General features: G+C 46.6%; 158 protein-coding genes, 4 long non-coding RNA genes and 1 pseudogene across 197 annotated transcripts in view; 79 read left to right on the plus strand and 84 right to left on the minus strand.

Annotated features, from left to right (window-relative positions):
• The first annotated feature begins 2,292 nt into the window (after positions 1-2,292).
• LOC111064659 (mucin-19) lies at positions 2,293-44,265 on the plus strand. Its single transcript, XM_022356323.2, is given in 10 exon segments — positions 2,293-2,500; positions 20,450-20,551; positions 32,445-32,483; positions 33,861-34,058; positions 34,123-34,377; positions 34,456-39,331; positions 39,362-40,847; positions 40,878-41,798; positions 41,801-42,351; positions 42,423-44,265. Coding segments are annotated over 9 exon segments (8,523 nt in total). The 5' UTR covers positions 2,293-2,500; positions 20,450-20,457; the 3' UTR covers positions 42,526-44,265.
• A 2,125-nt stretch (positions 44,266-46,390) lies between these two features.
• LOC111073652 (26S proteasome regulatory subunit 8-like) lies at positions 46,391-47,854 on the plus strand. The gene is made up of 2 exons (XM_022366114.2): positions 46,391-46,660; positions 46,726-47,854. The coding sequence occupies exons 1-2, from the start codon at positions 46,495-46,497 to the stop codon at positions 47,775-47,777; spliced, it is 1,218 nt and encodes a 405-aa protein (XP_022221806.1). The 5' UTR covers positions 46,391-46,494; the 3' UTR covers positions 47,778-47,854.
• A 184-nt stretch (positions 47,855-48,038) lies between these two features.
• LOC111064957 (beta-1,4-galactosyltransferase 7) lies at positions 48,039-49,337 on the plus strand. Its single transcript, XM_022352859.2, has 3 exons — positions 48,039-48,245; positions 48,314-48,929; positions 48,993-49,337. Exons 1-3 carry the CDS (start codon positions 48,149-48,151, stop codon positions 49,240-49,242), a joined length of 963 nt encoding a protein of 320 aa, XP_022208551.2. The 5' UTR covers positions 48,039-48,148; the 3' UTR covers positions 49,243-49,337.
• On the minus strand, positions 49,265-49,802 carry LOC111064958 (ER membrane protein complex subunit 6). The gene is made up of 2 exons (XM_022352874.2): positions 49,597-49,802; positions 49,265-49,535 (listed from the first exon to the last, which is right to left on the minus strand). The coding sequence occupies exons 1-2, from the start codon at positions 49,727-49,729 to the stop codon at positions 49,327-49,329; spliced, it is 342 nt and encodes a 113-aa protein (XP_022208566.1). The 5' UTR covers positions 49,730-49,802; the 3' UTR covers positions 49,265-49,326.
• A 51-nt stretch (positions 49,803-49,853) lies between these two features.
• On the plus strand, positions 49,854-53,532 carry LOC111064937 (nuclear hormone receptor HR96). Its single transcript, XM_022352809.2, has 5 exons — positions 49,854-50,801; positions 50,869-51,797; positions 52,486-52,695; positions 52,759-52,971; positions 53,042-53,532. Exons 1-5 carry the CDS (start codon positions 50,156-50,158, stop codon positions 53,240-53,242), a joined length of 2,199 nt encoding a protein of 732 aa, XP_022208501.2. The 5' UTR covers positions 49,854-50,155; the 3' UTR covers positions 53,243-53,532.
• Positions 53,533-56,077: 2,545 nt separating this feature from the next.
• On the plus strand, positions 56,078-56,823 carry LOC121403832. Its single transcript, XR_005967497.1, has 2 exons — positions 56,078-56,593; positions 56,661-56,823. It is a non-coding gene; the product is annotated as an uncharacterized LOC121403832 (long non-coding RNA).
• A 4,343-nt stretch (positions 56,824-61,166) lies between these two features.
• Positions 61,167-63,598, plus strand: LOC111064953. The gene is made up of 6 exons (XM_022352843.2): positions 61,167-61,256; positions 61,345-61,680; positions 62,323-62,380; positions 62,453-62,524; positions 62,583-63,059; positions 63,120-63,598. Exons 1-6 carry the CDS (start codon positions 61,248-61,250, stop codon positions 63,245-63,247), a joined length of 1,080 nt encoding a protein of 359 aa, XP_022208535.1. The 5' UTR covers positions 61,167-61,247; the 3' UTR covers positions 63,248-63,598.
• Positions 63,599-65,814: 2,216 nt separating this feature from the next.
• Positions 65,815-70,735, minus strand: LOC111064944 (activin receptor type-2B). The gene is made up of 6 exons (XM_022352822.2): positions 70,200-70,735; positions 68,753-68,944; positions 68,502-68,678; positions 67,685-67,830; positions 66,802-67,617; positions 65,815-66,735 (listed from the first exon to the last, which is right to left on the minus strand). Exons 1-6 carry the CDS (start codon positions 70,246-70,248, stop codon positions 66,556-66,558), a joined length of 1,560 nt encoding a protein of 519 aa, XP_022208514.1. The 5' UTR covers positions 70,249-70,735; the 3' UTR covers positions 65,815-66,555.
• Positions 70,736-70,937: 202 nt separating this feature from the next.
• On the plus strand, positions 70,938-71,843 carry LOC111073327 (histone H4). The gene is made up of 3 exons (XM_022365638.2): positions 70,938-71,039; positions 71,259-71,464; positions 71,532-71,843. The coding sequence occupies exons 2-3, from the start codon at positions 71,285-71,287 to the stop codon at positions 71,661-71,663; spliced, it is 312 nt and encodes a 103-aa protein (XP_022221330.1). The 5' UTR covers positions 70,938-71,039; positions 71,259-71,284; the 3' UTR covers positions 71,664-71,843.
• Positions 71,833-77,579, minus strand: LOC111073253 (protein Cep78 homolog). Its single transcript, XM_022365524.2, has 8 exons — positions 77,546-77,579; positions 74,268-74,592; positions 74,015-74,205; positions 73,775-73,951; positions 73,544-73,718; positions 73,042-73,489; positions 72,661-72,982; positions 71,833-72,597 (listed from the first exon to the last, which is right to left on the minus strand). Exons 1-8 carry the CDS (start codon positions 77,570-77,572, stop codon positions 72,019-72,021), a joined length of 2,244 nt encoding a protein of 747 aa, XP_022221216.2. The 5' UTR covers positions 77,573-77,579; the 3' UTR covers positions 71,833-72,018.
• LOC111073120 (cadherin-23) lies at positions 75,139-86,308 on the plus strand. 2 transcript variants are annotated; one of them, XM_022365319.2, is made up of 13 exons: positions 75,139-75,760; positions 79,359-79,691; positions 79,749-80,979; positions 81,042-81,242; positions 81,304-82,090; positions 82,150-82,558; positions 82,635-83,289; positions 83,350-83,531; positions 83,589-84,001; positions 84,078-85,165; positions 85,232-85,626; positions 85,687-85,831; positions 85,898-86,308. In XM_022365319.2, the coding sequence occupies exons 2-13, from the start codon at positions 79,472-79,474 to the stop codon at positions 86,094-86,096; spliced, it is 5,925 nt and encodes a 1,974-aa protein (XP_022221011.2). In that variant the 5' UTR covers positions 75,139-75,760; positions 79,359-79,471; the 3' UTR covers positions 86,097-86,308. The 2 variants fall into 2 exon arrangements, with proteins under 2 accessions (XP_022221011.2, XP_022221092.2); XM_022365400.2 differs by lacking the exon at positions 75,139-75,760 and adding an exon at positions 78,623-78,786.
• Positions 86,309-88,348: 2,040 nt separating this feature from the next.
• On the minus strand, positions 88,349-99,497 carry LOC111071005. Its single transcript, XM_022362126.2, is given in 7 exon segments — positions 88,349-89,782; positions 89,908-90,009; positions 90,106-91,214; positions 91,283-92,731; positions 92,733-93,199; positions 93,412-93,831; positions 99,269-99,497. Coding segments are annotated over 6 exon segments (3,699 nt in total). The 5' UTR covers positions 93,688-93,831; positions 99,269-99,497; the 3' UTR covers positions 88,349-89,486.
• A 411-nt stretch (positions 99,498-99,908) lies between these two features.
• Positions 99,909-101,403, plus strand: LOC111071084 (serine protease easter). Its single transcript, XM_022362247.2, has 4 exons — positions 99,909-100,072; positions 100,173-100,348; positions 100,420-100,567; positions 100,627-101,403. Exons 1-4 carry the CDS (start codon positions 100,000-100,002, stop codon positions 101,322-101,324), a joined length of 1,095 nt encoding a protein of 364 aa, XP_022217939.2. The 5' UTR covers positions 99,909-99,999; the 3' UTR covers positions 101,325-101,403.
• A 1,131-nt stretch (positions 101,404-102,534) lies between these two features.
• Positions 102,535-104,271, plus strand: LOC111064782 (protein HEXIM1). Of its 2 annotated transcripts, none has more exons than XM_022352557.2 (3): positions 102,535-102,687; positions 102,782-103,393; positions 103,458-104,271. In XM_022352557.2, the coding sequence occupies exons 1-3, from the start codon at positions 102,666-102,668 to the stop codon at positions 103,904-103,906; spliced, it is 1,083 nt and encodes a 360-aa protein (XP_022208249.1). In that variant the 5' UTR covers positions 102,535-102,665; the 3' UTR covers positions 103,907-104,271. The 2 variants fall into 2 exon arrangements, with proteins under 2 accessions (XP_022208249.1, XP_022208250.1); XM_022352558.2 differs by having other exon boundaries at positions 102,536-102,687; positions 102,845-103,393.
• An 11-nt stretch (positions 104,272-104,282) lies between these two features.
• Positions 104,283-106,297, minus strand: LOC111064772 (cell cycle checkpoint protein RAD17). Its single transcript, XM_022352547.2, has 4 exons — positions 106,179-106,297; positions 105,449-106,122; positions 104,930-105,393; positions 104,283-104,866 (listed from the first exon to the last, which is right to left on the minus strand). The coding sequence occupies exons 1-4, from the start codon at positions 106,191-106,193 to the stop codon at positions 104,406-104,408; spliced, it is 1,614 nt and encodes a 537-aa protein (XP_022208239.2). The 5' UTR covers positions 106,194-106,297; the 3' UTR covers positions 104,283-104,405.
• A 56-nt stretch (positions 106,298-106,353) lies between these two features.
• Positions 106,354-140,596, minus strand: LOC111064765 (disintegrin and metalloproteinase domain-containing protein 12). Its single transcript, XM_022352535.2, has 8 exons — positions 139,682-140,596; positions 114,697-114,812; positions 113,738-113,944; positions 113,507-113,658; positions 112,325-112,649; positions 110,886-112,245; positions 110,688-110,817; positions 106,354-108,912 (listed from the first exon to the last, which is right to left on the minus strand). The coding sequence occupies exons 1-8, from the start codon at positions 139,830-139,832 to the stop codon at positions 107,067-107,069; spliced, it is 4,287 nt and encodes a 1,428-aa protein (XP_022208227.2). The 5' UTR covers positions 139,833-140,596; the 3' UTR covers positions 106,354-107,066.
• Positions 140,597-151,926: 11,330 nt separating this feature from the next.
• LOC111077919 (T-cell leukemia homeobox protein 3) lies at positions 151,927-164,063 on the minus strand. Its single transcript, XM_022372454.2, has 4 exons — positions 163,761-164,063; positions 161,597-162,054; positions 156,886-157,114; positions 151,927-152,128 (listed from the first exon to the last, which is right to left on the minus strand). The coding sequence occupies exons 1-4, from the start codon at positions 163,931-163,933 to the stop codon at positions 151,927-151,929; spliced, it is 1,062 nt and encodes a 353-aa protein (XP_022228146.1). The 5' UTR covers positions 163,934-164,063.
• A 12,051-nt stretch (positions 164,064-176,114) lies between these two features.
• On the minus strand, positions 176,115-180,944 carry LOC111082336 (Fanconi anemia group M protein). Its single transcript, XM_022378553.2, is given in 8 exon segments — positions 176,115-176,603; positions 176,605-176,776; positions 176,831-177,042; positions 177,107-178,091; positions 178,093-179,438; positions 179,500-180,374; positions 180,436-180,781; positions 180,851-180,944. Coding segments are annotated over 8 exon segments (4,167 nt in total). The 5' UTR covers positions 180,926-180,944; the 3' UTR covers positions 176,115-176,447.
• Positions 180,945-219,978: 39,034 nt separating this feature from the next.
• LOC111082352 (homeobox protein Hmx) lies at positions 219,979-224,238 on the plus strand. Its single transcript, XM_022378564.2, has 3 exons — positions 219,979-220,887; positions 221,011-221,080; positions 223,799-224,238. Exons 1-3 carry the CDS (start codon positions 219,979-219,981, stop codon positions 224,236-224,238), a joined length of 1,419 nt encoding a protein of 472 aa, XP_022234256.2.
• An 8,017-nt stretch (positions 224,239-232,255) lies between these two features.
• Positions 232,256-255,384, plus strand: LOC111073976 (homeobox protein Hox-C10). Its single transcript, XM_022366594.2, has 4 exons — positions 232,256-233,184; positions 254,359-254,537; positions 254,594-254,679; positions 254,732-255,384. The coding sequence occupies exons 1-4, from the start codon at positions 232,413-232,415 to the stop codon at positions 255,030-255,032; spliced, it is 1,338 nt and encodes a 445-aa protein (XP_022222286.2). The 5' UTR covers positions 232,256-232,412; the 3' UTR covers positions 255,033-255,384.
• Positions 255,385-255,894: 510 nt separating this feature from the next.
• LOC111082371 (monocarboxylate transporter 10) lies at positions 255,895-263,518 on the minus strand. 2 transcript variants are annotated; one of them, XM_022378590.2, is made up of 6 exons: positions 263,376-263,518; positions 261,807-262,204; positions 257,919-258,283; positions 257,073-257,859; positions 256,916-257,014; positions 255,895-256,271 (listed from the first exon to the last, which is right to left on the minus strand). In XM_022378590.2, the coding sequence occupies exons 2-6, from the start codon at positions 262,174-262,176 to the stop codon at positions 256,237-256,239; spliced, it is 1,656 nt and encodes a 551-aa protein (XP_022234282.2). In that variant the 5' UTR covers positions 262,177-262,204; positions 263,376-263,518; the 3' UTR covers positions 255,895-256,236. The 2 variants fall into 2 exon arrangements, with proteins under 2 accessions (XP_022234282.2, XP_022234275.2); XM_022378583.2 differs by lacking the exon at positions 255,895-256,271 and having other exon boundaries at positions 256,370-257,014.
• Positions 263,519-264,197: 679 nt separating this feature from the next.
• Positions 264,198-265,820, minus strand: LOC111082396 (suppressor of fused homolog). The gene is made up of 2 exons (XM_041596468.1): positions 264,290-265,820; positions 264,198-264,233 (listed from the first exon to the last, which is right to left on the minus strand). The coding sequence occupies exon 1, from the start codon at positions 265,785-265,787 to the stop codon at positions 264,357-264,359; it is 1,431 nt and encodes a 476-aa protein (XP_041452402.1). The 5' UTR covers positions 265,788-265,820; the 3' UTR covers positions 264,198-264,233; positions 264,290-264,356.
• A 386-nt stretch (positions 265,821-266,206) lies between these two features.
• LOC111082406 (actin-related protein 1) lies at positions 266,207-268,457 on the plus strand. Its single transcript, XM_022378620.2, has 5 exons — positions 266,207-266,336; positions 267,129-267,193; positions 267,255-267,429; positions 267,495-268,193; positions 268,253-268,457. Exons 1-5 carry the CDS (start codon positions 266,289-266,291, stop codon positions 268,394-268,396), a joined length of 1,131 nt encoding a protein of 376 aa, XP_022234312.1. The 5' UTR covers positions 266,207-266,288; the 3' UTR covers positions 268,397-268,457.
• LOC111082472 lies at positions 266,502-267,101 on the minus strand. Its single transcript, XM_022378694.2, has one exon. The coding sequence runs from the start codon at positions 267,020-267,022 to the stop codon at positions 266,630-266,632; it is 393 nt and encodes a 130-aa protein (XP_022234386.2). The 5' UTR covers positions 267,023-267,101; the 3' UTR covers positions 266,502-266,629.
• Positions 268,458-268,802: 345 nt separating the features above from the next.
• LOC111082417 (ninjurin-1) lies at positions 268,803-270,981 on the plus strand. Of its 5 annotated transcripts, XR_002608736.2 has the most exons (5): positions 268,803-269,117; positions 269,570-269,593; positions 269,899-270,075; positions 270,416-270,686; positions 270,761-270,840. XR_002608736.2 is itself a non-coding variant. In XM_022378638.2 (4 exons), the coding sequence occupies exons 1-4, from the start codon at positions 269,085-269,087 to the stop codon at positions 270,617-270,619; spliced, it is 438 nt and encodes a 145-aa protein (XP_022234330.1). In that variant the 5' UTR covers positions 268,804-269,084; the 3' UTR covers positions 270,620-270,725. The 5 variants fall into 5 exon arrangements, 4 of the variants coding, with proteins under 4 accessions (XP_022234330.1, XP_022234323.1, XP_022234339.1 ...); XM_022378638.2 differs by lacking the exon at positions 270,761-270,840 and having other exon boundaries at positions 268,804-269,117; positions 270,416-270,725; XM_022378631.2 differs by lacking the exon at positions 270,416-270,686 and having other exon boundaries at positions 268,851-269,117; positions 270,761-270,981.
• On the minus strand, positions 269,307-271,370 carry LOC121405543. The gene is made up of 3 exons (XR_005968638.1): positions 270,749-271,370; positions 270,677-270,684; positions 269,307-270,621 (listed from the first exon to the last, which is right to left on the minus strand). It is a non-coding gene; the product is annotated as an uncharacterized LOC121405543 (long non-coding RNA).
• On the plus strand, positions 271,064-278,476 carry LOC111082387 (EH domain-containing protein 1). Its single transcript, XM_022378601.2, has 4 exons — positions 271,064-271,182; positions 271,923-273,139; positions 277,911-278,084; positions 278,156-278,476. The coding sequence occupies exons 1-4, from the start codon at positions 271,157-271,159 to the stop codon at positions 278,359-278,361; spliced, it is 1,623 nt and encodes a 540-aa protein (XP_022234293.1). The 5' UTR covers positions 271,064-271,156; the 3' UTR covers positions 278,362-278,476.
• A 1,256-nt stretch (positions 278,477-279,732) lies between these two features.
• Positions 279,733-280,356, plus strand: LOC111082482 (rhodanese domain-containing protein CG4456). Its single transcript, XM_022378704.2, has 3 exons — positions 279,733-279,955; positions 280,017-280,176; positions 280,239-280,356. The coding sequence occupies exons 1-3, from the start codon at positions 279,835-279,837 to the stop codon at positions 280,294-280,296; spliced, it is 339 nt and encodes a 112-aa protein (XP_022234396.1). The 5' UTR covers positions 279,733-279,834; the 3' UTR covers positions 280,297-280,356.
• Positions 280,328-287,291, minus strand: LOC111082361 (DNA polymerase theta). Its single transcript, XM_041591739.1, is given in 9 exon segments — positions 280,328-280,687; positions 280,761-281,675; positions 281,732-281,933; positions 281,988-282,963; positions 283,070-284,668; positions 284,727-285,307; positions 285,372-285,745; positions 285,811-286,618; positions 286,620-287,291. Coding segments are annotated over 9 exon segments (6,420 nt in total). The 5' UTR covers positions 287,268-287,291; the 3' UTR covers positions 280,328-280,370.
• A 293-nt stretch (positions 287,292-287,584) lies between these two features.
• Positions 287,585-290,161, plus strand: LOC111072309 (kanadaptin). The gene is made up of 3 exons (XM_022364118.2): positions 287,585-288,915; positions 288,984-289,178; positions 289,236-290,161. Exons 1-3 carry the CDS (start codon positions 287,752-287,754, stop codon positions 290,019-290,021), a joined length of 2,145 nt encoding a protein of 714 aa, XP_022219810.2. The 5' UTR covers positions 287,585-287,751; the 3' UTR covers positions 290,022-290,161.
• A 1,854-nt stretch (positions 290,162-292,015) lies between these two features.
• Positions 292,016-294,458, plus strand: LOC111082621 (high-affinity choline transporter 1). Its single transcript, XM_022378856.2, has 5 exons — positions 292,016-292,443; positions 292,520-293,104; positions 293,157-293,478; positions 293,579-293,851; positions 293,922-294,458. Exons 1-5 carry the CDS (start codon positions 292,170-292,172, stop codon positions 294,298-294,300), a joined length of 1,833 nt encoding a protein of 610 aa, XP_022234548.1. The 5' UTR covers positions 292,016-292,169; the 3' UTR covers positions 294,301-294,458.
• Positions 294,459-297,534: 3,076 nt separating this feature from the next.
• LOC111074131 (pro-resilin) lies at positions 297,535-300,270 on the minus strand. Its single transcript, XM_022366829.2, has 2 exons — positions 300,236-300,270; positions 297,535-300,161 (listed from the first exon to the last, which is right to left on the minus strand). Exons 1-2 carry the CDS (start codon positions 300,242-300,244, stop codon positions 297,753-297,755), a joined length of 2,418 nt encoding a protein of 805 aa, XP_022222521.2. The 5' UTR covers positions 300,245-300,270; the 3' UTR covers positions 297,535-297,752.
• Positions 300,271-302,912: 2,642 nt separating this feature from the next.
• On the minus strand, positions 302,913-303,393 carry LOC111074201. Its single transcript, XM_022366956.1, has 2 exons — positions 303,304-303,393; positions 302,913-303,229 (listed from the first exon to the last, which is right to left on the minus strand). The coding sequence occupies exons 1-2, from the start codon at positions 303,311-303,313 to the stop codon at positions 302,952-302,954; spliced, it is 288 nt and encodes a 95-aa protein (XP_022222648.1). The 5' UTR covers positions 303,314-303,393; the 3' UTR covers positions 302,913-302,951.
• Positions 303,394-305,226: 1,833 nt separating this feature from the next.
• Positions 305,227-305,700, plus strand: LOC111074298. The gene is made up of 2 exons (XM_022367066.2): positions 305,227-305,285; positions 305,353-305,700. Exons 1-2 carry the CDS (start codon positions 305,276-305,278, stop codon positions 305,625-305,627), a joined length of 285 nt encoding a protein of 94 aa, XP_022222758.2. The 5' UTR covers positions 305,227-305,275; the 3' UTR covers positions 305,628-305,700.
• Positions 305,701-315,452: 9,752 nt separating this feature from the next.
• Positions 315,453-339,501, plus strand: LOC111077300 (choline O-acetyltransferase; the record flags this gene model as incomplete). Its single annotated transcript, XM_022371550.2, has 8 exons — positions 315,453-315,663; positions 332,398-332,477; positions 333,772-333,963; positions 336,948-337,709; positions 337,772-338,182; positions 338,338-338,484; positions 338,550-338,750; positions 339,013-339,501. Coding segments are annotated over 8 exons (2,202 nt in total), but the record flags the coding sequence as incomplete, so codon positions are not given.
• On the plus strand, positions 322,071-324,697 carry LOC111073416 (vesicular acetylcholine transporter). The gene is given in 2 exon segments (XM_022365749.2): positions 322,071-323,280; positions 323,282-324,697. Coding segments are annotated over 2 exon segments (1,746 nt in total). The 5' UTR covers positions 322,071-322,428; the 3' UTR covers positions 324,176-324,697.
• LOC111073500 (peritrophin-55) lies at positions 334,039-334,957 on the minus strand. The gene is made up of 2 exons (XM_022365868.2): positions 334,847-334,957; positions 334,039-334,753 (listed from the first exon to the last, which is right to left on the minus strand). The coding sequence occupies exons 1-2, from the start codon at positions 334,854-334,856 to the stop codon at positions 334,098-334,100; spliced, it is 666 nt and encodes a 221-aa protein (XP_022221560.1). The 5' UTR covers positions 334,857-334,957; the 3' UTR covers positions 334,039-334,097.
• Positions 335,794-336,664, minus strand: LOC111073577 (peritrophin-55). Its single transcript, XM_022365994.2, is given in 3 exon segments — positions 335,794-336,105; positions 336,107-336,516; positions 336,578-336,664. Coding segments are annotated over 3 exon segments (636 nt in total). The 5' UTR covers positions 336,585-336,664; the 3' UTR covers positions 335,794-335,886.
• A 1,531-nt stretch (positions 339,502-341,032) lies between the features above and the next one.
• On the plus strand, positions 341,033-341,463 carry LOC111070691. The gene is made up of 2 exons (XM_022361454.2): positions 341,033-341,139; positions 341,209-341,463. Exons 1-2 carry the CDS (start codon positions 341,133-341,135, stop codon positions 341,415-341,417), a joined length of 216 nt encoding a protein of 71 aa, XP_022217146.1. The 5' UTR covers positions 341,033-341,132; the 3' UTR covers positions 341,418-341,463.
• Positions 341,464-341,508: 45 nt separating this feature from the next.
• Positions 341,509-351,936, minus strand: LOC111070457 (mitogen-activated protein kinase kinase kinase 4). 4 transcript variants are annotated; one of them, XM_022361212.2, is made up of 9 exons: positions 348,928-349,051; positions 348,167-348,475; positions 347,561-347,761; positions 345,955-346,751; positions 345,610-345,883; positions 345,291-345,539; positions 342,504-345,234; positions 341,882-342,061; positions 341,509-341,803 (listed from the first exon to the last, which is right to left on the minus strand). In XM_022361212.2, exons 2-9 carry the CDS (start codon positions 348,178-348,180, stop codon positions 341,723-341,725), a joined length of 4,527 nt encoding a protein of 1,508 aa, XP_022216904.2. In that variant the 5' UTR covers positions 348,181-348,475; positions 348,928-349,051; the 3' UTR covers positions 341,509-341,722. The 4 variants fall into 4 exon arrangements, with proteins under 4 accessions (XP_022216904.2, XP_022216734.2, XP_041447602.1 ...); XM_022361042.2 differs by lacking the exons at positions 348,167-348,475; positions 348,928-349,051 and adding an exon at positions 351,387-351,935; XM_041591668.1 differs by having other exon boundaries at positions 348,167-349,051.
• A 306-nt stretch (positions 351,937-352,242) lies between these two features.
• On the minus strand, positions 352,243-354,186 carry LOC111070619 (CDP-diacylglycerol--glycerol-3-phosphate 3-phosphatidyltransferase, mitochondrial). Its single transcript, XM_022361333.2, has 2 exons — positions 352,897-354,186; positions 352,243-352,844 (listed from the first exon to the last, which is right to left on the minus strand). Exons 1-2 carry the CDS (start codon positions 353,959-353,961, stop codon positions 352,425-352,427), a joined length of 1,485 nt encoding a protein of 494 aa, XP_022217025.2. The 5' UTR covers positions 353,962-354,186; the 3' UTR covers positions 352,243-352,424.
• A 796-nt stretch (positions 354,187-354,982) lies between these two features.
• Positions 354,983-357,363, plus strand: LOC111082489 (serine/threonine-protein kinase svkA). Its single transcript, XM_022378712.2, has one exon. The coding sequence runs from the start codon at positions 355,115-355,117 to the stop codon at positions 357,056-357,058; it is 1,944 nt and encodes a 647-aa protein (XP_022234404.1). The 5' UTR covers positions 354,983-355,114; the 3' UTR covers positions 357,059-357,363.
• A 305-nt stretch (positions 357,364-357,668) lies between these two features.
• On the plus strand, positions 357,669-361,368 carry LOC111082290. Its single transcript, XM_022378481.2, has 2 exons — positions 357,669-357,879; positions 357,942-361,368. Exons 1-2 carry the CDS (start codon positions 357,799-357,801, stop codon positions 360,987-360,989), a joined length of 3,129 nt encoding a protein of 1,042 aa, XP_022234173.2. The 5' UTR covers positions 357,669-357,798; the 3' UTR covers positions 360,990-361,368.
• A 357-nt stretch (positions 361,369-361,725) lies between these two features.
• Positions 361,726-363,617, minus strand: LOC121405544 (filamin-A-like; the record flags this gene model as incomplete). The annotated part of the gene is made up of 2 exons (XM_041596432.1): positions 361,726-362,009; positions 362,075-363,617. Coding segments are annotated over 2 exons (1,728 nt in total), but the record flags the coding sequence as incomplete, so codon positions are not given.
• Positions 363,618-363,907: 290 nt separating this feature from the next.
• On the plus strand, positions 363,908-367,427 carry LOC121403833. Its single transcript, XM_041591741.1, has 2 exons — positions 363,908-364,115; positions 364,178-367,427. Exons 1-2 carry the CDS (start codon positions 364,035-364,037, stop codon positions 367,223-367,225), a joined length of 3,129 nt encoding a protein of 1,042 aa, XP_041447675.1. The 5' UTR covers positions 363,908-364,034; the 3' UTR covers positions 367,226-367,427.
• A 228-nt stretch (positions 367,428-367,655) lies between these two features.
• On the minus strand, positions 367,656-397,670 carry LOC111081864 (filamin-A). The gene is given in 19 exon segments (XM_022378054.2): positions 367,656-368,233; positions 368,299-370,330; positions 370,395-370,564; positions 370,633-370,773; positions 378,065-378,155; positions 378,505-378,585; positions 381,856-381,991; positions 382,070-382,522; positions 382,588-383,392; positions 383,721-384,287; positions 384,423-384,809; positions 384,877-385,714; positions 385,716-386,170; positions 386,241-386,332; positions 387,443-387,457; positions 387,788-388,123; positions 388,198-388,342; positions 395,299-395,659; positions 397,146-397,670. Coding segments are annotated over 19 exon segments (7,668 nt in total). The 5' UTR covers positions 397,524-397,670; the 3' UTR covers positions 367,656-368,048.
• Positions 397,671-403,813: 6,143 nt separating this feature from the next.
• LOC111082279 (chymotrypsin-2) lies at positions 403,814-404,675 on the minus strand. Its single transcript, XM_022378468.2, has one exon. It carries the CDS (start codon positions 404,636-404,638, stop codon positions 403,832-403,834), a length of 807 nt encoding a protein of 268 aa, XP_022234160.2. The 5' UTR covers positions 404,639-404,675; the 3' UTR covers positions 403,814-403,831.
• Positions 404,676-404,824: 149 nt separating this feature from the next.
• Positions 404,825-406,781, plus strand: LOC111077212 (transmembrane protease serine 9). The gene is made up of 3 exons (XM_022371436.2): positions 404,825-405,596; positions 405,672-405,766; positions 405,910-406,781. The coding sequence occupies exons 1-3, from the start codon at positions 404,868-404,870 to the stop codon at positions 406,739-406,741; spliced, it is 1,656 nt and encodes a 551-aa protein (XP_022227128.2). The 5' UTR covers positions 404,825-404,867; the 3' UTR covers positions 406,742-406,781.
• LOC111077131 (chymotrypsin-2) lies at positions 406,758-407,940 on the minus strand. The gene is made up of 2 exons (XM_041591743.1): positions 407,886-407,940; positions 406,758-407,712 (listed from the first exon to the last, which is right to left on the minus strand). Exons 1-2 carry the CDS (start codon positions 407,938-407,940, stop codon positions 406,811-406,813), a joined length of 957 nt encoding a protein of 318 aa, XP_041447677.1. The 3' UTR covers positions 406,758-406,810.
• A 956-nt stretch (positions 407,941-408,896) lies between these two features.
• On the minus strand, positions 408,897-409,956 carry LOC111078343 (chymotrypsin-1). The gene is made up of 2 exons (XM_022373007.2): positions 409,100-409,956; positions 408,897-409,029 (listed from the first exon to the last, which is right to left on the minus strand). Exons 1-2 carry the CDS (start codon positions 409,825-409,827, stop codon positions 408,957-408,959), a joined length of 801 nt encoding a protein of 266 aa, XP_022228699.1. The 5' UTR covers positions 409,828-409,956; the 3' UTR covers positions 408,897-408,956.
• Positions 409,957-410,368: 412 nt separating this feature from the next.
• LOC111078095 (chymotrypsin-2) lies at positions 410,369-411,471 on the plus strand. The gene is made up of 2 exons (XM_022372664.2): positions 410,369-411,190; positions 411,255-411,471. Exons 1-2 carry the CDS (start codon positions 410,402-410,404, stop codon positions 411,324-411,326), a joined length of 861 nt encoding a protein of 286 aa, XP_022228356.2. The 5' UTR covers positions 410,369-410,401; the 3' UTR covers positions 411,327-411,471.
• Positions 411,472-411,602: 131 nt separating this feature from the next.
• On the plus strand, positions 411,603-412,890 carry LOC111078005 (chymotrypsin-2). Its single transcript, XM_022372567.2, has 2 exons — positions 411,603-411,842; positions 412,241-412,890. Exons 1-2 carry the CDS (start codon positions 411,640-411,642, stop codon positions 412,866-412,868), a joined length of 831 nt encoding a protein of 276 aa, XP_022228259.2. The 5' UTR covers positions 411,603-411,639; the 3' UTR covers positions 412,869-412,890.
• Positions 412,891-413,983: 1,093 nt separating this feature from the next.
• On the plus strand, positions 413,984-415,093 carry LOC111078263 (chymotrypsin-1). The gene has a single exon (XM_022372890.2). It carries the CDS (start codon positions 414,067-414,069, stop codon positions 414,892-414,894), a length of 828 nt encoding a protein of 275 aa, XP_022228582.2. The 5' UTR covers positions 413,984-414,066; the 3' UTR covers positions 414,895-415,093.
• A 511-nt stretch (positions 415,094-415,604) lies between these two features.
• On the plus strand, positions 415,605-416,567 carry LOC111078182 (chymotrypsin-2). The gene is made up of 2 exons (XM_022372779.2): positions 415,605-416,319; positions 416,392-416,567. Exons 1-2 carry the CDS (start codon positions 415,605-415,607, stop codon positions 416,517-416,519), a joined length of 843 nt encoding a protein of 280 aa, XP_022228471.2. The 3' UTR covers positions 416,520-416,567.
• Positions 416,568-416,680: 113 nt separating this feature from the next.
• On the plus strand, positions 416,681-417,553 carry LOC111077047 (chymotrypsin-2-like). Its single transcript, XM_022371210.2, has one exon. The coding sequence runs from the start codon at positions 416,681-416,683 to the stop codon at positions 417,551-417,553; it is 873 nt and encodes a 290-aa protein (XP_022226902.2).
• A 194-nt stretch (positions 417,554-417,747) lies between these two features.
• LOC111079261 (SWI/SNF chromatin-remodeling complex subunit SNF5) lies at positions 417,748-419,439 on the minus strand. The gene is made up of 2 exons (XM_022374409.2): positions 418,815-419,439; positions 417,748-418,741 (listed from the first exon to the last, which is right to left on the minus strand). Exons 1-2 carry the CDS (start codon positions 418,827-418,829, stop codon positions 417,818-417,820), a joined length of 939 nt encoding a protein of 312 aa, XP_022230101.2. The 5' UTR covers positions 418,830-419,439; the 3' UTR covers positions 417,748-417,817.
• Positions 419,440-421,700: 2,261 nt separating this feature from the next.
• LOC111082328 (dioscorin DB3L-like) lies at positions 421,701-422,863 on the minus strand. Its single transcript, XM_022378533.2, has 4 exons — positions 422,740-422,863; positions 422,526-422,681; positions 421,992-422,459; positions 421,701-421,939 (listed from the first exon to the last, which is right to left on the minus strand). The coding sequence occupies exons 1-3, from the start codon at positions 422,840-422,842 to the stop codon at positions 422,098-422,100; spliced, it is 621 nt and encodes a 206-aa protein (XP_022234225.2). The 5' UTR covers positions 422,843-422,863; the 3' UTR covers positions 421,701-421,939; positions 421,992-422,097.
• Positions 422,864-424,944: 2,081 nt separating this feature from the next.
• LOC111082297 (putative carbonic anhydrase 3) lies at positions 424,945-431,680 on the minus strand. Its single transcript, XM_022378493.2, has 4 exons — positions 431,367-431,680; positions 426,687-426,758; positions 425,962-426,120; positions 424,945-425,896 (listed from the first exon to the last, which is right to left on the minus strand). The coding sequence occupies exons 1-4, from the start codon at positions 431,392-431,394 to the stop codon at positions 425,241-425,243; spliced, it is 915 nt and encodes a 304-aa protein (XP_022234185.2). The 5' UTR covers positions 431,395-431,680; the 3' UTR covers positions 424,945-425,240.
• A 3,136-nt stretch (positions 431,681-434,816) lies between these two features.
• On the plus strand, positions 434,817-441,627 carry LOC111074711 (synaptic functional regulator FMR1). Of its 2 annotated transcripts, none has more exons than XM_022367648.2 (11): positions 434,817-435,002; positions 435,753-436,115; positions 437,016-437,065; positions 438,472-438,795; positions 438,882-439,047; positions 439,136-439,203; positions 439,273-439,582; positions 439,653-439,784; positions 439,856-440,345; positions 440,453-440,527; positions 440,589-441,627. In XM_022367648.2, exons 2-11 carry the CDS (start codon positions 436,065-436,067, stop codon positions 441,047-441,049), a joined length of 2,127 nt encoding a protein of 708 aa, XP_022223340.2. In that variant the 5' UTR covers positions 434,817-435,002; positions 435,753-436,064; the 3' UTR covers positions 441,050-441,627. The 2 variants fall into 2 exon arrangements, with proteins under 2 accessions (XP_022223340.2, XP_022223496.2); XM_022367804.2 differs by having other exon boundaries at positions 434,819-435,002; positions 439,273-439,573.
• A 1,827-nt stretch (positions 441,628-443,454) lies between these two features.
• Positions 443,455-463,663, minus strand: LOC111073067. The gene is made up of 3 exons (XR_002607665.2): positions 463,025-463,663; positions 457,008-457,361; positions 443,455-444,084 (listed from the first exon to the last, which is right to left on the minus strand). It is a non-coding gene; the product is annotated as an uncharacterized LOC111073067 (long non-coding RNA).
• LOC111072927 lies at positions 457,626-458,729 on the plus strand. The gene is made up of 3 exons (XM_022365048.2): positions 457,626-458,124; positions 458,185-458,352; positions 458,416-458,729. The coding sequence occupies exons 1-3, from the start codon at positions 457,900-457,902 to the stop codon at positions 458,563-458,565; spliced, it is 543 nt and encodes a 180-aa protein (XP_022220740.2). The 5' UTR covers positions 457,626-457,899; the 3' UTR covers positions 458,566-458,729.
• A 9,966-nt stretch (positions 463,664-473,629) lies between the features above and the next one.
• On the minus strand, positions 473,630-477,547 carry LOC111079512. The gene is given in 4 exon segments (XM_022374755.2): positions 473,630-474,318; positions 474,418-474,623; positions 474,685-476,433; positions 477,528-477,547. Coding segments are annotated over 3 exon segments (2,502 nt in total). The 5' UTR covers positions 476,317-476,433; positions 477,528-477,547; the 3' UTR covers positions 473,630-473,654.
• Positions 477,548-482,173: 4,626 nt separating this feature from the next.
• LOC111076975 lies at positions 482,174-482,816 on the minus strand. Its single transcript, XM_022371094.2, has 2 exons — positions 482,712-482,816; positions 482,174-482,656 (listed from the first exon to the last, which is right to left on the minus strand). Exons 1-2 carry the CDS (start codon positions 482,814-482,816, stop codon positions 482,174-482,176), a joined length of 588 nt encoding a protein of 195 aa, XP_022226786.2.
• A 125-nt stretch (positions 482,817-482,941) lies between these two features.
• On the minus strand, positions 482,942-484,395 carry LOC111076894. Its single transcript, XM_022370975.2, has 3 exons — positions 484,363-484,395; positions 483,505-483,552; positions 482,942-483,439 (listed from the first exon to the last, which is right to left on the minus strand). Exons 1-3 carry the CDS (start codon positions 484,393-484,395, stop codon positions 482,942-482,944), a joined length of 579 nt encoding a protein of 192 aa, XP_022226667.2.
• Positions 484,389-485,211, minus strand: LOC111082539. The gene is made up of 2 exons (XM_022378763.2): positions 484,952-485,211; positions 484,389-484,877 (listed from the first exon to the last, which is right to left on the minus strand). Exons 1-2 carry the CDS (start codon positions 485,148-485,150, stop codon positions 484,582-484,584), a joined length of 495 nt encoding a protein of 164 aa, XP_022234455.2. The 5' UTR covers positions 485,151-485,211; the 3' UTR covers positions 484,389-484,581.
• Positions 485,212-490,085: 4,874 nt separating this feature from the next.
• Positions 490,086-490,893, plus strand: LOC111078731 (NPC intracellular cholesterol transporter 2 homolog a). Its single transcript, XM_041591588.1, has 2 exons — positions 490,086-490,194; positions 490,257-490,893. Exons 1-2 carry the CDS (start codon positions 490,094-490,096, stop codon positions 490,657-490,659), a joined length of 504 nt encoding a protein of 167 aa, XP_041447522.1. The 5' UTR covers positions 490,086-490,093; the 3' UTR covers positions 490,660-490,893.
• Positions 490,894-492,311: 1,418 nt separating this feature from the next.
• Positions 492,312-493,450, minus strand: LOC121405548 (mite group 2 allergen Lep d 2). Its single transcript, XM_041596462.1, has 3 exons — positions 493,356-493,450; positions 492,838-492,945; positions 492,312-492,775 (listed from the first exon to the last, which is right to left on the minus strand). Exons 1-3 carry the CDS (start codon positions 493,420-493,422, stop codon positions 492,432-492,434), a joined length of 519 nt encoding a protein of 172 aa, XP_041452396.1. The 5' UTR covers positions 493,423-493,450; the 3' UTR covers positions 492,312-492,431.
• Positions 493,451-494,036: 586 nt separating this feature from the next.
• On the plus strand, positions 494,037-495,325 carry LOC111070110. Its single transcript, XM_022360472.2, has 3 exons — positions 494,037-494,162; positions 494,220-495,209; positions 495,271-495,325. The coding sequence occupies exons 1-3, from the start codon at positions 494,046-494,048 to the stop codon at positions 495,310-495,312; spliced, it is 1,149 nt and encodes a 382-aa protein (XP_022216164.2). The 5' UTR covers positions 494,037-494,045; the 3' UTR covers positions 495,313-495,325.
• A 26-nt stretch (positions 495,326-495,351) lies between these two features.
• Positions 495,352-497,822, minus strand: LOC111069943 (protein cereblon). The gene is made up of 5 exons (XM_022360239.2): positions 497,702-497,822; positions 497,275-497,631; positions 496,529-497,219; positions 495,966-496,468; positions 495,352-495,885 (listed from the first exon to the last, which is right to left on the minus strand). Exons 1-5 carry the CDS (start codon positions 497,721-497,723, stop codon positions 495,578-495,580), a joined length of 1,881 nt encoding a protein of 626 aa, XP_022215931.1. The 5' UTR covers positions 497,724-497,822; the 3' UTR covers positions 495,352-495,577.
• Positions 497,823-498,114: 292 nt separating this feature from the next.
• Positions 498,115-499,538, plus strand: LOC111070383. Its single transcript, XM_022360919.2, has 3 exons — positions 498,115-498,379; positions 498,881-498,977; positions 499,057-499,538. The coding sequence occupies exons 1-3, from the start codon at positions 498,263-498,265 to the stop codon at positions 499,446-499,448; spliced, it is 606 nt and encodes a 201-aa protein (XP_022216611.1). The 5' UTR covers positions 498,115-498,262; the 3' UTR covers positions 499,449-499,538.
• On the minus strand, positions 499,488-501,190 carry LOC111070023 (dimethyladenosine transferase 2, mitochondrial). The gene is made up of 4 exons (XM_022360355.2): positions 500,615-501,190; positions 500,413-500,552; positions 500,031-500,347; positions 499,488-499,965 (listed from the first exon to the last, which is right to left on the minus strand). Exons 1-4 carry the CDS (start codon positions 501,099-501,101, stop codon positions 499,548-499,550), a joined length of 1,362 nt encoding a protein of 453 aa, XP_022216047.1. The 5' UTR covers positions 501,102-501,190; the 3' UTR covers positions 499,488-499,547.
• A 54-nt stretch (positions 501,191-501,244) lies between these two features.
• Positions 501,245-502,208, plus strand: LOC111070316 (protein NDUFAF4 homolog). The gene is made up of 4 exons (XM_022360791.2): positions 501,245-501,483; positions 501,556-501,647; positions 501,715-501,961; positions 502,027-502,208. The coding sequence occupies exons 1-4, from the start codon at positions 501,339-501,341 to the stop codon at positions 502,161-502,163; spliced, it is 621 nt and encodes a 206-aa protein (XP_022216483.1). The 5' UTR covers positions 501,245-501,338; the 3' UTR covers positions 502,164-502,208.
• LOC111070238 (WD repeat-containing protein 61) lies at positions 502,205-503,596 on the minus strand. The gene is made up of 5 exons (XM_022360679.2): positions 503,485-503,596; positions 503,135-503,429; positions 502,843-503,081; positions 502,587-502,774; positions 502,205-502,515 (listed from the first exon to the last, which is right to left on the minus strand). Exons 1-5 carry the CDS (start codon positions 503,485-503,487, stop codon positions 502,242-502,244), a joined length of 999 nt encoding a protein of 332 aa, XP_022216371.1. The 5' UTR covers positions 503,488-503,596; the 3' UTR covers positions 502,205-502,241.
• Positions 503,597-524,734: 21,138 nt separating this feature from the next.
• Positions 524,735-525,420, minus strand: LOC111076826. The gene is made up of 3 exons (XM_022370847.2): positions 525,355-525,420; positions 524,972-525,289; positions 524,735-524,906 (listed from the first exon to the last, which is right to left on the minus strand). Exons 1-3 carry the CDS (start codon positions 525,418-525,420, stop codon positions 524,742-524,744), a joined length of 549 nt encoding a protein of 182 aa, XP_022226539.2. The 3' UTR covers positions 524,735-524,741.
• Positions 525,421-526,139: 719 nt separating this feature from the next.
• On the minus strand, positions 526,140-526,913 carry LOC111076757. The gene is made up of 3 exons (XM_041591745.1): positions 526,848-526,913; positions 526,465-526,782; positions 526,140-526,398 (listed from the first exon to the last, which is right to left on the minus strand). Exons 1-3 carry the CDS (start codon positions 526,911-526,913, stop codon positions 526,234-526,236), a joined length of 549 nt encoding a protein of 182 aa, XP_041447679.1. The 3' UTR covers positions 526,140-526,233.
• Positions 526,914-527,725: 812 nt separating this feature from the next.
• LOC111076679 lies at positions 527,726-528,406 on the minus strand. The gene is made up of 3 exons (XM_022370601.2): positions 528,341-528,406; positions 527,958-528,275; positions 527,726-527,890 (listed from the first exon to the last, which is right to left on the minus strand). The coding sequence occupies exons 1-3, from the start codon at positions 528,404-528,406 to the stop codon at positions 527,726-527,728; spliced, it is 549 nt and encodes a 182-aa protein (XP_022226293.2).
• A 363-nt stretch (positions 528,407-528,769) lies between these two features.
• On the minus strand, positions 528,770-529,398 carry LOC111076594. Its single transcript, XM_022370481.2, has 3 exons — positions 529,384-529,398; positions 529,001-529,318; positions 528,770-528,934 (listed from the first exon to the last, which is right to left on the minus strand). Exons 1-3 carry the CDS (start codon positions 529,396-529,398, stop codon positions 528,770-528,772), a joined length of 498 nt encoding a protein of 165 aa, XP_022226173.1.
• Positions 529,399-533,586: 4,188 nt separating this feature from the next.
• LOC111082638 lies at positions 533,587-534,251 on the plus strand. The gene has a single exon (XM_022378866.2). It carries the CDS (start codon positions 533,728-533,730, stop codon positions 534,160-534,162), a length of 435 nt encoding a protein of 144 aa, XP_022234558.2. The 5' UTR covers positions 533,587-533,727; the 3' UTR covers positions 534,163-534,251.
• Positions 534,252-536,249: 1,998 nt separating this feature from the next.
• LOC111082647 (F-actin-monooxygenase Mical) lies at positions 536,250-556,912 on the plus strand. The gene is given in 24 exon segments (XM_041591653.1): positions 536,250-536,406; positions 536,497-538,163; positions 538,231-538,363; positions 538,449-538,990; positions 539,220-539,284; positions 540,004-540,267; positions 541,262-541,786; positions 542,238-542,501; positions 542,563-543,001; positions 543,075-543,190; positions 543,413-543,822; positions 543,824-545,908; positions 545,910-548,771; positions 549,166-549,193; positions 549,799-549,960; positions 550,021-550,932; positions 551,000-554,350; positions 554,532-554,564; positions 555,405-555,708; positions 555,839-556,043; positions 556,100-556,177; positions 556,248-556,348; positions 556,415-556,611; positions 556,692-556,912. Coding segments are annotated over 24 exon segments (14,784 nt in total). The 5' UTR covers positions 536,250-536,371; the 3' UTR covers positions 556,698-556,912.
• A 2,354-nt stretch (positions 556,913-559,266) lies between these two features.
• Positions 559,267-560,867, plus strand: LOC111081621 (dynein light chain Tctex-type protein 2B). Of its 2 annotated transcripts, none has more exons than XM_022377841.2 (3): positions 559,267-559,728; positions 559,798-560,147; positions 560,200-560,867. In XM_022377841.2, the coding sequence occupies exons 1-2, from the start codon at positions 559,470-559,472 to the stop codon at positions 560,055-560,057; spliced, it is 519 nt and encodes a 172-aa protein (XP_022233533.1). In that variant the 5' UTR covers positions 559,267-559,469; the 3' UTR covers positions 560,058-560,147; positions 560,200-560,867. The 2 variants fall into 2 exon arrangements, with proteins under 2 accessions (XP_022233533.1, XP_022233454.1); XM_022377762.2 differs by having other exon boundaries at positions 559,268-559,728; positions 560,229-560,867.
• LOC111081770 lies at positions 560,139-565,124 on the minus strand. Its single transcript, XM_022377945.2, has 5 exons — positions 562,592-565,124; positions 560,889-562,106; positions 560,805-560,812; positions 560,598-560,725; positions 560,139-560,424 (listed from the first exon to the last, which is right to left on the minus strand). Exons 1-5 carry the CDS (start codon positions 563,015-563,017, stop codon positions 560,288-560,290), a joined length of 1,917 nt encoding a protein of 638 aa, XP_022233637.2. The 5' UTR covers positions 563,018-565,124; the 3' UTR covers positions 560,139-560,287.
• LOC111081533 (putative gustatory receptor 85a) lies at positions 563,832-565,078 on the plus strand. Its single transcript, XM_041591577.1, has 2 exons — positions 563,832-564,868; positions 564,926-565,078. Exons 1-2 carry the CDS (start codon positions 563,891-563,893, stop codon positions 565,076-565,078), a joined length of 1,131 nt encoding a protein of 376 aa, XP_041447511.1. The 5' UTR covers positions 563,832-563,890.
• Positions 565,125-574,159: 9,035 nt separating the features above from the next.
• LOC111072526 (G-box-binding factor) lies at positions 574,160-702,838 on the minus strand. Of its 4 annotated transcripts, none has more exons than XM_022364497.2 (8): positions 702,234-702,838; positions 640,044-640,225; positions 625,110-625,228; positions 624,824-625,047; positions 591,594-591,659; positions 580,312-580,406; positions 575,092-575,295; positions 574,160-575,023 (listed from the first exon to the last, which is right to left on the minus strand). In XM_022364497.2, the coding sequence occupies exons 1-8, from the start codon at positions 702,822-702,824 to the stop codon at positions 574,165-574,167; spliced, it is 2,340 nt and encodes a 779-aa protein (XP_022220189.2). In that variant the 5' UTR covers positions 702,825-702,838; the 3' UTR covers positions 574,160-574,164. The 4 variants fall into 4 exon arrangements, with proteins under 4 accessions (XP_022220189.2, XP_041447513.1, XP_041447512.1 ...); XM_041591579.1 differs by lacking the exon at positions 702,234-702,838 and adding an exon at positions 641,031-642,144; XM_041591578.1 differs by lacking the exon at positions 591,594-591,659.
• LOC111072604 (histone-arginine methyltransferase CARMER) lies at positions 575,899-579,593 on the plus strand. Its single transcript, XM_022364619.2, has 5 exons — positions 575,899-576,509; positions 576,587-576,921; positions 576,992-577,550; positions 577,613-578,023; positions 578,092-579,593. The coding sequence occupies exons 1-5, from the start codon at positions 576,308-576,310 to the stop codon at positions 578,178-578,180; spliced, it is 1,596 nt and encodes a 531-aa protein (XP_022220311.1). The 5' UTR covers positions 575,899-576,307; the 3' UTR covers positions 578,181-579,593.
• A 402-nt stretch (positions 702,839-703,240) lies between the features above and the next one.
• LOC121403810 lies at positions 703,241-703,531 on the minus strand. The gene has a single exon (XM_041591581.1). The coding sequence runs from the start codon at positions 703,529-703,531 to the stop codon at positions 703,241-703,243; it is 291 nt and encodes a 96-aa protein (XP_041447515.1).
• A 5,440-nt stretch (positions 703,532-708,971) lies between these two features.
• On the minus strand, positions 708,972-711,395 carry LOC111076514 (leucine-rich repeat neuronal protein 3-like). Of its 2 annotated transcripts, XM_022370370.2 has the most exons (4): positions 711,026-711,395; positions 710,710-710,953; positions 709,451-709,988; positions 708,972-709,390 (listed from the first exon to the last, which is right to left on the minus strand). In XM_022370370.2, exons 2-4 carry the CDS (start codon positions 710,724-710,726, stop codon positions 709,199-709,201), a joined length of 747 nt encoding a protein of 248 aa, XP_022226062.2. In that variant the 5' UTR covers positions 710,727-710,953; positions 711,026-711,395; the 3' UTR covers positions 708,972-709,198. The 2 variants fall into 2 exon arrangements, with proteins under 2 accessions (XP_022226062.2, XP_041447536.1); XM_041591602.1 differs by lacking the exon at positions 710,710-710,953 and having other exon boundaries at positions 708,973-709,390.
• Positions 711,396-712,871: 1,476 nt separating this feature from the next.
• LOC111072759 lies at positions 712,872-714,525 on the plus strand. 2 transcript variants are annotated; one of them, XR_005967469.1, is made up of 3 exons: positions 712,872-713,626; positions 713,684-714,100; positions 714,185-714,525. It is a non-coding gene; the product is annotated as an uncharacterized LOC111072759 (long non-coding RNA). The 2 variants fall into 2 exon arrangements; XR_005967468.1 differs by having other exon boundaries at positions 713,684-713,820; positions 713,876-714,525.
• A 3,147-nt stretch (positions 714,526-717,672) lies between these two features.
• On the minus strand, positions 717,673-719,924 carry LOC111075532 (fatty acyl-CoA reductase wat-like). Its single transcript, XM_022369280.2, has 5 exons — positions 719,717-719,924; positions 719,548-719,660; positions 718,977-719,487; positions 718,212-718,911; positions 717,673-718,145 (listed from the first exon to the last, which is right to left on the minus strand). Exons 1-5 carry the CDS (start codon positions 719,841-719,843, stop codon positions 718,052-718,054), a joined length of 1,545 nt encoding a protein of 514 aa, XP_022224972.2. The 5' UTR covers positions 719,844-719,924; the 3' UTR covers positions 717,673-718,051.
• A 480-nt stretch (positions 719,925-720,404) lies between these two features.
• LOC111076319 (fatty acyl-CoA reductase wat-like) lies at positions 720,405-722,246 on the minus strand. The gene is made up of 5 exons (XM_022370443.2): positions 722,127-722,246; positions 721,945-722,057; positions 721,379-721,889; positions 720,623-721,328; positions 720,405-720,560 (listed from the first exon to the last, which is right to left on the minus strand). The coding sequence occupies exons 1-5, from the start codon at positions 722,200-722,202 to the stop codon at positions 720,464-720,466; spliced, it is 1,503 nt and encodes a 500-aa protein (XP_022226135.2). The 5' UTR covers positions 722,203-722,246; the 3' UTR covers positions 720,405-720,463.
• Positions 722,247-722,544: 298 nt separating this feature from the next.
• LOC111077101 (fatty acyl-CoA reductase wat) lies at positions 722,545-724,461 on the minus strand. Its single transcript, XM_022371632.2, has 5 exons — positions 724,343-724,461; positions 724,114-724,226; positions 723,520-724,030; positions 722,749-723,457; positions 722,545-722,676 (listed from the first exon to the last, which is right to left on the minus strand). The coding sequence occupies exons 1-5, from the start codon at positions 724,416-724,418 to the stop codon at positions 722,586-722,588; spliced, it is 1,500 nt and encodes a 499-aa protein (XP_022227324.1). The 5' UTR covers positions 724,419-724,461; the 3' UTR covers positions 722,545-722,585.
• A 132-nt stretch (positions 724,462-724,593) lies between these two features.
• LOC111077918 (fatty acyl-CoA reductase wat) lies at positions 724,594-726,580 on the minus strand. The gene is made up of 4 exons (XM_022372778.2): positions 726,349-726,580; positions 725,673-726,296; positions 724,900-725,605; positions 724,594-724,836 (listed from the first exon to the last, which is right to left on the minus strand). The coding sequence occupies exons 1-4, from the start codon at positions 726,422-726,424 to the stop codon at positions 724,749-724,751; spliced, it is 1,494 nt and encodes a 497-aa protein (XP_022228470.2). The 5' UTR covers positions 726,425-726,580; the 3' UTR covers positions 724,594-724,748.
• A 909-nt stretch (positions 726,581-727,489) lies between these two features.
• On the plus strand, positions 727,490-728,491 carry LOC111079540 (ATP synthase mitochondrial F1 complex assembly factor 1). Its single transcript, XM_022375127.2, has 2 exons — positions 727,490-727,789; positions 727,845-728,491. Exons 1-2 carry the CDS (start codon positions 727,545-727,547, stop codon positions 728,437-728,439), a joined length of 840 nt encoding a protein of 279 aa, XP_022230819.1. The 5' UTR covers positions 727,490-727,544; the 3' UTR covers positions 728,440-728,491.
• Positions 728,435-730,578, plus strand: LOC111078730 (synaptic vesicle glycoprotein 2B). Its single transcript, XM_022373978.2, has 6 exons — positions 728,435-728,572; positions 728,649-728,973; positions 729,044-729,580; positions 729,642-729,786; positions 729,849-730,254; positions 730,320-730,578. The coding sequence occupies exons 1-6, from the start codon at positions 728,527-728,529 to the stop codon at positions 730,352-730,354; spliced, it is 1,494 nt and encodes a 497-aa protein (XP_022229670.2). The 5' UTR covers positions 728,435-728,526; the 3' UTR covers positions 730,355-730,578.
• Positions 730,579-730,653: 75 nt separating this feature from the next.
• LOC111080340 (neuropeptide F) lies at positions 730,654-731,318 on the minus strand. Of its 2 annotated transcripts, none has more exons than XM_022376299.2 (2): positions 731,000-731,318; positions 730,654-730,940 (listed from the first exon to the last, which is right to left on the minus strand). In XM_022376299.2, the coding sequence occupies exons 1-2, from the start codon at positions 731,282-731,284 to the stop codon at positions 730,908-730,910; spliced, it is 318 nt and encodes a 105-aa protein (XP_022231991.1). In that variant the 5' UTR covers positions 731,285-731,318; the 3' UTR covers positions 730,654-730,907. The 2 variants fall into 2 exon arrangements, with proteins under 2 accessions (XP_022231991.1, XP_022233494.1); XM_022377802.2 differs by having other exon boundaries at positions 731,009-731,315.
• Positions 731,319-737,251: 5,933 nt separating this feature from the next.
• On the plus strand, positions 737,252-744,792 carry LOC111082307 (lysosome membrane protein 2). The gene is made up of 7 exons (XM_022378501.2): positions 737,252-737,995; positions 742,539-742,630; positions 742,698-743,210; positions 743,285-743,445; positions 743,530-743,810; positions 743,884-744,002; positions 744,075-744,792. Exons 1-7 carry the CDS (start codon positions 737,959-737,961, stop codon positions 744,525-744,527), a joined length of 1,656 nt encoding a protein of 551 aa, XP_022234193.2. The 5' UTR covers positions 737,252-737,958; the 3' UTR covers positions 744,528-744,792.
• LOC111082317 (transmembrane protease serine 2) lies at positions 744,722-747,088 on the minus strand. The gene is made up of 4 exons (XM_022378520.2): positions 746,166-747,088; positions 745,904-746,096; positions 745,156-745,836; positions 744,722-745,085 (listed from the first exon to the last, which is right to left on the minus strand). Exons 1-4 carry the CDS (start codon positions 746,263-746,265, stop codon positions 744,830-744,832), a joined length of 1,230 nt encoding a protein of 409 aa, XP_022234212.1. The 5' UTR covers positions 746,266-747,088; the 3' UTR covers positions 744,722-744,829.
• Positions 747,089-757,246: 10,158 nt separating this feature from the next.
• Positions 757,247-766,242, plus strand: LOC111082512 (calexcitin-2). Its single transcript, XM_022378735.2, has 5 exons — positions 757,247-757,358; positions 761,846-762,041; positions 763,421-763,473; positions 763,886-764,005; positions 765,883-766,242. The coding sequence occupies exons 2-5, from the start codon at positions 761,984-761,986 to the stop codon at positions 766,204-766,206; spliced, it is 555 nt and encodes a 184-aa protein (XP_022234427.1). The 5' UTR covers positions 757,247-757,358; positions 761,846-761,983; the 3' UTR covers positions 766,207-766,242.
• A 1,403-nt stretch (positions 766,243-767,645) lies between these two features.
• LOC111074757 (putative peptidyl-tRNA hydrolase PTRHD1) lies at positions 767,646-768,221 on the plus strand. The gene is made up of 2 exons (XM_022368081.2): positions 767,646-767,949; positions 768,023-768,221. The coding sequence occupies exons 1-2, from the start codon at positions 767,764-767,766 to the stop codon at positions 768,194-768,196; spliced, it is 360 nt and encodes a 119-aa protein (XP_022223773.1). The 5' UTR covers positions 767,646-767,763; the 3' UTR covers positions 768,197-768,221.
• A 1,167-nt stretch (positions 768,222-769,388) lies between these two features.
• On the minus strand, positions 769,389-839,998 carry LOC111077656 (collagen alpha chain CG42342). The gene is given in 19 exon segments (XM_022375897.2): positions 769,389-769,566; positions 769,568-769,669; positions 770,039-770,236; positions 770,555-770,608; positions 770,695-770,721; positions 774,338-774,400; positions 774,488-774,532; positions 774,631-774,726; positions 774,786-774,854; positions 774,915-775,277; positions 784,755-784,852; positions 788,906-789,011; positions 789,488-789,658; positions 789,867-789,920; positions 790,898-790,966; positions 791,102-791,209; positions 791,284-791,363; positions 828,125-829,540; positions 839,471-839,998. Coding segments are annotated over 18 exon segments (2,478 nt in total). The 5' UTR covers positions 828,831-829,540; positions 839,471-839,998; the 3' UTR covers positions 769,389-769,497.
• Positions 839,999-841,192: 1,194 nt separating this feature from the next.
• LOC111082894 (caspase-3) lies at positions 841,193-842,467 on the plus strand. Its single transcript, XM_022379136.2, has 3 exons — positions 841,193-841,573; positions 841,640-841,972; positions 842,063-842,467. Exons 1-3 carry the CDS (start codon positions 841,243-841,245, stop codon positions 842,329-842,331), a joined length of 933 nt encoding a protein of 310 aa, XP_022234828.1. The 5' UTR covers positions 841,193-841,242; the 3' UTR covers positions 842,332-842,467.
• A 94-nt stretch (positions 842,468-842,561) lies between these two features.
• On the plus strand, positions 842,562-843,962 carry LOC111082886 (putative gustatory receptor 89a). The gene is made up of 2 exons (XM_022379123.2): positions 842,562-843,602; positions 843,664-843,962. Exons 1-2 carry the CDS (start codon positions 842,640-842,642, stop codon positions 843,838-843,840), a joined length of 1,140 nt encoding a protein of 379 aa, XP_022234815.2. The 5' UTR covers positions 842,562-842,639; the 3' UTR covers positions 843,841-843,962.
• A 613-nt stretch (positions 843,963-844,575) lies between these two features.
• Positions 844,576-858,899, plus strand: LOC111076421 (cadherin-89D). Its single transcript, XM_041591746.1, has 12 exons — positions 844,576-844,786; positions 851,039-851,358; positions 851,423-852,132; positions 852,202-853,162; positions 853,228-853,400; positions 853,460-856,597; positions 856,781-856,849; positions 856,938-857,174; positions 857,566-857,874; positions 857,963-858,130; positions 858,191-858,409; positions 858,476-858,899. The coding sequence occupies exons 1-12, from the start codon at positions 844,576-844,578 to the stop codon at positions 858,795-858,797; spliced, it is 6,837 nt and encodes a 2,278-aa protein (XP_041447680.1). The 3' UTR covers positions 858,798-858,899.
• On the minus strand, positions 858,839-859,861 carry LOC111064932 (glutathione S-transferase 1-1-like). The gene is made up of 2 exons (XM_022352795.2): positions 859,771-859,861; positions 858,839-859,603 (listed from the first exon to the last, which is right to left on the minus strand). Exon 2 carries the CDS (start codon positions 859,560-859,562, stop codon positions 858,933-858,935), a length of 630 nt encoding a protein of 209 aa, XP_022208487.1. The 5' UTR covers positions 859,563-859,603; positions 859,771-859,861; the 3' UTR covers positions 858,839-858,932.
• A 319-nt stretch (positions 859,862-860,180) lies between these two features.
• LOC111064913 lies at positions 860,181-861,091 on the minus strand (annotated as a pseudogene).
• An 84-nt stretch (positions 861,092-861,175) lies between these two features.
• Positions 861,176-862,480, minus strand: LOC111064904 (glutathione S-transferase 1-1). Its single transcript, XM_022352752.2, has 2 exons — positions 862,387-862,480; positions 861,176-861,994 (listed from the first exon to the last, which is right to left on the minus strand). The coding sequence occupies exon 2, from the start codon at positions 861,977-861,979 to the stop codon at positions 861,350-861,352; it is 630 nt and encodes a 209-aa protein (XP_022208444.1). The 5' UTR covers positions 861,980-861,994; positions 862,387-862,480; the 3' UTR covers positions 861,176-861,349.
• Positions 862,481-865,035: 2,555 nt separating this feature from the next.
• On the plus strand, positions 865,036-868,271 carry LOC111064918 (glutathione S-transferase T2-like). The gene is made up of 2 exons (XM_022352774.2): positions 865,036-865,727; positions 867,605-868,271. The coding sequence occupies exons 1-2, from the start codon at positions 865,096-865,098 to the stop codon at positions 868,254-868,256; spliced, it is 1,284 nt and encodes a 427-aa protein (XP_022208466.2). The 5' UTR covers positions 865,036-865,095; the 3' UTR covers positions 868,257-868,271.
• LOC111064898 (glutathione S-transferase D5-like) lies at positions 866,280-867,047 on the minus strand. The gene has a single exon (XM_022352740.2). The coding sequence runs from the start codon at positions 867,028-867,030 to the stop codon at positions 866,377-866,379; it is 654 nt and encodes a 217-aa protein (XP_022208432.2). The 5' UTR covers positions 867,031-867,047; the 3' UTR covers positions 866,280-866,376.
• A 1,036-nt stretch (positions 868,272-869,307) lies between the features above and the next one.
• LOC111073885 (glutathione S-transferase 1-1) lies at positions 869,308-870,082 on the plus strand. The gene has a single exon (XM_022366477.2). The coding sequence runs from the start codon at positions 869,355-869,357 to the stop codon at positions 869,994-869,996; it is 642 nt and encodes a 213-aa protein (XP_022222169.2). The 5' UTR covers positions 869,308-869,354; the 3' UTR covers positions 869,997-870,082.
• Positions 870,083-871,599: 1,517 nt separating this feature from the next.
• LOC111082653 lies at positions 871,600-872,603 on the minus strand. Its single transcript, XM_022378882.2, has 3 exons — positions 872,445-872,603; positions 872,337-872,411; positions 871,600-872,272 (listed from the first exon to the last, which is right to left on the minus strand). Exons 1-3 carry the CDS (start codon positions 872,601-872,603, stop codon positions 871,643-871,645), a joined length of 864 nt encoding a protein of 287 aa, XP_022234574.2. The 3' UTR covers positions 871,600-871,642.
• Positions 872,604-873,356: 753 nt separating this feature from the next.
• On the plus strand, positions 873,357-875,150 carry LOC111078594 (glutathione S-transferase D7). Of its 2 annotated transcripts, XM_022373502.2 has the most exons (4): positions 873,357-873,684; positions 874,243-874,458; positions 874,519-874,660; positions 874,722-875,150. In XM_022373502.2, the coding sequence occupies exons 2-4, from the start codon at positions 874,256-874,258 to the stop codon at positions 875,049-875,051; spliced, it is 675 nt and encodes a 224-aa protein (XP_022229194.2). In that variant the 5' UTR covers positions 873,357-873,684; positions 874,243-874,255; the 3' UTR covers positions 875,052-875,150. The 2 variants fall into 2 exon arrangements, with proteins under 2 accessions (XP_022229194.2, XP_022229115.2); XM_022373423.2 differs by lacking the exon at positions 873,357-873,684 and having other exon boundaries at positions 874,190-874,458.
• A 478-nt stretch (positions 875,151-875,628) lies between these two features.
• On the plus strand, positions 875,629-900,541 carry LOC111076355 (suppressor of lurcher protein 1). Its single transcript, XM_022370142.2, is given in 8 exon segments — positions 875,629-875,857; positions 875,923-876,091; positions 878,297-878,520; positions 878,583-879,167; positions 899,462-899,875; positions 899,936-900,140; positions 900,204-900,264; positions 900,266-900,541. Coding segments are annotated over 8 exon segments (2,163 nt in total).
• On the plus strand, positions 876,570-878,080 carry LOC111064705 (calmodulin). Its single transcript, XM_022352462.2, has 4 exons — positions 876,570-876,852; positions 876,929-877,150; positions 877,206-877,462; positions 877,530-878,080. The coding sequence occupies exons 1-4, from the start codon at positions 876,811-876,813 to the stop codon at positions 877,699-877,701; spliced, it is 693 nt and encodes a 230-aa protein (XP_022208154.1). The 5' UTR covers positions 876,570-876,810; the 3' UTR covers positions 877,702-878,080.
• Positions 879,574-882,760, minus strand: LOC111064684 (fatty acyl-CoA reductase wat-like). The gene is made up of 5 exons (XM_022352441.2): positions 882,548-882,760; positions 881,199-881,311; positions 880,606-881,116; positions 879,846-880,542; positions 879,574-879,769 (listed from the first exon to the last, which is right to left on the minus strand). The coding sequence occupies exons 1-5, from the start codon at positions 882,618-882,620 to the stop codon at positions 879,676-879,678; spliced, it is 1,488 nt and encodes a 495-aa protein (XP_022208133.1). The 5' UTR covers positions 882,621-882,760; the 3' UTR covers positions 879,574-879,675.
• Positions 883,842-885,741, minus strand: LOC111064714 (fatty acyl-CoA reductase wat-like). Its single transcript, XM_041591612.1, has 5 exons — positions 885,597-885,741; positions 885,411-885,523; positions 884,845-885,355; positions 884,049-884,778; positions 883,842-883,986 (listed from the first exon to the last, which is right to left on the minus strand). Exons 1-5 carry the CDS (start codon positions 885,670-885,672, stop codon positions 883,899-883,901), a joined length of 1,518 nt encoding a protein of 505 aa, XP_041447546.1. The 5' UTR covers positions 885,673-885,741; the 3' UTR covers positions 883,842-883,898.
• On the minus strand, positions 891,634-893,505 carry LOC111064675 (fatty acyl-CoA reductase wat-like). The gene is made up of 5 exons (XM_022352429.2): positions 893,394-893,505; positions 893,208-893,320; positions 892,639-893,149; positions 891,852-892,581; positions 891,634-891,778 (listed from the first exon to the last, which is right to left on the minus strand). Exons 1-5 carry the CDS (start codon positions 893,467-893,469, stop codon positions 891,691-891,693), a joined length of 1,518 nt encoding a protein of 505 aa, XP_022208121.2. The 5' UTR covers positions 893,470-893,505; the 3' UTR covers positions 891,634-891,690.
• On the minus strand, positions 894,169-896,639 carry LOC111064666 (probable cytochrome P450 9f2). Its single transcript, XM_022352419.2, has 4 exons — positions 896,374-896,639; positions 895,173-895,695; positions 894,452-895,109; positions 894,169-894,388 (listed from the first exon to the last, which is right to left on the minus strand). Exons 1-4 carry the CDS (start codon positions 896,577-896,579, stop codon positions 894,222-894,224), a joined length of 1,554 nt encoding a protein of 517 aa, XP_022208111.1. The 5' UTR covers positions 896,580-896,639; the 3' UTR covers positions 894,169-894,221.
• Positions 896,631-899,514, minus strand: LOC111082952 (DNA ligase 3). Its single transcript, XM_022379212.2, is given in 5 exon segments — positions 896,631-896,927; positions 896,988-898,136; positions 898,198-898,397; positions 898,399-899,000; positions 899,066-899,514. Coding segments are annotated over 5 exon segments (2,418 nt in total). The 5' UTR covers positions 899,421-899,514; the 3' UTR covers positions 896,631-896,815.
• A 109-nt stretch (positions 900,542-900,650) lies between the features above and the next one.
• LOC111064694 (saccharopine dehydrogenase-like oxidoreductase) lies at positions 900,651-902,221 on the plus strand. Its single transcript, XM_022352452.2, is given in 2 exon segments — positions 900,651-901,781; positions 901,783-902,221. Coding segments are annotated over 2 exon segments (1,293 nt in total). The 5' UTR covers positions 900,651-900,827; the 3' UTR covers positions 902,122-902,221.
• A 395-nt stretch (positions 902,222-902,616) lies between these two features.
• On the plus strand, positions 902,617-906,210 carry LOC111064878 (palmitoyltransferase ZDHHC6). Its single transcript, XM_022352716.2, has 5 exons — positions 902,617-902,724; positions 903,685-903,869; positions 904,660-904,741; positions 904,808-905,328; positions 905,390-906,210. Exons 1-5 carry the CDS (start codon positions 902,664-902,666, stop codon positions 905,819-905,821), a joined length of 1,281 nt encoding a protein of 426 aa, XP_022208408.2. The 5' UTR covers positions 902,617-902,663; the 3' UTR covers positions 905,822-906,210.
• Positions 906,211-906,368: 158 nt separating this feature from the next.
• Positions 906,369-908,119, minus strand: LOC111064874 (xaa-Pro dipeptidase). Its single transcript, XM_022352706.2, has one exon. The coding sequence runs from the start codon at positions 907,958-907,960 to the stop codon at positions 906,500-906,502; it is 1,461 nt and encodes a 486-aa protein (XP_022208398.2). The 5' UTR covers positions 907,961-908,119; the 3' UTR covers positions 906,369-906,499.
• Positions 908,120-908,229: 110 nt separating this feature from the next.
• LOC111064851 lies at positions 908,230-916,197 on the plus strand. The gene is given in 14 exon segments (XM_022352668.2): positions 908,230-908,709; positions 908,768-909,178; positions 909,240-910,781; positions 910,784-911,406; positions 911,466-911,938; positions 912,000-912,174; positions 912,233-912,338; positions 912,341-912,756; positions 912,822-912,962; positions 913,028-914,815; positions 914,876-915,011; positions 915,080-915,294; positions 915,362-915,515; positions 915,571-916,197. Coding segments are annotated over 14 exon segments (6,450 nt in total). The 5' UTR covers positions 908,230-908,582; the 3' UTR covers positions 915,714-916,197.
• Positions 915,898-917,320, minus strand: LOC111064887 (beta-sarcoglycan). The gene has a single exon (XM_022352728.2). The coding sequence runs from the start codon at positions 917,254-917,256 to the stop codon at positions 916,180-916,182; it is 1,077 nt and encodes a 358-aa protein (XP_022208420.2). The 5' UTR covers positions 917,257-917,320; the 3' UTR covers positions 915,898-916,179.
• Positions 917,321-918,027: 707 nt separating this feature from the next.
• On the plus strand, positions 918,028-918,840 carry LOC111079190 (c-Myc-binding protein homolog). The gene is made up of 2 exons (XM_022374292.2): positions 918,028-918,110; positions 918,166-918,840. Exons 1-2 carry the CDS (start codon positions 918,099-918,101, stop codon positions 918,736-918,738), a joined length of 585 nt encoding a protein of 194 aa, XP_022229984.2. The 5' UTR covers positions 918,028-918,098; the 3' UTR covers positions 918,739-918,840.
• A 15-nt stretch (positions 918,841-918,855) lies between these two features.
• Positions 918,856-920,840, minus strand: LOC111079110 (serine/threonine-protein phosphatase alpha-2 isoform). The gene is made up of 2 exons (XM_022374166.2): positions 919,678-920,840; positions 918,856-919,594 (listed from the first exon to the last, which is right to left on the minus strand). Exon 1 carries the CDS (start codon positions 920,684-920,686, stop codon positions 919,778-919,780), a length of 909 nt encoding a protein of 302 aa, XP_022229858.1. The 5' UTR covers positions 920,687-920,840; the 3' UTR covers positions 918,856-919,594; positions 919,678-919,777.
• Positions 920,841-921,803: 963 nt separating this feature from the next.
• LOC111072449 (sialic acid synthase) lies at positions 921,804-923,229 on the plus strand. Its single transcript, XM_022364373.2, has 2 exons — positions 921,804-922,160; positions 922,217-923,229. Exons 1-2 carry the CDS (start codon positions 921,825-921,827, stop codon positions 922,997-922,999), a joined length of 1,119 nt encoding a protein of 372 aa, XP_022220065.2. The 5' UTR covers positions 921,804-921,824; the 3' UTR covers positions 923,000-923,229.
• Positions 922,958-924,475, minus strand: LOC111072374 (interleukin enhancer-binding factor 2 homolog). Its single transcript, XM_022364247.2, has 3 exons — positions 924,225-924,475; positions 924,029-924,157; positions 922,958-923,970 (listed from the first exon to the last, which is right to left on the minus strand). Exons 1-3 carry the CDS (start codon positions 924,399-924,401, stop codon positions 923,074-923,076), a joined length of 1,203 nt encoding a protein of 400 aa, XP_022219939.1. The 5' UTR covers positions 924,402-924,475; the 3' UTR covers positions 922,958-923,073.
• A 406-nt stretch (positions 924,476-924,881) lies between these two features.
• On the plus strand, positions 924,882-926,170 carry LOC111068074 (SUMO-activating enzyme subunit 1). Its single transcript, XM_022357457.2, has 3 exons — positions 924,882-925,058; positions 925,144-925,572; positions 925,636-926,170. Exons 1-3 carry the CDS (start codon positions 924,952-924,954, stop codon positions 926,111-926,113), a joined length of 1,014 nt encoding a protein of 337 aa, XP_022213149.2. The 5' UTR covers positions 924,882-924,951; the 3' UTR covers positions 926,114-926,170.
• LOC111068963 (proteasome subunit alpha type-2) lies at positions 926,150-927,332 on the minus strand. Its single transcript, XM_022358829.2, has 5 exons — positions 927,200-927,332; positions 927,023-927,099; positions 926,706-926,961; positions 926,494-926,649; positions 926,150-926,429 (listed from the first exon to the last, which is right to left on the minus strand). The coding sequence occupies exons 1-5, from the start codon at positions 927,238-927,240 to the stop codon at positions 926,255-926,257; spliced, it is 705 nt and encodes a 234-aa protein (XP_022214521.1). The 5' UTR covers positions 927,241-927,332; the 3' UTR covers positions 926,150-926,254.
• A 59-nt stretch (positions 927,333-927,391) lies between these two features.
• Positions 927,392-929,716, plus strand: LOC111067269 (probable enoyl-CoA hydratase echA8). The gene is made up of 4 exons (XM_022356352.2): positions 927,392-927,495; positions 927,557-927,659; positions 927,723-928,511; positions 928,566-929,716. Exons 2-4 carry the CDS (start codon positions 927,560-927,562, stop codon positions 928,814-928,816), a joined length of 1,140 nt encoding a protein of 379 aa, XP_022212044.1. The 5' UTR covers positions 927,392-927,495; positions 927,557-927,559; the 3' UTR covers positions 928,817-929,716.
• LOC111067175 (acyl-CoA Delta12-desaturase) lies at positions 929,632-932,110 on the plus strand. The gene is made up of 5 exons (XM_022356260.2): positions 929,632-929,739; positions 930,643-930,953; positions 931,015-931,351; positions 931,414-931,599; positions 931,659-932,110. The coding sequence occupies exons 2-5, from the start codon at positions 930,653-930,655 to the stop codon at positions 931,975-931,977; spliced, it is 1,143 nt and encodes a 380-aa protein (XP_022211952.1). The 5' UTR covers positions 929,632-929,739; positions 930,643-930,652; the 3' UTR covers positions 931,978-932,110.
• A 2,766-nt stretch (positions 932,111-934,876) lies between these two features.
• Positions 934,877-941,276, plus strand: LOC111067029 (acyl-CoA Delta12-desaturase-like). 3 transcript variants are annotated; one of them, XM_022356165.2, is made up of 5 exons: positions 934,877-934,899; positions 939,323-939,643; positions 939,964-940,300; positions 940,367-940,552; positions 940,624-941,276. In XM_022356165.2, the coding sequence occupies exons 2-5, from the start codon at positions 939,334-939,336 to the stop codon at positions 940,940-940,942; spliced, it is 1,152 nt and encodes a 383-aa protein (XP_022211857.1). In that variant the 5' UTR covers positions 934,877-934,899; positions 939,323-939,333; the 3' UTR covers positions 940,943-941,276. The 3 variants fall into 3 exon arrangements, with proteins under 3 accessions (XP_022211857.1, XP_022211778.1, XP_041452368.1); XM_022356086.2 differs by lacking the exon at positions 934,877-934,899 and adding an exon at positions 936,470-936,613; XM_041596434.1 differs by lacking the exon at positions 934,877-934,899 and adding an exon at positions 938,566-938,586.
• Positions 941,277-942,085: 809 nt separating this feature from the next.
• On the plus strand, positions 942,086-948,524 carry LOC111065777 (UNC93-like protein MFSD11). 2 transcript variants are annotated; one of them, XM_022354211.2, is made up of 5 exons: positions 942,086-942,181; positions 942,467-942,754; positions 946,761-946,930; positions 947,004-947,461; positions 947,524-948,524. In XM_022354211.2, the coding sequence occupies exons 2-5, from the start codon at positions 942,668-942,670 to the stop codon at positions 948,117-948,119; spliced, it is 1,311 nt and encodes a 436-aa protein (XP_022209903.1). In that variant the 5' UTR covers positions 942,086-942,181; positions 942,467-942,667; the 3' UTR covers positions 948,120-948,524. The 2 variants fall into 2 exon arrangements, with proteins under 2 accessions (XP_022209903.1, XP_022209978.1); XM_022354286.2 differs by lacking the exon at positions 942,086-942,181 and having other exon boundaries at positions 942,311-942,754.
• Positions 948,525-948,664: 140 nt separating this feature from the next.
• Positions 948,665-949,694, minus strand: LOC111076269 (S-phase kinase-associated protein 1-like). Its single transcript, XM_041591747.1, has 2 exons — positions 949,689-949,694; positions 948,665-949,061 (listed from the first exon to the last, which is right to left on the minus strand). The coding sequence occupies exons 1-2, from the start codon at positions 949,692-949,694 to the stop codon at positions 948,714-948,716; spliced, it is 354 nt and encodes a 117-aa protein (XP_041447681.1). The 3' UTR covers positions 948,665-948,713.
• Positions 949,695-949,887: 193 nt separating this feature from the next.
• Positions 949,888-952,272, plus strand: LOC111065660 (uncharacterized protein DDB_G0271670). 4 transcript variants are annotated; one of them, XM_041591595.1, is made up of 7 exons: positions 949,888-949,976; positions 950,029-950,244; positions 950,312-950,363; positions 950,417-950,816; positions 951,667-951,765; positions 951,832-952,068; positions 952,140-952,272. In XM_041591595.1, exons 1-7 carry the CDS (start codon positions 949,953-949,955, stop codon positions 952,258-952,260), a joined length of 1,149 nt encoding a protein of 382 aa, XP_041447529.1. In that variant the 5' UTR covers positions 949,888-949,952; the 3' UTR covers positions 952,261-952,272. The 4 variants fall into 4 exon arrangements, with proteins under 4 accessions (XP_041447529.1, XP_041447527.1, XP_041447528.1 ...); XM_041591593.1 differs by having other exon boundaries at positions 951,667-952,068; XM_041591594.1 differs by having other exon boundaries at positions 950,417-950,812; positions 951,663-952,068.
• A 1,387-nt stretch (positions 952,273-953,659) lies between these two features.
• LOC111068534 (pre-mRNA-splicing factor SPF27) lies at positions 953,660-954,668 on the plus strand. The gene has a single exon (XM_022358097.2). The coding sequence runs from the start codon at positions 953,737-953,739 to the stop codon at positions 954,586-954,588; it is 852 nt and encodes a 283-aa protein (XP_022213789.2). The 5' UTR covers positions 953,660-953,736; the 3' UTR covers positions 954,589-954,668.
• Positions 954,598-958,244, minus strand: LOC111064781 (colorectal mutant cancer protein). 2 transcript variants are annotated; one of them, XM_022352584.2, is made up of 7 exons: positions 957,680-958,244; positions 957,043-957,292; positions 956,658-956,981; positions 956,455-956,594; positions 956,093-956,394; positions 955,322-956,020; positions 954,598-955,260 (listed from the first exon to the last, which is right to left on the minus strand). In XM_022352584.2, the coding sequence occupies exons 1-7, from the start codon at positions 957,980-957,982 to the stop codon at positions 955,128-955,130; spliced, it is 2,151 nt and encodes a 716-aa protein (XP_022208276.2). In that variant the 5' UTR covers positions 957,983-958,244; the 3' UTR covers positions 954,598-955,127. The 2 variants fall into 2 exon arrangements, with proteins under 2 accessions (XP_022208276.2, XP_022208359.2); XM_022352667.2 differs by lacking the exon at positions 957,680-958,244 and adding an exon at positions 957,360-957,558.
• Positions 958,245-958,583: 339 nt separating this feature from the next.
• On the minus strand, positions 958,584-960,093 carry LOC111067358 (transcription factor Ouib). Its single transcript, XM_022356446.2, has 4 exons — positions 959,882-960,093; positions 959,026-959,768; positions 958,856-958,966; positions 958,584-958,789 (listed from the first exon to the last, which is right to left on the minus strand). The coding sequence occupies exons 1-4, from the start codon at positions 960,011-960,013 to the stop codon at positions 958,639-958,641; spliced, it is 1,137 nt and encodes a 378-aa protein (XP_022212138.2). The 5' UTR covers positions 960,014-960,093; the 3' UTR covers positions 958,584-958,638.
• A 63-nt stretch (positions 960,094-960,156) lies between these two features.
• On the plus strand, positions 960,157-960,871 carry LOC111069125 (N-acetyltransferase 9-like protein). Its single transcript, XM_022359065.2, has one exon. The coding sequence runs from the start codon at positions 960,190-960,192 to the stop codon at positions 960,814-960,816; it is 627 nt and encodes a 208-aa protein (XP_022214757.2). The 5' UTR covers positions 960,157-960,189; the 3' UTR covers positions 960,817-960,871.
• A 265-nt stretch (positions 960,872-961,136) lies between these two features.
• Positions 961,137-965,167, minus strand: LOC111082931 (mothers against decapentaplegic homolog 4). 2 transcript variants are annotated; one of them, XM_022352407.2, is made up of 9 exons: positions 964,492-965,167; positions 964,155-964,426; positions 963,485-963,839; positions 963,126-963,359; positions 962,378-963,019; positions 962,022-962,307; positions 961,786-961,954; positions 961,599-961,725; positions 961,137-961,533 (listed from the first exon to the last, which is right to left on the minus strand). In XM_022352407.2, the coding sequence occupies exons 1-9, from the start codon at positions 964,547-964,549 to the stop codon at positions 961,322-961,324; spliced, it is 2,355 nt and encodes a 784-aa protein (XP_022208099.2). In that variant the 5' UTR covers positions 964,550-965,167; the 3' UTR covers positions 961,137-961,321. The 2 variants fall into 2 exon arrangements, with proteins under 2 accessions (XP_022208099.2, XP_022208176.2); XM_022352484.2 differs by lacking the exon at positions 963,126-963,359.
• Positions 965,168-965,452: 285 nt separating this feature from the next.
• LOC111064903 (cyclin G) lies at positions 965,453-980,312 on the plus strand. Of its 3 annotated transcripts, XM_041591600.1 has the most exons (7): positions 965,539-965,554; positions 973,926-973,928; positions 974,994-975,832; positions 975,915-976,154; positions 976,227-976,601; positions 976,673-976,887; positions 978,166-980,312. In XM_041591600.1, exons 3-7 carry the CDS (start codon positions 975,014-975,016, stop codon positions 978,239-978,241), a joined length of 1,725 nt encoding a protein of 574 aa, XP_041447534.1. In that variant the 5' UTR covers positions 965,539-965,554; positions 973,926-973,928; positions 974,994-975,013; the 3' UTR covers positions 978,242-980,312. The 3 variants fall into 3 exon arrangements, with proteins under 3 accessions (XP_022208478.2, XP_041447534.1, XP_022208570.2); XM_022352786.2 differs by lacking the exon at positions 973,926-973,928 and having other exon boundaries at positions 965,453-965,554; XM_022352878.2 differs by lacking the exons at positions 965,539-965,554; positions 973,926-973,928 and adding an exon at positions 967,051-967,603.
• Positions 980,313-981,965: 1,653 nt separating this feature from the next.
• On the plus strand, positions 981,966-983,068 carry LOC111068660 (60S ribosomal protein L6). Its single transcript, XM_022358353.2, has 2 exons — positions 981,966-982,118; positions 982,281-983,068. The coding sequence occupies exons 1-2, from the start codon at positions 982,008-982,010 to the stop codon at positions 982,956-982,958; spliced, it is 789 nt and encodes a 262-aa protein (XP_022214045.1). The 5' UTR covers positions 981,966-982,007; the 3' UTR covers positions 982,959-983,068.
• A 15-nt stretch (positions 983,069-983,083) lies between these two features.
• Positions 983,084-984,647, minus strand: LOC111065500 (acyl-coenzyme A thioesterase 9, mitochondrial). The gene is made up of 2 exons (XM_022353751.2): positions 984,412-984,647; positions 983,084-984,349 (listed from the first exon to the last, which is right to left on the minus strand). Exons 1-2 carry the CDS (start codon positions 984,581-984,583, stop codon positions 983,112-983,114), a joined length of 1,410 nt encoding a protein of 469 aa, XP_022209443.2. The 5' UTR covers positions 984,584-984,647; the 3' UTR covers positions 983,084-983,111.
• A 253-nt stretch (positions 984,648-984,900) lies between these two features.
• LOC111065593 (acyl-coenzyme A thioesterase 9, mitochondrial-like) lies at positions 984,901-986,748 on the minus strand. The gene is made up of 4 exons (XM_022353870.2): positions 986,473-986,748; positions 986,327-986,397; positions 986,018-986,260; positions 984,901-985,955 (listed from the first exon to the last, which is right to left on the minus strand). The coding sequence occupies exons 1-4, from the start codon at positions 986,592-986,594 to the stop codon at positions 985,030-985,032; spliced, it is 1,362 nt and encodes a 453-aa protein (XP_022209562.1). The 5' UTR covers positions 986,595-986,748; the 3' UTR covers positions 984,901-985,029.
• A 56-nt stretch (positions 986,749-986,804) lies between these two features.
• LOC111068302 (putative tricarboxylate transport protein, mitochondrial) lies at positions 986,805-988,167 on the plus strand. The gene is made up of 4 exons (XM_022357729.2): positions 986,805-986,899; positions 986,964-987,385; positions 987,449-987,672; positions 987,736-988,167. Exons 2-4 carry the CDS (start codon positions 987,093-987,095, stop codon positions 988,137-988,139), a joined length of 921 nt encoding a protein of 306 aa, XP_022213421.2. The 5' UTR covers positions 986,805-986,899; positions 986,964-987,092; the 3' UTR covers positions 988,140-988,167.
• LOC111082260 lies at positions 988,157-995,475 on the minus strand. The gene is made up of 14 exons (XM_022378476.2): positions 995,275-995,475; positions 994,872-995,209; positions 994,454-994,804; positions 994,191-994,390; positions 993,669-994,132; positions 993,152-993,609; positions 991,812-993,085; positions 991,355-991,752; positions 990,771-991,279; positions 990,339-990,708; positions 990,012-990,276; positions 989,101-989,941; positions 988,393-989,026; positions 988,157-988,328 (listed from the first exon to the last, which is right to left on the minus strand). The coding sequence occupies exons 1-14, from the start codon at positions 995,368-995,370 to the stop codon at positions 988,218-988,220; spliced, it is 6,309 nt and encodes a 2,102-aa protein (XP_022234168.2). The 5' UTR covers positions 995,371-995,475; the 3' UTR covers positions 988,157-988,217.
• A 209-nt stretch (positions 995,476-995,684) lies between these two features.
• LOC111082776 (protein pygopus) lies at positions 995,685-1,000,885 on the plus strand. 2 transcript variants are annotated; one of them, XM_022379105.2, is made up of 4 exons: positions 995,685-996,511; positions 996,582-997,041; positions 997,081-999,338; positions 999,450-1,000,885. In XM_022379105.2, exons 2-4 carry the CDS (start codon positions 996,889-996,891, stop codon positions 999,568-999,570), a joined length of 2,532 nt encoding a protein of 843 aa, XP_022234797.2. In that variant the 5' UTR covers positions 995,685-996,511; positions 996,582-996,888; the 3' UTR covers positions 999,571-1,000,885. The 2 variants fall into 2 exon arrangements, with proteins under 2 accessions (XP_022234797.2, XP_022234734.2); XM_022379042.2 differs by having other exon boundaries at positions 996,582-999,338.
• Positions 1,000,886-1,001,185: 300 nt separating this feature from the next.
• Positions 1,001,186-1,004,907, minus strand: LOC111082686 (coatomer subunit gamma). The gene is made up of 6 exons (XM_022378945.2): positions 1,004,779-1,004,907; positions 1,003,825-1,004,480; positions 1,002,286-1,003,756; positions 1,002,035-1,002,220; positions 1,001,802-1,001,954; positions 1,001,186-1,001,738 (listed from the first exon to the last, which is right to left on the minus strand). The coding sequence occupies exons 1-6, from the start codon at positions 1,004,816-1,004,818 to the stop codon at positions 1,001,608-1,001,610; spliced, it is 2,637 nt and encodes an 878-aa protein (XP_022234637.2). The 5' UTR covers positions 1,004,819-1,004,907; the 3' UTR covers positions 1,001,186-1,001,607.
• Positions 1,004,908-1,005,180: 273 nt separating this feature from the next.
• Positions 1,005,181-1,006,830, minus strand: LOC111066729 (putative gustatory receptor 97a). The gene is made up of 2 exons (XM_022355595.2): positions 1,005,541-1,006,830; positions 1,005,181-1,005,477 (listed from the first exon to the last, which is right to left on the minus strand). The coding sequence occupies exons 1-2, from the start codon at positions 1,006,573-1,006,575 to the stop codon at positions 1,005,244-1,005,246; spliced, it is 1,269 nt and encodes a 422-aa protein (XP_022211287.2). The 5' UTR covers positions 1,006,576-1,006,830; the 3' UTR covers positions 1,005,181-1,005,243.
• Positions 1,006,831-1,007,409: 579 nt separating this feature from the next.
• Positions 1,007,410-1,017,095, plus strand: LOC111082344 (probable Rho GTPase-activating protein CG5521). Of its 2 annotated transcripts, XM_022378585.2 has the most exons (8): positions 1,007,410-1,007,919; positions 1,009,360-1,009,470; positions 1,010,263-1,010,280; positions 1,010,615-1,010,786; positions 1,010,844-1,011,810; positions 1,011,872-1,016,082; positions 1,016,153-1,016,349; positions 1,016,408-1,017,095. In XM_022378585.2, the coding sequence occupies exons 1-8, from the start codon at positions 1,007,814-1,007,816 to the stop codon at positions 1,016,674-1,016,676; spliced, it is 6,051 nt and encodes a 2,016-aa protein (XP_022234277.2). In that variant the 5' UTR covers positions 1,007,410-1,007,813; the 3' UTR covers positions 1,016,677-1,017,095. The 2 variants fall into 2 exon arrangements, with proteins under 2 accessions (XP_022234277.2, XP_022234345.2); XM_022378653.2 differs by lacking the exon at positions 1,010,263-1,010,280.
• A 1,463-nt stretch (positions 1,017,096-1,018,558) lies between these two features.
• On the plus strand, positions 1,018,559-1,026,839 carry LOC111066802. 4 transcript variants are annotated; one of them, XM_022355805.2, is made up of 6 exons: positions 1,021,438-1,021,603; positions 1,022,230-1,022,562; positions 1,024,986-1,025,240; positions 1,025,306-1,025,479; positions 1,025,541-1,025,682; positions 1,025,750-1,026,838. In XM_022355805.2, the coding sequence occupies exons 2-6, from the start codon at positions 1,022,499-1,022,501 to the stop codon at positions 1,026,300-1,026,302; spliced, it is 1,188 nt and encodes a 395-aa protein (XP_022211497.1). In that variant the 5' UTR covers positions 1,021,438-1,021,603; positions 1,022,230-1,022,498; the 3' UTR covers positions 1,026,303-1,026,838. The 4 variants fall into 4 exon arrangements, with proteins under 4 accessions (XP_022211413.1, XP_022211497.1, XP_022211579.1 ...); XM_022355887.2 differs by having other exon boundaries at positions 1,022,279-1,022,562; XM_022355968.2 differs by having other exon boundaries at positions 1,022,282-1,022,562.
• Positions 1,026,840-1,026,878: 39 nt separating this feature from the next.
• On the minus strand, positions 1,026,879-1,029,712 carry LOC111067591 (aldehyde dehydrogenase X, mitochondrial). Its single transcript, XM_022356797.2, has 5 exons — positions 1,029,607-1,029,712; positions 1,028,402-1,028,506; positions 1,028,237-1,028,337; positions 1,027,600-1,028,171; positions 1,026,879-1,027,533 (listed from the first exon to the last, which is right to left on the minus strand). Exons 1-5 carry the CDS (start codon positions 1,029,640-1,029,642, stop codon positions 1,026,890-1,026,892), a joined length of 1,458 nt encoding a protein of 485 aa, XP_022212489.2. The 5' UTR covers positions 1,029,643-1,029,712; the 3' UTR covers positions 1,026,879-1,026,889.
• A 658-nt stretch (positions 1,029,713-1,030,370) lies between these two features.
• Positions 1,030,371-1,031,267, minus strand: LOC111069203 (leucine-rich melanocyte differentiation-associated protein). Its single transcript, XM_022359191.2, has 4 exons — positions 1,031,139-1,031,267; positions 1,030,831-1,031,067; positions 1,030,621-1,030,769; positions 1,030,371-1,030,550 (listed from the first exon to the last, which is right to left on the minus strand). Exons 1-4 carry the CDS (start codon positions 1,031,166-1,031,168, stop codon positions 1,030,421-1,030,423), a joined length of 546 nt encoding a protein of 181 aa, XP_022214883.1. The 5' UTR covers positions 1,031,169-1,031,267; the 3' UTR covers positions 1,030,371-1,030,420.
• Positions 1,031,268-1,036,219: 4,952 nt separating this feature from the next.
• Positions 1,036,220-1,037,827, plus strand: LOC111067456 (extensin). The gene is made up of 2 exons (XM_041591598.1): positions 1,036,220-1,036,544; positions 1,036,605-1,037,827. Exons 1-2 carry the CDS (start codon positions 1,036,409-1,036,411, stop codon positions 1,037,591-1,037,593), a joined length of 1,125 nt encoding a protein of 374 aa, XP_041447532.1. The 5' UTR covers positions 1,036,220-1,036,408; the 3' UTR covers positions 1,037,594-1,037,827.
• A 1,126-nt stretch (positions 1,037,828-1,038,953) lies between these two features.
• On the plus strand, positions 1,038,954-1,098,414 carry LOC111065252 (RYamide receptor). Its single transcript, XM_022353439.2, is given in 9 exon segments — positions 1,038,954-1,039,321; positions 1,064,771-1,065,643; positions 1,066,867-1,066,983; positions 1,067,894-1,068,092; positions 1,097,324-1,097,392; positions 1,097,452-1,097,484; positions 1,097,486-1,097,687; positions 1,098,133-1,098,224; positions 1,098,287-1,098,414. Coding segments are annotated over 8 exon segments (1,455 nt in total). The 5' UTR covers positions 1,038,954-1,039,321; positions 1,064,771-1,064,939; the 3' UTR covers positions 1,098,326-1,098,414.
• On the plus strand, positions 1,044,657-1,046,270 carry LOC111065422 (tenascin). Its single transcript, XM_022353639.2, has 2 exons — positions 1,044,657-1,044,684; positions 1,044,741-1,046,270. Exons 1-2 carry the CDS (start codon positions 1,044,666-1,044,668, stop codon positions 1,046,162-1,046,164), a joined length of 1,443 nt encoding a protein of 480 aa, XP_022209331.2. The 5' UTR covers positions 1,044,657-1,044,665; the 3' UTR covers positions 1,046,165-1,046,270.
• Positions 1,046,776-1,049,608, minus strand: LOC111082498 (mucin-5AC). The gene is made up of 4 exons (XM_041591748.1): positions 1,049,501-1,049,608; positions 1,049,153-1,049,429; positions 1,048,198-1,049,092; positions 1,046,776-1,048,125 (listed from the first exon to the last, which is right to left on the minus strand). The coding sequence occupies exons 1-4, from the start codon at positions 1,049,547-1,049,549 to the stop codon at positions 1,046,776-1,046,778; spliced, it is 2,571 nt and encodes an 856-aa protein (XP_041447682.1). The 5' UTR covers positions 1,049,550-1,049,608.
• LOC111067820 (phospholipase A1) lies at positions 1,049,790-1,050,986 on the minus strand. The gene is made up of 2 exons (XM_022357169.2): positions 1,050,878-1,050,986; positions 1,049,790-1,050,816 (listed from the first exon to the last, which is right to left on the minus strand). The coding sequence occupies exons 1-2, from the start codon at positions 1,050,921-1,050,923 to the stop codon at positions 1,049,843-1,049,845; spliced, it is 1,020 nt and encodes a 339-aa protein (XP_022212861.1). The 5' UTR covers positions 1,050,924-1,050,986; the 3' UTR covers positions 1,049,790-1,049,842.
• Positions 1,052,442-1,053,675, minus strand: LOC111067905 (phospholipase A1-like). The gene is made up of 2 exons (XM_022357276.2): positions 1,053,602-1,053,675; positions 1,052,442-1,053,540 (listed from the first exon to the last, which is right to left on the minus strand). Exons 1-2 carry the CDS (start codon positions 1,053,639-1,053,641, stop codon positions 1,052,561-1,052,563), a joined length of 1,020 nt encoding a protein of 339 aa, XP_022212968.2. The 5' UTR covers positions 1,053,642-1,053,675; the 3' UTR covers positions 1,052,442-1,052,560.
• Positions 1,054,724-1,055,872, minus strand: LOC111067993 (phospholipase A1-like). The gene is given in 3 exon segments (XM_022357369.2): positions 1,054,724-1,055,182; positions 1,055,184-1,055,752; positions 1,055,814-1,055,872. Coding segments are annotated over 3 exon segments (1,020 nt in total). The 5' UTR covers positions 1,055,854-1,055,872; the 3' UTR covers positions 1,054,724-1,054,771.
• LOC111067737 (phospholipase A1 VesT1.02-like) lies at positions 1,057,253-1,061,991 on the minus strand. 2 transcript variants are annotated; one of them, XM_041591676.1, is made up of 2 exons: positions 1,061,930-1,061,991; positions 1,057,253-1,058,271 (listed from the first exon to the last, which is right to left on the minus strand). In XM_041591676.1, the coding sequence occupies exons 1-2, from the start codon at positions 1,061,967-1,061,969 to the stop codon at positions 1,057,286-1,057,288; spliced, it is 1,026 nt and encodes a 341-aa protein (XP_041447610.1). In that variant the 5' UTR covers positions 1,061,970-1,061,991; the 3' UTR covers positions 1,057,253-1,057,285. The 2 variants fall into 2 exon arrangements, with proteins under 2 accessions (XP_041447610.1, XP_022212745.2); XM_022357053.2 differs by lacking the exon at positions 1,061,930-1,061,991 and adding an exon at positions 1,058,336-1,058,446.
• LOC121403829 (phospholipase A1-like) lies at positions 1,060,849-1,061,898 on the minus strand (the record flags this gene model as incomplete). The annotated part of the gene is made up of 1 exon (XM_041591730.1): positions 1,060,849-1,061,898. A coding segment is annotated over one exon (1,020 nt), but the record flags the coding sequence as incomplete, so codon positions are not given.
• LOC111069356 (serine, glycine and glutamine-rich protein) lies at positions 1,087,698-1,089,024 on the plus strand. Its single transcript, XM_041591684.1, has 3 exons — positions 1,087,698-1,087,755; positions 1,087,887-1,088,342; positions 1,088,408-1,089,024. Exons 2-3 carry the CDS (start codon positions 1,088,042-1,088,044, stop codon positions 1,088,938-1,088,940), a joined length of 834 nt encoding a protein of 277 aa, XP_041447618.1. The 5' UTR covers positions 1,087,698-1,087,755; positions 1,087,887-1,088,041; the 3' UTR covers positions 1,088,941-1,089,024.
• A 155-nt stretch (positions 1,098,415-1,098,569) lies between the features above and the next one.
• Positions 1,098,570-1,099,303, minus strand: part of LOC111082594 (endothelin-converting enzyme 2) — a 5,069-nt gene continuing 4,335 nt past the window's right edge. The window contains exons 8-9 of the mRNA XM_022378847.2: positions 1,099,256-1,099,303; positions 1,098,570-1,099,185 (exon numbers count right to left, since the gene is read on the minus strand). The exon at positions 1,099,256-1,099,303 is cut by the window's right edge and continues 151 nt beyond it. Of these exons, the coding sequence (XP_022234539.2) occupies positions 1,098,841-1,099,185; positions 1,099,256-1,099,303 (393 nt within the window). The 3' untranslated portion in view covers positions 1,098,570-1,098,840. The remainder of the gene's footprint in view (positions 1,099,186-1,099,255) is intronic.

Below are 1,099,303 nucleotides of genomic sequence, written 5' to 3' on the forward strand. Positions count from 1 at the left end.
CTTGAGAACCTTTTGTCAGGCTTCTTCTCAGTCCTCTGTCTGGTGCACCCTGTACCGGCAGCCCGGCAACTCAATTGCCCCAAACCACCCACAGAATGTGCCCCATCCAGAGGCACTGCCTCTGTCGCACTGCCACTGTCGCTCGCTAGCTCGCTCGCTCTCTTTCTTCAGTGCTTTGCATGTCCGGCATTTCGCACCAATTGTTGCCATAAAATTTGCACGTATAAAGCGAAAATGCCAAAAATATTTCACGACAACGAGACAGAGGCGGCAGCATCAGCAGCAGCAGCAGCAGAACAAGGAAAGCAGCAGCAGAAGCAGAAGCAGAGCAACAGCGACAAATGCCGGCAACACGTAGCCGGCAATTGCTGGGATTGCTATTCGGATTGGGAATGGGAATGAGAATGGGTATTGGGATTGGCATAGGGATTGGAAACGTATGGGGAAGCTGGGAGCGGGTGGGTTTTTGTTCTTTGCTTCTTTCTTCATTGTTGCTGGCTGGCAATGCGACAAATTTCACGCTCAAATGTTCGACACGCGCCGGCGCAGTGCAGCCTCCACCGATGCTGCCTGAAACCGAAAGGAGCAGCAGCCAGAGCTAGAGCCAGCAGCCAGCAGCCAACAGCCAGAAGCCGGCCAAAGGATGCCGTCAAAGCGGAAATGTTCAGTTCATTAGCGAAACGTGCGCGTCGTGTAATGGACGTGCCCCACCAGTAAGCTCCGGCATCTTCCCATTGAATCCGTGTTGCGGCTTTTTCCCAGTGAGTGAGTGAGTGAGGAGAGCGCGCGCGCGACTTCTATTGCCAACAAGGAGTCAGAGTCAGAGTCGTAGTCGTAGTCGGCGTCGGAGTGGGAATCAGAGACAAAGCCAAGTGCGAAATTGCCAACTTCTGGCGTAATTAAATAATTAATTGGAATTAAACAAGGGAATTTCGCAAAAAAACAATTAACAAAAGCAGCCAAAGCAGCGGGCAGCGAGCAGGAGAAGACGATGGTGCTGGAGGGATTTGTTTAATTATAGGAAAGGTCAATAATCAGCCGGGAGTCGCATCACGCACAATAGTACGCATAGTACACCCAGAGTCCGAGCATCCGAGGGTAATGGACAGCATGGACATGGCCCAAACCGGTTAACCATCTTCTGCCTTATTTGTCGTAGTTTGTCGAGTGCGTGCGAGTCTCTGGGAGTTGGCAACAATGAGCTTTGTTTAATTAGAAGCGGCGCTGGACCCCAACACCTGTACACGAATTTATTGTAAAGGTAGCAGCAACACCAGCAACAGCAACAGCAGCACCAACATCTTCTGCTTCTGCTTCAGCTTCAGCTACGTCTTGGCCAGAAACCGCAAAGCGCCGCTTGATGGCCAACTGACTGACTGACTTGTGGCCAAAAGAAGATGCTCTTGCCACAGCATCTCAACATCATCATCATCATCATTATTATCATCATCATCCCCATCATCATCATGGTCATTATCATCAGCATGCATGTATCCCCAAACATCATTATGAGCCGCGCGAATTCTTCTTTGTGGCCATGGCCAAGACCACGACCACGACCAAGACCAAGCCGAAGAGTCCAAAGACGAAGACCAAGAACTTGCCGACGCCGCCGTCGTCTTCGTCTGAGAGATGAGAGTCGTCGAGTTGTTGGCCAAAGTTACATGGTGGCGTCGCTGTCGCTGTCGCAGTCCCCAAAGCCGGCTTGGCGCTCTGCTCTCTCCGCAGCGTCGGCGTCGCGAGATCCAAATGATGAGCATTTGACTGTGTGCATGTGTGAGTGTTGGGAGAGTGAGTGTGGCTGCCAGCACGCTCTCTTTCTTGTGTGTGTGTGTGTGTGAGAGTGTGTTTGTGTTTGTGTGAGAGGTTCTTTGCTCTCTCTGTCGCGTCGCTCTCTACGTTCGCTGCTGCTGCGCTGCGCTGCTGGTGTTGCTGCTGCTGCTGCTGCTGCTGCTGCTGCTGCTCGCTTCGTTCGTTTGAATTTCGAAAATCGCCGCACGACGTAGGCTATATAAATAAGCACAGCGGACCCAATAGCTCCGAGTCTCTTTGAATTTTATGAAGCGGTTGTATCTTGGTGGTGCCCCCAACCAACCAACCGAACCGAACGGCCAACAGAACCCCCCCAGTTGGTACCACAGCAGCAGCCACAACAGCCACACCAGCAGCAGCAGAATCTTCTTGTAAAATCTCTTTTGCCTTTTTACCCCAAGAGCAAGCCAACGAACACAGTGGATTATTCCCAACAATTGTTAACAATCAAAACGAAAAGTGAACAAAACACACACAGAAATTAAATTAAATAAAGTGCGCGAAATGTTGATCAACGTGTAAAGGATCTGATAACTGTGCAAGGACTGCAAAACGAATCCCAAAGATACAAACGCAAAGATACAAACCGCAGTGCCAGTACCAGTGGCCAGTGCACACATAGAATCTCCGCAGAGTTCTACTTAAAGGAAAGATTTGTTCATTCGTGCTGTTACTTGAGTGAAAAAAGGTGAGTTTTTCGATCTCCAAAGGTCCTTGGAATTGACACGTTCAAGAATGTTTTTTTGTAATCAAGCTGAAAGTTTTATCGATTATGGTGTGATTTTTTGTGTTGGAGGAATATAAATTTTTTTGAAAAGAATTTAGAAAATGCCAAATGCGAAAAAACATTTCCATGAAAATAGAAAAATATCTGTTTGGATTAATAAAGTATTCACATGCAAATTATCACAGTACAAATCAAATACAAAACCTGAAAATAAATTAAAATTTAAAACACATAAAAACAATAAAATAAAAAATATTTTTTCAAAGTTTACTCAAAACTATAAATTATAATAAAAATATAATTTCATCAAAATATTTTCTAAGTCAACATTAAGTTAAAGAAAAAATTTAAATGTTGATAATATTAAATGAAAAATACGCAAAATATCAAAATTTAAAGTAATTAAAAATATGTTCTAAAATTCTATTAAATTTCGATTCAAAATTATTTCCGACTAAGCCGAAGATTAATTTTTCATTCCATTGCAAAGTTTGTTAAATGCATATCTAAATTTTGACCGAATTCCATTTCGTGGTTTAGCAATTTTCGCTTAAGAACATTTTTTGCTGATAATTTCTAGAAATATTCCTACTTGGTTTGGAATGACTAATGTAAACTCATGACGATCGGTTGGGGTAATGATAATTCATTTGCGGACCATTTAAACTGGGGATATGCACATGTGTGAGAAGTGTTGCGCAATTGTTTAAACTTGATTCAATAATTATTCATTTCCTTAACTCGTTTACGTTGAGGGGCTTTCGCAGGGGAGATTTCCCCCAGTGGGCTGGACAACTCTTTCTAGGGCAAAAACCAGACATCCAATTCAGCCAATTTCAAAGGGCAGGAGGGCTGAGGCGACAACACAGAGAAACTGCAGTGACTTTGCCTGCATAAGCCGCTTTAATCTTTACGGCAGCCAATTAATGAAAATTAATTTGCTTACAGCCAAATTAAAGCAGGAGCCAGCCAGGCGTTAAAACGGCCTCAAAGTTATTCATTCATAAACAAGATATTGCACTAGTCGCAACGCAAGCCGAAGCCTTAGATACCCTCTGCAGTTTGATCATTTTTATGCACATTTTTGCATAAAGATTTGATCGATCATTTGGCAGGACAGACTAGCTCAGGCCTGAATAAAATTTAAAGCATCACCAATCCAGTCTCATTCATTTCGGTGTTGCAAACATATTGTAATTACCCTCTTGGAGGGTATTAAAAATAAGGTTTGGTGGTGCTCGACGGCGGCTGGCGGCTCGCTGCTGCTGTAAATTGCAACCATTCATTCGCTGGCTCATTCATTCATTCACAAATGGCTGGCTCCCCGGCTGGCTGCACAACTAACGGGCCACGCTCAGGCGTAAATGCCACGCGCGCCTTGGCTCCGGCAACGGCACCGTCACCAGCACCAGCACCAGCACCGTCTACGGTTCCGTCTACAGCTGCAGCCTTTGGCTATTTGCATTGTGAAAATAGTTTTTGCCTGTGTTTTAATTTATGAAAGGCCATTCCGCGCTTTTGGGCCTGATGGTGGTCCTTGCCCAAAAACTTCGGGAGCAGCCATAATTGGAATTTATGCCCACACCATCTGTTTGGGGGATCGTTAAAGAGGAGACCGGCCGCTCCGCGTCGACATTTGTCAAAACTCGTAAAAACTAAAATTGCCCGAATGAAAAAGCTTTTAGTTAGCCATAAATAATACAAACTACGGCTGGACCACCACCATCACCCACAGAAAGTGCCTCAAAACGATATATTTATAGTAGTTACAACTACACACGATTGTCCTGTTCCTGGTCATAGAGTCCTGTTCCTGGTTCTCTGGTTCTGGCTCTCGCTGTGGTTCTGGTTTTGGACCTGGGGCCCAATAAAAAATGCAAATAAAACGCTGCCGCAATATGTGACCGTCTGTCCCTGTGGCAGCCTCCGCCTCCTCCTCCTGCTGCTTCCCCTCTGGTGGGCTGACGGCAAACATTTCCAACCTGACTTTGAGTGTTATTTGGTTTGCCAGAGATTTCATTGGCAGCCGGCCAGAGACAGGACCGAGCGAGGGGCTCAGCAAAGTCAGGGTCCCCGACATTGAAGGGCCAGTGCTAGGGCCATGGCCATGGCCAGAGACTGAACTGAACTGGACTGGACTGGCAGCAGCAGGTGTTTGGTTTTGGTTGACTTTTTTTTGCCTTTGGTTTGGGCAACCAAAAACTGTCCCTTGGCCATGAACGGAAATAGTGTGATTTATAGACAATTTCTGTACCAAATTTTGACAGGGTTTGTCTGCAGCGGCGCCATCAGGAAAATGGCTACGGATTTATTGATGAGCCAACAGGAAACATGGCAAATACGAGTATCCGATACAGAGTCTAGTTTTAGTTGCGGTCACCCCACACACCGCATAGATACATAGATACATATGTACACACATAAAGCACAACCCCAAAGCAAGACCAGGCCATGGCAATGGATGGCCCTTTTCCCATGCCCATTCCATTCCCTTAAGCATTTTTGGTTTTGTGGTTTCAGCATTTTTCTGGATTTTTTTGCAGCATATCTGCTGCAGCATTTTAATTAAAAATGCCTGAAATGTCTCCGACTTGGGGCTGGCTCTGGTCTCTGGTCTCTGGCTTTAGCTTTAGCCGGAAAAGCAATGTCAATAATGACATAAATGCCTCGTCTTTAGGCACTTTAAGGTGTGCGGTTGATGCTGCTGCCTCTGCTGCTGCTGCGGTTGGGAATTGAATTGGAATTGAAGCCACCATTTGGCTTAACCATCCGCACTTCCGCTGCCCCGGGCTGCGACTGGGAGCCAGAAACTTTGTTAGATCTTCATCGTTTTGGGGAGATACTTGAACACTTTGTTGCCGCAAAAGTTGCGGCGTGGCCAAAGAAGTAAGAAAGAAGTTTTATAAGCTTAGCGTGCGGACAACTCTGCGTATGCTTAATGCCACATGCTCTGCAAAAGTTTGATGAACCGCATTGGCGCGCACATGTGCTGGGGGAGTCTCAGAGCGGATCAGGCGACTTTCTATAGTCACTTTCAATATCAAATGAATTCATTTCATTCGAGTTCTGTTCGCTGTTGTCCGCTGCTTTGGGCCTTTCTTTTGTCCCGGGCCAGTAACGCACTTGTCCACCCAAGGTGGGCTTCCTCAGTGGCTCGGCTCGGCTCGGCTCTCCGCGAATTATCATAACAATTAAAAGCCAATGCAAGCGAGGCCAGCAGCAAGCAAGTCGCAAAAATGTTCTTTAACTTTATGTTAATTTATTTTAATTTTGGTCTTTTAGAAAGAAAGATTAAAGCAACTGAAGAGGAGAGGTCCCATCACCATCACCATATCATCCGAAATGCGCAGAAAAAAAGTCTTTAAAATATTTAATTGGCTGGCATGAAACTTTTGCGCTCGGCTACTACTATTTTAAGTTATGATGCGGGTCCCCCCGGACACACCTGAGCTCTGACATCAGCGCATCCGATCTGGGATCAGATGTGTAGGGAGAAAAAAAGACAGGAGCCCCGATGGGAGCCAACGATTTTGTTTCTGATTCTGGTACAGGGACTGGGGACTGGGACTGAGAACCTGACAAATTACATAATGATAGGCTGGCCGATGCTAATGTCTCATTGTTGGGCTACCATTTTGCCGTTAGGCAGAAAAGGCCCAGACCCGACTAGAAAAGAGATGAAGACTCCACGTCTCATCACATCCCATCACATCACATCGCATCACATAATCTAATTAGACCCACGTTATGCAAATGATTTGCTGCGCTAATTGAGTGAAAAGCTGTGCGAAAGCCTAATGAGGCGAGGGTCATGCATCTGGCATCCGGCAGCCAACATCTATCCATAGGTTGCAGCTTGGCCAGGAGAGGGACTCCGACACTCGGCTATCAGTTAATCCGATTAGGGCATGTGTCTGTGAACTCGTAACACACTTATATCTACAAAAGTAGCACTGGCCATAATCCTGTTTTCCTAAAGTAGCATGAAGCTGCAGCTACCCGGGGATTCATTAGCATTTTATGATTTAAAGACTGCCGAGCTAATTGGAAACATTTTTGGCACATTGTCTGCATGTTTATCTAGCAAATGTCGCATCTGTTGGATCTTCCCCCAGATACAGTGATTCAGCAGGGGAGCCATTAGGGGATCCACGGGGGCTGCCTGGTGTCTATCGGCAACAGCTTTAGATATCAGAAAATGCATGTTCAAGAGATTTGCAAGCCAAAAACACTGCCATAGCACAGCAGTCCCAACAAATTTAAACTCTGACGCTGGCAGTTTGTTTCTCTGGCCAATCGCTTACCTTGGCCAAATGTTTTCTCGCCAAATTTCTGGCACCCCTCCCACAATTCAAAAGACACTTGAGACAGAGGCAAAGGCAAACCAAAAACCAAACTAAATATCATCCCCCCCAGTCAGAGTCTTTTTTGTGATTTTAAAGTTTAATTGAGTTAATCGGTTTATGTGCGGCATTAGCATTGTAGCCCCCGCTGCCTAGGGGGCAGCAACATAAAGAAAGTAAGCGCATCTAAGCCCATTACAAGCCAAAGCGACGAGGCAGCGACCAAACGACCAAACGACACTTGTCTCGCATTACGCCCAAACAGCGCCAAGGTTAAATCGTGGTCTAGAACCGGGGGAGCATGGAACATGCCACAAGAACTTGCCGCGACTGCCGCGACTTGACTCGGGCTTAAAGTGTGTCGTGGGGCGCAAATTTCTCTAACCCAAATTGTTGTTGCTGTTGCTGTTGCTGTTGCTGCTGCTGTTGCTGTTGCTGCCTCCGTCTTCGTTCTTCGTCTCGGTTTCGGGGCGCCGATCTGGTTTGCCACAGATGCTTTCGAGTTCAATAGCCAAAGAAAGTGTCAGACGGTAGAAAGAAAAAGTGTGCGATTCGAGTCGACCAGAGCAGTGGAGAGCAGTGGAGAGCAGTGGAGAGCAGAGCCGATGGCTAATGGTCCGGCGGCATAGATTTTAATGGCCATTTTGCAGAACGAGGAGGGCCCATGGGGCAGCACCGCACCTGCCGTATGCGTAATGCCTGTTATCAGGCGAGGCCTCGCAAAATGCATTTGCCAAGTGCCTGTTAATGGCCATACCATCGCCCAGAGCGATCCAAAAGTGTTAATGCAACGAGCCATTAGGCCAAAACGCTTTTATGGGCCTAAAGGATGGGCGAGTCGCGAGTCCCGCGTCCCGATCCCCACTCAATGCCAGAGCCTACTTCAGCCAATTTAAGCCATTTAAAGGCAATCGTAAAGGCACCACTCGTAAAGCAGCCCTGTCCGCCATTTAGACATGGCTCTTAAAGTCTAGAAAATATCATTTGATTTAATTTGAAACTGCGCGAATAATGGCCCATAAGGCCAGCTGGAATGGAATTCGAACTCGAACTCGGAATCGAAATCGGAGTAGGGCCAGACCAGCATCAATGCGGTCAAGGTGTCAACGCTGGTCCATGCCGATTCCCCTGTTTTGTGTTGAGTGCATTTTGAATTGGCTGAGGCCAAAGTGAGGCATACTCGTATTTTGCTGCTTATTAGCTAGCTGCTGGCCAAACTAATGTGTTTCTGGCTCGCCAGCGAAACGGGCCTGAGCGAGCCAATACAGTTATGGGGCCAACACAATTAGGCCAACGGTGCTGCGACTCCAAAAAAATAACAAAAATTGGCAGCAGCAGCAGCAGGCAGCAGGCAGAAGGCAACAAAAACACAACTATCAAAAACCCACTGCCCAACTCGAAAGCCCATAAATTAATTCAATCGCCCGATTCAGTGGTGGCTGCAATTGCCCTCCGGCTAGAGCCGAAATGGCCAAATCAAACGACGCGCAGAGTTGGCCATTTCTACGCGCCTCTCGATCGTATCAGCGACAAAGATCAGCCGAATATCGAGAAATTCTTTTGTGAGAAAATATGCGAAAAGTCGTCGCTTGGCTCTGACTCCGGCTCTGGCTCTGGCTACGGCTCTGGCTCTATCTCTGGCCATTCCACGAGCTGAATAGTCAAAAGAAATCAGCAAAAAAAAAAACCAAAAGAAATTCCCCCCGAAAAAAAAAATAAAACAAGTTCGGTGCTGACTGAGGCCCCCGGGCCAAAGTCAGAGAGAAAGATACGAGTACGAGCAGCAGTAGGGGCTACGAGGGGCGGGCGGCGGAGGGAGCAAAGATGTTTCTACGTTTCTTGAATGAAATTAATTTCCATTGTATGGAGAGTAAATAAGTAGGCAATAAAGAGAACTACAGTTAAACTTGAAGCCAGGCAGAAATATGGCAAATGAACGAATCGAAATTGATGTGAGAAGCAGAAGCAGCAGCAGCAGCAACAGCAGAAGGCGATGATATGGAAATCGATCAGTTGAGTGGTCCATAAAATGGGTCTCATTATGATTATGGGCCTACTTACGACTTACGACTGGCGATGGCGATTTCTTTTCGACTTTCATTCGGTTCGTGTGGTTCACATAGAATCGGAATCTGAATCTGTATCTGCTGTAGCTGTATCTGAACATCCGTTTATAAATTCCAAATTCCGAACTTTCATTGCGAATTGGATGCGATGCAACACAAAAGTGTTTAATCAGCGACCCGTTCTGTGCCCGAAGGCTTAGTCACAGTCACATTCCCCGAGTGTATAAAATGTGCACAAAAACATAAGCATAAATATAAATCAGTTTCGTTTAATACAAGTATGTCCGCATATTAAGCAGCGTGCCTTTGCTGCTCTTTGATGACGTACTGGACACACGACTCGTGTTGTTTTTATACCCGTTAATTGTAGTTTACAGGGGCATATTGAATATGACACAGCCAGCAGGAAACATACCCATTGGGGGGTATCTAAAATTCGGAGTATTCCTAGCTAACTCTTTGGCTGTTCCAGTATAACTTGATTTTGATATTTGTTTTCGTCGCGCTGCCTGACCCAAATTCGGGGACTCGACTCTTGTTTTCTACTTGTTTTTTTTTTTCGTTGTGGCGGGTGTGGAGTGCGTGTTGGGTCGCTTGTTCGGTCATGATTTACATTTCATTACGTTCCTCCTCCTCCTCCTCCTCCTCCATTCGATTGCCATTCATGCTGGTGTTCTATTGTGGAACGTACGGCTTAATGTCACCTAATGATCTTGGCCAAACAAAACAATGCAGCAGCAGCAGAGTGTAATGAGTGTCCAACTGTTTGGCTAATCGATTGCCTTTCCCTTCTACTTTTCGTTGCAGGTATGTAAATTTCAATTGGTCCAATCGGTTGAGAGGAGTACTCTGGTTGGGTCTGGCCTGGTCTGGGGCAGAAATAGAGACGTCAAGCTGTCGGCCCGTAAAAGTATGCAATGATAAATTAGAAAGCAAACAAATTGCAAGCGGAGTGCGACTGCACTTTTTGTGGCCCCCCGCTGCTGCTGCTTAACTGCTTCAATTAGCATAAATAAATAATTTAGCAATGCATTCGCCTCGGCGCTGAAACAATAAAAAGCCAGCAAATTGAGTCGCGAAATTAAACAGAAGCAAAGAGAGAGAGAGAACAGAAGAGAACAGAACAGAACAGGAAAGGACAGAGCAGAATCCGGGAAAGAAATGTTGGGGATGACATCTAATTTATGCAGAAGGGAAGCTATCAAAGCAGCCTGCAAGTGGCAGGAGCTGGGGCCAACCGACAACCGCCTGCCGCCAGCAAGGTGCGTGCCTCGACACAACATTTGACAACAGACAAAGACGCAGTCAGTGTCGGAGTCAGAGTCAGAAACAAAGTCAGAGTCAGAGTCGAAGCTTTGTGCTCTGATGAGGTAATAAACCGTGGCATGGCATGGCATGGCATCGCATCGCCCATGTTGCAGCAGCAGCAGCTTTCATCCTTAGACGAGCACAACGCCACGGCGCTCATTATTGAAGAGGGCAAAGGCACGGACACAGGTTGACTATCCGGCACATCCTTGTCATATTCTACCCCATATATATATATATTCGTGCTGAGGGGGGAAATTCCGACGCTTTTGCATTGTTTGCATGCTTGACTTCATTGCCTTCAAGTGCTTTTGCCTCAGCCCCCCCACCCTGCACCGACTCTGTGGCCCTGTGGCTTTTTGCAACCCTTTTTTTTTTGCAGTTCCTCTTAAAGTTGCCACACACATCGAGAGCCGGTGTCAGTGCCGCCGCGATCGTGCCTCAATGGCGGATTGAAATTGAACCACAAAGCGCTGTGTGTATGCAGCGTGTCACTTCTGGCTGAAAAATTTAACTTTTAATTGAAATTGAAATGCAAAATAAATGTTTTGCCATTTTGCAGTGGACAGGTCAAACAGCGGCAGAACAATGCCCACTGACAATTGATGGCAGAGCTGAAATTCGTATTTTAAATGTCGCTGCATAATTTATATTGGAAATGCCAACCCAACAAAAAATCTATATATCGAGCAGTCAATTTATTTATAGAGTTCCCCCCACTCGGCATACACATCCCCAACCCCTCCTTTGAGGCGGGGGGGAATGGATATTTTCGACGGAGAAAAATCAATTTAAAGCCAATTTTCAAACGCTAATAAATTGAATTAAAAATTTCAGATCATAAAATGAATTTCTGCTTGATATGCCGAAAAACCCCAGGAAAATTTGTTGCGCCCGGTGTGGGGGGGGCTAAAGCGCTTTTCCTCCCTCTAACACTCTGACAGTCCATCCATCACTTTGTGAGGGGGGGAGGTCGCTCGCTGAGTCAGAGTCAGAGCCCGAACCCCTCTGCTCTGGGCGCTTCTAATTAGGTATACGACGACGAGTGCTGGGGATGAGTGTTATGGCAACTATTTATATTTTTTATATGAACATCATAATGCGGAAACTCTTACCCGAAATGCCCAGAGGGGGGGGGGGGGCAGAGGCAGAGCGGGGCTGGTTCTAAGAACCCGCCTCGCTTAATAGGAACCAAAAAACTGGTTAGCCTTTAATGGGCCTGCCAGCCCCCCCGCCGCTGGCTTCTGCCTGCGTAATAGCCAAGTTGACCAGCCATGAAATTCAATTTCATTCCATTTCATCTGAGTACTTACTATTTTCGGAACATTCTCGGAAGTGGTCAGCGCGTGAGCGTCACTGCTGGAGTGGAGTTAACGATGGGCCAGAGCCAAAGGTGTAAAGTGCACTGAACGGGGAGGTAGGCCTGCAATCAGGACAGATAGGGGTCGGGTCTGGTACAAACTCCAGTTAGAACCTGCCACAAATGATGTTTGCAGAGGCTCCAGCAGCTGCTTGGGCTGGATGACTTTTACTGCGTCAACCAAACACTTTCCATGGCTTTCCGGGGCCCGTTTAATCTGTGCTGCTGTGTGCACTGTTTTCGTTTCATTTCGTTTCGTTTTAATTTCTTGCCCGCAGAACACTTTCCTTTCCTTTCGGACTCGGGCATTACCAAACAAATAAAACTAAAAGAAAAAACTGGCTCTGGCTTCTACGTATACAAATAAAAGTGAAACCGCCTTGACGACAACAATTTGTTTTCTCAATGGAGCATAGCATAGCGTAGCGTAGCATAGCATAGTTTCGGCCCAGCATAACTTTCTGCCAAATCTCACGTTCATCTCTTAATGATGGAACATCACTTTAATCGCCATCGTGCACGTGTAAATATCTCATTGAAGCCCCCGTGCGCGGTGCCGCGAAATGCTGTTGGCTCTATGCATAATTAAGTGCTTTTATGCGGGTCTCCAGCCCGCGGAATATCCATCTGATTAATGGAATCAGCTTTGGCTAAAGCACCTGCGATGCGCTTGGAAATTGGTTAGGATCTCTCTCGCAGGACAGGCAGGATTGCGGATACCCGGCACCGACGATGATGGAGACTAGCTCTGGGCTCTCGGCTCTGGGCGCCGTACGGCTAGCCAAGCCGTTCGATGATTTCTCAAGTGGGAATGGGCCTAGAAGGCTGCTAGACTGACTTTGGCTTGGATGGGATGGGATTTGCTTTTCGGGATTTATTTGTGTGGAAATGAGCAGCTAACGGTATATGAATCATGACTTTGGCAGGCAGCATGATTTAAAACACTCACTCATATGCGGCGGCGGCGTCTCTCCATGTGCTCCATGTGCTCCGCAGCTGCAGTGCCAGTGCCAGTGCCAGTGCCATGACTTTATGCGCAGGCCAGGCCAGACCAGACCAGGCCGGGCCCCGTCCACGTCCAGGCCAACCCGGGGCCAGACTAGGCCGCTTCTCTTTTGCTATTTGCGCATATTTTAGCACATTTTGCCCTGTCCGCCAGGGCGTCTGTCCTACGTCCTCCCGTCCTCCTGTCCTCTGTCGCTGCCTGGGCCCAACTCCTCGATCGGCATCGCGACGCGACTTTGTAGCGCGTAGAAAAACGTGCGATTTCAAGTTGACAGCACAGCTATGCCATGAACCCTGCCCAGCTACAGCTACAGCTACAGCTATGACTCCTCCAACTGCAACTCCCTCCTCCACTTGCACAGTGACTTGGCTGAGACTTAGACTGAGACACTGCCTCCTTCTGCTTCTACTTCTCCTTCTCTGCTTGGGCGCTGACTGTATGCCTACCTGAAATCAGCTGGAAAAGGCAACGTTTTTCATTTTCTACATTTTAATGCAATTTTTAATTTATTTGTTTTGTCGAGGCAGCGCAAGAGACAGCGACAGCGAGACAGCAACGGCAACGGCAACGGCAACAGAGACTCCGCTCTCTATCAATGCTGCTGCCTGGGAGCGGGGCAGGGACAGTGGCAAGGGGCTGGGGCTGGAACGCATGTATTCCTCATTGATTGGCATTTCCTGGTTGGCAGCATTAGACTGGCCAAGTCAAGTGAATTCCTCGAAGCGACCAAGCTCGACCAAGGATGAAAAGGCATCAGAACCTCAGTACCTCAGAGCCCCAGTGCCCAGACCTACTAGACCCCCAACCAGACGCAGTTAGCCTTAGTTGTGTGTTGAGATGCATTGACTTTTGGCCAGTTTTGTGTTTTAGTTCCTGCCCCGCTTGGCCCTGGCCCTGGCCCTGGGCATATACCATGTAATTATCTGAGACTGGCCAATGAGTCACTTAGGAGAGTCTTCCGTCTGTCTTCTATCTGCTGCTGCTGCTGCTGCTGATGCTGCTGCTGCTGCTGATCGATGCTGACTTGCAGAACGCCAAGAGAGCCTCGCCGAAAACAATGTGGCTGCCGAGTCCCATGACATCAGAGCGCTCGAAATAAATGCGTATCCGGGCATTTCCCATGCCTGTCTATGGTAGCATCCCATCCCAATATACTCGTACATTTTGGCATACACTTCACATTGCAAATTACATACAATAGCCATGAGTAATCATATTAATGAGATTCAATTGATGGCTGCCCACCAGCCAGCGGACAGCCATCATTGGCATTTGGGAGTCAGGAGTCAGCAATCGCAGTCCCCGTCCCAGTCCACATTCAGAAAACGCGCCAAAAACTCAAGCTCATTGATCCACTTTTTCGAAATTCTGCTCTCAAATCACGTAGCCAAAAAGCGTTTACGTTTTTATTTGGCTAACTGTTTTTGGCCCGAAGCACACACACACACAGGCATTGGGACTCTATGCTCTGGGCATAATTAGAACCAGTTTGTCTAGCGCTGGCAGTTGTTTCGCTCTGACAAATACAAGTGTTTGTGTTTGATGTCTGCAAATTATGATGGAATGCAGCTAGGATGGATCACAGTATCCTGCTGCTCCTTCCTAGAGTGTCTGCAATTCGGTACGATTAATATGCCAGCTATGCTCTTTCCACCTTGATTGCGAGGGCTTCTTTGTTTTACGACTGCAAATTTGCAAATCGATTCAAACATTGTATAACCTTATCCGCCGACACGTGTAGGCGTCGTTAAAGTTTGCACTCCATTGCTATTTTTTGTGGGCCACATCCATCCGCCAGTGGGTCGTGTCTCATATTTATAATCACGTATGGCACACCTGGCTATCGGGGCTTTGGCCAGCTGAAAAGTGACCCCAGAAATGGGCTCCAAATGGCTCCATGCGAAATGCCTAATTGTGATGTTGGTTTTAATTAAACGACCCAAAAGCAAAAGCTCATTAGGCACCAGAAGCTGAAAGCATTGTTGCAACTTTGTTGCAGCAGCAGCAGCAGCAGCTGCAACTGCAGTGGCGAGTGAAATCAGAACGCTTCTTCTGGCTGGCAACAAACTTGACCCCAAGAAAAAGAGAAATTTGTGGCAAGACCACCAATAGAAAAAAAAGCGAAATAAAAAAAAAAAAAAAATTAAGCTTGAAACAAAATCAGCTCACGATCTGCACGGCCTGCTGGCAGCTTGTGCTGGTGTTGGGTCAGCCAGCAGCCAGCAGCCACTGCCGCCGCATCCACATATGGCCAGCAAAATTGCATGCTGCAGGCGAGCACACGGTAGCTAGCATCATCAAGATTTGTCACAAATCAAAGCGGGCAGGCAACTAATCCAGTTCAAGTGCTGCAGCCAGAGCTGCGGTTCTGGGTTGGCCGAGCGCGTCCGACACACAGCGAAAATGGCAAATTGCCGTCGAGTTGCACTTGGAGTCGCTGCTGGAGATGGAGTCGAAGTCGAAGTCGGAGTTGGTGCTTTGGTGGTTGGCATTGGCGTTGCAATGGAGATGGAGCTCGAGTCGTGCTGGGCAGCTTCCGCATGCCGTTGCCGTGGCAATGGCAGTGGCCGGAGCAAAGCGCTGACAAGTGACTCAGACGCGAGAGAGTCAGTCGGTCTCCAAAGAAGTTTACATTTGGCGCGTTTGTTTGCTTGTTTGCCTGCCTGCTGCTGCCTTGCCGCATGCCCGCCGCATGCCGCCTAAATTTGCCACTAGACACCGTTATGTTTGCAGATCGTGAGCAGCAGCAGCAGCAGCAGCAGCGAAGCACCGAGCTTTATTAATTTCAAGCAACTCCTCCAATTTGTGGCTCTAAAGTGGCTCGCTTGCCTCCCGCCTGCCCGCTATACTTAGATGATTATGCTGCTGCTGATGATGCCACAAGGTCGCCCAATTGTGAGGTCAAACTTGAATTTGCATAGACCCTCGTGCGAGAGTTCAAATGTGCAGATAATCAGCGGTTAATACTCAACCCTCTCCGATAGCAATCTCCATTGGATCTAATCCGCGGAGAATGTAATCCGAAATGTATCTATGCCGGGAGTTAGCACCTTACCCTGCTGCAATAATTGCATCTATGGAATATCTGCCACGGCAAGGTCGGACATTCCTTGGCCTAAGCCCTGGCCACCACACCACAACAATTTGGCCCCCAATTGGCCACAACTATGCACGATAGACGGACGATAGGCGATGCCTGATTGGCGATTGCCGATTGCTGATTGGCAATTGGCAATTGGCGATTGGCGATAGGCACATGTGTGAGGGCAGCCCGCAGCCGTTCGCCGATTTATGGGGATGACGTGCAGAACAGAACAGAACAGAACCGAACACGGCAAGGCAATTGGCCAGACAAAAGGAATACCATAAACATAAAATAGTAAAAAATGCAATTTGCAATTGCTGCCACTATCCACTATCCACTATACAGCGGGGGGACCGTTAAATGTGTGGCAGCAGTGGCAGTTGCAGGAACAGAACACAAAACCAAATTAACGCCAAGCAACAGCAGTGGCAGCAATTGCAATCGAAGAAGTGTAATACGATAAGCCAGCAGAGAGCGGAGAGTAGCAATTGAATGGAGTGGAGTGGAGTAGCAGCGGCAGCAGATCCCCAGATGGACGCGTGAGGTTGGGGTCAGCTGCAGCACTCTGATGGGGGGAATTTGGATGGGAGATCGGTTTGGGATTGCTATTGGAACTGGCACTAGGACTGGCACTGGCACTGGCACTGGCACTGGGGTTCGCTGGTTGTGTGCTAAATGTCAATTTGATACCAGCCAGAATCCAATTAAAGCTGCAGTTTCCATTCAGCTGCAGCTACAGCTACAGCTACAGCTTCAGCCATCGGCTTGCAAATTGCAAATTGCTATCGATCTCTGACTGCGATCTTGTCGATGGGTCGCTCGTCGTTAGATGCGTGCCCCAAAGTATATTTGTGGGTCATGGTACAAATTTCAAAGCGAAGGCAACACAAGACAGAGCACAGAGGAGGCAACTGGCAACAGTCAGAGACAGAGCCAGAGCCAGAGCCAGACACAAACACGACAGCCGACACAAGATAGCTCTCTGACAAGAGACACCTTTTGATATGCTAACGAAGCCTGCTCCTCTTCGGCTCCCCTGGCCGTGCCACTCGTGCCCCGACTGTCAAAATGCTGCCTGCCCATGGATGCATGTGAAATTTTCCCACCCTCCATTGAGGCCGTCGTCTGCCTTTGTGAAATGTAAATTTTTTTTTTTTTTGCTTTTTTCTATTTTTTCTGTTTGTTTCCACCTCTCCGGTCATACATTTATATTAGAGCTGCAGCTGGGCCACAATTTGTGCAACTGGGGAAATGGGAACTTGCAACTGGTAGCAGCAGCAGCAAGCAGCCTCCACGCATGCCCACAAGATACGAGAACGAAGACAAAGTTGGGTCAGGGGCACGGACAGGGCCATGGGACAACCTGTGCAATTTCTCAGCCACAAAGAAGCGGTGGCCTGTCCAGTGCCTACCCTTTGTGGGCATTCCTTTCCCCCCTGTTCCACTCCCTAGCCCATGACCAAGGAGGGCGGGCTCCTGCTATGCAAATGTTGCCTCTGCTGCCGCCGCTCTTCACGCATGAGCCGCCTCCTGGACCTGAATACATTTTTCATAACGCATATCAACAGTGGGCCATTGTTAGATGGACGACCCACAGAGACCAGAGACCAGACCAGGTCTCCACTCTGTCTCCAAAGCTGACGTAGAAGACGACATAGAAGATGAAGATGCATGGCCCAGGCTCAGGCTCAGGCCCAGGCCTTGCCCTTGCCAGATGCTTTTCCAAAATCTTGCAAATTTCCCATGACCGATATCTGGTGGCATGTGCAGTTTGCAGTTTGCAGTTAGCAGTTAGCAGTGTGTGTATGCAGGCCGCCCCTCTTTGGGGCACTGGTAACAAGCGCCTGCCTCGTTTTGGGAAGTCAAATACTCGTACGGCCCGGCCCGATGGGTAAAAGTAGTTGCCTTGCCTTGCCTTGCCTTCGCTGGCCTCCTGATGTGTGTGTACTTTTGGCTACTACTTCATTCACAAATTGAATTTGTGTCACACACACATCCAGAGAGAGGCTGAGGCTGAAGCTGAGGCTGAGGCTGAGTTGGCTGTGTGGCAGCTGGCTGCTGGCTGGCTGCTGACCACCCCTTTATTTGGTCTTAACCCAAATACTGAATGCTGTGCTATGTGCTGCAGAAATAAGAAAGAATAAAATTGTTGGCTTTGGCCATTTAGCCACGACAGAGCACAGTGGAATAATTACCGCAACAAGTTGCCAGTGCAGCCAGTTGCCAGTTGCTAGGCTGCAACATGTTGCTCTGCTGCCTCTGTTGCCTCTGTTGGCTCTGTTGGCCGCTGCTCGCTGTTCGTGTGTTGCTAATAGCTTTAGAACAAGTGCCATTTTGGCCAACAACTAATAGCCAGTTTGTGTCGCTTCCGTTGTCAGTCCAAGCAGGCAGGCGGCATCATCCTCATCATCATCTTCATCTTCATCTTCATCACCATTATCGTCATCATCATCATCAGCATCATTTTACCTGTACAGGTTGTTGCTGTTGTTGTCGTTGTTGTTGTCGTTGGCTTGGCTTGTGTGAGATTATCATTATTGTTATTGTCGCTCGTCATGTCAACTCGTCATCAACATGCCGCGACTCCGAATGAGATGGTAGCAGAAGAGGCAGACAGACGCTTACAATCAGCCACAGGCCACAGCCACAGGCCACAGCCTCATCCTCAGCCTCAGCCTCATCCTCAGTCTCAGCATCTGCGGAGCAATCTTTCAACTTGACCGAGAGGCGGCATCGTGTGTTGCATACCTCTCTCGTTACTGTTGCCCCAACCAGCACACAGAGCAGTGATATTTGTGACTCCCCGTGTGCAGGTTGGGGCTTTCGCTCTCTTCCTCGTCCCCCCAGCTTGCCTGCATTTTAATGAGCACAATTCGCGCATTTATGATGAGCGTCGAGCGTTGCTCATTCGCCAGCAGCCCCAGCATCAGCATTATCCTCAGTTCCAGCTGCAGCCCCAGCATTAGCCGATTTTTATTTGCTTGTTTCGTTAGCGAGTAAACCAAACTGCTGCCCGAGGGGGGAATCCGAATCCGAGTACGTTGCAGGCGTGGTGCGGCGAGGGGGCCCAAACCGAAACCACTCAGATTTCACGAGAATTGCACGAGAAGGGGAGGCGAAATATTGTGGAGGAGAGAGAGAGAGAGCTCGAGCTCGATATGACCCCCCAGAAGAGTAACCAAAATGGAATTCCATTCCACAGTGACACGCCGTCCACAGTGGGCTGATGCCCATGGCAATCGATCGATCTACAAATACAAAAAAAGTATTGATCAGATTTCAAAGCAAAAGCGATCTATCTTTATCTCCATCTTCATCGCTTCTCTCCAAACCCATCGATCCATAGTCACATTTAGCCATAAGCATCCATTAATTCTCTGCCAGTTGCGTCCCAGGGTGCTTGGCCTGGAAGTTTTTATTGCTTTATGAAAGGTATAAAATTGCATAATCCACCCACCGACCACGCCCACCCATATACAAACATCAGTACGTGTACCCTCCTACTCCCACTCCTATTCTAACACTCAATCCACCCCTCGCCAGCCAGCCCAGGTCTCCTTACAGTGTCAGCCTCACCCTCGTCTCAGGCCTAAAGCCCAACCCCTCACTGGATTCGGCATCGGTCTGGCACACTCACGTGTTGCATCTCCTGGGACTTGATTAAAGCAACATAAAGCAAATAAAAGCCGAAAGGAAACTTGGCTAATAAATGAAAATATGAAACGTATGTGTCGTCGGGGGGCCCCTCGACGCCATTATCCCCACAACCAGGCGACACGACAATAAAACCGACAACGCGTATATAGATGGCAGGAGGAATGACGAGTTACGTTAGTTTGTTAGCCGATAAGCTGTGATATGTGGCGGTTGCCGCCCGCTAATTGTAACGCAGGGATCACTGGCCACGGGCTGACACCGGGGGGAGGGAAATAGCCAAGTGGGGGACAATTTCGGGAAGTTTTCTTTGGCGTGCGGCTGACATTTTCAATCAGCAACTTCAGAGAAAAAAGAAAACTTCACAGAAACTTTCGGGCAGGTTTCCCTGTGCCCCGTATCTCTGGCACGATTTTTGACCTTTCCGGCGAGCAGAAGGAAGTTCTGGGTCTGGTCTGGGTGGCGGATGGGGGAGGGACATCGGGCATGTCAGGGAAAATTGCACATCTGTCAAATCGGCAAACAAGTGATTTCCGCAAACAATTGAAGAAAAACAGCCAGTCAGCCAGTGAGCCAAGGGCAGGACAGTGCTGGCCAGGACATCCCATTCCGGACATCCAGGAGGGCTGCAAGTAGTGGATGGGATGGACATGGTGGTGCTGTGTCGATGGTGGTGGTGGTGGTGGCATTCGGTTCACATGTCAGCAGTCCCACCCGCCCGAAATTTCTGCTGTTTGTGCACGTAAATTGCTTTTGTAAGCCTAAGAGCTATTGAAAATTTTGCAGCACACAAAAAAGGAACAAAAAAAAAAAAAGGGAAAATACAAAAATAAGAAAAGAAATAAATTGAGACGACACGAGAGATGAGCTGGGGGGGATGAGGCGGCATGCGCCTTGTCATGCTTTTTTAATGAAGTGCTGTCGTTTAAGGAACATATTGCGGCTCGATTTGATTGTTGTTTAAGGGTTAAACGGTTCTCCCGCCCCTCTGCCTCCCTGCCAGCACTGTGGGGAGGCCATCATCGTCCTTCCTATAACGCCAATCACGTACTAACCATAACTCTCTGGTGCGCTCTCTTCCATTGCAGTTACAACCATGACAAGAAGACGTTCGAGTCCGCTGGGACTCGAGGTGCTGGTGTCTCTGACGCTGGCCCTGCTGGCCATAATGCTGATACCCACACAAGCCGGTAAGTGGTTTATTATGTCAACATAAATTATGTTTAGCCAGCTAAGTACCCAAGTACCCAAGTGCCCCGGAAGTGCAGCCTCGCCAAATCTATGCCAAATCCTCGCATATGCCCCGTTTGTCTATTCTGATTATTTTGCCATAAATTCCGGGCTCCGAATTGAACAGCAATTCGCATCCGCAGTGCTGCGCAACTGACCCGGGAGTTCCGGGCACAAATGCGACTAATTAAAACCCATTGTGACAAATTGCCATCGGACAGCTGCCGAAACTTCCCGCCACTTGTCCTGGGTCAGGGGTCGCCAGTGGCTGCCATGACTGCCTAAAAGTCTGTTGCATTTCGGTGGCGAAACTTAATTAAGCGCAGGCCCATTCGGCTGCTGCTGGGGGGGTTGGGTGGTGTCGTGTCCCAAATTCAATTGTGTCATGCGTTTCCATTTAAATTGGATGCGACGGACACTGTCCCGTTCGGGGAGTGTCCGCGAGCTGCGGGGCCTCGTATACTCGTATAATTAAAAGCAAGTGCTAATGGTCTTTGCCATCATCAGCCACCATTCGACCGCCTACTTAGACGCATCTGTAGCTGTAGCTGTGGCTGTAGCTCTGGCTGTAGCTGTATCTATGCCTGCGCCTGCATCTACATCTGTGAGTTGCATCTGCATCTGCCAGGGCCCAGTGCGCAGTGCCCAGCAATGTGTTAACTTTCACATTTACCAAGGCAATAAAAGGCGATGCCTAACGGTTACAGCCTGACTCTAGGCGTGTTCGATTTAACGACTTGTTTAAACAGAACTTAAAGGCAAATAAACCCAAAAAGAGCAAGACAAGACCCAACGCCGGGAATATCGGTCAGCGGCTGAAGACGAGAAATGCCAAAACCGAAAAATGTATGCGAGTAGTCACAGAGTACTTGTACTCGGGCCATAGCCATAGCCAGACTCCGAGTCAGACACAGAGCCAGAGCCAGAGCCAGACCCAGAGCCAGACCCAGCGTGCCATTGTTTAATGGGCATTCAATAAACAGGCAACGACTCCAGCTCCGGAGTCAGCTGCAACGTCAACGTGTCCAGCGCTGACTGATTTGGCCTAGTCAAAACGATAGGCGACAATAGTCAGCTCGTTGACCCACATTCGGGCACCAAAACTCCGCCACTCCAGCACTCCGACACTCCGCCACACCGCCCCTCCGACACTCCGACACTCGATGCTGGCTGCATTCAGAATTCTGGGAATTTTCATTAACACATGTCCAAAACTCTGGTGTCGCTGGGGCTGCATATGGAAATGTATCTGAGGAACGAAAAACGAAAATAAAATGGAAAAGAATTTTTGTGAATGGTGAGTGCGAGAGAGGGGAGGGAGAGAGAGAGAAGCGGGCACCCATGGAGCTTTAAACATTGATTCTGCTGGAAACCCCGCCAGGGTTTCTCACCTATTTATTGATTATTACACACAGTCACAAATCTGTTACACTAACAAGCCAACAAAACGGCCTAATGGACCCCATCCCAGTCCTACATCCACATTCCCATTGAAAGATTGGAAGATTGAATGTGGTATGGGGTATGGGGTACCGGGTACTGGGTACCGGGTACCGACACCACTTGAGTTTGATGAACTTGGTGCCGCGGCTCGGTTCCCAGCATGCCCTGGTAATTGAATTGTTCCATTATAAATACATGAACGAGCGAGTATGAGGCGGCAGCTAACGCATGACTCAACAGTTGGGCTTACACGAGCAGTGAGTGGCTGGCTGGCTGGCTGGGCTGGCTTTGGTTCTGCCTCAGCCTCAGCCCAGCAATAAATCAATAGGACTAGCACAAATGTCAGCCGGCGGACTCGGACTCGGACTCCACAGATGATGATTAACAGCGGAGTGAAATACTTCACAACAAGTGGCATTTGCGTCATAACAAAAGCCACACACAGCATACATAAATATTTGGATCGAGCGATCGATTCCAAGCCCTCCATCCAAATGCCAATTGTTTGCGCAGCTATTAAGACAGATATCGAAAACATTTTGGCATCATACTCGGAAGAGTATCGTGTCAGCCGAGAGCCATCAAACAGTTAACCGTAAGACCCCCCAGCCGCGGGGCAACTTGTGCAATTTAACTGCCATCGCCATGCGAGAGAGATGCCTCAAGTTCAAGTTTTAATTCAAGCTCAAGGTCGGTTGGAACGTTGGCACGGTTTTGGTTTCGGTTTTGGTTTGGGTTTGGTTCGCTGCGGTGTATCCTCCTGGCATCCCGGTAGCCGCAACACATTATCATTATTTTATAAGCCACGAATCGAAGAAGATGGCAATTTCAATTTGTTGCTTTTATTTTTATTTTGCCCGTTTTCTGCCTTCCGTCTTGTGTTGGCTGACTGCTGCCTGACTGCTGCCTGCTGGCTCGCTTATTTTCATGGGGCGTTTTCATCAATCAATTTCGAACGTGAGTTCGTATCTCGTTTTTCTCATGCTTATTATAGAATTATGGAACACAAGAGAACAGAACAGATCAGGCAGAACAGGTGTTCTCTTCGGATTCCCATTGCCTGTGTGTCATGCTTGGGACTTGGGACTTGCCAATTGACACCTACACCACTCGATGATGGTCACTGAACCTTGGCGATCATCTCCCATCTGCCATCTCCCATTTCCCGTTCCGTAAACCTGCCAAGCCATCTCAAATATATATTTTATTTGGCCCCCCCATTGCCTGTTTTTGTGATTTCTTAATTTATAACCAATTACAAAGGCATTAGTACGCCGAGCAAAGATCTTCAATATTTTTGTTTATTGCGCACATAAATCGCCGCTTTATGGCTCTCCATCCCCATCCCCCTTCTCGGCTCCAGCTTCAGTCCCAGGTCCCAAGATAAAGATTTGCGGAAGTAAGCGATGTTCACTTGCCGCTGTGCCTAATTAGCTTGTATTAGCAGAGCCCCAGCCAGCTATCCGAGCCATCCGAGCCATCCGAGCTATCCGAGCTATCGATGGCTTAAAAGTTTTGTGCGTGCCAGCAGAACTTTTCTGGCCAGGCTTTGGCTTTGGCTTTGGCTCTGGCTCTGAGGTACACATCATTATGGTTTCATATTAATTGCATGGCTCGGCTGATGTCATCAGCGTCAGCATCAGGCATCAGCGTCGTCATCAGGCCCTGGCCTGAAGCTAAAGCTGTGCCACAGCACAGGCACAGGCAGAGGCAGAGAAGCCTCTGAAGCATCGTCTCAGGCAGCGTTAATCAAGATTTAACGTTGTCCAGTCATCAGCTTAGCCACGCGCATATAATTAACATTTTTGCCATCATCTCGGGCCCAGACACAGACACAGACACCGCCACAGACCCAGACCCAGACTCAGACCCTGAGCCAGGCGTGTAGCAGGTTCAATGTCAAGTGGCAAGTCGGATTTGTCTTATCAGTTGTGTTGATAGCACCCAAAACGGTACGGCCTGCCCACAGGAAGGCTACCATCCTCCATATGCCGCAGCTGCTGCCGATCCAACGATCGTAAATATTTTATATATGCAAACATACTGACACTAGGGGCCACAGAGCCATAGAGCCACAGAGCCACAGAGCCATAGCCATCCGTACATTGTTGTCTGCACTCCATCCCAGTCGGAGACGGCTATGAAGTAGAAGTAGAAGTCGCTGTAGAACTCCGCTTCGAAGCTGTTTGCTTGGCAAATAAACTGGCCAAAGCCGCTGACCATTGACCGATATGGCGATGAGAATGATGATGATGAGGATGATCATGATACAATGATGATGATGGCGATGCTGAAGATGTGTTGGCTGCGTGGCTAAGGAATTTCATAGCCACTTAGAGAACAAGTACGCAGAGTTAGAGATCACGAACTTGCGGGTTAGCGCGGGGGCAAACCGCAGCACAGCCCGCACGAAGCAGCGCCCATCGAACGTGAGACTGCTGCTGCTGGCCAATGAGGCGGAGAAACTTTCGACCGGCGGTGACACAATTAGATGCCGCCCCGGCCCAGGCCCCAGGCCCAGGCCCCATGACTCCAAATGTCCAACTCCAACTGCGATTTCAACAACCCCATTCGACTGCCATGTTCTTGGCCATAAATAAGCATTTATGCTAAGCGGCAACGCGACGACTTTCCTTTCCTTTCCCTTCCTTCCTTTCCTTTCGTTTGGCTGCGTTTTGTGTCCACCCAGCCCACCAGCCTCGCAGCTCAGCGCATCGCACCGCCCATCGTCGTTCGTCAATTTGTCAGAGAGCGCTTTACAGATTTTTTTCTGAGTTTGAGTTTTGAGTTGGTGTGAAGCCAAATCAAAGCCGCGTCCGCGTCTGCGTCTGCTGTGAACTCTAGCTGTGTCGCAGTCTCTGCGCGGATGATAAATTGACCATGAGCTTGAGACACTCATAAAAGATACATTTGTTTGGCTTAAATGTTCCGCAGCAGACGCTGCTGGGTGGCTGGAGAGCCACTTAGTTGGTTTTTGATTCGAGCCCACGCAAGTCCCACCGCCAAGTCTGTATGGGGGCGAGGCCATTGACCACGGACCGCCAAAGGGCCGCAGTTGCCGTTGCACTTGATTCTCCAATTAAATGGTTAGAACTCCGGAGCAGCGTGTGAACCAGAATTGGAGGCGGAAATCCACTGAGCAAGAGCAAGAGCAGGGCGGGCAGAGCACGGGCAGGGCAAGGCAGGCAGGCAGGCAGAGGCAGGCAGGCAGGCAGAGGCAGGCCGACTGGCAGCTCTTTTGATTTTTATCAGCATTAAATTCTCAACTTCCTGCGACAAGGTCGGGGGCTAATTTCATTTAAGTAAATACGCTTGCGGTTAGCTGGCAGGCAATTTGAAGTGTAACGGGAACGTGTAGCCACAGACACAGGGCTTAAACCACAGCAGCAGCCGAAGCTGAAGCCAAAGCCGTTGCTTTTTCGGCCAAAACCAAATGGAATTACAATTGCAATTACACAATTTGGCTATTAACGCCTCGACGCTTGGTGTGCCCCATTCCACCTTTCACCTTGACAATGAAATGGTTTTCAATGATTGCTGTAATTTCTGTTTGAAGAGAAGAGCAGAGCAGAGCAGTAAAGAAAAGAGCAAAGAGAGAAGCAAGAAGCGAAGCCCACAATAATCTACCAAAACAAAGCAAAGCCTACAATCCGCCCGCTCGGGAAATGCAAATGAATATCTTTTGCTGCTGCTGCTGCTGCTGCTGCTGTTTAGTAGAGCAAAACGCCGACTGGCTGAGGTTGAGTAATACAATATACCCGTAAGCCCAGATCTCCCATCAAGACAACAGCACCACAGATCTGTACCTCTGTATCTGTATCTCTGTATCTTTGGTGTGGTGTTGCTGTTGCTGTTGCTGTGGATGCCATAATCATAGCTCATATTATGTATGCTATTTCCCTATTGTTATTCGATGTCATTGAACTTGAACTTGTCGTCGTGAACGTGGACTGTGTCGCCGGGGGAATGTCTATTTTTGGTTCGACGTTTTATGCAATTTCTCAGCGCTCCACTCGGCGTGAATACTCGTATGCTAATTTTGATTTGTATAACACGTTGCCGCTCCGAAAACGTGTTCGAAATGTTAATTAAATGGCAAACATTTGCGGCTTTTATTCATATTTATGGCAATTAGCAGAGCAGCAGCAGCAGCAGCTCATTCTGACCCAATTCGGTGGGTCTGTCGGTCTGTGGGCTCCCCTGCTAATTAGAGTTTATGATAGGATGTTGTAGAAGGGTTCTTCTTTTTTTCTTTGGTTCTTTGGTTCTTTCTGCGGCATTTGCCGGCAATTGGAAATGCATTTCGCATCTCACTTAGACATTCACCCTGGCGCCACAACTGGCCACTAATCGCTGTCTAAGAGAGCTACTGCCGGCAAGGCAAGGCGCGGCACGGCACGGCACGGCACGGCAGGGCACGCTAACAAGACAAGACAATGATGGAGGAGACCCACGGGCCAAGACAAGACAAACGCGAAGACGGCTACCGTCTGCAGAGCTTGACCAGTGCCAAATGTTTTCGGTTCGCCAGAGGCCGAGCAGGCAACTGGAACTGAAACTGGGACCTGCTGCTGCTGGTGCTGTGCTGTTGCTGCTGCTGCTGCTGCTGGGGTTGGCGTGTTAGAATTCATTTTGACACTATTTAGACGAAGGTTTTGCTAAGCCAAGGAATGGTAATTAGAAGAGAGACAAAGCGAGAGAGCGAGAGATCTCTATCACAGGTGCAATGACTTGCCCGCTGCCTGGGAGCAGCGTCTTTCAATTGTGTAACCCTAGCCCTGTGCCCAGGCCCAGGCCCAACTCCCATTCTAATGCCTGAGTGGGTTCAATCAACTCTCCGGCTGGCACCTTTACGCATGGCAACCACAGACAGTCCATGGCTCCAGCTACAAGCTACAAGCTACAGCTCCAGCTAGAGCTTTGGGTCATGCCAAGTCAGAGACAGGCTCGGCTCTGCTCGGCTCTGGGCTCTCACTTGAACTAATACTTTGTATAATTATCGCTTTGCTGATCTTTTGCACATGATGTACGGTCGGGTCTGTTCTGGTCTGCTCGTGTGTGTGTGTGTGTGTGCGAGCACTGGGCCATTGAATTTTACGGCTTTTGGCCAGGTCTTTCCTGTCCTGTCCCGTCCTGTCCTAGCCAACACGCAACATTCTACAGCAGTCTTCTTCTTCTGCGCTGCACTATCTGCACTGTCCAATCATTAGGCGAATGCCATGAGCCCTGGCGTGGGAGGAGAAAGAAAGAAAGAGAGATACAAATCGAGTACAAGCTGGAGACAGCAGCAGACGGGAAACAAAATGCGGCGGCGGCGGCGGCGGCGGTGAGCAATTAGCGCTTAGAATGCCACATGGATGCGTTCCGCGAGCACTTAATTGAATCGCGCGCTCCCCAGTCAGGACTTCCAGCGTGAGAGAGTGGAGTGGAGTGGAGCTGCTGCTCTTTCTCCATCTTCCACTCAAATTAATAAACAGTTACGCATGCGCCGTGGAAAACTTGTTGCTGCAGAGGCACCTCCTGCCGCCTGCCGCCTGCCGCTGCTGCTGATTGCCGGGGCCGGGCCATGGATGCATCCATCACTTGTCAGGCCCCGACTGCAGCTCCTGCAGCAGCAGCAGCAGCAGCAGCAGCAACAATCTGAGTCTCAATCTGCATCGCAATCTGCCGTTGGACTGGCTGGCTCCCTGGCTGGCTCCCTGGCTGTCTTGTCTGTTATTTCGGCAATTGCTGTAATCAATGCGCTGTTATCAATAACAGCTAGCGGTGTAATAATTGAATGCAGACCAAGGAGGAGCTGCATGGAGCAGCATCCCCGCTGTCCAGGCCTCCGTCTTGGGACTGTCTAAAATTGCGCAAACAAAATTATGATATATTTGCCAGCAAAACAGAACGGAACAGAACAGCAGAGCAGAACAGAGAGAACAGATCAAAGTAGAGCTGGGCCAGTGGAGTGAAATGCGAATGCCAAGTCTGTGATTAGCCCCGAGTCGGGGGGAGCCGACTGTCGGACAGATTGATTGCTGAACGGGGGGGGTGGGAACATGGATGGTTTGGAGAGGATTCATTAAAGCCATGCAAAGGCCATCAAAACAAATCAAAGACAGGACACATGCTCGTAAAACTCTAGGGCTCCGACCACGGACTGTGGGAAAGAATTGCTGGCGAGGCGAGGCGAGGCGACCCGGCCCCTCCTTTAACTGCTTAATTACAGCGCCCCAAGGCCAGCTGCCAGCCGACTTGGGCCTCATTATTATCTATTAAGCAGTCAGGAGCGGGTAGCGAAAAGTTTGCCCCAACCTGACAAACTGACAAACAGACAAACGGACAAACGGACACTGACTCTCTAATGACATTGCCCGAGCAGGCAGCCATAAATATGCATATGAGATGAGCTCGAGGAGTTCGAGTCGTAGTCGTAGTCGTAGTCTGGTCTGGAGTCGGGCCTGCAATTACAATGTCCACATATAGACAGGCAGGATTGTGCGGGCCTAGGTGCAGGCCTCCTCTGATATTACCCATGCCTCGGTAATTGTTTCATATATGCACGGCACAGCAGCAACCAGAACAGAACAGAACAGAGCAGAACAGCCTTCGACTGGTGCAATTTCATGGCTGGGATGGGGCCCCATCCACATCATGACCATCATGACCATCGGGCATAATTTACTTAGAACGAATCATGGCCTAGGCTCTAGCATCAGTCCAGTAATAAAACACAGCGTCACGCCAAGGTAGCGCCCTAGACCAATGCCTTGGCTCCCCGTGCAAGCAGCCTTAGCCTTGCGCAACTGCGTCCAATTTGGGTAGCAGCAGCAGCAGAAGGAGCATCAGCAGCAGCAGCAGCAGCTTCGATGTCTACATTGCTACCTTGTCGCCGACATAATCATGTTAAATTACTCGCAAATTCATTTGCTGTGCGGCCCCCGATGCTTCCAGTTGCAGTTGCATTGTTAGGGCGCCTCCTGCCTTCTGCCTGTTGCCTCCTGCCTGTTGCTGTTTTGCCTCTTGCCTGGCGGCTGCTTTCAGCGTTGATGCATGGACATGATACCGGGCTGTGGAGAGGCAGAGGACGTGGGTCTGGGCCTGGGCATGGGCATGGGCATGGGTCGGAAGTCTGTGCTCTCTCTCTCTCTCTCTGTCTGTCTGTGTTGTTGTTTAGCTTGTCGCTCACTCCATATTGATCTACTCGGCATTATGGAAATTATGTGATCAAGGCCATAGAAAATGGAAATTGTTTTGCCCAACAAAAGTCCATTAAAAATTTGCATGCTCCTGCTGCCTAGTGGCTGCTTCGTGGCTGCTTCGTGGCTTCCTTGTGGCTGCTGCCCCGTTCTCGGATCTCGGTTCTCGCTTTTGCCTTTACTGGGAATCGCAATTATAGATCGATTTATTGCTCGTCTGCCCGGGGCATTGTTTTAGCTGCATCTAATTAGAAGCTAGATAAATATAGAAAAGAAAGAAATACTCTTCCCGGTCACACCAAAAACAAACCAAACAGAGTGAGAAACGGCCACGCCACAGGCCACAGGCCACAGAGCCTGATCCGACGCTGCGTCTGGCTCTCGCCTGCAGTTGGAGCTGAAGCTGAAGCTGAAGCTGGAGGTGGAGGTGGGTGTGGTTAAGTTGTCGCCTGTTGCAGCTGCGAATAGCGGTAAAAAACAAAAAACAAAAAGGAAGAAGAGAGAAGTGAGAAGGCAACGACAAACGCATTTGGGGACAACAGACTGGCGAAGATTTGTGTTTATTTAGTAATCTTTGAAATATTTGTGGCATGGCAAATATTTTCCATCGCCTGCGTTTCCGCATCGAGCGGCAGAGTAGAACCCAAGTGGGAGAGAGAGCGAGAGGTGGAGGTGAGGAGAGTAGAAGAAAGTAATGCTGCCAAGGAGTATACTTTTTTTTGGGGGGGGGAAAACTTCCACTGGCGAGTCCACCCACAGCACTAAATAATAAAGCGTAACCAGCAAAAGGCGTGCCTGGGTCTCGGCTTGGCTTGGCTCTGAGCCTGCGACTATGTGACTCTGGTCCAGCCACGGTTACAGCTACAGCACCAAGGCACCAAAGCACCACAGCACCTAGGCCTACTTATGCAAGTAAAGCTGCCAGTGCCAGTGCCAGTGCTTGTGGCTTGTATTTTATGGTTTGTGTACACATTTTTGCACACATGCGCGACGGGTCATTCAACTTCAACTTGCCGCAGTCGCAGCGACTCAGACCAAGCAGCCAGCCATGGCCATGGCAATGGAGTACGATCAGGGGGGGGGGCGAATGCGCGCGCGCTTTCCTAGAATAAACAAAATGCACGACTCGAGCGGGAGCGGTAGCGGGAGCAACAGCAAAGAGTAAGAGCAAAACCGAGCTACAGCCAACAGCCAACAGCAGAACTTGGCTTTAACTTGGGCTTCGACCGCTGCTGCTGCTGCTGCTGCTGCCGCTGCCGCTGCCTCTGCTGCCCAAGTGTACTACACGATGCAGAGCCGGGCAAGTTGTAGCTGGATCCACATCAACACCAGCCACAACAACAACAAGACAAGAGCGACTTTGGCTGACTAACTGACTGACTGACTTCTGTTTGTTGGACCGACACGACCATGTTTGATGTGTACCACCACCATCATCATCATCATCATCATCCACGACAGCAGCAAGAGCAGAGCAACAGCAGCAACAGCAACAACAGCAGCAGCAGCATTAAGAGTAACAACAACAGCAACAACAGCTCATGCGTCGCCCCGATCATCATCATCATCATCATAATAATCGTAATGATGATGTTGTTTGTGGCTTGTTTTAGTTGTTGCACTTGCACAGGCACAGGCACAAAAATTGTTGCATAAGTTTGCATTACAAGGCGGTCCCGTCCCAGTCCCAGTCGCAGTCCCAGTCCCGGCAACTGGGGAGTTGTCGTCGTCGTGCGCGAGTCTAGCTCTGGCTCTGGCTCTGGGTCTGGGTTTGTGTCTCGGACTGCGAACCGTCCGCATGATTGACTCCCATTGCCAACTCTGCAGCCAAATTCTTCACACTGCCTTCCACAGGCTTGAGTTCAGTTCAGTCAAGTGGAGGCTCTCCTCTCCTCTCGGCTGCGGCTCCGCCTCTGACTCGCATCCATCTCCATCTCCACCTGCTGCTGCGCCGACAATCCTTAACAGTTAATGTGTGAATTTTTATGCGTTGCCAGGTTCGGTCGTGTGGTTGTTCTTACCGCATAAAATGTAATTTACATCCGTTAGTTGCAAGAAAGAGACAGGGGAGAGAGAGAGAGAGAGAGGGGGAGGGGGAGATGGAGACGTCGTTCGTTGGCCACGAATTGAAATTGCTACTCTGATTTGCTGCTGACCAGTTCTATGGCCTGCCTGCACTCTGACTGTGGGCCTGGACCTGGACCTGCACCTGGACCTGCACCAAATTCTAACATGCTTATGAGCACTTGCCGTTAGAATTTTCATTGTTGCTTCGCCTGCAATTTTTTGCCAAATTGTATGGGCCAGACGTTCATTTAAATGTGCATCCCGCAAGTCATCCGCCTAGGGGGCCCCCCCAGGCACACAAGTATGCGGAAATTCAAATTCGAATGTGAAATATGCGCAAAATTGTCAACCCTTCAACTGGACGCAATTAATCAAAGCCGCAAAGCTGCCAAGCCGCCAGCAGCAGCAGCAATTCATAAAAATGCAATTTGTCAAATCATTTCTGCCCGTGCGCCAAGCCGTCCTTTTGTTGCATGTTGCTGGCTGCTGGCTGCTGGCATGTGGCTCATAGACGCCACCGCAGCAACAAGTGGAAGCCTGAACCTCGTAGAACAGCAGCAGCACTCGCCTTGCTGGCCAACTGTCAGCTTAAACAATTTGTTTGAGCCATTTTACCAGGGGGCCAGACCAAGTCCCAGTGTGGGACACACGCAGGCAGCTCAGGCCTCGGCTCAGAATCGACTACGTGCCATTTTTTTCTGGCTTACTGGTTGGCTGGCTGGATGATGTTGCTGCCCTGCCCTGCCCGCCTGCATTTTGATTATGTGGTAATAACACGTTGCACGCACACAAAGCCAAACTGTTTGCTGCTGATGCTGCTGCTGCTGCTGTTGCAATTTGGCTGGCCAGCGGCACTTGGTTGGTTCCCTGTTATCAGGACGGACACGGCCTATCAACAGAAGTGGCGGAGTGCTGGAGTGGTGGAGTGGTGGGCCTACGCAGCTCCACTCCGCAGCCATGTCCGGGGCCTAATTTCAATTGCATGCAGCCACAATTAGAGGCCCGCCATTCGAGGCATTCGGCTGCAATAGATAAATTAATTTATTATGGTCATGGCTAACGGATATGGCCATCATAAAGACTGTGCCGTAATCGCGGCAAATGTAACTATGGCATTTCATTAAATAATAAACATTTCTTTTCGCATTCCTCATTCCAGCTCCACTGCAGGAATACACGGAGATCCAGCAGTACTCGGGTAAGTCTCTCGTCTCTGTTCCCCTGATTAGCTCCCAACCATTCCAAGCGGCAGCTGTGGCAGGCCACATTTTTGATCCACTGCCACCAGCATAATACTCGTAAAAAGTGCATCCCAGCATCCTAGCATCCTAGCATCCCAGCATCCCAGCATCTAGATTCGTTTTATGATGATTACGCTGTGGCATAATAATGAAGAGTATCAGATTGCTGCGAGCCATAAATGCCTGGGGCCAGATTTACGGCACGCCGCGAGTTTAATTTGTTTTCCATGTGAACGCAACGACAAGGAACTTACAAAGGGTGTTCATGGGCCCCCAACCCCAATCTGAGTATTTGTTTCATTTAATTAAATAATATGCCATGCTGCGTACGTACATATGACAGGTGGCATCTCTCCCCTGCGGCTCCCATCAAAGGGTTTTGCCCCACCTTAATGGATAATTAACTCCATGGGTCTGCTCCAAAAAGGCATAAGCTAAGCCGCTGATCGCTAATCGGTGGCAAGTGATCGAATCGAAGCAACCTGATCGCTGTCATAAAGCCAGCATTATTAACCAGTTAGATGAGGTGTGAAACGACACATACGAAAACAAATTGAAGCATAAAGAAATACTCGTAAGCGCCGCCTTTTTACGAGTGTTATGTTGGCGACGTGAGCGTCAGCGAGACTGCGCCAGAGACCCCAAAGATTTCAATCAACAAAAAATGGTCTAGGCCCCCCTGCTCAACGCTGAGCTCGGAGTAGCTCGGCTCTGAGGCGGGGTACGGGCACGCGGGCACGCGGGTCTGGCGCGCTTAACGTGTTAATGATGTGATGTTGAATTTATTGCGGGTGGACGTCACTAAATTAGGCAGCCAGTCAGGCACAGACAGCGGACAACCGGCGACGGACAGCGGACAGCGAACAGCGGACAGCGAACAGCGGACAGCGGACATTGGGACTGTGACAGACGTGCGCATATTTTAAGACACGACACCGCACCGCACCGCATCGCACCGCTGGCACTTGACTTTTGTTTAACGACGCTGATGAGCAATAAAAATTGTCTATGGCTGCACGTATTATGACAGCTGGCTGGCTGGCTGGCGCTAAGCCTTATTTATGGCCCTGGCGACACAGTGGCATACATTGTCCCGGCCCCACTCCCACTGCAACTGGAGCTGGGAGCTGGGAGCTTGATTTGGCCTGCATGCATGCATAACTAATGGCTGGAATTTATTAGCCAGTGAACCGGGGTGGGGGGGGGGTGGCATCATGGGGAGAGGCATTGTTTGGGCGGCTGCTGCTGTTCCCAGGCAGCGCTCCAGATCCGAGCAGCAGTAATGGTAATGTGAGCCTCTCTCTCTCTCTCTCTCTTTGTTGGTCTGCTTGCAGAGGGCTGCTACTACAACTATGCGCACTACAACGAGGGCGATCGCATCATGACCAATGAGCCGTGTCTGAACTGCACCTGCCACAACCGCATGCTGATGTGCTACCTGCGCGTCTGCCCCTTCACCAAGCCCATTGGCCACGATTGCATTGTGGAGAAGCGGGAGGATCAGTGCTGTCCCATCATCACCTGTCCAGAGGGTGAGTCCCAGCACCGAGCCCGGTAGCCCAGCATTTGTACTAACCCCCTAACCCCCCTAAACAGTTCCTGTGGATGTGCCCTACCACACACCCGAGCCGGGCACCGAGCTGAGCATCCCGGAGAAGTTCGGCTGCAGCATCGAGGAGAAGTTCTACCCGGAGGGCGCCCAGGTGCCCTCGAATCCCAACAGGCCCTGCGAGCTGTGCTACTGCATCAACAACCAGACCAAGTGCGTCATGCAGGAGTGCACCCTCCACGTGGACGGCTGCCTGCCCATCTACAACAAGGGATCCTGCTGCCCCGTGCGCTACAGTTGCGGTAAGTGGCACGCACTGGCCCTGGCCTGTGCCTGTGCCTCCCACTCCCACTAAACACATTCCCATCCCCCTCTTGCAGATCACGAGAACGAGCTGGACTTTATTGAGACGTCCACCACCAGCACGACGACCACGGAGCGTCCCACCACCGGCTTCATCCTGCCCACCACCATGACGCCATCGGAGTCGACCGACTGCATCTTCAACGACGACATCTACGCGGACGGCGCCTCGATCAGGGGCAAGGATGCCTGCGAGCACTGCTACTGCATGCGCGGCCACATGGTCTGCGCCGTGCAGGACTGCAAGATGCCGATGATGGCGGCCAACGGCACCTCCTGCCGGGCCATGCCAGCCGCCGAGGGCGAGTGCTGTCCCAACAACTACATTTGCGAGGATGACAGCGCCACCACGGAGATTGTGGAGCTGGAGCTCACCACGCCGGAGACCTCAACCTCCGCGCCCGCCAAGGACATCCATGGCGAGATCCCCAAGGAGGATGTGGATCTGCAGGAGCACATTGACGACGAGGAAAAGGACCAGGACAAGGAGGCGGCGGCGGCGGCCACTGAGATTCCAGCACTGGAGGATGGCAGCGGCGAAGTTGACGACGAGGAGACGACCACAGTTGCCCCAGTGCGGGCCACGCCCGAGAGCTCCACCGCCGGCATTGCGTCCGACTCCAGGATCGATCTGTCGTCCAGCTCGACTGAGGCAGCCACCGGCGCCTCATCCACCGAAAGCGCCACCGAGGCCAGCGGCGAAGTGGAGCAGGAGGAGCAGGAGGACATCGTTAAGATTGTCACCACGCCAGAGCCCGAGGGAAGCGGCGAGGAGGATGTTTCGAAGCCCACGAAGCCCGTCGAGCAGGACAGCACCCAGGAGGAGGAGGAGGAGGAGGAGGAGATCGTTAGGGTCACCTCTCCGGCGCCAGCCAAGGCCAGTCCCGAGGCAGAGATCGGCAAGGTCACCACCTCGGCTCCGACCGCCGCCGATGCAGATGTCACTGCTGCCCCTGCCGAGGGATCGAGCGACGAACAGGAAGAGGCCAAGCCCACACCCGCTGAGGAGGGCAGCGGCGAGCAGGAGGAAGCCAAGCCAACCCCAGCTCCCGAGGAAGGCACTCAAACGGAGGAAGCCAAGCCAACAGCTGCTCCTGAGGGAGGTGCCAAGAAGGATGACGCCAAGCCAACAAGCTCAGAAGATGAGGAGGCCAAGCCCACAGCTGCTCCAGCGGAAAGCGCAGAAGAAGATGAAGAGGCGAAGGCCACGCCAGCTCCAGAGGGAAGCGGCGAGGAAGAGGAGATCAAACCCACACCCTCTGCAGCAGGAAGCGGTGAAGAAGAGGAAGCCAAGCCAACATCTGCTCCAGCAGGAAGCTCTGAGGATGAGGAAGCCAAGCCAACATCTGCTCCAGCAGACAGCACAGAAGAAGAGGAAGAGGTCAAGCCCACACCCGCTCCAGCAGGAAGCTCTGAGGAAGAGGAAGCCAAGCCCACACCCGCAGTGGTGGAGGGTGAAGATGCTGAACCTGCCAAGCCCACCGAATCCACGGAAGAGGCAAGCGGCGAGGGAGAAGAGGAGATCGTTAAGGGAACCACGCCATCGGAGGAGGAGATTGCCAAGGCGACAACTCCCGCTCCTCTGGGTGAGGGTGAGAAGGACATTGACAATGCCGCTGCCACTGCCACACCTGCCGAGCCCACAAGCAGTGAAGGCGTTGAGGACATTGCCCAGCCCACAACTCCGTCCGCGGATACCTCCGCCGAGGGAGAAGTTAGCCAGGCCACGACCCCAGCCGACAAAACATCCGCCGAGGAGGAGACTGCCGGACCAACCACTCCAGCCAAGGAGGTCAGTGCCAGTGCGGAGGAGGAGGAGGAGGAGATTGTCAAGCAGACCACACCCAAGTCCGACCAGATCGATGACTCAACTGAGCTGACAGCAGAACAGGACGAGGAGCCAGTCACGGAGACAGCAGAAGAAGGCTCCACAGCTGCCACCCCGATCGCCTCATCCACCGAAGCAGTCCAGGCTGCGTCCGAAAAGGACGCCGAACCTGCCACTGGCACATCCACCAGTGCACCCGCACCCGCACCCGCTGGCGAGCAGGACGAGACTGCCACCATTCTGCCCACTGCCGAGAGCGACGAGAAGGTCACCGAAGGTGCTGTGGACGCATCCACAGACAGTCCGGCCGAAGATGTCTTCAAGACCGGCACAGCCAAGCCAGTGTCCGCCGAGAAGCCTGTCGGAGAATCATCCACGGAAGCGGAGGAGGCCGACATCGAGGGATCGACCAGCACGCCACTTGACGAGCAGCAGCAGCCGGAAGAGACCACAGACAAGGCTCAGGACGAGCAGGAGCAGGAGGAGACAAGCACCGATGCAGCGCCAGCCAAGTCCGACGTTGTGCCACCCATCCTCGACGTCCAGCCACAAACCACAAGCCTTCCAGTGGAAGCCGGAGAGGTGTCCACGGACAAGCCGACCTCAGCCTACCTGCCGCCTGTCGGAGAGAAGGACTCCACCGAGGTGCCAAGTGCAGAAGAGAAGGACTCCACAGAGCTACCAAGTGCCGAAGATGCCACAGAGACGGCCATCAAGCAGGAGCCATCGAAACCAGAAGATTCCACGACCACTCCGCTGCCCGAAGAGGTACAGTCCAGCAGCGTCTCGCCCAGTGCAGAGCAGCCAACCACAGTGCCAGCTGTCAGCCGCGACGACTTCGCAGCGGAGCAGACCACCGTGGCGCCCGGTGCCGAAGATCAGAGCTCGTCAGAGCCACTGCCCGACATGGACCTGCCCGCTGCCATTCCCGGAGAGGGCGACTGCCTGGTGGAGGGCAAGACGTATGCCAACAACACCGTTGTGCCCGCGACCGCGCCCTGCGACGTGTCCTGCCAGTGCATCAGCAGCCTGGTGTCCTGCCAGCAAATGGAGTGCAAGGAGCCCGCGAACCGCGAGAAGTGCGTGCTCTCCTCCGAGCTGCACGCTGGCTGCTGCCCAACTTACATTTGCGACGAGAGCGAGGAGAAGGACACGACTGCCAAGCCTCTGGACAGGATCGACGAGGACGCCAGCACCGAGGAAATACCCAAGGATGTCATCATGCCCACTGGCATCACCGAGCAGCCACTGTCCCACGTCAAGCCCGATGAGGAGGTGCCACAGGTGTCGCCCACTCAGCCGGAGGAGGAGGTTGAGTCCTCCACAGCCAATGCAGCAGAGGAGCCAGCCACAGCCACGCCCGAAATCGAGGAAGATCAACACAAACAGAAGCCCCTGGACAAGGAACCCGAGCCCAAGCCCACGCCCACGGATGCAGAGCAGAAGGAGCCACAAGGAGAAGCTGAGACTGTCCCAGCCACAGAGCAGCCGACCACGGCTGAGGCCACCAAGAAGCCGTCTCCAGAAGAGGCCACAACCCCGCCTCAGTTTGCAGATGACAGCCAAAAGGAGACAGGCGATGAATCGACAGCCACAACCACAGCTCCCATCACGACTGAGGAGGAGAAGCCAATTGATGAGAAGAAACACACTGAATCGGAAGAGAAACCCACAGAATCTGAGGAGAAACCCACAGAATCCGAAGAGTCTCCCATTCTTGGAGCTAAGCCGCCAGTTACCGATGGCGATGCTGAAGCAGGAACCCCAGCCACCACTGCTATATCCGAGGAAGAGTCCACAGAGTCCTCCACTGAAGTGCACGCGCCAGAATCTGAGGAGTCGTCGACTCAGACGCCAAAGACCGACAAGATTCCCGAGCCATCCACGAGCTCAACCGTTGAGCAGGAAATCGAAGACTTGGACAGATTCACAACAGTTGCACCAACGCAGGTGTCCGATGAAAAGGAACCCTCCACTTCCGCCGAAGATAGTTCGGATGATGATGATGCCCTGCCAGCCACGACTGAGCGATCGCCGATTGCCGGAGACGATGACAAAAAGGCACCACCATTGCCCACCAGAGCACCAGCAGCCAGCCAGCCAGAGACGCAGCCTGCCGATGCGGAGTCGACCACAGAGGCAGAAATCGCCAAGGAGCCAGGCAAGGAGCCAGCCAGGGATGATGTGGCAACCACTGAACCAAGTTCTGAGGGCGAGAAGGACACCTCGGATGAGTCACCGATCGCGACAGTCTCCGGCCAGGGAATCGAGAGCGAGGCCACTACCACTCCAGCTCCTGCTGCTGCTGCTGAGTCTTCTTCGGATGAAGATCAGACCCCAGAAAGCACAGAAAAGACGCTGCTTGGAGCCGAGCCAGAAGAGGAGACTGCCACAGCTGCCCCGTCAATTGGAGACACTTCTGACGAAGCGGCGACCGCCACTACTGACATTCCGTCCAAGGACGAAAGTGAACAGAAACCGTCTGCTGAGATCGAGCCTGAATCTGATCGTACCACCACTCCTGCACCCCCTGCTGCTGCTGCTGCTGCTGCTGGCGATAAGGACGAGTCCGCTGAGCAATCGACGGCAACTCCCGCCACTGACGAACGCAAGGAATCTGCCGAAGTTGATGTGGCTGCCACAACAGCTGCTGCGCCTTCTGATGAAAAGACGCCCGCAGTGGGCGTTACTCCCGCGCCTGAGCACGCGGATGAGACACCAGATGCAACTGCTGCTCCTGTCTCTGACGAAGATCGCACTGAGCAACCCGCTGACGAAAAGGCACCACTGCCCGCAGGCGAAGATGTAGAGAAGGAGTCGGCCACTGAAGCCTCCACTGCCAGCCCCTCAGCTGCCACATCGCCAGCAACCGAAGAAGAATTCGAAGATGACAGTGTAACCACCGCTAAGACGCCATCCCAGGAGGCCGAGGAGAAGCCGGAAGGCCCGACAACGTCTACGGAGGAAGAGGAGGATACCTCTGCTGCTGCTGCCACAACAACAACAACAGCAGCACCTTCTGCCGCCGAGGAGACGCCCGAAGTGCCAAAACTGCCCCAGGAAACGCCAGAGGATGTCCTGCCATCATCCACTGAGCCATCCACAGAGCTGGAGCGTGAAACGACTGCTGCTCCCAGCCTGGACGATAAGGAACCGGCCGTCACCTCGGTGCCAACTGCTGATATTGATTCGGATATCACCACCATTGGCCCCGTCTCCAAGGCGGATGCGAAGCCAACCGAGGAAGAGAAGCCAATCGATGAGCAGAAGCCAATCGATGAGCAGAAGCCAATCGATGAGCAGAAGCCAATCGATGAGCAGAAGCCAACCGATGAGCAGAAGCCAATCGATGAGCAGAAGCCAACAGAGCAGGAGCAGTCCACTGAGCAGCCAACGAAGCTGCCAACGCCCGAGGATAAGATTGGAGGCCAGCCCGAAGATAAAATCCCTGCCACAACTGCCGCTCCTAAAGAGGAATCCACCGAAGCCAGTGACGAAGTCGTTCCATCCACCGAGTCCCAGGCTGCTGAGCAGCCCGAAGACAAGCAGCCCTCATCGACTGCCCAGGCACCAGTGGAAGAGACACCCGAAACGTCAACTGAACTGCCATCTGAGTCTGATGCTGATGCTGACACAGTCACCAGCGCTGCTCCCGCCGCTGAAGAGGATGCTTCAGTCCCAACCGACGAGAAGAAGCCCTCCACTTCCGCGGAGGATGAGGAAAGCACCGAAGCCGCCATTGGTATCACTGCCAGCTCTCCAGCAGCTGCCGAAGGCGTCGATACGAAGAAGCTGCATGCAGCCACAACTCCATCGCCAGCCACGGAACAGGAGCCCGTCACAGATGCCGAGACGGAGAAACCGGCCAAGGACGGGGATAGCGACGCATCAACCGAAGTGCCGCAGCTGGGCGATGAAGATGTCCCATCGGCCACCTCTGTCCCATCTGCTGAGGACATCGAAAAGGAGGAGGAGGACAAGTCCGAGTCCACCACTGTTGCCCCCGTCAAGGAGCAAGATGAAGAGCTCACGCCCAGCGCTACTCCAGCCACTGGCATCAAGGAAACATCCGAGAAGGAGCCCTCTGTGGAGTCCACAACTGTGGCCCCCACCAAGGAGTCCGATGAAGACCTCACGCCCAGCGCTACTCCAGCCACAGACGGCAAGGAACCAACCGAGAAGGAGCCCTCTGCGGACTCTACCAGTGTGGCCCCCACCAAGGAGTCCGATGAAGACCTCACGCCCAGCGCTACTCCAGCCACAGACGGCCAGGAACCAACCGAAAAGGAGCCCTCTGTGGATGAACAGGAAGTGGAGTCCAGCACAAAGCCGCCCACCGATGCGTCCGACGAACAGCCAACCGATGAGACAGCTGCCGCGACATCCGCGCCCTCTGTGGACGAATCTGAGCAACCAACGACCACAGCAGCCACGTCCGTCAAGGCAGAGGCCAGCACACCAGAGGATGAGCTCGACGTCACCACCGTTGCCAGCCCAGCTGTGTCCGACGCTAAGCATGACGACACCAAGGATACGACAGCCAGCACTGTGTCGCCACCTACCGACGAGAAGGAGGAGACTGGCACCGCCCAGGACGATGCCAAGACACCCATTGATATCTCCACAGCATCGCCCACTTCCGAGGCAGAGCAGGAGCAGCCGGAGGCGCCACTTGATTCCTCAACTGCTGCGCCAGCCGTGCCTGAAACTGATGCTACTACTGCTGCTGCTCCAGTCGATGTGCCCTCTGCCGAGGAGATCGACACGAAGCCCATGGAAGATGTCATGTCGCAGACAGCCTCTCCGGCTGCCGAGGATGACAGCAGTCCAGTCACAGTCGCCCCTGTGGATCACGAAGTGGAGTCCAGCAGCGAGCCTCCTGTCTCGGAAGATGTGGGAGAGGAAAGTACCGAGCCAGCTGCTGGCGCTGCTGAGGAGACCACAGATCAGTCTCCAGCTGATGCCAAACTGAAGCCACCCACTGCCGCTCCGGCTGCAGCCACAGAGGAAACCCCAGCGGAAGCCGCCGTCACGGAGGCTGATATTGTGCCCGAGACAGCAGCACCCGAGCTGGAGCTGGAGAAGGACAAGGAAGTGCCCGAGAAGTCCACAGAACTGCCGCCATCGGACAGGACCACTGCAGCTCCAGCTGTCAAGCCAAGCTTGGACTCCGCTGAGGAGGGCGACGAGTCGGTTGAATCCGAGGAGGATCATGCCCCAGTCACAGAGGTGCCCGCGAAGGAGGACGAGGACAAGGAGTCGGAGGAGACGGGCGAAGAGGCAGACAAGAAGCCCGAAACCGAGGAGCCCGAAACTGATGCTGAAGTGCCCGCAGTGGTCTCAGAGCTGCCACAGAGCACGACCACGCCTGCTGCCCAGGACGAGACATCGGCCGAGACCTCCGCCAGCGAGGAAGCTGCCACGGAGCAAGCAGATCTCGCCACACTCATTACCACAATGCACCCACTCTTCGCGCACCTGCCCAGCTCCACCAAGAGTCCCGTCATCGACGATCGCGTGGGCGAGGAAGAGTAACCGAGGCAACCGAGGCCACCGAGGCCTCCTCCACGGCCAAGCAGAGCACTGAGGCACCAAGCAGCACCACCGCCAGCGCCACATCGTCCACGACAGCAGCCAGTCCCATCACACACCCGCCCTACGGACACGCGCCCGAGTACGAGGACGAGTACGACGACGAGGATGTGTTCGGTCCTGGCACCTGTCGCTACGCAGGCAAACTTTACGTTTCAGCCCAGCAAATTCCACGTGACGATCCCTGCGACTTCTGCTTCTGCTTCAGGAGCGACATCATCTGTCTGCAGCAGTCGTGCCCGCCACCGATTGCCGGCTGCCACGAGGAGCCCATCTCCGGCTTCTGCTGCCCGCGCTACGAGTGTCCCGTCTCCATGGCCGCCGTGCTCAACATAACGACGAGCACAACCACCACCAGCACACCTCTGCCCCCGGTAATAACAGCCATGGCCCACAGCGACTCTGTGAGCAATATGGGTTGCCTCATGGACAACCGCACGTACAAGGTTGGCCAGATGATCGAGTCGAAGAGCGGTCCATGCATGCGCTGCACGTGAGTATAACAGAGCTCTAGCTGCTCCCTGAATTGGTTCTAATTCCCAATATTCTATGCCACCATTCCAGTTGCGGCGGCGATGGCAAGATGCAGTGCAATCCACAGCAGTGCATTCCCGGCCCAACTATGCAGCAAATAATGGCCACCACTGCGGCGGGCCGCAAGAGATGAACCACCAACAGCCATGCTCACTAAATATAATTTTAACTAATGTTTAAGCACTGCAGACAAACAATCACATCACAAACAGACGAACCAACCGACCCAGATTGCACCCAAATAGCAATAGAACCAGAACCAGAACCAGTACCAGGCTTACAACCGAATGAGAATCAGAATCAGAATCAGAACCTTATCAGAACGTATGTATACCTAGGTGCCAAAACTAATGGAGGATCAGTATCAGTATCAGATCGGATCGATCAGATCAGATCAGATATGCAATAGGAATATAGTAACTTTGGTTCGCCGGATATTCGCACTCTTTCAATTGAATTACGCCAATTTGTTTCGGATTAGGTTATGGTGACGAAGCAAACAGTGATATTGTACTGTATACATAGTATAGGTGCAATTAATTTAGAACGCGCTCACTTAAAACGAATTACTTATGTATTTTGTATTTGTATTTTGTATTTTGTATTTGTATTTGTAACCCCCGCCCTAGTGACAGCAGCCTATAAAGTAGCAAAAACCAACGTCGCGCGTGCCTTGTAAAGTCGTTCATTGTGCCCGCCGCCATATACAAATCGCTTTCAGGAGACTCTCAAACACAAAGCAAAAGCAAAAGCAGAACCAACACCCCCAATCAGATAGCAGCACCCCCACCCACCCAGATACGAGTACTGTACTTCTGGCGCTTTCCAGCACCACACACAATCAATGGCGTTACGAAGAGACCAGACCAGGACCCACGGCATTTGGCTACTGAACAACCGTTTCTTTTTGTTTGTTTATTTAACAATGAATAGCAATATTGTCACACCACACACACACACACTTCTCTTCAATGCGCTTTTATAGTATTTTAGTCACTTTATTTTAAACATTATTATTTTTTTGTGTATAATTGTTGCTTCTAGTCTTCTTTTGTTGCAAGAACAACGAAATCCGCCTGTAACACGCGCACAATGAGATCAAATCAGATGATCAGATCAGTTGAATTGAATTGAGAAATTGAGAAATTGAGAAATCTTCTATGAACTATTCCAAGCTTTTATACTTTTATATACAATACGTGTAAAATGGAGAAACGAACGAACTAGTTTTTATAGCAATTTTTACAAAGCGAACCACGAATTGCATAGTTTTAACGGATTGAAATCAATTTTTGTACTTTGCTTCAATGCATTTGCTTGCGATTTGTGGACCCGGCCAGTAACAATTTTAGTCTACATAGAATTTTTTAGATCAACTGAAGACGGAAACTAAAATATGGAAACGAACAAACTGTCGGCTATCGCTATTGCTCGACTGACTGAAAATCAAACAAAAAAAAAAAAAACAAAAACATTAATGTAGCAGTTAACTTTGTAAACTATTTTTTTAAACTATCAGCATGCCGCGCTGATACTTACAAATTGGTCGTCATCGTCGTCGTCGTAGTAGAATAGTAGAACAACAAATTTGAATTTTCAGTCACTTGAGCTCTAGAAATACGCTGTGAAACCCAATAGCGTTCGAATAACGCTGAATAATCACGAACATCAATTAGATTTATATAATCTCTAAATATAGTTGTAGTCGTAAGTATTTAATTTTAAAAATAAATAAATAAATTTTAATTTAGATCTTATTTATTTGATATGTCTTTTAAGAACAGCTCTTGTGTTTCCATACCTTATCATAATTTATATGCAAGCTTTTCTTTGTAATCTAATAAATAAATACAACGCTTTTTATTGAAATGTACAATATACTGTTTAATTTAAATCAAGAAATCAGTAGGACCAGTAGGCCAACTAGATAGTAATATTAAACTGAATATCAGTGAAAAAGAGTTCTCAAAACTAAAGCCAATCCTAAACCAAATTCATTTAGGAATTGGATAAAATTATTTTCTTAGGACTGAGAGGGCTAACTATCAAGTAATATTAAACTGAATATTAAAATTGACGAATTTCATATCACAAAATATCATGGTATGGCAGCCCGCAGCAACTACGAATTGCTCGAGTCTGGCAACGCCACAATACGACGTCACATTTCTTTTATGTTTTTTTTGTTTGAACCTTAATATTTGAAATATATGTGAGGTTCCAGTCACACTGGACATCACCGAAAAAACAAATCAAATAAAATATTTATTTTTCAATATCTTAAGATAATTTTCAAAATGACCGCCAACCTCCATTTAGGGTACCAAAATATCGTAATACGCGTTATTCGCTCTCAATTCGTTTGGTGGGTTTTCAAAATTTGTATGGGAAAAATTTCAGCAACATTGGGAAATGAATTAGCAGCATTGTTGTGCAACTTTGGCACGGAATGAGCAACAATCTGCATACCTTAGGAAAATGGATATTATGGACTTGAGATATTGTTTGTAATTTCAGGCTCCAATTAATGCAGAAACTACTCAGAGTCTGTTTTCAAGATATTAACGAAATTTTCCAGCTCACGGGTTCCAATAATAGGTATCAGAACCGGGCTAAATGTATATATAATAAACAAAACATATGCATTAATAGGTAAAAAACATCTCAATCTAAGAAAAATACAATATTACTGTTTTAAAGCAGCTTGGAACAACAAATTTAACAGAAATTAAAGGAAATAGGGTATACAAAAGTCAATACGCAGAGAAGATACTTGGTTGACCAGCAACACTGATGTCCCATTTAGTCAACATTTTCGTTTTATGCTTTGGCCGTTCTTGTTTGAACCTTATTATGGAAAAAATGCAATAAACAGGAGTTTTATAAACTAGCTAATCTTGTAGAAAATGGATGTATCTATCGAATGAAATTACTTGCTTAGGGCTGAGTGGGCTAACTAGCTAGTAATATTAAACCGAATATCAAAATTATGCAATACGATTTCAATCAATAAAATCGAACGTTAACCCATTGTCGACCAGAGGGGTATTTAATATTTCCACGAAATTTATATAACTTTAACATATTTTACGCATTACAGGTGAAATTATTGTTCATATGTTCATGTTCATGTTCATGTTCATGTTCATGTTCATATTGTTTTTTAAGTAAAGAGGAGGATGGAGCTACAAGGATCCTAAATAAAAAGTATTATATTCCGCGGTTTAATAAAGTGTGCTCGACTTTTTAAATAAAGAGGTGTTAAGGGGGTTAAGTCTCGTTTGATCGCCGCCCTGGTTTTCCGCCCTGGCTATGGAAATACAAATTTAAGTCTAGTACTCAGATCGAAAAAAACACCTAGCGAACAGAATCAGGGCTGATATTCGTTTTACGGCAAAAAGTGTTTTCTAGGCTCTGTAAGGAAGGCAGTACTCAGATCAACAAAAAAAAAGGTCGGTATATACTGGAAAAGTATTAGAAGTATTTGCTTGTTTTTTTGGTATGTTTCGAGCAACCTCGAAAAAGATATAAGTTTGATATCTTTTGCCAGCAAACACGAAGCAAACATTGCAATTAGAGAACAAAAAACCAAATGAAATATTTAAATAATGAAGACAAATAGAATCTAATTAATGCAGCATTATATAAAGGACAATTTTATGTATATTATAATATTATATTTTTATTAATTTTCATAAATATAAAACAAATATTGCTTTCAAAACAGTTTGTCTTCACGGTGGTCGGCACGGGAGGCGTCGCCATCTGCTGCTGCTGATAGTCAGACACATTACCTTGCCAATAAAATATTGGGGAGCCCAGGATATGCCTGGGAAAGAACAGTCCCAGCCGAAGAAGTGCATTTTGTTAACTTTAAACAAAACCAAGCAGCGGTATGAGCAGTGTAACCGTTCGGAATGCAGTGCACACCTCTGGTCACACCACTGGTCGCTCGAAAAATATATGACATCTGTTTGCTAGCAAACAGTTTTTCGTTCTGAGTACTAGGCTTCATCGTCGTGCGACCATCAAATTTCGCGGCAGCGATTAAATACCAAAAAAAAAAAAAATAGTACAATTCGATTCGAACTTTGGAGTGAAGATGGATGTTGATATTGGGCTTATCGCTGCTTCTGGCGGCACCGGCAAAGGCCAGGGATTTGAATCGTACTTTTTGCAAAAGATTTCCGAGCTTCAGTTTACCGTTGCCGAAAAGAACGCCAATTTGCGACGCCTTCAGGCCCAGCGAAACGAGCTCAATGCAAAGGGTGAGTAGTCCAGTTCTAAGGTATGTTTCCTAGTACAGACACTGATTCCTGATCCTCCACGATAGTGCGCCTTCTGCGCGAGGAACTGCAGCTGCTGCAGGAGCAGGGCAGCTACGTGGCCGAGGTGGTGAAGCCAATGGACAAGAACAAGGTGCTGGTGAAGGTGCACCCTGAGGGCAAGTACGTGGTGGATGTGGACAAGAACATCAACATCAAGGACGTGGTGCCCAGCTGCCGCGTGGCGCTGCGCAACGAAAGCTACACTCTGCACAAGATCCTGCCGAGCAAGGTGGATCCGCTGGTGTCGCTGATGCTGGTCGAGAAGGTTCCAGACTCCACTTACGAGATGGTCGGGGGCCTGGACAAGCAGATTAAGGAGATCAAGGAGGTGATCGAGTTGCCCATCAAGCATCCAGAGCTCTTTGACGCCCTCGGCATCGCGCAGCCCAAGGGCGTGCTTCTGTACGGGCCTCCCGGCACCGGAAAGACCCTGCTGGCACGCGCCGTGGCCCACCACACCGAGTGCACCTTCATACGCGTCTCCGGATCGGAGCTGGTGCAGAAGTTCATCGGCGAGGGATCGCGCATGGTGCGTGAGCTGTTCGTGATGGCGCGCGAGCACGCTCCGTCTATTATCTTCATGGACGAGATCGACTCGATTGGCTCGGCTCGCCTGGACACCGGCAGGGGCGACTCTGAGGTGCAGCGCACCATGCTGGAGCTGCTAAACCAGCTGGACGGTTTCGAGGCCACCAAGAACATCAAGGTGATCATGGCCACCAATCGCATCGACGTCCTCGATCAGGCTTTGCTTCGTCCCGGCCGCGTCGACCGCAAGATCGAGTTTCCGCCACCCAACGAGGAGGCTCGCCTCGACATCCTCAAGATCCACTCGCGCAAGATGAACCTAACCCGTGGCATTAACCTGCGCAAGATTGCCGAGCTGATGTCAGGCGCCTCCGGGGCTGAGGTCAAGGGCGTCTGCACCGAGGCCGGAATGTATGCTCTTCGCGAGCGCCGCGTGCACGTCACCCAGGAAGACTTTGAGATGGCCGTCTCCAAGGTGATGCAAAAGGACACGGAGAAGAACATGTCCGTCAAGAAGTTCTGGAAGTAATTCAGCCTGTAGTCCGAATATTATACTAGTTTACCATACCACATAATAACACATAATAAATACTTTGGAGAGAGAAATGCCTAGGTATATTTCCTCAGGTATCGGTAACTTCATTTAATGGAAGCACAGGATATCCATTAATTAATTAATTAGTCGAATTATTTCGCCTTGAGCCGGAATTCCGTTACAGGTATTCAAACGTACCGGTCAAACGGTGGCATGGTACGTGCGTGCCGTGTCACGTTAACCATCACCATCAGCCGCCAGCTGATTACCAGAGCCAGAAAAAAGAAGAAAAATATTTTTTAGCTTTTGCCTATGGATTGGACACAGTTTTTAGCTTGACAGGATACAACAATTAGCTAATTCCAATGGTTAATATATCCACTATAAATTGGGTTTTTGTTTGCGGCCTGTCCTTCTGCTTGGGCGGCATTGCGGTTCTTAGTTTGATTCCGCTGGGCTCAGGTGAGTAGGTTGAGTAGGCTGACATGGATTCTAAAAATACTGACTGGCGTCGCTCCTTTTTTTTATAGACTGCATATGCCCGCTGTCAAATCCATTGGCGAAACTTGTGGGAAGTGGACCAGTGAAGAAATTAGCGCCTGTGACACCCGCACCCAAGGGACAGGAGCATGACCACAGCGCGGCGGCACACAAGATGGCTGTGTTGGTACCGTTCCGGGACCGATTCGAGGAGCTGCTGCAGTTTGTGCCACATATCACCGATTTCCTTCGGCGGCAAGGCGTTGCCCATCATATATTCCTGCTGAACCAAGTGGACAGGTTCCGCTTTAATCGTGCTTCCCTCATAAACGTGGGCTTCCAGTTTTGCCACGAGGTCTACGACTATATTGCCATGCACGACGTCGACCTGCTGCCCCGCAACGACGATCTTCTCTACGAATATCCCAGCAGCGTGGGACCTCTGCACATTGCCGGACCAAAGCTGCACCCGAAATACCACTACGACAACTTTGTGGGCGGCATTTTGCTGGTGCGCCGCGAACACTTTCAGAAAATGAACGGCATGTCGAATCAATATTGGGGCTGGGGCCTGGAGGACGATGAGTTCTTCGTACGCATCCGGGATGCGGGACTGCAGGTCACGCGACCACAAAACATTAAGACTGGCGTCAACGACACATTTGGGTAGGCAGAAACACCCACCCAATCCGTTCGCAAAGTCACTAGACGTTTTTTTTATCTCCACAGCCATATTCACAATCGCCATCATCGCAAGCGGGACACTCAAAAGTGCTTCAATCAGAAGGAGATGACCCGCAAGCGGGACCACAAAACTGGTCTCGACAACGTCAAGTACAAAATACTCAAGGTGCAGGGACTGACAATCGACGGGATCGACATAACCGTCTTGAACATTATGCTTGAATGTGATGTAAATAAAACTCCATGGTGCGACTGCTCGGGAACGGCAGCGGCCGCATCGGTTGTACAAACCTAGAAACGTACTCAATCGCTTGCACTATTGTATTGCCTAGTCAAATCTTATGTTTATTTTCGCTATATGCTTTGTAAATGCGCCAAGTTAATACACATGAACCATGCCATACAAGAATGTCCAGAAGAGCACATAGGTGCAAAGGCCGCCCATGAATTGGTTGGTCAGCAGGTTGCTGCGACTAATGAAGTACTTGCGCCACTGTGTGCCCGACTTCAGCAGCACCATGAGCCACAGGACAAACACCGACAGGAAGTAGAAGAGGAATCCCAGCGTTGCGCTCAAGCCCAAGATTCCTACAAATAAGAGTGCATTCATTAATGGTCTGGGGCACATTTATAAATTAGTGTCAATTACCAGCAGCGCAGCCCGAGATGGCTGCCATCGAAGTCCGGCAGTATTCGACGGCAGATATGTTGTTGCGAATTGCTCCTTCGCTGTAGGCAACTATTTCGCCCGTCTTGGACTGGGTGGTCTTTACTCTATTCATTTTATTTATTAATTATTTTCCGGAAAAATTAAAATATCCAGCTGAATTTCGGCTTTGAGATGGCATAAGTATTATTATCGATAGTTCTACTCAAAATGTCGTGGCACTGCTCACAATTGCGCCCATCTTCCATTCGCGTGTTCGCGCGGCTTGTTGTTATTGTGTTTGGGCTAAAGTTGGACGGACAAATTAAAAGAATTATGTGGTGATAACGAATGCTAGTGATTTCTGCGTGCTATAGGGCCACTATGTGCAATCAATAAATTTAATGTAGATCATAATATGTTAACAAGCAGCGTCAGTTGTAGCTGTTGACGAATTTCCAAGTGCTGCGCAAGCTTCGTACCAACAAGGTCCAGCGCCAGGCCACAACAAAAGCTGAAGCAATTAAAAAAATCAATCAGAATTCTAATTGAAAGCTGTGACATGTCACCGCCAAAAAACTGTGCCGTGTGCGGCGACAAGGCCCTTGGCTACAACTTCAACGCCGTAACTTGCGAGAGCTGCAAGGCATTCTTTCGCCGGAACGCTTTGGCCAAGAAATCGTTCACCTGTCCATTTAACCAGAATTGTGACATCACAGTGGTAACGAGGCGCTTCTGCCAAAAGTGCCGCCTGAAAAAATGCCTGGACATTGGCATGAAGAGCGAGAACATCATGTCCGAGGAGGACAAGCTTATCAAGCGGCGCAAGATCGAGAACAATCGCGCCAAACGCCGCCTGATGGAGCATGCCGGCGGGGACGGTGCCTCGGATCCCGATGATAGCAAGGCTCAAGCTGACAGCAGCAGCAACCTGGAGTTGTACTCCGGATCGCAGGACTCGCAGAGCTGCGGGTCGGCGGAGAGCGGCGCCAATGGCTGCGTGGCTGGACGATCGTCGAGCGAAATAAACCCGCTTCTGATGACGGCCGATAAAATCGTTGAACAGATTGTCTCCGACCCGGATCGTGCATCGCAGGCCATCAACAAATTGATGCGCACCCAGAAGGAGGCCATCTCGGTAATGGAGAAGGTCATTGGCTCACAAAAGGATGCCCTCCGACTGGTCTCCCATTTAATTGACTATCCAGGTTGGTGGACTTGCCTCGCCATACATATATCGCTCAATCCAGTCTATACCCGTGCATATCTTTCCAGGCGATGCGCTCAAGATTATAAGTAAATTTATGAACTCGCCGTTCAACGCTTTGACAGTATTCACGAAATTCATGAGTTCCCCCACGGACGGGGTTGAGATTATCTCCAAGATTGTTGACTCGCCATCAGACGTAGTGGAGTTCATGCAGAACCTGATGCATTCGCCGGAGGATGCCATCGACATCATGAATAAGTTCATGAACACCCCAGCGGAGGCTCTCCGAATCGTCAATCGGATCTTGAGTGGCGGCACAAACAGTGCCCAACAAACAGACCGCAAGCCATTGCTGGACAAGGCTAGCGGCGGACAGGAGTCAGAACGGAACGGAAAGCCAGCCAGTGAACGATTGGATACGGTTATACAGTCCATGCTGGGGAGCGGGAGCCCCTCGCCAATCAACACCAGCGCCAGCTCGCCCCACGACGTTGCCGTCGACTTGCAGTACCATTCGCCCAGTTCCAACCAAATGGGAAGTGAGCAGCCCAGCACATCGAGCAGCCATCCATTGCCCGACATTGCCAATTCGCCTGACTTTGACCTGAAGACCTTCATGCAAACCAACTACAATGACGAGCCCAGTCTGGACAGTGATTTCAGCATCAATTCGATTGAGTCTGTGCTGTCGGAGGTCATTCGGATCGAGTATCAGGCATTCAACAGCATTCAGGCAGCGTCGCGGATAAAGGAGGAGATGTCCCACATGGGTGGTCAGTCCTCCTACAGTGGCTGTAATGCGAACACAAACCACAACCAGCAGCAGAATCTGCCCCAGCAGCCAATTTGCGCTCCCTCGAGCATGCACATGGACCGCGAACTGAACGAAGCTGAGCAAATGAAGCTGCGCGAACTGCGCTTGGCCAGCGAAGCTCTCTACGATCCCGTAGACGAGGATCTAAGTGCCCTGATGATGGGCGACGATCGCATTAAGGTGACCACCAGAACCAGCACCAGCACTACCACCAACACCACCACCACCACCACAGTCATTAGCACCACCAAGCACCCTTTCATTATTTTAGTTATAACTCTTAACAGCGCCCGGCTTATCTAATCGTGCAGTGCCAGAGGCGATATATATTCAGCACCTGGCATAGACCACATAGCCGTGAGTCAGTGCGTATCGCATTGACATGTCACTTCCGAGCTGTTTCTGTGTGCCCAGCAAAGCGCTCCTCCAAAATGTAAACACAACTTTGAATAATCTCGCCATAAAAGTGAGGTATCCCGCGCTCTCTCTCTCTCTCAGTCTGGGATGTCTACGCCCGTCGAGCAAGACCCAATCAGACAGTGACATTATCAGGCTCGGGCAGTGCCAAAACGATGGCATTATCACCCATTATCAACAGCGGCAGCAGGCGCTCATGAGCCTCCAGCTGACGATTGGTTGGCCGTTTATTCAACTGTTTGCCGCTGGTGCTTCATCGCAATTAGCACATTTCATTATTGTTAATTAGGGAATACGATACATTTTCTTCGAAATGTGGAGCACGCAGGTGTTTGGCTCTGTGATAAGCAATGCCGCACTATTCGATTGAGTCACCTTTCATAGACAAACCCTAATGTTTTGTGCGATAATAATGGCCACCTGTGCGTTATATTTTATTGTTCAACCCCAGCCCGACGACACACGCCATAATCCGAAGCTGTTGCAACTGATCAATCTGACGGCCGTGGCCATTAAGCGTCTAATCAAGATGGCCAAGAAGATAAGTGCATTCCGTGACATGTGCCAGGAGGACCAGGTGGCCCTGCTCAAAGGCGGCTGCACCGAAATGATGATAATGCGTTCGGCGATGATCTATGACGACGATCGCAATGCGTGGAAAGTAAGGCATACCATTCTTTAAGGCAATACTTGGTTTACTACGAATATACATTTGTTTTTCCAGGTGCCACACACCAAAGAAAATATGGGCAACATTCGGACTGAACTACTGAAGTTTGCCGAAGGCAATATTTATGAGGAGCATCAGAAATTTATTACCACCTTTGACGAGAAATGGCGCATGGATGAGAACATAATTTTGATAATGTGTGCCATTGTCCTCTTCACTTCAGCTCGATCCCGAGTGATACACAAAGACGTGATTAGATTGGAACAGGTTAGTACTCATTTGGGTTATTGCATATCTGATTGGATAGCTATAAATGTTGTTCGTTTTACTTTTTCAGAATTCCTACTACTATCTTCTGCGAAGATATTTGGAGAGTGTTTACACTGGCTGTGAGGCGAAAAATGCGTTTATCAAGCTAATCCAAAAGATTTCAGATGTGGAGCGTCTGAACAAATTCATTATAAATGTATATTTAAATGTTAACCCATCCCAGGTAGAACCTTTACTGCGTGAAATATTTGATTTGAAAAATCACTAAAACGATTTGCAACGGGCATCAAATGCCTTTGTCCTGTTATAATGGAGAATCAGCGAGCTGTAGTTGTTGTTGTTTTAATCGTAATGTGCGTCGCTCACTGATTTTTGTTTTATCTGTCGCTTATAATGTTAGATTTTAGTCGAATGTGATTGTTAGATTTGCAAATACTATATAGATTTTATATTTCTACATCAAAGAGAGCATATTTAGGATACAAGTGCAAAGCAACACAATCTAAATGTAATGTACACCGTTTAATTAGTTTCAAATAAACTAAACTCAGATGCAAACTCACAAATGGTCCATTAATGGTACATGAAATACAATTAATTACATTTTAAATCGTGTAAATTTACGTAATTGTTTAGCTTGAATATCTGAGACGGATTTTTGTGATAGCCTAGCAGCATCTTTGGCAAAGGAGTTGGCACGATCTGGTATCTGGCCGATCAACTATATTCACATACATATATCGATGCATAAAGCAGCAGGTTTGTTTTTTGGAGATTGATGCGAAGGTGTAATTTATACTTTTAAGTCTGATTATTCAGCAAAAATGATTCTTCTTTACGTTACATTTTTCTCCTTGTTCCCACCAACTCCGTCACTAAGCCTGGAAAATTATTGTCTTCATTCTGGCTGTAACAAATGAAACTTTTACCCTCTTTAAAGGTACGTATTACTAGACTCTATGGCCGCACGTGCTTAATTACCACTTGAAATAAAATTAAACTGTCTAGAGAGTTATGTATGTATTGAACTTAGTGTATAGAAAAACAATTTAGTAACAAAAAATCAACAAAAACAAACACAATAAATAAATAACTAGTCGTTGGCCTAATATGACTATATCCGATTATTACGGATAAGAAGTTTACCATCTTCTGTGAAGTCCAAGCAATATTCGTTTAATACCAGGCGTAAGCGTCTTAAAATGATCTGCTGGTCCAGAACCAATTTGACACCATACGAAATAAACCCCACAAGAACCACCAGGTAAAGGAAAAATACTTCTGGGCTGCGTACGATCATCATTGGTTGAGAACTATCATGGCTGGGGTTTACCAACAAGTAGAATGCACCAATTACGCTGCAGACAATTCCGCCGACAATGATAATAGCCCAGGACTGTGCACGTAGTTTCTGGCTAGCAACTATTTCTCCCATGCGACGCTCAAAGGACTTCAGATCCTCAAAGGATTGATTTTCCATTGTGGAATGCAAATCTGTAGGATGTACATGTTTAGTTATTGATTATTGTAGTTTTTATAATATGTACTCAATCTCAAATGAAAATATGTATTTTGTCACTACGTATAGTTTTTTGATTCATTATTTCCTATGGCAGTGATATTGTGATCCGATTTGAACCAAATCTGGGTGTAAAAACTTCAAGTTTCATCTATAGTGTTTTGGAGATTCGATAAATCAACTGTATAGTTGTATCTCTCTCTAAACATATGCTTTCTCCGTCTTTCAGTAAAGTCTATTTGAAACACGCCATTTGATTTGATTGGGTTTGACAGCAGGTGCAACCCTGCATTGAACAGCTGTAAGGCCAGTCACATGTGTAGATCCGGGCTCTGAATTGATTCCACTCTGCTGCTCGTATCAGGGAGAACGGCTTTGCCCGGCTCTGTGGAATAGGCGGGATAAAAACTATACCCAACGAACTGATAAGAAATGAAAATCGATTGCACAAAAATTGCGCACAACAGGTAAGTTTTAAGCAAATATCATATCGGTATTTTTGTGCGATAAATTTAACTTATCGGCGTGCGGTTTCAGGACAGCTTTCGTGCCGGACTCGATGCGAGCCTTTCCCCGCCGGAGCTACCTTCGCCGGATAGCCCGAACAAGGCCACGCGACGCAGCATACAAAAGCGAACAAGTCTCAGTCGACGACTCCTGTTAATAGAAGCGAAACTGCGTCGTAGAAAGGCGGAACAATTTCGTGCCAAGCGAAGAGAAAAAGTGTTTGCATTTTCATCTGCAACAAAGATTGTATTCCAAAGACTTGTGCAACAAATTGAACCAAAGGCGAAAACCGAAGGACCTGTCGCAGGGTTTTTGTGTGTGTGTTAAAAGCGAGTCAGAAACAGTTTTACAGTTGGAAAGTTTCCAGCCCCAGCTGCGTAGTAGCCCAGAAAAACACACGCGCTAACCGTTAATTAGCTTTCCCCCTCACCGCTGAATCTTTAATTCGAGGACAGTCCGGGGACCTGCTGCTAATTAAGCCTGGGACTTACCAACAACACAGCAGCGGAAGAGGGAAGCTGGAGGATGCATTACCTGGCAAAGGTAGCCGCAAGGAGGTGCCACAACTCGTAAATATTTGAAGGTAGGCGACCCTGCCCTGTCAGCAAGTCTATACAATTTATGGCAGACTACCGTCCCTGCCAGACGCACTAAGATTCGCCCTTGGCGTAAGCTCCCCCAGCTTTCTCCGCATTTGGAAATTTTAATTTTTGTATATATGTTGCCACTCGAAGGCGGCAACGGTTGCCGCATGAAAGTTGCGAGCACAGCACTCGAAAGTTTCTGCACAGTAGAGTTTTTTTAATGATGCACTAAACGATCAACTCGAAACCCGAGAGGTGTTCATATACTTATAGCTAGGCTTATGATTACGGGAAAATTGAGTTCTAGTTTGAATCCGTTCTTCGGTTTTGAATTTGGGAGATGACGGGAACATGCAAGTGGTGGTTGAGTACAGGCAGGAGTACAACTCAAGTACTCGTAGAGTGTCAAATCTGAAAATAGCTAAATTGAATCAAGGTTTGGTCTGAAAAAGCGTATCAATTGAGTTACAGGATTAGTTGCACTTATCACAGCATTTACTTGCTTCATCCGAATCGATCTTGAAGCCGTTTTGTCTGGTTTTTCTTTTGAAACGATGCGGAACATGAAACTGTTGGTGATCTTCCAGGTGATTTCTTATACCCTGTTGGTAGAATCAAATCCCGATTGCGTTGGCAACCCCATTGGCACGGGAGATTGTAGAAGGATGACCGTCGTTTACTACTACGTCAGTGGGACGAACCGATGTGAAAGGACCAAATTAAGATGCATCGTATTTGGTTCAAATAACTATCGGACGATTGAACTTTGTGAGAGAGTCTGCAAGAAACGGATTACTCTTCATGAACTAGACCTGGGCTCAATTCTAAAAGTTGGAACGATTAATTAATTTATTTGAAATTTACGATCAATCATTGATTACACATTTAAATAAATAATTAATCATTTTCTTGCAGTGATTCACGGCTATGCTTTAGGCACTAAAAATCTTAGAATATTCGTAGATAAATACATCTTTATATGCATATGTATATGTACATATACTAGTATGTAGGTAGTATTTTTAGTATTCTTTTCATTATTATTTTATTTTTGTTGTGTACTCGTTTTGTTTCAGGCTCTGCTTGGCTTGTCACCAGCGTCTTTAGGTCGACGGGCACTCATAAATATTTCAACTTGTCACAGCGCACATGTATGAGTACTTTTATCCACGGTTCGTTCTCGTAGAGTACCAGGGTATATTGTGTTCAATGAAATGTATGCAACATACAGAGGCAAGCAATCGATTTTGTTTTTAATTTGTGCAATATTTCATTCCCTTTTAGAATACTCTTTCACACTTGGAAATACTTGGAAACTTTCTCATGGGGAGATAGTTTTTGACTATGTTATGGTGGCTTACAACGGCTGTTGTAAATCCTTTGAAAACTGTAGGTAATTTTTATGATACATATAATTACAGAAGCGCATATACTAGGAGCTGCAAATGCCTGCACTGAGTAATGGGTATCAGATTGTCGAGGGCCTCGCCTTAGCCCAATCTCTGGTTTTTAGTGTATGCATTTTGAACGTGTGTGAACAGCCGCAACTTGTTAGCGTGTGTGCCACAGCAATAGTGCAAGTATAGCCCAAGCAGTCATCAGCAGTGAGACCCTCTTGGTCACAACGTTTCCGCTTTGCTTTCTGTGACAGCCAGGGGCTCCATCAGGCTGGGCTCTCGCCCTTTCCCCGCCTTGGTCCCTCTTTCTTAGCCCGAGAGCTGTCGCTTTGTTGGTATAATTTTAATTACCACTTGAGCGACTTATGCGCCGTGAGTCGGTGAATGAATGCGAGTATGAGTGGCTCCTAGTGGCTGTGGCTTAGTCGACACACATACCTACAGTGTGCACTATATACTAAGCCCACACACAAGTATATACTATATACTATATTCGTACTCGTATGTATATGTACATTGTGCAACCCATAAGAACGAATAGCAAAAACCACGCACTGACAATGCGCAATATTCTCCTGAAAACCCGCATTGTTTAGTTCTATTGTATGGGACTTTTGCATTGGGTTTTTTTTCGTATTCAGGAAACCTCAAAGCAAAGCCCCAACCAAGGAAATATTGCGTATGCGTCACATAAGCCGGCCTGTCAGAGGTGTTCCATATACTCGTACGGTAGCTGTAATGTATCATAATTGCTTATTTGCCGCTCCATTGGCCATCTAAACCGCATTCAGTTCGGCGCTGGATGAATAGATACCATCCAGCAATCTAGCCATCCGCCTCTGAATATCGATTGTAATTCATATAAAGGCAATGACCACAACAAACCGCTTATTACCCCAGTCCGTGGCAGGTGCACGGTGGTTCTTTTGGTGGGTGGTGTGGTGGCATATCCAACTTTTCATAGACAACTTATTGGTCCGGCCAGAGAGTCTTACTGGAGAACTCTTGCATGTAAAGTTTTTGCCTTCTTTTTTGTAAATTTCCATGCCCTGAAACAATGATATATGATGGTGGGTGAACCGCAAAGTAATGCAGCTTTAAATTGCTCTCATTTTGACAGAATACGCTTTTCGTTTCAGCGTGCCTTAAAGTTTCCCTAACCCGGAAGACCCTTATGCGTAGTTCAAGAAGTTCTTTCTTAAATAGTCGTAAAAGTTTTCATTTCATTTCAATATGGTGCAATTTCATGAGATTTTGCCGGCAAAAGAAACTCAAAGTGTTCTTGCAGAGAAAGTTTTACAAAAATTGAAAATATTCATAGACATTTTTTTGGGTTTGCTCGCATCATTTCCATTTCATTTCGATGTACGGAAAAATTCAGGAAGTTAAATGGTGAAACTTTCAATAAAAAGCGAAATAGTTATAGCATGACGATAGATATCGCGGTACTTTTTAAACAGCTCGAATTCTATTCTGTACATAAATATGTACATATATGTGGACATACATATATGTATTGCCTTGTAGGACCCTTCTGGGAAAACTGTTCAATGGCCAACGCTTGGCAGCCGCTCAAAGTGCAGAAAACGTAATTGCAGCAGAGGCAGTAACAGCTAACGATAACAACAGTTTGGGCGATCATTATAATTTGGCAATTTGGCCGCAATTCCATCTCTCCGTTCCAAGTCTACGGAAGGTGCCGAAACGTAAGCCACGGACACGAGTATAAATCAAAACGAAATGTTATTACAGTTTGAAAAGTCGTTTCGTTGCACCTAATCATAAATTCGCTTTTTATTGACAAAAATTGCATTCTCGCTAACTCATTGTCGGTGTGCCAGTGGAGCATTGTTCATGGCACTTTCTGGTAAATCATTGATTAAATTGGAAAACTCATTAACGGCTCGTGTCCGTGTCCGTGTCCGTGTCCTGGCTAAATTTTGGCTGAATAGCCAATGGCAAGAACCTTCGGCCTTAGACTGCTTCCCCTGTTCCTTTGACTAGTTGTTGGCAACCGGAGAGTGCCAGGCCAGGCCAGGCCAGGCAGGACTGCCATCGGCCGAACAGTTACATATTGCATGTTGTTTGGGCCTAAATAAGCCCCAGCCGGGCGGCAATTTGGCAAACGTTCGAGCCTGGGATTCGTATCGCCGTCGCTTTTAAGTGTTTCTTATAAATTATTCGCTACATTTTCCAACTGGACAGCCGAATTGCAGTAACTGTAATGACTTTTTATGCAATTTTACTGCACTGTGGACGCCATCTGACCCCATCACATACACACACATATGTACTAGACGTCCCCAACTACACGTAAATACAAATACATATCATACATACATATATGTATGTCTATATGTACATATAACTTTCCGGTTCGCTGACTTTAAATTTGGTTCGTTCTGTAAGGGTTGCTCGCTGGGTTGCCTTCTGCTTGGGGGAGGAGGTGAGTGGCCAGCAATGGAAATTCAATTTCCCCGCAGACATTTTAATTATGCAAATGTAAATGTTTACGCCACGCAGCAAACCACTGCTCAAGATCGACCAGATTCAATGGAATATGTGGCTCCTTTTCCGGTGCAAAAAGAACTCCAACGAATATACAGACAGATGTTGAGTAAGTTGCTGCGAAAGCTTTCTTGCTGTTGAGGCAAAACAATAAAATTAGTTATCTGTTTTGCTAAAACTTTTCATCTCCTCGAACTTCATGTACTAGAAGTTTTTTGAAAATTAGTTATTCCCCCAAGTTCTAAATGAGCTCGTCCAAACATGTATCTCAGGGGAAAACAACCACAAAACTAAAACTGTCATGAGAACCGTAGCACATGGTGCGAAAATCAAAAGTTCTTCCCTTTAAAAAGCTTTCTCTGTGAATCGCAACCGAGGAGCAACATGTTCGGCATGATTTTGCCAACTTGTTAATGCACCAGTGTACCAGTTACTCGAACAACCACAGATAATATATATATGTATATAGAAAAGTGAAAAGTTTTGGATAGACTTCTTGTGACGGCTGGTCGACTAGCCGGCACAGACATGTCTGACATTTAAAAATGGCAGAAACGTGAAAGAGGATCAACCGAAAAGCAAACAAATCGCAGACAATTGAGTGACTGACGTGTTGTTTATAAAGACAGGCCCAGAAAGAGACCAAAAGGCAGACAGAATGACATTGGGAAAAGAGTGAAAGACAGCCCCAGACACAGACATAGACGCAGACACAGACACAGACGAGGAACGAAGCAATTAGGATTCAATGCATTGGATGGGGTATAAAATACAATTAAGTGCCATTTGGAACGGATACAGTACGGAAGGGCGCACAGTAAACAAGCAATTACAGCAACGTCAGTTATGACTTCAGCACGTCGACAGATATGCCATTATTGATATTGATTTTGCAGTCCGAACCGGCACCACACTCGGATCCCAGACCAAAGTCAGTTAAGTAAATCATTCGCTTGTCGAGTGGTAAAGCAAATTTATTGGTTTTAATGATGGGCCACGAGTCCTTGAGAGTGTGCGGCAAGAGTCTCGGCACAGCGTACAGAGTACTCCCCACTCTACCCACAGGCACACATAACTTTCAATTATTGAATGGAGCAGACACACAGATACAGCTGACAGCAGTGAGTATGAGAGTGTGGCTGCAGTGGCAAACATTCGTTGCATACCTCCAGGCGTGGCGCATGTCGCGCGCCAATTAAACGGGCAGCAAACAACGCCAGCAATTTTGTACATTTCCACTTCTCACACATGCCACACAGAGCGGCGCCCACAGTCATGCAAATATGTTCGCGTGCCGAGCAGCCTTATTCAACTAGTTGAGCAAAGAAGCCCCTAAGGGGGTTCCCATCCCATCTGCCCCATCCCCCCACAGACCACATCATTTGATTTCGCTTTTTGCGCCAGTCTGGCTAAATTTATCTTAGCGGTTAGCTCGCCTAGTGCCCGTCCCCGGCCCAGAAGGCGAGTGTCTGCGCTGATCTGAAAGTAGTGAAATTAGCATTTGACATTTAACATTTAACAAAGACCTGGGCACAGTCTTTGTGGCAGCTTATTGCACGAAGGTCGAAGGTGAGGCAATCCAATTAGGGATAAGCATCGAGACTCGAAGCATTTGCTGCAGTCATCAATTCCCCAATCAAGATACAAATATCTAAACTTTAATTCTGGTTCTTTTTCAGACCATCACATGAGAATGCTTAAATAAAGATTATATACATTCGATAATATATATATATAGATAATATTCAACGATCGATCATGTCAAATGTGAGTAGCAGTCATTACCTAACGTCCCATGACTGTCATTTGCGAATTGGTTGCATCACTAACTGTCATAACTGTCCCTCTTGTTTAGCATCTCTACATGGACAAATCGAATGGCAATGGCGTCTATGCGGTCAAGCCCAACAGCAGCCACACGGACAACGATAATGGCATAATGGGAGCAGGTGTTGCCCCAACCACAACCTCAACAGCAGCAGTGGCAGCAGCTGGCGGGGTGGCAGCAGGCGGCCCCACAACGATGGCCACAGTAAATAACATAAACATAATGAACGGAGCCGCCGCCGCTGCAGCTGCATCAGCGTCCACTCTGCCAACGTCCGCTTCCAGCGAGGACCTCAGCCAGAGCCTGTCCGAGTACACAGATGCGGATGAGAGCATATCCGCCCCCACAGAGTTTCTCGCCGAGGTAAGAAATGGCTGAAAGCATATACAGCACGGGAAATCGCTCCTATATATTATCAGCATATCTTTGAATTGAAAGAGATTTTTTCAAGACAAAGGCCACTTCAATCTGATCAAGAATATGTGTAGAAAAGTACCCCAAAAGAACCCTCTACCTTTAATTACGTTTAACGAACGTTAGTCAAAGCGGATTGACCTCTACAGAACACCTCGAAAGGGTATTCCCTATAGCCTTGACTACCTTGACTATCTGATTATCTGAGTGTGGCACACTTCTGGCCCTTGGCAAGGCGCACAAAGACGCATCAGAACTTATGCAAATGCAAATTGCTGCACTGCCATCAGAGATTGGGGATTTAATTTTAAGTCCTTTCAGGAGGATTACGCGACCGAGCAGAGCACCCTCCTGCACTGCATTCCAACGTATTGATTGCTAATAAATTGCTTTCAAGCGCATTCAACTTTTAGAAGAGTCAACTTTTTTTATCCTCCGCTCCCGACGATGTGGGCCAGTGGAACAGGGCAGGCAGGCGGGCAGCAGCAGCCATTGTTGTTCGAGATGCTATGAGAATTTCAAAAGGGATTTGATGGCATTCGCTATATTGTTTGATATTTAAATATATATTGTGCGTTGTTTCTCCTGCAGTTTCTGTCCGCCGTCATGCTCAAGGACTACAAAAAGGCATTGAAATATTGCAAATTGAGTGAGTACAGAAAAGGCATTTGTGGATTGCACTTATGATATACTTTTCCGCTTTTCCAACTGCTATCTCCAGTTCTCCAATACGAGCCCAACAACGGCACGGCAAAGGAGTTCTATCCGCTCATCCTGGACAAGCTGCGGGGAGGTGAGTGAACAGCCGTTGCCGCGTAAATAGTCAATTTATACTCGCTCCTATTCTGCAGTGGCCACATCCAGCGACAGCGACGAGAACTACAATAAATCTTCATCACCCGAACTGGCCCTGGACTTGCATGAATCTGATGCTGAATGTGATGGCGATGGCGACAGGAGTGACAGCAGCAACAACTGCTCCGAGGAGGACAATGGCTGGGGTGACGATGAGATTGACAATGTGGATGTGGAGGGCGAGGAGGAGAGCAGCAGCAGTGGCGATGATTATGAGCTGCCGATCGATGAGCAACAGGATCTAGCTGCTGTCGATGGCCTGGCCGTGCCGCACTCCCACTCCCACTCTCATTCCCATAGCCACAATGACTCGGGCTCCTCGCGCAACTCGTCGAGCGGCGGGGGCGGTCGCAGCGATAACACCACGCACTCCTACTCGAGTTTGCTGCTGGAGGAGGAGGACGACATTGTGCCAGTCTGTCTCAGCTTTGGCCTCAAGGACACCACGGTCACAGATCTGGATGTCAGCAATGGTGAGTGGCCGCAGGTGCATCGTAAATCGGGATTTAACAATCCCCTGCTCTGCATTCCAGGCAACAAGGTGCCCTCCGCATCGTGCAGCGACTCGGAGTCACCCACAGAACCACTGACACAGCGACTGGCGGCCATACTCCGGTCCAAATGCGGTGTATCCTCCGGCGGCAACGAAGACCCCTACTGAGGGAACCCCGCGATCGATAGATCAAACTATATACTTCATACACATACACTGAGCAACACTCGAAGGTTTTCGAATGGAACCAAAGATTGGAGATGGGTCTGATTCGGTTGCACAGTGCTATCTATATTCTTGTATACTCCAACCCTTTGCCCCGCTAGTCCCACCACTAGTGTGACCGCTTAACGAACCTAGAAACCGTCCCTAACTGCATACACACTCGTATATTGTATCTTGTATCTTGTAACTCCAACTGCAATGTTTTCTCTTCAAACACGATTGATTCTATTCTCCCTAGGACAAACATATCGTACAAACTCAAAAAACGTACTTATATACATTAATACTTATATATATATTATATACTATTATATTATATAAACTTTATATGTTTAGCCCTAGACATAGTTACAGCTCGACTAGCAGCTACAGAGCCCCCAAATAAAGATATACTCGATATCATAAGATGCATATACATACATATATACATATGTAGGTGACTATACACACAGATACGGAACGCGATATACACATACATATACGTACATACATACATATATATACATATATAATAATATATTTTAGTAAGACACCCATTCAGAACGCACAGGACATGGAATGCTTTACATACAATTCGCATTTGATAGAGATCGATTTTTTCGCTCCAGACATAGAGACACAGATCTCTGACGGAGGGCAAGCTGAGAAGCTAAGGATAAGTCTGATAAGAGATGCACTATGAAACAGCGAACAGAGAACGAACGAATGTAGAACTAAAACTGAAATGGTCCAAAAGTCAAAAAAAAAAAACTACGTAGATGATTGTACATAAATTACATACATACGCGTCGCGTACAAATATTTTCTATTTTCTGCAAATTAAGCCAGTCTATATACTCCACAGTCTATATTCGTTCGATTCGATTCGGTTCGATAAGTTGATGCGGGATGTAACTCTAAAAACTCCCCCCCACATTAATGCGTACTCAAAACCCCTAGGATTCTTACACAATAATTATAAATCATCCGTATATGTGGTGGTGGTATGTGGTATGTAGCTCAAGGCTAAGTTTTTCCTAAATGTATTGTTGAATTATATAACCCAAATGGTCTGTATTTACTACTATGTACATGTATACTCGTATTGGAAGAAAATTGTAATAAAAAAAGGAACGAAAGCTGGAACATGTCGTTTGCGTTTTCATTGTAAAAAAACCCTCATGGTGGGGCAAGGGGTTTTTTCATTATCAAACATTTGCTTATTTATTTGAAATCCATTATTATCAAAGATCTTTTTATTATTCATATAAATTTATCATTAACATGACTTGCAATCCTTTCGTATATAATTTTTTTTTTTTACTCATAGGTTTTTATAAAACTTTTGCAGATGATATTCGAAAAATGGGTTGTTTTAAAAACATTTTCATTATTTTTTGTTCAATTGTTTATGGATTTATGAAGTGCATACATGATAATACTTACAAAAATTTCTATTGGCTTTCTGTCATTGTATTTTGTATAATTTTATAAAAATTTCTCTGCAACTCGATTGAAAATGGTCTATGTACTCGGTATGTTCTCGGTATTTCCACCATGTAGCAGCATTCTGATATGTAACAAACTACTTTGATTAAATATACTGACTCTCTGAATACTGTTTCTTATTATTGTAAATATCATGGCTAATATGTTTCATGATCTTCCAGCACCAATAGGCAAATTATACAAACTAAATGCAGCATAACAAAATTCGATCTATTATTAAGATTAATTGGCTTTTGTTTTGTTTTGTTTTTGCATAATAAACTATTTTGTTGTTGTAAGTTGCTCAAAAAAATCAGGTAATGAAGCTTTGTTTCGATTTGTTTCGTGTGTTGTGTTTTGTATGTAGTTCAATCTTACTTGAATAAAGAAATATTTCCGTATACGGTTAGCCATTGATAATAACTGACGCTGAGCAAACCGAATTTCAAAGGAAATCATTCAACGCTTCCAAACAATATACAGAATATAAATAGATCAAGATACATGCGTCGTCCCTGCGTCCTATGGTAACATGGTAAGACTTGCTTTCGTTTTAACAATATTTAACATACTTACTCGTCGCCCAAGGGCCTCTTCCGTTTACTTATTTTACAAGTTACAAGTACTGTATTTTCTCTCCTCTAGCGATGTTCGATAAGTCTAGATATACATTCATAATGCTGACATAATGGATGCAGCGTGTGCTTCATTTTATGTCTTAATAAATCCCCTAAGTCTGCGTGTGTTTTTCCATGTGCCTATGCTTTTGAGTGAGTGTGTGTGTGTGTGTGTATATATAGGTATAGATATATATTTAATATATAATGTATATGCGCTTATGTTAGATTCTCGTTAAAAAGAAACTTTCATTTGAAAACTTCAGGTGATGCTTGTACTGTCCAGTAGAATTAAAATACAAATAGATAATTACACATTTCCATGCATAAGTGAGCTCTGAGGGTCGTTGGCACTACGATTCAAATTATACACAAACCATAAAACATAAGCAAATAATAAGCCAAAGAAATCAAAACAAAATCATATGGCAAGGGAGGAGTTAAACGTATTTTTTGTTTATTTAAAATACAACATCAAAAGACACACGCACATCAAAGTCAAACGAGAGTGTGCGGGAAATAAAAACACTAAGACTACATACAGGGTGAAATTTTAACTTAAAAGTTACAGTTTAAAAATATTAATAGAAATTAACATTAAGCCTACCGGTTAGCTACAGCTTGTAAAATAGACGTTCGCTGGTGAACCAATGGTGAAAATAATAAAGAGGCTTGGCGTGACAATAATTTCAACAGTTTGCAGCTGCGCGCACAAATATTACTTTTAAATGATAAACAAAATCTACGTTACGTGTATGTATGCATATATGTATATCTGTTTATATATATATATAAGTGTATGTACGGTTATCAGTCAATGAAGTCAATGTGGGATGAGTTACTAACACATCTATGCAAGTAGCAACGTCTAACGTCTAACGCTCTGCTTTGTTCTGGTTTAGCTTAGTTTTACATATGTATGTCTTAGCTCACTTCTAACGGATGCAAGATCATGGCTGTATGTGGGTGCGAGTGAGTGTGATAATCAGCTGATGACGATGTTACAAAACTAAAAATCTATAAACGAAACATGCTGCCAATTTGCGATCGACTGCGATCGCACTTAATTATCAAACTATCAACTAACGACTGCTGAGCTAAAGGCTTTCGATTGATTGGTTTGGCAAGTCACAGCCCTGCCCTTGGGGCTGTGACTTAGTACCGCTTCTATAAGCAGTTCGTCGACTCCTTGGCGTCATCAATGTTGACGTGATTCTTAATGAGCAGCTGTGTCGAGGGGTATTTGTTTATTTGTGAGAAGCGCTCCATCACACACGACGAGCTGAGACGGGCCTCAGCGTCGTGATCCCAGCACTCCTCCATGGTGTCGCAGAATACACTCAGACCCTAAAGAAAGACCACAGAGTATTATGAATATATTACAGTACAAAAGAACATATCTGAAGCACTCACCGAATGCTCGCGCCACGTGTTGAGCAAACGAGGACGCAGCTTCTTCATCACCACGCTCTCCTGCACCTCGTCCAGGGTGGGACGCTGGCCGAGTTCGGCTTCGAACGGTAGCTGAAACTCGCCCACTGGCCCCACAATGTCGCAACGAGACACCATCTCCCACAAGACTAGGCCACAAGCATAGACATCGATGCGCAGGAAGGCGTCTCTGTTGAAATTGATGGCTCCCTCGAGCACCTCGGGCGCCATGTAGCGGCGCGTGCCCACTTGCCCGTGAGTATCACCGCAGGGCTTGCCGGGCTGGAAGATCATGGCCAGGCCAAAGTCGGCAATGCACGCTGTCAGATCTCCCTTGAGCAGAACGTTCTTGGACTTAAAGTCGCGATGCGCTATGGAGGGTTTCAGGCCATCGGCCTTCGAGGCTGGAATTTCCTCATGTAAATGGGCCAATCCATTGGCCATGGACTCGGCAATGCGGCACAACTCCAGCCAGGTGATGGTGTGCGACTTGAGATAGTCGCAGAGCGAACCGTTGTGCTGATAGGTGGAGATCAGCCAATACTCCGGCTTATCCATGTGCTTCTCCACGCCCAGGAACTCCAGAATGTTGGGGTGACGCATGCGGGGCAGCTTGTAGATTTCATTCTCCGTGGTCCACGACTCCTTCTCCTGCATGCGAAAGATTTTCACGGCTACATCCTGGGCATGCAGTTTTCCTTGCCACACGTCGCCGAATCGACCGCTGGCCTTCTGCTCCAGCAGCTGTATGGGACGATTGCTGAGCAGCGGCGAGGAGTTTGTGATTTCCGCCTCATGCTGCCGAAATACGAATTGGTTTAACAATACAGATCTGGGGTGGCAGCAGGGTGGTTGAAAAACTTACCGTGGGGATCTCATTGAAGTGCGCCTGCTTACGACGGCGATAGAGGAGCAGGCCCATGCCCAGTATGACCATGAGGACGGTAAAGACGGAGGTGCCAACGTAAATATATATTAAATCGCTTCCATCCTGCGTCTTTTCCTTGGGCACTGAAATTGCAAACGAGCAGAGCACGTACATTAAAGAGGGCTTTAAGCGCTTGCCACAGGTGAACAACATCTCAAGTGGCACCCGTAGTTGGGGCAGGAGCAGGAGCAGGGGCCGGGTGCCTATGCCTGTTCCTGCCCCCGATGGGTGTTGCTCAAAGGCAAAACGAGAACCAAAAAACGAAAGTTCGCCCCCAATTTTGCATCTCTTTTTCCCTCATTTCGTTTGAGATAAAAGAGGGCTAAGCCCAAGAACAAAACAACAAAGAGCAGGGCACAAAAGACGCTCCTGCCGAGGCAAAGGCTTGGCCTGCCTTTCCAGCAGCAGCAGCAGCAACACCCCAAAATGAAATGAAAAATAAAAAAATGAAAAGAGCGCACGAACGTGCACGGGAGGGCAGAAATTGCAACACATGCTGCTCCTGGGGTTGCTGGGGCTGCGGCGCCACTTCGCGTCGAGAGTTCGTTAGCACGAAAAACGCTGCCTCGGATGGCAGATGGATGTTTATGTGGATGGGTGGCTAGGGCTAGGGGGCAAAACGCCCCTCGCAACTTGAAGATGCAATAAAAAACAAGTTGCAGAAAATACGAAAATAAAATATACAAAAAATTGAGGTAAACAGAGCAATGACAAATCTGCAAACAGGAACACCGAAGTGGGCCCAAAAACCCACCTTGCGTTGTTGCCTCTGTCGTCGTGGGTATCCACTTCTGGTCGGAGTTGCACAGCGATCCCTTGCAGCAGCAAAAATGCATGTTGCCCTGCCGGGGCTCCGCACTGGTCACGCACTCCGTTTGATTGCATTCGTGCATGTCGGTGAAGCAGCCCTTCATTTTGATTTTCATGGCGCCTGCAGGAACGGTGGGAGAAACAACCACAATCAGAATGCCTGTAAGCGCCTGTCCATCCTCATTTAATTCTCACCCGTCTCCTCGTTGGCGGACCACAGCACATAGCAGCTGGGGAACTTGTCCGTCTCCACCTGGCACCGCTCGATCCGGACGGTGCAGTCCTGCTCCTGATTGCACATCTTCTCGTCATAGTGCTCGCAGTTGATGTTGTGGTGTCCCTCGGGCAGGATGGATCCATGGATGCCATGTGGCATACAGCAGCAGGCTGTTGGGGGCAAAGTAAAAACAAAGATCAAAGTTAATGGAATTATCGGCTAAAAGAACTTGAAAGGCGGATAAATAATGTTTAGCTATACAGTGGAACTGCAGCCCCACAGCCGGAGCTCTTTGTAGGCGCCCTCCTATCCTTTGTACACATATCACATTCGCACACCGTGGACCGACGACCCCATTGAGAGCAACCCCATTTTGGTACGAAATTAGCCCCACTGGCCACACACCAGCAGCCCAGAGCCTTTGAGTGGGCATAACCCCAATGCAGCTACCGTGCCACCAGCTGTATCCGCACGGATATACGCGTGCACAGTGGGACCCACTCTGACAATCCAACGTTTCTATATAAGTTGTGTGTATGTATAAAGTTATATCAGAAAGTCGAGCTCTCAATTATGGCCACATAAAATATTAAAAATTTAATTGTTCACATGTTAAATTAGCACCAGCCAAAACCAGTTTATGCCCCACTGTCCTTTGGGGTAATCGGATCGCTGCCTGTGCACCACATGCACATGCACATATGTATGTATGTATCCATGCTTTATAGTAAAGTAGATACATAAGCAGGCACATTATGCACACAGAAAGGGATGGGTTTAAAGTGGCGCTTGTGGGGAAAAAGGAAACAGCAGCAACAGCAACAGGGAAGAGACCTCAGTGTGGGGGAGAGGAGAGAGAGACTGAGAGATTGAGTGAGTGAGAGAGTTCAGCCCCCGCTCCCTAGCCACTATACAACAAGTTTCAAATGCAACGCAATCCATTCAAAGAAATTCTCTCTCACACACACACACACACATGGCCAGAGTGGAGCAGACGAGGGATTCGATCAATTGATACTCTGTACTGTGAGATATCAAAACATTGCATCGTTATGGCACGAATATACAAATCAATAAAGATAAGATATTAAATGAGGTTTCAGCGGGTAAATAGTTGACAAATTTATTCAATTCAACTTGGAATTGTATTGGTTTTCAATGGTACCGCTAATATACCCCCATGTCCAGGGTATGGCGCCTGTGATATCAAAGTAGTGTTTTGCTAAAGGATTATGGAGCCACGCCACGAGCGAGTAGTAAGCAGCAGCCCCGAATACGTACGTTGTGTGCAAGCAACTACAAAGCACAGTTGGTGCAAGGGAAAATATGGGGGGAAAATGCAAATAATATTGACTGCGACACTCGCAATTAAAGCGCCAATAAGTACCCAAACACACATAAAATCAGAACAAAATATGTACATACCCAGTAAAAGCTGCGCCGTTAGGTAAAGCACTAATTCGTATTTGGACATTGTTAAGCGTTATCGCCCTTTAACTTGTTTACAACACACGGTACGCCACTGTGTATACGTAACTGTAGCATGCGCGCTGGCTCGAGTGATCACTGTGGTTAGGTTTACGGTGAGGATGTTGATATTTTGGCACAGAATTTTCAGGTTGAGGATATTGGCGATTTGATTTTTTTGGTTGGTTGGTTGGCAGGCACTCGAGCACTTCCTCTTTCGATGCACTCTCGGGTCTCGGGACACACACGCCACTATGTATAGAACAGACTATGTTGTATGTATGCTGCTGAGTTCGCAGCAAATTCGCTGACCACACGCTATTTCTATGGGCATTTTTAACGTTCTGCGGCTCTGTCGTCCACTCCAATCAATTACATTTTAGTTAAACACCTTTGAAATGCACTTTGACGCACGTTTGATGCACTTTAAAAGTCTGTGGGCGATTTTTTCGTAAATTTTTTTATCGTGCACGTCTTGTCGCAATGGGGCGGCGATGGGGAAGACACAAGAGCCGATAGATATCGACAGCATACTATAATTCTAAATGGACTTCCCTCTCTACGTCACACACCTTTCAACTTTCGTCAATATATATCGGCTAAAAGAATACAATATTGTTAAAAGCATTTATTTACAGCTGAAAATAGAGCGGCTTAACTAAAGTTGTTCACCTGTTTTAATAGAGCGGGGCTAAGTTCGTTTTTTCCTCGATATATGTGCGATATATTTTGAGAATGAGATATATTTTTGAGATATTTTAATTATAAATCTGCGGTCACACTTCGTCGACAGACAAAGTGCGTAAAAAGATAATTTTTAACAAAAATAACTAATATTTACTAATTAAGTAACAACAAATATGTTGTTTCTGTATAGAGATGCAGAAGTACATCAAAGTCATGTACATCTTTGCGTCTGTATAGATAAAATAACACCAGAAGCTGCTTCGTTTTTGCCGAACAAAAATGGCGTCGGTCTGCAATTAATCCCGTTTATTTTCTCTTCTCTTTCGCTAGCTAAAACGTAAAAAACTAAAAGCAAAATGACTGGACGTGGAAAGGGAGGTAAAGGATTGGGAAAAGGCGGTGCCAAGCGCCATCGCAAGGTCTTGCGTGATAACATCCAGGGTATCACCAAGCCAGCCATTCGTCGTCTGGCCCGTCGCGGCGGAGTAAAGCGTATTTCAGGCTTGATCTACGAAGAAACTCGTGGTGTCTTGAAGGTGAGTGCCCAGAGTAGAGTTTGTACTTAATATGAGGACTAAACTTACACATGCATTTGCTCCATAGGTATTCTTGGAGAACGTGATCCGCGATGCCGTCACTTACACCGAGCACGCCAAGCGCAAGACCGTGACCGCCATGGACGTGGTCTACGCCTTGAAGCGCCAGGGACGTACCCTGTACGGTTTCGGTGGTTAAATGATGCCCGACCGACATATTATTATACACCATTTGGAAACTACATATAACTTAATCGAGAACTTAATCAAAACAAATACTTGAACACAAACTTAACCAGACGCATATTCCATAACTATTAAACAATTAATTAATCAAAGTGACAGTAATAAAAGTAACATTTCGAGTAGTCATCACAAATTGAAAATCTTTAATTAGAAAGGAGTCGGTTCAATAATCATTTCGTGGTGGCAGCAGGAGCACTCAAAGCTGTGGAGGCTCCCTGACTGGTATGCATGTAAAACTAGAAATTTTACTCTTCATCGCTTTTGGGGCTAGCGCACGGCGTTCCGAAAATTGCTAGTGTAGAGCTGCGCTAAGAACTTGCCTCCCGATTCATTTTCTTCAATCTTAAGTAGGCAGTACGCGGCGACAACTTGGACATTCCATCATTCTTGACTATGTCAGGGTGTCGGCGACGCCTGAAGACCACCATGCTGGGGTACTCCTCGGACGTCAACATTTTGGAATTCGGTACTTCCGGCTCCGAGGTGGAGCCATCGGCCGTCGTCTCTGATGACACTGCAGGACCATGCAGCCCTATGTACGTTTCCACTTTGTCGCGTAGTTCCTTCCTATGCTTATATTCATCAGTTTGTTCGTACTCGGGCGTTCCTTTGCAGCGCTTTGGTATGCATTTTCCATTGGCCTCGCGATTATTGGCCAAGACCACGCTAAAATTGTGGTTCCAGATGCCGGTGCCATCCCCAACCTGTCTCTTCTGAAGGCGGCTTCTTTCCTCGGCATCGCGCTTCGCCTTCACCGCGCTGTCGTACCTGTTTGTAACGCTACCATCTCCACCTCCCTCATAACGATCCCGTCCTTGCTTATTCACGCCCACCTGGACACTGTCCCCAATGTCCTGCTCGAATCGCACCATCGCGTTGAGCTTGTACTGGGATAGAGCAATGGGTTACATTAGTGACTGTCAAAGGCTATCAAGAGGCGAGTCACTTACGTGGCGCTCATTGGCGAATTCGTGATCCGACCTTGACTCGTGATTCTTGTTACTATCTTTGACGTTACGCTCCACGTACTTCATCTCGCTGCGCACCTTTCGGACCTGCAACAACGTCCGTATAGCCACCTGATCTTCCTCGCAAGGGGTGACCTCCATTGACTCCACCTCGGTGGTTTGTTCCGATTCCAGTCGGCTTGAGTATTGCGAATCCTGCGGATCGTTTCGCAGCGTCGGCAAGTCGCTGCGCGGAGTCGTTTCGGGTGTGGGGACGGAAGTGTTGACCAGCTTGCTGGCATGCGACGAGCGATACGTTGGTGATCTGTGGAATGCACCAATGAGGGATGCTGCACAATAACCAGAGGGATACAGGAGACATACTCTATGTGGGTTTCCGTCAATTCCAGATGTTCGTTGGGCATGTGGGTGGGCGATGTTTCCGTGAACTTGTCGGAGGTAAGGTGGGCATCACTGCTCATTAGTTGATTGCTGAGCTTTACATTCAGCCTCTCGGCCTTCTTGCGTAGAACCCGTTCGAAGGAGAGCTGCTGCTCAAGGATCTTGATGTGCTGCAGCAGCTGGCTGATGGTGAACCGCTGGCCCTTGGGCAGGCTCTGCAGCCCCTTGAAGCAGCTGAGATCGTATTCCGGCTCCGGCTTCTTCTCGAATTGTGGAATGCCCAGTTGCTCGCGAATGCTACGCTGCAGGAAGTGGCTGATCCCCTCGTTGTTCTGTACATTGAACTCCTGGATGTCACTGTTCAGATCCAGGCAGTCGAGTATGAGATTGGCTCCAATGTCCGTCAGGCCACAGCCCTGCATGTCGACAACTGCAGAGGCCGGAGATCTTAGAGAGGGATGAGGCCTATGCTGCTCCTACTTACTCTTTATCCAGGCATCCTCCTTCAGCACCTCGGCAATGCATCGCAGGCCCTGGTCACCGATATTCGGATTGTTTGCGAGAATGATCGTGCGCAAACCCAAAATGGATCCGACATCGAGCGTCTGGTAGCGCAGAGACTTTTCCCATCCCTCTGTGTATTGCAATATCTTTTGCATCTGAGGAGGATATCAAGGATTATCAAGGATTCGATGTACCTTTATGCCCGCTTTACCTTGATCATATTGGCCACGTGGAAGGCCCCCTCTGAGCTGATGTTGCACTCGGAGAGGTCGAAGAATGCAATCCGATTGAGGTACTTGGCCGTGTTGCAGACCATCTCGCACCCCTTGTCCCCAATGCTGGACCTGCGAAAGCTCAAGGTCTCCAGGGAATCGGTGGCGGCCAGCGACTAGAGGACACAATGACTATAGGCATCGGAAAGGATTCATAAGATGCTTCTCTTGCTACCCACCTTGGCTATAGCCTCAATGTAGCCGTTACAAAGGGGCAGACCCTCCAGCTTGAGCACTGTGAGATTCTTATTGGTGGACACACAATTGGCAATGGCCTCGACGAGGCCGCGGAAAATGAAGCGTGTGAATACCACCGGACGCTGTCGGAAGAGTCGGGCCCGATTCTCCGTATCGATGGGCTCAATTGTGTCTGCATGGAAAGGCCGTACCTTAGTTTCCCCGCCCTAGGGTCCGACGACACTGGCTACTCACTGTTTGGATAGGAGCGTCGCATGTGCAGCACCATGCTCTGCAGGACGATGTCATGTTGCAGCGCCTCGATGACCATCATCCAGTCGTTAACAGTCAGCTTGTCCGCGAAGAGCTCCAGCAGGGTGTTCTCCTTGGACTTGTTCCGTATTTCCGGCAATGGTGCCAGATTTTTGGCGCGGCACAGCTCCATGTAGCGGAAGTGGAAGCAGCGGCTTGTGCTGGATGTTCTGACGAGTGTCGGCAGCGTTTCCGCCGAACTGGCCTTCTTGGCCAAATCCCTTAGCTGTCCATTACGTATCCCTGAGACACGACTCAACGACATGTTCTGTACGATAAAGCCGAGAGAGAGAGAGGCTTGACTAGGTTTGATATAATTAAAATACGAGTACAATTTGTAGCGTGTAAAAAATTGGGGAAATGATATTCTAAGAAAACTGTGTTGAAAATAAAAACAATTGCTTCCTTTGTTACGCGTTACAAAACATAGAGACGTAGTTTTATATAGTGGAAATAATACTCGAAGGAAGCTATTTTTATCCTTGTTTTTTTCTGCTCAGTGCTCAGTGTTGTGCAACGCTTCCATTCTGCTAATCTAACCTTCAAAATTGCATAAGTCCAAAGCACTTCCGTTGTCCACCTCCCCCACTCTTCTCAATGCGAGATCGTAAACAAACAATTTCACCCCCATGCAGCACCCCCACCAGTCCCCCCCCTTACGACTAGTCATGCCGGTGGAATTTACGGTTCGGTAATTACTCGCGTGCCTGCACTGCAGTCTTTTCTCTCTCTCTCTCTCTCGCTCCCTCTCTTCGTGCCAGGGTTGCCACAACATTCGTTGACAACTCCATTCCCATAGAGCACACACCGTTCCATGGCTCAAGCTCGAGTCGGCTGTGGCTGTGGCTGAGGCTCTGGCTCTTAGTCGTTTTGCGGCTTTCGAAGCTTCCACATCGTTTTGGCGGCTATTTCGTGTTCCGAAAACACTTAACGGTATTCGAAATTTTGAAGTGCAATCGTGATTTATTAAGACCCAGAGCCCCCCACCGCCTGGTCAGCACTAAGTACATTGCGTGGCTTGAAGCACGTTCCGTCGGCGGCGGCGGCGTCAAAGTGTCATTAAAGTGATCCATCCCGTGTACTCATCATCCACATACATACATATGTGGATGGCACCGGTACCCCTACCTCCCCTGTTTGGATTCGAGTTCCGGTTCGTGCATTGCCCAATTTCAGAGCGCGCGACACGTTTATTTAGTTCTGGGGGTTCTTTGACTCATGCCTAATTACCAGTGACGTCGTGCTGGCCCACAGAAGAAGCCTTCACGGAAATGTGTCAGTACAAGAAATTTGAAAGTTCTCTGTGAGCAGTCGACTGGCAATCGAGTGAGGTGAGACATTGGAAGTGCGCCCCAAAATAATTAACATAAAAGTTGCAAGTGGCCCGAGGCAAAGGATACTCTCCCTGTCTGCTAGAGGAATACCTTTCTTAGAGGGTAAGTATTGGAACCGGTTCGGCGACAGGCCTCAGATGTGTCCTGTCCTCACTGGGGATGGTTTTTTAATGCTAAAGAAGCTCTATGGAGTTGCCCAACTACGTTCCGCTTCCCCAATAACGTATGTAAGGTCGCATGGCTCAGGTCAAGGACTTGCTTGCTCCTTCCACATGCACATGAATGCGAAACAAATTGTCTAAGTGGCCGAAGTGTAGCAATAATCGTAGTTTTCGAGGCAGATTCGGACTCGGATGAACGAAGCAGTTGGGTTGCTTGGATATGCAAAAAAAAAAAAAACGAGCTAGAAAAGGAGACCAAGTGTAACGGACAAATGTTTTACGACACTTTGTCTGCATCCAAGCCATGTTACTGCCAAGATTTTGCTGGGGGGCTCAGGGCTAGATTGGCGCCGAAGAAGAGGTGGCAGGGACTACGCACATTACCATGAAAGTGAGACGGATGCGGGCGTCGCTTGAACCTGGCTATGAGTAAAAAACCAAGCTACCGCAACGGAGCTGCCTCCAGTCAGCGTAGTACCCCTGCCCCACGCTGTTGCGACTCTCCTTTTGTTTGTCAGCCAACAACAAACAATAGCTCGCATGGAGCTTTGCTGCTGCTGCTGCTGCTGGCGTTGAACTTGACTGTCGCGGAGCGGCGTATCGGAATCGATGGGCATGACAAACAGGGCCCTAATATGGGGGAGGAAGTGTTCAAATTGGAGTACTGGCATGGGTTCCCCCCCGTCCCCCCGTCTGCCCGTTTGTTTGCTCAGCCACTCGTGCTCCGGAAACTGAAGGCAACATTGGTCACAAGCCGAGCAGCTACAGTGTCTGTCTCTACACGTATCTCTATCTCTGCCACAGCCACTGGCACTGACACTGACTCTCTCTGCACCGCGCTTAACATATTTAATATAATTAAATGAACCCCTGGCTCTGGCTGACATGGAAAGTCAACCGTCCCAGGTGCGGTGCCAACGCACGATTATGTGCATAGTGGAGATGCAGCAGCAGCAGCAGCAGGAGGAACTTGTCGCATCGAAATTCGAAATCAAAAATTGAGATTCATTGTTCATTGAGATTTGCATTTCTGTGGGATTAACTTGGGGAGTCTGTCTGCAGCAGTTTTGCTTGTGGTTAACCGCAACAGTTAATGGGATGGGTTGGCAGGGGGAATGCAATCGAGTGGGAATGGGGGGGAGTGCTGTGGTATCCATTGGCTACAAAGTACGAGTATATTGAACTATTTTCGTGCAGGATTTCACTTTTTGGCCAACTCTGAGCGGGCAACAAAAGGCCAGGCCAGGCCAGGGCAGGCCAGAACATGCCAAGCGTGAACTTTGCAACAAGAGTCATTAGCACTAGGAGGGCACAACCGCCAAGCCAAGAGTCTGCCGTGTCTCAGATGTTGGAGATAGTTGTGGAGCTGTGGAAAAGGCAGCGTCGTCACTCGCCGCCATCGTCATGGCTCTGAGGCTTTTCCGGCTCCGGCTCCGGCTCTGACTCTTCCACTTTCAACTTACATAAATTGTGAGTGAAATGGCAAACTGAAATGACTTGGTCTGATCTCTGCGAGGCGGCGGCGTGACTTATTAATTTGCTTTAATTCAGTGGGTTTTCGCCGGCTGGAAAATTGCCAGCAGGAAAGTGCGTCTCCATAGCTAATGGATTTAATTAAGACTACATTTAGTTTGGCTTTGAGTAGCCCCATTTAATGTGGAGTGATAGCTCTGACAGAGGCATTGACGGTGTAAAAAAACTGTGTGTTTGGGTAAGAAGTACTTACAGCAATCAATTCCAAGCCCACACACATATATGGCAAATAAAATTATTCGTATTAAATTATGCAATATCTGAAACAATAAAACAAAATGAAATTAAACAAAGTTAGAACAAGTATAATATTAACTACAATTTTAGTTGTACTCAGACTGCACAGTAATACGAGAATATGGTTTATATACCCTTTACCCGCTACAGGTATCGCTCGGCTAAACTGATCTGATCGACAGCAGCTTTGTTGATAGCTGTAGTTAGCCCCATTCTGAATATGGCAAAAGCAGTGCAGCATGAAATTGTATGACCACCCGAGCATTCCCTGGCCAGCCAACTGACCAAACAACCCAATTGCCTCTCGGCCATGAATACACATGGATAATTACCCCAAAAGCCAAAAGAAAAACCCAACCAATGCTTTAGCTCCTCTGCAGTTCTCCTTCGAAAAGATGAAATGAAATTGTTGCATGTGGCGCGTGTTGAAAGCGAAATCAGCCACAAATTGTGATTACTTTTGAATCAAAAGTGCCCCAACTGGAGGGGGGGGGGCGATTCACTAACGACCTTGTCTGCAGATTTTTCCCGACGCGATAAAGATAAATTTTCGATGGAGTGAGCATTGTGCAACCGTTGCCAAGTGAAACCAAAAGATGCACAAGTACAAATCAATTACCGGTTGACCGGGGACAGAGGCCGGGGTCTGAGAGGACATTTACGATTGCCAACAATTAATTAAGAAATACTCAAGTATCCAAGTGATTGCGAAATCAATGAACCGCACTGTAGCTCTGCTCTGTGCTCTGTCGCGCTCTCTGTGGCCAGGGTATGAGATGATATGCAAGTGCTCCGATTGCAAATGAGGCAAACCGAGTTGAACTCTCGAACAATGGCAATGTCTGGCATTAATAAGCCGCAGCCAATGGTATCTGTAGCGGCAGCTGTATCTGACAGATGCAGTCATCGCTATGCACTTTTCACACGCGTACATCATCCGCTGGCTGTGAGAAATCAAACGTAGATAACACTGCAACTGCACTCCTCTTCAAACTCTTCAAACTATGGAGAAACATCATTAAATTTTCGTATATTCGTAGGGCTGGAAAATCCCCCTGCCCGCCCCACACCACTTTCAGTTTTCACTCCTCCACTTGCGCAAGAACCAACCAATTAACTGGGCAGATTATCTAGAATTTATTGAGACAAATCTGGCACATGGCATGGCACATACCAGCCAAATGTGCTCGTACAAGAGTAAGTTACAATAATTGCCGGGCAGTTTAGAAAACGTTACGGTCGTTAAACCTTTCAAAACGAAAACAAACACAAAAACAAAGTCAATAAAAATTTCTTCAGCGGAATTCCAGGCTAGTGCTGAGCCAGCAGCCAGAGCCAGAGCCAGGCCAATAAAGAGCAGACGCTTTAATTAATTTGCACATAAAACTTTCGCAAATGATTTGGCCAATTCTCACGCAGAGAACACACGAGCCAGGCCACTGCAGCAGGTCCAGTTCCAGTGCCAGTGCCAGAGTACCTGTTCCATTGAGAAACATTTGCCCGACCTAATTGTTGGATTTTGGGTTTGTTTTGGGGGGGACATGTTGCAAGAGCAGAACCAGAACAGAACCGCATACAGAAAGCTCTCTACTCTAGAGTCTGTCTTTTGCTTTCTCAAGCGAAACTGTTTTGGGGTCATAAGGCACAGCCCCTTCCCCAGAGAGTCACCATAAAATGTGACAGACCAGACCCGCAGGGAAAATGGGTTAGCACTGGCTTTTGGGTTTCTGTTGTAACACAGCTCCATCCGCCTCTTGTCTATTTTCTAGGTGTCGCTCGGCTGGTGTCATTCGAAAGTCTGCCTGTCATGTGGCAGTGGCAGTAGCCAAAAGGTGCTCACTAAAGCCACACATCATCATCATCATCCACAACGACATTCAGCATGTACAACGAACAGCTGAGGCAATCCACAGACTACAAGAAGGTGCGCTTAAAAAGGACACCGCAACAGCCTAGACACATAAGCACCAGCATGGTGATCCTTAGCGTAGTTTTTACCGCCCTAATTGGCATCGCAGCCGCCAATCGTCCGCCTCGTTTCGCTATTGACGGACAGTCGGAGATTGTGCTGCGACTGAAGGAGAGCCCCGAAACGAAAGTGGGTAAGTATTAAGCCAATTGAACCACAAAAAACATTCCATTAACCATCCGAACATTAGGAACTTTGATCTACACGCTCAAGGGCTACGATCCGGACAATGATCCGTTGACCTTTGGCAAGCGAAACTCCCACGACAGCGAGATAATACGCATCGAGAACACCGGCGGCAATGAGGCCAAGCTGTACCTGGCCAAGGAGCTGGATCGCGAGCTGCAGGACGAGTATGCCATAGTCCTGACGCTGACAGACAGCCACTACAGCGACCACAGCTATGTGACGCAGAGCCTGCTGCTGCTGGTCGAGGACATCAACGACAATGTGCCCACCTTCCTGCCGTACCAGAACGCCATCGAGATACCCGAGGGCAGTGGCCCGGCCGTGATCAGCACCCTGGAGGCCACCGACGCCGATGAGGGTGCCTACGGTCAGGTTGTCTACTATCTGCAGGAGCTCGATGGCGACAACGATGTCTTCAGCATCGCCACCCACCAGGGCAAGGGCGTGCTGCGTCTGCAGCGGGAGCTTGACTACGAATCGAAGAGCCTCTATCAGCTGCGCGTGCTGGCCATTGATCGGGCCAACCAGGGACCAGTGAACACGGGCACGGCTGCCATTCTGATCAAAGTCAAGGATATTGAGGACCAGCCACCGGAATTTGTGGAGGTTCAGGCGGTGGCGCGCATTGCCGAGGATGCGCCGGTGGGCACACGGGTACTCCGGGTGCGGGCAATTGACGGCGATCGTGGCATCAACAATCCGATCGCCTACAGCCTGGAGGCCAACGATCTGTTCGACATTGACCGCCACACGGGCATCGTGCACACCCTCACCGCACTGGACCGGGAGGAGCAGAGCGATCAGGTGAATGGGGCGCACATTCTGCGCATCACTGCCACCGAGCTGTCCAGGGCCAACACTCAGGTGGCCCCCGTCTCGATTCGCACGGAGGTGACGGTCATTGTCAGCGATGTGAACGACGAGATACCCACCTTTGGGGAGGCGCTCTATCGCTGTGAGGTGAATGAGAACGCCCAGACCAACACGCCGCTGAACTTTATCGATGGGGATGTGCAGAACTTTGTGTACGATCACGACGAGGGCAACAACGGCACCTTTCGACTGTTCCTCGATCCGCCCAACGATCTGTTTGAGATTGTGCCCGAGCTGGCGGTGAATGAGGCCAACTTTATGCTGCGCGTCAAGAACTCAAAGTCCCTGGACTTTGAGCAGTTCGTGGAGATTAACTTTACCATTTTTGCAAGGGAAATCGATGAGCCCAGTCGATGGAGGTGAGACTTGCGTTTTGGGTGTAGTGCGAGGCTCTAAATATTGATCTTGTTTTCGCTTTCAGTTCCGCTCATGTGCAGATCTTCATACGGGATCAGAACGACAACTTTCCGGAGTTCGGGCATGCGATCTACAATGCCAGCGTGCTGGAGAACAGCGATCAGGGCACGATCATCACCAAAGTGGAGGCCGTGGATGTGGATTCGGGCGACTATGGCACCATGGGCATACGCTACACGAATCTCCGAGGAGGCATAGCTCATTTGTAAGTACAGCAAGCAGACTGAGAGAGTTCCCTAACTTCTAGCCATAACTGCTCCGTACAGACTCCAACTGAATCCCATAACGGGAGTGATCAGCATCAAGCAGCATGGCGGAACGGCCTTCGATCGAGAGATCATCTCCCGGCACTACCTAACCGTGGAGGCCATTGATAATGTGGGCCAGGGCAATCGGAACACGGCGCAGATCATTGTGGACATACAGGATGTGAACGACAATGCGCCCACCTTCCCCCAGCGACAGTACGAGACAAAGCTGCTGGAGAACAAGGGCGAATTCGAGACGCCCCTGCAATTGGAGGCACGCGACTTGGATCTGAATGGCACCGAGAACAGTCAGATAACCTACGAGATTGTGGAGGGTCTCTATCGCTCGAACTTCACCATTGATCCGCAGAGCGGGCTGCTGCAGCCGCTGCACCATTTCGACTTCGAGGAGATGGTGGACACCGATCGGAGGACTGGCAGCGGCAGCATGCGGGAGATCGATCTGCTTGTGCGTGCACGCGACTCTGGCATACCCATGCTCTCGACGGTGGTGCCGGTACTCATCTATGTGCAGGACGTCAACGACAATCCGCCCATCTTCCAGAGGAGCTTCTATGCGAAAACCGTGCCCGAGGATCTGCCCGGCGGCAGCTCAGTGCTCCAGGTGACGGCCATCGATCGCGATGGTTCGTCGCCCAACAATGCCGTGGTCTATCGCATCCAGACGGGTGCCAGCGACAAGTTTATCATCAACTCGGAATCGGGCGTGATATCGGTGGCCCAGGGCGCCAATTTGGATCCCGATCTCACCGACAGCAAGCGCTCCATCTACACTTTGTCTGTGGTAAGCCCTGAAATACTCTTTCTTCTGCATTAATGCTGAGATAATCTCCATGCTAACAGCTCGCTCTGGATGGGGGGCTGGGCAGCTCGCAGCTGATGAGCACGGCCACGGTGAACATCAGCATACAGGATGTGAACAACAAGCTGCCGCTGCTGACGGATCTGCCTGCGCTGAAGATCGTGGAAAACACGCAAGTGGGCAGCTTGGTCTATCGGATCAGGGCCACGGATGCCGACCAGAATGCCATTCTCCGCTACAAGCTGAATGCGGAACACTGCGAGGGCCGCAACGAGGAGGGGTCGCTGGTGAAGGCCAGCGAATACGACTACTTGGGTGCCTTTGAGGTGGATCCCATCGAGGGCGACCTGAAGGTTGTCAAGCTGCTGGATCGCGAGAGGGTCGAACACATCAAGCTGGCCATTACAGTGGAGGATCTGGCAGCGGCCAAGGGCAAGCAGATCGTTGAGGGTGAGACCAGAGACAAGGCAGGAGACTCGCCCCTTGGACCCTCAATCATATCTGCCTTTTATATCCTCCCATTTAGGTTTCCTCAGCATTCAAGTGCTGGACGAGAACGACAACAATCCCAAGTTCAAGCAGCCCTTCTACCGGCAATCGATCACGGAGAACAGCATCAATGGCGCCATGATTGTCAATGTGCTGGCCTACGATGTGGACAGGAATCGCACCATTACCTACGCCCTGGAGGGCAATCCCACCTACCGCAGCCTCATCCACCTGGACGCCCAGACGGGGGAGATTGTGGTGGCCAATAAGATCGATCACGAGCAGCATCAGTGGCTGAACTTTAGCGTGCGGGCCACCGACTCTGGTCTGCCGGCCCGCTCCTCCCTAATCGATGTCTATGTGACGGTGCTGGACGAGAACGACAACAATCCGTATTTCATTGGCGGCAGCAAGAACTACACGATCAGCGAGAAGGCAGCGCCGGGCACGAGGGTGGCCACCGTCCAGGCAGCGGATGCCGATGCGGGGGACTTTGGCAAGATCACGTTCCTCATGGATCGCATTAGTTCGCAGGGTAAGTTCACCATAGACGCGGACACTGGCGTGCTCACGGTGGCCGATCGTCTGGATCGCGAGACAAAGGACTCGTACAATCTGGTCATCGAGGCATGGGACAACTATCAGTTCGGATTTCTGGCAGGCGAGAGCCGCAATGCCTTCAAGCAAGTGTTGTAAGTGTGCTTGAACATAATCGGTATAGGACTGGGAATATATTGAAATATTCCCCTCAGCATTTCCATTCTGGACGAGAATGACAATGCGCCGGAGGTCAGCCTGCCCACGAGCTGTGTGCTCATCACGGAATACCACGAGCTGCACGAGCGCATTGCCAGCATTGTGGGCAAGGACTCGGACGATCCAGCCACACCCAACGGACGCTTGAACTTTGCCATTACCCAGGGCAACAAGGAGGGTAAGTTTGCACGTGGGAAACATTAATCAGACGATGGTTATATGCCCTCCGTTGTAGGTATCTTTGAGCTGCGTCAGCTGGATGCGTGGAATGCGCACATCTTTGCCGGTCAGAGTCTGCGCAACAGGTTCGGCAACTACAGCCTCACCATAACCACCCGCGACTTGGGTGTGCCAGCGAACATAGTGCACAGCACGCTGGACATTTGCGTCTCAGACTTCAACGATCATGCGCCGGTGTTTGTCAGGCCGCTGCACAACACCACGGTGCGAGTGCCGGAGAATGCCACGGTCGGCAGTCTGATACTGCAGGCGTACGCCAGCGATGCGGATATGGGACAGAATGCCCTGGTGCGGTACCGCCTGAAGCCCGATCCCTTGGGCAGCTACAAGATGTTCGAGGTGAATGCCGACACGGGCGAGCTGCACCTGCGGCAGCCCCTCAATCGCGAGCGGCAGAAGATACACGAGGTAAGGAAGTCCCACTGCAGAGAGAGAGGAAGAGATCTAAACTGATCATCCTTCGTGTTTTTTTTCGCTTAAACAGCTACGTATTGAGGCGTACGATCAGGGTCTGCCCACATCCCTGAGCACCGATCTCGATCTGACCGTTTACGTGCGCAACGTCAACGACTACGAGCCGCAGTTCATAGTCAACGAAATAGCCGTAAACTTTACGGAGCACTCGGACCCGGGCGCAGAGCGCATCAAGCTGCCGGACACCATAGACAAGGATCAGCTGGAGCTGGACGATCCCGAGGAGACGCCCAGTCAGGTGTGCTACTTCATAGTGCGCGGCAATGAGGCGGGCTACTTTCGCCTGGATTCCGAGTCCCATGTCCTGACCGTCGATCGCGAGCTCGATCGCGAGTTGGTGGCCAACTTTACGCTGTATGTCAAAGCCACGGAGAACTGCGCCAATGACACTGGAGAGCGCTCCGGTGGCCATCAGCGTCGCCGGATGGGCATTGAGATTAACAACAAGATCGCTGGACATCTGCGGCATCCGGAGCACAGCTACGATCGCTTCAAGCACTCGCGACAGCTGCGCTCGACTGAATACGAGGCGGAGCAGGCCACAGCCTCGGGTTCTGCTGAGGCAGAACTTGTGTCCTACGAGAGCTACGACAGCAGCGTGGAGGATCAGCCAGCGGCAGCGGTGGAGCCGCCCCCCGAAGCAGACAGCACGATCGTGCGGGTTCAGATTAGAGTGCTGGACATCAACGACAATCCGCCGAGATTCCGCAGCAAAATCTTCACGGGCGGCATCACAACCAATGCGGACTTTGGCCTGAAGTTTATGCGCGTGGATGCGACGGATGCCGATGAAGGAGCCAACGCCCAGATCGGCTACTATCAGGTGGGCGAAATCAGGCAGACACTGTCCGAGGGGCTGGAGAATGTGCGCAAGGCGCCGTTTCTGCTGGACGTGGAGACGGGCGAGGTGCAGCTGAACTTCGATCCGCAGAAGGGCATGAAGGGCTACTTCGATTTTGTGGTGCTGGCCAACGATACGCTGGGCATGCGAGATGTGGCCCATGTGTTCATCTACCTGCTCCGTGAGGATCAGAAGGTGCGGTTTGTCTTCCGACTGCAGCCGGATGAGCTGCGCTCCCGCGTGGACATTTTCCGAGAGTAAGTCCAAGGGGGGGATGATGGATGAACTGAATCCATGCTAAGTGCCACTTCTATTGCTTGCAGCACCTTGGGCAACATAACCGAGTCCATTGTCAACATTGATGAGATTAAAGTGCACGAGAACAAGGACGGTTCGGTGGACAAGACCAAAACGGACCTGTACATGCATCTAGTCGAGCGCGAGGATAACTCCATCTACGAGGTCTCCGACGTGCTAAAGCTGATCGACTCGCACATCGAGAGCCTGGACGAACTGTTCAAGGAGCTCAATGTGCTGGACACGCAGCCGGCGGAGGCCCAGCTGCTCACAGCTGGCCCCACCAAGGGCCCCCTGTTCGTGTGGCTCGTCTTTACCAATCTCTTCATGGCCACTCTATTGGTGGTCATCCTGGCCCTGTGCGCCTCACAGCGCAACGGCTACCGGAGGCAGCTGCGCGCCGCCAAAGTCAACATTTTCCGTAGGTCCAACGTCCCATTTATGGCTGTGGAACAATGTCTTAGCCGTATATTTTTTCCAGGTGCTCACTCATCGCTGTCGCTGCAGCACACAAACGAGCCGGCCACGCGGGTGCCGAATACCAACAAGCACAGTGTCCAGGGCTCGAATCCCATCTGGCTGAAGGGCTACGAGAACGAGTGGTTCAAGAACGAGGAGACTGCGAGGTGAGTGTACCAAGGAAGCCCTTTGATAGCTGGCTCATACTTAGATCCCCCCATTCTGATGCACAGCGTTGGCGGTCAGGACTCGCTGGACGACAACTTCCTGGCGGTGGCCACACAGGATATGCACGAAACGCTCAAGGGCACCGCCAAGCTCTTCAACAACAGCAACGATCTAAACCGCCACTTCAATCTGTACAATCAAATCGACAAGCTAACTAATAATGCTCAGATTCTGGCCCGCAAGCTGGAGACCACAGAGCTGTAGCCGCAGTCCATCGTCCATCCAACTATTTATTACACCTAGTCTAGGGTAGTGTAGGGTAATCTTAGGCCTAGCATATAACTAGCTCTTAAGACCCATGTAAATATATACCGAAGTACTGACTCACTGCGTAATTGAGATCCGTTTTTAAAGAAAATATAAGAACAGCTTCTGGTCAGGAATGATAAAATATAAAATAAACTGATTCGGCCTAACTGAAACAGGAATAGGTGGCCTTCCATTAGTTTTAGCGACGAACATGCAGCTGCGCACACTTACCAATAAGATTCAAAATTTTTTTTCCAAAACTTTACAATTCTGGTGTTTGGTTTTTTTTTTTTTTATCGTCAACAGTGAAGGCAAATCAAACGCCTCCTGTTTGTATAGGTCTCCCACCTGTAACTGCGTCTGGATCAAGTGCCCAGGAGGGTTTCAAAAAACTCAGAAAATAAACAATATTTATAGCAGTCAACACAAAATTTATTGCTTTTCGACCACAAGGAATCGTCTTGCAAAGAGAGATTCTTTCTTGTTTTTATTATTTTTTTTTTAAATTTACTTTCAATCGTGTGGATTAGTTGAAAGTTGTTTCTTGTTTGGTTTCTTGTTTCGTGTTGCTGTAAAATTCGAAATTTTCAAGTACCGGCACTACTATAATTGGCCTCTCAGTGTCTACCCAGGATCCAGCTCAAACCCACATTCCTTGCTACTTTCAAATGAATAAAAACAATTCCTGCTTTGGTTTCTTTTTGTTTTTTTTTTTACTAAAAATATTGTATTATATTTTCAGGGTAAAATATTCAGTTGCCATAAAATCAATCAATTCTTTTTTCATTTGCTGTTGGTTTTGTATATTTTTTTTGTTTGTTTGTTTGTTTTGGTTTCTTAAAGTATTTTGTTGTTTTTTTTCGTTTATAATAGTTACACAAATTAGATCACAAAAATGCACATAAATTACAAAAATGAAATTGTACCTCATACCGAAAACTTGGAAAAAAAAACATAACGTCAACTGATGGAAACGAGGCGGCTTTTAGAAGGGGAGGACCCATCTCTGGAGTTCTTACAAAGTATACCAATTGTGGTGTAAAAAAATAAATGTAAAGCATAGAAAAATACATGGTATAGTTTCATAGTTTCGGTATATGTAGTATGTATAAAAAAAACATTAATTTTGTTCGCGTCACTTGCAACAGCGAATTAGATCAGAGTAGCGTTTTCGGGGGCTGTTGGGGAGGGGCAGGGGACAGGGACATGGGCTACGTGAATTGTAAACCCAAAAATCAGTAATGTAATTAACTAACTCAAGAACGAATACATACAATTCAGTTACATCTATGCATATAGAGATAGAGAGTGAGAGTGCGGGAGTTACACATATCATATCATATAATATATTACAGAGTTTCCATTATGTATAAAGTAGTTCCTTCTATCTGCTCGTTCGTTTTCCTTCAAAACTTCCCCCTAAATGATAATCCCAGTGGATGGGATAGCAATGAGCATGTGTGTGGTGTCGTGGGGGATCGGATGAAGGAGGATGCTTCAACATAATGCCAAGTCGATGCATGTGATACATATACAAATACAATGATTATCCAGGGTATATTAAACGTGTTTTTCATTCATTTAATACTTGCTCAGACGACAGATGAGAAATGAAAACTTACAATGGCTGGGAGGGATATGGTGTGGGTTTTATTTTGTGTTTGTTTGTTTGGAATGAAATGATCTGGGGAAAGTCTGTAGGGGCTGTGGTTATTGGTTGGTTGTGAGTTTTATATCGTATTTTAAAGCGTAACAGTTTTCTTGCATGTTTTTGTGTATATGTGTGTATTGGTTTTATATATATGTAGATATATATATATACTATATACTCGTATATACCCTTGTTATATATATATATTACGTGTGTGTGTGTCACTAACTAAAGAAAATTACAGTTTATTTTTAAGTTTTATACTATTTATACTTGATATTTTACAGAAGAATTGAATCGCATGATAAGAAACTCAAAAACGTTGGTTGTTTGTTTGTTTGTTTGAATGGTTAAGGGGCAGCCTAATTTTGCTTTTTAAAATTGTTTAGGCTAAATTAAAATCGAGTTCATAACTTTTTTTTTATTTTTTGTTGATTTTTCTCTCTCTTATTTTTGTTTTTGTTTTATTTTGTGGGGAAAGGGGGGCTTGTATATTTTAAATTAAAGCTTACTCTTAAGATGTATGGTGTTACATATATATATAGTATTTGTTGTATATATATATATATATATTTATATATGTTTTATATAAGTATATAGTATGTATATTTAGTAATACGATTCGCGGTTTCAAACTAGTCCCTTGTACGTTGTATGTATGTATGTGTGTGTGTATAAGTGTGTATGTGTATTGTGTGTGTGTGCAAATCAATTATTTATAAAACACAAAAATTATCATCATTTTTAATTATGGTTCTGTTTTTGTATTTCCTTGTTCTGTAATTGATTGCAATTCTCGATCTCGATCTCAATCGCGGATATCTCGACCTCGAGTGTAAAGTGTTTTTGCTGTAAATGCGCTCCCACAAAATGGTTTAAGCAAATTCATTTGATTACTTAGCTGAACGATGATTGATTGATTGATAGATTGATTGATTCCATCAATGCCATCGAATTTAATTGAAAATCAAAATATGCTGCCAACTTTTCCCTACGAAAGTGGATTCTGTTCTGGTGTTTCTCTGATTTCTGATTCTGATTTCGATTCCCTTTCTATATAATGTATAATGTATCTGTCTGTCTGTCTGTTTTCTATGTATGTATAATAAAGCTGCACTCTACAATCCTCACGTTGTTTTTTTGTTGTTGTTGCTGTTACACTAACAATTAAGGTTACTTTAAGAGTTATATGTATAATGCTACTGCTGTGTGTATGTGTGTGTTTGTGGGTGTTCGTGTGTACTCGAAGATACACATACATTTCATTCTTGTTTGTTTCTTTTATTAGGTATTTGTTGTTTAAATTGCAGTAAATATTTTATCGAAATTTTTTTTCCTCAATTTTTTAGAATTTTTTGTTTTTTTTTTGTTGTTTTGTTTTTGTTTTGATTTATACATTTAACCCCATATCTATACGATTTCCATATGCATATGTGTGCAGGAGCATATACAATAAAGATACACATACATTCAAGCAGCATATACATATATATATATATATAGAATTGTGTGCCGAACCAGAATCTGGTGAGAAATATGCCGAAAACGCCCAAAACTCTTCACGAAAGCTACTCAGAAGTGGACTTGCTGTTGCAGTTTCCAGTTTCAGTTTATAGCTCGAAAGATCTCTTGAAAGTGACGCTAGCCGTGTGCCAGCTATAGCCTTTGACCTGGTCCTCGACCGGGACCGCGTCTTAGGTCTGCACCAGGCCGCGTATATCCGCCACAGAGGCGGAGGCCGGCGTGCAGCTGCTGTTGGCACTGTTGCTGCTGCTGTTGCCGCCGCCGCTGCTGCTGTCGACGAACAGTGTGGCGGCATCGATGCCGGACGTGTTCGTTGAGCTAATCACACCATCGGCTAACATATCATCGAGGAAATCGTTAAGCAGGTCGTTATCCTCAGAGCCGACAATCGTCTGTTGCAGACACTTGAGGTTCTTGTCGGCGATCTCGAGCGCCCGATCCATGGCCTCGCACTCGGCTTGTTGCACTGCGTGGGCAGGCGGCACAGGCCAGGACGAGGGCGGACAGGACAGCGATTGCAATGGCAGCGAGGGCACACATTAATTAGTACAACGAAAAACAAAACAAGTAAAATTGCTGTTAAATACACACCGGATTGAAAGAGCTCGTTGAAGGCATCGTCCGGCAGCGTGTCGAACACATTTACCAGATCGTGCTCCTCCAGCAAGTGGGCGCCATTCAATGCTATGTCATCTGCAAGAGAAAATAAAGGTTCAGTGTTAGAAACAGTGTCGATCCCAGTGCTGCTAAAGCTTAAGTGCAATGCAATCAAAACAGCAATGTACGTACCAGCATCGTTAGCGCCAATCAGCTCCGATTCGCTCAGGCCACCCAGTCCCGTGTCCTCGGAGCTGGCATACGCCGAACTGTTTTCGCATATACCGAACATGTCCTGGCCCAGCAGATTCGCCGTGTTGGCCAGGCCCAGGGCCGTGTGCTGGCCGTTGTGCGTTGGCTGGCCAATGGCATTGCCAAAGGCCGCGTTGAACGAGGGGAAACTATTGTTGTTGTTGCTATAACTCATATTGTTGTTGTTATTGTTAAAGTGAAGGCTATTGTTGTTGAGTTGATGGTTTTGCGGCTGCAGATCCCCACCAGCCGCCGCCAGTTGTGCCACAATTTGGCTAATCTCTTCTGCCTTTATATTGATATTGGCACTGGCCAGCAGATTGAGGCCACTCTCCAGCTGCTGCACCTGCGGATCAGCTTCGAATTTGAACAGTGCCGTCTGCTGCTGCTGCTCATGCTTCGGTTGGTAGTCCCCGCTCAGTGGAGCCAGCGCCGGCGGTATGGACAAGTGTGGCAAACCGTGCGACGATGGTGCAGAGACTGGGACTGGCGCGGGTGTGGGCGGCGTGTAGGACAGCTGGGAATGAGAATTGGCCGAGGAACACTGCGAATTACTGGCTATGGACTCCAGCGAAGTGGTGCTGCTCTTTCGTTGCATCACCGCCGATGGCATCACCGGTAGCGTGGTAATCTGGTTGCTTATTTGGTGGCTCATCTTCTGCTGCTCAGCGTTCGGTTTCCTGCCCCGTTTCTGCGGACGACTTACAGGACTGGGATTGGCCTTGCGTTTGCGCTTGCCTGACATGCCGGCTGCTGCCGGTGCCACTGCCAGCGGCACTCCAGCCAAGGGCAGACTCGCGGCAGCTAGCTTGGCCATTGGCCTGACCATCTCGAGGCCGGCACGCAGGTGGCTGTGAACGGTGCACAGGGGCAGCGTATGCAGGACATCGAAGACAGGCGCCAGGCAGGCTGTGCCGTCCATGCGCCAGGCCGCGCATGGCTGGAACAGCTGCTGGGTGCTGTTGTTCACAATGTGGCGCTCACAGTGAGCGGCCATGGTGAGCGTGGGCTGTCCACAGGTGGACACTAGACAGCGATTGCCAATCCCTCTGCAAAAGACAAAAAAACCATTCGATTAACTTCAGTGCTGGAGAGCAACAGACGAACGTTCACTTACATGCCCTGCTGTTGTCCTGCGTGATCCTGATATTTGACCAGCATATTCTGGACGCACTGGAGACGCTGGCGGGCCGCTCGCACTGGCAAATCTTGCAACGATCGCGTGGACAGTAACTGCAGCGCCTGTCGCCTCAGCATACCCTTGCGGACGGCAATCCGTTCCTCGCGGCGATTGCTGGGCGAGAGGGGAACGTCAAGGACCATCTCCCTGCCGGTGGAGTGCATCCAATGCTGTTGCACACAGTACGGCGAGTCCGTCGCATTGTCCGTCGTCTCATTCTCATTGATCGTCGCTGAGTAGCGCTTGGAGGCGGCCTTGCGACGCCGCTGCCGGACAGCGGGTTCTGCCTTGTCAGCTACGGGGAGTACAATCGGATTGGGATGGGGACTCGGTTTCGGATCCTGTGGCGGAGCAGGCTTTGTCGCTAAATTCTTCTTTGCGACGCTCGCTGCATTGTTGGTTTTGTTGTTGTTGCCTCTTCTGCCGCCAGCAGCAGCTCCTGGCGTTTGACGTTTTGGCGCAGCGTTTGCATTGGCGGCAGCATTAGCATTGGCAACTTTGGAAGACATTTGTTCAGTTTTGATGGATGCTGCAGGAGTTCCGGGCGGGGTGAGTGGTGTGGGTGTGGGAACCGGGGACGTCGCCTGGCTGGCTGCTGACACAATCAGCAGTGTGCCTCCAGAGTGCACAGCAGATCCCAGAGAAACAACGGGAGCCGGTGGCAAAGAGACTTTCAAGCTGGGAGCCAATGCAGGTATGCCAGCAGCTGGCTGCGACTGCGGCAGTCGGTGAGCCAGCAGCGGTGGCGTAGTCACCTCGGGCGGAGTTGGCGGCGTCAGTGGTATCACCAACTTGACTCCGTTCGGCTGAGCTTGTCCTGCTGCTGGTGCTCCTGCTGCTCCTGCTGCTACTCCTCCTACTCCTGTTCCGGCCATCAGGACTGGGGGCTTGCGAAAGATAACATTGACGGGTATCTCGTTGAGATCGCTGTCATCCAAGCTGCTGGTGGAATGTTTCTGTTTCTGTGGAGGAGCGGCTGCTGGCGGAGGAGCCGCCTGGACTGTTCCCGTGTTGAACACCGTCAGTGGTGGCGGTTGTGTCAGGTTATAGGTTGCCGTCCCTATCGTTTTGTTCAGTGACTCTACCATGTGGTTATGTTGCTTGTTATTGTTGTTGTTGTTATTATTATTGTTGTTGTTCTGACATGTCAGCGGCAAGGACTTTTTCTTCTTCAGACACTCCACCTTCTGCAAGTGCTGGGCCAGGGTGGTGTGATGGAACTTCGACGGCGGAAGTGGCAGGCCACCCTTGGGCGAGACAATCGGTGCCACCATGGCGGTCACAGCTGCAGTGGGCGTCAGAGTGGGCGAGGGTAACGAGGCGGGCGATGTTGGCGGGCTGACCAATGCAATGGACACAGCCTGGAGCTGATGATGATGCTTGTTGCTGCTGCTTCTGGCTGGTGTCCAGAATGAGCGGCGTCTGCCACAGCGAGGGCGTGTGGGAGTAGAGGGGTGGTGGCGGCGTTGGCGGCTGCTGGCATGCCTCTGCTGCTAGTTTCTCCTGCTGCTGTTGCTGCGGCCTAACGATGCAGACATTGGTAGCCCGCTTCGGTGACGCTTGCGCTTGCAGCGGCAACTGCGACGGCGACAATGCTGGCTGCTGTCTCTGAGATTGCGTGACATTATTGAAATTCGTTGTTGCTGCTGCTGCTGCTGTTGTTGTTGTTGTTGCTAAAGACGCCTGCGCCTTTGCGGTTGCTGCTGTTGCTGCTGCTACGGCTGCTGCTGTGGCATTCAGCTGTGCCGCAAGAGTGGCCTTTCTGTTGCCTGCCCCAGCTGTTGCTACTAGCCTCCTATTGTTGCCGTTGTTGCTGTTGCTCTTGTTGTTTTCGCTTAGGCGGGCTCGCGATTTCTACAAACGCGCAAAAGACAAAAGATACGTGTAAGAGTTTGACATGGATTAAAAAAAAAAAGGGTTAACAACTCTTGCCATGCCCTTGCTGTGGTGGTGGGGGGGAGGCAGTGGCAGTTCTGCAACTATAACTGCAACTGGGTGCATTGTTTGATTGTCTACAAAAGGCTGCCGGCTACCCAGCAACAATGCGTCCCACTTATGGCACTTACCTGTGCATTGAATAGAATTGGCGGCGCGACTGAAACGGTCTCTGTGAATGCATACGGATCCGAATCCTCTGTCGTCGTCTTGCCGGCGACGCTCTCCCCTGGCGTCAGCGTGGCTGCTGCTGCTGTTGCGGCTGCTGCTGTGCTTATGGCTGCCGCTGTTGCTGCCGCTGCTGCTGTGGCAATTCTCTTGGTGGCTGTATTCCTAGCTAGTGCTGTTGCTGTTGCTGCTGCTGCTGTTGTGGCTGGATGAAATCTGGACGCTTGCTGACATGACATGTCCAATGTGAAGCCGTTGCCGCTCTCGTCTGTTGGTCCTCTCCTCGTTCTGTCTGTCCCCGCTGTCTCGTCTGTTTCTGTTGCTGCTGCTTGGTGACCGGTTGTTGATTTTGTTGGTTCGTCGCTTCACTTTTGTTATTTGATCTAAGAGTGCAAAAAGATAACGAAATAAAGAATCGATAAGTCAGCGGAAATAAAAAACAGCAGCAGCAGCAGCCGGCCTGAGACGTCATAACAGGGCGTTGTCACGTGCTCTCCAGAATGCAGTCACACATGCACTCACTCTCACCCCACACACACACACACACACACCGCCACAGGCTCTCTCTTTTACACACTGTCCCTCGCTCTCACTCTTTCTCTCTCTCTCTCTACTCACAAACACACATACGCGAAGGCTGGGGGGACTGAAGGGGAAACGAATGCGATAATAAAAACAAACTACTATCAAAATAAATAAATCTGTTTCGTTCGCTCGTTCGTTGCTTTCTTTCCGCCTCTCTCTCTCTCTCTTTTCTCCTGAACGTCGCAGTCACTCTAACACCTCCAACCTCCCCTCTTGCTGCCGTTAATGCTAATAACAAATGCTGATAATAAAGCGAATTCGCAATTAACTGGGAGGAGAGAGAGGTTGATTTTGGCCTACGACGCATTTTATACCCTTACGTAGTTTCTGCTTACTGAATTTGTTATAAAGTAAAAAGTTGTTACTCAGAAATACCAGTTTCCAGGAAAGTCATCCAAAGTCATTCTGATCCAGAATATATATGCTTTATGGGGTTGGAAACATCTGTTTAAAATCAAGGGAATATAAATAATAAATACATACTACATCTACATGCATATAAATAATACATGTGTATAATGTACACACGAGTCCGGTTAGACGGGCATAGAGAACAGTTTGTTTGCACAAATTTGCATATACAGATATACACACACACGAACAAACAGCCGTATATGAGCAACAACAAAAGAAATTGCGTATAAATAAATGAATAATAGAAAAGCAACAATTATTGGGGCTACACGCCACACCAGTGGATCGCAGCGGATCGCAAGTGCAAAAGAACGCGACAGAGAGAGAACGCTACACCGTGAAGTCAGATAAGCGGAAAATGGGGGCCCCCGTATTACTGGACTTTGCCAGCGCACAAGGCAAAAGGGGAAGAAAAAAGACAAATTATCTTTTCGATAAAACGATCTTAAATAAAGAGTAGAGAAAATTTAGTTTCTTTTCCCAACTATTTAGGAGATAAAATAAACTACAAATAAAATCGTAGTTATCTATTGTTGGATTGTCTATGTTCTTATAGAGATCAGGAGGTGGTCTATATTATCTGATTGGTCGCAGTACTTGTGGGGGGGTTTATATATCATAAACAATACATTATATTAAAATTTTATATATTTTTTTTTTTTAATTTTTAATCTGAAAGCGTCATGATTAACTTTCTAAGCGATTCAGACTTTTGAACTCTGACTGCAAAATCATACCAACTACAGATAGCTTTAAGACTGAGTGATTCCACCTATACGGCTATATTTATCGCCTCGGCGCTTTTGCGGCTGATTAAGGGAGTGTGCCCAATATATATGTAGGGTGTCCGAGGGTGTCTCTCTTATGAAAATTATAGATCCCTGTTCATAAAAAATCTTCCGTCACAGAGTGCACTTTCTACATATGTCTTCATTGTTTTTTCATTTGCATTGCACTTTGATTAGTTTCACACACAGACATGAGCGCACACATATTGATTTCCATTTCCCCCTCGATGCTTCCATCAGGGGAGGAAAGCCATTTCATGATTATACCCCAACAAGACAGAGAGGATGGGGGGAGTACTGCTGCTTTGTTTGCTTATGTTTTCGTAACATGTTCTGCGAAAGAAGGAAATGACTTTGAAAGCATTTGCAGGAATCCCTGCATAACACACACACACAGACACAGATCCCTCCCTCACAAATGCTGGGGGGGCTCAAGAACACCTCCCCAACTTCTTATACGTGTGCCTGAGTGCAGGAGTGTACGTGACAGTTTTGTTTATGATTTCGTTTTATTTATTCAATGCGTTAAGAAAAAGGCGGGTGGCGAGACGTGGGAAGGCAACACTATACGCACGGCATTGAAATCTTTAAGGTTAAAGACGAGCGAATCGCATACGCATTCGCGATTCACGATACACCACCAGACCAGACCTCGTACGCACCCAGCACCAGAGAAGCAGAAACAGAGAAACACGGACAAGTACATCAAATAAATTCCGACCAAAGGTTTTTGATCTCAAGAGTCCATCCACCACAGAAAGAGGAGAAGGAAGAACGAACCCGAAGACTACGAAGAGTTGTTTTTAACAGACAAATAAAAGAAAGAACAGACTGAGAAACCACACTAAAGCAGACTGTCGATAATTGCAAATAATGACGATGCTGGGAATTTGTTATTGTTTGCTTTTGTTGCTGTTCGAGCCGTTCTGTTTGGTTCGGTTTGGTTTGGTTTGCTTCCTCTGCCATCTCTCTCTTACTCGCTCTGTCTATCTCTTCTCTCTTGTCCATCTCCATCTGTGGCAAAGCCAGTCGCGAGGTTTTTGGCCATTTTAGGTCTTAAATGTTAACTCGTTTTTTCATCCGACTTGGAAACACGCTCGAATGTCGAATGATAAGAGGCAGAGACAAGAAAACAGCCAAAGAATACCAAGACAAAAGAAGTCGAGGCAGAAAAGCTAGTGGCAAGACATCGACTCCGGGTAGAAAAATACTACAACAACAACAACAACCACAAAACGTGTAGAAGCCTTACAAATCATTGTTGTTGGAGCTTTAAAAGAAAATGAGATCAGAGATCTTTCAAAGATATCTAATTGTTGTCGAAAGGAAGTCGGGGCGGGCGGACCTAGAAATGGAAACTTGGAAAACTCATGGGCAATGGTAGTTTTCCAGAACAACACTTTTAAAACGAAGAGGAACTACAATAACATATCATATGGTATATGGTGTTTGTACAGCATTCTTGAAAAATTTCCATCGTTGTTGGCTATGAAACCTTTTCCAGAACTCCTCGCGTTGATGCTGCTGCTGCAGGCAGCCAGAAAATGTTAAAGAAACCCCGCGTTGAAAATGAAGGCCCTGGCAAATGAAGGTTGCTGGCTTAGGAAACTTTGTCTGCTCAAAGGTCTGCTGGGTAAACGAGCTCTATAGAGCCCAGGCCCAGCTACAGCCACAGCCAGGCAGCTAGGCGGCAGCAGAGCAGGCAGGCAGAAAGCCGGTCGAGAGGTTAATTACGAGAGCAAAGCGTTTGGCAGCGTTACGCTCACTGAGCTACAGCAACACATTTACAACATAAAGAACCAGAGATATATGTATATGTATGTAGTAAGTACCAGTTGAACATTTATGGACTGGACCGATTTTATGTACTACATTTGTGGTTGGGAAATACTCTGGAAGGGCAGACTTCTTCGGGCCCTTCAGGAATTTAGCATCCAGCATTCATTCAGCATCTGTCGACGCAAAACTAAAATTACATTTAAATGCACATTGCAAATGCAGGAAAGGGGACGTTGACGTCGACGTCGAGCCCGAAACGAACCGAACCCGTTTGTTGTCGTTGCTGCTTCCTTCATAACCGGAAACTGAAGGCTAAATTGTGTAAAGCTAAATATAAAAAAAGCTATATAACATAATGACGACAGCGACCGCCACTGCCAAAAGAGAGAAGAGGGAGAAGATGCAGAAGCAGGCTGAACGTCAGTTGGAGGCAAAGGCAGACTGAAACCACCGCATCGGCAGATGGAGGCAGGCTGAAACCATCGCAGTGGCAGATGGAGGCAAAAGGCAGAGCGCCAAGAGGCAGGCAGGCAGGCAGGCAGCAAGGCAACCAGCGAAGCCAGACGAGCTCTCAGGCTCCACTTCAGCGGCGCTGTACGTAGGCCCGTCCGTCCACTTCCCACTGAGGTTTCTGCACTTCCAGAGCGGTATTTATGTGGGGGATGGTGGGGATAGATTGTTGATAGAGCCTGGTGGGATGGTGCAATGGTGGGTTGCTGTTGCTCCATCACCACCACCACCACGGACCAGGTTAACGAGGTTAGACGCATAACTTCCTGTTCCTTCTGTTTCCAGACAGGTTTACAAAACGGTGTTTAGTGTTGGCACTAGTAGAACCGAACTATGACCCGTATGGTACATTCTTCCAAGATATTACAGGCGCTTCCAAAAGTATGTTGAGGGCAGTTATTCCGTTTTGTTGTTGAGTGTAAGTAATCCAAGGTGTAATATAAGAGATCCGTATCCACAGTAATCCAAACTCCGAAAGGTTTACAGTTGTTTTCTGTGCACGCTGAAACGAAGCGGCAGCTGTCACAGGTACGGTACTAGCGGAAAAACACAGACACCCGAGAACACACATTTGTATGTATATATATACATCTGTTCCGTTAAAGCCAAAGATAACGGCAAGACGTTTTTTGGCAAAACAAACACACACGCAGACACAGTTCGGAGATAATCATGACTGTCGGAAAACGATATTAAGAGCGCCACCATGCCTACATATGTACATATGCATATGTGCTCATTTGTGTGAGAGAGGGAGAGGCCAATAAACAAATCAACAAAAACTAAACAAAACAAATTACAAATTCCGTGTAAATGAACTTTGGGGGGGCAAGCAGCGCGACGAACGCGTTTTGAATTCCGTTTTAGAGTTTTGTTTGTCACCCGTTTTCGTACTATTTACAGCATTCGTATACATATGTACAGCGTATGTATGTATGCACATATGTGAAGCGCACTCGAAAACCGCTGTTGCCGGCGTTTTTATGATTTCTTTTATTCTCACTGGTTCCTTTTCAACCGTTTTCAAAGGCGGAGCCGCCCTCGCCCTTTTTCTCGTTTCCTCTTCCTTTTTCACTTTGTTCCCCCACTCCAAACCTTATCCGGCCGTACACTTGTGTATTCGCACCCCGTGTAATTGCACATGCACTGGTTGCGTATATGGTGGAATAACTATGAATGATTTCAATCAACTATTTTTAATTGCTGTTAGATTCATTCTACATATATACCGAGTAATCAATGTGCGCTGTGCTGTCTTTTTCTTTGATTTGATGCAAAACAAGAATGCGTCACTGCCAGCAATCAGCGCAACACTCAGCTCACAACACACACACACACACACGCACACAGAGAGAGAGCCCCGAGAGCGAGAAAAAATTTACCCAACCTGATGACGAGCCAAAGTAAACTGGCGCCGCAGCGACGCGCGCAATATACTTGGTTTTTGTTGTTTGAGTACCCTTCCCATCGACAGGGTTGTCGACTGGGCGGACGGTGGCGATATGGCAAAAAATTACTGAAATATGCAACCGAAATCATGCAGTTGTCTGGACAATGATGGCCAAATTCATTTTTAATTGCTTTTGTTAAAACATTTGTAGACAGTTTTGTGTACAAAATGCATTTATGTCGAAAGCACCTGGTACGTTGGCAACTCTACGTAGCGTCTCACAGACACATTCACATATACCACAGCGCGCACACATGTACAGACACATACATTGCCAATTACGCCAGCACAGACCTGGGAATTTTTTCTTCGCCCTGCAATTCCACTTTCAAATGCAATTTTCGGCTTGAAATCTTTTAGTTTCAAACTCCAGACGATCTCTCAGCTGTAGGTAAATATATTTTGTAGCACTTTTTGGTGTTTCGGTTAATTGGGCATCGCTTTAAATGCGTTTTATTATTAAATTTTCGCTTCGGAAGTTGAGAGAAGACAACACGCAAACCAAGATGGCGGACAACTCTGTGCAACTGTATGGGTGCGTTGCGTGAGTAATTTGGGTGTGATTGTATGCGGAGTTGCCACTGTGTTCGAGAAAGTACCGCGCAGAGTCAAAACTAAAAATGATAACGTTTTCCCGAAATATTTCAAACAAGAAGACTCAGTATCATGACTAAAACTGATAACGTTTCCGAAATATATCAAAGGAGACGCAAGTCTTTTAATCTCGCTTTCATGACTTGTGCTGGGGCGGGACAGAAGGGAGATTAAGAAAACAATATTAAACCAAAAGCATGGGTCACCCGGTTGCACAACTGCGATTATGTTATATGGATCTGGCTCTGGATGGGGCTCTGGTTGAAGCTCTGGCTGGGTCTCTCTGGGGGTTTTTTTCAATTACGAGTCTAACAACTCTCAATTCAAATCTCAGGCCCAGTCTTGTTGTTTTCCCCACGCCGTCGAGTTGATCGCTAGCCCCACATCGGTTCAGATTGATAATCGTATAGCTCTGATCAATCCGGAGCGCGATGGGAACTTTTTCTGACCGAAGCACAGCCGCTGTGGCGGCTGTTATTTTCTCGCTGGCATTGTGCTCGACCGGTAGGCAGGGGACGGGCACGGAGCCGGGACGTTTCTATCATTCGTAAACACGTCTGGCAGTGAACTTAGTATTGTATGAAATCTCCATGTCCACTTGCAGCTCAGAGCACAGAGAACTGCCTATCGAATACCCAGAATGGTAGGGCGATCGGGCACTGCATCTCCATCCGGGAGTGCGAATACTTTATGAAGATATTGTCATCCGTGAACCTAACCCAGAGCGATCGCAGTCTGTTGCGCGAAAATCAATGTGGTGCACGCCACCGTGATGTTCAGGTGATACAGAGACTTACCTTGAAGGGAAGTTTTAACCTCTAAACCGCTGTAATCTCTCCACTGATTCATAGGTCTGTTGTCCCAGCACGGAGGGACTGGGTGCACTCTCTGTTCCGTTGCTGCCCCAGAACTGCGGCTCTGTTAGGTGGCAGCGCACAAACACCACAGAAACGCGGATCAAAGAGTTCCCATGGCTGGCTCTTATCGAATACACAAAAGGTGAGTCTACACCAGATAGCCATCAATTCCTCTCATTGCCAGTCGTCCACATTTCGCAGCGTCCAACGAGAAGATCCATGCGTGCGGTGGAGTGCTGATAAGCAGCCGCTATGTGCTCACCGCGGCACACTGTGTGGCCATTGGTGCGGCCGATAATCTGCGGATTAGCGCCGTGCGGCTGGGGGAATGGGACACGAGCACGAATCCAGACTGCCAGTTTCTCGAGCAAACGAACACCGCCGACTGCGCTCCCGTATACCAGGATATTGGCTTGGAGCAGGTCATCATCCATCCGCGATACAGCAAATCCGACCAGAGCCAGGTGAATGACATTGCCCTGATACGCCTGGCCCAGCCGGCCCTACTCAACGAGTTCGTGGAGCCCATTTGTCTGCCCAACAAGCAGCTGCGCGCTGACGAGCTGCAGGGTCTGATTACTGAGGTTGGCGGCTGGCAGGCCAAGTCCAGCCCGCGCCTCAAGAAGAGCACGGTGACAATTACCTCTATGGAGGAGTGCCAGAATAAGTACGCCATTCGGAATCTGCACCTCCAACCCACTCAGCTGTGCGGTGCCGCCAACAGCAACGAGTGCCATGGAAACGGTGGCGGACCCCTGATGTTGTTCAAGAATGGTAGCTATCTACTCGCAGGCCTAATCTCCTTTGGGCCCGTTCCGTGTCCAAATCCAAACTGGCCCGATGTCTACACTCGTGTGGCCTCCTACGTTGACTGGATACAGGAACAGCTAAGGCCATAAGTGGAAGAATCTATTGCATTGCTTTTATTTTTTTTGTACATACGAGAAATTGTTCAACCATTCATATACGAATCGAATGTATGTATTTTTGTAAATCGCTTTTAAATAAAAAAAATACAGCAAATGCCTTTAAAGGTTATGTTTATTTTAATACATTCAAAGATTTATGATTTCGGCGGAATTTTTAAAAGATGTGTATAAGGCGATTCCAGGAATGCCGCTAATGTTCGAATTTTCGAACTTGTACCTATACGAATTAAACTTGAAGAAATTTAACGCAGTTCATATGAAATGAAAGATATCCTGGCCGTTTTTTTTTTATTGATTCTACAAGATAAACTTACAAACATCATTATATTCCGTGGTTTAACTCTTGGCCTCTAGTTAGCCTGTTTTAATAGAGGGGATTAAGTTCGTTTCTTCTTCGGTATATTTCCGTTATTTTTTTTACCATAGAAAGGTATATTTTGAAGGGATTCCACTTTGGACAGGTTCTATGTATGTTCAGTGATGATATTCTTAGCTAGCTATTAATATTAAAATGAATACCAAAATCGGGGAAAACTATTTCCGATCATGAACATTTAACGATTAACCCACTGTCTAATTTTCAAAATGACCGCCAAATCGTTTAACAATATCGATATTATCGATATGGTGGTTTTACAAAATTTGCTCTCTTTTCCGAGGTGATGAGAACGCTTTCGTGGTGACTTGTATTTTGTATATTTGTATTTCAGCAACATGGGGAAATGAATTAGCAGCATTGTTCTGCAACTTTGGCACGAAATCAACAAATCTGAATACCTTGGGAAAATGGATATTATGGACTTGAGATATTGTTTGTAATTTCAGGCTCCAATTAATGCAGAAACTACTTGGTTGACCAGCAACAGTGACGTCACATTTAGTCAACATTTACGTTTTATGCTTTGGCCGTTTTTGTTTGAACCTTATTATGTAAACAATCCAATGAAAAAGAGATCTGAAAACTAGCCAATCCTGTACAAAATTTATTGAAGAATTGAATAAAATTATTTGCTTAGGGCTGACAGCGCCAATCAGCTAGTAATATTGAACTGAATATCAAAATTACGGAATACACAAAACACTTGATAATTAAAGTTTTAAATTTATGGTATTTAAATGGTATTTCTTGAACCTGAAATGCTATTTTATGGTATTTATTTTTTGGCTACATGGTATTTTTATCGTTAACGGTCGCGGTCACACTGCTAGAAATTCGCAAGCTTCGGAAATTGCATTAAAAAAATACACAAAGAAAACAAACAAAGTTTAGCGCAAAAAGTGTCTTTTGAGTGTCAGTGCAAACGAATTATAATGGCAGAAGCAGTAAAAGCAGGTAAATATTGGAGCAGGTGCTCTCAGGAAAACTAAACACGACCACTGGCGACTATCTCCCTTGGTTGTTTTTTTTTTCTCTGATGCTGCTGCAGAGCTGCATTCGACGAGCTGTACAGAGGCGGCCGTTACAGTTTCCGATTCGAATTGTCTTGCAGAGAGCGCGTCCCAGAGGCCCCTGGATGGAGGAGGCGGCGGCGGAGGCGGAGGCAGTGGTAGCGGTGGTCCTCCCATGGCCAATCACAATTCCATACCCAAGCGAAAGCATCGCCGCGGAAAGAAGTCTAAAATGGTACCAAAAAAGACCAAGAACCAATATCCGCAGTGGAAACTGGACATGGCATCCGGCCATCAGGGATCAACGGCAACCACACGCACCAAGCTACTCCGTTCCCGTTCGTTGCTCGTGCCCTACAACACGAATCGTTTCCTGATGGAGGAGCACATGTCCGAGGTGCCCAAAGACGACTCCGATGACAATTGCTTTGGCTCCCAGACAGAGGTGCTGTTCCTCTCCAAGGAGTTCTCCAATGTGTACGAGAGGGCACGCATAGAGCGCCTGGAGACAATGAGCAAAGCGGAGCTAATCCAAGAGTGTTTGCAAATCGAGGATCGTTATTCCAAGGCTCAGAATATCTCCAAGGAGTTCGGGGCTAAAATTCGGGCGCTGGATGAAAAGATGCGTCAGCTTACGCGCGAGAATCAATGTGAGTGGCATAGCCTTCAAATCCTCCAATTACCAAATAATTTTCAATGACCTCTTCTATTTAGTTTTGCGCTCTCACTTCCTTCGCTCGTGCTCCACAGCAGCGGGGCCAGCGGCGGCAGCAGCAGCTGCTGCATCGCCGCCATCAGCGGTTGCACCCACTGCCAGCTCTGCCTGCGAGCTGCAGGCACGCCAACAGCCCGCGCAACAGCAGCCCACGCCCATGGACTCTTCCAGCGAGGACAGCGAGAGCGATAGCAGCAGCACAACCTCGAGCACCACGTCCAGCACAACCTCGAACAGTAGCGATGCCCATGAGATGGGTGTGGCAGGACTGAACATTGCCAACGGCCATGCAGAGAGAAGCCGCTCCCGGTCCCGGTCTCGGTCGCCAATCCATCTCAACGGGCATGCCAATGAGGAGGAGCGTCTCCGTCTGCTGGATCCCAATCCCATGGATGAGGATGGTAACTCCAGCGACGAGCCAAAGATCGGCGATGCAACGGACAAGTAAAAAAAAGAGGACGAGGACCCATCTCTCTCCCTCTTTTATGTAAATAGATTACTCAAAATATGTGGTAGAACTTGGCGACATCTGGACAGACCCCCCTCGTTTAGTTGTTTAAGACATGTGTAAACGCTTCAATTGTATTTTTTTCCAATCATTTTTTATAGCTACACCATCTTACCCTTACCATGGATGTAATATTCCATGGGCGTGCCACAATTGGCAACGCGTCCAAATTGTGTGAAATATTTTAAGATGTTGCTTCATAGCGTTAGCGATTTTAGTGCATGTTTTTTTTATAAATGAGAACAGAACCGATTTGTGGATGAATAAAATTGTTGAATTGTAAATTCTCCACCCCCATACAGATGGAAATGGCAATTGTTTTATGTTCTGCTAAATTAATAATTTAATCAACGTTCATTCGCAACTAACGACCCTTAAATATTAACTCCAATAATAACTATGGTTACAATTAAGTTTACACAACAATGTGCTCTGAAAGCTAATCCTCTATGGATAGTTCAGTTTCTTTTGGCATCATCTCTTCAGCACTTTTGGCAGCTATGCATTTCACAAAGGACTTGTATTCGGATGCGTAGAGAGCTTTTGAGGTGCTTGCGTATCGAATGCCCATTAGTTTCTGCTCCGCTAGTGGGTCCTGAGGCAGCACATTGATTCGCTTTGGACCGCGGACGGGCATCCAACCGCTGACGGGGGCACTGTTGGCTAGCATACTGCCGCGAATGGCGAGATTGAGACCCATTGTGGATAGGCCATCGACACGATACTCGTTGAGCATGAGATCGGCTAGACCGAGGTCATTAATGGTGGGCACAACATCTTCAATGTCTCGGAAATGCGGCAGATAATTGGCGTGGATGAAGTTGACAAAGTTTCTTGGCTCTGTGCAAAAGGCTTCGGTTAAGACCTCGGGGCTGTGCTGCAAGCGCTTGTCCTCGTTGACTGCAAAAAACCAAACCAAACAATCATTAAAGATTCCATTTCAGCTGAATGTATTGAACATACACTTTGGATTCAGTACACGACCAAGTGCATGCATCAGGGTGATGGACTCATCACGTCCTATCGACTTCAGGGTTGACTGCGTCTTGCGTTTGCGTCCCTTGCTGGTAACTGAGCTTACGCTCAGTGGTTTGGTGGGCATGTTGGGTGTTCCCTTCAGGGAGCTGAGATGAAGATTGATCAGCGCATTGCGTATGTCGCCCTGGGCCCCAACGACTATTGAGTCAACAACTGATGACGGCGGAACTTTATACAGCGCCTTGTTCTCCTTCTGCTGCATGATGGCGCAGAATGTCTTCATTGTCTTTTGCATTATCGTCGCTGCGATTGAGTTGAAGCTGATATGGTCGATGCGGTGTTTGGCCTTCAGTTGGTCCGGGAATAGCTTGTAGCTTATGTTGAGACCCCGCGACTTGGCATCGGCTACGATGAATACCAACGGGCATTTCCCATGGATGGAATATTCCCTGCAAAATGAATAATAAGGACTGGAAAGGACTGCTTTGTTTTGTGGATACTTACTCCAGCAATTCGTCAAAGTTGGCCTCAGAATCACTTAGCAGTACATTTGGAAAGTCCTCTACCAGGAGAAGTCTGCGCCTATTCGGCGCATCCAGCAAGGATTTGTAGCGCGAGCCGTGCCACAGAAAACTCTTAAAAGCCTCCAGACGGGAACCCACATAGGAGCCGCCACTGGGTTGGTTGCCCAGTGCATTAATAACCTCACAGTCCACCTGATTTATCCACTCTTGCAGCTTATATCCAAATTCCTTGGCCAGCACACGCAGTGTAGCCGTCTTCCCAGCGCCTGTTGGCCCAGTCACTAGGCATATCTGTGCGGGAGCCTTGATACGCACGGCCTCGCAGTGACGCAGCCAATCCCGCAGCTCGCCAATCTTCTTCGGATGCACGGCCAGCTCCTCGCTGCTGTTGGGCGCAAAACTCTCCAACCAGTCTTCACGAATCTGTGGTGGCGGTGCACTGTCGTCCCCGCATCCGTCTTCATCATCATTTCCTGCCGTCAGATCCACTAAGGCGGCGGCGGCCAGCGTAGGCATTGAATTATCATTTTGATTCCTTCGAGTTCGCGCGCTTGGTGCGCTTCTTGTGCGTTTGGCTGGTGTTCCCGTGCCCTCCGAACCGGCGGTGGGCGGCGTCAAGTTCCAATCGCTGAAAGCGCATTTTATCCACGTTTTCTATGCATTTATAACTGCATTAATTGGATTAAATAAGCTAAATTCAAATTGTTTACCTTTCGTGCGCTCATTTTTGTGTCGCTCCAGCTCTTTCTGAGTAAATACACTAACGCTTGGCATAAATCGCTAGGAATAATACACTAGCGCGTAGTTTGGCGGCAATGGTCACACTGCATAAATTCAAATATTTGAAAATGAAAAAAAAAAGTCGGGGTTTTTTTTTTACTTTTCGTTAAATATATATTTTTCACATAACGTTGGACTTATATATTTGTTTGATTTCGGCTTTATATCTATATAGGGGGGATATACAACATAATTCATTCAAGCATTGAGACAATTTCAATTGATTTCGCTATTTTAATGCACTTTCTTTTCGATTCCGACTGTACAAAACGGTTAGCACATTTTAGTTGTGGCGGGTAAGGCGGCGCATTTTGTTGTGACAATTGAACTTCTTTGGTTTTTATTTACAAAAGCATACAATATATATTCATATAGTATATATAGCGTGTAAACATATACATAAATACATTGATGGGGGGATTACCATAGAATAGAATAGAATAGAATATACATACATATACATATAGCTAGGTCCTAAACTAAAACACTTCACATGCAATGCAGAGCTTAAAAATTAACCATTGAGATACATAGTACTTAGCACATGAGCAGCGCCTTAGCCTTAGCCTTACATCTAACTAGTGGGGGACATCGGTAGTAGAGAGTAGAGTAGAGGAATGAATTTAAACGACGCTCTAGCACCATCATCTTCGTCGTTGTCGTAGTCGTAGTCAGTGCCAAATAAAATTTGATCGTTTCTTAACTAAAAGTTTAGCTTTAGTCTGGTTTAACCCACAGAGCAAGGATCTATACGGATGCACGATCAACGGAGGGATCTAGACCTAACCCCAATCCCTGCTCCATGTCAATTCCTAAGTCTATTTGCTCGCCTCGAAGCGCTGCGTCAGCGATGCAATGTTGGACTTTGGCGTCGCTGACCCTGCGACCGTCTTCACTGTGGGCGGCGTGGGCGCTATCGCAGAGGCCGCACCGCCAGGGCCTCGCTTACCCAGGCCACCGCCGCCGCCGCTGAATGATGGCTTGGCCGAGAGCGGCTTGGGCTTCTGTATGGTGGCCGATGGCGCGGCTGTCAGTCCATTGGGCAGTGTTTTGGCTGTGCTCTTCATGAAGGACTTGGGGCGCGTGGCATTGCCAATGCTGCTGCCAGTCCTCTTTGGCAGCACAACCACTGGCGCTGGTGTCGCCTTGTTGGACGTGCTGGAGTTTGCCGGCGTCGGCTTGAAGCTGGAGAAGGCGCGCGAGGGCGATATGTCGGAGAGAGTGGGCGCCACCCGAGCCACGGGCGCATTGACAGCCGCGGAGCGCAGATATGTGGGAGCAGCAGCCACCGCCGCAGATTTATCGTCTGCCATGGCAATCACGCTGCTCGCCGGCTTGGGCGGTGCCGGACGCTGGGGACTTCGGGGCGCATCCACGGATGCGGTTTCCGCCACCGTTGGCGTTGGCGTTGGCGCTGGCTTGCCCGAATAGATGGAGTCTCCGTTGAGCTTCTCAAACTCATTCACGATCTCGCCCAGCAGCCCCATGTCTCCGCTGCCGCTGCCGTTGCTGGCCAGACTGGCCACCAGATCGCTGCGCTTGAGCGTCTGTGCCGCCGGCGGTATCTCATCGATGACCGAGTAGATGTCGTCGTTGGATGCCCGCGTCTCCACACACTCGCAGTCATCGTAGGTGTTCTCTGTCGACATCTGGCTGGCGCCCACCGGTCGCTGGTAGCCCGAGGAGCTGACAGAATTCGTCTTCTTCACCACCGGCGGTGGACGTGGTGGCGGCGACTTGGGCCGCGAAGATCCGCCGCCGTTATTCACTTGACTCTTGGGCCGTGGCAGGCCGGGAGGCGAGCGCATGGACCCGAAGGTCTGCAGCGGCACCTTCTTCGTGGGCGATCGCATCGACTGGGCCCGCTTGACCAGGTTCTTGGTCTCCTCCTCGCGGGGCGTCGTCTCCGAGTCCGAGTTTGAGGACTCTGTCAGCGGGGCGGCTGGCACGGGCATGGGTGCGGATATCTCCAGTGTCCGCAGACGCTCCCGATCGATGTAGGTCTTCTCCTTGGGCGGCTGCTTGTCCTCCTTCTTGAGGAACGAGGCGAAGCGACGTATGGTCCCGTCCCGCTTAACGTTCAGCTTGGGATCGACATGCAGGGGCACGGGCGGAGCTGGCGCCTGTCGATTGGGTGACAAGTCCTCGGTGCTTCCTTTCAGAGGGACCAGGGTCCGAGTGCTCGAGTCCAGCACCGGCTTTGAGATAATGGGGCGGGCTGTGGAGCCAGGATTAGGCGGCGGCAGCGCTGGCGCCGCTCTGGGCCAGGTGGCGCCGCTCTTTGTGCTCTCCAGCGACGCAGCAGTGCCCGGAACCGTCTCTGCCTTAGCACCGGGTGGCGGCGGGGCCAAGCGCTGCGGCACTCCATTATCCTGCTGCACAGTGGGCTGCACAAAGGCCACATTCGGGCCACTGTAGTTGCTCGCCGGCGAGGTGGCGTTCAGCGGGCGCAGGGTGAATCCCTGGAACTTGCCGAACATTCCAGCGCCGGCGCTGGGATCGTTGGAGTCGCTCGGTGACTTCAACAGCGCCGAGTTCATGTCGTCTGTGCTGCTGGGCGTCGACTTGGGCAGTCCATGCCCATTGCCCGGCGGTGGTCCGCTGCCATTCTGATTGGAGCGCGAGGCGTTGGGTTTGCTTGGTCCCGCGCCAGACGTCTTTAAGCTGCAAGCATATCGAAATAAAGGATTAGAATGCATTACGATAATGGAAATAAGGGGGATATTGGGGGGATATTTGAGTGTGTGTAACATACCAAAGCAGTAGAATCGTGCGGTGGGTAGTAGGGCAACATAAAACCAACACCAAGGCAGGGCAGGGCAGGGCAAGGCAAGGCAAGTCAAGTCAAGTGTCAAGGATACGAATACGGAGGCAAGCTTACAGTAAGGTAAAGAGATACATTCAAGTGCAGGGCACAACAAAAACCAACACCATAAAACGATTAAAAACAAAAACATTATTTATTGAAACGTGCGTACAAAACGAAATCAACTAAAGCTAAGCGCGTGCATACATTACACATTACACATTAAGGCTGCGTTAGTTGTGGATTAGTGCTTTGGTTAGACACACAAAAGAGAGTGCGTGTGGTGAAGGGGTGTGAACGGTTAGCTGGGGGCAAGTTGTCTCCTCGGTACACCGAAGTCTGGGAGATACCCTGGCAGATGTCACAGACGTGGCTGTAGATCGTTTTCTTTGTTTTCTATACCTATGGTACATATGGCAGTGGGGAGTACGGGTATATGTCAGTATATCTCCTTTAAGTCGTATTCTTTCAACTGATTTTATTTTCGATCTGTTTCCTATCTAACTTCGAGAATCGCTCTTGTCCTTTCGAGTTGCTGCACTCGACACGCACAAGCGAATGCTTCCAAAGAGAATGCACGAGAATAAAATATTTACATGACGTGTGGACAGCTCGAAAATTGAAATATTTTGCAGGGGTATGCAATAATTTAAGCTTTAAATTGATAATTTTATAAATGAGATTAAAATACTATAAATTCATAAATATTTTGCAAGTTTTCGTGCGATATTTGCTTAAGGAATAAATTGGCACACGAGACTAATGAGAAATCTATATAAGGATCTGGATTCTGTCGAATTTTACTGTACATAAATACAGCAGAGGGACATAACTATGCACGATCCATTGCAATAAAAAAAATTATTTTAAGGCCTTAATTTCTCACTTAATTATTTTTGGATTTTTTCCCTAATGGTCTGCAATCTGCAAGGATATCGGAAAACGCACTCGATAAGGCAAAGCCAAGGCTCAAAGTCATGCAGCATTTTGTTTTTTTTGTTTGTCTGTGTTGCAGCGTGGCAGTGTGGCAGTATAAGAAGCAGTTGCAACTTGCAAGTCATATTTTCTGTATATATTTTTTTTTGGTTTTTTTTGTGATTAGTATTTGGCGCACCTCGCGGGGTCGCTCTGTATGTACTTGGCGCCCTCGGTGAGGGCCAGAGGATTCGTGGTTGCATGCAGACGCGGTGCCGTGATGTCCAGCTTGCGTCTCAGTGTGTTGTTGCTGGTGTTGCTCGTGTTGCTTGTGTTGTTGTTCAGTGACTCTGTGTTATTGTTGTTATTCGTGTGCTGTTGCATGGCATTCAACTGCGGCGTGGAGAGTTTACGCCGCATAGTGGCCGCCAGAGGCTGCACCACGTAGCTGCTCTGGCTCCTGGGCACGCAGGGCGGCCGCGGATGCACTGCGACCGGGCTGCTGCTGGACTTTTGGACTCGCGGCAATGTGGCGTGTATGTTAGTGATGGTGGCAGGGGCGGTGGCAGTTGCCATTGTTAGGTTAGGTGCAGGGTTAGTGGTGGGTATGGGTATGGGTGTGGGTGTGGGTGCGGGTGCATGTGGTTTGGGTGAGACGCAGCTGCTGCTGCTGCTCGGATGGCAGCCGCTGCTGAAGGACGTGGAGGTCGATACATACATATTGTCGGCTAGCTTTCCCCCGCTGAACATTCCGTTCTTGTGGCAGTGATAGACCAGCCAGCAGACGCCCACCAGGGGCAGAACCATGAAGAACAGCAGACAGAGGAACCGCTTGAGGCCCAGGGCACCTGAAATGGGATTGGCAATGATTAGCAATGATCCTCCTGCCTCCAACAGGCTGCATTCGAGGACTCACCATTGGGATCCGTGGCTGGGCCGCTGTCCTGGGAGCCGCCCGATCCGGCCAGGGCGCACGACTCGCCGCCAAAGCCCACGTCGCAGTGGCAGTGGCCCCGACTGTTGCATATCCCATTGCCGTTGCAGTCGTCCGGGCAGGGCGTGCCCATGCCGCGCTGGCGCACCTGCTCGACGGGCAGGCACCGCTGGTCCACGCACATCATGTCCTCGCCGCACTTGGCCCCGTTGGGGGCGAGGCCGGGATCGGTGGTCTGCAGTCCCAGATCCACCAGGGCGGTGCGGCAGGCGACAATCTTGCGGTCGTGGCTGACGTAGGAGTGCGACAGGACGGCGGCTGACTCCATGCCGAATTCGAGCCGCTCGTTCAGATGGTTGCAGTGCAGCATGCCGCAGTTCACGTGCCTCGCCTCGCACTGCACGAAGGTCTTGTTGAGCCGATTGTAGCCGCAGTTGCCCAGTCGCGAGCCCTCCATGTTCTTGTGGTAGCAGTGCACCGAGTTGTCGCCGGTGGGGCCCCACAGGATGCGGCACTGGTTGGCGTGGGAGCGGCAGTTGCCGTGGAAGCAGTACGCCTGTCCGCCGTCGCAGGGCTCCGTGTCGCGCCGATAGACGTCCGTGGGACAGTACTCCGACTCGCCGGTACAGTACTCGGGCAGGTCGCACTCGTTCTCCGCCTCGCGGCAGGCGCTGCCCGCCAGCTTGGGCCGGCACTTGTCCAGGTCGCAGCACTCGCCGGTCGCGCACGAGGCATTCGTGTGCAGCATGCAGGTGGTGGCATTGCAGCAGCTGTTGCGGCAGTGCTCGGGCAGGCCGCAGTCGCACTGCTCACCGGGCTCCACGAACCCGTTGCCGCAGGTGGGTGAGTCGAAGAGCCGCTCCGGCTTGTTCCGCAGGCAGTAGTTCATGCCGCGCGAGAAGGCGATCGTCAGTTGATCGATGCTGCAGCTGCTCCAGCTGACGGGCACCACCGATGTGCTCGATGCGGCCATCACGCACTTCTCGTCCGGACAGTGGCAGTCGGGTGAGTCGTGCTCCATCCCAAAGTTATGCCCCATTTCGTGGGCCATTGTCGTGGCCACCATCGCCGTCACGTGGCTGTGCTGCATGCTCACACCCCCCGAGTACTCGTATGTGCAGATGGGACCCTTCAGCGCCTTGCCCACCACACCCCCCGCGAAGGTCTCCTTGGTCAGCAGCTGGGCATTGTCGTTGGGGTGTTCCAGCACCAGTTTGGTGCTGCGATAATTGAGAAAGTTCCTCAGCGTTACATCTCCGTCGCTGGAGAACTCAATCTCGTTCGATTCGTTCCATATGACCACGCCCACGAGCGCCACAAATATGTTCAGGGGCACATACAACTGGGGATTACAAAACGAGGAGCATTAGCTGATGGATGGATGGGGTATGAATGGGGGATGGATGGATGGATGGACTTACTGCATTGACAATGTTGGCCAGGTTCTTGCAGTGCTCGTGCACCTTCTTGGTGCTCTCCCCAAAGTGCTTGTACACCTTGTTGTCCACCACAATGACCAGCTCCACGTAGCTCGAGTATTTGTTGGCATTGTACGGCCCTCGGATCAGCTGACGGCTGTCATCGGCCTGGCGTCGCTTCCGACGCCGCAACATGCGCTGCAATTCCCCGCCATCCAATCGATGTGGCAGTGAAGGTTTCTCCTCCTCGCTGTTGTGGTTGTGGCTGTGGCTGTCCTTGTGGCTGTCGTAGCCACAGGTAGCATTCTGCGGATGCATGTCTGCGTGCCTGCAAAACCAAATCAAAAGGTAATTCGATATTTCCCTCGCCACAAGACTCTAATAACGGAAGTGCCTGGGCATTCGATTCGTTCCGTTCCGTCCCGTTTCGGGGGTTCTATTCTGTTCTGTTTTGGGTTCCAGTTAAAGCAAATATTTGTGGCCCACAAATAGGCAAATATTTGGTCCCCCTCATCCGTCTCGTCTCTCTGTGGCCTGCGCCTTGACCCCCTAAAACGTAAACATTTACGTGCCCGACAAGTGAGCAAACAGCATTTCGCAGCGGTAGAGCGCCCGTCTCGCGATTAGATAAGCGCCGCTTACCGCTACGGATCGAAAGGTTTGATTCCGATTTTGGTTCGCTGCTTTAACGAGTCGAAGAAGGAGAGACGAATACTGCAAAAGAATCTAGGGATTGCTTGATCTGCATCAACAAACAGTTCGTTTAGCAATAAATGATTTACTGACATAAATAAAATCAAATCAAATCAGAAATATGCATGGAAAATTAGTACCGAGTATCTGGGTGTTGAGGGCCCTCCACGTACCTCCGACTGGTTATACTATTTCTATTTCCTACATTTTGGCATTTATTTGAATTACTTAAGCAGAGTTTTACTCAAAATTTGTGGATTTATTTGGCTATTTCTTTGGAATTCAATCAAATATTTAATTAATATTTTCCTGCTTCAATTCTCTTAGATTCCCTTCGATTTTAAGCATACCCATGCCTCAGCGAATGTTGAAACAACTCTTCATGCTAAGATAAACTCTGCTCCATCCACTGTCCAACCCCACCAATAAAAATATATAGCCCCAGCCACTTTACTGAATTGAATTATCCTTGAATTCCGGGCCAGTGCTTACCGTAGCAGATAGTGGTCATCCTGCAGTCGGCCAGAGCCATCGACATGGGGATGAATGAAATACGTTTGCTGGCCATCGAAGACGATGCCGTTGAGTCCCCCGCCGCAGGTGGAGAGGGCCACAGTCGAGTCCGGTTGGTCGCGTATGTGTCCCTGGATGAAACCAAATGCAAAAATGAAAAATTATCACACAACTCAGAGATTGGGTGTGTGCAGGGATGGCTGAACTTACCTGATAGTGGCATAAATCAACCTCAGTCTTGGTAAAATTTCGCACCACATGGCTTCCTGCTGTTGCTTCTCCTCCTTCTCTGCTGGAGTTCTGATAGCGCAGAAAGTGGGTGTCGGGCAGCAGGCGATCATTGCGCTGCAAGTCCACTTGGACGCGCTTCCCCTCGTGGCTGTAGCTCAGGCTGATGTGTGGCGTGTGCAGCCCATCCTGCAATGGAAGATAGCGATAACGAGATTAAGTCATTTCCACCCGCGTTTACTTATACCACATTTCCATGCAAATTATGGGCGTGCCTTTTGGGGTGGGCCACTCGCAGGTGCGAATGTGTAAAGTCCTGCCTCGCCACAGGGGCTCTCCCCCCACTTCACATGTGTATGTGTGTGTGTGTGTGGATGCTTGTTGAAACTAATTAACAAAAAGGGTTTGACCCCCCTTCCCTGGCAGCCGCACCCACTCTGGGCCCACCCCTGCCGTTCCTGACTGTAATTTAATATTTCGCGTACAATTTCTTGTGACTTCATTTTTGGATTTATTTTGATTAGCCCTGCCATGACCTGCGGCACTCAAATATTTGGGGAGTTTTCCTTAATCTATTTACTTGCTTTCCATAACTTAGTTACTATTATTATTATTATTTATTTTATTATTTTTATTTATTATTTATTTTATTTTATTATTTTTATTTATTATTTATTTTATTTTGTTTTTTTTTTAATTATTTTTATTTATTATTTATTTTATTTATTTTTTTATTTATTATTTATTCTAGCGTGTATTTTTTAACACACTGCCTTGCTCTGAGATTTGTTTTTCGGAAAGCAGTTGCACAAGTGAAAAGTCAACAAGAAAATGTCCGAGAATGCCAAAACAAAAAATACACAAATACCCAGCCCAAGGCCTGCAACTATTGCAACTTGTGGGTTGCCTTTAGAAAGGACTGTATCCGTGGGGCTACTTACCGCTGCATCCAGAGTGCTCTGCAGGTCCTGCTGTGTGCGGGCATGCTGCACTTGGGGTCGTATCACAGTGTGAGTGGAGAACTCGTTGAGGGCAGGAAAATAGTCAGCGATGTATGCTGCAAAGATGGGGGGAAAAACTCATTAATAACCGATGTAAATGCTGTTAATTATAAAGTACTTAAAGAGCGAGCAGAGCCGCACCTAGAGACGGGGGGAAAACAAAGCAAAGAACGGGCGGGCGGGCGGTGTCTGAAAGGTGTCTCTAATAGGCTTAGAGTCCCACAGGCCACGGGCAAAATGCTGACAACTTGAGCCCTACATTAAGGCGAAACGAATGCCGTAGTCTGATAATCATTTAACATGTTCGTGGGCCATTTTCGTGGCCTGTTAAGATGCCCAGAGATAAGAGCTGTATCTCACAGAGCATCACTCAACTGTTTGGGCCCTCTTTGGCGGACTAAAATTAGCAAAAAATAAATGTTATCCATATGTACATATGCGAGTATATATATGGAAACGGGCAGATATAAGGCAGACAGAACACAGAACACGTCCAATTAAGGCGCCCCCAAAAACAGACGGTGCAGATGTCAGACAAGCAGCCGACGCAGCACGCAGCCCTCCTTGTAAAAGAATCTTACAGATGCAGATACAGATTCTGCACACCCCCAGTGGCACACACAATCACTCAGCTCCTCTGCTGCAAGTCGAATGCAACGAGAAAACAATAAACCGCGTCCGAAATGCAAGAAGGAACTCCTGTGTTTCAGCAGACATCGTTTCAGATTTTCAGCTGCTGGCTGCCCCATGTCTCACACTCTCTGCCTCTGCCGCTGCCCCACTGGTACAGGCGAGACCTGCTCCAAAAGTCACTTTCCAGCGCCAAATGTCACACGCGTCAGGGTTCTTTTTTTGTTTTGTTTTTGTTTTACACAACGCAAAGAACGCGTCACAAAATAAAAGGGGAAAAAATGAATGTATATTTATTTTTACCACGCCCGCCGTTTAACGCAAAATCATGAAGAGCCTCGGCCAAGTTTTTCAAGAGTGTGTGTATTTTTTTACATACATATATTATGTACATAGCAGTATGTATTCTTTTATTTTACGTGTTTTTTGTTTTGTTTTTAGTTTTTGTTGCAAGCCGATTTTTCCATTTTTGGCGAATATGTCGCTGACACATTGGGAGACTTTTTGGCTCTCGGCTAAGGAAGGGCTCTTGGGAGGTCAGCGAACACAGAGATCAAAGTAAAAGCTAGTGAGATTCGAATCGACTTGTGAGGTACTGTTCTAAAGTTGCTTTAAGTATTAACCCACTCTAGCATACCCTTTGGTGGTAGTCAGTCCCAAAGATCACTGGGTACAACGACAAATGTTCTCTCCAGGTAAAAGCTTCACGCAAGAGTTGGCCAATGATCGCGTTAACCCATTTATTATGTGACAAACATTTACTGATAATAAAGAACAGATAATGTGCAGCCCCATATAAGGAAAATGGAACTGAACCGCAGAGAAAGCTTCTGAGAATATTCCAAATTGGATGGGTTTTAAATTTATTTTTAACCAAACTTTCACGTGCGAGATTTCAAAACATTTAAAGCAAAAAGAAAGGACTTTAATCATTGATAGATTTATTTTCGCAATGAAAAAATCATTCATTAATTTGTAAATTGATTTTGGCACAGATTTTCGAATTGGTTTATTTCTCCCCTCAATGAGTGGATGTTTTTTTCTCGTTCAGTGAGTGAGTGGTTTTTCCTTTCCGCAATGATTGCTTGCTAGTTTGTTTACTCATAATATTTTCTTGCAAATTGGAAAACAAAATTCAATTCCCAGAAAAGCATCAAGTGGGAGTGGAGGGGGCATGGCATTCGATTACTTCCAATGTGGATGGTGCTGCGGGACGGGGGGTGAGAAACTACTTAGTGCAGAGACATCATAAAACAGAGCTAATGACTGCCCAGACTAATGAAAATTCCTTCCCTTCGACGAACCATTTGGGAAGTTTTCCGGCATTGTCGGTTCGTTTTCGATGTGTCGGCATCTGTTCGAAGTATCCACAAAATATATGTGCATGTATGTATGTATGTATGTATGTATGTATGTATGCATGTGAGGCCCCTTATTTGTTGCTTATTGTTTACGGAAAACAATTAACCCAAAGCCCAAAAACTTGGCCATGATTGATGGGCGCAAAAAGACTAATGAGAACAGACGCTTTGAGCTGTTAAAATATAACCAAAAATAGCCCAAGAAATTCCCGCAATGATAAGCGATAACAGCGATAAGGATAGCCACAGCCACAGCCATACTCTGCCAATATGTGGGTTAACTGGAAATCTGATAGCTCTAGGAATTATGACACACACACACACAATCGTGTGGGACAAATGGCGCCAGGAGGCGCCTCAAGGACCTACTCATTGTCCTGGAACATGGTGCTCGGGTAAGTGGAAACTCATTAAAAGTAGAACACAACACAAAAATGCAAACACACTCGTGTGCTCGCAGCTACAGAGAGCTCTCGAGAAGCGGAAATTATCACACAGACACACAGAGACAGAAACAGACTGGAACCGAGCAAGCAGAGTGTTGAGCCCGAGGCAAACATATGGCGGATAAACCAGGCCGAGGGCCACTGACGTCTCGGCTGTCCATCAACGCCCCGAGCCATGGAGCGGGTGTTGAGCGATAGATTCCATCATGCACCAGATTCATCTGCAGCCCAGCCTAAAAATAAGGAACAAATTACAGGGCCCGATGGTTGTTTGTCGTCGCATACTTTGATGTTGTTCCCTGCGATGATGATGATGATGACACAGCCAATGCCGTAGCTAGAGGCTGATTATATAGAGGAAAGGATGTGTACTCCTCCATAAACAGGGTTTGTTTTTTTTTTTTTAGCATTTGTTTGTTTTACTCCTTCAAACGGTGGGATAGATATTTGATTTGGGATCTAATTTGACAAACACCAAGGGGGTGCTTGATAGACCCCCCCGCCACACACACTCACATCGTATAACAATCAACGGAGGCAACAATAAAAATGTATTAATAACTGCCAGAGAGCGTGTCATAAAAAATGATATGCAGCCAATAAATATGCCCCAGTTGTGATGGAGAATCTCAATTCACAATGAACTTCACATTGAAAAATTGTCGAATAGAAGCGGAATGGAGCGGGAGGGTTGGAGAATTTTCAAATTTTCCCAATTTGAATGATGAAAAATGTGGAAGGAAATGTGCAACCTTCTTCAAGTGTTTCGGGGCCCATTGCATTCCTCAATCATTAAAATATTTTAAATTATGACTCAAAGTCAATTCGGTTAAAGTTTTACTTCGGGGCGAAATGGAAACCATAAAGTTTCCAACACTTTAACAGAGTCCCCCCCTCCAGGTCGAAAAAAAAGAGAAAAATATAGAAAGAGAATATTAATAGAATCTGGCAGCCATAAACAGATTAGTGCCCCTTGGAATAGAGGGGCGTGTCTGGCAGAAGGGACAGGGGGGGGGGGGATCGCTGGTCGATGCATTACGAATGCGCTCATCCAAAAAAGAAAAACAAAAATCCAATCGAATGTGTGCCTAATTGATAACCAAGGCGAGGAATAGGGCATAGGAATAGGGAAATTTTTGGACTCTATTTGGAATACAAATTGGAAACGCATACAGTTTGGTTTTTCCTCTCTACGAGTGGTTCTCCTTTTTCGTTAACACAAAAAAAGTTCTCTCCAATTGCGCTCGAGAGCGTAATTGAATAATAAAAAACCAAAAATGAAATGTTCAATTGTTTTTCCAAAAACAAAACTCAAACTCAATTAAAGACAGGCAACGGGAAAAGGAAAAGGAATAGCAAAAACCCATTCATAACAGTTTAATTAAATTGCTTGGGGTGGAAATTCTTAATTGGAAACATTTTTAAAGAAGGGAAATTTAGATCATTGCAATGGATTGTTGTATGGACATATTTATTGAAATGGGAATACATAAAGTAGTCAATAAGATATTATAGAAACCCTCATATATTGAATTCGTTTCTTAAGCATAAATCAAATGGGAGAAAAGCAATTTAAATGGAATAAAATTGTCATAAAAATAGTTGCAGGGACACGTCTGTGGAAGCTATATATGTACATATCAAATTTATGTTTAATTCCAACACGAGCAGCTACATTTAATAAGGTTTGTATCTTAACGATTTAATAAATGCTGACTACCTACCGATCATCACATAATGAATACAAATTGAGCTAATCAGCGTTTACCCGTCTACCAAATGGGCCAAATCGGAAAGTTAATCCCACTCCGCCCATCTCCCACCACCCGAACAGTAGCACCTCAAACAGCCAGCCTGCCTTTCGCCTCAATTTTCACCTGACAAAAAGGCAGGTAGGCAGGCAACAAATGCAACAAGCCACGCAACAATCCCTCCTCCAGGCCAAGCCAAGAGCCAGGCGGCACGAACATCATGCGAAATCTGGGTTAAGCGTAAAACTGCGCATGCGCTGCCGAAACGCGACGATAAGCATCAGCATCAAGTTGTTGCCATTTCTCATGGCAAACAAAGTTGGTAGCAAGACTCTGTGCTCTCTCTGTAAGGGAAGGGAATCAGCATTAGCTCTGGTTGCATGCCAGGAGGCAGCTCCCCCCGCAGGTGAATTGTGTACCTTTTCTGAATGGTTAAATTTCTCTCAGAGCAGCTACAGTGATTCCCCTTTTATATTTCAGATGATCAGGCGCCAAAATGCGCAAGTAAGAAGTAAAAAGGGTGAGACGATCCCAAGATGATGGATGGTGTAATGATTCTGCACAAATATGGAATGCTGCCCATAAGCGTACGGATACATTATTTTGGATGATAGATCCAAGACACCCCAAGAGAGAGAAATAAGAGAAACACATACACACTCTCTTTTTGATTCCATTTCCCTGATACTTGCAATAAATAAAACTTTGCATGATTCTCACGTTGCTGTTGATGGATTTCAGTGCAGGTGAGTATCCCAGACAGACAAGCGGAGTCTTGTCTTCTGCTGTTGCTTCCTTCTCGTATGAGTATTCCCCAAGCCAGAACCAGAGTCTTGTCAAAGTTCAATCCCGACTCAGGGCAGTCTATGTCCATGGGCGACTCCTGGGGCAAGCATGGGGGCATTGCCTGAATTATTTATAAGCTGCTGCCTGCTTTGCCACTCTCTCCCTCTCTCTCTCTCTCTGTCTCCCTGTCTCGCGTGTGTGTATTATAAATAAAACTTTGGTCTGGCCAAGGGGCACGAAGCAAACAAACTACAACAAACTGCAGACACGACCGACACGGCAACCGGCCGGCCAGACTGCACGGCAAAGAGAACAACGCCAAACGGAATCAGAAATCAAATTGTAACTTGAGTGCGAGAGTGGGGCCACAAAAGGACGTCACAGAGCGGGGGGGGGAATGGGGTATAGAGGAGTCGCCACAAAAGCCGCTTTGTTCAAGTTGGTTTCATTCCATTTCTTACTTTTCATTCCATGATTCGGGGCGTGAAAAGGCACTTGAGCAACGGACAATCGTGTGGACTTATGGAGCACTTGGGGTTTTTGTGTTTTGTGTTTTGGCTTTGGGGTTGGGCTTCCACTGAAAATGCACTCAACCAAACGAAGCAGAAGAAGGATTCTCATTCTGCCAGCAACACGCCGCCATCCATCCACATCTCTCCGCTGTCAGATTTACACAACAAAACAACGAAAACGAAACCCAGGCGCCGTCATTCAGTCAGGTAACTCTAGCGTCTAGAATGAGATCGGATCGGATGGCATCAAAACACAATAATGAAACGAAGGATGGAGCCCCAGCCCAGCCCCGCCCCTCTCTCTGTCTGATCATCCTCCATGACTTTCGGTTTCGATCTGTGTGGTCTGCTTCAGAATGGAAAAGAAAGGGAAGAGGGAAGGAGTGAGATCCCTTCATTAGAAGGCCATAAACTGGACACTGATCAGCCATAAAATACTGAGACATCTAAATAGGGGCGATCTGGAGATCTTCTCTTCTCTTTATAAAGATATGCAGCTCCGCTTCCTGCAAGTATCCGTTGCCATTGCCCTATTTGCATTTACTTTCTATTCTATAAATAGAATTGAACTCGCGGTGTCTCTCCTCTCGGCAGAGGGAGGCCCCCATTGCACTTTTTTTGTAGTTTCCCCGCACCCACTCGGCAGTCGTCTCCGCTCGGTGGAAATTAATTGCCTTGAGGTTTTGGCTGGCGTTGTGCATAAATTATGCTCTCAATGCAACCATTTAAATAAATCAATACTTCGGTACTCGCTGACAGGCCTGTGCCGCCTCCTTTCGCTGAAGGCGAAACAAAACGCTGAAGGAAGACGCCGAAGACGTAGACTAAACAGCCGTGACCCTATTTGTACAATAAACATGTACATATGTACTGGGCCACTGTGCCGTTGCCATACATACATATGTACATATGTATATGCACCATTTATTTATTTATTGTAGATTTAGTGGGTTATGAGGGGGGTTCAGCGGCAGGGAGACTTGTCTTGAGAATAACAAATTTGAATTTAATTTTAATTTCGTTTTGGAAACAAAATGAAAATATTTTTGGCTGATTTTGTTATCGAATTTCATTTAATTTTGGCAAGTGGAGGAGCTACTGAATGGAGAGTACTTAGGATGGGGATGTAACTATTCCGAAATAAAGTAAGTTTTCAATTAAAATGGAACTCTGTGTATGGGTATATGGGTATTCGCTTTGGTATTCATTATTCGCATGTTCATGTTTAATTTGTTCACCGTTTTGAAATCCCTTTGTGTGTCCCTCCTTCCGGTACAGCCTGCCTGCCATCAACCGCCGCTCCTGGCTGTCCATCAACATCAAGTCAATTATCTACACACATCACTGAGCCGTAGATCATTTGTACTCCCAGAGAGGTACCGCTCCCTGCTCCCTGCCTATTTGCAGCCCCGGAAAACATTTCCAGAGATAAACACACAAACTCTGATCAATGCAATATTCGTAGTGTGCATTGTGCAAAATCATGGAGGCATCTCGCTCAGATAGCGATCAGATGGACTCCTGTGGATTGCGCACCTGCCTTCTGCACTTCATGGAATGCACAAACAATGGACCAACGGGTGGGCGGGGGGTCAACAATGCCATGAATCTGTGCAAAATCTAATAAAACAAAGCAGACAGTTTTGCATTTTTCGTTTACATTTTCGAGTGCGGCACATAGCACAGAGCACAGCGGGGCGACAATTGCCACGGACACTTCAATGACAAGGACTTTCATTCTTTCAGAGAGCTGTCCCGCTGCCTCCCCGCGGACCAGCTGCAGCTGCAGGGGCACAGGGTCAAGTGTTCGGGCAATTAACACCCCGAGGTTGATGGTCGAGCGGGCGGCATTTTGGCACTTCTCATCGTCGCTACAGGTGGATGGACCACCCATGTCCCATGGGCCGTGTCCTTTTGTGACTCGAGCCAGGACATCATCTGCTGTTCCTGCTTACAGTTGGATGATCTAGGGAAAGGCCCACAGCACACACACACACAAGTGTAGGCACATTTCCAGGTAGACATCTTCAGTTAATCCGTGAAATTTCACACCCGCTGTGGTTTTTATCTCAGGTCCAGGACAGGACAGGACAGAACAGTATGGCAATCCTGTTTGTTAAAGGAACCCGAAAGGGATTTTCTTTTCCTGTATGTAACTATCTCTCCGTAATCCTCTCTGGCCCTCTGTTTGCTGTGGCATTAAAACTGTCAACTTTATTATCTGGCCGCTTGGCTCATAAAAAGCCAACAACCTGCCGCTGATAAAAACACCTCGGAATAAGGCCAACAACAGCAACAAAAACAAGCTGTGATTGCACAGATATCAGCTATAGGCTATAGCCAGGCAAGGCAGACCTTTCGTCATTAAGTCATAAAAGTGCATGGAGAAATGAGCAGCAATTAAAGCTGTTTGTGGACAAAAGGTCAACAAGTCGATGGAAAATATACCGTAATTGGAAAACTGACACTAAATCAACTGTTCTATGGCTCAGAGGCGTTCAGGTGTGGGTGGATAACAGGTTAAAGTCGGTTCATGGTAGGAATCTCTCTTTGAAGTTATCAGAAAACAGAAATAAGAAATAGTTGGAACTATTTGTCCCCCCAGTCCGATGTTATTATTATCGTAGCTTAAAGTAAATACTCTATCTATTATTGTTCGTTTTAATGTACCGAAAACTTTTCATATGCTCACGCATGGCAGCGCAGCTTATGCTGTGACGTTCTTTCTGTCGTCTCTCTTAACATCGCGCCGTTCTTTCTCTCGCTTACAGCAACAGCATGAAATCGCGCTCTCTCGCGCTCTCCTGCTCTCTTGTAAGCTTTGCTGCATTCAAAGAATCTTCGTCGCAGTTACTTTTACTCGTGCATGATCGGGCTTGTCTTGCAATTGCAAGACCTGCACAGACACACACACATATGTACACATGTATGTTCATACATATCTCGCTATCTCCTTTCGCCATCGTTTCGGACGCTGGATGTAGCATAACAAATACATACATAAAACAAAAAGCTATACCAAACGAAACTTCGAATTTTTGTTTTTAAAAATTTTAATAGTTAATATTTTCAATGATGTGACAATCCTAAAACGATTATTAAAACTGGATTATTGTAGGTCTAGTAAAGTTCTAGAACTTCTTGAAATCTTTCATCGAACATTTTTATAGTCTTTGGTTTAACCTTTAACAATCTCCAACTTAAAACCCGTTCAGTATGTGCCTTTACGTATAATATATTCAATAAGTATACAATCAATCATATTTGACTGCGTCGTTGCATTATTCCTGAACAATTCACTTCCTGGTTACACACCTGCGAGTATTGCGAGTGTTAGTAATCCTCTTTGTTTCACATGATTTATCCCATTTCAAACAGAGACAGAGTATCCCCATACCCCCCTCTCCACACACCATCATTCCTTATCGCTCTCATTTTATGGGATCTATGGGATTTATAGCTGTCATCAGATGTTTGGTAAAGTAAAGTATATAGGAAATGCATTAAAAGCTAATAAATTGAAATTCCAACATCATGATGATGATAAGAAGGCCCAGCCACATCCCAAACAGCAGCTGGATGATAATGATGATGTTGCTGACCGACTGACAGAGTGACACGAGTCACGAGTGGAATGGTGATTGCTGAAATATAAATCTCAATTGTGTTGTTTCGCGAGTGCATTGTACAATAAACGATTTTATGTATGTACATACAAAAATCTTTATTTTGATTTATTTCTGGCGCTAAAACTGAATGATACTCGTAGCTCCAACACTCCAATACTCGTAGCTCTGTATATGTATGATTGAGTATAAATGTTGATTGAAAGGTTCAGGATTTCTGGCAACATTCAAAGAATCAACGAATCAGTGGGGAACATTCCTGTACAACACTTTGCTTTCCAAAGGTTTTTTTTTTGTTTTATAAATATTTCCCCCATTTTCTTTCTGTTTAAGTCAACATCTCTCTGTTTCTCTCTCTCTTTCTTTCTGTTATTGCTGCATATTTTTTTTCTTCTTTTCCTCCATATTCAGTCTTCACATTACGCACAATGTGAGGAGAGGAAATTGCACATAAACATTGTTCTTTCCATTTTTGGAAATCCCCTCCCCAGCACAGTGTAGGAGGACGACCCCTTAAGTGGCCATATAAAATAACTTGGTCCGAATGGATGGAGAAGTTACTTCTGCTTCAGCTGCTGGCTTCTGTTGATTCCAATTGCAGTTTGCAGTTCCCTGGGAACTCTGGCAGCAGGGCCAAAAAAGGAAATAAAATGCATTGGGATACAAAAGACGAGGCGGCGGTTGCTGGGAATGGCTTCCCTTCCCGGTGTTTTCTTTTTCTTTCCACTTTGTGTTGCTGCTGCTGGCCATAACGGATTTTTATGTGGTCAATGATCCTTGAGCACACGCACTCCTCGCTTCCCTGGCATTGTTCTCTCTTTCTCTCTCTCTCTCCCCTCTTTGTTTGCGGATAACAAGAAAATGTTTGCATAAAAAGAAACGGAAACGAGGCGAATAAAGAAGAACAAAAACTTAAACAAGCAGCCAAAAGGGGCGGCTTAGTGGGTTCCTAGGGGCGTGTCTGTTCATTCGCATATCGGAAAATGCATTGCCATTGTGCATCAATTGTCGCGCTGTTGTTGCAATGAGTCACAGACACACCCTCCTTAATGTTGATTTTCCTGCCGGCCCGTTCCGTTTTCGGCCCTTTTCTTCGCATAATTACCATTATGCTACGCACAGCCTCAGCCTGTCTCGGCCAGGAATAATTATCATAATTTTGCCACAGCCTCAGCCACAGCCACACACAGAACTGGGTCACATCCCACCATCACTCCTCCCATTCGGGCACCGGAACCGGAACTTAAACACCAATTTATGGGCGAAAGCTTTTATGAAAAACTGAGTGCATCTGTGAGGTTTTCTCTGGTAGTAAAATATTATTCAGTTTTGGTTTAAAGGTTTACTTAGTTTTCAATTTACCATGCCACGCGATGGCAGGCAACACTTTATGGCCCGGCCAAGAGCGAGCACTCCAAAATGGTCAACCATTTTTGGCTTCGAATCATGTGTCAAGCATTTGTTTGAGTTCATTAAAATTTTGCCAACGACTTTCGGCCATTAAATCATGGCTTTGGCCTTGGCCATTTTTGGTTAGAGAATTTTCTGTTTTTGGTGAGGGCAAAAGAGAGAGAGAGAGAGGAGTAGAGACTCAAGATTAGAATAGGGAAAAATGAAACTGTCATCTGTGTGATATCCCAGTAATTGGCATACAAAAACATATTACTCTAGCTCCAACAGTCTCTGATTTCTGAGCGTTGAGAGATGGTATGGTTATGTCTCTATATATCTACCATTATTTAAAAATTTATAAGCTATAAAATAAATACAAATCTGGATGAGCCACAGCTCCAAAAATTCTGGAATCATTAAAAAGAGTGTTATTTCCGCAGCCAAAATTACATATTCCAACCATTACTTTATACGAGTAGTTAGTAAAATTTAAATGGAATATATTGAGCACATGCCATCTCATGGCAAAGTCAAAGAACTCATAAAAAGTAAGCCACAAGGCCAATTGTTACACCCCAAAACCATCCACTCTCTCGCGCTAAGAATTCGATATCACAAAAACTGGGACGTAAAAGAAAATTTGTAAATATTTGTCACCGTGGGGGGAGGTTCTCATATGCATATTCCATAGCAAATGTATATGCATACATACATATGTATGTATACTATATGCACATGTACGAGTACAATCCTTCGTCTTTTATTGATTTTTCTTTAGCTCAAACTAACTTGATTTGACACTCGCACAGATTTTAGGCATTTAGGCAAAAGCGGCCCCAAAGAGAATCTGACATTTTGTAGCTTTAGAGCCGTTTCAGTTTAACGTTGTAGGTGGATTTGGCAAACAGAAATAGGAACGGAGAAAATAAACAAATGAATAGTCATACTCGTATGACATAGTCGTTTCATGACAAACAGCTGTTTGGCCCAAAACAAAAGGCAATAATGCGAAATGACAGGCAAGACGACGGCAGCCAAGAGCAAGGGGGAGAGAAGGGGGCAATAATTATGCAGATGATGACGACTCAATTCAGGCCACAAAACAATTTCCCTACTTTTATTTTGGTTACTTTTTTTAGGAGTTCTTTTGGCTAACATGGATCAATCTCTGGGTAGGTTACAGAATGAAATATCTTTTGCCAACACACGGGGTTTTTTAAAGATAAATATTCATCGAAAATATTCAAAAATTTTAGGGAGAAATACTTAACGTAGTTGTACATCGATATTTGTGAGGAATATTGCACTGCTGGTGAGCTTAAAATCGGTTGGTAAAATTCAAATTAACGTATGAACATCAGAAGCAACCAACCAGTGAATGACACACCTGCTAGAACATGATATGGTTGACAGTCTGTTTTAGTAAATAAACAATAAATAAATCCATCATTAAAACAATCATTAAATATCTGTTATTGAATCAGAGCCCGAGTCCACGAGTGTACTTGATGGTTCGCCATCTGCTTTCACACATTTATTGTACATATATTTTAATGCACACATTTTTGTGGGTTTGTTTCCGTTAGGGAAGTGGAAAGTTGACACACATATTCGCAAAATAAAACACATTTTAAAAGCTGACTTCAAAATTAAATAAAAGGCAAAAGCAAACCCTCAAAAAAACTGCGATAAACATCTGTTCAGCGGTGTTCTGCTGTGGATGGGATGTGAGTCACCGATGGCCTGGCTGGCCTGCGTCTCTGGTCTGAGCAGGAAGTATGGTTTTATGGTATGTCATGGGCTTACCTGCAAGAACAAAGAAAGGGGAAAATATGATTAAATTAGCATTGAGGAAAAGGATTAAAATTTAAGGGGCAGCCAGACTGCAAAAGGCACTTAGACGGGAGGGAGGTATCCCATCCCATCCCGACACTGTCTGCCATAATGATTAATAACCCATTAATATTGCGGCGCGGGCGCCTTCTTAAATGCATTTACAGTCAACAGACGACAGAAAAAGAGCGACAGCAACAGCTTTCCCAGATCCGTCAAAACCGAACCAAACACGCTTCTCAAATAAATCATCATTCGTACAAATCGAGAGCTCCACTCCACTCTCTCTCCCTCTCTTTCTTTCTCTGCACCAAAAGTCGACAAATATGTGAGAAACAAGTTGAGAGAGCTGACTTGGGTTTTCTTTTGGGTTATGTATGATGGGGTCGACTGGTGGTGGGGAGAGAGGAGGCGGCGGCTTGTCACCAGAGACATACACAAGGCTGTGGGCAATTAATGTTAGCAAATTGTTGGAGCTATACTCTGTGCTGGTAGATTACAAGGGTATATAAGATACAGGGGATCCAGAAAATATATTTTTCTGATCATCTTTAATCCAATTCAGAATAAGTATAACAGTTTTAGTATTAGAGAATGAAAAACTTGCTGGAATGGCACCCACTGCTTCTTAGCAAGGGGTATCTTTCAGTCGCAATGTCTGGTTAGGCGTTCTACTTGTTTCTTGTTTAGCTTGAAGTGAAATCGATATCATTTATTGCATAGCGGAAAAATGGTTTCAGTTCAACATTTTTGTTCAACAACCAAACGGCATTTCAAGTTTGGGCGGCGGTTTTACATTCGCCGCTGTACCCTCTCCTCTTTTCTCTCTCCCACCGTGGCTGCGTATCGCTGTCTTTGTCTGACCGCGAATTGAAACATTTCAAGGTCGCTCTGGCGGTTAAGTTGCGTTTTTGCGGTCGTTCTCGTTGATGGAAGAAGAGCGAAAATTTTGCCAATTAACTTTACGAGCAAACAGCAACAAAAAGCAGCAGCAGGAGCCAGTGGCAGAACAGAGGGAGGAGGCTGCAGAGGAGCAGGGAACGGAAAGATACACACGAAATACAAACACCCTAAAAATGGAGAAAGCAAACAGATTTTGTTTGATATTAAACAAAATGAAAAATAAAAGCAAATTTATTTTAATGATGTTATTTATTTTTTGTTGAATTTTCAGGCCCACATGCCAGAAAAAAATAAAATGTTGAATAAAAGGTAGGCAGAAGTCTGCCTTGCATGGGGTTGACCTTGAAAGCTGGTTTCAAGATATATGTACATACATATGTATGCATGTATGTACTACATATGTATGTACATATACCAAAGGCCACAGCAGACACTGGTTATAGTTAACAAATATTTCATTGTTAATACTTTTTTAAACCAGGTGTACAAAGAGCCAATCGACAGGTGCGCTTCATATTTTTATCCGATTGCGATGTGTTTCGGCAACCAAGACACGATCATTATTTATAATACTTATTTTGTTCTATCTTCCTCTTATTTAGGAAGAGTGCCGTTTATAAAAAGTAATGAAAAGTTCTGCATAAATTTCCCCTTTTGTTAAATCTGCTAAAAATAAAATAGTGTTGCTCAAAATATGGCATCCATTTCGTTACACTCTAATAAATAGAAATAATAAATAAAAACGGGTGAAATTGTTGAAATCGGTGAACTGTTGAATCTCAAAAAATAATAATTTTTTTTTACACTTTGTTGAGCAGCAGCTTTTGGCCAAGCAGCAAACAGCAAACGTGTTGCCAATTAATTGTCATGAATGTGGTTAGGCTTTGGTTTGGTTTGGTTTGATTTTATTTTTCTTTATACAAATTTCGAGCAGTTTTGGACATCGTTTCATAAAAGTTTATCCGGTCCGACTGGCAGACAGACAACCAGACAGGCTTTGGGGGCGCACTCCACAAAAGGCATACGGAACGGGTTCACTGAACGAATTTAATTGATTTACTTTTTATATCGTATGTATGTATGCTTTTTGCGTCCAACTAATTGCTTTGACTGTGGCTGATGATGACGAGAGTCCACTCGGTTGATGGTCGGAATCCTCAACTCAATTGCAGCCACAAAAGAAATGCTGGAGTGCCTTAGTCTGGTTGGTTGGTCGTCTGTTGAGGGGTTTCTGTATTTAAGGCTATTTAATTGCTAATTACGTCAATGCGTTTGCTTTAATTAAACCAAGCGGCAGGAGCAGGAGCAGGAGCCGACAAATGCAACATTAATTTAAGTCCAAGATTAAGCGAGCGAAAGAGAGAGAGGGGGGGATTGGCTGGAGAAGGCGTCTCTGTTCCTCCCACAGGAAATTCCATAAATCAAAAGCGCAACACAGAATTAAAAAGGAAGAAGGAAACGAAAAAACGAATAACCGAACTGCGTATACTCTTTCTTTCATTTTCAAGAACCCGGCGGAGTGCAGCAGCCCACCTCGGTCGGTGTACGACTCCTTTCTCTGCATTTCCAACTAAAAGTCCAAATCTGAATGCCCTTTGTAAGGATATAAAGGCAAATCGTCAGCCAAGGCTGCAGGAAAAGCAGAAAATGTAATAAACTTAGCGAACAGCTCAACTGGGGGACGGGGAGTGGCGTGGCGTGGCGTGGCGTGGCGAGGCGTGGCCCTGGCGTGGGAGTAAGAGTGCTGCAAGAGGTTGGGTGGGGTGCTCGTGCTTAATGCAACAAATGCAACAAAAATAAGCGAAAAATTTCGCAAATGAAAACATTTGTAAACTAAATAATGCGGACACGCCTCACACCTCACTGCCACTCCGTCCCCCTGGGGGCGGCGAAACACACACTCACACACACACCTTGAAATAACTCGCTTATATGCAAATTCTGCCCTCTGTTTTGTTTTTTTTTGTTTTTTTCTGCCTGTGCAACGTCAATAACAAGAACAACAATCCACAAAGTGGGGTGTGAGGGGTCATGTCGGGGCATGTCACGGACATGTGCCAAGGACAAAAAGGGCTGCCGGGGATGAGCCAAAAGCATATTTGAGAAGGACTTGCTTCGTTAATGCATCTGCCAGATTCTGCAATTTTATCTTTTCTCTTCTTGCTACTAGACTCAAGGACTCTTAAATTAACGCTGGAAAAATGCATCTACATATTGGATAAATATGTGCATGTGGCACTTCTGTGCTCAATCATTTTGTAATTAGCTATACCCTAGAGAGGGTATCAAAGAGTGCTCTACCCTATGCCATTTGGTACCCGCAGCACAACGAAACACACACACACACACCCAAGGACTCAAAAATTAACACCCTTTTATTTTCTTGAGATAGGCGGCTTCACTCTTCAGCCTTCGCCCATCGTCCTCTTCCGTCTTTCGGAGCCTTTCTGGCTGTTGTTTTTGTTTTGACACAATCGATAACAAAGAATCTCTGGCTGGAAATTAATTGCGGCCACGGGGAAAGGGGTAGGACGCAAGATACATCCATCCATCCAACCAGTGGAGGGCATGTACTGACAATTCCGAGAACTGTTGCGTCCACAAGGACGCACGCGTGCAGCTGGTAGCAGCACCAGAACAAAACAACAAAAAGTATTATGAATGTTTCGAAACAGTTCCTAGAAATAAGAGAGTACATTTCTGTAATAAAGTAAAGGGCAAGCTTCCCCAGATGAGTGGGCCCCCAATGGCAATGCATCATTCTCTGCTGCAGCACTTGCTTATGCGTCTCGAGTCGAGTTGGAATGGAATTAGTTGGGAGCAAAGCCAAAGGGGCTATCAAATGACCAAACAACTTCCGAGGCCATCTCACATGACGGATGAGAGATCGTAAGCGTTCGAGGAATGTCCTTCACTCAGCTCCAAAAGTGGGTCCAAAGCCTAGCCAATACAAGGAAAAAAGTGAAATCTTCGAGAAAAAAAAACATAAAAGAAAAGTAAAGTAAAAAACGGAATCGAAAAAATCAATGCAACTTTCTTTTCTGTGATGAAAGCTGAAGAAGCGAACGTGCATGACGGGGAGTAAAAAAAAGACACTCTATAGATGGAGGTACTACAAGCCGAAAAGGTTTCCTCTGATCCGCTTAAAATTGCATGACAATTAGCATCGGAGAGACGGAAATGCTCAGGGAAAAATATGTGGATGAGCGATGATGACTCGCTAGAAAAGATTTTTCCCCATCTGCAAATTGAAGCTAATTGGGTTTGTAACCTTTCTGCCTTTTCCCTCAATTAAGAACAGGCCCAAAAGTCTGAAGAACTGCAGAAGATACACTTGGTATACATTAAATTTTAATTAAATTCTCTCAAGAGTGAGGGAGGGGACTGGATTGACCAGTTTTTTTTTTTTGTATTATAATTCGTACTCGTAATATTTATTCGCGAGAATCGCCAGATGATTCATACGTAAAAGTTCTACGAAGCGGGCACTGTGATGCTAATGAGATGATGAGACAGAGCGAGATCTCTATGTCAGACGCGTTCTCTGATACATAGCTACATATCTACATATATAGATGGCATATTGTTTTCGCTGATGGATAAATCTTTTTGTCAATGAAGTGGAAGAGTCAGGGGCCACAAGTGGCAGCAGTGGCTGTAGCCCTATGGGGCAACAGCAGCAGCAGCAGCACCTCGTTGACCCAATTGAATTGAGCAATTTCTGTGTTGATTATTAGATTTCATGCTGCGGCTTCAATTGTATCTGTCAGGCAATTTGCATTTGGCCCCTCGCAGACTGCACGCATCTCTCAGATACTTAGATACTTGGATACGACGCGTAACTGATGCCTTGTTCTAGAGTCTAATTAAAGTGATTATCCGTATGGTGGAATCATCATCAAATTAAGCCAATTGACACAGCAAACAAGACAGGAAGTTTGCTCCAAATAGAAGACTAGAAATTTATGATTGTTTTTTCTAGAGATTGTCGCCCACAGAAATTGTAGTCGTAATTTGGAAATTAAAAACGAATCATTAATCGAACCAATTGATAGGCGATTTTAAGTTCCAAATATGGGCAATAACCCTACCTCAATGATGGATGATTGTTTCCCCATGCTGCAGTTCGCAAAATGTCATATAATATTTATGTTATTTGTTCGCCCATGAAATCCACATGAACGCCAAGTCTTGTTCCCTCGATTGGTGCAAACATTGTGCAATTCTGTGTGTTTGTTTGTTTGCTTGCCAAGCAATGGGAAACCGTTCTGTCTACCGTTCAATCAACCCTCTCAATCAACACTGCAGTGATGGAGGAAGACAACTCGTCGCTGGTTGAATATTTGTTTATTTTCATGCCGAAACTGCCACCACACCACTTCGTTATCGACTTGCGAGGCAAACAGGGCAGAGGCAGAGGCAGATGCAGAGGCAGATGCAGAGCATCAATGCAATTAGCGAAAATTGGAGCACAGCGGAGGAGCAGAGCTTGAAGGCAGCAAATTGGAGCGGATCAGGGAGAAGAAGTCTTAGCAATGAGCACAACAACAACAATAACAACAACCAACAACCAACCGACATGCTCTATATCCCATCCTACTGCCAGCACTCTAAAGCCCACAGGCAGACCAAGGCAAGGCGTCGATGCAACGCCAATTGCAACGCGTAATTGGCATTTTATATAATTCAGCATTAATTGCCTCGCGGAACTAATCAACTCTGCCGCTGCAGTGGCTGTGAACCGTCAGCCGTATTCGATTCAGCAATTAAATAATAAACAATACAAAGGTCTCTCAATGAACTGCCGCAAACACGTCACAGATTCGTGTGATTCATTGTGCTTTCCACCGTAGTCCGAGCGTTTTAGAGCCATTTGAATGCCAGCTCAGACTCGGTGCACGTGCACCCTGCCGTGTGTGAATACTTGCGGGAATAATACAAATGGGGCTTAGTGAGTCATTCATTGCCTTAGTAAGGATACAAAGGAAATTGTAGCAGGTGTTAGTGGGCTTAGGGGAGGAGAGCTCCATTGGGTGGAGGTTAAACTTCATTCAATATTGATACGATTCTTCCCACTTTATTTCTCTAGGTTTATGCGCAAAATCAAATAGAATCTATGACTAATACCCTTTCTACGCTAGAACATTCAACAAAATTTCCCACGTTTCCTGAGATTAATTAGCAAAAATTTTTTTTTTTTTTCTGTGAAAGTAAAAACGGAATTGATCTGAGTGAAATCAAGAGATCAAAATCAAATTTCTTAAGCAATATAACTTTAATTTCCCAAAATTACAGGGCATTACAACGCCTTTCCCCAATGAACAATCTCGAAATAAATCAACGGCACTTCTCGTAATGACTTTCTATCTGGCTAATAGACCAGAAACCTTCTCAAACTTTCCCCTCAGTTCTCTCTGCCGCACTCATTGTGCTGCCATGCTTGAACACATAACGCAGACTCGTAAAAGTAATCGACCCTAGTGCCATAAATTCTTGAAAAATAATTTCTCTATATAAATAAGCTCTCCTCTCCCACTTCATGTTAAATAGTATTTTATCAGCTTTTGAAATGAATTCGAGTAGCATGTACTGTACATCCGGCGGATATCTTATGCCTATGGGGAGCTTTAATAAAACAAAGTTTTATTGCAAGAATTCCAGTAACGAACCGAGTGAGTGAGTGAGTGAGTGAGTGAGTGAGCGAGTGAGGAAAAATTACGCCAGATAAAGAGGCAGACTGAAATTTACTTGAACTTCATGTTTTACATAACTGCAATTAACTAATGCCAGTTAATGAGTGAGTGAGTGCCCGGACAAAGAGAAATGCTCGAATTCAGACACGTGCCATGTGCAAAGCTTAGCTTAGGTAACGCCAAATGGGGCAGGAAAACCAAGTTGTAACCACAGAAATAAAACCTCAGTACTTTTAGTACACTCAGTACCCTGAGTACTTTTAAAATTTTTTAAATTTTTTAATAAAAATAATAATTAATTAAAAGTTGCATATTTGGTTGAGTTTTATATATATCAATTCTAACCCAAAAACTACTGAAAATTATATTGATCGGCTAATCATTATAGCCTTCATGAAGTTCTCTTGTCCTTAGTGTACCGTTTTTCATATTCCCCTCTACTCCTCCCTGCTAACTTTATTCCTTATTCGTTAAATTGATAAACGCGCTCGAACAATACAGCCCACTCATCAGAAGTAGGAGCGAAGAAGCTCTCTCCGTTGCTGCTCTAATCTCCATGTTTTGTCTGCTCTGCTCTTCGCTCTCTCCTGCAGCCACTTCTCTCGGGTTGGGTCGGCGGGGGGGGACTACTTTATGGTTCGTTGGCTTTGCTGGGAGCGGCGACTGGACTGACTTCGCCATCTGCTTATCGCACACAAATAAATCGGGGAGAAATAAAGCCTCACACACACCCACACGGTGAGTGCATATAAAAAGAGCGAGAGGGAGTGGGAGGAAACAAAATAAATACAAGATGCAAGCTCCCGAAAAAAATGTGTAACACTCGAAAATGCTTGAGATAAAAATAAAATGGAAACCAATCGAGAGAATCAAGAGAGCGTGGAAAAACACATCACGATATTAGCGCCGGCATGTTAATTCAATTATCTCTTGGCTGGCGCTGCTGCTTCTCTTTTCGGTGTTTATGGGTTAAAGATTTTTGGTTTAATTTGTTGCTGCTGCTTTGTTTACCCACGACGGACGACGGCATTTCTTGATCGCACTGAGGTTTACCTCTCGGCCATTTAGCATATTGACAACATAAAGCGACCACAAACATCCCTGACCTAGCACAACTTAAATGGGAAGTGTCAGAGGTGGAGGCGTTTATGTAGTCGCCAGACTTGGTCTTACGACTTTGCCATACTAGCGATAAAGACGGGAACTACAGTTCGTTGACTGCAAAAATGTAATTTCTCGAATGATGGTTAAGGAAAGCACAGTTCACAGAAATTTCTTGAGAATATTCGTCATTGGTAAATATTCATAAATAAATAATTTAATATTTAATATGCTGCAAATACAGCATTACAGTACAGCACATTAATACCCGAAAACAAAAATTAAGTGCTGAGTGAAATCCGTTTTATTCCCAGACCTTAATGTTCGGGAACGCTTTCTATGGAAACACACCGTAAATCAAAAGCTCTTAATGGCAGGCCACTAATAATACATTTATTTTAAAGAAAGGTTTGTCAAAAGGTTGCAGCAAACACTGTACTGTTCCACAGTACGATCCCACACCCACTTCATAGCACCCAGAGAGGTCTGTATATGGTGGGAGTTATGGCTCAACATTTAACACCTCCCGCACATCATCACTCGCTTGTTCTCGTGGCTTTCGCTTTTTACCTGGTTTCTGAAAAGCTTTGTGCTTGTAATTTGTAACTCTGTAAATAATTATCCACCGAAAAAGAAAAAACACCAAAACAAACGCACAAACAAATGCAATGCATTTACAAAAGGCCTGTAAAACCGGGCCAGCGAAAACTTAAAAAAGTTTTGTAAAAGGAAAATATTGTATAACGGAAACGTAAACAGAAATTTGGTTTTTATTTTACAGTTCAGTGACCCTCTAAAGAGACGCCAACTGCGACGGCGACAGTTAGAGGGACGTCATCAGAGTAGTGGATGGATGGATGGCTGTTTTTTTTTTTGCTCTCGCTGTTGCTGTCACACCCCGCAGCGAAAAACGGGCGTATAGGCACACATGATTACATATAGCGTAGGTGCATCATCGCATCATCGTTCATTGGGTATCTTATTGTCGAGGCACTCATCAGCCTGAGCGTTCTCTCTCTTGCTTAGTTTGGCAGCAAGCACACCTACGCACACACACAGGAGAGGGCGGGCGAAAAATTGCAACATTGGAAATGACTCGCAATGGAAAGGTAAATTAGCCACTGTCCCGTCCAGACTAAAAGCACTGACCATAACCAGGAAGAGGTGCCTGCTCCGCTGCTCCGCTGCTTGATTCACTCTAGCGTGTTGTCGCATTTCCGTTGCAAATATTTGTTGCTGTCGCATCCCATTACGGATGCTAGTCAATAGGTCTCCGGTCTCCGGTCTCGTCTCTGTCTCTCTGCATAAATTAACCAAAGAGAGAAGAACCCAAAGAGAGTGAGTGCTATTGCCCATAAGATCTCGCTCCCCTCTCCCTGCCACAGCTTTGTTTGTCCTCCATCTTTCTGATTATTTATTTACTTGATTGCATTTGGGTTTTCTCTTCACCTTCGCTCCTGCATCTTTTATTTTGATTAATCATCGTCAGGGCTCTGGCTCTACTCTACTCTCCTCTCCCCTCACCTTGCTCTCTGCCCCGCCATTGTCTGTCCTTCTCTTTTTTTGATTTTCTTTTACTTCACTCCAGCCCCCACCTCATCCGCTGCTCAATCATGCATTGCATTGGCATTGCACAAGCGAGATAACAACAATGAAGGCAATGCATCGCCCCACACACCCCCACGAAGGGCAGGCATCGCATCTTTTTCTTAAGTATTTGTTTAGAGGAAATTTCTGCTGCTACGGAATTTTTTTTTCCGGTTCCTGGCATAAACAAAGTCTTTCAAGTGCTTTCTTTGATACGTGTTGAGAATTCTTCCTGCTTTTACGATCTCTTTGCTTGCACCCATTACTTGCGGGGGGAGGGTGTGCAAGGGTATATTGATTTTGTTGTGGGCTGTGTGAGAGTCGCAGAGCTTTGGGTGCTATAAAAGTTCTACTTGTTTTTCCTTTAACTTCAACTTGCAGCGGTCCCTCGGTGACTAATGCAATGACAATCATTTTGGGGTTGTCTGGCCAATACTCACCCTGAACTACATACATACATATGTATAAGGAAATAGAGTCATAAATAACTTGAGTGTTTTCCTCAACCGCCCTTCGAGAGTGGTAAAAATACACATTGCAGATCCCACTGTCCACCCTGCGCTGGCTGTGTCTCTCCTCTATGTGCAGCTCTGTCTTAATTAAGGTCGCATTAATTTTAGGCTTAATCTCCGCAAATGCTAAGGTTACACTCGAGACCTGATCGGAGGAACAACCCGCCGCTTAGGGCGGCATAATGGAGGGGTATGCCCAGAGCACGTGCCTCGGTCAAAAGTGAATCCTGGCACGTGTTCTTCATTCTGCAACAATTATATGGTAATGGGCCAAACAACAATTTTCATCGATTTCCATCAAAATGATTTAATTTTTGAATGAACCTTTGTATAGCATTCAAAGCAAATTATTATTATGCATTCATTCATTTATTACATTTAGTAAATTTCCGTTCTTTCTCGTATTATTTCTTAATTGCTTCCCCCTTCACTCTACTAATGTTTTTCAAGTCGATTTCCTAGACTCTCCTCATTTGTTGTCACGTTCTTTGGGGGCGACGCAATTTATGCAAATTTTGTTCAATTCAGAGGCCTCCACCTCCTCCAAGCCGGAGAGTCCAGAACCGACCCGACAGCCAGACTTCTTCTACTAAAATATGCATGCTCAGAGGCTTCCGTTTGGATTCGATCTAGAGACGAAGAACAGACACACAGAGAGAGAGAAGGAGAGAGAGAGGAGCTCTTTCCATTTAAATTCTTTTGACCTGACTCAATCAAGACGAGCTTGAAGCTTGTGCCCCAGCTTGAGATCCGTAAATTGGGTTCGGTTTCAATTAAGTTTTACTCATGATGATGGACTGATGGCTGACCACTCGAGCTGTTGCCTAGACTTCCATGCCTAGAACGTTGTTTGGAAAACCGGGAAAAACGTTTCAAGTGTCATTCAGGCCGATAGAGAGACTTATAGATTGTGGCCAACGACTCAAGTTCTGGCTCCCACGCTCTGAGCCACCCAGTCCATGTCCATTTGAGAGGCTACAACAACAACAATGCCGCATATTAATGATCCTCTTGTCTTGCCTTCTGCTTGTGATAATGATAAAGATAATAATGGTAATGGCAGAATGTGCATCCAACAGTTGCTAGCCTGCTTGCCACATGAGTAAACAAGCGACAGCAATGCCAAGACCAGAGGCGTGGCCAGTGTGTTGCAGCAGCAGCAGTAGTAGGATGTCCCAAGAAAGTCAATGCAGTGCATGGGAAAATATGGAAATGACGGCTACTGCCAGTTGGCCTAGAAATGATTTACATGACACAAGTGCTATAATTATTTTTGTATAATTATTCAAATTTAAGATTAAACTGAGTACTGAGTACCTTGATGTCGATACGCCTGTGCCTCGACAGAAACAATCTCTTCGGTTTTAGATTTAAAAAGAAGCTGAATTCTCCTTTGCCAATCGCCTTTCCTTTTTTTTCGAATCCACAGCCCCGAAACGTTTTCAGCTCCCGCCCACTTTTGAGCCATGAATGTTACCTCACTCGAACAACTTGTTTTTGGCAATTACGGCCTGGTTGCCACTGTTGCTGCCGTTGCCATATAATTGCGCAAATGATATAAAAATTGTTAAGAAGCACACACAAAAAAAAAATCATCAACGAAATCGCAGCAGTTAGCAACACACACAGCGAACAACAAATCAAACAATGACAACAGTGGCCCGGCCCAGCCACAGAAATGAGCAGCGAAACGAGTTGGCCAAATGCAGAGTTTGCCAGAATGGCAGTTCGAGTGTGCGCTTAAGGCGCTGACCTTTTGGGGCCAGAACTGATGACAATGAAAAGACATCACACCACATCAGATATAAATATATTTAACGCTTGCCATTAACAAAAAACAGAATGGCAGAAACATTACAAAGAAGTGTCTGGTTGACCCACAAAAAGAGCAGCATTTTGTGGAGGCAAAAAGTTAAAGAAACTTTCTCAAAAAACCCCAAAAAAAAATATCTGCCACAATGAGAGTAAAAGTAAAGCACACCATTGCATTTAAAATCGATTTTTACTGTGGCCCAAACATAACAAACTGAAAAAAGAAACTAAAAAGAAGGGCCAGCAGCTCTGAGACGTGCGAGGAAGGCAATCAGTGGATTTGCATGTAGAGTGTGATCCCATATACCCAGGGGCGCCTCTCTATCGCGCTACGTGAGATTTTGATAGACCCAACAATGAGATAAACAAGCTGCTAATAGTCCCATAGACAGCCGAACGAAGCGCACACTCAACGTAATACAAATCAAAAAGGAAAAGCGAAAACTACTCCCACTGATAAGCCAAGTGCCAAGTGCTCGAGGGTCAAAGGGAGGAGCTATGGAGCGTGTCGTGTCTCTATCTCTGTCTCTAGTCTGTGTCCAGGCTGGTGAAGGCCCTAAAACAGCTTTGTAGTGGAAGTAGCAGACGACGACGACGACAACGACTCCCGACCGAATAGAAGCTGGTTTTTCAAGGTTGTTCAGACTGCTGCCGGCAAGAGCTTAACAAATGAGAGAGGTAGCTGAGTACAGTGGTTCAAGCTTGTATGAACGGTTTATGCTATTAACTAACCTAAAGCTCAGTGCAATTATGGGAGGTTCTGCCCCGGAGCCCAAAAAGTGAGTCAGAAACTAATTTCCCAAATGACTAACACTTGGCCCAAAAATTGTTATCTATTTCACCAAAAAATATTAACCACATTCTTTTGCTAAGCTCTAACCACTATACCCCCCACTGCCCTGGCCCCTCACCCTGCTGGGCCACAGCTTGAATCGAGTTTTGGGTAAGAAAATTGTGATCTATCTGGAGCTGGGACTCACCTTTTGACTTGGCGGCGCTGTCAGCTGTGGCACTCGCAACCCCACAGTGCTGCCAACATATGTTGAGCGAGAGCAACAACAGTGGTAGCAGTTGCAACTGGGAACGCAAAAGCCGCGACTTGGATCGAGACATGTTCAAAGAGTCTCCCATGCCGTCGTGTCGTTCCTATGATGCTAATGTTGGGATGGGATGGTGTCTCCTCCTCCTTCTCCTCCTGCTGCTTGTTGGGTGAGTGTTTGGTTTCGTTTCGTGGATGAGATGCGCGACGGTAAGTAATAGTACAATTTGTTGTTCTCTCGCGGGGGCACAAGTGGTGACATCACACTTCCCGTGTCAGTGACGGCTCAGCTGCAGGCTTCCGCATGTTGCTTACACAGCACAAATACCATCTCCTCCTCTCCAAGGGGAGTGCGGGGCGGGGGTTCCGAGATGAATTAAAAAAACAGGATGTGGCTGCAGCCATTCACAAAATACCGCAACAACAAAATAAAATCAACAACAGCAATAACAACACTCCACTCCCGATTCGCGCGTAAACAACAACAAAGCTGTGCTGATATTATAACGGGCTTTGTGCTCTATCTCTCTCCCCTGCACACATACGCTATTGCGCTATCTATCTCTTCAGCTGCTGCTGCTGCTTCTGCAAGTTTTTGCTTATTGAAATTTCCATTCTTAGGCCATGATGGCCATGATTAGATTGGTTAGGGAACAGCTGTTATTAGGTTATGTATCATGCACTTGGGTATCAATCAAATTTGGACCAGTTTCGCATTTATTTTTGGGGCCATTAATTCAATTTATTCAACACAACTCGCTCTTTCACACGGGGCACAAACACACGCACGCAAATAGCAGCACCTCGCCACGACACGCACAGCAACCGCTCGGTTCAAAAAAAACAGGCCGATTGTTTTTAGTAACGCCCATCTGCCCGCCCTGCCTTCAAATCAGTGTGACCGCGAACGTATAGACACAATATACCGTCAGTCCCTCAGAAATATACCGAAATATACATTTTCATTGTCAAAATATACGATAAATATACCGAGGAAAATCATATTCATCAATTTTGATCTTCGATTTAATATAACTATTCAGTTAGGATTTTAACAACTAAAAATATAATTTTATCAGATAGATACATACATTTTTTACAAGTTTGGCAAGTTTTCAGAAGTCCTTTTTATTGGATTATTTACATATTAAGGTTCAAACAAAAACGGCCAAAGCATAAAACGAAAATGTTGACTAAATGTGACGTCCCATGTTGCTGGTCAACCAAGTTTTTTCTATGCGTATGGACTTTTGTATACCTTATTTCTTTTAATTGATGTTAAATGTTTTGTTCCAAGCTCCATTGAAACATTATTTATGATTTGATCCTAGATTGACACCCTTTACCCATTAATGCACATGCTTCTGTTTTATATATACATTTATCCCAGTTCTGATACCTATTATTGGAACCCGTGAGCTGCCAAATTTCGTTAATATCTTGAAAACAGAGACTGAGTAGTTTTTGCATTAATTGGAGCCTGAAATTACAAACAATATCTCAAGTCCATAATATCCATTTTCCCAAGGTATGCAGATTGTTGCTCATTCCGTGCCAAAGTTGCACAGCAATGCTGCTACTTCATTTCCCCATGTTGCTGAAATTTTTCCGTATGGAAAAAAGATTGCGTATGGAATGAAGATTCATTGTTGCGTCATTCCATACGCGTTCCCGTATGATACATTTGATTTGTATGGGAAAAATTTCAGCAGCATGCTGCCACACCACGAAAATGAGGGAAAAGTCTCCACAAAAACACTCTATTCTCCACTGAAAAGAGAGCACTCTCCACGAATTGAGAGCGAATTTTGAAAACTCTCCACGAATTGAGAGCGAGTTTTGAAAACTCTCCACTAATTTTGGGCGAAAAATGTCAGTATTTTTGGTGCGCTAAATTGAGTTTGGCGGTAGATTTGAAATGTAAATATATGGAAAAATAAAGAGTTCATTTGATTTGTTTTGTCGAGTGTGACTGGAACCCTCAGAAATAAACCGAAATACACCTTTTCATTGTCAAAATACACATACCGAGCAAAATCATATTCATCAATTTTGATATTCGATTTAATATAACCAGCTAGTTAGGACTTTAACAAAAAAAATAAAATTTTATCAGATAGATGAATCAATTTCCTACAAACTGACTCATTTTATAGACTCCCATATATTGGATTACTTATAAAATAAGGTGTAATCAAAAAAGCTCAACAAAAATTTTTATTTTTTACATGGTAGCTACTCGGTAACTACACGTTTGCTACATATTAACGAGCAATTCAAGCTCTTCCCACTCATGTTTGCGTTTGAATTGTAAGCCCAAAAATACCACAGAAATATACCGTACATATACTGACCAGACGCCTTTATATTCCCCGATTTTGATATTCGGTTAAATATTACTAGCTAGTTAGCCCTTTCAGTCCTAAACAAATAATTTTATCAAATTCATCAATCCATTTTGTACAAGATTGGCCAGTTTTCGGAACATCCTTTTTTTGGATTTTGTACATAATAAGGTTCAAACAAAAACGTCCAAAGCATAAGTCTTGTCTGTGTACAGGAATGTGATGTCATTGTTGTTGGCCAAGCAGGTTTCGATTATGCTTATAGACATTTGTATACCCTATTTATTTTAATTAATGTTAAATTGGTTGTTTCAAGTTGCTTTAAAACATTAATATTGATTTTACCTTAGATTGACATGTTGTTTATTTATGCATTGGATTTGTGTTTTGTATATATGTACATTTATCCCGGTCGTATTATTGGTACCCGCTGAAAAATGTCGTTAATATCTCTAAAACAAAGATTGAGTAGTTTCTGCACTCATTGGAGCCTGAGATTACAAACATTTGATTTCATCTATTCGATAATATCCATTTTCCCAAGGTATTCAGATTTGTTGCTCAACTTTGCTCAACTTTGAAGTGATCCGGCCCTGAATAGGTCGAGTTTGGTTTTAAAGATGTGTTTTTTACTTGTATTGTGTGTAAGAGGTGGCAAAATTTAAAAAAGATTTTATGAACGCTTTGAATAAAATAAATGTACACATCTAATACAAAATTTACCAGTGCTTTAGCAAATCTAATTTTCAAGATAATTTAAGGTTAGGAGCTTAGGTTATCAAGCTGGGCCCACTGTGCGCCCTTAGTTTCGTATCGGCCAGCTTCTGACCTGATGTAAACAAACCCTTTCCGTCAAATTTTACAAAGCGCCACTGTGCAGCTATGTAGTATGTTCCCTTACAAGTCACTTACATGACAGTCTACATGCTTTTTACACGTTGAACTTCATGATTCATGATTCTACTCCATGCCAGATGGCGCCAGCTAACTGTTTCGCGGCAAATTAATGATTTATTTAATATTTAATATATTTAAATTTAAATGCGTAAAACGACTGCTTTTTTTTTTGTTTTATTTTCGTTTTCAAGCAAAAATACGAAGGCCAGGACCTCCAACTAACAATCTCGAGGCGGCACATGCACATTTATAGCCAAACAATAAAACTACAAAAAATTAATAAAAATATGTCTTCATGTTATAAGGATTATGTTGAAAATAAGATTCTAAATATATATCTATATTAATCACACAGAGAGAAACTTTCAGAATCTAGAGAAACTCCGTCGGGAGCTTGAATACTTTTGCTTGCTCTTTCAAGACGCAGAATATTTATTTTATCGTCAGTGCCTATGATACTGATAACGATTGCGGCTTATCTACGCAATTTGAATCATCATCATCAATCAATGTGCCGCTGGCAGAGTCTGCGGTTGGAGGGGAAGCGATTATGGCAGGCTGTTAAACGGGTTGTATTTGATGGCAAGGATGAAAAATCGATGGGCATCCTTGAAGTCATATTTCTTTTTCACTTTCCACAGAACATTTGCAAAAATATTTAATCAATATCGATTGCGTAATAGTCCATGACTCAACTGGAGAGAGATATGCATATCCAGGCGATGTTTTCCTCGTCCATTTAATGCTCATCTAATAAATGTTCCAATTAAATTAGCTTTGGGTAGGGAGAAAGTTGCGCGTTTATGACAAATATTATTCGTCCTGATGTGAAAACGATGTAGGCACGTTTTCGTGTTCGTGTCCGTGTCCGTGTCGTGCGCTCCTTTGATGAGCAGCAGGAACAGCTTCATTTTCATTTTCATTTTCAGTTCGGGGATGAATAGATGAGGTTGCGAGCGAGGATACGGATGAGATGTTGACGAGCGTCGTTCAGCATCTTGCAGTTAATTACTTTAAGTGGCACGGTCGATAGTTGTGCCAACTGGGACAGGACACACACGCACACACACACACAGTCCGCATGCACCTGCCCTCCAGTTGTCTAGCTCGGCATCGGACAGTGAGAAGAGCCGTCAGGAGAGTCAGCAGAGTCAGGCATCAAATCAAACGCCCTGCCATAAAGCTAAGCCAGCTCATCATTCACGCAATCCATTCATAAAAAAGAGATATATGACACAGCCCACGGAGCAATACGAGATGTTGTGTGCAGAGGAAGCGCTGTTTTCAAATTGAATTGCAAACAAGCTAATCGATCCTCGGGGAGGGTCGGTGGGTGAGCTCGCTAGTACACGCCACCAGGACATGGACATGGCACGGCACTCGACTCGCACGTTTCTGGTTCTATGTAGTCCTGCTGCTGGGTGCTTGGGGAATATGAATTTATATCTTTTAATCTGCGACAGCCAGCAATGACTGTTTCACTGTCGCCCCTGTTCTGCATCCAGCATCCCGGTCCTTGCTGGTCTCGGAAAAATAAAAGTGAAATTAAGGACATAGGACATATTTCAGCAATGCCCTGCCCCTCACCAGCCCAACGCTCTTTATTGTCAATGTCAAGTGGGCCTTCGGGGGTGTGTGAATCGGCCATCCATTGGGGGTAGAAGCGCACTGACTGACATCCTTGTAATTGCATTAAAATGCAATTCGAATTGCTGGTCGACCACCGATTCCGACTTTCCCATGCCCGATGTGCGATGCGCGATGTCTCTTCTCTTCTCTTCTCCTTCCTTCGCAACTGCTTGCCTCGCTGAGTGCCATTGAGTGTAGGTGTCAATGACACATTCCAGGCCCTACCTTGGCTGCACTGCCGACCTGCGTAAACTGTATTGATAGATGCCTTCAACGCCTCTTCTTGTGGAGTTTGTCATCCGCAGGACATGCTGAAAGGATGAAAGCTGCTAGCAGCTAGGGGACATCACATGAAAGTAGGGAATGGTGATATCAAAGAGAAAGGATTCACAGGTAAATACATATATATTTACGGTATTGGATTTTACCAGAAAGTTTAAGAATTTAAGAAGAACTTTCAAGGCTGCTGTTCGACCATAAAGGCTTCACTGTATACCAAATCTTAAATTTGAAGGATTTATCACTGCGTATTTTTAAGTCTGCTGATTCAAAGATAACTCTTGGGATCAACTGGAATGTTATCAAAAGAAACTCCTGAGAAAATCTCAACACTTGCCACTAGTACTGGTATAAAACATAACGAAACGACAATGGGAAATTAAACTACATAAATACATATGTATGTATGTACTCGTATGTACTCCCAACCCTCCCTTCGTCCAGCTTTCATACTCTCAACGCCGATAAAAGCGGATAACAATTGTATTAAACAGCAGGCAAAACAACACGGACACAGGATTTGTAACAGGATACGCGTGTAACCACGAAAAGACGAGTCAGGTCCATGGATGAATGGATGGATGGATGGATGGATGGGCACCAGGAGTCTGCAGTCTGCAGTAACAACAAACATTGACAAAACACCCTTTCAATTAAACATTTGGAAAACAACATTCGGCAATTATACAATTGACACCAGCCCAAGGGGGGTGACTGTGACTGCGACTGTGACTCCCTCCCTCCCCCCTGCACGGACACAACTTCATCAATTTGAAATGTTGCCAAACGCGTGACTCGAAGGCACGCGCGTCAATTGCGACGGGTTCGGGGATCTCTCTTGAGGCCGCAGGGATTTGAATAGAGCCACGAAGGGAGGCGAGGCAGGCAGACTCATAAACAACATCAACAAGGACAAGCTGTGCGCGTTTAACATTAGTCAACATTGAACAACCTGCCACAGGCACACACGCCCCCTGCGACGCCCACATAATGCCCATCCCCTCCTTGTTCACGATGTCGTCGTTTTCGTGGTGCCTTTTTATACACTTTACTCGTACTCTAACTCGCATTGTTGGATCGTTGTTTTCGGTTCTTTTTATGGCCGCCCCATTCGTTTGTCGTTTACTTTTACAGCCAGACATTTATTTGGCCAGAGAAATCAGTGGATTTGGGGCGGGGCGGGGCCGGGCCGGGCACCAACTCCTGAGGTTAGATATTTTAATATGCATTTGGGAGAAATTTGGCCGGCACTCGTCCACCGGAGAACGCCATCTGAGGGCATCCAAATGAAATTCTTTTGATTTCAATTTCCAGCCGGATTTCCCCTAAAAAATGCGTGAAATTTTTGAGCAGGCCAAACGAATGCCAGTCGGCCAGCTTGTTGATGTGATTGGCGGACGCAATTGCCAGAGAGCAAGAAGGGGGCGGGGAAGGAAGATTTAACAGTCCTGTCCCAGCTTCAGCTGCATTATTAATGTGCCAGCAACGAATTTTGACTTGGCCCAAAACAGGCAGAAGAAAAATTACGCAGAAATCAAAATTTACCCCGAAGACCACTTACAGAGGGTCCGAATCAGCGTCCGAGCAGACCTGGCAGCAGGTCTGAGATGGAGGCCAAAGAAAAAGGTCAATTTCTGTAGTGTGGCAAATAAAAAATGCAAATCGCACGTCCATGAAAAGGACATCAGGGAATGGGCTGAAACAAACAAACAAAAAGAACGTAATCCAAGCGGGTCAGAGAACAAATGAAATGAAATGAAATGAGAGTCAAGTTATGTGAGTGGAAAGCTTGGGAAGACAACTTCTTAAAAGGACATTGGAGACCCCGGACACGTAGAATATTTCTGCAGCCCAGCTTGATTGGCTTTACCCTGATCCCCACCTGCCTTTGTTCTTCTGCCTGTGTCCTTGTTCTCATTCCATTCGGAGTGGCAAACGAGGGCGAGTAATTAATGTTTGCCATTGATTTCTGGTGTGCAATAAAAAACAAGCGGCGCAATTTTCACGCCATAACTCTAATGGAATTCAACATAAATTTTCCAGACTTTTCAATATTTTATGAGCCCTTTTGAGCGGAGCGTGGCCATAAAATTGAAATGTTGTCGGGCTGTTCGACTCCTCTGGCGGCAGCTCCGGGCTCGTCAAAGTCAGTTTCTTGTTGGCCCGCGGCCCGTTGCCTGTTGGTTGGGGTTTTTTTTTATGGCGTTTCATTGGTCGGTTATAAATTTGTGTGTTTGGCAATAAATACCAAAATAATTCTATCAGAGCACCGTGTGTACGTGGAAGGTCCAGCCGTTGACATTTGTGGGCTGAGGAGGTGTGCCAGAGTGTGGTAAAAAACCAAAACCCCCAAACCAATACGAAAACCACCCCAATCCCGATTCCGATTCCGATTCCAATACTGACCATCGAATGGAGAGCTCCGAACTGGCACTTTACACAATTTTTATTTGCTGCTGATGTGATTTTGCACTCAATTGAAAAGAAACTCGATTAAATTTTCATGTCGAATTGCCTGGGAAACTCAGTTACATGACTTGCCACTCCTCGCAGTCAGAGAGGACTGTTTACTGGAAACGTACCAGCCAGGCCACCAGGAACCCCCCAAAAGTGCGGATGATCTCTTATTGTCGTCACGTTTCATGTGTCTCTGGTTGGTCCAACTTTAAAACACTTTTCATACATGATGTATGCAAATGAGACAAATATTTGCATATGTTTATTATTATTATTAATTTATTATTACTGTTCCAGCCACTTTCAATTGGACAGTCATTCAAACCTTATTCAGCCTTATTTTCCAGCGTATTAACAAATGGATTTGAAAATCTATAACCGTCTTGGAACTGGAACACTTCAGTTCCCAACGTCCATAGTCCGCTAATACGCTCATTGATAAGGGTTAGCATACGTTTGGAGCTGACAGTGAACAGAACTTGGCTCTAGCTGAAAATTGTTTCTAAGATTTTGATGTACAAACATTGTTGATAAGCGCCTGACACTTTGTTTCTAGATGTCTTTCTACTTTGTTTAAAAAAAAAAGTGCTTGAAACTTACAAGTGGAATTTGTAAATCGTCCCATTTTAAAAGCAGAACATTGGAAATTAATTTACTAAAAGAAATGTAAAAGTTACGGGCAACATTCCATGCTAAATTTTATTTTTTATTGGAAAAATGTTTTGTGCATATTTAAACCTTTTCAAAAATGGAAACAGCCATTGTAAGTAACTAATCGATGTATCATCGATAAGCCCTTCGGAAAAGAAGCAGTTCTGAAAGCAAACAAAGTGCAGACCGGACGGGGCTAATGACAAGTTTGATGATTACTTTTCAGCGCAAATGAGCTGTGGTGAGGGGCTGCTGCTGCTGCCATTAGAGTGGTGTTAGCTGTGCTCCCGATACACCCGAACCCCCGAATACGATACCGTATAGCAAACGGTATACCGTATGGTACAACGACCGCCCTCCTATGATAGGGAAGTTGAGTGGCGGTGGCGGTGGTGGTCGGAGGTGGAGTAGAGTGATTAGCGCACTCCATTTACTCCATTTTTAAACTCATTTAGCGGTGAGCTGGTATACAGCATTTTTAATAGCCATATACTAAACCTATATACATATGTATGTATGTATTTACATGTGAAAGAAAGACAGTGTGGAGGTAAGTAAAAGAGAGAGACGGCTAATGACAGTTGGCTGCTTTTGTTTGCCCCCGCTGGAACATGAACAATGGCTGCTTTCTGTGGCTTTTTTTATGCCAACTCGTATAAGCGTTTAGACAGGGGGTAGACATGGCTCGTACGTTAGTTAGAATTGCCTGCTTTATGACGTTTTTATGACTGCCCTGCCATGTGCACGGTTGACAGTCCGAGCACGGGTCCGAACCATAATTAGGGGATATACAGAGCCCCTGGACAGGGTTTTATAGGTAGAGATAGCGACTCATATTTAATTTAAATGTACCCCATGATGGCCGCTAATTATCTGCTGTCACTGTGTGCACAGTGCATCTATTTACGCAGTGACTGACTGACTAGCGGCTGGCTGACAGCAAACTGTCCAACTTGTTAGGGCACAACTCTTTTGTGGCCTTAACTCGAAAATTGCTGCCCGAACTGAAAAGATGGAAAACTAATTTGAAAAATGTGCTTAGCTTTGTGGTTCTGCTCGACTGAGCAGAGCAGAGTAGCGCAGAGCAGAGCGGACATACTGTCTCTGTATCCCTCACTCCGGACCATTCACTTGGCCTGGCTTAAATCCTTTTCAATCTTGCCAAAACATAATCCAAATTGACATGTACATGTGCAGCCATGGACCAAGAGGCTTCACTCAGAATCCAGCCTCCGTCCATCCGTAGTATCTCTGGGCGCCTGTCTTGTTGACCAACCGCATGGCTGTTCATTTGTATTTTTCATATCCACTTTTTTGACTGACACACACGACTCCACCTCCCCCTCCACCTCCACCTCCACCGTCGTCCGTCCACCCTCCTGGCTGGTCACTTTGAATTGGGTTTTTCTTTTTGGGGGGAAATTTCTGACCGGAAAACTTTTGCTGCACTTGCGCTCTCAGATCAGCTCGAAGTCGAACGTGTGCCAGTGCCATGAGCGACGACCCCATTTCCGTTGCCATTTCCAGTGCCGAAGTCGTTTCATGTTGTATTACACTAAGTGGACACAAATAGATTGCTGGTCGGTCTCCGGCAGAGCCAGAGCCTGTCCGCAGGTTTGCTCAATAATCAATCAAAACCCTGGCCTCCGTCGGTCGTCTGAGGCTGGTCCTCGACAGTGGGACAGTGGCAGTGGCAGCGCCAGCCAATTAGAGACAACCCCACATGCAATGCCACACAATCGATGAGGCCAAGGCTGTGGCAGGGCTGGTGGCAGGGGGTCCATCATCCTCATTACAAACAAAATGTTGTTCCTTCTTTCGTTGGCCGCTGGCCACAAAGAAATAAACCAAAAATTGTCCAATTAAACGCAATTTATGCGAATTTCCAAGTAGCCCAGATCCGAGTCTCCCCACTGCCTATCCCAAAACAGCGGCAAATGGCAAATTAAAAAGGTGTCTCTGCTGAGGTCCATATAAATAGCATTTGATCGCCTGGCGTCTGCAACTTTGTTCGGGCGCCGCCGTCTTTCAACTCTTTGGTAACCGAAAATGGTTTACTTCCGCAAAGGCCACAGACCACCAGACCACCGGACCACCGAACTTGTAGGAGTCCCAATCCCGGACCCAAAAACCGACCTCAGCGCTAATGTGACAGCAGCCAACACTTTAGAGGCGGCATGGCCCGATCCAGCCCTAAGTATAGGGCTGCGTATAGCATACCTGATCCAATGGAGCGGCGTCTGTTTGTTTTGCTTTCAACGCAAAAAACACAACAATAAAAAAATACACGTAATATATTTATAATGGACGGGCAGGGCCCCAGGATATTCATTCGATTGCTAATTGTTGTTAGTTTTTCGTGGGCCGAGCATATGGCTGATTTCTTTTGGTAGCCGAATCATTAGCACGTCCAAATATATCCGGTTAAACTGCAGGTTCCTATATAAATTGGTGTACCCGTTCAATACTCGCTGTGGCTGTCAATACCTGTCTATAAATCATCTTTATGTGGAGGGTTGCTACTATTTTGGGGTTGCAACTCTGCCGTTTAACTACGGAACTCAACCGAAACTTGTGTATATGAAACTGCCATCCATTAAACGATTTAACTAGTTTAGGGGTGTTTACCAGGGTCTGTCTTTGTTTACTTAGGAGGAGGCACATCAAGTAACATGTAATTCGAAGCAAATCATCAGGCTTATGTTAGCCCTGTTCTGAGTTTTACCTTGCTTAAAAGGGAATATGTATAAAATTCTCAATGGAATTATATTTAGAAACATATCTACTAGTACATGAGCAATTTTATTAGCAGAGAAAAGCTGCTTTATATTCCTCGCATCTTCTGAACTTTTTGTGTTTTTGTGGATTCTGATATAGACTGCTCAGAAAATATAGCCATAATTTACGAACAGTTCAAAAATGAGATTCGCATGCGTGTTAATTGTATTGTGGAATACGTTTTATTATATACCCCTTGTACAATATCAGTTTGATAAACTATCCAAGATATTATATTTTAAATAAATAATTTTAAAACGTATTGCGGACTCATACTCCATTTGCATGGATTTTGGGGATTCCTGCCCAGTCCCTCTAATGAATAATTATTTTGTATTAAATATCATAAGTCTATAGATTACTCGTACAAATAAATTAAGATAGCTTTCCATAATTTTGCACGAAAGTTTTACCAAAATTAAAATCAGTATAATATTTTGTATTACATCCTACAGATCTTTAACAAAATTTACCTTTTACCATTGCATATTTTGCCTGAAAAACAACATTGCTTTCAATCTCTCTCAGCTGCAAATAATACTCCAAGATTTTTGTATTGTATTCTTTGATTTTGTAATGTGTTTATTTTCATTCATTTTCTTGTTTAAATTTCAATGATGGATCGTACATATTTTAGGCGTTTATAATTTATAATACTAGGTAATGCCATTTGCCTTAAGTCTACAGACAGATATTACAATTACAGTACATATGTATGTACGTATATACATATATGTATATATCCTGTATATATACGTTGTATTATTACTAAGTGTGGCTCTGAAGCTCACTGCGACATTTTTGAGATGCGATTTGCCTTCGGTTAAACTGTCGAACAATAACTAAGGGAAGGGGGTCTAAATGCTACACTACGAACACACAAAACTGAAAAATTGAGAATCTACACAAAACTTAAAGCGTAGACCGGGCACCGCCTTCTGCACCTCCTCCGCCGGGGATTTGATAAGTAAGCGTCTCTAGAGAATAAAGCTAGGTATTTACAGATGGGAGAACCAATCCTATTTACAGTGGGAACAGCCTGCGCCCACCCGAGCGATCACTGTCCGTTCTCCGCCGCCTCCATCGAACTATGTACAGAGCGAAATGTATCACAAATAAACCTTCTGCCGCCACACGATCCGGTACACGATTAGCAGCCCGCCGCATGCGATGCCTCTGCCCACGGCTGCAGGCCGTGCAACGCTGCCAGGGGCGCGCCATTGATGCCGCCCTGGGAGCTCAGTGGAGCCGACGGTGGGGCAAAGCCCTTGCTAATGGCCTCCGCCTGCAGCGAAAGCATCAGGCGATTGGCAGCCTGCCGCTCAGCCTCGCGTTCTTCGGCTGTCTGGCGTCTGAAATGGCAAACGAAGGAAACAATTTAAGTTAGTTATATTTCATATTATTTTAGATATAGTTAAGAGGGAAAATGGGGGGAACGGAGGTGCTGTCATGGGCTAATGAGATAATTAAAGAAAGTTCTGGGTAAACTGTTTACCAAACAATCCAAAGGAAATTATTGTATAAATATGTTTCGAGTAGGTATTATTGATTTAATACACTTAAGACGGTTTAAATAAATATATACATATATATAGTTAGCTCCCAATATAGATACCTATACATCAGCTATATAATCGATACGAATGATGACCATGCATATTATCTCTATCTGCGAATGGCCATCGCTTAATGTACATATTCATTATGGAAAACCAATTTGCCAGAACTCTATTTCAGCCGCTCATACGAGTATATGGCATATATTGTGAGAGTACAGGCGGGTAGGTAGGGGGCAGAAGCTCATCAAGTCATTATGTGGGCGGCCGATTAAGACCATTTAAAACTAATCAAATCAAATATGCTGACTGCCACTGCCACGGACCGACACGGGTCCAATCAGCCATGGTTGGTCTCTCTTTTGTTTTTGTGGAAAATTAATTTCGAGCCAAGTGCGGACTGCGTAAAATTGCATTTTAAATGTTTTGTGCTTAAAAGGGATTTTGGCCTCGGACACACCGTGCCTGTGCCAGTGCCCTGCCAGCTGAATGAATTATTCAGTGGGAAAATGCATTCCACATGCAGTTGTCCAGAGTTTACCCCTCCCTGCCCTGCCCCCATTCCGGGCCGCGTTTGCGCAGCATTTTGCTCTAATTGTGGCCATGGAGCTGAAATTACCACCACCACCAGTGGCAACCACCCACCCTCATGCACACCCTCACACACAGAGACAGACAGCCCAGCCCGACTAGGGGTTGCGTTGCTCTGCCCCGCCGCCATATGCGCCATCTTGAATATTTCATGAGCTAATGAAGTTCTTATGTTGCCAGCTAAATAGACAAGCGGCAGGAGTCTGCCAGGCTGTGCAAATGTACATATGTATGGATATACCTTCGCTATAACCACAACTATGCCGGCATATATCATAATTATTGTTTAATATGCTTTCATTACGGTTTTCATCAGCAATGTCATCGTTCAAACTATAATTTCATAACTCGCATGCGAGATCATTAAAAATGCATTAGTCTGGGGTATTTAGTGCAAAGTTTTGGACCCACAAATAACTCGCACGTGTGTGTGTGTGTGTCTCTGTTTGCACACTTAAATGGAGCATGGAGAGTGCAGACACATGTGTAATGAAGCAGCCCAAAGATGGTTTCTATAACTCATTCAAGTGGGTTATGGGTTATCCCACGCATTCCCCCACCCCGACATGATGTCCGTAATCTGCTGGCACAACAATTCAATTGTCAGTTGCAGTCCGGAGTGAGTTATTATGTGCAGAGCAGCATTTCGCTTTTACTTTTTCACCTCCGCTGCTTTGGCAGCGCTTTATCGGGCAGCATTTTTAACAGCTACCGCATAAAAAATTCAACGAAAATTGATTAAAAACTCCAAAAGAGCCAAGCAAACGAAAGTGGCTCTGTGAGTGTGTTTGAGGCATAGTCAGAGGGTGTGGGGCCAGGGCCAGAGCCAAAGTCAGTGGCACGAGTCGGAGGCAGCGACGATACACGATTGTAATTTATCTCCGGGCTCGAGTCACGGAGCCTGGAAAATGTAACAAACGCTTTACAAATGTTAAATGTTGGTCTCTTGGCGCCATCGCGTTGATGTGGAAAGTTTTTGTTGCTATCCGAGATAAATAATGGCCGGGCATTAAGCTAAAATGTTTATTAAAGCTGGGCACATAAATTTAAGTGTCCCATACCCATCCCCATTCCATCTCAGCAAAGCCACTAAACTGTCAGGCAGCTGCTGCTCGAGGGCCCCGTCCGTGTCCTGGTAATTAAAATCATTTCACACACTACACGCAAACGATGTCGGCAAATTGGGGGACAAGTTTCGGTGCGCCGAGAGCCTGCTGGCCCCCACCCAAAAAGGTCCTGCGGTAATTATCTTTCAAGACATAACAATTTAGCCAGACCATTAATTGACTGGCCAAGGAGCTGGTGCCAGTCCCCGGGGACCCGCTCGCCGCAAGCTTGAAGATTTTCCCAGAGACCCTTCGGAAACAGGACACGTGCCGATGGGACCAACCGGATTCCAAGTTAATTTACAAATGGCCGTCGCTCGAGTAATTAATTTTACTTGATTTTTCGCCTGATGCAGCCGCAAAAACTTTGCTTTCAGTCAAATTGATTTTTCGCTTGTGCTTCTGCGGTCAAAAGTTGTTCCTTCTGGCATGTGTGTAAATTTTTAATTAGTCAGCTTTCGGCAGAAAAGTTGCGCATATGCCCAGGCAATTAATATAAAGTGACTCCACTCTGCTCCAAGATTTACTAGGAAGTAGAAAACTTGGCTCCGGGGGGGATGGGGATCGTATCTGGCCTCTGATGATGTACGAGCTTGTAATTAAAAAGGGTTTAGCGCGCAGAGAGTTGATTTATGGGCCGGCAACTAATTGAATTATGTACCCAGAGAGAATTGCAGCAGGAGACTAAAAATGGCTCCACCGGAAGCCAGACAACAGTTAGACTTGGCCATTTGTTACCGCCCCCACAGGGAGACACGAGGCACAAGGGTACCAATGCCAGGGCCAGGGCCACGAAATATGCTGCAAATGACAGACAATTTTTCTTCTCTCCATCTGCTTTGTTTTTGTGTGTCTGTGATGCTGTGTCTCTGCTGATTGTATCTTTTAGTGTTTTTTTGTTTTTGTTTTTGTTTGCTAAACACATTGTCAGACACTGACAGGCAACAAGAATTCATTCATTTGCTCTCGCGCCATTTGTTATTAATTATTTATGCCGAACTCTCGTTGCTGCTGCGTATTCTTGCCTGTCAATTGAGTCATTCGAAAGAGATCCGAGATAGCACTCGAATATGGCGGAGAATATCCGTAATGAGGCATTAACAAGTTGCAATTTATTAAGAAGCAAACAGCACTGGGGTATATCTTTATATATATTGCTTAACGCGCATTGCCCATACGCCATGTGGGACAGGGCTAATTATTCAAATTACTTGCAAATGCAGCGCAGTGTGCATTAAGGCAATTATGTGAGCACATTATCCATACACATACTCGTATAGTATACCTGATATTTACGAGTTATGCTGAGTCGTAATCATGGCGCTTGTATAATGGGCTGGCTGTGCCATTGCCATTTCACTTAACCACAAACGAGCCGTGGCAGCGAGCGGCCGGGGCTGTGGCAGTTGCCGTTAACAAAATTGCGTTTTACATCATTAATTTTTACGAGCGGGAATAGGCCCAAAATGGCTGATAAGCCAAAAGAGCACTGCGAGGGGAGAGCGAAAGAGAGGGAGGTCTGGCCCAGACTTCGGGCCTGCTAAGCGGCAATTAACGCGTCTTAAACGCGACTCCTCCTCCAATCGCCCCGTTCCCGTTGGCGGCCTGAGAAAAGTTGGAAAACTTTGTCCATTTAGCCGCCATTTGCCATCAGCATTATGATCGTCGGTAATTGCATATGAATATGGACGCGCCCTGTTCAAATTATTTCGTATTCAAATACATAGTTGGCAATAATAAAATAGAAAACAATTAGAGACACGCAAGCGCCCTCAACGCATCAATGCCATGTGACGGCCCCTGCCTGGGACTGGAAATGGGGGAATATTTATTCCAAATAAATTATCATTTTCCATCCAAATGACACACACACGAGCTTTGAAAAGTATTCAAAATGTACGACAAGCATTAGTTGTGAGCCAGAGTCACATTAATCAAAATGCTAATTGCCTTGCATCCAATTTGTATGGTTTATATTAAAATATTTAGAAACAACAATTTTTGACATTAATTTCACATTCGAATCTGTTTCAAATTAAAGTATTTGCTTCATATTTGATTTTTGTTCTTCCTTTATGAATTTAACTATTAAAGCCCCACTTTGTGACTACAATATTAACATTATGCATTTGGTTAGTTAGCAACGGTTAATGTAAAAAGGTGCCACTTGGCTTGTTCAACAAGAGTGCTCTTTGTGGCTACCAAATGCAGAGCTAACCCTCCTATTCTGTATACACGGAAACTCCCCACCATTGGAGCTGCGAGTTTTTCATTTAATGTGCTCATGCATATTGAATGAGCCATTTACTCCTCGCTCATGTACATCACGCTTTCTTTTTCTCTGTTCTATTTCGGGGTATATGACAAATAAAACATTGTTCGTAACACGTTATCTGAATTTGGTTCACACTCATTTAAGCACTGACTAAATCGTGTATATGTAAATAATAATTTAAAATCATTGAAAATATTCGAGAAATTTCAGATTATTTTTGTCCCGTATTTAGTCTATTATTATTTGAAATCAATAGGATTTTCTGTGATTATAAAATGTGTATATATGAGGATGCTTTGGTTAGAGCATCCCTGAGTCGATGCTCTCAAATCTCTTTCGGTTATTATTCCTTTTAAACAAAAGCCTTTTGTGCATATTGTAGTTTAAAAAGGCCCGTAAAAAACAGCCAAAACAGGGGAAGGATGCGTAGGGTAGGGTAAGTGTCAAGCTGTCAGCACTTCTAAAGTGGGAAAATGGGCATGGGGATGGCTATTGATTTTTTGCTGCCAACTTGCCGCTTGCCTGGCAGGGGGGCTGACAGGAACAGGGAAGGGAACATAGCCAAGTAGAACGTAACTCACCTCCATTTGGTGCGTCGATTCTGGAACCACGTCTTCACCTGAGCATCGGTCATCTTGAGGCCCCGCGCCAGAGCCGCTCGCTCCGCGGAGGCCAGATACTTTTGCTTGTGGAAGCGCTTCTCCAGCTCGGCCACCTGGATGCGCGTGAAGGATGTGCGTGGCTTTTTCCGCTTTGGTGGCGTGCGATTCTGGTAGGGATGTCCAATCCGTCGGGCAATGGGGAAGGCAGCTGTAATGGCAGCAAGGGAAATACATATTAAATATAAGCACTTAATAGTAGTTCAGTTTCACTCTCTCTCTGTGTGAGTAACTATCTCTAGATCTCCCTCTGTGCGGTGTGTGTCCTGGCGCGCAATTAGCAAACCATAAATTCCCTCCTAGATAAGTGCCAGTTTCCGAAATTTGCTTCCGGAGTTGAACGGCGGCACCTGTGCGACTGCAACTACTTAGCGCTGCCGCTGCCACTGCCACTGCCACTACCTGCCGCCCTTCCTGCTGTGAAATCAATTTAGACGCCGCAGCCCCTAGGAGTCACTGACTCGGCCGCTAAGCGGCTAATTGCCACTGACCCAGGCAGGAGTATACATTGTTGGAGAGGAGCGGCATAGTAGAGGAGTAGATGAACCCTTATCATAGGGCCCAGACGAAGAAGCGTCTTGTAGACAACGCACGCGACATCAATTTTCATTCAAAGCCCCGACGCTTAGTCATAAAGTCGCGCAGGCTTGTGGGATGCGTAAGTGACCCACTGTCTGGGTCTGGATCTGGTATGGATCGGAGCAGAGTCCCAATCCCAGTCTGGGTCTGGGTCTGGCTATGGTCGAAACGGTGGTCAGGCATGCACTGGCGCTGAACCTTTTAAAATTCCTGCCAGTCGCCTTGGCGTGTGTGTGTTTTTTGTTGTTTATTGGGTGCGATAAGGCCTGGCGCAGAGAGCTCAACAAAATATTAAAACGATCTCGCAGTCGACGGCAATCTTGTCGCCGAAACAGCACCACACCAACGGCAACGGCAACGGCAACTACAACAACAACAGCCAACGACAATTTGGAAACCGGCTTGTTGGCTGTTTGCTGAGGTCATGCGAGAAGTCAGGCCTGGGCTGGGGGCTGGGGGCTGGCGAAATTTGTTAGCCAGAAGCCATTTGAAATGTTAGCAATCGTCTTCAACGTTGAGCAAGTAACTTTCAATATATTCGGGCATAACATATTTATTTTCCACTGAGCAAATCAATTGTGCTGATAAAGCTGGAGATTAATTAATCAATCAGTCAAATTTAATTCGATTTAAGCTGATTAATTTGCTTAGTATTTTGAAATAAAATGAAGAAAAACTTCAAAAGGGAATTCAGAAAAAAAGAATTCACAAAGAATTAATAAAGGTTTTCATGGGTGGCTTTTTTACTATTTTGAATCATCTCTAATATAAATCAATAAATGATTACAATTCACACTGTAAATTAGCTGAATATCATAAATGATTGAAAATATTCTTTGACTATGAAAACTGCCTAAATCTTATCTGCGATATAAGATATGATTTCCATTTGAATGATTCTTCAGATGCAATTTCAATATATCTAAACACACATACCCTAAAAAATAACCAGAACGCCTATAGACACGAACCTAATTTAACAGAGCGTAAATGTTCCATGATTTACAGCGTTGGACTGGTTATGCCGGAAAGAACTTTTTACATTATGAAAACCTCTCAAATATGTATCGCTTATTGGTGTGCCATAGCCGAAACGGGCAGCGGCATCGGCATCCGAACCGGCGAACCCTCATCGAAGTTGTGTAGGAAAATGGCGGTGGTGGGCGCTGTGCTGTCAGAAGCCATCAAATGCCAGCGAATGGGGGTGGCGGGTGTTAAGCTGACAAATCATGTTTGTTATTGCAACTTTTCTCGGCAACGGAACCGAACCGAACCCTTTTTCTCTGAGCATCTTTTTGCTATAAATTTCCCATGGCTCGGCTGGGGGTTGGCAATCATTTGAATATTTCAGGCAATATCAATTTCAATAAAAAGCCATTTATCGCACCACATAAGCAGCTTCTCCATGATTTTGCCCCAGCACACATACTTAAAGGATACTGGCGGGATAAGGCGCAAAAGCCGCATAAGCATAATTTTATAGCTATACCGGCAGCCTCCTCCGCAGCTCCGCCCTGTTTATTTATGATATTTTGGCGCAGGCACATATACGTATACGTAAACGTATCTTCAAGATACACATATCCTTGTGTGGCAGGACGCCGCCTTGCCAGAAATACGTAAAATAATGCAAAAAGCTTTTAGCATGCATTATTGATGGCGGCCTGTGGCTGAACGGGCTCGACTGCGGCTCCAACTGCCGCCCCCTTGATCGCCCCCATTGGAAGCTGCTACACTTTAACCTTTGCCAGCAAGTGATTTGGATAACCACTGAAAGTGGCTATCATTTCTAAGAATAAATGTGTGCCGTGCCTGATGAGGAGCCTCAGAAGCAGCAAAGTAGCGAAACTATCGAGAAACAGTGTACTGAATGTGAGACTCTTTTGGTATGTGAATGGCACTGGAAAGAGGGGTACGAATTTTATTAAACTAAACATTGGATTGCTATAACATTTTAAAGTATAAAAACAAACAAAAAAAAAAGCTGTGTCATTGCTATGGTTTGACATGTCACGCAGCTGAGTCAAGAAACAGGAAAATTCTCTGAAAAAAGGAGTTCAAAGCAGCAGGAAAATATATCTGAGATTTCTTTAAGGCGTACTCCTTATACAACTCAATTTAATATAAATATTAATAGACTTGGTCAAACAATGTTTGACATTGAAAAGTGAAACTGCTAGACAGCAGATTCTCTTAGAATGTGAGAACTACAATGTTTGAATGTTCACCTGGGATATTTGGAAATTACTAACGAAATATAATGAACCACCTAACAGTATTGTTGCCATGTAAATCTACCATCTAGCTGCAATTGAATCATGTATTAGTTGGCATTCGTGACTGAACATAGCCCACAGAGGGGGGCCCCCAACTCCAGTTCGGATTAGTCTGGAAATTGTCATGAAACCAAACGCTTTAAGGGCTGTACGAGTACGAGCATACCCGAAAAGTAATTGGCGCCTGCTGCGACGTCAATTCCAAAAAAAAAAACAAACAAAAAAAAAGCTAACAGAAATTAACATGCAATGGTTATTAATCATATGGCGCTAAGAGTGCTGAGGGCCGAGGAGGGGGGCAAAGTGGCAAAGGGTCGGGCAGCCACTGCAGTGGACGGACGCTCGTTTGTCTTGTTAATGAAAAAAGCCAAGGCGCCAGCTTATCGGCCAGCAGGCAGGCAGCGACACAATAAACGCAACAAGACACAGACGTCAGACGAAGAGACCGACCCAGACGCAAGATGCGGACGGGAGACAACGAAGATGTTGACAAAACGAACTGAAACGAGACTTGGATCACCCTGGCGGCCTCATAAGTGTGCCTCAGGTTGTGACTAGCCGAGACCGATTCCCCCCTCAGCCCATTCCATCCCATGGCCTCCTTCTTTCCCTATGCATATGCATATTGTATATATATACATATATATATATTCTTTTGGCCATTCTGGCATTCGAGGCTCTGGCTGGCTGGCTGGCTGGCTGGCTAATTAAAAGCTGACCATGTCAGTTGGACTCAAATGTGAAGTGCGGCATTCGGGCGATAAATAAGCCGGCAACGAAGAACTCACTCGCTGAGCCCTGCGACCGCCCAATGCGTAATTAATTCCTTTTCGGGCGCAGCGCGAAATTAAAAAGTCATGTAAACCAGCTCATTAAAATAACTAAAAAAAAAAATGCAAAAGCAGAACACTGGGCGGATGTTGGCCATAAAAGGCCTGCTCAGGTTCTGGCCATCAGATTGGCGCAGCATTCCCCAGCTAAGCAGCTTTTCCACATGGCCAAAAACCAGCCAAAAATATTATGAGTTATAGGCAGACACACACACACACCCAGATGAGCAGTCCAGAACAAGTCCCTTACGCTACCAAAATGGTAGCCTGCATTCAGGGAGCTACTGAGGCGTAATAAAATCAACGCCGTCTCATTATTTCAAAAGGCTCGCGCTGTGCCAGCCGCTTGTAGCTACAAGTGAAGCTCATAATGTAAACAAATTAACAAAAGGGATGGGATGCAAAAAGGAGCCCCACAGATATGGATACGGATGCAGATGCAGATGCAGATACATCTGCTGCTACAGCTACAGCTCCAGATCCAGATGCGTATGCAAATTGCGAACGAGGCCCATTCCTCTGTCGCTTCTGGGCGGTGGCTCAGCGTTAAGTTTTTAACTTAAGCTGCGATTGCGCATTTGAAGGCAAACATGTTTTTATACTTTAGCATCCCGGAGAGGTCCAACTGTGTGTATGTGTGTGTGTGGGATGAGGAATTGAGTTCGGGATCGGGATCTCGGGCTGGGGATCGTGTTGCCCTGGGTCTGCAATGACATGCCGATAGGCATGTTGGCTTAAAAGACTTCTCTGATCGCGCTTATTACTGTCCACACGTGTACGAGTATCTGTGTGTGTGTGTGTGTGTGTGTGTGCAAGTACATAAATATATATGTATGTATGTACGTATGTATATGCCGGGGAACAGTAGCGATTGCTACCGTTGGACACTGGCCATCATTAGAGGGAAATCAAAACATGACCCAGCACCGCATGGGGGCGACTCCTCACCTGCCAGTCGATCCTTGACCGCCTGATGGGCCAACGCCGCATGGTGCAGCGGTGGCAGGGCCCACGTCAGTGGCGTCCTCTGGGGCGGCACACGTAGCACATGGCCGGCGGCTGCTGCCGCTGCCGATGGATACAGATGGGGATATGAGTAGAGGGCCGCGGCACTTCCGTACGTGGAGTTGGCGATGCTGGTGGCCAGCTTGTAGGCCGCCAGCTCATGGTCCTCCACCTGGAGTAGCTCCTTCTCCTCGCCCTTCTCCCCATGATTGTTGTTGTTATTGTTGTTGTTATTGTTGCTGCTGGAGCCGGGGCTGCTGCTGTGCTGGTGGCTGTGACTGAGGCTGAGGCTGATGCTGTGGTTGTTGTTCGTCTCGAAGGGTTTGGATAGCAGGCGTGATATGCTGAAGGGAAGGTTCTCGCTGGACGAGGATCGCGTCTGCTCCGACTGCAGCGACTCACTGTGGAGAGGGATAGTCAAAAAAAAAAAGAAAGAAAGCGAGAGAGGTGCCGAGGCTCATTAAAAAGTGTCGCCTGATAGGGCAAAAAATAAAATCATGAGAACATTCGTAATAATTAATGCTGCAACCCAGACCAAGAATCAACAATCAATACCAGTTCGAGTTCCAATTCCAACTCCAGTGCCCACGCGAGCGGATAAGACACGACGACGCGTGAGAGACAGATGCAGAAATCATGAAAACATGTTGCCAATGCGGCGTATACGCAATGTTGTGTACAAAATTAAGTAATTATGCAAATACTGACGGCCGTTAGAGGCCTTTAATACGATTCTATAAATCATCGAATGCCATCAACGGACGCACTAAAAACAAGTCACGCACAGCATTTAATTTACAAATCAAAAATAAAAGCCATCGGCCCTCGGCTCGTTTCAGGGCTGGGGATCGAAACAATAATGATATGAAATTGCCAGACACAAAAACACTTTCCAAATTATGGATACACTTTTTGGCCAAAACTCGTTGTCTCCGGTGCTCTAGATTCCCCTGGAACGCGGGTTTTATGGCATTTTTATGGCACGCTCTATTAAAATGTTAATCCGACAAACGTCAGAGCCCAAGAGCCCCAAGATCGAACTCGTATCCGAACCCGTTTAGGTCCATTTGGGCGCTCTTATCAGAGCGCGTTTTTGGCGCCTTACTAATGTGCGTTTTATCGTCTGCGGCGATCCCCAATCCCCCATAGTCAATGGCCAATACAATGCCCATTACCACTGCCTGCCTGCCATACCAGCGATGGTCTGTCTATCTGTGCGCTATGTATGTAAATTCAGGGAGTTTCTTTGGTTTTACCTATAGCTTTATGGGAAATTTCGGGGTTCCATTCTTCTGGTGGCATTGTATGGTCAATTCATTAGCTTTTAAGAGGTTTGTTCACGCCGTTCTTCAAACCGATGTCCCAGCCTCTCTAACAATATGAATGAGAGCAGTTATCACGGCCAGTTCGATATTCTGGCAGCTTGTTAGGCCCTTTTGTTGGTCATTCTCTGCAGCTGGACAAAGACGATTTTGTCCCACAATTTTAATTGCGTTAAGCCAGAGAGCATTTGAATCGAAAATCGGCTCTTGGGATATTATGTATGACTTTGAATGCCAGTGGGGGGCTATAAAACAGTGGGAGCTATGAAAATATATCCATACACAAATGACTTTTCACTGACTTGAAATGACTATGACCCTGTTTACGGAAATAATCCAATGATCCGACTCTATGGGGCAGTAAATAATTTACATTTTTAGTACGATATTTATATGTTGTATCAGAACGAAGTCTAAATAAATGAGCTACCAGTCAAATTAAAAATGCTATGCGCAATTAAATACTTTTCAAATTGGAACATTTATCTAATTTGGGTATTTTTGCAGAATTATTGCTGAAATAAATATATACCTATATTGTTTTAATTTACCGGATCCGGTATTTGTTCTATAAGTATCTCTAATCAAAGTGAATCTAGCAAATAAATAGGTAAACACGTATTCTAAGCCCATCAACCGACCTGACAGACCGTTTCTTTGAGGCACGGATGACCACGGATCAATTATATTTAAAGCCATTCTGGAAATTTCCGCGAATCATCCAAAAAACTACTGACTGTTTCCCTGGCTGCCCTTGCTGCTCTTGCTGCTCATCCAATCCTTACCTCAATGGCGTTTCCGACTCATCGTAACAGCTGCCATTATCCATATCCACATCGGAGCCGCTGCCGCATGACATCCGCGAATCGGAGTCAACGTCCACATGTATCTCTTGCTCCTCGACATCGTCGCCGTGCTCGTGCTCATGCTCATGGTCATCCTCCTCGTGGCTGGACATGCTGACAACAAGTGGCGCCAATTTGCTGCGATTCCACGAGTCTGCTCAACGGCTCAACGGCTTTCACTACACCTCCTCAAGGTGTCAAAAAACAGTCAATAAATCTGATCTGCACAGCACTTTTAGTTATTGGTTATTGGTTACAGAACACAATACACGGGAAATGTTTAATTAATTTCGGATTTACTGAGTGTACGGCGTATCCGCATTCGATCGCGACTCAACTCAACTCAACTCGACTCGACTCGACAAATTGAAGCGCTGCCGTGGACTGTGAACCTCGAACTGCGAACTGGGAGCGGGCGCGTGCTGGCGGGCGAAAACGCTTTTCATAAATGCAATCAAAATGTGCCGACGGACGAGGATTTGCCTCTGCGCGTTGCGGCCTCTGCTGCTGCTGCTGTTGTTCTGCTGCCGCCGCCGCTGCTGCTGCTGCTGCTGCTGTTCCGCTGCTGCAGCTACCGCAGGAGTAAGAGCGAGATTCCGAAATTCACCCTGCCCGGAACAAGTCAAACCAGTTCCCCCGCTGTGAGGGCAGCGACGTTTACGTTTACGTTTACGTCGACGCTGGCGTCGTTCGACTGACTTCCTTCCTCTTTCGGTTAACGAGCCTGTTTGCCACCTTGTTTGAACCTAACCTACCATAATACACACAGCAGTCCGCCAACAACAGCAACCCTCGCCAGCCCCGCCAGCCCCGCACTTGTGCTCGTGCCTCGCTGCACCATTCTGCGGCGGTGGTTGTGCTGTGGTTGGTCCGCTCCGCCCATCTTCTGTCTCGCGCATGCGTCGCGCTGACTCGCTCCATCGGAACAGGTTTTTGCTCGGCACGGCTGTGTCTGGGGGCGTGGTGCTGCCCAGCAGCCATTGGCTGCTGCTGCCCCAAACAGCGTCAGGCCGGGCGTTGGGGCCAGCAGCCGCTTGGCGTTTGCGACGACATTTTAAATGGAAAACGTTTTGCTTTTGGGGTTTTTTATTAGACGAGAGCATGAAGAGAATGTATTTTTATTTTGATTGTTTCTATTTTCGGGTTAGCCAAGCGTTTCCAAGCGTACTCCCCACCCCACTCCACTCTGCCTCTCTTTCCCGCTCACAGGCTGGGGCTGGCTGCCGTCTCGCTTTTTCGCGGCACTGCACTCGCTTACGAGTGCGAGGGAGCTGGCTGGCTCCCTGTCCGTCCTGGTTCTGGCTTTGGCTGGAGAAGCGCAAATGTGGCAGATTAATAGCACAATTGGAAATAGCGTTCTGTCAGCTTGAGTTCACAAAGCAGCGGGTTCTTAGATGCCAGTGGGTTGGGGGGCGGGGACTTCCTTTGCAGCCCGCTCTAATGTCTGCCTCTGAGATCTTTATTAGCGCAAAGTGTTCTTTCTGCTATCGTCTGGAATTTGGCAGGCGGTGATTGCGATAAGCGAGCCTCAATTCAAGCCCAGGTCCGATCCCAAACCACACGAATCCAATCCATTTGCCAGCCATGCAAATGGAAATTGGCTTGTGCAGCAGCGTCTTCTTCTGCTCCGGGCATATGCAACGTTGGCATTTTCCCGAGTTAACCTTGTGGGTTAATTGACAGTTTTCATTGGCGACTCGGGCACGAGCCATCGGAATCAGTAGTCAGGTGTTGTCCAAGTAGTCCTGGAATGTGAATGTGGCAAGGGGGTATGCGGCAAAGAAGTCTTTCTTCATTAGTTGCAGGTGGAACAGGAGCCAGCCAAATCTCCCATCATCCCAAAGCAGGAAAGAAAATTCTGCGGCTAGAGAACTAAATCTTGAGCTGGAGTGGGTCCAACTTTACTGGTAGATTTCTTGTGTCGAGTAAGCTAATGTGTGGCAACATGCTCATTCTACACGGCAAGAATTAACGTGGAAGAAAGCATTTCTAAGTCAAATTTAAACGATCGCAGTGTCTAGGTTCGCTAGACTTAAAATAAACAAAAACTCCAAGAAACCTTCCACAAAACGCCTTCAGTCGGAGAAGTAGTTTAAAAGGTTTATTATAGCCACAGAAAACGCTGAATATTGAGTTCACCTGCTCTGAGAATAAACTTAGTTTAACAAAGTTAAATCTACATTTTTATTTTATTCCTTTTGCCTTTAAATCCGTCTTCGAATGCCACTTAATCTTCTATGCCAAGACTGCTTAGGGCAGGTATAATTTTCATTTCAAGTTCTATAGTGTACATTCGCGTATTGGAACCACATTAACCTGCACAGATCCTATGCCTAACGGTAACAAATATTAATTTTTGCACTTAACCGACAATGTTTCTGTGTCAGACACGAAAAAATCATGGCCAAAAATGAAGAAAGGCCACAGGCAATTACTGCATATTCAATTTCCCGCACACAGCCACACAGAGACTCACGGATACACGCACGTCTCTGGAAAGGACTCTGGAAAAGTCACGACGCGCTGTACTCTCTTCGCTGTCGTTGTTGCTGCTGCTGCTGCTGCTGCTGCTGCTGCTGTGGCTGGTGCTGCTGTTGGTAGTAGGCCTTGTAGTTGGCTAATTGGATTTCATTTGAACAGCAACAACAACAACAACAACGTCAAACAATTGCCATAATAAAAGCAACAACATTGCCTCCATCCATGGCAATTGTAATGCAATTTTAATGCAAAACGAGAGGCGGCCAACATTTTTATTGCATTTTTACCTTTATTTCACTTAATAGCAGGCAACAACAATAACTGCAGCAAGAACAAAAGCAACAGCAACAGAATCGAGAAATTGGTGCTTGGTATGAATACGGAATGATGCCAAGACCACCACAATGCATGGAATGGGGGCTGGCCGAAAGATGGGGGATAGCAGAGGGGGTGGGGTGGTACTGGCACTGGCATTGGCTGTGCCCGTGGCAGGGTGGATGGAAATTAGTATGCAGCAGCGCACTGCAGCTGGATGGCAGGCACACAGGCAAAACAAAACTCAGCTTAAGTGTAGCTCTAAAGTACACTGAAAGAATGTGCTCACCCAGACAGCAACCGTTAATGAATATAACACAAAGAGACGCTTCACAGGTACATGGCTACCACCGATCTGAACTAATCAAAAATTATCCAAAAATATTATTCACATTCTTTGATTTTTTTTCAAGTGTATGCACTGTAGCTGGTGCATGCCTCAAGCACTGTTTCAGCATGGTGTGTGTGTGTTTGTTTGTGTGTGGCCCTACCTCCGGCAACGTTTGCAGGACTTGCCACTTGACTTTATTGGCAACTTCATGGAATATTCAAGAGCAAAGTTTTGCCCAAGTGCCACCGAATAATATCTCCTCCTGTTCTCCAGCTTCCGGTGCTCCGGTTCCTCCTGTTCGACTTCCTGCCGAACTGGCTGCAGCTTCATTTGATATGCATTTTTATTTGGCTCATATACAAATGGCGGCGCATGACGCGAATTGGGTTGGTGGGTGGGTGTTGTGTGGGAGGCACTAGTGCTGTCCCACTGCATGACAGTGCGATGGCTGAGGCGGAGGAAGGCAGCGCAAGTGTCACTTAAAATGCCAATACTGATTATGGCTCAGTCTCACTCCCTTCCTCTCTTTCTCTCTGTCCCTATTTTACTCTCAGGATGTCGCAGCGAGGATTTTATATGCGGTCAGGGATTGGCTATTATTGGTGACAGTTTTACCTTTATGCGAATCCCTCTCAAATGCACACATGCCAGGGAATAGTACCTCCACTCCACCGGCTAATGCCAAGATGAGTGTGTGTGTATATCTGAGTGTCTGACTGTCTGTGTGTGGGTAGATCTCATTTAAGTGATTTCCCTCAACACATAGAGGGAGCGCCATTCTTGGTAAAATCAAACTTCAAGTTCCTAGACCAAGGCCGTCGTGATTGTTTTTCGAAATTTCGCTCTGTCTGTCCACACTTGACTTCGATTAAGGGGCCAGGACCAGAGCCAGTGCCAGGCTGCCCCCAAAATGGCTGGGATCGGGTCTATGCGTGTGTTTTTGTGAATCAATTGGCCACACAATTTACTAAGCGATAAATTAGCGCATCAATTATTGAAAAGACTTGTGGCTAGGACTCTCTTTCGCCTTGTGTATTGCCTTGTGTCTGTGGGTCCTGAGTTCTACTAACACGCGTTTGACCTTCGTTTGGACAGTGTTCTGCAAGGAGCATGAAGCTACCATTTTCCCCTCTGTTTATTTTTTCAAATCAAAGTTGTAAAGACGTCAACTTTGATATCTTATTTGGAGCTATTGAAATAACAGTGAAGAACAAAAAGAGACTACTAGAAATCGATATATTTTGGCAGCAGATTGAAAAATCGAAACTTTAAAAAAGATATATGTATTACCTATTTTAAATATATTTTTATAATTAATAAAATAATTTCTCAATAATAATACACTTTTTTTTTCATTTTCTACATGCCATTCCATTTATGTTCTAGTGGATATGGATTCCATTACTTCAATATTTAATTAATTAAAACTTTGTAGAAATAAGAACAATTCTATATTGCAAATATGAAATCCATAAATTGTCTACCCCTGGGATCTGTAGAGTCTTCATCCCCAATTCGATTCGATGGCCAAGTTCAATTAAACATGGCCTGTGATTGGGAACTTCCATTCCATTCGTAGATTCCCCCAGTAGAGCCGCGCAACACAGCCCGAAGGGTGTTTCTAATTAATTTCGCACCCACTCCCATCGCTGCCACAAGCAGCTACTGATTTTTATGCTGCCACACACCCACTCTTGAGCACGCTAATGCAGCCATATACATATGTATGTATTCTTGAGTGTACTTAGGCTCATGTTTGTTTCATGTATATGGGCATTTTTAATAAGTTACCGATTTTTCCACGCATTGTTGCTGAAACACTCGGCAAAGCAGGAGCAGGCGCCATTCACTCCACTAGTTTGCTCCAACCACCCACCCACCATTCACTCGCCAGCGTCGCGGTCTCCTGGCCAATTTGGGTGGGTGCCGTTTTAGCTGTTTTATAAATTAAATATGCCCCCGCGCAATTCCAGTCGGGGATTTCTGCCGCAAACGCAAATTTGGCACAATTTTCGGGGCCGGGTTAAATGGGTTTTTCGCGGGGCTGGGGGCTGATTCTGATTGTCTGAATGTGCGACACGCCGTTAAGCAGTTCATTTGTAGGCAATTTTCGTATGATTACAAACAATTTCCGCACTGCACCGCACCGCACCGCCGGGAGTGTGTGCGATTAGCCTCCAAATTTATGGATCATTCTTTCCTACTCTGCAGACCCTGCATTGGGGGAGTCATGATTTTTATTGTTTCAAGTGGCTTTTTGCCGCCGAGGGAATAGGAGTTGGGAATTGAATCGTTTGGGTTTGGGATTGGGAAGGAGTATGATATGTGGGTCATAAATTCGATGGCAAATTGCCCAATTTTCGTACGCAGAGGGTAATTACTTAGATATACGAGCGTATCCAGTGTTTTTCCAAATCCTTATGGGATAAGAGGTAAGTGGGGTGATTCATTTGCTACGCTATTATAAAATTTGATTTGTTTCCTTAATCCTATTACTTGGATTTAATTTTAGTTTAATTAAAAATATTAAACAAATATATAACTTATATTTACACATATATGGAATATAGCAGATCAGAACATGGTCCATTAAGCTTACGAATCAAGCCTTTATAGATGTATACAATTAATTTTGTAGTCTGTTTATAAAGTGAGGATAAAAACTTTCTGACTTTTTTCTACAACAATAGATTTGGCTCTAATAAAAATATGAAAGTTTTAACTGATATTATAATCCGTTGAAATTCCCTTCCCGCTCTTATTTCCGTGCCAAATTTGTAACATTCAGTCGAACGCTTTTCCCCTAATGTATTTTATCGAATTTTAGCACATTGAACTAATTTGTATAACAACTCTTTTAACTTATTAGGGAAACGAAATTCAAGTTTTTAGTGCCCCTCTGGCACATAAAAATAATTAAATAAGCTACGGTCGTTAAAAATAAACAAAACAATACGAAACAAACCCCAAGTCGAGCTTTCATTTAAGCCTTTTAAGACTAGGCCTCCGCTCCATAAAATGAGTAAACAGTAAAAATACGGACAACGGACATAAGATATTTTGAAAGCAAATTATAACATTTGAATGGCATTTAAAGGCGGATCGTTAAAGTTTCTGGCCGGACTCTGATTTCGAATCGGAATTTCTACAACACGTTTGGAATTTTATTTGCATATACAAATTGGCTAAATGCATTTTAATCGTTTCGATCGGGTTACAAATATTAAAACGACACCTTTCCCCGCCTTCAGCCTCCGGCCGTCGCCTCTCCATATAGCACGTACTTATCTCAACTACCCAAGTTAATTGCTTAATTTCTAGAGACAGCGACCAGATCGTTGAGATCCGACAAACCGCCCCAGGCCCTTAGTGCATTAGACAACGACTTGGATATTTTATTGTTCCCCTGAGCCTCTGCTCTTCTCCCTCCTACCTGATGTTGTTCGTTCCCGACCATATACCCGTACCCGTACGAGTGTGGATGAGTCATATTCGATCTTTTGGCCCGGGTCACATTTTGGGATGCAATTTGCTTATCGACTCTCCGAAAACGACTCGAGAAATGCGAGTCTCCTGGCGGTGGCTTCAATAATTTTATTGGTATGGCCCGTTGACGACGACTTCGCTGCAATCAATTAGCATTGTGACCTGTTTCTCTACCGATCCCCGCTGCCTGCTCCTCAGCTTACTGCTCACCCTCGTACTCTTATCACTTTGACGCGCTTGTTAATGAACGAGCTGGAGTTGGAGCTCAGCCCGAAGCTGCACTGCAAGAAAATATTTTGAAGTCAGTTTATTTGCAGTACTATTGAGGCTTGAGGTTTGAGTATGTTCAGTATAATATAAATTAAGATAAAACTATACACAACTATAGTAAATATTTATATTTTTCTGCTGCTTTGGAATTAATAAAAATTCCCAAGTTCCTTTTAGAAAAAATAAAATAGATAATTTTTTTCAGTGCACAACTAAATTTGGATCTTGAGGCTGAGATTTCAAGAGTGTTCTCCGTTCCGTTTCGTGCCCCCTCTCATATTTTGATGCATCGATCTGTGAGCGACTTTGTTTTGTGCTTTTGTTATGATTATTGTTATGGCGCCGTTTCTTAAAAGCTTTTTGCTTAAAACGTATTTTAAATGTTAATTAAAATGTGTTTATTTCTTAAAGCAAATCATTAACAAGTTTCTGGGTGAGGTGTTTAATTTTTAATTTGGGAATAAACTCTGTATATGTATATGTACACGAAATTCGCTAGGGACATGACTGAAAAATTACTCACGGCGATACGTATTATTAATGAGCGTAAAACTGAAGCTCGAATTGAAATCGAAATTCATTTTTCAAATGTGTACACAAATTAGCATTTGCCATTAATTTTTTTTGTACAGTTTTTCCCGAGTATAACAAATGAAAATGTTCGTTGCTGCTGGCCCGCTTGTTCCCAAAACAATTAAAAATGGCAGCAAGGAGCTGGAGGTCGCTCAGGGGTGCCTGGAGACGGGCCTGTGTCTCGTTCATCATGTGAAATGCACTTTAGTGAAAATGAAAAAAAAAAAAGCTTGGGCCGGAAGCGGGACTTGGGCTTAAGCCCAAGAGAAAGCAAAGAGATGTAGATAGAGAGGGAGAGAGGACTGTGAATCATAGTTCATTAATTTCAAATGGCCTCATGCTGGTGTCAGCCGGGAAGGCAGGCGGGGTCCAGGTGTCGGCTTCAAAATGCATCCAGCGGGCCAGGCCAGCCTCATCCAGAGTCGGAAAATTGCCTTGGCCAACTGACAAATGAAACTTGTTTGCTCCTCCGGCTGGCCCGACAGCCCCAAAGCTCTGTCAAGTGGGAGTAGTACTCGTGCCACAACAGCAGCAGCACCACGAACAGCGAGTGGGACTCGACTCCAACTAATGGTGATAGAACAGCTTCAGAGCAGAGCTCCAGCAGCCTCTTGAATATTTCAAAATGGCGGCCCTGTCATTAGCGTAAGAATAATGAACATTGACTCGGAGAGTGTCCGATTCGAATCGGCGCTGGAATGAAGTGAACTATTCAAAAAAATATACCATGTAGAAGAGCTAAATATTATTTAACAGCAAAGTAGTTTCGAAGATGCGGCCATCTTGAGGCATACGAATCTGAACGCTAACAATTATAATAAAAGTAATACAAAATAAAAATGTATATTATACCAACATACATAAGATAAGCTAATGAATGTTCATAGTACGTAAATATTTACTTATAGCTGTGCTAGTTCTGAGAGATCTGCACATGGAAAATGTGTGTTTGCGCTTCCTCCCGTAATGCCGTGAGACAGCCATAAAGTAAAGTGCCATTAGGTTCAACACCAAACAGGCATCAGGCCATCCACGGTCAACGGCAAATCATTCACACAAATCAAGCGAAAGCCCCGGCAATCAGGGTCGAGTGACAAAGCCTGATGTATGTGTGTGCAAAAGCGTAAGTTGTCGTTGTCGCACCACCCCCACGCTCCTCAGCCAGCCTCTTCAGCCATCAAGGCACTCTCATCTCATTGGCCAGACTCCATTACACCCACACGCTCCCACAACGTTGTCAACGCCGTCCAATTGCTCACTTAATGGATCGCTGAGGCCATAAAAGTGTGCCAGCCTGCTAGCTCGGAATCGCACTCCAAAACCCAAAGCCCAAACCGAATCGCAATCCCAATCCGAATCCGAATCTGAAACTGAAGCACAGTTCGAACGCGGTGGCAATTAAAAACTCAACCACAAAACCGTTGTTAATGACGAGAACGACGAGGATGAGAACGGGGAAAGATCCGAAGTCAAAAGCTGACCACGTGTGACAAATTGACGCTTTTTAATTTTGCCCTGCACCCACACCACTCGAAACGAAAGCGCCATACAGATCCAGGCAGATACCCACAACCCACCCCCCAAGAGCACCAACCTCTCTTGTGTCGACTGATTGATGACATCGTTGTGGTTGTTCTTGTTGCGGAGCCTGTGCCTGAGGCTGTTGCTGTTGTTCCCGAGATGCCTTAAAAAGGTGTTTTCATTTTGCATGCAAAAACATCGCCCTGATTAATTGCCTCGCACATTCGAAGGGTTTGGCGGGGGAAGGGGGATCCAGGGGCAACTTGGAGAGTGGAGACTGGACTCTGACTTTACTTTATTTAACAAATGATGTGCATGTCGCAAGTGCCGATAAGTAGCCGGCGAAATGCAGTCGGAGCTCATAATAGAGTTGAAGTTGAGCCCAGAGACAGAGCCAAGTCTGGAGTGGAGTGGAGTCCAGCCGAAGTCCGAAGCTGCCTGGCTGCCAAATCAAAATGTTAATGACACTCTCAATACAGTTATCACGGAGAGACCGGGTGAGGTCTGGCGAGGACTGTGGGCCACTTGACCGAGCCTTTTAACATTTTTGCCATTCCTATCGGGGCTGTCGTCCTCCTCGCCTGGCTGTTGTCGTCGTCGTCGTCTCGTCGTCGCTGTTAAGTTGTCATTTCCATTATGACCATGTCGCTTTAGCATTTAACAAATAGTTGAGACATTTACAAGTGGCGATAAGAGAGAGCGACGGATCCGAGAGGTTGGAAGAGGTAGGAACGACCTGGGGCCGGCCACTCCGAATGCTCGACGATTTGTGTTAATGTATTTATACGCGAGCTTGGCCAGCGGCTAATTGATGTCGCCTCTAAATGGGAAAGCGGCAAGGCAGCAAAGTTTAATATTCATATGGCCAGACTGTCATGCATTAATCAAAGACAGCGTCCATAAAACCTCATAAATAAATATGTGTATGTGACTGACTACGAATCGAAGCCCACACAAACTGTAGACGAGAGAGAGACAGGCCATAATTGCCTAGCACTTTTGACATGCCAACATGGATAATATGACACGACGAGTCAACGGGGCATCAAGAAACTTATCAGGCCGGCAACAAAGAACTCCAGGCCGGATGTGGATGCGCTCTGCTGGCGATGGCCGCCGCCACGTCCATTATTCCGCCCTTTGTCTCTAAGTGAGTGTGTTGACAAGACGCCAAGCCGGGGGGAGCTGGGAACGAAAGCCAAGAAAAATTATAAAGCGATAAAGCCCAGGTAACAAAGTCGTGAGTCAAGCAAACCAAAACATATCGAAAACATAAATATGCATATCGAAAATGGCTTAGACAATATCAATTTGTCAAGAGATATGATAGAGAGCGTTCCACACACAGAGAGAGAGAGAGACGGCTACGACAAGACCAGACCCTCGTTGGTGGGCGTTTCCATTGTGTTTGCCCAGAGCCAGCGGATCAATTTGAAATCGATTTGTCATTGCGAAGGAATCAAACATATGGCCAGGCCAGGCCGGCTCTGAGAACTGCTCTTCATTATACTCGTAAATCATTCGCGATGATCATTTCCTTGAACCGCGATCCATCCACTCAACAGAATGCCAATCAGTAAAAAAACTTCCGATGAGTTCTCCATCGATTGCAGACCATTTACTGCAGTTCTTTCATCTTCAACTTAAACGTGTTGCAACAGCACGTCCGGCGTACACCTTTGCGTAATTTTCGCAAAACGTTTTGTTTGAAATTGGAATTGGTTTTGTTTCGCAAGACAATTTAACCGCAAAACGACTAAAACGATAGGCCCAGCCCACTAGAGGCAGACCATTTATAAAAGCCCAAACATAAAGGAAAGTCCAAACCCAACCAAAACCAAACCAAAACCAAACCAAAACCAAGACCCAAAGTGAAACTCTGAGAACGGATTTGAGTGCAGTGCGATTTAGCATACCCTACAAAGAACGAACTACAAAATTGGACACGGCGCATCAGGCAAGCACGTTTCGTATTAAGGAAATCGTCGGGACCGTAAAGACTCGGGCCAGATCTCAGCACAGCCAGCTGAACCTGCAATTGGCTTGGACTCTGGCTGGCAATGGCGATGCCCACTATGAAAATGATGGCCAAGTCAGCTAAAGACAGAGAGAGCCATAGTCAGGGGAATGGCATGGAAATCGCATTCACATTCACAGCGAATCAATTTCAAATAGCCATCCATCATTTTGATCATCAACAAGTCAACGTCATCATCAGCTCAGCCTTAGCCCCAGCCCCAGCATCGGACCGGACCAGACCGGGCCAGGCCAGGGCAGGAATGGCTGATTGCCGCAAAATCATTTTTGCATTTCGACTGGCAGGCAAAAACTCTTTGAGCTGATGTTGATGAAAACGATTTTAAATTATTTTATTGCAATTGCAAAATTGTGCTGTACGTACTGCCTGACTGGTTCGCTTTTCCGTCTGGTTGGCTGGCATCGGTCTCTGGCATCGGTCCGTGGCCCGGCTGCCCCTTCTCCGTTGCCCGGACCTGGCTTATGGCCGCATGGCTATAGCAATTTTTTTCGCTTTTTCTGTTTTATTGCTACTCCATTAAAATTGAATTGAGTTTTCGTTGTTGCTGTTGCTATCTATGTTGTGCCTGTTATTGTTGAAAATATAATAATGGTTATTACGCTGAAACGATTGTGCGATTGTTGTTAAATTAAAAATTATTGATTATGCCGCACACTGCAGTGGAAAAATGTTGGTAGAAACCCCCATGCGGGAAATTTGAATATGCTTTACCGGCACTGTCCCTCCAATGGATACAATACCATTAAATCTAGTAATTGGGTTTCTGTCTCTGGTTCCCTAAATGGACATTTTACATTAACAATCAACTTGGCCTTAATTAATGCTACATTTTAAAGTTACAATACTGTTCCGGTAATTACCTGATTTTCTTTGGCAATGTTTAAGTCAGCTCGAAGTTTAATGATGTTTTAGGTGCATTTCCTGCCTTGCAAAGGTCATCCTCAATCATTCGATCAATCAAGAATATTTTCCAGATCACGAGAAAAATTACAACCCCCCTCCCCCAAATAGCCCAGAGCAGAGCTAGTAACACCTAAATCAGCACAGAAAGCTAAAATCTAAAACATCTGGCGGGAAGTAGCCAAGTAAACTTCATGTAGATATGGCATCTTTTAGCATACTTTTGGGTGAATTTGGATGTAGAAACCATGTAGAATTCACATTTGTGTAGTTAAGATGTACCAAATTTTGTCGCTAATATTGAACGTTAATTTTTTTTAATTTAAAATTTTAATTTTTTTTTTTTTAATTTTAAGATAAATTTTGCCAGCTAAATACTTAACGGGTACAAATTGTATAAAAACTTTAATGATATTGTACAACAAACTTACAATTTTATAAATTGCTGTTTTTGATTTATGACACGATCGATTGAATGGCAAAAATATAATGTACAAAATAGTTTCTAACAATTTGAATGGAATGGCACATACACACACATAAACATGAAATATCAAACAAAGTAAAAACTAAAAAAATTGCGGGAAAGTGTTTAACCCTAATATCTTGTCTTTGATGTACAGTAAACTATTTGCTAACCTTACAATTAATTTGAACTTGAACACATGTATGGCCCGCATAATATGATGAGGTTGACTGGACTGAACTGTACTCATCTTGAAGCCAAGAAGACCACATCATCATCATCATCGCTACTGTCTATTGTGTGCACACGGCGACGCTTGTTGGAAGGAGCTGGTGGCAAATCGATGCCAAGTCGACGCTGTCTACGTCGCTCTTTTAGAATACGTTCAGCGCGCTCCAGCGGGACACTCGGAGACATTATGCTTCGCGGGTGCTAAACTGTCATCGGCAACAATAAAGGAAGAGGGCATATACTGGGAGGCTTCCGCCTCGACATCCTGTGAGAAGATGTGCGACTCATCGCGATATTCACGACGAGCGGGGATTTTAAAGGCACCAGGACGTTGAACGGGGCTCCTGCAAATGTGATATTACATTAAACGTAATCCCAGAAAAGTATTCTCCACTTACCTGATCGCCTGCAGGTATATGGCATGATCGGTGGTGTTGTTGTGGTCCTCATCATCGCTGGAAACGATCACAGAATCCTTTAGATACGCCCCAATGGTGTGCTCTGCCTCCTCGTCGTGATCAGATCCACTTCTGTCTGCTTCATCGATAATGAAGGAGTTAAACTTTCGGCGTTTCTGGCGTGGCCTGGTCGGAGGCGTTGCGGTTTCCGACTAGAAGACATTACAGAAAGGGGAATTATAATTATAGAATTGTAGGAATTATGCGATTGAATACCATTTGGGTGGCAGGAATTTGTTCGCCCTCATCCGAATCATAATCAGCTTGGGTGACCGGCACCTGCATGATTGTTTCCTGTTGCTCCTCTTCATCGGAACTGATGACGATCTTCCGCTTCGATGATCGCCGGATGATGGGCGAATCCTCCTCATTGACCAATGTACGATTACAAGATGTAGATGCATTCTTCACTGAAGTTTGCCTATGCAGGGAGTCGGCTGCTTTAGCCAAACGCCCGCGCCCATGCGCGCGATTCAGATACTGATTTAACATGCAGGGCGACTTATCTGGGCCCCGCGGAGTCGTCCGCTTTCGATGTTCTGGCGACTGAAGATTGAATGCTCTCGAAGGAGTGCTATCTGAGGCTGCAGTGGAGGTGGTTTTGGCCGCTAATTTGGCGGCTAGACTTTTGGCTTGGGGCTTGAATGGTGACATGGAGTCGTATTCAAAGATGTCTGGTGAAACATTACGTGGAGTGGAGCAGGATTGGAGTTTAGCAGGTATGTTCTCCTTCAAAGCATCACTTGGCAAGAGCGTATTCCGCTTCAGCTGGCTCATCAACTGCACCTCCTCAGCCATTGGTTCAAGGAAATCATTCAAATCGATTTCCAAGTCATCATCCAGAGTTACTACTGGGTCTAGCCTAACGTTTGCCACCGTATTCAGATCTGGCGGTGGACTTTGAGTGACTACTGCAGTAGCTTCCGCTTCCGCTTCAGTCGCTTCGGTTGGAGGGGCACATGAAATTGGTTCAGTCATCAGACCTGGAGCCTTCTCACTCATCAGACAATTTAATCGACCCAAATTATCACCCAGATCGCTTGCCTCCACTCGTGAGTCGCACTCCTCTTCCTCCTGGAGGTCATCGAACTGTCGTCGACTCTCCGGCTTCACTCTGAGAGGCGTGGATCTATGCTGCACAGCTTCTGTGGCGGCAAAATCAAGCCATTGGCTTTGATACATGGAATTGCATTCTTTTTCCATCCTTGTGATCCCAGGTGTCATCTTCCGACCAGGTGAATTCATCGCCGCCCAATTGCTCGTGAACAGTCGCCTCCAGATTTCGCAACTCCAGCTTGTCCAGGAGCTGCTGCTTCAGCTCGAAATTATCTGAATTCAGGCCTTGCTCATCTAGACCCTTGAAGATCCTATCACAGGTGGCTCTAAATGCTCTTTCTGTCTGCTCATCCAGTGGACTCTCCAGATCTTTTAGGGTTATCTCTGCCATAGATGGCTCTGACTGCAAAAGTTCCTCCAGCTTCTCGGGTCCATCGCATATTTCCAAAAGCAGCTGGTAGTTATTTCTGGTTCGCTGCTGCCTGCCATTCAAGCGTTTCTCGGGTATGTCCATCTGGTTTTGAAGTAGCATCTTTGAATGGGTTTCCTGCACGAAGATGGGATTGCTCCGCAGGAGATGCAGCTTCAGCGGTCGGGGCAGTTCTTTGTCTTGCAGATGACTGACAAGGTCTTGGGAGGCAGTGACAATCGGCTTGTTCGATTGCAGTAGCCTGGTGAGCTTTCGCAGGCGCTGCACATCCTCCTGACTGTTGCTCAATGTGGATGTGGCCTGGGTGTCCAGCAGGAAGTTTCTAATGCTTGCACTATGCTGCGGCACTTGGTCCTGGATCATTTGCTGGGACGCTGCACTCATCTGGTAGGGTTGCAGTCCCTGAAGAATTCCTTCCTGGCTCTGCGACGGATGGCTGCTTTGCTTGAAGAACTTATGGAGGGTTACATTCGGCTGCTTCCGTTTCTTTGGTTCCCTTGTCTTTGCGGAGGGTTTCGGCTTTTCCTCAACGGCAGCTGCTTCCATGTGCTTCTCCTCGCACTTGGGCTGAAACTGGGAGGGCACCATCCGGGGATTGTGTGCATACAGCGACATTCGCACCACGGACGAGTTGAGCAGTTTCTTGTTTGTCTGATCCTTGTTGGCCAGCACATCCTTGAGGACCTGGTGCTCTCGCCCCTCGGTGACGAGCATCACAACCTCACCGTTCTTCTTCCTACCGGTTCGCCCAATGCGTTGCACGAAACGCGTCGGATTCGAGCTGCAAATGTCGAAGCATACAATCATTTCCACTTCGCCCACATCGATGCCCTCCTCGCCAATGGAGGTGGCCACCAGGACGTTGCTGGTGCCGCTTCGAAAATCAGCCATGATCTGGATCTGCTGCTTCTGTGTCAGGGCATAGCTCGCTCCCGCGGTGCTTCCTTGGCCAACAAAGCAACGGGCACGCAGCAGCGGTCTATGCTGGAGGAGTAGTCGATGAATCAGCATCACAGACTCACGGTACTCGCAGAATACAATGGCACGGGAATCGGCATTCGACTGAAACATGTCAAAGGTAATCAATCGATGGTTGAGATGGTCGATCGAAGAGCAGTCTTACCGCAAAGTGCTCGACAAGCACCTGTCGAAGCCGTTCATATTTGGCATGGCCAAAATCCAGGTCTGCGGGCATCGAAGGAACTTCACCATTCGCCATAGGATGCGTGTTGAAATCTAGGGGATTAGCACCCAAATCCGAACGCACCTGGTCAACCAAATTTCTTAGGTCTCTGTCACGGGCCAAGACAAACTTTTCACGCCCCTCCTCATCCGCATCGAAGTTATTCACGAACACACGCAGTCCGTGCCGCTCCATTAGCTCCAGGGAGTGATACAGACTGATGCACATGCCAAAGTTTCCAGCAATGATGTTGTGCTCCGGATGTCGCTGGCCCTTGGCGGAGCGTTCGTTGAACGTTTTCTGGTCATACAGCAAATTGTTCTTGCTGATGTTGCCCTTGGTCCCCTTCAGAACATCCGCGGCGATGAGCTGGCGCAGATATGGTTCGATAATCTGCAGCAAACGCTCGCGCGTCTCCTTTAAAGTGTCTTTGAGAGGCACCACAATCGTTCGTATAATGCGCCTGTGCACGTAGGGCTGGACATCGATCGAGTTGTCCCAGCGAACTTGAAGATTGGCAATGTACAGGTTCTGGCAGACACTGGACACGTCGTCAATTGTTCGTCCTGGCGTAGCGGACAAGGCTAGCATGCGGAAGTTCCGATTGTGCGCCATCATGCAGTCGGCGACTTGGGTGAAGGCGTAGCGACCCTTGGCCCGATGCGCCTCATCCACCACCAGCAGTTTGATGGCGGCAAATGGAAAGTGAGCTCCGTCCTCCGTCTCCAGCATATCGGAGTGCACCACCTGGGGTGTGGCGAAGAAGACGCGCTTGCTGGCCCACAGATGAGCACGCTTCGGACGCGGCAGCTGTCCTGATGAATCCAGAGACACATCATTACTGTCTGCACACCATTATTGTGTTGTTCAACATACCCGTCAGCTGCACGGTGTCGGAAGACGGGAAGGGCATAATCTTCTGGCAGGCGGCAATCTGCTGGGCGACGAGTGGCCGCGTTGGCGCCATGAAGATGATCTTGCCCTGAGGATACCACCGATAAAAGTTGTACATAACCACGGCTGCGATGAAGGTCTTCCCCAGACCTGTCGGCAGAACCACCAGTGTGTTTTTATAGAGGGCCGACTGGACGATGGTTTGCTGATACGCGCGCAGGGGCAGATTGTTCGGATAGATCCAATTGTGGCCGGTGGCCATGTCGAAGCCATGGCACTCATCCTCTGCATGGATTGCAGGTTCCTGGGGCTTCGAGCCAGACTGATCCTGCTGAATGAAAACACGCAAACTGTGATTAATCTCTGGCTGATCGTACTATAGCTAATGCGAAATTACGTTGCTCTCCAGCAGTTCGTGAATCTCCAAAGCCGCCACCAAGTCGTCGTCGTTGTCGTTCCAATCTACATCCATGACATTGTTTGTTTTGTTTTGTTTTGTTTTTGGCCGAAATTTGTAGGATAGGAGCCAGGGCAGAAAAACCAGGGCGGCAATCAAAGGAGACTTAACCCACTTAACACCCCTCTATTTAAAAAGTTGATCACCCTCTGTTAAGCCGCGGAAAAAAATACAGTTTGTAAAGGCTCATTGAAGCTCCATTCTCCTCTTTACTTACAAAGCAAAAATAACCACCCACATCTTTCACCTGTAATGCGTAAAATATGTTAAAATTGCATACATTTCGTGGAAATATTAAAAACCCCTTTGGTCGACAATGGAATAATGTTCTATTTTATTGATTGAAATCGTATTCCATAATTTTGATATTCGGTTTAATATTACTAGTTAGTTGGCCCACTCAGCCCTAAGCAAATAATTTTATCCGATAGATATATCCATTTTCTACAAGATTAGCTAGTTAATAAAACTCCTGTTTATTGCATTTTTTACATAATAAGGTTCAAACAAAAACGGCCAAAGCATAAAACGTAAATGTTGACTTAATGTTGCTGGCCAACCAAGTTTCTTCTATGCGTATGTACTTTTGTATACCCTTATATCTTTTAATTGATGTCAAATTTGTTGTTCCAAGCTCCATTGAAATATTAATAATGATTTTATCCTAGATTGAGATGTTTTTTTTACCTATTAATATAGATGTTTTTTGTTTTATCCCGGTTCTGATACCTATTAATGGTACCCGTGACATGCCAAATTTCGTTAATATCTTGAAAACCGAGACTGAGTAGTTTCTGCATTAATTGGAGCCTGAAATTACAAACAATATCTCAAGTCCATAATATCCAAATTTGATTGTTGCTCATTCCGTGCCAAAGTTGCACAACAATGCTGCTAATTCATTTCCCCATGTTGCTGAAATTTTTCCCATACAAATCAAATGCATCTTACGGGAACGCGTATGGTATGACGCAACAATGAATCTTCATTCCATACGCGTTCCCGTAAGATACATGTTTCTCAGACCACGAAAAGTCACCACGAAAACGCTCTCTTCACCTCTGAAAAGAGAGCAAATTTTGAAAACCCACCGAGAATTGGGAGCGTATAATATCGATATTTTGGTACCCTAAATGGAGGTTGGCGGTCATTTTGAAAAATAAATATTTTATTTGATTTGTTTTGTCGGTGCTGTCCAGTGTGACTGGAACCTCAGATATATTTCATACATATACATGTACATATACATATACAAAAACAACATAAATCGAATTGTGGTTGTTGGTGGCGCTGCCAGACCCGTGGAATTCATAGTTGCTGCGGGCTGCCACACCATGATATTTTGTGACCCGCTTCATTACCGATTCGCTTTGAACTGATCTGGTAGCCCTAAAAACAAAAATCCGCAAAAAAGAAGAACTAGTTAAAAAAGTTCCATTGAGAACTGAACAATTGCAGAGTTTCATAAACAAGCGCAGCGGGAATTTCAAATATGGCGCCACTGAGCAATCGAATCTTCTCAAGAATTTGGGCGTGTTTAAGTAGTAGTATAATTGGTCATCTTTTAGCTCTGCCATTTGGTGAGCCAGCGTAGTTGCTTACGCCATAATTTCGCTCATGTGCTTCTTCAGGATGCGGCCCATCATTTCAAATTTACTGGAGTCGATGCGGGAAACATTTAGTGGAGATCTGTTCGGCGTCGTAAAGTACTTCTCCACCATCTTCCTGATGATGGCCGCCACCTCGTTCCTATTTCCATTGTTGGTTGGCCGTCCCTGAGAATACTTTCGCCCACTTAAGGGCAGTTGCTCGTATAACTTCTGTACCGTTGCATCGGAAGATATCCCAAATGACTGGGTACTCCTGTGCAGCCGACCTTAGGACATCCATATTCGCTTTGTTGTGGTCGGACACAATGGCCATTCGATTTTTGGCCAGGCCCAGTTTGGAGATTTTTTTTCAAAACGATCCCAAGAGCCGATTTAATTTTTTCTTTCCCAAGCTTGGATTTACGATTTGTAGCTATATCAACATATACTGGGACCTGTTGAAATATACATATATTTGAATAATTTGTATTTATAAAAGCGAAATAATTCAACTTTCACAATTTTCACATGATCATATTTTATTTTTCATTTTTATTGAATAACACTCAAAACAAACATCATTTACGATTAATGTCTGAGCATATTATTATGTAGAAGTCAGATAGTCAGTGTATATTTAAAAAAAGGCAATAGAGGCTCCACTTCCTTGCTTGATTAAAATTGATATGAACGACGAATCCGCCCCACAGCATGTCACCCTGGAAATCGGCCACAAGAACATACAATCTTGCCAAGATCTGATTCGCTAACCGAAATGCCCTGCCCTGTCCTGATGCTGCTGCTGCTGCTGCTGATGCTGATGGGGGGGAAATGATAATTAGTGTAAGGCTGCAGACATGCGTAAGTTTTATGGAAAAACGTACATAAATAGTAACAATCTCATTTAAAAATCTCCACCGAGAGCCTAATGAGCGTTGGGCGAGCGGAAGCGGGACTGAGGCCGGGGCGAACAGGCACGGCACAGAAATGTAATTATATCGCATTATTTGTCATTTCGAGCAAATGAATTGAAACAAATTTAGTGTGACAAATGAATTGTTCACATAGTATACATACATCCAAATGTATATATGGATACCACTGTATATGGAGAGATTGGGCGGGACTGCGGTTGTGTTGTGGTTGTGGGGCTGCTAATGTTGCCATCCACTGAGCAGGGACGGGACAGAAATAAGTACACACACGAGTACTGGTACTGGTACCTTATAGACACACTCAATTTGCTGTCTCTCTAGTCAATTTCATTTCATTTGCATGAAGTTCTCTGGGCCTGTGTCTGTGTCTCTGCCCCTTTCTCTGTTTCTCTTCCCACATGTATGTACATGGTCGTGTGCTATCTCTGTGATATCTCTAGGCCATCGGCATTATGCCTTTTGCCTAATTCAGCTTTATGAGCCATGTCTAATTACCAAATGAATTGTGCAATTATTTATTTTTGTTTATTAATTGGCTTCCTCACTAATGAGCCTAATGACCAGATATCTACAAGTACTACATATGTACATATATATGTATATTATGTGTATATTTGTGGGTACATATCCAACCCACTCGAATATGCAGATTTGATGAGTCAGCGCAGAGATGATCGCTTCGACTGGCTGCCTCGGACTGACATGGCCAACATAAATGTCATGAGTTATGAGGCATTGATGCTGATCGGCCAAGTTTGCGGTTGCCAGACCCAGACCCAGACCCATGGCATAGCCTTTTTGGTGCAATCTGCCAAGTCGCCAGTCGCAAGTTATTTGCGGTTGGCATCGTAACGATCACTTTTCACACAAAGTTGCCAACGCCAGCGGAAGCTGCAGCTATTGACAGGCCAGAAGGGTTCACAGCCCAAGAAGGAACCATTTACGTAACTATTTTTGTATGTTTTCTGAAAGAGATGAGAGCTAATTTCCATGTGGAATACAGGAAAAAGAACTGGCAGATGATCTGACAAGCCAACTTTATAATTTTACACTTCAAATCGAATAAGGAAATAGAGCAGAGGAAATATGTATTCCCCGATTTATTTGATGCTAAAAACTCCTCAAATTTTATGGGGAATACAAGGAAAACTTGCGGTTAGCTTGGTCTTGAGCCGGATGGAGTTACGGCTACGTCTCTTCCCTGGTTTGTGCAACACAACCCATTAGCAACTTATTAAAACTAAGTGCTGAGAGGGAGCTGAGCTGGCTCTGGGGAGCGCATCCATTGCTGAGCGGAAATGGGCTTGGATTTGAAGTGCTGGTTACCAATGGACTGGTGACAGCTGCGCCAGTTTGTAATCAACATTTCAGCAATTGTCTGTGGCAGTTGGAATTGCAGTTGCAGTGGCGTTCTACCGGTTTCCAGGTCGAGCTTAGCGGCGCGTGTCGGTGGCAGACAGACAGACAGACAGACAAACAGAAAGCGAAACAAACAAAAAGAAATGAAATGCAACTCAAAATGGCTGCCAATTATGTGTGGCTGCCATATTTGTTTGCTTTTGTGGGCTATCGCTTTCTGCTGTTGCTGGGCAATAAAACATTTTGTTTTATTAGCCGCCACCACCAACGCCCCGGACTCAGCCCAGGCAGGTCAAAGAGTGCCCACAAAGCAAAAAAAAAACCGCCACTGATTCCCATTTGCGTTAGCTCAAATTGGCCAAATTGCGGCAAAAAGTTTTTTGTTTTCTCGTGTCTGCAAGCCGTTAGTGGAGCTGAGCTGAGCTGGGCACCTGCTCCAAGGCTCACTCATCAGGACACGCCCCATGCCGAGCCACGAACACTTCACACTTTCACAGGCCAAACAAAGGATGTGGCCAGCCAGGGTGAACCGTCCAAATTAAATAACAAATTGGTCAACACAACAGCACAATTTCATTATAAAGGCAATAGCCAAAGAAACACACATGAATAACCCTTCATCAGATTAGGGGCAGCTGCAGGCGCCGCGACGCGACGCGACGCATCGATGTCGATGCTCAAATCGATTATACTTTGGCCAATCCTTTTGCATACCCTTAGCCGTACGTGCCGCACCTGTTGTCATGGCCTAATCGAGGTCTCAAGTTGCGCTGCCGGAGAGCGCTTCTAAGTGCTGGCTGCCATGCGAACCAGCGGCTGGCCATCTCTTGATGGCTATCGACTCTAATGGCGTCCAGGGCATCAAATTGGTGGACAGCTTTAATGGTAAGAGGGAGACAGCTAACTGGAAATTGGACACGGCCAACAGGATATGCTTGGAGAGCACGCAGTGGCAGGCTGTGGCTGTGGCAGTGGAAGCGGCAGCGGCGGGTCGGGTAGGTGTGAACTTCCAAAAACTGTGGACGTTGTTGCATAATTATATGCAATTTATCCCCGAATGCACTGCACTGCACACAGGTGAGGGTCTGCCGTTGTCCTTCCTAGAAAAGGCACCGACATTGACTGCCGGCTACCGAGTTACCTGCTGGGAGGCAGAGCCCTGCCGCTCCTTCCGATCGAAAGGTTCAATGAATGAAAAGCCGCCGTGATGGAGCAGCTGCTCATAGCTGCCCGAGAAGACTCTGAACTCTGAACTACGAGTACGCGTTCAGATTGCACTTGGCGCACTTTTGAATGCTCTCAGGCATTGCGCGCGCGTGCTCCAGCGCCACTAACTTGGCTATAACTTGCTTAATTAGCAGTCAATATCACGCACTTCATATCGTCCAATTAATTTAGCATATTACTCCGGCTAACTACGAGTTACAAGCTGTTGTTAGTGGCATCGTTGCTGTTGCTGTTTGCTGTTTGCTTGCTGTGTGGCAATTACTGTGTGGCACACAACATCGTTGCTCCGGAGTTGACGGCTTCGTTTGTTGCAGCCAACGCCAGCCAAGTCCCCAGTCCGACCAGGCCGACATGCAAAACTGAAATCAGCATATTGCATGTTGTCATACTCCCCCGTGCCGCGCAGTCCGCCCCTGCCGAGCTATGCATGCCCAATGCCTAATGATAGAGCTGACGGGCGGTGCAGTAAACGTCAAAACGTCAAGCGTCTATTAGCCTGATTTTTGCATGCGTCGTAGAGCTCCCTTCTCCGGCCGGATCCTAGGGCCTAGAGTTTTTCCACAAAAATTGCCTGCGGGCCAATGCTTCATTATAATCTTAGACCAATAAGTTTATATTGTAAATGCACTAGGAAAAAAATGCATGCCATGGCTGAATATAAATTTAAGTTCAGAATTTTATATGTGCCCTAGCTAGGCAGGGAATTTCTCTCTGTGTATATCCCTTGCATGCAATGCGCTATTTTAAATCAGCTAACGAAACTCTGGGCATGCCCGCCTCCTGTTCCTTTTTCCTTGCCCGTTGCCCAGATCCCAGCATCGACTTTGTTTGTTCGTTAACATTCTGCGCTTAAATGGCATAGTTGGGGTGTTGCATGCAACCAACCAACGTGTAACGTGCTTACATTGTTGTTGCACTCGGTAACAATATTTAGTAAATTTAGTTGGTTTTTTGTGTGCAGTTTTTTTTTTTGTCAGCGTGTCTCTCAGATTCGTGTCATGTGCCTGTGCAATTTAGCGTTTAATGAGAAGGCGTTCGTTGGTCATTAAACTACAGTGGCCGCCACTGGTGTGGTATACTCCATACCCCTCCCCTCCCAATACCGCCCGTATCGACGCTGTAGTCCGGCACGTAATTGTGAGTTGACTCTTTTTTTTTGTGTAGTTAAATTTTCGTATGGCTGCTTATTAATGCCGGGCCGGGCTGGGCCCTCTAAGCAGCCAACGTTAGGCGACTCGCGTGACACTTCGATGCTCTGTTTTGTGCATCGCCAATGTAATTACGGGTTGGGAGATACTGTAAGAGAGGGGCAGGCACTTCGGCGCAAACAAGCGGAATCGATAAGTTTGCCCATCAACGTCATCATCGTTACTAGCCCCTAGTTGTGTCATGTCTATTTAGCAGTGACTAAAGAAAAGGTCGAGATGTGCATAATAGTGTGCAATTTACATGGCAACACAAAAGGGGAACCTTGATGGTGCAGGAAAGATTTACTTAAATCGATATGGGGTCTGCTTTTTGTGAAGAGTTTTCAATACAATATTTCAATAGTTAGTTACTCGATTTCTCGCGAATACAATCTGTTTTACTTGAACTTTACTTTCGAATTTACTGCCCCGAACCACCATCGGCAAAAGGTACGTAGTACCTACACAAAAACAATCATATCATGACACCTTCATCTACCTAATTTACATTCGAATAATTTAGCCATTAAACAGAATAATAATGGGACCTCGTACTGACACACAAATTGTAGCTGATGCCAATCGAGCAAATGAGATTCTCTTAGCTTCGGTTTATCTAATGCTAGACATTGGCTTGCACAAAGCGAAACACTAGCTGTTCGCCGAATAATGGCATTTTGAAAAATCACATAAATAATAACAGCAATTAATTTTCATGCAAAATACCAAAATGCCGAATCCAAAAGCCGTGTGAAATGCAATTAATTCAAGAGCCAACAGCGAACAGCACCCCCACCACTGCACCCACACCCACACCCGCACCCACATCCACACCAGCCAGAACCACAATGGCAGCCAGCAGAGCAACAAAGTGGTAACAACAATAAAAGATAAATATAATGACAGCGTTGACGTTGCTGCCGCCATATTTGAAATTGTGCCAGCAAATGTGGCTGTTTGGTGGTGTCGGTGGTGCTGGCACTGGCACTGCATTTGTATTCGTATTAATTATAGCCCTGGCAACACACAAAAGTATCTCATTTTCCAAATTACATACGCTAAACAAAACGCAAACCAACTCCATTCCCATTCCCATTTCCATCCCCCAGTGCCGATGCCAATGCCGATGCCAATTCCAATTCCATTTTCATTTCCAATTCAACTTCAACTGCCATTTAAGTTAAATATTTTGTCTGTTTTGCTGTTGCTGCATTTAAATTGGCGCATTAGTTGGCTAAATGCATTTCCCTGAAGCCGCATTGAGAACGAGACGAGCGTCCATGACGGATGGCAGAGACACTGGCAGAAATCTTTGTGCAATAAAATAGTAGATGAGTAAATAAATATAAATGGAATATTTACGACCAGAAATAAAGCAATTCAAACGGGTTTGGCTGAAGATTTTCGAATTTTAGAATGGGAATGTTTTTGGCCGCGTTATCTTAATTAGGCCATAATGAACTGAATAAATAATCAAAATTTCGCTTTCTATAAATTCCAGTTAGAAGTTTAATCAGCGATTTAAAATTTTTGCACATTCAAGGTGATGCTGATTCCCAAGTTTTTCAGTGGGTTTTATTTTTCTCCCAGTGGAACCTTTCTCCCACTTGGAGCTGCCTGGAGTGTATGCAGATGCGGTTGCCACGCCCACCTGGGACCATTTCATTGCCTGGTCGCCTGATCGTCTGATCGCCTGGCTGCCTGGTTATTTGTAATTCATAAGCTTGACGGCGGCTTTTTGATGTTTTCTTGTCCGTTTTGGCGCATGCATTTGTCATTTGGCGGCAAAACTTTTCCTCCAATTACACGTTGCAACGATATAATAATGACATAATGTGTCAGGCGATGTCGGTCGACGGTCGTCGTGCCACATCCACATCCACCTCTACCTTAACTCTCTGTATATGTTTATGCAAATTTTTGTGCAATTGTGTTCCACAGAAACTTATCCTATGGCAATCCTTTCCATCAAAAGGTACACTGTACTCCAGTCTGCCATTTGAAGCTGCATGCAGTGCCAATTCACTGCACTAACTTGGCTGGCGGGCAAAGTAAGTGGCAAACTGGATATTGGCCGCTTTGATTGGTCAGTCTGGTGCGCAGGCGGCCATTGCCTTGGCTCGAAAGCGCTGCTTAAAAGGCTTTGCTGGAAATTTGTTTAAACGCCGAGCAGGCGCCGCCGCCATGTTTCAGGTCACTGTGAGACGATTCACTTGGGAAATGCTTGGAAAATACATTGTAGATATATTGGAAAAACAGTAAAGGCCACAGAATTTGCACAACTGATTTTAAACCTACAAATACAACAACAAATTTTGATTAAACGGCAGATTAATAAAGGTTATATTTATGCAGATATATATCCCATTTCAATTACTTTCGTAATTCTTTTCTCTGAGTGCATCATTAGCCCAGCCAGCCCAGCCCGGGACTTTAACCGTTTTCCATTCTGCTCTCGGATTGTCTTAATTGCTTTTTGTTTGTGTTTGGTTCTGTAGCCATGTTAACGTAAGGCGAAACTAAATCAAAGTGCTAATTCGATCATGTGTATGCCCGTATACGAATGTAGAAGCGATCATAATTATCAAGTGGGTTTGTCATGTGCTGCCACAGCTTCCACAGCGCTTCGTAATGCTCGTGATAGTGGAGAGGTGGAGGAGCAGAAAGTTGAGTCAGCTGCCCAGCTTGAGGTTGAGCCGACCATTTTCGGTTGGGAAAGACAAACATGAAAATAAATCAATTAGCTTAAGCCTGGCTCTGTTTGGACTTTGCCATTGATTTGGCTTTGGCTGTGGCTGTGACTGTGGCTTTTGTGTTGGTGTTGGCCTAATGGCTGGCTGACTAATTAGTTGGACTCTATTTTTGTGGCGAATGGCGCAAATTAATTTGTTTAAAGTTTCACCAATTAGCACATTATGCTTATGGTAATTTCGATAGCCACAGTAGATCACACCGCAGATATATTTGCATTAATATTAATAGTCCGACGTATATGACTTTAATTTGCACATTTCAAAAATATCACGTCCCCGCCACAGCCACAAAAAGCCGCTAATCAAAATTAGTTAAAACCCACTTGAACCCATTTTAGCATTGCGCAAATCACGCCCCAATCAGACGCCACGCCCGGCCAGGCCTGGCCAGGCCAGGCCAGCCCAGCCCAGACCGGGGCCTGAGACAGCATTCCTCAGTCACTTGTTTTTATGCTCTCATATGAGTTTCATTAGCAACCTGGCCATAATCAAGCTAAACAATTAAGCCGAAACAATAGTCATACTTGATCCATAGCAACAGGCGACGACTGGCGGGTCTGGGCGCCCGGGTCCAGCCCCAGCCCCAGCCACAGACAGCTGCCAATTAGCGTTAATATTCGTCAACAATATTTGAGGTAACTAGAAATCATAACCCAATGACTGAATGACTGAATGACAATTGGCGCCAACTGTACCCCGATTGAAATACAGCAAACAAAGACTGAAAAAAAAGCCTGCTGCCTGCCTGCCTTTGTTGGGTTATTTATTCGAGTTTTATTCAAAATAATTGATGTCTGCTTAATAAAACTTAACGTTTCGTATAATTCCTAAGAATTCGGCAGTGATGCGTGCAATGGAGGAGTCTTTGACGGTGCCCCAGACGGGGGCGTGACTTCCACAGGCTTTCTGCTTGGCTGGGGGCCTGGGAATCGCTCTGGATCCGATCTGTTCTTTTATTTTTTTTGGCGTTGGTGGCACTTAAAATTCATGCACATATATATGAATACTTATGAAGTATATGCATTGACCGATGTGCTGCTTTGGGGGGCGATTCATGATATCCGGCCCCGATATGGATATGAGATATACACATGTACCGAGCACAGATCTCTCCCTCCTATGTGTATCTGTATATGTATTTGTGTGTGCTTAACGTTGCTAATTGGACTGTCAGTTTGGAGCACTCCGAGAGATGCTGAGTGGTTTCGGTGTTTGGCGCATTTAACTGGCATAAATTTCACTTTGGTTAGCAGCGCACACCAAATACGGCAAAAGATTAGCAGAGATGCTGGCTGAACGAGAGAGACACATTTATACATACATATATACCAAATTACACTGCTACAAACTGGGAGCTGACTAGAAGATTCCAGATATTTTTGGATAATACTTTGAACGTTTCAGCAACATTTCAATGTGTAAAATACAGGTGACGTGGAGAACGTGTCTGGCTTGCTAATGAATGATTTGGTATGTGATTCTGGTAAATTTTGTTCAGTTTCCCATTTTTAAGTAAATCATTCTTGATTCAGTGTAATATGTGTGACAAGTTTATTAAGCACACCTGCAATATCTAGACATGGTAATTGGATAGATGGTGAGGGGAATTACGCAGCTAAAGTTTATCAGACAATCCATAATATATTAAATTATATTCCCATAACATTTTTAATATTTATATATTTAATATATATATATATCTGATTCTGTTGTGCTTACAAAAATTGAAATTAGTCTGCCCCATGGTCTCGTCATTTATTAGACTTCGTTCTAACTGAGTACCCAGAAAACCAAGCGAATTTTCGTTTGATCTTTATAAAAACTCTTTGGGAACAGCAATAAATCTGCCCAATTTCCTTTGAATATTCGTATATGTATAATTCGTGTAGTTTCCTTTTCCAATCAGCTAATATGCAACGTTTTCCTTGGCACATTTTCCCTCATGTTTTGCGTACGCCTCAGTGCCGTGGCACAGTTGTTAATTAAGTGCCATTAACTGAAGGATATAAACGCAATTAGCGCCGAGTGGATCTCAAGCAAATCGCCAGGGCCCCCTTGACACACACACACCTCCCTCCTCCCTGTCCGCCCAGCCCAGCCCAGCCAAGTAACACACACCCCCGAGCATCATAAACACGGCCTGCGCTGTTGCTGATGTGGCATGGCCGCCGCGGCCGTTTCAGAGTGCAGTCTGCTTAATTAGTCTGCCTCATCTACATGCTCCTGCTGCCTGCACCCTGCTCCCTGCTCATGCCCCACTGTATAGACCGCCTGTGACATCGACTGTGTGTCCCAACTCATTTAAGTCGCATTTAATAAAATCAAAATCCATTATGCGCAATTTTGATTAAAACATTGCCTCGCAGCGCTGCCAGCGAGTGCTCATTAAATTGTCACGCATGTTGTGCGTTCTCCGCGCAGTTGGGCCCCGACGCACTAGAAGGGTCCTAGAAGCGGGGGCAGCAGGAGCGCGCTGCCAGGCGAGAGCCGGCACGGGAGCACTTTGAAGTCTCGCCTCGCCCCGAAACGGGCCGCCAAATGCTTGACACTTGCCTGACATGCCGGTTGACAGTTTGCATGGCGGCATGACACTCTTCACACGTCGACTGCTTTTTCATAGTGTTCTGGTTCCACACCCCCTTTGACACCGCCCGAAGCAGAGCAGCAGCCAAACAGCTCGTTCTGATTGGTTTGTGTCTGCGGCAGCGTCACCTCAATCTATTTCCAACATCTGTCAGGGTGGCTCTGAAGGGCAGCCAAACTGCTGTGTGCTGTGCGGCTCTGGCGGGTGGACCGCTATGGGGCTCGCTATGAAAAGCGATTTAATTTAATTTTTATTGTTGACATAAACGTAATTGTCAGACCATTTATCCGCATTAAGTGTTTTGAAGCGTAAGGATAACAACAGCACCCCGCAACAGCACCCCGCACCAGCAACAGCAACAACAACAGAACAATGACTATGACGATGACAATAATAAGAGTGGCAACAGCAGAGAACCAACATGGCGCCGATGGGAGTCGAAGGTGAGGCGCTGGTGGTGGTGGTGGGGCAAGGACACAGTGGGACAAAACATACTTTTCGGGAGTGCATACTGAAACGCTAAGAGGAGGAATAAATACCAGATCAGTCCAGCATTTTGTTTTAATGGTATCATTTTTTAAATATTTTATTTGGTTCATTTTATTTATTTATTTATTTCACTTTGATAAATTTGATTATTATCTACATAATTGTGAATTTAGTAACTACTTTTCTTACCTACAAATGTATTAAGTCAGCACACATTTTTATTTTTTTGTGGCACACCGAAAAGTGTGCACTCCATTTGCACTGTGGCGGCCTTATCTGGTAGCATCCCTTGCCACCAGCCAGCAGTCACCAGACCATTGGACACGTTAGCAGCGAGAAACATAAACATTTACAATTTCGCACACCGTAAAATGAGTTTAACTTTATCTGTGTTTGTGGTTGTTTGCCAAATACGGCAACCGAAAATATTTCGTTTCCTTTTCGTTGGTTATTTATATGCCAGTCAGGTTCTGGTGCCCGACCGGCAACAAAACGCAGCGCATAATGGCGTCAGGAGCGACCTCACAGTCCCATCATCGCATCAATCGCCTGACTGGACACTAATGGAAAAATCCAACGACCCCCGGCAGGAATGGCCTCGTACTGCACGGAGCGGAGCGGAGTACCACCCCTTTGGGCAGGGCTTGGGCAGGGCATTCCACTTGAATGTCAGGGGAAAATGGCTTAAATAGGCTTAAAGCGAACGACCAGCAAACCGCCTCTCACTCTTTCGAATATGCCCTGAATTACTTGACATCCGCCATATTGATTGGTTGGCTTGTATCGATTGGAATCGAATCGTACTCCTATCATTAAGTTGCTTCAATTTCTGGCTGCTGCCTTATTTGTTTTAATTTGCAATTTGCGGCATGCCACATGCTGAGTCTTCAAATTTCCGCTGGGTGCGGCACGTGGCTTTGTCAGGTATGAGGGAATGCGCCCGACTCATGTTACACACATAGTCGTATGTGTGGTGGGGCTTTGGGGAGCTCCTAAACGATGCCTTGGCATATGCCGAGTAATTACTCGTACTCGAGTACGAGTATGCAAAGTTTCCTCGACCACTAATGATGATGTAATCGCATAGGCAACTCATTATGTAAAGATCATTTACAAGCTTTGCCTGCCCGCCCCACGAGTTGCCTATATTAAAATCTAATTAAACGCAAATAGCGTTCGTTTGTGTAAGCTAAACATAATAGGCTCGCAATCAGCCCTTAATGCTGCTCCGAATAATGGCATTAATGAAAGCTGCGATAATTGCTAGTCAAAGTTGAACATAAAGGCAGGCATCCTACGGCAAAGACACCCTCTGACATGCCCCACGATTGTGGAGTACATGAAACAGCAAGTAAGCATTTACATACATCCAAACAAAATGGGGGCCAAGTGGCTCTTCTGCTGTGTTGTGTGTGTGTGGTCGCCCCTTATTGGCAGGCAGGGCAGGGCAGCGGAGGGCAGGGCAGGGCGTTGGCATGGGCCCAACGTGGCGTATAATTAATAATTTGTACACGCGCTGGGAGCGAGTATTTTTCTATATAAATTCCATATTTCATGTCGCTGCTTGGGCTGCTGGCGTTAATTGCACAAATTCGTTTTTTGAGCAGTCCATTTCTGGACTTTCTCAGGTCATCACCGCAACGCACCGCACCGCACCTCCCCTCCAGAGGATACTTTTTGTGGCACAGAGTCGGAGAGAGTGCGAGCGCGCGTCAAAAGCGGAAATTTGTTTATAATCGTTGTTGGCGTGTGGTGTGGCAGTATGGCAACGTGGCAGTGTGGCAGGGGGGGCCAGACCAAGAACGGCTATATTTAACCAAAGCCATATCAATTTCCTAAATGATTCCGTTCGGTGCGAGCCCTAAGCGCACCAATCAAGCCCGAAACCAAATTGATACATTACCCCCAGGGCCGCCGCTAAGAGCGATATTTCAATTTCTGGGTTGGGTTTTTCTTCTGCTTCTGGGTGTTCCACTGGGCCATATGACATGCCACTTTCTTTGCCTCTGTTTCATTGTGTGGCAGTGTTTCAGTTTTGTCTGTTTTTTTTTTTTAATTTGTGCGTTGTGTAATTTTCCCTGCCTTTCTTTAATAAATTTTTTATTGTTTGTTTGAGTGCCACAGTTTGATGGCCATTGAGCACGCTCCGCTCTGCACCGCTCTGCAGCATTGTAAAACGTATCTATTAGGCATTGTATCTATTAGTGTGCCCTTTCTGGCAGTCTTCCTTTCCGTCTTTTCTTCATAGAGAAGGGGATGTGGTAGGGAAGAACAACGAACCCTTTTGTGTGCCTGGCCATTGTTTTGATAAAGGATTTCATTGGTCTAATTGCCCGTTGCCAGGGCAGGGTAAATTGCCGCTCAGAAACCGCAACGAAAATGCACGGGGCAACATATGTATGAGCGTCATTAGAAAATTGTTTTGCCAAATGGTTTTTAAATTGTTTGTACTCCTAATGCAGCCGCTTTCTATTCGGCTCTGCCCCGGCCAACTGTTGTTTGTTACCCGCTCAAAATGAGTTAATCTCCTGACTTGTGGTTCCGTCTCCGACTCCATCCGATTCGTCCACGACTTGGACTTTGAGCTGGTAATATTTTGGGCCAGCCAGCCAGCAAGCCAGCCAGCCGATCCAACAACTGTCATGCATTTGGAAACGGCACCGGTGGCCAGTGACTAGTGGCTAGTCGCATCATCGTCATCATTGTCGTGGCGTCTTTGATTGGCATTAATTAGAGAGCCACAGAATCGTCAATTATATATGTTTAGATCAACTGGTACCAGTTGAAGGATGTGCTAATCTGAGACGACGGGGCCGAACTTATAAGCATGACTTGGGCTGAGCAGCTTCGATCGTCACAGATGCTAAACAATCGCTGCTTATTCCGGCGAAGCGTTCGGCGGCCCCTCCGGCCATAAATACTCGTATATGGCAGATATGCTAAATCAAATGCTCGCCTCTGGCCTTTTCTCTTACTCATCAATCGACCATAAAAATATATTTTTCAGAAGTAATTCAATTAACTGTAAAAGCCGTCATTAAGGCCCTATAAACCACTCTCTGACCATCAACCACCGCATACCGCACACCGACCAGCGACCATCGACCCACTGTAAGTAAGTAGCCCAGCGGAGGCATCATAAAGCCGCACAACAAAGTCACAGTCACACCTCGTGGCGGTGAGATAAATCAGATCCAGGGACTCAAACATTTCCAGAGGAGATGGGCGCGTGAGTTCATAACAAAGATGGTAGGAAAGAAGAAGATTGTTTGCTTTATATATTCAATAATATCTTAGAAGAGTTAAAGCTCAGTTTCGGTACTTCAAGGATGCTGATTGAGCGTAGCAACTATTTTAATCCAAAAAAATATTTAATCACGAACCCATCGCTAAGAATTTCCAATCTATACCGAGCAACGCTTGCGGGCGGCCAATTTTAATTATCAAAATTATGACAAAGTTGTTTATGACATTTTAACGTGAGTTTTTAGGAACGCACTCGCCAGCAGAAATTTGACTGGGAATTTATTGATTTTTAAGAGTCTGCGGCAGGGTTATGGCAATTTATGCGCATATAGATCCGCTTAGTCGTTGTGCCCATCAATAAACAATATTTGGGGTAGCCATAAACCAACAGCAGAAAGCAACAGAAAACAGCAGAAAACAAAAAGCGTTAAACTGTTGCGGCTGCTGTGGGTTTCGATTGGTTTCTTCGTCGCCGGATGGTGGATGGTGGATGGATGTTGGATGGTTTGCTGCTGGCTACCGTTCTGTGGAGCCCATGGGGACCCCGAAGCGTTGTAATTTTCATAAGCGTTCTGCTAAAGATGTTTCCGACTTGGGCCCAAAAGTCAAGCGACTTGGTCGACTCTACCCCCATCCCATCAGGCCACACGAATTCATAATTTGAGAACAAACGAAAATCATGACCGAGTTGCGGCTACATAAAATCGATTTAATCCTTGCCAGCACCTTGGTCTGCCGCCATGGAGCGCGCACGCTCGCCCAGATTAATTGCCCACAAGCAGATGAAGGATGGAACAGACGGAACGGACTAAGATCGTCGGCATGGGTATGGGATGGGTAGGCTGGAATGGAGATGGAGGGAGGAGAAATGGAGACCTACAGCAGCGCATCGAAACATGCAGCAGACATATGTATGTATGTATGTGGTATGCCATGCAGGAGAATCCAATAAAGCCGAAATTATCAATTTATTTCACGCCTCGAAATCACAACAACCACAATGGCAATCACAGCCCGCTGCTGATGCTCAGTAAGGATTAGAAGAGGAGTGGTGGGCACGGGACGGGGACGGAGCCCAGACTACAGCCAGATCAGCGCGCTCCCCGATCGGCGATTGAAGGCAACGGCTTAATTACGTCTGGGGGTGTTTCCGACGTACTGTGTGGCCATAGCCATGGGATGGGTAGGAAGTCGATGATGGTAATGAGTAATGCACATGGGAAAGGATTGAATTTTGGATCGGTAGGGGCCACTGCCGATGCGGTGCTGAGAGTGTCTGGACCAATCGGGATTCCAAAAACATATACCATGGTAGCCACAAGAGTTTCCTTCTATTTTTATATATATGTATTCTTCCTTAATATCCCATAATCTTTTTTTTGCCGCCACCCAAGTGTCATTCAATTGATTTTATTCAGAAAATAAATATAAATAAAGACATAAATAAATAATCCAATCCCTATCGATCCTTGCTGATCGGAGACTTAACCAATTCATCAATTGTTGTCTTTCGATCCATTTCCCTTTTCTTTTCTTTTCTTTTCTTTCCATCAATGACTTTTGAATGCTTTCTGGGCACTGGGTTTCCTTTCAATTTGCCGCAGCAGAACACACAACAATGTGCCTGGAGGTGTTAAGAAGGTGTTATCCTTTAGCGCCTTCGCTTTATAACTGACAAAACGCAACAAAGGGCAAGGATCTCCTTTTCCTTTTGGCCGCTCCACATGCGGTAATACCTACGTATATACTTATAATTGCAACCTTTAGTCGCAACATGGGATACGCCGCCGAATCCCGGGACTCCGGACTCCTCAAATACAAAAGAGAATTTACAATGCCCGCAAGGACATAAGAAAAAGAACACCAACAACAAGAAGAACATTGGCAACGACCAGCGGAATATGGCCCAGACGAGGAGGGCCGTTGAGGTCCATTGTTGCCAATTCGAAAGTGAGCCGAGCCGAGCCGGGCCGAGCCGAGCTCTTTGGCTTCTTTGTGGCCCCATAATGAATGAATTCCATTAAAGATTTATGTCAGTTTGATGATGCCGCACAAGGATCGCCGAACAACGCCCCGACAGCTCGCTCGCTGGCTCGCTGGCTCGCTGCTATGTGCGGTGTGCGGTTGTCTTGATTGAAGGTTGATTTGTTGCATTTAGTGGCTCGGACTGGGCTACCTGGTCGGTTGTTTTGATGAGATTAGCACACGTGTTGAACACGCACGCCATTGTGGGACAGTCGGCCACAACCATTGGCAGCAGATCAGCGATCGGATCTGTCTGGGGTGCGGCTGTGGGTGAGGAGAGGGCGTTGCAGCGGCGGCGGCTTGAAAGGCCCTTAAATTTATTTTGACAAATGACATTTCAATCGCAATTGTGGGCCCAGCGTGAGACCTGGTAACCCCCACCCTCCCAAATCCATCGCCATCGTATCGTAATTCAAAATTGAAACGGCGCAATTCATTTTGCCAAATCAAACAAATCGTAAAAGGCAAGAAGCGCGCGAAAAAAAAAGAGAAAAAAACAGCACACAGCTAAAACGTGATTGGAGCCACCTCAAGCTGACGCCAGCAGGTCGGCACTCCCCCGACCACCCCGTGGTCTGCAGCCAGCATATCCAGCATGCGGCATCCACCTTGTGGTCGTCCGTCTACAGTCTACCTACAGCAAAGCTGTGCGGCCACAAAGTGATTTGATCTTTGCACCAAAGTGGTAATCCGCATCTAATAATGTGAAGCGGTGCATTCGGCGCACGATCTACAGCCCAGCCGTTGCAAGATGGAAACGAAACGGTTGGCTCCGAGGCAAGAGACCTCCCAGTTGGCTCCGGCTCTGTGTGGCGACTCTGCAGCCCGAAAGTTGATTGGAGTCAACGATGGAGTTATTTGTACGATTGGACCCGACCATCTGCTGCTGCTGTGGCTCCTACTCCTTATCCTCCTCCTCCTTCTCCCTCCGCTGCTGCTGCTGCTGCTGCTGTGGTCGCTATCGATGCGCACGTTGATTGTGGCGCGAATAACAACAACAACAAATTATATGCGTGGCGCAGAATTGAGAAATATTGAGACATTATTGCCACAGGGTAGGGGGGGGGCTGGGTCTCCAGGTGTGGCCCTGATTTCATCTTTCGTTCTTTCTAATTGCAATTATCGATACAAATAAGACTTATGGATACTAAAAGTTTTGCTGACACATCACTCCTGAAACTGTGAGAGAGAAGAACAGAAAAGCAGAGAGAGAGAGAGACAGAGACAGAGAGAATGAAAGCAAGCAAGAGAACGGTGATTTTCTTTCATAGATAATTCGCTTAAATTATGGCGCAGCAAGATCAACATTCAACATTAATGCCCCAAAGCGACCTACAGCAGCGATTGAATCGATCCACATTGATATCGAATACAACATCAATCAGTGAGTGTGTGAAAGAGATACACATACACACTCGTGTGTAGAGAGAGAAAGAGCAAGGAGTATGGAGACAGAGACAGAGACAGGGACGGGGAGAGAGAGCTTTACATTGAAGTACTTCGTTTGTTTATTGTGAAATTGAGAAAGTCTGTCATGCATATTTTATATGACAATGCTGGGCCATTTAGCGGAATTAAAACACTGCCATAGACCCACCCAACATGACCCGCCCAAGGGACCAAAAGAAACACCACACAGAGAGAGAGAGAGAGAGAGAAAGAGAGAGAGAGAGTAAGAGACAGAGGAACGGGTACGGGAAGTGAAACAGAGACTGGGAGATTGACAAATTGAAATGAATGTGTGTCCATTCACTTGGAAATGTCCATTAAATGGCACTCCCCTTCTGGGCAGGCACCACAGGCCAGCGGCGGCATCATAAAACGCCCGGAACAGAGACAGAGCCAGGGACAGAGCCCAGGGCCATGGCCATGGCCAGGATACATGAACATTATGACACCTCACCTCAAATGACATGCACATGATTGCCTAACTGGTCGCTCGCACTCGCAGCTCATCCTCTTGAAATTGAAAATTCTTCATAGTCATCCAAGTTGATGCCTCTCTGCGTACTCCTGCTCCCCCACCCCCATTCGGGCATAAAAAGCGTGACGTATTTCCGCTTCCCATTTGCACCTGCATTCATTATCCTGCGGTGGTGTGCGTTCTGCTGGGGGGTGCTGCTGCCAGTGCTGCTGCTGGTGCGTGTAGTGGTTGCCGCTCTCCAGTGTGTGGCATGCGTAACTAAACTTTCGCAGTTGTAAGTTTTGACGTTCGCCCCAGAGGGTTGCTCCTGAAACTGAATGGCCCTCGATGGGGCGGGGTTGGAGATGGAGTTGGTATCCGGATTTCGGTACAAGTGCGCGTGTCCAATGCGATTTGATGTAGTCAAGTGACTTTATTTTTATTAGCACAACTTAATGAACTCGAAATTTTCAACATTTATCACAATGTACAGGCGCATACTGGCTTTTTTGTTGCCTTTGCGACTTGGCGAAATTAGAAAGTAAAGTGATTTATGAACGTGCCGTGACTGAAGATGAAGTGTAGCACTGGCCTAGCAAAAGTTAATTGCTGCCAACAGATTAGACGGGATTTAGACTGCAGATATGGCAATGGAAACTGTACCGAGAGCTGATGCTTTTTGAACTGAATATTTGCATACTCAGCCACAGAATAGAACTGAAATGAGAATGAAAATACGAGACACAGTCGAAAATTATCATAATTAAATTAAAAGGTCAGACAATGTATGCGATTCCAGGAATTTCGACTCCCAAAACACACAATGTATATGTAATATCTACATACATATATTAAATGATTGTGACGCACACATATCCTCTTACTTACTATGCTACACTCAGAGAAAACAGTGGCGTATTAGTATTAAACACACACATATTTAAAGTTAAGTATTCAGTTATTGGATGTATATAAATTTATACCTACTAAAGTGATTTTCATGTCCGTATTTACGGCTGATTGCATATAATCAAACACGTGTCTCCGTTTTAAAGCTATTTTCTTGATGAATCATTTCTCGAAATCACTCAGATGGGACCACTGTATCATACATATACATATGTATATATGTATATGTAGCTTCTATATTAACGATAGGTCATAAAACAAGTCAAAGTGACTTGTTTTTAAGGAAAATTAAAATACACATATTTTTATTTAGTAAAGTTTGGTCAGAGCCAGACTATTTAATAGAAAGCCTCACAATTTGGACTCTAAGATCTAACAGGAGAATCCAGACAGACAAATGGTTAATGCGCTGCGATTATTGTATTAATATTTCTTATTCTATTCACTAGTTTTATGGGTAATAGATATTGTATAGGCCTACGAATGCTACAATGCCCCGCGCCTAACATCAATTGAATATATATTATTCCTATATTTGTTGATATATTGTAAATTAACGAGAGCTCTTCGTAAATACAGTAAACACAGTGAAAAGCTTACTAAGCAACTTGAACTTTGCCGCCATTTGCGTCAGTTTGCACCCACGCACTCGACTTTCCACCCATTAATTAGAGCAAACGACACATTTAATGGCAATGCAATCAGCGGACAAAACAGCGCGAAAGTTTAATTGCAGCCTTTTGGCTTAAGAAATAAGAGTATGCCATTATGGCATGCCCCAGGGAGGGGGGTAGGGTCTCTGCATGACGCATGCGCGTAATTGCAATGCACACGAAAATTGCATTGCAAGAGCCGGCACACAGGGGTGCTGCACTTCGTCGTTGGCGGGTGCTATTTATATGGTCCGCACTGTGGGCTGGTCATGGCAGCCAATGCCAAAGCCAAAGCCAATCGCATTCTCATTATAGAGAGGGGCTAGCAGACCGGGATTAACCCGGCTCGGTTCCAATCCCAATCCCAGTCCCAGTCCCGGGACGGGACGGGACCCCATTAACGTCAGCCTCGCGTTAAAAATCGATAGATGGATTGGGCACTGGCCACTACCGACGCTTGGGCATCGCTGTCGCTGTCGCCGTTGTTGCCTTCTTCGTGGCCGTCACTGTGGTCTCTGCGACTCTTGAAGAGTCTCGGCGGCTCGCGGACTTGCCTTGGCCGCGGCAAAGATCAAAGCTCGCGAAAAACCACCATCATCTTCTTAAAGGTGGTAATTATGCCTCACTTTGCTCGTATATGGTCGCCACACTGCGATGCGATGCGATCCGAGCGATGCGATGCCATCCGAGCGATGCGTTTGCGTTGTTCTCTGCACAGCGTTCCGTTCCTCTCTTATGTACGGTATGTTTGTGTTCAGTTCTCTCGTTGATAAAGAACTTGGAGTGGAAGTGGAAGTGGCCTTGTTTGGGTATCTGCCTTGTTGTCTCGGTGAAAGCTTCGCAGCAAATTTATACGCACTTCTGTCCTGTCCCAAAACATGGCCGCCGGCTGCAAAATCGCACATAACCCCAAATTTGGGTTTAAGTAGCCCGATATCAAAAGTGGAGCTAAAGTTTTGTGGATGGAGCTGGAGTTGGAGCTGTAGCTGGAGCTGGAGTAGCCCTTCATCATAACTCAGCTGTCAGCTGCATGTCACTTTTGCGGCTACCGATCGATGTCGATCGGGCCGCACTTTGAAATTGTAGACGCAATTAGTTTGAAATATTATTATCGACACGTACTCTCCCCAGCTCGGAATGGTATGGTATGGCATGGAGCTGGAGCTGGAGCTGGTGGAGTGGGGGTCTTGTGGTCGGTCTACAATTAGCCTTAATTGAGGAATTTCATTCGTGTTAAACTCTTTGACCGCATCTCTCTCCTCTCTCTCTCTCTATCTCTGTCTCAGGCAGATTTCTCTGGCTCCCCGAAAACCAGAACATAAAACAGCATACCCCAATCTGGAGGAGCAGACCGATTGTACGCTCAATTGAAAAGCTGCTGACAAAAGCTGTCATTGATGATGGCTGGCCGGACTCCGACTCCGACTCGGACTCGTACCCCGAACCGCTATTTGAAAATCAAATTGCGCCATTAACTGGCGGCAATTAGTAGAAGTAGACGAGGCTCGAATCCAACTGGCAACCCGCCACAGACATTGCTCTGTCAAACGGTAGTGAGTGGAACGTTACTTTTTCAATTATGAATAGCGAATGATTGTTTTGTGCCGTCAAAGAAGACGAATGTGAGCTTGGCACTGAGAGAAATTGCAAGTTGAATTACTATATTAAAATTACTATAAATTTAACTACTAAAATTGGCTGGCAAAAAATGCTTCGGTTCCGTTGGCTGAAATTAGGCAATTTAGGCACACATATCCTAAATATATTTATACCATTAAAAGTGTTAAGACAAGCGCAGATTTTAGCGCCTAAAAATATAAATAAAAAATTAATCTAATACTTTTCTCAGTGTGGCATTGAACAGTGTCAAGCCGAAAGGCTTTTTGTTCAATCGAATACAAATCCCCCAGTGAAGTCATAAAGCCTAATGGATCACAATGCTTCTGTACTCGTTCGTTGGCGGCGTTAATTAATTTGTGACTGTCTGAGAGCCGGGCCTAATTAATTAGACAATGAGCCTCGACTGGGGGCCTCTCCTCTCCACCCCCAACCCTCCACACCAGCCAGGGCCCACGGGGAGAGAGCTGATGGATTTGCTCGATCAGCTAAAAGCTGAAAGGCAAACGCGCCATTATCATTAATAATATGACATTATGAGTTAAGTAAATTTATGTCTGGCTCGCATACGTATACGTATGCGTATACGTATGTAATTTCTGGCCCCAAATTATACCTTAGCTCTGGCTCCACTCTGCAACACTCTACACCACTTTCTGATATTGATATTAAAATGAGGAAAGACCGTCCCGTCCAAATGTCGCAATGACACACTCGTCTCTGCTCCCATGTGAACTGACTTCATTAATTTATTTATGAGTTGATTGTGTCGAGTGAGTGAGTGAGTGAGGAGGGGAGGACGCAATTGGCACACGGCAAAGGCAGCGCAGAGCAGCGCCGCGCTACCACGGAAACAGAAACAACAGAAGAAAATTACACTGAAATTATGGCAACAATTATTTTAAAATTGAATTACGTCCAATTACAAATGAAATGAAATGCAGATGGCATCAAGATACCGCTCGTCTCTGCTTCGGCATAATGGCCGCCTGAATTTCGGCTCTTTCGGTTTGGTGGGTTCAGTTGCTGGCCAGGAAGGAAGGTGGCTGTCTGATGTGGAGGCGGTAGTGGGTGACTCCCCTGCTCGGGCTGAACAACAACGAAAAAAGGAGGAGAAGAAACGAAACGAAGCTAACGTAAAAAAAAAACCAATTACGTGGCTGAGAATCGGGGCCTGGGCGGTGGCCGTGTCAGGACGTAAGTTATTATCCTGCAATTAATTTGGCTAAATGTTCTGCTCTCCTCTGTACGAGTACAGTATACATACATATGTGTATCCCGTGCTACTCGTGCGCAAGCGCTTCGCTCTGGCCTGCGCTGATTGGCTGGCAGCCACAGTGACGTCACTGTTGCAAGTGGCAAGTAAGACACGCCTGCAACACACGACCCAGAGAGGCACAGCTAAAGAGAGCGAGAGTCAACAAGAGAGAGAGAGAGGGAGCGAAAGAGAGAGAGTGGTTGCTGTGTCGAAAGATGTTGCAGCAGCTAGAGAGTGCCACAATGTTTATTTTTAAGGAATTTATTGTTAAAATTTGAAATACAAGGACTCTATATTATTATATCATAGATTCTTCGGAAAGGTTAAGGAAAGTGAAAGGAATTCTTATTTTTTCTCGGTGTGGAATAAGTTAGTTTAGCCAGTGAAGAATTATGTTTAATAATAAATAAATAAATAAATACATTAATAAATATATTAAATTATTCAACAATTCTAACCAATTTACACTTCTTGGTGGTCTTTCAAGTATTTTTTTGGGCACCTATCTGCAGGCTAAAACCAAATGAAGCCTCCATCTTGGTATCAATTTGTATCTCTTCAAATGAAATCAATTCTTTGATTATACCAATCGCCCATACACATATTAATTGAGTTGAGCGTTCTGGTCTAATCTAAACTTTCCTTCACTAATTTCTCCAGGCTTAAATGCATTTGGACAGTGGACTAATTTGGAACCAAAGCCTCTCCACTCATTTAGCTATCTGAAATAGTGGCTGCCCGATGTAGCGCCCACTGGATCGGGTGCCACGCCACACGCAGTGGGCCCCTGAAACGGAGAGGGACTGGGAGCCATCCACTAAATTAATTTTCGAATTGGTTGCCCATCACGCTTATCGAAAATGGCTGAAAGTGGAAACCTTTTAGGCGGGCCTCTCAACTTGGCAACGTCTTGTGTGGCAAATTAAAATTCAATTTTTCAAACAGATCAAATCCCATCCAATCCAACCCGAACAAAACCTCCAGCCATCCGAGCCGATGCACCGATTATGGCCTAGGGCACAAATTGAATGGCAGTCCACTTAATTCGATTTACTTTAATTTACTTTATTTTTCTTCTTTTCTTTTCTTGTCATGGCTTTCCCCCAGTTTTTTTCCTGGTTTGTTGATGCTCTCCTGCGTCAGCGCGTGGGTTAATGACGCTTTACAAATGCAGCACAATCCTTGGACTCTGGTGTGAAGCTCCTTTGTGTCGGGATGCGTAAAAAATGTCCGGCACAAAGGGAATTGGAATTGGAATAGGAATTGGCACAGGTTTGCCAGCAGGTCTGGGTCGGTGTCAGAGTCGGGAAAAACTCATTACAAAGCGTGTGATAATCCACAGATCGGCACAAAAGGCTGAGGGCTGAAGGCTGGAGGCATTATGCACACGTAGTTAGCGCAAGGTAGGTCCTTGGTCCTTGCATACCAAGCCATCCTTCATCCTATCCTTCTTCGGCGTTGGTGGCTAATGGACCCGGCCCTGGATCGAGCCCAGGCACTGAGCCCTTTAGTCTTGGTCAATGCCTTTCACACCCAACACTCGGCTGAGCGTGAAGAATCGCAGAAGCGTAGGAAGGGAGAGTAGAGATTCGTCCTTTAGCTCGTCCTCTATCTTTGATCAGTGCCGACTCACACAGGTGCCGCTTAGCCCCGGCCACAATTAGGCGTTAATACGCCGAAGAGATTTATAATTGTGTTAAAATCCCCGCAACTCAAATTTCATGAGAACGGTATCGAGAATCGTTGCATTCTTAATATCGATATGGATCTGCCTTTATTCCCGCACTCAAACCCATTTTCCATTTTCCATTTCTAGTGGGAAACTCGAGGGCGTTGCTGTATTGGCTGTTGAAATTTTAAGCTAATTTACACATTTCCCTACAACAATCGATGAGCGAAGCGAAAAATGTGGCGTCACTGTGTTAATTGCTGCCCCTGCCCAGTCATTCTACCCAGATGCATCCATTCCTTATCAGGCTCTTCCTTCTTTGCCTTCCATCCAGATCCATCTATGCCCTATCAGGCGCTCCCTCACTCTAATCGTTCACATCTGCCTACCCCCGCCCGAATCACGCCCCAAAAATTAATCTCCATTAGTTGGGGCACCAAATCGTGATCCCAAAACAGAATAAAATCATTCAACTGCTTTCAACGCGGAAGCAATAAAATCTCAAATTACTTTTCGTTTACATCCTGACTGGCTGCTGGACTAAACACCCCCGACATTTCTCTGTTAATGATAGCAATTAATTTTCCTACACCCACAGAGATAACAACAACAGAGGGAGAGAGCAAGAAAATGGGGGAGCAAAGCCAAAAGTCAAAGATAAACAAATCGGAAAACATATTTTTATTGTCTCATCGCAAAAATACCGCTGGGTGCCATTAATTACTCAAAAAGGCAAGAACCGAGCCCGAACCCCCCACAACCCCCCACTAGAGTGTGGCGAATTCTTATCCCTTTTCAATTTGAGCAAACTTTCATCGCTGTTTGTGTCTCTCGCCCACACACAGATGTGTCGCCGTGATTTATTGCTGGGGGCCATAATAAATTTCTTCACTCCAGGTGATAACACATAAATCAATCCATTAGTTTTTGCTCACTCACATGTATCATCGCCGTCGATTTGTTGACTCTGACTTTTATTTACCCTGGGGGTTAGTTGAGGGTTGTTCGTGAGTTCTATGCGGGGGCGGGGGCGGGGGGAGTTGTGTTCTGTGCGGGGGGTGTGGGGACAGAGTTTATTGTGCTGAATTCGTTGCGCAGCTTTTGGCTTTGCACTGGAGTGACAATAAATTATTGGCATGATTAGTCTGAATTTGCCATTGCGGAAGCGGCGAGTTCCCACAGCGGGTCCCCAAAGCCATTGCCCTAATCGCGTGGAAAAGAAATCCAAACGAAACGAAGCGAAACAAAACTTTCCCAAGATTTGGCCGAAACAGATTTCCCATGGCATGGCAGAAGTTGGGGACAAATTGAAAGACGCCGAAAGATTAGCAAACATCAATAGTAATGTGCAATGTGACGAAATGATGGGGCACAACCAAATGGAATGGAATGGAACTGGAGGACGCCCCAAGGTATGCAGCAGCCGGTATACAGTATCCAAGGGCCACTCAACCCGCTCTCATTTCTGTATGTGTATGTGAGCAACACAGGTGGCAATGTAGCCATTATGGCTAATGGGTAAAAGGCCTGGCGGCCAAATGAGTTAAGCCAACAAGAACAACTACCAAAAGCAACAACAACATCAGCTCAGCTCCGAAGCGTTAAAGTAAGCCATAAAAAAGACAAAGCCGTCATTTTTCTAATGAACCAGCAGCCAACGAAGAAGATGAAGTTGAAGCTGGCTCTGGCTCTGGAGCTGCTGGAGCTGCAAATGCTGCCCCAGTCGAAGTCAGTTAAAAGACGTTGGCCAATCAGGCCGCTGCGCTGAACTTCAAAGCCAAATGAGACTGAGGCGCAGATATGAGCCGCTTAACGCATCCAATGGACCCCCAGAATGAAAGAGAGACACGCACATAGGCTCCAACTCGAACTCTCGGACTCGCGTCTGTGGCTCCAACTTCGACTCAGCTCAGTTCAGACTCGGCCAGCTTTGATAAATGAGCAGACAGGCGTACAAAGTGGAGAATAACGAGCGAAAACAGGCTCTGAGACTCGACTGGCATCGAAGCTGCACAACCATCTGAGTGGAGGTAACGAGCCCCAATGGGCTCCATGTGTGAGTGGTGTGTGAGAGTGCCATTCGGCGGAGTGTGTGTGTGTGGAATGTGAGTGTGTCAGTGAGTGCCGCAAAGCAGGCTTAATCACATTGCTTGGCCATTGGCCAGACGGCGGCAGATCAAAGCGCGCCTTGGCTGTTAGACGCGGCTAGCTTGGTGGTCGCCCTGCCTTTGCCTGGCTTTGTGGCTGTGGCTGTGGCTTTGGCTTTGAGCCTGGTCGGGGCCTAGAATGATATGGCTAGGTAATTGGCAGGTAGTCGCGCGGCATCGTCCAAATGACATGCCAATGCTGTGTGGCACAAGCAGTAGTCCAGCCAAAAGAAACCAACAAATAAAACTAAGAGAAAAAAAAGCTCTTCCTCTTGTGGATCTTTGGTCTGAGTCTGGGGGGACAACACACAGAGACAGGGGCAGCCGCTGCCACCAAATGTGATATTTTTCACATTCCCATGACATTCTGCAGGCCTCGAACGGAGAGGACGCCAGCGGAAGTGGCAAAATGAGTGGCGTTTCAAGACGCCGCCGCCAAGCCACGACTCTCGATTTGGGTGGATATACACATATACATATGTATGTAGTGTGGTATATGTTTCGCATGTGAAATGCGACAAAGTGACATGCAAAATTCTGTCAAATTAAAGTCAGTCATTCGGGGCAATAACTCTGAAGCCCCAAATCCCCCCCAAGTATCATTAGCATAACTGTCAAAAGCCCGGACAGAGGCACAGCACAGCACATCACATCAAAGGCGTCTCGTCTGTGTGTGTGTGTGTGAGAACGACCCCCTCTGACACGCATCGTCGACAAGCAGACAAATATCTGCTAAATAAATTCGCGGTAAACATTAAAACGAGCCTCAGTGATCGGTGGCAGTCTGGGAAGGGAAACGGCCAACTCAATCAACTAACTGAAAACCGATTCCCAGTTCCATTCATGCGAGTACTTACTTCCTGACTTTGATAGCCGCCGCCGCCGCCGCCGCCGCCGCCGCTGCCGCTGCCGTCGAGTGGCAAAAATGAGCAACATCCTGACTGAGTGACGGCTGCAGTCGGTGACTCCCGTGCAAGTGCCACCAAAGAAGCGTGGAAAATTCAATAGTAATTACATAACTACAACTACAATGCAACACAATCAAAACACACTTGCAACGCCCCTCTCTCGCCCTTCTCACTAGTCTAAAACAACAAATAAAGCAATCAAAGCGAAGGAACCAGAAGATCCCGAGAGCGACACATGTTCTGTTCCCACACAAAACGGAAACCTTTCTCCATCAGCATTACGTCAGAGTAACAGAGGGATAGAGGGACCTAAAAGAACAACAAATTGTTGGATATTTATAAACGTCAAAATAGGCAAAAGTCAAGATCCCTCGAGATATTTTATGGCCACAAGAAAAGAACACATTCCGCCTACATAGATATGGAGCTCCTTGACCGGCACCAGCACCAGCACCAAGTCCAAGTTCAGGTTCAGGTCAGTCCATGGACTTGGATTGGGCACTTGTCAAATGCGTGTGAATGGAAACGTCAAACAGGATAGTAGAGGAGTAGGAGGCGTAGGCAGCGAAGAGAATCAAAGGGATTCCACATGCGAATGGGAAGGGGAATCGTAAAAACGCCGACGATTTCACACTCACCTCTTTGGGGCGTAATAAAAATTAAACGGTAGCTAGTTAGGGTTAGGAGGCATTCTTAGATCTTCGATCTGCCATGGCATTGCTATTGTTTGCATTCGTGGCGGTTATTTCTGTTTTATGTACAATATTTTCATTAAGAAACTGAATTTTCGTGGAAATATGAAGGCGACTACGGCGACGGCGCTTTTGAAGCCCCTGACCTGAGCGCAACACTTCCCAGAAAGGGGATTCAGATTGGGTCTGGTAATCGCGGCATAGAATATGTAGGATAGAAATAGGAGCCCCTGGCCACCGAGGGGTCTGCTAATTAAAGCACACAAAAAATCTTTATTTGTGGATTTGTTCCGGGACAGTCGTTGATGGCAATCAATCGCAATGCCACACACGTGCACAGAGAGAGACGAGACGAGACAGAGACCTGCCACTCGATCATGATCGAATGCTCATTCAACCATCGATTGTCGATGAGCAGTGCTGCTCCGTTGATTGATCGCTCTCCGTTTCGCAGCTGCTTGGCACAAAACCAGGCCAAACATCAAGATCATGTCCGATGCAGGGCGCGCAAATAAATAACCAACTAATCATCAAAAATTAATCGCAAGAGCCAAAAGTCGGCTGTAAATTAAAATGTTTACGCAGATAAATTATTGCGTTGATGGCAATGAATATTCATGGACCGTCTTTCGAGAGCGGAATTTTAAATTAAATTAAAATAAATTAAGCCAAGCTAGATCCACACGTCTCTCTTGTATCTCACTAATCAAATTAATTAATTATTTACTTTAGAAGCTACGGATGCCGACAGCGAACGGAGACGGAGACTGCGGCTGGGCCATAATAAATTCCATATAACGATTCAAAATTAGTGGCAACAGCCCAATGGCTGGCCACATGGCACTAATCACAGTTTATTAGCTGAACAAAAAATATATATAAATTAAATTTGCATGTGCTGATATTTTCGCTCCATGACAACAGATAAATTGCAATGATATAAATATCGTAAATGAGTTGTCAAATATTTGCTAGATGCGCAAGATAAGTCAATTTGTGAGGGTACAGGGGGCACAGATATATAATATTGAGAAAAATAAATAAATATACGAAAAAATATACAAAATTAGATATATGAAGGAGAAAAAGTGAGCCTGAGTCAATAAGCTAATAAAAGCGACAGATAATTTCAAGATCCAATTAAACAAGGACTATGAGGTATTCCCTTTTAGCTGGTGTGCCCTGTACTGGACTTGCTTGCCAACTCAATGCTGAACATTTAATTTCGTTCACATTTAATTGCCTGAAATGAGCGAATGGCACTAAATAAAAACGAAGAGGAGATTTATGCTGCAATTTGCGTAAAATTATGTTAATTGCTGCAAGGCGGCGAGACGGGAACGGTGTCGGAAAAGTGCCCCGCGGGGGCGGTGGTGCAGCAGCACTTCAGGTTTTCATGCGCTTGAGCGCGAAAAAAAAATATCATTGATTTAAATTAATGGACATGTCAGGCAATTAATAAATGCAAAAAGCATGGCAACTCATTCCGATTCCGACTAGGCGAACATAGACAGAGCAGCACCACTATGATGATGATGATGATGTGGTGTTGGTGGTGTCTGTAGCCAGTGCTAGAAACCAGCACCAGCAAGTGGAGCAAAGGAAGCTGAAAATGCAAATCCGGTAAAAGTGGAAAGACAAATTGCATGGGCATTCGTATTTAAAGGGGGGAATGAAAATACATCATCAGCAAGGCGAAGAGGCATTATTATTATTTTATATTTGCTATAAATAAATGCATGCATTAAAAACATGAATGTTAAAAACATTAATGCAGCCTTCAATGATTTATATGTACGTATAATTTGGATATTAATATTTATGATATATTTTATCACTTTTATTCACCCTTGTTCTTCTTCCCTGATGTTCCTGCCTCTAATTAATAATTATATTCCGAATGGTTCCGCTCCCATGTGCCCACTGTAATTGAGCCCAATTGGGAGTGTCTGGTGTGACTGGAACTCTGCAAATCCTCGCAAATGTGCGATGTGCATTGTTTATTAATTTCAGCAGAATTTCTCATTCTCATGCTACGCGTTGGACACGCTGACAATCAAAGCCATGTCGAGCCCTCAATCGGCAACTGATGAACGGTAAACGGTGCAGGAATCAGGGGGAAACTCACCCCTCCGTTGCGACGGTGCCACTCATGAATTTAATAGAGTCATAAATATGGACTGCAGATTTCTATCGCCCAGCTGCATTTGCTGGCGATTTCACGCTGGCAATCAGTTTGGCTTTTCCCTGCCCCAGTGCCCAGCCTGCCAGTGCCAGTGCCAGTGCCCGCCTCGTATTGTCTCCTCCTGCCCGCAGACCACTCGAGTCGCTCCTGCCCCGAGGCTCTAATGAGTTTTCAATTAAGTGTGACATCGGCATTGTCTGTGAAGTGAATGACTATGATGCGACTCGCTCGCCCATACCAGACCAGGCCAGGCCGGAGCTAGAGCTGGAACAGAGCAGACCCAAGCAGACCAGTTCTGGCCACCACCACCCCAATTGGCAATATCACGTATACGCCGCATTCGTTACGCGTCTGGGGAACCCTTTTCGGCACAAAGGGAGGGCACTGCCTGCCCTGATTTCCACTCGAGTGCCACCATTTAATTTGTTTGCATTAAAATTACATAAATTCAGGCACAGCCGAGTGGGTGGCTGGCACTCCACACTCCACCCCGAAAGTGTCCACTCATCTCGCATGCGCCAACAATCGCAACCCACCAAAGACAGACAAACTTTTAGCCCGTTTCCGGTGTGTGTCCGGCTGTGTCAGGCACTCGCCATTTTCACACTCATGCAGCTAATGAGCAATAGAATTAAATGAAAATGCCACAAGAGGAAAAGCCAGCAAGCACCGGCCACAAAAAGCTGCTGCTGCTACCAAAGAGTGCCCAGCGCTAGCGATGCCAACAAATCGATTTGGTCAATTTGTTATTGTTGCAGTTTGCAGCCTTCTGCTGGACGCTGTCTCCGCTGTTCTGCTGCTCTGCTGCCCTCCGCGCCTTGCTGCCTGCCCCAGCAAAACCTTTTTGCCAAGAACGAAGCGCGCAAATCTGGAGTCGTCTCGGCTTTGGCGGCTCAGTTGAAACGTGTCGGCGTCCTTTGATCAGTTCATATTATAAAATACTATGGTCACGCCTTAAAGGCATTAAACGAGATGGCGCTCAGCTCCACACAACAACAGCAACACAGAGTCACAGAGTGAGAGACAGAGAGAGAGAGAGAGAGGCAGCTTGGTGTGGAGCAAGCAATAGATTCCAGCTTGCAAGTTCTTTGTTGCATCGGCTTCCTCGTGCAACGAGAACCAGAACGCGCCACAGCCGCAGCCGCAGCATCGGGCTCAGCATCATCATCGTCTCGTCTGGTCTTGTCTCATCATGATGGGGCCAGACCTAAAGCCAGTTCGTTCGGCGGCTCGGCTCGGCTCTGGTCTCCTCTCCTCTCCTCTTAGCAGCGCAGCTGAAGAGTAGGGGGGGCACAGGAATCGCTGCTTCCACATATGGGCTCGCAAAAAAGAAGAGAAGAACAAAAACCAGATGAAAAAAACCTTTCCTCGCTTCCTGCCTACCTCTCCCGACATTGGCTCTGAGCTCCGATCTCCGGGGCAGCGCAGCATCGCAAATGCAACGTCATCTCGTGAGGCGCACGGCAATCAAGCAATGTGGTCCCAGTGCTGGCCCTCAGTCCTCAGTCCGCTCTCCCCTTAATGCTCTTCGGGGCGTTCTGGACCACCAAACGAGCGAATGCACCTCAAAGGTGTTTGAAATGTGCTTTTTAACTGCAATGTAGTTGATTTGATATTCATACGTGCGCCGGCCCTTGCCGCGGAGGCCCGTCTTCCATGGTGTAATTGTGTAGGTCTGTTGGGCTTTTTAGCAACAATGGCAGCACAATGCAAGCCAGATAGTGGCCTAGGAATAGCCTTTCTGGAGTAACTGAAGTAGAATTCCAATGGAAATTTGATCTATAGAAGATGTCATCCAAAAAAATATATTTTAGAGACCATTTGTGCACTATTAAAGATCTGTAAACTAATAACTTAAGCTTCCACTTAGAGAACTTATGTACAGGCTGAATGTTACAGCTCTTCCCACTCCTTCCTGAGGTTTATATGCTTACCAGATGGAAAGTATAGCCGCATCGTCAATGGCCAGCCGCGCGGTCATATAATTACTTCTTTTTTGCATGCAAATGTTGATTACAATGGAGCTGCGTTGCTGAAGAAAGAACATTGCATATTTCCTCTGCTCAGAGCAGTGAGTCAGTCAGTGGTGGTCAGAGAAGAGTGGTTGTGGTCCCGATTCCGGGCCAGAGAGCTACTGTAATTTCCACTCGCATTAATTATGTTAAACACAAGTCTCAATATTTAAACAAGCGAGCCCCCGAAAAAACTGCAGTCCAAATGAACCACTGAACCGTTTGTTTGAGCACGGCCAACGCAAGAGTCAAAGACAAAGAGGCCGCCACCGGTGCGGTGCGGTGATGCGGCTGCTGTGGCTGCCACCTTGGACCATCCACCATCCACCATACAGCATTCAGCTTCAGCTTTAGTGGCAGAAGCATCGACAGACTCATCAAAGCCGCCGCAGCTGGGGCAGCGTTGTAATTATCACACGTCGGTCAAAATCAACGCCGGCCACGCGCACTCTCGTCCAACTCTATTAACTCAATTAAGAAGCCAACGCACAAATATTTGTGTGCGGCATTCAGTCGAAAAAGTATCCAAACAGTTCTCTATCCCATGTAAATACGAGACTGCCGCAGGCTCGTCGGGGAGCGTAACGTGTGATGGTGGAGCATGGGGCCCATGTTGACAGAGCGGCAGATAGTGCCCATACGCCGTGTGGCACGTCACTCACGTGTGTAGACTCGGACACAACACTGAACAAAATTAATAGTCTTCTTCTTAGCTGCCAAGAGAGGTTATCCCATGAAAATTCAAGAGCCTAAGTACAAGTGTCCCAATTTAATTTGGAGACCATCATATCATAGCTACAATATATGGATGGCATTCTATATATTCTATATTTGCATCCTTCATCCTTCATCCTTCTTTGTTCCCATTATCATTGTTTTAGCTAAACAAATAATCATTTTCCTCAGTGCATGACTGTTGGCCCGGCTCGAACTGCTCTGCTGCGGTTCGCTTGGCCCACTCACTCACCAAAGCCAAAGCACAAAAAAAAAAAAGGAAAAACCCAAAAGAGTAGACAACGAAAAGCACAAGACCCCAAAATAGAAACGAAGATGAAAAAGTTAAACATTTCAATTTGAGCATCGCTTTAATTAGCATGCGCTTGTTCATTGTTTTCCGTTTTTTGTGCTTTCCATCGAGCGTTTGATTTGTTGTCTCGCTGTTAGTTTTTGGATTTTAGCTCTTAGCTCTTAGCTTTTAGCCGGCTTGATTAGCGTGCCCCACAGAGGCCTAACATTGCTGTCAAGCTTGGCCCGAAAGCAGGCTGAGAGGCCCTAGTCTTTGACAGCGACACCAGACTCGACCCGACACTCTGGTCGGCAGCGCTCTCTTTGTGGGTGGCCCCCCTAAACAGCTTAGTTCGCTTTGCTACTTTTTCCTCTGGGCCACCTTTTGTTCGGTTAGGGGGCTTTCTTGGCCATGCTCATGATTGCTGTGAAATTGGCAATGTTTAATGGTCGCGCTCGCCCCAGCTCAAGTGTCTTTTGTGTGTCTTTGGCCCTAACTACTTTCCTCTTTGATGAGTTTTCTTTTCTGAAATTTTTTCCAACTTTTCGGCACAAAACGACATAAGACTTTCTCTTTGATTCTCTGGTCAGGGATAGAAATTTTAGCTGCAGACAATGGACTGCACATTGAACTAATGACTAAAACTTGGCTAATCAAGATTTAAGCTATATTGTCGAATTGGTTACGGAAATGTCAGTTACATAAATAAACTAAGAAAAAAAATTTATCTTAGATTATTTCAATTGAATGTTTCCATTTAAACTCTGTTTAAATTCCGAAATTAGTTCTTTTGATATTTTCCCTATTCCTTTCTAAGCTAACTCCAATCAAAGTCTGATAGCGCCTCGTGAATTCCACCCATTTTGGGTCAGACGAACACACCCAAAATCCAAATCAAGCGGGCAACTTGAAGGCGTGTCAATCCATAATTATTGTCTAGCTATCGGTAGTAATACAATTTTCGATATGCTACCAAGCGGCAGGCATCGAGCTAATCCATTCCATTCCAATCTGCGCCACAAGTTTCTATCTGCCGCACAACATCAAGTGGAAGTGACGGGCATGTGTCAATGCTGCGTGGGTCGCTCGCCCAGCTCCCGCCCAGCTGTAAATGTGAACCGAAAGCGACTCCATCCGTGGCATATGCAAATTGCTCGAGGCTGGAAAATCACAGCAGCCAGAAAATGCACAACAACAACAGCAACAACAAAAATAAATAAATGCTCGTATATATGGAATCTGTGACTACACGGGTCGGCGAGGCTGCTGTTGAAAGATTGCTAATTGACAATTATAGTCAAGTTATTGTTGTTGCTGGGAAATTTTATGACACCGGTTGCACTGCCTCAGGGCATAGTTTAAAAGACTTGGGCGTATGCCATGGATGGTAGCACAACACGACGAATCGTAAGTGAAAATAGTACAGCCAACTGTTGGGGGAGTAGTGAAGAAATTTTGAACTCAAAAGTACATGGTAAATAATTTAAGGATTTATTTATATTAATTTCTAAAAATATCATTGGTTTATTCTGGAATTCGTAGCTTAAAAATAATGTAAAACTATCGGTAACAATCGTATTGTGCATCTGACACATCGCTAAATGCACAGCAAATCCAAATGTGGGCGGGATCGTGGCTTCCCGACGTGGCTTAGCCAGCCCGCCGATTAATACAAACTCAAAATGAAATGGCTTTGAAGCGATTATTTAGGCGGTATCTGGCGATAGGAGCGACCATCTAAATTATAGAAAATTTAGCATTTCCGGGAGTATCAGCTGCAGCGGGGCTGCTGTCCGCTGTTGTCCGGCAGCTGCCACGATAAATCAATGAAATCGTCGCCCGGCATTTGAATATTAATGAACCCTTTCCTTGCACTTTCACCGCCGATAGAGGGGCTCCAGTTTATCAGCGTGTGAATGAAGCCACACACACAGCATGTAGGGACCGCGGCAGAGCCCCTGAGGCTGAGGGGGCACAGGTGTAAATTGACTCGCCCTTTGAAGGATACTTCGACTCAAGGACCTGGTCGACGGGGCATAATTAACACCGCGGCTTTTCCCACGCAGCATGCGTGTGTATCTAATAGATACACTAATAGCCGCCGAGAACAAAGAGCCAGATACATATATAGAGAAGAAATTAGAATTATAAAAAATACAGAAGCGCTAAACTGGGAATCAAACGCGCCGCTCTATTCCGCTGCACTGCGGCGAAACTCAATCACAAGCCGAATGCTCAAATATTTGTGTGATTAGTCCTTATCAATAGCCAGGTAGCCCTGCTGCCGTGCCGGGGACCGCTTGGGACACGGAACAGCACCCGGGTCGGAGCGATCCCAGCCGAGCTGTGGGACCCACTGTGGCTAAAGTCGAGCGCTGAGCCTGCGGTGGTCGCCGCCGTCGATTCCTTTCTCGTTTAGCATCCTGCTGCGACGGCAATTGGCTTCGATTTTCGATGTTTCTTTAATAGACCTTTGCCCTTTGTCTTCAGACGCCTTGACGCCTTTTGTGCTGCCGTCACTGCCCCTGCGGCTGCTGCTGCTTCTGCCGTGGCCTTTGTTCTCTGCTGATTGTTGCAACAATTCACATTTGTTTCAATTAAAAGGATTTGGAGATGTTTGTTGGGCCTGTACGTGTCAGCATTTCAAGTTGGCTAAAATGTGTGGACAATTGCAAATTGGCTTCAATACGAACTGCTGCACGATGTACTGCGAGACTGATCAGACAAGCAGAAAACAAAACAAATACAAAAACAAAAAGAATTTCAAATTTTCTTTAATCTACGCTTATTTTGGGTGCTGGATTTATCCGCTGCTGTGTTTTAAATTTAAACAATTTTGTGCTTTTATATTATTTTTTTGGATTATACAAAATACATAAATCTAACAAACTTGTATTAATAATAAATGTGGATAGATGGATAATTTTCGCTGTTATTTACATTTTTTTTTTCTTATCAAGTGAATTGAAAATGGTGTCAAAAGTAGGTGTCGTAAGAGATAGTTCAGAAATATATTACCAAATATATGCAGCTATCTTACTTTTTCACTATAAATAATACTGAACGGGTAAGGAAAGGGTAAAACAAAGTTTTTTTTATTTCTAGATAGATTTAGTATATATCCTTTTTAGACCGATGCTAATGGCAACATGGCAACAATGTAATTGCAAGTAGACAACATTCAATAATAATATTTCCCAACAGACATTGGTTGTTACTGTGAGAGTCCTAGTTAACATAAATACCGTTTAATGGATAAACTTGGAATTGGAACATTGGAATTTATGCACGTAAAATGTGAAAAAGCCGTCGGCTCTGGAGTAGCAGCATTCTTCCTCTGTATATTAACCACAAGTCACACAATTTCCACCAATAAAACTATTATAATTTCATTACCGCACTAACTGAACAATTAGGAGTAACAAACAAAAACCAAGCAATTTGTCTCAATTAAGTAAGGCTGCACTTAACCAACATCCACTGTAACCCCATATCCATCCATCCATCCCAAGAGATAGCTGCGTGAAACTCGGAGCCAAATTAATTTCCAAATGTCTTCGAATTTATGCACATTTTATATTTCCCCTACTCGCGATATTGTTTCTCTTTTTCTTTTTTTCGGGGCTTTTGTCTTTCTCCCAAATTGATGGTTCGTTTTTCTTGCAGCAAATTAATTGCAAACGCTTGACAATTAAACGCGGGCTGCCTCCAGGGGCTCTGTTGGGTGCGGGTCATCGTCATTATGCTTAAGCGGGGAGGTGATGTTGGTGAGATGGAGATGGGGCAGGGGGAGCATAGACGACGACAACTCTCTGCCTCTGCCTGTGCATCTGCCTCTGCCGCCATGGCCTCTGTCGCTGGGCTTTGGAGTTGTGAAAACTTTGCAGCGACTAAAATACTAAATACAGTCTCGTTACAAGCTGAGGAGCGTCGCTATTGCCGTCTCGCTTGCACGCCAGCCGCATGATGAACGCCATAATTACCGTTACGTATACGCCACCATTGCTATTTTTTTGTTGCTGTAGCCGATTGGTGGTGAACAGGCCGGCCAGAGCGAGACAGCGAATCATTCCACCCGACTCGCTCTAACCCACGCGGCTGATGGAAACCGGTTCTCTCACAGAGTCAGAGACAGAGAAAGAGAGAGCGAGAGCGCGCTGCGGCTTGTTGTGCAGTTATGATTTGATTGCCGAACGAGACGCGAACGAACGACGCGACGAGGAGACGAGAGAGCGCCTGAGCAACAGAGCGAGACAGACACACACAAAGAGAGAGAGACACAGAGAGCGGAGAGAGAGAGAGAGAGAGAGCGAGCAGAGCGTGTTAGCGTTGAGCGGAGCGGAGTGACGCGACGGCGGGCAGCAAAAGAACTGAAGAAATATCGACGTGTCTAGTTAGCGAACCAATCTTCAAATCTATTTCGAACGTCGAGTTGAGAGGTCCTCCTATTGGATCAGCGTCGTCGTCGTTCTCTCGTTAATCGTCTATCGCTTACCGCCTGACACTCACAGACTTGAGCTTGAATCCGAGATACATATGTACGTCCCGAGATACGTGTTTCGTGTTCGTTAGCTGAGAAACCAAAACGCAAAGTGAAGCAATCGAATCAGTGCAACGTCGCTTCTGGCACCTGCAAGCAGAAGGCGACAACACAGTTTAGTGCTTTGAGCGATACCAAAGTGACAGCAAGTAATCCCCGCCAGACCGAAGCTTAAATGCTCTGTCCTCCAACCATGCGACCGGCCAGCCCCGCCGAATCGGAGATCTCCGTCGGAGGAGCCCCCAGCCCGCTGCCCACGCAGCTGCAGCTGCAGCATCAGCAACAGCACCATCCTCATCCGCACGCCCACCAGCTGCACCATCCGCGTGCCAGCACCATCGACTTGCTCCAGCAGCAGCAGTTCCTGATGCAGCATCATGCCGCCGCCGCAGCAGCAGCCGCCGCCGGACTCACACGCGGGGCCGTCGGCAGTCTGCCGGAGGACTACTTTCAGCCGCTGAAGCGTTTGCGCATGTCCTCCTCCTCGTCGGAGACGCGCGAGCACACGCCCAGTCCGCCAGCCCTGGCTCCGGCCCCCGCTGCCGCCGAGTCCCAGCAGCAGACCACCACCAAGGCGTCCATTGAGGGCGTCAAGAGCTTTTCCATTGCCGACATTTTGGGGCACTCGCAAAAGCAGCGCTCGGACTCGGTGTCGCCACCGCCGGCTGCCACACTGCTGGCCCCACCCGCCAACCGGCCGTCCTCTGGTCTCCTGCAGCCCCGCACCGAGCCCTTGGACGCACATCACGCCGCGGCAGCCATGCTCCTGCCCGGTGGACAGATTGTACGCCCCTGGGATCACCTGCTCGGCCCCATGCCCGTACGCCCCTTCATTCCCTCCGCCCTGCTGCACTACGAGCAGCGGCTGGCCCTGGACTACCACCGACAGCTGCAGGAGCACTTCAACGCCCAGGCCCAGCTGCTGCGCCACATGGGCATGGACATCATTCCCTCGGAGAGCGGCTCGGACCGTTCCAGTTCCGCGGCCAGCGATTGCTGCTCTCCGGAAATTTCCCGGGACTCGGCTGCTGCTGCTGCCGCCGCTGCTGCCCGCCACAGCCACAGCCCGCAGTCCTCAGCCCAGGTGTCGGCTGAGCGGGAGCGCCACCATTCGGCTGGATCGGCGAGTGCCTCCAGTCCGTCACAGAACAGCAGTGGAGCGTCCAGTGGGGGAAACGCTGCCGCAGTCGCTGCTGCCGCTGCCAAGGCCAAGGCCAATGGAACGCCCCTGGACGCCCTGTTCCAGATGACCACCAAGGATTTCGACGAGTCTCAAGGTAGGTTTCCCTCACCAAATCCAAATCCAAATCACATCTTCCATCCCATCCACATCTGTCTGTCTGTCCGCTGCGATTGACAAATGTCTCAATTCCCGAAATGAATTTATGCGATTCTCAATTAGAATAAAAGGCCTTGCCTTCAATTTGTTCTCGAATGCAAATGGAACCCATGGAATTCCAGAGGCTGGAGCTGAATATTTAGCTTATTACTGCCTGATGTTTGCCATTTATCAAGCAGAAAATTCGTGTTCGTATTTCGTTTAATTGAAATAAACGGCCAACAGATCGACTCGCCCCCTCGCCCTCACCAACTCAACAAGCGTCTCTCCAGAGTCAATCGATCTGAGTGGGGTCTTTTGATATGTAAATTCCCTAACCGATTCGATTTTGGGCTTTTAATTAATTAGCAGCATGCGCCACAGACAGAAACAAATTACTGTGGGTGGAGTGGGGAGCTTCTCCATTAGAATTTAGTTGCAAATGGAACAAGCTAAAGATAATTTATAGATTATTTCAGCAACAGAACTTTCTCGAAAGCAACTGGAAACCAATCTATTTACTGCCTGTGGCATGGAATTAAGTCACAGTTGAAGTTTGACACTCATCCAGAGTGCATTTAGTGGGCGTTTTAGTACTGTCTCACACACCCCCCCCCCTGTGCACCCTGTGCTAGTGGGCGAGCCAGTGATTTCATGGCAATTAATGTTTAATAGTCCCCAACTGTCCGCATTAGTACTTACTCGTTGTGTATTTGTGTATTCGTGTCGATTCTGCAGCGATTAGCAACAATTTTCCAGCGGTTTCCAAGTGCCAAGTGTGCCCCGTGTGCATTACCTAATCGAGTCTTGCCGGGCTCGAGTATTTGTATTTGTTGCTATTCCTCATCGAACAATTAACATGCCGTTTCCATTTGTTGCTACTCAAAACTAATGGCCGACCAACTCTGGCCCCAGCTGGAGCCTCCAGTCGTAAACATGTTTTAAAATACAGAAAGAGCGATTAGCAGCGACACCCGGTCTTATACAACACTATAAGGCTGACACAAAATATATATTACTGTTTATCAAATATTGTATAATCGAGAGACGAAATATTTACGATGAGCAGATATGTATGTGTGTATTTTTGGTGTCGTCGTTAGTCAATCAGCACCGTGGGTCTAATCGAGAGGCAGATGCAGTTGCAGTTTCAGTTGCAGTTGCAACGGAAATCCCATAAATATGGGGGAGTGTGCACATTAATATCTTTGGCACTCTCTAAAGATAGTTGCTCCCACTTCTTTCGGAATCTTTGTGCATGTAATGACCCCTGACCTGCCAGACAACTTGTCGCCCTGGGCTTAACCTTATCCCAACTGGAGTTCCCAGTACTAGCGCCAAATTAATACATAAATTCCCGGGGGCCAACTGTTGCCGTAGGTTCCAGGGAAATCGATCGAATTTCCAGACCAAGCCTAAACCATATTTGAACATACGTTGAGCACGGAACCCTGACAAATGTGACCAAAACAAAACTCCCCCTAACTAAGGCAACGATTTACGAGTGCGGCCCTGTAAGTGGACACCTGAGAGCTGAGAGGGAACTGGCACAGGATACCCAAGTGGCCTGCACATTTCTCTTTCGACTTCGAGTTCCAGTTTTTCCCTGCGCTGTAAAGATAAGTCATGAAAATTACTTAATGAGTCTCTGATAAAAACAAATACAGGGAAAGAGAAAGAGAAATAGCCAGAGAGAGAGTGGAGAGAGTGTAGAGTGGTGAGAGGCGTGCAGGCAGTCAAGTGCCTAATGGGTTTTGGGTTACAAAACGCGCTCAAGATAACGAATGGCCAAATTATGCGTTTGCATTTCGAATAGCCCGACCAGGGTATAGCCGCACCACACTCATACGGGTATTCATGTGGCATTCATTTGCGTTTGAAGTTTGAGTTTGAGTCTGGCTGACGCTGGCGGGCATTTAATTAGTTTTTAATGTTGATCTAGTTTGTTTGACAAGCAATCGGAATGGGTGTGAAACTATCGGATGTCGAACCGGTTGGCTTGGCCAATATTCAATAAATATAAATATTTATGCTGATGATCGGCCTAAGCTGCCGCCTTGATTGGAGTGGGGGCCGCTCCTGGAGACTTTGTCTCTGAACCAGGAAATGTTATGCAAGCTTGATCGGATAGAGCAAGCTGCATTTTAAGTATGGGCCAGTGGCTCATTAATCAAGCCCGGCTAGGTGTACTGGCACTGTACCACTTAAAACTGATTTGTAGGTGTCAATAATTATTATAAATCACACGTCAAACGAGACAAATGAGCGCTCCAAAGATTGCATAAGGCCGGGGGAGTCATTAGATCCGCTCACTCAATGAACGCCCACAACTCGCGCAATCAATCAACTCGAAATTATACACTCTGGGAACGGAACGGAACTGACTCGCTGAAGCTGAAGCTGCAACTGAGGCTGAGGCTGAGGTGTCTGGGAAAGCGCAATGGCAATTGGAATCGGAATGGCAAGAATTGCACTTCCAATTGCATTATTAAAATGTATCAATCGCTTGGCATTTAAATTAACGCCTGCCCTGCCCCTACCCCGTCCCCATCCGGCAATTAAAACTTAAGGCAAAGCTGCTTGTTAGCATGAGGCAACCGGTTCAACCACACCTGAACACCACCTTTAAGCGGACTTCAACTAACCATCTTTCTCCCTCTCTATTTCCGAATTGCAGACAAATCCCATTTGGACATCTTCTCGAACAGGCCGCAGCCAAAGAAGAAACGCAAGTCCCGCACTGCCTTCACCAACCATCAGATCTTTGAGCTGGAAAAGCGTTTCCTCTACCAGAAGTATCTGTCGCCAGCCGATCGGGATGAGATCGCCGCCTCGCTGGGCCTTTCCAATGCCCAGGTGATCACCTGGTTCCAGAATCGGCGAGCCAAGCAGAAGCGCGACATCGAGGAGCTGAAGAAGGACTTTGACAGTGTGAAGGTCTTCTCCGCACACAAGTCCTTCCTGGAGAACGTCAACGATCTGAGCATCCTCAAGAAGAAGCCCATGCACGAGGCGGATATGGTGGGATTGGCTGTCGCTGCCGCCGCGGCGGGCATGGTGACGGTTCAACTGCCCGGATCGGCTGCCTCGACTCTGGGCGGTGCACCACCCAAATGAAGGCGCGGCCTGGTGCGCATAGAAACCGCATATTCAACCTGATAAATGGTACAGAAAGTGAGCAACGAGGAGTCGAGTATTTTGTTTAATTTTGAGTCGAGTGCGAGGGAGTCGGGCGCAGCTCCCACACGAAAGAGTTCCCCGACCCAGCACTGGGCTTAGGCCACCAGGAAGTGCCAGGACAGCCTGAAGTTCTTCCCAAGGCCAATTCAAACAGGGCAAAGGCAACGTGTAAGGCCAGCCAGCAACTGAGAGGGACACACAGAGTAACTCAGCCAGGACCAAGGTCACTGTTGGCCAGCGAACCAGCCAGAGCCAGAACCAGAACCAGTAGCAGAACCAGGCTCAGCACCGAGCCAGAGCTCTTCAACACACCGATAAGAACACACACCCAAAACGGCTCTTTTCAGAGCCACCAAACTGTTGGCCAGAGAGCATTTCAAATTTCTCCACACACAAATATCTCCACTGTAGCCGGCCCAATTAGCGCCGAAAGGCCAAATCTGTTTTACTCCAATTAATAATTTCAGCAAAGCACACAGACAAAAAAAAGAGAAGCACAAAAGACCACAAATTGTTGTCAATAAATTTGAACATATTTAAGCAAACAATGATCGAGTCGAAACGAGAGCTACCAGCTCCCATTTGGCTTTTGTCGGTGAGTTCAATTCGGAATTCAGAATTGAGATTCTGAATTTAAATTTAAATATTGTGCCGCGAATGCCTCGAACAATCTTAATGATGTTGCTACGTATTTTGTTGGATCTTCGTCTCCGATTAAGCTGGAATTCGAATCAGAATCGGAATCCGAGTCTGAATCCAAAGCGGAGCCTTAAAATAAAAGAAATCTTTTTTAATTTTTATTAATGATTATTTACAACCGTTATTCATAAACTAAAACAAATTAATTATTAATTTAATCACTTGCCACAATCGAAAACGAGTCGAACGGACCCAAGCTGGAACGCCGCTTCAAGTGTCTAAAGCTTTGCAGATTTGTGCACGGCGCCAATTTGCATATGAAATTCACTGAAATTATTTCGATATTTATTAATTTTCGAAGCGATCATTTTCATAAATACCCAACTGGAACGGCTGGCGGGGAGCTGCTCCGGCTACCGTTTGCGGCGCAGTTCAAAGTTAGCCAGCGTCGCCATCGGCGCATACATTTTTCACTCCCGAACCAGGGAGGGGGAGCGGAGACTGAGGATGACCTGCGAGCCCTCCTAAACTGAAGTGCGCCATCAATCTCGCTCTCCCCAAACGATCCCCAAAACGATCTCAACGAACTCCGCTGAGCGGCGTCCAAGCCAGCCGCCGATCGTTTGTTAATCATTTGAATAATCAAGCTATCAATTCCGCTGCTAATGATGCCGACCGATTGGAAGAACTGGTCCAAGCCGCTCGCTCGATTGTCTCTCACAGTTCGTAAAGTAGCCGGGAAAAACCTCTTGCATATGCATGAGATGCAGATCGAACAGCCACATCTCAAACTTAGTTAAAGGCAATTTATTTTCATTTCCAAATGTGTGACAATGCAACGCATGTGCCGCGATAAAGGAAACTTAAAAGACACTCACCCGCAAACCCCCATCTAGTTCAGTCTCCCTCATCCCTTTTCTTGGGTGTTATTAATACCTCCCCGTTTGAGAGTGCTGCGGCGAAAGTAAAAGACCTAAAAAACCATTTCATTGAAATTAAGTTGTACTCCAGTGCGAGTATCACACACCAGCTGGGGAATGGGTGGGTAAGCACACATTACTGCAGCCATTACCGGTGGCATTAGGTTTTAGTAGCTGAGAAAATTCGCCCGGCAAATCGGGCTAAACTGCGACGGCGACTGGGACTGCGGCTCTAATTATGGGAAAATCTCTCAGCACTTCCGTGAAAACAAACACAAAAATGCGTAAATGTCGAAACCCATTAATCGAATCAACTAAAAATGACTAATGAACCAACAGCACGATGAGTTGAGTGGATGTGCCTCATGAGCCTAACTCTACACGGCCCCGGCTTTAATGAGGCCCCGGCCAGATGCTCGTCATAATGTTTTCTTCTTGTAAGTTTGAAAATCTACCTGCTAATAGAATTAATTGAGTATTTAGATGGTAGATACTTCCAACCAAAAGTACCACCACACAAAAGAAATAGAAGTCGTAGCTAAATTAACATAAAGTTAAATTACAACTGCACTTTGAATAGGTTAACTGAAAAAAAGCTTGGATGGAAATTAGCTACATACAACATAAATATTATAATTCAATTTTCCAAACTATTTTGCTTTCCCTATAAATATGTAAATATACATAATAATTCTTTTTAAATCCCAATACAATTTTCTTCTTATTTACATGTGTTTCATGGATCCTTTCTGGGGCATATCAGCAGAAAATATAGACGTTTAATAGTTTTGTAATTTCGAAAAGTGCAAGTTGCAATCTATCAAATAAAAACATCAAAACAGCAGTGCAGCAGTTCAGTAATTTAGCAAATTTTTTGGAGTAACTGGAACGCCTTTAAGTTCGTCTGGGGTGACTGTTCCCGTTCCCGTTCCCCAACTAAATGTTCTGTCTTCCCTGCTCAGCCATATTGTCAGCAATTACTCAACATTTCCCTCGTCAGAGGAGGACAGATCACACGATCAAGTGCTGGCTGCTCTCACACACACACAGGGCTCACACTCGACCTATATCAAGCTGCACTCGCAGTCGCAGTCGGAGATGGAGATGCAGTCGGACTCCCCATAGACGGAGACGGAGATGGAGTCAATGTTGGACTTTCAGTTCCAGTTTAACTGGCGCCGCGTTGCCAAAAGATGAAAAGTTGCCCTCGCGGCGGTTACAAACGACTCCGCTTCCACGTCCCCTCACTGCTGATTATGATAAATGCAAACAATTCAGCTTGGCACACAAATGCAATCAAAGGACTGCAATTTTACAACTTAGTTGTGAGAGGGAACAAACCAGTTAAGAGCGAGGGCCAGAGAGAACGAGACCCAGAGAAGCTCAGCTCAGCTCTTCTCTCTCTCTGTCTCTTTTGCGGATCGTGTCGCCCCCCAAGAGGCACAACTACTCGCAACATCCGCGTCTCGGTTCCTGGCCAATGCATTCGTGTGCGTGTGTATCTATGCGTCTGTGTGTGTGTGTGTGTTTGTGTGTGTGTGTGCGCGATAGAGATATAAAAGCTAAATTGGTAACTCATACTTAATTTGTTGGCGGCACCTTTGAACACGCTTCCAATTAGCTTACAGCCGACACCTCGGGCCGGGCACCCCGACTGCCGCTCTGCCGCGTTTTGGGCCACAGGATAATACCAAATGGAAATGAAACAGCAGAAAAGCCATGGTACCCATGGAAACGAGCGAGGCGCACTGAGAGCAATTTGTTTTTGCTTTATGTCCACTGATTTCTGTTTCATTCATCCCAGAGAAGTTGATCGTGATGCGGCATATTTCGATCAAAGAATCCAAAAACAAGAAAATAAACAAAATAAACACAATACTACTTGCACATTCACTATCTGAATCATGAATGAAATTTTATGATTCCTTGAAACGTTAATGAAGTTGTAAATTATGAGAAGCAACATTAACATTTTCTTCAAAGGAGTTGGATATGAAAAAAGCGGCCAAGAAGTGTTTAAGAAAAATCTAAAATGTTGATGCCAGTAATATGAAAACAACAACAATTATGATCAAATTATTTAAAACATTTACTGCTCGAAAAATATGTAAATTTTTGTTAAAAAAATATAAAATAAAATCATTCTCAATCAAGTGTTCTCAGTGCACTTTAGATCTTCTTACACTATTGATGGTTTTCTTTCACCAAAGCTAGTGATAGATATAAAAATTAACAATATTATATTAATGAATCTTTAAAAACACTTAAACAACTCCTAAGTATGCTTAAGCTCATATCGAAGTCCTCCCTTCACTCTGAACTCTTTGATTCTCCTCCAGCACTGATTTTCAATCGAGTTCCGTCTCTTCTTTTTAAAAAAAAAAAAATTATCCCAGCTGAATTTGGAACTGATATGCTAATCCTCAATCTGGTAGCGGTTAATTTCTATCACGATAAGATCACACACAAAGAACCGCCATGTCCATACACGTCCATATTCCTACATTTCCATTCCTCCAATCCATCGCATCCCATCGCATCCAAGACCAATCAGCCACTTAGCCCCATCTCGTACAGAACACACACGTAGGCGCCTCTAGCGTGAGGTTCAGTGTCCATCAACAACGTTGGATTTTGCGTTGGACTCGTTCGCGGACAAAGTTCGATGGTACTGTTGCTGCTGCTGCTGCCGATGCTGAGGCCACTTAATTCGTTTGATGGGAATGCGTTGACGCCAGTTCCAGTTGCTGTACCGCTATATCATCGATAAGGGAACGCTTTGGCCTCGTCAGAAATTGTGAAAATCGAAAGATTCACAGCTCCTACAAACTAAAAAGTGTTAATGGGTGTCACTTTAGTTGGACTCCCCGCACTAGTCTCTACCCCAGCCCCAGCCCCTGCCACAGCCTCTTTCCACTGCCGTGTGTCTCGATCGATTCGTTTGGCTGACATTAAGCTTCATCAGACATTCAACTCGATGCTGAATTAGCATACAAATTACACACGAGCACTAGCACTCAAAAATGCTTTTGGGATTTTCTGTTTTTGGTTTTTTTTTGTTTTCTCCGGCACCTTCTCTGCCTCGGCTCTGACCACAACCAAAAAGCCGACAAAATTCGCCCCAAACGCTTCCAAGTGGCAAACGGCTACCGATTTTATTATTGATAATGTTTTGATTTATCACAAAGATATACAAATTGCCACTGCTTCGACTCCGACTCCAACTCTGACCGCGGTCCAGGCTGTACGATACGATATGTTGCCCCAAGGCGCGGCACTTTTGTGTATCTTGTGGATAAACGCTAAGGTATTTCGTTTGAGACCATAATTTTCGTATGCGGTAGCCCAAAGATGTCGGCTCGGCTCGGCTCGGCTGGCGTTGGTGTCATTTTGGGTTTTGCGGCTTCTTGGGAACCCTTAAGTTGACCGATCTCCGGGCTGCTCTTAATAGATGCATCCAGATCCCATCCGATACGTTGCGAGCCGTGTGACACAAAGTGTTCGTTTAGCAAATTGTCTGCGACATTTTGCGAGTCGCCTTTGTGGTCAAAATCTGCATAATGAGTTGGCCAAATGTTGACAGCTGTCCCAAGTGTCGAAGACGCCTGGATGATGATGATGTGGTGTTGGCCAGGCCGGGGATCGGATCGGATCGTTCTGCCACACCGACTCAACCTCAGCATCAGCATCAGCCCGCAGTCATAAGCGGATTCGTCACAGATTCTTTTTTTGGGTGCAGCTGAGGTTCGTGCTGAGGTTGGAGTTGAAGTTGATGTTGAGGCTGCCTTCAAGCTGCCCTTTAATTGGCATGCATTTCGGTTCGCATTGGGATGTGGCAGCCACAGTTCCTGGGATGGGATTCATTCGGCGTTGATAGTTGACAACTGCCTGGCACAACTTCATCATCATCATCATCATCATCGTCAGGCAGGCAGGGCAACAGGAACAGGAACATGAACATCGGGTTCGGGATTCAGGGGTTTCGGAGCATCAGCAAAACAAAAGGCGACATTAATGCATCGCCAGCAGCCACCTCGTACCCGCCGAAGGGGCGTGACAAATTTGACAACAACAGCAATGACTTTATTACCAAGTGACTCCCTGCTTCGACTCTCCCCTCTTCCTCCTCCTCCTTCAGTGACAATGTACTCAAATACGAGGGCCGCACTGAAGAGCCCTCTCCCGCCCAGGAGCAACAGACCCCGGGGAATTGGGCCTGGCCTGCCAGACGCAGATGTGTGGCTCTCAGTGAATTGTATTGTATGTATGCCTATGTACGCTTGCCACAATAAACACTTTGGCTATTTATGAGGTTTTAATGAACACAGAGACTACGCCGATCGCCATCTTGGGCCGACTAATGAAAGGATATAACTGCACGGAGCGGAGGGACGGAGAGCGGACTGATATATTTGGCTTATGAGTTTGCAGAATTAGAGGCGTGTCGAATGCTTCGAGTGTATATGGATGTGGATATGGGATACGAGTGTCAGCGTCAGTGTGAATATGAAACAGGAGGAATGGCAACGGGAGTGAGCATGGGCAGGGGAATGGATATCGAGTGGATGGCCTGGGCTGGGCTAGGGGCACAAGCTAATTATGATTGACAGGGCGTGTCGCGTCTATTGAGGCGCCCAATTAAGAGTCATTTTATAATTGATTTTGAATACGAATGCGAACACGATTCCTAGCAGCGATTCGCGGCCAAGGAGGCATTCAATTTAGAGAAATTAGCCCGGCCAGAGAGCGAGCAAAAACCGAGCCACATTCGAGTCAGTCAAGAGTCCATCAAGTCTGTCAAGTGCAGGCATTAATCAAGCACAACAGCGCGGCCATCTTGCAGCAGAATGCAGAAGAAGGTGGCAAGCGTAGAGGCCAAAACTAACGGCGACTACTACTGCAAATGCCAGAACGACATTGAAAGTGAAAATGGATGGGCACGAAGCGACTAAAAGTCGACGCTTGCAGACCCTTCGGGGTAAAAGAATATATTAATTCCTTAATTTATTATTTTTTGCTAAAAAAAAAGGGAGAAAGTTTCTTTTTTAATTCTGCTATAAATTCTATTAATATAAAATTCATTCTTAAATGCATTTAAGCTTAATTCATTATATGTAGGTTAAGCTTCTGAATGATTCGTATTTCTTTATTTTATTTTATTTTATTTATTTTTCGTTTTAATTTACATATAATTAAGTGATCTAAAGCCTCGAAATTTTGTTCCTCTGCAGTAGTTGTTAGTAAACAATTATACCCATTTCTCGTGAGGGCAAGGCAGGGGTAAAAGTAGTGGTAGGGTCTACTATCGATTACGGTTGAGCAGTTACATCATTTCACTTAGCCGAATGCACAGTGCCCTGCCCCCTCCCCCACCTGCACGTCCATCGACAAAGGGCGCATTGCAGTTAAATAGACACTTGCATGCAAAATGCAGGAAAACGCGAGAAAAATAAAAGAAAACGAGGACAAACAGCGAAGCGAAATTGAATAAAAAACTGACACTGACAAACAAATGAAGTGGGGAACGGAACGGACATGATGTTGCAAGCGGAGCAGAGAGTTGCAATCAATTTGCTGGTGCACTCTAGCAGGGGAGGGGGTGGGGAGGTGTTGGGTTTGGAATACTGCAAGCCAAACGAAACGTAAAATGTGTGCCACCAGGATGGAGAGGGGACAGTGGAAAACTTTAATTTAAAGACGTTTCTTATTTTTTTTTCAGCGAATTCATCAGCGGCACAAATGGATGAGGAGGAGAGCCAACGGTACCAGACTCCGTCTCCGACTTCGACTCTGAACTAGACATCATTATTGATGACAATTGAGTGGGCCAACAGCTAGGCGGCTGAATTGGGCCCAAAAGAGGGACAGCGTCGGCGTCAACGTCGGCAATTACGATAATTAACGCAGCCAGCCAGCCGCTTGGAAACCGAGCAAGAAAGAGATAGTGAATCGTGCAAAGAAAGAGAGGCATAGAGAGAGAGAGTGAGAGAGCTAGAGAGAGTGAGAGCGAGAGAGAGAGCGCTGACTGAGCGCATGTCAAATTGTACAAATTGATGACGTTCGCACGTTGACAGCGCCGCGTCGAGGGCGGGGTAGGTGGGCTTTGATTGGTCCGCGTACGTTCTCTTTTGTCTACGGCGTAGCTCTCTGGCACCGCCTTCCTCTGCGGCCAGAGGGAGCAGCTGCGGCCGTGACGTCATCGCGCGAGCAGGACAAACAAGTTTTGGCCCCAAAAACCGGTCGGGAGAGCCAAAGACAGACACCGCGAGCGACAGGGAGGGTGGCCAGAAGAGAGCAGAGCAACTAACGACAGCCACAGAGGCACAGAGGCACAGAGAGAACAACCCAGCCCGGCCTGGCCTGGGCCACAGCCACGAGCCATTTTCGTTGTTGGTGTTTGTGTTGCACGTTGTGCCGTGTTTCGTGTTGCTGCCGCGCCACAACTCTGCGCGTTTTTGCCGACGCGTTTTTCGGCCGCCTCCAACAGTGTTGAAGATCGGAAAATGTGCTAAACGCCCCCCCCATAAGCGGATCACAACCAGAACCTGAACGATGCCCCAACGCACTCCGAGCCCCGACGGAATGACCTCCCCGCGCTGCTGCAGTAGTCCGGCCGTGTCCGATATCTCTGTGGGCTCGCCCAGCCCGCCCCCGCCAGCCTCCACGATGCGGGCCCTCAACATGAAGCGCCTGCGACTCCTGCGCAGTCCCACGCCCCTCCAGAACGGTCGCCTCAAGGCCAGTCAGCCCGGCGAGGGGGGCATCCGCATCAAGAGCTTCTCCATTGCGGACATACTGGGACGGGCAGACGATGAGCAGGATCGGAAGGCAGCCACGCCCAATCCAGCGGGCGCCGCTACGTCCTGTGTCGCCCCTGTTCCGGCACCTGCCCATGCGGCCGCTCCAGTGGTGCTCATCCATGAGCGTCTCCAGGCGCCGGCTGCTGGTCAGCTGATCCATTGCCCCGCTCCAGGCGGACTCCATCCGTTCCTATCGCCCGCCCTGCTCCACAGCTATGAGCAGCGCCTGGCCTGGGACTACCAGCGCCAGCTGCAGGAGCACTTCCAGGCACAGGCGCAGCTCCTCCGCCAGATGAGCATGAATCCCGCCATAATACCGTCCGAGGATGGCAGCTCGGAGCACTCGCATCGCTCCAGCAGCAGCAACGGCAGCACCGACTGCTGCAGCCCCAAGGAGAAGCAGTCGCCGCCAGAGGGGCCGCCGCCGCCGCCCAACATGGGGCAGAAGAAGCCTGAAGCTGGGGCAGACACACCGCTGGACGCGCTGTTCCAGTTGTCCACCAAGAACTTTGACGAGGAGCAAGGTGAGTGCCACCTGGCTGATGAAACCGCAGCCAAATTACATTTTAATATAAACAAGAGCTACCGGTGGAGTAAACCCCAATGCCGATGCCGATGCCTATACCGTCATAACCATTAGCCTGGCCAGCGATTGATCAATTGTTGTCATTACCTCTTGATGAGATTCTGCTTAAGGCGTAAAAACAGTAGTAAGGTCAGGCAGGCCGAGGTGGCTAAATCAATTTCAGGCATTACCATTACCATTACCACACTGCCTGGCTGACCATTCTCCATCTCGGCATCCACTTTGATTGCGATTGCCTTTCCCAGACTCAGAGTCAGAGTCAGATCCAGAGCCAGTGCCAGTGCCAGACCCATGATGGGTCTCTGGCGCATGCGTATCGTTCGGCATAATTTGCTTAGCGGCGTTGATTTCTCGTTAAGCCGCGGACCCATCCATCCATCCAATCTACTCAGACCATCCATCAGCAGCCCCAACTCAAGCTGAGCTTCGTGGGTCGCTACTGAAATTGAATTTACGCGGCGCACGTACAACAGCCAATTGGTTCGTGCCCCGCTCTGGATTGCCACAATGCCAGCCAGCCAGCCAGCCGTCTAATCAGCTGATCGGTTGATCGGTTGATCAACTGCTACTGGCATTGAGTGCACTCCCAGCCGCAGCCCCAGCTCCAGAGATGATTATGATTATCGCACAGATGCTGCAGCCAGAGCAGCCCGAGCTTGCTTGCTCTTACTTAAGCGCCACAGTTTGTGAAAATATATTTTCCCAAGACACATCGCAGGCATCCGGTCTGGAAGAAGATCCTCCCGTCACCCATTCTTTTGCAATTGCAAATTGCGATATTGATCAAAAGCCGTAACCGGCATGGCCCGTTGAGGGAATGATCTGAGGCACTTCCGTCTGGTAATTAGGAGCAACGACAGCCCAACCCCATTTTGTAGTGCTCCACAGTTTCCCCACAACACTCGCTGCTCAGGCCACATGACGATTGCCAGCAGATACGGCAAAGACCAGCCAGATACTCGCACTAAATAATTACAATGAAAATGGCTGAAAAGTTGTATCCATTTGAACAATGGACCTGTCGTTAGGTCTCGTCAATTACATACATAGTGCAACTGTGGGGCAAAAGAAACTGCACGCTTACGTACAAGCAGATCCGAATGATTCATACTCTTTTATTTGAATGGTATTTCTGCATAATTATTGGGATGTATCTCGCTATATGAAGAATATTTGATGAAGTATCTCCGAGTGGACAGCCCACATGTATAATGAAATATACTTGAACCAATGTACACACAGATGTTACTATTAAGAGTGCCCTGCGAAGGGTATGTTTATAATTGTAATGGGACGAATGGGAGGCAGGCATGGTCATAGACCTGAGGATGGTGGTGGTGATCAGCACGGGCTGCCGCTTTTGCTGCCACTTCTGGCTGCTGGCTGCTGGCTGATGAAACGCCAAGACAATTGGCAGAGACAGTCGCATTATTGAACGCACAAACGGCACAAACGGCACAAAGTAGCAGGAAAGGCGGCGGATGCATCCCTAATTACAATTTAATTACTGAAACTTTTCCCACTTGACAAAAGACTGGGGCCCAGCGGAGCATGAACCACAAAACGCACCACAAGCAAACACACAAACACACACATGTTTATAGAGAGAGAGAGAGAGAGCACGTACAGCGGCTACAATGATGATGGCTGGCTGGGCTCTTTGGGTTGACAGTTGATTTGACAGATAGCAGTGTAAACATTTTAAAACATGCGGGTCTGGGGTCGCGGGTTGGGGCGTGGTCTGGGTCTAGGTCTGGTCTGGTCTGGTCTGTCCGATCCGAGTGTGAGGTTGCTTTCAGCCAAAGAAAACGCCAGAGAGTCGAAACTAATTAGTTCAACTAGACGTATACTTAATTTGGAATGGAATGGGAGTGGTGGCAGTGGGGTGAGGTCAAAATTGTAAATAAATGCAAGATTAAGCATAAATTATATAATTATAATTGGAAATCGGAAAGGGAATGGGAATGATAATGGGTAATATATAGCAGGTCGTGTGCTAACTACCATGCAAATGGAACCCAACAAAAAGCTGCTGTTAGAAGGCAATTTGCAGTCACGCCAAATCAACCGATCCATAACCGGTCCATAAACATATATAAATACACATGCGAGTGGTGTATATAATATACAGACATTTCTTTGGTTGGGTGATGGCCTTTTGCCTTCCGCCTGACATGGCATTTCGAATAGCGTGCCATGACTATCCGCTGGTACAGCCACGCCTCTTTATGGTAGGTATGTGGTGTATCTGGTGCGCCAGCTAGATTCTATCTGTCACATTAGTGACCACTTGGCCAGTAATTGTTGTTTAAATATTTGCCCTGCGATCGCTGGGTATTAAAAATCAAATCCACCGATAAGACAAATGGAATTGGTGTGTATCTGAAATCACGAACGCCTTAACACACAGCTGTATGGATAATTGAAAATGTTCGACACCGTACTACATAATAGCTACAAAGAACTACTTTTAATCTTTTAAGACTAACCCATTGGGTTCCCTGAGGGCTGATCAGTCCCATGGCAGTTATACATATGTAAAACCACTGTATGTCTCATCCTAATGGTTCCCGCTTAACTTTTTGCTTTATTTTCCGTAAAAACTTCATCAAAATTCCCTAAACAACATGCAAGTTTTTCTGCTGCAGTTGCAATTACAATTGCCGTTGCTATTGCAACTTCATTCATTTTAAATGCTTCCCAGGAAAATCATTCAATAGATCAAGCCCAATGCACAAGTCAACAAGCAGCGAGAAGTCTGGCGAAAACATAAATCAAGCAAACAAAAAGAAATCCCGCCGAAGTGTAAAATAAAATAAAAATTCATATCAAATGATTAATGGCTGCACAGCAGAGCGTTTCAACGAAATTCGCTAATGACATTAAAACAGCGCGAATGCCCAAGAATATTCCTACACATAGATATGCGAGTCTACAGATTAAATACTAAGTATATATAGTATATAGCGAGGAGACTCGTTTGCCTCAATAAAATCGAGAAAATGACTTCGGGCACAAACTGTGCTGGCATCTGCGTCGGCATCTGTGGGGTGTTTGACTGCGGTTGGGGGCAGGTGGCAGGGCGCATAAAATATGCATGAAATATTGCAAGAAAAAAAAGAAACAAAATATGCCTCGAAGCGGGGGTTCTGGGACAGCCGAAACAAGTTGACAAGACGGCGCTCGCATAAATTCTCTAATTAACGGTTGCGCCTCAAATAATTTATTAAAAATTATAATTTGCCATAGTAAAAGTGGCAGAGAAATATGAGTTGAGTTTGCGTGCCGACTATCCATAAAGCATTAGCATTAATACAGCTAGGGAAAACTACAAAACAAAAACAAAAACAAAAAGAAACATAAACAGAAATGAGACTTGCGTGGCGGCAGTTTTTGGGCTTAGCTTTCAAAAATGGATAACTGCCTGATTTGCTTTCACTGAACGGAGCCCCGAGGGCTGCACACTACGAGCATTGGCATAAGCACGGGTGGTCCATCACTGGAGACCCTCGGAGCAAATTGCATACCTCGGTCCGGTTGGAGTCAAGGCAAGAACAAGAACAAGTGACGCCTTTGCTAAAAGGCACCAACACTGACACCAGAACACACAGATACAACACAGACAGAGATACATACACACACAGAGATACTCGGAGAAGAGGTGTGCAAAAGCAACGCACTGAAGGTGTTACCTGCACGCTTTTGATGAGCACTAATTGAGCTCGAGTTGCATTTTTCTTCTCTTCCCCATTACCCGCGACTCCGCTAAAGGGGGACTTGGCATGGACAGGGAACTGGTAGCGGGACCAAGACAGGAACACTGGACGGGGTAGCGGCGTCAAGATCAAAGCCAGCAAGCCGATCATAAAGACAAGCGAAAATCAAGCATCGACAGTTGCACAAGAGACAGCAAATGAGAGAATTAGCAATGCAGAGAGAGAAGCACCAGAGCGACACCGAGAGCGGGAGCGGGAACGAGAGCGCTGCGCCAGAGAGTGTGTGAGAACTACATTTGGGTAATAACTTTATCAGGGCCATATGGGAGGCCCAAGACGAAGCCCAAACTAAGGCTAAGACCAAGTCTCTCAAACGAGTCCAACTGTTACCAAAAAAGGAAGCCAACACAAATGTTTTTGGCAAGGAAAAAAAAGGGGGAAAAAGGGAAAGAACCTGGCCGAGTCAGGACCTTGTCAAAGTTCTTAAAAGCGCATTCGCATTCTCATTCTCTCATTTGTATTCGCGTTTCTTGCAAACATTAATCACAGGCCCGAGCAGAGCGGCGACCGCCAGAGCTGTGAATTTTCGGCATGTGTCGAACATCAAAAGCCCGCGCCACGCATAAAAAGCCATTTAAAAACGCATTTTCTGCCTGGCCCCATGCCCCCAAAGAGCACTCCCCGCGTGACCCCCAGGGGCCAGACGAGGCGTCTTTTGCCATGGCCAGAGACGGCCAGGAAATGCAGTACAGTGTACGCGAGATTGATGCGTTCACAGACAGCCCCGGCGGACTACTGCCACAGGAATGCGGCGAGGCCGGGGTCAAGTGGGGAGAGAGCGCTGGAAAACGCATTTCCTCGCGGGCTGCTTTTCCAGCTGCCCGGGTCGTTATCGGGTGGCTGGCGCAGTGTGCAGAATTATATGGGTCAGCTGGCGCCTTGACTGGCAAAACCCGTTCGCCCGGCTAGGTGTTGGTTGGCCAGCAGCGGATCCCAGACAACGGATGAGGGAAGCGCGGCAGTGCCAGTGTCTACATATCTATGATAATGCACGGCGACAAATCATATTTACGAGTAAATATATGCTACCTTCGGAGGCCAGGAGTCTTTTGATGATAAATGTGGAAAAGCCAGCATAAATTAAAGCATTTAAATCATTAGCAGCGATGCCGAACAAACGAGCGGGCAGCGCGCATGGAGCGGGGGGTGTGCAGGTTGCCAGGGGATGCCATCCCAGCGGATGGGGAAATTATTCACAGCTACGGATCAGGCGACATTAATGCGAGTGCAACCCAGGGGCAGACACAGTGCATTTCCTTCGCAACGGCTGGTGTCCCGATCCAGGTCCCAGCCGGTGTACCCATGCCCAGCTCCAGCACTGGCAAGGTGCTCTCTTTTTGGCCATTCGCTGCGCCGACAGGTGCCGCCGCCGCCGCCGCCGACTCTGCCCTGTCCACATTTCGATGTCTGCACTTCGCTTTTGACGAGATCTCCAAGTATCGTTTGATGCATTGTGATGCAAAAGTGGATTCGTTCTGGCTCGTCATCAGGCTGCCCCGTTGCCGATTCCAACGAAAGATGTTCCAAATTGAAGCATGGCTAATTGTTAATGTCTGATGGTAAAAATATTGAGTGTTGGCGATCATGATAAGTTAGGGATAGATGGAAGATATTTAAAGGAAATTAATGCACTTTTTAATGTAAAACATTTTATGGCTTTTGCTTTGAATTTACTGAACGGAAATTGTAATAGTAGACTGAAGAATAATAAGAATATTTTTCTACTCATTCAATGCACTCCGATTTAGCCCTGAAGGAAGTCCATTGGATCTGTGTTTGTTCATTCATTTCTTTATTCGTTCACTTCCGATTTTAAAATTCTCAAATAAAAACATTTACTTGCCGGCAATTTCGATTCTAAATCGAATGCCATAAAAATCATTTCCTTGCCGACGATTGACTTACTCTAATTAGTGTAGTAAGTCATTTTCACGCCCTACCGCCCCCATTCGTCACTCCCCCCGCATTGTCAGTGCACATCAAAGAACATATTCCACCCATTCATTGGAACATATTCGAGAGATTAACCCCACAGCATAAGAAAGGCATAACAAATGCGGAGCAGGAAGGGGGAATTCGGTGATTTGGAAGAACATTTGTTGGTTCGGCTGCTGCTGTTGCTGTGATTGTTGTGGATGTTGCTGTTTACACGCAACTCGACTAAGAACCAACAACCACCAACACACAGTCACCGCAATAAAGCAGGCAACGAACGACAAACTTCACGCTAAAATCGAGGGAAGCTGTGAAAAATGTTTTTCTGTTTTTCCTTCTTCCCCCGAATTGTTTCCCGCATAAGAATGGGAAATGGTGTTGCTGCTGCTGTTGCTGCTGCTGCTTCTGCTGTTGGCAATGTCAACAAAACATTTAACACCTTCATCGAGCAACAACCCCAAGATACGACCTCATCTCAGTCAGCCCTCTGTCTCTGTGTGTCTGCGTGTGTGTGCCTGAGTACGTGTATTTGTATAATCGTTTATTAAAGTGTGAAGTAAATTAATTTGACTATTTGAGATGTTTGCTGCTGTTGCCACGGCAAATGACTTGCAATCGTTGACAAGATTAATTAATCCCCCCTGGGCATGGCAGTGGGTGAAGGCAATCAGAGAGGGTAGCGGGGAGTGGGTTGAAACGAAAGGAAAAGGAAAATGCACATAATAATTGATTTTATTTTCTTTTTCATTGCATTGCATTTCTTTTCGTTTTCAGCTGCTTTTCCTTATCCTTTTTGCAGTGCAGTGCAGAATTGTTGTGACAAGCCTCGTTATGCCAACGAAAGGCGTTGTGCGATGGGCTAGCTGTATGCCAGTGTTGGTGTATGCAGATGAGGTGTTGCAGTGTGTGTGTGCAGGGGCTGTTTCATGTCCGCCGACATTGGAACGCCCTCTTCCTCGTTCGACGAGGCTCAGGCTTACCAGGCTCAGGCTCGTGTATGCACTTTTGACAAGTAATTTAATAAAGCCAGCGACATGACGCGCTTTCTTGTTGCTGTTGCAAGCATTATTGAAGGTGGTTGTTGCAAGTGTTGCTGTTGTTGTTTTTGTTGCTGCTGCTTAAACATGCATAAGCCAAAGTCTGAGCCAAAGTCTGAGCCAAAGCCAGAGCCACAGAGCCACAGAGCCGCCGCCGCCGCTGGCTGGGGTGCCAGTCAGTCAGTTAGTCAGTCAGTCAAAACCTCGAACCCACCTTTATTTTATTTTTTATTTTACTTTTTTTTTTCATTTTGGTTTTTTTGCAGTTTGATTGCAGCTTGTAATCACAATTAAAGTGTTAAACATAAATGCCAGGGGGGGCCAACTGGCCAACTAACAAAAGGCCAACAAAAAAACAGCAACAGCAACAACAACAAAAGAGAGGAAGGTGCACAAGGGTTGCTCAAGTGGCACTCAGGGATCGGCCGAGGCGACGGTTTTGCTGGGTTTGGGTTTGGTTTGGGGAGTTTATCATTTCACGGACATGTCTGCCGGCTGACAGCCACGGAATTTCGGCAGTTTTTCGATTAATTAATTGACTGTCAACCAGTCAAGTTCAACTGCATTTTGCATTTGGCATTTTACACAAGTCCAAACCGAATCGGAGATACTCTTAGCAGTTGCTGTAACCTGCCAGACCTGCAACTGATTTTGTATGTTAATGTGAACCCATTAATGCTGGGAGTAGAATCGTTTACAATGCAAAACTTTTGTGTAATGAAGCGTCGGGGCAGGCCAAACAACACCTTTTCGAATTACCAGTCAGATGTAAATTTAAATGGCCATAAATGTTAATGACATACTCGCACTAAATGATCAACTGGCAATCAGGCGGGCAAACGGGCGGGCTCATTAAGATGCCAAACGAAGATCAGAATCAGAGGATTGCCAGTTCAGTTGTGCCAGTTACAGCTACAACTCCAGCACCAGCACCAATTCCAGTTCCACTCCCCGGACACTCCATGTCCATGTCCATCAATGTCGGGCGCTTTAATTGATTTTGATGTGGCCAGTATCCTGACTGGATCGATTCTATCTGGCTGCTGCTGCTGCTGCTGCTCACACAAAACACAAAACATGTGCACCCGATATGGATCGGCACTTTTCATTATTCGGTTTGGTGTTAATTTATGGCGTATCTTTTGGATGCTGCCTGGGTTCTGCCCTGGGGCCTGCCTGCCTGCGATTGCTTCCGTCTTGGCGGCCATATTGCAGCAGGCGGTGCAGCCAGAAGACAACAGCCAGAAGAATCAACAGCCGCAGATGAGAAGGAGACGTCACTTCAGAATGCACTTGAATATCTTTCCAGCTCCCAGTTCTCGCTAATTACGGCAATTAAAATCCACTAAATATCAGAAACGAAACGAAACGAAAATTTTCTAAGGCACGTCGCCGTTGCCGCTGCCGTCGCCGTCAAGTGCTCGCCAGCCAGTTGAGTTCAAGTGGAGCCCGTGGCTCGTAGCTCGTAGCTCGTAGCTCGGCCTCCTTGGTCCATTCCCGTAATGAAAATTGCATCTTAATAAAGCATAATTACGCAGTCTCACAAATGGAAGCCTAAAGTGTTTTTTTTGTCAAGTACACGGCAGCCAGGCAGCAGCGGTATCCTTTGGCGGCGCTGCCTGGGAGGATATGCGTTAGACGTTAGATGATATACCCGCTGATTAGCCAAGTGCCAGTTTGGTTGGAAGTGCATTAGTGGCAGTTGCAGTTGCAGTCCCAATTGCATTACATTATTGAACCTGAGCAACGGCAGGCAGGCAGCAGGCAGCAGGCAGACGGCAGACGGCGGAGAGCAACAACTGCAAGTCATAAACAATTTCAATTGCCGTTGCACATTCGCAACACTCAATTAACGCTTTTCAACAAAAGCCCAACAAAGTACGGGCCACGGCAGCAACAATAATAATAATAATAATGCATTCATCACCTTATGACAGGCCCACAGACAAGCCTGGCCCGGACAATAGTGTCAACCATAAAGAGATTGCAAAGCCCGAGCCGCGTATCTATTAAATTATGCTTAACTATGCCCCTTTGTTGGCCCAGTCAACAGCCGCAGGCCCCGAGTCGACTGGCCACGCTACAATGTCTGTACGTAGTTGTCGTAGTTGTTGCTGCTGCCGCTGCTGCTGCTCCGACTGTTGTTGTTGATGGTAGCCGGACAAAGACCAGGCCACTTAAGAGCGCGAAGGCAGGAGGCAGCAGACAGCTGGAAGCAACAAAGGAGCCCACAATTCCTTTGCTGCTTGCTCAGCATTAGCCCTACAGTCTAGTCTGGCTATCACATGCAGCACTTCTTCATAAATAATCAGGCAGCACATACATACATACATATATACATACATACGAGCAAGATCGGTAACATGAAATCAATTGGTAACCCAATTCGAAGCTGCCACACGCCGTAAATTGGCCAAAAATAGTCGTCCCACGTAACAAGTTTTGACAGACACTCTTTCCCTCACACCTGAGTGTTTGTATGTGTGCATGTGCATGTGAGTGTGTCGAATTGACTTGAATGAATGTATTCATGGTTGTATAAGAAATACGTAGGAAATAACATGAATTCTTCATAAATTCTGCTTTAGCAGCGAGGCGTGGGGGTCTTGGACGCTCGTGGGCAATGCGTAAGCGGTGAACACCTTCAAACTGCCCTACCTACCTGAACGGCAGCTAACATTCGGCTGCTGCTGCTCCATTTTTAAAAAAGAGAAGGCAAAAAAACATATACTCTTTTTGGTCTGAGAAGAACGACAATACGATATAAATAGTTGTGTATGAAGGAGTTATGAGTATAGAATACATTTATTTTTAATATAAATAATTATATACATATATTTCCTTTTTTGTTTTGTTTCATTAACCCATCCTCTGAGTACCGTCAGAAAACTCTTCACAAACTTCTCAAACGTCTCTCTTCTGGTCTGTTAATCAGTGTTAACGGACATTTCGTGATCACACCATCAGCTATGCTTTAAACTAGACCCATTCCCATTCCCATTCTCTGAACGAGTGCCATTCACATCCTACTCCGATGCCAGAATGACAGCATTTTTATGCCAATTCAATTGGAACATTTCCCAACCACTTCGTCTGACAGTGACTGCTGGCAGTGAGGGGGGGACCCCTTTGGGCGCATGCACATTTGTAAACGCCAACGAAATTGTCAACGGACATAATTTTTAACTGGGTTTTCTGCGGGCTTTTCTTGGGGGCACGCCACACAGCCGCTCAACGCGGCGTATGCGTAATGGCTGCTTGAGCGGACTGCGCCTGCGGCTGCCGCTGCGCCAATCCATAAAATGCTAAATTTATGCGCCTCTGGTGGATCGGGGGGCAGAGCCAGGATGAGAGGGGCTGTGCCACAGCAAGACAAGGCGGCTGCCGACGGGGCGTAGATTTAATTAAATAAATTCCAAGAGCGACGCATTCAGCGTCGTCGCTTTTTTACATATTTGTGCGTAAATTTGTATTATAACTGTGCCACAGCGTGTCTGTCTGTTAGTGTGTTGCACGTTTCAGTATCAGTGTGTGTGTGTGTGTGTGTGTGTGTGTCGCCTGTAATTAAATAAATCTGCGCATTGTTTGCGACGCCGCCACAGCTGCGATCACGAGTGCAATAACATTGAAAGAAGCCAATTATTACTCGTATGCTCTTTCCTTTGTGGTAGATGGAGTTTGTCAACGAACTGGAAGCCAATTTGAATGAGAATATGCGAATAAGAATTTTAATCGTTTGCCACTAAGAAAAATAAATTTTTCATGTGAAACATCTATGTTATATTTTTAAAAGTAGCTCAAATTCTATGCAATGTCAATTTTTAACAATATAGGAAACCCTATGTGTTATATTTTTAAAAATTAATTAATTTGTTTTAATTTTATTCCTTTTTAGAATATTCCCAGGGTATGTGGAATTTGCATTGCGTTTCATGTGCCTTGCACATTTTTCATTGTTAATTTATTTTATTTGTCATCCGGGGAGCCTTGCAATTACAAAGTCAAAATGTGTGACACGCCCACAGCCACCAGAAAGTTGCATCCACAACCACTGCACATACACACACATGCACACGCATATGTACAAGCAGGCAGGCATATATCAACGGCTTAACAATTGGCTCAGACTTGTCGTCAGGTGGCCATTGCCGTTAAGCCGAGCCGCCACCGTTGCCCCCGTCCGAACCTTTTCAATCCCGTTCTCCATTCCTCACTCTTGACGCCTTGCATGTCTGCCCCCAGCCCCTGCCCCTGCCACCGCCCCGTCTCCCATCACCACCCCTCCTCGCACGCATTCTGATACTATAATTTATGGTCTCGCTCGCAGTTTATTTGTCATGCCAACGGCCTGTCGCTGTAATTATACACCTAACCGTGACTAGTTTTTTGGTGCAACATGCAAAATGTTTTTACGGCCCTCGCAACACGAACGCACATCAAAAAGCGCCACGCCATGCAAATGGTCGCTTGTTACGGCTAATGGCCCGGATCGCGCATAAGACAGAGAACCGAACCCGTTCTCAGGCCCAAGCCAATGGAGGATGCAAGAAACGGTTATTGGAGGAGGACAAAAAGCCAACGCATATTCAATTCGCATAAATGTTGATTAGGCGGCGTATTGTAATACTCGTTTGTAGACGTTTTTATTTTTATTTTATTCTACTTCTTTGCCCATTTTAGAATTCTTTTTTTCTTTGAGGATTTTTCGCCTATATCCTTATCCACACTATTCTTCCTTTTACTAACTCAAAAATTAACTGATTGCTGGGCTATAATTAACCCATTTGCTCATTCCAAGTGTATCTGTAGCCAATGCCCTCCTCGGGCTATGCCATTTGGCATCGGGCCACCTTTTGGCACCGCTCACCGGGAAACCAAACGACTTTTTTCCACCTTCACAAAACAGCGGCAACCGGCAACCGGCACTGAACTTTCATTTTACGGCTCTCACTAAAAACAAAACCTACGAGCGCACCTTTCCTATACATTTCCTTTGGCCGCTGCTGCTGCTGCTCCCAAAAGCATAAAGCTGCTTATCTGGTCGGCTATATCGATAAACATAAATAAAATGATATTGTCGTTGTCGTTGTCGTTGTCGCCCCAATCCGGCGACTACAAGCTGCCAACTGCCGAGTGTGCCGACTGGTAACTGCAATCGGGTCGGTCGTACCGGGCCAACGCCTTTTCGAAAAAAAAAAAAAAAAACTGGCAGTCAACATGAATGCGCACATAAAAATGCACCATAATGATAACGATAACGATGCGCAGCCGCAGCAGCAGCAGCGGTTTGTTGTTTTACAAGAAAATTATGTATTATTAACATACATATACAAAGAGAACCCCAGCCCATACGATGAGGGAGAGAGAGATGCACTTGTTTGTCGTCCTGCTGCGTGCGCAGCGTTATAAAGATGCCTGCTTTATCACAGCCAGTTGCATAGATGGGGTATCCAGTATCGGGAACGTACGGTGCAAGATCAGCGTAAAGAGGGGGTATATGTGAGGGCATACGTATCCCCTGCAAATTAACTTGTTTCTGAATTGTGAGTTCTGCTCTCCGCTGGCTAAGGCTGCGTGCGAGCATTAACGGAAATTTATCATAAATTCCAATACCTTACTACCTAATGGGCGTTGATTAGCTAATTTGCTGCGCTCGTTTCATTTTCCACTCATGCCTCTGCCGCTGCTGCTGTCTCTGTCCCTGCCCCTGCCAGAAAGTCATTTCAAATACTTAATGCGGCTGCTGCTGCCTTGCTTTTCGTCGTCATCGTCGCTCGATCAAAATCGTCGTCGATATATTTGCCACGTCTCCGTCATCGTCTGCCCCCTACCTTGGCCAGCGTTGTCTGCCATCTCCTTTTTTAGCCGTATTAGCCGGCGGCATGTTTACTTTGATCTCGCGTTAGGAACAACAACAACAACATCTTTGCCAACTGATTTGCTTTGCTCGAAGCAGTGCCAGGCCCAGGCCCAGGCCCGCTCTATCACTGGCCAAAATAATGAATGAAATCAAATCGGAGCCAAGTCCGAATTAAATGCCGTTTTAGCTTTGTGCGTTAACAGAGCCTGGTTAGGCCACGAACGGATTAGCATAGCGTGTTGTTTTTGGCACGCATGTGCACCCTCTCTCTCTCACTCTCTCTCTCTCTATCCTGGTATGCTCTCCCCTTGCCTGTGCACAACAATGAGAAGATTAATTTATGTTATTAAGTCGGCACCGCCGTCTTTGATCTTCGTTTCTCCGAGGTGTAAGGTAGGCAAGTCAATGCGGTGGCAATGCCGGCACCTGAAGATACACCTGAAGACCGGCCCAGAACCATAGCCACAGACAATCGATGAGCATCGAGATCGAATCCGAGATCGAGATCGAGATCGCCACGATCGATCGCACGACCCTGAGACCACTGCAGCTACCTGCAGCGCCTTAGATTGCCCGTGGTCCTGGTCTGCTATGGTCTGCTATGTTCTGCTGTAGAACTGATGTTGAGGAAGTCATTGAATGAGGGCAACCCCGAGTGTATCCTGGTTCTTGTGCTGACTCCAACTTAGGCCCTCTGCCCTTGCCTTATTACATTAATTTGTAATTTATGACAGCTTGTCATAATATCAACCACATTTATGGCTGTTGTAATGCTTAGTTGAAGCGTGCACTGAGAGAAATTTGGAACCTTCTGCTATCCTTTGCTGGAGGTTTTCTTCCTGGCACTTAGAAAGAATTTTTGGCAAAAAAATAATATTAAAAGAATGTTAAATTAATCCGCCACAAAACATTTAGAGAACTTCATTTGATAATCGCAAACAAGATATTGAGAATATTTGAATATAAATTATATTAAATTATGTTCGATATTTCCGAACAACACGTTCCACATACATTCGTATACTCGTAGTACGAGTGAGTGAGTATGTTTTCATAATATTCATCACATATTCATATTTATATAAACCCATCAAATATTGATTTGATTTTTAACTAATTCTTTTTTATGTGTGTGTGTGTGCTCAATTAATAAGCCGCCGCTTTGCTTCTCGGCGTTTTCTTGTTTGCCGCCGCATCGGTTTCGCTGAGTTGTCAAAACTATCGTACAATGTCTTTGGGGCAATTTTAGCGGCCCGCTCACCGCCGATCCAATCACCATTGATGATGATCATCATCAGCAACGCATCAGCTTCAGTCGTAGCTATCCATTCCATATTCCATTCATCTAGTTGGCTGCTTGGGGCATTGTTGGCCTTACATACACTCCGATGGGATGCTGTTGTCAACGCTCTTTGTTGTGCCACCAATAAGGCGGCGGTGCCTTTGATGGTGCGGCCAGTTCAAAGCCCCCACGAACTTCTAACTCAATTAGTTTGTAGTTTTTTAAACGGTTTTGATTACAGCGCATATTTCTTGCCCCATCCCCCCTCACTAACATAGAATACATGCTACTTATAAAGACATTAAGAGAGCTAACTCATCCCGCAGCCCGGTCCAGCCTCCGTTTGGCCTACATTGCAGCAGCAGTAGAGATGGATACGGAGCTGGATATGGATGTGGAGATGAAGATGGAAATGGAGATGGGGGAAGGTCACTCAATCAGGACCCGACCAGCCTCAGAACCAGAACCAGAACCACCGCCGCCGCCGCTGCCTTTGATCGCCTTTTAATGATGATGACCATTGTTAGCTGATGTTAGCGATTGCAAACTCAGATTTTCACTTAACAACGCCGCCAAATGCTGCCGCCCAGGCCAGGACAGGCCAGGACAGTCCAGGACAGCCCATGCCTGGCCCCACCGCCTGGTTCGGACCAGATTCGGAGAGCTTAAAGGGCATGCAAACATAAAAATGATGTAGTAGAGTCCGGCAGGGGAGGGCAGTGCCAAGTGCATTGCAATCAGAGGAGGGAGCAGCCCGAGCAGCTTCATCGGCTGCTCACCGTCCAAATTGCAATGCCTGGTAATTTTTATTATTTCGCACAGACCAAACGATGGCCGCACAGTGGTGCAAGGTCGAGCAAAGACAGCAGGCAAATACAAGCGATTGGAAATAATTTTATTCAACAATTTAATATTAAATATTTGCCTTTGATATTACACAATAATAGATAGGCAATCTTCACATTTAAATATTTCAAGAAAATACAAAAAAATCTGTTAAAAAAATATATCTAATGGTTGCGCTGTAACAAGGCCTTACAAATGTTAAGTTAGAATAATATACTCATGGGAATACCTTCCTTTTTTGTTTTCTACCTGTCGTTGCTATTCTTGAGAAACTTTATAAGTTGACCTTGCACTACTGTCCACTGCAGAACTGCAGACCAGACCCAGTGCGCCTCGGGATGCAGGCAAACGTGCCTCTTGCAGACAGTCGTCCCAGTCGTCTACCGTCTGCAGCTAAGACTTTGCCTCCAAACCCTCTCTGTCTGCCTTCCCATTTCCGTCTGTGGCCCCAACGGGCTGTGCATCCTCGTCTTGGTGGCTGCTCACTGCTCGCTCGACGCTTACACTGACTGACTGACTTCATTGCTCTTTACGTTACGTTAAGTTTAAGTATACGTTTGCCCAGTGCCCGAGCGCCATCTCGTTTAATCTACCTTTTAAAGGGCGTGGCCATAGTATTTTATATGTGTTGATCAAAGAGCGCCGACGCTTTGTCCCGATGCCGCCGCCGCGGACATCGCGTTCGGTTTTTCTTTTCTCAGCTCGGCTTTTGCGTAGCGCAAAGCGCAAAGCGGCGCATGCGCAACGGACCGATCGTGAATCATGTGTCGGTTGCCCAGGATTGGGGAGACTTTGGTGGGAAGGAGGATCGGTGGTGTGTGGCCATAGCATGGCCAAGTTCGGGCCTGGCCTGGGCTTTACGTATTCATTATTGAATTAAGGATGACCACGTTTTCGGCGCTTTGTTGCGCTGCGTCGGAGTTGCAATTGATTTGCCATCCATTAAAATCAATCAAAATATACCGTCGAGGGTCGCCCAAAGAGTTCACGTGTAATTACATGTGAAAGTCGCCAGTCGGCAGTCGCTGGCCAAAACGCTAATGAACTGCATTTGCATCTGAATCTGGTTTTTTTTTTTTTTGTTTTTCGGGGGCCATCTAAAGTGAGTGAGCATCGTGCGCAAACGGTTTGTTTGGTTTTGCCTTACTCGAAGCTCAGCCTGGGGTGGGGTCCCGTCCCCACCGGACGCATGTCAGGGGGCTGTACCGAAATCGAAGAAGAAAGTCGCCGCCAAACGGATCGACCAGTGGCCGTGCCCGTAGCCGTGCCCGTATCCGATGCATGCGTACACTTGTATGAAGAAATTAACCCGCAATGGGATGGCTACGACAACATCTTTGATTACAGCCCCCGGGGCCGTTGACGTGTTCTTCGGCTCCGCAAATTGCCGTCCAGGCTGGCCCAAATTATTGGCCATGTTTACAAGCTGTAATGTCGTAATGCCGCAATCAAAATAGCTGCGGGCCAACATGAACGGAACATTTACGCTCGGCAAGGGGCAGTGGCATTGGCATTGGCAGTGGCGTTTTGTTTAAAGCAATTCGCTAAATTTTTAAGGTTTCCACCTGGGGCTGAATGGGGAAAGGGAAGAGAGCAGAGTATGGAGTAGATCAGTCCCAGAGAAAGTCCCTCATGCTAAGAACATAATTTGATATTGTTTCTCAGTGTATTCCTCTGACCACTCATATGAAACCTTTGAATTTTATTATTCTATTATTCCATGAGTACCAAAAATTTCCACTTCAAGCAAATCCCTTCAGCCGCTTCCAAGTAACTTCCATTTTGAGATTAAAATAACTTCCATCTGTGGCCCAGCTACCTGGGCTCCGATCGGCAGGCAGCATCCCAACTTCGGGGCGGGGCGGTACAAATGACAACAAAATACAAAAAGTTATTGGTGGCATTACGAGCGTGTAAACAAGCAGCCAACAATGACAGTCACCGAGCCGGAGAGAAGACCAAGACCCCACCAGTCGACGACTGAGCTCAGCTCCAGAATCCATATCGAAAAGAAAATACCAAAATTTATAACTTTCTCGTTATGGAGAGAGCTGCGCTGCGCTGCGGCCCCTCCTCGCACTCAATGCAATGGGAATGAAACTCTTTCACAAGGCAGCGGAGTGGAGCGGAGCAGAGCAGAGCAGCGCGGAGATCACTTTGTCGGCGGCTAAATTTGTCTCATCTTCTTATATTAATTTGTGTTATTGTATTTCGGCTTTTCGTAGCTCCAGCAACAGCAACAGCCACAGCATAGCGCAGCAATAATAATAATAAAAGAGGCAGCAAACAAAGGTAGCCAAAAGGTATCGGGTTTTATAACCTGCTCGAACTCATCAATTTCATTGCTAACAACACGCAGACACGCCAAAGTGAGAAAAATATGCAGGGCCTGGGACTGGGACTGGACCCGGGCCCGCCATCGACTTTGATCCGGTCTGAATCATCATCTCGATTCGAGTCGGACTATGCTGGAATTTTGTGGTTACGTTTTTTGGGGGAAGCGTCGCTGTCTCTGTCTCTGCTCTGCCAGCGTCATAAGTAAATTTTTCGTGTTGTTGCGGGGATTTCAAAAAGCCATTTAGAATAAATTAACTCGGACCTACCGCTAAAAAGATCTGATCCGATCCGATCGGATCACCGAGGAGACCCTCTCCCCCTCTCTCTCTCTCTCTCTTTCTCTCTCTTTGCATTTTCGTTTTCATTTTCGTTCTGGGTTTTTCGGCGCGGGAGCGAGTGAGACGCCGCGCCGCCTTAATCTGATCCTCATCAGCGTTGCCCCAAACAGGATTAAAATTAGTTTTTGATTACGCTTTCGAGCTTCTGGACAACGCAATTTGTGGTCTTTCAAACCCCAATTCCCACTGCTCCCACCCCTCAAGGGGCATGTAATTAGCGCTTATAGCCGAATTCTTGCCCCCAGGGGGGGACTCTTTTGCATTCGAAGGTCGAGCCTGTCTTTGTCGGCAGCGGTTTGTCATAATTTTGTGGTGGCGGCAAACTTATAAAGCTATTGGCAGGTATTTAGCCAGTCCAGGCCTGGGCCCCGGGGACTGCTCCTGCTGCTAGTCTCGGTCTCAGTCCCAGTCCCAGTCCCAACTCCAAGCTTTGGATATGTGAATGTGAAATTCCTGGTGCTCATAAATCCCCACAAAAACTTCTAATTGAGTCTTCCGTTCGAGGCACCCCAAATCACATTCCACATGTCATGCTCCTGGCCATGGCCATGGCCTGGACCTGGCTACCTACTCGTACCTACGCCACGGCCTCTCGTCTTCTCGTCTTTCAAAGACTCCGATGGCATCCAATGCGATGTGCGGCATTTGAAGAGCGTGTGAACAGCAGGCACCTTGTGTTAAAATATTTTCTGGGCATTAGCATTAGCATTATCCGAGCGATACGCATCTCGGTGGCTACCAAGCTACCAGGCTACCAGGCAGCCACACCACAGCACACAGTATCTCAAGATCTTGATCTCAGCTGGCTTTTATTATGACGTTGCTCGGCTTTTATTCTCCCCTTTTAAGGCCTGCACTCGAGTAGGGGCTTAGGGCCTGAACATTACCATTACCACAACCTCTGCTCGGCTCCATTTGCCCTGCCCGCTGGCTGATCCCGGCTGATTGATTTGGAGCTGGCTTTAATTGAAACGTTTTCTCGCTCTCTCTCTGCGTTCGACTCAATTAACATAATAGCTCTGGGCCCAGCACTTTGTAGTGGGGCTGGCTTCTAAGCAGCTCGATTTTCAATATGCAGAGTTCGATGGGTACCGAGAGTGACCAAGAGGACGAGCATTTAATTAATTGCTGCTAATTTATGGGCCTCCCAGTAGCAGTAGCTCCCAGTTCAGCTAATTTGCCTAATTACCAGCCACACCATTAGCCATGCGCACTGCTGCTACAAGTCGTCGGGGGTTTCAGATCAGCCGGCGATAAGGCACGCCATATCGTGTCGTACCAATACACTGACAGAAACCACACCGGATGCGGCCACATTTGTACTACTATAATCACTAATCATAATCGCAGTTAGTTTAGGAAAATCTGAATATTTTTTAAGTTTACTGAAAATTAAACTGAAATGATCTGTGGAAATGTTGCAAATAAATGGCACTGCCTCACAGCCAAACAAAGCAACGAACACAACTACTTAAGAAGATAAAGATTACAAATATCTATAGTGTTGTTATTTACACATTCCCCTTTGTATATCATATTTTCTTTGAGTGCATAGCTCTTTGTATTAGAAGCAAGAGCAAGCCCAACCCAACCCAATCTAGATACTTATGTAAGGACAATACGTCATTTTGTTTGTGTCTCAATTAGCAACGCTGCCAGCCAGGCACAAGTTATGCCCAGCTCTCACCTTAGCTCACCTCTGCCAGACATCCCATATACATACAGCTCCATGGCTCCGCTGGACACCATTGTGCTGGCTGTCGACCGGTGGTGTGGTGTGGTGTCACCGTCCAACTCCCTGCCGCCTGTCACCATGATTAGTTATGCTGATGACATTGTTTGTTGGCTGCAGACTGCCGCTGGTGTGCTGGTGTGGGTGCTCAGGTCGTAATTCTTTCGGCAAACATGTCCCTATACAACTCCATCTGGATGGCTGCCACTCTGACTTGTTAGTGGCTCAACGGCAGCTGCCACAGCGTCGGCAGTGGTCTCTGCCTCTGCCCCCCTGCATGTGGGTTAAGCTATTAGCCCCATGTCTGACTTGGTCCAGCCCCTCAGTGGAACTTTCATAATTAATAAAGCTGAGCAAATGACCAAAAGCACACCCACTCAACTAGGCTCAGGCACGAACAGTTTTTGGCCAAGACAAGACAAGCCATGCCTTGGCTTTTAATTAGAGGCGTGGCGGTATTGCCTGGCCACGGCTCAGATCACTGGCTCAAACGGTTTAATTATAGAAAACGATTAGATCCGAAATCGATTTACCTGATGCGGATATCGATCAGGAATGTTTGGGGAATGTAAAATTAGGAAACAATTTTGCAAACAGTTTTATTATTTAATTTGAGGAATAAAATATAATTAGCAATATAAACATTGAACATTTAATGAACATTTCCATTTGGGAACATCCACAAATATCCTTCATGGCTTTATTTCGTTGAAGTTTGGAAAGGTTGTTCGACATGTAAACTGAAAATGATGACACAACTCAGGCACAGCCCCGGCTCCGGCTCCATTCGTAGGGGAAGGAAATATGCGTGCTTCCTGGCCCTAGAGCTGTACAACCCTCAAGTACTGCGCGAAAAGGGGCGTGTGCACAACAGCAGATAATCTAACCTCACAATAAACACATCAAAATGGCTCTGGGTTGGACTGCGACATCAACCGCAGGGCCACACGAAAAACAGGCAGGGAGGGAAACAACCCCTTCCAGCATACAGAATGTCCTTGCCACACTCAGGGACCCAGTTTTGGGCGACTTAATTGTTAATTGTCGGACATGTTTAACAGCAACAAAGTTGCTGACTCTGCAGGGAGCAAGGAGCAGCTGCCTGCCACTTCCTTGCCTCATCCTCATCCTCACCCTCATGCCCATCCCTACACCACAAGCAATTGAGAAAGAGCAGCCATTTCCGTTGATACTTTAGTTGGAGAGATCATTCGCCCCGCGTATTAATATTGAGCATTAATAAAAATCCCCATCGAGTGGCGCAAAATTGAATTACGCGCGATAAATAAACAATTTCTAATGGGATTGGGTCGGGGTCGGGGGGTTCAACTGGGTTTGAGGCGATTTCCGCCGCGGTATACTTACCAAAACATCAATCAGCGGACGTATTACCTTTAAACATGCCAAAAACAAATACCGGCAATCAAAATCCCGAAACCGAGCAAGGCCCCAATCGAATCGCTTACACAAACAGCTCTCGCACTCACAGAGGAAATCATTCAACTCGGCCGGGTCGGGCCGGGCCAATAAAAGGCGTCCGCAAAGAATCCAGCGGGTTTTTACGAGCACAGATTTGTTATTGTTTATTGTCTATTATGAATTCCATCGAATTGTGTTTTGAAATTGTTTCAACCACGAGCACGGGCTTTTCGGTTCACTGATTGAATCGAAAGTGCCAGCGAATGCGTACAGATTATAAAAGGCGATCATTAAAACTAGGCAACAACAAAACGATGGTTAGCTCAACGATGGGGATGGGTATGGGTATGGGGATACACCCGATGCGCGGCAGAAAGGTTAAACGAATGCGAGAAGAGCCAAAAGCCCCATAAAGTTGCCGTTTTATGATCAGATCAGCTGTGTGTGAAGCGCATAAAAAGGTGACTGATAGCTTGACTGAATACTCGTAATTTACGATGCCATCACACCTTTTTGAACTCATTCTGATGCTGACGCTGATCCATTGCAGATCCCTCAACGCTGAACATCTTTGCAACACGCTCCAATCCAAAGAAGAAACGCAAGTCCCGCACAGCCTTCACCAATCAGCAGATCTTTGAGCTGGAAAAGCGTTTCCTATACCAAAAATATCTCTCGCCAGCAGATCGCGATGAGATAGCCGGCGGACTGGGGCTCTCCAATGCACAGGTGAGTATGCTATGCCCATAGACCAGATCAGAACTGATGATTCGAAAACTCAACAGGTGATCACTTGGTTCCAAAATCGGCGCGCCAAGCTCAAGCGCGACATGGAGGAGCTCAAAAAGGATGTGCAGATCACGAAACAATTGTCAGCGAACAAAAGCTTTTTAGAGAATGTTAATGACTTGAGTATTTTAAAGACCCGACCAGTCAGCAGATCCACTGCGACCCCTACACCACCACCACCACCAGCAGCACCAGCAGCAGTACCACCACCCACATGAGCACCGCCTCGGGCCGAGCTCCCAGACGGCGAGCGGCATCGGCTCGGAAAAGGATAAGGACAAGAACAAGGAGGACCTGCGGATGCTTAAGCTGATGACTCTGATGCGCTACTCGGATGGCAAGTTGCTCTACCAGCAGCCCCCTCCCTTGCCACCAGCCACAGCACCACCACCCCCGCAGATAATGCTGCCCCCCCACATGCCACCGCCCACATAGCCGACAGACAGCACCGCTCAGCGATTAGCCTAATTTGTAAAATTACTGACTACACACGCTTTCCATTTGCGTCTAATTTGCAAAAAAAAAAAAATAAGAAGATATACAAACGCAAACATGATTTCCACATGATTTTCCTAATTGTAGTATTAAATTTCGAGAAAATTGCTTGTGATTTTGTCTCTCTATAACGTATGTGCTTTCCCATGGCACAGGTAGCAACGCAACAGCAGCACGGAACGGATCTACTACCCCTAACTTATGCGTATATTTAATGCAATTAATTATGTATGATATTTAACAATTTGTATCTTGTAATTTTATATGTCAATAGTAAACGAATATCTGCAGTTAACAAGCCCCATTTAGTATAACATATATCTGCACATGGTAGTGTGGATATGGAACGGCGATATTTTGGAAGGAACAACAGCAATCCAACCGCTCGCTGGATTTAAAATTTTATAAATAAAAAAGGAGTACAACATTTCGCCTGCAGGGCGCCTCTAGCGGACAGTGTTTGAACGTTGTTTTACATTCTTTTGTTACAGTGCTGCCATCTGTAAACATTTACGGTGCTGCCACTAGCTGCCAGGTAGAAATCATCTAGATTACATCTCTATGTAGTTGCCATGTAGAAAACAAATATATTTTTGCTACGGTACTATCGGTACGATATTTTTGTCGCCAAATATATCTACTAGAAACTAACAGAAATTCAAACAAGAACAAGAAGAATGAGCCGGGCAAAAGTGAAAAGTCTGGGCTGGATCTGAATACAAATCACCATAAACCATAACCTTATAGTTCGAGTTCTTGCAGAAGTCCCTAGATAATAAAGACAAGTTCTGTGTATCATTTATTTAAAAATTAATAGATTAGTTTTATTTGGATTGCGAATTGCCTTAGCCTAAATATTTTATGCACGTATGAAGGATACGAGAATCTGTAGGTACATATGTATATATATGTACATATGTATGTATGTATGCATGTACATATAGTACACAAGTCTCTCCACCGATATGATGTGTGTCAGGGTGTATACAAAAATGAACACCATCGATTTTTGCGCTGGCTGAGCAGTTGGCCTCTCCAATGAGGAGCGACTGCAGCTGTAAAATGGCAGAACTTTTCAAAAGTTTTTGTTTTTCTCGAAAGTTTTGTGGAATTTTGAGTTAGAGGACGACAGCGACGACTCTCTCTAGGACGCCGATCCGTCGGTAAGGTTGAGTTTCTCTGAAAGATTCACAGGACAATATACAGTTGAATGTAATTTATTTTGCGATCAGTACAGTGAAGCTCCATGCGATGGCTTCGCTACAGTTGAGTACAGGATTCAAAGAATATGATAGGTTATTTACGTATAGCATTTATTTACAGAAGCGAAGCTCTGGGTCGATGAGGCTTAAGAACTAGAAAGCATTGAAAAGCAAAACAAAACTCAACTACAGGTGGGTGTAGGTGTGGGTGTGGGTATGGGACTGTGGATGGGAGTGCGGCAAATGGAAGCGTGTCTTAGTCATGCTAATCGAATACAACAGAACTCTATTACCCTATGGAATAGTGCAGAGTAGGCAAATACGAGTGAGCGAACCAGTCTACCAGTCAGGATTTATGAAATGTGGATGTGGATGTGGGAGGGTCGGGTTAATAGACGGAATAGTTATAGCGACGCTTCTTGGTATCGGTCCCGTCCCTCAATGGCATGGACATGCTGGACCCAGGACCAAGAAGGGCCGTGTGCGAGCAGCTGGGCAGAGGAGAGCCCGGGTTAGTGGTATAAGTCGAGCTACGGGTATGAGCGCAAGCGGCCGAGACAGAGCGAGCAGTAATACTAGGGAATGCGTCGCTGGGAGGGCAAAGTGAAGCAGAGTACAAACCAGTTCCGTTGTCCACATGTCCGTTGCTGAGTGCCGTCCCTGAGACTCCGTTAACTCCGTTTGTGGCCGCGCCCATGAGAGGAGCGCTGGACTTGGTGCCTGTGGAATAGATAACGTGGTTAAAAATATACAGGCACACTCATGCGATTATGCTCACCACTCGACAGATAATTCCCATTGCTGCCAATCTCAAGGTCGCCGTTGGGCAGTGCCGCAGCGCGAATCGGACTGGCGGCGGCGTTGCTGTCATCCTTCACGCACTTGATGAGGAACAGCAGCGAGGAGCCCACCAACGGCGGCAGTCCAGCCAATATAAATGGAACCGTGTACGATCCCGTGCTGTCGAAGATCATGCCGGCCACGGGTGGCCCCACGGTGAGGGGAATGGAGCTCAGTCCCAGTAGGAAGCCAATCGCCTGGGTGGCACCCGACGGGCCACAGATCTCATAGGCAATGGGCCCCAGCAGGGAGATGAAGCAGCCATCGAAGAGGCCCATAACCAGGGTGAAGGAGACGAGCACCACATAGGAGCTGGTCAGTGGCAGCAGCAGCGTGACCAGGCCAATGGACACCAGCGACAGCTGCTGCAGATACATCCGATTCACGCCGGGCATGTCGGCAATGATGCCGAATATCAGGCGTCCAATGCCCGAAGTGATGCCAATGCACATGACCGGCAGATTGACATCCTCGCCCGGGAACGTTGTCTTCACGAACTCCATCATATGGACGTAGGGCACAAAGTAGCCGAACAGAGCCAGCGGCACGCAGAGAGCCCAGATAACGAAACGCTTGCGCTTCCAGATCTCCACGTTGACAATGGAGCGCAGGAAGAGGTTGATGCGCGATCGTCCTGGCTTCTTTTTGGGCGGCTCCGGCGGCGGATGCAGCGGCTTGTACACGAACGAACACACAATTATGAAGGCCGACATGAGACTCATTATCTGTGGAATATTTACAGCTCAAGGTTCGGTGAGAGAAAACTCTGATGCGAATCACTCACCCTGAGGGTGGCCTCCAGGCCATAGCCCACCAGCAGACTGTCCAGGCAGGGCGGCAGTATCACAGTGAAGACGCTGGAGCCAGCTGTCACGAAGCCGCTCACCTTGCCCAGGTACCGCTTGAAGTAGTGCCCCAGAATGGCCAGGGTGGGCGTGTAGGCCAGGGCCGCACCAAGACCAAACATGATCCCATAGCTGAAGTACAGGGCACTGATGTTCTCCGTGAAGAACGAGGAGAGCAACAGGCCCCCAGCCGAGAGAACTCCGCCAGCGAAGGTGGTCAGTCGGAGTCCGATCTTGTCCGTCAGACAGCCGGCGACTGTTGAGAAGAGGAATGTGGTGCCAATTGCCAGGGAGCCAACGAGAGCTGTAAGAGTATAGGAAGATACAACGTTTAATTTCTCAAATACTCCTAAAGTTAAGCCTCTGATCTGTCGGATTGGCTGGGATGGATGCAAATGCCTGTCAGCATATTGACCAACTGTCTCTTTGGCTCAGACCAGATCACTTTCGTTTGACAAATCGAATCTCACGCAAGTGCGGTTAATTGTGAAACGAGCTGGGGGCTGGGGCTGTGGCTCCGACATGTCTGGCAGTCAGCTGCGATTCCAGGTATCTGCTTGCCACTTCCAGTTGGATGATGTGATGGCTGGTAACTCGATCGGGCCACAGTTGGTGGGAATCGCGGGCTGTAGCATGTTCGTATGGGAATGAATTTGGATTTAAATTTTTGTCCGCTCGTCAATAATTTTCCGCTGAACTCTGCGCGCACAAGTGGGGAAAAATCGTCGAGTAGTTGTGGGCATCGGGTAAACACTTTCGTTTGTTCCACTTTGGCCGCTCAAATTGATATTCGATTGACAGAATCAGGTTAATTCTTTGTTCACTTCATCCCCAGCGCCGATCTAATGTTGAGATAAGCCATCACAACCGACTGCGAAGCCCCACACTGCCTCTGATGAGCAATTGTCATCATCAGCCGAACGAGTGGCCATTGTCCCAAAGTCCAGCGCGACGGAGACGCCTCAAACTCACTGCACAAAATAGTTTTCGATTGCCAACTAACTTGTAGTACAACTAGTGCCACTATCAAATTCAAACAAAACACGGGGTATTCGAAGGTATGACAAAATATGTATATAAAAAACTTCAGGCTGAAGTTCAAGGAACTTTCGTATCGCCAGTTCAATTTCGAAGAAATATGAACACAAATTACTGAGAATCCACTTGCCACACGCGTACTGCTAAGCGAAAAGCTTATCTCTAGTTCCGGTCAATTTTGAATAGAAAATAATTGTTTAGAACATGAAATACAAATTCTATGCCTAGTTCAGCTGTACCCAAAGTAAACACCTAAAATTGCAGTGTCTATGAGAACAATATTCTGGGATTCTATAATGGAATTTCACCTACTTTCGACGATTTATAAATATTTATTGAACATTCGATATGGCACCAATACCAGAGAAAACAGCAACGCAGGCAACAGAAACACATAAACATAATAATTCGTACAGTGCACACTCGATAGCAGGATCTAGTTAAGGGTTTGTCTGTCTGGCAAATGTATTTCCATTGCTTTAATCTCTCAAAAGTGCGTACAACCAAGTATTCACTGTAAGTGGAAACAATCTGCCACTCTCCAAGTCGAGCAGCAGCTATGTGCTCGTATCTCGACAAAGGCAACAGTCAATGTCAATGCCACAGACGATGGCCGCTGCCGCTGTTCGGTTGCATGCCACCTACAGCACTCCTCGCAGAGCTAGTCAATGGCATTGTGCCTGAGAGCCAGCGAAAGTGGCAGAGAGTGGGAGAGTGGGCGAGAGGGAAAGAGCTACGTAGAGAATTATTAGATAATAGCCCCAACGAATGCCTCTTGAACAGAAGCCAAAAATTCTAAAAAAGAAACCGAGACGGAAGAGATTACATGAGAGATATCTGGCGGCCGGCGTCTAGCGATTGTCTGTCTGAGTGTGTGAAAGAGGGAGGACTAACCAAAATAAATCAGAGTATTTTTAGGATGCCTCATATTCAATGGGAGGGGGGAGGACAGCAGCTAGCAACATGCAATACTCGTATCTGACGCAATATGCAACGGAATTGCATCGGCTCTGGCCAATGATTTATGGCTAATTGAATGATTGATCCTGACCTCTGGCAAAGTTCTCTGATATACATGGATAAGCCACAGCTACAGCTTATTGCGCACCATTAAGTGATTGTTATGTGCCCATAGAAGTGTATAATTGACGAATTGAAACTGAGGGATGGCACGTAGTGGACCGAGACTGAAAAGCGATAAAAGCCGCAAAATATGGCACACACAACACCTCCTAGAAGAGCCGTCGCGGACGGCTCAGGTTCGGATTACGTCAAGTTTTAATCATATTGCGGAACTAAAGCCAGTCAGCCGCTGCTTCTGCTACTGTATCTGCTCCGGCAGCTGCTCCAGCCCCATGCCGGAGGATCGCTGTCAAGCAGCGGCACTTGCTGGGCTTCGACGGCAGCAGCAGCGACAGCGGCAGAGCCAGTCGACCAAGTAACTGGGTCAGTGGCGGGTGCACTCTTACCACTCTTGGCTGGCTGCATGCCGTTTGGCGTCTTTGTTTGCGGATTTTGTCTTCTGCTTTCCGTGCATCTGGGTGTTGCGCCTCTGCCAAACGGTCCGTCGTTTGTCCGCCCCCATTGAGCTCCACGCTGCGTATGCGTAATGCAGGCCACCACCAAACCTTGACAGACACTCATAACCGATTTGAACTTTGCTCGACATTCCGCCAATCCAAACATGCGCACTGTCGCTTTAGGCCCAGGCCTAGGCCTAGGCTCCAGCTGATTTTGCCCCGGTGTCTGCGAGATGGTCCGGCTATTGTTTGACACGCAAAATTGTTCCCTTTATTTCGAGCGAACTCAACTCTAGCCGACTCCAACAGACTTGACATCGCCCTCGCCCTGGGCCGCGCCGGGTGTTGAATAATGCTTTGTGATCCAATCAACTTTTAGCAATTTAATTCACTTGATGTCGGCACGTTGGATTCCCATATCGTCATTCCTACTACGTACTACAATGTTTTATTGAACCCAGCAAAAACAGCAGCAACAACAGCAGCTGCCACGATTTGCGTTGAACGGGGGCAGGATTGGGGGTAAAGTTTACGCAGCAGCAATGCACTCGAAATGTCCGTTGAATTCGGCAATGATAAATATAATATCATGTCGGAAAAGCATGTCCTTCTTATCTCTTCGATGAATGCCTAGAAGGATGAATGCAATTAAACTTCAGGACACTTCTTTTTTCATTTAAAATATGGTAGCCACACATTAATTCCCTATCCATAAACCTATAAATATAATCCCATATTGCCCATAATTTAACTTGATAATCTAACAGAAATTCTGTGGCTTGAGCAGCTGCTCAATAATGGCCTATAAAAATATTATTCAAATGAAATGAAATCAAATCTTTGCGAAGCATTCAACTGCGACGAAGCAGAATATGAATATGAATACATTTTTGGTTTCTTCAATAATACGAATCAAAAGCTAAGACCCCCTCAGGGTGCTATCAAAGCCATAGAAAATATATTGCACATTATATATGTACATACATATGTACATACATATGTAGGTACAATATGTAGGCTGACTTGGTGCCTATACAGCAGATAGCGGCTTGAAAAACAACTGTCCAGTTCCCATCTAATCTCATTTGCGCTCTCCTTCTGCATAATTACAATCACAACGCCAGAAATTTGTCATAAATTCAGAATTAATTTGCCGCTGGCCCATCTGCCGTTGACTGAAGGGATTACGTCCGCAAATTGCTAGGTCTGTCTTGGGGCCAGCCCAAGACCCATCCACACCCCCCAACTCGCCATGAGACTCAGACTCACCCGCTTTACTGGAGGCCTCCGGATCACCCAATGCTTTGAGCCGGTCGCTTAACAGTGAGTGCAGCACGCCGTAGGTGTTGATGAAACCGAAGATGATGCCGTTGCAGAGAAAGGCACTGACCATGACGAGCCAGGCCCGGGCACCACCATCCGGCGGCTCCTTGCCGTGTATGTCTCGACAGCAGGGCGCTTCGATGTGTGTGCCGTTGGCAGTTCCGTTCCCATTCGCCTGGGACGGCGTCTTTGCCAGGCTCTTGCCATTGGCATGCACCTGGCCATTGCTGACGGCCGGCGATATGTGTCCGTTACTGGGCAGGATGCGACCATTCACCTGCTTCTGTGTCACGTTCAGCGGCTCGTTCTCTGCCATGGCTGCTGCTTCTCTTCCTGAGTGCTGACTGCAAATATGTTCAAGTGGGTGGATAAGTGTTCGAGTGAGTGTCAAGTATGCTGGGCGTAAATGTGCATCTTAATGCCATTGCATTGCACGCAAATATGCTGTTGACAGACAACTGCCGAAATGCTGTCGCCGCCCCCATTTACTGGAAAATTATCACAGACTGAGCGAATTGGCTAGCCAAATATTTGTACACTTTTATCTGTGTTTGCCACTCCCGCACATGGAAATACAATGTACGTTGCCAACACTCCAGAATCCAACTAAATGAGCCAGACAGCCAGACAAAGGAAGTAGTAGAAAGAAAGTATATATCGTATAAAGATATAAAGATAGGTAGCGAAATAGGCATTTAAATCTATCAAAGATATAATTATGGATCATCTGGGAAACTGCAAACTGAGGAAGGAACTGAGGAAAATGAAGCTACCAAGGATACGTACATCCTCTCATTATGTGCTCGAAATAAAAATCCTAAAATATTATTTGAATAAACCAGAATCAAGCATCAAAAAGTTATATCAAATTTCAGAATATTTAAAATAGTTTTATTTATAATTAATAATTTCTATTTGTAATTATTAATTTATTTATTTAGGTGGGTTCTACGCGTTTTCGAGTGTACAAAAATAATCTTGATTTTACATGGTCTGTTTCCCCTTTCGCGCCTTATATCTGGACAGCATTATATCACATTCTTTGGGTTGAACGAAATTTAGATTGCATTACATGCGATAACAGAATTACTGAATTTGTCGCATTCCAAAAGATATATAATATATGTATACTCGTACATATGTACTATGTAAATATGCATATGCATGCCCTTGCTTAGAGCACGGCGTTTACGTTTCTTGCCCCTCCCACGGCGGGGCAGACAGACAGCGGCAGCCGAAAAAAAAGATTTCGCCGACAAGCGAAAATTCAATGTAATGCGAACTGCTACACAGAATAAAAACCAAACCACATTTGTGCTCGACTATCAAAGAAATTCGTACTATCGTGCACGTGTCTGCTTGAATATGCGACGCACCGGCGGGCCGGCAACCCAAAGGGTGGGGTGGGGAGGGGTCACAACCGAAATCGAAGGTCACGTCACTGGCTGCCATTATGCAACTGCCAGGGAAAAAGTGCGACAGGACGACAAATGCTGCGAAGGCGTCTTTACGTACATTTAAGCCCGGATTAACTCCGAACGTAAGATCCGCTTCAAGACTCCGGGGCGAAGACACTAAGGGAATCGCGCACTCAAACCGCCTGCCACTGGCCGAAGTGGTGTCGTGTCGTCGAGACAAAGACAGAGACGGAGACACAGACGGAGGCACAGACGGAGACTAATCGAGCGAGCACAGCACACAACCGACCGCTTGCGTTGTCGGCAGCGGAATGAAGAAAAATTGAATTATTTTCCACGAGCTAGTTGCAAAAATGTTCCGATACTTCGGCGTTCTCTGGCGTAAACAAATTTCACCTAGGCAACGACGAAGATGGGCACAAAAACAAACGAGGCGCTAAAAGCTTCACCAGTTCCCAGCTCCCATCAGCTCTGGGTCTGAGCGATGGATAGAATGTCGGGTGTATAGTTTTGGGCTGGCCCAGAAGCCCCCAGAGGCCATCTCCAGTGGCAGACAAAAGACAAATCACATGATCGACAGACCGGTGTCTATTCAATTTGGACGCAACGGAATCGAAAAAGGCCTCTAATTGATCAATTCCCAGAATTAGAAACTGAAGCATCTCGGGTGGACCAGAGGCCACTGCGCAGTGCCATCAATTGGGAGGTGACGTTGACTTCGACAACTCTAAAGTGAGCATATCCGTTGCCGTCAAAGAAAACCCGGCGTCCGATGCCGCCTCTTCACAGGCGCTCAACAAGTTGACCCCAACTGACTCATCCGGCGAATTGTTCTGTCGCTCCCTCCTTTCGCCCGTGGCACTGGCGCCGGCGCCGACGCTGAAGCTGGATCAAAAGCCCGTAGTACAGTGGCTTCGGGTTCGAGTATTTGAATATATTTTGACTGGACTCCCGGCTGGGAGCAAAGGCCGCATGTATTAGACACAACACAGAATAGAATATAAAACTTACGTGTTAGTGGAAGAAGATTTGTTTCAATTAATTTATAATAATACTAACTACTGATGGCTCAACGGTTTCACATGATCTCTGGAACGGCATCAAGGGACATGGCTGTGACTGAAGCTGTGGCTGTGGTTATGGGCAGCGTCGACTCCGGCTGGTCCAGAATCAGCCTTAGGTTTTTGTCCGGCCAGTCAAACTGCAGGCGTTGGCTCAGCTCGGTGTTCTCGTCCAGATTTGCATTGCGGAAGTCCTCCATCATGCGCGGCACGAGGTCATTTGGTATAAGCACCTGAATCCAATAGCCCAAGACGCCGTATGGCTCATGGACGTTGACAGCGGCACCGGTCACCGTCTCAGCCACCAGAGTCAAGGCCAGATGCTGAGCCTTGAAGGTGAAGTGACGGCCGTGGCGTATGCGGTCCTTGATGGCCAGCAGCAAGTACTTGGCCACAGTTGGGGCCAAGGTTATTTCGATGCCATCCAGTGAAATGCAGTCCGGTGCCTGGGGCTGAAAGTCAAGGGGACAGGACTTGTGCAGGGAATTGCTGCTGAGCGACATCGATTGGGGAAAGCTCGGCTCCTCACGCTTCATTTGCGACTCCGTCATCGGTCGATTGTTCTCCTCGGTGGCACACCGTTCGCTCAGGGACTGGAAATCGACTTCCTGCTTGATGGTCGGCTTCATTTCCTTAAAAGTGAAATCTGCATTAACACCCGCCAAGTCGGAGCCTTGCTTCTCGAGGTCGTCTTGCAGATTGATCAACGTCTCGGGGAACAGCTCGAACACACTCATCGTTCGGTCCATGTTTGTGACCAGCCACTCGCCGCCAGTCTGGATATCCTCGCGCAGGAAGTTCAAAACACCGCGCCCGTTCCAGCGCGAAGCTTGCTCCAGCTCATGCTCGAAGACGCCAACAATCTGACAAAAGTCCACGGTGCCAAACGGTGTCTCGATGCAGCCCAGCTGAGGATCCTGTGCGACTAGCAGACTTTGCAGCATGGAGTTCTCGCTGCCATCCAGACTCTTGCGCCAGGGAATGTTGTCGCCAAAGCACAAGCCGTTGCCAGTTTGGAAACAGTACCGGCCAATGGCCTGCAGCAGATTGGCTGGCCATGTGGGTGGCCGAAGAGGCTTCTCCGGGCTATCCTGTTCCTGCTGCAGCTCAGCCTCGGTCTTTGCCAGCCGGAACGTCAGCTCGAATCCCATGCCAGACCGATGCGACTGCTCCTCCTGCAGATGGACACGCTCGTCGCCGTGCAGGTCGCTGAGACCAAAGCTGATGTAGTGCCAATGCGGAGGAACATTCTTCTCGGCATCTCCTTTGTTGTTGTACATGCTGATGTAGTCCAGCGGATCCTGGCCTCCCAGCCAGTACTTCAGCAGCGTGGTCACCTGCAGGGGGTTCGGCTGGTCGGGATACACCTGCAAGAGGTGATCTATGATGGCCTTCAGCCCAGGAGGCGGCTTCACATCCGGTTTTTTATCTAAATTTGACGCAGACATTGCATTAAAAAAATGAAAACAACAATACTAGAGATGGGTAAAAAGGATCGCTCCAGTGAATAGGTCACTGGGAAGGGAACAAATATCCAGGTGTCACAGTTAGTTACAGTGTAGCTACCGTGTAGTTACCATGTAAAAAATAAAAATTGTTGTTGAGTTTTTTTGATTAACCCTTATTTTATAAGTAATCCAACAAATGGGAGTCTTTAAAATAAACCAGATTGTAGAAAATTAATTCATCTATCGGATAAAATTATACTTTTAGTTGTTCAATTCCTAACTAGCTAGTTATATTAAATCGAATATCAAAATTGATGAATATGATTTTCCTCGGAATATTTATGGTATATTTTGAAAATGCCAAGGTATATTTCGGATGGGCAGGCAGTATATTTGATCGATAGGTCGCATCGGACTATCGGTTTTTACTGTCACAACGGTCACACTAAACGCTATTTATTAAAAAAATTTGCAAATTTAAAAAAACGCAAAACGCACAAAATGGAGCCTTATGATGTCGTTGTAAACCAGCCCGTCGTCATAGATAACGTAAGTGGAAAGTAGCACATAGATCGTTGTCCCTAGGGCTCCGTACTTCAAGTTTCCTGCGATTTACAAACCAGTGACATCACCTACCTACTGCCCGTCCCTTTGTCAGTAAGCTTTTTCAAGCCGTATTCAGGTGGTGGCAACCATGACTAATGCAGGAACATATTTGGACAACCACACTTAATTTGCTTTTATTTGAACATTTATAATTTTGTATACATCTCCGTCATTATCCTTTGATGCCACCGTGCATGCGTGTGTTTTCGCAAGTTTGTGTGTATGTGTCGGCTGCTTCATCGTAAGAAGAACGTGTCATGATATCTGCTGTTGCGCTCCACCATTTGGAAGCCCCTGCCCAAAGTCGAATGCCTGCCATATTCCATGGGAAACACCAGCGGCTTACTCTCCTGATGCCATGACATGGGCATGCTCAGCAAATCCGGTTTGACGGGGCGTCTTCCCGTGCGTACAAAACTCTGCGGACGTAGCAGTTTGTCATAGGGGTCCCGGTAATAATCCCTGTGTTTCTGGCACTCCATGTAGAATGAGTCCACGCCGTACAGATCCTGGTAGTTGACAAACGACAGTTTGGGAAGTTTGGGAGCAAAAGCAAACAGCGATTCGCGTGTTTTCCGGCAACTTTTCGACACATTCCACATCTCTACTTCGGGAACTCGGGAGGACATGGCGATTTCAAAAATAAATAAATAAAGAAAACTTGAAATTTGTAGTTGACTGTAAACGTTTGAGTTTAGAACTGACTAAATTTAATATACACATATCTTTTTCCAGGGCTCCGGTGTTATCAAAGCCGGCTTTGCTGGTGAGCACATTCCAAAATGCAGGTTTCCCAATTAGTAAGTAGAAAAGTCTGAATGGTAAAAAGGAAAAATCTGATTGATTGTGTGTCTTCCGTAGCATTGGCAGACCCAAGCATATTCGGGTAATGGCTGGTGCCCTGGAGGGCGACATATTTGTTGGTCCGAAGGCGGAGGAGCATCGCGGTCTGCTCAGCATACGGTATCCCATGGAGCACGGCATTGTGACGGACTGGAACGATATGGAGCGAATATGGAGTTACATTTATAGCAAAGTAAGATCCATTAGAGTTAGTCGGTTTAGCGTATCAAGCTGAGCTTCACATCCATTCGCATTTAGGAACAACTAGCCACCTTCACGGAAGATCATCCGGTACTGCTCACAGAGGCTCCACTAAATCCACGCCGCAATCGTGAAAAGACTGCCGAATTCTTCTTTGAAAGCATCAATGCACCTGCGCTGTTTGTGTCAATGCAGGCAGTCCTCAGTCTGTATGCCACTGGAAGGGTAACTGGCGTGGTGCTGGACTCAGGTGACGGTGTGACGCATGCGGTTCCCATCTACGAGGGATTCGCCATGCCTCACAGTATTATGCGTGTGGACATTGCCGGTCGCGATGTGACGCGGTACCTGAAGACACTCTTACGCCGGGAGGGCTTCAACTTTCGGTCAACCGCCGAGTTTGAGATTGTGCGCTCGATCAAGGAGAAGGTCTGCTACTTGGCCACCAATCCCCAGAAGGAAGAAACTGTGGAGACGGAAAAGTTTGCATACAAACTACCCGACGGCAAGACTTTCGAGATCGGACCGGCACGTTTCCGGGCCCCGGAGGTGCTCTTCCGCCCGGACCTGCTGGGCGAAGAGTGCGAGGGCATACACGACGTTCTAATGTACTCCATTGAAAAGTCGGATATGGATCTCAGGAAAATGCTCTACCAGAACATTGTCCTCTCGGGTGGCTCAACTCTGTTCAAGGGATTCGGCGATCGGCTACTATCCGAGCTGAGAAAGCATTCAGCCAAGGATCTTAAGATCAGGGTAACTATATCCAACTGGCATGCTACTTGTCTGGTATTCACACCTCTTTTGTTCCTCAGATTGCCGCGCCACAAGAGCGACTGTACTCCACATGGATGGGCGGCTCGATTCTGGCATCGCTTGACACCTTCAAGAAAATGTGGATATCGAAGCGGGAATACGAGGAAGAGGGCCACCGGGCCGTGCATAGAAAGACTTTTTAGCGTGTTTATTGACTTAAACGCAGTGTGTGAAAGGCTTTTTAAAATCTATATCAAACATCAAGTAAACGTAACCCGTACACCATACCCCCCCAGAGATTCGAAGCAAATTGTGTGTGTGTATTTATGTCTTACGCATAACAGGGCGCAAAGTATTTAAAATGCTATTTATTGAAACTGCTTCTCAGCCTAGAAAATAAAGTACTAAAATTTATTAAAAAAAAAAAAAACTCCTCCAGCTGTACCCGATTACCGATTGGACCGACAGATCGCTGGATAGCGGCTGACTAAAAATAAATCAATAAATCCCATTTTACCGCACTGAGCTCCTGCAATTAGTCATGTCCCCGAGCTCCAAGCCAAGTCGAGGCGGAAACGCTCTCTCTCTACCGCGGGCGCAGAGAGCTCGCGTGCTCCAGTGGCAACGGGCACTCTCTTAGCTGGGAATCATTTCAGTTGGCTTTCAGTTGTTTAATCGTTTGGTTGTGTCGCCAGCCGTCGCCACGACAACGACGCTTCAGGTTTCCACGATTGTGTTGCCAATTAAAGAAGACAATGAAACCCGCCCGAACAGCTTGAATTGGATATTTTGAGCTTTATTTTGGATGTGGTTGCAAGCGAATCAAAAGTGCAACGTTGTGTGACCGAAGTACGAAAAGCAAATTGAAAGCGAAAACAAATATAAGTCAAAATGGCTCAGGTTGTGGCTGGGCATGAAACTGAGGTAAGTCTACAAATATTCCTGACTATTACGCATAAAACTAACTCACACACTGCTGCCCTTGATCTTCCACATATTCCTGTTCATAAATAATTTATTAATTTGTGTGAGCCGCTGCCGCACTACCAGCACATCCCATCTCCATTGGTATCCCCCTGCCCAGTAATTGTCATTCCATTCTGCTGTTGCTGTTGCTGCTGTTGTTGTTGTCTTTGTTCTGACTGTTGCCATTCGTGCTGCAATTAAATATGATATGTACGCAACTCGTTTGCCTCATGCACCTTAAACTCTAAACTGACTGACTGACGAGCCGTGCGAAAAACTTTTCAAACTTCCGTCTGCTGTTTGTTCCCATATTGATTTTCTTATTTAAACACCAATGACAATTATAGATGCTATCCTTACCATCATTTGTATGTTATTTGTAGTATAGTGTACGCCTTTTTCTATTGCAGCAACCCGTTAAGAATGCATGGCAGGTAATTCAGAATTAACTTTTGAGTTTCAACTAAATCATCCTTGCTCCCAATGTTGTTCCCCCTTTGGTTAATTATATTGAGTAGATGATGTTCTGTGTTATCAGCGCACAAGACTCGCACAGATAACGTCTAACTATTGAATCGATCTACCAGAATCAGTCGTCACTCTTAACTCAGCACTTGGTCTGACAAAATGGTATCGTTCTTCGACAATGTATCTATCGTTCATGTTCCACATTTTAAGTAATTTATACATATATGTACTTGCTGATCTAATGATAGTAAACTTTCCATTATTATTTCAGATGAAAGCCATGGATGCCAATCGGTATGCGACAAAGAAGACGATCGCCCAGGGCATGCTGGATATAGCACTGCTAACTGCCAATGCCTCCCAGTTGAAGTACATCCTGCAGGTGGGGGAACAGCATCAGTTTTACAAGCTGATGCTGATACTGATCAGTCTGTCGATCGTGATGCAGGTGAGTTTTGCCTATCCTGCTTGGCATGGGGTAGTAACGGCCTCGTTCTTCACATGTCCCCAGATACTGTCGGGTGTGCTAAGCCTGTCGCTGAGTTTGTTGCGCGACTGCCGACTCCACCAGCCAGAGTTTCACCAATCGGCTAATGTTATCAATCACGTTCGCACTGCATTCGCGTTTTTCACAACGATGCTAAATCTCTTTATCTCGGCCTTCGATAGTCGTCTGCCCCCGCCACAAGGCGACCTTCTGAATAACGTGAATTAGTGTGGGGGGGCCCCATAAAGATCCTTAGATTCGTTTGCTTGATTTTAACAAATCTCAATATCCATTTTGACAGCTTTTGGTTGGAATTCTGTTTGTGGCCATCGGCGGTCTCAACATTAACCGGCAGAAAGATCAGACGGCGGCGATCATCTTGAACGATATCATCTTGGTGGTGATATTCGTGATATCCGTTCTGAATGTAATCATTTCTGGGTTTGGCATTGAGTACTCGTCACAGCCGCTCAGACTCCTCGATCCGCATGCAAAGACACCCTAGAACTAAGAAATATCCAACGATTTACATTCCTGTAACATTATCATAAGGCTAACTAACCATGTACTCTGTAAGATTTATAAGAAAATAAATAAATGTATGGACAGATTTGAATATATGAAACTTCTTTACCTTCTCATGCAGGTGGCAGCTGGGATTTTGCTAGTCATTCAATCGCTTATCAGCATTCACAATGCAAAGGATCGTTCCATTGGGTACACCATCAATTATTTCGTAGATGCCTTTATATTCTTCTCCGTGTTCTGTGACGTTATGAAGATGAATTTCGGACTAGACCCGGCAATACCCCTCCTACAAAGCAAAGACGATGTCGAGGTTTTTAAACCTTAATAATTTCATATCTGCGTAGGCTAAGGTTTCAAATTTAAACGCTTGCCACTTTACAAAAAACTAAATCTTGCATTGTTAAATTTCAAATTTTTGGAATTTCGTATATTTTATAGATCAAGCTTTATCGTGATATTAAGCATTCTTTATAGAACTTTAAAAGCGACTTATTTTATTTTGGCGACTCTCCCGATGTCGCGCCTTGAATCTGGAGATGGGTGAGCATAAGAAATTGTTGCATCACTATTTTACACGCCGGGGGTGAAACCGTTATATCGGTTAAAAAATTGTACTTCTCGCTATACATTTAACGTCAAATAGGAGTTAAAGTTATATTTACGGTATGTGCAAAGTGTGTAGTAATCTGATTAATCTATCTGGTCAGTGCTGAGGGTGCTAGCTAGCTAGAAATATTAAACGGAATATCAAAATCGAGGAATATCAACGTTAAATGTTTTGAAAAAAACTATCGATACTATCGTAATAGTATCGGGCTCAAATAATTATTAAAAAACCATTGAAACCTATAAGGAACTTGTCCATTGTAAAAATTAGATGCCACCTGTCGATTTTTTTTAGAAATTTGTCTTCGTATTTTATAGCTCGATACTATCATGATAGTCTCAAAACCATCGATAGTAGAGGCTATCAGGCAAATATCGATACTATCGATAGTGCCCTCTTTGGTTTGACACCTCTAGTTTACACATTAAGTCCAAAAATAATACGTACGCGCCCGTGAATCATAGCCGCCAGCAGCAGCCAGGCCAGCCAGCCCCTCGTCCAGCGTACAGAAATATAGTGTACATACAGATATATAAAAAGTTATTCGCGTAAATATTACACGTACGCTCGTCGTGGCCCACCCCTGGATCCCAACTGTGCGCGAGACGAGACCAGACCCGCATCCGCATATTGTTTTAGTTTAGTAATTGTTATTTCTGTGTAAAATGTTCAGTTTTCTGAAGCGCGAGCAGAAAAACCAGGAGGTGGTGGAGAATGTGATTGGTGAGCTGAAAAAGATCTACAGGAGCAAGCTGCTGCCCCTGGAGGAGCACTACCAGTTCCATGACTTTCACTCGCCCAAGCTGGAGGACCCGGACTTCGATGCCAAGCCCATGATACTGCTGGTGGGGCAGTATTCCACGGGCAAGACGACCTTCATTCGATACCTGCTGGAGCGAGACTTTCCCGGCATTCGGATTGGTCCGGAGCCCACAACAGATCGGTTTATTGCCGTGATGTATGATGACAAGGAGGGCGTCATACCCGGCAATGCTCTGGTGGTGGACCCCAAGAAACAGTTCCGTCCATTGTCCAAGTACGGTAACGCGTTCCTCAATCGCTTGCAGTGCTCCAGCGTGGCCTCGCCGGTGCTGAACGCCATCTCCATTGTGGACACGCCCGGCATCTTGTCCGGCGAGAAGCAGCGCATCGATCGTGGCTACGACTTCACAGGGGTGCTGGAGTGGTTCGCGGAGCGCGTCGATCGGATCATCCTGCTGTTCGATGCCCACAAGCTGGACATCTCCGACGAGTTCCGGCGCTCGATCGAGGCCCTCAAGGGACACGACGACAAGATTCGCATCATCCTCAACAAGGCGGACATGATCGATCACCAGCAGCTCATGCGCGTCTATGGTGCGCTCATGTGGTCCCTGGGCAAGGTGCTGCAGACGCCGGAGGTGGCCCGCGTCTACATTGGCTCGTTCTGGGACCAGCCGCTGCGGTTCGATGCAAACCGACGGCTGTTCGAGGACGAGGAACAGGATCTCTTCCGCGACCTGCAATCCCTGCCCCGCAATGCCGCCCTGCGCAAGCTGAACGATCTGATCAAGAGGGCGCGCCTGGCCAAGGTGCACGCCTTCATTATCGCTGAACTGCGCAAGGACATGCCCTCGGTGTTTGGCAAGGACAGCAAGAAGAAGGATCTGATCAAGAACCTGGGCCAGGTCTACGATCGCATTCAGCGCGAGCATTCGATATCGCCCGGCGACTTTCCGGACATTAAGAAAATGCAGGATGTCCTGCAGCATCAGGACTTTACCAAGTTCCATTCGCTCAAGCCCCATCTTCTGGACATTGTCGACAACATGCTGGCCAAGGACATAGCGCGACTCATGGAAATGATACCCCAGGAGGAGATGACGCTCGTCAACGAGCCCATCGTTAAGGGTAAGTCATCCAAGTCATCCATTCCCGGTTCCCGATTTCCGATAATTTGCCAGTGCGAGCAAAGTGCACAGCTCATTTAGCCTCCACGTTATCACATTCGTCACGCTGTAATTATCGCACTCTCTGGTGGGTCCCCTCCCCTCCCATTCCCAGTGATATATGTGTGGATATACTCATATGTTTAATAGAAAATATTTATGTAAATGTCGTGAGATTTTCCAAGAGAATTTCACTGGTGTTTTTCCTTTCCCAGAGGCAACAGATTGCGCGTGCGCGAATGTTGCAGACAGAAAGAAATACCCAAGTTAACCCAGTTAGCAAATAGTATGCCAAATTGCAATGAAAAACAAGTTTTGTTGGCACAGTCAGAGAGAGAAATACATAGATACTTTAGAGAGTGAGAGAAAAACATTGAGAGTTGGAGGCTGTATCTGTTGGAGCTGTACAACTGTCGAGGAAAGCCTAGCCAAAAATGGGCATTTGAAGACTCACTTTCATGGTTCATCTTCCGAGAGTTTTCCCTGGCCCACATCCACATCCACATCGCAGCTTCCTATTTCTGTTTTGCGCGGTTATGCAATGCCCTAGCATACGCGTCTCTATATATAATTTTTATATTCATATACGAATAAATGTCTGTGTGTCTGCTATATAAACAAAGCGATAAGCGCTGCCCCACAAAACTGATAAGCAGCATAGACTCGACTCGGGGTGCTTGCTTCGCGTTTAGGTGACATTCACGCACTTTTTTCCAGTGCAAAATCCCCCTGCAGCGCTTCCCCACTGCCACCCCCAAATTCAGTTGGCAGCAAAAAGTGCACATAGACACGTACTATGGCCCACATCATATCTTGCTTAAATATTGTAAAGTGATAAGCAATTACTTGGTGACTTGAAACTAGGCGAGTACTCACTCCATGGGGCGTGGCAGTCGTGGCACGAGTATGTCAAAATAATTATCAAAGCAGTCTGCGCTTTCGTCATTTCCTTTCCCCTTTATGCCTTGTACCTTATATTGATAACAGAGCCAACCTACTACTACTGGCTGCCACATGATGTAAGCATTGGAAAATATCGATGGAGAATGCTCTCTCTCTGTGTTAGCGGCAAGGTTGTTGTTGTTGTGTGCTGGTTGTTGGTTCTAATTGGGTGTCCGGACTCGGGCATGACTCATCCGAAAACTAGGCGTACAGTTTGAGCATGATAAATATTTTACACTTGGTTGAATCACATCTGATGGCAGCAGCAGCAGCACCACCACCACCAGCACACAAACGCATCCAGGCAACCATGACGTCTATATGACCACGCATTCCCCCATTACCCATTCCCATTCGGAATGAAACTCGAACTAAAACGCCCAGCAAAAGCACAAACGAATCAACAAATGAAGGAGAGGGAATAAAGTTTTAATCAGAAACTAGACGACGCCTTGGCCTGCGTACTTCAGAGGCGTCTATAATTCTATTATATTCATACACATGAGCAGTCTACTATTCCACTGAAAGGTAATTCCATTTAAAGTAAGCGAACTGGCGAGCGACCGGTTTACTTTCGACCTGTGAACTTTTGCGTGTGTGGCGGCGGGCAGCCAACAGTTCCAACAGTTCAGGCGTAGAGTTCAAGGCCTAATTACACTTTCCCAGCTGGCGGGGAGCACCTGTTTGTGTTCTCCCCATGAATGCGTTAGTGAGGCCAGTAGGCCAGTCGGAAAGTGGTTTGTTTTTCAAACCTTATCGCGTTGCCAGGCACTGTTATATATACATTTGTATATAATGTAGACACAACAGTATAAACAGTCTTCTGTTAGATAAAAATCAATGTAAGGCCAAGTCAGTGGTGCCATCATCGGCTTTTTGCTTATCAGTTGCCGGGTTCTAGCAACCTTAAAAAAACGAAACTGAAAAAAAAACCTGTGCAGCCGTCGGGACGACTGCTCTAATTTTCGTTTATCTGTTAAGTAAATACGTGTGTGCCATACAATTAAGTAATATTTATGACACAGTGGCCACTCACACAAGTGGAAACTTGTGGAATATTCTGTGAATTTCGTAGCAGATTTGATCCGAAAATAAAACCACAAATTATTAGGCTACCTCAATGTTTCCTTGACTACTTTTGATAGGCAGCTAAAAAGGTCCCCCCATCCACAGAAGGGAGCACAGTAAATAATTAATTGCTAAAAAGGCAAAGCAATTAAAGTGGAAAAAAATTATTATATTGAATGGAAATATGGCCTGCCTTTTGGGAGATGATAGGGTTTTATACAAATGATTGTCTGCTGCATAAGCTCCATGCGTCAAGCTGCTCAAATAAAAGCCCCAGTCCCCAGATCGAGGCAGCAGATCCACACCCAGACCCGCTCCCAGTTTTAGCTCCCGGTAAGCCGAACCGGTTACTGCCAGTTATGTATGTACATATGAAATGTACTTTTGATGGCGTTGGCAACCTGAGGCCGCGTATCAATTGGCCACTACTCACCGTAGCTGACTTGGGGCGTGTGGCATTAAGTGGATCATCCTCTGGTCTAATCCACAAAGAGAAAAATATAGAAAGAAAGAAACTGAGACGGGGGCGCTTGCATAGCAAACGAACCACAACTAAGTGCAGGAAGAAAGCATTTACCCGAGAGTTATTCCACAATAATATGGCCATTGTCTGTGGCGAAACTTATCTGCAACTGTGTCTCTGGCTGTGTGTGTGGTTTGTGGGGCTGCTGATCTTTTTAGTTTGGCTGTGGCTCTGAGGCTGTGTCTGTGGCTGGGGGCCACTTGAGTGGCAATTTAATTCAACTATTAGCGCATTTCTCATGACCTTGGACGTGTGGAACTGTGGAATCTATGCAAATACCAAAAGAAAGTCCAAAAATGATCAACTGATGTCATGGGATAATTATTTCTGATTTCTGACCGAATGTGAATGTGTCATCGAAATTAGTTAATGTTGCTCCCCGCACACACACACAAACACACACACATACACACACTCGCACTCAGTGTCAGATTCACATTCATTGGCACTCGAGTGAATGAACTCCTTGTTTATTATTACACCCAGAGAAGAGGAGAAGGCGCCGCGCCGCGCAGCGTCAAGACAATGACCAAACCAAACCCCTCCCTCCAAAAGGGAACGAGAATGCGTTGATAAAGCGAATCACGATCAAACAGCACGAAATCAAAGTCAAGAACGCGTGAACTCTAATTTATTTCTAAATAAATGTCTTCGTACGTACAGAGACTCACATATCTGTGTGTACTCTCCCTCTCTCCCTCTCGCTCCTTCGCTCAGTAGTTTAATGTTTTGTTCGATTTTCTGTGCATTTCCGTTGCTTTGTTTTTGGGATAATTGACGCGGACACAAGTATTTCAATTACACAGCCAAACAAGAAAGAGAAAAGTAAGCGATAAAAACGTAAAAGAGACAGTGTACGCTGATAGTTTTTGTCCCACACATAATCATTCATTTAGAAAACTGATCCTAGAACTAATGTGGATCAGGGGTTCGTCTTTCATTTGAGTCATCCAACCCAACCGGCACCTGCTCATGAGGTTAAGGGGGGTGGGGCATCACATGTTTAGCAATATGTCGCTAAATAGTTTATACACACACAAACACACACCCATACAGCCACACGATCTTGCAGAAATAAGCTGTTCGCTTGCTTCGTTCCTTTATCTTCGTTTTCGCCATTGGCACACTAATTTTTGTTGGTTTTTGAGTTTTTGGTGTTTTTTTTTTGCCATGTCCGCGTCGATTATTGTATACGCCCTGCTTTGTCACCCACTGTTGCCGCACCGGGGAGATCATTGGGGAGATCTTCCATTGTGAATCCCTTTGAAAATGTTCCCTGCTCTGTCAACGTTCTTTCTCGTTCTCTTTCTTGCATACCAAAGTGGACTCAGACGAGGATTTCGATCTGGCTGACGAGCCGGATAATATCCTGAGCCCCAGCTCACAGAGAGCACTATTTGCGGATCGCTTTGATCGCTGGCTGCAGAACCTGCGCCAGCAACAGCACCGGTTGTTCAGCAGTTGTACTAGTAGGGTGGGCCATGTCGAGAACGATAAAGAGATCGAGCCAGCAGCCGAGCCAGAAACAGAGCCACAGGCAGAGACAGAGCCAGAGAAGGAGCCAAATGCAGACCCTGAGGCAGGTTCAGAGCAGGAGGCAAAATCTGAGCCTGAGCCAGAGACAGATCCAGATCCAGAGACAAAGGCAGAGGAGAGGCAGAGGCAGGGACAGACATGGATGTAAGCACACACCTAGTTGTATGTAGATCTCAAAGGCAGAGTGGCCTTCTCAATTCTCAATTCTAGTGTCTGACAACAAGACGCCGCAAATAAATTGAGCAAAAGATCAAAAGTGGCAACTTCAAATAATGCAATGAAATTCCACTTGGCCGCATGCACCGTATGCACCGCATGCAACAATCTCAATTGGTCGCCTGAATGCAGCCATTCAGGGGCAATTGTTTGCCATTTTCCGTTCGCTGTTTGCTGTTTGCTGTTAATGTAGGTAGGCAAAGTACGTTCTTAAGTCGGTCAGTCAGAAGACCTCAATTGGAGCCAAAACGATCTGAAGGTTTTAATTGCTTCAAATTGAATGTGTACGAAGTACTGCGACTATGTGCACGGCGACGCACCGATCTGCTTAGACTACTTGCTTAATTAGTGCAAATTTATGTGGAGACAAGCCCCAATCCCCCAAGCCCCCAGGCTTAGATTGAACAAGACTGAACCGAACTAAACTAAACATTACTTTGGATTACAGGTGGTGCCTTCGAGGGTGTCATCGACGACCACGTCTCGCCATTCGGCTACATGAAGGGCGAGGGCATTGATGCCGGCTGCGGAGAGCACGAATGGATTTGCAACAAGGATAAACCACGCACAGACACCATCTTCGAAGGCCTGAGCCCGGTCGATGGCAAAATATCCGGTGCCAGTAAGTAGACGACGCGAGATGCGAGCGCCATCGAAGGCAATTCCTAATCAATATCCCTTGTTCAATTACAGCTGCCAAGCAGGAGCTAATCAAATCGAAACTGCCCAACTCGGTGCTTAGTAAAATCTGGAAACTGTCCGATGTCGATGGGGATGGCTTCCTGGACGCTGAGGAATTTGCGCTGGCTTTGCACTTAATCAATGTCAAGCTGGAAGGCTGTGAGCTACCCACAGTATTGCCGGAACACTTAGTACCACCGTCGAAGCGCTATGCCTAAATACATACCCAATAATATACAAAACACACACAAATCAATCGAAGACGTCGGCCAGCTGGCCAACTCCCACGATGCACCATGTTCGATTCTGCCTTTTTATATGTACTATACTCGTACTCGCATAAAACTGCGCCAACTGCTGGGTATTAAAACACACACACACACACAAACACAAATGGCAATGCAAGCATTGCAATAGAAACAAATATATATATACATATACATATATATATCAATCATAATAGATTCACAGAATTTACACAATGCCCACATCACATGCATATTTTTGAACAATCGACTGTTATGTCATGCAATGTGGAATGTAACGAAAGGATCCGATCGGATCGGATCAGATCAGATCAATTTAGTGGATTTATAAAAGAGAAGTAAGTGTGTATATGGGGCCCCCATACCATGTCGTTCGTTGTTGACTTAAGGAAAATATAATGAAGTGAAGAAAATTATTCAATGCCAGCAAAGAAAAACGCATGAAGTTAACGTGTAAACAATATTTAGGTTAAATATCGATCGTGCAGCAGCTTGTAAGGTTTTCTAATTTTGCAACCGAACCACTTTGGATATACGTACATAAATGAACATAAATATTTTATATAGAAATATACAATTCTAGAATGTGGGCCAATCTTATTTGCAATCTTATTTATGTTTTGGAAATGCTCCCCCACTCATCTCCTCTCCACAAGGAATGATAAATGTTGTGCAATTAAAATATTGGTTTATTAAATTTAATTATTTAGTAAATTAAATCTATTTAATTTAGTAAATTCTTGAATATTATTAAATGTTAACTTAAAACTGATTGATAAATTGTAAAAAAAAAACCTTAAATAAAATGAACAATTTTTGATATGCTCGATATTATAATATTGCAGGACCTACATATGTACCTAAGTATGTACATATGTACAGATAAATATGTGTTATTCATCATCAACAATGTTGCCATGCAGTATAAGTATTCTCAGTACAACTTATAATCTAGTCGGATCGAATAGATAACATAATTATTTATGATTCTGCGATTTGGTTTTTCTCGTATCTTCCCAATTTTGGATGCCACATGTTTCTGGCCGATGTTAAATAAATAAATAACGTTTATTCTAACAATTTGATATTCTAAAACTAAAACTAAACTAAATCATTCTTGGCATTGGTCTTGATCTTTTCACTTATCATCGGCTAGCTATTAAATCGGAGTGAATAGGGACATATCGGCGAAGTACCTACTTTCGAAAGGCTTGGGTGCTTGTATCTAAAATCTTGAGGGCTCGATTTCTTAGTATATGCTACTAAATACTGTTTAGCTAGTGGTCACACTCAGAACGATTAAATTTGTTGGTAATCGATAGTTATAGTTTACAATCGGCGAACATTTTTTTTGACAAGATAAGCTTTTGCCTTTTGGGTTTTCATTTGAAATTTCTACGCTATACGCTAATAAAATTCTCTGTGATGGCCACCTACGAGGAAGTGAAGGATGCTCCAAATCAGCCAGACAAGTACCTGTTTGATGTGCGCAACAAGTCCGAGTTGGAGGAGACAGGCGTCTTGCCGGCCAGCATTAATATACCTCGTGAGTAGAGTTAGTCGAGAGATTAGTAGAGGGCTTAATGGCCACACCTTTTGGTTCACAGTGCCCGAGCTGGAGAGGGCCCTTAATTTGCCAGAGGAAGCATTCACCAAGACCTACGGCCGGAATAAGCCGGCGATTGATGCGGTCCTAATCTTTTCATGCAAGGCAGGCGGACGCGCTGCTCGAGCTAGCAATATAGCCCACACCCTGGGCTTTGTCAAGTAAGTTATAGCTTGCCCTCATCTATTCATGTAGTCTTAAATTTTTTTCAATTCAATTGCAGTGCCAAAGCATATGCCGGTTCGTGGACCGAATGGCAGGAGAAGGAAGGAGTTCAATAACCAAGCAGCACAAAAGATTATTTACAAATTCTAAAAATATATTAAAAAACCCTAAATAATCACAACCTTAGCAGCTATACCTGAATTTCATGCATTTCGCCCCAACTGCTACCCATTTTAACCTTGACTTTCAGCGGCACACTCAGCTTCCCCTTGCCAACGTTCCCCATGGTCAGACTCAGGAGTTTGCCAATCTTCTTGGCCTTGGCTTCGGGCACCTCGTAGACCAGCTCATCGTGAATGTGCAGAACCAATTTGATGGCGTTATCCTCGACACCGAGCTTCCCCCCATACCGGCAGATGTTCTTCTCCATATCCAGCATTGCTTTCTTGGCAATGTCCGCTGCAGAGCCTTGAATGGTCGTATTAATGGCCTGTCGTTCGGCCTGCTCTGGATGGGGTTAAACAGATAAGATATGTTACAATTTAACTGAACTCGGGCATCAATGGAATTGCCGACATACTTATTAGATTTTGTTCGCCACCTTTGATGTGGTTCAGATAACGCCTTCGACCCGTTATGGTCTCAACATAGCCCTCTGTTTTGGCGAACCTCACGACTTTATCCGTGTATGCTCTGATGGCTGGATAGGCCTGGTGGAACTGTTCACATGTCAATTGCGCCTCCGACTCGGTGCATTGGAGAGCATCGCTCAGGCTCCGCATGCCCATGCCATATACAATTCCATAGCAAATCTGCTTGGTGCCACTGCGCATTTGTTCGTTGACTTCCGACTCGGCTATTTTGTTCCAGTGGGCAGCAATGGCCGTAAACAGATCCTGCGGGGAGTTCATCACAGACACCAGAGCCTTGTCCTCCGACAAATGGGCCAATATGCGCATCTCCAGCTGACAGTAGTCTGCCGATAGCAGACAGCGCTTCTCGTCCATGCACTTGAACACTGATCGCGGCGAAATAAGAATCGATTCCGGTCCCATTCGAATGTCAAAGTCCTTGGCCACGTTCTGCAGATTTGGCTCACTCATGGATATTCGTCCCGTGGCTGTGTACGTTATGCTGTGGCCATGTATCCTATTCGCCTTGCAGCATTTGATCAGCGGTTGCATGCCCTTGTCTATTTGCATGCTCAGCTTGCGATGGCTCAGTATTAGCTCGGATATGGGTGAGCCCAGCTTCTCCAGAACCTGACGCGAAGTACCCACGCGACCGGTGGGCTTCTTGTGAATACCCAGCACGGTGGCAACGGCCTGCGTGGAGCCCAGATTGAAGTACGAGCCATTCACCGCATAGATCTTGCTCTCCAGCTTCTTCAAGGTTTCCATCATGTGCTTTACCAGCCTACTCATCCGCTGCTGCTTGGCCGGAAAGCCGACGCACTCCATTTTGCAGAGTACGAGTTGAATGGGCATTTCCACCTCTGCAAACACAACAAATTAAAGATAAAAGTAAGCACAGAAATTGCGTGGCACTCACCTCTGAAGATGGTTACCAGCTGACCGATTCTCTCCAGAGCCTCGATCTGCCCTTCGAGTATGTGCACGGTAACGCAGGCCTCTATGGATGCACGCAACTTGGGCAAGATGGCGCTGGCGCTATCGAGCCCATGGCTGCTGTATCCGCGTCCGCTGCCACAGAGATTGACCAGTGCTGTGCACTCGGGCGCGAACTGCTGGCACTAGAATAGGAAACATTAATGGCCGTACGCGAATATTGTGTGGCCGCCAGTTACCATGTTCTTAAAGCAGGTTGCCTTCTCTGGCTCCAGCAGCCAGTTGCCCACCTTGGGATCCTCCACCTTAGCTGCGATGTTGTGCAACTCGGGCACGCCATGCAGCAGCGCCTTCAGCTGTTCCTTTGCATCGTGCACTAGGAGGGTGAGTTCTGGGCGATTCATCAACTGGCAGAGCTGCTGCACCTTGAGGCTGGTTGGGGTTTCGCTGCCCTCCTCCTCCTGCATGCACATATAATAGACAACATTGTCGGCGAGGCAGAAGGACACGCCTGCTATGAAGCTGCCATCATCCACCTGGAAGAGCGCCGGTTTGCCGGCAGCTGCTTCACGCTGCTTCGCCGCAGCCAACTGATTGATCAGCAGGTTGGCTCCGATCAGTGGCTTTCCCTTTCCCGCCTGCGATTGAAGGCCCACACTGAATCCACAGCGGGGGGCAGCCTGCAGTTCGCCGAGAGCCAATTGGAACAGCTGTCGATTGGCGCAAATGTCGATTATTTCGACTCTGTCGAAACTCAGCGCCTTGTCATCCGTCGTGGAGTAGCTCAGTATGTGCGAAGCATTCAGCTGCTGGGGATGCTTCATCAAAGAGTTCCCAGACGACATGTCAGAAAGTTGAATGGAAGAGGCTTCCTTTGAGTCCATCCCAGCTCCATTGGAAATATCGGAGAGTACCGTGCCGGAGTCTATCGCAGGTATACGAGGCGTCATATTAGCTGAACTAAGCAATGACCCAGAGCCCTGCGTACTGCTTCCAGTGGATCTTGGCGATGATCTTGGACTTTGCAAGCGCTGCGTGCGCAGCTTCTGGTAGGAGCTCATGAACTTGGAGGTATGCGGTGTCGAGGGATGGCTATGGGTCTCTTCCTCCTCCTCCTCCCTGGGTTGCGAGCTGGGTATCTCATCCGCCTCCGTATTCGTAGTGCCAACAGTTTGCTTACTCTCAGCGGCGGTAAGAGCAGCAGTCACCCCTGTGCTCAGCAGAAACGAATCGTCGCCCATAAATATATCCTCCTCCATGGCGGATGCTTTTATAGATGGCTTTTCTGTTTGCGATACCATTTGAGGGTCATATTTCCTACTCAATCGTGGATCCCTGCTGCTTATTACAGCTCGCGTCTTTTCCAGCCACAGTGGGCGTCTCTGCAGGCGTATTCTTTGTGTGCTTGGTCTCCATCTTGTCTCGTCTTTGGTTTAACTTCATAACTGCAATCCGACGGTTCTCCTCAATTTGTTTTTTCTGTAACGCTTCGCGAAGAGCTTTACTTGTGCTGGGCATTGCCGCATCGAAGCTGGGAGAACAAATTCTATTTTCCTTTTCGGCAGTGACATCTACTGTATTCCCTCGTACCATCATCCGCGTATTTACTGATTGTTGGAGGTTCTTTTCCACGGGCTTCTCTGTTAATTTTTCGGGCATCTTACTCACTGGAGTATCTGCTGATCGACTGTCTATCTGTCGCTCGGGGTTCACAGCCGATTTGGGTGTTTGATTCTGTACTTTTTGGTGGGGCACACGACTCAAGTTTTCTTTCAGTGCTGTGGGACTCGCTCCCTTTGCGATGTTGTTAGTTTGGTGTTTATTCTTTGGAGTATTCAAATGAGAAGCGACAGGTACATTCACTGCCTTTTGCTCAATGATGTCTACTGTTTGCCGTCGTGTCATTATCGGAGTATTTACTGATCGGCTGTCTTTTTTTTGTACAGTCAGTTTGGGTGCTTGGCTCTGTGCTTTTTGGTGGGGCACACGTTTCAAGTTTTCTTTCAGTACCTCAGTTGAAACTCCCTTCGAGATGTTAGTTTTATGGGAGGCGGCTGGTGCCATTTCCTTTGGCTGAGCTACTGTGTTCCCTGACATTACCTTTGGAGAATTTACTGATTGCTTTTCTTCTGTCTTTGGATTGGGGTTCTCTGCCGGTTTTCGTGGCATGTTTTTAAGATCGTTTTGGGCCTCAGTAGGATTTACCTTTGTGATTTTCGGTGGCGTTACATTTCCTTCTTCTTCACCTGTCGATTTTCGTTTTGATTGCGGCATTTGCTCCGATTGCTCATCCTCCAACGACATGTGCAAATCGACCTGCATCCCGCTGACTGACTCTGCTGACTTGGCCAGTCCACCGCTCTCTGTTCGATTTTGTGACCACTTAATGCTGCCCACGCCCATCTCATGCTGGAGATGTTTTTGCGCCTGATCAATCAGTAGTTTGGCAGCCTCAGCCACGGTCATGCCCGCCTTGCCGGTGATGAAGAAATTCCTAACCAAATTCCGCTTGGCCGCCTCGTGGGCATTTTCGTGGTCGTGCTGCTTGGCCGAGTCAAAGCTGAGAGAGTTGTAGAGGACTTTCTCGAGGACCAGAACATCGGCACCAGCCAGCTCCACGACGCTGGTGAAGCCAGCATCGAAGATGGCACGAGCACGCTTCTGTGACAGGTCTGGCAGCCGCATCAGATCAATGAGATCCCTGTGTATGCCGAAGAACAGCCTGTCCTTGAACTGTGACACAATCAGGGCGATGGTGGACCACTGCAGCGAATTGCAAAAGGCCGTCACAATGCCAGCAAAGGTTGAGGAAATTTGCTGCAGTCCCTGAAGTACGCCGCGGTTGCACTTGAATTTGTGGGCCACCACATTGATGGGCGTCTCGTTAACCAGCTCTTGCAGGGCTAGAGCCGTGTAGAAGCTGAATGAATATGCAATTTGGTAAGTTCATTAGTTATCGACTGGGAATATCTACCCACCGCTTGTGTATCTGCATCTGCTTGTAGTCCAGCTTGCTTTGGCCTCGCATGGCCTTTATTAGAAAGGCCTCCTTGACGCCAACCAGCTCGCCCACTTTCTTCATCGATGGACTGAGCTTCTCCCACATGTCGAGGTACAGCAGCCAGTCGAGATCCTGCAGCTGGTAGCACACTGAATAGGGAGTCACCAGATACACAGCATGCAGGTCAGTCTCCAGCACAAAGCTGCGCCTTGATTTCTGCAGCTCTGCGAAGAGAATGAGGCCATCGCCGGGCGGCATGGAAGATGCCAAGCAGGCGGCACCCAGCCGAGTGGCCACATAGTTCGCTGTCGCAGCCTCCTCGTCCACTTGATGGCGAATGAACTCGTAGTCAATGAGAAAGTCCAGTGCTTCGGCAATGAACTGCGAGTCGCAGTCCTCGCCACTCTGCGGCTGCGGCTGCTGCTGCTGCTCTTCGGCCAACTTCGCCATTGCCTTTTCAGCACTCAGCAGAGTGCAGTTGACGAAGCTATCAATTTCCTGTCTGGTGCTGGCCACACCAGAAGAAATCACCTCGAGGAGCGCTCGCTTAAGGTGCGTCTGCAATTGGAAATTCGTTCATTTTCGTGGCTGCTCTTTCCCAATGACACACAATGATACATACGCTGTCATCCATTCCGAGGCAAGAGGAAATGGGCTGCAGTTGCGCCTGGACAAGTTCACGACCCACCCTTTGATTGGATTCAGTGCAAATCAGTATGGACTCGCCCAGCGTATCCTTTCCGGTGCGACCAGCTCTGCCGATCATCTGGCGATACGTGAGGGAACTCATCTGGTTCTTGCCAAAGAGGGGGGAGCGTATGATCACGCGACGCGCAGGCAGATTGACACCCGAACTTAGTGTGCTTGTGGCCACGAGTACCTTCAGGGCTCCAGCCTTGAAGCAGGCCTCGACAATGTCGCGCTCTTCTGTGGTAAGCCCGGCATGGTGGAAGGCGCAGGCATAGGTAACGGCCTTGCCCATGGTACTATCGAGTCCTGGAAGGGAAGGATTGATACATTTCAGGATTGCTCCAAATGAGGAAACGAAGAAACAAACCAACCTGTGGGAATATCCCGCAGCTGCTGCTTCACATCCTCAATGGCCTCTGGATTGAGATTAGATCGAAGGCGTCGGCTCAGTTCAGTGCCGGATTTGATGAGACCATGGATGGCTGTGGCCAGCTGCACCGCAAGGCTCTCGCACCAGTCCCTCGATGGGCAGAATACAACGACGGAACAGCCCTCGAGCAGCGTTTCGATGCACAGCTGGGCCACATGATCCGAATCGTTGCTCAGGCATGGCACCTCCGACTGCCGGGAGACATCGCGCAGAAATTCCAGCCGCTGGTCATAGATTTTGGTGCCCACTTTGATCATCTCCTGCAGCGCCACTGGGCGATAGTTTGTGATGTACAGCTCGGCATCCAGCCAACGGCGCAGCAGTTCCACATTCGCCAGGGTGGCCGACATGGTGATCACTTGGATCTGCAGGGCATTCTTGCGGGACATGTACAGAATCTTGGCCAGCAAGAGCTCCAGAATATAGCCGCGACCCTTTTCAGAGATGAGATGCACCTCGTCCACCACCACAGTGCCGATTACATCCAACTTTCCCTGCTCCAGCAGCTTGTTGACTATGGAATTGGCCTTTTCTATGGTGCAAATGGCGACGTGGATGCTGTCGAAGCCACCGGGTGGTGTGTAGCCCCCAAAGAAGCCTTCCACCCTGTAGCCAGCGGGCGTCAGCAGATCCTGCAGATAGAATGTCTTCTCGCGCACCACCGAGATGAAGGGCAGGATGAGGAGCACCTTCTTGCCGCGCTCCAGGACCGTTTTCAGGAGTAGTATCTCACTAACAAGCGTCTTGCCCTGCCGATGTGGGCGCCGAGTAGACCAGATTGCAGTGCTCAAAGACAACGCGAGGCTTGCTCAGGCACTCGGCCTGCCAGTCGAACATTTGGACAACGCCCTTCCTCTTGTACTCGGCCAGGACACTGTGTGGCAGATTCCAGGCTGCGAGCGACTTGAGGGCTTCCACATCCACGGCTACATTGCTACTATTCATTGCCTCGCGAATACTCGAGTTTTGTTGGCTGGGCGAGACCAGCAGCTGGTTGGGGGGCATGCTGCTGAGATTCTGCGTTATTGTCGTTTCCCCGGGCGCTTCTGCCATGGCCATCGTACGACTATTCAGCAGATCCAGCTCGAACTGCCTGGAGGACTCCCTATCTCTGACGGGACAGAGAAAACTGCTCTCATCCAGATTGGGCGCCTCCTCAGCTTCTTCATTGTGCTCCGAGCAGACGTCCTCTGGGCACACCTGCGCCTCGAAAACCGACGAGACGTCGTCCTTTTCCTTAATCTCCTTCTCCTGTATCACATATGAAAATTCATCCTGAAAATACTCTGAATAATTTTCGCGGCTTTCGGCTGCAGCTGCTGGCGGCGCAACAACCAAACGTTGTTCCAGCTCCCGCAAGGCGCTCTCGTCGAGGTCCAATGATTGCGAGAACGCCATTCAAACCAGCAATTACTTTACAAAATAAGTATAAATAAATAAATAATTATAAAAATATATTTAAAAAAAGACACCGCGACGGATTCAACTGCGACAGTGTTGTAAAGTGTAAAATTGCAAACTAGTGATGGGACATCGTAAAAACCGTTTGTACCAGAAACGGAACGAAAAAGAAACAATCTTTGCTAAATCAGCTACATTTGTTTTATTAGAACCCCACTTAATTAGTTATTGCAGGAAAATAATAGGTTATCAACATTTGTGATGGCTATATACTACAGAAATCAAAATTGTGTAGTTATCGACTGTTTTTTCGACAATAATCGTGTTCAAAATAAAATATCGTTTCCCGAAACGTACATCAACCCCGACCCTGCCAACTTTCTGCAATATGTAGGTGCAACAGAAATCAGCTGTGGGCAGAAGAAAATCCAGGTAGTTGTTTACCTCTAAAGTATACCATATTTTGCATTTGCTGCAAAAAATGGACGAGTTTAAGGTGCCCGCGCCATTGCCGAAATACAAACCCACTGTGGTTGAGAATCCGCTATGGCTGCAGATAGAAACCACCGAGGAGCCGGCCAATTCGAGGAATATAATACCAGCAATTTGTCCGTACAAGGTGCCCCGCTGGTCTGCACCACCGCCCGCAGACCAAAGCTACAAATTTGAGGTGCTCAAGTCGGGGCAGATCATTGACGAGGTGAGACAGTTGCAGCAACAGGCTATTTGGACATTTGGGCGGCTGCCCGAGAACGATGTGTCCGCCGCGCATCCCACAATTTCTCGCTTCCACGCCGTGCTGCAGTACAAGCCGAAGGCATCTCACGACCACCACTACGAGGACGAGGAGCATCATTCCGAGAAGCCAGCCAAGCCCGAGAGGCCCGAGGGTTGGTACATCTATGACCTTGACAGCACCCATGGCACATACCTCAACAAACAGCGCGTGCCCTCCAAGGTATACATACGAATGCGTGTTGGACACATGCTGAAGCTGGGCGGCAGCTCGCGCATCTACATACTGCAAGGACCCAATGCGGATGCGGAGCCCGAGTCGGAGTTGTCGATCAGCGAGCTGCGGGAGAAGCGTGAACGGGAGGTGGCTGCCGCTGCGGCCGAGAAACAGCGCAAATTACTGGAGGCACAGGAAAGCGAACGCAACGAGGGCGTCAGCTGGGGAATGGGAGAGGATGCCGACGAGGAAACCGATCTCACACACAACCCGTTTGCCAGCTTCAACAACGACGACCTCTTCTTCGACGATCCCAAGAAGACACTGCGGGGATTCTTCGAGCGCGAGGGTCTAAATCTGGAATACAAGTGCGATGAGCTATCGCAGGGATCGTTTGTCTGTCGAGTGGAGCTGCCGCTGGACGATTTCAATGGCAGGCCTATTGTCGTGGAGGTCAACCACAAAGGACGCAAGAAGGATTGCGTGGCGCAGTGCGCCCTGGAGGCATGTCGCACTCTGGACAGACACGGCGTGCTGCGGCAGGCCAACCAGGAGGGACAAAAGCGCAAGATTTTGAAGGCTGGAGACTCGGATGACGAGGATGAGTTCTGGGATCGCACTGGAGATGTTGCGCGCAAGAAGCAGCGCAAGGCAACAGCGGGCTCCAGCGGCCCCCTCACATACGAGCATTTGGTAAGTAAAAAAAAAAGAAAATTCCAAAGAAAATTTACTTAATGTTGTGTTGCCTTTTTTTCGAACAGTTGAAACAGCAAACAGATCTCCTGTCAGAGTTGGGCAAGGTGGAGTTCGAGATTGCCACTTACCAGCTGAAAGAGAAACGAGCCAAGGAAGAGGCCGCCAAGCAGCTGAGTGCCAGCTACGATCTGGACAACTTTATGAACAGTCTCAGCGTGGATATATGGCAAGTGGACAAAACGGAGATCAAAAAGCTTCGGGTTAGTAGCTAGAAATTCCCATTGAACTTTGCTTGACTGACCTCCTCCATTCTCTAGCTGGAGCTGCAGCGCATCAAAGGCGAGCAACTGAGAGTGCAGCGCCTCATCCAAATAGCGAAGCCAGCTTGTTTACCCTACACTACGAGCAGTGCTACAGCCACCATTACATCGTCGGCCCAGGAGGGCAACGGCGCCAAAAAGCAGCTGCCCATGATTGGCAAGCGGAATCAGTTTAGCAAATTCAAAGTGGTCACAGCTTTGCCCAGCTCACGCGCCACAGTGCAATCGAATGCTTTTGCTCCGGATGAGGAGGAAGTCGAAGAGGAAGAGGTGAAGGGAAAGCTGGCAAAAATGGAGATGGAAATGGGAATGGAAACTGTTGCAAAGCCGTCGACTACACCAAATCAGAATCTACCGGAAAGCGAGCCAACCGCCGAAGCGGCAATGGCACCGGCAGCAGCACCGGCAGCGAGCAAACCAACAGCAACCTCCGAGGAGGAAGTCGGACAGGAGTACAACTTTTTGTCAACAGCAGCGCTATCCGAAGTTGCCACTTTTCCTACAGAACTTTTCCTGGCTTTCCCGCTGACAGAGGCGATTGATGACATCAGTACTACGCTGGCAGGCCCCACTCCGACCGAGGAGAGTGCAGAAGATGCAGCACAGAAGAAGCGCCGGCAACGCGCACCGCGACAGCGCAACAACAAGCAGCGTCAGGACGTGGACATGGACATGAATGAGCTATTCGAGCATGAGGATACCGAAAAGTACGCAAAGTGGGTGCCACCAACCAATCAAAGTGGCGACGGCATCACACATTTGAACGAGAAATTCGGCTACTAAAGTTTCAATAGTAGCGCCTAGAAATAAGCCCATTCGTCTATGTAAGCATTCTTTTAGACTACTCGTAGGTATTGTAATGTTTAACAGCTTATTGATATAAATGTTGTGACCCTGTCTGGAAATGCCAATTGGCAACTAAACGAAGCGACGTTATTAATTACCCCACAATATGAGTAGTACTCCCACGGGCTAAGCTCTCTTGCACTCTTGCAACTCCCACCGACCCTTGGAAGCTTTTCAACACACTTCCACTGCTGGGATGTGGTTGATGTTCGTTCCCCTTTTGCTGCCGCTGATAAGCTGCTACCCCTGCTGATTCCACGAAAACGTTCACCCAATAAATCCAATGAAAATTCCTGCGCACATACACAAAATGAACCCCAACATTCGGGCACGACGACCAGCGTGGGCCATCGGGCCATTGGGCCCGTCGGGCCCGTTGCCGTTGCCGTTGCCGAGACTCCAGTACTTGAACTTCCAATTCAGTTATAATTTTGTCACTCTAACCGTCAGCACGGAGGAACGGCTGAGCGTGAAATACCATTTGAGTTTCTATAGCCAATAGCCAATAGCCGAACTTACATGTGTACTTTTGTTTATCAAACACGAATTGATTTGGCTTAGGCAGCAAGATTAATTAGCTCATATCGATCCGGTTTCGCCCACCTTGAAGTTCAATTTGTATGGGAAATCGAATCCAAACCGACCAAAGTCAGTCCTTCAAGGCATCGCCACGAGCGACGGCACCGCTCCGCTGCCACATATATTGGGCTCGTGTATATAGCATAGCCATAGCCATAGCCATAGCCATTGAATACTCGTAGTTTGTGCGCGCATTCAAACGGAATTATTTATATAACTTCTCAGGTGTAGAGCCCACAAAAAAGAGCGAAGAGTGCGTGTGTTTTTAATGCGGCCATCACGTGGATTCCCAACAGACGGAGCACATGTCCGGGCTACACTTTAAGACTCGTAACAGTCCTTCTCAGAAGACGTCCCTCCGTTGGGGCGACTGCTGCCTCACATAGATTGTGTGTGTGTGCGTGCGTGTGCGTGTTCCTAAAACGTATTCCTGGCCAGACTTTACGTTGATTCCTATTTAATTAGCGTAGACGTAGACTCCTGTGAGATCTGTGATCTGCGATTAGGGCAAAAAAGCGAAGACGGTGACTCCAATTCGCGCACTCGCTCGTGCAGGAAATGTTGCATAAGTTGAGGCGCATTTGATTGGCGCGCGCGCTACAGACCAGAAGCCTCTTCTACTTCAGATTCTTGCGGCCAGGCTGGGCGCACAAAGTGGCATCTGCTTTTGAACTTGGCGTACATATTACACAGCAAAGGTGAGTCGATTGCCCACAAATGCGCTGGGACATGCGCAGAGAGCACCCCCAGGGGGTTGGTGAGGGGGTGATTTTCTCTCTGTCCCTCTCGGGCTTTCCAATTGCTGCGCTCTGCGCCCAGTGCTTTGTTAATTTTTTGTGAATGAACCCAGCCGAGTGGGTGGAATGGGTGGATGGGTGCCCACTGTCTATGACGTACTTGCCTTGGCTTGACTCTCTCCCTATTCGACGGCGTATTTTTATGGCAATGATTTTAGCCTAATTATGTATCCAGGCTTTACATAGTGCGTGCGAATGCCCCTATAAATAATGCCCAAGTAGCTGCAACTGCAAGTTAATTGCGCGCCATTAGCAAGGACACAGACTGTCACAGACAGGAGCAGGGGCGGGCACAGGAACTACCTCCTATTATAGCAACCTCGGTTATCCTTGTGCACAAAGGTCAGCACCACGGATGGCCATGACAAGCCACTGCAATGGCTTAATATTTAATGCTGCGTGGCGCTAGTTAATTGAAGAGCGGGCGAAAATAAACGCGTGCACCCGTCCCCGTCCCCGTCCCCAGGCGTCGCATGCAACAGTATTCACAATTATGCTCATGAACATTACTTCTCTGCTCTCTCCCACCCCCCTCCAAACCCACCCGATGCCAAACGCGTATCACATTGCAGCTTACAGCTAAAGGTCGAATCCATTGTGAGGTCGGTAAATTAATTTACGCCACAAGCAGAGCGCCGAGCAGAGCGGAGAGAAGGAGCCCCGACTTGATTTCCATAACCAAGCCAAGGACGCGGGTCGATTCCCAAGGATGATTAATGTCGCTGGCTGTGTGAGCATTGCGCTCTTCTATGGCCTCATCCTGGTGGTGGGCATTTGGGCAGGTCGCAAGAAGCAGGCGGGCAATGATTCCGAGGAGGAGGTGATGCTGGCCGGACGCTCCATTGGCCTGTTCGTTGGCATCTTCACCATGACGGCCACCTGGGTGGGAGGCGGCTATATCAATGGCACGGCAGAGGCCATCTACACATCGGGTCTGGTCTGGTGCCAGGCGCCCTTTGGCTATGCTCTCAGCTTGGTTTTCGGTAAGTTTTCATAAGGATTGCGTAAACAAAGCTCTACTGAGCTCTCTGCTGATGCTTTTGCCGCTCTCTTCCATAGGTGGCATCTTCTTTGCCAATCCCATGCGCAAGCAGGGCTACATCACTATGCTGGACCCGCTGCAGGACTCGTTTGGGGAGCGCATGGGTGGCCTGCTCTTCCTGCCCGCTCTCTGCGGTGAGGTCTTCTGGGCAGCTGGCATTTTGGCAGCGTTGGGCGCCACCTTGTCGGTCATCATTGACATGGATCATCGCACCTCGGTCATTTTTTCCTCGTGCATTGCCATTTTCTACACACTCTTCGGCGGCCTCTATTCCGTGGCCTACACGGATGTGATTCAGCTGTTCTGCATCTTCATCGGCCTGTGGATGTGCATACCGTTCGCCTGGACCAACGAGCATGTGGGCAGCCTGAGCGACCTCGAGGTGGACTGGATAGGGCATGTGGAGCCCAGAAAGCACTGGTTGTACATAGACTACGGACTGCTGCTGGTCTTTGGGGGCATTCCCTGGCAGGTGTACTTCCAGCGTGTCCTCTCCAGCAAGACGGCTGGACGGGCTCAGCTGCTGTCCTATGTGGCCGCTGCCGGATGCATTCTGATGGCCATTCCACCTGTCCTGATTGGTGCCATTGCCAAGGCCACACGTGAGTTAAGCGAGATCCCAATTTGACTTCTACTGATTTCTGATTTCCATAGCTTGGAACGAGACGGACTACAAGGGTCCCTATCCGCTGACTGTGGACGAGACGAGCATGATATTGCCCATGGTGCTGCAGTATCTGACGCCCGACTTTGTGTCCTTCTTTGGGCTGGGCGCCGTCTCCGCCGCTGTCATGTCCTCCGCCGACTCCTCCGTGCTGTCGGCCGCCTCCATGTTTGCACGCAACGTTTACAAATTGATTTTCCGTCAGAAGGCATCCGAAATGGAAATCATTTGGGTAATGCGCGTGGCCATCGTTGTGGTTGGCATTCTGGCCACCATTATGGCCCTCACAATTCCCTCCATATACGGCTTGTGGTACGTCCAAATCTACATAATTCAGCCCGATTGGCAGCTCATCTGCTTGAGTGGATTCCTCACCGCTGTCTCTCTGTATTCCCCGCTCTCCGCCTGATAGGTCCATGTGCTCGGATCTGGTCTACGTCATTCTGTTCCCCCAGCTACTGATGGTGGTGCACTTCAAGAAGCATTGCAATACGTACGGCAGCCTGGCCGCCTACATTCTGGCCCTGCTCATCCGGCTGTCGGGCGGCGAGGCGATCATCGGACTGCCCGCCCTCATCAAATATCCCGGCTACGATGAGGAGGCGAAGGAGCAGATGTTCCCCTTCCGCACAATGGCCATGCTGCTCAGCCTCATAACCCTCGTCTTCGTCTCCTGGTGGACCAAGTAAGTGCAAATAATCTTGCTGGTTACCTCAACCCTCACCTTCCCACCCTCTCGCATCTTTCTCCGTCAGAATGATGTTCGAGTCGGGCAAGTTGCCGCCCAGCTACGACTATTTCCGTTGCGTGGTCAACATACCCGAGGATGTGCAGCGCGTGGGCGATCCCGCGGAGTCCGGCGAGCAGCTGTCGGTGATGGCCGGGCCACTGGCACGTTCCTATGGCGCCGCCACCATGGCGGGCAAGGACGAGCGCAACGGACGCATCAATCCTGCCCTGGAGTCCGACGACGATCTACCCGTGGCGGAGGCGCGACGCTTGAACCAGCAGACGGCACAGGCGCAAGTGAAGAAGATGCTGGACACGGCCACTGGCAGCGGCGGCGGGCAGTTGAGCCAGTCCGGCATGGCCATGGCCATGCCCACGCCCGAGCAGGACAATACGGCCTTCTGAGTGGAGTCCCAGCAGATGTGGATGTGTCCCGGGTCGTAAGATTAGAGCCTGCAAGTATGCTAACATTTTATTTTGTTGAGTTTTTTTCATTTTAAGTTTGCGCTTGTTAGGGATTGGATGGTGATGGGATGGCGATGGAATTGGCTGGAGTGAAGAGTGGAGAGTGGAGTGGTACAGAAAGTATTTTGAAACGTACGTTAAACACACAAGTGCTCAGGTATAAAGTGCAGAAAGCTGATTGTAAAACTTACATATAATTTAGCCAATTTATATACATATATACATATGTATGTATATCGTATTATGTATAGGTTTCCACATGCTTAAAGCGTTTTACATATATTTATTCTATGGATTTCGAAACTTGATTTCTGTTGTTGAATTTTTTGTTGCTAGTAGCGAAAGTAGTTGCATATAAATGTTAAATCCGAAATGCGATAATCGATTAACTGAATCGATGAACTCAATACATATCAAATGCATTTTCCATTGAAGAAAGAGAATTGCATTCAAATCTGGCTGAAAAGGTCAAAGAGGAGCGCCGGCAAATACTTTGGCGAATCGGTATACAATCCGGATTGGCATATCGGATCTGCATACACACAGCAACGGGTACTATACAGATGCATTAAATGTGAATCATGTGTCCTTCCAGAACGAACAAAGAGAAAGCTAAGCAAAACTACATACGAGTATCCACAAAAATATAAAACGCAAACGAAACATATCAAAACCAAAAACCAAAACCAAAGGCGGAACTAATATACTTACATATTATAGCAAACGAAAAGGAATACATATCATTTGTGTAACTGTTGTTTTGTAAGCTACACATATAGGGGATACCATATACATGCCTACCATATATTGTAGTGTATATGTAAATGATGCAAAACAACAAAATACGTAGTTGTGTAAGTGTAAGAGGCGGGCATATTGAGGCATATTGAGTTATATAGACAAATGAATTTTAGCTGCTCTCAAAGAGCAAAAACAAACACAATATTACAGAACAAACAAACGTACAGACATATGTAAAATGTTGCGTCGTAGTACCTAATAATATACCTATAAATACAAGCATACACACATATAAATATATATACATACCCATGATATATCAAAAGACAGACACTGAATTTAGAAAGTTATACCCTGCGACACCCACTGGTCCCAGACAAATGAAATTCTAATCTAACGATGTACACACGCTGCCTAAAACCCCCAAACATGAACCTGAATCTGAATCTGAACCTATAGTAAATCTAAATCTAAACATAATTACGATTACTGGCAAGAGGGTTTCTTTCAGATATTTATAATCGAGAGATGTGCGTTGGTTCCTCTAGTTTTGTCATTTGTTAAAGTTACCTCCCGTTGGCAAGAAGAACTCAACTCAACTCAACTCAACTAAGCATTAAATATATGCATTAACTAACTTGATAAAGAGTGTTAAACCCGTCTATATATATATATAACTCACATAAGTGTAATAAATGTTGACTGCTTTTTGATTGAGCCTCATATGTTTGTTGTATTGGGGATTAAATGTTTTTTAACGTTTACAAACGAGTACTAAGTGGAACTGAAAAGTGTTTGAGCCACACACACACACATACATACATATATACGATATCATACCAAATCTGTTCGTTGTTATTGTTATTATCTATTACTTTATTAGATCTGAGTGTGTACCTTTCGATAAAGTTCAAATCAAATTCCGTTTTAACCAGAACTTTTCAACTAAATTCCAGCAAAAACTACTTATACTTATACTCGTACTCGTATATAAATATATGCTCGTCTGAATGTATTTTTAATTTCCCATTTAAGAGTTCTTTCGCAGCAGTTGAATCCACTTTGTACATACATAATCAAGTTACTTGAATTGTTTGTAATGTTACTACTATCAACCGAAACTAAAACTAAAACCACCAAATAATTATTTATGCATTAAACGAGACGATCCTGCAAAGCGAGTTTGCATCCAAAATAAACCAAAACTAAAAACTAAAACTAAACAAATCGATCAATTTTGTTGTGCAATAAGTTGAAAAAAAAAAGGTATTTACGTTACGTTACTGTTATTACTATAACGGGATCGGGATACCCCGATTCCATAATAACTTAACTTTTAGTGGCATTATGTTAACCAATAAAAAAACGAGGGGCTGCAGCCCACGAGGAGGGGAAGATTAAACGGAATACATATCAATGTTTTAAGCATAGCAAAATGGCATAAAGAAAAAACCAAACCGTAAAATCGTAAAATCGAAACGAAACAAAAGTATTTAATAAATAAAAATTATATATATATACATACAAATAATATTAAAATGGTTTCTCTGTTGACGCAAATGCAAATGCAAAACTTTGTCTGGTTATTTATTCTATTTCTCAGTACTTGCTGACTTTTGGGCTTGTGTAATAAACACACACATTACGGCCCAACAAAAGCCGCCAAGTGACAATACCCAGACAATGGGATTATATTACAGCGAGTGGAAATTTCTCAGCCCAATGTTAAAGAGCAGACTGCTGACTGCTGACGGTGAAAAACAATGCAGTTTTTGGGCGGATGTTGATCCCATGCCCAAGAGACCCAAGAAGATCTGCGAGCATGAGGCAATGATGCGACAGTTACTTATTTTATTTAAAAGAAAATCAGATAGTTTAAGTGCCAAACTGGCAGCACTGATCTCTGCCAGGCAACACTACTCGCAATTAGCATGCTAATTATGCTGCTACTGCTGCTGCTGCTGCTGCTGCTGCTTCAGCTGTAATTAAGTTGTAATCCCAATTAGATATGAATCTCAGATTGAGCGCTCTCCATCATAAGCCCATAACTTGTGTCGCTCAAGAATTGCCCACTAATAGTGGCTGCAGCTTCAGTGGCATGGCTGGCGTGGCGGTCGTGTCTGTGTGGATGTTCGCTGCCATGTCAGTGGATGTGGCTGGTCTGTTACTTGCTGTGGCAGCTGTACGAGTATATCCGGTATTTTCGTACATTTTCCATTTGCATTGTTAGCCGAAGCCGAACCTTCAACTGTCATTTGGCTTTGGCTGGCCGTTAGCTGGGTGTCTTTTTCTCATCAGGCCAATTAGGCAAGACGAAGAATTTCACGAATGTCGCGGATGTCGCGGATGAGGCGAATGTGAAGGTAAGCGATCGCCCAGAACTGATCGCCCCAAGCCCAAAGCCCAAAGCACACAACTTGATCTGTTCTTCAACGTGTTTATTTAACAAACATTTTGTTATATCTAATGATACAATGAGTTACGGCTAGAGTTCAATGGGAGACAAGAAAAAAAGGACGGACTGTGTGCCGTTCGTGGAATAATTTACAGATACGAAATACGAATAAAAATGGCGACGCATTTGAGATGAAAGCGATGACATGATGGGCTCGAGAGTATTCGAAGGCACGTGGCGGATGCGATGCAGCGGCTCACTTCTTGCGGTAGGTGTAGCCGCCGTTGGAGCTGTAGCCCTGCTGGATGGTCTCGGGCACTTGGCTTTGGCTGGGACCGGAGTAGTTGTAGCCAGAGTCCTCAGCGGGCGACCCGTAGGAGGACGAGGGTGCACTGGGATACGAGCCAGAGCTGGACGAACCGCTGGCGGGCGCTGCGCTATAGCTGGACGAGGGACCACTGGGAAAGCCGTCATCGGCAGCAGGTGCTCCATACGAGCTGGAAGGAGCGCTATATGAGCTGGACGGACCCGAGGGATAGCCACCGCTTGCCGAGGCGGACGAAGACGAGCCGAATGCAGGAGCTGCCGAAAAGGATGAGCCCGAACCTGAGCCAGATCCAGAGCTGTAGCTGCCAGAGCTAGATCCCGACGAAGGAGTACCGTACGACGTGGAGGGCGCACTGTACGAGTTGGATGGGGCAGCAGGGTAAGGTCCATCACTGTTGGAACTGCTGCTGGGTGCCGAGTACGAAGAGGACGGGGCAGCAGGGTAGGGTCCGCCACTGTTCGAGCTACCACTGGGAGCACCGTAAGAGCTGGATGGGGCCGATGGATACGGTCCGCCGCTGTTTGCACTGGGGCCTGGTGCAGAGTACGAGGAAGAGGGAGCAGCTGGGTAAGATCCTCCGCTGTTGGCGCTGGGGCTTGGCGTGGAATACGAGGAAGAGGGAGCAGAAGGATAGGATCCTCGTGTTGGCGCTGGGGTTGGTGCGGAGTACGAGGAAGAGGGAGCAGCTGGGTAAGGTCCTCCGCTGTTGGCGCTGGGGCTTGGTGCGGAGTACGAGGAAGAGGGAGCAGCTGGGTAAGATCCTCCGCTGTTGGCGCTGGGGCTTGGCGCGGAATACGAGGAAGAGGGAGCAGAAGGATAGGATCCTCCGCTGTTGGCGCTGGGGCTTGGTGCGGAGTACGAGGAAGAGGGAGCAGCTGGGTAAGATCCTCCGCTGTTGGCGCTGGGGCTTGGTGCGGAGTACGAGGAAGAGGGAGCAGAAGGATAGGATCCTCCGCTGTTGGCGCTAGCACTTGGCGCAGAGTAGGAGCTGGAGGGCGCCGAGTGGAATGATCCACCACTGCCGGAACCCTTGCTTGGCGCACCGTAGGACGAGGAAGGTGCCGAGGAGAAGCTGCCAGAGCCGGAGCCGGCGCTGGGTGCTCCATAGCTGGACGAAGGCGCTGAGACTGGTTGGAACGATGAGGAGACCGATGGAGAACCGTACGACGACGAAGGCGCCTCATAAGATGCGGCTGGTCCCGAGGTGTATCCACTGCTTCCCAGCGACTGGGTCTTCGACGGAGTCCCGTAGTTGGTCGAGGGCGCCGATGCCAGTGGCACGAAGCTGCTCACACTGGGCGCATTGTAGGCCGCGGAAGGCTTCGCGGGCCGCGAGATGGGAGGCAGGTACGAGTTCGTGGGACCTTGGGAAGGTGCTCCATAGCTGGAGGATGGCTGCGCGGGTGCTCCATAGGACTGTGAGGGCTGTGCGGGTGCGCCATACGATTTTGAGGGTGGCGCAGGTGCTCCATAGGAAGAAGAAGGTGGTGCAGGGGCTCCATAGGATGATGATGGCTGCGGGGGTGGTCCATAAGACTTGGAGGGTGGAGCAGGTGCTCCGTAAGATTTGGAAGGGGGTGCAGGTGCTCCATAGGACGAAGAAGGGGGTGCGGGAGCTCCATAGGACTTGGAGGGTGGAGCAGGTGCTCCGTAAGATTTGGAAGGGGGTGCAGGTGCTCCATAGGACGAAGAAGGGGGTGCAGGTGCACCATATGAAGATGAAGGTGCCGCGGGAGCTCCGTAAGATTTGGAAGGGGGTGCAGGTGCTCCATAGGACGAAGAAGGTGGTGCGGGAGCTCCATAAGATGATGATGGCTGTGGGGGTGGTCCATAGGACTTGGAGGGTGGAGCAGGTGCTCCGTAAGATTTGGAAGGGGGTGCAGGTGCACCATAGGAAGAGGAAGGTGGTGCTGGCCGCGGGGCGCCGTAGCTGGAAGACGGACGACGCTGGTGATGTTTCTTGGCCTGTGGTGGAGGTCCGTACGATTGGCTGGGGCGACTGGGCGGTGCGCCGTAGCTGGAGGAGGGTCGCTGGGCTGGGGCTCCATAGGAGCTGGACGGACGTGGCGCTGCAGCCGGATATGGACCGCCCGACGAACTGCTCTGGGGGGGAGCGCCATAGCTGCTGGATGGACCAGCATTGAAGGAGGGGGCCGGGCCAGAGGCTGGGGGCAGATAGGAGCTGGGCGGTGGTGCGCCGTACTTGGAGGATGGCCTGTGGGGCAAGGACGATGAGGGCGGCAGGTAGCCGTTGTTCAGCGGCGCCTCACGTTTCGCGGCTGCCGCATCGTGGACCAGGGCGACGCCAACGACGACGACGGCGATGACACCAAAAAGCTGCAACAAAAACGAGGAAATTAGTTTTTTTGTGGCGCTTGGGTCGATGCTCTGCTCTGCTCTGCTCTGCTTACCAATCGCATGACTGATGCTGCTGCTTCTTCTGCTGCTGATGCTGCTGCTGATGCTGTTGTGGACGCGTTTCAAATGCAAATTAATCAAGCTGCAATGAGACGAAGAGATGGAAGATGAGGCGCTGTGGAAAGTGAATCTGTGCGTCCAGCAGGCAAGAAATAAAAAATTGTATAGATAAATTACGTTAATGTTGCATAAGTTTTGCTTCTTTTTTTTGCAACATTACGGCTAGCTAGCTGACCGATAAATGTTGGGGGCCACACGGGGCACAGACTTCAATCGGCCATCAATCTTGGCTTGGCCTGGCTGGCTGGCAGGCAGGCAATGCCAAGAACTGGCCCAGCTGCCGGAGCGTGTCGCCTGGCATTGAAAAATATTCATTCGCATTTAATTGGGTTTTGGCCAAATGCCCAGAAGCCGAAGATCATGGAGCTGAGCTCCAACAAGCTTTTGTGGCTGCCACAGCTCTGCATTACTGGCCCAAAATTCCCATTGAAAATAAAGTGAAACTTTTCTTTCTTTCTCTACATTTTCATTTCCCTTTCCCTATAATTTGTGGCTGAAAGCCTCCAAATTGAACAAAAGCCAGCAGCTAAGCGCTGCGGGGGCGTGATCATCCGCTGTGCCACTAACGGAGGGGTGGGGTGGTGGGTGCACAAGTGTCATAGATTTTTATGACATTGCAAAATCGCAAACAGTGAGAAATTGCCAACTGTCTTGGATGACTTCTCTGTGGCACTGCTACTCCTACTCTTTCGGTGCGGCTTGTGGCATGTGCAGTAACTGATTGACACATATTTTCCTTTTCTTGCCTTTCCAGCTACTGGGTGCCAATTATTATCTCTCCTTTTTGGCCACACTCACTCGCACACTCGGATTCGGTTCGGTTTGGTTTGGTTTGGTGCGGTTTTCGTTTTTTGTTTGGCTTTCTGCACTTTCCGTTATTGTTTGTGATGGCTTAAGGCACGGGCCCGACGACTCGTGTTACTCCTCCGCCTGCCGTTGTTGCCACAAGAATTTTAATTGTTTTCCGAAGCTCGCCTAACTACTTTGACTTATTTGACCCGTGCGGTGTGGAAATAACAATTGGAAATGCAATGCCAATGCTTCTTATGCAAGAATCAGCCGCAAAGAATCTCTTGGGGGAATCTCTTGATTATCCTTTGTGGGCACTAACCGTTCTGTGAGCAGCTTCTGTGTTGCTGGGGATGGGGCGGAAACTGAACTGAACTGGAGATGTAATGCTCCACCGATGGACAAATGCGAACTATACTGCTGTCTGATGCGCAGCATGCACTTTTATACAAAATCATAACCGCGCAAAGCCACAAAAAGCCAAAAAAAAAAAACCAAACACACACGAAAACCAAAAAGCTCCCAGCACTGCGAAGAAGACGCTGGCAGAGCACCATCAGGCAGCAGCAGACAGCAGGCAGCAGCGCCAGCAGAGGTAGAGCTATTTTTTCCCCCGTTTTGGTACTTTATGTAACTCTTCAAATGCACTCACTCTCCAAAAGCGAACAGTAACGGCAACAGCAGCAGCAGCAGCAGCAGCAGCAGAAACAGAAACAAGGCAACAAGTGCCCGCCTAGAGCTGTGGCGCATGCGCAGCGTCGCTGCCAGCGTTGCGCATCTGCCATGCCAGAGCGAATCATATAAGCAAAAGACAAAAACAAAAAACCAAAAACCAAAAGACGCCAGCGGGGAAGCTTTTTGCGGTTTTGTCTTTTTGTTGTTGCGGCTTTGTTTTTGCATTGATAAAAAGAAATTGGATCGTGGACTGCCGCAGCGGCTGTCAAGTTCAGTGGCAACATCTGTAGGTGGTAAATATGTAAATACACATTACATATGTATGTACATAAGTTTGGGATAGATTAAGTTGGATTAGGTTACAGACCTACCCGCGGGATCCTTTGTATAGCAATAATTCCTTTGCTTTCCTGATCCTTCTACTTTGATCAGAATTCTCGTTCAATTTTCGTTTGACGCTTCAATGTCCGGCGCGCGGGTTATTTCTTCCATTCTCCTTTAGGCTAGAATTTGCCTCTGCTTCCGGCTTCGTCAATACTCGGCCCGCGTCGAGTCGAGCCACAGAATACAGAAACAAAATATGAAGTCTTTGACGACGAGAATGGGTCCAGGGCCGGATTAGCCCTTAGGCAGTTGCCTAGGCCCCTGATTTAAGGGCTATCATAATAATTTGTTAACAAAAACAAAACTCCAAAAAAATTAATAAAAAATATAAAAGCCCCGCCACTGAAAAAAATAAAAAATAATAATTAGATTCGCTAAAGCTCTGGAAAATGTTCTACTATATGTGTACATTTATTTTATTCAAAGCGTTCATAAAATATTTTTCATTTTGCCACCTCTTTTTGGCTCCACTTTAAATACACATAATGCAAACAAATAAAAACTTTAAAACCAAACTCGACCTATTCAGGGCCGAAGGCCTAGGGGTGCTGGGACACAAAACTCAGTTGCGACACGTTCGGTGTATTAACTGGCACATCTATATACATACTGTATGGTTAGTGGTTCTGTGCTAAATTGCATTTTCAATTTCAGTACGATTTCAGTAAATAAAGAATCAAAAAACTCCAAGCCAAATAAATCTTCCCACACGATTAATCGGGAAAAAGTAACTTATTACTCGAAAAAAAAAGGAAAAAACAATTGCAGTATAGGAAAATCGTTTTGATTTAGGGTTTATTGTTAGGCAACTGTTGGCGGCATCTCTGGCTTCTTCCAGATGTAGCTGGCCCAGGGAATGCACTCCTTGAGCAGATGCATATACGCCAGCCCATGGGGACAGTCCACCTCAGTGGCGGGTTGGCCCAGGGTCTCGCACAGCCAGTACTTTGCGGCATCGAAGTGATGTGTGTAGGTCTGTCCTAGCTCGGACTCATCCTTGCAGGCCGAGCGTCCGGCGTCCGCATTCACGCCACCCATCAGCATGGCGGCCAGGAAGATGGCGCAAAGAGCAACAGAGACTGCAAGCCATAGAAAAATCGATATGGTCAATATGTATGAAAAAACGCCATTGGAGACTGACTCCCACACCCACCAGAATTCATTTTGTGAGCAGTAAAACAATGAAAGTTTCTCCGTAGAAAGAAGCAACTGTGAGCGCCCCACTCTCCAAACGGCACTTTTATAGGTCCGGGGGCAACAAAAAGAATAATTCAAAAGAATAACAAAAGTATTGACATTTTGACACACGCGCACATCCGTTGATTATTATCTGGGGAATCGAACACTGCGTGGCGGAGTCTCACAGAGGGGAGCTGATGGTATCATAGGAAATCAGGAGCGAGTAACTGAGCAGAAGAGAAACTTCAACATACATATATTTAAGTATATTTTATTGGACTCTCATATACCCTCGACATTATTTAATTGAAATTCAAGGAGAGGAACAAGGCCTTCATTTTTGGGACTCGCATTCAATATATTCTGGAATAAATATTTATTTGCTCGAACTGCTGCATACGCTATCACAAAGACAATATACCCGTCAGCACAGGAGAAATGTGCCCAAAAGAGCAGGTCGGAAACCAGCATCGATGTCAAGATAAGAAAGACAGACTGCCAAATGATTGTCCCAGGTGCGCGAAGGGGGTGGGGAAGTAAGCAAAAAGATATTAGATAAATTGAAACTTTTGTGGGTGCATCCAAATTTAGATGCCACACTGCATCCGAATGTTGTTCTCTAATTGATGTGAACATGCTGAAATTACCAGTTCATGATTTGGCACACAGCACGCGCCGTTCTCCAGCATCATTATCATCATTAATATTTTCATTATGATTATCATATTTTGTTGACTCATCCGAATGCATATTGATTGACAGTTTTTCGAGCGTAACTTGAGTAGTGCTCATTCATGCCGAAACCATAATCGGATCGAATCGCATCGAATCGAATGGAATCGAATCGGATGTTTCCATAATTCATAAACAAATGCCGAAATGTGAATCCGTTTAAATTGTGCAACATTTAGGTCTATCGGCCCATTCATTAATTAATTGCTGACCATTTGCTTGCCGTGGCAGTTTTTTTTTGTATTTGTCTTTTTGTTTTGTCATTTTGCAAAGTATTTTACATTTATGTTAACTGTTTGTTTCTTTGTAGCTTTTTGTCTGGTTTCGGTATCGGCCGATTGCCGATTGTCCGTTGGCCCCCTCAAGCATTTTTGAGCGCCAGCCCAGACCAAGCCACTTGACCAACATAAATACTCGTAGCGAAAAAAAAACCAGCAAAATTAAAAGACAGCAACAAATATCACGAAATGCGACAGAGGCTTTGCAAAGAAAGAAAAACGAAACAAAAACCGTTTAGTAGCAAAAGTTTGACGAAAACAAAAACCCTGAAAATCGCTTACAAAATGTCTTAAAGTGTAATTACAGTTTCCGCGTTGAAGTAGCAAGCCCATCCACGGCTAGCAGATGCCGTAGATAGTAGCTGGGGAAGGTGGGGGGGGGGGAGGTCGGGGTTGCAGTGGCTCTGTCAGAGGTGTTGCCAATCAGCAGGGAGCCTCAGCAGTAGCTGACGTTGGTCCTAGGAGACACAACAACAGCCGAGATGACGCTGCTTGTTGGCTCTTCTGCAAAGCCGCTGATTATTTTATTTTGAGCAAGATGATACTAGTATGAAGGCTACGCAGCAGTGCAGCGGCTAATTATCGATTAAGTCGAGTCGACACGGTCTCGGGCCCCCAGCTAAGTCCAATTAATGTGGCCAAGAGAAATGCGGCTAGTTATGACTGCACAAAGCGACGGGGTGAGGGGGGCTTGCCGGGCTGATGGGCTGGCACCGTGGCATCGAATCGCTGGCTAAAAATAAGTCAAAACTCATTTGGACTAAGTGATTTTGCGTGTGCCGCCAATGTCGGGGAAACAAATGTCACGGAAATGGCGATAAGAAAAGTCACCAAAAAAAAAAGAAAAGAGGAGAGTATCTGCAATAAATTGAACCCTATAAATATGCCATTCCCCAGTCTTCGATTGCAATATTGTCATCGTCGAGCATTCACATCATGTACAAGGGTGAGGCTGCTGCACGGATCTGCAGACTGCACAAGATTTTTCATTCCCAATTCCGATTCCTTTCCAGCCACGCTCTTATGCTGCCTGCTTCTGGGCCTCTTCCTGGCCCTCAGCACGGCCTACAGAGGTCAGGATATCTACGCCGAACCGGACTGCAGCATCGTTGAGGATCATGCTCGCAAATTCCGCGACATCTCCGATCCCACACACTACTGGGTGTGCCCCGAGGGACAGGAGAAGGCCGACTACATCCAGTGCCCCGACAACTATGCCTTCATGGAGCCCGAGCAGGGCTGCGTGGTGTGGGAGGCGTGGAAGTGGATTGAGCCATACACTAAATAAAGAGACACAACGAGTCAACTTTGGTCCTTAGCCCCGGCCAGAGAACGTCCGTTTCGTTTCTTATTTCCGCCAAGTTTTGATTGGATTTTATGGAGGTCTTTGGGTGGGGTTGGGGTTTCGGTTATTGAACATCAGAGTCTCACATAAATAAATTAATTATATGTTCTAACTTTCGGCTCTGGCTGAACCTGAACGTGAACCTGAACCTGAAGCTGAGCCAAAATGGAAGACAAAACTGAACGTGGACCACAGCTCAATGAGGGAGAACTTTTAATTAAGCGAGGCAGACACACGGACAGCAGCTGGCCTGGCAGCGTTTCCCAGGCCAGGCCAGGCCAGACCCAGACCCAGACCCTGACTCGTCATTTGATATATGTGTGTGTCTGATAAACGATAATTAGGCAGTGCGTGTCTGTTGCGCTTGTAATGTTATCTAACACCTTCGATTGCCAATCAAAAGCTGTTGCCGCTGCCTGCTAGTACAATCAATCAACTGGTATTGTGACTGCTCTGCTCTACTCTGCTCTGACTCGAGGCTCATTCAAAACTAACAAAAATTTACAAAAAAAAAAAGAGCTATGATCGTACGAGCCGCAGACAGAGAGACAGACTCGCACTCCAGTGCTCCAATTTGGAGCTTAACAAACTATAAATTGGGGGGAAGCTTGGAAATGTATGTATTTATTTTTCTTCTCTTTTTTTTTTTGGGTTTTACAAGTAAAAGTCATAAATATCAAAGCGACGGCCCCGAACGCGGCGCGGCGCGTTCACATTAAAAGTGAAAAGTACTTCAATAAATTTAGTTAGAAATCATTGCCGCAATGCAAACACCGGCGGGGCTGAAGAGGTCGTGAGCTCGTTGTAGGTGCCCCGCGGGCAGTTGAAGTGGCCATCGATGGCATCACATAATGAATTTCAGATGGTACCACGGCTGCCTGTCTGCAGAAGAAGAAAGTTAACACGGCCTTGACAAGGCAAGGAAGTTCCATTATCTGCATAGAGATAAAGGGGCTCTTTACCACCAACTCCGACTACCAGCTAATGGCAATGACAATGGTAATGGTAATGGCAACTCGCTATCGGTGGGCATAAAATAAAAACAAAGCACTTGCAGCACTCCCATCGTCCCATCGGCCCATCTTCATTTGCCAATACCCGTATACCACAATTTAGGTTCATTTTAGTGTGGTGTGGTGTGGTGTGGGTTTATCAGCGGCTGCTAGAGGCTCGTCTAGTATACTCATTCGTACTCGTATTTCTGGGTTAAGTTGAGCTGCATCAGCAATTGGCGGGCACTTGGCCAGCAATTACAGCGACTATGGCAATGGCAATGACAACGACAACGACAGCCATAATTATTTCCATTATGTATTTATGATCATTTCCATATACTCGTACCTTACCCAGTTGTGTAAATAAATCAGATATTTATCAAGCTGCGACATTGAACCACATTAATTTGTGTAATAATAAATAAACACATAAATGCCAAAACGTTTTTATGGCGGCAGCACCTACTCACTCATAAAGAACATTTGGATGGTGTATTAATCATCAGAGTGTGCAATAATTCGGATTTTTTAACATTTAAACAGAATGAGAATCGAGACCTAGAAATGTTACATGATTATATAATGGAAATGCGAAAATTTGTCCCATGCCAGGGAATATGTTCTTGTCCACTTCTTAATTTAGGAACTTTTCCTTCTGCCAAGTGCAAGTTTTTCTTGTGTATTCCACACTTTCCTCCACTTTTTGCGATGCCAGTCTTCGCCTAATTACGAGTGTGTTTGTATCCCAATCTGTCTCAATCCATCTGTAAAGCAAGCACTCCGCCCCCGCCTGGCTTTGATTGATGGCTTCACTGATTTGACTGATAAGAAAACATATGTACAATGTATCCTCTATATATATACACACACACACACGATTGTATGGCTGATATATGGGCTGTCAGGCCAGGTGAATGACAAATTGACATGTCGCAAAAATGATGAATTTTACACGAGAACAAACGGACGGAGACGGAGATGGAGATGGAGATAGAAAGAGACAGAATGGTGACGAACCGACTCACTGCCAGACAGACAGACGGACGGACGGAGAACGGTGCAAGAAACAAAATCAAAAATGACCTTTCATCAGGCTGACAAATAAATTCAAAGCGACACGGCTCAAAAATAGAGAGAGAGAAAAAAAACACCACCAGCGATCTAACAAATTATATTTTCAGTGCCGGAGAATCTGTTGTGGCATAGGTCAAAGTTCGCTGCTGAAGCGGGTCCAATTTACAGATTTTGAGTTCAAGTCCATTGCTGACGTCAGAGCGCGGCAGAGTCAGAGCCAGAGCATTGAACGTAGCTGGGCATGGCCTCGTATACCGAATACCCACATCAGGAATAATACTAATGGCCGTTGAAGCCGGAGCTGTAGCATCAAAGCCGCATCGCATCTCGCCTGTCAGTTCTCACCTGAGGGCCGGGGGCTGCCCTGCCAGGATGGGGGATGTGAATGTGGGTGGATATTAGAGCATTCCTTTTTTGTTGGCGGCCCATTAATATTTCAGAATCTTACCCGCTTTAAGTATACGCAATTTATATGCATTAAAATTTGATTCCTCTCAAGTGGGGGCAATGAAAAGTCGCAACTTATTTCAGATGCTTCTGAGTGGCTGTGTCCTTCGTGTGAGTGAGGTCTGCCCAGCTCTGGCGGCTGCTAATTGAATAAAACATATCAAGACAAAGACCCCGTCCAACCTGTTAAATAATCCAACACTCAGCATCATCCTACATGATACACTTCTCCAACTCTGAAAAATAATTAGAAAATTGTTTGCCATTACATTTCCCATTCCCCAGTCCCCCTTTTGTAAACCATTACCACCCACTATCAGGTAATGTCTCCCCATTTCCCTGCCATAACCGCGTCCGCACACAAATAGTACCCCCCCACCGACAAATCCCGAACAAATTGCAGCAACTTTTTATTGACTCAAATGAGAAAGAAGCTGAAATTGCAGGCAAATTGCTTTGACCCCTGTTGGCAAGCTTTCACCACGGCCTACCCCTGAGTTCCAGCCAAGCTGAACAGCTGACGAACAGCTGGAAGGCACAGATGTCTCTTGGAGAGCCACTGGAAGTCTACCCACGCCTGGAAGGCACTTCGATTCGGTTCATTCTGCAAGGCAAGGAAATTTGACGAGCGCCAGAGAGCTCCGCCTACCAGAGAACCGGAGCCACATCCAGTCGTCTCCTGGCCCCCTGCGTAGGTGTGTGTATGTGTGCGACAAGGCCACACCCACGCGGCCATGTTTGAATGAAAGAATGAAAAAAGCAAAAGCAAACGGCAAATGGCAAAGTCAATAAGGAATGAAAGATGGAGAAGAGAAACAGCACACAGACCCAACGGAAGGAAACCGAAACGGCAAATGGAACATGTTCCAGCAACGATTGAGAAATGGAACAGCCCCACAGTAATACAAATTTAGGTTACCGCAAAAGCAAAAAAAACACACACACAGACAGTGACAGTGGGAGAGGTGGGGCGAGTGGGGGTGTAGAAATTAACTGCAAGTGCGCGCCTTGCTTGTCGTTTTGTAGCTAACTTAGTTAAGGTCATCGAAATGTCAAAAGTTGCACTCTGCCGATTTGACAGCGACAAAAACAGCAGCGATAGTGATAGCAGGAGCTGTAGCAGGAGGAGCGGGGGCAGCACGCACATACAAGAGTGTTGGTTCCGTTGTTTGTGCGTGTCTCCAACATTTTTGCAATTAATTTTTGTGGACTTGCCTTGCCATCTCGTACTCGCCAACTCAAAGGATAGAATTATTGATCGCATGGCAGCACTTTGTTTTTCGGGGCAATCAGCTGCAGCTGCAGCTCCTCTTTTTCTCAGCTCAGAGAGTGGCTTTGATGTCGGCCATTGTCAGTTTTCTTTTGGCTCGCTTACACACTTCAACACTTTCGGCAGCCATTTTGATGGCGGGGCGCCTTCGGAATTCCACCACTCGTGACACTCACCCACACACCACACACCCACACACACACACACAGACGCCCACACACAGTCACGCACACTTTGAAGTAAATTCCTCAATAGATTTTCGCTGTGCTGTTCCTGCCTCTTTCCCACCCACACCCACTGCCATTGCCAGGCACCCACCTCTCTTTCTCTTTCTCGCTCTGAACTCCTACCGACGGACGGACGGACGGACTGCCTCTCTTGCGATTTGTGCGCTTTTCTGCGCAAAGATTGGACTTAATTTTAATGTTATTGATATTATTCTGTTGGCGCATCTCCCATTTGATTTGATTGCCGTTCGCATAGAATGTGCATTCGGTGCAATTTTGCCCCACAATTTGTTTTACATGACCAGCATGTGCTCCGTTCTCCGCCCCCGAATGAAACGGGGTCCAGCTTAATTGACTGGTAACTCAATACTGAAAAATCGACCTCCCCATCCGCTGATTGAATTGAGTTCTTGGCTGACTCCCACTTCCAACTTCCACTCGTTACCTCTGCCCTTTGCCTAACGAGGCGGCAGCTCGTGTTACGCTACCATCTTGCTGCTCGCTTGGCTCCCACACAAAGTGCGCAATCAATTGCAACTATTAGTACAAGTAATTAGGAGCTCCCGGGGGCTTATGCAATTATTGCAAATGAAACGGATGGCGAATATGCATGTGAATGAAAGAGATTTCAGCTCGTGTTCGCCCCTTTATGAATGAATTATAAATGAAGGCTGCAATCAGTTTCAGATCGATACGGCTGCGGAGAAGGTTAACAGATTATTGCGAAATCAAGGGGTGCATTAAAGGATATGTGTGTTTGGGTATGAGATTCATTCGCAATGGCATGACTACTAAAGTCTCTCTCTTTTTAAAGATTTCCTTTTATTAGTGCCGATTCTGTTTTTCTGCTTTTATCCACACATTAAATATTAATAGAGTTTTCCAACTGCACATCACACACAGACAGCGCTCTGTCTGACTTTCTCGACATGTCGTATAAATCATATCAGAGAGAAAAAACTTTAGTTTCTCTCGTGTTTCACCTTCTCAGCTAAATAATCTCCGTTAGCATCAATATTTGATTTAATGCATGAACATTTTGATGCTGCCATTAAAGCATTTACCATCTATCAATCACAATTCTCTTTTGCTCAACATACACATCAATCACTCAGTTACTCGTTCCAATATTAAGATAGATTTGAAATTCCTTCAATTTCACAATGTTTTATCCCTAAAAAAAAGCTAAAATTTCGACTGTTGTCTCACCTGCAGAATCTCTGAAGTACATAGCTCAGAATCAATTTCTATCATAAGTTGTTTTTGTTTGGCAACCGTTCCTTGACACCGTTCTCAGAAACGAGTCTAGAATGAACTTCGTCGCAGCGGGATATTGTTGGCTGTCGTTCCGGTTGAGTCCCCGCCCGTAGAGGTGGATGTGGCTGTGGCTGCCATCAAATGTTGCGCCCTGGGGGAGCTTCAGCCCAGCTAGAGACCAAATCCAGACACTGGCAATGACAGCACCAACAGGCAGGACCACAACAAAATCCAACCCACAGCAGAGGCGGCAGCCCTAGCAGGTATCCTGCTGTCTATCAGGCTGTCAATATCAGCAGACACTGAAAGGATCAACGGCAATATGAAGCCATCAAGCCAGCAGTGAAAATATTTTAAGGTAAATATAAATTTAAACCAACTCTGACAGGAGACAGGGCAGGGCAGGACACGGCAGGATTGGTTACTGGCTCTGGCAGAGGATATGCGCTGCGGTTGGAGCAATCCAATTAGGCCAGGACGATATACTCGTATGTGTGGCATGGTCCTGCAAGATTTAAACCATTTACAGTTAGTTCTTATTACGAATACGTACAAACTGAGGTATCCCCCCGACTACCCACTCCCACAGACAGTTTGCAGGTGCAGAGAGGTAGATATTCAAAAATACACCGAAAAACCCACACACATATCCAGGCACGTACATATGTACATATATCCAGACATGCTAACGGTATAAAAATCGATAGAATCTAACGAGGGGTTGGGTGGGTGGCCGAGCTAACGTGAGTGTGGGTGGATGGTGCTTGGCGGGGCGTGGAAAGAAGACGAAGGCGGCTTACCTTGGCCAAGCCCAGAGCCCTAAGGCGCAGCGTGATATTTTACAAGTGTTGTTCTGATACCCTTCCAAAGAGTAGTCCGATTTGGCCAGACGTCTGTGGGAAAAGATATACAGCCCATTGCTTATGGCTGCCATAAGGGTATCTAGAGTTGCAGCACCCGAAAGCCTTTCTCACTCTCGTGTAAGTATTGTTTTTGTTTCTGTTTTTTCCCCCTCTCGCTGCTGGTGCTCGTGGCAGCGGTGGTGGTGGTTGGATAGTGGGAGTGGGTCCACTGCTGCTGCTGCTGCTGCTGCTGGTGGTGGTGGTGGCTCGTTTACATCCAAGCAGATGCCAGTCTAACCCATCCTCTAATTGGCCAAAGGCGTACACATTAAAAGTGCGAGTACGCCCGGCATTATGCCACTTTCCCGGGGATGAGTGAATTCCTAATTGAAAATAAATATTAGGGCATGGAAATGGTTGTTGTTGTTGTTCTGGTTTCAGGTTTTGCTGCCATCGGTTAGGGGTTCATAATTGGGCCAAGTATCGCTTTGAAGTCGCTCCACCTAGCCGCTCAAAATCTCCCAGCATTATCCCACTCCGAGTTGACAGTTTCGATTGCCTGGAGCAACTTGGGACTAGCATTTTGCCGTTGACTTTCAGTCACCTCTCGGTGTCACATTTCAATTGTCTGTGCTCCACTTTGGCCCGCCGAACATTAATTAATCGTAGATACCAGGGGGAGCCAGTCCCAGTACCAGTGTCGACCATGACAAATGACGGCACATCTCCCGGGGTCAAACAATTAGCTGTAAATTAAAATTGAATTAAGTTTGAGTGCTGTGCAAATCGACTACGGATACAAAAGTCGCAATTCTTCTATATATAGACCACCCCACTGACCACCCCACTGACCCACACCACCCCAATGCACACCATTGTTTTTTGAGTTCTTGTGTACCTGCGGAAAACTTGGCTTTGTTTGGTCTGTTGTGGTGGGCCCCTCTTGACGCGGTTGCCTTTCTTCTTGCCATTTCTTTTTAGCTCGTTTGCCTTGCGTGCCCTGTAGACATTTTTCTGGGCCTGCCCGGCCCGTGCCAGGCCGGATGGGTGGGTGGATGGTGCGTACCACGTACCGCGCCGCGGGCCAGTAACAACCTTGTTTTCAACCACTTTTGGATAACCCAAAGTACGTTGGCCCGACACAGCCGCAGCCACAGCTACAGTCGCAGCCAGAGGCAGAGCCTGAGCCTGAGCCTGAGCCACAGAAACGACAACGCTGATGATGGCTGTGCTATATAATTTGGCCTCACCATACATATAGTGTTTTTATATTTAAGCCGCCGTGCAAACATCCGCAGCAGGCACACCCACGCCCACAACCACGCCCAAGTCCTACGCCCACAACCCACGACACGCACACTCCCACTACCACCAGGACAGGCACACCTTGATTTACCTTTGAGCAGGAGAGGAGCAGACTTCTACAACTTTGTGCTGCCGAGGCTCATATCGATCGCTGCTGCTGCGCTGCATTAAAAGTTACCTCAAAATAAGCACCACAAAAAGAAGAAATTCTCGTACTAGTTTTAGCAAGAATTTTACACACGTAATTGCTTTTACGTGGCTGGATTTTAAAGGTTCTTAGTAGAAATTCCTCAAAGAAAAAATTGCAAAGAACTGCGGCGCACTCTGAATCCACTTGGAGCTGCCGTGGGAGTCATTTCTATGCACTTCCGTTCAATAATCAATCAATAAAACTGCCATAACCTTGACATGACTTCCAGCTTAGGTGCTAGCCTCATTTGCACTGGGAAATTGGTAGCAATCAAAGCGAATCAATGGATATCGAGTATCCACATTGACAGTAGTTCCGGTTCTGGTTCTGAGGTTGCTGAATGCTGAAAAACTTTAAGCATTAAAACTGAATCAATCAATGGAGAGCAAGAACGAGTACGAGTACAATTAAAGTTCTACATTAAACTATGAGTCTAATTGCCCTCAAAACATTCTCCCTGTGCCCAGATTATCCCCGATTATAAAGGTTTTCTTGGGTTTAACTTCAAACAGAATTCTGTCCCACTGAATGGCAACCGCCCTAATCACCTACAGAAACTTGCCAAGCGCTGAATAAATTACAAACCCACTTGTTTTCAAAAAGTTTTACGCATAAAAAATGAAGCAGCGCGAAAGAAAAAAGAGTTGGCGACAACAGACAGCGAGATGTAGACAAAAAAAAAACAGAAGAATGAGACCAAAGCAGACAAAAGGTGCGTGGAAAAAAGGCAGCCAGCAACAAGACAGAGGAAAGAACTTTGTAATTTTTTTTCATCTGCCAATGAATATTAAATGTATGAGGTGTCTTATGGCGAATCGTAACACAAAAGTCTCTGCATAAGTGCGTGGCCTTTGAGCCGGGGAGCACAAGTTAAGTCTTGATAAATTGCAGAAAGTGCCTGTCAGATGATAAATGACAACGAAATTGGCAAATTGTGTGACAGTTGCTGCTGGTGTTGCCAAAAATATAACAAAGCCAGCGTGGATTTTAGCTGTAGAGGGTGGACACCTCTGCATTGCAGTCCTCGGCAGATATTAATCAGAAGTCCGATTCCGCTTCCGAGTCCATTGTTCGGGGCACTTGAGAGGAGTGAGCAAGAAATTGCCGTTTATTGTTTGGGCAATTGCTGGCATTAACAAAGAAATCGCCCGATTGTGCTGCTGAGAGTACGGCAAGGAAATGTTGTTGTAAAATAATTACATTGTGTGTGTGTTTGTTTTTGTGGGCCAAAGCAGAAAATCTAGCAACTCAAGTGAACACACCATCCATCCAGAGGCTCCCTCCCACCCAGCCCTGCCTGCCTTACATAAGACCCAAAATGTATGCTACGGAAAAACGGAAGCGAAGAACACGCATAGGAACCGAAGCAACTGCCCAGCCAAGCCAAGACAAGAAACGGAACGGAACATTAAAGAAAAGAAATGCGAAACACCTGAACCAGAGAAGAGAAGAGCAGAGCAGAGAAGACCAGAGCTAAGGAGAGTGGACAGACAGGTACGAATGTTTGAGAGAAATTGATTTTGGTCGCTTTGCGCGAATAGAAATTTATTCAAATGTGCTCAACTGGGCGAGAGTAATGTGCATGGGAACCATGGCCTGTCCGTGTGGCAGCTCCGCCAGAGCCCAGCCAATTGGTTGACTGCCCCTTGGAGGCGCATGCGTCGTATCCTGCGCCGTGGAAAGCTCACGTTTGTGAGCCAGGGGCAAACGGGCAGACGGTCTTCGGGCAGAGACGCCTCAGACATTCCAGGCTGAATACCGACAAAATAACGGTGTACGCAGAGAGCAGAGCAACCCGAGCAGAGCAGAGCTGAGAATAGCAGCAGCAGCAGCAGCGGCAGAGCCAGCGCCAGTGCCAGACAGAAGTTACCTTTGCTCCTGCCCGGACGATACAACGCACGTTGCTGCCTCCGTAGTCGTTGTCTGTCGTTGTCCTTTGGTGGTGCTGCCAGAGAGAGAGTTTTGCTTCTTTTTGTGTGTCTCCCCCCCGCCGCACGGTGTGGTAACGGTGAACGGGTAGAGTGTCAGTGTGTTCGGTGTGTGGATTGGCGCGCGTTTCCTTCGTTTCACTTACATAATAGCGCGCAATACGCAAATAGTTTTTGGCCCAAGAAGAGTCCTGATACCTTGGCAGAAAGTCGCGCGCGTTTGATTACCCCCCCATTCGAAAAGGATCCCAGTGCAAGGAGCGAACGTGGCGTCCAACGAGGGCAACAGCAGCGCCGCGGGCAGTGGCGCGGAGTCTGCCGCCCTGTTCTCCAAATTGCGTAGCTTCTCCATTGGCAGTGGGCCGAACTCGCCGCAGCGAGTTGTCTCCAATTTGCGCGGTTTCCTCACCCATCGCCTCAGCAATATCACACCGAGCGACACAGGTAAGCAGTGCCCGTCCATATCCATATCCACCCACTAGCCAGTAGCACCAGCAGCACCCTGCCCCACTTGCCACGGCGAACTTTTGCCATCTATTTCGAGTGCTTACATAATGTGAGACGCCTCTAAAAATGCATATAATTAAAATTAAACAACATCTCGCCAGGCAAACACTGCAGCAGAATAGTTCTCCGTGCAAGTGTTTCGTCCTCGTCCTCTCGTGCTCGTCATCGTCATCGTTATAGTCAAAAGCCTCCACCCCAGCGCTGTACTTTGCTATATTTATATATGTATGTATATTAGAGTTGTGCATACATACATATATATACCGTATAAGGTGTACATTTCTGTGCCTGGGGGTGTGTGTGTGTGTGTGTGTGCCTCGACACTTGCCACATTTCACAGGGTAGACACATTTTATTTATGGCCCCAAAAATGAGACTCGCTCGTAGGTTCGCTTTTTCACTGAATGAACGCAACGGAACAAGCGGGAATGGAACAGCAGTCACCGTTAGGCTGCCTACCCCGTGAGCTGCTACAGCGCCTGCCGTCTTATGTAACACGAACGAGGGCAAACCAGGTGCCATGTCCAAGCAAGAAACTCGCTTGGAACTAAATAGGGGAGTTGCTCTAAATGTTCTTAGTAGTTTTAGGTAGAACTTGTAATTAGTTATTGTCTTTTACTCAAGTTTCTGCTTGTTAATTGGGGTGCATCTTTGATAGAATATCAAAGCAAGTCCGTAAGCAACTTTTTCATTTCAAATCAAGAACTAAACACGAAAAGCGGATCACTTTTCGTAACTCAATAATAATTGTCTCCATAAAACATTTAAAATTAATTGAAGACTTAGGGCTAATGTGTCAGATATTTTTCGAACTTAACTAAATTTATCATAATGCTAAGAAAAAAATTACTTAAGCAATTAAACCTAAACCATGGTGCATACAAATCAAAGTTGAAGAAGAAAAAAAAGAAAACTGTTTTATCTCACTTCCTAAATTCCATAAAATTTGTTAGTCACATGAACAGAATTTAGATATTGGTGTCTTACATAAAATTTGAAATATTCTGTTCATGTGACTAACAAATTTTATGGAATTTAGGAAGTGAGATAAAATAGTTTTCTTTAATTAAAGCCAGCCATATTTTATTTGCCAAATCCTTTGCGCATACTTTTCACTGCAAAACTTCCTATTCTGATGGACTTTCTGGCTCCTGCTGTTAGCCTAAAACCCATCAATAGCTTTGGACCAGGCAAACGACTTCACGATCTTTGCGGGCTGCGGATTGGTGTAAAACATTCTTGCGGCCAGCAATTGACAAACAATTAGGCAGGAAAGGCAAGCAGATTTCGTTATTAGATTGCGCAGACTAATCAAATTTGTGTCGGTTGTCCCATTAAATCATTACAAGTCTCGTCTTCGCTCGGTCTAGTTCGAGTTCATCAATGTGAAGACACCATCAGCCATCGACCATGCGACCATGCCACACGCCACCTGCCACAGCGAAGAAGAATTTTCTGTGGTACTGCGGCTGCTGCATAATGAAGGCAATAAATATAAATTTCACACACAAACATAGGACGCCACGACACGAATACAAACAAGAGAGCGCCGTTGTCATTAGATTGTTTGCCTTGTAGACGCGTTTGTAGCGCTGATGTGTTCATAGCGGTTTCATGTCAAAACAAAGGGGGCGCACCAACCACTGCCACATCCCCCAGTCTACCACAGCCTCCGATTCAGATCCAGATTCAGAGCCAGAGCCAGCCTCAGCCCCAGCTCCTGCTGCAGACCCAGCCACCGCCTGAGGGGATGGAAACGCCAGAAACAAAGGCTGGCAGGAAGGTAGCTCGTAATAAGCTAAACGAGAAACAAGTAACGCATTTGTCTTGATGCTGTCTGATAAAAGTGTGCCCGGACACGGACCGGGACCCCGAACAGGCCTTCTTGAGGGTTGCGAACATTGAGCCATCAGAAGCAGAAATGGGGGGACTGTTAAGGGCAGGGTGGGACACGGAACAGGAGCAGGAGTAGCGACATCAAAAGTCGTAAACCGGGCGCTGATGGTGTTGTTGATTGCTCCGCATTTGCACGGCTACAAATGGTTACATTTTCTAGATTCTGAATGCTGGATATTCTGCACTTCGATGCTTGAAATTAGCAATTTGATAGAGGGGGCAGACTCTACTATTAATCAAAAACTATATATAAAATACACGGCCAAAACTTGTAGATCCTTCGTAAATTAACTGTCGAATGGGAAATGTCTTGGTCCAGAATAAAGGTAATTTATTTTCTCGGTACATACAAAGAGCCATCAATGCTCCAGGTCCAAGTAATTTATGTGCAAATCAATTTGTAATCCGAGGCTCGTGGCTGACCACGTCCAGGAGGGTTGGGAGGCTTTGTCGAGGGCGAAGAAAATTGCACATGTGTGCGAAAAAGACACGGACATTAGACACGCACTCGCACTCGAATTTGGGGAGAAAAGAACATTTGAGAGTCACTCCCCATTATTATAGACAACTGCCATTGTGCGTAGGGCACCTCCCGGATCCGCCCAGTTAATGTTTTGATTTATAGGCAGCCCCAGCCCCACGATGCTCATACGCCCCGTGGTCCCCAGCAGAGCCCATCAGAGCCAACCCAAAATGGCGCCTCAGCGCTGCCTTTTGTTTTGCTTTGTTTTCTCCTCTGCATTTGCCATGAATATACGAGCAAGTTTGAAATGGATCCTCGGGCTAAGTGGCTGCTGGTCCGCTGGGAGTTGATAAAAGCACATCAGCATCGGAGCACTAGAGCAGCAATAAAAGCAGCAGCCATCCTGTGAAGAGGGTTGCGGACACATTTCCTCTATACCGGAGAGACATTTTTGTGGACCTTAAAATGGTCTTTTCCGTTTTCGGCTGCGAAACTTTTGCAATTAACAAATCCGCTGGCCTCAGGCTTAGTTAACCCAGTTGAAAGGGGGAAATCGATACAAGCCAAGACAGTTAAACTTGAAACAGAAATGTCACCAAGAAACTAACACTGGGCAGTCGAAAGGGGGTTAAGGCTGCAAGTAAATCGATCCAGAGCGTAGCGGCACAAGGTGAGGTGGCGCCTCATTAGCTGGCCACAGTTCATTAGATACAATTGGGACTGGGTTCTGGGCCACAAATATGCGCACACGCCTCAGCGCATAATCCAAAGAGCAGCAAAGGTTCAGCTGGAGCTTTCGAGCAGACAATCGAACAGAGAATGGTCTGGTAAACTCTTGTATCACACTGCCCCCGTCGCCGCACCAGACCCAGAAGTGTGGCTATAACAGAACTTTGCCGCATCAACCCTTCGCAAGGCCGCCCACTTGAACAAAGCTGCTTACAACACTTGCGGGGAGTTTTACAAGCCCCGTCAAAGCAGGGTGGGGGGTTCTGCTTTGGGTTGCTAGGTGGTTTGGTGGGTTGGGGGGAGGTCGAACACTTGTGAGGATTTTCCGCTGCCTTTTGTCAAGTGGCAGGCGGCGTGTGAAATGCGGCTTACCATAAATATTATGATATATTTTTTTTGCTGTTTATTTAAGCAAGCACACACCGCACCCCGCACCCTACAGTCCCCTCAAATATCAGCAGATGATATTTCTTTAGATTATTAATTTTAATGATATACGGACAGGTGGTTAGGTGAGGGGGGTGGTGGCTATACATAAAACATAATATCTGTTGCCCTGGCAAAGCTCCCAAAATTTCTGCCATTTTTCGTGCCATCTCATTGTGAATGCAAACAGCCTCGACAGGAGCAGGTCGGCGGCGGCGGGCCCAGAATGTTTGCTATATTGTATCGCATTTTTTTATGTCTTACCCTTCAGGAAAATGAAATTTTATTTTACGCTGATTACCTCGTCAGACAGACGACGGCGGCACACCCACACCCACACCCCCACCCCATCCAGCCATCTATCCACGCCCCCGCAGCGAAGCAAAAGAAAAAAATTGAATGTAATTTCATTCCCCTTTTTGCCGCTGGAAAAGCAAACAACCCAAACGGAGCTGGAGCGGTTGTTGGTGTCTTCCTGTGGAGAATATGTATGTATGGGCCGGAGCAGGCTGCGAATTTTCCCATGGCAACGAGAACAGAAAGCGGCAAAAGTCGAGGATCATCTTGGAGATGAAGTGGGCGAAACTCTAAGCCTCTGAATGCTAAGAATTTCCTTCACTTGATTTGCACAAAATCCCATTTTGGAGCTAGCGAAAGTGCACTTTTGTTGTCTGGCAGCAGTAGATTGAATTTCCATTCAGGCTGCCATTCAAAGTTCGCAGCGATGACTGGCACTGGCTCCCACTCACTCAGCTCAGCTCATCTTAAAGCTGCCTGAATAATTCATGTGGAGACAGACTTCTCTGGTCGGAGCACCTGTAGTCGGAAGCAGGTCGAGCCCCAGGCGGTACATTTATAATGGGGCCATGCAGCAGAAACTAAAGTTGCCTGCCTCATGCGCTGCCATAATTCACTGCGGTGGAAGCTGCATAAAATATGAACGCTCTGCCGACTAATTGAGCCAGTCGGAAGCTGCTCCTGCTCCTGGGGTAGCGTTGCCGCATGAAAACATGAAACGGAAACCAAATAGTGCCACAGCACAGCGTGCCCCCACAGTATGAGTATAATGAAGGCAGAGGGAAACATAAACTCAATGTTCTGGGCTGGGAAATTCGTCAGCTGTCCGCGAGCCCCTTTGCCAGACAGAGCGGAAAAATCAATAAAATTATAAAAGCGTAAATATATTCGTAAATTATGCTGCGTGTGTGCTTATACCCGTAATGTTGCACGGCATTTCCCTTAGATATATGTATTTTGAATGGTGTTGTTACAATCAACATGTAGGCACACGTTTCTGCACTTGACTCGAGCCGCTGCAGCCGGGCGCGGCGAACAACCCCTGATTGAGATAAAAGCTCGCCAGCCAGCCTCCCCAACCCACAGGGTCAAGTGCGGCCACCCACCTGGCCCAGGCCTCACAGTACTCACTCAGTTCTCCCTTTCCCATTCCCATTCCCATTATGGTAGTTAGGGGAAGCTCAAAAATTAAAGTCTCTGGCAAAAAAGTCTCGCACACTCACACAGCCACAGAACATAATTGACTCACGGACATCACGGGGGCTGTTAGTATCCCTGTACATGTGGGGTGTATGTGTGTGTGTGTGTGTGTGTAGCCGCCCTCGATCAAGGCAGGACCCAAGGCTGATGTGGCGGCTGGGGGACACTGGCAGGGCATATACACGAACGTGGTCATGAAAATTTAATGATAAAACGAAATGTTTTTGTTACGTCTCGCGCCCGATGAGGGGGCGGCTCTGCTCTAGGTAGGGGCAGGAGAAGGTGGCTAGAGTGTGAGAGGGGGGATGGTAGTCATATTTATACCCTGCACACGTCGCATTTTCATGTTTTCCGATTTTGGGGGTGGATACAAGGTACATAAATGTTGAAATTGGATCAGCATTGATAGCGCCAGCACAGCAGCGAACGAAGAATCTTTAAAGGCGTGAATCCAAAATGATGGAAAGCAGACTCAACGCACTTTTCCTGGAAAAATAAGTCTGTAGCCTGTATGGGTTCGTTTTTTTGTGTTCCTCTTTGCTGCAGTTCATGTTTGGGTCCTTGCGTGCGGGTCGAGTGAACCGACCTTTTTGTGTGTGGCAAAAGCAATAATTATAATTACAGCAGAGCGTAGGCTTTGGGCTTCAATGAGTACAACCACGTGGCCGTAAGGGTCCTCCACTCCACTTCAATCCACTCCGTTCCACTCCACTTGGGCTGTGGGGTGGGGGCGGACGGGGGACAGACTCCATTTGAATGAATGGCCACATTTGAAGCGAATTTTACCGCACAATCCAATTAAAATAATTGCTTGATTATTATGCTCGCCGGCGGCGGCATATTCCATGACTTAATTGTAGAATTTACTTACTTTTTGTTCGGTATTTGTTTTATGATTGAAATGTGTGTCACTCGAAATGAAAAGAAAAGAAAAACTAATCTAATGTAATGAAAAACCATTCGAATGCTGTGCGCGCGCCCATGCCACAAAGAACTAATCCTAAATCCTAACAATACAATTTCTGTTCACCAGCAGGCAGCCTTTTGCAACACAGAAACAACATTTCAATCATAAAAGCAATCGAATTACTAAAAATAAATACTAATCCTTGTTAGCGGGAGGATGGGAGCGAGCGAGCGAGCGAGCGAGCGCGAAGAGAAGGATTATTATGCAATAATTAATGAGAAAAGAAAAGACTAACGAAATCTTGTTTCTGTGTCGTTAAAGGTTGTTCACTGGCATGCCCACAACTCGTACAACTACAACTACAACAACCACACGAAAACATGTAAAAAAAAACACCACAGCAACAGCAACAACTACAAACAACAACAACAACAACTATAAACCACCTCAAAGCAAAAGCACAAGCAAAAGCAAAGGCAAAAAGTGAGAGGGCAAAGGCAATTAGCGCAACGGAAACGGAAGCAGCCATATTTGTAGCCAGTGCTAAGCAATTTCCGGCTGTGACCATGAATTTGACAGGCCACGAGCACCAATAAAGCAGTGCAAAGCGAGCAGTGCAAAGCGAGCAGTGCAAGCAAGCAGCGTGAAAGTGCAGCAGAGAGAGAGAGACGGCAACTTTGAGTACAAAACGGCAAACAGGAAACAGCGAAACAGGAAACAGGAAGGAGACACAGAGAAGAACAACCCATAATACACCCTCAGAGATTAAGTAAGAGCTAGCAATATGGCCTCCTCATTCCAAATACCTGTTATCAATCTGGAGCTGCGCGAGGTGAAGGAGATCGTGTGGGAGAAGATCCAGGAGCCGGTGAACCAGCGTCGCCTCATTCTGGTCATCGTGTCCATAGCCCTGCTGCTGGACAACATGCTGTACATGGTGATAGTGCCCATCATACCCGACTATCTGCGCGAGATCAGCAACTTCGACGAGGGCCCCACGCCACCCCCGCTGCGGGACAATGTGACCGGCCTGATTATACCCGTGCATCACGACCACCATGGCCAGGACTCGGCCACGGGCATACTGTTCGCCTCCAAGGCCATCGTCCAGCTGATGGTGAACCCGTTCTCGGGCGGGCTGATCGATAAGATCGGCTACGACCTGCCCATGATGATTGGCCTCACCATCATGTTCTTCTCGACGGCCGTCTTCGCCTGCGGCAGAAGCTACAGCGTGCTGTTCTTCGCACGCTCGCTGCAGGGCGCCGGCTCGGCCTTTGCGGACACAGCGGGCTTGGCCATGATCGCCGATCGCTTTACCGAAGAGAATGAGAGATCGCAGGCGCTGGGCATTGCGCTGGCGTTCATTAGCTTTGGCTGTCTGGTGGCGCCACCCTTTGGCGGGGCACTGTACCAGTTTGCCGGCAAGGAGGTGCCTTTCCTGATTTTGGCCTTCGTCTGCGCACTCGACGGCCTGATGCTGCTGCTGGTGATGAAGCCCCTGAAGGAGCAGATCAGACAGAGCAAGGAGGTGCAGGACCAGGTCATACCCATCTGGCGCCTCCTCATGGATCCGTACATTGCTGTGTGTGCCGGAGCACTCACCATGTCGAATGTGGCACTCGCCTTCCTGGAGCCCGACCATTTCGCTGTGGATGGAGGACAACATGACCACGGAGAACTGGAAGATCGGCATGGTCTGGCTGCCGGCCTTCTTTCCGCACGTGCTGGGCGTGATAATCACGGTGAAGATGGCCCGCAAGTATCCGCAACACCAGTGGCTGATGGCTGCCGGCGGCCTGGCACTCGAGGGCTTATCCTGCTTCATCATACCCTTCTGCACCGGCTACAAGATGCTGATGCTGCCCATCTGCGTCATCTGCTTCGGCATCGCGCTCATCGACACTGCCCTGCTGCCGATGCTCGGCTACCTGGTGGACGTGCGCTACGTGTCCGTCTACGGCAGCATCTACGCCATCGCGGACATCTCATACTCGATCGCCTACGCCGTTGGCCCGATCATCGCCGGCGGCGTCGTGGAGGCCATTGGATTCACTGCCCTCAACTTCATGATCGCCTTCTCCAACCTGGCCTATGTGCCCGTGCTGCGCAAGCTGCGCAACATCTACGACTTCAAGCCGTTCGAGAACGAGGCCAACATCCTGATGCAGGATCCGCCCAACAAGGAGTATCAGACCTACGTCATGCACGACCAGAAGCCGGTCGAGGGCGAGGTCAAGAATCATCTGGAGTACGGCCAGCAGTATCAGCAGGAGCAGGAGACCAATCTCGACGATCAGCAGTACGAGTACCAGCAGCAGCAGCAGCAAAACCAGCAGGGATACCAGCAGACGGGTGGCTATCAGCAGGATCAGGGCTACCAGCCCGGTTATCAGGAGCAGGGCGGCAGCTACGCCCAGCAGGGACAGCAGCCTCGAGTGGCCAATCCCTTCCAGCAGCAACAGCAGCAGCAGCAGTCGCAGAGCAGAGGTCCAGGCGCACCGGCGAATCCCTTCAGACAAGGATTTTAAACTGTTGTCTGAGACAAAGCCTAGATCTATAGTACGTTAATTCATGTTCATTTGTACAGCTCTGTGGGCAGTGCTTGCACACAGTTCTCGTTGGTTATTTGGTTTGTTTATTTGTTGAACCCACTACGTATATAATTCTACACAGACACAGACATACCTACATAATATATACATATAGAGGCAAGTGGTACGTACACTATAACAAGCATTGACATGCAGATAGTTAATACAGCAGCTAGTTAATGCCATGCACCGCCGCACCAACGTTTTGTATTATACACGAAGTTGAATCAACTACATACACATACATCTGCGTATATTGTATGTAGGTGGTAGCAGCAGCTATATAGAGCGGCCCGATCGGGACGCCTATGCCCTATACTCAGTACTCAAGCAGCCGTTTTCGTGTCTATCAGTCAGTGAAGCTAGAGAAACCAAAGTCAGTCATAGTTAGGTATAATGATAGAAGGGATCATCCCCATATATCAAATATATATATCAGATATTATATACACACATACACATACACACCACACACACATATATATATATATATATAAATATATATTGTATTTGTATACAACGTAGTTTGTAAGCGGCTTAGCTGGACCCGGACCACTCTCACCCAAGTGCCGCCGTCCTACAGGCAATGGCATCCATATCGCAGACATATCACAAGATGCACAAAAAAAAATGGAAATCCTAACACCCCCAGCCGCAGAACAAGAGGAACTCTTTCGGTTGCCATTGTGGCGGACCTGGGGCCCGAGAGTGGATTCGTGACCAGATAAACCATATTATTTTCGATTTAACCGGACGCAGAGGAGAATGTGAATTTGAGTTATGTGTTTCACAACATAAGACACAACCAAGGTAACGATACATATCAGAGTCTCGATGGCTCGCCTGTTAAAATTACCAAAAGTGATATTACTTATTGCTACTAGTCTACATATTATACATACATATATCTTATCATATCGATAACATACACAACACAACCCTACTTTTAGGTCGTACATAGACTGTACATATAACTTATACAACAACAGAAAACAAAACCCCAAACCGAAACCGAAACCGAAGAAATCAATTTGAAATTATTCAAAGTTTCATAGTTACCTACCAATCAATTATTATTTGCTTGTTGAACTCTATGGGCAATGCGGCGGTTCCCCTGAGTCCCCGATCAGGGGACTTGGACTGCCGCCATACATAGTAGATCATCTATAGCATAGCATAAATGTGTGTACCTTGTCTATAAGATAAAGATAAACGAAAAGCTATACCTAAAACTTAAAACCTAAAGATAAACGATTATTGTATGCCTACTCGTATAATGCGCGTACAAAATATTTGATTCATTTCGATGGCACCACTTTTTTGAAGGCAGTTTACTGTCCCTATATTATACACCTTTTAGCGGAATCTTAGGATCTGATCTACTCATATGCATACATACAGAGAGATATATGGTATATATGTAACGATAAGCAAACTGATCTTTTATATACACCTATATATAGTATGCATACGTATTTATGTACATTTCTCTCAGATGTGTTCTAGTCAGCGATTACAATTACGTACGTATGTATATCTCAGACTTTCTATATCGGTGCACATATCAGTGGAAAATTGCCATTTTGGAACTGCTATCGGAAAATATATACAAACAAATATACAAACATACATATGTATCTTATGAATTACAAGAGCAATTGGTTAAATCAGCTTGCCTGCATACATACATAGATATAGCATATAGAAAAAAATACTCGTATACATGTGAAATGCACTGATTTTTACTAAAGAACTATTATGAATTATGTTCAAGAATTATTGGGAAGAAAAAAGTTCTAATTCGGATATGAAAATCATTTAATGTTATTATTTTATATCATTAAATTTATCTATCAAGTCCCACATTTTTCACATGTAGTTTATAAATGTTCAAACTTTTTGGTTGATTTTTGTATGTGTTAATAAAATGTTAAATATTTTTTAATAATTAAAAAAAAACAAAACAAGAAGATCTGAAATATTTTTATATTTTATATGCATTATTTGTGAGAATCTTGTCTTGAGATTTATTTGTATGTATTTATTAAAGTAACTTAAATATTTTCAAGAGAATTTATTTAACAGCGTTTTTCTTAGAAATTCCTTTAAAAAATTGTCATAATTTTCAATGATTTTACAGAGCAAAAAAACACACACACACAATTCGAATATACTATGTATACACAGTTCTACATATTTACAGAAACTGTAGAAATACTCTTAACTATAAAAATGAATTAAACTCATGAAAAAATCTCCCATCAAAAGTATCAATTAAAAGGAAGGACAAAGGAAGAGGTGATGAATAGAGAGTTAAAGCAAATTAACATATTTATATATACATATACATATATGATGAATAGAAAAACAGTAATTAAAATAGTCAATAAAGAATATAGAATTATGTACCATATTATCAATAGAATGTTTGTTTAAGTAGCTAACAAATAGAATTTTAAATGCGAGTAACCATATAAATATTTAACATAAACACAAATGTAATACCCAAAAGCAATATTTCTGAAAGATGTCTGAAAAATCATCATAAAACATCATTAGCCATGGACATGTAGGGTATTGTATTCCCTGAAATCTTTGTTCAATTCTCTTTCAAAAACTTTCAATGAACTTTACATGTGTACTTGGCTGCATATAAAATAGACAGATGTCGGACAGAGGGCATAATGTATATGAAGAATCTTCCAACTTGGGTTTACAAATATTTCTAAAAGCTAATAATAACCATCACATCATAGTGTAGTCAACCCAGTACTCCTGGGTACCTGGGTTAGGGTCAGAGTAGGTCGATAGTGCCGGAAAATGTGTAATAACTTGCAGAAAGAGTAAGAAGAGCGTCAGGAGTGCATCAACTGCAATGCGTTGCAAGCATATAAATATAAATATATATAAATACGAGTATAAATTAATAAATATGTATGATAAAATAGTATATGATTATATGCAAATGAATATAAAAAGCGATAGAAGTTAATTGAATTGAATGGTTATACTCTGCGTATTACAAGTGTTAAATGTTCAATGGCATTATATAAATTATATGAATTAAATAAATGATACACACAACACTGTGCGCTATTCATAATTAATGACTAAAACAAACTAAAACAAAACATAAATATCTAAAGCAAAAAAAAATACTATACGATATAGGTACTTATATATGTATATTCTTTTGGGGCAGCAAAATCAGTTCGTAGCACAGAAAGATAATTTATATTTTTTCGTATATGCATAACAAATGCCTCTCGACAGTTTCTATGTGTTGTGTGAAAGTTTAGAAAATTTTTAATGTATCCCTTAGATGAAATGGAAAGACAAAGACCCACAGTTCAGTTTCGTATTGTATATAAGACATATATCGTTAGTTTCGAAATGTAATTTTTGGTCAAAGTCAAAGTCAAAATGTATCAAAGTACATAAATACTCGTACAAAATCGTATACTCGTACTTGTGCGACTTTGCAGTTTTGTTTCGGCTAATGTTATAGACGTTTCTGTTATATATTTAAACAATAATTATAATTATTATTATAAACAGTGGACAAACTATTATACCAAATAAGTAAGCGGAAGACAACAACTCTTACTCTTACTCTAACTCTAACAAGTATCGAAAATCCCAGTTCTGTAACGTTGCTGTTCAATTTCCAAGTCTATCCATCTATATTCTATACGTAATTATGTTTGTATCAGATGGGTATATCGACAGACCTTAACTACTATCCCCCCCCCCCCCAAAACTAAATGAAAACTAAATGCTATGCATATCAAAACGAAAAGCGAATCAATGAACGAATTAATGAGCGAACAAAATAGCTAGAGCATACAATATTTTCAGAAATGGAATACCATACCCCCAAAAGTCTCCTCTATAAGCAAATGTATACAGGATGGTATAGAGGCAGGCACTGGTTCGGATTGCCGACCCTCAAATATCCTTGAAGTTCGGTTCAAGTCACTGACAAGTCTGAAAAGTGCTTTTGGCTGGACATTTCAAGGACATTTCTAATCAAATACAAATACAGTTACCACTCACACATTCGGCATTGGTCTATGAATTTGTGGCCGTATTTGAACAGCATCCAATGAGATTTTCTATGGGCAGTGCTTCGGGCCAAAGACAAATGTTATGAATTGTGAATTGAACCAACAGCAACTACTCGTATAACCGAATGTATAAGCACTGGCAAGAGCTATAAAGGAACGATATTGAATAATTACAGAGCGACACACACAAACACACAAACACAGACAAACACACAAAGACACACATACACACACACTCAAACAAAAACAAAAACAAACATGTACTATTGAAATATAATTGTTAACCATGGAAAAAAGTGTCTTTCAATGGCGACAGAGACGCAAACTGACAGCTGTAGCTCATCCGATCTATTAACAATTAATGCAATTAATTAGCTAATGAATAGCACAGGGATGAGCATGTCCAGTTCAGGGTGGATAAAAATCGAGCCACATTGTACACATCAATTCGAGCAAAGGTTGAAGGAAGGTGGAGCGAAAACTTTTGCATGATTCTCCCTGTTTTGTGGGGGGAGGGGGGTCTGGGGATATTGTGTGCGTGCCCTGGGGCCAGAGATTCGTGTGGAAAATGATTTTATGTTTGCAATTTCCATTAGCAACTTTGGGCTGCGTCACGAACAGCAAACACGTGGAGGCTGGGCAGGCTGGGACAAAAAGTTTCTGTCATTTTTCTGGGGAGGATTTGGCTTCAGGGCGAGCGCCTGGCGCCCAAACCACAGCCACAGCCACAGACAGAGGTTAATCAGCTGAATCCTCCGATGTGTGCTGTGTGTGTGTGTGTGTGTATCTTTTGGAAACTACAGAAGCTAAGCCGCAAACAGGGCACCAAGTCAATGCAGTGGCAGCCCTGCTCCCAATTCCGGCCACAATTGTTTCAGCCACAATACGTTAGAAATTTGCGCTTTCCGCTTGTTTCAATTCGAACAATTACAAAAATCTCCTCAATGCCTCAATGCCTCAATGCGGCAGTTAATTTGAGTTTGGCGCACAAAAGTATGCCAGGCATTTGCCAGCAACTGAAACGGAAAATAAAGCCAAGCGAAGACAGACCCCGGCCAGGCCAGGCCACAAAAGAGCAACGAAGTACGGAAAGTACAGCAGCCGCTAAGACCGTAAAGGATTTACGGCTCAATTGTGATGTGCGTGCGAAGGGGCGACAGGCCCACCCTTGCAACGGAATAAAGCCCTTTACGAGCAGCCAAAACGAAACGAACAAAGGAGCAAAAACTCATTCATTCATTCATTCATCCATTCATGGCCTGGCTTCGACAATGTTATGACCCTCTGCGAGCATACCAGCCCAGGAACCCTGCATCCCAGGACCCCGGCCTGGTACCAGCACCAATACTGCGGTGGGGGTCACAGCTTGTTCCGCTGGTGTTTTATGTAGTCGCAACGTGTCGCGTGGGCGAAGCGGCGTCCCCTCGCCTCGTTTGTGTACGGGATTTGTTTTGCCTTTTTAAATTCTTCTCCTTCATTTGCTTCGGTTAGCAGCTCCATCCCATGCCTTGCCATGCCATGCCATACCATTCCCGGCTACGTTCTAATGAGCTACGGTCTTGGGGTTGACTGTTGCTAAATTGGAATCATGCCAGCAGAAACATTATTTTTCATTGGGATTACATTTTTATCGCATTGTCTGACAGGCGGCAGCAGTTGCCTGTCGAGGCGCAGGAGAAATGGGAATGTGGCAGGGGGGGCTGGTGGCTGTGGGCTGGGGCGGAATGCTATGATTTCGAGCGTGATTTTTGCAGCTTAATAATGAGCCGCTCGGTTTACTGACGCGTTTTATTGGAGCGCCATTTAAGGAAGAGGCGTGTTGGACATAAGCCCCCGCTTTGTGACTGGCAATGTGTGAATTGTTATCCCCATCTCCCCCCATCGGCCCGTAATCATAATGCATCGATCTGTTGCCGCAAAAGTTATGGGGCCCCGGTCCAAATCGAATCATGATTTGCCACAAAAAACTGACAGGAATCGAACAAATTGAAGCTGACACAAAAGGGGAGCGATGCCTGGGGGTGGGTTGTGTTCTTGGATCCGGAACTGTGCTCCGTCTGCCTTTGTAATGGTGCATGAATATCTGATTAGCCGTCTGTCGCTCTAATCAGCAATGCCGGCCATCAATCAATCAATCAATCAATTGGAAAAGTGTCGCCGCCAATGCACATAATTGAAGGTGACACACCGCGCTGCTTGCCTGGGCCTGCAGCCGCCCAATCCTAATGGAAAATGTTTTAAATTGCAGCCTGTCAGCGGCAGCAAAAAGTGTCAGATAGGTGGACACACCCAGGCCAGGACTGGGAGCCGGCTGTGCAGGTAATTGCCACGCAAAGAAAACGCCAGCAGATAACATTTATAAGTCGGAACATGCCCAAGTCGGGGCCCGTAAACTTTATAATTAAAATCTATAGTTATGCATCAGGCGAAGGCAACTTTTTGAGTAATTAATATTTTCTCTATTAAAAGGAAAATATTAGCCAGATCTCCCGAAGGGTAATCAACCCCAAACCAGAGCTTTAATTACTTAATTTGAATTCCTCTGCGCCGCTTCATGCTAACACAATTTATTACAATTTGCAGAGACGTCGGCACGGGCTGGTTACGGGCTGGTTACGGGCTGGTTACGGCCTGGTTTGTGGTTGGTGCTGCCTGTTGTTCCAGCAATGGCAACAATGGAGCGGACGGACGCTCAAATTGCTGCCACGTGACTCCATTGTGTGATTACCTCCGCCAGCTAGTTGGCTGTGCTGGGGGGGGCATCTTTAGCGAGATAATGAAAAAAGGATAATAAATTGCATTAAATTTGACATCGTTGTGGGGGCGACGCGTGCCATGGCGTAGGAGTGGGAGGGAATGGGCCAATCCACTCGTTTTCCTTTCATCCCGATATTGTCATAGAACGACTTTTATTAATAACATTATGATTGTCCTCGAAAGGTGGGTGCGTGCAGAGTCAGCCTGAGAGCGGGCAATGTCATTCTACTCCTCCTCAGAGCTCACAACGGAAGTGCTTCAAACGGAAAGCGGTCAAGTGCTCAGTATATGGCGCTTCCTTGCTTCCCTCTCAAGTGACGACCATTTTTGATTAGATTTTGATTGGATACCCGCAGAACGTAGAGCGCCAAGGTATGCTGCACTCGCATGTAATCGGAAGAAGGAAGCGTTTCCAATAACTGATATTTATGGTTTAAAATGAGCTGGAAACATAGTAGCCTCTCCGTTTTCCGTGTACACAAATAAGTACGTGGAGAATAAAGTATTTTGTATCCAGTTCTCATTTGTATTTGGCAGTGACAATAATCGTAAATCGTGCCGCAGCCTCAGCTCAGCCTCGGGGCCATGCGAACTAATGCCGGAAATTTGCTGCTCTGCTCGCTAGTCGGCCGGGTCGTTGGCGGGGGCGGGGCGGGGGCGGGGCGGAATGGCAGCCGGAAGTGCTTATACAGTTGAGTTACATCAATGACAGTCGAAAGTTTTATGGGGTAAATCAAGACGGACGGCTAAAAGGAAATGGACGAGGGTTTAAGCTCGAGAGTTTTCAGTTTCCTCTGACCAGTTTTATTGCATTTCGTGAGCGGATGCCTGGCCCAGACAATAAATGGCAAACTTGCACGAATCATGGTCTGAATCGTGTGTGTTTCTCGTATGTTCCTGAGTTGCTGTGTGGGGTGGGGGAGTGGGGGAGTAATTTGAACTTGAGATAAAGTGAAACCAAATCAAGGGTTGGGTTCCACAGTTTTGTGGAATTTCTCCAATGCTCCAAACTCAATGGTGTCGCATGGGCGATACGTCTTGGTCTACACCGATGCCTGTCATTCAATAGCCGATAGCATTGGGCACATTTTTGGGATATAACCAGCTAAACGGCGGCGTAGTCACTTGAGATTTGTGACAGTGATCAACTAGCTTTTCGGTATCGGTATCGGTGTGGTGGTCTCGGTCTCTGGTGTACTGCTGCCAACGATTACTAAATGTGACACCCTCAAAGCGACACCCTCAACAATGAAATTACACAACAATTAAATTTGTTGTTCAACAAGCGCTTAATCAACGATCGACTTGTGTTTTTTGTTTTCTTTGTTCTTCCAGGATGGAGAGACTCGATTCTGTCGATTCCCAAGAAATGGCTCTCCACGGCCGAGTCCGTAGACGAATTTGGATTCCCTGACGTGAGTAAAATTGATTAAACAAATTCCCATTTCCCTACCCTTCCCCTGCTTTTTTTTTCTCTGTTTTTTTTCTTTTTCTTTTGCTTTGTTTGGCTCAAATATTTGCCCAAAGGCTGAACATGCCCGCTACTCGTACTTGAATAATTCAAAGACCAAATTCGAACGCACACAGACACAGATACACACGCAGACAGACAGACAAACAGACAGACAGACTAATCCTGTTTGTTATAATTACAAATGCAAATAACAAGCGCTTTTGTACGTCCCCAGTCCGTGGGGGAACAGGCAAAGGGGCAAAGGCAAAGGCAACCCGGTGGCTGCCTGGCAACGCAACCTGCCAGCCAACAACTTGGGCAAACAAAACCTGCCAGCCCGACCCCGAACCCTAACCCTAACCCAAGCCCCACCCCCAACCTCTCACACTCACCTGACAAAAAGCACAGCAGCCGTAGCAACCCCCAAAAAACAGAGATTGTAAAGCGTTAAAGCCATTGGGGAGTGGGGGGGGATGACTCGCCTGACAAAGGCGAGTGACAGGATATGCAGGAGCAGGAGCAGTTCCAGTCGCTTCCTTTGAAAACTGAGCACCGGGATGCTCGGAGAGTCAACAACAACACAAAAAGTGACACTTTTTCAACGTTTCGACTGTTTTTTGTTAAGTGGCAAATTGTGTTTTCCAACACCAGCTAGTACCAACCCAAGGTTGGGTTTCCCCATCCCCATTTACCCGAATTTCTCCGAATTTTCGCCGAATGTGCTGCAACAGATTCATGGAAATCGATTGGAATGCAGGCACCGGCACGGGCACCCCCCACAGCGACTGTGGTATTTCAAGTGCAGAACTCTCAATTAAGTTCTCCGAGGGAGTTCAGGGGTGGATGGATGGATACATACTAGGAAATGAAAAGAAAGAAATTTCAAGCACTCAAGCACCGGCGGCGGGGGCGGTGGCTGCTGCGAGGGGGCGGACAATGTCAGATTCGTGCCAATGCCATTTTCTTTCCCTTCGTTTTTGTGTGATTTGCAATTGAGTTCCCTCGGGGATTAAGTTTCTGCGTTGCCGCTGGCAGGAGCTGGAAACTTTCTATTTGGAGCTCGATAATGTCATGCATACAAATGAGGAAAATGACGGAGGAAATGTCGAAGGAAATGGGGGAAAACGCAAAATCCAGAGTGCCAAGTGCTTGAGATGACACGAAACGAAATGAAATGAAATGAAATTTGCAGCCGATGGGCCAGCGAAACCCTAACTTTGCCCATTGAGAACCCTTTTGCCCTTTGTCCATTGCAGACTCTACCCAAGATACCCGTCCCACCGCTGGAGGAAACGATGGCCGACTATGTGCGCGCCCTGGAGCCCATTACGACGCCGGCGCAGCTGGAGCGGACCAAGGAGCTGATCAGGCAGTTTACGGCACCGCAGGGCCTCGGTGGACGCCTGCATCAGTATCTGCTGGACAAGCGCGATGTCGACGATAACTGGGTAAGATTGTGTGTTGCCATTGTGTTGGATCATTGTTCTGCGAACACTTTATTCAGGATAGGTATATCTGTATATCTGTATATCTGTACTATGCATGCAGAGATGCGGATGTACTGAACTGATTTACGTTTGATTTACTTGCGGCCTGTTGGGGCTTCGGTGATGGTTGGGGGAGTGACTTCGATGTTCGGGGCAGTGGGCACGGGCGTAACCGGACTGGGCACATTGCTCTCACCGGGGGAGGGAGGCTGGGGAACGAAAACGGTGCTGCCTGCAGGTGAATCGCCGGCCTGGGTTGTGCTGCTGGGTGCCTCAGTGGGTGGCTCTGGAATAGCTGAGGTGGTGCTTTTGCTGGTGGTGGGTGCCGCAGTTGTTACTGTTGTTGATCCTGTCGTAGCTGTTACTGTGGCCGTAGTATTGGTCACACCGGAGGTAGTTGCAGTATTGGTGGTCGGCGGTGCGGCAGTGGTCCCCTCCGGTGTGGTGGACCCAATGTCCACGCATGTGGGCTTGAAGGGCAGTGTAGAGCACTGTGCGGAGGGCAGATACGAGTCGCAGGGTGCGCAGTTCTGCTTCACGTAGCTGAAGAAGTTACCGCTGAGACAGGGCGTCAGCGTGCCATTGCTGCCCGCTGTGTTGCACTGGTAGTAGGTCGAGGCATTGGCGTAGTTGGGCAGCTTAATCCCGGCCGTCGGGCAGCTGACAGGCTCGATCTTCTGCGCGTACTCTGGCGTTCTGTCGCACGTACTCTGGGCATTGACAGCCACGATGGCGGCCAGCACGAAGATCACTTTTGAAATGGAGCAGACGAATGGGATATTAATTTGTGGCTGCGTTCTTGGCGAATCCTGTATCCTGTGGAGGCGACCTGTTTGTTGCTTACCTGTTTTCATGTTGCTGCTGATTTTGGGGTTCGGTTGGGTTCGGTTCGACTGACTCGCTCCTAACTCGGCTAACTGATCACTGATGCATTCCCAAGCGCTGGCAAAGCCTTTTTATGCCACCGAATCGAGCATGTTAGACATTTGTAATCAGCCCGCTGCTAGATTAATTCATGTCTTGTCGGGCGTGGCGTGGCGGTGCGAAATTAAAATCAGAAATGCCAAACGCCGAACGAAATAATTGAACCGAAATGCGCCTTAGAACTCTCGCCTCTCTCGCTCTCTCCTTCTGTAAGTTTGGGTAATCTTCAAACACCCAAGCGAAGATAACAAATGGCGGAAACTACTCGATACTCGAGACTCTGTCCCTGACTCCAATTGCCAGCTCTAGCAGCATGACAATTAGCATGACTGCGGAAGATCATCTACGCGTATGGGTGTTGCGGTGCTGCGGTGCTGCGGTGTGGAGCTGCTGGGCTGCTGGCCTCCCATGGCAATGACTTCATGGCATTTCTGCCGAATTGAAATTCTTGGCACTTTATCTTTGGCACGCAGATAACAGAATCGTTTCACGCTGGGAATCACATTGGGCTCTCATCATTTAAAATTTGAATGCTTCAGTGGCAGCAGATTCCGGATGTCTCCACTGAACCATTGAACCAATTAAAGGTTCTCAATTCCACCTACGAGCCTTTGTTGGCTTTGTCCCTAGCTGGGCCTGGCGCTCCACCATTTGTTATTTATTTTATTTTATTTTATTTCTGTTTCACTTTACATTATCGGAAACAAATGTCAGTTGGGTGTTCCGAAAATAACAAGAAATCGCAATCAATTAAAATGTTGACTCCCCGCCACGATAAGGCAGCACTCGGCTGACAGTGGTGCCTGTCATTTCTGTCGATTCCCTTCCTCTTCCCATTCCCCCACAGAAAATGTACTTTCAAGCTGGTTGCAGGTGGATATTTAATTACTTTCTTTTATTGCTATTTGCTATTTTGAGTTGTGAATGGATTTCCGCTTGCTGTAACGATGGTTCGGACGCTTAGGCAGTCGCTGTCTTCTTCTGTGCCTTGCTGGGTGGTGTGGGCTTCTTGGCGGCCTTCGATGGGATGGGAGCCACTGGCTTCTTGGCCGCAGCGACGGGCTTCTTGGCGGGCACTGGTACGACGGGTTTCTTGGCGCCACTGACCTTGTGGGGCATGGGCACGGGCTTGGCGGCGGACTCCACAACTGGTGGCTCGGGTGCTGGGGTCGGGGGAATTCGGGTGCAGCACAACAGCCTCCTCCTCGGGCTGGTGCTCGTGGTGCTCGTGGTGTTCGTGGTGCTCGGCAGTCTCATGCTGCTCGAACAGGCTGGGAGCGGCAGCCATCACTGGCGGTGCGTCCTCCACGACGGTCATTGTGATGGGAGCTGCCGTGGGCAGGACATCGATTGGCGGCGCTGGGATGTAGTGGGCGGGAGAGGCGCACTGCTGCAGCACAAAGGTGAATACCTCGCCGGGCGGGCAGTGGATGGTCAGCTGGCTGCCGTAGACGCCCTGGCACACAAAGTACTCGGAGTTGCTGTGGTAGCTGGGCCAGCGGATGCCGATCTCGCCGCGGGCGCACTGCAGCTTGTAGCTGACATGGGCCTGTGCCACGGCAGCCAGGCAGAGCAGAGTCAGGGCAAATACTGCAAGCAACGGAATGGGGTTTAAGGTGTTCTACAATGCGATGACGAAGACGAGTCCTACCTTTCATGTTGTGGGGCTGGGCTGGCTTGGTTGGGGTGTGGTATCCGTGAATGATGTGGGGAGCTCTGGTACTGGTGCTGCTGCTGCTGCTGCTGCTGGTACTGATTTCTGATCGCACCAGTTGCCATTATTTATAGTGCTGCGCATCTCGTTGCGTATCAGTCGATCGATCTCTGCACGGAATGCCAGATAAGGTCTCTGATTCGGGTCTGATAGAAGGCTGATTCTGGCTGCCACACCCACGGCCCCCGAATTTCGGGGCCTAATTGAATTTGTGTCGAACATGAAGCGGAAATGGCTCCAATAATATCGTTTCCATGTTACACCCACTACACCCACTTCTCCCATGCCCGTACCCATGCCCATGCAGGCCTACTACTACTGGCTCAATGACATGTACATGAATGTGCGCATTCCCTTGCCGATCAACTCGAATCCTGGCATGGTGTTCCCGCCGCGCTGCTTCAAGACCGTCCACGATGTGGCCCACTTTGCTGCCCGGCTGCTCGACGGCATTTTGGCGCACAAGGAAATGCTGGACAGCGGCGAGCTGCCACTGGAGCGGACCGCCTCGCGTGAGAAGAACCAGCCGCTGTGCATGGCCCAGTACTATCGCCTGTTGGGCTCCTGTCGCCGGCCCGGCGTCGAGCGCGACTCCCAGTACCTGCCGTCGCGCGAGCGAACCACCGACGAGGATCGCCATGTGGTTGTCATTTGCCGCAATCAAATGTACTGCGTGGTGCTGCAGGCCTCCGACCGGGGCAAGCTGTCCGAGAGCGAGATCGCCTCCCAGATCCTCTACGTGCTGAGCGATGCTCCCTGTCTGCCGGCGAAGCCAGTGCCCGTTGGCCTGCTCACCGCCGAGCCGCGGACACGCTGGGCTCGGGATCGCGAGGCTCTGCAGTCGGATGAGCGCAATCAGCGCAATCTGGAGCTGATTGAGACGGCCCTGGTGGTGCTGTGCCTGGACGAGCCACTGGCCGGCAACTTCAATGCACGCGGCTTCAGCGGAGCCACGCCCACCATGCACAGGGCCGGGGACCGCGACGAGACGAACATGGCCCACGAGATGATCCACGGCGGTGGCAGTGACTACAACTCGGGCAATCGCTGGTTCGACAAGACAATGCAGGTGAGTTTTCGCTCGGGTTCCACATGGGAAGGGTTAACATTTGTCTCCTCTGCTGCCCGCAGCTGATCATCTGCACCGACGGCAGCTGGGGCCTGTGCTACGAGCACTCCACATCGGAGGGCATTGCCGTGGTGCAGTTGCTGGAGAAGATCTACAAGAACATTGTCGAGCATCCGGCCGAGGACAACGGCCTGCCGCAGCACCATCTGCCGCCGCCCGAGCGTCTCGAGTGGCATGTGAGTGGAGCGCAGCTGCAGCTGCGTTTCGGCCAGGCGGCCAAAAGCGTGGACAAGGCCATCGATGATCTGGACTTTTATGTGTACCGCTATCGGGGCTATGGCAAGACGTTCATCAAGTCGTGCCAGGTCAGTCCGGACGTGTACATTCAGCTGGCCCTGCAGCTGGCGCACTACAAGCTCTATGGCCGTCTGGTGGCCACCTACGAGAGTGCATCCACCAGGCGATTCTTGCATGTGAGTTGCACACCACCCACCCCACCCCACCACTTTTTATTTCTGCCATTATCAGTGGAAGAAGTGGAAGAGGTGGAGACAAATCTTAAATAAATTTCGGATTATTTTTTAATAATTATTTGCCATTATTTGCCATCCATCCGTGTGATCAACAGGGACGCGTGGACTGCATTCGAGCGGCCAGTACGGAGGCACTGGAATGGGCCAAGGCCATGTGCCAGGGTGAGGGCGCCAATGTGACGCTGGAGAGCGATCGCGAGGACGAGGAAGAGTCGCGCAAGGTCACGTTTAGCATTTACAGTGTGGGTATTCGAGTGGCTGCCATCCCATCCAAGCGATCGTCTAGTTGAACTTTTGTCAATTACAGAAGGATCATCTGCGGGAGCTGTTCCGCTGCGCCGTGGCCCGCCAGACGGAGGTGATGGTCAAGAACATTCTGGGCAGCGGCATCGACATACCGCTGCTGGGACTGCGTGAGGCCAGTATGGAGGTCACCGGCGAACTGCACGAACTGTTCACGGACGAGTCCTACAGTATCTCGCAGTGCTTCTTGCTCTCCACCAGTCAGGTAGTCAAATGCAGCTAACAGCACCCGCACCTGCACCCGCACCCGCACCTTTCACTCTCTCACCTCTGTTTGCACCACTTAATCAATTCTTGCACCACAATCCACCACCACTACAGCACAGCACAGCACAGCACAGCACAGCATAGCACAGCACTCACCCGCTGCACAAGTACGTATCAGCTAGTCAGCTAGAATCAAGGCTAAGAGGCTAAGAGTCGCCCCATTGCCCCATGTTAATGCTGCTGCTCGTCCTCGTCCACAGGTTGCCTGCAGCACGGACAGTTTTATGGGCTATGGACCGGTGACGCCACGTGGCTACGGCTGCTCCTACAATCCGCAGCCCGAGCAGATTGTCTTCTGTGTGTCAGCATTCTACTCGTGCGAGGACACGAGCGCCTCCCGGTATGCCAAGTCGCTGCAGGACTCGCTGGACATCATGCGGGATCTGTTGCAGAATTAAAAAGGGAGCGCGAAGGAACGAAGGGAATATAAATATATATATATATATATACACCATATACATATCAGTAAATGTACCTTAGCAAATTAGCGAACGAAACTAAATGTAAATCTGTGGTTAACTGGCGTCTGCGACCGCCTCCTCCTGGCGTTTCATTTGTGACCAAATCACCACCAAGCGAAGCCACCCAACGAGCGGGTTGGGTCCGAACGAAATCGAAAACTAATGTCAATCATTATAGTATCATGTTGCAAGCCATTGCCCCTCTCCATCCCCATCCCCATCACCTAACCTACTGACAGTAGAAAGTACTCCTCGTAGATGGTCACCAGAGCCACTCTAGTCAATTAAATGTTTTAGAGCAATTTTATGCGCGTCAAATCGTTAACGCTGTTATCTGAGTGTGTTAATAATACATATATGCAATATAATCGTAAATATGAATATGCATTAACCAAAACTAAATTAGCCGAGCTTAGCCCCCTCCCCTTGTTTACAAAAGCAATCTAAGCAGTTTGGCCATGCCGCCCACAAGTATGCAATACTTTCGTTACGTTGCGTTGAGTTCTATTCAAATAAAATACTAAAAAAAACAAAAGGGAAAGGAAAAAGAAAGTACTAGTACTAGTACTATGCTATGCTAGTAGCTGCAACTGTGCTCTATGCTTGTTACTGAAATTTCGTTGCTTGTTAAATTAAAACAATTATTATTACTCGTGTATGCATACATATCTAGCGAGCAAAATGGTATACTATACCCCGTAACTAAAGGCTTTTTGGAGGAATATATCTATATATACATATATACTATACATACATATCAGAGAAATACGAATGACGAAAAATATGTAGAGAGAAATCATTGTACGCGTATAGACTTGAGACGTAACAATACATATCAATAAATTTACATATGCCGCCCCAGTACGGGTGTGGAGAAGGAAAAGAAAGGAAAGAAATACGTGGAAAAGGAAATTATATACCATATATAGAATATACATATATATGTTTGTCTGTTTGAAATGTTAGTGACACGTGTGTTTTGTTAGTGATTACGATCGCTATCAATCAATATTCTATACAACAAAAACAATACATATATACGTATGTTATTTACATGAGAAACTATATATATAAATGGAAAAAAAAACTGTTAGAGGACAACCAGATACTACTTATAGTTGTGTATGTGTATATCAAACTAGTTGCTGTGTTCATTGTTGCTACTTATATATTCTATTGTATGTTTGTCTATTGTTTCAACTCTAAACTGTTAACTGGAATATCGCTACATATATCAACGAGTTCAAATATGTATTCTATCTATCTATCTATCTATCTACATGTGAGAGTAGCTATTCCGTCTATCCGAACTATGTTACGTTACTGTTTGTCGTTAAGTTTGACTTGATCTTGATTCGATCGATGTATTCTATGCAAAAATAATCACCAAAAATGGAAAAAAAAAACAAAGATAAATAAATAAAATGCATTACCAATCAAACGCATTCGTTATTCCTGACCTACAATTGGCACTGATCCGACACTATACATACATATATATTTAAAACAATATGTGAACCAAGTGTGCGTCATGTGCACACCACATGTAGATGTACATACCCGTACATACATATATGTAAATGTATGGGTGGATATATTTATTTCCAAGAACAGATATCCGCCTTCAGCGATTATCTTCTTTTAGGAAAAATATATTTATTATTTATTGGGTGAAACTACGGCGACGTTGGCCATTGGTATTTCCATATCCAAGTATCCGAGTTTTGATAAGCCCAATGCCACAATGCCACAGAGATTAGCTTTGAAATTTAATTAATAAGTCATCAGCGCTTTATTTTTCGGCCATAAAAGCCACTCGAAGGCGGGGCCAGGCCAACAGTCTTTGTCACGCCATCGCCATGAAATGTAAGTACGAGAATATATCGTGATTAAATAGGATTTAGCATCCAATATCCAATTGTAAATCCTTTGCAGTCCTGTATCTGCTGCTGAGCATTTGCCTCTTCCTGCTGTGCACCCCCTGGACTACGGCCGAGACCGTACCCACCATTGCTCCGCCGAATCCAACTCCTCCAAATGGAGCTCCCGTAGAGGCCGGTTCAACGACTGGCTTTCCCGGACCACAAACCGCAGCACCAACAAAGCCTACTCCTACCGTAACCACCATATATCCAATTTATTAATGCAGTATCTGATGATATTTGAATTAAAAATTGAATTGCAAGCTTAGTCGCTTAGTTTTGGCTTAGATTAAAATAATTGGGATACGGCATATTTTGGCTTTTCACTAAATTGGCATATTTATTGTCCAACATACAACTAGGCGCAGCCATTAAGTTAATCGACACTCACATAAATTAAAACACTACACAAAGTGCACACCCGTTTACATATGCCTCACACTGTACAGTGTACATACATATGTAGGGGTAGGCCAAGTTATAGATTTCCGTTCTATAATCGTACTGTAAGAAGCACGGGGCCACGATTAGCTGGTTGCCACGTTGCGACGAAAGGAGCCACGCACCTGCATCTGCAGCTGCTCGCTGCTGCACTCGTCCCGGCCATACTGTGTGGTGGGTAGAACAGAACAGAACGAACAAATTAATTAATTTCATTTAGATTCATGTTTTGTGGCACTACCAACCTTGCAGAAATTGTGCTCCAGCAGCTCCATGGCCGTCAGACGCTGCTTGGGATCGTGCTGCAGGCAATGATCGACAAAGTCGTGTCCCTCCTGCGATAGGCTCTCCGGCGCCTTGGGCTTCTCGCCCATGCCCACTTTGAACATGATTTGGAAATTGGAATCAAATTGTGCCCACGGACGCTAAACGAATATTAAATGACCAACAGACAAAAAATATAGATAATTATTAATGTATCAAATATATGGAAAATGTATATGGAAAGCAAAAAGAAGTTTATTCTTTTTGGCTATTTTTCGCTTCTAATGGATCTACTTATTTGATCGGTTCTATATCCATTTAGCTACGAGTTCTAGAATTTAACTGAACCTATCTGTCCAGTTTTATGAGACATATAGAAATATTCCCTCAACTATTAATAATAATATACATATTTGTACAAAAATTGGAATAGGAAATTATTTCTGCTCTACATTTAACCTGTTGGCGACCATCACAGTATCTGAATGGAGACGAGCATACCATACATGGGTTACGAAACATTGTGAAATGAGCAATAAATAAACCCTCTGCTCTGCTCTGCTTATCTACATACAAGTGGAATACCACAGTGGAAACGCTTACCTTGCCCGAGGCCATCTCCACAACAACACAGCCCACGGACCAGATATCGGCGGCACGGCCATGGCTATCGCTGTTCGTCTTGGTAAACACCTCTGGGGCCATGTAGGCCTGCGTGCCGACGTAGCCCTGCAGTTCGCCGGGAACGGTGGTGTGTGCCTGGATCTTGACGGCGGAACCGAAGTCGCCCAGCTTGAGACTGTTGCTGCCATCGACAAGGAAGATGTTTGCCGTCTTGATGTCGCGATGCACAATGCCGTGCTTGTGCAGCTCGGACACACCCGAGAGGAGCTGGGCGGTGAAGCGGCGTGCCAGAGCCTCGGGCAGACCGGCGGTCAGCTCCACCAGAGACTCCAGGGTGCCTTCGGAGCAGAGTTCCATGAAAATGAGCAGCTCCTCGCGATGCACCTCGATGCCGTAGTAGCGCACCAGATTTTTGTGCTTGATGCCCTCGAGGATCTTCAGCTCCTCGGCGACGTTCTTGAGGGCCCGCGTCTCGCCCGGCTGTATGGCGATCTCCTTCATGGCCATCAGCTCGCCCGTGTTGTTGTTGACCGCCGTGTAGACCTTGCCGAATCGGCCCTGGCCGATCTTGATGCCGCGATGCCAGCGGAAGTGGACGCTGCGCGCACGGATGTGCACCTTGTCGCACGAGTTTAGGGCCTTGACCTGGCCAATCAGTCGCCGCTCGCGCAGCTGCTCCTCCAGATCGAGGTCCAGTCGATTGACGGCATCGCGCACCCGTTCCTGCCGCAGCGCCAGCGGTGTGCTCTCAATGCTGCCCTTTCCCGAGGAGGCCGGCGTGGGCGGCGTCTGTGGCACCAGCAGGCGCAACTCCCCGTTGGGACTGCTCCGGCACGGGGTGTCCACATAGTCGCCGCTGTCCACGGAACTGTACGCGTTGGACGACTGCTGCAGCAAGTCCTCCTTCAGGCTGAACTGCGGATGCAGCAGTTTGTTGTATGGCGGCGACTGCAGGGGCGGCGTATTGGGGTTCAGCACAATGCCGGCCGACATGGGGGTGCGGGTGGGCGTCCGGGAACGTGAGGTGGCCGGCGATGAGGTCTTGCGGGTGCGTGGCGATGCCTTCTTGCGGGCCACCTTCTCCGGCTCCGAGGTGATGCCAATCACGTGCGAAATGCAGCGATCCATTTGCTGCTTCAGCTCCTCGAACTGATGCTCGGCCAGGTGCTGGGTGATCTGCGGATCGCAGGCAAGAATCAGGAACTCCAGACCCTGGGAGGCCCAGCGTGGGCGCATGCCACGGCCCCGTTCGCAACGCTCCATCACAAAATGCATCCACATCTTGGCGTAAGTAATGATGCCCAGTGCCAGGTCCACCGTGTGCGCTCCACTGTCCTTCTGGTCCATGATGCGCTGCTCGAACAGCCTGATCACATCCTTGTGGTACTCAAAGCCGAACTTGTAGCCCTGATGCAGTATCTCGCGGGTGCGCGACAGCACCGCCTGCCGGTCCTGCTCGTCCAGGTCGCGCATGTTGCTCAGACAGCAGCGTGTTTGGACGCCCTCGATAATCTCGGTGAGCTTGTTGCGCACATCGAGCACATCCTGCTGCAGCAGCTTGAAGGCCGCCTTCACGTCCGAACAGATGAAATCGTGCTGCTGATTGGCCACGTCGTCCTCGTAGTGCTCCCGATGAAAGTCCGTGGTCTCGACGTCGCGGCAGAAGGTCTTGGCAAAGAAGAGCACCTTAATGGATCGCTCCCGCTCGACGGTGAGCAGCGACTGTGTCTCCCGGCAGATGGTGAGCAGCTGCCACTTGAGCTCCTCGTTGTCATCGTTGTCGGCGGTGCCCTCGATCTTCTGGTCCAGCTCGACGGAGCGCTTCACCAGCCTCTCCGAGATGCTGCGCAACAGCTTGCTGATGATGCCGCAGAACTTCTGCGAGGCCAGGGTGTGCATGCCCGTGATCATGGGACTGATCAGCTTGGTGAACATCCACTCCTTCTCGAGCACCGACTTCTGGTTCGTCTCCGGCACGGCCACCAGCACCAGCTGATCGATGTAGTCGAGATACAGCTCAAAGGTCTTGCGCACCGTCGCATCGTACTGATTGAGGATCAACATGTAGCTGCCCAGCTCCGCCTCGTTCTCGACCAGAGCCGTCGTAATGTGCCGCTGGTAGCGCTCGCGATGCGTCAGAGCCAGGGTCAGGCCCTCGCGCAGCTCCTTCATGAGTTGCCCCAGGCTGAGCGGATTGGGCCGGACGGGCCGCGTCTCCAGGCGCATGCGCAGAAACTCGTGCATGAACTGCAGCGGAATGCCGCTCAGGAACACAAAGGTGGGAATGTATGAGGGTAGATTGATCGACTGCGCCTCCTCGCTCCAGTACCCGTATGTCCGCAGCTCGATCACCTGCTCGCGACTTATCTGCGGATCGAGGCGCGGCACATCCTCCTCAATCGCCTCCGCGTCCAGCTCAAAGTCAAAGTCCTCGGCGCCCGGCTTCTCCAGTGCAATGTGCGCCTTGTACAGCGCCACATTGTGCAGCTTGTGCAGGAATGCCAGCGACTTGGCCAGTCCCCGGCTCTTCAGCACATTCTCAATGAACTTTCGGTACAGGGCCGATGAGCCATCGCCACCGCTGACATCGTTGCTGCAGGTGCCCAGTGGCTCAACGCTGAAGATATTGATGTCGTGCATGGATCCCTTGCGCAATCCATGACCGTGCAGACACTCGCCGGACAACTGGCTGACCTCAGTCGACGTGGATCTGAAATGGATCGGATTGGGATCATGGGATATTTTGGCAAGCCGACTTCCACTTACTCGTTGCTGCTGGACGTCTCGCCGGGCACGTGGGCCGCGTCGTTCAGCATGAACTGAACCTTATGACTGGATGTGACGCTACCGTTGCGGCAGCCCTTGCGCGCAACTGGACAGCTGGGCGGCTTGGCCGAGTCCATCGAATTCACCGCCGAATCATCATTATCCACGCCCGAGGCGGACGAGTTGCCGCTGTCCGAGGCAGCGGGGCACGCAGTTTGCACGGGCCATGAAAACTTTTCGTCCTGCAGCCTACAAGGGACACAGGGGGTATGGGTATAGTTGCATGGATGCGCAGGGATCAACTCTGGCTGGAACTCACCTGGCCAAAATCATGCCCAAAATACTGAGCTTCAGTTTGTTCTGCTTGGTTATGTTGTACCACAGGCACATGGACTTGATGCGGCCCACAAAGCTCTGCGACTTGTATATGGGATGCAGGGCGCCCATGGCCTGCGACGAGGGATAGAGCGCTTCGGCGGCCTCCAGTCGTGTCAGCATGCCCTCCACTTCGCGCAGCGCCAGCTCCTGCTGTTCCATGCAGTCCTTGCAGTACAGCGACATGCATCCCTGGCACAGTTTGCTGGGCAATGGAGCTGCCAAAGCAGATACATACACATGAAGCAGCTGCTATATACTATCGCATAAAATATATTTCCACACTTACAGCTGGCATTGGAATTGCTCTCGGAATGGATGCCACTGTCGAGGCTTATCAGGCTCGGCTCACGGCGATACCGCGGCTGGAATTTGTAGCTGATGATTTGGGTGAGCAGATCAGAGACGCCCTGGCGGGACTCGAACAGGTACTTGTCCTGCTGCTCAACGGTGCGATCGGCCTGCCAGGCCTGCAGCTCCAGCCATATGAGATCCTTTAGCTCCGTCTGCCAGGTGTGCTCCTCCTGCGACGGCTTCGCATCCTGCCGGTCGACACTGCCCAGCTTGATCAGGTTGGCAAACGTCTCGTGGAAGTCCTTCCGCTTGCCCAGCCCAACCGTCTGCTGCTTCCCATGGCAGCCGCTCAGTAGACCTGCCGGCAGCTGGGCGGCAAAGGCCAGCGGCGGCGCCGACGAGCGGTAGCCAATGGGTCGCGAGGACACACAACGATACCGGTTGCAGCTCTCCACCACCTTGGAGGCAATGCGCAGCGGCAGTGGCGCCGGCATCGCCTCCGAGCTGAGCGGCATGATCTTGTCCAGCGACTCCAGCGGATGGACACTCTCATGGAAGCTGCTGCCCCGTGGCGGCGCCACGGCCGTTGTCGCCAGCGAGTTCTTCATCTCCCGCTCCGAGTCGCGCAGCAGCGACTGCAGCCGCTTGTCCGTCCGCTTGTTCTCCTCGTTCACGAACATCTCGTTGAGCAGGGCACAGTCCATGGTGTTGCGGCGCAGGACCCGCGATCGAGCCATCCGCGACATTCCCTTCTTGGGCGTGCCCCCCACGCTGGCAGGCAGATCTGGGGAACTGCGAGAATCAATCAGTAAGCGAGTTCCCATAATGATAATAATGAAGATGATCACATATTGTTAGTGAATTCACACACCCAGCTGAATCGAAAGTGCGGCATATGGCAGCATATGGAGGGTCCGATTATGGTGTCTGCTTTCGACACTAGAGTGCCCAGCCCAGCCCAGACCAATCCAATTCCGTGCACGCTTAGCCCGGACGCAAACCCTTATCGAGCCGCGAACTCTCATATCTGGGCGCATAATTTGTGGGCAGCCAAAGGGTATCTGTGTATCTGTCACTATGCAAAACCTGCACCTGTTCTCATGGGGCACCTGTTAGACGGTTGCCAATGACGTTAATTGGCTGCTGAAATTTCCCATAATAGAACAGACAACAGGGAGAACATTCGCCACGTACGATTGCGGAGTTTTGTGATGAAATACCAACGAAAAAATATGCAACATCGCTTGGGATTGGAATAACTACCAGCTGTAGATGTTACATGATTTCTTCGGGGGATTCTTCCCTGTTCCTAGTGAAAACAGAAAATCCGCTGAATGTAGCATCCCAAGTATGCTTAGGACAGTGGTGATCAGATGAGGATCACTGCCCCATCTCGAAGATTACAGCAGACAGAAACATCCAACTATACAGAACAAATAGCGGCTATGAATGCAAACAAAGTGTATTTGTCACAGCTCCTACAGATCGGACATATGTATGTACATATACACACACACATTCGCCATGAGGATGATGATATTGATGATATAATGGAATTGGGAATGGGAATGAAAGGCATTTGATTTGGGGCATTTACTTACGCCGCAACATTGGACACCTTCTGCTTGCGCTCCCAGTCTCGATTCTTGATCTTGAGCCGTGTGCGGGGTGGCGTTGTGCCGAATTCCGCATAGTGGGCGGCCAGCTCATCCTCGGGCGCCATGTCCTCCTCGAGGGCCCCAATGCGGGCATTGGACATTTGCAGTGGCCGCGTGGGCGTCTGTTTGACACGGTACTCCACTCTGCAAGATGTTAGGAGCAAAGGCAGAGATTTAGTGCTTGACTAACACGGACTATCTAAAGGCCAAGGGCTTGCTCTAATTGGCCGCTAATTGGGGGACCAGAAGCATATGTCGCACGCAGCCTAATCGCCGATGTGTACGATAAATCGAATGGACCACCCCATTGCCCCACTCCCATGCGCCATGCAAATGCGTTTATCTTATCGCACTGGCTGCAGACAGCCGCTTGTCACGCCCATGATTATGGTTTAATTTGAGGGCAGGTTTGATTTATTTCATCGGCTGGCAATTATGCCTCCGTCGCTGTAGTCGCTCCCCACACAGCACCAAATTCTTTCATCAGCCAATTTCATGATTTCAGTTTGAAAAATCACCAGAGAAAACCAAACTCTCAGTTTTACTTACTTTTTTCGACCCATTATTGCGCACAAAGTGGGCTCTACGGGCCTACAGTTTGAACAGCACAGAAATTGCTCTCAAACTCTTCGCGCGATCAGCGAATCGCAACGAAACGCGAGACCCGTCCGTCCGTCCGTCCGTCCAAATATGGTATTACTCTTTCGCGCAGAGCTTAAAAAGGGTGGTGAGGGGGTTGGGAGCAGGCTCCCCAGGCAGGCTATTACTTTTGAACAGAACTCTGTGCCCCGTAAAATTTATGTACATCTAATTGTACGGCTCGGCACACTGTACACGGTCTACACGGCCGACTGCCGACTGTGACAATGTGTAAAAAAGAAAAACAATAAAAAGCACAATCGAAAAGTAAATACAAATTACAGAGAGGCAGAGGGAGAGGGAGAGGCAATCCGAGAGAGAAGAACTTTAGACGCGAACGAACGATGACTGGACTTTGTTGGCGGGGGTGATTCCGAATCCGAATCTGAGTGCGATTTCTTTTACATAGTACTTATGCACTATCTTTAGTGGAGGCTCCACGACGTTATAGTTTTACTGTTTATCAGCGCGCCCTACAACAAAAGGCCATAGTTCACACGCCTCTTTGCTTTGATTTGCTTTGCTTTGCTTTGCTTCCTTTGCGCGCCGGCAACTGTTTGGGGGATTTCATAACGCAATGGAAATCCGTACCGTACCGATATTTGTCGTGCAAAGCGAAATGCTGCGCGGCGGCAGGCAGTCAATTTATTAGCACTTTAACAAGAATTTACCCCATCGAGTCGTCTGTCTCTCGTCGATATACCGATATATACTATATGGCATACGCTTCGGTGTCGAGTCTATGTGTATCGCGTGTACCCCCGACGATGGCGTCGCCTCTCGAACGACTGCTAGCTGAGTGCCGAGTGCAGAGTGCAAACGGCGGCAAACTAAAAGCGCGAGCGCCCATCCAATTGTTTATGGGTCCCATCTGCCCGAGAGAGTGCTGGAGAGAGTAGTTTAGTGGGTGGTTTGCCATGCCAATCGAGAGACAGCGAGTGGACGCATAAAGAGAGTCGAGCGTAAGAGAGATGCAGAGAGAGAGAGAGCGGTTGCCGATCAGCTTGCCATTCGTTTGTTTTGTGGTTTGTAATTGGCTTCGCGCCTGCTGGCGAATATTAAATATTAATTTATTGAATTTTATTATGTACGCGCTCGTTACTTAATTAGCTTTGTTTACCCACACACGCAGTGGGTGGTGTGTGTGATGGCTGGTGGGTGGTGTGGGCTCAATATAAACAATAGTGTTCTACAGCTGGAAATCGAAACCTGCCTGTCTGCCTGTGGCCTGCGTGCCACAAATCGAAGGGAAAATCAATTCCAATCGGTTAAATCAAGTGGCTGCGAGTCACAGGCATTCCCATTTCCCCCTGTTCATGTTCCGCTACGTCACGTGACCGACAGGGCGTATTCTTGATATGTAACACCCTTTGTTACACATACGCACTGTGAGCATCATTCATGAGGCATAGAAAAGTCGTCAGGAAGCGATCGCGATGAGTAATTGATCAGTTTGCCCCCGCAACGATCACGGTCGATCGTTGGCACTGGTAACCGGCATTGGGGCCCTTCCTGTAGTTTATTTTTAAAAAAGACGCCTCATGCAAAATATCAAATCAATTTTCACAGATATTTTAGGAGACTTATAAATCGAATTACTGTTGCCCATCGCTACCACAGCAGCGATCGATCGATCGATCAGCAAGGGTATCAAAAGCTTCGGCTGCCGATGGTAGCGCATATTTTGTTTTTGTTTTTGTTAATTTTCTTCTCAATTATATTAGATCCAATAAAACGATCACTAACACTCTCTGGCGTAAACAGAAGTTCACGGAACACACACAAAATATTCAAAAATCGAAATTTACGACACGTGTGCGTGTGTGTGTGGGGGGGGGGCATGCGGAAATGTTTTCTGTTATGTACACGCCAGTAGTTATGCTTATCAAAGCAACTGATCGTATCACCGGGCGGCATGCCAGCCGATTGCCCACAGAGAGAGAGAGAGAGAAAGAGAGACAGACATGAAAAGAAGTCTGCGAGTTGCAAGTTCAAGTACGAATGTGGCAAGAGCGTGGCTCACTCTTTGGAGTTTCGCCCAAGTGACCAACAACAGTTAGGAAAGACCTTCGGCCATTGGAATTCCATTCATTCCGGCAAGAGACAAGAGCTCCGGTAACGGTGGGTAACTTGAGAAGAAAGCGAATTTGATTTCAAAACAGAATTGCCCCGCGACGCTATAACGAAAGAGGTTAACAAAGCAGAATGTGCAAGCGCACGTATTAAACGCGTTTTAACTGGTCGTAGTGTCTCCCTCTCTCTCTCTCTCTCTCCCCCTCCCCGCACAACAACAAACTGGTATGCGAGGTGAAGAAGAACAAGACGGAGATAGAAGACGGCAGAGACGCAGCAGCAGAGGAATGGGACATCGAGCGAGCAGGTGCCAGCCGCCAGCCGAAAATCAAAATTTATGTTTGCCAAGATTTTCCCGCTAACTGCGTACAGACATGCGACATGCGAAAATGAATAGAACTTTTCCTGCGAATGCGAATGTCTCACCCTCAGCTGCTTGCCTTACCGGAAAAATCAAATCAAATTTAAACAAATTATGAATAAGCAGAAAGCAAAGAAAAAAATAAAAAGTAACCAGAGAATGCCATAGATATGCGTTCTATGTGTGTGTGTGTGTGTGCGTTGTCTTATCAGGCAAAAGCCGAAGGCGTTATCAGCAAATGTCTTGGCAGACTCAACTCCCACTCCCTGCGGCTGAAGTACCCCCCACCAAAAATGGTGGTTATGATAAATGTTCACCCATACACAGAACAGGCACAGGGAACAGCAGATCACGGGGCAGAAGAGTGTGTGGTGGTGCATAATTGTAATTGCTCCCACCGGCCAAGAACAACAAATAAAAAGACATATTCAATTTCCCGCGAACTGCACAGTTTTGGAATTTTTTGCTTTATGACTGTCTTGCAGAAAATTCGTATGGGTTCGTTGAGCGGCAGCAAAACACGTTGTTTACGTTTTAACAATTAAAAAACTTGTGAAATGCGCTTTAAACAGGGCAGAAAGAGAGAGAGAGAAGAGTGAGGCGACTAAAGACTAAAGTTGCTGCAGCGTAACATTTCTTGTTCGCTTGGAAAATCCCGAAAAATTCCACTACTCTACTACTTGGCCGGGCGCTCACCTTGCAACATCCTCATCCACGCTGTGCTCGCGTCGTAACCGCATTGGGGGCACCGGCGGTGGGCTGGTTGTGGTAGTGGTTTCTGCTCCATCTTCATCCTCATCCTGCGTTGCTGCTGCTGCTGCTGGGGCTTCTGTATTGTTTCTAGCCGGCGTCGTTTGCAGCTGCAGACTCTGGAGGGCGACGTAATCAATTGTGCGCACTCTTCGCCGATTGTTTGACATTTTTGCACTGTTTGTTGTTGCTGCTTTTGTTATTCTTGGAAATCTTCACACACATACATCTGTATAAACACATACACACACACAAGCACTGGTAGCACGCGCTGCTGCTGTTGCTGTTGTTTTTGCTGTTGCTGTGGCTAAAGCAGCCGGATGATAATCAGATTTATTTTAATTTAACTTTCACGGCAAACAAACACACAGATGCGGCTACGCATACGGGCGACACTCATAACGAAAACCAAATGGGTCTCAGCTTTGAAAGCGTTCAATTTGTTCCCGAACACGACCCGCAACCAGGTGACGCGTCTTACCTGTGCCCACAAAAATACAGTAATCAGTGAAGAGGCTTTGAAGCTCTGGCTCCAACACACACACACACTCCAATTCGAAACAGCTGTTTCCGCTACGGTGCTCAACACTATTCGGTTTGATATCGATGTGGCGCAAATATTTCTTTAAAATTCCACATTATTATTTAACAATAACTCGTAACATTCCTGGCTAAAAAGCATTATAGATGCTATAAAGCAGGGGTCGGCACGCACATGTATGCACATAATTTTAGTGCGTAGGAAAGTGCTCTCCATAATGCTAACCAACACTGTTGAAATTAATTGGGCGCAGTGAAATTGTTTCCTTTAAAAATTCACTTTATTGTTTAACAAATTCTAAACTGCGTACAAAACTAACCATTTACAGCAGTGTGAACCACACACACACACACACATGCATGCCCAAGGCAATAATTAAACACGATTTAAACACTATAGTAACTGGTACGATGGGGGACAATTGAACTAACAATTTGAATAGTCTAAAAAAAGTTCCTGAATATGCGTACAACGGCCTGCACCCAACGAGGCACGACCCGCTTAACAATCTCCCGCTCCGCCGTCTGAGACAGATCATAGAGGCGATCCGCCTCGGCCTGCAGCCGCTGGCTCAGCTCCGTGTTGGTCGTCACGAGGCACACCTGTGTCTCCAGGTCGCGATTTACCGACCGCTCTCCGAAATTTGATGAGCCGATGAGCGTTAGATTCGGCAGCCGCGCCTCGGGCAGGTAGTACCACAGGCCCTTGGCATGGTACGTCCAGCCGGTCTTCTGGTATTCGAAGAAATTGACGCGATGATTCTGCTTCCGACGCACCAGACTCTCGTAGAAGCTCTTCGCTATCAGGGTGTATGCAGCCGGAATTCCTCCGGCAGGCCCCTTGGCGCCCTGGAAGCCATTTGCCTGTGAATATCGATATATGTTATGAAGGAAACACCTCAAAAGTGCAGCTTACGTTCGGATGGGCCATGAGAATGCTGCACTGCGCCAGGCACTTGTGCGTGATGGTGTCCATGTATTCCTGCGTCAGGTTGAAGTAGCCGGTGGCGAGTTTGAGGCGGGAGCCGGCAATGCAGCTGGAGAGCAGACGCTTTGTCACCACACTGTCGTGATGAATGCCAATCTGGCCCATCTCGAACAGCGGGAACACCCAGGTGTCTGCCTGCGTGTTCAGATCCCTGACCTGACTCTGCCGCTGATAGGTCTCCTGCACAAAGTCCGATATCCGCTTGCTGGCCTGCTGAATGAACTGCTGCTTGGTGCCCTCGTAGGGCAAGATGCGCCAGTTGCGATGCAGCCCCTCTGTGGCGTCTGGGCTGACGGCCAGGCTAAACTCCTGCACCCGCTCAATGAACTGCGCATAAAAGTCCGCCAAGGGCTTATCCTCGATCAGGATGTAGCGGTCTTGTCGGTTGGTGAAATAGTCGTTCGAGAGGTTCGCCCCGGATATAATGACCGCATCGTCGAACAGGTAGACCTTCATGTGCTGCAGGCCCAGGAGCTCGTTCCAGCGCGGTGGCGCCAGTCGTTTCGTCATTCCCCGCAGATCTGGCGTGTGGTACAGCGACAGTTGTACCTGCTCCTTGAAGTCGCGGACCAGCGGCAGCAGCATGGTCTTGGAATTGAGATCGCCACGTGTACCGCGTGTGAAATCCAATAGCACGTTCAGGCGCAGCGACGACTGCGATTGGAGGCGGTGACGCAACGTCTGGACCATGGCATTCTCCAGCTGGCCCGTGCCCAGGTAGAGGCTGGCCAGCACGATGCGCTTCTTTGCCTTGGCAATGCGCTGTACCAACGTGTCGTAGAAGTGCTGGGGCTCGTGTATCACATGGATCTGGTCACCTCGCAGCGGGAAACAGGGAGCCAGATTGTGTAACCAGGAAAGACTTTCCAGGGCGGGGGATCCGGCAAAGCCATTGGTTAGCAGGTGTGGCGCCTGTTGCAGGCAGCCCAGGAAATCCGTTTGTGCGGCAGGACTCAGCTCCTGGCTGAACAATCGGCGGAGATATAGCATCATTTCAGCGCGCGTTTCTCTTGCGACGTCTTCGCGGACTGCTTACTGATAAAAGTTGCGCGGTAGCTACAAGGGCCCCTCAGACATTGTTCACTGTTGTTTGACTCCTGTTTTGGCCCCACTTCCATTCATCGAAGGGTGCTTTAATGCGGAAAAAACTGGCAATTTCACAATAATACTATATAAATATATCTCAGTTCTAAGTTTATCCAAATTACAAGTGTTGGAAAGTGTCCGTTCGACCAGCTGATTTCCATCCATCCATAAAATCTTCGATATCACAGAAATGCAACACTAGATATCATATCACACCCGTGATTTAAAAATATTTATTTTAGAGATGGTGAACTCCTCCAACTCAGGTTCGTTTATTTATCGCTTATCGCTGAGAAGGTTGAGAAGGTATATTTGGGTATATTTTTGAGGGTATATTAAAGTACTTTTCAAAATGACCGCCAAACTCTATTAAGCGCACAAAAAATACCGAAATTGTTCGCTTTCCGTATGATACATTTGATTTGTATGGGAAAAATTTCAGCAACATGGGGAAATGAATTACAGCATTGTTCTGCAACTTTTGCACGGAATGAGCAATATATGTCAATATAATAAAAATGCAATATTTATGTTGCATAGGAGCTTGGAACAACATATTTAACATCAATTAAAGGAAATAAGGTATACAATGGTCCATACGCATAGAAGAACTTTGGTTGACCAGCAACACTGACGTCACATTCCGGTACACAGAATGATTTATGCTTTGGCCGTTATTGTTTGAACCTTATTATGTAAAATCCAATGAGAAAAAGTTCAGAAAACTAGCCAATCTTATACAAAATTTATTGATGAATCGGATAAAACTATTTTTGTAGGGCTAAATGGGCAAACTGGCTAGTAATATTAAACTGAATATCAATATCGAGGAATATCAACACATCTGGTAGTGTCCGTCAGTATATTTACGGTATATTTTAACAGTGACAAGGTATATTCCGGTATATTTCTGGGGGTCAGGCGGTATATTTTATCGTTAGCTCCGCGGTCACACTATATAGAAAATCTTGGATTAAAACGAAAAAAATTTATTAGTCAAGCAAACGATAGAAATTCGCCGTTACAAGGTCCACTAAAGGCGACCACAGCAAGCGCAACCATGTCCTGGACAGAGAAAGTCGACCCGGAGCTAATTTTCACGAAACAGGAGCGCATAGGCAAGGGTTCGTTCGGTGAGGTTTTCAAAGGCATCGACAATCGCACCCAGCAGGTGGTGGCCATAAAGATAATCGATTTGGAGGAGGCCGAGGATGAGATCGACGACATCCAGCAGGAGATAATGGTGTTGTCGCAGTGCGACTCGCCGTACGTGACCAAGTACTATGGGTCGTTTTTGAAGGGCACCAAGCTGTGGATCATCATGGAGTATCTGGGTGGCGGCTCGGCCTTGGATCTGATGAAGGCTGGCTCCTTCGAGGAGATGCACATCGGGATCATACTGAGGGAGGTCCTCAAGGGTCTCGACTACTTGCACTCGGAGAGAAAGCTGCATCGAGATATCAAGGCAGCCAATGTTCTATTGAGCGAGCAGGGGGACGTAAAGCTGGCTGATTTCGGAGTGGCTGGCCAGCTGACAAACACCACCTCGAAGAGGAACACCTTCGTGGGCACGCCCTTCTGGATGGCCCCGGAGGTGATTAAGCAATCGCAGTACGATTCGAAGGCCGACATCTGGTCGCTTGGAATCACTGCGATTGAGCTGGCCAAAGGCGAACCGCCCAACTCTGAGCTGCATCCGATGCGCGTCCTCTTCCTCATACCCAAGAACAATCCGCCCCAGCTGACTGGCAACTACACCAAGTCGTTCAAGGACTTTGTCGAGGCCTGCCTCAACAAGGACCCGGAGAACCGGCCCACGGCCAAGGAGCTGCTCAAGTATCCGTTCATCAAGAAGGCCAAGAAGAACGCCTACCTGATCGATCTGATTGACCGCTTCAAGAAGTGGAAGGTCTCCAAGGGCGACGAGAGCGAGACGGAGTCCGAGAACTCCGACTCGGACTCGGATGCCAAGCAAAGCGGCAGCAGCCAGGACGAGCCCTGGATCATGACAGTCAAGGGGCTGCACATCAACAGTGCCCCGCGAGCGGGCGTCAACAGCTTCCAGCTGCAGGAGCACGAGCTGACAATGCAGAAGCTGATGCAGACCACACAATCCCCGGCCGGCGGGAATTCCGTCTCGTCTGTGTCCGTCATCTCTACATCCAACTCCAACGAAGCGTCCGCGTCCACGGCGTCTGCCCTGGCGCCCCAGGCGAACCACAACCATAGCCACAGCCACAACAACAATAACAATAACTTGAGCAACAAACATGCCACGACCACGACTATGCTTAATGCTCCGCCTCCGAGCTCGGCCGGAGTGACGGCATCGGGTGTGACCAATTCCTCATCGGCGAACGAACTAATCCAGAAGCGGTCCAGCTCCAAGCCAGAGTTACGTCAGTCCCGTTCAGCGGCTCCGTTGGATCAGGTGGAGGAGCGTCGTGCCTCTCTGGGACTGCCAATGGCTGCTGCGGAGCAGCAGCACCACCATCAGCAGCAGCAGCTCCACCACCAACAGCAGCAGCACCACCACCAACAGCAGCAACAGCACCTCCAACAGCAGCAACAACTACAACTACAACAGCAGCAGCAGCGTCGCAGCAGCCAACGTGAATCATTCCATGCAACAAACGCCAGCAGCGGCAGCAGCAGCAGCAACAGCAACAACATCAACGACGACCATCCCTCTTCCAATCATGTGAAACAGCCGCCAACGGGCCAGCGCATAATCCACACGAACAGTGCCTGTTTGAACAACTTCCTCTTCCCCGTACTGAGCGACATCCAGAGGAAGTACTCTGGCGGCAGCGGCAGCACCAGCAAGAACATGGGCGTCGGCAGCGACATTGGCGACCTCAAGTCGGTGTTCGAGCTGGCCGAACGGTCCAGCCCGGGAGTGAGTGATCTGTTCATGAAGGAGCTTATCCATATGCTCGTGCCGGGCTACTCGGAGACGCGCATTAACAATATCATGGACCGCGCCATACGCAATCGCAAGTAGGGCCGTCCAACGGCCAACCAATTCCAAACAACCAACCTATATATATATATAAAATTATTAACACAACCCGACACGAACAGAAAAACAAAAGACGAGAAGCGAAGAAAACAAAAAGGGAAACACCAGAAATAGACATGTATTGTATTCCGACATTTAGTGGCCAATGGAGCAGCAGCAGGACATATGTATATGTATTTCAATTGAACAGTTATTTAAGCATACAATATGTATTCGTTTGTTTATCTGCAATATTAATCTAATGTAAAACATATATAACTTCAAAATAAAAACGACAGAAAATATCATTTCAAGCTCCCGCCACTTTACACTTGATGTGTCTGGCAGCACACTCGGGCCAATTTGAATTTCCATTTAAGAGATGCCAGACTTGCGAGAGTACTCGATTTTTTTGTATCGAATAGGCGACTTTTTGGTATAATTCTGAGTGTCAGGCGGTATATTCTAGCGATTAGTCCGTTTTTGTTTTGTTTTGAAAGTAAAGAGCTACAAGGAGCCCTTACAAACAATATTATTTTCCGTGGTTTAACAAAGGGTGCTCAACTTTTTTAATAGAGGGGTGTTAAGTGCGTTTCCCTGGTTTTTTTGTGGTATTTAAATGGTATTTATTTTTGGTCACACTGATGGCCATTTTGCTTTATTTCGCATCTTCTTGATTTTCGGTTTGTGGCGCGTTTTTTGTTCATTAAATAAGGAATTAGCAGAACGCTGCACATGCAAACATGTCGCACGCCCTATTGGACGAGGAAACATTGGAGGCACTGGTCTACGAGCGCTCCAAAAGCTGGTCCAGCATGATGAAGGTGAGGCTCTCTTTTGCTTTGCAGCGAAATGGCGCTCCGAATGCTAAGCGATTTCTTTGTAGCACTGCGGGGAAGCAGGCGATGGCAATGAGGTTGACTTGGGGGACATTGAGAAACTGTACAAGGGCGAGGAAAGAGATCCGGATGTGCAGGAGGATGAGGAGGCGGCCGAGGATGAACTGCTGGAAACGGACCTGGGCATGGGGAACGTAAATGCAACGGCAGCCATGAGCAAGGCGGAGCTGACGATGATTTTGTGCGCAGGCGAGAACAAAGAGAAAACGGCCGAAATGGAGGAGATTCTGAATCAAACGATGCCCATTGTTCAGGAGCACAAGCGCAAGTGGAAGGCGGCTGGGCTGGATCAAATACTGGACACCTTCGATGCGCAAAAGATTGAACAGCATGTGGGCCAATGGATGCGCCGCAACAACAGTGTCTATCTGGAGGAGAGTTCCCAGAGGTACGATTGCAGTCATGAACGTTCCCATTCCGATCCCAGCGACAACGAGTCGCTGCACTCCATCGACACGGCCCGCTATATAATGCAGAGTCGCAAACGCAGCACACCCATCCCCAAGATGACCAACATGACCACCATCAAGATGTATCGCACCCATTCGCGCAAGCGCGACGAACTGCGTGCCAAGTACGCCTACGACGACGAACAGGAGCACCGCCATCACATGCAGGCTTTGCTGCATCGCCGCCGCGAAAGGGAGCGGAAGCTTGCCTATCTCACCAGCAGTCCCAGGCACTACTCCTACAGGAGCAGCAGCCACCACAGCCATCACACGCGACTCAAGCATCTGCGTAAGCGTCGCGCCGATTCATCGCTGTTTGGGTCGCCGTCAAGCGAGGACGAGGATGCCACATTAAGTGGGTGCGACTGCAGATCGTGCCTAAAACGTGTGCTGACCAGAAGCGCATATGAATGCTGTTCATATCGCGGCCAGCGCGAATATCATCACCAAGCTGCATCATCACGGTCCATGCACCGCGTGCGACGTCCACAAAGCTTCCAGGAGGAGCTGGACCTGCGTCCACGTCTAATGGAGAACGAGTGCAGCTGCTGCAACAGCGACCGGCTGTGCGCGGACGTGGTGCACATTGCCAACAGCTCGACGGAGGAATGGGTTGTGGAGAACTGCAATAGTCCCGTGCCCACCGGGACGCCTACCAAGTGCAGCAATCGTCTAACCTGCATCAAGAAACATTTCACGCTGCGGAAAACACCACAGACTGTTCGCTCCAAGTGCCGAGACCGTGTCATGGGTTCAGCCCCGCATAGATTGATTCGGAAGGCAACTTCCGCTGCAGCATTATATATCCCAAGGCGTGAGGGGACTCGTCTAGTGATAAGAAATTTAATTGACAGCGACACTTCCGATGAAGACGCACGCAAGGAGCGCAGGAAACCATTGAGTGGCGCCGAAGGAAGGGAGCCACACACTCCAGCGATCTCATCTGTGGAAAAGGCATCCAAAAAGAAAGCCAAGCCAATGAATTTGCCTCCAATCAGCGAAGTCGTGGCCAAGAAAACAAATTCCGAAGACGAAATGGCTGCCCACGAACTTCAGGCGGTGCCAGAGGATGATTCTTCAGATGAAAACGAACTCCGAGGTAGAAGCCGATTAATGAGTTTCTCGGAGGTAAAACAGAAAAAGGTGGCCAAAACTAGGAAAGCGGTCAAACCAAAGTCTTCTGTGGAAAAGGCGCCAAAGAAGAAAACTATGTTGTCCGGCAAGTCAAAGAGTTTGCCTCCAATCAGCGAAGACGTGGCCAAGACAAAAGATTCCTCAAGTTTGCCTAAAATCCTCGACGACGATGGAGCCAAGCCTGTGAGGGGAGTGACGCCAGAAGTTGGCAGGATCAAGAGCGTTACTTCCGAAGATGAAAAAAGTTTAATGGAACCAAAAAAGATGGGGCCAGCCAAAGAAATACCGAAAGCCAGTGTCGCCAAGAATAAGCCTTGCCTTGCGCCAACAATTCCCACCACCGATGGAGATTTCTTCAATTCTCAGAACATCGTAAGAACAGAATCACCCGTAGAGATCTCCACACCTGTCGCGCCCAAGGAGAAGCGATTGACACCCAGATCATCCGCCAAGAAGAAAATCAATTCAAATTGTGCTTCAAGTTTGGCTCAAATCACCGAAGAAGTGGATCATTCGCCAGATTCCCAATGCACACCCAATGGACAGGCGGCAAAGATGCTAGTGGTAAAACTAAAAAGATGCACCGTGCCAAAGAACGCCGAAGCAGCCAGTTCCAGCAGTTCTGATGGAGATGAATGGCCTCTGAGTACGTCCAGAATCAAGAGAATTCGCCAGAATACGACGACATTAAATGACACGGATGAGGAGATGGGCCGTGACCTGGCCTTGTCAAAGGAAACATATAGAAAGGAGCAGTTGAAGGGCCGACCAGACCAGAGGTCCAAGCCGGACCCACAATCGACAGCGCAGCAGCAGTCTCCATCGCAGTCGCTCTTCCACAATAACAGCGTGGCCTGCAACTCCACCGCCCTGGCCAATGATACGGCCTGTACTCGGGTCCTACCCAACAAGCAAAAAGTTAAAAGGCGCTCTGCCGTGAGCAGTTCGGAGCAGGAAACGAAACCCGACACAATTATCATACTCGATTCATCAACGGAGACCGTGCCAGACGAGGAATCAAACAAAGCGGGCGGTGAGGCCGACTGCACTGTGGTGACATCCACAACCAGCTACGAGGCAAAGGAGGAAAAACCGCCGCCATTTAAATTTACCAAGAGGGGCATCCTGCTGCACAGCAGCAGCACCTCAGTCGGATCGGTCAACTTTACGCTCAACGAGCAGGATCTTGGGCGTATCATTGGAGAGCGGCGTGCCAGAAAGTATCTCAAGTACCACATTGGCAGTCGAAGCTTCGACGGCCGCCACTCGGTCTATTATCGCCCCACTCCCAAGCTGGCGGCCGCTCTGAGTGCCAGCCCAGACTCTGCCCACACTCTGGTGCACGAGCTACATACCTCCAGTTCGTCTAGTTCCAGCGAAGAGGACATCTTCGAGCACATCCAGCGTTATGGGGAAGTGTACAGCGTTCTGGGCAATCCCAAAGAGGATTGATTCGCCAGCTTTAAATATAAATACATGTATGTAACTTTAAGTTTAACCCTTTCGATTTAAACAATTGTTCTTTAGTTATGTTATATTATATTCTTGTGTTTTGGGGGTGTTTTCAAAACATCCGTTGCGTGAGAGAGAGCGAGAGAAGAGAAAAAGAAAGTTTTGAAATTATTTTGTAGATTTTGTTTGATTTATTTCACGTAAATTACAATGTCGATAGGTGATAATAAAAAACATAATACGTCATAATAATCATAATAATCCGTCATAAATGTGTTCTTAAGTATTAAATAATTGTTTAAGAGATTTATTCGCATTGCAATAGTAGTCGTACTGTACTTCTTGTGTGCCCAAAAATATATATATGTATATGTCGAAATATCCATTGCTTTTTTTGTTTGCATTTATTTGCGAGTAGCTTTATCAAATCAATCTGTTCGTATTGAGCTTTGCTTAGTGTCAATGTATTCACAAGAAAACATAAACGAATCAAATAAAATTTAAGTTGAAAAATGGCGCGTCGCGTTTACCTTCTCGAGTCGAAAAACAAAAAAAAAAACCAGAAGCTTCTTCCATGTATATACAAATAACAAAAAACTTACCTAATATAAGTAGCGCGATAAAGCAAGAAGTTAAAATTAAACAAAAAGAGAATTATGATGAAAACAAGAGAGGGAGAGAGAGGAGAGATAAAATTGAAAACAGACACACGAATTTTGACCCTGGAACATGGGGATGCGGTACATAATGAAGCGTACTCGTACTCGTACTCATACGACGGGGGAGGAGAGGCATATATCCTACTTTACGATACATATATGCCGCCTGGCTAGATCTAGACATCAATCTGGAATGGGGAGCCGGGTATATGCTCCTCGCCCCATTTGATCAGCAGCACATACTGTCCGCGATCGCGCACCAGATACTGCACATTGTAGTTGTTGTGGCCAGCATGCTTGACATGGAACTCCTCGCAGGGTCCCTTCGGTCCGTACATGCCCACATACAAGATGTTGTTGCCTAAACAGAGGAATAATGTACAGAGGTTAGTGCTAGTACAGAATGCCTGATGATAATGCACTTACCCGCATCGGTGGCACAGATGCTGAACTGATTCTGCTTGCCAATGTAGGCCCTGTTCAGGCCCATGCCCTTGGGAACCACCTTGCTGGCATCGGACTTGAAGGCGGGCAGATGAACGCCGGTGTTCTTGCCACCCTTGGCCGACTTCTGCACCGTTTCGAGGATGACGGACGACGTTTCCTGAGCACCCTCATCGGCCAGCTTCTCGCCAACGGCGTCCACCTTGAAGGGAGATCCCACAATATGCACATTGTTGTATTTGACCGTGATGTAGTGCTCGCCAGGCAGCAGGGGAGTGTAGCGGACTTTGTAGCCCTCCTCAACCTCTGTGCAGTCCATGGCCACCTTGGAGGGGCCATTGATGGAGACGGCTAGCGTGCCAACGCCGGCATTGCAGGTGTTGATAATGAAGTCGGCCTTGTGTCCAGTCTTGACCTCTTGCAGGCCAGTGCCGGTGGCATGGAGAGCGGCTGGGTCGGCCACATTCTTGCCGACCTTGATTCTGAAGGGCGAGTCGGGTATGTGGACGCAATTGAACTTGACGTGGATGACATGGATTCCGTTCTCGCGTGGATAGAAGCGCACCGAGGTCATCTCGCCGTCGATCGACTGGATGAAGCAATCGTCGTCGGTGCCCGATGGGGCCACAATTCTGGCATCCAGATCGCCCTTGGCACCGTTCTTGCGCACCATAAACTGGTAGGGGGCATCCGCCTGGATGTTGCCCTGCGGGAACTGCTGCACCTCCAGCTTGTGGGCATCACCCGCATCCGGAGAGACGTACACCTTGAAGGGTGAGTCGGGTATGTGGCGATCGTTGAACTTGAGCCCCACGCGGTACTCTCCCGGCTCCGTCACCTTGTACGAGACATCGCAGCTGCCGTCCTTGCGATCCTTGAACTCGATATCTGCCTTGCTGGGACCCTCCACGGAGATGGCCAGCGAGCCACCGCCCGCCTCACGGGTCCACACATTGAACTCGGCTGCCTCCCCGACGACGCCGCGCTCGAGGCCGGAGCCTCCGGCCTTGACCAAATGGCTGCCCGAGTCGCGCAGGGGACCGACAGTGAACTGGAAGGGAGAGCCGGGTATGTGCATCTCGGAGTAGCGCACCGAAACGGTGTGCACGCCCAGCTCCTTTGGCACAAAGTGCACAGAGTAGAGGCCGTCCTCGATCTCCTGGATCTCGGCATCCTCGGTGACGTTGCTGGGCGAGGTGACGCAGGCGGCCAGATCGAACGAGGTGATGCCGGGCATCTTGAACGTCAGCTTGCACTGGCTGCCGATCTCCGTGATGGGCACGGCGTCGCGCTCGCGCTGGATCTTCTCGCGCTTGCGGTTGCTGCCCTCGCCGGCCACCTTGACGGTGAAGGGTGATCCCTCCACGTGATGATCGGCGAACTTTAGGTTGACAATATAGTAGCCCGGCTCGGTGGGCTTGTACGAGATGTTGAGCGTGCCATCGTCCTTGTCCGTGCACTGGATCTCGGCCTTGCTGGGACCCTCGATCGAGTCGGAGAGACCGCCGAAGCCGGCGTTGCCACTTTACACTTGATGTGTCTGGCAGCACACTCGGGCCAATTTGAATTTCCATTTAAGAGATGCCAGACTTGCGAGAGTACTCGATTTTTTTGTATCGAATAGGCGACTTTTTGGTATAATTCTGAGTGTCAGGCGGTATATTCTAGCGATTAGTCCGTTTTTGTTTTGTTTTGAAAGTAAAGAGCTACAAGGAGCCCTTACAAACAGTATTATTTTCCGTGGTTTAACAAAGGGTGCTCAACTTTTTTAATAGAGGGGTGTTAAGTGCGTTTCCCTGGTTTTTTTGTGGTATTTAAATGGTATTTATTTTTGGTCACACTGATGGCCATTTTGCTTTATTTCGCATCTTCTTGATTTTCGGTTTGTGGCGCGTTTTTTGTTCATTAAATAAGGAATTAGCAGAACGCTGCACATGCAAACATGTCGCACGCCCTATTGGACGAGGAAACATTGGAGGCTCTGGTCTACGAGCGCTCCAAAAGCTGGTCCAGCATGATGAAGGTGAGGCTCTCTTTTGCTTTGCAGCGAAATGGCGCTCCGAATGCTAAGCGATTTCTTTGTAGCACTGCGGGGAAGCAGGCGATGGCAATGAGGTTGACTTGGGGGACATTGAGAAACTGTACAAGGGCGAGGAAAGAGATCCGGATGTGCAGGAGGATGAGGAGGCGGCCGAGGATGAACTGCTGGAAACGGACCTGGGCATGGGGAACGTAAATGCAACGGCAGCCATGAGCAAGGCGGAGCTGACGATGATTTTGTGCGCAGGCGAGAACAAAGAGAAAACGGCCGAAATGGAGGAGATTCTGAATCAAACGATGCCCATTGTTCAGGAGCACAAGCGCAAGTGGAAGGCGGCTGGGCTGGATCAAATACTGGACACCTTCGATGCGCAAAAGATTGAACAGCATGTGGGCCAATGGATGCGCCGCAACAACAGTGTCTATCTGGAGGAGAGTTCCCAGAGGTACGATTGCAGTCATGAACGTTCCCATTCCGATCCCAGCGACAACGAGTCGCTGCACTCCATCGACACGGCCCGCTATATAATGCAGAGTCGCAAACGCAGCACACCCATCCCCAAGATGACCAACATGACCACCATCAAGATGTATCGCACCCATTCGCGCAAGCGCGACGAACTGCGTGCCAAGTACGCCTACGACGACGAACAGGAGCACCGCCATCACATGCAGGCTTTGCTGCATCGCCGCCGCGAAAGGGAGCGGAAGCTTGCCTATCTCACCAGCAGTCCCAGGCACTACTCCTACAGCAGCAGCAGCCACCACAGCCATCACACGCGGCTCAAGCATCTGCGTAAGCGTCGCGCCGATTCATCGCTGTTTGGGTCGCCGTCAAGCGAGGACGAGGATGCCACATTAAGTGGGTGCGACTGCAGATCGTGCCTAAAACGTGTGCTGACCAGAAGCGCATATGAATGCTGTTCATATCGCGGCCAGCGCGAATATCATCACCAAGCTGCATCATCACGGTCCATGCACCGCGTGCGACGTCCACAAAGCTTCCAGGAGGAGCTGGACCTGCGTCCACGTCTAATGGAGAACGAGTGCAGCTGCTGCAACAGCGACCGGCTGTGCGCGGACGTGGTGCACATTGCCAACAGCTCGACGGAGGAATGGGTTGTGGAGAACTGCAATAGTCCCGTGCCCACCGGGACGCCTACCAAGTGCAGCAATCGTCTAACCTGCATCAAGAAACATTTCACGCTGCGGAAAACACCACAGACCGTTCGCTCCAAGTGCCGAGACCGTGTCATGGGTTCAGCCCCGCATAGATTGATTCGGAAGGCAACTTCCGCTGCAGCATTATATACTCCAAGGCGTGAGGGGACTCGTCTAGTGATAAGAAATTTAATTGACAGCGACACTTCCGATGAAGACGCACGCAAGGAGCGCAGGAAACCATTGAGTGGCGCCGAAAGAAGGGAGCCACACACTCCAGCGATCTCATCTGTGGAAAACGCATCCAAAAAGAAAGCCAAGCCAATGAATTTGCCTCCAATCAGCAAAGTCGTGGCCAAGAAAACAAATTCCGAAGACGAAATGGCTGCCCACGAACTTCAGGCGGTGCCAGAGGATGATTCTTCAGATGAAAACGAACTCCGAGGTAGAAGCCGATTAATGAGTTTCTCGGAGGTAAAACAGAAAAAGGTGGCCAAAACTAGGAAAGCGGTCAAACCAAAGTCTTCTGTGGAAAAGGCGCCAAAGAAGAAAACTATGTTGTCCGGCAAGTCAAAGAGTTTGCCTCCAATCAGCGAAGACGTGGCCAAGACAAAAGATTCCTCAAGTTTGCCTAAAATCCTCGACGACGATGGAGCCAAGCCTGTGAGGGGAGTGACGCTAGAAGTTGGCAGGATCAAGAGCGTTACTTCCGAAGATGAAAAAAGTTTAATGGAACCAAAAAAGATGGGGCCAGCCAAAGAAATACCGAAAGCCAGTGTCGCCAAGAATAAGCCTTGCCTTGCGCCAACAATTCCCACCACCGATGGAGATTTCTTCAATTCTCAGAACATCGTAAAAACAGAATCACCCGTAGAGATCTCCACACCTGTCGCGCCCAAGGAGAAGCGATTGACACCCAGATCATCCGCCAAGAAGAAAATCAATTCGAATTGTCCTTCAAGTTTGGCTCAAATCACCGAAGAAGTGGATCATTCGCCAGATTCCCAATGCACACCCAATGGACAGGCGGCAAAGATGCCAGTGTTAAAACTGAAACGATGCACCGTGCCAAAGAATGCCGAAGCAGCCAGTTCCAGCAGCTCTGATGGAGATGAATGGCCTCTGAGTACGTCCAGAATGAAGAGAGTTGGCCAGAATACGACGACATTAAATGACACGGATGAGGAGATGGGCCGTGCCCTGGCCTTGTCAAAGGAGACATATAGAAAGGAGCAGTTGAAGCGCCGACCAGACCAGAGGTCCAAGCCGGACCCACAATCGACAGCGCAGCAGCAGTCTCCATCGCAGTCGCTCTTCCACAATAACAGCGTGGCCTGCAACTCCACCGCCCTGGCCAATGATACGGCCTGTACTCGGGTCCTACCCAACAAGCAGAGAGTGAAAAGGCGCTCTGCCGTGAGCAGTTCGGAGCAGGAAACGAAACCCGACACAATTATCATACTCGATTCATCAACGGAGACCGTGCCAGACGAGGAATCAAACAAAGCGGGCGGTGAGGCCGACTGCACTGTGGTGACATCCACAACTAGCTGTGAGGCAAAGGAGGAAAAAGCGCCGCCATTTAAATTTACCAAGAGGGGCATCTTGCTGCACAGCAGCAGCACCTCAGTCGGATCGGGCAACTTTACGCTCAACGAGCAGGATCTTGGGCGGATCATTGGAGAGCGGCGTGCCAGAAAGTATCTCAAGTACCACATTGGCAGTCGAAGCTTCGACGGCCGCCACTCGGTCTATTATCGCCCCACTCCCAAGCTGGCGGCCGCTCTGAGTGCCAGCCCGGACTCTGCCCACACTCTGGTGCACGAGCTACATACCTCCAGTTCGTCTAGTTCCAGCGAAGAGGACATCTTCGAGCACATCCAGCGTTATGGGGAAGTGTACAGCGTTCTGGGCAATCCCAAAGAGGATTGATTCGCCAGTTATAAATATAAACACATGTATGTAACTTTAAGTTTAACCCTTTCGACTTAAACAATTGTTCTTTAGTTGTTATATTATATTCTTGTGTTTTCAAAACATCCGTTGAGTGAGAGAGAGCGAGAGAAGAGAAAAAGAAAGTTTTAAAATTATTTTGTAGATTTTGTTTGATTTATTTCACGTAAATTACAATGTCGATAGGTGATAATAAAAAACATAATACGTCATAATAATCATAATAATCCATCATAAATGTGTTCTTAAGTATTAAATAATTGTTTAAGAGATTTATTCGCATTGCAATAGTAGTCGTACTGTACTTCTTGTGTGCCCAAAAAATATATATGTATCTGTCGAAATATCCATTGCTTTTTTCGTTTGCATTTATTTGCGATTAGCTTTATCAAATCAATCTGTACGTATTGAGCTTTGCTTAGTGTCAATGTATTCACAAGAAAACATAAACGAATCAAATAAAATTTAAGTTGAAAAATGGCGCGTCGCGTTTACCTTCTCGAGTCGAAAAACAAAAAAAAAAACCAGAAGCTTCTTCCATGTATATACAAATAACAAAAAACTTACCTAATATAAGTAGCGCGATAAAGCAAGAAGTTCAAATTAAACAAAAAGAGAATTATGATGAAAACAAGAGAGGGAGAGAGAGGAGAGAGATAAAATTGAAAACAGACACACGAATTTTGACCCTGGAACATGGGGATGCGGTACATAATAAAGCGTACTCGTACTCGTACTCATACGACGGGGGAGGAGAGGCATATATCCTACTTTACGATACATATATGCCGCCTGGCTAGATCTAGACATCAATCTGGAATGGGGAGCCGGGTATATGCTCCTCGCCCCATTTGATGAGCAGCACATACTGTCCGCGATCGCGCACCAGATACTGCACATTGTAGTTGTTGTGGCCAGCATGCTTGACATGGAACTCCTCGCAGGGTCCCTTCGGTCCGTACATGCCCACATACAAGATGTTGTTGCCTAAACAGAGGAATAATGTACAGAGGTTAGTGCTAGTACAGAATGCCTGATGATAATGCACTTACCCGCATCGGTGGCACAGATGCTGAACTGATTCTGCTTGCCAATGTAGGCCCTGTTCAGGCCCATGCCCTTGGGAACCACCTTGCTGGCATCGGACTTGAAGGCGGGCAGATGAACGCCGGTGTTCTTGCCACCCTTGGCCGACTTCTGCACCGTTTCGAGGATGACGGACGACGTTTCCTGAGCACCCTCATCGGCCAGCTTCTCGCCAACGGCGTCCACCTTGAAGGGAGATCCCACAATATGCACATTGTTGTATTTGACCGTGATGTAGTGCTCGCCAGGCAGCAGGGGAGTGTAGCGGACTTTGTAGCCCTCCTCGACCTCTGTGCAGTCCATGGCCACCTTGGAGGGGCCATCGATGGAGACGGCTAGCGTGCCAACGCCGGCATTGCAGGTGTTGATAATGAAGTCGGCCTTGTGTCCAGTCTTGACCTCTTGCAGGCCAGTGCCGGTGGCATGGACAGCGGCTGGGTCGGCCACATTCTTGCCGACCTTGATTCTGAAGGGGGAGTCGGGTATGTGGACGCCATTGAACTTGACGTGGATGGCATGGATTCCGTTCTCGCGTGGATAGAAGCGTACCGAGGTCATCTCGCCGTCGATCGCCTGGATGAAGCAATCGTCGTCGGTGCCCGATGGGGCCACAATTCTGGCATCCAGATCGCCCTTGGCACCGTTCTTGCGCACCATAAACTGGTAGGGGGCATCCGCCTGGATGTTTCCCTGCGGGAACTGCTGCACCTCCAGCTTGTGGGCATCACCCGCATCCGGAGAGACGTACACCTTGAAGGGTGAGTCGGGTATGTGGCGATCGTTGAACTTGAGCCCCACGCGGTACTCTCCCGGCTCCGTCACCTTGTACGAGACATCGCAGCTGCCGTCCTTGCGATCCTTGAACTCGATATCTGCCTTGCTGGGACCCTCCACGGAGATGGCCAGCGAACCACCGCCCGCCTCACGAGTCCACACATTGAACTCGGCTGCCTCCCCGACGACGCCGCGCTCGAGGCCGGAGCCTCCGGCCTTGACCAAATGGCTGCCCGAGTCGCGCAGGGGACCGACAGTGAACTGGAAGGGAGAGCCGGGTATGTGCATCTCGGAGTAGCGCACCGAGACGGTGTGCACACCCAGCTCCTTGGGCACAAAGTGCACAGAGTAAAGGCCGTCCTCGATCTCCTGGATCTCGGCATCCTCGGTGACGTTGCTGGGCGAGGTGACGCAGGCGGCCAGATCGAACGAGGTGATGCCGGGCATCTTGAACGTCAGCTTGCACTGGCTGCCGATCTCCGTGATGGGCACGGCGTCGCGCTCGCGCTGGATCTTCTCGCGCTTGCGGTTGCTGCCCTCGCCGGCCACCTTGACGGTGAAGGGTGATCCCTCCACGTGATGATCGGCGAACTTTAGGTTGACAATATAGTAGCCCGGCTCGGTGGGCTTGTACGAGATGTTGAGCGTGCCATCGTCCTTGTCCGTGCACTGGATCTCGGCCTTGCTGGGACCCTCGATCGAGACGGAGAGACCGCCGAAGCCGGCATTGCGTGTGTCCACCGAGAAGATGTTGTCCGCGTGCGTTTGGCCCTCCTTGAGTCCGGGTCCGCTCACCTTCACCTTCTTGGCGTCGCCCACCTCGCGCTCGCAGACGGTCACCTTGAAGGGGGAGTTGCTGATGTGCTTGCCCAGGCGCTTCACCGAGACCAGATGCTCGCCGGTCTCGCGGGGTGTGAACGAAATGCCAATGTTTCCGGTGGGCATGCGCTTGAGGAAGCACGGCTCCTCCAGGCCACTGGGCGCCTGGATGGAGGCGTTCAGGGCGCGTAGATCATCGTCGGTGATGTCGCCGGGCATGGTCACTTCCGAGCAAGAGCCCACCGAGATCTGGTTGCGCTTGCGACCCTCGCCAGTGATCTTGGCAAAGTAGGGCGATCCCTTGATGTGCCTGTCGCCGAAGCGCACCGACACCTGGTACTCGCCGGGCGCCGTGGGCAGGTACTGCACCGATACAGTGCCGTCTTTGTTGTCATGATAGTTGATCTGTAAGTAGAGAATCCAACCGATATAGAGGCACACACGGAATCCACAATGTTCGCGCACTTACGACTGCCTTGCTGGGTCCCTCGACGGCCATGGTCAGGCCACCGGCGCTGGCTCCCTTGGTCGAGATGGTGAAATTGGCTGGCTCGCCAGTGATGCCGTGGGTCAGGCCGGGTCCGTAGGCCGTCACATAGCCAGAGGTGATCGAGTCGACGTGGAATTTGAAGGGAGAACCTGCAGAATCAGACACCAAACAAGATCTATGAGTAAATCACTTTTCACTGATTCACTGATTCACTTACCTTGGACGGGTTCGCCATTGTATTTGACGACCAGCTCGTGGGAGCCCTCTTCGCGGGGGTCGTACTTCACCGAGACGGTACCATCACGGTTGTCCTGGATAACGGGTTTGTCTACCTTACCGCTTGGCATTCTGACTTCAGCTGCAAGTAGAAGGAAGAGAAGGCCGCACACGATCAGCAATTGCTCTCTGGAAAAGTACAGTACACCCCCACCACCCAGGAACTATGGGCCACACCCATCCCATCCATACACACTCTATTGGGAAACGCAAAATGATGTCACCAAAAAAAAAAAAAGAGAGGATAGTATTTTTCTTTGCAGTTAGTATTCGGCGTGGGCGAGTTGTGGCCCGACAAGTTGGAAGAAATCATAATTTCGTTTTTATGTTCTAATTTGCGTGCCATTTTTTATTCCACAGAATCTATTTTTGGTCTCCACATACAGAGCACAGCACACAGAACACAGATTTAAAGATCGAAGATGTCGCACGGCAAAGTAAATTAATTGCAGCAAATGTTTCTGCCATCCACACAGATTCCATAGATTTCAAAAGTTTCGCGAACAGGATCGCATAACTTTTGCGCTCACTAATAAGTTCTTTCGTGTATTTATTTCGAATATATTTCATTAATTTACACATACTTTAGCGCACACAAATACGACTATATGCGATCACGTTGTGCTTAATGGTTTTTTTTTGGGGCGGATGACTGAGTTATCCTTTTGCGAATATCCTTGGTAGTTTTTTGGGGGCACGCCGTGTAAAAAATTCACTTCTCAACTGAACGAATGCTTTGCATCGACTGAGGGGCCAGTAATCTTGTGGCTTTCCAAAGAAATTTCCCACAACGCCTACAATTGCTTTTATACTTTCCCACGCCGTCCGTCAGGAGCGCACGCAGAACGACAACAACATCGAAGCGACCATCGTTCCCGAATCTCTTTGAGGTCAAATATAGGACGAACACTTTATGTTTTCTATTGGTTCTCTACTATATACAGATGTACATAGATGGGCTATACATACATAGGTACATATCCTCTTCCCTCTTCCTATATACCTATGTATGCCACATAAAAAATGCATAAAGTTCTGCTATTTATATATTCAATATCTGTCCTCCATATGCTGGACAAACTCAATGGAGCACGTGCCTAAAATTATATTTATATTCGGATCTTTTTTATAATATCTCGGGACGCGTATTTATAGGAGTATGCAGCAGAAAATATGTATTCATATACCCAAACACCAGCATTGCCATGACTATTTTCGTCAGTCAAAATATTCGTCTCTTATATACAACAATGTGGGGGGAAGATTGGGGATCATTAGTTTCAGATGTTGACAAGAAATTCACACAATTCCCATGGAGGGGTAAACAAAATAAATGAGGATGGCATAGAAGCAGTTGAATCATCACAAACTGCTGCTCCTTGGAATGCTCTGTATCTATATATTGTCAAGTAATTTATGCCGAAAGTATTGAAATTTTTAGTTAATTATAGCCAGGGATGTCATATGCTTGGCAGTCCATAAGATCATTAGCATGAATTTGAGATTTATTAAATTTCAAAAATATGTTGTCAAAATCATCATAAATATGTACGTTCCAAGCAGTTGATAAGCCTTCCCATTTTCGTATAAATTAAATGGCACTGATCTGATCCATCCAGAATTAATGACTAGCCGCCGCCCCACACATGCCACATGACGAGCAATGCCGAGTCCAAACAAAACAAAAGGCGGCAGTAAACAGAGATAAATCAGAGCAGCGTGTCGCGTGCCCAGTCCAATGTTTAGGCCAAGACACTTTTCAAAATAAACTAATCGGCTAGGCAAGCAAGCAAAAACCCCGAAGACAATGGGGGGCCTGCCAGCAGAGAATTCGGTAATGAAAGATGGCTAAATGTATAGCCAGCTTATGCGCTGACAAAAGGCAGGCACACTCGGCAGTATTCAATTTGATGAACTCGAAAGCATTTATGCTTATATAACTTACATTATTAGAGGATGATCTTACAGCTTCTGAAGCCCAAGAATGTATCGGCTAATGAACCCTTTCTAGAAACCCATTATTCACTTCATAAACGAACCAACAGCCGCTTTCAGCTGTTCAATTTTTTTGATTTTAATGACATGTAAAATTCTAAAAAGCAATTCGAAAAAATGTTCAAATAGAATTCTTGCAAATTAACGATAAAATATTGTGTCGAGTGCGTGCATTTGATGGAAAACAGAGGGAAGAGAACTCTTTATAAAAAATGCGCAAGAAATTGAACGAATTAAAAAGTGGCTGCCAAGAAAAAACTATGTCCACAGATGTGTATGTATATATCCCAGAGCCCTCTTCAAAAAACAAAAATATGATTATTTATGTTTGAACATTTGCTGCTGTCCGTCGGTCTACGATCCGACCCCACCGCTCCACCCCCTCTGGCCAATATCACCTGCCAGCACCGCCCATTGAAGCATGAGAAACGACTGGGACTGCGAAGAAGGAGACGCAGACGGTGGACGCGGGGGGCAGGCATCTTTGGCATCTAATGGACGCTGGCAATACAAATGAAAGATTTAATGACTCTCAGGCTGCCGCCTGGGCATGCGAAGGGTCTGCGGGAAGTGGTTACTCGCACAAGTGTGATTCTCGATATCTCAACGCAACTTTGCCATTTGCAAAAAAGCAACAAAATAATTTATACACTAGTCAACAGAGAAGCGGGCAGAAGAAATTCATCGCCCAATAAATCCGTTGAATATAGGTATTCTCTACGAAATCCTCTCCAAATGCGAGCATCTGTAAGCCTTTCAGTAAGCAGTGTTCCGCGGGCTTCTTAGTAAGAAATGGGAATAAATACAAATTATGAAGCAGAGTATCCCCCATATTCAGATGGTCTTTGAGTTAATACAACCTTGCTAATGTTTAGAGAGCTGAACTAAGTACCTAATTATACGGCTATAAAAGCAATTGGCAGATAAAGTCCTTTGCATGCAACAGAAGACCCTTTCCCTTTGTGATATACCTTCAAAGTTTAGTGAGTAAAAATGTATTTTTTGTCTCTTAATGAGACACAATAAACCCTTCGTAATTTTACTAGGTATATCCCTTGTTGTACAGTGTGTATGGCTATCATGGTGGCGCATACGAGTAGAATGAAACCATTGAGAAATCGCATGTGCGAGAGCCAAACGAATTTTACGCTTTGTTGCAGATTTTGATAATAAATCATAGAAAATAATTTGCAGACAAATGGCTTGGATTGCCTTGGGCTTGGGGCCTAGAAGAGGATCCACACACACTCGGGGGACTTTTGGGTAATAATTCAAAATTCTTAGCACTGGCAAACGGAGACAGCGCTCTGTGTGGTGAGTGGTGTGTGGGGCCTGCCTGGCGCTTGACCGGGTAGGACAGCACTTGATTTCAATTGAATTGAAAATATGAATGCGAATTTGGTGTCAGTTTTGTCATTAACACAAATGAAACATTCTTTGGGCTTTAGTCAGGAGGATTGCATTGCCTGGTGGCTGCCAGTGTGACATTTTGGCATTACGGACGTCATTTCGTTTGGCAAACTATCAAGAACTATCAACGGGGGTCTTGCGCTCCCACTGAGATGCTTCCAGAGTGCGCCACAGATTTCATTGAGATTGAAGCTCTCTACATTGACGGCATTGCTACTAAATTATTGTTGTCTTTTTGCGTGGATTTACCTTGATGTGTTATAATTGAAAACGATGATTTGAAATTCAATGGCATAAAATCACAACCATTTATTCCCTGATTCTGCGGTATGATCGTCTCATTGAAGTACACGTGTGTCCGTTCCGGGTGATCGCTCTCGGAGACGGTCACTTTGTAGTATTGTGGTCGGAAGAAGTATGAGTGATCTGCCCAGGTGGCTAGCGGCGCTGCTGCTTTCTCCGTCAACCAACTGAAGTGCATTTTTCCGTAATTCGATTAATTTGTTTTAGAGTTTCAATTGGAAAAAAACACAATCGACAATTGATAATCGATAATCGTTAATCGCACGCACGTTCGATGTTTGATATTGAAATAAAGACACTTAAAATTTAGAACAATTTAATTTAACAACGAAAGAACTGCTTGTTTTACTCTGGTCCAGGCAGGTCTGAGCTGCAGCAAGGATATGCCACAAAACTCAAAAAAAGGAATGAATAAATTTGGCGGCACAGTGGTGCTCAAAACACTAGCACTCCTGGCACTCTGTGCCACGCATGTCCTTGCTGACCAGAATCCAAAACCCACACCAGAGGACACTCAAAATGGCAATTGCAAATGGAACAGATCGGCGACCGGACACTCACACTAAAAATTGGTTATATAATTGCTTCTTGGCAATTATTGTAAAATCTTAATGGCTCTGTAGATGTAAATGTCTTTTAGTTGAATGTCCTGCACTGGCCGGGAGTGAGAGTAAGAGGGAGAGAGAGAGAGGAAAGTCCTTAACCGGTAGTAATCGATTGCAATGCACTTGAATTTTTAATGTTTTGAATTTTTGCTTAATTATTGTATGTATTTGTGTATGTTATTTGGTTGCGAACGTTTTATTTTGTTAATTGCCAGCGACGGTTTCTAGGTCCACGCGTCTCCACGTCCCGATTTCGAGTGAGCATCGACAGTTCCAAATCGAAATTAAGGCCAAAATATAAAATCACATCGGCTCCTACCACAAAGATGCGTCTGCTGCTGTGGGCCAGAAGCAGCGCAGCAGCAGCAGAAACAGCAGCAGCAGCATCACACACACGCTCTCAGATACAGTGGTGGATTTTCGAAAGTATGGCCGCCATCATATTATCTGCTATACGGCTAGCCAAGCCAATGAACGGCATATGAAAGATAAAAAGATAGAAAATTGGAAATATTTGCTGTGTGGACCTCCCTGCCCCGCATGAGTGAGTGTGTGTGTGAGTGTGTATATAATTTCTATATACTCGGAATAACATAAGCTGCATCATATTGGTATTGGTATTGAGATTCAAACAGTTGCCATTTCAAATTTTCGAAAACGAAAGGTGCAAATTGGACTTCGGGTCAAAAGCATACGAGTATTACACACAGATTGAGATTTTGAGATTCTTTGTCGGGCATTGAGATTGAGATTCCATGTGTGTGTGTGTGTGTGGAAATATCGTCAGGGCAGTCAAATTTATTACTTATTGCAGCAAAAATGACAGAGAATTTATTAATATTTTACCATTAAAGAGACGGGGAAATGTTTAAAAATAAAACGAACAAACATATACATAATTCTATATTTTATTTTATTGGCGTGGAATCACAGATTCGACCATAAAACCGATACAACACAAATACAGTATTTGCGCTGGTATGCCAAAAATGTGTTAATCATTTCGCTGCTTCATACATACATGCTACGATGTATGTATCTGTATTATGTCATTTTAATCGATGTCCCCAGAGTTGCTAGGTTGGAAAATATTGTATCCAACACGCTTTTTTCCCCCCTAAGAGGTACATACTTATGTAATGGTTTATGGCAATTGGAAATCAATTTGCTGCCATTGAGATTGTGATTCGTGTGCTCCAATGGATGCGACACTACACTGTCAAGCAATTTTCGAAAATCAATCGAATTCTGTCATCTGGGATCTTTTCTATGAATCACACAAATCGAACGACTGATGACAAATCCAAATGTACATGAGAAAATGCAAATATTTAAGTGCCAAGCCAAAGCATTTGTACAAATTATTCAAGTTCTTTAAACTCAAAGAGAACATTTCTTAAACATTAATGCCGATGATGGCCCTCTTATAAAAAGAGCTAGGCGACTCAAGGTACCTTGAGGAAGGACTTAGGACCTCAGCATTACTATAGATGGTATAGATTTAAGGATGACATCCAAACTTATAGGATAATTCACATGTGCAATATTAATACGAAATAAATTCTATAAGAAATCATCGCTAAATTGTACAGAAGTAGAAAAAAAAAATTTAAAAATCTCAAATCTCGTACTAGTTTGAGAACCCCTTAATGAAAACTTTCTCTAGCATATCCCAATACACATTAATCCACCAACATATTGTTTTTTTTCTATAGCTGGCAATTATTATACAGTTATGTGTATAGTCTGTGCCCCTTTCATTTGACGGGCAATGAAAAATCAATGCAACAAATGCGCAACAAATCTATGTCGTTTGGCCAAAACGAATCATTTACAATAAACCATCTTCAAAGCAAATGGAGCGCGACATCGAACCAAAATCAAAACCAAAACCAAAGCCACCGCCGCAGCGCAGCAGCTCCTCCCACAACTATGCTGGGCGGACACTTGACTCAAATCCATTGAGAAGATCATGAATCCGAGTGCCTACCAAATGAAACGTGTCGCGTCTTCTGATCTTAATGATGATGTCTCGACCAGGCCAACAGGAGCCGAAAATGTTTCAATATTGCATGGAAGCGTGAAAAATCGAACAAATATCTGTGCTACTCAGTGCAGTGAATAAACTGCAGAAATCTGTTCATTGATTTGCAGCCAGAGAGTGAAAATCGCCATTAATCATTCTGAATATGTTCATTAAATTTGTGGCCGGACACTTTGCAACCCGTAAATCGCTCCTCCGCTCAGCCCAAACATGGCCGAATAAATTTAGGTAATTACCGGCCATATTCATGTTTAATACCCAATTATTGTTCACGAGCCACGGAGTGGCGGGCGGCCGCCAGTCAATGAACGCCACGGAATGGAAAACAAAAGAAAATCCTAACGAGAAATCAAGTGAAAGTATTGCCTGCACAAATTGCAGCCAAAATATGAGAGAGAGAGACCCCCCAAAATGTCGCCACAGGCGCATTGTCTAATTAAGTTGTCGCCTGTCAACGTTTAGCCTGATAACCCGTCAGTCAGTCGTCTATGGCCCCGTCATCTGTTCTGGCCTCTGTCTCTGTGTCTGTGTCTGTCCGGGGTGCGTTGCCACTTGTCTGTCCATTGTGTCTCATCCAAATGCGACGCCTCGCAAACGACATTTTGGTGAAAATTCATAGATATATTCTGGTATTTATGTATATTTCTATGTGTATATAATTCAGAGATTTACGACACCTGGGCTGGTCCCAAATATTTTGGTGTGACAATGGCCGTCCCCCTCACAATTCAGTCTGTTTTGGGTGAGCTACATTTTGCAATTATTAGAGATTATTGCGAGCAGACCGCTTTTAATGGCGCATAAAAGTTTTTTAGATTAAACAAATAAACTGCTTTACGAGTATATTCTAGTTTAATTAAATACGTCGCTGTGCACTGTTGCTTGTGCGCCTTTCACAAATGATTAACTTTTCTCACGATGTGATCTTATTCTTTTTTTTTTGTGGGTTTTATCTACACCCAAGTCTACAGTATTTTATGTGTTATGTTTAGGTAATAGGGGACGACTGTACGCACCTGTAACGTTGCCGCCTGTTGTGGGTAGTGGCAATTTCTCAAAGGCAACACTTCGGTAGGAGATCTCGGATTTTCCGTTTACAAGTTCGCTCTGCAAAGGAATAAAATTTTAATAATGAAATATGTTTCTAAATATTAAAAAACAAATGATTATTTCTTGAAATACTTTTCACCATTTCGTTGTGTGTTTAATATCAAAACTCGGGGTTTTCAGAAATATATTTTTCTCATACATTTTGGCTTTAATATAATACAATTTTTAAAAGGAATAGCCAATTCGGAGATTTTTAACAACACTTCGTAGAAAAATTATTCAAAAAGAAATTCTCTATTATTTTTCTGTTCGCTGTTTTGCTAAAAATTATTTTAATCAATCTTATTCGTGAGTGTTTTTTTTAAAATAATTTTTTAAAGTTAAAATTAAATTTATATGAATTTACCTGCGTTGTTTTCTGAACCACTTTGGTTGTGTGCTCCTCGATGTATTCGCTGTGCGAGTATTCCTCGATGCTTTCGACAGCCTGAGGTCAATGGAAATAAAATCGAAAATTAGGAAGGCCCAAAAGTGTTTCAATGGGGTGAGAATCCAGAACAAATAGAACAACACACACACTCAGCCGAACAGCCGAATGGCCAAAACTTGATTAGTTGGCACTCGGCTGGATCTGGGATCTGGGTTACTTGGCGGCCCATCATACTGGCATACTTTGCACTTGTGAAGAGATGTGAACAAATATTGAGGAACTACCGCATCTGGTCTGCTTATTATTAAGACTCGGGGGCACTGATTGATATAGAAAAACTTGAAAGTGTGAAACTATGGAACACAATACACTCCTGGCACTCACATTTGCACACAAACAGAAATGATTGGAGAGGAAGTGAAATTGATTGATGCGGACACGATTGTGCAAAAGAATTTCCACAATTGCAGCTGTTACATAAGCACTCAATAACGAATGCCAAATACATATGCACATACATATTTATATAAATATATGTATACGAGTGTTTGTATATCGAAATGATTTCGTGCCATGCTGGTCTGATTTTGGTATCCGTGGCCAAATCGGAAAAAGTCAAAGATACAAATCTCTATAAAATATTTGGGCTATTAATAAGAAGTACGCCAATGCACGGCCAATCAATAGACCAGCAAGGAAAAATCGCATCGAATCGCATCGCCAGCGGGCGGGCGACAGTTGTTTCCTTCAGCTGCGTATAGTATTTTTCCTCTACTCGCACGAGTACGTATGCGTATGTGGCACATTGATTGGCCAGGCCATGTGGAATATCCCTAGCCCCAATCAAAATTGAAATCTTTTGCACCGTTTTTCTGCACCTTCCAGTTGCCGCTGCGGAACGATCACGTCGACGACAAATACAGGACAATCTCTGACTAACAATCGGTGAGTGGTGCTAGCTGCTGCCACTACTAGTGGCACGTCTTGACTAGTGTCGTCTGCTTCTTGCCACGTCTTTATGGCAGCAGAAATCAGCACAATCCCACTTTGCGCCATTTTCATTATAAATTCGTTTTCTTATTTTAATTACTTGCGAATTTTGTGTGTTGGCTGGCCGCAGCAAAAATTCATTTTCATATGCACTCGCCGTGCAATACGGCGTATACGTGATTTTGTTGCAACCTGTGGAGAGAACAGAACAGCCACACACAGAACATGCTGAATCAGCATGGGTTGTCATCGTGGCATGGCGCCCCCTCCCTAAAACCATTTACATCCTCTTTGAACAACAGTGGCGTAGACGGATGCCAGTGTTTTTTGGGGGAATTTTCATCTACCAATTGTTGATGTTTTCCATTTCCGGGTATACCCTAAGCCTAAGCCTTTAGTCTTTTGAAACCTTTTGGGAGCTGAATTTTCAACGGAAAGAAATTGCAAATAATATTCATGTTGAATATCCTTTATGATGACACTTCCCTACGAGTCCAAGATTATTCCTTTCAAAATCAAATAATTTCATGGTAAATGTTCCCCCTCTTTGGCTGCGCGTGCGATAAATATATTTTTGTGTATATATATTAACGTATTTTATATATAATTCTGAATATAATTTCAAAATTCATCCATTAGAATGGACTCCCCTCATTTTGTTGTTGGCTGGGAGAGACCAAATGTCCGCGTGGAATTCATAATTTAATTATATTTTTTTTTTGTGGCCAAAACAACGTGTTAATTTATGTTCTATTTCTAATGTTTATAAAGAGCCAACGAAAAAAAAAAGCTTGTCTGCTTTCATTCAACTTTGATATGTCTTGAGAGAAGAAGTGCCATAAATAGCATTTGAGGTTTCTGTTTTTTCTGTGTACGCGTGTGCATCGGATCACGTAGATAATGAAGTTGCTGCTGTCAGAAATGGACGGCAGCAAAGGGTCCCTTAACAAAGTGAGAAATGTGGACACAATTAATTTTACAGCCGGCTAATTGTGCATATCTGTTAAACATAAATTTTGTGCGAAAACAACAGACAACTCAATTAATCTTGGGTTCAAAAATCGAGCACTCGACCACAGAAAATGTATTTCATTTTGGGCAATATGCCCGAAAGTGTCGGTCTCTGACTTTTTCAATCCCCAAACCCAATGATGTGCATTGTTGGTGGGCGCCTGCGGTTGTCAGGTCCCATGATTCTGGCTCTGTATTTATGTGGTTTCATTTCTCAACCTGTCAACATGAGCGACACGTGAATGGGACTCGCCATTCTACATACTTACAATCCCCGTTGCCACCCGCTGTTCATTCCCTCCCACGCTGAAAGATAATATTTTTTAAAGCAAGTGCAAAGTATATGCTGCAAGTAGGGGGTTAGGAAAATTGTTGTTAAATTAGCAATTATTCAAATATTAATTAATACGTTTTGGCAAAATTTGTATGTGCTGAAGCGAGTGGTTCTACGAGTATTCAATATTGGAGAATGGAACTGTTTTGTTTTTTAGTGTTTCTCGTGTTAAGTGCGTTCGAGTCAGTGTCCAACAATCAACAATTAAATACAATTATACAGACAATTAATCAATCGTACGAACACACACAAACAACTTACATAGACTAAGGGCTGGCTGGCTGACAAACAAAAGAAGCATTAAACAATTGAATTGAATAATTTGTTCATTAAATGCATAATATGTAAAACAAAGCGCAATTTGCAATTTAGCATAGCAGAAATAATTTTGAGAACGAAATAATTTTCATGCAATTAATTTTAGAATTTCTTGTCGAAAAGATTTTTTAGGTTTGAAATTGTTTTGTTTGAATTTTCCTTGTTTTTGTTTTTTTTTTATTTGTTGTTTTGTTGTCATGTTTTACAATGTTGCACTTAAATTGTATTCTTTGCTTTCCTCTTTTGCTGAGCGCCCGCTGCTCTCTTAATCGTATGTAAAAATTGTTTGCGTGTTTTCTCTGCTGCATTTAGGGAATTTTAACAAATATATAATAAGTATATCCAAACAATTTGCTTGGTGGATGTAGAGGGGGGGACGCACGAAACACAACACACAAAACAATGACGACTAGGGACAGGACAGACATTATGTATGTATACATTGATGATGTATCTAATAGATCTACACGTATGTATGTATGTATATGTGGACTAGAGAAACGTTTCGATATATATATGTAGATAAACCTTATAATAATTGCTAATTTTCAACAAATAATTCCCAGCTGTGACTAGATTTGGCTTTGGCTTTGGCTTTGGCTGTGTCTGGGTTTTAGAGTGTGATTATTTGTTGTTGTTGTTGTTGGTGTAAATGTTGATTCTGTTCAGGCTACCTTGATGGAGAAGCTGCCATTGGGTATGTCTTTGCCGCCAAACTTCACATTGATGTCGTAGTCCCCGGGATCGTTCAGGGCGTACAGAATATCGAATAAGCCATCCTTCTCGATCACATCAATGCCCACGATTTCGCTGTAGCAAAAATATTCAAGTACTTGAGCTTGAGCATACAAAACATACATGTATCCTCCGTCTAGTGATTTCTCTTACCTGCCCTCTTTGTTGGTGATCTTGCAGGTGACGGCACCATCGCCGGCCTCACGTGCATCCACCGTCAGGTGCGACTGACTGCCCGAGGTCTGTATCTTGGGCGCCTGCTCGACCAGCTTGCACTTCTTGGCCTCGCCGGTGGGGAATGCTTCGAGTTTGAACGGCGAGCCCTCGATCTCCTTGTCGCCGTACTTGATGCTGCACTGATAGGTGCCGCATTCGTCGGGCACAAACGACACCACATAGGTGCCTGTGGACACCTCCTCCAGTCGCGGCTGCATGGCCTTGCCCTTGGGATTCTTGATGGCCACATTGATGTCCGCCTGGCCGGCCTGCTTTGTGTCAATCTCAAACTCGGCTGGCCGCGAGGCAGGTGTCTTCTTCCGCTCATTGACACCCTTCACCTTGACCTTGGTGGCCTCCGACTTGGGGAAGACGGTCATCACAAATGGACTGAAGAGCGAATGGGAATGGTAGATTGGAATGTAGCTATGTGGCTGGGATCATGACTAACTCACCTGCATGGCACCTCCACCTCGGAGAACTTCACCTGGCACGTGAGCACGGAGCCCGCCTTGGGCGGCACATAGTGGACCGCGTAAATGCAATTGCCCTTGTCCTCGACGCGCAGATTGTCCACGGGTATGCCCTCGGAATTGGTGAGCTTGACGGCGATGCGGCCAGGACCAGCCTCGCCGACATCCACATTGAAGAAGGTCGGCACACTCTCGCGCACCTGGCCGTGCTCGATGCCCGGCCCGTACACCTTCACCCTGCTGGGGTCCACCGTCTCCTCGACGAGCACGCGGAACGGCGAGCCGGGTATGTGCTTGTCCGCAAAACGAATGGTGATGTCATACTCCCCCGGATCGGTGGCCAGGTAATCCACATCGCAGCTGCCGTCCCGATTGTCCGTGCAGGTCATTTTCGCCTCGGAAGGTCCTTCGATGGCCAGCGACAGGCCACCATTGCCAGCGCCCTTGGTCTCCACAGTGAACTTGTTCTTCTGGTTGGTCAGACCTTTCTCCAGACCCGGGCCGTACGCCTTGCAGCGTGCTGGATCACAGCCGCTCTTCACGTTCACCACGAACGGGGAGCCCGGCACTGGGATGTTGTCGTACATCAGCTCGATGGTGTGGCGACCCGCCTCGAAGGGTGTGTACATGATGCGGAAGATGTCGTCGGTGGGTCCCTGCACAATCTTGCTGGGCAGCACATGGCCCATGGGATCGAAGATGGCGCATGATAGCTTCCCCGAGTCAATGTCGCTGCCCACCTTGCTCATGTCCACCATAAAGTCGGTGGCCGCATTCATGATGACACCTGAACGGGATACAGAAATGAGGATTAGCGAGGGGCAGCCAGTGGTGGTGGTGGGTGGTTTCAGTATCCAACCAACAATCAAGGCACAAAATCAACAAGATTACGATGCGATTAGTGTATCAAATGGGTTTAGTTATCAAAACGAACGAACGAACGAACAATCAAGAAAGGGACAACAGACGCAACAACATTAAGATCAACGCAAAAGGGCGGGGCGAGGCGAGGCGTGGCGTGGCGAGGCTTTTGCTGGGTAGTAGAGGTTTAGATTGGTGGATTAGATTGGCGGCGGCAACACTCGGAACACTGGAACACTCCTTTCATAGCCTACCATGCGGCTGGATGCCGATGCCGCTCACTCGTGTATTCTTCAGATTCGGCACGGGCACAATCAGCGGCTGGAACGGCGACCCATTGATGTGCCGATCATTGAACGTTATGTTGACGGTGTAGTCTCCGGATTCGGTGGGCAGATAGGCCACATTGCAGGTGCCATCTCCATTGTCGCGGCAGTTAATGGCCGCCTCGCAGGGCCCCTCAACGGTGACGCCCAGACCGCCCTGCCCAGCGCCGCGCGTATCGATCATAAACTCCGCCGGCTGTCCCACAATGCCACGCTCCAGGCCCGGCCCAAAGGCCTGCACCTTGTTGGAGTCGCTGCCGGTGAGGCACTGCAGCCGGAATGGACGCGGCGTGATGGGTGTGCCGCCAAAGCAAATGCTCAGCAGATACTCGCCCAGCTGGGTGGGCGTAAAGTTCACCAGAAATCCCTCGGCTGTGGGTATTATGTGGGCTTTGACACGATTACCCGACGGACTGGTGATGGTCACCGCCAGATCGGCCTTCGGCAGGCCGTGGGTGATGATGCGGAACTGCTGCAAACTGTTCAGGGGCGCGGCTTTTGTGGTTGGGGGGCAAATGAAATGACTTGGACTTAGACCATGAGGCACTCACAATGGACACTTGTACTCCATATAGAAGAGAGAGATGGGAGGGGCGGGGGCGGCACACCGCAACAGGGATGAATACTTACTCGGCTCGAGTCCGTCCACCTTGATCTTGGACACATCGACGGTCTGCTCCACGACGACCTTCTGGCCGAGCGGCACTCGCTGGCCCCCATAGGTCATGGTCGTGGTGTAGGCTCCCTTTGCTGGCGGCATGACCTCCACCGAGTAGGTGCTGTCCTCGTTGTCGATGATTCGGCAGGGCACCTCGATCTTGGTCTCCTCGTGGATGATCTTCACCTTCAGCTCGGCCTCGCCTGCCTCGCGCGCATCCACATTGAAGTGGGTGGGCACATTGGGACGCACTCCTGGCTGCAGCCAGGGACCAAACGCCTGCACCTTGGCCGCATCCACGGGCACGCCCACGTACACGCGATGCGGCGAGTTGGGCGTGGAAACGCCTCCATAATTGACTGCAAACCAAAACGAATTTCAATATCAGAGCAGAAACAGGGGGGAGAGGGAGAGCTGGGGACGAACCTTCAACGGTGTGTGGCACGCCAGAGGTGGGCGTGTAGGTGGCCTTCTTGGTGCCATCGGGATTGCTGGCCAGCTGCACGGGCAGCTTTGTGCCGTAGACATCCTGCACGACAACATCCAAGGGCGCATTGCCCGCCTGGCTGGTGTCCACATCGAAGCTGGTCGGCTGGCTGATGGTCACGCCATTCTTCTCGAGGCCCGGCCCGCTGGCCTTCACCAGCTCCGGATGGAAGTCGGTGCGCGGCAGGATCTGGGCAATGAAAGGCGACTTGGGTATGTCCTCGTTGTCGCACAGGATGTGAACGGCATACTCGCCCACAGCAGTCGGATGATACTTGACCAGTGCGGAGCCATCGCCATTGTCGTGGCACTCGATCTCCGCCTGCGAGGGGCCGGCCACGGTGAAGCCGAGGGCGCCCGTCTCTCCATTGGTCTCCACCACAAAGGCGGCCGGATAGCCAATGACGCCGCTGCTCAGTCCCGGCCCATAGGCCACAATGGAGGACTCCTTCTTCGGTCCCACCTTCACCTCGAACGGCGACTTGGGCACCTCCTGCCCGGCAAAGGTAACCATAATCACGTAGCGCCCCTCCTTGGTGGGGTAGTAGTGGCAGTCGTAGGTGTTGCCATCGATCTTTGACTCCATGACGTTCTGGTTCATGCCGCCGGGACCAATGACGCGCACCTCGGGCACACCCTCGCCGGCTCCCTCGGTGTGGATCTTGAAGTCGGCATCGTCCCCGACACGTACGCCCGTGGCCTGGAGGCCGCGTCCGGAGGCGCGCACCTTGCGGGCATCCGAGAGCGGCGCCACCTTAACGGGGAACGGACTGTTCGGGTATGGGGGTGCCCGCATAGAACACATTGACGGAGTGCAGACCCTGCAGAGCCGTGACGTATTCGCAGCGCCAAGTATCGTTCTCCAACTGACGCACCTTGGCCGCCACCGAAGTCTTGTGGTTGGCCGGATCGATGATGATCACCTCGGGCACGCCGCGACCCGCATCCTTGGCCAGGATGTCGAAGAATGTGGCCTTCTTGATGGTCACACCGGTGGGCTGGATGCCGGGGCCGGTTACCTTCACTTTGGAGGCGTCGCCAGCATGTCCCTCCACCTTGACGGGGAACGGAGACTTGGGTATGTCGCGGCCAGAGTACTGCACGGTCACCTTGTGCGGTCCCTCGGCCTTGGGTATGTACGACACGGTGTATGTGAGATTCTTGTCATTGTTGAACCGCACATCGGCCTTTTCGATCTCTCCGTTGGGTCCCTCGATGTCCACATCGACGGCACCTGCGTTCAACAATGGTGAGAGTGAGTTGGCGTATCTTTGGTAGCGATCTGCTGCACAAGAGAGACTCACCCTTGCCCGCGGAGAAGGTTTCCACTGTGAAATTGGCTGGGGCACCAACCACAGGACCGATCGGCTCGATTCCAGGACCATAGGCACGCACTCTGTGAAAAGGAGAAACGGATGCGGATGAGAATGTGCCATCAGTTGGGGGAGAACAGAAAGTTACGCTTTATGCAGCCAATTATGTTACAGAAAGGTAAACACATTTAATTCTCGCAGACAGCCCAGAGCAGAGGTTTTTTCATGCGGCTCCTATTATGCTTTATTATTCATTATTACAATGGCGGAAAAAAGTTTATATTTACAACAAGCAGCATCCATACTGGATACAAAAACATACTAGTTTTTCTTTTAAGCAACAACAGCAGCAAATTAGCGCTAAAATAAACGTTTAATATTGTGAATCTCGATTGTCAGCAGTGGCGCCGCTACGGATCACAACGGCCGTTTTCGGTACTAAACGTGTCGAATGTATCATGGCATGTAAAAAGTAAGTATATGTATAATACATCTACATGCAGGCTACACGATTTCGATTGATATTCAAATATTCCGATAATTGCAATCGATATGTAAAACGGTGAAAGAAATTTGAATGTTCAAATATGAAATGCAACGAATAAGCAGTTGAAGAATCTACAGATTGTGGCTTCATTTGTTACATTTTACAGATATTTAATGTAGACATGGCCAAATACTAGAAATCATTGCCAGAACATGTGATGGCCGCTCAGGCGGTGTTTCGAGTTAAATCACAAATCAACGCAGCTTAGCAGAGCGGCAAATCCAATCTGAAATTATAGCCGCTTTGGGCAAGAAATATGCGTTTAGTGAGCGCTAATTGAAGCCAACAAAAGCCAGCGAGCCAGCGAGAGCAAGAACAAACAGGAAAGCAGCAGTCAGCAGGCAGCCTGTCAGTCGGCGTTGAAGTATCCATTAGATACGCATAGCGCTCAAGGCTAGAGCCGCTGCTTGGCTGAAAGCCGGCAACGGGCAACGAGCAACAAAAGTAACCGAAAAGAAGACAAACTGCCCAGCAGAACATTTAAATCAAAATCAAAAATCATCGAAAGCTAAAATTAACACACAAAAAAAAAGGAAGCCGAAGAAAGAAAAACCAAAAACAGAACGAGAAAGAACGTTGGGGCCAAAAGTAGAAGGCCAGAACGGAACGAGAAGGGTTGAGAAGAGAGGGCATGCCGAAAACTTACCGCGGCGGAGGAATGCTGAGTTTTGCATTTATTTTTTGAGGCATTTAATAAAAAAATACAAGGTACGATATATGTACACGTATATATAGGAGAGAGAGAGAGAGAGCGCGGGTAGGGAGTACAAGAACAATATCCAAAATACATTAAAAGGTTGCTCAAAAAGATAAAGAAAGATAAGGGGAGAGAGAGAGAGAGAAAGAAAGACAGAAAAGAGTGTTTGAGATTCGAGATTAGAATCGGAATAATGCAATTAGCCGAAAAGAGAGATAGAGAGGGAGAGTTTTACAACAAGAGACGAATATATGTACGTATGTATTCAATAAGAGACAAACATGCCCCACTCACCTGTTGGGATTTGTCTTGGGCCTCAATGGTGCTCCGGTCTTCAGCTTGGAGTTGGGATACTGCGACAAGTACGTCATCATGGACTGCTCATCGACATTGGGATTGACCAGCTCCTCGGGCTTGATCAGCTGGCGCACATTCAGCCAGTCATCGGCCAGACCCATGGCCTCCGAGGCATTCTGCACAGCATCCTTCGGATCCCACATCTCCCAGTCGGGGCACAGCCCTGGGGCGACGGCATCAACCAGAGCGCCCACCGCCTTGCCAGTGGTCCAGTCATTGGTGAAGTTATTGATGGGCAAATCGGGTATCCTGGCATGTATCCAGTTCAGTAGGCTGCAAGCACACGAGAGAGCGTGAGATAAGTATCGAAAGAGTCGCTGGAGTCGCTGGGGAGGATCACCCCTTACCGCTGCTTGGGCGTCGGTCCGGAGCCATTCAGCTGCTTCTCATCCTCGCCATCCCACATGGGCATCGATATCGAGTAGTGGAGAATGAGCGTCCATATCAGGCCCAGTATCAGTTTCAGCTTGCAGTCCACAATGTCCGAGGAGTCTGCAAGAAACAATGTGGAGTGTTTTAAATCGGATTGAATGGCGGAAAAAACGGGAAGAACGGCAAGAACGGGACGACGGGCAACCGTTAACAGTGGCTCCAAAAGCCGTCGTAAGCCTAATGTATCTATTAATTGCCTTAACCATCTCTGTGGCTGCCACTGCCACTGCCACTGCAATTGCTGCAGGCATCTGTCAATGCCAACACTTTGCTGCCTACCGTTCTGGTTGCTGCCTTCTGCTTGCTGCCTGCTGTAAACCTGTTGCCATTCATTCGGGCCGGTCTGGGGTCGACAAGCTGCCAATTATGTACAAAGATGTCCGCTAACTGTTACAGCCACTTTGCCCCCTCCTCCTCGTACTCGTACTCCTCCCCCTCCTTTGCCGGTCAAGTTCAGGGCTGCGTTTGCACGTCACACGCAACTTGTCTGGCCGGTTTGTCTGTCTGGCCAAGTTTAAGGTCACAAACTCTTTTTGCCCGAAAAGCGTCTCGTCTCGGCTCGGCTCGCGCAGCTCTGACTTCGTTTTGTCTTTTGTCATGCTAAACAATTTAAAATAGTCGAACGGAAAACGCCTCTTTGTATGGGTTTATTGAACCTACTCCCAACATAAGAATGGACTCGTTTCTTTTTTTTTTATAGCCGTAACACCGCAAAGTGAAAGGCAGCAACGCATCCCCAAGCAGCAATCGGCATAATTGCCTATCATCAGATTAGTCCACACGCGGACCCTCTTTGGGGTTACTCGCGAATGCATTTGCCACGCACTGAACCATGGCATCGAATCGAATCGAATGGAATTCCATGTCCAACATACGGGGGAAAGTTGCCACACACAGCAACAACATTGTGCCGCAGCACTGGTGTTTTTGCTAACTGATGCTAACAAAAGTGACGACAAATCCAAGTACTTAAGTGACGTGCTAGATGTTTCATATTGCTCTTCCGGTAGCCTGTAACGCACACGAGAATGCCCGAGAATGCCCGAGAATGCAAAAACACAATGCATACAGTGTGCATGACGAGACTCGTTCAGTCACGCTGATAAGATTTATTTTGTTGTTGTTGTTGTTAAACTGCTGCAAAATTCCAAGTAGAATGAGTCGAAAAAATTGCCCATAAATGGTGGCTTACTCTCGCACTTTTAGGGTATCAATATAGTCGGCACTATACGCATATCTTGGAGAGCTTTTCTATCTTTATCTGCTTTTATCTATCAATTTTTTTGGGGCTGTTCAACGAGCCGTTAAACGATTGCTGGCTGATAGAGTCGCCTTTGCCGCCGCCTCTCCCCCCAGCCCACCCTGTGCTTGACTCGGACGGACACCCACAAAAGCAATATCAACTTTTTTAAAGCTAAATTTGCAACTTGTCTTTGTTCAGTTTGTGGCTCTGGCTGGACATAGGAAACCGGCTGGATTGGTTGCTTGAATGGGTGGCGTGGCGTGGCCTGGCCAGGCCTAGCTCCTAAAAGCCAACAAATTGTCAGGCATGTCCATCACTACGTTTGACCAGGTTTTAAATACGCTTTTACGCTTTTACACTTTTAAGCAAAATGCCTTGGACAAATGACAAATTAGCTGCCTGCCTGCCTGCCTGGCTGCCTGCCTGCCAATCTGTATGCTCAGCCTGTTGACATATTTATGAAAAATTACATCGAATGGTAGGCAAGCAGCATTGACTTGGCCGGCGGCGAGTGCAACAACTCTATTCCATGCCATTCCATCAAAATTCCATCCATATTTCCACTCTGCTCCTCTGCTGGCAGTTCCATTTGGCGAGTCGAAAGAAAGCACACAAACAATTAAAACGGCAAAAAAAAAAAAACAAATGGGCAGATGGAAGATGGATAAATAAATAAAATACTCGTAGCTAGAAATGATTTGGCTAATTAGGCAGCAGTCGGAGTCGGTTGGCATGCCAATCTCCAAGACTCTCCGGATAGACTGGACTCCAACTCTGGATGTGGTTGTGGCTCTGTTCGCTCTGTGGTGTACCCAAACTGGTTGTCAACCCCAAAAGTTTGTATTTGGCACGACAGCGCGAACATGAAAATGGGCTGTAAATTATTAAGAAATATGCTAATGTCCGTCCGTGTGGCAGAGGTAGCAGGGTAACAGGCAGGCAGGCGGGCAGGCAGATGCCATAACTGCGATAGAGAATGCAGACACTCCATCCCCAACTCAAACTGCAGTCGAGAGCCGTGCATACAAATGCATCAGTGTGGGGAAAATTTCCTGTGCTGTTTACATTATATCCACAATATCTATGCTTATTATACATATATGCAGACTCCCCTCTGGCATTAATCATGGGAACAAAAACAGTTTATGAAAGTTCTTGAATTAATCTTTATCTGGGGAAGATATGGGCAGATAAGATCTTGTTTAAATGGAACCATGATATCATCTAGTGATTATAAAGATTATGCACCATCTATAAGTATTCTTTAGATAGCTGAAAGAATCTGCAATTAAAGAGGAAAGAAATGGAGAAATGAATCGGAGCATCCTCTCTACAATTGGAAGCCGCATCCATCATCATTTTGCTGTCATTGTCCAAGTCTTAGTCCCAGTCCCAGTCCCAGTCCATGCCAATCGGATATGCCCACCCCGCCCATGTCCGTCTCCGGAGTGCGGAGCGACCCGCTACAATGTTTCCAATGCCATGCCAAATGATGACTTGACATGATTTATATGCTCTTCAGATTGCCCCAAGAATTATTATGATGTTAAGTGCTGCAGACTGCAGTGGAAAAGTATTTAACATTCAGATAAACAAGACTGCAGAGGGGCGCAGGCGCAGGCGCAGTCGCAGTCGCAGCCACTGCTGTTGATGCTGAGGCTGCAACTTCTCAGATTCTGGAGGCCACAGAACCGACTTGCAACCGGCTTTGGTGTGGGTCACCAGTCGCCAGACACGTTCTTTGAGCGGCACGCGCATACCAGAGTTAGAGCCAGAGCCACAGCCACAGGCACAACCAGAGACGGAGTGCAATGTCTTTGTAGATTTTCCCAACGGAAAAACCAGTTTCCACTCGCATCCAGACTGAAAGTCATCGTCTAACTGTTGCGTGGCTAATTAAATTAGAGTCAGGGCAACAGGCAGGGCATGTGGCATGTGGCAGCCTAAGCTTCAACTTCAACTCCACCAACTGCTTAGAAAGTTGGAGCCTGCCTTGGCAAGCCAAATTAATGCCTATACTCCCTCCTGACACTTTAAGCCGCTTCAAGCTTCATTTTGGGTGATCTTCTCGATGTGGGTTGTTTTGTTTTCTTGCCCCACATTTGTGTGTCGCTGTCGCTGTCCCTGACTCTGTAATTTTGTCACTTGTTTTGGGGTTAATTGAGCCGGGTGTCTATCTCTCTCTTTCGATCTCTCTTGCTAATTTGAATAAATGACCGAGACATACCAGAGAGGGAGAGCGAGAGAGAGTGAGTGAGATTCCAGCAGTACAGGCAATAAAAATGTTTATAAAAACTTAATCTAATCGCAATTTGATTTGCTGTTCCATCACTCCATCCCTCCATCATTTCTATTTATATTTGTATTTCCATTGAGTGCATCAGAATCCAAGGGTTATGCCATATCGGTGACGTGTTCCAACTCCGATTCGATGGCGTAATGTCACGGCTTGCTGCAAATGACTTATGAACACCGGATGAGTACGTGCTGACTGCATGCCAGTCACCAGGTGATCGCTGATCAATACAGCCACAAGGCAACTTCTGAGGAATTCAGCAAAAATTCAACGGAAATTCAGGCTGATATTCAAAGTCTCTGTGATTCATCTGGCTTGAGAGTTTGGCTTTTACAAATATGTAGACAAAGATACGCCAAATTATCAAAATATGTTGAGCAAAGCGGAAGCTTGTTTATGAGTACGAAAAAGAACCAACGAATTTTTACTGAATTTATCAAAATTTCTTGTTTGCATTTTTTGAATGAATGTTCTAGTAAGAATGTGTGCGATAAGAATGGTTTGGGACTATTCCCTCCAGAAGAAAAAATACATACATATTTTTTAATTAGTTTTAAAATTATACGAACAATTTATTTGAACAAATAATTAACAAGCAATCGAAAGAAACCGAATTTGGGTCAAATGGTTCATAAAGAGCGGGCCAGGCCTTTTCCATTAAATGAAATTGTAGACATATTTATTTGCTGCTTGACTCATCCCTAGGAAAATCTGTAATGCTGATGATGTTTGGTGTTTGGTGTTGATTTTGCTATGAAGATGATGGCGTCATCAATAACAATCAATTGCCTGTGACAAATTGAGCCTGACTTTGGAGTTTTATTCCCTGGCAACCATCCCAACTTCGTTCCAGCCCGTTCCAGTCGCCCATTCTCAGACCCCCAGATGTTGATGTGGATTGTATGATGTCATGGGAAGTCCGCTCGGTCTGAGCGACTTTATCTCTACTCCAACACCGCTCACGTACGTAGTAGGGGTATAATGTATGTAGGTAGGTTTGTTCTTCTCTCTGTTTCGTACTTTTAATTTTAATTTTTGTTTTTTATTTTTATTTGCTTATTTCTTAGCTTTTTTTATTGCCCGACTCTGCGTCCCGTCCCGTCCCGAGTGTTATTGTTATTGTTTCTGTAGATCTTTTAGCGCAAACATTTGGCAGAGCAGATACACGTACGATGGAAATCTACAAACCCCTGGAGCTTGGAGCTGGGACTGGGGCTGGGACCCGGCCGCTTAACTCTTGTGCCAGCCACAGCAGCTGCGTGGAGCCACAAAATTTCGCGCTAATTCAATTGACAGCACAAAAGCACAAAAAATAAAAAAAAAAAAAAAATAGAAAAAAGAAACTAAGAAGGAAATACTCGAGTAGAAATGAATTGTGGCTGTGGATGGAGATGGAGAGATACAGTGGAAACCCACAAAGCAGGAATGTCACAAAAGTTTTTCCTCTGCAGAGAATCAAATTTCTCTTTTGGCAGCTTTCACTGTTCCAACGGGAAACACACACACATAGCACAGGAAGAGGTGCGGTCGTCGTCTCGTTAAATTAATTAAATCTATTTGCTTAAAATATTTCATTTCTTTTTGCAACGATTATCGCCAAAACAATGCATCCATTATCTGTTTTTTGGCAAACATTTGACTTGATGACAAACCCCATTTATGGCTGAAATTCCTGGTTAAATGAGCAATTAAGCACAAATTTAGTCAATGACTAACCTAAATAGTTGATTGAATCATGCCAAAGCCTTGCAAAATGTACGAGCACTTGAATTTTGCGAAATTAAATCCTCAAATTTTGCAACGAACGGCCAAGTTTTTCTGTTTTTTGGCAGTTTGATATGGAAACAGCCTTATCGGTATCGAAGCGAAAGTGCCCCACCAATGCTGCTGATTAGCTTTTAAAATAACTCCAATGCGATTGTGCTGGCTGGAAGGTAAAGGTGGGGAGAGTCGCTTAAGAAACTGTCTCCAAGGCGAACCCTCATTTCATTTTGTTGATAAAAAAAAAAAGGAAAAGAGAAGCGAAGCGAAGAAAAAGAGTATGTAAACATTTCTGTAAACATTATTTACCTAGCTGTCAATTATTGACAAACGCGTTTTTTTTTCTGAAATATACATATGTACAGTGTATGTTGTATGTATGTATCTCCAAGAGCGCTTATCTGGTTTGTAGTAGGAAGCACCTACTGAATGATCGTCTGTATGTCTTAATGTGTGCCCTGGTAATTGAATAACGGCGTGTAGGGGGGTGTACGGGCGGCATGTTCCCAAAGATGGAACAAACAAAACTGTGTGGAAAGGAAAGTCTTATCAAAAGCGTCATGGGGTCACCATTACAATGTGCGCTTGGAAATGTAATACCCGAGAGAGAATCATCCATCCAGTCGCTGAATGCTGAATGGAATGCCTCCCCACTCAATGACCGACTGACTGACTCATAAGACCCTCATATCACATGCCACATCTGGTAGATTTCATTGTAGTTCTCGCTAAATCAATACAAATTAGCAGATGCAGCAGGTTTTGGCATTGGGTGGCGTGGGGATTCGTATTCGATTCTGCCACGCTCGTGATTTGGCAATGGCACTTGGTTTGGTCTATGAATATGATAGCTCTACGTAGTATACGCTCGTATCTAATGAAATTAACCTTCCCATTTGTCCACGCTTCGTTGGTGCTCTCTTGTGGAAAAGTAGACACGTACATGCCGCCAGTATTTGATGGTATTGCATATCGAATTTATAGCCGAAAGTGTGAAGTAAAATAAAACAAAAGGGAAAGAAAGATACCGATACCGATACCGTAAGAATATCAAAATTAAGTGTATATGTACAGTACAGTACGTGCCCTAGACGATATTGGGTTTCTTCAGGCTCTCAACCAGATTTGGGATCAAACTGCCTCTCAAATCAAGCCTTAGGGTATTATTAACACAGGTTGTCGCACACAGGGATACTGCCAATAGCACATTGCTTACCCACAATCTTGAATTATGCATATGAATCGTACAATCGTACAACAAATGAAAGTAAAATCGCATTGAAGCTGGCGCTTTGAATAAAAGCGGCAATGACATCATTTTGAGTGTGTTTTTTGTAGTCTGGAAGCGAATCAACAAAATAATACAAAAAGAGAATCGCATCCACACTGAAACAGTGTGTGGAATGCAGAGGCAACAGCAGCAGCAGCAAGCTTCGGAGATGCCTCCCACTCCACTCTTGTGGCGTTGGCGAGCCGCATCTTTGGTTGGATCTCCTTCGGTTCTATGTATCTCCACTTTGAAAAGGCAAACTATGCAATTTTCAATGGAAACAATTTCAATTTCCATTATTAATTTATGCAGTTAGTTGACTCATTCATGACCACAGGGGGTTGTGGTTTGCTCTGACCCCACCCCACCCATCATTTCTACGCTTAAAGATAATCCGAGAATTCTGGGAACAACAGATATGGCGGGAAAAAATTTTGACTACTTACCAATGTTAACGATTTTGATGCCCTCATCCTGAAGGAATTTCAGGGCCACCGACACATTCTCCAATTTCTGGCTGCGGAATGTTGGGCGTTTGTTATACTTGGGCAATCGCTTCTGGGACAGCACCTCGAGGAGGGCAATCAGCCGCAGGCCATCGGACAGATCCGTTTCCAGATTGTTTATGGACCGATCGATGGTCTTCAGGTGCTCGTTGGCCCAGCGTGTGAAGGTGTTCTGTTGGATCTTCTTCCACTGCGCATCCTCGGCAAGATCACGTTCGGCCTCCATGTCTTCGTCGAAGTTCTCCTCGTACTGATCCGCCTGCTGCTGATTCGGCTGCTGCTGCTGGTAATAGTCGTTTGGCTGTGGGTTAGCGATTGGTCAGATATCAAGTTAGTACCGTGGGGAGTACTACTATGAATGGGTGTGGGTTTCGTGTGGTGTGTGCGTGGGATATTGAAAATCACTTGACAGTTATGCAAAAGCGATCTCCATTAAAACAGTCAACTCAGCTCCACTCCACTCCTGGAGCCAAATACCGCAGCGAATCGAAAAAGGTGTGGCCTGTGGGCTCAGAGCCAGACTTGTTCCAGTTTCAGGTTACGGATGCCAAGCAGAACAACTCCTATCTCACTCGACAGTCGAGTGTCTGTCCGCACATGTCCAAACATGTCCCCACCCCAAGTGGTAGAGTAAGACGAGGGGAATCAGTGGAACATTTCGGTGGCAGAGTCGACAAATTTATACACTTTACAAGGGACGAGAGGAGTATTATTCTCAATGGGTTTATGTCTTCTTTACTTGCATAGACACTAACTGCAATAATAAAAGTGCTAATGACTCTAATTATATTTCTGAGAACTGCCATATTTCGTTTTATCCCTAGAGGTAAGAGACGGGGTTCCCCTATCTGCCAGCATTTTTTAATCGGAGTTCTTTTACTCCCCATAATAATTTAGAATTTCAGATCTCAGAAAATTTCATATCTGCGGGCAAACGAAACAAGTTCCCAGGTATCTTTACGCCCTTCATTGCCTAACCGCGATCCAAAAGTTTCGAAACAACCTCCGAAAACGGTGTAGAGTGCCGAGAAGAATGCCCACGAAGAACGAGCACAAAAGGAGACCAAAGAGAGCGAACCAAGTTCGCGTGCCACACAGAAGACAAACTTTTGGACAAAAAACTAACAGAAATAGAGAGCGGCGGCTGGCAGACAGCCCACACCGCCCGCGAGGCCCCTTCTCTGTCTGGTTTGTTGGGATAGAAAATAAAGGAAATTGGAGTGGCGGCGGCGGCCGGCGGCCACGGCGACAGCGATCGCTCAGGCCGAGTGCGCAGCGTGTGAAGTTCATTAACATTTTCATTAATTGCAAAAGGCCGCGAGCGACAAAACGCAATGCAAAGGAGTGCAGCAATTAAACGATAAATGACCAAATCTTCAATACTCTCTCTCCCTTTCTTGAAGGCATACAAATTGTCGTAAATCCACACGCACACACAAACACCCATTGGAATGCTGGAAAAGAGATGACACGCACACGGCACCTGTGGCGGACAGTGAATTAAAAAAGTTTAGCCACTCATAGTTTCTTTTGATCTATTAATTTAAAATTCACTTCGGTAACAATATTTTAAAATTTGAGCTCAAATGAAGGGCACCAAGAGATTTCGGTGGAATTTAATATCCTTTTTTAAACATATCACTTTCCACTTTGATATATTTTTTTCATTCACTGTACGTGCAGTGGCGTGACTGGGGAAAAAGTTCACACGCAGGACCTAAGGACACACACACACGCTACCCGCCACGGGTGAAGAAGAGGGGGACGGGACACACGCACACACACACCTGTTGATGGCAAACGTCGTGGTTATTGTTGTTGTTGTTGGCGTAAAAATTTAAATTGCTAAAATTTGGCACAAATTGCGATGCGTTCTGCTCTGTATGGGTGTTGCTGCTGCTGCTGCCGTTGCCGTTGACACACGCGTTTGGCTGGAAATTTGTCGGGTTTTTTCTATTGTTGAGATGGCTATTGTTGCTGTGGCTGAGGAATATGGTCGCCTGTGTCGCCGCCGTCTGACCGTTTGTATAATTCGCGTTAACGGATATTGGCACTGGGACGGGACCGTCGTCAGCGTCGTTACTGTTGCGCGTCGAAAATGCTTTTGACGCGACGATCTCCCGCGCACCGGCATTTTCGCGTCTCTCTATCTCTCCGTTGTACATTTTGATAGCCGGTTTTGTTGTTGTTGCTGTTGTTCTTCTGCTGCTGCTGCTGCTTCTGCTCTCCTCTCCACTTTGCTCTCCACTTCGCTCTCGATCTTTCGTATTTAGTTTTCGTTTTGCTTTGTAGCTTTTCACGTTTGTTTACGCTCTCTGTTATTCAGCGCAACATATTATACACTCTGTGAAAAATGTTCGTGCATATACATGTAGAAACCGGTTTTTTGGACAACAAAAAATTCAAGTTCAGTGCGAGAACGTAAAATCTTTATATTTCGTGGTATATTCAGTATTTGGCAGTATTTTTCGTATATTAATTATTAAGAAATTTAATTTTTCCTGTGTGTATTAAGTTTAAGCTGTGAGCCGCAAAGTATGCATTGTCTGAGCCTTTGAAAGAGCTTATCAATTTGAAAGTTTCAACGGATGTTGGTTCGTAATAACTATACATACATACATACATACATATGTACATATATTTATAGTTGATTCATTCAATTTTCAAAGAAACTTTTGATACAATTTTAAGTAATAAACGAGTATGGAAGCTAGCTTCTGAGTGACGAATGGTGTAATACCCTTGAAGTGTTACATCTTTTAATTAAGTTTTCCAAAAATTCACCTCTTCATACTGATCAAGTTTGATTCTTTCTCACCTAAATCAATATTAAAAGTACATATAAATAAACTTCTACCTACGCAAACAATGTGCAAATAAAATCTTAGTCCAACTTTTGACTCATCAAGTGGCTATCATTAAAATGTATCGCTTTTCTATTCGTGTATTTGTTCAATAGAAAGATGGACCTTTGAACCAATCCCTCAAACGACTTGTCACTGACCCTTGTCAAACAAAACCAAACCAACACACGATATGCATTTCATACGAGTATAAATCCGATCAAAGAACATGATTCATAAACACACCCAAAGGGGAACAAATAATTCTGGTAAATATTTGGCATTTTTGTGGATTGCTTTTGGCAATGCCTTTTGGATTCCCATTGGTTCCCGCCCCGGTCCCCCTGCAACGAGGCGATCCGCCTGATCAAATGCAAAAACGAAAGGCAGACACAAATGCACTGCGACGAGTGGAACGAAGACAAGTGAATGAGCGAAGCAAATGGGGGCTGGCTGACAGCAAACGACCTTCTCAATATGGTTAGAAATTGTTAATTTTAGCCAAATGAGTCAAAAATCGAGTAGCACAACCGGCTCGGCTCGGCTCGCTGATCGATGGCAGATCGGTGCTTGGGGACTACGTAATCAGATTTTTGGAAGCTCATCCTTCACGACATTCCACAAGGGAGTGCGGCTTTGGCTTTGGGACCCCCATACTCGGTCACCCATTCACCTATTGTATGCCCTAATATGGAAATATATACGTTCCATTCGGACCGGACCAAATGCAGTAGCCAGGCTGCGACTGCGACTGCGATGACTATTGAACGTGAGGCGCCACTTGCATCGTTGGCTGGCTGGCTGGCTCGTTGTCGCGGGGGCATGGCGTGAATCAGCACCCAATGAAATGCTAAATAAATTTTCACTTCCATTTTAATTAATTTGAATTTATTTGAGACTAAAATTACACACAACATTTACACACCGCAGCAGGCACAGCTGAGCCCAAAATTGGCTGCGTCTCTACGACTAAAAATAAATTGACAAATATTTTGTGTGTTTTTATGAAAAGGTAATGAAAGCCACATGTCCTCCATTTTGGCTCGCACGAGTCTATCCCCAAATGGAAAATTGTGTGGGGGAAAATGCAGGAGGGATGAGGGAAGAAAGGACAAGGCACCCCATCCAAACTCACTTTTCTGGACGCCATGCTGACGGTGGATTGTTTGTTGAATGATCTGAAGTTGGTAATACTTCGAAGATTGATGGCTAATACTGATGTTTGCCACTTGATTGCCCGCTAATTACACAATGCCTGGCAGGTCGAGCACGTTTCTCACAAACAAAACACACACGGCGCACACACACACACAGACACAGTAAGAGCAATTCTCTAATGAGTTTTCTTTTTTCGTAAACAAATTTGAGAAATTTTCGTTTTTGAAAATAATTTGCACGAGCTGCGCGCGTTTGGTATGCCGTTGCCTCGGCTCCACTTGGTTGGGTTCTGCGTTCTGTTGTCTTAGGTTGGGTTGGGGCTGTGGCGTCGTCACCGACGTTGTAATGTGTACTGCTGGTCGCGACAAATTTTCAACTCGACTGAGTTGCTTGCGCCTCCTTGCTCAAAGTTTTAATGCAGCCAAACGCGCGCAGCTTTTTTTTCTTTATTATTATTTGCTCAGAAGAATCATACAGCAGGGGATATGAGTATAGGGCGCAGGTGGTACAGGCACAGCAGGATTTATTTTGGAATGAGACATGGGTGATTATGTGGAATACATAACAACTACTACGATAATTTGATTGATTTAAAATTATAAAATATATGTATAAATTTTAGTATTTATTTAGGAAATTAAAATACAATTGTTTTATTAAAAAAGTAATTTTTTATGGGAAAACTAGGTACATGATGAAGGATCCTTTGATACTTAAAAAAAATAAGTATCCCTAGGGGAATAGGTCTCCAAATATATTTTTACCATATTTTAACTATATATTTACTATTAATTAGCAAGAGGGCAGAAACCAACATTGCCTTGCCTGTACCTATGTCACCATCCCCGACTGTATAACATCTTCAATACATAATTTCTTCAATATTTGTTTCGCTTTATGCTTTGTGTTGTGTTTTTGGTATTGCTTGTGACGTTGACTTTGACGTCGACGCGAACGCGGACGTCGACTGCAGTCTTGACTCTGTTTGGCAGGTTTTTGGCGACGCGTTGCTGCTCTGGCCCCGCCCCCCTCGCGGTCCCCCTGACCCATCGCTCTGTCCCACGAATGTGATTTTCAGCGCGCAGCTGATTTTGTTGGTGTTCTATTCATAGAACTACTCATCCGATTAGACGTTGTCTCTTTGTCTGTTGTTGGCCAAAACTGAAAGTGCCTCCTGGCCATGCTTCATTTGTTGCCACTGTTGTTGGCGGTCGCGGTCGCCCCAAGTGCAATGCGCATTCCGTGTTCCCCCGCCAGTTGACTCATCACCATGCAACATAATTTGGCAGACATATGTACATATGTATATGTACATATATGTATATTAAAATCAAAATCATAAATCAAATTAAATTAAAGAGAAAAAAATCAACAAAATTTGACACGCCGAAACGCATATACCCTTACAGCTCGACTACCATCAAGAGGACTTTTTATGTCTTTCCTAAATCGTATTTTTTGTTTATTATAAACAATGGATGAATAAATGGATTCCTCCTTCGGCAGGCAATCTTTCGGTAAAAATTATATTACCCCTTGAAAGGGTATGACCATCATGTTCTTGTGGCTAGTTTCGCCTTAGGATATGACTAAGACTCTCCGGGCCAATCAGCTGTCATAAATTCTTTGATTTTATTTCGCTTGGGCCGAAAGACTTTTGTTGCTAGATAAAATATAAGGCAGAACACTGAGAGCGCGATAAAAATATCGTAAATTAAATTTTGATTACGTGATTGGAATGCTGGATTCCGGCGCAAAGACTGATTGCCATCAATATCTTAAGATGGCTTAACAAACCATCTAAATACTAAAATATATCAAAATAAACAAAATAAAAGTGTAGCCGTTTCTGATCCTTCTAGGATCCACTACTTATCTTAACCAATTTTTTTCTACACAAATTCGAATGATTGGATGTCCAAAATTAATTAATGGCCAGTGGTCACACGTGTGTGTATTTTTAAACAAATTTAATTTCTATTGTGCATAATTATTCATGCCATAATTTATGAATTTCTTCCAACAGCTGTTTCGGCTGTTACTTTTTCATGTTCCGCATACGCCCCATTGCCGCCAAGGCATTTCACGTGTGTACGATTTCCCCCTTTCTCTTGCCGTTTTCTTATGTATCTGCTACTTAAATATTGTACGCCCGAAAATAAATGGAATTCTATTAACAAAAACTCAGCGGGATCTCAGAGAATTTCAACATAGAAATGTTAAACAAAAGAAATTTTGAGAGTTTTGCCTAGTACAATAATTAGATAGCAGAATACAGCGATAAATATTTGTCAATCCACGCAAACGGTTACAATTGTATCAATATTTGGCTTCCAAGAAGAAATTTAATGTATAAAATCTCCCAATTGCTCTGCGAAAATATCAGTTTTAATCGAAAGATAGAACAATGAAGTTCTTCATAGTCCTTTTACTTCTGTGTGCCATGGCTGGATGCTCCGTCGGCGCTACGGGAACTGTATGGGAGACAACGACAGAACAGAGCTACGATACAACTACTTCAGCGCCGCCCGCTGTTACCTCTGGACCATGTGGAAACAATCCAATTGGTGGACCTTGCGGCAATATTGTACGCAATGCCCAAAAATTACACTTCTTTTATTAATAAATATTGAGCTGCAAATGTGATAGAAATTTTAGTTTCTGACTAATCAGTGTCTTGTGGACGCCATAAGCCGATTGCCTCTAGCGAATTCTCTTTTGTGGCTTGAACCTCACTAAAGGTACAAAACAGAAACATTTGTAGGACATTTTTGTGGAGTCCAGTGGAGCGGGGAATATGTAAACACTTGTACATGTGTACACATATATGTACATTTATTGGTCTTCTAACTTAAGGGGTATAGTATAAGTATAAGTGGTTTCATTATGCCTGTACCCCAGTGTTTCTAGATGAAAAAGTTCCATCTGATTTTATCTGATCTGAGTCTCTGCTACAAACTGAAGTATGCGATATGTTCGTGTTCCTCACACTCAAATACAAATTTTAACAAATTTATTCAACACAAAATTAAAGATTTGCCCAAATGTTTTATTGAGGTAATTAGCGATTTACATCGCAAACTGGATCAAGCATTTGTGTCAATATTTGATAGTTAATTTCTCAGATAAAAAGTTTAAAGGCGTGAAATTACTCTAACGAAATAGCAGTTTCGTTTGAGGGATAGATACACCCACACCAGTTCCATCCGCGTCCCACCCATTTGGCGGACTTGGAGGACCCTGCGGCAAAGCGAGGAATGCTTTGGCATAAAATTAAACTTGTTCTATTGAATACGTTGCCTGTGTTTCAAATAGAATAAAAAATCTAAAGAAAATGATGCTAGCTTTCCGAATTTCTCAGGTGCGCCAGAGCGTGCGACCGATGCTAAAATAAGACCAGCAGCAAGGTAAACATCACATCTGGCTATGGGCAGACAAATGCATTTGATGGGTCTCACAGCCAAAACAATTAAAGGCACTCCACACGCGGGTCCAGTGGAAAGGCGACCCTTCATCGCACTGTGGCCAGCATCACGCAAAATATCTCACAAAATGTACGCCATATTTCACACAAAAATACTCGCATAAGCAGCCAGACATGAAATATTTTGGCTTTGCTTGTCCACGGAATATATTATATTTATGCATGCATATATCACACACGAGTATGTACGTATGTATGTATTTGTAGAGTATTATTCATCACATTTTGTTGGTTATATATGTGTGTATATCGGCTATAGATATTTCATCACGCAACTGCCTTTATTGGAGACATTCTTTCACATACTTTATCATTTTCACTTGTTTTTCCACCAATTTCCCAATGACTTGTTAGAAATTGCGAAATTTCTTTTGCTCTCTATCTCTCTATGAATATATATATAAAATATACAAATGTATATGTAAAATGTACGACACACGCGCCTACATATGAGTAGTACTATATGGACACTGCGTATACGCCGCGTATTCTAAGGAGAACAGAACTCGAGGCCCGCACCGCACACGTCCAAGTCAATGCAGCAACTGAAAGAATCTTTTCGAAAATGCCAAGATACAACTGATACACAACTGAATGAGTGTTTTCCTCGCTCCTCCACCGTTGTTGTTGTTTTTGGTAGCTGAATGGCGAGCGCGGAAAAGAAATATTTTCAGAATTTCCATGCGCCGCCACTCGTTACTCTCGAGATCCGTGAGCGATTTCTATCAGCATGAGCGTTATTCTCCTCCACCTGCAAGAGCATGACTAAGAGATGGCTGGTTGTCTGGGCCCTCTACCTGATTCTAATTAGAGCAGCCTCAGCCCCACACGTGCAGCATGGGCGACATTTCCCCATCTCGATCGCTGACATAAATCAGTTGGGGGAGGGGGATGACTCAGTCTGATATTCTGAATGCCTGTCTGCCTGCCTGTCTGTCTGCCAGCAAAACGAACGCATTCACAACGAATTTTTTTTTCTTATATTTATTTAGCCAATTTGCTGCTCATGGACCACGGCACATTTTCCATTGCCGCTGATGGTCTGCCGCATCCAGTCCCTGTAGTACATGATACTCATGAATAGATCGGGCACCCCCTGGGCGCACGGCACAAAGAAGTTTAGGATGCCCACCAGGATGCCCTCGTACACCAGGGGTCCGCCCGAGTCGCCGTGACAGGCTCCAATGTTCGTCTGCCGATATGCGCACACATGACAGGCGCCCAGCTGCACATCCTCGTAGGCGGCGAGCAGACTCGCGCACACCGGGCTGGTGATGTGCTGCTGCTGGACACGCTGCAGCTGAGCGGGATGGCTGCCAGCCGCCGACTGTGAGCCCCAGCCAGTGAAGAGGAGCTGCGCTGTGCCCTGGGGAAAGGCTGCAGTGGGCAGAGCCACGGGCTGGGTCAGTGCATCGTAGACAATGCTCTCGTTCAGCCGCAGCAGGGCAATGTCGTTGTGGTACTTGGGAGTGTCGTAGTTGCAGTGCAGGTAAATGGACTCCGGATGGTATACGGCGCCGGGCAGCGCATAGCGAATGCTGCCAGTGGCCACTTGGAGCCTGTCCGCCGGATAACCCTTCACGCAGTGTCCAGCGGTGAGTATCCAGCGCTCCGCGACAATGGCTCCGCCACACAGATGACTGCCCGGCAGCGTCTGCAGCGAGATCTGGTACGGGGCATCGCCCTCGGCGGCATTCTGTCCACCCACTATGAACTGCTCTGGCGTCGCCACAGAAATGCCACTCAGAAGTCCAGCGATTAGGCAGAGTGCGACGACAAATCGTGGCAATGTCATGGCTGATATCCAAACAAAGACTGGGCTTGGATAGCCGATAGGTTTTTGGTTATAGGTACCCTTCGGCGTTTCTGGTTGATATCGTAAAGCAAAGTGGCCTGACCAAAGGTACGGTTCCGATTCGCCCAATCGCAGCCATAAACATATATCTGACTTTGATAAGTGGCAAAGGAAAAGTAGTTCCAGCCGAGCTTTCAACTGTCATTAGCTGCCCAGGCACTGACCCAAGATGACAGCATTGGCTCTGCGTTTCCTAGTGGCCATCAGCGCCTTCTCTTGCATTTCAGGCATACGCATCAAGAGCAACTCCACCAGCAGCAGCAGCATCTACAAGGATCAGCGCATTGTTGGTGGCGAGGCAGCCCCCGAAGGATTTGCTCCCTACCAGATCTCCCTGCAGACCTTCTCCGGTGCCCACTCCTGCGGCGGTGCAATCATTGCCGACAAGTGGGTCCTGACCGCCGCCCATTGTGTCCTGGGCGCAGATCCCCAGCTGCTGGTGGTTGTCTCCGGCACCAACCAGTACAATAACAGGACGAATCGTAACTTTGTCCAGGCCGTGCACATCCACTGCAACTACGACAACCCGCTGATGCACAATGACATCGCCTTGCTGCAGCTGAACGACTCCATTGCGTGGAACGAGCGCACACAGCCGATCCCGCTGCCTGTGGTGCCCATGCTGCCGGGCGCCGACGTGACACTCACTGGCTGGGGCTCCACCATATTGTGGGGCAGCGCACCCATCGATCTGCAGATTCTCCAGCTGCAGTATGTGCCGCATCGCGAGTGCAAAGCGGCCCTGAACAACGACGAGGACTGCGATGTGGGTCACATCTGCACATTCTCGCGCGCGGGCGAGGGCGCATGCCATGGCGACTCGGGCGGACCGCTGGTCAGCGATGGCTATCTGGTGGGACTCGTCAACTGGGGCTGGCCCTGCGGCACCGGCGTACCGGTAAGAGCTCGTTAATATCTGCCGCAAAGCGCAAACTTTAACCAAATGGAATCTCTGGGTGTCTTGTCTTTGCAGGATGTCCACGCCAACACGTACTTCTACACGGATTGGATACGCAAGGTCATGGGCGGGAACACGAAATGCGGAGGCTACGCCACCACAGAGCGCTAGACGAGGACGTGTCCATATCGTGGCTATCGAGACCATAAAACAAAACAAAAAACGATAAACAAAATTCAAGCCTCTGCGATAAGACAAGCCCCTTAATAAAAATAAAGCATTTATAGTGATGAGAGTACCTTTGGGTCTTCAGTTCAGTTTGCGGCGCCCTCGAAACGTTCGAGATGCAGTTGCTTTACCCTTGCCTGATATTCCTCCTCCTCCAGTCGGGCCAGAGCCGGGCCAAGCGGGTGGTGGGAGTGGGACCTGCCCAGTCTGGGACCTCGAGCCGCATCAAGGGCGGACAGGACGCTGAGATTGGATTTGCACCCTACCAGGTGTCGCTGCAGCCCGTTGTGGGCGCCCACAACTGCGGCGGGGCCATTCTCAACGAGCAGTGGATCCTCACCGCCGGACACTGCGTGGAGACCTTCGCGCCGGCGCTGGTGAATGTGATAACGGGCACCAATCGCTGGGCCGAGCCCGGAGCGGTCTACTACACCTCGGATATTCACATGCACTGCCTGTACGACCAGCCCTACATGCACAACGACATTGCCCTGGTGAAGCTCACCCAGAACATCACCTTCGACGAGTTCACCCAACCCATCGAGCTGCCCACGCGGCCTGTCCGCGAGGGCGATGAGATCGTCCTCACCGGCTGGGGGGCGGAGGAGGCCTACGGCAGCTCCGCGGAGAACCTGCAGAAGCTGACGCTGGGCTTTGTGCCGCTCGACGAGTGCCTGCAGATCTTCAACCAGACCACCAGCATGGGCGTGGGCCACATCTGCACCTATTCCCGCGAGGGCGAAGGCGCCTGTCACGGCGACTCGGGCGGACCTCTGGTGAGAGATGGCCAGCTGGTGGGAGTGGTCAACTGGGGTCGTCCCTGCGGCGTGGGCCTGCCCGATGTGCAGGCCAATGTGTACTACTACCTGGACTGGATACGCCGCAGGATCAGCGGCAACAGCAAGTGCACCGCCTAGAGAACTTTGTGTACAATAAAGATGCGAAGTTTATTCCCGACACTGGCTTTATTTGGTTCATCACAGACATCACAGACTGGGGTAGTTGCTGGCATAGCAGTGGCAGCTCTTGCAGGGTCCGTTCATCATGGATCGGATCCAGTCCAAGTAGAAGTAGACGGAGGCATGGCTATCGGGGTAGCCAACGGCGCACGGATAGCCCCAGTTGACCAGCCCGTACAGAGTGCCGTTGGCCGTCAGCGGACCCCCCGAGTCGCCGTGGCAGGCGCCCTGTCCGCCCGACGTCAGGGTGCACACGTGGCAGTGGGCGCTCATCGGATCGTTGTTCGTTATCTGCTGGCAGGTGGGGTAGTCCACGTAGGTGAGGGATGCCTGCTGCAGCACATCGGGTGTGTCGCCCCACAGCACGGTGGAGCCCCAGCCGGTGAGCAGCAGCTCTGTGCCATTGGCCAGCGGCTGTGTGGGCAGGGCCACGGGCTGTGTGAACTCGTTGAACACAATCGAGTCGTTCAGCTTGATCAGCGCAATGTCGTTGGAGTAGGCGGGCACGTTGTAGTTGCAGTGCACCCAGTACTCCTCCACGAAGTACCTCGCATCGGGCTCTTGCCAGCGCACGGTGCCGGTGGCCACCCGGAGGTAGCTGAAATTATATCCGTAAACACAGTGGGCCGCCGTCACCACCCACCGATCGTTGAGGATCGCACCGCCGCACATGTGATCGTGGTAGTAGCTTCCCTGCAGCGAGATCTGGTACTTGGCCAGGCCCAACTCCGCGTCGGTGCCATCTATGACGCGACCTTCGAACGCTCTGGTGGTCGGCGCCCCCTTGGACAGCCTCTCCTGCTGCTGGGCGCTCAGCGGTGCCACGCGAATGGCGCTGGCCGGACCGCCGAGCAGGATAGCAGGATCAGCAGGATCGTCGTAGCAAGTGCCAGGCGAACCAGCATAGTGAATGGTTGAATTTGTACGCGCTTATTAAGCGTATCCACGGGTCGTGATTTTGCTTTTATACTCGGCGCAAATCTTGGATTGGATATATCGTAAGTGTTTTATCGTAAATCGGAATCGAATCGGTGTTCCTCCAGTGGATGTCGCTGTTGTATCTCTGCCATAAAGCAGATACCATAAAGTGATATAGACGCACTCTGATTATGATTTTGTGGCGGGCCTATCGATGGGACACCAGCGTCAATGGACATGGTCCGGAACCGGCCAATATGTGGACAATGTCGCAGGGCCAGCCCCAGGGGCCAGCCAGGGAGGCAGTGCCACGAATTAATGCTGACCAGCATTATTGAGAATTATTGTGGAGTATGCTTTAAGATCAGTTCCCTCTGGAGTTTCCTGCACTAGATTGAATTTTATTTACTTATTAAAATTTATTTATTTATTTATTCAATTAAATAATGTATTAAATTTAATTATTGAAAAGTTCTTTGCACGAGGCAAAAATTAAGTTGTAGGCCAAGATGAGCAGATCACTAGCTCATACTTAAAATTTGCCATATAACCAAAAAATCTTTTTTAAAAATTCAAAAAACCGCGATTTGGTTCTCTTTGAATTTTTATAATTTTTACTCGGAACATGCAGCGCGGATAGTCACAAAAAATAGTAGGTTGACAAGAGAATTGTACTACCTTATGCAGAATTTTTGATTCGTTGTGATAGAATGGATTTAGAATGAAGATCTAGCGACGCAAACTTGAAGTTTTCAACCATTTTTATTGTTTCTTCAGCATTGGCAATTAAAAACAAATTTTGTTGATTGTTCTAGAACTGCAACGGTACGGTTAATTTGGTAATTGTACCCCATTGTACCCGATCTGAACCTAATCGAGCATCTAGTAAATACTGGAATTCAGAATTTATAATTAATTGCCTGCATTCTCTTCTGATTTCCCCCCCAGTAAATTGATTCTAAATCAGTCTCCAAAGAATCTCCATGGCGCTCCTACAGCAACATTTATTTCTTGCTTGAAATTCCACAGCCCTGCCCTGTACAATCGATCGCATAACGAGTATATCTTATGTCATGTCAGCATTTGTGTACAAACAGATCCATAAAGGCTTCGATTGCCCGTCTAAAAGCGAAGTATGACCAGCTAATAAATGGTCATTGCCCATGTCCCCTCCTCCCGCTGTCCATTGATCACAATTATTATCGATAAATATATTTATATATTTCACATTTCCATCTGGCTCTTTATCGTTATGCTAGTTGACCCGATTCTTGCAGCCTGTGGGCGTCCTGCGGATCCAATCCTGATAGTAAACCGTGTTGGCATACCTGGAAAATGATAATTGGCAGAAATTCTATAGGGTTGGTAAACGAAAGTGGAGAAAGTTGCGCCACTTACATGTCTGGCAGACCAACGCCGCAGGGTCGTCCCCAGTTGACCAGACCCACCAGCTTGCCCTCCCACATGATCGGACCGCCAGAGTCGCCGGAGCAGGCGCCCTCTCCGGCGCTGGTGTAGGTGCACAGGTGACCAATGTCGATGCCCTCGTGGTAGTCCCAGGCCTGGCGGCACTCCTCGTGACCGATGATCGTCAGGTTGAGGGTCTGCAGACGTTCCACGGTCGGATAACCACTCTCGGGAGCACCCCAGCCCGTGAGGGTTACTGTGGCACCTGCCGGTGGCTGCTCCGAGCTGAGCTTCACGCTCTGGGTGCGCTCGTTCATGATGATCGACTCGTTCACGTGGATCAGGCCAATGTCGTTGTTGTAGAGGTGCGGCACGTCGTACAGGCAGTGGACGAGTGCCTCGTCCGGAATGAGTGTTTGTCCGGGCTGCAGGCGGTTGTTGGTGCCCACCACGATCCTGATGTCACTGATGCTGTAGTCGAGGGCACAGTGGCCGGCGGTGAGGATCCATTCCTTGTCGAGGATGACACCGCCGCAGATGTGCGTCTGCCAGATTGTTTGTATGGACACCTGATAAGGGGCCGCTGCCTCCTCGGCCTCGTGGCCGCCCACAATGCGGTTGTCCGACAGTTTACGATCCAATCGTTTCGATAGTGTGACGTCAATGGAACTTCCCAGCAGAAGCAGCCAAATTAAAGACAAACGACCAGGCCAGGGCATGATGGACGCGACGCGACAGAGACACAGAGAGACGACGGAGTACGGACGATGGACGGGGACAGATCCAGACCAATTAATGACCAGCAATGGAAAATTGTATGACCCAACTGGGCGTTTTTATATGGATTCACCATATAAACCGTTGTTATCGCTCGGCTCGGGTCTTTCCAACTGACCACTGGCCACTGGCCGAATCTATATGGCCCTCCTGCAGCGATATCTTTACGGCTGGAAGGATAAAACCCAATCGGTATCGGCGGACGCGGACGCGGTCTAATTGGAGCCAAGGCCATAAACTGATTCAATTCCGCGATGACTGGGCGCGGTCGGTGAGCTGTCAAATCTCAGTCGTGTATAAATGCACGGGCCAAACTAGCTGACCAGCTCACAATGTCCACAGGCCGCAAGGCACCATGAATGCCGAGGGACACCACTTATCGCCTCTTGTACCGCCCTGGCCCCATAAAATATGTACCCTATTATCCAACCTGTCCATGCCGATAAGATCTGCTAGAACTGTAATTATAAGGTGGACAAAAACAAGCCGTTTCAGTTGCGATTCCACGGCACAGCAATGAGAACTTTGTGGAAAATTACGGGGCTGCTCGGTCTGATACTCCTGATGCTTCAGGCAGCTGAAGCACTGCGATTGCGCGGCGAACAGCTTCCGGGTCTGGCTGGCATCAACAGACATCGGACCAGTGACGCAGCTACGGCCAGGAGTGGCCCTGAGGGACGTGTGACTGGTGGCACGACAGCCGCTGAGGACAGCTGGCCCTCGATTGTCTCTCTGCAGAATGTGTACGGCTATCACCTGTGCGGTGGCGCGATCATTGACCAGGAATGGATTGTGACGGCCGCCAGCTGTGTGTCGGGCCTGAGGCCACGCAATGTGGTTGTGGTCACGGGCACCACCGACTGGTGGAGCCTGTACGCCATTTACTACTTTGTGGACAGCATCCATGTGCACTGCAACTTCGACAAGCCGCTCTACCACAACGATATCGCCCTGCTGCACCTGTCCGCAGCCATCGAGTACAACGAGAACACCACCAGCATCGCCCTGGCCGACATTGACGAGCTGCAGGAGGGCGAAACGCTGACCTTTGCCGGCTGGGGCAGTCCGACTGCGAGCGGCACCTACGAGCGGTACCTGCAGGAGGCCTCCGGCGACTATGTGTCGGTGGAGAAGTGCCGCACGGAGCTGGGCGGCACCGATGACGTGGACCTGGGACATGTGTGCCTGCAGTTGCCGGCCGGTAAAGGTGCCTGCCATGGCGACACCGGCGGACCGCTGATCGACAGCCAGGGTCGTCTCGTGGGCATCGGCAACTGGGGCGTGCCCTGTGCTCTCGGCTATCCGGTAAGTTCACATATTTTGTGATTCTTTATCGGCTGTTTAATTGCTGAAACTAATTTCCAACCAGGATGTCTATGCACGGACCGCCTTCTACCACGATTGGATCCGCACCACCATGAACGGCTGCACCATCGGCTAGTCCGTCCGGACATTGGTCACCCAGCCATATTACCTATCAGTTCTTTGCTCTTGAGTGTTATTGCTGATTTAATAAAAATTATGGGATTTTTATGAGGCCCAGAGTTCTGGGTTTTCTATGGTCACCCATGTTTGAGATTGCAAAATGGCTTTATGGCCTCTTCATTAATATCACGCCAGCCATCATATATCAAATATCGTATATTGGATATCTGGATATCGTATATTGCATATCGCATATGCCACTATCCGCGGCTAGCTGCTTGGTATCCACACTCGCCTCAAATCAGTCCAACTTCTGCTGGTTGTCCAACATGTCTTGCCGCATCCGAGCACTCTCTCTGGCTGTCTGCCTGCTGCTGCTGGTGTCCTGCACCCAGGCGGATCTGCGACGTCGCGCCTTCACCGCCGCATCTGGCGCCAACTCCGCGGACAGGTTTAGTTCGCGCATCGCGGGCGGCCAAGTGTCCGACGTGACGGCGGCACCGTATCAGGTGTCGCTGCAGAACTCCTACGGGTAGCTAGCAAATTTTATTTATAATTTTACAAAATTAAGGAGTAGCTACAAACTGCGTGGGCTTGGACTTAAAGTGAAGCAATTTGTGAGACACAATCTGCTGGTGTTTGTGAACATCTTTTCCAGGAGCATTCTTAATTATTTTAATTTAACAACCCCCTGTTCCTGATATGCCTATTGAAATGATAATTCAAGCGTCTCAAATTGCTACTAAATGCAACTTCAATATCCTGCCAAACTTAACTTAAATCTGATATAAATTTAACGCCCTCGAAATCGTGTTCCAAATTTTCCCTTAATTCTTTTTTTTAACATTTTGCTGCAGTGGATTTTTGTCTGATAAAATCGCATCCCAAATTAATCCTTAATCTTCTTTCTGCCTGCCCAATCCTGCCTAGCAATCACTTCTGTGGCGGTGTCATCATTCACAATCAGTATGTGGTCACCGCGGCCAGCTGTTTGGCTGGCCTGCGCAAGAGCAACGTGAAGGTTGTGACCACCACGTACAACGACTGGGGCCTGGACGGCTGGGAGTACGCAGTGGAGGAGATCATACCCCACTGCAACTTCGATCAGCCGCTGTATCACAACGACATTGCCCTGATCAAGACGCAGAACCTGTTCGCCTACGATGACGTGACACAGAACATTACCATTGCCCCGCTGGAGGATCTGGTGGAGGGCGAGAAGCTCACGATGTACGGCTGGGGCAGCGCCACGGCTGGCGGCGACTTCGAATGGGAGTTGCAGCAGCTCGATCTGACCTATGTGCCCACGGCGAAGTGCAATGCCACCTACGGCGGCACTGAGGATCTGGATGTGGGACATCTATGTGCCGTCGGTCGGCTGGGCGCTGGTGCCTGTCACGGTGATGCCGGCGGACCGCTGGTCGACAGCCTGGGTCGCCTCGTGGGCGTCGGCAACTGGGGCGTGCCCTGTGGCCACGGATTTCCCGATGTTTTTGCCCGCATTAGCTTCTACTACAGCTGGATACAGTCCACCATCAACGGCTGCACCCTTTCCTAAGCAATAAAATGTTTGTCACTTTGTTGTCAGTCTTCTCCTTGGGGGTCTTTTTTCCATTTAACTGAATCTCATGCCCGTTGTTGTTTTCTTTCAAACTGATTGGTCAGCCTTCATAAGCATTTTAACTAGGCTAAAGTCTACTTCGAACTGAAGACCACGGCAACCAATCATGATTTAGACACACAAAAAATTGGCAACAAGTCGGATCTTAATCGTGACAATCGCTAGACCAGACGTCTGAACGGATTATCATCGAAGTTGTTGTAACCATGGCAGATAAGTGAATTGTCCGAATCGTTGACTATGCACCCAAAAAAATGCTGTTGGGTTTTATTTTGTCCACAGACATAAATACCCTAAAGCCTGCGGGAAGTTTGTTAAATGGTAAATTATACGCGAGGGAAAGGTAAACCACCTGGAAAAGCGCAACAAAAATTTCGGTTATTACATGAAATATATTCTATTAATTTATTTGATTAATTTACATTTAACCCCAAACTATTTCCCATTTTCATAGTTTTGCTTTCAATTGGAAGAGATCTTCCCCTAATGCAAAAAAAGTATTTATTCAGTTCAATTAATTTCTTATTAATTAATTTTGTTTACTCTTCCGCTATCTGTGGACTTTAAATCACAGCGAAATGTGCTTAACTTCGAGGGTATGCTAGCTACTGTATCTGCACGCTGATTGTTGGAAATATACACTCGAACGCTTGTTAATTATTCCGGGCCGAATGTGGAGTAAAGTTCCACTGGTAGCCGCCGCCGCCGCCGACGCCGACACCGATTACGGCATTATCAGCCGTCTACGTCTGCAGATCACTGAAAGTGTGTTCGGGCACTCCGTTCAAAGTGCGCCCCCACATTACGTTACGTATGAGTAATATTTTGTTGTGTGCTGTGCGGCTGCCAGCCACCTGCCTGAGCAATGCTCAATGGCTTTTCCCCCGAAAGCCTATTTATCAGGTAATATTGCGCGTATTGGCTATGGTAATTGTCATTATCGAAGCTTCCCCCGAACTGGGCCGCTTATCGCAGATAGTAATTCAAAGAAAGTCTCCGTTGATAAGGAAATTTCGCACAGAGCCTTGGCCGCTCGCTATAAAAGCAAAAGAGGAGCCGGAACACGCTCAAACCGCAGTCGAAAGTTGAAGCAAGCAGAGCACATAGAAAAAGAGTTTAGAGATTCGAAGCGAAGATGATGAAGTTCCTTCTGTTGATCAGTGTCCTGGTGATCGTCGGCCAGTGTGCAGCGCGAGAGGTGGGCGCCGGAGTTGTGCGCCGCCATCAGCGGCCGCATCACCTGGGCACCGTTAAGGCCGAGACGCGGGTGGTGGGCGGCAGCGATGCCCCAGACGGTTTTGCGCCCTACCAGGTGTCCATTATGAGCACCTTTGGCGAGCATGTGTGCGGCGGCAGCATCATCGCGGAGCACTGGATCCTGACGGCTGCCCACTGCCTGGAGTGGCCCACACAGTACCTGAAGATCGTCACCGGCAGCAATGACTACACCAAGCCCGGCGCCGAGTATCTGGTGGATGGGGCCAAGGTTCACTGCGGCCACGACAAGCCCGCCTATCACAACGACATTGCACTCATCCACACGGCGAAGCCGATTGTCTACAATGCGCTGACGCAGCCCATCAGGCTGGCCAGCAGGGGCAGCCTGCCCAAGGCCGGGGACAAGCTCACGCTGACCGGCTGGGGCAGCACCCGCACCTGGGGACGCTACGCCACCGATCTGCAGAAGATTGAGCTGAAGTATGTGGAGCATTCGGTGTGCGAGTCCAAAGTGCGCAACGTCAACTGGCTGAGCGAGGGACACCTGTGCACGTTCACGCAGGACGGCGAGGGCTCCTGCCACGGCGATTCCGGCGGTCCGCTGGTGGACGAGAACCAAACCCTCGTTGGCGTCGTCAACTGGGGCGAGGCATGCGCCATCGGCTATCCGGATGTGTATGGCTCCGTGGCCTACTATCTGGACTGGATAAATGAGATGATGACAGCAGCGGGCACCGCGTGCTAAAGTCACCCCACCGGTTGGCCTGGGGTGGGGTTCAAAAGCCACGACGAACAAAAAATAGCAATTGCCATATAATCGGCGGTTGCGAATCGATCAAAGTAGCCAGTAAATTTTATCACACAAATATCGTAGCCATTAAATAATTTATGAACAAATAAAACAAAAAACAAAACGCAATTGCGTTTCACATACTCTACCCAAAATACTTTCTGTTTATTTCTGAAAAACAGAATTCCACGCTGACAAACTTTTGAACATCTGCACAGAAATCCCCCCCCCCACTCGAAGCTCTCCAGAGATAAGTCCAGTCAGCCGCTGCTCTGATCCGGAATGATACGAGTAGGCCAGTAGTTCAGTTCTTGGAAATGACTCAACGCGAAGTCAGCAAACAAACAAGCGGCAGGCCCATGACCAGGCCAGTAATGTTTGATAGAATCAAAGTATCAGGAAGCTCGTGTTATCACACGCCGAATGCATGGGGGGAAGTAGATTACAAGACTGAGGTTCATTGTGTTTGCTAGAACTAATTAAATGGCATTGAATGGGCACTTGATTTATGCTCCAGAGTTGCCGCAGCAGGAGCTCAACCTCCATTAAGTGCGGGCTGTTGCTCGTATCACTCAGCGCAGTACGTGACTGGCCTGCAAAGAGTTTTCCATAGCTAACATATAAGAATCAGTCCGCAAAGAGCTCCAACTTCAGTGGCTGTCATTATGTTGCCGTTTCTGTGCATTCTTTTGACCGTCGCCTGCAGCTGCTGCGTCTCTGGCCAGGTGCTGTATCCACCGCAGTACACAAACACTCGAATTGTGGGTGGCGAGGAGGCACCCGAGGGCGTGGCTCCCTACCAGATATCGCTGCAGGGCGCCGCCAGTGGGCAGCACTCCTGTGGCGGTGCCATCATCGATGAGCGCTGGATCATCACGGCTGCCCACTGCACGCGGGGCAAGCAGGCGACGGCGTTCCGTGTGCTGGCGGGCACGCAGGATCTGCAGCAGAATGCCACAACGTACTACTATCCGGACAGGATCGTCGAGCACTGCAACTACGAGTCGCGCAAGTACCGCAACGACATTGCGCTGCTGCACCTGAACGAGTCGATTTTGTTCGACAATGCCACGCAGCCGGTGGAGCTGGATCACGAGCCACTGGTGCCCGGCTCCCGGCTCCTGCTCACCGGCTGGGGCACTCTCTCGCTGGGCGGCGACGTGCCCACGCGCCTGCAGCGGCTGGAGGTCAAGTATGTGCCCTACGAGCAGTGTCGCGCCGCTCACGACAACAGCACGCGCGTGGACATTGGCCATGTCTGCACCTACAACGACAAGGGACGGGGCGCCTGTCATGGCGACTCTGGCGGACCCCTGGTCCACAATGGGCGGCTGGTGGCGCTGGTCAATTGGGGCATGCCCTGCGCCCGTGGCTATCCAGGTGAGTGTCAAACTGAAACTATTTTCCTTGATTGTGTCTGATGCCAGCCACTGTGCCTGTTCTCATCATTAGATGCTCATGCCTCCATCGCCTACTATCACGACTTTATACGCACTCACCTGAGTCTATCCGAAGCGGAGATTGCCGAGGGAAATCCGGAGGAAATTAATGTGCTCAAGAGCAGCAGACATTGCAGCTGAAAATGGCAAAGCCTTGAAACATATTTTACTGCATTTAATAAAGTGAAAATGGAGCCAAAACTTGCACTTCTGGCCCCTTTCGTTGCGGATTAGTTCCGCCAATGGGTTTGGATTTGGTTGGTTAATTTCCGTGGCATTTCAGTTGCATTCAGACCCTCAATATGATCGGAGCTACGAGTACAAGGCGTTGGCTGTGGCTGTGGCCGCTGCTAGTCTGTCTGGCGGCACAGGGAATATCGGCTCGACAAGGACACGGATGGAAACGTTACGTAAGCAGCCTGAACAATTCAGCAGAAGAGGAAGATGGCATTGGGGACGTGGTGGCGCCCAGGAATCTGTCACCGTGGCAAGTGTCCATACAGAATGCAAAGCGGAGGCACAAGTGCAGTGGCGCCATACTGGCGAAGGACTGGGTCGTAACGACGGCCAACTGCATGCGGGGCTTTAAAGTAAAAGGCTCTCGCATGGTCGTCGGCACCCAGATACTGGGCACATCGAATAAACACAGCTACAAAATCGAATACGTGATCGCCCATCCGCACTTTGACAAGCCCAAGAAGGCGAATGACATAGCACTGATCTACACGCACACGAGCATTAAGTTCAGCTGGAAGATCAAGGCCATTCCGGTGCTGGGCGCTCCGCTGCCCAGGGATACCCTCGTGCTGCACACGGGCTGGTCGTGGCGCAAGGGCGTGGATGCGAACAAGATGCGCACCGTCTATCACCGGGTCATACCGTACAAGATCTGTTTGAGTTACTTCAACCAGCGGGTCCGCAATCCCATTGCACCCGGCCACTTGTGCTTGAACCTGCCCAAGGACAGTGATTATTGCCTCAGGGAATCGGGCGGCCTGCTGGTGCACAAAAACAAGCTGGCGGGGCTCAGCAGCTTCGGTGCGACCTGTGCCAATGGCGATCCTTTTGTGGGCACCAGAATCTCCTTCTACTTTGACTTTATACGCACCACAATGGAGGGCTGCAGCCGATGCACACCGGAGTACAGCTTCGAGGCTCGCTTCTTTGACTTGTAGCATAAATAAACACCAAACTTATCCAATTGAATGCGATATTAAATACGAATCTGTGCAATCGAAAAACTGTGCCATAAATTTCTCAACTTTTAATACAAAATTCGGTAGCTATGGGCAAGGAATTGAGGAATCACTGGCACATGCTACTACACATAAATCAAACACTTAAAACTTAGACAACATTGGGTGCATGTTCTATGGGGGAGGGGGATGACAGCTAACTAACTAGGATCTGGTGGATGTGGCGAGCAATGAGAAGAATACTTAGAACTGGTTCGCGGGCAGATAATGATTGCCGATGGCACCACCGCCGTTATTGCCAGCGCCATTATCGATGAAGTTGCCTTCGCCCTGCTGCAGCTGCTGTTGCTGTTGCTGCTGCTCCTCTTCGTCCTCCTCTTGGGGATCCAGAGAGCCAACCACGGAGGTAATGGGCGCCACACCCTCGTCGGTGATGGTGGAGGTGCCGCCGAGGGTGTCGTACTGCGACTGAATCTGGCGCTGAGCATTGAGCGCCTCCTCGGGCGTGCGGTACTTGATGAAGAACACCTCCGGCTTGTTGACGTGCTGCGGCGCGTCGGCGATGGCGTCCTGCAGGTCGGTGGCCGTCGTCTTCTTGGCCAGCACATAGACGACCGTCTTCTCCTGCTTCAGGCTCTTGGCCAGATTGAGGGCGGCGGCACGGTTCGTCTGGGCGGGGGTCTTGACGAACAGCACGTTGTAGTGGTTGCGCGGCTGCTGGGCCAGCTGGTTGAGCTCGTCCTGGACCTCATCGTCGGACTCCTCGGGTGCCGAGTGGATGAAGAAGTTCTTGGTGACGATCGGCCGCTTGGGTATCCTCACACGTGGCCGCGGACGGCGATGCTGCTGCGCGGGAGCTGTCTGGAAATTGATGGGGAATCCAGCTGGCATTGGGAACGAGGCAGAGGTGGGGCGAGCGGCAGCCTGCGACTGGTACTGGCCGGCAGGTGGCAGATACGGCAGTGGCAGAGGCGGCAGCACCGGATGTGACGACTGCTGCTGCTGCTGCTGGAGCTGCTGGTTGAGCAAATGCGCCACAACTGGAGGCTGGAACTGCTGCTGCTGCGACTGCTGCTGCTGTTGCTGCTGTTGGATGCGGTAGTTGTACCCCGCCTGGGTGAGGCTGATGTCAGCCCGGGCCAGCGCCAGGGCGCCCATCAGAACCGTCTGAAACAGAGAGAGAGAGATTAGGTAATCCTTTAGTGTCCACTTGGGTAGGGTAATCCACGGGCAAACGCACCACAAATATCTTCATGCTGCTGCTTGGCTTGGTCTCTCGCTCTGGTTAGCTGTCTACGCTGGATGCTCCTCTCGGTCCGTGTGTCTCAGTGGCTGTGATGATGGGTCAAGTGGCACAGACTCTTTTTATACGGCTCTGCGGTCATAACAAGTTTATAATCGGAAACAAATAATGAAACAGCAGCAACAGGCAGCAGCACCAAAGAGTTGCAACAGTTTTGGGCCATAAAACACAAACAACATTCGTTTTTTTTTTGTTATTTTTGTTATTTGTTATGCGTGGCAACGGAGGCGAAAGAAGATGTTGGATCTACGCCTGGTTGGGTGGCAAGTGGCAGTGGGAGCTTTTGTGTGGCTGTCTGTCTGTCGGAGACGCCTAACAAAGGTCGAGCGAGAGGCAATTTTTACAATGCTCACACACAAACTGAAAGATATCTGTCAGTGGAGGCCAAAATAGATCGAGCGACTAAATGGATAAATGTGACCCGACACGGAGCCAAATATCAGCATCACGTTGATATTGATTGCAGGTTTAGAATGGCATGAAAGGCGTTTCTCTGTTAGTTGTGACAATTTTGATAATAATTTTTGATATACGAGTATGTGTTGTGAATTTATTGCGAATATTCAAACACCAGAAAAATATTCCCAAAAAGGGTAAACAAAACTTGCCAAAATTATGATGGAACAATCCAAATATTTCTGAGAAATTTCAATTTTATTTTCTTTTGTTTCCCACTTTGTAAACTTCGATTCCTTATTCCAAATAAAGCCCAAAAATAAATTGGTTTGCATTGCTGCATCCCATTTAAAGAGGTTAATTCGCTGTAAGTTTTTCCCCTATGAAGTTGAATGACCCAAATTGATACACATCGCTATAGATGTTCAATATGTATATTAAACATTGGGTATACATATGTATATGGCTGATGCCGATACGAGACGAGGTTACAAACTTGCTTTTAAATGCACTTTTGTCCGATCAGCCCTTTTGTCTGCGCCTTTGTGCTATTGTCTGCAACTGGAACTATCAAATGTAAATTGAATATTTCGGGGAATGTATTTCGCATTTGTCTCGACGAGGGCCAAGGTCTAGGTGTTGTTTTTTTTGCTAGTGATTGGGCGTAGGATATTTGTCAGCTCTAAATGTGCCAAATGTGATACAAAATACTCGTAAGTTCGGTTTTGGTCGGTGGCCCACTGACTGAAAAGTGAAGGTAAGTGAGCCAATAAATCTGAAAATCTGAAAGCATCAACTCGCATGGGGATTCAGCCTGACAATTGGCTGTGATGTTCAGCTGCCAACGGAAATGAGTTGTCATAACAAAAAACAACAGAAATGAAATAGATGCATATCGAATGAGTCCAGCTAATCCGACTACCATATAAAGCTAATTGGCATTGGCTGCCCGTCTGCTGTTGGGTGAATGTAAGCTGGCCAATAGATGGTGGGGGCAGCTTCCCATTTCCTTTCCAATTTCGATTCAGACAACTTCTTTGACGAATTAAAGAGACAGTCGTGGTTGCACCCACTCATAAATATGTGCACACTCGCGTACCGGACCTTATGCAAGAACTGAATGTGCACTGGCTGCATTTGGGGGGGCAGCCAACCTTCACGATGATAAGTTAGCCCACATTTCTGATAGGGGTTGACCGACCGTTGGCCGACTGACTCAAAAGCGTAAACCAAAACTGGTTTCACACTTTCTCACGCCAATTTCGTGAGCCATGACGAAAAGCAGCAAAAGGCAGAGCAATGCAAATGGAAATGATACCATAGCTTGTTGCCTTTTTATTTTGAGAGTGTGCGGGAGGGCAGGGGCAAAGATGCAGAAGATCTGTCAAAGAAGTGTACGATAAATTTCGTGTTGGTAATGCGAAACCAGGAATTACTTTGTCATTAATTAATAGACATAGACGAAAGTTGCTTTTTAAAATATATAATATATAGTATGAAATGAAATGAAGTGGTGTCTGACCATAAAAGAGTTGACCTGACCCCCCTGATTAATGGGTGTCTAGCGTTGCCGCACTTTGCATATTTTATGCAAATCGAATTGGTTGCCAAAATGCCCATCCAGTAAATTGAATGCAAAAGACCTAGACTGGGTGCCCGGCATTAGCCAAAAGCATAAAAGTGAATGTTGACGGGGGCATACAAATTATGATTTTGCGTAACAAAACTATTTTTTAAATTTATTAATTCACACCATGAGAGATTTTGACATTGGCGGGCCTTTGTCCGCTTCTATGCATAGCATTAGCAACCGAATCCGAATCCAACTCCAACTCCGACTACGAATCCGCAGCGCATACAAATCCATCAGTGGCACATTTGATTGGGCGCTAAACGCCCCTTCGAGGCCTATCAGCCGCAAAAAAAAAAGAATTACAAATGCATTTTTGATTATTGGCCTAAAAGTGAGTCAAAATTAATTATGGAACGAACATCTTGCACTCACAACTCACAAATATTTTTGCATATTTTTTTGTTTATTTTAGGCAGGTGGAACGAATTCGGCTTTGTCTTTGTCTTTGCCGGGCTTAAGCTGACAGTTTGAACTTGGGCTTAAGCATAAATGTAGACAAATGAGTGGGCGATCTGGGGATTGGAAATATATTTTGGGAGTTGTTTTCACATAATCTATGAGGGGGGTATCGAATGAGCATTTGTACTTTTGATTAATGCTTCAAGCGAATCCAAGCCGTGTCTTTGGTGCCACAGAAAGAGGGACTTAAATGGCCAAAATACTGATATTAACTGCTTACTAATGTCAAAGCGTACTTAAGTCATTAATTAATTAATTATTGCACACTTTGAAATTTCCTCTCTAATATTGAATATTTTATAAATGATTATTATTTGAATGACCAAAAATCCCCTCTGCACAGAGACAAAAACGTATAAAAGTATTGTACAAAGTTTCTTCAAATAAAAAAAATTATGGCACTATAAATAAATGTGTAAATAAATCCTGCTCTCATCCAGTACACTGGAATGTTGGCTGCGCTGCTTTCTCTAAAGTAGAAAACCCTTCGCGTATTGGTATCCTGCATCTCGCGATAGCTCATGTGAGCCCGGGCCAAACTGTAGCCCGCTCCCACATGGCACAAGGTGTCCATCTGTGGAAAACACCAAAGTTACATGTGTGCTGACAGGCAGGAAAATACCAACCTGATCCCGTGTCATTGTCTGCACCTGGGCCTTGACGATCCACTCAACATTCTCGCCACAGCCGGGCACTGTCAGGGAGCCGCGATACTGATAGTAGGCTCCTATTTCACCGTACAGCTCCCGCATGAGGAATATCGAGTTCATTTCGTTGACCCTTCCATGTGGACTCATTCACTAGGGGCTGACCCCGCAGCGTATCCACAATGGCGGCAATGGCCCGGCTGGGCACATTGGAGACCGTAAAGACGACGCTTACGATGACCAGACCCTTCGTCTGGTTCAGGGCCTCTGCCAGATTGGCTGCAGACTCGCTGCGGAACACGATTTGCACCTCCATGTCATGGCGCTCGTGCTCCAGCACATGCTCGGCCCCGCAATGGAAGTGGATCTGCTCCGCCACATAGCTCAGGTCCCTGAACTCCATGACGCCACTCAGCCGAATGCTGTGCGTAAAGTTGTACATAATCACTGGGAAGAAGGAAGGTTTGTCTCTCGATTAAACGGATTCCCAATTATTCCCAGTACCAGACTCACCCACATAGCCGTTGTAGAGCAGGGCCAAATGGGGCTGTTCCACGGAATCGTTCACTATGCTCAGCTTCGTGGGTACGTGTATGGCATATTCCTCGATCACCTCAATGGGACTCTGTTTATTGCCGGTTCTACACACACTCGGCCAATCACTTTGAGCTGCAAGTTACATTGGCATTGAATTGGATACCAGATAAGATAGTGCGCTGAAGCTTACAAAATTTCTCCTTTGTGGTGTAATCCAAGTCCAGCCAATTCTCTTGAGCTGCCACTCTAAACATTTGAATTGCGAGGATCACAAGCAACGTCATTTGATTCATTTTAAGGCTTCAATGTTTTGACAAGACCTTCAAGGCTTATTGATGCACATTTTTATATTTTCAGAGAGAAAAAATCCTCCATAAAAATTAGTTAATATAAATATCCAAACATCAGCTTGGCACAAAAATTAATTATTTAATATCACTACAAAATATCTATGTATAAATTTTCCGCTCTAAAATTGTTTTTGCCCCAAAGTATGCCCCAATTGAAAATATAAATTTTGGGTGTAGAAAATGTATTTTTACATTTATGTGTCAACGAGGCGGCCTCTACCGGAAAGCGAAGGAATTCAAAATTAAGTCTGGTAGGGGACTGGGTGGTGGGTGGCACGTCCGGCTACTCCCCAGGTCGGTCCGCCCGCTTTGTTAGAAAATTCAATTCAGAAAATTCAACTTTGACAACATTACAGTTAAATGGTTTCGTCTAGGCCGCATATTTAACTTAGAAAATAAGAATCATCCATACCCGAGTCCCACAAGGCAGGGTTCTCTGTTCTATTTAAGATCAACAGCTTAGTCGTTCCGACAAGGCGAAACTTGCTCCGAAGGTTTGGCCATCCCGCTCTTTCACAACTTACTGTCATTCTGTTAGCCCTTGGCGGATTACTAATACAGAGTACAATATTAATCATAAGGCAACATTTATTTTTCCAAAAAGTATGCAACAGAAATGAATTACTTAACTGTGACACATTTATTGCTAAGGTTAAACAAAAAAACATGCAAACATAAATCATGTGTTCAGTCATTATACGTATATTAATAAGACAGCATTAGATTAAACAGGTTAGAAAAGGTTGGACCTCGCGCAGTATTCTTATTTCGTAGTCGTATCATTTTGTGATAATGCTATCAGTTTATTCAGTTTAAGAATTATTCAGTCCAAAAGAAAAAACAATAAATGTATATTCCTATCTGATCTGTGCCGACGATTAGTTAGGAGTACTTGTCTGAAGGAATACGAAATTGAACACCTAATCGGATCGGTGCCACCGATTAGTTAGGAGTACTTTAGATTAAAGTATTTAGATAAAAATGCACGGAAATTAATTGGAATCATTTTATTGCATTATTACAGGGCGCCGTTGCAGTGTGTCTGTGATGTGCTAATATTTAGACTTGGACTGTGCAGGAAATATATTCTCTGTAAAGTGCAGGACACAATCATAGAATATGTTATTATATTTCCTATTCGCACACACAAATTTAAAGCTATCAAGCTCTGTTAATTATTGAATGCGCCATTGGATATTGTTTTTCACTCTGTATTTCTTCTTGTTTAGTTTCTTTTTCCTCAGGGATGTTCTGACTTTACCAAGGCCAACTTTTACAAAGCCAATATAGACAATATTCCTCTGCAGGTACTTGTATTTAATAGCCTGTGTTACACTCGCAAAATTGACTTTTAAAATCATTTTCTATCGTCTCGGTACCCTGATTACCTTACTTTACTATATATGGGTATATGGGTAGATAAGATTGCTTTTGAGCTTGTGCATGCAGTTTATAGTGATTATTACTGTCCCATCAATAACTCAATGGCCCATCGGACACAGGCTGCAATCACATTAAGTGCGTCCAAGTGTCATTTCACAATGAACAACGATGATGAAGTGTGGCCAGCACCATAAGTCCAAATCAAATTCCTCGACCGACGACATGGCTCATAAAGTTGATATAAAAACTTGATGCTTGCTGCCTGTGTTGTTGTTGTTGTTGTGTGATTTAGCATCATTGCAATATCAATTAGTGTTATCAGGCAACGCAATTGGTCAGTTCACGATACCATTATCAGTGATTTTCAAATTATATTTGGCCATAACAGTTTTTATTCGCACCCCAAGAGTCCCGCTCGAGGAATCACACTGACCAATGGCCCTAAAAATATGAGTGTTCCTTAACTACACCTGGGGTCTTGTGATATAATAATATATTCACAAGAACGGAACACAATGGCTCAGCGTCTATTTTTGGATACTGGCCATAAAGGTTTACTGGTCAGTTTGAACTTTCAGCGGAGCACACGAGCGGCCGACCACTTTCAAGTTTCAGTCGCCATTCCAGGGGATACGAATCGAAGGAATGTGAATGCGTATGCGTATGTGTAAAATATTTTGGTTTTATTGCGATTGTTATATTTACGTGAACTTAGCACTCAATGAATCTAACATAAGCTGACTAGCTGACTTGTTCTGCATTATAACTAATGAGTATTTGAACTCTGCGTCTCTCCCTGTCCTGTCCTGTCCTGTCATGGATATCTTCTCAAGAAATTCGTTGTAGCTACACTGCAGAGAACTTCAGTGCATTCTTTGGTACGAGTATGTCTATGGCTGCTCCTCATCATCATCATCATCTCTGCTCGGCTCGGCTCAGCTCAGCTCCAGTCCCGCATCTACAGGAAGAGCTTCTGGGCCGCCAGTCCGAGTATCAGGATGAGGCCGATCGATGCCGTGCGACCAGCTGCGGCGTTTGTGCGTTCCTCAGCCTCGACCAGGACCACGGCGCGGTTGTTCATGCTCTGCAGATTCCTGTAGTTGTTGTGCAACTGCTTGCCATTTGAGTACTCGATCTCTTTGAACTCTTCGACCTGATCCAGCGTCACGGGAAGCGTCTCGGTGAGCACAATCCAGATGACGGACTCCGCACACGAGGGCGTGGTCAGGGAGCCGGCATAGGTGTAGTAGTTGCCCTTCGATTCTGGCATCAGATCGCTCACCGCCAGCGAGTTGGCCACCGTAACGGGCTTGTTGACGCGACTGTAGGCCTTCACATCCCCCAGATTCTTGAGGATGCTAGCGATGGCCTCGTTGGGTGTGTTCGAAACATGAAAGAGCACACCGATGACCACGATGCCGTCTTTAAAGTTGGTCGCCATCGTCATGTTTGGGTACAGCCTGTTGCGGTGCACAATGTGCACTTCCAGTGGGTAGCGCACGCTGTTGATGGTGTGCTCCGACCACCAATGTAAGTGGATCTGCTCCACCTCGTACTCATGCGCCAGTCCGCCACCATTGAGCATGAGTACATCATCAAAATCATCGATTTGTACTATTAAAAAAGTCATTTGGATTAGCGAAACTATTCCACAAATATTAATTGGGTGCTCCACTCACTTGAATGGCCATTGTTGACCATTTCCAGATTTTTCTGATGAGTGTCGTAGCTGTGGAACTTCAATTCATCAAACTTGCCCCTCAGGGACCACTTGGCCTCCAGATTGATGGGGCTCTGTCTCTTGCCACTGTCGCACAGACCGCCCCAATCGGGAAATGCTGTAGGGATAAAATTTTGATGAGTTTATTTGCAACAGACGGGAATTAGCAATGTGTCAGTGTCAAAATTTAAATGAAGCTTATGGCAAATCAATTTCCATTATTAGACTTATTCCGACGGTTTTTATTCGAAATTAAATGCTCATAAATCAAAATTTATGCAATTGAAGAAATAACTCTATGCCCGAAATTCGGTTTCCGCAGAATTTTTGTTGAAAGTTAGGCAGCCTAAATTGATCATCATTGACGATATATATATTTTTATATTCGTAGTTTTCTGTCCAATTTGCATTTTGGCGCAGCAATTTGGCGCAATTTAACTAAGCTGCGACTCAAGCCCGGAGCGTGCACGTTAAGTGACCCGGACACACACACAAAAATGAACGTATGTACATAGACCTCTAATGTGTCTGTAGATATGCAAAGCACTTGACAATGGGAATGGGCCGAGTAACCTACTCCCCGTACCATCACAAACACGAGGGTCTCTGGCTCTGGCTCTGGCGTTGATTAAGTAATTTTAGCAAATAAACTTGAATGGCAATCTGCAGATTGGCATTACTTACCGGCATCCGTATTGTCGTCCAAGTCCGGATAGCCCCAGTCGTTGGCCCAGCTGAGGCCCAGAGAGCAGCAAACTGCAATGCGAGAAAGGTTGTCATATTTTAATATCAAGTATACGCACAGTGCAAACGTTTTAATGGCAACAATTTACAGAACGTGTAAACTTCAACTTGACCGACAATGTCGACGAAATGCTCCCAGGGCCGAACACACTAAAACACTGCAGTTGGGTCTGATGATGGGGCCATAAAATCGGCTGAATAGCAACGAGAGAGAGAGAGACGACAGTGCGACTGACAGAGGGTCAATCTATAGAATGTTTTGGCAGCGTCAGCAGACGACAGCACCTTGCACTTGAATTTGAAATTGGGCTAAAAATACACGAGAAATTTATGATTTCCACCACATATTGTGTATCTATATATAAACGCGATTATATTATTTCAATCAACTGCTGTTGCTGCTGTTGCTGCTGTTGCTGCTGCTGCTGCCGATGGCATATATGTTTCATTAACCTGTACCAAAAATTGGACCAAAATCATTTATTTTCTCGTTGGCTTTCTCCTTCTTTTGTGGCTAAAAGCATTTTGACATCTGCACATCAAAATCTCAACACAATTTTATGCGTGCGATGCGATGTGGTCTGAGCAAATTTTACGATCCATTTGGGATTTAAAAAACCACTGAGCCATCGCATAACTTTGTGATCTGGTGATCTGTGACCAAATATATGTGTTTATTAAGACATAACCAGCATTAATGGGTTAATATAAAAGTCGTCAAATGAACTCTGTGAATTTATTGCCATGTTCTGTCTCTAATCTTTGGCAAATTTATGCTCTCTGTTTGACAATTTTGCAAGTTTTCCCGCAAGGAGACAAACGACAACGGCAGCTGTGAAAGTTGAGTACTACATACACATTCCCTCCGCAGTATAAATATATTAATATACTTTTGCCAGGGGGGAACGTGTTCATCGGCTGATGTATGCATAGTATAGTACGAGTAGACTCTTGGGTCGCCTTCTGTGACGCAATGGTTTAGAGCGAAAGATTTCTAAGTTGTGCGATTAGACAGTACCTAATAATAATATTTCATTTCGAGTCTATTCTGACCTGTACCGCGAGACTTTAATGAGTTTTTTAATATTTATTTTCGAGCACATGGTAAGCAGGCAGCGTGTACTTAGAGATCTGAGTGGCACACTGCTTGAATACTTGAATTTGTAGTGAATGATGGATAATAAAGCAATAAATTTCATTTGGAAATTTAATGAAGAAATGATCACAAGACACACAAGGCATATCATGCGGTTATATAATTATTATTTGATGATATTTCCGAGAGATCAAACGCCGACAGGGCACTGTTGAAAGAATCACTGCATCTTGATCGCCTCCGAAGTGTTTCCCGTCTGGGGGTAGCATGCCACAAATGTCGAGCAACAATTTAAATGGCAATTAAATTTTTGCACATGCAAAGCCAAAGCTCCGGCACAATTACATTTGAGTGGATAAAAGCTGAGTGATAGCTGATAATGGGAATAATGTTCTGTAATTTGAGAGCCCCCCGGGGTGTAAAAGTTAACAAAACTGTAATTGCATACGGGCAATGCAAATGACGGATAATCATGTGAAAATCAGCACAAAACAAACAACGTCCGATGGAAATGGGAAATGCCTAGCACCCCCCAACCAACGAGAGCGTCAAGTGAAAATAGCTCCTCCACTCGAGATTCGAGACTGGAATAGAATCGGAATTCTGCATCATGTTGCACTCTCTGGCTGCTGCTGTTCGTTATGTGCCGGTCGTCAAGTGGCTGTGTGGCATTACCCTGACTTGTCTCGGCTGTTTATTATGACATGGCCATTTCGGCCGTGTCAGCTAAAATATAATTGAAACGATTTCGCATAGCTCAGCAGAGGCGATAAAGACTCTTGGCTGTGGCTCTGTGGCTGTGACTCTGCTCGTGTTTCTGTGTTTCTGTCAAATCACTGCGGTATTGAGATCCCCCCACGTTCGCTATGATATTTAGAGCACTCAGTGATTTTCCAGACTGAATTTTATAAAGGTAATCAAAGATATATATTCCCCACCACCGATAAAGAATTTCGGGAGTGCGCAGAGTTTTATATTCAATTGTCATTATTATATCGTATAGGGAGGCGTGTGAAGACTGCGATAAGCTCTCTGATATACCGCTGGTCATGTGAATGAAGACAATTGGAATCGATTGGAGGGAGTTCTCCTGCAAATACAATTTATTTATTTATCTATTGAGGCCTCTGCAATGGACTTAAGATTATTTTTATGCTATAACTATCTGACTAATCTTCTGAGAATTGAGAAATCCCCGCTCTTTTTGAAGAAGAACTCCACCCCATGTAAAACAGAAAATAATCTAATCTGTTGCCGGGTGACTGTGACTGTGGCTGAGCACATAATACATTCTGACGTTTTGTCTGGATTGGTTACCATAAACTTTTGTTGTGATTGCTTTAGGGTTTGGTGCATGGATTGGATGATCGATTGTGAGAGCAGGCTGAAAAATTTTCCATCCATAAGGCAAAGGCAGTTGACTGGACTTTGGGCCCCTGCAGAGTGCATGGGGAAAGACTGCGAAAGGAAGTTGATTAAAGTGTTGAGAACAAACAGCGCAGATAGTGAGCGCCGCCGGCACAGGCCAAAGATCTTTGTAAACAAAAGTTCAGTCGCATCATCAGCATACAGTGTACGCGAGTATCAAGTAGGAAGCGGCGGCTATCACCAAAGCGAAATGATATGCACGCACTGCAAATTGCAGTTTCCCTTTCGATCGGCCAGACAATGGAGAGCAAACGCCAAGCAGAACGCTTCAGTGGCTGCCGATGGAAATAAATGGAGCCCATCTGGAGGGAGTGTACACAGAGTCGGATCCGCGTCACAAAAAGAGGGGTAACCCCAATCAGACCCAGGCAACCAACCACTGTGACAGAAAACAGAAGTCAGAAGCCAGAAGCCAGAATCAGTGGTAGCATGAAGTAGCAAGTGTATTTATATATATTTAATCACTCGCCGACATATGACTGTCATATATCTTTGACAGAAATCGCAGCTAATCAGAGGTTAGCTGACGCACAGCTACACAAAGCGATAGGGAGTGCGCGGCTGGGGCGCCATGTTATTGTGCTTCAGTGGATCGATTAGGCATTAATCGAATCGCTCAGAGATCCATAAACCGAATGTGGCTAATTGGCAGTTAATCGTTTAATATTCATTGCACCTCTCAGACTCGGACCCCTGACGGTCACTTTCTTCGCTCTCTTCAGATTCGCTAATCAAAGTGGTAAATCTACAGTCAGTGCATCTTATCGATGATTTCTTGAAGCTACTTCTAGTACGTCTAGTTTATAGCCCAGCTTTCGATTATCTCGATTAGGTCAGCAGTTTTTTCCCTCAGCTATAAATTTACACTTACTACCCCCCACCCCCCCCACGGCGTGTACAAATATTTAACTTTCGGCGACCCCATCGTACGGGATGACCGCTGTGATGCGTCGAGTGTTTGTCTGTCTCTGTCTGTGTCACTGCTATCTATCGGGGTGTTAAGCGAATTAAATGGTTATTTTCCGAAAAGGCCCGCACCCCTCAAAAAAAGGCAAACAAGCCGGCAATAGATTGGCTCTTATTGTGATATCTGCTCGGCTGTGCGCGTGATCCATTGTCCAAAGTACTTCTCTTCTCAAGTGCTCTGGATGTGCTGTGCTTCGAGTTATTTGATAGGCTCGCTATATTACATGTTCAAATGATTGGACAAGGGCAACATTAATCACTTGGAAAAATCCCCAAATGGTATCGAATTACATGAGGAGTATGACACAGATTTCGAGTAGTGAATATCTTTGGCGTTACTTAACTGAATGTGTGTGCAGTGGAAATTTGAACCCTTTCCCTAATTATTCTAGTAAGTGTAAAAAATAAATATTTGTTTGATTTGCAATTTACGAGCCCTAAAGCACATTCCTGACCTTTCTTCTTGGCCTATTTGCTGATGATTCACCTATTTGCCCCTATGGGACTGATTTCGGGTATGATGATTCACAATTTTATTGGTAAAGAGCCAATCGAACATGACAAACAACAGTAACAATACTTTGAAATTCAAAGTTTGAATGATACCAAAAAAACAACCAAATCAACCAGCTGATCTTTCTAAGTACTTCCTATGGCAATGAGCGCTTCCCCTAGTCTGGGATTCCACACACAAAGTGACGTCTACGATCTATTGTCAAGCATAAAAGGCATAAAAGGTTTAGTTGTAATTTACGATCTCAAATGTGGAATACTACTCGTACAAGTATCACAGGCACATTTGTCTCTGGCATCTTATCAACTCAAATGATCGAAATAATTACAGAACAAATGGCAGGAATGGCAGCAGCTACAATTTGAGTGTGGATGAATGTGGAATCCAAGCAAAGACGTGACATTTTCGATGTCCATAAGTTAAAGAATGCAATCAATCAATGGCATTTGCCGATTGGAACACCGATTTAAAGGGAAGTCGGGCTGACTCTGGGTACTATGTACTCGTATGTTTAATCACTGCCGTGAGAAATCCGGCGACTCCATTCGATTCCCATTGAATGTTTCACAGGTGTTTAGCACACAAGAAATTAAAATAGAAATTGTTAGAAATTTACCTAGTATCGAGAAGGTAACGAAATGCATTTTCCCGGCTTGGATTGTGTTAAATATTATTATTAGCAGTAATTTCACTTTAAATGCTCTGCTCCTTCAATGGACACTCTTCAGCTTTCTTTCAGTTATTTTAGTTTCACTTGCAATTTTTTTGTTGGGTTATTTTTTTTTTAGAGGCTGCCAGGCAGGACACTGAACCTTTGCGGTCTCGAAGAGAACTCCATCAATGTGTGGCACGGCACGCGTCTTTTATAACGGAACCTCGGGATGGGCGGCCAAGAACAGAACCCGCAGCGGAGCGGTCAGGCACAGAATGATTACTGAAATGCGATGTGAGCATCGGGCAACTGCACACATATACAGGCACACACACACACCCACTCTCCCACACACTTAAATCACACACACAAACACACGCGACATAGTCATGTGCACTCACACACCCGAAAGCGAGCGAATTGAATTGAGTTATGGCAACGATACTCGTACGAGCATACTCAGGTTGGTGTGCTCTTTATTTTTTTTTTGGGTTTTAGGTTTTCCGTTTTCCGCTCTCGCCCGATAAAACTGACAATAAAATGGAGCAGATTTTAACGGTTTGCCCGTTGCCGTTGCCAGCCCGAGAACACGACAACGAACCCACACCGAAGCAGCAGCTGCAGCAGCGGCAGCAACAACTTACAGCAGCAATGCAAAATACATAGTAGCTAAATCAGCCGTGCCGAAATGGCAGTCCCCGAACAAGGCGCTAAGCTCCCGCAGTCAACGACGGAGGCAATGTCGCGGTTTAGAAGCTGATTAATTGATAAGCAGGTAGAACATGTTCTGAGGTCTAGGCGGGATTTCGTTGCTCAGAGTTGCCTTGAATGCTGTAGGTAGAATCAACAGACTTGTGGTGGTCCCTTGCTCGGCAATAACAGAGTGCGGGTGCGGATTGCTCTGCTGCCCAGCAACATAAAGAATTGATCCTGAAGCCAACATTTGCGTAATTTTAAACCACTTTACGGGAGATGGAATATTTTCTCAGCTAACGGTAAACGGCATGGAACATAAAGGAGAGCTGCCTGACAGCTGAGAGAGTAGAAATGGCACACGTCGCACGCTCTCAACACACACACACACACACCTGCAGATGTGGGAGAGAGTGAAAAGCAGCAGGAAATGACGTTTACATTTATCACACAAATCTCCAGATCGAACAAATCATTTTGACACAGTTCTGAGGATAAATTTTAATTGAATTGAAATTGGAATTAGAATTAATATTAATTAAGTGTGCCGTGCTGAGCAGCAGCCAAATTGTTGCACCCATGTGCATTTGAGAGCGAGAGAGAGAGAGAGCTGAGCTGAGAGACAAATGCTAATTGAACAGACAAATTCTTGTTGATAGCAATTGCAGTGCCTGCCTGCCGTGTGCGCGAGCAAGGGAGAGGCAATGTCACAGCTGCTGCTGTCGTCGCTAATGTTGCTGTCTTTTGTTGGCCATTCGACGTCGCGACGTCATTAGAGTGTGCCAGTTAATGTGCCAAATGGCAAAACAAAAGTCAATGTCAAACGGCAGCTGCACAAGGAGACAGAATGACAGAGAGAGACGGATTAGTGGTTGGGGTGGGTGTTTTTAAGGGTGAGTGAGAGGGCAGAAAAGCGGAATGCATTTCCATTTCCGCAACAAATCGCCTCTTGACAGTAATTACTGTCAGCGCAAATGGCAATTTATGACTATCAGAATCACAGATCTTGATACCCTGTAGCTGTAGCTACTATAGCTATCCAAGGGCGTAAGGGCATAAGAAAAGTTTAGTTGGGTTAAAGATTTCTGTGAAGATTTATTCTCTATGAATCTCTGCATATATTCCGGTATCCATTAAATGTACGAATATGTACATAGATTACATAGATTATTAACCTGCTAAGTTCCCTATATCTGGAATCTGTTCCATTATTTTGACAGCAGGTGTATATTGACTCGGCGATTGATTCTGTTCATTAAACATATTTTTAGCATGGTGTCGGGGGAATGCCTTCTTAGCAAACATTTGTTTTGCAATCAAAGTCCATTGCCTATCATTGCCTCTTATGGGCCATAAACTACATATGCCTCACTTGCCGATTGGACTGGACCACAAGGGGCATTAGCTGATGGTAAGGTTAGGCCGGGCTTTTTACTTTCGATAGAAAACATTCTTTTATTATTTGCTCATTATTTGCATTTGATTGTTGTCTCTGTCTGCAGATGATCAGCCAGCGAACGATCTTGTGCAGAATTTCATTGAGGGACTTGTTTAGTGTTTTGCTTCCTTCTCTGAGTTGCTTTCCAACTGGAATCCTCGTTTACAGGGTGTGCCAGTAGCAGATATATGTATATACAAGAGGGCATAGCTAGTCCTTAAAGATTTAATGCTTCCAATATGGTTTGTGGCCATGAAATTGTTGCACTTTGTTTGATATTTTGTTGATGGATAAGTATAGTCGCTTAACAAATAGGAATATTGCATGTTGTCGAACGCAGGTCTTTCGTTTTCTGTGTGTTAACTCCGACCCGATCCCAAATGTGCACCCAAATATAATGGGGCTATAAATAGACAGCACTGCACTGCACCTTTTACTACCGCGCTTTTATCAGGCATTCACCATCAGCTGAGTGTGTGAATGCATTTTATGAATAGGCGAAAAAACACATCAACAGAAACGAAACGCAAATTCAACAAGCGCGTTGACTAAAGGCCCGGCAACGTCACGCGATTGGATTGGATTGGATGGGGCGTGGGGTGGGTGTATGAATGAACCATGAATGAACCGCCCCAGCCCGTGTGACAAATTGTGCAAATGATTGACCTCAAAACTCGTTACAATTACATTAAGCGGCAAAGGGCCAACGAGCATACATACATACATATGTATGTGTGTGTTCCCGTTTTGTTGAACAAGTGTCAATCGGTGGCGCCAAATGGCAATATTTGCAAATTAAAATCGAATTGAAATCAATTGAAGTGCGGCGAACGGAGAACATGTGATTTTATTTTATGAGATGCCCCAAGGGGGTGAACAATTCAATTACGTTGTTAAATTAGGGACGCAAAGCGAGCAATTTCAGTTAAAATCAATCAGAATAAGATCACAGACAGACGGACGGGCAGACAGATACGAAATGGCTATTAATACAAATCAGGAATATGCATATATGTAGGCTATAAAATATGTACATCAATAAAAACGGTTTTAGTTCCTTATTTGTTCAGCTTCATATTTTTCCCGCATAATTTTATTTTATTTAAATTTTGAAAATGCAACCGATGCTGCGCCTAAAATATTTCCACCATTTAATATATCGATATATTAGTGCGATAAGTCTTATCGAACTCACCAAGCAACAAATGCTGCAGTTTTGGTATTTTGATTTTTTCAGTTTCCTGTCACATTGAAAATACGAATTTTTGTGTGGTATTTTTTTAAATTTCAGTTTCGGTCACATGCAAACGCTGCGAAAGAGGTGTAAAGCAAAAACGAAGAGAACGCAGCGCAGCCGAAAAAAAATTTGAAGCAGCACTGCACGCGTTATATTTCTATTTTCAAAAGTTTATAGCTACATTTAAAGTGATTTGCCAGTCGAAGTCAAGGGATAAAAGTGCCGGGCAGCCGTAAGTTAACAAATCTTTACAGCATTTGTCGTATTGCAGCCGCTTTGGGCAATTCGAAAATTTAGCAAGAACCGAAAAGCGAAAAAATTTTGCACAGCGGCGGCGACGTCGGCGGCAGAAGTAGAAGCAGCGGCTGCGGCGAATATGAATGTGTGTGGGCAAAAGGGAGCGGGAGCAGCTGAAAGATGAAAAAACGGCTACGCAACGAAGTGATAATATAGCAAAATAGAATTTACACCGCCATCCCAGGGTATCAGTTAAAGTTTTGGAGTGGAATTATGTGTAAATTTGATATGTAAAATCGGCATGTGTCGTGGAGGGGTGTGTGCGGTGCGTGTGTGTGGTGTGTATGTGAAATTCTTATTGGAAAAGCGTGCTCATCAGTGTGAACGAACGAAACATTTCGGCGGCGGCTGCTGCTCTGCCGCTGTGGTGGTGTGTGTGCGTGAGAGGGAGAGCGCGCCGCACACGCTTTTTTAAGGTGGTGTGGAAGACACAAAAGAAAGACAAAGAGGAAGAGGAAGCACTCCGCCGCTGCGCTGCCGGCAAAAGCGTGCTGTGCTGCCGACGTCGCTGCATTTTGTTTAGCCAGGAATTTCTGGCGCTGGCCCCAAAATAACTTCAAAAACTGTGAAACTTTTTGATTGCCATGCTATCATGCGGCATTTGTCAATATGCATACACAATCAAAATATCTGTCAATTTTGTTTCCATTGTTGCGCTCCTGTGTTAATTGCATTCAATTTCCAGGAACCTCCGCAGAAGCAAGCGAAAAGACTGATTACAAAGTAGTAGAAGCATCCAGAAACAGGAATTGTCAACAGGAGAGGATAAACTTCAAGAATTTATTCATCTGCAACCGAGAACTGTCACCGTCATCGTCACTAACACCCAAAAGGCAGCCACAAAAAGAAGGAGCGGGAAACGGGAACACAGCAAACTGCATTCGGCTAGGATAAGCCGTGCGTGAGAGTGCCGGAGGAGGTGCAGTCGGGAAGGACATCAGGATAACAAGATAACCCGAAGCACTGCTTCACTAGTGATACCATCAGGAGCAGCAGCATGGAAGATCTATTGGTAGAAGTCCGGCTCGAAAATGGCGCCTACTACAAGGTGAGGGTGATGGTGAGGGTGGGATAGTGCCTGTTCCCCGTGTGGAAAGGGAGTTTCGGGCGCCCTGCCCCATGGCGGCCGCCTCAGTTTCTAATTTCGTGAATTTTAGCTTTATTTCTATAAATAACAGCAACATTTGTTGAGTGGAGTCTCTCGACATCATCGCCTCACCACGCACACCAGTGCACAGCGATGCTGACGCCGCTGCTTGCCGCGCAGCGTGGGGGTGATAGCGTTGGCAGCGCTGCTTACTGCGCTGCCCCATTGACGCGATTTAGTTGTATTCGAATTTGATGGATTTCCCCTTTCTGTGGCACGAGATCTGCAATTGATTTATGTTGGTTCTGCAAATCTCTGAGGCCGGTTTCGTTTTCGAAATGTTCTGAAACTCGACTCGCAATTGTATTTTGCTTGGATCCGATGATTCGTAAACAAACAACAAAAAATATGCAAAGCAGGACTCTATTGATAAGCCAGCATCATCGAGACAAAAGAAAAGATCATCGTCAGCAAAGATGTAGGACAGATCTTGGAGTTCTAGCAATGTATAATTTCTAGAAAACATGAGAGAATATATGTATATGAAATTTGTGGATGGTAGTGCTCGGTGAAATGTGGGGAATTTCCCAATCTTACATTGTTAATGTTTACGTTCGGTCGGGGGGTAATCATAAAAATATCATTTATATATAGCTAAATGAAAAATATCATAGGCATTGGCCACATTAATGACACACATTTTTCTCTCTGTTTTTCCTCGTGCCCTGCCCTGCCTGTGCCCGCCGCCCTGTGTCGTCTACGTTGTTGTGTTTCCTTCATTCCCGGCTACGTCAATGCAACAACCAACAACAACAACAAAAACAACTACAACACCTGCAAATGTGAATGCAACAAAAACAGGGCCATGTGACAGCTGTCGCCGATGATGGCATCTTTGTGGATGTGGATGGGTAAGTTAGTCGAAAACAACTCCAACCTCCAACTGAGTGCGAATGCTCGAGCGAAATTTGTAAAATGTATTTTCCAACTAATTTGCAACAATTAATACAATCAGAGCGAGGCAACAGGAGCAACAACGCCTGAGGGTCGTCTTTTTGGCATCGAAATTAGAAATTAGAGATGCCGGCCACGCATCATTTGCGAGTATGTTGCTCGGTCCTGCCCTGCCCTGTCCGGCCCTGTTCCTGCCATCCACCATTCCCTGCAGTCTGGCAAATGTTTAATTTGTCGCAATTTGTTAAACGCCGCACTGTAGGCTGTAGGCTCCTTGGCGGCGACAAACCTGCTGACTGACGACAGACAGACAGACTGACTGACTGAATGACTGTCCAAGGCGATGCACGACTGTCCACCACTGTCCGCCCCACTCTGACAGCTTTTCAAAGGCAATAACTGTGTAGTGTGTGGCAGAGAGAGAGCAAATGGCCAGAAGGCAGGCAGGCAGGCGGCAAGAGCGGTGTATGGCAGGCCAGGCCGTCTCTGCCAGAACTGTCAAGTGCGAGCGACAAATGCCACTAAGCAGCGCCGCTGCTGCCGCCTCGGCCAGCGTCAAAGGCGAAACTATTTTTAACCGCGGAAAGAAACCATTTATATATATTTATTTATTTCCAATCTGGTTATGAGACTCCCTTCATGCAGTTTGTAACGATAGAAGAGAGAGGAAAGTGTTTAAGTCTAAGCTATAATGAAGGATTAAAGATATAGAGGGGCAACACAATTTCTACGCATTCTAGATTAGATTAAAACGTATGATTAATTCTTATAGAAAGTGTATACAAATATCGTTCTGCAAGGGATAGTTTTCCTGGTTCTTTCAGAGTTCTTTAAGCAATGCATTTCTTGTGACATTTTTGGAACGAAAGTTGTTCGGTTTTTTGGGTTTTGGGTTTAATTTCGTTGTTGTCCTCCATGTTCCATCGTCGCATCTTCCCGCCTGAGATTCACTCGATCCGAGAGCAGCTGGATCTAAAATTAGGTGCACCACCATCCTGTCCGACGTCTTCTGTGTGGCATTTCCGATCTGAGATCTGTGTCTCGTGGCGGGACTCGGGACACGTACTGCCGGCCACCCCCACAATGCTTCTTGTTCACACAGTTGTTGTTGCTGCTGTTTGCTGCTTGCTGCTTGCTCTCGCTTGGCCCTCTGCCAGTGGCAGCAGCCAGAGCCAAGGCAGCTGCTGATGCTGCGTGGTGCCTGCTTGCTGCTGCTTGCAGCCTCCGCCGGCGTTGGCAAACACCTGTCGGCGGATTCTCTTCATAATTTGGGAAATGCATTTTAATTAAATGAGGTTTCTTTTGGTCTCACACAACACACACACACATACCAACCAACCAACCGATTGTTAACCGATTGCAGCGTGACCGAAGTGAGGAAGTATCCGTTTGTGAGCGTACGCCTGCCCCCAGAGGAGACCGTTGAGGTGGCGGCGCCCACCTTTGAGGAGGGCATGGAGGTGGAGGTGTTTACGCGCACAAACGAGCGCGAGACCTGCGGCTGGTGGGTGGCCATCATCAAAATGCTCAAAGCGGACATCTGTGCGGTGGCCTACATTGGTTTCGAGACGCCCTACACCGAGATCTGTGAACTGGGGCGACTGCGCGCCAAAAACTCAAATCCCCCAATCACAGCCAAGTCGTTCTACCAGTTCACGCTGCCCGTTCCCGAAGAGTTGCGCGAAGAGTGAGTAAACATCGCAAATGTGTCCAAGCAAATATATCCAACTATATAGTGTGCCATTTTCCCATTTGCCCTTGTCCATTTTGCAGAGCCCAGAAGGATGGCATACACAAGGAGTTTCAGCGCACAATCGATGCCGGCGTCTGCAACTACAACCGCGACCTGACCGCCCTGATTGTCCTGTCAAAATTTGAGCACACTCAGAAGCGTGCCAGCATGCTCAAGGATATGCATTTTCGTAATCTCTCACAGAAGGTACGTTCGCCCCTCGCATCGCATCCTCCTCTCCCTAAACTTGCACTAAATTTATGCCCTCTCTGCCTTCTGTGTTCCTCCCGTTCAGGTTATGCTCTTGAAAAGGACTGAAGAAGCTGCCCGTCAGCTCGAAACGACTAAACTGATGAGCCGTGGGTAAGTATCCTGCTTGCAACCACACATTTGGTGGCTCCGTTTTCTATCTACACTGGTAAATTGTTGTAGGAATTATGTTGAGGAATTCCGAGTGCGCGACGATCTCATGGGCCTGGCCATTGGTTCGCATGGCTCGAATATACAGGCGGCACGCACGCTGGTCGGCGTCACCAATATCGAGCTGGAGGAGAAGTCCTGCACATTCAAGATCAGTGGCGAGACCGAGGAGTCAGTGCAGCGGGCACGCGCCATGCTCGAGTATGCCGAGGAGTTCTTTCAGGTGCCCAGGGAGCTGGTGGGCAAGGTAATCGGCAAGAATGGCCGCATCATTCAGGAGATTGTGGACAAGAGCGGCGTGTTTCGAATCAAGGTGAGTGCTGTGAGTATTGTACGCTAGCAAAGAGCCCCAGGCCTAATCTGTCCCACGCCCTTCGTCGATCCACACACAGATCGCTGGCGATGACGAGCAGGATCAGAACATCCCCCGTGCGCCGGCGCATGTACCCTTTGTGTTCATTGGCACCGTGGAGAGCATTGCGAATGCCAAAGTGCTGCTGGAGTATCATCTGTCGCATCTGAAGGTGAGTGTCTGAATTGGCTGCGGATTGGATGCTGGATGATATTTGATATTCACTCAAAATGATCCTACCAGGAAGTGGAACAGCTGCGCCAGGAAAAAATGGAGATCGATCAGCAGCTGCGAGCCATACAGGAATCCTCCATGGGCTCCACAACAAGCTTCCCCGTCTCAAGGCGCTCCGAGCGCGGCTACAGCAGCGACATTGAGTCAGTGCGCTCAATGCGCGGCGGTGGCGGCGGCCAGCGCGGTCGTGGACGTGGACGCGGTGGCGGCGGTCCTGGTGGCAATGGCGGCCTCAACCAGCGTTATCACAACAATCGACGCGACGAGGACGACTACAACTCCCGTGGTGACCATCAGCGCGACCAGCGAGGCTACAACAACGATCGTGGTGGCAGCGCAGGTGACGGCGCTGGCAACTATCGTGGCGCCGGCAACAACCGACGCGGCGGCATCAATCGCCGGCCGCCACGCAACGAGCAGCAGAACGGCAGAGACTATCAGCACCACAATCACACCGAGGAGGTGCGAGAGACGCGTGAAGTGAGCAGCGTGGAGAGGGGTAGGTTAAATGAAACAATCAACCAATTAACCAATTGGTTCAATTTCAATGTTTATTTCGTAAGTAATAGTCGAAATGCTCACAACTCATCGTCCTTATTCCCGCAGCAGACAGCAACTCTTCGTACGAGGGCAGCTCGAGGAGGCGCAGAAAGCAGAAGAGCAACAACGGGCCCAGCAGCAGTAAGTAAATCTTGATGGTAATCCTTGCCTGATGTAATCTTGGATCCTTTCGGTCTGACAGCAAACGGTGCGGTGGCCAACAGCAGCATCAAACCACAACAGCAGCAGGCGCAACAGCTGCCACAGCAGACTCCGGCGCAGCCGGGCAAGGCGTCGCTGAATGCTGCCGCCGGTGAAAACAGCAAACAGAGCAGCATCGGCAATGCGAACACCGCCAGCGGTACGAGCAAGCCCAAGGATCCATCGCGTAATAGCGACAAACAGCAGGCGGGCACACAGCCGCAGCAGCCGCCACAACAACCACCGCAGCCCCAGGCAGCGCAGCAGTTGCAGCAGCAGCAGCAGCAAATAGCTCCACTGCAGCAGCAGCAACAGCAGTCGAAACCGCGCCGAAACAACAAAAACCGCAGCAACAATCACACAGATCAGCAGGTCGGCCCACAGCAGCAGCAGCCCCAACAGCAGCAGCAGCAGCTGACGGAGAACATCAAGAAGGAAGGTCTGGTCAACGGCACGTCCTAGGCGGAGAAAGGGTAATCACGAACAACACAAATGGCACATCGTTCGTGTGATCGACACGATGCTGCTGTATGCGCAGCGGGCTGAGGAATAAATATTAATGTTTATATCGTTAAAATCGTCGCCGCCTTCTCATTACCGAACAACCGCAACAACACCAACAACAGACACTGAAACAACACCAACAACAAGAACAACCACAACAACATCTATAGGCAACAAGATCCGCTACTAACAACATGTTGCAGAAGAGAAACTAAATGAGTAACTAAAAAGGAAATCATAAATCATAAAATAAATATACATGAGATATGTAATAATTGTAACAGCATATACTAACACACACATACACACCAACACACTCACTCACACACACACCCCCACACACATATACATACACACCCCCCCACACACAGTTCGAATTATACACAAAAGAATTATTAAATAAAATTCATGGCTAGGCTTATAATTTAAAATGAAAGTAAAAGTTGCTTCGGATAACAATCAAAAAGAATAATGAATTATATTTATGTACGAATATAACCCAATTCAAAAGCAATTTTAATCATGCGAAACGAATTGAGGCAAAAAGGCAAATTCACATAAACTCTAATCCAGGCAATTAGCGTAGTTTTTGCTAAAGGAAAAATCGATTGAAAGCCGACGGAGATGAGCTTCTAAAGCGCCTCCCTCTCGTCGACTTGAAAAGTCTCTAGTTGTATGCATATTGTAATGAAAAAGGAACAATTTAATTGCAATTTTCTGTTCAGTTTTTGGTTAAATTATTGTGTTAAGTTCGTCAGTTTTTTGTGTATAATTCGTGCGAAAAAAAAAACACTAACTCGCCCAGCAGTTTCTTCATTTTTTGTAAACATAATTTTTTTGTATTATTATTGTTTAGTTTACAAGTGTAAATTGCTAACCAGCGAACGAACCATCCTCCAAGCTTAAGGCCACGACAAACAAAAGGGAATTTTTTGGAGACGAGTGCTTGCAAGAAAAGTGCTTAGAGTTGTGCTTTTGCAGCGTTTTATTGTTTCTTTTGTGCGTTACAACATAGGAAATCCTCTCTTATTTGTATAATGTTGTATTTATTCACTATTATTAACACACACACCACATACACACACACACTCACGAATATACATTTATACATACACTCATGCACGCGCTCGCTCATGCAAACGAACATTTTGAGGGAATTGCATTGAATTTGATTTTGTTTTATGAATATACTTATAATTTAGTTGCCAAACCTACAATGCGTATACTAACTTAGTCCTCTATTGAATACTCTTAAATTATTTAAACACCAAGCAACCAACAACCACAAACAAGCGCCGAACATTAAACACAATCAACATGAAGTGGTAAACATTTAGAGCAAACCATAATAATGGTAGCCACTAACATAATTTAAACTTAGTTGAAGTTGAAGCAAATGGAAAGCAGCCAACAAAAATAAATGTAAAGCAAATACAAATACAAACATAAACATAAACCACAATGCAAAACCCATCTAAGAACATAAAGAAAAAAAAACAACTGGAAACCAGAAGCAGAAAGAAAACAGAAGAATGGAATTGTTCCATTTATTTAAAGAACAGTGTCAATAATATGTAAGAAAATCAAAAGAAAACATTTTAGCATTCATCTGAGGAAGGAGAGATAATGGTTAACATAACGGTACAGATAAAGATAAAGCTAATGCTAAATAAAAGTAATGTTGTGTAATTCAGATTAAATACGAGTAAAACAAAACAAAACAAAAACTGCATAAAACATAAACACAAAACACATAATAATATAAATTTAATGAGAAAAAAAATGTGCGATTTAAAATTATTATTTATATGAGGATGAACTTATAAAGAATAGAAATATAGCAAGTAAATTTTATTAAATTAAAATTTATATATATAAAACCAACAACAACAAAACATCAAACAAAACCCATGCGAATTTTTATGAGTTTTTCTTTAAGACGTTCTGGCCTTGATTATCTTCGGATCACTCGTCGCATGTGGATCATGTTGGAGATGTTCCACCATGGTCCTATACTGAAACCATTTTCAGATTAACAAACTATGGCTAAAGTCAGAATGGCACCACGTTGGAACATTCTCATAGGGTGCACTGAATTAGGGTTCAGTTCTCTAATGCTTTGTTGGATTTTCACATTGTGCGATTTTATATATTAGCTCTACAGTTGCTGGAGGAGTTAGTTATGATGCGTAAAGATTTTTAGGTACTTGGGTGATAATGAAGTTGCATTCGCAGTGGACATGGCAGTGCGTTTCTCCGTGCAACACCCTGGACAGGGCTGGACAAACCTCCGTTGCGTGAACCAACCAAAAAAAGGAAAACAAATTTAAATATTTGATAAATATATTGATAAAATAAATAAATTGTGTAAGACCATAAACAATTCCTGGCCCTGGGTTTCGTACCGCTCCCATCTCTAATGCTATGTTACTGTTACATCGTTGAATTCGCCGCCATACAGCATTTGGTTTTTGTTTGAGTCCGTTGGCTTCCAGAAAAATACGCGATTATGCTGCTTAACGTTGTAATGGCTTGTCGCGGCGGCAGTGAAGATAGTGGCTGTGAATGGTCAAAGGCAATATTTTGGCTACACAACCAGCTAACCACACTGCCAAAGCGCATAGCCAATTGAATTTTCTGGATTTGATTTTTGGGTAAAACTGATTTTCAAATTTCGTTCATTTGGAATTGTTGGTGGATTAATTCGGTAGAGCATTCAAACTGAACAGGGGGGGGTAGGGTATATAAAAAACATTTACATGAACACACTGATAAACACCGAAAAACTCTTTCCTCTCACCCGCTGCGGTGCGGTGCGGTTCGGTGCGAAGCTTTTCGGTACGCCATCTTTTGGCTGGTGTTGGGTAGCTGCTTGCGTTGAACGGTGGTGGGCATGGGGGTTGGTTGTCGTTTCGGGGGATTTCCCTCTATGCTGCTTTTTATGCTACGTTGCGTGTTCTTTGGGTTTCGGTCGAAAGCTCTTGCTGTGTTCGCTGTAAAATATGCAATATTAGCTTTTAGTTATCGAGCCGTTAAATAAGGATTATGTTTGGAATACTATGGGGAGGCATTGTTAAACTATTTGCCTGCCCTGCCATGCTCTGATTTATGCTCCCATCCAATTTAGCTTGCGGCAGCTTTGGTCCGTATACGTATATTTATTAGGTTGATTGCCACATGCCACAAGACCTGCTTAAAAGTGCGGTTATTATGTTAATTAAGGCTAGCTGCTCCCATTAGAGTCGGAGTATTCAAGGTCATCGAAAGCTTGACTAAGCGTCATAGTTCAAAGCAGTTGCAGATGAAGGCCTTATAATATATGGAGCTAAATCTGTAGATGGATTGACTTGACTGTTGCTTGCTCGCTAAATGCAAAACTTCCCCTTAAGTAAAATAAAACCACAAAGTATGTACGAGTATATATGTATTTGTATATAATAAACAAGCTCTTCATGGAAGATAATTCGTTTTTATTTTATTTCATTTATTTATTGAATTGAAAATCTCTTACAAATATAATGCGTATCTCTTACAGTAACTTAATTATTTCTAGTTTTTAATTAATATAAATCAGTTTTGAGAAATTGTATCACACTATCACAAAAATTGCATATTTCATTTTGTTATTCGCATTTTCTTGTATTCGGGAAGATTTTACGTTCTGGAATGTCGTACCAGATAGTGCATTTACAGGCTTCAGAATGTTTCAGTGCAAATGCACTCCTGACACGCAACCCAAAACATTCAAAGGATGCTTTGCTATGTTCAGTTAATCGTTTATCGTTGTCGCATATATATATATCGGTTTATCGTTAAATTGGTTTGTTTTAAACTGAAACAGAATACAAAATGTATGTGGAGCCCGTCGCGGTCGCGACATCGCGTTTTCAGAGGCAGTTTCATTGAGCATGGGCGTGGGCGTGGGCGTGGCAGCGACTCTGGCAGTCAGTGGATTTTCCTGCGGCTGTTACTGGATTTGGCAGAACAAAATCAAAAACAAAAATGGAAGAAGGGAAACGAGGGAACAGAAAACGTCATACAAAGAATAACATCCATAACTAAACCAAACTCAAACTGAAACTGAAACTCATGCGGAATAAAGCTGAACATGTGGGGGCAACGAGAAGGTGCAATGAACCAGCAGCGATTGCTGTGCTGTGCGATCAGCTCCCACCCCTCTAAAATGGAATCCATGTCAGCCAGCCCCCTCAAAAATGAGTGATAAGCCGCAATCGCAGGTGCCAAGGTGCGGAGCCGATAATGATTACAAACTAAGGCCCCAGTGCTGATGGTGCTGATGGTGATGGAGGTGTTGGTGCTGAAAGTGGGTCGATGCGGATCGCTGATTGGCGATCCCCCGATCGGTTATACAAGTCATTTGTATGTCACAAAATGTCGTTTGTTCTGGCATCAGTTTGCACTGAGCATGTTCGGCCCGGCCCATCAGTCACCGGTAAAATCCATGCGGAAATTAACAAATTAAAACCTGAATGGGGCTTCCCACATCGTACCTCGTACCGCTTGCCTGCCCAGGAGATAAGATAGGAGAGACGATTATAAACTGAAATAAAGTGCAGACACCGTACCAATGAGGGGAATTGAAAGGGTAATTCCCAGTCGGTATGTGGGGGACTCCCCACAGTAAGTTTGATGAGGGTGACCATTTATTCACCCTGCCCATCCGAACAGTTCCAAATGTTATTTGGAGCAAAGATTCGTTTTGTATTCTGCCAAACGCAGCCTTCGATCTCGACTTGCATGGCTGCTTTTTACTCGACTCGGGGTGTGGCAAAATAAATCCAAAACGAGGCCAAACATTGAGTAGGCATTGGGCTCAAATTAACGAAAAAAGAAAAAGTAGACAACAAAAAAAAAACCCAAAAAGAAACGGCAAAAAGTAGAAAAAGAAAAGCAGCAAATTAAAGAAACAAAATCCATATTTTTGGACCCGGTAAAGTAACAGCACTTTCGCAATTAAAAACCCCTGTTGAAACCATGTTTGTTGCAACACGCTGCGCTGCGTATACGTGATGCGTCATCTGTGGTACGAGTACGAGAATTTGGACTAAGCTTTGTCGTACGAAAGAGTGCCATATAGCGTGGAAAGACTGACAGCCAATAAAAAAGTTGCTGCTTATAAAATTCATAATACTACGAGTATGTGTAAGCCATTTAGTTTTTAATCGCGTGCCAGGCCAGCAAACAGAGTGCGAGATTCTCTCCGGGTCTGTGTCTGGGTCTGGGTGTGTGTGTGTGTGTGTGTGTGTGTGTGTTGTGTTCTAATTTCGAAAGAACAAGAGCTCGGTCAATTAAATAAATTATTGTTCATTACTGTCGCTGTGTGAGTGCTGTGTGTGTGTGGTGTGTGCGTGTGTGAGTGCTGTGCTGTGTGAGTGCTTAGCTGTATCGATAAATGAAAAGCTAGCTCATGAGCTTATAAAGCGTTAAATAAATAAAGCAACAAAATGCGGTTCCATGTGCTTGTCCAATTGTTGGTTGGGTTGGTTTGGTTTGGTTTGGTTTCTATGTGCGTTAAATGGGCTACATGCTCGACCTGCCGACAGTGCCACGAAAATTTCTAAAATGCCCCAAAACATCAGTACGCCACTTCTATCCTACCCCTACCCTTACCCCTATCCTACGCTTTTTTGCTGCTCTTTATGGCGCACTTAGTGGCTCAGTTATAATTTCATTAGGCAAATGCTGAGCATTTTTCATTAGCACTTTATGAACCCAACCCGTGCCGCATCTCCCCCTTCTGTATGTGTCGACCAACACGTTTACTTCCACTATCTGGGTCATCAAAGCAGCCACTGCCAACGAAGTTTCGGAGAAGTGTTGTCGTCACCGGAAGTGGCCCAAAGCGCTACTTAAATAAATTACAGTTTGACTTGGCCAAAAAAATATTTGCCAATTGCAAATGCGAATGCAAAACAAGACACAGACACTGGTATGACACTGGGGGGCAATGAGAAACAGAATATTCCCGTTCGAAGTTGAGATGCCCTTTCTGCCGTATTCCTCTCTAATTTAATACATAAACTCTCCAACAATATACAACACATACACTCAATGAAAAGTATTCATTAGAAAGAATGTGTTTCCCCCTGCCTTCGTTTTTAAACAAGTTGGTAGGTCGCATGATCAGCTCGAGCGAGTCACCAACACGCACGCGGACTCTGGCACTTATTATCTGCTAAGCAGACACACAGACACAGACACATACCCACTGAAATATACAATATATATTTATACATATGTATATATCTGTATATATGTAGCAATATGTAGGTAGACTCGTAGAAGCTAACGAACGCGCGCGAACACGCAACAGTCTGAGGAACGCGCAAAAAGTACAGCGAAGAAAAGCATATCGCATGGAGAACGTTGCGTATACGTAATACCAAAAGTGGAATGTTTGCTATTCCGTGCTTTATCTGCAGACGCAGACGGGGGAAACAACAACAACGACCAGACATGAATACAGGCAGACAGACGGGACAGCGGACAACTGACTGGCAAAATATTTCACTTCCCCAAAATTTTATGAATGATTTTTCGGTTATTTCAAGTGAGCAGGGCTCGCTTAGCAACAGTCGCAGTTACAGCGATATTGAAGTGTGCTCGCGATTAGCTCAAAAAAAAGAAATTCCATGTATTCCAAATGTGTTCTGGCAGCATTTACGTGCTTTGCCTTTGCCCCAGCGTCATTTATAAATACAAACAATTGACGCAACTAACCAATGACGACTGATGTGGAAGCATAAGGCGTTTGGTTTTTTGTTTTGTTTTTTATGGGGATTTTGTCTAAAATTAAGCACAACAACAAAACTGAGTCACGCGCCAAAGGCGTGATAGATAATGAGTATATGTATATTTGAATGACCGAAAGATCAACTGGGGATTGCGTTAGAGACCAAAGAGAATGGATTGGCGATAGAGAGAAATGTCAGAGACCAACGAAAGGCGGTGGAAATTAAGCTGAATGTGTGTGTTTCGAAGGGTGGGTCGTATCCATTGATCCTAACTCCGCCCTGACACATTTAAATCTTTAATGTTCTGACTAACTTTCCCCTCATGCAGTTTAAAGAACTTTTGTTTGGCCAAGAACAACAAAAGTGACTTCGACTAGGACTATACTCGCATAAACTCATCGACAAAACCTGATACCAAAGAGTGTTAGTGTCGCTGTGTGTGTGTGTGTCTGTCCGTGTATCTGTGAAGATTTGTTGGCAGGCTCAGGTTGACCCAAATCGGTAAAGGCCTCAAGCAAAGTCTATCCGTATCGTGTCGTTTCTGCCTTCTCGGTGATGTAATAAGTGGCAAAGCGAAGTGACACACAAGTGTGCATTCAATGTGCCACAGAAAAGAAGGGTAGAGGGGTGGGGGGGTGGGAGAGAATGGGTCAGAGGTGGGACAATAGATGAGTTATGCAGTTGGCCATAAATTTGTCAGTTGAGTGCATTTTGGCCATATTTATAGAGCACTTCCCGACTTGCTTTTACGGGGCAGCAAACTAATAAATGTCTGCTCTCTGGCAAGTACATACATATACAATATATATAGATATAGATATAGATGGGATGCTCTTGTTCTTTGCACTTTGCATGGCAACATTTCACTTTTCATTTTAGCCTGCAGCACTGCCACCACCCAACCACCCCAACCACCCCGCTCTTTCATCCCTTTTGCAAATGTGCATTGGAATATTGGCCCAGTGCCAAAATGAATCTTTATTTTTGGCTCCTTGGCTAAGCTCGCGAACTGCAGCCAGGCAGGCTATGGCTATGGCTATGGCTGTGTCTATGGGCTGTATGCGATAGATACTTATAGTTGTACACTCTTGGGCCATGCCAAAGTTATCTAGGTTGGCTATACTAGATACATATATATACAGCGCATAACTGACGGCCGCCTGCGTCGGCTGCCCCGACTTAAAATCAATAGCCAGGCAGCGCGGCGCGGCGGCACGGCGGCACGAAGCGGCCCCGTGAAGCCCACATCCAGCTGTAATTATAGGAGGTGCCAAAAACACACATTTCAAACTAATCAAACGGCCGCCAAGGATGAAACACGGAATGAGGCTGGGTACGAGATTCACTACCCACTGGGAAACTGGGTCATAACACTGACCCACTTCCTTCTTTACATAACTGCTTGCTGGCTGTGCTGTGCTGTGAAGGACGAAGGGAAGTCGCGTTGCAGGCGGTCGAGATTGACCTCCATTTGGAATAGTTTTGCAGGCTGCTGCAACGCAACGGAATCTCCTCCTCACATATGACCTTGCGGCCCGGGCTGAAGGTCGCCATTTGGCAGCCACAAAAACAGCAAAAACGTTTCGAAACGAAACAACAATTTTAAAAAGACATCTAAAGAGCGTGTACGTATATTTCAACACTTTGAAACTTTCCTATGCTGGGGATACGATTCGAATCTTCTAAAACACGTGATTCATTCAAAAACAAAAAAAAAACAAACAAAAGCAAACGCAAAAGCTAAAGAAATGCTAGACAGGCTTATCAGCCACAGCAGAAAATACTCAGCTCGTCTGGTACATTTCAGAGATTATTTAAGCATCTTCTTTAGAATCCAAATAGACGCTGACTAACATACGCACGATTATACATATATGTACATATGTACATTGTCTATGCATACGTAAATCGCTAATACATATAGCTAACGATCCATCACTAAATGACGCCGGCACTGATGTCATAACGATATCTGCTCATGACAGTCGTCGAGGTGTTTTGCGTTTGCGTCTGGCGCTGCCCGAATGCTGATATCAGTTAAAGTTCAAATTCCAAATGCAAATTTATCGGAGAACATTTTCGGTAGACTGGCCAAATGTTTCTGAATATATCAAATATATATGTACACATAAGTTTTGTGTTCTATATACCTATATAAAATAATTTAAACAAAAAGATCCCACCACAAAGTCCAGCGGCATAGCTATCAACATTTGATATGCTAAATATATTTTTGTGAAATGTTTTGTTGGCTTTTTGTTTGGAAAACTTTTATGGGAAGAACTTTTGGGGGGGGGTCTGTGGATGCTTGTGGAGATTTCTCTAGCTTGTATAACTTTTTTTCTATAGCTTTTGTAGCTTGAAGTTGAAGGCCTTAAACTGGTTTTTGCGACTCGCGAAATATATGCAACTTGTGCCTCAAATCAATCAGCGAGCGGTCTACCATTTGGGGGGCATGAATCATTAAATATTTGTAAGATATTTCTGCACATTTGAATTATTTAGGGCAATATCTGAATCATGAGAGTATGCATTGAAATACATTTATGTCTAAAACATTTTCCGTGGCTATGACAATTTTTGTTTGCTGCTCCGACTGTGTTTTCTGTGTCAAATGCATTTTTCAGTCATCCACCCCCGCACTCGCACTGGCAATCGTATAAATATACACATATCTAAGTGAGTGTTTTCCTCTCTACATGCTGTACATTTTACATATATGTACATATGTATGAAAAACCAACAAAAATCGACCTCATGGCAGAGGCATTGCAGTCATTTCATCACCCACACACAAACACACCAACACCCACACGGTTGCAGTTTTCCCAGTGTGTGTGGGGGTGTGGGGGGGGCCTTATATAAAATTCTGTGGCTGCTCTGTTCTGTTCTATTCTATTCTGTTCGTTATTTTTACACGAAAATATTGCAATTGGCTGTTACCTCTACACATGTTTGTATTGTATTGTATCTATGTGTTATATATATGTATGTTTTTTGTTTGTATTGCAAAAACCGTGCAAGGTCAAGTGATTACGTATGTGTGTCTGTAAGTGTGTGTGCATTGTTTTTGTTGCTGTGAATCTCTCAAATTGCAAGTGCTCGTCTCTCTCTCTCGCGCTCTGTCTTTTATACTATAGTTGTTATTTTATAGCTTGTTGTTTTTATTTTTTGTGTAGCTATTTGTGCCTTTCATCTGGTGCCGCCGCCGCCGCCTGCCAAAGCTGTGTTTTAATTGCGCCAAGACTTTGTTTCACCTGGGAAATTAAAACCGATTTTTGTGTGCAATTAACTTCACTCTAGCGTCTCGTCTCTCCCTCGCTCTCTGGCTCTAGTGACCCTGTCTCCGTTTCTGTGTAACCCCTTTCTCTGTCAGCCCATTGCCTGACATTGTTTGACCACAATGTTGCCTGCATCTTATATAAGATACGTAATACGTATACGAAAAAGAAGAACAGCCAGAAATTTGGGTTACAAGCAAGTGCAGAAAAACTAAATTTAAAACATTCAGCCAACGAGCGAGAGGGCAACACTCCACACGACTGCAGCGAATGAAAGAGAGGGAGGGAAGAGGCCCGCACAGTGGCCGTTGATTGTTTTAAACAAATTGCCAGGCCAGACGCCAAAACACCACTATAGTGTGTGGGGGGTTTGAGCTATTTATGTGTGCGTGAACGTATCTGTAGCTGTCTCTGTATCTGACTGAGTGTGTGGGTCGGTTCAGTAAAATTGTTCACATTGCATTGGCATTGTTTCGTGCTGTGGCAATTACAGGGTGTCTCTCTAACAACAGTGTTGTTGTTGCTGTTGTTGCTGTTGCCAGTGCAATTGCATAATGCCCAGGGAAGTGCTACAACAAATTATAATGCAATTGCAGAGCAGATGTGCCGTGCCGTGCCGGGCCGTGCTGTGGCGTTCCGAACTGAACTGAACTGAACTGAGCTGAAATGATGTTACGTATACGAAAAGCCAAATGTTGCTGCTGCTGGTTTATGCAATCCCATGCAATCGCAACCAAGGGAAACAAACACACAAAGAAAACACTTGCGGGTAAAACTCAAAAGAAAGAAAACTGTGGATAGACTGTGGGAGAAAACCAAAAACAGCTGTGGAGCGACGGCTGTATCTGCTGACACTGCCTCCAAATCCGTGCTCGAATCCGCCAAATCAGCAACGAAATCCACAACTGACTGTCGATGCCTCCTGTCCTCCACACCGTCCACACCTGCCGTTGGACACCTGCCTCAGTTGGCCGCCTCCTGCCCGTGTGGCCGACTCGATGGGGAAATGAACACTGACGCTGGCCGGGAGCAGGCCAGCAGCCGACAGCGGCCGCAGCCAGCGGCAGGCCCCACATCGTCAGCGTCAGCGACAGCGACAGCGCCAGCGTCGACTGCAGCAGCAGCAGCCACAGCCGCAGCAGCAGCAAAGACTGCAGCGTTATTTTGGCATTTCGTTGCAAAGGAAAACTGTTACAATTTTAGGCCGATTTTCTTTTTAGCCCGAACGTTGCAGCGCAACGCGATGCGATGCGACGCGACGCGACGCGAACCGACAATGCTTTCCGTTTTGATGGCCACGCGGACGTGAATGAAAGAAACTTGCAGCGCTTTTTGAGACCGTGTGTGACGGTGTGTGTGTGTGCATGTGTGTGAGTGGGGTTTGTGCATGTGGGTGTGTGTGTGTGGCAGACCAAAGACGCTCTAAGGTGAAATATACTAAATGCAGGGCAGAATGTATTTCTGTACGGTCTGCTCTCGCTGCAACGCCTGCAAATGCAGCAGCTGCCACAACAGCAACACACACACAAACACACAGACACATTGAGACGCCAACACATGGACACGCACACGCACACGCACACTTGTCGGCAAACTTTTCATTTCGTTTCGCGTTTCGAAAAACTAAAAAAGTCAAACTACTTGGTCTAATGCTGAAGCTCAACTGTCAGCTGCTCGATTCCGTTCGAAAGCTAACACTCGGCATTCGTTCCCTACGAAGCGACACGACACGGAAAGATACAGAGAGAGGGAGAGCGAGAGAGAGAGAGGAGAGAGCGTGCTTTTGTGGTAAAGCTTTTGTCAAGCAGCTGCTGTTGTTCTCTTTTTATCTAGCGCTCTCGCACAAGCTCCGAAATGAGCCTGCATCTCCCTCACACCTACGAGTATCTCTCATGGCAGTTGCAGCTTGCATTGGGGCGTTAATGTTCAAGGTCTCTCGGTTTGTATGTATTTCTCTCTGTGTGTCAGTGTGTGTGTGTGGGTTTCTCTCTCCCTCTCTCTCTCTGTCACAGTTTTTATTTTTTCCAAGAGAGCCCACCCAATTATGCGAAATTATCGATCAAATTTTGCTCTAAGGTCAACCTTAAATTGAAAATTCAGTTTTCCACCGCGATTATTTTGTTTGAGGCCAGACGCCAACAGCTGGTATCGCAATTGTTAATCTTGTCATGCATGGCCCGAAGCCTTTCGTGGGGCGATTAGTTTGCCTTGCCCCCTCCCCCTGCCCCTTCCATGTTACTACTATTATTTCGATACTAATTTAATCTGACACATTTGTGTGTTAAATGATTTAAAGCGAGAGCTGAGACCGATCAAATTACAGAACAATTGAGAAGATTTTTTAAATTGCAGAATTTTGTTTGTGGTTGCAAAAGTTATCTAATGCTGTAATTGGAATTAAAGAAATTTTCCACTTAAGTATACATAAATAGTAGTTTAACTTTGTTTATTTTAGTAATTAAGGGAGAGCCCCTTTGCTCTACGATTGTTCATAGATAAATAAAAAGTGTGGTTGGAAATTGTTTCTGAATATTTCCCATTGTAAGGGTATAAAATAAATACATATAATATTTGTCTAACAGTTTCAATCCCCTAACCACAAATGAATAAATAAAATGTGCACCTTTTGTTCTTCCCTAAGTTATTGATTCTATCTTTAACCCACCATCAACTTGCTGTTGTCTCACGTTTCTAAGAATAGCGTCTAGCTTTAAACCCAAGTTAACTGTTAGCTGGAACTTGATTCCTATTTCATGCGATTGCGTAAGTTATAGTTTTTTTTAATTTTTTTTTTATTGAATTTGATGGCATTTCATCATAGACTTGTCATGAGGTCATCAGGTTGGACAGCCAAGAAAACTGCGTCGAATACAATGCACACAAGCTGATGGGAATGGCATGGTGATAATTGCTTGATTTTTCCATCTCACTTTATTGCATTGACAAAACCCAGCGATTGCATAACGTGCAAAAGAAAATGCACACAATATATGTATGCATACTCGTACGTACCTACTATTAGATGTAGAGAGGCGGGGACAAAGAAGAAACGTGTTCGAGCAGAAAATCAATTTCGTTTTCCTTGACCTCATGCGGCCCAGAGTCCGCCAGTCCCCAGTCCCCAGTGCGCCAAGAAGCACATCCAAAAAAGCACCAACCAGAGGTTCGAAAAGAGACAGAGCGATGGGGGCAGCTACTGGGAGAGTGTCGACAAAGGATAATTGACGGTCATTTGAAATGCAAAGTGACAAAAGTGGCTGCAACAAATGTCGAAATAATGTCAACAGCAGCATGCCTTTGCCTTTGCAGTTGCAGAACCCACTCGTAGATGGCCAATTCACACCGTGGCACCCACAGCAAACCCCTCAATCCGAACATTGTCAGTGAGCCAAAAAGGCAAAGCGAAACGAAAATAGAAAATGCCAAACCAAATGGTTTTCATTTTGCAGCAGTTGCAGCCATGCCACGCGATTGGGAGAAAACCGAAGCAGCGAAAAAAAAAAAAAGAAAAACAGCGGGGGGCAGGGAAAGAAGAGAGATAGAAATAAATATAAATAACAAACCAAATCAATTTGCAGCATGAAAATCTTTTTAATTGTTTCTGCCAGAGATTTCGCTGCTTTGAAAATTTCACTCATTACTACGGACGGGTTGCTTTTGGTGTGTGTGGCATAATTAATGTTTTCAGGCGTTTTCAGAGCGTTGCGTTGCATGCACCCACCCCCCGCCCTGATGGATGGATGAGCGCTGCTAGGTGTGTGTGTGTGTGTGGAGAAGGTGTGTGGGAAAAGCAGTAAAATCAAATCAAATCGTAGGAAAAAATGTAAATCAAATTCGAAACGAAATACTATAAATGGGCAACAAGAAGATGCTGAATAGAATCATATGCAATTTTTGTTTTCTCACTGATTATTTTCTTAAACGATGCTTAAACTCTTAAGATTATTTTACTCAAATTCCAATTTATCGTTGTTTTTTTTTTCACCCTTCTTTGGTTTTCTTTTTTTTAAGGGGCGGGGTTTAAATGAATCGAACTGAAGCTTATGGCTAAGGAAATTTCATTTTAGTATGGCAAAATCAAAGTTCGTAACTAAATGTTGTATCCAAACAAAGTAAAACAAATGAAAACTGTTGATAAATTGGACTTGCGAAACAAAATACTATTTTAAAATAGAATCAACGAAATATTCAACTCTGTCATGACTCACCCTGTAAGTTGTTCCTGTTGTTGTTGTTGCCGTTGTTGCTGTTGTTGTTCTTTCTGATGTTGCATTGTTGCAGAACGGCCACTGGGTATACCACCAGCTGTGTTCACTTGCTTGCACCATATTCAAAGCGAGCACAGGGTGGTATCCCAGCGGCAGTTGCACATAGAAGATACGAGACGGTAGAGAGCTTTCGTTTCAGCTAAAAGCTTAGCGCGGACACAAACATTTATCGCTCTGCTCTCGATGTGGTTGCAGTCCATGATGTTTCATGTTCTGTAGGGGAGTCACTTCCTATATGTATGTACTATGCATATGTGCATATCATACAGACGCAATTGCAATGAGGCACAACTAAGTAACTCTTGAATTTCACAATTTCAAGCGGATCTAATTCATCTGTAAATCCATATTTCACAACCTTTTGAAACTAAAACTTAGGGCTTTGAGCACAGTTAAAGAATGCTGTAATTAATTCTGTATCTAATCGGTATACACCGATTGAATTTTGTTTTATATTATTATTATATTTTGGCTATTTTCTGTGGACTTATTGCCATCGGTTTGATCACTGTCCCAACCACTGTCCGATTCCGACCTATTCCATGCGCTCTCGGCTCCAACAGCTGCCAGCCGACTTGTGGGTTGTTTTATATACTCCTAATAATACATACATATGTGTATGCATGCAGATATGTATGTATGTGTTTTAGCTGCCTACGCAGTTTGCTGCACGGGCGTGGAAAGGTCAAGGTTCAGAATAGCAAACAATCCAGGAAATATGGAAGTGTTGCATACATATTCCAAAAGAGAGACTGCAAGGGTCTCTCTCTCTTTCTGTCTCTTTCTAAGTGTGCGTGTTTAAGGAGAGTGAGTATTCGTTCTGCTTGTGTGTGTGTGGGTGACTTTTCCTGTAAAACTCAGCTGCTAAATAATTCAATTTTAATTGCCATATGCTTGCCACCAAAACGTGCGTCACACGGATTTTATGTTCACACACTCCCCACAGCTCCTACACACACAAATACAGGCGCCAGCAGCGGGGGGGTGGCATGGCATTGTTTGTGGTGTTTATTTTCGGGCTTCGCTAATCAATTTTCCACACCTGATTCAGGTATTTAGGCGACGCGCCTTTAAAATGAACTTGGACACGGTCACACTCACTCGAACAAAGGGCGCACTGGCCGCATACTTAATCTCGGAACTGTGGCTGACCTCATCGGAGGCCTGACTGTCACTGAATGGAAATGCCCGTTCCCGTGCGCCAGCAAGGAAGCCACTCGGCCAGCATCCGGAAGCTGCAGCCAGCCTGTGAAATGTGGGCGTATGGGTGCGGGTCGTGGGCGTGGGCTCGCACAGGTGTACTGGTCCCCTGACGTTGGATCCCGAAAATATGCAACAGTATTCGACAGAGTCGGGGTGGCAGTGGCAGCAGTTGGAGGCCAAGAGCAGCAGAAAGCAAACAGTTGGCTGCCGTCGACAGCGATGCCGATGCCGACGTCGACGCTGTCAGCAGCAGAGCAGCACGGTGTCGTTAAGTCGCCCACGCAAAAGCTGTGCAGAGAAAAAGCTCTGGCCAACTCTCTCGCTCTTACTTCCCGCTCAGCTGGTGCTTTGCTTTCATTTGTTTTTGTTTTACTTAATCAATTGCATTCACATACATACATACACATACCTGTTTTGCTCTCTCACTCTCTTGGTTTGCCGGTTTTCAAGTTCAAGTTTCTCAGAGAGTGCGCATGTCTGCGCCATATTTGTTTGTCCACTTGCTCTCTCTTTCTTTCTCTCTCTCTCTCTCTCTCTCTCTTTCGCACGCTGCAGTGTGGTGCACTTCGATTGTTTTACCGTCGCTTGCTTTTTGCTGTCGTCATGCAAAAATCAACAAAATTGTTGGCGCGTCCCGCATGCGGGAATGGTGATTGAGCCTGGCCGCTGGTTTGGTTTGGTTGAGTTCGGATCAGCCTCTGTCTCCGCTCAGCTGCACTGAACTGTCGCTAATTAAATTTCCATGCTGACGCAGTGCCCCGCACTAAAAATAAATAAAGGGATTTTTGTTGAAAATTCCATCGATTAAATGGCAACATCAAAAGCAGGCAAACATTATCGATTGCCAGAAGCTGGCTATACATATATACAAAAAAAATCTTTTTAATTTTCCATTTTGTTCTCATACTTTGTATGGGGGCGTAAATTTGAGCACACACTAACAACCTTTCTTTAAACCTTTTACAAAATAATACAAATAAATATGAAAAATAAAATTGGCAGAAAATTTGGTAAATTATTGTCTTACTGTCAAGATTTTGAGCACTAAAGGTACTGAATAGCGAATACGAGAGGTGGTACGCTCGAGAGTCGAGCTGTCACATTTAAGTTAAATAATTTAACTAAAATCTGATTGCAATGAATTTTAATGCATCAGTAAATATTGCCAAACCAAATTATTTAGCTACCATTTTTATTAATGAGTGTTCCGCATTGATGGTGATTACTTCTACTCTAAAATCAATTAAATGTAACTATGAAAACTATAAACTGGAAAACAGTCCACAAATAGATCTAGAAGTATGAGTACATCACCAAAAGTACTCGCGAGAGTTGGAATAGTTTTAGTTATAATCCTTTTTGTCCAAAGTACACACGGCCTGTTCAAGGCGACCAACATCAAGTGCAAATGCTACGATAAAGCATTTTGTGACTTTACACAATGCGAATTGAAGGTAGTTGGACGTGGCCTGGTGGCCATCAATATATACGTTAAGATCCATCAACTGCCGGTGAAGAAAGTGCTCGTGAGTGATTCGATAGATGAATCAAGAAATAAACTTTGATTGAACTTCCCCCACTTCTAGGTAAATGCAAGCCTCTATCGAAGATTTAATGGCTATCGGCCGTTTCTTTACAATATTACCGTGGACTTTTGTGAGTTCTTCAGACATTCGAAACGCTATCCCTGGTTTGACATAGCTTACAAACAAATTTCTAGTTACTCCAATCTAAATCATAGCTGTCCCTACAATGTGAGTACCCAAGTGCAATGAATAACCCAAAATAATTGAGCCTGTATTTATTTTTGCCTGCAGCATGATGTTATTGTATCGAATTTCGTACTGAATGATGCCATGCTGGAGAAGACTCCATTCCCCACCGGATCTTACATGCTTCAGCTGACTGTCGGTAGTCCCGTGTGGCGTGGCATAACCCAAGTTATGGTCGATATTGTAGAGGTCTAGTTGGCGATTTAATTTTAAATAAATTAATTGTTTATTGTTTGAGGGCAATTATATTAAATGGAATTAATTTTTTGTTATTAATTTGTATATCCTTTATAAATGACTCCTCCCTTCTTGAATTATCTCTCTGGCGTATTAAAGCGAATCACCGTAGCCTAGTGAATAAATCAGCGGGAAAAATTGCATTTCATTTGCTAGTATTTTTTTGCATGAAATTCACCCGCTCTCAAGGTCTTATCGAGTGCATTGCATTGCACACGGCCGTCGTTCGGGTCGTTGAGACTGACTGGTGCAACGAACTCGGAACTAGTATGAAATATGCGGGGGCAATGAGTTAAATGTGTTATGGGGCAATAAAACATGGCTCGCATTTGGCAGTGGAAAATTTCTAGCAGTGCATAAAATATATAAATATACATACATAAATACATACAGAAGATGCATGCACAAATATAGCCATAGTAGAACTGAATTTATGATTTTACTGAATTAAAAATAGGGAATTAATTAAATAGTACATGTGTGCCATCGATTTTCGGTATTATTATTTGGCTTAGTAGAGGGAGGGCATTTTTATGGCTTTTTCTGTATTTGTACAAATACATATGTACATATGTGGTGGTGTACTGTCGTATGTGTCTGTGAGCGAAAGATAATAAAACTGAAAGGCTAAACAAAACGCATAGAGCAATAAGTGCGAATAAGTGTGGCAAAGCGTGTGGTGCAAAAACGTTTTTGTTGCTGCCTTTTGCGCTTTTATCAGCCTACCAGAGCGAGATAGCCATATCAGAGAGGTCTTTCGGTTTTTTTTGTGCAATGTTTGCCCGGCTTCCCCTCCTCCACTGCTTTTATTTGATGTTTGGCGTGGTCTCGTTTTGTTTTTTTTTTTTGTTGCTTTTGGCTTTGGCTTTGCCTCTGCTTTTGCTTCCTCTTTGTTTGACGGCGACTCGGCTGTTTCTGCTCCTCTGCTCTCACAACGAATCGAAATAAAACGTGTGGCCGTCTCGCTCTCGCACAGAAACGTGCCAAACTGGTTTCCACACCACACCACAGACACACACACACATGCAGGTACAGCACAGCACTATGGCAACTACGTATGAACATCTAGCTCTATCTCTCTCTCTCTCTGCCTCATTTGCTAGAGGCTGGCCGGTCTGTATGTACAACTAGTATCTTAACCTTGAACTTGAAACACATATACACAGACGCAGAAGCACACACAAGCATACAAACACACAACACACACGCAGATACAGCAAAGAGCGCACGACGGCGACACACTGAAGCACGCGATGCTAACGCCGTCGCCGACGCTGACTGCGACAGAGCGAAAGCGCTTTTATTTATGCCTTGTCTGTTTGCCTCTATGTGTGTGTTTGTGTGAGTTTCGCTTTCTATCTCCCTCTCTCGATACCCTCGATACTTTTACTGACATTTTGGGAAGTGCAGCTTACGCCATGCATACGTAATACAACGAACACCTGGGCCGAGACATCAGCTTCCTCTAACCTTATTTAGACTGCCACACAGCCATCCCATACACACACACACACCCAAACAGCAGGATGACGACACTCTCGGCAATTAAAGCGCTAGCCATGAAGATGATTTTTCCTAATCCAACCCATTTTCCCCGCTGCCGTAATGAGTATTCTCTTGGATTGTGTGGGGGGCTTCTGTGGAGATGGGGCGAATCTTACGTAAACGAATTTCAAAATCAAAATTCCCAACAGGAGTCGAGCTCCGATAAATTTAGATTGGAATGCCAGACGATGCCTTGCAGATCCAAAGATCCATTTCGAAGGGGCTTGGTAAGTTTGTAATACCCTCTTGAAAGGGTATATCTTATTGTTTTTATTATCGGAAGGAACCCTGCGGTCTGCCAAGTATGGCTAAGAGTCTGGCAAAAAGCTTGATTGAGTGCAATCACATTGCAATATTTTGTGGGAGTGAATTGTAGTCTACAATTTCACAAAACTGTTTACCGCATTCTACTGATCGTGTGTCCGCAGATAAACTGAGCAACAAATGCATTTAAATATATGCACAGATTCGCTATGTTCATTAGTCATTTACTTCTGTGTGTGAGCATGAATATTGCGGCTTTGATCTTCTCTCGGACACGTGAGGCAATGGCAACTCAACGGGCTGACTGACTGGTCGTATAATTCTAAAGTTGACAAAACGTTGGAACGGTTCTATGAATAAACAAACATTCATATGCATAAATGAATGAATTACTCATAACCAGACGATAGATACATAGACCGACAGATAGATGAATGCAATGATTGATATAATCAAAGATTGAAGGTCTCTTAAAACTCAAAAACTCATAAAGAATTTTTAAATAAAATTTAATTATATGCAATTGCTATTAATGGATTCATTGTTATCATATATAAACTGACATTTCTTTTTAATGACATTAGGCCAAAGTGTCGCTCCTAATAATTGCACTGAAAATTGTAATTCTCCCTTTAGCAGAGCGTCTAATAAACAAGTTGAAAAACAGTCAAACTTAATGGCAACACACACACACTCATACACATCATTCGATTTTCTCACAAAGTTCCTGAGAATCATAAATCCCTTTTTGCCAAAATCCGGAACTGTTTTTTAAGCTCATTTTCGCATTTGTTTTGTTTGTTTCGTTTGGGCTTTGCAAATAATTTGTTTCTCTTTCTTTTTTTCTTAATTCGTGTTGTTTATGTTATAAATAAATTTTGATATTTCTGCAAATTCCGGGGGCAAAAAAAAAACACAAAAGATTGGGAGAAAATTGCTCGAGCCATATTGTGGGGGGAGTGTATGGGTGTTTCTGTGTGGTGTGGAGAGAGCTTCCGCATGAGTGTGTGTGTGTGTGTGTTTGCCAACTTTGCTCTTCGCAATTGTTGACTGTATTTTCCGCAATCAAAACAAAATGTATCGTGATGTTAGAGCCGCGGGAATGGGAATGAGAACGGGAACGGGAACGAAACGGGCCTCTTGATGACGCCGTCGAAAAAATGTTAACTACGACGCAATTTCGTTTACTCACATTTCTCTCAGTTACTCTCTGGTTTGGTTTCGTTGCTGCTTTTATGTCTGCTTTTTTTTTTCATTGTCAAACACTTTGTTTTTAGTTAACTAAGGGTTCAGGATATTGATGCGTCACAGGAAAACACGAAACGCGACGCGTAGTATTTATTGTATTATTGCCGAGGGTCGTGGGGTTTGTGGGCCTTGCGATCGGTTGAAGGAGCTGCCGCTGCAATGTCTGTCTGTCAGGCCGCATGGAAAGTTCTCGCGTTGTTGCGGCCTTCCTCTGCTGCCAGCTCTGTCGCTACCAGCGCCGGCAGAGTTTCTATCTTCTAGTTTGGCTTTTGAGCGCCGCTCGCTCTCTCTCTCTCACTGTCTCTCTTTTTGACGCTGCTTCAGTTTCGTCAAGTTTTTTAATTTTTCCTGTTCCTGATTCTTTGATTTTGTGCTGCCCCTGCTGTGTCCCGCTGTTCCTGTTGCTGTTTCGCTTTTGCTTGCCACCTTTTGGGGCACACCACGCTTTTGCCCTACTGCCCCACACACCGACGTTGCCTACACTACAACCACATGACGACGGCCTTCAATTGGCTCTTCTGCTCTCTTTTTCTCTCTGGTTTGCTCTCCTTTACCCTATCACTCTCTCTCTCTCTCTGTATCGCTGTTGCTTCCACGCTACCATTCCTTCATTCATTATTCTCCACGTTCTTTTTTTCCCTCATACGTTGCACATTTGTTTTCAGCTCTTTTTCTTGACGAAATTAAGTTCTCTCCTCTCCTTTGCAAACTTTTATCTTTGCCTCTACGTGTGGGTGTGGGTGTGTGTTTGTGTGATGACTTTTGCTTTTCGCGAATTCCTGATTTTGTTGCGACGCTTTTCTAGCCGACACAAAACAAAATTTCACAAAACATCTGAGATCCTTATCCCCTGAACGCGCAGATCCTGATACTTTTTGTATGGGAATTGGTTTTACAATATCACTGTTAAAGTCCAATCTCTCTATTAGATGTCTCAGAGAAATTATATGATTTTTTGCTTATTGTGCACACTAGCACGAACATTTACTTAAGGGTATTTTTTACAAATTCATACGTTTCCTTTTCCCACGTTTCATCTGTAGACCAAACCAGACTAAAACTCAACCCATTGACTGAGAAAACGAAGACGCAGAAAAGCCTTCCACTTTCCCAGTCACGTGTGTGTTTTGATATATGTATTTCTGAGTGAGCTCACATGTATTCGTCATATGTATATTGTACATACATATATTATGATAATATCGCCTGTTTTAGTCTGCGTTCAGAACAATAAGAATTCCAGTGAAGGGAATCCCAAAAACCAACTTTAATTTCCAGTGCATTTATGGTTATAATAATGGGGTTTTAAAGTTCTACAGTTGCTGGTGATAAAAATCTGTATGTATGTATCTAAGCTTACCGTTGATCAGCAGATGCAAAGTAATTACCCTCCATTCCATTCCACTTTGATGATGCAATTTTTAGCTTTTCCATTTCATTTTCACTGACATTTACCTTTTTTGTGTGCAAGTATTTCGTATCTTTGTTATTGTTGTTTCTCTTGTTTTATATAAGCAGAACTCACATGTTTTGGGTCACGGCACGTAAGGCAACATTGTTGGAATTTTTTTTTGTGAAATTAATTTACATTTGTATTTTCTTCCGCAAAAACACATATAAATGCACTTCTAATTACGTTGATTTCCGAACAGGACTTGAACAAGTCGAGGTACAAACATTTTTAGTTTAAAAATATTCTTAATTGATTTTTTTTGTACATGCATATTTGACAGGCACTTCTCATGTTATTATTGGTTAATTAATTATTCCTCAATTATTTTTTTGTATTGTTATTATTTGGCCAATTTTGGCAAATTCAATTCCCCTGTTGATGTCATTTGCGTGTCCAATTGATAGCAAACAAATGAGGAATTGTTTGGTTTGGGTTTCTTTTTGTTTTTTTGTTTTTACTTATTGTTAGAATTCTTCTGATGGGGTTGGTTGGTGTTGGTTGGGCTGCTGGGGAATGGAGCGTTGTTCGCAGCTCGCTTGTCGGACTTTCAATGCCAACGCGCAGCCCAGCAGAAAGTGGCAAAGCTGTCGTGGTGCCGCTGCTGCTGCCTGTAGCCGAGCTGAAAGCTCTACGAAACGAAAACAGAGATGAAACGAACAAGTGTGTGTTGGTTGCCATACTGCAGGCGGGAAAGAGAGGAAGAAAGATGAATAGAGCGAGATGGGGCTAGAAAGGAGCACGGCGCGTCCCACTGCCAAAATCCAATAACAAAATAAAGACAGAAGTCGCAAAAAAAAGAGAAAGAGAAGCTGAGCTCAAGTTCAAGGATGTTATGTAATGGAGAAAAGCGAATGGCAAGTGAAGTAGGTGAGAGGTGAGAGGGAGCGAGTGAGAGTGCAGTGAGTGTGGGCGAGAGCGAGGAGGGAGGCCGGGTCTTTCTCGCTCTCTTCGCTCGTATGACCTATACCAATGTAGAATGATCTCCCCTCTCGCACTCTTGCATTCTTCTCTCTTTCTTTCCCTTTGCTGACATGATGTACTTGCAATTTAAGTTGTGCAGTCTACCCTGATGGCGCCTTAGTTACTGCCCCTATACAGTGGATACTCGATAAGCAAGGAAATAACAGGGTAACCCTTAAGCATGGCTACAAAGTATTTAAACTGCAGATTTTCAGATATTTTACCATTTTCAATATGATTATAGCGCGATCCTAAAGCTATGGTCATTCTGGATATCATATTCGATCGTTTACTGTACCCCGTATCCTGCAAGCGAAAAATAATAAATTCTAAACGATCAGCACTTGGATTTCACCAGCAATATCATTAGAGGGAACTGTTCCTGTATTTACTTTCTTTTTTGTGTCCTGAAAATGTTTTTTTTAAAACGTGTATCTTTAATGGAGTGACTACTGTATATGCACTTTCTGTGTGGTGTGTATCTGTTGGGCATGGGGATGGGGCTCGTATTGGGTTCGTATTCGTGTGCTGGGACTGGGACTGGGATTGGGACTGGGCCTGGGGGCAGCGAATTGTATATAATTAGCGCACTTATTGACTAACTGCCGTTTGCAACACATAACAACAATCATTACGTAGCTTACTTGCTGACTTAGTGCACATAGTATACAGATATTACAGAGACTTATGTACATACTGTGTACATATGTACATATATACATATGTATGCATGTATGTATATGTCATGCGATTTCGATTGACTAATGTGCGTGTGCTGCAATTTTCGACTGACTGATACACTGTCAGACCCTTTCCAGTCGCTATCTCTGTATCACCTTTTTTTTTTATAGTGAAACAATTTCTGCGTTGTGGCTGTTTGTTTTTCGATTTTAATTTCTTAATTGAATTTGTTTGGGGGCGCAAGTATGTACATATATGGCGAGAGAGAGAGAGAGAGCGCACAGTCCGCCATGTTTGTTTAATTGTTTAATTTAATTAAATGCCTTGACTGCAGCGTTTGCATGCCTTTGCATATTGTAGATACACACATTCATATGTATGTACATATGTACATCACCAGATACACATACGCATGTGTGTGTGTTTGTGTGTGTGTTCTATATCTTGGCTCGGCTATATGCAACAGATGTTATTGCATGCCGTGTGCTGTGCGCTTTCATAATTCACCCATCTGCTGCTGCGCATCTTATGTCATGCGCATCGCAACGCTTTAAAGGGTACTAAGATACACAGATACATACCAACATACATAGTTGCAAGCACATAGCCCGCTACATACATATACACAGCTGCCACACGTACAGGGATTGCACATTTACAGTGGCACTCGCTCGTATGCGGCCACTTTGCTCGCGCAGCTAAAGTGCGAAACTTTTATCTTATTATCACTGTGTGGGAAACCAAATTCAGTTACAAGTTTCCGCAAATGTAATTTAGTTCGATTAAAGTTAAGGCTGGCTTAAGACGGATATTGGATTCATTGAAATAAATTTAATATCCCAAGAGGAGAAAACTTATAAAGCTTTGGGCATTCTTTCTATTCAATATTCGAACTTTAGAGTAGGAAAAAAGAAGATAGCAATTATATAGTCATATATAGTATATTTTATTATATAGTATGACACACGAAAGCTGCCAAAAATATCAAGCGATAATAAAAAAATAGCTTAAGCTTACCTCAGTGCGGGCCAAAACAGTCTTTATATGTATATCGGTAGTTTAGGTAGTATATGATAGTTAGTATTTATAGTGAGCACAAACAAATTTGTACATACAATTGCACTTGCTCTGAGACTGAACGTGTTCATACGCGTATGTGTGAGAGTATTTAGCGGAGAGTCATATCTATTATAAATTGTGTATACACAATACTTTGGGGAAAACTGGAACGAGCTGGCGAATCGAAAGCGCAGCTCTCAAAGCATTTGCTGAGTGGGAGAGAGTGCGAGGAATAGTGTGGAAAATTGGGTTAGGGGGAGTACGAGGATACACATACATTCAGCCAGCACTGTGTAGATAGAAGCGACAGCGACATGCAAAGCTGTTGTTCCTGCTGCTGCTGCTGCTGCAACATTTGCCCCTTACCCTTCTCACGTGAGCGGCCTGGCAGCGCATGACAAGAGTAGGTGACCTTGACAGTGAACTTGAAATAATGCTGCTACACAAGGATTCCAAGCCTGCATGTATGTGTGTGTGTATGTTTGTGAGAGCTTGCACAAAACGCGAGAGCCAGAGACACAGAGAGCGAGTGATTGTCGAAAAGCTTTTGCTCTTGCATCTGGTCGAGTGAGTGTGTGTGTGCGGGGGTGGAGGTGAAGTGCAGGGCAACCTCTCATCCCGCATTGGTTCTATATATGGCAAGGCAAGCTTTCTCTCTCTCTCTCAGCCTGGCAGTGACTTTCTCGCCATCTCGCTTCCACAGATGGGAATGAATCATCGCGCGACGTGCGACGTTTTGTCTGCAGTCGTCCACATTTGTGAAATATGTGCCAGAAATTTCGCTTTCGACGGAGACGAATAGCAAAAGCAACGGCAGGACAGAGAGGGAGGGAGGGGGGCGAGTAGTTTATGCAACGGCCAGGCAGGCAGGCAGGCAGGCAGGCGGGCAGGCCCAACGGCTAATGTCGAGCATATGTTGGCTGTTGCACTGAACGGACAAGTGGCAAAAGTGGCATTCCCGTTCCCAATGCCATTACTATTCCCATTCCCATTTCGATTTCATTTGCTGTTTTCCTTTTCGTTTCCTTCTACTTCTGTATTGTGCATTCAACTTTGACATTTGGCAAATCTACATGGCCTGAGATAGGGTGGATTTTATGTACACACATACCTACATATGTATGTACATCTGTATCTGTTGACCATATTACTGTCGATGCATTTGGCATTGCGTCTTGCGTCAGCATAGATTAAGGGATTGAGAGTTAAGGGCTGACTGCATACTGTCTCCAATGTTGCCTTCTGCACTCCGACAACATGGCTTATAGACGATTCCCAGGCTCTGTTCAATTCACAATTTGCATAATGACAGATTAAGACTCCCTGGGAAAATTGCACAGCGAGTTGACCCACTTCTTGTATATGGAAAAGTTTGTCTGGAAAATATGGAAGCTATAAGATAGAGCATTTAATCGATAAGCTGCCAACGTAGAATCTAAACAATCTCCTCAAACTATGCAGATTTAAAAAATCAACTAGCCGAAAACAATTAAAGGGAGCCTCACACATAATCGCCTTTAGAGCAAATGAATTTACGATAAAGTCTGGCTAATAGAGTTGTTCCCGAGCCATCAGCTTGCTAAAATTAAAAAATAGAAATTCTAAAACAGATATGAACAATTTTTTACCACCGTAGTGTCTCTCTCACCTGGCAAAGGTAAGCCACTAAACATTCGATAAAAGTTGTGAAAAATTTAACAGATGCACTTTAAAATCTGCTTGCAAAACTTGTCCCAAAAGTATGCAGAAATTAATAGAAATAAATAGGAATAAATTTGGTTTTAAATAAGTAACTATTTGCAGTGTTCTTTAAATATTTAATGTGTTCCCAAAATGTTTTCTCTGAGTGTGGTATCAGGTGCGATGTGCCAGAATTATAGATAGTTTGAGTGGGCTGACAACCTGAAATTGCATTTGAAATTTCAATTCTTTTCGGTACTTTTCCATATCTGCCAAATATCTGAACTGAAATGTGCAAACAGTGCGCTGGGCGAGTGGGGGGCGGGGGGCGGGGCGGTGGGGGCGAGTGGGGGCGAGTGGGGGGGGGGGGGATGCATAGAGCCAGGCCAGAGATCGTAGGGGTAGAGAAAAAAATATAGAGGTAGAGAGCTGTATGCGGTAACCTTGAGAACGCTTTGAATTTTTAGTTGGGACAAAGGGTGTGGTGTGCGTCATTGAGAGAGCAGAGAGAGAGAGTGAGAGCGAGCGAGCGAGCGAACGGGAAGTGCAGTTGCAGCGGCGCTGTGCATGTACATACGTATGTATGTGTGTGTGTGTGTGTGTCTATGTACGTATGTATGTGCTTTCAAACTTTTTGCTTTGCCACATTTCTTTGCCGACGAACCTCTAGCCCCCTCGCTCGCACCCTGGCTATCTTTCACTCTTTCTTCTGCCCTCTCCCACCCACTCTCTTCTGCACAGTGAGCATCTTGTTGTTGCTTGTTTTTCGTTTAGTTTTCGTTTTACTCTTATTTTTTGTGCGCAAATGCAATTCACGTTCAAGGCCAGCACCAAAAGCATGTTGGTGTGTGTGCTATGTACATGAACAGGCTCGTATGTGGAACTCTATGGATTTATGTACATACATACATATGTACATGTGCATATGTATGCATGTGCTGTCGTCAGTTGTCAACTGTATTTTCAGTACAGCCACACACAGATACAGACACAGATGCAAAAGCACAACTATACATAGACAAATTATATACAACACACACACACACACAATCAATAAACTGCAATTTCTCTGCTTTATCTGTATATTCCGTTCCGTACCGTTTTGTTGCCCCGCCTCTGTTTTAATGTTATCTCTGCTCTTCTTCGCATTTCTGGCACATCTTCGTGTTTGTCAAACATTATTAAGAGCAAACGGAAGAGGGAGAGAATTAAGGAAGATAAGATAAATGGCTGCAGATGGCTGCATTTCTAAACCAAGAAGAATAAACCATCTGGGAGGAGCAGGTACCTTTTTTTTATACCTTATAATCCATAAATATTCTAAAAATAGAAGATGAAACAGCATTTTCAAATCATTTTAATCGGATTATTTTAAGTTTATTTGTTCTCTAATTTTTTTTTGAATTGAATTTATTTTTAAATCTATTTAAATTCATGCAAAACTTCGTAAAGTGAAATATTAGAATGGAAATTTTAGAATTTGAAAAATTGGTGAAATCAATAAAATCTTCAATAGGTTTAAACTATTTAGATTGAACCCACAGCCAATTTATTCAAACGAATGCAAAAGAAGATCAACTCAATATGTTGCAAATTCCCAGGAAATGCATATGAATGCATAATTTTCCATCCCACTGCATCAGTTATTGCACCCACGAGGAAACAAGACAAGGAACGCCATAACACGTCTCTCCGCCTCAATTTCCCTGCTCTGGAATTATATAATTTGCCGTCAATGGCAATGAAAATGCCATGCAATCAAGCGTAAAATATAGAGAATTACCAATTATAGAAAATAATACAATATGTGTGGGTTAACTGGAAAACTCTTATCATAATAACGCAATAGAGTGTGACCTTAGGATGGGCTGCATACTACTCTGATCTGCCACACAATTTTTCTTTTTCCCAAAAGGAATTTAACATTTGCTTCTTATAAATTTTTTTTTAATTGTCTGGTACACTATTTTTTATGGAAAGTTATTGAAAATCCTTAAACTACTTAAATAAAAACCTCTCATTTAAGATATTTATTAGGATATCTAGATGCAGACTCAACAGCCTTAATTTGTTTGTTTAATATTAGCTCGTGCATTTTTTAAGCAACTTTTTTATTGCTATTCCTATTCCTAAGGAGCACAGAGAGGCGCATTGATGACTTCAGGGTATTCCATATTCGATATGTGATACTAAACCGTTCGTAATGGATTTCCAGTGTTCTTCCCCAATACGTAGGAGGCAGATGATGCGGTAATCGACATCAACAAAAAGCTGAGTAATAACATTTCTCAGCTTGAAAACCAAATTAAATGCAGAGAAGTGCAACCAAAAGGGGTTAAAAGTTAAAAAGAAAAATCTACGCATTTAATTTTTAAAATATTTTCTCCAAAAACCGCATCACTTACCGAAAATAAGCCAAAGGCATAAAAAGCAGGCTCATACATTTCAGAGGAAGAGCAAGCAAGCTGTATAAATCCCCTTTTTTGTTTTGCTGAATGACAACCACGCCCGTGACATTGTTTGATAGAAGCCGATGCGATTGTACACAATCAAGTTGTGTGTAAACTACTTACTGCGTTGCATTTAATGGCGAGCGTAAAGTTTAATTGCATAAAAAAAAATATCGCGAAATTTCATACGAAATATTTTTGTAATTCGCATTTGGCTTAACTAATTAAAATTTTATTGGGATTTCTCGCATAAATACTTGGCCTGGATTGGTTTGGCTTGGCTTGGCTTGGCTCATTTTCCTTGAATATGTGACGGAAATTGCCCAGGCCATATGGAAAGCGGGCGGGGAAAACGTTTTAGGCAGGCGCCATTGGAATGCAAACAACACTCGAATGATTGAAATATTCTATTTAGAGGGCAAGGTCAGGCACAAGGCTGTGGTGCTGCAGCTCGCTCACTCTCTCTCTCTCTCTCTACCAGGCTCTCATTTGGAAAGAGAGTAAATGTACCTCTTGGGCGCATATGTTCGTGTCTCGATGGGACGTGGGCGTCGGCGTCGGCTGGGGCTGTGGCTTTGGCAGCTGCAGCAGCTGGATGCTCCGTCCTGCAAATGCCAAACAAAGTGACCCATATGTATGCGTCATTCCCGTCGACACTGCTGTTGCCAACTAAACCACTTTTCCTGGCCATGTTCCCCTGGTTTCGCCGTGCCCCCCTCCTCGTTGGCATGGCTGCTGCAGCTTGATGGCCACTCGACGCTAATTGTGTCCTGTGGCGCTTGTCAAATGCATACGCGATACGAGATACCATTCCAATCCTGCGCTGCGAGCTCCTTGACGTAAGCTGTACCAGATTTCAGCAGCTGTGTGCTTCATCCATTTTTAATTAAAATTCCGTGTGCACATCAGAATTCAGATGGATATCGATTGGGGAACAAATTGCTATTTTACACATTTTTTAAAGATCTTTACGAACTGTAAATATCATTAAATAAATATTATAGAAATGTTTGGGTAGGGGTGATATTTTGTATTTATTTATTTTTAAGAGAAATAAAACTTGTGTATTCGTAGCATCCTTTTTTCCCGATTATCCAGAGAATACTTATGTAGAAAATTTTAAAGTTTACAGAAAAAACGGTAGTTTGAGTTGCACGAATCTGCCAATAGATGGCGCTGCAAAAAGCTTACCAGCTCTGTTAATGTAACAGAAAAGCTTTTCGGCTCTGTTAACTTTGCAGAATAGCTTTTTTGGCTCTGATGTTTATAGCCGCTTTATGCTGGCAAATTGAAAGAGAAACTACTAGTGTGGGGATCCTTTTCCACCCTCACCCTCAACCCTCGCCCACCCACCGTGCGAGATTTACGCATAGTGTGTGTTTTTTTTTCAAGAACATAAGTTGCAGGTAAGGCAGACCGGAAGAAACCATCACTACTCATATAAACATTACGCATACGCAATGTGGGCGATTACCTGACAAGGTAAATGTCAAATCACAGCATGATTGAAAAATTGTCATTGAAATTGGTCAGGCAGTTGCGTGAGCATTTGCTCGGACCCGTCAAGTCGCAGGGAGAATAAAATAAACAAACAGATGAATAGACAAACCGATAATCAAAGTGATACCCCCCGACCGATTGAGGAGCCCACAACTGCAATTGTCAGTTCAGTGGGATTCAAACGGAAATTGTGACAGTTCGACTGGACTGGAGGGGTAAAACTGACCCCACATGTCAATGCAAAGCAACTTCAAAGCGACGAAATGATGGACAGTTCACAGGGCGCACAGGGTGCACAGGGAAGAGGGTGTGTGTGCCGTAAATACAGGTTAATGGCAGGTAATTGAGGAAAACAATTTCGCATTCGCATAACTGGCAAATGAACAAACCGTTTCTCTCAGCGAATTTAATTGGGCAAAGAGAATTCATAACCGGAATATGTAGTTCGACGATAGGGGGTGCAAACTGAACATGGCATGGCATTTGAATGCCAAATGACAATTAGTGTTTTCCAGGGCCAAACTTACAAATCAATTCTCACACAAACACACATACACATACACCATTTGCATATGAGAAATAGTTAATGACCAAAACAGAGACGTTGTTGACCCCTCAAAACAGCAATTGAACTTTGAATTTGAACGGAATTTCCAATGCAAATACACTGAGAGATATCGAGCAAACAGGCGGTGAGAGCGAAATAAAAATATAAAAAAAATAAAATAAAAAAATAATATAATAAAAAATAAAAAGTGAAATAAAAACTAAGTAATAAAAATATAGTAGAGTAAGATTTATATTGGGAACTACTGAATTCAATACGACATATTATTTTGAGATGTATATTTTTGGTCCAGAAACCTGATCACCGACTCCCCCGAAGCCTTTTTTTTCCCTCAGTGTACTTGCATTAGTTTGCATGCCAATTAGTGCACAAATAATTTATGAAGTTTTGTTAATTGCCGCCCTCAAACTGAACCGTAGGCCTGGCCTACGGCTTCCTGGCTGTTAAAGACTGCTTAAGACGATAACATAGAAAAAAGACAAGACCAATCGGACCGAGAATTCCTTTTAAATTAAAATTGATTTAAGTTATGGAACTTGGCGCTAGCGTCAAGGGTGAATTGGATTTGAGACATTTGTATGGCAGTGCGGGATTGGATTGGTTGGATTGGGACTAAATCAGAAAGTATTACTGCCAAAAATTGTCAGCATTGCAAATAGATGTTTCGGGCTGATACATAGAAAATCCATGGCAAGTGCAACCTACTTTGGGATATCTGATTTCTTAAAGGTCTCTTTATGCTTAACCACGGGCTTAACCTTGGATGAATCCTGAGATTTAAAACTGTTCGAAAACATGGGGAACAAAACCTTATTAGATGTATCCCCCGCTATGGCTACATAAGCTGGCAGACAGGCCTGACTTTTAGTACACAGCCAGTTAGCTGATGAAGTCTGCAAAAATCCCATGTGCCTCCGGAACAGCCATTTCTATTTTAGAATGCATTTTGTAAGCCGAATGGGGCAATTCAGTTGCTTGATTTTTATACCCGTACTCAAAAAAGTAGGGTATATTATTGTGGTAAAGTGGTGTGTGTAACGCAGGGGACGTTTCCGCCCCATAAGTATATATCGATCAGCCATAGCCGGTCGTATAGCCATGTCTGTCTGTCCGTCTGTCTGTCTGTCCGTCTGTCTGTCCGCTGCTAGGGCAACCAATTGGTCCCCCCCCCCCCCCCCCCGCCCTGCCCTATTATAGCCAGAATGAGATTATTCGTTCCCCGCCCCCTCCGCAAACGACAACGCAACTCTCCCTCGCTCGCACACTCTGCGCGTTCAGTCGCGGCAACCCTAGCGGGGGTGTAGATATGATGGAACTGTACAATCTACATGTTAGTGTAGAATGCTTGTATATGTAGTGTAGATATAGTGTAGCAAAAAATGTAAATTTAAAATCTAAAATCTAAAAAATCATAAGCTCAAAATGTATATACTGACTGAGTACGGGTATAAGTAGAGTCGTGTCCCCAGAAACGACTCACACGTTCCTTCTCGTTTTTATATAGGGACAAAACTTCCAGTTAACCTGCGAATATTTTTTTTTGGAGATTGGAAACCCTTTACCATTGAAAGACTTTGTTAAGTGAGATATTAAACTTTAACTAGAGATCGTTTTTTGAATGCTTCTAATGGTTTGTAAGTCACATAATAACGTTGCCGCCGGACTCTATGACCGGCACGACGCCCGTCGCTGTCGTTGATGGTGCCACCCAATTGAAGGCATGCCCAGCCGCTGGCGCCGCCGCTGCCGCTGCTATCTCCACCTGGCTCTGCCTCGTCAGCGTAGCCGTCACCGTCGGGCCTGCTGTGGTGGTGGCTGCTATACGCGGCACGGGCCGCAGTACGTTCGTGCTGGTGTTGGGTCATTTGACGGGCAGCGGTGGCAGCAGATTTTGGGCCACATTCGACAGCTGCCTCAGATGATTCGCCTGGACGTACTGAAAGGCCGAGGAGCGCTCCAAGTGCTGCGACAAATAGAACTCGCCCAGCGAGTAGAAGCGCCGCTGATCGAAGGGCTGGAAGGGAAAGCCGGGAAACCGCTGTCCACCCACATAACTCTTTGCTGCCGCTGCTGCTGCCGGGGGATAAAGGGGTATTCCATGCGGTGGGCGTGGCAATGCACCATAGGCTGTGGCAGTGGCTGGGCCGTGCGCCGACGACTGTTGTAGTTGTGGATGCTCTGGCAGGGCATGTTGATGCTGGTGCTGGTGCTGCTGCTGCTGCTGTTGGGCCTTGAAGAAGTCCAGGTTCTTGAGATTCTCCAGCATCTGGTGGGAAGCCTGATGTTTCTTTAGGTAGGCATGGCTATCAGGAAAAAGATAATAAAAGGAAATTTATAAATTGATTTTAATAATAAAGATTTATTTTTGTATTTAGTGTCTCGGTGTAGAATGAGCAACTCACCGACGGAAGGTCTTGCCGCATAGATGACACGGATATATGCCATCGCTAGCCTCATCGTTGGCTCTGCCCGACTCCTGATTGATGTCGGTAGACTCGCCGAGGCTAGCCAGCCGCTTCTTGCTGGGATTGACCGCTCCAGCAGCCGCCTCCGCTTTGGGCTTGTGCCAGCGCCGGTGGGAGGCCAAGTTGGCCGGGCAATTGAAGACCTGCAGGGGAGAGATTCGAATCAGTAAGTCCCGGATGCTGCTAGCAGGCACAGTGACTTGCCTTCTCGCACTCGGAGCACTTGTACTCGATGTGAACGATGCGGGGACAGCGGTGCTGGGCCAGCATGAAGGCGTCGTCGTAGACGGTGCGACAAAGCTGGCACAAGTAGTCGCCAATCTTATTATCGATGCTGGCCAGTATGGCCTTGGCCTCCTCGGTGATTTCCACCACATTGAAAGCCGGATCAATGTCACCTTTGCGCACGACCAGCTCCTCATCGTCGCGCAGCTTGCGTATGATGGTGCCGGACACGGGACTTATGGTCTCCTCATCAATGGCCGTGTGCTTGCGTAGCTTGGCCCTCTTCCGTTCGGCCTTGTGTGGCCGCATTGGGGGAGCTGCTGCTGCTGCTGCTGGCAGGGGAGGCGGCGGCGGCGCAGGGAACGAAGCAATCAGTTGCGGCGGCTGAAATGGAGGACCACCAGGATGCTCGGCCCCAGCGCCCACACAACTCAGATCCGTGTAGGTTTTCTCGTTGCGGAGCTCTTCCCTGGCAGCGGCCAGCTCCTCTCCGGCCGCCTCCACCTCTGGCTGTGGAAAATCCCTTTCAAACAATCGCGCCAAGCCGTCCACGGCTTGATTGTGCAACTCCTCGTCCTCGTACAGCAGTTCGTTGCGTTTCAGGGCCTTGGGGTCGAGAAGTTCGGCCTGCAGCCGCAAAGCGGGGCTCTGCAGGTCCACAGTCTCATCATCGTCACTGCCCAGCACATCGACGAAGACCTCCTCATCATCATCATCGTCAGTCACCACACCATCACCACCACCAGCACCAGCATCAATCTGAACTTCTTGGGTCTCGTCGCTGACTTGAACCTGGACCGTCTCGTCATCAGCGTCGTTGACTTCCTCCGTGTCCGTGGCCTCCTCATTGTAGTCATGGGAACTGACAACTGTTTCATCCTCGTCCTCGGTCAACACGATGGTCGTCTCGTCCTCATCGTCCACGTAGATGGGCGAGCTGGCAACGGCAATGGGGCGACTCACGCTCGATTGACTTGCCGGAATTTGCTCAAAGTTATTTTTCGTCGTCTCGTGAAAATGACTTTTATTAAAGGACGACGACGCCCCCTCAAAGCCGCGCATGCCATAGCAGTTTCCCCCCTGATGAGGCTGCTGCTGCTGATGCTGCTGATGATGGTGAAGATGATGAAAGTAGCTCGTGGCTGGCTGCAGCCCGTGCAGAGCATGAGAAGCTGTTGCTGTTGCAGGCAGAGCCGTGGCTGGAACTGGTATTGGTATTGGGACTGGAACTGGGGCTGGTGTGTTCACCATGTGCGGCCGCCACAGGTAATTCTCCTCGGACATTAATCTCTGGCGCTTGCGGGGTGGCGAGGGCGTCGATGGCGGCGTAATTGGCACAATGCTGGCCGCTGCACGCAGCGACAGATCCAGCGGGGAGAGCAACGAAGTTGCCGGACGATGTTGGCTAAATTGCGGAAATGTCTCGTTGATTGCTGGTAATGCCCGCAACTGGGACTGGGACTGCGACTCGGCGTAATGGTTTGGTTGGCTGTGATGCAGTGGCTGGGTCTGAAGCTGCTGCTGGTGCTGCTGCTGGTGCTGGCTTAGATGTGGATGTGACAGAGACAGTGACTGAGGATGGGGATGTGACAGTGGATTCATGTTCATCATTTTTCCTCGCTCTCTTGGTTTTTGCTATTCTTTTACGGAGCACAACACTTGTGATTTCATTTAAGGTTTCCGCTTAGCCTCTTTCATGGACAATATAATGTTGCTTGGTTGATTTAACTGCAAAAACAGGATAATTGCATTCAAACTTTAAGTATTCAGTATGAGTTTTTATATCAGAGAGGGTTATTGCTCAATTTTGGTTGCTATTATTCCCATAGTTTGGTTGGGGTTGATATAATGGCCCCAATACGTTTGTACACTCCAAAGAGTTTTGTAATATTCACTGGGTGAAGTCAGACACACACACACATGCCAAAAATTAATACCAAATAAAATTTAAAATTAATTGAATGTAAATTTAAAACTTAGATTGGCTTACTTATACAAATAATTATTTAAATAACATATACTAATAAGCTCCGTTATAATTTAAATTATGATTTCTGTCCATAAATTGTGAGTTCCTGTATAAAACTCTTTGTAAAAACTATTCCTGGTATGGATGAAATTATTGGTGATAGAGTTGCTGGCTAGTACATTTGAGGATTGAGTAATTCAAAGGCGCAAAATGTGGAGACAATATTGAATAGCTCTTATTTGAATTTGTCTGGCTCTGGCAGTAACAAACATTAAATACAAATATTAACAATGATTTTTTAATGTAATAATTTGTATATTGTTTCAATATTTAAACTCAATGAAGAGAACGATAAATTATAGGGAAACAAATAACTAGATGAGTGGTCCACCTGAGGGAGATCTTTCCAAGGGATAACTTTCACTTGAATTATTTCTTTCGACAGAAATAAGCGTACTCGTAATTAGGTCATTTAAGATACACAACTTTATTATTTTTACGGAATAATCTAAGTTTTTTCGTATCATAAAATACATTTTTAAAGCACTAAGTCTTTCAGTATTCGGATCGAAAATTCATTTTCTATAGCTCAACACTATATTTCTGATAAAATTGTGAATGTTGTAATTAATTTTAATTTAGTTTTATTAACACTCTTTAGTCTTTAGTCTAAGTTTAGTCTTTAGTGTAACTTTCATTTGCTGAGAATGTTCTAGGAATATTTTTGGGGAATATTCCAAGTCCAACTTCAATGCTAAACTTTTTAAATCAGTCTTTAAAAACTATTTCCAAACTAATATTGAGTCACTGTTGGAATCCTTGCGACCTTTCGACCGTTAGATGGTTGATTTACCGTTACACGCAACTTTCTCGTGGCAACCGTTGAAACGAACTGAACGGAGGACGCCACGCGGCACCGTGTCCGTGGCTGGCTGGGAACGCTGTCGCACTCACTGTGGCTGGTCACCTGTCGCAATGCTCTGCGCTGAAATTGGGTTTGAATGCGAAGAAGCCAATGGAAGCCGCCACACACACCACCCACCACCCACCGAGGTCAGCCACCCAACTCACCCAGCGCTGGCCTGGCGAGAGATGCCCATGGCCCGGACGGCTCTCGCTCGCACACAGCTGCGGAATCCTGAGCGAGCTGCTCTGGGATTCGCCCGTCGCTCGCATAGCTTGACTTGACAATCCCACCCCCAGCGCCCACGCAGCCGGTGGGCGCATGCGCCGACACGCCCCTGAAGGAACGTGCTACACGGCGAATGTTTTTTGGGGCCGCCAAACGGGGACGGGGGACATGGGGCTGGGACTGGCTGCCCAGCTGCTGGCATCTGTTGCTCTGCTCTGGCATCGCCCATTGGCAGCAGCATGCAGAGAAGAGCAGAGCAGGGCAGAGCAGAGCAGAGCATGTCCATGGCCATGCCACGCCTTCGCAAACCAGAAACCAGCAACCAGAATGGAATGTCATTCAATTGAAAATGAAGAATTTCATTGCAGTGCATTGGAGTTTTCCCCCAACCCCTCCCCACACACACCGCCATTTGTATGGGTGGAGGAGGATGAGCATAAGGACTGGATGGGGCAGGTGATTGAGCCTTTTGTTGCCTTTGCTACCTGTACTTTGTTCCTCTCGTTCTCGTTCTCGCCCTTGCTCTCCCTCCTCATGCTCATCTTCATCATCATGGTCAGCTTTGTTCAGACATTTTAAGAACCAAAGGATTCTTTTTGTGGTTTTGAAATTTTAATGTTGCTTCACCGTTGCGACTGGGTTTTCCAAAATGGCGTCAGCCATGGAAAAATCAACTTGTCTTAGCCAGGGATGGAAATTAAATTGAAGAAAGTTCCAAATTATGGTGCATATTATTTTTAAATAATTCATTTTTAATCAGATGACATAATTCTACAGTTATAGTATGGGTTTTTTTTTTTGGCTTCCATAAACTGGGTAAAAAAGTTAAATTTCTTCTGGTAAAAATCTCCCTTAAGTGCTCTTAATTTGCAAAAAATTATACTTGAATAAAAACAGATTGGAATATTTTAAAATATTAATTTTTTTATTCAACTTTTAACTTGCTTAAAAATAATTACTGATTCATGTTAAAAATGTTTCCAATATTCCGGTTCACTCACTGGCTCCAATTTCTTTTTTGCACGCACGCAGCCCTGCACTCGATTGCAACTGAATGCAATTAATTAGAGCAAAAGGTCTACAAAAACTTAATTAAATTGTTGCGTCGGGACGCCAGCGACAGCGACAGCAGCAGCCTCCACAGACTCCACGCCCAAAAACCATTCAGCGACTAATAAACAGCAATTTAATTATGAACTTTTATATCCTGCCGCACAGCCGAATACACACTGCTGCTCCTCTCCCCCATATCACAATGGGCCGAAAAAAAAAGAAATCGGTTCATTAAGGCTTCAGCCTTGCTAGGATTTTCTGTGGCAACGAGGTCAACAGGTTTCACTTTGTGGCTTTTTCCTGGCCGTCGGCTAATTGTCAGTTTGTCGGGGGCTCATTAGCATAGCTGGGGCCTTTGTGAGATGCTCAGACATTACCCGGCGCCTTGCCTGTTCCTGACATTTGTCCAAGGAAATGTTCCTGACGAGAATGAAAAACATTTTCCGCTCATTTGCATGAAGATTTCATGGGCTAATTGCCCATGTTGTTGTCGTTGCTGTAAACATGTTCAAGTGTCGAATTACACACGTAACAATTCAGAGCACCAACCATATCCCCCCTGCCACCCAGCAACCGCAACACGTTGCATGCCACCCCGTCGCCTCGATTGGGAGGGTGGGTTCGGTTCGTTTGTTTGTTTGGGCCATGGGTTTTGGGTTTTGGGTTGGCTGACTTGCGGTCTGCGGTGTCTGTTTACATAGCGAGGGTTGGGTAATGGGCTCTCAATTAGGCTCATATGATGATGATTTTCGGATTTTTGAAAACGGATTTGCGATATGTTTCGTCGCGAGGGAATGAAGTGAGGCAAGTGCTGATAATATCCGAGTTATGCGCTTCATTGGACCGGGTCTCAAGTCAATAGAATTGGATCGAACCCACATGCGAGGGCATATCTTTATTCTGATAATGTGCAGCTGATTCGCTTGCACATGCACCCAGAACCTTGAACTCGTATTCGTGTACTCGAAAAATGATTTCTCATAGCACATGCAGTTGCAATTTTTATTCCTGAAAAGACAGTCCGTCTTCTGGAGGAGACTGCAGAGCGCTAAAAGGCTATTTCAGGTCTGTAATATCATTTAAAATCAGCACCCATTTAACGACTGAGTAAATAACAGCCAAACGTCAATGATTTGGATATTAATTTGTAGGAAATATATATCAGAAAACAATACTAAAAATGTATCAAAAGCTTATTAAACTTTGATCAGACAAACAGTTCAGTAAATCACGCAAATACCTGAAATAATTCGCCCAATGAACAATTTTTTTCACACACCAAAGCACTTTATTCTCCTCCAGCTTAAGTTCGCTATTGAATTGCGCTTGGAGGGACATTAAAGACTTCCTGTATGCCACGCAGAGGACAAAACGCTATTGACAAACCATAAGCCCAACTGCAATCGACTGCAGTGGAAGGAAGTGGAGTCCAGCGTCGCCTCGCTGGAGATGTTGATGACCTTTGAGGGAGAACCAGGACCAAGCCGAGCCGAGCAGAGCCGACCAGCACTGAGGGGCCAGTTTTAATTAGAGTGGCATGAAAGTATGCCCGAGGCTGGGGGATTGCTGCTGATTGGCTCTATGCGATTCTTATGCAAATGCTTTTAATTACAAAACTGTGAAACTGAATTACGCAACATTGCGTTATTTAAGTGAATTATTTTGCGGCAGGTTCGTGTGTTTAATTGCCCAACTCAACGCCTTTTTAATTGCCAGAACCGTTGAGCCTCGAAAAGAAATGGCCAGATGGATGGACGAACGCCCACCCACCCATCACGGCACAGGGCACACACACACACACAATTTTTCGTTTTATTTTAAATTTCATTTTAAGTCGCCTCTAAATTGAATTCGACGTTAACTTGGCTGTGTCTAAAATCGATTTTGATTGATTCAATTTTAATATGAATATGGGGATGTGTGAGAACATGCGGAGGTGGTGCCGAAAGTTTTTGAAAATCATTTCCAATCTTGCTTGCTAGAAACAGTAGTAAGACCCCACTCTAAATCTCAGAAATCTCCATCCAATCAAGTTTAAAATCCTTCAATAGTCCCATAGTCTTTCATAGTCCCAGAAACTCATATATTGTGCAATGCAGCATCGATTTTCTGAGTGAAATCTGAAGCTATTGACCCTCTCTCTCCAGCACATGAAATTGAAAAGTTGCCCTCGTCGTATCGACGAGGCTAATAGAAAATATTTGTAGATAAAAAGGCGACAAATTGAATTTGCAAAGGTCACACATAAGTGCGACACTTGATAGCAGGCATTGGCACTTCACGTGAGGTCCGTGCCCATTCCCCCCTGCCTGCTACTTGAAATTGTTGGAATTTTCTTAGCTCTGCAGCCAGTCAGTGGGGATTTCCATTTGCCCATCCCCAAGATATTCACATTATTTTCGCCAAATTGAATTGGCAAAGTGATTTGATTGTGCGTGAATAAAGACATTTCCGATCAGAGGGTGTGTGTGTGTGTGTGACCAGGAAGCAGGGCCAACCCCTTTAACGCAAAAAAATAAAAACTGTAGAAAATAATACGGTCTGAAAACCGCATTACGGATTTTAATTAACCGGGCCAGGAATATTTCAACATCCATTAAAATATCATATTACATTCAGAGAGACAGAAAGAGTGAAAGAGAGAAAGAGTGAAAGAGAGAAAAGGGAAAGTCAAAAGAATGCTTTTTACCAACTTGACTTGGGGAAAGGGTTTTAGTGGCTTATGTGGCCAACAAGCAAAGAAGCTTTTATCATTATATAAATGCAAAAAATGTATATAAATATAGGAAAGATAGTTGCCTGACTGGCTTGACTTGGCTTCCCCATTGATTGGCCATTGAACATATTGTTTTTCTATTAATTATACGAAAATTACGCAAACAAAGAGCACATATGGCTTCTGAATACCGCAAGTATCCCGCGGGAAATAAAAAAAAAAAACCTCAAAGAGAGACACGCAAGTCTCGATAGTCTAGAGATAATCACCATAATCGGACTCTGCACTTTAAGCGATTTTCAATACAATACGTCGAGTACACACACGTTATAAGAGGGGGAAAATGCCACCAAGAACGAGGCGAGGAGCGGACGCATGACGCATAATGGAAAAACTGAAAGCGGAAAATGCGAATTGCTAGGGGAAAATTGTTGGGCAATCCGCTTACAATACAAGCGGCGGGGGGGTTGCAGCAGGAGGGTGATGGACACCGGGACGTACATGGGTGGGGATGGGATGTGCCGTAATTACATATGTGTCCGTGTCCGTGTCCGTGTCCTAGTCCTTTGTTCGCACACACTCTGCACGGGTTTACAGTTTATTCTTGGCCTGGCACTGTGATGTCCGTGGTCACCTGTAGAGCAAAAACCTTGGCAATCTCTCCGGTTCCCTCGACGACCTCCACGAAGAACCTGTAGGTGCCATTCTGCAGATTCGCTGGATAGAGATCGTACGCACTGATATTCGCCAGCGAGAAGTTGCCCACTCGCACGGGACACCTAATGACCTCGCTCATCTGCATGCTCGATTTGAGAAAATACCGCAGCATGGGACTGCCCGAAAAGTCGTACAAGAAGCCGCAGAGATCCAGGTTCTTCATCTGCAGCAGAGTCACAAAAATCGCGCCACCCTCGGGCCTGACGCGCACCTTCAAATTGAAGATGAGAAAATTGCTGCCCAGCTCCTGTCTGAGCCGCAAATTCAGATCGAAATGGTAGCGATCGTCATGGATGTAGGTGAACGCCTTCATATAGCGCGACTCGCCGTAAACGTGGATGTTGCTGATGCGGAGAATGGGTTTCTGTAAGGCAGGGCAACGCCATGAGCGATCGTTCAACCATGGAAAGCAACAATACCTGATACGAGGAATCTTCATCATCCCACAACGATTTCGAACCATTTTCATTGGAGAATATCAGCTGGAACAGCGACAAAAACAATGCGATCTGAATGAGTTTCATGGCGCAATGGGAACCAACTGCCAGAGGGCAGATCAGCGGCAGATCAGCGGCAGATCAGCGACAGATCTCCGTTCTGCTCCATGCTGCAGCTTAATGTCAGCCATTTATTAGATTACGATAATAAATCACTCGTCATTTTCTGGCGGCTCTATGATATGTACAATCGAGGTGATCTGCATGGCAAAAACTTTGGCTATCTCTCCGCTCTCCTCGACAATTTCAGTGAAGAAGTTGTAGGTGCCATTCTGCACGCCATCCGGTGAGATATTTTCGGCCATATCGGCATTCAGCATGGAGTAGTTGCCCACCCGGATGGGGCACTCAATGATGTCGCTCAGTATGACCGTTTTCTTGAACAACATCCGCAGCATGGGGCTGGCATTGTACTCGCTGAGGAAGCCACAGAAATTGATGCGTTTCAGCTCGAACAAGCGGACGAACTCAGCCCGGCCATCGGGCCGGACGCGCACCTTGACATTCATCACCAGATGGTTGCTGCCCAGCTGCCGGACCAAGCGCACATTCAGATCGAAATGGGTGCGATCCTCGTGTATGCGCACCTTGACCCTCATGTAGCGCGACTCGCCGAACACCTTGATGCGTTGGATGGACACGATGGCTTTCTGCGACAAAAAGTTTAAATTACTTTTGATTTATTCCAACTAAAAATAAACTTTAAATTTGATACCTTTTGATATGGTTCAATTTCGTAAAAAGAGCTCTCATCCTCCAGCCACTTGGTTGGTTAGCTGTAACCACCACACACAGGCCAAGAGCCAACCGATCCGAATGAGTTTCATCATGCAATGAGCGCCACAGTTGATCCTCTGGCTCCAATGTAAACAACATGACTACGCCCGATCCATTAATTAGTTGGGTTCTATTTTTATTAAAAATATATCGCTGGTAATTTGCTAAATTTGTATCATCAGCAGATCGTTTCGATTGAGTGCATTTCATTTCCTAGTGCAGCTGAACTTGAACCCAACAGAGTGTACTTTTGGGGATGGAGAGTTCCCTGCGGATGGGTTCCAATTTGTAGCCCTTGGCAGCACATGTTATATGTCAGCACCTAGTCAACGACTCAATTAGCTAACCGACGGATATGCGCCGCCATCAGAGCTTATTCATTAGAGCCCATCATCGAAGCAGTCGAGTCGAGTCGAGTCGAGTCGGAAGCTCCAAAGTGTTGAAAAGCCAATTAGCGCGCTGCAGGCAGGAAGGAAGCCATAGGTGCCATGGCCCATGGCCCTGCGTGTAAATGGAAGGGAGAGTCAGCCAGCCCGCCAGCCCGCCAGCCAGTCCAATGAAAAGTTTACAATTTTATGAAAGGAGCTGCTGCTGGAAAAAACCGCACGCACCACCTGAAAGTTAAGACTTCTCCTTGCTCCCCCTTGCGAGCTGCGAGCTGCGGTGTTGCGTAATTTTCTGCGTCATTTAATTAAGCCGATTCATAGCGCCTCCTCTGCCCCCAAGGAGTTGTGTGTGGGTCCAGCTAAGCTGCCGTAGTCGTAGTCTGGCACACACACAGAAACACAGCAGCAACACACATGTGGAAGTAATTAGCTGAGATGTTCATGTTTATTATTCATAATGCTTTCCCCCTTATTATTTATTCATAACTGCTAATAGTGTTTGTCGGGCTTAGGGCCACAACAACTTACGCCTATTAATTGGCATCGCCAGATGCTCAGTGCAGAAACATTGATGCAATGTCTCGACTTAGCCTAGACCCCTCAACACAGTCATCAGTCATCAGTTCATCCTACCCCGAACTGGGCTTCTTGACGCGCGTATCGGCCACGAAGCAGGACACCACCCGATTGCCATTCTCCACATCGAGCAGTCGTACCTCCAGGCGTGTGGGCACCTCCGGTTGACTGCTGGCCACTGGCAGCAGCAGCTCGTAGGTGACATCCTCGCCGGCATCCAGGGGACAGTAGGCGCCGTGCAGCAGATTCTGGCACACATTTGCACGGCTGGCCTCCAGATCGTAGGGTATGGTCATGCCCAGCGAGGTCAGACGCACTTCGGCGGACAACTGCTTCATGGAATTGCGAGCTATAAGAAGGTAAAGCAGGCCAAACGACCAATTAGCATTTATATTTTTGGGCTTTCTCTTTGCTCAGACTTACTGGCAACGAACTGGATGTCGATCTTGGCCTCGGATCCCTTCCACAGGTCGCAGGGCAGCGTTTCGCACTCATCGATCTGCACCATCAGCGGCAGGGGAATGCTGGCATCCGCACAGTGTCTGATGGGAGTATCCGCACTGATCAGGGTCCAAGCCAGGGCCAGCATTAGGCACAGACAAAACTTCTTAATGTTGGACATTTTCGTGGCTTGGTGATTTCTTGGCTGCTTTGGCTTGGCAAGTTCTGTTCTCTTTGCAGGCACTTTGGTTTGTGTTGCCCAAACTGGGCTATCAGAGGGGTATTTATACCCTAACTGATGGCTGGCCAACTTGGTGCTCTTGCACTCGGATCATAATCTAATCCGTTCTGCACTGAGTTTGAATCAGGGAACATTGAACACCTTTTACGACTCTTAGTACGTCCTAATCGAACTCAAAATGGGATGAAGCAGGGAACACCGCGTCAATGTTTTCATATGCCAGAAAGATTGATCTTATCTTTAGCTCGGAAATGCCTGAGATTATTCTACTCGGTACGCAAATGGGTATATATAAATATAATAATGCAGATGTATGGGACAGCTGGTCGGAAGCAGCAATAGCCGACTCGATGTAGGCCAGCCTGTCTGTCTGCCTGTTTTGAGTTGTAGAATCATGGTGTAAGTTCACAGCTACTGCATATAGAGTCGAATCTGGAGCAGATATAATCATAATCATAATCAGGATAAAAAAAACTACTTGGCGTTGCTGAGACCGGATATATAACGAGCGAGATATACCGATCGGATAGTAATTCGTTGCTGAAAATATAGAGAGCTAGAATATTATGCATTGTGGGGAAAGAGGATGGGCAAGCAAATATATAAGCTGAGTACCCCAGCAGTAAGGTGTCGGGTCACGTGTGCCGCTTTCACTGTCTTTAACTGGGAAGCCTCATTATCGCTGGCTATATTTTAATGAATTATGTATGACTCCTCCTGATTACCATGTGAACAAACATCGCAGAAGATAAGTCAAAACATTAGTCACGCCAGAACAGGCATAATCGATGGTCATAGTGCTCGAACAGTGGCCCGGCCAGTACATGCGAACTTTCTGAGTGCAAACCCACTTTATTTTGGGGCACTGATAAGGTCGCCCACTGCGTACGAACACCTGTTGCGGTCTGGGGGACTGGGGCTTCGGGTGCAGGCCCACTTGGACCCGGCACATTAGCAAACGATAGCCAGGCCGACCGGCACACAAGATTAGGACAAGATTCGAGTTGGGGAATTACGATTTGCGTGGCATACTCTTGGGCTACCGGCCGGACAGGCGCAACCCTAAGCACTCTGTAAAGCGGCGCATTAACATCAATTTATATGCATAGCCAATTTGTAGCAAGTTTTATACAATTTCTTACACCCACTTGACTCGACGAGAGCACCAGACCAGCACCAGAGACGAGTCGAGTCGAGTCGAGCAGCACGGGAAGTCAGGGCAGAGTCAAGGGGTGACTGCAGCAGGGCAGAGATCCTTGTGCCCAAATTTCATCAATATTTTCAGATTTTGTTCACAAATTCAACTGTTTTATATGCAAATTAGCTAAGCGATTTCGCTCCCAGCCGGCAATTGATTTCCAAAATATTTACGTACAACATCCAGCAAATGGGTAAATAATTGCGGGACATGACATGCGAAGGGATGTGCGCATTCAATTGGCGGAACAGTTTGTTTAATTTGCATTTTTTTTTATATGTAATTAATTTGTGCGTTAATGAGGATTTAATACATTTTACGTGACATTTTAGTCCCGGAAAATAACTCCGGGGGTGGATCTGGAAGTGCACTTGAAAGTGATTGAATTAGTTGAGCAATGCGATGCATAATCTGCTTACTGAAAATACTTTTATTCGGTTTAGTTTTATTTAGTTAAAGCATAGAAAAATGTGGATTTTGGTAGCTCTGCCAATTGCTACCCACAGCCGAAATTTACTCGTTTTCTTCTTATACGTTTCCTTTGACATTTCTCAATCAAGAAAATTTCCTAAATAAAAAATAAAAGTTTATTTGATTGCGAAATTAATTTCACTTATATTTAAGCAACTTTGTAAGCTTCTACTTCTAACACGAGTTCCTTTAATATTTCCTTGGAAATTGCAAAGTATTTTCCTTGGAATTCCTGCCTTGTACTTGGGGCCACCCATCAACATCAATGCCAGGAAAGTGGAAATTATAGCCTCTCAAATTATGTATTGCCTGGCATCAAACTAACATTTTAATTATACTCGTACTTACCAGCGAGTGAGAGCTTTGAGGGGAAAGCAAACCTGTACATTATTATGCAAATGCATTGAACTTCTTTTCGCTTGAAGCGGTCACATTTCTCAGGTGGAAATTGTGTTGGCAGGCGGAGAAGCGAACAGGGACACATGCCCACAAATGCCAGCACGTAAGTGGGGAGAAATTACTCAACAGCTAGAACTTGTTGAAACGCATGTTTCTCTTGATTTCGGGAAACATGAATTTTGCATTCATTTAATTACACAGCCCCCCCAGTGCAGACTCACAGCAGTGCAGGGCAGGGCAGGGCATGGTAGCGGGCTGTGAGCAAATTAATTAGCATCCCTGGCAGGGCCTTTGCCTGGGCCCTGACATGCTGGAAATATTTAATAAAAACCATTTTTGCATGACGGCATATGCAAATTGCAATTTGGCAAAAAAGGCGACGAGGCGAGTCTCTATGTAGGAGTGCGACTATATCAAAGTGTGCAGCAAAGCGAAAGGGACCTTCCTTCCTTCCATCCTTCCTTCCTTTCTTCGTAATAATGCAGGTGGAAAAATTGTGGAAAAATTGTCTCAAGGCCAGTTGGTCAGTGGCCACAAAACAAATACAATGCTACACACGTTCGTTGCCTTGTTAAAACGGAAACAGCTGAATGCACTCGAATAGTTACAACTACAACTACAGACAGAGCCCAGCCCCACCCCCCTGGAGAGCATAAGGGTTGCCTCTGACCTGACCCCAATCACAGGCACCTGTTGAGGGGGCGGGGGGATGGAAAGGTTCTGGGGTTCCTGCGCAATTGGGCGTGACTTTCAGAAATTCCTCTATTAATTGACAACACACGGCGGCGCCGGGAACTCTCGGGGGTTCCCAAAAATTTAATGAAAAATTAACAACACGAAAATCAAATTGTCGCCTAATTGAGACACAAAGAATCACCAGCCAGCCAGCCAGCCAGCCAGTCAGCCAGTTTGTCATTCGGTATTGAATTACGTACAAACAAATATCAAATTGAAATAGAACAGACAGCGGAGTGGGTGTGTGTGTGGGAGCAGGATGGGGGCTGGCTGTCAGGGCTGTAAGGCCAACGGGATTGGCGTGACAAATTGTTTGGCTTTGGCGCTGGCATTTGATGTCGGACTTGATTTGACAAATTAATTGAGTTAACTGTGCTACTGTGGGGCTGCAGCTGCAGCTGGGTAGCTAACCAGTCTATTCAAATATTAAAACAACCGAATTCCCCCTTCCAAGCCAAACAATTTTAGTCAACTTTAGTTGCATACTTTTCCTCAGACACGAGAAAATCAATAAATATAAAAAGCTCGCTCACCTTATCGATGCGAGTATTTTCAAGAAGGAAAAAGCAAAAAAAAAAAAAAAGGTACATCAAAGATAAGCCGAACATCCGTGCAATACATTTGGGAATATGCAAAATCGAAGAAGCAGCAAAAGAAGGACGAAGGGGCGGAACATTTTTGGCACACAAAAGTGCAAACGGAAACCGGACTAAGTGGAAATGTTTGCCTGCAAAAGTATGCTGGCATCAGATTTTCCGGCCCCGGCTCCGGCCCGGGCCTGGCCCGGATAATTGCATTACTTAGATGCTGCCGTAAATAGAATCGAGCCGGTCGGATGGAGAATCAATGAATCAAGGCTCTGGCTGACTGATGCTAATCAAATATTGCGGTTCCCATTGTCGGCGAAAGGTGAAAGCGCCCCCGAAGATACATTTCCCACTCGCTTTTCTTTGGATGGGGGTTGGGGTGGAGGCGGCTATATTCTGTCGTGCAGGATTTTCCATTGCTTTGACATATTAAATAATGTCACAACAATTACATGTGAGAAGCGGCGACAGTTTTCCCAGTAAGAGAGGCCATATGGGAAAGGGACAGGGACAGGGGACTGATAGCAAGTTCAAAAGCATTTTGAGGAAATCTCATGCTGCGCTGAAGCTGTCCTGTCCTGTCCTGTCCTTTCCACATGCCAAACCAAGTCAGCAAACCATCCCCATCCACAGCCCAACATCCAAAAGGTTGCGCAAAAATCCGCAAGGGTGGATCGAAGCAGAACACAGAACCACTGCTGAAGGATTTCAATAACCTATCATTCAATCTCTGGAGATGCGGCACATTGACAACATTTGAAGCTCACCTCGTTGCTTACCTTGCGCCAACAATTTTTGGCAAGGGCAGAATTATATTTTCCAGCTTACTTTTAGTCTTCTGTTTCTTTTATACATTTTCCCTTCCTGTGTGCCGTAGAAGTTCCATTGTCAGTGGCTTTGGCCGAGAAGGAAATGTCTGTGGGTTTTTTTTTTTTGTATGTCCATTGCCATCGACAGGCTTAGTGGCCTGCCTGCCTGTGGTGGCTGCTCAAGGATTTATTTTTGCACTGCTCCCTGGCACTGTGAGGGGAGCTCGAAGATGAAGTGATAAAATTCTGTTGCCCGATTTTGATGATTTCTCTTTCCATTCGCAAGGTTTGAAGTGATTTCCTGTAATAGATGTAAGAAAATATGTACATAGATCGTCACACTACAAATTGGTGCATTTGTAGCACTAACATTGGGGTTTTGGGTACATCCCCATGCCGCCCGGCAGTGCTCAGCTCTAATATATCAAGTCACCTAAAGGTTGAGCTCTACTGTATGCACTCCCTAATCTCTGCCCTTAGTCAGTGCCAACTGATTGGGCAAAGATGCGATCGAGTGCCACAGCAGCCACCTTCGCAGGCCAAACAACAAACACGACCAATTCGAGTCTAATGCCACCGATTAGATAAACCAAATCCGACAAAAATTCACTCAATAGCCGGTTCGGCTTTGGCTATAAAACGATGTCCGCACCGGTTGGCCGAAACCAATGTAAACGTGGAACTATGCAGGCCAAGGTGTTGATTTGTATCTCTCTGGGATTGTTGGCCACGGTCCGGGCCGCCAGCGAGTTAGCCACGGAAGTTAGGCGCTGTGAGTACCACTAGCTCTCATGGCTTCCATTCTCAGAGTATTAACTGAAATCTTTGCACAGGCTCCGGCAGCAAGCCCTTTCCCCCTGGAGGTTCGCGTAGACAATTGCATCACGCCGCCCTGCAACGTCATAAAAGGATCAATCCAGTATTTCGAGATCGATTTCGCCGTGGACAAGTACATCACGAGCATGAAAGCGATGGTTAAGGCTACCACCTTGGGCATCATCACGGTGCCCTACGAGCTGCCTCCAGATGTGGCTGCCGTTTGCCCGAACCTCATGTATGGGGCCTACTGTCCGCTGTACCCAACGGAGGATGTCACCTATCTGTTTGTCTTCCCCATTGGCGAGTATCCCGAGATTGGGGTGAAGGTCGAGATCTATCTGGTGGATCAGGATGGTGACATTGCCACGTGCTTCGTTTGCGACATCAAGGTGGTCAAGGGCAATAGCAATGGCAATGGCACCACCAGCTGAACCTAGACGAGCAGAAGTTCAGAAAAAGTAGAGCAAAACTCTTTCATTTATTGGCCTTAAATTCTGTGATATATGTATGTGTGCATTTGCATGTGAAATCAAACCAAATCAACCAAAAACAAATCCCTCAGCTTACCTTACCCGCGAGGTCTCATCAATATTTAATAAAATTTTAAAAGCCCTGCCACCGCCCCATACGAGATGTATGTGGGGGTGATTTGCTTTACCCATGTATACGACGTTGTGTATTCTTTTATTGAAACAAAAAAAAAAGAGGTACATCATACAGCCAACCAAAAGGGACACTCGCGTGCTTTTCGATTATAATCTCAACTTTCCATTGGTCATTGCTATCTGCCACACAATGCCAATAAAGTGTAAATTTGAGTGGTCGGGAAGCTACCCACTCGTATAATCGAATCAAATAAAATAATTCGCAAATCTCGAGCCTGATTAGCGCCGACATCGACACACCTGGTCAGCCAGCTAAAGTATTCAGGTAGTGATCGGTTTTAGACCGCAAGAAGAAGAGAAATGTACCGAGCTATCTGCTAATTGCTACTTGCTACTTGCTAATTTCCCAAAAACAAACGACGAGTCACAAAGCTTATCAGATTTCCTTTAAATACAAAATGCACTGTGAATAGTTTTTTCCCAAATGTATGATTAATTTCCAGAAACAAAGTGAAGAATAAGGAGATCTTTCATTCACATAAAATCTAGTAGATTTTAATTGAAATTTCAATACCACTTGATAGAAAGCATTTACAATATATAAGATATATAATAATATAAAATATAATAAAATATAATATAAATATTATAATTGGAAATAAAATCCGTTCAATGTAATTCGCTACACAAAATCCAATTTCTCTAGCTCGAAAAGTCTCTGATATTAGAAGTCAAACAAGAAACTGAAGAAGAATATTTTTATATATTACATAAATGACAAATATTAAATACTATACTCATATAATCTGCGCATAAAAATGTTCTAAGGCGCTCACTGGCCTCCTCCCTGTGTCTCCTGCAAATTCGAACTTCTCTTGTGCGAGTACATATCCAAGTGAACAACTAATACAAGTTAGTGATAGGTCAGGATTAGCAAAATAAAAGTTCAGTTTAGTTTATAAGAAAAAACAGAAGAACAGATCATTCGAGAAGCATTTAATTACTTTCACGACAAAAAGCTGGCTAAGCTGTTGGCACGAAAGAAAAGGCTACATATTAAAAATCACAAATCCTTTGGATTAATATGTACGCACATAGTTAAATATAATTGATTTGTTTATAGTTTCTTTTACTCTAGCTTCGTCAAAAAACTGCGTATTTTTCCTAGAATTTAGACAAGTGTACATTTGCACCCAGCTAAAAAATGTATAAGGGGGCGGTGAGGCGATAAGGGGAGCCCAAGTTTTGACCATATGGCCAATGCGATCTATACGCTGGCTGGCGGTCAATAAATGATTACCAAATCGCTTTTAATTGCCCATTCAACTGGTCAAATCAGTGAAATAAATTACCGGGCCTTCGGTGCAAATCACAACGTCACCGATGACTGTATATAAATATATATACTGTGCTATATCTTATCGAGGAAATGGGCTAGTCGACTGGACGATTCGACGGGTACACTGGAATCTGTGACGTGCTCAGGGTAAACAAATGGTTTTTAATCTTTGGGAATAATTTTTGCATTTATTGGCCAGTAGAAGTGGGCTATATTCAGTCAGGCCACACGAGTGGCGTCGCGTACTACGACCGTGTGTCTATGCCTTCAGTTCGCTTTGATTGTCGCGCCAGTCCAGGAGATATTCCTCCTTGGTTGCCGCCGTTCCCTTGCGCAGCTTGCAGCTGCAGATAAAGCACGTGATGACTTCGCCCTGCGCATCGTCGAGCGTTACGGTTACATCGGCGGTAATCTCCGGAAAACTGGGCTCCACATAGAAGTTGAACTGGTAGGTGACGTCCTCGCCCTTGTCGATGGGACACATGGCGCCGTACATCAGATTGGTGCACACATTGGACACCTCTTCGGGCAGATCGTAGGGCAGATTCATGCCCAACACCTTGGCCGTGGTCTTGGCTGTAATGTTCTGGATGTTGTTGTTATCTGCAAATATCACGGGTACGTTTAGAATAATGTTCAATGTTCGATCAGGGCCAAGTACTTACTGCCCAGGAACTGTACTTCCATGATTACTGTGGTGCCCTTGTACACAATACACGGCGGCTCTTCGCAATCCTGCACTCGGACGGTCAAGGGAAATGGCTTGCCTTTGCCTGAAAGTATGAGCAGAAAAGTTGGCTACATTTTGTGGGAAAACATTCAACAGATTAGAACATGATAAGCGCTATCAAAACTGTGGACTCTCTTGAGTAACAACTTTTTAAACTGCGCAGAAAAATAGGCTATCAAAATGCAGAGCAGAGGACTTACACTCTTGAGTGCTTTGCAGTATCAAAGTGGAGGACTCTCTTGAGTTCCACTCATATATTTTTTAAATCAGTAGCAAGTTATCAACTCTAGATTGTTGAGGACAGCTAAACCCAAAGTCTAGCACGTAATTCACTCGATTAAAACTCACAGACGACAATAAACTTTGAAGCCTCTTTGGAGTAATAAATTTCCGGCCAGATCTTTCATCGTACAACTGAGAAATCCTTTTTAATTATTTTTTATGTGAACTTACATTGCTTTACATTCGTGGAATTTACTGCAGCGGCGAGAAATGCCAGAGCCAAAACGATTCGCAGCATTTTTAGATTCGGGGAATTTCCTGTAATCTTTCACTTGGAGGAGAGATTGTGTTGGTACGCGCGCCCGCAGCTGATCGGTTGATGGCCGTGAATGGAACTACTGGGGCAAGTGGAGAAGTTTAAATAGCGGACGCTTTGCATGTGGCTTGACCGAGCGATGACCAATTGGATGAGGTGAGAGGGTTTATCAAACTCGTTGGGGATTGATACCAGACAGCCACGCAGGTGTTACAAATGAAAACAGAGTGGGGCTTGCAGGTGTTGCGCTCTGACGAAGAGTAAATACGTCTAAATCAAATCAGTACATAAAGTAAATTCGACTGATAAGCCCGCGGAGAGGCCGCCAAAACTATGGGGCAGAGTTGTCGCATTGTAGCGGAAACAGCCGCCAAACAGTTCGGAAACTATATATATATGCATTTCCTATGAAAGTTCCATGTTTTTCATATAGAAACGGAATACCTTTTCGTGCATTTAAATCTGATAGAAAATTTCAAATTTGCCGGTATTTTTTCCACTATCGATAACAGCCGATATCGATAATGCTATCGGTGGTAGCATACCACCTCTAGTGCGAATAGTTTAAAATTTTTAATTTTTTGTTTTGGCGTTTTTTAGACCAGATGATGAGCAGCGAGAGCACCAATTTGGAGCAGTTCCTGGCAGAGAAGTACCCCGGCCTGACCGCAGAACGAAACAAAGGCGGTGCCATCATAATCCGTGGCGTGACGTGCAGTGAGGTAAAGTCCCAAATCTTCACATCTTCCCGCCCAATTAAAATATGTTTATTTTCGCAGGGAAAGTGGCGTCGCCTGAAGCTCTATTTGCCACATCATCCGGCCTTGGATGGCTTTCAGTTATATGTGCAGGAGCAACTGGAGTACAAGTGCTACACCGCCAGCAACCTGCGGGTGCAGACCGACTGGGTGCTGGAGGATTTGTTGTCGCATCTGCCGCAGCTGCTGCCGGCCACGGAATCAATATCCACCACAAATAATGCCGCCCAGCGCAGCAATATATACGCCGATATCCTGGCGCTGCACAAGCCCCAGGAGTACCGCTTGCAGATGGACGCAGGCTACTCGCGGATTCGTTTCAGTCAGTTTCCCGATTTTGAGCAGCACTATCTGGAGTTGGAGGTGCCCACGATGCGTCTGCTGGAGCACAGTCTGCCTGACTGCGTGCAGTTGGGCGAAATGTTGGCCAAGAGCGCACGAACGCTCAGTGACGTGCTGAATCTGTTCCGGAAGCTGCTGGAGGATCTGCGCCCCTTCTACGACAACTTCATGGACATTGATGAGCTGTGCCATGTGCTGCAGCCATCGCCCATTACCACCAAGCACAACACACGCGTTTTCCCCTTAAAAGATCGCGTCTACCTCAAGATCACCATTGTGGATCCGTTCGCCAGCACTACCTCCATGGCGCTGAAGATTATTGGGCCCACAGACGAGGTGGCCCGTCTGCGGGATGTCCTGAGCGATGGTCTCGGCAATTGGGACGCAGAGCTGGACATGCACAAGAATCTGCTGCGCATCTTTGATCTCTGCTACTTTCCCATGCCCGACTGGAACGAGACAGACAAGCCGGAGGAGGAGCAGGAGAAGCATTGCAACATTTGCTTTGTCTACCGCTTGGACAGTGGCGAGGTGCCCATTGTCTCCTGCGACAATCCGCGCTGTGTGCTCCTGTGCCATGCCGCCTGCCTGGACGAATGGTTCAAGACGCTGCTGGATGGCAAAACCTATCTGGACGTGTCCTTTGGCCTCTGTCCGTACTGCAAGTCGGTGAGTAGCAAACGAACTCCGTTACAGAATCGAATAAACATTTTTGTTATCTCCCCCGCAGAGGCTGTCCACCTCCTTCGCTGCACTGCTGGATGCAGCGTAAGGCCAGGCCAAAACAAATATAAAAAAGGGAAACAATTTGTTATGATGGAGCAGCGTTTGTTCTAATTTATCTTAAACATCAATTAAATATAATTTACTTTAACTAAATCAATATCTCCGTTTGCACTTACGCCCGCAGACCAGATCGTGTATAAACCGATCCTCAAGTATCCTCTAAGTATATTTTGTGGATTGTGTAGACAATTAGATTTTTGTTTTTAAAATTTTTAAATGTTTTTATGAAACAAGTCCTAATTGGTGTATCCTTATTCCATTTCACTGGAAATGACCCTCAGCATGTTGCGCACCACAAAGTTGTTGCCATTGACGGTGGCACTGTCGCCGGTCTTGCCAATCCGGACACTGGAGCCGGCCAGGCCGTAGAACATCTTGGGTGCCAGATTGGGTTCGACAGCCTTGAATTCCCAGCCAACATGCTGGGCACAGAATTTGCACAGAATGATGTGCCACTGATAGCCGGGAAACCAGCTAAATCTGGTCGATGGCTCACCGCTATAGCCGATGGCATGGGATATCACCCGATACACAGTGTTCGTCTCGTGTATGTAGCCGCCTGCCAAAAGCATGCCAGAAGCATGCAGATAAGGATTTAGAGTGGATTTTGTACGGTTGTTGCACCAAGACGACACTCACCAGGATTGCAGTACTGTGTCTGCACGCCATGCTTGGACATGGCAAACAGATCTGAGCAGTAGGCAAGGCTGCTGTTGCAGTAGCGGCAGTAGAAGAGCGTCTCCTCCTTTAGGATGCCGCCTATGAACTGCAGGCGCAGGTTGACCGAGTTTGTGAGGAACATTTGGCTCATCATTTTCTCGGTTAGATGGAGATTGCGCACCAGCCAGAATGACAGCTGTATGGGGCACTTTGGCATTGTGTCGATCTTGTGTACCTCGAGCTTCTTGCGCGCCCGCTCCACAATGTCCGCGTAGGCGTACTCCTGGCAGGCTTCGGCCGGCCAGGGTGTGCTCGAGATCTGATAGCGGAGATACTTGTCCCGCATTGAGGGTATGTCCCGGAAGCGACTCATCGAGCCCATGTCGATGCACTTGAGGGGCTCCGGCAGAAAGTACTCCGGCAGTATCTTCACCTTGCTGTGGCACTTGTTGGTCGGATTCCGTGCAATGTACTGGGGCAGGCTGAAACGGCACCCAGAGATTAGACATGGGGACAGTAAACAGTGGACAAACTCCACTCACCCCTTGATGTCGTTGCTGTTGATGACAATGCGCTGGAGGGCCCGGGACTTGTAGAACGTCAGGTGGTGTCCGCTGTCGCCCTTCTCGTAGATCTGGCAGGTTACGCCGTACAATTTTTGGCAATCATCGGGCGGCTTCATCAGGGGAAAAGCGATGGCAAATATCAGACCATCCAGTCCGGGCATATCGTTGTCGAAGAGGCTGCCGTCAATCATGAAGGGCAGCACCTCGCCGGGAAACAGGATGTGCTGGTGCAGAAAGATGAGCATGTGGTGAGTGCTGCCCACCTCCTGGTAGTCCACGCCGGGCACACGATTCAGATTCGGGCCAAAATATGAGTGCTCTGCCGGCAGATTGGTATCGAAATGCACTCCCTCCTCCATGTCGATATCTATGGGTGGTGGCCTCGGTGGCGGAGGCGGCGGCTGCAGCTGTGGCTGATTCTGCGGCTGCAGCTGCTGTTGGAGTGCAGCCTCCTCAGCATCCAGGCTGTTCTCATCGCTGGTGCGACTCCGTCGCCTCTCCTGGCTAAAGACCATGCTGCGGACGCGCTGCAAAAAGTTGTCCCTGTTCAAGAGGGCGGCGATTCCGCCGTCCTGATTGCGAGCCTGCGACACCATCATGTCCACGGCGTAACGCAAGCGATTCTGTGGTATCATCCAGCGTGGCAAGGCCTCCACATCCGAGTCGTCTGGGTGGGGATGTGTCGAATGTAGTTGAGCATCAGAATGAGAGCATCAACTTACCCTCACTGTTTGGACTGTCCAGGGACATGTCACTGCTTGGGCGGACGGGGCTGTCATCACTCTCGATACCGTCATCCGGCACTCTGTCCTCCCCGCTGGGCCTCTCGCCCGCATTGGCGGAGCCGCCCTCGTCAGCTGGGCCTGGTCCCGATCCAGGAACTGGTGGCATCTCCTCCTCAGCGGCGGCGTCGGCGGAAGGCTGTCCAAAGAAGCGTTCGATCATGGCCGCTTCCATTTCGGCCGTCTCCTCGAAGACATCTATGACCCTCTCCACATCGCTCGGCTGCAGTTCCGCTACACTCGGGCCTGCTGCCTCCCCCGCAGAGTCAGCAACCTCCTCCCCTGGTTCATTGATTTCTGCGCAATAAATTGTGTATAAGGTGTGGCTGCAGTTTGGGTTTTGTCGTTAGTTTTAGTTGCGTCCTACCTGCTGTCCCTTCCTCATCCATTTAATCCGTTTGTGTGGGAGTGGGAGTTTCGAGTTTAAGCTGGCTGTAATTTTTATTTATTTTGTCATGTATTTATTCGATTATCGATAGCACGTAAAATACGACTCTGTTGACCAGAGCCTGAAAAACATTTTTAAAACAATTATTATGGGGATTCGTGCAACTGATCTTCAGCAGATTGGACAGCATTGTGGAATATATAACCCATTTAAGTAAAATAAATTAGGTCAACTACGCAATACACAGTCAAATCAAATTTGATTTCGTATACTGGGACCTATACCATTGTCGTTTCTAAATCGAATTTAAATTGAGTCATAGTCCGTTTCACAAGTGCCCACAACGGGCCCCACAATATCAGCTGTTCCGATCCACAGACTGTTTATATATAAAAGATCGACGCGCAAAGTTGCGCCCACACATAAGTTGGATCCACTAAAGGGGAAAGTCGCGACTGTTCTGCTCTTCGTTATCGTGCAAAGGCCGACCATATCGACCTGTTTTACATAGCCATAAATCACACAAAAAAATCAGAGAGAATGATCAAGACGAAACTTTTGCTGCTGTGGGCGCTATCGGAGTTTCTCATGGGCATCGAGGCGCAAATAGCCTTCGTGGAGGATGCGGACACTGATAAGAAGAAAGTTAACTTGGCGGTAAGCTTCCTGAAAGAGAGAGACAAAGCGCAGCTTTGTCCCTGCTCTGTTTTGATAAGGCAACGAAAAATAAGTGAAAGCTGGGATTGGGACACCGAAGTTTCATATACCCTTGGGGTCGAGTCTTGAAAAATGGCGCCAAAAAAGCCACAAAATTCAATTAGAAGCTAAACAAATTATGAATATCAGATTAAACTGAAATGTTAGATTAAATTCTCTTTAAAAAACAAGTTATTCCTGTAAAGACTTGTTTTTTATGGGTATGATATGATTTAAAAATTTCATTCGCATAGATATGCATTCCAGAAATTTTTAAATGGAACGTAAACGATCCACATGCAGAAATATTTTAAGCTGAAGGACCTGTTGCTTCCCTTTGTGGCTGTACCAAGACCATATCACAGCTAGAACACTCTCAGAAAGGGTACCCACCACAGAGCTTTGTATTTATAAATATTTCTAATTGATTGTAATCAATCATTGGTCTCCCACCTTGCACAGGGTCGCAAGCCGCTCTATTCGCCGGCGCGTTGCCCGCGGTACCAGCTTCTATATCCAGGGGATCAGCCGCTCGATTGGGTCTGTGACTGTGCGCCAGGTGAGCATGTGGAGAAGATGATCAGCATTTTGCGAGCGATGACATAATATGCCCGCCCGCGTACGGGTACTTCCCCCAGCCACGCTCTACTACCCAGAGACGGACGCCTGCTATCCCGCCTACAGGCAGGGCCCGTGCGAGCAGGGCCAAATGCTGGTCCTGTACAAGGAGAAGATCATACCCGAGTGCGTGAAGAATCCCTGCGACACGGACGGCCACTTTATGATACGCGACACCTGCTACGAGTTCGGCAACACCAAGCACGAGGGCAATCCCTGCCCCTTCAAGGAGTACACCTATGTGCTGGGCGTCAACCCAATCAATCTGATGGTCGACTGCGTGAAGCTGTCGGTGCAGCTGGAGACGCGCATTTCGCTGGACGAAGCCGTTGCACCACCGGACTACCACATTGATCTGGCCGAGAAGTGCTCCCGCGGCAGCCGACTGCTCGTCCAGGGAAAATGCTCATAGGAAGTGGAGACGAGACGAGCAGAGACAAATCGAATCAAATTCAAAGAGATTTTAACTTTAATCATAACAATAATAATTCCTTATGTACAACAAACAAATCTATGCGGCTTTGGCCTTCTGCCGGTCCGTGGCTGGTTCGGGTTTGACCTCGTCAAGCAGCTCCTCTGCACCGATGTCATCCTCCTCGGGCAGATTGACGACATCCTCAAGGCTCTGCTCATCATTGGCCGTCTCCATCTTGAGCAGCGCGTTCTCCATGGAGGCCAGGAAAGAGCTCTCCTGGTACTCCGGCCACTGGCGGAACTGTGTGAACAGTGTCAGCATCTGACTGGGCCTGAGGTCGCCAAACTGCGTGTATATATTGATGCCCGGAAAGAAGTCTTTTGTGCTCATCGTGGTGCCCTGTGTGGTGTATTGCGGCAGCTTCTGCGGCGACTCATCCGGATATGTGGGCAAAATCGGCTCTGAGGCTTGCGGATTGATGATCAGCCTGGGCCCACAGCCGGGCACCCACTTTCTGCAGGACAGAGAGAGAGAACATCAATTGAAGGCCGACCTGGCGGGAGATTCCGCCATACTCACTCGAGATTGGGTATTATGCGATTCCGCCGGCTCACGTAATTCTGCTTGACGAAGAACCAGAGCGCCACCAGGTCTTGGGGCGAGCACAGCTCGTGAAGATTGCGCCTGGGCACAAATTTAACCAGATACAAGTACTCCGGATTGATGGCACGCACCTTGCCCAGCTTGCTGCTCTTCGTGAGCTTATATTCGGCCTGCAGCGGCAGGAAATCCTCCCGCGGCACCTTGGCAATGAACCGATGCTCGAAGAGTATCTGGAACAGCACCGTGGTGGAGCGGTAGATGAGGTAGCCCACATCATTGTTGCACGTCAGGTGCTGCAGGAGTGTAAATTGATGATCACGTATCAGAATGGGGGGGCTGTGTGCTTGATTGTAGTTACTATGTAAATGGGAGGAGGCATCGCCAGGATCATTTCACAGCGACCGAGGTTGTAGAGACTCGTCTGGAACACGAGCGAATTGATCAGATGCTTGAAGAACGAATACGAGCCCACGGCGCCAAAGACCAGCATGTTGATATCTACGAAGACAAGCGATGGGTTGGTTAGTGTGTTTGTGGGCTAGAAATGTGTGTTGCCTCACCGTCGTTAAACGCCCTCTGGGGCACATCGTGCAGCAGCTCGGCCACCCGCACGCCGTTGTCCATCTTGTCCATGAAGACCAGCTTCCAGAGGTTGACCATGTCCCCTTGGCGCACCTTCACCCGCTCCGGATACAATGTGTGCAGCTCCTGCAGCCGTGGCATAAAGTATTCCATGCTCTCGAGGAGAATAATCTTGCGAAACTGCGACTCGCGGTCGAGCAGGTGCTTGGTGAAGTGACCCACGCCGGGATTCAGCTCCAGCACGGTGTCGCAGCTGGTCTGCTGCAGATGCGGCTCCAGGTACTGGCCAATTCGCTGTGCCGCCTCCGCATTGGCCACATACATGTGGGCGGGCGTCTTCTGTTTCTTGCTGAGCAGCTTATCTGGGTACTCGCCGCTGTACCGGGCGACAAATTCGCGCTTGGCCTTGCTGCTGAAGCAGGCGACGCTCCTGCCGAGCCTCCAGCTGAAACGCAGTGGCAGCATGGCGGTAACGATTTAATAAACAAAATCAAATAAAATAATAGCCGGGCCGGGTTTTGTTTACAAGCAACAGTTGGACCATTGGCCCTTTGCAGCACTAGAAACCCACAACAGCTGTGTGATGTGGAAAGTTTACCAACACTTGTTGTTTTTGGTTATGTTTATATAGAATTTTCATTTTAATCGAATCTTATGCATAGATTTTTGTGAATCGTTAATTAAAGTCGAAGTGTTGCGGCCATGGGACAGGTAGCTTCGATGATTGCTCGCCGGGCGAATCGCTTCAATGCCGAGAATCGCGCCCACCGCGTCATTGAGCGCGAGAAACCCACACCGGCGCCCAAATTCGATTCCAATCTGAGGGACATGGAACGCACCCTAGAATGTATGCTATTGGGACACCGATACTGGTTGGGGGGTGTTTTGGGCCAAAGTTTAATCTCCATTTTGCTTGCAGTGGATCCCAAGTTTGTGGACAAACTCAACCTCAAGGACTCCAGTTTGGACACGCGACTAAAAGACGTTTATGTAACGTCACAGGATCGATTTGTGGGTTAAAAACAGGAAAAAGCTGACCAGTGGGGCACATACTGATGATTGATATCCTCTATCCTAGATTGCACGCGTGCAGGAGCGTCAGGCGGCAGATGCTGCGGCGGACATCAAAGAGCAGCGACCCCTTCCCTTGGAGCGTAAAACTCCGGATGACTTTGAGTATGGCTGCAAGGAGCCCAGTCGCATCATCAGCGGCCGCTGCACCCTGCGACAGGCGCTCAAGTTCATCAACGATCATCAGATCGAACCGGAACTGTGGCCAGCCAAGAAAATAGCCGACGAGTACAAGTTGAAGGAGACGAATGTTGGTAAGCAAGGGGAGAGGACTCTTCTCTGAGGACTTGCCTTCTAATTCGATTCCCCGCCTTCTCAGAGAACATTCTGCACTACTTCAAGACGTTTAATGTGTACATACCCGACCAGAAGTACAAGGACACACTGCTGACGCAGGCAAAGCAGAAGATAAATCTCCTCAAAGAGAAGTCCAGTGTCTCGGACAGTAGTACATAGTTCATAGCCGCCTCTTCCATAAATAGAAACCAATTGTTGTTTTAACCCTACCTCTACGATTTATTGTACAAATGAGGATCAGACCATTGCATTCGGTGGGCATTCGTAGACGTTGAGCGATTTGTCCTCGGAGGCGGATATCACCTTATCGTTGCCGGGGCTGTAGCGCACGCTCCACACCTGATCGCTGTGCTCGTTGAATGTGTGCAGGCACTTGCGCTCGGAGGAGTCCCAAACTTTCACCGTGCGATCGCTGGAGGAGCTGGCAAAGCGCTTGCCATCCTCCGAGAATGAGACGCACAACACCCAGGAGGCATGGCCCGACAGTGTGCCCACCACATCAGAGTGCGCACTGCAAAGGGGAGGGGTGGAGAGTGGGTTACAAATGGCTCGTTCAATTCTGCCCTGTGGCTAAACACTTACACATCGTAGAGCTTCATGTGACCGTCGTCGGAGCCGGTTAGCAGCATCTGAGAGTTTGGGGAGAAGCACAAGCTGCGCACGGGCATGGCATGTCCTTCCAGTGTCTGCGCCACTTTGCCAGCGGCCACATCAAAGATGGTAATGATGCCATCAATCGCTCCACTGGCAATGTATTTGCCATCTGGACTCTGCAATGCAAAAGGCGGGAAAAGTGTCATGAGCCTGGTCTCTCTGTGGTTAGGTGTCCGGTCCCTACATATGCAATGCTCAATGTGTATTTGCCATTCTGGGCATCCAGCACCTGCTCCGCCTTGCCCGTCTCCACGCTGTACATAGATATCTTGCCATCGTTCAGACCAGATATCACGTATTTGTCGCACGGCGAAAAGCCCACTGTCCACAGATCCACTGGCCCAAAGGTCAGCAAATGTTTCTTGTCCCCAGTCTTGGCATCCCACAGACACATCGTAGAGTCCAGTGAGCTGCTGGCAATGGCTATAACGGAGACAGCTATTATTTGAGCTCTAAAAAATATATTCAACACTCACTCTGGCCATCGGAACTGACGGCAACGGAGACGACGCCCAGGGCATGCCCCTTCAACGCATGGCGCAGCTTCAGTGTGTTGTCCTCGCGTATGTCCCAAACTTTTACCAGATCATCGAGCCCCCCCGTAACAATAAACTCTTTTGGCTTGGGCTCCTTTTTATCAAAGTCAAAGGGGTTCTCCTCTTCCGGTTCCTTGCCGGCATCGTCTTTCTCAGCCGGCAGTGGGTCGCGGCCCCAGGTACAACTCCACAGCGAATTATCATGCGCATTCTCCTCTCTGTGCAGCAGCGAGAACTGAAAATGATTGTTGAACAATAGTCGCACACGAATAGCAGCTCAGGGGACTCACCATCGTAAACAAATAACTTAATAGAAACGAAAAAACTTATTTACGCGAAAATGCAAAAAACAAATGGGTAAACAGTGCTGTACAACGTCATTTTTGCTCATACTTGAAACACATAAATGAGTCAGGCGAGCGTTAAAATCTTGTCAAAAATAGGTCTTAAATTTCAGCAATCTTGTAGAAAATTGATTCATCTATCTGAAGGTTCTAACCAGCTTGTAATATTAAATCGAATGTCAAAGTTAAGCAATATGATTTTTATTGGTATATTTTGAAAATTGAAAGTAATATTTCGCTATATTTTGAGGTTGCAGTCACACTGGACAGCATCGACAAAACAAATCAAGTCAAATATATGTTATTCAATACATTAACATACTTTTCAAAATGACCGCCAAACTCCATTTAGCGCACAAAAAATACCGACATTTTTCGCTCTCAAATCGTGGTGGTTTTTCAAAATTATTTGGAATGTAGATTCATTGTTGCTTCATTGCCGTCAGATACATTTGATTTGTATGGGAAAATTTTCAGCAACATGGGGAAATGAAGTATCAGCAATGTTGTGCAACTTTGGCACGGAATGAGCATACCTTGGGAAAATGGATATTATGGACTTGAGATATTGTTGGAATTTTCAGGCTCCAATTAATGCAAAAACTATTCAGTCTCTGTTCTAAAGATATTAACAAAGTTTTGCAGCTCACGGGTTCCAATACTAGGTATCAGAACCGGGATAAATGTATAATTATAAAACAAAACTTATGCATTAATAGGTAAACAACATGTCAATCTAGGATAAAATTATAAATAATGTTTCAATGGAGCTTGGAACAAAAAATTTAACATCAATTAAAAGAAATAAGGTATACAAAAATCCATACGCATAGAAGAAACTTGGTTGACCAGCAACATGTGACGTCACATTTAGTCAACATTTACGTTTTATGCTTTGGCCGTTTTTGTTTGAACCTTAATATGTAAATAATCCAATAAAAAGGACTTCTGAAAACTTGCCACTCTTGTATAAAATTTATGTATCTATGGGATAAAATTATTTGTTTAGTGTTGAGAGGGCCAACTATCTAGTAATATTAAACCGAATATCAAAATCGAGGAATATCAACGCTTATTGTCGTGGCCGTCAGTATATTTACGGTATACTTTGATAATGGCATGGTATATTTTGGTGTATTTCTGTGGGTCAGGTGGGTAAATTTTATAAATAAATCCGCTGCCACACTGATAGCAGAGACCATTTTTCGCCGCGCCAACGAAACAACGTAAAGATATCGTCGAATTTTGCCCGGAAAATCAAAACAAGTGCATGTGAGTAAGTGCAGTGCTCTGCAGAAGTGTAAAAATGCAATCGAATTGAATGCAAGTGTCGTTATATAATGCGAATGCTGAATAAAAACGCACCCAAAGTGTGGTTCTCTAAAAAGGAACAGTGCGGTTGCTGTCGCCGACGATTTGGATGACCAACAACGAGAAACGGACCAACGCGCGTGTTCTTTATTTTAGTTGATTTTTTTCGTTCGTATTTTGTCTGTGTCCGGGAGCCTCGTGTCTGGAATATATTAATAACATTTATAGTGAAACTTTAAATGTGTGTGCGAGAGTGTGTGCGGTGGGGGGCGTCTGCGTGTGTGTGTGCAGCAGCAGCAGCAGAAGCTGAAGCATATTTTATCATTCATATCTTCGTCAAAAAGCGAAAAGAAAACCAAATGTGATTTATTTTAATGCCAGGATTTTGCCGCTGACTTTCCTTGTTCTCTCTCTCTCTCTGTCTGCCGCTGCACACGCACCTCTTCCTCTCACGTTCACCCATTTGTGCAATTAACCGGAGAGGAGAATAAGAAGAAAATAATAATACCTAAATTCGCCGCACTTTCTTCCATGTGTTTTATGTGTTGTGTTTGTTTTATTGATTCCCTCTCTCTCCGTTCGCGTTTCGTCCCCCTCCCACAAAATCCTGTTTAACTGTTCTCGTTCTCTATCTCCATCACTCCCTCTCCCTCTCGATTCGGTTCGGTGTGAACAAGTTTATCTTTAATTTTGTCTCCACTCATCTTCTATTCTTGTTTTTGTTGTGGTTCTTCCACGCGACTGAATTTTAATCGCGCATTTCACTTGGTGTTTTAATTTGCAAATCACTTGAAAAATAAATCAAATCAAACAGTTTATTTTAGCTGAATTTGTTAATCATAAAGGTGAGTGAAATCCGATGATAAATACTAATAATTTTATGTGTGTTTTAAGCAGATTTACATAACTTGGTTTTATGTAATCAAATGTGTTTTTTATGCAAAATTATTAGGTATGGGCGCTGTGGGTTTCTACCAAAAATCCTACTAGATAGATGATATATTCAAGATGTTATTGCTTGCCTTCACTGCTTGTTTCTCTTGATTTATTCTCTCTCCTGTTCTGAAATAAAAAAAAAACAAATTGAGTTGCACTGCTTGCTAACTGTGGATTTACCAGCTGGCATGGATTCCTATAAAGTTTAAACAGCGCTGCTTCAACTTACAGCTGATAAGTGAAACTGCTTGCATGAAACATTAAATGTAGTGTTTTTTTTCCATCCTCACTTAGAGAGACCCATCCAATCCAACATCCAACACTCGCTCGGGCTGTTGTTTTGCCTCAGCCTTCACACATATGTAAATGGTATTTATGGATAAGTAAAAACGCTGTCCCCTAAGAGGTGCTCCACACACAACAAACGGCAAAAAACGCAGTGGAAAAGAAATGGGATGGGGAAAAAACTAGACCATAAAACATAAATGCATTCACGGACTGCCTGCTGCCATTAGTGTGAAAACTTTTCACAATATCATGCCGGAAAAAAACAAATGGAAATCCAGGGCAGGCCCAGAGGGGAAAGGAGGCGAACAAAAAAACAGAGGAAAAGCCTAAGCCGATGAGCAACTGTGGGCCGTCTAGTGCTTGTGCCTGCCCTCTCGGAATGTGAGCGACGACGAAAAAAACAATGTTATTAGTCGAGAGCGCAGAGCGGAGAGAGCCTTGATCGAGGGGGAGACGTGGAGTCAAGTGCGGAAAACCGCTGTCTGGGAAAAGCGTGACAAAGTCAAAAGCAAGTCATAAAACTGGAGCAATATTTTTTGGGCCAAAAACACCATCTCCATATTCCATATGACATCATTGCAAGGGGGCAGACGACAATGACAGAGCCAGTTTTGAAGTCTGCCAAAAACGAAAAGAAAAGCCAAGAAAAGAAAAGAGTAAAATGCTGTTGAGCTAGCGAAAAGCGTTCGCAAAAGATTTGACGGCATTAGCCTTGACATTATTTCAAAGAAAAGTGCAACACAGAGCGTCGGAGGAGGAAACAAAGAGTGAGAGACGGAAGTCTTTGGAGTGGGAATAATCAATGTAGTATTTGATCCAAAGTATTTCATAGTTCTGTAGGGAAAGACAATCACAAGCCACTATCATCTTCTGGTCCAGGGACCCATTCGACCAACCATTCCCCACTGATAACAATACTCTCGTATCATTGTAAAATAATCAACGGCATTCATTGAACTCTCTCTCTCACTCTCTGGCCACATTTGTATTGTAAGGGCATTGCCCAGACATCTTCAGGCAACAAAGACTTGAAGATCTCGAAAGTGTCTCTACCAAATGGCAGTGGAAATGTCTCCGCTGATCGGAGCGGGAGGGGTAAAGAAAATGGCACCATAAGTACTTTTGCTTTTGCCGCCTTATATAGCCATGGTCAATGTGGCTTTTAGCCATAGATAAGATAATTATTTCACTGCTATTTTTAAACCATAAATATCATATCCATTCATTTCGTTTTTTACGTAGAATGCAGAAGGTTATTCCTCAAAAATGGAATCCCACAATTAGGGCCACAATAAATGACATTTGTTCCGACATTTGTTTGCCGTAGGCTTAGGCTGAAGAATTGTTGTGAAATATTTTCAGTAACCATTTGTAGAGCCAACTGTATGGCAGAAACCAAGAGGCGTTAATGGCATTTTGCGTTGGCTCTAGCTAATGGCTAATGGTTAATGATTATTGGACAAATGTTTGATTCATGTATAATGTGACAGATAGATGTGATTACTTTATTTGATATTAGATTACATTTTGGTCAAGAGAGACACCACACAAAACGTTCTATTAAATTATGAACTTACTCCCTTTTCTACCCTTCTTAACACACAAAACAATCGGCACTTAACCCATCTATAACCCTGCTGATCTCTTACCCTTGACCTTGCCCCAATGCAAAATGCCATCAAGTATGTGCGCATAGTTTAAGGGAAGAATATAAAAACGTACAAGAAATGAGATCCTGATACCTCTTCCCTGGAAGCACTTGAAAATCGAGTGTTTCTACCCCATAAAATAATTTTTGTTCTGCTGATATATATTTTTTGTTTGTAATTTGAGCAGCTGTTGTTTTCCTCTCGCTGCCCCCTGTCTTTGGGTTATGTTACGCTCCCTCTCTACCCTCTCTTTGGGTAGTGTTTTTCTTCCCTGTGAACCCCTAAAAAGGCAAATTGATATAGCTTAAGTCTACAACTGATAAAATGTCAAACAAATTAGATAAAGTTGCGGCCAAGGTTATATGTATATTCTCGTATATAACAGTCGCCTAATCAATCTACATTATCTGAATGCTATATACAGAGATCCATACAAGAATCTAATACTTTTATTATTCTTACTTTTATTTCTTTTATTGCTGAACATTTTGTGTATCTCTTAGATAGATGCCTAGAGTTCATACAAAATTTTGCTTGTTTTTTTGGCCATTCTGCTTTCTATTTGTTGCTGTCTTTTATTGTTATCTTACAGAGAGTTTTTTTCTTTCAAGAGACAAAGAAAGTTTCTAAGGTTTCTTCTTTTACTGCCTTCAGAATATACAAATTGGGACCCGAATATAATGGAACAAAAATATGCTGATTATTTTAATGACGATATTCCAATAAAACCTGTAACCCATACATTACTAAATAGATATTAAAATAAATATTAATATTTTTGTATTTAACGTTTTATGACATGGTATGCTCGTGTGCATACTTCACGACTATTTATTTTCTGTCTGCGACTGTTGTCTTTTGCTAATCGCTGCTGTTGAATTAGAATGTGTATTAGGGCATTCCACACGCCGCGTGGAATAGATTTAATCGCTTTTACACACATACATATGTATGTACATGTACATATGTACATGCTGATGCACATTGCTGCCAACATTCTTTACATTTATTTTATATATTTTATAGCCTTTGCTAATAAAATTATCTCCCAGATCTGTTAGAGTATACAAAACTTTAGCCACGAGATGAGGCCTTTCTTTCTTTTCTTTTTCACGCCTTTCACGTGCTTTGGCCCCCACTCCCTAACCCCCTTTTATGTGTGTGTGTGTGCGTTTGCTTCATTATTAATCGCATTTTTAACGCCACTTTTAAAAGCATACGAGTGCGAGTGATGCCTGCTGCTGTGATGGTGTGTGTGCTGTACTGCCAGTGGGTGAGGAGGCCTCTTGGTTGATTGGGGGGAGGGAGGCAGTTTTGGTGGGGTGGGGGTTAGAGGTGCAAAAGAAGGCGTCAATTGGCTGTCGTCTGGGCCCAAAAAACACTTTCACAATTTATCAAAAAAACAAGAAAGAAAAAAAAAGAAACATCAAAATGTTCAATGTTCGTTTACAATTTTACACTTTTTGTTGCTGGTTGCTGTTGTTTGTTGTCTGAAGTTTTCTTTTTTTTTTCTTTTGTGTCGGAGCCTGTCTACGGAGTTTTATTATTAATTAAAAAAAGACCCTGACAGACAGACAGACATGATGAAGATGATAATGATGACCGTGACCCCCCCAGAGTGGGTCTGAGCTTTGTTTTTCCTTTGTTTGAATTTCTTTTGTGATGTTTCACATTTCCCGCTGAAAGTTCGCTGATCTGACTGAATCAGAATTTGTATATTATAACTGAATAAAAAACACATCAACGATTAGGCCACGCCTCCCCCATGAGTTGTTGCATTTTTAATTGGAGCCTCCGCCCCACAATTGATGCACATTTTCCAGACATAGAGTGAGAGAGGCATTCACTCCGCTCATTCAAATCATTTATTCAGCAGAGGCCCTAGACCTCACAGCCGACCGGTTTCCAAGCTCTTAATATGATTAAGTTGGTTATGCTTCGACAGTGCTCGGATCGTGCATATTTTTAGCTACATACTCGCATAAGTTTTTCAATTCCAACCCCCAAAGTGGGAGTGTGGGGCGGGGAACTATCCAAGGAGCTTCTTGATGTCATGGAATATTTGAAATTAAATGTGACATGTGACTGTGCAGCAGTGTGCGTTAAAAGTATACTTCCAGCTGATCTAATCATTGCTTAAAATTGTATTTAAGAAATGAAGTTAGATCTTTGCATGGATTTATGTAGAGATATATCTTAATGCCTCAGCTGGCACTTGTCGGGTTAAAGCGACTGCCAGAGAGAGAGAAAAGTCCAATGCAAAGAGCGAAAGTGAATAAGACATAAGAGAGCAGGAGAGAGCAGCAACGGGAAGAGCGTGGAAAAGGGAAAAAGATCAAACGAGCAGGAGAGAGGATAGTGGAAAGCCGGAAAGGTTCCCCGTTAGAAACCGAGACTTGGAAAGAGAAGATCGATTAAAAATAATGTAGTGTCTGCTCTGTGACACTTGCTGCAAAGATGGAGCATTAAATGATCGGCAGTGGAAAAGTACAACAGAATTAGTGGCACTCTTCCTTACAGCCCAAAGCCCTAGCCCTCCAGAATAATTCCAATCAACATCAGCTTTTTTATACTCCTAACTAATGTTGTCTATAGTTTTGCATAGTTTTCTACACTCTATGGTTCAAGCACAGTTCAAGTTCATGTGAATCTGTACATCTGTAAACTTTATCGCCCTTGCAATTTGCTATTGTGATTACAAACTTATTGACTAAACACTTTTTTGCGATCTATTGATTTGAATCACCATGCAAACGGCAAACAGCAAACAGCTCCACCACCCCCAACCTCTGTCAAATGGTTTTCATTTCAATTTTTCAATTGAAGCCCGTCCAAACAAATTGCATTTGGTCCCCCCCACCCACTTGCCCTGGCATTGGGAGGGGAAAGAAGTCTAGTCGAAGGCCAATTAATGGAATAGAACAAAACGTTCCCATGGAACCAAACGAAATGCAAATTCAAAGTGCTGACAGGCGACAATGTCAGATCGGAAGAGTGAGGAGAGGAGTGGAGTGGATGTGTCCATTATGTATAAGCATATAAATAGATATTTCTAAATTGAGTTCATGTCATTGGCACATCATTCTTGAAAAATTCGACAGTCGCCGGATGTGTGGCGGGACTAAAACAAAAGGCAGGAACCGCTGGCCATAACCAAACATATTTTATTTACCTATCGAAGGAAGGAAGGAACGGTGGTATCCCATATAATTGTACGATATACGATGTGTTAGTTCTCAATATATATGTATGTACGAGAAGCACGAGTTTAGTTTAGTTTCTGGCCACATGAATCACATTCTCTAATTATACAGAAAAACAGTCAGAAGCAGAGATCACAAGATGACGTCTTCTGGCCTTGACTGAAGGCAAAATACTCACCTCAAAATCAAGTCATATAATTTGTACACTTGGAAAAAATTCTGCCAGAAAATTTCTTCTGAAATTCAATTATTTTCTCAGTTTTTTAATAGAAATATTTACAAATTATAATTTCTAAAAATTACATGTAATCAATTTTTCAACCCGTTCTTTTTTTTATTTTCAGCAAACTAAAAACGCAAACCTCAACAAATCATAATTTTGGGCCTTCCTCCCTCCCTGCAACACCACAAATGTTTTCGGCCAACAAATCAGCTTATTAAGGTGAGTTGTTAACCATAATTATATATTGTGTATCAAGAGACCCATCGTGTCGTGTATTAGTGTCGATTGGCGCATGTGTCAGTGACTAAGTGAGTGCCGCATTTAATGACTGATAATTGCTGATGGACAAGAGCTCTGTTTTGCCTTGTCCTCTCTCTCTCTCTCTCTCTCTAGCTGTTTTGGCCACACACTATGATAGATTAGATAATGCCACTCGAAGTGTGGGGCAATCTTTAGGGGGGTAAGACTGCAGTAAAAGAAGATTTCGCAAAAGGTAAAAAATTGCTGTGAGTTTATATAATAATAATAAAATAAATACAAATTTAAATATTTGTGTGTCCGAAGGGAAGAATATCTTCATCTTTTGATCATCTTGTTGAGAAAAAAGCTTCTCCGAAAAGGTTTGGGAGAACGTCTCTTTTTATCTACCGTTTAATGACAGTGAAATGCATTTGTTTCGGTCTGCGTCTGTACGATGAGCAGAAGATTTAAGATCGATTTGGGCCCAACTTCTCGAATTGTATTCCTTATTACATGCCTCGTGGATCAAGGTGCAATAATTATTCCGGAAACACCTTCCTACGTCACTGGCTGCACCTGACGATAACCCAACCCCCCTGACAGGCGGACAGCTTGACAAACAGACAGACAGCTTGAGTGGTTGCTCGGTGGCCCACCTGCAGTTGTCCCATCAATCTTCTGGCCCCGTGGTCTCTCTACTACTCTACTCCCTCATAACCATAGCTCAGGGGTGGGGGGCTCTTGTGGCTCGTGGCTCATGGCTGAGGCATTTTTAATTAGCAAATGCTGCCACGACACCCAATGAAAAGTTGATCGGTGCTGCTGCTGCTGCTGTTTTTATTGGCCCAGGGCCAGCTTGAAAAGCGTGAAAAGTGCAAAGTTTATTGGGCCAATCGAATAATCGAACAAGAATCGAAATCGAAACCAAAGGCAGCAACAGCAGCAGCAGCAGCCCCCAAAAAGCGAATGACAGGGCAGGGACTATTTTTAATTGCTGCTGCTGCGGCTGTCACAGCGACAGTTTCAATTTCAATTTCTAGTTTCGGTTTTTCAATTTGCTGTGTAATTGATTGCCTTTGGGGGCATGCCACTTCGACTGCCACTCGGCGGTGGCCATGGTTAGCCACACAGAAAGAGAGATCCCAAACAAGAAATGCAAAAGCTGTGAAAAGCTGCGAAAACTTAGACAGATTCAATAAACAAAAGTCAGAAAAAGGCAATTTAAATGAAAGGAAAAACTTTCCTTTTGAATATGTGAAAATCAGTGTGAAATTTATTCTACAGGCTGGTTAGGTAGGGGGAGGCATGCTGCTAATTTTAGCATTGCATGAGGCATGGTGTGGTGGCAAGAAGGGGTTTTTATTTATATTTCTAAATATTTCTATCGTTCTGGCTATGCTCCTTCCCCTCCATAGCATCGGTTCTGGTTCAGAACTATTTCTGGGTGTGCTCCCCCCGAATATTATTTTGTAGTTAGATTTTAATTTTAGTTCATTGTTGTAGTAATTCTTTTTTTTTTGTGGTGAGTTTATTGAACTACACATAGGTTGCCGCCTGCCCCCCAAAAAAAAAGTACAACATCGGACATGTTTATGCGTCTCGTCGGTGGCGGCTATTTATGGCCAAGGGCCGGTTAGGGGTACCAAAAGCCACAGACACACACGAAACACATTTTGATGGTTCATTGCCATATGCCTGGAAATGTTATACATACATATGTCAGGTCGCACCAGATATTGTCAGTAGATGACGCCAGTTTTAGACACATGTATGTGTGTGTGTCTGCCCCCGTTTCGCATTATGCGGGGTAGCGGGAACTGGAGTTGAACTGGTTTATTCATTGATCTAATGACTCCCATGCGCCTGTCATTACTCTTTGAGGATAGAAGTTATTGGCTTTAAATTTATTTTGAATTATTATGATTACAAAAATTTAATTTCATTTTTTTTGGGGCTTACAGATTTTGTGGATAATTTTTATGATTATGGATATTTTTCTTATAACTAGAAGTAGTACAGAATTGGCAGAGAATTAAATTAAATATTTATTTAGAACTTTAATTTAAACTTCAAATCTTGGAATTGTTTTTATGGGAATCAAATAGTTTATTTTCTAAGATATTTATACCTAATTTATTTTTTTTATAGAAAATAAAAAGATTTTACTCTCTGCAATGCAATTAAAATGGCTAAATAGTGTGAAAATAATTCCACACAAATAATTGCATGCTGAACAAATGAAAACAAATTGCGATTTGCCATTTGGCCTGCCTTATCTCAAATATTTGTACTTTAATTTAATGATCGAGGCGCCACAGCACAAACAATACTTATATATGTTCGTATATATATATACACATGTAAATATGTATATATTTCTATAGCGAGGGTATGTACTACTCTCTACAATCCCATATATGGCAATAAATTCTGGACTCTCATTATTCGCCTGTTGAAATCAAGCGTCCGCTGATAGCGATAACGATTAGAAATCGACCTGCGGAAGGTGTGTTGCTGTTTGGTCGCAGATAAGAACGTTTACGAATTTGGAGCAAACGATCGTAAACCTTGACCAGCAATGAATTGGGGCTAATGAATCAGCTGACGATGATCGTTCAGCGGCTGGATCTATGCGCTAGTGGGGGGATCCCTGGTGGAGTCAATTTCGAAAGGCATTTTCTTACGTTCGATGCCGCCGCCACTTCGTTTTTCCAATCAGCAAACGCAAAAGCAAATCCAATTATCAATTGGATCAATTGGAAAGTCGCGCGGCGAAGGCAACCGCAAAAAGAGGCTGACAATCCAATAAACGGGGCGTGTCAATGCAATTAAGGATGGGTGTTCGGTTCGACTCGGTTCGGCTAAGGAAAGTTGGGCAAAGTTGCGCTGTGGACCCAACCTTTGGGTTGGGTTCGTTCTTTCGCCCGGCGGCACCCTGCTCTCCGTCGGATCTGTGATGCTCCGTTGCCTCGTGCCTGGGCTTAGTAAACAAGTTTTTCTCTTCTTACTCTCTATTTATGTTACTCTTTTCACTGTTTCTGTTTCTGGTTGCGCATGAATCACTCTTTTAATACCCTTTCAGCTGTAGAGTTCAAGGGCATATTCTGTTTTGGAAAAAATCCGTGATGGACATGCAAAATAAATTGTTAAATATCAGTATTTGATATATTTAGATTCTTTGTAACAAATATTTCTTGTATTTAACCTCAGGATCTTTAAAAACATTATAAATTGCATCTCTACATAGATTATTTCGAGTCCAGGATATCCCTATGGTCGAGACTGTTGTCAAAGTTCTTGCTTGTTGGTTCTCTGCTTTGCTTTTGTGCTTTGTGCTGCTTTGTCTTTCCGAAAGGTAACTAAACAACGTACACACACACACATACACAGGCGCATACACACATAGCAATGTACAGTTAAAGGGCAGGCTGCACAGAGGGAGAGAGAGAGGGAGAGAAATTGTGTTTATGACGTTTGCACTTAACCCCCGCCATAATGCCATGCCGTACTGGTTCTTGCACAGCATGGCACAGTTATCATTCCAGCCACCGCCACCGCCCCCGCTGCCCACCAAGCTTCGACGAGCTTTCTGCCCAGCCGCCAGCAGCAGCAGCAGCAGGCGGAAGCAGCGTGCGTGAATGAATATTGGATCCATCCCCACGCAGAGCAGCGCGCAGCAGCTCTCGTTCTGTCATTCTGTGCCTCTGGCCGTGGCATCACTTATTCATTCACTCCACTCAGTCAGTCAGTCAGTCAGTCAATCAATGGAATTTGGCTTTTGCGTTACCGTTTTGTTTTCGTTTGATGCTTGATTGCATTGCCAGCGGATATTGACGATGCATTGGGGAGAACCCAATAAAGCAGCACCCCTGCTCCTGCCTTTTAGGTCTCTGGGGGTCATGCCGGAACCTTCAGAATTCGATCACAGTGAAACTACTCAATTCGTGCTTGCTTTGAGGAACTTTAAGACTTCCATTTCCATTGGCAGAATATCCCCACAATTGCAGATGATGCCCAATGGGCTTTAAATATTAAATTTTCTTTTTTTTTGAATTCCCCTTTAAAAAGGTTTCACTTTTTAAACGTTAAGCAAAAGGCAAAACCTATAATTATCTGAATAAAATAAAATTCAATTAAAGAAAACGAAAGAGAATAATAGAAATAGTAATAACAAAAACAAAAACCGTCACTGGTTCATGGTCAACTCGTGCGCCTAATGGCTGCCAACGATTTTTCCAGCCGCATAATTACACCAACAACAACAGCAACATTTAAACAAAGGCAACTGCTACCACCACAATAACAACAACAACAAAAGCAACAACAGAAAAATTGTTTCATTTACATTGTGCAGCGTCATGGAATCTCTGGTCAATGAATCAGTCAGAAATGCTCCTCAGAAATGGCACAAAGCACGCCAACGCACACGACAAGCAACCATTAAAAAGTCTGCACACGCGATGCCAAATCTTACATACATATATATATGGGAATATATATTATATAGTAGTAGCTTGCCACGCCCACGCTCGAATCAGGCTTATTATGGGGGCAACATTTATTGGCAACCAAAAACCGCAACTTGTCCAAATGGAAAGGTGGGAAGGTGAACAGGTGTCGCGTCGCCCCACGGGGCGGCTGAGTGGGAGAATGAGTGTGTGTTGGCTTGTGTGGGCTGTAAGCGCCAAAAGTTAACCATTATTAACAGATTATTAAAAAAACAACTCAAGTGGCCAAGGGTAGGGTACACAAACAAATAAAGGTAAAGAGATCAGCCGAAGCCGAAGCACGTGCTGCATTAAAATAGAGCAAACAAAGTGAAAGAAAAGAGTGTCTATGAAGGAAAATAATGCCAGATTGTGCTTTGGGTATAGGGCTGTCGGAGATTGCCGAATAAAGGGTATTTATAAATGTTAGGTTACATAGTATGTAGTAAATATTATGTACCTTCATTTAGGATCCCGTTCACTTATTCTTGATGCAATACGAATTTGCTGAGAGCTAGGCCTGGGAGAGAGGATTCAACTCTGCCAAGTAAAGCTCATGGTGCGAAGAGAGCGATAGACACAGCAGAGAATGAGTTGGCATAAAGATTGCGAGAGTAAAATGAAGATCCAAAGATAAAAAAAATTTCCACTGTACTGCGCTCGAGGCAACAAATAGACGAAATGCCAGGGAAATAATCTTTGATATTCACTTTCATATGTTCATTTTCGGGTTTCGGGTACCGTTATCCTTTACCATTGTTTATGTCTATCTGCGGCTGTCGCCTGCCAATATTTTGGTAATTTTATAGGCTTTAATTTTATTTTTATTTTCGATGGAACCTCTTTTAAAAAGGCTCTGCTAAATCGAAAGCAAAACCCATCGAAGCAAAGCAATATGTATATGTGTACATACATATGTATGTATGTTTGTATGTACATAATGTACATAGTTTTTAAAGTGCAACTGCAACTATTTTTAAATTTGTACGAGTATTTTATTTATAATCTAGGCGCTATTTTGATTCGATTTCTATGGCCCTCTGGCATTTCCATTGCAACAACAGAAGCAGAAGCAGAAGCACACCCCAGCAATTGTTTGGCTACTAATTCGAACTACTCGAACATATCCGAGGCCTGTTGTTAGACAATTTCATTTGCAGTTTGTATTGCAGTTCGCAAATATTTGCACAATCCTCGGGCCGCTGCAACTGCAACTGCCACTGCCAGTGCAATTGTTGCAGTTGCAGTTTCTGTTTCGGTCCTCTGAACGCTAATTGAGTGAGCACACGACAAGCAGGCAGGCAGTCCCCCCGTCAGTCCGTCAGTCAGTTAGACGCACCGCACCTTCCGACTGTCCGACTGTCGGTCAGGCAGCGGGCTCTAGAGGAGAAATGAAAAACGCAGCAAGGCCTGTGGCTGGTTGCAGAGATGCAGAGAGTCCCCCCATACATGCATATAATGTGGGGCATACAACATCTAGCCATCGGGGCATCGTGTGCTCCACACTTTGTTTCTGCCTCATGCAGCACGAGGCATGCAATATCATACAGGCAACATGCAACACACGCCATAAACTTTAAGGAAGTTGCCCAAACGATCACAAAATAAAAAAAAAACATCTAAAATTCATCATCGTCTTTATGTCTGGTACCGCGTAGATTATGGGGAGGTATATGGGGCATGTGGTGGATATACACTTCTCCCGAAAATAGCCATAAGTCTATCAAAGAATTCCACAATAACTTTCTTGTTTCCAAGGCATTTTGATGCAAAGCCCCGCACATAAAATCTCCAAGCCACTGTCCAAAAATCCCCTTGGACCGCCCATGTACACTCTCCAGTCGTAAAAATTGTCATAAATTTAATCCGATAAAGAGTTTCATTTCATTTAGTGGCTGACAAGACTGACCAGAGGCTCTTGTGCCGTAGCCACAGCCACAGCCACCGCCGGCACAGTCTGATCGTCTAATCAGCATCATCAACGTCATTATGATTATTATTATTATTTTTATTATGATTGTTACTATTATATATGTATATGCCTGTGCATGTGCATTTATGTGCAGCTGTAGCTATGACTAGTGGCTGCTGCTGCTGTCAGACGATGACAGTTCATGTCGCTTCCATTTCCACTGCGCATCAACAATTTTCCAAGTTCTCTTTTTTGGGTCAAATGTTTGCCTTAAAGTCAGTGAACTTTTGTGGCATAAAATATTGAGGAAAATTCTGTTTGTGTTTGACAGAATGATTGAGCGATGGAATGACGGACTGCTGGCTGATTGATGGCGATTTACAGCAATCAAATTTTGTTGCCATGGGAAAACGTTTTCACTTAAATGAAATTATCTGAAAATTAAATTGCATAATTGATTCATGGGGCGGCAGTACATAGGCAACGGGTCCACTCAGTGGCAACAAGTTTTGCCTGAAATCGAAATCGATAAAACGTTGCAGCTCCTCTCTCGTGTGCGAGACTCTCGATTATTGCTCCCTCTCTCTCGCTATCTGTCTCTCTCTGGCATCTGCGAGACTCCCTCCTATATAAAGAATCTTGTTCTCGCTTAAACATTTCTCAGAGGAATGGCTGTCTGCTCGTTTGCTACGGAAATTCTCAGCATTGCTCATACGACAAGTTGTAAAATGTTGCGGTTGAAGGAAAAAGCCTTTTTCAGAATATGTCAGTGAGAAGTTTATAAAGGAAAGAGTAATGATTGGAAATTTATAAAGGAAATGCAGATTCAGATTCAGAAGGAAATATCTTATCTAAGAGTGCTCCAAGTCCAAAAGAGATCATTGCATTTATGCAATATATTAGAGTGAATAGAGAGAAGACACAATATATCTAGATTTGTTTTATTTCGAAGAATAATAATAATTGGAAGCTGGCAAGGCTTTAATATGCTGAGATCATCTTAAAAGAATGCCAAAATTGCTTCTAAAACTACAAAAAAAAAGCAAAAAACACTCGCTTAAGCTTAAAAAAATTAGCTACCTAATAGCTTGCATTAATTGACATCCAAGCAATTCCCTTGGCATCGAATAATTACTATTGGCAATTATTTATATAATTTGTGCAATATTACTCATACGCCTCGACTGTTCTTGCTGCTTGGCTGCTACTGTGATTCAAAAACAATTCCAAAGAAACATTGATTCTATAATTCTCTCAATAAAGGAGAAAACTCTGCTGCACCGTTTCTCTCTCAATAGAAAGTGAAATTTTGTAAGTGACATGTGTCCAAGACCCTGGAGTAAGCATTCATTGGCGGGCAAGTGGGAATTGGTAAGCAAAGTGGAGCGGTTGGGGGCTTGGCAGATGGAGAAACAAACACGTTGGGCCAACAAATAAACACGCAAGTCGATCCAGCAGCAGATGTCTCATTTCATTTCGTTTTGTTTCGTTTCGAATTGGGAATTGGCTGCCATTTGAGAGCAATTTGCAACGCAAACCAAAATCATTTTCAGTCTTTTGTTTGTTTTCATTATCGATAAATGTTTGCCTATTGTTATCGCGATGCGACTGCGTCTGTCAGTGCCCCTGCCCCTGCCACTGCCACTGCCAACGCCACACAAGGCGAGCTGGCTTGCCTTGCCTTGGCCCGGCTTGCTTTTTCCAATGAAAATGCCAGGCCCCAATTTTGGTGCGCTTACTTTCCTGTCTAACCATTTTCGTTGGGAAATTCGCCTGTCAGCCAAGGATATTTTGCATTGCAATGGCAATTCATCAACACCATCCGATTTGTCATGCGGCAGACGCATAATTAAATACTTTCACCTGTGCACCACAGATGAACAAATGCAGCAGGTAGCAGCCGCAGCAGCCCCAGCAGTAGTAGATGCAGATACATTTTCATGGCCAACAGCCTGGCAAGCTGGCGTTGCACGAAGCCAATGGCACTAAAAATAGTCGCATTGCCTTTGCGAGAGACACATTTTGTCTTAATAGCCGCACTTCACGCACACTCAGAGAGACATCAAAGACTGGCGGAGTGGCAAGTGTCGGGTGCAGGTGCAGTGGTTTGTGGCAAAGCAGCAGCAGCATCTGAGGGGTAATGCGTGAAATTGGCAATTTCTCACCTCAAAGCCTTGTCACTTCTCTGGAGGTCGCTGCTTTTCTTTGTCCGACTTTCGCAAAAGAGTAAATCTTAAAAATAATAATTAAAGACTTATTTTATGTTGCCTTAAAGATTAAAAATTATTTACCACAAAATATTTGTATTTTTATTTTATCAAATTGAAAACACTTTTAAATATTTTTGCCAATCAATAAACGTTTCTTAGAAATGTTTCTTCTTTCTCATCGAATGTGTCCGTTCGCTAATGGAAAATTGTTTCTTAATTTTATCCCAAATGGATAATTTTATGCAGATGTATAGCTAAAGTTTTAGAACAGAACAGATTGATGCTAGTTTCTACGATAATTTCTATAATTTCGAATATTTTCGAAAAACAATTTCCATTTGATTTAAGTCGAAAAATGTTCTGATCGGAATGAACTTCAGAGTTTGCCCACACACATCCACCATCCACATCCGTTGCTGCTGCTGCTGCCGATGAATGAGATTTCTCCAGAAGAGCCAAATGTTTACACTAGCCACAGCCCCACCCTTAAAAAAAAACACCCATCCTCCCATTGGGTGGCAGCGACAGCAGCCGCAGCTGTGTGCGCGTCGAGTGGGCCCAGTTGCCGGCGCGGCGCGTATCTTTCGGATAGAAGATACTGCATCGCAGGCGAAGATACATTTTTCTTATTTTCTTGTTATTTTTAAACAAAGTGCACGACCCAAGGAGCTCTGCTGCGTTGCTGCGTTATGTAAGGTGTGTGTGTGTGTGTGTTTATTTTGTTGTTGCCCGTTTGTTTGTTGGCTCTGTTCTGACTTTCCTTTGTGCATCTCGCAGATACTCAATGCTGGGGCGGTGGCTAGAAAATGGTTTTGATGAGTGTCGAGCGGCCCCCAGGAAAACTTAATACAGTGTTTGACACAAAAAAAAAGATACAAGATACTAGATACTAGATGCGATCCCATACGATGCTGCACTGCGGCAATGAACTCTCAATGAAAGTGCAATTAAGTGGGGGCCTGCAATGGCAGTGTCTGTGCCTGCCTGCCTGCCTGCTAATTACATTTATCGTTTAGATGTTAATTACAAAGAGAGGGAGGGATAGAGCGAGAGAGGACGGGTGGAGCGACCTCTCAGGCTGATTATGCAGCAGCCACACACACCCTCCAATGTTCAGGGGGCGAGGTCAATGATATAACACTGATTAACTGCCAGCAGTTTCAGCTTTGTCTCTGTCTCTGTCCCTGGCTAAAGGTCAGGTCACCCAGCTCTGACGGTCTCCCTTCCACTCACATCCACTTTGCTCTCCTCTCTCAATCCATTCTGTGCCACGCCATTGATACATCTCGTATCTCTACTTTGGGCATCTCTAGAGACTTTTATCTCCATTGTCTGGTTTGGCTTACTCGCAGTTTGTTTATAGTTTATAGAGACCGTTGGCAGCTGCCGCATTTGGAACGGGCTTAAACTGGCATAAAATAGTTAAGCCACAAGATACAGCCACATACTCGCATGAGTCATGGCACACGAGAGATAAACATTGTATGAAAATGAAAGTAGCACTCATTCAAGTCTTAGATATGCCATATTTAGCTTGATTTCGTATTCCGCGTGGCAAATGGGCGCTGGGCACTCTATTCGTAACCAATGTGGCCAATCGCCCTGGGGGAAATTTTTACATAGTAAATTAAATATAAAACACTTTAAAATAAATATAATATATATATATAAATATATGTATATAATATAATAATAATATAATAAATATAAAATATTTATTTTTTATTTTAACAAATTTCCTCTACATTTTTTTATTCTGAGTATAAATATTAAAATTTCAGTTATTTTTATCTCTGGCTGTAGCTCCTCTATCTTGCCTCTTTTATGTATTTATTTTATTAGCTTCAAAAATTTGCATATATTTTTTTTTTTTGTTGCTGAAAAATATACATGTCTAAACATATTTTTTGGGAGTGGTCGAACATGATATGGGAGTACTATATACTCGTAGAATCGGCTATCCAGGCAAGTGCCATGACTCGCGCTTTTGGCAGCCCACAAATGGTAGACCCAAAACGCGTCTCAGTTCGAAAAAAGGGGAAAAGTCTGCAACGGCGGCTGGGGGTAAGTAGTGAAAGCGCCAACATCTTTTACGTGGTATCTTGTCGTTGGTTTTCCTTAAGGCCCAGGCCCCCAGACGAGACTGCAATCATATTTCACCTCTGCGCCAGAGTTTGCTGCACTTGTCGTGGTCGTGGTTGCAGTTTTTTGTTTTTATATCCGTTTGTTTGCTGCGGTGGCTATAAAAATAACTGAACACCCGAACAACTGTTCGAGCCGAACACTTGCCATTGCCACACTCTTGGCCAAGTTTGGCAACGGTTTTGACGGCTGCCAGAGCCCAGAAATCCACCGAAAACCGGCAGCAGCCCCTACCAAAAACGAGTTGTTGCTGTTTGTTGTTTGGTTGATTGTACGAAATACTCGTACTAGTACTCGTACTAGTATTTCTAACTATTTTTGTTGTCCACCATTTAATTTCATTCATTCGAAGTTAAGCGGCAAACGAACAAAACTACCAAAAAGCAGACGCAAAGCTGTGGTTGCTGTTTTTTCCACTGTACCCTTTTTTTGTATGGAGTATTATTAACTTATTAAATCTTTTACTACATATAATATTTGGTAAATTCGGGGTCCCATCTCAAACTTTCACCTTCTATATCACAACTTTATATTAAATATAATTTCCATCTCTAAAATGTTTTTGTAAATACAATATGTCCATCCCGAATTTCTCTATATATGTAGATCGTCAAATAGCCAAGCTACGAAAATATAATTTTTTCATTTTTTTTTCCCCCCATATCTTTTCTTCTCTTCTTAGGGCATTTTCACTTCGAACTTATTCACTTATTTTTTTTTTGTCTCTCTCTCCTTCCAACATTGTATCTGCCTGATTTTGGTTTTTCTTTGGTCTTCCCTCTCGCTCGTTGTCGATGGAGGGGCTTTTCTCGGACTGCATTTTCCGCTGGGGACTGGGTACTACTCGCAAGTGATTTTCATCAACGTCGTCTCCACTGGGTTTTTAATGCCATTTTCGTGCCTTGGCTGTTGCTTTGTTGCTTTCGATAAATGCCCACAGCCTGCAGAGTTGAGTTTTTCCGGCTGCAGTTTTCCCCTGGTGTCTGGTGCGCAATTCAATTGCTCGATGATGGCAAGGTTGGTTGGCAAAGGGGAACGGTAGGACAATGGCAATTGGGATGTGGTAATTACCGCAGGTAGCTGACGTATGTTGCACGTTACTCAAGCAGGTGTTTACGTGCGTCTGCAGATTTTCTGTTTCTGTTTTTCATATGAAGTTGCACACACAGCATGGAATCAATTGGTTTTTTTTTATAGTTATAGTTATTTTATAGTTTCATAATTATTATTTGCATTTTATATTCAGTCTTCCCGTTAACTTGAGGCTTTTGTCGTGAAAATCTGACATGAAAACTCACTCTGTTCTGCTAAGCCACACTGTGAGAGAAGGACAGAAAAGGAGCGCCCGAAGCGTGACAGAGTTTTATTGTGGCACCAAATAATTCCGATTGGTATTTTTAGGGTATTTCTGTCTTCTTTTCTTTCCCTTCCACTCTCTACGACATTACATTGTATATTCCTGATGTTTTAGCATTATTCTTGGTCTTATATTGGCAACCCACGCGCCTCTCAGAAAAAAAAAGAAAAACCTGAAATCTGTCATGAGCCTAAAAGACATTTATAAATTGGTTTTTGAGTTGCTGTTGCTTTTGTGGTTCGCTTTTCGAGCAAACAACCCACATGATTATATACAATAATGAATGGAGGCCCCCTCGCACATATGTATGTATCCCCCGCATGCCGCCCGATATCTTTAATTGGCCTCAACATTGAAATGTCACACGAGTGAGTAGTCGGTAGCATAATAATTATAGACAATAAATTATGATCATAGGCTATTTGCAAGCCATGTACGAGTACTGCGAGTATTACCTTACTTATTCAGATTATATTTCCTTTATGTCATTCCAGTTAATACTGCCTATATGACAGACCCACACGACATCGACAGCGACTGAGAGACACGTAAGTTGAGAGCACGAAGCGTGCAATTAAACCCCCCCGCATAAACTATAGAATATTTATGTAAATTTATAAATGTACATATATACAAACACACGTATGTGTTTTTATTAAAGAGTAAAACTTTGTCTCTGGTCTGACCCCAATCCGAGATGTAATGCTGCAAATGGAGCAGACAGCGGGAGGACTTGAGGGTAGGATTAGGGTAGGGTAGGGTAGGGTAGGGTACAAGCACTCCTCCACTCCCATTTCCCAGTTGGGTTCCTGTGCAGGCGGGCATAGTTTTCTGTTTAATATAAAAAGCGATTTCAATGTATGTTGATACCCTTTAAGTTAATGCCAATTCTATCCTACTGATTCACGTTTGAGAGCTCTTTTCGAATTTTTATTTGGTGTTCCAAAAACAAAGACCATCGCCACGTGTATTTTAGGTTTTCTTTGTACTTAAATATTTATTTAAAATTTTTTTATTTTCGTGAACATCATGATCATACATTGAATGGGTGTTGCATATATGTATATGGATTGTACATGCACATTTACGTTAAAATTTAAATTAAGAAAAAATACATTTTTTTTAAGCTATATAAATTTTCACATAATAGATTTTAATTGCTTTAAATACACTGCACACTGATTGTATATACATTTTTTGATTATAATTGTAGAGAAATCCAATATTCTGCAATCCATTTTTGGTTTAATTTTTCTTCATAAGATCCTCTACGAACGCAAAACTCACATTCGTATCAAACTGCAACTTCTTATCAAAGAGCCACTGAAGCGACAATAAATAATCGCCCGTCGGCATGGGAACACCAAGCAGCTCGTGTCTTAGATAAAAATCCTTAATAATCTGTGGTCCCTGTATTGGAAATTTTAGATGTTTAGATGCTAAAGACTACAATTCCCGGACGAGTATAATCTTACCACGTAGGGGCATGTGTGATTAATATTGGAATACTGTTTGAAAAGCCGATAGACTATTGAAGCAATGGGATTATTTGCCTTTCGTACAAACTGACAGCCATCAAGTGTGACATCATAAAGCCAAGGCTTATAGCCGTTTGCTCTTTTGAAAATCCTTCCATGAATGTATATATCGTTGACCGGATGTAATATCGTTCCATTTAAATTAAAGAGCACTTTATTTCGACTGACCGCCTTCAGTCGACAGTTGTGAAACACGAACCAGGATTGATTGTAGCTCTCGCACACCACGTTTGTAAACTTGAAAACTACAGCATCCTGGAATTAACTATGATTAAAGCAGGACCCACATATTTCACATAAAACGTAGGGGATTTACTTACATTATAATCGAATATTGAAGTTAGAAATATTCCGAAAAAAACACAGAGGAATTGTTTGGACTGCATCGCTTTTAAACGAATGATCAACGAATGACCGTTTATTCCCAATGATGGAATAATCTTATACATATTTTTTTTTCGCATGAGTCGTTTTTGATTTATTTAATTGTTATTTTTAAATGTACCATATCATAAGGTAAACCATGTCCATCTGTGTATCCGTTTATATATCTTTAAATCGTTTCTGGATCAGAGAACGGCATTAGGTGGTTGAAAAAAAAACGTTTATACATAAAAATCACCCGAATAAACTCGCTTAGATAACACTACTCAACAAAATTGAACTTTTTCTTTCGGCTGTGGACCAAATTACTTTTTCTGATAGATTTCGGGATTTAAAAATTGTTGTAGTACTTTATTTTTTTTTATGGTTTAATTTTTTTTAAGAATTTTTAAAATCAGGTATTTTTTCATGGTTTTTGTTTTTCAGAGGTAGTGCTTCTATTTTTAAACCCAAATATATTTATTTATGGTTGGTTACATGGAACTTTAAACATTGAAAAAAAAAAATTAACCATAAAAAAACCATAATTCGCTCTAAAAAAAAATGTAAAACCCAAAACCTATAAGAAAAAGTCATTTTGGGCCAAAGCCTAAATGTCGTGTTGACTAGTGTAACAGAACAACAGATTAGAACGCTGCGTTCCCTCCTCTTGATGAAAAAGAAAACATTTAAAAGAGACAATTTGCCATTTTATGTTATGCCCATTTCCGCATAATAGAGTTTAATTGCTTTAAATACACTGAACACTGATTGTATATAAGTTTTTTGATTATAATTTTAGAGATATATAATATTCTGTACAATCCATTTTGGGTTTAATTTTTCTTCATAAGATCCTCTACGAACGCAAAACTCACATTAGTATCAAACTGCAACTTCTTATCAAAGAGCCACTGAATCGACAATAAATAATCGCCCGTCGGCATGGGAACACGAAGCAGCTCGTGTCTTAGATAAAAATCCTTAACAATCTGTGGTCCCTGTAATGGAAATTTTAGATTTTTAGATGCTAAAGTACTGAAATACCCGGACGAGTATAATCTTACCACGTAGGGGCATGTGTGATTAATATTGGAATACTGTTTGAAAAGCCGATAGACTATTGAAGCAATGGGATTATTTGCCTTTCGTACAAACTGACAGCCATCAATTGTGACATCATAAAGCCAAGGCCTATTGCCGTTTGCTCTTTTGAAAAACCTTCCATGAATTGATACATCGTTGACCGGATGTAATACCGTTCCATTTAAATTGAGGAGCACTTTATTTCGCCCGACCGCCTTCAGTCGACAGTTGTGAAACACGACCCAGGATTGATTGTAGCTCTCGCACACCAAGTTTGTAAGCTTAAAAACTACAGCATCCTGGAATTACCTATGATTAAATGAGGACCCACATATTTGACATAAAACGTAGGGGATTTACTTACATTATAATCGAATATTGAAGTTAGAAATATTGCGAATAAAACACAGAGGAATTGTTTGGACTGCATCGCTTTAAGCGAATGATCAACGAATGGCCGTTTAAACCCAATGATGGAATAATCTTATATATATATTTTTTTTTTCACATGAGTCGTTTTTGTTTTATTTACTTGTTATTTTTATATTTACCATATCAGAAGGTAAACCATGTCTATCTGTGTATCCGTTTATATATCTGCAAATTGTTTCTGGATCAGAGAACGGCATAAGGTGGTTGAAAAAAAAAACGATTACACATAAAAATCAGCCGAATAAACTCGCTTAGATAACACTACTCAACAAAATTGAACTTTTTCTTTCGGCTGTGGACCAAATTACTTTTTCTGATAGATTTCGGGATTTAAAAATTGTTGTAGTACTTTATTTTTTTTATGGTTTAATTTTTTTGTAAGAATTTTTAAAATCTGGTATTTTTTCATGGTTTTTGTTTTTCAGAGGTAGTGCTTCTATTTTTCACATAACTTAAGTATCTTGTATCTGGTTGCATGGAACTTTAAACATTAAAAAAAAAAATTAACCATAAAAAAACCATAATTCGCAAAAAAAAATGTAAAACCCAAAACCTATAAGAAAAAGTCATGTTGGGCCAAAGCCTAAATGTCGTGTTGACTAGTGTAACAGAACAACAGATTAGACCGCTGCGTTCCCTCCTCTTGATGAAAAAGAAAACATTTAAAAGAGACAATTTGCCATTTTATGTTATGCCCATTTCCGCATAATAGAGTTTAATTGCTTTAAATACACTGAACACTGATTGTATATACATTTTTTAAATTATAATTGTAGAGAATTCCAATATTCTGTACAATCCATTTTGGGTTTAATTTTTCTTTATAAGATCCTCTACGAACACAAAACTCACATTCGTATCAAACTGTAACTTCTTATCAAAGATCCACTGAAGCGACAATAAATAATCGCCCGTCGGCCAGGGAAGAGGCATCAGATCGGTTCTCAGATAAAAATCCTTAATAATCTGTGGTCCCTGTAATGTAAATTTTAGATGTTTAGATGCTAAAGGACGAGTAAGGTAAGGACGAGTATAATCTTACCACGTAGGGGCATGTGTGATTAATATTGGAATACTGTTTGAAAAGCCCATAGACCATTGCAATAAGGGGATTATTTGGCTTTCGTAAATACTGACAGGCATCAAATGTAACGTCATAAAGCCAGGGCCTATAGCCGGTTGCCCTTTTGAAAATCCTTCCATGAATGTATATATCGTTGACCGGATGTAATATCGTTCCATTGAAATTAAAGAGCACTTTATTTCGACTGACCGCCTTCAGTCGACAGTTGTGAAACACGAACCAGGATTGATTGTAGCTCTCGCACACCACGTTTGTAAACTTGAAAACTACAGCATCCTGGAATTACCTATGATTAAATCAGGACCCACATATTTCACATAAAACGTAGGGGATTTACTTACATTATAATCGAATATTGAAGTTAGAAATATTCCGAATAAAACACAGAGGAATTGTTTGGACTGCATCGCTTTAAGCGAATGATCAACGAATGGCCGTTTAAACCCAATGATGGAATAATCTTATATATATATTTTTTTTTTTCACATGAGTCGTTTTTGTTTTATTTACTTGTTATTTTTATATTTACCATATCAGAAGGTAAACCATGTCTATCTGTGTATCCGTTTATATATCTGCAAATTGTTTCTGGATCAGAGAACGGCATAAGGTGGTTGAAAAAACGATTACACATAAAAATCACCCGAATAAACTCGCTTAGATAACAGAACAACAGATTCAATTGCTTTAAATACACTAAAAACTGATGGTATATAAATTTTTATTACAATTGTTGAGGTACGTAATATTCTGTACAAAACCAAAAAGGTTTAATTTTTCTTCATAAGATCCTCTACGAACGCAAAACTCACATTCGTATCAAACTGCAACTTCTTATCAAAGAGCCACTGAAGCGACAATAAATAATCGCCCGTCGGCAAGGGAAGAGGCATCAGATCGGTTCTCAGATAAAAATCCTTAACAATCTGTGGTCCCTGCAATGAAAATTTTAGATGTTTAGATGCTAAAGTACTGAAACACCCGTACGAGTATTATCTTACCACAAAGGGGCATGTGTGATTAATATTGGAATACTGTTTGAAAAGCCCATAGACCATTGCAATAAGGGGATTATTTGGCTTTCGTAAATACCGACAGGCATCAAATGTAACGTCATAAAGCCAGGGTCTATAGCCGTTTGCCCTTTTGAAAATCCTTCCACGAACTGATATATCGTTGACCGGATATAATACCGTCCCATTTGCATTAAAGACCACTATATTTCGACTGACCGCCTTCAGTCGACAATTGTGAAACACGAACCAGGATTGATTGTAGCTCTGGCACACCAAGTTTGTAAATTTGAAAACTACAGCATCCTGGAATCAACTATGATTAAAGCAGGACCCACATGTTTCACATAAAACGTAGGGGATTTACTTACATTATAATCGAACATTGAAGTTAGAAAAATTCCGAATAAAACAAAGAGTATCAACTGCATTGCTACTAAACGTTTGATCAACGAATGGCCATTGAATCGCAATGATAGAATAATCTTAGCCTTATATTTTTCCGCATGAGTAGGATTTTGATCTGTTTTTGTTTAAAATATCAGGTATAACATTTCCATTTGTCTGTGTATCCATTTAGCTGTTCGGAAATCGTTATGGGATTACCTTTATTCATATGGTATAATATGAAAAGTAATTAAAACTGATTTAAATTATAATTTTCTGTTTTTTTTTTTATTTTCTTTTATTGATACATTAAAATAATGTGTCTATAAATCCCAACATTATCTAAGTATGCACCCAAAAGCTCATTGCTCTGGAATTAATACAGTTCAACAACCACTTTTTCAAAAAGCTAAACGACAGTTGCGCTTCATTTATTCAAGCTTATTTAAACCCTGTTTAAATATATTTCGGATCGCAAGATTAATTTCTGTGTACAGCTGACATAAATTGACTATGAAATTATTCTCAATGTATGATCTTCTATTGACTTTATTTTGCTCGAATTTTGTTGTGCGCTTCGATCCCACAAAGGATGCTGCGCTGAGCTGCTGGGAAATTGAATCGTTTGGGAACATACTCTCTCTCTCTTTCTCTCTCTTTCGTATCGTACTACATTGATGATGTCACTGGATGGGGAGGGCGGGTTGGAACTCTTGCGGCAGGCTATAAAATTGATTTTGCATTAAAATTCGTTTAAGAAGCAAATTCCGTTTTCTGCGTACCGAAGTGCGAAACAAAATTCGAGGCGTGGAAGCAACACTAAAAATCAATTAAATTCCTATTTATATAAATACAAGAAATGAAAAAAAAAAAATAAAAAATAAAATTAAATAAAAAGTAGAAAGAGGCGCCTCGCAGGTTCTTATTCGCTCTCTCTCTTCTCTCTCTCTCTCTCTCTGTCTGTGCCTCTCAATCTGTGGATGTGGCTGTGGATGGGAAAATGTTTGGCTCGTGGCTCTGTTGGGTTGCTGTTGGCCAACCGCATCGTTTGCTGACCCAATTTTCACCGGCTAAGAATAGCGAAAAAATGCTTGTCGGTTTCGTGCATCGTTCTGCGTCAAATTACACACGAGAGAAGTGCAGCAGCAGTGACATCTCTCAGATACTCGTACTTCCAGTTTACAAAATTATACAAATACATTGCTACACCATCGATTCTATTAAACATCTTCATTCTTGCTCATTCCTTAGGGAATATCCCACAGAAAGTTGTATTTTCTAAATTCCTTCTAATTCCTCAGTTCGGATAATTATTACATGTATCAAAGATTTTACAAGCTCATACTACTAGAGCAGTTTCTCCCATATTAAATCCCATCCAATAGCATATTTTTTTGGTCATCTTAAATCTAAACTATTAAAAATTCTTTATAATTTATTATTCCCATTCTGTCATCGCTTTGACTATCTCTAATTAATTAAATGCAAATAATTTATTTATTCACATCCCCCGTTTGCTGCCAAGTGAATTACATGAACAAATTTATAACAATGAGACCTACCCAGTGCGAGTACCATTTTGTTGGCGATTTGTTGGCGCCCAACCAAAAGCCGGCGACAAGTTTTATTCCAATCACAAAAACTATACGAATTTTGTCATCATTTTTCACTTGTCATCTTGCTGCAAAGAGGCCAAAAGAAAAGCGCCAGGGGGCGTGTGCATCTTTCTGTACGTCTCTTTAATTGTAACACTCGAATGAATATGCATTTCCATTTATTTTGGTTTTTCCTTAAGCCTATTCCCAATATAAATCTGAAAATGTTTCTGAGGCATTTCCGCATTGTTCTTTTCGTCATAAATCAATTGGTTGCAATCTAAACAATTCCTCGTGAATGTGTCTGCGTGTCGATCAATTGAGGCGTAGGTACCAAAATTAGCGAACAACACAGAGAGACGAGACACACACAAATCAATCAAGCGTCTCCCTATTTGCATATTTCTTTATGCCCCCAGAGGCGAGAATTCTCTAGTCCCCACAGAGCTCTATAGTTCTATAGAGAGGAGGAGGTGGGGAGGAGCTGCTAAAAAAAACTTGATTTGAAATCGAGCTGTGAATTATTTGCCAATAAACTTTATTATAAATTGTATATATCAATCAGTAGAGAAATATTCATCCGTTGCTGTTCTGTTCTGTTGCCAAAAATTACTTGAAATGTTATCAAATTTATTGCTAAATTTAGGACTGTAATTACCTAATTCCTATTTACAAATTTAAGGAAATATAAGCCAAAATATTCATAAACTAAAACTAATAGGAACGTTGAGTCACACGAGCTAGAGAGATTCATGGGAAACTGTTAGGTATACTTGAATACAATTTTTAAACATTGATAATATTCAAAAAGATCAATGTTATTTTTTCCCTAAAAGTAAAAAAAAAACGCTTTAAAATTTTCGTCACATTTCTCGTAAATCCATTCGGTGATTCTTGCTTATAAAAATGAACAAATAAAAATAAGAAAAATATATTTAAATTACGTGACTTTCATGAGCAAATTCCAGAAATGGATTAGAAAGTGTTCATTAGCTTTCTTATCAGCGCTAGCCTCACCATTGCATGTGCCCGTCTGTCCTCCTTTGGTTCCACTATGCTGGAAACATTTTTTCGATGCGTTCTGGCGTGTATATACAATATCTATAGATCTATAATTAGAGTTTTCTTCATGTTTTACGTTATTTTTTTGGTCGATTGTGACAAAAGTTCTCACGTTGCTTGTACTGGATTGAATTCCCTTGTTGGTGGTTGTGGGTTGGGGTTGGCTTTTCCTGACTTTTGTTCGATCTGTATCTCCATTGTATCTTTGTCAGTTTGCAGGGGAATATTGCCTTAAATATGATGCCATAGCAGGGCAAAGCCTCATTACCGATCAAGTGGCTTCTCAATGCACAACTCAATGCAAAGGACTTGAAAATTTCCGTAAACAAATGCATAATAATATTATCAATTAATAAATACTATAAAAATATTGTGACAAAACGCGGCACCAGCTTAAAGAAGATTTCATCAGGTGAGAGATAAAACATTGCGTACAAATCAAATTGCGGAACTGAAGAAAATCAATCGATTTGTTTATACATTTTTTGGGAATCGTTCGAGAGCGACCGATTGCTGTGTATGGTGTATTTCAAATAATTATTAAAATTCTCCTGGCCCCGGGCCAAGTTTTCTTTTCTTTTCCTTTTGGAATTTTCAATTTAAATTTCTTCTCTCTCTGGCGCGAGAGAGATCTTGTCCGGCAACATGAGGGGCCATGTGCAACACTTTATAAACTATGAAATGTGTTTTATATCCATTTCTCTACACAAGTATATCGGCTTCTGTTTTGTATCTCTGAGTAATTTTTGTGGATATTTGTGGGCGCCCCACCCTTGAAAAATGTGGCCAAAGATGAGTCATTTCGGTCGTTTCAGTTTTAACCACCCAGAATGAAAATGTGTCCACCCTTGTTGCGGGTTGTGTTTTGTGGTTCTCCCTGTTTAATTTGAATTTAAATTTTCCCTTCCTGCCTCAACAAACAAGGCGTTGTGCGACGACAGACTCTCCCCAGAGATGCAAAACAGACGACAAAAATCGATAAGCGCTAAAGTTTTTTTTTTGTATATTCTTTGGACTTTAATTTTCATCCGACCAACAAATCCCCCCAACTCTCGAACCCCTTGGAGGCGTCACCCACACAGTGACATAATATTCTGGCTACTCCCCCCAGAAGAGTGTGCCACAAGGCTGTTGGTTAAAGAGCGAAAAACTGGGAAAGAAAAAGAAAAAGAGAGAGTGGTAGGCGTCGAGTTGTCGCCAATTGCCTGTACCCCCTGGGTGGGGTTTTCCCAAGAGCTTAGAACTGCGAGCTCTTTTTACGACTTTCTTGGCGCCAATACCATCCGTTCCGATATTTAATAGACGATGAGACATCAGGAATTAGAAATGTGTTTGGCATTGAACAAGGGATTTTTGTTGACAGGAATTTGTCGGAAATAGCATGCAAAAAAAGGATTTACATATCCTGTGGCATTGCTGAGAGAAGTATTTCCTCTTTCTAATTGAAGAAGCCCGCCCCCCTGAAACTGATCTTCTTTTGTTGGATTTCTGAACAGACCCAGCAACCCAGCAACCTTTTCTGATGCAATCCCCTTGTCAAACGGATTCACCAACATATTCCGGCAGTGTACTAAAAATCCTGAATAGAGGAGCGAAGCTCTACAGAAATTAGCGTAATTTCTAAATTTTCAACTGAAAATATCTTTGAAATTGTTTGGAAATCTTTTGATAATGAATCGGAATCCACAATCTCCCACAAATTTGGGCAAGCAGAATGGAGCCCTGGTGCTGGAGGTGCTAAAAGTGTTGGGTCGTCCCGCCACCATCTCGGAGGTGGCCCAACGGGTATCCACGGTGTACAAGCTGCCGCTGCAGCCCATCCAACCTGTTGTGGCCGATGTGCTCAGGGCGGGCGTGGCCTACGGTTTCTTCAGTTGCCGCTTCGGCTGCTATGCGGTGGTGCAGCGCATCGTGGAGCAGTTGAGTCGCGATATTGATGAGTACGCTGTCAAAGTCATTACCGGGGACACGCCTCAGATGTCGCCGCTGATGCTGAAGCTGCAGCAGTTGGACGAATCCCCGCTGGTGTCGGGGAACAGCCATCGTTTGGTGTATATGCATGACCCAAACTATCCCCAGTGGAGAGCAGTCACCGATAATCCCTGAGAGTCGGAGTCCTTTACTTGAAGTGTTCCCAAATCAAATCCAATTCGCATTGTAATCCAATAAAACAGAATTCTTTGAAGCGTTGAAAATGGGGCAATGACTCGTCCTTGTTTGTGGAACTGCCACCCCCGCTACTTGCACCTCCCCTTCAGTTCTCTGCTCGCGGGGCTATTGTCCTTTGTGTGCGGGACATTCACATCATTCCACATTCCACATTCAACAAACACTCACTACCGTTACGCGCACAAAGAACAAACAGCTGTGGTCTTGTGGTTTACTTTTTATTTTTATTTTATTATTATTTTTTTTTTTCCATTTCTACTACTCCACTTTAGAACTCCTATGCCCCGCACCCAATCTAGGTCTCAGTCCCCAGTAGCCTGCACCCCTCCCCTTGTGTCCTGTGTTCATTGTCAGGTTGTTGCCTGTCTAGGAAAAAAAAAACCCAAGGAAAAGTTCAAACTCGAGTTGCAGCGTTTCCACTGGCTCATTTGCCTTTGGCTTATGTCTGGTTCACTTGTCAGTGCGCTCTTCAGGTGATACCCTACAGCAGAGCAGGTATGCCAAGCAGCAATGGCAACAGTTGGTAATCCATCGAATTAAATTTGGATTCTATTTGGGGATACTATTTATGGTTAAAATTATAATTCATACCCCAGGAGGAACCAAAATTTATTTAGAAGAATTCTGCAACATGTTTACACGGTATTTAATAAGTGCGGAGGCTGAACTTCGTTCAATAGTTCCAGCACTTCCTTAATGGCAGCACAGTTTTCCTTTCTTTTGCTTTGTTTACGGGTTTATTTGCGTCCCCTGACCCATCGTCGCCGTCCGCTTCTTCGTCATCTCATTAGCGTGTGTGGCCTTTTGCATTTATCATGAGTGTTTTATTCTCTCAGCTCTGATTCAATTAATTGAATAATAATGTTCCACGCGAAATCTCTGTTGTCATTCCGAAATCCGAAAGCGAAACAGAAACATATGTATACTTACAAATGTATGTGCATAAATATGTAAATTGTACATATGTACAATGTGCAGCAGAAAGAAAGCAAAACCAAGAAAAAATCAGAGTAATATGATGACAAAGACTAAAGTTGAATGAAAAATCTTTTTGTTTTGTGAGAAAGACATGCAGAGAGCAAAAGGATGTAATTTAAAGAGAGTGAGCGAAAGAGAGATAGAGATCTGACAATAAATGAGTGGGAGGGGGGATTACACATTTCTGAGAATATTTAAAAAGTAAAACGTGCACTTTGCTTACATTCGTAATGAGGAAGTTAAATCCCTAATAAGTGGTCAGATGACGATAATGTTGATGATGGTTCGTTGACTTCCCAGCAGGTCAGAAGCAGGAATACATCAAGGAAGGCTTTGACTATCTTAAACTATAACTACAGTTGATAGCTGAGCGCTGAGCTGGTCCCCATAATTCAATAACAGTGTTGAGCTAGCGAGCTTTTTCACTAGCGTAGTATTGCTATATGTTTATTAACGAGACGATGGTTGTTTAGATTAAATATGGTTTATTGTTGTAAACAGTATAAAGGCGATACAGAGTCAAAGAGATAGCGAAAGGTTCAAGTTAGATTGATGGCGAGTCGGTTGGAGAGTTAGCTGGATTCAAGACGGGGTCAGATTGAAGACGCGGGGGTCGGTACAAGACGGTGTCGGATTGAATAGCTCGATTCCAAGACGATGTGCAGTGGTTGCTAGATCAGACTAATTCAAAGGGCAGGCGGGCCGAATTGCCCGTGCCCTAATGCGAGCGAGAGAGCGACAGATCGAGAGAGTGATAGCGAAAGGCGATAGAAAGAAGAGTGTGAGTTGAAGACGCGAGAGAACGGCGGAATAGGCTGCTGCCGTGCGGGAGCATGAATATGTACATATGTATGTAGATGACAAAGTTAAGCAGTGGGCAGTAGAAATGCTGAACAATAATAGATATTTACTCTACTGCTGCACCACTGACTATGATCTACTAATTATTTGGCTGCGTAACCAAACAAACAGAAAGAAGCCAAAATAAACAATATACCCAGATTTTAGTAGTGCTGTAAAACCGTCACAAAATTATTTTAACAGAAAAATCAAACAACAAAAAATACACCAGATTGAGAGAGACACAGAGAAATATTCGGTTCTTAAAACAAACAAAAATTTATGTCAAATTATAGGGTTGAAGGTTTGGTTAAACTTATTTTGAAATATGCGTGAGATATATGCCCCGTATTCAGATAAAGAGCAAGTTACACTCTAAGATCTACGATCTGTGTTCGTTTTTCATACTAATTGTTCCTTTTTCCCTTCCCACTCTCCGCTTCTCTTCCGTAGAATGAGCCGCCAACATCAGCGGCACCACCAGACGCAGCAGCAGCAGCAGTTGCAGCAACAACAGCAGCAGCAGCAGCTGACGGTGCAACAGCAGCAGCAGCAACAGCTGCTGATGGCCGAACATGCGGCGGCTGCCGAGGCCGCGGAGCTGTTCGATCTGCTCTGCGTGGCCACGACAATGCGCCAGATCCTGGCCCTCCATCGGGCCATGTGCGAGGCGGTGGGTCTGCGGCCGTCGCCCCTCAACGACTACTACCCCAAGCTGAAGGCGAAGGTGCGCTCGTGGAAGGCCGCGGCGCTGTGGAAGAAGTTCGATGCACGGGCCGCCCATCGGGTGTACGGCAAGGGCACCGCCTGCACGGGCACCCGCGTGCTGGTCATTGGGGCGGGGCCGTGCGGCCTGCGGACGGCCATCGAGGCGCAGCTGCTGGGCGCCAAGGTTGTGGTGCTGGAGAAGCGCGATCGGATCAGCCGCAACAATGTGCTGCATCTGTGGCCCTTTGTGATCACCGATCTGCGCAATCTCGGGGCCAAGAAGTTCTACGGCAAGTTCTGTGCCGGGTCCATCGATCACATCTCCATTCGGCAGCTGCAGTGCATGCTGCTGAAGGTGGCGCTGCTGCTGGGCGTCGAGATCCACGAGGGCGTGAGCTTCGAGCATGCCCTGGAGCCCAGCGGCGATGCCAACGGCTGGCGGGCGGCCGTCACACCGGCGGATCATCCGGTCTCGCACTACGAGTTCGATGTACTGATCGGGGCGGATGGCAAGCGCAATATGCTGGACTTTCGGCGCAAGGAGTTTCGCGGCAAGCTGGCCATCGCCATCACGGCCAATTTCATCAACAAGAAGACGGAGGCGGAGGCCAAGGTGGAGGAGATCAGCGGCGTGGCGTTCATCTTCAACCAGGCCTTCTTCAAGGAGCTGTACGGCAAGACGGGCATCGATCTGGAGAATATCGTCTACTACAAGGACGAGACGCACTACTTTGTGATGACCGCCAAGAAGCACAGCCTGATCGACAAGGGTGTCATCATCGAGGACATGGCCGATCCCGCCGAACTGCTGGCCGGCCCCAATGTCGACACCCAGAAGCTGCACGACTATGCCCGCGAGGCGGCCGAGTTCTCCACCCAATACCAGATGCCCAATCTGGAGTTTGCCGTCAATCACTACGGCAAACCGGACGTGGCCATGTTCGATTTCACGTCGATGTTCGCCGCCGAAATGTCCTGCCGCGTGATTGTGCGCAAGGGCTGCCGCCTGATGCAGTGCCTCGTCGGCGACAGCCTCCTGGAGCCGTTCTGGCCGACCGGTTCGGGCTGTGCCCGTGGCTTTCTCTCCAGCATGGACGCTGCCTATGCCATCAAGCTGTGGTCGAATCCACAGAACAGCACATTGGGTGTGCTGGCGCAGCGCGAGAGCATCTATCGGCTGCTCAATCAGACGACGCCGGACACGCTGCAGCGGGATATCAGCGCCTATACGGTGGATCCGGCCACACGGTATCCGAATCTCAATCGGGATTCGGTCAACAGTTGGCAGGTGAAGCATCTGATCGACACCGATGACCCGTCGGTGCTGGAGCAGACCTTCATGGACACGCAGCATGCCACGCTGCAGACGCCGCATGTGGAGACGCCTGGCAGGAGGAAGCACCGCAGCGGAGGTGAGTCAGGCGAGCGAGGAGAGTGTGCAGCACCATTTAATTATATTTTTTGCTTTATTCCCCAAAGATTCGCTGCCGCAAGCCGCCTCGCTGCTACGTTGGATCGCCGCCCAACTGCATTCGCATCAATTTGTGCCTGAGCTCAAGGAGCCATCCGATGTGCTACGCAATGGACGTGTCCTCTGTGGCCTGATCAGTCGGTAAGTCCTTCTTCCTTCCTTCTTTGTGCTGCTCTCTGAAACTTGTTCATTAATTCTCTTTCGTGTGGGTTCTTTTTGCATTTAGATATCGTCCCGACCTAATCGACTTTGCGGCCACCAAGGAAATGAGTCCCTTGGAGTGCAACGAGCTGGCCTTTGCCGTGCTGGAGCGCGAGCTGAACGTTAAGCGGATTATGAGTGCCAAGCAATCGCTCGAACTGTCCGACATCGAGTCGCGGCTGTGGCTGAACTACTTGGATCAGATCTGTGAGCTGTTCCGCGGCGAGATACCGCACATCAAGCACCCCAAGATGGACTTTAGCGACCTGCGACAGAAGTACCGCATCAATCACACGCACGCGCCGCCGGACTTTTCCAAGCTGCTGCAGACCAAGCCCAAGGCCAAGTCGCCCATGCAGGATGCCGTCGATGTGCCCATCACGGTGCAGCGACGCTCGGTGCTGGATGAGGAGCGGGCCAAGCGGCAGCGGCGACACGAGCAGCTGTTGAACAGCGGTGGAGTGGCAGCCGCCGCCGCAGGGGCGACCGGCGCAGCAGGAGGAGCAGGAGTAGGCGGAGGAGCTGCAATCAGCGGCACCAATGCAGGGGGCAGCAATCTACACGCGGGTGTGTTGATAACCATCATACATCGCCGTCTAACAGAAAAATAATGATCTCAGAGTGGGGTGCCGTTGTTTAAATTTTGTAATAAAATTCAATTCGAAAGTGGTGCATACCCCGCCCCCCTTCTTGTATTTGTATTTGATTGATTCACGCACTCTGGATCATTGTTTTTGCTACCACACGCCCTGAACATGGCTTTACATTCTGCTCTCGTCTCGTTTCGTCTTTGCAGGCCAAAATGATACGCCACGTCGATCGAAGAAGCGTCGCCAGACATCAGACAAAACGGCCAACATTGTGAGTAGATGCTGGAGATTGATATTAACATGGCTGGGTTGGGCTGAGAACGTACACAATCTGGATGAAAAGTGATTCATCGAATTGGCATCACTTTTCAGCCAAATATTATGTGCATCAATTTCTCAATACATTATTTCATACCCGATTGAACAGTGTGGCGCAATCGTTTGGCGTTCGCATACATTCAAAATTGATATGTAAAGAAATTTCATAAATTGTATTATCATAAAATAATATCTCATATCCATATAAAACATGAAACATAAAACCAAAGCAAAACCAACAAGAGAATAATCTGTTCCCCAAAGGTTCAGCTAATACTGAGAACAGCTCTCTGTCATGAACTCTCGACCGCCATTAGTGCATTCGAATCATCCATCAATGAGGTCAGTTCGATCAGTGTCCAATAGATGTCCACCCCCCGCCCATCCGATCAGTAAAAAAACGCTCCACCCCCCCAGTGTCCTGAATCCTTTATGTGATATGTAACCCTTCCCCCCACAATTACTAATACCCTTAGCCATCAAGTAGTTGTTAGACTTAGTCTACTGTTTTGTGTCTGTTTCATGCCATGCACCCAACAATCAATCAATCTATCTATCACACACACACACACACACACACACACCCCTCCAACCAACCAACCAAATCGTATGCTCCTCGTACCCGAATCCGAATCCGATTCTGAATCCGATTCTGTCTTATGACGCGCACAGGAGGAGCGCCAGCAGCGTTTGCAGAATATCGAAGAGAATCGACAGGAGCGGATGAGCAAGCGCCGGCAGCAGCGCTACCATCAGACGCAGAATTTCTACAAGAGCCTGCAGCTGCTGCAGGCGGGCAAGCTGCTGCGAGAGGGCGAGGATGGTGTGGCCGAGGATGGCACCGCCTTTGAGGATTACTCGATATTCCTGTACAGGCAGCAGGCGCCCATTTTCAATGATCGCGTCAAGGAACTCGAACGCAAGCTGCTGTTTCCCGTAAGCAATGGATGCCCGCTGCACGCTGCCTGCTCTCTTTCTCGATTGTTTTGTTGTGCCCCTAAACTGAAGAAGAACTAACTGCTTTTGCGTTAACTTTTGGCCAACACATACACACGTACTCGTATGTGTGACTACCAAGAAAATTTCGTTGTTTTCCCCACTGTTATCTACGTTGTTTTTTGGAACCCTTTGGTATTCTGTTTGCGCTCCGCTCTAAAATTTGTTGTAGTTGCTGTTGTAACTCACAGAAAAAAAACCTAAAATATATTAATATATATTAATATTAATTAATATTAATTAATATTATATTAATATACAAATTTATTAAAATATATTAATATAACACTTGGATTTAAAAATGGATATGGCACAAAGAAAGATATTACTCGATATTTTATATATATTTGACTCGAAATATGAAAATTTTTGGATTAAAGTATTTTTCACATTAAAAATCCAAATATTTCATATTTAAATGAAATATATTTCATGCTTAAATAAAATATATTTCATACATAAAATAGATATATTTCATGCTTAAATAAAATATATATCACATTTAAACGAAATATATTTCATATTTCAATTAAATGTAAAATATATTATATTTATTTGAAGGTGTTTTATATTTCGATTTAAATATGTATGTGCCGAATATTAAATTCCCAATTTAAATTGGATAGTTCTTTAACTCTGAGTGTAAGAATAACCTGCCAGCTGCTCGTACTAATTGTAATCCCTAGGCTAGGCTAAGTCTCTAACTAGTCTTAAATCGAGGAAGAAAATAATTTTCGCTGTTTCCGTTGTTCGTTTTTGTTTTTGTTTTGATTGAGTTTTGAGTTTTGAGTGATGATCGTTTGTTGTTTTTGGTTTCGTTCCGTTACGTTCTTTAGACCTTAAGTATTTAAATATCAATAAATATTTTGATTTCTTCAACCCCCCTCTCCAACCCAAAATCCTGATAATCCCCAAAAAAAAAAAAAACAAAAAGGATCGCGAACGCGGCGACATACCCTCGGCGCTGCCGCGTAGCGCCGCCGATGAGCAATTCAGCGATCGCATCAAGAGCATGGAGCAACAAATGACCGGACGCGGCGGCCTGGGCGGCGACAAGAAGCCCAAGGATCTGATGCGGGCCATCGGGAAGATCGATTCGAGCGACTGGAATGTGCGCGAGATCGAGAAGAAGATCGAACTGTCCAAGAAGACGGAGATCCATGGGCCCAAGGGCCGCGAGAAGGTGCCCAAGTGGAGCAAGGAGCAGTTCCAGGCCCGCCAGCACAAGATGTCCAAGCCGCAGCGTCAGGATTCGCGCGAGGCCGAAAAGTTCAAGGACATCGATCAGACAATCAAGAATCTGGACAAGCAGCTGAAGGAGGGCCACAATCTGGATGTGGGCGAACGGGGCCGCAACAAGGTCGCCTCCATAGCCGGCCAATTTGTGCGCAAGGACGATGCCAATTCGGATGAGGCCAGCAACAGCGTCGCTCAGTCCAATACAGTCATACCGAAATCAGTGAGTAATGCAACGTACCGTACCGTTTTCCCCGTACCGTTTTCCATGTCAATGTTGGGTTTTTCCCACCCACTTTTAATTTTTTCCGCGCGTATAAATTATTTTATTTTATTATTTTATTTTCTTTGATTTTGTTGTGGCTAGTTTTGTTGTGGTTTCTGTGCTGCTGCAGTTGTTGTTTCAGTGGTTGTGGGGAATAATCCCCCAGTATCCCAATCTTATATCCCCATTCGCCTGCTCCTTAAACCTATGCCCTATCCGTTGTTGCTGTTGCCCGCTTAGGCGCTTCCACATCTCTCACCCACGACACACATGCCATAGACACATTTAACATTCATCGCAATGCAATGCCAAAATAACCCCAATGATTGTGTAACTGTTGCTCTCACATCTGTGTGCATGAAACAACCAGAAAACTAATGCTGAATCCTTCCTCGTGTCTTGCCCGCAGAGCTCTAAGGTGGCACTGGCCTTTAAGAAGCAGGCCGCCTCGGAGAAGTGCCGCTTCTGCAAGCAGACCGTCTACCTCATGGAGAAGACCACTGTGGAGGGTCTGGTGCTGCATCGCAATTGCCTCAAGTGTCATCACTGCCACACGAATCTGCGACTGGGCGGCTATGCCTTCGATCGGGATGATCCGCAGGGCCGCTTCTACTGCACACAGCACTTCCGGCTGCCGCCCAAACCACTGCCACAGCGCAGCAACAAGGCCAGAGTGAGTATCCACTTCCAGAATCCACAAATAATCCTTAACTAATATATTTATCCTCGGGCAGAAATCTGCTGCCGCTGCTGCTGCTGCTGCTGCTCAGGCTGCCTCGCCTGCGGCTCAACCAAGCGGTGGAGCTGCTGCAGCTGCGCCAGTCGAGCGCATGGACACCAACCAGGATGGCCAACTGGCCAGAGATCAAGTGGACCTGCTGGAGACGACAATGCCCGCGGATGGCATGTCCGACGATGAGGCCAATGTGATTGATGAGCACGAGTGGTCGGGCCGCAATTTCCTGCCCGAATCCAACAACGATTCGCAGTCGGAGCTCTCCAGCTCGGACGAATCGGACACCGAATCCGATTCGGAGGTGTACGAGGAGGCGGACGATTCACCGTTCGGGGCACAAACCCTCCAGCTGGCCTCCGAATGGATTGGCAAGCAGTACTGCGGGGATGATAGCGATGATACGACCGATTCGTATGATTCCAGTGATGGCATTGCGGGTATACAGAGTGCACAAGGAGGCGGAGGCTTGGGGGAGGCCTAATATTCTCTTTTTCTGTGTCTCTGTTACAGATGATGGCAAGGACGACACCGAGGGCGAGGACTTTAAGAAGGCTCGTGAGCGGAGACGCGAGGAGGTGCGCCTGCAGCCGCTGCCCGCCAATCTGCCAACGGACACGGAGACCGAGGTGAGGCACTCAGCGACAGGGGCACTCCGCTGTGCACTGGCTGTGGCAAGAGACTAACCTGATATTCATTATTCTCATTTATTTCTCTCTGACTCTTAATACTTGACCCCCGTCTGACCCACCGACCCCCCTGACCATCTGACTCTCTGCCCCTCCCCCCCTGTTGTGGTGTTGGTTTCTCTTTTTCACACTCTCCCCCGCCCCCTGATTAAATCCCCATAGAAGCTTCAGCTGAACGTTGAGAACGATAAGGAGAATGTGGAGCGCAGCTCTCTGCGTTCGGCCAACTCCTTTGAGTCGGCGCGCAGTCAGCCGGCGACACCCACAGCTGTCACAGCCACAGCCACGCCCACGCGCGCCGAGATGGAGCAGCTGGAGCGGAATGCACCGCGCAAGTTTAGCAGCGAGATTGAGGCAATCAGCGAGAAGCTCTACCACATGACCAACATGGTCAAAATGAACAAGGATCTCGAGCTGCTGGCCAAGGAGAATCTCGTCAAGAGCGACATTCTGCGCAAGCTGACGCTCAAGGAGAAGTGGCTGGCCGAGAATGCGGCCATAGCAGCGGGAATGGCCACCCAACAAAAGGTTCCAGCTGCTGCTGCTGCAGCTCCTTCTGCTGCTGCTGCTGGGAAAGCCCAAATCGCAGTTTGAGCAAAAATACGAAAAGCTGCAGTCGATGGCTGAGGTAAAGCCCAAGCCCAAGCCCGTCATAGACTTCAATTTGGAAGAGCTGCGCCCACGCAAGCCCAACTTTGAGGAGCGGCCCAAGGAGCTGCTGCCGCGGCCAGCGAAGAGCCTGAAGAGTCCCAGGAGCAGTGCCAATGTCAGCCGCTCCAGCAGCCTCAAGAGCAATGCCAGCACGGCAGGGAGTCCACGCGTCCAGAAGAAGGACGACACCAAAATGAACATTGAGGGGATTCTGGGCACGATAAAGAAACTGCAGCGACAGCAAAGCAACCCCAACCAGAAGCAGAACCAAGACGAGGACGAGGATGAGGCTATGGATGTGGATGTGGCTATGGAAGTGGATGAAAAGGAGCTGCAGGGAAAGAAAGAGCTGAACAGCAAGCTAAAGGAGATCCAGGCAAGCAGCTTTGCGGGCACAATGGATCACATTCGGTCCCAACTGACAATGCCCACGGTGAGCGCCCAGGCAGATCCCGGCTCCGTGGATCTGGCCAAATACTTTCCTAACCAGAAGCCGGAGAAGAGCGCCGCCCTCAATACGAACAAGAATCAGAAGACGCTGAAGGATGTGGATCTGGCCAAGTACTTTCCCAGCAGTCCGGCACCGCAGCGTCGAACCGTGGAGACGGTGGCCGATCGACTGAAGAAATCACAGACAGAGGCCTCGCTGGCCAAGACCCAGGCACAGGCACAGACACAGTCGAAGCCTGCCAAGGAGGGCGAGGAAAAGGCAAAGGAAAGGGAAAAGGAAAAGCCAGTGCCACCCAAAAGGCAGGCATCGCTGAACACTTTCAGCTTGCGAGAGCACCAAATGGATGGGGCACTGGATCTGACCAAAAAGAAGGTGACGCCCGTGAAGGTGCCCAAGACAACCGGCAAACAGCTGGCAGGAGCCACAGCAACAGCAACAGCCACCGCAACAGCCACAGCTACAGGCAAAGGCAAGATTAAGATTATTAAGAAAATTGTGCCCAAGGGAACAAAGGCCAAGAAGGCGGCAGCCGCACAAGAGGCAGCCGCAGCCGCTGCCTCTGCTGCAGCCAAAGCAGTCGAGAAGCAGCCGCCCAAGGACGAAGCCGAACGCATCCTGGACGAGATATTGGGTGGCGATGGGGAGGTGCGCTCGCCCAGCAGCGAGTATCAGCGGCTCTTCCAGGACGAAAAGTCGCCCAGCGATTTGTCGGACAACATCGATCGCATACTCGAGGAGTGTGGGCTGGATCTGGAGCTGGGACTGCCGCGGCGCAGCAGCAAGAAGCTGCTCAAGACCAAGTCCCTGGGCGAAGGTGACTTTGAGCTGAAGCCCAGTGGCAGTGGCAGTGCCAGCTCGCAGCTGACGGGCGTGCAGAACATCCTGAAGCGGTTCGAGTCGATGAGTTCGGTGGCCTCGTCCACGCACAACAGCGACGAGCAGGCGGCCTTCAAGCTGCGCCGCATGGAGTCGACCACCAGCAACCTGAGCAGCCTGACCCGCTCCCGTGAGTCGCTCGCCTCCCTGGCCAGCGACTCGATGAGCGATCTGGAGCGAACGATGGACTATCTGCGCAACGAGTGGCGCAACGAGGCCACCAACTTTCTGCAAAAGAAACGCGACAAGTTTTACGCCCAGAAGGCGGTCGAGCAGCAGGAAAGGAAGGCCGCAGCAGCGGATCCCCTGCGGGATCTGCCCGTGCAGTATCGCGACTCCAAGCTGGCCAAATTCTTTGGCCTGGGCACGCGAAAGTCGCCCGAGAAGCGCCGGTCACCCATCAAGAAGACGACAAAGAAGAAGTCGCCCAGCCCCAAAAAGAGCCCAAAGGCGGCCGCAAAGGCCAACAATTCGCTGGAGGAGCTGGCCAAGATTGGCAGTGCCCGCCAGGCCAATCAGCAGGCGGCAAAGAAGTCCGCGCCGAAGGCAATGCCCCCCAGGCCACAGCTGAAACCGGCCACACCAGTGCCAGATGACTTTGAGGTGCTGGATCTGCTGCAGAAGGCCACAGAGGCCAAGGAGCTGGTGGAACGTTCCAAGACAAAGAGTCCAGCCATCAAGGGAGGAGCCACAAGAGGGGCCAGTGGCAGTTGCGGCGCCAGTTGCTGCTCCTCTGCCCGTTGAGGACATCAAGAACCTGCCCAAGACGGGATGCGACAAGTCGCTCAATAGTTCGCGTCGCGGCTCGCAGTCGAGTCTGGTGTTGTCCAGACGCCAGTCGCTGGATATATCCCTCCAACAAGATGCTTTGGAGGCCCTAACCACCAGCCTGGAGCAGGCACAGGAGGAGCAGCAGCAGCAACAGGCACAAGAGGAGGCGCAGCACTTTGATGAACTCTTCCAGGACATGGTGGTGGAAGCGGATGAGCCACCCATCGATGAGGACTTGGATGCCGACTCCCTGTGCACCACCATCAGCAAGAGTCCCAGCGCCCAGCCCGTGACGGTGGTGAAACGTGGCAGCTCCGAGGATCAGAGCATCGAGAAGCTCTTCGGCCACTTTTCGGACGAGATGCTGGTGCAGGTGGAGTTCGATTCGAATGACGAACTGGTGGGCATAACACCCACGGTGGTGGGTGCTCCGATGCCAGCCAGCCGCTCGGCGGAGCGGGATTACTTGGACAAACTGGAGTCGCTGGAGCGGGATGAAGAGCCAGTGCTGGCGGGGGATGAAGAGCCAGTGCTGGCGCGGGACAGATTCCAGACAGATGATGACGATGATAATGATGATGCACCCCACGATGAGGTCGATGGCAGCAGCCATTTCCCCATGCGACCGCAGCGCAGGGCCAAGAGCAGCTCCTCCTCCAGTGAGCCATCGCTGCCGGCAGCATCCCAGCGGCTGCAGCAGAAGCTGGCGCGGCTAGATCCCGAGGATATGGCGCCCTCGGTGCAGGATTTGCTGCAGCAGGTGTACGCAGAGCCGCAGGACTTGGAGCCGGGGACAGCATTGAAGTTTCCCAGTTTGCTGATTGAAGAAGAAGATGTGGCAGTGGCAGTGGCAGACGCTGCAGAGGAACGCCACAAAGAAGGAGAGTTGGAAGCGGATGTCGCCCCAGTCGCTGTCAAGCCAGCAGCGACTGCGACTGCGACCAGTCAGAGCGGCAGCTCTTCCCGCAGCAGTCTCCTCGAAGTGCAGGCGCCCAAGGGGGCCATGGTGCCGTCTCGCAGCAAGGAGAACTCCCTCGACTGGGACATGGAGAAGCTGCCCGCCTCGCCCATGCCGCGTCGTCGGCTGCCGCAGACCCAGCTGACCCAGCAGACGGCAGCCAGCAAGGAGAGCTCCCTGGAGTGGGACATGGAGAAGCTGCCCAACAGTCCCATGCCGCCGCGACGCAACAACAAAGTGCGCAATGCCTCGCCCAGCAGCAGCAGCTCCATTCATTTGCTCAACAATCTGCAGTCGGATGCCGACGAGGAGGTGGCCCAGCGACGTCTCATCGAGGACTTTGAGCGTGAGCGTCGCCAGGCTCTGATCCGACGCGACGAGAGCTTCGAGGCGACGGCCGCAGAGCAGCGCAGACGCGACTCCCTGCAGAGCAGCAACAGCAACGGCAACGGCAACAACAATTCCAGCAGTAAGCGCAGCCTGCCGCCACCCACACCCCCGCCACCAGCGGCGTCCTCAGGCAAGATGAGCAGCAGCAGCAGCGTGGCCCGTCGTGGGGATACCAAGCACGAGGGCACGCCGCCCATGTTCAAGAAGCTGGAGCTGGACAACGAGAGCAGCTGTGTGACGACTCCCCTGGACTCGACGACCACCTGCTCGACGCGTCGCAGCTCGTTTGCATTTATAGAGTTACAGGACAACAAGCCGGTGATTGTGCCGATGCCCAGGAAGCTGAAGCTGCCGAAGCTGCAGCAGCCCAAGTTTGTGCCCGAGCCGGTGGCCAGCGACGAGCCCGTGCCGGAGGTCTTCCAGGGCCGAGCCTGGCCCAAGGTGCAGATCGAGGGCGTGTCCGCCGGCCTGGACAGTGATGCCGAGCCGGATGAGGAGGCCGCGAAGCAGCTGCTGCCGGACTACGCGCGCGTCGGCGACTCGCCCCCAGCGGCGGCATTCAAGAACCGCAAGTGGCCCGATGGCAAGACGATCTTTGATCAGAATCAGACAGCTGCCGTAGGTATCGATGATGATGATATACTGGGCCAATATTTGGAGGCCAGGCGGCGGATGTCCAAGCACAAGCCGCGCTCGCAGTCACCGCAGCCGTTCAAGCCGCTCTCCAGCAGCTCCAGGCAGAGCTCCAAGTCGTACAGCGACCTCAAGAGGGTGCCACGAAGCGATCTGCAGTCGCTGTCGGCACGCACCAGCCAGGACACGGACACGGACACGACGACGACGCACTCCACAGCCACCACAGTGGCGACGGTGGCCACGGCACGGCCCGTCAGTTCCTATGTGAACTACGACGAGCCGGGGGACGCCAGCATGCGGGCGCTGCTCGATCGCAGCAAGCGGCTGCACAATCGCAAGCGAGAGTTTGTCAACGAGCGGGTGGTGGAGCGCAATCCCTATATGCGTGAGGTCATACGCAGCACGGACAGACGGGCGTCGGACGAGGATTTGGCCAGCTACAGGCCGCGTCACTATGCCAGTCCCAGCACAACGAGTCGCTTCCCCAGCACCAGCACCAGCAGCACGCTGCGCAGCAACTACGCAGACTACCTCAGTCCCAGCAGCAGCAGCGCCACCACCACCGGCGACTACCTCAGCAGCAGCAGCAGCCACCACCACCACAGGAGACCCTACTCAACGCTGGGTCTCACTTCGGGGAGCAGCTACTATCCTCCGAGCAGTGCATCTGCCACACCGCGCAGCTCCCATTTGAGTGATCTGTTCAAGCCGCGACGCAGCCCCGTCTCCAGCTACGGACGCAGCAGCGACTACAGCCTGCCCCTGCACCAGCCCGCCAGCAAAGAGTCGTGCGTTATCTCCTAAAGCAAAAGCAAAGCAAACCCAAATTAAAATTCTCTTTTTTACATATATATATTTAACCCGTTAATGCCCAGACGACGCCTCAACTACTATCTCTACTGAGGGCACGACCAAGCCCCAGCCAACCAGCAGACCCAGACCCGCCCCCAAGAAACCAACACCCCCCCACCACACACCCACCCAAAACACTAGACACAGAACGCACGTATAGGTCCGTCCAAAAAAGTAGATCAACAATCCACCAAAAACAAATCAAATAAAAACAAAAACCAAACAACCGCCCGCCCGCCTGCCTGTTCGCCTGCCTGCCACACGTGTGTGGCACGTACGTGTGCCACCTCTTGTTAGCCTCCAAAACAAAAAACCAAAAAAGAGTATAAGAAATGCATCTGGGGTACGATCTATGAAGGTAAATTCAAGCAATCCACCAAAAATATACACGAAAATGTTGCGCCTAACCCACGAGCAGCCCACAGAGTTTTGAAGAGTTTTGTAGTCCCTAAAAATGCACACAAACACAAAATGCAAAGCAAATACAAATAATGGAGCCTCCGTTGAGGAGCCATTGTCCATTTGTCGTGTGTCTGTCCATTGCCTAACCCCCAAGCCTGCTATACATATGCGTACTCTACTCAACTCTACTCCGATCTACTACCAAATGCTGACCAATGTCCAATGAAGTTCTAATCCAATCCAAAGTGTTGTTTCCTGTTTCCTGTTGCCGTTTCTGTTACGTTGTTGTACCCTTCTGGATCGTACCTAAAGGCATGATAATGCTGCTGTTGCTGTTGCTGCTGCTGTTGCTGCTGATTAACCTCTCTGATTATATCTAAACTCTGACTAACGCATGTACTCGAAGCTCGAAGCTCGCAGCTCCAAGCTCCTTTCAGCTAGCTGCCATAATGCCCCACGTTGCAGCGTGTTTTTCTTTCACGTTTATTGTTTGAACTGATCTTTGGCCTGCCCTGCCACTCGTTAAATTAATCCATTTCTTGCGCCCCGTAACTCTTGCAGGTACAAACCGAATCCGAGAGCACATCCCCCGACGAGATTGAGCTCAATTCTGCCACTGAAATATCCACCGATTCCGAGTTCGATAACGATGAGATCATACGTCAGACGGCGCCGAAAATCTTTATCGATGACACCCATCTAAGAAAGCCCACAAAAGTCCAGGTAAGCGCGAGCAGCGGAGTGCCTTGAGTGTCTTGATCCTTAAATCTTCCCTTTCCACAGATCAAGTCCACCATGATCACACCCAATGCTGCTGCTGCTGCTGCCGCTGCTGGCTCCGTGCCCGGACTACATGAGAAGCAACTGGCGGCACGCGAGAAGGGCGGCAGCTATCTGAAAAAGTATCAGCCCCAGCCGCCGCTGCCGCAGTTCAAGCCGCTGGTCCAAGTGGATCCCACACTGCTGATTGGCAGTCAGCGTGCCGCTGCTGCTGCTGGTGCTGCACCGCTCCAAAATCCCCGTCCCGGCGACTATCTGCTGAACAAAACGGCCAGCACCGAGGGCATTGCCTCGAAGAAGAGCCTGGAGCTGAAGAAGCGCTATCTGCTGGGCGAGCCGGCCAACGGCAACAAGATCCAGAAGTCGGGCTCCACCTCGGTGCTGGACTCGCGCATCCGCAGCTTCCAGTCGAACATCTCCGAGTGCCAGAAGCTGCTGAATCGCAGCAGCGACATCAGTGCCGGCATGCGCAGCTTCCTCGATCGCACCAAACTGGGCGAGCAGCAGCCCAGCAACGAACTGATGCGCTCGGCCACCAGCACTGTGATCAACGATCTGCGCGTGGAGCTCGAGAAACAGAAGGCCCCCACGCCCTCCAGCAACTCCACGGACAACGAGAAGGAGAATGTGTTCGTCAACTGCAAGAACGAGCTGAACAAGGGCATGGAGTACACGGATGCCGTGAATGCCACGCTCCTCGAGCAGCTCAATCGCAAGAGCCAATCACCCACGACGCCCACGAACAACCACGCCCCCCCCAACACGACTGTGATCGAGGTGATTGATCTGGTGACGCCCGAGACGAAGCAGCCCCCGCTGCTGACTGGCGAGATTATTGATCTGACGCTGGCGCTGGAGACACCAAAGAAACCCAAAATCGATGGCACCGACAGCAACAAGTTGAGCGAGCAAGCAGCAGCAGCAGCAGCAGCAGCTGGAGGAGAAGCAAAAGCAGAGCAAAGAGGAGGATGAGAAGCACGAGCAGGAGCAGGAGGAGGTGGCCAAGCCAGATGTCTCCAAAGATGTGAAAGAGTGCATACCCGACATACTGGGCGACATAAAGGCCGGCCGCAAGCAGGCCAAGGGCACGGGCACCGAGGAGCAGCAGAGTCTGCTGTCGGATGAGGAGAAGCGCGACTCGCCCGAGAAGGAGGAGCAGTACGAGCCGGACACTGTCCAGATACAGGTGCCCAATATACCCTGGAGCAAGCCAAAACTTGAGCCCATGTCCACAACCGGCAGCAGTGGCGGCACCAGCTGCTCCAGCTCGTCCAACACCTCCAGCATCGAGGACATACAGCACTACATACTGGAGTCGACGACCAGTCCCGACACCCAAACGGCAGGCGGCGGCGGCGGCAAGCACAATGTGCCACGGCTCGAGGTGCACGACACGAGCGGCGCCCTGATGCAGGTCGACAGCCTGATGATTGTCAATGGCAAGTACATTGGCGATCCGGAGGATGTCAAGTACCTGGACATGCCAGCCGATGTGATTGTGCCGCCAGTTGCGGCCCTAAAGACCAACGAACTGGAGGAGCCAGACGATGATCACGATGCGGATGTGGAGCCGGTGACGGCCACTCCGGAGCCAGCCGAGTGCACGGTTATCGAGGCAGAACGAAAGGCGCCGCCTCCTCTGCCTGAGATGGGACCGCCGAAGCTCAGGTTCGACAGCAAAAACGAGAACAAAATTGAGAGCCTGAAGAATCTGCCGCTGATCGTGGAGCGCACGATGGTGGAGCACAGTCAGGCCGTGAAGCCCATCACCCTGAATCTGAGCAGTGCGGCAGCCCGAACGCCCGATACGCCGACCACTCCCACAGCCCATGACAGCGACAAGACGCCCACCGGGGAGATGCTGTCGCGCGGCTCCGACTCGGAAACCGAGCCCACTGGCACGGGCACGGGGACGGGCCAGGTGCTGACAGAGACGGAGCTGTCCGACTGGACGGCCGACGACTGCATTTCGGAGAACTTTGTGGACATGGAATTCGTGCTGAACTCGAACAAGGGCACGATGAAGCGGCGCAAGGAGCGCAGGCGTAGCGGCGCCGCAGCCCGGCTGCCCAGCGGCAGCCAGGTGATCCATGAGCTGGCACGCCAGGCGCAGGCGCCGGTGGTGGAAATGGAGGGCATACTGAGTGCCATCGATATCGATGACATCGAGTTCATGGACACGGGCTCCGAGGGCTCCTGCGCGGAGGCCTACTCGGCCACGAACACGGCCCTGCTGCAGAATCGCGGCTACATGGAGTACATCGAGACGCAGCCGAAGAGAGTGGCGCTGAAGCCAAGCCAGGCACCAGTGCCGGGTGCAGGGGCAGGCACAGGCACAGTCGTGGCCATGCCGCCGCTGGTGACCAAGCGGGATGAGAAGCTGGGCATCGATTACATCGAGCAGGGGGCGTACATCATGCACGACGATGCCAAGACGCCGGTGAACGAGCAGCTGCCAGCCGCAATGACCCAATCGCTGACGGATTCGAGCACACTGAACGATCTGGATGACGACAGCATGGCCGGCTCGGGCATGGGTCTGTCCCAGACGATGCCGACCACCACGGAGGAGAGCGAGGCGCTGACGGTGGTGACCAGTCCGCTGGACACCTCCTCGCCGCGAGTGCTGGATCAGTTTGCCAGCATGCTGGCCTCGGGCAAGGCCGACTCCACGGCCAGCAGCTCCGAGCAGCAGCCAAAGACGTCCACAGTGACAACCAGCAGCAGCAGCATCAGTGGCGTCGGTGTAGGAGGAGCCAACAACTCGACACCGGGCCATGAATCCAAAGAAGTCGCCGCCGCCGCTACACAGGATGAGGATCTGCAGATCCAATTCGAGTATGTTCGAGCCCTGCAGCAGCGAATTTCGCAGATAAGCACGCAGCGTCGCAAGAGCTCCAAGGGGGAGGCGAACACAACTGTGATAGAACCAGCCGAGGCCCAGCTTCAGCTTCAGCCGCAGCACCCGCAGCCGCCGGATAGTCCAGAGATGTCAGCGATGCGACCCAGGAGCAGCAGCAGCTCCAGCAAAGTGCCTGAGATACCGACGCTCAGCAGCAAGCTGGAGGAGATCACCAAAGAGCGCACCAAGCAGAAGGATCTCATCCATGACCTGGTCATGGACAAGCTGCAGTCGAAGAAGCAGCTCAATGCCGAGAAGCGTCTGCACAGGAGTCGCCAGCGCAGCCTCCTCACCAGCGGCTATGCCAGCGGCGCCAGTCTCAGTCCCACGCCCAAGCTGGCCGCCGCCGCCAGCACCCACGACTCGAACTGCTCCAGCCAGGCGCACTACCATGCCTCCTCCACGGCGGAGGAGAAGCCAGCAATCGCAGTCGCCATTGCCACTGCCACTGCCCCAGCGGCCGGCAATCCCCTGCAGAAATCGGCCACGGTCGCCTATGTGTCGCCCTATCGCACCGTCCTGCCGCCCACGCGCAGCGCCGATCTGTACAAGCCGCCGCGACCCTTCAGCGAGCACATCGATGCGCATGCCCTCGAGACCGGCTACAAGCTGAACAAGACGGCCTCCTTCAACAGCGGCAGTGGCCGTGGGCCACGGGTGGGCGACTTCATCACCCCCATTGCGCCGGCACGTTCGCATCGCGGTGGAGGAGTCGGAGTGGGCATCGTTCCCTCCGTGGAGATATCTGTCTCAACGGAGAACCTGAGGAGCGAGGCCCGCGCCAGGGCCCGGCTCAAGTCCAACACGGATCTGGGTCTGAGTCCCGAGGAGAAGATGCAGCTGATGCGCAAGCGTCTGCACTATGACGCTGCCAGACCACTCAAGCCCAAGCAGCAGCAGCAGCAGCAGCAGGAGGAACCGCTGTGCGTGGATCTGGCGGCGCGTGCACGGAAAATGAGTGCCTCGAAGAGCGTCAACGATCTGGCGTATATGGTGAACAGCCAGCAGCAGGTGGGACACTCGAGCCTGGACAAGGAGGCCGTGGCCCAGGCCAAGGCAGCGGACTTCACATCCGATCCGAATCTGGCGGCCAGCAGCGGACACCAGGAGAAGGCAATGAAGACAAAGACAACCAGGCAAAAGGATCCCGAGCGACGCAAGAGTCTCATACAGTCGTTGTCCAGCTTCTTCCAGAAGGGCAGCCATTCGCATTCAGCGTCTGCGTCTGCATCTGCGTCGGCGTCCGCATCCACCAGTCCCAAAGAGCAGGGCGGCCCTGTGGCTGCCAGTCACTCTGAGCAATCAGAGCGTCCCGGCACCAGCAGCAGCGGCACGCCCACCATCTCCGATGGAGGAGCCAACAGTGGCGGCGGCGGCGGCGGCGTCTTCAGTCGCTTCCGTATCTCCCCGAAATCCAAGGAGAAGTCAAAGGTAAGTCTAAGTCTCCATTTCAAGTGCAGAAATGTTGTGTCTCTGGTTGTGGTCAATGTTTGTACACGACATCATCCTAGCCCTAAGATAAATAGATAAATGTCTCGAGGCATCGGTGTACTGTGCGCTAAGTGTTTCCATCTGCCATATAACATTTCGAAATCTTTCCATCAATTTACAGTCTTGCTTTGATCTGAGGAGTTTCGGTTTTGGTGTAAGAACTTTTTTCAATAATATTTTCTACTTAAATTTGACACTTCCCCCGCGCACCACACTAGAACACCTCACTCCAGCACAATCTTTGGCATGAAATTAATTCAAATGTATATCTAATGGTTGTTCAATTTTCATTTTATTTTTTACTCTCATGGGCTTTGGGCTTTATTTGTTTTTTTTTTTTTTTGTTTTCAACCCACAATTGCAAGAATCTTATTTTAATTTTGTTTTCCTTTTACTTTATTTTCATTTTCTTTTTACAAAACATTTCCAGCTAAAAATATTTAAGTAAATAAATTAACTTCTAAGTTTGCTGCCTTTCTGGTTCTACTCTACCCTCCACCTCCACCCTCTGTGCCTACCTTTTAATAACATTTATGTGGGCATCTTTAATTTTGTTTTAATTTCAGTTTATGTATATCGATTATGTGGGGTATTCCGGAAGCTGGGGATCCCCTTTCTGTTATGTGTTTTATAAAAGCTATTTTTATTTAATTTAAATGTAAGCATTATTTTGGAACGGGTTATGCTTCGAGTTCAATGTGCTGGATATTTTGCATGGATCGATGGATTCCCCCGAAGGATTCCATTCTGGTTATGGTAGACGAAATATTTGTTAAGTTTATTGTTATTTTCCCCTGGAAACCCTGCATGTTTACGATTATTATTTATATTTTCTAGTAAATAACAAATTTGTGTTTAATATGAGAACTGAAAATTGTTTACTCTTTTCCTACACACACACACACACACACATAAATCTTTCATACACAACCATAATTATACTCTGTATATTCTGATACATTTAAATATTATTCAAAATACAATGACACATTAGGACAAGGATGTGCTGCTCATCGGTAATGCCACAAACGGCACAAATGCAGCAGCAGCAGCTGCAGCAGCAACTGCCACAAGATCACAGACAAATAACTCGCAAGATTATCTGAACACCACAACAAACAACAGTCGATATCGAAAGCAAACGAACACTGCGAAACCGAAATCCGAAACGTTCTCATCATCCAGCCCGCAGCTCTACATACACAAGCCCCACCACCATCTGGCCGCAGCGAATGCCCTGGACGATCAGACACCGCCACCCATACCGCCATTGCCACTGAATTATCAAAGATCCGATGGTTTGTTGCTCTCATTTTATGTGTCCAGCCCCCCCACCCTTCCTAACTATTCGATTCGTCTCTCAATGTCTCAACGAATATCAAGTGCATCCAGCTGCCGTTTTTAATGTGTGTTTAATGTGCTTTGTAGATGAGAGCTACGCTAACGAGACACGAGAGCATAAGAAGCAGCGTGCCATATCGAAGGCTTCACGACAGGCTGAGCTCAAGCGACTGCGAATCGCTCAAGAAATACAGCGCGAACAGGAGGAGATTGAGGTGCAGCTAAAGGACTTGGAAGGACGCGGCGTACTCATTGAGAAGGCCCTGCGGGGCGAGGCGCAGAACTTTGAAAAGTGAGTAACCAGCATAAAATATAGAAATTGCTATTAAATCATAATTTCCCTTGCAGCCTGGACACATCCAAGGACAACGATGAAAAACTACTTAAGGAATTATTGGAGATTTGGCGGAACATCACAGCACTCAAGTGAGCAAAGCAATCAAGTGGATTCTCTGGAATGAAATTAATTGGCTTTGTTTTTATTTGTTTGGCCCAGGAAACGCGATGAGGAACTGACCATAAGACAACAGGAACTGCAACTGGAGTATCGGCATGCCCAGCTCAAGGAAGAGCTCAATCTGCGCTTGTCCTGCAACAGTACGTCCCATCGAAAGATACGAAAATGACAGTAACATTTTGACGAACGAATTTCAAATTTTTCAGAACTAGACAAGAGCTCCGCCGATGTGGCCGCCGAGGGTGCAATACTCAATGAGATGCTGGAAATTGTGGCCAAACGGGCGGCACTGCGTCCGACGGCCTCACAGCTGGACCTAACTGCAGCGGGTACTGCATCGACCTCAACCGAGGCGGCGGGCATAAAACTGACCGGCCAACCGCATGACCATGAAGAATCGAATGTGAGTGTTGGTGCCCCAAGCCAAATATGCAACTGAAATAATCCCTTTTTCGCACATTTATTTTTCGGTTCTTGAAATAGATTTGAAAAAGAAACTTTCCCTGGAGTTTGGTGGCGCCACACATTTGGGCAAAGGCATGGATTTTTAAGCCCAATTACTTAATAAGAACAAAGAGAGAAACGTACCAAAAAGTCAGCTGAACATTTACACCTACAAAACCAATAATACTAAAACGCATGCGAAGATGTAACGGAAAAGGAAACGAGCAAAAAACCTATTCAGAGTGATTTAAGCTGGCAGAGAAACAATTTCAATATACAATATACAAAATATTATATTTACAATAAGTAGAAGGAGTAAAGAATTTCAGTGAAGAGAAGAGAAGCGCGCAAGATCAATGTAAAAACTAAAAGAAAAGAACAAACAAACATTAGGAGGCGAAATCGAAAACAAAAAACAAAACCAAAAACTAATTTTTTTGCAACTTTAAAATGTTTTTGGAGAATATTTAAATTATATATATTTTTTACACGTATCGCCGCAAATATATTTTTATTAAGTTGTGCAGAGAATTCGAGTGAAATCTGCTTGATCTTTGTATATGTTGTGTTTTTTCTTTCTTTTTTTTAAATGTAACGAGTTTGATCTTATTTTGGAAATGTGAATTATGTGCAAAAGCTTTGTGATCCTGAGCAATTGTAAATGTTGTATTTGAGTTGTTGTAAGGTTATCTTTATTTTGTCTACTATTTCTGTGTATATGTACAACCGTCTCAATGTATTAATATTTATTTGAAAAAGCACCACACACCCTACACACGCATTAACCAACAGCACATCCATGTCCATGTATGTAATATGTCATTTGCTGCCCCCAGAACCAGAACAAGAATCAAAGTGAACACAAATATATACACACAAATATTTTCTATATGCGAGAGAGAGCGTACATAAAGGATAACGATATATAAAGGAGGCAAGGCAAACATTTACTGTATACTAATGAAATGATTTAAATTATTGTGTAATTTTATTTATAGCCTGCATATATAAAACATATTTATCGAATTTATTATGTAACTTTTCGATTTATTTTAAATTGAATAAAGATTTTATGAAACCTATGCCGCAAGCCATATTTGGAGCTCCCGTTAGCATTTGGGATTCGAACAGGGGATGGATGTTGGGGTTATGTCGCTCGTCTCGGTTCTACAATTTTTGGCCGCTTGAACCGAAATTGGTTTTTCGTTTTGTTTTGAGGGCTGATGAAGCGACCTGAGCTGACCTGCCGCCACATAAATGAGGAATGGTCAAAGTGGGTGGGGGTGGGAAATAAATACTTTTGTTAGCGAGCAATTCGTATTTTAGGTTTCATATCGGTCAGCTTTTGTCAGCAAGCAATTAGAATTATTCATTTCATATCGGTCAGCTCTTGTCAGCGAGCAATTCAAATTCTTCGTTTCATATCAGTTAGCTTTTGTCAGCGAGCAATTCGAATTTTTCGTTTCATATCAGTCAGGTTTTGTCAGCGAGCAATTCGAATTTTTCGTTTCATATCGGTCAGCTTTTGTCAGCGAGCAATCCGAATTTTTCGTTTCATATCGGTCAGCTTTTGTCAGTGAGCAATAAGACTTCTTCGTTTCATATCGGTCAGCTTTTGTCAGAGAGCAATTAGAATTTTTCGTTTCATATCGGTCAGCTTTTGTCAGCGATCATTTAGAAATTTTCGTTTCATATCAGTTAGCTTTTGTCAGCGAGCAATTCGAATTTTTCGTTTCATATCGGTCAGCTTTTGTCAGCGAGCAATAAGACTTCTTCGTTTCATATCGGTCAGCTTTTGTCAGAGAGCAATTAGAATTTTTCGTTTCATATCGGTCAGCTTTTGTCAGAGAGCAATTAGAATTTTTCGTTTCATATCGGTCAGCTTTTGTCAGCGAGCATTTCGAATTTTTCGTTTCATATCGGTCAGCTTTTGTCAGCGAGCAATTCGAATTATTCGTTTCATATCAGTCAGATTTTGTCAGCGAGCAATTCGAATTATTCGTTTCATATCAGTCAGCTTTTGTCAGCGATCAATTCGAATTTTTCGTTTCATACCGGTCAGCTTTTGTCAGCGAGCAATTAGAATTTTTCATTTCATATCAGTCTGCTTTTGTCAGAGAGCACTTACAATTTTTCCTTTCAAATTAGTCAGCTTTTGTCATCGAGCAATTATAATTTTCGTTTCATATCAGTCAGGTTTTGTCAATGAGCAATATAAACATTTTTTTTTTTGTTTTTTTTTAATTTTTATTACATTTTACATTTTTCCTAAATTTTTACATTTTGTTTACATTTTTAAATTATTACTAAATTTGTAAATTTTTATTGATGTCGATCCCAAGTATCAACTGAATTAAGAAATGTCTCGCAATTAGATGGACGGATATTCCCACGTATTTCATCGGCATCGATGTGCCCGGGCTAGAGGAAACTTATGGTTGAGGGTATTCTTCGCTTCCACCTGCAGCTGGTAGCCCGCGGCTCCACTTTTATTGTACGAGTTACTGCCTCTCGCATATTTCGGCTACATATCTGGCACATCTATATACTGTATGGTGTCCCAACCGATGCGAAACAACGAAGCATGTTCCTCAAGGTTGTGAAAATACTAGTTCTGTGGCCAATTCTATTTGGCAGGATTTTCTTAAAAATTTCAAATTGAATTTAACTGGCGAGTGCTGCCACATTTCTTGAACAAGGTGGCAGCGCTCACGGCTGTTTACGTTTCATAGCGAATGGCCAAACAAACAAACAAGCGCGTTTCTAAAGGAATTGCGCAAAAAAAAAAAAGCATTTTGGCTGAAGATTACAATAAATATGGCTGAAGAGCAATTGAAGGCAGATGCTGCAAATCCCGCACCGACATCCGCAGCCACCAACGAACCTGCAAAGACGCCAATGAAACCAAATCCGCCCACACTTCTCTCGGCATCAGCAGCTGCCGATGATGGAGAGCAGCAGACAGAAAAGGCGGTCCAGGCTGCGGCCTACAGCATGCGACCGGCGTTTGGGGAGATGTTTCCTCTGCCCATTGTGAAGAGCATCATGAACAGTGTCATGGCCGAGAAACTGAAAGGTGAGAGTGGAAAAATCGATTGCCTGGGCGTACAACAAGCATCGCTAAGCAACTGGTTTCGATTCGCAGACAAGACATACGACAAGGACGTGGCCAAGACATGGACGCTCGAGATAGCCGATGAGGTGAATCAGAAAATAGCCTCCAATCCCAAGGTGAGGCGCTACAAGCATGTGGTTCAGGTGATGCTTGGCCAGGAGCTCGGTGCCGGGGGCTTTTACAATTCGCGCTGCTGCTGGGACTGCGACTGTGATACCTCCGTCTCCGAGGTGTTCACCAATACCAGTATATTTTGTGTGTGCACTGTCTTTGGCACCTATCAGTACTGAAACAAACACGACCAGCCGGTACGACTCAACTCACCCTCACCAGAACTGATTAGGATAAGAAAAACCCTTACTATATTTATTCTTAGCACGGTGAGAGCGTCAGCAGTGGATTATATTACATTATATTTACATTTACAACTAGTTTGTGTTTGATTTTTGTTTGTATTGCAGATTAGTAGGCACCAGGAAACAAGGGAACAACGACCCAACTTCGCGACCTTCGTCTTGCATCATTGGATGCGCACATTCAATGGATTCAGTATGCGGCCCGCCATCACAGCCACGTCCAGCTCTCGGTCGATGATGAAAAACAGAAATGGATGGTTCACAGATATCTGAATGGGTTTCGTTTGAGCACCGTAGTTGCCTGAGATCACAAAAAAAGGGGAAGTAGTTATTGCACCTTTGTCTAGCTGCTACTGCGCTACTGTTGCCGCAATCGCTGGAGTTTCAGGTGGGGCTATGGCGATGCACGTTGCGCGTTGCGCCTCAATGCCTCCGTTCAGGTGTGCTGCAACTGCAGATACTGCAAGTACTTACGCTTTAGTTGATTGATGGGATGCGTACGAATGTTTACGTCTATCGATTGCTCAATGTGTCGCACGTAGACGCCTTTCTCATCAGTCATGGGTCGAAAATCGGCGCGATTTGGCTCGAAGACATCACAGCTGCAACGAGAGAGGGAAGGGAGACCGAAAGAAAGTAAAAGTGGCATCCAGCATCACACGCCCCTAGCAAGCCGCTTACATGCCCATCTGCAACACAACCAAAGCATAGATATAAATCTCAATAAATGTATTTTCACCTGGATTCGGCGCAGTGCGCACTTACATTCTGCAGATCGTTGGTCAGGAACATGGTGCCGTGCAGCTTAAAGTCCGGTATGATGGCCTGCACCCACCGTGGCTTCAGCTGCTTGCGCATCAGCCGCAATGTGGGCCCCAGCTTCAGCGATGCCGCCGCAGCCACAATGTCCGTGTGGTAGTCGGGCAACAGAATCATCAGATTGTACTCGGGCGTGTCCAGCTCCAGCTCCAGGACGCTCATCTTCAGATGCTCAAAGTACTTGTAGTACAGCACAGCGTTGTACACCTTGAATGTGGTGTGCACGATCTGATGGCTGCCCAGGTAGAACACATGACTGATGACGTCCGTGTTGTAGTTGGATTTGCTCTCGGCCGCCTCGCTGATGAAGTGCGGCTCAAAGTCGTTGTGGATGGGCGCAAAGGCGCCCGATGGCGGATATTGAAACGGATGTGGCGCTGGCTGTGGTCCTTGTGGGTGGAAGAGCGTCAGAAAGAGATTCGAATCCAGTTCCCTGTACGGCAGAGCGTGTCGCTTGTGCCTGGACACCTTGGCCTTTCTCGCGTACGAACCATTGGCCGACGGCGGAGCTGAAATGGAAATGATCTGTCGTGTGTTTGGCGCCTTCCTCTCCGCCACCTGTCTGGCCATCATGGGCATGGTCGCTGTCCGCGCACTCGGCAGATAGATGGGCTTCGGCGTGATCGGATTGGAGTGCTTGAGCGGCGCCTGCAGCTTGCTGGTGGGCAATCGGGAGACGCGTGCCTTTTGTATGCGCAGCAGCGGCTCGGCCTCCTCCTCGGCCACGAATGCGGACACCAGCTCAGCGGCCTCATCCTCGCCAGCGGGCTCCGCCGTCTCCTCGCCGGATGACTCTGTCGGTGGCTCGGTGGTTGCCTCCGGCGCTTCTGTTGTCGGCGCTTCTGTTGTCGGCTCTTCTGTTGTGGTCGTTGGCTCCTCTGTGGTTGTGGTGGTTGTGGGTGCCTCCGTGGTCGTCGTGGCTGGCACCTCAGTGGTGGTTTCCACATCCCTAACCGTGCTGCTGGTGGTGGTTTCAGCTTCTGCATCCTCGGTTGTGGCATTGCTGCTGCTTGCCGTAATATTTGCTGGCGTGGAGGACGCCATATCCACACTCAGATCGTAGCCGTAGAACATGAGCACCGTCTCAAAGTCCTTCAAGACCGTCACATTGTTTTTGTTCATGCTGAGCCCCTTCAGTGGGTTGTCGGAGCCAAAGAAATAGGTCTGCAAAAAGATACAATTAAAATTATTCCAATCTTTGTGCTCTATTTGGGGGTAAATGTTAATCCCATATGCACATAATTGCTGCCAATTAAACACTCTATTCACTTGGACAATTGCTGGTCCACTTATTGGAGCGGAGGTCAATGCACTATTGAAACCAAAGCCGATAACAGATCGCTTTCGAGTGGTCATAGGCAATTGGCCTCTAAGCCCCTCGGGCAGTTTGTTTGGAACCATTCTTTTTATTGTATTATTCTATTTCTATTTTTTGTTTGTTTATCAATGACCACTCCACCAGCTCGCTCTGCTCTGCTCGGCTCAATGTGTGCTTAGCCAGCCATGTAAATGAGAGCTTTGGCATTTCATTTGGATAGTTTTGAGAGTGTGCTCTGTGCCACTCACTCTGCGGGCTGTAGGTTAAGTTCAGCGCTGAATGAATACAATAAGTGGGCCAGCAGTCAGCCAGCCAGCCAGCCAAGTCTCACCCGCAGTCGTCGATGGATGTCGCGGTATCCCACGCGAATGACGTCACGATTGTTGGGCAGCTGCAGCACGTTGCGCAGCTCGTTGGCACTGTTGCCGGCGGAACCCTCGTAGAGGGCCACCAGGACACTGACCAGAGCCGTCGGCGAGAAGGCAAAGTTATTGCGATTGAGTATGGAGTGGTAGTGCAGCAGGCGGTGGGTGAGGTCATTCGTCAGATCGACCATCACCTCCGCTGGGGTCAGCTCCTTGGTGGCCTGCACCTGTGGCAGGTGATCGAGCAGTGTCACCGGTGGGGGCGGGAAATGTGGATGCGGAAAGCCGCTGGCACGAAACTCCTCGTGATCGATTTGTATGTAGTGGGCTGGGGCGCAGAGGAGGATGTGGGCGTGGATAGCCAGCCACAACGCCAGCGAGAATCGAGGCATAACGATGCAGTTGACCTTGCCCAGTTGGAGCGGAGCTGATAGAGCGCAGTTAACACTTTTTGATTGTCGCGTTTGCGGCTTATTTTATTTTTTTTGTTTGGCTTGTTTTAAGCGTTTTATCGAGCGTTTTTGCGAGCTTGATACGTATTCATAAATTGCACTACTCTCATTATTTTTCGCCCTGCTGCCAATTTCAAATCAATTAGCTGAATTGAGAGCCCTCTCCGCTAATGTCAAGGTGATGACTATTTGGAAATTTGTCAACCGTCAAGCGGATCGCGTTTTCCACATAGTTTTTCCAGCTTCGATACGTTGGTTGGTTGTTTGGTTGGTTGGGAATTGTTTCGGGCTGGGCTGGGCTTCGAACCGATGCGCGTGATTGCTGCTGCCAAACTGAAACGGCGGCCCAAGCGCCACTCTGCTAAATAAAGTACGAAAATCCGATTGATCCGCATGGTTTCGGCCCTCCAACTCTGCTGGCGGTTCGGGTTCGCGTTTCGCGTTTCGGCCAGCAGATGTCCCATGGCAATTGTTGGCCAAGGGTGGGCTATACACACACACACAGATACAGTGAGGTTACAGACCAGCTAGACGTCATACGTCATAAGTGCTACTCATTTCACTAATGAAGAGGATTATCTTAGTGATAATCTGCCGCTGTGGACTTGGCCACTAATGAAATAGTGCACTGAATCTGCAGCAGAGCAGTTACTGGGGAACTTTTCAGTCAGTGGAATATATTCCGTGGCCCAAGCAGTGTCTGTCGGTGCAGAGCAATATCCTACAGCCCTGTCTATTGCCTGTCTATTGGGTTAGAAAGGATTTATAAAAAAGTGAACTACATAATTGAATAATGCCTGAGTTGGTTTGGTCATGTCATCGCTGAAACGTCTAATCCAACTGAGCTTTGGCTACTTCTGTGCCCTGAACGGAGTCGTGGCGTTTTATTTTGCATTTAATTCGGGCAAATTGCATTGGTCCCGCTGCCTGGGCTACTATCGCATTGTTCACAACTTCATTGTCGTCGGTCTAACAATTAAGTTTATATTGGACTTTTGGCAGTTCCATACCCACGTGGAGCTCGCAAGATCGAAGCTGATGGAGCTGAACACCTTTACCCACTTTACCATCGTTTTTCTGTCGCTTCTCAGCTGCATGGAGTGTGCCTACCGGCAGCAGGATCGCATCTACGCGATGCTGAACAAGCTCTTGGACCTGAATCGACTTGCCATAGAGCTGGGGTACATTGCTCCGGAGTCCCATCAGCGATATATCGGCTGTCTGGTGCTCTCTTTAACCCCACTGCTGGCGCTTCGCCTCTTTATTCATGTGGGCCTGAATGCGATTCGCACCAAATTGGGTTTCGATTTCCCCTGCAATTGCTTCTTGTCCGAGTGCATGATCCTTGCCATGAACTCGGTGGGATTCGGAATCATGGCAGAGATATGCCAGTGCTGGTGGAGACTGCAGACTGGACTGAAGCGGATTCTCCTGGATGATCCAATGCCAAGCCAGCTGAATCAGCTGCTGCAGCTGCAGCGAATGTACCAGTGCCTGATCAATATAACCGCAGAGTTCTGCACCGTCTTCAGGTTTGTGCTGCTGTGCTTTCTGGTGCGGAATGTCTGGTGTGGCATCGTGATCGGATATCTGCTCGTACGCATATTCTGTTGCCAGAGCGTTTCTGAGCTCCACCTCTATCAGCTCTATCTGGCGTTTGTCATCTGCATACAGCCTCTGCTCTATTCACTGCTCCTGAATTGTCTGACGCACACGACGGATTCGCTTATGGCGACAACCAAAGAGATTGTGAGGGAATCGCATGGCCATGAATATCTGGTGGAGCGAAGTGTGAGTATTCTCTCATTGAATGAGGTCTTGTAAAATTGAAATTGTCAAATTTAACAGATGCAGTGGTTCTCCTTGCAACTGGCCTGGCAGCACACAAACGTCCACGTGTATGGCACCTATCGCATCAATCGACGTCTGGTTTTTCAAAGCGCTGCCGTGATTCTACTGCACACCCTTTATATGGTCCAAAGCGACTACAGGTCTATGTGAGAACATTTCATTAAATAATAAAGAAAACTCGATGGGAGTGCGGTTCCTATTGACATTTTTCCACGCCAGGAAACCGCCAGTCTAAAACGAAATAATTAAATATTCAAACCTCTTTCGAACCTAACTCCTTTTTTAATAAAAAATACCAACGTTATTAGTTTTGAAAGTATCATTTTGCTTGTATCGTTTTTTCTTGTTATTTTTATTTTCGTTTTATTTTATTATAGAATCTTTACTTCGTTTGTTGTTTGCTTAACTCGTACAATTTTAGTGGTTCACTGTTTATTTTATTTTTTATTCTGATTGCGATTTATTGTATTAAAATCAACATTCATAAACACACATCCATTGAAATATTATTATTATTTTTTTATTTTTTTTTTTTTTTTCTGTTTTTTTTTTTTTTATGTTTTCTTTTTTTTTGTTCTTGCTTTTTGTTGTATATTTTCTTTCGTTTGCTTAAAATAGTTTTGAAAATGTAGTTTTGTTTTTTTTTTTAGGGGTTTTTCCTATGAGAATGATGTAAAAGTTAATGTGTGTGTGTGTGTGTGTGTGTGGTGTTGGAGTGTGTGTGAGTGATATAGATACATATGCAGAGAGAGGGGGACAGTGGAGAGACATTTATGTAGTACTCGTACAAAATGTGCACATCCTATGCAATGGCTGGACTGGCAATGATTGGTCTGGAAACGGAGCTTACGAGTAGTTCATGATGGGGTAATGTGAAGCATAAAAAGCCAACCGAGCAACAAGTACTTAATTAACTCTCTAACTCTCCTAGCTTGAGTGTATCCCGCACCTGTATGATCTGATCTGTACACTGGCTGTAAATATACAAATATAATATGCTGTTATCCTGTATATAAAGACGCAAAATATATCTGCTACATTCGTGTGTATGATCTGTAGCTTGTGTACGTACATACATACATTTCTATGTGTGTTGTTTCCCCTTTCCCCATTCGTTTTCGTTCAATTTTCTCGTACGAGTATCTCTAAAAATGTTTCTGTATCTGTATCTGCGCTTAAAACGTTTTGCATTTAGTTTCTGTTATTTTTTTTTTGCTGCACTTGCTGCACAATTTGCTTTGCAAAAAATATAGTTGCCACCACCCACCCCACCCTCGCCGATGGGCGCTACATATGGGCGGTGCAGGCTCTATCTATCTATGTATGTATCTCTGTCAGTTTCGTAGGTACTCGATTCTCACCAATGTTCAATTGAAGTGTTAAACATCTCTGTTCCTCCGTTTCTGTTACGGATATCGCCAGATAAGTAGGTTTACGATTAAGTATTGTATTGTATGTATGTAGGTAGGTAGGTAGGGGAGTACGGGGTCACAAGTGTTTGCTTGGTTTTGGGTCCTCGGGTAATTGTTTTGTTTGTTTTGTTTGTTTTGTTTGTTAGCTGCTCTCATTGCGGTGCTTGGGGTTGGCTAGTTTCTGGTTACTTTCTGTGGTTGGTAGGTTAAGCATATTTCACATTGAGACAACTGTATATATGTATGTAATTACTGGCTTTACACCTATGCACATCTATTTATCTGTATCTATATATGTATATATATCTAGGAGTACTCTGCATATATGTATAGGTATATGTATGCGTGAAGAGTCGTCATTGCCGTCAGAAAGGAGCTGCTTTTCTTGTTCTCTACTCATCATATATCGGTTAGATTATGTACATATATTATATATGTATATATATATTTATGTATGTATGTATAATTATTTGTTTTTATACTGCTGTAAGTTTAACATGGAATATACACGACACTTAGTTGCTGGTTAATTACTTGGTTTAGTTTTATTTTTAGTTTTTGTTTTTTGGTTTTTGTTTTCGGTTCGGAAATGCAAACTCAGTTATACTAACTTGTTAATTACACTTACTATGTGTTCTTGTTTCTTGTTTCTTGGTGTGTGTGTTTGTTTGTTTGTTTGTGTGTGTGTCTGCTTGCTTTCACCTGCTCCTGTCTCTGTGTCAGTGTCTGTGTGGGTGTCTCTCTTTTGTACCTTGTCATGCGGTGATCATATTTGCGCCAAATTCTTGCGACTGCTGCTCTCTCTTTAAAGTTCTATCCTAACTATTCCATTGGGGTGTAATTATATGAGTATCTTATGTAACAGCAAAACGAGTCAACAATTCAAACAAAACAGGGATGTGTGGATGCCATCAATTAAATTCAATTCAATTCAACTTAACATACATAATGAATGTCTCACAATCTCAATCCGATTGGGAAGTAAACTTTTCCATAGAGTTTCCTATAGATGTACTAGACACAACAACAATATATAGAGATTTTTCATTATTCATAGATTACGAACTATAGACAAATACGATTAGTTTCTGCAAATGTGGAAACGTGGCAATGATGAATGCTGGGTTGGGTTGGTATAGTGAGGGTTGGGAGGGGGGGGTGTGCTTATGTGCTGGTTGGGGGGTGGGTGGGGGTGCCCCTAATGTTACAATGGCGTACGTCTAAATTTAATCAAGTCAAGTCAAGTCATTCAAAGTATCTCTCATATCGCCTTAATCTTAATCAAACACGATCAACTAAACCGATTATTGTTAATGTTACAATATTTAAGTGTTAGGTATTAATTTTTATTAAATTTTAATTTTAATTTTACTTTTACTCTCGACGTGTCCCGTGTGTCTGGGTCGGTCTGAGTTTGCCAAAATGGTTGGGAATGCCCAGAACTAAAAGTCTCTTGAAATTAAGTTTACATTTAGCCAATTTTGAAGACATCTTGTGGTTCTATCCGTTCGCCAATCTATGCAAAATAATTGAATACAATTTATTGAATTAGCCATCGTCCGAAATGCTATCCTATACTCTCCTTTTAGTTTAAGTTTCATCAACAAAATTGTCTTGCCAATTATCATAAATTTAAACATGTAAAAAAGTTACAACACCTTCTTCCCGGGTAGAAAAACTTATTTAAAAACTATTATTGAAATTAATTTACGCTTTCACTTAGCTTAAGCGTCACTGTAGCTACAGCTGCAGCCAGCTCTCAGAGGCCTTTCTCAGATGATTTACATATCTCATTATACAATACATACGTACTATCTCTCTTCGTTTTTTGTTTTTTGTTGTTTTGGTTTGCTTTGAAGTTTCAGTCAGTTTACAAGAATGTCATATGTATACATCAAATACATGAATATTGATTGGTGTGTGGGTGGGTGGATAGGTGAAATGCGATGCAATGCATGAGATGTGAAACTATCCGCAGTAGAAAGACATTGATTGATTGATTGATTGTATAAACAGCTTATTGCTTTCATCAGAACTATCAAGACTTTGAGAAGTGATTAATGAATGAATCGCTCAGGCGTGAGGGTGCAAGTTCTTTGCTGGCAGTGTAAAGCAGTTATCATCGTTCCTCTATCCAACAGCAGTGGTCTTCCCTAGGAGTGTTCTAGGATTTCTTTTGCAAGGAGTGGCTTTTGGCCAAGAAGTGGCCATTATAGGGGAAGACCACTAAAATTTCGCTTGCGACGCCTGGGGGTATGCAACGGAAATTGCTTGCCTTTCAGCTGTGCAGCTCTCTTCCAGCTCTTTGCCGTTTTCTTGCCATGCGATTTCCCTCAATGAGATGGTTAAATGTAGTGCATTGAATATTACTACAAATCTAATCGTAGTTGGAGATATCATGGCGTGAATGAGGTAATGGATACGCAGCTAAATAGATGATGCGCAAGTCTTTTGCTTGATACTCACTATACAATACTAACCGACTTAATGCACTTAATTTAAATGGAATTTCCAATGGTTTTTTTTTTTTTGTTTTCAAATGTTTTAGCACCGTTTGCTGCCTGCCTGCCTGCCTTCCTGCCTGGCTGATATGCGCGAGTGTGCGTGTGTTCTCTTGTGAGTATATATCAAAATGAACAAGTCAAATAAATCAGCCTTATATTGAATGCAATTTCTTTTGTTAAAACTAATTTCGCTTTCCAATTATCCAAAAAAATGAACACCAACAACACACACACACACCAGAACGCCCAGGCCGCAGTTACGGTCAATGAGCTCCAATTACACCCAGATCATCCATATACAATATGTACATATGTATGCATGCATCTGGTATGGCGATTCCGCACCGATTCCTTGCAAGTTTCAGGACACTTTTGCCTTAGTTACACACCTATCTGTACTGTACTGTATATGTATATATATATGTATATATGTATATGTATGTATATAATGTATTTTAAGTACATTTACTTAGTTATCGTTTAGTGGATGCAACATACCGCGCTGTACCAGCAATCGCTGCGTCGGAACATGCTCCGACCGCCAGCTGCCGATGAGATTTCTAATTTTAATCAAAACTCGTCTCCAACAAGGGACTCGACTCCCCCTCCCCCCGACTACTACTCTGGCGAGAATTCCAAATTCTCCGTTTTTTTTTTTGTTTAGATTTAATTTCATTTCTTTTCGATCCCCGTACGATCATAGCTTAGAGTTAATTTTATGTGTACACATCAATAACGACGATAAATATTAGAAGAAATATCATAAGTTTCCAATCTACATGCATATGCCATATGGTTTCTGCTTACACACACAATTCACATACACTTGGGCAAATATGCCCGATAATACATGGATATATATATATGTATGTATATAGTATATAGTGTATAGTATATACACATAAATCTGTTGTTGCTGTTGCTGTTGTTGTTTCTGGTTATGTATTATTGCAAGCACTTCTGTCGGAAGGAGAACTCAAAATTCACTTCACAATGATCTCTCGCCTAAGGAGACAGAGGCTCCTATCTATCATTTAAATATCAATATACATATATCAATGAGTAGAAAGTAGAAAGGTATACAATTCTATTTCGATTCGATTGGATTTCGATTCGATCTGCTCTATGTGTGAGACCCTGGGAGAAACCATGACTGTTCGAGAAATGCTGATGGATGTCTTTGGGGCCGTCTCTGTGAATCCGGAAACCGTTTTGTTCAAATCAAAATCAAATTTAAAACTGAGATTGAAACAGAAACAGAAAAACTCAACTGAAATAACCGCTAAAAAAATTAAAAATTAAATGAAAACAGTTGTTTTTTTTTTTGGTTTTTTTTGTTTTGTTTAATTATAAATAACAATTGTATACTTTTTAATAAAATGGGTGTTCTTGTTGTGTTGTTGGTTTTTTTTTTCAAGAAAAAAAATTAAAAAGAAATACATATTTCTCGCTATTGATTTAATATTGATGGATTAAAGCCCAGACCTTTACGGACACACTTCACTTCCTTTCTTCCATCGCTTATGATATCATTTCTTTTCTTTTCATTTATTATATGCTTCATTTGCTGTCACTTTTTCTGGTTTTCTGGTTTTTCGGTTTTCTTCGGGACAGGTTCGATTTGTCTGGATGTTGAGGATACCCGAGCGATGCGGTTGAATTTCTTGCTCATTTCGTGGTATTGACAATCATATCATATCGTACACGTAAAATAGTAAGAAATATTAGCGATAATTATACAAATAATGGATAGTTCTCATCTTCCTTTGTTTCTTTAAAAATATCACTTAAGTGTAAATAATTTCCAGAACGCAACGAAATAGATCGAGTGCACATACTTATCTACATACGTATGTGTGTGTACGTGTGTGTGTGAGTTTGAGTGTGGTGCACGAATTAGCAAATTAGCAAGAAAAACAATGATAATAATGATAACAATAATCATACTCGTGTAATCGTAATCATATAATCGTAATAAAGAATAGATGCGCCCACCCATTCCCATCGGCATATCGTGGAAGACGGGGGGCGACAGACAAAAAATATGTAATGTAAGTAAAATGTTTTCTATGTATTTCCTCCGTTTTTTTCAGTTTTCATTTTACAATTTAATCGATATATGTATTTATAATTTGTTTGTATGTAAATATGTTCGATTCCATGTGCAATGACATGTGTATGTTTGTGTGTGTGTGTGGGTTTTTTGTTTAAACTTAAAGTTAATAAAAACGAAATACAAGTGTAAAAAATTGTTGTTAAACTTTTTCGCATTACACAAAAATGGCCACCATTATGAATTTCATTCAAATCACGGCAAACAATTTCAATGAAATTTTCGCTTGCGTGTTTTTTCATCGCCCCCCCGTTTCCGTTTTTCGCTTACAGCTTTCAGCTTTGCTTTCCTTTTCTTTGTTTCACTTTTAACGATTGCCTTCAAAAACTGTTTAAAGCTGCTGGCTGCCTGCCTGGCTGGCGTAAGCTCAAAATATCCCTCATCTGCTCGACCAACTTGATCCGATTGATTGCGACAACGAATTGTTATCTGTTATCCCATTGCAATTGGCTTCACTGCCGACTATCGACTCGTCTCGTCTCGACTCTCTACCGGCGCTTAATTCGAAAAATATATGTACTCGTATATGTATATGCATATATAGATATATAGGGGCTTCATTTTTCGTTTTTTTGTTTTGTTTCTTCATGTGTGTGTTTGTGTGTGTGGTTGGTTGTGTATGGTTTCTATATATACATATTCTAGACTTTAGTTTGTACTTCCAATTTGGTTAAGAATTCCTTGTGTATTTTCTTTCTTTTTCATCATCGTCTACATATAAGTTTCCGATCGACATCGGCATTGCCATCGGCTTCCGGTACCGGCTATGCTCCTGCATTCTCTCAATCTCAATCTCTGGCTTTCTCTCATTAAGTTCTTCTCTTCGCTTATCTGTTCATCTGTCATCATTCTCTCCCGCCTCGCTGGGTCTTTTTGTGACGTCATTGTAATTATATATGTATACCGTAATTTGAACAATTCACAATAGTTGCTTGCACAACGCAAAAAGTTTTTTGTTTTTTTTAATCTTAGATTTTAGTCATAAGTTCATTACAAATTAATTAATAGACAAATTTTCCTCCTTTTTCGTTTGTTTTTTTATGTTTCTGTTTTTGTTTTTGTTTTCGAAAATATCAACTTAACAACGTACTAAAAATTTGAACATGCTTTGAAAAACGTTTTCCTTCTGGCTGCAATTGAAATTTCGACGGTTCGTTCTTTTGCTAGACCTTCTCTTTGTCTGTCTGTCTTTCTGTCTGTCTGTCGGCTATTATTTATTTGTTTGCTGCTTGGTTTGTTTGTTTTGTTTTTAAAATTCACTACAGTTTAAGTTTAAGTTGCTTTATGTGTCTATATGCTATGTATATTAGCGCGTGGGGTAGCTGTGTTTTGGATCGGGTTCTGGGTTCTGGGTTTGGGTTCGGGGCAATTGTTCTATAGATGTTTCAGTGGTTGTTCAGTGGGGGTGGGGGTCGTGGGTGTATGTCGACTGTGTGGGGCTGGGTGCTTAACTAACTAGAATATTTAGCTGGTGTGTTTAACTATTGCCGCTGTTTGCATGAATTTGATTAATACTTAACTCTTAGCGTAAAACACACATACGAATTGTTTAAACGGTTCTTGGATTGAATTCTACATTCCACATGCCACATGGATTATGCAATTAATTTAACTATTTTGTTATTGTTGTTGTTGTTCTATGCCTATACAATGTCTGTGTTTTCTGTTGTGTGTTTGTGTGTGTGTGTGTGGATGCAACGCCTTGAATATTTACTCGTAATATGCATATCTTTAGGTTTTCGTTTTCTCATTTTGAATATTCTGCTTTATAGTTCCATTTTGATTTGTTTGAGTTGGTTTTTCTTTTTTAGAGCAAGAAGTAGAACAGAAATTGCACTTAATACTAGAAAAAAATTTACTAGAGTTCTTAAAACTAAAAAATCAAATGTATATTTGCTTTAAATATTGTTTGTTTGTTTGTTTCTTTCTTTCTTGGTTGTTGTTTATGTCGTGTTCTTCCATCTTTTTTTTTGTGGTTTTTTCTTTTGCATTTTTTTTGTTTGTTGTAATGTTCAATGTTGTTCATACACACATTCATATGGTTTTTGTGTTTTGTTGTTGTATATAAAAATCGACCCGGTTCGGTCGGGGTCCGGTTCCGGGTACGTCCTCTCTGCCATACACTGTGTTTCTTTGTTTTGTTTTCTCTTTTTTTGTTTTTGTGTCTAACATAAGAATTAACAAAGTCATTTTTAGAAATAAATATGTATGTATATATGTATGTAATGTATAGTTACGCGTAGCAATAGTAATAATAATATAATAATAATAATAATTAGATTATTGTAGATTGCAAATGTTGCCCGGGGCACAAATGTCTGCAACATTTGCACGGCAGTTGGCAACACCAGCACAACAACAAAAGAGATACCGTTACGTGTTAAGGTGCACATTCCATGCAGAGTAAAAATTATGTGAGAGACCATTTTTTCATTTGCTTTTGCTTCAGCGCTCGCATTTGCACTCTCGCTCCTGCTCCTGCTCCAGCCTCCGCATGTCGTGGCAGTCAACAACAATCTACAAACTGAGTGAGGGTGAGGGGATCAACGTTGGATGGGGATGGGTGGGGCCCTAGCCCTGCATGAGCACGGGCTGCTGGTGCTGGTGGTGCACCTGCTGTGGATGCTGCTGCTGTTGGTGTTGCTGCTGCTGCTGCTGTTGATTGGCAGCGGCCCGGCTCCAGGCCAACAGGCCATTGGCAGCGGCCACCTGCTCCTCGCTGTCGGCCTCTGATCCACTTTCTCCTGCTGATCCTCCTCCTCCTCCTCCTCGTCCTACTCCATCAGCATTGGTGGGGGTTGGCGTTGACGAAATGGGCGCCGCCACTATCACCGAGGTGGCCACACTGCGGATGCGCACTGGTCTGTTGCAGATCGTGTTGCTGTTGGCCGTCACCCCATACGGGTGGTGGTGGCTCTGGTGGCGGTTCGGGTTCTGATTCTGGTGGTGGTGGTGGTGTTGGTGGGCCTGTGCTTGTCCTCCATAACGCCGATTCGTTTTGATCGTGAGGGCGGCGGGCAGCTGCTTGCCGGCAGCTACTTCGGCGGCCAGTCTCACGATCGTTGTTGTCATCTTTGCTGCTGCTGTGGTTGCTGTTGTTGTTGCATTTGTTGCTGTGGATGTGGTTGTGATTGTGGATGTTGTTGCTGCCTTGGACAGATACGCCGACGCCTGGTTGACCGCCTCCGTCGACGACTTCTGCCGCTTTCAGTCGCCGAAGCGGCTGCAAGCCTTCTTCCACCGGCACTGAGTGCACCACTGGTCGCGCTTCTCCATGCCGTACACCTTGCGGCATTTCTTGTTCTCGCCGCGCGTCCGACGATTGGGCGAGTTGGGCGTGTGCTTGGCCACGCCCACAGACTGTTGCACGGCCACGTGCTGCAGAGGCATGTTGTTGTTGTTGTTGTTATTGTTTGCAACCAGGTTGCTGGCAGTTGGTTGTTGCTGGCCGCGCACATGTGGCTGGTGCGGATGCGGCGGCTGCTGATCCTGGTGGTGTTGTTGTTGTTGTTGGCTCTGGTGCGGCGGCTGCTGCTGCTGTTGGGTCGGATGATAGTTTGGCGTAATGGTCACACTGGACAGGTGGTGCTGCACCTGGCCGTGGTGCGCGTGCGCCGTCACCGTCACATTCTGTTGCGTGAGCTGCTGCAGCATGACCGGGCTCACCGGGTTGCTGTTGTTGCTTGAAGAACTGTGCTGGTGCTGTTGCTGTTGCTGCTGCTGTTGCTGGACGTACGTCGGTGGTGGATATGGCGCTACCAAGTGGGACGGACGAGAAGACGATGTGCGAGCGTGCTTGTTCAGCGTGGACCCAGGGGACGACATGGCCGTCGGGATCGGCCCCGGGCTGCTGGATGGCCAAGTGTAGTTGTGGTGGGCCAGATGCGATGTCGGCGTGCAGCTGGTGTTGTTGTTCTGCAGCTGCTGCTGCTGATTGCTCGGGATGGTGCTTATGTGGTGCATGCCCCCCCGCCCGCCACCATTGTGATGTGCCGTCGCCTTATGCTGCTGCTTCTGCTGCTGCTGATGCGTTAGGTGGTTATAGTTATGCAAAGCACGTCCTTGCCTGTATGGGAGGGAATAATCATTATCATCACCATAACAATGCATATGCTCCGTCAATGGTTCACTCACTTGAAGTTCCCGACAATCTGTTTTTGGTATTCGGGATCCTCGTGCGGAGGACGTGCCATGTCCCGGTGGCTGAGCGTGGGTTCCGAGGCTAGACTAGGCGCTTTGACCAACTCATCATCGTCGTCGTCTTCTGTGTAGTAGAACTCCTCCTCGTGCTCGCTGCAGGAGTCATAGTCGCCGGAGAGTCTGGGGCTGATGGGTCTGCTGCAAAATCAACGAAAACAAAAGTCCAAATAAATATTTACGACCGTTTCTTTTTTTGTTGTTATGCCATTCACACAAAGTGCCAAGAACTCTGGCAGCTCCGCGAACCAGTTCCGCAGCTTGCCTGGATAATTTTATCACCCTCTTCTTAGGGGTGTTTTAATGTATCTAAAATACAATGAATTCGTAAAAGATGTTTTCCCCAATAAGCTGTGATAGCTCTCACTCGGTGCTGCTATCTAGAAACCATTAAATTTCAATATTGAGAATAATTGAGGAGTATCGAAAGTGCCATACGCTGGTTTCGCTGTTTAAATCGAACTGTTTAAATACAGCGGGGTTTTTTTGTTGGTATATTCACAGTATATTTCTGCGAGTACGAATTAAATACGCGGCCACATTGATGACTCATTTTTGCGTTGCACTATGAGCTCCAGTTGGATTTGTTGTATTCCAATACAGTTTGTGAGCAGTTGCAAAAAATCCCATACCGTTTGATGACAATTGGGAAAAATCCAGTTGGGTTGAACAACAAGAACAGCGTGACCATATTTTTTTTTGGGATTTTGGCAAAGTTTTGGCGTTTGTCGTTTTTAAAGAAACGAATAACAGTAACACTTTTTGCAAAAAAAAAAAACGCACGTTCCGTGTGGAAATCAATACGAAATCAACAAAAAGTGATCGATTTTGCAACAGACGCAGCCCAGAACGCGCCAGAAGTGCATTACTCATTGTCCGCCAGCCAACGCGTGTGTTTCCCCAGCTGCCAGCCGACAGCCAGCCACAAAGCAATCGCACTTTTGTTGTGGAAAATTTTGCAGTCGTCGCCGTCGCCGCCGCTGCCGCCAACAAGCGAAAAATTTGCGCGTCGTCTGAGCCCGTCTGTGTTTGTGTGTTTGTGTGTGTGTGTGTATAGTCGTATCGCACGGCCTACATTGTCAATTAACAAGCGCGAAACATTGTGATCACCCTTTTTCCTACGCGCCGCCCAGCACTTAAACAGTCGGCCAGCATGTCCACTCCACGACCTGAGGAGCACCAGAAGTTCTCCGCCGCAGCCGCCCTCTGCCCGCTCAGCAACTGCCAGTTCAGCGGCGTCGTAATTAGCGCCATCGCTGACGAGCAGAAGCTCGAGTTCACCAACAAATACAAGGGCAGTTGCACGCTGCTCTGCAGCTACGACTCCCAGGGCATTGTGCTGCGAATAGTGTTGGGTAATTATCAGCTGTGCTGTCCTGTCTGGCATCGGCATCTGTACGTCCCCCCTATAATGTGTGATTTCTCATTTCAGATGCTGACCGAGAGAATGTGCTCAAGGAGTACATGATAGGGGCGGACACGGACGCGGCCCAGATGGGCCGACGTAGCTATGCCGTCACCCTGGAGTCGGATAACCTGGTGCTGCGATTTGCCAGCGACCAGGACCAGCAGCTCTTCCGCAAGGTGGTGGAGAACGTGAAACACCTACGGCCCAAGTCTGTGTTTTCGCAGCGTACCGAGGAGTCTTCCGCATCGCAGTATTTCCAGTTCTACGGCTATCTGAGTCAGCAGCAGAACATGATGCAGGACTATGTGCGGACGAGCACGTACCAAAGGGCCATTCTGGGCAATGCAGTTGACTTCCAAGTAACCAGCTCACAGTTGCATCTCCGCTCAGAATCAGTCGCTAATCAACCGAACATATTTTTGTTTGCAGGATAAAATCGTTCTGGATGTGGGAGCTGGCTCCGGTATTCTGTCATTCTTTGCCGTGCAGGCTGGCGCGGCCAAGGTGTATGCCATTGAGGCTTCGAACATGGCTCAGTATGCCCAGCAATTGGTCGAATCGAACAACGTGCAGCACAAGATCTCTGTGATACCCGGCAAGATCGAGGAGATCGAATTGCCCGAGAAGGTGGATGTCATCATATCTGAGCCCATGGGCTATATGCTATACAACGAACGCATGCTGGAGACCTACCTGCATGCGAGGAAGTGGCTAAAGCCCAATGGCAAAATGTATCCCACACACGGGGACCTCCACATTGCGCCCTTCTCTGACGAGTCGCTCTACTCGGAACAGTACAACAAGGCAAATTTCTGGTACCAGTCGGCCTTCCATGGCGTCGACCTCACCACCCTGCACAAGGAGGGCATGAAGGAGTACTTCCGCCAGCCGATTGTGGACACCTTCGACATTCGGATCTGCATGGCAAAGTCTGTGCGCCATGTGTGCGATTTCCTCAACGACAAGGAGGACGATCTGCATCTTATTGGTATATTTCCTACCTAATCTTAACCACCGATTGGAAAACTATACAAATTTATTTTTGTTTAGATATCCCCCTGGAATTCCAAATACTCCAAACGGGCATCTGCCACGGTCTGGCGTTCTGGTTCGACGTAGAGTTCAGTGGCAGCAGCCAGAACGTTTGGCTCTCTACCTCACCGACGGCTCCATTGACGCACTGGTACCAGGTGCGCTGCCTGCTGCCCATGCCCATCTTCATCAAGCAGGGCCAGACGCTGACGGGACGGGTGCTGCTCGAGGCCAATCGGCGGCAGTCGTACGATGTCACCATCGATCTGCACATCGAGGGCACGTTGATATCATCGAGCAACACTTTGGATCTTAAGAATCCGTATTTTCGGTACACGGGGGCGCCGGTCCAGGCGCCGCCGGGGACTAGTACGCAGAGCCCGTCGGAACAATACTGGACACAGGTCGACACGCAGGGCTCGCGTAATTGTAAGCAAAACACACACACATTATAGAAATGGAAAGATCTTTAACTAATCTCTGTCTCTGTGTTGCAGCTTCTAGCATGCTAAATGGTGGTCTTGGTGTCAATGGCATCGGTGATGGGAGCATGGACATTACCCACGGACTCATGCATCCGCACTAGTTCGACCGTAGACATGCAAAATGCTGTGCTGTGCTGGGAATGCTCCTTGCTACAAGTCCGCGCCTCAACTCAACCGATTGCAGCCGATCCTAGTGTTTCTGTCAGATTTTGTTTTGTTACAACTCTTTTTTTTTATTTTTATTTTTTATGGTTAGGTTATTTATTGAAAACTTGTAAATTATTTTTGTGTACTCTCGGAATTTAGCTGCCTCTTTCTACGCCTTCACCCTTCACCCTTCTGCACTTATCCTATTTTATGCGCCTTGTATTTTTAAAAAACGATCGAATGAATCGAAGAGAGAAACCGGAAGCAACAGCAGCAGCAGCAGGCAACCAGCAAACCAGCAAACATACAAACAAACAATCAAGAAACCAAGGCAGACTAAATGTAGTTGTTTAGAACACGCAGCATATTCAATAAGCATAAGCTAATTTTAGCCCCCTAGTAATTAGTGTTTTTAACCGTATGTAAAATGTAATAACGATATTTAACCAACGTGTGGGACTGCAGATGAATACTTCAGGATGATTGATTCTTAGTTAATGCCAATTGCCAATTTGCCGAACGGAAAAGCTTTGAACAAAACCCCAACATATTCAGATTGTATTGTATCTATTGTGTGTTATTATATTTAATTATATTATATTGTATTGTACCTCCTTCAAGCGGGGCTAGTTTCAATTCTTTGCGTAAAACTATTATTCTGCGTTTGTCAAGCGATTATTCATATTTTTTAGTTTTGTGAAATTATAAGACATTGCTCATAGTGGATTTAGTGGATAAGCCAAGCAAACAAGCAACAAAAAAAACACCAATACATACTTTTAACTTATAACTGATTCGCGCCTAGAGATTATACATGTATGATTATGCTTACAAAACATACGAGAATTCGATTGTGAAGTTTGGCTTTCGATTCTGTACCTAACCTATGTTCTGGCTTTGAGTTCCCTCCCATGCCCCCCTACAAGTCCCATCTTAGATGATCGATCCTACAACGCTGCCAGCCTGCCAAGCGATTTGTTGGTACTATATCTATATACATATATATATATATATATATATATATATACCTAGAGATATACACGTAGTCTACGTACATATAACAGCATACATACTTATACATAAACACCTACATACATATACATACATTCTCACATGTGGCAGATGTGCATCTCATATGTGTACGTACTGTACTTTCTAGCGTAGTCGAGAGCGTTTCGACAAATCACACCACCAACAACAACAAACAACAACACCAACACACTCATACAATAATGCATACAAGAAATATATTAAACCTATAAAACTATATATAATAAACATATGTATATCGCATATATTACTATGCCGAGGAGAGAAGAGAACAAACAATGTCAATGCAAAAGCAGCAAAAACAAAACAAAACAAAACAAAAAACACCAAAACTGTATTTTATTTAGTGCAATTTATTCCCCCACCCCCATCATCGGTACGCGAGTCGAGTACATTATTATGCTAGCCCCCCACCCGCCCCTGACTGTTGCTCGGGGGTTTGCTGCCTTTATATAGGAAACGAGATTTACAAGTGTCAAAGCTCAGTCGGATTGACTGTGTGGGGGAGGAGCTGGCTGGGCTGGCTTGCTGGGACCTTGGCCCCAAAAAGTGCAGCGCAGTCGCGGACGGGCCCCCGCACACACTCGTTGCTGTTGCTGGTGCGCAAAGTAATCTGGGTGTCGTCTGCAGGGGGCGTGCATATGAGATATGTATACACATTTGACCCGCTTGCTATGTACAAGTGCTCTACTTTCGAGCCGCACTTTGGCACACAGCGAAAGGGAAGGGAAGGGAAGGGAGCGGAACTCGATGAAGTGCACTTCTGGGAACGATTACAGAAGGTCGCCCGAGGCTGGTACCACTGTACGTACGAGCCACGAGCCCCGCTTTGATGTGAGCCCCAGGTTGCTTGCTTTTCTCTGTTTTTTTTTTTTGTGGCTGGCTAAGTCAAGGCCCAATCCACTTGCTGCTCATTTTGTGTTGCTGTGTCCATCTTGCTTGGGCCTTGCGCCCGGCTGCCAAGGACTCTCGAGGCACAGCAGAACCAAAAAACTGATGGGGCGGGGGATGTAATTGAATTTCTGGTTTACTTACCGATGCAAATGTTGGATTCTAACGTGACGTCTCATTTCCGATTCCTCGTGCTCCAGAAAGGGACAGCGTGGATAGGTACAGCGGAACTTTCGGGACTGCAATTAAAAAGAGAGAAAAACGCCTTTCATTAGTGACATTCGATTGGATGGAATTGCATACATATATACATATATTTAAAGGTGAAAGGTTGGGGTAAGCGTATCGTACTTGACGTAAATGCGGATCACGCATGGCTGTGGGCGGCGTGGAGGAGCGCGAGGAGCAGTGGTCCTCTGTGCTGGCCTCTCCATCAGCGCCAAAGCTCTCGTATTCACTACGCTCCACGTAATAGTTGAGCGCCAGCGTGTTCATGTTGCACAAAGGTAATCAGAATCGGAATCGGAATCAGAGACGCAGACGGAGTACGGAGCACGAGCTGGAGCGTTTATCAACCGGTGCCGGCCCGGTGCCAAATGCGACTGTGTGGGTGCGGACAATGCAACTGGCTGACTGCCTGCCTGCCTGGCCTGGCTGCAAGGATATTGTCGCACGAGCAGCAAAACGATGCCGCACGAACGAGCGTGCCGCCTGTCGCCTGCCGCTTTCGGCTGCACTGATAAGGGGCCCGGGTCTGGGTCCGGGTCCTGGTCCGGGTCCGGGTCCGGTCTTGGTCCCGGGCCGCGTCAGCGTCCGCGTCCTTGCCGAAGCGAGTGGCCCATTTGCATCGGCCCCTCCGCTCCACGGACGCTTATTTACTGGGTCACCTTGTGGTTGTTGCTTTGCTTCACTTGGCGCTTGCCACTCGCCTTGACACGCTTTTCCCTCTTTGGCTTTTAACTTTTTATGCGCCTGCATTTATGCTGCGCTTTATGATGAAGGTTAGGATAGCAGCAGAGGCAGCGACAGCAGCAGCAGAGGCAGCAGCAGAGGCAGCAGTGACCGAGGCAGCGACCGAGGCAGCAGCAGCAGCATCGCTGTTGACCCACTTTTATGCTGGCTTATGTTTTTGGGGCACGGGCACTGCAAACAACTGATTGGCGTCCTTGTTTAGCTCGGATGTCCTTGTGCGAGTGCTGAACAAATTGCAAATTTGGGTTTTTCGCTGCTGTTCTGCTTGGCTCTGCTCGGCTCGGCTTGGCCTTGTACGCCAAATGATTAACGATTTGTTTACAACTTTTCCCCCTCCCCCGAAACAATTGTGGTCACGGGTCGTTTGCTGCATGCTGCATGCATACCAGATGATGCCACAAATTTAAGGCTACGATTCAGGCATTTTCCTGCCATGGCGCACAACATCCTGCCAAAACAAGCAGAGCAGCCTTGCCACAAGAGCAGCGCAGAATGGTGGAGAGGGTAGAGAGGGTAGAGAGGGCAGCGAGGAAGGGGGTGTAGCGCTGCGAGCCGCAACGTAATCATAAACATAAATAACTTGCGCTACTTAAGCAGCGTAAATTGTAGACGCACGTGGTTGCCACTCATCTATGTGTGGGTGTGTGTGTGCCACAACATTAACTGCCTGAAATGCAGAGTGCGGAGTGTGTGGCATAGGGGATGAGTGCTAGGCACACACAGTTCCTACACACTTTTCGTTTTAACTTGGCGCAATTAGTGGGCGACCATAATTCGTTTGCGGCCAGCCTACCAGGATGCGAGGCATATCCTGCCACATAAATAAATGCCTGCACACACACACACAACAGACTCCCCCTCACACAATTGTTGCCGTCTGTGCCAGATGTGTTGGCCAAGTAAATATTTCCTGCTATTTCTGTTTCTGTTTCTGTTTCGCTGTGCAGTGGCTCGGAGTTGTTCGTGACTTGCCTACCAAATATGTTGCCACTGCCACTGCCACTGACTCTTCATTTGCCTCCGCCTTCGAACAGGCTTTCCTCTTCATCTTGCGCTGATAAGCGGTGGCAGGCAGCAATTTAATTTCCTCCATTTGTCAATCGCTGCGTATACGTAATATTCAAATTCTGCTCGATTCAGCCTTGGCGTTTCCATTATATTCAATTAATGCCGGAACAAGTTTCAGATCATTTTGGGGTACGGGTGGGGGGAGCAGCTATAAATTCTGCTCTGCTCATGCCCCCTCAGCCACCATACCTGCCCCGTCAGCTGGCGCGTTTTATTGCCACCTGCCAAGTTGGCCAAATCGAAAAGTAAATTAAAGCAGCCCAAGTTATGTATGTCTGCCTGGCTTCATACTCGTGGCCTGTGTCTGTGTATTGGTGCGCGTTAATTATCTAGCTCTAATGAGGGACGGTCGGCGCAGGGGGCATCATGCCCAAATGCCTGGCGCTCGTTTCCTAATGAATGAAAACCATTCTGGTCGCTTGGCGGCGCAAAACTCCAGCTGGCAGCGACACTTTCCCCGGCGATGGGACAGGGAAATAAAATTCCACCCTGGTCCATCCAAAAACAGAGCAACGGCAACGGCAACAATGACTACCGCACTATGTCCTGATTTGGCTGCTCACAGCAGGACAGGGACCAGGGAACCAGGGAACAGAACTGCGACTGCGACGGGGTCCGGGTTCGGGTGGTACATAAATACGCGCAACGTGAGTGGGCGGAATAACATGAATCTTCTTTAAGGCAGTTTCAAGTCAAACGGAAAATGTACCAGACAGAGCAAGTGGGAGTTGGAGTGTGACTTGGGGTGGGGGCTGGGCCGAGTGGCATTCCCGGTTTGCCTTCGGCTTCATCCCCCTGGCAGAGTCGCCATGTCTGGCGCCAGTTCCAGGCATCCCAGCTTCACATATATACTCCTCCAATCCCAGGCAGTATTTTATTTGTATTTACTGGGACTGGGAGGCGTGCTTTCTGCAATATTTATCTAAGCCTTAAGCGAGGTAGTTCGCCCCGGGCAGGATAGTGATAGAAAGGGAAAAGCTGGGATGAGGATTTAGATGCAGATGCAGGAGATCCAAGTCTGATCCAGTCAGATCTAGTCTGACATTAAAGTTGAGTAGATCTATTGGCATCCCTCTTGCTACCTGCCACTAATTGATTATTCTGACGTTATCTGCAGACCTTTTGTTGCCATGCAATTTTCCCCAGCCTTCACGTTCAATGAAAATTTACTTGACAGCCCCAAATTGAAGAGCACTAAACACCCACACAACTGTGGAAATATTCACTCACACGCACGCACACACCCACATAGACTACGTGCGATGTATAAATAAAAGTTGTTTCCCTTTCGCTCTCACTGTCTCGCTTTTAGTGCTGGCTGCTCGTCTTGGAGTTTTCCCGTTTCTGGTTTTGGCTTTGGCGGAAGCATAAACAACCCCAAACCCCAGAGAAAATGGGCCACAGCCAAAAATACACAAAAAGGAAATGCGAACCGAAATCGAAACCGAAATCAGAACAGCTGTGGAAGGACAAACTCGAAATTGGGTCAACTGTATATAGTGGGCTGTTATGTATGTGTGTATGTGCACGCGTTGGGGGTTGGCCATGCCCCTGCTTGTCTCTCTCTGTGTGTGTGTGTGTGTGTGTGTGTTGGCCCTGTCCGTGCCACATGAAACGTCACTTGCAACTCTTCTTAACAGGGCCAGAGAGAGCCAAGCCAAGCCAAGTCTAAGAGCGCGTGAGAGAGAGGGTGCAAAAAAGAGAGCCAGAGAGAGAGTACCGTGCAACAGTGTGCCCCCAAAGAGCGCGTCCGAAGAGAGCGTGAACTGGAAGTGTGTTGTATGTTGTATGTTGCTGTGTGTGTGTGTGCTATTACTGTTAGCAAAATTAGGTCACTGGAAGCACAACATAAACGGGGCGTAGGTTGCTCCTACTCCTACTCCTCAGCCCACAACCCCCAAACCCCACAGCACGCAAAATGGAGCGGCAACATAAATTATTGACTGCCGCACAGCAGACCGAAAATAGCACAAAATTTGTACACAAAATATCGATGTGGTGGCTTGCCCCACACATCCTCCTCTTCGTACGGCATGCCTGCCGCAAATTGTGTGCCAGGAAGAAAAGCCTTTCATTAGCAGCTGAAAATGTGCGCCCGATGGGATTTGCTAAACATTTTGCCTCAATTTTTTGCTTGCTTTTCACGTTCGGTGAAAATCTTAAAAGGTTTGCTGCTGCTCGCCTCCTTGTGTGCTGCCGAAATTCTCCTAATAGGGCTTAATACGCGGCAAACTCGAATTGCACTCACGGCGCCGTTTACATTTCAACGCCCGCGTCCCATTAATGTCAGGATGCTTGCCCTCCCCCCGCCTTAAGTCGCGCACAAAAGTAGGCAACGAAAATGATGGGCTTGCCCCGCGGGTAACTTCATTCCATGCCCGTTTTATGTACGCCCCATTAAAGCTGGCTAAGCTCGTCATGGCAATTTTTATAATTTGCATTGCCAGGCCGAGACTCTGGGCCAGAGGGAGTTTGAAGTGGATGTGGAGCTGGAGCTGGAACTGGAGCTGGGAGAGAGACATGCAGGGAATTGATGGCTTGCCTGCCGCAAATCGAATTCAAATAGAAATCCACGCTACGTTTTGCATGTGTGTGTGTGTGTGTGTGTGTGTGTCTGGCTTTAAAGTCTTATCGCCATGCCTTCAGGCAGCGGTCTCAGGGCTGCCCAAAATTGGGTCACATCAGATAAGGGCGCAACCGGAGAGCACCAGCGAGAGAAAGAGAGAGAGAAAGAGAAATAGCTTTCAACAAAATTTCGGCTACTTTATCATCTCCAATCATCAGGCAGAAGCACACAGCAAATTTTTGCTGGGGAAAATGTTATTTTTGTAACGAGTTGGCGGGCCAAATGGGTTGCTTTTGTGTATTGGGGGCTTGGGGTTGGGATAGTTGGATGTTGTATTTGATTTCCACCTTTTAAAACAAATTTGGAAAATTTGATTACACTGCTGCGGCTGCCTGGTGCGGCTGCCTGGCCTTGCCAATTTGTTGGGTGCTTAATTTGATTGCGTTTAAATAAAAGCACGCACGGAGAGCAAACAAGAGTAGAGCAGAGTGGAGTGGAGTGGAGACCGACAGTGACAGAGTGTCATAAATATATAACTACGCAGACACACACACATACAGACACACGCACACGTATGCATAACTGATGTGACATAAACACACGCGAAATTGTCATTGCCGCGGGAAAAGCCAAGGAACGGCACGGAAATGTAGAGGGGAGCAGCGCGACAGCGCGCGGCAATGGCAACGATGGAGGCAAGGCTGAAATTGAGGTTGAGTGCTCATTCATTCAACAAATACCGAGCATGACAATGGCGTTGATTTTGATATTTTGAACAGACAGCAGCACAATAACAGACTCTGGCCTGACATGGCCAAAATTGTTAGCTATCGCGGCTCAAAACTCAAGGGGCTGCCAGCAAGCATCCCACAGCAGCCCACAGACTGGCAGGGAGACAAACGCTGACACGTTTCGCATATAAAATGTATGCGAAAAGTTCGTGTTCAATTTTGGCTTAACTCACTCGGCCATAAATACTTTTATGTGGCAAATTAGATAAAAGAAAGGCGGATGCAATGCTCAGCTCAGAGCTGACAGCAGCAGCATGGAACTGAAACTGAAACGGGAACGGAAACGGCAGCCCAAAAGTGTGCAACACTTGAATAAATAACTCTCCATAAATCTACAGGGGAAAAAGTTGTGGCACATTTAAAAACTATTTAAGCACTGGCCACAGGGGAAGCTGCAACGGGCAGGCGGATGTCCAACTGCGCCCGCTCAAAGGGAACGCTCGTCACCTGCCACATGTGCAGTGGGGGTGGTGGGGACTGAAAGGGAAAGGCACAAACATACATATTCGTATGCCCCTTATCTGCTTGAGATGCTGTTTATGTGTGCACTTGATGGCAAGCGACGACAATATCCGGACACGCTCAATTTACCACAGCATAGAGCGCCCCAGCCCACCTCACCTCCCTTTTGGCATTAAATTTCTTATCAGTGAAAATGCTCGAATAACAAGGCGAGCAGAGCAGAGCAGAGCATCCTTTGGGCAACTTAATGGCCACCGCCACCGCAGGCTGAGCCAGTTCAACCCTAGCAGCTCCATTCGCATGCCCATCCGTGCATCCGTTATCACTGCCCATTGTCACATCCCTCGGGGAGCAGGAGAAGAGTCGACTCGCTCGACTCGCTCGACTGTCCCGTGCCAAACACAACAATGCCCGAGACAGAATCCAATTATGACATAAAAATTTGCGTAAATTGTAAAATGTAAATTTTCACCCTGCAGGCAGCACACACAGTGAAAATCCTTTTTCACTTTGGCCCGGCCGATAAGCAGGTCTACCCCGGTACTATGGAATTATTATTTGACACACGTAAACGGCTGTGGGCGGTGGGCGTTGGAGTGTTGATAGTCGCTACAATTTGTGGCTGGCTGCACTTGCCGTTGACTTTTATTGCTGCGGTAATTGCCAAATGGAGCTTGAATGGGTTGACTGCCTGCCTGCCTGCCTGACAGACTGCTCGCCTGTGGAATCGCTCCTAATCAAGACGGACTCGCACATGTTGCGGTTGACGGGGATGGCGCTGGCGGTGGCGGGTGGCCCCAAAGACCGGACTGGACATTAAACCTAAAAAGTAATTGGCTTATAACGAAATGTCAGACTCTGTGACACGAGAGGCAGTTGCTCGGACAGGGGCCAGGGACAAGAAGCTTCCATAGTGACTGACTGTACCTTCATCGGTCCATACATATAAATGTACATGTACATATATGTATGTACAATGTACAATGTTCTGTATATGGGAATGTTAGCCAGGAAACTCATCCATTTTCATTTTAGCTCTCACTGGGGGCCATTTGCCTGTCTCTCTGGCCTGACCCGCATTCGCATTCACATTCGCGTTTGCATCTCCTTCTGCTTCCCCTTTTCACCGGCTTGCATGGCGCTTTGCTATGCTGACCCAGAATGCAGGCATATGCCAGGGGTCCCAGTAACTAGGTCAAACAGACCTTGCTGCTGCTACGAAGAGAGAGTGAGCGAGGGAGAGTGTGCCAGTGTGTGGCAAAGAGGCAGAGCGAGAAATCACTTTGCGCCTGGGTGACCTTGCGAAATTGCAATTTCCAAGCTTCCGAAACAAAAGCGGCAACAACAACAGCTGCACCACCACCATCAAGGCCTGTGAGCATACATATGGCAGTAACTGTACTTGGCCAAATTTATGTATGCTGTGGATGCACTATAAGGAAGATGGGGGGATGGGCATTGGCATGGGGGGTAGATTTTCTCTCTCTGTGAGCGTGCTGGGGGATGCAGAACTAAACCAGGTCAAGCGTAGATGCACAACTACAGATGCAGCTGCAGCTGCATGTGTGTGTGTGTGCATGTACATACATATACTCAAGAAGATTGTCACTATGTATCTGAGGCTTATGCTACGCTGCTTCGATGAGTAATGAAAGAGCTGCAGCTGCAATCAGTTATTCACCAGACTTAAGCCTTAGTTTTTCCTAGTTTTTCCTTAGTTTTTCCTTAGTTTTTTTCTCTGATTTCCATTTGGCAATATCTCAACTTGAGAATAATGGCTGGAGATTGGTTGCCCTTACATTTAAGACTAGCCTGCACCAGCATTTTTCTCTGCCTCTTCTGGCCTTCAAAACTCTTCAACAGTTTGAAGACCATTTGGGTCTCTCGAGGCACATTTCAATTTGGCCCGCTTGCAGGCCATCGCCTCATAAACTGCCCCTGACAAGAATTTGATGCCTTGATACGTGGCACGGTGGAGCGGGGCGGGGCGGGGCACGTGCCGTCGACAACCGAACGGAAAAATGGCCATCTAATAATTTTCCAACAGCAACGAGGAGGAGGAAACTGACAGAAAAACTGCTCAAAATGGCACAAGACACACACGAAATACACACACAAAAAATAATCAACTTGTGGGACAGGAGCTGCTGCTCCATGGGGGTATTGGGTTGTGGCGGCGTGGAATGGTTTGCCATTCGACGGAGTCTATCATTTCCCAAAGGGCGGAGCAGGATGGGGGGGTGGGGCTTTTGCACATTACTTTTCAGGTATTATGCGCCACTCAAAAGTTGTCGTTGTCATTTACCAAAAAAAGAAGTTATAAATGTTGCAGAAGGACAAGTGATGGGCATGGGCATGGGGACGGACCTGGTGGACATCGGACCTTGTGTGTGTGTGTTTAAAATGCCGTTTTAATATGGCCAAAATAAGTGTGGAGCTTAGCAAAGTTGTAGCAGCCGTAAGCTGCTTATGGCCAGCAAATTAGACAGGATGGCAATCGGCTTTCGAGTGTCGCCGAAAATGGAGGCATATTCATATGCGAGCCATGTTCAAATGCAACATGTTGAAAGTCTATTGAGCGCCGCCTCCCTACTACCCTACCTCGTAATCCCCACAAAGGTAAGCCAACTTCTCTGCGTTGAGTTGGCTGTGCGTGGCTGAAAATGGGTTAATACGGACTTAGGCAAATACTAGGCGAAAATTTGCGAAAAGAGCTCGAGAAAGCTGTTAATAAAGTGGCCGGAAAAGTCCTTCGAATTGAATTGAAGGCTTGGCTTGGGTTGGCTTGGTTTGGCTTGTGGCTTGGCACACATTTCGTGTGTGTTGTGTGGGGATGTGTTTGACTAACCCAAAAACACTTTTTCTCTGCGTTGAATCAATAAACCAGAGATTAGGATGATTATGTACAGAGTAGAAACATCTGTAGCTGGATCTGCATCCACATAGGTGTATTATCTACACCCCCGTGCTCTCTCTCCCAATTGTCTTGGCCATCCAAAAGCTCTGTCATATCCAGCAAGCAGCAGCTGCTGCTTTTACCAGAGTTTTTGATTTAGAGTGGAAATTGTGCAAGCCACCCAAACAAATCCAATTGAGAATTGCTTTTTGCATAACAACAACAAAACAAAGCCCAAAGAGTCAACTCCAGAAAGCGAAACACAAACATTTTGCTCCATCTGTCTGGTGAGACAGAGATCCCGAGGCAGGAAAAAATTTCAATTTCGTTTCCATTGCATTTGGAGATTGAAACACGCACGCACGCAGCCAAATAAAGTTTGGGGGGAAAACAGCGAGGCAGCGAGGGAAAAATGTTGCCAAATTTAAAACCAATTTCGATTTAAAAGCAAAAAAAGAAATTGAACGAAGAAAAGGGAGAAAAAACTTCAAAAAACCAGCAACCAGCAACAAGCATAATTTTGTGTGTTTCCATTCTATTTTCTTTGCATATTTTATGCGGCTGCGGCTGGGCTAGGGGGGCATTGCAACCCCTTTCAATATGAAGCATGCACGGATTTGTGTGTGGGATTTAAATATTCAATTCGTTGCACACAGGAAAGGAAGCAGCTGGAAGAACCACCAAAACCATCCAATTATTTGGGGCGCACTCCTCTCCCTCTCCACTCGCCACTCTCACTGAACTTTTCACTTTCCAGCAGCCACTTTTCCTGCTGTGGAACGCTTCACACTCTCTGGCCAAGTGTCAACGCGTCTAATTGCAAATGATAACGGGGGAGCAGCTTTAAGTGGAACTTTTTAACTTTTCCTTTTGTTCTGCCCCATTTTCAGCCATTTCCCCCAGTCTCCTTGACTTCTTGTCGCCTTGTCTCCTTGTCTCCGGCGGAACCTTTTAATTTCTTGGTTGACCCAATTCGGAAAGACTTTTCATGATGCAGCATCAAGAGCAGCCAGGCAAAGCCAGGGAAAGTGTCATCAGTCTCTCTATCTCTCTCCTCTCGCTACTCTGCTTCTTTTTTGCTCTCCCTTTCTGCCATTGTTTGGCTTTAGCTTCAGCTTCAGCTTCGTCTGCGGCTTCTTTGCCCGCTTCCTGTTTAGATAAAATGCCAAACGCTGGAAGATTTTTAATTAGAATTTTCCTTCGTGCACTCCTCCTCCTCAGCGCCCCTCCACCCACTCCTTTGCTCTTATTGACTCGAACAATAACCCCGAACTAAACAGTAAACTGGTAATGCGGGCAGGGCAGGGACGGACTTTTTACTTTTCAAGTGAAATCCAGGAAATACGAGCAAAAATAAGAAAAGAAATATTGTTTAAGCAATTTGGCAGCTTAAATCAATTTCATAATTTCGCATAGCTTAGCGGGGCTTTAGGCGGTGACCCGAGCTTAGCGCTTCCCCCATCCCGGCTGGTTCATTATTAATTTTGCTTTATCATTTGCTTCTTGGAACCACCCCCCCTCGCCACCCACTGGCACCCCCCTGGCACCCCACCACTCTCGTGTTTGTCTTTGGTAATATAATACACATTTCTTAATTAATTCAATTTGCTTGCGGTTGGGCTGTTTTTCCCATCTCCGGCGTGTTTTCGGGTTTCTGTGGCTTTCCAATGTTGAGCAATTGCAATTTGATATGGGAACGAGGAGTTCGTGACTCGCACAAGTCCACTGGAGTTGTCATAATTTGCTTTACGAACCGGACGGCGCCAAACGATAATCGAAAGCGATGGAAGGGCAGGCAGGGGGAAGGATATCAACCCCTAGGGCTTGCAAAAACAATGTGGGGAAACATGATCTCTGCCTGCTTTTCCCCAGTGTCGTCCGATATCGGTCAAATGCAATTCATAGCATCAGTTACAAACACATTTAATTGAAATTCAACGCTCAAATAGATGGATACGAGCAGATACGAGTGGATAGAATGCTGCCAGCAGTATCTATCCAATTGACATGACGCAACATTTGCATTGACAATTTGACAACTGCTGGACATGGACACAGACACGGACACAGACACGGACACGGACATGGACAGCAATGGAATGCAAATCGTTCGCCTCGCAGGCTGGCCGAAAAGAGTAAACCTGAATTTGGCCAGCAGCTGTCCCCAGTCCAAACAATTGACAGCGAAAGTGAAAAAAAGGAGACACAGAGAGACGGTTGACTATTCGGGGTGCCGATCTAGGCACCTGGCAATTTTCATAAATTTTCCTGCTGAATTTCCGCATTTTTTTCCCTGCCTGACTGCCTGCCTGCCGGCCTGCCTGATGTAATGGCCAGGGCAAACATTTCGCCTGAATAACTTTCGTAATGACCGGGGACAGCGCACAGCACACAGCGAAGCCTGTGTGTCTGAGCCCAGGGTCTGGACCGCGTCCGTGCAGCTGCGGCGTATGCGCAACGTGAACAAAGACGCTTAAATTGCCTTTCTGGCTCCATTCAATGGCTCGCCAGTTCGTTCGTTACCGTTTAATGGCGTTTTTTCTACATTTTGTTGCTGTGTATTTTTATTTTTTTTATCTGTCACACCCAATGAGCCGAAAGCTGTTCTTGCCACTGTGCTTATGGGATATGCAGGCATTTTGCCTTTTTGGCTATTGCAAAGTCAACTTACAGTTCTGGCAGTGGGTGATGTCTGGGCTGGGCCATAATGCAGGATAAGAGACTTCATGGCACTCACCTGAAACGAGAAAAAGAGAACAGAATTAATTAAAATGTTGGCGAGAATTCGATTCATTTTATTTGGATTTCATATTTATCTGTGTGCCGGAATCTGCATTTGAATCTTTGCAGGCTTTTTGTGGAAAATCATTTTTCGCGCTTCCGAATAATTTCCCCTTGAATTTTTCCATTGTGACTGTGACAAGTGGCGGGGCGGCATTTAAGCTTTTAGGTTTTTCCACTCCCTTAACCATCAACCCCCAACGTTCACTTCTCTGGGTTTTTGTTGTTGTTGTTGCTGTGAAACTTTTCTCTGTTTGTTGTTTGTGTCGATGGCATTGAACGCGCAGCGCAACGCAACGCAGTTCGCATGCGGCAAGGCAAAGTATAGGCAGTGGCTGTGGCAGAGGCACAGATAGCCTCGTGTTCCCATTTCCAAGTTTACCATGTCGGGGTCAAATTGTTAGCCGACTTTCGTGAGCCAACAAATGGCGGCGACTGCCACTACGTATGTACAAATATTCCCCATAAATATGCACTGCATTTTCTTGCCGATTCATATCGCATTCGTTTCTGTTGCTGTTTCAGTTACTGTTTCTCTTACTGTTTTTTTTGGGTGAGGGGGTTTTTTCCTTTGCCATTTTCATGTTCGCTGGCCGTTGATTAACAATAAATGTGAGGCATTGACATGATTTCACGAATTCCCCGTCAACGTCCCCACTCCCATTCCCTCCATAATTGCTCATGTTAATTGCGAGTAATTACTAGGAGTTGCCTTGGCGATTGCATGTTGGTTGGCCCGTGGCTCTGACGCTGGCCTCCAGGTTTTTCGGCCAGCCGACATTCTGGGAAAAGGCGAACTTTAATTGCGCCCGACTAACGGCTAACAAAGCGCCCGATCGAAAATTAAATGAATGACTAAGGAGTAGCCCCCCGTCCCGTACCGACCGGAGTTGAGTCTGAATTTGCACAGCGATAAATTTAGTTAATTAAATGAGCGACTGGGATGGCAAAAACAATTACAAGTGCAGCAACCGTCGGCCATTTGTCATGCATGCGCCGCCATTAATCAAAAGTTGAATAACCCACACAGTACCGTACCGCACCTCACCACCCTTCCCCCCTGCCCCAGCCTACGTTATGTGGCCCAAAATATAAAGGCTTGAGATAAGATCAGCTCTGTACTCTGGCACTCTTAATTGATATTAAAGATGCACGTGGCCTGGGTAGGAATGAAGTGAAATTACTCATCATTATTAGGCAGGTAGGAGGCTCCCCCCACCCACACAAAAGAAAGCGTTGCATACGCACGGGCGTTGGCCAATGGCCAAATGATGGATTGGCCCAGCTGAGATAATTGACCTCTAAATATACTTGGGAGTCGCTGCTGGGGCTGGCTCTACTGCCTCGCAAAAGTAGGCTAAAAATATGGCACAGCACGAGGCGGGTGGCACAGGACGATGGGTGGCGCGACGTTCGCGTTGGCGGGTCCAATAACCTCGATTCGAGTCGCCTCGCAGCTTGAATGCCATTGACACTGAGCCAAGGAGGCTGCCTAACTGCCTAACTGCCGGGCTGGCTGGCTGGCTGGCTGGCTGGCTGGCACTCACTCTCCCCCATCCCATGCTGAGCCCGGCGGCCAAACGAAACAAAAATATTAACAGATACACCACGCTAAGAAGGCCAAGAAGAGCGGGCCAAAGAAGAGCATGGCTGAGAGATGAAAGCGAGGGCAGAGTCATTGAACGAGGCCGACTCACGCACTTTTTCCAGCCCAAAAGCAGTGGAAAATCACGGGGCCTATCAGGCCGGACAACATCTACGTTCAGCTACTTCAGCTACTATTCTCCTCTCTCTCTCTCTTTGTCCAGGGTGTCGACTAGTCGTGTCCTGGCAGCTGCCCACCAACAGCTTCTCTGCCTGGAGTCTGTCTGTGGCCACGTTTTGTTTCTTTCTCTCTTGTTTTTTTTTTTTTTTTTTTGGTTTGTTGGTGGCGCAAGTTTTTGTTCTCGATTGTTTGCAGTGCGTTGCCGCCTCCTGTGGCACCATTCCTTTTGCTATTTTTATGACTCGGTGGCAGGCAGACGGCGAGGTGCGTTGCCGTCTATGGATTCTGATTCGGGGCTTCGGCGGGGGCTTCTGCGTGCGAACGCCTCATTTCAAGGATCTCGGGATCCCCCAGTCGGGGTGGGTTGCCTGTGGCAACTTTTATTGTGTCATTGGCACGCATCGGGCGGGAGTATGGATACGACTGCGACGGCGACGGCAAAAAGTTAAATCCGAAATCATAAAAGCTCCAAATGGACCGGGGCGGTGGCCCACTAACCAGGGGCAAAGGATTGGGGCGCCTCCGCCTACCCACCGATGGTTTATGGTTTTTGTTTAAGGAAGTTAAAGTGTTTAAACGTCAAACATTTCATGGCGATGGGTTAGCTACGTCGGCTCCTATCTATGAGTAGTCGACACTAATTGCTGCCCCACCGTTAAAAGTGAAACTTGCCACGGTCTTGTGCTGTGCCACTGGCGTCGCAAGGCCGTAAATTTTGAGGCAATTTTCATAGAATTTTCGTCGCCAACTGTGGGACTGAGGAGTTGAATAAACCCGATGAATTTTTAACAGAATCACGCATTATTTGTGTGTGTGTGTTTTGTCAAATTCGTCTAGACATTGAAGGACATTTTGAGCTAACGGCTTGAGGGCTTTGCAGGGGTAGGGGATAACCTCTATAAGGAAATTCCTTTGGTTCCGATTTCGATTCGATTTCGATTCTATTCCATTTGCGTTGCAAATTTACATTTTGTTCTGTCATTTGATTTGATTTGTTTCTGTCTCATTTCACTCTTCTGCTCAGCTGCTCTGCTGCTTGCCTGCTGCTTGCCTCCTGCTTGCCTGCTGCTTGCCTCCTGCTTGTCTCCTGCTTGCCAGCTGCTCGCCGGTTGCTGGACAACGTCTGCTCCGAAAACGTGACTAACAAGCAACGACTCGTAAATAATCTTTAAGCCGCTGACCGAGAAGTCATCTCCTCACCGCCCCGCCCTTTGGCAACGACACATTTTATAATTTAATTGCTGCTTTTTTGCCTACGCGCGAGTCAATGAAACTTTGCCAACAGATTACACACTCACTAGAGTGGCGAGTGATGGATAGAGAGGGGAAGTGCAATAGCGGAAGCACGAGGTTAGAATGAGTCAATTCAGAGAGAGAGAGAGAGAGAGAGAGAAAGATAGATGGAGAGAGATTGCTGCACGTTTCGCGGATCGCATTTGCTTTAGCTTTGCCTGCTTTTTGCATACCCTGCACTCGTGATGTGTTAAGCCAAAAATCCTTTGCCTTTAGCTAATTTTCTTATTATTAAAAATAACAACCTGAGCAACGCAAACAATCGGAATATCGCCTATGGCGTCGATATACTTGTTTTCGCTTTGCTTTGTTCTGTTTTGTTTCAATTTCAATTTCTTGGACCGTCAATCAGTCAGTTAGTCAAGTGCATTGACTCTGTCGACAGGAACGGACAAAAGCAGCGACAGCAACAACAACAACAACAACTCGTTTGGCGACTGGAATGTTTATACATAATTTAATTAAACTAAATTTAATTTGCATGTTAATGCACTTAATTTAGTGTAAACTGCAAGGGCAATGACTCGCCCGTGCACTGGCAAAGCACGGGCAAACTTGTTGCGGTTTGCTGCTGCTGCTGCTGGCAGTCTGGCAGTATAGATTTTTAGCTGCTTATCAGAAGCTTCGTCTGGGACGTCCCCCGACCCCTGCACCGATATTGGCAGCAGCAGCAGTCTAAGTAGTCGACATTCACACTCTACTGACAACAAAAGTGTGCATACACGACCTTGATGACAATGAACTCGCCCAACCCCAGGCCCAGTCCCAGTCCCAGTCGCATCCCTACACCCTCTACGCGTATCTCCGCCAAGCGCTTTTCCCATTCCGATCGCCATTTCCATCCAACAACAAGGTATAAATATAAACATTCAGTCATGTATCTGTCCCCATTGTAGCTGTCTGTCTGTCTGTCTGTTTGTCTGACGCCTTTGCTGGTGTGTCGTTGAAAGTGCATACGCGTATAAAAACATCTATTTTATGGCCACTGTCCCTGATAAGATACGAGCAGTAGTACCCAAACGATTTGCATCACAAAATGAAAAGCAAACACAACTATTTCAACTGTTTACACAACCCAACTGTTTTCGTGTGTGTGTCGCTGCCAAGAAGTCTGCTGCCAAGGGTCCATTTTTTACAATACTCCAATTTAGTCATGGGGGTTTTATGGGGGAAGAGCAGGAAGTGCAGGCTTCAAATGCGATAATTTTCTTTGTTCATTTTGATTTCTTTTGTTAGTTTTTTTTGTATTTTTTTTTTAAGCCATAAATAATCGTATTTCGTGTGCCATCCATGTCAATGTCAGGTTTAATGACTTACTTTTCATTGAGTTTTCCTACTACCCGCACCTGGATGGAAGGGGGGTGGGCGTGACGCAAAAGTCGCACAAAGGAAACGAAAACGAAGCCAGAAACGCAGTTTTTGAAACGGAAGGTCAATATCAGATAAGAGCGCAGCACTCCACTCTCTATCGCTGCCTATCTATCGGGGAATGTGCAATATTTCGCACTTGTTTTTGGGGGCAACGACTGATTAGAGACGCTTCCAATTGCAAATCTGTGGCGTGGCAGCAGGGGCGGGGGGCACAGTCCCCAGTACCCATACTCTGACACAGATCGTGATTGCAGCGATTGCAGGGCAGATATGTTATTAAAATGAATCGATGCAGCAAAAAGCAAATACAACTGGTCTATTTTTTTTATTGCCGCTTCTCTGGGGCCAATTGACAAACGCTGTAAAATATTACATATTGCCTCGTATCATGCCATTAATAATGAAATGAAATGAAAAAAAAAAACGAATATCATATAAAAAAATATACTCTATCCAAGCATGTCAGTTAATAACAGCGTACAAATTGTGGCAGATGACAACGACGACGACGAACGGTGAATGGGGAACGGTGAACGGCAGGTGGTGGAGGTGCAGGGGCGGTGCAGGGGCGGTGCAGGCGGCAGGGGTTGGGTGGGAAAATGATTGCCGCAATGGGTAGAATATAAATGCATGAAGGCGACTCTCGGCACTCTGGCACCTGGCTCCTATTACATGCGCACTGCATTATTACAAAAGGCTCTCCCCAGCTCCCCAGCTAAAGCTACAGCTACAGCTATAGCTACAAAAAAAAGCAACAGAAATTGCAAATAAAAGGTAATATTAAAAGCGGCAATTTTCCGCGGCGCTGGCAAGGCAACAGCAACAGCAACAATCGCTTCGGGGCACCTAACCCACCAACAACAACAGAAACAACAACAACCACTGACTGGAAAAGTTGCCTTCGTTTTGCGTGCCATATGCGAGTTGGAAAGGATTTCCGGTTTTATGCTGTTGCCTCGACGGCGGCTCTTGCAAATTGTTTTGTTATGAAAATGCAGCTCCATCTCCTCTCCAGCGCCGCTCCTCACCAGCTCCGATCTAAGCTAATGGGCCCGGGCTCAATATATTATTTAATATGCATCGGTAATGGCCATCCATGGGCTATCCCCGGAATACATTTCCTTGCTGGTGCGAAATATATAAGCAGAGTATTTGGCCGCCCTTGATCGCCTCTTTAGCTGCGCTTTGGAACAATCAAAGGCGATTCTAGCCGAAGGATAGGCTCCTCCAACTGGCTGCAGTCCACAATATTCTTCGTACTTTTCCCGTCTCCTTCTGAACTTTTACCCACACGCTGATAGCGCCCCGTTGTATGCTTTGAAGATTCATCTCCGATTTTTGTGTACACATTTGATCTGTGCTTGGGGCTGGGGCTGGGGCTTATGCTCGGGGCAGGTCTCATATTTTATTGAATTCAATTCATATTGGGGGCCCAGTGTGGAGAGGAATTTTTAATAACCGGCAAAGTAAATGGCAGGGGTCCGTGTCCGGGTCCAAGTCCTGCCACGCAACCTGGTGCCACTCTCTCCGAAAATGCAAAAGAAAAGCTTTGCTAGGGCTTCCAGGTCCATGTCCATGTCGATGTCCATGCCCATGAGCAGGCCCATTCCCCAGTCCCAGTGCCAGTGCCAGTCCCAGTCACATGCCCATGCCCATGTCCAGGGCAAGGGATCCATTCAACTCGAACATATGCACTGGATGGCTGGTGAGTAGGGGGATAGGTAGGGATATGTAGGGACAGGGGATAGGGCAGGGCAGGGGCACATAGGCAAACAGGCAAACAGGATACACAGTGGAGTGCCAAATGGGCGCTGCTATGAGGGGGATGGGGCATGGGGCATGGTCGTGCATGTCGAGTATTTGTACACAGGTTTCCCCTCAGTTCGGGTTCGGTTCGGGTTCGGTTTGGGTTCGGTTTGGCTTGGGGGCTGGCTGCTCCACTGCCTTTAACCTCAAGTGCAACAGAAGCAGCAGCAGCGGCAGCAGCGGCAGCAGCGGCTGTGGCAGCAGGGAGTTGTACGTGCCGCTGCCTCGGCTCCCTATGCTGCCAATGCTGCTGCCTATGCTGCTGCCTCTCTGCCCCCAAGCAGCTCCTCTCCGCTCCTTTCCCTGCTGGTCTACTCCTGCTTCTGGACGTTTTAGCCATGGCTTTGTTTTCGGGTTCGCTTTTGCTTGCCGCCTTTTTTGCAACGTTTACGTTTTGTGTGCTCTTGCCCCAGCAAAACTTTATGCCGGTTGTTGTTGTTGTTGTTGTTGTTGTTGTACTTAGGCTGCCTGATGTGGCAGTGGCTGTGTGGCAGTGTCGCTGTGTTGCTTATCCTGTGTGTCATTGAACCCGGCCAAGAATCGGCAGGCAGCTCTCCTCCACATGTACCTCGGATTGCATGTCAGCCATGGCCAGCCAGGGGGGGGGGATGGCAAGGAGCCATAGGGAGCCAGTCCCCACGCCCCCGGCCCCGTCCCTTGCTGCACTTGACTTTGCCTTCGCCAGGTGTGGGTGATGGCATGAGCTGGAGCTCAGAATGGCAGGATGGTGGCACCAGGACATGGCTTTGACAAGTTTTTCGCTTAATTTCCAAAGCAACAATTACAACAACAACAACAACAACAACAACAACAGCAGCAGGAACAGCAGGAACAACAACAACAACAACTGGAAGAAGACGAAGTTGTGGCAGTGGAATAAACAGAAGCTTAAGCATAAATGCAACAGCAGGAGTGCAGCAGGAGCTGGAGCTGGAGCCTGCTGCTGTTGCTGTTGCATATCCTCCGTCCCCATTGTTTGGTGCTGGGCGCCATGACAACACTTTACCGTGAGCTGCCTGCACCCCCGCCCCCCCCAAAAATCGTAGGCACAAAAAGGATATTGGAATTTCTTTGTGTGCCGCACAGCGTGGATCCTGGCATGGCTGCTGTTCAATCATAAATTCAAAAGTTTTTCGACAGGGCAGGGAGAGGAGCGAGGCAGACCTACATTTAAGGACTGTATTTTTGGGGGACAGCAGCAGCAGGAGACGAGCGATAAAGAGAGACCGAGAGAGAGAGAGAGAAAAAAGAGATTGCTGGATTAAAACATTTTCCCAATTTCATGTTTATTGAAATTTCTTGAAAGTTTTCAGGGGAGAGTCCGCCCAGAGGCGGTCTGCTGGCTAATAGGGCCGTACCAAGTGCCAGTGTACCGGCACACAGCGATGGGTTAAGACATACAGAGGATACTTTGTTGCCATGGATATGGCCGGGGGCTAATTCGTGCTTTAATGCACACATCACGATGGAATTTGGCAGACACTCTGCGCAGAGGTTTCATAATTTTATAGCAGAGCTGGAGATGCTGCTGCTGCTGCATCCCATCTATTCAGCATGTGCCCAGAGGGAGCATCTATGATATTCCTCATGCCACTCCACTCGACTCCACTCCATGGCAATCCACTCCACTCCATTGCGCTGCAACCCATTCCATTCCATTTCCATTTGCCGACATGTAAAATGATGCGTAAACAATATTCTGACGCATCATTAAAAACGCCTGAACGAGGCGCATCCAGAGTAGGAGGAGGAGGAGTATGAGCAGGCTGAATCAGCAGCCGGCTTCATGTCCAGTGGGGAATCAGTATCCACACTCATACTCATACTCATCTCTCTCTTTCTCACTCTTTATGCCCTGTGTGTGTGTGTAATGATCATGTTCTTACACACGGGTAACATGATGATGATGACGCATGTGGTCAAGGCACACAGGCACACAGGCACACAGGCACTGCCCCTGCCCTGCCTCAACTGAAACTGCAACGGCAACGGCAACGGCAACAATAACAAATTCTATTTTGCTCGATGGAACACGGACCCACAAGATCAGCATCGAGGAGTGGGAAATGGGGAATGGGTAGATCATTGGAGGGGGACAGAGCAAGAGACAGAGGGGCAGAGACAGAGAGAGAGAACGGGGTCCGTCATGTCCACCTTCACGCGCTGCAATCGAGTTCAATTGCCTCGCCGGGAGTACGCCGGGAGTTTTGTGCCCTTTCTCCAGCTACGAGTACGAGTACGAGTACGAGAGTATATCCCCTCTTTACTCCTCTCTCTATATTGCTATCTTCCTTCCTCATTCTCTCTCTGTCTCTTTGTCTGTCTGTCTGTTTTGTCTCTTCATCTCTCTCTCTCTGCCATTCTCTGGTCTTTGGGGAATACATGAACATGGCTGAATGTATCGCTTAATCGCTGCATGCCCGTTCTTTCCACGGGTTGCTGCTGTTGTTGTTGTCGTTGCTGCTGCCTTTGGTTGGCGGTGGTGCGCGGTGCGCGGTGCGCTCGCTGCTTATTTATGCTGATCTCTGTAATGAGATATAATGCCGGCCGGCCGGCCGGTCAAAAAAGACAGCCACAATAACAACGAAGAGCGGAGAACAACAGCGGGCAAGATTAAGACTAGCAAATGGGCGGCCAGCAGAATGGAAAGATCGGAAAGGTAGGACGAAGAGGAGCAGGCCAAGCAACAACAGCCACCTGACCAAAGGACAGAGACCTCAGAGTGCAACTAGGAAGAGCCGCTGAAAGGGCATGGCAAGGATAGGATATAGTAAAAGAGCTGAGGAGCTTAGAATTTATTTAGGCAACAAGTGGAAAGTTGCTGATTATTTATACGAGTACATGGCCAAGCAGCTTGTAGTAGTAGTCGCCAAATAACTCTCTGCATATGGGTTTACATGGTATTAATACTGTGACAGCATTACTTGATCCATTGTGTACCATTTGGCAGCAAGCAAACATCATTATCTAGGCCACAGCCTCAGCAGCCACAGCAGCACAGCATCATAATCATTATCATTATCAGGCTGTATTCGTGATTGTTGTCGCATCAGAAGAGCAGACCAAGAGAAACAGAGAGAGAGAGAGAGACTGAGAGAGACAAAGAGAGAGAGAGAGAGCAAGAGGAACAACAACATTGATAAGTCGTGCTCGGTGGAAATGGCGACAGAAGCGTAGCAGAGACAAAGATTTCTGCTGCTTGGCAAAGCCACTCACGTATAGCCACAACAGCCACAACATCTCGCTGTGGAGAGGAGAGAGAATTCCCCCCCGCTATACAGCAGAACTGACCTGGACAAGAATCGCGCAAAAGATTCACAAGAGACCAGCGGGACAAGAGACAGACCAAGAGGAGGATGATGCGGCTAAAGATGGCATGGTGAAGAGAGACGAGAGACGAGAGACGAGAGAAGAAACAAGAGAAGAGAATCAGCCAGGCCAGAGACGATGAAGAGCCCAGCGATGAGGTGACGAAGCGGATCCTCAGCACGCTGACAGAATCAACAAACAACAAATATTATGCATACAGCTGATTCAGATTGGAACGAATCATCGAAAGGGTGGCGAGGAAGAGAGTGTGAGTGTGAGTGGAGCTATGAGTGGATGGGTGGTAGAGTGCGGAGATAAGGGGAGTGCCGTAGCCATACCGTACCGAACTGAAGTGAACTCCATGCGTGGATATTAATGACCGGCCTCGACCCCGAGCAGCAGCAGCAGCAGCAGCAGCAGCAACAACAACCACGAGAGCGAACGTGCCCAAGTAATAAAGAAATCTTTGCAATGTTGCGCGGGGGCGCAAAGCTGACGGGCGGATGATGTAGAATGGCATACGCGGCGGATGGTGGATGGCGGATGGAGGAGGATGGCATACTCGTACTCGTACGTATAGCGGATGGGTTGGTTGGCTGCTTGGGATGGGATGGTGCTGTTGGTGGCTGCTTCTTGGAAAACAACAAAAACGTATAAAACAAAACGCACAAGAGGCACCAGGCAATTGGCAAGCGCGTCGAAGAGGCGCATAAATTACAGAGAGGCAGAGAGCCAGCCAGCACTGCTGGAGCCACAGCTCCACAGCTCCACGCTCCCATTCGACTTCTAAGATGGAGAGTTCCAGCGGGTGGGGGTGGTGGTGGGGGGCTGTGGGCTTTCGGGGTCTCTTGAGCTCCACTTCTGTTTGGTTTGGCAGGAAATGCTTCTGCGACTCGTTGACATTGCCAAGCGCTCTCCACCCCTCCCTCTGTGCTGCACTCTCCCATCAGCTGATGCAAAAAAATTTGTTGCTTAATTTTATAATTGCCGCCGCGGTGTTGTGGCAGGCCAAGTTGGCAATTAAAAATGCGTAACGCGGTTGGTTTCGCCCTCCCAAAGCCGCCTTTGTTCTTGTTGCTGGTGGTGGTGGGCACCTTTAGCTAATGAGTTGATTGCCACAACAACAAGAGAGCGGAATGGCTAGCCATGGGATAGCCGAAGCTATTGATGCTCTTTAGCATATGGCACAACCCATGGAGTGTGATATATTAATCCAATTGAAGGAGAAATAAAGGCGGAGAGAGGCATTGAGGCCTTCTTCGGTACAGAATCATAGTACCCGCTTGAAGGGCATGTAAAAGTGAATCAAGCAGCTGGTTAAACAATTTTACGCTCCTTGTTTCCTGTCTCATTGTGGAATTGTGATTCAACAACAAAAAAAAGGGGCGCGCCCAGCATTTCTGATTGCTTTTAATGGAACGCAGAAGGGCGGAGTGGGGTGGGGATCTACTTTAATACTAAACATATGACTTACTCTGCCAGTTAACTCAGATAACTCAGATTTTGTGTATAGCTCACCTGAAACGAGAGGAGGAGAAGAAGGGAAACACACACAATTAGTTATGGAACTTTTCTGACATGGTAAATATTTTCTATGTGGGTAAATGCAGGTAAATGCCCCTCCGCCTCCAACTCAAAACCCTTTTGCCAATCCCCCTACCCGCTCCCCACATCTCCGCTCCCCGCTCATCTCATACATATATGCATATATAACTTTTGTTTATCTTATGAAAGTTTCCTTTTTTCTGGCATTTTCCATGTTTGCAAACCACAAAAAAATAAACAAAAAAAAAAAAAAAACAAAAAAAAAAAGGAAAAACTTGAAATAAAAAAGAAACTGTTCAAGATGCATCTAAATTAAAGCAGAAACAACTACAATGACAAGAGCCTTAACCAAAAGGCAACAAACATCCCCAGCCCATGCCCCAGCCCATGCCCATGCCCATGCCATCCCATCCCATGCCAGTCCATCCACTGAAATAAGCAGCTAGCATGGCTATAGCTATAGCTATGGACAATTGTTGTTTGTGCGGATGGGATGGGATGGCTGCTACGATTGAAGGTAGGAATTGTCCAGAGTCCAGGCCCCAGACCCCAGACCAAAACCAGATGATAATAATGACGATGGCGAGCGGCCAAACGGCATCTCCGACCGAGACGTTGTGGGGCAGGCTCCACACACAACACAGCAGAACAGTACAGAACAGAACAGATCAGGGTGCAGGGGGGAAGGAACAGTTCCGCGAGGAACCTAGCCCAACATTGTTCTTGTTCTGGCTATCCCCCAATCGTCGTCGTCGTCGTCGCCGTCGCCGTAGCTGGTGTTGTTTTGTGCCTTCCAAGTCGCTGCTGCTGCTGCTGCTGATTTTGCTTTTGGTTTTGCTGTGGCTGTGGATGTAGATCTGGATGTAGCTGTGGCTGTGGCTGTGGCTGTTGTTTTTCGGTTTTATATCTGCGCCTCAGAATCATGTCGCGGAGGCCAGTGAGCAACATGTTTGTGCAACTTGCGAGTGCTGCGGCACTCGGCACAGCCAGCCAGCCAGCCAGCCAAGCCTCTCCTCTTGCCAGCTGCTGCTGCTTCTGCTGGTGTGCCTCTGCCTCTCTGCTTCAGCCTGTGTGCTACATACACTCGACTCGAATGGATGTTGTTGTTGCAACAGTAGATAATGCTCAAGCTGTTGCTGTTGTTGCTGTTGTTGTTGCTGCTGTTGCTGCCACTTGCCATTGAAGTTGCTCATCAACTTTAGTTTACTACCACAAACGAATGCGAAATGCAAGTCAAAGTCGCAGCTTGTTGCATTTAGTCATCGCTCCTGCCACTGCCACTCTGCCACTCTGCCCCTTGTCCACAGAGTCTGCATCCTCTCCATCTCTCTCTGCCACTGCCACTGCCTCTGGCACAGCTCTCCTCTCTTTGCCATCGCCTGTTGCCCGCTCATTCGTTACGTTCCACTTCAACACCCGTCGACCCGGCACATTGCCTTTCCCACAGTTGCCACTGCCGCACTGTAGAGTGCAACAGAGTTCGTTCCACTCGATTTTCCTCTCCTCTCCTCTCCACTCTCTCTCTCTGTCTTCTCTCCTTGTGGCACACAGCCCAGTGCAGTGGCCCCCTTTGGCCACTCCCCCGCCCGCAATCATTTGGCTTTGTTTTGATATCGTGCAGTTTGTTTTGGTTTCCATATTTCTTCTGGATTCTGTATTTTGCTCATCGTTCGCTTTCCTCCATCTCTCTCTCTCTCTCTCTCTCTCTCTGCGTCTCTCTCTCTCTGCCTCTCTCTTTGGGCTCGATAATTGCAGCCAGGCGAGAAACTGGATCTGGAACTGGAGTTGCACAAGTGACGTCACCGTGAGGGCATTCACTTTTTAGTGCTGCAAGCAGCAGTGGCAGAGACAACAGCAACATGCTGCTGACAACAATCTGGGGCTGCCACATTTGTCTTTCAATGCTGCCTCCATTGTCCACTTTATGAGCCACGAAATTCAAATTTACACATCGATAGCGAAGCTCGGGAGCTGCACTCATTGTCACGATAAATCAATTGGCCTCCCTGCCCCCACCACACGGCAGTGGCAGTGGCAGCGGCAGTGACGGTGACGGTAGCGGTAGCGGTGCCATCCAAGCCGCATGCGATCGGGGATCCGGGCAACGATGTTGCCTCCGTTGCAGTTGCAGTTGCAGTCACAGTAGCAACATGCAGCTGACACTTACGTATGTTAATGTTGACAAAAGAGTCAAGACAAGAGCAACAGCAGCAGCAGCAGCAACAGAGGCAGCATCCATTCGTGGGGGAAAGTGCAGCCTCGGAGATCTCTTGGCAGTGGCTGCTGCCCCACATGGGCCGATAGATGGCAAAGATTGGAGCATATTATTGCTGCTTTTATAAGCCACTCTAAGCCCCAGCCATGCTGTGGTCCGCAGCTTTTGTTGCAACATGCTGCACCGCTTGACCCCTGGGCCCTCTGATTTATGAGTGCTGCTCATGCAGCGCCGGCCGCATGCAAAGCGCCATGTCAACAAACACCTGGACACGCCCCCATATAGAACGTACATACCTCCTGTCCCCCCCCTGGCAACTACTGGCAAGGAGCGTGACGCGTCAGCAATGCAATTATTTTGATTTTTGTTAAACATATTTCGTAGTTTTCCTCCACTTTGTTGTGTATTTCTCTCTCCTCCCTGTCTCTGTCTGCGTCTCTGTTTCTCTGGGGCATGTGGCATGGCATGGCTAGAGCAAATAAAAAGCTCCGGCTGACATTTTCATTGGAGTGAACTTTCTGTAGTTTTGTGCCGGGCCGAGCCGAGCAGAGCAGAGCAGAGCAGAGCCGGGGATCATTAGGCGCACCCCGGAGCCATTAATTTGAGCAGACCGAAAAGTGTTTGCCAATATACGAAAACACGAAGCTAAAAAGGCCAGGGAAAAGCATAGACTACATGGCAAAGGGGAGTGGGGAGTGTGGAGAGTGGGACTGTGGAGACAGTGGAGACTGAACAGGGGGAAAACAGCTTGGAAAAACAGAAAACTAAACGCAGCATTTAAGATAAATCCGCGTCGATAGCTGCAGACGAGAAGACAACAGATGAGGATGAGGCTGAGTATGAGGTTTGGCTGGGTACGGGTACGAGTATGAGGCTGAGGCTGAGGCGTACGTGTACAGGATAGAACACAGAACAGAGGATGGGATAGGCAACAGGACAGCCGTAAGGGCCGGGCAGCAAAAAAACGAAGAGCAAAATGGCAATGGCAATCAAGTTCAATGCACAGCAACAAGCAGGCAGCGGAATCGGAATAGCAATCGGAATATGAACGTGGCCAAGGGGACAGGGCTCCAGCTCGAGCTCCAGCCACTGAGAGGAGCAATCCTGAGCTGTCTTCTTGTTCATTTCATTTCTTTGCTTTGCTTTGGTTTTCTTTTCAGTTTCGTTGTCTTTGGGGGCTTTGTCTTGTGGCCTGGGCTGGCCTGCATGAAATCAATTCCAGATACGGGCTAGTTGGGGCCAGTTTACGGCTTGAACGAATTAATCTAGCGAGAGGAGAGGACTGGAGAGGAGAGATGGGAGGAGCTTCTGTTGCAAAGCCCTTTGCCAAGTGTCCAAAGTGTTGATTATCGCTCAAGGTTTAATGCTCCATTTTTCTGGACCACTTGCAACTTGCGGACTCGGACTTGGACTTGGACTTGGGACAGTTGCAGTTGTGGCAAGATGTGGGGGGACACACACACTGCGAGTATGCTGCACTGGTGGGGCGGTAAATCAGAAAAATCAACACATAAAAACTAAACAATCGCCTCATTAATTACAATTAGAAGTGTTTATTGCACAAGCGCGGCCATAAGAAGGAGAGAAGAGAGCGCGCTGCGACGGCCATCGGGGCTTGCGTCATCATCAATCTTTTGCCACAGTCAGCGTAGAGAGAGCCAAAACAGCGCACTGGAGCTGGAGCAGGAGAGTTCGATTGCTTAAAGATCGCCGCAAGCTGCAGAGACGTCAACTGGACAGTCTTCTTCGTCGGGTCTGGGGCACTTGGGCTGCATGTTGTCGCAGCCCCCGTGGGGCTGGCCCGGGGGCAGGCTGTAGGATTCATCAATCAACAGCTGTCACTGCAGCCGGCAGCCGGCCGGTTCGCAATGTCTCTCCACTGTCTCTCCACTGTCCACTGTCCAGGCCGAGCTGTCATTGGCCGCGGCGCATGCGCAGATCCAAAGATCGACTGAATCCAAGCAGGCAGCAGCCCGCCTGCAGTTCTCGGCTTCCTGTTGTCTTGCGAGCCGCTTTTCCATTGGGCTTTCGTTGGGGCCGAGTTGAGTGGAAAATTGCCACTCAAACTGGGTCTGACGGGCGGGCGTCCGCTTTTATGCAAATGTCTGGCCGTAATTGTTGCACGAATATTGCATAATCATGACACATTACAAATGATCCGGCGATTGGCCCAGCCATTGCCCCAGCATGCCCGAGTCATCATCAATGTCACGCCTCATTAGTAGCCAAGTTGAAGTGCAACAATCGGTGGCAGCAACAGCAGCAGCAGCTACAGCAGCATCGCAGCAGAAGCTCGCAGCTGTCAAAAGTGATTTCGGGGAAAAATCGAAGAGAGGAAAACTCTGCATCGCTGGACTGGCTTTCGTTTCGTTCCAGCAACTGAAGACATCATCTTAGCCACCTTTAACGGCTTTCGAGTTGGGGGCTAACTGTTCCGGGCAAGCCTTTCCAGCCCATTTAGCTTCTGCCACGCCTACTACTACTGCTGCGATGCTGCTGCTGCTGCTGCTATTTTCAGGCCTCTTCGCTTGGCTCCTTGCTTGGCTGATTCTCTGCCATTAACCAGGGCATCGTTTATTTTTACCTTTGGCCTCCTACTCCTCCTCCTCCTCCTCCTCCTCCTGCTTTGTCGCTTTGGCCCAACACCTTGCCCAGCATCAGCATCAGCCGGCCACTGGCTGTTTAAATATTTAAGCATCCCAGAGCGTAGAGGCGGCACAGCATAGCCATAGCCAAAGTCCACTCTCACCTGTCGCTTTGACAAAACGCTTTTCCATGGCAACGCCCAGAAAAGGGGCAAAAGCAAAAGAAACAAACAACATAAAAAAAACACAGCGATGGGAAAACGAATGGCAAAAAGGGAAATAAAAAGCTTTGAGTGCCTAGGATTCGGCTTTGGCTTTGGCTTTTCGACTTGTGTGACCTGCGGTGGAGCTGGACAGCGGAAGGGGTACAAGGGGGGGATAGAAAACTGTCTATATAGGGAGAGGAATAAACTACGTCTATCAAATGACAGCAACAACAAAATACAAAAAAAACAGGACGGAACGGACCAGGGGGAATCAGGAAAAGCGGTTTGCTGGGTGGAAAATGTCAGCAAGTCCCTTTTAGATGCGAGAGTCCTTTGTGCTGTGTCAGCAAACCAGATCCGCTTCCCTCTCTCCTCTCTCCAACTACAACGAGTTTTTTTTCCATCACAGTTTTACCCTCTTCACTCCCCTGCCAGCCCCAGCCCCTTCACTCCAGGGCTCTTCTCCTTTGCTGCTGCTGCTTTCGGCGCTTTATTTCCGCATCCCCGTATCCGTTTCTGCGAACGGCATTTTGTTTACTGCCAAAGCACTTTAATATGATTGCGAATCTATGTGAAATGCGAAATGCATTGGTACCCCTTTGCTGCTGGCTCGTACTTTGGGGCTGAATGAAATGTTGGTCAAGAGCGCACCGCGCGATAAGCGAGCCATTTCCGCAGAATTTCAGCATTACCCTGACTCAGACTCAGGGCACTGGTGAAATGGCAACGCCATTGTCTGTAAGGTATTTCCCCCGCAACCCAACCCCAAGCCAACCCACTGCTGTAATTGAGTACTCTACAGGGGGGTGGCGGTGTAAAACCCCACGCTTGATCGGGTTGAGTAACTGTAATAATTCCCTGGGTCGGTGCTGCCCGCTGACACATTTCACTCATCTAATTGGCCATGCAGGCAGCCAGCCAGCCAGCCAGCACTGCAGCCAACCACCCCCGTGTAAAGCCCTCTGGGGCCCACCGCCATGTGCCACATGTCAAAGTAACATTTAACGGCTTTGATGTTTGTCAAATGGCATTTTAAACAAATGCAACTGGCACACGGCAATAAAAGCAGCAACATAAATAAATAGCGCCATAATTTACGCTTTTCAGGTGGAAATTGCACGCAATGTGTGCAGCCCCAGCCGCAGCCACAGCGCCACATGTCTGCCCCTGCTGCTGCTGCTGCTCCTGCTGCTGCTCCTGCTCGTGCCCCTTCTTTTTGAGTAATTATTTTCCGTACTCGTTTTGTGTGGGATTTATGAGTGGAGTGCACACAAACACACACACACACACCGACAGGCTACATGGAGGTGGCTTTGGCAAGAACGTTCCACCTCATAAAGCAATAATTAGTCAGTAAGTCCGTCCACAAATCGCACGATAAGCATAAGAAAAAAAGACCTCTATTTGTGAGACATTAAAATAAAAACGGGGCTTTTCGGTTAATTAAGGCACATGTAATAAATAAATACATAAAGCAGTACGAATGCTGCTGCTGCTGCTGCTGTTGCCTGGTTGTTGTGGGCTCAGCTCGAATGCAATGGAAAATAAAAATGCATGCGAGCGAGCGAATGGCTGGAAAAGCCGCTCGACTCTCGACTCAGACAGCTTGACGCCAAAAGCAATAGCTGCTGGCCTGCAAAACCAATAACGACAAAGCCCCAAACAGGGGGGGTTCCCTCCCCCGGCCAGCTCAGCCTGTAATGATGATGAAGCTTTTTGCAATTGTTGCTGCTGCTGCTGCCACTGCACTTGTTGTTGCTGTTGCTTCTACTATGCATTGTTGTAGTGGCAACAACAGACAGTCAGTCAGCCAGTCAGCCAGCCAGCCAGCCCAGTCATACAATGGCAATTAGAGTGGCTTTTGCTGTGGAAATTCCCGTTGTGTGTCCAACGCAATGCTAAAGCTTAAACAAAAGCCGGCAAATGTTGTTGCGGTTGCATTTCAGCCTGTAATAAAATCATAGCTGCAAAACTGACCTCAAGGCGTAGTGTTGTAGGCTTGTGTTGTAGGAAATGCAAATGCAAATGACAATGACTAAGAAACCACAAATCAACAGTTGCCATGTGGCCAGGCGGTGAAACCAGAGACAGCTGCCTGCCACAGCCAGAAGTAGTAGCGGCGGCCAGTTGCAAGTTGGCAAACATTTGGAAAAGCTGCTTACAGGAGATTTGCAAAAAGTGTTTTTGCGAATTAGAGGCCAATGGCAGGTGGCAAGTCATTCGCCATCAATCTGCTTCGCGCCATTCAGTCAAAGCTCGTTGTTGACTTGTCAAAATCGTTGACGATCCCATCCACACAGCATTACTCTGGGCACGCCATCTAGCGTGCCACAGCAACAGCAGCAGCAGCAACAAAAAAAATTTGTAATCCTATTAACCTCATGACTGCAATTAATCAATATTTTGGCCAAAAGCCACTTGACCGGCCAAAACGCGATTAAACAAAAAAATCCTAATTGAAAATTGACCAGGCAACAGATATCACACACGCAGGTACATACATATATATGTACCTATGTATATGTATAATTGTGCAATTAGCCAGAATTAATTATGGTAATCCGTGAATAAATGTAAGGGCTTAAAATATTAAACCAAAGCCAATGACAATTCAATCAGTTATACGGTGAACAGATTCTGAAAACTCTACGCAAAGTTTTCTTCGCATTTTGTGCATTTATTAACTTGTATTAATTTGTTGTGTATTTGTTTTTGCTGCAAATTAGTGGCTTTCATTATAATCATTTTTTTGCTGTTTATTTTTTGTTTGGTTTGGTTTCATTTGTGTTGTTGCTTTGTGTGAATATATTTTTATGATATTCATTCTGCTGGTTTTGCTGCTTGTTTTTTGCAGCGAAATCTTCAAGGCCATGCACATTGAGTGACTCGGGTTTTTGCTTTGCTGTTTTCGCTCGCTGATTTTATATAATTTTTTTTTACCCCCCCTCCCCTTACCAACCCCTCCTAATGCTGGCTATTTGGCCTGGCCGCCTGTCTGTCGGTTGGCTATTGCAACCTGTCGCAAATATTTCGACGCATTTGTTATGCTTAGCTTATTTCATTATGATGATGGCTGCCTGTTCGGCGGCTTTCGCTTCGCGTACGAGTATTTATAAATGTTGCAGTCATTCATCATCGTGCCAGGCAGGCCAGCGGAGATCTGAAGATCTGAGCACCTGAACTGAGTTAGCCAGCCATTGCATCGCCCACACTCATCGCCACTCAGACCGCAAACGGGGGGTACGTTGTACGTTGTACGGGCAGTTGTAAGCCGAACAGGAAGTGGGCTGGTAGTCTGTGTGCTGCCACTCAAAGAACCAAAAGCTAAGCATTGCAAGGCCATAAATGAGTGCGTTGCCAAAAAGGTAAATGGTAAATGGCAAATGGTGTGAATGTGGAATACTCGTACTTCAAGTATATATTTCTGGCCTGACCGATTGCATGCGGCGTCAAGGTTATGCCAGCCCACAGTTTGGTTATCTTTCGGCAGGTTGTGTCGCGATTGGAGTTTCTTTTGTTGCTGGAGCAATGGAGAAAGCGTTTGGCTAACTGCTTTTGGGCCATTAAAATCATAACAGCAAACGGTTTATTTTCTATGGATTTATTTGCCGCTGCTACTGTCTCATCCGTGCTGCCTGCATTGCAACCTGTTTCGCCCGATGACGTGATCTTGAGCGTACGAGTATATCCAAAAGCGATTGGGTTCAAACACAGACTAACTAAGTGGTAATTTATCATTTATCATGGGATGCTTGCTCGTTCAGCTCTCAAAATACTATGCTGATGATACAAACAAAACGAAACGAAAAAAAAACAGGAAATATAAAGAGAAGGTAGATTGCAACAGCAGCAACAGCAGCAGCAGCAGCAACAGCAGCAAGCAGCAGCAGCAACAGCCGCACAAGCGATACTAAATTAAATTTAAATACAAAATAATACAATTTGTATGCCGGTGCGGGGTAACACTTGCGAATTACGGCTAATAATACTGGCCGCGTAGTTACGAGTATTTTGAAATTTAAATATTTGCCAAAAGCGAATGAACTGACTCGCGTCGGGGGCATTCGGGGCGAGCGAACCCGAACCCGAACCCAAACCCCTCCCAGAGGTTGAATGCACTGTGGCCTGGAAACAGAAAGCAGAACAGATCCGAAACGTATTGAAGTCAAAGTATTCTAAATTCTGAATTATTTATGTGCAAGAGAGAGTGCGACAGAGAAGGATCTTGGGAAGAGCAGAGACCCAATCCCAATTCCAATACGAATCCCAAACCCATTCGGCTGGAGGATGGCTGATGCTGCTGCTGCTGCCGGAGGGATTCTCGGCTTGACACTTGTTATGCAAATGCCATTCAAAGGTAAACCAGCGTCGGGCGGTTTTTATGTGTTATTTCTGTTTTGAAATGTATCCAAAAGATACTTCGTATCTGCCGCCGCCGCCACCGCCGCCGCTGAGTGAGAACTGTCGTCATGGGCTGGCGTCACAGCGATGGCTCTGACGACGTTTGCTATTGCTTTCCGGCATTGCAGGTCTCGCACGGGCAGCGGCGATTGCCCGCACACACACACACACACACAACACACACGCAGTGAGCAACAGATACACGGATACGGATACACACGCGCCTGCTGCTGCTGCGGGCGAGAGAGTGTGTGAGAGAGGGAGATACTTTGGCCAGGCAAGCGCATTTTATAAATAGTTGCTGCCGCTGCTGTCGCTGCTGTTGATTCGAAAATGTTGTTTGTTGGCTTCTCCGATATTTTTCTTTTGTCATTGCAAAAAAACAACAAAAAAAACAACAACAACAAAATAAACACTAAAAACAAAACAAATAAATAAAATGTTTAATACTATGAGAGGAGAGAGGAGGAAGAAGAGAGTGTGAGTGAGCGAGAGAGAGAGTGTGTAAAAAATTTTAAGAACAAAATTCGAACGCAGCGCAGGCCGGAAAGAGATGGAGAAAGCTGCCCGACCAATGGCTGGCAGAAAGACAGAGACAGCAGCTAAGCGATCGTTTTCAATTTTCGTTTGCTGCTGCTGCTGCGTTGTTTTTGTTGTTGTTTCTTATTCTTTGTAGTTGTTGTTAGTCGGCAACGTCAGCGGCAACGACGACGACGACGACGCTGGCGGCGGCATTGACCGCTAGAATGCAATCAACCTAGTCCAAGGCCAAGTGGCCAGCGGTTTTTATTTTATTATAATGATTATTATGATGGCCCAAGGTGTGCGTGTGTGTGCATGTGTATGAATGTGTGTGTATTATTAGTGAACGCCTGAAAATATATCTCGCACTCTCACCTCACACTCTCTCTCTGTCTCTATCTGTATCTGCTTTGCTCTGTGGTTCTTCCTCATGACTAATTGTTAAACATTGATAAACACTTTCAGAAATCGTTCGTTGTTTTTCGACAAAATGCATTCGTAGCGTAACAGTACTGTTGCCAGGCGGTAAATTAAAGGGGTGCGACTGCGGGAAAAACTTGTGTTCTTTTAGCTTTTACCCCCCCATAAAAATGGAAACACTTTCTGCCAGCTAAGCAAACTGTTTGCTACTGCACTGTCGGCACAAATTTGTTGGCCAAACACAACAAAATTTTGATTTATGTTTATCAATTAATTGGCCGAAAGCGCAAAAAGCCTGACCAGACCGGAATGGCACACAAAAAGCACGCGGATGTCGCCGTTTTTGCTCTGATTTATGCCGGAATTTTGTGTATATTTTTTCTTCCATTTTGGGCATGGGAAAATATAAATGGGAAAAAGGGAAAAAGCTCGACAAAAAGGGAAAGAAAAAAAGAAGATGATGAAAATACGAGAAAAGCAACTCCTCGAATCTGCTGTTTGTTGCCGTCTAGACACTGTTAAGTGTCATTATGCTAATTAAAACAATTGAGGCGTGCAGGGTGAAGGATCGACCTGCTGCGAGCTGCGAGCTGCTACGCTGTCGATGGCATACTTTTGGGAGCATAGACCCCGAACACACCGTGGCAACCGAAAACCCACAGTCCCAGACCACAACTCAGACCCCCAGAGCCAGACTCTTGAGGAGCAGACAACTTTCCAATCCGATTGAGATACCATTTATTTTATTTTGCAAAATTAAAACTTGCTGCTGACATGTCAAGGTTCCCACTTTGTATTTGTATCGCCTGCCCACACGGATATGCTTGATGCTTGAATGCCAATGCGAATGCGAATATGTGCGAGCAGTATTTATAGATATGATTGGATCGGCTCGCATTATACTCACAGAAGTCAATTAAAGACATTAGCCTGTCTGCAGCGACAAATTACTCACCTGCAAAGAGATGAAGAGACGGAAAAAGGGGGATTAAGAAATGGCATTGGGAAATGTTGCGATTTGAATAAGAAATCTATTTGCATTTTGCATGGGAAATTCCCTGCAATAATTATGATAATAACTGGTTCTGGGGATCGGGTTAGGACTGGCAGCACTGCATGAAAAATCAATACATAAATGTAATATCGCACATACGCCCAGTCGGCTGGCAGTCGCCATTTCTGTACTCGTGCAAACCATTCGCCATAATGATGATGCCACACGCAACTGGGCCTCAGTGTTCCCGCCCCACGCTCCTTTCACCTTACTTGGCGGTTACTTCAGTCTGACTTTTGCAATTACTAGCACCGTGCAGAGCGTCCCCAAATTGTTGCTCGCTGGCGACTGGAGCGGAAAATGTCACGCAAGCTAACCTTGAACCATTATCGATTCATTTGCAGAGTGGCAGTGGCAGAGGCGATGAAGGATAAACTCAAACTCAATTTGCAATTTGCAATTCTCTGGCTGCTGCTGCTTTTGCTGCTGTTGTTGCGTGTAATTGGCTGGACTTAATTAGAATGCTGTCCTTCACGGGGGCGGAGGTGGAATGGAGGACCCTCTGAGTGGGTTCCTGGCTATAATTAAATGTATTCCCGATTTAAAATTTCGCCTAAGCACCGCTAAGAGCTTCACGGAGATGGGCCGCAGCTCTCTCTCTCTCCCTCTCTCGCTCTCCATGTTTGTGAAGCCTGCGCAATGTTCTCGACTCGAACCCGGCTTCGTGGGCCGCCATTTTTGTGCTCATTGCGCGAAGGAGAAACCCAAAGAGCCAGAGAGAGAGAGAGAGAGAGCCGAAAATGCGCGGGAAAACCGAAGTATTATTTATGACGACCCACTGAACCACTCTGATGACGTTGATTTTCCCTTTTTTTTTTTTTTTCACTTGTTTTCCTTTTTTCCCCAGGCGGCGTGGCCCGTTATGCAGGGGGGGTACGGGGGTGCTGTTTCAAGGGTTTGGCGGTTTTTCGCCGCAACCCTTAAAAGTGTTGCCATATTGATTTTAGTTTCTGTTTCGCTCTGTGTGTGTGGGTGCCTAGGTGGCTGGGTGGGTGGGTGTTTGGTCAGGTTCCACCCACCATGAATCTTCCTCTGGCTCTCGGGCTCTGCTCTGCCACTGCCACTGCCTGCGTTGACGGCGACGTTTCTCGTTTTTCATGTCTGCCCTGACCTTGAATACATTTGCGATTCCTTTATGCGCTGCCAACTAATGTTTCTCTGTCTGTATGGGTGTGTTAAGTGTGTGTGCCTGTGTGCCTGTGTGCTGTGAGTGTTTGTCGGCATTTCTGCTTTTGGCCCGCAATTTGCCAACCTGTCAGTGTGTTCGTGCTCTCTCTCTCTCTCTCTCTCTCGTGTGTGTGTGTGTTGGCCGCTGACTTTGCCCAACTTTTTGTTTTCCGTTTCGTTTCGTTTTGCTCTGTTTTGTTTTTTACCTCAAACCGACACACACAGGGCAGGGCAGGGCAGGCCGATGGATTTCTTAGCCCCCTCACCGCTGACGTTCGGCTGATTGTTGTTGCCCCGAGACATGGCCGCTAACAACAATTTGGTATGCAAAAAAATAGAAAATAAAAGGAAAAACAATCGCAAACAAAACCGAAATGAGAGCTGCTGTCATGTTTGCTGCTTAGGTGAAAATGAATTGCCTCTGACTTGTTGCAAACATTTTGTTTGTTTGTTGAAATGTGGAGAATATAGAGAATAATATATGGACGAGTATACATCATAATGTATATTGCTGAATGAGCTCTAAATATAATTTATAGGAGGATTTTACGAAAATATATCAATGGAACGGGCACCGCTTGGATTCCTTTAGGCTGTGATGCGTTGATGAGTCAGTCGGACAAGCCCATTTACATGGTTATAAGATATAGGATGCAGTATCTTTAATTTGCATACTATTTTTATATTCTTTACAGCTCTTATTGTCAACGTCTCACGCGCTTCGCTTTGCGACAATAATCCAAATGCCAGTGGAATGCCCCATGCCCCATGCCCCATGCCCCATGCCCCTGCACTGCACTGCACTTTACTGCCTTCCTCTGCCACCCTCTCTACCCTGTGGGCAGCCCTGACATTGTCGGCATTTGAATTTAAATGCAGTTTTGCTGCTTCCCGCCCACAAGTGACTCGCTTCAGCGGCTGTCAACATTTGTGGGGTTGCCGTCCCACCTCCAACCTCCACCATGCAACGAGGCAGAGAATTTTAAGCTGTGAGGCGTGCCGATGCTATTGCTCTGCTTTAATTAAGCCGGTCTTTCCTCAGTGCCCCGCTAAACCACTCAGGAATACACGCCCACCAAATGCAAATGTCAACGAGCCACTGCCTGAGCTTCAGCCCCCTGCTACAGCCCCCTGCTACAGCTACAGCTACAGCCGCTGTTGCTGTTGCTATTGCTGCCTCTGACACTGCTGACGTCAGCTTGTTGCGCACTTGGAGAGATGCAAGAGAAAAACATTTCCACGACACGTGCACCCGAGGGGTATCCGTATCCCCGACCCGCTTGGCTCATCCACCAATTGAGAGCTTAAATATTAATAAAACAAATGAAACAGAAACACAGAAAAACCAGGCACGATATGCGAAAACCATTTGTTTGACAAACCCCTGGCCCCCCGACCATGCCTTGCCCTGTGGAGTGATGTAAGCCGAGCAATTTTCTAGGGGATAGCTGCATTTGTTTTCCCACTCGGTTGCCCCCTCCCCCCAGGCACCCCCAACAGACACCCTCGACGCCCGCTCGATCAGTCAACTAAGCGTATAATTAGCCACAAAGATTGCCATATCAAAATCAAAAATGAGAAAAAAACAAACAAACAAAAAACTGAGTCAAACAACTTGCAAATGAAATCACCTGGCAGCACCCAGAGCCAACCTCCCCGACACCCCACTAGCCAAGCCAAGCCAAGCCAAGTCAAGTCGTTGCTACTGGCTTCTGGGGGCTGCTGCTGCTGCTGCTTGTTTGGCTTTTAATTATGGCGACTGCGGCGACGCCAACAATAAATTTCAGATATATTTATATAGATATGTTTATATGTACAATGTACATATGTATACAGGGGGTCTACATATGTAGATTTATATGCATGTTTGCATGTGGGGGGACTCGCACGTTTGCATATTCATGGCATTTCGCATTATTAATTCATTTTGCGCAATGCGAAAATTAATTAGCCATGAAAAGTGAATCGACCGCAAAACAATTCCAACAGCGATGCGATGCGATGCGATGCATTCGCATATCCAAAATTGTTTATTATACAATTAAGTGAAATGCTCATGGAGTGGGCTATCTGGCTACCTGGCTATCTGGCTATCTGGCTATCTGGAGATTGTTGCTGTTGATATGTTGCTCCGTTCTGATCTGCTCCAAACTGGAGGAGGAAGCGACAACTAAATCTAGCGCTGCTTTGTCAGCTGAAACGTTTAATTTATGGTTGATATTTTTTGTCGAGCTTGAGCAGAATTAATGGAAATTTAAGTATGAGCGAACATACATGTGTTGTCGTTATTTAGCATTGATTTAGCAATAGACGAAATCGCATAAATATGCCTAACGAGGCATGTCAGTGATCAGCGATCAGTGAATTAATTGAGTGGCTATACTATAAAGGAGGGGGTATGTCACTGCTGGCAGTAATTACAGTTGGATGCCTGCTGGAACTTCCTTTAAGCCCAACCATCGCTGTATTTGTATAAATCAGTTGGCATCGCCAGGAATTACTTTGGCTCACCCCCAAAGAGCCACAAAACTGTGGGCCAGATTTTCCATTTGCCGCCCCACATTTGCCCCCCCATGAGCCGTTGACGACGTCAGAGCGTTGTCGGCGTCGTCGCCGGCTGCAGCGTTGGCAGCGACAAATTGCACACAATTTGTGCATCTGTGTGCGAACACGTGCCGTCGCACCTCCTACGTCGCCGCTGTTCCCGTAACCCCAACAGCCAACCCCTCCACCCAAGTGCATCATCATTGCTTGGCTGTGTGTGCGTGTGTGTGTGTGTGTGTGTGCTTGAATTTGCGGCGAGTTGAGCGGAAGTGAGTGAGTAAGTGCGCATGGCAAACGAGATAGAGAGAGAGATACAAAGAGAGGGAGAGAGTGTTAGGGAGGTAGAAAAAGTAGCAGAGAGAGAGAGAGAGGGAGAGAAAGCTGACAGAGAGAGAGAAATGCATTTTCATGGCCTAGCTGTTTGTTGCGCAACATTCGGTTTTGCCGGCCGGCGCAACGTTTGCCTGCAACAGTGCGGCATCATCATTCGCATCCGCATACAAACATTGTGTACACATGGACTACATATACATATATGTATGTATGTATATGGCCTGCTGTAACCTAGAAAACTGCACACACACTGGGGCACTGAGCTGGCATTGCACGCGCCGAGCTGTGGAAAAAGTACAGCCACGACAACAGTTGCAAGGGCCGCCATTTTGTTGTGGTACGCCTGAAACTAGGCCAATTCGCCGGGCGGCTCCCTGCCACAGCCCCACAGCTCCTGCTGTCCTTTGCTGTATGCCCTGGCTCTCCCTTCTGCTGCTGCTTCTTCTGCTTCTTCTCGTTTTGGCCCATTTCTATTATTTTGCTCGTTTTGCTCTTTCGCTGATCTAATTGTGACCCCTTTTCAAAGTTGCTTTGTGCCCAGCAGCAAAATGAAATCGAAATGATTCTTTTGTGTGAGGAGGTGTGGCAGAGCGAAAGCAAGGGGCAGTGGCAGTGGCAGGAGGAGGGCAGTTCATGTGTCATTTGTGGCTCGTGGCAAACGTTTGCCAAAAGATGTTTCGCAAACATTTCGAATGCATTCCCGCACTCGACCACAATGTATGAGTACGAGCACGAGCACGAGTATATTGCATCAAATAATGTGCCACCTTGCCACTTGCCTTGCAACCAAAAAATGGGGACAGGGGTATTAAAATAAAAGACACGAAATATATATATATATATAGTATAGTATCTGATGTGTTTATTGAATATGGCCGGCCATAAGGAGGCTGTGCACTGTGCGCTGTGCGGCAGGCAAACTGTGTCAGATGGGGGGGGGGGCGCGGCCCAATGCCAAATACCCCCCATTCGGCGATGTGCTTTTTTGGGATCGCCTCTGCCAATGCGGATGACAGAGTGCAGCGCGCTACAGTGGGCATAATAAGGCCATCGAGTGATCACAATCGATTGTTGGATATATTTAGAGATCCACCTTTTCCGTTTCTTTGCGCCCCACCCATGGAACAGCCCAAATATAGGAGGACAAATGGCCAGTGGCCAGTAGCCAGTGGCCAGCAGCAGGCGGCGATCAGCGGTGCAACAAAAACGAGGAAACGAGGCCAAACGATGAGCTGAACACCGCCGAGGGGCATTTGTCTCAAGTGTCCGCTTCGTGGTCGGTTCGTTTTGGTTCATAGCTGTTCGTTTTGGTTTTTGTCACCTTGAACGTGAAATTTGGCGTTGCATTTGTTGCTGCATTTGTTGCTGCATTTTGCACTTGGCACTGATCTCGCATTGTGGACAACAACTGACTAAATTTTCATTTAAATTTTCCAATACGGAAAATATACTACACGTACTCCCCCCTATTCATGGACAGTGTGTCTCTAACTGCGTATGGCATGAGATATTTTTATTGCATTTTTATTTTGCCCACCCTCCATTGGCCTTAGTTGCCTTAGTCACATTTCTGCAATTATGAGTTAAAATTTATGAGTTCGTTTCTCCCACACACACACACACACACCACAGAGATACACAGAGTTACGCACGCATACTGACACGCACGAATGGGGATGGCTATTTGTCTGCGGCACTCCTGCTGCAACTGACTTTTGACGGATTGTGGCTGCAATTTCACAAGCTGCGACGCATTTGACAGCTTCAAAAGTTTACATAAATTCACTTATGCTGTAGATTTAACTGTGTGGTTGGAAACGGAAATGGAAATACTCGTACTAAATGAATATTGAGGGAAAACCTTTTCGCTTTGTCTTGGCCACAGTTTCTTTTGGGTTCTATTTGATGTTGGCTGTTGGGTGTGGGTTGACTGGCTGTCATTGCGTTCTCCTTAAGGTATAATTACATTTGTGCCCCAGCTGTTTCGCTTCTCAGTCATTACTCATATATATACATATGTCATATATGTCGTGTGTGTGTTGCCCAATCAGCCAGCAACCAGCAAGCAACAACCAACGCAGGCAGCCAAGTCGTCGACACTTGCCCAAGTCATTTGCAATTGTTGCGCTAATGCCCCACCAATTGCACACATCACAGCTTGGTTGGTGGAGAGACAAATGGCTTTTAGCAGCACAATTAACTTTTAATAATAACTCAATAAATTGGAGCGGGGAGGGGAGAGCGGCGCAGATAAATGACTTATGAGCTACATCCAAATCGCTTCCTAATCAGAATTCAAGGTCTACTGCCATATGAGAAGGCGAGCACACAGCACACAGCACACAGTCCACCGAGCACAGGCAAAGCGTTGACGTCGATGTTGGGGGCTTTATGTAGTGGCAAGTGGCAAGTGCCAAGTGCCAAAGGCAGCAATTGCTATTCAGGTGCCTGCTGCCAATATCTCTGTGTATTTGTATATGGTATCTCAGTATCTCTGTATCTGTATCTCTGTATCTATATCTGTATATCTGTGAAGAGTGAATGTTGATTCAAGGTTGCTGCAGAGCACCCCCCAAAGGCGCTCGCAGCATTATACAAAATTTAATTAAAATTTACCATATTTCTGTTGCTTTTGCTGTGATCTCTGGTTGTTGGTTGTTGGTTGGTTGGTTTTAAAAATAAATTGCAGATATTTAAGCAAAGAAATATCAAGGAAATATTGCAAGCCAACACGAGTGTCGTGCGACACCAAACCAAAATCATAAATAAGAGTATAAATTTAAGCTCATTTAAAAGGCAAAGGGATGGACAAAGAAAGGGCTGAGCGGAAAGGGGCAATGCAGTTGCTTCTTGTTCTGCTTTGGCCAGCTGCACATTTGTCAAATAAAAAAACAGAAACACACACAAAAAGACTAAGCCGCCCGCTCACATACACACACACACAGAGATACTCACACGTACACACACAGATACAAATACTTAGACACGTGTAGCGCGCCATATTGGCTGGCCGCGAATGCAGTTTCCCCCTTCGCTGTTTCTCTGTTTTGCGATTTTTGTTGCCGCTTTCAACTGTCAGGCAGTTGCGAAAGCTTAATGCCAGCTAACCGCAGCACCCATCCCCCACCACCCAACCCCCCAGTGCCGCAGCTAGCCCTGCTCGTGCCGTGCCACCACTCGTTGCCCGCCCTTAGTCATCGCATTTTGCACATGCCGCGCTGTCTGCCTCGCATTTTGCACTATAATTTGTGTGTGTGCCTCGGTTAGCTTTCCGTTTTTGCTGCCTTTTGATATTATAAAACAAATTAGTTGGAATAAAGTGCACAGTATATGGGTACAGGGGCAGGGCATATGCAATTAGCCGCATCGACAAAGGGAATAGGGCGCGCTGTGGGGGAGGGAGGGATCTATACGCGTATTGGAATATGGTAAATAATCTGGGGTACACCCGTAATTGTCCAGAGTGAGAACAGTTATCGAACTCCTCTCTAATCGTTGTCCTCTCGGCAACCGCAGCAGATTGTTTTGCCCCTAATTGCCTGTCACATGCAATCATAGGAGTTTAATTTATAATTTCCCTCGTGCACGACTTGGTGTCCTTCCTTTTGTGTGTCATTCAAGCGCCCACTTGTGCAGTGCACTTGGGCACTTCCTTTGGCGGCCATCGCAAAGGCGAACCATCAACCACCCCGTCACAGTGGCCTGTGCATGGGCATGGGCATGGGCATGGGGCACATGTGTGCATATAAATTTATGGCCCCAACGTTTAACCACCCATTGCGGTTGCGGATGCCTTGGGGTTTGGCTTTGGCTTTGGCTGTGGTTTGGTGCTGACTGTGGCTTTGGCTTTCGCGTAATGGCCTGCAGCCTTGCAACGGTAGCGGCAACGGCAACGGCAACAGTCAAGGCCTTGATTAAAAGGCGTGCGAGTCCCTGGGTCGGGCGCGTGATTGTCATTGGTGGCAGTAAATGCACATAAATCTGCATTTAAAGTAATAACCCAACGACGACGATGATGATGATCATCATCATCATAGTCATCATCATTATGATGCAGCAATGACAAAAGGCTGAGCAAACAACACGGCGCATGAGTAATTTCTTGTTTTGTACTTCACATTGTTGCACTTAATTATTTTATTCTTTATTCCACTTGGATTCGCATTTGGATTCGCATTCCATTCGGACGCGCTTGAGCAGCGAAGGTTAATCATACGCCGCGTTGTGCAATTGCAACTAACAGACAAATGGTGGCCGCACGCGGTGCGTATGAGTAATGGCGCAACGGGCATGGGTCGCATTACGTATGCGCCACGTGGCCACCTTGAAGATCTCCATTTGATTTCGGGCTGCCTTCGCTTCCCTTGCCCCCGCAACTTGCAACTGCAACTGCATTGCCAGGCGGCACATCACACAGGCCCCCGCCGAACAACAGCAACAACAACTGACAACTGACAATAATTGCGCACAATTAGACATTAATTGCATTCATTCTCGATTTGCAATGCCAGCAGTTGCAGCAGCAGCAGCAGCAGCACTGCGATCACTTGTCCCTCCATCCATCCATCCATCCATCTGCTCAGGCCACCTCATTCCCATTCCCATTCCGTCCATCCATCTATCCATCTATTCATGCATCCATCTGTTTTGCTTGTGGCTTGCATTTTGCAGTGCGATTCCAGATTGGCGATATGCGATTCAAGATGCGGAAATGCGGCATATATCTTTTCAATTAACCAGCCACGCCTTGACTTGGCAAAATAAACTTTTCCATTGTTGTTCATTCATTTTGTTTGTTTGTTCCGCCCCCTGACTGCCCTCGCTGCCTATCCCCCCGCGGCCCACAACAATGTGGGCGTGTGTGCCTACGCTGACATAAATTTAAATGTGCCACAGACAAACAGATGGACAGCAAAGAGCAGGAAGTTTGGAAGCTTTTGGTCAACTATATATTTCTGGCCGAGGAGGCTTGTGCAACAGGTTACCAAAGTGAAAGTGCAGCTGGCCAGAGACAGAGTTGCATAAAGAGAGAGATAGAAAGAGAGAGGAGGAGATACATGGTGATAGATAGATTGGTGGCATGGTTCGAATAATTGAAAATGTTTGACTAATTGAATTGATGGGATAACTGATGGGGGGCTTAGGAAACTCCTCCCCACTGACCCGCTACTCATTTATTCGATAACTATTTGCTGCCCCGCCCCACCCCCGCTAGATTTCATTGCTGTTCTTTGGGCTTGCCTGAATGTAAATACAACAACAAAACATAACCACCATATGAAAATCTAATCAGACTTTCAAGGTTAACAAATTCTGGGGTGGGTGCCGTGTGGCTGCTGTTCACTTTGATATTTGTTCTCCTCCTCGTCGCTGTTGTTGTTGTTGTTTCAGCTGGTTGTTGGGTCGCTTTTGAGGTTTTCTGTGTGTGTTTGCTGTTAAGAGCCCTTAAACGCTACTAACGAAATAGCCACACACCACACACATGCACATAGCATATATGTATGTATGTATTTCCAAACATATGAATATAACAAGTTGTGCCAGGATGGAGGCGGGGGTTCGTATAGATAGTGGGCAAACAAACAAAAGGCAGACTGTCCGTTGCTCGACGAATGATATCTGCGGGGGAACTTGCACAGGGTGGGGGTGGGCATGGGAAGGGGCCTAAAAGTTGCGTAAGATTCCATTTCGGTTGGCGTCTTCGATGCTCGATTTGAGGCGGTGGGAAAGGCAGGCCCTTAAAGTTCAAACATAATTAATTAAAGAGCCAAGTCGCGTCCAATGGCTGAATTGTGGAAACGTTTGGCACTAAGTGGTGGCGGAGGGAGGCGGAGGGAAGACTGTGGGGCTATTGATTTTGCTGTAATGAATGTGTGTGTGCGCGCGGTGTGTGTGTGTGAAGTTAACGAGCTGCTGACATTGCCCTTTTTTTTGTGTGTGATTGATGCGTTGGCAATTGTTGGTCGTCTCATAGCAATACCCTAGCAAAGGGTACACCAATTCGAAGTAAAGCGAGGCAGCGTTTCTTGCCCCTGGCCGTGATAAGGTGTCGAATAAATCGGATTTATCTGTTTACTGATCTTTATTTGAATGCGGCTAATATATAAATATACGGGGAATCACTATGCCGATAGAGCTGACTGCTAGATATGTAACGAAAAGCGAAGTATCTGAAGCTAGGTAGCCTTCCTTTATATTTTTCTTGCTGTTTCTGCTCGTCTAGTATTTTTGACATTTATTTGATTCTTGATATTTCTCTTAGGGGGGATTAGGCCTGCACTTTTCTTTGCATGTTTTTCCTCGTGTGCCGCACAGTGCGTATGAGTAATGAGCGATGTGTGGCTGTCGTTGAATCAAGCATACGCCATGTGGACGTGCCAAAAATAAAATTCGCCCGACATTTACATAATGATGGCAATTAAAATCTATACACAAAGTTGCAATTAAAACATGCCACACAAATGTCACGCTCTGTTTCCCCCCAAGATTTCTGACCGCATTCCTGGCCACCCCTAAGCTTCGGCTTCAGCTTTGGGGTGTTCATATCTTATAGATCTTGAATTGAATGGAATGGAAACACTCACCTTTTTCTTGCGATCATCCTTGAAATCAATGACAATGCCCTCGTCCGAGGTGGACACCGATGTTGTGCGTATACGTGCATTGGCCGCATCGTGCGGCGACAATATGTTGGGGCTGTGATGGCCGTGCCCGTGGCCATCATCGCTGAGGGGCGGCGAGGCCGAGCCGGAACTCCAGGAGGCCGATGAGCTGCTGCCGGGACTGGAGCCCAGACAATGGTCCGACACTGAAAGATTCGGCATAGAGAGAGAGGGCTTTGGGGGAACAATTGTGCGGGGATGGACCTACCCCCGTTAGGATTGTGTAGGTTCATGAGAATCATAGCTGCATTGCATTCCACCATCTGATCCTCGTTGCCCGGATTGCTGCCGTAGTCCTGATGATCACTGGACGGACGTTTCCGTGAGCTGTAACAAGGCAGAGCAGTATGAATTTAGTAATAATTATTATAACAATTAATGGAATATATTTCGGGCGATGGAAATCATTGACAGATGTGGTGGCCATTGGCCTAGTTCTAAGACATGATTTAATTACCCACCCACACACACACACACACATTCATCTCCCCATATGCATGCATATATATACATATATGTATGTGTACAGATAAAGATATAGACACGCAGGCTGTCGGGGCTTTAGCTTTGACTTCAAAGCAACCGCCGATTGCTGCTGCTGCTGCTGCTGCAGCAACAATGCCACGAGGTCTTTTCAGCGATAATCGCCTACAGCGGCATTTCAATGCAAAACATGGCAAAACTATTTTTCCATTTAACTAATTTCTGCCCCAATCCCCATGCCCCAGCTACAGCCACAGCCGCGTCATTGTTTCGTCATTAATTGGCCTCTTTGCGATGGCCTCACATATTTGAAGCGATGGCTAATGTACTCATATATCTGCATATATTTCACAGATCCGTGAGCTCTGAATGCGCCTCTAGAGTCGCCTCTGAAGTCGCCTGACTGTGGCGCTTTAAGCTAACCTTGTGGCAACCTTCACTGGCCAAATCAGAGATGATATCCTTTTGCATTTGCTTTATGAACAGCGTTTTTACGCTCAAATAAATTGAACAAAGGCAGACGACAGTGACAGCGACAATGGCCAACTCGCATAAGAATGCAGTCAGCCAGCTAAGCTTTGATGGGAGCACAGAATGAGGGCTGCGCTGCTATGGCTGTGGCTGTGGCAGGGGCACAATAAAGACGCGAGCGACAGTCGCATTGCGAGTGCGTCGTGTCATAAATTCAAAATATTTTCATACGGAAAAAACTGATTTGGAATACCCCGTAATCAAGCGGAGTGCGATTGAGACTCCGCTGCTGCCATCCATCCACCCAAGCACTCTGTTGTAGACATAATTGAGCCAAATGCCAACAATTGAGACGTCGTCATGGCCACGGCCATCATCAGCGTCATCCCCGGGGCTCAAAGTGGCCGAGTGGTCGAGTGGCGTGAAGGAGTGCTGCGAAGGATTCCATCGAACACTTGCTGCGTGCCAGGATTAAAATATTCCAAGTGCACGCCATTGAACCCCACTCCCGAGTGGGTGGCTGGCTGGCTGTTCATGCTTCGCTGGATCCACTGTTGCTGCTGCACTAAGCAATTATTGATGCTCAGACTTAAGCGGCTTAGTGGCAGAGCAGCAGCAGCAACAGCAGCAGCAGCAGACTGAGGCTGGGCAGGGAGACTGCGAAAGTGGCTTTTGCTAAGAGCCAGCCCAGAGCTGGTCAAACTTTAGTTGGGTGAGTCGGGGGGTTGGGTGTTGGGTCGGCCTTTCCCTTCATTATCACCAAGTGTTCTCAACTTTCGTTATCTCTCGGCCATCTGCTGTTGGCGTTGGCCCGAACAGAACTCGTGCCCGCTCTCTGGCCCCGGCCAACAAATCTACGACTCTACGACTCCATTGTGCAATCTAAAAAGCCGCAGGCAGTCGGCAGACTCCGCTGCAGTGTTGCCGATGTTGCATTTAAGTGAATGCAGCTCCTTCTCTCCCCGAAAGCCATAAAATTTTATTACACTGCTACCAGGTTTTCGCCGCTGCTGTTGCTGCCTTTTGTCTAATGCCACGGCTGTCAGCCGTACAGTCCCAGAGTGAGCTTAGGCATAGCAGCACCTTCTCTGGCCAATTCCCAGCTGCTGTTGCTGTTGCTCCTCTTCTTCGGCCGTACGTTGCGCCCCAATTAAATTTACTAAACTCACCGATAAATTTCTGTTTCAGATCGTTGCTAATCGCATAAAAGTAAATTTGCGCATAAATCGCCATTTCCTTTGCCGTCGAGAGTGAACCACGGTCCACGAGGTTTCCTTCTCGAATCTGGGATCTCAAGCGTCGAGTCGGAGTCTCTCTGCCTGCTGCATTAGCTGCGGTCACAGATTGAGTGTTTTTGCCGGCCGGCAAAAGGCGCGTGCCTGACAGACATCACATTGGTTGGGAGTGCAGGAGTGTGGAGCGCGAGGCGTTTTGGCCATCACGATGTGGCCATTTTATGCGCACAATCGGTACCGTTAGGCCCAGGCCTGCTTTCCGCCCCATTGCGCAGCCACAAAACTTTAATAAACTGCAAGCTGCAGTCGCAGTCGCAGTTGCAGTCGCAGTTGCAGTTTTAGTTGCATTGTGGCCGTTGTTTGTTAGTGCTGCTCTCTGACCAGGTCTCCTTTTTGGCTTACTCACTGCGTGGCCGCACGTAAATTGCCCCAAGAGAAAGAGCGGGCCAGAGAAGGAGGCTGAGGATCTTTGTGTTTGTGGCGCGTGATTGAAATGCGATATATTCGCGCCCGATTTTGGGGCCAGCTCTTGCAGCCTGAGCCTGGGAAATGCGCCATGATTTTCACTCAGCTGCCGCTGCCGCTGCTGCTGCTGCCTCTTTCGCTCGTTTTCCCGTTTTCCGTTTGCTGTTTTGCTAGCAATTATTTGCCCACGTTTGCTGCGAGCTGCAACGTGAAGTTGCATGCAGCACAGAGCAAAACGAGCAGCAGGCAGCAGTCAGCAGCAAAAAAATAGGTGTTGAAAGCAAAATTACATTGCAATGTTCAGCGAATGTCAGGAAACAAGAGATGCGATATGATATGCCCCAGAGGGGCAGCAACAGGCGGCAGAGGCCTGTGCTGTGCTGTGATGTGATGTGCTGTTGCAAGTTGCTTTTGCTTTTGGTTTGCATGCTGCACAAAAATTAGTGAAAATTGCCACAAATTTGCTGGTTTCAGCCCCACATTTTGTTGTTGTTGTTGTTGTCTTGGATTTCTGTGTGGCTTACAATTAAAGTTTATTGAATTAGCCACGTGCTCGGGATTCGCTTTGGTTTCTCCCCTCATTTTGTGTTATTTTTTGGTTAGTAATTGGTGGGACTGGGACTGGGAAAACCTTATCCCGTTGAAACTTTCACCAAATTGCAGGGGAAAGTGCAAGTGCGCACTGAGGTCCCTCGACCTCAACAACAACCCAAGTCTCAAACGAAGTCCCAGTTCCAGTCGCGGTCCCTATAGCAATTCCCCACCGTGATTCCAGCGAGACAAAGCGACTACTCCGTGGCCAAGTAAAGGCCCGCAGATATCGGTAATCGCAAATCTAAACAATTTTCAAGTGTAATTTATACGCAGGCGAAAATACAAAAATAAACTCAAAACACACACAAAAAACGAAGCAGAGTCGCTGCCTGATTTCTCTGATTAGAAGAACAGTAGAAGCGTCGGAAGGGGAGGAGTGGGAGTGGAAGGGCAGCCACTCAACTTCATTGAGGTTTTCAGTGCTGGCTTACGAAAGAGCTTTCGCCTTATCAGTTTGCACGATAAGAGAGAACCCAAGACTCCGCAGCACACAGATAAATACGTAACTACGAGTGTGCCAGCGTTTATTCAAGTAACTTTGCCAATGTCAACAGCATAAACAACAACAACAAAAAACAAAAACGGAAATGTTCCAGCAAAGGCTAAAGCTGAAGCTAAAGCTAAAGCTAAAGGTAAATACGATGCTAACAAAAGAGGCCACAACGACAATGTTTGACCCAAATCGATCGATCGATCGATGGCCAAAACAGGAAGTTTTTTTTCTTGCTTAGTTTTGCACGCCGCAACGGTGCGTATGGGCAATCAATTGGAGATCTTGCCATATTCTCGATAGTTTCTCGTTTCTCATGAATAAACGAAAACCAAAACAAAACCGAAACCAAAACCAAACCAAAGAGCAAGGGGAATGTTACGCACTTTTATTTATAAATATATATTTTTGTATTTTTGTTTTCGCATATTTGGGGGCTTTGTTATTTGCCCATGACGTTGCCAAATGAATTCTGTTGTTTTGTGTTTTATTTTTTGTGATTTTATTTTTGGCCAGCCGAAGAAGCAGAGCAGACAAGTGCCTGGGATTGTTGTTAGTTGTTGTTCAAGGCAATCCTGTTGTTAGTTTTGCTGTCTCTCAGTCTGTCTGCATTGCGTGAGGTGAGTCAATTGGCCTCCTTGCCGTATGCCATAGGCCGTAGCTCCTCCTCCTCCTCCACCTCCACCATTGAGAGTTTTCTCACATGACACAATTTGAATTTGTTGTTGTTGTTGCTGTTGCCGTTTTTATTTGTTCATTTTATTTAAACAAGGCGAAGGCGACCTCTTTCTGGCTGTTGTTGCTGTTAATTTGGAGGTTTCGCTGTCGCCCCAGCCCGCCGTTGACACACATAATTTCTGTAGTCTCTCACTCTCTTTTTTATCTGTCTTTCCGCCAAAAGCGAACAACAAAAGTGAGCAAATAAAAGCCTGGCTTTTGCGAAGGGAATGTGGCCTCAAAGCCAGGTAGCGCCAGACAGACGGACAGACAGAAAAAAAAACAAGCAGGAAAGAGTCAAACAAATATTGAATTATTTTTGGAGGCAAGCGCAGGTGAGCGCCGCGCGGACAAATTGCCAAAGACAGAGAGAGAGAGAGAGAGTGAATAAAATTAAGAAGAAACAAAAAAAAAATACAAATAAAAGCTGTGCTGTTGTTGTTGTTGCCAATTTGTGCGTAACTGTAAAGTGTGTGAGAGCAGAGCAGCGGCCATGTGAGAGCGCCGTGCGTGACTGGTAAGTGAATGGCGCAGTCAGGCTCGGGCTCGGGCTCGACTCTACTCGGCTCTCTCTCGCAGATCCCCGTGCGTGTGTGTCGCTCTTTGGCTCGTATTTTTCTCTTGTTGACTTTTGGGTTTATTTTGAATCAGATTTCTGCGGAAACTGAAACGTCAGAGTCGCGCGAGAGAGATATGATATCGTAGTAAATACTTGTGCTCCCATTGTTATTTTTTCGGTGCGTAGTTTTCTATGCTTTTTGGCAGTAGTTTGACAGCACGTGCTATTTTGTTTTTATTTTGTTTTGCTTTGTGGCGTGGTGTGGCGTAGGCCAAAAAACAATCGAATTGGATGTGTCATGACTGAATGAAAGTATTTCTTGCACCCAGGGAACTGAAATCAAGTCCATGTCGTGGCAGCAATTGAATCGCAATTGCAATTTGCAATTGCAATTATCATTTCATTTTAGTGGCCAGCAAAATGTTTGGAAAAACATTTAACAGCTTTCCTTTCGTGTACATTTATTTTGGAAGCGACCCGCATCGTTTACATAGCCGAATGGCGCTTTAAACATTTCGTTTTTCTTCTGGGTTTTCTATTTTCTTTTTCTTTTACTTTGTGTCGTATTTCGGTTTATTTGCTTTGGGGTGGCTTGTCTCACGTCCGAAAGCCGCCACTCCACGCCTTTTAGAGGCTCATTTGCACAAATTACTAGCATTGCGACAACGGCCCAGCGACAGCAGTAGCAGCACCAACAATGCAATTGTCTGAGCCAACGATCCGCAGGCAGGCAGGCCAGACCAGACCAAAGGAAAAGCCAGGCCAAGCCAAGCCAGCCAAGCCGAGGCTAAAGACAAAAACAGAGGCAGAGAAAAGCCCAAGAAGACATTGTCACCACATTCCGGGAACGGAAGCCAGCCGGCTGCCGGCAGCCAGCAGATTGGCTATCGCCCCACCCATGCCCCCTTGCTGATGGGGCAGGCAGGCAGCTCTCAGTGCCTGGTCCGTGCCTTTCCTTGCCTTGCCTTGCCTGCCTAAGAGTCATGAATAAAAATCGTATTAATTCCGCGCCAATGTCAATTTTGTGTGTCTTCCATGGGGTTTTTTTTTTGTTTCTTAGTTTTGTTTGTTATTTTCCTGGCCTGTGTGCCACAAGGGCCACTGGGCGACGCGACAGGAGGCCTCAACTTGAACTTGAGCGACTCTCGACTCTCCCAAGGTGTGCCCCGTGGGCTTATTGGAAATGCGCGGACATGAGCCGCCTCCGTGGCCCAACAAGGCAGCAGCAGCAGACCAACTTCAAAGTGCTCTGGGAGCGAGCACTTTTCCCCCAGGCGTTCTCCGTTTTCCGTTCTCTGTTCTCTGTTTCTGTCTATGGCTCTGACTGGGACTGTTGCTGTTAGCTGCACCTTGCCGTTGGGGGCCTACTGTACTTGGCCGAAATGTCATTAGACTTGGCCAACGCTGTCATCAATGTGTGCCTCTGCCGTTGCCGCTGCTGTTGCCCATCGAGCAACAACATCTTTCCATTTCCATTTCCACTTTCTATTGTTTGTGTGCTGGGAAATTGATAAATCGGCGAAATTCAATTTGAAAAGTTGGCCATCAGCCGCCGTCGTTGTCGCCGTCGCTGTCGCTGTTTGTTGGCCGTACACGTGACATGATAGGATTTCCGCAAAGCTTCCCACTCAAACAAAAAAATACAAAAAACAAATGAAGTTACTCGCAGCCGACCAGCAAGCCGACCAACAACAGTCACTGACAAGAGCAATAAGCATGTGACAGTCGAAAGGGCGTAACAAGCTGGCAGTTGTCACACGCAGTTAGACGGAGTGGCAGTGGCAGGCACAGGGATTGTGACGCGTACAGAGAGTGAGAGAGGTAGAGACAGGCTGCACCTGCCACAGGTAGCTCTGGGCGGACATGGACGCATGCAAAGTACGTTGTATGTGGGCAGCATACGCAGCTACTGCCACTGCCACTGTTGTTGTTGCCACTGCTTCTGCTGTTGTCGCTCATGTGTCACCGCCATTGCCATCGCCATCGCCTCCAGCTGCTTAGCATGCAGAGCGCCAAGCGTCAGGAAGCGTCGCGTGTAGCGTCGCTGCCGCTGCTGCCACTGCTGCTGCTATTTCTGTTGCTGCAACAATTTAGCGGTACTTGGCTGGCCATGGGAATTACCCACTGTCGCCTACGGGGCACAGTGGCAACGCAAGAGGAAGTGGCATACATGCGAGCAGACAAGGATGGATTATGGAGATGAATCTAACGTCAAAGAAAATATCAGAAAATAATCGAAGAGAAAGCGCAGAGCCATAGAAAAGGAGAGTTGCGAGTGGGATGGCCAACATATTGAATGCTTCCCGTAAACAATTATTCAATTCTGATATTCTTCCCACTGTGCGAGCGATCTGCGGCACATTTGGCCTAGTCCAAGCCGTAGCTGTAGCCGTTGGCGGCACTTATACGTGCGTTTGCTTTTACAGTTACGTTTCGACTGCAGCACCGTGCACCACCGTGCACTTTGGCTAAATGGGTTGCACACACACACACACACACACACAGAGAGAGTGGAGAGAGGAGAGAGACAGCAGTGCCCCCATCGAGCTGGCGAAGCCGTCTCCTGCATTTTGATGACCCGCTCGCTGCTGCCGCATGGCCAGCATTTAATTCAATTAACAAATCGCAACAGTGACAGTCCAGCGCAAACAAGAGGAAAAGCTCGCGCCGGGCCATGGCACTTTAATTATCCAGGGGGGATCAGTGGCATCCGCAGGGGGGGCCGGGTGGGGCTGCTTGCAAAAGACAAAGAAAAGCGTAAAGGGCAGGGGGGGGGTGAACGTTGTACTATTTAACCCACGCGGCCACCAGACTGCACTTGATTACCTTCGTTACTCTGCAGACAAAGCCAAAGCCAAGTGTTTGAGGCTTGATTTAATGAAGAGTCGCGTTGCAAGTGTGGTGTGGCAGGGGCAGTGTGGAGTGTGGCGTTTGGAGTGCGGCTCAAAGTCAAGGTAGCGAGGGCGTTGCATTTTGCATTTCAATTTGAATTTTTTTGCTTGCAATTGGCCAAAAAGGAACGTGACGCAACAATTTCATCAACTTATCAAAGCCACCAGCCCCACAATGATGAATCTTGTAGGTCACCAAAATGAATGACACAGTCGCAGGGCCCACGGCAGAGAACTGCACTCCACTCCACTCCAGTCTAATTGACACAGCCTAGAGAGCCAGCCCGCCCGCCCGCCTGCCTGCCTGCCTGATGGAGGCCACAGTTGTGGCACTGCAACGCTGCAAGTTGAAGTTGAAGGAACTGAAAATGCAATCCAATTGTGGCCACCGCAGGCTGGCCCGAACGAGCGGGCGAACGAATGGAATAAGCCAAATCACTGTTTGGGCCGCTAGCAGGCTAGAAATCTGTAACTGTAACTGGAAATTATAGTGGTGTGGTTTGGTTTGGTTTGGTTTGGATTTCCTTTTTGCTTTTTGCATTTTCGACTTCGGCCAAATGACTTTTGTATCTGGCTGCGGACTGCACACGGCAGACGGCAGACGGCAGAGTGGAGTCTACTAGAGTGTGGAGTGGACTCGAGTGGAGTCATTTGCTGTCAGACATCAGTGCCAACACCCGCAGCGTTTTCCATTGCCATTTCAATTGGAAACAACTCAATCAAATTGCCCAGACCTGGCCGGGCATGCGACGGGGACGGCTACGGCTACGGCGACCCAGTCATTATGCACCCACCCCCTTGCAGTCTTGCCACACTTCCACACACACACACACACCCATTCGCTCTTCCAGTTTGCCTCAGATACAGAACAATTCAATCTAATTTTCTGCACATTTCTTGTTCTTCGAAAATTTGCGTTTTGCGTTTTTCGCCGCAGTGGAAATGTTGCGTGCTCCGTTGCATGTAGCACTCAGCACTCCTCTGTACTCCTTCTGCTGCCGGGCCACAGTTCGTGTGTCCCTCCTCTTGGCCAATTCGGGCAGCTTTCGGTCATAAGTGTGCACGTTAAATTTTATTGCCTGCGATCCGAAAACCGAGGCAAAGAGGCGCAGAAAATCGCAAGACGAAACTTTAATTTATGAACAACTGTTGCTGCTGCTGTGTTGCTGTTGCAGCTTATTCGCCTCAACAAAGATCTCCGCTTGTTTTTTTGTTTTGCTACAATACGGGTACGGGCATCCGTCGTTGTGTGCCCCCATTTCGTTGGAGTGGACACAGTAGCCGGGGCCACTAAAAATTTACTAGCTGACGAAAATGGACCATTTTCATTGGCCCCCTTTTTCGTGGGGTCGGTCCCCTTCCACGCGATGTGTTTTTCAACAGTTTGTTTCGCCCATCAACGTCAACACATTCGCTTTAGATTCACTATTCCACTGCCCCCCAGCGGCTCCCTGGAGCCACCCCACCCCATCCCTAATAGTTCGAGAATATTGGCCAAGTATTTTTCACATCAGTGCCGTGGCATCGGGTGTTGATAGCTCGTTGGGTAGAGTGTGGGGTGTGGGGTGGGTTGGTGATGCCCATTAATGCATTTGGGCATAAATAATGCAAGACAACTCGAAGTGGACTGGAGTGAAATGCATTTTAAATGTACAGCCAGTGGGAGGGGCTGGGTGCAGCACCGTTAGGCAGCGAACCCTTAGAATAGTTTTCTTTTCTAAGGAAAATCAAATGCAAATGGGTAAACTACACTTTGATAGTCGTAATGAGGGTTTTGTCTGATATTTGTGCTTGCATTATTTGCCATACAAATTATGCTCCCGATTGTTATCCCAATTGGGACAATGCACAAGACTCGACTGACCACAAGAGAGTCTCTCTGTGCTCCGCTCCGCTCCCTTCAACTTCAACACTTGCATGCTCGTGGGAGGGGGCGGATGGGGGGCATTCATGACCCCACTGCGATTCGGTACGGTACCCTTCTCGGCACGAATACACATTCAAAGGCAACTTCTTGGCCAGTGGAAACAAAAAAATAGCTCTGGCTCTAACACAACTCATAGGCAAAAGGTACCTAAAAGGTAACAACAACAACAACACGGAAAAACAAAACGCAAACAACAACAAACTGCAATGGCATTTTGGGGTTTTTGCGCTGCGATTTGAATGCAGAAATAAAATTTTACGATCAAACAAACTATTCGTGCAGAACATTGGGAAATTGTGTTTACGTTCATTGGAACGGTGCGGTGCGGTGCGGTGCCTGGGCAATGGATACTAGACCCGACCCCCAAACTCATAGAGGGGTCGGTCCCGTCTGGTCTGTCTCTGTCGCCTTCATATTGGAGTATGTATCTTTCTGTTCTGTTCTGTTTTGTTCTGTTCCTAGGCCGAGGACTGGGGACTGGGATTGGGGTCTGGCCGATTCAAATTCGGATTCGCGGACTCGGACCGGGGTGAATGCGAAATGCGAATGCATTTCAATAATTTGACGTCGAGGGGCCGTCGCTTAGAAAATTATTATAAATTTTTCTCTCTCTTTCTCTCTCTCTGCCCCAATGCAACCCTACCGCTGCCCGCACACCCTCCCCACCCTGCCGCCTTGTTGCATTGCCATTATCGTTGCCTTGCTGCTGGCTTTGTTTTTGTTCTGCTTCAATAATAATTTTGACCCACTTTTGCGCTCGACTTGACTTTTTATTGTACTGAAATTAAGTATTATTTTTTTGTACGTTTTTTCTTTTATTTCAGCTGTGCGATGTCTGCCGGCCGTGCTTCTGCTCTCCGCTTATTTTTGAGGGCAAGACAAACACAGTCGCTCATAATAATATTTGTACGTATTCTTTTGGCAAGCAGTGAGAACAAAACAACCGGGTAAATATTTTTCAAGTCTCGGCTAATTGCCGGCTGCGATTCAGAATTCTCTAGCTGCTTCTTATCTCCGTTCTCCGCTCGTCGCTCTTCGATCCGCACCCGAATATGTCCCCCCTCCCACCACTTGCTGTTGTTGTTGTTTTTGTTGTTTTATAAATTGTCGTGCACTTTGATGATTGTATTGTTGTTTGCTAAAGCTAATTTCTTGACGTCACCTGGAAGTTGTTATTGGAATGTCCCAGCTGAAGGGTGGCCAGAGATTCTCAACCAATTTGCATTGCAAATTGCTCGGAAACTATAATAAAGGGTCGAACTTTGAGCGAATAGCATGACTAACACTAAAACTAAAACTAAACCGAATTATCTTCCGGCTAACTTTTCAAAAAGTTTTGAAGGACCTTTCCTTGTCTGCGTGGGAGGTTTTCTTTCTATTCCATTGAATGAATTATTTAAATAAAATTCTAGAGCTCTTCTAGGTAGTGAAATGCGAAGAAATTTTTAAGCAATATTCACAGTTCCGACAATACTCGCATTTTGTTCCCATGTCCCCATGTCTGCCGTATAGCCTGATTCGTTCCCTTATCATTTTATATTTGCTTTTGCAATTATGCATTTGTTTTTGTTTGTGTGTTTTGCTTGGCTTTTTTTTCGCAACGGTAAACTTGTTTGTAAATTATTTTTATTAATTTTTGTTGCTCTTTTCTTTTCTTTTCTGTCTGTTCTTTTTTTCCATTGCAATTTTCTCATATTGTTTGTTTTTGCAATAAACAACAACAGCAGCGGCACGGGAGACTGCAGCTGGAGGGGCACAATCCGTGGGGTGAGCGGGCGGGTTCGGCTCTTCAACTATGCCACTGCAGCCCCGTTGCTCCCCTTGCTGCATCGTTGTTAATCATTGCAATTACAACAGCTGCAGCGACAGAGCAACCTGGCCAATTGACGCTTACACGCTTCCATTAGAGTCGAGCGGGCGTTCTGCCCCAATCCCCACTCCCCCCTCCCCATAGCCAAGGGGTCTGGCTGTCAGGTAGGGGCGTGTAGAGCGGGTGACAGGGAACTAAGGATCATTCGAGCGTTAAAAATTAGCACTGACGCAACGCATTCGCCGCGTAAATTGACATTTACGCGATAATTACGCGCTTATTATATTTATTACCACTTTTTTCCGCATTTAATTCGCCTTCCATTTTTTCGCCCTCGGCTCTTGTTCTCCTTTATGATTATTTCTTTGTTTTTTGTTGCTTTGTTTTGCCCTTTGAGCGGGGTGTTTTGCTATGTGTGTGCACTTGGAATATTTTACTATTTGAATGACCCATGAGATCGAGCTGGGTATCTGCAAATTCTGTCCAATAAAGTTTCCACTTAGCCTGTGTAGGGTATCTTTAGTGTCGGACTTGGAAGCTTTTATTTTCCTACTCTGGGTTCTTTGTCCATATTATGGCTTTAAGTGACAGTTTGAGGGTCTGCTGACTGGAGGGGCTTTTGCCTGCGAAGGATGCCCGAAGATGTTCTCAAAATATTTTGGGAAACTCTCATTCAACCATAACCTCAATAACAACTATTATGTGACTGAATCTGGGCAAGGTGTAAATATTATTTAACTGTTGATTTGTTTATCCAGCAAATTATCCAAAATAAAAAAGGGGTGGGGGAAATTAAAGAAAAACGTTGCTCGCATTGGAAAATAGATTTCTGTTTACCCGAACTATCAGAGCATACCCCACATGAGGGGCAGGGGTGGTGTGGGGTGGGTTGGTAGATCGGATCGGGGGTAAACTATGTAAATTAATAATAATAAAAAGAGAACGTTTTAAAAACAAAATTCCGAGGGGGAAAGAAGCTCGCGCACGTAAACGAGAAAAGCACATTTCAGATTATGGCATGGAACTGGAACGGGCAGTCGGGCACGGGGAGCACGAGGGGGGCTTTTGATATTACGTCGCATTACGTGAGAAGCGCGTGTCTGTTGATGAGCCAAGGGGGCGGCGGTGGCGGTAGCGATGGCGGGAGCGGGCTCCGTGCAAGGTGAGCGAGTTGTTATCATTACACGTGTGCCTCTCTCTCTCTCACTCTCTCGCTGTATCGGAGGGGGCTGGCTGGCTGGCATATCAAAACATCAAGCCACATAAAGAATATGGCGACGATAGACGACGACACACACACACACACACATACATCCCTCGAGTGGGAGAGCTTATTTGCGTATCGGTGTGTGCGAAACATACTATAAACGAAAAATACTTCCGCGTTCGCATTCGCATTCGAGTTCGAACTCAATGAAACAATAACAACATGGATCTGGACTGCGACTGAGACTGAGGCAGAGAAGGAGGGAATGGAGTGGAATGGTATGCGGCAGAGGCTGCGCGACTGAGCAAAGATAAACGAAACAACAACAAAAGTGCAACGGACCCGGCAAAAGCCGGCAATCGAGTACGGTATGCCCGGACACTCATATGGCAACAGGGTAGATGGTATGGTAAGGTAAGGTATGGTGTGTGGGTGTAAGAATGTTACAAAAACAGAAGGAAGAGCTAGAGGATAGAAGACTAAATAATCCACAAAGCAATCAACTAACATCGAGTGCTATCATTGGCTATTTAGCATTAATTTTCCTAGTTTTGTAATTCGTTTTTGGATATTATTACATATTTTGTAAACAATATATTGGCTGCTATGTCCTATGGCATTTTCTGTGCACTACAGGGTGTCAGATGCCGCAACAGAGAATGGTCTACTTCGCTCTGCTCTGCTCTGCTCTTCGCTGGCATTGTAATTAATTAAATTAAACTGGCGCAGCAACTCGCACTGAACTCAATTGAATTTTATTTGAATTTTATTACAGACAGCGGACACAATGGAACTGAACTGAACGGAATGGTATGGGGTATGGTTTGGTTTGGAACGTGGTTGATGTTGACTTTGGGCTCTTGGCGGCGGGCTTTGCTCTGGCTCTTGGCGCATTGCAGTTTCTCTTCACAACGACGACAACTATTGTACAATGATTTTTAGTTTTAGCTGCAGCTTTTCTAGCTGTTCTTTTTTTTTGTATATTTTGTTTCGACTTTGGATGGGTCGTCGCTCGCATTTGCGACGCAATTGAAGTTCCATTTCCCCCCAAACGAATCCCCACCGCCGCGCCGGGACATGACGCGCCATATTTTGCCCGCCCGTTTGAGCTTTTTGTTTTCCGCTTCTGTATTCTCGCGTCTTTCTAGCCACCCGCCAGCCGCCAGCCGCCACCCGCCTCTTTCCCGCCTTTTGCTTTCTTTATTTTGATTATTATTGTTATTATTTTATTATCAATTGAGAACGTGGCCGGCATTCAGCGATGCGATCCACAGCCTTTGCACACTTAACTAATAGTTTCGACAGCGGCGCGCGAAGCTTATCAATTTAAATTGAAATGAAATACGCAACAATCAGCAGGGCGATGCTCCGCTCCGTTCCAGAAAAGTCGAAGTGGGAATGCTCTATACAGAATAGAATCTTCTAGGAACTTCCAAGACAGGATTAACTACATAGAGGGACTCTGAACTACTTAATACGAGTGTAAAATTCAGCAACGTAGACTGCTGCTGCTGCTGCTCTGCTTTCTCTATCATATTCTTATCGCTCCTAATCAAATGTTGGTATATCTCATTTTGTTTTTTGTTTGTTGTTTGTTTTTTTGTCGACGTCTTCAACTTCGACGTAGTCGTCGCGACGTCTGAGCGGACAGTAATTGAAAATTTGAATTATTTTGCAATCAGTTGTCGTCCCGTCCCGTTCCGTTCCGTCCCGGCGGAACAGTTTGTGAAAGCAAGGCAGGCACTCGTCTGTCTCGCTGTCTCGCTGTCCCTCTGTCTCTCTGTCTGGCTGTCTGGAGGGCTGGATAGAGTGGGCTTGGAAGCTCTTTATGTAAGTGCAGTTACAGCGGCAGCGGCGGCGGTGGCGTCTATGCTAAACAGCTAAACACAGCACACAGCACTCGGATAAGACGTACGGAATGCAACGCGGCTCAGACAACTCTATATACGAGTATATATAGGGGAGATATTTTTACATTAAGACGAACGATGTCCGTGACTGGCTGGCTGGGGCTGTCTTGTTCCGCTAATTTGTCGCCGCTTATAAATTATTGATATATGTATGTACATACAAACATATGTACGTACATATGTACGAGTTTGTAGCCTAGTGCCGAACCTAGACAGACGCCACAGACGTTGCATATTTATGCAAAATAATCGAAAAACAGAGAACGGAATAATATCTTTTTAAACGGGGCACAAGCGAGCAACCCAACCGAGCCATTCATACTCGTATTCGTATTCGTTTATGTTTGTTGTGTATATGGGGGGGATCGATTTCATCTACTCACTTGTGCTGGCCCGTCAGAGGTGGCAGCACCTCAATACTGTGGGTGGTGGTGCGGCGACGGTCCCCACTCATGTCGGCGAGCCGGGCAAAGTCCGTGTCGCGATCCTGGTCGGCCAGGCGTGCCGAGCGTCTAGATTCCAGCAGACGCACTTCCTCCAGACGCTTTTTCAGCTCAATGGGTTCCTGCAGGAATAGATAGAGAGGGTCTGGTTAGTCAGAGGTTTCTTATGTCTTATCGCAAAGGTTTTCTTTTTTTTTTTGTTTTATTTGCTGTGTTGTGTTGTCGAGTCGGTGACTCATTTGTTTTAATTGTTGCTGTGCAACTTTATTGAGCATCCCATAAAAATAATAAATGACTGTTAAACGTACTTAGAGCGCAGACTTGCAAGCGATTCTTAATTGAATAAATGACAAAAAAATCCAATGATGTGTTTGCCTCAACGCCCCCGCCCCCCCCAAACTGGCCACTGTTCCATTGTCACGCAAGGAAAAATTCTACACAAAAATTAAATATACATTAATTTGTAGTACAGTTTTCCTGGAAAATCGGACTGATCAAAAAAAGTAGGGCTCTAATAATTTCCGAGAAATGAAAAACCAATTAAATGATAGTCACAACAAAACAACAATCCGAGTTAAATTCTGATGAGGGGTTGTTTTCAAGGTTAATTACAGACCACAATTCCGGGCTTTACGGGCTAGATTCACTCCATATAGACATGGCGAATATGTAAAAATCTCTGAGCTGGCGCGTGGGTGCTGTCAATGCAACTGACGCCGCTAATTGAGAAACTACACTCTGCCAGATATACTCGTGTATGTATCTTTAAAATATGTATATATAATATATCTGTAACGGGCGACCTTGAACGCTGTTAACTTGGTTACAGAGCCCCGTAAAACAAAAATATTTGTCCAGATTTCAACTCTTAGGGCATGCGGATGTACATATTTTTATTTGGCGAGCATCTTTATATAATAAAATCACCTTGGGTGCTAGTAGCATTTATTTATTTCTTGCACAATCCGCTTGCAGGTTCAACAATTGATTGTGACACTTATTATGCCGAACAGCAGCAGAACATCTGCGCTTAGTTAGTGCTGTTTAGTGTATCTTTATTTAAACAATTTTTGCCTCAATCTTTTCTTTTCACTTTGTCACTTTGCACTGGCAACAGAGCCAAAATTAAATCAAACTAAACGAAAGTGTTTTTTTTTTTTTGCCTTTTTGCTGTGTGTTGCACAAACAATTTAATTTGTATGATATTTAGTATTTTGTATTTAGTATTTAGTATTTTGTGGCTAGATATTTATTACAACCGCGATGATCTGATCGATAAGATTGGGGCAGCTGTGGCAACTAGATTGACATTTTCGCGTTTCCCGTTGAGCGGTTTTCGAGTCGTGTCGTGGCGTGGCGTGTCGCCTTCTGGCTTTCTGGCTTTCAATTTGTTGAATGTGATGTGCGTTGATTGGGCACAAAAAGCCGGCCGGCAGCGGCGAAAGCGACAGCGGTATAACGGTAGCTGGCCGAATGCGTCAGCGGCGGGGCGGCGTATCTGTCAGATACAACGCACACACGCACTCTCTCACACACTCAAACAATCACACACACACACACACGCACTCTCACGGCACACAGCGTTGACGTCGCAGCGGCGTGTGTTTATTTTTAATTATTTAAATTATTTTCTTGCTTCTTTTTTTGGCTAACTTCTTCTTCGTTTTGGTTTGTGAATTTGGGGTACTAGGCCTCGTTCCTAATTTGTTTTTATGCGTGCCACCACCTCTCGCTCTCTCTATCACTCTCTATCGCGGCGGAAACGTTGCGTATCTGCGTATCTGCGAATCTCCGTATCTCCGTATCTGTGTATCTCCACACGCACTCGCAATCGCAATTCCCACTTCGCACTTGCACGAACTTCACTTGCACTTTTCTCCTTTGTATCTTGTGTTGTGTTTCGAGTTGCTGCTGCTGGAGTTGTCGGCTGCGAACTTGCGAATTTGTAGCTGGCGGATTTGTATCTGTTTTGGGGCTGGCGGATGGCTCTCTTGGCTGGTGCGAAACGTTCGCGCGCGCATTCAAGAATGATTCTGTGCGGTGCTCGCTGGCGCTGCTGCTGGTGTCCGCCGGGCCACAGTGGACTCGGCTTTTGCGCTCGCTCGGCCGGTCTCGTTCGGCTTTTGGGGGGCTTTCGTTGGGGAGCTCTGCGGCTCGGCTCTCTTTGGCACGCTCTGCTCTCTTTCTGCTCAGGTGACGGCGGGGGAGACAACGACCGACCACCACCACCACCACCACCACCCTGTTTGCGCTCTCGCTCTGGCCTTCGCCATCCCTTTCTGGCATTCGCGAATTTTCCGGTTTCTCGCGACGTTTGTTTTTGTTTCTCTGCTTTGTGCTGGCCTTTCGCATGCTTTGCCGTTTTGTTTATGTATCTCAATCCCTGCAACAGCCGTGCACTCGCTTCCGCTCTCGCTCTCGGCTCACACGATGTGCTCTCTGCGCCGACGCCGCTGCCACTGCCGCCGCTCTCCCATTCGCTCATTCACTCAATTTTGCTCGACACTCGCGAAATGCAAACCTGAACTGAACCGAAAAACAACTCACACTCGAAGCACTCGCAAGCGATTCCCGTTTACGTAACTCAAGCGAATTGTACTTACGGGTTTGGTTTATCGGTGTATCTTTGAGCTTTTCCGACGTCCAATGTTCAACGTCCCGCCGTCCCCCCCCCTACGTTTGTATGCTGCAGCTACAGCTACCTGCGTCGCCGCAGTGTGCAGTCACAAAACTTGCTTTATATAATGTGTTTACGTTTACCTGTCGCCCGCTGCCTGCCGCTGCCTGCCCAACGGATCCCGATCCCCTGTTCACCGTCCCCCTCATAACGAAGCCTTTGTCGCTGCCGCGACAGCCACTGATCGCCGTTCGCTCGCTGTTCGCTTTGATTTAAGAGCAATTAACTTTGACTTAAGAGAAATATTTCTGTTGTTTATGACGCGCCGGCCCGCTGACGATGCGATGACGAAACGGCAAACGGCAAACGGACTTTTTCTTTGGATATTCCTCATCCTCAATCTGTGCGATACCCTTGCAGAGGGTATTATGAATTTCAAGATATATTTAAACGTAAAATTATATTTATACATATATATTATTTGGGACTGCCAAATCATATAATTCCTCAATGCAGGGCTCCACCTGGAAGAGTATACAAAACTTCGACCTACACAAGACTTATTTTCCATATGTTTTGCGCCTCTTACTTCCTTTCTATGTCTGTTTCTCAGTTTCTGGCTTAGCCCATGCTGGGATTTTTGCACTTAGTAGGGGATTTTTAGGTTTAAGACTTAATGCCATCATGTTTATGCAGCGTTTATGACGCACACAATGACAGCAGCTGGAACATTTACTCATGACGGGGTGGCGGGCCGAGGCGCAGACGGAGCCGGGCTCGGGGAGGCTAATTTGAGCAGAGTTTATGGCGGGGAAAGCCCTGCCTGGGGCCAGTTGCTTGGAGAGCTGATGATTCTTGACCCCAATCGGGGCTATTGAGTAAGGTTTCTCGATTCGGTCCCAGGCCTATGGCTCTATTGGTGGCAAATTCCGTGAAATAAGACGAAACCAGTACTGGGCTATCAGCTGTTTTTCTTCCCTTCCCGACTCCAGGGAAAGGGAACAGGGCTCGACATAGACCCTTCCCACAGAGACGAAAATATTTGGAGTGCGACTGGACGTCTGCTTCTGTTTCTGTTTCTGCGTTTGTGCTGACCAATACGGGTTGCTGATAGCCACTCTCGTATCTCCAATCTGCACCGCAAAACAGCTTATCGGAGACACAGACATGTATGTATGTATGTATGTATGTTTGTACGAGTGCCAGTTCAAAGACAAAACACGGCCCTTCTTGTGCTTTGGTTTCACTGCCACAAAAGTGGGCAAAACCACACCCAAAATGTGAATGCAGCCTGGGAATACCGCCAGAATGCGATGCGATTACGATTTCGATTCTGATTCCGATTCCCCTTCCCACAGACCACCAGACGGAGTCATATGTGTTCCACAGCTGATAATGAGTACCGCACCGGACCCCCAGATAAGGGGAAACCACAAGGCTAGCAGATGTACACACACAAACATATGCACAGACATTTTTGTCTGCCTAAGGAGTGATGGTGGGGTAGGAAAGGGCATGGGCAGGGCAGCGCAGGGCAGACGGCAATTACGTTGCTGAAACAACAACTAAACAAACAATCGAATGAGCCCGGGGTCGAGGCTGGGCCCGGTCCAGATACCCTGCGTATCTGCAGTGGCGCTGCGCATGCGCACAGATTTGTCACATGCTGCATCGCCATCGCCATCAGCCTCATTATGTTTATCAGGGAAACGTGCCAGACTCCCCCCATCTGTCACCCCCCCTCTCTCTCCGCCACATTGATCATTTTAAAAATGCGTGAACGCGTGCCGGAAACCTGCGGCGCATGCGCAATTTCGACTCGCAAAAGATATTCGCATTCGCACTCGTAAATATCTTCTCTCTGCTGTGGGAGCTCGAAAGCGCCGAAATTTATGAGTATGAGAGCGGAATGGGAATTGGGAATTGGCGATCGCATTGGGGCTATCAGAAATGGGTCGGAAGTGGAGCCTAATTATGGAGAATCGATTGGGGCAGAGATAGCCCAGACGGTGCTTAAATTTCTATATTTTGTATCTCAGCTGCATGACAAGTATCAAAAGATTTCTGCCAAGCTACAGAAAATACAGGCAAATAGTTAATTTTAATTTAAACAATTTGTATCTTAACGAAAATTACGTGATATCCACCTTTAAATACATTGAAAACTTGCAATAATTTTATCTTAACTTTATTTCTAACACAATTGGATGTTAAAATTCTTTTATAACTTCATAAAATTCTCATCAGCTCTTAAGCAAAAATATCAAAATATTCCACACATATTTCCCCACAATGACTCATAATTCGGAATGACTATATCAGATTTCCACACGACGTTTTTCTACATGCATTTATAATTGCTTTCACTTGATTTGCATATGAATTGCAGTGCAAATAAATATTTAGATGTGTTGTGAGCAGAAACCAGAAATGAAATGCAATTAATTTGCATCTAAACTGTTTCAAGACATTTCTATCAATGTTAATTGTGTGATGAAATTTCGTAGGCTAGAACGTAGAGTAGATATATTATTATATTATATTATATTATAAGTCGAAGTCCTTTATAGCCGCCTGCCTGCCTTCGACTTTCATCTATTGGCAGTTCGCCGAGTATTTACTCACACAATAACTGCGATCACTCATTGCCTACATGATCATGCACAGCCCGACTCCCGACTGCCTTGCACCCTCTTCACCGCCCGCTGGTTGCTGCCACCATTGACAGCCAGTTAAGTCCAATTAAAGGCTATCTGCGCGAACGTATCTAAGAGAGTGCTTGTATCCCATTGACCGGCGAGCAAATTGCCATATCCATGTCAGAGGAACTCCGGAGTCGCGCGAGTGGGTTTTTTCCTCATTTGTTTGACTAGCCCAGCCAGGCCCAAAAGGTTGCTGCTGCTGCAGGCTAATTGCCCATTACCCTGCCTCGGCCCTGGCAATTTTATTTGAGCCTAACTGCAACTCAAAGACTTTCAAATGTCCAACGAGGCCTGCTGCCAGCTGCTGCCAAATGGCCCGGCTTGGGCAATGATCTCCTGCTACGACTCCATCTCCATCTCCGGCTGCTGCAATTTTGCAAGAATACGCGAACGCAAACACAGACCGAAGCAAAGCGGATTGGAGCGGAGTGGTAGTGGAGGGGAGCGTTGCCCACGTGCTGAGCAGCACAATTTGGGTTAATTGTCTGCGGATCAGGCCCGCAAATGCAACTCCCCATTGTTGGGTGTGCTTAACGCCAGGTATTTTTGACACTCGCTGCCAATATGATCGAGAGGGGTAACCAGCCGGGGTCTGAGTCAGCCGAGTCGCAGAAGTGAACGATAATAAATTCTGCCATTGTCAGTGGAAGCGTTGCGACAAGGCAGCAAGTTCGTTCTCCCTTTGGTTCCATCTGGCTTGGCTTTGTTTTGTATCAGAATTTACGTAATTCCTTTCCCGATCATGCAACTTCTGGCTGCAATCGGGCGGGCTGCGTAATGCCAATTGCGATTCAACTTGAAATGGAAATGAAAATGGAAAAGGAAAATCGAAATCGAAATTGAATGACAAATTTGATTTGTATCGCATCGCCTTGCACTTGGCCGTGTGTGTGTGTGTGAGTCAATGCCGATGGTGCCATAGTATGCCGGAAGTGTTGCTGTTGCCTGTGCACATGTGAACATGAACATGGGGCGTGGCATGACAGCCCCCGCCCCCGCCACAGTCACAGTCACAGCTACAGCCACAGCCACAGCACTCCCTTCGCTTCGGCACTGTCCCTGCTCCCATTGACTCACTCAGCAAATGGAATTGAATATTGTTCGCATTTTTTGTGTGCTGTGTCTAAATTGAAAGCCACTTAACCCATTTCGAGCATAATGCGAAACAGTTTGAGCTGTCTAATGGGGTGGGGGTCTCTCTTCAGCTTTATTAGATGAGAGATGCGACGGCTGCTTGCTGCCCGCCTGCCTAATGAAGTTTGAATAAACAGACACAGCCACAGCAACAGCAACAACAACAACAGCGGCAGCAGCAGCAACCAGAAAAATCATTAAAGAAACTGTTTTTCTTTGTGGGTCATTATATAAGTAAGGCCGATCGTCCGATCCGTCCGTCCGTCCGTCCGTCCGTCTCACACTCACTTCTCTCGGCTATGAATGCGATTCGCTTTGCTTTCGCAATGAATGTTGGCCTGGTCAGGTCTTGGGTCGCGCTGAGATGATGCAAGCAGCATGGAGAGTGCCACAGTGCCAGAGTCCCAGAGCGGCAGAGCGAGAGCCACCCAAGGGGTGTTGAGCGCTGCTCATCGTTCGATCTCTGGTCTCCGATCAGTGGGTGGTGCTGACCGCCTCTCCCTGATGCCCGATGCCTGCTGGTTACTGGTTACTGCTGCTTGGGGGTTAGTTAAAGTTAAAGCTTACTTAAAAAAAGAAGCCTGGGAGCAGTTGAGCTGCCTGCTGGATACGATCGGGGTTTATGCCACATTTAAAAGTGACTGTGAGGCAGTTAAGCTGCCACAGCTGCTTGCCATCTCATCGGTGTACAATTCTCGCCACTCGAATGACTAGCTGAAGACTGTTATGATATCTTGACTGGAAAATAAGACCACCTCAAATGAGCAATTACACTTTAATACGTTTCCCCTTTTCAAAACACTCCAAAAACTTTCCCAAAGCAAATGGAAATGGAAATGTCTGCAGGCCGACTCGAAAATAACAAACAAAAAATATCATGAAAAACACATTTGAAGCTGCGCTTAAAGTTTCTAAGTAGCACGTACGTAACATGGCCAACGGATAATTTGGCCAACAATGGTTGTTGTTGTTGCTGTTGCCGTTGCTGTTGCTGTGATTGTTGTTTGATTGTTTGTTTGTTTGCTGTTGCTGTTGTTGTTGTTGCGGTTTTGGGAGTCCACATAAATTCAAACATAAACATAACTGTAATTGCGGTGTAATTGCAGCGAGTAGAAGCGGAAAACGAAAGTGCAACGAGCAATCAAAAAAAAGCCAAAGAAAACTTCAAAACAGGCAGCGAGAGAGTGGAGGGGTTGGTGTGTTTGGGCAGGGCGGAGGGGCCAATTGTGACCCAAGACAATTTTAAATGCGTTACAATTTCAATCAAAAGCGAATCTGTTGCGAATTTGTTGTACCATTTTAGAAAGCCCCCGTCCAAAAGCCCAGAGGTGGGCAGCCAGTGGGGTAGGCAGAGGGGCAGGGAGAGGGGTGCCACAATGAAATTGAATTTGATTTCTTGATCGCCAAGGCACTCCACGGAATCTGGCATCCAAAGACGAAATCACAGGCACAGACAGTGGCAGAGGCACAGGCAGCAACGGGCCAAAACTCGCAAGTGAAAGTAAAAACCAAAAACCGAAAAAAAAAATAAAAAAAAAAAGTGAAACAAAAACCAAAGCAACAACAAACACGACTCGGCTTTCATGGGTATTATGAAACTTAAGTCAGTCAACCAGCTAGTGGAAATACATAGAAGTTGGAAGAGAAGATGGAGCAGGCACTGTGGCAGAGGCAGTGCGGCAGGGGTTGAGCTGAGAAGGAGGTCTTTCAGCAGACTGGCAAGTCATGCAAGCGCCGCGCAGACGCAGACGAAGACGAAGACGTTCGGCAGGTGCGAGAAACTTTCAGCAGCCAACGGCATTGACTCCACCATCAAAATCGAATTGAAATTCAAATTCAAATTCGATCCGATCCGATCCAACTCGAGTCGTTTCAAGTCGCTTTGAGTCGCTTTGAGTCGATGATGTTGTTCGCACATTTGCCGTTCGGGGGGGATGGGTGGACTCAAGAGCGTGCCTGGAGGCCGTAGACGCATACGCATTAACGGGTAATTGCCAAAGTGCTTGCCAGATGAGAGGCCGAGATGAAGCACTTGCCCCAAGATTGACTTGCCTCAAGATTGACTTGCCTCAAGATTGACTTGTCCAAAGTTGAAGGATCCCCAAACCACCGATAATAGTTGTAGCAACCCTGAGACGAAGGATCTTTAATCTTGTATCTTCCCTTTCCCTGACTGATAGCTATCAAATTTTACTTCTTACTTTTCTGTTGCTAGGCAAATCCAAAATGTTTAGCTTGAGGCATGCCCCCGCTGCCTACTGATTGCTACTGCTGCTACTGCCACACAATTACCGCTATGTCTGAGGTGCCACTGTCTCTGTCTCTGGCTTTGGGGTCCACCGGCCACCACCATCAGCTACCTGCTGATTTCAAAACATTAACTTAATTTTTTCTCATTTTTTCTGCAGCGTTGCTTCGGCACTGGAATTAATTATGCGTTTGAGCTCAATTTGTAGCCGAAGTAATTTGCCGTGGCAAAAGGCAGTTGGTCTAGGCGGGCAGGGCGGGGGCGGCACTGTGGCAGGTGAAAGATTTGCGGGTGGCTCCCCACTCGACTCGACATGGTTTGCATTGGCTTTGGCTTCGCTTCGCTTTGTTTCGCTTTGGTTCGGTGTGGCTCGCTCTCCCTCCCACTCAGAGTTTCACAATGGATTGAATTCGCTGCTAGTCTAGTCTAGGCCTGGCCCCATGCCCGGGCCTGGCAGCCTTCTTGGGCAACACATTTCAGGCCCTCTCTGTGGCCTGCTGCACTCGTATGATGCACTTGCAGCTTCTTGTGAGCTGCAGATAGCAGGTGGCATTCTCTGCTCGAGTCAGCAATAAAGATTTTAATTAAACGATTGGCTGGGCCCCAGAATTGATGAACAAAAACCAACAGCAGCCACAAGGGGGGGCATACAACAAATTTGATAGGTTGCAATTGCGGCCTTTGTCTAGTGTTATTAATTCTCCATTGGAGAAAGTGCCAGCCCCGGCTGCAAGGTGAGAATGAGGCGTGAAAATAGCCTAAAATTGTTTTAGTTGTTGGGGGATTTTTCGCAACACTTGGCAGTTATTGCCATTGAAGTTTTCAATTAAAGGAACCAACCGGCGTATGGGTAATCTGTGTACAGACACACACTTTTGCTCAGTTGCTTTCTCAATTAAAAATATATATTTCTAATCAATCTTCCATGGTCTGGCTGCTGCTCTGGATTTAACAATTTAACATTGCTTTATGGCCTTTTCCACGCGCACACACACACATCCATCTGCATCTGCAACTGCAACTGCATCGGCGAGTATCTGTTAATGCCAAGGTGGCAAAGTATCTATTAGATGCCGTTAGCTGTAACTGCAGTCGTTTTTATTCGCTGCCAACACGCAGTCCAGGCAAATGCGCTTGTCAGCGTTTCTGCGTTTTCAAAATTGGCTTTCATATGCCAAGGGGGGGGGCTGGGGTGGGGAGCTGGACTGCGCTGTGCTGTAATTACGGGCGACAGGCGCAGGAAGCAGCAAATTAGAAGAAAAGTCGGTGGCAGCAGTGGCAATGCTCTCTGCTTTCGGGATCCAGTCGCATTATCCTGCGGCGGCCAGGCGACGTCCACCAGCGATTAGCCAACTGAATGCCATAATTTGCGCGTTTGAGGTGTGCAGAGCACGCGAATGGTTTTCACCGGAGTACCCTGTAGTCGTAGACCCAAAGGCTAGGCCATATGGATTACATATCTTTATTCAGTCTGGCAATAGTTCTTTTCTGTTTAAATTTCCAAGACTCTTAGCAGAGTTTTACTGCACTGCATTAATGGGTATCGCTTGGTCTTATATATTCTACCGACTACTGGTTTTTGTTTCGTTTGCACACGGAAGCGTTTCGGGCGTTTCTTTCATTGGAATGGAGCCATAAAACTTTAATGATTTTCGAATTAGTTGTTTGATAAGCCCCCAAAATGGATACGAACATGACAAATTTCTGTTCGGCTCAGACGTTCGTTCAGTTTGGTGGAAAGTTGAGTGAAGTTGAGTCTAGAGTTGGGGCGCACAGGCGCACAGTCTGCCGTGTTATTATCTTTATGCATAGATACAGATACGAGTTAGTGGTGGCACTGGCACTGCCAGCCAAGTAATGAGCTTGAATGTGGGCCAACTCATGTCGAGGCTATGCAATTATGCTCAAGAGCGGAGCACTGGAGCCGCCAGAGAACTGTGCCAAGGCGGTCAGAGATGGAGATGGAGTTGGAGTTGGAGCCAGAGAACGGGGCCTTAACGCACTCGAATATGAAAACAAAAACGCCAGCATAATAATTATTTTGTTTCACTTTTGACATTTGCCATGCATCCGCGTCTGTCTCTGCCGCTGTCTCTGCCTCTGTGTGCCTCTCTATCTGGGCAATTGTATCTTTGGCCTGAGAACAATGAGACATAACACTAAATTAGCATTAGCATTAACCCGGAAACTTACGCAGCTGCGCCTCGCACTGCCTCCATGGACATGGAGGGTGTTGCACGCCCCAGCCCAGCCTGGCCCGGCCTGGCCCAGCCCCACTGACTGACTGAGTCATGTTGCAGGTGTGGCCTGTCCCAGTTGGTTGCTGGAGTTGCAAATTAACTTGTTTGCCATGCCATTAGATGCCGCAAATTTATGGTTTATATGATTTTGGTCAACCAACCAAGAAGTGGGTCGCCGTCGTGCACATGCTGAGAAAAATCCTCCATATATTTTCCAGCATTCTTTTGCCTCTCGGTCTCAGCACTGGCTCTGGCTCTGACTAGTGCCGGTGGCTGTGTGGCGTGTGGCAGTGTCTGTGGCTGCTGTGTCTGACCCACTTGCCAAACGGAAAGTGAAAACATGCTGGCCTTAATTGATATTTGGGCCATTCGCTGGCGCAAATGCTTATAAAATTCGCAAACTACCAAAAACCACAATGCAAAGTTCGCCTCTTTGGAATGGGCTCTGGCATGCCAAACGAGTTGGAAAGTGCGAATTTTTGCACGTCTCGGCATTAGCATAAGGCAAAAACAAACAAAAAACACACAAACACTAAAAAAAACAAGAAGCAAATACTAAAACCAAAACAAAAACCAAAGCTACAGAAGACCTTAGATACCAAAAGTAAAGAAAGCCGTTTCGAGTTTTGTTTTATATGCTCAAAATGTGACTGAGATATTCTATAAGAAAACTATTTATACATTTGAAGAGCTTCATTAGAGGCGAGCGTGGAGACAACTTGATGAATGAGTTGCATATCTCAGATATTTCAGAGATATTTATTTGATTTTAGGGACACTCCAGGCAGCCTCTAGCCTATGTCCTAGTTCCCTTATGGTTCCCTTAATTGATATCTTGCCTTGGAAATACTCCTCCTATTTTATGGAACTCCGTTCCTGCATCTGTCCCTGCCTTGGCAGTACGTATTGCCATTCAGTTGGGACTCTCTGACTTCACACTATTTGCAACACTTTCGCATGGCTTTGGACACGGGCTATGAGTCCGAGCTGGAGCTCGAACAGCCGCTGGTGGCGGTGGCGGCAAAGCCAAACAAAATAAAAGCATCTCATGGATGCGAGCTGCGGCACCACGTCGCGTGTATCTTATGTGTCGGCGTTGCCGGCGCGACGGGGCAAACAGCTGCTGATGTGCTACGCAAACAATGATTGGCATTTGTTGTTATCTCTGCTGCTGCTGCTTCTGCTGCTGCTGCTGTTGCCGCTTTTGCTGTGGTGGTTGTTGCTGCCACTGCTGTTGCTGTCGAAGTATTTGCACTCTTTGAAAATTGCCAAGATGCTATGGAGGCGGAGGCGGCAGCAGCAACGAAGGCATTGGCGTTGTCGATGGCGGGTTGCTTTGAAAACTTTTGAAATTGTTGCCCATTTGCTATGATACGGCAGTAGAGCGGGGCATGGCCATGGGCATGAGGCACTTGTTGGAAATAACTTTAAGTGCATAGAAACAAAACTTTAATTAAGGAATCTCAGTGCCTCTCTTGAGGCTTGAGGAACTCTCCAACTACATAATTGCAAGCGAATTCCCATCCCATGGCAGTTGAAAGGTCACCTCAGCTATTTACCACCAGCAATCCCAACGATTACCTGCTATAGTCATAGTTAATCATATCACATCTGTAATACAGATGTATGTGTCCCCTTTATTTTTTGTATACGCACCTGGAAAGAGAGCAGAGGGAAAAGAGTGGATTAATACCTTGTTTAATCGTTCAATAAAGCGTGGCAAACGAATGTTGCATTTAAAGTGGCACAGCAGGAAACCCAAACGATTTTATATTTTACCACAGAGTTTTCCTCAACAGCTGGCAAACACCTGTAGGCCACAATTCGCTGGTTGGGCACCGGGCAACCGGCAGCCGGTACCCAGCACCGACAAAAGTTGCAGAAAATCCACAAAGATTGCCGCTATAAAGCAGGGGAATTGTTTAAGTTGTTGCATAAAGCAAAGTTGCTCCCACTTTGGGCCAAGAAGAAGTGGGCAGAAGAGAAGAAGCCGCTGCCAGTTGCCAGTTGCCGTGCGCAAAAAAGTGAAAGTAATGCAACAAAGTTACAACAACAATGGCCAAAAAACAGTAGCCAATAAGCCATAAACCACAACAACAACAACACAAGCAGAGGGTGCATGAGAATGGGAGGGTGGGCAGCAGAGAAAAAAATATACAACATTTCCACAGGTGAATGAATTTGAATTCAGACAAATCAAAACACCAAAAAAAAACAAAATTTAATCTGCAAAAATTTTAGCCAAAAGTATGATTACATTTCATGGATTCCCTCTTTCTCTCTCTGTCTCTGTGCCAATCGAATGTCAGCCAGCTACCACAAAAACACAAATTCCTGGCAAGCAACAAAAAAAATACCTCTGGCAGCCTGCAGTCACAGATACAATGGCAGATAAAGGAAACGTTGTAATTGAGTCAATGCTGATGCTGCTGCCGATGCTGTGGCTGTGGCTGTTGCTGTTGCTTTCGGCCTGGCCAAAAAGTTGAGTTGTCAAAACTAACGAGCGGCAGGTAGCATAAAATCATTAGCCATAATGCACGAAAAATCCACAGAGAAACTGTGAGGAGAAGCAGCGAACGAAGGCTGCGTTTGCATTCGAATGCGGAAATGTTGGCTCTGTCCCTCCACCCGTCTGCGGCGGGGGGCGGAGGGCGTGCGGTCTAGGTAAATACAGCTAAGCACAATGGGTATCAATGTTTTTTTGTACGTGTGTGTGTGTGTGTGTGTGGGTTTATGGTCAAAATGAGGTAGATTTGCCGCTGTTTATTTGCTTTAACTGTTAGCGCTAGTTTGAACAGACTTGGCTATCAGGCTGGCTGGCTGGCTGGCTGGCTGGCTGGCTGGCCTTCCGCTATTTATCTTGTAGATACGCCTTGACAATTGAACAAAATGCAGATATAGATATACATACTGGTACTCGTAAATAAGTTGTATGAAGAGATATTTGTGTGACACCTCACGGCCTTCGTTAACTGAAGAAATTTAATAAAAGTATTTTTTCCAGCTTAAAACATACTCAATAAAGGTGCTGGCTACCTACTTAGATCGTTTCTGGGAATGATCAGCCATTCCATACCATTGACCTTTGACCCAGCTAAGAACACACGCACACACAGGCAGAGAGAGAGGGAGAGGGTGGGAGAGAGAGAGAGAGAGCCAGTGAGAGGAAGCACTTGACTCACATAGATACACAAAAAGATACGAGTATCTTGCAGCCATGTTTTGGTGTCTCTTCTCTAGCCGCTCAACACCTTTTTCCCCGGAATTCTCAGGCATTCTGACCGCAGTCCAATGATTATCTTCGCCGCCTGCTCCGCTACTCTGCTACTCCGCTGCCTTTGTGCAGCCACTTTGCCGTCCACTCGTATTTACTTTGTTTTATCTTTGTCGCTGTCGCTGTCTGTCTCCGTCTGTCTCTGGCTCTCGCTCTGCCTCTGACTCTGCCACGGCGTGGCATAATATTTTACACAGGTTCAGGTGCTCAGAGCGGCCTAATTAGAGGCACACACACACACACACACAGAGACGTAGACGCAGGAGACTGCTTTGCGGCCACTTAATTTTGAGACAACTGCATGTAATTAAAGGCGAATACTTTATGTTGGGTGGGGGGACTGCTGGTGGTGGCGGTGGCGGCGGCGGCTACTAATTTATTCAAACTCGTTGTCGAGTTCCCAAAGCTGCCCAAAAAACACACACACACACAAAATGGGGAAAAAAGGGAAAAAAGAAACCTAAAAATATACACGTGCAGGAATGCACCCAAGAGAGTTTTCCCTCTGCCGCTGCCTCTGCCGCTTTACGGGGTTTTTTTCTCATGTGTGCGTGGAAATGTTAATGGGGTCATTTGCCTGGCGCGCAGATCGGAAAATGCGGGGGAAATGCGAGCCGATTGCTCGAATCTTTCAAGTGCATTTATTTAAATTTCACGCTGTGGTCCAATCATCGTGTGTGAGTATCCATTCAAAGCATGCTGCTTGATGCGTTCTTTTACGAGTATATAATTAGAGGAAACCAAAGGGCCGTGGAAGAGGCGACTTATATTATTGTAGGTATGCCCGAGATACTCAGATATTCGGCATGGCAGTCACTTAAGTTCTTCCAATCCTTCGAAAAGGTTTCCCAAGTCACAGCTCACAGTACCTATAGCTTATGCTCGTTGCTTATTCGCATTGTCCCACACACACGCTGAGAACGCGTGGCCATGCTCCCCTCCCTTTCCGCTGCTCAGCACTCGTGAGTTGCCGCAATCGCTGTCAGTGACATTCATTTGTTAATCGGCCATTGCATCACTGGGCACCTGCATAGATAGCTGGCATAAAACTTTTGCTCAATTGGCAGGCAGCGTCGCTCTCAGCTTCAGCTTCAAGTTAACTATTCTTGGTGGTGTTGATGGTGGCGCGACGCAGCGGGAGTCAGTTATATCAGGCTATCAGTGAAATGTTTCGTAATATTTTTGGCTCGCTCTTATCAGACAGCCAAGTGTCACAAGCCCGTGCAGACGCGGGCCGGAGCCAGTGCCGCAACATGCAACAAGCAGCAGCACAACTTCCGCTATGAGTTATCAGTGCTCACGTGCTTGCCCCCACTTTTGCCACTGGCCTGATTAATGCCAGTTTATCGCTATCTGGAGGCAAACGCATTCAGTTGCGTTCCCTTTTTGCTTGGCCTCACCTTGCCGCTGGCTGCCATGGCCTGGCCTGGACTGGCTGTGCTTGGCTTGTCGCGGCTTTGTTTGGTCATCACCGCGCCGCCGCACACGTGTCATTTGCAAATCGCAACTTTGGCACGTCCCCATTTGTGGCGTCGACAGATTTAGCGCATGTCACAGCTGTGGGAGGGGGCATAGCTATGGGGCTATGACGGTAGGGGGGTAGGAGGGTTCCGAGGGGAACAGCTCAATCTTGGAGCCTGCCATTGTTGACTGTCGGACTGGTTGACATTAATCTCAATTTTTGTATTTCTCGCACAGCTGCGTGCACTTGAGAAGTCGCCAGAAAATCACTACAAAAATTGCTGCACTTTTTTTTATTGTTCTTCTTTTTGTTGTTGTTGTTTTTGTTATTGTATTTTTGCGCATAATCTCAGACAATTGTTCGTGTCTTTTGTGCATTTGTTTCTAATTAGCTCATTATAAGTGATTTAATTGCTCATTGTCGTTTCGCGACTTTACACTCTAATCGGCCACTGCCAACTCGATTGCAGATGCATCTCAAGCGCATCTAAATGCGCAGTTAACAATCAAATGATCCCCCGGGCGGGCGGGGGGCTCGGCCGTGGGCTCTGGGCTGGGTCTGTGGGGCGTGTGGTTCAATGGAGCTGGCAGCTGATTGTCAATTGCCGTAGATAGAAGAACTCCTGCCCGAGACAAAGATTAAAATTCTATATGGAAAATGCATCAATGAAAACTTAGACGCAACAAATTTCCCAACAGCAGCAATGGCAGGGAAATCGCTTTATTTCTTTATTTAGTTTGCAAATTAATAGGCTTGAATGCTTGGGCCAAAAGAAATGTCCCGACACGAAGTGACACACATTGCCCAAAAGATTTTATTTCATTTACGAAACTCTTCACAGTTTTCCCCCCTACTCCGGTGAAAATGCATGAAATGCTTTTTATGCACACGTTCAGCAATGAGGAAATCTTTACGAGCACATCTGCCGCATAAAGTGTCCAAGAGCGAGGTTCAGGCTCCAGCTTCAGCTCCGGCTCTTGCTCTGCTGACTCTTTCACTGTCTGGCTGGCTGGCTGACTGCATGGGGCAGAGTTGAAGCTGGAGTTGCTGCGGCAGTCAACTTGTTGTAGCTGGCAATTAATTACGGCCAGTAGCAGTTGACAGTTGTTTGGGCTTGGGGCTTGGGCTTGGGCTGGCGCTGGCTCCGCGTCTTGTCTCTGGTGTCTTGTGTCTTGCATCTTGCGGCTGCTTTACTATTTGATCTTTGCACTTCGATAGCGAAACGTGTAGATGCGTGGTGGCCTCACCGCAATGTGCAGCAGGGGCAGCAGGGCAGGGGCAACCAGGAAGTGTATGCCAAACGGTCGTCAAGTGTTTCGAATTAACAGCAACAGCAACAGCTAAAGCCACTTACATGCGAGTATAATGCTGCCACAGCCACGCCTTGTCCGTCAACGCCTTTCACTGCGGTGCTATGCTGTGTGTGGCATTTTCAACATAACAGAAACATTTCAGAATTACAGAAATGCAAACCCAAAGGCCAACGTGACATTTGTAAGTCAAGTTAATTGGTTTAGAAATCCAGGGGAACTTGAGCAGTTTTCAACTCTTGACAGCAGGCAGACCCCTCATCATATTTATAAGTCATTTATTATGGAGACACACACAAGCACACACACACACACACACACAGACACAGTAACCCCACACAGACACTCATTAGCCCAAGTTCTACACTAATTTGTATCTTTCTTTCTTTCTGTCTGTATTTTTGTTGTTGTTTTTGGGAATGAGGTCAACTTTGTGAAAAGGCCTACAAAATGCAACAAACAAACAGAAAGACAAAAACAAAACAAAAAGAATTGACGAAGCGTTAAGCAACTAACTGCGTGGCAGGTTGGCTGGGGCAGTGGCACGGGATGGGCATGGGCATGGGTATATGGGTATATGGGTATGGGGCAATCAGCCAGCCAACCACAGCAGCAACAATCCCTTGTTTATGCAACTCACGCAGTGAAAACTGTACAGAAATTTTCATCTTTGCCGCTGCTGCTGCTGCTGCTGTCAGTTTTGCGTTTTGTTTTACACTTTCGGAGTGGAAGGAGGAAATGGAGGGAATGGAGGGTTAATGGGAAAACTTTGGATTCAATTAGAGAAGAGGGCTAAGCGCATGCGACAGATCCAGATACAGTTGAGGCATTCGACTGTGAAGTTCAAATTACAAATTGGGCAACAATTGGAGACTCGAAGAGAATCGAGAGAATCGAGAATCGAGAACATTGCTGAACTCTTGACTTTTGCCCAAGCTCCACTACACTCCGCTCCGCTCCACTCCGATCCATTCCAATTCCAATTCAATTAACCAGCCAGGGCCATAATTATGTAATATTTCAGAATCGAGTGAGTGGCAGAGTGGGAGCGAGATAGTTAGATAGTCCCAAGGTCTCGCCCGTGTGGCAGTCAGCCTTTGCCATCCATTTGGCTGTCAGCATTTGGGTCCCTAAGCCGCAAACAAATACACACAAACCAAAAAAAAAAAGAGCCCAAATGAAAAATGAAATGAGCAACAGTCGACAGAAATTGTTTACAAAACGATACGCTTGGCCCCGGAGACACCCGGAGACCCAAAGCAGCGCCGGGGCGCCACTCCCAGAACTCGAACTCAGACCCCAGACCCCAAACCTCAACCCCAAGGGGCGCAGGCGCAGCCGCAGCAGCGGTTTATATTTTTTCGTTTACCGTTTTGGTACCGCTTGACGCTTGCCACATAAATTTTGCAGCAAAACGGGGCCTTGCAGCGGCAGCAGCAGCAGCAGCGGCTTTGCATATTTGCGACGCCTGATTAATTTATAAATATTTCTTGGATTTTTCTTTCGGTTTTTGTGTTATTTATCCGCTGCCATGCCGCCATTGTATCAGTATCTCGTGTATGGAAGCTAAAGCTGAGAGCCTCTTAATGGTTTTTGAATTTTCTCTGCGCATCTGTCCACATCGGGATGCATCCGTGTTCGCACCCCTGTCGATGCATATCTTGGCATTAGCCAACACTCACGCGGAACATGGCACAAAGTGTCCGAAACATGGCCTGGAACATGCAATTTTCCAATTTGCTTAATTGCTTCATTTTGTCTTTTTTTTCTGGCTACAAGCTGAGCAATTTTATTGTGCCATGGATAGCCATTCAACACTTGGACGGGAGCATCATCGCAAGAGTAAAAAAACAGGCTCAATTTCTTTGCAGCCGTGAACTACTTTTGATTTTTATGGTGGCTGCATTTTCCTTGGCGACCAACACATTTTTTCATATTAAATTTGTTTCTAAATGTGTCATATATTTTCGGCATTTTGTGGGGGTGTATCCCTCTAGCTCTCTCTATCTCTATCGCTCATGACAACAACCATTAACCAAATCCAGCATTTACATATTCCAATCGAATGCAGCTGCATGCAAGAGTATTTATGTATTTATGTATGTGTGCTATGTGTGCTTATGTTTGTGTGCGTATGCCTGATGTTGCCTCATGAATGCCAACACCCACACTTTAACCTTCTCTTGCATCGATTCAAGCAATTTAATTAGCCATGAAGGCCTACGTGAGTGAGTGAGTGAGTGAGTGAGTGAGTGAGAGAAGGCCAAAATGAATCACTTAGCCGAATGCCTCTTGCTAATAACTTTCAAAGCCGATTCCATGTTAATGGCAGACATTCACTTAGGGGGCCCTTTCCCATTCAAAACCCATCAATGGCCTGCAACTAATTGGTGCTGTGCTGGAAAATTGTGTTGCATATTGCGTGCCTTCTTCGATACAGATTCACACTGATTAAAGGTATTCTTGGGCTCGTATTTCCCTCAGTTCGAATGCTGACAAATTTCGCTTGAAACGATTTTCAAAAAATATGTCTCAACAAGGGACTCTTGTTCGATTCGACGCGAGGAACCGCACAGCAGTCGAGCAAAATCTCAGGATTGATTCACTCGAGTGCCACTTGAAAGATACCCATTTCGGGTTATTCAGAGTGCATGTTAAATTAATTATGCGTTGAAAATAACGACAGAACACAACACAAAAAAAATATGAGGGGGAAGGGAAGAAGAAACAAAACTGAAAATTAACCCAAATGCGGCATTTACTCAAACAAAAAGGAACAAAAGCCGCTCAAGTAGCTGCTCAAGTCAATTTTAATTTCTTCGCTCTGGCGGCAGGCAATCCAGACAAAAAATGTTTTAACACTTTAAGCAGACGACAAGCCGATAAGCAGCTACCAAAAATGTCTATACACAAACCAAAAAATATAATTAAAAAATAAAGAAAAACGAAGGCTGGCTATGAGGAACGAATAATGAAATACCCTTGGCAAGGGAAACGCACCGATACTTGGACACAGTCTGATTTGGGGGAGATGGAGGGGACTTCCCTAAGCTCTTATTAACTGAATCATTAGACAGATTGAACATGGAACATTTGTTGATAAATCATCTTCAAATCGAACAAGCGAATATTTCTTTGGTTTTCGATTAACTTTGCCTCGGGTGACGAATCAGTTTAAATATTGATACTGATCAGGTGCAAATATTAATGAACGAGAACTGTAGGGCTTTCGTGCAAATCAAAGTATCCTCTGAGAGAGTATACAAAACAAAGAAAATACCTCAGGAACAGGCAGCGCTCGAGGGGATCGAGACATCAATTTATTAAGAGTTGAATGCCATCAGCTGGGTCCCGGTCCCGCTCCCGGTCCCCCGTGTGTGCTGCCTGACTTATCGCGATCTGGCCGGACAATGTCTTGGCCTGGTCATTTGCTTAAATGAGTTGGCAAATAAATGTCTCTCTGTGTGTTTGTGAATGCAGTGGTTCGAGCGGCTTACATGTAAAACTCCACCGCCGAGGAGAGCAGAAGAGAGAGCAGGGTTCGGACAGGGGACAAGGTGGGTGTGTCTAAAGGTGAAAGAGCCAACAGGCAAAGCCACTTTCATGCGGATTAAATTTAATTTTATGACTCTGGCTCCTTGCTGTTGGTTTGTTGCTCGTTTGTTCAGGTTGTTTGTTGGTTGTTGCTGTCGGTTGTCCGTTGTTGGTGTCCAAAGATCGCTGCACTTGCGCGACATTTCTGGTTTTCTGGTTTTCTGTTTGCTGCTTGCTGCTGGTGCCTCGAATTAGTCGCTGTCATAATAAAACCGTTTAATTTGCGCGCTCTGACATTAAATAGATGGGCGCAAGCGAGACGGCACCACCGGCGCAGTCAGTCGCTGACTTTGTTGCATGCAACAACACGCTGGAGGGGCAACCAACAGTTGTTCACCAATTTTGGCTTGCCAGCCAGCCAGCCGGCCGGCCGGCCTGCCGGTCCCCGTCTAAGCCAGCCATAAACCAGCTGAAACCGGAGCCGCGCAGCCGCACACAAACGCTCGGAAAACTGCATTGCATTTTCCACTTGGCAGCGCCAAATTTGGCCACATTTCAGTCCCCATCGTCGACAGTTTGCTGTTTGTTGTTTGCTGTTTGGTCGGACCAGACAATTTGGCATTTTATGCAATTGAATGCAATCCATTCCATTCCATTCCACTCCATTCCATGCCAATCGCTGTTGTCATAAGCCCGCTGAGTGTTGGCCCAAACTGCGTGCCACCAGCCACCAGCCACCAGCCAGCCATCAGCTTCGTCAGACATCAGACTTCGATCAGCGAAGGCGACAGGCCACAGTCGGAGACGCACTCCAATTTGGTCAGCGGCAGCCACAAGGTGCGCTTCTGTTGCTGTTGCTGTTGCTGCTGCTGCTGCTGCACTCGTGCAAAAGGCTAATTGAAGTGGAAACAATGACCTTTCATTGTGTAAATTAGTCACAAGCAATTTGTGTTGAAGTTGCTCTGATCGTCCATGCCCAAAAACGTTTAAGTTAAGTCTGTTTAATATTGATGAACTGAACTGAGAGCTGAACACACAACTCAACACTCAAAACAAAGAGTAACTGGAGGTAGCACATGCTGGGAATTATCACTGAATTATCAGTGATAATGAAAGGAGATCAATCACTGCTGGAATAAATTAACATCAGCTGATCAATCGCTTTAGCTTTAATTGCAGTTACTGTACACCAGAGCGGAGATCATTTCCCATTTGGGGTTTTGGCGTCCAATCATCTTCATTGATCTGCTTACTAATGAACGATCATCTGGATAGACTTTAGCTTGGGGCAATCGTGTCCATGAGAAGACTGTTAGAATGAACTTCTAACTGTTTGTCGATCGATGATCGTTGGCTGCTGATCGTACCCTGCCCTACCCCCATAATGTGTGTTTCCCTGTTACGTTCGCTGCATTCGCGATTGTTGGCCACATCATGATATGGCCAAGACAAGCTGCTGCCATATTTGTATGATCCCCCCCACTCTTCGCTCTCCACTCTCCACTCTCCACTCTAGCATGTTCCATGCTAATCAGATGCTTGTCGATCTCGAACGACATGCAAACTAAGTAAGCGTTGCACTCATGGCCTGTGCCAGGGAACACGGGAGAACAGCGGCACCGGGGGGGAATCGTTGCCACATCAAAGCCAATGCCAGGCAGGCAGCCACGCAGCTCATTAATCAATGCCTGACAAAACAAAGGAAACAAACGGAGGCGAATAAAAAAAGCAGCAAGCCTCTAAGTGGCGACACTTCCTTGACGCACGCCCCCAGAGAAGCCGCAGAAGCATGGCATGGTGGGTAGGGGGGAGGGAACACAAACTAACTAAGACAATAAAGATGATGCCGTCTTTCAGAGGAACTTCTAATTACTCGTTAATTTTCTGCTTAGTCGCCGCGCTGCTGCCCGTCACCGTCTGCAGTCCCCTGACCAGACCACCGTCATCGTCAGCCCCACTCTGTCTTCATCGCCATCTTCGTCTCCGCCCCGTCTCTGTCTCCATTTCCATCCCCGTTGAATGATTCACTTGTCAATTTCGTAAATTATTACCTCATGCCCATTGCCTTGCCAGGCAGAAAGAAAGACACGGACACGGACACGGAGCCAGGGGAAAAATGCAGTGCCAGTCATGGCTGAAACAAAAGCGAATCAAGTTAATTGCCGTTAATTTTGCCATGGCACATTGGTAACAAGGAAGGTCGCCATTGCCGCCAGGCCATCGCCAACAACAATGGCAACATCAGCAACATCAGCAACAGCAGGCAGCTACAGCAACTACAACGACAACGTTGACGACGATGCAATGTCTGAAATCAAATGAAATGCGTAAATTGCTCGACTGCTTGGGATGGGATGTCGAAGTCGGGGCTGCAGCTGAGCTGAAGCCAATGGCAATGCCAATTGCAATGGCAATGTCAAAAGCAAAAGCAAAAGCAATGGCTAGTTAAGTGCAGTTGGCGGTAAATTGCACACAAAACGGCTGGCCAGGGTGCGAGTCCAGTAATAAGGTTATATGGTGGTGGGAGTGAGGAATCGACAATCGAGAGAGATCACCGGAAGATGGCACCGTTGATGGATGCTTTTGTTGCAGCAAGATTTACTACTTAACAGATATCAGATTGGAGATTCCAAAACACACACACAGCACAACATGCAACGCTACATGGTTCCCCTGCCATTGATCAATGATCTCAATCAATCTCCCAAACTCCGCCAAGACAAATAGCTAATCAGGAACGATCTGAAGATCATGATAAATGGGAAACGAGCTAATGATGACTTAGTGCTCGGCAGCCATCTATCAAAATGTATGCACGGTGCCCGGGCCCCTGCTAATGAAGCAAACTTTGCCACATTGCGTATACGGCCCGTGTGCCGTGTGTGGATTCGGTTCACTTTGAATTTAGTGTGGCAAGCCCACATTTAAAACTCATAAGCAATCGGGGCGGCAGTTAATAGCAGCTCAATGAAATTTACCATAAGACAGAGAATGACGCGAGGGGCGCAGCTTTTATTTCTTGCAATAACGAATCGAATGCCACTTAACCTTGAGCTGCACAAAAGCAAAACCAAACCAAAGCAAAGCAAAGTAAACCGAACCGCACCGAACCGAACAGCAACAGAGCGAAGCTCATTGAAACCAATTTTGAAAATCCGCTCACGAAAACAATTGCAAAAAGTCATTAAATAAACCAGAAACTAAAAGTGCGACACGACACACAAAACCGATTCAACCATCGACGAGTTGCATTCAAAAGTGGCCTCAAAAACCAAAACACACACAAAAAAAAGGCAGCGAAAAATAGACAAAAACAAAACAAAAGACAAAACAAAGGCTGCAAAGGCTGCATTGCAAATTAGGTAAGCGGAAACCGCGCCATGGAAAACTCTAAAATGGCAAGGACAAACCGCTCGAGAAGAATACAAATTGATGCAGATCCGCGCAGACACAGAGACAGACACAGGCACAGGCACACCGCTGCAGCTTGACCAGGTCAGACAGGCTCAAAGACACACACACACAGCAATGGCTGGGAACACGCATACACAGTGCCAATTAATTTGTTTTATGATTTTACGAGCTGGGCTCAACCCACCAACGACAAGCAGCCAAATGCCAGGCCAAGGAAAATTTGTATGTAGCCAGCAGCAGGCAGAAGGCAGAAGGCAGCTGAAAAGCACTAAAATGTTTTCCTTCTTCATCGTCGGCAACAACGTGGCACGAATGGATTTAAACGAAGATGGAGTTGCAGTTGGATGTGGATGTGGCCAGAGCTGAAGCTGAGCTAAAGCAAGAGCTAGTGCCAGTACCAGTGCCAGTGCCAGAGCCAAAGACAGAGTCAGAGTCAGAGCCGAAGGCAGGTCTCTCCATCTCTCCATCGAGATACATTAGGAACGCCCCTTAATGGCCAGTTAACCGCCTTCAAATGCCTTCAGACCGGCGACGGCAGCCCCAGCCAGCAACACCAACAATAGCAACCACATCAGCAAACCAAAAGCAGAATGCAATAAAAATCGGTTAATAATGTTTTTCACAACGCCATTCCAGCAGCAGCAACAACATGAACACGGCTAAAATATAGGTTAGCTGCATTTCTTGCAAGGGGGGACGCAATGCGGGGCTAAGAGCCATAGCCATAGCCAAAGAGCCCATGGGCAGCCAAGCAAGGCACTTGGCTTTAATGTTGATGATCAGCCATCAAGTTGCTGCTCTAGCTGGTTCTAGAAAACGCTTGGCAAACGCAACGTTTAACCTCTGATCGAGAAGGCATTGCCAGCATGGATTGGGGATGGGAATGGTGATGGGGATGGGGACTGGCACTGGCACTGGGAGTTGCCAGCCCAAAAAGGAAAATGCCAAGACAAACGCAGTCGAGAGTTCAGTTCAGTGAGAGGCAAGCGAAGCAATTCAGGACAGCCAGCTCCATACATCTTCATTCAACAAGTTCGGGTCTGGGGGTCTGGGGTCTGGGTGAAATGCTCTTCTTGCAACTCTCTTTCTAAGCTAAAGTTTTGCTCGTGGCCCCGCAGGCAAACAAACTCATTTATTGAAAATCAATTTCCTTTGGCAAAACAAATGCCACAAAAATCGTTCTCAATTATTTCGCCACTATTCTCACGTTTGAGTGAAATTCTTTCGCCATTTTCCCGCTTTGTCTGGCTAAATAATGTACCAAGAATTACGAGCATCATCAGCAGCAGCAGAAACAGCAACAGCAGCGCAAGTAATTTCCAGCTGAATTTTCAACGCTTCGGTTTTTCTTTTTTCTCTTTTCTTTGGCTGTACTCGTATCTGTATCTGCCATCGTTGCTGCTGCAAAACTTTGGAAAATAATTTTAAAGTGCAGCACAGAGGTAGAGACAGGGACAGTGGCAAGGAGAGATGGAAAGGGGTGGAGCTGCCAAAGCCAAAGCCAAAGCCCGGGCAGCAGAGAACCATTAGCCGCCTAACCAACAACAATACCGAGTAACAGCCACAACATTAACCGCTCTCGAATGTGTTTTTCATGGATTTTCTGTTTTCTTTTCTCCCTCAGATTTTGTAGGCCACAACATATGTGTACGTGTACGGGTATGAGTATGGGTACGAGCGTAGGCAATTTTTGTTATCTTTTGTAAATCATTTTGTTGCCACTCCGCGGCCAAAGCTTCAGCTTCAACTTCAGTTGCAGCTTCAGCTCCAGCTTCAGCTCCAGAGAGTTGCCATTTGCAGTTGCAGTTGTAGTCTGTTGTCGAGGGGGGCATGAAGTTCCCCACTCAACTGGCAATTACTGTTGCACAGATATGTGCATATGAGAGACGTCCCAGGTGATGTGCGAGGCGAATGACGGTTTGGGAGCCAGCCCCAGATTAGTATGAAATTATGGAACAAAGTGGACTCTGACAGTGGCACAGCAGAGCATACATAACACATATAAGTCAGTTTATATTCTAGAATTACCGTTCCCAGGGAATTGTTTGTTTGTATATCAGGTGAGCATCATACATACCTGAAAGATAAGAGAGCGGGGGAAAATAAGATTAGTGAGGATATTTAACAGAAATGCTATATATAAAAATAGTAATATATTAAATTAATAAGTTTATTTAATTAACTCGAAATGGCATTAAACATATTTAAATATTTTGGCCTCTCTGCCCTGAGATCTCCGCAAATTATTTGGGTGCTCGATGTATCGGAATTCTCCTGCGTAAGGAATGCAATGCCACACAATTTGCTGCCCCCTCTTCCAGCTGATTAAAATGCCATAATCAAATACCTCATGGCTGGGAACATCGCTGCATAAAGCTGTTAATTTACATTGCCCAAGTGGGCGGACGGATATTGGCCTGTCCGTCATGGGGAATTCAGCGATGTTGCTGCTGCTATTGTTGTTGTTGTTGTTGTTGTTGCAACAGTATCATTATCATCGTTGTTGCCTGCATCTGCTGCCGGGTGCCAACAAATTGATATCTCTTACATGATGATGATGTTTTTTTTTGCTCTCTGCTAAAACTATTTACACATTGTTCACATGCAATCCACACATACCGGCTACGTATAACGTAGAGCAGCATGGCATGGCAGGGCAGGGCGTGACTAGGGGGGCCGACTGCCGACTGCCATATGCTAGACCATGCAACTTGTATCTGTATCTCTATCTGCTGTATCTGTATCTCTTTATGTATGTACATATGCCGAAACGCTGCCAGTTGTTTGCTTCTATGGAAATCATTAAAAATGCAACTGAAACTGTCGATGTTGATGCTGATTATAATGCTGCACTGATGGTTTCTATTGCTCTGGCTATGGCTATGGCTTTGGCTATTGTTGCCGCTGATATCGTTTGTTGAATGATAATATGCCAGTATGACGACTTGCCTGATGCTGTCAGGGGAAGCCTGTCCTTGGCGATTTGTTACGCTTCGATGCGTTGCAACTTTTTGTTGTGTGTGTGTGTGTGTTCAATCATCTGTCTGTCTGTCTGTCTGCCCCTTTCATGTTGGTTTCTCTATTAATTAATTCAAATTGACATTGAAACTCAACAGAAGCAACAACAATTGCCTCAATAACAAACAAACAAACAGACAAACAACAAATTGGAAAACGAGCTTCTAATGATCGGTTGCATGCCTCTTTCAGCTTGTTAATAATGTGCAAAATGCTGTTTGTGTTCACAATTCTTCTTTTTTTGCCCCCGCTCTTTATTTCCTCCTTTGTTGTCGTTTTCACACTGTTTTTTCTTTTTTTCTTTTTTTTGTTTGTTTTTTTTTTTTGCAGCTGCATTCACTGTGGCTTCCTATTCGTCAAGGCCATTTGCCAGTGTGTTGAGGAAGTCGCAGTTAAATTGACTAATCCCCAATGACTGATTGCAGAAGATGGCCAAATGAGAGAACAGGAAACACAGGGGTACTGGCAGTGATAGACCTGATTAACTATCATTAAAACTGGATGGGAAACAGCAGAAGATTGGAGATGAGAGACCAAAAAGGGGAGGAAGACAAGTGTCTTGAAATCAGTGTAGGTATAGCAGAGGGGACTGGAGACTACCAAGGTTCTCACATCATTTGACCAGCTACAGATTGCATGTGGCTGTGTCTGCCGTAGAGTAGGGTGTTAAAAGCGAGTGTGGATAACCCTGCTTTGGCAATTAGCAGTTTCAAATGTGGCGATTACCAATTGGTTTGCTTCATTATCACATCATTATCTGCCCTGCCATCACCATCCAAATTATGATACTAATTATTATGCTCAATTTAACATTATTTCACCTTTGAGGCTGGCTATTAACTTATTGAATCGTTAATAATCGTTAAAAATAATCAATACTAAATCTACAATTAAATCGAATAAAATTCGTATCGTGCTTAGAGCACCGAAGACCAGACAAAAAAAAAAAAAAATGTTTATATAGGAATTCAGACGGCGTAATCAATAAATACATTTTCTATTTATGCAACAGCCTCGACGAGAAGCCCGCTCACTCTCACACTCTCCCTCTCGTCTCCCTCTCTCTCTCTCTCTCGCTGTCTATCCCTTTCTCTCTCTCTCTCTGTCTCTCTGAGGTGTGGCAGAGGCAAGCAGCCAAAGCAACATCAACGGCAACAGGCAACATAACGGGCCCAAAGCGGCCAGCCGGCAACTTGTCATTCATACGAGAAGAGAATACATAGATACAGCCGGATAGATAGATGCATAGAGGTGGTGGTTGTGTGAAGAGGTGGAGTGGTGTAGCGGAGGGAGAAGTGTGCCCCGCCCACATACACATAGTTGCATGTGTAGAGCCATGCATTTACATATATTGCATATTTTCTATTCATTTTTTGTTGTTGTTATTTTTGTTATTTTTGTTCCCTCATTTTATTTTCTGTGTTTTAATTTATGCAAATAAATTTCCACTTTGCACTGAAATCAAAATGAATTAAGTGCGAGTGATAGAAAAGTTGTCGTGTTGCAACTGTGTGTGGCAATCGTGTGTATGTGTGTGCCTCAGTGCGTGAGTGTGTGTGTGTGTGTGAGTACCGTTGTTTGTGCCACTTTGAACGGGCTGAGATTTTCGATTTTTAATGCATTTATTTTTTATTATGTGGCTCTCGGCCGGCCGGAGTCGATTGCGTGTTGACATCAAAGTATTTGTAGCTCTCTGGTTTTGTATACCCTTTACAAGAGGGTATCATGTACTTGGCTATAAGTTTGCAACAATTAAACTTTGCTTTCGGTTTCCCTTCACAAATAATTTTTTTTTTTCTAAAGATTTTTCAACCGAAACTGGGAAAACGACCATCGCATATTAATTTACAGGGTCATTTGTAAATTCAAGCGGCTGTCATTTAAACAATATATTTTTTGAAAGGGTATGCAAAGCTTCGGCTCTCGCATCGATTCTCGCTGTTGCTTGTTTTGTGGCAGCGGCATCGATGGTGGCGGGCTGGGTCTCGAGACTTGGCAAGTGCGTGTACAATATAACGCAGTAGTGTCGCCTGGGAAACTTGTCTGGCCCGCTTCTGGCCGATGACAACGCCTCTAAGTAGTCCAAGGTGCGTGAAATAAATTTTCCGAGCTGTCCGTCCACTAATTTAATTCCACTTTGACCTTACAGCCCCGCCGGCAGACAGTTTTTCCTTTTTTCTCTCCGTATTTATATGTATGTATATTCTTCTCTTTATTTTATTTTATTTAATTTATTTTTTGTTCTTATACGTATTTTCATGACACTTTCATGTTGCAGTGCGAATAATCTGCTCGATACGACTGTGTTTATGCCGCGTCACGCCATGCCCGGCCACGCCCATGCAGGCAAAACCAAAGGAGACCAGACCGGACAGAGTACGGATATATAAAGAAAATTGCGTAAAATTAGCATAAATTACTACGGGATAGGTTAAGTGGAAGTTGAAAAGCGTGTACGCAATCGCCTTGAAAAATGTGCAGCGGAAATTTAAGCATAAATTGCTGACCATGACGGGCAGGGAGTTGAGAAGTTGGCCGGCGAGAGAGAGGTGACCGGACCTGACCGCTAATTAAGTGGAAATTTATGGAATGAAATTACACGGCGCCCCACACTCGGGTTGAGCATACAAATATGATTTTCACTGCCCATGTTGCACTGCTGCTCGGGTGAGTGTTGGCAATTTTCCCGGCACAAATTTGAATAAAATTGAATTAAATTCGAGTCGCTCACACACACACACATACACACACACGGCCTGGTCAATTATTTTGATGGCTAAAATCCAAGGGATTATAGCTCTAACGATGGCCTGGGCCGGCGTTAATTTGGGGGCTTAGACCCCTGACCAAAAAGTAATTTGCTGGCCGAGACTTTAAAGTGTAAGGCAGAGAGCAGCAGCATGCAGAATTTTCAATTTCCGCAAGAAAATGTGCATTTTGCAAAGAGAAAAAGGGATTATTACATTTTTGAATCAATCGACAATCGAACATGAAAAAAACTCTATTGGTTTCGTAATATTTGCCCTGTTCACCGACCAAAATGGTTATTGGCCGTGTGTAAACATCAAAGTTAATGAAATTGCGATCAACAACTTTGTTTCGCAATTGGCAGTTTGCCGTTTGCAGGCCGTTTGCAGGCAGGTGCCCACGGACATGAAATATCATATGAAACAGGTATGCAAACGAGCTGTCTGTCTGTCTGTCTGTCGGTCAGAGATTGTTTGGTGCGGTAATTAAGTTGGGGCAAATTAACGCATCACTGAATTTAATATCCATCGAGCTGCAGCAGCAGCAGCAGCAGCAGCAGTGGTGGAATCGCCGATAAGCCAAAGGTTGGGTTGGGCGCAACAGATATAATTGCCAGATACACAGCATCATTCTCAAGCATTGCACAATGCATTGAACATTGCACACTGCACATTATGTGTGTGTGTGTGTGTGTGTGTGAGTAAGCTTCTTATGGCAGGAGTGTAGGAATCATGATGGCTAAAGGGCCAAGGACATGTCTAGCTAATTGGAAGCCCTGAGAACCTTATCTCAATCCTGCCATACAGCACCGCCCAAGCTCCTTTTGGGCAAGGGCATTCAACTGTTTGCTATTATGGGCGCTTATTACTGACGCTATTATTTGCATTGAATGGCTTTGTCATTGTAGGCACCTATAAATACTATAAATAGGGGGTTGTATTATGCCCGTAAACATATGGTTCTCTGATTATTATTTAAAGAGACAAAAGAAACATTATACTCAATAAGCTGAAGTGTTCAACTATTTATAGACTCGGCTTGTTCAAAACTTCCTATTACCAAGGTTCCATAATCAATGTGAAAAATATGAAAGGTAAATCGGGCCAAGCTCGTACGCTGGGTGGGCAGTGCTGGGGAAAATTTGCATATTAAATTGCCAAACAAATTGAATTTTAGATTCCGTCGGATGCGACAAATGCCGTGCAGCGCAGCGCAGCAGCACCCAATTCGATTGTGCATTTGGGGGCCAATTTGCATATGACTACATAATTCATTTCAAAATGCCACAGCGCAAAATGCTGGGCGAAATCAATCTGTGTAGCATTTAACATTTTATCGCAACTCAAAGACTCGAACGGAACGAGGCCTTTGGGCTATTGCTGCTATCGCCGGTCAATATTGAAACTGGTTTCGATAGAGTACGAGTACGAGTACACCTTCCTCTAGTTTCCAGCTAACCGAAACACGTTGCAAGTTACAAATGAATTACAGTTTTCTGCCAGATCTCTGCCGTAAACCAGTTGGCGGCTCAAATTAATAATCGTATGTAGGAAAATGTGGCACAGCGGCACAACGACTGCTGCCTGCTCGGTTGCTGCGCTCTGCTATGGTGGTGGTGGTGCTGCTGCTGCTGCTGCGGCGGTGCTCGGCATGTGGGTTATGGCAAGAGCTAAAAATAACTTCATCTCAATGACAACGCGGCGTATGCTTGATGCACTTTGCGATAACTTCTTGGGCGCCCGAGTGAATGGGCCAGCGTGTGGCTCTCCCAAATGCCTCCCCTCCTCCCCGTAGTTGTTGGCAAAGTAAAATTTCAACTTTTACTGGCAGCACAGCACCACGTAGCGTAATGTTGCGATACCCTTGCAGTGGGTATTTCCATTGCGAACATTCTGACTGTCTAGACCAGGATCAAAGGCAGGGCAATGATCTGTCTGAAGCTTTGAACAGAGTCCGCATTTAGCCATAAAGAAAAATATTTCTGGTTCAGCGATCAATCCGCCAGGGTATCTAAGTTTTCGGCCTTCGGGGCAATCCTTTCTTTCTTGTTTTTTATTTGATTGAATTATGCGATGGCGATGACGTCGCCCCCGCTTGCCGTAAAGCTCCCTGCCCCAGCCCCTGCCCCTGCCACCGCCGCAGCAATTACGATTACGGCATATTTTGCAGTTGGCCTCGTGGCACCGGCAATTGCACAACACCAACACAATCACAATCACAAGCACTCCGGCTACAGCTACAGCAACAGCGAGAAAAAACCGAAAGTGAACTTGCGACTTTCATTTTTTTGGCTGCCGTTGCTGATAGTCTTAAGCCGCTTAATTGTCTTCGTGTCAAATTGTTTGGCTTAATTTAACTTGACAGCCGCGCCGAAGCGACGCTCTGCCGAAGGGCAATCTCGACTGCTCGACAGTGCAGTGGTAGGTACCGCAGCGTACCTCATTTGTGAGTCTGATAGGCCTCAACATTTCACCTATCTATCGCTGCCCCCCTCGTCCGAGTGAAAGTCAAACTTTTGTGTGTTTTTTTGTTTTGTTTCAAGTTCGTTCGCTTTTGAATGCGGAAGTGGGCTCTCGCGCATTTCGTTAGATTAGGATTCGAATGCAAGTGGATACCGAAACATGAAAGCCTCAAATTGATCAAATGCTTTAGCGCTATCACGGACAGCAGCAGCTTTAGCCATTGTCCAGGGGCTTGCATACCATTTGGATTTCCATTTATACGGCAGCTTGTATTAGAAAATGCCTGGCCGAGCAGAGGGTCAGCGGCGCTGTCTTGAAACTTTTGTGGGATTTCGCCTAAGCCGTAGCCAGAGGTAAAGCTAAAGCCATAACAAAATAATTGTGTTTTTTTCCACTTTTCCTTAATCTTTGATTGTGCGGGAAATGAATTCAAACTTACAGAACAAGTTAACCGGAAGTTGGAAGCACAATAAATGTGACTGAATTATGATGTTTGTTCCCACTGCTGTTCCCGTTCCCGTTACAGTTTCTCATTCTCATTCCCTTTGCCGTTCTGGATGAGTGCCAGGTGAGTGCGTTGTCGTGGGTCGGACAAAAGGGTAAGCCATAGGTGATGGGGGGTGTGGGGAGGAGCGTGATACCGAAGGGCTGCAGGGCAGGCAGGTCATTAAGCCCTGCGCTGCGGTCGACCTGGGGTGGGTGGGAGCGAGGTCCCGTTTCGGCGACAACAAAAACTTTTGTGTTGACTTTTTTCCCAATTCAAATAAATTAACATAAAAATACGGCAAATGGGAATGCAATGTTCGGGCGAAGGCGAAGCGCACGAAATATGCGGAAATCCATGTATGACACTTTGAACCACACTTTGAACCACACAGACACACACACACACACATTCGTTGTCGGGGGAGTCAAGTGCGATATGAGAGCAAAGTTATTGACAAAAGTCACGCAAATTGTGTGCAACGAAATCGCAAAAAGAAAGAAAGAAAATTCATGGCACTAAAATATGTGAGAAATTGAAATGTTGAGCACAAAACTGACACCCTGCTCGATCAGAGGGGGGCGCCTGCGGGGCATGCTGCGTAATGATTATGATTATTTGCTCTATGCGCATGAAATTATGCAACTCGAGGCTTGGCTGTCATTCCACTCGTTTACTTGTGCGGCTTCTATCGGTCGATCAGCTGCAGCTTTCGCGCTTTATCTTCATGCATATTTTCATCAAACCGGAAATAATCCAGGAAATAATGCAGCGAATACAAAAATGTTCATCCAAAAATCGTTTCTTACCTGAAAAGAGAAGAGAGAAAAATCTTATTAATATTATGCATAAATTCTGAACAGCCAAGCTATGCAATTTATTATGTAAATTTATTTGGCAACACCCAAAAACACCAAAAAAAAAAAAAACAGCAACTGCAACTGCAACAACCAGAGCCAACAGCTAGCACCGTTTTTGGCCATGAAACCATTGCCGGCAGCAATTAAATTCAAATTTTCAACTTCAAACTTTGCCGTTGACTTTCAATATTTTCTTGCTTTTCAGTGTGGCTTTTGTTCTGCTGATGTTGTTGTTACATTTATTTTTGTTTTTTTTTTTTTTGCTGACGCAACACGCAACAGATTTTTGACTAGCTTACGCTGTCTTGAAGCTCTTGACATTTTTAAATTCTCGTTTTGCATATGAAAACTAAATGAGAAGCGCGCACAGTGGCTGCCAAATGTGAACCGCCCTCTGTGCAACACAAACACCTCCCACCAGCCACAGGCAGCAGCAAGTGCGCGATTCTAAAGGCTATTAATTAAAAAAAAGAAAACATTTCAGCCGTCTTGACGCAACAGGTGGCCTGAGAGGAGGCCGCTGGTTTGCAGCCGTGCTGCAGTTGCACAATAATTTATTTTGCACTTTTCCAAACAGAATAAAGTTTACAACATTTAAGGCTCGTAAAACAAAGCCATAATCCGAAATGCCAACATTAACTTTTGGCTGTTAAATGCCAACCATCGGTTCATAATTAATTGTAACGAGACTAACTTAAAAAGGGAGAAAAACGTAGCCAGGGAGAGGCGCCAGGAGACGCTAAAGGGCAAACTGCAGAAGCGCAGGGAATGGAAGGAAACGCTTATATTGCTGACAATATACCTGGGCACAAGTCTTGTCTTTTACTTTCTATAAAAAATAAGGAACCAAGTCTGCCTTTATTTTAGTTTCAATTTTGCATTCACTTGCTCGTGTTTTTTTTGCACTCTTTTTTGTTTGTGTGGAACGTGTCAAATATATGGATTGGGTTGTACTCGTAGTGCTAGAGTGTCGCCTAAACTTATCATGTCACGTAATTGCTCGTCAAACTGCCAAACGTGCAAAACTTTCCGTTTCCTCAGCCAAGTGGGAGACGTGAAAAGCAGCCCAAAATGCATGCAGGACATGGCAGCAGTGCCAGAGCAGTGGCAACCGAACAACAAACTAGAACATAGTCGCCCCATAAATGTTTGAAAATGGGGCAGGGCCAGTTAAAGAAATCATTTTCGGGATGCGATGCTGAATGTGGCACGATAACAATTTTCCCCACTGACGGCGCTCTACGAGCACTCGTAAAGGATTCTCCCAGACCGAAAACTGTCATAAACTACAGAAGACCGAATAATGAAAAAGACAAGCTGGGAGTGAAATTCGGGTGTTTCCCTGTCCACCACATAAAATACCCTCACAAGAAAAACTTCAAAGGCAGCCAACACGAAGAACATGAACTAAAAAAATTCCCATCGTAATCGTAATATGGAAGTCCAATTCTAATCAAATTAGAGGCAAGAATTGTGTGAAAAAATACTCAAGTATTTTTGTTAATCTCTCCCTTTTAAATGAGAGACTTAAAAGCACCGAAAGATCAACATTTACGAGCATGCAGTAAATTATGTTTTATTAATTTTCCTGCACATTACCAATTGCTAGGTAAAGTTCAACTACTCTCCAAAAAGAGGGCATTCAAGTAATAGCAAAAGTGAGAAATAATTACATTAGTGTACTAATTTTGCATGCATCAAGCTGGAAGCTTTGTGTGGCGGTGAAATTTAATGGCCTTAAGGTGGACATGAAACACAGTACGCAGAGAAATGCATCTGCGGTCCAACCTCAGCCTCTGCCGTCCTTTGTTGTCGTGCGTTGCCAATGCCAACGCGTCGTGGCCGCTGTTCATGTCAAAACTGGACTGGATGCTGGTGCCTGGTGCCCGGCCCATCCAGGCCCTTTGTGCGCCATTTCGACAGCACAAATGTAACGCATATCTGACTGTGGACCACGGACCGGTTGGGTTTGGTTGGGTTCGGTTCGGTTGGTTGAGGTCTCGAATCCACCCAAAAGCCCGGTAGCTGGCGATGTGATTTATGCCCGAAGTATTGCCTTTGACTGCGGTGCATGTGCATTGGCCAAACAAAGAAGCAGCAAAGGCAAATATGTTTCAATCTTCATGAGTAGCAACGTTCCCAGCTCCGCCACACCATGAGTAGCAACGTTCCCAGCTCCGCCACACCAAAGCCAGCTCATAAATCAATGGCCAAAACTTCTTTTGAGTGCATCAGTGGGGGGGAAGGTAAATGGGATGGCAATGGGGATTGGGATAGGCTGGTATGAGGCTTAATTATGTCATGTGCCGGCCAGTGGTTCCATCAATTCTCAGCCGACCAGCGGCAACGCACTCAATTTTGCCATAGATTGAGAGATGCAACACCGCAAATCAATTTGCCCCATTAGTCCCCCATCCCTGTCCCCGCTTACGCCCCCACCTATATGAGCGGAATATTTATGGAGCCCGATTGGCGCTTGAAGATTGGGCCTAAATGGTCATAACTGGATGGTGGCCAGCGGTGTTGGCCAATTTGTTGTATGTTTCATTTCAGCTTAGCCTGTCTTGGGCTTGATCAGATAAAGGAAAGAGCGATTGATAGATCCGATCGGGTTGTCTCGAATTAGTCATTCGAATGGATCTCACCTCAAATTGTTGACCCCGGAGCGCTGTTGAGCTCGTGGTTCATTGGACCCATTTGCTAATGACCATTGCCAATGGGCTAATGGGTTGGGGTCCATAAACTATGCTGGAACATGGAAATTGCTTAAAGATCGATGCCTTTTGGGGAGATATGTGTGGAGTGCAGCTGGAATTTCGCACTTGAATTTTATGCCAGTTATGGTTTTCTCATTTTTTTTCGGGTGCGAAGGGACTTCTCTCTGGCCACAGCAATGCGAGCTGACAACTTAATTAAATTCCAATTCCATCTTCTGCTGCTGACAATTGCATTTTAATTAACCACAGCCGCAGATATAAATACAAATGCGCACACAGAGGCAAAGACTGGGCCGCAAAAGCAGAGCAGAGCACTGTCAAAATCCCAGCCAGAGCCGGAGCCACAGCCAAAGCCAGTAGCAGAGCCCAATCATAATTGCAAGTCCTGTAATTGCATTGGTAACTTAATTACGGCAGCCACAGAATGTGGATGTGGCAGCAGCTGCTGCTGCTGCTGCTGGGTGTCACACAAGATATTGTGCAGAAGTTGTCATAAAAATGTTCAGGTTGCAACGATGCGTTGCGCATACGAAATGATTCCCAGCCTCAGCCTCAGCTTCAGGCTTCGGTATTCTGTCTTCTGGCACTTTTGCTCTTTTGTCTTGGGATTTTTCCTGCGCCTGCGATTGTACTTTTTCCCCGTGAAACGGAATTTGAATTTCCAATTGGAAATGCATTTTCCGTGCGTTACACGAGGGGCACACAAACAGCCAGCCACCTTCAATTATTCGCATAAAAAACTACACCAAAACCCGGCGTGCCATTTTAGCATTTTTGCGTATTTGGAAATTTAGACATTGCCTCGCCTTGAGACGCGTTTCGCTCTCCCCGTTTGCATTTGGATTTTTGCATACTGCCAGGCCTGACTGTAAAAGGAGCTGTTTGCTGTTGACTGTTGGCTGTAATTCGAAACGCCTGCCAAATGACAAAAGCCACAGCAACAGCAACAACAGCAGCAACAACAACAAAACTAACAGCATTGAAATTTGCATTGTTCAACGTATCGGTTTTTGTTTTGTTTGGTTTTTTTTGGTTTTCGGTTTTGGTTCGTTTGGTTCGTTCGTCCAATAGCAGTGACCCACTTGTTGGGAAGAGCGACCTGGTCTCCGTTTCCCAGTGAATCATTTTTGGGGTCCGTCTTATCTGCATACCGTACGCAGCTGCTAATCATATAAATTAGGGTCGCGGTGGAGCCCTCGTCGTATCTGCACTTTCAAATCTGTGACGCGAAAAAGGGAAACGCATCGTGTGGTGTGCACATTTGACCCATAAATTAAGCGTAATAACTTTCGAATTTCTGCATTGCATTGGGCCATTCTCAGTTTCTCTCAATTACGAAATTGTGCACATGAGAGAAGGTGGAAGGTAGAAAGTGGACAGGCATCCAAAGGTGAAGGTTGCCCTTCAACAGCCATCATAATGTGTACAGATACATATATCTCTCCTTCCCTCTCTCTCTCTGTGTCTTTCTTTTTATGTCTCCTCCTGCCTGAAATTCTTGTCTTCCCGAAATTCGAACGAGTCAAAAATAAAAATTATCTCTGAGGCTCGAACCGGTTTGTGTGCGTTATAAATTTGGGGATTGCTTTTGACTCACGGTTTACCGTTAAAATCCAGGGTGTGTGTGCCCTGGCTATAAATCTGATATCTGCCCATTATAAGTGTATCCCAGCAAAGTTCATTGATTTAATGAGTCCCCCCCCCCCAACTCGAACTCGAACTCCAACGAAATGAAATAATCCCCCAGGAATCCGTGTGCATTATTTCATCAGCTGAGCCATGAAGAGCTGTAAACCCTTGTGCGTTTACATATTCATAAATCTTTATGAACAACAGTTAAAACATTTATTATCTGTCTGAATACAGTTAAATCGAATTGAATACAACAATTTAAATACGGAAAAAATGTTGCAGCTAAAGCAAAACAATGTTTAACTTGTGGAAAAATTAAATGAAAACTTTCTGAAGAAATGGCGAAAGCCCATAAAGATCTGAGGCATAGTGGGTTAATTGCACGTGCATTACTACATGCACAAGTATGTACATAAATTGGACATTAGTATTAGCCCTAGGGGGCCGCAGCCATTGATTGACATATCTCTGGCCAGTTATCGCATTCGGAAATTGTGCGCACGCCAACTTGTTGCTGACTAAGGGGAAAGGGAAGCGGAGAGAGGCGTCTTGCACGGTGCCACGCACAGCTGGCCAGGGTTTCCGTTTATGGTGATAGTCCCGAATATGCCTATCGCGGCCTATGAAATTTATCAGCTGCAGTTCCATCGCCAAGGCAATCGAATGCGGTAGTGGCAGGAGCTGGTGTATACCCTCTGATTCCTAGGATATACTGTGCCTCGAAGAAAGGATCAATATAACAAGGCATTGCTAACTAAATCTAGTGATCCAGGCTCTCCACATTCAGTCTCTCTCTTCCAAGATATTCACCACTTTACTTGGCCCGATATACCCGCGCATCTACCCTATCCACTGACAACTGGCCGAACAATCCATGAAAATGCTGGCAAATTTCAATTGCAATAATGAGCCCGAGCGAAACTCACGTTTCCCCATTAGCATTTCTGGCGCTTTTCTCGTTTCTTTCCATCCAAACCAAACGGCCATTGTCTTGGGCCTCTCCTCGTGGTGTGGTGGCTGCGTTTACCGTTAGGCTAGGCCCCATATTGCATTGTTTTATGATCTGCCCATTGCTCCGCCGTTAATCATATTGCATATTGCAATCATCGGAAACACCAAGGAAATGTCTGTGAGCCATGTTCGACTGCCACCATCACGTGCGTAAGATCAATAAAAATCCAATTAAAATGCAAAAAGTTTCATAATTACGCCAAAAGCTGTTGACTGTGGATTGTGGCAGAGAGAGTGAGACTGCGAGTGGGTGTGGGAGTGGCGGGTGGGGGTGGGGGAATCGTAGTGAAAAAAGTGAAAACCCCCTGGGGGTAATAGAGAAATGGACTACTGCAAGTGCACTGCAATAAAACAAGTACCAAAGAGAGAGAGAGAGACAGATGGAAGGAAAACAACTTCAAGTTGAAATTTTCGCGCACTTTGTTGCCAGTTACTATTGTTGTAGTTTTTGTGGCGCTGCTGTTGTTGTTGCAGCACTGACTTTACACGCAATTCTGTTTTTAAACTTAGTTGCCACCGCCGCCGCCGCTTTTGCTGCTCTTAACAACTGTTTTATGCTGTCGATTGCAGTTAAAATGAAAATGGAAATGGAAATGGCTTGTAAACGACGCGCTAAAAGACATTTCGCATTTTGCACAATTTTCGGTTTTCTGCTTCTTTTGCTTCTTTTTCTTTTTCTGTGTTGTGTTTTTGCATAAAACAAGTTAAGAAGCAGCCACAAGACGAAGCAACAACAAAACAACAACGAAAAAAAACGCGTTACGGTAATAACCTTTTAAGAAATTTACGTTTATGGCGTTTTAAATGGCAACATAATTTATGGAAATGTTCCGAATCGTTGTTTCGCTGCTTCTTGAACAGTTTTAGCTGGAAAATCGAAATTAGTTGAGAAATTGGTTGCTAATTTTGGCCGAGTAAAGAAATCAGTTAGGAAACTATTTTATTTGAACTAAATACGAGCAAAGAAACTTTCCATTATCAGATGATGCATATGCATATATATTGTAGCAGCTATTTTTTTCTTTTTTTTAATTAATTAAATCGTCTTTCTTTTCATATTTGCCACTACAAAGAACTATTGGAATAAAGGAACTTGTGACGTGCAGAACTCAACTAATTAATACACCCGTTTCCTGTCCACCCGTTTGGCGGCACTACAAAGGCAGGAAAATTACTGAACGGATCAGCGAAAACCCCCTTTTTTTTCTACGGAAATTTGATACACTTTCAGAAGGCAGCAACTGGTCAAAAGCAGCGCTAACAAAGGGCAAGGGCGTACGAAACAGCCACTCTGCAATCCTGCCACTGCCACTGCCACTGCACTTGACAATATGAAGTCTGAGGAGGAGGTCTTTTGATGTCATAAATAGTGGTTAAATGGCAAAGCGAAATGCGAAACCCTGTCTTTACAAATAAGCCCCAGCACCAGCTGCGATTGCGGGGTAGAAAATTAGGGGAAAACTCTACTCCCCAAAGATGGCCAGCTGCAAGTGAAAGTTGCGGCCAGGCCATGAAGAACTCTTCAGCCAGGCAGGATCCATCATTCCTTTGGTGGCAGTGGCAGTGGCAGTGTCAGACAATGTCAGCCAGGAAGCCGCAAGTACCTGACTACAATGTCACTCTAATTGCCATTGAAACTGCCAAACTGGCAACACACACACACACACATGCAGACAGAGATGCAGATACATTTCAAATGTCAAATTAAATGCAAATTACATATTTGGCATTTATGGTTGCGTCTTCAAAGAGGAGATAGAAAGAGAGTCTGGCTGTCTGAGTGTCTTCGACTACCGACTTGATTGCCATGGCGGCTGCTGCTGCTCGGTAGTACCCGTAGTCTCGCCCTATCAACCCATTAAAATGCCATTAAAATTGACGTCACATTGTTGTTTGCCTCCGCACTCTCCTCCGACACTAATTTCCATCCACAGCATACCAATATTTAAGTAGCTTAGCAAGTGCCAAGCACATCTTTGGAGCGCACACTCGTGCATATTTCAACATCCACTGAAACCATTTCGGAAAGGCTTTCGAAAAATGTTCATTATTGTATGCCTCCGGACTGATTCTTTTTTAAATTGGTTTAAACTTAGACCATTAACAGTTGCAAATTCATCTGAAAGTGAATTAATTGGAGCTTACATGGAAAAGCTTTTACGCTGAACCCAGCGATAGGAATCGGAATCGGAATCTGATACATATCGCGTTTCTCTATTTTTCTCACAAATGAAACAAATTATTTTATAAAAAAAAAGTAGGAAGTTACTTATACTCGTTATTTTTTAGTTGATTTATCTGATTCTGGGATAATTTGTTTGGAATATTTGAACTATTTCAACTTGTTTTTGATTTTTGTAAAAAATCTGAATAATGGGATGAGGGGAATACGCCACAAAAGAGCATAATGGATAAATGACAGTTAGTTTAACCCACATGGATACGAGCATATGGCATTTAAGATACCCTAAATGCCCTTGTTTGGCCGAAAAATAAATACACCAAATATTTCCCAGAGTACGAGCAGGGGGAAGCCGGAAAACAGTTTGAAAAGATTTTCCAGGGACCATGAATAATTATGAATATTTTTTCAACCGAATCAAATGTTGCACAAGCAAATTGCAAGGGAAATGGGTAAAACAATAAATGTAGCAAAACAATAGAAATTCCACGAATGTACATGATAAATGGAAAAGCGTTAAATTGTGAAGAGCTGAGCAGAGCAGAGCAGGCCGGCAGCAACAACAATGCCGGGCGGCAGGGCAGTGCAATAATGCATAGTGCATGCATTTCCACACACGTATTTCCACATTTCCACATGTATGACTGACGAAAACGTCAACGTCGACGACGAGTGCAGCAGCAGCGACGGTGACTGCAGCAGCAGCGACGTTGACTGCAGCAGCGACGCCGGAACGTTTATTTATGTAAAGGTCAATTTGCAATATTTGCGCAAGGTTAGGCACACACGTATGCACCCACACCCACACTCAACACACACACACACACACAACGCACATATGTATACTAAGTAGATATTCACGCGTGTGTGGTGGAAGCGGGATGCCAGATGATCGAGAAGCTTTATGCAACAGTAAAAACCACAATCAGCCATGCGTAGGGAGTGCGAATGGGAAGGAAGAATGTGTAAACTAAAACGCAGATTAAAGCTCGCAACTTCGCACCACTCTCTCTCGCTCTTATGCCGCCTTCCTCCTCAGCTTAGAGGCGCTCTTACGTTTGGTTTGCTTTGGTGCCATTAGACGTCCATTTGGAAATGCCTGCAGGGGAGAGTGATTGTGATATTGGGAGATATATAGAGAGAGAGAGAGAGGGTGACTACGAAATGACATTAAAAGGAATTTCAGCTGACAATGTCACGCGGATTAGCGATGTGCACAAAAAATGCACTCAACCTTCCGGTGTTGCTCTCTCGCACTGCCGCTAAGAAAGCTCCGGGCCATGTGCATGCCAGCGGATGGGCGGTGAGCTGGGGTAGCGGTAGAGGCAGCCTTGTCGATGTGCTCATCCTTGGGCAAAGCAGCGGCAGAGCCAAAGGCGAAGAGAGAGATAGCAGAGCGCGAAACAAAACACCCGCTTCAGCCAACTTGGGCAAAACGTGCCAAAATCCATCAATTTGAATGGCAAATGCTGAATCGAACCAAAGCGAGGGTTGCATGAGAAGTGTGCCCAAAGTTGACAGTATTGAAGATTAACCAAATATTTATACATTTTTCCCCCGTCTCTTGCCACCGGTAAAACTCTTGTAGCAGCCCTCTCGCATGCATAGATGCATTTGCATAGCCAATGTCAGTTCCATTTATGCCATTGGCTCGCCTTCATTTCGCATTGCCGTCTGTTCTTGCCCCCAAGGTTGCATTTACCATATTATGAGGGTGCACTGTTGTAGCTGTTGCTGTTCCTATGTATATTGCTGCACCGGCAGTCCCCATTGTTGTGGCACCACCACTGATAGCCAGCACAGAAGCCACCAGCCAGCAATAACCAACTGCATGAGGGTCTCGCGACGTGTCAGGCAGTTGAAAGTGGAACAGACTCTTCTGTTGCATCACGAGCACGGGGCGGGATGGACGGCGAGCGAGCACACAGGCCGGCCAAAACATGACAAACAATTAAAAATGCGGCGCGTTTTGTGCTGTTTGCTGCTGCTTAGCTGTGCAAGTATTTTTTACACTTACGTAAAACTCAAATGCCGGCAATAGTTGTTAATTTTACTTGTTATAAGTTAATAGTTTTATTTTCGTTATCATGACAGTTGAAAGCAAACAGACACACACAGACAGAGAGAGAGAGAGTGTGAGAGAGAGGCAGCGCAGAGATGATATTGCACTTTATTGTTGCACAACTTTCAGACGTACAACCAGTGCAACCAAGCGCGTGTTGTTCGTTAACACTCGTCGGGCTCCCCCCTCCCCTGCTCCAGCCATGTGGATTCAATCAAATATCCAAAACGCAGACTGCAGGATTTGTGACTCAGTTTTATGGGAATGAAAGTTGTGGTGGGTGCCGGTGCCAGTGCCCGGGGTAAACAGTCAGAAACGAATGGCAAATAAATTGAAATTTAAAGTTTTACTCCACCCGGATGCTGAACAGAAACAGTAAAAAATTTGTTACCAGCAAAGAGCCGAGTTTATTTGGATTTCCATTCGAACTATGTAAATACTGCGGTTCCATAAAATGGCCCTCGCATACCTGCATGGGATTTATTACAAGCTCGCAAGGCTCGGAAAACCTTGTGTGTGTTTCTACGCTGTATATTTATGTTTTCCTCTTACGAAACCCACTAGCTGCCATGTAAAGACAGCCAGCAAAAAAAAACTCAACAAAAATGCTGAAAAGCATACGGTTAGTCCGGTCCAAATAATGCCTAAAATCTGTTTGTACTTCCAGGTTTCCGTAGGCAGCGCCCATTTACAGCTACATAAACAAGCGGTCCCCGTTAATATAATTCACCTTGAACAGCCCCGCAGAAGCGAGGAAAAATCCACACAAATTACAGCCAAACTGATAAAGCAACAAGAGCCCGGCCAGAATTCAAAGAGTTGTCGACGGGCTGCGATTGATAAATAAATTGAATTCCAGTCTGTGAGATATTTTTGAATGACACAATCAACATCGTTTTCCTTTTTTTTTTCTTTTCTTCTTTTTTGGGGGCATTGTTTACATGGAGAGCTAAATGGGGGGAAATACATATCGTACATTTGATGTTATTCATATTTTTTCCAGCAGTCGGAGCCGAAGTCCATCCACACACATACACACACACACACACACACGTGCTGTATGGCAGTGTACAATGGCTGCTTAATTTATGAAATTAACAAACACACAACGCCACCGATAAAAAACTATGCTCGCCAGCCACACAAAATAAATAATAATAAACTAAACCAAACCAAACCACAAAAACAGCCACACGAAAAAAATAGAACGGCAAAAACTCGACACAACATTGAGCCCTTATTCATTTACAGTAAACTCTGTCGCTGTCCCGACCACGAGAATTTTTCATGTGATAGCAGGGGCTAGAATGGGGGAGTGGGGGGCCCAATGTCTGTAATCAACCTTGAATTCGTTTTAGTAGCGCCTACACACCTCAAAAAGTTCGACCAAACGGAAACAATGTAAAAAACTAGAAAGAAAAGATATATTCAGGGCCGGGCCCGAAGCGAAGCATTACATACGCTAAAATCGCCACCGTTCACCGTACATATGTATGTATATAAATGCGATAGCAGTCCGATTTTGATTAAATTATGTAGAACGAACGATATGGAAGCCACAGCCAAGGGATTAGTTTCCATGGAAATAACATAGAAGAACCAGATGGAAGATATCAGGCATTTTTTACGCTATGCATTGCTAAATCATAATACCCTCTATAAGGGTATCAGAGAATCAAAATCACGAGAAACAGGAATATAATGTAAGTGGTGGATAGCGGACTTTAAGGCACAAATGTTTGAGATCTAAAGTTACCTATTTTTCGAAACATTCGTTTGGCCTGCCACAAGACCGAATTTGCTTTCTAGATATGTGGGAAATTGATGTCGTAACAAACTTGTTTTGCTGTGATTTTGTTGATTGTATTTCTTGTTTTGTCTGTTTTATTTCAGGTAACAGCGGACGTCACTCGTATCGAGTTTTTCTGGCCCCGGATGAAACCATTTACTACTCAAACCAAAAATATCGAACACATAAAATCAACATAATTCAAACATCATTCTCAGGCCCAGGCGACACGTGATGGCAGCATGCAAAGTGGACTAAAAATATTTCTCAGTTTTGGTTTTGGTTTCGTTTTGTTTGTTTTTCGATTTCGATTTGGAGTTGGAGGTGGAAGTGGATTTTGAATAGGTTTCTCTGTTCCGCGCCGATCTCGAGTGGGGTTAAGCTTTGGCTATGGCTATGGCTTTGGGCTCTGGCTTTTTTGTTCGACCCAACTGTCGAAAAAGTCTCGTTTTTGGTTTGTTTTTGTCTCGTTTTTGACTGTCCAAGGCTGTGCATTAAAATTCAAGGCGTGCCGCCCATCATTAAAATTTATCTACGTCATAAATTCCATATACCATATAGCCAAAAGAAATACATGTGCATATGTATCGAGCAGAGCAGAGCAGAGCATAGCTCGGGCTGTTAAATAATTTTCTTAGCATTCATTCGAGTAAATATTGAGCAACAGTGCGTATGAGTGATTTTAAGCATCGACTCGTGGGCGTGTGCTAAATGCACCAGAACAACAACTAATTGGACTGTCAAGGAAATTAAATCTATGTATTCTAATTGCTTTCTAGCTTAACTGATCAAATTTGCTCCATTTAATTATGAACTTAAATTTCTAAAGCGTTTGCTGGGAATTATCAACATTTATGCTGGGCAAACAGACAGACAGACAGTCATACAGACAGACTCCTTCCCTGACTCGTCTCTGGTTGCACTCGGCTTTGATTTGGGTTTAATTAATAAATATTTGGGGCAGAAATGGGAGCAGTGTGAACGACTCTTGCAGCGACTCGACTGATTGGCATATTTGCATTCATTTATTTGATTTGCAATTGTTATTAAGTGCAGTTTGAAATTGAAGCGGCTTCAAAGTTCAGTTCAAAGCGAGTGCTTGACGTACCCAAAAACTCTGGCTGACTGACTGTCGGGACTGACTTTAGGCCTTATCAATCCCGGCAGGGGGTGCGAGCACTTGAAATATACATATATTCCTATATATATTCTATATTCGATCTGCATCTCCTGCTCGCGGAATTTGTTTTGCAGCGAACACGAGCGGCAAACAACATTGAACAAGTTAACTAAAAATAAGCTTATTTATTGCTGCTTTTGCTTTGTCTTCCGTTGCACTCATGAAAACGAATGCACTCACACTCACACACTCACACACTCACACTCTCACACACGGTCACACATTTGAGAATCCCCGTTCACCTTCCTCGTGCTGATCCCCCAATTCCCCCAATTCCTCGTACCCCTCAATGTGCAACTCAATGCCAACGGCTGCGGCAGCTTACGCTTTAAGCTCAAAGCCTATCCGAGTTTCGTTGCTGCTGTACGTGAGCGAGTATCTCGTATCTGAGCGATACATTTTGCCATTGCACAGTTGCTGCTGCTGTTGTTGCTGCTGTTGTTGGCGCTGGCGCTGCCTCTGGGGCCACTTGCAGCTGTCATTGCGGTTGCGGAGAGCGAGCGAGACGGGGCATTGGGAAAATTGGGTTATTGGGTCATGATTCAGTTCGAAGCAAAACGCCAGCGACAACAGCCACAACAACAACAACAACAGCAGCAACAAAAACCAACAGAAACAACAGCAATCGCCTCGATTTGTATTTCGTTTTGTGAGCGCGCCCACTGGCTGTCAACAAAGCGTACTTGTAGATACTTTTTTCAGCTACTGTTTGCAGCATACGAGTATTGAGGAGCCAGGCTGCCGCTGCCGCTGCTGCTGCTGCTGCTGCTGCTGCTACTGTTGCAATTGCAGCTCCAGACTACTCCGCGACTCATCCGAAGCCCATGCCTTCCAGAGTTTTGTGTGCCTCGCTTTGTATCTTTCTAATTGACTTCCCTCTTTAGTCCAGCCATTGTCAGCGATGTTGTCGTTTTCATTGAAGTTGCTTTTGCTGCTGTTGCTGTTGCTGCTGTCTTCGCTGTCGTTGTTGGAGCAACACTTGACACTAATTAGGCCACTCTCTGTGTGCTTCAGCCTCTCCTGACTGCACTGCCTTGCCTGACATTATCTCCAGCTTAGCTCTAGTGGAACTCTCCACATACGAGTATATGTATGTTAATATTTTCCCCTCAATCGCCTTTCAATTATCTGCAGCCTGAATATGTATCAGAAAGTATTTACTTGGGGGCCGCATAGTTCGTACGTAGGTATATAAGAAGAATGCACTGCACATAGGAAGCGACTCGAAATAGTTCTCCTTGAGGTGCAAACAAACAATTTTGGCAGCTAAAAATACATACCCACGAGACACTGTATCTCAATCAGTTATGTTATGTTATGTTATGCCCGACCCGCTGTAAATCACTTCAAGATAAATTAATATTGTAATTTCCGCAGGCATTTCCCAATTGGAGCGTCTAAGCATGCCTCATCTGTGCTATAAAAAATCATCGGGGCCAAGAATATAAACGCAGAATTCCGAATTCTCAACGCCATTGACCAACATTCGGCTGCAGACGGCTTCACAGTGAAAATGTAAAAATGTAAAAACGTAAAAACGATGTGCAGATGAAAAATGAATAACAAAAACGGAGGACAACATAGGCCATAAATTTCAATCAAAAAGTCTGCTCGCAGCAATTAAATTGCGCAATTTGTTCATCGCTTCTTTTTTTATGTATGTTCACGGGCTGGGGCTGGGCTGGGCTGCATTTGGAAATGGAATTCTCTGGCTGAAAGATTGAGTAAAAATTTGGATTTACGAGGGGGCGCTGAATAGCCAACCAGCTGGGAAAAGCATATTCAAAAATGACGAGTTATTATTATTCACACCAAAAAGTTCACACTCCGTCGGTGCATTCTCACTTTTGCTCAACTTTTCAGCTGCATATTTAATATTATCTATGCATGTGTGTATATATTGCTGTGCTCTCAGGTAGGCATTGAACGATCCACAATTGCATAATGACTTTGGCAATTGCCGCATTTGCATATCAAACATTTCAGTGGGCGTCTCATTTGGTATTTAGTGTTTGTGTGTCTCTGTGTGTGTTGTGGGTTGTATGCGCTTCGTGTTTTCGGTTTCGTTGTCGTTGTCTTTTTTTTTTTTTTCGCTTTTCATTTACGCACTGCCCCCGAATCGTACACCGTGGGGCATTCGGACTCCAAAACATGACACACAACATTGTAACACTGACACCAAATAAATTTCTGCCACAAACATTTGGCATTGCTGCTGCTGCGGCTGCGGCTGCTGCTGCTGCTGCGGCTGTGGCTTAGTTTAAATTTAGTTGGTGCTACAAGGCAAGACGCTAAATTTGCTTACTGCTGCCTGAGACTCAGTGGCTCCGGAACGAGACTATGTGCTGTGTATTGGTGGCAGTGTGGCAGGGCGGCAGGGAGCATAGCAGAAGCTACGAAAGTAGCACAAAGTTTTTGTGCGCTTTTTGAACTGCTCGCTCGTACAGTGCAACTTCTATAACTCGAACTTCCGCAAGAAAACATTATATTTTAGGCCACGTTAAACTGAAGAGGAATTCGTTCGGTGGATAATATAGTCCTAAAGGAGTTCAGTTGGCTACTCAAATAAGGGGATCCAGAGTTTAGCAGCTCCTATTTAAAGTTATAATAAAAGCCAAAGCCATTCTTGCAAAACTATTTCCTATTGGATGAGTTAGATTCGCTATGATTTCTCTGCCATATGGTGGTTCCAGCCTAGAGAAGTTCCACTGTATATCCTCTATGGCCTGTGACACACTTCGACTGGGGTGGACACCTTGTCGGAGACGCAATATTCGTGCGGGTATCACGATGGGGGCCAAGTTAATGTGTACTTGCCGTTACTCAAAGGGAACACAACACACACACTCTGTGCCCGTCCTCTGTTGGGCTCTCCTAACAAAGTTCCATCCAAACACGAACTCAATCATCGCAGCAATCCACTGGATTTCCATGGCACGATGATATCTGCACTCCTGCGGACAGGCGGACAGGCGGACAGGCGGTGGCTCCGTCGAATGTATGTCATAATTTGCCTTATAGTTCCCTCGTTCGTTGGTTCCTTGGTTCGCTTGTTTGTTTGTTTGTTTGTTTGTTTGTTGAGCCCGCCTGTTGTTGCCTTGTTTACGTTGGGAATTTGCATGCCGCTGATTGAGGTGGCAGAGTCTCCGTTTCAGCCATAACAACAAGTTTGCCCTGCCGGCATCGAATGTTTGACCCATTTTTCTTCATGCCACCACACACCCCACCACAGCCTATCCCAGCCCATCCCACCCAGTGCGGGTACCCAGGCAACCAAGTGAAACAGGAACTCCATTTTGTTTTGAGCCAAGCAGAAGGATACACTTTGAAAAACAAAAACAAAAACCTATGGCCTCTAAATTAGGAAAATTAAAAAAAAAAACCGATAGAAAAAAAAAGAAAATTAAAAGGAAAACTTTTCCCGTTTGATTCTGGATTTAGGCGCGCTGCTCTGCTCTCAAACTTTTTAACTATTTTTCGAGTGTAGAGGCCGTCAACAACTGCAACTGGGTCAACTACCAGAGACCCGCCTGGGGTTAGAGGGCAGCGCGCCGCCACCCTAAATGAGATTTTTGCTAAAGCTGAGCTGCTGCTGCCGTCAAGTGGACAAACTTTGATTAATCCCTCGCCCTGGGGGGTACTTGATCTTCTCCCATTTTTCGCAACAGAATCCCCGTCACGTACTCAATTAGCTCAATGAGGCAGGCCAGGCCAGGCCAGGCCCCAACTAAATGCAAATGGAAAACTAATAGAAGCGGGCCTACTACACACACAAGACATTGTATATTTGCACCATTAGCATAAGGGAGGCCCACCAGCAGCTAGCAGCTGACAGCTTCCCATCCCAGCCCATCCGTGGAGCAACTTTGACCGGTCCGGAGGCCAGAACCGGCCAGCAATTTCGTCATTGGCCGAAACGGATGGTCAATAAACCTGGAAAGAGCAGCAGCGGCAGAGCCCAGCAACAAGACCTAAATTGCTGCCAAGTCGAGTCATTGTCTCAGAGCTATTTATTTATTTTGCTTTTTTTGTTCCCGAGTTTCTTGACCGATTCAGAAACGGCACACGGCAACTGGCAACTGGCAGCCGGCATATATATTTTTGGATCTATGACGAAATCGTATTCCGTATTCGTGCCTCTTCCTCTGTGTGCCTGTCTACGCTTTTTTACGCTTTTTCTAACGTTCCCTCATAGCTTGAATTAAATTAAATCTGACACGCATTTCGGTCTCGAGTTTTATTTCACTTATTCCATTTAATGGGTTTTCCTTTAACCAATTTCCATCGTCTTGCACTCGTATGGTTTCTGTTTTTATTGTCGGCAACTCGGTCGGTCGGAGTTTCGTTGTGGATTCCGCTTTGGGTATGGGGGAGAATCCCCAAGAAGATTGGATTCAAATTACAATTTTTAGGCTTCGCTGGATGCCGACGCAACACCAAAAAAAATAGGAACAAAAACGCACAGACAGACAGAGAGAGAGAGAGAGAGACTCGATGAAAGAGAGAGAGAGAGAGAGAATAAGTTCGTTTGCCTCAGGTTCGGCTTTGCCGGGAGTCGCATCCACCACCGCACCGCAGTTTGTTGACCTTCATCAAAATCTGGCGAGACACAGATACACACACACAGACACAGGCGCAGGATCACCTGTTGCTGCAGCTGTTGGGAGCAGAGCGAGAGAGCAATACGTTGAACCCTTGAGCGTGAAAGGCAGAAAAGCAAAGGCAAAGGCAACCCCTGCCTGGATCTGGGTCTGACATTCCTTTACACAAAACTTGAATGGGAATGCAAATGATTCAATAATGCTCGCAGGTACGAGCCGAGCAGTATGAATATATATCGCACTCAAGGCCCCACTGCAATCGGATTATTCGGCTCACAAATTGTTACATAATTTCATAATCAACAAAGCAAAACAGCAAAAACAGAAAGAGAATCCGCAGAAGGCGGACAAGGCGGACAAGGAGAGCGCGCGACAAGTGCCCCCGAGACTGCAATCCAATCGAAATTCCAGGCGATTTAAAAAGCGTGCGATTGAAAACGCACCCAGCGAGTGAGAGAGAGAGAGAGAAAGAGAGAAGAGGGCAAACAATAATATGTAAATGCGTTTGTTCCCCTGCCGAAATGAACCAAAAATCGAAAACAGAACACACAGACACACAGTCCCGTATGGCGGGACGGGATCAACGGCTCGGCTCGGCTCATTCCCCGAAAGTTGAATAACCCAAATGGGCGTATAAACAAAAAGCGGAGAAGAGACGAGGCGAAAGAGCACCAAAAATACAGAACAGAAACAGAAACAGAGAATGAAAACGCGGCACGACCAGAGCACGGGCATGGGCACTCGGGAAGCGTCAGATACGATACGGGGACCAATAACTGGGAAACGGGAACGGGACTTGGGGGAGAGGAAGAGCCAGAGCCTGACAGTTGGGTGTTTTATTCGTATAAATCTACGGCTTATTATGCATTATTTGGATTCCCCCGAGCGACACTCACATCGACAGCAACAACAGTCATAAAATTATAACGGAGATAGGCGCCGCATCGGGGACAGGAATGACCATGAGTAATATGGAATTCATTGGAAGATGATCAAGGCCTCGCTTGCCCACGCTTAATCAGGCTCCAAGTCAAAGCTGATAAAAACTTTGGCTCATTGGGTGACTAAGCCCAGGGTTAACGAGTTACAAACGCTACAAATCAAATATTAAATCCATATTCGATCTTAACTTGCGAACTAATTTAAAGAAATCTTCAACTTTGCGCTTCTCTTGTCCGTTTTAGTTGAGTGATGGCATTTCCTGATGGCAGGCTATGAGTCTGTCGTAACCGGAAATCGATCCTGGGTAACTGGGGAAACTAAATGATATCAGAGCTTCAGGGATTGGCACTAATATCAAAGAAGTTTCGAATTTCACAGCTCCCTCGGCTAGCTACATATATTGAATATATCCAGTTGCATTTCCTATGTAGATAAACTACATTCCACCAGCCCCTCCCCGCACTCGCTTTATGTGTATTCTGGCTGCTTGCATACAAAAGAGAAAGCAGTCGTCCTTGTCGTTCTCCCTTCATGTCATTCATGTCTCAATACGGATCTGGCAATTTATGCGAGAGTTTCCTGTTTCAATTAAATTTTATTATTGTCGATAAAATTTTACGAGGCTTCATTGTAGCACACAACAGCACAGAGAAATTGTCAAGCAAATGCCAATGGAATTTCGTTGGTCTTCTCCGCTTTTTGTTTGGCTTGGCGCTTGCCATTTTCTATGCGTACTTACGCAGATAACATTTTTGAGGGAAAACTTCTTAGACACATACCTAAAAAGAGAACAGAAAAAGAAGGAGAAACTGTTATGGCAAGTGCTTAAGGAATTTTGCATTGATTCAATTAATATCTAAACAGTACGACGTCATCGTTATCCCGGGACACGAGCACCACGCGAATGGGGGAAACAACCCCTCGCAGTGTGAGTCAAACAAACGGTGATTCGAATGAGTGTGCTATATTTACGCTGTGACGTTGTACGCAGTGTTTATGCCCCATTTCAACGCCTACACCAACGCCCAGAAAAGCCTACGCGCCCACGCCTCAACAACCCCCCAGCGCCAGAATCAGCTAATATAAACGCACAGGGTGGCCAGGCTGGCCGGGTTCGTTCGTTTGCCAAATAATCGGCACATAAATAGGGGACTGCAATGAGAATTGCACGAGGCAGACAGACGACCCAGAAGACGACGGAGAACACACAAATAAAACAGGGCCAAATGTTGCTGCCCCCCTTTTTTTTTTGCCACTTTCCGCTCTGGATTTCCCAGCGAATTGAAAGTGTAAGAGGCGGCTTAGTGATAAGCAGTCCATACAACCATCAAAAATGCTACGTAAGCAGACAAACAACCAAACACAAACGCACACGCACACACACAGTTACACTTCCAGTTTGTCTGTCTGTCTGTCATTACGTATACGCAGTGAGCGATGATGACGACAGAAATTGCGTAGCAGATGCCAATGAAACGGAAGCATTGTCAGTGGCCAGGGGCGGCGGAGTACTCGGAGAGCAGCCCAGCCCAGAACCAACATTAGAGCCAGTCAACCCCTTTGAGCGGGGGCGCCTCTGCAGACGCCCCTTGGAATTTATATGGCCGAAAGAAGTATGCCAGAGACTCGAACCCAAAGGCAAAAGCAAAAGGCAAATTTGATTGTTATGTGAGGCGAGGTGAAAACCGTTAAAGCCCGAACACGGCGCATTTGTCTGTAGGGGGCCGGCTGGAGTAGCGGTACGGCCGTGCGTTGGGTGGCTGTGACTGCCACAAAGGCCGCCTCTATTTGGGTTGTTTTGCATGCTGCACGAAGCTCATTCAAGTTAATTTAATCGCGTAATTTACGCATGATTGGCATCGAAAATGCGTGAAGATATCGGTGACTCCAAAAGCTTTTTTTTTGTTTCGGTTTCGTTTCGCTCGTTTCTTTCGGTGTAGCTTTCGAAATGTAAATATACGAAAATAGCGCGCGAGTGTGTGTGCGGGGTGGGCTGTTACAGAAGGGGGGGGGGAGCTGGTGAGTGGTGAGTGGTGGAGGAGGAGGCGGGCGATGACGTCGTCTATGCGCCTACGCGCCCAAAGGGAAAACCAAAAAGAAGAAGCCTCCAAATAAACAACAAAAAAACAACACACAAAAATCGAAAGCACAAACGCACACACACACACACACAAACAAAGACACACAGAATGAGCGAGCATAGGGCCAGCATAACATAACGGTGTGAAAACAAAATGGCGACCATATTGCGTTGTAGTTTTTTCGGAGCTTGGGAGGCTGCCATTTTGTTTTTGGCGCCATCCATCCTCCCGCTCGCTGCCTACCGCACGGTAGCATATGCGTACGATGACTCTCTCTCTCTCTCCCTCCCTCATTCTCTTTTTTTGTGGCTGGGGGAAAATTTTTGGCGGTTTTGGCGGTCCAGCCGGCGGCCGGTGGCTAACAGACTGGCTAACTGACAGACAGATTGTACTGGTATGAATGAATGAGTGAATGAGAGTCTGGGCAACTGGCAGACGCCTGCATTCGAAATGCGGTAGAAAGTGGTCGCAGCCAACAGCGCTAGAAAGTGTGAAGTTTTCGAGTTTGTTTTGTTTACTGGCCGCTTACATTTTAATGGGGGTTTATCTTGGGATTTGCACTAAGATGGAAATCATTGAAAGCTTTTGTATGAAATACGAGTGCATGCAGAACACACTCGTTTTAAAGCAAACTTTAATACATTTTTCTTTATTTTAATTATCCCCGAAACAACTTTTCTCATTAGTTTGTCAAACAATCCCCCACCCCAAAACAGTCCTCGTCTTCGCCTTGAGCTCAATTGACACCTCCGGCAGCCAGCAGAGCCATTCGGCTGTGATAAGCCATACGACAGGCGATAAGCGTATAAGATTTACAATCGCCTTGCGTTTCAGGGATTTTCCAGATTTGATTGCACTCGTTCGAGTGGCTGTGCCTGTGCCTGTCTGCCACTTGAGCGGCTGTTGATTCCCCACGGGTGCCAGTTGCCACTGTCAATTGCACATCAGAGTTGCCGTTGCCGTTGCCTCACACTGCCAACAAATTTGTCGAAATCAAGTCTGCCACAAGCCGCACACACACACATATACACCTTGCAACCATTTTGAGAAAGCAGCGAAAAGTTAGTCCCACCTCAAGCTAAATTCAATTTGGGTGCTGTGCTGCAACTGTTGCAAAGCATCAGCTCCATTGGAATGCATCCCCCCACTTATCAGTTGGGGCTCTATTTTTGGGGAGGGGGGCTGGAATACGAGTTTATGTATATTTTTCTATGTTGGGTAGGTAGCCCTGGTGGGGGGTAGGGTGGGGTGGGGTGGGGTAGGTAAACCAAAGAGCAAGATAGAGCGTTGAAACATTTTAATTTGATTAAATTTCATGTGACCCAAATACCGGAAACAGTTATTCTCCATGACGCCCTAGACGCATGCCACCGAAGCAAACACCCCTCCGCAGCCCACAAAAAACACACACACACACACACTACCCCCCAGGAAGAGTGACAATGGCCTCGCATTAGAGAAGGAAAAGGGAGCTAAAGCAAAAGCAGAAGCAAAGAAGCAAATGAGCGCAAAACAAAATCAAAAATGTTATAAAAGAGGGAATGGCCAAGGGTGAAGGGTGAGGGGTGAGACTGGCATACTGGCAAGGGAAACGAAACCCATGATAGGGCGGGGAAGTGGAGTGGGCGGAGAGTTCTATGTGCAGAACTGGTGACGTTGACGTCTTCTTTTATTTTATCCGTTTTTCGGCTGCCACATGAAAAGCAATTTTCATGCGTGGCTTCTTCTTTGTTTCCAGCCCATGTGTTTACATGGGTGTCTGTGTGTGTGTGCGTGTGTGGTGTGGGGGTTATCTGTGTGAGTGCTGCTGCGTATTTCCGCTCAGGCCACAGAATCGAAGCCGCGTACTGAGCACCGAAGAACCCATCCCATCCCAGCCCAGCCCAGCCCAAAACTCAAGCCGAACCGAACCCAAGACCCAGACCCAAAACCCAAGACCCAGAGCCGGTTTTTCTTCAAAGTAAAAAAGAAAAACACAAAAACTCTCTCGCTCGCACGCACGCACACACGCACACTCCTGCATGCATGCACGCACACAGGCAGAGACAGGCACGGACACGCACACGCACATTCAGACAGGCACAATCATGTTGAGCGTGCGTAAAGTGCGTAACTGTTGTTGTTGCTGTTGTTGCTGTCGGAAACGGGTTTTACGGGGACAACTTCTTGGCCTCCGCCTTCGCTTCGGCCTTAGGTCTGCTCTTCTCTCTCCTTCTCCATCTCCCTCTCCAGCACTCGCTCTGAATCTGTCTCTCTTGCTGGTCTGCCGCCATCTCTGTCGCACATGCTGGCGGCTGGTGTGTACAGCTGTTTTCTGTTTATCTCGCACTTTCCGCTTCTTCTTTACATTCGTATTTTTGTTTACGTTCTGTGGCACGCACACGAGACGGACACGGACACGCACACTCCGCCGCGACGGCCCGGCCCGGCCCGGCCCCACGCACCACGCACCCCGCTGACTATGCCGGGTCGTGGGTCTCTTGTATCTTTGTATCTACATATCTGTAAGTTTGCCTGTCCTCATCCAGCTGTGTGGCTGTGCATCTGTGTGCGTGTGCGATTGTATCATTGGCTTGGGAGTTTGGCTTCACTTTGTCTTGCATTTTATAATATGTACATTCTCTCTCTCAGTCTCTTTCACCCCACCTCAGCTTCTGCTTCCATTCGGGAAAATCCCCATTGCTCCCGGCCTTACTTAATCAACGACACAAAAAAAAGAGCTCAACTTTATCGCTTTCACTTTTAAATTAAGTCATAATAAAAACCCAAAAAGATTCCATAAAGCAAAAAAGGCAAACAAAAAATAACTTAACCCACTTTCGTGTGAATAAAACCGAAAATAAATACAATCAAATAATGCGCAAATTGTTGAAGATCAATAATTAAATCTCTCTCTGTCCCCCCATTGTGAATGAAGCTGGCCCTTGGCGTTGTACCAGCGGCAATCAAAATTTTACATTATATTTACACAATTATACATATGTATATATGTACATGCATATGCAAACAGTACATATGTATGTACATATATTTGCAATATTTGTCAGATTTTATTTTATCTGGGGAAAAATCCAATTATTGGTTTAATTTTTGACATCTAGCAAAACGTTCTCCCTAGTCAAATAGAATTATGCAAAACTGGATAGAGATTTGTGGCTTTTGGTTTTTGGCTTCTATTTGGAAATTATTCAATTTTTCCTGTTTCAATATGAAACACTTGAGATTGAGTTTTGTTTTTTCGTTTATTTTCTACTTTTGTGTGTTTGTGTTTTTGTCTGTCTTCGAGCGTTAATCAAAAACCCCATTTCAAATTGACCCACATACCAAGGTGGCATGTACCCAAAACGCCAAGCTCACACACAAACACTCACCAGCCAGCCAGCCAGCCAGCCAGCAATCAGGTGTGCACCGTGTCCAGCTCTCTGTGTGTGTGTGTGTGTGAGTATCTGGTTGTGGAGCTTATGCCGAAATGCCGCTTGAAACAGCAAAAACCGAGATACAAACAAAAAGGCGCTTTGAAATCAAAACTCAAACTCAAACGAAACCGAAACAAGCTGCATGCATTTTTTTGAAAGTCGTTTCGATTTGGGCTTCTTGTCTGTTGGGCTCTTGGGCTCTGGTCTTGGGTCTTACCTTCAGCGCTAAGGTTCGGTTCGGAGTTCGGAGTGGCTGCTTGGCTGGTGGGTGAGAGCAGCTGGCTCCCTTTCGATTAGGGGCGGCACTTTATGAGTCAGAAGCCAAAACCAGTCTTTTGATGGACAGAGAAATTAATGCTATGACATTTGATGAAGAGCGGAGCACTTAAACATAAACATTCCTTGTGCTGGAAACCCAACACCCAAGTCGGAGAATCCGAAACAAGTCGTTCAACCTGCGCACAGCACAGCACACCCCTCGCAAAAAGGTCACTGAAGCAGCCTGACCGATTTCAGAGGAGACCCCAACCCCAGGAAGGCTAAATGTTTTATGACAATTTTCGACTCGGCTCTGTGTCTCCTCCTTCAGTTTATGGGTTCCAATTAGAGTGAACATTTTTTTGGTAGCATTGCCAAAAGATGGACTTTCTTCGCTACCTGAATGGGATCTATGAGTGCTCGGCAAGGTCGATTAGTCATGAGAGTGCAGCAGCACGATCCCATCGAATGCCCAGACTCAAACTCAGATCCCAGGTCCACGTTGACAAGACCCCAGGACGCAGGCAATGGCCCGGACCTCGAGTGACCTGCTAGGCAGTCGGACGGACATTGGACGTCATTTTTTAGCCTGTTTCAAACACACACAAAACCAACAAAACAACAACAAAAAGCAGCACGCAGGAAAACAAGCAAACGAAAAAATGGATGGGATGTTTTTGCCGGTATCATAAAACCATAGCAATGCAGATGGGGAGAGCGAAAGAGAGAGAGAGAGAGAGCGATAGTTAATGCTAGAAAGAGTGCAAACGAGAACGGAAGAGACAGATAGAGTAGAGAGGATAGTGGATGGTGGATAGTGGATATTATACCCATACCCATACCCTAACCCCATAGCCAGGCAGGCAGGTCGTTAGCCGCTCTGATACCGAGACCTGGACGAACAGCGGGGAGTAAACGAAACCAGACTCAGGCCAAAAGGGACAGGCACAGACAGGAATGAAGGGACACTGAACATGGCCTCGAAAACGTTTTGCCAAATGCCTCGTAAATGACCTGATTGAAGGGACAATGATATCGGGCCCATAGCCTAGGCCCCGATGGACAGAACTACATAAACGATAATGTAGTTCCGCCAAACAAGGGCTCTGATAAATGAACGCAACGCAGATAAATATATTCAGAGCTAATGGATTTATAAAAGTCGAAAATGATTTCGTTTGGTGTGGAAAGTAGCCAATTATCTGCTCACAACTTTCAGCCAGCATCTTCCTCAACAGAAAACGATTTATTTGGATCACTTGTGGCAGCTACGAAATGAACTTCCACCGAGCAAAACAATCACTGCCACTGTCATTGCCGTTCACCTGGTCAAAATGCACTCTCTGCTTGGCCCCCAAAATGGGTCGCAGCCTGAAAAGTGAGAGGCCAAAACAAACACACACAGACACGTTAATTAATTGCCAAAACCGATGAAAGTAAAAAGCCAAAGAGAGAATTTGGGCTAACCCAGAAAGCAGAAAGCTGCTGCCCAAAAAAAAAAGGCAGAGCAGAGAGGAGAGGAGAGGAGAAGAGAAGTTGCGTGTGCGGTAAAAAATCACGGAGCCATGTCAATTTCAATGTCATTAAAATGAATTTCTTTTTAAATGCAGAAGCCGGGTAAGCTGGTAGCCGAGAGGAAACTACATACAAATTACTGGCCCGGCCTGGCCTGGCCCGACTCGGCCCTGACAATGCGGAAGTGCGGGGAGCAAGCAAATCGCATACTGCTACTCGTCTTGAGGGGCCGGCCACAGAGACCAGACCAGGGCAGACCAGGGCAGACCTGACAAATGATCCCCGACATTTTGGCTGGCATTCGAGCTTAATTCTTGTGCCATGCGCCATGCGCCCTCCATTAAATGGACCTGCAAATTACATGCTGCCCCCCCCGCCTTGGGAGGAGTGGAGCGTAGTCCTGCTGGACATTTGATTCATGGCCCGACAATTATACGTCATTGTAATTGAAATGCGAATGGAAATGGAAATGGTAATGGGACTAAAGATGGCGATGTGTATGGGTATGGATGGGGATGGAAATGCGTGCAACAAGTTTCTCGTTGCTGGAATAACCTTAGAATTAATTGCCTCACGTTTACGAAGCAAACAAAAAAATACAAAAAAAAAAACTCCCCAACTGGTTTCCCCCTTCCCTATGTCTGTGTGTGAGTGTGTGTATTTGTATCTAAACAAAAGGCCAATTGTTCAAGTTGAACCGAAAAACAAATTTCGGTTTTTGTCGAATTGGAGCCCATACAGCCCATACAGACACGACACGCACACACGTGACAATCACATGCCAGCGAGGACAAACTATTGATAGATGTAACAAATTTCCCCCCTCCTCCCACCCCTCTCTAGCTCTCTTTCAATTACAAAACCCGCCGCACAACAACAAAATTTCAACCAATTGTTGATTGCCTTACAACGAAACGAAACGGAGCGCTTCTTCTCACTTTTCCAGTTATTTTCGAATTTGGTGGCTAGTGATGAGGTCATAGAGGAGACACAGGAGTGGGGGAAGGGGGCTGCCTGTAAGCTCCATGGAATGTGCCCAACTCGCTTTACATTTCCATAGCTAATTATGCCAAAAGATTTGAGGCTCTTTCAAGTCGGATTTGGTCGTAAAAGCAAACAAAACTAGCAGATAGAGTGTTAGATACAAAGATACAATACACATTTTCAGCATTTCCATTTTGGGCAACACATCAGACCTGATCCAGCCGCAGTATCGCAGTATCTGTATCTGTATCTTGCGGGTCGTACAATGGGCTGACATCGAGCTGGAGACAAGCCCACACATCTGGCAGAGAGCTAGCTGGAGCTAGCTGACAAATTTATTGACTCGCCGCACGGAAAAGCTGCGCGCAGTTGACTTGGCATTGAAGTTCGTTCGAACTATCCGAACGTGTATCTCTATCTGTAGCTGTATCTGTAACTGGCGTGTGTATCTTTGCGTTTTTGTTTCTTGGTTCGTAGAATGCAGCAATTACAAATGTTTTAAGCGATTATTAGTTGAGAGAGGAACACACACAGCAGAAACTGCAAGGGAAAGCAGAAGGCGCACAAAAAGAATGCAATGGCAACCAGATGGGATCGAAGGGAGCAGAAACACAGATGGTGAGTGAGAAGAGAGGAGAGCACAGCTTGATGCCGGTAAGAGCTACATAGCTATCCCCCTGCCTCTCTCTCTCTCACTGTCTATCTCTCTGGAGCGCAGTCAGCCGGCAAACCGCTTGCGTTTTTGGCCTGGCCTCAGTCTCAATGTATCTCAAAGATGCATGTGTTTCGCTCATGTATCTAACTATCTTTGCCATCTATATTCAGCCGGCTACACCCATACACACAGTTGCATCTGTATCTGTAGCTGTAGCTGTCTCTGTATCTGCATCTGTGACTGTATGTCCGACTTATGACGCAATACAAAAAGTTCATCTGATCTTGCTGCTCTCTTTCTACTAGTATGCCGATGTGTTCTCTCTCTCTCCCTCCCTCTCCCTCTCTCTCTCTCTCTCTTTAGATGTGATTGTTAGGGCGCGGCAGCAGCCCCGCACGGGGAATTAATCTATATAATTAAGTATCTGCTAAGCGTACACATCTCCATTTAGCCCTGAAATTGTGGCGTATTTCCCCCTTGTATTTGATTTCCCCTTTATACATTTTTTTTTTACTAGTTTGTGTATTTGCCTCAATTTTTATCTCACGTTTTCGGTTTGTGCTCGCTCGTCTAACAAATTCTTTCACGCAGCCAAATTCTAAACAAATTTTCATTACGACATCATCATCATCATCCACATAGTCGTAGTTGTATTTCGTATTCGTCGTCGTCATTGGGAGCAGAAACGATCTGATCTGACGATTTGAAATTCGTTTGGTTTGCATTCGCATTCGGTTCGAATCGGTTCTGTTCGGTTCGGTTCGCATATGGGACTCGATTTTACGAGTATAAAAATGCCCACAAAACGATGTTTCCTACGCGTTTATTTATTATTAATTTTTGTTCGATATACTTCTTCATTTTGTTTACGGATCAGTTCAACGATTCGAGTGACGTAATGGGATGGGGCCATTCCCTGTATCTGTATCTGTATCTGATCTGTCGATGTGAATGTGAATGTGAATGTGGGGGCAAGAAGGATTATGTGGAACCAGAAGCTAGACAGCACATTAACTGAGAATGTTGCTCAGAGCTAATTAGATTTTGTGGTAAGCTCCTACCCACCTACCCACCCACCCCCCTTCCCCACCCCTCCTTCAAGGAGCATCTAAATGTATCGATATGTGTGTGAGTGTGTTGTGTGTCGCGGGTATATCCAAGAAGGCCAACCCAGAGAGTAACCCAATTACGTGCCAAAAAGCAGAATGCGACCCTCGACAAGCATTTTTTCGAGCTGTTTTTCTTTTTTTTTTTTTGTTTCGTCGTGCCACATAGAACGTGATTGCACATAGAATCCATGTACCCCGCACCACCGCACCACTTATGTACTTATGTATCTATGTTCTGGGGCCGCTGCATGCTGTACATATATGCTCTGAATATGCCTCTGCCTGTACATAGATACAGCATAGATACATACTGTATGCTGCACGCCCCAGTCATGTTGGGGTTGGGAGATGGGGCGGCTGTAGTGTGGCACAGCCAACCTTGACATACTTTGGCGTCGCACAATGATGACAGAGCTGCCTCTGCTCTGCCTCGGCCTCGGCCAGCTGCACATGCAGTGGCACCCACCCACACACCTACACCCGACTCACCTCATTTCCAACTGTGGTTATCTTGACAAGCACCTCGTCCTTGCTGGCATCGTGCGCCACCACATCGCCGCTCTGCTCGCGGCCGTTGTAGGTGAGAAAGACCCGCTGGCCGGGCTGCAGCTGTATGCCCATAATCGAGCGGAAGCCGGGTCCAATAAGATCCGATTCGCGGAACTCCTTAATCATGGCGTTCCGGCGCAGAGCCTGCGCCGGACTGATGTGCACGTTGGCGACCCGGCGGGTCTCTACGATGACCGATGCGTCCGGAGGGGACGATGATGACGATGACGATGACGAAGACGCGGATGCTGTTGACGGGGCAGCGTGCTGCAGCGGAAGTTGCTGAGTTTTAAAATCGAAACGGACGAGATAGCGCGTGTCCGCGTTCAGCTGTGGCTCCCCGGGGGCCAGGAAGGTGGGCGGCGGCGGCGGCGGTGACAGCGGTGCCAGAGCCTTGCCCGACATGGCCATATACGTCGGCGGCGTCTTCACATCGACGATGACGCCCGAATACAAGAGTCCCTCGGGACCCGGGGCGCACACCTTGGTGCCAATGATTGAGCGTTTGGCCAAACGGCGACCGGTGGACATTTTTGTACGTTGTGTTGGGGGCGATTTCACTCTCAAAAATCTCAATTTTACGGGATATTACCCGCCTTATGGTTTTTGCCTTTTTTTTTATTAACTTTTATTCAAATCCGCTGGGACCTGAGCTGCTTTGTTGCTGTTTCTTCAAACTCAGTGCCAGATTTTAGCTTTGCTAACTCGCCACATTTTCCACGCGCGGGACACACTTTTTCCTTGCAGGTATTGCACTCGATCTCGACTGTAATTTGCACTTTTCCCGTTTCGTTTCCCTGCTTCAAACACTTTTTCACGCTCACTTCTGATGTGGACTCTATTTTAATCACTTTTCTTTGCTTGCACTTTCCTGGTCTCTGTTGGAGTTTCTTTTGAATGGTGGTTTATATGGGTGCTGGTGGGGGGTGGTGGGGGTGGAGAGGGACTTAAGTCTGTGAGATGTTTTTGGTCAGTTTGTAAACTTGGAGCTGGCTGAGGCCCGGCAATTTCTTGATCACGTTCTTGTGGTACAGCTCCAGGGAGAAGGTGACGCGTTGATTCAGGCGCTGGTTACTCTGCAGGCGTCGCAGCGCGGGCAGCAGCGTGGAGGATGACAGTGACAGTGACTGCGACTGGGTCGGGAGTGGATGCAGTGCATCAATCGGGGCACTCAGTTTCACATGCTCGTCGTCGCTGGGCGTCTGAATGGCGTGGCAGTTGCGTTTGTGCCTGAGCATAATCCAATTTTGGCCGCTTTGTACGTCAGTTTGGTTGGCTAACACGGGGGGGGACGCTCAATCAGTCAATCTGTTGAAGAGGGAAATGATTCGGGGGGGGGGGGGCTCACATATAACTGCTGGAATTTTGGCTTTCGGCTTGAAGCTTTTGCCTCACACTTTTTCGTAGATTTTTCTTTTGTTTGATGCTGCCTTGCCTGCTTATTACTGCTTTGCTTTCGCGCTGCTTTCGCTGCCGGTCGTTTCACTTTTTCTCAGAGTTTTTCTCTCACACACAGAGACTGATTTCGATGCAGAGACAGAGACACCCACACAGACGACACTCGCCAGAGAGCAATATGGATGCACTTCTCGCGGGGGGCTGCTGCTGCTGCACTGCACTGATTTGTTGTGCTGTGTTTTGCTGTGTTTTTTTATTGTGGCGACTCTTGGACTCTTTGACTTTTCGACTCGGCGATTGATTGCTGGAAAACAGCAAGACAAACACTCTCACACACACACGCACGCACACAGGGCAGGGAGACTGTGTTCCGCGACTGTTTTTGTTTTGTTTTGTTTTATACTGTTTTATGGCTTTTGTTGAATATATATCTTTGTGAGGGGAGTGGAGTGGGATGTTATTGTTTGGCGTACACGACAAAAATGAATTCTCGCAAGCGCTTATCGTCTGCACCCGAGAGTTTGGTTTTGATGACTGACGCGAACGAGCGAGCTAACCGAACGGCGAGTTACAGTTACTCACACACACACACACACACAGATACTTCTGTCTCTCTTGCGCTCTGCCAGTCGTCTCTGTGTGTGCGCTCTCTCTCTCTCTCTCTCTGTCTCTGTCTCCCTCTCTGTTATGTACAAACGTATCTGTATCTATCGGATCTACCTGCTTGGAAAAGCAAAACAACATACGTATACATAATTTTTGGAGCGTGTGTGCGCGTGTGTGTGTGTGTGAGGCGAGCATAAAACTGTTAGAAATGCATTGGTGCCGCCGCCGTTAACAGCAGCACAAACGAATAATCGACGCGCTGTAATCATATGAAAGGGAAACAGGCCCAGTAAGGATTTTCCATATCCATCATCATTTTCCTGGATACGGATACTGGATTTCCCACTTAAAATAACCCCTATACATACACACATACACACATATGTACATATATGTATGTATATGCATGAGGTTTTTGCCAACGCGACGCATTTAGCTGGAGCGAACGCTTATCAGCAGGCAGCGACCTCTGCTGGCTATCATACGTATCCGTATCTATGACGCCATCGTCAGGAGGTATTCGTACACCAGCACCAGCGACGACGTCGTGGATAGCACAAAAAAAAAATATACTACGCAGTAAAAAAAAAAACTCAGACACTTGTCAACAGAGCCCCGCATAACTGTCCGTGTAGCTGTGTGTGCCTGCTTTGGTGGCGTGTGTGTGCGTGCGTTTCGCTCTGTATTATCAATAACAGAGCGCAGAGAAGAGAATATCAAACAGCGAACAGAGTGGAATGCCGAGCAACAAACAGCTGTTGAGCAAAACAAACGAGAGAGAGAGAGCTAAACATGTTCATACAGCCCGACTCTCACAGTCTCTTCTGCCCTTCAGCTACAAATTTGTTTAAACTCTTTTTAACAATCTAATCAACCAAATATTTATTACAGTTTCGGCACAAGGGATCTGGTGGGGACACAAAATAGCAGTTTGTTAAAATATAATCATTATGATAGTTTAGTTTAGCATCCAGTTACCCCTCCTGTCCACCTCACCACCTTTCTGTTTCATATGCCAAGCGATGTTATTGTGGGGAGCAATGTTCAAGCCGGCCGGTTTTCTGTTCTGCAACGTCACAGAATTTAACAGTTAAAGAGAGCGCCGCCTTTGAGTGTTTGGCTCTCTCACACTCTCTCTCTCTCTCGCTCTCTTTCTTGGCGAAGCTCACAGCTGTTAATGCTTTGAAATTCATTCGATTTTGTTTACATCGCTCGGGATACCATGCTGTTGCTGTTGCTGTTGTTATCCGTATTCGTGGTATTTTTGGGGGCCGCGTTGCTGCTGCCCCTTGCTGCTATGTTGCACGAGTATATACGCTATGCTGGCTGTTGTGCGGCGTTGTTGTTGCCTTTGGAATGACCTCTGTAGGCATACATACATATGTACATTCATATGTATTCGAAACGATTTTGTTGTTAGGGCCAGGGCAGGGATGGGGGCTTTTCCATTCCGCTGGGGCGTGGGGTGGAGGCGTAAATAAACTCGCACACACACACACACTGCCACACTTCTGCAACTTCAATCAACTGCCATCAGCCCAACATCCATAGATTTGCGTAGTTGTTATTGTTGGCAGTGTTGCCCTTATCTCTGATTTCGAGTTTCGGGGTGGATTTGAGGGATTTTCATGCCCACCAGCATTATGAGACGTAATTTTTGGGAAAATTCGCTGCGTATATTGTTTGATCTTGGATGGGGGTCAAAATCCTAGATTTTCAGGATGGAGAGCAAAAGGATGGAAATGATATTAAATAAAATACCAACAGTAAAAGTACGGAGTATAGTATCCGCAGCTTGATCTGGGAATGCTTCAAGGAAACCAAACCCTATAGGAAACCTGTGGTGGCACACACGCACATGCACGCACACACGCGGGGCAGGCAGCGAGTGGCGGCCAAGTGCAAAGATGAACTATCTGACAAATTCAATTAATCATTTCTCTGGTGAAGCAACAACAACTCCAATGGAATGGAATCAACAGAGCGTTGCCAGAGCTACAACAAATACGCAGTTACGAAAAGCAGCATCGCATCGCATCGCTCAAGTGAATATGAATGTGAATGTGAATGTAAATGTGAATGCAATCCGTGAATCCGTGAAACGCAAAAGGCAAAACCAAAACAAAGCATCGGCATTAGATGCAGAGCGAGAGAGGGAGCTGGAGATACCAGAGGACACAGATACAGCAAAGCAAATGCTCACACACAGATGCACAAACATACATATGCATACACATTGACACATTACCCAAACTGGAAAATAGGTCAACCAGTTGAGAGCGCAAGAGAGTCGCTTGCATAGCAAAGAGAGTGTGTTATGAGAGAGCGATAAGAGCTGTAAAGCAGTGTTGTAACGTAACAGCGTGTAAGAGAGAGAGCGGTGGGAGCGCGCACTGTAAACAATTAGAACGGGAATGGTTCTGTTAGCAAACAGCATAGCGGCGTGGCCTCAATTTTTGCGTTACAGATTTTATTCGACTGGAAGGTGGGTGGGGTGTTGTGGGGGTTGGTTGGGTGGCCATTGGCACCCAACAAAGTTCTGAGCAGCCGAGCAGCTGTTGCACTTGATATAAGGTCTCTCCCTCTCCCTCTCTCTCTCTCTCTCTGTCTCCTTCTCTCTGTACCGCTTTGTACCCTTTGGCCCTCAAGAGCGGGTAATTTTATTGGAATTTTATGAAAATTAAACCGGATTTTTGGGATTTCTTAGTCTTAACGTAAAGTCGTAATGAGACACAGCATCTTGTTATTATATCCGCTGCATTTCAGCGCTGGCCGCTGTCATTTCGTATTTTCATTTCGAATTCTCTCCTTTATCATTAACGTATGCTTACAGATCTGCATGTGTGTGGTGTGTGTGTGTGTGTGTGCTGTGATTGGATTGCCTTCGAAACCGGATTTCGAAAATATGTATGTCATTCCGTTCCATTCATTACGCTTTTGGGGTGGGGGGTGGGGTAGGGTAGGGTAGAGCTACGGTACACGTTGTAGGCCCCACAATGGATGGGCTTTGTTGAAAAGAAATCAACTTGAAATTGCCTCGATCGGTCCAAGATGATGGACCAGAGATGACGTAGAGAAAGTGCAAGTTTCATGCAAATCCAAAAACTCGATAAATCGGATATATGTATGTATGTAATACCTGCGATTCTACTCGCACTTTTGCACTCTTAAATACGAGTATTCTTTGCCTTAATCTTTGGGGTTTTATTTCATCCCCATCCCCATCCCCATACCCACCTGAGCTAAGGCTAATTAGAACCGCCTCGCATGGGGGGATGTACCCCCCACCGATGTCCAGGCACCACCACCTGTCAAGCTGGGCAAATTTGCCACCATGACGGGGCACTTGACGAACGTGTCCATGGACATGAGCATGAGCATGAGCTTGGACATGGACATGGATGTTGATGTGGACATGCCACCGACACTGCGTCGAGATGTCCATCAAAAGCTGTCAGTTGCCAGCAAACAAACACACCGAACTCCGAACAGAACACAAAACGCAAATCGCAGATGGCGGAAAATGAAAATCGCCCTTGACTGCCACTCCATACACATTCAGACATCTTTGACTCTGACTTCAACTCCTACACCCACTCCCACTCCATGACATTTAGAGTTGCGTGTTTGGATCATTAGAATGTTTACCTGTTCGCTGTTTGTTAGTGTATCTTCTGTTTGACATCCAGCAGTTGGTCGGGGGTAGCGTGGGGTAGGGTAGGCATCCGAGGAGTATGATATGGAAAATCAAGTTACCAACGGCCAACGGCCAACGGCCAACAGGGTCGTCGTGTGTGATTGATGTGAACATGTCAGCACATACATATGTATGTACATATGGACCTGTGTATGGGGGGTTGTGGATGTGGCTGTGGATGTGGAGGCTATGTCAGCAGGAAGCATAAATTGTAGATTACAGATTATTACAAGACTCACAATCAGTTGCAGATACAAATTTATGTCATGTGCAGGCTGGACATGTGACTGACAAAAAAAAAAGCGCTCGTCCAGAGTCAGAGTTTTGACAACCGGTTCCAGCACCTCTAGCCTACATGGCTGGGGTCAAGGCGGATGGCGGATGGCGGATAGCCACCTGACAGCAACTTTCCTTGGACGGCTGGATTTCACCAATGGACAATTCAATTGAATTGCCATTCCATTCCATGCTCGGACGGCTGGGAGCTGTAGGCTGGAGATCGACGCTGGGATTGGGACTGGCACTGGGAATGTGCGTGCTCTTGTGGATGATGCGTTCGTCCAGGGTTTGCTCTTGAAGCACCAGCTTTAACGATGATTCAAAACATAACGTAACATAAGACGAAAACATAACATAACATAACATAACGTAACATAACATAAGGCGAAAACATAACATAACATAACAAAACATAACATAAGGCGAAAACATATCTAACAGGCCAAAAAAAAGTCGGCAAAAAGGAAGAAGAAGACAAACACAAGTCAAGTTTGAAACCAACTGTGGTGGTGTTAAACTCGGCTAAATATTTATTATTTGGTGGCGGCCAGCTTGTGTCAGATACCACTAATGCTGTACAAAGGCTGACTGGTATCAAACCTTAATAAAGTATGAAAATTATTAAAGTAACGTACCAACTCTAACGTGCCAACGTTAGAGCCACTGCGTAACCGAGAGAATGAATTGATTTAACTCCGCTATTTCTCGCACACATCAACACATAAACTTGCTTTTATTTAATACTTGTAATTATTAAAAGAACTATACTATAGACTGCATTAAAAGGAAAAGGCAAATTAGTTCAAAATAGAAGATAGGAGGGATATGATGGAGAGAATACTTTGACGGAATTAATTTTATGAGTGATGTGTGGAGAGCTTCGGCCAATTAATTTAATTTAATTAAATGCATTTGAGAAACTTCATCAGTTGCAATAGTCTAGACGATAAATGTAGATACAAAATCCGAACAGCATAGCTACTATAAAGTATAGAAAGTGCCAAATATTCCACATGCTCGCAGTTTCATTTTCGTTGACCTCATCTCGCAACTGGATTGGTAAGGGGCGGGGAATTTCAGAGTCTCCATAAATGCAATCCAGAGTAACATTCCTGCCCTAATTTTCAAATAAATAAATCATTATTAATGCCAAGACATTTTTTCTCCCATTAAATACCGTGTCGTAAATCCTCTTCACCATTGGAGTGCTCGGCCTGCACCTGATTGGGTTGCCTTTGACTATTGCCTGGGTGTTAACCAGGCCTATAATACTGTCAATATCGGTGAGATTATTGTTGCTAATGTCAATGAGGTCTACTTTTACGGCATATCTGGGCAAGTCTGTTAGCTGGTTTCCGCTGAGGTTTATGCTTTCCAGACCAAGCATTGATCCGAAGTTCCATTGGGAGAGCATTTCAATGTTGTTATTGGACAGATCGAGGTGCTTCAAGTGCTGGAAACCGGTGTCATTGAGCAAGTATGGGACTTCCTTCAAACTATTGCCAGAGAGATTCAGGGATTTGGGTTTCAAGGCTGCCAAACATTCAAAGTCCAGGCTGGGTTGATTGGAGCAGTCCGCAGAGGCATGTCCATCGATATCGATCGAGACTCGTATGGAGCATCCACATTTTGTAGTCGATTCGGGACATTTAAGATATTTTGCTTCCACAGGGGCCAGAAAAGCAGTAAATGCTAATAAAAGCATAATTGTCATCCTAAGGGAAAAAAAGAAGTGCAATATATAATGTATATATGTATTGGCAAAATTGTTATAGCTACATTTATAACTATTGGTTTGATAGTTTGGCTTGTTATCAACTGCAAGAGAATAAACACTTTACAAAAATTGATAAAGGTGGAAACTAAGAAACTATTTTTTTTTCTAATCCAAGAGTTTCTAATCAGTCGTGAAAGTGCACATCAGGTACTAACCAGCTCGCTTTAAACCTTGTGTATAGCTATACATATGTATATCGGCTAATGATAATATTACACATATTGACCGTGCTCTCTGTTAGAACTACATATATTCGACGGTATATAAACATAAAATAAATAAAATAAAATAAGTGAAAACTGACAAATTAAATTTCTATCGATCTCATTGATAAAGAATTCCAGCGCACTGCAGTGGTAAAGAATTTGCCGAACAACAGCGAATGCGTAAGCAAATTGCGGCTGCAACAAGGTGCAAGAAGCTACATCCGGTTCGAGAAGTTTCCCAGTCGTCGATCGATGACGTACCATGAGTCGACTGGGATAATACTCATAATGTAATCTGTGCCAATCTTGTGGTCACAATTATGTGTTGCACCTGCACGATGCACACGGCTGGTGGGGTGCTGGGGAGGCAACGATGACAGACATAATTTGAATTTGTGAATTTGCCTTACTAAGACATAACAGAACATAAATCAGTTACACTTATTTGCTCACATTTTAACTATCAACATTTTAATTCTCAGCTCTTTTGAAACCTTGTTTATTTCTTTATAAATATTAATTAAATTTGTTTGTTTTTTTTTTTTCAGCCAGTGTTATCAAATTTAGTGATGTTATCGTTATCGATGTTTTGGCCAGGGTTGCTTCCAGGCACGGTTGCTATGAGTTAAGCTTTCCCAGTATATATCGTATACCAGTATGGCGATCGTTATTATCAAACGCAAACATTAAAGGTATTCTTTAGTTAATATAATTTGAAAAAGAGAAAATTGTAGCGAAACAAAACGAACATAAAGACTCGTGCACATACCAGTTTGTAAGCCATGCGCTTAAATATCAATAAAAAAGTGTTTATCGGAACGATGCAAATACTCAGAAGTAAGGGTCGTTCCCAAACTTTGTGCTGGTTGCAGTTCCCTTTGCCGCTCAAGCCCATTTTTCACCAATACGTCCAGTTATGCAGCCTGTTTATTATTGTGTCCGCCAGGGTACTTTACTTGCCCTCCTCTACTATAAGACAAAGTAGACAAATTGAGCAGTAATTTTGTTCCATTTTAGTGAATAAATACGAAATTAATTTGTATTTTGTATTATTTGTATTTTGAGCTTATTTGATTTGACCCAAGATCGGGATCAGACGAGTGTGAATTTGCGCTATCAGTTTCGCGACAGTTTATGACTGAAGCTTAGCTTCAGTTGCATTGACTTATTAATTTACTTAAAGCGGACTTATCAGTAGACTTATATGTACATTTTATTTGCATATATATGTACATATTGCATATTGTATGTACATATATAGTATGTATACTTATTATTGTGCGATATGGATGTACATTTTTTGATATTTTTAAAGCTGAGTCTGAGTAGAGTGGGATGAAATGACTGTGCAGTCGTTGGGGGCATTGGGGGCATCGCAAGTAGGAAACCGAAAACTCTGCAGCACATCAGATCTTATTTAATTTCTTAACAGAAATTTGGGAGTGGCAAGCCAAAGAACCGTTCTGAAAGCCCGTTTCGATGCCTCATTCCAGCTGCCGAACCCAAAAAGTCCTGAAAAGCTGGTAAGTAGATGAAGTAATTGCCAATGATTGCATATATTGTGTGTTAATTAACAGCCAGTTGAAAATTAAGAGACAGCAAACTAATTATAATTATTATGCACAGAGCTAGAGCAAGCAGATCTGATCCTGATCCAGGATGCAAGTCCTGCTGAGGTATATTCGGGGCGGTCGAATAAAGCTCCTGGACGTGTATGAATTTCCACCCTCGCTCTGCGTGTTACTATCCCTCTCTCTCTCTGGGATTTTCTGGGCACTGGCTCAACCAGAGTAAGATTCGTACTTCAAAAAAAAGTTCAGCACCCCAAAAACAATTAAAACTGAAAGATTTATTCATCATATCGGTTTCATTTCATAACTAATGCGACAACCATTAGTCTTATTCTGTTGAGCTAATGCACACCATAAAAAAGAAAAATATTACAGCAACATACACACTGTCCCACCTCCATTTAAAACCATTTATTTCCTCTCGGCACTGTGTTGGCAGTGGCATTGTCTCATTGGAGTACTCCAAAACGCACTCAAGAGTTACATTCTTTCCCTAGAATTGCGAAATATATCTTCTTAATTGAAATGCAAGACAATCAGTTAAGTGGCGTCACAAACCGTTTCATAAATCAACTTCACAATCGGAGTGTGGCAACTGCACCTGATTGGGTTGCCTTTGACTATTGCCTGGGTGTTAACCAGGCCTATAATACTGTCTACTTTCACGGCATATCTGGGCAAGTCTGTTAGCTGAGGTTTATGCTTTCCAGACCAAGCATTGATCCGAAGTTCCATTGGGAGATGGAATTTTTTTTTCTAATCCAAGAGTTTCTAATCAGTCGTGAAAGTGCACATCAGGTACTAACCAGCTCGCTTTAAACCTTGTGTATAGCTACACATATATCGGCTAATGATAATATTACACATATTGACCGTGCTCTCTGTTAGAACTACATATATTCGACGGTATATAAACATAAAATAAATAAAATAAAATAAGTGAAAACTGACAAATTAAATTTCTATCGATCAAGTAGGAAACCGAAAACTCTGCAGCACATCAGATCTTAATTTATTTCTTCTTTCTTAGAAATTTAAGAGTGCCAAGCCAAAGAACCGTTCTGAAAGCCCGTTTCGATGCCTCATTCCAGCTGCCGAACCCAAAAAGCCCTGAAAAGCTGGTAAGTAGATGAATTAGTTGGAATGAAACCTTAAAAAAGTATGAAAAATATTAAAGTAACGTACCAACGTACTGCCAATGAATTGATTTAACTCCGCTATTTCTCGCACACATCAACTTTTATTTAATACTTGTAATTATTAAAAGAACTATATATCTATAGACTGCATAAAAAGGAAAAGGCAAATTAGTTCAAAATAGAAGATAGGAGGGATATGATGGAGAGAATACTTTGACGGAATTAATTTGATGAGTGATGTGTGGAGAGCTTCGGCCAATTAATTTAATTTAATTCAATTAAATGCATTTGAGAAACTTCATCAGTTGCAATAGTCTATGACGATAAATGTAGATACAAAATCCGAACAGCATAGCTACTATAAAGTATAGAAAGTGCCAAATATTCCACATGCTCGCAGTTTCATTTTCGTTGACCTCATCTCGCAACTGGATTGGTAAGGGGCGGGGAATTTCAGAGTCTCCATAAATGCAATCCAGAGTAACATTCCTGCCCTAATTTTCAAATAAATAAATCATTATTAATGCCAAGACATTTTTTCTCCCATTAAATACCGTGTCGTAAATCCTCTTCACCATTGGAGTGCTCGGCCTGCACCTGATTGGGTTGCCTTTGACTATTGCCTGGGTGTTAACCAGGCCTATAATACTGTCAATATCGGTGAGTTTATTGTTGCTAACATCAATGAGGTCTACTTTTACGGCATATCTCGGTAAGTCTGTTAGCTGGTTTCCGCTGAGGTTTATGCTTTCCAGACCAAGCATTGATCCGAAGTTCCATTGGGAGAGCATTTCAATGTTGTTATTGGACAGATCGAGGTGCTTCAAGTGCTGGAAACCGGTGTCATTGAGCAAGTATGGGACTTCCTTCAAACTATTGCCAGAGAGATTCAGGGCTTTGGGTTTCAAGGCTGCCAAACATTCAAAGTCCAGGCTGGGTTGATTGGAGCAGTCCGCAGTCACATAGCCATCGTCTAGAATCGGGCACTTACACTTCGAACTGAACTGGTCAGGATTACAACATCCTCTTGCCAGAAATGCAATGTAAAATGCGATAGTCTGAAATGAACATTTTTGGAAATGAATTGACTCAAGGAACAATCAGACGTTATCTCTAAAAGACTCCATTATTCAGGTACGCATTACTGTCATAGCCAAGATCTGATCAACCTGAACAATAATATATTACTTACATCTCCACTCACTATTGGGGATCGAGGTCCACCAACGCTTGAGGTCGCACTCTCATGGAAGCCTTTGCCACTCTAGAGCTACAACTTCTCAACACCGGATCAGAGCACACCTTCTCCCGAGCTGGGTTGGGATCTATCATCGACCTTACCTTCTGCAGCACCGCTCTCTTTGGGAGAACAGCGTGGGGACTCAGCAGCGCATACACGGCTAGTGACCACAACGCTATCATCTGCAGCATCGAGGCCCACCCACAAGGGACAGCTCTCCAACCAAGGACGACCTTCAATGCCAGAACCCTCAGGCCGGATATCTTCTTGTCAGAGCTGAGCATTCCCGAGGCCCCGGGAACCGCAGAGGACTGCGCAACGAACCTTATCGGCGCATTGACAACGGCATGTAGGGCAAGCACAAGGCAGCAAAGAAGCCACTCTCGCCACCGCGAGCCGGTCTTTTGGTGGAGCATGGAGATTTCCGAGGCTCGCACCGAATGCATTCGTGCTAGAAGACGCCAAACTCGCGCGAGGGGATCCCAAGCCTTCCCATTGATGTCCCAGGAGTACGCAGCGAAACGCCGTGATCTTAAAAGGCTTATCAGAGGAAGCAAGAGGAATTGCTTCCTTGAGCTGTGTGACTCAGCGGAGAACGACCCCTGGGGCCTCGCCTACAAGGTGATAGTCAAGAAGCTTAACGCGGTGAAGCCCCTTACCACGGCTGACCCCGTTAAAATGAAAACCATCGTCGAAAGCCTCTTCCCTACCGTCGACCCAGCTGTCAGCCCGTCGCGAACTCCTTATCGCCACATCGGATGGAGCGACATAACGGCGAGCGAAATCCTGGAAATCGCTGGAGCAACCCCAACCGGCAAGGCGCCAGGCCCGGATGGCATCCCTGACACCGCAGTCAAGCTGGCAATGACCGCGCACCCGTCGGATTTCGCGCAGGCTTTCAACATGTGCCTCCGTGAAGGAGTCTTCCCAACGCCTTGGAAGCTCCAGAAGCTAGTCCTGCTGCCGAAGCCTCAAAAGCCTCCCGAGGACCCCTCGTCGTACAGGCCCATCTGCCTAATCGACAACGTGGGCAAAGCACTGGAGCGCTGCATTTGCAGGAAGCTCCAAGCCGAAATTGCGCAGGCAGGTGACCTGTCCCCCATGCAGTTCGGTTTCAGGAAGGCAAGATCGACAACTGACGCGATCCGCATAGTGACGGACATCGCGGCAAAAGCCATAGAGGGCACCAGGTGGCTTGGAGGGCGGAAGCAGTACTGCCTCGTTGTCACATTGGATGTCAAAAACGCATTCAATTCGGCGAGGTGGGACGTCATCCTCAGGTCCCTCAAGCGGCTGGGAATCCCAGACTACCTGGTGGCCATTATCGAGGACTACTTTCAAAGCCGGAGGCTGCTGTACGACACCGACTGCGGCACCGTGGAGTACCAGGTCACATGCGGCGTTCCCCAAGGCTCTGTCCTCGGCCCGACCCTCTGGAACGTAATGTACGATGCTATCTTCAAGCTACAGCTCCCTGCCGTTCGGACAATGGCTTTGCAGCGCGTCGCGTTGGTAGTGGTTGCCAAGCACCTCGGAGAGTGGAGGCCAGGTGCAACCAAGCGGTGGCCGTGATCCAAGGTGGCTGACATCAGTAGGCCTAAGGCTGGCTGATCACAAGACGGAAGCGGTGTTGATTTCCAGCCGCAAGAAGTGGAGGTTGCGACGGTGCGAGTCGGCTCCGTCGAGTCACATCCTCGCGGCAATCCGCTACCTTGGGGTACTGCTGGACACCGCCCTCCCCGAGCACCCGAAGCAGCCAGCAAGAAGGCAGCAGTCCTAGGCAGGGCCCTGTTACCCATGATGCTGAACACGAGGGGACCCAAACAAGGTCGCAGACTCCTGCTTCAGTCAGTCCGAAAGGCGGTCATGATGTACGCAGCCCCAATCTGGGCTGAGGCGGCGAGGATCAAGTCCTACAGGAAGGGGCTAGATGCGACGCACCGGTTGGGAGCCCTGCGAGTTTGCTGCGGCTTTCGAACCATCTCGGAAGATGCGGCCCTAGTCATCGCCGGAATGCACCCAGTGGTGGACCTAGCCGAGGAAGCTAGGGAAATCTCGTTGGAGCTCGACGTTCCCGCTCAACATCGTTCCCCGGCAGATAGGAGACGTATAAAGACGGCAGCGAGGGAAAGAAGCCTAGCTAGGTGGCAGAACCGCTGGGCCACATCACAAAAGGGAAGATGGACTCATACCCTAATTCCGGACATCAGTAGGTGGGTCAACAGGAGGCATGGAGAAGTCAACTTTTGGCTAACCCAACTCCTAAGAGGGCACGGCTGCTTTAGAAGCTACCTCCATAGATTCGGGCACGACGACGACGCAAACTGCCCGATGTGCGGCGTCGAGGAGACCGCGGAGCATATACTCTTCACCTGCCCAAGGTTCGCAGAGCAGCGGTTGAACACAGTTGGAGACTCGCTTAGCGCGGGTGCCCTCACGAGCGAGATGCTTCGCAGCGAAGACTACTGGTCCCGAGTATCTGAGTACGCATCAGAGGTCATGCGGAAGCTGAGAGAGCTGGAGCGGCTGCTCCAGACCAGACCAATTGTCAGTTCCAATCAAATTTCAAACATTTATATTCCTGTAACTATGTCAAGCCCCATCGAATCTTTTTTAGGATAAATGTAACTTAATAAAAATGTAATTAGCTGGAAACAATGAGTATCGGAGTACCGGATGTGAAAAAATCTATGGCGAAATTGAATATGGAATGGGTCAAGGTGACTTATCCGAAAATATCGTACTGATAACTTAAATCACTAAGAGAACTGCTCACAACATAAATATTATACATATTTGTACAAAATTTCTCACCTCTGACCAGGAGTATTTCATATCTCGGCACTGAAGAGAACCTTAATGTTTATTAAAGAATTATTTAATTTTTTTTATCTCGCCGGTCGTACAGTATGTGTAGTGGAAAAAAGGCATGTGTATGTGTTTTTAGAGATGGAAAGCTTTGAATAAGTCGATGTTTCTTAGCCGACCATCGATCTTTGAATTACAGCTCTGTAGTTAAAGTCAACAAAGTCAAAAGTCTAAAGTCAGCTAATATTGCATTCTATTGTGGTGTTTAGATGATGAGTTTTGGAACGCATGCATGGATTAATAATATTGGTATTAAATAAATTTTTAATTCGGAGTTAATCTTGCCTCACAGCTTGATCGCATTCTAGGACTATCCAGCTACAACAACGTTATTTTTTCCAGTGGCATCCTGAAACAAAATAAACTTTTATTTGTAATAAGTTGTTTTATAACTTTTATTTTGAATTCATATAAAACAAATTGTAAATAAACCAAATTGAAAATTTTTTTAATATTTTATTAGTAAAGCAAAGAATATTTAAATTTATTTGTATATTTATTTTTATTTTTATAATAATTAAAGTAAAGAATATTTAAATTTATTTTTTCCAAAACAAGAACAAAAGGATATTGAAGTTAAAAATAATTATAATTAAATTAAGTATTAAGTGTACGATTTTTTAATTGATATTGAAATATTTTTTAAGTTCAGTTTTTATGCTGTTATTTTATGCCCCTAGAAAATTGGTCAGAAGAATTGTCAGAAATGAATGGTAGAATATTATTATCGTACGCTTTTCACACACTCTCTCTCTCTCTCTTAGTGTGGCTTTGCAGTTAAGGGTGGGTCTTCATGTCCGGCATACACTTAAAATGAGTGTATAAAATCTCTTTCCCCGCTAGCTCTATCCCAGTAATAACCGCGCTCGAAGCTAGCCCCCGTGTTGTGACTTTTACATAATGACACATAATGCATATATGTACATGCATATGTAGGTCATCTTTAATCTTAACGTTTAATTTTATTCAATTATTTTTTAAAAGGAGAAAATGCGATTGAGAAGCTGCCAAATGACAGCCGCAGCACTGCCAATGAGGATCACCTGCAACGTGCGATGCAGCAAGTAAAATCTAAATGAAATTGGAGGGTATCCATTAAAGTTCGCTGCAAGGATCGCTGCAATATTCGCCACTTACCGCCTCCAAACCCTCTGGCCCTCAGCAATGGATGCGGGAGAAGATGGCTCCTTGCAGAGGTACATCCGCATTCCGCGCAGGGCACGCGTAAAATAACTATCCCAGTCCAGAGCTAACATGTCGAATTGGTATATGTCCTGGTCCTGAGGCGACATACACTGCCACAGGTGATCTCTGTTCTTCAAATCGAACTTCCAGCTGCGGCAGGTGAACGGCCGCAATAACATAATGTTTGTGTGTATTTTCTGGTATATTTTGAGCATGCGCGGCTTTCGGCCGACTATACGTAGCGCCAGATCCAATGCAAAGCCGGGAACAGTGTGATAGAAAAACGCAGCCAGGGGAAAGAGCCAGGCCGTGGTCATGCAGTGCAGGAAGGGGTACCAGATCATCTTCGACACTGCATACTTTTCGCCAATTGACTGCGTCTTGTCCCGGAACTGTCCGTAGGTCAAAAGATTCTGTTCACTGGGCGCAAAGTTGTAGATCGCTGGCGGCGAAGAAGTTCTCGCTGCTGCCGTTTTCCAGGCAGTAGCCAAGGCCACGTTGGCACAGTAGTCCACAGGCACCACACTGTGCTGCGCGTTCACATCGACCAGCGCAATGCGAAGGATCCCGTACGCGACTCCATACACCAAGGCAATGGGTCCGTACAGATTGTCGATCCAACCCGGCACGGGATCCCTGGAGCTGGCAATAACTGTAAGCATGGCAAGCAAATATTTAGCAGATCCACTCCGAAAACTCCACCCCATAAACACTCACTAATGGCCGGTCGAAAAATGCACACGGGCAGATCGCCCGCCTCCCGCAGGATCACATCCTCGCCAAGGGCCTTCGTGTAGGTGTAGGTGTTCGGAAACGAGCCGAGCAGATCAGCCGTCATGTTGTCTATCAGCTGATCACTCAGCTGGTCAGTCATTTCCAGCACCTTCTCGGAGCTGCTCGTCAGAAGGTCAGGGTAGAACTGCTCCTCGATGTGGTCGACTACGCAGTTGGAGAAGGCCGTGGAGACGTGAACAAAAGCCTCCAGCTTGACCATTTGCTTGGCCAGCTGCACCAGCAGTCGCGTGGCGCGAGTGTTGATGGCCAGTGCCACATGCAACGGCTCATTGAACCGCACTGTGGCTGCTCCGTGAATGACGATCTGCACCTCTGCTGCCAGGATGCCACGGCTCGTCACGCTTATGCCTAGGTCCGGATCCAGACAATCGCCAGCGATGGGCACTACGCGCCTCAGCGCGTCGGGCTTTGACTGTAAGAGCACCTCAAAAACCTTTGCGATATTGAAGGGGTTAAAGTTGTTCCGATAATCGCAGCTAGTATGATTGCTTACCGCCTCCTTTTCCCACAGGTCTATGCGCTCCTGAATGTCCTGGCCACGCTTTTTCCTGATCAGTGAATAAATGCGCTTCACATCCGTGGTACGCAAAAGTTTCTCAATAATAGCTGCAAATGAAAGTTGTCAATCTCCCAACCGAGTTACCGAGTTTTAATTGGCTTACTTTTGCCCAGGAATCCGGTGCCTCCTGTTATGAAAACGGTTTTGTTTCTGTAAAACCTTTGGATCTCGGTTTCTGTTTCTCTTTCCATTTCCATTTTGACTTTGATTTGGCAGTTCCCTAACCCCATGGATTAATCAACACCAATGGAAAGCGAAGCGAAGCGAAGCGGAACGGAGCGTATGAACAGCCAGAGGTGGAAACTTAAAATAGAAAATGTTTTGTCTTCGTGGCTCTTTTTATATGTAAGTGCTGTCCACAGTGGTGACTTGAGAACTAAAACTAGCAGATCGAATATATTACTTATGTAGATTTTGGGTACATTTTAAGCACTCACTTATGTGCGTGTTGCATGTACATATGTTGCTCGTTAGTTGCCGGCCAACGCATAGTTTGTGTGGGACAGTGACTACTGTGGCTGTACTTAATACAGGCACCGAATAGTGCACGTTTAGAAAAAGTGGAAAAATATCCAAGAGGTCAGCATGCTTTTCATTTAAAATCAATTTATGCAAGCTAACTTACACCGAGAGCACCAATGCTACTTGTATATTCAATTTGATTCCGATTTACGTCTGCATTCGTAGTCGCGCCAGTTGCAAGACAGAAAAACCCATGTATATATGCTCTATTCCTTGGGTATTATTTGGCAGTTCAAACCGTGCCCAGATTCAAAGCATAAGTGACCGAGTTCGTAGGGAAATATTTATTTATTCGAACACATCATGCGGGGTGGATATTCTACGAGCATTAAATGGCAAAGACTAAAGTCTTAAGCAGCGCCCACAGAACGAGTCCTGCCACACAGCAGAGTGCAGCTTGTAGGGCGTGGTGCAACAACTTCAATCTGAAGAAAACAAAGTCGATTATGGCCACACACAAATCCGCATCAAATGTGTTGCATATTACCGTTTGAATAGCCGCTGACCCTGTGCAATGGACTCTGTGGTGGGGGGATCCTTGCCCAGATACAGACGCATGCCCAGCAGGGCATGCTGGAAGTAATCCCTCCACTCCAGACCCGCCATGTCAAAAAAGAACACACGACGCTCCTCTGCGGACATGAGTTCGCGCAGGCGATCCGTGTTTTTGGTGTCAAAGTGCCAGGTTGTGTTCATAAACGGCTTCAGCATGTCCATATTTGTGTGAATCTTGCGATACACGTCCACCAGGCGGGGCTTCCGTCCTGCTAGACGCAGCGCCAGATCGAAGGCATGTCCGGGCAGGGTGTGAAAGAAGAAAGCAGCCAAATGAAAGAGCCACGAGGAGGAGATGCAATGGAGAAGGGGATACCAGATCATCTGGGTGAGTGGATATTGACTGCGGAAACTGAGAGCATAATCCACAAAGTTCCTCTTAGTGAGTGGGTTCTGCTCGGCGGGTGCCAGAGTGTAGATGTCGGGCACTGCCATTTTCTCGCCCCTCTTCTTAGACGTCTGCCAAAGACTGGCCAGCGCCACGTTGGCGCAATAGTCGACCGGCACTAAGCTGGAGCAAGTGTTCATGTCTAAGTTGACGACGCGTAGGACTCCACGCGCGACACCGTAAATTATGGCAATGGGTCCATAGAGGTTGTCGATCCAGCCGCAGACGGGCTCCTTGTGGCTGGCAACGACTGCAATTAATGATCGTAAAATTGCGTTATTCTGCGCGCAAATCACTTACTGACTGCCGGGCGAAAGATCGAAATGGGCAGATCGCCCGCTTCCCGCAGAATCACGTCCTCCGCCAGGGCCTTGGTGTAGGTGTAGGTGTTGGGATACGCTCCGAGCAGGGCAGGCGTCATGTTGTCCATCAGCTCCGCACTCAGCAGCTCACTCATTTCCAGCACCTTCGCCGAGCTGCAGCTCAAGTGCTCCGGATAGAACTTCTCCTCGATGCGATCGATAACGCAGTTGGAGAAGGCCGTGGAGACGTGAACAAAAGCCTCCAGCTTGACCATTTGCTTGGCCAGCTGCACCAGCAGTCGCGTGGCGCGAGTGTTGATGGCCAGTGCCACATGCAACTGCTCATTGAACCGCACTGTGGCTGCTCCGTGAATGACGATCTGCACCTCTGCTGTCAGGGTGCCACGGTCCGACTCGCTCATGTCCAGGCTCGGATGAAGGCAGTCTCCAGCAACGGCAAGTACGCGCTCAAAGGCTTTTGGCCTTGACTGCAGTAGTCCTGCAAACAACTTATAGACAGATGGATGAAAGACAGAACTCCGAGTCCTAGACTTATATGCCTACCGGTTCCTTCTGCCACGCCAGAATGCGCTCCCCAATGGTCCTGCCACGCTTGCACCTAACCAGTATGTAGATGCGTTTCACATCGGTGGCACGCAACAGTTTTTCGATTATAACTAGAACGAGTCGAAGAGCAGAAGCATTTTCGGAGGATCTTTACATCGTCTGATAAGGCATACAAATACCTTTGCCCAGAAATCCTGTGGCACCGGTTACAAGCACCGTTTTGTCCTTGTAGAATCCTTGAATGCCAGACTCCATTTTGGTATCTCGAATTGGGGGAAACTTGCAGCCGATGCACTGGCTAAATGTACTGAGAGAATTAATGGCATTTCGCGTCACTTTTTATGTGATTTGGTGAAAGGGAAACTCATGCATTAAGTCGTGATGTCACTGGGTGGGTTCACCTCACGCCTCATGTCTGTCCAGCAGCGTACCGTTAATTAATGCAAACCTAGATAGAGCCTCATCCCCTCTAATGAATGCAAATGCAGTACTTCTGTGCACTTATCGATTGCTGCAAATTAATTCATTCGACGGCACACTGGAACCTAATCGATTGATTTTTCATACTTTTCGATAGTTAAATGAAAGACGATTGCATCTGTGTGGAGTGGGGTTTACTTTATTAATTCAGCTGCTTGCTAGTTCATTATGAGCTTGGAGATCGACCACAGAATTGTGCCACCGCCGCACGCCAGCGAGGCCAGCAAAGCGCAATGCAGGATCTTTAGACTGTGGGAGGGGGATAAGAACAAATATAATAATTAACAAATATTAACAGTTTAATGCTCTTCTGCGTCTCACCGCTTCAGCATCTTCAGTCCTTGCGCTATGGACTCTGGAGTGTGGGGATCCTTGGCCAAGTATATTCGAACGCCGAGCAGCGCCTTGTGGAAATAGTCGGTCCAATCCAAGCTGGCCATGTCGAATTGGTAGATGAGCCGATCCTTGGCCGACATGAGTTCACGCAGCCGGCTGCTGTTCTTCGTATCGAAGACAAACGATCTGCTCGTAAACGGACCCAGTAACGCAATATTTTTGTGTATCTTGTGGTAAAGCTGCACCATGCGAGGCTTCCGTCCGGTTAGTCGCAGCAGCAGATCCATGAAAAAGCCAGGCAGCATATGATAGAAAAAGGCCACCACGGTGAAGAGCCTGGGATCCGAGACGCAGTGAATGAACGGGTACCACACCATCTTGGTGAGTGGGAAGAACTCGCGCCAGCTAACCGACTGCTGGATGAATGCCCCGAAGGTCAGCAGGTTCTTTTCGCTGGGTGCCAGCGTGTATATGGTTGGTTCCCTCCCGCTGCCGCTCTGTGCACTCCGATCCGTTTTCCACGCGCAGGCCAGTGCCATATTGGCGCTATAGTCAACGGGCACCACGGCGATATGCGCTTCCGTCTTGACGCACATTAGGCGCATAACGCCACGGGCACTGCCGAACATTATGGCAATGGGTCCGTACAGGTTGTCCGTCCAGCCAAAGATGGGCTCCTTGTAGGTGGCAACGACTGTGGAGAGTTGGGAGTGGAGTGTTGCATACTCATTTAAAGTGTAACTGGAAAACACTTACTAATTGCTGGCCGGAAAATGCACAGGGGCAAGCCGACCGCCTCCCGCAGTATCAGGTCCTCCGCCAGGGCCTTGGTGTATGTGTAGGTGTTGGGATACGATCCGAGCAGGGCTGGGGTCATATCGTCAATCAGCTTGTCACTCAGCTGCTCCCGAATGGCCAGCACTTTGTCCGAGCTGCAGGTCAAGTGCTCGGGGTAGAACTTCTCCTCGACGTGCGTCACCACGCAGTTGGAGTAGGCTGTCGATATGTGGACAAAGGACTGCAGCTGCACCATTTGCTTGGCCAGCTGCACCATGAGTCGTGTGGCGCGGGTGTTGATGTCCAGGGCCAGATGCAGTGCCTCATCGAAGCGAACTGTGGCCGCGCCGTGCATGACGATCTGCACCTCCGATGCCAGAAGTTTGCGGTCCGCCGCGCCTATGCCCAGATCGGGCACAAGACAATCTCCAGCGATGGGCACCACGCGCTTGAGGGCCTCCGGATGGGACTTTAATAGCTCCGAAAACACCTGCATTGGGTGGGTCTCTGGCATGAGCTGGAGCTTCTTTGGGGCCTTGGGGGGCGTGGGGGCCTGGTGGCTGGATTACTCACCACATCTTGCTCCCATTTGGCAATGCGTTCCTGAATGCTCTCGCCTCGTTTGGGTCTCGTCAGGGAATAAATGCGCTTCACCTCCGTTGAGCGCAAAAGTTTCTCAATGATAACTAAGAGGCAAAAGAAATTCACAAACAAAAATGTACACTTGCCCGCTTGGACTCATATTTAATGGGAGTGGGAACAACTGGCAGCTAGCAGTTCCGCACCGCACCGTGCCACATACCTTTGCCCAAAAATCCTGTGCCACCAGTTAGAAAAATGATTTTGCCATTATAGAATCGCTGGATGTCGGAATCCATTGTGCCAATTGCCTTCAAATAGGTTCAGCTGCCGCGCAGAGCTGTGGCCAGACTGAAGAGTCATTCCAGACTCGTGCTGCTATTTATATGGACAATACAATTTCCGCCCCACAAAGGTCGTTCTGCAAAGTAGATGCGCAGTCACCGCTCAGCTCGACTCAATGCTGAATTCAAATCAGTTCGTAAATAGATATTTATTATACATGTGTACAGCCACAACACATAACAGTAGCATAAACGCGTGCAACGGATGCAAGGGGGCCAAGGAGTCTTCCCACATTTACTTTATTCCAAAACACACACCAAAAACTCTAACTTTAAGCACGGCAATCAGACTGCCAGCCTGATCAGCGACCATAGAATGTACGCAGCAATGCAGCCGAGGATGGCCTGCAGGAGGTGGTGGCACAGCTTAAGCCTGAAAGGGCAGAACAACAGAATGCAACAGGGGGGCACAGGAAATGTCAGGGATTCCAATTACCAGTTGATCAGCCTCAGTCCCTGGGCTATGGACTCGGACGTGGGCGGATCCTTGCCCAAGTATTGCCGAATGCCCAGCAGGGCCTTCTCGAAGTATTCCCTCCAGTTGAGGCTCGCCATGTCGAAGTCGAAGAGGCTGCGATCCTGCTCGGACATGAGCTGTCGCAACTGTTGGGTGTTGTGCATGTCGAAGAACCAACTTTTGCACGAAAATGGCCCCAATATGCCCAGGGTTTTGTGTATCTTGCGGTAGACTTTAACCAATCGCGGCTTCCGGCCGCTCAGCAGGAGCCCCAGATCAAAGACATAGCCGGGCAGGGTGTGGTAGAAGAAAGCTGCCAGGGGAAACAGCCACAGGGTGGTGATGCAGTGAAAGAACGGATACCAGATCATTCTGGTGAGGGGACACTGCGTGCGGCCCTCCAGCGCATAGTTTATGAACTCCCCGTGCGTCAGGGAGTTGCCCGCAGTGGGCGCGAGCTGATAAATGGGCGGAGGATCTGTCGCTCGCCCCTCAGTCTGTGCGGTTTTCCAGGCGCAGGCCAGCGCTAGGTTGGCACAGTAGTCGACGGGCACCAGGCTGGCCTGGGCCCTCACATCGATGGTGGCTATGCGCAGCACTCCGCGAGCAACGCCGAACAGGATGGCAACGGGTCCGTAGAGATTGTCGATCCATCCGGGGACGGGTTCCTTTTGGCTGGCAATGACTGCAATTACACAGAGCCAATGGTAAGGAAGAATCCCTTTGCCCTGTCCCGGTGCCCCTTCACTTACTAACTGCCGGTCGGAAGACACACAGGGGCAAGTCGCTCCCCTCTCTCAGAATCACGTCCTCCGCCAGGGCCTTGGTGTAGGTGTAGGTGTTGGGATGCGCTCCGAGCAGGGCAGGCGTCATGTTGTCTACCAGCTGATCACTCAGCAGCTCACTCATTTCCAGCACCTTCGCCGAGCTGCAGCTCAAGTGCTCCGGATAGAACTTCTCCTCGATGCGATCGATTACGCAGTTGGAGAAGGCCGTGGACACGTGAACAAAAGCCTCCAGCTTGACCATTTGCTTGGCCAGCTGCACCAGCAGTCGCGTGGCGCGAGTGTTGATGGCCAGGGCCACATGCAACGGCTCGTTGAACCGCACTGTGGCCGCTCCGTGAATGACGATCTGCACCTCCGATGCCAGGAGCCTGCGGTCCATGTCGCCTATGCCCAGGTCCGGCTCCAGACAGTCTCCAGCGATGGGGCACACTCGCTGCAGAGCTTCTGGCTCGGCATTCAGTAGCAGTTCAAATACGGGATCCTGTGACCACTCGCTGATTCGTTCCCGAATTTCCACGCCACGCTTCGCTCTGATCAACAAATAAATTCGCTTCACCTCTGTGCTTCGCAAAAGCTTCTCAACGACAACTGAAAGGAAGGGCATTGAATTATTGATTTAACCAGTGGCAATGGGAAATACCTTTGCCCAAAAATCCAGTGCCGCCAGTCACAAAAACGGTTTTCTTTCCAAAATACTTTTTAATGGCACTTTCCATCTTTTAATCTCTCGCTGGGATATCCGTTCAAAAATATGTTGGAGCGGGGGCCTGGGGAGATGGCAAAAGTGGCAAGTGGCAAGTGGCATGCAAGAACCCGTGCAATATATGCAAGCTGCAAACAGTGAAAAGTTCACGGGCCGCGAATTGCGAGGAATAGCTTAAATGTGAGCGAACCCCGTTGCTGCAGCCGTTTTATATAGCTTTCATTATACCTATGCAAGTCGGTTCCAGGGCTGGCGACGCAGCAGCAAATATATCCACAAATATCTCCCCTTATTGGGCGTTTTCTTTTCAGCCCATTTCGATCGGTCTTCGGTGGTGGTAGGGATTAATAAATAAATAATAACCACTGCATAAAAATGGGAATCGGCAACTAGCTGTGCGCGCATCCCTGATGCACAGGTATAATTACTCGTTCATTAGCTCCACGAGTGGGTTTGGCTGATTTGTTACCCAAATCCCGAAATGCTAAAGAATGTCAAAAGTCTTCAATAAATTTGTACAATTCACACAGGCAAAGCGCCCCGCGTATGGATTTTAATTGCTCACTGACGATCATACTAATACTATGTATATGTACATACATACACATGTATGCATGCATATGTATGAACTCATGCGAGGCGGCTGCCCAAATTAAACGGATTGCTAATTGCAAAAATGTTAGCATTTATTTTTGTTGTATTCAATGTGAAGATAATCAAAAAATATAAATATTAAAATCACACTTAATATAAGTAAACGACTAGTAAACCCGTATCTGTATTTTTGATACCTTTGCTTGGTTCAGTTGTTTTTCAAAAATCGTTTTGCTAACCACGAGCTTGAATTCAAATGCCCGCCACAGTGCTGCCGTACCGACGAAAAATAGTGTTCATGACGCTTTACCTTTTTCTGGACATCTGGCATCCCAGCCAGATATTTGTGGTATATTTTTATGGGGTCGTTTTTGCGTTGCAAAATTGAGTTCCAATTGGAGCGCAGAACCAGCGTGACCGTATATTAAATATTTTCGGGATTTTGAAGAAGTTTGGACTTTGGCGTTTTCCAAAAAATAAATAACAGCCGCTTGACAGCTGTTGTTGTTGTGTAATAATAATTTTTTTTTGCTCCGGAAATGGCATGCGCCCGTAAATTCGTCTTTCGCGTTCTCCAAAATAACAACCTAGCCTCGAAACGGAGCATTGCCATGTCCCACGTACGACGCGCCGAGGAAGCCGTGGAGAAGCTGAAGGAGAGCAATCCCTACTATTGGAAGTACGCGGAGAAGATTGCCAAGATTCAGAAGACTTCTGCCGAGGAGTTCCTGGATCGTGTTGAGCGCGTCGTGAACCCCATCAAGGATGGCGAAATCCAGGCTAGGTGAGCAAAGCGCATGGCTGACAGCGGCAGCAATTATTGATTGAACACTTTGCAGGTCATACTCCGAGCTGCTGAACCCCAAACAGGAGCTGGCCAAGCAAGAGGCGGCCGCCGAGCTGCCGCACAAGAAGCTGTCGGACATCATGAAGCTGGAGCTGCTGGCCGACCAGAGCGCAGAGGCCTTATCGCAGATCTGGATCGAGTACCACAAGACCAAGGATGTGCTGGCGGCCACGCTGACCACCGCTCAGTACGACACCCTGATGGGCCGCGCCAAGGAGCATCCCATTTTCCTGCTGCCACTGCCGCGCAGCGAGGGATTCGAGTTCTTCCTGCTGCAGTTTGCAGCCAACACGGTTCACTTCACGCCACTGCTGGCCTACCAGGTGCATCACGAGAATGCCCCCGAGTGCCTGACGGTGGTGCACTACACTGAGGTGCAGGACAAGGGCCTGGTGCTGATGCGCGGCGAATACGACACCAAGGTGCTGACCGCCCAGGAGGCCCAGTGCCTGGCGAACGAGCTGCAGATGTTCTACTACAAGACGGACGAGAGCAAGTTGAAGCTGCTGGAGACCTTCACCAAGCGCCCCGACGAGTTCAAGCACACCGATCTCATCAAGGAGGTGGAGAACATTCAGCTGGCCTAGACATTGAAAAACTAATCAAAAAATAAACACAACGCGAGCGATCCCTCGTAAATTGAACATGTACTTAGACTGGGACCAGGACACAGCATGAATCAGTATCTGACCGAGTTCGACACCGTCATGGAGCAGATTGGTAAATGCCGAGCAGATTCATATTCATGTGCGTCTGGGGGCCAACTAAGCGTCCCATTACCCCACCCCACACACAGGCTTCGGCAGAGTCCATCTGTTTGCCACTCTGACCCTGGGCCTGCTGCAGATGATGGCCATTATGGAGACAATGGGCATTGGCATTGTTGGACCGGCGGCTGTCTGCGATCTGCATATGAGTCTGATGCAACTGTCCTCGATTATGGCCGCCGGTTTCATGGGCATCATTTGTTCGTCGTACTTCTGGGGCTACATCACCGATAAAATGGGTCGCCGTTGGATCCTCTTGCGCACCATTTCGCTGAGCAATCTCTGCTCGGTCATATCCATGTTCATGGTTAGCTTCTCCGGCTTCTATGTGATGCGCTTCGTCACGGGCATATTGTGAGTGGTTTTTTTTTCCTGCACACAGCACCTGTCCCCATCCCGATATTAAATCAAACAATCAACGCAGCGTGGCCGGGCCGAGCTTTGTGGCCGTCACCTACCTCAGCGAGTTCTGCAACAAGCAGATCATGGCGCGCGTCGTCACCCACTTGTACATGTTCACCGGATTCGCCATGCTGTACAGTCCGGCGTTGGGCACATTCTTTATGGGCACGAGCTACATGGAGTTCGAGGTGGAGCTGGTGGGGGACCTGACTCTTCGACCCTGGCGTTTGCTTGGCTGCATGTTTATGCTGCCCGGAGTGATTGCGTTCTTCCTGCTGCTCCGCATGCCGGAGAGTCCAAAGTTCTTGTTCATGATTGGCGAGACCGAGAAGGGCATGGCCGTGATGGACTGGGTGTGCAGAAAGAACACCGGCCGACCCCTCAACCCCGAGCAGGTGGCGAACATGCTCAAGTTTCAGGAGAAGGCACAGGTGAAGCGCCAGAGGAACTCCAACAACATCCTCAGCACGATGCTCAATGATGCCATGCCACTCTTCCGGAAGCCCTTCGTCGGGTACTTTGTCAGCGGCTGTGCGGTTATGTTTGTGATGGGCCTGCTGTGAGTGGAGCAGCACACACTCTGGAGTGCTCTGCAGCTCTACTACTCTCTACTTTTGCAGGGCCAACGGACTGGGCATCTGGTATACTTCGATGCGCAATCGAGCGAATATGCGAATAGGATCCACGGAGAATATGACACTGTGCAGCATGCTCTTCGAGAATAACCCCAGCCTAATGCAGGAGACCGAGGAGGACCTTCTTGTCGTTAGGACTAATCACTGACCGCTGCCCTTATGCCACTCTCGTTCATCGCATCCCGTCCTTAGGTCTGCAACGATGACCTGCACAGCTTCTACGATTCGCTCATTCTGGGTGCCACCTACATCATTCTGTACAACATCTGCTGGATGCTACTCTTCTATGTGCCCCGGAAGACCCTGTTGGTCACCTCCTTCATCATTGCCTCCACCTGCGGATTTGCGTTGATATTCGTGGCCAACCATTGGGTTCAGCTGATGTGCTTGATATTCTTGATTTCATTTCCGGGCCTCATCATTTCACTGATGGGCGGTGCCCTGCTGGAGTTTGTGCCCACCTACATACGCGCCAAGGCTCTGTGCATCAGTCTGATGTGGTGCCGCTGGGGCGCTGTCATGGGCACGACCATCGTTGGATCAAATATTGAGCAACACTGCGAGATCACTCTACTGGCAATGGCAATTATGCCTCTGTGTAAGAGCTATGTAGATCTGAATCTGCCTAAGTAATTAAAAAAATTATTTGTTACTCCTTTGCAGGCTCCGCAAGTCTTGAGGCATTTTTGCCATTCTAAACGATGTGCGCAGGCAGATATCTACTACGATTTGAGACGTACCAAAAGTAAAGATAATAATTAACTGGCTTATATGTATGTCTCGTCTCACAAAGTAATGTAATTACACGAAAGATTACAAGTGAAAAAGGCCCGAAAAGTAGGCAACAATATGCGAATGCGTTCATTTCCAATAAATTCGAGTTTCAATGCTTCCCCCGCCCTCCTGCTGCTTTTGCTATTTTTTTTTGTATGCATAAATATTATGGATTTATGGTTATATGCTGTGTGTGGGGATGGATTATAGAAAAACAAACCAATTAATCGTTGTAGTTTATATTTCGATTGTTTCCGATCAATTAGGCGAATATTACGATTATTTCACATGTGTCATTTATTGAACTAACATCCAGAATTGATGGAAGATATATCTATCCGTAAGTATTTAGTGTGCAGCTGCAACTACATCTTATTTCTCAACACGTTAAACTATTGCCCCGACAAAAAAATAACCAACTGATTAACAACAAATAAATGAGTTTTAATGGTCGTCACGGTCCACGGAATTCGGGGCTTAGAACACCTCCTCCTCATCCAGGGCACGGATCTGTGGGAGTGAGATTAAATGGATTGCTGTGTGTGGATACGCGTATTTTTGCCTCTCACTTTGCTTACCAACTCCCCGCCGCTGTTGATATTTTTGACCATATTGTTTTCCAGCTCCCGATTGCGGAGCATTTCCATCAGTGGACCGCCCCGCTTGCCGAACCTGACGCGTGCCCTGTCCCCATAGTATGTGTCCAGATCTTGCAGAAACTTGTACGCATCCGCCATGGTGTTGACGTCATTCTTGCGTGGTGGCCTCGAGTTGGATGCCTCCACATTGCAGCTGGCGGCGATCAGTGCAAGTGCCACGCAGACAATCAGAATGCAACGCATTGTATTGGACATGATGCAAGCTGGCTGGAGAAACGTAGAGGAGAAGAGTTCGTAAAATTAGCATGAGAAATCACAATATTTATTGTACTCTGAGCTAATTGACATCTCATGTCTCTTATATTGCGGCCTATTACAAATCCATTCGGGCTGGGCTGGGTCTTCGTAGGGCCACATTTAATAACTGGCATTCTCGTATGATTATTTATGGCCGGAGAGTCATGGGGTGAGCGGGCTAAATGGGCCTGGCCTGTCCTCTGCTTTTAGTTTTCGCTGACGACAGTTCCTGGTCCCCAGCCCACGATTTGGATGTGCGCGACTGACGTACGCGAGCAGAGCAGAGTATGCAATAAATAGCTAATAATTACAACCATTATATCGCAGTTAGCTGCTACTTAAGGTCACTGTGACCCATACGAAACGATGCAATTACGAATCAGAACTCTACTGTTGTCTGAGAACTTTCCAGCATAGTCATTTGATACAGCTTTCACGACTGATTCAGCGAACGAAGTTTCATTATTTTAAAATTTAAAATAAATGTCTAAAAATAGCCACTGCTAATGGCCCCATCCTGAACTCGCGAGAACTTTAACTTCAGTTTTAATTTAGCCAGAATTTGTTTCCATGCACAGATGAAAGCCACTCTTACCTGGTCAAGATTACCGCTACAGTTGAGTATTTAACAAATGGGATGTGAACTTCAATCACAGCACACACACACAGAGAGAGGGTTCAATGCAATTGGTCACCGGCAGCGGAGTGTGTAAACAGCGGTCGCAGTCGTGAATAAATGTTGGCCAAAAGCTATTGGCAACAGGTATTTATAGGGGCCGAAGCGACGCGTCGCGTGCCATAATGCAGAAGGATACCCGCCTTACGCGGGCTTATCGTGGCCCACAGCCGCCCACCACATCGCAGCAGAGCAGCGAACAAACGCGGAACGAGCGGAAATTGGCGGACGGAGCAAAAGCAAACCAAACAGAACCGAACACCGGGCGAAGCCTCTGAAATATTTTCATATGCAAGATAATTATGTGGCTGCTCTGCTCCTGTGTTTGAAGTTTTGCAGCAGCTGGAACGGAAAAGCGCCTGACAGTCGGGTGAGTCGGGGGAGTGGGCATGCGATGCGATTCGAATGGGATTCGTATTTGTTTTTGTTTTTGTTTTCGGTTGGCAAATGGGAATGGAAATTAGAATGAGAATGCCAGCGAGCAGGGTCAGGGTTGGCTTGGGATGGCATGGAATGGGATGGGGAACGGTAATGGGCACCCCACCCCCATCCCCACGCCTCTGCAAAATGTCGATGGAGATTGTTGAGCGCTAACAAATGATGACAGTTGGCTAACGAGATATCCAGAGCTGCAGATAGAGAATTACGCATAAATGAATAAATGACAAATTTTCGATAAGAAGGATTAGCGCCTGCTGCGCCACCTGAATGTTGCACACAGTCGTCACAGTCATACAATTGATTTATGTGAGAGCCGCCTATCTGGTACCTCCTGCCTCCTTCCGCTGTCGGCCGCTTGGCAACCCTATCATTAATTATTATATTTTGATTATTGTTTAATAACTGTTGGCTTAGTTGGCTTAGTTGCCTGTTGGCTAATTGCGATACGCGACGCCATTGGGCATGGCGTTACATAAACTGCTCGACTTTGCATTGCCGTTTAATTTGGGGTCAATACGGTGAGACGATTTCAATAGCACTTCACTTCCCCGAGCGAGTGTTTTAAGCTGTTCGAAAGTCGAAAGTGTCCGCGTGTCTCACTCGCTACATACAGTTCCTTACGTATGCTACAGCTTATGCAGTGAGATGTGACGTCACGGCGACAACTTCTTCTATATGGTTATGTTATTAAGTTAATATTTATAATAAACGTTCTGGCTAATTATCGCTTCGGCGTTTACCTTGTTGTTGCTTTTCCCTGGTCTACGGTGGCTGGATACCTCTGGATATTAATGCTGTGGCTGTCGACTGTCGCTGTTGCTGTCGTTGTTGTTGCTGCTGCTGCTGCGAATATTGTTCCAATTAAACTTGTTAGATATTCATTTGCGTTGGGCGGTAGCTATTCATATTTAAATCTAATTGCCATCCAACATTGTGGGTTCCTCATTGTTTCTCCTGAGAGTTTAGCTCCAGTTCCAGTTCCATTAACCGCTGCTGATTAACATTGCCCCCCCCCCATCGTACTAATTGGAGCTATGATCTATTAAAGTCGGAACACTGCAGGTCAGTCTGCCACATATGTCAGCACACGTTTGCACTTTCCGTATGGCTCACCTTGTCGCCCGGGGAACAAAGACGGCGAACAAAGACCAATCAAGGTCCAGAGTAACTTTCTGGGTTTTTTTCGTAAGCAGGCAGGGAAGCCCCGGGCAAAAGAGCCCTAGTGGGGCCATTCGGTCGAACTGGTTCAAGGATAGTTCCGCGTTGATAGCTGCTGGACACGATCGACCTTTTGGGTTATGGTGTTGGTGTGTGCATCTCATTGTTCTCTGCGGATTGGGCTGCGGCTTCGCTTTTGTCACCTTTCGTGTGCTAAAGCGGCAACGTCATCAAAACCTGTCAAGACAATGCACAGGCAAAGAGTCTGGCGGTGCAATTACGCGAAAGTGCCTCGTTTTGATAGTGGTGGGGGGGTGGCAGCGTCACATGCATGTCTGTGGTTTCCCCAGACCTTTCCCATGCCCATGGCAAATCATTTCTGGTTCGGGCACATAATACTAGGTATGGTATAGGTACATAGATATTTGCATGCCAGCTCCCAATTTGAGCAAAACTTGAAAAGTTTTCAGAATTTTCCACCGGCTGTGTGTTTAGGTAGATGTCGATATTAATAATCCGGCGTGCTGCTGGGATTCCGGGATGATCCGCTGCCCCCTGCAGCTCGTTAAGAAACTACTTAGTTTAATTGAGCGTTTAATGTATGCGAAATAGTTTTGAGCCTCCGTTGGGTTGGGCATTTACTTAGATTTTTATATAATTTTCCATCCCTCGGAGCAGCTGTGTGCGCAGTCCCTTTTGGGGGCGGGCTTTCCTAGCCTTGAGGATGTCAACTAATTGGGCAGAGGCTGCAGAGTAGACAATCGTAGACCTTATTGGCAATCAAATGATAATTGCAACTCCAAATTTCACGGCCAAATAACAACTTTTGCGTACATTCGCCGCCAATGTATTTGTGTTGTGTTTGGTTTTCTAAATCAGGCAAATATTGTTCTACATATATCCAACAAGTCTGACTAACTGGCTAGGCTAGCTAGATTCTAGTCAGATTCGTGGTATTTTGAATTTTTCCACTTTCCGATTGCGACCGAGAGGGGTTAAAGGTTTGTTCACATACGCTAGAAATAAAACAGATACTCGCTCTCGCTCTCGCACTCGGAGTGCTGCAAAACCAATATTTGTTTTAATATTTGTATAAATTCATAGACACTTGTCAGGTCTTTTGGGTTGGCAGGTGTGAAATTACATTTGGAGGCGTGTCACTAAACTAGCAGATAGATTTGGCAGTTCCGAACTGAATTCGAAAGGCCTGAAAGCAAATGATTGTTGATAATCTGTAGCATTAATTGTAATTTAAACGAGAAGGAACGTGCGAGTCGCTTCTGGGGACGCGACTCTACTTATACCCGTACTCAGTCAGTAAATACATTTTTGAGCTTATGATTTTTTAGAATTTTAGAACAATTTTACATTTTACATTTTTTTTGCTACATCTGATATCTACATCTACATATACAATGTATATTCTACATCTAACATGTAGATTGTACAATGTACATGTACCATTTAGATTCTACATCTCCTTCGCTAGGGGTTGCTCACGCACTGAACGCGGCAGAGTGTGCGAGCGAGAAGGAAAATGAGTTGTGTTGTTTTGGTTGAGGAGGGTGCAGGGGAAGCAACTGAAAATCGTCATTCTGGCTATAATTATGAACCGATCTGATTCAGATTCAGCAGTCTGGTAGATATGGGCATTCTCTACGATACTGCGTTTTTAGTTTTATCGTATCTTTAAAAATGTGCCTGCCACAGATTTTCGTTCTTTGTGGGGGCGGAAGGGGGCGGGGCGAAATTTTGAAATACACTTGTAGCAGTGGGATATCACATGAGTCTGGAAATCAAATTTGGTTGCCCTAGCTCTTATAGTCTCTGAGATCTAGGCGCTCATCGAGACAGACAGACAGACAGACAGACAGACAGACAGACAGACAGACGGACAGACAGACATAGCTATATCGACTCGGCTATTGATGCTGATCAAGAATATATATACATTGTGGGGTCGGAAACGTTTCCTTCTCTGCGTTACACACATCCACTTTTACCACAAATCTAATATACCCCTTAACTCTTTTTTGAGTACGGGTATAAATATGAAACATTACGAGAAAAAAGAGTATTGTTTTGGGCATCCTTATTCGTTTTTAAATATATGTACACGAAAGCTTTTAATGGAAGAGCTTTAATTTTAGCCAGGACACGACACACCGTTCTCTGTGCTCTGTGGTAGCTTTTTTTCGCACACTAGAACTTTCTTCGAAAGCATAAAAAGCTAGTCGAGTCGAATCGAGTCGGAGGAGGCACTTTTTGATAGGCCATAATTATGGCACGAGCTACCAACGACAAACGAGCGATAAACAAACAAACAACAACAATTATCCAGGGGGGAGCAACAGCAAAACGGTGGGATAATGGCGACATGCATGTCAAATGATAGTTAGTGGCGTGAACCGAACACATTCGGGATCATACGAGCTGAGCTGATGACGCGGTGGCAAGCCAAGGGTTCAAACGGCACATACAGAACAACCCGAGAGTCGGAGAACGAGCCAATTCCGGGTAATATGGGGCAATAAAAAAAGAAAATGGCTATTCCCAGACAAATGATCATAATCGAGAAAAAAGAGATACAGAGAGAGAGAGAGAGAGTGAGAGAGAACTGGTAGGGTACAGTATTAATGGTCTGAGCACGCACGTGGCTGCTAGGGATTGGGGGGGGGGGGACAACGATCACTCAAGGTTTCCTTTGAGGAACCTGTACCTGTACCTGTGCTCTGTGCTCTGTGCCTTGTGTGTGTGAAGGGAAATAGGTCAGCAACTAACGAGACAGTAAGTAGACACTATTATTAGATTAACTGTCTCTCCAGATTTGTTAGCTGCTCTTGGTGGGCTTGATCGGCTGATCGGGAAATATGTATGTAGGTACTAGTAGTAGTACTCGTACTGGTACTGGCACTAGTGCACACGATCAATTAGTATCAAACTAAATAGCGGATGGCTAATTATCAGAACAGCCAGTTAATAGCTAATCGTTATTATCTGCTAAGAATCAGAACTGGATGTAATTGCGTCAAGAAGTGGCTTTTAATTGCGGGCAAAAACTTCATGCATATTTATGGCAACAGAAAAAGGGCACGGGCACGGGCACTGGCACGTGTGCGTGACCACTGTGCATATAAGTCGGGCGGGCTCTGCCAGAGATTAAATAGAGTCATTTGTGGTAATTTGCCAAGCCAAAGCGATCTCAAATCCCACTGGCCAGAATCGTTCTAACTAACTCAAGTCATCGGACGGAGCGGACCGACCCCGAGGGGCACCCCACCTCACTTAGGGGGTTCTTACCACAGACATGTAGACTTAATGTTCCTCGATGTTTCTGTGTACTCGTAGCACTCTTACTCGGTACTACTGCGTGTTCCTCAATGTGTGATGTGAGCACACAGGTACGCGTACGCGTACCTGAGCCAGAGCCAGAGCCGAGCCGGAGCCGAGGCCGAGCCAAGCCCGAACTAAGCCCGAGCAGAGGCTTGAATGTGGACCGGTTCTTACAAAGATTTTCGCGCTTTGGGAGCGAGATGCTCGATGCTAGCCGCCAGCTCGCTGCTAGACACTCGGTCGGGGCTCGGTCGGTCTCGTCTCGTTCGGGCTCGGCCCAATAGTCCATATAAAGGTCCCCACTGCAGTCTAGATCGCCGCATTAAGTTGTCAAAATTTGTGGGAATAGGAAGTGCGTGACAGTCGATTCAAAACTTATCACAACTTACCAGCAGCAACAAACAAGCAACGGACGGATAATTCTAAACCCTGGTGGAGAGAATATACATAGTACATATCAGCTTAGACGGGATCTTATGTACGGAACATAACGGATCCGATCAGATCGGATCAAATCGGGACATTCGGTGCAGTGAAGTCAAGTGGAACAAACAAAAATATCCAGCAATAAATTCATAGTTTTTATAACGACAAGTTTACTGCCGTTTAATGCGCACAGACTAATATTATTTTTATGCGAATCAAAACAAATTAATCCGCTGCAGGGGCCATGCAAATTGATCCCCCTGATCGGTAACGGCATAGGAATCAGAATCAGAATCGGAATCGGAATTTTAATCTGAATCAATCTCAATCTGTAAGCTGGATCGGCAGACCTGTTAATAGTTTAATTAGCGGCCATAAATAATAACACAAAGATTAATTGATTTTCGTCATAAATCAGTAAATAACCAATCAATTTTCAAGCGATTGCGATACCGCATACCCGCCATACCCGCCATACCACATACCCGCCCCTATCCATACCGATCCAGCCGATCGGTTCCTTTCCTTTCCATCAAGTGCAATCAGTAAACCCGGTCGTTCGGTCGGTCAGTTAGAGACACATTTTCAAAGTGCTGAAATGAAACTATTTACCAACAAAAACCAGCGCAATGCAAGTGAGTATAACCCAAAATAGCCAAAGCAACGCCACTCCGACGGTGGTTGGGTGGTTCGGTGGTTCGGTGGTTGGCTCTTAATTAAGCCATGCGACCGTTGTCCACATTGGTCAAAGCCAAAGGCCCATAAACGTTAATACGAGTCGCCTTTTTTTTTTTACCAGCCAAGGGAGCAGAAGCCAGCCAGCCAGGCAGCCCCCACGCGATCGTAAAAACGCCAACAAAATAGCGAACAAAAATCTTGCACAAAACTGCTCAAATTGCTGAGATTGCTTAAACCGTACAGCACGTTAGCTTAGTAGGGAATTGTGCAATTTTTAAACGCTTGTGCATGCTAATCAAGCAGGCAGATCTCTCAAGTGTTTGAAATGTGTCCAGCATTCTCCCCAGGGAATAAACATTTATTATCACCTACCGAAATTAGTTGTTCTAATGCAAACGGTACACATACAACTCGTACTTATTACTATGTAGTTTGGCAGGTGCGTTGCTCAAATTAATGAGACAGCTGGCACACGCTCAAATATTTATTTGAATTTAAGTCTGATAGGCGGGATCGGGATCGGGATGGGGGGGATCGCTGGAACCCAGTTCCAGCTCGAACTCAGACTAAAGTCCGAGAATGTTTTGGCAGCACGTCAGCATTCATAATGTATTTGCATTCGTACGAGTATTAGCCAAAAATAGAATATCTGTGAATTAATTAATTGTTTTAAAACAAACAAACGCAAATTGTATTAATTATGGAATTCTAGGGTTGTTTGTCACAGCCTCCCCACTGAGTTCTCTTCTCGGTCAAGGCCTATTAGCTCTTAGTATCAAACAAAACCAGAAAAAAGGCAGCCCAGCCAATTTGCATGACAACAAGCCATGATGGAAGCTGCGATCGAGGTACCAAGGGCGCAGCGTAGGGTTCTACCGCATTGTTGACCAAAACCAGACCCAGATCAGGCCTAGGCATAAATCACATTATTTGTAGTCCGCTTGTAATAGCTGCTTGTACTCGTACACTGATGTAGATGCTAAATCGTTTAGGCAAAGTCATTGAAAATAAACTAATTCCAAAGTTTAGTCTTCATTCGTACGTGTGTGTGTGTGTGTGTGTGTGTGTGTTTGTGTGGGTATGAGTATTAACGGATCTATCCGGACGCAATAATGCAATTAAGTTTGAATAAATTAAGATTTGAAATGAAATCGGTTGTGACTGAAAATGTCACGTATTACCTTACCATGAAGTTCGATGATTTCAATCAACATAAACACGGTGGGAAAACTGAAGGTGAACCGCGGCGATGATTGCCCAGCGAGATTGACCCGATAATAAGTACACAGATGAATGTATGTGAGTGTTTCCAGAGCATTACCAGTGCCAGTACCAGTATTAGGCATGACCCAACCCGACCAAAGCAGAGGATGATGACAGATTCGATCCCTTGAAAGGGGAATGACTTGCACTGCTCTTAGAAATTCCTAAGAACAAATTAACTAATTTACCCAGAGCCTCTCATAATAAATCAACACAATCTACAACTCAATGCCCGCTAAACAATGCAAATAAAAGCTATTGTACAGGCATTAACAATAGCAACAACAGCCACATCTATGCAGCTATACAGCTATACGGCTATGCGGCTATACTTGCCCCAACAACTGCGAGCACAGCAGCAAGTGTGTGTGTATATAGAGTACCAGTATCCGCTCCAGAGGCGCACAATATCAGGCTGATCGGGGAAGTTGTAAACTACATACATACATAAACATATTTACTTTTCCTTATTGGCAGTCATCTAATTGTCAGCGAGACTTTGACTGCGACTATTTAAGGGTTTTTGGGTTTTTTTTCGGTTTTTCGGTTTTTGGTGATGATTAAAAGCAAATAGCAACAAATGCGGGATTAATCATTAGCTAAACACAGTCGAACAGGCAAACAGGCAAACAGGCAAACAAACATCGTCACTGAGAGACTGGGACTGAAACTGAGACAACGACGACAGAAAAAAAGCTAATAGAAACCAACGGATCGATCGATCGGCACAAGCCATTGAGACCAGACGGAATGAATCTCCAGTGCGAAGCGAGCGTATCTTGTGGATACACGAGCGCGAATCTCTCGCCTGGCTGGCCAGTCCAGTCCAGTCCAGGCCCGACACTAGACGACACGACCCGACCCAGCCCGATCCCAGCCCCCCGCCGGCTAGCATTTGTATTTGCCTAATTTATTGTCGTTTGACGGAAGTCACACACTCAGACTCGGACACGCACGCATACCCCTGCAGTTTGGCTCTCGGGCTGGCCTGGCTCACACGCTCTTGAAGTTGGCTTAAACACACTGCCGTTCGCCGATCGGCGTCCGGCTGTCAGAAACAAAAAATATTCATTCTTGACTTTTGTGGGTCACACTCAGACTCAGACGCAGACCCTGCCGCTTTGCTGTCCGTCGCCGATCTTTGACTCAACATCGGGACAACAACAACAACAACAAAAAAAACCCCCAAAAATCTCTGTCCCAACGTCCGTCCGTGTGCATTTTAAGATAGATTTAATTTTCAGGTTTTTATTTATATACTAGCCGGCAAATTGCAGCGAACTTGAACTTCAGCAGCAGCAACAGCAGCAGCAGCTCATACTTAGTAACTGATATATGTGTACGGTATGCCTCATGGCGCCTCACGCTGACTGATATTGAGCCGAGACTTGTTGTTGCTATTCCACTGCCTGTCTGCTGCCTGCTGCCACTGTTGCTGTTGCTGTTGCTGCTGGCAGAAACAAGTTCAGAGCGATCACTGAAATCAGCTGGCGCGAGATCAAGACAAGCGTCTTTCATTCATACTGTTGCCAGAGCTGAGCTGTGAGCTGAGAGCTCAGAGCTGATGTGATTGTGGTTGGGTCTCGTGTTCGACAATCTTTCAAATTGTCATCGTCGTTTCGGCTTTGGCCACAGCTTTGGCAATGCAATTGTTGCATAATGCAACAACTCTTCGCATTTATCTATTAATGGAGATTTCTTTTTGATTTTTTTGCTTTTTTGGCTCTTTTGGATTTTTGGATGTTGACTCTATCTGTATGTGTGTGGTGTGTGTATGTCTCTCCATTGCACCAGAATAATTTGCGACGCTTTGTCTGCGGCTTAATTTATGGATGTTGCCATTGATATCGGTAATTTTTGCTGTCACGCTCAAGGCAAGGATATGTATGAGTCTATGCCTATGCCCATGCCGTGTTTCCTCTCTCAATATATACATACATATGTGTGTAGTGTAGGTATATTTAAATGTACAATATTACTGGTTTTATACGAACCTTTGAGGCGTTCGCTCGCCATGTCTCATCGCGGTTTGTTTTGATTGTGAAATCTTGAACCTATTTTTGACACCACAGTTGACATCAAAGCAAAAATGGTTAATGTGTTTATGCTGTTTGCTGCTCAGTATCTTGGCGGGGATTTGGAGTTTAGCTAGGGGCTTGCCAGTCAGACGTTAGTTGCCAGCCTGCCAGTTCATTGATCTTGGGCAGGTGCTTGTCTCTGTTCCTCGTAACTCATTAGAAATGTCCATTATTTTGGCAACAATTTGTGTTTGTTTCTCTCTGTTTCTATCCGATAAATGGGCTAAGATTTGGCATTTGATTTATAGCCGAACGCAACCGAAAGTGAACGAAGGAACGACTGACGGGCCATGATCGACTGTTAGTTGATGAGTAGTGAGTGTGAGTAGTGAGTGTGAGTGTTCTGGGGTGTGTCCATAGTCTGGATTAGGCCCGAACTGGATGCCAGGCCAGGCCAGGGTTTCTCGAGTGCGGAAATGCGGAAATACTCGCAGCAAGTGTGCAAAGACCAATAATCTTTGAGGAAGGTGAGCTTCAAAGCCTCACACCGAGAATAACGAGTTTGAGTCGTAAAGTGAGTGATTTCACTTGAACAGAATATGAAATCTGATAGCTGATAACTGATAGCTGAGATAGCTGCACAGCAGCATAGATTAATATGTGTGGCCTTGCCCCCGGCCGCCCATCTTCCGTGCTTTTAATATTCTAAACAAGGCCAAAGAAACCCGCTCTCAAGGCTGATGTTTTTCTAGAATCAACAACCAGTCAAGTTCTCCTGCTCCTGCTTCTACTCGTACTCGTACTCCTACTCGTACTCCTTCCCCCTTTTTCCTTTTCCTGGTGTTATTAAATCGAAGAACGTTCATTGAACCGAACATCGGTATTTCGGGCATCGTCATCGTCTGGCCTGCATCATTGTTTTGCTTATGTTTTGGTTGGTGCTGGTGTTGGGGCTGGGGCTGGTTCCTGCTACCTCCTGCCATTGAGGTAGGTCGCAGATCTTTGCCCCCGAATGCCGCGGTGAAGGTCAGGCAGGCAGGCAGGCAGGCGCACGCACGCACGCGAGCGAGCGAGCGATCTGCGATACGAACTGGAACTGTGGCAAAGGCAAACCAGTTGCACTTTAGCCGGCAGCTGCCCTGACGGCGGACGGCGACGGCGTTGCATGACTCTGCTGTAGCCGTAACTCACCTCACTCCACTGATCTAATTTATTGCAGAGCTGCTGCGATGTGCTGCCCTGGGAATGACCCTGTTGTTCTTCGGGTCGCTCATTCTGGTATCCGATCCGGTGCAGAGTATCCTGGATGTGGTGAGTTCACTAATCACTAATCAATATACAGCATGAATATCCTGATCCTAATCATCACGGTACGCAGCAATTGACCCTGAAGCCTGGCACCTTGCTCTACCGCTTGTGGCTCGATCCCCCCATCGATGTGTACATCAATGTCTACATGTTCAACTACACCAATGCGGAGGCCTTCATGGATGGCACGGCAGCCAAGCTGAAGATCGAAGAGGTCGGTCCGTATGTGTACCAGGAGGTGCTCACCAATCACAACATAACCCTGAACGAGGCCAACAACACGATATCCTATTCGCCGCGACGCGAGTACATCTTTGTGCGGGAGCGGTCCGTGGGCGATCCGAAGGTCGATCGCATTCGAGCGCCCAACATTCCCCTGATGGGAGTGACCACCATGGCCGCCAGCCTCTCGATGTTCGCCTCGCTCGGGCTTAGTGCCGTGGCCAAGCGCCTGAATGCGCAGCCCATACTGGAGATGACGGTCCACGAGTACATGTGGGGCTACGAAGATCATTTGGTCGAGCTGGCTGCCAAATTCGTTCCCAGTTGGATTAATTTCGAGAGTTTTGGCATCATGGAGAAGGTAAAATGTCCCCCATCACCCAGCCCCTTCCCCATTGCAATTTACTTACATTTCTGTTTTGTGTGTGTGCTTAGCTTTTCCGTGAGGGAAACGAGAGCAATGTTGTGAACATGTATCTGCCAGAGCTCAAGGATAAATACGGCGTCAAGTTGCCCGACTCTCCACGTGCCTACACGCTGGACAGCATCAATGGAGAGCGTGGATTCTCGCGCTGGGAGTACGATGAGCAGACCAAGTGAGTGATGCCCCCCCTCCCCACTATATGCATATAAAAATGAACTATAAATTTATACTCCTACTCGTACTCGTTTCTTGGCAGTGGCACGATGTGCAATCGCATCTGGGGAAGTCACGATGCCACCCTCTTCCCGCGGGACATGAACGAGCAGGACGCGTTCTATCTGTACCGACGCACCTTCTGCCGTCGGCTGCCCATGCGGTTCAATAGCACCCGGAGGTACAACGGCATCGATGCGTACGAGTTTGTGATGGCTGCGGATGTCTTTGACAGTGAGCTGGGCAATCCGAATTCCTCGTGCTTCTGCAAGAACAATCGCTGCCTCAAGAAGGGCGTCGGCAGTGTCTCGCCCTGCTACTACAGTAAGCACTAGCACTAATGGATAAAAGCTACAACTAACCCAACAACAACAAAAATTATAACTCTGTTCTATAGACCTTCCACTGGCCATCACCTTTCCACATTTCATGCACGGCGATCCTAGCCTGCTGGAACCATTCGAGGGTCTTAAACCGGACGAGTCCCGCTTCGGCTCTTCCTTCGTGGTGCAACCAGTAAGTCGCAGTGCCAGCAGCCACCATAGAGAACCTTTCTGCAACCATTTTGTCTCTCTTTCTTCCTTGCAGCAACTGGGAGCTCCCATGCAGGGCACCCATCTGCGACTGCAGGCCAATCAGGTGGTGGGCAAAGTGAACTTCAACAGCCTGATGGAACCCTTCGAGGACATGGTGCTGCCGCTGCTGTGGGTCGATCTCAACATCGACGTGCTCTCGTTCAGCCTGCGGATGCTCATTCACGGCATCAAGTGGGGCTTCCACCTGCTGCAGTGGACTGCCGCCCTGGGAATGCTGCTGGCCGGCGTTTACCAATTGTGCACGGCCCTATTGGTTTGCTGCTGGCCCTCGGCCAATCAGCAGCAGTTCCTCAAGGTGGAGCAGGCCGAGAAGGGAGGTCGCCCCGGCGGTCTGACACTCCGCAAATCCTCGGCTGTGGCGACGCTGCAGGTGGAGCAGGAGGAGCAGCATCTGCTGTCGGACGGCAGCAGTATTAAGCCCAAGCCCCTGCCAGCAGAGGCTTAGCCACAGGCGACAGGACTCAGAAGAAGCGGAAGAGTACGAGGAGGACGAGGGGATGTTCCAGGCGACGCTGAGACTTGGCGACGGAACGGATCCCCACTGTGATATTATGAGTTAAGATTCCGTGTAAATTATTTGTGCTCATTGGAAACAACTTAGGGAACATTCTATGCTTACGTAATAGTTAACGATAACGATAACGATAACGCTAGGGGTACAGTTACTTGTAGCGTATGCGATAAATACAGGTCGATAGCTATAGCTACAACGATTACTAGTTGATCGGTTGGCGGGCCAATCTAAAGTCAATGAGAGGCAATTGTATCTTCAATCCACTTCATGTAGAACGATGTGCGGGTGTACACATCGGGAAAGCCCTCCAGGGCACAGCCCGACCCGAACGAGGTGACCCCCACCAGTATCCAGGGTCCATTGTGGCTGAGGCGACACTGCAGTGGACCGCCGGAGTCGCCCACACAAGTGCCTCCCTCGCCGTTCAGCTTGCCGGCGCACAGATGGCCGCCATGGATGTTCACAAAGCTGCCGTAGGCATCTTTGCACCTGCAATTCAATTGATTGGCATCATCACAAGTCGGAGGAGGAACCTGGAGACCCTACAGCCACAACTCACCTGCCATTCTGGTGTAAAGGAACTTGCGTCTTCAGCAGCTGGCTGGACAAATCGCCACTGATATTGGCCTTGCCCCAGCCGGTGGCCACACAGTCAACGAAGGCCATCTCGCGCGGATCCAACTCCCCGTTCGGCTTGAGATATTTCTGCTCCACTGAGTCCCCGCCAGCAGGCCTTGGGTCCAGCTTCATCAGCTTGTCGTTGCGCCGTCGGGTGCGCTTCAGGCTGCGCGGGGAGGAGCGCTGCGCCAGAGCCTGCCGCATCCGACTGAGTATCTTCATGTTCATGAGCTCCCGCATGCTGGGCGAAGTCACATTCCGGTAGCGCCGGCGACTCTGCACGCTGCGCAGAAAGTTGTCTATCTTCTCGGGCACATCCTCCAGCTCCAGGTCCAGCTGCTGGCCAAGCACATCCTCGGCCGCTGCGGCGGACAGGGCCGCGTCAGCCTGCGACTCGGCCAGCATGAAGGGCAGACAAATGCGGCGAATGTTGGAGGCCCGGGCGATGTCTGCCGGCTTGGACAGCTTCATGAGCACCACGTCGTGCCGGAAGTTGTGGTAGCGCTGATGCATCACAATCTTCTCGACGGGTATGCGCTGCTCGTTGCCCGACTCCACGTCCCGATCGTGCTCCCCCAGCACCACGGTCCACAGCGGGGGAATGGGCAGGTTGAAGAGATCGCTGAGGAGCAGTCAGCGTCAGGATTAGGAGCTTCGAGCGGACGGCCTGCCTCCTGCATCGTACTTACTTGTGCACACAATGGGCGGCGGACAGTATCCAGTACTGATGGATGAGCACGGCTCCACACCAGTGCCCCAGGAAGCCCAGGGACGGATGCAGCAGCTCCAGCGATGCCTGCCAGGGGAACTGGCCCTCGTTTGTCGTCGCACCAGATATGATTCGAGGTCCTCGCCGCGACGACGCCGGACGACAGCCGCAGTCTGTGAGAGTGAGAAATGGAGAGCTAAAGCTTTTCCGTACACCGCACTGTGATGGCGGACCGGACTTACCCGTCTCGAACTGCCGGGAGCTGCTGGGAAACAGCAGCAGCAGCAAGCCCAGGGCCAGGGCGTTCGCCAGCTGATGCGGCGACGACTGTGATTGCTTCATCTCGTGGTCGCTCGCTGGCTGCTCCTCGGGCAGCTGCCTCAGCTGCTCATCGTGCGCATGACTGACCCTCAGCAGCCAGATGTGTCTTTGTCTTGTGCCTATCTGTATCCTGATGATGCTGCTGGTGTCGACTGTCCAGATGCTTTTCACTTTCACGCTCGCAGTCAAATGAGCTGAGATGAGCGGAGCAGAGGGGGTGGGGTGGTGGTTCAGGTTCAGGGGGTGCCACGAGAGGTGGACTACGACTCCAACTGCAACTCCGACTTCGCCTTCGACTGGCTTCTTTATTAGTCCGCACTCACGGCTTGGCCCAGACCTTTTTAATGGCTTAAATATAATAATTTAAGAGGTTTCCCAGCTTCGTTTTTTTTTTTTTGGCTTTTCTCTTCACGACTGCGCATTAATTAGCAGTTCGCAAGCTCAAGCTCGAGATGGGCGTCATCGACATCGCCAAATGGCACGCAGAAGCTCAAGGCAGAAGGCAGGAGAAGTAGAAGGCGCTGGCGAAGGGGAAGTGCCAGCAGCAGCTGGAACCAGAAGCTGCTCTCCACTCTCGGTTATATAATGGGCCCCAGCTAACTGTTGGTCGCCCTGCGGCTGCTCGATATTAACGGTTATTCGCGTCTACTTGTGCTGTCTCTGCTGCTGTGTGGCTCGGCCTCGGCCTCGGCTTGCAGCTTTTCGTTTTCGTTGTCGTTGTCGTTTTCGTTGAGCGCGTGCGCGACGGCCAGAGTTTTGTTGGCGGATTTCGTGTGGCTGTGGATGGGGCGGCTCGGCGCCTGCGAATATGTATGAATCGCTTGGGACGAGCGCCAAAATGCAACTGTGCTCTGCTCGGGTTTGCCAGCAAACATTTACCGTTTCGTTTACAGCGTCAGATGCTGCGCAGTCGACTGCGCAGCAGTGTTGCATGCCCCCGCCAGTTACAACAAAGGCGAACGAAGCCAACGAAAGTGAAAAAAACAAAAATAAAATAACGGCAGGCGGTGCAGATCGGAGAGGCAGAGGCAGAGGCAGAGGCAGCGACAGCCAACCACATAGACGATGGTTAGTGGCGGATTGAAAAGGGTAAGTTGGCCTGGCCACACAGTCGGAAATCATTCACAGTGGCAGATATATAACATACATATATACTATATGTTCCGTATAGCAAATATCTATTCAATGTGGAAGTGTGATAAGTATAATTGGTTTGTCATTCTGTCATATATATCTAGTATGCAATTTTATATATACATATCTGCTTAGGTATGCACAGAAAGCGCTCTGCATGATGTGCTAAATATTAATGAAATTTGAATTTAATATTCCCTAGAACAAGCTCAACGTTAGATAAGGGCACAGTCTTCTGGGACTTGGTGTGCATTTAACATTCGCAATGTTGTTTACCCGCGACTGGTGGGTCCAATTATATCTGAGGCTCATTTAAATGCGCACCGAGCGGCACATAGTTCAGAACCGTTGAGGTGCTCTGAACCAGATCTGTTTTGCTCGTACTCGCACCCGTATGAATGCCACCGAATGCCAATAAATGTCATTGTGGCATTTGAAGCACATTTTGTGTCCCCAGCTCGAGCATGGCTATGTGCGTCATTTAAGTGAGTGATTAGCCGGCGACTATTCAACGCCTGCTTCAATGTAAGATGTCAAGTGATTAGTTGAATCGCGATTAATATAAAATATGCGCATAATATGGCTCCCGGTCGACTGTGAATGATGCGGCGTGTGGCTGGCTGCCCAGCGACTGTGCGACTGCCTCACTGAGTGAGTGAGTGAGTGAGCGAGTGAGCGAGTGAGCGAGAATGAGTGGGGGAGCGAGTAGGCTGGCCAGAGCCAGGTGAGTGAGTGCGAGTTACTTTCGTTTTCATTACGCGATGAAGGCAGCAGCAGCAACAGCAGCAACAGCACCAGCAGCAGCAGCGACCGACTTGAATTCCGTGTTGATGCACAAACCCATAAGTCATGTTGCTTGTTGGTGCAACTGCCACAGCCACAGCCCCAGCAGAAAAACATACACAAAGCCAATGGGGAAGTTGTTAATGCAACATCGGCAACAACTGCAACAGCAACTGCAGCAGCGGGAAGTTTGTTTATGCAGCCGATTGATCATTTAAGCCAAGATGCTGACTGCCGAGTTGCTCTTGGCCAGCAGCCTGTCAATTTGTGGTGGTGGGGGCGGTGGGCGTTGGCATTTACCCAATACTGACTGTTGTTGTTGTTGTTCAATTAACAGGCGCCGTGTTGTACACGTACGTTGGGGTTGACGATGACGAACGAAGTTTTCTGCAGCCGCCGGATAATCAAATCAAAAAATCAAAAAAATCAGAAAAATCAGAAATCGCTTGCCCAATCCAACCCAAAAATGAAGACAGCTTCAAGAAAAGTTTCCACTCCCACTTCCCTTCCGAGCCCGTGTCTTGTGGGAACTTTCCAGCCAAACTGCGCAAAAAACAAAAACAAAAAAAATGGAAATATACAAACAGATTTAATTGAAATAAAATAAAATTTTACGCATGCCCCGGCGATGACAATCGACGGAAGCGTTGCGGGTCAGCCAGGCAACGGCCACGGCAAACGGGCAACGGGCAATGGCAATGCCAACGGACGGACAAATTAGTCAAGCCAGACGGAGTGGGCACGTAGATCGATCTCTGGGAGAAATCGAAGTTCGGGACCTTGAATGTTGCCGAGTGCTGAGCTCTGAGTGCTGAGTGCCTGCTGCATAGGCTGCAATTTCTCTACTGCCGCTGCTGGCCGCGCTGGCCACTTCTGATGTTATTCAATGGCAGTTGCATCATTGTGCAACAACATGTGGCCGGCGATCGGCGATCGGCAATCAGCTGCTGGCCCCCGCGCTGCTGGATGCTCTGCTGGAGTTCGAGAAACTCAACAATTAGACAAATGGTGGGATAGTTGGTGGGACAACTTCATAGCTGCGTCACAGCTGATCGATATCAGGCAGCATTTGCATGCCAGCACAGCAGCAGCAGCAACCACAATGTGGTGTGGTGTGGAGTATCTTAAAGATGCGCGCATTACATTACCAACGAACGTCAGTGGCAGTGGCAAACAGGCAACAGGCAACAGGCAATAGGCAACAGACAACGGGCAACGCTTTCCACCCGACTGACGATCAGATGAAAACGAAAGTGCCTTCGCCTGCCTCAAGTGGCTGCCGCAGCTGCTGTGCTCTGTTGCATACTTGAGTCGCACGTTTCCAAGCTGCTGATGCTGCCCCCTTCGGATGCTGCTCAAATTTATCCACTGTTGCTGCTGCCTCTACTGCTGCTGCTGCTGCTGCTGCTGCTGTTGCCGTTTCCTGTATCTCCAAGTTTATGCTTGCCGCTGTTTGCCACTGACAGTGGCAATGGCAATGGCATGCCACATGCCACATGCCACCTAACCAATCCGCCCCAGCAGTGCCGTGCCAAGTGTTTTGCTTGGCTTTGTCAAACAAAAAGAGACTCATGCCTCACTCGTGGCAATATTGCCCTGGCAATGCTCTTACATACGTAAGCCCGTACTCGCAATTAATTGTTACCTAATGTTAGGCAATAGCCGGAGCATCGCCATTGCGTGACATAAGTGTGATTATAATTGTTAGCTGGAGAAAACCTCTTAAGCCTAATGTTCTTGCCTGATGACAGGCAAAGGGTTAATGCACACCTGTCATGCGGGTCTGGAAACGAATATTCCACAATGATTTCTTGTGGGGGGATTCCACAGCCCAAGCTGAGACTCATCCAAAGAGCATTGTGGATTCGACAATCAGCAAATAAAATATCTAGTATATGCATCCTTGGTGTTTGCTTTGCTTGGCATTTGCGCGTCTTTGATTGCAAGCAACGCAAACAATTAGCCGCTGTGAATGCGGTAAATTTTGAATTTTTATGTACATATTGGTTTGGCTCTGGAGTGGGGTCGTGCGGAGTTTTCACAGCGGAATTCGGGGACCAGCGATCAACAGGTGTGGGAAGCCCCACAAAACACTAATCACAGATGAGCTCCCAGCTCCCATTTGGACGGCCTTTTTTCAGCTTTCCTCGTCGTCGCAGTGGGCCAGCCAGACAATGGCTAGCATTCGATTCGGCTTCGACTTTCCACCAGCCACCACCACACAGTTCCACACAGTTTGGGCTAACAAGAGCAAGGGCCCATTGTGTAGTGTATCATCGGCTGCAGACGACGACTTTTGGCCATTCCGATCGGCCCAAGTCAAAGCTTTGCTCCATGCAGCGCCCACCCAAGACGTCCCCTAATAGCGAGCGTCTCACCTGCTGCCGCTGCCGCTGCCCCAGCCGCTTCTTTGGCTTTTTTTTTCTGTTGTTGTTGTTTTATTAATAGCAATTAGTTGGCTTGAATGCTGCTGGCGGAAAAAACAAAACAAAACAAACAAACCGAAAAAAAAAAATTATATTGTCTGGAAGTTGCGGTTTCTTGTTTGTTGGCTTTTCTGTTGGTTTATCTGTGTGTTTGTTGTTGTTGTTGCTGTTTCGTTTTCTTCTGGCGGTTGTTTTATGTGGCGCAAAATTTGTGGTTTCCATGTGCCGCTGCCGCTGCCACTGCCGCTGATGCTGATGCGAAACTGTTGCAAGTGGCAACACAACTGCCTACATGCGAGTGGGGAGGTATGTACATACATATATGCTTGTCAAGTTGCAAATTATTTGGCTGAACATTTAAATGCCGCGAACTCATTTGAACCCGTCAAATGCAGTGCACCAAACCGGTGCGGCGCGGCGCTCTCTTTCCCCATCTCCCTCCCACCCAAAGAGATTGTCTAATCAAAGTGAAGAAAATATTAAATACCAAAATTATGTCATGAATCTTTGTTTGCTGTTTGCTGTTTGTTGTTGGAGGTGCTGCTGCCGCTGCCGCTGTCTGTCGTGGATTGTGCCGCAGTGCAGGCAGGCAGGCAGGCAGGCAGTCGCAGATAGAGATGTGGCACAGTCCAGAGTCAGATAAACGTAATTACCTAATGCTCGTATAAATAAGAGTAGAAAGATGCAGGCCGCGAAGAAAAGTAAATATATGTAATAGCTAAGCAGAAGCCTCATAGGCTGATGAGGCTGCTGTCTCCCCAGTTCGGGGCACAATTGCTAATTGCACTTTGGATGGATGGGGGGCAGCTGCAGCCGAACCCGAGGCCGAGGCCTGTCAGATGCCAAGGCAATTGAATGAAATTTGAATTTCCAATTAGGGCTGCCTACCCTCAGCCTCAGACCCCACCCCACCCACCAGCAGCAGCTGCTGCTGCTGTGGATAATGGCTGTGGATAATGCTCTCTCCGTTGACGTCTTCATTTCACATTGATAAGAAAAACCCCCTTCGCCTTATCAGGGATCAGTCGTGGAGCTCTTTTTTTTGTTTTGGCAAACGTTTCCTGCTATCTGACAAACATTTTGCGGTGAAAGTGACGCAGTCGCAGATACAAATGCGGCAATTGCCTTGAAAAACAAGATACTCATTGTTGTTTATACAAATTTGTTGGCAATGCTTGGCCGGGGGCATGTCATAACCTTAGCCTAGACCTCACACATTACCAGAGGCAGCACCAGCACCCAGCACCCATCCCATCCCCCATTCCATCACATCGCATCCTTTCCCCTCGTATCGCTTACACGAGGTCGTCGAAGATATAAATTACCAGTCAAGTGGCCTGTTCTGGCCTGGCCTACCAACATTTTTGGGCCACTGCCTACTGAGTGCCGACTGGCACTCTGCTGACTGCTGACTGGTGGCTTTTTCATGGCTTCCGTCGCCAGTTGCCACTGCCACTGCCGTTGCCGTTGCCGTTGCCAAAATCAATGAAATTTTCAGCTTCCGCTGTCCTTTCGCCCCCGTCCGGGAGGGGGGAGCGGGGGTGTGAGAGTGCTGTGGTGTCGGAGTCCAAGCCAAAAGAGGATTGTAAAATTGGGGCCGGGCGAAGCAATAATTGTTATTATACCATCCGTTTGGTCTGGTATTTATTTTGCATATGTGTTTGCATATGTAGGCACATGTGTGTGTATGTGTATTTGGTTCGGAGAACAAACACACCGTAAGCTATGCTGATACCCTATCTTATTGGATTAGAATTAGCAACGATTCAAATGATTTCTCAATCAGGAGGCCTTGCATGGGAAGTACTTTGTGGAGATGAGAAGTTTGTTAAACATAATAATATCATCCAGCTATCGCTGAGACAACCAGTTGCTGATAAGAGGCTGCTGATGAGTATCTCGCTGCTGCTATCCCCCCAGCGATTCTTTGCATAGCAAATGTCAGGAAACTTATTCATCAGTTGACTGAAGATTAGATAGATCTGAGATTAGTTCTATAAATATTTAGCCTTGAAAAATAATAATAATTAGCTTTAGCATTGCCGTTTTACAGAGCATTTGTGGGGCATGACAAATTCGAATTTCTAATTCCTTATTTAGTATTTTGTTTGCAATATTTCCGGGTTGTAAACACACAAAAAGTGTTCTGCATTTTTTTTGAGCGGAAGGACATGTTGGGCCGGGGGCTCTGTGGACAGTCAGGTGGCAGGTCAAATTAAAATTCATTTTATGGGCTCAAAAGCGGCGAAAGCCGAGCCGAGCCAAAACCAGACCAGACCAGAGCAGACCATAGCATAGCATTAGGTAAGTACTCGTAGAGGCCTTTGTTTTGTGGGTGGGAAATGTAATAATTCCGAAATGACCCTCAAAGCACGTGGAAATAATTACGCAAGCGGCGTTTCCACCACGGAGCAGCCATCGAGCCACCGAGCCAACGGTAAATTCAATTTGGCCTGAGGAAAATCTGCAACTGCAGCGCATATCTCGGGTCATCAATTTCTTATTCGGATTAGAGGGTGGATGGATGGATGGATGGATGCTGGGGAAAGCTTTGCTTTGGCTTGCTTTGCTTTGGTTTCGTTTGGTGGATGTAGTACACGAGACAAATTCCGTTTGCCAAAGCATAAATCTGGCAGCCAACACACAAAACATGCAGCAGCAGCAGAGACAAAAAAGAAGAGAGCGAACAAACAAACAACAAAATGAGAAGACAAACAAATAGTCAGAGTTACGGATACGAGCACGGATACGGGTGCAGATGCAGATGCAGATATATATTTTTTGTTTCTGGGGGATGGGATGGGATGCATGCAGATTGCATGGCAGCATATATGTTGAAAACATTTTCGGGGGACATGTGTAATTTCTCACGTGCTACTGCGGCACCCGCGCTGGCTCCTTCCTGCCACCTCCAGAGTGGAGCACAGAAAAGACGCAGACTGCAGACAAACAAAATGCGAAATGAAACAAACAATAAAATTGTTTGTGTGCAGCACGGTGCATAAAGGGGAAGTGCTTAAAAAATAATAGTAAATTACACAGAGAAGCACCGAGCCACGCCACGCCACGCCACGACACGACACGCCCACCGTGAAGGAAACTCTGGGGCTGCCTCACCATGCCAGCTTGCCACCCGGGCTGGGGGCTGCCACTGCCATGCATGACAAGCTTGCGTTATTTTTAGGGGCAAGCTGATTTAATCCCACGCTCAAGGCAGCCAGGAGCAGCTTAGGGGCAGGTACAGGGACAGGAACAGGTCCACGTCCAGGTCCGGGTGCAGGTCCAGGGCTAACAAGGGCGGAGGGCGTTGAAGAGTTAACGGTTTACTCACCTATCCCGCCCAGTGTGCCGCAATTTGCAGCGCCACAACTGCCTCAGATGCAGAGCAGTGGCTCTGCAGCAGTTGCATCTGGCTGTGGCTCCTGCTCTGGCTTTGGCTTTGGCTCTGGCTCTGGTCGGTGCTGGTCTCTTCCAGGGATACACTCGCAAGGGGCAAGCAAATATGGAAATTAGAACTGGTCGACGCATTGTAGGTACCACAGTTTTTCGGCAAAGCGAATTTAAATTCAAAACGAGTTCATTTTGGTGCGGATTATATGAAATTTCCTCTAATTGTTTGGCTCGCCATTTCTGCGATTTGAGAATTCATGGCATAAGTGTTCCGTACCGTTCCGTTCTGTACCGCTTATGCTGATTATGCCAAATGAGATGCAAACAGAAGAGGATGGTCGAATGGGTGAAACGATTTGTGTGAGGCATGCAGAGAGAATTTTTATTTGGCGGGAAGGGAAACAGCATTTAGAAGAATGCATTCCATCAATTTAAAATACAATTGACCTTTACACTGTTCTGTTTTATGTTCAGAATTAATGCCAGAACTTCTTCCATTATTATTTAGTACTGTTGCAGATACACTCGTATGATTTATTAAGCTCCAAGGAGCGTCGGGGAAAGTGTCCGAATTCGGCGACTCATTCGCAGCTGAGATAAAAATATTTTCATTAATTTCGGTTTGTTTGGTGGTTCTCTGTTCTCCTTTGTGCGCTTCTCCTAGTTGGCCCAGACTCGGGACTCGAGACTCGCATTGTTCTCGTTGGCCATTGTGGTGGCTGTTGTTGCTTCTGCCATTGCCATTGCCATTGCCGTTGCCGTTGCTGTTGCTGTTGCCGAGAAGAAACACTAAACAATACAGCAAAATTACTTAATTTCATGTTGGTCTAATCAAGTTGCCATTGCCATTGCCGAGGCAGGTGTGTGGGTGGGTGTGTGTGGCTGGCACGGAACGTCCTCTGCACAAAAGGCCACCACCAGGCGAGAGCCAAAGGAGCAGCAACAGCAGCAGCTGCAGCTGGTAGGCAGTTGATGGGGCATGGCAGGTGTATTGGGCGTGGGGGATGTGGCGTAGGTGGGTGGGATGGACAGAGGCAGGGAGGGCCCTGCCATCAAATAATGCGCCGTTGCCGTGCCCAGGTTAACGTGTGTACTCGTACATCCCCACCCCTCCTGCCGTCCCCAGGCACTCGTGTGTGAGCCACAACGGAACGCTTAGTGGCAGCACTTGTGCGGCAGCGGCAGCGGCAGAGGCAGCCCAAGAGCGGAGAGAAAAATGAAGAGGGAGACATGGAGAAATGGTAAAACGAGAAGGGGGGAAAAAAAAACAACACGAAATAGGTGGACAGCTAAACGCTGAGAAATGGGGCCAAACGCTAGAAGGCATTCAAGATTTGAGTTGGTCTTCAGCCAGGGCTGGGGCCCATGTAAATTTCAAACTGTGTCAATGCCGGCTTCCGTTTCCTCTCACACAAACACGCACACACCAAAGCAGAGAGCGAAAGCAGGATGTGTGACTGTGTCTGTGTCTGTGTGGTACCGCCTTTGGCCACTTGAGATGCAAACAGGTAAAAAGAAATTTAAACATTTGCCTACTCCAACACGCACCGTCGCGTCACACACACATGCAGCCGTACACACTCACACACTGAAGGAAGCGCACAAGGATATATGGATGGCCCCAACTGGAACGAAACATTGGTAAAACGGTCATCTGCAATAGGCGGCAGCAGCACAGCCAGCAGCGCCAACAGAAGCTGCAACAACATGGAATCGGAACATTCTGACCGAGTGACCGTGCTCGACCGACCGACCGCCTGCTGGGCCGACGCCGACACGGCACAGCATGGGCATGGGCATGGGCATGAGGCATGACAGGAGAGCCGAGCTGCGGGTTGCAGGCTGCGGACTGGTCTTGAGACGCCTGATAAATTGGCAGCGACATTTCAGCCAAAACTTGACAATTAACAGCTGAAATACATGAGCTCATCCGCGTGCACGTGTATGTGTGTGTGAGTGTGTTTGGGGTGCCTGTGTGTGTGTGTTTTGTGTAATTAAAAGCGAGAGAGACAGGCGGGAAATTGCTCTGCTTAAATGTTCTTTCTTGGCGCTGCCTGCCTGCCTGCTGCCTGCCTGCTGCCTGCCGGTTGGTGGTCCACACTTTTCGACAAGATTGAATGCGCTACCAAAAATTATGCTGCCAAGTGGCACCGATGCATCCTGTACTTGCCGCAAAATTTACTTAAGCACAGAGAGCCATACATATTCATATGTTCGTGTGTTTGTGTGTGCATGTTTATTGTCTGTGTGTCAAGGCTATGCTTAAAATTTGTCCAGAACATTTGCACATTTTTGATTTGTTATGCTGCGGTGCACTGCGAGAAGTGTCTCTGCCATTTTGGAATGCAGTATGCCCTGAAGTACTACACGGGTTTTTAGCTTGAGGAATAATGGAATGGAATGGAGTGGTGGAGAGGAATGGAGTGTACTGGAATGGTATTAACTTGTGGCTGAATGGAATGGAATGGGGTGTACTTGTATGGTATTAACTTGTGGCTGAGTGTTAGAATTTTAAATCAAATGAAATTCCAGCAAAGCGTATGTCCATCAATCTACTCTTTTATTTCTTCATCCATCAAAGCATTCATCATCATTCTGCAGCTAGCAAATACTATTCGGAGTAATCAATTATTGTAGGCCCATTCACAGACACAGACAACGCATAATTGTATAAAAATATCAATAAATATTTGTTGCCTATTTTTTAGCAAGTCAATAAATTTGACTTAAGTTTATACAACTTAACAGCCTGACAGGCTGACTGAAAGTGCAATTATTTAGCTACTCTCTCTCTCTCTCTTTATCTAGTTAAGGAGCCACTACATTGTAGTTTCATTTCATAGCAAAATCTACAAGAATTCTCAGCAGGAACTTTTCTGTGAGTGTTAAATCTGAAAACAAACCCATGACCAAATATGCCGCATGCTGATGCTGAGGCCGTAACAGTGCACGTGGTGGCCAAAAAAAAAAAAGAATATAAAATAAACTGCACACAGATACACTCGCAGCGCTCCAGAGCGCCGGCAGCGACAGCGACAGCGACGACGCTGCGATAAGATAAAGCAGCGCACGATGACAAAAAGCACCCAGAGCTAACTACTACTATGATGACGACGACGACGTAGCGACGTCGCGTCGTCGCGTCGTCTGCCCACGAAGTTCTCGATGCAACAGCGATGCCAGCGTCGACGTCGACGCCATGGACACGGACTGCTGCTGTTGGCTGGGCGGGCGCTTACGAGTATAAAAGCCGTTGGTTTGGCCCGAGCGAGCATCACAGAACGGCGAACCGCGTTGCCGAGCACACGAGCCCAGAGCCCAGAGTTCAGAGTCCAGAGCAAGAGAGTTGAAGCCAGTCAGACCCAGACCCAGGACCTAACGGTAAAGTGAAACATTCGACTCATTTATTGTGTGTGTGTGTGTGCAGGTGCAGGTGCAGTTGGAGCTGCATCGCTTTTGGTGTTGATTTTGGTGCTGGTGTTGCCTGTGTGTGGTGTGTGTGTGCCTCTGTGAGTGTTGAGAGTTTCCGTTACAAAAACAAAAAATAAAACCGCAAAATTTTTGAAAAACACACATTTCAAAACCGACAAAAGAACAAGCGAACAAGCGAACAAGCGAACAAGAACAAGCCAAAAGTAACGAGCACAAGTGCCCCAAAGAATAAGAGCAAGTGGTAGGAGGGGTGGTGAGGGCGAGGGCGAGGGTGATGGCTCAACAGGAACCAGAGGCCCAGTTTTCCTTGAGTTCTGCTCTTGGCTAAGTGGGCAGATAGTTTCTAAAGGAACGGTAACGGTAACAGTAACGGCGGTAAAGGCTGAGGCGGACACAGACACAGACACGGCCACGGACCTGGACAAGTAAAAGAAAATTTTATACTTCTGCACCTTTTCGCTGGCATAATGAATTCATTTGAAAGTGCTGGGCTCTGGTCGGCCACAAGTTTCCCATAAAGTTTTTTGCCCCAGAGGGAGAAGAGAAAAATAATAGCGCAATGTGCCAACAGCAGACAGATTCGCCCTCGAAGGATCCTCGTCCTGTCCGTGCGCTTGTTGTTTTGCCAGGCATGCGTCGCTGGCCTTAGGCCGCGCATTGTCTTCTCTTTCGCTGTGCTGTTCTGTTGCAGTGGCGGCCCAGTGGAGTAAATTAAATGTAAATTAATGCAAATTACACGAAATTACTAGCAGGCCGGACCCGGTCCCCAACTCGGACTCGGACGGACAAAGCAGAACCTTGTGCTCCGTTTTGCAGTTTGCAGTTTGCAGTGCGCCCATGGAGCTGCATCAGCAGATAAAGAGCAAACGACAGTGCCGCTCGCATTGTCTATTATTTTAAATTGGCTGCGCAAATTTACGGCAACGCAAAAGTAATTAGCGACCGTTGAAAAAACTGTGCCACAGCCGCACTCAGAGCGGAACGGAGAAAGAGTCCATGCCAATCAAAAGGCACTCGGACCGGACTGGGAATTGAACGTGGGCTGGCACTGAGACAGAGACTGGCTATTGGCGATTGGCGATTGTCGATTGGGTCATTTGGTCACTGGGGGCAGCACTGGGGGATTAAGCAACTTGAAGTTTGCCGATTGTCTGAAGGCCTGTCAATCAATGTTGAATCGAATATTTTAAATATATCTCGAGCAAAAAATAAAACTCTTCTCCCCTGTGGGAAGAACATTCGATTGCAATCAGAGAAGCAAACAAAACAATTTCAACTTGTATGAAAATTGATCAATTCCCTCAGCTCGATTGTGCCGTAGCATACTTTTCAGCACTTGATGTTATCCAACTGTCAACTCAATGGCAATCCCTCATAATTTATTGCCAATTTTTCACCTGTTCGTCGTGTGTCGTGTGTTCTGATTTTGCAGAGCAAACCAAATTATGGTTTATGCAAATTAAATTGCGCCTCAACACCGCTCGCTCGCTGGCTCTCTAATTCGATTTGCTCAATAAATTGCGGAATCAAATCAAGGCACCCATTCCATATACATATATCTGACAGGCCACTAAAGCAGCAATTAAAATGTTTATGTTCTCATATTGAAATTTATAACCTCGCTGATGGATATTTATGCGGAGATGGCCCATTAAAAATAAGTGAGGCTCTGCCATATTGTGTTTATTAGAAAGACATCTCGCGAAGAGACCGAAACCGAACACACAAGCCCAAACTCAAAGAGAAACTAATTAACGAGCGTTCAGCGATGTTGGTTAATGTGGTTGCCTCGTGCCTCGGGCCTGCCACGAAAGCCAGGCGCCATTTGTGGCTGGCAGCGCTTGGTTTTTATGCATTGGCGCATGAGTATTGGTAATTATTGGGGAACGAGGCCAGCGGGAACTTCACAAAGACCTTCGATATCGCTGCGATATATGTATATGTAAATGCAAATGCCACAGCGGCAAACATCGGTGGCACGGGCCGTATGCGTAATCTGCTTGCCGCCGAATTCAATTTGTGCGCACATTTAATTATTAATTTCGCAGATAAACAATACTCACGTCTGGCTATTGAAAGGCTTTAAATTTCCGCTGCATTTTGCGCTTTCCACTTTCGAATTAAAGTCGATTCATTGGCTTAAATTACATCCACGATAAGTCCTGTGGAGCAGGGCGTGCAGGGTCTTATAGCACGTGGCAGAGGCAGCTGACAGCCCGAACGACAGGCACAACGAAAGGCAATGCCCAATCGCCAGGCATTGCAATTGAAAGTGAAAAGCGCGCCAAATTGAATTTCACATTTTTGCTGATGTGTTTTTGCCAGGCTTTTAGTAAGTCGAGATCTGTACTTTTATGCACGGGCTATACATATGTACATATGTATATATTTTTTATTCAATCCTGCCTCATTGCTCTTCGCCTGATGTTAATTGACGCGCACGTAGAAAATTAATGAACTGTGACAGTCGGATGTGGCTGTGGGTGAGAGAGTCCTGTGCGTGTGTGCGGACTGCATTGTGAAGGTGCCACTAAAGGCAACATTGTGTGGCATATTCATACAATTTCCATTATTAATGCATCTCATTATCGGTCGATTATTTATTCTTTACGAAAATACTGTGCACATTTATTCCGTGTGTCAGGGGAATTTTTGTTTGCCGGCTTAAATCATTCCCCGATTGTGTCACTTGAATGCTAATTTAAGCTTTATTTCTATTTTGTAATTAGTTTTGTAATCTTTATGGGCAATGTTCGCGAAACCTATGTTCCAATCGACCTTCAGATTAGCTTGTGTTGCATTTTTAACTTCAAATCAAACACTTTGCAACCTTCTTCCACCCAAGTACACAAAGTGAAAACTTACAGCCCGCTTAACAGCACTAAGCCGTATCTTGATGGTCTGTCTATAAGCGATAAGTCAACAGCCCATGATGGCCACTCTGCAGCATCGTTTGCTGCTAAGCTCATTGCCTTTTCCGAGCCAATTCCCCAATGATAACAACAAATATTGGCTTTAGTTAGAGGTGAAAGGTGAGACCTGCAGCTGACCAGGAGCATCCTTCTGTTCGCTGGTAACGGTTGTTGGCGCTCTTTCCATTTTACGCTCATGAGCATATCAAATTTGTGACTACGGAGATATTCCATTTAATTTTATTTCCAAGGCAAAGTGCATTTTCTAAAACAAAACAAAGCAAAAACAAACGGGCAAGCACAAGCACATTGCAAATTGCACGAATGCTTTGCTTTTAGTGCCGCCGGTTCCATCAGCCATCAGCCATCGGCATTGCTTGGTTTGGTTTGGACCAACGGTTTTGTAGTTGTCGTTGTCGTTGTCTCGTTGTCATGTTCATTGCATTCCACTCGACAGCCCTGCTGCTGCTGCTGCAATTTCCTTCTGTTGTGGAATTATGCTTTGACTGCTTTAGCCGCTCAGAGCGCAGCCCAGCCCAGCCCAGACGAGATGAATAAATTGGCAGGCAGATGAGAGCCACTGGTACCCCGAAAGTAAAACTAAAGTAAATATTGCGATGGCTCCTGACCACGCCCCCCACCTACCACGCCCCGCCCATCAGTGCCGCTTAATGGCAGTTAAGCAAACACGAAGCCTTTCAGAGGAATATGGCAATGACCATGCCTTTTGATGATTTGCTGCGGATGGCTCATGGCTCATGGCTCATGGCTCGGCAACCTGATGCCAGTAAATGCCTGATGCCAGTATATCCCAGCGTACTCGTATGCTCGTATACTCGTAGTTTTGTTTAATTTAGCACATGGCCCCTGCCCCTGCCTCTGCCTACCCGCCCGCCTGCTTCCGCTCAACTTTCCCCTGTGGCCGCCCTGCCCTCGGTGTGCTTTTGATTGAAGGTTAAATGAGCCAAGCAGCTCGCACACACAAAGAAAGCAAGAGGCAGGCAGCGGCAGCGGCAGTGGCAGTTCAGCCAAAGCCATTGCCTGCATTTGTGTCACATTTGGCTCAAAACCCACCCCACCTCGCTCCATCGCCAGGATGCATTTGCATTACGCGAAGCTCTTCTTTTTGTTGCCTTCTTAGACAGTCTTGTTTTATTTCCTTTTTGGCTGAATTAGTTCCCATAAACTAAGCCAGTCAACTAGAGCACACCCAATCCGTTCTGGCTGTGGTTCTGGCTGTGGGTCTGGCTCTGGTTTTGGTACTGAGTTTGGCTCTTTCCCAGCTTGCTCCTGGCCATGAATGTTAATTTTACGATCCGACCTCTTCCTTGGCATGGCCACAGCCCCTAATTGAGAGAGCGCTTTAAATTCGAAAGCTGTCTCGTTACGAGATACACTTCATTTTCCAATTTTAATACTATTTGCCAAGTTCTGCCTGGCTCTGACCTGCCCTGCCCTGCCCCTGGGCTCCCACAACATAATTGAGTATTTCTATTTTATGTTCTTGTATTGTTGTCGTTGCAGTTTCCCGTTTCCGTTTAGCGAGCAAGCAGCAGCATCAGCAACAGCCACAGCAGGGTACAGCCAATAAAACTGCACAAATAAAACAGCAATTGAACAGCAGACGCCGCAGCAACAACAACAACAACAACAGCCATCACAATGTCGATCTCCGATTTTCGCAAAAAGAAGCTGCTGTTCCTGTTCAACGTGTTCTTTGGTGAGTACAAGCAAGGGTCGGTCGCTCGTATGCGTGCCAGAATGATGAATGGCCATGGCCCCGCCAGCATAGCATAGCAGAGCGAAGTTCCTGAAGACAAACCACCGCAATCGATGTCAGTTTCAGTGTATTGGTGTTTGGCCAAAGAGAATGGAGAAATATTTCGCTTGCGTATCACACAGAAAACTTTGATTAGATTGCACTCGATTTGTTTGAGAGTTGTTTAATGGGGGATTGTTAAATCACACACGCACACACACACACAAGTCGACTGCTGTCAGGAGTAGGAAATGGGAAAAGCATTTCAGTTATTATCCGTTTGTGACACACACACACACTCATAATACGAATGACATATATTAGCATGCCATTCCATTTCGGCGACATCTTCTTTGGATTTTGGCAAGCAGACAAGACGAACAGTCCTCGTCGCGTATACGTAATATGACCCGAACATGAATTCCATTTGAGTGCCGCCAAGTGCATTCCACTCTATTCCGTTTTCAATGCCTTGCAGAAGTCAAACAAAACTCTTGCCAAATTTAAAATTAAATTAAAACGCATGTAAATGTCAAACAAACAAAAAAAGGGAGAAAAGAAAACTTTCGAGGAGTGCAACTGGGCAACTGGGCAACACTGCAACCGCAGTGACTGTGGCTATAGGTTAAGTTAAGTGCTTTTCAATTATGACTAATTTACCTTCGGCGCTGGTGCCTGTGACTGGCTTATCCTGGCACACCGCGACAATGCAAACGTCCTTCTGCTTGGCTCGTTGCCCGCCCCGCCATTGACAGCAGCTGGTCCGGAAATAACAAATAGCTCAGGGTGGCAAGGGGAGGTGGTAAACACACACAAAAAAAAGAACCGAAAAGAGTCATAAAACGCAAGCGCCAAACACTTGACACTGAAATTGAAGTGGCCGTTTGCACACCGTTGCAAATGATAATGACAGGCCCGCATGGCCAAAAGCCAAATGTTTATAGAGTGTGGGAGAGGTGGGATTGGGTGGGATGGGATGGGATGGCGGGAGAACGGGAAGTGGCGGCAGTCAGGATGGAAGGAAGAAAGAGGAAGGTGGCCGTGCAATTGTGTTGATGTTTCGGCCGATGGAGCGTTGTCCACACTCTCGTGGGCCGGAACATTGTCACAGCTGTGCGGTGGATGCCGCTTGCCACGGCTTGCCATGAAATCCGTTTAGCCAGCTCATATTGTTCATCGCTCTGTTTCGGCTCTGTTCTCTGTTCTTTCTCTCTTTTGGGCGGCAAAACCAAACAATGCGGGACTACATCTACATCCACGAACTTTACGCTCGCTGCATTCAACTGAATTGCCCGAAAAACACCAACAATGCGAACGGACGATACCACCCCTCGAAACAGATGTGAACCAAAGCGGGGAAATCGACGTAAAGGACTTCGAAATGGCCATCGAGGTAAGTGGAGCGGAGCTGCCGAGCCAGACCGGAAACTATACCAATAAAACAAACAAAAACAACAAAAAAAACAGACCCAAAAAAATTTGAATAAATTTTTTGGAAAAATGCTTGCAAACTCTGCGAAAAATTCGGCCCGAATGCAGCAAATAAATGCGAGACGAGTGTGGAGTGCGGAGCACTTACATCAGCTCGGGAGGGAGCACCTCAGCCCAAAAACAACAATGGGCAAAAGCAATCGCAAGAGAGCGAGCACAAAAAACAATGCTCGCATTGGCCAAATGTTTTTTGTTGATTTGCATGCAGTTTCCCTTCCCCCCCTTCCCGACCCCCTTTTCGCTTAGCTGATAACTCAATTTGGGAACGCGTGCTGACGGACGGTTATTGTTTTTTGCTTTCTGTCCATTTGCAGCGCGTTTGCAAGCTGCGCGGCTGGGCTAAGGACACGCCAAAGAACAAGGAGACCTACGACTTGATGATGGAAATTTGGACTGGTCTGCGATCGAAGGCGGACAAGGATAACGATGGACAGGTGAGCAGCCCGTTCTCTCTTGTGTCGTAAATTTCGTGTGGCAACTGCATGTCAAGTGGCCTGGATTTGGATTGAATTGGGGGCTGCAGCTGGTGCCAGGGGTGGGGGTGTCGAGGTGCTGCTGTTGTTGCTGCTGGGTTTTTGTTGAATGCCTCTGCTCTGGCTTCATTGTCAGCGCCCAAAGTGCTGAAATCCATGGACTGCTCTCGGTGCCATTGTGACAGCAGTTGACAAGTGTCCAAGCACCTACACACACACACACACACACACAGATGCAGACACAGACACAAATACATACATATATATGCATGTAGAGGCCAGCACATTACAAATTTCGTCCGCTTTTTGCATTGTCTGACAGACACACGGAAAAAAACGAAGATAAAAAAATTTGTTCATAAATTTTATTTTTTTATTGGTACGGAATGTGGCAAGAGGAGGGGGATGGGTGGTAAACAAATTCCCTGCCAACAAGCGGAAATTGAATTGTGAATTATTTGAGAACTGCAATCTCAATTCCGGAGACTGCCGAAGACTTTAGTTCACTTAGTTTTCCTGGTTGCCACATTCTCATTACGAAGACAAACTTTGTCACTGGCTGTGCGGTGGGGTTACGGGGGACTCGAGAAATTGGCACAAGTTTCCCTTTGGCACAATGGATATGCCATAATCGTACAGAGAGTGCAGCAAATTAAATTATAATCCAGCCTCGAATACCGCCCATTGCTCTCCGCCCCACCCGCTGAATCAGCATCGTGCAACCAAAGCCGCCGCAACAACCAACGCAATGCGATACGTACAAAGCGAACAGAAATTGAAATGTCAGACCAACAAAACCTCGGCTTAGTTCTATTGAAGCGGGCTACGGGTTACGGATATTTTGTGCTCAACTAAACTCGACTCGGTGCGACCCAATGAGGTAGCGGCGCAACTTCAAATGCAACAAAGCCGCAAAAGTTTTGGCCACTGGCCAAGGAACTTGACGGAGTTTTGCTGCCCAAATATGGCCCAGAGAGAGAGAGAGAGGGAGAGCCCAAACAATTGTTGGTGTCCTTTGTGAGTCACACAGACTTATGCGGCTTAAGATTTATTGTTCTCCTTCCTCCAACAAACTAAAGTCGAGCACGTGCCGTGCCGTGACACGGGGGGAATGTGAATGCGAATCGGAATGTGCCCTCAAATTAGCTGGAAAATATACTTACTAAGGATTGAAGATGCTCACGCACCACCCAAAAAACCAGCCACCCTCTTTGCTTTGGCTTATACCCTGCAAGACACAGGGTCAAGTAGCTGGATGGGCAATAAACATAAAAATATGCAGCCAGTTCGATTGCTGTTTAGAGTTCTCTTTGGCTGTGGTTCTGGCTGCCCACAATGTCTGTGTCTCCTTATTTATGGCCGTATTAAAACATGCTAAAACGTAGCGGCTGCTTTGGCTTTGTCGAAGATACCGCAATTAATGGTGGGGTGGGTGGGGGGCATGGGCGTAGGACTGCAGTCGCAGGAGAACTGCTGCCAAGTTGGTCAAGGCGTCGATGGTCGATGTTGCGGTAATTGCCGTTGTTTGGTATTGGCAGCCAGAAAATGTTAATAACGCATCGCTAGATGCCCGTCCACAGCGCATAAATTACACCCCCTAGTGGCTACCCAACCCCAACGACCACCACACTAGTCGCCCGACCAGCCATAACGCGTTTAATAGGCAATGGAATGGTTGTTTTATGTACCTCCGCAGCTCCGCCTGCGGCTGGACTAGCTAATGGGCTTTTCAGCACTGGGCGGGACGCATAAATCTGACGCTCTTAATCTTGACTCGTCTTGTCGCTCATCCATTACCCGCCGCCTCTCTCATCCTCATCCGCATTCCTCTTCCTCAGGTCAGCGTGGACGAGTGGTGCAACATGTGGGACGCCTACGCCAAGGATCCGAGCAGCGTGATGGACTGGCAGAATGCCTACATGAACTTCATGTTCGATCTGGAGGATGCCTCCCATGATGGCGGCATCGATGTCACCGAATTCACGCTGGTCTGCTCCAGCTATGGCCTGGAGAAGAACGAGTGCGAGGAGGCCTTCAGCAAGATGGCCCAGGGCCAGACCGACGTCACTCGCGAGCAGTTTGCCGCCTTGTGGAAGGAGTACTTTGCCGCCGAGGACATCAATGCGCCAGGCAACTTCATCTTTGGCAAGACCAACTTTTAGGCCACTTCAAAATCCAGAGACCGAGACGGAGACCGAGACCGAGACCCAGCCTCAGGAGCCCACTGGTCATGGCCAACACTGATGAATGATGAATGCAACAAGTGAAATTATAATGAAACAAACAAAAATATCTAATATATGTAAACGTTAATTGATACTCGCAGGAGCAGGAAGACAATGTCAAATTCGACTTCAATTTGGATCTCGATTCGCGCACTTTGATGCTCCGTTGCTCCGTCGTTGTTACGCAGTTAGTTGAGTGTTGTTTTCTCTCCAAGTATCTCAAGTTTTGCCCAAAATAAATGTTCTAATTTAGTAGAGTAATCTAATCTGTCTATTTATACTTTATATACCGATCCTAGGCGCATATGCAAAAGTGCCAACGAGCAAGGCACGTGAACAGTAAATCACTAAACATTTAAAACATACATATATGTACTGTACCTTTACGAACTACGACTATATCTTTGCAATGATATCAAATACTTACCAGTACGAGCGACAACAGGGATCCACACGGATCCCTGCCCTGCCCCGTATCTGTGTGGTGCATCAATTAAATCAATTAAACTGTCAAATTGTTTATGTGTGTGTAGTCGTCGTTTATCGCCTCGCATCTGTGGCGCATAAATTTAAATTTAAATCTAAATTGTAAATGTAAAGTGTTCCAAGAAATTACAATAATAAAATCAAAATATCTACGCATTCGTATCTTTCACTTGTTGCCGTTCCCCTTGCCACTCCCCTTGCCTGGATTGCCCTGTGTCGATTGGGGCGGAGGAGCAGCAGCCGCCCAGATAAGATCTAAGGTTGGCCAGCAATTTATGAATATTTAAATCCAGTCAGTAGTCCGGTCTGAACAGTGGACAGTGTCTGTATGGAAAGCGCCCAGGCTCCCAGGGGGAGGGAACATCGTAATTTATGCAACTGCATGCAGGCAGCACTTAAATTGCGGACGCCATCGGCGTGAGTGGCAGCCAAGTTGTGTGGATTAGCCATGTTATCAGCGTTCCATTCGCTAATGGGCCATAATGACAGGGTTTGCTGCTTCCAGAAATTCGTCCCTTAAAGCAAGATTAGAATAATTTTGAATTTAATCGGTGGTACAGAGTAGCGACTCCAGTTGATTCTGTACATTGGAACACACATCCTGTGCGCATTCCAAGCCAAGGTGCTTCACTTCATTAAAAGCTAAAAGATTAAAAGATCGCTGTATGTTTTAACAGCGATCTGTTAAATGAAGATCTAATTATGCTCCCAGTCCTTTTGGTGCCAGCCATTTCTACATGATTTTTACATTCCAGATGTAACAAAAAAACACGACAGTAGCGCCACATCAGTCGTGTTGGTTTGCCGAACTAAGCGCACATGGCGCTCATTTTCAAATTCCAACTAAAATGATGGGTAGCACTTATCGTGTGCCTTGGCACATTTGGGTTTTCTTTGGGTCTGGCAGCACTCTCGCAGTCAAACAGTGTGGCAGCACTATTCCAACAGCTGTTTGCCCGCCCGCGTTTTAGTTTTGTACGAAATAAACATTGAAAATATCCACAAACTATGAGTAATATCGTGCAATACGTTGTGGTGCGGAGTGACCTGCGTTCGGCGCTCAATTGGCCCTTGGGCGCCATTATTGCACAGTGCTGCCATGCCACGGCAGCCGTGATGCATTTGAACGCTGAAGATGCCGACACGGTGGCGTATCTGAACGATCTGGACAACATGCACAAAGTTGTGCTGGAGGTTCGTATTCCGCTCATTTACATTGGCTGACAGACAGGCGGTAATCAAAGTATTCCAATCCCCTGCCCCACAGGCCAAGGACGAGGCGGCACTGATGAAACTCGGCGAAAAGTTGAAGGAGCATGAAATAAAACACAAACTGTGGATTGAGCAGCCGGAGAACATCGCCACCTGCATCGCATTGAAGCCATATGTGAAGGAAAGCGTTCATAAATACGTTAAGCACCTTAAGCTGCTCAAAGAGTAATAAAAATGAAAGTTTCCAAAAGTAATTACTCAACTGAATCCATTACCCCCAACCAGCCAGCCAGCAGCCCAAGTGCAGCTAAAATGCATTTAACTTTTCTCGATTTTTATTTAAGTTTTTGTTTTTAAATAGTTTCTGTAAAAAATAGCTGGGGTTCCTTCCGGTTTGCTTATTGCCGTAGAAATACTCCTAGACGTAGATGTAGATGTAGTAGATACAATTTATACTCGTACTCGCATATTTAGAGGTACATTAAATCTAGAACTAAATGTTGCTGTTTGTTCAATGAGTGCCTAGAGCGACGTCATGGAGCTGGGAACCGAACTGGTTGCAACTTTGGAGCAATTTGGCACAGATGCAGGATGCAAGATACAGGATATAGTTATAGATGGATACAGTATACAGTACAGTACAGAGTGTGTGGGGATGTAGGTAGCATTGCTAGAGCTTTTTGTTCGATTCGATTTGATTTCTACATTTAACAATAACAAATTACTAAAATTAGGAGCAAAGCGCTTAGATTCTTCGTATGGATATTGCGGTGGCTCGACCACGCCTTCGATGCAGCTGCCGCATGGGGACTGGTACTGTCGATTAGTTTTTTGTTTGCGTATGCTGCAGCGCATTCAGCTCGTCCTTGAGCCAGGCCTGCCAGTTCTCCTGCTGGTGGATGGGGGAGGTCAAAACAGATGGTTAACCAAAAATGGCCACAGTTGGATAAGGAATCAGAAAAGACAAATAAGCGGCACGCATTACCAGGACCCATCACCAAGCAAAAGCCAAGCTAAGTGTTACTACTACGATAGTGTTTGTGTATCTGTGTTCAGGCGAAAGGGTAATTGATGGGAGTGAGTGTGGGAGAGAGAGAGAGATAGTGAGGGTGAGCTGGAGCGGTCGAGTGTATGCTAATGGCATCTACTTTAGCGAACCGTTAGACGCAGCGGCAGCCAGCAGGCCAGCCAGCCAGCCAGCGCTAGCCAGCCACTTGGCATTTGTTAACGCTAATTGCAAATGTCAACAGAGCGAAACAGAACCAAAGCTCGCTCGCAGCGGAAATCGGAAATGCTTAACTAGTCGCCATTGCCATTGCTCTGTGTCTGTGACTGTGCCTGTGTCAGTGTGCGTGAGTGTGTGCGCGAGTGTGTGGGTTTAAGTGTGTGTTTCAAGTGGAAGTGTAAGTGGATTTTGTGTGTGTGTGTGTGGGTGTGTGTGTGTCTCAGAGAGCGGGTCTGTTTGTTTGCTTTGGTATGTTTGTGTTTGTGTTTGCCATTTTCTGGGTCGGTTGTCTGCCTGTTTCCTTTTCACTCATTGTTATGCAAATTATCCTGATATTCATCATATTCGTTTTCATTATCCTCCGCCTCCGCCTGCTCCGTCCTCCTCCTCCTCCTGCTCGTAATCGCTGGCGTTGCTTTCCGGCTGCGTTACATCGGGCAAATAATCCTTGTGCACGGGCGTTGAGATGATTGGCTCCTACGGGCGGCAGCGACGACGACCCATTCCGCATTTCACATCCGGTGCACGTTTTAGTGGGTGGCGTGGGTGGCGACAGTGGAGTGTCGGATAGTTCGGGTGTTCGTACGCGTTCGCAAGTGTATTAGTGGTGTGTGTGTGTGTGTGTGTGCAAAAGCAAAAGTTAGTTAACCAAGTTAGACAAAAAGATACATACGAGTACAAATACATAGGGCTAGAGGAGCTGGGAGCTAGGAGCTAGGATCTGGGATCTAGGACTGGTGCATGCGTAATTTCAATGATGAACTTTTGGTTAGCCAATTGAGGGAGGGGAGGGAGCGTTTGGTTGGGCTGAGAGCTTTTTGTGTGTGTTACGAATCACATGCTAACCTTTGGCGGCCGCCAGCCACAGCCGGGCAACGGCAGCCCATCGGCGCCGAGGGGGCACGGTGCGTCCAGTCCAGGCACGCCCTGTTCGCCCTTGTCGCCGCGATCTCCTTTGCGTCCCCGTTTCCCGGGCGGGCCAGCATCCCCACGTGAGCCCTGCTCCCCGCGCGGACCTTCCTGGCCGGGTATGCCGTCGGTGCCCTTTTGTTTCATTGTACACAAAAGTGTGTGTGTGCCAAAGTGGATAGAGTGGGGTGTGTGTGTGTGGGGGTGTGGTGGTGTGGTGGTTTTTGGGGTCAAAGAGTGTTGCAAAGACAGTGTATTACGCCAACAGAAAGAGATTTGCATGCAAACAGAGATAAAAACAGTGAGAAAAAGAAGAAAAGAAGACACAAATTATTGAAATTAGCAACCACATAAAGTAGATAACATATACAGTGAAATGTTCTGTTCGGTTCGGTTCTGTTTCAGCCAACAGGATGATGCTGAATGTTACAGACGATGCTGCTGCGTGCTTACCGGCAGTCCCGGATCGCCTCGCTCTCCCTTGTGTCCCGTCTCGCCCTGGGCACCCTGCGAATACAACAAAGGCAGATCGGTTATACCCAAAACATATACATATGTGGAACAGCCTTTCAGTGCGGCCTAATGGAAAATACCTTCATGCCATCCAAGCCAGGTGGACCCTGCAGCGAGTGAAAGAGAGAGAATGGATAGAGCGTGTAATTAGTAAAGCAGTGCGAAATGTGGGGGGGGAAATTCTGCCTGCCGATGGACAAATACGAGTACGAATATTTTGTGTAATTTTTAAAGGCGTTATGCAATTAATTTCCTTTTTTTGTTGTTTAGTAAAAAACCATCACTTTATTGAAAAATGCATTATTAAAACGAAAATTATGTTAGTTTCATTTAGCCGTCGCCTTGTTTGCCTTCTCAATATTTGCACACACACCATGCTCTGGCAAATAATTAGCAATGGGATGGATTTATTTGCTTGAATCGAATCGAATCGAATCATACAATACATTTGGAATGCACACAGCAGCATGGATAAAAAATATTGCATTTCGTGCTTTGTGATGGCATTAATGCATTCGCACATCGACATTTAGTATGTATGTATATGCGTGTACAATGTACATATGTAAGTATATAGACATAAATACACATCAATTTATATTTCATACATATATGTATGTATATATATATTACTTTTTTTTTAAGTTTTATTTTGTCGTTTGCAAACTTTTCTCGTTTAGTATGTAATTTAATTAACAAATTTACACTTACAATTATTGTTAGCTGCTTATTAGGGGCATTGGCGTGGCCTCTTTATTTTTCTCTTTAATTAATTATACAATAGTTGGGTAAGTATTATAATTTAATCGCGAAAACACACACAATTCATTATTCTAGCCTATGGATCGAAGAAGAGAGAGTGGGGGGGAGTGGAGTGGAGTTGAGTTTAAAGTTAGGTAAGAAAGAGAAAGTAAGGATCTATATTCTAGAGTATTCAGCGTGAGTATTTTGAGGTGTATAGTGAGAGAGAGAGAGAGAGAGAGTAAAATGGCAAGTAAACAGTTGGAAATTAATTAATTAATTATGGTTAAGCTTAAGTGTTATCATCATCAGCTGTATGTACACGTGGCAAGGTTCTTTGACTTTTCACTGGACTAAATGAAAATTGACATGCAAATTGTATTTTATTTTATTTTTTGTGTGCTATTTTCCACTCGGGGATTAATACGAGACAACGAGAGGAGAGACACATCTAATTGAAAACAAATTGACATATTCATTGTGATTTTCGATGCCGTTTGCAGTTGGTGTACGTTTTTTAAAGCTGCAAACATTTGCCATTTTCCATTTCTCATTTGCATATTCAATAATTTCCCATTGAATTGTGGGTGTGGGCGGGGCCAGGGCCGAGGCTGTACTGCTCTCGAATGGCAGAATATACATACATACATACATACTTTTATCATCATTTGCATTGTATTGTTTCATTTGCATTGATTATGTTTCACTTTTGGGGATGATTTTTATTTGTCCTTTCCTTTCCTTTGCATAGTTTGAACATTGAAAATTGAAAATGCTACAGATAAATGTAAATTTATGCCATCATTTTGCCTTTACATATACCATACACCCATACACCATATACCATATACATAAACATACATATATAGAATTATGTTTGCGTTACTTTAGTTGAGATGTTCGATGAAACCAATAGGATACATAGTGGGATTATGTATTTATTGTTTGATATTTCGCAGCTCCCCAGAGCTCCCTGCTGCTCTGCGGGAATTTGCTCTGGCAACTATATCCAATTGCATTCAACTTTAACCTAACTAGTTTCGGTTGCTTCTAAGAATATTTAAAGAGTTAACACTGAAAAATATGCACAATTGAATTGGATAGCTCTTTGTGTTTTGTTTGGTTTTCTTTGTGTGTTTCTAAGGGAAATAGTACGATTACATTCAGTTGTATGTATATATATATATATATATCTCTTTTAGTGCAAGTTTATGTTGTATATTTGTTTTGTATAAGTATGCAAACTGTATGCATATTACAATTGTAAAACATTGAGAGCTTAAACTGGATCAAAATATCTTACAATTTCTGCTTTATTCTTTCGGTTTGGGGAGTACACAAACATTTATCATTTATCCATACATACATACATGTGTGTATGCATATTGTATTTGTATTTATATTCATTTGCGTGCAGATATTGTTGCTGCTTGTTGCTCTTGACTTTTTGCTGTTGAATTCTTCGCATGGAAGCTTTGGCAAATATGCTTTGTATGAATGAGAACTATTCGTATTCGAGTATTCAGACAAAGCCAATGGACGGCACCTAAGACAATGCAGCAGGAGCAGGAGCAGAAGCAGAGGCAGAAACCGGAGTCATCCATCCAGTCCTTCACACAATCTAATTAGGTAACTAATTAAGTCACTTAATGCAACGATTGGCAACGCTTGAGATTGGTTTGAAGTATAATCTATCAATTAGTCATTCGCACCCGTGGAAGCCCTTGAAACTGCCAGCGGATCGGAATCCCCTGTGTGTGCCGTTTGCGCGCTGCCTGTTTTCACGTACAACGGTGCGTATGATTTATGCATTTTCAAGAGGCTTTCCCGCTTTACTCGCTCCTGCTGCTGTTGCTGCTGTTTGCTGTTGCTGCTGCTCCTGCTGCAATCTCGCTTCTCACAGAGCAGTGGCAAATGAAATGCAATTAAAATATTTGCATTGCATATTTGTTAGTTGGTTTGCTGTCTGTTTTTGTGTGTGTGTGTGTGTGTGTGTGTTTGTGTGTGTGTGTGGCAGGTTGAAAGTTTGTTATTTGATTCCAATTGATGGATGTTTGTGTGTGCGTGTAAATACATATGACTCTGCAGACCCACATATGTCTGTCTGTCTGTCTGTCCATCCATCTGTTTCTGTTTCGTTTGCTTCATTTGCTTGTATACATAAATACTTATTAGACTCTTGGGGATTGGGTTTTTTTTTTTAAAATGATATGAATACTAATATTAATTTTTTCTTTCATGCAAATGCCAAGGGCCGGGACCAGAGCCAGGGCCAGGGCCAGGCCAGGGCAGGTGTGCAATTGGTACTGACATGCTGCTATTTCAATTCAATTCAATTTCAATTCTCTGTACATGGGTGCGTGTTTTTACAACTTGATACAATACACGTATATATATTTATATATATGCCTGGTATACATATATGTATAGACGACAACTGAGAGCACATTTGACAAGCGTTGCGCGGCGGCTTTTTAACTTTGAACATTTGTTTTGCTTTGATTAAAATTGTTTTCATTTCATCATATGTATGAGTGTTGCGTCAGGACTTTCTGTTTCTATATATGTGTATGTGTTTGTGTTTGTGTGTAAGTGTGCGTGTGCGTGTAGGAATTTTTTTCTCTTCTATCGCATTTTATTTAGACTTTTGGCGCAATGTCTGTGTTGTGTGTGTTGCTGTTGTTTGGTTATTGTTTAATAGACTCTGCCTGCACATTTAAATGGTATTAGTAGTCGCCCCACACCTGTTCCAAGTAGAAAAAAGAGATGAGAACACACAAAAAGGTTAGACAGGTGTTTAGTCACGAGACCCAGTAAAATAGCAAAAATGTAACAAAAGCCATAAATATTAGTGTGGGAGATTAATGCCAAAAATGTTGATACCAGTACGAATAATTCCAAATTACAAATTAAAAGCCAAACAAACAATAAGGTTTTTTCCAATGAGCGCAAATAAAGTTCAATTCAATTATAAAAATTTACCGGTATGCCAGCCTTGCCCGCCGGACCGGAGGGCCCGGATTCTCCTCTCATACCCATCGGGCCCTGAAAGTAACCAAAATGAAATCATAAATACGAGTACATACTAGACTGACAAAATATATTCTATTCCCTTGAATTTCCGCTACTTACCGGCAGCCCCATGGGCCCCTGATCACCCTTGTGGCCCTTCTCGCCCTGCAACACAGAGAGAGGGAGAGGAGAGTGGAGAGTAGAGTGTTGGTTAGAAATTTATGTTTGGGCGTTGGTTTTGACTATGTTTTAAGGACTCTTACCGAATCCCCTTTGCGTCCATCCAAGCCGCGGTCGCCTTGGGCGCCTGTGTGTCCTGGCGGGCCCATGGGGCCGGGCGGTCCCGGTGGGCCATACAACTGGGAAAAGAAATCAAATCAAATCACTTGGCACTTAATCATTTTCGGTGGTGGCTTACGTATTCGATGGTGGGCATGTGTGGGGCATCGGCCATGCCGTCATCCTGGCGACGACGCATCTTACGGTACTGAAATCGAACGATATCCTTGAGCTGTGGATTCATTAGCAGCGCACTTGAAGTACTCACCGAATCGCCACGATCCCCTTTGTCGCCTTTGACGCCAGGATAGCCAGGTGGGCCAGGTAGACCCGGTGGCCCCATCAATCCTGGCGGCCCAATGTCCCCGCGATCGCCCTTCTCCCCAGGCGGCCCCTGATATCCGGGCAGACCTGGCGGCCCCTCTATGCCGGGCTCCCCAGGCAGGCCGTCCAAGCCGCGTGGCCCCAAGGAACCAGGTTCGCCGGGCTCGCCGGCATCGCCCTTGCTGCCATCGCGTCCGTCGCGTCCATCCTTGCCAGCCAGCCCAGGCGGTCCTGGCGGGCCACGCAACAGTGTCACCGGCGGATCGTCATAGTCCTCGTCCAGCTTCGTGCCACCAGGCCCAAAGAGCTGCAGTGGATGGCGATTGCGATTGCGTTCGATGCGGGTATGGATGTATGGATAGACGGAAGCAAGAGTTAAGGGGGTGGGAACAGAGCGTGATGGGGGAGAAAGAAGATGGCAAATTTAGTGTGGAGATTAATTTATGCCACGTGGCACCGCCCGAGGCGTTGCACGCGCTCGTTCCACACGCTTTGAAGAGGCAACAAAAGCGGCGCGTAATTCGCCAAAAACAAAAAAAAAAGTTTACCCAAAAAAAACCAGAGTGGGGTGTTGGGTTGGCTTGGGTTAAATTGGGGCAGTGGGTGCGGTGTGGTGCGGTGTGCGGTGTGCTACGGTGGTTGGGTGGCTTGGCTTGGCTTGTGCCGTGTGCCGCAGCGAAAGTCTTTTGTGTGCCACGAAATTGTGTTAAGTGCAAGTTGGAGCAGCATCCCACTCACCCCACTCCTCCACTCTCATTTCCCAGACCTGGCTCAGACAATGGCCTGCATAGAAAATCTTTAAAACCGATGACGGGATGGATGGAACCGTGGAGCTTTTGTTGGGTGAGTGCGAGCAGAGGAGCGAGTGCGAGTGCGAGTACGAGAGTCGAAAATAAAGTCAACGACAGCCAGCGACTTCTCTACGTGCTTCGAGTGCCTATGCGAGTGCCTGTGCGAGTGCGAGTGCTCCTCGTGTGTATGTCTGTGTGTGTGTGTTTGTGTGCTTTATGTGCTTAAATGTACTCCCTCCCATGTGTGTTTGTGTGCTTTGCTCTTTGGCTCTTGTCATTGTAGGTGTGTGTGTGTGTGTGTGTGTGTGTGTGTGTGTGCATAGCAAAAGACAATTAATTGTTTTTTTTTTCTTCTTCCTTATTTTTTTTTGTGGCGCTGCTAGGCAAATTTCCAGAGTGCTGCCGCTCCAGAGACAACAACGAACCGAAACCACACCAGGACCCAAGCTTCGATGAGTCCAAAGTGCACACACATACACACACACACACCAGCTGCATCCACCGTGAAGTGGATGGTGGAAAATTACCAAAAGCTTTGTGGCTGTGGCGGGGGCGTTGGAATTGCATTCAGACCGCATTGCAGCCGCACAAAAACCTCTATTAGGCAAATGCTGAAAGTCATAAAAGGCAACCACAGCAAGAACAAAAACAACTATAGAATGCTGGGGAAATATGTTAAGAAGCGAGCAAAATAAGGGAAAAGCCATTTACACAAGTGGCTCGAGCCAATAGAGAGAGACACTCGACTCGAGATGCTCCACACTGGCTGGAATATTGAATCGACTTCTGTCGGTCATAGGATTAAAGTTGAGTTTCGTATTCGATTTAATGCGAATGCAATGCAAATGTATCTGCTGTGTCTGCGGTGACTGGCATTGAGTTATGACGAAATCCGATTAAATGTATCCATTATCCATTTGGCCATCCTCTTGCCGGGCATTATGCCATTCAGCCTGTCTGTGTGCCGGCGTGTAATATCCTTGCAAAATGCCCAGGCATGTGCAACAATTACATTTTCTTGTTGCCGGTCTGTTGTCACAGGAAGTAGCGTACTTACAGTTATTAAAACCGAGCAAGAAAAGCATCAGGCAGTGGCAGTGGCAGTAACAATGAGCACAAAAACCACACAGAGAAGATCAGAGAAGAGAAAGCACAACAATGTAACCGCTTAACGCACACTTATACGGACAGGATGTGGCGTGGCATATGCACAAGTTGTTGGTTCCACCCAAACGGCAAAAGACAAAGCAATGAGAGACAGCAAGGACAAGTTGTGGGGCGTTGCACAGCAGCAGCAGCAGCAGCAGCAGAGAAGGAATCATTGGAGACGGAGGAGCAGCCAGCCAAAGCTAACCACAAATGCACTTCCCATTCTACGCCATTATGCCCAACTCTTGCCCAACTTTTTCTCTCTGCGCATTTTCTTCAGGCGTATGTATGCCCGAGAGCTCATCTGCATATGGGTGTGTGCAGTGTGTGTGTGTGTGTGTGCGAGCAGGTGTTGGTTGTGTGGCGCATAAGGAAGCCAGGAGATGCCTCAGTTGGCGCTTTGTTACCAACTTTTGCACATTGTTTCTAATGCGGAATGGGGAATTCCCTTTGGCTTCAGTTGCGGCTTCCACCCTGATGGCCATTTTGTAGAGCAATTAAAGCGATTTGAATTAAAGCCGAGTGCTTAACATTTGCCTTTTGCGATAATTACGGGACACTTTGGGGGCTTACACGGGGGCCCAACATTCCCCCTCCAAGAGACAAAGAAAAAGCAAAAGAACTTGAAAGCAAAAAGGCTATACGAAGAGGTTTAAAGGCTTTTAAAGGCAGCTGCCCGGAGCCAGCATCAGATACGATAAATAACATAAATAAAAGATACATTTACAGATACACAGATACAGATGCGAATCCGAATGCGAATACGGACGGGGCCAAGTGAATTGGGTGAATGTTTGTTAGACTGCCAAGGACGATTGTTGGCGCAGCTGCCTAACTACGAAAGGACTCGCAAAAAAAAATAAAACTGATTCTGCCTGGATTCTGGTGCTGCTTCTGCTGCTGCTGGTGCCTGTGCCTTTTCGGCAGTCAGCCCAAAATCCCAATCAGCTTCTTCTATATGTGTGCGTGGGTGTGCATGAGTGTGTATGAGTGTGTGTCTGTAAGGAAATCCATTAGAATGTATCAATATTTGTGCGAGCGAGCGCCTCGGGCTGAATTTAATTTTCAAAGTATCCCCAGCATCAGCCTCCCACTCCCCCCCACTCGCACTTACACAAACAACACACAAATAAATGTGTGTGTGTGTGTGTGTGTGAGGGGACTTTCTCTTCAATTATGCGTAAATATTGAAAATATTTGCACAAACGCCTTTCAATTTAACGCACAAATGATGCAGCAAATGAATTTTCCATTCCCATTCGACCCTCCACAGTCAGCACACGTTCTGCAGCATACTTTCAGGCGCAGCCTTTCTCTTTGTTTTTTTTGTTTTTTGTTTTCCAATTTAGTTGCCACCAAACAATCCCGGATTGTAATTGTAAATTAATTGCCAGAATGTCTGTCCACTCTGCGTGTGAGCCCCACGCCGCATCATTGGATTGCTCCTCAGCATGCGACCGGCGTAGTTTCTCCATTTAAAGCTGCCCTGTCCCGTGTCTCGGTCCCCTGTCTCTGTCCCCTGTCCTGTACCGAAAGAGAGCGTAAAACAGACAAATGGCCGCACGTAAACGCGTTAAATTGAAAATCATTTTGATCTCGACGCGACCTTTGCCGCCTGGATGTCGCTGCCGAGTGCGAAAGAGATAAAGGAAGCGACCAGCAAGGGCAGCTTCAAGTACAGCATGTGCCGCCCGGCGCGCCGGTCCCGTGATGGGTTCCATCCGTCCGTTCCAATCCCCAATCCGCCGTCTGTTTCGCGCCACCATCTTGCGTGCGCGCATATTTTCCACAATTTTTCATTTTCCCTGGCAGTTTCCTCTTTTGAAATTTCATATTTTTCTCAGGCCATAACAGCAACGAGCAGCAACGAGGAGTTGCAAAAGAACAAAAATAAATACCAAAAAAAACTCCCCCGCCTGAGGTGAAAGTTTTGCAGCCCGTTTCCGGCTCATACACACACACACACACAGAACTTGCCCCAATGCCATGCCACAGCCGAAATCCCGCCACTTCATGGCATGTAATGCGTTTCGCGTTTGCCACAAAAGTTTACAAAACATTCGACGATGGCAGGAAAGGGGAAGGGGAAGGGTAAGGGTAAGGGTGAGGAAAAAGCGAAGTTCTTCGCAAGTACGCGAGCGCATTAAATTCGTAATATGTTCCGCCGCTTCCCATTGATGGGAGATGGCACAATGGGAGACAGCGAGAGAAAAACTACCAGTATAAACAAAGGGGAAGAAGTGTCCCCTGAGATACGTAGATATATTCTGCATGATATGTCCCTCCTTCTCGCACTGGGGAATTTATCATCAGCATAAACAAATAAGTAATGGAACGAGTGGCCTGCAACTTTCTCAATCATCTGCGTGCCACTCAGTGCAACTTTCTGTTCGCTTTCACCCTGCTCGCATCCACTGTGCACCAGCAGCATTAAGCATGCCACAGAAAAACCAAAAAAAAACAAGTTAGGTTCTGTTGTAAAAATTTCACGTGATTTCGCTCCACACCGCCCCCTCTACCCGCAAACATTGTTGCTGCGGTTTTCCCAAGCTCCTGCTGCTGCCTCCTGCCCCCTGCTCCCTGTCGTCGCTGATGTTGCCGTGATATTGTAATATGTATGAAATTCGGAAGTATTTAGGGAAATCGTTGTTAAAGATTTCGTCGTTTTGCCGCCACAGACGACGCGTCGCGAACAACAACCACAATAAGGTGGCACATCAATGCCAAGTTGGCAGCAGTTGGCATTGGTGTGGCTGCCTCTTGGCTGTTGGTGGCAAAGCTGAAGCTGAAGCGTTCGTTTCGTATAATTTCGCTACTTTTGCATGCACCCCCCACCCCAGCCATCCAGTGAATGCTTCCTTCCTTCCTTCCATCAGAGCTCCACTCTGGTGTAACCTCAAACCCACGTCAATGTAGCACGCGTGCCCATAAATTTCTATGAGGTTGACTAGGCGGGGAGCAACTTGGGAGTGCGATTGGTGGTTGGGTTGTAGCCCCCCAACGTATGGGTGTGTGCGGCTGGATTTCTTTATTCAATCGTTTTTGTGACTCCCACAGCGCTCTCATCATCAGCGGCCATAAAATAAAAGTTACGCACACCCTTGGGGGCCCAGGACATAACATGGCCACGCACCCCGACCAGCACACACAGATTGTCCCATGGCATGTACCCACGCATGTCCTGTGGCATGTACGAGCCACGTTATGCTTGACCGGCTTTTTCTTCTCTTTTTTTTTGCGGGGGTCCAGGGTTCAATTTCGCCAGCCAGCCAGCCAGCCAGCCAGTCCGCCATTCAATATAAAGATATATGGACATTGACCGCAAATAATTGCCGCAGCAGGAAAATTGGAAAATTGCGCACAAAAGAGCTGAAGAGAAGCGACGAGACGGGCAAATTTGCATGCTGCGCACTTTTCAATGAACAATGACGTAACACACAGACACACACACACAGACACACACACAAGCTCACATTGTTGGCCATTTCGTGAATTGTAGAGCCTTGCGTGGAGCTTACCAAATCAGTGAAAATATCAAACAAAAGAAGGCAACTCGGCTCCACTCAAGCTGAAGCAATGAAAATCTGAGAATTGAGCAGTGGTGTAGCGGGGTGTAGGGCTGAAAGTGTTAAGCTTATTGCGTCGTTTAGGCAACACCCAAGGAAACGAATTGGCCAAGTGTGCAACGAACGGCAGAGATGAACCCTTTGAGTGGCAGAGTGGCACACAGACATCCTTAAAAAGGGTCAGCCTGGGCCTGTGCCTGTGCCACGTCTTCGTTGTCATTTGGATTTCCATGTAAGCAACTTTAAGTCTTTGATTTGTGCCAGGGAGATGAGTGTGCGTGTATGTGTGGCAGCTTCCGACTGCGGTTGCTTCGTATGTGTGGAGTTCCTGGGGATCGCATTACCATCCCAGCCCATACCCGACCATTGGGGAGTTTTTGGGGACCGTGTGACGTGTAACGAATTGACAAGTTTTCCCCTTCGTGTATCTTTCTTACACTTTTTGCGACTTTCGCAATTTTTATGACTCTATTTACTGAGACAGAGCAGCAAGCTGGAAGGCAGGGAGCAGCCAGGGAAACTTCTCCTTGATAAGAAATGCGAGCCGACGGGATACAGGGAAATTTATGCTGATGTGAAGGGCCCCGAAAGACAACAAACTTGACATGGGCCCCCACCGAACTGAGCAACGATTGTTTGTAAAATATATTAACATAAATTTGACATAAACGCTTCACAAACAGTTTTCGCTTTTGTTGTTGTTGTTTTACCTCGCCCATCCCAAACCCAATCCCTTTTTCGGTGAGATATCTGTGAGTTATTGTTGCAACTTTATTAAACCAAAATATTGTTCAAATGTGGCAAGAGCCACAGCGATGCTCCAGCTACAGCTAAAGCGAGCTCTCTGTCAGTGCGCATAATAAATAGAAATAAATTCCCGCTGTATTTGCCCCGACACACACACACAGTTTGAAATTAATTTAAATTTTTAATGTGATGCTGGATCGTAAATTTCATTTTTGCCTCGCAGCCATGCAGGCAAAAATCATAATTTTCATACCCTACATTTAAGCGGGGAGTCCTGGGATTTTTCATATCATTTTGCAATCGCTGAGCACTGCTGTTCACAGATGACTTAGCTCGTCTTTTGTCACTGGGATTAGCCCTTGCATTGCCCAGAGCTGCGACAGACCCCCAGGGTATAGGGAACAGGGAAGGGAACAACTTCATTTCGGTATAGAGTCATTTCTTCTTCCAGCTTTCACTCACTCACGCCTCACTAGACACATCAAATTCATTTCATATGCTAACCCGTCATCATGCCACGGCCTCGGCCCCGGCACCGACCCCGAGCCCGAGCCCGTCGCCTGCCCCTCGTCCGGGCATGTGGCAATCTATATGAGCATTTTATTCTGACGAGGCGACGAAAATAACATGTCAAATTTATAATGCCAACAATTGCGTTGTGCCTTCTTTTTATGACTCAAAAAAAGCAGCAAGGCAAAAAAGGGGAAATGGAAATGGAAATGGCTTTGGCCAGATCCATAGACAGAAGCATCTGGCCCAGGGAGGCAGAAGGCGTGGCAGAAGAGAAAAGCGGATAAATGTAGATTTGAAAATAGCACGCCGGCAATTGAGGCATTTTTTTACGACTTGCCGAACTAATTACATGAATTTCTAATCAAATTAAATGCATTTCCAAATTTGGCAAAATGGGCACAAAATGTGACGCACAACGGTGGCGGCTTATGCGCATTATATATTTCCCATCGATTTGCATCATCGTCCACCTCCACATGAGAGACACACACACACACACACACACACACAGATTTCCATTCGCATCGCATTGGGCGGCCTTTCGAGGAAAATCGAAGCCTCATTGGAAAATCAACTTGCTGGAGAGCCTGGAGGGCGTCACGTTTCAGCGAAAGATGACGGCAATTGTTGCAAATAATTTTTATGCTGCACACTGCCTGTGGCGCGAGGGGCGCATGGGTGCCAATATAGATACTTTTTTTGTTGTTTCTTTTTCTGTTTGTTGCCAAAAGTTTTGTTTGTTTGCCGAAGAAGAAGGCCCCAAAGGCAAAGCCAAGCAGCAGCAGCAGCAGCAGTGGCAGCCGTGGCAGTGGCAGCCTGCCTGCCTGCCGTTTCTTATGACTTTCATTTGTTTTGACATCACGTTGCTGCAGCGCCACAGCTTATGATGGTGGCAGGGCAGGAGCTGCGGCAGCATAACGGCTACGTACATTGAGTCACGCAGAGAGGCAGAGACTAAGAGCCGCCCCAGGGGGGCAATTGAAAAGTTTGCAAAGAGCAGACCAATCGATTGTATTAATTTCCTTCCTTTTCCTTTTAGTTTCTTCGCAAAAAAAGAAAACTGAATTTCGATTGGGCTAAATAAATTTTGATGCCATAAGGAAACAATTAATTCAATAAAACTTTTTAATTGTCAAGCGATCAATGCAGGGAATAGCTGGAATATAACCAATTTTATTACTGTAGGACTCATGTGCAGAAATTATAGAGCCGCCCTCGTTCGGATTGAAAGAAAATCCACGGCAGAGTCATAAAAGTTGCGTTGCACGTTGCCAATGCTGCCTGCTGACTGCTGCCAATGCTGCCTGCCGCCGTTTGTTGTTTGTTGTTTTTTTGCTGCCGGGCGTATTGGCATTCGGTTTGGTGTTGGGTGTTGGCCATGCCCCATCGCACATCGTCTGTTTTCTCTTATGGCATTACGCGTTATTACAGCAACAGCTCGAGTACACCCATGACTTTGACTTTGCCTCCTGCCCCTTGCCTCTTGCTGGTTTCTGTTGTTGTGTGCTGCACAATAATCAGAATGTTTCTTTCCTCCTTGGCAAAATGCGCAAATGTTTGCGCCTTTGGTTGAGCAGCATACATACATAAACATATAATATATATGCACACACACAGAAACACACACGCATAAACCATACACCATATCCCATATCAATAGCAAACTCTCCTACACAGCCACCAGATCAAGTTGAATCCTAAGGCAGAGAGATCATCCCCCACACACACACACACACACACACAATCTCCCTGTGCTTGGCTGGCGGCGCTTATGCATTTTTCATAACGTACACAAACACGTGCTGGGGCTGGCTACATATTCATATATGCCCCCCCTGACACCCAGAGCACGGCAAAACACAGCACGGCAGAGCAGAGCACATCAGAGAAAAGAAAAGGAAAAAATGAAATGAAAATTCCACCATTGCCATCCCCATACCCATGCCGTTCCATATCGTGCATCCATCAACACGTCAGAAGGCGGCAACAGCTGCCGACACTTCAAGTGCCAATAAAAATGTTAAGTATCTTTGCACTGTTGACATTCCAGGGAAGAGCGGAGCCATAGACAGAGCCAGAGCCCCCCATCGTAGATACAAAACGACTAGATAAATGCTGCAGATACACCCAGAGAGTGCCGTTGAGTGTTCGTTCCTGGGAGGTGCCCCATAAATTAAGGCCGCAGATTAGAGAGCAGCAAACATTTTTGACAATTTCGATGAGCTTCGACATAGTTTCGCTGGCGCTGCCGCTGTCACGATGTCTCCCTGGGGGCCTACCCTGGCAAAGTATCTGTCACATACTTTTACGCTCTCCTATCAACGTCCTTACATCGGAGCAGCAGCAGCAGCGGGGCGGGAATTGGCGAACTTTGATTGTAGTTTGCGACGCACGCGGAACATCTTCGCGGGCTGTCAAAGTAGTGCTCCTCCACGCCAATCTAAACATATTCAGGCACATACTACGAGCAGTACTTGGGTATGTACACATCTATGTACATAGTTCTCATTACGGGCTAGGCGGTGTAATGAGTAATGAGTGGAGCAGTGGCAGCGGCAGCACGTTCATGGCTGCCGGAGTCGTGTAAACATGCTCATTACATAGACGACATTCAACATGCAGGTAGGTGAGGGTGGGTGAGAGAGTGCCCAGCCGAGCGGGGGGGGACTCGACCTGGCCATGCGGAAGGATAGGAAAGGATGTGCCACGTTCATATTTACACCCAACGCCCTCGGGTATACGATGGGGGGCGTGGGGGGGATTCGCAGTCGCCGCGCTTTGACGCACTTTTATTTACAGATTAGCATAACATTAACGCACACGCCCACGCATTTTTACAAAAGTAATTTACATGATAATACACTTCTTGCGTAGCGCTCTTTCGCGCTGCTGTTTTTCAACTCAATTTACAGCACGGCCCGCACTCGGTCGGGTTTCCAATTAAAAATCGAGTGGAAATCAAGTTTTTCCTTCTCATTTTTTTTTCGCTCTCTTATTATTTTTTGTTTGATTACTCACCCGCTTGCCACGCTTGCCGCGCGGTCCTTTCTCGCCGGGGGGTCCAGCTGGTCCGATGGGTCCCGCCTCGCCGGGCACGCCGGGCTCCCCTGGTGGACCTGGTGGTGAAAATGTTAATTTTAGCCTCAAATATCTAGTGACAGATTTCCAAAATTCGTGTAAACAAAATACAGATACACAGATTCATGCAGATAGCCAGATACGCAGATACGCAGATACACAGATACAGATACAGCCCACAAGTGCTATGCAAACAGTGGGAGGGGCATGACCAGGCGCTACCTTTTGTAATTATAGAGCAACAAGAGCTCAATAAACTGCCAGCCCTGCCCAGCCCAGCCCTGCCCCCGAGTCCTCCACAATCATTTGTTGGTTTTGGTCAGCAATTTGTACAACTGGTTGATGATAAGGGATCGAAGGACAGACGGGACAGGACAGACCTCTCCTCTTGATGGGCTGAATGGGGTTGCTTTGGCTTAGTTCAAAATGCAAATTGTTTATTTGCCAAAGAATGAATTAAACTGGGTTCAGTTCAGGCCACAGTGGTTGCCAATCGCTGTACTCAAGTGGTTCGTAGTTCGAGGCTTCTGCTTCTTTCTACGACAATGCTAATAACGCTAAGGCAAATGCATCGCCAGCGACTTGACCTACTTAAAGCCAGCCAGCCAGCCAGCCACCCAACTACCCACTCGTCATACCTTGTCTTCCTGCAAAACGCAGCAACTCAGCTGAATTGAGAGGCAAACAGATGCAGAATAACAATTTAATATGCAAAAGTTGCACTTTCCCTGCTGCTGCCAGCAGCCAGCTGCCAGAAGCTCCCAGAAGGAATTTATTTATGCCATCAAGGATGCCCAATGAACTGCAGCTGAAATTGAATCTGTGTTCGCAGCAAATACTCGTACTCGTATTCGTACTCATAGTACTCCCATTCGGTGGCTCCTCCCGCATTCAAATCCAATTTGTGTTCATCTGTTTCCAATCTCTTGGTCTTCCAGAGACAACGACAACGACTACGACAGCCACTTTTTGCCCCATCAAAAGCAAAAGCCCCCTCTTCATTCTTCACTCAATTTGCGCATTCTGTTGTTAAGCTGCCTCAACTCGGGGCAATACCGCCAAGTGGCCCTGGCCCATAAATCGATCAGCGTTAAATTGACTTTGCCCCACTGTGGATGGGCAACCTGTTTAGTTAAAATAATGAGAAATAGCGTTCCCCTTTTTTTGCCATGGCCATGATGGGCTCTGGCTCTGGCACTGCTATTTACCATGGCCATTAAATGAGACCATTTGCACAGCCAACAATGGGGGTGCTACAAGAGGAGTCATATCATAGATAAATCCAATTGTGCGGCTTGTCAAAATGTGCCCTTGTGTGTGTGTGTCTGTGTGTGTTTCGTGTGTATTTTGTGCGAAAAGATATAGAAAATTTATTAAGTTCGTAAAATTGGGTTTTAGGGAGAGGTCGAGGGCGAGGACTAGGTCGTGTCGTGTCCGTTGGTCAGATACTCGGTTGAGCATAAATTTGCCAGACTTGCCTGCCTGCCTGCCTGCCTGGACGAACGGACGAAACGGGACGACAATTTGGGTTTCTGTAGATCCTGTAGATGTCGTTTCCCATTTGTTTATAAAATATATGTGTCTGCATGCCCCATCTCCACTCGTTGCCACTCTTTCATTGTCTCGGCCAGAGTTTTCCCATTTATGGTTGCATAATTCACGGTTAAGCATTTTAGGCGACAATTGCAAACAAAATACAAAATAAAAACATAAAACTATTTCCACAATGGCAGACAGAGCCCCAAGAAGAGCGGCAGAGTGGATTCAAGTGGCAGGATTTGCGGATTTATGGTGTCCAGTCCAGGATATTGGATTGCCGGCTTTGTTTTCGCTTGTTGCCTTGTTTGCAGATGAAATGCAAAAGATAAGTTTTAATTTCATACACTCTCGTACAGTCTAGACTCTGGAGTCTAGCAGCCCAAAGACGAAATGCAATCAACCAAAAACCAAAACCAAATTAAATGAAATTCAAATAAATCAAATAAATAAATTGAATTTTTTGTTCGCTATTACAGCCTGAGACTTCTGAGATTGTGTGTGGGTTTTCTCCTGCTGGACCAGCATTTTCAGGGAATGACACATTCAATTGCTGTGAGAGATTGCGGCTCTGGGGAGGGCCTGTCTGTGCGTCTGTGGAGCAAAGCAAAAGCTTAACTAATTACGAGAACGATAAGATAAGCCAAGCCCAGCCAAGCCAAGCCAAGCCGTCGAGACCAGACGAAAGAAATCCCAAAATACAAATGACACTCAATTTATTCAAATCAAGACCAAATGATGTCCCATGAGCTCCAGCGACGACTTCCTCCAGTTGGTCGTTGCTGATTTCGGGACGGGGGGAGGGCGTTGCGGAACAAATAAATTGCAATTTCATGTCCATCAGGCAGCGGACACAGAGAAGCAGAGGCGCACAGGGGGCAGGCACTGGTGCAACTGCAACTGCAATGGTGCAACTGGGCAACGTTTGGCTATCAACAGCCGCAGATCTGGTGGCAGCCCAGGAAGAAATCTAGAAACAATGGCCTCGTAATGGGCATGGGCATCGTAATCATCGCAATCACATCGAATGCAACTGCAACTGCAACATCGGAGCACTTTGATGCCAGCCCACTGATAAGGCAAGTGGATGCGGGTCGTACAAGCCGCGGACAAGCGCTTAATTGATGCCACGCTCAAATGCATTAGGGGCACTCGCTGGTACATCCACTTGGAATCGGAAGATGGAGAAACCCCCCCAAAGAAAGGCCTCAATTGAATCTCTGTTTGAGCGAGCAGTTTAATTGAAATTCTTTTCGGCCATCCATCGATCCAGCCATCCATTGACAATCCATCAATTCGGCAAAGGAGTTTTCAATGTCGCAGACGACAGTTATGGGCCATCAATCTATCCACTCATCATTGGCCCCAGTCCAAGCTCAACCGATTGCTGGTTTATTATGCGAGCCCCTGAGTGCCCCTAGTAAAACAATAGTACAAGCTGTCTCCCCCACAACCCATTCTGTGCCCAATAGGTACTACAGCTACAGCTCTCGATGGCTGTCCAATCCCATGCTAATGAGCCGCTAAAAGCAACATAAATGACATAAAGTTGCATTTTTACGACTGCGAGAAGTGTTTCGAGTTCTCGGGGTCTACAAATTTTTATGGAAATCGTTGGACATGTAGTTGGTTGGGTGGGGAGGGGGGAACTACTCCACTATTCGGGAACGGCATGTTATTTGGGGTCTATTTTCGTTTATTAAATTCGAATAAAGTGCAGAAATGTGTTTGGTTGGGGCCAGCCAGCGCTCATAAAAGCAAGCCAAACCAAACCAAACAAATGGAAATTCTATTGTTGCTGTGGGCAGCGTCCGTTCCATGCGAGTGGGAGGGAGCCATCGATTGGAGGATGTGGAGGAGCTCCCCAACAATTTGGTACGCATTTAATTGACGTCGTGGCCCGAACTGGGCGGGGTGCAGCAGCGGAGCGCAAAGGTCGTAAATGTTATCGCAAAATGCGGCAGCGCCAAATGAAATTCCCGAAAAATTTCCCAAATATGGACGAGGCATCCAATAAAATATTTAAAAAATGTGTGAGCCCATTAAAATCAGCAGGCAGGCAGGCGGCAGGCAGGCAGGCGGCAGGCAGGCAGGCAGCGGAAATGCAACTCGCTGGCATTTTGATTTCCATTTTAACGAGCCGAGGCGAGCCGCTGCTGCGCTGCGTCGCTTTTCACGCCACATCCAAAAATAAGAGGCCAAAAATCAAAGGCCAAATCATGGGACGCAATGTTCCGTTCGTCAATGACTCAATTAGATGTGGGACGGGGGCGTGCCGCTGCAGGCGGGTGGTGTGATGTGATGTGAGAGCATTCCCAGATTCGGATGACAATAAATTAGGCGACCCGCAGCCGCGTGGCAACACTTGAAAAACTCATCCGATGGATCGATCGATTCCCAAGCTGCGACTGCGTTTGCATCTGCATCTGCGTGTATCTGTATCTGCGTATCTATACGTAAGAGTGCTTAAGTGGCTGTTGGATGAAATGAACAAACAAACAAACAGAACAGAGCAGACGTGTACAGATAGATATACCCGTACAGCTGGCACTTACCAGGTGGTCCAGCCGGTCCCGGCGGACCCTCGATGATGCCCGTGGGGAACTCGTCACCCTTGATGGTTGTGGTTAGGCCACGATCGCCGCGATCGCCTTTGTCACCCTGCGAAACGAGACAGAGCAGAGAAAGGCGCATGCGGATGCGAGTGAGTAAAATTAAGTGGAAAATGCTTCGAAAACAGAATGGAAAATGTCAAGAAGGAAAGGTGCGGCAGGCGCTTAATACATAAATAAACGATAAATAATGTGAAAAAACCCAAAAAACCAAAAAAGGAAAATGGGAAAACGAGGCAGAACAAAAGCAGACACACACACGCACACACACACACGCACAGCCAGGACACAGACTACGAATCACTTGGCAGTCAGTCACTTAAAATGTCACAATGTTATACGGATAATGCATTAATCCTGGTGACATCTTCTTCTCGGTTCTTCGGTTCTTCGGTTGGCTGTTATGCATGTGTGACGTGACGCTGTGTGTGTGGGTGTGCGGGAGTGCCTGTTGGTGTCCTTATCTCGGGGTCTTTGTTTTGGTTTTTCGGGTTTTTCGGTGAATCACCTTCGGTCGGTACTCACCTTCGTGCCAGGTGCACCAGACACGCCAGGCGGTCCGGCTGGACCCGCCTGCCCGGCCTCGCCTTGAACGCCCTGCGCTCCAGTTTCGCCTGGTGGTCCTCGCTCGCCGGGCACCCCCGGCTGGCCCGGCTCGCCGGCAGGTCCTGGCGGACCAGGCTCCCCAGGCTCACCCTGAATGGGTTCAGATACAAAGAGAGATGTTTATTAGCTTAGGATCGCCCATGGAGTTGCTCGGGCAGAGATTAACTTGAGGCAGTGGTTAGATAGAGAGAGTGGGGAGAGAGTGGTGGGCACGTGCAGGACATAAAGTAAAGGACATGCTGAAGGAATAAAGGATGCGCTGCCATGGGACTCGACATCGGGCTGGACAGCAACTTACCTTTAGCTGTATGACTGTGGAAGCGGATACATTGACGCCAGCTTTTTGCAAGTCCTTACAGCGCACCAACCACAAAACAACAACAACACAGGATCAACCAAAATCAACCAAAAAGAGTTAAAAAGTTACAAAAATCGGTTAATCAAAGTAATCATAAAAAATGATAAAATGGTTAATATAAATCAACAAAATACAAAATACAGAATAAAGAAGTTTTCAGCTGCTGCAAAAAGCAAGATTAAGCAAATGAAAAGCAAATAAAACCCACACTAAGGACACTACACCCCTTGTTGGTTAAGCCGAAAAACTCAAAGTCTACAGAAGAAAATACAGTACAGGGAAATGGCAACGGCCAACGGCCAACGGCCATGAGAAAATTCCATTAAAAATTACAGAGAAATCTACGAAATGAAAAGGCATCCAAAAAGTGTCATCCACTGGAAATGAAAGGAAAGTAAAGTAAAGGCAAGGAAAGTATAGGAAAGGAAAAAACGAGGGAGAAGGAAGAGGTAGAGGTAGAGGAGTCTACCAAACTGCGATGTTGCAACAAATTTATGGTGCAGTTTAAACAAAGGAGCAGCAGACAGCAGAGACAACAGACTGCAGACTGCAGACTGGACAGACTCTGTAGACTGACTGGAGAGACAACTTAAAAGCATTACGGATACAAACAACAATGAAGCGGGGACAATACTCGTAAATACAACTACAACAAGACCAACTACGACACTGGACTGGGACTGGACTGGGACTGGGGCTGGAAGGACAAATGCAGACGACCAACAAACAGGACCACACGAAGTGAGAGAGGGCCGAGCGAGAGAGGACAAGGCAAGGACAACAAGTTGCAAATAATTTGTTGCATTTGCTTGCCATCTCTTGGCCATCTGCATTTGCCCTTTGAGCAATGGCCATGACCACGTCTACAACTACAGCAGGACTCCTCGAGTGAGTGAGTGAGTGCTAGTGCTAGTGGGTGGATTAAGGGATGGGATGGGGTAAGTGGCGGGTTTTGATGGGTGTGGCTATACCTTAACAGCAACTATTTCCGCATAGCCCAACGTGCCGCCGTGCAGCGTTGTCACCGATCTCTTCAGACCCTAGGAATGCAAAAGCAATTTAGATCCAGTTAGACTCTATTCAATTTTGAGCCGAGAATTGCAGCAGCCGTTTTTTTTTTTACTTGGATTGCAAGTGGATTCGGGGGTGGAGCACGAACACGGACACGGACTTACCTTCACCGTCTGGAAGACATCCATGCCGGGATGGCCGGTGTCGCCCTTCTGGCCCTTGTCGCCGGGCTTCCCAGCCGCGCCCTTCTCGCCGCTGATGCCATTGAGACCCTGCAGATCGTGGAGCAAAACATTCTCTGGGCTTAGCATATGGACGCGTTGTTGTGCACTTGGCTGCCACTTACCCCTTCGCCCTTGTCGCCGGTGTCGCCCTTCTTGCCGCGCTTCCCTCGCTTGCCGGGTGGGCCGGGCGGTCCTGGAGGACCTGCAATGAATAGATGGAAATGGACACTTGGTAAGAGGGAAAAGTTTCAGCGCTGAGTAAATCGTGAAAAAGTAATCTTAAGGTCGCCTCATTAGGTGACCATTGAACTTGCCTCGCCTGAACCCACAGTGCCCACAGGATGCAGCACCCAGTGACAAAGCCATTTTGCCACCTCCTTAGATGGCCGAAATGCGCGCTTTTTTTGTCTGGCCATTTTCTTTTGCTGCTTGTTTTTTGCGCAGTTGGCGCAAATTCATTTAGCTGAAAAATGAGTTTTCGCAGCATTTTGTCACGCTGCGGGACAGAGGGAGCGGATGCTGGGCACAAAATATTTACAACCACTTTGGCTCCTATTATTTCGGTGCAGTGAGAAAACTTTATCTACAGCCGGAGGATGCAGCCAAGGAGCAGCAGCAGGACAAAGCTGCAGTCGATGCTTTTCAATTATTTCGCATGCAATTTTCCGTGGCATAAAACTCCAAGGACTACACAGAGTGAGTGCCTTGTAATTTTCTCCGGCTGCTGCCTGCCTGCCTGCCTGCCTGTCTGGCCATGGCAATTATTTTTATTGGAACCGACTTGCAGCAGCAGCAGGTTGTTGCTGTTGTTGTTTTGCATCTACTCGCACTAGACAGGAAATTAACACCTAAAATTCCCATAGAGGAAGAGGAAATCTATGTATCCCTTTGTAGAATGTGCATGTAGCAGCAGAAGGTGTGAAAATATTTAATTAAATTAACAGACAACAGCAACAAAACAGCAGGATACAACAGGAAATCCACCCCATAGCCCATACCCCATAGCCTACTGCCCAGGCCGCCCTACTGCCTGGGGTAGGGAGTATATAATAATTGTTGTAATTAAGTAATTTCGTTTTTCTTCTTTTGGCCAAGAGGCAACAGCTCCAGCCCCAGCCCAGGCCAGCCCGCAACGGTCTACAAAAAGGAAGCTGCCCTTAATGCAGGAAACGACGGCAAACAATTTAAATTCATTTCGCGCTAAAATGGCGCCACAAACTACCAAAAGCACGCGCGCCCCTCCTGCTCTTTGTTTGGCCCCGTGATTGGGTGGGCGGTTGTCTGAATGGAGTCTTGGGCGTGGGCGTGGCTGTGTGTGTAGGTGCGAAGTGAGCCGACACAGGCAGCCAGCATGACTCCAAGGAAGGGCCACACTGCTGCCGCCGTTGCCCGTCCCCTAATCTACGGGATGCTTATTTAATTAAAAAAAGATTTCTCAGTTCACACGCACACCTAAACGTTAGCGGTGGCAAAGACTGAGACAGAGGCGGAGGGTGAGCAAAGGGGTGTGTGGCAAACGCATTGGAAATGAATCTCAGGCAAGAGATGAGAACAAAAGAAATTCCACAAAAATATATTTCCAATTTCCGAAAAATTCTTTCAAACATTTGAGAGAATTTCACAAAACGGTTCAACAATTTGTGGAATTTCCCATTTATTTGATCAATTTTGCAGGTATTTTAATTTCATTATCAATTGTTCACATACTGCAGAGTGTTACCGAATAAGTTTGCTATTAATCCCACCTTTGAATTTATATAATCCCTTGCACACAGCACAGCATACAGCCCACTGTATGTACAGTAGCGTGGAGTGGAGTGGAGTAGAGTACAAAGCCGTGGCAAATTATGCGCTTGCAGCACTTGCCAAGTAATAAAAGCCAACCAATTAAGCGTGGCTAAGACCCAGGCTGTAATAGGAGCAGAAGCTGACTGAGCACTGAGAGTGGGCTGTGGGCTGTGCTGCTCGGCTCTGCTGCTCTTGGGCGTCAAGTGTCGTAAGCCAAAGCCAAACGGAAGGCGTTGACTCAGGAAAAAGGAAAGCAAAGAACAGAACAGAACAGAACAGCAAAGAAAGGATGAGAAGTCGCAAGCAAATGAGTTCACGAGGGGGTAGCCAAGGGAGCGAGCGAGCAATTGGGTAGCAAGCCTTTGTCTGCGAGCGGAAAAAGTTAAAATTGCTCTTAATCTAATAGCAACATAATAATCATAATCATAATATCGTTTGCCTTCACATGCGCCCCCCCTTCAGCCTTTGGCTGTTCATTCTGCTCCCGCTCTCCGTCACCGTCACCGTCTCCGTCTCTCACTCTTTTTCTTTGTCTCTGTTTCATACAGCTTTCAGCGTTGCCATTAACGCCGCATTTTCCCGTATTATTTTCGCGTTGATGGCGCCATTTTGGCTTACAGTTTGCTGCCTGCTAATGGCATTTATTTGTTGTTATTGTTGTTGTTGTTGTTGATACTCCTGCTCTGCCGCTGCTTCTGCTGCCGCTACTGCTGCTTAATGCGCTAAGAAATCTTATTGTGCACACACACACACACACACACACGCACGCACGTACTCGCATAGGCTGTCAGATAAACTAAGTGCGCGCTCCGCTCCGCTCCCCAACTGCTGTGATGAGATGAGAGATGAAGTTGTTAAGTCAAAACTTGTTCTTTTCCTACGCGACAGCAAGAGCAGCTTTGTCGCCTTCAATGTGGTTCTTAATGCTGATGATGATGATGATGATACACACTCTATATATATCTATATATCGATGGCCAATGCTGCTGCTGCTGCATCAGCTTATTCCTTGCTCTACTTGGCAGCAAACAGGAATTATGTCAAGTTGTGCGCGCAATAAATACTCGACCCCGGCAACGTTTATGTGCGTAAAACACGTACACGTACACGTACAATACACAACAAACAACAGCTTAACAGCTTGACAAACACACACACACACAGACATTCGCACACAAAAGGAGCAGAAGGCGAGACAAATAAAACAGACAGACGGACAGAAGGGACGGACGGACTGGCAAGGCAAAACCCTTGGAGTGGCACCTGATCAGGGAATTGAAGTTTTCTCCTAACCCATAGAACCATCAACAAACTTTGCCGCCACACTTGGGGCCTGGCCTGTTCATTCTACCAGATAATTATCTAATTTGTCGAAAGTTCTTTAAGCAGCAGCACCACCAGAGACCAGACAACAGACAGCAGAGACCAGAGACCAGAGGTACTATCACAAGACATGGCACAGGGGGCAAATCAGAAGATTGGCGATTTAGCTTGATTCAGAGTCAGAGATTCTGTGCTGGTCAGAGAGCTCACTGACTCAGCGCTGAATCTTTATTGATTGGATGTGCTGAGAGAGAGCGTAAGGTAAGGTAAGGTGAGCATCTGAATGGATGATCATATCTCTGGTATATGGGACAAGTCTTGCAGATGCAGAAGTCGCAGACATCCTTGAGCTTAAAGCCACTCAATGCATTTTTCATTAGCTTTTCATCAGCAGAAAGGCAGAAAAGAAAGTGTATTTCAGCTAGAGTAGAGTGGCACGCTGCTAGCCATGTGCTGGCTGCTTGAGGCATTGCTTGTTGCAGCAGCTGCTCCTGCTCCAGCTCTCTGTCATCCTGTCAAGGACGTCTGTGCGCAGCACAGCGCTGAGGCAAAATGAACTGCCATCCAGGAGTGAAACTTGAAATGCAAACATTGATGGCAAACTTTTAACTTTTGCCGTGACGTGTGTCGTCCTTGTGCTCCATGCCCATGCCCATCCCAGTCTGTCACTGCTGCCACCCCGGGCGCACTTCCGGTACGTGCGTCAGCAGCAGTGGCAGTGCCAGTGCCAGTGGCAGCAAAATGCAGCCAACACACAAAATGGTAAGCATACTTATAAGCATTTGCTGCTCTTGTTCCTACTTTCTGCGGACATAACTGCAAAACTTTTACGTTGCCTTACGGGAGTCACGCGTTTCTCCCCGTACCCCTTTCTCCGATTCACTCGATTCGTCTGACTCGTCCGATTCTCCTAACGCAAATGAAATTACGTAGCCATCGGGCCCATGGCCATGGATAAAGTATGGCAATGGAGAGGGAAAGTATGTATGTAAGTTACTCGGATGCCAAAAGGCGCACCAAATGTTGCCCCTGCCATTTGGCTTGTTGTTTGTCTGCAAGTTGCCGCTGTAAATCTTCAATAAATGCGTTTGTGCGAGTGCCATGGATATGCAACAGCAGCAGCAGCAGCAGCAGCTCCCCAAAAAGAAAGAGGAACAATAAACATGGCAACAGTGGCAGCCGCACGAAAATGTGGCGCTACATTGCATTCAGACAATGGTGGAGTCTCCTCCTGCTCCACCTCCTCCACAACCAAATGTCCTCGTACTCAGCTCTCAGCATTGTCCTTGTCCTTGTCGTCTGCTGATATGCGATACTTTCCATACAATATCATTCTTGTCGTCTCGTTGCTCAACTCCGGCTCCTGCTCCTGCTCCTGCTTCTGCTCCTGTCTTTTTTTTTGCGCTCTTTGCTAACGGTGTTTTGTTCGCCAAGTGTCTCATGTTGTCAGAGCTATACTCAGAGAGGATACTGTAATTGTAGAGCGATCCGGTTACTTCCTGGAAGCAGCCAGACCCGCCTGTGTGTGTCTGTCTGACACACTGACTGGGCCACTGAGCCGAAACCTGGTCGAATATGATTGTGGGAGAACCTGTTGTTCTCGGTTTATCTGTGATTTATGTATGCCCACTCATTAGGACGAGGGAGAGCCGGTTATGTGCGTAGCCATGCAATAAATGTCCATAAATTAGTAACCGGATACGGGGAGACACCCACACAGTGGCTGTCTGTCCTTTGGTTCGATTTAGCAACAGGTCAAGGATACTGAGAAATAATTCACAAATTAAATTTCACCACACAGCCACGACCCGTGTGGCCTGGCTTCCTTTGAGTCTATTGGGCAGGCAGACAGGCAGGCAGGCAGGCAGGCATGGCATTATATGGCATGGCATCTCTTGATTCTAAACTATAATTCAATTGAAGTGGCTGCCATGGCTCCACCCACAACAACATCTCATGGGTGCTCCTATTATGCGACTAATTGTTGCACTTGAGTGGACACAATTGGCCTTCTAATTGACTTAAGTCATGATGGGAATCTCCATCAACTCCATCTACGGCATACATAAAACCCAAACAAGTAGCAAACATCATTATACTCGTAGTCAGGATATAATCAGCCAGAAAGGGGGCCAAAAGCATAAGCTAATTTCCTCCGGGCGACACCGACATTATGCATTATGACAAAACTTTTATTGGCCCTTTGGATTATGCGATACGCAGAGACACACACACACACACACATGTGGCTCTCTGCTGCGGGTATTTTCCTGCTCTTTGTGGTCCTTTGGCACTCTTTCTCTCTCTCTCTCTCTCTCTTATTTGCTGGCGAAAATTTACACGAGGTAAATGCCTGGCAGTTGCCTGGCAAAGCGACAGACAAGCACACAGATGACAACTGCAAATGTTTGCAAGCTGGTTGGACAGCAGAGTTTCTCGTTCTGTCCGTCTGTCCGTCTGTCGTTCTGTCGGCCTGTGTGTGCTTGTGCAGAGTGCTGCCATGGCCAGCAGGCAAATGTCTGACAAATCTGTTGCATTATGGGACCCATATGCTGTTGCTGCTGCTGTTGCTGCTGCTGCTGCTGCTACTGATGTTGATGTTGATCCTTGGTCGCCCATCGATTTGTCGACATGTCACCGTGCATGCCTTTCCAATCCCCCAATTAAATTACAGCCATAAATTTTGGATTCTGATTAGTGCTGCTGCAGAGTCATTCTCTATTTCTATTTCATGTCCATTGTCCATTGTTCTGTGAGGAATGGCAGCGCTAATTGTCTGTGTGCGTGGGCAATAATTGGAGCACTTTGGTTTGTTTTTTTTTTTGTTCAGTTGTCCTAATGGCGCCAAACACTGCGCGTATTACGCACACAGCAACAGGTGGCACAGTTTGGGCAATTAATTAACGCAAACTGTTAACAGTGACACGCCTACCAGCTTCCTCCCCCCTGCATTCCCGCTCTCCTGTTTGCCAATTACATGTGTAAAAGCAGCTCGGGACAAATGTGTTTGCGGTCTGGCCATAAATATTATAGGTAATTGCCTTGAAATTACCCAATGCACAAAAAAAAAAAAAAAAGAGTGCAATGCATTCTTGCTTTAATTGCAAATTGCATTCACCATTCCCGCACCCCCTCCCGCCTGTACCTCATGCATGGATTTCAATTCGTTTTGCGTATCTGATTGAGTGACGGCTTCATGGCTTTTGTGGTCTCATTGGTTCTCCCACACGGAACGGATGGTCTCTGCAACGGGGCGGTGGGGGCGGCTCCTGCCTGCCACACTCTTGTGTGCGTTGTCGCTGTCGTCTGGCATGGATGCCTGTCGTCTGTCCCTCTCTCTGTCTCTCTGCCTGTCTGTCTGTCTGTCTGTCAGTGGATATGTGTGGCATCAACAAGCTGACAAATTAGCTTCACATTTGTTTGTCATTTCATTTCTATTTGTTGTCATCTGTGGAAATATTTTCCATTTTTTTTTCGTTTCCTTTTTTTTTGCACGATTTTTTTTTTTTGCTTTCTTTTTGAATTGTTTTTTTGTTTTGTTTATATTTGAGTTTTAAATGCAAATTGCATAATTTATTGCAGTTTATGCTTTGATTTATGCAAGCAGCGTATAATTTTTTATTTGTTCAACTTTAATGTTTCGCTTCCAAACGAATTTATGGGAAATTTTTTGTATGATTTAAATGGCTTTTTATGACGCGTAATGTGATTTTAATAGAGCAGCGGGGAATTGAATTCACTTTGATATTTATGAGTGTTCTGCTCGCGCAGTTTCTCCTCTCCTTTTCTTTTGTTAAACGCTAATAAAATAATTCATTCAAGCCGCAGCATTTGCATTCGGTGAAAGTGTTTTTCTCTCTTCCCCGGGCTCTGCCCTGCTCAGCTTTGCTTTTGCCTCTCAAATGCAATTTAATTAAACCCCAATTTGAGTGAGTGTCGCAGATACAGCAACGATCCATTGAATGCAAATTTACGGATAAATATGACTTAAATAAAGCCAGGGACTGGGACTGGGACTGGTACTGGGACATGGCATTAATCAATTCGAACATTCTGGTCGTGTGAGTTACGCAATGGATCCTACCCCCGAATTGAAAACTTGTGTGTGGCGCACAAACTTCTGGGAACTTTTAGGAGGGGAACTTTGCTTAAGGGTAATCTCAGCGTCAGTTCTCTACGGAACGGAATTGCTCTCCCTCACGCAGTCCATTAAAATGATTGTCCCCTTGCAAGGGGAAACAGTGAATTCGGTGGGAAAACACTTGTAAATCCCCGGAGGCTTTAACTTATGTTTAAGTAATTGGCAAAAGGCTTAGTCCGGTGCTTGGCCAACGAACCCAAAGTATGCAAACCTTTTTGTTTCCACCTGAATAAAAGAATGCGAAAAACAAATGGAAAACAAATACACGACTAATATTAAATCCTAGGGATAATCCCATGGAAATTGTTGCTTTGTTTTGCGTTTTTAACGGGGAGGGGCGGGCGAAAGCAGCATAAAAATAAACATTAGCGATAGAGTCGGATATCAACAACAAAACGCGTTACAATGAACACTGAATGAAGGGAAAATGTAAAACAATTTCAAGAGATCTTTCCGAATGGGGAAAAAAAACAACAAAACAGAAATAGGAGAGGAGAGGAGAAATGATAATCCCCTGGAAAAATACGAAACTGATGATGGGTTTGGTGGTGAGGGCCTCCACCCCCCCACCCCTCTTAACAATAGAAAGTGTTTGACGCTTAGATGTGAAGAAAAACGAAAATAAGAATTTCATTTCACTTTCCCCCACCCACCCCATTTTGTAACGCTGTTGACTGATGCCTGACTACCCCGCGCGCGCTCTCCTTTAATGGCATTAGCATATTTTCCAGTAGATGCCAGAGGGGCAAGATGAGTGGAGGAATACGCTTCGCTTCCACACAATTGCACGACAGAGATGCCGAGTATGAGGCGGCAATGAAATGGAAGGGGCATCATCGTCATCATCATCGTCTCGGTGGTGCCAGGGACAACGCAACGGCAAAAGAACAAAGAATCGCACCCGAATGGCATTTGTGGATATACTGGCACTGGCACTGGTACACTGGTACACTGGTATTCCTTGGGTAAATCAAGAAATTAATCCCTTCAACAGCTGCCACAGCAGCAGCAGCAGCGGCAGCAAAACAAATAATGAAAAGTATATTTCTTTTTTTTTTTTTTGCCCGCCTTATAAACACAACAATGAATGGGGGGAATCAAGCTGATGAAGAATGATATAATAACAATATTCGCCGCCCGCCCAGTCAGCTTGTCCCTGGGCAGCAGATGAGCCATAAAAAAATCACAACACCCACAGCAACGGCAATGACAACGTGCCACAGGGGCAGGGGCAGGGACCGTGTCTGGAACACAAGAGGCAGCAGCAGCAAGAGCAGCAATGATAATAAAAAATGTGACAAGTGATACAAAGTAAATACATGCGAATATGAAACGAGAGACGACGCAGCAATGAATGGCAATATGTATCTATATGCATGGCCAGTTGTATCTGTATCTGTATCGGCATCTGTATCTGCAGCAATTCCCGCGGCATCTGCTCTTTTTTTTGTTCTGCTTGTCCACCGGTTTATTTCATTTTGCTGCCGCCCGCCGCCGTTTCGTGTGTGGCATTCATTTACGTCCAGTCCAGACTTTTGTGCTCCTTTTTGGCATTGCCGGTGGTAAGCCTCTTTTTATGGCTATAATGGAATGTAGCCGAGCGACCGAGAGACTGACAAAATGCAACAGCAGCAGCGGCGGCGGTGGCTACATGCCCACTGGCCATTGGCCGATGAGTTATGGCTTAATTGTGTTGTCAGCATCGGCGTAGGTGGCGCTGGATCGCAGTTTTGAGCGACGTAATTTTGTTTGTCAGAAAGCATCAGAGATAGTGGAGCAGTGCCAGAAGCTATAGGTTTTTGCAGCCCCTGCTGTTGCTTATGCTCGCGTATATTCCCTGAGCATATTTAAATTCGCAGGATATCGCAACAAATAGAAAGGAAACAGAAAAGCCACTCCTCTTACCCACACTTGAGTAAATCCTCCTCTTGACGCGTAATACCCGGCGTATGTGCAACATTCCCAATAAATAACACTGGCTGACTGGCAGAAGACGCGGGAGGGACACCCCACTGTCGCCTGACACCTCTCGTCGCTGGCATGGGATGAAGTGACATTTACACAATGGTTATGATGTCGATATGCGCGATATATGTATGTGGGAGCCATCACTCATCTGGCGGGGCAGTGTCTGTGACTGTGTCTCTCCTCCGCCAGTGTGCCTGTGTCTGTGCTGTGCGAGGAAGCGCTGATGATATGAATGAATTATGTGGGTAACGTGCAGTCTGGCGGAGGTATGGGGGTGGGGGCGGGGAGGCATGCCACATGTAGTGGATCCTCTGCCTGTGTCGACATGCGTTTAACTTGCGGCAATTTTGTAACATGCAAGCAGACGGGGCAGATGACGATGGGCGACATTTTTGGAGCAGCAGGAGAAGAAGCAGCAGCAGCACAGAGAGTACACAACCTGCAGCTGGTGTGTGGCATATGTGTGTATGGGGTAGAAGCTTTTGTGGCATTGTTCATGTGGCATAATTTAAATAATTGAAAGTTTTACGCTTACGCGCATAATGCGATGGCCACAGAAGCATCCAGCAGCATCCAGCAGCATCCAGCAGCATCCAGCAGCAGCAGCGGCAACAGCTGATGGCCGGATGCCTCGAATGGCGACTGGTGGCATGGCTAAGGCTTGGCTTCCTCTGCAGGCAGCCAGCCAATCGTCCTGCCTCGGCATGGCCTCGACTGGCAGCTGTGGCTGCACTTTAATGGGCAAAATGCAGGCCCCGCCCGACTCCGGGGCAGGCAGCATGAATGAAATTAACCAATTTCACAGACAAATGCAAATGAGCAGCGACTAAAAAAATACTCGTATACGAGTGGAGAGAGAGTCATGCTCTTTTCTACACACCTTCCACACACCTCTCTCTCTCTCTCTCGTTTTCTCCCTCTTCATGGGACGCATCCTGCGTTGTTTAATTTTAAGCCCGGCGGCCATTTCAGACGCGAATTCAAATTAAATGATCACATTGCCACACAGCGCCCCAACGCAAGTTCAAATAGACAAATGCGCCGCTGCCCGGGGCATAGACAGACACAGAGAGAGAGACAGAGACAGAGACAGATACAGTGAAGCAGCCACAGATAGAGATGGAAATATAGATACAGATACAGACAACCCTTTTCGGTTCCACTTCCACTTCCTGCTCCCCATTCAACGATGGATAGCCTGGCCTGGCCTGGCCTGCCCCCCTAGGTACGAGTACGTGAGTGCAAACTGCTTACGTTCGTATCATACAAATCATGCAGCTGCCATAAATTCTAAATTGCCAGCCATTTTAGCAGACACACAGCAGAGGGAGATAGACTAGGACTAGGGCGGTAGATACATCGGTCCACAGAGTGGGGAGGGGCTAGACCGTGTCTGGACAATGGCCGGAGGGCCAAGGGGCGCTGGTTGACTGATAAAAACGATGCTGCTGTCAGAGAGTAAGTTCAACCGCCGCGCCGGACGGACACCAACAACAGCAATAGCCCAGCATCGGAGCTGGCAGGCACAGTGGTCCACAGGTTGATTAAACACCAATTTATAATGAAGAGAAATCGAAAAAAAAGTGCTGCAAACATTTTACAGCGAATTTAAAATTAACAGAAGCAAATAATTTTTCAGGGAAAGGTTTTATACGAATAAATATTGTTCCAAGGATTATTTAGAGGGAACAGTTAAGTATAAGAAAGCGTTCCCCGTTAGGAATTTGAGAAAAATCTTAAGAGTTGAGAAGCAACCAAGGACTAACTCCGCTGCTGCATTTCATTGCTAACAAACGTCAAAGGGCAGATAATTCTACATATATCTATATGCATATATAAAGATAAAGTCATATATTCCCTATAAGTATTGGTATAGCTTTTCATCTTGTTTTGGCATGCTGATAGGAGCTGTGCCACTGTGTCACTGATGGCTGCCCCGTCTAACCGAATTGTGAGCGAAACATAATGAGACTTGACATGTTATTTGCTCATTGAACGGTCACTGAGTGTGTGATTGAGTGTGAGTGGCAGACTGCAGACTGCTTTCCCTCTCTCCCAATGTCTGACGGAAAGTGCAGTGAAGTTGGTTGCCCATCCAGCAAAAGGAACAATGAATGCAAAAGTATTGGGCGTGCAAATGAACAAAATACAAGCCACGCCCTGCAATGCAGTTTATGTCTGACATTGCCACTGCCACTGCCACTGAGGAGTTGTGACTGAAAGTCCCGCTTGGTAAATAAATTGAGTATGTGCCACACACCACACCACACCAAACCAGACCAGACCAGACCACACACTCATCCTTCACTCTTTGGTCAAATGCAAAATTCTATTTGTTTTTGGAGTCAAAATATGCAGCAGACCAAGCAGCAGCAGCAGCAGCATCAGCATCAGCTCTGCTCTCTATTATTTTAACTTTTTATATTTTTCATACGCTGCCTTGCTCTTTTTTTTTATGTGCGCTGCTCCTTGGGTGCACGAGTGTTTTGCTGTTGCTGTTGCTGTTTCCCCTGGACTCTTCCTGTCTCTCTCTCTTCATTATTTTTATTGGATTTCTTTTCTCGGTACGCTCTGGGGCAACTTGGGAATATGATAATGTGAGCACTTCAAACGGGTTCAATAGAACCGTTCTCTGAGAAAAATATATGTATAAAAACGAGAGAGAATCTCATCGCTAATCCGGGCTTTCTTTCAGCCAAACACAGCACAGCGTCAAGGCTCCACCCACTGCGCTCTCAAAGATTGGAGTTCATGTTGTAACCACAGGCATGGACCCACACATACCACACAACACCACACACACACACACACACCAGCGCAGAGGCTGTTATGTTGAATTGGAATGCATCTAATGGCATGGCATGGCATATTACACATACGCCCCGTGGCGCATTGTCTAATAAATACAAATTTAGACAGCATGATTTGCCAGAGCAACGTCCGCTTCACAGCCAGAAGGGAACGAAGCCACAACGAACCCTGGGGGGGCAGGCAGGCTGTGCGTGTGCAATGCACTTGGGTCCCACTCAGATCAACATGCACATGGACATGGACTTGGGGCATGAGCCTCGGCCAGCTGAATGGGAGAAATATACACACACACACACACGCATATCCCCATATATTATTTATTACTGGCCCGGTGCGTGGGTTGACCTTTTGCTTCGTGTCCTCGCCCGGTAAACTCATCTGACTGCCCCTAATGTGATGTGTCCGTGTCTAACAGGGTCGTTAGCCACAAGTGGCAATGTGCTAATTATGCAGCTTACAGCAGGAGCAGGAGAAGCAGCAGCAAGAGAAGCAGAAGCAGCAGCAGGAGCAACAGAAGCAGCAGCTGCATAAATCTCCGACTAGGGCAACATTGCCAATTATGCACTTTGTGCCAGGGCATGGGCTGCTGCGCAGAGCCACTTGCCGTGCCCCATAAACGGGTCACATAAATCCTGATTTTGCGACTGCTGCGGCTGCACTCTGTGGCCCAGGCCTGACCTCAAGCAAGACCGAGGAGTCGCATTATGACAAGGCCTGCCAGGCTGGCATAAAAAGAGCAGAAAAGTTGCTGCCCTGCCCCAAAATGGATACAGCTGTAAGATAACGGATCACTATGGGGCATTAGCAGGGCCAGCAGCCAACGGCCAGCAGCCACGTAGTGCAATCATTTTAAGAGAGAATCAAATGCCCAGCTGAGAACTGAACTCAGTTCAGAACTTAAGTTCTTGAGTCCGGGAGACAATGATTTGTGTGCTTTTAGTGTGACTGAAATTTTAATGTGCCGCATCAACACGTTGTAAGAGAATCGAGGGCGACAGTCGACTAGGCCAACGTTGAGTGGCCAAATTTCAAATTAAAATTAACATTATGCAAATTTTGTCTATTGCCATTATACGGCCCGACATTGTCGCGGGTGGCTGCCGCAGCCAAACAATCCAGACGCCCACAAAGGGATCGCAAGACGAAAGCCTCCCGGAAGACTGATATCCCTGTGTATCCCTAAGAGAAAGCAGAGGTTATGGGTGGTTCTGCTTTTGCTTCTGCTTCTGCCTCCGATGCGGGTCGGTCCGTTTTCTGTTTAAAGCTATGGACCAAGGAGGAGAGGAGTCGTGAGCTGGCAAACTTTTTATGCAAATTAAATGTCTGCGACTGACGCGCGTGCGTTTTGTTAGCTAAAGGCAATAGCAGCAGCAGCAGAAGGAGCAGCAGGAGCAGCAGCAGCAGAAGGAGCAGCAGGAGCACAACCAGAACCGCCCCAAACAATTTTGTGCGTTTTCAGCGCTGTTTTAGACGCCGCTAGGGCCACCGAGCCGAAGGAAAACTTTGTTTTAATGAATTTTTTAGCCGCAACGTTGAGCATTTTGAATGTTTGCTTAATTAAAGTGATTGTGTGTGAGTATGTGTGACTGTGTGTGTGAAAAAAACAGCTGCGGCATCAGCCACACGTTCCCGTTTATTTAGCTTTCAACGTGCTGCGCTTCATCATCATTAACAAAATACTCGCACTAGCGCCAGAAACAAAAAGGAACTTGCTAAATCAAAATAAATACAAAGCCGACTAGCAGCTGGGAGACTGCGAGATTGGGAGGAGGGGACTGTGTGTGCCACAAGCGGAGGAGGCAGTCACCAAAAGAAGTTCAAGATTCTGGAGCAACAACTTTTCTCTTATTTTTTGGTGGGTAGCGGGGGGGCGTCTCGGGCTCTTTAACAACTTTAGCCATGGCAATAGCATTATAATTTTGTAGTCCAGTTTTAGTACTACTTCTCTGCTCTCCTTGTTGCGCCCCCACAATCTGCTCAAGTAGTGCTTGTTTGTTGTTATTGGCTGGGGCTGCGCTGTGGCTGTGGTTGCCACAATTCATGCGCTTTGTTGTTATTATTTTTCCTGCTTCCGCTGCGCCTACAAAACGAAAAAACGAAAAAACAAAAGCAATCCATAGAGCGGCGTGGAAGAGTCTAAAGCAGCAAAAACAATGTTGCACCATGCTGGGGCACAAGAAAAGCAACAGGCTGGGGAGGCTGGGAGGCTGATGGCTTGATAGGGCTGCAAGGAATGGTGTGGCAGGAGTAGGAGTAGCCGTAGGAGTGGCAGGAGTATCCACTACTTTGGACTCCACTAGCGCCAGAGCTCGCCAATCCCCAAAGTTCTCTCTCCCTCTCCCCCTCTCTCTCCCTAGTTCTCTGCTCTCAAGTGCACTCGCAGTTGTTGTGGCTGTTGAAGTTGCTGCCACTTCAGTTGTTGTTGCTGTTGTTGCGTTTTTGTTTGTGCTGCATTTAATTTGATTGCATTTTATTTACTTTTTCCATATCTATACATAAGAGATGCTGAAAGAGGCGCCTCCGCTTCTGCTGCTGTGGCGGCTGCGGCTCGGTTCGTGGGTTAAATTAATTCCACTTGATACACAAATTTGTATTCCGGCCCGGCCCGGCCCGTCCCGGCCCCACAGCTTGCAACATTCTGTGTGGCTGGGCGTCTGATCTGCATCTGGTTTCTGTTGCCCCCAGAACTTGATTAAGCGCCAATTTATTAGTTATTCCACAGCAGGACTAGGCCAGGCCTTTGCTTTCAACGCTCTCATGAAATATTTTTCATTTCTCCATGTCCATTTCCATCTCCATCTGTGCACAAAAACCAAAAAAAAAAAACCCAAAAAAAAAGCAAAGAACGAGTAGAACAAACAGCATTAGCACACACTCATGAATCGCTCTGCTCGAATGTTGAGTTATTCACTCCCCACTTTCCACTGCACTAGCGGATGGGGATGGGGAAGGGATCAGATTGGGGCTGGGCATTCGGCAATGGCGCGCAAAGTTATGAGACCATTTTGTGGGCATATATATGGCTCATATAATTTCTAGTTTCGGTTGCAATTGATTTACTGCATGACTTCCAATAGCTGCTCTTATTTGTAGTTGTAGTTGCAGTTGTTTTGGGTTTGGGTTTTGGTTTGGGTTTGGGAAAATTGCCAAACACTATTATGTATATCGGAGCACAGATGATTAATGATGCTAGCATCAGAGAATTCTGAAATTGTGGTGGGGGAGAAACTTCATTGAAACTTCATTAAAAATGCCCGAAATTGTTTAGAACAATTCGATATCATTTTGATTGATTACACTAAATGGATCATACTAAATCGAACTCATTCCATTCCACAAGTTAGTTGCTTTGAATGCACTCTTAGGTGTGGGGGTTAGGATCAATTTTATGCCATTTCCATGGTAATGCTACATTCTTACTCCCCATCTCTGGGTGGTTTGTTTTTTTTGCAATAGTTCCCATGCGTGCACCAAATGGAAATAATGAATGCCACAATGCAAATTCACTGGCAGACGGAGTGCATCTATCTGGGGGAGCCATTTCAATCCTTCACTTATTTTTTTCTATCCTTTTTCCCTCATGGATTTAAACATTAAAGTGCAAAAAATTGAATTCCTAGATTTCTTCTCAGATTTTCAATGTATTATCAGTTTCCAAGTAAATGCAAAATGCGGAAAATTGTGTACATAATTAAGGCAAAATGTTGCCTTTAAAACAGGAAACAGGATATCAGATCTGAAAAAAAAAAAATCAAAGTGAACGAAAAGAAGGCCAACTTCGGGGGCTGAGGGTTTCGATACCCTTCAAAATGGATCCCTACAACTACAACTAAGCTCCCTTCTCCGCGTTAAATCAGAACTACTTCTGAAAGGGTATTAAAAGTGGGACAGAGAGAGAGAGAGAGAGAGATGGTAGAAGGAGAGGGTGAGTTGTGTACATAGCAACGAGTGGCAGTAGTAGTTAATCACAGGACAAACAAAGCAGTCAGGAAGGAAGCAAGAAAAGTAAACAAAACAAAACAAGAGGAAGCCAAAGAAAAATGAGAGTTATTCAATGAGCTCTATAAGATTTCATTCCGGATTTCCAACTGACCCTAAGAAAGGTAAAGAAGCAGAGCGAGAGTGAGAGCGAGGCAGAGCGAGAGAGACGGTTGAGATGTGTACTTAGCACATATTGAAAATGCAGTAAGCAGCACGATGAGCCAAGGCAAGCCACGCACAGCAGCAGCAGCAGCTCTGCTCTGTGCACTAATTGCAGCAGTAAAACGGAAAGAGGGGAGGGGTAGGGAAAGAGAGGAGAGGGCACTGCGCAAACCCATCACCGTTATACGACGGACCGGCGTCAAAATCAATTAAATGGGCAACAGGCGAACGGTAATTGCAGCTTAAAAATTCCGCTTCTCTTACTACCTCGATGTCTCTCTCCCACTCTCTCTTTGCACACCCACCCACTCGCTGGGAAGTACAGGGAAGCACTTTGCGTTAATTGCAGGCAGGCGAGTCCGACCCCCCCACAATCCTTCTTCAGCCAGCCACATTCGATGCTGGCTATTGAGTGGCTTGGGCGAATGGCAAATAAAAACACAAATTAAACAAAGTAAATAGAAATTCATCAACGTCATCGTCTCAGTCTCCGTCTCAGTCTTCTTCTACTTCTCCTTCACCGTCACAATAAAATCCACAAACATTTACCGTACTTTAACAACGTCAACGTCGACGCTGCTGCTTTTTGTTATTCTTGCGCTACAATTTCACCTCCCTTTTCTTCTCTTTCGCTGTTGTTTCTGATGTGTCTGTCCACTGGTTTCGTTTCGATACCCAGTACTGGTAGAGTCCAAAGGTATATTACGTCTCCTCGAATGCATGTAACAGCCAGATGCACTTTGCATCATGCATCTGGGCAACTGTCTACCAATATACCAGAAATAGTAGGCGACTTAGTACCCCCCCAAGAGCCATGGCCTTGGGACTTTATTATTCGCTCGAAAATCCTTCCTCCAGCGACTGAAGGGTATCTGATGGTCGAATGCACTCGTTTGAAGCGTTCACTTATGATTCATATGTGTGGTGTGTGTGTGCCTGTGTGTGTGTGTGTATTTTTGCGTGGCAGACTATAAAGCAAACAAAACAATTGCAGTCGGGGTCAGCACACGAGATGGACAACTGAATTGATGGACAGATGGATGGATTGAAGTATGGACATACTGCAGCCGACGACGCCGCATCCAAAGCCGTTGTGCATCATTTTTAGTGTGCAATAAAAAGCAAACCGCAGGCTGTATATCGCATGTACATACATACATATGTATTATATTATACATGGCTATGTACCATGTGTGTAGAGATATCTGCCTAGATGGCCGGCCATTTAATCGATTGGGAGACGAGACCCAGCGTCTTGTGCTTCTCGTGGATCTGCTTTTTGGGGTCAGCACCTAACATGAGCGGGCATCGGCCGGATGGCGCGTGGCATGCACCTCAACTTTGATGTTCACTCCACCAACAGATCAGCCACCCTCTTCTCTGCCATTCCATTCCTCCCCCTTACCATTCCCATACCCTTTTCTCTGGATTCCATTTGTTGTTCTTGTGCTTGTCGTTTTTCAATCATTTGCATCCATTAATCAATTTTTTTTTTCTTTTTTCCATCCATCTTTCCCTCTCTGGTTTTTTGTTTTAGCCTGGCAGCGTCTTTAGCTTTTTGTGGCCCTCTCCTCCATTATCTTTTGGCTTTTTGTATATCTTAAGTGGACACCAAGTAGCCCCCAATCCATGCGGATCGACCAAGTGGTCAATGCAACGTCGCTTATCTGGCGTCGAACAGTTGCCACTTAGTTGCTCTGCCTGCTGCCCCAGCATCCGCACGATGCTTGCCACGCCGCAGCATTCATTCCCCCTGGCCGGTCTATTAGCTTCTTTGTATCTTAGATTCGCTTCTCATTCATTCTCTGCTGTTGGCCCAGTTCCCCCGAGGGCCAGCACGAACCCTGCCGCTTCCTCTGGCCACCCCACCTGACCATGAGCCACGTGCACTGAGCGAAAAAATTTGTCTGTGGGCATGTTTTTACGGGGTGTACTAAAGTCCGTTGTGGCTGGAAGTTTTACATAGTTCATTGTCTTGTTGTTCATCAACTTTTTGTTTTGTTATTTTTATCCAATAAGCCCCTCGGCGAACAGAAAGCCACACCCACACCTGAAGGAAAGTTGGGCATGCCATCGCCTCGAAGGATTCCCTTTGGGGCCAATACCAAAGAATGTGAATACTCTTTATGGCTTTAAATATAACCCAGCCCCAGAGTATTTTCCAAAGTTCTTAGGACAGCTACACATAAATTTAATCGTACATACTTGAGATTGATCAATCGATTATATCATAAATATCTTCAGAACATACCTGGAATTAAAATAATAGGAAATATTGTCTGTTATTGCGAGTAAAAATAGTTGTAATAATTTATTTTATATTTTTAAGAATTCAAATCATAATTCTCTGCATTCTAGGCATTCTCCAATTTCTGCTTGAAGCGTATCGTAAAGTCAACTTTTCGCCGAACTTTTTCTTTGGGTTCCAGCTAATCTTTATTTTGTGTATGTATATGTATATGTATGTGTTCTATTTACCCAAACGCACTGATTACTGCGAAATGGTAATTAAACTTTTGAACTCTCCACGGAGCTGTCGTTGACGTGTCATCCCGGCGGGGCCCATGGCGGAGATGCTCCCGCTGTTTGCTGGCGGAATTCAGTATTCAGCCATCCGCATAATCAGATAAGCAATAACAACAGCCACAAAGAGCCACGCCCACAGCCGGCCCCCCACCCAACACAATGATATTCATGACAGCCATAGACAAAGTTGAAGAAGGGCAGACATCTCCGGGGTTTCATTCCGTCCAGTCCTGTCCTGTCCTATCCGGCCTCGCCATAAGCAGTGGCCACTTAATTGTATAAGAAATGAGCCAAATAGACCCACCAGCAGACCCAAAGAGCCGACGAAGGGGGGGACCCCGACCGAACTGTGGCCATGCCCCACTTACACTTTGTCTATGGCCTGGGCGTTAATTACATTTTTATTATTTTCATTTGGTATTTGGCGCAAACGGAACGCCCTTCGATTCTCTAACCCCAAGTCAATTTCAATTCGAATTTCGGGCATGGAATTTCGGGGTTTGAGTAAATTAATGATGCACAGCAGCCCAAAAGTCAATTCAGACTGTGATTGAGCACGGATTGGGCATGGGGGCGTGGTGCGGTGCGGTGCGATGCGATGCGGTCTCTGAAGAGATGGAGTTGCAGATGGAGATGGCGGTGGAAGAGGCCAGGCCAAGGCGCCTGCAGTGTCTGCTGCTGCGTTGGCTTCTACTTCATTTTTCATGCCACTCAATGGTGTGTTCGTTTTTGGGTTGCAGGTCACGTGATGCCGTTAATTGCATGCCGAGAGCCACAGAAACTCTTGACGCTGTCTTTGCCAATTCCAAGTAATGCCCAAGACAGTATTCTCCTGCCTCTACGATTGCAGCAGCAGCAGCGGCAGCAGCAGCCTTGCTAATTGAAAAATATCTTGTGCTACTTGGACCCATGCATTTGCAACTAATTGAAGTGACTTCAGGTAGATTTTCGAGGGATTTTCTTCACATAGAAAACGGTTCTCAAGTGAAATTCTACACCAACAAACTACCTTCAAATTGAAAATGAAAACTTTCACGCACAAGCACATGTACACTCACACGCACACGCACACACTCGAGAAGTCGTCTGGGAAGTGCACTCGTGTATTCCATCTTCATCAACATTCATTCCGTTCTGTCCTTTGGTGTTTTTGTGGGCCCATCATCATCATTCCCTTTCATGGAAAGTAGCCGCCTATCCATATATCTTGAGGGGTTCGTTCTTCGTGCCTTTGTTGGCCGACACTTGAAACCTCTGTAAACTGGGGCTATAACAACTCTTGCGCCTCATGATTATAATTATTATTACTGTTTGCATTGTTCGAGTTCTTGTTGCCGCCTGCGGCAGGGCAAGGTTACAGCCAAACAAAAAAGAGGAACACATAACCATTAGCAATTCATCTTCGAGACAGTTTTTGTTGCCCTTCCTGCAATTAGAGAAGCACAAACACACACACACACACACACAGGAGAGTCATGCGATATATGTATGTATAGGCTGCTGCTCGAGTTCATTGCGGTCCTTTTTGGGGTGGCGGTGGCCCCTTAAAAGGCCGTGCCAAGTCAACTTCCTTAACACTTTGACAGCAATTTGCGAAATATGTTGCCGGCAATCAGCAGGGAAGTGAGAAAATAACAACAAAACACAGCAGTAGCAGCAGCAGTTACATCAGCAGTTACAGCAACAGCAGCAGCGTTTGCCCAACGACCAAGTTTACAAGTCGCATAAACAGAGGCGCGCACAAAAGTATGCTGCAAAATGGCAACAGTCTGAGCTCTCACACACACACACAGAGTATATGTGTGTGTATGTGTGTGTGTGTGGGTTCGGCTTTTGTGCACAATCTTACTGACTTCCTTCCGGTCGAGCAGTCGACCCCGTGCTCGAGCATGGGTCTGTTCCGGGTCTAGGGCCCTCGCCTGGGCCACAAGTGTTTGGCCAGGCTTTCGTTTTTTGTCTGACTCGCTTTTTGGCAATTAATTAAAGAGAGAAAAACGCAAAGGAAAAAAAATGCCTCGAGCTGTCTTTTCTCTCTCACTGTCCCTGTCTCTCTCTGTCTCTGTCTCTCTCTGTCCCTGTCTCTCTGTCCTCTGTTGTTGTTGTTGGGGGCAAATGTAAAGCATGCCACTTTTGTAACATTTTCAACAATTCGTGTTATATTGTTGCTGTTTTGGGTTACTTTTCGTTTGTCTAGCTGTCCAATTTCCCCTCTGGCCAGTCTACCTTTCTGTCCCTGTCTCTCTCTTTCTCTCTCTCTCTCTCACTCTCTTTGCTGCTGCTGTATTTTTGGCCTGCTAAAAGTTATTTTTCTTCTTTGGCTTTCTTGTTACTGTTACTGCTGCTGCTGCTGCTGTTGTATTGTCGGTCCCAAAATTAAACCTGCAGGCGCAGCATTTTCCTTGTCGTTGTTTAAATACAACAACAAAAGAGCAGCGCCAACAGCAACAACAGCAACAAACCAAGCCACAACAATGGCCTGGCGAGTGGCGATATTGGTGGGGCTTTCCAGTTTTCCGGTGAATGTTTCCTACACATTTTCAATTCATTTTTCTCTGCCATTCGCTGGCGACTTACATTCTCGTTATTTATGACTGGTGTCTTTTCTAGGTTACATGTACACAATGCCATGCCCGCAACAAAAACCCCCCCCCCAAAAAAAAAAACTATCTGCAAACAAATTGCGAGAAAGAGAGCGCAAATCAATGAAATATAAAACTTTTTTTTTAGCTTGCAGTTTCCGTTGCCCGCCCCAACTTGACTTTGGTTTACCGTCGGGCGATATATTTAACTAGTTTTCTACATTTTTGCTCAACCTCTGTTTCCAATAAAAAAAAAAAAAGAAGAGCACGAAGTACATTAAATATTTATCCGCTTGTTTTGGCCCGACCGAAAAACCGTCAACCAATTTTGTTGCCGAGTTGGCGAACTTTTTCGACAACTTTTTTGTTTGTGTGATTTTTCGGGTTTTTCCCTGTTTATCTCTCAAGTACCCCCGCGCGCCTGTCCCACACTGCAAAGGTAATTGCTCTATAATAGTTATTAACTCAATTTGGTAGCTGGCACAAAAAGGGAATTGCAAGGGAATTTAAGAGTGCGGAATCCCAGAGTTTAAAGTCAGTGTTTGCCCCTTGAATCGTTTCGAATCGCTTCCTCTTTGCCCCTTCAATTATTCAGACATTTTCCAATCAAACAACATTTCCACCGCTCTCCAGTACCACCCCCCACTAACCGTATTGAAATATAGTTTCACCTTCAAGCGCGTACAATTTATTTTCGTTAATTGCTAGCAAAAGTTTTCCGGGCAAAAAAAAAAACAGGAAAAGTTACCAAAGCAAACAGAAAACCCATTCCTATACACATGGGGCATGTGGCAAGTTCAAAGGCACCACAAGGGCGTGGCATGGTAGTCGAAATTAAGTTTGGTCCGCTGTGAACTCTGCGCTGCTTTAATTAGGGTTTGCTAATCAGAGGCAAGAGTTGTGGCAAGTACCTACCTATTGAACGCAGCGAAGATTAATTAGCGCAGTTTATTGAGCAGCCCTGGCAGCCCCAACGATCCAACGAACCAACGACGACCCCAAACGACAGCCCCTGACAGTCAGTCAGTCGGCATATGGCCATTTGCATTTAACAATCCCCATCCGAGAGCTGCGCACATTTGCATATGGCTTGCATGTCTAATGGGCCCCGTCGTCGGTGCGTGCAGATTGATATATCGGCTCGCTCGAGCACCCGACATGTGACTCATTGAAGGAGCCGACAACGCGGGCCACAACACGCCTAATTACGCTCAACGAGTTTTTATGACAGCCCCGATGCCATGTTCCTCCTCCTGCCTGCCTGCCAGTGGTTTTCCTGCTTTCCCCGCCTGCCTGGCTGGCTGGTAAGCTGACACCTTCGGTTCTTTCACACATGAGCTGATGCAGATGTAGTTGCTGTTGCAGTTTCAGTTGCATTTGCACTTCCAGTGGCAGTTGCAGACGCCGCTTCGTTTTCCCCAGAGTTTGGGCGATCGCGCTGCTAATGGACACTACACGAGCTGAAAATGCCAAATGACGACAGACGGCTGCAGGCCGTTAGTCAAACAGAAAGACTGATACCAAAAGAGCGACGAACTATGGATCACCCAGGCAACACAGAGAGCGAAATGTGCAATCAACTGATACAACAAAAATTGTTCCTTAGTGTGCCAATAAGATAAAACATATTTTACGTCATTGTAATCCAAGTGGACACAAATATTCGTACCCTTAAAATTTAATATTGGAACACATAACAAACTTCCCTCAGAATGTAGCAATTTATGTAAAAGTGGTAATCCATGGATGTTTGTTGCCATCTCCTTTTGCCAGTTTTATGATTGACAAAAATATTCACTGAACTATGTACAGCATTTCCCTTTTTGCTTGTTGTGTGGCAATCGATTTACCCCTTCTTCCTAGAAATTCCTACCCACCATCATCCCGAAGGCCCGGCACATGTGCCAGGAAGCAGGGAGCGAGGGTCGGATCGGATCGGCTCGGGTCGGCTGGGTTCGGTTTGTCAATGTTGCTGTGGGTGCTGGCTGTGGCTGTGGCAGCTACGGCTTAGAGCTCATAACAATGCAGCTTAATAATACAATAAATGCAATCAAAGTAACAATAAAACATGCAGCATTGCCCACAAATGGCCACAAAATAAAAAGAAATGAGTGAACCCCGGAGTCGAGTCGACTCGAGTCGAGGCTGTTTAGGCGGAGGCGCAGGAGGAGGAGGGTCCATGTGTGAGTGCAGAAATTATGACAATATGCAAACGAGTTCCACAAAGACAGCGAGAAGAGAACAGGCAAAAGGCGATGCGATGCTATGCGATGGAGAAACACACAAATCGCAGACAAAAGGCGAAGGCAGCACCAACCAAAGGGGAAGAGATGGGAGATGGCAGGCAGGCAGCAGCTAGGCAGAGACAAAGGCAGCTCTGATGGTGGGAGGGAGGAAGGTAGAACGATGTCTGCTGCTCCCAGCTTAGGACCCGTTGACATGTAAAGAGCACCAGCAGCAGCAGCAACAAAGGAGAGCTGGAATAACAGGGGGGCACAGGTATTGGGTAAGCCTGAGCCCTCAGGGCGGCGTAGGGCCGGCTTAGCAGGCAAAGGCAAACAGAGTTAATGCTGCACAAAACCGATTCCGATAGAGATCGAACAAGGTTCTAATAACTAACCACGACCAAGAGACTCTTGAGGTGCGCTGTGAGTACACTCCTAAGCGGAGCTAGAACGGAGGGAGCTGTAGCAGGAGAGGCAGCCAGTGGCTTGTTACCGGGAACAAACGGCAATTAGCACAAGGGCGATGCAATTTCGCAGAGAGCCAACCGAAAGAGTGATGGAGAAGGAGAGAGAGAGAGAGCGAAGGATAGGGAGTGAGAGCGAACCACAGCGTAGCATTTGTGTTTACACGTGGGATTAGGCTTGTGATGAGGGTTCGGAATACTCCGAACACTTTCCGGGCCCGTCCGTCAACTGGTTGATTAACACCTTTTCCAACTGGATTCATTTAATCACGATATTAAAGCAAGCTGCCAAGCTAGTTCTGTGCTGCTTAAATTCGATTTGATATATGGAAAAAAATTCAAACAGCTTCCAGTTAACGGTATTCGCTTTGGGTTTTCATTAGGGTCAAGACACTGTGAGATTCAATCAATTGATATTTTGTTCATTCTAGGGTAACGATCTTGATGTAACTGCTAATCACGATCGGCCCACGCATAAACTTTGTATATTTACTCAATCCTAGAGCTTAGCAGGGTCTTAGCCGGGTCTGGTTGTGCAACTCGTTTGCCCCCGGCCACATACGCGCCACTACTCGTACAAATTATCAGAGTTTTGAGTGGGTTTGATGGCTGCAAAGCAGCAATAGAGATGCCAATGCCGATGCAGATGCAGATGCTGTGCCGCATCTGGGTGTCTAAAGTCTGAAAAAGGTGCGAGTTTTATGTATGTTGAAAACGTTTTGTTAACAACGGTCGGTCCCCCTCTGCACCGCTGCTTCGCCGGCAACAAAACCCAATTCAATGGCTGCCACAGCGCATGGAAGGAGGCGAGAAAAATTACAATAAATTATATAAAGTGTTAAATGTGTCGAGCAGCTGAGAGGAGATCAGTGAACCCACTCCCGTATTTGGTAGAACGAACAAAACGCTTGAGAAGATTCCATTTGTTGTCAACGTTTTGGTGCATCAGGCAGCGGGACAGCGACAGCAACAGACCCTAGCCGACCCTTTGCCACTCTAAAAAAAATCCCCCAAGATTTATGGCGTTTAATCAGGCCTCAAGCCGAAGACCAAGCCGGGCAGCAGAGAACCAAACCGAACCAAACCGAACCAAACCGAACCCCAACTAGCAGCATAACCAATTTGTAGTGACAACTGTAAGCTGTATTTCCTAGCGCCATAAAAATGTCTCTGGCGTGTATCTTTGTATCTCTGTGTATCTGTATCTTGAACTCCATGCACGATACTAGTCCGGAGAGTTGAAGGTGTTGGGACATTGACGCCATTCGGGTTTGTTAAACATAATAAATGTGATTCTCAATGTTTGTGTTCCGTTCAGGTTCTCCTCTTGCAGTCGTTCCACTCCGCGCTCGCCAGTTAAGAGATGCGTTGTTCCCCCTCACCACTCCACCCACCCTTTGCTATATGCTTGATAAGGCGGCAATCGTTGTCGTTGTCGCTGTATAGCTCTATAATCATGGTTCGTTCTAGTGTTGACTTTAATTGACAACTCTTCGGCGTTGTTGGTCCACTGGAGACGACACCACACACGGCAGGGGAGCGGGAGCAGATAAGTAAACTGTAGAGCTTATGGCCATCGACATCGACAGACTTGCATGGCACAGTGGTAGCCACACGTGTGAATCATCTTTGGGAAAGTTTGTATGTTTATCCGCTGCGCTCGTTGCGGCTCTGTTACTCTGTTTACACAAACATTTCACTTACACCAAATGCATTTTCGACGATGCCATGCTATATGCTATATGCTTAATGTGTTTAACTATGGAAAATGCGGCCCTGTTTATACGCGCTGCAGTGTGCCTGCCAGTGTGGAGTGTGTTCAGCACTTGAGAGATGCTAAAACGTTTCACACAAACGAGCCAAGAAAAGGCCAAATATAAATAAATATGAGAGCGCCATGCATGAGTGCTCCGCTCTGGGTGCAAGGTGTTAAGTGAACGCGAGCGAGAGGCAGAACAAAACGCGCAGCCACATCACATTCCCATTCCCACTCCCATCCCGCACTTAACATAATCAGATTCAACAGCCCTCGCACCACTGTGCACACTCCGCACACTGCTCCAGAATGCAGCAATGTCTTGCATACGAAATGAGAGAATAACTGGATACCAAAAGGCGATGCGTAGTTATGAATGAGAGAGAGACAGAGCCGTGGAGGGAGGGAGCGAGCGTCACAGAGTCCAAGTGGAGCGTAGAGAATGCAGATGACACTGCCGGGGAGAGAGGGAGAGAGAGAGAGAGTCGACACAGAGGTACGCCGCTTAAAGCTGATTAAATTTGTAAGCTGCTACGGCAACGGCTTTGGGTTGACAAACTGGTCGTTCGGTCGCTTGGTTGGTCGGTCGTCCTCCCATCATCCATCGTGGCAGCTTTTGCAGCGTTGCGCATGCGTTCTGCGTCGACGCTGCCGCCCAAAATGCAATTCCAATGAAATTGACGTGACAACGGGCCAACGAAGATGAGTGTGACAAAAGCCCGCAGACCCAGGCCCCAGACCCCAGCCCCAGACAGGCGGAACGCAAAACCGCAAAGCCCCAGCAAAGGCAACGACACAGAGCCACCAAACCAGCCAACAGAGGCAGTGGCAGTGGTTGGTGGCAGGGGCAGTGGCAGAGGTGGAGGCCAAAAACCCACCAGAGACGGGGACTCAGTAGTCCAGTGCCTCGTCGCAGTTTTAGTCACTGCCGCAGCCAGAGCTAGGCAAATGCAATGAAAACAAGAAAGAAGGCCCCCCATTTGGCCACCCAATAACGAATCTATAGATGCTCTACCTGATCAATTGGAAAATTCAAGACAAAAGAATAATATTACTAGAAATTACAGAAATAATCGTAGAAATGTTCTGCTGCACATTTCCACACTGCAGGCCAGCCACACACTCCACCACTCCAAGTCTCTTGTCATATTGCCTATTGTCTGTCGCTTTGGAAGTGTATTGCTGTACGGTAGACAACACAACAGACACACTGATGACAGAGACAACAGCGACTAGCAGCGGCAGCAACGAACATGTCAAAAGGTGTTGTCTGCCATGCACTTGAAAAACTTGTTGTTGTGCCGCTGCCGCTGCCACTGCCGCTGCCGTTGTGTCGCTGTGTTGCTGGTAATTTGAATGGCGAAATGGCGACCGATCGGCCTACGTACCCCCAGACCACGAGAACGAGTATGTTTGGCAGCTAATACGCGAGCAGGCAGGCAATGCCAGACTCTGATGCCGCGCGCTCTCACACGCTTGATTGGAAGGCGGCCCAGAGAGTGCGAAAGAAAGGCGTCAGCGAATGGTAAACAGGCGACAACCAGCGACAACAGACAACAGCTAGCGACAGCGACAACAGGCGACAACTACGACGACAACGGCCAAGAGTCGCATTTTGATTAGATTTAGGAACGCTTTGGCGCTCCAATTGTGTGGCGTTGCATGCCCCACAATGCGCGTTTTAGGACAAAATGCAAATGGCAGGCCCGGAGAACTCTGTGGCCCCAGACAAGGCGCGCCCAGACAGTCAAAAAGGGAAAAACCCACAAAGCGCAGCAAAAGCAAAGCTCAACTTAATTGCACACACACCACACCACACCATAAGGGTGCGGTGCGGTATGCCAAAGGGACAAAGAAGTTTCTGGTGGTTTGGGCTTGGGTTTTGGGGCCGCATAAGGTGCGGAGCGTGGGGCCCATCACTTTGACAAATGGCGACAATTTTGATTGAGTTTTAGCACGAATCTTTGGTAGGTTGCTGATGATTCAGCTTCAAAAGCAACGACCCGCGCCCCACCGAAAGGTAATTGTTGCCACTCTATTAAAAGGGAAGGGTGAAAAAGGTGGAGGAGGAGTGCCAGTGCCAGTGCCAGTGCCAGTGGCAGTGCCAGTGGCAGTGCCATGGTGTGATTGAAAAACTACCTTTGAAGTGATTCACACAGGCGGAAGAGCTACCAATAATTGAGTTTCCCATCGATTGGATTTGGTTTCTTTTTTGTCTCATTTTCCCTTTTCCCTTTTCATTTGTTTTCCCTTCAAGAAATCAGATACGCTTCAACCTCAACTTCAGCTGCAGATCAAGACAGTTCGAGAGATAAGCCAGATTGAATTTCAATTGAAATGCGGAGCAACCAAGAAATCTTTAGATACAAAAAATTCTCCTCTTTTAGGGAATTATGTTCCCAGCATATGCAAAAAGCCTGGGGGCACACCAGAGTCAGAGCCCAGACCAGACCAGACACTATTAATAGCGCTCTCATATGACCATAATTTATCAACCTCAACTGCAAGAAACCAGTTTGCCACATCCACTGCAGCCAGAGAGTGAAAGAGAGAGAGATCCTTACTTACCCGTACTCCGATGCCCGAGTCCGAGTCCGATTCCTGCTCTCAACTGTCGCCCTATTCCCTTAACATCCCCCCGCTCGTTCTCTTTTCCTCACCCTCTGGCTGATAGTCAATTACTCATGCCTTTCGCATCACGCACAGTAGCATTGAAATGGTTATTGACTTGTTCACCCTATTCCTTTCCTACTTTGCGACGGGGAATCGATGCTCAGCCAAATGCTTTTAACACACAAATTTTATTGAATTTTCTGGCAAAAAGATGTAAAAACGTAAAAAACCAAGGAAAATTTAATTATAACCAACAAGCAATCGAGCATGAATCCCAACAAAGGGCAGTGGAGTGGAGAGTATGTTTTTCTTTTCTTAACGATTAATATATATATTTTATACCCTTTTTGTGTGTGTGTTTTGTTGTTTTTTTTGGTTCGTTATTCCGACAATGATCGATTGTGATTTGTAAGAATTTCGACGCTGTCGAGTCGCTCGAAGCAATTAATTTCTAAGCAAGCGAATCGTGAAAGCAGCAGAGAGAAGAGAATTCCAGTGCATGAAATGGATATGGGTGACTGGGAAGCGGTCAAGATTGATTTTGGCTTTCGGCCCGACTGGGGGGACAGTCATTACAAGAGCAGATTGTGTTACCAGATTGTAAAACACTTCAAATGAGATGAGCAGCCAAAGCCACAGGCAAAGGCAATGGCAAAGGCAAAACGAACCAAGCGATTGACATTGATGGGGGTTTTGAATTTGATTTTGATTTTCATTATTCATTTGATTGAAACATTAAAAAACAAAATTCCCCCACAAGAAAACACACACAAAAACCGAAAGGGAGATAAACCAGCCGAGACCGAAATTGAAACTGAATCGAAGAGACATGGCCCCTGCGTAGAAATTGGGCTTTTGGGCGCTGGCTCTGGCTGTGGCGGAGGGTGGCCTAATGAGCCGTTGTTCGTGGGACCCTCGCCATGGGGCGTATGAGTGATATTTTTCGCTTCAACAGGCATAAAATAAAAATGATGACATTTTTCAGATTTTATGCATATTTGGGCACACTCATGGCACACACACTTCATTTGCATAAATAGTCGAAAATTGAAAATGAATAACTTGGTTTTGCCTGGTGGCTGTTTGTCGTCTGTCGTCTGGGAAAAATGTTAATGAGTTTGGGGCATAAAAGGCTACAAAATGATTTGGCCATAAAATCCACAGGGACACACGCATCATCCACAGCTGGGTGTGGCAGCCACCAGCCAACAGCCAACAGCTCTGCCAAAAATTATTGTCTATCATTATTTGGGTGGCATATTCAAATTCCGGAATGATGCAATAAACCGAACATTTAACTTTTATTTCCAGCGAATTTTCAGTCGATTTCCGACCGAAGCCAAAAAAAAAAATGCATGATAAATTGAGGGAAATTCTATTTATAAGCGTAATTGCTAATCCCAGACTGAAAAGATAATCCACCCACTTGGCCAAGCCTGCCAGCCCCGTCATATATCATCTTTATCGAGCCCACCTCCGCTCCGGGCACCGGAAGCTGGGGGCTTCACCAACAGCCACAGCCACAGCCACAGCGAGAGGCGTCAGTCGAAAGGAAAAGGAAAGCAAAGAAATACGCAAAACAAAGACAATGCCAGTGCCATTGCCAGTGCCAAAGCAGGAAAGAAAAGCACTGAGGCAGTGAGGAAAAACAAATGAAAACAGACTATTTGTCAACGCGAATGAAGCCATTTATTATCCATCATAAAACTTGTATTTATCGCTAAATGTAGAGGGAGACATGGGGAGAGGACATGTCATGCCGTGCCATGCCATGCCATGCCATGCCATGCCATGCCAGAGAATGTCCCAACAAATCCTGACGACGAATAGTTGTGTCTCTGTACGGAGGGGTGCGGCTGCTGCGGATAGTCAGTCAAACAAACAAAGAGATGGCTTAAATAAACGGCCAGAGGACAGGCTAGAACAGAACCAAACAGAACAGAACAGAACAGGAGAGACCAAAGGCAGGCAGCGTGGCAGCATCACGCAGGCAGTGTCAAGGCAATAAATCATAAAGCAGTCGCAGTACCCAATCCCAATCCCAATCCCAGTCCCACTCCCAGTCCCCATCGAATGGAGTCGAGTGGAGTTTCTGCCATTGGACGCTGCTGCGTACGTGAGTTTTGCCATGAAATTGGAGCATGTGCGTCGTCATCGCTGTACACTCGCTGCTGTGTCGCTGAATTGTCGTTGAAAATCACGTAAATGTATAAAAATGAAATCTGTCTGCGTTCCGCACTGCGAGGGCCCCTCCAACCATCCCCATCACCATTCCCATCACCAATTCCTGGTTGGCAATTGGAACTGTATCGCCGTGGTCGTCGCCGCGCTGCCTGTCAAGCGCCTGTGTGTATGCGCAAGCCAAAAGTCGAATAAATTTCAGTTTGCCGCTGAAATATTTACGCAGCAGCAGCGGCGGCAGCAGCAGCGGTTCCCGGAATGAGTTCCACCCAAAACGGGAATGAAAATCCCAGCATATGTGGCTAATAAACCAGACGAGAGCGCGCTGCTGAAACCTAACCGAACATACGCCCAGAGCAGGCCAAGGCACTTGCAGAGCCGGTCACAGCTGCAGCGGCACACAAACCTACATATACCAGTACCTATATATATATACTATATATTTTGGAGCTCTGTACCTGTCTGTGAGTTAAGCATTTCGAATGGTTGATTGAACACACACAAAAAGGAGGAAGACAGTCAGCGCGATGAGATTCCAGTTGATTAATGATGGATCTGCGAGACAGCTGAATGTCTCCATTTCCATCGCCCCACTCCAAAGTTTTCTTAGCTAATTAGCAAGGTTTTTTCATTGGCCCAGAGAAATGGGAGTGTGGCTGGCAATTGGTTTAAAATTGAGGACAAGTGTCTGAAAATTGAAAGCCTCTACCAAAAAAAGTATCTTAATAGAGACATTCCGCCCTCGCCCCCGCACATGCCCATCCCACATCACATCACATTACATTTTCATTAATGAATTTATCGCATCGTTAATTAGTTTATCACCAATTCGAGAAAAGAAGGAAGCAGCTCGCCGTCCCATAAATTAATTCGTATTTAAAACTTTTAATATCATCCGACAAATGTGGAACACGATTTTCAGTAATATTACTGTGAATAAATCGAAACGAATTTATTTCTACAATGATATCAATGGAATGGAAATGTGAATAGCTTATCGGGGGATTATCCCCACATTAAAACTGTAGCCAAACGAGCCACTCTTTACACACACTCTTTTATGTTTCAGCAAACACTACTTTTTCAGCCATAATAAAATAAAAAGCGATATCTTTAGAGCTCTTTTGAATTTAAATGAACTAACCAGGCTAACAGGCGGATATTCCATTCCATGCCATTCCAGATTCCAAATTACATTTTGCGCTCATTAAAAGGATCTCTGGACTATGGAATAAAAATATAGCATTACGTGCCAAAAATAAATGTCAGCATGCCACAGCACAGAGCCACACACAGATACTCGAACGACACACACACACACACACACACACACACACACACATGCACATACACACAGCCAAAAGTCCGCAACGCAATCAGATGAAATTTATGAAATTCTTCTTGCTGGGTAATTCATTTCGGCTCTTCTTTTCTGTGGTTTTGCCAATGAATTTATTTTATTTTCTCTTTTAGTTTTTTGCTGCTCCGCTGCTGCTGCCTGCCCCTGCCCCTCCAACTCTGACTCTGGTACTCTGGGGGCTCTTGTGATATTTTTAATAGCATTTTTTTCTCCGCAGAGGAATTTCGATGCTCGGCAACAAGCAACATCGATGAGCTGAAGCTGGAGCAGGGGCCACAAATAAAATGAAACAAGAGAGTGTGTTCCAGTGGACTGTAACTCGACAGTGGCATACCCTCTAATCAGTGGAAATTATGGAAATTAAAATGAACTGCAGCTGCGATTGCTGGTAACTTCTTTTGCGTATTCTGACGCTGACCCAATCCGACATATCCTTATATATTCCACAATTACGGGGTACAGCAATATATGGCAGAAGCGGCAGCTAAAGGCGGATGGGGGGAGGCGTGTCATCATGGCACACGACAAATAAATTTGTCAACAAATGTGGCAGCGTCCGATGGTGCGATGTTGCTGCCGTCGTCGTCGTCGTCGTGTGTGGGTGAGAGAAACCATCCCCAATACCCTCCGCAGAGATCCCTTTCCGCTTTCTCGTGGCGCCCCTGGCCACAGAAGAGGATTTGGGGGTGGGGCCAACGAATAATGTTGACAGTTGGGCATTAATTTTTTCACTAATTAATAAATGTTGTTGCTGTTGTTGTTGTTGTGGGATTTTATGTGGCTGTTGCTGCTGCTGCTGCTGGTTCTGCTGTTTGGCAGATATCTTTAGTGCAACAAAATGAAATGGTTTATTGGCCTATTAGCGCAGCATTTAAATGGCAATCAAGGCGTGGTGGGCCACTCAGGTAAGCCAAAAGTCACGCAAAGTCACAAATTGTAGGCCGGCAAACACACACACACACACAGACACGAACGGAACGAATCGAATCGAATGAGCAAACACAACGACGGCAAACAAGGCAAACAAAACTAACGACTGACTGCCCGATGAAGGCGCATAAACAAAAATTCACCAAAAAAACAAAAGCAAACGAAGAGCTGAGGAGAGACAGGAGTGGCAGGAGTGGCAGGCGAGGCACAGAGGCAGAGGAGCAGCCTGGCAAATTGAAATCGAAAAGGAAATCAATTGATGTGTAGCGACAATCGATACTGGGCGATACTCCTATGCCCAAGAGTCGAGCCGTGCGGAATGGCATGGAGGTGTGGTCTGTTTCTGAGTCCGGATTCTGAGTCCGGTATGGGCCAAAAACCACACGCATATTGTACTGGCCTCTGTGGGTACGCACCAAGGCACAGGCACAAGCACAGGCATTGGTGGGGTTTTGTGATTGCCGCTTTGACACGCCCCACCACAACCATACACACACACACACAGAAAAAGGAGTCATTGAGTTGAGGGATGGGATGTTGTGGCAGCAGGTGGCGGCTGGCAAAGGCAAAGAGCAGAGACAACATATGCCCAGAGAGATGTTGGGAATCGGGCGAGCAGACCTCATATACATATACGGAGTATATCCAGTCGGTGTTATCGTTATACCCTGGCAACGTGATTGAAATTTATGACTGGCACAAAATATACCAAAACACAGACACATACAACAGTCCTCAGGGGCTGCTGCTGCTGCTACTGCTGCTGGTGTGTTACCCCAAATCGTGAGCTGAATTCCTGCTGCAGGAGCTGGCTCATCTCTGTCCCTCTGTCAGTGTCTGCGTCTGGCTTTTCCTATGAGAAATTGCAGTGAATAAAGAGAGCACTTGTACGCATTAAAACCTAATTGGGAATTTCCATAGTTCATATGACATTTTCTCTAACTGTTGTTGCTGCTGCTGCTGCTGTTGTGACTGAGTGGCATATGCGAGTGTCCTCGCTCGATGTGATGTGTCTCTGTGGCATGTTCTACATATTTTGGCTTTGCAAAATGTCACACGCAGTCAACGATGCTCTCGCTGCTGGTGCTGCTGGCGGTGGTGGTGGTGGAGGAGTGGGCTAAAGTGGATTTTGCGCTTGGCTATGATAAATTGAGGGTTTTCAGCTGGACACAACGAGAGTGGCATCAGCAGCAGCAGCAGCAGCAGCAGCAGCGTATGGTCAGCTTTAGACAGACTAAACTAAACCAGGGGCTTGGGGCTTGGGCAATGGGGATGGTGCGACTCCTGGCTACCCGGTGTGTCGTTACCTAAAACTCCTCAATGCTGCACCACCAGTGTACCACCTCTACGCTTTGTGTATGCAACAGCAGCAGCCAGTTGAGAGATGCGAGCATGCGAGAAGATGAGAAGTGGCCAAATGTCATTTGCAGTTTGACAAGCCAACCCAAGCCAGGGATAGGGATGTGGCTGGACGCTGGTTCTACGTGCGTACCATGGGATGCATCACAAGTTTCAGTCGTTAAAAATTATACTAAAAAAGCTCATAAAAAAAAAAGGAAAATGAAATGAGGGCAAGCAATCCTAAGGGAGCAGACTTGAGAGCAAACTAATGAAAATTTGCATTGAATTTAATATATTTTCATTTTAAATTCATGTCACAAGTTGCAGGAGATTTCCCACTGTTGGCTCTAATGTGGTTCTAGCTGGTTCTGGCCTCTTTCGATGCTGCAAGTGCCGCACAGGCATGCATGCCACTTGTCTGCTGTCGCACTAATTTTATCAATTTGCCCAACTGCAAAACTACAGAATGGAAAATGTCGATAAAACCCAAAGAACTAATCGGACTTAATCGGAATGCGGCACTAGAAGTAGAAGTCCCCAAGCAGCAGCATCCTTTCCTGTCGACTGTCACTGCAATGTCCTTGACATGAACTTCGCAGGCAATCAAAGCAAGAAGTAGGGAAGAAGGGGAAGAGGCAGGCGAAGCAGGAGCAGGAGCAGAAGCAGGCCTGCATATGCAGGACTGAGCAGAGCAGAGCAGAGCTGGCAACTTGGCTTAACCGATGATGACTTTGCTTTGCCGCATCGTCGTTGTCGTTGTCGTCGTTGTCGTCGTCGTCTATGGCTGCGATAAGCAAGCGACATCTTCTGCCAATCCTCTGACAATCCATCCCTTGGCCCTCCCAGCCGCACCCGCACCCGCACACGGACTTTGATTTATTGTGCGTGGCTTAAAGTTGTGAAAAGGCTGTGTGTCCTGGCGCCTGGCACGCTCTTATCAAGTCTCTCCCGAGGTCTCAGTGGCTGTGGCTGGGGCTGGGGCAGCCAAGAGAAATTTATTTATATGCAGTGACTTTGAAAAGAAACTTGGACCGAGCGCCCTGCCCAGAAACTTTCGACCTGGGTGCGCATCGATTATAAAACTTTGTGTCCTATCTTGTCGCGAGTATCCTGTGGGGACGGGGGGCCAGGGACTCTGGCTGGAATTGGCAAAGTTGTTAAATAATTGCGCTGAGCGTTTACTTGGCCAACGCTGTGCGTATGCTTCATATGCTACGACTCCGCTCCGCTTCGACTCTGCTCTGCTCTGGTTGGGGGAAATAATTCGATGCATCATGAGAGCCGACCCCGAGCCAACCCAGTATCATTGGGATTAGCAGGCAAAGTTTGCCCAGCAGCTTAGCGGGTGAGTTAATTGTGCGAATGTCAAGACAAATTGCGTTAATACGACCAGGCTGTGTGGCTGTGTGGCTGTGTGGCTGTGGGCTGCTGCTGCCTGGCAATGGCAGCCAGGACAAGGCCAGGACAACAAGGACCAAGCTCCCATAAGCATAGCACGACGGGAGGGAGCCTTGGAGTTTGTATGCCATGCCACATGCTTGTCTCTCTCTCTGTCTGTGCGCCTGCATCGTGGGTGTCGCAAAAAGTTTTTAAAAAGTATTTTAAGCAAAATTTATGCAAACCACCAAGGCAAACTGGCTGCCAAAAGGAAGCCAGGATCTGCCCCGGCACACTCCAGCCCAGCCCCTACTGGCGGATGAATATGTGCATGGGAGCCCTCTGCTAATCCCCGAGTAATCAAAGTTTCGGTAATGTCACGAGAGAGCGGAGAGCGAGACAAGCAGCTGAAGGAAAAAAAAAGCTCGGAAAAAATTTGAGGGAGAAACTGAATGCCAAGCACACAGAGAAAGGCAGGCAGGCAGGCAGGCAGGCAGGGTACTCCTCCCACTCCCACTCCTCCTCTTTCGCCCTCTTTGTTCTTTTTTCCTTTCTTTCTGCTGTGTGTGTGTGTGTGCGTTTGGGTGTGGGCTCTTTTGGGGCTGGGAAAACACTTTTCCAATTAATGAAATCTCTAAACTGCCATAAATTTAGCCGAGCGCAAATAATTAAATTTCGTTGCCCCCGCACACAACCCACGCACACAACAAACACACACACACACACACACACAAGCACAACACATGCCACAACGACTTGTTGACTTATGGGTGTGTGGAGAGTGTGTGTGGCTGTGTCTGACATTTCTGACCAATTGCACACGGACCATCGGTCCAACCTAACCACAAATGTAGGCGCCTGATGGCCAACATATTTTTGGTGCCAAATTGACAAGAAAAGGAAGGCTAGCCATCAGGGCTCGAAACATTAGATACCCATCATGGGAAGAGGAATCATACATAAATAATAGATTGATCCATCCGTTGATTAGCGGCTCCGATTAATGCCATAGTTCCAATGGCCTGGCACTACACCCATTGCTTGGATATTTATCAATAAATCATCAATCGGCGCCAGCCAAACGCACAAGCGAAAAATATTAAAGAGAATGCCCGAGAATGCAATAAAAAAATGCACGGAGTGAGCGTGCCGATGCTCGCTGTTGATTTGCATAATTCCCAAACAAGTACAATAATTATGTATATGTTTTTCGGAATTCGGAATCCTTCGTGGCGCAGGACTTGGGCACTTGCACTGGAACTCCCGCATCAACCCTGTTGTGATAATTCTTCGCAATCCTCTGCTAAAAATGAATATACCCTACTGCAGAGGGAATCACTTGCCATGCTCAATTAACCACAGCACGAAACTCTCTGTCTTCGTGGTTAACCTTTAAAAGGCATTAGAAGTCAGCTTAAAAGCTTAGGTAAGACTCACCTGCTTGACACTGGCACTCGCCGTGACCTCCGGCTGCTGCTCCTCCCTCGCCCGCTGATGCTGCTGCTGCTGCCGCCTCGGCAGCCTGCCTTCGCTGCTGGCGTCGCGTCAGCTGCAGGTGCGACACATCGCGACGCAGCCGATGCAACTCCCGGCGCACATGCAACGTCATGTGCTGGGTGCCGTTGTTGCTGTTGTCCACAATTTGCGTGTGCTCGGCGGGCCAGTGGAGCAGCTGCTGCTGCTCCAGCCTCAGCTCCAGCTCGACAATGCGTGCGTCCAGCTGCTGGAGGCGTTGCAGCCGCTGCTCCATTCGCGTCTGCCGCACATTGGCGTACAGGGCGAAGCTGAAGGCGCACAGGCACAGCACATAGCTGGCGATCTGCAGCAAGGACATGAGCTTTATGGTGGGATGAGGTCGCTCCTTGCTGCAGTTGGCAGCTGGCTGATGCTGTTGCTGTTGCTGATCCGGCTTGTCCTGACAGCTCACGGTGGTGGGGGCTGCCAGGCGACTAGCTGTGCTCGCTGCTGCTGTTGCTGCTGCTGCTGTTGGAGTGGGACCATTGCTGGCCATTTGATTGTGTCCTAGGAGCAGGCACTGCTGCTGCTGCTGCTCTGCCTGAATTTCCACTGTGGATGCGGCTCCTGCAGCTGGATCTGTTTGTGTCCTTGGGCTGCCGCTGGGCGGCGCTTTGTGCTTGCGCATGCTGCGTTTAAGATGGAAAGCTGTCTCTCGCCCCCTCCCTTCTCGCTCACCCTAGGCTTGCCTCCTTGTGGGGCTGCTGCTGCTGCTGCTACACTTGAGTCTGTTGCCCGCTGACGTTGCTGTTGCTGTCACTTGAAGTGTGTCCTTGTGGCATCACACAGAGAAAATAAAAAGCAGCACAAAACACATATGCGGCAGTCACTGGCAGTTTGCTCCTTTTTTGGCCAGCGCTGTCTGTCGAGTGCTTTCCTATCCCTCTATTCTCCTCTATCCTCTATCCTTTATCCTCTATGCACACTATCCACGTTCTCGATTCTATTTCGTTGCGGTATTTGGCCAGAACATTGCGCTTCTAATGTTGCTGCCCCGTTGTTGCCTTCGTAGCATGCAACGCAGCGACGGCCATGGAAAGCACCGACTAAGGGGAAAACTTTTGCTGCGTGCTCTGCTCTGCTTCGCTCTGCTGGCTGTCCAAGCCCCGGGGGTTGGGTTGGGTTGGGTTGGGTTGGTGGTCGCCTTTGTTTTTGTCCTGTCAATCGTTGAAGCAGCTGCTGCTGATGCTGCTGCTGCTGGTGGTGGTTCTCCTTCGTCTTCGAATTGTCTCCTGCTCGTTGACAACTTCTGTTCCTTGGTTTCGCACTTGTCCTTTTAGGGCTCTTCACATTGCAACTTGTTTAGTTTTGGTGCTCGCGAATCCGTTCACTTTTCAACTGCAACGAAAGAAAATGAGAGAAGAAAAGTGAAAAATAAGTTGGAAGCAAACTTTTTTTCCATGGCACTCGAATTATGTGTCGCCGCATTTTCAATAATCAGCCAGGCTCGGTTGCCACGGACGGGTGACAAGTCCTGGCCTGGCTCTGGCTCTGACTCTGGCTCTGGCTCTGGTGCTAACTTCGTTTTGAAGTTCACCCAGCCGTGCCCACCGTGCCACCACCCCCTTCGGCTGCCGTGGCAACCAAGTACCTCGCAAGACTCGGGCAACCGAAACTTTTTTACTCCAAACTTTTTTCTAGCTCAAGTGGCAGCCAGCGGTGGCAGCAACAACTGACTACAACAAAAAAAAAGGAAACAACACAAATAAAAAACCAAGAAGCGGCAGCAGCAGCAGCAGCAACAAGATGCCACAAGGGTCGGAGCGAGGCGGGGCTGGACTGGCGGCATTACGAGTATTTGACCCATAGACTTGTCGTGTCAAAAACATTTGTTGCCTTCAACTGTGCCCCACATGCCACCGACCATCAACAGGGTGATCAGAAGGCGTCTGGGGGTGGGGTGTGTTGGTGTGTGGCAACAGCAATACAAAAGTCATAAAGTGGAAATTATAGCAAAGAAACAAGAATACTTTTTGTTTGATGGGTGGAGTGGGGTGGGTGGGTTCTGGTGAACAACGCAACTGAAATGCTCTTTAGAGAAATGAAATGAGCTTGAGAACTTTTTCGCAAATGGCAAGAAACAGAGACAGAGAAACAACAACAACAAAATACAGTTTAAAAAGTATCAAAAAGTTGACCAATGGGGAGCAAGAGGAACTTTTAGAGCAGCTTCCAAAACTATATCATTCTTTCCACTCATTAAATTATGTGGTAATTAAATTACAAAATAGGATATCAAATTATATATATGCATACGCTGCCATTCTTAAACCTAATTGATGCACAATAAAAATCGCATGCTTTTAATTTATAGTTTTAAATATGTTCAATTCTGGTGCTCAATTTTTTTACAGAATTTCCACAATTTCATATTTTATTGTGTGGACTTAAAGCTCCTGTTGTTTCGATTTTTGTTTTTTGGCATTGCGCAATCAAGCGCCTAACAAGCGACGGACACAAAAAAAAAAATAACCGAAGCTCTATTAAACTCAAAAACAATCGCACAATCGACGACCTGCCCCCCTCAGGAGCACCACACCACACCACACCGCCGCCTAAGCCGCAACCACACAAAAAACAACAAAAATTAAGCCAACGAAAATCGAACAAAAAAAAAAAAAAGGCATAAAAGTCAAAAGGCCAATATCAAACGGAGGCATCGGCAACGGGTCGAAAACCACAACAACAATAACGCACCCCCGCTCGCCCCGCCCACAAAAGCCCGGCTCAAGTCAATGGAATGTTTGGAACACCCTAATAAAACTAATTGAAAGTCTTGTGCGCTCCTCTGCAGCCAATAACGGACACAATGATGATGAGGATGATGAGGATGATGATCATGATCATGATGCTGATGATGATGGTGGCAATGAGCATGATGACGTCGCAGCAACAACTGCAGTGGAAATGGAAAGATGCTTTTAATTTAACAAATAAGAGCAAGGCAGGGCAGGGCAAGGCAGGGCAAGGCATGTGTGTGTGAGTGTGTGCTGCACGGACTTTAGCGCTGACATTGCAATTGGCTGGGCAACTTCTCCAACAACAGTCTGCAGCTACAGAACCTCTTGGATATCGATTTCGATTTTATACATTGTAGAAGCCAAAAAGGTTAATGCTATTGGCTGGGGGGGTGTGGAGTACGACGAGTAACTCAATATAAAATAAATTGATTTAAAATTTCAACAATTTGGTGCGCAGCTTTTGTCAATTACGTGAGGGAGAGAGAGTGTAAGAGCGAGTCTAATGACTTTGGACTCTGTCAAATGCTGTGCTCAAAAGTATGCTATGGATTCTATTCTGTTTTTTTCTCACACTATTCGACACAAATTGAATTATGCTGCACATGTGTGTGTGTGTGTGTGTGTGGCAGTGGGAGTGTAAGTGGGTGGCTTAGCCACTTAGTAAACCCATATTGATAGTGTGTCTCTGCCTGTGTGGGTATATGTGTGTGTGTGTGTGTCCATCTGGCAATTGAAAAATTTGATTTCGAATTGAAATGCAAATCAAGCGAAAATTGAATGGCCTTAGCTGGACTGAAACGAACTGGACCGGACCGCACCGCACCGGACGGAACGAAACGGATGGACGTTTGGGGCCACAAAATGAAATCCTATCCCATCGCATCGCATCCTATGCCAGAGGCAAGAGGCAAAAGCTTTCTAAGTCCGGCACAATGTTGAGTTAAGTGCCACACGTACGCGTATGTGTGTCAGTGTGTGTGTGCCTGTGGTGGTGCTGTTGGATGGTCAATGGCTGTAAAAAGCTCAATTGCAATGCATTCAAAAGGATTATTGTCCTTATTTATTTTGCTAAATTTATTCGTTACGCACAAATGCGCAAGAACCAACCCAAAAAGGAGGCATGCGGCATGTGGCATGTGGCATTGGGGGTCGGTCGTGGCCAATAAAAACAGCAAGCCAAAACAACACACAAACAACACACAAGCAACACACAAAAATCAAAGCAAATAAATAATAAAAATAATCGGGGCCGTTAGCAGCACATGTGCATTTTTCACCATCATCATCATCATCACAGTCAAACATCACATCAGCAATGGTAGTTTAGTTGTAGGTTGCCGCCAAAGCTAAATCCAACAACTTTGTTGCAGGCAGCAGCAGCAACATTTGCAATGTGGCATCCCATCCTCGACAGCTTCGTCTGGGGCCAGGGCGAGGCAATAAATAGTTGTCGTGCCATAAGAAAAATGCAAGAAGTGTTTAAGTTTTCCTCCCCCCATTCTGTCGTTCCTTTGCTTTGCTTTGCTCTTTTTTTTTTCTTCTTTTTTGGTTGTTTGGCAGCCAGGACCCGGAACCCACACCCCTTGCTCACAAAAGTGAAGCGTCATTTCCTACGGCTCCTTCTTCTTTACTGCTCCATCATTTAAATTGAAAAAAAGCTGAAAAAAAAGCTGAAGTGGCAGTGGAAGTTCCTTGAAGTTAACTGAAAAAGAGAGAGAGCGAGCGGCGAAAGGGGGAGAACAGGCGATAATGTTTGTCAGGCTGCGGGGGCGGAACGGAACGGAACGGCACGAATTTGGGAAACTTTCGATTTTGGGGCACACAGAAAAAAGTGCCGGGACCCATTTCAGTTTTGATTAAGGGCCAGCAGCAGCAGCAGCAGTAGAAGTGAAAATGGAAATGTAAGCAATGCTGGAAACCCAAAAACAGAAGTTGCATTCAATGACTTTAAGGCTGAGACTTTTTTGATATTGTTTGCTGGCTTTTGAAGCAACATTTCGAAACGAAAGCGATTTGAAACTGAGCTGAGAAACGTCTTACAGGAATCATTGACAAGCTTTGAGGTAAATAAAGGGAATTTTCAGCTCAATATCAGATAGTTGCCTTGGCAGGAATTTTCCACTCAATATCAGATGGGTTACCTTGGTAGCTTTTGTATGGTCTGGTTTGCTGCCATGTATCTAGATACTCTAGATAATCCATTTTCATTTCTCCCAGTTATGAAATGTTTTCAGTTTGTATTCGGTTTTTATGGCAGCTCTTTAGTTTACGATGAAATAATGCGAATCACTTTGCCACAACCAATCTTGGCTTCAGTTTTAATGTCTCAGCAGGGGTGGGGCAAGATACATATGTATCTACATGTCAGGGTGTGTGTGGGTGTGTTGTGTTGCTTTGCTGTTTTCATATAATTTTTACAGCTTGTTCGGGATGTGGATGTGGTTACTGCTGCTGCTGCTGCTGTGGCTCCTTCTTCATTGGTTCAGGGCTCATTCTTCTCTCTCTCTTTCATTTTTTATGTTCTTGCCCCTCCCGGCTGCTGCTTCCACAAACAAACTATTAGTGCAACTCATTGTTGGGAGGCGTCTTTGTACTTTTATGTGCTCGGAGTCCCTTCGTCCACGCGGGTTGAGGGTGGGGGGCGGAGTGACTGTGGAGAGTGTGTAAGAAAGATTCGCAACAGAAGTTGCCCTTGGGGAGAAATTACTTAATTTTGGAATTTCAATTTAGCACTTAGACAGGAGGAAACATGGCAATGCGCAATGCGGCGGTGGGGGGAAGACAAGGAGCCAGTAGCCAGCAGCAAGTAGCCGGAAAGGACCCTCCTGCGACAGCAATCGTGTTGAAAGTGTATTGGCATGGTCTGTGGCATGTGCCACATGTGCGCATAAGTATGTGTCTGCTTGTAAAAATCCAGCTTACACATTCTGTGACTCCTAAAAATGTCCGGAATTTTGGCACACGCAATGTCTGCCTTTTGTTTACACATCGTCCCTTAACTTTTCCGTCCACAATCTCTATTCTTTTATTTCTCTCAGGAGTAGGTGGAGCTGTAGCTGGAGTTGGGGCTGGGACTGGGACTGGGACTGGAGCTGGTGCTGTGGCTGGAGTTTCCACAGTTTGTTGCACAAAACTGCTTGAACACTTTGTACAGACACTCAGACAGACAGACCCAGACACACACCGTGAAGACTCTGCTCTTCTGGCATATCTCTCTAGACTCTCGCACATTCCTTTTTATTTGATTTCAGTTAGGTATTTAGCCAAGTAATGTCGTGTCACAGTTAACTGCCACTGCCACTAGCACCGCCCAACTCCCATGGAATGCCTTAGCCTTAACCAACTCTAATGAGTGTCCTTACATTGGGTTTCCGTTCCGTTCTCTATTTACAGCTGCCACACACACGGCAAAGTCACACCTCATCTCCAACCCTTGCCTGCTGCCTGCTGTCTGCACTGCCACACTGCACACTGCACTGAGTGAGTTTGTTTAACAGTGTAAAGTTACACGCAACTAAGCACTTAACTGCATAAAAGCTCGAGCACAGTAGGTGCGGCGGGTGGGGCAGGTGGCTGAGCAGTCCATGCAACATCGTAGTGGTTGCAGACTTTCAACCTTGGACTTGCAACAGTTGACTTTGCGTGCGTTTTTATGAATGAGTTGAGTTGAGTTGTGGCAAGCGGCCCCGGGGCCCCAAGGGAAGCAACAAATGTAAATCCGCGACCCCGTTAAAAGGTCGCTCAAAGGCTGCCTGCTGCCTGCCGCCGTCTGACCAAAGCCGCAGGCAGGGTCTTCTCCGTCGACGTCTGCCCCCCCGTCGTCGTCTGCCGTCTGTTGTCTGTCAGAACTTAGGCGCAAATTGAGGCGCAGGCGGAGTGGCGAACAGGGGGATAGACCGAAGAACATTAAGCAACGTCCGTCTGGACTGTGGCTGGACAGGGAGCCATAGCAGACGTAGCAGCAATGTAAACAGACACACAGCTGGACATTCGAGCTGGACTCAGCTCCATGCCACGGACTGGGGCCCTGGACAACGGACTGGGGTCTGTCTGGGTCTCTTCGTGTGTCATGTTGTGGTCTGTGTGGGGGGGCCAAAGGCAAAGGCTATAAGCAGTTGCCCATCAATTGTGCTCTGATCTGGCCATGAAGGCATAGAAAAGCGCTTAACTTACACACAAGCAGCCCGATGGGTTGCAACCAGAGCTGAAACTGGTCATTAATCGTGGGAAATGGAAAGGAATACAGGGGAAAATTTAATACAATTAAAACTCTATTGAAAACAAATGCAAATACTCAGAAAAATACACCATTTGAAAGCAGAAAACTCATCACAACACCCAAAATCACCCACTGAACCCTCTAGGGATTCGAAAATTATGGGCTAATCCCTCTGCATTAGGCTGACCGCAAAAAAGGACACGCAGACACGCATCAAATCACTCGTTTTTGTTGCTCAATGCATCCCATCCCTCTCCGCTCTCCCCGCTGACCGACCAGAATTCCCCGAACGCCGCTCGGCCTAACCGTAAGCACGTACGTGACAGAAGGTTGGATAAGTAATGGGTAATGGGACGACCATCATGTCCTGTCACCTCTCCGTGCAAAACATTGCAATATTTAACAGGGATTTCTATAGGGGTTTGTCTTTTGTCCCCAAATGGTGTGTATAATTAATAGTAAACAGTTTCGGCAACTATCAAAACTATCTCTTGCCCTTGCTGCGTGCCACTGCCACATTGCAACAGCGGAAAAAACGCAACCCAGCCCAGTAGGTACACGTTGACCATGAGCCGTGTCCTACGACCAGCTGTCGGGCCATTTAAATTTTCACATAAGCTTTTGCTAGACTTTTTGGCTTGGGCATTTAAGTAATTTTTCCTGGCAGCAACAGCAACCTGTGGGCAGCCACTATCTTCTTTTCTCTCTCTCTCTCTCTGTCGCTGTCTCCGTCTCTGTCTCTGTCTTTCTCTGTCTCTGTCATTGGTTGGTAATTTTTCACTGGCTGACAAGATGTCGCCGTCACTGGCGTTGTCGTCTGTGTCGCCTGTTCCGTTCCCTCGGTCTGGGCCCGTCTCCTTTGCCGCTGTGCTGCATAATTGCTTTGTGGTTAAAGGATTATTTACTTTTTTTTTCTCCAGCTACACCCAACTGTCAGCCTGGGTCTGGTCCTGGTCCTGGTTCTGGTAGCAGGATTGGTGCTGTGCTGCCTGCTGCCTGCTGCTGACTCACTCAAGACAGAGTTTGTCCTCCACTAAGCCGACGGCTTGCGCTGATTTGGGCTTAAATGCATTCGGCTCATTTAATTTTCAGTGCACCGCAGAAACCAACCAATCTGCCGCTTCTTTTGATACCCTCACATTACAGCGAGCATATTTACACTTGTCAGAGATGTTTACCAAGAATTAATGGAAAATTTTTGTCTTTTATTTTTGAGAATTTCCATTGGCGGAGCACTTTAAATATATTTAAATTAAATTTGAAAATTCTGTAGGAAAATTCTGTAGGAATTATAATTTCGAAATTTTGAAAAACCTTCTGCAAACATTTTTTTTAGTGTATTTCTTTCGTGACTTTAGTGCCTGGAAACCTGCTGTGGGCTTGGATGTGATGTTGCTGCTCTTCACTCTTTTTTTTCGGTCTCCCTTTCCAGTGGTGGTGCTGCTGCTGCTGCTGTCTCACAAATTATATAATTAAGTTAAAGTGAGCGGCGGTGGCGTTGCCTGGCGGTGGCTCTGTGGCTGGCAATTTACGAGCAGCTTCAAGCTCCCAGTCTCCAACTCAGAGACAGAGAGAGACAGCCGATGCCCACTCATCCTCCCAATGTGTGCGGTGTATACGTACGTATCCCCCCAAACCCCTCCCCGTCGCATACGCTAATTTCTTAATTTTCACCTTCCGCTTAGTGCAGAGCGGACGTGGACCATTCCCATTCCCAATTCCCAGTTCCGATTCCCGTTTCCCATTCCCGTGTGAAGGCACAACCCCAAAAATAGCATTTCTGTATTTCCGTGTCTATCATGACTTTTATTGTTATGTTCAGCAGCGGGCTGCCCTGCTGCAATGACTGTTATAAGCACCCGCCGCAGTGGCACGAATGGTTTTGAACCCCCCCACTCGCAGCACAGCACAGCACAGCACACAAAACCAGTTACAGTTTTGCGGGTTCCAAAGACTAAGTTCCATTCTCCCAGCTTCTGGTCCAGAGCCAGTGCCAGAGTCAGTGCCAGAGCGAGGGCCATGCCCTGTCCAATCCCCCCCCATTCGGCTGATTGCTGTTCATTCGCGCGTTAAATGTGATGGAGGGGTAAGAAGGGCAGTCGAAGGGAAGTGGATGGTGATGCTTTTGAAAATGAAACCCTACCTACCCCTCTGCCTATGCCCCAACCCCAACCCCATCAACATCTCCATCTCCATGCCCCCACCCCAGCCCCGCGTTCAACTATACTTTCCCTGGACTATTCTTTGGATCCTCTCTCTCTCTCTGGGCGTTTTGTGTTCAATTTAGCGTCATAATTTCGTTTATTGCATGGCCTGCGACAGCGTTTCGTTTACTTTCGGACAGTGCCCCTCACTTCTCTGGCTCTACCACTACTGACTGGTTCCTTCCCCACCGCCTGCCCTGCCCTGCCCAGCCACTATGCCACGCTGTCAAGTGTTCTTGTTGAGTTCATCAAAATTGTCGCTAGCTGCGATGACATCCACTTAACGCAATTTTCACTGCTGAGCTGAGAGCAGAAGCACCAAAAAGCAGCAGCGGCAAACAGTCGGAGCAGTCGAGCCGCCACTCCACTTGACAGTCATTCATTCAAGCTGCTGCTAAGCATTCATTCATTCATTCATTCAGTCATTCACTTGCTCATTCACTCACTCATTTCACACCATTTACAGTTACAATTAATGTTTGTTTGCTTTGCTGCTCCTGCTGCTGTCTCCCGCATGCCACCAGATTGTCAGAAAGGTCGGGCGGGTCAGGGGTTGTGTGTGTGCTGCCAAAAAGGACTCCGTACCCCTACCCCTACCCGCCCTCCCCAAACATCAAAGAGGTCGGTCGTCTCTGCAAAAGGAGCAACCTAAGCTTATCTTAAAGCTGCAAAAAGCTTGAATATTTAATAATTGCCCTCAGGCTCAGAAGTTCATAAAAATGTGTAGAATGCCCCCGCCCCTCACTGGAGGCAACAGACGCCGACCCAGAAGAGGCCTCCAGGGAGCCTAATGAAAAGGGTCGAGCGAAAGGCGAAAAGCGCAACCTTCGCCAGATCATAAATGAATGTTTTTGCTACAGAATTTACACCTACCTAGAGAGAGAGGAGAGGTGGAACGCGGATGGAACGTGGATGGATGGATGGGGAAGGCAAGCCAACCTGCTGCCATGTCTGGCATGGCATTCGGGCGCGGGGGCTTGGGCCTGTGGCTCATAAAGTATCTTGAATATTTGAGCAAGGTGTGTCAGTAAATTAAGGGTCTCCCCGGGGCCTGGCCTGGTCTGCCTGAACCTGAGGCTTCATTAGATGGCCGCTGCAACTTCATTTGCAGAGGGGCATAAAAAGCATACAAATCGCCAGGACCTGGCCGCTCTGCCAACTGGTTTGATGCCAATTTGTTTTTGTTTTTGTTGCTTCTATGCTGCGGGAATTCCGCTTTTTGCTCTTATCCTATTTTATCCGTCGGAGCGGAGCTGCATTTGATTTGATTTCCTTTTCGTTTCGCGTTTTGTGGGCTCCGTTTTTGGGTTGTTTTTTGGGAACAGCCCAAAAACGTATTTCGGTTTTTGTTTTCTTTTGTCATCCTGCCGGTCGTCGTCTCGTCCAACCCCCTAATTGTTGTTTTTGTTGTTTTTTTTGTCAACGTTTTGCATACAAAGCACGCACACACACACGTACCGTGCCCTGCTGCACAACCAACACACATGTTAAAAAGGTAAAAACAACATCCCGACTATAAGATACCCGCTACTCGGGAACTCGAGAACTACTTATCCAAATGGCACGAAACAAAAACAACTCAAAAAATAGCCACTTACTGTACATAGTACATCCTGTAGGCAGCATATGATTTCCATCGGCTAATAGCTATAATTAAAATCGAATCGAACCAAAGGGACGTTCCATATCATCAGAAGTATGCAAACTGCAGTTGCGACTGACTCAGATTCGTTGTACAAATTTCTGATAAGCCAACGGCATTTTATACGAAGAATTACGAGAGAAGACAAGATAAAAGATAAGCAAAATACAACCAGTAATACAGTTATTTGAAAGTACAAATCCCAGTGAAACTTTTATCAACTTAAACGTGAATGTTCTGCCATCAATGGCATTCAAAATATGGATCCACCTCTCCTCCACCTGACTGTTGCACAAACACAATATACCCTTTGTATACCCCTCCCCGCCCAGTACCTGGTATAATAAATGAACATGACCGATTCGTGTGCATATGCATTTACCCCGGTACCCCGGTGCTCGTGGGCGACCCGACCCCGCTTATTATAATCAAACAGTTTGTTTGGTTCACCTTTTTACATACTTTGCGCCGCCTGCACCTCTCTTTGGTGAGGATGGAAGATGGATGGATGGGGCCGGGGGACTGCTGAGGACGCTGGATGTTGGAACGCGCTGCTTTATTGTGCCCTGGCTGGCTGGCGGCGTTTCTTTTTTTCTTCCTTTCGCTTTGCACTTCACCCTCGGGCTGTTTCAAGCACTTAACATAATTTAATTTCGACAAAATACAGCAACTATAAATTTCTACTTTCTGCACTTGGCACTCACTTGGCACTTGGGTGCTGTTGTTGCTGTTGTCGGTGTGTGTTGCTTTTGTCACAACTTTGTTTTACTTCTTCTTTATGCTTTTTGCTTTGCTTTCCTGATCCTAAAAACAACAACAATGGAACGTAAAACTCGCGCCGAGGAGAAAGATTTTCGAAATTCGCGCGAATGAAGCTTTTGTCGTGAAACGCGCACGCACGCGTTTTGCCTTCCGTTATTTGTTCGATGACGCGCGATGTGACCGCTCGGTTCGGATATATTTTGATTTTTGTTTTTTTCCGGGTTTTCATTCACGATTTTCCGGTTCTTTCCCGCCCCGCTGTCAAATGTTGCTCGGCAGCATGTTGCTAGGAAACATACTGCAGGCAAGATAAGAAAAAAGGTATGGTATGGTACAACATGCCTTGCAACGCATGCAAGATAAAATCCAACCCAATTCCGATTTTTACAGGCCATTGTTAATTAAAAACGCTGAGGTCAGTTTCGTGGTTTTTTAAAATGGTGATGGGCCGTTTTTGCTCATTGGCCATACCTTACCATAGCACGTTTGACGAAAGAGAGAGAGAGCGACTCAGTTTTGCGAGTCAAGTATGAGCTGCTCTCTCGCTCTCAGCAAATGTTGCTGCCAAACATGTTGACGGAAACGAACTGGAAACGAAATAGATAAGGTGCGTACCAAAAATTTAAGACATGCTGAAGAAATGTTAAGGTTTGATTGGCTTTCCGGTGCAAACCGGTGTATGCCGATATATTCCATTGATCTGCATATTCAGAAAAGAAGAATACAATGGAAGAAACTAATAATTAAACTTTTGATACCCTAACAGAGAAATGAAACGAGCATGGGTGCGTGGGTACACTGGGCAGCAGTGTCAGTGGGTGGCACAAAAACACTTGCCACTTCGTTCTTGCTTGCCACTTTTTGGGGGTGCCATACACTCATTTCCGGTTTCCGTTACTTTGTGTGCGTGAAATATTTGAATTTGTTGGCAAAGTTTGGCGCCCTCCGACTTTGACATTTTGCGCATCTGAAAATTATTGAAAACACATCAAGGAGCAACAGGAGCAGCAGGAGCAGCAGCCAACAGGACAGCAGCAAGGATGACACTTTGCCGGATGTTGGCAATTTCCATTTTCCGACTTTGCGACTACCCCCCCATGGTTTTGCGGGTGGGCGTGACCGACTCGTCATCGAAATCAAATTGTCTCGTGCAATTTTATTTGCTGCCAATTGCCGGCAATGAACATAACTTCCCCTGGAGCAGGCTAATCAACGTTCCCAAAGAAGAGAGAGAGAGAGGGAGAGAGAGAGGGCCCGCCAGAAACAACTCCAAATTTGGTGGGGAGAGTGCGAGAGTGGAGAGTGGCCCTCACCGCCCACAACCCACAGCTGCCTTGCTGATAAAACGACGACGGCGGCGGCTGCATTGATAAGATAACGTGGGGAAATCGACTGGAGAGGGAGCTTTTTGGAAGTTAGAACCTAATCGGCGCTTAGTCACAGGTTGCCATTGCCCCAGCGCAGACACGGAAATGGACGACACGGACTTTTCGCTCTTCGGCCAGAAGAACAAGCACAAAAAAGACAAAGCAGATGCCACACAGATCGCCAAGACGCCCACTTCGGAGGCGGATCTGAAGCGCATCATCATCTCGAGGCCCACGGTGGACGACACCTACGAGAACTGTGCACACGCCGGCATTGCAGTGATCCTCAATCACAAGGATGTCAAGGGGCAGAAGCAGCGCGTGGGCACCGAACGGGATCGCGACGACATGCAGCACACCCTGCAGACCTTCGGCTTCGATGTGCGGGCCTACAACGATCTGACCTTCTCCGAAATCAACGACATGCTCAAGGAGGGTGAGTCATCTTCAAGGCGCTTCCTAAGGATCCAAGTTTAAAGTTCATTCCATGTTTATTTTGTAGTGGCACGCGAGGATCATAGCGATAATGATTGCTTTGTGCTCGTTGTGATGTCGCATGGCACCGAGGGCAAGGTCTATGCGAAGGACATGTCCTATCCGGTGGAGCGTCTGTGGAACCCCTTCCTGGGCGACAACTGCAAGACGCTGAAGAACAAGCCGAAGCTCTTCTTCATACAGGCCTGCCGTGGCGAGAATCTGGAAAAGGCTGTGGAGTTCACCTCGTTTGCGGTGATGACCAGAGAACTGGCACCCGTCGCAGCGGCGCCCGTGCAGCCGATCACCTATGCCATACCCAGCACGGCGGATATGCTCGTATTTTACTCCACCTTCGACAGTGAGTTTCCCCCCCGCGCACGTCACCCAACCACCAACCACAATCCCAACCCCAATCCCATTTTAATTTCTGTTTCCATTTTTCTTTTAGAATTTTTCTCATTTCGTAATGTGGACGATGGCTCGTGGTTCATTCAGAGTCTGTGCCGTGTCCTGGACATGGCCGCCTTCAATGAGGCGGGCCAACCGGACGGCGTCGAACTGCTGCGCCTGCTGACGGCCGTCAATCGAAAGGTCGCCTACGAGTACCAGTCGAATACGAAGAACGAGGCCCTCAATCAAATGAAGGAAATGCCCAACTTTATGTCCACGCTGACCAAAACCTTTCAGTTGCGTGTGAAGCCAAAGACCAAGACCTGACACCGGACAGCACGAAATCACCAACGCAGCTGACTCACGATGCCCCAAAGCAGGGGGGGGACACAACACAGCAAACCTTTCACAGAGTATACATAAATGTTTGCAATTTGTTTATAAATATATACACACACATGTACTCGTACCCGTAACCGTACCCGTACCCGTACCCGTATGAGAGTGGCCTATCGATCGCACTTATCAGGAATTGGCTTAGTGCCCCTGGGGTAGGCGATGATAACGAGCGTGTCGCGGCTACACTAGATTTCCAGCTGATAGACAAGGCCAACAGGCAGCCCGACAAGTGCATAATGGACAATGGAGTCCCTTTGGGGTCCTTGGTGTCCTCAGTTGTCCGGAACATGTCACGCCTGCCGCACGTTTGCGGACTCTGCCTGCTCCTCTGGCTGTGGCAGCTGCTGGCCTTGGCGCCCTTCAGCTACAGCCGGAGCAGCGGAGCCCGTTGCCGCCGCCTGCTGACCCTGAGCGGTGTACTCCGTTGGCTGCTGCTGACTGGACTCGCGCCTCTGATGCTGTGGCAGAGCGCGGCCATGTACGATGCCACCAATGTGCGGCACTCGCTGATCTTTAAGAACATCGCCCTGGCGGCCATGACGGGCGATGTTTTCATCTCGCTGGCGCTGCTGGGCGCCCACCTCTGGCAGCGTCGGCGATTGGCCAAGCTGCTGAATGGCCTGGCGCAGCTGCATCGCAAACGGAAGCTGGGCTGGTGGGCAACGCTGCTGCTGTGGCTCAAGCTCCTCCTGTCGCTCTACGAGCTGCTCTGCAACGTGCCCTTCCTGCAGGGGGCGGGCAGTCGTCTGCCCTGGACGCAGCTGCTGGCCTACGGCGTCCAGCTCTATGTGCAGCATGTGAGCAGCGTCTATGCGAATGGCATATTCGGCGTAATGCTGCTGCTGCTCGCCAGCCTGGACCACCTGGAGCAGCAGGACTCACTGGCTCTGGCACGGCTGCTGCGACGCGAGCGCCGCTGGCTGCGCCTGTCCACGGACTTTGTCGGCCGCTTTCAGCTGGGCATCTTTCTGCTGGTCATCGGATACTTTGTCAACATTCTGGCCAACATGTACGCCTACATGTCGTACTTCGTCTCGCAGCATGGCGTGCCACTGACCATCTCCAACTACTGTCTGATTGTCACCATCCAGCTGTATGCCCTGATTTTGGCTGCCCATCTCTGCCAGGTGCGGCACGCCCGTCTGCGTCAACGCTGCCTGGCATTGGGCTATCTTCCCCCAGCCATTAACCAGCAGAAGGTGGGTGCTGCCGGAAAGGTGGGGGAAGCATTCAAATCTCACTCTCTCTCGCTCTTTGCAGGCCATGGAGTGGACGCCGTTTCCCTTGGTCGCACCTTTGGACAGTCTCAAGTTCTCCGTTTTGGGGCTATTCACCCTGGACCATTCGTTTTGGCTTTTCCTGGTCTCGTACGCCATGAACTTTATTGTCATTATTTTACAGTTCAGTCTGGAGAATATGCAGCACTCAGATTACTGAGTCAAGCAAAGCACACGTGATATTATTTACTGAGCAATGCCTCACGCGAATATGCCTTGGAAACACCTGCCTGAATCCACTGGTTTGCACTCAAAATATTTTATTGGTCACAAAAACAAGAGTTAAACACACACACGAAGTCCGTGATTTAAGTTGAATTATTAAATATTAAATGAATTGGGAGCGCTAAAAAACACCTTTTAAACTTTCCGCCTTTTTGGATGGCTGACTAAAGTTGAGAGATGCGGAACTAGTTTCGCTTGTGTGAAATTTTTAATAAAAAAATAGAAGAAGAAAAATTCGTTTTAGCCGAGTTTCACACCACCAGTTTCATGTCAGAGTGACAATTGAACACTTTCATGGTGACGAGCTTTGGTCAGCTAACAGCTAAAGCAACATCTACGCTGGACAGCTGGAGAACAGCTGTTCTGGTATAGTATATAATTGTATTTTTCGACTTGGTCACTTTATTCGTTCGTTAACCCATTGTCGACCAGGGGGGTATTTAATATTTGGACTAAATGTATATAATTTTAACATATTTTACGCATTACAAGTGAAAGATGTCGGTGGTCATTTTTGTTTTGTAAGCGAAGAGAAGGGTGGAGCTACAGGGAGCCTTTACAAACAGTATTATTTTCCGCGCTTTAACAAAGGTTGCTCAACTTTTTAAATAGAGGGGTGTTAAGTGGGTTAAGTCTCGTTTGATTGCCGTATTGCCCTCGTTTTTCTGCCATGACTCCTATGCCCGGGAAATCCTACAAATTCAAACAAAAAAGAAGGATCTGGAAGTTCGTCAAGTTACCCTACGAAGAGACAAATTACGGGGAGCAGCAGTACAAGACACTGCCACTTGCTGCAGACACGTCCAAGCTATGCTGCTTCAACGAGGGATCCTTCAAGCAGGTCCAGCCATTTACGCATCTCAATGCACCAGCAACTGCTTGTCGATGCCACTCTCGCCCTTGGGAGGAGGGACGTGGAACAACGAGGCGTCCATAGCGAGGTTGTCGGATATGGCACAGGCACTGGAAGTGTAAGCAGCTCAGCCTGCGACCTCAGCGCTGCCCACAATCCACAAGCTATTTGCCCTGAAGATCTGCTTGAGCATATGTGGCCGCCAACAGAAGCAATCAGATCTCGCCTTCTCTGCTCGTTCCTAGAAGGTTAATAAAACCTAATGAAACTTCTGGAGGTGCAAGAACATTCAAGAACATTGTGGCTAGCCCTGAAGCAAGTCTGCAGCAACATCTATTACGATGACCAATTTAGTGGGCAATCGAATGAAGAGCGTGGATGCGCTCAAGATTTTTGGCAATGTCTAATATGGACTTCTGTATCTCAGGGGAAATAAGGTATGTCTGAGGCATATAATCTACCAAAATCTACTCGTACTTGACACTAATGAATCAATACTCAATAATCGGGTAGCTGTAAAATTTGAGGATTTGTGGAGAAAGTACTTGAAGTTCAAGGCGATCCTCTCGGCACATTGCTCTTTTACAATAATCCCAACAGACCAATGCGATCCAAAAGATATAATAAAACTCCATTCATTCGTTCAATACATAAATGTTAGTTTTTGGTTGCGATTTCGTCGCATTCGTGAATTTTGATTTGATTTGATTTGGTGAAACGTTTTTTGTCACTTGGCTAACCATTCGATTGGCCATTCATTGCATTGCATAAACTGGAAACGAAAGTCGCGCAGGCAGCGCAAGGCAACGAAATTAAATCCCCCAAACTAGTTGGAATGGATTTGCAGTCAAACAGACATCAAATTGATGAACTTAGCCACAAGCTTAAAGATATGATTGCCATTAATAAAACGTGAGTGCAAATATGCATCTACATCTGCATATTTTTGCATATATTATAGTAGTAATTGATCTGCAGGGTTTGGAAACATATGCGAAGCCATAGCCCATCGATGCATACACAAATTGCTGTTTATTTGCCTCATATCGAAATCATATCGAAGGGGCAGTTCTCTTCCTGCTTTCACTTGCCAACTGGCCACAAACTTCTTGGGCAGCCCTCGTTGATTAGCATTAATTCTGCCGATGCAACAGGCAACAGGTAGCAGGCAGCAGCAACAGCAACAGCAAACCACAAGCCAAGCCAGCACAGGTGGGGAGCATTCGCACGCGCCAATTTTCCAAGCCGCTGACTCCATCGGTTGCTCGGATCGTCTTACCTTCTTCTGCTTGGCTTACCCTTTCCCAGGCATTTGCGTAGGTTGATTCGAGCTGTCGGTCAGTTGCCGCTCACCCCCCTCCCCCCACTCCGTCTCCACTCAGGTGTTATGTAAAGTTATGTAGTTATGCCTTTGCTTTGCTTTGCCTTTCTTTTGAGTTTTTCTTCGCTTTTTACAATTTTCCTTTGCCTTTGGGCTCGGCTCCCTTGTGTTGCATTCTCTTCCCTTTCTGTTCTGTTTCGATTGCTGCTTCATTTATGTGCAGCCAAAGCCAAGAACCGTTAAGACGCTGGCTTTATTGCAACTGCAACAGAGCAGCAGACAGCAGGCACCATGGGCATGGCATGGGTTTACCTTTGATTGGATCCAGCAGCTTATCGCTTCTTTGTTGGGCTGTCTCTGTCTTTGTCCCTCCGTATTTTGTATTTCGTATTTCGTATTCCGTATTCAGTGATTTGTATTGTGTTTGATGGTTGCTTGACTTGTTGCTGACACTCACTGCTTTCCACAGCGTTGTGGCTGTGGCTGTGGCAGTGGCTGTGGCGCATCAAGTCATCATCATCTGTCTGGGGCCCAGCATCGACAGCCTAGGGCCTGCTCGGGCCTGGCCTGGCCTGCCCGGGCTGCATGTTTTTTATTGGCTTTATGTTAATAACTTTTATTGTTTATACTTTACGAGTGGCTTTTGCTGTCGGTGTCCGACCTACCTTCCTTCCTTGTTGCTCTCTTTCTTTCTCGCTTTCGTTCATTCATTGGCAGTCCGACTGCCTTTTGTCTTTGCAACACGCAACGCAACAAACGCAACAACAAGACCGCAACGGTTTCTGCTGATCTGAGTAGAGCTTAGGCTTAGACTAGGCTCTCTAGCCAAGGATACTGCCAGCCACTTGCTGCACTGCCTCCCACTCTTCTGCAGACTTTTCCGCCGCATCTGTCGGCCACTTGTTGTTTGTCATGGCTTTTCTTGTTTTCTCGCCTGTGTGTGAAAAACTAGTCTCATCGCACTCTCCACTCTCTTCACTCCACCAGCCAGCTACAGTCCCAGCTCCAGTCCCAGTCCCAGCCCCAGTGCCAGCCCCAAGCCTGTGTGGCGCTTGCAGTGCTGAAGATCGCTTCAGTTGGTCGTGTGGTGTTTGCGTTGTCGGTCGTTGTTTCGGTTGTTTGCGATGTGAGAGTGCGGTTCGTGCTACTCCAAAACTATAAATTGTGCAGCAGAAATCTATCAAGGATAAGCCAACAGTTAAAGCCCAGCAATGACCTACCAACCGCTCTGTGCCAGTGCCAGTGCCTGTGCAATTTGGCTGCTTTCTTGGCTATTTGTTTTGGGCCAGGCCGCAAAAGCGGGACAAGTGCAAGGCAAGTTTTGGTTCGATGGCATGGCCGAAAAGCCGTTATAGCCTTTATTAGCTGACGACGGGATATGCTCGTAAATCTCTGTGGCAGCAGCAGCTATGTGTCTCTGAATGTGTCTCTGATTGTGTCTCTGTGTGTGTCTCTCTCTCAATATCAATCTTCCAGTTACTTGGTGCTAATGTGTGTAAACGCGTAAATCGATGCTGGACAATTTAGTAGCCCAGCCCAGCCTGTCGTGGCCTGGCCTGGCGACTGCTTGCAGTTTGTCGCCCAAGTCTTTCGTTTTGCTTCCCATTCCCGTCAACCCGTTTATCTCGTTGTGGCCAATCGGTCGGTCGTTTGTTGTTGCTGCTGTTGCCGAACCGATTCGATGCCGTTAAATAACCCAAATTTCAAATTTAAATGCTGCTGCGACAGCTTTTCCTCACAAATAAATACAACAATAAAAACCAGCAAGGAAATTTTGCAAGGAAATCGATTTTTGGCAACATAACCTGCTGCTAATTTGTTTATGCAACTTGGCTGGATGCGGTTGGACAGCTGACCCACATTGGCCCATAGCCTTACCATTTCAGGGAAGAGAGACTGGTTGACCCATTTCGGCAACCTGCTCCTGGCCAGCATACCGGCACCTTGCTGGTAACTCTGGGTGTGACCGCCCGACTTGAACTCAAAAAGCAACTTGGGAACCCAAGAGGAGAACCCAAGAGGAGTATGAACGAGTGCGAGTGTTTGTGTTTTGTGTTTGTGGTGTGGCAATGTTCTAATTAAAATTTAATTCTTTTGTGTTACTTGGAATGACCGCTTGACTTTAATGGCCAGCAAACGAGCGCAGTGGCTAAACTTGAAGCAAATACAAAGTAAATGGTTCGTAGGCCAACAAGCAACAACCAGGCAACAACCAGGCAGCAAGTGCTAAAGTGTTCAGCACCAATGTGAAGTCTGAAGACTGAAGAATGAAGAATGAAGAATGGAGTGCATATGAATTACATATAATTTCTGTTTTATGAGAACAATGGGAATGACATTTATGTTGTGGGAAATGAGTTGAGGAACCGTTACGAAAACGTATTCAATCTGGAAAGTGTTTAGTGCAATCGGAATGGAGCGCCACAATAATGAGTGCACAGTGTACACTCGTTTTAATCATTAAATGATTGGCAAACATTTACGTTTAAAATGTGGCAACGAACGCATGGATATGACCAAAGAATTAATATCAAATTTAATCCAAATACTAAGGGATAATATTCTGTATAAATATTCTAACTTTAATAGCAATGCCGCTGCAGCTCACCATTTTCAAAAAACTTTTCTTATCTTCCAAATGGAAAAAGTTATACCTTTTTAGAGAGCTTGGAGTGTCACCATTAGAAAACCCAACGAAATGCCGTTACATTTGCATTCCATCTGCTGGTTTTTTGATGAGTTTAAAGTCGCCGACTTTAAAGATTAGACAAAAACCCATACAATATTCTGTTCATTGAATCAGTAGTGCTTGGTGTAAGCACTTAAAATCACAATCAGCATGCTGATTATATAGCTATTGAATATTTGTATGAAAGACATGGACATAGCGGTACTTTTTATTTTGTTGGAGCGTAGAAGAATTGCTCGATTGCCCGATTCAGAAGTGGAGACCTAAGAGTTAGACTAAAAACTAGATTCAGAAGCTGTAAAGGAATTGAAAACTATATTGTATGCACTGCACTGCACACTATTATATTTAACAAAATTAATTTTAAACATTAGACTGAAAATCGTCCTTTGAAACTCCTTTAGGGGAGCATAATCCGACTCAAAAAATAATAGCCAAAGGGTTTAATATATTTTGTGACATGGTAGATCTTAGGTGAGACTTAATAAGTTTTAATTCGTTCCCCACAAGCAATAGTACCGAGAGAAGTCGCATAAAAAGGCGCATTGATTTTCATGATTTTTCATCTGCTCAAATCTTTCCGTGACAAAAGCCAGAGCTCTACTAATAAGAACTATGATTAATGTAGTTCTGAATTGATGTTCTAGTGTGAACAGCCTCTTCTATCGGCTCGGGCGAGATGAATTATCAAGTGATGATTCAGTCCCAAGATTTTCAGAAAGTATTTGGGCAACTTGCAACTTCCTGTGGCTAGATAAAAATGTAGCACAATTTCATACTAATAATAATGTGGCGGCAGCTAAGCTTGAAATAGGAATAGGAACCCGTGAAATGAGTAATGGCATTCTGCTTGTCCATTCTAAAGCTTCAAAACGTTAATTTAAATATTGAATATTTAATAAAAAATTAATTTAGTAATTTAATGAATATTAATATTTAATATTTTCAATAAGCTCTCCATCGAGCTATACTATACTAATATGTAGGTTTATTTAATAAAGTTCCTTTGGGATTTGGACGCCCCCTAAAATATTGCGACCGCCCCTCTGGCTCTGCCCTAAAGCAGGCAGGCCCACACTCAAAATAAATATTCTAATATGCATATCTGTATCTGTATGTGTGCGCAATCCCAGTTTCGTATCATGAAACTCGCAACTTCAGCCATCCGGCAGCAGTTCTCACCGAACTGAGCCAGAAACTGCAAGTAAATAATAGAAATTGCGAACTCAAATTACAACTGCAACAGCAACAACAACAACAGCAACAATAATAAGAAGCAACAAAAATGGAATAAGAGCAAGCCGCAAATAAAACAATAAACAAGCAATGCCTACAAGGGGCCAGAGACATGGGCAACGACAGCAGCAGCGACAGCGACAGCCTCTTTTGATGCAGAAGATTTCACTGCATCTGCAACTGCAACTGCAGCCAACAATGATAATTTTCCAACGTTGGAGATCTTCCGAAAAAAATACAACAAAAAAATATAAGAAAGAAAACTAAAGCAGAGAAATGTCAGCAAGGCAAGGCAAGGCAAGCCACGCAGAGTCAGAGTCAGTCAGTCAGTCAGTTAGTAAGTCAGGCCCAGCCCAGAGCCAGACCCAGACGCTGGTGTCTTCTTGTCACTTGGTACGCATTTGGTTGGGGTTGGATGCCTTTGGCAGGCCCCAAAGTGAACAAAAAACTCTTAATTATGTCATGAGGGTGGGAAACTGCAGCAGCAGCACCAGCACCAGCAGCAGCAGAAAACAGAAAATAATTTGCAAGAGCTGCCATCGTTTGCTGATTGCCAGGCACCAGGCGAGAGGGAGACACACCGACAGGGAGACAGACCGACAGGGAGACAGTTGTATGCATGTGGAAAAGTGTTGCAACTGCACATGAAAATCGCTGCGGAATGGGCCACGCCACGCGACAAAACGTAGAAAGTTTTTCGGTTTGGCGCCAGTTCTGCCAGCCCCTTTCTCCCTCAGCCCCCTCAACCCTCATCCGACCTGCTGCAGCCACACAATTCGCAGCGCACGTCGTCGCCGCCGCCGCCTTGTGGCGATTTCCCAATTGTTGTTGGCCGTGTCTTTCCGTTTTCGGTTCTCAGATGGGGGAAAATTTGCATGCCCAAATCAGCAGCAACAACAATTTGTCAACGTTGTTGTTTTAGTTGTTTTAGTTTTAGTTTTACTTTTTTTTTATATTTTTTGTGTCCCCTCTTTGGTATGTTAATCTCTGTAATCTGAAATCTCTATGACGGCTTCGCTTTTGCTCCACTTTAGCGAGCTCCGGCAGTTGTGCATTTCACACGGTCGACGGTGTGTCGGCGGAAAGCGAAGGTGTCCGCTTCATCAGATTGCGCGAAGATGCCCAGGTGGGCAAGGAGATACTCCGTGTGCAGGCCTATCCCCGTGCGACAGCGGCCCTCAAGGGCGCCGATGCCAGCGGCGATCACAAGTACTTCAATCTGACCGAATATAATGCCACCACGCTGGTGATTAGCCTGGCCCGCACCCTCGAACGTCTGGTCGATCGGGATGTGCCCAGGAATCTGCTGAAGTTTCGCATACTCTGCGCCGGCAAGCAGGACAAGCTGGAGGAGGTAGGTCCTTGGACTTTGACTCACAGATTATGCATAGTACATGCTCAAATTAATGACATTGCAGGGTAGCTACCTGTCCATTACGGTGTACATCGAGGACGTGAATGACAATGCACCAGAGTTCCTCAACGTGCCCTATGTGGTGGATGTGGACGAGAATACGTCCGTGGAGAGCATCGTCTTTGAGGGCGTGGAGGCGTTCGATCGCGACAAGCCGAATACCCCCAATTCCGAGGTTCACTTCAGCATGTCCACGGTGCCGGAGCAGCTCTCCGGCGATGGCAGTCCGTACTTTGCGCTCAAGAGCCCCCATCGGCCGCTGCTCATCCTGAAGCGGGAGCTGGACTTTGACAGCGGCATCCGGCAGTTCAGGCTGCCGATATTCGCCTGGGATCGGGGCACGCCCGCCAACCAGGCCAACACCACCATCACGATCAATGTGCGCGACGTGGACGATCTGCCGCCCAAGTTCACCGAGGGCGTCTATCGCACGAAGCTCAACGAGTTCCATCCCATGACCGGCGTGCCCGTGCGCATTCCCCTGTACTTTGCACCGCCCATCATGGCCTTCGATCAGGACTCGCTGAATGCGACGCTCGTCTATGAGATTATATCGGGCAATGAGCGGCAGCTGTTCCGCGTGAATCCCCACAACGGGGTCATGTACCTGCAGAAGGAGATCGACCTGGAGGAGGAGAGTTTGCCGGGCAACACGTTCGTCCTGCAGCTGGAGGCTCGCCAGAAGGACAATCCACTGAAGAAGGCACTGGCGCGGTGAGTGTGAAAAAAGTGCGAGGGATTTTGGTAGCCAGAGTTGATTAATTTTTGGTTTGTTTTTGGCAGCATCGAAGTGGAAGTTCTCGATCTGAATGACAATGTGCCGGAGTTCGAGGCGGATTTCTACAACATTTCGATTGTGGAGAATCTGCCGACGGGCTTCAGTGTGCTGCAGGTGAATGCCATCGATCGGGATCAGGGCGAGAACTCGGAGTTTCTGTACAATCTAGTGGAGACGAAGAAGGCGACCGGCGCCTTTCGCATTGACTCGCGAACGGGCTGGATCACGGTCCGGGACGATCGATTGCTGGACCGTGAGCAGCGCCGTTCGATTCAGTTGAATGTGGAGGCGCTGGAGCGCAATCCGTCCTATCTGGATGACAAGCACCTCAAGAAGCCGGGCCCCAGTCGCGTTCAGGTGGAGATCACGCTGCTGGACACGAACGATAACACGCCCAAGTTCGAGCACGGCAACCTGTACGAGTTCAAGGTGCCCATCACCGCGCCCACGGGCTACGTCATCGGCCAGGTGGCGGCCAACGATCCGGACGATGGACCCAACGGCCAGCTGCTGTACGAGCTGCAGCGTCCCAAGGGCAGCGGCTACATCCCCTTCCGGCTGGACAACAAGAACGGCACCATCTTTGTGGGCGGACCCCTGCGGCGCGGACGCATTGCGGTGTTCGTGGAGGCCAGCGATCAGCCCACCAATCCCTCGGAGCGACGCTTCTCCCTGGCCGTCATCACCATTGAGGTCTACGCCACCATCGATGATCAGGCCATTGATTTTGTGGGCGCCCCCTACGAGTTCTGGGTGGGCGCCAGCACCCCGCTGGGCACCTCGGTGGGTCAGGTGCGCACCTCCCTGATCTACGACGGCGAGGATGAGATAATGTACGATCTGCTGCACACCTATTCGGAGGGTGTGCCCTTCGCCATCGAGGAGCGATCGGGCATAATCACAGTGATCCGCGAGCTGTCCGAATTCAGCCGCAAAGTCTACAACTTCGAAGCGGTGGCTAACTATGTGAGTTAACTACGAGCCAGCTTTGTGCTTTGGAACTCTTCTTCTATAGTTTATTTTTCGCTTAGCTCTTTGCCAACTCCACACAGCCGCTGGTCATGTCGCGCAGCGCCTCACCGCTCACCACAGCAGCCGCACCCAGCGCCGCCGAGCTGAGCGATGAGGGAGTGCTGATCACCAATCTGACTATACACATAGTCAACAAGCCGGAGCAGAAGGTGCCACTGCGACCTGTCATCGAGTAAGTCACAGCCAAGCTGCTGCCTCCTCCTATTCTTATGCCTCCTCTTCTTGTTGCAGGGAGATCAATATGAATGTGATTAGCTTCCATGTGGAGGAGAATGTGGTGGGTGGCATCATCGGCCAGCTGCTGTACAAGAACGGCATCAATCTGGTGAACAACGAGCTGGGCAGCTTCCGTGAGCTGCCGCCGGATGTGGCAGCTGGCGGCGGCAGTCGCAACCGCACAATGGGCAGCCGCTTCCGGAGTCGCAATCGCAGTCGCAGCTCCAAGACGAAGCGCCGCCTGCCACGTCGCCTGGCGGGCGACTCCAATGTGAAGCTGCGCTACATCATTGCCAACCAGCAGGAGGTGGTGAACAAGATATCCATCACGGAGGATGGCACGCTGCTCACGCTGATCGGCCTGGATCGGGAGCAACAGGCCAGCTACGAGCTGACGGTGATTGTGGAGTACAGCACGGGTCTGGTCAGCGGTGCGGGCATCTACCAGGTGAACATCCATGTGGACGACGTCAACGACAATGCGCCCAAATTCAATGCCCTCACCTATGTGGGCCTGATCAACGAGAACTGTGCCCCGGGCACGGAACTCTCCATGAACCATGCCATACACATCCAGGACGCCGATGAGGGCGCCAATGCCGAGTTTCGTGTGCAGCTGCAGGGCGACTACAGCGAGGAGTTCAGCATTGAGTACGTGAACGGCAGCTCGGGGGGGTTGGGGAACAGCAGCCAGCACAAGATGCCGCCCACAACGGGCGCCTTCAACATATTCAATCTGACGGACCAGTGGAACGACGAGTTCAAGTACCAGGAGCTGCACACCACCTTCATGCAGTCGAACTTCAAGCTGAGCAGCGGCGGCCCCTACTTCCGCATCTGCTACACGGGCAAGCGCGGCCTGGACCGCGAGAAGCAGCAGCTGTACAACCTGAAGCTGATCGCCGCCGACAGCGGCGGGCTCTCGGGCTACGCCCACCTCACCGTACTGGTGGCGGATGTCAATGACAATGCGCCCGTCTTCGAGCGCATTTCGGTGTTCAAGGACTCGCGCCTGGAGATACGCGAGTACACCACGGACATGGAGATTTACTTTGTGGAGAGCTCCAGCGGCATGGCAGCGCCCCAGGCCACAGCCGCCATGATGCTGGCGCCGCCGCCCTATCACATTCCGGGCTCGCCGCGCCTGCACATGGAGCGCGGCGAGACGGCCGCAGTCGCTGCTGTCGGCGTTGTGGGTCGAGCCAAGTCGCGACGCCGCATGGTCCGTGCCCTGCCCGCCAAGTGCCCGCTGTTCGCCATCTACGAGGACACGCCCATTGGGGCGAAACTGCTGCAGCTGAGCGCCAGCGACGAGGACTTTGGGCGCAATTCGCAGCTGCACTACGAGCTGCTGGGGGAGCGGGTGGAACGGTCGCCGGGCATGCCGCTGCTGCGGGTGCAGGGCGTGCGCCACTTCACGATGGACAAGCTGAGCGGGGAGCTGTCGGTGAACTTTCCGCTGGCGGCCAATATCGAGATCTGGCTGAATCTGAGCGTGACCGACATAGACGGCCTCAAGGACACCACCTGCCTGCGCTTCACCGTCATGGACGTGAACAACCATGCGCCGACGTTCCGCAAGTCGTGGTACAGCTTCGACACCGCCGAGGGCGACTACAAGGACAGTGTGCTGGGCCAGCTGATGGCCATTGACATGGACTATGGCGAGAATGCCAATATCACGTACACCCTGAGCGACCTGACGCTGCCCTTTGCCATCAAGCCGGCGTCCGGCGTGCTCAAGATCAGCGGACAGCTGGACCGGGAGCTGCGCGACAAGTACAGCTTCCAGGTGATAGCCACCGACAATGCAGCGACGGTGCTGCAGCGCATGTCCAGCAGTGTGGATGTGGAGGTGAATGTGCTGGACATCAACGACAATCGGCCGGAGTTCATTGGCTACGATGACCAGGCCAAGGCCGTCAAGTACTGGCCGAGTGTGGCGGATCGGACGCTGATGCTGCCCGTGTACAAGGCGTATCTGGACCGCAGCACACAGCCGGGCACCTTTGTGCGTCAGCTGGCGGCCATCGACAAGGATAATGTGGGCAATGGCAATGGCCTGGTGCTCTACTCGATCCGGCACCAGGAGCTGCAGGCGCCGCTCTTCCAGATCGACTCGCGGGACGGCACCATCAGCACGGTGTCCCGCATCAATGGCTACAACGACTACGAGCATCTGAATGTGTCCGTGATCGCCTCCGATGTGGGCAGTCCCTCGCTATCCGCCACCGCCGTGGTGATTGTCAATCTGCAGGGCCAGGCCGTCACCGATGCGCCCAAGTCGACGCCCAAGCCGGAGCCAGCGGCCAATGTGAGCATCTTCCAGCACGCCTACTACGAGGTGAGGCTGCCGGAGAACAATGAGGCGCCCATCGAGGTGATGCGTCTGAATCTGAGCGCGGGACTCAACTCGGAGAACTACCGCTGGTCGCTGTGGCTGGAGGAGGGCCTGGACGAGACGGATGCCCATCCGCCGTTCGAGTACGATGCCAAGAACATGCTCCTCTACGCCCTGAAGCCCTTCGACCGGGAGCACATCGCCCGCTATCAGCTGCGCATCCGCGCCGATCGCCTCAGCAGGGAGGCCCGCAACTTTGCCCGCGTCTCCTACCCGGTGGTGGACGAACGCATCGAGGGCCTCTCGCTCAACGAGTGCCGCATCCTGGTGCACATAACCGACGAGAACGACAATGCGCCCCGTTTCCGTGGCAATGGCCAGCCCATTGTGGCAGTGCTGCCGCAGAGCGCCAGCTTCGGCTACCCGGTGACCCGCGTGCTGGCCACCGATGCGGATGAGGGCCTCAACTCGGAGATACGCTACCGTCTGCTGAACGAGCCGACGCGCCTCTTTGGCATCGATGAGACGACCGGCAACATACGGCTGCTGGGCGATCTGCCGCGCGACGAGCATCTGTACGGGTTCGATGTGAAGGCCACCGATCGCCTGGGCGCCGACGACGGACGCAGCGGCATTGTCAATGTCTTTGTGTACATTATCGACGAGTCGAGGCAGGTGCGTCTGGTGGTGGCCGGCAAGCCCGTCGAGGTGGAGCGTCGCATTGAGGGCCTGATGGAGGCGCTGAGCTCGGCGATTGGCAGGGATGTGCGTGTGCGACTGCTGGAGCCGCACTCGAATGCACTGGAAGCAGCGTGAGTAGCTATCAAATAACCCAAGAAAATCCAAGTAAAATTATTCAAAAAGAGTTGCAATAATAACCAAGAAAAAGTCTCAGTTTGAGCTTAAATCCTGGTTGAAAATATTCCCCGTAGCTGCCCGAAATGTAACCCCCTTTTATCAGCTGATCGTTGATCGTTTAACTGTTTCTTTGACAGCACCAATGCCTACCTTTATGCCGTTGATCCGCACACAAATTCCATTATGGAAATGGAACAGCTGCAGGAGTAAGTCTACGCTGCCCAATCCCCAACCCAACCCCCAAACCCAATTCAGCCATAAATATTTCTACCATAATCCTCTCTTGTGTTGCAGCTCTTTGGCTGGCCTCCAGCTGGATGCACTGCAGCTGCAGCAGCAGAAAGTCGATGGCAGCAAGTCGATGCCGCGCATCATCGAACTGGCCGAGTTCGGGCAGGCGGCGCGACCCACGCACGCCTCCGCATCCAGTTTCATGGGCGGACTGGAATTTGTGACCGTCTTGCTGCTGGTGCTGATCAGCTTGGGGGCACTCTTCAGCGCCTGCTGCTACCTGTGCATGCGCCAGAAACGGTAAACAACGGAAGACTGAAAGTGGCCCGCAGATGCCCACAGATCTGAATGTTAGCCATAGAATAAACATTAGGCTTAAGGCTCTATCCATAATACCAATGCAATAAATCTTAGAAGTATTGCAATTTCATGTGCTGTTGGCTGCTTTTGGTTGTTGTTGTTGTTGGCGCTGATTCCTAATGGGGCACTCGGTTCTTGGCTGGGGCAAACCGGCTTCACTTAGGCCTCTCTCCTGTCCGATTTAATTATAACGGTAAAAAAACAACAACAAAAACAACAAACACAATAACCAAAAGCAGCCAACATGAGGCAATTAGATGAGGCAGATGAGGCTGTGGTGGTGACAACTGCAACTCAAATGGTCGTCTGCTCGTCTCTTCTCTCTTTGCAGCCGTCTCTGGTCGCAGCGCGACTTTGCTGCCTCGGATGCGGGACTCACATACACCATAGCCGGCATTGGCTCCTCGCGTGGCCAGAAGCAGCGCCGCCAGCGTCCGCAGCGGCACACACAGCGCTGCAGCAAGGGCAGCAAAGGCAGCAGCCAGCGGCCAACGAGCGCCTTCATGCCGGAGTCGGTGTGCTCCTCGGCCCAGACACAGTCGACGGCCACCGCAACGGAGAAACTGGAGCAGCAGTTGCATCAGCATCACCAGCAACAGGCTCTGGCCACGCAGCAGCAGCATCATCAGTACCTGAATGAGTAAGTGATGGCCTGGCCTGGCCTGGCCTGGCCCCAAACGGGTTTCCATTCTATGCATTCTCTTACTCATCCTCCCCCCAATGCTCAGGCAGCAGCGACAGCGCGAATATATTGATGTGCCGCTGCCCAAGTCCATTGCCAAGGCAGCGGCAGCAGCAGCAGCAGCAGCAGCAGCGTCTGCCACCGATGCAAACATTGGGACAGGCAGCACTCCATTTGTGCTCAAATACAATGCCTGTCAGCCAGTGAACAATTTGTGAGTAAGCCCATGACTGGAAGTCAATCATAGACAACTCCTTTTTGCTCTCTATGCCAGAAACAACTATGAGACGTCGCTGTTCTCGCTGCACTCGGCTGGCCAGGACTCGGGCGTGGAGTTCCTGAGCAGCCGCGAGCTGTACGAGACCTCGCCGGACTCCTTTCAGCACAGCGGCGGCTCGAAGCGCCTCAATAACCCCGAAGTTCTCTGTCCCAGACATGCCAAGGCCCACCTAGAGCTGCGACAGCAGCAACAGCAGCCCAACACGGACAGCAGGTGAGTGCGCCACAGTGCCAAAATCATAGTCTCTGCAACATTGAATCGATCGATTCGCTGTTTTAGCGACACCTACGAGGATTCCCTGAAGACCGATGAACCGCTGGTGGCGCACAACTGCCGCAACGGGAGCTGTGAGCACCGCCAGCATCACCAACAGCATCCGCATCCACACTATCAGAACACACGCTTCGAGAAGCGCTCCTGTGTGCGACACTCGTTCTCCGGCGTGAAGGATGACCTGATGCAGAGCTCGCCACAGATCTCGCTGCGGCCCCGTGGGCATGCGCTGCGCAATTCGATGAACGATCTGGAGCAGCGGCTGCACAATCTGGAGCAGTCCTTTCAGCGACCGCTCGAATTTAGCAAATCGAATTCGCTCTTCTAGCGTGATACGTGCAACCAAGTGCAATCCTTAGTCTAGTTGAGTTTAGCTTAGATGTTTATTACTACTACTAAGAATCAAGAACCAAGTGCAATAAAAAAAGGAATCGAATTAATGAACGATCGATCGATCAGTTGATCAGTTGTCAAAGTATTTGCGGAACTCCAGGCATCCCGTCCAATTGATCACCCAGCCGGGTGTCAGCTCCTTGACGTGCTCGTACCACTTGGCCACATTGGCATACCGCTTGTAGTCAAAGCCGGCCACATCGAAGGTGGACACACTGGCCAGGAGCGCAATGTCAGCCAGGCTGTAGTCCCCCGCTGCATAGGTTTGCCCATCGAGGAACGTATTGAAGAGCTCAAAGGCAGATTCGATTTTCTTGTAGAGGTCCGCGTTGGGCGCCTCTTTGCGGAAGATCTGCGGGTAGTAGTATTCGGCAAAGCTCTTGTAGAGCGTGTCCATATCGAAGTACAGACGCTGATTGATCAGTGCCTGCTTCTGCACGTCCTTGGGAAAGAGCCTGTCATCCTTGGCATACTTCTGCACGAGATACACCATAATGGCACGCGACTCCCACAGGGCAAAGCCATTGTCGTGCAATGTCGGAATCGTGTGCTGTGGATTGATCTTCAGATATTCCGGCTTGAACTGATCCCCGGCACGGGTGTTGAGGATGATCTTCTTGTCGAATTCCACGCCAATGGCCTTGGCTGTCATAAGAACCGAACGACAGGGGGCAGATCCGGGTCTGTAGTAGAAATCCATTTCTGTGTGTTTGATACGTTGATACGGAGGCGTCGGAAGCTCTGAAATTTCATCCAAGCAAAAAAAATAAGCAAACGAATACACTCGCCGTTAATCACTTTCTTTTGTGCCGAAAGTACACTGTGAATCAGATGACATAACAGCCCATGATGAGCATGCATAAAAATATATATACAAATAAAAATGTTAATTCCACCATCGAACTTACGAGCTATTGTCCGTACTATTGTGCGTTTATTTTGGGAGCTCTATTAACGGCGAGCCACGTCCAAAAACTGAATATCGCCCTACCTGCTAATCACTGTTTTATAGGCAAAGGCAAACACACAAAGATGATAACCAAAAATACAAAAAAAAAATATTATTTCGCTGATGGTTCAATTGTGATGTGTTAATGTGATAAACCAACAGGTTTGACCACAGAAAGAGTGAAAAATATTAAAGGGAAAAACTGACTACAAAATTACTGATACTAGTCCGAAAAACTTGAGAGCTGGAAAAACAAATTATGTACATAAAATAAAATTACATGGGTAAAACACCCCGAACTGTTGTCAAGTGTTTTTTTTTTCTGTTTCCCAATTAACGTTTGGCGTTAATTATTTTTGTGGCCTGATTCGTTATCTGGAAATCTTTTCTACTCACTTTATATCATTTCAGACGTAGCACTATCTTATCGGTACACCCATCCCCCCATTGAAATTGTTTGAGGTTGTGTACCTTTCACAATTTCACAAGAGCCTTAATCGCGCTTATCACATTCTAGAAGTCAATGACACACTCGTACTCCTGGTACAACAAATGAATATTCTCTATTGCTAACTCAAATGCAAATTCTTCTAGCACACACAGCCCTTCCAATTCTCTTCCCATCCGGGTATGACCTTCTTGGCATTCTCGTAGCATCTAACAACATTCGAGAACTTTCTGCAGTCATATTCGGAGATCTCGAACTTGGAGACGGTGGCCAGCAGCGCAAAATCAGCGAGGGTCAGCTTGTTCAGTGCCGCATACTGCTGTCCCTCCTCCAATAGGGTGTTGAACAGTCCAAAGGCAGCATCGATCTTCTTGTAGTTTTCGGGATCTGCTAGATCTTCTACGCCAGGTAAACGTGTATGGCCCTTGACTCCCACACGGCCAAGTCGCCAGCCACCAGAGTTGGAATCACCAGATTATCACCAGTAGAACCAGGTCAACCTTCTTTTTGTTTAGCTCCAAACCCAATGCCTTGGACGTCATAAGAATGGAACGGCGGGGTGCCGAGTAGAGCATATAGTAAAAGTCCATAATGATGCTGTAACAACCTGCATGATTTTATAGTTTCAGAACTTTGAATGTTTATTTTTTATTTGAGTAAATTTAGCTATTTACTTTTTGCACGCATTTACTAAGTCTTCTTTATTGGCGATTTCCTGCTGACTGACTCTCTCTCTCTCTCTCGTAATTCAAACTGAGGAAAAGCAGCCGGCATATTTTTGAGCTTTTATTGCACGCAAAAGCGCCCTTTTACAATTCAAGAGAGAGAGAGTGAGACCTAAGAGCACAGGCATGCAATTTCTCTTCACCCACAAGCAACCCACACACACAATTAAACACAGCTTTCTGCTATTATATTCGTTGTTGTTTTGCATTCAGAAAAGTGAACACTTATTTAATGCGAATAAATTATTGACGCGCCAATTTGGAATTGTTTTGTAACGTGAATAAATATTAGATGAGATATATTTATGTTTACATAGTAGTAGTATAAAAAAACTCGAACTCGAATATCAGGGCAGGTGTTTAACTTAATCAAAGTATTTCTTGAACTCCAGGCAGCCGGCCCAGTTCTCCTCCCAGCCGGGAGTGACCTTCTTGGCATTCTCGTACCACTTGTTCACATTGGCGTACTTGGTGATGTCGAATTTGGCCACCTCGAAGGTGGACACAGTGGCGACCAGAGCAATGTCGGCCACGGTGAGGGAGTCGCCGGCAGCGTACTCCTGTCCCTCCAGGAACGTGTTCAGGAACTCGAAGGCAGCCTCGATCTTCTTGAATGCCTCGGGATCAGCGGGCGCCTTGGCGAACACCTGCGGGTAGTAGTAGTTGGCAAAGCTCTGGTACAGGGTTCCCATATCGAAGTACAGACGCTGGTTGATCACGGCGCGCTTCTTGGGGCACTTGGGGTACAGAGAATCGGTTTTGCCGTACTTCTCCACCAGATAGACCTGAATGGCGCGCGACTCCCACAGGGCGAATCCGTTGTCCACCAGGGTGGGAATGGTGTGCTGCGGGTTGATCTTCACAAACTCGGGCTTCAGATGCTCACCGGCCTGCAGATTGAGCAGCTTCTTGTTCAGCTCAACGCCGACGGCCTTGGCGGTCATGATCACAGAGCGGCAGGGCGAGGAGCCGGGCAAGTAGTAGAAATCAGCCATTTTTTTTTTGTTTAACTATACAGAAATTACACAAAACAGAACAGAACAGGTCAGAATAGAACAGAAAAGAACAGAATAGCAAAAAGATATTCAGCAATTACAGCAGACACGCTCTATAATTTCAGTTTCAGACAAAGGCGAAACATTAATTGCCCGGCGATTATAAAAATTCACTTGATAAATTACTCCCATGTTAGCCAGGGGGGCACGTTGACGATGATGTCATAAATACTCTTAGCTGGCTCCAACATTTCCTTCTTCGTTTGGGTATTTTTCCATATTTCTTTAGTAAATCGTTCCTTATTTTGTTTCCATATTTCTTTTTTAAATTGTTCCTTATTTTTTGCCACAACTAACTAACACACACACACGCTCACACACAGGCAGGGGAAAGGGTGGAAACTTACAGTTTGTTTGTTTGTTCGCGAAGCACACCACACTGTACCAAAATTGAAAAATTTCTGAACAGACTACGGAGAGGCAGTCGGCTTTTATAGCCACCGAGAGCCAGCCGGCAAACCAGCGCTGTTTGTCGGTCCAGTGTTGGGTTGGAGGGGCCGGACTGGGGGGGAGTCACCATAAAGAGAAACAGCCGCAAGTTGTTTTTCGTGTCTGCTAGCTCGTACATATGTATGTGTGTGTGTACATACACCCGTGCATAGGAATGTATATTTGATGAATGTGAAACGTTAGCAGAGGCAGAGTGAATAAAAAAGCGCTTGATATACGAGCACGAGTGTGTATGTAAGGTGTACACTGTACATACATATGTATGTATATGTATGTGCATGCATGTAGGCGTGGCTGCCTCCTTTGGCCTGCAGCTGCCACAGAAAGCTGCAACTTTCTAATGATCCCGTAGCGGAACGTTGCTCTTGCTCTCTTTTTCGCCTCTCTCTCCCACTCTCTTCTCTTCGAATTGATTTTCGTGGCTGCTTTTATTTCGCTCATCTCATTTATTCATTTGCAAACATCTGTGTTCTGTAGAATCCCAACAAAAGTTCTGTTTGAATACGAGAAACAACTGCTAAATTTTCGCTTAAAAATAAACACTTTTATCGAGTGCACAATATGTGAAAAACGAAAAACAAAAAAACAAAATGTACACGAAGCAAACAACAAACGAGATAAGAGGCCATATGCCGGCCGGCTGGCTGGCAAACACTCGTATCAGACATCCGCCAGAGCAAACACAGCAACAGTTGGCAGAAATTCCCAAGTAAAGTAGTTTGCTGTACCTACTGTACTTTTACCATATATGCACAAAATCTTACACTACACACATACACACTCGTATGTATGTACATATGCATAAATAAATAATGCAAAAATATGTAGACTTAGCCAAACGTTTAACCTTGATATTGAATAGAGTGTGACTCATGCCACTAGTTAGTAGCCATGCCACTATGGAAGGGTAGTCCAAATTAAAAGTCATTCCGAATACGTAGTTTATTATCGATTGATAGGCACACGCAATCGCTGAATAACTGACCGTTAGTCATTTATTTATACCAAAGGGACATGAGACCTACGAATTAGAGAACCTAATTTCTAATTATCCTGTAATTACTGTATTAATGGCCGCAACAGAAGAAAGAGAATGTTTTATATATTCCCACTCCCTGTATGTACATATTTTTCAGTTAGGTAAAGTGTTTTGACGACCTTGACTTTGCTGGATTCATTGCTGTGGCTATAGTACATAACTACAAATAAATAACATAAAGTTCAGCCTAGAAAAACTCAATGGAAAACCATCCCAATAACTGCTCTACTTCGGCAAAGGTGTCTATCATCTGGCCATGGGTTTGAATCTCTTTAAATAAATAATAATCTTGTCTTTTTTTTGCCCATAGTGTACCTATACTTCGGATTTCATAAAATACTACTAAAAAGACACCAACCTCTCGAACGTTCCCCGATAGCTCGCTGGTAGCTCGCTGGGGGTAGATAGGCGTCTAGTGCGCCCCATTATCATTTTCACAATCAGGAATAAAAGCCATCAGCATGACCAGCCAAAAAAATTCAATAACAAAACATTAAAGTGGCAACATATTTCGTGAGGGGGACACAGACACGTCACTCGGCGATTGCGGCAAACAAATTTCTCTTAATTAAGTTCCAGAATAGTCCGAATCTTGGTTGTGAAATCGAAAAAGTAACTCGTGCGTACACCTACTATGTGCTATATACATTCTTATGTGCATATATGTATGAACGTAAAACCCCAAAACCCTCCAGAACTTACTCATTGTCACAGTATTTGGAAATACACTGAATCATGGGAAACAAAAAACATAAAAAAACATAAACAATGGAGGTTCGACAATAACTGGTTTTTTGGTTAATTCACGAAAGAGCCGGCCAAAATCGTAGCGTAAAATATAGAGAAAGGTCACAGCAGAGCAAGAGAACCAGTTGGACAGCATTCAACCAGGGGGGTATGCGTCACAGGTACCGCGGTCTCAAACAAAAAAGGAAAGGAGCTGAAACGGAAAGAAACAAAACCAACTAAAGAGGCTCACTTCTGAAAGAGATGCAGAAATAAAGAGCAAACATCTGCGAAAGAGAAACGATGAGAGCCTAAAAAGCTTTAGTTGATACATACGTACATACAAGTGTAGAGTATGAACATGGGAGAGGGAGGAGAGTGTACATTCTGCTGAATATCATTAAATCCACTTGATGCTTATTTTTCTCTTGTGTAAATAAATACCGAACTTCGTAGCAACATAGCTGCTCTACTGTTAGGGTATAGATCAAATCTTTATGGCACGTCAATAGTTGATTAATCCTTTCGGGGATACATCTATAAAATATACTTATAATCACGACAATAATTTCCCCAAAGCATACATACATACATACTCATTTGTGTATTTTTGTATGCCCCAAACAAAAGCTTTCCCTGAAAACAAACACAAATTTTCATGCTCACCATGATAAGCACTTTTTTGCACAAACGTTCGGGAAGGTACTTATCAAAATAACGAACGAACACTTCTGGCATGAGTAATATTTTTGGTATATATAGGGGGTTTGCCTGCCTGTCCCAAATCAGTTTACTTTTTGCTCTACAGCGGCCCATACACGGTTTAAACGCATTTCTAAACATGGATTTCTATTATATGCCGGGTGGAAGTGGTTCCCGTGTCGTCATCATGACAGCCAAGGCACTGGGAGTGGAGTTGAACAAGAAGCTTTTGAACACCATGAAGGGGGAGCAACTTACGCCTGAGTTCATTAAGATCAACCCGCAGCACACCATTCCCACTCTGGTGGACAACGGATTCGCCATTTGGGAGTCGCGTGCCATTGCCACCTACCTGGTGGAGAAGTACGGCAAGGACGATTCCCTCTACCCCAAGGATCCCCAGAAGCGAGCTGTTATCAATCAGCGTCTCTATTTCGACTTGAGCACCCTCTACGATTCATTTGCCAAATATTATTACCCATATTTCCACACCGGCAAGCCCGGCGACGCTGAGGCATTGAAGAAGGTAGAAACCTCCTTTGAATTCCTCAACACCTTCCTGGAGGGACAGACATATGTGGCTGGCAGCCAGCTGACCGTTGCCGACATTGCCATCGTGGCGACTGTCTCGACATTCGATATTGTTGAATTCGATCTGACGAAGTATCCGAATGTGGCCAGGTGGTACGCGAATGCCAAGAAGGTGACACCCGGCTGGGATGAGAACTGGGAGGGCTTGCAGCAGCTGAAGAAGATTATCGAGGAAATGACGTCCAAGGCAAAGGCAAACTAAATTTGAAATGAATTGTATGTTAAGTTTATTAAAAAACATCTAAAAGTATTTACGTACATGCATGCATTATTGGTTTATTTTTGGGTCAGGCTTTATACCATTTAAGAGTGGGTTGGGTTGGTTGCCAAGGACAAATTACCAATTTTATCTTCCTGTAAGATGGCTTTTTATATCGACTGTTGATTCACAAAAACTCTCAGCGCTACCTCTCCTACTTGCCACACTTTCATGGGGGAAAGAAATATGCGCGAACTGATTTTAAAAATCAAGGCTGTTTGTTCGAATGCAACTGATAACAGATAATATATATAAAAATAGATAATAGATATAGATAATTTGTGTGATTGCAAAAATGTTTACAAATTTACTGCTTTGTTATATGGAAAATTTTGATAGCATTTTATTAAGTAACGACACCAATCCGAATGCAAAAAATACATTAATATAAATATATGTGTCGGTTGGCTTGGCTCCAACTCTATGGTTTTGATTATGGAATGGACTTGGTAACAGAAACTAGGATTAATAGTTAAGAGTTTAGCTCAAGATTGGCAACATAATTTCAATTAATTTATTTATAAAATATATTGCTATTACTCATTTGACAACTAACAAATATATAAGCTCTTAGTCCTCCTTTGGCTGAAAGAAGGGTTTCATCGCGAGGAGGTCTGGCAGGGTCTCCTCCCAGCCGGGGGTCACCTTCTTGGCATTTGCGTACCACCTGGCCACATTCGGATACTTCTTCAAGTCGAAGTCAACCACTTCGATCGTGGAGATGGTGGCCAGAATGGAAATATCAGCAATGGTCAGCTGGCTGCCAGCCACATAGTCCTGACCCTCCAGGAAGGTGTTGAGCAGCTCAAATCCAGTTTCGACCTTCTTCAGCGCCTCAGGGGGCCCGATCTTGCCAGTGTGGAGAATTTTGTAGTAGTAGCTGGCAAAGGCGTCGTACAGTGTGGCCAAATCGAATTGGAGAAGCTGGTTGACCAAAGCCTGCTTTTGAGGATCCTTAGGGTAGAGCGAATCGTCTTTGCCATACTGCTCTACCAGATAAATGAGGATGGCACGCGACTCCCAAATGGCGAGTCCGTCGTCAACGAGGGTGGGTATAGTGTGCTGTGGGTTTATTTTCAAGAATTCCGGATTCAACTGTTCCTTCGCCATGACATTGACAACCTTCTTGTGCAGTTGCACACCCACAGCCTTAGCTGTCATGACAACAGCACGACTGGCTCCAGGGCTAGGCATGTAGTAGAGATCCAAGTTGGGCATCTCCATTGTAACGTGTCACTCGACAGGCTACAAAAAAAGACTGAATTATGGCTACCAGAGCAGCTTGTTTATATACCTAGCTAGTTAGTTTAATATTGTTTTTTTTGTTATTAGTTATTGTATGTTTACCGCATTTGTTTTGAACAAATTTTGATAAGAAATTTCCAGAGAGTGTCAGCACTTTTCGATCGTTCAACCTTAGAACCGACTCTATAAGGCTGAACCAAGTACAGATTTTTATATATTTAATCTCGGTCAGTAGAAGATCTAAATATTCACAAAAAAATTTACTGGGAGTATGGTTATTATGAACCGTCACTGCATTATTGTATCAATTACTCAGTACATTAATATTTTTATTGCCAAAATGAGCTAATATACGAGTATGTGTGTACCATATTTGATAATGAACTGAAAGCTCAATTGTGATGTCATACAGTGACGAGCATATTTTCAGTAAAACCAGAACAAAAAGAGCGTAGATAATTTCGGAGGGGTATCGCTATATAAATGGAGACTGCTGCTCTTCTGATGTTAGTTCACTGCCACTCTGTAGCACACAAGGTGGTTCGATCGCGAGTTTCAACATGGATCTCTACTACTTGCCCTATCCTGGGCCCAGTCGGGCTGTACTCATGACAGCCAAGGCTGTGGGTGTGGAATTGAATAAGAAACTTCTGAACTACAAACTGGGCGAGAACTTGACGCCGGAATTCTTGAAAATAAACCCACAACACACTATACCCACCCTTGTTGACGACGGATTTGCCATTTGGGAGTCGCGTGCCATCCTCATTTATCTGGCGGAGAAGTACGGCAAGGATGACTCTCTCTACCCCAAGGATCCTCAAAAACAGGCCTTGATTAACCAGCGCCTCTACTTCGATATGAACACGTTACACGAGGCAAAGGCCGCACTTTTCCGAACTGGAAATTGCGGCGACGGTGCAGCTTGGACGAAATTGCAAAATGCTTTTGAGCTGCTCAACACCTTCCTGGAGGGTCAGGCATATGTGGCTGGCAGCCAGCTAACCATTGCTGACATTTCCATTCTGGCCACCATATCCACGTTCGAGCTGGTTGATATCGACTTGAAGAAGTATCCGAATGTGGCCAGGTGGTACGCAAATGCCAAGAAGGTAACGCCCGGCTGGGAGGAAAACCTGGAAGGTTTACTCTCAAGGAAACAATTGTTTGAGGAAATAAAGCCAGAATTTAAGAAAAACTTTTAATTTTAAGTGTTTCGATTCGATTTCAATTCTGTTTTTTCTATACAAAAGTAACAAGGAACAACATAAAAGTGGCAGAACCCATATGGGGTTGTTTTAATGCAGATATAAAGGTTTACCCTAATTTTAATTATTTTTATTTTCCAGTTATAAAATGCTTCATATGTCATCCGTTTCCATATTTCTGACGTCAGGTTATGGGGTAATACTTCCGCTAATTCACACGATAAATATTTGATATAGTTAATGTAAACGTCATTATTTCAATGGAGAACGATTGGGTACTTTCATACATGTACTATACTACGTTCGTACCTAGTCATTAGCCAAGCACCCATAATTATGTACAATCAAATATTATAATCGCCTAAAAGTGATTAGTGTCCCGTGGGGAAAGAGTATTCTGGGGGCAAGGCTGGCGTAAGGAATCCTTGAATCAGCCAAAGTCACACAAAGGCCATCAGACGCTTTGACGTCGATAATATTTAGGGTTAAGTGCTACCTATGCATGTAAAAATGTATCTATGTAAGTGCTTTAACCATGGTGAAATAGTGGAAACGATGACCCACACATTTTGAATATAATCAAAGAAAATATAACTACATACAAATGTAGATATAGTAGATAAAAAGAACTTTTGAATTCCAAACATTAAATTTTGTGTTATTCAAATCAAATTAAACACAAGAATTTATGAAAAAAATGCAAGAACACGATACTAGCAGAGTAGGTATATTTAAGAAATTTATATTGAAATTATATTGAAACATTGAAAATTATATACTTCCATTGAAAAGAGTTATATACACTTTTATGTGTGCATATATGTACATATAATTATATATATGTATCTGTCCATTAAAAATTAAATGGACTACACTACACTCAAATTTTATCATCGCAATGGTAATACGAGTACGAATCATACTACGAGTATATATGCGATCGATATGATTTCGGGTACCGCGTAGCTACATATATACATACATATGTATAATAAAAGCTTTGCTATAAAAGCTGGTCGTTTGTTTTTCATGCGTTCAGTAGCAAAAAGTTTCTGCTGGTAGCACAAGAGTCACAAGGCGACACATTTCTTTATCATGGATCTCTACTATCACCCGGCCTCGGCGCCTTGCCGCTCCGTCATTATGACAGCCAAGGCATTGGGAGTTGAGCTCAACCTGAAGATGTGCGATGTGTTGGCGGGGGAACAGCTGAAGCCCGAGTTTGTAAAGCTCAATCCCCAGCATGTAATACCCACCATCGTGGACAACGGATTCGTCCTTTGGGAGTCGCGTGCCATCCTCATTTATCTGGTTGAGAAGTACGGCAAGGAGGACGACTCCCTCTATCCCGCAGATCCCCAGAAGCGAGCTGTGATCAACCAACGCCTCTACTACGACATGGGCACCCTCTTTCAGAGCTTCTTTCAGGCTATCTTTCCGCAGATCCGGAGCCAAAAGCCAGCCACTCCAGAGGCAATGCAGAAGGTGGACAAGGCCTTTGGGCTCTTGAACACCTTCCTGGAGGAGGATGATTTTGTTGCTGGCTCTAGTCTGACTGTGGCCGACATCTCCATTCTGGCCATTGTCTCCACCTTCGAAGTGGTGGACTATGACATCAGTCAGTATCCGAATGTGACCAAGTGGTACGAGAATGTCAAGGAGGTGACACCCGGCTGGGAGGAGAACTGGGAGGGTGTATTGCTGTTAAAAAAGTACATGGAGTCCAATAGCCAGTAAATTTATTTATTTCATCATAATGAGTACACAGACATACTAGTCACACAATAAATAATAAATGTTCCCTTGGGCTGCTGCCCAATTATAAATATATTCTCTTAATATTATATTTATTAAATATAATCTTAGAATAGAGCGAGAGAGAGAGAGCGCCATAGGAGAGCTTTAGAGCAGCTCGTTGCTGCTGCTAAGAAATGCGTACATGAGAGCGTGAGAGAAAAGCTTACGTATGTATGTATGTGTGCATATGCAGTAAGTGCAGAGTATAAAGAATAAAGAATCGAAAGAAAGTGCGTAAACATTTGCGATGAACACTGCTGAAGTACAGTGCCGGCAGGTAGAGCGCGAGAGAGCAGCTTACATGTAGAAACGAAGAGAGCGGGTTCCTTTCCACAATTGTTTACACATTTCCATCTAATTGACATTGATCATAAAAGTGAGATTGCATACTTGTTGTTGGGTGGGGTGGCTATGAGAATTCCATTTGCCAGGGCACGACTATTTCCACAATGCAATAGCAATAAAGTTGAATGCACGCGATGATTACCCCCCTCACATAAAACTCTCCCCGTCTCCACAGACTGCACCGTGCTGGGACTGGGCGGCCATTGACCGTTTGACGATTAGAACATTCGCAAGTTTTGTTAACTAACAAACGTGCAGCTTCCCTGGGTTTTTGGGGGGGGTTCCCCCCCCCCCCCCCCCCCCCCCCCTTTTTTTTTTTCTTTTTCCCCCCCCCCCCGGGCCCCCCCCCCCCCCCCCCTTTTTTTTTGGGGCCCTTTTTTTTTTTTTTTTTTTTTTTTTTTTTTTTTTTTTTTTTTTTTTTTTTTTTTTTTTTTTTTCTCCCCCCCCCCCCCCCCCCCCCCCCCCCCCCCTTTTTTTTTTTTTTTTTTTTTTTTTTTTTCCCCCCCCCCCCCTTTTTTTTTTTTTTTTCCCCCCCCCCCCCCCCCCCCCCCTTCCTCCTTTTTTTTTTTTTTTTTTTTTTTTTTTTTTTCTTTTTTCCTTCCCCCCCCCCCTTTTTTTTTTTTTTTTTTTTTTTTTTTTTTTTTTTTTTTTTTTTTTTTTTTTTTTTTTTTTCCCCCCCCCCCCCCCCCCCCCCCCCCCCCCCCCCCCCCCCCCCCCCCTCTTTTTTTTTTTTTTTTTTTTTTTTTTTTTTTTTTTTTTTCTTTCCCCTCTTCCCTCCCCCTCCCCCGGGGGCCCGCGGGGGGGGGTGGGGGGTGCGCGGGGGGGTTTTTTTTTTTTTTTTTTTTTTTTTTTTTTTTTTTTTTTTTTTTCCCTTTTTTTTGTTTTCGGGTCCTTTCGGTCGGGGGGGGGTGGGGGGGGGGCGGGGCTTGTGGCATTGAACACTCACACACACACAGGCAGTCAAACACTCGTAAATCAATTACATATGCGAGTGTTTCGCATAGTTTACATTTCTGAGTACCGCGAGAGAGGGCTGCGTGAGAGGTTTCCGCTGGAACCCCGGCAAGGGGGAGTGGAGTGCAAATCGTTGATCGCCCCACAGTGACAAGAAAAAGTTAAATTGTTTTTTAACGAGCACATTAAAAGTACATTTTTTATTTCATTTAATTAACGAGCAAACACTAAATTTAATCCCATTCCTTCCAGCACACTTGGCTTGTACTTGGCTGCCGACCAACACCCTAGCTGGACTCTGCCTCCAGCTGTGGCTCCACCAGCTTCTGCAGCTGTCGATACTTGCGGATGGCATTCCGCACGAATTCTGTGGCACGTCGCACCCGCTCCGGAGTCATCTCATCGGCCAGCATGCGACCCACATCCTGGGCACCGCCCGAGCGCAGGATGTCCGCTGCCTTGGCGGGTATATCACAAATGGGCGTCATCCGACAAAGAGCGCTAGTGATGGCGCTTCCAAAGAGTATAACGCCGACGGCGGAGAGCACCACAGCGGCGATGCGGAACAGCGTGGACATGAGGATGGTCGGCAGCAGCTTGGAGGCAAACGCTAGCAGGGGATTGTTGGAGGAGGCTGGTGCTGGTACAGGTGCCACCACAGCTGTGGTGTCTGCTTGGCCAGCGGCATTGGCGGGCACCAGGAAGCCCTCATAGCCGGTCTGAACCACAATGGGGCCTGGATAGGGATAGAGGCCAGGCGCTCCAGCGGATATCGGCGCTGGGTAGCCGCCTCCAAAGGGAGCATACGCCGCGGCTCCGTACTGGCTCAGATACTGCTGAAATGCCTCGGGTGTGATGAGTCCGCCTGCATAGATGGTTGTGGGATCCATTGAGCTGGCACTGGCTTCATTGTCGGGCTGCAAACGAGATACCCTGATTAGCATTTCCAAGTGCAGGTTACACTGCTGTGCGAGAACTTACCGCTGAAGACACCTCAGAAGACTCTGCCACCTGTGGGCTCGTCTCGCTGCTGTTGTTGGTTGGCGCAATCTCCCCCTCCGGGGAGTGTGAGGAGTGTGTGGAGTGGACACTCCCCTCGAGCAGCTTGTCACTTTCGTCGATGGTGTTTGGTGTGGCTGCCGGTGGTGTCGCGTCCAGTGCTGGCACACTGAGTGCTCCTCGAATCGTCAGCAGCAGCAGCAGCAGTAACACCGAATGGGATTTGCATTGTAGGCGCAACATTTTCATCACTTGGTCTTCGGCTATCGACTGATCCTGCTGCGTGCTCTGGCTGGACCCTTTATAGGCTCGTTTTCGCTGGTCCCAGCTGAGGCCATTTTTCTGACATTATTTTGCAATTTATGTCACATTTCCGGGAATTTAATTCCAGCCCAGAACAGCCCCTTTTTCCAGAATCCTCTAAACGAGGCATTGTTCCATTTACCTGTCCGGGTTCGGTACAGGTAGATGATCATGCCGCCCTAAGATTCGGGATAATCCTTACAGTGCTGGCCATAATTATCAGCCATGTACATGTGTATGTCCTTGAACGGCCCAGCACGCGATGCGGACGTGGGCGGGCGAGGTATCTGACGAGTCTGATACGAGTCTTCGTTGTAAACACCTCAAATTTTCAAGTGATGCCAATCACTGTCCATTCGAGTGGCTCCCCACCTCCGAGCCGAAACCGAAACCGAACCTGCAGCCCCGCTATAAGGTGCATTGAATTGGAAAATTTGTTAGCAATCAATAAAAAATAAACGAAACATAGCTTGGGAAAATTATGTAGTCGTATAATTTTAGACACGAACAGGAAAATTTTGACCGAGTTTCGGCACCAGCACGCCCCCCCAGACCACGCCCACCGCCCACGGACACAGCGGACAGGTGAACACACATCAAAAGAGGGGCGGACCAGGACGTTGGTGAGGGTGGGGGTGGGGGGCGGTCGTCCCTGGCAACGTTCGCTATGAAAACTAAACGAAAACAAAAGACCCTCCAAAGACAACGGACAACAAATTCTGAAAAATTAAAGGAGACAGACGGCGGATACAACAACGGACAGAGACGTCGGCGGCAAGTTGAGACAGCCGTGAGAGAGAAACAGATTGCAATCACAAGCTTCCATCCGCAGCATCAGCTGCAGCCAGGACGGGACAGGACAGGACAGGACAGGACCCAACGAGGAGCAGCTGGCAAAAGCTGTGGGGCACGCAGTCGAGCTACGCACTTCGCCGGAGGAGACTCGACGGCATACTGCCACACTGGGGAACTGCATAGACATCGACTCGGTAGCCGTGGTGCAGCACAAGCTGGTGCACAAGATTGTGTGAGTAGACGTAGACCCAACCCAACATACGTTGCATATCCCATAATGAATAAATAAGTGAGTGCAATTAAACTGCTGTCGACGCGAAGTTTTCTTAGACACACAGCGAAAAATAGCACCGAATGCTTGCATACCCTCTCGCTGTAACGTTATTTAAAGGCTAGAGTATTTTATTTTGAATTTTTCATAATTTTACATTCCACTCAGCTGTTCAAGTGGCGCCACCAAACAGCGGTGAGCGGCCACTTTTGGTACTACAGTGAGTGGGATGCATACAAAACCTCGCTGCTGTGAAACTGCCAAGATCAGGCCAAAGTGTGCGATCATTTTGATTGCCTTTAAATACCTTTCGCAAAGCTTAGGACAAGGCCTGCAAGTAACTTTAATAAAAAATACATGTACAAAATCGATGCATTGATTTTTTTGGCTGTAGCTCTGTCCAGCCAGTTTTTGGGGCTGTGCAAGTGGTCAATGGGCTGGCGTGTTGGCATTTCAGTTTTGGCCAATGAGCGACACGAAGCGTATTGTAACCGAATTCGTTTATTGTTTACTGCTCAGCGGTGGAAAAAAAATGTCACCACCCGTGCTGTACTACCTGCCACCCAGTCCGCCCTGCCGCAGTATTCTGCTATTGGCCAAAATGCTTGGCCTGGACTTTGAGCTGAAGATCGTCAACATACTGGAGGGGGAGCAGCTGAAGCCGGACTTTGTGGCCATGAATCCCCAACACTGTATACCAACCATGAACGATGAGGGACTGGTGCTCTGGGAGAGGTGAGTTCCACTCTATAGCCATGAACCTACAATAACTAAAATAATATCTTTGCCTTGCAGTCGTGCTATTCTAGCGTATCTGGTTGCAGCCTATGGCAAAAGCGATGAACTCTATCCCACGGACATTCGTGTCCGTGCGCTGGTCGATCAACGGCTCCAGTTCGACCTGGGCACCCTCTACTTGCGCCTCACGGACTACTATGTGATTACTATATATATGTCCCTGCAGCGTGTCGCGGAGTAACAATTGCTTCTTCCCGCAGTTCCCCACCATGTTCATTGGCGCTCCGCTGGATGAGGGTAAACGCGCCAAGCTAGCCGAAGCAGTGGGCTGGCTCAATACCATTCTCGATGGTCGACAATTCGCCGCCGCCGAACACTTCACCATTGCCGATCTGACGCTGCTCGTCACCATCTCCCAGCTGGAGGCCTTCGAGGACTTCGAACTGAGGCCCTATAAGCATATCAGGCAATGGCTCGAACGCTGCAAGGCGCACATGGCGCCATACGACTACGAGGAGCTGAATGGCAGCAAGGCAGTCTTAATGGGCGATATGTTCAGGGCCAAGATGAATCAGGGAGGAGCAGCCTAATACTATGTGTAGAATCAAGATTACATTATACCCATGCAGATATCAATTATGTACTTGTAAGTGTTGTATTCAATAAACGTTGTGCACTATTTAGAATGGTTTAACATCAAGTAAAGGATTAACAAATATTGTATATTAATTGAAAGGGGAAGGGGAAGGGGAAGAGGACTGTCAGGCGAAGTTCCATCTCCCTTCCTGTAGCAGTACAAATCACCACAAATTAGATTTTCTTTTCTATTGGCCGTAACTTTAATTGAGTTTTTGCTTCTAAATTTAAGTTGAATTCCCTGTAAGCTACCCAAAAAAAACCAGAAAGGACACACATTTTAAAAATACCTTGACCAAAACAATGTGGAAAGGACACGCTGCCCGACATGGCCGCAGGCAAATGTGGGGACGTGTGTGCTGGAGTGGGAGCGAGAGATGAGGTGGCGCCAGCATCAGAAACTAATCAACGGACTTGGATGGCGACAACAACAACAGCACCGACACCGACACCTGCAACAAAGGCAGCATAAAAACCTCAAATGAGATTTAATGGCACGGCAAGGAGCAGCAGCAGCAGCAGCACAGTTGGATGAGAGGAGTCTGGCTATTTTTAAACCACAACGATAGCCGAGCAGCCTCAGCAACTGGGCAGCATGGAAGGATAACGAATGCTGGCTTCACAGTTTCACTTTGGCCGCTGACTATGGAGGCCGCTTGGTTATTAGCTCTGGGATTAGCTCTGGCTCTGACTCTGACTGTGATTCGGAGCAGCAATGGCCAGCAGCAAGTGGCTGGCAAACAGTCGCAACTGTGGCTGGGTAGGTGTGCGAGCAGTATGTACCCTACCAAGGACACCCCCTGTGATGCAGTTAATCCTTTGCAGACTGCTCCTGCCTGCATGCCAATGAGCGGAACGCCAGCCAGTGGGGCAGGCTGAGCATCAACGCAAGCCAGGCGCTCGGCGCCAAGAACAACTGCCTGATGGTATTTATTGGCGGCATGGATGATGAGCTGGTTGCCTTTCAGCTTGAGCAGTTGCAGCTGCGCGTCGGGTGAGTAGCATTGCTTCCGCCCTCATTTGTCGATTATCCGGTGAGGGGCCGCCGATCGGATCGGATCGGATGGGATCTGCGTTGGGGCAGCTGTCTGTGACAGCCATCAGAAATCGAATAATATGCACCATCGATAGATAAGGCTCTCTCCATCCATCCATCCATCTATCTATCTATCGGGGAAATGCAATTGCCAAAAGCCTCCGAGGCTGTGCTGTGCTGTGGCAACGGGAAGCGGCGCAACGCGCAATGTAATTAAAATACCTTGTGAAGGCCATGTGGGCGGTCCGGTTCGGTGGAGCCACCGAGGCACGCCTGGTTATTTATATAAATCGAGGGAAATGGTCGCCGGCCGCAAATTTGTGTCAATTTTTATGCAAAATCCTATGCACACCAACACACCCCACGCCCTGCAACATTTGCGCCATATAAATAACGTACACAAAATTTCGGAATCGATTTGTCAATAAAATTGGAGAGCACTGGCCACGCAGATTTCAGTGGAGCTTGGACCGAGCGCGGTGCCGTACGTATGAGTAATTTTTAAAGTGTCCCTCCCCAGTGTCCCCAGTGCAGCAGCAGCAGTCGTCATCGCAGTCGCAGTCGCGGGTGAATCGAGTGGCCAAAGGAATTCTCATACGAAGGAATGTGCGCGAATTTCGCGAATAAAATAATAATAATTTAATTGTGAATTTAAACTATAAAATCGAAGCCTCAAAATGTCAATGGATCCAACAGTTTCCTTGGACGATCTGGAGCGTGTGAGTGAATCCGGGATTGATCTGCGATCAACCATTGCGGTAATGGCCGTAAAAATATCTTCATTTCCAACTGCAGCGACGACGTCGTGCCAGCTCGGTGCGGAAGGCGTCACAGACGCCGCAACCGCCGCCCCATTTGGCCGACTCGGAGGCCATGGCCGTGATCAATGAGATATTCAATCCGTCGCTTAAGCTGCCCGACAGCAGTGGCCACTACACGCTGCCGGAGGAGATGACCGCTGAGGATGATGTGGCCCCCCACGAACTGGACATTTCGAAGCTGGCGGAGCTGAAGGAAGTAAGTCTGCAGTGGAGTTGGTTGTCTGACTACTGACTGACTGTGTCGCCAAAAGGTTTTCGCGCTCTTCGATACGGACTGCGATGGCCTGATATCGAAGGATGATCTGCGCTTCACCTACACGGCCCTCGGCAATGAGGCCAACGAGCCGCTGCTGGAGCAGATGATGCTGGAGGCCAAAGAGCCGCTCGACTATGAGGCCTTTGTGCGCCTGATGTCGCGACGCACACAGGAACTGGACCCCGAGGAGGTGCTGCTAGAGGCATGGAGCAAATGGGATGACCATGGCACGGGCAAGATCGATGAGCGCAGGTGTGTTATGAGTGTGATCAATTGCCTGATTCCACACAAAACTAAGCATACCCTTACGCCACTCTAGAATGTACGAGGAACTGACCAACTATGGCGACAAAATGAGCCTCAACGAGGCCAAAGAGGCGCTCAGTCATGCGCCCATGGCCAAGCCCAAGTCCCTGGAGGAGCCGCCGATGATCGATTATCCAGCCTTTTGCCGCATGCTTGGCGGAATGCGCAAGCGGAAAGGAAACTAACAATCAAAATGGAATATACATATTTTTTTTTGTGTTTGTTTTTCCAACAATCTGAATGGTTTTCGAGAGCACAGGACTTGTCGTATCCCACCATTAATTTCCCCTAAAGATTATGCAAAATTTAAACATTTTCCCATTACGTACGAAATTCTTGCCCAGAAGAGGAAAAATCCCTGCTATTAAAAGGATTTTCCTCGTAGCCATGCAGGGAAGGGAGCTTGCTCCTTTTTCCCAATAAATTTGGCAGCTCCAAAGATATGGGAAAACCACTTGAATATCTGCTGACTCGGCAGCTGCTTTCAATATCACAATCGAATAACTCTTAGCGCCAACTTTTGTTCGACTTTTTATCAAAATAAATCGCAAGGAACCAAAAGAGCGCTGGGAATTATTTCTTGATGGGCAGGGGGGGGATATTTATAGGTTGGCTGACCAACGAGCCAGCCCCAAAAGTATCGGCCAATAAATTTTAGACATCGTTACGCATCTGCCTTGGCCCAGGCCAAGCGGCAAGCGGCAAGCGGCAACAAATTCCTCCATCTTTTTTCTTCTCTCTCTCTCTCTTTTTCCGTTTCGAATGCAATTTTGGTGACAGGTGCTTGGACAGCGTTGAGGTCTTTCCGTATCTGCGCGAACCCGTCATCGAGAACTCAACTCTGGCGGCGGACACTTTCTGCCAGCACAGCAAGAATCGCACTGGCACGCCTATTTATAGCTCGGGCCGACTGCTGGGACTGCGTCTGCGTTTCCAGCATCCACCGACAAAGTTGGACAGCTGGAACTTGAACCTAACGGCCAGTTATCGGTTCCTGAAACGAGGTGAGTCTCATCGCCGAATCCAAAGATCATTTTCCGAATCGAATCTGCTCTTTTTGTCGCAGAGAACTTCAAGACCGAGGGCCGCCTGGTGCCGCACAGCTACTGTGACTTTTACTTCTTCGCCAGCCTGGCGGGCAGCTTGGGCCAGGGCTACTTTCACTCGCCCCGCTTTCCGGCCCACTATCCGGCACACATCAAGTGCGCCTACAAGTTCATCGGACGGCCGGATACCCGGGTGGAAATCCTGTTCGAGGAGCTGCAACTGCCGCCGGTGCTCAGCGGCGGCTGTCAACTGGACGCCCTGACCATCTTCGATGCCGAGTCCGCCCACATGAACGCAGTGCTGGATGTCCTGTGCACGCCCTGTCCCACGCGTCGACTCGTGAGCAGCGGCCCCGATATGCTGCTCGAGTTTAATGCCAGCTCGAACCGCACGGCCAAAGGATTTCGCGGCAAGTACAAGTTTGTGTCGAGTGGACAGGGCTCGTTGCCGTTGGCCCAGCCACCACCCACTCTGACGGACGCAGCATCGGCACCCATTCTGGAGGCAGCCAAGCAGGAGAAGCTGCAGCATCAGCAATCGTCGCCGGCCAGGGTGAACAGTCTTCAGACGGATGCGGAGCTCTCGAAGCCCGGACGTTCATTTGGTGAGTTGGCGCCTCATATATTAGCCTAAATTATTGCCTTGCCTGCCCCAACCACCCACCCACTCACATCCACTGCTCGGCAGACCCAATCGAATTATGCTAATCGTTGGCAAAACTTAGCGCCGCTCGACAGCTTCCGTCTGTCTCCTTCGACAGCCTGACAGCGGAAGCGGATGCGGCCAATCGACATGGCCCGAGTGCTTGGTTGGATGGATGGCTCCTAGCCCTGTCTTTGGCCCTGGCCCTGGCCCTGCCACTGGTTTAGTCTGCTTCGAGCTCTTGTCGCGTTCAAATGGTGCTGCTGTCGCCACTGTCCTGCCAGCTGCTTCTGGTGTTGCTCTGTTCGATACGCCAATCGATGGCTGCCTGTGCACCAGTGCCCGCCAGTGAGTCTGGCCACTTAACAGCTTTTGCGCCAAATCATTTATTTAACTCTAAGAACTCAATTAACCTACTATGTGTGTGTGTGTGTGTGTGTGTGTGTGTTTGTGGTGTGTGTGTGGGTTGCCTAGATGACAGCTAGAACCTTATGTAGAGACCACAAAAGAGCCGCAGCGCCGCAGCACAGAGTCAACTGTAGAATCCGATGTAAAACTTTGAAGCTGCGAAACAGAGAGAGAGAGAGAGAGAGAGAGAGAATTATGGCATGGGGAAATTTGTATTAAATACTGAACGCACCGCCAGAGTATCTTCTTTCCCCTCACTATGGTGTGGGGCTCCTCCTTGCCCAGGTAGATGCGAATGCCGGACAGGGCCTGCATAAAGTAATCGTCCCAGTTGAGGCCCCGCATATTGAAGTCGAAAATGTTGTGATCCAGCGACGACATTCGCTTCCACAGCCGCTGAGTGTTGGCCGTGTCAAACTTCCACGTGGTGTCCACGAACGGCGCCAGGACGTCGATGTTCTTGTGTATCTTGTCGTAGAGCTTGATCATGCGCGGCTTCTGGCCACGCAGTCGCAGCACCACATCGATGGCATACCCAGGCAGCAGATGGTAGAAGTAGGCCACCAGCCGAAACAGCCACGGGCTGGTGGTGCAGTGCAGAAACGGACACCACATCATCTTGGTCAGTGGGTAGTGGGACACCAGATTCTGTGACCTGTCCCGGAAGCCGCCCCACGTGATCAGGTTATCTTCGCTGGGCGTAAAATTGTATATGGCCGGATCGCCCTGGGGCCTGGACTCTATGGCCGTGTGCCAGACGGCGGCCAGGGCCATGCAGGCCGAGTAGTCGACTGGCACAATGCCAGCCTGCGCCTTCACATTGAGACGGGTGATCCGCAAGACCCCAAAGGCAACGCCGTACAGCACGGCAATGGGTCCGTACAGGTTGTCGATCCACCCAGGCATGGGTTCCTTGTAGCTGGCAATGACTATAAAGGAAAGGGGGGCAATTAAACACTTTTAATCCACTTGCCTAACCGGGCAGCACCTACTGACGCCTGGCCGAAAGATGGCGATCGGCAGGTCGCCCGCCTCCCGCTGGATCACTTGCTCCGCCAGGGCCTTCGTATAGGTGTAGGTGTTGGGATACCTGCCCATCAGGGCGGGCGCCATGTTGTCTATCATCTCAATGTCCAGCATCTCGCTGAGCTTCAGCACCTTGTCCGCGGAGCAGCTCAAGTGCTCCGGATAGAACTTCTCCTCGATTTTCTCCACCACACAGTTGGAGTAGGCCGTGGAGACGTGGACATATGCCTCCAGTTTGACCATTTGCTTGGCCAGCTGCACCATCAGGCGCGTGGCACGAGTGTTGATGGCCAGGGCCACATGCAACTGCTCGTTGAAGCGCACTGTGGCTGCTCCGTGAATGACGATCTGCACCTCGGCCGCCAGGAGCCTTCGGTCCGTGTCGCTCATGCCCAGGTCCGGCTCCAGACAATCGGCCCTTATGGGCGCCACCCGCTGCATTGCCTTGGGTTGGGTTTTCAGTAGTATTTCGAACACCTTCGGAACGGAACCCAATGCTTGGGATTATTCGGACTATTCGGATTGGGGCGCTTGAGATCACACCAGACAGACTACTCACTGGATCGCTCTCCCAGGCCACGTAGCGCTCCTGTATCTCCTGGCCACGCTTGGCCCTCAGCAGCACATAGATCCGCTTCACCTCTGTGGTGCGGAGCAGCTTCTCAATGATCACTAGACAAAAAGACAAAATAAACAAAACTTGAAGGTGAATTTGATCTGGTTGCGATTGATGGCCTCCTCAGCCGGTTCTGAGCGACTTATTTGGGGGCTGCCACACTTTGATAAGTCATATATATATATATATATATTAGATATGTCAGCGAATTATTAATGTAAGGGAATATCTTTGCATTGCGCGCCCTATATAAATAGCGTGCGCATAGTGTGACCAGTGTGTGTGTTTGATCGCTGTATCAACCCTGTGTGAGCGAGATCCAGTTCATGTGAACTGCAGCGAGTGTGGTTCTGTATGTGTTGCTTGAAGCAACAAGTAAAGGCTGCAGAAACTAGAGTTGGGTTGCTCATGAGTGAGTGAACAAAAAGAGCTGTTCACTGCACTGAGTGAACTGAACACGTTCACTAAATTCTTGTTCAGTTGCTGACTTGTTCACTCAGTTGCTCACTTGTTCACTTGTTCCCTGTTCACTCACTTGTTCCCTGTTCACTTACTCGTTCAGTTGTTCCCTGTTCAGTGGTTCACTCACTGATCCCAAATCGAAATTCTTTACTAGGAACCGTTAAACAAGTGAACAGAATTTGTATCTAAAACGCAGATTAAGTTCGATTTGGGATCATTTTGAGCATTTGGACGACCAAAATGCCAAGTGCAAGATCTGCAAAATAATTTTGTCTTGTGTATCGCAGACTAATCTTGAACAGGGAAAAACTGAACAAGTGAGTGAACCACTGAACAGGGAACAACTGAACAAGTGAACAAGTAAGCAACTGAGCAAAGTGAGTGAGTTGTTCACTCACTTATAAGTGAGCAACTGAACTTGTTCACCAGCTAAAGTGAACACTCTTTACCCAACTCTAGCAGAAACTCACTACGCGCGTCCATCTATTCCAATGGCAGAGAATAATCCTCTAATAAATGGGTACAACAATTGTTCCCCGATAGATAGATATATGCCAAATCTATATACAACTCATATTTAAGCGATCGTCGAACTTTGATATTTGCAAATGAAAACATTGTATTTTGTTTTCGGAATCGAAGGAAAACACTTTCAGTCACTTCCCCAATACACATCGAATCGAAATAGTTTGAGACTTGAGCTTGAGCTTGGCTTGAGTTCATACAGTTCATATTTTAATTGCATATTATTGTAGTTTATCCCAGCCAGGGTGTAATTATTTAATTATTTGCTGAACAAACCAAAGGTTGTGGTGGGTGGGTGGCTATACCTTTTCCCAGAAATCCACTGCCGCCAGTCAGCAACATGGTCTTGTCTTTATAAAATGTCTGAATTTCCGACATTATGCCGATGATAATGCGACGATCCTTGCTTTATGTGAATGCACAAACACAGGCATATACATGCGTATAGTATATATATGGCAGCTACGTATCCGTATCCGTATTCCTATAGGCGGATAGATGAAATACCGATCGCGACTGATGCTCGAATGAGAGATGCTTAGAATTTTCAGCCGGTATTTATACAAATCTGCTGATCGAAGAGCAAAAGCCAAAGCCAAAAACAAAAACAAAGCACATTCTATATTATATTATTACAGGTTGTTCACACACACACGCACACAGAGAGAAGTCAAGACTCGTAAAATAAATGCCTCATAAACTATTTGACAATTTCGCTGAGGATGTGAATGGAGATTTGGATGTGAATGTGAATGCCGACAATATTACTTATCCCCATGGTTAGCCCTGACCCTGCAAATGTCTAGAAATTGGAACTTGTTGGCTCTGGCAAAAAAGATTCTCGCTCATGTGCGAATTTTCATGGCCAGTGTCAAGTGGCGTTGCGACCCTTTGAACCCCCCACAAAGCGCACTCCATGCCAGACCCAAATTAGCTGGACCTGCCCATTTGCTTAATTGGAAAACGTTGTAACTTTGGCCCATTGCCATTGCACTTTTCCATTGCCCACTGCTGGCCAGAGATAGCGACACACAATAACCCGGTAGTTCTCTGTACTAGAGAAAGCAAATAAGCACTCGAAATCAGTGAGTGCTTCGCTCCCGTAATTCTGAAGAAAAACAAGGTATCGCTCGATTAATGAATACTTTGCTACAGCCAAGTCCAAGGCATGCCCCATAAACACACAGTTAATTGTAATACAGAGAGGTGCAAATTAGTATCAGCAAAAATTGCACAGTCCACAGCGTAAGCTTTGCATTGATTTGAATACCTTTTTACAATTCAGTTGCATTCAGTCAGACCTATTCCAAATCATTTGCACGGAAGGTATTCAGAAAGACAGACAGACACCGCATTTCTTTTATCAATGAAAATACTATCCATTGCCAGGCTAAAGAAGCTCTAGATCAGCGTCCACTCGGACGCTTAGCTCAGAGATAATCAGAATCTTTATAGTAACGATACTCGTGTGTCACATATGCCTCCGTAGATAGAATATACCCAGGAATCTGTACGAGTGCCGAGTGTACGAATATCGTAAGCTAACCAAACAAATACTCTTCACCTTTGAACAGAGAATGTGTCGATGTATTAGTTATATTTTGTGCATTAACATTTATTCTTTCCGTACACTTCGAACAACAATTTAAGGCACTCCTATTGCCAGATGTTAAACAGCAACCAAATCACATATGCAACAGCAGAGACAATCAGAAGTTGGCACATGCTATGGAGTACATAATAACTGCAAGAACAGAACAGATTCAAGACTATCGATAAATGTTTTAACGAATTACAAATACGTACCGAAATTGGATCCTTTTGCCCTCTGCCAAGAAAGCTTGCGTTGGTGGCTCCTTGAACAAACATAGACGCATACCCGACCAGATTGTCTGGAAATAGTCATCCCAGTCCAGGGATTTCATGTCAAAATTGAACCCCTGTCGATCTTCCGGGGACATGTGCTCCCACAACGCTTCGGTGTTATCCGTACTGAACCAAAATGTTTTCTTATTGAAGAAGTGTAGTGCCTTCAAGTTTTCGTGGGCTTTGCGATAGGTATGCACCAGGCGCGGTTTCTCGCCCCTCAGACGCAGGACGATATCGTAGAGAAAGCCGGGCACATAGTGATAAAAGATGCAGCCCAGCCTAAACAGCCAAGGACAGTTGGTGGCATGCACAAACGGGTACCAAATCATGTTGCTGATGGGTTCCAGATTGCCAGCTTGCATAGCCTTACTTCTGAACTCATTCCACAATAACGAATTCGTCCTGCTAGGTGCAAAATTATAAATGGTCAGCTTCGAATTACTCCCTTTCATGGCAGACGGCCTGGCCCGGGCTGCCTTCTTGGCCGTTTCCCATGCGCTGACCACGGCCAGGTTGGCACAGTAATCGCCAGGCAGCAAAATCGCCTGAGCCTTCATATTGGCAAGCAAAAGGTGCAACACACCGTAGGCAATGCCGTATACCAGGGCGATCAGTCCGAATGGATTGTCAATCCAACCGGAAGAGGGCTCCTTGTAGTTGGCAAAGACTATCGTTGGGAAAAGTGGTTAAGCTATTGAAGGGACACTGGCAACACAACTGTGGCAACACTTACTTATCGCAGGCCTAAAGATGCACACCGGCAAGTCGCCCGCCTCCTCTTGGATCACCTGCTCTGCCAGGGCCTTCGTGTAGCTGTACGTGTTGGGGTATTTCCCCAGCAAGGCAGGCGTCATTTTGTCCAACAGCTCGGCGCTCAGAGTCTCCCTCAGGTGCAGCACCTTATCGGCGGAACAGGTCAGATGGTGGGGATAGAACTCCTCGCCAATGTTGTCTATCACGCAGTTGGAGTAGGCAGTGGAGATCTGCACAAAGGCCTCCAAGTGGTGCATTTTTCTGGCCAGCTGCAGCATGAGGCGCGTAGCCCGAGTGTTGATGGCCAGCGCAATGTGCAGGGGCTCAGTGAAGCGGACAGTGGCTGCTCCGTGTATAACAATCTGCACCTCTTTCTCAAGCAACTTACGATCCGAATCACTTATGCCCAGGTCAGGCTCAATGCAATCCCCCGCTATGGGTTTCATCAGCTGCAAGGCCTTTGGCTTTGTCTTTAGCAGTGACTCGAAGATCTTAAACAGGAAGGAATTGGATGAAGCGGCTGTGCCTGTGGCTGTGGCTACTTACTGGCTGGTTCATCCACTTGGCAACGCGAGCGTTCACATCCTCGTTTTTCTTAGACCTGACCAGAAAATAAATATGCTTTGGATCTGTCGCTCGCAGGATTTTTTCAATAATCACTGGAAAATCGAAAAGGTTCAATAGATTCTTTAGGTTCTGTACACCAGCCAGTCCTTGTGGCACATGCCGCACCTTTGCCCAAAAATCCAGTGCCGCCTGTCACGAATAGCGTCTTCCCTTTATAAAATCGTTGTACTTCCGTTTCCATTTTGGTCCTGCGTACTTGCTACAGAGTCGATGCGATACACCTGATCAATTGAGCTGAGCTCAGCAGCTCTTTCCCTTTATATTTAAATCATTCGGCATACGATTATTTGTCACTTGGCAGGCGCTTCCTTATTCCCAGTGGTGCTAAAGCCAAGTACAGTGGGCTGTGGATAACTCGGAATTGTTGATCTTTCTGTAATAAAAAAAATGTCTACATGTGGAATGTTCACGGTATGCGGGAAATTGTTTGATTGATCCCAATGTGCCCTCAAATGAACATTCATTATACGTACTTAAATATGTGCATGCGCCTGAGTGTAGTTTATAAAATTGTCGTTTAGAAAGCGCATTGCAATGAATTGATATTTAAAGTTGTATTCAATGAAATAGTAGTGCCGCACCTCACTACTTTCAAAACTCTTGTTATACTCGTACTCAAAAAAGAGTTAAGGGGTATATTAGATTTGTGGTAAAAGTGGATAAGTGTAACGCAGAGAAGGAAACGTTTCCGACCCCATAAAGTATACATATTCTTGATCAGCATCAATAGCCGAGTCGATAGCCTCGATAGCCTTGAACGTGTGCGTCGCTTCTGGGGACGCGACTCTACTTATACCAGTATACCCTTATACATTTTTGAGCTTATGATTTTTTAGAATTTTAGAATTAAAAATTTTACATTTTAAATTTTTTTGCTACATCTGCTATCTACATCTACATACATTATGTATATTCTACATCTCCCTCCGCTAAGGGTTGCCGGCGCACTGAACGCGGCAGAGTGTGCGAGCGAGAAAGAGATAGGTAGCGGGTCTCTGGCAGGAGGCGGCGGAAGAATCAACAGAAAATTAATTTCTTCATTTTGGCTACAATTATGATCCGATCTGGATCTGGAGCCTGGACACAAAATTTGGTTGCTCTAGGTTTTATAGTCTCTGAGATCCAGGCTCTCATCAAGACGGACGGACGGACAGATGGACGGACAGACGGACGGACAGACGGGCATGGCTATATCGTCTCGGCTATTGATGCTGATCAAGTATATATATACTTTGTGGGGTCGGAAACGTTTCCTTCTCTGCGTTGCACACATCCACTTTTACCACAAATCTAATATACCCCTTAACTCTTTTTTGAGTACGGGTATAAAAACGCATGTGGAATGGCCTGTGTCACAGTGACAAAAATACTTTTGACTGATGATAGTAAAGTTGTATTATTTGGTTAGATAGACTCAAAAGAATATGTTTGGCATTCACAGAAAATCATGACGATTACAGCCTAAAATCATGAAAAATATAGCATTGGGCATGCTAGGCTGAGCCTTATGGGGCCCAGCTCATATAAGCTAGTACTTTCTAGCCTGGCGTTTGAGTATAGTATGGTTTTGAGCGAAACTGTGTATGTAGGCATATTTTAGAATACATTACATTCATATTACAGTTGAAAAATTCCTGCTAAAAGGATATTTTAACCGGATAATGACTTGAAACACAAATAAGAGCTCGCTAGGAATTAATTGTTATCGGAAAAGATCGACGTTTTGCCATGGCCAACTGTCCAACTGGATATTAATCTCATCGAAATCTTATGAGAGAATACCAAATACATTGTTGCAACTGCAAATTCGTCAACCAGAGCCAAGTTTTATCAAGTGGTTCATGGATTATTGGCTCAAATCCTTTTGAAGCGTGGCAAGAGATTAATGACCCATGTTCGGCCGGTGCAAGTTCGCAATGAAAACCAAATTGATTAAAATCTAAATATTAAAGCTCAAGAAACATGAAAAACATGAAATATATGTTTTTATTTGAGATTCGTTGTTTTTTCAATGTTCTAAGAAAACACTACTATTTCATTGAACAGTAAATTTCATGGGTATTCGGCTTATGTCATGTAAAACAAGAAAATGGAATACAAATGTATTGATATAGGTTTTCTAATGCTAACAGTCAAGTATATTTAAAAAGGTATCATTTGTTCAATTTGGATAACTGGAAGTGTCTCAAAAAGAGTTTTGAAAGTGATGAGGTGCGGCACTACTCTTTCATTAAACACAGCTGTATATATTACTAATCTAACCTATAACCTAACCTAAGTCCCAAGTATATACATATAAGTATATATACTAGAAACATTTAAAAGAACCCTCGTACCACTTCATTTTTGCAACGACCTAAACACCCCTGCGATGTTTCCCAATAAGTTTAAGAAAGCACAAAAACACTCATTCCCCCAACTACTGTATGGGGTCGGAAACGTTTCCATCTCTGCTTTACACAAATCCACATTAACCACAAATTGTTTTAGCTTAAAGTTTACAAAGTCTACAGAGCTTTTGTCACGGAAAAGAACACACGATAATGCTGGCAAAACAATAATAATAAAACAACGTAGATTCGTAGATAGAATATACCCAGGAATCTGTACGAGTACCGAGTGTACGAATATCGTAAGCTAGCCAAACAAATACTCTTCACCTTTGAACAGAGAATGTGTCGATGTATTAGTTATATTTTGTGCATTAACATTTATTCTTTCCGTACACTTCGAACAACAATTTAAGGCACTCCTATTGCCAGATGTTAAACAGCAACCAAATCACATATGCAACAGCAGAGACAATCAGAAGTTGGCAAATCCTATGGAGTACATAGTAACTGCAAGAACAGAACCGAACCAAGATAGATTCAAGACCTTCGATAATTTTTTTAACGAATTACAAATACGTACCGAAATTGGATCTTATGGCCTTCTGCAAAGGAAACTGGCGTCGCTGGTTCCTTGAACAAATATAGACGCATACCCGACCAAATTGTCTTGAAATAGTCATCCCAGTCGAGGGATTTCATGTCAAAGTTGAACCCCTGTCGATCTTCCGGGGACATGTGCTCCCACAACGCTTCGGTGTTATCCGTACTGAACCAAAATGATTTCTTATTGAAGAAGTGGAGTGCCTTCAAGTTTTCGTGGGCTCTGGAATAGATTTTTAACAGGCGCGGTTTCTCGCCCCTCAGCCGCAGGACGATATCGTAGAAAAAGCCGGGCACCAAGTGATAAAAGAAGCAGCCCAGCCTAAACAGCCAAGGACATGTGGTGGAAAGCAGAAACGGGTACCAAATCATCTGGCTGATCGGTACATTCTTACCACTATGCATGGACTTGGCTACGAAATCACCCCAGGATAAGGAATTTGTCCTGGTAGGAGCAAAATTATAAATGGCGGGCTTTGGCTTACTCCCTTTCAGTGCAGGCGGCCTCGCTGCCTTCTTGGCCGTTTCCCATGCGCTGACCACGGCCAGGTTGGCACAGTAATCGCCGGGCACTATAACCCCATTAGCCTTCATATTAATAAGCAACATGTGCAGAATGCCGTAACTAGTGGCGTACACTATGGCAATGATTCCGAATGGATTGTCAATCCAACCGGAAGAGGGCTCCTTGTAGTTGGCAAAGACTATTGTTGGGAAAAGTGGGTAAGCTATTGAAGGGACACTGGCAACACATCTGTGGCAACACTTACTTATCGCCGGCCTAAAGATGCACACCGGCAAGTCGCCCGCTTCCTCTTGGATCACCTGCTCTGCCAGGGCCTTCGTGTAGCTGTACGTGTTGGGGTATTTCCCCAGCAAGGCAGGCGTCATTTTGTCCAACAGCTCGGCGCTCAGAGTCTCCCTCAGGTGCAGCACCTTATCGGCGGAACAGGTCAGATGGTGGGGATAGAACTCCTCGCCAATGTTGTCTATCACGCAGTTGGAGTAGGCAGTGGAGATCTGCACGAAGGCCTCCAAGTGGTGCATTTTTCTGGCCAGATGCAGCATGACGCGCGTAGCCCGAGTGTTGATGGCCAGCGCAATGTGCAGGGGCTCAGAGAAGCGGACAGTGGCTGCTCCGTGTATAACAATCTGCACCTCTTTCTCAAGCAACTTACGATCCGAATCACTTATGCCCAGGTCAGGCTCAATGCAATCCCCCGCTATGGGTTTCATCAGCTGCAAGGCCTTTGGCTTTGTCTTTAGCAGTGACTCGAAGATCTTAAACAGGAAGGCATTAGATCGATCAATCGGCTGCTGTGCCTGTGGCTGTGGCTACTTACTGGCTGGTTCATCCACTTGGCAAAGCGAGCGTTCACATCCTCGTTTTTCTTAGACCTGACCAGAAAATAAATATGCTTTGGATCTGTCGCTCGTAGGATTTTTTCAATAATCACTGGAAAATCGAAAAGGTTCAATAGATTCTTTAGGTTCTTTACACTTTCTAGTCCTTGTGGTACATGCCGCACCTTTGCCCAAAAATCCAGTGCCGCCTGTCACGAATAGCGTCTTCCCTTTATAAAATCGTTGTACTTCCGTTTCCATTTTGGTCCTGCGTACTTGCTACAGAGTCGATGCGATACACCTGATCAATTGAGCTGAGCTCAGCAGTTCTTTCCCTTTATATTTACATCATTCGGCATACGATTATTTGTCACTTGGCAGGCGCTTCCCTATTCCCAGTGGTGCTAAAGCCAAGTACAGTGGGCTGTGGATAACTCGGAATTGTTGATCTTTTTGTAATCAAAAAAATGTATAATATCGCGGTCGCTCTGCATGAGGAGTGTTCACAGTATGCGGGAAATTTGATTTGATTGATCCCAATGTGCCCTCAAATGAACATTCATAATACGTACTTAAATATGTGCATGCGCCTGAGTGTAGTTTATAAAATTTTCGTTTAGAAAGCGCATTGCAATGAATTGATATTTACAGTTGTGTTCAATGAAATAGTAGTGCCGCACCTCACTACTTTCAATACCTAAGATTTAGACTAAAAACTTAAGGCGGGAGGTATAATGGGATTGAAAACTAAGTTATATGCACTCTCACTATTGTGTTTAATTAATTAGCTATAAGAAGTAGACTGAAAATCGATTTTGTATTCGAAAAACATATTTTTTAGAGGATGGTCGGCGATGGTCGAAGGCAAGACCATGTCTTCAATAGTCTCTAAAATTATGAAAAAAAATTTTAATCGCTCTATCAGTAAAATGACAGTTCGTAGACGGTTGATTACACATTATTTGAATGCAAGAAGTCCCAGAAAGCTCCGCGTTTGGGTCTGAGAGTACAAAGGTGCACGACTTCAGTTTGGAACGAGAAGGAACGTGTGAGTCGCTTCTGGGGACGCGACTCTACTTATACCCGTACTCAGTCAGTAAATACATTTTTAAGCTTATGATTTTTTAGAATTTTAGAATAAAAAAAAAATTTTACATTTTAAATTTTTTTGCTACATCTGCTATCTACATCTACATATATTATATATGTTCTACATCTCCCTCCGCTAGGGGTTGCTCGCGCTTTGAACGCGGCAGAGTGTGCGAGCGAGAAAGAGATAGGTAGCGGGTCTCTGGCAGGAGGCGGCGGAAGAACCAACAGAAAATTAATTTCTACATTCTGACTATAATTATGATCCGATCTAATTCAGATTGAGCAATCTGGTAGATATGGGCATTCTCTACGATACTACGTTTTTAAATACACTTGTAGCAGTGTGATATCACGTGAGCCTGGAAACAAAATTTGGTTGCTCTAGGTTTTATAGTCTCTGAGATCCAGGCTCTCATCAAGACGGACGGACGGACAGACGGACGGACAGACGGACATGGCTATATCGACTCGGCTATTGATGCTGATCAAGAATATATACACTTTATGGGGTCGGAAACGTTTCCATCTCTGCTTTACACAAATCCACATTAACCACAAATTGTTTTAGCTTAAAGTTTACAAAGTCTACAGAGCTTTTGTCACGGAAAAGAACACACGCTAATGCTGGCAAAACAATAATAATAAAACAACGTAGATTCGTAGATAGAATATACCCAGGAATCTGTACGAGTACCGAGTGTACGAATATCGTAAGCTAGCCAAACAAATACTCTTCACCTTTGAACAGAGAATGTGTCGATGTATCAGTTATATTTTGTGCATTAACATTTATTCTTTCCGTACACTTCGAACAACAATTTAAGGCACTCCTATTGCCAGATGTTAAACAGCAACCAAATCACATATGCAACAGCAGAGACAATCAGAAGTTGGCAAATCCTATGGAGTACATAGTAACTGCAAGAACAGAACCGAACCAAGATAGATTCAAGACCTTCGATAATTTTTTTAACGAATTTCAAATACGTACCGAAATTGGATCCTTTTGCCCTCTGCCAAGAAAGCTTGCGTTGGTGGCTCCTTGAACAAACATAGACGCATACCCGACCAGATTGTCTGGAAATAGTCATCCCAGTCGAGGGATTTCATGTCAAAATTGAACCCCTGTCGATCTTCCGGGGACATGTGCTCCCACAACGCTTCGGTGTTATCCGTACGGAACCAAAATGATTTCTTATTGAAGAAGTGGAGTGCCTTCAAGTTTTCGTGGGCTTTGCGATAGGTATGCACCAGGCGCGGTTTCTCGCCCCTCAGACGCAGGACGATATCGTAGAGAAAGCCGGGCACATAGTGATAAAAGATGCAGCCCAGCCTAAACAGCCAAGGACAGTTGGTGACATGCACAAACGGGTACCAAATCATCTTGGTGATCGGTTGCAGCTTGTCAGCTTGCATACCCTTGTTTCTAAAATCATTCCACAATAACGAATTCGTCCTGCTAGGTGCAAAATTATAAATGGTCAGCTTCGAATTACTCCCTTTCATGGCAGACGGCCTGGCCCGGGCTGCCTTCTTGGCCGTTTCCCATGCGCTGACCACGGCCAGGTTGGCACAGTAATCGCCAGGCAGCAAAATCGCCTGAGCCTTCATATTGGCAAGCAAAAGGTGCAACACACCGTAGGCAATGCCGTATACCAGGGCGACCAGTCCGAATGGATTGTCAATCCAACCGGAAGAGGGCTCCTTGTAGTTGGCATATACTATCGTTGGGAAAAGTGGGTAGGTTATTGAAGGGACACTGGCAACACAACACTTACTTATCGCCGGCCTAAAGATGCACACCGGCAAGTCGCCCGCCTCCTCTTGGATCACCTGCTCTGCCAGGGCCTTCGTGTAGCTGTACGTGTTGGGGTATTTCCCCAGCAAGGCAGGCGTCATTTTGTCCAAAAGCTCGGCGCTCAGAGTCTCCTTCAGGTGCAGCACCTTATCGGCGGAACAGGTCAGATGGTGGGGATAGAACTCCTCGCCAATGTTGTCTATCACGCAGTTGGAGTAGGCAGTGGAGATCTGCACGAAGGCCTCCAAGTGGTGCATTTTTCTGGCCAGCTGCAGCATGAGGCGCGTAGCCCGAGTGTTGATGGCCAGCGCAATGTGCATGGGCTCAGTGAAGCGGACAGTGGCTGCTCCGTGTATAACAATCTGCACCTCTTTCTCAAGCATTTTACGATCCGAATCACTTATGCCCAGGTCAGGCTCAAGGCAGTCCCCCGCTATGGGCTTCATCAGCTGCAAGGCCTTTGGCTTTTTCTTTAGCAGTGACTCGAAGATCTTAAACAGGAAGGAATTGGATGAAGCGGCTGCTGTGCCTGTGGCTGTGGCTACTTACTGGCTGGTTCATCCACTTGACAAAGCGAGCGTTCACATCCTCGTTTTTCTTAGACCTGACCAGAAAATAAATATGCTTTGGATCTGTCGCTCGCAGGATTTTTTCAATAATCACTGGAAAATCGAAAAGGTTCAATAGATTCTTTAGGTTCCTTACACCAGCCAGTCCTTGTGGCACATGCCGCACCTTTGCCCAAAAATCCAGTGCCGCCTGTCACGAATAGCGTCTTCCCTTTATAAAATCGTTGTACTTCCGTTTCCATTTTGGTCCTGCGTACTTGCTACAGAGTCGATGCGATACACCTAATCAATTGAGCTGAGCTCAGCAGTTCTTTCCCTTTATATTTACATCATTCGGCATACGATTATTTGTCACTTGGCAGGCGCTTCCTTATTCCCAGTGGTGCTAAAGCCAAGTACAGTGGGCTGTGGATAACTCGGAATTGTTGATCTTTTTGTAATCAAAAAAATGTCTAATATCGCGGTCGCTCTGCATGAGGAGTGTTCACTGTATGCGGGAAATTTGATTTGATTGATCCCAATGTGCCCTCAAATGAACATTCATAATACGTACTTAAAAATGTGCATGCGCCTGAATGTAGTTACAAAATTATCGTTTAGAAAGCGCATTGCAATGAATTGATATTTAAATATATTACTCATTGGTATACGAACAGAAGAATTCCAGACGAGTATTTTCCTAGGATTCCCTCCACTCAGATTTGATACTCTACTTTACACGTAGATACAGTAATTTCACCAGATAAAAAGATTGCAAGAGACATAAAGAAACAGAAAGAAATACTAGACTGACTAGGCTGTTAATACATATCGTTAAAGATTAAACGTTCCGGCATATGATATTAGCTTTAAGAATTGTTCTAGCTTAAGGTTTAAAAAAGTCTACAGAAAAGAACACATCGCTAAGGCTGGCAAAACAATAATAATAAAATAACGATGCATACTTTTAGACAAATGTTTAATAGGTTTAGGAAGCATTGGCACAGCAGAGAAATTAATTGCGCGGAATAAACTTAACCCAAAATCCAGATTTGGGCGTCAGCTGGAACCCATTGCTGGCTAGCTCCAAGGGAATGCACGATTTCTTGGCTGGAGCGAAGCGATATTCCTTCAACAGGTAGTAGATGACAGCCTTGGCCTCGAGCAGTGCAAAGCGGGAACCTAAAATTGGAAAAAAAAAAAATAGGACTATCTTGAGGTTTCAGTTCCGGTCCAGTCACTCACCAATGCAGTTGCGTTGGCCAAGGCCAAAGGGATAGTATGTGAAGGGTTGAATGTTGGACTTGTTCTCCTCGCTGAAACGCTCTGGATCAAATTTGCTGGGATTCTCAAAGTATTTGGGGTCACGATGGAAGCCGCATGTGGGCAGCCAGATGTAGTCGCCCTTTTTGATTTCCAAAGTCTGGCCATCCAAGTCATAGGTAATATCCTTGTTGCACTCTCGATCGATGGCTATGGCTGCCGGCCATTTGCGTAATACCTCCGAGACAACCTGATCCAAATACTTCATGCCCATGATGGCTTCGTATGTCAATTCTTTGCCATCCAAATCGATGTCCACCTGCTGCACCTCCTCGTAGAGCTTCTGCTGCACATCCTCGTTCTCCATCAGCTCTTGGGCTGTGAAGCACATAAGCACCGCGGACGTCTCAAAGCCCGCAAAGAAGAACACAAAGCACTGGGCCACAATGTCGCGATCGCTCCATTCACGAACCACTGTCGTCTTGGTCTTCTCCGACTGGAACAGGCCGCGGGCTTCCATTAGCATGTTGATCATGTCCGGACGGATAATGTTGTGCTCCTGTCGATATTTCATGGCATCAAGCACCAAACGCACAAAGTACTCAGTGCTCTTCTTGTCAAAGAGCTGGATCTTAATACGCTGCAAAGAGATGAGAGAGTGTTGGATGAGTGATCTAGAGTGCTCTGTTATCGATCTACTCACCTTACTGAGCGACTTAAGGGTGAAGAATAACATGAACTTTAGGTTCTGCAGAAAACCGAATGTGGTCAACTTTTTGCCCATCGAATAGAAGGTGTTATCTCGCTCCTTGAACGAGTTCACCTGCAGGCCAAAGGCCGTCGAGGCAATCACGTCGTTGGTGAAGCGTGTGCAGTAATCCTTCATGTCCATCTCCGCTTCCTGAACCGAACCCGTCTGATCGGGCTTCAGACAATCGACGGCCTCCTTGGCCACCTGATTCATAAGCTGAAACATTTGACGCATTTTACTGCCCGTGAAGGCGGGACTGAGTGTGCTCCGCATGTCCTTCCACCGTGCGTCGCGCATCGAGAAGAGCGAGCTGCCGAAAAGATTGCTCATATCGTGTGGATCATCGTCAGTGCCAGTACTGAAGAGATCGCGATGATTGATAAAGTGATCAAAGTCCTTTATAGTTATCTGCCTTAAAAGTTCTGGATCGCGGATCATCAGCAGTGGCATGCGCTGCTCGAAGATACCAAAAACTCTGCGTAAAATAAAGAATTCAATGTTATTGACTGATAATCGTTTTACTGATAATTTTATGGAACAAATAAGATTAGAATTTGATGGCCATCAATTAATATATTTTTATGGCCTCACGGTTTGATCTTAACCTATCCGATTCTCTTTTAGCTTAACCCTCACAATTGTAGGCATTTTATTTGCTTTTATTTAATTTTTTCTAACTACCCGATATGCTAAAATGCGCAGACATACATTTCAGACTATATAGGGTACATAATGATCGATACACCTGCGCATTAGCTTTGTGGTGTTTCTGTGCAACTATCTATACTACTTGGCAACTAAGCGTTCCACACTGATAACATTAAAATAATCTCAACTGATAAACACAATTATTTGCTACTACATATGTATCCATAATTTCAGAATTTCACACATATCGTTTAAGAATCATCAGAAACTTTACTATACATGGGTACATAATATGTATGTAATATTTGAAACGCGGCCGCACCCACTCCATATGGGTAGACAGATACGATCTATTGACCTTGACTGGACGCTGTAGGTTAATTTACACATGAAGAGACATAATTGCGTGTATCTATTTATATTCTCTCAATAGGTTCAAAGTGCGTTGAATCGAATTAGCAAGATATTAAATGAATAGATTGCAATGTAAAACACAAACACTCACTTGTTGCTGCCACCTTTGTTGTACAAATTACAGACGACATCGAACATGGCCTTTCGTCGCAGGAACATGTCGGCCATGTTTCCAAAATAAGGTATAGGCTTAGCAAAAGCAACACCCCGCTCCTTGAAAAAGTCATTGTTTGCCGTTGCCCAGCGATAGAACAATGCAAAGGCAATGCCAAGCAGTGCCAGAAATTCTAACAACATTTCTGATGATCTCAGTACACGTTCGGCGATCCAAGCGTTCAAATGATAACTGCGACGCCACAAACAAACTGGAATTGTTTTATTAGAAACGGCGCAAAGCTTTCAAATGAAGCTTTGAGTGGTGTCGCCGCTTGTTGAAATCGTGTACCGCATTTGATAAACATGTATATAGTATAATAATTTCATCCATTAATCTAACATACTCGTATGTAGAAATATTTTTAAACAAAGCAAATTCAGCGCTTAAGCAATACAGCATAAAGCGGATAAGGCTGCCGACTCTGGTTCTCAATGGATGCATTAAGCCAGCCAACGTTGAGATGACGACAGCTGCGGCGGTAAAGAGCCCTGCAGAAGACATTAGATTATTATTATTAAAAACAAAACAATAAATATATGAAATAGAACCTCAGTTTATCCAAATCCACAGCCTTGTCGGCATAGAAAACCAAATCTGCCTTTTTTGTGTCCGTGGTGAGAGAACCTCCGTGCCTCACAAACTCATCTCTAATTTTGGCCAGGTCTCGATTCACATCAAATTGAGCCACTAGACCCACAAATAACTTGCTCTCCACGCTAATGGGATCGGATGCTTTATCCTCCAGCTTTACTTCAGTTTTTATTTCCGATTTGCTGGACTTGAAATAATCTTTAAGGCCCTTTTGTGATGGTGAAATACATTCAAGCTTTGGTATCTTGCGTTTGCTCTGCGTTGGCGCACGACCAGCTTTGTCGTCATCATCCGAACCAGTGGGCGATCTCTTTAGTTTTTGATTACTGCTCGAACGGGTATTAATGGCTGGCTTTACCTTTTGGGGCGTCTTTTCGTCATGCGCGTCCTTATCACAATTGGCCAATAGCAGATCCACGTTGACATTCTTCTTGGAGGCCTCATACAAGTCTTCCAAATGGGCCAAATCATTTGCCTCCTTCGCCGTTTTATCGCTGCGCAGACGTGTTATCCTGGGAAAGCGTATCGAGATGCCGGACGCTGTGTGTGCCTCGGACTTGGTAAACTCAGCCCCAGTGATCTCCCACACAGGCATGCTTGCTGGATCCTTGGCCAAGACATCTGGCACCAGAGACTTTTTGCACAGCAGCCAATCGGGTGTCTTATTGGCATCAGCACGCTCACTTAGCTTCATCAGCGTGCCATGTATCTCCTCGTTGGTGGCATCGTCTAGGCCAGAGTGGACTTTCGTCACAGTTTTCCACAGATGATCACGCGCATCGTAGCATCCCATCAGAAAGATGCTGAGCACACCTCCCTTCTTCCCAGAGCCATACCACGCACCCAGCACAACGAGATCAGCTGTGTCCGCCATTTTACCCTCGAAGAGGTAATCCTTTTTGACCTTCAGCCAGTTGCGCTTGCCGGGCTGGTAGATGCCATTGGGACTCTTCAGTACCACACCCTCCAGATTGGCATGCAAAACCTTGGCCGTCATCATGGCCAGCTCGTTCTTTGTCTTCAGAAATTGAGACTCGGACAGCTGCACATGGGATTTCAAGGGATTGATGTTTTCCTCGAGTATTTTGCGACGTTTATGGAATTCACTAAAAGTAAAAGGTAAATCAATTATTGTAGGCTCTGGATGGGGCTCAGATTCACACTCACAGCTGTGTCAAATCCTCGCCATCGTAGAGTATGCAATCGAAGACAAACAGACAAACTGACGCATTGGCAAATGTCTGCTTCTTATGCGCACCCAAAGTGCCAAAGGGTAGCATGGCGCCCGACTCTGTGTCCACCAGTATTATCTCAGAGTCCAGAATCATGTCGCCGGCTCCGGGGAAGGCTCGTGGTATATGGTCCTTTTAGAGCTTTGATTTTGTGATCCATCACCGGCTTCAGATTGCGACTAAAGAACTTGAATTCCGTGCCTTGCTTGTGGATTTGCACACGCTCGCCATCGTATTTTACTTCACCGTACAGACCGCTGGGACTCTTTTTGAACGCTTCCTCCACAGACTTGCAGGCATTGGCCAGCATGGGCGATATTGGGGTCATTACTTGAATCCCACTTCCGTTCAAACCAATTTTCTTCGTCTTCTTTACTTGGCCAGGGGCTGTGGTCTTGTTGTCTTTTTTCCCCGCAAACTGTTCCACGATGGCTGATAAATCGCGCGACGATTGATAGGCGGGATAAGCGAGTGGGCCAAAGGCATCCAGTATATGTCTGGCACGTGCATTTATGCGTAGATCCTGCTTAATCAGTCGGATAAAGGTGCGTAAATCCAAATCGGTTGCCTTCTTGCACAGCTCCTGCAACAGTTCCGTTTGTTCATCCTCTTTGGTGCGCTCCTCGAGCTGGGTGAGCAGCCTCTCCACTTCATGCAAATAGAGTTTGCTTTGCTTCTGCGGTTTGAGTTTGCTTGTCTCGGCAAAATGCTTGCGTAGAGTCTCAGACACGTCTCCATCTACAAGGAATTAATATGAAACAATTATTATTGTTGCTTCTGATACTACTACGCGTTTAGCTCACCCTGTTCAAGATCCAGGTGCATTTGCTGCTGGTTTGCATTGAAAATGCGTGAAAATAGTTTTATCAGCGCCTTGTTCTGCAAATTGTAGACGCGCTGGTTGGCCACTGGTATCAGAAACTGCACCCACTGCAATGTGTCGCCCTCGAAGCCAGAGCCACTGGTGCCCTTTTCAAAGAAATTCTGTAGCTTATCCACCTTCTTTAGGTAGCTTGATTCTGCAGCTATTTCATCACAAATGCGCCGAAATGTGTCCAATCTATTGTCCTCATTCTCCGTCTGCTTGCTGCCCATGACGCTGCTACCAAGACGAGCTAAAAACCGAAAGCGACTCTTCGATTTCACCAGCCCTAACATATAATACACAACGTATATAATATAATAAATAACAATTACAGAAAAATGCCAGCACACGTACGATTCGCGTGTAAACAAATCGGGAACGTTTGAGTCGAATCAGCTGTTCTTCAGCAAGAACTCGGGAGTTGCCAGCACTGGCGCGAGAAGCATTCTCTGCCGCTACGATTTTGAAGCGCAACCGTCGGAACGCATTCAAATTAAATTTCACGACTTTAACATACCAACTATACACGAAAACTCGACTGAATGCCAGGCAAATGATGCTCTCCACGTGATGATTGAAGTTGGCGGCAGATACGAGACACAGGAGCTTGTCTGTGGCCCGTATCTGCCCAAACCTCTGATGTCGAATGGCCCGCAAATCCATATGCAGTACTACGGGAAGTACCCACCTCAACTGACCAACAAGGTGCAATATTACGGGTTTAGAGCGGAATACAGATTCCTGACAAGTGAGTTGACTGCACTCATTTGGATTACTCTATGACTTGGAGCACTATTTACGTTTATAGATTTTGGCATCATGTCGGGCGTCCAACAGGGCGAGGAATGCACTTTTGTGTATAACAGCAGCGAACGCATCAGCGGCCTCTTCCATTCGCCCAATTTTCCTGGATACTATCTGGAGAACGTTGTTTGCAACTATTATTTTTATGCCGGCAGAGACGAAAGAGTTGTCGTACATTTTACATACTTTGATGTGGAGGGCATCGGCGCGTAAGATCACTTTCGCTCTATGTGCATTTGTGTCTCTGTACTAACGATTTGGTTTGTTTTCAGGTGTGATCATCAGACCGCAAGCGACTATGTGGAGTTCTCGAATTTTATGAGCACAGATCGAAAAGTACAGTAAATACTGTGGCAAGCTGCAGGACTTTGAAATGCGCTCGGATGGTCGATTCTTTCGAGTCACACTACACTCGAACGATCGGTTTGTGGCCATTGGGTTTCGCGCTCTATACACATTTGAGCCCATTCCTACGAATAAATCCAGCGCCGATCTGCGAGGCAACGCCTCAATGCAGAGCTATGTGTCTCATGCACCCTCACAACAGGATTTCTACAACATTATTGCACTTATTTTGGGCGCAATTTCATTTATAAAATATAATATATAAAAATATTCATATAAATATCGATATCTTGAGTTCTATCGATGGCGCCATATCTTCATCATCATGTTATGTTTAGCAACCGTGCTTATTATCACCTGGGCGTTGTTGTTTTTATTTGTGGAGTCACCGGCTGTTATCAGAGGAATAAATACCACTTGTTTAGTCTGATCGCTACCACTATCCGGCTGTCGTACACAGGAACACCAAGAAGCAGCCGATCATTCCAAACTGATAAGCAATTACTAAGCAACTTATTATATATTCGTGGCTTTACAGTGACCCCTACGCAATGGCAGCTAAGAAATTGGATGCCATCATTTTTGGTGCCACCGGTTTTACCGGCAAACACACGGTCCTGGAAGCTGTGTCAGTTCTGAAGGGCCTGAACTGGGGAATCGCCGGGCGTAACCAGGAAAAACTGCAGTCGGTGCTTAAGGAAATGGGTGCAAAGTCCAAAACAGATCTTTCGCAGACACCCATCATCATAGCCGATGTGAACGATCAGTCATCACTAGATGAAATGGCCAAGCGTTGCCGCATTGTGGTGAACACTGCTGGGCCATATCGCTTTTATGGCGAAAATGTGGTTAAAGCCTGCATCGAGGCAGGCACACATCACGTTGACGTTAGCGGCGAGCCTCAGTATATGGAATCCATGCAGCTGAAGTACAACGACCGTGCCAGGGAGCGGGGAGTGTACGTGATCAGCGCCTGTGGCTTTGACTCCATTCCCGCCGACATGGGCGTCGCCTTTATAGAGAAGAACTTTGACGGAGTTGTAAACGCAGTGGAGAATTTCGTCCATTTTGGAGTCAAGGGTGGTACAAAAGGTGCGGGCGGCGCTACTCTTAACACTGGCACTTGGGAGAGTGCCATTTTCGCAATCGCGAACAGGAGTGAGTCAGTCGCCATACGCAGGAAGCTATTCCCAGATCGTCTGCCTAAATTCCATCCCGAGCTTAAGCCACGAGCGCCCCTTTCCCTTGCTGATGAGGTGGGTAAAGTAATCCTGCCCTTCCCGGAGACGGATCGCTCCGTGGTTATGCGTTCGCAGCGCTACCTGTACGAGAATGAGAAGAAACGTCCGATCCAGATGCAAGCCTACATGACGTATCCCTCGCGGTTAGTTGCTGGCGTGGTTGTCTTCTTTGCTGCTATTATTGGAACTATGGCCAAGTTTTCCTTTGGACGTCAGCTCCTGCTCAAGTATCCCAGCTTCTTTTCCGGTGGATTGGCGTCTCGGTGACGGTCCGAGCGAGGCGCGCATGGAGCGTTCGTTCTTCAGAATGACAATGAAAGCCACCGGATGGCCCAAATCACAGATCCTCACCGAAAGTACAGACCAGTACACGTCACCACCAACTAAAACCTTAACAGTACAAATAACTGGTCCTAACCCTGGCTACGGTTCCACCTGTGTCGCCTTGTTGTCTACGGCAAAGACCATTCTGAACGAGAGCGATAAAATTCCAAGTACAGGCGGAGTCTTTTCACCGGCTGCCGCCTTCTCCAAGACGAGCCTAATCAGCGAGTTGGAGAAGCACGAGCATGGTATTAAGTACGAAATTGTAGCCAACAAGTAAATTGTGTACGTATATGTATTTTATTTAAAGCGGGAATCGGATTTTTAATAAACCACAGGAAATTTGTTGTAGCTCATGGGTACCAATAACAAAAACCAAATTTATTGGGGAATTGGATAAAATTATTTGTTTAAGGCTGAAAGGGCCAAATAGCTAGTAATATTAAACTGAACATCAAAATTATGGAATATGATTTCACCAACAAAATAGAACGTTAACCCATTGTCGACCAAGGGGGTATTTAATATTTCCACGAAATTTATGTAATTTAACATATTTTAGGCAGTTTAGTTGAAAGATGTCGGTGGTCATTTTTGTTTTGTAAAAAAATACGAGGATGGAGCTACAAGCAGCCTTTACAAAAAGTATTGTTTTCCGCGGTTTAACAAAGAGTGCTCAACTTTTTAAATAGAGGGGTGTTAGGTGGGTTAAGTTTATTTTTTGGCCGGATGGTATTTTTTATCGTTATCGGAGCGGTCACACTGTTTTTGGACGTTTGTTTACTACCATTTTGGACGCCAACGCGATTGTATTTAAAAATTATGAGTGCTGAAATATCCGGCTTTCGCCGTTTTATACATTGGGGCCCAATCACAGCCCTGAGTAAGTACTACCGAAGGCGCCTTTGACCTGTGGATAGAGAGGCTGCAGTTTGTCGTCAGCGGCTTGTGGGCAACAAGCTAATAAGAAAAGTTTCCAAATGGGCACAAAGTGAAGTGAATGAACTGCTGGACTGGACAGACAGACGGCCACAAAGAGCACAGCACATAACAAGGCTCCAATTACTTTTTCTAAGACGTGTGGGTGGGTCTTCCAACGCCCGCACGGCCACACGGCAACGCCCGCGTTTTGTATACATATGTCTGGATCGTAACATCGCGTTTCATATTTCTTCGGACGGACGGGTCCCAGAGTCCGTCCGGCACGCCACATTCGCTGCTCGGAGCCCAATTGAGTGTCAACCCCACAGTGGAGAGAGAGACTCCTCCCGGCACCAACTTTGCCTTTTAATTCCCCTAACGTGCTGCGCTAATTGCGTTTTAGTTGCATGTGTGTTTCGGTTTTATTTCATATTTCTTGTTCAAAGTGTCGTCGGCTCCTGTGCTATCGGAAATTTCACGCAGTCCAAGTATAGCGTGCAAATTGACCATTTGGTCCTTTGCTAGGCAGACGGTAAAAACGACCGTAAGACTTCCGGTTGAATTACGGTTGAAGTATCGAACTGATATACAATTGTGTGTGTTTCAGCCGTAATGTCTAAATTAGACGTAGGTGCGGTTCGCCGGCTGCTTGTTGCTGCTTTTGGCCAGGAGTAGGGATGGGCCCTGGCCAGACCGGGACACTCATTGCGAGGGGCGCAGTTACGCTTAATCAACTCAAAAGGGTGGCCATAAACGAAATAAATGATCTTAATTTCCTATGCACGCAACGAAGCGAAGCATAACCCACCACCACACCAGGTACCCCCACCCAGACCCTGACCCGGGGCTACGCTGAACAATAATATCAAATTCCATAAACAAATATTACTATAATGTTTATCTTTTGTTTTCCCGTTTGCAGGCATTATCAAGTGCATAACGCTGACAACGCTCTACATGAACTCGATGTGGTGGCCGCCAAATGAATCATTCGCTGGCTTTGCCCATCAGGCCTTATTCCTAATGCTCTCCACGCTGGCTACATTCAATTACGTCATGGCCACGCTAACAGGTCCCGGCCTATTGCCAAGACAGTGGCAGCCAAAGGTAAATAACAGAAGTGGCAGCCACCAAATTGTAGAATACATTCTGTTGTGACACGCTTCATGGGAAAATTGCTAGCTGAATTAGAGCTGGCGGGTGAACACCTGTTACCTTTGATAATTTCCACATCCATTGGCGCCCATACAAAAATGTTGACCCGGCACGAACTGAGGGCGGTTTCTGTCCCCATTGTGCATCGTCATTCTGAAGCGGAAGTTCTTGTTTAGCACACAAATGGAATGGAATGAGAACGAGCCAAGGGTGCCATCAACACTTGGCTGAGGGCAAGCCCTACTATTTGGCCGTCACTCGGGGAATTTCTTTGCTTTATTTATTTCAGACAAATGGGCCAGCCCTACTGTGGCGTGTGTATTACCTTATCGCATAGTTCGCGTCAATTAAACTGCAATTTATTTTCAAGATTTTGAATTCAATACCTCACAGGAGGAGAATTGCAAATATGTCGTGCTAGAACCAAGACCGGTAACGTTTTTAGGCGCCCATTAATTTTTTCCTTGGCCATGACGCAGTGGCCCACAAATAATTTATGGACCGACTTAACGGCCATGCCCTGCACGCGAGCGCAGTCCCGTCCGTAATGCAATTACCAGAATTTGCATAAATGTTTTGTAGGCAGGTCCCAGACACAAGAGGGGCGGCGATGGGTGGGCAGTTAATGAGCTGTGCGTCGTTAGGTTTTGTTGTAACCCATAGTTTAGCTAGAGGGTGCATTAATCACGCATATATAAAATATAAAATCATATTTTCCTTATGAAAATCTAATTTTTGGCAGGAGCCCAAGGACACAGAGTACCTGCAGTATTGCAAGGCGTGCGAGGGCTACAAAGCTCCTCGCTCCCATCATTGTCGCAAGTGTAAGTGCAGCCTCAAGAAGAGCCACAAAGCAAGAACTTTAACCAATTCCCTTTCTTTCTACCTAGGCAACCGATGCGTGAAGAAGATGGATCATCATTGTCCGTGGATCAACCATTGTGTGGGCTGGGCCAATCATGCCTACTTCTCGTACTTCCTGCTCTTCTCCATATTGGGTAGCATGCAGGCCACTGTAGTCCTCTGCGGCTCGTTCTATCGTGGCATTTATCGCTACTATTATCTGACACATGGACTGGTACACCTGGCCAGCGTACAGTTCACAGTGGTCAGCATAATAATGTGCATCACAGGCATGGGCCTGGCCATTGGCGTGGTCATCGGCCTGGGCATGCTGCTGTTTATTCAACTGAAGACAATTGTCGCCAACCAGACGGGCATTGAAATCTGGATAGTCGAGAAGGCGCAGTATCGCCGATACGCCAACGGCGAGGATGTGGATACTTTTATCTATCCGTATGATCTGGGCTGGCTGCTCAATCTGAAGCAGGTGTTCAATGACGAGTGCCAAAAGCTCGGCGACGGCATCGAGTGGCCCGTGGTAAAGGGCTGTGATCAATACACATTGACAGTAAGTGTCTGCAAGGCATAAGGCAGATGTTGAATATTAATTCCCCCTTTCCCTTCACTAGCGAGAGCAGCTGGCACAGAAGGAGGAAAAGCGAGCACGGACACGTACCTACAAGTGTCACAGTCCCGTGACGGGTCGATGGCTGCCCATTTGCTCGCAGGGTTGGAGCGTATGCGTGGGTGCTCCCTGCACGGATGAGCCGCGTATCCGCCTACAACCAGGTGACATAATTAAGGTAACGCGCTTTCGCAAGCATTGGCTCTTTGGCGAGCGGGAACTCACCAAGCAGGAGCTGCGCGCCGACAAAAAGCATCAGCGTAGCGGACATACGCGTGGCTGGTTTCCACGTCAAAGCGCCGTCGAGATTATCGAGGTACATGAGTGCGGCGGCGATCCTGGCAGCGACAATCTCGCCGAGAATGGAAATTGTAACGGAGGACATGCTCATCTGAGGCAGCAGCAACGCAACGGACACGTCAAGAAGTATATGTAACCCGAGCAAAAAACCAATCGGGGCAATGAGCACATTATGGCAATATTTCTGTCGACACACAGTCGTACCAGCTTGTAAATAGATTAGAAACCGCTTGAAAGACTTTGACTTGTTTCGCTTAAACCAGCTGCCGCTCCCTGTCCCTCTCTCTCGTTTACTTTGTTAAAAATGTTTGCCAATAAACGAACTCGAAACTTGATATGAGTATGACATAAGTATTGGCACAGCAATAACTTTTCACTTCACTCCTAAAATTTAGAAAAATGTGAGCAATAAACGACAAAATCTCAGATGAAAATCATTCTGCATTCCATTCGGAGCATCGTTCGAAAGAGCTTCAAATTATGTTAATTTTGAATTAAAAAATCGCAATGGAGAAGTTATTAAAACATCAGTAAACTTAAATTTGATAGCTGTGCCAACACTTATGTCTGGCACTGTATAAAAAAACCTATGTATACCCTTGGCGGAGTTGTATTTTACCTTTTCTTTGTAAGCAAGAATGGGGGCCGCATTTAAATTTATAAAAATAACAATGGATATTCGATTTTATCGATCATATCCCACAAAAAAATGTATTTATTGGTTAACCATAATTTGATTATGACATTATTCAATATAGATATTATACTGTGTGCATTAGTTCAACTGATAGATAGCCCTCCAGCCTTCATTTGGCTATTTGGAGCTCATGGTTGCCTCGATTTCCTCAATGGTCCGTGGCACAATTGCAAAATTCTCGATACCATTCTGGGTGATGAGGACATCATCCTCGATGCGGACGCCGCCAAAGTTGCGGAATCGATTGAAGACTTCCACATTGATGAATTTACTCAGTTCGGGATTGGCCAGAGCGCCATCCATCAAACGCTTGATGAAGTAGCAGCCCGGCTCAATGGTCACGTACATTCCAGCCCTGAGAACACGGGCGAAGCGCAACTTGCTCAGCCACGGCTCGTTGGGACGCTTGGGCTCAGTGGCCAAATAGCCGCCCACATCGTGCACATCCAGACCAATCAAGTGGCCCAGGCCGTGCGGCTGAAAGACAGCGGAGAGTCCAGCTTCGAGCATTTCATCGACATCGCCTTGAAGCATGCCACCCTCCTTGAGACGTTGCAGCAATACCTTGCCCGCCAGCTTGTGCATGTCCACCCACGATACGCCATCGCGTGCTGTCTCAGACACCGCGTTGCGTGCATCCAGCACAGCGTTGTAAATGAACTTCTGGTCATCCGTGAACTTGCCGTTGGCTGGGAAAGAGCAGGTAATGTCTGCCGCATATCCGCAGTAGTTGGCCCCCATGTCGAACAAGCACATTTCGCCATCCTGAATGGGCCGGTTGTTGGGTGCTCCGGCATGGCCATAATGCAGAATAGACGAGTTGGTGCCGCTGCCGCAGATGCATGTATAGGAGGCATGACGGCAGCCGCCTACGGAATACGAGTGGTGCAGGAACAGCGATTCCCCCTCAAACTCCATCTTTCCAGGGCGTATAAACTTCATGACTCTGATGTGGGCATCCGACGAGACCTTTGCCACATACCGCAGAACTTCGATCTCTTCGGCAGACTTGATGACACGGCATTCGGACAATATGGGATAGAGTAGGTCGCAGTCGGTTACATACTTTTCCTTGCCATCGAACTCGGGCGGTTGCATTGTGAGGCCGCTATCGCTGTTGGTGCCACTGAGCGTGAGTATCAGCTTGGGTGCTGCCCTCTCCAGATAGTCCGTGAGTTCATCCAGATAGTAGACCTCATCCACTTCGTACATGGCCTTAAATTCAGCTGGTGCAAGCAGATCGCCCATCCAAGTGCTGTACTCATCGGGCAGGCGGGGCACAAACAGAATGCTGGCGACGCCCCCCGTCCGTACGTCGATTGTAAGGATGCCATAGCAGCCGGGCTCCTTGGCTCCGAACAGATACTGGAAATATGACTCCTGGCGAAACACATAGTCCACGTCGGTGTTGTATAAGCTCTGATCCTTCCCACCCTCCAGCAGAACGAGCAGGTTGCCCGAATCAAACTTGAGGCTCTTCAGAAGTTGCTGCAACAAAGCTTTGCAAACGCGATCTCTATTGTTCTTAAACAATGTCATAGGCACTGCGTACCCCGATCCCATCTGAAAAGCAGCCATGTTGAAGCGTCACGTTTGGAATAAGAGTAGTAACTGGGGTAATAACTGGGTTCCACCCAAAGCGATTAGCGATATCTGCAAACCGAACAATTGCAGCTGTAAATAATATGTTTATCAGTTTTTGTTGTTGTTTTTGTCCTTTGTTGTCAAGCAGGTACTAAATTTAGCCCAGATAAATATTTTGTCGTCAAAAAGTGCGATATATTTCGCTTGGGGCAATCGAAAATACTAGAATCGAATATACTGGAAATAAACGATATCTTTTCTGCCTTATATCGATCTGGTCACACGTAAAGAATTTTTTGCGAATTTCATTTCCATAAATTTTAGAAGAATTACAAATTTAGTGCAACAAAAAGGCGTTTAAAGATAGTGTTTTTCAAGCTAAATGCTTATGCAGTTATCGGTGGTGTGGTGCAACTATAGTATTACGTATTAATAAGACTTTCCGGACGCTGACCCTGATTCGGATGTCGGCGTCGCAACGCGGCGGCACTAGCAAAACAACAAATGCCAAAAAGCATTACGAACGGGCATAGAATATAGTTCTGAAAACGTTGTGTGGGCCACTGTCTGCAATGTGTTTGTAGTTGGCCATCCCATCCCACGAATAGACAGCACCATGTCTAGTTCGGTATTCATCGAGGCACCGAGTGCCAGACGAGCGGCTGACGGAGATTCGAATTTGGTTGTGGTCTACAGCAAAAATGGCATTTCTTTTGATGAGCGTGCCATGGAGAACCTCATGGGTAGGGGAACTGATGGTTGAATAACATTTATATGCTCCACTACAATTTCTTTTGTTAGAGGAAAAATCGATTTCAAGCATCAGCGTTGTGCGAATCACTTCGCCCACGCCTAGCATGGTTGACCAGGAGGAGGATGAACGCTTAAAGGAACTGGAGCAGTTCCTAGATGCCGCGACGGACACGGAGTTGGACAGCGACAATGGGAGCCAAAGTGGCGGCGATGATGTCAGAAGCGAGGTGGACCACAATGCCCCCGATGATGACAACAACACCGACGACGAGGTCAACGATGACTCTACAGAGACCGAAACGGAGGCTCCCAAAACCAGGAAGCGTCCCGGCCGCAAACCGAAAGTAATCAAAAAGAAGAAGCGACGCAAACCAAAGGAGCGGCCGCAAATTGTGGGCCTACGTGTGGAGCAATTCTATGCCGATGGCACTGCGGATCTGGTTGTTAAGAATGCGCTAAGTAAGTATCAAATGAGTAAACAATCGATTCTGGTGTCGCCTAAAGTACATTTTATTTACAGAGCTTGCTGGTTTGTCCATCTTCAAGAGGACACCGGAAACGGATGCTTTGCTCAATGTGATCAAGAACGATCATAATTATACACCCTTCAACTCGCCAGAGCAAATGAAACTCCACAAGAGAGCCGAGAAACTTTCCATGGAAAAGCAGTCGCAGGGTCGGAAAATAAATATGCAAGCACCGGGAAATGTCAAAATAATCAATGCCAAAAAACGGATACCAGCAATGCCCTTCACTCCATTGCAAGCCAAGGTCCAACGACTGCCCGTTCAGCCGCAACAGGAGCATTTGCTACGCAAGCACCAGCCCCAGCCGACGCCCCCACTGCCACTGGCCCGAGAGAGGCGAGAAATTGTTGCAAGCTCTATGCCAAGTGTCAGGCCAAGGTCTGGGCGTAGCCTCATCAAAGTAATGCCTCCCGTAGACGACCACATTGACGATGATGAGGAAGCAGATAGCTCGGATGCCGCAGATGACGAGAATGCCGACAAATTGTACGAAAGCGACGAGTTGAGCGAGGAGAGCGACGATCTGCAGGACACCGACAATGACAGGGACAGTGATATGGACTTCAAGATGAGGCACGACAGCCGCAGCTCCAACAAACGAAAGCGGGCGAGAAAGATAAGCAGTAGGCCGACTAGGCAGTCGAAACCCTTACCCTCACATCCTCCTACACCACAGCAGTTCCCCGAGCTGAAACGGCGGAAGGACCAAGTGCTACCGCGTAGGGAGCAAGTGGCTCAGAGTGCCCCCCGGGGTAGGGAGCAAATGCCACAAATTTCCCCTCAGCGTAGGGAGCAAATGCCACAGAGTGTCCCACAACGTAGGGAGCAAATGCCACAAACTCCCACGCAACGTAGGGAGCCAATGCCACAGGCTGTCCTGCCGCGTAAGGAACCAATACCACAGAATCCCGCGCAGCGAAGAGAGCTAGTGCCACAGACTACGCCGCAGCGTAAGGAGGTAGTCCTGCAGCGTAAGGAGCTAGTGCCACAGACTGTCCCTCAGCGCAAGGAACAAAAGCAGCCGACTCCACCGCAGCGTAGGGAACAAGTGCCGCAGGGTGCCCCGCAGATTGGTCAGATTATTCAACTGCCAACCACAAAGGCGCCGCCCACTGTAATTGCATTGGGAAGAGGAATTCCAAGCACCTCATTCCTTAAAATACGTCCTACCCATCAGGCGCTAGCCATTAGGAAAACACCGATGTCTACCGAAGCGCTCGGACTAGCCTCTACTGGGGGCAAGGTACGTCGGACTCCTCTGGTTCAAGTGGGAAAAGTGCTAAATACTTCAGCGCCTGGTGTCTTCAGTACCCCGCCTCCTCAGGACGTGAAAGAAATTATAATCAACAAGAATACGTCTAGCCCCAAGGGAGTTTTTACCAATCTGAACAGTTTGCTGGGCGAAAACCACACTGCGAACATCAAATCCTCGCCCGATCCACACAGGCTGCGTCCAATCATGTCGCCTGTCACTTCGCGGTCCAGTTATGCGGCAAGTGTGCAGCAAGTGCCGGTTTCAGTGCCGGTTCCGGTCCGGTCCCAGCCAAGGGTTTCATGCCCATCGGAGTAGAGACGGCCCAATCTCATAAGCTGCCCTCACAGATCGTGATCGAAACGCATCAGAGTTCCTCCGAACTGGCAGCCGAAAATGACAAGCAACTGGACCTCATCGATTCGATAGTAAAAGATGAATTGCTCAAGACGACGCTCGTCGAGCAGCCAGCAGTCGTCAATGCGGATGAAAATATACCGAAACTTGTCAAGATGCTGGAGAGTACGGCATCGGTATTGGATCAGGGACCAGTGGCAGCAGCAGCAGCAGCCGCCGCATCAGTAGCAATGCCAGCCGTAAAACAAAACGAAATCTTTACGGATTTTGGTCATCCGGTGGTCATCCAGAGCTCAGTGAATAATGCTATTCCAGTGGATGATAATGATACCATTGACCTGGACACTGCCCGCCTGTTGAATACTCCAGACGAAGATGAGATCACTGCCGATTTCCTACAGCATGTGGTTGGTCTGATCGAGGAGGATAAGCAGTTTGAGGCTGAGGTGGTGAAGCAAGTGCTGGCCAGCAGCGACCCTGGAAGTTTAGATGCCATTGTGTCTCTGCCTCCCACCGTTGATACCCTGGTCCTGCATGCGTCGTCTTCTGAGGTATGTGTATCTAATTTGCATACTTTTTGGACTTGCCCTTAACTCTTAATCCCTTCCAGCCACATCCTTCAATTCTCTCTGAGCACAGCACTCTGCTATCCTCTATGCCAATGGCCTGCAGCACACCATCGAGGGGCAGCATAGGAGCAGCTCCAGTGGCAGCATCAGTCGCCCAAATGCGGCCCGAGGGTAAGGTTGTGCGTGGCAATGGACGAGTGATTTACCTGCCCCCCATAGAAGCCCCAACAACACGTGCGAAGCGTCGCGCACAATTCACACCAACAAGTGCAGCTGCCACAAGCTCTGGGGATCTGAATATGAGCAGTGTTTCGATTGGGGAACCCACGATGGATAGCAGCAGCTTCAGCACCGACAGCCAGATATCTCAGAAGCCTGGAGCAGTGCCAAAGCGTGCCAATCCGAGGGAGCCATCCCTGGCCAGACGCTCGACTGAGCCCAGAAGAACGAAGAAGAGCCAGTCGAATGACACCGAAGCCTCAGAATCACAGGAGGATGACGATGACCCGAACAAGTAAGCAAATGATCAAAATTAATCAAAAATCAAGTTAAATATTTGTCTGCTCTGCTCTTAGGCTTTGGTGCATTTGCCGTCAGCCCCACAATAATCGCTTCATGATTTGCTGTGATGTATGTGAGGACTGGTTTCACGGCACTTGTGTCGGTGTAACCAAGTCCATGGGCATTGAGATGGAGGCAAAAAGCGTTATCTGGAAGTGTCCAAAATGTGTTAAAAAGCAGGAGGAAAAGGTATGCCAAAATGAATTACATTTTCCATTAATGATTCGCTGATCGTTGCATTCCATAGAACCAACCAAGGATTACGGAAATGATGGTCATGAGGCCAGCCATTCAAACAGCGGAAACCCCAAGCGAAACCAAAGTTTTAACGTCTCCAGCAGAGTCTGTTGCCCCCAGCCGATGGGAGTTAGTGTCGCCAGTTCGCCCATGCGTAGTTCTGGGGTCAAGAGATTGCCAACCAATCAACAGTTGCCCGGTAAAATGATGCTTCAGCAGCAGCTAAGTTTTGTCAAAGTAGGAGTGACCAGTGGCCGCACTCCAGACAACAATTGTGTGGTGTGCCGGCGCCCGACAGCTAGCACAAAGTCGGTGTACTGTAGCGATGAGTGCATACGAAAATATGCACAAAACGCCATCCAGGCCCAGACGACTGCCAAGAGTCCCGACAGTCCAGTGCCGCAGACGGCGGCGGACATGCAAACAGCGCAAACAAATCTGGCAAACTGCACTGAATCAGCCAAGAGGCACAAAAAGAAGGATCTGTTTGAGGATGTTTTGCGTCAGGCGGACGCTGTGTCGAAAATTGAGCGGGTACAAAAGCAGCTGCAAGCAGGCGACTCGATACCATCAGACTAAACAAATTGTACATTTTTCAGATAAATGTTATTGAGCGTAAGAGTGGACGTGTCATCACTGGCCACTTGGCACCCATCGCACATCATTTCAGAAAATGGCTCCAAGACAATCCCACCTTTGAGGTTCTGCCGTCGGGTAGTTTTCAGTCCCTAGACACAGACGTAAGCATAATTAATTATTAATATTCACAATATTCAATTGTTCACACACATATGAATTTCCCTAGAAGCGTCAGCTTAACCGGATTCCGGACCTGCCATCGACACCCGAGACGTCAGCAGCAGCAGCTAAACCCTCAACAAGTGCAACGAAAGTCCCACAGCAGCTGCTGCGAGTAGTCACCCCTCCCATTAACGCCCTGCCCAAAAGAGACAACAAAGCGCTTGCCAATGTCGTCGCGCCACGATCTCCCAACAAGCCCGAGCCAATACGGCTGAATGTGCGACGCACGCTCAAGGAGCAGCTGCTGGCGCGCATTAAGGAGGCACAAGATGCAGAGCAGAGCACGAGCTCGAGCGCTGCCACGCAATGGCTAACGTCCATCGAGGCGGAGCAGTTCGTCAAGAATGTGGAATCGGAAATGTATCATTCGTTTGGCTGCGATGTGGGTGCCAAATACAAATCGAAATATCGCTCACTCATGTTCAACATCAAGGATCGCAAGAACAAGACGCTGTTCGAAAAGATCTGTGCCAAGCAGGTGGAGCCCAAGCAACTCGTGGCCATGACGCCCGAGGAGCTGGCCAGCCAAGAGCTTGCCAAGTGGCGGGAGGAGGAGACCCGTCACCAGCTGGAGATCATTAAAAAATCCGAGCTGGACATGTTGTCCTGTACGCAGAACTATGTGGTGAAGACCCACAAGGGGGAGCAAGTGATTGCCGCCAAGGTGGATGTAACACTGCCCGACGAGTCGATCCTGGACAAAAAGCACACCTCTCAGGTGAGCGACCCCGATAGTTCCAGCAAGGATATCAGCCTAGAGCAGTCCAGCTCTAGGGAAAAGTCCGGATCATCCAAGGAGAAGCGACACAAGAGCCGTAAGCGCCATCATCAGCACAAGAGAAGTCGCAGTCGATCGAGTAGTCAAACGCGCAGCCTTGAGAAGCGACACCGAAGGCACCACAATGATGTGGAGACTGGAGGGGAACGAACACCAAACCGTCATCACGAGAGTCAGCGTAGTAAGGATCGAGACGAACATATTCCATCGCCAGTCAAAAAAAGGGAGGAGAATGACCGAACATCCTTACCTAGAAATGTTCCAGAAAAGAAGCCAGAGGAGGCATCAGTGTCAGTGTCAGGCAGAGGCAATCGCCATGCCTATAACCTGATTGATCAAATTCTGGAATCTGAAAAAACTGTAGAGCAGGCGGCAAATTTAGAACAGTCTCCTAAGCAGCAGACTGTTGTCAAGACTATTCCCCCAACGGTAGTCTCTGCAAAGGCTGTAGCCGCGCCAGCTTCTCCGCTGGACAGCTACACTCGCTATTTGCAAGGTCTGCCCAAGCGAACGCTGTGGTCCGGCACCCTCAACATGACGGATGTGGCCAACTTCCAGGTGGTGGCACACCCACTTCTCAGCAATTCGCATCAACTGCCCAAGCTGCTGCCCGTCAAATTGGATGTGATTGGCCGCATAGCCCGCTTCAATGTCTGGGAGTACATCAAGAAGATCAATAAGATTCCAACCAAAGAGGTTGTCCTAGTAAATCTGTTTCCATCCGGACCGACTGAAATTCAAAAATTTGATCACTTCTTTGAATATCTTGACTCGCGTCAACGGTTGGGCGTGATCGAGGCTGAAGCAGATAAAATTCGAGACTTTTACATCTTTCCGTTGGGATCAAAGGATAAATTGCCCAGTGTGCTTGCCCATGCCACAGAGCTTTTACCCTTCTACGAGGACACGCAGAGGCCCAACACACTGATGGGGATTATAGTGCACTGTCTGCCCACATCTTTGCCAGTGGGGCAATCTTTTCCCACGGCCAGCAGCAGCAGCAAGGTAGCAAAGGTAAGCAATATGGAGTACCCAATGTTGATGGGAGGTTATTTTACCCATTTTATATTACAGAAGTCACGCAGCACGACGTCATTTACTCCGCCAATCAGTCCCAAACGCAAGCCAAGCAACCACTCGACCAGCTCTAAGGACGACGAGTTCGATATTGATGCCATCATCAAGGCGCCCATTGCAAACATGCGGAAGAGTAAGCGCAGCAACAACACACTGTGTGTCCATTTGGAACCTTTACTTACCTGAAATCTCTCACTGTAGCCACCACTGTGCCAGCAGTGCCAATGCCAGTAATGCCAGCGCTAATAGATGATGCCGATGAGCCGTATTCGCCAGGCGGCAGTTCCAGCGATGAATGTGCTACGACGCCAACTTCCATAAATAAAAACAGTCTGGCGCGTCAGGTGGATGAAATAAACAAACAAATCGCTGTACAACAATTGCAAATTGCCGACCTACTCAATGTGGAACCTTCTGTAAGATATTCACTGAGATTGTCGTGCCCTCACAATTATGCTCATTTGGGGCTTATTTTTTTCGCAGGGATCCGCCCTATCCAGAATTTCGATTCCACCAAATCTTTCAAAGATCCTGGCTAGCATTAAGGACAAAACGGACGCTGCGGCGGCGATTGTTGTCGATAGTGAGGAATACAATCCCGAGGACGCAATAACCACGACTAGGCCATATGCAACGGGTAAGGTTACGAAAACCCACGACACCAACGGATGAGTTTCATGAATTTATTTTAGCAACAACGACCAAGAGCAAAGGCCGTTTGGCGCATCTAAGTGAAGCTGAGCTTCTTAGCATGGTGCCGGACAATCTGGTAGATATGGTGCCCACAAAAACGTCTAAGATCCGACTACAGAATCCCCCACCGCCGAATACTTAGGGATGCGTTCGAAATTATTTTTAGCGTAGTTTTAGCCGCGAATTCTTGTACGAGTATTTGTTGTTAGTTTCGGAATAGAGTTCAACATTTTTATTTGAAATTATATCTTTCGTTGCTCGCCCCCCTGCCCGTCCCTGCCCTGGCCCCAACCCATTCATGTGTACATTCTCATACAGCAGCGATTTGAAAACCATTTCTGTATTATACATAACCAGCAATTGGAACTATTATTACTACCCTACCTGTCCTTAACAGTCCAAAAAACATTATGATAGCTAGGAATCGAAATCGGTTTTCATAAGCTAATCCAACTCCTTTTTCTCCCTTTCAAAGTAAAGTACATTTCCTCGAAAATAAAAACAAAAACTGTTAAGTAACATTTGTTTTAGGGATACGTACATATATGAATAGTTGTATTTAACTGTATTACTGGGATTACATATAAGCTTCGAATAAATTCAACTAATTAATTGACCTCACATGGATCGTCCTGGCTACTGAAATGGGCGCACGATATCTTCGGTCCGTTGTGGATACGTGGAATGGCTATGCGGAAAAGAGTACCCTGTGGCATGCAGACGCATATCTTGTACTGCACACTGCCCGTGCGAATGCCCATCTCGGAACTGACAACGGGTATGCGGTCCATGTCCAGGAATATGCCAGTTCCAGCCTCGAGCACAGTGGCGCCTTGGGTGGAGTTGATGGAGATATGATGCTCGGCTTGTAGATCAATACTGGCGGCATCGAAGAACACACCCTCTGACCCCTTAATGACAATGCGGCCATCGCTCTCCAAGTTCAAGGGCACGTCTATGGGACTGGATATGCCGCTGGCGCTCACCACCTTGGCCTGCAGAGCAGCCACACCAGCCGGGATGTTGTACTGGGGACGATGAGTGCTAAAAATGGATTGTCGATCGACGGGGTCTTTCACATCAAACACATTTGTGGCATCTATGAGAATGGCATCCTTGTCGACCACGATGCGGTCACGATCGCGCTCGCTAGAGGCACCATTTCCATTGCGGAAAACGCGCACATGTACGCCCGCATTCGGATTTTCGTCGTTGCTGCCATCACTACTGATGGTCACTGGCACATCCGTGAAGCCATGTAACTGACCAATTGAGTTGGTATGAAGGCGCTCCACTTCGGTTGAGCCATAGAACTTGACGACATCCACTTCGGGGATCAGCTCCATACCTTGTACACCCTTCCCCAGGCGCAGGACACCCACAATTGTCAGCGTAAGAATCAGATTGCCCACAGTCAGGGCCAGTAGAATGATCACAATGGTCCAGAAAGCGAAAGAGTTGCGCCCATGCTGACCAGGGTGCAAGCGCGAGCAGCTATCACTGTCGAATTTCTCGTCAAAGTAGTCCACGGGGTCCGTCTTGGAGTCGTCATGGCAAAAGTCATTCTCCTCAGCTCCTGATGTGTAGCCAATGGGCAGTGTCAGCGACAATGCATTTTCAGAGTTTGCGTCGTCAGAGTAAGATGGCGATGGACCACGGAAAAAGGTGTTTTCAAATGAATTCATTTTAAGATAGTTGGACCTCTTGCAAAACAGTTTTTCCAGTAATGTATCCAATTGTACTAAAATAGTTGCGTAGGTACATATGTATATACGAATTTTTGACATGCGCAGACATAAATAGGCGCGGAATTCAAAGATATGATAAAGCTATTTAATAGGAAAAGCTCTTAGTGCCGGACAAATATTAAAATTTGAATTAATATAAATATCTAGAAATAGCAAGTAACGGATTTTTGTGTACAAAAATCGTAAATTTAGGTAACTTACAGCACTGAAAATGTACAAAACTTGAAACCCAAAAATAAGAATCCATCATTCATGTTATGTTTTACCAACAACCCAATAAATAGAGTCCTTAAAAGGGAATAATCTCGTACAAAATTGACTCGTCAATAGGATAAAATTATATGTTCAGTGCTGAGAGTCCTAGCTGGCTGATAATATGTAAACGAATTTCAAAATCTAGGAATATGAATGCCGATCATGAACATACACCTATTAGCCCATTGTCGACCAGTGGGTATTTTTATTTGCGCACGAATATTATGAAACTTGAAACATTTTTTACTCATTTCATGTAAAAGATATCGTGGTAATATTTTCTTGTAAGTAAGGAGGGAAGATGTATATACAAGCAGAATATACAAACAGTGTTATTTTCCTCGGCTTAATTGAAGGTTTTTCACTGTTTAAATAGCGGGGGGTTAAGTGGGCTAAGTCCTTGTGTTTCTTCGGTATATTTACGGTATATTATAAAAATGAGAGGGTATATTAGGTATATCTGAGGGTCAGTCGGTATATTTTATCGATACGCGGTCTCACTGATTGGTTGTTTCTTTTCCAAGATGTCCTTTAAGGTTAGTTAATTTAAATTAAAATTTCTGTATTATTAAATCGATTTGTGTCCTACAGCCAATTGACCCAAAACGTGATGAGATCCGTCGCTATCTGGAGCGCGGCAGCGTTCTGGACTCGCTCACCAAAGTCTTTATACGCGTCATAAAAGAGCGGCCTGAAAATCCAATGGAGTACATACGCAACAACATTGGTGCTGTCCGCCATCAGCATGACAAGTACGAGCGCCTTCAGCAGCAATTGCAGTCTGCCAACGAGGAAATACAACGCTTGCGCGGCATTATTAACAACATTGACCCGGAGGCTCTGGCGGGCCAGGCGTCCCTCAATTCGAGCGAGCTCCTCTCTGACGACTCTGAGCTCCAAAATGCGGCCAAAATTGAGGCTCCTGTTGAGAACGTGGAAGCAGCCCATGGTGGCCAGCCGGTTTTGGCAGAGGTAAACGCTGTAGCTGAAGAAGCTGAAGCTGCAGCTGTGAGCAACAGCGTTGAGCAGCTGGCTGCCGCTGTGGAAGTTTGTCAGATCGAGGAAAAAATTGTAGCTGCTGTCGCAGAAGCTGCAAATGATAGTTCAACACAAAGCCCATCCGTCCAGGCTGAAGCCAGTAGCTCCACCGACAATACCGAGTAAATCGACTCTGACTCTCATTAAACTAAAACACATTCCATGTGAAATCATCCATTTAGAATGTTTAAGTATTTTCTTAAATGTAAATAAACTACAACATTAACAGCACTCACGACAATCTTATTTTATGGATTTTTCAAATATTTATTGAAATCGGTTTCATAATACATATTAATAATAGTTAATTTTAAAAAACACATCTTTAAAATGATAAGAGAATGGTTCGTGTTGGACTGCAGCAAAAACACTGAGGGGGCGAACGGAAGTAGATGCAAAATAATTTTTATTGATTTTGTATTGACGTCGTAGTGCATGGCGGCGTCCCTTATCATTTCATCATGCTGCAGGGGTGGTGGACGAAAAAAAAAAACTGATTTTCTTGTTTCAATTTGAAGGTCAAAAACTAAGTGTTTTCGTTTCACTTTCTTGGCAAGCGTTCTTCTCTTTTTTTATCATTTTCCCTTTTTTCAATTTTTTTCTTCTTTTGTTTAATGTTTTAAGGCCAAAGAGCTTTACAGGGGCCCCTTTTCTATGTATATGTTTTTCTTCCGACCAACTGAATTCCAGCCGTTTTTTCCGTATTTCTATGTCAAATATGTTCCTATTTTTGCTGGGTGCTCTCCTCTGCTCCTCTTCGAACCTGTTTACCTAGTGTTATATCTGCATGTGTGTGTATAAACGTAAGTGAAACGTCTGCTCCCGATATATATATGCATATGGGATTGGATTTTTAAAATAAATATGTTTGCTTTTAATTGGACTTTGTTTTTATGTGTGGGTGTTCGATGCTAGGAGGGGCGCTTTCCCTCAGCAGGTGTGTTGGTATGTAGTTGTTGTTTGTAGAATTCGACTTGGCCTGCTGTCGATAAAATGACCAAGATAGAGATAAGTGTGTTCAGAGGTGACGCACAATAGGGTTCTGTTCTGTTTCTACCCACTTACGTTCAATCCACGATCCGATGTGTTCTAAGCATTTTTATTTTCTCTTGGGTTGTTTCTTTTGTTTTTTGTATAGAAAAGGATTTTTTGGGTTTAAATGATATTACTTTTTACGTTTGTCTGCTGGCTTCAAGATCTGGAACGAGCACATCAGTGTGTCGTCCACGGACATCATGGCGCCAGCATTGTCGAATTCACCGCAGTAGTTGGGTGCCGAGAACAGGGTGACCAGTTGTCTCTTCGCAAAGAACTCGTAGCCATCCTCGACCACCTGATGGGCACGGCAGATGAGATCGAACTCGTGCTTCTGCAAGAATTTAGCCACCACTTCGGCTCCGAATGTGAAGCTCACGCCGCGATCGTTCTCTCCCCATCCCATGGTGTCCTTGTCCGGATCGGACCACAGCAGATCGCAGAGCAGACCCTGATCCGGGACGTCGGTGGGGCGCATAATGCGTCGGATTTGCTCCATCGAAGTCAAATCCGGGCTCAGACCGCCATGGCAACAGAAGATCTTCTCGTCAACAATGGCCGCCACGGGAAGACAATTGAAGCAGTCCGTAAAGGTCTTCCAAAGCTTGATGCTGTAGCGGCGCTTGCACTCGTCGTAGAAGCCATAGATGCGGTTTATGCTGGCGCACTCATGGTTGCCGCGCAGCAAGAAGAAGTTCTCCGAATATTTGATCTTATAGGCCAGAAGCAGACAGATGGTTTCCAGCGATTGTTTGCCACGGTCAACGTAGTCGCCCAAAAACAAGTAATTTGACTCCGGCGGAAAGCCACCATATTCGAACAGTCGCAGCAAGTCGTAATATTGACCGTGAATATCGCCGCAAATCTTCAGCGGGGCCTCCAACTCCAGCAGAATGGGCTGCGAGAGGAATATCTCGCGCGACTTCAGGCACAGCCCACGAATTTCGCCCTCAGAGAGCTGAACGTTTTTGCCTGGCCGTGCCCCACGCACCTCCAGAAGACGTGATATTATGCTGTCGATATTCATGACATCGGCCATTTTTCTGTTTTATATTGTTGCGCTGCTCCTGAGTATGCTACAAACGATGGATAGTAGCGCCGAAATAGCTTCGAAATATTGAATTTTTCAAATCTATTTCCGCAAAATACTTTTCACAGCTAAAATTTCTCCAGTGTGTCCACACTTGCTAACTAGGAAGGAGCGAAACGAATAGTTAGTCATGCTGGATACGCATGTTGTCTCGCTTCCACATCCATGTCGCACTTTTGCGTCGTATTATGCTCATTGGTGTGAGCAGGACGACCAGTGTTCACTGCTCGAGCGATGCCACATCAGTGAATAAAGGTGAACAGACGCCATTTTATCATATCGAACAATAGTTCGATAATAGTCGAAAGCCGACTGCCCGCGAAACTTGATTGTCCCCACGCCCCACTTTATTACAATTAGCTGTCTAATTAAGCGGATTCCGCAATGATATTACTGGATATTTTGGAGAATAAGATAGATGATGCTGTCTACATAATAGATGAAATTGGACAAAATCATCAGGGATGCCTGGAAGTGGCCAACAGGATGATACTGGAGGCAAAAAAAGCCGGATGCCATTGTGTGAAATTTCAAAAATCGGATTTGTCAGCGGATTTTCACAATTGCTGCTGATACGTAATGTTTTGTTGTTATTTCCAATTCGATATTTCCCAATGGCCGACAAACGGTATGGGATTTTTCCCAACTGCGGTCAAACGGTATGGGATTTTTCACAATTGTGCACAAACGGTATGGGATTTTTCCCAATTGTACACTAACGGTATGGGATTTTTCCCAATTGTGCACAAACTGTATTGGAATTATAAATCCAATTGGAGCGTATGAAAATTTCTCCAGTGTGTCCACACTTGCTAACTAGGAAGGAGCGAAACGAGTAGTTAGTCATGCTGCATACGCATGTTGTCTCGTTTCCACATCCATGTCGCACTTATGCTCATTGGTGTGAGCAGGACGAGGAGTGTTCACTGCTCGATCGTTGCCACATCAGTGAATAAGGGTGAACAGACGCCATTTTATCATATCGAACAATAGTTCGATAATTGTCGAAAGTCGACTGCCCGCGAAACTTGATTGGCCCCACGCCCCACTTTATTTCAATTAGCTGTCCAATTAAGCTGATTCCGCAATGATGTTACTGGACATTTTAGAGAAAAAGATAGATGATGCTGTCTACATAATAGCTGAAATTGGACAAAATCATCAGGGATGCCTAGAAGTGGCCAAAAGGATGATACTAGAGGCAAAAAAAGCAGGATGCCATTGTGTGAAATTTCAAAAATCGGATTTATCAGCTAAATTTACACGGTCCGCCCTGGCTCGCGAGTACGTGAGCGAAAATGCTTGGGGCAAGACATATGGAGAGCACAAGGAATATCTTGAGTTCACCAGAGAGCAGTACCAAGACTTGCAGGCGTACAGTCGTCAGCTAAATGTCGATTTCACTGCATCGGCAATGGATGGGGTAAATAATACTGCCATATATACGTATATCTCTTATAGTTCTTCCCCTTGTTACAGCTCTCGTTGGACTTTCTGGCAGACCTAAAGGTACCGTTCATTAAAATTGGATCCGGAGATGCCAATAACTTTCCGCTTTTAAAAAAGGCAGCTGGCCTTGGAATACCTTTAGTCATCTCAACAGGAATGCAGACAATCCAAACGGTTGACAAAATTGTCAACATAATGGAGGACGCTGGAAAATTGGACTATGCACTCATGCATTGTGTCTCTGCATACCCAACAGCACCCAAAGATTGCAATTTGCGCTTGATTTCCATGTTGAAGCATCGCTTTCCCAATGTAGTCATTGGCTATTCCGGACATGAGCTTGGTATAGCCATTACCCAGGCAGCTGTCTTGCTGGGCGCCAGGATAGTAGAGCGCCATTTCACCCTAGACAAGAATCAAAAGGGTTCCGACCATCGTTGCTCACTTGAACCGCTTGAATTTGAATCTCTGATCGTGGCAATTCAAAGGTTTAAACTCAAGCAACTACCCTTAGAGGCAGATGGAATAATTTCAATGCTGGGTGGCGATCAGGAACTGGAAGAAGCACTTCAATACAGTGGCGAAAAAAAGATTTTGCCATGCGAGTTGCCATGTCGAAATAAGCTCGGAAAATCTCTTGTAGCTGCTCGGACCCTTCACAAAGGCCTCAAGCTTCAATTGACCGATGTGGCCATCAAAGTTAGTGAGCCCAACGGCCTACATGCCGAGGAATATTTTGACATAGTCGGCAAGGAATTAACAAACAGTGTCTATGAGGATGAACCCATAACCGGGAACATAGTAAAGTTTTAAGTCAATACTCTAGCACACAATAAAGCGTGTGCAATTTTTAAATACATGTCTAAAAACTAGTCATATTCGCTGCTCTATTCGGCTCCATCCTCGCTGCCTTCATCCTCGTTCTCATTTTCGATCATCTCAATGTCCTCCTCCAGATCGCCCTCTTTCTTGTCCGTTGGCTTCTCATAAACGGCAGTCAGGGGTGACACGCACACTCCATTCCACACTGACATTTCGCGTACTATGCTGGTGTTTCCCTCCAAGCCGAGAATGTGCTTGTAGCCGCCATGAGTCAAAACACGTAGCAAAGTCTGGGCAGTGTAGCAGCAGAGGTCCTGCTGTTCCAATGTCATTGCAGTGTGGACACGTATGTGTCCAGGCTCTGTTGGATCAGTAATGCCTGCCGACCCGGGCAGGAACAGTCCAGCGGAGAGCAGTTGGAAAACGCGACGGAAGGCCAGATTAATGGGTAGAGCCTGGCGCGATGGATTGTTCATAATTGCCAAGTGAGCTATCAAGTCGAGCATCCAAGCGGAGAGCGGGGAGAAGGCGTCAAAACGCTTGGTGAGATCCTTGAGAATGCGTATGAGGACTTTAATTGACGAGTGGTGGGCATTCTCCTCGAACCAACGAGTATGCCGGATAGCAGCCAGATGGTTCTGCATCAGCTTGTGGTCCATATGTATGTCCGCCTCCAGCTTGCGCAAGTTCTGCGGCAAAGTGGCAATCATAATGCGCACCTTGGCCTGGACATTGGACACATCAAAGCCTCGCAAGTGCGTCTGAATTGTGTGTTGGTCCCCCTTGGTAAGCACTTCAGTCTTCATGCTTGTCTTCAGGTCGGCCTCCACCTTTTTCGACAGAGCCTCGACCGCCTCCTTCGTTGGCAACGTCTTCAAGATGACCACAATGTCAGCCACATTGTTACCGGTGAGAATGGTACCCTTCTTGAAGGACCCCACTTGGCGCACCTCTTCCAGTTGCTGTTACAAAAAGAGACCTTAAGAATCTTGCTTTGCATCCGGTTTCGCATTAACTTACACATGTATTGAAATCGCCAGGGGCAACAACAAGGTTATCCAGGACAGCCTGAACTTTGGTTACCAAATTACCAATTGCTGTCATTTCGGTGGCAGTGGGGCTCAAGTCCTGGTTACGCTTCAGCAAGGCCTGGAGTGAGAAACATGGATTTTGAATGGTTGTACATACATGTGTCTGTGTGGGTGTATTGATTTACCGCAGTCAGCGCAGAATCATCTACCGTCGCGGCTACTTTGGGGAAAAAGACCTCGGCCAGCGTCAAGTCGAATGGATGGCGAGGAACAAATGTTTTCTTAAATGGCGGACGTATGCCCCCACGCATGGGCCGCCCGCCGCGAAGCGATCCGCGCACAATATTCCTCGGAAAATGCATTTTAAATTCTTTTTTGCAACGACAGAGCGATGCCGACAGGGGTTGACAGTAGTGCGTGTGACCAGAGTGACAAATTTATTTATGGTATTTTTTAATCCCAAAATTGAGCAAAAAGTGTTTTATTTTATCATGGTATATACTGAACAACTTCTTGGTATATAATGGTATTTTTCCACTTGGTCACTTTATTTGTTCGTTATCACATTGTCGACCAGGGGGGCGTTAATATTTCCACGAAATTTATGTAATTTTAACATATTTTACGCATTACAGGTGAAAGATGTCGGTGGCCATTTTTGTCTTGTGCGTAGAGTGGAGGATGGACCTACAAGGAGCCTTTACAAACAGTATTATTTTCCGCGGTTTAACAAAGGGTGCTCTACTTTTTATATAGAGGGGTGTTAAGTGGGTTAAGTCAATTTCTCGAAACTGAAATGGTATTTAATGGTATTTATATTTTGGCTGGATGGTATTTTTTATCGTTATCGTCACGGTTTGACGCAGCGTCCATTTGCGAATTTTCTGAACTTAATTTAATTGAAATATTATAATGGGTTTCGAAGTGGAAAATAAGGAAACTGGCGTAGAGCTCACTGAGGCTGAGACCGAGCTTTATGACAGGCAAATTCGACTTTGGGGCCTGGAGTCGCAAAAGCGGTGAGTGGGTGCAAATGCCGGCTGAACGGCCGGCAAAGTGCAATGCAATGCGGCAGAATAAAAAAATTTGGTTTTGTGTTTCCAGCCTACGCACTGCAAAGATACTCATCTCAGGGTTGAATGGCTTGGGTGCTGAGGTTACAAAGAACATTATTCTGTCTGGAGTCCACTCTGTAAAGCTGCACGACGACCAGGTGGTCACTGAGGAGGACTACTGCTCTCAGTTCCTTGCTGCACGCGAATCTCTGGGCAAGAACCGAGCTGAGGCATCTTTGGAGCGTGCCAAAGCTCTCAATCCCATGGTGGATATCTCTGCCGATACTCAACCGCTGAAGGAGAAGACGGCCAAGTTCTTTGGTGCATTTGACGTGGTGTTGATCATTGGACAGAGCAATAATGAATTGCAGCGAATCGATGCCCTTTGCCAAGAGTTGGGTGTCAAGTTCTTCGCCAGTGATGTATGGGGAATGTTTGGATTCTACTTTGCGAGTCTCCGGCAACATAGCTACGTCGAGTATGTTTCCTTGGTTCACAAAATGTATTTAAAGGCCTCATTCTCCAACCTTAATGCTTTCAGGGATGTTGTCAAATACAAAGAAGCGGAAGCCAAGCCTAACCAGAAGGCAAAGTTCGAAAAAGTGGCTGTTCCGGTTCAGCGCGAAATGAATTATCCCGCATACTCGGCTTGGATTGATTTCGATGTTAACGCCACCGCCTACCAGCGCCAGTTGAAAAAGAACGGACCTGGCGTGGTCCTGCTAGGCGTTCTTCAAAAGTTCCGCACCACACACAATCGCGACCCCAGCTACAAGACCAGGAATGCTGATATTGGCTTACTTCAAGCCATTCGAGATGAACTGGCTCCAAACTCTGCACTAAAAGACAGCTCTTTGGAGGTTCTCTTTGCCCAGATCTCCCCAGCAGTCGCTGTGGTGGGTGGCGTTGTTGCGCAGGAGATCATTAAAGTGGTGACCAGAATGGAGGCCCCCCATCGTAACTTGTTCCTGTTTGATCCAGATACATGTGCAGGATATGTTCAGGCCATCGGGGATTAATTGAATCCATAAAATAATTTTGTATTTCTCAAATCATTTCAAATAACACCACAGTTCTAATTTTATTTGTTTTTTAATGTCCCGAACTCGTACAAAAAGCTTAGCTTGGGTTTCTTCATCGTTTTATGGGGTGCCTAACGCTTAGGGGATGTTGGCCAAGTAGTCCTTGATGGAGGCAGGGTCCAGACGCTGGAATCCCTTCTGATCGCAGATTCCAATCTCAATGTTGTCCGCAGTCATTTTACCCTCAAATCCTTCCTTCAGAGTCAGAATCGCTGTGTGAACAGCGTCTTCCAGCTCGAGATCTTCGCTGTAACTGCAAGGCGAAATACAAATGTTTGATGGATAAAACATTCATTCTTCATGCAAGGCCCACTTACCGCTTCTCCAAGAAGGTTTTGCCATTGACTGCATTCTTGCCCATGGCAGTGGCTTTCCAGGCAAAGTAAGCGCCCGAAGGGTCCGACTGGTAGAGATATGGACGGTCATTGTCCCAGCCGCAAATCAGCAAAGATACGCCAAAAGGACGCACGCCACTAAAATTAAGACAGTAAATACTCGAAACAATTATTTGGTTTTTTTCGGTACATACCCGGATTGGGTATACTCCTGCATGAGGGTGGCCACGCGCTGCACCAGCTGTGAGACGGGAATGGGCTCCTTGTAAGTCAGAAAATAGGTCTGAGCGATTTTACGGGCTTGCTTTACAAGCAGGCGATAATCGGGACCCATTCCGGAGTACACCATGCCTATATGCTTGTTTATCATCTCCACGCGGTGCACACTGTGCTCCTCATACAGTGGCGACTTGTGTTTGTTCTCTGTGGCAATGACGACGCCATTGGAAGCTAGGAGAATAACGATTCATACTGTTCACTGAGCAAAATATTGAAATGCATCACGTCTTACCCATGATGCCCACGGAGGGAGCGCCGCCGGATACCGCCGCCAATGCATACTCCAGCTGGACCAGCTTTCCCGAAGGACTGCAAGCAGCGAAAAGTTGTGTTTATGCCAGTCATTGTTGTAGGTTAAGTTTAGGTGGCAAAAATGCCGAATTGTCAATGAATTTATTGGCGTAGTTACCTGAAGGTGGTCAGCGAAAAGCTGTATCGTTCACTAGCCATATTTATAGGCCAAAATAGCAGTAATTTATATAGAAAATAGAGATGCCGACACTTTTTTTTGCAGGAACAAAACGAATGACACAGCAATCAGTGTGGCCCAATATACTGAAAAATACCTTATCAATTTCAAAATATACCAACTTTAGATTTATTAAATTTGTCGGTATTTAATGGTATGGTATATTTAATCAAAAATGCGCAAACGCTTTCCCAAAAAGCCAGACAATTGTTTTTAGAAACTTATTTAATTTTCGGGTACGTACAGAAGAATAAAAGTTGCCATATATATATAACCTATAATGCCACATTCCGATAGAACATGCTGCGCAAATTTGGCAAACTCCTGGGACAGCAGGTGGGTCAGCAAGCACGTTTCGCAATATGCCGCACGCTGGCCACAACAAACGCACTCCATAAAGGTAAGCAAGCACGCCATGACATAATGGGAAGCTGCATTTTTACGAATATCTCTGATTTTGCAGATGCTGCAGCTAAGACGGAGGCTGTTGTGGGGCCGCCAAAGAATATTCTTGTGGAAAAAGACAACAACATTACGCTGATTGGAATCAATCGACCACAGCAGCGCAATGCCATCGACTCTATTACCGCAGCGCAACTTTGCGATGCGTTTGCCAATTTCGAGGCGGACGACGCTTCGCCGGTGGCCGTCCTGTACGGTGTGGGCGGATCGTTTTGCTCTGGCTTTGATATACTGGAAATGAGTACGGATGAGAAGGAGGAGATCAGCGTTGATATACTTATGCGTCCCGAAGGCTCAGTTGGGCCCACGCGTCGCCAGATCAAAAAGCCGGTCGTCTGCGGCATCAATGGCTACTGCATCGCCAATGGACTGGAGTTGGCACTAATGTGCGACTTGCGCGTAATGGAGGAGTCGGCGGTTCTGGGTTTCTTCAACCGTCGCTTCGGAGTTCCCATGCTGGATGGTGGCACTGTCCGTTTACCAGCCATGATTGGCCTGTCTCGTGCGCTCGATTTAATACTAACGGGTCGGCCGGTGGGCTCGCAGGAGGCCCACGATATTGGGCTGGTAAATCGCATAGTTCCCACTGGCACAGCACTGGGCAATGCCCTGGAACTGGCCACGTGCCTGGCAAAGTTCCCGCAGCGCGCTTTAAATCATGATCGTAACTCGGTGTATTCAGGCGCCTTTGAGACGTCCACGTTCCATCAGGCAGTGCAGAACGAAGTAATGTACACGTCGCGCGAGATAATCGAGGATATGCAAAACGGAATCAAGTGGTTCAATCATAGTAGGTTACTTACCAGTAAATTGTTTGCATAATTTCATAACATTTTGGTTCCAGCCTTCCAGGCGGACACCACACACTCGTGGCTGAAGCGCGATCGCTCTATGGCCGACTGGGATGATGAGGAGGTGGCAGCTGCGGCTGCGCACAAAGAGAAGCAAAAGCAAGATGAAGAGGCTGCCCGCGTTGAGGCCGAGAAACAAAAGCAGGCGGAAAAGGCTCAAAAAAAGTCGAAAAAAACTGAAGAAAAGCCAGCCGACAGCACGGACCAGAGCATTGAATCTAAAGCAAAACCAAAGGAAACATAGTTGCGCTTTACAATTAAACAAATTAACTGTTTACCATCATATGCTATAGTTTTGTACATAACACTCTTAACTTATTCAAATACACAATTTTAAGCTGACGCCCAAAAGGCGTCCGTGCTCTGTTCACTACTGAATGCTTTGGCTGATGAATGTTTGCGTTATCAATATGATGAATATTTTTAAACAATCTGCCACCTAACCACCAGATGATTCACTTCATGTGTCTAGACTCTAGACATATGCCATTCGGTTCCGTTTATTGCCGACTTCGTACCTCTGAACTTTGCGCCCTCTTTTGTTGCGAGGGGGCAAGTTTCTAAAAATTCATAGGAAATCGTTGATATTTGGTCATCTATATGATTGCAATTGTGTCATATTTGAGTGATAAGCTCCGAAATTAAGTCGGTAAATTTCTTTAAGAGTAGGACGTACTGGGAGCACAAGGAACAGTAGTTGATTGATTCTTGGTGGAAGAACGCTTCGGAAAGCATTTACCTCTTTCTGCAGATGTGCCATAAATATACTCGTATACCTAAAACTGACTCGGACTTATCAAACTTCCTCGTATTTGTGTCGTTCAATTATTCATGGATGCGCAGCATCAAGAGTGTAGCGAATGTACCTTTCAGTTCTATAGATTGTGAGAACTAAAACAATCATACCAATACATGCATATGCATATGCACATATGTATGTATATGTACATATAGGGAAGTACATTCATTTGGGGAACGAGTGAAATCTGTGAAATAAATCTCGTGAAAGTCGTACTGGGATACTGATACTCCTGGAAGCAGTTCTAAGACAGCCACTGCACAAAGCGGTTGGAAGGAACGCTCAGATCAAAAAACCTTTGAAAGTTCACGCTCAGAGCCTCACTTAAAATTTAATTAAATAAAAGTAAAGTAAAGTGAATAATCCAGGTACAGTACAAATTTGTGCATAATAAAAAAGTCGTGCGTTTTAGTAGCCATCTTCGCTTGCGGGAGTGAAAAATTATTTTAAAAATATCAGGTGATATTCCAAAATGATGCCGTTGATAAGGCAATTCTTCAACATACATACATTTGTATATTCATATGTATTTAACTTCTGTTCGCCTGTTTTAAACTTTAATTTATACGTACTTTGAATTAAAAGAGCGCGCGAAAAGAGTTTTTGTTCCAAGTATGTTCGGCGAATTCCGGAATATAAAGAACCACATCGATATCAAGCCCCGATCAGCCCCGATATTTGTGAAATCACATACTACACAAATGTATATGTATACATATTGTATATATATATGCAGTTGGGGTATAAAGACAAGAAATCGGTGCAGTTTCGAGCAGTCGATTCCAATTCATTTGCCATTCAGGCTGTTAAATTTTTTTTTTTTTTGCCCTCTGTCTATTTTAAACGTACGTGTCATTTTAATTGTAACGCAGCTAGCACTAACACTAAAGATAATCCAATAAGAAAAACTTGTTCTCCGAATTATTGAAAAGCTGAAACTGCTAAAGAACGGTACCTGAAATCAGTTATTCACAGACAGCTGAGCGAGCGCCCACCTGGAACATAGTCTATTTAGCATCTATAATCTGATCTCTATGACACTATATATTGGGCTGTTCAGTCTTTGTGCTCGTGTTATTTTCTAATCAAATTTTGATTCAGTAAAGCCTCTACACATACATACGTTTGTATGTATATATATATGTAACATGTACCATGCACATGCGACCTGAATGCATTTCAAAAATGCAATCCACACTTAATATATTCAATTGCGAATCGATAACGAAAAAAAAGATTATAAAAGGTGATGTGGTGTCTATTCATTACAGCAAAGGCGACATGCCACCAAATGCCGTAGGACTGCCGGACACGTTACCAAAGGTGCCCGTCGATTCCGATCTGATAAAGGAGACAACTATGGAGGACGAATCATCCAAGCAGACGGGCGTGCTGTTTGAGGCCGATGTGGAGACAGCCGATGGCGACCTGGCCACCGATACTTTCCAGTTTAAAAAGGCCGAGAGCCGCCAGCTGCAGTGGGTCTGGCGTAATATACTTCTCTTTGCTTATGTGCATTTTGCCGCCTTATATGGCGGCTATTTGATGATCACCCAGGCCAAAGCAGCCACCGTGCTATTCTGTAAGCGTATTCAAAATAACTTAATGCCACTTGCAATTAAACCCACGACTGTTCTCTGTAGCTGCCGTCCTGTACGTTTGTGGCATGTTGGGCATAACGGGAGGCGCCCATCGTCTCTGGGCCCATCGATCCTACAAGGCCAAGTGGCCGATGCGCTTAATATTGATCACCTTCAATACGATTGCCTTCCAGGACGCCGCCTATCACTGGGCGCGCGATCATCGTGTTCATCACAAGTTCTCGGAGACGGATGCCGATCCGCACAATGCCACCCGTGGCTTCTTCTTTTCGCATGTCGGCTGGCTGCTCTGCAAGAAGCATCCCGATGTGGTGGCCAAGGGCAAAGGCCTGGACTTGTCCGATTTGCGTGCCGATCGCATTTTGATGTTCCAAAAGAAGTGAGTATGGAAAATCATAAAATCTGAAAAAGTATTATAATATGGTTCCTCTCCGACTCTAGGCACTACTACGTCTTAATGCCAATTGCCTGCTTCATTCTGCCCACCGTCATTCCCGCATTCTGTTGGAATGAGACGTTGTTGTGCTCCTGGTTCGTGTCTACCATGTTCCGCTGGTGTTTCCAGCTGAATATGACCTGGCTGGTGAACAGTGCGGCACACAAATTCGGTGGTCGTCCGTACGACAAGTAAGTGTACATAGAAAGTCGGTGATTTGTAAATATTACATTTATATATTCCTCAATAGGACCATCAATCCATCGCAGAATGCCACTGTTTCGGCCGTCACCTTCGGCGAGGGCTGGCACAACTATCATCACGTGTTCCCCTGGGATTACAAAACGGCTGAATGGGGAAACTATAACCTGAACATGACCACCGCATTTATTGATATGTTTGCCAAGATTGGGTGGGCCTATGATCTGAAGTCCGTGGCACCCGACACCATTGAAAGGCGTGTGAAGCGCACTGGCGACGGCACCCACGAGCTGTGGGGATGGGGCGACAAGGATCTCACCGCCGAAGATGCCAGAGATGTACTTTTTGTTGATAAAAAGGCAGAGTGAATCTCCGCCAGCACTACGAAAACTTCTATTCCTTAATCATCAACAGCTAACAATCTAATTGGCCATTTATAGATGGTGTGTGATAATGAGTTATGAACGATTATACTAAATATAATTGATGTTGTTTATCAAAGAGCTGATTTTTATTTGTGGCTAAAGAAGCTTCTGATTACGTGGGATTCGTGACGTGGTGTTTCGAACGGACGGCCAGCCGGCCGGCGCAGTTGCTAGTTGTGGTGTGGCGGTGGACGCTTCTGATAAGGCTATCGCCTTGTCTGTAGGAAAGTTTGAAAATTAAAAAAAAAAACAATGTTTGGGAAAATTTGGGTCTAGCTGTAATCGTGCATATAAAAAGCATGCTTACATTTAGGTATCATTCATTGCTTTATTGATCTCGCGTGCCTGCAGGACCACGTTAGCCAAGGCCTTGGGGCAGACCCCATCCTCAAGCAGTTCGAGACACATTTCAAGGGCTGCCTCCGACAAATTGGTTTGCAACAGAGCAGATATACCATTTAGAGTCTCTTTCAGGTGTGTTGAGTTCTTCAGACGTTGCCTGGGTTCCATTCCTGGCCCTCCAACTTGCTCAGGTGCTGCTTGCGACATTTTTTGGATACTGACTTAAATGCATTAAAACATTGAAAATTTGACAATTTTTAAAAAGGCATCAATGATTTAAATATGTCCACCACGAGAAGGTAAAGCCCTACAGAAATCTAGAAATCTGAAAGCGAACTGTTTTTTTCTTGTCTAGCATACATTACCGCGCAGCCCGTCGCTTGCAGGCCCACCATAAGGACAATCCAGATACGATTGTCCCACATAGCCATGATGCGGCGCATATGCAGAGCATCTGCTATATAGTTTCACGTGGTGTATGATGTTTTTGGCCATAGCACAGGGCAGAAGTGTGTATGCTCTGCATTGATACAATAGTAGCGGCAGCTAATTTTTGTTTTCGTAGATTTATTTCATTAACATTCAACAAATAAACGTGAAACCTTGAGAATAATTTTCGTAAACAAACAAAAATGCCATACACTGTCCTCCAAAGCTTTGCATATATTTTTATTTTGATAATTTGAAATGAAGAAGAAGAAGAGAATTATTACGCTGTTATTAAGGTTCAAAACTTTGTAATTAGCTGTAATCCCAGAGGGTACTAAGGTTTAGCTATGACATAAATGATTAGAAGGATAATGGACAGATTAATAATACCTAATCGGACACGCTCCATTAACATTGTCGAACATGCTATGACGCATCCACCAAGTACTTACATTTACCCTCTAAGGGACGACAATTGTCATCACGCGTTCCTCAATTATCTGATTTGGGGTCTGTAATTTTTCCAATTGACGTCCAATGGAAAACTGGAATACGTGATCTGCTGGCTCTGTTGATCTGAAGGAGATTGTAAAAAGATTCAAATGTACTTGATTTTGAAAGGTAAATAAGGTGAATGTTATTCCATTTCGAACTTTGTGCTTGTCACTTAGCTTTCATTCGCAATCAAACTTTTATTGCAGGCATAAATATGCAATTAGATTGAAACTACCCAGATTTCTTTTAAATTTGAACCCTTACCGAGCCTAGTGCTATGCAAAAGAATGAATTTTAAAATTAGTTGCTAGGCTGTCTGCCATGGTTTGAATATTCGTAGCTATTGTTATTTCATTTTTATTGCAAGAATTTTTGTACATACTGTTTGTTTCTATAATTAGTTCCATTGGCTTATCTAAATTGTAGTGCAATATTCGAGTGGCCAGGTGTTAATCTGTTGTTACTCATGCAATCATATTCAGACCCCAAAGAAATTCCATTTAATAGGAAAGTGAAAGCAAAGATAAGTTTGCCCGGGGTTTCCACTTATCAACAAGCAAGCTTTCAACGGCAACGTCAAGCCATTTCTCAATTATGATACCTGGCCAAAGTCCTCAAGAAAATTGGTGAACTCTGGCCTTGTTATTGTCCGGTATAAGAACGAAAAAGAATTAATAAATGTTTATAAATAATCTATGATTTTGTTGAATGATGAAATTTGGTGCAGGTACACCGCCTGCCTCTGGGCTCCTCTACACCATGGCCTTTTCCTACACCAGGGGTTCTCCCAGAGCGCTGTGGGATACCATCGAAATTGAAACATATCTGAATAACTGGAATTTTTGTTTGTACGTGATGTTTCAATGTACACTGGACATGCGATCTTTATTATTGTTATCATCGTCTGGTCGCGTGCCAAACGATTCAATTCACAAGGGTTATCAGTGTTGTTTCTGGTTTAAGGACTGATAACCTTCACAAAGTCGCAAGCATCTACATATGTATGCGCGCTTAGACAGATCATGGCATGCCGTGCCTTGCTGATTGGCTGAAAGACGCCAATATATTATAAGTCAGATCTATCCATATCCTATATATTCATACACAAACAGCCTGGGCCCGAGAGATAGTTTAACCTTGAAACAATGTTCGCAGCTAACTACATATTTATAAGACTATGCAGAAGCAGTCCATCTGCTGATCCAGCTGTGTAATTTCACACAAATTTGTAATTCAACAAAAATAGTGATTAAATTATTAAGAATGAGCACCAAGGACGTTGAGCACCTTTATTTCGTAGGAGAAAAGTATAGGGGAAAATGTTGGGTAGTTCTGTGACTAAAAATTCATACTTTAAATCTCGAGGGGGAAACAGATAAATGAATATTAAATTTAAATATCTGTTATTTAACCTGACATATACGGTCAGCGTGGAAAAAAAAAATGCCAAATATCGATATCCAAAGCCGATAATCGATACCTGACACTGTCATCCACAGTTTACCTTCCATCTCCAATTCCAAAAACAAAAGCAAAAATAGCTGAATTTTTTTAAACGAAAAATAAGTGTACTTTATTTGGAAGTGACTCGAGGAACCCGTAAGTTTCAATATCTTGCAATTACAGCAACAATATGCACGTTTACACACTCAAAGCAATGGCTGAGAAAGACGGCAAAAGACATGACTGCTGCGGGGGGCACAGACGCATCTGCAGACGCCGGACCAGATTAGGAGGAAAAGATGAGCTTAACATGTAATGGAAAATCGCATTTAATTAATAGTTCCAAACTCTTTAGGTGCAGTTCGACGCACTTACATTGTTTACACGCAAAGCCCAGGCGCATACGCTGTAGTGACATCACATCACATCCGATGCAGTGACGCAGAGTAGTGGGTACCTAGGATTAGAATTAGGCATGTACCCATGTACGCTTCTGTTCTTCTATGCTGTGCAGTGTCTTCAATTAACATGCACTGGCATAGCACGCCTTGCAATAGTTCAAGTGAATCTAATCTTTAGGCGCTAAAGGCACCTTTGCAGATTCCAAGCTTATATTTCTAGTGCGCATTAACCCATACTTTGTTGTTGTCCACGTTGGTAGATAAGGCTGTCCTTGAATGTTGATTGCTATACATAAATAATATACATATATGTATATTCTTTATTAGAAATGGGCGAAACTACGTTTCGATTAAATCCAGTCTCTGAGTTTTAAAGCTACATATATCCACAACAGATACTCTTCGTATCGTATATCTTCGTATTCCTTTCCTTTGCATAATGTGCTGTAAATATCACTTCTTGGTACTTTTTCTCACACCTGTCATGTTTTTTTTGCAACCAATGGCAATGGCTGCAATGCTCAATATACAAATGGTCATGTGCATGAATATGCAATTAGACTGAAACAAGCCAATGGCCTTCGTAATTTTGTAAATATTCTCGTCTTACTTAACCTCAACTTCTGTGCTTGAAAGAAGCGGCGATATGCAAATCAATGTGGAATGTGTCTGCGTTTTGTACATAAAAACTTTGGCTTAAGCCACAATGCGATGGATCGGACTCACCAACTGGTTTTGGCCTGGTCAAAGTTCCAGAACAATAAAGCTATCTATACGCAGATTATTATAAGCCTGGGCAACTGGATTCACGGCCTAACCAATTATCATTAACACGGCACACCGAGCGAGCGAACAACATCGATTAGATTGGGTGACAGGTCTTAACCTAACTGCTGGTACAAAGTGCGAAGGCTAAACCCGCTGGTTGGGCTGCTGACTGGTCCATGAGTGTGGCTTTTAATTTGAGAAATTGCATTGTTTACAGGCGGCGTATTGATATTATCGCTCACTCTCTCGCCAAATGAAATCCATACGATATCCGATTCAATCGTTCACTTAGGATTTGGATAATTGACGTTATTATAGAGTGAATGTTTACAATTTCTCCCAAATTGTAAATTAACAGCGATTGGGGGCTACGTGCATGCTGCTAATCTAAAGAACATAGGCAAAATACTCCACTCCGCAGCGCAGCACAATGAAATGCACACGCCGACAGAAAAAAAGCTCTGACGTTGGCGCTCCATCGCTTGCTCGCTCGCATCTCGGCTGTCGCTGGCTTTCCTCGTCCGAATGTTTTCGTTTTTGTCAGTGCGCGAAAGTTTAGTTAGTTGAATTAAATATTGTCTAGCGTGCGGACGTGCTGTGGCTCCCACAACAAATACTAGTTGAAGCATTTAAAACAAGAAACTGCGCGAAAAGAAAAGCGCGTGTTAAAGAAGTTTAAAGCGACTTGGTCAAGGAAACAGGTTGGTTGCTAGCCATGGACTATGTGACTTGTTGAGCCATTGCAACAGGATTTTGTGTTTCTAGTGTTTACGTAAAAGCCCCAGTTCAGTCGCTAGAAAAGCAAGAAATTACAACAATTCTACACAGTTCTACATTTCATTTCCTCTGCGCATTTTATCTCCGATACTTGCTATATACAAATAGTATGTACCCCAGACGTTGGTTCGTTCGCATGTACATATGCATAGTGTGTAGTTCGATCTCCCTCTGTCTGTGGATATACATATGATATGGCTGTTGCTCTTGTGCTTAACGATTGCTCTTCAAACTCTTAACTGGACGATCTTGGGGTCGAGTTTTTAAGCAGCCACTACCTCTGTAGTGCGCCAAGGTTTCAGTTTAACGGTCAAAGTGTTTAGCGGAAGGTTAGATGTCGGTCTAGTCTCCTATTATTGTTTTTTTTTTTTTCGTTTAGTTTTAAGTGTGCCCATTTAGTCTTGCATAAGGGGGGGAGGGACTGGGGGCTTAGGTTAATTTCATTAATTCCCTTGCTACTTCCCTGTAATGCTTTTCCTGTTAAACTAGATTCATTGTTTTTTTTTTCGGTTAGTGAACTTTGACAATAATTAAACGAACGGGCACTTAGCATTGCAAATAGGCGTAATGCCGGACAACCAACTAAGACCGTAATGAAATTGCAAATTAGCTGTACATGTTGTTCGGCGAGAGTTCAACAAAATGAAATAATTTCTCACTTCATTTACACTAGATTCGCGTGTCTGTAAAAACCAATTAAATATATTCAATATGTTAAACATTACTACATATATCCACAATAGTCATGTGAAGCAAGCTCCAGTGACCTACCGACAGCGAAGCCGAACCCAAGAAGCGTAGCCACTGCATCACGCCTTTGCAACGTGATTCTCTAGAAAACAAACTATGTACATACATATGTATGTATGTACACATATACATAATTGTTTCTCTCTCAGTCTATCTCCAACTCACACTGGGCTGTACTTTCTTTCTGTTTCCCTCGCTCTTTCGTGAGCTCCCACGCTACCAATAAATGAGCATGGCATACAAACAGAGAGACAGACAACAACACGTCGACATATTTCAAGTTCAATGCGCGACTCACATTTTGCGGAGCTTGAGAAAAATGTTGTTGGTATTGGTCATTAGTGCGTTTGTTTGCCGGTTTTTGGTCAAATTTTAAGCTTATTTCTCTACAAGAACGAACAGCTGTTTCGCATGTTTCTCTTGCTGTGAAAAAGCTTTCAAATGTGATCTGTTTTTTACACTAACCCTCCCCTCGTAACTGTGCGCATGTACGTACCGTACGTACAGTTTTTGTATTTCTTATTATTTTCCTCTACTATCTATCTCTCTACCTTCTTTAAAGCCGCGCGTATTTTCTGGCGTGAGCATCGTATGATGCCAAAGCTTTCACTTGGACATAGGTTCACGTGTTTAATTGGGTATTATTCCTATTGTTCTTGCTTGCAATTGTTTTTGAGCTGATGAAATCAGCAATAGACACATCATAATTATAATTCATATGTGATTCACATCTGATTGTGAGTAGATATGTTTGTGTGGTGTGGGTATGCATTAAGGTCCAATATCACGCACCATCACGCAGACACGTGTCCGGTCGTGCATACTGATTAGATTAGCCCAAGTAGTTGGTCTAGACATACATTGTATATGTTAACCCTGACCTTAGCAGCTGTACAAAAATGTATTAATAGGCAGATCGCTGAATTGGCCAAAAAAAAATCTAACTTAATATAATCGTGTCCAGCGCGCCGAGCGCGCACACCTGCAAAAGCTTCCACCACTTTTGAGCTTGCGTGTGTGAGGGCGATAACGAGAGCCAGAGCGAAAAGCTTTTGCACAGCAAGAGTTCTTCGTGCGAAATTTCTACACAAATCGGTTTTAAAACCAAACCAAAGCGGCTCGTCCGGCTGTCATCTGTGCCAATATAGTACGTATTTCTATAAAAAAAAAGAAGATAATTGCTGTTTTTATAAGGTAAAACATGTCACAGGGAACACAAGTGTTTAGGAAGTGGCCTGACTAGACTACACATATGAATATTATATTGCTAAATTGTGCTCGGCCGATTCGCCAATTCTTGCGCATTTTGTGTACGAGTGCTGCGAGTACCAGTACGAGTACGAGTACGTCAGTGTGTGTGTATAACAAAGCATACCCAAATTTATTGAGCTAGTAATTTTCCACAAGCAAACACATAGGCTGAAGCTCAGCTCAACACAGATTAAACGCACTGCCAGGAAGTCGGTTTGAGCACTTAACCTTGGGGCAAGGCAAAGGCCAGGTTCGCATTGACCCATATAAAGACCCAACTGTACGTTTTCCCACACCGGCATATCTATTATGCATGCTGGGACACCTTTTGAATTCATCAAGGATGTGCGCCAGCTGTATTGATTTTTTTAGCATTGTTCTGCGGCTAGCCTGGTCTAGCCAGCGTGTCGACGAAACGTCTTTGGCAATACGATGAATGCTTGAAAGTTGGCGGCTTCAAGGTGTAAGCAATAGAGACAGGTCTGGTCTGCAAATGGCAGCAATAAAAACTTGGAGTCGCTACCTTTTGCCTCACCCAAAGCGTGTCAAGTGCAAAAGCTAATTGTTTAACCCCCCCCGAATGCTGGAAAACAAACACTAATTAAATGGTTATTATCTTGTTTCACTTGAAGGTTGATGCAATATGCCGCCCAACGCCCATGCCGGTGCCCAGTCCATCACGGACTCGCTGATCGCCGCAGCTAATGCAGCCGCTGATTCCGATCAGAATCCTACCAAGCTGCAGCAGGACTCCACGGGCGTGCTCTTCGAGTGCGATGTGGAGACCACCGATGGCGGCCTCGTCAAGGACATTCTCCCGATGAAGAAGGCGGACAAGCGCAAAATGAAGCTCGTCTGGCGCAACATAATTGCCTTTGGATACTTGCATTTGGCTGCACTCTACGGCGCCTATCTGATGATCACCTCCGCCAAGTGGGAGACAATCGGCTTAGGTGAGAAATCCATATAGTTACTTACGCGTTATGGTCAGCTTCCTAGCGCGTGCCGGACGCTTTAATATACCAAGGCTATCAGTGTTTGTTATTCAAACGGATTTGGCACTGATAACCTTCGCCAAGGCAGAACAGGCGACTATTAGCAGAACAGGCATAGACTGCTGATTAGTCGAGCTCTAATATAAATTCAGTGACTGCTATCCGTAATTTATATGGATGCGATTATATTTTAAACGATCGATTTAACGCTTAACAAATAATTGGTTGATGAAATCAAGGATTCAGACAGTAATCGATATTTGTTTTGGAATTTACAGCTTACATCTTATATGCCGTCTCCGGATTGGGAATCACTGCTGGTGCCCATCGTCTCTGGGCCCATCGTTCATACAAGGCAAAGTGGCCGCTGCGTTTGATCCTGGCCACCTTCAACACCATCGCCTTCCAGGATGCCGCCTATCACTGGGCACGTGATCATCGTGTTCATCACAAGTACTCGGAGACGGATGCCGATCCCCACAATGCCACCCGTGGCTTCTTCTTTTCGCATGTCGGCTGGTTGCTGTGCAAGAAGCACCCCGAGGTGAAGGCCAAGGGTAAGGGTGTTGATCTATCTGATCTGCGCAAGGATTCCATCTTGATGTTCCAGAAGAAGTAAGTGCACGCGTTTAGCCATCCCCAGTCATCGTTGCAAAGTCAAATTCAAACTTTTTTTTGCAGATACTACATGATTCTGATGCCTCTGGCCTGCTTTATTGTGCCAACGGCTATTCCAATGTACTTCTGGAATGAGACGTTTGTGAATGCGTGGTTTGTGGCCACCATGTTCCGCTGGTGTTTCATCCTGAACGTGACCTGGCTGGTGAACAGTGCCGCCCACAAGTTCGGTGGTCATCCCTATGACAAGTATGTATCCGTATACAAATATATATATATATATTGTTTTTTGTAAGCTAATCATCTTCTTCGATTTACAGAGATATCAGTCCTTCCCAGAACATTTCCGTCGCAGTTCTTGCCTTCGGTGAGGGCTGGCATAACTATCATCATGTGTTCCCCTGGGATTACAAGACGGCCGAGTTTGGCAAATACTCTCTAAATTTCACCACCGCCTTCATTGACTTCTTCGCCAAGATTGGCTGGGCCTACGACCTAAAGACCGTCTCGCCGGAGATCATCAAGAAGCGTGTTAAGCGCACTGGTGACGGCACCCACCCCACTTGGGGTTGGGGCGACAGCGATCAGCCAAAGGAGGAGATCGATGATGCGCTTGTTCTTCACAAGAAGAGCGACTAGGCGAGTGAGCAAGGGAGCGAGCGAGCAATGGGATACTGATCAGGGAGGGTTTAGCCGAAAATCAATCAAAACCAACACAATTTTCCATTTTGCACATGTCCGCGAAACATTTCCTTAGCAGCATATAAAATGAATAGAAGCAAAACCTTTAATTAATTCTAAGATAAAACGTTGATGATAAATGTTTGTTGTTTATCGAAACTCTATACCGTCTGTGTTAATCCAGCTCTGGAAATATGTTTTTTTCGCTCTGGAATTGCTTTTGAAGACAGACAGAAACTATCTTTAAATTTAGATGTGCATACATTTGATTAAACAAAACTGTATATTGAGATTTGAGTTGTATTTCCATCGTGCAATTGAGTCAAATTTTGTGCTTTTCATTCACTATTGTTTTGAAGTTCATAATGGAAGAGGAAAGAGGAGGAGATATTTTCAGCTAAAAAACTAAATTTAATCAATACAAATTTAAATTGAACTTTCTGTTTCAAAACGAGAAATACCTGCAAACGAAAGATTTTAGTATTTAGATTAAGCCAAAAACATACAAGAGGAATAATCAATAAACTATTATAATTACATACATATACATACATACTTATTATATAACAAACGATGGATGTTAGCACACGAAAAGGAACCTTCACATACACATGATATTTCTTTAAATGTTAATAAATAAAGTGGAAAAAATGAATTTCAGTGGACTTTTATCCCCCCGCAAACTTCCCAAATATTACACCGACTCTTTTTTCACATTCCATTCCTGATGTGATCGTACAAAAACCCAAGAACTTGAAACCATTGCGCAATTTTATTTGATTATGATGAATTTTGAAAAATTTAGCGCGCGAATATCGATACTTGGCTATCGATAGGCGGAGCCACGCAAATGAATCTCTCAGATTTTCAACTTCACATGGTTGCATGGTATAACTATCTGAGAGGTAGGGATAAAGCATAACATTCTCATAGTATCTATCTAAAAGTGTCACTTCAACCATATAAGCAAAGTAATTGTTTTATGGCATCCAACTTGTATTGAGCTTCCTAGCCAGAATGAATAACCATACAGTAAAGAGATTATAGACTCCCAGACCAAAGCCTGCCTTGTAGGATCTGTTGCGACGTTATGTTTCAATTACATCTATTTACGGTCGGTAAGTGCCAAAATTCAGAAGTTTAGTACGCAACACACATTCGGAAATCACACGTTCGCTCATGGTATTACGATATTAGGTAAGGCCGCAGATGGACTCTTCGAGGGACATAAACAGATGTGTCCCTCAAAAAGAGAAGTTGTCCATACCTCTACGCCATTTATACCATTTTCGTGATAGCTACTATCTCCGAGCTGTATTATTTATTCGATTCAACTCTCAGCCGTCGTCGTGTAAACACTGCATTCAAGTATTGTGGTGTGGTGTGTGTTTTGGTTTGGGTTTTTGCGTGTTTTTGTTTTATTTCCAATCGAAGCCATTTGCATTTAGTTAATGTTTTAACAAGTGTTTAATATACCTGCAGACGCTCAAAATTAATTACTGCCTTGTACAAGCAAACTAATAATCAACCAGAACCGAATCTACGCCCCCCTCTCGTTGAGCGTTGAGCGCCATTGTCGTCGGTCGGTGGCTCTGACGTCGCAAGTGTAAATGCAGTACGGAACGTAAAAGTAATATATAATTGCATTCCATTCGAGAAAAAACTCAGAGCAGAGGCAGCAAAATGGATAGGAAATTCCTGATGATTCTCGTCCTGGGCTGCGGCTTCATGTTCGTTTTTACTGCGTTCCAAACTATGTGCAACATTGAGGTAAGAGAAGAGGCCATGTGTGTTTTTGTGTTTTCCCCGTGTGTTGGTATCTGTCCGTCCCCCTCTCTCACTCTCTGACTCTCTTTCTCTGGCGCTGCCACGGAACGTGTGTGTATGTATGCGTGGGCGTTGTTGACATCCTTGCCACTGGCATTTTCGTCCTTGTCCTTGCCAATAGACGTTCTCGTATCCTTGGCCCTACCCTACCCTACCCCACACAGTAACTCCGACGCACACAGTGCCAGAGGAGGAAGACTGCCACCACCCCTCAATCAGTAATTGAGTAAATTACCCTGATTTGGAGCAGTGCACATAAAATGGGGAGGAATTTATTCTATTTTCTCCTAGTACAGCGCTCAAAGTTCATAAATCATGAATCCATTGTTCTCGCTGTAATATTCATCATTGAGATGGCTGTGAAATGTGGTGTGGGCTGTTGGGAGCATCAATTGATAAGCAAAGAAGCGAACAAAGGCACTTGGCAGCTTATAAGCCTCAGGCTCAGAGCACAGAGAATCAACGTTCGTTATGAATGGCAATGGAAATGAAAATGGAGTTGATGTTGACCCCAAGAGGTCATATTTCAATTAGGGTTAACTCCACTGATAAATGTACATACATACGTAGATTTCTGGGCCCGCCCACTTATCTGAAATTGTTTCCCGTTATCTGGCAACGGCGATTAATTAATTAATATGAGCAAATAATTCTAATTGTTGTCAACATGCACTTCCAATGATGATTATTGGCAATGATAATAGATATCAATAGATAAACCCACCGCACCCCAGCAAATCACTTTTTGTATGCATAACGGTTTTATTTTTGTTTATTACGAGTATCTGTTCCGACTAATCAGAGTTAAAAGATCAAGGCAAAGCATTGCTAAATATAAACAGGAAAAGATTTATCTACATACCTACCTATATCTACTATATACTATCGTTATATACAAACGTCTCTGTTTATGCCCAAAAAATAGTTGCTTTTTTTCATTGGTTTTCATTACGTATGCGAAGCATAGCATTCTTTATTATAAACCCGAAACCGGCTACAAACTGCGACGCAGTCATTGTTTTTCGAGCTTAAATTCAAGCATTTTGTTATGGTTCAATGGACTGTCGCTACCTTCTGACTATTCCCGTAGAAAAAATTGTTATCGAATGAGTGAATGAATGAGTGTACACAGTACAGTAAGTACTCATAATTATCCGAATGAATACTCTCACTTTTGTGTGCCTTTTTTTGAAGTGGCTGTGGCCTTTCAGCACGGACGGCGGCGCATGCGCAATGCCCTCTAGTTAGTGATTTTTTTTGCTGTATGTATAAACAATTTATAAACAATTTACTACGCTGCTTGGCTTTGCTTCTTACAAAAAAAAAAAAGAGCCAGAGCCAGTTGGAATGCCAGGCAGGGCGTGCTTTAACGAACAAGACTCAGCAACTACCAATCTATCGATCGACAACAGTCTCAACAGCGAGGCCTTGGCTCATATGGTGCAATCCGTATTTGGAGGTGGATATACAGAACACTCACTTGGCTTGGGGGAACATCAATATCCGCAAGCAGTTCAGCTCAGACCATTTGCCACATGATTGCGCAATCAAAATCAAAGGAAAGTCAAACCAGACAGCGAAAACGCGTCAAACGAACGCCAACAACTCTTTCAATGTCATTGCAATTGCATACACAAACACAAACACACCCACACAGACACACACTACCAACGCATCGTCAGGCTTCAAGGCCACGTCAGCAATAAATATAAAGAGCGAGCCAGGTTGACCAACATACATATGTACAATGTACATATGTATGCACATTTCCATTACATTCAAATGTACATAAAATATACACATATGTGTATGTGCATGTGTATGCATGAGTGGGCGCCTTCCGCGGAGCACCTGCGCCTGCGCCCCGCTAAGACATAACACAAACAGCCGTTAGGCGCCTGCCTCCGCTTACACAACAACAACAACAACAGCAACAAAAAGTGGGTGCGCTACCGACGAGCCCACAATTTCCTAGCGAAAACTGCGCTGCCTGCACCGCAGCAGAGAGTGCAACAATCAGGGCCGGTATTTCGAGTTGGGGTTATGGTATCGGCTAGAATATTCCCATACAATGTTATTATATTATACTATATTATGATTTTACTTTTCTGCCAAAAGTCAAACAATCTTTTCAGTTTCAATTTTGAGGTTGTTTTCAAAAAAAAGTATTTATAAAAAGGGCACAAGCTCAATTGGCCTGGTAATGTAGCCGAATTCATGTCAAAGCATCAAAATGCCATCTATTTTTTTCCCTTTGTAATTTTATAAAAAGCCCTTTAGTTTTCATTTCGGCGAGAAATATGTTACCGTTTTCAAAACGGAAAATTCTTGAGTTTACGAATGCAAGAGCGCCTAATCTACCGTTTCGAAAAGTAAATCACAAATTTTATGTGAAAGTGTAAACCGGAACCTGCCTGAATGTCTATCCAAAAACAACAAAAACTACAACAAAAATAAAACCGAAACTTGTTTCTGCATTTTTCGAACCTTTTGCAAGTCGTTGTTCCAGTTTATTTTGCGTAATAAATCAGTAGTGCAATATATTGGGGCCTGGCCTGCATTCTCCAACCAGTCAATGCAGCTTTCTTTTGATTGGACATTTGGGTTTTGCCTCAATCATTGTTTGCACAAAACTTGACCCAAATCTCAGCTACGTCCCCTCAGTGGTCCCTCAATCAAAAGATCTTCAATAAAAAGTTCATTGATAATGTTCTCGGTAGCTGCTTTGCTACCGATAAGGTGAGATTGTACTTGAGAGTCGAGTGCTCTTATCAGAATCGTTTTATGGTTAACGATCCGCTTTATAAACAATATTCTAATACCTCTACACGTCTACATACAAATATATATAGGTTAAGGCTTACAGTGTGAATGGTAACAATCAAATAATTATAAATACCACAAATTTATGTACATAAATATATATCTACATACATAGATATGTATGTGCATCTGTATTTAGTACTACATATGTGTATTGCCGTATACAAAATGCAAGTCCCCCTGGTATTTCTTTCAGCATTGAGCCAACAACTTCCTGTTCTAGACAGTTCCTGTATTCCATTGCAATTACTTATGTACACTGTCTGAGCACTTCCGTTTCTAAAAGCTCATCCGGAATGGGTGGGTGGGTGTATGGATGAATATTAAAGGTTGCATCGGAATGTTCAACTTTCACTTTCACAATCTGACGCGTAGTCCCAAGTATACATATTGGGGTTTCGCCTGCTTAAAGTTCGTTTTTAAAGTGCTGGCGCTGAGAACTGCATCGAGTACTGATAATGCAGCACAACTTTGCTCTCATGTTGGACTTCAAAATGGGCACAAGGACTAGACCAGACCAGACCGGGCCACGCCAGTGTCAGTTAATTGATGCAAATCGAAATCGAAATCGTGTCAGAGTCAGAATTCTGCTGCGAGATAACGATATCGTTCCACGGTGCATTCAGATGCGTCCTTTCGAATGGAAAATTACCAAACCGAAAACATGTTTCGTATTTATTTAGCTAGTAATTTTCCACTCAGATTCAGATTCTGATTCGGAATGTGGGCTGCCTTGCAAGAATTACAGCATTGCACTTGAATTTGCTTGCAGAGTGCAGCCATACTTAGTACTTAGTATTCAATATACTCGTACTCCTACTCGTATTTATTTTCAAAATTATTGAAGCAGTCTCGATGGATTGTACAAGTGTGTATGTGGGGGCAGCTTTTTTTTCTAAGAAAAAATGCATCCGGACAAGAAATACCTGTATTTTAAGCACCCTTTGCACTTGAATTGAGAACACGTTTTGTGTATAACATTTAAACAGAAATACAATAAACATACATTATATTATTTGAGCCACTTGATTGCCGGTTCATTGGCATGCACAAAACGAAAGGCGGCTGGCACGTTTTCAAAATGATAATCAATATACTTACTATTTCTTTTCAATTTCATTGATAGAAAACTATACTGGACAGCATTTCCCAGGAAGATGATAGCTTCAAGGGCGAGGGCTACACAAGTCTGGCCATTATTTATCTATTCTTTTCGCTCTCCAATTGGCTGGCGCCGTCGTTCATATCGTTCACGGGACCCCGTGTGGCCATGGTGGTAGGTGCATTGACCTATACGTGAGTAGATCCACACAATAGATTCAAAATGGATCAGTAAATAAGATTGTTCTACCCGTTTTTTTTTTTTCAGCGCCTTTATGATCACCTTTATGTTCCCATCGACGGTGCTGCTGTATGTGGGCAGCGCAGTGCTGGGCTTGGGCGCTTCCATCACTTGGACTGGACAGGGAACTTATCTGGCGCGATGCAGCGAATCGACGACCATTTCTCGAAACTCGGGCGTCTTCTGGGCGCTCCTTCAGTGCAGCATGTTCATCGGCAATCTGTTTGTCTACTATCAGTTCCAGGACAAGACACGCATCGACAAGGAAACCAGGAATCTGGTCATAGGGGTGCTCACTGTGATTGCCGTGCTGGGAATTGTGTTTTTGGCTGCCCTCCGCTCCATGCCCGACAACGCCGAGCACGACAATGAGCTGGAGCAGAAGCACACGGGCTACGACCAGGCATTGTATGCCCTGAAGTCGGCCGGTCAACTCTTCTTTACCAAGAAGATGCTGCTCCTTAGCTTGGCTTTCTTCTACACAGGTTCGTCCGGCTAATTCTGTTCTGTACATCGAATTGCTCATAGACCTTTGCTTGCTTTACAGGTCTGGAGCTGTCCTTCTTTAGTGGCGTCTTTGGGTCCGCAATTGGCTTTACCACGAAAATAGCTGAAACGCCCAAGGAGATTGTCGGCCTCGTGGGAATTTGCATTGGCGCCGGAGAAGTTTTCGGAGGTGGACTTTTCGGAATACTGGGCAACAAGACAACACGCTTTGGACGCGACCCCATCGTAATTGTTGGCTACATTATGCACATGGCTGCCTACTTCATGACGTTCATTAATCTGCCGAACAGCGCACCATTCAAAGATACCACCGATATATCGTACCTGGAAACGCCCAGTGCGAGCATTGCCCTGGTCTGTGCTTTCCTTCTCGGCCTGGGCGATGCCTGCTTTAACACCCAGATCTACTCGATGCTGGGTGGCGAATACGTGAATAATGCCGTGGGCGCTTTTGCCCTGTTTAAGTTCACCCAATCCGTGGCGGCAGCCATTAGCTTTTTCTACTCCTCACATTTCGGGCTGTACGTCCAGTTGGCAATACTTGTGATCACTGGCACCATAGGCACCATTGCTTTCGTATTTGTCGAGTGGGGCTTCAAGCGACACCATCGCGAGCAGGAGGCACTGGAAAAGTAAGGGTCTACGGGCCGGGGCCGGGACTGTGTGTTAAACTTAGTATTCCGTTTAGGGCTAGCAATCTCTGTCCAATGTTTGTTATATTCCTTGTGAGCGCGTTGAATTCGTGCCACTGCGTCGTCTTCCTAGACAATAACTGATTATTGATTGTTGTTGTGCGCTAATGTTGCTATATGTATGTATTTTAATGTTGGAGTTCCAAAACCGAAAACGTAATTGTAAATCTAGTTGTCTATATGTTTTTATATGTGTGTATTGTATATGTGTGTGCGTTTATTTATATTTTAAGCAACGATGTGCAATTGTAAATTAACTAAACCACAGATTTTGAGTATTAGTAAGCGATTCAAAAGTCGTATCGTGCATGAGCAGCACAAGCAAAGAGAAATATATAAAGAATTTTAAGACAATGCCTTAAATAGCGTGCTGTTTATTTATATATTTGTTTATTTATCTCAAACTCAGTGAGGAATAATATATATTTGTGTGTTAGGGAAACTTTTCAACCTACGCATAGGCTACATATCGAAATAACGAAAATTTGTAAATTATTGTGTAATCAGCCAGCAGCTGAGTAACCGCCGTTAACTCGTCTCACTTCTCCTCGCACCACTCGTTCTCCTTGCGCACCTGCTCCTCCTCGGCGAAACTGAAGTCCTTCTTGATGTTGAAAGTTTTGCGTATCTCCTCTGGAGTCTTGCCCTTAATCATATTGGTCACGGTCCTGCAAGTCAGCTCGAGCAAGCCCTTGATATCCAGATAAATGGCGGCGAATATTAGCTCGAAGAGCGTGCCCTGGTCTACCTTAAGGAAATCGGAATCCCACGAGATGATGTCGTCGCTGCGCTTCTCCTTGCTCTCGTCCTCGCCAATGGGCTGTGGGTCGTCCTTGTGGTACTGCGCCCAGTCCAGTACCTTGCGCAAAATGGTGGAATTCACATTCTGCTAAAAAGCTCAGCTAACGAATGCGCCTTCAATTTGTGAATATATTTTTATATAAATTACCTGTAGCCTTGTTTATTGATGCAGCAGAGCCTGATGACAGCGCAATAAAAACATGCATAAATATATATAAATATATATCTCGTAGTGTGTGTGTTTTGGGCAGCCTTTTAAGATAAGAATTACGGTGTTGTCGAGCCACATATAAGATAAATCCTCTGCTCACCCATGGTGAGTACACTGCTATGAAAATGATGACCCGGCATGCAAAGCGGATGAAGCAAGCACAACAGTGAAGCCTTGGACTGCTGGGGAAGGTTGCCAGCAAGCCACAAAATCGGGCTTTCAAACAAACGAAAATGATCCCACATGCACTACGTAAGTACATATTCTGAAAGAGATACCGCCGAAAGAAAACTAAAGCCACAACCTACTCTTACCTGTACTACCTGCCGGTAACGGCTTGCTGCCGCCAAAGCACAGGTTGTATGAGGTCTGATTTATGCAAGGCAGACCAGATCAAACTCCCCTGCAGCGCCACAAGGACCAACTAAACGTTGAGACACAACAAGTCGAACAATCTCTCTCATTAGGACCACTTTGGAAGCACTCACCAGAACGACGCACGTACATCTTTTCGTCGTAACTTATCTTTTACGAATGGTCCGCGATCTCGGAAGACATCACATTTTTAGCACTTTCGTCAGCACTGCCGAATATGGTTTATGGCGCCCCGATTAATTTGGGGTCCGCTCTAAAACCTTGAGCGTGTATCTTTCTTATCTTTATATAAACAAACCACACCCACTTATGCTAGGCCTAGACTCCTATAAAACGGATTTGCAGATCTTCCCGCGATCACAAGAAACTAGACCTTCGCGCTAAACAGACATGCATGCAAATATTACTTTAAAAGTGAGTAGAGCTAATAGTTAAGTCAATTTCACACATTTCTTTTCCATTCTAGCTCGTTCTGCTCCTCTTGTTTCTCCAAACGGCTCTCGGTCAATCCGCTGGCTGCTCAAATTGTGCACTGACCAATAACCAGTATGCGTGCGTAGACGAGACCAGCTATGGATTCTGCTTTAACCAGACGACGGTCGTCGAAAGCACAATCACTCCATGTCCCGAAGGAAATTTTTGCACGCTGGACATCATTTGTTCTCCCCAAGAGACCTCCTCAGTGAGTTATTTGATTTCATTCATTATATTCATTGACAATTTCGTGAAATGCAATTCACTTCTTTCAGCCTTCTTGTGTACCTGATGATACGACATCTACAACATCGGATGTAGCAACGGGTTAGCAGAACCTCGAAAATCGAAATTCTTATTTATGTATTTCTTCTTGGCAGATACATCGACCGAATCTTCCACTTTAACGACAGATACATCGACCGAATCTTCCACTTCAACGACAGATACATCGACCGAATCTTCCACTTCAACTCCAGATACATCTACCGAATCTTCCACTTTAACGACAGATACATCGACCGAATCTTCCACTTTAACGACAGACACATCGACCGAATCTTCCACTTCAACTCCAGATACATCGACCGAATCTTCCACTTTAACTCCAGATACATCGACCGAATCTTCCACTTTAACGACAGATACATCGACCGAATCTTCCACTTCAACTCCAGATACATCTACCGAATCTTCCACTTTAACGACAGATACATCGACCGAATCTTCCACTTCAACTCCAGATACATCGACCGAATCTTCCACTTTAACGACAGATACATCGACCGAATCTTCCACTTCAACTCCAGATACATCGACCGAATCTTCCACTTTAACGACAGATACATCGACCGAATCTTCCACTTCAACTCCAGATACATCTACCGAATCTTCCACTTTAACGCGATACATCGACCGAATCTTCCACTTCAACTCCAGATACATCTACCGAATCTTCCACTTTAACGACAGATACATCGACCGAATCTTCCACTTCAACTCCAGATACATCGACCGAATCTTCCACTTCAACTCCAGATACATCGACCGAATCTTCCACTTTAACGACAGATACATCGACCGAATCTTCCACTTCAACTCCAGATACATCTACCGAATCTTCCACTTTAACGACAGATACATCGACCGAATCTTCCACTTCAACTCCAGATACATCGACCGAATCTTCCACTTTAACGACAGATACATCTACCGAATCTTCCACTTTAACGACAGATACATCGACCGAATCTTCCACTTCAACTCCAGATACATCAACCGAATCTTCCACTTTAACGACAGATACATCGACCGAATCTTCCACTTCAACTCCAGATACATCTACCGAATCTTCCACTTTAACGACAGATACATCGACCGAATCTTCCACTTCAACTCCAGATACATCGACCGAATCTTCCACTTCAACTCCAGATACATCGACCGAATCTTCCACTTTAACGACAGATACATCGACCGAATCTTCCACTTCAACTCCAGATACATCTACCGAATCTTCCACTTTAACGCAGTACCCCAACCCAGTACTCACCGATCCCACTTTCCCGACCGAATCTTCCACTTCAACTCCAGATACATCTACCGAATCTTCCACTTTAACGACAGATACATCGACCGAATCTTCCACTTCAACTCCAGATACATCGACCGAATCTTCCACTTTAACGACAGATACATCGACCGAATCTTCCACTTCAACTCCAGATACATCGACCGAATCTTCCACTTCAGCTCCAGATACATCGACCGAATCTTCCACTTTAACTCCAGATACATCGACCGAATCTTCCACTTTAACGACAGATACATCGACCGAATCTTCCACTTCAACTCCAGATACATCGACCAAATCTTCCACTTCAACGACAGATACATCGACCGAATCTTCCACTTCAACGGCATATACATCTACTGAATCAACCACAGGATCTCCAATAAGTGCTGATGTTTATTGTGCAACGTTACGACAAAAAGGATACTTTCGGGTGGCGAGTGATTCAACCTGCAGACAGTGAGTCTAGCTATATTGTTGATTTCGCGTTAAATTATTAATTATTTATGTACGAAATTTTCCAATTTCAGGTACGTGTATTGCTATAAATTGAGCTTAGATTACCTGGGTTGGTTATACTACTGCAACACGAATGAATTTTACAACTCTGATACCGCATCATGCCAGGCCGAACGCCCCCCGAATTGCTGAAAAACGATCAAATTAAAGATACATTTGTTTTTTTTTTAATTCCAATATGTTAATCATGCCGCCAAGAATATAATTTAGTGGCGATTTTAGGGGAAATCTCTTCCATGTCGTTGTAATATATACGTTCCGGGGCTTTGTGGCAGAGCTTTAGGGGAACTGCTTCATCGTACGGGCTGTACAGGTTCTGATCAGCGGCGGGCCTTTAAAGTAGCAAAAGACGTAAAGTGAAATAGAGTTGCATCAGATAATACCAGTGTTCCTCCACAGTGGGATCTCTCTAATGAAGCGGATTTAGTCACATCCAGGCAGGTCTTTTCGGCACTCCATTCCTGTGAGGTTTGGTCATCTAATTCGGATGCTGGGAGTGCAGCCAATCAGCACCAGAAGCCGCAATATTCAATATCTAAAATGTCTAATATATAATATCGCCCACATGATGATCTTTTTCCTACCGCTTCACTTTGCAGGATGGAAACTTTGAAGGCCACAGAGTGGTCTTTTAGGTCCGAAATTCTTAATCTATATAGTCTTTTATATCTCTTCGCACCATGGTACAGTGATAAACTTTTATGGCAGACTTATTTAGGTTTCACATTTAATGATATAATGCTAAGCGTAATGCGAACCACATGCAAGGGGCACAATTAGTATTTTCGCTGGAATTGACCCAGATAAGTTAGCCTTTTCAAGAAACTCGGAGAGTAGATACATCACCAACTGGGTACTAAAAATATAATTGAAACCGTATTCTTATATACAAGTAGGGATTTGCTGCTGGACAGGCGACAATCTTAGCGTCTAATTTTCCATGTCTTTAAGCGCTGGACTTACTCAAGGGTAGAGTGGTAACATAAAACCCCCAAAAAAAAAAAAAAAAAAGCTCTGAACTTGGACAGCGGTGTGACTGGCGATTATCTTAGGATTGACTCCGCGTAGCTAGAGGGACTTGTACAGCTCAAGGTTAAGAAATAGATTTAGTTGGTTTCATAGGCTACTCTTTGCACGTTTTGATGGCATTGCATAGCAGATCCGATACGTTTTACACTTCGTTCGTGTTTTTTGAAGCAGGCCGCGGTTAGTGTTGGTAAGTGACTAAAAGTCAGTGTGACCGCGGATTTATCGAACAAATATACCATCCAACCCTCAAAAATATATCGAAATATACATGCTCATTTTCAAAATATAGCGTAAATATACCGGTGAAAAAGAAATATTGTGTACCAGTTTTGAAAAAAGGGGAAAAACTGAGATTGCTCAAGCGGTTTGGCTACTATCTCTGTCTCATTCCCACACACACTCATCCTCGTACCGTGTGCGCCCTCTGGCGAAGAAAAACGTTACCCTATTAAATATACTGCAATATACCAAAAAATTTATTAAATATACCGTCAACTCAATTTCGACGTAAAATTATACCGAAAAAAAATACGCCGCAAGTTGAAATAATTTTGTTTATCTGCAAAAATTGAATTAAAAATGGCTGGAGAAGTTATTGTGGATGCCTTGCCCTATATTGATCATGGGTACGACGACGTTGGCGTCAGGGAATCGGCGCTCGCCATGGTTGAAGAGGAGTGCAGACGCTACCGGCCAACAAAGAATTACCTGGACCATCTGCCGCTGCCAACCACATTCGAGACACCGCTGATGGTCAACGAATTCGAGCGCATACAGAATCGCCTGCCCATGGAGACGCTCTCCATGAAGCGGTACGAGCTGCCACCCCCGCCGTCTGGGAAGCTAAGCGAGGTGTCTGCTTGGCAAGAGGCAATCGAAAACTCCATGGCCCAACTGGAACACCAGTGCGTGCGCTCCCTAAATCTGGAACTTTTGCTGGACTACGGCACGGAAGCGTGGAAATCATACCTTGAGGTATTCACCGCCATGCAGGCCAAAGCGCAACTGCAGCTGCAGCAACTGAAAAAGGACATACAGGACGTGAACTGGCAACGCAAGCAGGCGCAGACGTTGGCGGGCGAAAGGCTGCGCTCCCTGGACGCCCACTGGGTGTTGCTCGTATCGAAGAACTACGAAATTGAAACTGAGTGCGTGGAGCTCGAGAAGCTGGTCCAGGCCGCCCGCGAACACATTCAAACCCTCGGCCCAATCACTGCCAATGACACCGCACCAACGCCGGAGCACACAAACGGACATGCCGAGGAGGACATCACGGAGAGCAATGGAAACAGCAATTCCAATAGTAATAGTAATAGCAGTGGAAGTGGTAGTGGTAGTGGTGACGGAGATGGAGACGATGCCGAAGACGTAGACGATGCCGGTGACGCGAACGGTGATAATGCCGCCGAGGACGAATCCTCAAATGAGTGAGAATGAACGTACTAGATTCAGTAGACATATAATTTGTACAAGTTTAAATACATATAGAGTTCATATAACAAGCAGCATAATTCGAATACGTTGTATAAATATAGGATTCCCGTGTACGCGTCGTCGTGAGTAACTTCTTTGTTTCGTTTTGTCTAATCGTATGTATGTGTATATGTAATTGCTTTGTGGCGCCCAGAAGCCAGCTCCCAGCTCAAATAAGATTCAACTTGGAGCTTAGTTCCCATGGCACCATGTTTATATGTTTACGTAAATATGTATGTAGTTTATCCAGCCTGATCCGCCGCGGGGCCTAGCCACCGGCTACAAGTTAGTCGCATGGCACATTCGTGATACTGTCCTTGGTCCTGACGCGACACCCGAGAGGGGATGGATGCGGAGCGGGCGGTGCCTCGGATAATGGTGGGAATAGCGGTAGCAGAAGCGATATGATCGGGTAGAGAAAGGTTCTTAGTGCACAGCCCCCGCTCATCCACCATCCACTTCTTTGGGTGACAGTCAGTATAAAGACATCCTTACATCTACAGCGTTGTCTCAGGAACATGCTTGTTGCATTGCTCATGGTCCAGCCGCAAGTCTGCAATCCTCTGCTCCAGTTTATTTACCCTCGCCTGATACTTGCGCCTGCTGGCCTCCAACATTTGTCCCAAATTGCTGCAATACATTTACACAATTAATAATACATATAGCCCAGCTGGAATTTGTGAAAACTTACTGGTTCGACTGCTGCAGCTCGCGTACGCTCTGTTGCAGCTCCTCGTACTTCTCCTCGGAGGCTCGTTGCGAGGACGTAAAGTTGGCCAGAAGCGTCTGGAGGCGACCCTTTAGTTCTGTTTCGCGGGTTAGGGCCTCGACCAACTGTTGCTCGGTGACCGCTGAATGCTCGGCCTCCGAGTAGGAGACTCGATTCGCCAGCTGCAGCTGCTGGAGGGCAACGTGCAGTATGGCCACTCGCTCTTTGGAATGCTGTCGATCCTGCTCAGCTTCATTTATTTTGGTCTTTAGTTCCATATTCTCGTCCTGCAACTCGAGCAGCTCCTGCATGATGACGGCCGTATCTAAATCGATGGGCGACTTCTTGTACTCGTGCCCCTTCTCCAAGGCCAGACGCTTCCGTTCGTATACATCGCTGAACGGTGATTCCAGATTGACAATTGTATGCTGCACCGTCGAGCGGCGCCCCTTGAGCTTCGAGACGTGATTGCGCAGACGATTGTCATCGTCGGTACACCATGGCCGGGCACTCTTCGGGTCATCATCTGCTCCCAGATTTATATTGTGCTGCCATGGGCCCAGACTGTTCTCGCACACATTCTTCTCGCTGTCCAGGCGAGCCAACAGATGCTTGGCCACCGCCTCAACCGAACGGCGGCTCTCCTCCGCTGCCGCTGATTTATCGCTCAGAAGCGCCAACCTAATTTACAGATTTTAAAATGGTTTTAGTACGCTGTAAGATGGAATCTCCAATGCAATGTCCAGGGCTTACTTGGTCTCCAACAGTGCCAGCATGACATCATAGGCCTCGATGGCGCGATCGCTGCAGTTGAGCGCCAACTGAAGGGCCACCGCATTCGACTCGTATTTGCCGCACAGCAAGTACAAATGTTCGGTGTGCTCTTTCGACTCGTCCAGCGTCATGGCCAGAATTGTGTTTCGCATCTTCAGATACTCCATTTTACGCTGATGTGGCTCCAGATCTTTGCTCAGGTGCATCGGCTCCATGACGCTGTCCATGAAAGAGTTTTGTTCCTTCAGTTCGCTAACCAAATGCTCCACTAAGTTGATGTGCTGAAAGTAATTGAGATAGATTAGCGATAAGCGGATAAGCGAGGGATTCTAGCGACCTACCTCGTTGCTCAGCTCCGTGTGTGCATCGCTGGTTGGTTCTTCGTCTTGTTCGTTCTTGCTGGCGCAGCGCAATTTAACCCGTTCGGCCATTTTGGGCACGGCAGGCACTCGCTTCTGTGGGCTGGTCAGAGAAACACAAGCTGCAAAACGATATGGTTAGAGGATGGCCGGATGGCAGGACATGGGTAGGTCTTTTCGCCTACCATTCAGATCGTTAAGTCGCTGTCCACTCTCGTTGGCCTCTTGTTCACAGGCAAAAAAGTCCACCTTGGTCTGCTCTTCAACGACAGCCGCATCCTTGGTAGCAATCTCTGACTGGAGCAAGGCGATCTTAGCCCTCAAATGCAAAACTTCTTCCTGCAGAGCGTCCAGCTGTCCTTTGTTGCCCAGCTCCTGTGGCTTAAGGCCGATTTTATCCACGCTAGCAGCGCTGTAGAGATCTTCCAGTGGCTCCGTCTGACACTCTTCATCTGGATTGGTCAGATTCAGTTCCGAGTTGTACACAGAACCATCCTGATAGCTCAGCTCTAAAAGGGTAGATTGGATGAGCATTTCCATGGCTTTCTATTCCAAGAATATTTGGCTTACCACTGCCCTCGGGCTCCTGCTCCTCGACTATGATATGATCCTGCTTGGAGCGCAGTTTTTTGCTCAGCTCCGCAATGACGCAGTGCATCTCTGTGATGCGACATTCGTGCGCCTGACTGACCACCTCCAAACGCTTGTGGCACATTTCCCTCTCCGCATTGCTCTCCGACAATTGGCGCTCCGCCTGCTGCAAGCGCTGTGTCAGCTCGCGGACACGGTTCTCCAGCTGCTGCACCGACAATTGCTCCACCTGCAACAACAACAAAAACAAAAACATGGCACTTAGTAACTGATGTAGCTGGACATATCGTCATCACATTAATGGGTCGCCTGGCCAGTGGTTGGGCCATCAGAGTATATTCCCAGCTTTGTCGCTTTTCAGCGCGCTGAATCCCAAAGCCGCCAATGCCACCAGGAACAGGAGGTGTGTCGCTGCAGCACAAGCAGCTCAGGCTGCGCGGAAGCAGTTGCTCCGCAATCATGGCCTCAGTGGAAAATTTTACTGGCCCTGGCTATTACGTCGTTAGACGTTGCTGGCGGTGCATTCTGCGCTGCAGTTTGACCTTCGACTCGGTACGCATCTGCGCACTGTGCGCCACACGCAGCCACAAATATACTATGTGCTGTCACAACTTACTTTATTGACAATGTCCAGCGTGGAGCAGCTCGAAATATTGATGTCACTTTCGGTAGTGTCGCGTGGCGTGAGCTCCGGCGACTCCGGCTCGTAGGTGCCCACTAGGTGCTTGGCATTGGTGCAGCCTCCCCGCGGCGATATGCTGCCAAAAACATATTCAATGTCTTCGCCAACGACGCTGCCAGCAGCATTCTTCGAGATTCCTGTGACCTCCCGCTGGTGTGGCTGCTGCTGTTTGTCATTCCGCCGGTGCACCTCGATCCCAATCTTGGCGTCTGCTGCTATTTGCACATCGTTTGACATTGTGTGTGGGAGGGTGTGTGGGTGTGGGTGGTAGTTAGTCGTGCTGCAAATTCTCTTGGACTAGATTCGGCTTTGTTACGGTCCTCTTAAGATACTGGGCTGGTTTTTGATTTGTGCTCCATTCTCACACATTATGGCACTCAGTTAGTTCACATGGCACTTTTGATCCGTCGTTTAAGGCATTTTTTAACTCAAAAATTAACGTTTTTTGCAATCAACAAACGGTAAATTGCGTTCTTATCAGAATATGTGTATACATCAGTGACCCTTAGAAATATACCCAAATATACCAATGTCAAAATATACTGTAAATATACCAAACAAAAATATCATATACCTAAATTTTTATATTTTTAATCCAACTATAAGATTGGATAATTTTAAGAACTTCCTTTAATTGGATTGCTTTCAGGTTTAAACAGAAAATGTCATCAAAAAATAGAAGCATAAAACGTAACATCTCTGCCTTTTCATGTAACATCCAATAGTGGCGCTGTAGATGTTCCAGTTCCGCTCCTAAAACGTTTCTATATAGAAGGATATCCAGACTGTCCATCGGCTTCAATGCTTGGCCAGATTAAATATTTCAGCGAGATTTATACTCAACTATATAATATTACTATAATTGGAACATTATAAGCTATTATCTAAAGATTCTACTGAAGAAGGGTCTCAACATCGACTTCCAATGCTTTGGCGGAGGACTCCTGGGACTCCTGGGCATGCGAGTTCTGGGCATGGCTTTTCGAGCGGAAGTGGGCCTGTAGATGGGGGCGGCGTATGAACGACACTTTGCACTGCTCGCAACTACAAAAAAATGTAAGATTTTATATGGGTAATTATATATATCAGTCGGTGTAGAGCTGAACCTACTGGAAGGACCGCACACCCGTGTGGCTAAGCATGTGCACCTTGAGTTTCCCACTCACAGCAAAGGATTTATCGCACTCGGTGCACTTGTAGGGTTTGATGTTGGTGTGGCGACTGAAAGTACAAGAGTTGACATCAGACAAGAGTGCCACAGGGCTTGGGGAGACCCATACATGCGTTCGTGCTGAATGCGTCCGCTGGAGTTGTTGAATGACATATTGCAGTACTGGCAGGGAAACGGACGCTCGCCCCGGTGCAGCATCTCGTGGCGCCGCAGAAGATGGGCCGTATAGAACGTCTGTGGACACTGCTCGCAGGCAAAATTCTTCACACCCGAGTGCCGCAGCAGGTGGACTTTGAAATTGCTGGGACAGGAGAAGTGACGGCCGCACTGCTCACAGATGCAGTCCCGCTTGCGGCGCTCCCGCTTCAGAGCCACCGTCTCCTCCTCGGTGAGCCTGTCCCACTGGGTACGCGGCAGGTTCCGACTCTTGCTGTTATCCGCAAACGTCATCGATGCGTATACGGTGGGGGTACGTGGGGGCTGTTGGCATCTGGCAACTTTTGATTCCGTCTCGGCACTGGGTTTGGCTGGGGCAGTCGAATCAAGCGTCACATCTTTCGGTACCACCACACCAGGGTCTTCGTCCTCTTCGAGGGATTCTAGTTCCACCGACGGCACACCTTGACTGTCGTCTTTCTCCTCGCTCTCAGAGTCGGGCACCTCTTGTGCTTCCTGGTCTGAGTTTTGTCCAGTGGCGTGCAAGTAGATCTCTTCGACAGCCTCTGGCTTGGCGGAACCGCTCTGGAGCAACTTCTGCGTCTGGATGACACGCTCCCGGAAGCGCACGGCTTCCCTCAGAGACACCTCGCAAGGGCCGCAAATGCGAGCTGGGAAATTCGGCTGCTCGAGAAGCTGCAGCAAAAGCAAAAGTGAACAAGTCAAAAGTCGGTTGGAACGGATGTGTGGAGATGTAGACCTCCCAATCCATCAGTTCGTCTGAACGTGTCTAAAACTTGGATACTTACAAATAGGCCCGTTAAGGCTTCGATTTGGTTCAGCATTATGTTGTCCGGCTCTTGGAAGAGATTCTTGGATGTTGCGTTGTAAATAAACATGCCGCAAGCGCGGCAATCTCGAGATATTTTCGATTTTTCCATAATTTAATTTAATTTTCCATGCAAAATTACAGCCGCAGTTCTTTAACAATATTGGCAACTCTGTTTGAAAATTTCATGGTATTGTAGGGTGGATTTTACCTTGCATGCGTTGAATTTTCTGGCCCGTTTTACCTGCTGACCATACCCTATTTTTTCTCAGCACTTTCCCAGCCGTCATGCATCTGAATGAAAACATAAAATTGCTGGGGAAAAAGATCGTCCTGGTGCCCTATGAGGCGCGTCATGTACCCAAATACCACGACTGGATGAGCAATGAGACTCTGCGGCAGCTGACGGCCTCTGAGCAGCTGACACTCTCCGAGGAGTACCTTATGCAGCAGAGTTGGCGCAAGGACAGCGACAAACTTACGTTCATTATCCTCGACGCCGATATTTATGCCCAGGACAATGATGAGCTTGCCGCCATGGTGGGCGACACAAATCTCTTCCTGCGCCATGACCCCGACAGCAATCAGAGCGTGGCCGAGGCGGAGATAATGATAGCGGAGCCCCAAGCGAGGGGCAAAGGCTACGGACGCGAGGTCATGCTGCTCATGCTAAAGTACGCCCAATCCCAGCTGGAACTGAACAAATTCGAGGTGAAGATCGACATGGACAACGCCGTGTCCGTGCGTCTCTTTGAGAGCTTTCAATTTGTGGAAACCGGACGTGTCGAAGTCTTCCACGAGGTTACGATGCAGCGTGAGATTACCACGGAGTGGATTGACTGGTTAGACAAGCAGGTGGAGCTGAAGATTGTGAGCTATAAGGATCGGCTGGAGCCAATTCATGCTGCCCAATGATCAGAATTCACATTTCGTTTATGTTCTGTTTATTAAACTTATTTATTACAAACTACTTGTTTCGCTTGCCTTATTTATGTTGCATTTTACATCCATATGTATGTATTTATGTGTGCATCGATGCTGCTGAATTGTGGGCTGGCTTTGTTTCTGGGGAGGATGATGATTGTGTAATGCTGTGTATGCTTCTTGTCTCGTCGTGTCGTGTCGTGTGTCTGTCCGACTGTCCATCAGTTTGTGTGTGAGTGTGTGGGGGGGTGCGTGTATTGTATGTATTTAATTATAGTACATAAAACTAGATGCTTGCTTAAAACTGCTCACTTGTTTCAATTTTTTATAAAAATCATTATTAAATAATTAAAGGCAAACATAATCAGAATTGCAATCAAATCAAAAACCAAATATCTCTCGCAAACTTTCGATCCTTAAACGTAGACATGTGTGTGCTTGCAGTTGCAGTTGTTGCTATGGTTAATAAATATGAATGCTGTGGATCCTACGGCGGCTAGGCAGCCGCTCGTGGCCCATCGATGGGCATGGCGTGGAGCACCTCGTCCAGCAGCTGGAGGGCACGATGCAGATGCACCTCGATCCAGCAGGGCGTCTCCTTGATCGACTGTCGTGGATAGTCGGGGCCCCAGCCCTTGACGAAGCTCAGACGCAGTATGCAAAGACGACGCAGATCGTCCACCCCAATGCCAGCGGCCGCAGTCATGCCTGCAATAGAATGGAATGGTCCAGATAAGTTTTCTGTGTAAGAATGTCACTCTCTGGCGACTCACTTCTACCGCCTCCGCCCATCTGTTGATTGGAGACACCGGCCACAGCGGCCGCCTGTGCTGCGGCAGCTGCTTGCGCATTGGTGGCCAGCGAATGCATCTGCTGGTGGCACTGACGCAAGTCAAACACCTGTTTTACAAATGATAGAAATCCAGTTAAGGAACCAAACACTTGAATCCTTGTACTCACCTTGATGCACGCTGCCGGATAGATCTTGTGCACAGCATCGCCAGGCGTTCGGCCTGCCTCGCGATCCAGATAATAGCTTTGTACGAACACAGAATTGTCGCTGAGACAGCGCAGCCAGACATCGCCCTCACCGCGCAGATCCAACTGAACGCCCTTGCCAATGTGCAGCCTGAAGAAAAGGCACGGAAATTGTTAAATTCTCCTGGAAATAGCTATGTAGGATCTAATGCACTCACCTGGCTCTCTCCGATTGCTCTGTGCGATGCACATTGCTGAGGGCTCCTAGGCAGAAGCGATTGCCGCCGGAGGGATCCACATAGCCATCGATAATGACATTCGGCTTGGCCGAGGGCACTTTAAAGGTCTCCCCCACCTGCGTGTCCAGCTCAAAGTAGGCAATCGAACACCAGTACTCCGGCGGTGGTTGACGGGAGAGCAGACGGGGCTGTTGTTGCTGCTGCTGTTGTTGCTGTGGCGGCGTCTGCTGTGGGGAGGCCAGGTCACCTGACATTGTCGAGTTCCCTATGGCAGAGCGAGAGATGAGATTAGAAATTACAGATTAAAGACAGGGAGATTATCCTCATTCACTTACAAAAGGCACCCGGCAGTGAGCGCGGGTCGGGCGGCTGCATGGACTGTGTGTAGGTTAGAGTGTTGGGACCGGTCCAGGTCCCGGCAGCTCCACTGCCACCACTGGCCTGTGCACCGCCACCTGATGAGTTGGCCTGGACACCGGACGGCGGCTGTTGTTGTTGTTGTTGCTGCTGCTGCTGGGAGGTGGGTGGTGGTGGTCCAAAGGGTGGTGCTGAATTCGCGGATCCTGACTGCGATACATAACCATTCTGCTGCGGATGAACGGCTGAACCTGGACCTGCTCCGCCGCCTCCGTTGCCACTGAACTTGTTTTCGCCCACGTTCTGCATCTGGTTGGAGGTGGGGGGTGGACCATAGTACTGCCCACCACTGCCAGGGCCTCCGCTGGCATTGACAGCTCCATTCGGTCCATTGGGCACGCCACCCGACGCCTGTTGCTGCTGCTGTTGTTGTTGTTGCTGCTGCTGCTGTTGCTGTTGTTGCATGGCCATTGCCGAGGCAGGATCTGTGGGTGAATTGGCCTGGGCATGATGGACTCCATTGCCCTGGGGATTCTGTGCTTGCTGGGGCGGGGGTGGCGGCGCCATTACTGGGCCAGGATTCATGGGTCCAGGCATGCCCGGCATGCCATGAGGTACAGCTGCAATGAGGCACAAAAACGGGATGAATACCAGCAACAGATGATCGACCAGAGAAACTTTTGCCCTCAAAATGAAACCAAATAAAACGTAAAAACGAAATCTTACAAAGCGTGTGCGGAGCTGCCTGGGATTGGGATTGCTGCTGCTGTTGCTGTTGGGGCGGCGGGGGTTGTTGTTGTTGCTGCTGCTGCTGTTGTTGCTGTTGCGGTGGCTGACCAAGCCGCGGCGGCGGCGGCACCATCCACGAACTGCGTGACCCAGCAACGCCATCCTGTGGCTCAATTTTTGGTATTGTTCGGCCAGTGGAGAACATTGCGCCCAGGGGATTGCCATCGCCGACTGCACGAGAACCCCAATCATAACGAAAAATACAACATAAAAAGAACCCAAAACGAAATCAACATGAAATCAAATAAAATTATAAAAAATCCAACCAAGAAATGTATCAAAAAGCAAAGTCCTACCATATTCAGCGGGTCCCTGGGGATAGCCATAGCCGCCGGGGCCCACCATCTGCGTGGGATGATGCTGAATGGTGCCAATATCATTGCCATCGATGTCCATGCCCCCGACCAACGGGCCGGCTGAGTATTCGTCCTTCACCAGGCGACTGGGTCCCGACTGCAGGCTGAGGCCAGACAGATCGATGCCCGGCGAGACGACGCGCTCATAATGGTAGGGATTCACGCACACCGAATCGCACTTGAGATCGAAGGCAAAGGCGCAGTACTTGACGTGTTTCAGCTCGTTCTTGTGCAGGTCGGGCCACCGCCAGATGCGTGCATAGATCACGTGCGGGAAGCCCTTCCGTCCGGCGACCTGTGAATGCAAACAGAAATTGAAATTAAATTCGATGCCAGATAAGCGAAGAGATTTCTGATAACGAGGGACACAGCAGAGAGCTCTGCTCTTCAGCATTGACCCCTGCTCGCGTTAGGTTCCCCTCCAATATCGCTATCAGAAAACCGGAAATTCAGAAAGCAAACTGAGTCGAGACATCTAGCCAAACCAGGTGCGATAAGAGCCACAAGCCAAACACACAAGCGAATGGCTTGAGTCATCTATAAATAGACGCATCGGGAGTTCGGGGGGACTGGCGGCTTCTCATATTCGCTCCAGCGAAAGATCGCTCACCTGCAGGCGACCGTCGAGAGTGCGCTGGATGGTCACGCATTTGCTCGGATGGGCTCCGTTTGTTGTGATGGCAGTTATCAGTGAATCCAATTCGTCGCGCTTCTCCTTCAGCTTCTTCACCAGCGACTCAATGGCGCGCTTGGCGAATCCCTCACTCTCGCCGCCCTGCCGATGGCACATCAGCGAGTGGACAATGCTCAGGCAGGCATCCGCCGATGTGGGGGCATTCGAGGGCGGCGGCGGTGGCATCTGTACCATGTCCCGGACAATGACTGTTGGGGAGATGCATAAATGACTAATTGGAGAGCAAATGAAATGGGCAAATGCGATGACTTACTGTCCTGGGGGGCTACGGCGCCGTACATGTGGGCGGGCGGACCGGCACCGGGACCCATGCCAAAGTCCTGGGCAATGCCCAGGCCACCGCGTGCATGGGCATCCACTTCGGCGTTTGTGCTGTCGCCGCCGTCACAAAATCCGTATCCAGCGGACGGCCACAAGGTGCTGCCGTGGAGACCGGTGAACTCCACCAGACGAAGGGGGGAACGCAAATCAGCAGAAGCAGCAGCCTCCTCCTTTCTCCTGGCGGCCCACACAATCTGTGTGTGGCTGTTGGCTGTCTGGGTATGCGTGTGTTTTGCTCAGGCTTGGGGGGTGTTGCACACACACACGCGCATACGGATACGCATACAGGCGCGCAGCTAAACTTGAACTCCCACAAAGTTGGCGTAATTACAAAGGTGGCGGCTATGCTATGCTTTTCCTTGCAAAAACCGAATGCTTTCCCTCCTCCTCCTCCAACTAACTCTATTGCTCTCCTGCTGCAGCGATATAAACGCAAGCGAACACACACAAACACCAGCAAACACACACACCAAGTTAAGTTCAGTCCGAGCTTTGTTTGTTTCTGCTCTCCCACAGTTGTTTGCAACTATTTTTGTTAGTTTATTTTAATTTCATTTGCGAATCCAGTTTTTCCAACCAATCTGTGACCGCGGAAACATACCGTAATATACCACAAAATGTACGAAAAATACTATTTTATATACCGATATAAGTCACGAACGAACTTAGCCCACTTAACCCCCTCTATTTAAACAGGTGAATCGATATACCGTAAATATGCCTATTTTGGCGTCAAAATATATCTAAAAGTATGATATACCGTAGTTTCATTCCAAACACACTCTTGTTATCTTTTTATGATTGAAAAAGAATTTGTTTTTCATCGTTATATTTATGGTATATTTTGGAAATGAGAAGGTATATTTGCGAGGGTCACACTGGCTTCTGCCATGGATAATTCAGATACAGTCACACTGTATTTGGAATAAGGTTTATATTTTTGGCCCCGGTGAACAAAAAGAAGCTCAAATACTGATTAAAACGGAGGCATCCGGGTAAGTGGACATAAAACAGTTTCACTAACCACCCATCATCAATATAAAGTGTTAATCAATACGAGAAAACGACTCTTTTGGCTAGAAAATCAATTGGAAACCTGGTCCCGTCCCACATTCGCCACGCGTTTTTTTTTATCTTTCTATGTGTGTGTGTGTGTGTATGAATGATGACGAAATTGGGAAAACTTTCTAACTGGGAATTGGGAGAATTACAGAGTTAAGTTGCTTAAATGTGCTCCAGATGCCATATTTGGTTTTTTGCGTCATTGAATTATTCTCCTAGCAACGAACGGACTTTCGACCGATTCATTCATATGTTCAATACATGTATGATTTCCATGCAAGGTGTGTGTGTGTGTGTGTACAGGTTGTTGTTCGTGCCTCACAAATTTCTAGAAGTGCGTGACTGTGTGTGTGTGTTGGGCCCCTGAAATAGCTCACATCTCGGGCCCCCATCCCCCCTTTAAAATGCGCTTGGTAACAGTACCAAGTTTCCCTTTCGAAGGCCAGCCACCTGCAAATGCATTTTCATTTGCTGCTAAGGCCCACGAAAAAACGGCTGCGTAAATTTCATGCTTCGATATCTTATCAACAACGTCTTAGAACCTCTCTAATCTTTACGATTTCACATAAATACATATGTACATAAATAGTTTATATATATATAGTCAAATTGACATTGATTGTGAAATATGCAGGAAGTGTCCATTTCCTCTCAAAACAAACCTTGAAAAGATCAAAGAATGTTTGAAATTCCCAGTCAGGCACTTGTACAAATAAATCAAAGTTTAAGGTATTTTACTGAAAAATTTCTGTTTGTAAAAGGTATTTGAATTTCCGGCTTTGGCGCCTTAGTAAAATACCAACGAGTAGTCAGAATTTGATTTGGTATTTAAAATATCACCTGTGAATCTAAAACTGTGTCGACGGACAAAGTACATTCTAGCTACATGTACAGTTTAGAGGAGGCTGGGTTTAGATTTCCAGTAAATGGGAACGAATGAAACAAAGTGTAATATACCCTGGGGAAAGTAACCCACAAAACTCAAATATCTTAATGAAATTAGGGTTTTATACGGCCCTCCAAAACAGATCGTCCTGAGGAAATGCCATTTATTGCTTTTCATAGAGATCATGGAAAAAAAAGTATTTAAAAATATAGCAAATCGTTGGCAACATTAATTTGTATTGCAACATGTAATCAAGTTCCAATTATTTTGTATATATTAAGATACTTTTCAGAATGACTGAAAAACTCCATTTAGCGCACAAAAAATATTGACATATTTCGCTCTCAATTCGTGGTGGTTTTGCTCTCTTCCGAGGTGTAGAGAGCGTATCTTACGGTTTTTTTATGGTATGGTATTTAAATGGTATTTCTCAAATCTGAAATGGTATTTATTTGTTCGTCGTATGGTATTTTTTATCGTTATCGTTACGGTCACACTGATAACAACAGAAGAAAATATAATAAAATTAAATTTCAAAAAATATTTGGACCGAGCGGTTGTTGTGCGTGATAAATAGCTTAAAAATATAAAATCCAAAGCAAAGTTTTTGTGTGTCATTCGTATGTGTGTTTGCATAGAGATGGAAATTTTTGTATAATTTTATGCAGCTAAAAGCCAATTCATTGCAAAAAGAGCGTATGTTTTCCTGCAAATGTACAAAGCTTAGCTAAAAGGGCCTTCAGATATATGCAACCCCAACCTGCAGAGCTATGAAGTGCAGCTGATGTGAGAAAAATCCCAACCACTTTTAATCTGGTGTGTGGGAAAAATCGATCCAAAAAACAATCAAAAAAAGAGGAGAAAAAACTTTCAATTGTGATAGAAATTGCAGTACAAATTAGTTAAACCTAGCGTAAATGGCAGAAAAACGAGTTTTATAGAAAAACTTTTTTAACAAGACCCACGATTCAAGCTGCCAGGCCACAACTTGTACACATAACTATTTTTAAAGTGCAATAAAAACCATTTGCAAATAAAATAATTCATCTCAACATTCCTGCGCAACAGAAAACAACAACAAAATGGCTGTAAAAATGTAAGCAACAAATAACAAATTTTATTTTCAATCTTATTGCAAAAGAAAATCAAGGCCTCCCACACACTTTATCTATCAAGATTGGCAAATTGTTTTTCAGTCGGATGATGTTTTGTTTGCCAAAAGAAATAAAATAATACACAATTGAGGCATACATACAGAATTTATCATATGAATGTATATGTATACGAGTACTTTTACGCGTACATATGAAGAAATAATTTACGTGTTTGTTCCACTCTCATTCCGTTTCACAGCTGTTTGGCTGTCATTGTGTGAGTAAGTGCGAGAGTGAGTTTTTGGGGCTGGAGTGTGGTGTGTGTGTTTGTATGTGAGTGGGGCTGCTATGCTTTTTATGCAAGCTGTACAGCCATTGGAGGAGGCCTTTGTTTGGCAACTTGTTTAAATCCAACTAATACATTTAGACGCACTCGCAAGTACAGTTTTACTTCCCCATGAGACAACTTACTAGATGAATTTCTATTCCTCTATATTTGCATACGCAAATGCATTCATTTATTCTTTTCATTTTACGTCAATTGCTTGCCCCTATTTTCCCCCCTATACATTCTATATTTTCATTCTCCCCGTTTGTTTTATTGACTCGCTCTCTCTCTCTCTTTCTGTGTCTTTGCTCTCCACAATCGGTGGAGTGTTTCATAGCCAACGTTCCTCTCCCAGCACAGACGACACTGCAAACAAAGGCCTTTGAGTGTGTGTGTTGTGTTCCCATTTGGATTTTTGCCTCATACATACCCCATACCAATGCAGATGCATACCGTTTCACTCGACACATACACAAAAGCTTGGTATGGTGTGTGCGCTGGCTTGAAATTGCGTCAGCCAAATAATATAAAGAAATACTTTATAAAACTCCTTGTTGTCTGTTTTCAATAACTTTTGGATAATTTGGAAAACAAGTTGTTTCCTTTTCGAACACAATTAACAAGTATTGCCTGTTTTCCGAGTCTCTTGTTTTTGCTGGTTGATTTCACCTTCAGCGATGTTTTTCTGTTTTCTGGGTCATATTTGTTGATTTCAATTTGTTGCGCAGCCGTAGAAACCAACAAAAAGAGCGCTCTGCAAGCACACAAAAATTGCTTAATTTGTTGATTTTCATATTTTCTATAGCCTCCACCATATGAAAATAAGAGGGGGAAGCCACACACACAGTTAAACATGAAAGTGCGTGAGTGTTTGTGTGGCGTGGGTGTGCTATTGCTGTACCGTTTGTTTCCTCTATTCCTCTTCAAACTGGTTAAAAATCTACCTTTGCTTCTTTCTCTGCTGCTACTTCTGGAATGAAACGGACAAGAGTGGAAGGCAGAACAGCCGATGTCCGCCCTTAAATTAACCGTAATCCATCTGACGTCTGCCCCTAAACCGTCATCTATTAAGATTTCACTTGCGGTTTAGGACCAGGAAGGCGCCGTCTCATCAGTCTGTTACCTGTTTTCTTGGGTCTGCGGCCAAAACAAATTTCTCATGCAAAAACAAAGTGAAGTTGGACATTTGACGCGACGATGCGTCGGCCAAAAGTGAAATTCAATGCCTGAAATGCCAGTTTTTGGCCTGATACCAGCTGACGAGCCCAAAAGAGTTGGCATATCAAATGGTTACCAGAAAAAGCTCTCAACTAAACCAACCAATCAACCCTTCTTCCTGGTAATCCCCCAAACACCAGCTCGTATGCCAAGCCATTGACATCGACTTCCACCCCTTTTTTCTCTAATTTGAAAAGGTGACGAAAAATTCCAATATTTCTGAACCGTAGTGTTGAGAGCGAGAAGGAGGCAGCTGCTGGTGCTGGTGCTGTTGCACCCTGCAGCTGCCATCCGCTTGCTTCGAATTCTCTGTGCATTTCTATGGGTTTTTGTGGAACTGAAAATGAGCTACAGGCAGATAAGATCGAATTGCTTTATCGAGCTTGCGTTTACGTCATGGAATGTTACGAAATATTGGCCTGCCCACTCCTGTCCGAATCACGATAAGCCCGTTGTTCTACAGAGTATAAGTCATCGTGAGACATTGCCAAATGGGGATTGCATTTTTATCAGTTATCAGTAACGGATATCTACACAAATGGCATGTCCCTCCAGGGGGAACCTTGGATGGGAGTGGGAGTTTATGTAGGTGTCTCTTATCTATCTATCTGTCTGTTTAGGGAATTTATTTGCCTATGATATAACTATAATTGTCCGTCTAGGGACTAGGAACCCTTGGTGACCATGAGTATAATTATAGTGCAGCGAAATACCAATGCCAGCAGGCAATTACAATGATGTAAGCAAAAACACGCAATATGGAAATCCGTGCTACAGAAACACAGAAGTGAAGTTCCCTTGTTCCTCAGTGAATCACAGAGTCACAAGGGTACCATTACAGTACTGCTACTGCCTCTGCTATATTTTTGGGATTCAAAGTCCAAAGTAGTTTCGTACGATTAGCCCATGCTTATCATTCCATTTTAAAGTCAAGACTTTACGTCGACGGATAATTAGTAAATTGCATTTCCGTTGATAATGTACTATGGGTCTGAGGTGATCTGGTTGGGTACACTGGCAATAAAAGATAATGGGCAATGCGAATTGTATTCAATGGATTCCATTGACAGATAGTCGAGACACTCGACAGACTGATATAATGCATGTACGGAATAGAACTAGCAAAAATGAAATAGAACTGGCAAAACTGGACTGAACAGACGCTTTGCTTTGGCCTCAAAGCCCTAAGGTCGATCGCCGGACAGTTTCGAAAATGCCTTTACACTACCAACACTATGTGGAACGAACGATAGAGAGAGGGATGGCATGAGGCTCACTATCTGGGGGAGCAAGAGGGATAGAGATTGAGGACAATGCCCGCTGATCGGTCGCTTGGATCGGTTCTCTATTGTTATTTCGGTTTAAGGTTATCTTTTTTTGTTTACTATAGGAAGAACGCGCAGAGGAAGCCAAGGGAGGGGCTAACAAAAAAAATATATTTTCCTTTGTTTGACGGGAAATGAACATAAATTTCCTCTTATTCGTAGTCGTCGCATTCGTTTTCGTATCTTTTCCAGCACATGCCAGAGGAGAGCGGCAGCAGCTGCTGCTGTTGGCGGCGCGCCTGCGCACAGGCTCTTTGCAGTCTGTCTTTTGTCTTTGCCCCCTCCCTCCCCTGTTGAGTCATTCCATTCCCGAGTGTGCCTGGTGGCAATATTTATTTAAATGTTCACCCAACGCCTGTCAGCGGGGTGGAACTTGAGTCTTTGTTTTTTGGGGGGTTGTTGAAATCAACCCTGTGATAAGCTGACTGAGAAATTTCCTTCCGTTAATTATGTAAACCAAAGTCAAAAGTTTCTTTTCACCTTTTTTTCCTGCAGGGGTTGACAATTGAAGGTGGATTTCCACATTCTTTTTCTACGTGACTCCAAACACGTTCCAGTTTTCCAGTCTTAGCCGAGATGCGTCTGTATTTTTCTCCTCTCTTGCTTTACACACTCTCTCCCGCCTGTCATTTGGCTGACCTTCATCGAATTCAAAAACTCATTCGATGACGATGATAAATGAATAAAGCGTTTGTTGTTCGATCGAAAGGCTCGCTGGTAATACTTAAAAACGATTGCCATCCCGCTCTGTGCTGATCATTTGTTTTGTGGGGAAAACATGAAACATAATTTAGTGCGTCTTTGTCTGAGCGATAAACAATCTCACTTTCGTTTTGGAAACGCAACGAACGCTTCCAATTGCAGGCGCTGGTGGCGGGGCAGCTTTATGGAATTTATACTTACCGCTAAAAGTATTTCACACCTGACTCGCAGAGTTAACGGCCACGCCCCATGTCGCGGTTGCCTTCCGTCGTTACAAAAATAGGCAAAAAGTGAAATTTTTTTACAGTGCCACAACAATATTATATATGGCCATAGCTCATACACACACACAGAGAGACCTCTTGAGTCGATCGATGTAGCTGTGTGCGTACGTGCTTTGCGTCAGCAAAGGAAAAAGAAAACAAAAATAAAAAAAAACAAAACAGAAACTATGAACAAAATTTCAGTTGAGAAATTGACTCAAAAATGTTTCTAAATTTTTTGGTTTTTTGTTGGAATTGCAGTCGAGCAGAAAACCTTGGCTAAGATCACAAGAGCGATAGCTTTTGTACACATGTATTTACATATATCTGGAAGGAATAGTACCTGTATGAGGGTAGTGTTGGGGGGAATATAGATACAAGAGGTGAGGTGATGCTTGTGTGCTATAATTATGGCTAGCTAGCTGCCTCACTCTCTCTCTCTCTCTCTCGGTGTCTTGTTGTTTTACGATTGGTGGGATCACAGAGCTAGAAGCATAACAGTTGAACTTTAACCGCACAGCGATTGTTACCGTTATCATTGAGCGTTTCGGGGCCGAGACAGACAGAAGCTTTTGTTAAGCGCTTTAAGCTGCGATCGCTTAATGCCAGTCATGCACTGAAGAAACAGAAGCTTGTGGCGTTTTCAATGTGTGTGTGTGTGTTTGTGTTGCCCCCCCTCAAAACTAGTTTTTGGTGGGTGGGCGACCTTGAATTGCCACCAGCTAACTTGGCTTTAAGAATTTTCTGTTGTTTTGATTCTGTCTGTGATTTTGAGCTTAAAAATAGAACTGATTGGTAAATAACAACCCAAACGGAAGTATTTTGTTAAATGTGATGCGTAATTCAATGCAGACATTTTCCTTTCATTGGTTTCTTTCCATCGATTCGATTCTCCACTTCTCCAATGCGTCACTAAAAACCCGCATCTGATTCATTTGTCTGGATCTCGGCACCGAATGTCACTTCGAAAAGATGATTCAGGGCGCGGTCTTCGTTGCTGTGGTGACCCCATTATAATTGAAAACCAAAGTCATCAAAATTCGGGGTTTACTTTCAGCATATTGGGATTTTCTGTACTCGTGCAAGACATGCACTTGGCGTACGAGTAATTGGCTTTTGACAGCTGTTTGTTTTGTTAATCAGCAGCCTTGTCTATCTGGTTAGCCCTGAAGCAGGTTAAACTCTTTAAATTGTTATGTTTTGTGGTTATTTTCGTATTCAAATTGAGGTTGCTGCTGCCTCGAAAAACCTTTGGCGCCACGGACGTGGACTTTGCGATTGCTGTGATTATTTCCTCAACGCCCTCTGAGAGTCTACAGTCCAGTCCTATCGCATCTATAAATATCTATGCAATCTGCTGGGCTGTACTTCCATCGTATTTATCATCACTCTCCTGCCCTATCCCATTCAAAACATCTGGAGGCAATTGTTCAGGCATTCGACTATGTTGTTGTATGCTTACAGCTTCACTCGCTCGCGATTTCCCATTCGAGTGGATAGTGTGTGCTATGTGGTACGAAATCTGGGGGTGTTTCGGTTTTGTTTGGTTAGTTTATGTCATTTATCATCCAACTGTTTACACGATTTGAAGTTTCTGTTTTGCTTCAAAGAGGAGAAAGCATTCGGCAGAAGATGATCACAGCAAACAGACTGAATTTTTCCCCCCACTTATCTTTTTACTACTCTCCCCTTCTCTGCCCATTCTTCTTTTGAATTAATCTAGAACAATATGGCGGCGTCTGGGGGAAGCTTTTACTATTGTTGTTTGTTCAAGTGTTTTTCTGTTTAGGTTTTCATTTGTTGTTCGACTTTTAATCGCTAGTTCTTTATTTTGGGGTGGTGGGAAATACGCCTTGTCTGGCGGAAGTGTGAAATAATATTCCAGCACTTAGTTGGAGTTTACTCTCGAGCATTTATTAGCTAGATTTCATGTTTGATCTGTCGCAAGTTTTGAAAAGTTTATATATTCAAAATGCTTGTACATATCTCAATCTATTTACGTGGTTTGCCTTGAGGCCAACACAAACTGTCACCCGTCCTGTCCCGTCCGCCCACAACCTTGTGTTGGCGCGATTTGAATGAAAATGTGTCGCTGGTGAGGTCGATCGGTCGCTCGGTCCGTCGGTCACTCAAAATAAAATGTATTCCAATGTCATCATCACTAGCAGCAGGTTTATGGACGATACAAATGGTTCTCGTGCCACTGTTCGTTCGTTCGCTGCATACAGGTGTAAAAATATGCAGGTTTTTGGTTGATTTCCCCCCCAGTCTAAAGAGTTCGTTGAAACGTATTGAACACGAAAATAACACACAACCAAAATAACAACAAAAACAGAAACAACAACCGAATCAGTCGGAGAAGTGCATTGCACTGTTCATGCATGCTGAACCACCCCACCCATTCCATTAATCATTCCATTTTATTTTTGAAACACTGTAATAATATTTTACTTTTTTTAATTGTGCAAACAAAAAAAACCTTTTGCAGCGAGTAAGTTTATTTTGAATATAGCCCAAAAAAGAAATCATAAAAGCGTCAAGCTAAAAGCAATATAAAGCTCTCTAAACCGAGCTTTGCAAAAAAAAATACAAATAACTGTAACAGTAACAGTGTTGAAAAACAGTGTTGGCCTAAGCGCAAGTGTTTTATTATCGTGACAAGCATTGAGCGAACACATAATAAACCGTAATTTCTAGCGCTTTTGCCCCTGCATTCAGTTTTTCTCTTAAGTAATTTCTTTCTCGAAAGAGAGATTAATACATAAATACGACAACAATTAAAAGAGAGATCAGCGTACGCCAGACAAAATCAGACTGATACGTCAACAATAATTCAATCGTTGCTATCGTTCAATTGTCCTTTGGTACACTGCGCCTATTACAAATTAAATTGTTGTCCAGCCATTGTTGAGGGTGTTTTTGTTTGTTCGCTGTTTGCAAATTGTTGAAAGAATTGCATTAAGGTCACAGAGCTGCTATATCTTAACCGTATAGCCAGAAGAGTGCAACGCATTATCCGTTTCAACGGAATCCTGAGCCCTGCGACCAGTGTGTGCATTACAAGTAGCAAAACAGTTCGTTTTATTTTCGGTAGCGCGCCAGTTTTTGTATACTGCTCTCTCAGAGAACGAAAAGAGAGAAGCGCCAGGTGTTTCCTTTGCTGTGTACACCAACAAATTCGAGCTGTAGATTGAGAGTGATTGAGAGTATCAATTCATTCGCTGATATCGCCCTTAGATATTGGGAAGCTTGAAATTGTTGTGCCTTTTTTTAAAAAGCTGAAAATAAAATTCAAACAAGTGAGAGAGAGGACTGCGAGAACGAAAGCGAGACATCCTGCTCATTTCCACTTCTCCTCCTCCTGCTCCTACGCAATTTGTGTGTGTGTGTGGCCTAGTTTTCTTTTGCAACGGCACTTTACTTGGCTGTCTCTTTCTTGCTCATCTGAGACATAGAGAGAGTCACTCAGAGAGAGTGTGGTGGTGCTACTACGTTAACTATATAAAAAACCATTTCCTTGAAACCACAATTCGAAACCTTAAAACCACCAACACAGGTACTAGGCCAGCCCTCACAATGTCTGTCCCTGTACGCTACTCTGCTGCCGCCGAATACGCCGCCGCCGTCGTTGACACTGGTTTGGAGAATACTCTACAACAAGAAGAGCAATACCAATACCAACAACAACAACAGCAGCAACAGCTAGACCACCACCAGCAGCAGCAGCCACCTACCAACCACTACGAGCAGGAGTACCAATACCAATACCAGTACCAACAGGAGCAGGATATCGAGTACTATTGCCAGTTGGAGGCGGTTGAGCGGCAGCGGCAGCAGCAGCAGTTGATGCAGCAGAGGACATCGATGTCGTCGTCGGTTATGTCAGGATTCGCCTTGTCCCCCAACACCAACACCAGCAGCAGCAACAACATGGACGCCAACAGCATTAACGCCATCCTGGTCGATGATGAGCAACCCTCGACATCGGCCCAGGCAGCGGCTGCTGCTGTTCTCGCCGGCAGCGGTAATGCCGCCGGTGGTTTGGATTCGGTTGGGGGCAAGATGGGGAATGTCATGGACCACAATGCAGAGATGCCAACTGATTGGATGAGGATTGCGGACGAGGGCCGGTACGGGACCCCGGGTGCTGCTGGCTTGGAATATCAGAAGTACGATCAACAACAACAACAAGAGCAACAGCAACTGGAACTGGATCTGGAGGCCGAGGCAGGAGCAGGAGCCGTCGGCGGTGGCAATGAGCCATCTTCCTCGAAGAAGCAGCTGGAGGACCAGCTGCACGCTCTCACCTCCGACGAGCTCTACGAGACTCTCAAGGAGTACGATGCCCTGCAGGACAAATATCACACAGTCCTCCTGCTGCCCAAGGAGTCGAGGGTAGGTCCACCACACGAGATCTCTTTCCCTCCCCCCCTGAAGCTTGCATCACTAACAAGATCTCCTCTCCGTTCTCTTTTAGCGCGAGGTGACTGCCGGGGGACGTGACGGATCCGCGTACGTGCTACGCTGCCTGAAGATGTGGTATGAGCTGCCATCCGATGTCCTCTTCTCGGCTATGAGCCTGGTGGATCGCTTTTTGGACCGCATGGCCGTCAAGCCCAAGCACATGGCCTGCATGAGCGTGGCCTCCTTCCATTTGGCCATCAAGCAGCTGGACTTGAAGCCCATACCTGCCGAAGATCTGGTTACAATATCTCAGGTTGGTTTTTTTTTTAACTCTGGAGTCTACAAGGAGCAGAGGTTTTCATTGTGATTTTGTGTGTTATTGTAGTGTGGTTGTACCGCTGGCGATCTGGAACGCATGGCTGGCGTGATTGCCAACAAGCTGGGTGTCCAGATGGGACATGCACCGATCACATCCGTGAGCTACCTGCGCATCTACTATGCTCTCTTCCGCAACCTGGCGAAGGAGATTGGCGGCGATTTCTTCAAGTTCTTCCAGCAGCTGATTAAGCTGGAGGAGCTGGAGAACCGCCTGGAGATCCTGTTGTGCGACGTGAAGACCACCGTCATCACGCCCTCAACTCTGGCCCTGGTGCTCATCTGCCTGCATCTGGACTTCCACATCAAGGAGTCGTATACCCGCGGCAGTCCCGAATTGAAGCACGTCTTTGAGTATATTCTCTTCCTGCAGCAGTACATGAGGGTGAGTCTGAATGAGATGATAGAATGGATTGGAATGTATTTCTAATCATATTTCATATTTAATTTTGGTAGATTCCCGATCGCGTTTTCACCTGCGGCTTTAGCATTGTTTCGGGCATTCTGTCCCATTACAATGGTCAGAACAAGGCGCCCTACAAGCAACGGCTTGTCTGGAAGTTGTCCAGTCGCACGCTGCGCGTCTTGCGCCCAATCAATCGCTTCTCCTCCGACCTGCCCACCATTGAGGAAGGCATTTCCAATGCCCTTGACGATGGCCTGCGTTCAAGGTGAGTTTTCAGTGCTAATAACAAAACATTTCCCACCAAGGTTTGTCTGGGCCCTTTTCCCCTTTCTACCTAACTTTTTCTACTGCAAAAAACTGGCCATAGAAATTGTATTTTTAGTGCCTTATTTTTACGGTTTGACACACTCACACATATAAGTATATAGTCTGTATGTATAAGATCCCAATGTGTGAGCAAAATGTGTCGATGACGATCTGAACGTTTTTCGGCGTAAACAAGTTTCTAGAATACATATTAGCGATTCCATTATCAGGCACAGCACCCAAAATATCAACAACAACAAAACAGCCTACGGTGTCATGAGACTTTTTGGCTCGTTCGACCAGCCGACTCCGCCCCCCATACCCCGCCCCCCAGCCCAGCCCTGTGCTCCGCTCATAGACCTAGCTATGTATGTATATTATGTAGGTGTGTGCGTGCGCGTGTATACTCAATCTTATCGAAACGAAATAACAGCACACGCACGGAAACCCCGCTGTCCGTGCACGTAGAAAGTCCAAAGCCAAAGCGTGGGTAGGCAAAAGAGTAACGGGAGAGCGAGAGTATAGAAAAGAGAGTAGTGATGAAAGCATATACATATGCAATTCCAAATATGTAAAAAAATTGTCATTGCTAAAATTCTTTGAGACTTTTATGTAACTTTTAATTCCTTAAAATACCTCAAGATTGGTAAATAACACTCTGCCCGTATGTACATATGTATATGGTGTGTGTGTGTATTTGCCATAGCTGGTTTTTTTGTGCGCTGCTTTCATCACTAGCGTCTGCTTGCGTTCGCAATGATATAACACACCTAAACAGACAGCTGTTGATGTGTGTTGTCCTTGAATTCTAGCAATGAACTTAGAATGCATGTTCAATGTCATTGAATGAATTCCACTTTATTTATTTTTGTTCTTTCTATTTTGTATTTTATTTGCTAGCTTTCTTTGTTCGTTTGTTGCCTTTCCTTTCTCTTAATTGCTATCTTATCTGATACTTTAGTCAAATGTTAGTCATAAACAATTAGAGAGTTCAATGCACTATTTGGAGGTGACTTTTGTATTCGCGAATATTGCACTTGGCAATAATCAGCTGATACGAAACGAGTGGTTTGCAAAAGGGGTTCGGAGACCCTCAACTTGAACTTGAACTTGAACAGGGCCAGCCCCATATAACTAATTGCCCCCCGTTTTGTTGTTGTGGGCAAATCAATCAAATGTTTTTGCATACGAACAAATATTGAACTATTTTCCGGTACTCTTTTTGTGATCTTTGCAGAACCGAGAGTATTAGCTCTGAGGAGGAGGAGGACTGGCCAACTTCACCCATAATTCCAATATTCGAACAATGTTAGTGTCCAGCCACTCAGCAGCACACCACACTGCAAGATAACAGCTGGAGCAGGATTGAGCCACGGAACGGAGACGGACGGAGACGCACGCGGCCACAGCACATCGCACACAAACATCAAATGGAGCCGCCATCTTCCTGGAATGTAATGAAGCAGCGGCAGCAGCAGAAGCAGCAGCAGCAGCAAGAGACACACATATCCCCCTGCATTGAACGAAGAGCGTAAAAAGGATGAGCTGCTGCTGCAGCCACAACAACCAACTGCTGTCGCATTTGTGTGTGCGGTGTGTGTGTGTGTGTGCCGCCAGTGTGTGGATTGAGTGAGCGTTTCGTGTGCGTGCGTGCATTGAGATAGAGGTGATTGAGAGAGTGTGTGTATATTTTGCTAAACTGCATCATAATTATTTTGGCATATACATATATATTATTACCGCTGGTTCTAACATTTAAGAAACAATTGAGTTGTAGGCGAAGAAAAAAAGGCGAGAGAGACAGATAGGTAGCGCACCCCCTTGTCTCCCCCTTTTTGCCAGAACACAGGTTGCCAGAGAGGCGTCGCTAGGCGCCCGTTTGAGAGGCAACTATTTTTTCAATTTATTTGCGGCAGACAAAAAAATACGTGAAAAAAAATCAAAAGCAAAAAAAAATTACAAAAAAAATAAAACAAAAACGAATGCTGCGGACCATCATACAAAAGATTGATGCCGTTCCGGATCATTATTTGAGATCAGAGAGAAGGAGGAAACGATTGCAGAGTTGCCAGCCCCAAAACAAACAAAACCAGACTCTGGAATGGGAATGCAATTTTTTTGGTGGTAACGCAAGAACCGCAAAAAAAAATATATCAAAAAACAAAAACATTACAAAAAAAAACATCAAAAATCATCAAACACACAAAAAACCAATTAGTTTTAGCAACTGTATGTTCTCCCCATGTTTGTGCTGCTCTTATCAGTTCTGTTATAAAACCAACCCCAATCAAAAGGACCCACAAAAACCCCAACAAAAAAAATCATAAAATCTTTAAAAAAAAAAGTACAAAAATTCTCTATGTATAGACAGACCTAAACTTTAAGGTATCAAAAAGCAGAAACCGATCTGATCCGATATCCATAATTTTAGCCGCGCTTGAAAAAACAAAACGATTACAAAAAAAACTATACAAAAACATAATTCGCCGCCTATATTGACTAAGAACTCTTAACAATAACAATACCAATTAAATTAAATCAATTATGCAAGGAGAAAATCCACGATATTGTACCAGTAGTGTGTGTCTAGTAGATTTTTCTCTGTATAACAAAAAAGAAAACCAAACTATTTGCCGCCCGAAAACAAAAACACAAATATCTTTCATTATCATGCGATTCTATGATGAAATCTATTATTAGACAGCTTCGGTCCAGGAAACAAACTAAACAAACAATCAATCAAACGTATTGATGCTCCAAAATGAGTATAAACACGGTGATCCTTTTTTTTAGATTTTACTCCTCCCCTACCCTATATTGTACGAGAATCTACACTTTCTTTTTTGTTATATAATATTATCTAATTTATTAAACGATATGTAAAAAAAACCATACAAAAAAAAAAAACAAGACCAACAAACATATGTTGTAGTACATTAAATATCATCTAAATCTTAGTTTACGAAAACCAGCAAAATTCGAAACCGCAACAAAACCCAATTCAAATTAAGATTGAAGTGCGGCGAACTTTAAGCAGAAATTATGATGCATTATTTAGCAAGATGTACAGAGACAGCGAGAGAGAAAGAGAGAAACATGTAGAAGGAAGAGTAGAAAGGAGATGAGCGTGTGTGGAGAGCATAGACAGACATAAAGGAAAAACTACCGCAGATCAGAAAAATTTATCAGAGAAACATAAAAACAATTTTCAAATTTTACAAATTCTTTTTTATCATCTTTGCCCCCCCGAAAAGGGGACTCACATAGATATATGTGTGCATACGATCCTTGGATCGACACAATTTCTGTAAATTTAAATAAAATGCGCTTGCCACTGTGTCCGCCACAGTGGCAGACACTTTTCAATGAGTATTTACAACAAAATCCAATGTTTTATTTAACTTTGTTTTTGCGTTTGCGTGTGTGTATGAGTGTGTGTAGCAAGACGCGGACCGGGATCAACCCCCCCAAAGTGCAGCTAACGACTCCAGCGAAATGTGAGTACCACCCATCCATATACACCACCCCAACACAAACCGATGCATGACACTCGGACAAATGTAACATAAAACGTTTGGAATTTGCTGTAAATATTCCTTTGTTTAAACGAACCCCAAAAACAATCCCCAAGTTGTGCAATAGATTCGTATTCCCCCCTAGTATATTTCCTCTTCTTGGCAATACTCACTTTCGAGTAATTTGTTCAGCTATGAAATGGAACAGAACACGCCGTCGAACGTCGAGCGCTGAAAATACGAGTAAGCGAAGTTACTTTACCCATATATTTAAGCGAGAGATAAATGTGTTCAATTGCCTGGCAACTCACCACAAGCTGAGAAACAAAACAAACAAAAAACAACAAGATGTGAAATCAATTTAAGCTTAGTCTAACTTTTTGTAAGGGCAAACTGACAAATAAGCGATAAATAATGTTGAAACCGATGATACGGGATGCGGAAGATTAGAGCTAAGTTTTTTTAAAATGCCGTCGACTGCCACCATGCCACGCCCCCGCTGTGCGGCTGGTGGGCGGGCTGAGATTTCAAGAAAAAATACTTGCAAGTATTTCGTATTTTTAAAACTAGAAAATTTTACATTGTATTTAGCGCGGAGTTAGTTAAATATTTGCAATCAAGAACACGAAACAAAAATCTCAATTATTATACAATTAATTTATGTTGAAAGTTCACGGGACAAGAACAGAACAAAAACCGTGTACCCTGTACTAAGATCCAACACACATGTCTATATATAGGTATAATTTTTAGTTGTCTCATTTCCTCATTGGAGCAGTTTGAGCTTAATTTTTGCGAGAGCATTGGTTGAGGTTTAGCCATAGGATTAGTTACGAATTTTAACCGGACGGAAATGAAATCATTCTGTACATTATAAACCATTCATTTTAATTTATTCAAAATCACGGCCTGTAATAAGGTTTTACTTTAAGAGGAGTCGGAGTCCCAAACAAATCATGAACAAATGGATCATTGTGTAAAAACAAAAGAGATAATGTTGTTTGAAAACAACTGAAAATCGTGATTAAAATCATTGTACACACATTACAACAAATAAATGGAAAAAAAAGTATTATTAAATCGTAATCAATATTTGTTTTTTTTTTTTACTTGGGTCTGCTCGTCTTTCTTTTCAGCTCAACTTTCAAAAATGTTCTCAATTTGAATTTGATTGCGATATGATGAATCTATCGATAGTCCCGTCAAGAGTTGCACGGGAACATATTGACGGCCCAACCATCGATGGTATTACTATCGCATTATCAACGTTCCATCAAACATTTTTCATATAAAAAACATAAAAAGTGGTACAAAATCTTTAATTTTTGGAGCGGATCTGTGTCCTACGTGTGCACCGTCGCCGCATTAATTATTTTAACACAAAATCGAATATGAAAATTGAGGAATATGATTTTTCTTGGTATATGTACGGAACATTTAAAAAATGAGGTATATTTTTAGGGTCAGACGGTATATTTGATCAATAAATACGCGGTCACACTGCTGGGCAACATAACCTTCCTTTTCCAAATAATTTTTGTGCTGTGTACACGTGTTCTCCACAATGGCACCCGTCGAAAAAGCTAAGAAAGTCGCCAAATCGGCCAAGAAGGGCAAGAAGCACCCGCTCAACTCGTACCTGAAGGGCGGAGTCTTGCGTTACTCCAAGGCTCAGGTAAGTAGCGTTCCAAACACATTGAAAACTCTTCATTTGAACTTTCGGTTCGGTCTGACGCCTCGGTGACAAAGCGTGGTGGTGTGGCACATCCCACACCGCACTGGTTGGATATGTTTCTGCTGCAGCATGCTGATCGTGTGTGCCTTGTTTTGATTGCAGATGTACAAGCGTCGTGGCCTGTACCGCCTGAAGGACAAGAAGAGCCCTGTGGTGCAGAAGGAGAAGGTGCCAATTAAGAAGGTGAAGAAGATCGGTGGCCCCAAGAACGGCGGTGAGCGCACAGTTTTCCTGAACAAGTCGAAGGCCAACTACCCCACCAAGACCTTCGTGAAGAAGCGTGTCTCCAAGGCCAACTTCAGCGAGCACAAGCGCAACACTCGCCGCAACCTGAAGCCCGGTACCGTGCTGATTCTGCTGGCTGGTCGCCACCAGGGCAAGCGCGTCGTCCTGCTGAAGGTGTTGAACTCTGGCCTGCTCCTGGTCACCGGTCCCTTCGCACTCAACTCGTGCCCACTGCGTCGCATCTCCCAGCGCTTCGTCATCGGCACCTCGTCGCGTGTGGACTTGAGCTCGTACAAGGTGCCCGAGCACCTGAACGACGCCTACTTCCGCCGCCTCAAGGCCAAGAAGGACAAGAAGTCGGGTGAGGCTGACATCTTCGCCGCTAAGAAGGAGCGCTTCGTGCCCAACGAGCAGCGCAAGAAGGACCAGAAGGAGGTGGACGGTGCCCTGCTGAAGCTCATCAAGGCCCATCCTGAGGGTAAATACTTCGCAAGGTACTTGCAGAACATGTTCGCCCTGCACTCCTCCCAATACCCACACCGCATGCGCTTCTAAGCGGTGGACCATGCAACTTCAATTTAAGGATTTTTAAATACTTTGTACAAGCCCGCTGGTTACGAAAACAACAACAAAATGATTTGTAAAATAAACATTACAAAACGGAACACTCTGTGTCGAGGTCGAGGTATGAAAGAAACTAAGCGCGTCTCATTTATTTTCAGTGTCCGCTTTCTTTTCATCGGCTTCGGTCTCCTTGGGATCATCTGGGTACTCCGGCTCCAGCTTAAGGGCCGCCAGTAGCTTTCGTCTGCCATGGACATACCAGAGCATTTCGCGATACGAACGCGGCAGCACCTCGTCCACAATCTTGTCAGCCTTGTAGGTGAGGTAGAAGATATTCGTGGTCCTGTCCTCGCCACTCTGCACATCCCAGATGTGGGCCACCGTCATCAGCTGCACGTAGTTCTTGTTCGTGTACACCACATAGGCGGTCATCTGCAGGAACGTGTTCACCTTCACGGGGCTGAGGAAGCTAATGTCCGAGATGCACTGGAGTATGGGACGGCCGCGCAGATAGATGCTGGCCATGATGAAGCTGATCTCGACGGCCTGCCGCATAATGTAGCCCCCGAAGATGGTGTTCTGTGCGTTGCGATTCTCTGGGAATGGGGATATCATGGTGGTTTGCTGCGAGTCCTGCATCCATCGGCACTTGGGGGGCAGGATGCGTCGATTGAGATCCATGTTGTCCGGTATGGTGGTGCGCTTGAGCAGGTTGTACATAATGGCCTGCTCGTGCTCGCGCGGCGGAGAGTTGAGCACCGATTCGGTATGCGCTGTACGGCGTTGCTTCTGCCGCTTCGCGGCCTCCTTCCAGATGGCCTGCTCCGTCTCGTCGCCGGGCTTCAGGGGATTAACGGGCGCCGAGCCCGTGTTGTTGGCATTGCGAGCCACCATCAGGAAGAGGGCTTTGGTCACATCGATGTACTCGCCGTCCGCCAGCTGCTGCACAAAGATGGTGATCTCCATGGAGCTGCGGCCCGTCCAGCTAATGTGCCCACTCAGGTGTATGTCATGATTGGCCTTGAGGCGCTCAATGTTGCTGAACTCCACCTTGTCCACGAGCAGCGTGACAAATGTATAGGGCAGCGGCACATCCTCTGGGAGATTGGGCAGCAGCACATGGCGGTGGCACAGCCACACGGCGAACATATCCAGCTCCTCCATGACGCGTCCCATGCGTACCCTACCCAAATGATTGACATACCGCTCCCGTATATACTCGTCCGAGCTGAGAGGCAACACGACCGTGGTATGGGAGTCCAGCATGCTGCGTGTCGGCAGTTCCTCCAGCTTTGGCTGGTACTTTAGGAGATGATCGCGCGGCTTCGGCACTGTATGGTAGCCAAAGTCCACATCTACCCGCTTGCGGATGCTCTGTACAACTGTGCAGAGACGGGGACACCGTAAGAGAACACCTCTTCGTTTCGCTCATGCCACTACTCACCATCCGCTAGGTTTCCCGAACAGTGATCGGATCTCAACTTGGGGCAGGAGTCCTCCGGTTTCTTCTGGCTGGCAAAGAATGCGCAGGGCAATAAAGATGCTCTGTTGGAATGACCAGTGGACCAGCACTTTGCTAGAATTCTGCCCGCTCCACGTGCTATCAGACGATGCATCTTGCCGATTAGTTTGCCTTTTTGTTTGCTTGACTGTGCTGGCTGGCCTGCTTGTTGAAAAACTATCACGTAATAAAAACCAATCACATTTGCATAGAGAACTTGCCAGTGGGCCAAGCGATCTCTGCGCCGCTGCAGGTGCAATCGCTCAGAGAGTGGGAGAGATGGTGAGCACGATGAGCGTTCGTAAATGTAGATGTTGATGTTGCCTCAGCAGACGCAGACAGAGGGTCAGAGCAAGTAGATCTAATCACACGTCTGGGAGAAGAAAGCTTTTGGGCCCACAACAGTCTGGGTACGGCACTGGACGTAACGTTATCAGATTAGAGGATTACACTTTATTAAGACATTGGACAGAAGAACAGGGAATATCAATTATCTCATATCATATATGCATATATGTAGCCTCGGTTAATTATCATTGGGTTATGTTTTACTACAGTTGTCTACTTCAGGCCCATGCTGGCCTCAAACTTGCGACGGCCCTGTATGTACCACATGGTCTCGTGGTACGAGCGTGGCAGCACCTCTGTGACTGTATCCGGCGCCGAGAAGGTGTAGTAGAATGTGTTCGTGGTGACCTGATTGCCCGTTTGCGTGTCCAGAACATCCGCCACGGTCATGATCTGCATATAGTTGAGGTTCGTGTAGACCACATATGCGGTCATCTTGATGAAGCTGTCCACACCCACTGGCTTCTCGAAGCTGATGTCGGAGATGTGCTCCAGCTTGGGCCGCTTCTTGCAGTAGAGAAAGGCGGCCGCCCAGCTTATCTCGCTCGCGCTACGCATGAGAAATCCGCCAAAGACTCGGTTATGGTGATTGCGATGCTCCGGGAATGAGGGTATGGTGCTCATCTGGAACGAGTCCGACATCCAGCGGCTATTTGGCGGCAGAATGCGCTTGTTCAGCTCCAGCGTGGTGCTGGGCGTGGTCCGTTTGTACAGCTGATACATGAGCGTCTGCTCGGGATCGTTGGGCTCCACATTGAAGACGGACTCTGCGCAACGGATCTGGCGCTGACGCTTGCGATCTTTGCCTCCGGCCAGGATAACCTTCTCCTCCTCGTTGGCCGGCTGGATGGGGTTGACTGGAGCAGCCGCCGTGTTGATTGCATTCCTGGCGGCCATCAGGAAAAGTGCTCGCGTCAGTTTCATGTAGCTACCATTCACCATTTGCTCCAGCCACACCACAACTTCTATGGAGCTGGTGCCCACCCAGGAGACATGACCGGAGAGACGAATATCCTCGGTGCCGGAGGCCTGCAGCTTGGTAAAATCGATGCGATCCACGAGTATGGTGACAAACGTATATGGCAGATGCACACCCTCCGGCAGATGGGGCAGCTTCAAATGCTTGTGACAGCACCAGGCTGGAAAATATCAAAGCGTGAGCAAATTGATGGACTCTTGAAGGCTTCCCTTGCCCATGTACCTGCAAACATGTCCATATCCTCCAACAGCCTGCCCAGGCGCACACTGCCCAGATAGTTGACATACTTGTCCTGCAGCGTACGGTCCGTGCTCAGGGGCAGAATGGCCGACGTAAAAGAGTCCTGCATGGCGCGTGCCGGCAGGTCCTCCAGCTTGGGCTGGTACTTGAGTAAATGCTCGCGTGACTTGGGCAGCGGATTATAGCCCGGCTCCAGGCCCAATCTCTTCATCATCTCCAGTTTGACTGCAATGCAAGTTCCAGGTGTGAAATGAAGAAGTTTTTAAAGATTTATGCCACATTTGTTCTTACTCTCGGCCATGGTCCCGGAATCATTGGGCACCGCCGATTGCTTGATGTGCGTGGGCGGTGAGTAGTGCCGTCTGTTTGGGGCGGGGTGAAGAGATAGACATCTGATTATAGCCGCAAACCTTGCAAGATTTTCATTACTCTCTCACCTGGACAGCGTCCAGGCAGCGGGCGACACCCTTGTGGTCATCTCGATGAGATGTCTGCTCTGGCCAGCAGTTCTGCTGACCAAACTCCAGCACTTTTGTGCTCCCAACAGCGAACGCAGCATTTTTAGTTTTATTTAAATTCAACTTTTGTGTCTGCAAAAATTCCAAAAACTGCTGGCTGAAACAGCTGACTGGCACAGTGGGCCACAATCGCATGCGTGTGGACAACATAGAGAACGAACAATGGCAACGAAAGGAGTATTCAGAGCAGAACTTGCACCAATCAGGAATATAAATTAGTTATATTTAAAGCAGTTATCAGGCAAAGATTCAACATATTCAAATAACTAATTTAATGTTGCTTAGTTTTTCCAGCAACTGTTTCCACTGTGCAGCGATAGCGATAAATATGACGTCAGCATACCAGGTTGTTATTTTTAAATTTGAAAATCGAGCCTACTTAAATTCGTCTCAAATTCATCCAATTCTAGATGCAGTCAAATAATACTTGTCATCCCTGTCCTTTAACTTTCTGTAACAGGCCATGACTTATATACATATATCAGAATCAGTTCCAGCTCGACTCAATAGAGATCACAAAAGTTTTAGGGAAAGTTTTAATGATGCAGCCGCAAATCCCAGTCCCAGTTCCAGTTCCGGTTGCAGCCAGCAGTGGCGAAAAAGGCCTAAAGGGCGTAATTGCCGGCGCCATCACTGGTGGATTGGAAATTATGATCACATACCCCACGGAGTTCGTGAAGACCCAATTGCAGCTGGACGAGAAGGGGGAATTGAAGAAATTCGATGGCATCGCCGACTGTGTGAAGAAAACGGTCAAGCAGAATGGATTCTTTGGACTCTATCGCGGCTTGAGCGTTCTGCTGTTGGGTAGTGTACCAAAAAGCGCCGCCAGGTAAGGAGTGGCAGAAGGAGTTGCTATAGATTGATGGACCCACCCCACCCTACTGCGGAATAGGTTTGGTGCCTATGAGTTCTTCAGCAGCAAGATGCGCGATGAGAATGGCGACTTGAGCATGACGAGACGCTTCTTCTCCGGCATGTTGGCTGGCATGACCGAGGCAGTGGTGGCCGTCACACCCATGGAGACAATCAAGGTGCGTTTCATAAGCGATCAACGAAGCGCAAAGCCCCAGTACAAGGGACTGTTTCATGGTGTGGGTAGAATCTTCAAGAGCGAAGGTAACTACTATCATAGAGTTTGTGTCTATATACACACATATTACTGACACTTTGTTGCCGTAGGAATTGGTGGGATCTACAAGGGTTTGCCAGCTACTGTGGTAAAGCAGGGCTCCAATCAGGCCATTCGCTTCTTTGTGCTATTTTCGCTGAAGGACTTGTACACGGGCAGAGACAAGACAAAGACGGTGCCAAAAGTGTTGGTTGGTGTGTTTGGTGCCATTGCCGGTGCCGCATCGGTCTTTGGCAATAATCCCATTGATGTGGTCAAGACACGAATGCAGAGCTTGGATTCGGCTAAATACAAGAACTCCTTGGACTGTGCCGTTAAGATCCTACGCCAAGAGGGTCCCATGGCCTTCTACAAGGGCACAGTGCCGCGCCTGGGCCGGGTCTGCGCTGATGTGGCCATTACCTTCATGATCTACGATTCGATCATGGATTTGTTTAATTTAGTTTGGAAATAGATGTCATAATTAATTAAATAGTATTATTAAATGTATTTTCATTCAATTTGCATGATACAAAACGGGATAAGTCCACGCCTATAGCTTCAATTCTTTGAGCGCGAAATTCAGGACCACAGGCAGCAGGCCAGCCTCTTCCAAATCGAGTATCTGTTGCCGTAAATTGTCCCCTTGGCGGTTGGCAATTAGCTGCAAATACATTCACATTTACAGACAATTCTCTGAGGTCATCAATTAACAAAAGTAAACCTACCTTTTTGATCTTTTCGCGTTGCTCGGCACTCTGGCAGAAGCTGAGAATGGCCGCTGCCATGTGAGGTCGATAGATCAGTATGCATAGCTCGGCAAACTGTACGAGATTCAGGGCATGCACCACTGGGCAGCCTTGCAGCCGCAACAGGGTCTTGTGCAGCAGTTCCTCCTGGGCAAAGGAGCGCATCTGCACGGCATTCTTCAGCGGATGGCAGAGCACATAGTCCCAGGCCAAGGCCAGTCCATCCAGATGCAGCAGCTGTGGCCTACAGCTGAGTACATCCAGCAGGGCATTCAGTTCGCGCAGCATATGAAACATCACCATACGCTTGAGTATGCCATTCCAGATCTTGGGCAGATGGATATCAAAGCCCAGGCAAATGTTGGCCATCACCTCCAGTGAGAGCGGATTCTCGGCATTGCGCTGCCAAATCATCTTCAGAATATCGATCTTGTTGCAGTGATCATCGGCGAACTTGTCAATGTTCGCTTTGTAGCCGAGGGCCTTCAGCTCGTGGACGCACTTGATGGTGATAAACTGGCGCTGGCTGATTGTGTTCGTGAAGGAGTTGCTGCCATCGTTAAGCTTCGAATAGCACTCGTACATCTGCAGCTGTGTGGAGGTGTTCACGGAGCTAGAGAAAGAGAGTGGGAGAGAGAGATCTTGCACTATTTTCTTCATATATTACATGTGCTATATTCTACTTACCCTCCCTTGAATATTAGGCCCACCAGGAACTTGACTGCATCCGATTTGGGCCAGCTGCTGAGTATATAAAATGCTCGCACCACATTCTCGCTGGCATCATCGCTGCTGCTGCTGCCGCTGCTGCAGCTGGTGTCGCCGGCACCGTGCTGATCCGACCAGTTCTGATCCTCCAAGAAAGTCTCCTCCAGCATAGTGCTATCCGCCGGCTCCATGGTGACCGAGAGCCACTTCTGCAGCAGGCGGAACTGTATGGAGCCCAGATTAAGATCGTGCAGCTTGGCTATCTCCGTGACCAGGGCATTGATGTCCACCTTGCTGGACTTGATGATCAGCTCGTGGTGATAGAGGCTGTGTATCAGTTCCGTGGGATTCTCCACCAGTCTAAGCAGCTTCTCATCGGTCAGGCCATAGACATACAGCAAGTGCTGTGTCTTCTGTATGGGATATCGACGCTTCACTTTGGCCACCTGCTCCTGACTCTTGGCATCGGTGATCAGATGGCCGCTCTCCTTGATAAAGTTCCAGCACTCGTAGGAGGCCTCCACCATGTCCGCTCCATCGCGGGCATAGTTCGACACAAAGTAGAGTATGAGAAAGGCCTTGTTCGGATTGTGCACCTTCTTCACCAGCCGCAGTATCGACTTGAGGAAGGCATTGTTTGTGGGATGCAGACTCCATGATTCCGACTCGTTCTTTGACTTGTATTCGGCTATTGAATTCTTAACGGCCGACATGCAGAAGTAATCGCAGTTCTGGTTACTGTCCTTGGAGCCCTTGAGGGCCGTATACATTTGGATGAGCGGGAACCAGCTCTGGCAGTTGTCCACATTCAGTTCGCTATCTGCAGTGGGAGACACAAAAACAATAGAAAATCTCTCCAAGGGTTTTCGGGTAACCATTTAGACACATACCGAGTATATCCTTGAGGGGTTGCTCGACAATCGGCTTGAAGGGCAAACGATAGCGGGAGATCTTCGGTAGAACGCTGTTCTCCCGCTGCGACTTGAGCCACATTTCCGTCTCCAGTTGGCCGGGACGATTGCGTCGTCGCGTGATCATCTTGTGGCGCAGAAAGTGTAATATATTGGTCCAGATCTCCATCTCTTTGGGGGCAGCATCAAAGAACATCAAGATGTTGATAACGCACATGTACAGCTCATAGAAATAGATGTTGATCTGGCAAAAGATGGGAAGGATTTAAGGCGTTCCTCCACACGAACTGAGCCCACACAACGCACCTCTTCGATAAACTGCTTTAGCTTGGAGGTAAATAGCTCTACATTCTTGATTTCGTTGATGTATGGCTGGCACATTTCCTTCATCTCCTGGGCGCTGCTCAGCATGACCAGCTCATCGTCGCCGAAGGTGTCGCGCTTGATCTCGAAACGCAGCTCCTGGGCATTCAGGATGCTTAGGATCTGGGTGATGAGAATCTTCTGATAGTCAAAGCCAAAATCACGGCTCATGCGCTCCAGCAGCTGCACGTCCAGCTGCTTGTTGTGGAACTCCTTCAGCAGATGCTCAATGTTGTCCATGTCCGCATTGAACTTTCCCTTGATGCGGGGATCCTGCTGGCAGAACTCCAGGTAATAGTAGAGCTTGAGGCGCCTGAAACAGAAGCCAGGGATAAGCGACTAAATGAAGAAGAGAATTAACCATCAAGAACCCACTTGGCGCGTATTATTTGTACATTGTCCATGTCCTCAATGTGCTCGCTGTACATGGCCGAGAGCGTCAGGAAGTTAATCTTCTGCAGATCGGTCTTTACCTCCGCGGAGAGCTTATCTAGCTGGGCCACGGCCTCGCCATCGGCCACCAGCATGCTGAATAGCTCGATGAAATTTGCGTCCTTGTTGCTCATGGCATTCCGGAAGATGCGCCTCAGTTGCAGCGAGATAAAGCCCTCGTTGATGATCCTTTTCTTTTTGCAGTTTTGCTTCTGATACTCCAGCAGATACTGCGACATCACATACCACACGTCGTGCTCCTTGGCCTTGGTCAGATGCTCCAGCGACAGAAAGAAATCGGCGCGTGCCCCATCGATGTCTGCCTTGACATTCTCCGTCAGTGATTGGCGCACTTGCATCAGCATTGAATTAGTTGGCTCTGCCTCAGTAATCATCACCAGCAGCGTGCGGGCCAAGAACTTGACAATGGGCAGGCGACCACTGATGTTCCTCTACCAGAAAAATAAATACAGGAAATTTCTGCGGGTAAAATGTGCGTCAGAGGAGCAGGCAAAGACTTAGAATACCTTCTGTTGCGGCTGCTGCACTGGCTGCACTTCCACCTCATCGAACATGGACACCGAGTAGCGTTTCTTTGATGTGGTCTGCACCTGCAGCAGAGGTTTCACATCAAAGGAACCATTGAGGGCACTCGTAAAGTTGAGCGTTGTCTCGCCCAAGGCCATTGGCGTGCCATCCAGGGCGTGACAAATGTTCTCATTGATCGTCTGCTCCTTGCCATTGTAGTGCGTGGTGATGGCATCCAAGGGATAGTGAATGACAGCCACACGAATGTACTTGATGAGCTCCACAAGATCCCGACGACGGCTGCGCTCATGCATCAGGGCAGACGTGAGCAGATCATAGGCCAGAGGGAAGCTCAACGGATCACTTTCGGTGATCAATTGCAGCGAAGATGGAGAGTCTACAAAGGGATAAAGAGATAAGCAAATGCCAGACATCCTTTTAGATGCAGAAACACACCCTGATTGTTGCCCTTTGCCGAGTCAATTTGCTGGACGATCAGCTCTAGGGCCAAGTTGATGAAATCACTGCTGTTGGCGGGCAGACAATCGATGAACTGCAGCACATGATAGGCCAGGGCACAGCTGAGGGGCAGACATGCCACACGCTGGCACAGCCGTTGCAGGCCAAACACTTTCGACAGATCCAGTGCTGTGCAGAGTTCACCCATTTCGCTGGCTATAAAAGCGGACACATTCAGCGTGGCCTGCGCCCGTTCAATGATCCTCTCAATGGCCTCAACCAGCAGTTCGTGGCGACGACACAGGGGGATGAGTTCGCCACTGCAGCTCAGCTCAATGTTGAATTTATCGCGCAGATGGAAGCGATGCTTGATGATCAGGTAGCGACGCTCGTACACAGATTCGACGTGAGGCAGAAACAGTTTAAACAGTTCCAGCACATTCAGATGCTCCTGCACTTTGGTTTCGTTGATAAACGACGCCGCGGAGCTGCTCTCCAGCAGATTGACAAAGATCTCGACGACATCCCGGCAATGCTTGTCGTTCTTTTCGCTGCCCAGAGACTTGAAGAACTCGTAGGCCATCTCGATTTGTCCGCGTCTGGCCATCTGGTAGCAGCAGTTGAAATTAGCGCTGATCGAGATCTCTGGCGCCGCCTTGGTCAATGTCCGAATGTCATCCAGCATATCGGGCAGATTCAGCTTCACGATGCGCATCATAAACAGCTCCAGGTTGATGTCCGCCGAGCTGTCGGCCGGCCAGCCGTACTTGACCTTCATGATCTTGATCACCTGTATCTCGTACTCGGCATTGATCTTCATGGCCAGCGGATGTGTCGAGTTGCGGAGCTTGATCAGCGGCCCCAAAGTCTCGGGCCAGGGCACCGGCGCATTCTGCAGCACCGACAGGGCGCACTCCAAGCGACTGTCCTCGTTGTGCAGCAGCTCGATGCATGCCATGGCCCGCTCCAGCCATTTGCTGGAGGTCTGACGGCTGGCCACCAGCTGGGCGATATACTGCTTGATCACGGCCAGTGGCTGGCGTCCCTTCTCCTGGAATATGGGGTACATAAAGTCCTTCACCAGTCGCTGCAATTTATCCAGCTGCACATGCTGCAGTATGCTCAGGGCAATGGCATCAATCGAATCCTGCATGTAGTTGTCCAATGTGAAGCCCATGTTGTAGTTGGTCTTCAGCACGAACAGATCCTGCAACGCATTGACCAGGTCCCGCAGCTTGCCCACATTCCGTTCCTGCTGCCGTCGCACATCGCTACAAAAAAAAGGGAAACATCGTATCTAGGACATCTGAGGATTGCAATGCAATGGTGCAGCTTACGAGTAAGTAAATTGAATTTCCTCAAAAATCTCTAGGATTTTGGTGGAGAACTCAAGGCCAATGTTTGGCCAATGCGTGTTATACTGCAGTTTGCGCGTCATCTCAATGCTCCAGTCGGTTATGAATGGCATAATGCTGGGATGCGTATTGCTGACCATCGGAATGAACTGGCGCAGCCATTGGACCACATTGAAGGGCTTGGTGTTGCTCGGTATGAAGCCGAGCAGTGTGCGTAACTCATCCTCGTTGAGGTGCGGCAGAATGCTGCTCGAATGCCGCCGCCAGATGAGGCAGGCCGTGGGCATATCGGTGTTGAACAGCGACTTGACCACACGCACCAAATTGTTGTCGTAAATGAACTTTTGCCAGTCGCTGTTGCACTCGTACGGATCGGTAATGGCCAGAGTCTTGAGACGATGCAGTTGCTCGTCAATCTCCAGCATATCCTCCTCATCCTCCTGCAAGCAAAAGAGACATCTAAAAGCCAAACCCACAAGCAAAGAATTGCCAGACTCACATCGAAGCTCAAACGTTTTTGAATCTCGCGCAGATAGCGCTCGAGAATGTGTCGCGAGCTCAGATTGATCATGCGATTGTTTTTGATAAACGCTTTGCTCTTAATCTGCGAGAGCAACTGCAGTAGGATCTGGAATTTGGCATCCACCTCGGGTGCTTTCAACTGGGAATCAGAGTTGCAGAGCTCCACCAGTATGCGCTTGGCCCTGGCTTCAAATATCGGCTGAAGGCACAGCTCGAATTGTTTGCCGAATTCCTCGGCCTCTTCCAGCCGGCCCTTGGCCACGAGTTTCTTGAACCGATCACTGGGATCCGTCTCCGAGACGAGCATCATCTCCACCATTGAGGGCAGACTGCTTAGGTTCGCCTCCTTGGCGGCCAAATAATACAGATTGACGGCACACTTTGGCTGGCGCACCAGCCAGGAATGCTCTGGCACTTCCACCTCATTTTTGCATCTCAAGGCTGTAGCATTAATATCAGATTAACCAAACAATAGCTTCAAACGGGTACTCGTACTCACATGGATACTCGACAATTTTCATCAAGCGCCCCTCGTCCGTTGGCTTGGTTAGTATCAGCAGCTCAATGCTCTCCTCGCTGCACTCCATGACCAGCAGATCCTCGATCAACAAGGTCTGACCCTGTGAAGATTTGCACAAATTCACAGTGCGCGTGTACGGACAGATGTCCAGCAGGTGACCAGAGTTAGTGAGTGCAATCCTAGGGAAAATAGGGAATCAGAATAAGCCTAGCCCACGGCTGACTATCGTTTCGAGAACTTACACACAATCATCCAGATTGTAGATCTGTTTCAGGCTGCCATAATGGGCAGGCAGACTAATGCGGGTGACATCATTGGCAGTCGTCTTGAAGTTGGCCGTGCCCTGATCCCCGTAGATGATCAAGCCGGGATCCGCAGCACGCCCTTCTTGGTTATTTTGTGCGGAAATGTGACAAGCCAACAACAGCTGCTTGAAGAGCACAGCGCAGTCGACGTTGCCCAATGGGCGGCCCTTGGAAATGCGCTTGATGGTGACATCGTCGAGAATGGCCTTCTCACAGGCAATGGTCTCGTTCTCATTCAGCGTTATATTCGTCACAGACTCCAAGGTGGACTCATCAATTTCGCTCAAGCTAGAGGGGAAAATCTTCTGTCATCTGCAGGCATCTCTGCAAGGAATCTCTCCACACGATGACTCACCTATAGATGCTGCCATTTTTGCAGGTAAAGTAAAATCGCTGATCGCTCTGATGGATGCTCCTGAAGGTGCCGCCCGTGAGGCTCACATCCTCCAGGTTCACGCACACGCTGAACAGAAGCAATCCCTTGATGAACACACCGTGCACCTCGCCGTCGCTGAGGCCGCACACAATCAGAGTGCCGCTGCTGGAGATGGCAATGGCTTCGATGTGCGCACTGAAACTAAGGAAACTGCACTTGGCCACCAGTTCGTCCTCCAGTAGCAGCAGGCTCTTGTCTATGGCTATCACCATTTTGCCGCATTGCACTGATGCCAGAACCTCTGGATATTTCTCGACCTAACAAGGAGAAATTACAGCATAGCAAAGCTAACTGTTGATTCGGTTTAAATGGCGGCCCTTACCTCCTCCTCGCTGCTTATCCGGAACATGCCGCGCGAGGAGAACACATTCGAAATGGTCTCATCTTCACAAGGAGACGCCTCAAAGTTGCTCCACATCCTGCAGTACTTTGCTTCGATTAAATTACGAATTAGACCAAGTTTAAACAAACAGCGCCAAATAAACAAGCGTCACCCTAGCTAGAGATGGGATTGTATTGATAGTAAAACCAGTTATCGGCCGGTTCGAAACGAGCAGAAATTATTTGACAGTGTTTGCATTATAATAGAAGTCAACTAATTAACCATTTAACAGTCAAACAAGATTAATTGCATTATTAATATACGTTTCCTGCATTAATTTATTGCTTGCCGATGGGCAAACATGTATTTGCGGGCTCTGGTCCCTCTTTTCGTCTTGTGGAATTCCGGCATTTTGGGTTTTAGCGAGATACGGTCACACTGGCTGGCAGGCGATGAAAATTATTTATATTTTTTCGCTCTTCTAACGCAAAAATAAACAAAATAAACAAAGTTAGATGCATTAATGATAAAATCCGACACAGTGCGTCCCCACTGATACCCGATAGTGTGTGCTACGTAGGGCCGCGGCATAACTCAAATCCGCTACGCTACTCATTAAAAGTTGATGCTGCAGTAGCGCAGCAGCGGCCATCAACAAAAAAGAAAACCATCAAACTCAATCGCGTGCAAAGTACAAAAAGTGTGTATTGTTTAATAATAATTGTCGCCAAACATTATCGTGGGCGTAATATTGGGAACTATACCCCAAAGTGCTGCAATTAAAGGCCAAACGCAGCGAATTGCTGCCGCGGCGGTGGTGCAAAGAGAACATAAAATCGCTGGCAAGAAGAAGAGCAGTGCTGGTGGCGCTGTGTGAGAAAATAAAACAAAAAAGACAACGCGCATTGCAGCGTAGCGTCCACTTACAGTCCGCATCCACGCCAATTAAATCGGAAGTAAAATAAATATAAAGCCAGCACGTAATTGCAATAAACGACGAAAAAGATCCAGTGCATATTTGTTTTTGTGTGTGCTGCAGCCGCCGCTGCAGGTGCTGCTGCTTGGCTTGGCGCTTTCGAGACAACACGACGCTGCCAACGCTGACGACATGCGCGCGTAGAGTTGCCAGCACCAAATTGCAAAGGTTGCCGTTGTGCCGTTGTTCCGTGCCCCGTGCCGTGCCTTTGCTTGGGAGTAGTTTTTGAAAATTCAGTTGTTCTTGTGCAAAGATGATTCGGTAAATATTTGATAAATATCTGAGGAATCAACAGCCAAAATTACTCACGCTTTGCTCTTCTTTTGCGTAGGTCGATATGCTTTTGGCGGTCCCAGGCCGCACCAAGTGGATAACAGGCGAGTGAGAGCAGCAGATCACCGATCACCGTGAAGCGATTGTGCGCCACCCAGCCAAATCACCACCGGACCACAGCAACATAAGCATCAGCATAGCGCGCCGCATCGACAGTGCAGTCCATCCTCGAGCCGCAACTCTTCTCTTCTTCAACCCGCGTCGAGATCTCCAGCGAGGGATTGACGACGCCGCTTAGATAGAAATTTCTTCCCCCCGTAGTTAAAGAAAAAGCTGCCACCATTCGGAAGAAAAATACCTCTAATATGACCCATAATCTCGGTATGGCGCCATATCGTTTGCCGGGTCCAGCAGGCGGTCTCTGTCCGCCTGACTTCAAACCGCCGCCTCCGTCGGATATCATCTCGGCGCCGAGCAATCCCAAGAAGCGGCGGAAAACCTCGAATGCCGCCAACTCGGCTGCTGCGGCAGCGGCGGCGGCGGCAGCAGCTGCGGCCGCCGCTGCCAATTCAATGCAGCAACAATCAGCACCGCCAACGCCACAGGATCTGTTGCCGCCACCGCCGATGGGCGGCTTCGGAGACACCATTATTGCCTCGAATCCCTTTGACGACAGCCCCCAGGTGTCGGCCATGTCGAGCTCGGCCGCCGCGGCGATGGCGGCCATGAACCAAATGGGCGGAGGTCCTGGCGGACCAGGACACTTTGGCGGCGGCCACCCGCACCCGCACTGGGAGGACCGCATGGGCATGGGCGGTGGCCCGCCACATATGCACCCCCATATGCATCCGCACCACCCCGGCGGACCGATGGGACATCCCCATGGACCGCCCCACCACATGGGCGGCCCGCCGCCGATGCGCGGCATGAGTCCAATGCATCCGCATGCGATGGGACCCGGACCCGGAGTGGGACTGCCACCGCATATGAACCATGGCCGACCTGGTCCTGGTGGCCCCGTGCCAATGGGCAGTCCAATGGGCGCTATGGCCGGCATGGGCGGAATGAGTCCAATGGGCAATATGGGAGGACCAAGCATATCACCACATCACATGGGCATGGGAGGACTCTCGCCGATGGGCGGTGGTCCGAATGGACCCAACCAGAGGGCCATGCAGGGCTCCCCGATGGGAGGAGCTGGTGGTCCTGGCCAGAACTCGCCCATGAATTCGCTGCCCATGGGCTCGCCGATGGGCAATCCGATTGGTAGCCCGCTTGGACCACCATCCGGAGGTCCAGGGCCACAGCAACAGCAGCAGCAGCAACAACAGCAGCAGCAGCAGCAACAACAACAACAACAACAGCAACCTCCGCAGCCACCCATGAACAACGGACAGATGGGTCCGCCCCCGTTGCACAGTCCGCTGGGCAATGGACCCACGAATCATGGCAGTCATATGCCAGGTGGACCCGGTCCGGGTCCTGGTCCTGGGCCCGGTGGCCTCGTCGGACCTGGTGGCATGTCTCCCGCAAATAACAACAACAGCGGAGGCGTCGGCGGCGGAGGAGTTGGCGGTCCAGGCAACAACATGCTCGGCAACAACAGCAACAATGCAAGCAACAACAATCAAAATCCTCATCTGTCGCCGGCCGGTGGCCGTCTCGGAGTGCCCACGTCACTGCAATCGAATGGCCCCTCATTGTCGGCCGCCTCCTCGGCATCGGCAACGGGGTCGACGCCCACGCTTACATCGACAGCGACGACCGCCAGTTCGATGTCCACGTCAGTGCCTACATCCTCGCCAGCGCCGCCCGCCATGTCACCGCATCACTCGCTGAACAGTGCCGGCCCCAGTCCGGGCATGCCCAACTCTGGTCCCAGCCCGCTCCAATCGCCCGCCGGTCCGAATGGTCCACAAAATAACAATAACAATAACAATGGACCCATGATGGGCCAGCAAATGAACCCGAATGTTCCTATGCAACAGCAGCAGCAGCAGCAACAGCAGCAGCAGCAACAACAACAACAACAACAGCAGCAGCACATGGGAGGTCCTCCTGGACATGGACATGGACCCGGACACGGTCATGGGCATGGGCATGGACACGGCCATGGTCACGGTCACGGCCATGGCCATGGACACGTCCCTGGCATGGGCATGAATCAGATGTTGCCGCCTCAACAACCATCGCATCTTGGTCCACCGCACCCGCAGCTAATGAATCACCCGCACCATCACCCGGGTGGACCGCCGCCGCCCCATATGATGGGTCCCGGCGGACCGAGCGGCGGCATGCATGGTGGTCCCGGTGGCATGCCACCGCACATGGGTGTCGGCGGCGGCCCCAATCCCCATATGATGGGCGGACCGCATGGGAATGCGGGTCCGCACATGGGACACGGCCACATGGGTGGTGTGCCAGGACCGGGCCCAGGACAAGGCGGCATGAACGGACCCCCGCACCCGCACATGTCGCCCCACCATGCACACGCACATCCCCACCATCATCACAGTCCCATGGGTGGCCCTGGCCCCAATATGTTTGGCGGCGGAGGACCTATGGGTCCTGGCGGCCCAATGGGTAACATGGGCCACATGGGTGGCGGCGGTCCAATGGGGGGACCGATGGGAGTGGGTCCCAAACCGATGACAATGAGCGGCGGCAAGATGTATCCACCCGGCCAGCCGATGGTCTTCAATCCCCAGAATCCCAATGCGCCGCCCATATATCCGTGTGGCATGTGCCACAAGGAGGTGAACGACAACGATGAGGCCGTGTTCTGTGAATCCGGATGCAACTTCTTCTTTCACAGGTAAATTACCAGCCAGCGCAGTGCGGAATTATCAATTGCGAATCATTAAAGGGTTTCCCCGTAACTTGACGTAAATCTTTTGTGTTCTTTCTCTCCTTTCGCCAATCGCAGAACCTGCGTGGGCCTGACAGAGGCGGCCTTCCAAATGCTCAACAAGGAGGTGTTTGCAGAGTGGTGCTGCGACAAGTGTGTGTCTTCCAAGCATATTCCCATGGTCAAGTTCAAATGTTGAAGAGCGCGGAACGGAGGAATGCAAGAATGAAGGAAGGCAGCAGAGGAACCTATCAATCAACGACCACCAGCTAGCACTCACTCACTGTATAAAATATCCAAGCATACTCTACTATCTTAATTGTACAATTTAAGCTGCTCAAAAGTCAAGTCATGTACCATCCCCCCACGATTACCCACGGGATATCTAGGCCGAGAGACGATGGCAGGCCCGAACTAAAAGTGCCGGAGCAGTGTTGTGACTTTCAGCTCCGGGCTCTCAGGATCCCCCCACACCTCACCGCCCCCCTCCCCCACCACTCGGCTCAAAATACAAATCCTCTTAAAGCGCAAGCAAGCAAGCAAGCGAAAAAAACCTTAACGAAATCTGTAAACGAAATATGTTTAATTGTAATATAAATGTAATATGTACTATATATGTATGTATGTTCGTTCAGCAAGGAGAAGAGCAATCAAACCCAGACCAGACGGAGCCAGCAGTGTGCAGTGTGTGCCCCGTGCCCCTTGACAGGGCAACAATAACCCAAGCTGATCAACAATCTAGTTTGTATTATAAATCAAAATTTGATAACCTAAGCGCTAAATGTACGATACAAATGAGAGGCAAAACTTGAGGAAAACACACACACACACCAGCCGTCAGAGCGTCTCTTGCCTTTGGTCGTTTGTCGGTGGGGAGGGGGAGAATTTAAAACACACACACACACATAGACAAATACACAAACACACACACACACATAATTATATATAACTACATGCATATATCTAATGACATATTTAAATAAACAACAAAAAATGGAACGACACATTTGACGACGGAATGGATATATAGTATAAAGAAATTGTAACGAAATGAAATTATCATTGTGAAATTTGCTGCAAAGGTGCGTGCATGAGTGTGCGATTATGGGAGCGTGTGTTATTTGTTAATATACATTTTATTTTATTTTTTATACCTGCGTGTGAATCTTACATTTTAAATAATTGATTGATTGATTGAACGAGGTACATTTTACACAATTAAATATAGCAAAAAGAGTCGCGTAAATCGATTGCGAACAAAAACGAAAAGCACAAGAAATTATAAATTCATGCGACAGAGATATAAACAAAATTTGTACTTTAAGACGAATGTTAAAAACGCAGCAAACAAAAAAAAAAGAGAACAGAAGAACAGACGATTCAAGAAGGCAAAAAAAAATTTGTAAAAATAGGAAAAACAAAACAAGTACTCTAGGATATTGCAACTTTAAGTTATTTATAATTAAATAAAACTACAATATAAACACAAAAATAAAGTAAGAATGAGTTTTTCAGATTTCGTATTTCTTTTTTGGGGTTTGGTCTACGAATCGGTGGATTTTTCTATCATTTACTCTTTTTTTTTATCCCTAAATCATTTGTCCCACGAATGAAGAATGTCTGTTCGCTTATGGAAAATTTAAGCAGCGAATCAATTCGATTTATGCTTGTGAACCTCATCCTTTTATGCTCCAAGAAAGGGTCTAAAATAAAATATGCTTGGGCATTCTCTTTTAAAGCAGCCACTTGTGCGTGTCGAGTCCGAGCCGCTTTATGTGCAAACAATAAAACACTCAAGCGCAACTTTGATTGCATTCCATATACATGTATATATTTATAGTTTTAGTTTTATACTTAGGCTAAATGCACAGGCCAGGCTAATTGGGGGGGCAGGCATTAACATATACATACAATATATTTTAAAATTTAAATGATGCTGGAGCTGGATGCTACACAAAGCCCCTACGTTTTGGTAAAGGCCAATAACAATTCAAATTAAATTCAAAGAATGTTTGTGTGTATCGCTGTCGGCAAAGCCATTGCATTGGAGTGCTTGCTGGCAGGTAAGGGCCAATGGGGGTATGTAGGGGTACAAATATTACAGAGACAATCACTTAAACGTAAAAAATTATGTATTTTTTGATTAATTTTTTAAGGTTTTCTTTATGGTTGTTGTTGTTTATATTATATTGACGGCACGCAGAAACCAGACGAGATTCCTGCATGGCTCGCTGTCTTATCCGATGGCCGCTGTTATTAGCTCTGCTACATCCTGATCTGTGCTGCGCACCGTCAGATTCAGCGTAACGCCTTCGGAAAGTGCCAGCTTTGCCCGCACCAGAACCTCGGCGCCGCCTCTAAAGATGCCTGCAAAATCACAATAAAGAATATAAAGATTCGATTCTGATCGCTTGAGATCGAGATCCATACCCGAACAGAGCAGCGTATGCAGGTGTGTGCCTTCGGGCACTTTTTCGGACAGATTTGCAGAGCCCAGGCCAAGGATTTTCATAATAGTATTGACAGCATCCTGTAGCGTAGTGACGGCCGACAGCACAAACGTATCCTCGGCTTGCAGCCACTCTGAGGGGGATGACAAAAAGAGAGAAATAAATATTCATGGGACTTTTTCAGGTACAGTTTTCAAGGGATTCCTTTCGTACCTTCACTATCGGCTGAATCCCAGGCCACCTGGAAGTTGTTCTTTTTCGATTTCTGTATCTGATCGGCCACAGTGATCTCCAGATCCTCCAGCATGTACTCATCATCATAGCCCTCTTCCGAGTCGGGCTCTCCGGTGTTGGGATCGCAGTCCTTGACCAAAAATCGCAAAGTGGCCCCAAAGGTGGCTGAAAGAGACAACACAGAGAGTGAGCACAGTCTGAGGACACTCTGGGCGAGCGTCTCCACTCACCTATGGAACTGCCCGCATCTGGTGGGAACTCCACAATGACATATGTCGTCTGCAGTTCGTTGTACGGTAGCTTGGGGCAAGGGATGACGGCTCTGGTGGTGAAACCCTCGGGCAGGGTCAACTCCACGCGCACATTCTCCAGGAACTGATCGGACAATGTGTTGAGGCAATCGAATTGGAAGACCACATGCGCTCCAAAGATGTGCTTGATGCACTGCACCGTGTACTCCGTCTCGCTTTCGGTCAGCTGTATGGGTGCCGTGCTGCGGTGCACGGGTCCGAGCACCTGAATGCCCGGCAGCTGGGCCAACCGCGATGCACTCTCCTCCTCGCGTGTGATCTTCGGCGGTCGCGGTGCGCTGGTGACCAGCATCACATCGTTGCTGATCTCTGTCCGGACAATGGCCGCGGCCTTGGGCACAATGGAAATGTCAAAGCGCTTCTCCAGATCCCCGTTCAAATGATCCACCAGAGCCTTCTCCAGCAGCGCCAGCGAGCAGTTCTCGCGCTCAATGATGTAGTTCTTGTAGAGATCGGCTCGCTCCGAGTTGAGGATGCTCAGGTAGTATGTGGCACGGTCGCGCACCTCATCGTCCGGATCCATCTGGCAGCGGCCAAGCAAAACCAAAATGTTGGTAAGCAAAGCCGGACAGGAGGCTCCAAACTGTGAAAGAGCAGTCACAGCAGCCGCACGCACAATGGGGCTCTCCAGGATAACACGATTGTAGATGAAGCGGATATACTTGGAAGGTGTGGCCGCAAATGGTCCCTCCTTGCCCAGCAAATGGAGAATGCGCACCGCCAGAGAGACATGCTCACAGTCCTCAATGAACTCGCAGAGATGCGACAGGCCGGACTCCTTAGCGTCGACATTCTCCTCAATAATCGTAATGATGGTGTCCACAATGGATGTCTTGTACTCCAGGCCGCCTTCCTCGCGTAGCATGCCACTGAGGAAGTTCATCAGGACAGTGTGCTTCCTGGGATACTTGGTGCAGAGGGCGCAGATGGCCTGGACCACCACCACCTTGAATTCGTCGGAGATCTCTGCCACAAATGTGGATATCTGCTTCATCAGACGCTCCACCGACGACTCGGCGCCGGTCTTCAGAAGCGTGGTAATTGCCAAAGTGGCCACCGATCGATTGGAGTCCGTGATGAGACCCTCCAGATCCAGATTGCATGTGGTCACAGCTGCCGGATGGGTCATGGCCACCTTGTTGAGCGTGCGAACCGCAGCAAAGCGCAACGTGGCTTTGGGCGAGCTGCAGAATAGCTGGAGAATGGAGAAGGCCGGCGAGAGCATGCGATGATTGGTGTTCTTCAGATTGACAATCGCATGGGCTGCCTCGTAGATGACCATCTCGCTCTTGTGGCGCAGACAGGTCTCGATGAAGGTGAACAGTGGCGAGTCGGACAGCTCCTCTGAGGGTATATCCTCTTCCTCGATGAGTTTACAGGCAATGCGTATCTAAAAGGGATTACAGAAACATTCCTTAATCAAATGTCTAGCATTAAATGGTGTATTCCGTCACTTACCAGCATGCAGACAGCATAGGGACTCTTCAGGGAGCTGCGCGTCAGTTTGTTGACCAGCTTCGAGACCGCCAGGCGATCCGATTTGCGAATGTGATAGAGCAGACCCAGCGCATGGTACTGCACCATAACGTTGTCGCTGTTCATTGCCTCTTGGGCCTCGTTCGCCCAACGCTTGACCACATCGCCGGCGGTGGTGGCCAGCCGCAGCGAACTGACTAGAGCGGCACAGGATACGGCCGCATTCTTATCCACGATGCACTGCTTCATATAACGCTCGACAGCCTGCAGCATGGTGTGATCCGTGATGCTGCAAAGGGCACGAATGGCAGCCGCACGATACAGATCCTCTTTGCCGGTCATATCCTTGGTCAGCGAACTGGTGACAATAATCACATCCTCGGCCACCGAGCTCAGCTCCTTGATGCCCAAATAGACCATGCGACGCAGCACCACATCCTTGGACTGGAACAGCTTGGTCATCGCAAAGAAGCAGTCGGTGGCCTCGCGTGGCGCCAGCGTCTCGCCCTGATTGATCAGGTAAAGAATCTTGGTGAGAATGTGAATGCATTTTCGTGCATTCACCGGCGTCTCGTTGAACGTGCGCGTCTCCTGCAGCACAGACGTCTTCTCCAGGTTCTGGTATGCATTTGTCGGGCCTGGGCGTTGTTTTTTTAGGGAGGAAAAATATTTCATGTTTTCCGTCAGTACATACGAAATTTGCTTAATAACTTTAGGAGTGTTTGTTCCTGTTTCTTTTTGTTTTTGTTATATATGTTCTGGTGTTTGTGTAAGTTTTAGTGGGTGTTGGGTGTGTGTGTAAGCGGGTGTGTGTCTGCTGCTTGCCAGCGGAGCACCTTTCCCACAGAGCCAGGAGTTTGGTTCCCTCTTATCGGTCGTACTGGGGCGCTTCGTTCTGTGCGATTAGTAAGTTCTGGACGTTAAATGGCTACTTACCGTCTTCCTCTTCGTCTTTGTCGCGGCGGAACGAACCCATTATTGAGAAACTTACTTAAAAAGCTTTAATAAAAAACAAATAAAATGATTTTTCGGCCTGCGTTTACACGTCACAAGTGGATTTATCGATAATTCTAGGAAATATATCGTAATAAACCCAAAAATGTACACCGATATACCATAAATTAGAGATGAGTGAAGGCACTTAACCCACTAAACCACCTATATTTAAGCATATGTACAACATGAGTTAAGCCGCGTAAAATAATACTGTTTGAAAATGTTCCTTGTGGATGAATCATTCCTGTTTAATTTAAACACGAAATGACTCCGTGGTTTTGTGGTTTTGTGGAACATATAACTTTATCCAATAGATGCATCAATTTAATTACTCTTTTTTATTGACTAGTTTCTGCATAATACATATATAATACAAAGCTTAAACTAAAAGTGCATTTATCATTTTTACTTAAGCGAAAACCTCAACGTGAGATCACTCTGTATCAGAATTAACAGAAATCCAGTGACTGCCGAGAAAATGGTGTTGACCAACGAGCTGTTCAGCTCCAGTAGTCCCAGTGGCATCAGTTTATAGTCGAAGGTGGACACCTGTAGCCAGAAGGAGTTGACCACTTGCTTGAAACGCACATCAGCATGCTGCAGATCGATGCATTGCAGGAGATCTCCAGTTTGCTTGGTCTATAAATGATCGAAATCCCATAATAGATATAATTCTTGGTGTACTTGCAGCGCAGCACTTACCTCCTGCAGCATTTGATTGCTTATACGAGAGACCAGGATGAGTTCCATGAATGGCACCGAAAGAAAAATCAACTGGACAATGGCTTGATGCAGATCAAAGGACTCCTCCTCATTGATGTAATAGTCGGCAATGGCCAGGTATTGATTGTACAATCCCATCGTGATGCCAATCAGATTCATGACCATCGATACGACCATGGACCAGTCGGTGAAGCGAAGGTATCGACTGGAGCAGGATACCGTAAGGGAATACTTGATGGCCAGCTCATCGAGATTGTCGGCCAGTTCGCAGCAGCGTTGCATGCGGTAGTAGGGCTTCTGCAGCTCCATCTGCAGTGGTGTCTGCATCATGTTGACCTCCCTTACAATGCTGCGTATCCGCTTATTGATGGCGGTAGTTATTAGATTGGCAATCACTAGGCCGCCAAAGAAGCAGTTGTTAACCTGATTGGATATTATCAGAGGCAGCATGGTTCTAAAAGAGGCAAGGCTGGTCCATTCCCTGTCCGGATGGGCTCGATGCTGGTAGAGTATCAATGTTACGTACACAATCAACGGACACAGCACCATCTTCACGCCACTATCTATGAGTGCTCGCCACACCATCAGCATCGACATGTCCAGGGCATTGGACACACGAAAAAGGGGAACACTGTTCTGGAAACGTACAAAGCTTCCCGTGATAGCCCACTGTGTGACATAGTTGAGCAGACAAATGCAGACATTCATGTAGCAGTATATCTTAATGGTGTCCCTGCTGGTGATGCGGCCACTGGTGAACTCTTCATACACCTGCAGCACGTAGTAAACGCCAAGGCCCAAGCCCACCGAAATGCTGTAGACAGCCAGCGGCTTCGAGACTAAAAACTTGCCACGCTTCAAACTAAAGCGGCCCCAGTAAAGTCCGTACAGAGTGTTTAGAAATATGGTTATGGATAGACACGACAGCACTATTTTACTGTGGACTTTCCAGCGGTCAAAGCGACGTGGTAGTAGCCGTAGCTTTGGTGTTGTTGGTTCCTTCAGGATATCCATCGTACTAAATTGTGGCGAAGTCGTCGCTTGCACTACGCCACTGATTTAATTGCCGTTTAATTAGGCTTCTTCCTTATCGCTGATTCAATGAAATCTTTCGTAATTACTTTGATGAGCCAAATCAAATGAATACAAATAATAATATTATTGAATTTGAAAGAAGCTCTAATGGGCTATTTCCAGAGCTAAGTGCAAGTTTTAAACTTTAAATTCAAATTCAAATAATTAAAAATAACGATATTCTGCCGCATATACGTCGATTTGATGATCCAAAAGACGCAAAATGCGATATTCTATATTTAGAAAATATCGTCCATATCGATATATTGATATAGTATCAACAAATCTAATTTTATAAAAAAACCAATATATGGGAGTCCCTAAAATAAGCCAGATTATAGAAAATTGATTCATCTATTTGATAAAATGATATTTTCAGTTGTTAAAGTCCTAACTAGTTAGTAATATGAAACTGAATATCAAAATTATGGAATACGATTTCATTCAATAAAATAGAACGTTATCCCATTGTCGGCCAGGGGGGTACTTAATATTTCCACGAAATTGTTTGAACTTTAACATATTTTACGCATCACAGGTGAAAGATGTCGGTGGCTATTTTTGTTTTGTAAGTAAAGAGCAGGATGAAGCTACAAGCAACCTTTACAAACAGTATTATTTTCCGCGGTTTAACAATGGGTGCTCAACTTTTTAAATAGAGGGGTGTTAAGTGGGTTAAATCAACGGTATGGTATTAAAATGGTATTTCTCGAAGCTGAAATGGTATTTAATGGTATTTCTCGAAACTGATTTGGTATTTAATAGTATTTATTTTTTTGTCGCTGGCTGTAAAAACATAAAATCTGTGCCTGCCTATTTCGCGTTTCGCGTCCCTCCGTGTGTGTGAATAATCTAAAATGAGATAGAATCGGGAAAACCACCAGATAGAGCGACCAAAGCAGCAGAGAAAAACCGCCCAAGCACACCCCCTTTACGCTGCTGCTGGTGCTGGCAACGCTGCTAATAATTTCTCCGGGGGCGCTCCGCTGGACAAAGTGTTTTGGTTAGCGTGCGCGTATAAATAAATAGCATAGCAGTGAAAAATAGCAAATAGAAAGTGTATACCCCCACACATGCCTGTGCCACCAACCTGTGCCTGCGTCCCTGCCCAGCCCCTTCACGGGCCTGTTGTGTGCGCGATTTTCTGCGTTGAGCAATAGAGAACACAAGGTGCAAATATGTTTACCAAAAAATCGCATGCAGACGTTAAGAAGTCGACGGCCAAGCTACAGGATTGCAAAAAGGATTCAGCCTCACGCCTGCGACATCTGCGCATGATATTGGGTAAGGTCGTCCCCAGAGGCAGAAGCAGAAGCAGAGGCAGAGGCCACCGTCCACTGTGTTGGCGTTGGTTCAGTGGTTCGAGTGTTAATTATTTCATAATTTATTTGCATTCATAGCAATGCCAATGGTCGGAATGGAATGGTTTGTCCGAGTCGCTGTGGTCCGGTGGTGGGCGTCGCTCGAACCATTTTGGGTTAGCTCAATGACGTTCTGCCCACAGACCGTAAGTGGGGGCCACGCCAGAGCGTTGGCCATTTCCTGTTGGGCGCAAAAGAACACAAGGCACACAGTTCTCTCTGTCTCTCTCTCTTTCCACGCTTCTCTGTTTTTCCATCAGGCAACATTAATGTATGCAAAAAAATAACGCACACATGCTACGATGCTCCTCTACTCCGCTACGCCGCAACACCGCTATGTGGCAAGTGGCGGGATGTGTGAAAAATCCACGTTAAATGATAAACGAACAGAGCGCGCAAAACGCTATAGCCCAACGGCAACTGCTGTCGACGAGTTCCCGTTCAAGTCGTGTAGATATGACCAATGAATGTGCTGTGCTGTGTGCCCTCCTTCTAGCCATTGCTTACTCCACCTCCACCTCCTCCTTGACTCTGACTTTGAGTGGCTTTCTTTTTGTGTCACTGAACGAACGATTTCCAACAGGTGCCGCAGCTATTGCTCTCTGGCTATATTGTTGGTTGGTTGGTTGGTTGTTGGTTGCCTTTGTCCCTTGGCAAATTACACGCATTACACATTCTTCCCATTGCGCTGAGCGTTTCCAATTGTTGCCTGCCTATTGTTGTTGTTGTTGTTGTTGTTCTTGTTGTTGTTGCCACACAATAATCATCATCATCCACTGCGCGCGGCAGACATCTTCGTTTTGGCCTTCTATGAAACCGGTTTCACAGAGGTTTCTTATTTGGCTTTTACTCTTTGTTTAGCTTTCTTCTGTTTTGCAGTGTGCTTTTGCCGATGACAGCAGCCGGCACTCTGGCACCCTGGCACCCCACTCCGCCTCCCATGATTCATACAGCAACAAGAATCGCTGAAACACTGGCACCCCTCATAACTTGTTTTATTTTTTTGTATTTTATTTTTTTTTGAATAGCTTTTGCTTTTGTTGTTGTTGTGCATCGTCATGCGTGGTTTTTCATAGATAATTCCCTAATGGAGATATTGACTGCCTGGATTGGATTTGCAGTTCACCCTCCCCCTCCCCATCCCTCGCCGCGCTTATCAGTGCGCCGGCAGGTGCTTCAGATTGCGGCGTTTAGAAACCTGCCACCAACCTGCTGTTTTGTGTGCCCCTCTTATCGGTTACTTCTGGCGCGAACCCATACATATATAGAAACCTTTGATGGATTGTATTTAAGCAATATGCAATTTGTACTCTGCAATCTCTTAACCATTGCCCTCGTTTTTTCCCCCCTTTTCTCTTTATAGATAATGTGGAGCTTGAGGAATCCAAGTCGCTGTTCGAGACCAACTACAGTCATGTGTACTTCATACTCTACGACACCTTCATACAAGCGGAGGCGAACCTAAAGCAGAAAGGTAATTTCAACTTTAATTCGGCAGTAAGGTCGTCGTCGGCCGTGCTCCAAATACGGAGTGTGTTGTGTACCCACCCTATCCAATGGATAGTGCTCCCAAATATGGAGTATTTTCTACCCTATCCTTATCCATTCGGTATATTACTTTTGTTGTTGTTAATGAACGTTTTTTTTTGTCATATCTTAGGTGTTCTTTGATTAAAATAAATATTAAAATAGAGAGTTAGCTATTCTTATATAATATAGAACAGATCCCTAAGGGTACAACAATTTATAATTAAATGTAGTATGAGCCTTTGTAGCATTTGCCATAAGCGAAAGAATATTCGTTTCAAATTATTTTTAGTTATTTTCTATTTAGTAGTAATTAAAAGAGTACTTAAACTTCGGTATCAACGAATGCTATACGTAATCTCCCCTCTCTTTTTTTGGCCCACTTAAATTCGGTTAATTTTCTGGTATCTTTACTGACGATTTATTTTCGAGCAATTAAACAGCAAAGCAGCAAAGAAAAAAGCAAACTGCGACGACCGTAAATGGGACTGTGCACTTTGCTTCTTATTATGTTTTGTTTGGGTTTCCATTAATCTTAATGCTTAGTCCCATTAAATAGTAGAGACAGATACGAAAACATATGAGATATACATATGTATGTATGTATGTATGCAAATATTCTAAATTGAATTCCATTCTTCTATTCTTTTACCACCCAACAAAAAAATATCTTTCTTTCTCTCTCTCTCTATATATTTTTCTCTCTCTGTGTTTTTTTGTAAATCCCAAAAACTGGCAGAACTTCCGTTTCATATTGGTAAGTTTTATGTGGTTTTTTCTATTTGAAAAAATTTGATAAACATTTGCAAATTTGCATCCCGCTGTACGAATATCCACCAAGATCAATCTTGCTTTGAACTCAGTTTTCCATACCCTCATGTGTCCATATGCCCACTCCTCTCTCTCTCTCTCTCTCTCTATCCCTATATTTATCTATTTATCTGCACCACATGCATCTTCTATCTATATCTTTATCTGTATGCCTCTTGTGCTTGTCCACACACATTGGAATGAATGTATAGCTAGAGCCGCAAAATGGGTTTACAACCTTTCATTTAACATTGATCTCTAATCGTAATTGTATCTCGCAGTCCACAAAGCGCATCGCGAGGAGCTAGACGGTTCACTATGGCTGCTGGAGAAGATTCTGTGCCTGCTGCCGGAGCTGTTGGCCCGTCGCTGGCAGTGCCACTCACTCAGCCGCATCATGGCCAAGCTGTTGCATCTGGGCAACTCCCCAAAGCTGAGACGAGAAGGCGTCAGGTGAGTCCAGCTCAACACAAACGGGGTCTGCTCTAATCTCTGGCTTCTTTCATGCAGATATTTCCTGCTGTGGTACCAGACTCTGGGCGAGAATGCCCCTGGCTATGTGCATGCCATGTATGCGGATCTGATACCCGGCTTGATTGTCCCTCAGAAGGGTGTGCTGGGCCCCGACACGGAGTTCAGCGCCTCGGACTTTCTCACACATCCGAATATGAAGGCAGACGGTGGCATGGCCTCCGTCTTTCACGACAATGCCTTCTCCCATCCCGTGCAGAGCTCAGAGCTGATGGCACTGCTGCCGCCATCCTCCAGCGAAAAGTCGGCGCCGCCAGATCCCCGCGATGGGCTCGAGGTGCTGCTCAATAGCATGGTCCATACAGCGGCGTGTCTGCGATGGCGCGACAATCGCGCCCAGAAGGACCATCGAGCCTTTGCCTTCCTGCTGCAGCGTTTCATGGACGTGTTCCTGCCCGTCTTCTCGCCCAACTTTGATGTCACCTGCTCGATCTACAATCCCCGCCTGGACATGCCCGTGATGCGATCAATCAACAAGAAGGACGAGGTCATGGCCTCCTGTGTGGTGGTCCTCATCAACTGGGTGTCGCGTTTCACCCACGAGCGTCTGCTCAGCCACCGCCTGGACTGCACGCTCCACATCGAGGATGTGGATCATGTGCGTCTGCAGGGCTACCAGCAGGGACTGATCGTGCGGGATGTCTTCTACGTGAGCCGCGAGAACATAAACTTTGTGCACGAGGTCTACCGCCAGGCATTCCTCCTGAACTTCACCTCCAAGCCGCAGATCGAGGCCATACGCACGGCCATCGCGGTGTATCGCGACTGGATGACGGGCGAGACGCCACCGCCGTTCCTGCTGGAGCCCAACGATGATCCGCCGCCTGCCTCGACGGCAGGTGGAACCCCACGCAGCCAGCGACTGCGCACACCATCGTATGTGGGCGCCATAGCGGGCTCCAAGGAGCAGTTGGCCGTGCGCGCCGGCAGGCAGAACGTACTGCAGGTAAGCGCTATCCCAATGCAGATCCTTGGCATCTTGTTTCATTGAGCTTGTTTCCTCGCAGGTGTTTGTAACGAATGCTGCCAACGTGTTCCTCGTGAATACGGCCAATCTGAACATTTGTTTCCCCGCACGATCGCGCAACTATCGCTCCACGCCGCTGGAGGAGCAGACGGAGATCTGCAAGAAGGTCCTAAATGTCTATCGCACGATGGTAATGAACACGGACATGGATTCGCGGACGTGGGAGCAGCTGTTGCTGGTCCTGCTGCAGGTCACCTCCGTGGTGCTGCATCAGAATCAACATCATCATGGATCGGTCGGCGGGGGTGGTGGTGTTGGCGGTGGTGCCCCCAAGACGGCCACTCTGGGCGGCATCTTGGGATCGGCCATCTTCCAGACGCTGATTGTCACCTGGATACGGGCCCACACCAAAGTGCCCGTGAATGTGCTGCTGTGGGAGAAGTTCCTCAATGTCCTGCAGTCGCTGACGCATCGCGAGGAGCTCATTGTGGAGTGGAACAAAACGATACAGACGCTGACGCGCGTCTTCTCGCGCTACACCTACGGCATCAGTCTGCTCGACTTGCCCCTGGATCGCGTGGCCGAGAGTCGGGCGGAGAAGCGTCGCCGCATCGGCACCGTGTGGCAGGGATCGGGCGGCAGCAGCAGCACGGCCAACGGTGGACCCGCCTCTGGCTCGGCCATCAGCAGCAGCGGGCAGAACCGTCAGCGCGAGTCGCTGGCCGAGTCGAACAGCAGTCGCTCGGACGAGGCCACGCAGGTGGCACTGCTGCCCGCGGGCCACCACCCACGGCCCCACGGCCATCAGCACTCGCAGTCGCAGGGCGGCACTGGGCACGGCTCTCGACCTGTGCCCCTCACACCGATGCTCAGCAGAAGCTATAGCGAGGGCAGCTTGGCGTCGGCGGCCAGAAACTCGCGCATCCGCCGTCGCCGAGCAGCCACGCCCAAGCCGAAGCCTCTGCAGCAGTCGCAGCAGCTGCTGGGCGAGCACCGGATGCAGCAGTGCGGCGGTGGCGGAGCGTCGAATGCACAGGATATGAGGCGAGCCATGTCACTGGACTCGCTGGCGGCGATACCCTCGCGAAAGGGTGGCGAGGCGGACGAGACGGATAGCTACCAGGATGGCGACAATGAGAGTGGGGCGGGGTCGCGGAGTCCATCGCCGACGGCCAGCAGTGGAATCGAGGGGGGATCCATCAAGGATGCCCAGCTGCATATCGATGCGAGTCTGGATGATGCCAATTCCGGCAGCTATGGCAGCGGCAGTGGCTCCGGCAGTGTCTCCGGCCGTCGCTGCATCATTCTTGGCGGCTCAGCCGAGGGCTGGCACCCGGACTCCACTTCCATCATGTGGAAGCGCATGCTGGGCGCCCTGGGCGATGTGAATCGCATACCAAAGGCGGACCTGCATGCCCAGGTGTTTATGCATCTGCTGGAGATGACGCAGAACCTGATCAAGATCAAGCAGAATCAAGGGATATCCACGGACAACCAGAGCACACCGCCGCCCCCCACACTTGTGCCGCCGATCGGGATCGTGGCTCCGTGGTGCTACGGCTCCCTCACCCTCGATCGATCCTTCAAGAAGGGCAAGCTGTGGGCGCTGCAGTTGCTCTGCTCGCTGGCCCTCCACGGGGCCGTGGGTCGGCAGCAGTTCCCGCTGTTCTACCATGCGCTGCACCAGCTGCTGACTGGAGAGGATCGCGACCTCATCTATGCCATTCTCAAGTACTTGGAGGGGCCGCGGCTGCTCAGTTTGCTGCTGCCGGGACACACGCTGCTGCTGCTCGACCTGGTGCATGCGAGCGCCATACTCCTCACCTCGCTGGAGGTCTCACGCAGCACGCCGAGGGCCGAGGTGGCAGCCCTGCTGGGCTCCCTGCTCTGCTATCCATCCTCGCTGCTGCCGCGTCCTGTGCTGCAGCCCTCGCCGCAGAAGTTCGAGCTGATGGAGTGCCCCGATCTGCAGGATCACATCCTCAACATTGTGCTGCGTTGTGCGCGTCGCGAGCCCTCGTCCAAGGCCCGCTGCATAGCCCTGTCCCAGCTGGGCCAGTGGCTGCTCCAGCGCCTCTCCCAGCCCTCAACGAACTCTGCGGCCGGCCGTGCCGCGCCCTTCCAGCAGGCAGTGCCGCATCCCAAGGACATCCATCCCAAAGAGTCGAAGCATTTCAATCCGCGCATCAAGGAAGTGCTCCAGGTGCTGCTCCAGGCGCTCCAATTCAAGCATCACACCATTGCCATGGTGGCCGTCGACTCCCTGAAACTCTGCGCGGAGCGGGGACGCCAACTGGCGGCGATAGAGCGCGTTCCGCAGCTGATCATCACGGCGCTGTGCAAAGCGCTGGAAATCCAGAACGTTTCCAAGCCCAAGGACTCGGACAAAGTGGTGCTCACATCGCTGATGCTCTGCCTGGGCGAGTTCTGCATGGCGATACCCGCCGCCCTGATGCTGGCGCCGCTTAACGAAAACGGCGACACACTGGTGCTGCAAGTGCTGCGCGTCCTCCTCCAGGTGGCATCCGGGGCACCGCGTCACGAGCGCGTCAAACTGACGGCCGACGATGACTTCGATATGCACATTGCCCACGACGATCTGCAGGGCGACGGACGACTGCCGGAGGCCACCTACCAAACATCGGAGACCATTCAGGCGTGCATCACGGCCATCCGGCTGTGCGCCAAGGCCGTGTCCATGCACCTGGTCACCCACATCGGTCACTTTCCCATGGGCATTGGCGCCTCGCGGCTCAGCTCGATGGTGGAGGAGCACGATGACATTGGCGGGTCGGCCCTGGGCAGCCAGGTGGACACGCGGCGCGACTCTGTGGACTTGCCCTCGGTGGTGAGTGCCCAGAATGTGCAGCTGTTCATGCTGAACTCGGGTCTGGTGGCCAGTTTCATAGAGCTGCCGACGCTGAAGCTGCCCGGTGGCGGCATCACCGCCGGCCTGGTCACCGCCGAGAAGCAGGTGCGTGTGCTCATGCGGGATCTCAATGGGAAGGCCTGTTGGGATGCCTCCATACTGTACTCGGAGCCGCGCAAGATGGAGGAGCCTGCACAGCCGCAGCGACCAACGCCAAAGCTCCATCATCACCAGCAGCAGCAGCAGCAGCAGAACATGGACTCGATGGTGTCCTCCATGATGGGAGTGGAGATGCAGCCGCCGCGTCACACGCTGCGCCATCGGCCGGCTGGAGTCTTGCCGCTGGCCAAGGACATGGCGCCGGATCTGGACCAGCTGGACGACATGCTGGCCTACATCGGGCACACCAGTCCCGAGTGTGTGGCCCCCAATGTCGTCCAGCTGAATGCCCCGACCAGCAGTGCGCTGGGCAACAACCAGGAGGCGCAGGCCATCTCTGTGATCCTGAACCAGCGCCTGCTCGAGCAGGAGTTTGTGATGCACACGGCCCGGGCGCATTCGCCAGCGTTGCGGCATGCCGGCTCCAGCTCCTCGCTGCACCATCATGCAGGATCATCGTCTGTGGACCAGCGGTCCCTGCACTCGGCCTCCGCCTCGTTTGACTCGCTGCCCACACGCACTGAGATGCCCTTCCAGTATTGCCGGCTGCTCTTCTCGCATCTAGGCCTCGCGGGCTGGGAGCGGCGCTCGCGAACTCATCTGCTGCAGCGCACGGAGAAGCTGATGCGAGAGCTGCGCAATGTGGATCTGCAGAAGTGTCGCGAGACGCACAAGATGGCCGTCATCTATGTGGCCGCCGGGCAGGAGGACAAGGGCAGCATCCTGAGGAACACCAGCGGCAGCAGCACCTACGAGATGTTCGTGTCGGCCCTGGGCTGGGAGATCGATCTGGAGACGCACAACGGCTTCTTGGGGGGTTTGCCGCGGCAGGGATGCGGCGCCACGGCGCCCTACTATGCCACGCCCTTCCTGGAGGTTGTCTACCATGTGGCCACCAGGATGCCCTCGGACTCGTCGGAGGCAATGCTGCTGAAGACGCGTCATCTGGGCAACGACGAGGTGCACATTGTGTGGAGCGAGCACCACAGGGACTACCGGCGTGACATCCTGCCCACAGAGTTCTGCGACGTGCTCATTGTCGTATATCCGCTGAGAAATGGCCTGTTCCGGGTGACTGTCAATCGGAAGCCCGAGGTGCCTTGGTTTGGGCCGCTGGCCAATGAGAGCGTTGTCAGTGGCGCCTGCCTGGCCACGCTCATCCGGGCGACAGCCATCAATGCCAGTCGAACGAAGCGCGCTGCCCTGCCGCTCTACCAGCAATTGTGAGTCCATGGCCACAAACTTTCATCGAAGTATCCCACTGACATGTGCATCCTCTTTTTTTTTCTGCAGCTACGAGGAGCGCAATCGTTCGCTGGACAGCGTCTCGTCGCGGTACAAGGAGAGCACTACATTTGAGGACTTTGCCAGTCGCATCTACAACCCGATGCCCCTGTCCACGCTGGGAATGCTGAGGGAATCGAATGCCAGCAGCTCGGCGGCGCCCCTGGCCTCCGCCCTGCTCGATCATAATCGCGCCTCGGTGAAAGGTGAGCAAATCGAAGAGAGTTTTGAGGATAATTTGATGGTTAAATGGTCGGATTGCAGGTTGGGTTCAGGCCTCCATTGATTCGGGGCCCATGCTGGGCATTGCCCCATCTGCCTCGGCAGGATCAACGGCGGCCATGGAGGCGGCAGCGGCGGCCAGCAACATGACATCCGCATCGCCACGTGGTCCCCGCAAGCTGGGCGCACCATTCAAGAGTGTGACCAAGAAGCATTCGCTGCAACAGATCGTCATTGGAGGTGGCAGCGTCAGTGCCAGTGGGGATACGCCGCCCGAGAGTCCAACGATGCCGCAACGACGCTTTAAATAATATTTCTCATATTCTTTCGATTCCCAATACTAACATTCCCCCCGCCACGCCCAAGCCACGCCCCACAGTTCGTTCCAGGCGATGTACACAATCCCACGATGTAGAGATCACAGATCCCAGATCCCAGAGGGTTGTGCGACAAAAGTATTGCGAAACACGTTTCCTCCTATGTTTAATTATTGTAATTTATTTCTTTATTCGCTTTCCATTTAGTCTAACTAATCAATGTATTTAACTATTTATTTGTTGCTAAGCCACCCCCTAATCCCCCTAATCCAATGCTACTCTGTCTCTCTGTTCCATTTGCAAGATCAGATTGTGTTTTAGGTACTTGTGAATTTTATTTAGTTTACTTTTACATACACATACGAGATATAGTATCTTTTTTACGTATTTATTGATGATTTCGCTAGCATGTTACGCGTATGTATTTAATCGCTGCACTCAATTATGTTCACGATGGTATGATTTAATTTAATTTCTGAAATTTGTAATTTGATTTGATGTTCGTTTTAAGTGCTAACATTTAATGGTTTAATTGCATTTTGATTAGCTGCTTAAGTGTGCGTTTAATTCAAGGCAAAACTGTTATCCAATATTACATTTATTTTTAATTTTAATCATTATTGTATGTTATATATCTTAACAATTTCAAAGAATTCGAAATTCGCACAAAAATGCAAGAATAATCAAAAAAATTTTTGAAAATCCAATATAATAGGAATTATGTATAAGTCTATAAGTCTCTTGTATGGTAACTTGCTCTGCTGCCCGTTTAAAGCAAACATCAACTACTAGTATTATATAACTGAGCTCTATGTATAGATATATCCCTGCCCCCAAACCCTCTCTAGCCTTAAGCATATCCGTTGGCAATTGTCTTACTTTCGTAAACTCAAAAAACAAAACAAAAAAAAATCATTGTTCAAATCCAAAAGGCCTTTTATTTGTGTGTGTGTGCAAAAGAAAATGAAATTGTTACATGGATGATTTATTAACAAATTGTAGAGATACATGCATATAGTAAGTTGTGTATATCTTTCTCATTGTTTCCAACGAATTGAATTGATCAAATTGATATATTTATATATACATATATACATACATATGTTAATTTTTTATTACTTATATTTAAAATGTAATACGGGCAACTGAAAAGTTAATTGCAATGTGTTTTTTGTTGCACAAAAATGTTTTAATGAAATCTGTAGGCGAATTAACACACAATTAACATTAAGGAATTTTTTGTAAGAGCAAAACGAAACCGAAACGAAAACGATCGAAAATCGAAAGGCAAGAAATGCAAAGAGGTAAAAAGTATGTGAAAATTTGTAACTAACATCCAAGTAAATGGCATTATACATATATACAACCTACATTTACAATTGCAATATACTTATGATATTGACTAATTTATTTGAGAAAACAATCGCGAGTATTTTTTCGTATAATAAATAACAAATGAAAAAGAGTTAAGCAGCGTGCACTCCCTCCTGGGCTTTCCCTCAGGTGTGTTTTTCCTTATTTTTTTTGGGCCAGATGTTGTTTAACGTTTTCTGAGGTAATTAAAGGACACGCAATCGCCCTGATGACACTCATTTGGCTTGGCACAGACACTCTGGCGGGGTCATTGGCTTCGTTTTTTTGTTGTTATTGGTGGTATCCTTCTTTAGGGGTGGCTATGGCTAGGCCTTGCACCCTCATCCTGCACACTAGACACAGCGGCTGGCAGGCGCTGGCTGGCTGGCTGGCTGCATGGCTGGGGATCTCTCTGCTGTAACCACCGCTGGCTAGTGACGCCATCGAATTAGAATTTTTCACCGCTGTACAGAAATACCCCTAATGGCCTGTCGCTGCCGCTTGGCTGCCGCACAGTTCTCGTCGAGCGGTCGTGTCGTGTGAACGTCTTTTCTACTGTCACTTCAACGTCGCCGTGTCGTTGTTTTGTTTTCCAAAGATAAACTCAAATCGCAAGTCGAGATGCGCAGCCAAGTTTTAGGTTTTTGCATAGCCATTTTGCTAATTGTTTGCCTCATGTAAGCCAGGCAGCAATTAGATGTGAGATTAGATGTGCCAGAGATCGATCTCTGATTGGAGCACTGCCAGAGATCTCTTACCACTAGAGTGATGGGTGGGCGTACGCCACAGAGGATACGGAGGATAGGCGACAGCCTGGAGATGCTAACGCGTGAGGCTCGTCGCGAGGTGGTGCGCTGCGAACGTAAGTGGAAAATCACCCATACGCCGCGTTGAGACACGCTCGATTGCATCACCCCCTGAGCTGTGTACCGTTGCTCCTTGGAGCAACTTCTCCGATCGATTAGCAATCATATTTGCCATTCCAACCCACTCTAGCATTCATTGTGTTCTCCGCTTTGTTTGTACGGCTATCTTCGGTCTTTCTGTGTGTTGCCTGTGCCGCTGTAATAAATTCATGAAATGTCGCATTAGATCTGCGCTGCCTGTAGGCCTCCATTGTGGATTTGCATAAACAGGCGACGTCATCGCCAATTTCAACATTGAAGCATGGAACCTCAATTTGCATGTACATATATCTATAGGTGGAAGCCCCACTTTGATGTGGTGTGTGTGAGTTTGGTTGTGTCGCTCCATTTGGGAAATCGCTAACAACAAATATTTGTAAATTACTGTGAAAATTTATCTAGAGTAAATAGGGGATATGTAAGGCAATGTATCTATATGAATGGATGTATCTATTAAATTTTAAAGCTAAAGATAAACTGACTTATAAATTTTGAGCATAGAAACAAATGAATGCATTCATGGTTGTATTTTACAGTCAATCTCCTCTTGAAATTCAATTCGCTGCGTAAATGAAATGGAAAACTATTCTTCATCTGTTGCAAGTCCTTTAAGTGAGCAAGACATATACACGCAACGAAATGTGCGAGCAGTTTTTTTATTTTAAATTTTGTATACATAAATAGTTGCTATGGTGAATTGTACTAACTAGATTGTAAACTAGAGACCGCACGGCGTCTGGTTAGACTTCTCTTCCGGTCTTTTTATTATTTGCTGTGTACTTTTTGATAACATATGTAAGACACATGTGCTTCCACATTAAACATAGATCAATGGAAACTTCTTTCATGGGAACTAAAATCGGAAAAGCTTAATTGAAATTGCTTGCTAAAACCTACATAAACATTACTTTATTGTTCCAGAGGGGAAAATATTCAAATTAAATTGGGTAAAAGCCTTTAAAATAATGCCCCTGTGACCGCGTTGTGTCCCTGAAGGGGAGCGCACATGCCAGATGAAGTTTCAGCTGTAGAGAAAAGCTAGATGCCTGACAGGCACGCGATTTGTTTTGTGGTATTACTCCACATAACACACACACACACATACACTCCTTCGTTCATGGGCAAGTCCTTGGGCCTTGTGTCCGCTAATTAAGCTTACCTTGGACATGAAAAAAGCGGCGTGTTTTTTCAAGGTCATCGCCGATAATTGCGTCCATGACAACAGCCGACAAAAGCCGAAACAAAATTAAATACACGTGGAAGAGCAGGACCAATGTTTATTATTGTTTGAATAAGTGTTTAATGCGTGTTTCTATTTAAGGATAAAACGAACAAATGAACGATATAAATGGTGATTACGTAGCTATAATTAGGTCTTATCTTAATTGTGGTTTTGTGGCTGGGGAGCGCGAAAATAAATGTATAAAGTTGTAGCTACAACCACTAGATGTGAACTTTTATGTGTTTGAACTAAGTGATAAACTTGTGATAGTTTATCGTATCCTTGCGGATAGCTGCAATAGCAATAGCAAGCGAAATTACTACATAGTTATTATTGTAGTTGCACTACGATAACGCCTAAGTATTTGTATTATTTTAGTCTACGAGTATATTCATAAATACAGTGAAGTACAGAAAACGCGTCTCGGGACTTTACATCCCACGTTCTCCTAATCTAACAAAACATCAACACAAAAGTTTTGAAAACAAGAAACAAAAATAAAAACACAAAAACAATCAGTTCCTCCTCTTCCTACGCATAACAACTTCACCCCCTCCAACGACCCAGCGCCTATCGAGGGCAGCGAATGCGAAAAATAACAACAGACTCGTAGGAAACGAACCAAAACAGAAACAAGAAAATTAAGCGAAAACTGAAAGCAGCATAAGTTTGTGCGAATGGCAGAGGGTTGGGTGGGGAAGCAACTAGTTGCAAATGGCCAAATCAAAACAAAACCGAAGAAGCTCTCTTTTCTCAGCGAATATATAAAAGCAAAGCGAGAGAGAGAGAGAGAGAAATACTATTGCAGGGGGGCTCAAGGTGTATTTATATAGGGTGGAGCATTACCTCTCCCTCTCCGGCACATTAATTTGTGGCCATAAAGCTTAAAAAGGGGAAAATTTATTTTGTCTGAATTTTCATTTTATTCTGAGCTATTGACTTATATGTAGATTATATGTGATTTGTCATGTATTTTTGTCTACGTAGATGTCTGCAAAGTTGTCATTCCATTCGGATTTCTTTGTAGCCGCAATGTAGCAGATCTGAAAGAATGGCTCAAGTTTTTTTGGGCTACAATAGAATTGTTGTAATCATAAACAAGGCTCTCATCTAGAAGTGAAGCTAAATCAGAAGCTCTAAACTTTGAAAATGCTCCACCCTACATTAATACACCATTTGGCATATGCTTATATACATACATATATATGTACATATGTACAGTCAGCTGGAGAACGCTCCATCGCTCGTCGTTGCTGTCCGGTGGCTTCGTCGCCGCCGCCTCAGTGGCTGAAACATTCACGAACGGCACAGTCGGGTCGGTCGCTACGGAGTTCGGTCCAAAAATTTCATTCTAACTCCTCTTCGCGGGGGGGGCTTAGACAATTAACGGTGTCTTTTGCTGGAAACGATTTATGCAAATCAAAGAGATATCAATAACAATGTAATAAACATAAATGCCTAATCGAACAGAAGAAGAACCGAAAAAGACACCACGGAATGACCTTAAACTGTTTGTGTTTGTGTGTGTGTGTGTGTGTTGGGCGGGAATTGTGGATTTAAACGAATGACGTTTTTCCCAGCCCAAATCCCCTCGTGTCCCCAAAAACACGGACACGCCACGAGCCCCTGGGGCTAATTAGAGTACATATTCGAGAACGAGCACAAAAAGGTGTTAAATTCGGTTTCGTTACGTATACGTAATGTGGCATGGAAATAAAAATAGAAAACTTGAACCTCTGCCGCCTGCAAGTGTGCCAAATGTAAATTGATAGCCAAAAGGTGTTCCGAATCCAATTGAAAAACTTTCGCACACACACACACACAACACACACAAAATACATTTGTCTCCTCCCACATTAATTCCAAATCAATTAATTTCAATTATTCCAATCGTTCAACGAAACAGAAGCGAAGCAAAAAAAATATTATAAAAAAAAAATAGAAAATGTTCTCGTCTGGTTGATTGAATTTGGTTTACGATCGAAATTTACTCGCCTGTCTGTAAATTGTTTATTGTTTTCCTAATAAATTTCGGTGCGCTTTTTTTTTTTGAATGTTTTCCGCCAGTTGGCTCCATAAATATTGCCCGTTTTGACTATAAAAATCCACCATAAAGCAGGCAACTGTGAGCTAAAAACTATTTTCCACTATAAGCTGGACAAAAGCGAGAACAAATCTGCGCACAAAAGATATGCTAACCATGTGAAATACATTATAAAAAATAAAATATAATTCAAACTGAATTTGATAAACTCTGGCATCCTACGGACCCCGCAAAACAGAGAGAAAAAGTACCGACAATTCCTACATAATAAATCACATAAAATTATGCTAAAATGGAGCTGATAAAAAAGTACAAACAGGGAAAACTCACAACTGGCGATATCCGCAATCTGAACCGTACGTTGATACATTAATTTATTCGCTAGAAATTCATTTCCTTACACATTCTATAAATAGCTATGTACACAACACAACATTCAAATGGCCCTTAGTCGCCCTTTGTTTTTGGAATATTTTTAGTGTGGCCTTCACGGGCGGAAGAAGGAGGTGAAACCTAAGCTAAAATAGAACCAAACTGAATTCCAAAACAGCATTTCGAATGTCAAATTTCAAATTGCCTGCCATTGACAGACAATGTTCGAATCAATTATTGTAAGACCATTTGTCCATCAGTCACGGCGGCTGCTCTGCAAGGGGCGCGTCTTTCAGCATCAATAAATAGTCCGGGTAAATTGTACCGAGTATCTGGCAAATGTTTCGCAGATGCTTCGACCTGGAACAGTGGGGCAAACTCAATGGAAAGGCCATGGGGAATGGGGAACACTTCAGCCGTTACATGTTTATATTTCCTTCTCTGTTTTTTGTTAGCTGTATTACAACCAACTGTTAAAATGTGCCTTGATTTAGCACACCAGAACCAAGGTTGCTTGAAACTGCCGCATATATCACCTACTTCCCCTGCTCTCATGTGCTAAATTTGTTGTCTTTTTTATATACCCTCAATCGCCTCATCAAAAGGTGCTAAGTGGCCCTAAAGCCTTTAGACAAATGTGCTAATATTAAGTTCGTTTCGGTTGCTTATAAACATTTTCGCACATTGCTTCCTCTTTCCTCTGACGTTGGATCTGACCCCTGCACCCCCCCTGCCACAGAATGTTAATAAACATTCAAGTTGTTGCATCGCCTGGCCCGCTGCTAAGTGGTGGCAAGTCTGTTTGAGTGGGCGCCATGAAAAATACGCATACGCCATGTGTTTACTGTTAATGGCATTAACAAATTGACCTAAGTGCAAAACTTCCGGGACCAATTAACACTGCAAACAAACACTGTAAGTAGGAGAAATTTGGTAACAGCCATGGAAACTTGCGTAGAATTTCTCGATCGTCTCATCGTTGTTTATAGCTGGCAAACAATTTGGTAATCTTTATTTATAGTTTACTTTACAAAGCTTCTCCTCTTTGGGCCATATTCTGTTACCATAACTGGCCAAAAGTGGTTAGCCTCCCGCTAACGACTCATAAAACTTCTCGCTTGCTCGCACCCAGTGCCCAGAACCAGACCCAGAGCCGGAGCCAGAGATGAGGGGCGGCGACATGATGTCATGCCACAGAGCGAGAGCAAGAGAGAGAGGGACTGTCCCAATCTCCGGGGGATCGTGCAACGTACAGTAAATGGCCACTGAATGTGTGTGCCCATCCGAGCAGCAGAAACAAGCAAACAAAAAAAAAACCATTCCGCTTAATGCGTTCAAAGCACTTGGGGCATGAAAATTGTGGTACCATTCCGTGATCTGTCTGAGTATGATATATGGATGGGAAATTGTAAAATTCATCTGTCCATAATGTACTGTAAAAATGGAATTGGTAATATAACATGCGACCCACCGCATATTTTACCGCATCTCAGAATCGTATATTTTCCCTCGAATCTGTTTGTTGACTCTGCAGTGCTATTTTATTTTGTGTTCTTTTGTTTAATTTGTACAAGTATCCCGAATCGTGTGGAATGAAAGCATCGGGCGAATATTTTTGCATCAATTGAAATGAATTTTATTTGCCAGCAGTCACGATATCGACGTCATCTCGAGTTTGTTCATTCGGAATGATATCATAGCCGCAGATATAACCTCACGCACACACACCGAGAGCCCACATAACCTGAGACTAGTTCACAGTTAACTGAATCTTACACACAAAACAAAAACAAAAACAAAACCAAAACCAAAAAAGCCAAATTAATTATCTACCCCTACCCAACTGCCGCTCCAGTCGAAAACTTGTCCAAGAAAACATAGCGAGAAAAATAATATTTCATCTCGTGTGGCTCTAACCTTCATACTCGCACAATATTTCATTCGTTCTATGAGCAACATTCATAATGTCGTAATCCATTGTTCGCAATGCTTTTTATTTGGCATACTTGATCAAACGGCTCCTTGCCCATGCACATACAAGTAGTGGATTTTCCAAATATAGCTCTCTGTACGCTTGAGCTGTTAATTTCCAATTCAAATTTGTCCAGCGGCTCTTTTGATATGGCAATGTGCATGAAATGCTTAATAATGGCAGAGTTTATTTTTATGATTTCATTATCACCATTAGATATATAATTGGAAGGGGGCAGACAAGTTTAATGAAGGGAGAACAGATGAATGGGACCCACAAACACTCGTGCAGATTATAGATTTCATCAATCTACAAGTCAAGAATACCCTTGGAAATATATTTCTCTTCTGGTTGAAATATATGGCTCCTATTAATCTATTCACTCTCAAATCTTCCCTTTATGTAATTTATTTTCTTATTTGTATTCCCTTACAGACACCGTGATATGTCTCATGGTACTCATTGCAATATTCTCCATAATATGGAGCATTTCGTTGCACATGATATCCGGGGATCTGTACGAGGGAATAGTCAGTGCCAAACTCATCTTCCGTGAGCGAAACTTTGATCAAATGGATAACCGCAGCAAGGAGATCCTGCATCGGGACTACATCAAGGCCACCCAGCAGGCCTATGGGTCTAAATATTCCGTCCAGGATGTCGCACCTGAATCGCTGCAGAGCGATAGCCGTAAGAGATTTCAGGGAGAGATTTCCCCCTTAATATCAAATTCTCAATCTGCATTTCCATTGCAGAAACCACAAAGCCAACCTTCAAGATACCACATATCTACGAGTCGAGGGAGAACCGGCCACGGCTGGAGCGTCTGATAGCTGACAATAAGGAGACGCAGGCATTGACCACAACGCAGGCGCCGACTCCAAAGATTGTCTTCAATGCGGAGGCGGATCGCCAGTTCCTGGCCAGCAGTAAGCATCATATTATCAATCCCCTTGGGTATTCGTTCTTACACAAGTATTTCCCCTTTAGTGGCCCTCGATGCACATGCCACGTTTTGGAATCCAGGGATTGGCGCACAATTTGTCTATGCATTTCCTCTTATTTCGGAGATTGTGGCCATCATCTGGACAGCCATGTGTCTCATCTACCAGACGGGCAGCAAGAAGAGTTCGTAAGTACGATAATTCTCTGCCAATTTGTCCTCAATTTAATTTAATTTCAAACGTAATCCATTTCAGAGTTCTGCCCAAACCCTGGCGCATTGTGGTGCCCTCGATCATCATTTTCTCCGTTATGAGCCTTGGCAGCGTCCTCTATACCATCGTAACAAATGGACACCTGAAGCAATTGTGCGGACAACTGCGCGAGAATCTCACCGATCCCGTTGCCATCAGCTGCGGAGATGCCATCGCCCTGCTGCGGCCCATCGTGCACGAGCACAATGTCTCCCACGACACGTATCTGCAGCTCTTCCGTTGCAGCTATGTGATTGGGATGGTGCTGTGGCTCATGGCCCTGCTGGTGATGGTGCTGCGGTTCGTCTTCGCCGTCGACTTTCAGCTGGTCGACATCGATGAGATGTTTGAGCATCGGCCGAGCACAGATTTCCAGACGCCCATTCAGCCCGTCTACAGGGCGGTGGTGCAGCAGAGCAGTCCGCAGCACCAGACACAGATGAGGCCCAGATCCGAGGAGGACTATCAGAGTGCCAGGTCGCACTTGAGCGATGTGGCGCTGCCGCTACTGGATGGGCAGCCGCAAGCCTCGCAACGGGTCACCAGTTTGGCCTAAAGACGTCGCAAAACGATTGGCAATCTCAGGTTTATATTTATTTTTATACCAAGTCTTAGAAAAGAGCGGAAGAGTGTGCGTAAGCATCTCTTTTACTCTAACGTTAGTGTAAGTTTTAGCGTTCTTTAGTGAATAGTTTCCTGATATTTTCAATGTTTTTAAAGCTAAGCAAACTCGTGCCTCGAAGTCAGAATTAACTTATACTCGTAGTTTAGAAAATGTCGCTTACCTAAAGAGAAACGGGAATTAATTGGAGGAGTTCCACGGCTCTTGATATAACGAAATGTTGGCATACTTTTAGGCATTGAAAAGTCCGAGATATACAGAGATGTATGTATGTATTTATTATGCACATTCGAATCTATCTAATACCCTTTAGAGACCTTTATTTAAATTGAAAAATTTCCAGCAATCTGCAAAAGCTAAGCGACATTCGCTGGTCGGTCGATCGACCATAATCCTTCAGAACAAACTGTAAACCAACTGTTTTTTGTTTTTTTTTGTTTTAATTAAAATGCAATAATATTTCTAACCGTCCGATAACCGAAAAACTGTGCAAATAAAAGGAAGGATCAAGCTGTACGAACTTAGAGCAGCTTCATGGTGATGGTCTTGGTCTCCAGATAGTTGTCCAGTCCATCCTTGCCCAGTTCGCGACCAATGCCAGAGTGCTTGTAGCCACCGAAGGGCGTCTGGGGGAGGACAGCATCGTAGCAGTTGATCCAGACGGAGCCGGCGTCCACGTTGTTGGCAAACTTCAGGGCCTTGTTGATGTCATTGGTGATGATGCCGGCGGCCAGGCCGTACTGGACACTATTGGCCCGATCGATGATCTCATCGAGGCTGCTGAACTTGAAGATGGACTGAACAGGTCCGAAGATCTCCTCTTGGGCAATCCTCATGCCATCCTTCACATCCGAGAAGACAGTGGGCTCGACGAAGAAGCCCACATTGCCGATACGCTTGCCGCCAGCCTGCAGCTTGGCGCCCTCCTTCTGGCCGCTCTCAATGTAGCCGAGGACTTTGGTGAGCATCTCCTGATCGATTTGGGGACCCTGCTGCACGTTCTCCTCGAAGGGGTTGCCCACCTTGCGGGCCTTGGCCTTGGCGGCGGCCTTCTCCACGAACTTGTCGTAGATCTTCTCGTGCACATAGGTGCGACTGCCGGCGCAACAGCTCTGGCCGTGATTGGAGAACAGAGCCTCGTGTGTGGTCTCCACAGCAAAGTCAACTAAAAGCAGGAAATACACGAGTTAAAGCCAGAAGAAGCAGCGAGGGGAGTCGAGGCACCACTTACTGTCCGCATCATCGAAGACCACCACTGGACTCTTGCCGCCCAGCTCCAGGGACACCCGCTTGAGGTTGGACTTGGCTGCTGCCTGCATCACGATGCGACCAATGTCCACGGAGCCGGTGAACGCCACCTTGGCGATGTCCGGGTGCTCGCTGATGGCCGCCCCGGCAGTGGGACCGAATCCATTGATGATGTTGATGACGCCCGCTGGGAAGCCCGCCTCCTTGGTCAGGGCAGCCATGTGCAGGGCGGTGAGTGGCGTTTGCTCCGCCGGCTTCATGATGATGGTGCAGCCCACGGCCAGGGCGGGGCCCCACTTCCAGGCGAGCATCAGCAGAGGGTAGTTCCAGGGAATGATCTGGCCGACAACGCCCACGGGCTCCTTGCGGGTCATCGAGGTGAAACCTCCGGCGGGAATGGTGTCGCCAAAGAACTTGTCGGTCCAGCCGGCATAGTACTGCAGCGTCAGTATCGAGTAGGTGACATCGAAGAGGGCCTCGGCATAGGGTTTGCCATTGTCCTGGGTCTCCAGGCTGGCAAGGAATTCCTTGTCGCGTTCCATCAGTGCGCAGAGCCTGGAAGGAGGCAGCAATCGGGTAATGGAAACTAATGCTGGCCACAGGAGTCTGTGTATATTTACTTGTTGATCAGATTGGTGCGCTGCAGGGGACTCAACTTGCGCCAGTCGGAGTTGCGATGGAAAGCCTTCTTGGCCGCAATCACTGCCAGATCCACATCAGCCTTAAGCGGAGATAATCCCAATTGGTTTGGGTGTCAAATAGGAACAGGGATTATATTAACTCACTTTGTCTCCTTCGGCCACTTTGACGATTTCCTTGCCAGTGGCTGGGTTGGCTGTGGCAAAGGTCTTGCCCGAGACGGCATCCACAAACTCATTGTTGATGAAGAGCTGCAATGGCAAGGAGCATTGTAGGCAGCAGTCAGTGAGCAGTCATCAAAGTAGCAACAAGGACCAATGGCATGTATTACCCAACCTCACAGTGAAGGGGCTGGCAACTCTCAGGGCTATGATTGAATCCTCTTACACTGCTCCCCAGTCTGTGGCGATGGAATGCCAGTAATTGGTGCAATTTGTGCATCGCTATCTGTGATTATAATCTGTGGGATAGCAGCAGCCTTTGTGTGCCCCAACAAGTTGTCAGCACTTTGATTGCCCCATTTTCAATTTTCCAACGGCACGCGACAATGTTAGCAATGAAATATTCAAGTTCCGTCACGATCCGAAACTGTCAAACAAAACTGTTGACACAACAAAGTTCAACCCTCGATTTAGCGTATTTAAAAGTCATTTAAAGTTGTAATGGAACATTAAGAGATATAAATAAATGGATTAAGCGGGCTTTGACTTCCATAAAGAACTTGGAGTTGGATTGGATTGAATCAGATGAAATTAATTCAATTGAATGAAGGTCTCTTATCTTGTTTCTATAAATAGAACTGCACTCCACAAAAGATCTGCCTCGTATGATCCCATTTGGCAGATAATACAAATAAAATCTGGTATCAAAGTCTCCGCCATATCAGTGTCTTCGAATAACAGCATAGGACCCCCCCCGTTAAACTTTCCGTATGGTTATCAGTTTTGTTTGCCCCAGAAGACCACATCATTATTATCGCCACAGCAAAGGCAGATTTGTTTATTGAGTGCCAAAGAGTACGTAGATTAAGACCAGAACAGAACGGAACGGAACAGAACACCCTGTATGTGGGTAGGTATCGCAGACCACTCCACGCAAATCAAAAAGAAAAACTTGCGAATATTCGAAAATTGCGACACAAACAAGTTGGGAACCAGTTGATTTCCCATTAGAGACACGATAGAGTACGGGTTTTATTCGCGTATTATGTACTACTTCTTATCTGGAGTTTGTTTGAGGAGTGGCAGGCAGCAGGCACAATCAGGTGTAAGTGCGGCTGTTTAATCAATTGCGAAACACTTATTGCATACGAAATGCAATTGGCAACCAAATGTATTCTATGTGTACTCACTTTTGTGTACTTGGGCTTTGTGTTGGGATCGGCCATGCTGACGGAGAATCTGTGTGTATAAACTGCTGCCACTGGGAACTGGAGCTGAAGTGGATGAGAGTTGGCTGCCAGATGCTGCTTTTATAGGCTGCTTGCTCCGTGTACGCCTTCCATCGCTGCTATCAGGGTTTCTGTTTTCGGACTGTCGTTTATCTCTGTTTTTGCTATACGCCGGCCGGCCGGCAGGCTAAATGACAGACACACACACTCGTAACTCGTATTATTTATTGGGCACCCTACAGTGCAAAGAAACTCGTAAGGCATGTGGATTTTCCAAGTCAGTTTGTTAAGGATTCATCGCAGTGGAATAATTTCTATAACTTTTATCTGTTACTACTCTGAACATATTTTTTTCGTTAGGAATTACTCTATTATATTTCAAGTATGTGTATTACCTAGTGTTATATGCATCGTAGCGCATTCCGAGTAAGTTGCAGCTTAAGCTGTCAAAATTTTTGCAGTCTCCTTTAAAGCGTGCGCTTTATCATCTAATTCGCTTTAGTGTATTTTCGCATACTAAAATGTAAGCATTCAAATGGTTGTTGTCTTGGCTGAATCAAAAAAGGTTGGTTCACGTCTTGGCTTTGGTCTTATACGTTTGTGTCTTATACAGGCTGACGAATTGCTAGCATTATTCTATTTATTTATTTAATATATGTAACAATGTTTTCGGTAGGTATATATTGATACAATCGAACACTAGAACCTCCAAAGATCTTCTTTTTAGTCAAAAAATTCCTTTTAAAAGATTCCATTAAAGGAAATCCTTGTCTTATCAAAAGCTCGTTGTTTTTATCAGTGGTTTGCCGTAGCTTGCGATGGGAAAACTCTCGTACTGATAGGTGCGTTGCACCAGACCATGATCCAGAAATTTCAGTTTGCTCAGCGACTGTGCAATGTAATTGCTGCGTGGAAGGAATGAGAGGACAGTGAACTGTGAATGTGAGCCCAAAATAGAAGAGCTGTCAATCCCACCTGTAGTAGTCGTAGTCGTAGCGCAAGTAGCCGGAGAAGGGCTGAAGCTCGAGGCCATCTGGACATATTGGATTGCCGTGGAGGCTCAGGTACTGTAGGTTGGGGAAAAGTCGTCGGATCAGCCGCATTGTTGAGGGCAGGTCACTGAACTGCAAATACCAAACACGTGTAGGATGTACTGTACTGATGCGAGCAAGGAAAGGATCGTACCTCGTTCTTGTTCAACATGAGCACCTCCAGCTGGGGCAGGGGCTGTGTCAGTGTCCGTATTTGCGCCTCGTGCAGCCGATTGTTGTCCAGCACCAAGTGACGCAGCTGCTCGAACTCCGCCAGCCAGGATAGATCCTTCAGGCAGTTGTGGCTCAGGTCCAGCAGCTCCACGTGCTCCCCATGGCGCTTGACCAGCTCCAGGGGCAGTGTTCGGAGATTCTGCTGCACCAAAATGAGCTACATTTGCGGTAGATTGTGTGTCGTACGATTCGTAATCTCTCAATGATAAACCCAAATAATTTCCCTACCTGACTGTCGTTGTCTTCCAGCGTTTGCATTGCCACCTGATTCCGTATCTACGGCGGGAGATCTTCTGCTGTGTGCTTTCGGATACCTTTTCGGCGGTCGTCTGGTGCTCGAATGAGCCGAGCGAGCCCCGTCGCTAATTTGCTGCAGTTGAAACGAGAGCAGAGACGACTGCTTTTGTTTTTGCGTATTAACTTTTACTTTTTTACTGTCATACCCTGTCCGATGCCGCCAGCAAAAGGGTATATGGGTGGGTGCCATGGAGGCTCAGAGTCGCTCTAAAGCTATTCCTCTGGCTTTAAAATCTAGCCACTAAAGCAAAGATTTCTTTTTTTTTTAATTTGAAGCTTTAATTTGAATTTTCCATCACCGATCTTCACAAGGGGTATGCCGCAAGTTGACTCCCAGAGCCTTATCAGTCCTACCTGCCTACTCCACGCCTCCACGCCTCCACGTCTGTGTACTTGTTTTCTTTTGTTTGGCTTCTGCGCAGCTGTTTGCGTTTTGCTTTGTACGCCTCTTTCGCTGCTTGAACTTGCCGAAGGTGTAGAGAGGGGAGGAGCAGTAGACAGAGGGGAAGGCGAAGTACTGATAAGCCGGCAGGCATGCAGGCCAAGCTGACATGTAGAGGGCGCCAGCGAGTATCAGTGATCGCGCGACAAGTGCACCCGCGGCAACATCGATGCTCGATGTGAGGCATACCAAAAAGCTTCGTTTTTGTACAAATCCTTCGACTGCGCTTTAACCACTTCGACTGGAGTTGAGAGTGGACTGCCCATAAGTGCTCCATAATGGCAAAATGCGTTCAAATATATTTTTAATTGCCAGTTGGGCTGGCAAACAGAAATGACGGCCCACAAGCGCCAAGAGTCTGAATGAAAAGGCAAAAACGAAAAGACCACAGCGGCCTGACAAGCAATTTCGACTGCAAATGGCGAACAAATTGGTAGCGCAGACAGGGGAGGGATGGGTTGGGAAAACTAGTGCCAAACAAAAGGGGATGACAGCATAAATAAACAAGCTGCGAGATACAAATGACGGCTCACAGGCATTTAGCCAGGCACTTAATTCAATGAAACCCAACCACGCGCACGCACAAGCACAACTACACTCCCACCGACAGACGCAGCCAAAGATACAGATAGAGATACGTACGTCTGTGCATCGGTAAAAGTAATCGATTTGCCAGTTGCCTTTGTCATCGGCCCTTTGAGGTGGCTGACAGCTGGGGCTCCCTTAACCCTTCCTGGGGGCACTCACTCTCCCGCTTTGACCGCCTGTCAGTGACACTGCTCTCAAAGCGTGCAGCTCTTTTGTCCGCTAACCATCTCATTATTTGGCCTGCTTGCACTCGACTTTTGCTTGGTAATACTCGGGGTCTGTGTGGTAAACATGCCCGGCTATGACTCTATATATAGGCCTTTGATTGTTGGTCGTTTCAATAGGCATTATAATTCAATGTCAACATTGAATTGCCCCCTTGGTGGAAGACCATTATTCCATAGCCAGTGATCTTCAGTAGGGCAAGCTTTGAGGCTCAAGGGTACAGTCAGGCGGGGGCTGCTGCTGGCAAGTGAGAAATGGCACCGAAATGAGTTTTATGGCTCCTCTTCCTTAACATGTAAAGGAACCTGCCGTCAGAAACTTTTCGCTGATTTCCTTCAGTATGAGGAGCAATTAAATTGTATTTTTACCTGCCACTTTGATGACTAATCCGCAGCACTTAATTCTGCGGATATACTCGAGTAAAGGAATAGAATAATTTGGGCACCATCCCCAAATCCAATTTGCTTTGACCGCCGCATTAGCCTCATTAACATCACCATAGAGACGAGACCCCTCGCCTGGCAACCCCGACACCACCCACGGAAATAAAAAAGTGCTCGACTTGCTCCAATTTTAATTACTTCCCACAGGCCGTTGATGGTGTGGGTTACATAAAAACCCAAGACTCTGACGATGGGGAATGGAACGTGGACTGGGGACTGGAATTGGAGGACTGGGCACTGGGCACAGGGCACTGATGAGTGATGGGAGGGAAGTTCGATAATTGTGCTAAAATCGAATGACCTTGATGGGTGGGACACGCCGCGGGGCTGTTGCTGGTGCGAAAAGTGGTCAGGTTACCTGGTGTTTACCTCTAATTAACGAGATAATCGACGACGCTGCTGCCTCCGATCGCCATTATCACTGTAATCATCATCATCAGCAATATGTGGCTACGGGGCAAACCATTTAGCCGAGCGATTTGTCAACGCTTCTTTGTGGCACCTGGCCAAGAGTGGCTGTGGATGGAGAGCAGTCTGAAGGAGTCTGATGAGGCGGAGGCGACGGCGACATTCATTCGCCATTTGTCATAATTTGTTGCCCCCCCCCCACAATACATATGTAGGTTGAAGCATTTAAGTAAATGTATAACACACATTTTTGGATAAATTTAGCTTTTTTTTTTTGCCATGATTTGCATCTTTCCGCTTTGCTCTTCCTTTCCGTCAAATTGGTAAAAGGTAAAAGTAAAAATAAATTTTGGGTTGGCGTGAAATGAAATCATTTACTATAATTTTTTTTAGGAATTATTTCAATCATTTCTGGTGGATATTCAATTGATAAAACTAAGTTTTATTTTTGGTTAAAAGAAGGGAAGGAAGTTGCCTATCTAGCTCCCCTTTAACCTGAGGTTTCTTTCATCAAATTCTTCGGAAAGCCATAAATGTATTTCCCATTGTATCTCAGCCTTCTTCTTTTTTTTTGAGCAACAATTGACTGCGGCTTGTTTCTATTTTTAACCATCGTTTGACCTACGCATTCTGCGGACCCAATCCTCAGCTGTGGAATGCTCTTCTCGAATGCCATTGGCCAACTAATCGACTTGTAGGTTCACATCTCAATGACAAAGCCCCAAAGCTTCTGCGTTTTTGTTGCCGTTTGCTGTGCGTTTGCTGTGCGTGGCACTTGACGTGCAACAAGTGGCACGTCGAGTGTAGCATCCCGAGCTCTAGCTGTGCTTCATCGATTGGAAATACCCCCCGACTCGGCGGCAATGTCAATGGAGCAGCAAGCACCACCAGCGAAGGGCACGAGACGAGACCAGTGAAGCCAATGCCAAGAGGCGACGGCGAAGGCGAAGGGTAAGGCGATCGGTGCGAATCAATGGATGTGTGTGGCAGTGGGGCTACTGCACAGGTGACCTGATTTTCGGGTTTCATCACCATCTCTATTCCACTGCTCTCTCTCACTCTCTATCTCTTACTGCTCTCTCTCTCTCTCTGGATGATGGACGGACCCTTCTGTCGCCAACAGTTGCGGCTTCTTCAGTGCGGTGCCAAGTGCACCAATTTCCAATCAATTCGATGACGTAAAGCAACCTTGCTGCCATTATGTACGCCCCAGCTTCTTGTCCAACGTGTGGTACAACGTACTTACCATTTCTCTCCCGGACCCGATGCGGCGGCTGCAATTACTCGTACGATTTATGATTTATGTGTGGACAGCAAGTGGACAAGTGTCTTCGGATTCGTATTCGTAGTCGTGGTCGTATTCGGTTTATTTGCTCTCCATCTTTCGGTGTGCACCAAATCCAATTACGATCCAAGAGCGCTGCTGCCAAGCCGCATGCCACACTCACTTGATGCTGCTGCTGCTGCTGCTCCGGCTGCTGTTTTGTTTTATCATTTTATTGCTTCGACTTCTTTTTTCATATTGTTTGCTGTTTGGCTTCAATTATAAAATTGATTTTCATTTTGTTACGTTTGTTTCGTAATTGTTGTCGTAGGTGTTGAAAGTGTCTACTGTAGATGGTTGAATGCTGCCTGCTGACTGCTGACTGGCGACTGTTGCCGCCGGTTGACAGTTGGAGGAAATTATGTGAATGGCCTTGAAAAGCCCTTCGGTTTTTGTTTTCTTTTTCATGTTCAATTAATTGAATTTATGTTCAAGTATTTTTCGGATTTAATTGGGAAATTCGGAAGGTAAGAATGGGCCACTGAATGACAGACAGTTGGCATTACTCTTTGATTGAGGGTTCTGCTGCAAGGGAATATTGATTTATTTGGTCTTGAATTTTTAGCCCTTTGTTCCCTAACAGATAACAGAAATTCCCGCTGGTTTAGGTTTTACTTGAAGGAAACCTTTTGAGGGAATTCTCTTGCCTTGTGCTATCCATTTTGGGATACAAATTTATGTGATATCTTTCTTGTAGCTTGTAGTATTATCCCAGCAAATCCTGGACCCACATAAAGGGACTTGCAAGTGCAGGATATATTTTCACACCCACATTTTCCACCTTTAAATGTTTCTCTTCCGCTTCTGTTCATATTACTTAATGCTGAACTGGAACTGGGATTATCTGTGGGCTTGGAATCACTTGACCTGGGCCACTGCCAGGCTGGATGCACAAACTCAAAGAGCAAGCTCGACTTGGTGCCACATGAATGAACTGCGCCCCCCCATTGATGGCAGATGCCCGTGGCGAGTGCATAATCGTGGGTCACTTTCGATTCCGAGACAGCGGCTCGAGTGCGCTCCAATTGTGAAAATGACACTTGGCGCACTCGTCCGAAGGCTGTCGCTGGCTGCATCCAAGTGTTGTATCTCTCAGACACAGCATACAGCATACAAGATGTGTGTGAGAGTGTTACACAAAAAACGTCTTCGGCCTGGGGCTCGGACCAAGTGTGCTGGGGATGAGCTGACGAGGAGGAAGCTTTTGCGGAGCTCCCCACCCGCTGTGCCACTGTGGCACCGTGGCAGTGGGTCAGTGGCTGACAGACGCCCAGCTTAACGGTAAACCAAATGGATTTACAGCTTGGGGTTTTGTCTCCATTTGGATTGCTCTAATTTCTCGCTTGAAGACATCAAAAGACACGTGTCGCATGCCAGCCTCTCCTGCCCTGGGCCAAGTTCATCTCCATGGAAATCCCTCTCCCTCTCTCTCTCCCTCTCTCTTGGGTCACTCTTTTGCACTCTCGTTCGGACGCTGTGTGTGCTTGTTTGTGTATCTCTTTTGATGCTTAATTAAATTCATTTTTTCCGTTTACCTTTTGTAATGATATTTTTGGGATTGTTGGAGGCGCGCGCACTCAGCGTGTCCGACTCGACTCTCCGACGCTTCGTCGCTCGAATAATATAAATGCCCAGCGCGGCGCTCCAAACCGCATCAGTCGACATTCGAGCTTCTCCACCGAAGCAGTCAGTCAATCGAGCTGTAAAGGATTACGGGTTAGTCAGTCACCAAAACTAGAAGGGATCTCATCTCCAGGAGCAATCGTTAGCCATGCGTGTCTCGTCGCTGTTTGTCGTCTGTGTGGCCACGCTGGTCGCCGGAGCTGTGGCTCGTCCTGAGCCACCATCGCCCTATGCCTACCACGGATTACCACAGCAGCAGAGCCAGCGGGCACTGCCACTCAATGGTGAGTAGTACCATTCAGGTGGAGGCAGATCCATTAACAGTCCACCTACCTCTTCCATAGCTCATCCCGCGGCGCCACAAATCTATCAGACGCTGCCACAGGAGCAGTCGTTTGCCAACTTTGCGCTGCCTCCAGTGCAGCAGCTTCAGGCACAGCCACAGCCACAAATGATTTACCTGCCTCCCCAGCAGCAACAGCAGCAACAGCAGCAGCAACAGCAGCAGCAGCAGGATGCCATTCTCGAGCAGGTTGCCGAGCCCCTGAACTCCTACGATGACAGCTACAACATGGCCCATCGCCTGTCGGGCGTGCAGCATGCCAGTGGCTACAACAACGCACCGCAGGAGACCAAGATCCACAAGCACATCTACGTCCATGTGCCGCCCAAGGACTTCGAGGAGGAGGATGCCGTGCAGCCACGCGTGCACCACCAGGTGGGACCCAAGCAGAAGCACTACAAGATCGTCTTCATCAAGGCCCCATCGGCCCCGGCGCTGCGCGCACCCATCGTGCCACCGCCACCACAGAACGAGGAGAAGACCCTGATCTATGTGCTGCACAAGAAGCCCGAGCAGGAGCAGGACATTGTCATCCCCACGCCACCGCCCACCAAGCCATCCAAGCCCGAGGTCTACTTCATCAAGTACAAGACCAAGAAGGAGGAGGCCCCCGTCTACGGTCCCCCGCCCTCCGATATGGAGCCCCGTCAGGCCACCGCCGAGGACTTTGCTCCGCTCGCAGAAATCGGCGATGTCCTGCCACCCACCACCCTGGCACCCGAGCCAGAGATCGAGCAGCCCGCCGCCATTCCCTCGGCCATCTATGGCCCGCCCACGGCGCCCGCCTACACGGGCGAGGAGGTGCAGACCACTCTGTCGGCCCCCGCCAACCAGTACCTGCCCCCTGCCACTGCCCCCGCCGCCCTGGCCGTCGAGGAGCCCTCCATGGCGCCCATCATCGTCGAGGAGCAGCAGGAGCAGCGTCAGGCTCACATTCCCGCCACCAACTACGGTCCCCCCAACCGCTTCTTCCTCAAGAAGCTGAAGTAGGATCGAACTGCAATGGAGATGGAGATGTCTTAGCCAATTTCTCGTTTGTCATAGTCTAATGTCCAAATGGATGCATCCCCTACCGCCTATCCCTGCCCCCAGCACACCTCCCCACCACTGCACTGCATACACTCTCGCACACACACTCACAAACACACACACACTCACATACACACGTGCAGCACACGTTTCCCGTTGTTTTGCTCGTTTGTAAAATTTGTTAAATTTGTTAAATTTGTGTAGATAATAAAAATCGAATTTATAGAAGAAAAAGAAAAACACCAAAGGGAAGTTCCATTGGGAGGCAGAATGTTGGGGATTGAGTGGTCTCTAAAATGTTCAAGAAATGATAAGCAAATGTAAGATAAAGATATTATAAGGATCCAACCAGATATAGAAGGATTTATCAAGCATTTCAAATGAACTGAAAGTTATCTTCGGGGAAAGTTCACAAAGTTTTGTAGTTACAGAAATGTGTCTTTGCATTTCAATTGCTTCTTAATGAGTAATTATATCAAATGAAATTTAAGGGATATAAATAAGGCAGAGTATCCATCTCTGTAAAATTTATTTATAATAAACAGAATAATAATTCGAGGATTTGGATTGCCATAATGTTGGTTTCAACTCGTTTTTGATGCTGTAGGATTCTCTTATTTTAATCAGCTTTTATTCTCTTATCTTCTTTTATTCTACCCTTCTTAATTTTAACCCATGAAGAAAATACTTTCTTCTCCTTACTTATGGCATTGTAATCTCTCTCCTCCTCTACTATTTTCCCTAACAAATATGAAGCTGCACGTATTTCGCGTTTCAGCGATTTAATGTTGGCTAATACGCGCACTCGTGCTGCCGGCCAAAATGATAATTGACCTTTAAGCGGAGAGCCGACCTTGACGGATTTACAGCTCGTTTAATTGCGTTACGTTTTGTTAATTTCTGCGGTTGGGCCGAAGCTAAGCCACTGGCAATGCCAATGCCAATGCCCTTCCTCATTGCCCTGTGGCATGTGCTGGCTGTGGCATGTGCGCTGTGTGCAACATGTTGCCCAGCGTTTCCCGCCAAAACCAACAGTTGATTGCGGTGCCTGCGCAAAGCGATGGCAACATGTTGCGCCGCCCCCCCAGGACCAGAAGTGGGCGCCAGAGTGTGGGGCTGCCTCGAATGGCTCGTGCCAGAGCTTCGTGTCCGGCTGATCTGCAGTGTAGGGCTCGTGGGTGCTGCCAGTGGCACTGCCACTGCCAACGGATGCCGCATTCAGTTCGCTTTCTGTGCTCGTGTGATTCGCACCGCTGGTGGGCGTTCTCATTCGCTTAGGCAACAGTTCCATGTGGCCCACGTACGACTCGACTCAACTCGACTCGACTCGACTCGGCCAAAAACGGGACTTATAAACGCATAAAAAAGCCATTCGATTCAATTGAAGATGGGCACGCGATGCAATAACCAACAAAACAATTAACAAGCTGCGAATATTCATTAAGTGGCTAACGCTGCGTATACGCAATACGCGTTTCAGTGACGTATACGTAATTCCAGTGGACAATTGGTGATACAAAAGTGTGTGCTCGAATGTGAAATTGTTCAACATTGTTTCGGTTCATTATTTCTGCCATTGACATTGACATTGTCATTGCCGCCTTCTCTCTCCGTGGGGCTGCCGCCCCGCTGCAGTTCCGCTTGAGGAGGAGGAGTAGGAGGAGGAAGAGCAGGAGGGCTCGTTCCCAGGTGAGTTGTAATGAGCTTTATTTGACTGCTAATCAGCTTGTCCTCCGCGCTGGCATCGGGCTTGTCGCTGCTCTGTTGTTTCTGCTTGTTAGCATTCAGTCAGATTTCGCACATTCTCCTTGGCATCTGTTCTGGGTGGGATTATCTCCAGGTTCGCTTTGGGTCTCGCTTTCATGACCAGTGGCACATGACCAGCATTTAATGGCAGACCATACCCATTTTCGCATAAATATTTAAGGGCTCTGAGAAGATTGCTTAAAGTGTCAAAATTGATTTCCCTGCGGCACCTGCCAGACAGCTGTCAAACACAATTTTAGACCCATTTCAGCAGCTCGATTAGAGTTGAAACTACTCCTAATTGACTGCTATGGGTGATACGAGTACACCTGTCAGCCAATAAGCTGATTGGCTTTAGGAGAAATCTCCTCAGTGGACTCCGGGTCCTGCCATTATGATTGGCCATTCTGTTTGGTCGACACAAATGCGAAATACAATTTCATCGCAAATTTTGTACTTATATTACATTATCCTTGGCCTTAGCCGGAAGTATCATCAATCAGCCGCTTGTTCCTTTAAGCTGGGCAGGGATATATGTATTAAGCATACGCAACGTTGTCGCCAGTCGAGCACTAAATATTGCATGCTACGAGTACGCCCCTCGTATGGACGGTCCTCTAAGTCCATCCACGCCATCCATTTGCTGCTCGTTGACAAAGAGGACAACAAAAGGTGGCGTTGTCGCGGGGATGGGTGGGGGGGCTAATTATAAATTATGCAGCACGCAATCCCCCTACGTTTTGCTCATGTGTGCTGCAGGTGAATAACGTGTATTTTATCATCAATTTTGCAGGGGAATCTCTTTGCCGTTTTTTTTTTGGGAGGCACTAAGGGCCAAAGGACAAAGGCCTTCTTTGAACGTCAGCTTTAATTGGCTGGGGCCTGGTTTAAGCATTGGTCTTGGTCCTCTCCGTGCTCTGTGCCTCTCTGTGCTCTGTGCTGTTTACTGTTTTGACACTTTGGCCGGGTTTATGTGTCGCTTTAATGTCGACGCGTGTCGAGGCGGCCGAGATTTATGGCTTGTCTGCAACGGTTTATCTGTTTGTCTTGTCCTCAGCGAATGTATCTCTGTTGCTGCCGGTGGACAGTGCTTTATTCATAAAGTCAACAACAGCCTCCTGGCATTTACATATGTATGTGTCTGTGAACGTTTGTATGTTCGGTGATAATCAGATCGACAGCATGAGCTGCCAAAATCAATATTGACACAGTGAACACTTTGGCGGGAATACTTCTGTATATCTAACGACAGCAATGGCATTTCCCCCATCATTTCCAGCAGCATCATAAATAATAATCAATTCAATGTCAGACAGTCACAATTTCTCAGCATTTTTTTTTTTTAGTTTTTTTTTTTCTGCTGCGTCTCTGCTTTTTTTTGACAGCGCGATTCTGACACGAATTCACGTTCCCCATTCCCTTTCACGCCCACTTGTCACGCCCATTTTATGTACTTCAGTTTTTAGTTTGATGCGCGGCGGAAAGTGAATTTAAGTTGTGAAAAAGCGAGCCAAGAAAATGAGTGAAATAATCAAAGTGTTTGAATATTAAAAAAAAAAAAAATGGTAGATGGCAGGAAACAGCCAAACGGAAATTGGGAAATACCTTTGAAAAATTGCTGCTGATTTAACTTCAAATAAATCGCGATTATGGAAATAGGGAGAAGGGAAAAATTGATTGAGAATTTGTTGATTAATGTCCATGGAAATATTAGATTTTTCGAATTTATAATTTGAGGGCTCCTAACACTGACTAAGCTTGAGCATACTAATTTGGCAAAAATTCATAGAGGGGTTCTTAAAATTTTGAATATGGGTAAATTCCTGTTTGATTTGGAATGCTGTAGAAAATACGTCTTCAGGCGTTTAATTTTCCGCGCCTTTTTCTGCTACGTCTAATCCTGGAGAAATTGGGTTTCTTTTACTTATTTCTTTCTTTTTGAAGAATCCATTTATCCGTAATTTTAAATGATGCATCCACTCCACAACTTTAAGTTAAAATTCGCCTTTAAATTCTTCATGCTTCTGATTTTTCTCTTTTTAGTTCCCCTATTACAATTATTTTACACTAATACCGTTAAAAATTAAAGTTGGAAATATTTATATAATGAAAATAATTTACTTGATATCCGTACCGCACTAACCAAACCCAATTAAAATTAATTTCCAATAATTAGTTTCGTAAATTATTCAGCCAATTTTATTTGTGGTTATCGAATATGAATTCTCAAATATTTTACAAAATTGCATGCTACTTAATTGAATAAATCAGCGGGACTTGTTTGCGTACACATTTCCATGGCGGTTAATTTTGGGGAAATTGGTTTTGCTTTCCATTCACCACTCATCGAATCACATCACAATTGAAATGGCCACTCAACTTCTGGGTCTTGTGTATACACTCTCGTAATTCTGGGTTTTTTTTTTGCACAAATAACTCAACGCCTGTATTAAAATTCCAAAAGATGGCCCAACGGAGGTGAGGAAATATGTGTCCACAGCGCATTTGAGGCCCATGAATACTTCTGGGTTTTTGCACGCAGATGAGGCTGGGGACGGGGCCAGGCGGATGCTAGGCTATTTATCCAGATTTTCGGAAATCACATTGAAAATAGCAAACTAAACAAAATTAAATGGGAAACAGAAAAAGTTTCGCACACGCACATAGACGAGCACACATTATAAGCAGCTTTTTTTTGTGTGTTGATATATTGAGGTGCTCCTCACCATCCACCACTCGGCTGTTCTTCAAAGCACTTAGTACGCTGCCAAGAACACTGTATAACAAACACTGTGGCGAGATAACCAGAGCAACGACATGACAACAAATTGAATTTGTTTATACACAAAATAGACACGAAAACACGCCAGCAGAGAAACTTTCAAATAGTTGACTGACTAAAGGTAGAAACAACAACAACAAACAAAACAAGCAAAAAACTGCAAGCCCGTCGGTGTTTATAAAATGTGATTTAGGAGAGAAGACCCTGATAGATAGGGACAGCGCTGCAGATGCTTGCTCACAGTCGTTCCTGTGCATTTTTTAAATATACATAATTCAAAATAATCCCATAAACAAAATCTGCATGATGCAGTTCACCTCGAACCAGAGATTGATGCCTTCGAAGCGGAGCAGCGAAAAAATAGAATATTAAAAATGCTTTGGCTTAAAGTTTTGCTCTTTGCTTGGCTGTTTTGTTTGCCAAAAACTTTCTTGTCATTCAGCGATTTTTTATCTTCGAAATTGTTTTCGCTGTAGAATTTATTCATTTCTCAGGCTCAAGGCGAGCAGATTTATGCTGGCCTTAGAGCCTGGCTGCCCTGCCAATGATATGCAAATGTTCGCATAAATAGACTGAGGAAAAGGCGTGTTCATGCAACAATCAAAAAACATTTCGCTTTGGCTCTCTGCTAATGGGGCGTATGTGTAATATTTCAGCAGCATATTCACAAATGGCTCCGTTGAAGTATAAGAAATGAAAACAAAAAAAAAATGAGCCAACATCTTTGCCTTTCGGCTTAGCTGTTACTCTTTTTTCTTGTTTGACTTGTCCTGTTCAATTACATCATCCAAATATGCTTTACATGCAGGAATAGAAATTTTTGTTTGCCAGCCTCAAGTATTTCGCCGAATTCACATTTTGATTGTAACTTTTGCGTAAGCACAAGAACTCAACTGAAGTGAAGTGTTCATGCATGTGGAAATATGGAAACTTCAACCCTAAATGGGAAAAGGCAAAACCTTTTTTGACCACGCAAGCAGAGGAGCGGTGGCCCCTTCCGGTAATAAAATGTAATCAAAAATTAATTCAGCTAAATTTGGCATTTTATGGGAAAGTTCGCATTGTTTTAAAAAAAGTACGAGCATGGGGTGAAAGAGTTTTCCACGTTTTTTGCTGCTTTAATTGCGTGCTGTGCGAATTATTTCAGCTGTTAAATGCAACCAAATTGGCTGCATTATGTCGCAGAAATGGCATCACATCTCCCAGAGTCCATTCAAGTGCAGAACTTGGTACAGAGCTCGACCTGTGAATGGCTTTTCCATTTCACTTCAGTGGCAGTGTCCTTTGCTGTGGAAAAACTGCACCATAGAAGTGTTCGCCAGTGAAGCCAGGGTGAGGGCCATTCCCAAGGCACTGACAATTGTTGGTTGACACACTTCCAGGCGCTCTTTTGCCACTGCCCGAGAACGAGTGTCATTAGGTGGCCGGGAAACATTAGTTCTGTGTTTTTCTTTCCGCCATTGGGGAAAACGTTTGAACGAGCGTGTTTGAAAAGTTCACCCCCGAAATAAAATATAAAAAAAAGGGCAACAAAACGATTTCCCTTTGAGCAACAAACGGAATATTTATTGCTGCCACAGATGTTTGTGATATTTGCCTGTCTTTATGTTGTTGGCCCTGAACTCGAGGCTCGGCGACCGCAGCCCACAGCCCAGAGCCCACAGCCCAAAGCCTACAGCCATTGTGGAATTTTCCAAAGGTTGTCGTGACCCTACAACAATCGAACAAAATCAAGCGAAAAGTAATACCGAAAACCCTAGAAAACGGCAACGAACCAAATGAGTTGAGCTTTGATAAATTAACAGAGCGGAGAGGCAGCCACAGCCTAAGCATTGGATTCACAAGAAGTGTAGCTGTCCCATTGAGCTTAAAGGATTTAAGGACGTGTCTGGGCGCTCGCCAAAGTGAATAATGAGCCCGGAAGGCGACTGACAGATGATGTGCCATGTGCGACCTTCACACAATAGCAACAAATGCCCAAAGGTCCCTCCTTTTATGATGTTAATTTGTCGACCATATGCAGAACTTCAAGCGGAAAGAAGCTCGAACCAGTGGAGAAAACTTGCCCCAAGTAAAATATGCAAATCACTCTGCAGCTTCAATTCAGAGAAGTATTAGAGAAGCCCTCAGCCCAGTGTCATTCATTAGGTTGAATATTTCAGATTTGGGTTGTGAGAAATTGAAATTTGAATGTGGGTCGTGATAACCAAACCCTTTTGACTCCGGACTCCGGACCCAAGCTACCCAAGAATTCCCTCTCGTATTTTCTTATGCGTAAAAGACTTTCCGTTGAGTCATTTGCTGCTGGTGTTGCTGTCCGTTGCATCGCTCCCTTGAGTGTTATATATATGTAACAGATGTAACACTCTAGCGATGTCGAGATAGCGTCCAGCATTCGATCTTATCTGGCAAACACTGGACGTGGAAGAGCCATTATGGTAATGGCTCCGCCATATAAAAGCGCGTTCTGCGATGTTTGGTTTTTCAGTGCAAAGAGCTGAGAAAATGCGGAAGTTTTACCACGGTGAGATTGGAGTGGCGTTGCCCAGGATATCGCTAACCCTCTGTCCCCTCGAACAGTGTGTTGCATGTGGACATTGCTATGTCTGATGTCGCGGCCATCGCTGGCTGCCATCGTTAAGGATGCCGCCGGCAAGTGTATGGAGGGCTCGGTGGAAGGCGATCCCCAGGACTGTGCGGGCTACTTTCAGTGCCTGGACGGGGCCATCCTGCATCAGCAGTGCCCTGAAGGAGCCTACTTTGAGGTCACCTATGAGGTGTGCGTCATCGACGAGAAGGGCATCTGCCCGCCCGCAGAACACAAGTGCACCGAACTGGAGCTGGCAGAGGATCCCGCGGACTGTGCCGGATATCTGCAGTGCATCAATGGACTCTTTGCGCAGCAGAAGTGCGCCGCTGGGGCCTATTTTAATCAGACCTCGAAAAGCTGTCTCGTGGATGGGAATGTGGCCTGTGCGCCCTTGCAGGAAAGGTGCAACGATGGCGAGCTCAAAGCGGACCCCGAAGATTGCGCTGGATATCTGCAGTGCGTGAACGGAGTACTCGTGCGGGAGAAGTGCGACAAGGGCAGCTACTTCAATGTGAGCTGGAGCCAGTGTGTGGTAGATGTCGGTTTTTCCGCCGAGAACTGCACCGAAGGAGAGCTAAAATGCGACCCGAATGACTGTGCCGCATACCTACAGTGCAGCGATGGGGAGTTCGTGGCCGAGCAGTGCTCCAGTGGCAGCTACTTCAATTCCAGCCTCAATATATGTCAGGTCGATGTGAACGGCATCTGTGTGGCACCTCCCGAGAACTGCACAGAAGGAGAGCTGGATGTGGACCCCAACGACTGTGCCGGATACCTGAAGTGCATCGATGGGGAGTTCGTGGCAGAGCCGTGCCCCAGTGGCAGCTACTTTGATGCCAAGCTGGAGCTTTGCTTGATCGACGACGACGGCATCTGTTTGCCGACTGTGAAGAAGTGCACCGAGCGAGAGATGCAAGAAGATCCCGAGGATTGCGCCGGATACCGGCAGTGCGTTGGCCAGGAGCTGGTGCAGTTGAAGTGTGCTCCTGGCAGCTACTTCAATGCCACAGCAAGCAGCTGCATGCTGGACGAGGATGAAGTATGCGTGTCGCCGACAGTGCGCTGCTTGGAGGGAGAACTGACGGAGGATGCCGAAAACTGTGCGGGTTTCTTGAGCTGTGTCGACGGTCTGTTCGTGGCCCAGCAATGTGGCAGCGGAGAATACTTCCATCCAGGATTGCTGGAGTGCCTAGACGATGATCGAAACATTTGCAACAGACAGTGCCGTTCAAGTGCCAGGGGCAGATGCGTTGAGGGCAAAAGGATGGCGGATCCCCAGGACTGTGCGGGCTATCTGGAGTGCATTGATGGGCAGCTGGTGGAGCAGATATGCGCCCGAGGCAGCTACTTCGAGACCACCCTCAGGGGCTGTTTTATCGACGAGAACCACCGCTGCGTGACGGACCAAGAGTGATTCCTAATGCACAATAAATTATCTCAATTTGCCGACTTCCCCGCCGACGAGAATAGCTGCGGCTACAATAAATCTAATTAAATGGGAAGTTGCTGCTTAATTTAGTTCAAATTTGGTTGCCGGGACTTTCGCCAAAATTTGTTTTTATTGCCTGTCGATTGTGGGGCAACAGCAGTGACTTTTCGGTTTAGTGTGATAACAAAACGAGTGTTCTTTGTTAATCGGAGGCGTTCTTGAACTGATTATGCCCTGAAGTTTTCGGAAATGTACGAGTGCTAGACCACTAGATAAGCAGCAGCAACAGCAGCAGCAATCAGATTTGACTCACCCGGGAATGTGTTGCTTTGTGCGTCACAGCAGCACCATATGGCCAGCGCCATGGTCCTTCCCAACTGGGCCCAAAACTTCAAAGAATGTTTTGTTCGTAATTAAAATCGAATTGAATTCCCATTAGGGGCATGGGCGTGTCTTCAGCGCTGTGGCTTGTCCGCCTGAAAGGACCTTTCTTCCAATTAATTGAACGGTTACCGGGGCAAGGCGATATTGCTTCGCTTCGGATTTATTTGCAAATGAAACACGCCCACGGTTCGGGGCATTTGGCTGGGAAAGCTCTACTTCTTGTTCACTTTAACGTTTATCAGGAACAAGTTGAAAATGTAAATGTTCTTGGTGTCTCCGGGGCCACCGGGTTTTGGGGTGTTCGGCTTCTCTGGACCAGCGGGTGTTGTGGTGGAACCTTCCTCCGGTGCAGCAGTTGAAGATTCATCTTCCTGGGCACCTGTGGTAGAATCATCTTCTGGGATAGCTGTCGTAGAACCATCTTCTGGGACAGCTGTGGTAGGATCTTCTTCCTGTTCAGCTGTGGTAGAATCTTCTTCAGGTGCGGCGGTGGTAGAGTCATCACCTCCTTCTTCAGGCGCGGAAGTGGTAGAATCTATGTCTGGTGCGTCCGTGGTAGAATCTTCTGGGTCTGAGGTAGTAGAATCATCTTCAACAGCGGTGGTAGTTGAATCATCTTCCGGGACAGAAGTGGTAGAGTCGTCTTCTCCATCTTCTGGGACAGAAGTGGTGGAATCTTCTTCTGAAGCTTCAGTTGTAGAGTCATCTTCTGGTGCAGCGGTGGTAGAATCATCCTCTGGCTCTGAGGTGGTGGAATCTTCCTCTGGAGCTTCCGTTGTGGAGTCATCTTCAGGGGCAGCGGTGGTAGAATCATCCTCTGTGGTAGAATCATCTTCAGCAGCGGCGGTAGTTGAATCGTCTTCTCCATCTTCTGGAGCAGAAGTGGTGGAATCTTCCTCTGGATCTTCAGTTGTGGAGTCATCTTCAGGTGCACCTGTGGTAGAATCATCTTCGGGTGCAGAAGTGGTGGAATCTTCGTCTGTGATTTCAGTGGTAGAATCTTCTGGGTCTGAGGTGGTTGAATCTTCGTCAGCAGTGGCGGTAGTTGAATCATCTTCTGGGACAGATGTGGTAGAGTCGTCTTCTCCATCCTCCGGCGCGGCAGTGGTAGTGGTAGTATCATTTTCAGAGGCAGAAGTTGTGGAGTCATCTTCAGAGGCAGCGGTGGTAGAATCATCCTCTGGGACTGAGGTGGTAGAATCATCTTCTCCATCTTCTGGGGCAGAAGTGGTAGAATCATCTTCTGGGACTGAGTTAGTAGAATCATCCTCTGGAGCAGCGGTGGTGGAATCTTCTTCAGCTGCAGCTGTGGTAGAATCATTACCTTCTCCATCCTCAGGAGCGGCTGTGGTTGTCTCATCTCCTCCATCCTCGGGGGCTGCAGTGGTAGAATCATCTACAGGGGCTGCCGTCGTGGAATCATTGTCACCTCCATCTTCAGGAGCAGCGGTGGTGGAGTCATCTTCTCCATCTTCAGGTGCGGCAGTGGTGGAACCATCCTCTGGGGCTGCGGTGGTGGAGTCATCTTCTCCATCTTCAGGTGCGGCAGTGGTGGAACCATCCTCTGGGGCTGCGGTGGTGGAGTCATTTTCTCCATCTTCAGGTGCGGCAGTAGTGGAGACATCTCCTCCATCCTCTGGGGCTGCGGTGGTAGAATCATCTTCGCCGCCAGGGGCTGGAGTGGTGGACCCTTCTTCAGGCGCTGGAGTGCTAGAATCTTCTTCAGGTGCGGCAGTGGTCGAATCATCGGCTCCATTGGCGGTTGTGGAATCATCGGGCACAGTTGGAAGAGTTGTCTCGTCGTTGGACAGCTGTCCCAGACCGAAGGGCGACTGCTGGTTCACTGGCACGTAGAAGACGCCCTCGGCCACGAATATGTTCACTGTGGCCCCCATCAGCACCGAGCTGTACCTGTCGTCGCAGGCATTCTTGTTGGCCTCCTTGTAGGTGTCGCACCGCTTGCTGGGGAAGTTGTTCCACCGCAGTGACTCCACGTAGTATGTGACGGCGCGGGTGTGGGCACAACTACCGCCAATGTCGATGCCGCATCCCGGCTGCGACCTGCCGCCGTTCACGTAGAACGCAGCGCTGCCAATGGGCTTGGTGAATCCCATGGTGCCGCCGGCGGTGTGGATGGACTCCACGTAACGGGCATCATCGCTGGACAGACGCTTCGCGGTGTTGCTGTAGCTGATCAGCGGGCTGGCCGGATCCAGACCGACAACTTTTCCCACCTCGCCAGAGGCGACCTGCTTGGCGGTGTGTCCGGCCACGTGGGCGCCCAGACTGAAGCCCACCAGCTCGAGTGTGTCCAGGGACATTCCGTATTCGTTGACCAGGAAATCGACCAGAGCAGCGATCTTCTTGCCGGCTCCGGAGGCAGCCACAACCGAAGAAGCGTACTCCAGGGAGCGGCCACGCACCCAGTCGACGGCAATCATGTTGTAGTCGCCGGTCTGGAACCAGGCGGCGGCTATCTTGGTGTTCACACCATCCTTGTAGTTGGAGTTCCAGCCGTGGATGGTGATCCTGCAAAGCGAGCACAGTTACGGTTCCACTCCGAAGAAGGAGGAAGAAGGAGGCGCCTACCTGGTGGGATGCTCGGGATTGAAGTTGGAGCCATCAATGGAGGCACGCGTCGCCTTGATCTGCTGCCCCGCGTTCGTGTTGCGCAGCGTGTACAGATAGAAGTTGACTGTGTTCGTGGACAGACGACCCATGATCGTCTCCTGTGCCTCGTAGTGGGCCAATTGTCGCTCGCCCTCGCTGCGGCTCACCCAGCGCAGGGCGCCGTCCTTCTGTGGCACATACCAGCCATTGGCGCCGCTCACACGCAGCGACAGATCCTCAATGGGCCAGGCGCTCACTGAAAAAACCGAAAAATCATTACCTGCCCCTGTCCCTGTCCCTGTTCCGGACTGGAGTGCAAAGTCTCACCTGCTATCACGCAGACTAGTAACAGGAAACACAATCTCATTGTTTGCATGGAAAATTTGAATGGTTCGGTAGCTACAGCCGTCGCAGCTATTTATACCTTTCTTCCTTCTGCTTAAATCCATCCGAAAACGAAGTCGCGGCAACAACAAACAACAACAACAACAACAATTCCGCGATTAGATCGTTTCTAATCGGAAAGATTTAAGTTGCCACCACAGTAAAAGCTCCACGCGCAAAGCTTTTTCGAGTTCCGTTCCCCCTACCAACGAGAGTAATCGATATCGATAGATTTCATAGCTGTGAGCTTTTGCTTAGTTTATTTTTGATGGCGAATCGATGGCTTCAGTTGCCCATGCCATAGGGGGCATCGTTGCGCACGGGCACATAGTAGTCGCCGGACACCATGTAGGCATTGACCACAGCACCCATCTTCACGGAGCTGTAGGAGCTGCCGCAGCTGCTGGCCACGGCGGACTCGTAGTTGCCGCAGCGCATGGTGGGGAAGTTGTCCCGGCTGACAGCCTCCGCGTAATAGGTGACGGAGCGGCTGTGGGCGCAGGAGCCGGTGATATCGAGGCCGCAGCCGGGCTGTGACTTGCCGCCGTTGGGGTAGAAGGCGCCCTTGCCGATGGGCTTCAGGAAGCCGAGGTTGCCGCCGTTGGTCTGGATGGACTCCACATACCAGGCATCGGTGGAGCTGAGACGCTTGTTGGGCGAGTCGTAGCTGAAGAGGGGCAGGGCGGGGTCCAGGCCGATGATGGTGTGCAGCTGGCCGTTCTTCACGTTCTTGCCGGCATAGCCGGACACATGGGCGCCCAGGCTGTGGCCAATGACCATCGTGTTGTCCAGGTTCAGGCCGTGGTTGCTGCGCAGGAAGTTGATCAGAGTCGCCACCTGCTCGCCGACGCCGGGCACAGCCAGCACCGAAGAGGCATAGTCGACGGAGCGGGCACGGCCCCAGTCGACGGTAATCATGTTCATGTCGCCGTGCGAGAACCAGGCATCGCGGACGCCGTAGTTGATGAACTCGTCGGCGCTGGAGGACCAGCCGTGGATGGTGAAGCGCGTGGGGTTGTTGGGGTTGAAGTTGGACGAGGAGATCACCGACGAGGAGGCCTTGATCTCCTGGGCCCAGCCGCGGTTCGACTGTGTGTACAGGTAGAAGGTCACCGGATTGAGGACGTTGCGTGCCTCCTTCTCGGCATGGGCATCCAGAAAGGCCTCGGCCACATCCCTGTCCATCCACTCAAAGCTGCCATCGGCCTGGGGCACATACCAGCCATTCTCTCCGTTCTCGCGCACCTCAACAGCGTTAACTGGAAATGGGTTGGGCGGGGGGGTTAAGGCGGGCTGTGGGTCACCAAAGACTCAACTTACCTGCCAGGAGGCAAAAGGCCAAAGCCAACAGCAGTTTCATGATCATGGCAATGTCAACGACGTTCAACTGACGATCCGTGCTGACACAGGCGTTCCCTTTATACGGATCGGAATCGCGCCAGATCGTATCTCAGACACTTTGGAGCGCAGCACTCGAGATAGGGGGACACTGGATGGCCAGGCCACTCACGCCATGCAAGACCGTCGATAAGGGCGGCCTGTGGTCGGCGGACTGAAGAGCGGAACATGTGTTTTTGGCCGAATGTCCATCTTGATTGTATTCGTATTTGTATTTATTTGAATTGTTTTATTTCTGTCCCGTGTGTAGGGCCGCCAAGCAGTTCACGTTCCCGATACGATTCCGATCGACTACACTTCGTGGCCAATCAATTGAGTTATCAATCCGTCAAGCTACTCGTTGTGAAATCATTATTAGATATCTGCCAATAATCGAATCTTATAAATAGAGAAAAATGATTTGCCCCATCAATACGTAGGGCACACGTCGCCACTTGTCTTTATCTGCATCCTTGCGATCTACGGGCTATCAATATTGAGTGACTTCAAAACAAAATAAACTCATTGTAAATGCGATTTAAATTTCTGCGAGTATTGGAGGATTGTGACGAGCCCCATCCGCAATCTCTGACGTACGAAAAATACATTTGCGCCGCTGACAGCCACTAGAACCCCCCACACAGCCCCGTATCTTGATTCAGATATGTAAGGTGCACATAGACTCTTGAATTTCGCTTCTTTGATTATTTTATTCACTCACATTATGGGGATTCTAGAACTCACCTGCTGCCAGTAAGGCTGCTAGAAAAAATAACACTTTCAGTCTGGAATCTGACCAAATTGTGGTGTACAGAGGCAGGAAACTCTCTCAATTTATGGGTGCAAGCAAAACACTTTTTAATCATCGAATGAGGAGTACTAGAGGAAAACACTTGAGAAATCTCATTTCTGAAACGATCAGATAAAGTTGAGATATCAAGATTATAACTTAGTTGTTAGCAAGTCATTTCCCCAGCTTTGCTGATAAGCAGAGATGTCAATAGAAATGTTTGTACTTGGAACTTTGACTTAGGTGCGCGAATATGTCGGGTATGGGGTTCAGGTTCAGGTTCAGGGGTCACCATTTTGATCTGACGCTGAGTCTTTATCTTTTTGCTGGAATAATCCAAGCGAAAGTAAACAGTAGTAATGATTCTATACAATGGTACTGGTAAGCCTGCCAGGTAAACCCAAATGAACACATTAAAAGTAATCAAAGGAAAATTAACTAAAGAGACCTACTGCAGTCGTAAGAGAATTTCATATAAATACTGCATACCCCTCAAGGATGTCATCAAATGTTTGGCTAGACGTTTCCTTTCCTTTATTTAGTTTCCGGTGCAATTCATTTATTCAAGTGTAATTATTAAGCAATTATTAATTATTACCCCAAAACTCTAATTGAATTTGCTTCTACACACAAATTACTTTCCAATTATATTTAGGAGGCCAACCCCACAATTGCCTTTGGAGTACATCTATTTTAAGATAAGCAAAAATAAAGACGTTTTGGTTTGCAAATTTTTAACAATTTATTGAGTTAAAGTGGCTGAGCACAGGTCTTGATTCGGTCACACCGAATGGAGCCTTGCTCTTGCTGCTGTTGCTGTGAGAAAACACAGATCTCTATTCGATTTTACCGAATGGAGCCTTGCTGTTCACGGGCACATAGAAGTCACCATCGACCATGTAGGCGTTGCTCTCGGCACCCATGCGGACGCTGCTGTAGGTGCTGCCGCACTCCTTGGAGACGGCTGCCTCGTAGTCGTGGCACTTGTGGGTTCCGAAGTTGTCCTCGGTGATGGCCTCAGCGTAATACAGAACTGAGCGGCCGTGGGAGCACGAGCCAGTGACATCCACACCACATCCTGGCTGGGACTTGCCGCCGTTGGGGTAGAAGGCGCCCTTGCCGATGGGCTTCAGGAATCCCAGCTTGCCGCCGTTGGTCTGGATGGACTCCACATAGTGGGCATCATCGCTGGAGAGACGCTTGTTGGGCTTATCGTAGCTGAAGAGGGGAAGGGCAGGGTCAAGACCCACAATGGTGTGGACACGACCCTCGCCAACTTTCTTGCCGGCGTAGCCAGCAACGTGGGCTCCCAGACTGTGTCCGATGACCTCCAGGCTGTCCAGAGACATGCCGTGATGCTCGTGCAGGTAATTGATCATGTCTCCGACCTTGCCGCCTGCTCCGGAAACAGCCAGCACAGAGGAAGCGTAGTCCACGGAACGGGCGCGAGCCCAGTCCACAACAATCACGTTGTAGTCTCCGCGGGACAGCCAGGCCTTGGTGATGCGGGTGTTCATGTCGTCATTGGCGCCTTGGGTCCAGCCGTGGATGACGAAACGGGTGCCATGGTCCTTGTTGAAGTGGGAATCGTCGATGGAGGATGCCTTGGACTTGATTTCCTTACCATCAGTGGGGTTGGACCTGGTGTAGAGGTAGAAGTTGACTGCGTTGGTGCTGATACGGCCTTCCATCTGCTCGCCGTGGGAGAGCAGCTCCTCGGCATCGGACAGATCCATCCACTCGAAGCTGCCATCGATTTTGGGGATGAACCAGCCATTCTCGCCATTGATGCGCTCCTCAATGGACAAAGCAGTCACTGCGAAAATTTCTTTATTAGCGGAAAAGTTCTTTTAGTGGAATATTCGAGGAGAACTCACCTGCTGCCAACAAGGCTGCTAGAACAAATAACACTTTCATATTGGGGTCTTGAACAATTGTGGTGTTCAGTAGCCATTCGCCGCCTTTTATAGATCCCCAACTAATCACCTTCTAATACAAATAAATACTCAAGTGCTATTTTTGTCCAACGATCAGATAGTGGCGCTATCCGGATTAAAATTATCATTGAAAATCGTGCATGTCCACAGCGCGACTGATAAGCACGAAAATCAAAGAAGTCTTTTAAGTTGTAGCTTGGACACTTAAACACTCTTATGGTGCCACAATTGACGTTGGACAGCAAAAGTTTTTGCATATTCCGTGCTGGTACTGCAAAAGACCATTAAAAGTGGGACAGAAATGGAATTTCAGCTTTCGTTCTTTTGGGTGTCGAATCTTTTGATATCTTTCTTGACAGATCCATCAAACATGAGTTCGAGAAAGAAGTAGATGCACAGCAAATAAAATATCGGTTATTCTCTATGGGAGCGGGGGTGTTAGAGAAAGAAGAAGAGGCAAAAAAAAAAAAATACAATTTCGGGAGGAATGTCACCGCTGTACTAATCAAAGAAGTCTTTTAAAACTAGTAGCTTGGACACTTTGACACTTTAACAGTCTTATGGTGCCACATATTAGCACCGCTAATAACGTTACACGGATGACAGTAATTGCCCAAGAAATTCGTATTTTATCATCCACTTCCGCATCAATGCAATAAGGCAAAGTCCGTGGAGGGATTGTGTGAGCAGCCGAAGCGAGTGCGCAGGGGTCTTGTCCCCTAGTAAGTACCATAATAAAATAATAAAATCATTCCATTTCGATTTAATTATTTTTCAATGTTTTGTTGAATTACTTTGAGAAAATAATAACAATAATGGATAAGTTTTAGCCACTAGCAACTTAGACAGAATTTTAGAACTAAAAGAAAAAAACTATGCTAGTCCGTATCGGTTCAATATCCTTACGGGTAACTTTAATATGCTTCTGCATAATTCTTTTAAATTGGATTAACAACGGATCTGTCATTGCCACAAAATCCGCCTTTCGGAGAACTTAACCCAACCGAAACTCTCTTAAAAGTGAATATATTCCAGGATATGCAAAAATCAGATACTTGGGATTAAATTTTTTTAACAATTTATTGGGTTCATGGAAGGGAGCACAGATCTCTAGTTGACCTTGCCGAATGGAGCGTCGCTGTTAACGGGAACGTAGTAGTCACCATCGACCATGTAGGCATTGGTGGTGGCACCCATGCGGACGCTGCTGTAGGTGCTGCCGCACTCCTTGGACACGGCTGCCTCGTAGTCGTGGCACTTGATCGTACCGAAGTTGTCCTCGGTAACGGCCTCGGCGTAATAGGTGACGGAGCGACCGTGGGAGCAGGAGCCGGTCAGGTCAACACCGCAGCCGGGCTGTGACTTGCCGCCGTTGGGGTAGAAGGCCCCCTTGCCGATGGGCTTCAGGAAGCCGAGTGTGCCGCCGTTGGTCTGGATGGACTCCACATACCAGGCATCGCTGGTGGAGAGACGCTTGTTGGGCGAGTCGTAGCTGAAGAGGGGCAGGGCGGGGTCAAGACCCGACAATGGCATGGATACGACCATCGCCAACGGTCTTTCCGGCGTAGCCAGCGACGTGGGCTCCCAGACTGTGTCCGATGACCTCCAGGCTGTCCAGAGACATGCCGTGATGCTCGTTCAGGTATTTGATCATGTCTCCGACCTTAGCACCAGCACCGGGAACAGCCAGCACAGAGGAAGCGTAGTCCACGGAACGGGCGCGAGCCCAGTCCACAACAATCACGTTGTAGTCTCCGCGGGACAGCCAGGCCTTGGTGATGCGGGTGTTCATGTCGTCATTGGCGCTTTGGGTCCAGCCGTGGATGACGAAACGGGTGCCATGGTTCCTGTTGAAGTGGGATCCGTCGATGGAGGATGCATCGGAACTGATTTCCTGTCTGGATGTAGGGTTGGACTTGGTGTAGAGGTAGAAGTTGACTGCGTTGGTGCTGATGCGTCCTTCCATCTGCTCGCCGTGGGAGAGCAGCTCCTCGGCATCGGCCAGATCCATCCACTCGAAGCTGCCATCGATTTTGGGGATGAACCAGCCATTCTCGCCATTGATGCGCTCCTCAATGGGCAAAGCAGACACTGCACAAATATATTTATTAGCGCCAAAGTTCTTTTAGTGGAATATTTGAGGAGAACTTACCTGCTGCCAACAAGGCTGCTAGAAAAAATAACACTTTCATATTGTGGGGTCTTGACCAATTGTGGTGCTCAGTAGCCATTTCCCGCCTTTTATAGACCCCCAACCAATCGCCATTTAATGCAAGTAAACACTTAACATCTATTTTTGGTCCAACGATCTGATTGTGGGGCAACCCTGATTCAAATTAGCATTGATAACGGTTCAGTCGGGACTGCTGCGAGGTAGATAAGAATAGTACATAAATATATATTGGGAATATCCCGCACTCGTACAGTTAAATATCATGACAAGTGGGATATGAAAGGTATTTTAGCTTCGAGATAGAACTTTCTGATACCTTAACAGATTAAACGAACCAATGGGGGGCTTGAGATTTAATGAAATAATTTTGTTTTTTCATTTGAAATTTATTGTTTACAGTTTTGTGGAATTATGTGGGACAACAACACTATTTTCTTAACCGATTTTTAATATGGTGGTATTTTTCCTGGTTTCCCAGCCCGACATTTAGTCATCGAATCAAATCCTAAATTATAGCGAGAAGTGCAGCCTAATGCAAATCACGAGTATTGTTCACTATTTGCACTGCCCACTGTACATAAACATTGTTCACTGCAAATGCTTGCGCACAACAGCGGCCGTTCTTTCGCTCTTCACTCCGCCTTCTTCCTTTTACAGTTACAGCTTACATATGCATTCACAAATAAGCTTTGCTCTCGCGCTCTATCCCATCGTTGTGCTCGACTTAGGCAGCAGCTGAGCTGCTCTTACGCTCTCCTCCATCGCTCTCTCACGCTCTCTTCTAAGCTTTGATGCACAGGGCTTGGGCACGGCGCATTCGGCTCGTTATCAGTTGTAATAACTCTTGCGCTTAAATACATACTTTTACATCGCGCAACATATGTACATTGTACACATGGATATAAATTCAAATAAACAGGAATTGTACATATGTATGTACATGTACATTGCGCTCGACTTTTTATTGAATAAAATCAACAGCTGGTGGAAAAGCTCACTAGCTTAACAAGCTTTACAATTGCAAACAAAAGAATCCACACTTCCAACCACAAATATATGTAAGTGTAAGTCCCCTTGCTTGAATTGCTGTAAAATCCTTATGATAGATAAACCTGCATGCACAGTGGAATCCCGCTACAATAAACGCTAGTCAATTAAATATTTGATCAACAATAGATCATAAATCAGCTAGGAAATCTATGTGAAGGCGCAGAGTGCAGTCATAAATGGCCATAAACTCTCGATGACGAGGACTAGTTTACGAGCTAATTCAGCGTAATTTGTGGCTATCTCAATAGGTGGTTGGACGACATTGGTCTGATAGTTGTTTGGTCTGATAGGGAAGTTCATTGAAGAACTGTCAAGGCATTTCCTGTACCGATGGCCCCCGCCGAGTTATGTTTTAGAAATCTTTTCAGTTGGATTGATGTAAGGTTTTTATTAATGTTCGCTTAGTTAATCATGCCGAAGGGGGCCTTGCTGTTCACGGGCACATAGAAGTCACCGGCAACCATGTAGGCATTGGTGTCGGCTCCCATGCGGACGCTGCTGTAGGTGCTGCCGCAATCCTTGGAGACGGCTGCCTCGTAGTCGTTGCACTTGTGGGTTCCGAAGTTGTCCTCGGACACGGCCTCGGCGTAATAGGTGGTGGAGCGGCCGTGGGAGCAGGCGCCAGTAACGTCCAGAGGGCAGCCGGGCTGGGTCTTACCGCCGTTGGGGTAGAAGGCGCCCTTGCCGATGGGCTTCAGGAAGCCGAGGGTGCCGCCGTTGGTCTGGATGGACTCCACATAGTGGGCATCATCGCTGGAGAGACGCTTGTTGGGCGAGTTGTAGCTGAAGAGGGGAAGTGCGGGGTCCAGACCGATGATTGTGTGCACCTGGCCGTCGGTGTTCTTGCCAGCGTAGCCAGCAACGTGGGCTCCGAGACTATGGCCAATGACGTAGAGGTCGTCCAGAGACAAGTGGTACTCGGAGTGCAGGAAGTTGATCATTTTGGCGACCTTCTTGCCGGTGGCAGCGACAGCCATCACCGAGGTGGCGTAGTCAATGGAACGGGCACGGGCCCAGTCAACGACGATCACGTTGTAATCGCCCTTGGACAGCCAGGCGGCGCGGATGCCCTTATTCATGCTCGCGACGTAGCTCTGGGTCCAGCCGTGGATGACGAAGCGGGTGGGGTGGTCAGCGTTGAAGTTGGATTTATCGACAGACTTGGTGGTGGCGGTGATCTTCGTGCCCTTGCTGGGGTTGGAGGAAGTGTACAGGTAGAACGAGACGGGCACGGTGGTCAGGCCACGGGACTCCAGGCGTTCCTGCTGCTCCATCCACTCATCTGCGACGTCCTTGTCCACCCACTCGAAGGTGCCGTCATACTGGGGAACGTACCAGCCGTTCTCGCCATTGACGCGGTCGGACTCCTCCAAAGCGTAGGCCGAAGCTGTGTGATATATTAGTAGTTCGTTAGTTAAAAAATAGCCATAAATATGATTCCAAGAACTTACCGGCCAGAGCACAGAATGCCAAAAGAATAAAGGTCTTCATGTTCCTTTTGGATCGACAACTGATTGCTGAATTGGTCGATGCCTCGCTCTTTTATAGGGCGAAACGGTGGCTACTTATCTGCGTGAGATTAGGCTCACTTGGTGGGGGACATTGCTACTTAGAATATGATAGCACCCACCGTGGCCCAGTGCTAGTATTTTGTTTTGTTTGGTTATTCCGAATCAGATGGGATATTTATCTGTTGATTGACTTTTCAATTGACTTTCATTCCGTGACATTTCGCGAATATTATTATTGTGGTGGGGTCTGGATCTGTCAAGTGTCTAGCCGGAATGTGCCCCATGGTAATTCCTGTTTATTTTGGGATCAATAAGACCCAATCGCGGTGAAAGTACGAGTACCTTAGACCTACCTGGGCCTCGAATCGCACAAAGATTGGTCGTAATCAGTCTATTTGTCGGCAGCTATTACACTGGCAGGCCCTCTGCCCACCCATGAAACCACTGACAACCACTGACCAACGTAATCTCATGTAAGCCACGCCGAGTGGGCTTAATTGTTTGTGTCGTTAAATGGGCATTTAATTTAACACTTCAATGCATTTGAGTTTACTTCGACTTGTCGTATCTCCCATTGGAATGGGGAAAGCCCTTCCAGCTTATGTTTTCCGTCTATAGTTCTGTTCGGTACATTTGACCTGGCAACTGGGCATTAATTGAGCTCTCGCTTCTGTTACCCCGCCCAGGTATCGCGATAATTGGGGTGCTTGAAAATAAATTACATCACTGTCCTTCATCGGGGAAAGAAAACTGTTGCCTACTTTCAGGCACATTTTAAATGGTCTGTAGGTTCGCTTTCACTGCGAGATTAATTCAATTAATAACGCAAATATGACCACGAAAAGGAAGAGAAACCACAATAATAAAAAATAAAGTTCCACCTGTTGTTTTATTTGCCTGGAGCTGCCTTTGTGGACACAGGACCGCAGAACCACAAGCCCCCAGGGAGTTGGGGGTTTGGGATTGGTGGCATCGAAGTCGATGACAGATTCAATGAACATTTCAAATTAATCGCATTTTGAAAAGTGTCGCATTTCATGTGGCACGTGCCCGGGGACTGATAAACGTTCGGCTGCGTTTGATTAAGCAAATTAAATGGCAACACGGGCCAATTTACATATCCAATTTGGCCCACGGGAAGCGTATTCACTTTGCTGGCATTTTGCAGGGCGGGGATTATGTCATCGTGAGTGGGCCACAGATCAGAGAAACATTTTGCGGTCTCTTGCGATAAGTTTGGCCACTGGTTTTGCCTTTTGTGTGGAGCCTCAAGCCGCAAATCTGGGGTCCAGCACACACGCATAATAGGGATTTGAGCCACAATAAAATTCAATTTCATCCTGGGGTCGGCAAAAAACAATAAATTCCTGTGCCCATAAATCAGCATTTGGGGCAAATAAATTTTGTTGCTCTTTTGTGGGGGCGCATTCAGAAGGCTTTCAGGGTGAAGGCTAACCATGTCATGAATATAATTCGCTTATCTGGCGGGGTGCTCGCGGCGCACCACATATATATGCCAACAGATGATTAACTAACTCAAGTAGAGCCGGCAACTTCAATCTTTATCCTCATATATGTATGTATAGGACGCTGCAGCGTACTTTTACTTTTACGGAAATTTGCACTTGCTCTCGACATGGGCTAATTGGGGCACAAGGACTGCCTGCCGGGCAGACGTCTCCGCATTTAAATACGAGACAGACAGAGCTATGCACTTGCCACACAAGCTACATCCCTTCCGTGGGGTGGCGGAGGGGAGGGCAGCCAACTACAATGTAGATGCTGTGGCTGTTGACTTTGCCCCGAGCAAAATTGCGCCTGATGGCTGCTCATTAATTATAATTACAAACATGCCGCAAAAAGTGGCAAAACGCTGTGATGACATTGCCAAAGATAAATGCGGCTTTTGGGGTTTGAGGTTAGAGCAGTCATGAATGAAGAGCGAGAAAAAGAGACAAGCGGCAAGCCGAGAAAAAAGGCAAAAGAGTTCAGCAAAAGTTACTTTTTGGTCTTGGCTGTGTAAATATTTAGCTGCGAAATTCCACAAGCATTTCCTGCCCCCCAAAGGACGCAGCTTTGTGGACCGTTTGCTGGCTATTTGGCAGCAGCTGGATACCAACTGGTTTCCACTGCAATGCCATTGAATCTAGGTAACTGCATTTGGAAGCGCCTCGCTTTGTGGCTACCCGCTGTTTGGGGCTCTTTCGAAGGTATTTTCACCAACAAAGTGGGCAATGAAAAGATTTACACAAAGTCCTAGGCTTTCCGCTTTAACTTTTGCTTTTAGCGCTGCTACAGGAAGCTGAACATTTAATTTATGGAATACCTTTCAGGTCTCAGCTAATTTAATTTACGATCAAAATCTTAATAGATGTTTGCCCCTCACAAAGTTTTAACGCGGTTCTCGCACCTTGACACCTTGTGCCCGGAGTAAGTGAAATGTTTTCAGTGGGCTTTATGTGTTTTGTTTTATTAATGTTCGCTTAGTTAATCATGCCGAAGGGGGAGTTGCTGTTCACGGGCACATAGAAGTCACCGGCAACCATGTAGGCATTGGTGTCGGCTCCCATGCGGACGCTGCTGTAGGTGCTGCCGCACTGGTCGTTGACAGCGGCCTGGTAGTCGCCGCACTTGATGGTTCCGAAGTTGTCCTGGGACACGGCCTCGGCGTAATAGGTGGTGGAGCGGCCGTGCGAGCAGGCGCCAGTGACGTCCAGGAAGCAGCCGGGCTGGGTCTGGCCGCCGTTGGGGTAGAAGGCGCCCTTGCCGATGGGCTTCAGGAAGCCGAGGGTGCCGCCGTTGGTCTGGATTGACTCCACATACCAGGCATCGGTGGAGCTGAGACGCTTGTTGGGCGAGTTGTAGCTGAAGAGGGGCAGGGCGGGGTCCAGACCGATGATGGTGTGCACCTGGCCGTTGGTGTTCTTGCCGGCGTAGCCAGCAACGTGGGCTCCGAGACTGTGGCCAATGACGTAGAGGTTGTCCAGGGACATGCCGTAGTCCGAGTTCAGGAAGTTGATCATCTTGGCGACCTTCTTGCCGGTGGCAGCGACAGCCATTACCGAGGTGGCGTAGTCAATGGAACGGGCACGGGCCCAGTCAACGACGATCACGTTGTATTCTCCCTGTCCCAACCAGGCGGCGCGGATATCCTTGTTCATGCCCGCGGTGTAGCTCTGGGTCCAGCCGTGGATGACGAAGCGGGTGGGATTGCCGGCGTTGAAGTTGGATTTATCGATAGACGTGGTGGTGGCCTTGATCTTCTGGCCCTTGCTGGGGTTCGAGGAAGTGTACAGGTAGAATGTGACGGGCACGGTGGTCAGCTCACGGGACTCCAGGCGTTCCTGCTGCTCCATCCACTCATCTGCGACGTCCTTGTCCACCCACTTGAAGGTGCCGTCATACTGGGGAACGTACCAACCGTTCTCGCCATTGACGCGGTCGGACTCCTCCAAAGCGTAGGCCGAAGCTGTCAGATATAATAGTAGTTCGTTAGTTAAACAATAATACAGACTTATGATTTGAAGGACTTACCGGCCAGAGCAAAGAATGCCAAAAGAATAAACGTCTTCATGTTGTTTCAGAATGGACAACTGATAGCTGAATATGGCGTTGCAACGGTCTTTTATACGCCAAAGCTGGCCGCTTATCGGCGACTGATTAGAGTCACTTGGAGGTGGACTAACTACTTGAAATATATCTGATAGCACCCCCCGGTGCAAATGGTTCTTGCGGTTTTGATGGAATGCTGATTGAGATAGGATATTTTTGGCCGTATTGTCAATCAATTGCGCTCCATAATCAAATGCTTCAGTTTCTCACGATGGTCTGCGAAAAGTCTTAGGGCTTCCCCTTTAATATTTTGTATCTTTTTTTCGCCATGTTTTTTTTCCATTTTACTTTTCTCCCTGTAGCTCTTGTGAAAATTGAATTTATGAAATACCATTTAAGCTTTTGTCAGCCACCTGTTTTTTTCTGATTTTTCGGGGAAAGCCTTTGTTGTTGGCCGCTGCTTTTCCAGCAAACAGAATTTTCAGTCTAAGAGCCCGCTAAACAGAATTACGCGCCAACTAAGCCCAAAGAATCTGATTTTCTTCCCACTCCATTCCCAGCCGCCTCCTGGCGGTGCTTTGTCTGGGTATCTACGATGTTGTTAGGCTTTTTGTGTGGGACACACATATATTCCCATTTTTGTACGTGATTCTTGTCAATATTTTGCATTTTATTTCCATGTTCCTTCGCCGGCCTGCGGGCGCTGCTTCCTCTTTTAATTTCGATTCGGTGCCTGGTTTTCTCAATATTTTGTTGTATTTTATTGGCTGAAGCCGTTCGCATATTCAACGGCAGAGGGAGTGCTGCTCGCCAGCGTGTAATTATTTTGCGTGCTTTTGGCATTCAGGGCACATTTTTCGATTCTTGTAAATACAAATACAAAATTGATGAGCTGTTTATTAATCAACTGCCAAACCAGCGTCCTATGCATGTACGTATCGATGGGAAAATTGGCTGCCGCATGTTTAATGATGTGCGGCCTGGAATTTTGTATGCAAGTAGGCCAAGGGCCCATAACTAAAATTAAAGCGTATATGAAACATAATTTTGGGGCTGGAACAAATTTCAAATCAGAATTCGCTTGATTTGAGTATCTTTAAGCCCTGATACGCTTTAAATGTTGTAAATATCAAAAATAATATACGCAATATTGAGTTGGAGCTTTTTAATGCATCATACGTTTCCATACAGCTGTTAAATAAGTTCTTTCAGACTTCAATTTATGCCTTTATCGCTGTTCCAAATAAATCCCAATCACATTTTGGCCAGGACTTGGATTCATTTCAATTTTAATGAATTATTAAAATTCCTGACGTTTTCTTTATTTTGTTTTCTACGAGCCGTATACGTTATGTTTTTTCTGCAAGTCAACTAAGGGAGCAACTCTGTTTTTTTGTGTTTTTATTGCTATTAAAATAAACACCTTATTTTACTGGCTGAAGTATCACAAAATTTTGTATTGAGTTTCTGCCATGCTTATCGGAAATCTCAGATAAAATGTTTAGAATGTTTATCAGGAAATTCCTCAACTTTTGGCCGGAATGAGCAGCGGAGTCCTGAGTCCTGGATGCCATGTCAAACCTTTTAAATCCGCCCAAATGTGTATTGGGATTTGCTGGCATACATCCGGGGGCCGAGGAATGTGGCAAGATAATTGATAAAAATAAAAAAACAGAAGGCACATGCTCGCCAGGAAGAGTAAGTGAAGGAATGAAAACAAGCGAGTCACGAACATACTCAGGCACTCGGAAGGGTCCCATTCCGACACCGTCGAAGGCCTCATTATTGCGCTGAGATAAGCAATTTACCCACTTGATAACCTTATCCCGCCCTTGCAGCACTCCTCATTGGATCTGGCTGCTGGATGATGGGCCATGGGGCGATGGGCGATGTCTGATGGGTGGCCGGAAGAAGGCAGCGTCTGTCAGTTGTTGTCGGAGTTTATTCAAGGAGATATTAAAACCAAGTGAGCTGAACTCAAATGATATGAAATTAAATGAGATGAGATCCGAAGAGATGCAGAAGGCAGAAGGCAACTTGTCAACGTACCAAAAGGCAAAAGTTTAAATTACCAAGTACTTTTGCCCCTGCACACATATGTGGCACATATATACATATGTTTATGGCCCTCGTGCTGTTCTGTTAAAATTTTCGATTTCTGGGTAGACTTTGCTTTCGATGGGTTGCCATTTGGCATTGATAACTGTAAGCTTTAAATTAACTTTCGTGCTTCAAATTTTGGGCTTATTAAATCATATCTCGAGTGGCCTAAGAAACAGCAGCTTGAAAACGTACGAGAATTTGAACACACATGCATAAATATACAACTGCTAATTAAGTTGTCTTTTTGACAGAAATTATTGATACAGAATGATCTTTTAGATGTGGGGAAACAGCTTGTAGAGCCCATTTTAATTAATTTATTAATGCATTGTTCCTGTTCTTGTGAAACCTTCCCGTGCCACTCCTTCGTTGTCTCTTGAAACAAAAGAACATTTCAATGGGTTCCTTGTACATATTGTCAGCCATTGTTTGAATCTGGAAAGTGTCAATCTGCGGTTGTATGTATGCCGTATGCTTAGGTCCCTTGAACGACCCTTCGTAGTTCGATTCAGTTGTCTAAACGCATAAATGGGTAGAGCAGGCCAGATAAAAATGCATAAATTCCCTTCTTTATTATGCCGAAACTCTTATACCGAGTGCTGCCCGCAAGTATGCAATGCTTTTTGTTCAAGCAGATTAGCCAAATTATTAAGTAGCCGCAATGTAGTGCAGCACATTTTGAGATTCCCGCTAATTGCAGCTCCAACTTTTTACTTGCAGATTGCCAGCGATAAGAGCGACAGAGGGGAAACTTTGAAGAGCGTGGATTTTTGGCCAGAATGCTGACGAGCACTACAAACCGCTAGGAACCCGCAGCACAAGGAGACAGAAAAGTTTTCAACGACTGGAAGTTGCCCTAAGAGTTTGCGGCTCTCCACAACGCGCTTGAATGGAGTTCGACAATGGCTTGCTGTGGCAGAGCCAGCGGGTGGCGGTGCCCGGTGGCAGCGAGCTCAGTGACGAGCGACTCTACTACATAGCCCCGCAGCAGCCCCTGCTGCGCAACATGGCGGAGGATGACTACCCGGACGGCTCCATCTCACTGACAGACTCAGCCTCGCTTTTGTACAATGCCACAGCCGGCTCTGGGGAGCTGGAGGTGCGCGATGCGGAGGCGGTCTACAGTTATGCATCAACGACCACGCTCAATGGCCTGGACTTTGAGCGCTTCAATGTCACGGTCCTAATGAACTTCAGCTGCGAGGAAACGGACTCCTCGTCGGATGACGTCTGGTCCAGCGTCTACTTTAAGAGCACCGTCTACCTGCTGTACATTCCCATCTTTATTTTCGCACTGATCGGCAACGGCACCGTCTGCTACATTGTCCAGTCCACGCCGCGCATGCGCACCGTCACCAATTACTTTATCGCCAATCTGGCGCTCGGCGACATCCTGATGTCCCTGTTCTGCGTGCCCTCCTCCTTCATCTCGCTGTTCATCCTCAACTACTGGCCCTTTGGCATTGTGCTCTGTCACTTTGTCAACTACTCGCAGGCGGTCTCTGTGCTAGTCAGCGCCTACACTTTGGTGGCCATCAGCATTGATCGATACATAGCCATCATGTGGCCCCTCAGGCCACGCATCACAAAGCGGTAAGTGCGAGCAGACAGACGGTTGCTTGCTCGTTGAAGGCATTTCCAGCTAAATGATTTTCCACCCACACAATGCCATGGAAGTTGCTAAATGCCAACCAACTATTATTTCCTTGGCTTGGCTTGGGAATCAGCGCATAAATTAGGCAGCAAACAGTTTACGAGACGCTTTTTATTGCCAGTAAAATTAATTGAATAGTTTTTGCTAAGCACTGGAAACAATTGTAGGGCTTGTACTTTGGGAATTCCTACTTAAATATTCAATTACAGAATATTTTTCTAAGCACGCTGACTTTTAGCTCCACTATATAGCTCACTCGTTAGCTCAAGTACTTCCTTCAACTATTTTAGCCAAGTGCCAAGTCTCGACCGTTAAGTGGCCGCTTGGCTATTTGCATTGCGGGGCCCACTTTGGTGTCTACTTGACCGAATCGCTGGTCTCCAGGGAGGCGGCGTCAATGGCTCGTCGGCTCGTGTTAATTGGTTTAAATAGTAATCCAAGACCCTGACGCTGCGTAAAATCCAAAAAGGCAGCCATTGCCGGACCGCATTGAAAACGTCAATTTGCTTGGTAACTAGATACGAAACGGCATTGCCATTGGGGGGCACTCGACCATCAGCCGGTGTCACTCTCACTGCCATCCATCGCCAGTGGAGCTGAAGAGCTCTGGCGTGAGTATTTCACGCCCGGGCGACTTTTAATGGAGGTTCAACATGCCTATGAGTGTTGGTGGTGGGGGTGGTGGTGGGACCACAGCCTACGTCAGTGTGCGTGTGTGTGGGGATGGGAGTCCTGTTGTGCAAATATTTGCGCGGCCATAAAGTAAATACGGTTCATAATTATTCAACGTGACTGTTATATGTATACGCACACGCAACGACGCCACGGCCACAGCCACAACCACTGCTACTGCCAGCCAACCCTACCGCACCGCACGGCCGTAAATGCTCGCTTATCACGCTCACTAGGCGGATAAGCTGCCGGAAGGACAGACCGCACCGGCATCACTCATACGTCACGGGTGTGTGTCGGGAAATTTCAAACTGTTTAAGAATTTACGAAGGCATTTTTCAGCGTGATAGGGGGAGGGGTAGGTGGAGGGTGGAGGCTGAGATAAGTGGGAAGCATTCGTATAAAAATAGCATAAAGTTTAAATATTTACGAGACGAATCAGATGTACTTATGAGCCACTTATAAATTTTTGTTCTCTCTCTCGTTTCAGTTATGCTAAATTTATCATTGGCGGTGTTTGGTTTATTGCACTTGCCACCGCGTTTCCCATACCCGTCGTCTCCCGCCTCGTTCTGCCCTCGTCGGCGTGGCACGAGAAATGCGAGAAGTAAGTACCGCCGCCACTCGAAACAATGAACAGCATCCTCCAGTGTTTGTTTGCCACACATCCGTCTTTAGCTGCTCTGTGTGTGTGTGGGTGTCACTTTGACTGTACCAAATGTAGCATTAAAGAAATGACTTCGTGCGTGGATGGATGTTTGGGGCATTATACTTGACTGCCGCCATTCGGAAGAACTTCAACTTTAAGAGAATCCACCCGCTTGAGCGGCTGACAGCGCTCACTCTTGAGTGGCGTGCAAATAAAAAATATTACAAGCATTTTTCTTATTGTTCCTCCCCACAAATCAGGGTGGACAGGAGGTTGGAGGGTGGAGCTGGGATCAAGTATAATGTAAATGCAAATAGGAAACTCATCTGCAGGCTGCTTGCTTACCCTCAGCTATGCTCCGCCATGGCAGGTCATGGCAGGCACGTTATAAAAGCTAAATGTCATGTCTAATTGCGACAACAGTGCGACAGGCTGCCCCCCACCCATTATCCGGCAGCAGGACCCTCAAGAACAGATGCCGCCCTGTAGCTGCACAATGCTCCAGCATTTTGTATGATAAAAACCTTCTGCTGCAACAATTTAACAGTTCCTTCATGACCGGGCCTCGAGTGGCATGCAGCTCACGGTCAGACGAAGGGCTTGCATTTTTCGGTAGATTCCATTTTCCGGCATTGTTTTTGCTGGCAAAGAGCTAAGCATAAAAATTAAATGGCCCACTCAGCCATGAATGCGGGTGGGTCCGTGTATCCGTGCATCCCTTGTGTGACAGTTGGATGCTGAGAGCCAGCAGATTCCTCCACGCAGCCCATACGAGTACGAGTACGAGTAGTAGCCCCCCACCACTAATGCTTTTGTCTCTCGTTCTATGGCCTGCACGCAAACCTCTTTGTGGCTAAACCAAACTCAGATACATCTGCCGCGAGATGTGGCCGTCCAGCGATCAGGAGTACTACTACACACTGGCCCTCTTCACGCTGCAGTTCGTCGTGCCGCTGCTGGTGCTCATTTTCACCTACACACGCATCGCCATCGCCGTGTGGGGCAAGCGGCCGCCTGGGGAGGCGGAGAACTCGCGGGACCAGCGCATGGCGCGCTCCAAGCGCAAGGTAAGTCAATCATCTGCCCTGCCAACCGCAAAAACTAATTTACTCCAAAAAGGGGACCAAGCCATTAGTCTGGGCTTAGTCCTTTGGCTGTACATCGGAAATTGGGGTTGGGCGGGGCAAGTACAAGACAATTGCTTGTATATTTCCCTCTGCCTGTATATTTTTTGTGCTGCGTCCTTCAAGGGTCCTTCAATATGCTAAAATGTTTTCCCATTTGCCGTGTTTACGTGCCTCTGGCACTGGGCATTCGTGGAACGTGTTTCTATGGTACATGCAACTGGCATTGTTCGGATGATTCCTGATTGAAATGCAGCTCAAAAAGAATTCTAGGAACTTGAGTCCAGCTCTGGGAATGGCAAAGGAATTAATCTGCTGGAAGGAATTGAATAAAGTTTTTTATTATGATTCAACATTTGACAACTTCATTTTGAATCTCCCTCTCTGCCTCGTCCACTCGTTGCATAAGTTACAACAAAGACTCAATCGATGCGAGGCATCTTCTTTGAGTTTTTTTGTTGACTTTAAAGTTTAACCCCAATAGCAGCACCTTGCCACTGCCTCAGCACCCTCGAACGCGAACGCGAACTTAGGCGTCCGCAGAGGCTGCTCGAGCCTTGCCACACGACGACGGCTGTCGAAGCAGCAATCTTCAAATTGATTTTGCATTTTTTTTTTTTTTTTCTGGGGTCAATGAGGAGCAAGCGTGGCAAGGCTGGCTTCCTGCTCCGCCGAACGGCTGTCGTGGGCTTGGGTACGGGTTTTGGGTATGGATTTTGGGTTTGGTTTTCGAAGCTTGGGCTGAGGCTGAGGTTGAGGCTGAAGCTGAGGCTGGGGCTTTGGCAGCGTGACAAATGGCATGTAATGCTCACATAATCACACGGCGCATGCGCAGCAACTATTTACAATAAACTTGCAGAGCTGCGGCCAAATGAATGAGTAGAGATTTATGCGGTGCACCTCGTACTTGGTACATGGCTCTCCAAAAAGCCTATCCACTTGCCAGCTGGAGGCCTAGGCTTAGGCTGCTGCTGCTGCTGTGACTTCGACATCGTCTTCAACTTCGGCTGCGTCTGAAGATGGCATCCAGCATTTTGTGGTCTTCCAGGAAATCATTGCAACTGCAACTCGCGAGTGCTGGTGCGGGTCGGGTGCTGGTGCGGGTGGAATGACGACCACGTAACCAGTTGTCAAACGAGCCCCCTCGGCCTGTGGCCAATTGTGCAGCTGAGATTCCTCTGCCAGACGACGACGAAGACACAAAGAAAGCCTGATACTTAGCTGAGAGTGAAAATTTGTATGCTATCGATGAAGATGACGACCTTTCCTGGCCATTGGCTCGCACAGCTGGACGAAGCTCCTCTCTCTTTGGCTGGCAATCAAAAGCGACGCTGCAATATGTACTTGTGGACATCCGTCAGTTGGCAGTAATTATAATCGCCATATTTGAGGGAGAACAAAGACAGGGCCGAAACGCGAGACCAATGACAGGGACTCCGTCATCTCCCATCGTACAGCGGCGCGACGCGACGCGGCAGCGGCTGACAGTTTCGCCCACTGCGGTGCAATGTTACCCAATTCGAGCCCGAGGCGACGACGGGCTGCAGCTTCATCTGCCATTCACTTTTTTGTTTCGATTCATTTGGCCTCCTCATCGCCCTCCTGCGATGGCTGTTGCCTGAGTTGACCATCCTTCGATGCAGTTTCCCCAAAAAGTACGAGTAGCTTCAAACAGTTATTTGGTTACTTAACCCGGCAACAATTTCTGCTGAATTGGATCTCTCATTTTCTCATGGCCAGCCATGGCCTCCCTCTCCCTTCGTTCGCCTATCCAACGCCCCCCTGCTGCCAGCCTGTTGACAGTTTCCTCCTTATGTGTGTGTCTGTGTGTGTGTGTGTGTGTGTGTGTCTTATGTCTTTCAAACATTTCTGCCAATCGCCAGCTGAAATGATTAGCAAATTACTCGTACCACTCGTACTGGCTCTCCCCAAGGGGTACTCGTCTTTGAGCTTCACTTTTCGTGGTGGCTTCCTCGTGGTCGTAATTGTCGTCTTGTTGTTAAATATCAATTGAAAATTACAGGATTATTTGGTCATCTACCAATTAATTGTTGCTTAGCGATGATTAGTGGTTCGGCTTTGTTGGCGTATACGTGATGTCATTGGGGCACAGAAGGAAGATAGAAGTGAAAGGTTGTGGCAACATTTTGAGTGGGAAAAAGTATCTAAATCTATCTATGAATATTCTATCAAAGAGTGCCAGTACCTTCACTCACTCGATCATCAATGCGCTGAGCCATTACCTCTCCTTCACATATTCCCTTGCATTCAACAATCGTTTGCCCGCAGGTGAATTTCCATTTATCATTGCATTCATAAATTGCATTCCCTTTGCGGCCCTTTGTCAATATTTGTCAAGTGTTTCCGAAATTCGTTTGCACGAGTTGCAAATCACAGTCCATCTAATTGCTGGGAAACACCACCCCATAGCCCTCCCTGTAGCCCATGCAAAATGGCAAAACAATCAGCCGCCATATGAGTCTGCACTGAAGTGGCGGGCAGGGCAAACGAAGGCAGGGCAGTATTATTGCCGACCTGGGGCGATGACACTTCACAGTTGTCAGAGCCGCAGGCGATTGCAACTTTGAATTGAGTATCACTATATTTTTTTTTACTTAGTTAGTTTTTTTTTGCATACCCCCAACAGTTGTTGGGCCAGGCAGCTGGCCTGGTCGTCGCCCAGGCCGGAGGCGACTGCCTCTTTGACTGCATCTTCGCGTGCATTTGAGTCTGTTTTGTCAACGTGTTGGCCGATACAACAATGTGTAGGAAACGTGGCTCATTTGGCTGGGGGATGCCTGTGCCGATTGCTTCTTGTTTGGATGTAAAACGTTAATTGCATAATTGACTGCAAGCTGCAAGAGGCGTAACGTACGGCCCGAAAGTGTTCATGTATTGGCCATCATCAGCAGCATCATCATCATCATCCTGATAACTGAGCCCCCCTGTGGATGGCCTGGCCCGTCCCGATGCTCGCTGACCATGCCACGAAACAAAGACTGATGACCCATCGCCAGACATGGGCAGGTCCAAAGAGAGGCGGACACTGCACAGTGCCGCAACGGGTTCCCATTTGCAGTTTTATTTTCATCCATTTTTATTTCTCCGGCTGCAGACATTGCAACGCCACTGCAACGCAGTCGCAGTCGCAGTCTTCTCTTTCTGTTGAATTGTGTTAAAATGTTAATTTCGTATTACGTAATCTGTGTCATATCCAGCAAGCAGCATCAGGCACCCAGTGAGGCAGGCAGCTGGGATCTTCATCATCAGCAGCAGCAGCAGCAACGGCAGCAGCACCCATACCGACACAATGGGCGGTGCATGTGAAAAAAAGTGAGAGGATTCCCATGGCCTGGCCAGTGGATCTGCTTGCAACTGCTGACTCACACAAACATACACACACAGAGATACACCCACACACACAGGGTTGCACTTTGTGCGTTTTGTGGCAAATTAAAAGATAAAACTCACCGATGCATCAGCAGGAACAGCTGCAACAGCAACAACTTCAGCAACAGGCTGCAATTAGTCGCCCCCCTTCTGCAGTTCGTTTATCTCGCAGCTCTCCATCTGTATGTTCCTCTCTCCATCTGCCTCTCTCCCTCTCTGCAATTCCGGTTCTGCCCCAAGACTTTTTCCATGATACTTTTGGGCCCTTTCCCTGTCATTGATTTATTTTTCTACAATTTGTTAGCCTCTACCCAGTTGACGTGAAATTGCAGTCTGGCGTTTGGCCTACAAATATTCCTAATTCATTCTCCAGAAATTGTGCAAAAATTGTGGCTGAAATATTGCCAGCAATAGCCCATGGTAAATATTTGCTTTTAGCTTTTGCTGTGGCTGGCAAGCCAGCAGTTTGCTGTGGCCAAGTGCTGTATGCTAACTCAATTAGGTATTGATATATGCACTTTTACCACTGATCAAATGGGTAATTGGACGTTCAAATAAGTTTGGAAATTGTGCTGCAATTTGAAATTAAATTGTTGCTTGCAAAACGGATTAGCACACTGGAAATTAATGGAACATATGTATCCATTGTCGTAGCTAAAAGTTAACACAATGAAGTGGATTTTCCAACTGAGAAGTTGCAACTTTGGAAGAGTCTCTGGAGTATACTTTTTTGGGCGCTAAATCGGGAACTTATACAATTAAATGACAGCTCATTTATACTCTTATATGTCCCATAATTTACACATAATATAATCTAATGATTTACTTTTCGATCTTATGCAAAACTTTTTCTTGGACTTACTTTAAAAATTCTAAGGACTTTCCCTGGTCAAAGTTTCTCTGCTGTTTGCGCCTAATGATTTATGACTCCTGTGGATATTTGGCCAAACATTGACATTCCTTATTCATCATTATTCATTCCACAGCCCACCATTCGCATCCAGTTTTGTAGTGGAATCATTTCCTAATGAGCATTGCATAATGTCCATTCTGGCTCATTGACGGCTTTGGGCCGTCGTGTCGCTCGGTGTCCATCAATTATTGAGCAAACACGTAGAAAGACATTAACATTAACATTCGATTTTATGGGCCGTTTCCACCGAAACTCTGTTTGCCCTCGACTATAAAATTTATCCGTCTGCCATTTCGGGCATTCGTTTTTCTCTACTCTTCTCCGCTCGTTTTTTTCTTTTGTGTAATTTCTGCTTAAATCAATAAGACTAAATGCCGTGTTTATTGTGGCGCAACGGTGCAGGAGTTTTGCCTGCCGGACTGCCGCCGCCAGCGCGGTGTTGGCGACCATAAATTAACCAATTAATGTCCGTAAATTAAACAGTGCCAGGCTCAAGGAACTCCGACTCCGACACATTAGTACTATGTAGATAAATTTCAGTGCGGTTCTTGCAACGCTTCCAAGGAGAATACAGATCCCAAAACTGTCTGAGATACTGCTTCAAATGCTGTGCTCAGCTCTGGCAAGCGAGGGGCATCCTCTGCAGCTCTGCAGCATGACTTGCAGCACTGTCATCGAATCGCAGAGGGGGCATTGCTTGCTGAGGGGGGGTCCTGGGGCATTGCTGGTGTGGCATCGGTAGCTGCTGTTTGGCCGACAGCTGTCGGAGCATTTGTTGTTACATCTGTTGCATCGGCAGTTGCTTTGTTGCCTTTGTGGCTCTTGTGGCTCTTGTGTTGCATAAAGAAACATCTTGTCAGCCCCTCAGCCAGTCGCTGCCTGCCGTCTGCGGCAGTGTTTGGCTGCTTGTTTGTCGGCTGGCTGGCTGGCTGGCTGTCTGTGTGTTTGTTTGCTTGCTTGCAGTTCGAACAAGTTTATTCTACAAAAGTGAAAGGCACTCGGATTGGACTTGCATTCGACATGCCAGCTATCCGTGTCAGTGACGCACTAAAACCGATCAGACTGCGAACCGAAGCGTGCGCCCCTAATGAAGATGCCCCCGTCAGCATGATGTCAGCGTGGGGCAGCCTCATTTGCTCACTGGCCACGCACAATTGTGAGGCGTTCTCCATGCCATCCAACTCGGGGTCAGTGAGAACATCAATGCAGCGAACCAGTCTAATGAAGTCCATTTACATGAGTGCACAGGCCAGAGGCAGAGTCAGAGCCAGAACCAGATGAGCGCATCAAATGGCAGCTGCAATCATCATCGGAGGCTGTAATGTCACATTGCGTATACGCAGTGAATGGCGACAGCTAATAAGCTAAACCCATTTGGCCAATGCAAATTGCTGATTGCCAAAGATGGGTTGGAGTTATGGTTTAATGTTTAATCTTAAAGATACGAGTGCATGAGCTCGTAATATTCGATGGTTCTTGTGCACTTTATGCAGCCATATTCAAGCATAAATAAAAGATAATTAAGATGCAACAAAGAGTAGTTCATAGTGCCGCACAAGTGCTGCAAGACTGCCAAATGGTTTAGCATTTAAACAGCTCCACCCCCAAGACCCAAAAGCCACCATCCATTTGGCGCCACAGGCAGGCTTTTCCGTGTCATCACGGAGATCAGCATGTTGGCAGCCGAAATACCACTTGGCACCGCATTACCCCCCATTTTCGGGCTGGAGCACGGCATGGCAGTGGAGGCAGCACCGAGGCCGCTGTAATTAAAATGTGAACAACACCATGCGGCGGACAAAGGCTGCTGGGCATTTATTTGTCTGAAAGCGCACACCCTCGACGGGAGCTTTTGCCCCGTTTAATTTTCATTTTTGTTAGCCCGGTGGCCGGGATGATAGCATCAGGAAACTGGCAAGCAGAAAGAGGGGCACAGCAATCAAAAGGCCAACAGGTAGCAATGAGAATGGCCGGATTGAAGGATGGAGCCCTCAAAGCCACTTTCGACATGGAAGTAACTCAAATTGATAAGCCAGTCTTTAATAGCCACTGAACCACTTGATGGCGTGAGTAGTAGCTGGTGCTAGTAGCTCTTAATGACCAGCAGCATCAGCAGCACTGGGCACTGGGAGCAGCACTGGCAGTGGCTGTATTGCCACCAAAAGTGGATTCAACTTTAACGCCAGCGTTGGCTTCGTTTTGTTGTCGGTCGGCATTATCTCTTTGCTGGCTGGCACTTTAAACCCGTAATTAGTTTACACTTGCGGTAATTGCGGCATAAATCTTCCAGTTGCCTGGTGTCGTAATAGCCAGCAGCCAACAGCCAAGCCAATCCTTATCTGTGTCCCTATGGGAGTGTGTGAGTTTTGTTTCTTTCTGCCAGCAATTCCCATCCCACACACACACACACACACACACAGACAACACAGACTGAGTCTGAGTATATGTGGACATATAACTTTATATCTACATCCCATCCACATCCCTCCACATCCCTCCACTCCACTACCCTTTGCCCAAAACTTTATTCCCACTGCCTGCCCTGCCAACTGCCGCAAAATGATTTGTAGCCTTAAGTGGAAGGCAGCAAGTCCGTCGCATCTCTGGCTTGTGGACTCCGAATAAACTGTGAAGTGAATTAGTGGCCAGCCCCAAGTGCAGAGTCGCTTTTTGTGGCCCGGTTGTGCCGAGTTGTTTTCACGCCATTTTCAAATAAACCGCTCCAACAGTAAATATCGTCGTTGCTCTCCACAGCCAGAACCCCTCTCCTTCTGCCCATCTGCACAGACATGCGTGTGCCTCTCATGGCTCTCATGACGCGAATAATGGGGAGCTATCATCGACTCGGACCCCATCTCATGACCCAGCAGCGGTAGCAGCAGCAGCAGCATCTCCGACCTTTTCCAGCTCCCATCCCTGCGTGGGCTTTTGGGTGTGTGCGCGTTTCGGTGCCTTTGTGGGTATTGTTGCTACGTTTTATGGAGCTATTAAGGTGTCGTCTGTCGTCTGCTGTGTGTGTGACTTTTGCTGCTATTGTCCCATTGTCTGTCGTTTACGGAAATGTCGCGTGCTAGCAAGTTGGGGGGGCTAAATACGTTTTGGGGGCTAAAAGAAAGAGTCAATAGAATTGTAGGATTATGGTAATTGTGGAATTAAATATAGGTATCTAAACATGAGTGCTGTAAGCGCTTTTGGTGTAATGCTTTAAGATTAAATCAACTGAAAGTGGGATAAGCCAAAGCTTTAAGCTCCTTCTGCTGCTCCTCTTTCTCTTCCGCTTTCACGATTCCAAATTCCAGAGCAGAGTTTGTAAACTGAAACCACAACTGACGGTCCGAAAACAGATTGGTTTCGCTGAGTAATGAAAGATGTTAACACAAGACACTCAACGAAAGAAAATACACAAACAAAAAATTGGCTGGGAAAATTTATTTTGGCCATTTCTCTAGCAATAGAGCCAGCCCCCTTCCGCCAGCCCCCCCCAGCACGAGCACGAGGAAGGGTGAAAGAAGCATGCGAAAAAAAAGAGCACTTTCTCTGCTCTTGCCCAGAAAAACAAACAGCGGTTCTGCATGCACACACAGAGAGCGCGGAGCGACACCAGCAGACACGACACAACGTGGTCTGAGCTACAGAGCTACAGATGCACTCTGTTCCCCGCTGTATCTGTGAGCACTCTGCTCCCCGAGTGGTGCCCGAATGTTTGCCGTTGGCCAGCAGCGCCTCCAGTCAGCTTAATTAAAACGTGAGCAATTGCAGTAATGAGTGCTCCGCTTGATTAAAGTCCCTCCAGCCACGGGGCACGCACTCGAGATGCAGTTGCCAATGCAGCTACAGATACGGATACGGATACTGCTGCTGCTGCTGCTCGATGCACGGCTGGCCATTGGGAGATGCGTTCGTGCGAATGGCAATTAGAGGGCGGCGCCTAACTGCCCCCGACAATGTGACCATTTAGCATAACGGCGTAAAAGTTTTGCGACAAGCAGCACCGTTGCCGTTGCAGCGGCGTTGCATAAGCTGGCAGAGGGGACACAAGACAGGAGACATGGTGCCACGGTGGCACACGGAACGCATCGTTGCATGCATCCACGAGATACGCGCTCGGTGTTGCATGTGTGACCGAAATCCAAACATAATCCTAATGCTAATGGCACTGCCAGACCAGCCAGACCAACCAGACCGTGCATTGGCCATGCATTTCGGGCTTCCACTTACCCATCTTGACATTTGGAATTCCCTTTCCTTTTTTTTTTTGTGGCATGGCATCCACGCCCATTCAGCCACATGGGGAAATCATTGGACACGCTGTTTACAGCGCGGAAAATGAAACTGGCTAATAGGTTTTCCCAGCGCACCCAATTGAAAATGTATGCCCAAAATGGGCAGAGGAAAACTATGAAAGAAAAAAATGCAACAACTGTGGCAAGAACTCGAAGAACCAGTTCTGTAAAAGCCAGCAGCAGGCAGCTTTTCCTTACTGAATACTCCCCAGAGTTCTACTCCAACGTGTGCCCACACTTGGCCACATTTTCGGCTGTAAGTCTGCATAGAAATCTCTCTCATACCTTAGTAAAATGGCTATATGTGCACTGCTTTGAATGGCGTTTTTTTTTCAACACCTATTTTCTTGATTTATTTTATATTTTTATTTGGTTAGCTGTTTATAACTACAAAACAAAAAGGCATAAACAAATTCCATATATATTTTTTAAATACCAAAAAAAAAAGTTTTATATGTTTCACATAGCAATAGCACATAGCACAATTAGAAAAATGAAACGATGCTAACGCAGCCACTCTCAAAATATGAATAAACATGAATGCCCATATAACCGTTTTCTACGTATAGCTCGACTTTGGTCTCTTATTTAAGCTAACGGTACCACCGATTGAGTTCAAAGAAGACGAGAATTTATAGTAGCTGAGCACAAACATAAGAGATAAGAACTGCATATTCAAAGCAAACAGGCAGCTATTACTTTTAAAGAAAAATTGAAAACAAATTTTGCACATATAGCCACTTTACTAAGGTACACTTTACTGAATAACTTGAAGAGAGCAAGAAATGCAAATCAATTGGCAGCAATTACAATTATTATTAATAAAAGATGCCGTGTCGCTACTCATAGCAAACGATTAAACGCAATGGACTGAGTGAACCGATTACTTACCCAATGATATTTATAGCCACTGCACTGAAAGAGTAATCCAATTAATGTCGATTTCATGCAAATCCCAAACACTGAGGAGAAACAACACCACAGCAGCTATAAATATTGCATTTAAATGCTCACGTAAAACCTAAAACCTAAAACAGATAAAATTCGAGTAGTATTTAGTGCCTATGAAAAGCGATATCTTAATATCTTTCCTGGTGTATTTTCGTGGCCACATTTCTGGCTGTCTCCTGCTGCAGGGCAAAATCGTGGCCAAATTTATCCCACACAACTGTAGGACTAGTCCTACTAGTCGTATCTTGTATCTCGTGAATGCACTTTGGATTTTGGATGGGGCTCGCCTTGGGTTTGGTGTTATGCCAGATCACTTCCTGACACGTTTCCCCATTCGAAAGGTTAAATGTTGAGCGGGTTCCTTCGCCTTGGCCAGACCAGACCAAGCCAGACCAGACTGTGGACTGTGTGTGGGGGCAGGGGCAGGCTGGCTTGGCTGGCCTGGCTGTTTGCAAATTTACAAGCCTGCAACTGTGGCAAGGTCTGCAAGGTTACAAATGGCCAGCTCGTTAATGCGACCACTTGCGGCTTCGTTTCGTTTCGATTCGATTCGCTGTGGCGACTACGTGGAAAATCCGCGAATCCGTTGCAGCCAGATCGAAACCAGTTCCACCAGTGACCTTTTCCTCATGCCTCGTGCAAATTTTCATAAGCCCCTAATCGAGCCGCGTGTCAAGTGCGTGTGTCTGCCTCTCTGCCACGCTGCCAGTTTTCCAGTCTGTGTGCTCAGTCGATGATGCTGCTGCTGCTGATGATGATGATGATGATGTGTGATGGGGCGGCAGTCGGTCGATGTATCCAAAACTCGAAAGAAACTTGCAAAATATTTATACATTTCTCACGCAAAATAATGCCCCGCATCCGTTGGCGTGCCACGGGTCCCGGCCTGCTGTTCATCGGGCATCTGTGCGTGAGCTGCCAGGTGGCAAAGTGGCAAAGTGCCTTGGGGACTTATCGCTTTGGAGGTGTTTAAATTGCCAGCAATTTGGAGTTTTATGATTTGGCCTTGCCACAGAATACGCGATCTTTTTCTTTCTCTTTCGTGCCAGTGAACAGTGGCCAGTGGCCGGTGGCCAGTCCAGTGTGATGTAAGCCCCCTGTCTTTTCACTATCTTTCTCTGTGTATCTGTGTATCTTTCACCCCATTGATCATCTTGCTTTCCGCATTTTCGATGAAGTCATTTTTGGTTAAGGGACAATTATCACCACATTGCATACCAAGTCGTGGCCGCCCCATCGCCTTCCCGCCTGCCTGCCTGCCTGCCTGACCCGTCGGGCATCGTCAACATCTCGGACACGTTCGCTCATTAATATTTGCGCTGTCAATTGAAGCGGTTTCGGAGTGCTTTAACAACTGAAACGATGACAACACCAGACCAGAGGCAGCAACAGCAGCAGCAACAGCAGCAGCAGCCACAGTTGAGGCAACACAAAACAGGCAAAACAAGCAACGGCAGCTAAATTTGCATGAAGATACACAGCAAATCAAATTACAGATATAATTGAAACTAAACAATCACCACGAGCAGTGGATACCCTAGAAAAATATCTATTACTGGCTGCACTGTGATATGCATAGATAATTTAGACAGTAGAGATAGCCTTGAAAGGAATCCGATTATTAATTAAGATAAATAAAATATTTGCAGTACGTTTAACTTCTTCTGTAATATTTACCAGCAATGTTGAACCAATAACCAGACTTACGACTTGTGTCGGGAGTCCATTGAGTACTTTCCAGGGGCACTCTCCATGCTCGTGATGCAACGCCAGTTCTTCGTACTTCAGATACGATCTACTCCCACTCCAGGCTGCTATCCAAGTGGACCTGCAACCCTTTCAATGTGAACAAGTGCCTGGTACATAATCCTTTTTCCTGGACAGCCAAATGAGTAATGCAACTGCCATACAGAGTGGATACAGATTGGCATATTCAGATCCCGGCACTGAGCATGCACATTAACTTTGAGCCTCTGCAAAGTGAATCATGGGCAAAATCCCAAAAATAAACAGATAAAACAGGCAACGTCTTCGGCCGCGTGTCTTAACCGCAAAAGCGAAAGTAAAGTTCGCCTGGCCAGTTCCGATGGGAATCTCAATCTGTTTGAAGTCTGAAGTCCGGGACTGGTCGTTTATCTTTGGCTCAATTTACGCTTCGACTGGCCGCTTACCTAATCGACGAGGGCGAGCACTGCAGCGGGGCGCAGTTTGGGGGGCGATCGATCCCGGCAGTCGGTTCGCCCGATGCGAAGTGCATCCTTTTTGGCGCGTTTGCCACGCGTTTTGCAGTCGCCATAAATCGCATTGATTATCGCGCCGCGCCGCGACGCTCTGCTGCTGCGGCTTTCAATCGAAGCCTCCGCAGTGCCTCATCTTTCATAACTTGATTCCGATGGCATCCTGATGCTGCTGCTGTTGCATAACCCAGCGATGGTCCCGTCCACTCTTTGATTCGACTGTCATTTGTCGGCCGTTCTTTCACTTTTTAGGTCTGGGCCTGTCCGTGATGGCTGAGGGTGCCCTTAATTGATTTTAACAAGTTTTCGGGGGCTTCCTCTCTCTCTTTGTGTTGTGTACTTTGGTCCAAAGTGTTTTCCCCATTGCCCCCATGGCACCGCCCTGGAAACGAATGGCCTTTGGGGCATGGCATGGCATGCTGACGCTCAATCAATCTTCTGACCTCAGCCTTCTGGGCTGTTGTTTCCAGTCTTGTTGTTGTGTTGCCCTCAAAAGTGTGAAAACTGAAACCCATTTACGCAAAATATGATTTCTGATTTCGTGTTTCGCATCTTGTTTACAATGCCACTGCACCCCTCCCTCGCCATCGGCCTAAGAAACTTTTTGCTCTGCTGTCAACTTCAATTACATTATGCCAAAAGTTGTTGGCTATGCCTGGCGGGGGGGGGGGATGAAGCCGATTTTCTTGGGCATTCGAAATTTAATAGCAATTTAGAGCGAAGCGGGGTGGGGTGGGGGGTGTTCCCTTCACTTCACTGGCAAACTCAATTACAAGGCCCCTCGAAATGATTTCACCAAATGAATCCAAGGACAATGACAGATTCTGCCTCAGGCACAAGGAGCTCAAGGAGTGGCCAACCAGAAAGATCAGAAGCAGAATTATGGAGAGGAACGGAATGCACTGACCACTTGGGCGACGCAGCCAAGGAAACAACAATGGAAAAGATACAAAGATACCCCCAGATGTCGAGATGCCAAGATACATTTTGGTACTCGTGAAGAGGCCTGGTGGCAAGTCTGTTTTTTTTGGGGCGCCGCAAAAGTAAAAGGAATACCAGGCACGCATCTTTGCATCTTCGACAGCGCAATTTAAATAATTGTGGTTTCTTCTAGCCACAAGACACATGCGACGGACGATTACATAAGCCAATACGGCCAATAAAGTTGCAAATCCCAACTCTGTGCCTAATGACCATTTGCATTATCTTCTTCCATCCCATAGTTGCCAACGCGCCAAATTACACAAAGTATCCAAGACTCTAACTCCAACTGCAACTGCAACTACAGTCGCAGAGCTAGAGCCAGAGCCAGAGCTAGAGCTAGAGCCAGAGCGAGCCCACAAAGCCAAACTGCAGCGGAATTGGCCACGTATGGAGGAGGATGGCACTCGTAGATGGCCCGAGCGAACGGCTGACGCTCTGATGAGTTATTTCGACAGATATGCAAATGCAAAGGCTTCGGCTTTGGCTTTGGCCATTGTTGGATCGATGGGACGAAAATCGCACGTGACGGAGTGTCGCGCTGGGTTCAGGCATGGGGCACGTGCAGCTGCGTTCAAATTTGGGTCCAGGAAATGCGAAAACAATATTTGGATAATCTCTTTGATGTCACAGAAATTATGTAGATTCATCCAGCGATTGGCGCCCATTAAATATGCATTTTGAGAGCCGTACAATCGCCTCAGTGACCGCAATCCCAGGCAGCTTAGGCGGCATCCCACTGCAAAATTACACTACAATTGGCATTATAAACCCAATTCCAATTTTGAGATTTCTCCTCCGCTCCGAACTTCCACAATTGGAGGGGGTTCCATGGGAGCTGTGCAAACAGACATATTTAAAATTCCATCTCCGACTCTGAATCCCGACTCCGAGTGACTCCGAGTGAATCAATTGGCAAGAGCTCTGATGAGTGCAACACATTTTCAACAAATGCAAATCCGTGTGAGGGCGAAACTCATTGGAATTCAATGCATAATCCAGCCGCTGTGTATGTTTTGTTGTTGTTGTTATTGTTGTTGCCGCAGACACAAGTCGTCCTTCATCCGGCGGCGTCTCGACTTGATTGTTTCTCCCTCAATGCTGCTGGCTGCCGACTTTTACGATTTCATTAACTAAACTTTAACGATACGGGCAGACATAAAGAGCAGGCCGGCGCACAATTGCAATCGCAGCTTGGATCGCAGCACAAAGTTTCTTTTTCACACGTTTTCGCTTCGAGAGCAGCGCGACGCTACGCGACGCGACGCGTCGGCAGCAGCTTCCAGCCTTGCGCCTCGAAGTGCACTTCATTTGTAAAATTACGCATACGACACGCTGCGCGAAGCCATCCCCCCCACCATCCCCCCCTACATTTTATAGAGCCATTCGCATTTATGTGCGCCTCCAACGTAATGCGTTTAATTGCAGGCAACACCGACCCAGATTTTGCCCCCAGTTGCTTTCGTTTTTTGGATTTGAATTTGAATTTGAGTTTGAGTTTAAGTTTGCTTTTTGGCAGTCGAGGCGTGTGCCTTCGGTTGAAAGGAAACCGAAACTCGTTTCCGTTGTTGACGCCTGCTTGGGGTTGCCTTTACTGTGTCGGCAAAAGAGTCAGGCAGCCACCTCAACAGGGGGAAGTGGCAACTCCCGGACAGCTGCTGCTCCAACTTTGAGCAGTGCGAATTCCCAAAGTGCTGGCAAAGTTTGTGGGGCGCCAAGTGTTTGCCGTTTGCAGTCTCCATAAGGGGCAGACATGTGGCACGTGTGCAGTGCAACTGCAACCGTATGATTAATGTGCTGCCGCGCGACACGACTTTTCCATTTGTCCGTTAGATCCTGAAAAGGTCCTGAAGAGCGTGAAAAACTAAGGCAGGCCACGGCGGCGGAGGTGGCAGGGCGGTGCTGTCGTTGTCTCCTACAAATGTCCGTACACGGGCGAGCAAATTGGAATAATTTAACATTCAACGGAAATTGCAGCCCATTAGAAGACGAATTCATATTAAAAGTGTTGCTGTTGCTGCTGCTGTTGCTGGCCCATCCTAAAGCACGGAACATTCCCTCAATGGCTGAAAGTCATGCAAATTTCAAGCTGCCACCGCCAGGAGACTGAAAAGAAGTGTTCAAAGGAATACTGGTCTAACATCATTCGGTTACACACACACACACACACACACACACACACAATTCGTTCACACGTACTGCAATTAAATTAACAGCTCCTTCTTGCCTTCGCCCCTGAAATGTGAGTAAAAAAATTGCAAGTCAGCTGCCGTTGGTGTGGCAGGGGCGTGGGCGGCGACCAAAGGGTTGGTTGGCCAACCCAAAACCCACTTGAAAATAAAAAGGAAACGGGGAAAAAAACTTCTGCAAATGGTTTGCTTATAAATGGAATTGGAATGTGGTCTGCTGGAGGGGTGCGCTGCACAGAGGTTTAGAAGGCAAACAAATTGGATTTGGATTTTACTTTTAGCAAGCATCCGGTGGAACTTAAAGCCAAAATTTAGTCGTTCTCTATCCCTTAATTTAAGTGAAAACTATGCAAAGTTGGGCCGTAGTTAAGCTGACATCTGTTGAGGACACAAAAACTAATCCCAATCCCAGTCAGGTGCAGGTGCAGCTGCAGTGGAATAACTTTATCAAGGCACACGAAACAACTTTTAATTGTCGGCTGTAAACGAAGGTTACTGACAAACGCTTGAAGACTGAAGGCTTGAAGTGATTTTTCGGGTGTCTAAGCGACACCACACCGAGTCGCTGGGTCTGCGAGTGGCCATTCCGAGTGGCCCTTTCGGTAACGGGCATAAACATTTTCATTGGCCTGCGACCTTAGACAAATTTGCTGTGTCGCTTTCGGGGCAACTTTAAATTGCCAAATGGTCAACTGTTAAACGAAATCTGCAGCAAAAAAGTCGTTGACACTAATTAGCATTTAAAAGTGAGCGACCACCAGCAGCAGCAGCAGCAGCAGCAACATTTTCAATTGAAGCGAACATCGGAGACAATCGGAGAAGCAAACACACAAATACAATAAATAATATGTCTGCAAATCTTGCATGAATCTTGCCTATCCATCGATGATAGCATCGTGGATAGATGGCAGATGCAATTGGCGCCAGCGGCAACATCTACAACATTTACAACAGCAGCAACAGCAGCAGAGGCAACAGCAGCAGAGGCAACGTCGAGTGCCACCAAAAATGTCAAATGTAAAAAGCGAAGCAGTCAAACGGCAAAAACCGTTCATGCTGCAACCAAACAAAAAATATGCACAAAACTTAAACAAAATTCGTATTCAACAATAAAAAATTTGCACGTTGCTCGTCTCTGTCTTCGTCGGCGTCTGCGTCTGCGTCTCAGTCTTCGTTTGCTTAACAAGCAGGAAGTGGCGCTGGGCAGACGGAGGAGATGCCACCAAAGCCAAAGCCAAAGCTCCGTCCCAAACCCCCCCGCTGGCAATAACAAGCGACAATAGATGCAGGAAGCAACAACTGTCGTCGTCGTCGTTGCCAGCTTCCTACCCGCCATCCGGCAACTACCATCCACCAGCCACCATCCACCATCCACCAGCCAGCATCTAGCAACCGCCACAATCCATCGAAATCCCTCCCGTTGCATAGGGATGAGCCAAAGCTGCTCCCGTTGCGTGCGCCGAGCGTGGGGCAGCGCTATCTCTCAGTGTCATGGAAATGTTGCACAGTCAGCCGGAGCCGGTGCCGGAGCCATATTGCATCGTTTATGCAACAAGCATCACTTCCCTCCCCCAGGCGGCAGCTCTTCGATTAAAGTTCAGCCATCTGCAGAGCTGTCGGGGAGTACTTTTCAGCGTCGGCCCGGCGGCAAATCGTATTTGCACAGTGGAGAGGCAGAGGCAGAGGCAGACGCAGAGGCAGAGGTTCAGCGAGATAAATTTGCATGGTAATTAAATGAATTTACCATTTAAACCTGCTACAAATACAATAATTATAGCCAGCTAATTGCCCTTAAAGATGCCAAGTTTGTCCCTAAAGAGGAGCCTCCCATTTGTGTTTATTTTATTGGCTCCCCTGCGCCCCATTGAGTGCTTGGCTGCTTGGCCACATTGTTGAGCTTGAGATTTATCGCCAGCTGCGGTTTTCATTTTTCGGCGATCGTTGCGCTGCGCTTTTGGCGCTTTTCCTCCAATTGGCACTCGGAAGTTGGGGGAAAACCATTTGAGTGGTGGAAATTCCTAACAAAAGCCACAGAAAGCGAATAAAATTAGCCACCTTAGCCTTGATTTGCACTTCACGGCAACCGCTTAGCGTGCACTCGGATGTGAACTCGAACTTGGATTCCGATTTACATTCCCAGTGCTCCAAATGTGGCTGCCGATTTGGCTCCCTCGCTGTCTCCCCTGGTGCTTTGCGGGCGTTCGGTCTGGCCTTTTCTTTCGACATTGAGTTGGATTCCGTTTCCCACAGTGCAGCAATTTATTGCAGCTATGTACATACTTGTACAAGTCTGTCAATACACTAAAAGTCGTCCGATGTTCGCCGCTCGTTAGGCGAAAAACCGAATTTTTGCATATGGCCCGGCGGGCTGCTGGCCTGGCCACTAACTTGGCCCGAAGCTCGGGCTTTGGTTACGCAAGATTTGCGAGAAATTCAAGGTGAAATCTGCACCACTGCACGGGAATTGTTGTGGCAGGAAATGCTGGACGAATCCCATTTCCCATTGACAGCTGACTGCAGTTGCGTTTTCATTTTATTATTATTATTTTTATGATTCCGATCGACAACGGGTTTCTGCCATTTGGCAACTTAATCATAAACTGAAGATTTGTGTGCCCCCCTGATGGATTTAACAGTCGGACACTTTGCTGATAATTGGCTACGCCCGACCCGACCCACTCCCAACAAGCCCCGATGGTCGTTAGTCGAGTGCCGTTTATGACCATGTTAATCCGCCTGATTCATAACCAATTCGCAAGTAATTGGCCAGATTAAAGAAAGCCTCAATCCATTAGCCGCGAACATGAGTAATCGAGTGGGCTGCCGAGCGGCTCCACCACTCTCGAGTGTCGTCAAAAAGTAAAATGAGTTTACGTATTTTTAGGTGTTTTATGTTCGGTGGCTTCCTTCAATTAAATCTTACGGCAATCCCAGCCCATCCCTCTCTCTTTCTCTCTACTCTTCTTTGAGACTTCTCGGCTTCACTTCTGGGAAAGCCAGAGTTTTCTTGTTTTTTTTTTGCTGTAATAAAATTAAAAACCGCAGCGAATTGGTTGGTTGGTTGGTTGGCATAAAACCCCATGAAATTGCTGACCCGAAAATTGGCAACTAATTGAAAAAGCGTTTATACAATTTTCCTTTCTTCTCTTGCCGACTTTATCCCACACCTTTCTCGCCATTATATTCGGTTCATTGAACGTTAAGTTCGTTCGATCTGCCCGGACAACTTCATTAAACTTAACGCAATTAACCGACTGAATACCGAAGACCTGAATGAAAAATGCCAAAGATGAGACATAACAAAAAATTTAAAAAGTTTTTTTAATTTTTATTTTGGCATAAAGTCAAATTTATGGCAAAATACTCGCATAAATTTGGCATAAAATATTTAAGTAGAAGAATAAATATATGAATATCCCTGGAGCCACATTAAAGTCTGTGAATACCTAAGGAAGGCCTTAGACCTGAGACTTTGACTAGAGGCTAGTCCCAAGGCTAGTCCCAAGGCTTGTCCCGATTGACAATTTGCTTTTGTATCCCAGACACGACCAACCCCATTTTTGCGAATTATCTTTGCGGCAAATCTGTGAATCGTAGGCCTTGCACAGTGGCACACTTGCACACTCATAAAAACACTCACACACTCACACTCACACTCAATCCGTCTGTGATCTATCAAATCACGTATTCACATTTGTCGTATGAAAAGAAATTCCCCCCCACCGCCCCCCACAAGACACAATGGCAACCCAAAGATCCACCAACACTCAAAGCACAAGTCTCGAAAATTATTCAAATTGCCATTGTTAGCATTCGAGAGTATTGGGGGAATTTTCTTTTGATTTTCACTTTGCTGCGCTCGTGAGCTCGTGAGCGTGTGCAGAAATTTCCAAGCCAAAGGAAAGCCCAGAGTCGCCTGCTCTGTTGGCCAGCTGACGCTCAAGTGCGGCACCCGAGACCCAGTCGAGATCCAAGTCGCGAGGTCCCAGCGGTCCAAGAGCCCAGCGGTGAGAGCGAAAGTGCACGACATTGGCTACAAACTGTGACTGGAGCAGAGCAGAGCAGAGCAGAGACAGAGAGTGAGAGTCTGGCTGTGGCTGTGGCTGTGACTCTCCAGTACATCCGACAACGGGAAATCAACGTTGGTAGAGCGGAGTGAAGCTGAAGCTGAAGCTGAAGCTGTTGTTGCTGTGCTGTAATAAGTTGATTGTGCGGTAATTTCGGTTTCACTTGCCAGCCTACACAGACAGACGCCAACGTTAACCCCGATGCCAGACACAACCACAGCCACAGCCACAGCCACAGACATTCGCACTGAGACTCGGAGAGAGAGATGGCCAAAAAAGAGTCTCATTATTGGCCAGCTCGCTTGGCCTGGCTTGGCCTGGCCACGCATGCGCAGTGCCCAAAAGTCGCATCATCATCAGCATCATCATGAGCATAGCGAAAACCCTCTCGCATCCATTGGACTTTGCGAATGTGTTGGTGTCTGTGCCGCTGTGCCGCGCTCTGTGGCAGTGGCAGGCAGGCCAGCAGCCGCCGTGCCGTGCATCTAGCTGGGTTTCTGTATAAATTGATGATGCGGCTGCAGTTGTTCGTCAGTGAAGCATTTGATTTGGTCTAATAAACAACATCCGAGCACCAAGCCGAGGAAACAGAAACGTGAGGCTCTACTCTACAGCACAGCAAATCCTCTAGTGCTCCAGCATCGTCCTAACTCGAAACCTCTTGTCTCTTGTCTTGTCTTCCCCAAACCCCTGCCCCTCACACACACTCGTCCACACACACCACAGACCTAGGATTACTGTGACAGTGCCAGTGCAAAGTGTGTGCCGCGTTAGATCGTAACCCAAAAAGAGAAACCGGCTATCCGAGTACCCACCCCACCCACAAGTGATCCAAGAGAACCGCATCCAATTCGTCAGCACCGATCCGTGACTAAGCAGCCATGAAAGCCTTCATTCTAATGTCCTGTCTGGCCCTGGCCGCGGCCCGTCCTGAGGCCGGCTACAACTACAACCGTCCCGGTGGCGGCGGCGGTTCGGGAGGCTCAGGTGGCGGCTTTGGAGGTGGCTCCAGCGGTGGATTCGGAGGTGGCTCCAGCGGTGGATTCGGAGGCGGATCTGGCGGAGGATTTGGCGGCGGCTTCGGCGGTGGCTCCAGCGGTGGTGGTGGTGGATTCAGCAGTGGCGGCGGAGGAGGCTTCGGCGGTGGATTCGGCGGCGGCTCAGGCGGCGGATTCGGCGGAGGTGCGTGTGCAAAGAGGGGTGCAGCTTCGATGCCGAGTTAAATATAATTTAAATTCACTTTGCAGGCGGCAGCATTGGCGGATTCGGAGGTGGAGGCGGCGGCGGTGGTGGCGGCGGAGGCGGTGGCACCACCCTGGTGCAGAAGCACATCTATGTCCATGTGCCGCCACCAGAGCAGGAGGAAGTGCGTCAGCGGCCCAACCTGCCCATTGGCCAGTCGCAGAAGCACTACAAGATCATCTTCATTAAGGCGCCATCTCCGCCCTCGTACCAGGCTCCGGTCATCCCGCTGCAGCCGCAGAACGAGGAGAAGACCCTGGTCTACGTGCTGGTGAAGAAGCCCGAGGACCAGCAGGACATTGTCATCCCCACGCCGGCACCCACACAGCCCTCAAAGCCCGAGGTGTACTTCATCAAGTACAAGACCCAGAAGGAGTCTGGCGGCGGCATCTCCGGCGGCAGCGGTGGCTTCACTCAGTCCAACTCTGGCAGCGGCTACACCACCGGCGGCGATGGTGGCTTCACCGGCGGCGACAGCGGCTCCATCTCGGCCCCGTCCAGCAACTACGGCCCGCCCGGCAAGTCCGGCCCCTACTAAGCATCTCCAGCCACCACGCGAACTTCGAACTCAACTTCGGCTCAAGCTGCTGACTAGTCCTGTCGTTGACACGCCCCCCCAGCCACGCCCACTTTCACACAGAATCTCCACCACATCGACATATCAACAAACATAAACCACACACACATCAGCATAACCCCACAAACACCAAGCCCCAAACACCACCACTGCGACTTGACCCGAAACGTGACGATCTTCTACTCTAGCACACATGTGCCCCACATGTGTCCCCTCTTCTGATCCCCGACACAGCCACGGGGCTCGCCTCCGCTCGGATCACACAACACCCCGAAATGGGATAAGTGCTTTCCGCCCATGACTTTTGTATATAATACGCTTCCGAACTCACCTTCACTCTCACACTCCACTACTCTGCATCTGCATCTCCTTCCATCTGTCAGTCACACTGCGTCTGATTGGAGTCTCAACCTTAAACTTTGCCCTGAAAATTCTATTAGCTAATAGGCGACGAGTGCGGGTTCCTTGGATGGGAATCTCGCTTGGGCGCCCGAAAGAGCGATGGCAGAAGAAGATAATGACGATGATGAATGACGATGATGATGATGATGATGATATAGAAGATGATTTAGCGGGGATTGACACAATGCTCCATGCATACACATAAATCCATAATCTATATATATTTTAATTATACTAGAATAAGTACTTTATGCTCAATAAAAAAAAACAACGGTGACAAAATTACGAAAAAAAAACAAACAGCTACAACCTTTGAATTTTTCCAACTAAACTTTCCCTGCAGTACTCCCCCTTTTGGCTGAGTTCTTTAATGAATATACTTAATGTACTTGCCCTTTTTTTTAAGCTCACCCTTAACTTACTTGTCCGCTGATCTCGTTTTAGCAGCTCTTCCTTTTCGCTTAACCAATTAGGTTCCATCTAATTCAGTTATGCGCAAAATTTATGCTCATCCCCAGCAAAAAAAGGGGAAAGTTCTTGGCAGAGCTGTGAAAATAATTAAAAAGTAATTCCTTCAAATTATGAACATAATTTTTGGTATCCTTTATTTGCTCCCCTATTTGCTCTGCTCACTTTGGCACTTCTGCCACAGCTGACCCCGCAATGGCCAACCGTTTAATTAAATTGAAACGTTTGAATGGCAAGTTTTTCTTTCGAGCCACATTAAATGCCGCAATTGTGGGAATGCCAGAGAAAGAGTGCGGAAACTTTTAAAACTCTTTTGGTATCTCTGCCCCCGCCTGCCGCTGTGCAGAAAATTGCAGAAAGTTTTTCTTTGAGTGAGGCTTTTATCTGCCAAGCAACTTCTAGTCGACAATTGCGAGCGGAATACTAAATGCTGGTACACTGGTACACTAGTAGGAAGATCTTTCCGCTTGAATTTCTTAATGACAAACTGTTGGCTTTGTTTTTCCTTTTGTTGCATCTGCGCTTAGTTTAATTTTACGTACTGCCTGTGTGTGTGTCTTTCTCTGGGCTACAATGTTTTTAATGCCTTAAGTATACAGCAGCACAGCACAGCATTGGCATTGTCATTGCCGCTCGAGCTTCTTCCTCTTTGCTGCTCTGCTCTGCTCGGCTCGGCTCTGCTCTGTTTTGTCACTTTCACTTTTGTGTGGTTGTTGGCTTTCGGTGTTACTGTTACTGCTACTCGTACTCGTACTCGAACCTTTAACCGTCTGCTGACGGCTGTCTTGCTTTTGGTCTTGGCAGCATCATTCGACTCGGCTCGGCTTGGCTCGATTTGTGCCGCTGCCTTTGTTCCCAGCCCAGCATCATATTTTACGGGCATATGGTTTTGCTTCCGCCTGTCTGGGCTAACACCAAACACTGCCATTGCTGGAGCTGAAGCTGAAGCTGGCGCTGTCTCTTCGCACAATCAATGGCAATCCGTCATGCAGGGCTTTGCCCTGCCTGCCACATAATATCCGATTGAAAGCCGCATGATGATGAACTCGCATATCCACTCCATGGATACCCCCCTCTGGGCATTCACATTCCCCTTTCCATTCAAGGAGCTTCTTCCATCTTTCTAATTACTCCTCCTCGGACTTGTAGCCAACTTGGTTGAGCGAGGCCCTGCCCAAGTGTCCATTGGTGGTCCATCGTAAAATGCGAGAGAAACAATATCGTTGATGCACTCACTAAAGCTGCCATGCCACACGTTGCACGTGCAGCGTACTCTGCCCATTTCGTGCCTGCTCGTAAAAGCTCGAACGTGCTGTCCGCCCCGCATATTGGCCGCAAACGAAACCCAAAAAGACCATAAACATTGCTTTGCATATGGGGGCAGGAACAACAGAGTACAGCGACAGCAACAGGACCGGGCAGGACAGTAGCGAGGGGGCAGACTATAAATCAAACATAGGAAAAGCCCCAACACGAAACACACACGCCCACATTCAGCGGAGGCAATTTGTAAAGTTTCGGGGGCCGCAACATTGTCCGAAAATTGGTTCAGAGCTGGGGGGGGACTCACCCTCCATTGTGACAGGATTTGGGTGCTGTATTCTTCCGGATAGCTAGCCACTTTTTTTGGCTACATGCATGTGGCACTTGAGACTTCAACATTTGCATACAGCTTTGCGGAAAGGGTGCAGAGCAACCGCAAGAATCTATTATCCACTGAGGACAACAGCAATTGGGCTAGTTGAAGAACTCAAGTGGAGAACTTTGTGTGTGTGTGTGTGGGGGAGATGGGAACAATGTCACCTTTGGATTGAGATGAGTTCGTTGCAGCTTCAAGTGGAGAGGACAAATTGTGCCCAAAGGATTCGTCTAACGAGCCAACTTATTAGACTGCTTTTAACCGCCAATAAAAAAGAAAAGACTTTGCAAGGCAAATGATCTGGAAAAACCCTCGAAATGTCTGTCAGCAGAAATGCGCATAAACCCGAAAGAGGGCAAGGACCAGTACCAAGGACAAGGACCTGGCGGAAGAAAAAGCAATTTATGTGCAAAAGAAAATGTTTAAAATTGAATTTGTAAGGCGGCCATAAGGTAAACACGAGAGGCCCGACTCGCGGACACGAAATTCTTTTATCGTACGACCCCTGCCTTGCTCCACCCCACCGCATCTTGTCCAAATATGCCGCGTCATAAGCGAACGAATTTTATGACCTTTATTTTTCACTCCACTCCCCACTCTACCGCTGGGGCGTCGAGGGCTTTTCCTTTTGAGTGTTTTTCCGGTTGCAAGTGACACGCCCACAATAAATCGCAGGCACAACACATCCGGGCGCGGTCAGCCGAGAGCAAGATAGCAAAGGAGCGGGAAACATTTGAGTAGAGTTTATGTATATGTATGTGGGGGCCAGTCCGCGCCTTTCACGGTTTCGGTCTCTTCATTTAATTGACGGCTCTTGCAGGGCTTCGCAGCCCCCTTGAGTCCCTGGTTTATGACACTTTCGGCGCTTTAATTAATTGCGCGTATTTCTTGGGCCGTTTCCTTCACGCACCTCATCTCACACCGCACCCCAGACCGCTACGCACCGCCCCCCCCCACTTGGCTGTGTTAATTATAATGTATGTCAGTCGTAAAAGTAAAAGTCCCCTCACGTACGAGTCCGCAGACAAAGCGCGCCCCCCCCCCCCCTGCCACACTCTCGACTTCAAAAACTTCGTCATGGCGATTCATCAAAGCCCCGTCAAACACTTCTTGCCTTTAATTTAATGTGGTTTTATCGCCCAATATGGCTTACCCAAAAGGCTCAGAGCCAGCGCTCTTCTCTTCTCTGCCTTCCCTTGCCCCATTTGTAACACTCCCGTTCGTATTAGCTGCTGCTTCTGGCTTCTGGCTACTGGTCAATGCCCGAGGACGTCAATGCCTTGTTCTTGGCCCCCCATAAACCTCCTTGGATATAATTGCAACGTAGAAAAAGTCCATTTGCTCTTTTCGTATTTTTAGTCGGTTTTGTATTTCGTGTTCCATTGTTCTCGTTTTTATTTGATTTCTTTTTATGACTTTTGGATTTTAACGATACATTGTGGCCCACGCCACTCATTTGGGTATTTCTGAACTCCATTATCGTGGCTCGGTCAAGAGAAATGCCATACATAGAATTGGAATAACAAAGAAATTCTTGGGGTAATGACATATCTCCGGGCGACATATCTCCAGCCATACATTTTCAACAGGAGATATGTCGCTATGGCCTGCCAGAAGATATGTCGCTATGCCGAAATTCTTTACTTTTGGGATAGGTTTAATATTTGTGACCTTTCACACGAAATTTTCATTAAATAAATATTGGGAAATGTACAATATATTTATAAATTAAAAATATTATTATTATTTAACAAAAGCCATATCCAAATAGGCAAAAACTAAAACCAAACAAAAACAATTGGCACTCAAGAACTCTAAAGAATGGCTGGGTAAATGTGTGACTACAAAAGGAAAGTTTTTGAGGGGGAAAACTGTGCCAGAAACTTTGCTCAAAATAAGTTCAACCTACGCCACATTAATTTTTCACTTTCTTGCGAAAGTCAAACCGCAAAGTTTTGAGTTAAATTGCTGTGCAAATTAGTTGCTTATTAGTTTGGCTGCCCGTCGACGGTGTTGTTTAATGACCGTTTGATTTTTGCCCATTTCATGGATAACAATTCAAGCCGCGGCTGGTTGCGCACCGCACCGCACACCGTCGGGCGGGTGCGGGTAACCGTGCGGGTTTCTGGGTACAGGTACAGACTTTGTTTCACCTCTTCACCTGGCACTTTCGCAATTGTCTGGCAATTAAATGTGGCTTCCATTACCGCAGCTCGGGGCGGCATGCGGGTACGTCCAGAGGTCAGTTGCCGAGTTGGGCAAGGGACCGACCAGCGATGGACCAGCCGGCGGCACGCGCTAATCGATGAGCCAAATGAATTGATTAATAGTTGTAAACAGACCGCAGCGGGTAATCGAGTAGCGTGCCCATGCCGGATGCCTGTCGAATGAACTAGTTCCCAGTCGTAATTATTAACTGGTCCCCACCGACAAGCATTTATTTCTGTAAACTGGTTTTCGTGTGGCCTTTCAGAGGCAGTTTGTAATCGCAGTCATGCTCGCCAGACAACTCCCACGCCACAAAGAGATTCCCAATTGTGCATGAAATGCTGCTTTCAATTTTCGGCGAATTATTTTTATATACGGAATACCCTCCAAAACCCCCACAGACGTAAGGGTAAGGGTACGGGTACGGGTACGGGGTATGGGTAATAATAAAAATTACGAGACCTGCCCAAAAAGTTGCAATCAAAATCGTTTAATGCTCTTACCGCGCCTTTGTTGCTGATTGGACAGCACAGCTCAGCGCTTAGGGCCTCTTTCTCTGGAGAAACTAAGCCAAACAACGGCTGAAAATTAAATCTTGCGAAAAGCCAAAAAACCAACATAAAACTACTCACTTTTTACCCACGGCACTCGTTCGTACTCGTAAGTTGAAAGTTTCGGCTTCGTAATAAACATTTTGCATTCGACAAGCGACAAGCGAGCCGCCTCCTTCTCCTGCCATTGGCTATTTGTATGTATGTTGGTTTGGTATAAATCAAATTCTTTGCACTTAAAAAGCAATCAATTTTTGACGCTCTCCTCTCATTAATTAAACAAAACGAATGACAGTCAGCTGGGACAGGCTTTGGCCTTTGCCCGAAAATAGAAGCCATTTCGTTGTCGCGGACGTGCACGGAAATTTAATTAATGAATTACTGGGCGAAAGAGCAGAACGCTTTGCACCTCATCATGGCGACTGGAGAGTGGACTGGAGAGTGGCAAGGCAAGGCTTCTATTCAAATCGAAAGATCATTAAAATGTTGGGGGGTATTCTCTTTGAGACAGAGTGGATCAAAACTCATTTGTCAGCCTTTCTCTGCGCTCACTTTCGTTGGCCCAGTTCCTAATGTTTTCGTGGGTGTGGGCCCTACTTAAAGCCAAATCATTTTAATGAATTACAGCACGGTCTGGACTGTACTCATTTTTTTATGTAAGCCCCAGCACAGCATTCACTTTGATGGGCGGGCATGACACTTGTGGTACCCATATAACCCGTAACCGAACCGAACCGCAACAGCAACAGCAACCGCAACCGAAGAAGAAGCGCGACCGCCACTGCTAACCGGTTCAAAACCAAAACAAAACCAAGCAACGAAAAGAAAAGACTAAGTGTGATATGATTGCGGCTAATGCCGGCAACAAACGCTGCTGCCAATTAAGTCGTGAGACTGTCAAAGCTTAAATACCAAAAAAAAGAGATGAAACTAGAGCCGCAGGCAGCTCTTATGCAGCATGAGTAATGGACTTGAGTGCGCTGCCTCTTGTGGACACCTCAGCTGCAGGCTGGCCATAGATACCGATACTCATGCCCATACCCATACCCACACCATTGGATGACGTTGCAGCTGCCACCCACAATCCACCGACTGGATTGAGCGAAAGTTGGGTGCACAGCGGACACATGCGCCGGCCAAAGGTCACAGACGGAGGTGGCACACGCAGACAGGCTCCCAGCGGAGGCGTAAAAAAAAAACAAACATATTTGTATAAACATTCATTACCAGCTTAGGTGGCTTCACTTTGTTTGCGTCTCGTGTTTTTATGCATGAACAGCGGTGCGTATACTTAATGTTGGCATTGTTAACACTCAGCCAGCCAGTCAGCCAGCAGCCAGCCAGAAAATGCAAAAGCGAACTAACGAGGCATTAAAACGAATCAAATGGCCTCGTTGAGCACTCGTTAATAGCCGCCAGGCAACTGCAGTTGGTAGGGAGACCCAGTCCAGACCTAGTCCCAGTCCCAGTCCACTGAATCAGCAGCTTCATAAAAATGCCCTAACAAGTGTATAAAAACAAACTGTCACCAGATTGCTGACTCTGGTAAATAGTCGAGGACAGAGATTCGAATTCATGCGGCCATTGAATCAATTCATAATCGCTGGCTGTTGAGCAACATTGGCAGTCTTGGCAGTCCGATATGCACATACGAGTGTCTGGGCGATTATGCGATAATATCTGCATGGAAATCCAATTCCTTTGTGCGCTGCCTCCTTCCCATCAGAATTCAATAAAGGTTTCGCATATGATTCGTTTATTGGTACTTTGATGCCCTTTGCATCATCAGCATCGGCATCCGCTGAAGTAGCCAAATCGAATCTGCAATTGCTCTTTTCTGCCACGTTCACTCGTATCTGTGAGCTGTGAGATGCCGTTCCCTTTATTGGCCAAGCGGGCAACTGGCTTTAACAACTTTATCGTGCATTCGTTTTGGGCCGTAAACCTTTATGCCATGTCTAGCTCAGGTGGTCACGTGAGAGACGTGCCCAATGAGTTCATCATAAAACTAAATTATGCCGTCATAGTCACAGTCACAGTCGACATTCTGCTGCAGCCCCCGATGATATCTGTTCAGAAACCTAAAACAAAACCCAAACTCTTGGATCAGTTGGGAAACTTTTATGCGGCCATTGTGACTTATATGGCGGAAACCATATGGAGTATTCGCGTTTCCCCTGCCAACGCACTCGGGTAGTTACCTTCAGCTGTCACATGTCCCCGCGAGTTCTTAATAAATAAAAGCAAAGCAATGGGAATTTTGTTTATAGGCATTGTGCGTGTCAAATGAGTAAACGCAGCGCATGGTTGTCGGGTGGGGTGCAGCGCGAAAAGGGGTTCACAATAGATAACAAGAAAAATATGATAAAATACAACAATCGAAGCTCCAAAACAAAGCAATTTACTGAGCAATATTAGAGCTAGAGCTTTGCTCAGACTGTTAGCCCAAAAGTATTGCCTACTTTTTGGCTTGCAATGAATTATCCATGTCATGTCAGTGTAGATATGACATGTAGTTTGTTTGGTAAGACCAATGTAGAATTCCGAAAATTCATGTAGAAAATTATTTAATGTTCAAAAAAGTTATATTAAAGGGTCAAACAACCCAGGACACCCCTTCTTCTTTCCACTTCTAATTAACCTCCCCAAGTCCCCAGTACACAGGGGAACGTACGCAGGACACAACTCGTTAGCTGCCGAACGACTTAAAGAAGATGCTTCGATAAAAATTAGTTTCAAGTGGCCGTAAAAGCGAGCGAGTCATTGGCCCTTGATATAAATAAAGTTATATTCGTTTTATGGAGTGGTCTACCCGAGCCATAGATTTTACGGCTTGACAGATGGCTCGAGATAGGGCGAAATGTCGCCACATGCGACAGGCAGGCAGGCAGGCAGGCAGGCAGGCAGGACCGTCAGGTCAAGGTCGTAAACCGTGAGACAGAGAGACATAGACACTCAGACCGCAGTCATATAAATAGACACTGCTATTGAGTAAATATGTGCACTCCACTTGTGCTTTAGTATGGCACATAAATTAAGTAAACTTCCGTTTCCGTTTTGCTCTATGTACTTGCAGATGATTAAGATGATGCTGACGGTTGTGATTGTGTTCACCATCTGCTGGCTGCCCTTCAACATTCTGCAGGTGGGTCTTGATTTTACAACTTCTTTACTGCATTCTTTTTATCGTCCATCATTCGACAGCTTCTGCTCAACGACGAGGAGTTTGGAAAGTGGAAAGCCGCTGCCCTATGTGTGGCTGGCCTTCCACTGGCTGGCCATGTCGCACAGCTGCTACAATCCGATCATCTACTGCTATATGAATGCGAGGTTCCGCGGTGGCTTCCTGCAGATAATGTATCGCGTGCCCGGCCTGCGTCGCTGCTGCTGTCTGCATCGGTATCTGCGCAGCCGCGGCGAACGCAGCTACGAAGCAACCGGTGAGATGACCTTCAAGTACCATCGCCGAAACGGTGATGGTCTAGTCAGGAAACCTAAAATACGAATTAGGTGCCACCCCTCTCTCTCTCTCTTTCTAGTATCTAATTATTTTGAACATCTAATTGTCATCTAAATTTATTGTCTCTCGGTCTGTCTGTACTTACCAGCTAGTACGAGTCTATCTATCTCTCTATCTCTCTATCTATCTATCTGTCTGTCTGGGAATGCGGTTCTTTCTGTCCGTAGTAGCCATAGCTTTGTTCCTTTCGTTCTGTTCTCTAGACCACTTACGAGTATTGCATGACACTCACTCAAGCAGCACTTTGTCGCATTGTCGCATGACCAGCACCGCAACAATTGACTGTTGATTTGTAATTACTGATTATACTCTGATTATACTCTTCTATGAAATTTGCTAACTTTTCTCGTTACTGCCCGACCAAGGAACCGAAGAGGCCTTCCACCTGCATCGTGTGAACACCTGCACCACATACATCAGCACAAGGCGAAAGCTACGAGCGAATTCTATGCAAGCGGTACGACATTCACTTATATCCTTAAACACATCACAGTACATATGTTCTTCTCATCCAATTAGAGCCAATTTTCATGTGCAGAGACCACAGTTTTGCGGTAGCTGCCACACCCGAGGCACGGCGACTACCGGCTGCACGAGAGTTTCATGTGAACGGCAGGAACTGCACGGAGTTCTAAATGGAAGATGGAAGCAAGCAACCAAAGAATCGAATCTCCTCACCCGCAGACACCTTCTCTGTCTATCTATCTGTCTGTATGTGCGAGTATCTGTGTGTGTGTGTGTGTGTGAATGTGAATGTTCTAAGTGTGCGTATTGTAAATTTAAATGTAAAATGTCGACTCTTTGTAAGTTTAATGAATGTATATTAAAGTTAATCAATTAAAACGAGAGACACTTTCAAACATACATACATAGGTAAATGTGTGCTGAATCCCTAGAGGGATGGGGGGGTATAGAGTGGATCTGTTGCGAAGCATTTACCATTTATTGCACAATCGTAAAGAACCGTGCAATAGACACCTGTATAATTGATCTAAATCTCTGGAGCCTAATCCTACAGTAGTACAAAGATGTAGAAAAATCACTTGACTGTTCCTGTTCCGGTTTGCGTTGCATCACCAAATGCGACACTTGGGCCGATTGGGATTCATGGCCGAGCCGCGGGCACACCTGAAGGTTCGCGCAAACTCCTCCGAATTGGAGAGCACTCCCCTCAGGCGCATCTGGCCTGGACAATGCGAGTCGCTGAGGGCGTAGCGCGAGGCGGCTGGCGTGTATGTCTCGCACCACAGATTGCCGAACGCAATGAAGAAGAGCTGCTCGTGCGTATAGTGCTCCAGGCCGGGCAGCTTCGCTCGCTCCCGTCCCATCTCCTTCACGTATATTCGGTAGGCGTAGAAGGCCTCACGCATCCCACCATTATCGGCAATATTCTCGCCCAGTGTCAGTTCCCCATCGATCTGTGGGGGGAACAAACATAAATGATTTATATATACCTTAAAACTTGGCCATAAATCTCACAGTACTCACGTATTCATCAATGTCCGCGAGATGATAGCGACTGTACTGTTCGACGAA

This window comes from Drosophila obscura, unplaced genomic scaffold (assembly GCF_018151105.1).
Source record: "Drosophila obscura isolate BZ-5 IFL unplaced genomic scaffold, ASM1815110v1 contig_150, whole genome shotgun sequence".
Classification (NCBI taxonomy): Eukaryota; Metazoa; Arthropoda; class Insecta; order Diptera; family Drosophilidae; genus Drosophila; species Drosophila obscura.

Coding starts and splice junctions, on each gene's coding strand:
- LOC111065593 (XM_022353870.2), bottom strand. CDS start 986,594: ATGCTGCGTTCGCTGTTGGGAGCACAAAAGTGCTGGAGTTTGGTCAGC. Junction 986,261..986,326: donor TTCCGGGACCATGGCCGAGA/GTAAGAACAAAT, acceptor CTTGCATTGCAG/TCAAACTGGAGATGATGAAG. Junction 985,956..986,017: donor GGATATGGACATGTTTGCAG/GTACATGGGCAA, acceptor GATATTTTCCAG/CCTGGTGCTGTCACAAGCAT.
- LOC111066802 (XM_022355721.2), top strand. CDS start 1,018,804: ATGGGTGGGCGTACGCCACAGAGGATACGGAGGATAGGCGACAGCCTG. Junction 1,025,480..1,025,540: donor TCGCCAGTTCCTGGCCAGCA/GTAAGCATCATA, acceptor TTTCCCCTTTAG/TGGCCCTCGATGCACATGCC. Junction 1,025,683..1,025,749: donor ACGGGCAGCAAGAAGAGTTC/GTAAGTACGATA, acceptor AATCCATTTCAG/AGTTCTGCCCAAACCCTGGC.
- LOC111064887 (XM_022352728.2), bottom strand. CDS start 917,256: ATGAATTCATTTGAAAACACCTTTTTCCGTGGTCCATCGCCATCTTAC.
- LOC111082297 (XM_022378493.2), bottom strand. CDS start 431,394: ATGCATTTCGTTACCTTCTCGATACTAG. Junction 426,759..431,366: donor CGTTACCTTCTCGATACTAG/GTAAATTTCTAA, acceptor CTCGCATTGCAG/TTTGCTGCTCTCTGGGCCTC. Junction 426,121..426,686: donor GGACGACAATACGGATGCCG/GTAAGTAATGCC, acceptor TTATCCCTACAG/CATTTCCCGATTGGGGCGGT.
- LOC111082417 (XM_022378631.2), top strand. CDS start 269,085: ATGGCTCAGGTTGTGGCTGGGCATGAAACTGAG. Junction 269,118..269,569: donor TGGCTGGGCATGAAACTGAG/GTAAGTCTACAA, acceptor TTTCTATTGCAG/CAACCCGTTAAGAATGCATG. Junction 270,076..270,760: donor GTCTGTCGATCGTGATGCAG/GTGAGTTTTGCC, acceptor CTTCTCATGCAG/GTGGCAGCTGGGATTTTGCT.
- LOC111064772 (XM_022352547.2), bottom strand. Junction 105,394..105,448: donor AACTTTGACGAATTGCTGGA/GTAAGTATCCAC, acceptor TTCATTTTGCAG/GGAATATTCCATCCATGGGA. Junction 104,867..104,929: donor TCGTGTACTGAATCCAAAGT/GTATGTTCAATA, acceptor GGTTTTTTGCAG/TCAACGAGGACAAGCGCTTG.
- LOC111082482 (XM_022378704.2), top strand. CDS start 279,835: ATGGCCACCTACGAGGAAGTGAAGGATGCTCCAAATCAGCCAGACAAG. Junction 279,956..280,016: donor GGCCAGCATTAATATACCTC/GTGAGTAGAGTT, acceptor TTTGGTTCACAG/TGCCCGAGCTGGAGAGGGCC. Junction 280,177..280,238: donor CACACCCTGGGCTTTGTCAA/GTAAGTTATAGC, acceptor ATTCAATTGCAG/TGCCAAAGCATATGCCGGTT.
- LOC111069943 (XM_022360239.2), bottom strand. CDS start 497,723: ATGGATGAGGAAGGGACAGCAG. Junction 497,632..497,701: donor GGATGAGGAAGGGACAGCAG/GTAGGACGCAAC, acceptor TTTATTGCGCAG/AAATCAATGAACCAGGGGAG. Junction 495,886..495,965: donor GACACAGTACTGCAATCCTG/GTGAGTGTCGTC, acceptor TGCTTTTGGCAG/GCGGCTACATACACGAGACG.
- LOC121403810 (XM_041591581.1), bottom strand. CDS start 703,531: ATGCTCAGGCACAAACGCAACTGCCACGCCATTCAGACGCCCAGCGAC.
- LOC111080340 (XM_022376299.2), bottom strand. CDS start 731,284: ATGTCCAATACAATGCGTTGCATTCTGATTGTCTGCGTGGCACTTGCA. Junction 730,941..730,999: donor GCGGGGAGTTGGTAAGCAAA/GTGAGAGGCAAA, acceptor TCACTCCCACAG/ATCCGTGCCCTGGATGAGGA.
- LOC111069356 (XM_041591684.1), top strand. CDS start 1,088,042: ATGAAAGCCTTCATTCTAATGTCCTGTCTGGCCCTGGCCGCGGCCCGT. Junction 1,088,343..1,088,407: donor AGGCGGCGGATTCGGCGGAG/GTGCGTGTGCAA, acceptor TTCACTTTGCAG/GCGGCAGCATTGGCGGATTC.
- LOC111076826 (XM_022370847.2), bottom strand. CDS start 525,420: ATGCAGTCCAAACAATTCCTCTGTGTTTTTTTCGGAATATTTCTAACT. Junction 525,290..525,354: donor CTTCAATATTCGATTATAAT/GTAAGTAAATCC, acceptor AGTTAATTCCAG/GATGCTGTAGTTTTCAAGTT. Junction 524,907..524,971: donor ATCACACATGCCCCTACGTG/GTAAGATTATAC, acceptor TTTCCAATACAG/GGACCACAGATTATTAAGGA.
- LOC111070316 (XM_022360791.2), top strand. CDS start 501,339: ATGGGACAGGTAGCTTCGATGATTGCTCGCCGGGCGAATCGCTTCAAT. Junction 501,484..501,555: donor CATGGAACGCACCCTAGAAT/GTATGCTATTGG, acceptor TTTTGCTTGCAG/TGGATCCCAAGTTTGTGGAC. Junction 501,648..501,714: donor TAACGTCACAGGATCGATTT/GTGGGTTAAAAA, acceptor CCTCTATCCTAG/ATTGCACGCGTGCAGGAGCG.
- LOC111073885 (XM_022366477.2), top strand. CDS start 869,355: ATGGATCTCTACTATCACCCGGCCTCGGCGCCTTGCCGCTCCGTCATT.
- LOC111078095 (XM_022372664.2), top strand. CDS start 410,402: ATGAGAACTTTGTGGAAAATTACGGGGCTGCTCGGTCTGATACTCCTG. Junction 411,191..411,254: donor CCTGTGCTCTCGGCTATCCG/GTAAGTTCACAT, acceptor ATTTCCAACCAG/GATGTCTATGCACGGACCGC.
- LOC111079110 (XM_022374166.2), bottom strand. CDS start 920,686: ATGGCCGATGTCATGAATATCGACAGCATAATATCACGTCTTCTGGAG.
- LOC111081770 (XM_022377945.2), bottom strand. CDS start 563,017: ATGCCTCGATTCTCGCTGGCGTTGTGGCTGGCTATCCACGCCCACATC. Junction 562,107..562,591: donor ACATCCATCGACGACTGCGG/GTGAGACTTGGC, acceptor ATCTTTTTGCAG/ACCTATTTCTTTGGCTCCGA. Junction 560,425..560,597: donor TCCCATCAATCAACTAAAGC/GTAAGTACTTGC, acceptor TTGTGATCTCAG/GCAACTACGGTGCTCAAACG.
- LOC111070110 (XM_022360472.2), top strand. CDS start 494,046: ATGATGAGCAGCGAGAGCACCAATTTGGAGCAGTTCCTGGCAGAGAAG. Junction 494,163..494,219: donor GTGGCGTGACGTGCAGTGAG/GTAAAGTCCCAA, acceptor TTATTTTCGCAG/GGAAAGTGGCGTCGCCTGAA. Junction 495,210..495,270: donor TCTGTCCGTACTGCAAGTCG/GTGAGTAGCAAA, acceptor TCTCCCCCGCAG/AGGCTGTCCACCTCCTTCGC.
- LOC111076514 (XM_022370370.2), bottom strand. Junction 709,391..709,450: donor TGAAGAGGATTTACGACACG/GTATTTAATGGG, acceptor TTTGAAAATTAG/GGCAGGAATGTTACTCTGGA.
- LOC111077212 (XM_022371436.2), top strand. CDS start 404,868: ATGACAGCATTGGCTCTGCGTTTCCTAGTGGCCATCAGCGCCTTCTCT. Junction 405,597..405,671: donor CCTGCGGCACCGGCGTACCG/GTAAGAGCTCGT, acceptor TTGTCTTTGCAG/GATGTCCACGCCAACACGTA. Junction 405,767..405,909: donor TACGCCACCACAGAGCGCTA/GACGAGGACGTG, acceptor TTGGGTCTTCAG/TTCAGTTTGCGGCGCCCTCG.
- LOC111064958 (XM_022352874.2), bottom strand. CDS start 49,729: ATGAATAGAGTAAAGACCACCCAGTCCAAGACGGGCGAAATAGTTGCC. Junction 49,536..49,596: donor CATCTCGGGCTGCGCTGCTG/GTAATTGACACT, acceptor TCTTATTTGTAG/GAATCTTGGGCTTGAGCGCA.
- LOC111070457 (XM_022361042.2), bottom strand. CDS start 351,610: ATGTCAAACAATCGGCGAAGAGTGCGCACAATTGATTACGTCGCCCTC. Junction 347,762..351,386: donor GTGGATGAGGATGTTGCAAG/GTGAGCGCCCGG, acceptor AACATCTTGCAG/AGTGGAGTACCGTGTCAAAC. Junction 345,884..345,954: donor GAGCAATTCCAATGCCAGCT/GTAAGTGTGGAA, acceptor CTGCTTTGGCAG/CTCCATTGCCCAGCAAACTG.
- LOC111067358 (XM_022356446.2), bottom strand. CDS start 960,013: ATGGAAAAATCGAAAATATCTCGAGATTGCCGCGCTTGCGGCATGTTT. Junction 958,967..959,025: donor CGCATTCAGCACGAACGCAT/GTATGGGTCTCC, acceptor TTGTACTTTCAG/TCGCCACACCAACATCAAAC. Junction 958,790..958,855: donor ACGGGTGTGCGGTCCTTCCA/GTAGGTTCAGCT, acceptor ATTTTTTTGTAG/TTGCGAGCAGTGCAAAGTGT.
- LOC111067029 (XM_022356165.2), top strand. CDS start 939,334: ATGCCGCCCAACGCCCATGCCGGTGCCCAGTCCATCACGGACTCGCTG. Junction 940,301..940,366: donor ATCTTGATGTTCCAGAAGAA/GTAAGTGCACGC, acceptor TTTTTTTTGCAG/ATACTACATGATTCTGATGC. Junction 940,553..940,623: donor GGTGGTCATCCCTATGACAA/GTATGTATCCGT, acceptor TTCGATTTACAG/AGATATCAGTCCTTCCCAGA.
- LOC111068302 (XM_022357729.2), top strand. CDS start 987,093: ATGATGCAGCCGCAAATCCCAGTCCCAGTTCCAGTTCCGGTTGCAGCC. Junction 987,386..987,448: donor GTACCAAAAAGCGCCGCCAG/GTAAGGAGTGGC, acceptor ACTGCGGAATAG/GTTTGGTGCCTATGAGTTCT. Junction 987,673..987,735: donor TAGAATCTTCAAGAGCGAAG/GTAACTACTATC, acceptor TTGTTGCCGTAG/GAATTGGTGGGATCTACAAG.
- LOC111072604 (XM_022364619.2), top strand. CDS start 576,308: ATGTCCACTCCACGACCTGAGGAGCACCAGAAGTTCTCCGCCGCAGCC. Junction 577,551..577,612: donor GGACGATCTGCATCTTATTG/GTATATTTCCTA, acceptor ATTTTTGTTTAG/ATATCCCCCTGGAATTCCAA. Junction 578,024..578,091: donor CACGCAGGGCTCGCGTAATT/GTAAGCAAAACA, acceptor TCTGTGTTGCAG/CTTCTAGCATGCTAAATGGT.
- LOC111070023 (XM_022360355.2), bottom strand. CDS start 501,101: ATGCTGCCACTGCGTTTCAGCTGGAGGCTCGGCAGGAGCGTCGCCTGC. Junction 500,553..500,614: donor CCAGAGGGCGTTTAACGACG/GTGAGGCAACAC, acceptor TTGTCTTCGTAG/ATATCAACATGCTGGTCTTT. Junction 500,348..500,412: donor TGCCTCCTCCCATTTACATA/GTAACTACAATC, acceptor ACACTCCTGCAG/CACCTGACGTGCAACAATGA.
- LOC111068074 (XM_022357457.2), top strand. CDS start 924,952: ATGGGTTTCGAAGTGGAAAATAAGGAAACTGGCGTAGAGCTCACTGAG. Junction 925,059..925,143: donor GGCCTGGAGTCGCAAAAGCG/GTGAGTGGGTGC, acceptor TTGTGTTTCCAG/CCTACGCACTGCAAAGATAC. Junction 925,573..925,635: donor CGGCAACATAGCTACGTCGA/GTATGTTTCCTT, acceptor TAATGCTTTCAG/GGATGTTGTCAAATACAAAG.
- LOC111064944 (XM_022352822.2), bottom strand. CDS start 70,248: ATGTCCAAATACGAATTAGTGCTTTACCTAACGGCGCAGCTTTTACTG. Junction 68,945..70,199: donor AACGGCGCAGCTTTTACTGG/GTATGTACATAT, acceptor TGCCCCCAACAG/CCTGCTGCTGTATGCCACAT. Junction 67,618..67,684: donor ACTTCAATGAGATCCCCACG/GTAAGTTTTTCA, acceptor GTATTTCGGCAG/CATGAGGCGGAAATCACAAA.
- LOC111082396 (XM_041596468.1), bottom strand. CDS start 265,787: ATGTCTGCGTCAAATTTAGATAAAAAACCGGATGTGAAGCCGCCTCCT.
- LOC111077047 (XM_022371210.2), top strand. CDS start 416,681: ATGATCGGAGCTACGAGTACAAGGCGTTGGCTGTGGCTGTGGCCGCTG.
- LOC111076679 (XM_022370601.2), bottom strand. CDS start 528,406: ATGCAGTCCAAACAATTCCTCTGTGTTTTATTCGGAATATTTCTAACT. Junction 528,276..528,340: donor CTTCAATATTCGATTATAAT/GTAAGTAAATCC, acceptor AGGTAATTCCAG/GATGCTGTAGTTTTCAAGTT. Junction 527,891..527,957: donor ATCACACATGCCCCTACGTG/GTAAGATTATAC, acceptor TTTACATTACAG/GGACCACAGATTATTAAGGA.
- LOC111070383 (XM_022360919.2), top strand. CDS start 498,263: ATGATCAAGACGAAACTTTTGCTGCTGTGGGCGCTATCGGAGTTTCTC. Junction 498,380..498,880: donor AGAAGAAAGTTAACTTGGCG/GTAAGCTTCCTG, acceptor CACCTTGCACAG/GGTCGCAAGCCGCTCTATTC. Junction 498,978..499,056: donor GGTCTGTGACTGTGCGCCAG/GTGAGCATGTGG, acceptor TACTTCCCCCAG/CCACGCTCTACTACCCAGAG.
- LOC111076319 (XM_022370443.2), bottom strand. CDS start 722,202: ATGGAGTCTGGCATTCAAGGATTCTACAAGGACAAAACGGTGCTTGTA. Junction 722,058..722,126: donor CACAGGATTTCTGGGCAAAG/GTATTTGTATGC, acceptor GACTCGTTCTAG/TTATAATCGAAAAACTGTTG. Junction 721,329..721,378: donor GATCTTTCGCCCGGCAGTCA/GTAAGTGATTTG, acceptor CATTAATTGCAG/TCGTTGCCAGCCACAAGGAG.
- LOC111065500 (XM_022353751.2), bottom strand. CDS start 984,583: ATGCATCGTCTGATAGCACGTGGAGCGGGCAGAATTCTAGCAAAGTGC. Junction 984,350..984,411: donor TTCGGGAAACCTAGCGGATG/GTGAGTAGTGGC, acceptor GTCTCTGCACAG/TTGTACAGAGCATCCGCAAG.
- LOC111082317 (XM_022378520.2), bottom strand. CDS start 746,265: ATGAAGCAATCACAGTCGTCGCCGCATCAGCTGGCGAACGCCCTGGCC. Junction 746,097..746,165: donor CTCCCGGCAGTTCGAGACGG/GTAAGTCCGGTC, acceptor TCACTCTCACAG/ACTGCGGCTGTCGTCCGGCG. Junction 745,086..745,155: donor CCTTTACACCAGAATGGCAG/GTGAGTTGTGGC, acceptor ATTGAATTGCAG/GTGCAAAGATGCCTACGGCA.
- LOC111076421 (XM_041591746.1), top strand. CDS start 844,576: ATGACTCCTATGCCCGGGAAATCCTACAAATTCAAACAAAAAAGAAGG. Junction 852,133..852,201: donor CTGAAGAAGGCACTGGCGCG/GTGAGTGTGAAA, acceptor TGTTTTTGGCAG/CATCGAAGTGGAAGTTCTCG. Junction 856,598..856,780: donor TCGAATGCACTGGAAGCAGC/GTGAGTAGCTAT, acceptor TTTCTTTGACAG/CACCAATGCCTACCTTTATG.
- LOC111072526 (XM_022364497.2), bottom strand. CDS start 702,824: ATGTCCACCGGTCGCCGTTTGGCCAAACGCTCAATCATTGGCACCAAG. Junction 640,226..702,233: donor TAACCACAGTTGGAAATGAG/GTGAGTCGGGTG, acceptor CTATTCCTGCAG/GAACCCATTGAGCTGAAAAA. Junction 625,048..625,109: donor CCTACACAATCCTAACGGGG/GTAGGTCCATCC, acceptor CGAATCTTTCAG/TGTCGGACCATTGTCTGGGC.
- LOC111069203 (XM_022359191.2), bottom strand. CDS start 1,031,168: ATGCAAACGCTGGAAGACAACGACAGTCAG. Junction 1,031,068..1,031,138: donor TGGAAGACAACGACAGTCAG/GTAGGGAAATTA, acceptor CCGCAAATGTAG/CTCATTTTGGTGCAGCAGAA. Junction 1,030,770..1,030,830: donor TCATGTTGAACAAGAACGAG/GTACGATCCTTT, acceptor TGGTATTTGCAG/TTCAGTGACCTGCCCTCAAC.
- LOC111082387 (XM_022378601.2), top strand. CDS start 271,157: ATGTCGCGCCTTGAATCTGGAGATGG. Junction 271,183..271,922: donor CGCCTTGAATCTGGAGATGG/GTGAGCATAAGA, acceptor TAAAATGTTCAG/TTTTCTGAAGCGCGAGCAGA. Junction 273,140..277,910: donor CAACGAGCCCATCGTTAAGG/GTAAGTCATCCA, acceptor TTTGGATTACAG/GTGGTGCCTTCGAGGGTGTC.
- LOC111078182 (XM_022372779.2), top strand. CDS start 415,605: ATGTTGCCGTTTCTGTGCATTCTTTTGACCGTCGCCTGCAGCTGCTGC. Junction 416,320..416,391: donor CTGCGCCCGTGGCTATCCAG/GTGAGTGTCAAA, acceptor TCTCATCATTAG/ATGCTCATGCCTCCATCGCC.
- LOC111068534 (XM_022358097.2), top strand. CDS start 953,737: ATGGCTGGAGAAGTTATTGTGGATGCCTTGCCCTATATTGATCATGGG.
- LOC111064666 (XM_022352419.2), bottom strand. CDS start 896,579: ATGTTGTTAGAATTTCTGGCACTGCTTGGCATTGCCTTTGCATTGTTC. Junction 895,696..896,373: donor AACAAAGGTGGCAGCAACAA/GTGAGTGTTTGT, acceptor TATTTTACGCAG/AGTTTTTGGTATCTTCGAGC. Junction 895,110..895,172: donor CCCTTAAGTCGCTCAGTAAG/GTGAGTAGATCG, acceptor ATCTCTTTGCAG/CGTATTAAGATCCAGCTCTT.
- LOC111081621 (XM_022377841.2), top strand. CDS start 559,470: ATGGCTGAAGAGCAATTGAAGGCAGATGCTGCAAATCCCGCACCGACA. Junction 559,729..559,797: donor CATGGCCGAGAAACTGAAAG/GTGAGAGTGGAA, acceptor TTCGATTCGCAG/ACAAGACATACGACAAGGAC.
- LOC111082406 (XM_022378620.2), top strand. CDS start 266,289: ATGGAGCCTTATGATGTCGTTGTAAACCAGCCCGTCGTCATAGATAAC. Junction 266,337..267,128: donor AGCCCGTCGTCATAGATAAC/GTAAGTGGAAAG, acceptor ATCTTTTTCCAG/GGCTCCGGTGTTATCAAAGC. Junction 267,430..267,494: donor GGAGTTACATTTATAGCAAA/GTAAGATCCATT, acceptor ATTCGCATTTAG/GAACAACTAGCCACCTTCAC.
- LOC111076975 (XM_022371094.2), bottom strand. CDS start 482,816: ATGAAACTCATTCAGATCGCATTGTTTTTGTCGCTGTTCCAGCTGATA. Junction 482,657..482,711: donor ATGAAGATTCCTCGTATCAG/GTATTGTTGCTT, acceptor CCTGCCTTACAG/AAACCCATTCTCCGCATCAG.
- LOC111082498 (XM_041591748.1), bottom strand. CDS start 1,049,549: ATGCAAACAATGAGATTGTGTTTCCTGTTACTAGTCTGCGTGATAGCA. Junction 1,049,093..1,049,152: donor AATCCCGAGCATCCCACCAG/GTAGGCGCCTCC, acceptor CTCGCTTTGCAG/GATCACCATCCACGGCTGGA. Junction 1,048,126..1,048,197: donor CTACCACCGCAGCCCCAGAG/GATGGAGGAGAT, acceptor GCAGCCCCAGAG/GATGGTTCCACCACTGCCGC.
- LOC111082621 (XM_022378856.2), top strand. CDS start 292,170: ATGATTAATGTCGCTGGCTGTGTGAGCATTGCGCTCTTCTATGGCCTC. Junction 293,105..293,156: donor TGCCATTGCCAAGGCCACAC/GTGAGTTAAGCG, acceptor TGATTTCCATAG/CTTGGAACGAGACGGACTAC. Junction 293,479..293,578: donor CCCTCCATATACGGCTTGTG/GTACGTCCAAAT, acceptor TCCGCCTGATAG/GTCCATGTGCTCGGATCTGG.
- LOC111065777 (XM_022354211.2), top strand. CDS start 942,668: ATGGATAGGAAATTCCTGATGATTCTCGTCCTGGGCTGCGGCTTCATG. Junction 942,755..946,760: donor AAACTATGTGCAACATTGAG/GTAAGAGAAGAG, acceptor TTTCATTGATAG/AAAACTATACTGGACAGCAT. Junction 946,931..947,003: donor GTAGGTGCATTGACCTATAC/GTGAGTAGATCC, acceptor TTTTTTTTTCAG/CGCCTTTATGATCACCTTTA.
- LOC111081533 (XM_041591577.1), top strand. CDS start 563,891: ATGTCATCGCTGAAACGTCTAATCCAACTGAGCTTTGGCTACTTCTGT. Junction 564,869..564,925: donor AATATCTGGTGGAGCGAAGT/GTGAGTATTCTC, acceptor CAAATTTAACAG/ATGCAGTGGTTCTCCTTGCA.
- LOC111078594 (XM_022373423.2), top strand. CDS start 874,190: ATGAGCGACACGAAGCGTATTGTAACCGAATTCGTTTATTGTTTACTG. Junction 874,459..874,518: donor GGACTGGTGCTCTGGGAGAG/GTGAGTTCCACT, acceptor TTTGCCTTGCAG/TCGTGCTATTCTAGCGTATC. Junction 874,661..874,721: donor TGCGCCTCACGGACTACTAT/GTGATTACTATA, acceptor TTCTTCCCGCAG/TTCCCCACCATGTTCATTGG.
- LOC111082260 (XM_022378476.2), bottom strand. CDS start 995,370: ATGTGGAGCAACTTTGAGGCGTCTCCTTGTGAAGATGAGACCATTTCG. Junction 995,210..995,274: donor GGATAAGCAGCGAGGAGGAG/GTAAGGGCCGCC, acceptor TCTCCTTGTTAG/GTCGAGAAATATCCAGAGGT. Junction 989,942..990,011: donor ACCCCTCAAGGATATACTCG/GTATGTGTCTAA, acceptor CTCCCACTGCAG/ATAGCGAACTGAATGTGGAC.
- LOC111074757 (XM_022368081.2), top strand. CDS start 767,764: ATGAGTAATATCGTGCAATACGTTGTGGTGCGGAGTGACCTGCGTTCG. Junction 767,950..768,022: donor TGCACAAAGTTGTGCTGGAG/GTTCGTATTCCG, acceptor CCTGCCCCACAG/GCCAAGGACGAGGCGGCACT.
- LOC111068963 (XM_022358829.2), bottom strand. CDS start 927,240: ATGGCTAGTGAACGATACAGCTTTTCGCTGACCACCTTCAG. Junction 926,962..927,022: donor TCCCTCCGTGGGCATCATGG/GTAAGACGTGAT, acceptor TTATTCTCCTAG/CTTCCAATGGCGTCGTCATT. Junction 926,430..926,493: donor AAAACCTTCTTGGAGAAGCG/GTAAGTGGGCCT, acceptor TTCGCCTTGCAG/TTACAGCGAAGATCTCGAGC.
- LOC111082472 (XM_022378694.2), bottom strand. CDS start 267,022: ATGTCCTCCCGAGTTCCCGAAGTAGAGATGTGGAATGTGTCGAAAAGT.
- LOC111064937 (XM_022352809.2), top strand. CDS start 50,156: ATGTCACCGCCAAAAAACTGTGCCGTGTGCGGCGACAAGGCCCTTGGC. Junction 51,798..52,485: donor TGGGCGACGATCGCATTAAG/GTGACCACCAGA, acceptor GTTCAACCCCAG/CCCGACGACACACGCCATAA. Junction 52,972..53,041: donor ACGTGATTAGATTGGAACAG/GTTAGTACTCAT, acceptor TTACTTTTTCAG/AATTCCTACTACTATCTTCT.
- LOC111078005 (XM_022372567.2), top strand. CDS start 411,640: ATGTCTTGCCGCATCCGAGCACTCTCTCTGGCTGTCTGCCTGCTGCTG. Junction 411,843..412,240: donor TCGCTGCAGAACTCCTACGG/GTAGCTAGCAAA, acceptor AATCCTGCCTAG/CAATCACTTCTGTGGCGGTG.
- LOC111064957 (XM_022352859.2), top strand. CDS start 48,149: ATGGTTAATATATCCACTATAAATTGGGTTTTTGTTTGCGGCCTGTCC. Junction 48,246..48,313: donor TTTGATTCCGCTGGGCTCAG/GTGAGTAGGTTG, acceptor TTTTTTTTATAG/ACTGCATATGCCCGCTGTCA. Junction 48,930..48,992: donor GGCGTCAACGACACATTTGG/GTAGGCAGAAAC, acceptor TTATCTCCACAG/CCATATTCACAATCGCCATC.
- LOC111082686 (XM_022378945.2), bottom strand. CDS start 1,004,818: ATGGGTTCGTTCCGCCGCGACAAAGACGAAGAGGAAGACG. Junction 1,003,757..1,003,824: donor CCTATGCTGTCTGCATGCTG/GTAAGTGACGGA, acceptor AATCCCTTTTAG/ATACGCATTGCCTGTAAACT. Junction 1,002,221..1,002,285: donor AGATGCGGGCAGTTCCATAG/GTGAGTGGAGAC, acceptor TGTCTCTTTCAG/CCACCTTTGGGGCCACTTTG.
- LOC111078730 (XM_022373978.2), top strand. CDS start 728,527: ATGAATCAGTATCTGACCGAGTTCGACACCGTCATGGAGCAGATTG. Junction 728,974..729,043: donor CGCTTCGTCACGGGCATATT/GTGAGTGGTTTT, acceptor CAATCAACGCAG/CGTGGCCGGGCCGAGCTTTG. Junction 729,581..729,641: donor ATGTTTGTGATGGGCCTGCT/GTGAGTGGAGCA, acceptor CTACTTTTGCAG/GGCCAACGGACTGGGCATCT.
- LOC111077918 (XM_022372778.2), bottom strand. CDS start 726,424: ATGGAAAGTGCCATTAAAAAGTATTTTGGAAAGAAAACCGTTTTTGTG. Junction 726,297..726,348: donor CACTGGATTTTTGGGCAAAG/GTATTTCCCATT, acceptor CCTTCCTTTCAG/TTGTCGTTGAGAAGCTTTTG. Junction 724,837..724,899: donor GGACTGAGGCTGATCAACTG/GTAATTGGAATC, acceptor CTGCCCTTTCAG/GCTTAAGCTGTGCCACCACC.
- LOC111067175 (XM_022356260.2), top strand. CDS start 930,653: ATGCCACCAAATGCCGTAGGACTGCCGGACACGTTACCAAAGGTGCCC. Junction 930,954..931,014: donor AGCAGCCACCGTGCTATTCT/GTAAGCGTATTC, acceptor TGTTCTCTGTAG/CTGCCGTCCTGTACGTTTGT. Junction 931,600..931,658: donor GGTGGTCGTCCGTACGACAA/GTAAGTGTACAT, acceptor ATTCCTCAATAG/GACCATCAATCCATCGCAGA.
- LOC111082290 (XM_022378481.2), top strand. CDS start 357,799: ATGTCGCACGCCCTATTGGACGAGGAAACATTGGAGGCACTGGTCTAC. Junction 357,880..357,941: donor GCTGGTCCAGCATGATGAAG/GTGAGGCTCTCT, acceptor ATTTCTTTGTAG/CACTGCGGGGAAGCAGGCGA.
- LOC111064684 (XM_022352441.2), bottom strand. CDS start 882,620: ATGTCGGAAATTCAGACATTTTATAAAGACAAGACCATGTTGCTGACT. Junction 881,312..882,547: donor CAGTGGATTTCTGGGAAAAG/GTATAGCCACCC, acceptor CTTTTTGTCTAG/TGATCATTGAGAAGCTGCTC. Junction 880,543..880,605: donor CATCTTTCGGCCAGGCGTCA/GTAGGTGCTGCC, acceptor TTTCCTTTATAG/TCATTGCCAGCTACAAGGAA.
- LOC111082328 (XM_022378533.2), bottom strand. CDS start 422,842: ATGAATCAAATGACGTTGCTTGTGATCCTCGCAATTCAAATGTTTAGA. Junction 422,682..422,739: donor CACCACAAAGGAGAAATTTT/GTAAGCTTCAGC, acceptor TGTAACTTGCAG/CTCAAAGTGATTGGCCGAGT. Junction 422,460..422,525: donor GCTCTACAACGGCTATGTGG/GTGAGTCTGGTA, acceptor CCTTCTTCCCAG/TGATTATGTACAACTTTACG.
- LOC111076757 (XM_041591745.1), bottom strand. CDS start 526,913: ATGCAGTCCAAACAATTCCTCTGTGTTTTATTCGCAATATTTCTAACT. Junction 526,783..526,847: donor CTTCAATATTCGATTATAAT/GTAAGTAAATCC, acceptor AGGTAATTCCAG/GATGCTGTAGTTTTTAAGCT. Junction 526,399..526,464: donor ATCACACATGCCCCTACGTG/GTAAGATTATAC, acceptor TTTCCATTACAG/GGACCACAGATTGTTAAGGA.
- LOC111079540 (XM_022375127.2), top strand. CDS start 727,545: ATGGCATGCGCCCGTAAATTCGTCTTTCGCGTTCTCCAAAATAACAAC. Junction 727,790..727,844: donor GATGGCGAAATCCAGGCTAG/GTGAGCAAAGCG, acceptor AACACTTTGCAG/GTCATACTCCGAGCTGCTGA.
- LOC111067591 (XM_022356797.2), bottom strand. CDS start 1,029,642: ATGGCCGATCCCAACACAAAGCCCAAGTACACAAAA. Junction 1,028,507..1,029,606: donor CAAAGCCCAAGTACACAAAA/GTGAGTACACAT, acceptor TTGCCATTGCAG/CTCTTCATCAACAATGAGTT. Junction 1,028,172..1,028,236: donor CGCACCAATCTGATCAACAA/GTAAATATACAC, acceptor GCCTCCTTCCAG/GCTCTGCGCACTGATGGAAC.
- LOC111064932 (XM_022352795.2), bottom strand. CDS start 859,562: ATGGATTTCTACTACAGACCCGGATCTGCCCCCTGTCGTTCGGTTCTT.
- LOC111064898 (XM_022352740.2), bottom strand. CDS start 867,030: ATGGAGATGCCCAACTTGGATCTCTACTACATGCCTAGCCCTGGAGCC.
- LOC111064782 (XM_022352557.2), top strand. CDS start 102,666: ATGGCAGAAGCAGTAAAAGCAG. Junction 102,688..102,781: donor GGCAGAAGCAGTAAAAGCAG/GTAAATATTGGA, acceptor ATGCTGCTGCAG/AGCTGCATTCGACGAGCTGT. Junction 103,394..103,457: donor GCTTACGCGCGAGAATCAAT/GTGAGTGGCATA, acceptor TCTTCTATTTAG/TTTTGCGCTCTCACTTCCTT.
- LOC111082371 (XM_022378583.2), bottom strand. CDS start 262,176: ATGGCAGAGAACGAGCCGCTGAACGTGACACAGAAGCAGGTGAATGGT. Junction 257,860..257,918: donor GCCTGGAGGCCACCCTCAGG/GTGAGTGATTCG, acceptor AATATTCCACAG/ATAATGAGTCTCATGTCGGC. Junction 257,015..257,072: donor TGGGAATTATCTGTCGAGTG/GTGAGCATAATC, acceptor TCTATTCCACAG/GCACCAAGTCCAGCGCTCCT.
- LOC111082653 (XM_022378882.2), bottom strand. CDS start 872,603: ATGAAAATGTTGCGCCTACAATGCAAATCCCATTCGGTGTTACTGCTG. Junction 872,412..872,444: donor ACAAGCTGCTCGAGGGGAGT/GTCCACTCCACA, acceptor CACTCCCCGGAG/GGGGAGATTGCGCCAACCAA. Junction 872,273..872,336: donor CTTCTGAGGTGTCTTCAGCG/GTAAGTTCTCGC, acceptor TCTCGTTTGCAG/CCCGACAATGAAGCCAGTGC.
- LOC111066729 (XM_022355595.2), bottom strand. CDS start 1,006,575: ATGGATATCCTGAAGGAACCAACAACACCAAAGCTACGGCTACTACCA. Junction 1,005,478..1,005,540: donor GCAATCAAATGCTGCAGGAG/GTAAGTGCTGCG, acceptor GATCATTTATAG/ACCAAGCAAACTGGAGATCT.
- LOC111082352 (XM_022378564.2), top strand. CDS start 219,979: ATGCTCTGTCCTCCAACCATGCGACCGGCCAGCCCCGCCGAATCGGAG. Junction 220,888..221,010: donor GCCCGCAGTCCTCAGCCCAG/GTGTCGGCTGAG, acceptor GCCGCTGCCAAG/GCCAAGGCCAATGGAACGCC. Junction 221,081..223,798: donor GGATTTCGACGAGTCTCAAG/GTAGGTTTCCCT, acceptor TCCGAATTGCAG/ACAAATCCCATTTGGACATC.
- LOC111064953 (XM_022352843.2), top strand. Junction 62,381..62,452: donor ATTGAAATATTGCAAATTGA/GTGAGTACAGAA, acceptor TGCTATCTCCAG/TTCTCCAATACGAGCCCAAC. Junction 62,525..62,582: donor CCTGGACAAGCTGCGGGGAG/GTGAGTGAACAG, acceptor CCTATTCTGCAG/TGGCCACATCCAGCGACAGC.
- LOC111068660 (XM_022358353.2), top strand. CDS start 982,008: ATGGCACCCGTCGAAAAAGCTAAGAAAGTCGCCAAATCGGCCAAGAAG. Junction 982,119..982,280: donor TGCGTTACTCCAAGGCTCAG/GTAAGTAGCGTT, acceptor TTTTGATTGCAG/ATGTACAAGCGTCGTGGCCT.
- LOC111064705 (XM_022352462.2), top strand. CDS start 876,811: ATGTCAATGGATCCAACAGTTTCCTTGGACGATCTGGAGCGT. Junction 877,151..877,205: donor AGCTGGCGGAGCTGAAGGAA/GTAAGTCTGCAG, acceptor TGTCGCCAAAAG/GTTTTCGCGCTCTTCGATAC. Junction 877,463..877,529: donor GGCAAGATCGATGAGCGCAG/GTGTGTTATGAG, acceptor ACGCCACTCTAG/AATGTACGAGGAACTGACCA.
- LOC111073976 (XM_022366594.2), top strand. CDS start 232,413: ATGCCCCAACGCACTCCGAGCCCCGACGGAATGACCTCCCCGCGCTGC. Junction 233,185..254,358: donor GAACTTTGACGAGGAGCAAG/GTGAGTGCCACC, acceptor GATCCATTGCAG/ATCCCTCAACGCTGAACATC. Junction 254,538..254,593: donor TGGGGCTCTCCAATGCACAG/GTGAGTATGCTA, acceptor AAAACTCAACAG/GTGATCACTTGGTTCCAAAA.
- LOC111072449 (XM_022364373.2), top strand. CDS start 921,825: ATGATGTTACTGGACATTTTAGAGAAAAAGATAGATGATGCTGTCTAC. Junction 922,161..922,216: donor CTGCATCGGCAATGGATGGG/GTAAATAATACT, acceptor CCCTTGTTACAG/CTCTCGTTGGACTTTCTGGC.
- LOC111082539 (XM_022378763.2), bottom strand. CDS start 485,150: ATGTCCAACATTAAGAAGTTTTGTCTGTGCCTAATGCTGGCCCTGGCT. Junction 484,878..484,951: donor CGACATCCAGTTCGTTGCCA/GTAAGTCTGAGC, acceptor ACCTTCTTATAG/CTCGCAATTCCATGAAGCAG.
- LOC111077131 (XM_041591743.1), bottom strand. CDS start 407,940: ATGTCCATTGACGCTGGTGTCCCATCGATAGGCCCGCCACAAAATCAT. Junction 407,713..407,885: donor GCCACAAAATCATAATCAGA/GTGCGTCTATAT, acceptor ACGCTTAATAAG/CGCGTACAAATTCAACCATT.
- LOC111064874 (XM_022352706.2), bottom strand. CDS start 907,960: ATGGCTGCTTTTCAGATGGGATCGGGGTACGCAGTGCCTATGACATTG.
- LOC111064781 (XM_022352584.2), bottom strand. CDS start 957,982: ATGTCAAACGATGTGCAAATAGCAGCAGACGCCAAGATTGGGATCGAG. Junction 957,293..957,679: donor CGCTGGACATTGTCAATAAA/GTAAGTTGTGAC, acceptor TTGTTGTTGCAG/GTGGAGCAATTGTCGGTGCA. Junction 956,021..956,092: donor CTGGCACTGTTGGAGACCAA/GTAAGCCCTGGA, acceptor TCTGTAAATTAG/GTTGGCGCTTCTGAGCGATA.
- LOC111072927 (XM_022365048.2), top strand. CDS start 457,900: ATGAGTACATCACCAAAAGTACTCGCGAGAGTTGGAATAGTTTTAGTT. Junction 458,125..458,184: donor TGCCGGTGAAGAAAGTGCTC/GTGAGTGATTCG, acceptor CCCCACTTCTAG/GTAAATGCAAGCCTCTATCG. Junction 458,353..458,415: donor ATCATAGCTGTCCCTACAAT/GTGAGTACCCAA, acceptor TTTTGCCTGCAG/CATGATGTTATTGTATCGAA.
- LOC111082512 (XM_022378735.2), top strand. CDS start 761,984: ATGTCGATCTCCGATTTTCGCAAAAAGAAGCTGCTGTTCCTGTTCAAC. Junction 762,042..763,420: donor CCTGTTCAACGTGTTCTTTG/GTGAGTACAAGC, acceptor CCCTCGAAACAG/ATGTGAACCAAAGCGGGGAA. Junction 763,474..763,885: donor ACTTCGAAATGGCCATCGAG/GTAAGTGGAGCG, acceptor GTCCATTTGCAG/CGCGTTTGCAAGCTGCGCGG.
- LOC111064675 (XM_022352429.2), bottom strand. CDS start 893,469: ATGGAAACGGAAGTACAACGATTTTATAAAGGGAAGACGCTATTCGTG. Junction 893,150..893,207: donor TCAAGTGGATGAACCAGCCA/GTAAGTAGCCAC, acceptor TTCCTGTTTAAG/ATCTTCGAGTCACTGCTAAA. Junction 891,779..891,851: donor GGCAAAAGGATCCAATTTCG/GTACGTATTTGA, acceptor CTGTTCTTGCAG/TTACTATGTACTCCATAGGA.
- LOC111073652 (XM_022366114.2), top strand. CDS start 46,495: ATGGATGTTGATATTGGGCTTATCGCTGCTTCTGGCGGCACCGGCAAA. Junction 46,661..46,725: donor AAACGAGCTCAATGCAAAGG/GTGAGTAGTCCA, acceptor CCTCCACGATAG/TGCGCCTTCTGCGCGAGGAA.
- LOC111076594 (XM_022370481.2), bottom strand. Junction 528,935..529,000: donor ATCACACATGCCCCTTTGTG/GTAAGATAATAC, acceptor TTTTCATTGCAG/GGACCACAGATTGTTAAGGA.
- LOC111078731 (XM_041591588.1), top strand. CDS start 490,094: ATGCAGGCCAAGGTGTTGATTTGTATCTCTCTGGGATTGTTGGCCACG. Junction 490,195..490,256: donor AGGCGCTGTGAGTACCACTA/GCTCTCATGGCT, acceptor TCCGGCAGCAAG/CCCTTTCCCCCTGGAGGTTC.
- LOC111070238 (XM_022360679.2), bottom strand. Junction 502,775..502,842: donor ACACATTGAGCATTGCATAT/GTAGGGACCGGA, acceptor TTTGCATTGCAG/AGTCCAGATGGCAAATACAT. Junction 502,516..502,586: donor CACATGAAGCTCTACGATGT/GTAAGTGTTTAG, acceptor TCCCCTTTGCAG/TGCGCACTCTGATGTGGTGG.
- LOC111082489 (XM_022378712.2), top strand. CDS start 355,115: ATGTCCTGGACAGAGAAAGTCGACCCGGAGCTAATTTTCACGAAACAG.
- LOC111067269 (XM_022356352.2), top strand. CDS start 927,560: ATGCTGCGCAAATTTGGCAAACTCCTGGGACAGCAGGTGGGTCAGCAA. Junction 927,660..927,722: donor AACAAACGCACTCCATAAAG/GTAAGCAAGCAC, acceptor CTGATTTTGCAG/ATGCTGCAGCTAAGACGGAG. Junction 928,512..928,565: donor AATCAAGTGGTTCAATCATA/GTAGGTTACTTA, acceptor TTTTGGTTCCAG/CCTTCCAGGCGGACACCACA.
- LOC111073327 (XM_022365638.2), top strand. CDS start 71,285: ATGACTGGACGTGGAAAGGGAGGTAAAGGATTGGGAAAAGGCGGTGCC. Junction 71,465..71,531: donor AAACTCGTGGTGTCTTGAAG/GTGAGTGCCCAG, acceptor TTTGCTCCATAG/GTATTCTTGGAGAACGTGAT.
- LOC111082638 (XM_022378866.2), top strand. CDS start 533,728: ATGAATCGGAATCCACAATCTCCCACAAATTTGGGCAAGCAGAATGGA.
- LOC111082886 (XM_022379123.2), top strand. CDS start 842,640: ATGGACAATGGAGTCCCTTTGGGGTCCTTGGTGTCCTCAGTTGTCCGG. Junction 843,603..843,663: donor CAGCCATTAACCAGCAGAAG/GTGGGTGCTGCC, acceptor CGCTCTTTGCAG/GCCATGGAGTGGACGCCGTT.
- LOC111082279 (XM_022378468.2), bottom strand. CDS start 404,638: ATGACATTGCCACGATTTGTCGTCGCACTCTGCCTAATCGCTGGACTT.
- LOC121405548 (XM_041596462.1), bottom strand. CDS start 493,422: ATGCTGCGAATCGTTTTGGCTCTGGCATTTCTCGCCGCTGCAGTAAAT. Junction 492,946..493,355: donor TTCCACGAATGTAAAGCAAT/GTAAGTTCACAT, acceptor TCATACTTTCAG/GCAAAGGCAAGCCATTTCCC. Junction 492,776..492,837: donor GGAAGTACAGTTCCTGGGCA/GTAAGTACTTGG, acceptor TGATATTTGCAG/ATAACAACAACATCCAGAAC.
- LOC111067737 (XM_041591676.1), bottom strand. CDS start 1,061,969: ATGAAGACGTTTATTCTTTTGGCATTCTTTGCTCTGGCCG. Junction 1,058,272..1,061,929: donor GGCATTCTTTGCTCTGGCCG/GTAAGTCCTTCA, acceptor TATATCACACAG/CTTCGGCCTACGCTTTGGAG.
- LOC111071084 (XM_022362247.2), top strand. CDS start 100,000: ATGGGAACTTTTTCTGACCGAAGCACAGCCGCTGTGGCGGCTGTTATT. Junction 100,073..100,172: donor GCTGGCATTGTGCTCGACCG/GTAGGCAGGGGA, acceptor GTCCACTTGCAG/CTCAGAGCACAGAGAACTGC. Junction 100,349..100,419: donor CACGCCACCGTGATGTTCAG/GTGATACAGAGA, acceptor ACTGATTCATAG/GTCTGTTGTCCCAGCACGGA.
- LOC111082931 (XM_022352407.2), bottom strand. CDS start 964,549: ATGGGTCCCGGTGCCGGTCCGCCCGCCCACATGTACGGCGCCGTAGCC. Junction 964,427..964,491: donor CGCCGTAGCCCCCCAGGACA/GTAAGTCATCGC, acceptor TCTCCCCAACAG/TCATTGTCCGGGACATGGTA. Junction 961,534..961,598: donor GATGGGCGGAGGCGGTAGAA/GTGAGTCGCCAG, acceptor ATTCTATTGCAG/GCATGACTGCGGCCGCTGGC.
- LOC111082776 (XM_022379042.2), top strand. CDS start 996,889: ATGACCCATAATCTCGGTATGGCGCCATATCGTTTGCCGGGTCCAGCA. Junction 999,339..999,449: donor TGCAACTTCTTCTTTCACAG/GTAAATTACCAG, acceptor CGCCAATCGCAG/AACCTGCGTGGGCCTGACAG.
- LOC111075532 (XM_022369280.2), bottom strand. CDS start 719,843: ATGGGGTTAGGGAACTGCCAAATCAAAGTCAAAATGGAAATGGAAAGA. Junction 719,661..719,716: donor CACCGGATTCCTGGGCAAAA/GTAAGCCAATTA, acceptor TTTCATTTGCAG/CTATTATTGAGAAACTTTTG. Junction 719,488..719,547: donor ACCTGTGGGAAAAGGAGGCG/GTAAGCAATCAT, acceptor AATATCGCAAAG/GTTTTTGAGGTGCTCTTACA.
- LOC111073120 (XM_022365319.2), top strand. CDS start 79,472: ATGTACAACGAACAGCTGAGGCAATCCACAGACTACAAGAAGGTGCGC. Junction 79,692..79,748: donor GAGCCCCGAAACGAAAGTGG/GTAAGTATTAAG, acceptor TCCGAACATTAG/GAACTTTGATCTACACGCTC. Junction 80,980..81,041: donor GATGAGCCCAGTCGATGGAG/GTGAGACTTGCG, acceptor TTTCGCTTTCAG/TTCCGCTCATGTGCAGATCT.
- LOC111067456 (XM_041591598.1), top strand. CDS start 1,036,409: ATGCGTGTCTCGTCGCTGTTTGTCGTCTGTGTGGCCACGCTGGTCGCC. Junction 1,036,545..1,036,604: donor GCGGGCACTGCCACTCAATG/GTGAGTAGTACC, acceptor CCTCTTCCATAG/CTCATCCCGCGGCGCCACAA.
- LOC111077101 (XM_022371632.2), bottom strand. CDS start 724,418: ATGGATTCCGACATCCAGCGATTCTATAATGGCAAAATCATTTTTCTA. Junction 724,031..724,113: donor CCAAATGGGAGCAAGATGTG/GTGAGTAATCCA, acceptor CACCCAATGCAG/GTGTTTTCGGAGCTATTAAA. Junction 723,458..723,519: donor CATTTTCCGGCCAGCAATTA/GTAAGTGTTTTC, acceptor AACTCTCCACAG/TCGTTGCCACCTACAAGGAG.
- LOC111077919 (XM_022372454.2), bottom strand. CDS start 163,933: ATGTCCAGCCACGAGGAGGATGACCATGAGCATGAGCACGAGCACGGC. Junction 157,115..161,596: donor GGTCAAGGATCGACTGGCAG/GTGAGGAGTCGC, acceptor CTGCCATTACAG/CTGCCTTCCCCATTGCCCGA. Junction 152,129..156,885: donor AATCGACGCACCAAATGGAG/GTGAGTTACGTT, acceptor TTGCCATTTCAG/ACGCCAGACAGCCGAAGAAC.
- LOC111067820 (XM_022357169.2), bottom strand. CDS start 1,050,923: ATGATCATGAAACTGCTGTTGGCTTTGGCCTTTTGCCTCCTGGCAG. Junction 1,050,817..1,050,877: donor GGCCTTTTGCCTCCTGGCAG/GTAAGTTGAGTC, acceptor ACCCATTTCCAG/TTAACGCTGTTGAGGTGCGC.
- LOC111073253 (XM_022365524.2), bottom strand. CDS start 77,572: ATGTGTGTGGGCTTGGAATTGATTGCT. Junction 74,593..77,545: donor TGGGCTTGGAATTGATTGCT/GTAAGTACTTCT, acceptor TTTATCGTACAG/AACATGTCGTTGAGTCGTGT. Junction 72,983..73,041: donor TTGACGGAAACCCACATAGA/GTATGTCTCCTG, acceptor TGCATTCCACAG/ATCACCAACGTATCGCTCGT.
- LOC111064903 (XM_022352786.2), top strand. CDS start 975,014: ATGTCTGTCCCTGTACGCTACTCTGCTGCCGCCGAATACGCCGCCGCC. Junction 975,833..975,914: donor TGCTGCCCAAGGAGTCGAGG/GTAGGTCCACCA, acceptor GTTCTCTTTTAG/CGCGAGGTGACTGCCGGGGG. Junction 976,155..976,226: donor ATCTGGTTACAATATCTCAG/GTTGGTTTTTTT, acceptor GTGTTATTGTAG/TGTGGTTGTACCGCTGGCGA.
- LOC111078343 (XM_022373007.2), bottom strand. CDS start 409,827: ATGCCCTGGCCTGGTCGTTTGTCTTTAATTTGGCTGCTTCTGCTGGGA. Junction 409,030..409,099: donor GGCGTTGGTCTGCCAGACAT/GTAAGTGGCGCA, acceptor ATCATTTTCCAG/GTATGCCAACACGGTTTACT.
- LOC111065660 (XM_041591593.1), top strand. CDS start 949,953: ATGCATGCAAATATTACTTTAAAA. Junction 950,364..950,416: donor AACATCGGATGTAGCAACGG/GTTAGCAGAACC, acceptor TCTTCTTGGCAG/ATACATCGACCGAATCTTCC. Junction 952,069..952,139: donor AGTGATTCAACCTGCAGACA/GTGAGTCTAGCT, acceptor TTCCAATTTCAG/GTACGTGTATTGCTATAAAT.
- LOC111072309 (XM_022364118.2), top strand. CDS start 287,752: ATGGACGAGTTTAAGGTGCCCGCGCCATTGCCGAAATACAAACCCACT. Junction 288,916..288,983: donor CCCTCACATACGAGCATTTG/GTAAGTAAAAAA, acceptor TTTTTCGAACAG/TTGAAACAGCAAACAGATCT. Junction 289,179..289,235: donor CGGAGATCAAAAAGCTTCGG/GTTAGTAGCTAG, acceptor TCCATTCTCTAG/CTGGAGCTGCAGCGCATCAA.
- LOC111076894 (XM_022370975.2), bottom strand. CDS start 484,395: ATGAACATCTCAGCTAATTACTTCCACATGTGT. Junction 483,553..484,362: donor CTAATTACTTCCACATGTGT/GTTGCTGCTGTG, acceptor TAACCAACCAAG/TGGCTGGAGGATGAGAGCTC. Junction 483,440..483,504: donor AAATTGAACCATATCAAAAG/GTATCAAATTTA, acceptor TTTTTGTCGCAG/AAAGCCATCGTGTCCATCCA.
- LOC111064918 (XM_022352774.2), top strand. CDS start 865,096: ATGGATTTCTATTATATGCCGGGTGGAAGTGGTTCCCGTGTCGTCATC. Junction 865,728..867,604: donor AAGATTATCGAGGAAATGAC/GTCCAAGGCAAA, acceptor TTCGATCGCGAG/TTTCAACATGGATCTCTACT.
- LOC111082344 (XM_022378585.2), top strand. CDS start 1,007,814: ATGTTTACCAAAAAATCGCATGCAGACGTTAAGAAGTCGACGGCCAAG. Junction 1,011,811..1,011,871: donor GCAGGCAGAACGTACTGCAG/GTAAGCGCTATC, acceptor GTTTCCTCGCAG/GTGTTTGTAACGAATGCTGC. Junction 1,016,350..1,016,407: donor TAATCGCGCCTCGGTGAAAG/GTGAGCAAATCG, acceptor GTCGGATTGCAG/GTTGGGTTCAGGCCTCCATT.
- LOC111070619 (XM_022361333.2), bottom strand. CDS start 353,961: ATGATGCTATATCTCCGCCGATTGTTCAGCCAGGAGCTGAGTCCTGCC. Junction 352,845..352,896: donor TTCTCATGGCCCATCCGAAC/GTAAGCTGCACT, acceptor CGATATTCACAG/GCAAATGGCTTCCAGGGCGC.
- LOC111072374 (XM_022364247.2), bottom strand. CDS start 924,401: ATGCATTTTCCGAGGAATATTGTGCGCGGATCGCTTCGCGGCGGGCGG. Junction 924,158..924,224: donor ATGATTCTGCGCTGACTGCG/GTAAATCAATAC, acceptor TTCTCACTCCAG/GCCTTGCTGAAGCGTAACCA. Junction 923,971..924,028: donor CTGGCGATTTCAATACATGT/GTAAGTTAATGC, acceptor TTTTTGTAACAG/CAACTGGAAGAGGTGCGCCA.
- LOC111082307 (XM_022378501.2), top strand. CDS start 737,959: ATGAAACTATTTACCAACAAAAACCAGCGCAATGCAA. Junction 742,631..742,697: donor TGCAGAGTATCCTGGATGTG/GTGAGTTCACTA, acceptor CACGGTACGCAG/CAATTGACCCTGAAGCCTGG. Junction 743,446..743,529: donor GAGTACGATGAGCAGACCAA/GTGAGTGATGCC, acceptor GTTTCTTGGCAG/TGGCACGATGTGCAATCGCA.
- LOC111064765 (XM_022352535.2), bottom strand. CDS start 139,832: ATGGGAGACTCTTTGAACATGTCTCGATCCAAGTCGCGGCTTTTGCGT. Junction 112,650..113,506: donor GATGACCACTATCTGCTACG/GTAAGCACTGGC, acceptor TTGGTTTTGCAG/GCACGCAGACATGCATCCGC. Junction 108,913..110,687: donor GGAAAGCTAGCCGACAATAT/GTATGTATCGAC, acceptor ATATGCTTGCAG/CTTAAAGACGTCTGGCGCGG.
- LOC121403833 (XM_041591741.1), top strand. CDS start 364,035: ATGTCGCACGCCCTATTGGACGAGGAAACATTGGAGGCTCTGGTCTAC. Junction 364,116..364,177: donor GCTGGTCCAGCATGATGAAG/GTGAGGCTCTCT, acceptor ATTTCTTTGTAG/CACTGCGGGGAAGCAGGCGA.
- LOC111064878 (XM_022352716.2), top strand. CDS start 902,664: ATGAGTGCTGAAATATCCGGCTTTCGCCGTTTTATACATTGGGGCCCA. Junction 902,725..903,684: donor GGGCCCAATCACAGCCCTGA/GTAAGTACTACC, acceptor TCCCGTTTGCAG/GCATTATCAAGTGCATAACG. Junction 904,742..904,807: donor CTCCCATCATTGTCGCAAGT/GTAAGTGCAGCC, acceptor CTTTCTACCTAG/GCAACCGATGCGTGAAGAAG.
- LOC111082894 (XM_022379136.2), top strand. CDS start 841,243: ATGGACGACACGGACTTTTCGCTCTTCGGCCAGAAGAACAAGCACAAA. Junction 841,574..841,639: donor CAACGACATGCTCAAGGAGG/GTGAGTCATCTT, acceptor TTTATTTTGTAG/TGGCACGCGAGGATCATAGC. Junction 841,973..842,062: donor ATTTTACTCCACCTTCGACA/GTGAGTTTCCCC, acceptor TTTTTCTTTTAG/AATTTTTCTCATTTCGTAAT.
- LOC111064714 (XM_041591612.1), bottom strand. CDS start 885,672: ATGGAAACGGAAGTACAACGATTTTATAAAGGGAAGACGCTATTCGTG. Junction 884,779..884,844: donor CATCTTTAGGCCTGCGATAA/GTAAGTGTTGCC, acceptor TCCCAACGATAG/TCTTTGCCAACTACAAGGAG. Junction 883,987..884,048: donor GGCAAAAGGATCCAATTTCG/GTACGTATTTGT, acceptor CTGTTCTTGCAG/TTATTATGTACTCCATAGCA.
- LOC111078263 (XM_022372890.2), top strand. CDS start 414,067: ATGATGAAGTTCCTTCTGTTGATCAGTGTCCTGGTGATCGTCGGCCAG.
- LOC111069125 (XM_022359065.2), top strand. CDS start 960,190: ATGCATCTGAATGAAAACATAAAATTGCTGGGGAAAAAGATCGTCCTG.
- LOC111064904 (XM_022352752.2), bottom strand. CDS start 861,979: ATGGCTGATTTCTACTACTTGCCCGGCTCCTCGCCCTGCCGCTCTGTG.
- LOC111067905 (XM_022357276.2), bottom strand. CDS start 1,053,641: ATGAAAGTGTTATTTGTTCTAGCAGCCTTGTTGGCAGCAG. Junction 1,053,541..1,053,601: donor AGCAGCCTTGTTGGCAGCAG/GTGAGTTCTCCT, acceptor AAATTTTCGCAG/TGACTGCTTTGTCCATTGAG.
- LOC111074711 (XM_022367648.2), top strand. CDS start 436,065: ATGGAAGATCTATTGGTAGAAGTCCGGCTCGAAAATGGCGCCTACTAC. Junction 439,204..439,272: donor ACTAAACTGATGAGCCGTGG/GTAAGTATCCTG, acceptor AAATTGTTGTAG/GAATTATGTTGAGGAATTCC. Junction 440,346..440,452: donor AGTGAGCAGCGTGGAGAGGG/GTAGGTTAAATG, acceptor TTATTCCCGCAG/CAGACAGCAACTCTTCGTAC.